Below are 1,153,433 nucleotides of genomic sequence, written 5' to 3' on the forward strand. Positions count from 1 at the left end.
CAGTAGTGGGATTGCTGGGTCATATGGAAGTTCTATTTGTAGTTTTTTAAGGAACCTCCATACTGTTCTCCATAGTGGCTGTACCAATTCACATTCCCACCAGCAGTGCAGGAGTGTTCCCTTTTCTCCACACCCTCTCCAACATTTATTGTTTCTAGATTTTTTGATGATGGCCATTCTGACTGGTGTGAGATGATACCTCATTGTAGTTTTGATTTGCATTTCTCCAATGATTAATGATGTTGAGCATTCTTTCATATGTTTGTTGGCAGTCTGTATATCTTCTTTGGAGAAATGTCTATTTAGGTCTTCTGCCCATTTTTGGATTGGGTTGTTTGTTTTTTTGTTATTGAGCTGCATGTGCTGCTTATAAATTTTGGAGATTAATCCTTTGTCAGTTGCTTCATTTGCAAATATTTTCTCCCATTCTGAGGGTTGCCTTTTGGTCTTGTTTATGGTTTCCTTTGCTGTGCAAAGGCTTTGAAGTTTCATTAGGTCCCATTTGTTTATTTTTGGTTTTATTTCCATTTCTCTAGGAGGTGGGTCAAAAAGGATCTTGCTGTGATTTATGTCGTAAGTGTTCTGCCTATGTTTTCCTCTAAGAGTTTGATAGTTTCTGGCCTTACATTTAGGTCTTTAATACATTTTGAGCTTATTTTTGTGTATGGTGTTAGGGAGTGTTCTAATCTCATACTTTTACATGTAGCTGTCCAGTTTTCCCAGCACCACTTATTGAAGAGGCTGTCCTTTCACCACTGTACATTCCTGCCTCCTTTATCAAAGATAAGGTGACCATATGTGCGTGGGTTTATCTCTGGGCTTTCTATTCTCTTCCATTGATCTATCTTTCTGTTTTTGTGCCAGTACCATACTGTCTTGACTACTGTAGCTTTGTAGTATAGTCTGAAGTCCGGGAGCCTGATTCCTCCAGCTCCGTTTTTCGTTCTCAAGATTGCTTTGGCTATTCGGGGTCTTCTGTTTTTCCATACAAATTGTGAAATTTTTTGTTCTAGTTCTCTGAAAAATGCCAGTGGTAGTTTGATAGGGATTGCATTGAATCTGTAGATTGCTTTGGGTAGTAGAGTCATTTTCACAATGTTGATTCTTCCAATCCAAGAACATGGTATATCTCTCCATCTATTTGTATCATCTTTAATTTCTTTCATCAGTGTCTTATAATTTTCTGCATACAGGTCTTTTGTCTCCTTCGGTAGGTTTATTCCTAGATATTTTATTCTTTTTGTTGCAGTCGTAAATGGGAGTGTTTTCTTGATTTCACTTTCAGATTTTTCATCATTAGTGTATAGGAATGCCAGAGATTTCTGTGCATTAATTTTGTATCCTGCTACTTTACCAAATTCATTGATTAGCTCTAGTAGTTTTCTGGTAGTAAATAAATAAATATTTTTTTAAAAGACTCATGACAAATACAACAGTAAAGAAGGTGCCTAGTTCAATGATAGTTGCAGCAACAGCAATAGGAAGTAAACACACACACACACACACACACACACACACACACACACACACAAAGAAACTCTGAGATTGAGGTAGATCGAGAAACCCACATTTTGCTAAAAGCAATTGGGTCAATCAGTTTCATCTTGAGATCTCTAGTATGTATCACGCCCCCCAAATTTTTGCAAGTCGAGAAAAATGAAAGAAAGAATTCCAAAACAAAAGATCTAAAATAAAGAAGTATTCAATATATTAACTGAGTGGATGAATGAATGAATGAATGAATGAGTACATACTCAGACTAGAGTTCCTTGTCATTTCAATTTGAGAAAACTTGGAGGAAATAGCTCACTACATAGAAAACAACAAAACTGTAATCTCCAAAATGTGACATGGAATTCAGAGAGGCCTCACATTTTACTGCTCAAAGGCACCTTAGAAATCATATAAGTGTTGTTTGTTTGACAGATAAGAAAACCAAGACCTAGAACCCACAACAAGCTAATAGATGGACACAAATTACAGAGTACAGCTTTCTCCAGCCTTCTACATCTCCTCATTTATGTACAAGTGCTGTCTGGCAACAATTAAACACTGGGCACAGAAGTGCTGTGGAAGAGAGAAGTCCCACACTTCTGCTTTATTTGTTTGTGTGTTTGGGGCACTGGCTTGCAGCAGTGCCACCTTCTCCTGCCCTGGTCAGCTGGAGCCTTGAGGCTCTTGGAAGCCACAGCCCTCAGGCACCAAGGAGCTGACAGTCCTTTCCCAAGAACAGCTTTATGAGTGGCCTTACTTCTGCCTTTCATACTTATTCCTGCCTCTGGGCATCTTTCCTGTTTTCATCTTAGATAGAAGGAAGAAGAGAAAAATCAAGAAACAGCAACCTGAAATGAATTTCTCATTATTGAATGAGAAAGAGGTTTAAAAGATGCCAAAGAACTGGACTCCCCTGGTGGTCCAGCGGTTAAGACTCCATGCTCCCAACGCAGAGGACCTGGGTTTGATCCCTGGTCAGGGAACTAGATCCCACATGCCACAACTAAGACCTGGTGTAGCCAAATAAATAAATAAATATATTTTTTAAAAAAGATACCAAAGAATTGATGATGCAGAGTGGGAACTGGGGCAACCACTTTAGGAGACAATCTGGCAAAATCTATCAGAATTTAACATTCATTTGCCCTTTGGATCAAACAAGCCCACTAGTGTAAACTTATTCTACAGATTCCCTTACACTTGCTGTAAAGATTTATTTATAAGGATGTTCACTGTAGCACTGTTCATAGAAGCCAAAGAGTGCAAACAACCTGTGTTCACCAATAGAGCGCAAGTTATGGACAAATGATAAGGTAGACAAGATTTGCTTCAAAATAATGCACTGTGGGAGGGAGCAGGGATGGGGTACAGATGAAACAAGATTGGCCAGATGATGATAATTACTGAAGCAGAGTGTTGGATACATGGAACTCCCTTTTGCTGTTCTCTTGTATATGTTTGAAATTTTCCATGATAAAAATTTTTAAGTATTTAAATTATGATATGTCCATTAACAGAATATTCTATATAGGTTAAAAATTATATAGGATGTGCTATATGCACTGATACAGCAAGAGTTCCAAGACATATTGTTACATACGAAATACAGTGTGCATTATAACATACACAGTATTTTCCCAATTTATTTTTCTCTCTGGTCCTCAGGTATATAGAATTAAATTAGCCTTGGCACACACATTATTGGACACATTATTGGTCCATACATGGCTCACTTTTATTTAGTTAGCTAATTAGTTTTAATAATAGAATACCACCCATGATCCCACTGAATTTCATTTTGGATGAAATGATAACTAGGACCTTGAAAATAACCTATAGGCTATTGTATAATGTGACATGAATTATGTTAAGAGAAGCATTACTCACAAGAGCAAAAACTTGGGAGATAGCCCAAATGCACATCAACATAAGAATGAAATGAATAAATTCTGACATATCTATGCAATGAAATATTATACCAGTCAAAACAAGTAAACTTCAACGACTTAGAACAATATGGATGAATACTAGCAATATAATATTAAGTGAAAAATGATCCGCAAAGGTTATATTCATTGTGATATCCTTTTATAAAGTTAAAAGTAACTAATTTGGGGAAAAACTCAGCATTATATATAAATGCAATTAAAGTATATAAAAGGAAAGCCAGGGATTCAAGATGAATAACTCAATGGGGGAAGGCAGGGTCATGAGATGGAGATATCTTATGGTTAGATATCCATTTCTGTAAAACAAACAAACATATATGTATATATACATTTTTTTTTCCTGGAATGTACAGAAGAAACTGTTATTCAGAATTGTTTGAATAAAGGAAAAAATTGTAAGTCTGGGGTGGGAGAGAAACTAAACATAATCCTTTCTCTTATAACAGAAATCCAACTCAAACAGGCTTAAGCAAAAAAAAAAAAAAAAAAAAAAGTGGGGGGTGGATTTAATGATTCACATAACCGCAAGGTCCAGAGATAATTTTGGTTTCAGACACAGCTGAGTTCAGGGGCTCAAAGGATGTTATCAAGCACCTTCTTCCTCCAGCTCTTAGCTCTGCTTTCTTCTATGACGTCATTTTTCTCGGTTTCTACTCAGCAACCCCTGTCTTCCAGGCTCACATCATCCACGTTGCCAACACTCCCAGGGCAGGCAGAGCTTCTTTACTCTCGTTTCCGCCCCGTCATAACTTGACTCTCATTGGCCAGAGCTGGTTTACGTACACCTCAGTGAACCAATCACTATGGCCAGGGGGATGGGCTATGCTGATTGACTAGGCCTGGCTCAAGGCGCTCTTTGGACCTGGAGAAGAGGGTCAGTCCCTTCCAGCCACAGGGACTGAGATTGACTGTTGACTGGAGGGGGAATGGATGCTGGGCAGGCAAAACCCACAAAAGCAAAACTAGATGCCATAGTCACCTCCTCCTTCCCCGGCTCCCTACCCCTGCATGGACAGGTGTTCCTCCCCTGTTCTCCTGGCACCTTAAGCAGATCCCTTTTAGAGTTTCGATTACATTGACAACATTCCTCCATTTGTGTGTCTGTTTCCTCCTACTGGACCGTTTAATTCCTTGAGGACGACTATGCCTTTCACTTAGGCGGTAATTCCTGCCAAAATGCCTTACATACAGTTGGAACATTATAAATATTTGCTAAATGAATGAATAGCTTCAGTCTATGCTAAAATAAAGTCCTGACCTTCAAACCATCCCTCCTACCTCTTCTGCACCTTCCACAGCCTATAGGTCAGCAACCACCTCTAAGCCTTCATCCTGCTACTCCCTTGGCCTGATTGCCCTCCCTCCACACCCAAAGTGTTCACAGTGGAGGGATCTGGAAAGGTTGGCCAACCAGTTTTCTGACAACAAGACCTTGCAGTTGAAATTTCTGGAATAGAAACCTTTTGACTAGTCTGCTCAACTTCTCATCTCCACTTTTCTTTCTTTTTTTATAAGGTATTATTATTATTTTAAATTATTTATCTATTTATTTGGCTGCTTTGGGTCTTAGTTGTGGCAGGCGGGATGCTTGTTGCATCATGCAGGTTCTTCGTTACAGCGCACGGGCTTCTCTCTAGTTGTGGCGCAGGCTCCAGAGCCTGCAGGCTTAGTAGTTGTGGCACGCAGGCTTAGTTGACCCACGGCACGTGGGATCTTAGTTCCCTGACCAGGGATCGAATCCACGTCCTCCGCATTGGAAGGCAGACTCCCAACCACTGAACCACCAGGGAAGTCCCTCATCTCCACTTTTCTTAAAGCTAATCCACACTCACTTGAGACTGTTTGAACAAAAGCACCCTCCCTTGCAGTAGCTGGTTCTCTGACTGAAGAAGTCAGGACCAGGTGCTAGTGAGTTGATGGGCAGTGTTGGAGCCGGGAGGGCTGGGGAGGCTGTTTCCTACCATGTGAGATGATAAGAGCAACTCCTGTTTGTTGAGCATTTATTATGTGCCAGGCTTTGTGCCAAGGGCTTTGCAAGTGTTATCACCTTTGATCCCTCCATGGGAAGCACAGCAACCCCATTTAGTGGTGGGGAAGTGAAATGCGTGCCTGAGGTCACAGCAGTAATAAATGGTGAGGCTAGGATTGGACCCAGCTCTGATGCTATCACCCTTGCTCTTAACCCAAAAATAGAGGGAGGAATAAAATTAATGCTCAGTTAGAAGTAGAGTTGGGAGACTATGTAATCCCAGAAAAAGAGGGAGAAGGGGTCAGTGGCCTCCTGGCCTCCTGATGGCTTTGCTGGTCCTGGCCCCTGACCTTTTTTTTTTTTTTTTTTAACAAGTTACATATATCATTACAGAGTCTTGTGGGAAGTTCATAAGCCATTTTTTAAGATTTGTTTATTTATTTATTTATTTATTTTTGGCTGTGTTGGGTCTTCGTTACTACGCACGGGCTTACTCTAATTGTGGCGAACAGGGCTACTCTTTGTTGCGGTGCACGGGCTTCTCATTGCAGTGGCTTCTCTTATTGCGGAGCATGGGCTCTAGGCACACAGGCTTCAGTAGTTGCAGCATGCAGGCTCAGTAGTTGTGGCACACAGGCTTAGTTGTGCCATGGCATGTGGGATCTTCCTGGACCAGGAATCGAACCCGTGTCCCCTGCATTGGCAGGCGGATTCTTAACAACTGCGCCACCAGGGAAGTTCTGGCCCCTGTCTTTTAAGAGGCCCAGCTATGCTTGCTGCCCTTAACGTCCTAAACACACCCTGAACCTTAATTCATTCCCCTTTTTGCTAAAGCCAGCTCTGTTGTTTTCCCCACCACTGATAAGCTGTGTGACCGGGCCAAGTTCTCTCCCTCTCTGGCCTTGGTTTTCCTGCTCTGTGAAATATAGGCAGTCCTCACCCTACCTCAGAGGGTCGGCATGAGGATTAGATGAGATCATCATGGATCGTGGAGTGCATGGTGATGGCATACCCATGGTGGCACGTAGCTACCTGTGATGGCTGCGAGCTCTGGTACCCCCAGCTCTGAGCTGAGGGCAGATTCTGACTGTCCATGCCTCTGTCCACACAGCACCTGCACTGTGACTCCTTTGTAGAGAAGTTGCTCAGAAAATGCTCCCACCAGCCTATGGGAACCTTGAGTGGCAGCCTCTCCTGATAAGTGGGACTTCTTAACGTCCAGGAGGCTCTCACGTCCTCGTGCTGGCGTGGCCTACGCTCCTGTCTGTTTCTTCAGTGAGTTAATGATTTACCTCCAGTGTTTAATTTTGTTTAAACAGACATGACCCTGTTGGTGCCCAAGGCTCTGTCTCCACCAAAGTGGCCCAGGGATCAAAGAAGCTCAAAGACACAGCAAGCCTCCCTCTGCCCCATCCTGGAATTGTCCCTTAGTCTGCAAGCATCCACTTCTGCACTGCTGCCCCCGGACCTTACCTATTCTGCCATTAATTACGCACTGGTTAGCCCTTAGCCTGTCTTTGAGACACGTCTGCCGCTCTCCGGCCCACTGTGGTGGCTGAAGTGTCCACTCCCTCACTGCCCCATGCTCCTTGGGCCTCCCTGGGGTCCCTCCTGCCTCTCTCCTCTGTAGGTGAGGTATCTCAAGGGGTCTGGAGTGGATTCATTCATTTCACTGAGGACACTGGGAGCCAATGTTCCTTCCATTGTGGCCCCGTCACTTACATCCTCTCCCTGGCCGCTGTGCCCTCTTCCTAGAAATGAGGGAGTGGACTTCCTCCTGGCTGAGAGTTTGGACAGGCTGCATTCTGCTGCCCACCTCATCTTCTCCAGCCCTCCAGCCTGGGCTCCCCACCCATCAGCCCCCCCAACTCCAGCTACCCACCCGTATGAGTCTTCTAGGGCTGCCAGAACAGATTCCCACAAACTTGGGGGCTTACCACAACAGAAATATAGTCTCTCACAGTTCTGGAGGCCAGAAGTCTGAAATCAAGGTGTCCCCAGGACTATGCTCCCGCCAAAGACTCTTGGGAGAGGATCCTTCCTTGGCTCTCCCAGCTTCTGGTGGCTGCCTGAGCTCCTGGGCTTGTGGCTGCTTCACTCCAACTCTGCCTCCATCTTTACACAGCCTTCTTCTTCTCTCTGTGTGGCTTTTTGTCTTCTGTCTCTTATGAGGACACTTGACATTGGATTTAGGGTCTACTAGGTAATCCAGGATGATCTCATCTTGAGATCTTTAACATTATTACATTTGCACAGACACTTTTTCCAAATAAGATCATAGTTACGGACTCTGGGAAGATGTATCTTTTGCGGGGGGGCACCATTCAACCCACCACAACTAATATTAACTGAGACCAGAAGAATATGGACATGCTAGGTAATGAGAACAAAACCAGTGAAGGCCCGAGGTAATAGAGAGCCTGGTCCATGTGGCTGGAGCACAGAATGGTGAGAGGTGAGGAGGGAACTTTGTCGGGGGGAGTATGTGCAAGACCTTGCAGACTGAAGCAAGGAAACTGGGGCCTCTCCTCATGGCATGGAGAACCACGGAAGGGTTTTAAGTAGAGGAATGACATTAGCCAATTGTCATTGATTATTGAACATCTGGTGAACAGACAACTTGTTATCCAAATAGAAAAATGAGGGGAGGGAATCCCTGCATCACAACATCCCCAAAAATCAATTCCAAGAAGATTAAGTTGCTCAACTTAAAAAGCAAGACTTCAAAAGGCAAATATTGTTTTGACTCTGGAGTAGGAAAATATATCTTAAACAAGTCACACCATAAAGGAAAAGAGAGACAAATTAAACTTTAAATCTTCTGTTCAACAAAAGACATCATTAAAAAGGGAAAACACAAACCACAGATGGGAAGATTTTTGCAATACGTAATCAACAAAATATCGGTATCAGGAAGACCTAAAGAGCATCTATGAACAAATAGGCTAAAGATAAGCAACCAATAGAGAAGTGGGCACAACACCATCAGGCAAGCCACAGAATAGGCAATGTGAACGGCCAATAAATGTGTGAAGAAACTCACTGATGAAAAGGGAAGCGCAAATTAAAACCATGGTTAGATCCATTTCACGGCCATCAGTTGGCAAAAGTTAAAAAGGCTGACAATACCAAGTGCCGGTAGTGATATGGAACCACAGAAACTCACACTGCTGGGAGCGTGTAAGTTGGCACGGTGGGTTTGGGGAGTAATTTCATAATATCTGGTAAAGCAAAAGATGTGTTGCCCCAAACCACCTCTCACTCACACGCCTACATGCATATATCTGCAAAAAGTCGTGCTCATGCACACAAGGAGGCGAGTCAAAATGCTCAGAGAGCATTGTTTGTAATAGCAAAAAATTGGGGAGAAAATGACTATTAATAGAAGAATGGATAGATGTGGTTCATTCACCAAGAAACAGCATAGAGCAGGGGAAGTGAATGGACTAAGCTACATGCCTCAACTTGGTTGTTTCATAAATGCTAAATAAAAAGGTGAAGACACACTGCATGATTTCATTTAAATAAGCTGTACAAACATGCAAAACAATACTACTTTTTGGTAGGGCATACATATAGGTGTAATATAGTTATAAAGAAATACACGGGAATAATAGACATCAGGCTTGGGATAGAGTTCACGTGGGGGAGAAGTGAACGGGAAGGGACGCAGAGGGAATCCTGCAGCTTGGAGAATGTTTTATTTCTTGAGCCATGTGGTGGAAACACAGGTGCTTATTGTATCATCCTTTATATATTTTGGCACATCAAATATTACATACTTTTAAAAGAGGTGATACCAAAGAAATAGATAAATGGCCAACAAGGTCATGAAACGATTCTCAATGTCTTTAGCCATCAGAGAAATCCAAATCAAAACCACAGTGAGATATTACTTCACAGCCACTAGGATGGCCATGATTTAAAAAACAAAAACAGGGCTTCCCTGGTGGCGCAGCGGTTGAGAGTCCGCCTGCCGATGCAGGGGACACGGGTTCGTGCCCCGGTCTGGGAAGATCCCACATGCCGCAGAGCTGAGCCATGGCCGCTGAGCCTGCGCGTCTGGAGCTTGTGTTCCGCAACGGGAGAGGCCACAACAGTGAGAGGCCCACATACCGCAAAGAAAAAAAATAAAAAAAAATAAAAAACAAAACCAGAAAGTAACAAGTGTTGACAAAGATACAGAGAAATTGAAACACTCTGCATTGCTGGGGGGAATGGAAAATAGTGCAGCTGCTATAGAAAACAGTTTGGCAGTTCCTCAGAAAGTTAAATATAGGGGCTTCCCCGGTGGTGCAGTGGTTGAGAGTCTGCCTGCCGATGCAGGGGACACAGGTTCGTGCCCCGGTCCGGGAAGATCCTACATGCTGCAGAGCGGCTGGGCCCCTGAGCCATGGCTGCTGAGCCTGCGCGTCCGGAGCCTGTGCTCCGCAACGGGAGAGGCCACAACAGTGAGAGGCCCAAGTACCGCAAAAAAAAAAAAAAAAAAAAAAAAATTCACTGTGACTTTCCTGGTGGTCCAGTGGTTAAGGCTCTGCACTTCCGCTGCAGTGGCACAGGTTCAATCCCTGCATGGCCAAAAAAATTCACCAAAAAAGTAAAAGGATGGGGACTTCCCTGGCAGTCTAGTGGTTGGGACTTCACCTTTCAAGGCAGGGGGTGCAGGTTTGATCCCTGGTCAGGGAGCTAGGATCCCACATGCCTCCCGGCCAAAAAAACAGAACATAAAACAGAAGCAATATTGTAACAAATTCAATGAAGACTTTAAAAATGGTCCACATCAAAAGAAAAAATCTTAAAAACAAAAGCTGGTATTAAGCTATTTAAAAAAAAATAATAAAAGGATGGAAAAAGATATACCAACTAAATTCTAATAAAAAGAAAACTGTAGTGACTGTATTTTTTAAAAAAAGATACTATAGCAAAGTGACACAGCGTTGAATCTAAGCTAGTTATCACCAATATTTGCTTAATAAATATTTTATTTTAAAAATGTAACTCTTTTAAAGTTTCCGGGTCGGGGGCATACACATTATTTTATCAAATATTAACCTACTTGCAGAGAAGTGCAAAAAATCATAAGCGTGCACCTTGATGAATTTTTACAAAATGAACACATCTGTGTAACCAGCTACTAGACCAAGAAACAAAACATTATCCTGCCCCACCCAGAAGCCTTCTTTTTTTTTTTTTTTTTTTTTTTTTTTCAGAAGCCTTCTTAATACCTACCTTCCCCCAAGAGTAACCAGTTTCGTGACTTTCATCACCACAAATGAGTTTTGCCTGTTTTTGAACTTAATATAAATGGAATTACATGGCACATAGTCTTTTGAGTCGGCACTTTTAATTCAACACGACATTTATAAGATTCCTCCTATTGCAGTAAGTAATTTTAGTTCTTTCATTCTCACTGCTGAATAGAATCCCATTGTGCAAATATACCCGTTTATTTATCCATTCTACTGTTGATGAGCTTCAGGGCAGTTTTCAGTGTTTGCTGCTATTACAAAGAGTGCTGCTGTGAACACTCTGGTCCATGCCTTTTGGTGCACATATGCACACATTTCTGTTGAGTGAATACCTAGGAGTGGCACTACTGGGTCATAAAATTTGTGTATATTGCCAACTTCAGTAAACAGATTTCCAAAGTGGCTGTCCCAGTCATCACTCCTGCCAGCAGCATGCGAGAGCTCCAACTGCTCCACATCCCCAACATTTGGTATTGTGTGCCTTTTTCATCTTAACACATCTTAATCTAGTGGGTGTGTGACATGCACGTTTTTTGTTTTCTGTTTTTTGTTTTTGTGGTACGCGGGCCTCTCACTGTTGTGGCCTCTCCCGTTGCGGAACACAGGCTCCGGACGCGCAGGCTCAGTGACCATGGCTCAGCGGCCATGGCTCAGGGGCCCAGCCGCTCCGCGGCATGTGGGATCTTCCCGGACCGGGACACGAACCCGTGGCCCCTGCATCGGCAGGCAGACTCTCAACCACTGCACCACCAGGGAAGCCCCATGCACGTTTTAAAAAGGCTTTTGATTCATTTTGCCCAGTAGATCTCTGGAGAGCTGCTCTGATTTTGTTTCTGCCAACAATGCATGAGAGCTCAGAAATCTGGCATTCCTTTACTGAGTCCACGATGACCTAAGTGTCCATCAATAGATGAATGGATAAAGCTGATGTGGTATATGTATACAATGGAATATTATCTCACCATAAAAACGAATGAAATTTTGCCATTTGCGGCAACATGGATGGACTTGAAGGGCATTATGCTAAGTGAAAGAAGTCAGGGAAAGACAAATACTGTATATCACTTATATGTGGAATCTAAAAAAATACAACAAACTAAAAAAAATATACAACAAACTAGTGAATATAACAAAAAAGACGCAGACTCACAGATATAGAGAACAAACTAGTGGGGAGAGGGAAGTGGGGAGAGGGTGAGGAATGGGAGGTACAAACTATTGGGTGTAAGATAGGTTACAAGGATATATTGTACATGAGGAATATAGTCAGTATTTTGTAATAACTGTAAATGGAAAGTAACCTTTAAAAATTGTATTAAAAAATTTTTTAAATGTTTTTAAAGTAGAAAGAAGAGAAAAAAAAAAAGATGATAAATATGTCCCCAAAAGGGTCCCTACAAAAATCCATATCACGTTCCCTTGGACTTGTATGGTGTATTTGCCCTTTGCAATGTAGTTTCAGGTATATGGTCTTTGACTTTCATAACCTGAGATAGGTAAAGTAGATATAATTATCCCCATTTTATAGGTGGAGGGACTGAGGTTCTGAGACATTTAGTCATTAGGTTTATAAATAGTGAGGCCAGGAACAGAACGCAGGTCTTCTGACTTCTAGTCCAGTAGTACTAACAGGACACATTTACTTGCATCCGGTTTTAAATGGATGGTGGCTACATCATACAATGGACATATCTTTCAGGAATGAAACCCTAGTTAATTCCAAATTTCCTTAGAGGAACCTGATATTTGTGCCTAAATGTAGCCACATTCTGTACCTGGATGTGAAAATTCCAAGCAAAGTTCTGAAGGTCAAGGGCAAAGTTGCGTACATGCTCTCCTCCCATTCAGGCTGTGGCTCTTCTTCTCTATGCATGGCCTCAATGGACCTTCCTATCACGTGCTGGTCTTATCGGTACATCACAGCAAGAGAGTATCGCTAAACTGTTTTCTCTTCGAAACAAAATCTCAGTCTACACCCTAGTGTTCCTCCTTCTGGTTGTCCATTTGTCATTCACAGGCCATTTATCACTCACATGCCTTCTCTCCAACTACATGTGTGATCCATGACAGATAGAAAAGTGATGGATCCAAGATTCATGGGCGATTCAGCCCTGTTCCCTTTGATGGAAGTCTGAGTCTCCAGCCATCGCTGTAGAAGGTTCGGGTTTGTGAGCTTAAGGTTTCAGAAGAGGTAGGGGAACCAAAGCAGAGAGCAATCATCTTTCTGCATCAACCCCTGCATCTAACAGCACGCAACGGCAATAGCAGAATGCGTTCCAATGTTCTGACCGCCCCCTAGTGCTAGAAACAAGAACAGCACACTACGGGGGTTGTAACAATTTCTAGCTGCAAAAAACTGCCCTTAGAGATCTTAATTCAATCAAAACCCTTCATTTCAAGTCTAATAAGGACACTAATCCTATTGCATTAGAGAGGAAGTTGAGGAAGGCAAGGTCCACAGAGGGAAAGGAAATCATCAGGACGTACGGTAACTTAATGGTGAAGCCAGGACTAGAACCAACTCCTAAACTTGGACTCCCATATTCTGGTTGCCTACCATAAAGTGATAATCCAAGAAATAATTTTCTCAAAAACCCAATATAGAACATGATATAAGACAGACAAATTCACATAAATTTTTTTCTTGTTTTAGAATGCAAATTACTTGAAGGCAAGAACTTTGGGTGGTGTACCCCGAGGATTAATAATGATGGTGGCCTTACTACCTATTGTGCTATGTTCCAGACACTGAGCTTAGTAGCACTAGGCTGCTGTGACCACCACCCCATCTTCCTTCTTTCATTCACTCAGCAAACACTTATGGAGCTCTTCCTCTGTATCAGGCACTGTTATTGGTTCTGGGGATGCCAAATGGACCCAAATGGAGTCCCTGCCTTCAGGGAGACTAGATTCTAATTTGGAAAGATGGGTGGTAAACAGGGCAGTAACCAAACACATGGCATGTTGGTGTTATGGACTGAATGCTTGTGTCCCCCCACCACAAATCCTAATATTGAAGCTCTAAGTCCCAATGTGACTTTGGAGAGAGGACCTATAAGGAACTAATTAAGATTAAATGAGGTCATAAGGATGGGGCCCTGATCCAGTAGGATTAGTGTCCTCATAAGGTGAGACCCCAAAGAGCACTTGTTTGCTCTCTGTCCCCTCATGCACAAAGAGGTCATGTGAGCACACAGTGGGAAGGCAGCAGCACGCAGCCAGGAAGGGGACTCTCCCCAGAAACGGAGTCAGCCTGAACCTTGAATCTCGAACTTCTCAGCCTCCAGATACTACAAGAAAACAAATGTCTGTTGTTTAGGCCACCCTGTCTGTGGTACTATGTTATGGCAGCCCGAGCTGACTAAGACAGTTGAGTAGTCATAATTACTGTGAAGAAAAATAAGACAGGGCCACAGTATCAGGATGTGGGGAGGCAATATACTACTTCCACTGAAGTGGTGAGGAAAAGTCTTTCTGATATGGTGCCAGTGCACATATACCATACTTGTGGAACATCCATCCAGATCAAGACGTGAAACATTTCCATAAATCAACTATACTTCAATTTTTAAAAAAGATATGAAATGTCTAGCACCTAAACACACTCACTTGTGGCCCCTGACAGTCAGTACCCACTTAAGGGTAACTTTTTTTTTTTTTGGCCATGCCTCTCGGCTTGCAGGATCTTAGTTCCCCGACCAGGGACTGAACACCGTCCTGTCAATGAAAGCACCAAGTCCTAACCACTGGACCACCAGGGAATTCCCGGGTAACCATTATTCTGATTTCCATCATTGTGGATTAATCTTGTCTGTTTCTAAACTTTATACTAGTGGAATCTTATGTTGATGGACATTTGGGTTGTTTCCAGTTTGAGGTCATTATGAATAAAGCTGCAGAGAATATTCTTGAACATGTCCTTTGGTAGATGTAACACTTACTTCTGTTGGGTATGTGCCCAGGAATGGAATTGCTGGGTCATGGAGTATACATATATTTAGGTTTAGTAACTACTGCCGAATACTTTTTCAAAGCAGTATCAACACATGTTCCCGGTATCAACATGGTATCAACAGAAGGAGAGGATTCCGTTGTTCCTCACCAACACTTGGTATGTCAGTCTTTTTCACTTTAGCCCTTCTGGTGAGTATATTGTGCTAGCCCTTTGTGGTTGTAATTTACATTTCTCTCATGAAGATGGTGAGCAACTTTTCATGAGTTTATTCGTCATTTTGATATTCTTTTCTGTGAAATATCTGTGCAATTCTTTTGCCCATTTAAAAAATTGGATTGTTTACCCACAGAAGGGGAGGTGCAAATTATATATAAGGGTCTAGTATCCAGAATATATAAAGAATTCCTACAACTCAACAACAAAAATACAAACAACCCCATTTAAAAATGAGGAAAGGACTTGTGTAGACATTTCTTCAAAGAAGACATGTAAATGGCCAACAAGCATGTGAAAAGATGTTCAACATCATTAGTCAATAGGGAAATGCAAATCAAAACCACAATGAGGTGGGCTTCCCTGGTGGCACGGTGGTTGAGAGTCCACCTGCCGATTCAGGGGACACGGGTTCATGCCCCGGTCCAGGAGGATCCCACATGCCGCGGAGCGGCTGGGCCCATGAGCCATGGCCACTGAGCCTGCGCATCCGGAGCCTGTGCTCCGCAGCGGGAGAGGCCACAACAGTGAGAGGCCCGCGTACCGCAAAACAAACAAACAAACAAACAAACAAAACACAATGAGGTACCATTTCAGACCCACTAGGATAGCCATTAGAACAAAATAATAATAAATATGCAGGGAATTTGGAACCCTCACACATTGCTGGTGGGAATGTCTAAAGGCGTAGCTCCTGTGGAAAACAGTTTGGCAGTTCCTCAAAAAGTTAAACATAGAATCACCATACGACCCAGCAATTCAACTCTCAGTTATATCCCGAAAAAACTGAAAACATACGTCCACACTTGTGCAAAAACTTGTATGCGCATGTTTATAGCAACTCTATTAACAATAGTCAAAATGTGGAAACAACCCAAGTGTCCATCAACTGATGAAGGATGGATTAAATGTAGTGCAACTGTACAATGGAATATTATTCAGCCAGAAAAGGAATGAAGCACAACCTAGATGAACCTTGAAAACATTATGCCAAGTGAAATAAGCCAGACCCCAAAGGCCTCATGTTGTATAATTCCATTTATATGCAATATCCAGAAAAGGCAAATCCATAGAGACAGAAAGCAGATTAGTGGTTACGAGAGGATGAGGGAGGGGGGAATAGGGAGTGACTGCTAATGGGTATTTGAGGTGATGGAAAAGTTCTGGAATTAGATAGAGGTGATGGTTGCACAATACTGTAGATGTCCTTAATGCCACTGAACTGTATACTTTAAAATTTACAATGACGAATTTTATGTGTATTTTACCCCATACAAAAAAGTGGGTTGTCTGTCATTTCTTATTCATTTGTAAGAGTTTTTTATATATCTGGATATGAGTCTTTTGCAATATATATCTATGATAAATATCTTCTACATCTGTGTCTTACCTTCCCACTCTCAGCGTTGTCTTTTTTTTTTTTTGGCCACACCATGCAGCATGCGGGATCTTAGTTCCTCGACTAGGGATCAAACCTGTGCGCCCTTCAGTGGAAGCATGGAGTCTTAACCACTGGACCATCAGGGAAGTACTCATTGTTGTCTTTTTTTTTTTTTTGCGGTATGCTGGCCTCTCACTGTTGTGGCCTCTCCTGTTGCAGAGCACAGGCTCTGGATGTGCAGGCTCAGCAGCCATGGCTCACGGGCCCAGCCGCTCTGCGGCATGTGGGATCTTCCTGGACCGGGGCACAAACCCGTGTACCCCTGCATCGGCAGGCGGACTCTCAACCACAGCACCACCAGGGAACCACCTCAGTGTTGTCTTTTGATGAATGAAAGTCCTTAATTCTGATGACATCCAGTTCATCAGTCTTTTATATTAATAGTGCTTTTTGTGCCTTATTTAAGAAATCTTTGCCTACCCTAAGGTCATGAAACATTCTTCTATATCTTTTTCTAGATGCTTGATTTGTTTCAAGTTGAAGTCTGTGATTATTCCTAATTAATTCTTGTGCATGGTATGAAGTATGAGTGAAGGTTCATTTTCTTCCAAACAGAAACCAAGTTCACCCAGATCATTTATTGAAATACCATCCTTTCCCCACTGCACTGCAGTGTCACCTTTGTTAAAATCTGGTGATGAACTATGTGAGGATCTGTTTCTGGATCCTATGTTCCATCTGTTGGACTGTTGGCCCACCTGGCACCAGTACCAAATTGTCTAATTGGCTGCAGCTTTTTACAAGGTCTCAGTGTCTGGTAGTGCAGGTCTTCTAGCTTTGTTCTTCTTTGCTATTACCTTGGTTATTCTAGGTCTTTTGCATTTCCATATAAATTTTACAATCAATTTACCAATTTACACACACACACACCCGCTGGGATTTTGACTGGGATTATACTGAAGCTATAGATCTATTGGGGAAAGGCTGATAGAGACTCAAGAGGCCATCCTCAACCTTTCTCTCCCGCAAGCAGGCAAAGATCCTGCTCCATCAGGTTGCCATGCCTCCCCATACTCCTCTCCTCACCTTCATGTCATCAGCAAGTTTCCACTAATGCTACTTTCTCCCAGAAATGCTTTCTTCCTTCTCTGAAGTTCCACAGAAAGCTCTCCACATCTTTCTGTTGTATCTCAACACAGTCCTACATTGTATTAAAATCCTTTGGTTATCTGGTTGTCTGTGAGCTTCTAGAGAACAGGGAACAACATCGGGTTCCTTTGAGAGAGGGTGGGGAAAGCAGTATGATGAAGTGGGAAAGGTATAGACCAGCACATTCCAAGAGAACATCTGTGATGATGGATATGTGCTCTATTTGCTCTGTCTAGTCCTATGCCAGTAGCCAAGTATGGCTTGAAATGTGACAAGTGTGGCTGAGGAACTGAATTTTCAATTTTCCTTAATTATAATTAATTAAATTGAATTTTGGAGAGGAACTGATCCCCCACTTACCACTTACAAGCTGTTACCAAACCTTGTCCACGCTGCTTCCTGCAGGTGTTCCAAATCCACAGCCTCCTCCCCATCCCACTGTCAATCTGACTTACATCACAGCCAAAACCTGGTGCAGGTTGCTCACCTGCTGCTGCCAGACTGATCTTTTGGACTGAAAATATGATCCTGCCCCTTCTTTACTGAAAATACTTCACTGTCCCCCACTAATAAGAGCTGCTTCTGAAACCAAGAGCTAATGATGTATTCTTGGGGCTCTCTGAGCTGTCTGTGATAATTTTCTCTCTAAATCTCAAATCCACAGAAGAGTGTCAAGAACAGTCTATATAGCTTTCATTTAGAATTACAAATTATTAACCTTCTTCCCTATCTTTCTGTTCTACTTTTGCTGAACTATTTGAAAGTAAGTTACAGATATGAAAACATTTTACTCCTACACACTTAAAAATACATGTCCTAAGAATAAGGACATTTTCTCATATAACCACAATATTTTTATGTTTATGACCATTTTAGTGTTCTGTTTTAATAATATAAAAAACTTGATATAAACGTATTCTGGATCATCCAGATGACCTCTTTATATTATAGCATTGCCACTCAAATTCAGTGCCTGGATTAGACAGGATAGGTTAGATTATGCTGCAGTAACAAACAGACTCCAAACCTCAGTGCCTTGTAACAAAGTTACTATCTTTATAACTATCTTATGCTACATATTCATTACATGTTGGCTGGTGCTTTGTTCCATACCACCTCCCTTCAAAAGCCAGCATAATACCAAAGTAGCCCCCATTTTGAATGTTGCTGGTTGTCATGACAGCAGAGAATAGAGCTCTGAAAGCTCTCACACCAACAATGAAATATTCTGGCTCAGTTCACCTCTCATTTGTCCATAGGTGGCCAGAAGTCAGAGAGGCAGAAATTTAGGTGAACAGAGTTAATGAGCAACACAATGCTCAAGTTTTTGTTTGTGTTTGATCCTCATGGAGATGAGACAGCACTGCTTTAATTGTCATGGGCTAGTAAGGAAAGGAAAGAGTTGGACTCAATGCTTAAAATTTACGCTTGCATCAAGCAAAGGCTGGTGATTTCCCAGCAGGGTGAACAGTGGAGGGTTTCAGAGCCTCCTTTCCCTCCTCCCCCTCTGCCTCCTAGCACTTCTGCTGTCACTAATACAAGCACTGTTCTAAGCATCTTACACAAATTATTTCATTTTGCTATCCCTATGAGATAGGTGTCATCACCACACCATTTTATTCCTGAGAAAACCGTGACTCAGAGAAGAGAAGTCATTTGCCCAAAGCACATAGCTAGTAAGTGGTAGGAGCCCGGGTCTACCTCGGGCAGCCTGACTCCAGAGCGCACATTACAAAGACCAGGTGGGGTCGATACTCAGAGAAAAGTCATGGGAAAATAGCGTCAGCCTGACCCACTGGACTATAAGCGGGTCACATGTAAAGAACTAGCCATTGCAGTCAGCATCACCTCCTTGTTTTGAGTGGTAATACAGTTTGAGCAAAGCAACACCATCTGGGGCTTCCCTGGTGATCCAGTGGTTAGGACTCCGTGCTTCCATTGCAGGGGGCACAGGCTAGATCCCTGGTCGGGGAACTGAGATCCTACCTGCTGTGAGGTGCGGGCAAACAAACAAACAAGACAACATCATCTGTCACATTAGATTGTTGACAACTAATTTTTATTTGCAAATTTGGTTTTATATCTCTGTGAGGAGTGTACAGCTAGTGTTATGTTTCTGCATTATCATAAAAGCACTTTCAGTGAATACTATGGCAAGGAGAGGGCAGGAAGAAGTATCTTCCTTTTAAAGAAGTCCATTTATACATTATCCAGGTTTAAGGAACAGAAGCCTCCGGGATAAAGCCCAAATCCCTAGGCAAAACATCAAAGGCCCTTTGTGATCTGGTCCCTGCACATGTGTCCAACCCCATCATCTCTACAGCCCCTTTTCTCCAGTCCCCTGAACCACTTCTAGCTCCGCAGCTTAACATATCTTGCTCTCTCAGGCCTTGAATAAACTAGGAATTGGTTTGGCTCCATATAACAGAAAGCCCAGCTTATGGTGGCTTAACAAAATGGGGGCCTTATTCTTCTCATGTAACAGAAAGCCCAGGTTTGGGCAGCCGAGTGCTTGTATTGTGGCTCCTCGATGCCAACAGAGACCCCTTACTGAAGCACAGTTGATGTACAATGTTGTGTTAGTTTCAGGTGTACAGCAAAGTGATTCAGTTTTTTATATATATATACACACACACATATACATATATATATTCTGATGTATATATCTTATATATAAGATATATATATATATATATTCTTTTTCAGATTCTTTTCCATTATAGGTTATTACAAGATACTGAGTATAGTTCCCTGTGCTATACAGTAGGTCTTTGTTGTTTATCTATTTTATATATACAATAGTGTGTATCTGTTAATCCCATCTCCTAATTTATCCCTCCTCTTCCTTTCCCCTTTGATAACCATAAGTGTTTTCTATGTCTGTGAGTCTGTTTGTTTTGTAAATAAATTCATTTGTATTATTTTTTAAGATTGCACATATAAGTGAAATCATAGGATATTTGTCTTTCTCTGTCTGACTTACTTTTCTTAGTATGATAATCTCTAGGTCCATCCATGTTGCTGCAAATGGCATTATTTCATTCTTTTTTATGGCCGAGTAATATTCCATTGTATACATGTGCCACATTTTCTTTATCTATTCATCTATTGATGGACATTTAGGTTGCTTCCATGTCTTAGCTATTATAAATAGTGCTGCTATGAACATTGGGATGCATGTATCTTTTTGAATTAGAATTTTCATCTTTTCTGCCCAGGAGTGGAATTGCCAGATTATATGGTAACTCTATTTTAGTTTTTTAAGGAACCTCCATACTGTTCTCCATAGTGGCTGAGCCAGGTTACATTCCCACCAACAGTGTAGGAGGGTTCCCTTTTCTCCACACCCTTTCCAGCATTTATTATTTTTGATGATGGCCATTCTGACTAATGTGAGGCAATATCTCATTGTAGTTTTTATTTGCATTTCTCTAATAATTAGCGATATTGAGCATCTTTTCATGTGCCTGTTGGCCATCTGTATGTCTTCTTTGGAGAAATGTCTATTTAGGTCTTCTGCCCACTTTTTGATTGGGTTGTTTGTTTTTTTGATATTGAGCTGAATGAGCTATTTGTATATTTTGGAAATTAAGCGCTTTGACACACAAAAGTTTAAAATTTTGATGCTGTCCAATTGATCTATTTTTGCATCTTGATTTTTTGTTTTGTTTTGTTTTTTGGTTTTTTTTTTGCGGTACGCGGGCCTCTCACTGTTGTGGCCTCTCCCGTTGCGGAGCACAGGCTCCGGACGCGCAGGCTCAGCGGCCATGGCTCACGGGCCCAGCCGCTCTGCGGCATGTGGGATCTTCCTGGACCGGGGCACGAACCCATGTCCCCTGCATCGGCAGGCGGACTCTCAACCACTGCGCCACCAGGGAAGCCCTTGCATCTTGATTTTTACCTGGCCCTTGTCTCTGATGGACTTGGGCAAAGCTAGCACTGTAAGAACCTCAGGAAACTATGTTTCTTATCGACTTGCAGCTTTTTTGTAGGACCTGCATGAATTTTTCTGCCTTTGCTATAGCCTCTCTCACTTGGAGTGCTTTTTGTTTTTGTTTTTTTAAATATTTATTTATTTGGCTTCACCAGGTCTTAGTTGCAGCGCACGGGATCTTTGTTGTAGCATGTGAACTCTTAGTTGTGCCATGTGGGATCTAGTTCCCTGACCAGAGATCGAACCCAGGCCCCCTGCATTGGGAGCGTGGAGTCTTAGCCACTGGACCATCAGGGTAGTCCCTGGAGTGGTTTTTATATGGGCAAACTTAATTTATTATTACGCTCTAGCCAGTTACAACTCACATTTTCATTTAATCTTTGTTGCTTTCAACATGCCATCTCAACCATGTCTACATTTGACCACCAGGTTCTGAAACGTTTGCTTACCTGCTGGCGGTGACTGTCAGTTTCTCCGGTGAAGCTGAGAAAATGGAAAGGATTTCCACATCCCGGACAATGGCTGCTTCTACTGCAAAAAGTCCCCAAAATACAGATGCGTCTGTCACATTTTCCAAGAAGCAGACAGTGAGATAGGCTTAGACGTGGGAGAGATTTATGGGAGAAACAGCTGTGGACGTTAAAGGGGAGGAGACAGAGAAGGAAAGGAGAGTCTTTAGACCTCCACGCAGGTCTCAAACGTGTGAAAGGGAGGGGCCGGAAGGAGGGCTGGCTGAAAAGACTCTCAGATGACCATGCAGTTCTAGTAAAGTTTCAGCCATGCCAACGGGGAGGCCTGGAGCCAATGCTGCCTATTTTAGGTATCCCGAGTCTCCTAGGAATGGGCGTGCACCAGTAGCCCCACTTGCTGTGTCACTGGCTGGGAGGCGTTGGTGTGAATGCAGGCTGGACCCAGAGGGCAGCACCTGGGCGGCTAGTCAGTGATGCTCCCTGAAGCAGAAGAGCTGAGTGACGCATCTTCATGACACCATATGCTGTGTTAGATTTTTGGATTGAAGGACTTCTCAAAATCCTACTTCCATGATGCCTGCAGAACCAAGTCTGAAGTTCAAACTCATGTCCTGAATGTCCTGGCCTCTTCTCCCCTCCACCCAGTGTGGAGGAGGAGTCCCTTTCCCCCTTCTGTGTGTGTGGAGTTCCCTGTTAGGTAAATCTTGGAAGAACACTCTTCCCACCTCAGAAGCCCCCAGCCCCAGATGCCAGCTTGCCCTGCACCCCCAGGCAGCTAGGCTTGGCCATCCTACTGTTGGCAAGTGAGGCAACAGTACTTTGCAGAGTTGCTTTGATGACTAAATGGGGTAAAAAAAAAATGGCCTCAGCACATACTTGACCCTCAATAATTGTTACTCCCTCGTCCCCACTGAGAAATGTGGAGAAATGTGGATCACCACCTCAGCCGGGTGATCAAGGTCAACACCAACAGTGATGACTCATGTTGGAAGTGTGTGCCCTGGAATGGATATGATGAGAGTGGCATTTTACCTCTGGAGTCTTCCTCCTAAAAACTCATAACTCTGCTCTCATTGTCATAAAATTATACCTGACCAGGACTCCTCAAAACTGTCAAGGTCATCAAAAACAAGGAAAGTCCGAGAAACTGTCACAGCCAACAACAGCCTAAGGAGACATGATTACTAGATATAATGTCTTCTGGATGGAATCCTGGAGCAGAAGGACATTAGGTAAAAACTAAGGAAATTTGAATAAAGTATGGACTTTAGTTAATAAAAACATATTGCTATGGGTCATTCATTGTAACAAATATACCACATTGATGTAAGATGTTAATATAGGAGAAAACTGGGTGTCGGGTGTGTGGGGACTCTGTGTACTATCTTTGCAATTTTTCTTGGTATATCTAAAACTTTTCTTTTAAAATTACGTTTATTTAAAAAAAATACGTATCATGATCAGAGTTAGCAACATAGTGTGGTGTGAAGTTGTCACCATAGTCACTTGCCTTAAGACGTCACCTCCTTTTCTTTTTCTAAAATATTTATTTATTTTATTTATTTGGTTGTGCTGGGTCCTGGCTATGGCTCATGGGCTCCTTAGTTGTGACATGTGAACTCCCAGCCACGGCATGCATGCAGGATCCCACTCCCCAACCATGGATCAAACCCGGGTCCCCCACCACCCCGCACCGGGAGTGCAGAGTCCTAACCACTGCACCACCAGGGAAATCCCACCTCCTTTTCTTGAAGGCTAGTATATTTGAAAAGGGGATCTATGGAAAGCAGAGAGCTTAAGCTGATTGCTCAGGTGCTCCAAGGGCAGTTTTAAAGTCACAAAACAACCCCAGAGAACTCCAGGCTAAAGAGAGCTTGATAGTTTCCTTTTACCGTAACTGAAAATTGCAATTCAATTTTTAAATACCTATAGGCTGTGGTAGCCCAGACTAGCCCTGCTGCATTGAAACGTCAAGTGGGTTTAGTAGGGCAGCGAGAAATAAAATGCAGAAGTGACCGGTGACTGGGGCATTTTGAACTTTGTAAGGAATTTTGAACTTATCAATATCAGGTTCATGGCACAGTGGCTAACCTAGGTCCCTCTTCCAGAATAAAAAGAGACAAATGCCCCCCACCAGTGTTCTACACCACTCTGGTGGGTAACAGTCCTCCTCCCACTAGGGAAGCTGAGGCCACTGGATTTCAGGTGCACCTCTGGGGACTAGGGGTCTAAATCCATGGCTGGGGGTACCTTCCATCTCACTATCTCCTTCATGCAGCTCTTTGGCAGCTGGTCCAAGTCATCTGCCTCACCAGTCCTTGAACCTGGAGAACGTCTGGCCTAGCTCATAGTCTCACCTAGTTATGGGCGGTCACAGACTACAGAGGACGAAATGGCTTGAAGGGTGAGATACCTCTCCAGGCAGAAGCACTGTGAACACGAAGCATGTAGTAAGTCAGAAACGGTCACCGTCACTTTTCCCTTTACAATGCAATTTGTCACGCAGATGTCTTAAATTTTGATACAGTCAAATTTGACAATCTTTTTTTTAATGGTTTGCACTTTTTGCATCTTATTTAAAAGGTCCTTCTCCACTCTGACATTCCAAATATATTTGTTAAAATTTTTTCTAAAATTTTAAGGTTTGGGGACTTCCCTGGTGGTGCAGTGGTTAAGAATCCGCCTGCCAATGCAGGGAACATGGGTTCGAGCCCTGGTCCGGGAAGATCCCACATGCCGTGGAGCAACTAAGCCCGTGCGCCACAACTACTGAGCCTGTGCGCCTTGGGCCTGCGCTCTGCAACAAGAGAAGCCACCGCACCGCAACAAAGAGTAGCCCCTGCTCGCTACAACTAGAGAAAGCCCGTGGGCAGCAACGAAGACCCAATGCAGCCAAAAATAAATAAATAAATTTATAATAAAATAAAATAAAATTGTAAAGTTTCATGTTTCACCTTTGGAGCTTTAATGCATCTGAAATTCATTATGGTCTGATGGGACAGAGGGAGCCAATTCTGGTTTTTTCCATACAAAGAGTCTGTTGTCTCAACACCAACCCTTCCATGCTGACCTGCTGGTCTGGCACCTGAGTCAAAGTGGGCCAGTTCAGCAGCTGCAGCGGAGGCCTGTCGGAGCAGCTGCCCTCTTGGGCGCTGAACTTACAGCCAACACTTTAGAAGCTGTGTTGATGAAGCAGACACCTTTTATGGTTTTTAGAAAAGTTGCAGTTTAAAACTTTAGAAAGTATGGGCAGAGAGTGAAGAGTAGTCCAAGGTCATAGTTACAGATCCAGGGTTTAGAGTCAGGCAGATTTAGCATCAGCCCCCACTTTCGCTCTCACACGTGTTTCCTCCTGGTGCTCCATGGCTGCCCCTCCTGGGTATCCCCTGCTCCGACCACAACATCACCCCCCGCTCTTCCCTGGCTGCCTAACTCCGCGTCCCCCCACCCAAGTCACAGATGACTCAGGTGGGCTCTGGACAAAGGGAGCCCACTCTCAGAGGCTTAGGTTGGGTTCCCTAGAAGCAGAGCCTGGAGCAGGCAGGGATTCTAGTGCAAGTGATTTATTGAGGGAGGAACCTGTAAGGAAGTGAAAGAAGCAGGACAGAGCCAGGGAGGAAGCCAAGAAAACGTGTGCTTTCAGGAGAGGTCTGACCACAGCCTGATCCCACAGGGAGCTGGGGGTATTTATTACACTGCAGTCTGTCCCGCCTTGAGGCCAGGGAGCTGGGCTTTATATCCCACCCTGTTAGTCAGCCATTGGCCATGGGCCACCCCGGCCAGTCGTGTGTTGTAACCTCCCAGGCATCTCCTGGTAGGGCAGATCCCATTAGCTAAGAGAATCCTCCAGAGAAGGATGGAGCCATGAGCTTTTAGTAGTCAACACCCAGAGCAGCTAGGAAGTGGGTGTACCACTTCCTAGTGGGCAGGGCACCAACAGCATCTACCCCAGAGACCAAATCTCCCTACACGCTGCCGTTCAGTGTGAATTAGAAAGAAATAGTCTAAGCAGAGTCTGAGGATGTGCTGATGGGAAAGGAATAGTGAAAAATATGTACATGGACATACCTTCACAAAGCTTTGTCTGACAATGATATATTTTACTGTTTGATGCTTGTTATGTTATGTTGGTTTAATTAACTTGTCCTTTGGCTTTATTTTTTCTGATGACAAAAGAAATCTAGGTTCATGGTAAATTATTCAGATGCTAAAGTAATTTATATCTTAGCAAGTAATGTCATACAACCTCTCCCTCATTCTGAGAGAACCACTGTTAAGAGTTGGAATTATATTATCTCAGTTCTTATCTATAGGAGTCACCATTTGGAAAGGTCTAGAAAGCAGAAGACATCCCATTAAACCTGACCCTCTGGAAACCTTTAGCAAATATACTTAATGGTAACTTTGAAAGCTCTCTTTCTGAGATGGGGAAGGAGACCAAGGTATCTGCTCTCATCACAAATATTTAGCATGGTCCTTTAGGGCATTCGAGAGGCAATAATTAAGGCATAAGGTATGGAAAGACAGAAGTAAAACTACCAGTATTCAGTAGTCCCATGATTGTGCATGTAGAAAGCCCAAATGAATCTAAACATAAACTGTTAAAATAAAGACATTAATTTAGCAAGTTTGCTAGATACAATGTTGATATAAAAGATGCATTTCTACACACAAGCAACAATTATAAAATGAAATGTAAAACAGCACCGTGTATAATGGCATCAAAAGTAAAATACCTAGAAATCAGTATTAAAAAGCTGTATATGATCTCTTTACAAAGACAAACAACATATATACACTACTATATATAAAATAGATAAACAAGGACCTACTGTATAGCACAGGGAACTCTACTCAATATTTCTGTAATAACCTATATGGGAAAAGAATCTGAAAAAGAATGGATATATGTATATGTATAACTGAATCACTTTGCTGTACACCTGAAACTAATACATTGTAAATCAACTATACTCCAATATAAAATAAAAATTAAATTAAAAAACAAAGACAAACAAAAAACAACGAACAACACCTATAAAACATTATTGAGAGGAAGTAAAGGATTTCTGAGACAATGCTTGGGCTCTTCATAGTGAGCCTTTTACAATACTTGAACCTGTTGGGTGGATTTGTGTCCCTACCTGGACTATGCTGTCTTTCTATAAGCACTGAACAAATTAATAGCAGAAGTTTACTTGTCAGGAACAGTGGCAAATACACAACATGTACACTTTCCTTTGTCTTCAGAACAGTCCTGTCCACTGTTATCTCCATTGTGTAAGAGGAAACTGAGGGTCAGAGAGTTTGGGTAACTTGCCCAAAGTCACCCAGACAGCAAACTCACCCAGGCCTGTCTGACTTGGGTAACAGTGCTCAGAATCACCATTTACTGGCTGGAAACGCAATCTTCAGATTTACTCTGAGGCAATAATTTTAAGTCTAAGGTTGCAGGAACGTTTTTAAAATGAATTTCAGAAATTCCACAAAATGACCAAGGTTGATTCTCATGCCAGAAGCCCTGGGGGGGAATTAACCTTTGTTGGGAGCTGTGGAATAGTTGTCACTTGCACATACAGTGAGAACAAATGGCCACTAGATGGCCCTGCAGTTCTTTACGGTGTCACCGCCCTCCACCTTGGCCTCTGCGCTCCTGGTGGCCAAACCACAAAAAGAGCAGAGAAATGAGAAAAATATGCACAATGTGGGGCATTTTTCAAAAAGTTTAATGTACTAAATTTAAAAGACCTTTCTCTATTCTGAGATCATGCCCTTCTTACTTTGGGGGATGGTAATAGATGGTCGCTCCTTAGCAAATATTCTTCCTTGGCAAAACTGACCTACTGGAAAGTCTGGGATCAGTAAAGTACTAGCTTATCATGAAAAACGGATCCAAGTCAAATATCTTAATGCGGTTTAAAGATTCTCAGCCCTCCAAGCAGCGGTCTTTGAAATAAACAAGCTACAGTACCTGAGAAATTTCAATATAGTCATAACACCGTTATTTAGAGGCTTTTTAAAAAATAGTGAAATGAAAAGATGTTGATAAAAGAATCATAAAGTCAAGGAAGTCCAGTGTCAGTAGGAATTTCCCAAGGGAAATATTGACTCAGTTGTTAAATAGTAGGAGTGTCAGGAAGGTATCAACAGAAAGATACGTGGAGATGGTTCTAGAGAAAGTAAAGCAAGAAGTCTTTTATCACATTGCAGGTCAAGGCACAACTGAGAGGTTGATGAGAAAGCTCAGACCTGCCCAGGATTGGGGATGTTCTGAAATGGAAAGAAGGGGAACAGGGAAGAGGAATCCTGGATGAACACAGGCTTTTGTCTTGCACTTAAAGATGCTGAGTCTCAGGCTTCCCTGGTGGCGCAGTGGTTGAGAGTCCGCCTGCCCATGCAGGGGACACGGGTTCGTGCCCCGGTCCGGGAAGATCCCACATGCCATGGAGCGGCTGGGCCCGTGAGCCATGGCCGCTGAGCCTGTGCGTCCGGAGCCTGTGCTCTGCAACGGGAGAGGCCACGACAGTGAGAGGCCCGTGTACCGGGTGTGGCCAAACGGCATCAGAGCCCCGGGGATGGGTGTAGAAGACCATCCAATTATTCACACAGCTGTTGTTCTGTATGTTTTGGTTTTTTCTTAGGAACTGTTAAAATCTGAGACCCTCACTCAACTTGGCCTCGCTTCCAGAAGTCTTGGCTCTGTCCCGCTGCCCACGCACTCACCAAAGCCAACTGTCTGCTGCTGTTTCTTGGCCTGACTAGAAATGCTCCTTCAGTGTTTCTTTGGCTAATAATTTCCTTAGGCCCACTCTGTGCCGGTCACAGTTCGAATTGCTGTACACCTTGAATCTTCACAACACGAATAATCTCTCCCAAGTTACCAGTGAGGGGTCTGAGACTACAGAGAGCTGTGGTGATTCTCTAGAGGTGACTTTCCCTCTTGGTCATGCAGGTGGATCCTGGATTCTTCCTAGGCTAGGCCTTTGGGAGCCGGGCTGGGTGCGGTTGGTCTGCAGCTGTGGGGTGTATGGAGGAATTGGAGTCTGAACCCCAAATGCAGAGAGGCAGGCAAAGTCCCAAGTGTCATGTTTAGAAAAGTAAGTTTGGGGCAAGGTCAGCTGGGAAGCCAGGATGGTCATCTGAGAGCAAGCAAACTGAGCCAGCGAATCTGGGATGTAGTGCTGGGAAGATTCCCATAGACACAGGGGTTGATGAGCAAGAACATTTTGGGGGCAGGGGTGGGGGGTGGAGGGGTGGGACTGTGTGGCACCTGGAATCCATAACCTCAGAGGGAGAAGGGCAGCAAGAAATGAGGCTGGCCCCAGGAGTTAGACACAGCTGGAGGTGGAAGAGAGTGTCTCTGTGTGGGGCACCTCACCTCCAATTCTTGCATTTTCCCCTCCCTCCTCCATCTCGGTGCTCTGAGCTCTAAAAGTACCCCCCATTTTCCTGAACAGGAAATAGGCATGCAAAAGTGTTCAGTAGGCATGCAATTGGATCATTCTAATTCTAGGTTTCCCTTTTTAAACTACATTCTAAGTAACATGTGCATATAGCTTGTTTTGTTTTTAGTCAAGGCAGACTTAAAAGGCTTACAACAAAATCCAGGTTGCCTACCCTACCTCTCCCCTCTCCCAAGTCTTACCCATCAGAGGCAACTTCCTTGCCATTACTTCATGTTATGTCATGGGTTTTATCTCCATTTCTGTAAATAATAACCTTATATTGTTCTATTTTGACTTCCTTAATTGACTTGCAGGTGAGAAATTCATTCTCTTTTTACCATCACCCCCCACTGCCCCTCATTCTTCCGATATATTTTATGTCACCATTTGTATTAGTGGTGTGAGTTACTATGATTGTTATTATTAGTCACAGCTGAGATGCACAGTCTATGATGATTAGATGTCCTTTTTTTTTTGGAACTTTTTCGTTTTCCTGTACTTGATAACAACCTTGTTTTTTTTTTCATTTTCTTACTTTTCTATGTAATTGTTGCTTTTTTAAAAAATTTTTTCCCAAATGCTTTTGTGGATTTTTGTTGTTGTTGTTCCTATCTAGAGCCTTCCTGCTCCAATGTAGACTGTTTGCTTCCTTAGCCTGTGGTACAAACGTCCTCCTCAGAGTCTCTTCACCCGCTCCTGCGTGGGAGTTCTTTATTTTCTGCATCTCATTACCTCCTCTTTCTTGGACACGTTCTTATTTTCCTGAAGCACATCTGGCCTGTAGTGCCCTAAACATATGCAGTGGACATCTTTACATAGGGACATCTTTAATTTGCATAAAATTTACATACCGTATAATTAATCCATTTAAAATGTAAAATTCAACGGTGTTCAGTATATTCACAGAGTTGTGAAATCATAACTACAATCATCCCCACGCCAAAAGAAACTCCATACCTTTAGCTGTTACCCCCAACCCCTCTCACTATTCTACCACGCCAGCCCTGGGCAACCACAAACCTACTTTCTGCCTCTATGGATTTGCCTGTTATGAACATTTCATATAAATGGAATCACACAGTACATGGTTCTTTGTGACTGGCTGCTTTCAATTAGCATAAAGTTTTCAAGATTCATCCACGTTGTAGCAGGTATCAGCACTTTATTTAAAAACTTTAATTATGGTAAAATACACATAATAAAATTTACCATCTTAACCATTTAAGTGTACAGTTCTGTAGTGTTAAGTACATTCACCTTGTGTTGTGCATCCAGTCTCCAAAACTCTTTTTTATCTTGCAAAACTGAAACACTATACCCACTAAACATCTCCCATTTGCCCTCCCCCTAGTCCCAGGCATTCATTGTTCTACTTTCTCTATGAATTTGATTACTCATGGGGACCTCATGTCATTTGTGACTGGCTTATTTCGCTTGCCATAACATCCTCCAGGTTTATCTGTGTCAGAGCGTGTGTCACAATTTCCTTCCTTTTCCATTGTAGGTATTAGACCACATTTTGTTTATCCATTCATCCATCAATGGACCCTTGGGTTGCTCTCACCTTTTTGCTATTTGTGAATAATGCTGCTGTGAACATGGTGTGCAAGTATCTTGAGTCCCTGCTTTCAACTCTTTTTATTGCCAAATATTATTCCATTGTAGAGATAAACTACGGTTTATTTATCTACTTATCAGTTGATGGGCATAAGTTGTCTCTACTTTTTGGCTCTTATAAATAATGCTGCTATGAAAATTTGTGTACAAGTTTTTGTATAGACATGTTTTCATTTCTCTTGGGTATATACCTAGGAGTGGAATTGCTGGGTTATAGGGTAACTCTATATTTCATATTTTTTTTTTTTTTTTTTTTTTTTTTGCGGTACGCGGGCTTCTCACTGCTGTGGCCTCTCCCGTTACGGAGCACAGGCTCCGGATGCGCAGGCTCAGCGGCCATGGCTCACGGGCCCAGCCGCTCGGCGGCATGTGGGATCCTCCCAGACCGGGGCACGAACCCGCGTCCCCTGCATCGGCAGGCGGACTCTCAACCACTGCGCCACCAGGGAAGCCCTATATTTCACATTTTGAGGAAACTGCAGACTGCTTTCCAAAGCAGCTGCACCATTTAACATTCCTACCAGCAGGGGGTGAGAGTTGATTCCAATTTCTCCACCTTCTCATCAACACTTGTTATTTTCTTTTTAATTAAAGCCACCCTAGTTGGTATAAAGTGATATCTCATTGTGCTTTTGATTTGCATTTCCCTAAATGACTAATGATGTTGAACATCTTTTCATGTGCTTGTTGGCCATTTGTGTATCTTCTTTGGAGAAATGTCTGCTCAGATCCTTTTTCCATTTTTAATGGCTTGTCTTTTTATTATTAAATTATAATAGACTATATATTTTAAATACAAGTCCCTTATCAGATATAGGATTTTCAAACATTTTCTCCCATTCTATGGGATGGCAGGATACTTTTTTTTTTTTTTTTTGGCTGCACCACACAGCTTGCAGGATCTTAGTTCCCTGACCAGGGATCGACCCAGGCCCACAGCAGTGAAAGCATCTAGTCCTAACCACTGGACTGCCAGGAATTCCTGCAAGATACATTTTTTGAGTCCTGGAATATTTGAAGAAATTCTTTATTCCATCCTAACACGTGATTAGTGGGTTTGGCTGGGTTGCGAAGTCAAAGTTGAAAATAATTTTCCTCAAAATTTGAAGACGTTGCCCATGACTTCAAGGTTTGAATGTTGCTGTTGAGAAATTCTATCCATTATGATTTCCAGTCTGTTGTATTTGATTGTTTTTCTTTCTAGAAATGTACTACTCTCTCTTTATCCATGGTGTTCTGAATGAAAAAATGCCTTCCTGTGGCTCTTTGCATTCTCTGTGCTGGGTAGTCAGAAAACCCTTTTAAAGATAAAGCTTCATAGCCTCTACTTTGGGGAAAATTTTTTTTTGTATTACTTCTTCAATAATTTCCACACTTCCATTTTCTCTGTTCTTTCTTATTGGAACGTCTATTAGTTGGATATTAGACCTCCTGGATTGAGCCACCAATAGGGAATACTTTTTTCTCTCATATTGTCCATCTCTTTGTCTTTTTGTTCTACTCCCCCAGGCATTTCTTTGTCTCTACCTTACAAGCTTTCTGGGGTTTTTTGTTGTTGCTTTTTAATTTTAGCTATCATACTTCTTCTTATCAAGAGCTCTTTTTAAATTTTGTTCCTTTTTCATAACATCCTGTTCTGGAATGATGGCAATATTTTCCCTACCTCTCTGAGGATAATGACTCTAGGTTTGGGGTTACTTGTTTATTACTGTTGTTGTTTTGTTTTCTCATATCCCCTGCATTGCTTCTGTTTTCTCAGGTTCCTTTTTCTTTTTCTTTTGTTCTCAGGCTTTCATAGTGAAGAATTTCCTCAAATGTCTAAGGATCCTTGGCCATCAGTTCAAAGTTAAGAATGGAGGAACTGGGCTTCTGTGGTGGCGCAGTGGTTAAGAACCCACCTGCCAATGCAGGGGACATGGGATCGAGCCCTGGTCCGGGAGGATCCCACATGCTGCGGAGCAATGAAGCCCGTGTGCCACAACTACAGAACCTGCGTTCTAGAGCCCACGAGCCACAGCTACTGAGCCTGCATGCCACAACTACTAAAGCCCACATGCCTGGAGCCTGTGCTCCGCAACAAGAGAAGCCACCGCAATGAGAAGCCCGTGCACTGCAACGAAGTCAACGCAACTGAAGAAAGCCCACCTGCAGTAACGAAGACCCAATGCAGCCAAAAATAAATAAATAATAATTTTTAAAGAAAGAAAAGAATGGAGGAACTAGAAACCTGATTCAAGGTGCTGTATTTGTTGGGGTGGGGGGCTTGTCAATCATTTGGTTTTCCCTGTAACGTGATCAAGGGAAAGCCTGTCTTTTTCGTTTGAGGGCTCCCAAAATGACAGGGCATGTAAGTCATTTATCTGGGACAATTCAGTTTTTCTGGAGAAGAACCTCTGAACTCCTGTTTGAGGATAAACTGTCTGGGACTAGGAGAGGGAATGAGGCCTGGAAGTCTAACCATTTGTTCTGAAGACTTCCCATTAATCCCTTTGTTCTTAGTTCAGAGTCTTACTTCCATCCTCTGCTGTGCGGGGGTCCACAAATCTAAGGTCTCTGAGGCTCAGTTTTCCCAGAATCTAAATTTAGCTCCACAGGTGAACTTTTCAGAGAATGAATCTGTTTATTTTTCACCAGATATGTCATTTCATTTTATCCCTTAATGATGACAAGGCTTTCTATAATGCCTCAAACATAGGGTTGCCAGATTTACCAAATGAAAATACAGGATGATCAGTTAAATGTGAATTTCAGGTAAACAGTATGATATTTGATACATGCTTTGTACTTGTCAGCTTGGGCTGCCATAATGAAATACCATAGATGTGGGGGCTTAAACAACAAAAATGATTTTCTCACAGTTCTGGAGGCTAGGGGTCCAAGATCAAGGTTCTGGCTAATTCATTTTCTAGTGAGAGTTCTCTTCCTGGCTTGCAGATGGCAGCCTTCTCACTGTGTCTTTACAGGATGGGGAGAGAACAGAGAGCAGCTTTCTGGTGTTTCTTCTAAGGACACTAACTTTATTGCATCAGGGCCCCACCCATCTGAACTCATTTAACCTTAATTACTTCTTCCAAATACAGGTTAGGGCTTCAATGTGTGAATTTGGGGGATGGAGGGGCAAACACAAACATTCAGTGCATAACACTGATATGCTAAAGATTATTTGTTATTTATTTGAAATTCAAATGTAACTGGATGTTCTACATTTTACCTGACAATCCTACTCACACAGCCATGCTTTCTGACACCTTTCCCTGTGCTGGACTCTGAGATCAGCTGGCTCAGTCCTCAAGACAGTGCTGCTAGGGGGGCTGTTATCATTCCTGCTTTTACCCCAGGAAGAAGGCATGCCTTGAGAAATTAAGCAACTTGCCCAAAGTCACACAACTACCAAGTGGCTGAGGCAGATAGATGAGGTAGGGCCAAACCCAGAGCATCTGACTACAAAACAAGGCTGGTGACCATTTTTTCTTTTCTTTTCTTTTTTTTTTTAATCTTTTGGCCGTGCCTCATGGCATGCGGGATCTTAGTTCCCCGACCAGGATTGAACCGGTGCCCCCTGCATTGGAAGCACAGGGTCTTAACCACTGGACCACCAGGGAAGTCCCCAGGTGACCGCTTTTTCAAAGCCCCTCTCCAGAGAGGGCTAAATCTACTATTGTGCTCAGGACCCAGCTCCATTAGCTCAAAGCACATAGAGTTCTCCGAAATGAAATTATGTGTGTACAAAAGCCATATGCCCACAAGCGAGTAATAATGCAACCCCTTCCCCTCCAAAAACTGTACTCATAAAACAAGCAATGAAGTACCAGCAAACAGTGCTTCAGGGCAACACCTTTAAAAATGGATGAATTCCTACTGTATAGCACAGGGAACTCTACTTAATACTCGTAATGACCTACATGGGAATAGAATCTAAAAAAGGGAGCTCTACTTAATACTCTGTAATGACCTATATGGGAATAGAATCTAAAAAAGAGTGGATATATGTATATGAATAACGGCTTCACTTTGCGGTACAGCAGAAACTAACACAACATTGTAAATCAACTTTACTCCAATAAAAATTAATTTTTAAAAAATGGATGAATTGACTCCAGGGAAACTTGTCAAATCAAATATTGCTGGGACCAGGACTTCCCTGGTGGGGCAGTGGTTAGGAATCCGCCTGCCAATGCAGGGGACATGGGATCGAGCCCTGGTCTGGGAGGATTCCACATGCCGCGGAGCAGCTAAACCCGTGTGCCATAACTGCTGAGCCCGCGTGCCTAGAGCCTGTGCTCCACAAGAAGAGAAGCTACCGTGATGAGAAGCCTGCACATCGAAACGAAGAGTGGCCCCCACTGGCCGCAACTAGAGAAAGCCCATGCGCAGTAACTAAGATCCAATGCAGCCAAAAATTAATTAATTAAAAATAAATAAATGTTAAAAAAAATATCGCTGGGTTCTCTGTCTTTTATTTTTATTTGGCTGCACCACGAGGCTTATGGGATCTTGGTTCCCCGACCAGGGATTGAACCTGGGCCCTCGGCAGTGAAAGCTGGAGTCCTAGCCACTGGACCACCAGGGAATTCCCCACCTTTTCATTTTTTAATTAAAAATTTAAAAAAATTTAATGAGGTATAATTAACATCAATAAAATGCACAAATCTTAACATACAATTTGGTACTTTTGGACAATTGTTTATACTCTGTAACAATTGCCCAAAACAAGATGCAGACAATTTCCATCGCTCCAGAAAGTTCCCTGTGCCTCTTTCCAGTCATGCCCTTTCCTCCCCGGCTACCCCTGTTCTGATTTCTATCACCAGAGACAAGCCTGTTCCCAAACTTCAGATAAATTGATTCATACAGATCATATTCTTTTGTATCTGGCTTCGTAACGTTTATTGTTTTTGATTGAGGTGAAATTCACATAACATAAAAGTAATCATTTTAAAGTGTGCAGTTTCATGGCATTTAGTACATTCACAATGTTGTGAAACCACCACCTCTATCAAGTTCTAAAACAGTTTCATCACTCCCCCAAAGGAGACCCCGCCCCCAATAAGCACTCACCCTCCAGTTCTTCCCCACCCCCAGCACCTGGCAACCATTCATCTGCTCTCTAACCTTTACTTTTTATGGCTCATCAATCCTCAACTGTCTGGTAAAATCCCACAAGTAGAGAGGAATTATTAAAAAGGGCTCCAAGGAAGGGAAAGCAGGAGGACAGAAGCAACACTAAGTAAAGTAAAATTAAGCCACATGATCAAGCCACGAGGAAGGACAACATTCCTAACACCAGCAAGAGAAAACCTGTTCTTCATCTTGAGCTGAAGGCTCCTGCTCCAACCAGTCTTAAAGGCTGCTCGGTGCTATCTTAGCAAGTGGTGTTTATTTTCTTATCAACAAAGCACAATTCAGGGACAATGTTGAAACAGAAAAGCCCCACAGCTGGCTCTCTGTACAAAAGGCATTGACATAAAGACCAAAGTAAATGTTAGCATCCTGGAAACAGCAGCAGGTGTTTTAAATACAAGAATAGCAGCCACTTGGGAGAATTGTGACCACCTGCTAAGTAGCATCTACTCAATCTAAAATGGCTATCACAGGGATGATTTCTGACCTCTAAGTGCTTTCTGCCATTGGTCTTTTTGCTCGTTCTTTCTTGCAGGGGATTTCTGGATAATTTTGATGTTTTCTAACCAGATTCTTGCTCACCATCCTGTGCTTAGCACCTAATATCTAAGATGATGCTTGGCACACAGTAGGCGAACAATAAGACATTTTGGAGGGAAATAAATGAACTGTGCTACTGATTGTAAAAGTGGAATCATAAAATCACTGTACTTTAGACTCAGCAGAACTAGAAAGAAGGAAAACAAATGACCTCCCACAAGGGATTGTGCAAGGCGGTTTCCATACATCATCCCACTTCATCCTCACGATTACCTTAAAAGGTATCACGATGCCAACTTCACAGATGAGGAAACTGATGGTCACAGAGGCACCCTGCTATCTCCTGGAATAGCAAGTTCAAGGCTTTCGTTTGGTAACTGAGGAAACTCGGGCCCAAGGCAGTCAGGGGTCTTGACTCAGGTGACCGGGTCAAGGCTGTTTAGTTAGCAACCTACCTGGAATGTTCCCAGGTGTTGGGCTGCACCTCGCAGGCCTGAGAGCCTTGTAGTTGCCCAGCCTTGAGACCAAAGAAAGAGCCTGGAGACAGCTACAGAGACATCAATGACTTGTTGGACAGAGGATCTTACACAAAGGGTCCTGGAGCAATACCGCCACCATGTACAGCAGACAGCAGGAAGGACATGGCAATAATCTTCCTTGCCTGGAGGAGAAGGAGGCTGCCCTTTATAGGGGGAATTGACATCAGGTGGGCTCATCAATAAACAGGGATTAATGAAGCCCTATAATGAAGAGGGTTGGGTAGTCATGTGAGTGAAGCAGGGACTGGTAGAGCAGGGGGATGGACAGAGAGCAAGAGAACATCCATTTTGAGTGGCCGAAACTCACACCAAGTCTGTTAGCTGAAGGCAGGCTGTACTGATCCTAGAAGCAAAAGGACCATTGTGTCTAGGCATAGAGTTTCCAAATCTAGTGCTTGTTTAAAAAAATAAATAAAGACCACCAGCCTCCTGGGCAGGTTTTAGGCAATTAAGCCTTTACCGGTTACACGAGTTACACCCATATCTCAGGAATCCCGGGGGACAATCATGGGTGAGCAGCAGTAGGCCGGACACTCAGGAGGCAGGCGGGCTGGGCACAGGAACACCAGGGATTAGCCAGTGGGTCCTGGCCAAGTCCCTTTTTCCTTTCTGTGCCTCAGATATGAAACGGATTAGGGATGTGCCGAGTGCCTGCCAAGCGCTCTGCCAGAAAGGGCAAACTCAGTCAAGAAAAATTACTGAGTGCAATCAAGTGGCTCAGGGACACAAAAGTGCATAAGATCTGGTCCCTGCTTCTTTCTCTGATAGGCGACCAACCATCCTGGTTTGCTGGGACTCTTCCAATTTAAGCACTGAAAGTCCCGCATCCGGGAAAACCCCTCAGTCCCTTGGCCGCCTCTGTGCGGTCTCAGTGGCCAGAGGAAAGCACACGCATGATAATGACAGCACCACAGGGAGCACGTGACGTCATGTGTAATACAAAGACCCCAGTGGACACAGGGCAACGGTGCTGTGCCAACCTCAATGGAGCATGCAGCACACGAAAAACCAACGCTGATCCGAAACAGACTCACAGACTTAGAGAACGAACTCATGGTTACCAGGAGGAAGGGTGTGGGAAGGGATAGATTGGGAGTTTGGGATTGACCCGTACACACTACTATATTTAAAATAACCAACAAGGACCTACTGTATAGCACAGGGAACTCTGCTCGATATTCTGTAATAACCTAAATGGGAAAAGAATTTGAAAAAGAATAGATACTTGTATAACCAAATCACTTTGCTGTACACCTGAAACTAACACAACATTGTTAATCAAGGATACTCCAATATAAAACATTAAAAAAATAGTAACAAAAAATGGGATATTTTGTTCATCACAGACTTCTTTTGCAGCAATTTAGATTTTTTAAAATATTGCATCTCTTTTGCACCAATTTAGATTTTTAAAAATATTGCATCAGGGCTTCCCTGGTGGTGCAGTGGTTGACAGTCCGCCTGCCAATGCAGGGGACATTGGTTCGTGCCCTGGTCCGGGAAGATCCCACATGCCGCGGAGCGGCTGGGCCCGTGAGCCATGGCCGCTGAGCCTGCGCGTCTGGAGCCTGTGCTCCGCAACGGGAGAGGCCACAACAGTGAGAGGCCCGCGTACCGTAAAAAAAAAAAATTGCATCTAAGTATTCTTTATCTTGATTACTGAATTCCTCTTGAATTTTGCACCTGAGGCAAGTGTCTCTCTGGTCTCATTCCTGTCCCAACCCTGCAGGGCAGCCTTCAGTGCTAGTCACCAGACCTGGGACAAATCACAGGTCTTCTCCGTCTGAATGTCTTCATCCACATGCAGAGGAGGGTGGACTACACAGCCCCTAGGGGCCCTCCAGGTCCAAGTTCTGTGGTTTCACGACTAGATATGGGAAAACTGAGAGGAGCAGGAGGTAGTGGGTCCTGGGGGCGGTCAGGGAAGAGAAAGGGAAGAAGGGTGTCTGTTTGCCTCCGACCAAAAAACCAGGACCAGGAGGAGGGATGAGTCGTATATATGTGTGATATAGATAAAGACTCATATATGTATATGAATTGGCTTATGTGGTTGTGAGGCTGGCAAGTCTGAAGTTTGCAGGGTAGACTGGCAGGCAGGCTGGAAACTGGGCAGAAGCCAGTGCTGCCTGAGAAGGAATTTCTTCTTCTGAGTAACTTCAGATTTGCTCCTAAGGCCTGTCTTTGATTGGAGGAGGCCCGCTCAGATGATCCCCTTTACCTGATTGCAGAGGTTAATCACGTCTACAAAATATCTTCACAGCAACACCTAGATTAGTGTTTAACAGACTAACTGGGTATTATAGCTTAGCCAAATTGACTCATAAAACTAACCATCATAAGAGAAGGAAATCATTCAGAGAAGTTATGTAAATTGTCCAAGATTATCCAACTGACCGGTGTCACGTCGGGACTGAAAACGTGCTATGGTGACCACAAAGTACACATTCTCCCATGAGTCTTGCTGTGTCTGGGCCTCCAGAGAAGTTTCTGAAGCATCAGGGCAGCTTCCTTATCCTCTGCATGATGCTGTTACGTCTGTGTCATAACCATTTGGGCGCATCTCCTCCTGGACACAAGAGCCCTGCAGGTGCCAGGCATTCAGTGAATATTTGCAGAATTAGGGAATCACTAATAATTCGCAACATCTGTTTCCTAGATACCAGCCCTGAACTAAGCTTTAACTCTAAGAGGTTAACTCTTTTTTTGTTTGTTTGTTTGTTAACTATTGCTTGAATTGAATCTCAGTTTCCCCGACAACAACAAAAAGCCAGAGGAAAGAACTCTTGTAGCCAGGATGGAATATTCTAGAATTCTATTGTGCATTCTGACTCTGATTTCTTGATAACCCTGTGAGGTGGGTCCTACTATTATTCTTGGATGAATAATAGGAAAACAGAGGCTCTGAAAAGTTAAGGACTTGTCTAGGGTCACAGAGTTTGTAAGTGGTGAAGCTCACACTTGAACCCAGGGAGCTGGATTCTAACCTCCGCAGGCCTACACATCAGGCTGCACTGCCCAAGGCAAACTGACCCCTGCAGCCAGATTCCTACATCATTGAGTTGATTTCCTTCACTTCCAGATGAAGGGCAGAGAAGTAAAAGTGGCAGCACCAGGACCAGCTCTCCATGCTCCCGGCTCCCAGCCCACAGACCCCTTCTCCTGTTTACCTCTCAAAATGAGGCCTTGCTGGGGACCTTGCGTGCCCTGCCTGGGCCTCTAGGTGCTATTTACTCAGCTAGGTGTGGACTCTGCCTGGATCCCAGTCTGCTGTTTGCACAGTAAATGTCACCTAGTCTATACCCCCAACGATGGAGGGGAACAGGGACCGAAAGGAATATTCTTTTGCTGGTTTCAGACACCTTGACTTGGGTTTTCAGTTTCTTAGATACAATGCAAATCACTGAAGGTGGGGGTTGCCTCAGAAGCATCTTGTCCTAAAAGCAATAGGCCAGGCCTGGGTTCTTTCCATGCCCGTGCAACCTCCAGGAAACCGGACAATCTCCGAAGTCACAGGGATCTAAGTTTGAATCCCAGTTCTACCACATGACCTTGGGCTTAACTCCTTCCTCTTCTGAGAAAATGAGCCAATTCCTACCTTGCAGAAATTAAAGAGTAGATGCCAAGGGCTCTGCACAGTTCCTGGCTCACGTCCTGTACTCATTAGCTAATGTTCCTAATACTAACTTATTTCACACATCCTCATGTTGGTTCCTTTGAAAATAAAGGGAGTAAGGAGGATACAAACAAGGCTTACTGTTCTTTATTTTCCCGATGTCCCATTACCTGGCTTCTTCCTGGAAAAGCGTTTCAAGAACTTTCAGAAGTAGAGAGTAAACAAACAAGGGAGGTTTTAATCTGTGAAAGAAACATGCAGATTCTGCCTTTCTCAGGAAGGCCACTGCCTGAAGCTTGAAGCAGATCCACTAATTCAGTAACTTTACTCCCTGATTGATTTCCAACCAGCGGTTCCGGCTTTTGAACCAGGATGTGCAAACAAGAACACTTACTCTAAGGGAGGTTTCGAGGCCTCTGGATTTCGTCAGCTGCCCACTCTCCCAGGAGAGCAGGTGGGACCAGTCAAGCCAGCGGCCAAGGCCAGAAAGTAAGCTGAACGTTTCAAGGTCTACGAGGCCTCTTCCTTTTGAGTTTTTAATTTCAGTGGGATACACGTAAGAAATGCCAAGGAGGAAACAGGTTGATTCATGGTTGCCAAACCAAGTGGGGTGCAGAGAAAAAAGAACAAGATGAAATGGAAAAGGTCAGCTACCTCATTGTACAAAGTGAGGCGAGCTGCAGGGGATGGGGGGCACAGCCTCCGTTCCTAGGACCCCGGGTTCCCACCGGGTTCCTGACCCCGAGAGGTAACCCGTCCCTGGGGCTCGGCAGAGACAGCACTGCCTGAGCTCAGACACCCAGAAGTCCCTTCTGACTCCTTTAAGGAGAGAAGCACAACAAGGAACCAGGGAGAGAGTGACTGGGCGGAATTTAAAGCCAAACAAGGGAAGGGTGGGGAGGATGGGAGGGAATCCTCTCTCTCTCTCTCTCTCTCTCACTCCTGCCTCCATTTTTAAAGAAAAATTGTTGGTTAAAACAAAAATACCAAGGAAGTCTTGAAGGAGACTAAGGATGAGAGTAGGAAAGGGACAAAGGATGTCCCAGGAGAGTTGAAATAAGTATACAGAAATCCGGAAGGATCTTCTTATCCACTTAGTCTCAGGAATAGTAGCAGGTGTCAAAGGTTGAATACATGTATGTTGTGTTAGTTTCAGGTCTTTTTTAGCCCCAGGTGAACCATTACTGCTTTCTTGAGATTCTAGCTCAGGGTCCAGGTGGCATCTAGCTCTAGCAGGGAGAAGTGGCAAGGGAAAAAGTAAAGCTAAATCCTATGCAAACTCCTACTCATCCTTCAAGGCTCTCACGAATATTGCCTCCTCTATGAGGCCTTCCCGGATGGCCCTACAGAGTTAGGTCCTCGCTCCTCGGTACCACTCCTAAGGGCTGGTTACAGTTATACTACCTTAGAATTACTTATTATCTTTCTCCTCTTCTAGATTCTGCTCCCCGAGAGAAGATAAAGGTGGCACAGCTTTCGGGATGAATGAATGACCCCAAATCAAGGTTTTCTGGCTGTGGTTCTGATCATGATGTTGGAAATATCAGTTTATTGCACGTGGACACATAAATTTAAAAAATCCTTGAATGCAAATGTTTGAGTACAGGCAAAGGGTGGAAATTTTCAGGAGAACCTCAAGTCAGTACAAACTGCTCTCTCTTGTCCTGGTTCCTGGAGGGGTGGGGGACATTTGCTGATCAAGAGTAGGGGAGTCCCTTTAGAAAACTGTTTTCAATTCCCCCCCACCAAATTTTTAAAGTGACACTTAGACAATCCATTTCCTGCAAGCCTGAACAAATTTGACTTTTCAAGACACTGATGAAACACCTCAATTGAGAAATGTTTATTCTCATTCAAAGCTGTACCCAGGGCCGCTATCTTCTCACCCCCTTTCTCTGTTCCAGAAGGTAAGAAAAAGTCAGACTCACAGGCCCTTTGCGTTATAAAGTCACCTGGTCACCTGGAAAGTGACTCTAGAGGACTCCTGTCCCCCAGTATGTATCTTTGGGATGTCGGAGAATCTGTGTTCGTTCCTTCAGTGGATGCACCTGTCCCTGGACAGTGCTGCCCTGGATGGGTGTCTAAGGCTGGTGGGTGGGCACTCTGGTCACCTGCACTTTGTTCCCGGGCACCAAAGAGGCCATTTGTGGGCAGGGGGAGTTCAAACAGTCTCTGCTGCTGTCATCCTCCTTCAGATACCAAGTCAGGGCCTCCCAAGTGAAGTGAAGAGGCTCAGGCTGGGATGGGCTGCCTTTGCTCTGGAGCCTGGAACTAAATGCAAGAAACTCCTTCCTGTGTTGCAGGCACCCTGCTAGGTTGCTTTCATGCACACTCCTGTCTTTTCTAGTAAAACAAACAACAATGGGAAAAAAAACAACTCTTTTTTTTTAACATCTTTATTAGAGTATAATTGCTTTACAATGGTGTGTTAGTTTCTGCTGTATAACAAAATGAATCAGCTATACATATACATATATCCCCATATCTCCTCCCTCTTGCGTCTCCCTCCCCCCCTCCCTATCCCACCCCTCTAGGGGGTCACAAAGCACCCAGCTGATCTCCCTGTGCTATGCGGCTGCTTCCCACTAGCTAGCTATTTTACATTTGGTAGTGTATATATGTCCATGCCACTCCCTCACTTCGTCCCAGCTTACACTTCCCCCTCCCTGTGTCCTCAAGTCCATTCTTTACGTCTACGTCTTTATTCCTGTCCTGTCCCTAGGCTCTTCAGAACCACTCAAAAAAAAAAAAAAACTCTTGAAGAGGTTCATGGTTTATTCCAGGCCACCCAGCAGAGTCAAGCACTAACCTCCACCGTCCTGTTCAAGTTTAGTGGTCGGTCCCCCACCTCTGGCACAGACCATGACAAGGGCTTTTGGGAGCACGTTGTGGGTGCTAAGGACTATAATAAACTCTGTAATTCCAGAACTCTAGGCTGGAAATTACCACTCATTTCCAAACAGAAAACGATTGTGTTCAGTAGGAAACAACATTTCCTTTTTTAAGTTGGAGATTCAACCTCTTCTTTCCCAGATCCTGCAGGCTGGCTCACCTGTTCTGTGAAGAGCAGCTCAAGTCCCCCACCCCCAGGGATGGTGTCATCCAGACCCTGCCCCGGAATCTCACCAGAGGTCAGGGGTCTGTGTACCCAGGAAATGTTTGCTGCCCTCTGCTGGGAATGGTGCCCTAGGTCACACTGACAGAGCTGGTCATCAGCAGCCCATGGCCAGGTCCAGTCCACCCAGGAATCAAGTGGGCATTTTGTTCTCTTGTTGGGGGAGGGAGCAGCTGGCGAAAACTCACCTGGTGTCCATTGCTATGACACATCTCCTGCTTCATGGACCCTGTCCCTGCTTGTGACCAGTGATCAAATTTTATACTCAGACATATTTTAAAGATTTGGACCCACCATTGTTCTACTTAACCTTCTGGGACCTGTCAAACTTCCTGGCTGCCAAATATCAAAAGACAGAAGAAAGGATGAGATTAATGGGAAACTAGGAAGATTGTGGGAATGGTACTCGGCATTAAGGTGGATGGCCCTCGGTAACAATAATTCTTTACATGCATGGTGTGCTTTCTCTGTGTCATGAACTGTGTTTAATATATTATCTTGGTCAACTCTTGATTCTCATTTTTCTGACAGGGAAACTGAGGCTCAGAGGGGTTAAGTAACTTATCCAAGGTTCCCTAACTAGTGCATGTTAGAGCCGAAAACCTGCCTGATGTCTATCCATCTGTGTCACAAGCCCAGGCTCCCAGCACCCAGGTTGTAAGGACTGTTCTTACAGTGTCTGGAAATGGAAGATGGATGGTCTCTGTCCCAGTATTCTCAGAGGCAACCATAATTCTACTCCTCCGCTCTCAAAGCTTTTCTCTTCTCGTATCTCCTTTAATCAACAAACCAGAGTTTCATCTATATTTTACCCAGCTGACTCTTGGAATCACATAAATCCTGGATGTTGTCATGAAAAAAGAAAAAGTTTATGAGACAACAGAATATGTACAGCTTGCTGTCTTTCCCCACAGGAATATCAGATGTACAAAGTCAGTATAAATAAAAGAGAGGATTTTTTTTTTTTAATGTTGAGAGTCCCTGGGCCATTCTCAGGAAATCTAGTCTCCTACAAGCCAGGTCATGAAAAACCTCACAGCATCACCTAAAGGCAAGGCCACCTCACCAGTGGGGGAGGGATTCAGTTGCTGTTATTTTGGAGTTAGAGCCTCAGGGTACGTATGTGTCTGGGAAGGTTGCACTTGAGTAAATCCAGCACTTCAAACAAATATCATTTACTGAAATTAGTCATGAAACATTTTGCAAAAATAGATGTTCCATACAGAAGCTAAGTAATCAAAACCAAGGCAGGATCCTGGAACGGAAAACAGACTTTAAGAGAGAAACTGTTGAAATCCAAATAAAGTCTAGAGTTTAGTTAATAGCACTGTGTCAGTGTTGGTTTCTGAGTTTTGACAAATGTACCGATGGTAGTGTAGGCTGATAACGTTAGGGGAAACTAGAACCAGGTTGGGGGTTGGTAGCATATAGGAATTCTCTGTACTGGCCTTGCAACTTTTCTGTCAATATAGAATTACACCAAAAAAAAAAAAAAGTTTATTAAAAAAAGTTCAAAGCCGGTGAACTGATGTTTATTCTCTTAATACTAATGGGGCCTACAGCACTTAAACTTCTTTCAAGTAAGATAAAACTTGCTTCTCTTGCCACCTCTGAACCTTGGTGTCAATAAAGGTACCGACAATGGAGAGTTTGTGCTTTCTTTAAGGAGACAAAATCAAATGTTGAGCCATTTACTGCTCTGGGTCAATGCCAAGTGCAAAAGAGAGCGTGCAATATCTTTTCACTTTTCAAACAAACCTTCTCCTTTTGTTGTTGTGCCCTTTTAGGCTCTGTTTAATCTACCGAGCAAATGAACTACAGCGTTTTGTGGAAGCCAAAGGAGTACTGAATTTCTTAGAACCCTAATACACACAAATGAACTTCAAGAAGTGTTGCAACTCTTCTCCAGAAAGGGATGGGCAGCCGCAGGATTGAAGGAAACATCCGCCAACACCACCAGGAGGATTTCCTGCCCACGCATTTGGCGTCTCAACGTTACTTAAACGGTTCAAAAACGTCTGCCTTTGAAAACAGTCATGAAATTAAAAGCACTAGAATCACTAGTCCTAGCAAACCAAAAGACTTCATCCATCTCTCGAGGGTACTGAATCCCTGTGCATCCAGGTCGGTTTCTTAGTTGTGACAAATGTACCATGGTCGTGTAAAAGGACAACATCAGGGGAAATCGGAACTGGGTGAGGGGTGTACATAGCACTTTTTGCAAGATTAAGATGCAACTTTGATTCCATTAAGGAAACAAAAATAGTATATATAGACCTTTGCTCGTTCCCCTATCGTTTAAGGGTTTTTCATTTCTCCTTGTGAGAGTATGAAAAGTTGTCTTACAATTTTTAAAAAAAAAATAAATTTATTTATTTATCTGTGATGGGTCTTCATTTCTGTGCGAGGGCTTTCTCTAGTTCCGGCGAGCGGGGACCACTCTTCATCGCGGTGCGCGGGCCTCTCACTGTCGCGGCCTCTCTTGTTGCGGAGCACAGGCTCCAGACGCACAGGCTCAGTAGCTGTGGCTCACGGGCCCAGTTGCTCCGCAGCATGTGGGATCTTCCCAGACCAGGGCTCGAACCTGGTCCCCTGCATTGGCAGAGCAGATTCTCAACCACTGCGCCACCAGGGAAGCCCCTGTCTTACAATTTTTGCTTTCCATTTCCATTTAACTTGTGTTTAGAACAATGAGCAATGTAGCGCTTTCCTGCTAGAATCTTGACTACAGCGTGGGAGCCTGTAAAATATGACACCAAGCAAAGGCGTGGGACATACGAGTCTTTAAGAGTGAGTGTCAAAATCATGGCATCAAGGAGCCAGGATTCCTGAAATCTGTTCCCATTCTTCTCCTGGACCATTTAAAAATCTATTTAGTAGATGAGCAGGGGGATTACAAAGATGAGCCAGATGCAGTCCCTGCCTTCAGGGAGCTCACAGTCTAATGTGGAGATCAAGACAGGTGGATTATACTGCCAAGTATCACAGGTGTGTTGCTGGAAGTCTGTGCAGGTGCACAGAAGGGTGATGTTTGACACAGTTTAGAGCAGTGGATCTCAGCTGGGGGAGGTCTTGGCTCTCAGGGATATTTGACAATGTCCAGAGACAGTTTTGGTTGTCATAACTGGGAAGAGTGGGGGGTGCTCCTGGCATCTTGTGAGTAGGACCTGGGGTGCTAGTAAAATTTACAATGCACAGGACAGCCCTCACCCCACAACAAAGAATTGTCCAGCCCCAAATGTCAGTAATGCTGAGGTTGAGAAACTATGGTGTAAACAGAGAGAGGAAAAGGGCATTCCAGGAAAACAGTAGGACTGAAGTACGGGACAGATAGTTAAGCTGGAAAAGTAATCTACAGCCTTAAGATGATTATTTTGTCCCTTTGAACCTCAATTTTTCTGGCCACAAAATAGTGATGCTAATGCTAAGTGACTCATCTCTTTTCCTGGTGTCAGAAGAAAGTGCCACTGATAAAAATTATGTCCTTGGGATCCACCCACTTCCTGATGCCATACTTAAGCATACTAGTTCCTCAGCCATACTAGTAGCCTGTTCATGAGAAAAACAAAGACGGTATTTGGAGAATCTAACTTAGGGCAGTATGGTAAGTGCCTGTAAAAGTGAGGATTGTGTTGTATGGCATGTAATAAAAACCCAGCCACCATGATATTTCTAGTTGTCATGTAACTTGGGATCTGGAAGTGGGCAGTCTAGAGCTAGGTCAGGGCTAGATGGTCACTCCATGATGCCATCAGGAACCCAGACTCCTCTGTCTTTCCTCTCTGACATCTTTAGCTTGTGGCTTCCTTCCTCATGCTTGCAAGTTGGCTGCTGAACTGTCGCAACCTTTTGAACTTTCATCAGCATTCCAGGCAAGAAGAAGCATTGCCTGGGGGAAAGGGGCAACAGGAAAAAGGTGAAAGGCATCCCAGTAGAGTCTTCTCCATTTAACAAGCTTTCCTGGAATTCTCTTTGCCTAGAACTTCCACTTATACATTGGCCTGAACTTTATTCCACAGCTACTCATAATTTCAAGGGAATCCGGAAGCTGAGTGTTTTCAGCTAGGCACCCCGAACAAACATTATTATTATTATTTTTAATAAGAAAGTAGAATAGACACCATGTAAGTAACTAGAAATATTGCCTTAGTGCTTTAAAATGAGCACATTCCAGGCTTTAGTAATAAGTCCAAGATAGACCAACCTTGTGTTGAATTCTGCTTTCAAGAAAATGGTATTATGTAGCAGTCTGTCAGAGTAATTTAAAAGATGTTCTGTCTTTTAAAGCATATTGCAGACAACCTAACAGTTTAATAATCATTTAAAAATATATTTATTGAATGTCTAATGTGTGCTCAGCACTATACTAAACACAAAGGAGTATAACGCTTGCTTCTGTTTCTAATGAGCTTTTCAAAATCCAGTTGGAAAAAAAACATAGCAACAGAAACAAATGAAAAGTTGGGTAATAATGAAAGAGTTAAATAACAATCTGTTATAGTAGTCTAAGAACGCCTTGTGTTGCTGGTGGAAATGTCGAATGATAAAACCACTTCGGGAAGCTGGCAGTTTCTAAAAATGTTGAACATACACCTACCTCGTGATCCCGCAGTTTCCCCAATGGGTATTGAATATTTACCCAAGAGAAATGAAAATACAAAATTTTTTTCACACAAAGACTTGTACACAAGTGCTCACAGCAGCTGTATTCATAAAAGCTAAAACTTGGAAACAATTCCATTTCTAAACCCTGAAACACAAAGATCAATCTCACTCTGCAAGAGTAAAATGACATCAAATGTGAATGTTTCACATGTTCCTGGTGGAGAGGAAAGTTCTCTGTGAGATCATATTTGTTAATTGTGCTATTCACATCTTTCCTGTCTGCTCTGTTGGTTGATTCTGAGTGAGGTGTATTCGTCTCCCGCTGTGACTGTGGATCTGTCAATTTCACCATTTATTTTCAGTTTTTGTTTTATACATTTCAAAATTATGCTACTATGTTTATAAAATGCATGACTCATAACTTGTGCCTTTAATCAACATGAAACACCCTTCTTTGTGCTTTTTTTTTTTTTTTTTTTTTTTTTTTTGCGATACGCGGGCCTCTCACTGTTGTGGCCTCTCCCGCTGCGGAGCACAGGCTCCGGACGCACAGGCTCAGCGGCCATGGCTCACGGGCCCAGCCGCTCCGCGGCATGTGGGATCCTCCTGGACCGGGGCACGAACCCGTGTCCCCCGCATCGGCAGGCGGACTCCCAACCACTGCGCCACCAGGGAAGCCCCCTTCTTTGTGCTTTTTAAATGCTTTTGTTTTAAATTCTATTTTGTCTGATACAAATGTTGCTCCATATGCTTGTTTTCTACATACATTTGCCTGGTGAGCCATTTTCCATTCTTATGCTGTTTTGTTTTATGTGTATTTCCTATAAACAGCATATAGCTGGAATTTGGATTTTTCACTTAAACCAGAGCCTCCTTCTTTTACAAAGGGAATATAATCCATTCATATTTATTTTTGATTATTTATATATTTGGACGTGTTCCTACCATGTTATTTCATGTTTTCTCCTTACCATGTTTCTTGTGTTTTCCTCTTTTCTTATATGTTTTGGAATGATTGTTGTTCTCTGTCTCTCACTGGCTCACTGGCTCACTTCTGTCCTCTGTTTCTCTCTCCAAATGGTTTGGTTCTATTCTTCTGCTACAATGGTCTTAAAACTTTTTTTGTTCACATGGTCCCTAAAATAATGTAGTAAAACTAGATACCACATTTTAAATACACCCCACATTTTAAACATCTAAAATTTCTCATGATAAGCTTAAATATTCGTTGCAATGGATGTCATTTCTAATGCAGCTGAGAGTATTGACATTTTAAAGTAAAACTTTTGTATCACTCTTTTAGCTGTGTTCAATGGAATCGAAATACCACAGTTATTTGCCATCCATCATCACACATTTGGAAATGAGTCAAGGATTTGGCCAAGAATAGCTGGCTGGGGTGAGGAGGTTTGCATATTCTGGGGCCAAGGATTCAACCAGCCATTGCCAATAGATTAATTACATACATTTGTATACATGAGAATTTAATAGGCATCTGTTTCCTTATTGTCAGAGAACAGAGTTAAAATCATGAAAAGAGGGAAGTCTAGAACAAACCCTTTGGTGTTGAATTGGAGTTGGAGTTACTGGTGTGCACTCATGAGTTTTTAATATATAAGATAGATCGATATAAAAATAGGTATAGACATACAAACATCTATATATTTCTATATCTTTTTATGTGGGTATGTATACACATATATATACAAATATTATTTCCTAGTTTTATCCACTGAGACAACCTAGAAGCAATGACACCCCAGTGTCAAAATAGGTATTATTAATAAGTACAAAAGCTACTAATTAACTTTAGGAGACAGCATCTTAACCAATTGGCAAAAGTTAATATCACTGGTTATAGGACAAATTGACATCTCCTGCCTCCTGATATCATGCACCGAGAAGAAAACAGCATCACTGTGTGGTATTCCTGCCCAAAACACATAAATCATGAGGTCACATCAGACAAACCCACACTGAGGGTCATTCTACAAAATAATTGACCCATACATTTCAAAAATGTCAACATCAGAAAAGACATGAGGCAGGCTTCCCTAGTGGCGTAGTGGTTAAGAATCCACCTGCCAATGCAGGGGACACGGGTTCAAGCCCTGGTCTGGGAAGATGCCACATGCTGCGGAGCAACTAAGCCCCGTGCGCCACAACTACTGAGCCTGTGCTCTAGAGCCCATGAGCCACAACTACTGAGCCCACGTGCCACAACTATTGAAGCCCGTGCACAGCAACAAAGACGCAACACAGCCAAAAATAAGTAAATAAATAAATAAATTTATTAAAAAAAAGAAAGAAAGAAAAGACATGAGGCCCCACCCTGCATGGAGCCTCTCCCAGCAGTGGCGGAACCCGACACCTCCAGCGTTCCGATGGCACGCTCTCTCGATGGCCCGCTACGAAGAGGTGAGTGTGTCTGGCTACGAGGAATTCACGCAGGTGGTGGAGCAGCACCGTTTTCGGAGTGGCAAGACCGTTTTCGCCTATTTTTCTGGTTTTAAGGACGCTGAAGGCAAAAGCTGATGCCCCGACTGCGTGCAGGCTGAACGAGTCGTACGAGAGGGGCTGAAGCATGCTGGTGAAGGATGAGTGTTTATCTACTGCCAAGGAGGAGAAAAACCTTATTGGAAAGATCCAAATAATGACTTCAGGAAAAAGTTGGAATTAACTGCAGTGCCTACACTACTTAAGTATGGAACACCTCAAAAACTGGTAGAATCTGAGTGTCTTCAGGCCAACCTCGTGGGGATGTTGTTCTCTGAAGATTAAGATTTGATGATGGCACTTGTGTCTTTATTTCCTGATTTGCTCTAGAATAAGAGAATCTGCATACTCGCTTTGAATTCATGTTAGCAATAAGTAAATAAATGATGATGAAAAAAAGAAAGACGTGTAAGGACTGAGGAACTGTTCCCAGTTGAAGGACACTAAAGAGCATGATAAACACCATATGCAATGCTTGATCTTGGAACAGATCCTGGACTTTAAAGGACAGTATTTGTGTACCTATTTATTTATTTATATTGAACTATAGTTGATTTACAACATTGTGTTAGTTTCAGGTGTACAGCAAAGTGATTTAGTTATATATATATATATATATATATATATATATATATATATATCCAGATTCTTTTCCCTTGTAGGTTATTACAAGATATTGAATATAGCTCCCTATGCTATACAGTAAATCCTTGTTGTCTATTTTATATATTGTAGTGTGCATCTGTTAATCCCATACTCCTAATTTATCCCTCCCCTGCCCTTCTCTTTGGTAACCTTAAGTTTGTTTTCTGTCTGTGAGTCTGTTTCTGTTTTGTAAATAAATTCATTTGTATTATTTTTTAGATTCTGCATATATGTGATAGCATATAATATTTGTCTTTCTCTTACTTCACTTAATATAATATTCTCTATGTCCATCCATATTGCTACAAATGGCAATATTTCATTCTTTTTTATGGCTGAGTACTATTCCATTGTATATGTATATATATATATATATATACCACATCTTTATCTATTCAAATGTCAGTGAACATTCAGGTTGCTTCCATGCCTTGGCTATTGTAAATAGTGCTGCTATGAACATCGGGGTGCATGTATCTTTTTGAATTAGAGTTTTCATCTTTTCCAAATATATGTCCAGGAGTTGGATTACAGAATCATATGGTAGCTCTATTTTTACTTTTTTAAGGAACCTCCACACTGTTCTTCATAGTGGCCGTAACAATTTAAAATCTCACCAACAGTGTAGGAGGGTTCCCTTAAAGGACATTATTAGAAGAATCAGAGAAATTTGAATGGAGTTTGGGGATTAGATAGTGATACTGTATCTCTACATATGCTAATTTCCTGATTTTGATGGTTGCACTGCCTCTATGAGAATATGCCTTGGTTTTAGGAAACACGTGCTGAAGTATTTAGGAGTAATGGGGCATCATAACTGAAACTTATTCATAAATAGTTCAGAAAAAAATTGTGAATATATATATAATATATGAGATACACGGTGACTATATATATATACATATATGAGATACACACACATACATACAGAGACTGATAAGGCAAACACAGTAAAAAGTTAACTGGTGAGTCTTAGCAAAAAGTCTGGGGCTTCCCTTGTGGCGCAGTGGTTGAGAGTCTGCCTGCCGATGCAGGGGACACGGGTTCGTGCCCCGGTCTGGGAGGATCCCACATGCCGCGGAGTGGCTGGGCCCGTGGGCCATGGCCGCTGAGCCTGCGCGTCCGGAGCTTGTGCTCCGCAACGGGAGAGACCGCAACAGTGAGAGGCCCGCGTACCGGGAAAAAAAAAAAAAAAAGTCTGGGTGGGCTTCCCTGGAGGCAGTGGTTAAGAATCTACCTACCAATGCAGGGGACACATGTTCAAGCCCTGGTCCAGGAAGGTCCCACAGGCCACACAGCAACTAAGCCCGGGCGCCACAACTACTGAGCCCACATGCCACAACTACTGAAGCCTGCGTGCCTAGAGCCCGTGCTCCGCAACGAGAGAAGCCACCTCAATGACAAGCCCACGCACTGCAACGATGAGTAGCCCCTGCTCACCGCAACTAGAGAAAGCCCACGTGCAGCAACGAAGACCCAATGCAGCCAAAAAAAAAAAAAAAAAAAGTCTGGGTGAAGAGTCTGCCGGAACTCTTTGTACAATTCTTGCATCTTTTCTGTAAGTTTGAAATTATATCAAAATCAAAAGTTAAAAAAAAATCAACAAGCTCTTTATTAAGAACCAGAAAACTTCCCTTATTTATCTTTCTTAAGTTATATTTCCATTCTACTTTCCTTACAGACTTTTATCTCAATGTAATATAGTTTTATGTTTAAAAGTCTACTATTGATTACCCAATAGGCTACCTTGCATAAAAATATACACATTTAAATATTTTAAAGCTTTTTCAAACCATAAAAAATTATTCTACATGGAGCTACCATAACAATTAAAATCAGTACATATTTTACAAAGTTTATCAAAACAACAAATATTCCAAATTTTGATAATTATTAAACATAGAGAGTAAAATATTGGAAATGTATCTTTGCACCATGTATCAGTGGATTAATAATACTTATTGCTATAGTGAGGCAGGATTCAGCATTAATTTTATTCCTTTTTTTAATTAAAAAAAGTGCCCCAAAACATTGTTCGTATAACTAAATGGATGGGGAAGGAAGGCATTTTGTTATAATGATGTCCTTCAATTGTTTGAACATCTTTTAAGTTAGAAGCCAAGTCACATAATGACCTATTATTAAAAATTATTGTATTCCAGTCCCAGCTGACAACTCAATCTTATCTTCCATCAATTTTGTTGAAAACAAGGAATTAGAACCAATGGAGTTGGAAAGGGATTGATACTCAGTGATGAGGGTCATTTCCTTTTTCAATCTCATCACCAATAGCTTGACTGGTCTATTTGTTCGAAGCCCCAGATTTTTCTACCTCAGGGCAGTGCACCTTGGGAAGATTAAGCGTGAGTGATGTGAGTGAAGAGTGCTAGAATGGAGACTGTGAAAAAGACAGGTAGGAAAAAGAATCAATAGCCACCTGTGGTCAGTGGCTACCATATTAGAGATCAGTTCTCGAATTTTAGTTTCAGATTGCTACTGGGTTTGGTGTAGTTCTTCTACTTATTTAGACTTAATGTTCTACTGTTTCTTGCATTTCACAAAGACTAAGAACTTTGTATTTTATACATTTTATAGCTCTTATCACAAGTGCCTAGTAACTGTTTTAAAATATTACTGGCATCTGATGCAAGAATTATCAAAGAAGTGTTACAGAGAGGATATAAAACTGTTCAAAGGTTTGGACATGAGTGTTCACGATTCCACAGACAGCAATCTGCACTGGGTTCAATTACTGTTTTTCAGTATGATTTAACATGTTTATCAAAAAGATGAAAGCCTTGAAAACAAAGCTGGGGGAGTCAATTTCAACATTCCATTTCTACCCAATTAACCAAGACTAAAATGCAATCCACTGGCTTTTTCTCCTCTGCCCCAGCATCTTGTACCTTCTCCTTATGGTTACTCATTTACACCATGATGGACTAATAGAGGCCTCATGCATTTTCTTTTTATGTCTAAATGATTTAAATTTCTTCTAGTTTCCCTGAGATTTCTTACACAGTGCCAGACATTCTTTTGGCATTCACAAATATTAACTTAAAGACTGCATGACAATTACATGACTTTTCTCAGAACCTCTTACAGCTTTCCAAGGTCCTTTAACAGGAACGAGTAGGTCTCAACCAGAAGGTATTCTGAAGAATTCTCCCCAAAGGTCCCAGGGCCAGTAGTGAGTCTCTCACCCCTGCAGGCACTTTAGGACCCAGCTAGCTCAAGGCTGATGGGAGTTAAAAAGGAGGCAGGCTGTTTTGTCCTGGTCTCTGATTAGCCCCCACCTCTTTCCCAGTCCACAGAAGCAGCCTGTGTTCAGGATGGCCTGAGCTGGGCCAGCTCAGTTTAAACAAAGTCATTGATTACTCTGCCAATTTGGAGAAGAAAAATACTAGGAGGCTCACAGTCCAGTCCTGGGAATGACGTAAACTATGCCCTTGAAAGGGCCTATATATTGAAAGACTGAATTGCTTTCATTCATTCCTTCTTCCCATACTGTTTTCTCCCCACCAAAATATAATTGAAGAGCTAACCTGACTTAGTAACACCGAAGAATTACCTGGAAGGGTTCTATCTTTTCACTTTTTGCATATCTTCCAACCACCAGCTACGAGATTTACTCATCTCTGCATCCCTAGAACCTAGAGCAGTGCTGAGCATTGAGGAAGCAGTAACTACTTATTAAAGAACGTATTGCTTTGTAATTCTAGGGAACTTAACATTTTGTAATTTGCTTCAAAAAAGTGAAAATGCCCGTGTGGGATGTTTCCCTCGGGTTTCTCCATTTTAATATTCCTGTGTCTAAACTGGTCCCTAGCTACCGTTCGGAGGCCCCTCTTTCACAAGTCCCCCTTCCTCCCACCCCGCCCCTTTGCGCCGCAACACGCGGGCAAGAGCCCTGAACCTCCCCTCATGTCTTATACATGCCATTTTTTCATTTCATAATAATAATAATGTACGCTCATAGCAGAAAGTTTAGAGATGCAAAGAAAAATGAAATTACACGTATTCCCGCCACTCTGAGAGAACACCACGTAAGATTTATTAAGCATTCACTATGAGTTAAACCTAGTTTTAAAACGCGCGATCTCATTCCCTAAAGACTTATTTCACGGAATTTCTTTGCAGGCTTTTTTCTAACCCAAGCCCCGATTCGCGCTGGTCTTTCGATTTTCTGCTCAGCTCCGGGCCCTAAGTGGTGCACAAGATACAATTCTGTCAGGGGCGGGTAAAAATCTGTTAGTCTCCGTAAAAATTGGTCTGGAAATCTCTCAGTTTGGAATTAAACTCTGCGTCAGCCTAGGGGAGAAATTCCATTTATTGAGGAAACTCCGCCTGGCTCCGGACCCTTCCTCACGAGCACGGGGCTTCCCTAGACCCGGCCCTCCCGTGCCCCACAGCCTCCCAGCGCCGAGCTACGCCTACCGGTCACCCCGGCGAAAAATGCCCTGCACAGCGGCCGCCACGCTGGACGCCCTGGCCCCACCCCCTCCGGATTGGCCAGACCAATGGGAGCCAAGATAGGCCTGCGTCACTCGGCGCTGGCCAATCGCGGAGGGCCACGATCGTTGAAAGGCTGGGCGCGGTGGAACAGGCCCGCTGGGCGGCGGGGACGCGTACTCGCGTAGACACGCTCCGGCTATGGTGGTGGTGGCAGCCGCACAGAGCCCGGCCGCCGGGGCACCCAAAGTTCTGCTTCTGTCCGGCCAGCCCGCCGCCGCCGCCGCCGCCGCCGGAGCCCCGGTCGGCCGGGCTCTGCCGGTCATGGTGCCGGGCCAGCGAGGGGCCAGCCCGGAGGCGGCGAGCGGGGGGCCGCCCCAGGCGCGCAAACGACAGCGCCTCACGCACCTGAGCCCCGAGGAGAAGGCGCTGCGGAGGTGGGCGAGGGTCGAGGCGCGGAGCCGGAGGGCGAGGGCCTGGGGTCTGGGACCGAATTCAAAGGCTGGGACCGAATTCGAAGGCGAGACAGGGACCTGGGGCCGCGCTGACCGTCCGCAGCGCTCAGGCGTTGGTGGCCGGGCCAGTCCGGTGCCAGCGTGGCGCGGGGCGGGGCAGGAAGTCTGGACTAGCAGATCCACCGCGCTGGGTGGAGTCCAGAGCTGCGCAGGCCTTTTTTATTTACTTCTTTTCTATCTCATTAGAGATAACCAGAGCTGGGTATCAGGCTACCTGGGTTCCAGGCCCTCTAGCTGTGACCACAAACCCGTGGTCAGCTTTTCTGAACTTGGGCTGTGACATGAAGCCAATTGGTTAACCTACTTTTTTTGGAGGCGCACGGAACGGAAATGTCAGCTGTTGAAGGGGGCTGGGAGCGCTGTAAGGCTCACTAGTCAAACTCAGCCTCTGCATCCTTAAAATGGTATCTGCTTCATCAGGCTGCTGGGGAGATTGAGAAATGCCTAGTACTTCTCCGTAAATGTTAGTTCTCTTATGATCATTGTGCTTTTTGTGATTTATGAAGTGCCTTCTGGAGTAGACACGGTCCTAGGCTTTCAGCACCAGGGCGAAAGTCGTATCAGCCTCTCCCTCTTTTGAGTTGGGTTTAGGGAGGGAGGGTTTATGTTCTAGCGCGATTGCAGCCTTTACTAGATTTAATCAGTCCAGGTTGGATCCTGTTTGAGGGGATTGGAGTCAGGAAGCAACGGGGGAGTAGAAAGGGGAGGAGGAAATATCTTATGATGCAAGGTGAATAATATTTGTGTCCAGCTTTTGTGCTGTGGCCAGGGATGAGACGGAGGTGGATGACTCAGTATGGGGGAGAGTAAAGTAGATCTTCAAGCTAGATCCACAGAAGGCTGATATTTTTTTTTTTTTTTGGTTTTGTTTTCTTGAGGGGAGGAGCCTGAAGTGTATTTTACCATTAGTCTACCTTATTCTGTAAATTAAAATGAAAGCACCAGGTGGCCAAGTTTTCAAATAAAGATATAAATAAGGTTTGAGATGACTCAGTGTGGTATATCTCTTTCTGTTCTCAGGAAACTGAAAAACAGAGTAGCCGCTCAGACTGCCAGAGACCGAAAGAAAGCTCGAATGAGTGAGCTGGAGCAACAAGTGGTAGATTTGGAAGAAGAGGTAAAAATACTTAAGGCCAAACTCGTATCTTTTATCCATTGTATATCTTTCCCTTGGTTAATGGTTGCTTCATCTCCTTTAGAATACAATTGGACATATAATTAAAAGTTAAACTTTTAGTTAATCTAAGTTAGGGTAGATAGGTAGTTGGTTAAGTGGTGAAGCTTGATGAGAGCAGAAATGATTGACCCTCTTGGCATTTGGTGCTAGCTCTATCTCAAAGCTGGTGAATTACAACAATGTTTTATCAGTACTAAAAAATTAGTAAAAGCAGATAGGTAATCATTGCTTAAACTTGAGACCTTTTCTGGCTTATCCAAAAGTCCACTAACGGTTCCCTTCCCCTTCTAGGGTCTACTTGTTACCTAAACTTAAATTGTTGCCAGTTACACATCTTGAATACATAAGCATTATTTGTGGTGTTCTTTTTTTTTTTAACATGTTGATTTTACAGTCCACCACTACCACTTTTATTATTACCCACCAGTTCAAGATAGGATTTTTTTAAACGTCATATCTAAATTAAAGCCACAAGTCACTCTTTGTTGAAGTCTCTATTAGTAGTTGGGGGCATTGTGTTATATGTGACCCCGTGAGATGGCACTTCCTAAATAGCTTTTTTTTTGTAATTATAACCTTGCCTTCTAATACCCACTGTGAACAACTTCGTAAGCATAGAGTTTTCCAAAAGACCAGGGAGAAGGAAAGGAAACCTACTGTAGTGAAACGCTGTCAGGTGGATTCTTTTTTTTTTTTTTTCCTTGCTGTACGCGGGCCTCTCACTGTTGTGGCCTCTCCCGTTGCGGAGCACAGGCTCCGGACGCGCAGGCTCAGCGGCCATGGCTCACGGGCCCAGCCGCTTCGCGGCATGTGGGATCCTCCCGGACCGGGGCACAAACCCGTGTCCCCCGCATCGGCAGGCGGACTCTCAACAACTGCGCCACCAGGGAAGCCCAAGGTGGATTCTTAAGTGAAAGAATTAGATGTCTTAATAGCCTCTTCTGAACTTTCTTCCAGAACCAAAAACTTTTGCTAGAAAATCAGCTTTTACGAGAGAAAACTCATGGCCTCATAGTTGAGAACCAGGAATTGAGACAGCGCTTGGGGATGGATGCCCTAGTGACTGAAGAGGAGGCAGAGACCAAAGTAAGTCATGTCCTTTATTTGGTGCCATATGTGAGAAATGGTTTTAAGTGAATGACCTCTTTCTTTAATGATACTTATTCATTTTTCAAGAGTGTAGTGAATAGTACTAAGTCCTAATAATTAAAATAAGTTACATGACTCTCCAAGAGCAAGTACTAACAAATGCCAGTAGTCGACAAGATATATCTACCATGCCAACATTAAGGAGAACCAGGATAAGAGAGCCAGTCAAACCTGACTTTGAATGCTACTGAAATTATAGTGGTTCTTTGATGAATATGATTGAGAAGAGAAGGGATTCATTGTGATAGTGACACCTTTCTGCTAGAAGAGTGATGTATGGGTTTTAATTTACGAATCATGGCAAATTCAGTGATAATACTTAAGTGGTCTAAGGTTGACAGTAGGGCAGTTCTACTCAGAAGATAATGTTCAGGACAAACTTTTTAAAAAATTACTATCCAAAAAGATTCTGGGCTGAAATTCACTATAGAACTTTATTACTAGGAACGTTATTCTTATTGAGAATATAAGTAAGATATTATTTAAGAATATTGGTCCTGAAAAAAAAAAAAAAAAGGAATATTGGTCCTGCCTGAATCTTTGCTTGGGGAAGAAAAATGTTTCATTGTACAGAAAATCACAATGAAGTTAGTCTTACCTTCCTTTTCTTATCTCTTCTTGAGGAGGGCTCAAGAAAATGGAAATAACAAAGGTTTAAGGGAAATGTTTCAGCTCTAAAGAATAGTTTTCTAGCTTTCTTGAAAGTCAAGAATCACAGCTTCCTGGCAAGTATTTCCCTGGGGACTCTCAGGTGTTGGAGCTGTTCATTCACTTTGGTCTTTCCTTCCAGGGGAATGGAGTGAGGCCGGTGGCCGGGTCTGCTGAGTCCGCAGCACTCAGACTACGTGCACCTCTGCAGCAGGTGCAGGCCCAGTTGTCACCCCTCCAGAACATCTCCCCGTGGATTCTGACAGTGTTGACTCTTCAGACTCTGAGGTAGGGCTTATTCAGGTTTACTAAAGAGGTGTATAACTATTTAATTCCATTTGTTTGATGCCTGACATTCCTAACCAGACATATGAGGGCAGAGAAGGTAGTTTCGGTTGAGTTGGAGGTGAACATTAACTACCTTCCTATTTCCAGGTGGTTTAGGACATGGAGTGGAGTATAGATAAATGGGTCTGGTGGGTCCTGGAGGTCATCCTATAGCCTAATGATTAATTTACATTTTGGAACCTAGCACTAAGGTAGATTCTCAGTGCATTCTAATAGTTGAACTCCATTTAATTTTCCTTTTACAGTCTGATATCCTGTTGGGCATTTTGTTCAACTTGGACCCAGTTATGTTCTTCAGATGTCCCTCTCCAGAGTCTGCCAGCCTGGAGCAGCTCCCAGAAGTCGACCCAGAAGGACCCAGTTCCTTACCCGCACCCCCCTCTCCATCCCTGGGGACGTCATCAGCCAAGCTGGAAGCCATTAATGAACTGATTCGTTTTGACCACATATATACAAAGCCCCTAGTCTTAGAGATACCCTCTGAGACAGAGAGCCAAGCTAATGTGGTAGTGAAAATTGAGGAAGCACCTTCCAGTCCCTCAGAGAAAGATCACCCTGAATTCACTGTCTCAGTGAAGGAAGAACTTGTAGAAGATGACTTCATTCCAGAGCTGGGTATCTCAGATCTGCTTTCAACCAGCCACTGCCTGAAGCCATCTTCCTACCTACTGGATGCTTATAGTGACTGTAGCTATGAGGGTTCCCCTTCTCCCTTGAGTGACATGTCCTCTCTGCTTGGTGTAGACCGTTCCTGGGAGGACACTTTTGCCAGTGAACTCTTTCCCCAGCTGATTAGTGTCTAAGGAGTGATCCAATACTGATGCCCTTTTCTTGACTATTACACTGCTGGAAGATATAGCACAGAAGCCTGTGCTTCATTCAAAAAGCCAAAGTAGAGGGTGTATGGTCCTAGAGAATTCCTCTATAAAATATTTGTTCAAACCTCATAGGTCACCCCAAGTATTGTCTTTTGACATTCAGCAGTCCAGGGTACACAGATACATTACTATAATCCAGAATTAGAGATTCTGAGGTTGTACCTTTATCTTAAGGGCAGTGGTTTGCCCTGAAGTATTTACGTAAGCATCACTAGAAAAGTGTCTTAGACATGGAATTAATGAATGGCCCTTTATCATTTCTCTTTACCCATCTTGGCATCCCAGGCTTGCCTCTGATCTTAGGTCCTTTAGTTTGCTTCTGCAAGCAGAGAGAACACCTACCTGAGGGGGCTCCTTTTCCCTCATCATGTACAGTTCAAGTAAAGATCAAGAATCTTTTGTAAAATAGAAATTTACTATGTAAATGCTTGATGGAATCTTTCCCTGCTAGTGTAACTTTTGGAAGGTGCTTTCTCCATTTATTTAAAACTACCTGTGCAGTTAAAAAGTACAATGCAGTGTCTTTGTTCTTTGATTCCTTCTTGAACCTCAAGTCTTATTCTCTCTCGGTTTTCACTGTTTGCCATGGTAGTGACTTATCCCACTTCAGTGAGCATGCCACTTTTTAAAGTGACTGAAGGCTTTCCCCCCGTAATTACTGCCTGCTTCAATTCCTGGCTTCCTGAAGTAAACACTGAGCAGTTACTATATTTGAGACAGTTTCTTCAGCCTAATTGACCAGTTATTACAGCTAGTAAATGGCAGAGCTAGAACACTTAACAACTTTTGCTATTAACATGTTAGAGAAGGACATGCCATTAAATATCAATACTTTTGCTATTATTATAGAGATTAAGAGGATTTTCTAGACTCAAACTCCCTGGGTTCAACTCTGCCACCAGTTCAGCTGGGTAACCCTGGGCATAAATTACCACTTATTTCCTCATCTGTAAAGGGGTATAATAGTATCTCTAAAGGCTGCTAGAGGATTCAAACAGACGATGCATTATAAGCACTTAGTATATGCCAGGCACCGTCCCAAGCACTCAAAAGTTAACTGTTATCTCCTAATCCACTTTGGAAGGGTTTTAATCTCTTACAGAATTATATACACTCTAGGACATGTTTCACAAAAGAGTGAACCTGTTACAACCCCCAAACTACAGACTTGATAACCTCATCATCCAAGGTGCATCTTTTCCTTGGGAATCCACTTAGAAGATATTAAAGGAGTCCCCTAATTTATAGAAATTATTTTACCCATGCCAGCATTCTATGCCAGTGTTTACTACCTCTGGGGAGGTCAGAGTGAGTGAGCAGACCAAACGAGGTGGGATTCGAAGAATCCCCAGCAGCAAGGCAAAGCAGGCCATGGTTACAGCCAAGTACAAGGGAATGCCTTTGGTGTGGTTGGGGGCGTGTCCACAAGCATACTAGTAGGCAAGAGAGCCTAAGGTCCCTGGTTGCTGAAACCAGAGCCCAATCCTAGTACTTGGCAATGCAAACTTGCTTAATCTCTGAGTTTCTGTTTTGTAAGTGTAAGAAAAATCCACCAGCTGCCCCACAATTAAAAACCTGATCACCAGATTTTCTAGAACTGAAAACAAGTGCTGAGAATCTATTTAGGGATGTGTAGGCAGATGTAATTACAGATACATTTTAGCTTTCAACATTATAGAACAAGCATCTGAAGACTGGGGCTCAACTAATTTACATTCAATGACATCACATGAAAGAGACAGCTGTACAACAGGAATAACACACAGGACACAACCTGTGTAGATTGAGTTTTCATTTCCTGCACAGATGGGTGAGAATTACTAAACACTCAGGATATCCTATCTTCATACTGAAACACTAAATGGAATGGTTAGAAATAAAAACATCTTTCTCTGCAAAACCAAAGCAAGATTTCTATTAAATGCAGAAGGTTGTCCATAACTCAAAGCAGCAGGTGACAGATACCTGTACACCATTTCCCTGGGCCTTGTAACACCAATGTGTGCTTCTCTGCTTTTCTACTAGGTGTGTTCCTGGAGCAGGCAAAGTAGCGACAGAACTGTAGGCAGAGGTAATTAATACCTCCTACTCCAAGAGTATTTTATGGCATCAAATTCTAATCTTCTAAGATTAAATCTTTACCCTCTAACTAACTACTAAAGTTAATTAGGGACAGGAAGACTGGCTTGTTTACCCACTAACCAGTCGCTGAAAGACAACATTCCTGTCTTGCTGGAGCTATATAGTCTAACACCACATAACTGCATGTAGCTCATCTCTCAAATGCCACTAGTAGAATATTTGAACCAAACTGATACATACAAAACTATATTCCCTCAAGGAGTTTAAAGTTACACTGCCTGAACCATACTTTATTGTAGATTATTTCAATGAAACCTAAACATGTTAGGCATTGCTGTAAAAAGACCACTGGTCAAGTAGGAACCCTGGACCTGGTGAATTGGATTATTATACTAAATTGTCACGATCTACTTAGGCTTAGTTTACAAATCTATAAAAATAGATAACTTTTAGCTGTGATTTCCAAATTTTGGTAAAGAAAACAATATCCTGAGTTTTCTGTAGCCGCAACTCAAACTCTGCCTGCCCACAAATCAGGGATCCACATTTATCAACTAATGGTTGTAAATATGCACGCAATACCGCCACCCAGTGACCTGTCAACTCAAGAAAGGAATGACCATGTAACTGGACATCTAGAGGAATTTTCCTACTCCCTATTTTTAAAGGTCCCAAACTTGATTTCATTTACTTAAGTGCACAATATCTCAAATAGTCCAAAACACTTGTTTTATTGAAAACGAAATACAAAAACACCAGATTCTCATTTTAAAGTAAAATTAACAGCATCTTCCACAACTTTCCAAGTACTCCACCATCCTTATCACTATTAAAAAACAAAACCAAGTTCCAGATACAAAATAATTAATGAACCCACTGGTGAACATTCTTCTCATGGTTCTAGTTTCCACTCATTTTAAAAATTTTACATTTGCACCTTTTCAAGAATGAGTACCAATTTTTATTTGATTAATATCTGTGAGAACCGCACTTAACTTTCTTCATATGAAATAAAAAAAAAACAAAACCACACATACCCTAATCAAACTCAGAGAAAATACACATTTGTTCATTAAAGCTCACCTGCTTTAGATAATTTTTTCTCTTCACACATTAGCATAGTAAGCCAATGTTTGATCCATGCTGCAAAAGCTGTACAAAATGAAAAGACCTGTTAATTCCCTAGGGAAACCTTAAGGCAAAAGCCTTACTCTACAAAAGAAAAACAAAGCAGAGGCATGGGGACTGTGGAGACGGCTCAGATGAGTAAGCACCACATGGATGAAGACAATTTTTGTACAAACATATGCAGGATAAAGTTTAAAAAGGAGCATTGAACATCCATGTTTCCTGCAGAAATAATGATCATGTCAGGTAAAATGACTTCTGAAACAAGTTCTGCTTGGATCTTAACAGAATCTTATTAGTTCTCTCCTACATATACCCGTGGTATCTGAGCCTTGTTTCAGAGCTCTTCTTTCCTCCTGTTCACTGTACAGACCTGGATCCCAGGCCTGCCCAACAATCCCTATAGAAGACAGTGTTAGTGTGCTTGGGTCCTTCTTTGGAAAGCTGTCACCTCTCCTTCACCTGAACACTGGGACTAACTCCAAATTCCAGGCAGTCACTTCATGTTTTTGAGCTGTAGCAGAACAAATGCATGGAGGTTTAAGGCTACAAACTTTACAAGTTGGTCCCATTAACAATGACCTAGAGGCAGGAGTTTTTTAGACGGCATGAATCAAACACTTGCACGTTTCAACAGAATACAGTTTACATTCATCTCTAAATCTGAGATTAAGAAACTATTAGCTGGTTTCCAACTGTTTCAATACTGGTTTGAAGTTTGAATAATTTTATTGTGTAGACATTAAATATTTTGTTTAAATATTAAACATTAAATCTTTTCCTGACTATCCAGACAGAAATAGAGAAAGCAGGAACAACAGGCAGGAGAAGAAACAGTCCAGTTAACAGACTTGTGACTTCTATGCCATCTGTAAAAAGGGGAGGGACTTCGGCATGGGTTTCAAAATTGCCTGGGAGCTGCCTCCTAAAGTCACCTCTACTTGGTATAAACCATGTTTTCTACACAAGGTATCTGATTCCAACAAAGGCAAAAGAAACCCAGAAAACAAAACAGAAAGAACTGGGGTGGTCTCCCATTGTCTGATAAAAGAGCTAGTATTACACTCAGTAAGTTATAGTGGATATTTTGTAGCACTAAAGAAATTGTCATTTTACTTCGTACTACTGAGTCCTTGCCACGAGGAAGAGCTCTTCCTGAGAAATAAAAAACTTCAATCCTGGTTACCCTCAGAGGACGCCTTGAGCCTGGTTAAGGTCCTCAAGATGAAGATTTCCTGCTAGCAGGAAGCTATTCTCTAACTTTTAGGCTTACTGCACCATAGTTGAAACAATAGGCAAACTGGCTATTTCAGTAAATCTCAATGTCACTTGCCCATATGTGCTCAGCTAATTATTCAGTCACTGTTTTCTAAATTAACATTAAAAACTCAACTTGCTTATACAGGCACAACTTTTTTTTTAAACTACAGAAGTTATATGCTGAGCTTAGCTGATACAGCACTGCCCCAGGATTACCTGAGGGATGCTTCTCCCAGAACCAATTCACACATGGTTTACCTCACAACCTTTTAAACTATCACTCAAAGTTAATTAAGCTGTAAACATTACTGAATAGCTGGGCTTATCGATTATGCAAGGGAAACCAAGGAGCAACAGTAGCACAAGGCAAAAGAGCCTCAAAGGAAAAACCTTTTCTTTGTATTTTTCATTGCATTTTCAGAGGCAAAGAGGGGAGCCACAACGCTACTGGCTATTTAATTAATATAGCTACAATGAATTGACAACTAATATACAGGTTTCAGAGCCTCTGTTAATTTCCCCAGCATAGGCTTAAGCTACTGCCTCCTTTCTCCTTCTCCCCAATCATATATAGTCACCACTGTAAACAGAGCTCATAACTACAGATGAAGTTGTGGCTTGACTGTCAAAGTACACATAGTAGGAAAGCATCCTACTTTCTTAATGCATCTTTTTCAACTCAAGTATCTGAATGATATAGACAATGTGACAGATGACTTAAAAGTCATGCTTACACATATAGCTTCTATACTTGACTTTGCAGAATGTACTCCTTATTCCTTTAATAAGACCCCTAGAAAACTGCTTTTCTCTTGAGACAAGTTTCCTTGGCAAAAACTGAATTCAAGAAATGGCTACCCAAAATGAGAGTCCCACCCCAAATCACAGGTGGAGCTATTACACCCGTTTCAAAACTTTCAAGTCCCTATACTGTACAAGCAGGCTCATGACTGAACACATAAGCCTTCTAAAATTTGACAACTTTAGTACAGAAACTGGTATCTAGAGTTCCATCTCTTCTTCTGTGCAAGCAGCTGTCTCCAAACTAGTGTAAACAGGCAACCCTGTTTGCCGAGGTTCCAAGAACAGTTCAGTTCTTTGAGGGTAGGCAGTGCCAGCAGCTGCATGCTTAGTTTGGCTCTCTCCTGTGTAGTTCTTAGCATTAGATGACAGCTTTGGCTTATCAGAAAGGAGTTCAGGGAGAGGTTTCCAGAGCACAAGCTCCATGGAAGGACGGCTCCTAAGACATAAAATACAGATTTTTATCAATAATTTTATAACATGAAAATAAAAGATATACATTGAAAAACTAATGTTTGCTACCTAACATCTAAAAACGGATGGGATTAAATAGGAGATTTATGACAATCCAAATTGATCTTTACAAAGGCCACTCAAGTACATTTAATTTTACAGTTCTGCATGCATTTTTAAGCAAACCAACTGGTTGTACTGATGCTGTGATCAGAATATAAACATTCAACATGTAAAACAGAGGCCCTTGATTTATTATAGTGTTTTCTTAAACTGTGGTTAATATTAGCAGATGTGAGCTACTATCTTGTACTAAACCATTATAAATGAAAAAGAAACATTGGCCAAACACACTAAAAATATCTCAGTATGCCTTTTGCTTAGTACAGCTATGAAACACAATGCTTTTTGCAGTAAGCCACTGTCTGTGCCTACCCCACCCCCTCGCTGCCCTCTCCATCTAGTGATGGTTTGATGGTTTCTGGGACCCAAGGGCAAGTAAGGAAAAATAAAACACAAACAATGAAGAACACACTCCCCTACACACAAGGCTAGCTTCTGGAAAACTACCAAGAGCAGAAAGTGCTATGTTTTAGGCTGGAGGGCAACGTGACCTGCTTACTCTTGGCTAAACTATTTACCCACCTTAAGGGCTGGGTAGTCAGAATTATAAGATCAAGCTAGGAGGCTAATGCAAAACCCTTGTGTGCTAACATCGAGCAGCAGTGGAACCCACTGTGTCTAAAGACAATACTGTCTCATCTACCTGGCATCAGTGGGACTGGTATCCTAAGAGAATTTTTCAGATATCTGACACTTACCCTCACTGAGTACCAAGTCTATCCAAAGTCTTTTCTAGGCAACATCTAAATGGCACTTTATAACTTGCCCACTACAGTTGGCCCTCTGTATCTGTGGGTTTTTGATTCAGACCATTTTATTTTTTTAATTAATTAATTTATTTACTTATTCTTGGCTATGTTGGGTCTTCATTGCTGCGTGGTTTTCTCTAGTTGTGGCGAGTGGGGGCTACTCTCCGTTGCAGTGCGTGGGCTCCCCATTGTGGTGGCTTCTCTTGTTGCAGAGCACAGGCTCTAGGCGTGCGGGCCTCAGAAGCTACGGCACGCGGGCTCAGTAGTTGTGGCACAAGGGCTTAGTTGCTCCGTGGCATGTGGGATCTTCCCAGACCAGGGCTTGAACCTGTGTCCCCTGCATTGGCAGGCGGATTCCTAACCACTGCGCCACCAGGGAAGCCCTCAGACCATTTTATATAAGGGAACTGAGCATCCCTGGATTTTAGTATCCGCAGGGGGTCTTGGAACCAATCCCCCCATGGATATTAAGAGACAACTGTACTTTACAGAGTTGGTAATGACCACTTGAAATCATCTAAGCTCAAGGACTACAAGAATTACAGGGCTATCATTAGTTCTTATGTAAATGGGCTCCAGGCTGCTTTGCTTTTCAGGTTCTTATGTTTGCTTTCCAGTTGCCTATCCTGTTCTCACACTGTACTGTCACTATTGACTACTATGAGTTTGTCTGTTCTGCTGTTTTTGTGTTTCTACTCTGATGACTGAGGAAACCAGATAACTGAGCTGATCAAACTGGGTCTAAACGAAGTGCAAAATGGCTCTTAGAGCTAAAGGCCTGAGGGGCTACACACTATGAGGTAAGAATATGAGCTGTGGATTGTGGCCTTTGTGATAACTTTTTTGACTGCTGGGAGACTTTTGTTTCCTAGGTCCTAATAGTGGTCCTAGATAACTGAGAGAGCCAGGTAAAAGGTACTTTTGAAATGTGGTTCCTACATCCTATCATAGGTATTTGAGAGAATGGGTTTTTTTTTTTTTTAACTTCTTTATTGGAGTATAATTGCTCTACAATGTTAGTTTCTGCTGTATAACAAAGTGAATCAGCTACACATATACACATGAGAATGGGTTCTTTCTTGCCAATCCTCCCATTTCCAAATATTAGACTATTAGTGCATTTTAGGACTTCAAAACAACCCAGGGCTGAGTACACAAGGCAGCCAACTCCTGCTTGCGTAGCATTTTGTTCACTCCAATGAACTAAGAAAAGGTCTCCAACTTGGGCTAAATACAAACGTACTGTGCTTTCACTTGGTTGGCGATCAGGAAATGTCTAGAGACTGTGTTTTCCCTCCAAGATCATAACTGAATGGAAACCAGAAACCAAAACTTACATGGACTCAATCATTTTCTTTGTAAAGACTTCATCAAATTCCCTCTTCAAACCTGTTTTCATGGTATCAGAAAGGACAAGGCTGGGAAGATGGTTAATATTTCTGTCAGCTTCAACTTCTTCATCTTCGTCAATTATTCTAAATAAAGACAGAAGCGAAGGAAGAAAGAAAAATTATTTAGTTAAGCTATTATATATTCTATTAATTGGAAAAAATTTTAAAAATAAAAACAAGGATAAACGCAACAGGTGCTACAGCAAAATATCAAGTAAAATATGAGACTATACCTGAGAGAAGAAAGTATACACAAAAGAGCTGTTCAACATTTAACCAAAATGTTTTACATTAGAGGCAATCAAATTTGAAGAATGTGTCCCTAAAAACCCTCATACCAAAAAGTAATATTCAGAGATAGTAAGTGAAAATATTTAGTACAGTTCTATGAGAAGAACTTACTTTAACATTTAAAGTGTATACTTTGAGCTTTCTGATTTTTATAGTCTGATACATTGAGGATCAAGGAATCACCAAATGATGAATTAGACTAACTTGAAAGAGTAGAGATGTTACATAGGAACAATAATAAGCAGCTAGATATATGCTGCCCATTTACCTGTCCTCAATTTCCTGAAGCCTCCTTCGGGCAACTTCACATTGTGGTTCTCCTGTTGTCTGATCCATCTCTTCACAAATAACATCTAACATGCCAGGTGCAGAAAGGCCACTAGTGCACGGATTTACTCCATGACCCTCTATATCCTGATGTGCACAAAGAATCCAGTCATTAGGACCAGCACAGAGCCCTGCTTCAGTTAGCCTTTTCTTTCTTACTGGACAACTGAAAAAAAAAAAAAAAATCAATGAAAATCCTGGCTAATATAAATGAAATGTGTATCATCCCCCATCTCTAATCAAATTCTTCTAAGAAAAACCTCTAATTTTTGACAGTGTGTGATTACAAGATGGAAAATCACACATTTTCTTTTCTGTCATTCTCACAGCCTCCCTGAGATGTTTCCCTTCCCGACATTTGTCAAATTAGGTTGCAACTGCAAGATTTTTGCTTTTCCAGATTAGAAGTGTTCGCTGTGGGAATTTAAAGTCGTTCTCACTTATTCAGCTCTGGAAAGGTCAAGTGGGAAGTAAAGAATACAAAAATCACAAAGTAGCAATTCAGTGCCAGCCATATTTTTTCAAATTGCTGCTGTTCCACTACACTGGACATATGAGGAGGTAATCTGCAGGCATCCTATATTCCCTTAGGGCAAAAATATATGCTTCATCAGGCCTGCAGCAAGTACTACAGGTGCAAATGATATTGCTGTTTTCTTGGTTCTCTCCAAAAATGGTAGAGGCTGTCATTTGCCCTATGGGTCCCTAATAATGGGGTGCACTTTTCTCCTGCCTTGCAACATAAACTATCCTCACTTCCTAGAAATTTTGTATTTCCTTGAGACCTTAGAGTTCATCAAATCCAATTTCTTTGTTTTGCACATGTGGAAACTAGGACCTCGAAAACTAAAGTGCTCCCTCCAAAGTGTCATGTAAGGTGAGTTGTATTGATATTTTGGGTACCAGACCCCAGAGACAGACCCTGAATCCTACCTCTTTGCCATTTTCACTAAAACCTCCTGCCTTGTTAGGGAAATTCAACTGTTCAAGCTCTTACCACGAACTAGTATCTGCAAGCACTATGACCTGCCTGGTGTTTAGCTGAGACCTGTCCTGAAGCAAGTTAAATAGACAGCCTGCCCTGCTCTATTTGAGTATTTAGACCAAAAGTACATTATTGCCTGGGCATCACCAAGCACAATCTCAAGACCAGAATACAGCTCTGCAACCAAAAAATTCATTAATGGCTACCACAGCTTCTGATTCTAAACTAAGAGTCAAAGAAAGAAGCATGTATTTTAGAAAGAAATTTCTATTTCATGTCAAAACTATGAAAATCAACATTCAAGTCTCTGTCAATATAAAATCTGACAAGTAATAATGCTCTCTTGAACCTAGATTTTTGACTGGAATCAATTATTAAATGAGATGTTTCGTGTATAATTATTTTTAATTCATAAGAAAGTATTAAGAATGTCTATCCATAAATCAAACATTTCTGTAGTATTTGGATAAAGTATGTGACGTTTTCGAAAGCAGAAGAAAAAGTTATAGACGTTAAGAAGTCATGTTGGACTTCCCTGGTGGCTCGGTGCTTAAGAATCCGCCTACCAATGCAGGGGACATGGGTTTGAGCCCGGTCCGGGAAGATCCCACATGTCGCAGAGCAACTAAGCCCGTGCGCCACAACTACTGAGCCTGTGCTCTAGAGCCCATGAGCCGCAACTACTGAGCCCGCGTGCCACAACTACTAAGCCCGCACGCCTAGAGCCTGTGCTCCACAACGAGAAGCCACTGCACCGCAACAAAGAGTAGCCCCCACTCACTGCAACCAGAGAAAGCCTGTGTGCAGCAACGAAGACTCAACACAGCCAAAAAAAAAAAAAAAGTCATGTAGGAAAAAGCAGAATAAATCTAGAAGGAACAGGTAATTTCCTAGCATATCTAACAATTCAACTATTAAATACAGCTGAGGGACTTCCCTGCTGGCCCGGTGGGTAAGACTCCATGCTCCCAGTGCAGGGGACCTGGGTTCCATCCCTGGTGGGAGAACTAGATCCCGCATGCATGCCGCAACTAAGAGTTCAAATGCCGCAACTAAAAAAATCCTGTATGCCGCAACGAAGGCCTGGAGCAGCCTAATAAATATATATATATATTTAAAAAGATCTTTAAATGCAACTGAGTATCAGAGCTGGGTTCTGATCTCTGATCTCCAACATAATTTGGGCTAAATTATTTCATGCCTCTAGGTCCACTTTGCAAATACTTAGAGATCAATGATGATTAAGTCCCAAAGAAAATGGGATATAAAAGACTTTATGGTTCTGATAAGAGCTATGGAAATGGCAGGCGGGCAGCACACTTCTAGGTATTTGACATCCAACTGTCCAGTCTCAGGGCCTCAATCTCTCCACGTGTATATTACAGATGGTTAACTTTTTTTTTTTAACATCTTTATTGGAGTATAATTGCTTTACAATGGTATGTTAGTTTCAGCTTCACAACAAAATGAATCAGTTATATAAAAGATGGTTAACTTTTAAAGCCACTTCAAACTTTTTATTTATGACACTGGAACTCTTTATTCAATAATCTCCTATAAGGAACCCCAAAAGATAAAAGCAAAGAGGTCCCTGTGTATCTACAGTAATCCCAAGGCTATAAAGAACATAAATATTGTCTGGTCCAGAGATTTTTTATATTATTTATTTAAAAAAAATTTTTGGCCATACGCCTCAGCATTCAGGATTTTTAGTTCCCCAACCAGGGATCAAACCCATGCCCCCTGCATTGGAAGCGGAGAGTCTTAACCATTGGACTGCCAGGGAAGTCCCAGAAGTGTTTTTAAACTGAGACAACATTCAAATCTACTGTCTCATTAGTCTATGTATCAACCAGGTGAGAAAATTCAAAGTTTCTGCTGGCAAAAAAAGAAAAAAAGATCATACACAAAGTTGAAAGACAACAAATCTGGAGAAAACAAAACATATATAATATACTGGCTTCCTTAATAAAATTTCTTATAGATTAACAAGAAAAAGACCAATAGCCAATAAAAAATTTGCAGAAACATGAACAATTCACACAAAATGAAGCACAGATGGCTTAAAAGATGTTCAACACCGCCTATAATTTACAAAATACAAATTAAAACAGTGATCTAATTTAATTATAAAATGCCTACACTTATAAAAGTACATACAATAATTATGAAACAAAAATCCAGGGGCTTCCCTGGTGGTACAGTGGTTGACAGTCCGCCTGCCGATGCAGGGGACATGGGTTCATGCCCCGGTCCGTGTACCGGGGGAAAAAAAAAAAATCCATGAAAATAATATACAAGATATAGACTGCTGTCAGAATCCCAAAATGGTACTCTACACCCTCCTCTCTGTAGGTAAATACTATCTTTTATGGTAATCACTTCATTTTTTAAAAAATACATTATCAAGTATGTAGATATGCAATCTTCAAGGTTTTAGTTTTGCCTGGTTTTGAACTTTATATATAAGGAATTATACTGTATACATATATATTCTTGTGATGTTTCTTTTGCTCATACTATAAGACACATCTAGGTTGATAGATGTGGGGTTTTTTTGTTTTTTTCTTTTTGCTGAATTGAACTCAGCAAAAAATTTACTTTATCCATTGTACTGTTCAGACATTCCAATTTTGAGCTATCATGAACAAGGATGCTATGAACTTTCTTGTACATGTCTCCTGATGAGCACATGTACATACTCAAGAGGAGAACTGCTGGGTAAATGGGTATGTGCACCTTCAACTCATGCGATGCAAAACTGTTTCCCTAAGTATTGTAGCAATTTACATACTCAACCATAGTGTTTGAGAGTTCCTGGTGCTACAGAACCCTCCAGTATCTGGTGGTGGAGTATCTTATTGTGTCTTTAATATGCATTTCCCTAAAGACCGATGAGGTCAAACATCTTTTCATTTAATTGGTCATTTGGATATCCCCTTTGGGGAAATCTTTTACTCATATTTTTTTTTTTAAGACTGTCTGCCTATGAGATGTAATTTTTTACCTATCAGTTAAGTGGTGATCAAAAAATCTCCATCTGAGAAGATGGAGAAACAGGCATTCCCACTGTAAAAGGAGTATAAATTGGCAACAATTTTTTCCAAAATTCAAAATGTATATACTTTAAAATCCAGCAATTTCCCATCTAGGAATCCATTTACCTACTTGCAAATATATACAAAGAACTTAAAAAGAATGGTGGTCCAATGTTCACTGCAGCACTATTTACAATAGCCAGGACATGGAAGCAACCTAATTGTCCATCGACAGATAAACGAATAAAGATGTGGTACATATATACAATGGAATATTACTCAGCCACAGAAAGGAACAAAATTGAGTTATTTGTAGTGAGGTGGATGGACCTAGAATCTTTCATACGAGTGAGTAAGTCAGAAAGAGGAAAAAAACAAATACCATATGCTAACACATATATATGGAATCTAAAAAAAAAAAAAAAAAGGTTCTGAAGAACCTAGGGATAAAGACACAGACGCAGACGTAGAGAATGGACTTGAGGACGTGGGGAGGGGGAAGGGTAAGCTGGGACGAAGTGAGAGAGTGGCATGGCCATATATACACTACCAAATGTAAAATAGATAGCTAGTGGGAAGCAGCTGCATAGCACAAGGAGTCAGCTCCATGCTTTGTGACCACCTAGAGGGGTGGGATAGGGAGGGTGGGAGGGAGACGCAAGAGGGAGGGGATATGGGGATATATGTATACGTATAGCTGATTCACTTTGTTATACAGCAGAAACTAACACAACATTGTAAAGCAATTATACTCCAATAAAGATGTTAAAAAAAAAAGAATGGTGGTCATGGTAATTTGTTAGTAATAACAAAGATTAGAATTAACTTAGAAATCCATCACTAGAGACTGGTTAATTATCTGTACCTGAACCTTACATAGAATTCCACTCCCTGTTGCAAAATAATTAGGTTAGAACTCTATGTGCCCATATGCAACAAGCTACAGAAGAGTAAAATGAAAGATCCAATGTGTTGCAGTGTGAATAGTATCTTACTTACAGTGTAAAAACCAGAACTATATACAGTCATAAACTTGTGAATTTTTACATTATCTTCCTTAGGAGACATAGGAAACAGGCAACAAGGGTACTTCTGGGGAGAACTGGGAGCAAGGAGTCTAAGACTTTTCAATACGTAGCCTTCTGCGAATTCTTTTATTTTGTGCATATAACAATATTCACATGGCTCAAAGTTCAAATATTACAATCGCTTATATATATTTTTTAACATCTTTATTGGAGTATAATTGCTTTACAATGTTGTGTTAGTTTCTGCTGGTATAACAAAGTGAATCAGCTATACGTATACATATATCCCCATATCTCCTCCCTCTTACGGCTCCCTCCCACCCTCCCTATCCCACCCCTCTAGGTGGGTCACAAAGCACTAAGCTGATCTCCCTGTGCTATGCAGCTGTTTCCCACTAGCTATCTATTTTACATTTGTAGTGTATATATGGCCATGCCACTCTCTCACTTCGTCCCAGCTTACCCTTCCTCCTCCCCACGTCCTCAACTCCATCTCTACCTCTGCGTCCTGATTCCTGTCCTGCCCCTAGGTTCTTCAGAACCTTTTTTTTTTTTAGACTCCATATATATGTGTTAGCATACGGTATTTGTTTTTCTCTTTCTGAACTTACTTAACTCTGTCCATCCACCTCACTACAAATAACTCAATTTCGTTTCTTTTTATGGCTGAGTAATCTCCATTGTAATATGTGCCACATCTTTATCCATTCATCTGTCGATGGATACTTAGGTTGCTTCCATGTCCAAGCTATACAATTGTTTAGAGTGACAAGTTTCCCTCTGACCTGCCCAGCTCCGTTCTCTAAAACGTAACCCATGTTATCAGTTCCTTGGACCTCCTTTCAGACACCTGATGTTTCACACTTTGACTTAAAACAAATAGTCATGGATATAAAATAGTTAAATTAAGTGACCGTTAAGTGAATAAATGGCACCTGAAACTTACTCATCCCTCCTCCTCCTCTCGCTTGTGTTTCTTTCTATGGTGAACTGGAAACTACTGTTGAAACAAACCAGAAAAATCAGTCAGTTGAGAAATTTATTGAGCGGGTGCGTTCAGCATCCACTTTCTGCTCCGATAATCTTGCCCACTCCATTCCCACCAGCGGTCCCCTTCCTTGCCGAGTGGGATGGATATATAGGTCACAAAGTCAGTCAGGTATAGAGACTGAAATCTAACTTCTCATTTGGTCAAGACCGGGGAGATAATTGAGGGGGACCACCGTAGGGAAAACGTATCGGGGCAGGCACCGGCTAAGCACTTTATTTTATGATCCCACTAGGAGGACTCACTTCTGTCCCAAGTTGCGGATGACAAAACTCAATGTCCGAGAGGCGCTGAAAGTTAACAGCAGCGGGCGGCTCCGCCGCGGTCTGGAGGGAGCGAGGCGAGTGCGCGCCCACGGCAGCTCCAGGCCCGGCTCGACCCGGCTCCCTTCCTCGCACGCCCTGGGCGAGCTCGGACCGTTTCCTCACTTCCCGGGACGCAGGGGGGCCAGGGTCCGAACCGGACCCCCGCGCTTTGCTACCTCAGGCGACTAACGGTAAACCGACTGTGGGGCTCAGTATCCTCATCAGCAACCTGGGGCTGAGAAGCCCTCGCCGAAGGTCGCGGGGAGGGTCAAATAGCCCGCGCCCGCCCGCCCGCCGAGATCCTCACCGTCCGCGCGCCGCGCTCCCACCCGGGCTGCTCGGGGCGGCGCGGGGTTCCCACCGCGGGGCCAGCTCGGTGCCGTCCGCCCCCGGCGGGAAGGCCCGGCCGGGGGAAAGCCGGTGGCGGCTGTAGGAAGTCCGAGCCGCCTCTCAGCGGGAGGGCCGCTGAAAGGCCGGCCAAGCGCGGCCATGGCCGGAGAGGTGAGGAGGCTGCGCCCCGCCGGCCCCGGCTGCCCGCGCCCCAGACCCGGCAGCGGCTGCCACAGCGACTGCCAAAGAGGCGCCCGCTTCTGAGGCCCGCTCCCGACCCCACGTCACGCCTTCTAGAACCCTCCACCCCAAGCCGCCGGGGCACGCCGGGATTTGTTGTGTGTGGCGAACTGCTGACGCAAGGTCTGCCGGGAGTTGAAGTCCTTGAGGACTACAAACAAGATGGCTGCTTGTCCGAGTCTCCGGGCTGGAGAATGGCCCTGGCCAACCCAGAATATGATATAGGTTCGAATCCTCACTCAGCAAGTTATGGAACTCTGTACCTCAGTTTTCTCAGTAGTAAAAACCTGAAAACAGTAGTACCTATGTTCATAAGACCGATGGGAGAATTAAATGGATTAAAACATCTAGAGCCCTTAGGACACTTCTTGGCACATAGTACACGTTAAAAATCAGCTAGTAATTCCTTCTGTGTTTTAATGTAAATAAAGTTGATGACGCCTTAGAGGGAACAGCATGGAGGATGAGGGAAAACCTTAGAGCTCTTGTGAGAGGGACTGGCAAGACTTCCAGGCTCTACCTGGGACATCCAGAGACAAAGTCTTGCTAAAGGGCTAGCAGAATTTGTCACCAACAACCACTGATCACGATAATTTTTCCATCTCAGGAAATGGCATCATCATCTAGTCTGAGTTACTTATACCAAAGTCAATGCCCTTCAGCCAAAGACCACCAAGAACACACCTGTAATTGACCAAAGATGGATTTATTGACTTATTGCAGTCGGGGAGTGTCTCAGTAAGAGGGTGTTAGAAAGGCTTCCTATAGGATTTCTGTGTGTCATAGGGGGATTTGGGGGGCAGGTCAAAGAAGCAGGGCTTTGCTCTGGACTTAATACTGTCCAGAAAGCAGAGATAATTCTATGGTTATCTTAGCTAATCTTTTCTAGAAGGTGGGGGGAATGAAAGGGAGGCTAAACCTACAGTTGGTAAAGAAGCAACAGTCCTTGCATTGGCCAGGATGGGAGATGTTTGGGTCATTTTGTGCTTTGCGACAATGTTTAGGATTGGGTTACAGACAGGATTACAAAGGGGTCTTGCTTTATCTTGATCCATAGAAGTCACAATCTCTGTCCCTGTTTGATGTTGATGTTCTGTGAAATTGTTTAACAGGGAACACCAGGGTCCACCTGATAGTACCAGGCCAGTTTCAGCTGTTAGACGATGCTTTTCTCTTTCTAACCAAAACCCTAAGCATCATCATTGATGCCTCTTTTTTGTTCACTGCCCCCCCCCCCATATTTAATCAGTTAGCAAGTCCTATGGGCTCGTGAAAGGCCTCCAGATTTCTCTTCCTTTTTTTCCAACATTGCCTTCATGGTAGTCTGGGAAAAAGTAAATGGACCCCTTTGTCTAATGTAATATGATTGATTCAGTTTAAGTTTTCTTACTGATATTTACAATGCAGTTTTGCCTCCTTAAGGTAACACCCTACTTACCTCAACTGGATATAAAAGATATTCTCCTGGGTCACTTCTACAAATGGTCAACTCATTCCTCACCTGAAAAAAAAAAAATCCCATCCAGATGATGTTATATACACATAGACATACAAATATACATTTATAAAAGGGAGTCCTACTCTATATATTATTCTGAAACTTCTTTTCCACCTAATTATATTTCTTGAATGTCTATCCAAATTCATTCTTTTATCCTTTAATTCACAATTCTATACTAAGTTGCATGCCCCTTATCAAGCAATGTATTAGAATTAATAATTTATTAGGTACTTCCTATTTGCAGGTGCTCTTTACCCAGATAAAGTCAAGTATTCCTCATAATAATGCTAAATTGGATGCTTTTATGCCCCCATTTTACAGATAAGGAAATTGAGGCAGGTTATGGTTCCCAATTCCCTCAGCTATAAGTGATGGAGCCAGTGTTCAGCCCCAGGTCTGAGACCCTAGATCCTGCCTTAAACTTCTAGGCTTTGCTCCATCTCATTGAATTCCCTGGAAAAAGTGCTTTGGGGGAATCAGTGAAAGCCTCAGTATAATGTGTCTGAGAGAGACTACATGGAGCTTCGGACCCCTGGAAGAAAAAAACAGGCTCATTGTGCACTGTCTCCCACACTAACTTGGTGAGAGTGGCTATGGAACTTAACAGTGGCCACTGAGAGCGTCTCTTCTTTTCAGTGACAATCCAGGCATGCCTCCTAGAGGTGACTTCTGGCTCACCTCTCATAGGATTGGTGGGTCAGAGACATACAGACACTTAGACAATCCCTTCCTGACTCCTTTTTCCTGGTGGCTAATCTTATTTATCATTTTATTTAAAAAAAAAAAAGTTTTCTGGTTTTAAAACTAACACAGGGGCTTCCCTGGTGGCGCAGTGGTTGAGAGTCCACCTGCCGATGCAGGGGACACGGGTTCGTGCCCCAGTCCGGGAAGATCCCACATGCCACAGAGCGGCTGGGCCCGTGAGCCAGGCCGCTGAGCCTGCGCATGCGGAAAAAAACACAGGTTCTTAGTAAAAAATTAGTTGAAGTGGTGATAAAAGGTTAGAGAAGCAAATAAAAACCGCCTTAATGGCATCCCATTAGAAGCATGATTGTTATGAATATCCTTCCAGTCTTTTTTTCTTATTTGTGTGTATGTGCACACTCACGTACCTGTGTGCTAGTGTCCAATACACACATAAGAGCTGTGCACTATCGCAACTAGACCACAGATACTCATATGACTCTATATAAAGACAGCAAAACCAAACTTAGAGAGGGTGAGTACTTTGTCTACATAATTAATAGTCATTAGTTACTAGAGCTTAGCAAGAAACAACCTCGTCAGGATGTTAATACAAAAATATTAGGCTTCATCCCCTCTGGAAGAAAAGACACCAAACCAAAATGTTGATGGCAATACCAGAACTTACACTTTCTGGGTATAAGTTTTTATTCTTTTCCAATGAATATGTACTATTTATTAGGCCATAAAGGATAAATGTTTTTGAAATAAACAATTGATGAGGTACAATGGACTGAATGTTTGTGTCCCCCCAAATTCACGTGTTGAAATCCTGACCGCCAATATGATAGTATTAGGATAGTATTAGGCCTCTGGGAGGTGATTAGGTCATGAGGGTGGAACCCTCACAAATGCCCTTATAAAGAGACCCTACGAAGCTCCCCTGCCCCTTCTACCATGTGAGGACACAGCAGAAAGATGGCAATCTATGAACTAGGAATGTGTTGTCACCAGACACTGAATCTGCTGGTGACTCCATCTCAGACTTCCCAGCCTCCAGAACTGTGAGCATAAATTTCTATTGTTTATATAACACCCAGTCTATGATATTTGTTATATCAGCCCAGATGGACTAGGACATGAGGTTAAAAACAAGAGGCTGAAAGAAGCAAACACCACCAGCAGCATGCATTTATTGAACATTTACTATGTACCAGGCACTGTGCTGAGGGCACTATTTCATGTTGGCTCCACAACAACTCTGTACTACAGTGTTAATATCACCACTTTGCAGAATTAGAGGCTAAGATTCAGTGAGGTGAAGGACAAATCTCAAGGTCTCACAGTTAGTAATGATGGTTCTGGAAAGATTTGACTGATTCCAAAACCAGGAATATCATTACCGCTTTCCACAAGCAAATAGAAACTTTTTTTTTTTTTTCCTGCTGAGGATCCTCAAATGCATATTCGAGGGAAGATCCTTGCATTAGTCAGGGTTCTGCAGAGAAACAGAAACTATAGGATATACAGGGATATATCCTGGGATATATATATAAGAGGAGACCTATTACAGGAATTGACTTACTTGGTTATGGAAGCCAGGAAGTCCCACCATCTGCCATCTGCAACTAGAAAACCAGAAAGCCAGTGATGTAATTCAGCCTGAGTCTGAAGGCTTGCCAATCAGGGGGTTGATGGTGTAAGTCTCTGAGTGCGAAAGCCTGAGTATCAGGAGAACCGACATCCAAGGGCAGCAGATGGATGTCTCAGCTCAAGCAGAAAGAGAGAGCCAATTTGCCCTTCCTCCTCCTCTTTCTTCTATTAGAGCCCCCAGTGGATTGGCGGGTGCCCACCCACATCGAAGGGCCATCTGCAATACTCAGTTCCCCAATTCAAATTCTAATCTCTTCCAGAAACATCCTCAGAAGCACACCCAGAAATGATGTTTTACCAGCTATTGGGACATCCCTTAGGCTAATCAAGTTAATACATAAAATTAACCATCACAATCCCTAAGGAATTAATGCTCCTGCTTAAAAAAGGAGAACGACCTTGGCTGTCAAGGACAGAGTGAAACTTGTACGTTCAGGTGTTGCCAATGACATTCCAAATAGAGGAGCCCCTTCTCAAAAGCAGCATTTGTTCTCGGATCATAAAAGAATTGGTGTATTATGGCTACAGGCATGGAAAAAATGTGTGCGTATGAGGATAAAAAAGGATGTAATATGTAAATAGGAAATACTGTGTTAGGGCACAGGAATTTTTCATGATTATTTTTTTTTTTTCATGATTATTTTAAAGCAAATCCCAGACTTGTATTTTATCTGTAAATGCTTTAACATTTATCCCTAACAAATATTTAAAACAAAACATAACCACAATGCTTTTATCACACCTAAACAGAATTAATAATAATTCTTTAAAATCATCTCATCTGTATTCACATTTTTCCAAGTGTCCCCACATGTCTTTTTTCTGTTGGTTTGATGGCATCACAGTTCAACCTCGTATTAGGTTTGCCTGTCTCTTTTTTTTCTTTAAATTCTTTTTTTCATTTCTAATATCCTACTGGTCTTTTAAGAAATTTATTTATTTATTTACTTAAATAATTTTTTTGGCTGCGTTGGGTCTTCATCGCTGTGCGTGGGCTTTCTCTAGTTGTGGCAAGTGGGGACTACTCTTCGTTGCGGTGCACAGGCTTCTCATTGCGGTGGCTTCTCAGTGCAGAGTGTGGGCTCTAGGCATGTGGGTTTCAGTAGTTGTGGCACACGGGCTCAGTAGTTGTGGCTCGCAGGCTCTAGAGCACAGCCTCAGTAGTTGTGGCACACAGGTTATTTGCTCCGCGGCATGTGGGATCTTCCCGGACCAGGGCTTGAACCCGTGTCCCCTGCATTGGCAGGTGGATCCTTAACCACTGTGCCACCAGGGAAGCCCTTGCCTGTCTCTTGAGTCTCCGTTAGTCTAGACCTCCCGTCTGCTTTTTCCCTTGGTCATCATTTGTTGACTAATGGGTCATTTGGTCGTTGGCATTGTCCTGGTGAGCACTGATGGCGGTGATGAGGTATCTTCACATGACTTCTCGGGTTGACATCAACAAGGGAGCCTGGAGCAGAAGAGGAAGGAAATGGCAGATACTCCCACCTGCCGGGTAAGCACAGTCCCAGAGGGTGGCAGCTTCCTCGTGCAGGCAATTAGGATTTTGCAGAAGAACCGGGATATCGGTATCGCCATGACTCCAGAGGCTCTGTTATTTTTTTGTTTTTTTTGCGGTACGCGGGCTTCTCACTGTTGTGGCCTCTCCCATTGCGGAGCACAGGCTCTGGACGTGCAGGCTCAGCGGCCATGGCTCACGGGCCCAGCTGCTCCGCGGCATGTGGGATCTTCCCAGACCAGGGCATGAACCTGTGTCCCCTGCATCGGCAGGCGGACTCTCAACCACTGTGCCACCAGGAAAGCCCCAGAAGCTCTGTTTTTCTCTTCCCTACTGGCGCCTCCTAGGTGGTCTCCCTGCTCCACTCTTGCTCTCCAGCCCGTGAGCCAGAGATATTTGTCCCCCATGCAATCCTGATGTGCTCCTCCCCTGCTCTAAACCCTTCTATGACTCTCTATTACTCTTAAGAGGATCCAACCTCCTTACTAGACTCCACATTCCTTCAGGTTCCCTACCCTTCCCACCTCCCAAGCTTTATCTCTATCCCCACCTGATGCCTGCATCCAGCAGTTTGGATTTTCTTCAGTTTTCTATTGACTTCCTCTTGCTTCTTCTCTCTCATCTCCAGACTTTTGCATACATTTTTCCATCTCTCTGGTGACAACTTCCTTCTTTTGCATCCAAACCGACCTATCCAGCATATCAGATGTTTGTGATGCTTTTGGAGGCATAAGAGGGGAGGGACTATAGATTGCAGGGAATGACAAGTGGGCCTACTCGAAGCTCTTGGAGTACTCTGGAGAATGTATTCTGCCAGGGGTAGGCTTGAAAATAGGAAATGTAGGATTTTCACACGGCTCTTTGGGGTTAGCATCAATGAGAATGTCCAGGACCTTGGCTGGTTTCCTTGGTGCCCATGACTCAGGCAGAATAAATGGGCAGTAGGTCTGGGCATTGAAGCAACAGCCTTGTTTCCACATTGTCCCGAGGAACAATGGAGGAGCTCCCATACTCATTCTTAGCTATTCATTATGTGTTGTTCTCACAGCTCTGATATGTATTTAAAAAAATAAAACTGAATTTATTTATAAAGTTTTATCTAGAGATATTTTCCCATGCATTACACTGTGATGTGACCTACAATTTTCTTTCTATTATTTCTCCACAGACTGTGTGATGGAATGTTTGTGTTGGCATTGGTCCACCCCAAGGCGGGTATGCTCCTCCCTAACCACAATACACACTCCTGGGTAACAAGGAGATGCAATTAAAGGCAACTCTTACAAGTGCTTCAGCTGTCTTTCCCTTTTCTGAACTCTAGAATTTCTGCTCATTAACGTTATCAATGTTGAAATCAGTTTTTCATTGATAAGATGAGTGGTGTTTAAGACGTGGACTAATTGGAATTACTTTGGGGGTGTCTTCATCCTGGCATTAATAAGGTATAAAAATCTAGTGAGCCCTTCACCCTCTTGTACTCAAGATAGCATTCTCGGTTTGATTCTTAACTAGTCCTGTGCTCCATATTGGTGGGGAGGGTTCTTGGTCATACCCTGCCACTGGAATACTTTTTCATTTGCCTCAGATGAACATTTTGTGTAATGAATTTTGGAGAAACAAAGAGGAACAGAGCTGGGACTTGGAGATTCTAGAATAAGTCGTATCACTATTTTGTGCCTGCTTGCTAAATGTCCTTACTGAAGGAAGAATTTTTTGTGAAACTTGCTTTCATTAAAACCTAGTAGAAAAAAAAAGAAGAAAAAAAAAAACAAAAAAAACCTAGTAGAGGGCTTCCCTGGTGGCGCAGTACGGGGAACAAGGGTTCAAGCCCTGGTCTGGGAAGATCCCACATGCCGTAGAGCTACTAAGCCCGTGTGCCACAACTACTGAGCCTGTGCTCTAGAGTCTGCGAGCCACAACTACTGAAGCCTTTGCACCACAACTACTGAAGCCTGCGTGCCCTAGAGCCTGTGTTCCGCAACAAGCGAAGCCCCACTCACTGCAACAAGAGAAGCCCCACTTGCTGCAACTAGAGAAAGCCCACACGTAGCAACGAAGACCCAACACAGCCAAAAATAATAAATAAAATAAATTTATTTTAAAAATCTAGTAGAAAAAGAAAACAAAACTCAAAAACCCTAGTAGAACCAAAGGGTGAAAAAGAAATCCAAGGGGAAACTGGTAAATGCTTTGAGATGAATGAAAACAAAAATACGATATACCAAGACTTATGGGATTCAGTAAAAGCAATGCCTAGAGGGAAATTTAGCTATAAACACTTCCACCTTAAGAAACTAGAAAAAGGAAGAGTAAACTAAATACAAAGCAAGCAGAAGGTAGGAAATAATAAAGATTAGAGCAGAAATAAATGAAATAAAAAGTAGAAAAAAATAGAGAGAAATCAAGGAAACTAAAAGTTGATTCTTTGAAAAGACTAACACAACTGAAAAACTGACAAAACTTTAGCTAGATGGATCAAGACACAGAAAGCAAAGACTCAAATTAATAAAATTAGGAATGAAAGAGGGAATTATAAGGGAAAATCATAAACAAATGTATGCCAACAAATTAGACAATTTATATGAAATGGATAAATTCATAGAAAGACAAATTAAAACTGATTTGAGAAGAAATAGAAATTTTGAATAGACTTATAATAAGAGACTGAATTAGTAATAACAATCTTCCTACAAAGAAAAGACCAGGTCCACATGGCTTCACCAGTGAAATCTACTGAATATTTAAAGAAAAATTAACAGCAATACTTTACAAACTCTTCCAGCAAATAGAAGAGGAGGGAAATTTTCCCAATCCATTATAAGAGGCCAGTGTTACCTTGATGCCTAAATCAAATACTAACTAAAGAATGTCACTCACCATCTGGCTTTATAAGGATTAGGTCATTAGCCACTGCAATAGCTGACTTTCAACACACTCTGAAGGGAGTTCAGGGCAGAGATCAGGAATGAGGCATTCTGCTCTGGGAAATCTGGCAGGTGTGCAGGTAGATAGTTTTTTTTTTTTAATTTATTTTATTTTTGGCTGAGTTGGGTCTTCATTGCTGTATGCGGGCTTTTCTCTGGTTGCAGCGAGCGGGAGCTACTCTTTGTTGTGGTGCGTGGGATGTTTACTGCAGTGGCTTCTCTTGTTGCAGAGCACAGGCTCTAGGCACGCGGGCTCAGTAATTGTGGCTCTCGGGCTGTAGAGCACAGGCTCAGTAGTTGTGGCACACAGGCTTTGTTGGTCCACGGCATGTGGGATCTTCCCGGACCAGGGCTCGAACCTGTGTCCCCTGCAGTGGCAGGTGGATTCGTAACCACTGCGCCACCAGGGAAGACCCTGTTTGTAGATTTTTTGATGATGGCTATTCTGACCGGTGTGAGGTGATACCTCATTGTAGTTTTGATTTGCATTTCTCTAATAATTGGTGATGTTGAGCATCTTTTCATGTGCCTCTTGGTCATCTGTATGTCTTCTTTGGAGAAACGTTTATTTAGGTCTTCAGCATAGTTAGTATTTTGATCTTGTCCCTTTCATTAATTTCTTAAGTGCAACCATCTTCACATAATTGAAATCATATTTTCTGCACGTTTGTATTTTGGTTTGTTTCCTTTTTTCTAAACTTATTTATTTATTTTTGGCTGTGTTGGATCTTCGTTGCTGTGCATGGGCTTTCTCTAGTTGTGGTGAGCAGGGGCTACTCTTCATTGTGGTGCACGGGCTTCTCATTGCAGTCGCTTCTCTTGTTGCAGAGCTGGGCTCTAGGTGTGCGGGCTTCAGCAGTTGTGGTAAGCAGGCTCAGTAGTTGTGGTTCATGGGCTCTAGAACGCAGGCTCAGTAGTTGTGGCTCGTGGGCTCTAGAACACAGGCTCAGTAGTTGTGGTGCTCAGTACTTGCTCCACGGCATGTGGGATCTTCCTGGACCAGGGCTCAAATCCGTGTCCCCCGTATTAGCAGGCAGATTTTATTTTTAATTAATTACCTAATTAATTTTTTAAATGGCTGCATTAGGTCTTTGTTGCTGCGTGGGCTTTCTCTAGTTGTGGCAAGCAGGGGTTTCTCATTGCATCATTGTGGTTCACGGGCTTATTGCAGTGGCTTCTCTTGTTGCGGAGCATGGGCTCTAGGCACGTGGGCTTCAGTAGCTGTGGCTCACGGGCTCTAGAGCACAGTCTCAGAACTTGTGGTGCATGGGCTTAGTTGCTCCATGGCATGTGGGATCTTCCTGGACCAGGGATTGAACCCGTGTCCCCTGCCTTGGCAGGGGAATTCTTAACCACCGTGGCAGGCAGATTCTTAACCACTACGCCACCAGGGAAGTCCCATTTGGTTTTTTTCTTAGTATAACTTTAAATTGCCAAGGAAAAGCCTGAGTACATTTTTGCAATTATTCATTCATTCTCTCAATCAAAATATACATGTATAAATATGTATGTTTATAACTATATGTACATATATGAACACACATACATATATAGTGATACATTTGTATTTAAGGTACTATGTTGGCTGCTTCTTGGAAAGTTTATTGTCTTTCACAGCACAAAAGTTAACTATAATATAAAGCAAGGCTTCGCTGGTGGCGCAATGGTTGGGAGTCCACCTTCTAAGGCAGGGGACGCTGGTTCGTGCCCCGGTCTGGGAATATCCCACATGCCACGGAGAGGCTGGGCCCGTGAGCCATGGCTGCTGAGCCTGTGCCTCCGGAGCCTGTGCTCCGCAACGGGAGAGGCCACAACAGTGAGAGGCCCGCGTACCACCAAAAAAAAAAAAAAAAAAAAAAAAAAAAAAAAAAAATATATATATATATATATATATATATAAAGCAGACTATGAAGAATGTCCATGATCTCTTGTAATTCAGACAAGGAACCTCTCTGGATTATCTAAACTTTGTCTCACTAAGTTTCTTTGTTTGTAGATTCCTCTCTTTGGTGCTAAGACTATTGGCCGGAGAAGTCCTGATGGACCAGTGCTGAGCAAAGCTGAATTTGTTGAGAAAGTTCGTCAGAGTAATCAGGCCTGTCATGATGGAGATTTCCTCACAGCTATTGTTCTGTACAATGAAGCCCTAGCTGTTGACCCTCAGAATTGCATCTTATACAGCAATAGATCTGCAGCATATATGAAAATCCAGCAGTATGACAAGGCACTGGACGATGCAATCAAAGCCCGACTTCTCAATCCCAAATGGCCAAAGGTAGAAATTTCATTTACTTTCACAGAATCTTTTGTGCTGATTTCTTATTTTAATGTAAACTTTATTGACTGAGTGCAGTTATTAATTTTTTAATAGTCTGTACTTCAGCAAGATGGGGTATGGCTTCACTGAGCTGGTACACTAGTGAATAGCTTCTTTTTTTTATGCTTTGGAAATATGCTTTCCAGGTCTAAGTTTAACTCTTTTCCTGTATGTTTGAGATATAATTTTTTTTTCACTCAGTTTATTGATAGGATGCGTTCTAGTTATTTCTATAGGTTTTGGACATCTCTTTTTTGCACAGATATTTTAGATGGAGTATTATGATCAGCCGCATACAAATACTTAACATAGTTCCAACCCTGTTATAAATTTTGACTATTCAGATAATATAGAAAAATACTTAGGACTTCCCTGGTGGCGCAGTGGTTAAGAATCCGCCTGCCAGTGCAGGTGACATGGGTTTGAGCACTGGTCCAGGAAGATCTCACATGCTGCGGAGCAACTAAGCACCACAACTACCGAGCCTGCGCTCTACAGCATGAAAGCCACAGCTATGGAGCCCGTGTGCCACAACAACTGAAGCCCACACACCTAGAGCCTGTGCTCCGCAACAGAGAAACCACCGCAATGAGAAGCCTGCACACTGCAATGAAGAGTAGCCCCCACTCGCTGCAACTAGAGAAAGCCCATGTGCAGTAACAAAGACCCAACACAGCCAAAAGTAAATTAATTAATTAATTAATTAAAAAAAAAGAATTTGGTCTTTGGTTCCTGGAGGGAGGTTCTAAACCCTTGGAATTTCTTGAGTGATAGGTGTGTGTGTTATTCATGAGCTCCTCAGATCACTACTGAGTTTATGCTAATGAATGAGGTGACTCCAGATGGGGGCTGGTCACCAAACAGACTACCCACATGATTAGAGAATTGTGGCTTTGAGCCAGCCCAGTCCCCAGGGAGAGGAGGGAGACTGAAGATTGAATCCAACCACACGGCCAATGATTCAATCAATAATATTTGCACAATAAAACCCCAATAAAAACTCTGGACACCAAAGCTCATTGGAGCTTTCTGATTGGTGAACACATTGATATACTGGGGGGGGGGGTGAAACGCCCTGAATCCATGGGGAGAGGGCATGGAAACTCTGCACTCAGGGCCCTACCATACCTTGTACTATGTGTGACTTCATTTGTATGCTTTACAATGCAACTGTCATCATAAACATAACTTTTTCCTCAGTTCTGTGAATCATTCTAGTGAATTATTGAACCTAAGAGGTATCATGGGAACGTCCTGGATTTGTAGCTGATCTGTCATAAGTATAGGTGGCCTGAGGACCCCATGTGATGCTGGCATCTGAAATAAGGGAAATCTTGTTTGACCTAATCCTGTGCCCTTAAACTTGTGGAGTCTGATGCTAACTGTAGGTGGTTAGTGTCAGAATTACACTGCAGTATTGCACTGGTGTCAGAATAGCAAGGGACCCAGAAAGCCAAATGATCTTAAAAAAGAAGAACAAAGTTGGTGCATTCAACCTCTCTTCTGTGATGAGAAAAACACACAGAGTTCTGAGCTGCTGCCCAGGCATTTTACAATGTGATAACCTTGCTCACATCCAGAGTCTGAACATCTAGATAAGGACTTGAGTTTAGCATCCCCACTGCTAAGTTCCCACTTTGCTTTCCCCAGGGCACCTCTTAAAGTAACCACTTGAGAGTTAAGCCTGTAAAAAGTTAATCACCTCCGCCCCAACTACCTAACAAGTAATAGGTGCTTACTACCCTGCTCTCTATCTCCTGCTTACTCCTGACCTGGGATGGAGGACTGCCCTTCCCCCAGCTCATTGTAAACCACCTCCCTTTCTGGGATCTGTAAGTAAAAATTCTTGTGACTTTACTTCCTTTGTGTGGGTATATTGAAACTTTGCCTTTAATCAAAATCACCCCGTGGGTTTCACTTTCCAAAGTGGGAGCTCGGATGCTGAGGGAACTACCTGGGGATCCCAAGTGGGTGGTTTGTGCCCCCTTATTCAGCAGGTCATAATCTGCATATTCTTAATTCAATACACCGGCTCCAGCTTCTCAACACACTTTCCAATTTCAAAACAGTGGGGGACTGGTATAAGGATAGACATATGGATCTACAGAATAGAATTCAGAATGCAGAAATGTACTACATTTATGATCAGTTAATTTTAAACAAGGGTGCCAAGACAATTCAATGTGGGGGGGATGGACTGTTCAACAATGATTTGGGGACAATTGGATAGTCACTTGCAAGAGCGAGGTTGGACCCCTGCTTCACATCATACATAAAAATTAACTCAAAATGGAGGAGAATATTTAGAAGTAAATATTTGTGACCTTGGGTTAGGTAATGGCTTCTTAGATATGACACCAAAAGGATAAGAAAAGATTTATAAGTTGGGCTTCATCAAAATTAAAAAAAAAATGTGGTTCAAAGGATATCATCAAGAAAGTGAAAAGATGGTTCACAAAATGGGAGAAAATATTTGCAAGTCATATATCCAATAAGGGACTTGTATCCAGAAAACATAAAAAAAATTCTTACAACTCAGCAATAAAAAGACAACCCAGGGACTTCCCTGGTAGCCCAGCAGTTAAGAATCCATCTTAAAATTCAAGAGACGCCAGTTCGACCCCTGGTCGGGGAACTAACATGCCACGGGGCAACTAAGCCCGAGCACCACAATTAGAGAGAAGCCCGTGCACCACAATGAAGAGTCTGTGTGTCACAATTAAGACCTGATGCAGCCAATAAATAAATAAAAAGATAACCCAGTTTTAAAATGGGCAAAGGATGTGAATTGACATTTCTTCAAAAAAGATTTACAAATGGCTAGTAGGTACATGAAAATATTTTCAACAACATTAGTCAGGAATGCAAATCAAGACAACGAGATACCACTTTATACCTACCAGGATGGCTAAAATTAAAAAGACAGACAATAACAAGAGTTTACAAGAGTGTGGAGAAATTGGAACCTTCATACACTGCTGGTGAGATTGTAAAGGGTGCAACCACTTTGGAAAACAGTTTGGCAATTCCTCAACAGACTAAACACAGGGTTACCATATAAAATTCTACTCCTAGGCATATGCCCAAGAAAAATAAAATATATGCCCACAGAAAAACGTGTACATTTATGCTAAGTGAAAGAAGTCAGTCACAAATGACCATTTATCCATTATGTGAAATGTCCAGACTAGGCAAATCTACAGATTATTATTTGCCTAGGGAAGGCGGTGGGGAGGGGAAGGGGAGGTGGGTTGGGAAAGGTACAAACTCCTTTTTGAGATGACAAAAATGTTTCAAAATTAGATCCTGGACTTCCCTGGTGGCACAGTGGTTAAGAATCCGCCTGCCGGGGCTTCCCTGGTGGCGCAGTGGTTGAGAGTCTGCCTGCCAATGCAGGGGACACGGGTTCGTGCCCCGGTCTGGGAAGATCCCACATGCCGTGGAGCGGCTGGGCCCGTGAGCCATGGCCGCTGAGCCTGTGCATCCGGAGCCTGTGCTCTGCAATGGGAGAGGCCACAACAGTGAGAGGCCCAAGTACCCCAAAAAAAAAAAAAAAAAAAAAAAAGAATCCGCCTGCCAATGCAGGGGACATGGGTTCGAGCCCTGGTCTGGGGAGATCCAACATGCCGAGGAGCAACTAAGCATGTGCACCACAACTACTGAGACCACATGCCACAATTACTGAAGCCCTCACACCTAGAGCCCGTGCTCCACAACAAGAGAAGCCACTGCAATGAGAAGCCAGCGCACCTCAGCGAAGAGTAGCCCCCGCCTGCTGCAACTAGAGAAAGCCCACGCATAGCAACAAACACCCAGTGTAGGCAAAAATAAGTAAATAAATAATTAAAAAAAAGAAAATTAGATCCTGGTGATGGTTGCACAGCTCCATAGGCTAAAAACCATTGAATTGTACACTTTGCATGGGTGAGCTTCAGGGTATATATATCTAAATGCAACTTTTTTAAAAAACAAACCCAGTAGAAAGGTAGTGGGGGAATAGCCAACCTCACCTATCTCATAGTCTTGGTGGTTTCTGACACTTACTGAAAGGAACCCTATAGTTATGCATGACCGAGTTGGCTTAGGTCAGTGTGTGTTACAAACTACCTTGCTTGTTACTGGTATGTGCTATTTTTTCCTAATATATATATGTATACCTAATATATACCAAATTTCCTAGGGAATTTGGTAACTCTTGTGACTAAGAGATCCATAGGTGTTATAGTGAGGTTTCCTCTCTGAGAATTTGAAACTAAGGAAGCCAGACAAAATAGAAAATATTATCATAGGGATGAAAGCAAACATTATAAAAACAGCATAGAGGGAAATGATGGCTCCTCAGCCAACACTTGCAATATAACTGGTGGTCAGGACCACTTTTCCTTCTTTCTTTTTTTTTTATTGTGGTAAAATATATATAACATAAAATTTACCATTTTGACCCTTTTTAAGTGTACAATTTTAAGTGCACAATTCAGTGGCATTAAGCACATTCGTGTTGTGCAACCGTCACCACCATCCACCTTCAGAACTTTTTCATCTTCCCAAACCTACACTGTGTACCAGCTGCCCATTTTCTGAAGTTAGCGACCCGAGTTTGATTTTCCCCCAAACTATTACTATGTGAACTTGGAAGAGCTACTCTGCTCTTCAAAGCCTTAGTTTCTCCATCCATGAAATGGGGATGATAGTTCTTGCCTGAAAGGGCCCATTTGAGGATTCAGTGAGAAGCGCAGTGTAACATACTTATTAAATGCCCACCCACCAGATCTGTGTCTCCTGCCCAGACAGTCTTCCTCAGCTGTAAGCCATCCTCCAGGTGCCTATCGAACATCTATAGGAAGTTCCAAGGTCACAAATACAACCTGCCCAAGTGGAGCTCAGCGCCCCCCCCACCGCAAGCTGCAGCCCCTCTTTCTGGGTCAAGGTCTCTCCATCCCCCCAGTGCTCACACCAGACACTTGAGTCCCCTTGACTCAGCCCTCATCAGAGCCCTATTAGCTGCCGAGTCCTAATGGTCCCATCTCCTAGAATGCTGTTGAATCTGTCCCCTTACCATAATGCTGCCTTCGTTAAGGAACCATCAGCTCTCAACTCGACCAAAATCCCCAGATGGGTCTCCTTTACTCCAATGTCTACACTGCTTCTCCTGATCTGGCTGCCTCCTTCTCAACAGCATCTTTACCCCTTCCCACTCCCACCCTCACCCTGTTGCAGTAAGATTCTTCTTTACTTGCATGCATGCCATTTCTCCTGCTAACCTACTTGAAAATGCAAATGCCTCTAATCCTTCAAGATTTAGCTCACTGGTCAAGGTTAGGGACCCCTCCTCTCTGCCCCCATCTCATTCTATGCTTCCCACTAATATTTGCTGAGTGTACTGCTAGGCCCTTGTGCTGAGCACTTTGTGTGCATTATTTTATATTCTCTTCCCTCCTGATGTCAGATCTGTACTTCGTCATGATTGAGGTTGGTGCTATGGTTATCCTTGTCTTACAGATGAGAAAAATGAAACCTAGAGAACTTAACTGCTCAAGGTCATACAGTGAGTAAGAGGAACTACCAGATACAAAAACCAATTCTGTCTGATTCTCTGAAATCTGCAGTATCTCAAATATAATTTGTAACCTAACTTCCTCCTTCCTTGGTTCACTGGGTGAACTGTCTCATTTTTTACCCTACTGCTCTCATATCACTTCCCCTGCAGCCCTTTCTCACCTCTCTCCTTTCCCCAGCTGACTTAGCTCTTTCTTGGTGTTTCCATGGGCAGCCCCAGGGAAATTTCCTGTTAAAATCCCAGTTCCAGCTTCTCTTGAAACAATCCAGAGATTGTCAACACCACGTCTGAATCTCGCCATGGCAGCAATTACCAGGGTTGAGTAGCATCTTCCGCCTCCTCCCCAGCTTTGAGATGGGGCGTGTGCTCGCAATTCTTCAAAGATCTCACCCCTCTCTGATAGCAGCTACTTCCGCCACCATCACCCGTGTGTGTTTCCTCCCTGGAGCCCTCACCCCTCTGAACTCTGCTGAGTCTCTCTTGCCTCCCAACAGTGATACCTAGAAAGGAAAAGATGGTGTCTTCTCTTTATTTTTTCATCTGGCCACATCTGATATATCCAACATGTTATCAAAAGTGACAGGACCAAAGGAATTCTTTGTCAAAGCAAAGCTTTAGGTCTGAGTCTGCTGCAGCTATTTGTCACTTGCTGCTGAACACACTACGTGGCATGACTGCTTTGTCCACTCAGCAGCATCTTTCTCTTTGCCTGGTGGAGGCCACGGAGACAGGAAAAAGCCCTTTTGCAACGGAGGTGCTTTCCTCTCTGATTATAGATTCCTTGTTATATAATTCCCTCAACTGTGACAGGACCGCCCCTTGACTTCTGTGCAGAAAAGAGTTAACCCAGCACCCCCAAGATTGCACATCCTTATAAAGTCCTGCTTACAAGGTTGGCCCTTGGCTGGTGTCTGAGAACTTGGATTTGGGGAGGGTTTCCCTATTTCCAGAACTGATAAGAGTGGCTCACTCTGCCTAAATTGTTTGTACAAACAATGTAATTTATGCTGAATACCTGTTTTCTTTCTTGGAGTCTGGAATTTTGGCACATGCTAGACAAAGAGTGCTTATGTGACCAGCACCAAAGAAAAACTCTGGGTACTGAGTTTCTAACAAGCTTCCCTTGCAGACAGCATTTTCACACGTGTTGTCACAACTTGTTGCCGGGGAATTAAGTGTGCTCTCTGTGATTCCACTAGGGAAAGGAGCCTTGGAAGCTTGTGCCTGGTTTCCGTCAGACTTCACCCCATGTGCCTTTTCTCTTTGTTGATTTAACTTTGTGTCCTTTTGCTGTAATAAATCATAGCCATGAGGACTATGTACCCAGTCCTGTGGGCTCTCCCCTTGAGTCGTTGAAACTGGGGGTGGTCTTGGGGACACCTGACAGGCTCTCTCTGCTTGTCTGGATGCCACTTCCCCTCTTCCCTGAAGACTTCTTCCCTGGTTACCACACCTGGGAGTGATCTTTCCCTGTGCCCAGTGAAGCTGTACGTGCAAACTTTGGAAACAGAGACTTGGATCAAATCCTGCTTTGGCTTGGCATGGAGCCCCTCTTGTAAAGATTGTTTAGTCCCCTTGGCTGGTACTTAATCTTGGCCAGTTCAGCTTCCCTAAGAGCAGAGGCTTTGCAGACAAGGCCTGGGTTTGAATCCCTGCTCTTGACCCTCTTACCTTCTGGGAGCTTGCTTCTTCATCTGTAAAATGAAGAATTGGGTTTACTTTGGTGGAATTGGGTTTACTTTGATGGAATCATGCAAAGTACTGCCCATAGTGCCTGGCACACAGTTAGTGCACAGCAAATGGGAACTTTTATCATTGTTTTGGTTATTGGTGTAAAAGTCTTCTCCCCAAATAGATAGGAAGCATCTCACTGTTCTGTGTTACTCTCTCAGGTTAGAGCATTCTCTTACACAAAGTAGGTGCTTGAAACTTTGTTGAAAGGGGAGTATTTACTCTGCAGTAAAAGGCATGACTTTGTTGCTAAAATAAAAACAAAAGTAGTCATTACCATTTAAAGAATCACACTTGAGTGCTTATGTGCCATGCACTGGGCTAAACAATTTGCATAATTTATTCCATTTAATCTTCACAATGACCCTGTGAGTGTGTTACTATTATTATTATCACCATTTTAAAGATGAGGAAATGAAGCTTAGCACAATCATGGACTTATAGCAGATTAGTGGCAGAGCTGTAATTCAAAACCAGGTGTAGGGGCTTCCCTGGTGGCACAGCGGTTAAGAATCCGCCTGCCAACGCAGGGGACACAGGTTTGAGCCCTGGTCCAGGAATATCCCACATGCCGCGGAGCAACTAAGCCCGTGTGCCACAACTACAGAGCCTGCATGCCACAACTACTGAAGCCCATACACCTAGAGCCCGTGCTCCGCAACAAGAGAAGCCATCACAATGAGAAGGCCGCGCACTGCAACGAATAGCCCCCGCTCACTGCAACCAGAGAAAAGCCTGTGTGCAGCAATGAAGACCCAACGCAGTCAAAAATTAAATAAATAAAATAAACAAACAAATAAACAAAGAACCCCAGGTATAGTAGTCTGCTCAGGCTGCCGTAACAAAATACCACAGATTGGGTGTCTTACAACATAAATTAATTTTCTCACAGTCTGGAGGCTGGAAGTCCAAGATCAAGGTGCTGTCAGGGTCAGTTTCACTATCCGTTGAGGAGTCTCTTCCTGGTTTGTAGATGGTAGGTGTCTCCCTGGCTTTCTCAAAGGGCCTTTCCCTGGTGCATGAGTGTGGGAAGACTGAGCAAGGGTGTCTTTTCTTATAAGGACACTAATCTATAAAACCAGGGCTTCATGTGTACAACCTCATTTATCCTTAATTACTTCCCTAGAGGTACCATCTCCAAATACAGCCACACTGGAGGTTAGGGATTCAACATATGAATTTTGAGGGGGACACATTCAGTCCATAACACCAGGCCTATTTGACGCTGGAGCAGTCACAAATTAGTCAAAACTTCCGACTTGTTCTGATGCAAGAACGATGTGGGGTTAGGAGGTAGGTGCTTAATTTCCTTAACTCAGTCAGAAACTTTAACCCAAATAGGGCTGCTAACCTTTCAGAGGTCTAGAAGCGTCCCTCCCGTAGGGCTTTGTCAGGGAACACTTGAAAGGGCTCCTGGATTTAGAAGTCCAGCTAACCTTGGAGTTTAGACTAAAAGGGAAAGAATTTGGAAGAGAGGGGAAAAATAAGTAATTCCGCTGACTCAGAAGCCATGTCTCAGAAATAAAGTCTTTTAAATTTATTCCCCCAATCAGAAATGTTTGCTCAGGACTTCCTTGGCGGTCCAGTGGTTAAGACTCCATGCTTCCAATGCAGGGGGCATGGGTTCGATCCCTGGCCTAGCAACTAAGGTCCCACAAGCCGTGCTGTGCGGCCAAAAAGAAAAAGAAAATAAAAGAAATGGTTTGCTGGGAGGTCCAGTGGCCTTTCCAGCTGATGGCAACAGGTAAGGGAAAGTTTCTTTGAAGTTCCTCCAAAGATGTTGTTTGAAGCAAATTTGTTTATCTGATTTCTTTTTGTGGTCAGATTGTTTCGGTTTTGATCTTTGTTCCGAAGGATGGAAGAATGTCTACAGGCATATTTCAAACACTATTTTCATTTTCTCCTTCTTTTCAGAAGCACCCAAACTAATCAGGACATTTGCTTGCTTTGTAATTATTTACTTAAAGGACTCCCTGTGTGTGTTCAGACAAGTAACTCGCTCTTCTTGTAAACTGTGAGGGGGCTGGAGATTGTACTGATATTCCTCAGTACCATTAAGCCAGACAGCTGCTGTGGTTCATCTGCCTTCAGAAGATCCATAAATCCTGAAATGTTAACTGAGTATAACTGGATCAGGATTCACAAGATATAAATTCTTAGACAATGACAAGGGAGGATGCAAAGCTCTAGGAGTAGTATTTAAACCTTGGTTCAGAACCCTGAATTTTTTCACTTATAAACAAGCAATTCTAAGAATTTGAATGCTGTTTCTCAGAATTTTTAATACGAATTTTTTATTTTAATCTTCCTTGATCCAGAGACTTAAAAAAATTTTTTTTTCTTCTGGAAGTGAATCAAGAACTTCCAACTGAATTTCCGAAGATCCAAAAAGGGAAGGGAAGCTGCTTCCGGTGACAGGAGAGCAGCTGTTCAGGAAAAAATTAAAAATGCTCCACTCCACCAAGGTGGAGCTGAACATGTGGTTAGTGTTTAATACCAGACTAATTCATTTTTTTTTAAAACAGTTACTAACTTTTTAAAACTAACTTTTATTTTTGGCTGTATTGGGTCTTAGTTACAGGCACGCGGGATCTTTCGTTGCGGCATGTGGACTTAGTTGCCCCGCAGCTTGTGGGATCTTAGTTCCCCGACCAGGGATCGAACCCGTGTTCCCTGCATTGGCGGGTGGATTCTTAACCACTGGACCACCAGGGAAGTTCCCAGACTAATTCTTGATAATATTATCTATATTTCATGTAGATAAAATGCATTTATGTATTTAAGTGTAGACCAAACGGTTGCCAAACAGAATTCCTTGAAGGACACACTAACAAGACTTTTATTTGTGAACGTCATGCCATTGGAAGGAAGATGTGGTTCTACAGCAGAGGGTGGCAAACCCATGTCAAATCTAGCCTACTGCCTGTTTAGTAAATAACGTGCTACAAGGGCAGAGTTTATTTGCAGCAGAGGTGGTATGGCCCACAAAGCCTAAAATATTTACTACTGGCCCTTTGCAGAAAAACTCCCCTCCCCTCGAGGGCCTCAAGTTGGCCTTATTTCCACCTCCTCATCCACAGGCCTAGATGAGGAACATGGTATATCAAGTATCCCATGAAGAACCGATCACTCAAACCCTGGCTGGGCTGTGCTTCTGCTGACATGACAAGCTTTGCAGTCCACTAATGCTTGAGCCACAGGTTTAATTAATATGGTCAAAGCGGGCTTCCCTGGTGGCGCAGTGGTTAACAATCTACCTGCCAATGCAAGGGACACGGGTTCAAGTCCTGGCCCGGGAAGATATCGCATGCTGCGGAGCAACTAAGCCTGTGTGCCACAACTACTGAGGCTGAGCTCTAGAGCCCGCAAGCCACAACTACTGAGCCTGCGTGCCTAGAGCCCGTGTTCAGCAACAAGAGAAGCCACGATAATGAGAAGCCCGTGCACCGCCAACGAAGAGTAGACCCTGCTCACTGCAACTAGAGAAAAGCCCAAGCACAGCAACGAAGACCCAACACAGCCAAAAAAAAAGAAAAAAAGAAAAGAAAGATGGTCAAAGCAGCTGAAACACCTCTACTCTGAATCAGCAGAGTCCAGAAAAGAAATAGATAAGAACTTTATTTTTAAAACTTTAAAATTAGCAACCATTAGAGGGGAATCTTCTTTAACTTAATCTTTTCTTCAACGTTTGAAAAGTATCTCATCTTTGTTAAAAGTTCCTTGGCTTTTTCAAAATCATCTGAAATAAAGAGAGACATTAATGCGAGGCTTCATTTCAAGCAAGAATAAAATCACTCTATTATTCAAGGCAGCTGGATCAAAGCTGAGCCCTGGGCTCTGGAAGGCTGATCAATTACTCAGATTTGAGAAAGAGAAAACATCTGGATTGTTCAGGGGATAAAGGGCCTAACCAAAGGGAGCAAAAGCATGCTTCTTCACAGGATTCAGACTTTAAATGAGAAGCTGCTCTTCTTCTTCAGGACAATACCCAATAACTAAGTTGTGTTTTAAGAGTTTTCCCCTATCATACATGGTGGTCTAACCCTGACGAGGATGTGGAAGCACCTGGTGCTTCCTCTGTGCCAGGTGCTGCGATACAGAGCTGCCCCCAGGAGGCTGGCAGTTCTGGAAAGATGCCCTTAGACCCGTGGTTCTTGACTGCGGGTGATTTCTCGCCTGTGGGGGGGGATGTTTGGCAATGTCTGGAGATGGTTTTGGTTGTCACCCTGGGGAGGTGGCACTGACATCTAGTGGGCAGAGGCCAGAGGTGCTGCCAAACAGCCTACAGTGTACAGGACAGCCCCCCATGACAAAGAATTATCTGGCCCAAAATGTTGGTAGTACCAAGGTTGAGAAACCCTTAGATTTATGTGTAATAACATAATACACCATTATATTCATATATGGTTAAAACTACCAAGAAAAGCAAGGGAATGGTTAGTACAAAAATTCAGGAGAATAGTTGCTACCATGTAAGGGGAATGCAATTACAAAGGGCCTACCAGGGGCTTGAAGGCAGTGGTCGTTTTTTTTTTTTTTCCTGTATGTGGGCCTCTCACTGTCGTGGCCTCTCCTGTTGCGGAGCACAGGCTCAGAACGCGCAGGCTCAGTGGCCATGGATCACGGGCCTAGCCACTCCACGGCATGTGGGATCTTACCGGACCGGGGCACGAACCCGTGTTCCCTGCATCGGCAGGCAGACTCTCAACCACTGCTCCACCAGGGAAGCCCCAGCTCCTCGTTTTGAGTGGGGACTGACTCCCGGGCTGGACATTTTCTTTTTCCTGGCTCCTTGAGAGGCCTCTATGTTCTATTTGACCCTGCTCCTCCCATGGGAACTTGTCAGTCCTCCTCCTTCTTGAACTTCTACTGACTGCGTGTCACCATGGTGCTTGATCTACCTCTTTTCTTGCTGCTGTGACTTTATAGGCAGATCTTGTTTTATCACGCTTTGCAGATACTGTGTTTTTTTACAAATTGAAGGTTTGTGGCAACCCTGTGTTGAGCAAGTCTTTGTATAACATTTCCCCAACAGCATTTGCTCACTTCGTGTCCCTGTGTCAGACTTTGGTAATTCTCCCAATTTTTCAAACTTTTTCATTATTATTATATTTGTTCTGGTGATCTGTCATCAGTGATCTTTGATGTTGCCATGGTTAAAAGATTATGACTCACTGAAAGCTCAGAGGATGGTTAGCAATTTTTAGCAATAAAGTATTTTTTAATTAATTGGTTTTATTAGACATAATGCCACTGCACACTTAATAGACTACAATTAGTGTAAACAAACTTTGACATGCAGGGAAATAAAAAAAAATTCATGTGACTTGTTTCATTGCAATATTTACTTTCTTGTGGTGGTCTGGAACCAAACCCGCAGTACCTCCGTGGTCTACCTGTACTTAGGAAAAATTGGAATTTCTCTGGCTTCTTTGAGACTTAAGATTCCCCACACTGGCTCCTTTAAGACCTCTCGCCTCCTCCTCCCTCCTCTCACCACCTTCCATATTCCCTTCCGCTCTCTCGCATCCTTTGATATGCCCCCCTCAAGCTCCTACCTCCTCAGTCCCTCTGTCCATCCTACCAGACCTTTCCCTTCCCACTCCCACCCCCCAACTCCCTACAAGCACTGGACTTTTGGGCCTCCTGTCCCCATCAGGGGCTTGCAAGGGACTCAGGTACCTCCGAAAGCAACCACCTGAAGCTGAAAAGAAAAAAAAAGCTAACTGGAAACAGATATTTAGTCCACAGACTCCACTAAGATTATATATCAGGGCAAAAAAACCCCACCCCAAAACAAACAAACAAACAAACAAACCAAAAAAACCTATAAAAAACCTCTACAACTCACGTTGAGCAGGCAACCTTTAAAACTTGCTCCATCTGCCAGAAACTCAATTCAGATAAATATATAAAATAGAGCAAAAATGAGAACTACCCATATAAACTAGAGAGTTAAACTTTTTTTCTTTAATTTCCCAGTTTTACTGAGATATAATTGACATAAAGTCATTAGTTTTAGGTGTATAACATGATTTGATATATGTACATATTGCAAAATGATTACCACAAAAAGTTTAGTTAACATCCATCACCTCACATAAAGTGAGTTTTATATTATCTTATTTGTGCCTGACTCATGGCAGAATTTTTTAATGAAAACTGTAAGATCTATTTGTATCTGTCTGTATATTTATGTATCTATACATATACATAAACATATATTTCCCTACCTTCAGATGGTATTATGAAATTAATTTATAAAATCCTTTGAAGGAACTGTATCCTAATTTGCTTAGAGAGAAATGAGTACTTACATAAATTAAATCTTCCTAAAACTTCCAGAAATATAAGAACGAACTCAAATGTTTTCAATTCCATGTAATTTGGGTAAATCTTTGGTAAATAAAACTAGTGTGATGTTCTTGGTTTAATAAAATGGATATGTCTTCAGAGTTGTTAACATTAAATATAACGCAAGCATACTTTTTTTTTTTTTGCGGTACGCGGGCCTCTCACTGCTGTGGCCTCTCCTGTTGTGGAGCACAGGCTCCGAATGTGCAGGCTCAGCGGCCATGGCTCACGGGCCTAGCTGCTCCGCGGCATGTGGGATCTTCCCTGACCGGGGCACAAACCCGTGTCTCCTGCATCGGCAGGTGGACTCTGAACCACTGCGCCACCAGGGAAGCCCAATAAAGTCTTCTTGATTTTGAACTGACTTAAGTTTCTGAGAGGTCCCCTGGAAAACCTCAAAGGATTTGTTCTCTCACCTTGTAAAAAGAGAGATGTTAAACTGAGTAGGTTTATTTGATATATTAAATTACAATGGAAGCAGTGTCAAAGAAAAGATACTTAACCTTCCCTAGGTTATTTTTATATGGGTTAAATGTTATTATTTCAGAAATTGTACAAAGTTCTTAGAATTTGTCAATGCCCTCATTATCCACGATACATCCTGGTAAGATGTTATCGCCCAGGGCTTCCCTGGTGGCGCAGTGGTTGAGAGTCTGCCTGCTGATGCAGGGGACATGGGTTCGTGCCCCGGTCCGGGAAGATCCCACTATGCCGCGGAGCGGCTGGGCCTGTGAGCCATGGCCGCTGAGCCTGCGCATCCGGAGCCTGTGCTCCGCAACGGGAGAGGCCACAACAGTGAGAGGCCCGTGTACCGCTAAAAACAAAACAAAACAAAAAACTGTGGGCTTTTTCCTCTCTCTCTCTCTCTCTCCCTCTCCCTCCCTCCCTCCCTCTCTCTCTCTCTCTCTCTCTCTCTCTCTTTCTCTTACTCCTCTTCCTCTTCCTCTTTCTCTTTCTGTGCTTTGTGAGGACACAACAAGAAAGCAAGCATCTGCAAGCCAAGAGAGCTCTCACCAGAGCCCAACCACGCTGGCACCTTGACCCCAGACTTCCAGCCTCTAGAACTGTAAGAAAATAAATTTCTTCTGTTTTTTTAAAAAAAAAAAAAAAAATGTTATCGCCCAGTTATTATTTTAAAATGTGATATGTCACAGAAACAACCAGATTTCCTTTTCAGTTGTGTTATTTTTATAATAACCTCTCATCAGATCTTTAACTATGGCCATTTTAAGTCTTTTGCTATCCATGGATGGTTGTTACCTTACTCTGATGCTTTCCTAAAAGCTCTTACAACCAGCTATAAGCCAGAGTACTTGTGATCAATAAACAGGTACTGTACCAGGTACTCTGTGGTACAGGCTTCTGATGGCATTGCTTACATTACTGAGTTCAAATCAGTCGACTAAGTCAGAATTTCCAAAATGCTAATGAAAAAGCTGATGGGTTCATGAAACTGCTAACCCAAGATCAAGCAGAACAAAATTAACTACATAGGATTGAGTAAACTGATAAGTTGATTATAATTTTTTATTCGAACTATTGCTGGCTTTTAAATGTTCTATTTTCTAATATGAGGAAATCCCCTTTCCTTTTCTCTTAAGCTATCTATGACTCATTAACAATCTAGTAAATTATACACTTTTGTAAACAAAATTAAAACATCTTCTTCTCCCTGCCTGATCCCTCAAAAAGTTAGAAACTATTGTTGAGTATTCTTGTTTTCACGGCAATATAGTTATTTGCATAGTTTCAGTAAGAATCTGTCCTCTTTGTGATAGGACATAATTAAAAATAAGGCTTTGACGGGAATGTCATATTTGAAAATGATGCATAAAGTCATCAATTTTAAGGAAATAAGGTTGATTTTATAGAGATAATGCTTTCAAAGCCCTATTGCAAAAACTGGCCTGGTATCTGGTTTACAGGGTTCCCAGCCTTACAGGTGATTAAGGGCACTCGGCAGGCCCATGAATCTTAGAATATTTGGGGGACGTTGGGAAGACAGGAATTCACCTTAAACTATAGGTAATGCAGGTGAAGAATTCTGATGGAGAAATCTTGGCTTGACTTCCTAGCAGAGAGGTTTTTCAGGTCTAATCTGAGATTCCAGGCAGATTCTAATCTGAGATACAGGCAGACCTCAGAGATACTGGGGGCTGGGTTCCAGACCACTGCAACAAAGTGAATGTTGAAATAAAGCAAGTCACATAAATTTTTTGGTTTCCCAGTGCATATAAGTATTGATACTGTACTATATAGTCTATTAAGTGCACAATAGCATTATGTCTAAAGAAACAATGTACATACCTTAATTAAAAATATTTTATTGCAGAAAAATGCTAACCATCATCTGACAACACAGGAGTGCTACAAACCTTCAATCTGTAAAAAATGCAGTATCTGCAAAGTGCAATAAAACCAGTTATGCCTGTAAAAAGTTCCATTAGGAAAACTTAAAAAGGCCTTTATGGTCAGTTACCTTTCTTGCTGCACTTAATAAATAATCAGGCCAAATTTCATGAAACTAAATTTATTTTGTAAACAAGAACAAAATTACTTTATCTTTGATTAAAAAGAGGGGGTGATTGTGGAGAGAAATTTTATGTTTCAGTGGAAAAGAATAACACAACCTTGCGAGTGATCAGAATCCTGTCCTGTTCATTGGATTTGAGGTTTATTATCTACTTGTAAACTGAACTGGATCCTTACACATTTTGTCGGCCTTCAGCAAATCCTCAATTCTTCTAGTTTCTTTTAACATCTGGCTACAACTTTCCAAACCAATGTTTCCAATGTTCCTCCCTCCCTCCTGATTTACTGTCGCTAAGAACTAAAACCTGACTGCCCAGATCCTCCGTGGGACTCAGGCTGTCTCATAGCTGCCCCTTTCCTCCAGGATCTGGTAAAGTCCTGCAAGCTGAAGCTGGAGGACTTGATAGAAACTTCAAAGAACTCATCACAATGAATCATGGGCAACCTTTGTGCCTGGAGCTGCTGGTACACAGGTCACTCAGAAAGCGCACACCTTCCACACTGTGCTCTGGGGAATAACCATGACAGGGATGCTGATGTCTCTGCCATCACCACAAACATTCAAACTATAAGCCAGGAGATGCATCAGACTGCCTCTGCTGTCCTCATGCCACCACCTAAAGATGCTTAAGCAGTCAGTGTCTTCTCAGGTGGCTGCCCTCTGGACTCAGAAACTGGGGTTATAGGCGGCTCCAGACATTGACCTTTGTTTTCCTTTTCGTTTCCATAGAGATGCTCCTCATTAAATGCACATTTGCTCATGTCATCCCCCAAATATCCTCTACTATCAGGCCTCAACAGATGACTCAGCCAGTCCTTCATAAACAAAAGACGATTGAGTGAGAAATGGACTTATGTCGCTCAGAGGAAAGAAGGTCTCTTCTGTCTCTTTCTTGCTGTTTGTTCCAGTCAACACCTGATGATAGGGCCCCTGTCTCCAGGCTCTGTGGGAGGGTGGGAGCCTAACTTCCATAAGGGCCAATTAACAAACCCAGATGGGTTTCATAGGACCAACTCCTTCTTCCCGCTTTTTGTAATATTTCACTTCCCCAATTCTACTGAGCCCCTGTGCACCCCCGCCCTACTCCCTCATTCTCCCTTTAAAATGCCCAGTTACCTCTGTACAAATCAAAATTGAGTTCAGTTCACGCTGGACTCTTTTCCCTATCACCATAGTTATTACTGATTCAAATCTGTCCTTACCACGTTAACTAGTATCTGGCTTTGTTTATCTGTGACAGTGCATCTCTCTGAGTTCCTGCTGTCAATTCTTTAGGTGTACAACCTGAAGTGGAATTGCTGGATTGCACCGTAATTCTATTTTTAATTTTTTGAGGAACTGCCATACTGTTTTCCATAGCAGGTGCACTATTTTACATTCCCACCAGCAGTGCACAAAGGTCTCAACTTCTCCACATCCTTGCCCACATTTGCTATTTTCTTTTTTTTTTTAATAACATCCATCTTTATAGGTGTGAGGTGGTATCTCACTGTGGTTTTGATTTTCATTTCCCTAATGATTAGTGATGTTGAGCATCTTTTTTCTATTTCTTAACCTGGGTGGTGGGGACATGGGTGTTTCTTCTGTTGTTATTCTTCCATTGTACTTATGTACTATTCATTCTTTAAGAAATTGTATTTTATAATTAAAAAAATAAAAGCCCACAAAGGTATAACAGGAACTGGGGGTGGGCCTTGGTGGAACATAATCTGACCATCTTAACCAGTAGGCTGGGGACATGGATTTCAGGCAGATATGTTGGGCCAGGTTCCTGTCTTTTCTGCTATTAATCTATATTCCTACCCATCTTTTTAGAGACACCCCTCCCTCCCCGCCACCTTCTGCCTGCTTCTCAGAATAAACTCCTACAGTTCCTACAAAGTAGGCAGTACACTGTGCAAGCTTATCTCCTTGGCCCTCAGTGATCGGACTGGAGTGGACATCTGACTCAAACTGGGGCAATCAAATCCCCCCTCCCAGGAATCTAGATTGGATCTAGAAGACTCTAGTCAGATGGTAAAAGGCCTTGTTCTTATGAGGTAATAGATCAAGGAGGACTGAGGAGTCATCCAGTGGGGGAGGCCAGTTTGGAGCACTGTACACCAATAAGGAAGCAGACGGAACTGGTGTATAGAGGTGGGGAGAAGGATGGAGTGGCCAGCTAGGCCACCAAGTTCAGGACCACAGTCTTGGTTCCAGACTGTTTTCTGGTTCCCAGGTCTTGTTCTAGAAAAGCTCTTATCACACAATACTATACTCATCTCAGGGACTTTGGATTCTGAGAGATAGACCTGATTCCTTAGAGTAACCTCCTTTTATCTGGGCTAGTATGAGTTGCGTTCTCCTTTCTGTAGTCAAAGGATCCCTAAGCCAAAGGGCTATTAAGCTCTTATTTAAGGAGTGGCACAAGTCAGGATGGAGAGAAAGGCTGTTCTTGCTTAAAAATAGCTAGAAATAGATCTAGTCTCTTTAGCCTGAGAGCCAGGAGCAGTGGGGACAAGGATGAACACGCCCTATTTGCAATCTGGGCACTGCTCGGCCATGGGATTCTCCTCCTGGGCTTTGCAGAAGAAAGGGGTGTGTGGGCTTTGCCAAATGTTGACTGTGCAGCCTTGCCGTCAGAGTCTGCCTGTGTTGGCTTCAGCCCACATCCCTCACCTTATCTTCTCCTACTTGCTAAAGGGGAATGGGAGCACTTTCTCTCATCTAATCTTCAATGGGCGTATCATTGGTTTTGGCACACCCCTTGTTTCTCTAGCAAGACTGTGAATCCTTGAAGGCAGAAATGTAGACTCATCTATATTTTATAGCTCCCATGTACCTGTCATAGGATGGGCATATAATAGCTACTTATTGAATGGATGGTTATACCTCAGTGCTTACAATTTCTTTCCATATTTAAGAAAGTCAAGAAATGAAGGAAGTACCTCTTTCAAAAGCTCTGCTCACATTGTCAGTCAATTCTTTCTGTTTAGCTGAAAAAGAAAAACATTATCTTAAATTTTCTACTTAAATAGACTCATAATATGAAGACAACGCTTTGTCATCTTGTTGTTGTGAACACAACATAGCAGGGAGTTTGGATTCAAGGGTAAGGCCTCATAACCTCTGTCTCTACAGTTCCATGATGGCAGCTCCTGTTTAGTGCAGCTCTGGCTGATCCTAGTTACACTGTTTTTCTATCCATGAAAGGTCTGAGGGGCAATCACCAAAGCTCATAAAATGGCTATAGAAGTATTAAAAAAAAAAAAAAAGACAAAGAAGTGCCTTAGATTATCTCCACAAGGCACTCTGAGTCTTCCAGATTTCAGCTAGGAGAAAATTAACAAGCGGGACTTGCCTATCAGCAGGGCATTAGAGTGTGTCAGGCAACTACTAGCAAATTATACAGCCTCTCAGGAAAATGAAACATTTCGATCATATTGTACCTTAAGAGAGAAGATGCCAGATGAAGTAAAGGGTAGCTACCTCACATTTTTATTGTTTCCTCATTGAAAAATTGTATGATAAGTGCCTTTTTCAGATACAAACAGTATCAATCATTTATATGGTGCCTGCTTTCAAAGCACTTTCAAATACATTATATCCCCATGGTAAGCAATGACAGGTACTGGGAGAACGTATATGGCCACATGGTTGGTGAGTGGAGGAGCTAAGAGCAGACCCCAAGTCACCTGACTTCTGGTCCAGTGGTTGCAAACTCGCTTCTCAGGTAGCAACATGGTGTTGACAAAAGAACACTGGATTAGGAGTCTGGAGGCTCTGAAGTCCTGACCCCAAAACTATCTAGCTCATGTGCTTGAACGTTCACATTACCTGGGCCTTAGCAGGTAAAAGGAAATTTAGGAATTACTCTAAATGAAGGTCAGTGACCTGCTCAAAACGAGATGTTAACTATAAAGCTAGAAATAACCCCCACCATTGATTGGGAACTTACCACGGGCCAGGCACTGTGTCAAGTGTTCTACATGCTTTAAATTAATCGTTGCAACAACCAGTACTAATATTATCTCCATTTTACAGATGAGGAAACTGAAGCTCAGAGGGGTGAAGTCACTTTACTGAAGGTCACACAAAAGGTCAGTGGCAGTGTTGGGACTGAACCCAAGTCCACCTCACCCAGAGCTTCATGAACCTCTGCCTTCCAAAGCCGTGCAGCTGGGCCTTCTGACTAAAAATCCCGAGTTTCTAACACCACCCAGCCCTAATGTTGCTGGTACAACCCTAGCTGACAGCTACCCCACCACAACTTCTATTTTACTGCTTTTAACTTCTTTGTTTGTTATTTATTCACTCACTTGACAAATATTTACTGAGTCCCTATTATACTCCAAGTACTACTGCATGTGCTAAGGATGTGAGAGAAGCAAAAAGAAGACACAATTTCTGCCTCTGTAGAACTTCTGGTCTAGTAGAGGAGGCTGATATTGGTCCAGTAATCTCACATAGACCAGTGATTAGTCCTACAAAGGAGGGGTACCCACGACCAAAAGGTATAGACAGAGAGGTCGTCTGCAGATTCTCTGAGGAAGTGAGGATTGCCCCCAGATCTGAAGGAGGAAGAGTTAAATAGATGGGGTAGAGGAGAAGAGGGTTTCGGGCAGAAGCAACAGCATGTGCAAATGCCCTGGGTAGGGAGGTACATGGTACAGATGAAGAACTAGAAGCAATCTGTGTGGCTGGAGTGGAAGGAGCAAATGGGAGGAAGCAGAGGCCAAGCCATGCAGGTTTCTTTAACCTGAGGCAGGGGGCAGGGAGCCCCTTAAAGTTTTTAAGCAAGGCCAAGGGTGATATGATTAGATTTGGGTTTCAAAAAGATCACACAAGTGACAGGGTAGGAATATATCAGATTGAAGGTAGAGACAGACCAGTGTGGAGTTACTCCAGTTGTCCGGGTGAGAGAGAATGGTAGCTTGGGACAGGGTGGTGGCAGTGAAAATGTATAGATGGATCTGAGACACATTTAGAAGGTCAGCTTTTCAAGACTCGGTGATGGACTGTCTATGGGGGTAAGGGAGAATAAGTTGTGAAGGACACCTCCTCGGTGTTTTGGACTTGTACAACCGCAGAGCGTCATTCACTTAGAAAGCGAACATCAGCAGAGGAGCAGAAGAGAGACGCTCATGACTTCCATTTGGGACACTCTGAGTTGGAATATATAAACTCCAAGAAGGCCCAGACCATGTCTTTCTTGTTCACTGCTGTATCCTCAGTGTCCTGCACAGTGCCTGATACAGTAGGCATGCCATAACATTTGTGAAAGTTCATATCTGCATATAATTTGAATGAGAAACCTGGAGCCTTTTCTATATGGCATGGTTAATTTTATGTGCCAGCTTGTTTAGGCTGTGGTGCCCAATTGTTTGATCAAACACTAGTCTAGATGTTGCTGTGAAGGTATTCTGTAGATGTGATTAACATTTACAGTCAGTTGACTTTAAGGAGATTATCTTCCATAACATAGGTGGGCCTCATCCAATCAGTTGAAGGTAGTAAGCAAAAACTGAGGTTTCCCAAGGAAGGAATTCTGCCTCATGACTAACATAGAAGTCCTGCCTGAGTTTCCAGCCTGTTAGTCTATCTACATATTTTGAACTTGCTAGCTCTCATAATCACATGAGCCATTCCTTAAAATAAATTTCTCTCTCTCCACATACACATGCACTACTGATTCTGTTTCTCTGGAGAACCCTGACTGATACACTATGGAATAAAGTGGAAAGTAAAGCAATATGGGATCATAAGATCAAGGTTTCAATCTTTGCTCTGCTATATCTGCTGTGTGACCTTGGGCATTCCCATGAACTTCTGAGGCCTATTTTTCTTGTCAGAGATATCCAAAGGATGTCATGGGTGGGAAGGAGCACAGCAATCTGCAAAATACTATTACATTCTTGGTTTAAGCCCGCCTTCCAGAGAATTAGGAATTTTGCAAGCCTAACCTCTAGACAAAATGGGTTTCAGCATAATCAAGAAAAAAAAATTCCCTGAATCATTATGAAGGCCAATATGTAGTCTTTATATCCATTTTTCACTTAACCCCTACATGTACTCAAAATAGCAATAAAATGCAGTCGGTGGTATTTTATCTTTTACCTCTGACAATAGATTCCATCTCTTTCATGGCAGTTTCACCTTGAGCTTCTGCAAGTTTTTCATTGATTTCCATTATTTCCATGAGGAATTGACTGTCCATTTCATAATCTGTCCCTTCGGGAATCTCTACTCCACAGAGCTTTAGCTATTGGGGCATAAAGCAGGGATAATAAGTTTAATTCAAGAAACTATGGCCAGAGTCATAAATCCTCCTCACCATAAATCCTCCTCACCATTCAGAACAGAATGCCACTCACAGGGAAAACTTGAACTGTCTCAATAGTGAAAGTGTGAGGGTAGGGTACTGGAAAGTTAGACTGAGATAGGAGTGCTGGGATGGGATCACTCCCTGCTACCTGGAACTATGTGACCTTGGAGGAGTCATTCTTCCACTTGGGAAAAAAGTAGAAGGAGGTTGAATGAGATATTTGTAAAAATTCTATTAAATCCTAAAATTCTAAGGTGCTCACTTCTCCCCCACAAAAAAACAAAAATTACTCTTCCCTAAAAGCCAGCACTATCTAATCCTTGAAATGTATAGAAAATGGTGGGAAAAAAAAAAAAAAAGGCAATTGGGCAAGTAAGATTTACAGAGATACTCAGAGAAAACTATACTCATGTAATAGTATCTTTGAGGTTAATTATCGTTGGGTCCCTAGATTAGCTCAGGTCTCAAGCACTCTTCTGTTGAACACAGGGGAGCAGCTGTCCTACAGAGCAATGGGACCAGGCTGTCATGATAGAAGGGTGGGAAAATCACCTTACAAGGTATAGTCCCCTGCTCAGGGGGGCCAGAAGAGTCTGATAGGCATCATTAACAAGGGTCGAATGCTTCTCTGAGAAATCCTTTTCAGTCTGTAAGTGGAAATGAAGATAGTCATATTACCATGCAAATAGGCCATCTTACATTCACAAACTGTTTCATAAAATACTGATGGGCAAGCACATAAGGAAGCGACCAAAGGAGAACCGGTATGGGATAAGCTGTTTTTATTTTCAGGTGATGGGTTCTAATTCTGCTGGGAAATCAGGTAAAAGCTCTGAGTATAAGACAGGTCCAGCATCTGGATGGCTGGGGTCAGGCTACCTCAGGGTGAAGCTGGCTGTCCAGCTCTGTCCTTGATAACCATAAGGACACTGCCACCCACCCAGGGCACACACGTGTTTGGGTGTGATTATGGGTGGCCAATAGGCTACCTGAGACCTCTGGCTGAAGAAATCTGGGTGGATAAGACGCTGTAGTTGCTGGTACCTATGCTGGAGCTTTGCAGTGTCAACTCTGAAGGAGCGGTTGCTGGAAGGAAATCAGGAGATGAAATTCATGCATCAAATGTTTATAGATTTGTATAGTATGGGCCTGGTTCCTGTTCTCATGGGGGATGACGCAATAAACATATAGACAGAGCTATTTCAAAAAGTGGTAGGTACTGCAAAGGAAAACAGAATAGGATAAGAGAATGGTAGATGTGGTGGACAAAGAGATGACATTTGAGCTGAGACCTGAATGATGATGAGGAGTAATTGAAGATCACAGGAAAGAGTCATTCAGGCACAGGGAACATGCAAAGGCCTTGAAGTGGGAACAAGATTGGTATGCTTGAACAACGTAAAGAGCAGTGTTACTGCAGCCCTTCATAAGTGCTCAGTGACTGGTGGGGCCAGAGCCCAGAGTTAAGGGGAAGAGGCATTCCTGAATCCCACTCTATTTTTCTAAGGCCCAGGTCCCTTCATCTCTACCTCTCACTTTATTTTAATCGAATCCTCTTCGCTTTCTATTCCCAGAGCGTGCCCTATCTCATTAGTTTAGCTTCGCCCAAAGTTCACCACTTCTCCAAGCTCCTCAACCTTCGGAGGTAAACAGAAAAAACATCTATTTCTCAGACCTTCCAATTCTCACTTTTCCCTTAGACTCTGCCCATAGCATTAAGTTTTTCTTTGCTCTTACTCTCTCATTTTGGATAACACCTCATTATTTCTTTCTTAAAAGTCTCAACCCAACATTAAACCTTCTGAACCTATTCCTCAAGACTCCATCCGCCAAGGGCCGCGCAAGCACCCTTCCCTCAGGCCCCACCTCTGAACTTCCTTCTCTCAGATCCCGCCCCTCAAGTCTCCCTCCATTGCAGGCTCCAAACCTCAATTTCCCCTAATCACACTCCTCGCCCCACCAGTCCACGCTCCACTCTCGTCATCATCCCACAAAGCTTCGCCGCTCAGTCCGGCCCCTCGGTTTCCTCTCCCGACACATCCCACCCACCTTCTCCCAGGCCCCACCCCGGCCCCTGTTCTCTAGGGCTCCGCCCACCCATGTAACTGGTCCCGCCTTCTCCTCCCTTAGCCTGACCAGCCCTCCATCTCACACGCCCAGACGCATTTCCCGAAACCGCCTCCCTTACCAGTCCATGAGGCTGAAGTAGTCTCGCGTGGGGTCAGGTGGCTGCAGCGCGCGGCACTGAGGGCAGAAGAACCGGTCCCCCCGCAAGGGGCCCCCTAGGCCGCCGCAGTTCCAACACCGGGGGGAGTTGCTTCCCGCCAGTGACGCAGCACTGCAGTTTAGCGGTCTCCTCCCGAGCACCCCTGTCGGCCATAACCCCGACACCCGGAGCAAGGCCCTGGTTCTTCCGCACCACATCTGGCTGGCGGCCGGCCTCCCCGCGGTCACCTGTTGGGGAGAGAAAGTGGTCGACCAGACTGGTGCTGCTGATTGGCCGGGAAGCTGAGGGGGCGGGACTACCCGGGGGAAACCTGGATTTTGAGTCCCGCTCTGCGTTTTAAACTACAACTCCCAGAAAGCATTGAGGCTACGTGGGCCGCCACATCCGCTGTTTGTCATTGGTCCGGCGGGGGCGGAGGGGTGTTTTGATTGGCTGAGGGTGGAGTTTGTATCAGCGGGTTTAGCGCCACTCCGCTGGCTACGGCTGCTCAGTATGCGGTGCTAGGTGGGCTCGCGGTGAGTCATAGTGGGAACTTCTCTTGGGTACTGAGGGGTTCGAATCCTGTCCTCAGGGTCTTTTTGCGAGCTGAATTTCCCGAGCTTCCGTTTTGTACTGTGTTTGAGCTTGGGAAGGGGGAGAGGAATGCGTGGAAGACTCTCTTCCTTCTTTGTAGATAAATTTCGAGGTGAAGGTCACTTCCCTTGTAACTTTAAAGCTGAAACTGGCCAAGACGTAAAGGATAAGAAAGAAGAAAGTTGTCCCCTTCAAAATGAGAGCGAAGTTGCTCTGCAGAGAGTTTTATAGGTGTTAGTAATTATTTCCATATTTAGGTTCAATCTGGAAAATGCTTACTAAGAACCCATTCTTAGCTGCAAGGCACTGCAGGAACTGGAAACACACCGACTTGTGTAGGAAGATGCTCTGCGAGTGTCCCTAAGGAAGTGTGGGGGATGGGGTGGCGAGGGTAGGGTAGGAGGGCACCAGTCTTCCTTGGGACTCAGTTTCTCTATTGGAAAAAAAAAACTGTATTGCACTTGTAAGGCCTTTTCCTGCTTTCAGATTCTTTGGGCCTGGAATTCCCAATTATCAAGCATTACCGAGGGGTGGGGGGAGGAACGTTGATGCATCATCTCATTTGATTCGCAAGCTCTATCTACTTTTCTGGGTTCAGAGAGGTTGCGATCTACGTAAAGGTCGTGCAAAGAGTTGACTTAGACATCTGACTCGACTCCAGATCTGTTTGCTTATAACCTCTCCACTATGCTTTTTCCTCATGGCAGAGGCCAATGTAGTCCTGGTCTGGTGGACCCTTCTTACCATGAACGATGATAGCAGCTACCTTTTGACACACTGTCTTTTGCCAGTTTTCAGGGCAGAGAAGTCTTGCTCAAGAAGCTGCAGGAGGACACAGCTTGGCTGAGGTGGTATTAGAGCAGCAGGTCCTGAAGTGGCGGACCTAGCTCTGGCAACACCTACTTCCCTGGTGTGCTTTCAGGAAAACTCATCAGGACCTTTGCATCTGGAAAGCTGTGTAAATGCAATAATCAGTGTGAGTCATGTTTACTATATTATCCTTGAGGGGTAGCCTGAGTGTGGGATTCAGGAGAGAAAGCACTTTTTTTTTTTTTTTAATCAGATTAGGGATTTAAAGTTAGGGATTGAAAGTTACTTTGACTTTACTGTAGGTTCTGTTATTGGAGTTTACCTGTCTATCAAATTAATTATAAAGCTGGGGTGGGAAACTCTGTTATGGTCTTCTGTGTCGTTTTCTTCAGGCTTCTGTTGGGCTGGGAGGCCATTTAGGATGCTGAAAAGATGAGCCCCATAGTTAATTAGCATCACAAAGGGCTAGGTGGAGTTGTTTAGAGCAGTCTTTGTGTTTCGCCTCTTTAAGTGGCCCAGCTCTTAGTTTGGAGTCAAAGGAATCTAGAATGAACTTGGGTCCTACCCTCCAGGAGCTGGTTTGGGGGAGAGGGGGCAACAGTGACATTTTATGTATAAAATAGCCACCCCTGGGGTGATGCAGCGAATTTCTGTAGAGTTTCTCTTAGTCTATGCCGAACCACCTGACTCTTCCCTTTCTTTCTTTTTCAAAAATACATATGAAGTTTAAGTGTAGTGTTGATTGTATTAACGAATACATTTTAGGTTCCATTTTTAATTTTTAAAAATTGGATGAGTGTAAGCTGTTATGAGTCTCTCGCCCTCCCCAATTCAGTTTCATTGCTTTTTACTTGTTTACAGCCTTCAAATAATTTCTTTGTTTCTGTCCTCTGTGGTTGTGGCTGTCACACAAAAACTTATCAGGTGAAAATGATGTGATGAAAAGCTTAGCCCAGAAGAATGATAGGTCTAAACTGTTAGAATTTTAATTTTTTTTGTGTGTGGTACGTGGGCCTCTCACTGCTGTGGCCTCTCCCGCCGCGGAGCACAGGCTCCAGACGCGCAGGCTCAGCGGCCATGGCTCACGGGCCCAGCTGCTCTGCGGCATGTGGGATCCTCCCGGACCGGGGCACGAACCCGTGTCCCCTGCATCGGCAGGCGGACTCCCAACCACTGCGCCACCAGGGAATACCTAGAATTTTAATTTTTTCAGAGCATGCGTATCCTGGATCTTTTTTTTTTGGCTGTTGTAATATACCCATCCTTTACTCTTGACCTTTACAATGTCTTGTTCCTTGAAATTCACCTTACTGTTGGACACTTATTTTTGAGGTGGTGATGTCTCGGGAGACGGATGTGGAGTGTCATCAGCCCCATGGCAGTGCCTCCCCGCAGTCCCAAGGTGGCTTCTCGCAGTCCCACGGTCCCTCCTCACAGCCACACGGCTCGTCTTCACAGTCCCAGGGCACGTCCAGCTCCTCCACCAGCACGGTGCCCACGTCCAGCCAGTCCTCTCACTCCAGCTCGGGTACGCTGAGCTCCTTAGACACAGTGTCCACGCAGGAACTCTATTCTATTCCCGAGGACCAAGAACCCGAGGAGCCTGTCCCTGCCCCTTGGGCTCGATTATGGGCCCTTCAGGATGGATTCTCTAATCTCGGTAAGACCCTTTGTAATATTTTGTTCAGAAAAACAGTTTTAGAAAGTTGTTGCAACAGACAGCTCAAGACACTCCTGGAATGATTCTGGAGTTTGAAGGTGATGAAAGATGGAACCAAGGAAGCAGTTTTGGGTTGTGCACGGGCTCTTACTTGCTGTAGAGCCCCTTCATTTATACTTTCAACAAACATTAATTGGGCGTCTGCCATGTGTTGTCCATCTGAAGAGGGTTGTGGATCTTTTCCCTAGAAAAACGCTGATTCATGCAAGCTTGCAAACATTTGTCATCTAATCACAGAAACTTCACCACTTAACTCCTGCTGGTGGTGCAGCAGTTTAAGAGAATCAGTTTTACAGTTTCAGAATGGGGAAGGTTATTTGTTGACTCCCTGTTACTTATTTTTATCTCAAAATAGCCAACCTTGCTGTTTAAATATACTCATCCTCTCTGACACCTGGTTCCAACAGTAAGGCTTTGCTCTCGGTATGTTTTAAGTAGCATTTTTCCTCTGTTTTGAATTAAAATGACCTCTTCATTACAAAAAAAAAAAAAAAAAAAGAACTTGACATTAATGGAACAGAAAATAATAATGTAAAGAAATGAATGGCTAATGAACCATTTTGTATCTTGTCACTCACCCTTCCCTTTTATGTCACGTGCAACTTTGATGACTTGAAAAAAAACAGTAAAAAATGGAGAAATAATATAGCAATATTCATACATACAACTTTAAATTTAGAAGTAAGCATTTGAAGCTAATTTTTACTCATTTAAGCTATATATTTAAGCTAGGCTTAGGGCTGATGTGGGACACAGAAATGGTGAGTTAGGGTGAAGTTGGGTGTATCTCCTTTAAACTTAAGATTACGTACACAAAGAGCTTGTTAGGGAGACCAGCATAAAGTAATTGCTCAATAAAGAGAAGCTATAAGATTTTATTGTTATTATTTGTTATTGATTCACACCTATCTTTTCTTCTAAATAATTTACAGTTTTAGCTCTTATCGCTTTTGAGTTGATTTTTGTACATGATATGAGGTATTGTCCAAATTCATCCTTTGGCATGGGAATGTACAGCACTATTGTCCGAGCACTATTTCTTTCTTTTTTCTAAATTTATTTATTTTTGGCTGTGTTGGGTCTTTGTTGCTGCACGTGGGCTTTCTCTAGTTGTGGTGAGTGGTGGCTACTCTTCGTTGTGGTGCATGGGCTTCTCATCACCGTGGCTTCTCTTGTTGTGGAGCATTGGCTCTAGGCATGAGGGCTTCAGTAGTTGTAGCATGTGGGCTCTAGAGTGCGGTCTCAGTAGTTGTGGCTCGCAGGCTGTAGAGCGCAGGCTCAGTAGTTGTGGTGCACAGGCTTAGCTGCTCCGCGGCATATGGGATCTTCCCGGGCTAGGGTTCGAACCCGTGTCCCCTGCATTGGCAGGTGGATTCTTAACCATTGCGCCACCAGGGAAGCCCCCCGAGCACTATTTCTTGAAGAGACTACTCTTTCCCCCTTGAATGGTCTTGACACCCTCATTAAAGATCATTTGACCATAAATGTGGGGTTTAATTCTGGATTTTCAGTTCTGTTCCATGGATCTATGTGTCTGTCCTTATGCCAGAACCACAAAATCTTGATTACTGTACCTTTGTAGTAAATTTTGAAATCCAGAGTGAGTCCTGATTTGTTCTTCTTCAAGATTATTTTGACTACTATGGTTCTTTACTTTTCCATAGGAATTTTAAGATAAGCTTGTCACTTCCTGCAAAGAAGGCAGCTGGAATTAAATCTGTAGATCAATATGGGTAATATTCCCATCTTAACTGTATTAAGTCTTCCAATCTGTGAACATGGGGTAGCTTTCATTTATTTAGGTCTTCTTTAATTTCTTTCAACAGTGTTTTGTAGTTTTCAGGGTACAAGTCTTGCACTTTAAAAACTTTATTCCTTAGTATTTTTTAATGTTTACTTCTTTTCATTGTGATAAAATATATATAACATAAAATTTTGCCATTTTAACCATTAAGTATGCAGTCCATTGGCATTAGTACTTTCACAATGTTGTGCAACCATCACCATTATCTATTTCCAAAATTTTTTCCTCTGGTAATTTCTTTTCCCCCCTAGCTTTATTGAGACATATATAAGTGACATACATAACATTGTGTAAGTTTAAGGTGTACAGTTTGATACACTTATATATTGCAAAATGATCTCCACCATAGCCTTAGCTGACACCTCCTTCACATCACATAATTACCATTTGCTTTCTTCTAGTTTTACGGTTTCACTTCTTCTGTTTAAGTCCTTAATCGATTTCAAATTAATTTTTGTGAGTGGTGTAAGATAGGGGTCCAATTTCATTCTTCTGCATGTGGTTATTCCGTTTTCCCAGCACCATTTATTGAAGAGATTATCCTTTCCCCATTGAGTTCTTTTGGTAATTTCTAACCTATTTTCTCTGTCTTTGAATTTACCTATTCTAGATATTTCATTTAAGTGAAATCATAATATTTGTCCTTTTGTATCTGGCTTCTTTCATGTAGCATAATTTCAAAGTTCATTCATGTTGTATCATGTATCAGAACTTTGTTTCTTTTTATGTCTGAATAATATATCTGAATAATAATATTGTATAAATATATCACATTTTCTTTATCCCTTCTGTTGATGGACATTTGGACCTTTTGGCCATTTTGAAAAATGCTGCTATGAATATTTGTGACAAGTATCTGTTTGAGTCTCTGTTTTCAATTTTTTGGGGGGTATTTAGTGCCTAGGAGTGGAATTGCTGGATAAACATGTTTAAGTTTTTAAGAAACCACCAAACTGTTTTCCATAGCAGCTGCACTATTCCATATTCCCACTACTAATATATGAGGGTTCTAATTTCTCCACATTTCGCCACCACTTAATATCTGTCTTTTGATTTTCATCATCGTAGTAGGTGTGAAGTGGTATGTCATTGTGATTTTGTTTTACATTTCCCTGATGGCTCTAATGATGTTAAACGTCTTTTCATGTGCTTATTGGTCATTTTTATGTATTTGGAGAAATGTCTACTCATATCCTTTGCTCATTTTTATTTTACTTTTTAAAAAATCTTTATTGGAGTACAATTGCTTTACAGTGGTATGTTAGTTTCTGCTTTATAACAAAGTGAATCAGCTATACATAAACATATATCCCCATCTTTGCTCATTTTAAAATTGGATTGTTTGTCTTGAGTTGTAAGTGTCCTTTTTTATATGGTAGATATAAATCCCTTACTAGATATGTGTTTTGCAAATATTTTCCCCCATTCACTTCTTTTCACTTTCTTGATGATGTTCTTTGATTCACACACATTTAAAATTTTAATTATGTCCAATTTTTATATTTTTTCTTTCATTTCTTGTGCTTTGGGGTCATATCTAGACAGAATTGCTTAACCCAAGGTTACAAAGCCTTATCACTATTTTTTCTTCTTATAGTTTTAGTTCCTGCAATTAATCTTTGATTCTCTTTCAGTTGCTTTTTGCATATGGTGTGAGGTAAGTTCCAACTAGATTATTTTACATGTAGATATCCACTTGTCCTAGCACCATTTGAAAAGACTATTTTTTCCCCAATGAATTGTGTTGGCACCTTGTTGAAAATCAGTTGACTGTAAATGTGATTTATTTTCTGTCTCTTAATTTTTTTCCATTGATCTGTATGCCTAACCTTTCACTAGTACCACACTGTCTTTTTTTTTTTAGATGTTGGGGGTAGGAGTTAATTAATTAATTAATTAATTTTTGCTGTGCTGGGTCTTCGTTTCTATGCGAGGGCTTTCTCTAGTTGTGGCAAGCGGGGTCCACTCTTCATTGCAGTGTGCGGGCCTCTCACTATCGCGGCTTCTCTTGTTGCGGAGCACAAGCTCCAGATGCGCAGGTTCAGTAGTTGTGGCTCACGGGCCTAGTTGCTCCGCAGCATGTGGGATCCTCCCAGACCAGGGCTCAAACCCGTGTCCCCTGCATTAGCAGGCAGATTCTCAACCACTCCGCCATCAGGGAAGCCCCCACACTGTCTTGATTATGATAGCTTTGTAGTAAGTTTTTAAATTTTTATTTATTTATTTATTTTTGGCTGCATTGGGTCTTTGTTGCTGCGCGTGGGTTTTCTCTAGTTGCAGTGAGCGGGGGCTACTCTTCATTGCTACTCTTCATCGCGTGCTTCTCATTGTGGTAGCTTCTCTTGTTGCGGAGCACAGGCTCTAGGTACGTGGGCTTCAGTAACTGTGGCACATGGGCTCAGTAGTTGTGGCTCGTGGGCTCTAGAGTGCAGGCTCAGTAGTTGTGGCGCATGGGCTTAGTGCTTCACAGCATGTGGGATCTTCCTGGATCAGGGCTTGAACCTGTGTCCACTGCATTGGCAGGTGGATTCTTGACCACTGTGCCACCAGGGAAGTCCTGTAGTAAGTTTTGAAACTGCAAAATGTAAGTAAGCCCTTTGTACTTCATTTTCAAGATTGTTTTGCTATTCCGGGTCCTTGCTTTTTTTATAGGAATTTTAGTTTGAGCTTGTTAATTTCTGCAAAGAAGGCAGCTGGGATTTTGATAGGAATTTTGTATAGTATGGGAGTTTTGCCATCTTAACAACATTAAGTCTTCCAATCCATGCACATTTACATAGGTCTTTCAAATTTTTTCCAACAATGTTTTGTAGCTTTTAGAGTATAAGATTCGCGCTTCTTTTTTTAAATTTATTCCCAAGTATTTTATTCTTTTTATGCTATTGTAAATGGAATTATTTTCTTAATTTCATTTTAGGTTGTCCATTGCTAGTGTGTAGAAATACAAGTGGTCTTTGAATGTTGATCTTGTATCCTGTAATGTTGCTGAACTTGTTTGTTTGGGCTAATCTTTTTTAGTGGGTTCCTTAGGATTTTCTACATATAAGATTATGTCATTTGTGAATAGGATTAGATAGATCTGCTTCTTCCTTTCCAATATGGATGCCTTGGCTTTTCATCTCCCTCTCCCTCCCTCTGTTAACTGTCCTGGCTTGAACCTCTTACATGGAATAGAAGTGTTTTTTTTTGTTTTGTTTTGTTTTTTTTTGTGGTACGCGGGCCTCTCACTGTTGTGGCCTCTCCCATTGCGGAGCACAGGCTCTGGACGCGCAGGCTCAGCGGCCATGGCTCATGGGCCCAGCCGCTCCGCGGCATGTGGGATCTTCCCAGACTGGGGCACGAACCCGTGTCCCCTGCATCGGCAGGCGGACTCTCAATCACTGCGCCACCAGGGAAGCCCCAGAATAGAAGTTTTAAGAGCAGACATCCTTGTCTTCTTTGTGATGTTCCTCTCCCCTGTCACCATCTCAACTGTGCCCCATTCTTCACTACTTGGAGAAGGGGCCCATCTTCTTGGGGTTCTTACTCCTAACTGCCTCACTGAGAGTTTTGGTCCCTTTGCCTCCTGCCTTGCTGTCCCTGCCCTCCTCCACACATCTTTCCTGAGGGCTCCTCTAATGAGCCAAGGTCAGAGCAGGCTCTTCCATGGGCAGCCTCCCCTTCCACTCTCTGTCCATCATCCCTGGACTGTTGGTGTCCTGATAAAATCTCCATGCCTTTCCTTCTCAACTGTCCCAGAAGCTCCTGGTTTCTAGTAGAAATACCACGGTTCATTTATACCTTTCCCTGTTAATAGGTGCTTATGTTGTTGCCAGTGTTTATTCCTGCAAGCAAGACTGCAATGAATGTCCTTGTCTCCTCGGTCATTTGGACAAATGTCTCTCTAGGGTAGAGCCTGTGTTGAGTTGCTGGATCATAGAATGGGCATGGCTTTACCTGGTAATGGGTACTGCCATGTTGCCTTCCAAAGGGCTGTTCAATCTATCCTTCCTGTCTTGCCTCATGAAGCCTTTTTGATAGTCCCAGGCAGAGTTGCCACAGCCTTGCATCTGTGCTTTCCCTCGAGAGTCTACCTGCTGTATTGTTGTTGCTTCCCTGTTTGTCTCCCAACTAGACTGCAAACTCTTTAAGCAATTAATTTAACTTTTTGAAGAGGTTATATTTGCATTAGGTGCAAAATTGAAAACAGGTGCAAGGCCTTCATCCAATTTCTGTCTTTCCCCCAACTACCTCCCAGGATTGCTGATTTCTTGTGTAGCCTTCCAGAAATATTTGGTGCACATATAAGCAACTAAGTATCTATGTGTTCTTTTCCCCCCTTTATTATTTATACCAACTGTAATTTACAACACACTGGTTGTAACCTGTTGTTTATATTTAACAATGTATCTTAGACATTCTTCTATCAGAATGTAAAGATCCCCATTTCTTTTGTAGATATATAAATTTATTGAACTAGCCCTTTACTAATGGACATTAAAGTTGTTGCTATAAGAGTAATGCTATAGGTCTCCCCTGGTGGCACAGTGGTTAAGAATCTGCCTGCCAGTGCAGGGGACATGGGTTCAATCCCTGGTCCGGGAAGATCCCACATGCTGCGGAGCAACTAAGCCTGTGCTCTAGAGCCCAGGAGCCACAACTACTGAAGCCCGCACGCCTAGAGCCCATACTCCGCAACAAGAGAAGCCAACACAATGGGAAGCCCACACACCGCAACGAAGAGTAGCCCCCGCTCGCCGCAACTAGAGAAAGCCCGTTCGCAGCAATGAAGACCCAATGCAGCCAAAAATAAATAAATAGATAAATTTATTTAAAAAAAGGAATAATGCTATAGTGAATAACCTTGTACATATGTCCTTATGTCCTTTCGTAGTACATATGATTCTGTCTGTAGGATAAATTCCTAGAAGTGGGATTTCTGGACCAATGGGTGTGTGCACATATAACTAAGGAATTGAGGTGAAATTCACATAACATAAAATTAACCATTTAAAAAACTTATTTATTTATTTATGGCTGCATTGGGTCTTTGTTGCTGTGTGTGGGCTTTCTCTAGTTGCGACGAGTGGGGACTACTTTTTGCTGCAGTGCGTGGGCTTCTCATTGCAGTGGCGTCTCTTGTTGCAGAGCACAGGCTCTAGGCGCGCAGGCTTCAGTAGTTGTGACACGCAGGCTCAGTAGTTGTGGCTTGTGGGCTCTAGAGCACAGGCTCAGTAGTTATGGTGCATGGGCTTGGTTGCTCCATGGCATGTGGGATCTTCCCAGACCAGGGATCGAACCCATGTCCCCTGCATTGGCGGGCAGATTCCTAACCATTGCACCACCAGGGAAGTCCCTAAAATTAACGATTTTAATGTGAACAGTTCAGTGACCTTTAGTACATTCACAACATTGTGCAACCACCACTTCTGTCCAGTTCTGAAATATTTCCTTTACTCCAAAGTGAAACCCTATATCCATTAAGCAGTTACTCCCCATCCCTTCCTCCTCTGCCCCTGGCAACCACCAATCTGCATTTCATATCTATGGATTTAACTATTCTGGATATTTCATATAAATACAGTCATACAGTCTGTGGCATTTTGTGTCTGGCTTCTTTCACTTAGCATAATGTTTTCAAGGTTCTTCCATGTTATAGATGTATGAGTTTTAGCTTTAGCATTTATTCCTTTTTATGGGTGAAGAATAGTCCATTGTATGTAAATATCACAATTTGTGATATCACAATTTGTTTATCCATTCATCCATTGTAGGACATTTGGTTTGTTTCCATCAACTTTACAGATATTAGGGAAATAGTCCTTTGATTGTGGCATGAGTTGGTAATATTTTCCCTAGTCTGTCTTTCCGTGAACATTTTGCTTGCCTACCATATGCATTGTCCTAGGTGCTGGAGCTGTATTCGTAAACAAGAGACTCAAGGCTGCCCTTCTGGAATTTGTTCTAATAGGGGGATGCCCGGAGACAATATACAAATAATCAAGATAATTTTCAGTTATAGAGGGAAGCAGAACAGGCTCTTGTGATTATGGTGAGTGGGTGGTGAGCTGGAAGTGTGCTTATACAGAAAGCTGAGTGGAAGATGATAATTTGCAGACACAAAAGGCAAGATGGCCATTCAAATCACTGGGAATGAAGAATTCAAAGGCCCCAAGGGAGGTTGAACCCAGCATATTTGGGGCAGTGGAAGGAGGCCAGTGGAGCTGAGTGTAGTGATCAAGGGGAAAGGTACAAGGTGAAGTTGGGAGGGGGGCAGGGGCCAGATCCTGAGCATCTAGCCTGCCATGCGGAGTGTAGATTTCATACTAAGTATGATGGGAAGCCTCAGGAGAGTAATAAGTAGGAAGTTATTATTATATCATAAGTATTTTTCCAAGTCATTAAAAATTATTTGAGAATTTTAATGACTGCTTACATTTCATGGCTATGTATAAACCATAATTTGTTAAACTTGTTGGAAATATTTGGTTTTTTTCTCCCCACTGATTTTGAATCTTATAAAATCTTGATGGACAAATCTATAATTTTGATTGCCTTCTTAGGCTATTTTCCTACAAGCAGATTTTATGAACAGTTTTTAAAGGTGTTTGATACATGAAATTCAACAGCCCTCTGGGGTGTGCTTTTGTGTTACAGAGTGTTTTAATGACAGCTACTGGTTTGGGAGAGATAGAAACTGTGAATACTGCTTTGATGAACCCCTGCTGAAAAGAACCGATAAATACCGGACTTACAGCAAGAAGCACTTTCGGATCTTCAGAGTAGGTGGCAAATATTCATACATTTGGGAGAACTGGTCATCTAGACATCGCTCTTAGTTGTCTCCCCACTGAAACACTCCACCAGTAAAACTTTGAAATAAAATGTTTTCTGTCTTAGGAAATGGGTCCTAAAAACTCTTACATCGCCTACATAGAAGATCACAGTGGGAATGGAACCTTTGTAAATAGAGATCTTGTAGGGAAAGGAAGACGCCTTCCTTTGAATAACAATTCTGAAATTGCACTTTCAGTATGGAGTAATAAAGGTAATATTATTATCTTCTGGTTACTGGAATTTTTTCTTCCTGTATAAAAGGAAAAATGACATTGTGTCCTTTGCAGAGTATGGTTAGGTACATAAAGTAAGTAGGTTAGTATTCAAGATTCACCTCAATCCTAGTTGCATTTTTTTTTTTTTTTCTCCAGTACGCGGGCTTCTCACTGCTGTGGCCTCTCCCGTTGCGGAGCACAGTCTCCAGATGTGCAGGCTTTGGACGCGCAGGCTCAGCAGCCATGGCTCACGGGCCCAGTCACTCCACGGCATGTGGGATCTTCCCGGACTAGGGCATGAACCTGTGTCCCCTGCATCGGCAGGCGGACTCTCAACCACTGCGCCACCAGGGAAGCCCCCAGTTGCATTTTTTTAACAATCAAAAGTTCTATCAAGACAGATTTTCTAAGGTTTAATTGGTTTGATTAGTTTTATTTAAAGCCATATGCTTTAAATTATCATTTTGCTTAGTTATCATTCATTAATTGATTCACTTTTATCACATCTGTCTTAGCTATCTATGAGTTGTTATTTTAGGCCATTAGTTCATCCCTTCCCCCTCTTTTTCTCTTCCTTCCTTATTCTTCCCTTTCTTTATTCCTTTCGGTCATTAATTTCTGCATATATTTATTGAACTATTATATATAACCCGGCATTAGGCTGTGGGTTTTTCTGTAACAATCTCAATTTAGACCTTCCACCTTCTTAAATATGACGTGGTTATCCTTTGAAAGTGGAGATGTTTATCATCATTATCGGGTAGTATTTTATAAGCATTTATTCTAAAACTTCATGAATATCACATCTAAAATGAACAGTTGTCATTCGGTGTGAATAAAAACAACCTACAGAATTAAATGTAGCTCTCAGTGATTTTGAAATCTTGGACACGAGGAATACTCTCATTTCTTTAATTTGAAAAAAAAACTCACAGAACTTTCCAAAACTGAGAGTTGAGCGGCTTGGAATGGTATGTGTTTGTGTGGATAACACCTTAAAAATATAGATTCCCAGAGGCACTGTCCCATAAATCCTGATCCACTAGTTCCAGGGATTTAAAAAATCCTGCCCAGGTGATTCTCATGCAGCCAGTCTTCAGACTGGCATCTCAGAATTATGGCTATTCTGGACATCCTGTAGTACATTTTATGATTGCCTTAGTTTCTCCTGTTTTCTAACTTTTACTTCCTGTCTGATAATTATAGTCAGGGCAGCTGCACAGGCTTTTGTTGTTTGTGAGCACCTGGTTGAGGTGGGCAACTGGTTGCTGAAATGTGGCCTGTCCTCTACTTGACAAGTGGTGTGCCATCTTTTTCTAATTGTTCTATCTGAAGGGCACCTTTTCTTATTTGAACAAAAGTGTTCTGTGACCTGAAGCTGGCCGTGATGGAAATCGATCAAACTGGTACTCTGGGGCTTCCCTGGTGGTGCAGTGGTTGAGAGTCCGCCTGCCGATGCAGGGGACATGGGTTCGTGCCCTGGTCCGGGAAGATCCCACATGCCGTGGAGCGGCTGGGCCCGTGAGCCACGGCCGCTGAGCCTGCGTGTCCGGAGCCTGTGCTCCACAACGGGAGAGGCCACAACAGTGAGAGGCCTGTGTACCACAAAAACAAAACAAAACAAAACTGGTACTCTGCAGACTGATTCAGCCTATTGACATTCTTTTAGGCCTTTGCTGATGTTTGTGCTTTAATATGAAAATCCAGTTTTCTTTGAAAAGATGGAATATCTGGCCATACTTGAGCATATTATCCCTAATTTGAGGATTTGCAGGTGCTAAGTAGAGGCTTCCTCCTTTAGATGGATGATGTTTTCCTGTTCAAGTCTCCACTGCTCCATATCTTACACTCACTCCAGCCTTACCTGTGTGTATGACCTTCCTGGCTTGTGTAGGCAACTGAGTTTACAGCCCCTGAAGTAGACCTCGACACTTGGGAAAATACATCTCCAGAGCCCCTCAAATTCCCTGATTCTCAGGTGTCACTGTAACATCTAGGTTCATCAGTATCAGTAAGCAGGGAGGAATGGTTGTATCCTAGGTAGCCAGTAGGTCTCATTCATTAGGCAGCTGTCTGCCTTCTGGGGACCAGCCTGGATTGAAGCATGTTGAGCTGGTTCAGATTTATGCCAGAGACTGGATCTCTAGGTTACTCCAGGGAGGTCAAGACCCATCACCTGAAATCTGAGAAACTCAAGGGTCTTAACAAATTTCACTCTTTCCAGATATTATAGGCAGTTGAAAATTTACCACTTTGTAGAACTGGAATGTTTGATAACTGATTGCAGGTTTGGCCCAATGGATGGTTAAATTATGAAATGAGCAGTTTTTTGGTTTTCTTTTTCTGAGTTACAGGCCGAATAATGAAGAAATAAAGGGGATTTTTTTGGAAAGTTATTTAGTTAATTTTACAAGTAAGTTCAAGGTGGCTTGCACTATAAAATACCAGCTAGGTAAAGGTAGAAATGATTGAGAGAAGATAATACTAGTATGTGACCTCTGGCCTGATTCTTTTGGGATATTTACTTGCCTAGAACATATTTTCTAGATTCAAACTAATTGCCTTTTGCTTCTGGGCCTGTGCAGTTGATAACTGTTCTGAGGTCAAAGAATAAGAATAGCATTTATGTGTGAGTTTCCTGCATTATAGTGAGAATGATGCTGTGTGTTTCCATTGTGGAATGAAGCTTGTCTGTTATCATTTTTCAAGGGTTTCACGACATGCATTAGCCTAGCTAAATGATTTCTTTGGGGTTAGATATTAAATGGAATTAAGAATGATTGTCTTATATTCCATATGTTTACTAAGTTATAGGACCATTTATCTTTTCTTTATCAAATGGATTAATGAGACCTATTTCTGCCATTTTTTCCTTAGTTTTTGTATTTTTTGATCTGACTGTAGATGATCAGTCAGTTTATCCCAAGGAATTAAGAGACGAATACATCATGTCCAAAACTCTTGGAAGGTAATTTTTTTTTCTTATGGAACTTGCACTTAATTTCTTTCTAAAGTTTTGTCATTGGTTAGTTTTTTGTTCCTGGTTTTATGGCATTCATTATGTATTCATAACATTTGTAGGGTATTTATTTGTGATAGATATGTTATTGACTTATAATGATCAGTTGAGTAGTTTTTCTTTATAAATTTTATTGGTGATAACTTTTTAAAAGCAGTTTTATTGAGATATAACTTGCATACCATACAATTCACCCATTAAAAAATATACAGTTCAGTGGTTTTTAGTATATTCACAGAGCTGTGAAGCCTTTACCACAATCAGTTTTAGAACATTTTCATTACCTTCCATAAAGAAACATTTACTGCATTTCTTTTTTTTTTTTTTTTTAATTTTATCTTATCTTTGTCTGCGTTGGGTCTTTGTTGCTGCACGCGGGCTTTCTCTAGTTGTGGCAAGGGGGTGCTGCTCTTCATTGCGGTTTGTGGGCTTCTCATTGAGGTGGCTTCTCTTATTGAGGAGCACGGGCTCTAGGTGTGAGGGCTTCAGTAGTTGTGGCATGTGGGCTCAGTAGTTGTGGCTCACGGGCTCTAGAACGCAGGCTCAGTAGTTGTGGCGCATGGGCTTAGTTGCTCTGCAGCATGTGGGATCTTCCCAGACCAGGACTCCAATCCATGTCCCCTGCATTGGCAGGCGGATTCTTAACCACTGCACCACCAGGGACGTCCCAGCAGTGGTTTCTTAAACGGCACCAAAAGCGCAAGCAACAAAAGAAAAAAATAGAAAAATTAGACTTCTTCAAATTTTAAAACTTCTGCCTCAAAAGACACTATGAAGAGAGTGAAGCACAAGCCATAAAATGAGAGAAAATACTGCAAATGATATATCTGATAAGAATCTAGTATTTAGAATAAAGAACTTTTACAACTCAACAACAAAAAGATAACCCAATTTAAAAATGGGCAAAGGACATTTCTCCAAAGAAGATACAGAAATGGCCAAAAACCACTTGAGAAGATACTCAGCATCATTAGTCATTAGGGAAGTGCAAATCAAAACCACAATGAGATGCTGCTTCACACCCATTAGGATGGCCATAATAAAGAGATGGAAAGTGACATGTGTTTGTGAGAATGCGGAGAAATTGGCACCCTTATGCACTGCTGTTGGGAATGTAAAATGGTGCAGCCACTGTGGGAAATAGTTTGATGTTTTCTCAAAAAGTTAAACAGAATTACCATATGACGCAGTAATTCCCCTTGTTAGGTATATACCCCCCAGATTGAAAACAGATGTTTAACAAAAACTTGTGCACGAACAGTTCACTGCAGCTCTATTCACAGTAGCGAAAAGGTGGGAACAACCTAAGTGTCCATCAACAAAAGAATGGATACACAAAATGTGATATATCCATAAAATGGGCTATTATTTAGCTATAAAAAGGAATGGAATACTGATACATGCTACAGCATGGGTGAACCTTCAAAACATTCCAAGTGAAAGAAGTCAGACACAAAAGACCACATAGTGTATGATTCCACTGATGCGAGATATTCTGAGCAGGCAAATCCATAGAGAGAGAAAGCAGATTAGAGGTTGCCAGGGGCTGCGGGCAGGGAAAAAGGAGAGTGAACACTTAATGGGTTTGGGGTTTCCATTTGTGCTGATGAAAAATTTCCGGAACTAGATAGAGGTGATGCTGCACAGCATTGTGGATGTACTTAATGCCACTGAATTGTACACTTTAAAATGATTATAATGGCATGTAAAGCAACTATACACCAATAAAAAAAAAAAGAATCTTTAAGATAAAGCAAAAAAAAACCCCCACAAAACAAAAAAAATAAAACGCGATTTTTGTTCATGTTAATAGGATTGACAAAAAAGAATGATTACAATGGCAAATTTTGTTATGTATATACACAATACATAGTAAAAAAGATGTCTTGGCCACCCCGTCACCCCATCCCCCAACCCACAGTGGTTAGAAAAGTCTACTTGCGGCAGGTAATGGGTGACTGATGCTTGATTAACTGTACTGGGTGTCATCCTGGGTAGCAGTCCTCCTCCATTTTAGCATCCCAATTAATTGTAAATCTTCAAGAGCTTGCTGCAAGCAGATTCATGGTGCACTTTTGGTTTCTTATGTATTGTGATTTTATTTTGGGTGCAATTCATGGCATCAACTGCTTACGTACTTCCTTTGAAGACAGAGGATAAGAAAGAAGAGAAATGGATCAGTGAAAGTAATTCATTTGCAGTTGCTGTTTACTATTACTTGTTTCAGGCACTCATTTTTAACTTGGACTTGGTTGTATTTGGTCTTTCTCTGGCCCCTGGGATAAATCATTTCTCTCTGATTTGTTCTTAGTGTGTTTCTGAGAGTTTCACAGTCTGGGGTGACAGCAAGACCTAAGTCTATATGACTCAGCTCAAAAAGTGGCATTTGGAGCTGACTCAGTGCTGCTGGATGGTCCCTATTCACTTATGCCTTTGACATTTTACACTGGTGAGGTTTCTGAAAACAGAGACAATGGGCTGTTTTTAACTTGAAATGGTTGAGGCCAGTTCAGGAGTGGTGGGTCTCAGGATTAAAAACATTTTGACAGTCACGTCACTTGCTGTGTTTTTCCCTGTAGTGGCGCCTGTGGTGAGGTGAAGCTAGCTTTCGAGAGGAAGACGTGTAAGAAAGTAGCCATAAAGATCATCAGCAAAAGGAAGTTTGCTATTGGCTCCGAGAGAGAGGCAGTAAGTACCCTTGTTTGTGGCCGTTTGGTCATTCTTAACACTTCTTACCTTCCCCAAATAATTTTAGAGTGGTGATTTTCAATGTCAGGAAGGATTTATTGCTCAGAATTTTTATCAAAGAACATTGAAAATTTTTGAGTATATTCAACTAATCTAAACACTTACTTATAGATAATTTGGTTCCAAAAATATTTGGTTATACATTATAATACACATAGCAGGAACTTGTTTTTGCTTTTTTTCCCCCTTCCAAGTTGTTACAAGACTGTTTTTACAATAAATGAAAGGAAATTAGGAAGAAAAAAAAATCCAGCCATATCCCCACCACTGTAACCCCACAGCTGTTTTCAGTTTTCTCCTTCCTTCTAGTCTTAGTTCCTATGAATTTCTATTTCTAGATGGTTGAGATCATATTGTGTATACAATTTTGCTTTTTCACATAAACATTAATATATATACTTTTCCCTAATATATCCTTTTTGATGATCGAGTCTCTGTTTCACCAATTTATCATAATTTATTCAACCATTGATCTGGTTGATCAGTTAGATAAGTTAGGTCATTTAGGTAATTTCTAATTCTTTGCTCTTCCTGATAACGTGGCAATGAATACCTTCATGTTTATAGATTTTTAAAAATCTTAATTAAATTATTTTAATAGTCTCTTTATATGGTAACCATTTTATTACATTTTCTGTAATACACGCTTATGCGTTGCTGAAGTGGCCAAGTGTATTTGTCTTTCAACACATGACCCAACAAAGTAATGTAAAACATAGCCTCTAATCACGTTTTCCTTTGTGGCCAGCTGTTTCTGGCTATTATACTCTAACATTCTTTAAAGATCAATTTCTTTTTTTTTTTCTCCCTAGACAATGCCATTCTCACACAGCAAGAGGAATTTCCTTTCAGTGTTCACATTGTTATAGATCTTTCCCCTGTGATTCTGGATTTGTTTCCCATTTTGGGGGGAAGAAAATAACCTACCAGATTCTTAATGACTTGGAGCACAATTTTACTTCTTAATTTCATCTTTCAAATCCTATCGGACTCTTTAGACCTCTCCATCATCAGAGTACACCCGGATTTGGTAATAAGTTTACCGGCTTACAGGAAGAGGCACGTTTTTAAAATTAAACATCTGGGTTTCTTCGCTGAAGTCCATTTTACATAAATATGTAATTCTATATCCTCTTTGCTTGTGGAGGGTGTAGCCCGTGAGGTTGAGTAACTCGAGTCATCCTTTTGGAATTGTAACGGAGAGCAACTTCGCTACCCTGAAGCCTCCTCTCCTTAGAGTCTCAGTAAATATCTCAGCTTGCATTTGAAATTGGAACCTGGGTCTGCTCTATTATTAGAAATGTGACTTGACGTTTTCTTTACACATTTTAATTGAATACCTTCTTGTCTATGGTTTTTGTTTGTTGTATCATTTTTATGAATGTAAGCAATTCCTCAGTTGATGAGACAAGCAGAGCTTACCAGGTCAGTGTGAGAACAGTGGAAACACACTTTGTTTCTGGCTGTGGGAACTGCAGCAAGTGGCTTCCTTTCTCTGAGCCTCAGTTGTTCCATCTGTGAAACGGGGATACTTTTAGAACCCAGTTCACTTGGATCATGAGGCTTACGTGAGATGACCCTTTTAAATAAAGAGCTTGGCATAGAGCCTGGTCATTATTGAATGCTTACTATTTGCCAGGCATTTTGTAGGGTGATTTTAGGTGAGTTGTGTAATTCATCCACCTCTGCACCTTGATTTCTCTGTATGAATAGTGCTGACTTTGGAACTCAGGCAGCCTTTTTTTTTTTTTTTAATCAATTAATTAATTAATTTAGTTATGGCTATGTTGGGTCTTCGTTGCTGCGCGAGGGCTTTTTCTAGTTGTGGCGAGCAGGGGTTACTCCTCATTGTGGTGCGTGGGCTTCTCATTGCGGTGGCTTCTCCTGTTGAGGAGCATGGGCTCTAGGCAGGCAGGCTTCAGTAGTTGTGGCATGCAGGCTCAGTAGTTGTGGCTCGCGGGCTCTAGAACACAGGCTCAGTAGTTGTGGTGCATGGGCTTAGTTGCTCCGCGGCATGTGGGATCTTCCTGGACCAGGGCTCGAACCCATGTCCCCCGCATTGGCAGGTAGATTCTTTTTTTTTTTTGCGGTTCACGGGCCTCTCACTGTTGTGGCCTCTCCCATTGCGGAGCACAGGCTCCGGACGCGCAGGCTCAGCGGCCATGGCTCACAGGCCCAGCCGCTCTGCGGCATGTGGAATCTTCCTGGACCGGGGCACAAACCCGTGTCCCCTGCCTCGGCAGGCAGACTCTCAACCACTGCGCCACCAGGGAAGCCCTCTTTTTTTTTTTAAATAAATTTATTTATTTATTTGTTTTTATTTTTGGCTGTATTGGGCTTTTGTTGCTTGCGTGGGCTTTCTCTAGTTGTGGTGAGTGGGAGCTATGTTCGTTGCGGTGCGCGGGCTTCTCATTGTGGTGGCTTCTCTTGTTGCAGAGCACGGGCTCTAGGTGCGAGGACTTCAGTAGTTGTGGCTCTCGGGCTCCAGGGCGCAGGTTCAGTAGTTGTGGCGCACAGGCTTAGTTGCTCCGCGGCATGTGGGATCTTCCTGGACCAGGGCTTGAAGCCGTGTCCCCTGCATTGGCAGGTGGACTCTTAACCACTGCGCCACCAGGGAAGCCCCGGCAAGCAGATTCTTAACCACTGCGCCACCAGGGAAGTCCAGGCAGCCTTTACTCAGCTAAATTGAACTGTAAATATTTTCTGAATATTGGTTATCATTATTACTAATAAACTCTAATGTTATTTTTTTTTCAAAGGATCCAGCACTCAATGTTGAAACAGAAATAGAAATTTTGAAAAAACTAAATCATGTAAGTACTGCCATAAAAAATGACCCATACTTAAATTCATTTATGTCAAAATATGGGGAGAGTGCAAAGCACTTCAGTGTAATAAAGCTAGTATTAACCTGGGTTCCTTAATTGTGTGTGTGTACGTGTGTGTTTGTGTGTGTATGCATGCATGCATGTGTTTAGCTATCATTTAGCTGGGAAGAGCTTTACCCTGAAATTTTGAAAGGACAATACTTTTTTTTTTTTTAACATCTTTATTGGAGTATAATTGTTTTCCAATGTTCTGTTAGTTTCTGCTGTATAACAAAGTGAATCAGCTATACATATACATATATCCCCATATCCCCTCCCTGTTGCGTCTCCCTCCCACCCTCCCTATCCCAGCCCTCTAGGTGGTCACAAAGCACTGAGCTGATCTCCCTGTGCTATGCGGCTGCTTCCCACTAGCTATCTGTTTTACATTTGGTAGTGTATATATGTCTATGCCACTCTCTTACTTTGTCCCAGCTTACCCTTCCCGCTCCCCGTGAAAGGACAATACTTTATAAAGATTTTTATGATTAAACAATTATGTGATATTTCCACTGAGTTAGTTCTGGACCAAAAGACACAGTAAGTCTCCTAAATATAATGTCTTATGGGTGCTTGATCAACTGATTATGTTTGTGGAGACAATGCTCATTTGATACATTTCGTTTAATTATACCTGAAATTTTCACAACTCTAAATACCTCTTGATGGTGCCGATTTCCATTCACCTCAGTTGGAATAAATCAAATGAATCCAATAAGTACGACAACATCCTGGATGATTAAATGGTGCCTGTGGCCTCATTGAGTATAAATAGTTCTTGTCTTTTTTGTGTAGTGATGACCTTGTCTCAATGGAAAGAACCTAAAGATGTGAGAAGAGAAAGTTGTACTAGTGGGACTGATCCCATCTTCCTTTTTATTCTTTCTGTTTTGTCATTAATTCATGGGCCCCCATGCAGTCCTGAGCTAGGTAGGCGCTGGAGTTAAACTTGAAATGAAACCTTCAGTCTGTCCAGCTAAGGATTGTCTGATTCTTGTTCTTAGCCTCCAAACAACAAAAGGTTTCTTCTCCCTTCTCTGACCTGCTCAGACTGTCCTAACAGCAAATAGAAACTAAGAACAACATCACAGGGACACAGTAATTCAATAGCTTCCTTTAGAACTCGTGGTGGATCAGAAAACCCATAAGAATGTGAGTGGCTGACCTTCCTGCTTGACTTTCTTCTAATGCCCTTGCAACTTCTTCCTCTTCCCTGCATTCACCTCCTTTTTCCATGGGATCTGGAATCTCGTTAAAGAGAGGAGCCCTCTAATTTTCTGGGGTGGTGTTGCTTCAAACATCCCCTAAAGATAAACACTTAGAATCCTCAGAGAATTTTCTCTGATGTCAGAAGATCCCCAAACATAACATTTATACAAATCCAATGTCCGCTTCAGAGGAGAGGAATTTAAAACCCTAAAAGAGATCTTTGGAGGTATTTGTTGGCAATTTACAGGGGCACTTGGAAGCCCTTGGGAATTAAAGATGGGCTCATGAGTGCATTTTGATGTTTGGGGACATCTTTGGGGACAAAGATGGGCTCATGAGTGTGTTTTGATGTTTGGGGACAATGAGTAGAGCCTAGCAGAGTCCAATAGACCCTGGCCTTTGGAGTCCGCTGTTGATTTATCAATTGTCAAATGTTTGTTGTGCCAGCCTGTTTTCTAGGCTCCGGGCACTGAGCACAGATGGACTTGGTCATCCCTCCTCTTATGTGGCTTCAGTGTAGTGGGAAAACAGACCTGGGTTCCCATCCTTGCTCTGAGCATGTCATTTCACTTTGCAGAGCCTCTATTCCCTCATCTGTACAGTGGAGACAGTAGGATACTTACCTCAAAGGTCAGTGTGAGACTTGAATGAGATGTGCTCATAAAGGTTCAGCACAGGGAACACACTAGGGGAATGACATGATCAGTAATTCCCTACCCTTTGCCCTGTAGGACCTAAGTGGAGGGTCTGGGTTGGTGGCTTCTGGTTTCTGAGAGACACTTTCAGCTATGACAGCTGCAGCCCATGGCCCTGGAGATAGTGGGGACTGGAGACAGCCCATGATGGCTCCATCTAGTGGGGGCCTGTTCTTGCTCTGTCAGCTCCCAGCCCCACCCATTCCCAGAAGGGCACTGCCAGTGATGAAACCAAGCAGACCAAGCAGTTTCCATTCCTTCCTCTCATCTCCTATTCCTTTTCCATGTGTGTGTCTTTTCTTCTGCTTTTCATTTTATCAAAATATCACATGCATCTCCCTCCCTGCATTTTAAAACTCTTGCAGCATTTTTTTTTTTTTTAGCGGTACGCGGGCCTCTCACTGTTATGGCCTCTCGTTGTGGAGCACAGGCACCAGACACGCAGGCTCAGTGGCCATGGCTCACGGACCCAGCCGCTCCGTGGCATGTGGGATCCTCCCAGACCGGGCCACGAACCTGTGTCCCCCGCATCAGCAGGCGGACTCTGAACCACTGAGCCACCAGGGAAACCCTCAGCTTTTTTTTAAAAGAATTTTTTTAAAATTAATTTTTTTGGAGTATAGTTGCTTTACAATGTTATGTTAGTTTCTGCTGTGCAGCAAAGTGAATCAGTTATACGTATATATATCCACTCTTTTTTAGATTTCCTTTCCGTTTAGGTCACCACAGAGCATTAAGTAGAGTTCCCTGTGCTCTACAGTAGGTTCTCATTAGTTATGTCATACATAATAGTGTATGTATGTCAGTCCCAATTCATCCCATCCTCCCCGTCCCGCCTTGCTAACCATAAGTTTGTTCTCTACATCTGTGAGTCTATTTCTGCTTTGCAAATAAGTTCACCTGTACCATTTCTCTAGATTTCACATATAAGCAATATTATATGATATTTGTTTTTCTCTTTCTGACTTACTTCACTCTGTATGACAGTCTCTAGGTCCATCCACAGCTCTGCAAAAGGCACTATTTCATTCCTTTTTATGGCTGGGTAATATTCCATTGTATATATATGTACCACATCTTCTTTATCCATTCCTCTGTTGGTGGACATTTAGGTTGCTTCCATGTCCTGGGTATTGTAAATAGTGCTGCAGTGAACATTGGGGTGATTTTTAAAGAACTTACCTCTGTATTTCTACATAATACACATAAACTGCTCTCTCTTGGTTTATTAATGATAGTAGCTCATTGCCTTCCTGTTATATGAGAATTTCAGCTCTCCTTTCCTTTCTGTTCCTCTTAATGTAATACTACAGTGCATATTCAGTGTTTCCATTATTGTGACAATAACAAATGGTCATGCAGAGCCAAGTATACTATGATATGATCATAGGTAAGGAGAGGTGGAAATGGTTTGCTCTCAGCCTGACCCCATGGCTGTTTAGTCCATGACCAAAATGTGGCTGGCAGGGCTCACCCTCAGTGGGTGGTGTGTCTGTTATTGATGTTGATGGTATTAATCTGGGCAGCATATGGGTGTCTCCTGTGTGCCAGCTGCTCTGCTGAGTGTTGGTCTCAGAAAGATAAATAAGACTTGACTCAGCCCATGCAGTGAAAGGAGACTTGTGGTGGGTGTCAGTTTCCTCGTGGGGCAACACAGATTAGAGCCACTGCAGGAAGTGTGGATCTCAATTCCAAGGGGGACATTTGAGATGGGGCTTGATGCCTGCGGCCAAGTGTGCCAGAAGGCTGGATCACCAAGCCTAGAGGGTAGTGTGAGCAAAAGTGTGACACAGGGAGAGAATCTGAGGTGGGCCGGGAGTTTTGTGGCCTGGAAAGGAGGATTTCTGGGACAGGTTGCAGGAGATGAGGCTGGGGTGGTGGGTGGGGACAGGACGAGACTGGGTCTTGAAGGGCTTGCTAATCCCTGCTGAGAAGTTGGAATTTAGCCTCTAGGCAGCAAGGTGCTAAAGGATTTCTTTTTTCTTGTCTTCCTCCCTTCCTTTCCTCCTTCTCACTCTTCTCCCTTTCTTCCTTTAAATAATTTAAAATTATATAATATTTGACATGTGTAAAATAAGTGTAAATTATAAAGCAAACCAATAAAGTGAACACCTTTGAACTCACCATTAATTTAACAACAAAAACTTTGCCCATACAATTAAATCTACCTCATACTCTTTGATGTCTGTCGAGACTTGCCTTTTCCACTCGGCATTGTATTTCCAAGATCCATCGTGCTGGGGAGGCTGTGGGGCATTCATTCACCACTGTCTAACAGTTCATCATGGGGAGATACCACTTGGAGGATTGTTTTCTTTAAGACTTATTTATTATTTATTTATTTAATTTATGTTTGGCTGCATCAGGTCTTAGTTGTGGCACGTGGGATCTTCGCTGAGGTGTGCGGGATCTTTCATTCTGGCGCATGGGCTCTAGTTTGCGGCACACAGGCTCTCTAGTTGAGGTGCTTGAGCTCAGTAGTTGGGACGTGTGGGCTTAGTTGCCCCACAGTATGTGGGATCTTAGTTCCCCAACCAGGGATCGAACCTGTGTCCCCTGCCATTGTAAGGTAGATTCTTTACCACTGGACCACCAGGGAAGTCCCTACTTGGAGGATTTTAATCAGCGATGGAAGTGATGAAATTTGCTTTGTAGCAAGATCACTCTGGCAGGTTTTGCTATTCTTTTTTTTTTTTTTTTTTTTTTGTTAATAGCAAAGTCCATAAAGGCTTCAGGTATAACTAGATCAAATGATGCCATCAAGAAAGTGTCTCCTGATTTCTTTTAAATTCATTTATTTATTTATTTTTAGTTGTGTTGGGTCTTCGTTTCTGTGCGAGGGCTTTCTCTAGTTGCGGCGAGCGGGGGCCACTCTTCATCGCGGTGCACGGGCCTCTCACTATCGCAGCCTCTCTTGTTCCGGAGCACAGGTTCCAGATGCGCAGGCTCAGTAGTTGTGGCTCATGGGTCCAGTTGCTCCGCGGCATGTGGGATCTTCCCAGACCAGGGCTCGAACCCGTGTCCCCTGCATTGGCAGGCAGATTCTCAACCACTGCGCCACCAGGGAAGCCCTGCTATTCTTTTTTTTTTTTTCCTGCTATTCTTTTTAATCTAAAATCTAAAAATCTTATGGGACTTGCCTGGCGGTCCAGTGGTTAAGACTCTAGGCTGCCAATGCAGGGGGCATGGGTTTGATCCCTGGTCGGGGAACTAAGATCCCACATGTTGCAGGTTGTGACCAAAAATAAATAAGTAAAAATCTTACAGCTCTCTTCTCTTTAATTCTTTTTTTTTTTTTTTACAAATTTATTTATTTACTTTTGGCCACGTTGGGTCTTTGTTGCTGCGCACAGGCTTTCTCTAGTTGTGGCGAGTGGGGGCTACTCTGTTGCGGTGCGTGGGCTTCTCATTGCGGTGGCTTCTTTTGTTGCGGAGCATGGGCTCTAGGCACATGGGCTTCAGGAGTCGTGGCATGTGGGCTCTAGAGCACAGGCTCAGCAGTTGTGGCACACGGGCTTAGTTGCTCCACGGCATGTGGGATCTTCCCGGACCAGGGCTTGAATCCATGTCCCCTGCATGAGAAGGTGGATTCTTAACTATTGCGCCACCAGGGAAGCCCTTCCCTTTAATTCAGACGTAACCACAACCCTCTTCTCTGCTGGGTGGGAGTGTATGTCCCTAATAGATACTCACCACATCATTTTTCTACCCTGACCACTAGCTTTACTGTCAGTCATTTGTACTACGAAAACAATAGGTGTGTTTTCCAAGTATAAAATCATTCTATTAAATATGCATTTTAAACTGTACAATACTATTCTCTGTTGTTCTTCAGCAAATGCACCCAGCATTGATCAGAGGTCACAAACTATGAGCCAAAGATGTGTGTGTGTGTCTCTCTCTTCCACCCCACAGATGTGCTGTAGAGTTCGTATGAAACTGGAATTTCCCTCTTCTCTTGGAAAATGGAGGATCTTTCCACATGGGGTGCCCTGTGGTGCCAGTTGCTTGGAGCTGAATAGCCCTGCTGTCTGGCAGGATGGCTGGACTCCCCACCTGGCCTGCTCCCTTTATTCATGCTACCTGCTAGGCTCCCAGGTTCCTTAGGTGTCCTTGAGTCCTTGTGCTTGGGGGTCAGTGAGGAGGAAAGCTGGGAGGAGACTGGCCTCCCTTCCTTGGCACCAGCCTCGTATACAAAGCGTGAACTGCTCTCTTACCAGCTTGGTGGGGTGGAGAGTTTCTTGTATTTTCTCACTCAGGAGCCAGCTGTGCTGTGTTCTGCCTTCCCCTGTGTGTGGAATTCAAAGTGTACCGAGGCAGGGGGCCAGAGGCCTGGTCTGGGCCTCCTTGACCCCTTGGGTGGATGTCCTGAGTTCTGCTCTTGGGGTTTTCCTCTTGGGGAGCTTCTCACTACTTTTCCTCTTTTTTCCCCTTTTAGCCTTGTATCATCAAGATTAAAGACTTTTTTGATGCCGAAGATTATTATATTGTTTTGGAATTGTGAGTAGTAAACTTTTTTTTGTTTCCATTTAAACGTTTATAAGCCACCAAGGAGCCTAATGGTGGCTTGCATTTATCCACGCTGGGGACCCTCAGTGTATGTATGTGGTGGGGGGTTAGTATCAATTCTAAAATCCTTCTAGTGTGTCCAAAGGCATGTGGATCTGAGGCTTGTGTTTGAATCTTACTCTGCTGGTGACTGACTGTCTACCCATGGGTTAGTTTACTTCACCTCTCTGAGTATCATATTCCCTGTGTTAAATTGGGGTAATAATGATAACCCCAGGCACAGATGCATAAGGTTCAAATGCTGTGAGGGCTGGAAATCCCCCAGCAGAGCACCTGGCACACTAGGTGCTCAAACACAGGTGCATATTATTACTCTGAAATAACTGGCCTGGGTGACCCTTGCTGCTTGGGATCATAGTACCAGGTTGCATGGTGACACCTGAGTATCTTTCAGGTGCTGGTTTTCTTGCAGGTTTATTTGGTGTGATTAAAATAATTTCCTGTCTCATTCCTGGAAGAGACCTGTTTTGATGTTCGTTCTGCATAAATGTGCAGTGTTTCTGGGAGTGGCTGTCATGGCAGACAGACAAGGCTTTACTCCTGAGCGGGAAACAGTGGCTATGCTGGCTGACCATTAAGATTAGAGAGTAAATAGCAGCCCCAGTCATAGCACTAGGAGAGACTGGACAGCCCTTGTACTTAAGGGAATATCTGTTGCTATGAAACAGGAGATTGTTATTTGACTGGATCTAGTTAAAACATTTTAATAATAATAGTAATAGTAATAATAATACAATAACAGTAACTGATACTAATTAAGCACTTAATATGAGCCAAGTCCTGCTCTAAGCACGTCACTCATTTAACTTCCCTGTCATCCAGATTACTTACAAGTTATTAGTGAGTTACTGTTTTTGGGTCCACTTTACAGAAATGAGAACTGAATTGCAGAGGGATTGAATAATCTTGCCAAGCATCTCCACTGTGCCAGGTGCTTTACCTACATCAGTTATCTCTTAATTTTTACAACAGCCATCAAGGTAGGTGGGATTTTATCCCCATTTTTTGAGGAGCTAGAAACAAGCTCAGAGAGGTTGTGTAACTTGCCCAAAGTCCCACAGCTGGGAAGTGGTGGAGCTGGGGTTCAGACCCCAGTTGATTGTAGGTTCCTGCTTTCTCCTCTGCACCAATCTCAGAACCACCTGGGGTGCACAATAAAAATGCAAACTCCTGGGTACCACCTCTGATCTACTGCATCAGATTTTTTAAAAGCTCCCCAAGCGTCTCCAATTCCCACCATGCTCTTCCTCCTTAGTTTCCAATGGGCACATCTTTGTTGTGGACGAGGCTTATTACCTTACTGCTTTTACAAATGGGAGTCGAGTGAATGAACACTTTGCTTGTCTTAATGAGTTTGCTTTGTTTGTGTTATTCTCTTCCTTCCAAGTGAGTTTCCCTCCAGGAATGAACCCCCTGCTTTGCCTGTGTGTTTCAGGATGGAAGGAGGAGAGCTGTTCGATAGGGTGGTGGGAAATAAGCGCCTGAAAGAAGCTACATGCAAACTCTATTTTTACCAGATGCTCCTGGCTGTGCAGGTAAGAGAAGCCCTTGCTGCTTTTGAGAGTGTACTTTCTTTTAAGTGTTACTCTCCCAGTTAGGCAGAAGATGAGGGACCAGGGATAAAGTCCCAGAGAACAGAGTGTGTGTGTGGGTTGTTCCATTCCTGGCAAAAACATCCCACCCCTTTGACTCAGATGAGAAAGTTCTTGCTGTGAGGCTTAAGAGAGTAAAAAAAACGAAGTTAAAGAAATAAACACAGTCCCACATGGCCTCTCTTTAGCTTGGAGGTATTCCTGGAAGGGAAGGGATCTCTACTGCTGCCTGATCCTTGCAAAAATCCCCCTTACCTCTCAAGGGGGGAGCTGGGCAGGTATGAGGACAGATCACACCCCCGTGGCACAGTGCTAGGGGTTTCTTACACATGTAGTATCTTGTTAACTGTAGCAGGCACGCGGGCAGGCACATGCTCTGCCTTCTCTTCAATATTTGGGGCAAGTGTTGGGTGGAGGAACAGCTGATGGCACCCTGCACGCTTCAGAGAACATCACCCTTTCTCAACCCAGATTTGGTTGTGGCGATTCCCTGCCAAGGCCTCTTCCCTTGAGAACCTACTGTATACAAGAGACGCAGTGATTGGGAGCAGCTCTTGCATTGGGTGAGGATTGAGGGAGATTTTCCAGAGGCTGGTCTACCTGGGTGCCCACCCTGGGGGCTTCACCAGATGAGTAGAGGTGCTTGGAGTATTTTTCCTCTAGGCCAGAGGGATATCCAGAGAAAATTGAAGCCCATAAATACCTAACCAGTGCTTTACTCTCTTAATGGTTTGTTCCCAACCTTATATTATACCAAGAATATTAAGATGAATTGAGTGCAGATCAGTGGATGTGGGAAACTTCTTTTCCTAAAGAAAATATGACTTAGTATATAAAAATGAATACACAAAGAAATATCACCATTCTATTTCAGCCATAGTTTTCAAAGACTAATCTTTGCATCAAGGAATATGTTAACTCTGGGTGTTCAAACAGATAATCTACACATGTGTACTTTACAGAATCCCTTTAAAAATATTCTCAGGGATGGAATAACCAAATATACTATTTTGGTGGAATTTTTATAGTTTAAGGTGGTCTCATAATATTTTATATCATCCATTTACATTTTTATTATTGAAATTGACATCTTCTGTTTCTGCCAATATGAAGGGATAGTTATTATTTTGAAGAGTGAAGTAAAATGTCTACTGTCATAAGTTGCCTTTTTCATTTTTCTACTTTTTTTTTTTGCGGTATGTGGGCCTTTCACTGTTGTGGCCTCTCCCGTTGCGGAGCACAGGCTCCGGATGCGCAGGCTCAGCGGCCATGGCTCACGGGCCTAGCCGCTCTGCAGCATGTGGGATCTTCCTGGACTGGGGCACGAACCCGCGCCCCCTGTATCGGCAGACGGATTCTCAACCACTGCGCCACCAGGGAAGCCCCATTTTTCTACTTTTTTAAAGAGTTTCTTACAAACAAATTTGTAAACACTAATCCATTTATCCAGTGGTTTTCTATGATTGGGGGAATATGGTTGTGAGTAACATGGCTTACAGTTTCATCCAGCTGTAAAATATGTGTGTGTGTGTGTGTGTGTGTCTCTCTCTCTCTCTCTCTCTCTCTACTCACATACTACTCCATATATCTAAGGGTCATGCCTATCTTTCTATGCAGTACCTTCACGAAAATGGCATTATACATCGGGACTTAAAGCCAGAGAATGTTCTACTCTCATCTCAAAAAGAGGACTGCCTTATAAAGGTAAGAAATGTATGTTCTATATGTGGCCAGTAGATTTCTGTTCAGAAACTGTTTTTAAATTCATCAAGTAAAAAGTAGGAGCATAAAAAGGTAGAGCACTTGACCTTCCCACTTTTAGCAATTCTTTTAGAGATCAGATGGTATTGCTCCAATCCAGATGTAATGAGCATTTATTGAGCTCCATTGTATATAAGCCACTTTCATCTTCAGAGGGAGGAAGTAGGGGTCTAGATGGGAGAAACACATCCCCTGTCTTCCTCTGTTTAAAACAGCACTTCCCAATCCTGGCTTCATTTTAGATTCCTCTGTTGATTTAAAAAAAAAACCAAACAGGGCTTCCCTGGTGGCGCAGTGGTTGAGAGTCCGCCTGCCGATGCAGGGGACACGGGTTCGTGCCCCAGTCCGGGAAGATCCCACATGGCGCGGAGCGGCTGGGCCCGTGAGCCATGGCCGCTGAGCCTGCGTGTCTGGAGCCTGTGCTCCGCAACGGGAGAGGCCACAACAGTGAGAGGCCCACGTACCGCAAAAAAAAAAAACAACAAAAAAAAACCAAACAGACCGTGACACCAAGCCTACGCCTCAGAATCACTGTAGATGGCACCCAGGTGTAAATATTTTCCTCAGGCTCCTCGGGTATTCCAGTTTGCAGCCAAGGTTGAGAAACCGGGGTCTAAGGAGAACCAGGAATAACTAATTAGAATTCTAGAGTGTCTGTTTACGGTTATAAGCCTTTCGTAAGGTTACAGAAAACCCAGATCTAAGTTGAGAAAACCTGGGCCTTAAAGTTCCTTGGCTCAGGAATTTTCATTTAAGCAAAATTAAATAACTTGCAGAGTTTAAAATTACCTTACCAAAACATCAATGTGTAGATTCCAGATTAATGGCAGCATGAACCATAGGATAGGAACTGTTCTAATCTGCATGTCTTTTGGGACTGGCAGACTATGTTACTCTTTATTTTATGATGTCATTAAAAGTGATTCCCTTTTGTCTTTACTTTAGATTACTGATTTTGGGCAGTCCAAGATTTTGGGGGAGACCTCTCTGATGAGAACCTTATGTGGTACCCCCACTTACCTGGCTCCTGAGGTTCTTAATTCTTTTGGGACTGCTGGATATAACCGTGCTGTGGACTGCTGGAGTTTAGGAGTTATTCTTTTCATTTGGTAAGAAAAAGTTTTCATCTCTTCAGACTCTGGTTGGAGGTATTTAGGTGAAATCAGCAATGTGTCCAGGTCGAGAGCTTGTGTTTAATTTAGGTCACTTATTTTGACCATCAATTTAAAGCAACACCTAATTTTTCATGCCGCTGAAAAAGAAATCGATGTATCCATGAATGCCACTGAGAATGCCACTTGATTTCTTTTCCTTTCTCTCTCTACCAATATTAAGCCTTAGTGGGTATCCACCTTTCTCTGAGCATAAGACTCACGTGTCACTGAAGGATCAGATCACCAGTGGAAAATGCAACTTCATTCCTGAAGTCTGGTCAGAGGTCTCAGAGAAGGGTATGGATACGAAAGGGTTAAGAATTTGTGGTTTGCTAGAGTGTGTGTGTGCCTGGGTGGGAATTTCTTTTCAAATTCTGTGATGTTTTCTCCTGTCAATCCTGTTCTTATTTTCTGTTGTTAGTTTTGCACCATTTGAGAGGCAAAGGAAATTATTAGGAACTTGGGCTCCAGAGCCAGGCTGATGTAGGCTCGTGTCCCGGGTCTCTACTTCCTAGCTCTGTGACCTTAGGCAAGTTATTTAACATCTCTGGGTCTCCATATCATTTATTTGTAAAAGGGGCACAATAAACCCCTACCTTAAGGGGTTTTGTGAGGGTTAAGTGTAATATGCTCACTGTGCCTGGTATCTATTTAAGTGTGAAAAATAATGGGTAACTTTTTAGTTACAAGGTCTCCTTTGAATTAGTAAGCACAGCAAGAGCTAAATGTAATTACTTTGTATTTTAGAATTTAAAAGGGTAACTTTGTAATTCTCAAAAGAAAAAGTAGAAAACTAAAACAAAGTACCACAGATGATTGTGCTAAGTGTCACAGTGTCTAAGGAATAATATTGCAATATACAACCAGCCTCCACTTGTTGCTGGCTGTCAAGTTTTGTTTCTGCCAAGCCTGGGATTTCAAGGAGCGAGCTCTCGCTGGCCGAGGAGCTCTCACCATCACTCTGTGGGTCTTGGAGAGAGTTGGCTGAACATCCTGAGTTTTAGAACTGGGGGAAGTTCATCTTTAATTAGTTTGAACTTGAGTCCAGCAAGGAGAGTAGGGACGGAGAGCTAAGAGGTTGTGATGTCTGAGCAGTGAGTGTTGGGGAGCATCATGGTCGTTCCTGGTGTTCTAGAGCACGTGGACAAATACAGAGTGGGGAGGATTAGGGGGCCGTGCCTACTGATCACGATGACCTCAGCCCCTCTCTCCTCTTTCTGGATGTTGGCCTGTGATTCTGGCACACTCTAATTTTGTTGATTTAATTTTGTTTATTTATCCTTCTCACTGTGATTTGCCAAATTATCTTACTGCTTTAGCTCTGGACCTCGTCAAGAAGTTGTTGATAGTGGATCCAAAGGCACGTTTTACGACAGAAGAAGCTTTAAGACACCCGTGGCTTCAGGTGTGTATGGGGCAGTGCCTGCCAGCCTAAAATACCCGGGCAGCCCTGAACTGTGCCTGAGAGATGGGGAAGAGGATGAAAACATACGTTTGCTTTGTTGGGTCTGTTTAATGCAATTTTTAAAGACTGAGGTTTAGGTGTGTCGGTATGTGTATGTTTGTCTATGGGTCTGAGCGTGGGTGTGTCTCGTGTTTGTGTGCAACCTTTACAACTTGACTTGGATAGACAAGCTCACTTTATGGCCTGTCCTGGTTCCACTTGGCTTCCCTGAGTCTGCGGTTCAGTTGTGTTCCATTGTGCTCCTTTGAGAGATTGTTCTAGCTCCAAATTTCCACCCTAGCTATGTCCTTCTCTTCTCTCAAACACCGTATCCCATACGGGCGGGATGGGCTGCGTTCCAGCCATCTTCAACCTTAGATCAGGGAAGCAGGGGTGGGAGGAGGGGAGCAGCCTCACTGGGGTAGAATCTGGCTATTTCTGAAGCCCAAGTGATCGGGCATGAGGGGTCCCACTTCTCGTTCATGGTGAGTAAGCATGCCGTTAGCAGATTCTCACCTGTGCCTTTCAAGTCTGCATTTCCTCTGTGTCCCTGCTGGGGGTTGTGGCTGCTGTTAGATTATGTACTGATCTCATTCGAGCTGCCAGGGTTGGAAGTCCTTAGTGGCTTTGGTGGGCTAGTCTTTGGTTTTAGAATTCACTACAGCCTCGGGCAGGCTTTTTGATGGATGCCAGGTCTTCTGTTAAGTGGAGTTCCTTTTAGCACAGCCATATGCCTTTCTGTTAACTTTCATTTGGTCTCTGTTTCCTGTGGGGATGGGGGACTTAACCAGGTTGCTTGAGGTGGAGGCTCACATACTGTGGGAATTTCTAGTCCAGGAACTCCTTGGGCCATCTAGTCTCAGCACTGTGCTTCTGGAGCTCTGGGAAGAGTGTCCTCGTTCTTTCTCTCTTCCAGCCCTCCACACCGAACAATTCTGCTCAGGCCAGCTCAGGTTGAGAACAAGAAACCCTTACAAGAAACGAAAAGTAGATACATGTGTTTGGGATGTTGCCCTGGAAACAGCAGTCCCTCCAGAAAAAAATCTGTCAGATGATTTAGCACTTAATAGACCACACAGATTTGAAACTGCAGGACCCTAGAGAAAAGGAATTTGGAAATAAAGGGTGCCTTTGCATGTGGGGACTTAATTTTGATGAAAAAGAAAACATTCCTCTTGGCTCTTTTCATGTGCCTTAATAGGGAAGTTCTTGGGGGCCAGATATGGAGGTAGAGGAGCTGTGTTAATCTTGAAGAAAACAGAGCTTGCCAGTTAGGCCTGGGAACAGGGTTTACATCTGCCCAAAATGTACAAACAAGCATAGCCTATTTTTCTTGTACTTTTTGTCTCAAAATTGTTAACAACTAAGGAAAAGGTGAAATTCAACCCTGCCACAGGGGTCTCACTTGAATACTCTTTTGTCCACATATTATTTTTGCAGCAGAAGGCGGAATGAACATTCAGTGAGGACGAGGATGCCAAGTGCCCACAAAAATCACCTGCTGGTGACAGTTTAGGTTTCATTTTGGGAAAATTCAGTGATTTTGAGGAAACTAAATGGTTTTATGGGTCTGGTACTGGACTGAGTGTTTGGAATGTGAGTTCTGATCTCTTTTTTGTTATTAACAGTGTCCAATTTTGGGAGCATCCCTTATACCCACCTTTGACCTCATGTTCACTTCTTTTTTTTTTTAAATTAATTTATTTTTGGCTGCGTTGAGTCTTTGTTGCTGTGCATGGGTTTTCTCTAGCTGCGGCGAGAGGGGGCTACTCTTCATTGCGATGCGAGGGCTTCTCATTGCGGTGGCTTCTCTTGTTGCGGAACCCAGGCTCTAGGCACGCGGGCTTCAGTAGTTGTGGCATGCGGGCTCAGTAGTTGTGGCTCGCGGGCTCTAGAGTGCAGGCTTAGTAGCTGTGGTGCCTGGGCTTAGTTGCTCCGCGGCATGTGGGATCTTCCTGGACAAGGGCATGCACCCATGTCCCCTGCACTGGCAGGCGGATTCCTAACCACTCTGCCACCATGGAAGTCCATGTTTACTTCTTGAAATAGAGGATTTTTTCCTGCTTAACTTGGAGGCATATTACAATGTCATATTTTTGAATAGACTGTAGACATCTCAAAGGAAGGGTATTTACAGATACACATTCTATCTCTGGTATGTAATGATCTCCTTTTTCAGATTGCTGCTTACCGATGACTCTTTTTATTTTCATTTCTGGCTGTGCCATGGCTTGTGGGAACTTAGTTCTCCAACCAGGGACTGAATCCAGGCCCCAGCAGTGAAAGCACTGAGTCCTAACCACTTGACTGCCAGGGAATTCCCAACTGATGACTTGTTTTAAATACAGGCTTAAATAGGCTTGTGGTCATTTCTGTTTGGCTGCATGGTTTCACCTCTTCATGCATTCATTCATGCTTTCAGAGGACAGGTAAGGAGCTCATGTGTCAAGCACTGTTAGGCACTGTGGATACACAGTCCAGGTGGCGGCCAACCCTGACTACAGAGCAGTGAGCTACATGTGGTAATAGGGGTAGGCACAGAGTATGGAGGATCCCCAGGATGAGGACTGCCCACAGGGCTTCTGGTACCCACAAGTTCACACGGTGTGGAGACTGTCTAAGGTCAGGGTGGCCTGGGGATGACATAGCAGTATTACTTTGCTCAGGCTGCCATAACAGAGTACCACTGACTGGGTGGTTTAAACAATAGAAATTTATTTTCTCACAATTCTGGAGGCTGGAAGTCCAATTTCAAAGTGCCAGCAGGTTTGGTTTCTCCTGAGGCCTCTTTCATTGCCCTTCAGGTGGCTGCCTTCTCTCTGTGTCTTCACTTGGTCTTTACTCTGTGTGCTTACATCCCTGGTGTCTTCTTCTTTTCTTATGAGAACATCAGCTATAATGGATTAAGGCCCCACCCTAAGAGCCCAATTTAAACAAAAAATTTATTATATTTAAGTATGGTTGATTTACAATGTTGTGTTGGGCTTCCCTGGTGGCACAGTGGTTAAGAATCCACCTGCCAATGCAGGGGACACGGGTTTGAGCCCTGGTCCGGGAAGATCCCACGTGCCACGGAGCAACTAAGCCCGTGCACCACAATACTGAGCCTGCGCTCTAGAACCTGTGAGCCACAACTACTGAGCCCGTGAGCCACAGCTGCTGAAGGCCGTGTGCCTAGAGCCCGTGCTCTGTCAGAAGCCACCGCAATGAGAAGCCCACCCACCACAACGAAGAGTAGCTCCCGGTCGCTGCAACTAGAGAAGGCCCGTGCACAGCAACAAAGACCCAATGCAGCCAAAAGTAAATAAATAAATAAATTTATATTTTAAAAAATGTGTTCATTTCTGCTGTACAGCAAAGTGATTCAGTTATATATATGTATACATTCTTTTTCATATTATTTTCCATTATGGTTTATCACAGGATATTGAATATGGTTCCCTGTGCTATACAGTAGGACCTTGTCGTTTATCCATTCTCCATATAATAGTTTGCATCTGCTAATCCCAAATTCCCAGTCCATCCCTCTCCCACCCCTACTCCCCCTTGGCAACCACGAGTCTGTTCTTCATGTCTGTGAGTCTGTTTCTGTTTCATAGATAAGTTGATTTGTGTTATACTTTAGATTCCACATATAAGTGATATCATATTATAATCTCTAGGTCCATCCATGTTGCTGCAAATGGCATTATTTCATTCTTTTTTATGGCTGAGTAGTATTCCATTGTATGTATGCACCACATCTTTATCCATTCATCTGTCGATGGACATTTAGGTTGTTTGGCTATTGTAAATAGTGCTGCTATGAATATTCGGATGCATGTGTCTTTTTGAATTATAGTTTTGTCCAGATATATGCCCAGGAGTGGGATTGCTGGATCATATGGCAACTATTTTTAGTTTTTTGAGGAACCTGCGTACTGTTTTTCCCTAATGGCTGCACCAATTTACATTCCTACCAACAGTGTAGGAGGGTTCCCTTTTCTCCAAATCCTCTCCAGCATTTTTAATTTGTAGACTTTTTAACGATGGCCATTTTGACCAGTGTGAAGTGGTACCTCATTGTAATTTTGACTTGCATCCCTCTAATAATTAGCGATGTTGAGCATCTTTTCATGTGCCTGTTGGCCATCTGTATGTCTTCTTTGGAGAAATGTCTGTTTAGGTCTTCTGCCCATTTTTTGATTGGGTTGTTTGATTTTTTTTGTTATTGAGCTGTATGAGCTGTTTATGTATTTTGGAAATTAAGCCCTTGTTGCTCGAATCATTTGCAAATATTTTCTCCCAATCTGTAGGCTGTCCTTTGGTTTTGTTTGTAACTACAAACAAAACCTTTGCTGTACAAAAGCTTGTAAGTTTGATAAGGTCCCATTTGTTTATTTTTGCTTTTATTTCTATTGCCTTGGGAGGCTGACCTAAGAAAACAATGGTACGATTTATGTCAGAATGTTTTGCCTATATTCTCTTCTAGGAGTTTTATGGTGTCATGTCTTATATTTAAGCTAAGAGCCTCATTTTAACTTAATTATCTGTTAGAAGGCCCTGTCTCCAAATACAGTCACAATTCTGGGGGTTGGGCTTCAACATATAAATGGGGTCTGGGGGGGACACAATTCAGTCATAACTCACACAGTTCAGCCATGACAATCACAATTCAGTTGCCACAGCGATGGGGGAATAGCATTTTCAACATTGGTTGGGTCCCTCTGATATGGAGGCCCCTGTGCTTATTACAGAGCCTGGCATCTAAGGGTCCTCAGCTGTTCACTGAATGAATGAGGGAGGTGGGTGGGCAGGGAGGCACAGAGGGCATTTCTGGCGGAGGCTGTAAGCAGGTGTAGGAGGAAATAAGGAATGGACCTTTGAGAGTGGCCTTGCTGAGAAGTGAGATCCTAGAGGACAGTGTGGAGTGGAATCCAGATGAACTTGGCACTTGGGCAGTGGGGAGCTACACTGAATGATGCAATAAACAGTGATGGAAGCAGGTGATTCTAGCTACTAGATGTAGAACAGGTGAATTCATCCTCGAGCACTAATTTTTCTATATCCATCAAATTGCTGAATATTGAAGGCCTTCACTCCTAGGTCCTTTCTCTGCACCCACCATGGTGCACTTGGCGTAGTGGGAGGAGTGGAGCGGGGGTTGGATGGAAAAGTACATGAGGATTTGGAAGTGGGCTGCTCTGGGTCTGTATTCTGCACATGCTACTCGTGAGTGGCTGAGCTCAGCTTTCAGCTGGCCCCAAAGCCCAAGTCCTAGTCCTGGGTGTTTCACCTTTCTGAAGGTAGGGAGGGCTGTCACCTCTCAGGGCTCCCAGATGCAGAAGTGAGCCCTGCAGAAGTGATTATTCATGGAGGTGGGCAGGAGTTTTCTGTGTACCCTGCCCCACCCCTCATTTCCCTCTCCAGCAGCAAGAAACACCTGTTCACTTTTTTTTTCTCATTAGCTCTGGGATATTGTGGGCTTGAAGTCCTTCTGGCAACTTGTGCAGTGCTTGCTGGGTGAATTTTCCTAGGGTGCAGGGTTGCTTTGTTAGGGTGGCCCTGGTAACTGGTCTCATTGTTGGCAGTGGGAGGGGGGACCTCCTGGAAAGATCTGGGGAGCAGCATGGAGCCAACCCCAGCCTTTGACCTCCTGATCGCCATCTCTCAGGATCTGGGATGCTGGCTCTGAAAGATTGACTGCTAAGGTCTATGGTTCTCTCTGACCCACCTGGAGTTTTTTTCTTTTTTTTTTTTTTTTGCAAAATAAAATTTATTTGCTAATGAAATTAAAATATAGTGAAAACCAAGAAAATGCTCTTTCAGAAGATTTTATCATATTTCAGCTATATTCTATTGATAATAATTACTTCTATTTTTATTATTTGTATATCACCTTTCGGTTTACCAAGTCCTTAATAATTCTCTCCTACCTTAACACTAGTCAAAACACTTGAAACCATTTGAAATAGTTTGATGGGGCTTTGCGACATAGTGTAATGCATTTTCTACCACAGATTTTCAAGGATCATATAATGAAAATAAATTTATATGACAGGTTTGGATAAGCAACTATTTCTTTGCTCCCTTGTTTTCACAGATGAAATTATGTAATTCCGTAAGTATATTTTAGTCAACCAGTCCTTTTGTTACATAGTTATATAATGGAAAGGTGACAGTTGCTCATTATGTTTTAGTCGGTCTACTAGTAGTAGACATTCACCCGGAGCTCTTAAGCGTATGGGTTTGGTTCAGCCAGTGTTGACTAAGCACCAACTGCTGATTAGACTTTTCCCTTTTCTCCACATTCATCCCCATCTTAGCCTACTTCCCTGTTTCCAGGGGCATCCTAGCCCTGCCTTTCAGGAGCTTTCTTTCCCTCATTCACAGCCTACTTATGTTTTTCATTTCTTCACAGGATGAGGACATGAAGAGAAAATTTAAGAATTTGCTTTTTGAAGAAGAAAAGTCGATGACTCTGCCCCAGGTTCCCGCCCAGGTATTCTGGATCATGGTCATTAAATGTAGGCTAAGTTTAAAGAGTCAAATGAATGGAGGATAAGGAGTTTGAATAGTCTCTTTAGCAGTGATTGCTTAACATTTTTTTGGTAAGGAATAATGTAGTAGATACTTTGTTTCAGCTTGATCTGCTCTGGCACCTTTAGAAGATTTAATAATGAAGACTATGTTTAATGCATTAGAGAAGCACAGCTAGGGGTTATTCAGGAAGTCTCCTGTAATGCAAGATTGGAAGACTTATTAGAGGCTCAGATTTAAATTTGCTGAAAAATTTAAAATTGGGGTGAGTGGTTGATGATTTCTGATTATAATCTTATTCCTCTAAAGTTCTTTGTAGGTATCAGTTAATATGTGTTCATTCCTGTCCTGCCTTCTTTCGGTAACACTCCTCTTCCTACTGCTCCCTTGCAATTTTATAAATGGGGAAACAAAGACACAAAAAAGATTGTCTTCCCACAAAAGAGCAAGACTTGAGGCTCCCTGGGAGAGGTATTGTGGTCCCTTTACATTTCCTAATTTAGAAGACAACCAAGAGGAGGCTGGTTATGCTTCTTACTTTGAATAGACATCATTGAGTGGTTGGAAGCCCCAAAGGAGAGAAATGTCAGTCCGATAAGGGTGTCTGAGTTTGGGAGGGGTGTGTGGGGATTCAGAGTCAATGAGGACAACCAGTATTCTTGGTCCTAGGAGTTTCACATGAAAGGCTCCAAGTTTACTGGAAGTATATAGGGAAACTTTGGTAAATTGTAACCAAGCCAGAGGTTTTCTTTGAACATCTCTCTCTTTTCCTTTACTTTCAGCCTTCGACAAGTCAAAAGCGGCTTCTTGAAGGGGAAGCAGAGGATGCCGACCCCACAAAGCGCCTGGCTGTTTGTGCTGCTGTCTCGTGAACACCGGTTGACCATGAAAGAAATGTACTTTCTTGAACCCAGCTGCCATGTTCTTTAAATCTGTTTTGCATAGCTTGTATTTTCATTGTGGGAACAGTTGCTTTTCCACAATCATTGATACACAATTCAAAATGTAATGGAACCTGGGCTTTGTGCTTTTACTTGTTGATCAGCTCTTAATTACACGCCTTTAGTGTGTGCATATTTGAAGTTGTGTGCCTTTCCTCTGGTGCCTCTTCCTTGGCTGTAACCAGGCAGGTTTCTTGGGATGTATCCCTGGGTGAGTGGCATACAAATTCTAAAGTTGCAGGGGATGGGGCACAGTGAGTCAGGGTGGGGTTTGTCGAGACTGGCCAGAGTCCTTACAAGACGGTCGGTACCTTGGTGCATCTACTATGGGCCAGTTTTTTTTTTTTTTTTAACTTTAATTTTTAAAAATTTTGTTTTTCATTTTTATTTTTTTGGCCATGCGGCTTTCAGGATCTTAGTTCCCTGACCAGGGATCGAACCTGTACCCCCTGCAGTGGAAGTGTGGAGTCCTAACCACTGGACTGCAAGGGAATTCCCCCACGGGCCAGTTTTAGAGTCCCATTCTCACCCTCATCATCCCTGAAACCACAGAGCCAGATAAGTTGTGAAATTCAAAAATTTCCTGATTTTAGGAAGAGGACCAGGCACATCAACTGTGTTTATATGTAATACCCCACTGAATCCTATAACCAAACACTTTAATATTTCAGCAGCAAATATTCACAGTAAGAGGAATAGAGAAAACTGTAAATAGCTTCATGTCACTTCAGATCCATTTTTTCTGCCACGAGATTTATGGAGGACTCCCCAGTTTCAGAGCTGTTTGGATTTTGGAAATGTGACTAAGGCATGTGGGCATGTCATGTTGACCCAATGATGACCAAGGAGGCCCTGTGTAAAGCGCCTCCCTAGGTTGTTCTTGTCTAGTGATTCTATGGGCTAGGTCCTCTGATCACCTTTATGTTATAGGTGAGGAACCCAGGCTGAAGGAGTAAGGTGACTTACCCAGTGGCACACAGCTAGGAAGTGGCAGAGCTGGGACCCAACCCAGGGCTTTCTGACTCAAATTCATGTTCCTCATCTCCTCCGTCCCTTATTCATTCAGACTCAGGGTTGTTGACTCACACTGACAAAACTCACATGAGACTGATTTCTAAATCTTGAATGCCAGTATGTTCAATCATGATGAATGGGTACAACGCCATGATCTGTGGAAGCTGGGACATCTTGGTGACAAGGAACAGAGGCCCATTCAAATTACTTCATGGAAAAGGGGATCTGTTTCAACCCTACAGAGGGCTGGGCCTGGGAGCCATCAGGAGCCCCGGCAGTTCTAATGGCTGGCTCTTGTCTCTTTTTGACCCACTGATTTTGCTTCTTTTGTAACTTTGGCTGACTGATGCTAGGCCACATTGTAGCTTGCTGACTATGCCATGAGTTGAGTGTCTTGGTTCAGATGCCACTGGTGAGCCAGCCAGGGGAGGGTGAGGGACACACAGATGTTGCCCCAGGCAATGAGGGTGGTGGTTGGCAATGGAAATTAGAAGGGTGTGCAAGCATTCTGAGGCTTGGCTGGCCTGTTGCTGAGGGCTAGATGGGGATTTAGGTGGTTTGCCTATTTAAAGGAATGAGGTTGAGATTGCCAAGTTAGATGGGTTTTAGCTCATTTGAATATTTAATGTGAAGGCTATGGTTTCTTAGGGCATCTTTCCCTCTTGGGGTAGTCAGCGAGCCCTTCTCTATTTCCAGAGCACTTTGTATTAGCTCTCTGATTATACCTACCATGGTAGGATGAATGATGGCCTCCAAAGACGTTCTTATCCTAATCCCCAAAATTTATGAATACGTGACTTTACACAGCAAAAGAGACTTTGCAGGTGTGATTAAGTGAAGGATCTTGAGATGGGAAGACCATCCTGTTTTATCAAGGTGGGCCCAGTGTTATCACAATGTTCCTTTTAAGAGGGACACAGGAAGAGTCAGAGTCAGAAGAGATGGAGTGGTGCTCTTTCAAAACAGAGGAAGAGGCCACAAGCCACTACAGGCAGCCACTAGAAGCTGACAGACGGAAAGCAAGGAAATGGATTCTTCCATCGGAGCCTCCTGAAGGAACCAGTCCTTTTACTTTACACCTTGACTCTAGCCAGCTGAAACTGATTTAAGACTTCTGACCTACAAAAGTTAAGAGAATAAATGTGTGTTATTTTAAGCCACCCAATTTGTGGTAATTTGTTACAGCAGCCAGAGGAAGCTAATACACTCATTACTAATGGGGAGACATCAGCTGCCAATATGGGGACACCCAGCATCCACTTCCTCTTCTTAACCTTATACTCCGGTTTTCTTTTTGGGGAATTCTTTCTCCCTATCCCATGAAGTCATAGAGGGAGGGGGAGATGGTACCTAGGTGTCTGCCTCCCCCCCCACACCCCGCACACTATAGAAGACAAAGGGGTCCCTAGAAGCTCCTCTGGTAGAGCTCCTCTCACTGCCCACCCAGCTGGAGGTGGGCACAGGATTTTGAAATGTGAGCAAATGGAGCTGGGATGGCAACATCAGTAGTGGGAGCAATATCTGGGAGCAATCTGAGCTCTCTGAACTTCCTGACCTTTGGCTTTGGACAAGTTACTTCTAATTGCTGAGCTTTTATTTCCTTATCTGTAAACTGGGTGCAATAAGAGTACCATCTTAATTCGGCATTTCTGAGGATTCAGGGGTGGAAGTTTCATTTAAAGTGCCTGGTAGGGGATCTGTCAGCATTGGCTTCTATCATTAAAGGTGGGAGGGTCACATACATAGCCAGAGGGAGCCATAGAAAGTTCTTGAGCAAGGAAGTAACATCACCTGTTTACCTTTTTTTGGGTTCACACAAGATGGGTGGATAACTGAGATGCCTTTGACAAAACAGATTTGGGAAATGCCAGGTCTGGGGTGGGTGGTGGGAGCAGAGGTGGAGGGGTACCACCCAGTGACTGAAGTAACTGCCAGTCCCTTTTGAAGAACAGGCATGTTGCTTGGTGGTGGACCTCCGGTGCCTTGATGATGGTGCAGTAGACAGCTGTACTTTGTGTCTGTCCTGAACCTGATGCCTCTTATGGTAATTGCAACCCTATTTTTTCTGGGGGAGGGGAATCCCTCTTCCCACTTGCCCCAACCCCAGGTCCTTCTGGCAGGGTTGATCCCACCCCCTTCCTAGAGGGGCTCCATATAGTCAGATCTGGCCAATCTTGCTGTGATTGGCTCAGGCAGGTCACGCGACCCAAATGGGTCCAGTGAAAGAAAATCCAAGACTTTGGCTGGAACTACTGGGAAACAGCTCCTGCTATGAATATGTAAAGTTACATATTCATAAATTCTGGGGAATTAGGATGAGAACATCTTTGGAAGCCATTATTCACCCTACCATGATGGTAGGTGTGAGTTAGGAGCTGCCCAGGACACTATGTGGAGAGAACTGCATGAGAATGAAGTAATCACAGAGGGAAGGGGAGCTGAGAGATTGTAGAAACACCGAGGTTATCGTTTGAGCACCTGGATCCAGCTATGACTTAAGTGAGGTACCACCCAGGACTTTTCAATTATTCCCTTAATTGTTTTACTCCAGGTTGAGTTTTTTAAATTAAAAAAAATTTGTTTTGTTTTAAAATTTTTTGGTCACCTGTGTCTGGAAAAGGCCAGACTAATAAATTCAACCACTTACAAACTCCAGGAGACCCTCAGGCACTCTTCTTCTTTTTTTTTTTTTACAAGTGAAAACATTCTCTGCTGTGGTTTTTGTGCCAACTTTAGGGTTTCCAGAGAGGTTTGGGGCAGAGAATGGAAAGTGAAGATTTGGGAACTAAGTCCCTCCAGCCCCAAGTTGAGCGAACCCCCTCCCAGCTAATTATACCACAGGGTTTGGGATCAGAGCCCCCTTCACTAAACTTTAGGAGTCTTGGAAGATAGGGCTGGAATTATACCACTGAAACTTGGATAGCTTGGTGTGTGCCAGGCATTGTGCTCAGAAAGGTGTGTGCCTCATCGGAAAGCTCACCTCAACCCTGTGAGGTATTACTGCCGCTCCTCCCTGTGCAGATTTAGAGATCAAGGCTCTCTGCAAGAACCGGAGGCAAGGCTTGAACCGAAATTTCCCTTTTCAAGGGCCCTTGGTTCTTGACCATAAAACAAAATTACTTAAGAGGTCTTGTAACCGGATTACCATTTGGTGAGCACTAGGTGCGGTGTTGACATTTTATGTGGATTATTTCAAGTCCTCCTAACTCGCTGGACGTTCCCGATTAAGGAGAAACAGGCTCCTGGAGACCTGACCTTAATTGGGCAAAGGTGAGTGGAGATGCGGGATTCGAACTCGGATTCTCCATTGAGTCTGGCTTTCCAGGGACATGGACATCAACTGTGCTACTTAGGCTCGCTCACGTGCTCACACACCTTCGCGATGGGGCTCTCATCACCTTAGCGGCGTCTTCCCCCGGGACTTCTTGGGATAATTCCCTCTTGGCTTGGACCATCTCAAAAGGCGCAGTGCTGAGGGGTCTGGTCCGGCGTCGTCCACAGTGCGGCAGGTGGCGGCGCCCAGCCCAGAACGGCGAGCTCTCTGGCCCGGCCGGACGGCTGCAGAGGGGGTGGGCGCAACGCTGGGAACAGCGGCCAGCTCCGGAGGGCGCGAGGCGGGGCGCGCGGGGAGGGGCGCGGCGAGTGCGCGCTTGCGCGGTCGGGGGGACCCGCGGAGGCGCGCGGGGAGCGTGCGCGGCGATGCGCGCGTGCGCGGTGTTGGGTGTTGGGGGGTTGTGGGGGTCGTCGCGGAGGCGCGCGGCACGGCGGGAACATGGCGCGCGGGGCCGGCGCGCGCGCCTAGCTGGCGGGACCGTTAGCTCGAGGCGGACGCGGCCCGGGCCCCGCGGAGATGGAGCAGTCGCCGCCGCCGGTGCTCGAGCCCACCCCGGGGTCGACCCCGGCACGGAGCCGTAGGCGGCGGGAGCCCGAGTCACCGCCGGCGCCGCCTCCGGTGAGTGCGTGAGGGGCGCGGGCCGGGAGACTTTCTTTGTGAAACTCCGTCGGTGCGAGCCGGGCCGGGCCTCGGCGGCTGACGAGCGCCCGCGAGGCGGAACCCGCCCCGTCGTCCGGGTTCGAGCCCTGCCTCGCGCCGCACGGCAGCGGGACCCGGGCTGTTGCTTGCCCGTCTCAGTTTCCGCGGGAGTGTGTGTGCGCGCACGGGGGGCCGTATACAGTCGGCGCCTAATGCGCGCGGTGCCAATCCCTTGCCTCCGTCCCCGCTGGGCGGTGGCTGCCCGTGACCCGGGCCCACGGGAGAGGTAGACCGCAGCCGCTAGGAGACAGGTGTCGGCCAGCCCCGGGAGGCTCAGGTGCAGACAGCCCCAGGTGGAATCTAAGGCAGTGAGCTGTCCGTTCCCGGAAGGAAGCAAGTCTGTTGGTGTCTCAGCACAGAGTGATTTTGGAATGCTTTGCATCCATCTCAGCGTGGTGGTGTGTTTGGGGTATTTATCGGTCAGGGTGAAGGAAGTTGAGTGAAATGGACTTCGGAGGTGTGGCTCCGGCTGGATGGGATGGGATGCCCCCGAGCATTGGGCTCTCCAAACAGCCAGGGCATAGGAATAATCTGGAGCGCTTGATAAATATACAGGCGTCACAACTCACCCCAGGCCCACGGACTCGGACTCTCCAAAGCAGAGGAGCAGATTTTGAATTTTTAACAAGCTCCTGAGTGATTATATCAGCACATTTGACAAGCAATGTTTTAGTGTAAGCCTCCTGCGAGCAGGGACCTGATCTGTTCGTTGCTCACCATGGCATCCTGGTATCAGGCACAGTGCTTAGCACATGGTAGATGGTCAGTAAATATTTGTAGAAAGACTAAATGACTTAGGGAGTTTCCAGAATAGGAGTTCTTGTATTTTCAGGAGCTTTTTGAAGTTATTATCTCTGTCACATTTACTGTATGATGTGATTTTTCTCAGTCCCAACTTAACTTTTGTAACTGTTTATAAATGCCTTGTTTTCAGTATATTTTAGGCAAAAGCAAGGTATACCTTGCTTAGTATAAACCATCAACTATGTATAATCCTAGCTAGGTTAAAATTAATTCTGAAACTAAATTCTGAATAAAAAAATTGCACTTTTCTTTCTTTTCATCATTTGGGAACACTAGACTTATAGGATTTTGTTCTTTTCAGGCAGGTAAATATTTACATTTTCATCAAAGCAAATCTGAATTACTGTTTATTCAGAAAAGTTGGCAGTTTGCTTAAACCTCTGAGTATTTGTAATTTTTATGTGGTATTTTGAAATTGAGATTTATGTTTAGTTCAGAGCCAATGCTAAAGTAGAATTGTTTGAAAGTTATTTGATATTTCAGGAGCTGTTTTTTTCATGTTTTTTGAATTTCAGTACTTGATTTAATTTCAGTAGTTTGTTGTTCATGGACAAAATATGAATGTATAGGAAGACAAAATTTTAGGAATATGCATGTGAAGAAGAAAAATTGAAAATTAGGTGCTTTTATTTCTCTCAGCGTTTCATTTTTGTAGTTCATGCACATGCCTTTTTAAAAATTCCTTATTTTAATTGAGATATCAATATAATTGACATGTAACATATTAGTTTCAGGTGTACAACATAACGATTTGATATTTATATATATTGCAAAGTGATCACCACAGTAAGTCCAGTTAACATCCATTACCATACATAGTTACAGATTTTTTTCTTGTGATGAGAGCTTTTAAGATCTACTCTTTTAGCAACAATCAAATATACAATACAGTGTTATAGTTCTATAGTCACCATGCTGTGCATCCCCATGACTTTTTTTTTTTTTAAGTGTCTTAAAAAACCCCAGCTTTGTTGAGATATAATTAATCTTACAATGTGTGGTCTTTTTGTGACTGGCTTCTTTCACTTATCACAGTGTTTTTGAGGTTTATCCGTGTTGTACCTGTATCATTTATTTATTGCTGAATAATACTTAATTGAACAGATATACCGCATTGTATCTTTTCATGCATTGATAGACATAGGTTTTTCCCCCCAACTTTTTGGTTATAATGAATGATGCTGCTATGAACATTTGTGTACAAGCTTTAGTGTGGACATATGTTTTCATTTCTCTTGGGCATATCCCAATTGCTGGGTTATATGGTGATAACTCTATTTTAACCTTTTGAAAAGTTGAAAAACTGTTTCCTAAGTCATTGCATAATTTTGCATTCCCACCAGCAGTGTATGAGAGTTTTACAATCTTGCCAGTACTTGTTATTGGTTTGTCTTTTTTTTTAAAATTAATTTTATTTATTTTTGACTGTGTTGGGTCTTCATTGTTGCCCAGTAGCTTCCTCTAGTTGTGGCGAGCGGAGGCTACTCTTCGTTGTAGGTGTGCAGGCTTCTCATTGCAGTGTCTTCTCTTGTTGTGGAGCACCGGCTCTAGGCGTACGGGCTTCAGTAGTTGTGGCACACGGGCTCAGTAGTTGTGGCTCACAGGCTTAGTTGCTCTGTGGCATGTGGGATCTTCCCGGACTAGGGATTGAACCCATGTCCCCTGCACTGGCAGGCAGATTCTTAACCACTGCGCCACTAAGGAAGTCCCATGGTTTGTCTTTTTAACTTAGCCATCCTAGTAGGTGTTAAGTGGTATCTTATTGCAATTTTGATTTGCATTTCCTTGATGACTAATGATGTTGGGCATATTTTTTTGTGTGTGCTTATCGGCCATTTGTATATGTTTGGAGAAATTTCTGTTCAAATCCTTTGTCCATTTTGGGGGGGGTCCAATTTTTAATTGGGTTATTTGTCTTATTATTATTGAGTTGTAGGAGTTTTAAAAATATTTTGGTTACTAAATTAGGTATATGATTTGCAAATGTTTTCTCCCATTCTGTAGGTTGTGTTTTAACTTTTTTGACAGTGTCCTTTGTTGCAAAAAACGTTTTAATTGTGATGAAGTTCTTTTGTTGCTCATGCTTTTGGTGTCATATCTAAGAATCCATTGCCAAATTCAAGGTCATGAAGGTTTACCCCTATGCTTTCTTCTAAGAATTTTATGTTTTTAGTCCTTATATTTAGGTCATCAATCCATTTTGAGTTAATTTTTGCATATGGTGTAAGGCAGTGGTCCAAATTCATTCTTTTGCATATTGTGGTCCAGTTGTCCCAGCACTATATATTTTTTTTTTCTTTTTTTTTTTTTGCGGTACGCAAGCATGTGGGATCTTCCTGGACCGGGGCACAAACCCGTGTCCCCTGCATCGGCAGGCGGACTCTCAATCACTGTGCCACCAGGGAAGCCCAGCAGCACTACATATTGAAAAGACTGTCCTTATCCCATTGGGTGGTGTTTGCACTCGTATTGAAAAATCAGCTGAATATGTGTTAGGTTTTTTTCTGACTTCTCAATCTTATTCTATTGCCTATCCTTATGCCAGTACAACACTAGTTGGTTACAGTAGCTTTGTAATAGGTTTTGAAATTAAGTCCTATAACTTTCTTTTTCAAGACTGTTTTGACTTTTCTGGGTCCCTTACATATGGATTTTAGGATCAGCTTATCAATTTCTGCCCAAGAGTAGCTGGGATTTTTATAGAGATTGTGTTTAATCTGTCCTTTCAATGATGTTTTATAGTTTTCAGGCCCAAGTCTTACACTTCTTCCAAAAATTTATCTGTAAGTATTTATTTTATTCTATTAGATGCTGTTGTACATGGTACTGTTTTTAACATTTCATTTCACATCATTGTTCATCACTAGCTCATTGCTAGTGTATAGAAAAAATACAGTTGAATTTTGGATATATCTTTTAGCTTCATCGTTTAGTGGTAGTCTGTTCCAATTTTCTGTTTCAGATCTTTCCTCAAAAATAGTGAGGAAGAATGGTCTTTGAAAACTCAAGTATGGATGCAAATCCAGGTTCATATCTCTAAGTTTTGGCTCTGCTACTTACTAGTTGAGTTTTTGACAAATCTTAATGTTATATATCCAGTGTTCTCATATGTATAATGGGAGAGTAATATCCATCTCAAAGAATTAAGTAAAAGAGAATGTATGTAGGTAGATATTTAGAGCAATGCCTTGCGTGTGGTAGGGATTTGGTACTTTGTTGTTCTTTTGCTAATTAACTCTATTTAAAAGCAAGCCCCAAAGCAAACAAAACTGCCAAACCAAAAAAAAAAAAAATCCTTCCCCCGCAAAATAAACAAACCTAAAACCTCAGACCAAAAAAACAAACACCAAAACCCCCCCCGCCACAAAACAAAAACCTCAAACTTCTTCCTGTCCCCGTCACTTTTCTGTGACCCAAGAAATCCCTTTGAGTGTTTGAGGAACAGTGAAAGACAAGAGTCTTTCACACCACACAGTTGTATTGTAAAACGCTGCTAAATCTAGGCTGCTCTATATGATATTTGACAACGTATTTGTATGTATTATTAAAAATAATAAAAGTATAACTGAAAGCTGTTTGCTCTTACCCCATAGTTCTTATTAATGTCCTGTTCTTTTACTACTTATTTCTACTAAAAGCAGAAGCAGTATTTTTTCATTAAGTTTGTTGATTACAATTCTTCTTTTGAATGCTATTTTTTTTAACATCTTTATTGGAGTCTAATTGCTTTACAATGTTGTGTTAGTTTCTGCTGTACAACAAAGTGAATCAGCTATATGTATACATATATCCCCATATCCCCTCCCTCTTGCATCTCCCTCCCACCCTCTCTATCCCACCCCTCTAGGTGGTCACACAGCACTGAGCTGATCTCCCTGTGTGATGCAGCTGCTTCCCACTAGCTATCTATTTTACATTTGGTAGTGTATGTATATCACTGTTACTCTCTTACTTCATCCCAGCTTACCCTTCCCCCTCACCGTGTCCTCAAGTCCATTCTCTACATCTGCGTGTTTTCTTGTTTTTTTTTTTTGCGGTACGCGGGCCTCTCACTGTTGTGGCCTCTCCCGTTGCGGAGCACAGGCTCCGGACGCGCAGGCTCAGCGGCCATGGCTCACGGGCCCAGCCGCTCCGCGGCATGTGGGATCTTCCCGGACCAGGGCACAAACCCGTGTCCCCTGCATCAGCAGGCGGACTCTCAACCACTGCGCCACCAGGAAAGCCCCTACATCTGCGTTTTTATTCCTGTCCTGCCCCTAGGTTCCTCAGACCCATTTTTTATTTTTATTTTTTTTTAGATTCCATATATATGTGTTAGCATACAGTATTTGTTTTTCCCTTTCTGACTTACTTCACTCTGTATGACAGACTCTAGGTCCATCCACCTTCACTGCAGTACTATTTACAATAGCCAGGACATGGAAGCAACCTAAGTGTCCATCGACAGATGAATGGATAAAGAAGATGTGGCACATATATACAATGGAATATTATTCAGCCATAAAATGATTGCTGTTTTTAAAAAACTTAGAGACAAAGCCTGATGTTTGAATTGAAATTTAATAGTATTATTTTTATTTTGGTGCTTCTTCAGTAGCTGGAGTAAATTGCTATTTTGTGCAGGAGGAAACCAGAGACAACAATATAATACAGATATGATGCTTGTAACATATCATGTTCATTGAATGTGTATTCACTACGAACCAAAGAAAATAATTGTTTATACTGTAAATATTATTTAAACAATATAAACTTACCTTCAGAATCACAATTATAATTAAATTTATAACCCACAGATCCACAGACTGATCTCACAGACATTTCTATAACAATATTTTATTTATTTATTTATTTTCAAATTTATTTATTTATTTATGGCTGTGTTGGGTCTTCGTTGCTGCCCACAGCCTTTCTCTCTAGTTGTGGTGGGCGGGGGGCTACTCTTCGTTGTGGTGCGCGGGCTTCTCATTGCAGTGGCTTCTCTTGTTGTGGAGCATGGGCTTCTCATTGTGGTGGCTTCTCTTTGTGGTGGCTTCTCATTGCGGATACGGGCTCTAGGTGCGTGGGCTTCAGTAGTTTGGCACGCGGGCTCAGTAGCTGGGGCTTGCAGGCTCTAGAGTGCAGGCTCAGTAGTTGTGGCCCACAGGCTTAGTTGCTCCGAGACGTGTGGGATCTTCCCGGACCAGGGCTCGAACCTGTGTCCCCTGCACTGGCAGGCGGATTCTTAACCGGTGTGCCACCAGTCAAGTCACTGTAAGAAAATTTTAATTAATTAATTAATTTATTTATTTTTGCGGGACGCGGGCCTCTCACTGTTGAGACCTCTCCCGTTGCGGAGCACAGGCTCCGGACGCGCAGGCTCAGCAGCCATGGCTTACGGGCCCAGCCACTCGGCGGCACATGGTATCTTCCCGGACCGGGGCACGAACCCGCGTCCCCTGCATCGGCAGGCAGACTCTCAACCACTGCGCCACCAGGGAAGCCCAAGAAAATTTTAAATCCAAGTGTCTGTATTACAAAAAACCAAAAAACCACAGCCTTTTATTATTAATCATTAGAGAAATGCAAATCAAAACTACAATGAGATATCATCTCACACCAGTCAGAATGGCCATCATCAAAAAATCTAGAAACAATAAATGCTGGAGAGGGTGTGGAGAAAAGGGAACACTCTTGTACTGATGGTGGGAATGTGAATTGGTACAGCCACTATGGAGAACAGTATGGAGGTTCCTTAAGAAACTAAAAATAGAACTACCATATGACCCAGCAATCCCACTACTGGGCATATACCCTGAGAAAACCATAATTCAAAAAGAGTCATGTACCAAAATGTTCATTGCAGCTCTACTTACAATAGCCCGGAGATGGAAACAACCTAAGTGTCCATCATCGGATGAATGGATAAAGAAGATGTGGCAAATATGTACAATGGAATATTAGCCATGAAATGAAACGAAATTGAGCTATTTGTAATGAGGTGGATGGACCTAGAGTCTGTCATACGGAGTGAAGTAAGTCAGAAAGAGAAAGACAAATACCGTATGCTAACACATATATATGGAATTTAAGAAAAAAAAAATGTCGTGAAGAACCTAGGGGTGAGACAGGAATAAAGACACAGACCTACTAGAGAATGGACTTGAGGATATGGGGAGGGGGAAGGGTAAGCTGTTACAAAGCGAGAGAGTGGTATGGACATATATACACTACCAAATGTAAAATACATAGCTAGTGGGAAGCAGTTGCATCACACAGGGAGATCAGCCCCGCGCTGTGTGACCACCTAGAGGGGTGGGATAGAGAGGGTGGGATAGGGAGGGTGGGAAGGAGATGCAAGAGGGAGGAGATATGGGGATATATGTATAACTGATTCACTTTGTTATAAAGCAGAAACTAACACACCATTGTAAAGCAATTATACTCCAATTAAGATTTAAAATAAATAAATTAAAAAAAAATAAAACAAAAACACAACCTTTTATTATTCCAAAAACTGCATGTGTGCATGGTATATAATTAGAAAATATAAGACAAGGAAAAATAACCCCCCCCGGTAACATTACTAATATAGTGATTACTACTCTTAATACCTTAATACATAACTTTCTGGAACTTCTTCTGTACATCTTTCTATATAACAATATTTGCACACATACAGACAAATGTATATAGGTATTTTAACTAAAATAAGACTGTATAAAATGTCTTTAATTATATTTAAAATCATCTTTATTTAGGTATAATTTATAAAAAATAAAATTTATCAACTTTAAGTGTATAGTTGTATGAGTTCTGACAAATATGTATAGTTGTATAATCACCATTACAGTAAAAGTTGTAGAAGACTTTTCTTTTTTATTACTGAGTGCTGCTCCAATGTATGTATCCTGCAATTTGCTATCCAGTTACTAGTCAATGAACATTTGGGTTTTTTTCTGGTTTTTAGTGATTGTGAATAGAGCTACTATGAACATTCACATACAAGTCTTTGTGTGTTTCATAAGACATACAGACAGACACACACATATATATATATTTTGTAAGTATTTAGGAGTGGGATTGCTGGATTGTATGGTGAACATTATATAGATACTGTTTTGAAACTTTTTTTTTCAGGCAGTGACCCCCCTCCCCACCAACTTTCCATTTAAGTAAATTTTCCTCTTAATAAATTCTCACACAATATTAAAAATTTTGCCTATGGGGCTTCCCTGGTGGTGCAGTGCTTAAGAATCCGCCTGCCAGTGCAGGGGACACGGCTTCGAGCCCTGGTCCAGGAAGATCCCACATGCCGCAGAGCAGCTAAGCCTGTGTGCCACAACTACTGAGCCTGTGCTCTAGAGCCTGCGTGCCACAGCTACTGAGCCCACGTGCCACAACTACTGAAGCCTGCGCGCCCAGAGCCTGTGCTCCACAACAAGAGAAGCCACTGCAATGAGCCGGTGCACCACAATGAAGAGTAGCCCTGGCTTGACGCAACTAAAGAAAGCCCGTGCTCAGCAATGAAGACCCAACACAGCCCAAAATAAATAAATTTATTAAAAAAAAATTTTTGCCTATCTAAGAATGTTCTTTGAAGCTGTTATGTCAAAATCAGTATCTAATCCAGGATCATGCCTTAATTAATGTCACTGAAGTTTCTTTTAATGTAGCATGGTCCCTTTTTTCATGACTCTGAGTCACTGGGAAGACCAAACCAGTTGTCCTGCAGTTATCTTCTGGATTTGTCTGGTAGCTTCCATGTGGTGCCATTTACCTTGTTTCTTTATTTCCTATAAACTAGAAGCTGTATAAAAAGACTTGATGGATCCAAGTTAAATATTTTGGCTAGATTATACCACTGGTAATGTCTACTTAATGTTGCGATAAAAGGCTTGTTTTATCATTAATATTTTCTTGCTGTTGAGAAACAGAAAGCAGTTATAATATCCTTCTATTCTTTAAGTAGAGATCAGAGACTAGTCCCTTTTACTAGAGATCAAAAGTAGTATTGGGAGATATAACAAGCAGTAACAGTAACTAGAGAGTAGAACAGTAAAAGAGGGGAAGCAGGTGTCATAGTATGGCTCTAACTGCACTTACTGTGACCACAACCAAAAAACCCCTTTTTATCTCATGGCTGTATTACCTCTAGGAGAGGAAATTTCAGTCTGGAGAACATGCATTATTTAATAATTAATAGTGTAAAGTTAAATTGCAGTAATCTGAAATGTGAGTTGTTGAGATTCTAGCTGACAAATAACTGTTTGTAATGAGGATGTGGTACTATGTTGTGGATAAAGAACAGATTGCTAAGAAATAGCAGGTGATCAAAGTAAAACAGCAAACCTGACTCTGTTGTAGTTTTGCAAGAGTGAAAAAAAAGTTTAGCTGTGACTGTTAAATATGGAAGGCATCTTATTGTATATGGTTTTCCTTTTCATGATTATATATCTGGCATTTCCAGGCTGTCACTGGCTAAGTTTGCCATAGTAGAAGTTCAAAAATTGCCATAGTAGTGTTTCAACGTACTGTGGTCTTAGTTCAGAAAATGGTAGGAAAATTTTCTTATCAGTATTCTCTGCACTTCCAGAATTGCATAAAGAACATCACTTTGATGAAGGTGAAACTTACTATGATTATTATTTCCCTCTGTCAGTCATCATAAAAGGAAAGTCAGAAACCTCGATACTTATATTTTGCCAAATCATGCATATAGAAAGCCATTGGTGCCCATTTTTAGATTATAGAATGAAGAAAAAATAATTTTTGAAGATGAGGAGGGGAAAGTAAGAATAGGTTAAAAGAAAAGACATATTGGAAAAGAATCATCCAAATAAATAGAAAGTAGGAGCAAGTGGAGATGAGAGAAGAGGGTAATTATTAGATTTAAAGGACAAACATTCTAAAAATTATTATTGGGATCTCTTGTGTGACCTTTCTTTCTTTTGTGATTGAACTCTGCAGCATCAAGTAAAGCTGGAATGGATTCAGTTCTTTGGGGCTGAAGGTATTTTTCTTGGTTGTTTTATTTTAGCAGTTGGACTGGGCAGTTTAAGGAATGTAGTTTTAAAATAATAAGTCTAATCTTGACATCCTATGTTCATGGACCAGAAGACTTAACAGTGTTAATATCGCAGTACTCCCTCACATGATGTACAGGTTAAGTGCAATTCCTATCAAAATCCCATCTGCCTTTTTTGCAGAGATTGACAAGCTGATCCTAAAATCCATATGGAAAGGCAGGGTACCCAGAATAGCCAAGACAATCTTGAAAAAGAACAAACTTAGAGGTCTTACACTTCCCAATTTCAAAATCTACTATAAAGCAACAGTAATCAAGACAGTGTGGTACTAGTTTAAGAATAACACAGGTCAAAGAAATTGAGAGTCCAGAAATAAATCCTCACATTTACGGCCAACTGATTCTCAACAATGGTGTGAAGACAATTAAATGGGGGAAAGAATGGTCTTTTCAGTGAATGTTGCTGGACAACAGACAACTGGATATCCACCTGCAAAATGATGAATTTGGACCCCTACCTCACACCATACACAAAAATTAACTCAAAATAAATCGAAGACCTAAATGTAAGAGCAAAAACAATGAAAATCTTATCAGAAAACACAGGTCTATAAGTGACAACATTTTTATAAATTTATTTATTTATTTTCGGCTGCATTGGTTCTTCATTGCTGTGTGTGACTTTCTCTAGTTGCGGTGAGCGGGGGCCACTGTTCCCTGTGGTGCGTGGGCCTCTCATCACGGTGGCCTCTCCCATTTTAGAGCACGGGCTCCAGGCATGTGGGCCCCAGCAGTTGTGGTATGTGGGCTCAGCAGTTGTGGCTCGGTTCCAGAGTACAGGCTCAGTAGTTGTGGCGCACGGGCCCAGCTGCTCCACGGCATGTGGCAACCTTCCAGACCAGGGCCTGAACCTGTGTCCCCCGCATTGGCAGGTGGATTCTCAACCACTGTGCCACCAGCGAAGCTGGTGACAACATTTTTAATGCAAGCATGTTAACCTCCAAGTGCTTATGAGATATTATGTCGAATTGTAGAGCAGAGGAAGCCATCAATTCCATAAGACTTAACCCTGTGACCGTCTTTTACTAAGATCTTAGTTTCCTGAAATTTTGTTAGTACAGTTTGATACTGAAAAGTATATATTTAATAAGGGCAAACACTTAGGTTGAAACAGTACCTTTTATTTTGGAGTTAATTGGTCATTCCCATTTCCCTCTCAGGAGTTTGCATGCTACTAATATTATTTTGGAATTCAGGCACCTTTATTGGACATTTAGTCCTGTGTATAGTTTCTTGTCCTTGGGAAAAGTATCTGACGGGATTGCACAATTTCCTGAGAGGATACTAAAAAAGTACTAAAAACACTGCCACAAATGCTTTTGTTCTGTATGTAATGTCTTTGTGTAGAGTGCTGTCTTGGATCCTTATGGTTTTAGCTTATATAGAAACAGGATTTTTAAAAGTTGCTCCACTGTCAAACAATGCTCTTCTTAAATTCATTCCTTCTTTCTTTATTTTATTTTTGGCTGCTTTGGGTCTTTGTTGCTGCGCGAGGGCTCTCTCTAGTTGCGGAGAGCGGGGGCCACTCTGTTGCGGTGTCCACGTGGGCCTCTCATTGTGGTGGCTTCTCTTGTTGCAGAGCACGGGCTCCAGGTGTGCGGGCCGCTGTTGTTGCAGCACGCAGGCTCAGTAGTTGTGGTGCATGGGCTTAGCTGCTCTGCCGGCTGTGGGATCTTCCCAGACCAGGGCTTGAACCCGTGTCGCCTACATTGGCAGGCGGATTCTTAACCACTGTGCCACCAGGGAAGTCCGAAATTTGTTGCTTCTTAATCTCCACAAAGATTTATGAAAACCATTTATAAAAATTGTTCAGGAAATTGGTCATAAATTCCAAATATATTTCATAAAAAAATAAAATTTTTGTTAGGTATATTTGGAAGAACCATGTAAATTATAGAGTACTGTGTGTTCCTTCCATAAGTATAAGGTCTGTTGCTTTCAGATTATTATCACTAACATGTTGTGCTTACTATGTGTTAAGCACTGTTCTAAGTCCTTTACATAAATTAACTCATTTAATCCTCACAACTATCTTATAAGGTAGTTATTATTGTTATCGCTATTTTACACATGAGGAAACTGAGATACAGCAAGGTTACTAAGTAGTAACTTACTCAAGCTCCACAGTTAGGAAGCTGAGTTGCCCTGGATTCTAATTTAGTAGTTTGGCTCTGGAGTCTACGTTCTTAACCATTGCCCTAGACTATCTTTGATTTGAATGATCATTAAGGAAATAGTCATCAATTAGAACTTTTGCTACTGAATGTTAGACTTGTTGCAGAACAGCAGTATAGGAATTCCCCTGGATATTTTGTTAAAATTTAGTTTTCATTGTGGGGTTTAAGGTTATGTTGGCACAGTATTCTGGAATTTGAGTCCCTATAATGATGATAGAGCCAAAGAATGAGTACTTGATACTAAGTTTATTCTTTCATTTTATTATCTTGCAACTTTTTATCAATCAAAAGATAAAATTAACTACAATGTAAGCAGTTTATTTTTAAGTATTTAAAGTTATAAAGCTGTTATTAAACTAGTGCTTAATGGAGTACCTGACATAAATGATTCTTGAATGAATAATGGGAATTAAACCAGATAATGAAGAAAAGTATTAAATGAAATGAGTCTATATAAAAATAATAGTTTTTAAGATAGTAAAGGAATGATTCTAATTTCATATGCATCTCTGAAATAAAAGGAATTATAAAATAAAATCATAGCTTGTATCTTCCTTATTTATTGATGAAGGGAATCAGTCTTTATAATGCAAATTAAAAGTTGTTAACTAAAAACAAAGCAAAATTAATACTATAAGTCATTTATTGATTCAGAATTTTAGCCCAAGGTCAGGTTTGTGAAATTAATGTATACTTTTAGTTTCCTGAAAGAAGTTTTTGATTGTTTAAAAAAAAAATGGATTCCAGAAATATATTCTTCATTTGAACTTCCTGCGAGAGTAAAATGTAAGTATTTACTTAATAAATATCAATTTTTGAGCTTCTCCTTATTCTTTTTTTTTTTTCTCTCCTTATTCTTGAAGGAAAGAGTTGAAACAATTGAATGTCTAGAGACAGTTTTACACCACTTTTTTTTTGTTTGTTTTTGCTGCACTGCACAGCTTGTGGGATCTCAGTTCCCCACCCAGGGATTGAACCCAGGTCCTGGCAGTGAAAGTGCTGCGTCCTAACCACTGGACCACCAGGGAATTCCCTATACTGCTTTGTTTTAAGTCATGTCTGTTTGTGAACTCAAAGCTATTTAGAGAAGGATTTAAAATTTTTATCCTTTGTGAGATGGGTTGTAAACAGATTGGCAAATATTGAGAAATACGATTACTCTTCTACTTTAGAGTACATATTTCTAGTTGAAGTTGGAAGAGAGAGAATTAGTCGATGTGTTTGCTAGTTAATTTTTTTTCAAAATGTGGTTGGTTTCCCACCATTGTCATAGCATTTTGATTGATTTTACAGAGGGAGTTGTGAAAGTGAATTTGTGTCAATTTGGCTCAAATATTTGAAAAAAGTTTTGTTTCGTGTGTATTTTATCACTTTTTGTTCATAATGAGTTTAGATACAGCAGTATTTTAACATTGGCTTTTAAAAATCATGACACTAAAAACACATATTATGTTTAACAATACTGCAGAAAATAAAAGTTACTTTTATTAAATTTCCACTTATACAAAGTTTGTATGTAAGACATGTATTTACAATTAAGGATAACAAACTCTTAAATTTTATATTCTCAGCCCAAGATTTTTTTTTTTTTTTTTTTTTTTTTTGCGGTACGCGGGCCTCTCACTATTGTGGCCTCTTCCGTTGCGGAGCACAGGCTCCGGACGCGCAGGCTCAGTGGCCATGGCTCACGGGCCCAGCAGCTCCACGGCATGTGGGATCTTCGGACCGGGGCACGAACCCGCATTCCCTGCATCGGCAGGCAGACTCTCAACCACTGCGCCACCAGGGAAGCCCCCAAGATATTTTTGAGCTTCAGTAAATAGAAACCATAATTTATAAAATAAATTGTGTATACCTACCATGAATTACCTTACTTTTGATTTCTGAATGGGACAATAGTGAAGGTAGTAGTTTTATTTTGCAGTGTGGAAGATGATTTCATTGCCTGATTTTCTACCCATTTTGTCCTGTGTGTGTTGTCAGGTCAGATGTTCTCAACCAAGAGTCTTAAAAAATCACTCCATATGTGAGAAAATTATTTCCCTTATAGCTGCAAGTCCAGATATGAACTTTAAAAAGCATGTAAGCAAGTTGTGCTTAAGTGTTGCATTTCAAAGGCTGCCTTAAATTTAGAGAGAGAGTTGTGTATCATGGCATTGTAGCATATGTAGTGTCAAAAGCATGAGATCTGTACCTTATTGTCCTATCCATAAAGTGAGAATGCTACCGTTGCTTATTTTACAGGGTTGTTGTCAGGATTAAATGAATTAATACGTATATATTATTTAAAACACTTCCAGGCACATAGTAAGTGCTAAATAAATGCTGGATGTGTGTGTGTGTGTGTGTGTGTGTGTGTGTGTGTGTGTTTTGTTGTTGTTATTACTATTGTTGACCTAAAATAGACTGCCAGATATTTCTCCAGCAAAGATGGGTTTATTTGGGATCAGCAGAGAATTGCAGTTTGGGGTGGGCATCCATGGTGAGCACACACGGCAAGGAAAGGAGAACAGTTCCATAGAGAGGAAGTTGGGAGGACAGTAGTAAAGGAGTCCCTGGCTTTTCAGTGGTTGTGTCCTTGCCAGGAAAGAAGAGGAAGCTTTCTTCTTCCTGTTGGGCTCTGCTATCATTACAGGGTATGGGAGCTCCCCTTTCTGGTCTTCCAACTCCATTTAACTGAGGTTTCTTTCCTGGGTGTAGTGTCTCATGTTGGAGGGAAAGTGCACATATTGGAAAGTTAATTATGTCGTATTTGAGTAACAAGGAGGGCTAGGAGGGAAAACTCTCAGGTACTTTTTATCTAAAATCCATATGTTGTCAATATCACAGACACTGGAGATCATCTGAAGTGCTTTGTTATCATCAAAGGTTTGGTGGCAAACTTTCAGCAGGCTTGGTCCAGATATCTTGGGAAAGCTGTCTCATCAGATGTCATCTGCTTCAATTCCAGGAAATCTTTACTTTCAGATCACCAGATGATGGTGCAGGTCCATTCAGGGTTTGGTGCTTTCTTTAGGTGTGTTGCATGAATCCAAGAGTCTGTTCCTTGAAATTTGATGGTATAAGGGTTGGTTAGCAGTACCTGATAGGGGGCTCTGCAGTGAGGTTGAAGAGAGCTCTTCTGGAGGTGTCTTTTCCAGTAGATGAAATCTTCAGGTTTCAAGGTGTGATGCTTAAGTATTTTGTCTCCCGAGAGTGCACTATGAAAAGATTGCTCTACCAAAGCACGGTTATTTTTATTTATTTACTTATTTATTTATTTAATGACATGCTACTTAAAAAAAAATAAATTTATTAATTTATTTATTTTTGGCTGCATTGGATCTTCGTTCCTGCACGTGGGCAGAAAGTTGCTGTGAGCGGGGGCTACTCTTCGTTGTGGTGCGCGGGCTTACCATTGCGGTGGCTTCTCTTGGTGCAGAGCACGGGCTCTAGGCACGTGGGCTTCAGTAGTTGTGGCACGCAGACTCAGTAATTGTGGCCTACGGGCTCTAGAGTGCAGGCTCTGTAGTTGTGGCGCACGGGCTTAGTTGCTCCGTGGTATGTGGGATCTTCCTGGACCAGGGATCAAACCCATGTCCCCTGCATTGGCATGTGGATTCTCAACCACTGCGCCACCAGGGAAGCCCAGCATGGTTATTTTTAATACAAGCGATTATACCTTTGCAATATTGGAGTATCTCTCCTTTTATCAGTTGTGCATCAAAAGAATCAGGAGCCAAATGCATTAGGCACCCTGTGACTATCTCAAAGGGTAAGAGTTTATGAATTCCAAAAGGGGTGGATTCCAAAAGGGGTGGATCTAAGATTTAAAAGAAGCAATGGCAATGCTTTTGACCAAGGTATTTGGAGAGTCTCTATAGATTTTTCCAGTTGAGTCTTAATAAAGCCCTTAGTGCATTTGACTAAAGCAGAGGATTGAGGGTGGTAAGCACAGTGAAAGTATTATACAACTGGCCAAACTGCACAAACTTGTCGAAGTACCTGGCCATTAAATGGGTTCCTGGATCACTATGAAGTTTGAGAGGCGTTCCCTAGGTAGGGATAATTTTTTCCAAAGCGACTTTTTAGCCATAAAGGAGGCAGTAGCCTGTCTGCCAGGGAAGCCTTCAGTCCAGTGTGATAACATACAGACCGTAACTAAAACATATTTATATCCATGAGATAGAGGAAGTTGTATGAAATCCGTTTGCCAGACCTCAAATGGTCCATTAGGCAGTTTAAAATGTCTGAGAGCAGTACGAACAGGCTTCCCTGGGTTGTACTTCAGATAAATGGGACAAGTGAGGTAGGCACTTTTGGTGGCCTTATTAATGATTTCTTACCAATATTGATTCACAAAGGCTATCATTTTGTCAGTAGACCAATGGTTTATTGCGTGTACAATGGTGAGGACTGGGAATTTTAGAGCCTCTGGTAGGACTTGGTTGTTATTTGGTCCAAACCAGAGCTTTCTGTTTTTATCAAGTCAACAGTTGTTGAGTTTCTAATCTTGTTTTTCTTTTTCTGAGGCCAATTGTTGGGCTTCTCTAGCCAGTTTTTATAAGTTATCATTTGGAGAAATATCCCTTTCGACCATGACAGAGGTTTGGCTATTGTTGGTTCCTTTAAGGGCAGCTTTCCTTGTGGAAATATCAGCAAGGTGATTTCCCTTAAATTTCAGAGAGTCAAGTTTAGAATGCCCTGGAATCTTAATAATAGCTAAAGTGGTAGCTATAAAGTGGTAGCAAAAGTATTGCATCCAGTAATTCCTGAACATAGGGGCCATTTTAAATTTTATTTCCACTGGAAGTAAGAAAGCCATGTTACTTCCACTACATTTCAAAATCATGAGTTATTTAAGCACATCTACTCTTAATATAAACATTGGCAGTTTTGTCATTGGCTAAAGTATGGGCATACCTCATTTTACTGTGCTTCACTTTATTGCACTTTGCAGATATTGCATTTTTTACAAATTGAAGGTTTGTGGCGATTCTGCATTGAGCAAGTCTGCCGGCGACATTTTTTCCCAACAACATTTGCTCACTTCGTATCTCTGTGTCACATTTTGGTAACTCTCACAATATTTCAAAAATTTTCATTAATTTTATATTTGTTATGGTGATCTGTGATCTTTGATGTTAGTATTGTGATTACTTGGGGGCACCACGAATTGCGCCCACATAAGATGTTGAACTTAATTGATAAATGTTGTGTGTGTCCTGACTGCTCCACTCACTGGCCGTTCTCCTGTCTATCTCTGTCTCCTTGGGCCTCCCTATTTCCTGAGACACAATAGTATTGAAATTAGGCCAATGAATAAACCCTTCAGTTGCCTCTAAGTGGTCAAATCAAAGGAAGAGTTGCAAATCTTTCACTTTAAATCGAAAGCTAGAAATGATTAAGCTTAGTGAGGAAGGCATGTCAAAAGCTGAGATAGGCTAAAAACTAGGCCTCTTGTGCCAGTTACCCAAGTTGTGAATGCAAAGGAAAAGTTCTTGAAGGAAATTAAAAGTGCTGCTCCAGTGAATACACAAACGATAAGGAAGCGGAACAGCCTTATTGCTGTTATGAAGAAAGTTTTAATGGTCTGGATAGAAGATCAAGCTAGCCACAGCATTCCCTTAAGCCAAAGCCTAATCCAGAGCAAGGCCCTAACTCTCTTTGCTTCTGTGAAGGCTGAGAGAGGTGAGGAAGCTGCAGAAGAAAAGTCTGAGCAAGTAGAGGTTGGCTCATGAGATTTAAGGAAAGAAGCTGTCTCCATAACATAAAAGTGCAAGGTGAAGCAGCAGGTGCTGATGTAGAAGCTTCAGCAAGTTATCCAGATCTAGCTAAGATAATTAATGAATGTGGCTACACTAAACAGTAGATTTTTGATGTAGATGAAACAGCCTTCTATTGGAAGAAGATGCCATCTAGGACTTTCATAGCTAGAGAGAAGTCAGTGCCTGACTTTAAAGCTTCAAAGGACAGGCTGACTCTTATTAGGGACTAATGCAGCTAGTGACTTTAAGTTGAAGCCAATGCTATTTACTATTCAAGAAATCCTAGGGCCCTTAGGAATGATGCTAAATCTACTCTGCCTGGATGACAGCACATCTGTTGACAACACGGTTTACTGAATATTTTAAGCCCACTGTTGAGACCTACTGCTCAGAAAAAAAGATTCCTTTCAAAATATTACTGCTCATTGACAATGCACCTGTTCACCCAAGCACTCTGATGGAGATATACAATGAGATTAGTGTTGTTTTCATGCCTGCTAACAAAACATCATTTTGCAGCCCATGGATCAAGGACTAATTTCGACTTTTAGGTCTTATTATTTAAGAAATACATTTTGTGAGGCTGTAGTCACCATAGATGATGATTCTAATGATGGATCTGGGCAAAGTAAATTGAAAAACATTCTGGAAAGGATTCACCATTCTGGATGCCATTAAGAACATTCATGATTTGTGGGAAGAGGTCAAAATATCAACATTAAAAGAAGTTTAGAAGAAGTTGCTTCCAACCCACATGGGTGACTTTGAGGGTTTCAAGACTTCAGTGGAGGAAGTAACTGCAAATGTGGTAGAAACAGCAAGAGAACTAGAATTAGAAGTGGACCCTGAAGGTGTGACTGGATTGTAGCAATCTCATGATAAAACTTTAACAGATGAGGAGTGTTTCTTATAAATGAGTGAAGGAAGCGGTTTCTTGAGAATCTACTCCTGGTGAAGAAGCTGTGAAGGTTGTTGAAAGTGACAAAGGATTTAGAATATTACATGAACTTAGTTGATAGAGCAACAGCAGGGATTGAGAGGATTGACTCCAATTTTGACAGTTCTACTGTGAGTAAAACGCTATCAAACAGCACTGTGTGCTACAGAGAAATGGTTCGTGAAAGGAAGAGTCAATTGATGAGGCAACCTTCACTGTGGTCTTATTTTCAGAAACTGTCATGGCCACCCCAGCCTTCAGCAACCACCACCCTGATCAGTCAGTAGCCGTCAACACTGAGGCAAGACCCTCCACCAGCAAAAAGATTACCACTCACTGAAGGCTCAGACAATGGTTACCATTTTTAGCAATAAAGTATTTTTAAATTAAGGTATATATAGATATATTTTTGGACATAATCCTATTACACACTTTATAGACTACAGTTTAGTGTAAACATGACTTCTAAACGCACTAGGAAACCAGAAAATTCATGAAAAATGCACTAAACGCACTAGGAAACCAGAAAATTCATGTGACTCGCTTTGTTGTGATATTTGATTTATTGCAGGGGTCTGGAACTGAACCGGCAATGTTACCAAAGTATGCTTGTATAAGCCCACCACATTTTGAAAGATGTCTGGCAAAAACAATAGAGTAGTTGCTATCAAGACATTATTTCTGATAACAGATAGCAGAATTGGTTAACCAGCATAACCTTTTATTCTCTGTAGCAAGGAAACCTTGATCACTGCTTCCTACTGTTTTGTGGATTCTGAGGGAGGTCATGGTTCAATTCATATGTAGACCATCTGTAGACTGAGTAAATAAAATAATTGTTTACCCATGCCTCTGTTTTTTTTCCAATATGTATAGATACTGGTTTTTTTTTTTACTTTTTAATTTAAAAAATTTTTATTTAATTTTTTGCTGCATTGGGTCTTCGTTGCTGCATGTGGACTTTCTCTAGTTGCGGTGAGCGGGAGCTACTCTTCTTTGTGGTGTGGTGGGCTTCTCATTGCGGTGGCTTCTCTTGTTGCGGAGCATAGGCTCTAGGCGTGCAGGCTTCAGTAGTTGTGGCACGCGGGCTCAGTAGTTGTGGCGTAAGGGCTTAGTTGCTCTGCGGCATGTGGCATCTTCCCGGACCAGGGCTCGAACCCGTGTTCCCTGCATTGGCAGGCAGATTCTTAACCACTGCGCCACCACGGAAGCCCCTTACTGCCTTTAAATACATGTATATTTTGTGAATCAAAACAGTATCTAATCTGCCTGCCAATGCAGGGAACACGGGTTCGAGCCCTGGTCCGGAAGATGCCACATGCCGCAGAGCAACTAAGCCCTTACGCCACAACTACTGAGCCTGCTCTCTGGAGACCGTGAGCCACAGCTACTGAGCCCATGTGCCACAACTACTGAAGCGTGTACGTCTAGAGCCTGTGCTCCGCAACAAGAGAAGCCACTGCAATGGGGAGCCCGCATACCGCAAAGAAGAGTAGTCTCCTATCACCGCAACTAGAGAAAGCCCATGCACAGCAATGAAGACCCAATTCAGCCAAAAAATTTTAAAAATAAAATAAATAAAGGCAATAAGAGTAGCCTTTGCTATTTCTTTGTATTTTCTCAATTAGCTGTCTTAAAATGGACAGTTAAGAGATCAGAAAAAGGTTTTGATGCTTAAAGGGGGTCAAGAAAGTATTGTCAATGATTGATTTAGATCAGAGGTTGGCAAACTTTTCCTATAAAGCTCTAGGTAGTACATATTTTAGGCTTTATAGGCTACACAAGTCTCTGTTGCAACTACTAAACTGCCACTGTAGTACAAAAGCAACCATAGACAATATATAAACAATAGGGTGTGGCTGTGTTCCAATAAAACTGTATTTCCAAAAATGGGTAGTGGGTTGATTTGGATCACATGCCGAAGTTTCCTAAGCCCTGATTTAGATCTTCTAAAAGTTCTTTCAAATTCTAAGAATTAACTTTAAAAAGAAGGAGGTAAGGGCTTCCCTGGTGGCGCAGTGGTTGAGAGTCCGCCTGCCGATGCAGGGGACTCGGGTTCGTGCCCCGGTCCGGGGGGATCCCACGTGCCGCGGAGTGGCTGGGCCCGTGGGCCATGGCCACTGGGCCTGCGCGTCCGGAGCCTGTGCTCCGCAGCGGGAGAGGCCGCGGCAGTGAGAGGCCCGAGTACCACAAAAAAAACAAAAAAACAAACAAAAAAAAAGGAGGTGAGAGGAGTCAGATTACAATCTTGTTTACACCTCAGAGAACACTTGTCAGTTGATAAGGATCATTCCTGCCAATCTCAACTCTTACACTAGATTAAAGTGTAGGTTTTGTGAGTATTGGTGACTGTAAAGTTCAGAATCCTGTACTTCTGTACATTGACCTAGGTTTCACTCTCCCTTGAATGCTGCTGAGTACACAGAGAATTATATTTTCATTTTCATGCATTTCTAGGTTCCTGCTGGGTTGAGTGTGTTTATTTGTAGCACCTCTTCCTTCTAATTATTTCATGGCAGGCTTCTTTTGATCATATTTTGCATATATTTATAAAAGATAGTTCCTTTTCTCTGATTCTAGTGTACTTCACTTTGGGACTGTCAGGAAAAATTGTGAACGACTTGAAATGGACTTGGAAAAAGATCACTGCCTATCTTCAGTGGAAAACTAGGTTATTAGGAATGCAGTGTGCTCTTGTAGGTTGTCTGATTCTATGAAATTTGCACCTTTCATTGTCTTTGAACTACTCTATAGCTCTATACATTGTAGATAAGTGATAGCAATGCAAATTATTCTCTCCAGATGGAGGGATGATTGATTTCACTTTCCTCCTCCTTGAAGGGCAGTTTGCATTGTCGACGAAATAATTAATCAATAGTCTTAGAAAGAAATGGAAAATTTTATTGGAGCCAACCTGAGGATTATAACACGAAGACAGTCTTTCACAAAACAACTCTGAGGACTGTTTTGCCTATTGGAGGTCAAAGCACAGTTATATAAGTTTTTGGGACAAAGGGTTATATGTCAAATGATGTATTAACAGTTCACACAGTCCAGATCTGCACTTACAAAGTAAATAGTGCGTCGTGGGTCACCCATGGCAGTCCCAAAGTGAAGTACACTAGAATCAGGGAAAGATAACTATTTTTTATTGAAATAAATATGATCAAAAGAAGCCTACCATGAAATAATTAGAAGGAAGGGGTGCTACAAATAAACAGACTCAAAGTGAGTAGTGGGTCATGGGTCATTGAGACTCCTTATACGATTAAGAAGGAAGGTTATCTCCTAAGGAGGTCTGGGTAGTGCAGATGCACAATACCCACTAAAGGAGAGGGAAGAGGCCCAAAGAAGCAGAGAAAAATTTTACATTTAAACTTGTCTTGACTTGCCATAAAATATGAATTTTATTTAATCAACATCTATTTAGAAATACATTTCAGCATTTCTAATTGCCTATACATTAATTCAATTTAATTGGTTGTAATGTTTTACTGGTTTACTCATTACTTAATGAGTTAAATAAAGTCTTTGATGTGTGTCATTTTTTATTTGTCTGAGAGTCATGATTTTACCTTTACAAAAATGGGTATTTTAACAGGAATAAGATCATTTAGTGGTTTTTATTCACTGGCTCACTTCTTACAAAATGCCTATCAATTATGGTCATAGAATTAATATTTTCATAACTTACCTGATTCTGCTAGAACCTTGGAACTTACAGTGTGGTGAATAGGCTAGCAATGCCAGTATCATCAGGAGCTTGTTAGAAAGGCAAAATTTCAGGCCTCATTCTAAACCTAGTGGATCAGCATTTTAACAAGATGTTTTGGTTGATTTATATGTACATCAAGATTTGAGAAATGCTTTTTTAGAGAACTTAATTTTTTTATTTACTTATATTTTTTAAATTAATTTTTATCTTAGAGAATTTTAACCCCACTTATTATTTCCTATATCTTTATCTACACCTACATATATCTTTTATCTGTAGGTATATTTTGTGTTATATATATCTTTTTTTTTGGTATTAAATTTTCTTTTACTTAAAATGTAAATACCAAAATAGGGCTGTACAGAAAGGAGTTAACATAGGAGGACTGACACTACTATTCCTAAAAGGTCTGCTTATAAGGTTGGCTCTTTTGTTTTTAATTTTTAAATTTTATTTTTTTATACAGCAGGTTCTTATTAGTCATCAGTTTTTTTGTTTTTTTTTTTGGCGGTACGCAGGCCTCTCACTGTTGTGGCCTCTCCCGTTGCGGAGCACAGGCTCCGGACACGCAGGCTCAGTGGCCATGGCTCACGGGGCCATCCGCTCCACGGCATGTGGGATCTTCCCTGACCGGGGCACGAACCCGGGTCCCTTGCATCGGCAAGCGGACTCTCAACCACTGCGCCACCAAGGAAGCCCTAGTCGTCAGTTTAATACACATCAGTGTATACATGTCAATCCCAATCACCCAATTCATCACCCTCCCCCACCGCCGCGGCTTACCCGCCTTGGTGTCCGAACGTTTGCTCTCTACATCTGTGTCTCAATTTCTGCCCTGCAAACCAGTTCATCTGTACCATTTTTCTAGGTTACACATGTATGCGTTAATATACGATATTTGTTTTTCTCTTTCTGAAATACTTCACTCTGTATGACAGTCTCTAGATCCATCCACAACTCAACAAATGACCCAATTTCGTTCCTTTTTATGGCTGAGTAATATTCTGTTGTATATAGGTACCACATCTTCTTTATCCATTCGTCTGTCGATGGGCATTTAGGTTGCTTCCATGACCTGGCTATTGTAAATAGTGCTGCAGTGAACATTGGGGTGCATGTGTCTTTTTGAATTATGGTTTTCTCTCGGTATATGCCCAGTAGTGGGATTACTGGATCACATGGTAATTCTGTTTTTAGTTTTTCAGGGAACCTCCATACTGTTCTCCATAGTGGCTGTATCAGTTTACATTCCTACCAACAGTGCAAGAGGGTTCCCTTTTCTCCACACCCTTTCCAGCATTTGTTCTTTGTAGATTTTCTGATGAAGCCCATTCTGACTGGTGTGAGGTGATACCTCATTGTAGTTTTGATTTGCATTTCTCTAATAATTAGTGATGTTGAGCAGCTTTTCATGTGCTTCTTGGCCATCTGTATGTCTTCTTTAGAGAAATGTCTATTTAGGTCTTCTGCCCATTTTTGGATTGGGTTGTTTTTTAAATATTGAGCTGCATGAGCTGTTTATATATTTTGGAGATTAATCCTTTGTCTGTTGATTTGTTTGCAAATATTTTCTCCCATTCTGAGGGTTGTCTTTTCGTCTTGTTTATGGTTTCCCGTGCTGTGCAAAAGTTTTAGGTTTCATTGGGTCCAATTTGTTTATTTTTGTTTTTATTTGCATTACTCTAGGAGGTGGATTGAAAAAGATATTGCTGTAATTTATGTCAAGGAGTGTTCTTCCTATGTTTTCCTCTAAGAGTTTTATAGTGTGCAGTCTTACATTTAGGTCTCTAATCCATTTTGAGTTTATTTTTGTGTATGGTGTTAGGGAGTGTTCTAATTTCAGTCTTTTACATGTAACTGTTCAGTTTTCCCAGCACCACTTGTTGAAGAGACTGTCTTTTCTCCATTGTATATCCTTGCTTCCTTTATCATAGGTTAGTTGACCAGAGGTGCGTGGGTTTACCTCTGGGCTTTCTATCTTGTTCCATTGATCTATGTTTCTGTTTTTGTGCCAGTACCATATTGTCTTCATTACTGTAGCTTTGTAGTATAGTCTGAAGTCAGGGAATCTGACTCCTCCAGCTCCGTTTTTTCCCCGCAAGACTGCTTTGGCTATTCAGGGTCTTTTGTATCTCCATACAAATTTTAAGATTTTTTGTTCTAGTTCCGTATAAAATGCCATTGGTAATTTGATAGGGATTGCATTCAATCTGTAGATTGCTTTGGGTAGTATAGTCATTTTCACAATATTGATCCTTCCAATCCAAGAACATGGTATATCTCTCCATCTGTTGGTATCAGCTTTAATTTCTTTCACCAGTGTCTTATAGTTTTCTGCATACAGGTCTTTTGTCTCCCTAGGTAGGTTTATTCCTAGGTATTTTATTCTTTTTGTTGCAGTGGGAAATGGGAGTGTTCCCTTAATTTCTCTTCAGATTTTTCATCATTAGTGTATAAGAATGCAAGAGATTTTTGTGCATTAATTTTGTATCCTGCAACTTTACCAAATTTATTGATTAGCTCTAGTAGTTTTCTGGTGGCATCTTTAGGATTCTCTATGTATAGTATCATGTCAGCTACAAACAGTGCCAGTTTTACTTCTTTTCCAATTTGTATTCTTTTTATTTCTTTTTCTTCTCTGATTGCCGTGGCTAGGACTTCCAAAGCTATGTTGAATAACAGCGGCGAGAGTGAACATCCTTGGTTGTTCTTGATCTTAGAGGAAATGCTTTCACTTTTTTGTCATTGAGAATGATGTTTGCTGTGGGTTTGTTGTATATGGCCTTTATTATGTTGAGGTAGGTTCCCTCTATGCCCACTTTCTGGAGAGTTTTTATCATAAATGGGTGTTGAATTTTGTCAAAAGCTTTTTCTGCATCTATCGAGATGGTCATATGGTTTTTATTCTTCAGTTTGTTAATATGGTGTATCACATTCATTGATTTGCATATATTGAAGAATCCTTGCATGCCCGGGATGAACCTCACTTGATCGTGGTGTATGATCCTTTTAATGTGTTGTTGGATTCTGTTTGCTAGTATTTTGTTGAGGATTTTTGCATCTATATTCATCAGTGATATTGGTCTGTAATTTTCTTTTTTTGTAGTATCTTTGTCTGGTTTTGGTATCAGGGTGATGGTGGCCTCATAGAATGAGTTTGGGAGTGTTCCTTCCTCTGCAATTTTTTGGAAGAGTTTGAGAAGGATGGGTGTTAGTCTTCTGTAAATGTTCGATAGAATTCACCTGTGAAGCCATCAGGTCTTGGACTTTTGTTTTTTGGAAGATTTTTAATCACAGTTTCAATTTCATTTCTTGTGATTGGTCTGTTCATATTTTCTATTTCTTCCCGGTTCAGCCTTGGAAGATTATACCTTTCTAAGAATTTGTCTGTTTCTTCCAGGTTGTCCATTTTATTGGCATAGAGTTGTTGGTAGTAGTCTCTTAGGATGCTTTGTATTTCTGCTGTGTCTGTTGTAATTTCTCCTTTTTCATTTCCAATTTTATTGATTTGAGTCCTCTCCCTCTTTTTCTTGATGAGTCTTGCTAATGGTTTATCAATTTTGTTTATCTTCTCAAGGAACCAGCTTTTAGTTTTATTGATCTTTGCTATTGTTTTCTTTGTTTCTATTTCATTTATTTCTGCTCTGATCTTTATGATTTCTTTCCTTCTTCTAACTTTGCGTTTTGTTTGATTTTCTTTCTCTAGTTCCTTTAGGTATAAGGTTAGATTGTTTATTTGAGATTTTTCTTGTTTCTTGAGGTAGGCTTGTATAGCTATAAACGTCCCTCTTAGAACTGCTTTTGCTGCATCCAGTAGGTTTTGGATTGTTGTGTTTTCATTGTCATTTGTCTCTAGGTATTTTTTGATTTTCTCTTTGATTTCTTCAGTGATCTCTGGGTTATTTAGTAATGTAGTGTTTAGCCTCCATGTGTTTGTGTTTTTTACTTTTTTCTCCCTGTAATTCATTTCTAATCTCATGGCGTTCTGGTCAGAAAACATGCTTGATATGGTTTCAATTTTCTTAAATTTACTGAGGCTTGATTTGTGACCCAAGATGTGATCTATCCTGGACAGTGTTCCATGTACACTTGAGAAGAAAGTGTAATCTGCTGTTTTTGGATAGAATGTCCTATAAATATCGATTAAATCTATCTGGTCTGTTGTGTCATTTAAAGCTTCTGTTTCCTTATTTATTTTCATTTTGGATGATCTGTCCATTGGTGTAAGTGAGGTGTTAAAGTTCCCCAGTATTATCGTGTTACTGTCTATTTCCTCTTTTACAGCTGTTAGCAGTTGCCTTATGTATTGAGGTGTTCCTATGTTTGGGGCATATATATTTATGATTGTTATATCTTCTTCTTAGATTGATCCCTTGATAATTATGTATTGTCCTTCCTTGTCTCTTGTAACATTCTTTATTTTATTATTATTATTTTTTTAACATCTTTATTGGAGTATAATTGCTTTACAATGGTGTGTTAGTTTCTGCCTTATAACAAAGCGAATCAGTTATACACATACATATGTTCCCATATCTCTTCCCTGTTGCGTCTCCCTCCTTCCCACCCTCCCTATCCCACCCCTCTAGGTGGTCACAAAGCCCCGAGCTGATCTTCCTGTGCTATGTGGCTGCTTCCCACTAGCCATTATACATTTTGGTAGTGTATATATGTCCGTGCCACTCTCTCACTTTGTCACAGCTTACCCTTCCCCCTCCCCATATCCTCAAGTCCATTCTCTAGTAGGTCTGTGTCTTTATTCCTGTCTTACCCCTGGGTTCTTCATGACCTTTTTTTCCCTTAGATTCCATATATATGTGTTAGCATACGGTATTTGTCTTTCTCTTTCTGACTTACTTCACTCTGTATGACAGACTCTAGGTCCATCCACCTCACTACAAATAACTAAATTCCGTTTCTTTTTATGGCTAATATGCCATTGTATATATTTGCCACATCTTCTTTATCCATTCATCCGATTATGGACAATTAGGTTGCTTCCATCTCCTGGCTATTGTAAATAGAGCTGCAATGAACATTTTGGTACATGACTCTTTTTGAATTATGGTTTTCTCAGGGTATATGGCCAGTAGTGGGATTGCTGGGTCATATGATAGTTCTATTAGTTGTTTTTTTGTTTGTTTGTTTTGCAGTATGCGGGCCTCTCACTGCTGTGGCCTCTCCCATTGCGGAGCACAGGCTCCGGACGCACAGGCATAGTGGCCATGGCTCACGGGCCCAGCTGCTCCGTGGCACGTGGGATCCTCCCGGACTGGGGCACGAACCTGCGTCCCCTGCACCGGCAGGCGAACCCTCAACCACTGCACCACCAGGGAAGCCCTATTTGTAGTTATTTAAGGAACCTCCATACTGTTCTCCATAGTGTCTGTAGCAATTCACATTCCCACCAGCAGTGCAAGAGTGTTCCCTTTTCTCCACACCCTCTACAGCATTTATTGTTTCTAGATTTTTTGATCATGGCCATTCTGACCAGTGTGAGATGATATCACATTGTAGTTTTGATTTGCATTTCTCTAATGATTAATGATGTTGAGCATTGTTTCATGCGTTTGTTGGCAATCTGTATATCATCTTTGGAGAAATGTCTGTTTAGGTCTTCTGCCCATCTTTGGATTGGGTTATTTATTTTGTTATTGAGCTGCATGAGCTGCTTGTAAATTTGGGGGATTAATCCTTTGTTAGTTGCTTCATTTGCAAATATTTTCTCCCATTCTGAGGGTTGTCTTTTGGTCTTGTTTATGGTTTCCTTTGCTGTGCAGAAGCTTTGACGTTTCATTAGGTCCCATTTGTTTATTTTAGTTTTTATTTCCATTTCTCTAGGAGGTGGGTCAAAAAGGATCTTGCTGTGATTTATGTCACAGAGTGTTCTGCCTATGTTGTCCTCTAAGACTTTGATAGTTTCTGGCCTTACATTTAGGTCTTTAGTACATTTTGAGCTTATTTTTGTGTATGGTGTTAGGGAGTGTTCTAATCTCATACTTTTACATGTACCTGTCCAGTTTTCCCAGCACCACTTATTGAAGAGGCTGTCCTTTCTCCACTGTACATTCCTGCCTCCTTTATCAAAGATAAGGTGAGCATATGTGCATGGGTTTATCTCTGGGCTTTCTATCCTGTTCCATTGATCTATATTTCTGTTTTTGTGCCAGTACCATACTGTCTTGATTACTGTAGCTTTGTAGTATAGTCTGAAGTCCGGGAGCCTGATTCCTCCAGCTCCGTTTTTCATTCTCAAGATTGCTTTGGCTATTCGGGGTCTTTTGTGTTTGCATACAAATTGTGAAAATTTTTGTTCTAGTTCTGTGAAAAATGCCAGTGGTAGTGTGATAGGGATTGCATTCAATCTGTAGATTGCTTTGGATAGTAGAGTCATTTTCACAATGTTGATTCTTCCAATCCAAGAACATGGTATATCTCTCCATCTATTTCTACCATCTTTAATTTCTTTCATCAGTGTCTTATAATTTTCTGCATACAGGTCTTTTGTCTCCTTAGGTAGGTTTATTCCTAGATATTTTATTCTTTTTGTTGCAGTGGTAAATGGGAGTATTTTCTTAATTTCACTTTCAGATTTTTCATCATTAGTGTATAGGAATGCCAGAGATTTCTGTGCATTAATTTTGTATCCTGCTGCTTTACCAAATTCATTGATTAGCTCTAGTAGTTTTCCGGTAGCATCTTTAGGATTCTCTATGTGTAGTATCATGTCATCTGCAAACAGTGACAGTTTTACTTCTTCTTTTCCGGTTTGGATTCCTTTTATTTCCTTTTCTTCTCTGATTGCTGTGGCTAAAACTTCCAAAGCTATGTTGAATAAGACTGGTGAGAGTGGGCAACCTTGTCTTGTTCCTGATCTTGGTGGAAATGGTTTCAGTTTTTCACCATTGAGGGCAATGTTGGCTGTGCGTTTGTCATATATGACGTTTATTATGTTGAGGAAGGTTCCCTCTATGCCTACTTTCTGCAGGGTATTTATCATAAATGGGTGTTGAATTTTGTCAAAAGCTTTCTCTCCATCTATTGAGATGATCATATGGTTTTTCTCCTTCAGTTTGTTAATATGGTGTATCACGTTGATTGATTTGCATATATTGAAGAATCCTTGCATTCCTGGAATAAACCCCACTTGATCATGGTGTATGATCCTTTTAATGTGCTTTTGGATTCTGTTTGCTAGTATTTTGTTGAGGATTTTTGCATCTATGTTCATCAGTGATATTGGCCTGTAGCTTTCTTTCTTTGTGACATCCTTGTCTGGTTTTGGTATCCGGGTGAGGTGATGGTGGTCTCATAGATTGAGTTTGGGAGTGTTCCTCCCTCTGCTGTATTTTGGAAGAGTTTGAGAAGGATAGGTGTTAGCTCTTCTCTAAATGTTTGATAGAATTTGCCTGTGAAGCCATCTTGTCCTGGGCTTTTGTTTGTTGGAAGATTTTTAATCACAGTTTAAATTTCAGTGCTTGTGATTGGTCTATTCATATTTTCTATTTCTTCCTGATACAGTCTTGGCAGGTTGTGCATTTCTAAGAATTTGTCCATTTCTTCCAGGTTGTCCATTTTATTGGCATAGAGTTACTTGTAGTAATCTCTCATGATCTTTTGTATTTCTGCAGTGTCAGTTGTTACTTCTCCTTTTTCATTTCTAATTCTATCGATTTCAGTCTTCTCCTTTTTTTTCTTGATGAGTCTGGCTAATGGTTTATCAATTTTGTTTATCTTCTCAAAGAACCAGCTTTTAGTTTTATTGATCTTTGCTATCATTTCCTTCATTTCTTTTTCATTTATTTCTGATCTGATGTTTATCATTTCTTTCCTTCTGCTAACTTTGGGGGTTTTTTTGTTCTTTCTCGAATTGCTTTAGGTGCAAGGTTAGGTTGTTTATTCGAAATGTTTACTGTTTCTAAAGGTAGGATTATATTGCTATAAACGTCTCTCTTTGAACTGTTTTTGCTGCATCCCATAGGTTTTGCGTCATCGTGTCTCCATTGTCACTTGTTTCTAGGTATTTTTTGATTTCCTCTTTGATTTCTTCAGTTATCAGTTCGTTATTAAGTAGTGTATTGTTTAGCCTCCATGTGTCTGTATTTTTTACAGATCTTTTCCTGTAATTGATATCTAGTCTCATAGCGTTGTGGTCAGAAAGGATACTTGATACAATTTCAATTTTCTTAAATTTACCAAGGCTTGATTTGTGACCCAAGATATGATCTATCCTGGAGAATGTTCCATGAGCACTTGAGAAGAATGTGTATTCTGTTGTGTTTGGATGGAATGTCCTATAAATATCAATTAAGTCCATCTTGTTTAATGTATCATTTAAAGCTTGTGTTTCCTTATTTATTTTCATTTTGTATGATCTGTCCATTGGTGAAAGTGGGGTGTTAAAGTCCCCTACTATGAATGTGTTACTGTCGATTTCCCGTTTTATGGCTGTTAGTATTTGCCTTATGTATTGAGGTGCTCCTATGTTGGGTGCATAAATATTTACAATTGTTATCTCTTCTTGGATTGATCCCTTGATCATTATGTAGTGTTGTTTTTGGCTCTTGTAATAGTCTTTATTTTAAAGTCTATTTTGTCTGATATGAGTATTGTTACTCTAGCTTTCTTTTGATTTCCTCTTGCATTGAATATGTTCTTCCATCCCCTCACTTTCAGTCTGTAGGTGTCCCTAGATCTGAAGTGGGTCTCTTGTAGACAGCATATATATGGGTCTTGTTTTTGTATCCATTCAGCAAGCCTGTGTCTTTTGGTTGGAGCATTTAATCCATTCACGTTTAAGGTAATTATTGATATGTATGTTCCTTTGACCATTTTCTTTTTTTTTTTTTTTTTTTTGTGGTACGCGGACCTCTCACTGCTATGGCCTCTCACATCATGGGGCACAGGCCCCAGACGCGCAGTTGCAGCGGCCATGGCTCTCAGGCCCAGCCGCTCCACGGCATGTGGGATCCTCCCAGACCGGGGCACGAACCCGTGCCCCTGTATCGGCAGGCGGACCCCCAACCACTGTGCCACCAGGGAAGCCCTGACCATTTTCTCAATTGTTTTGGGTTTTTTTGGGGGGAGTTTGTTTTTGTAGGTCCTTTTCTTCTCTTGTGTTTCCTGCCTAGAGAAGTTCCTTTAGCCTTTGTTATAGAGCTGGTTTGGTGGTGCTGAATTCTCTTAGCTTCTGCTTGTCTGTAAAGCTTTTGATTTCTCCATCGAATCTCAATGAGATCCTTGCTGGGTAGAGTAATCTTGGTTGTAGGTTCTTCCCTTTCATCACTTTAAGTATTTATCATGCCACTCCCTTCTGACTTGTAGAGTTTCTGCTGAGAAATCAACTGTTAACCGTATGGGAGTTCCCTTGTATGTTATTTGTCATTTTTCTCTTCCTGCTTTCAACAGTTTTTCTTTGTCTTTAATTTTTGCCTATTTGATTACTGTGTGTCTTGTTGTGTTTCTCCTTGGGTTTATTCTGTATGGGACCCGCTGCGCTTCCTCAACTTGGGAGGCTATTTCCTTTCCCATGTTAGGGAAGTTTTCAACTATAATCTCTTGAAATATTTTCTCTAGTCCTTTCTCTCTCTCTTCTCCTTCTGGGACCCCTAAAATGCGAATGTTGTTGCATTTAATGTTGTCCCAGAGGTCTCTTAGGCTGTCTTCATTTCTTTTCATTCTTTTTTCTTTATTCTGTTCCCTGGCAATGAATTCCACCCTTCTGTTTTCCAGGTCACTTATCCATTCTTCTGCTTCAGTTATTCTGCTATTGATTCCTTCTAGTGTAGTTTTCATTTCAGTTATTGTATTGTTTATCTCTGTTTGTTTGTTCTTTAATTCTTTCAGGTCTTTGTTAAACATTTCTTGCATCTTCTCAATCTTTGCCTCCATTCTTTTTCCGAGGTCCTGGATCATCTTCACTATCATTATTCTGAATTCTTTTACTGGAAGGTTGCCTATCTCCACTTCCTTTAGTTGTTTTTCTGGGGTTTTACCTTGTTCCTTCATCTGGTACATAGCCCTCTGCCTTTTCATGTTGTCTGTCTTTCTGTGAACGTGGTTTTTGTTCCACAGGCTGCAGGATTGTAGTTCTTCTTGCTTCTGTTGTCTGCCCTCTGGTGGATGAAGCTGTCTAAGAGGCTTCTGCAGGTTTCCTGATGGGAGGGACTGGTGGTGGGTTGAGCTGACGGTTGCTCTGGTGGGCAGAGCTCAGTAAAACTTTAATCCACTTGACTGCTGATGGGTGGGGCTGGGTTCTCTCCCTATTGGTTGTTTGGCCTGAGGCAACCCAGCACTGGAGCCTACCTGGGCTCTTTGGTGGGGCTAATGGCAGACTCTGGGAGGGCTCACGCCAAGGAGTACTTCCCAGAACTTCTGCTGCCAGTGTCTTTGTCCCTATGGTGAGCCACAGCCACCCCCCACCTCTGCAGGAGATCCTCCAACACTAGCAGGTAGGTCTGATTTAGTCTCCTTTGGGGTCATTGCGCCTTCCCCTGGGTCCCAATGCACACACTACTTTGTGTGTGCCTTCCAAGAGTGGAGTCTCTGTTTCCCCCAGTCCTGTCAAAGTCCTGCAGTCAAATCCCAGTAGGCTTCAAAGTCTGATTCTCTAGGAATTCCTCCTCCCGTTGCCAGACCCACAGGTTGGGAAGCCTGACATGGGGCTCAGAACCTTCACTCCAGTGGGTGGACTTCTGTGGTGTAAGTGTTCTCCAGTCTGTGAGTCACCCACCCAGCAGTTATGGGATTAGATTTTGCTGTGATTGTGCCCCTACCGTCTCATTATGGCTTCTCCTTTGTCTTTGGATGTGGGTATCTTTTTTGGTGAGTTCCAGTGTCTTCCTGTCAATGATTGTCCAGCAGCTACTTGTGATTCTGGTGTTCTCACAAGAAGGAGTGAGAGCATGTCCTTCTAATCCGCCATCTTGGTTCAGGCTCTGTCTTATATATATCTTAAACTTCACATTACAGTTACTATTTTGTATAGCTGATGTTCATTTATATTTACCCATATATTTGCCTTTACCAGTATTATTCCTTCTTTTCTACATTTCCATATTTCTCTCTAAGATCGTTTTCCTGCAGTATTTCTTTTAGTATTTCTTTTAGCGTGGGCCTGATGTTGATGAATTCCCTCAGTGTTTGTTTGTTTGAACAAGTATTTACGTTTTAAAAATTAACACACCATAAAATTCACTATTTAAAATTGTACAATTTAGTGGATTTTAGTTTGTTCACAACCATCACCACTCTCTAATCCCGAAAATTTCCTTCACCCCAAAAAGAATTCCAGTACTTGTTAGGTGTTACATTTCCCCCATCTCTGGCCCTTGACAACCACTAATTTGCTTTCTGCCTCTATGGATTTGCCTACTGTGGACATTTAATATAAATGGAGTCATATAAATGTGGCCATTTGTTTCTGGCTTCTTTCACTTAACATAGTGTTTTAAAGGTTCATCCATATTCTCATGTGTATTAGTGTTTTGTTCCTTTTTTTGGTTCCATTGTGTGGCTGTGCCACATTTTGTTTATTTACTCATCATTGATGGATATTTGTGTTGTTATACTTTTTGGCCATTATGAATAATGCTGCTATGAACATTTGTGTACATGTTGTTGCAGGGATATACATTTTCAATTCGTTTGGGTAGATACCCAGGAGTGGAATTTCTGGGTCATATGGTAACTCTATGTTTAACTTTTTGAAGACCTGCCAACTGTTTTCCACAATGGCTGAACCATTTTAATTTCCACCAGTAATGTAGGATCAATCCTATTTCCACTTCATTTTTTTGTTTGTTTGTTTTGTTTTTTGCGGTACGCGGGCCTCTCACTGCTGTGGCCTCTCCCGTTGTGGAGCACAGGCTCCAGACGCTCAGGCTCAGCAGCCATGGCTCACGGGCCCAGCTGCTCGGCGGCATGCGGGATCCTCCTGGACCGGGGCACGAACCCGCGTCCCCTGCATTGGCAGGCGGACTCCCAACCACTGCGCCACCAGGGAAGCCCCCCACTTCATTTTTGAATAATATTTTCTCTGGGTGTAGAATTGTAGGCTCGCTGCTAGTTCAGCTTCCATCATTCCTGTTGAGTTCGCAGCTTGTAGCCCCTTTGAAGGTAATGTGTCTTTTTTCTCCTTTGTTTGCTTTAACATTTTCTTTGTTTTTGGTTTTTAGTGGTTTGACTGTAATGTGTGTTGGTCTAGTTTTCTTTTTTTTTTTTTCTTTTTTTTTTTTTTTTTGTGGTACGCGGGCCTCTCACTGTTGTGGCCTCTCCCATTGAGGAGCACAGGCTCCAGACGCGCAGGCTCAGCGGCCATGGCTCACGGGCCCAGCAGCTCTGCGGCATGTGGGATCTTCCCGGACCGGGGCACGAACCCGTGTCCCCTGCATTGGCAGGCGGACTCTCAACCACTGCGCCACCAGGGAAGCCCGGTCTAGTTTTCTTTGTGATAGCTTGAGGTTGGATGAAGTTCAGTGGGTTCAGTATTCTGAGTTGATGTCTTTCATCAGTTTTAGAAAATTCTTGGTCATGAGGTATTCAAATATTGCATCGAATCCCTTTTCTTTCCTTCTGCGATCCCAATTATATGTGTGTTAGACCTCTTTGGCGTGTTCCTCTTGTCTCTTATGCACCTATCATTTTTCCCCGTTTCCTTTTTCTATTTGAGTATATTTCATTTTGGGTATTTTCTATGGACTTTTCTTTCAGCTTCTTCTGTCATTTGTGGGTCAAATCTTGCGAACCCATCCACAAAGTTCTTAACTTCATGTATTATATATTTTATATATAATACATATATATCATGTAATATATATTCTACATATATTTTGGAATGTACACTGAGTTCTTATATTATATGGTCAATTCTCCAGTGAATTGTCTTATCATCTATTTAAAAAAATACATAATTAATATATAGCAGCTTTTCCATATTTGGCCTTTGTGTGAATTCAAGAAAGATCTTACTCCCTAGCCATAAGAATAGCTTGATGAGTAGAGAGTGACTTTGTAAGAAAGTGCTACCTCCATTCTAGGCTTATGTAGCTCTGGGCCAGGGTGCAAAGGCTGGTTTCTAATTCCCTTTCATCTTCTTAGCCAGATACCCTTAGAAAGTGAACATATTTTGCAACCATATATGGATACCTTGATATATAAAAGTAAGCTATGCTCTGTTTTCAGAATGATTTTTTTCATGTTTTAAAAAAGTAGGTAATATATGCATATAGTAAAATATCAGACAGTACAAAATTGAAAAGTTGGTCTCCCTACTACCTCTACTTTCCAGTCCTCAAACAACTCTCTTTTGAGACAGTTACTCTACTGGTTTTTATATTGTTTCTGGCATAATTAATCCATACTGTATTTAAGTATGCAAGTGTATGTACATGTATATGCATTATTCCTCCCACTTATTTCATAGAAGATAACATATCCTACCTCTCTCTTCTGCATCTTGATTTTTTCTAACTTTACATATCAGTATATAAAATCTACCTTATTCTTTTGGCTGGCTTTATAGTATCAATTATATGGATCTATTAATACTAATTTATCTATTTTCCTATTGTCCAACATTGTGGTTATTTCTAACCTCATGCTAATACAAATGATGCTGTTATGAATATCCTGGTGTATGTAACTTTGTTTACATGGGTTAATGTATCTGAAGGCTAATTTACCAGAAGTAGGAAAAATTTCTAGAATTCCAAGGGTATGTATCTTTTACATTTTTATAAATATTCCTAAATTGTTCTATAATTACCTCAGCTTACACTTCCACCAACAATGTATGGGTGGAACTTTTTCTTTGTTCCCTTATTAAAGTGTACTGATAATTTTTTTCCATTAGTATGAGAGGTGAAAAATGATATTTTGAAGTTTGATTTTCTTTTAAAATAAAAGAAACCACACATTAAAAAATATGATTAAAAGCCATATAGATTTCCTTTCTCATGATCTGTCTGTGCATATTTTTGTTCATTTATTCCACTAGATTTTATTTTTAAAAATTTTATTTGTTTATTTATTTAGGGCTGTGTTGGGTCTTTGTTGCTATGCGCGGGGTTTCTCTAGTTGTGGTGAGTGGGGGCTACTCTTCGTCATGGTGCACGGGCTTCTCTTGTTGTGGAGCACAGGCTGTAGGTGTGTGGGCTTCAGTAGTTGTGGCATGCGGGCTCAGTAGTTGTGGCTCGCAGGCTCTAGAGCTTAGGCTCAGTAGTTGTGGCACATGAGCTTAGTTGCTCCATGGCATGTGGGATCTTCCCAGACCAGGGGTCCAACCAGTGTCCTGTGCATTGGCAGGTGGATTCTTAACCACTGTGCCACCAGGGAAGTCCTCCAGTAGATTTTTTTTCTGATTTATTTGTAGGAGATTTTTATATAGTAAGCAAATTAGCTTTTTATCATGTGTTACAAATAGTTTTTTTTTTATTACTGATTTGTGACTTATCTTTTTGCTTAATTAAAAATTGTTTTTTCTATGCAGATATTTAAAACTTTTATGTTGTCAGATTTATCAGTGTTTTCTATTATGCTTTTAGGTTTTGTGTTGTACTTAGAAATGCCTTCCTCAGTTTACATGGTAAAAAATTCTGTGTTTCCTTTTAGTACTTTTATAATTTTATCTTATCTTAAACAGTTAATTCTTTGATTCCCTATAGTTTTTTTTTTTTTTTTTTTAGTGGTATGAGGGCCTCTCACTGTCGTGGCCTCTCCCGTTGCAGAGCACAGGCTCTGGACGCGCAGGCTCAGTGGCCATGGCTCACGGGCCCAGCCGTTCCGTGGCATGTGGGATCTTTCCGGACCGGGGCCCAAACCTGCGTCCCCTGCATCGGCAGGCAGACTCTCAACCACTGCGCCACCAGGGAAGCCCCTATAGTTTTCTAATATAAAGGATGATAAGTATTTTTCTTTTTTAAAAATAATTTATTCTTTTAAATTTATTTATTTATTTTTGGCTGCATTGGGTCTTCGCTGCTGTGTGCGGGCTTTCTCTAGTTGTGGCGAGCAGAGGCTACTCTTTGTTGCGGTGCTTGGGCTTCTCATTGCGATGGCTTCTCTTGTTGCAGAGCACGGGCTCTAGGCACGTGGGCTTCAATAGTTCTGGTGTGCGGGCTTTAGTAGTTGTGGCTCACCGACTCTAGAGCGTAAGCTCAGTAGTTGTGGCGCATGGGCTTAGTTGCTCCGTGGCATGTGGGATCTTCCTGGACCAGGGCTTGAACCTGTGTCCCCTGCATTGGCAGGTGGATTCTTTTTTTTGCGGTACGCAGACCTCTCACCGCTGGGGCCTCTCCCGTTGCAGAGCACAGGCTCCGGACGCACAGGCCCAAAAGCCACGGCTCACGGGCCCAGCCGCTCCGCGTCATGTGGGATCCTTCCAGACCGGAGCACGAACCCACGCCCCCCGCAACGGCAGGCGGATTCTCAACCACTGCGCCACAAGGGAAGCCCAGCAGGTGGATTCTTAACCACTGTGCCACCATGGTCCATATGTTATTGACACTCCTTCTACTCTTTTAAGATGAGTTTGTCAGAAGGTCAGAAGAAAATATCAACAAGGTTAATATATGTTGACATCCATAAACTATACGTATATGAAATATATGTGGAAAGGAAGACTATCAGAGGAATTAAATGAGTATTTCAGAATTTTATTTTTCTATGTCTCCTTAAGTAGTACTGTATATTCACCTTAGTAGTCTGAATTTAATATGGCTGCTTGTTCCAAGTACTATATATATATAATGTGAGAAATACATGCAAGTCTTTTATTTAATCTCTCTGTATTGCCAAGTTTATCAATTGCTGAGATGATAGAGCAGGACTAGGCAAATTATATCCCTTTTAAAAAACCATACACAAAAATGGCTATTTCTTAGCCTCCTAAGGACCACATTGTAACCTGCTGAGTAGATACAGGCGTATTTTGACAAATTAGATACTTCTATGGACACTTAACTAGACTGCATTTTCTCTTAAATTTGTGGGTACTTGGTGGTGATGATGGTGTTGGAGTTCTTCTCTGGTATTTATAATCTTTCTGCACTAGCATTGACTTTTCCATGGCGTTTTTCTTTGCTCTCAGAGGCCTTATATTTAATAGTTTACATTAGTGTTTCAAGCATTTTCTGGTCCAGCTAGGTTCTCCACCAAAAAGATACTTTGATCTTATAATGTATGGTATCTCTTCTCTCAGATTCACGGTGTGCAAAATAGAAGCTCTTAGAGGTCTTCCACTAAAGAAGAAACTTAATTCAACTTTGTTTATCCTAGTCTCCTGAGGACCTAGGTTTCCTTGGAATGTGTTTTGGAAAATGTTACTTTGTGTTACTGTATATGGAGGTAATAGAATGCAGACTCTTTCTTAATTTGATTCTTATCTATTTTGGCATTGAACCAAATTACCCTGGGAAGCAGGGAATGCTGTAATAGTAGGATCATGTCTTTTTCACTTTTAGGCTGCGTGTGAACCTAACGATTTTACTTTTAAAGGCTGTTATTGCTGTTTTTATGTTGTACCCCTGAATTTTCAAATGTAGAATTTGTTTCTATGACTTATGGCTAGTATTGCCTTTAAGTAGAGTCATGATGACTGTATTTTCCAAAATGAAATCAGTCTTATACATTGTCACTGTCTTACATATTAATTTGATGATGCAGATGAAATAAATAAACATCAAGGTTGTTTAGGAAAATCCTGGTTGGTAAATGTTCCATAGTCCATTCACTTTCAAGCAATATGTTTCATGATCATAATTAAAAATAAAAAACAAAACCCTAACTAGAGTACATTATTGGTCACTTCTGATATGAGGTAGTTGAAGGATATAACTTGGGCACTGATATTTGAAACTTCTAGGATATTTTAAATTGTCCGGGAAATCTAGGATATGATACCCCTATAAGCAGAGGAAAAAATCTGGTTGCCTGTGTGAGAGATTAGCTCTGCCTTCTTCCTGCTCTCTGTGAAGTCTGCTCTTTTTAATGCAAATACCTCTGTGAGGGATATATTACTTTTGTGCATGTTGATGTGTCACATATTAGATCTATCCACTTTTTGCAGTGGTTAAGAATCCGCCTGCCAATGCAGGAGACACAGGTTCAAGCCCTGGTCCGGGAAGATCCCACATGCCGCAGAGCAACTAAGCCTGTGCACCACAACTACTGAGCCTGTGCTCTAGAGCCCGCGAGCCACAACTACTGAAGCCCGCACACCTAGAGCCTGTGCTCCACAACAAGAGAAGCCACCGCAATGAGAAGCCTGCGCACCACAACAAAGAGTAGCCCCCCCGCTCACTGCGCCTAGAAAAAGACCGAGCGCAGCAACAAAGACCCAATGCAGCCAAAAAAAAAAGAAAAAAAGAAAAAAAATATTATGCACTTTTGAATAGAGGGACTGGACTGAGTCTTAAAGGAAGACACCGGGAAGGAAATCACACTTTTTGTTGTAATTTCACTTAGGGCAAGCCTGCTTGAAATTGTAAGTTGTCTCTCTTGATACTGCTGTCTTAAGCTTCTATCCTCGGTACTCTAATGCAGTTTATAATTTTCCTGTTTTAAAAATGAATAACATTTGACTCATTCACTCCCTTTCATTTTAAAGTCACTGCTATAAAGTCATAGAAAACTTAGTGATTTGGAAAAATCAACGTCAAAGACAGGTCTTAAATTGCCAAGATACAATTTATATCAGATTTTTTTTTCTTTTTGGTGATCTCCAAAAACTGATGTTTGTCTTTGAAATTCCATGGTAGTAGCAAAATTATAGTTACCAAATTTGCCAGTCTAAAAAGATTCATTGGTACATGAAAATTTATTTTTATATGCTTATTGCCCAACATTTGGGTAAGAGAAAATTTTAAGAAAATAACTCACAGTCTTATATCCAAAGATAACTTAGCATAGTTTATATATATATATATTTTTAATTGGTGTATAGTTGTTTTACAGTGTTGTGTTAGTTTTTACTGTACAGCGAAGTGAATCAGCCATATGTATACATATATCCCCTCTTTTTTGGATTTCCTTCCCATTTAGGTCACCACAGAGCACTAAGCAGAGTTCCCTGTGCTATATAGCAAGTTCTCATTAGTTATCTATTTTATACCTATTAGTGTATAGATGTCAATTCCAATCTCCCAGTTCATCCCACCCCCCATTTCCCGCCTGGGTGTCCATACGTTTGTTCTCTATGTCTTTGTCTCTATTTCTGCCTTGCAAACAGGTTCATCTGTACCATTTTTCTAGATTCCACAAATATGCGTTAATATACGATATTTGTTTTTCTCTTTCTGACTTACTTCACTCTGTATAACGGTCTCTAGGTCCATCCACGTCTCTACAAATGACCCAGTTTCGTTCCTTTTTATGCCTGAGTAATATTCCATGGTGTATATGTACCACATCTTTTTTATCCGTTCGTTTGTCGATGGGCATTTAGGTTGCTTCCATGACCTGGCTATTGTAAATAGTGCTTCCGTGAACATTGGGGTATATGTGTTTTTTTGAATTATGGTTTTCTCTGGGTATATGCCCAGTAGCGGGATTGCTGGGTCATATGGTAATTCTATTTTTAGTTTTTTAAGGAACCTCCATACTGTTCTCCATAGTGGCTGTATCAATTTACATTCCCACCAACAGTGCAAGAGGGTTCCCTTTTCTTCACACCCTTTCCAGCATTTATTGTTTGTAGATTTTAAAAAAATTAACTAATTTATTTTACTTTTTTCTGCATTGGGTCTTTGTTGCTGCGCACGGGTCTTCTCCAGTTGCGGCGAGCGGGGGATACTCTTCATTGTGGTGCGAGGGCTTCTCATTGCGGTGGCTTCTCTTGTTGCGGAGCATGGGCTCTAGGTGCGGGGGCTTTAGTGGTTGTGGCATGCGGGCTCAGGGCTCAGTAGTTGTGGCTCATGGGCTCTAGAGCACAGGCTCAGTACTTGTGGCACACGGGCTTAGTTGCTCCGTGGCATGTGGGATCTTCCCGGACCAGGGATTGAACCTGTGTCCCCTGCCTTGGTAGGGGGATTCTTAACCACTGTGGCAAGCAGATTCTTAACCACTGCGCCACCAGGGAAGTCCCTTTTGTTTTTTTTCTTAGTATAACTTTAAATTGCCAAGGAAAAGCCTGAGTACGTTTTTGCATTTATTCATTCATTCTCTTAATCAAAAATATATACATGTATAAATATGTATGTTTATAACTATATGTATGTATATGAACACACATACATATATAGTGATACATTTGTATTTAAGGTACTATGTTGGCTGCTTCTTGGAAAGTTTATTGTCTTTCACGGTACAAAAGTTAACTATAATATAAAGCAGACTGTGAAGAATGTCCATGTTCTCTTGAAATTCAGACAAGGAACCTCTCTGGATTATCTAAACTTTGTCTCACAAAGTTTCTTTGTTTGTAGATTCCTCTCTTTGGTGCTAAGACTATTGGCCGGAGAAGTCCTGATGGACCAGTGCTGAGCAAAGCTGAATTTGTTGAGAAAGTTCGTCAGAGTAATCAGGCCTGTCATGATGGAGATTTCCACACAGCTATTGTTCTGTACAATGAAGCCCTAGCTGTTGACCCTCAGAATTGCATCTTATACAGCAATAGATCTGCAGCATATATGAAAATCCAGCAGTATGACAAGGCACTGGACGATGCAATCAAAGCCCGACTTCTCAATCCCAAATGGCCAAAGGTAGAAATTTCATTTACTTTCACAGAATCTTTTGTGCTGGTTTCTTATTTTAATGTAACACTTTATTGACTGAGTGCAGTTATAAATATTTTAATAGTCTGTACTTCAGCAAGATATGGAATGGCTTCATTGAGCTGGTACACTAGTGAATAGCTTCCTTTTCTTATGCTTTGGAAATATGCTTTCCATGTCTAAGTTTAATTCTTTTCCTGTATGTTTGAGATATAAATTTTTTTTTCACTCAGTTTCTTGATAGGATGTGTTTAGTTATTTCTATGGGTTTTGGACATCTCTTTTTTGCACAGATGTTTTAGATGGAGTATTATGATTGTGTTTCTTTCCTTCAATTTAAAATAATTTTATTCCCTGTCAATGACTGCTTATTTTCAGAATGTTATTTAATCAGAGAAACTTTTTTTTCCTAATAAATCATTGTAATTATCTATATTCCCTTTAATAGTTTGTCTTGAGTTGTTATCTTTGTTTTGTATATACTTTATTTTCATTGTGCCTCTTCACCTCCTAACCCCCAGTTTATTTTAGAAATGCTTTCTTAAGATGTGACTTGAAGTGTTGAGATTTTTTTTTTATTGAACCACAAAACCATTTCATCCTATTTTTGGCTTTCTGTTGGGTTAACAAAAGTTAATAGAAATTTCCTAGAAGTGTAAAAAAGATTCTTACTGTCTTAATAATATGTCATAGTCATAGCTTTCTACCTTAATTCTGGTAGGTATTTTTGGCCTCATTCAGTGGAATTTCTAGTATTGCTGCTACCTTATGAGTTGTTTAGTATTCTGTAATTCCCTAAAGGATTTCTTTTATAAGTATAATCATTGTAAATGAAACAAAATCTGTTTTAAAAAATTGTTGTATGCCAACATTCGGGAGTTAGATTGCTGTTTTCAAAGGACAGACCTAGGTTCAAATTCCTTCTCTTCTATTAATGACAATATGGTTTTGGATAAATCTGTTAACCTCTCTGGGGTTATGATAAATGGGATGATGATACCTATCTTGTAAGGTTATTTAAGAGTAGAGATAATATGTTACTTGTACATACTTGGTGTTTAATAGCTATGATTGTGCATTTTTATTAAATGTTCAAATTAGTAAATGATTCTAGCAAGGCTTGGCCTGTGTCTTCTCTTTTTCTTTCTTTCTTTTTTTTTTTTTAAGACTGTGATTGATGTAATGAGCCTGATAAATACAGAGAACTTAAATTTCAGATCAAGTATCTTCATTCCTTTTTTATTGTGGTCCACTTAACTTGTGTCCTTAATATTTGTGAATAGCTATAAACTTTTATCTTTTTCCTTTTTCTATGTCATTTCTACTTTCTCTTGTCAACCTCTTGTGATTTTTACACAGAAAATGGCTGAAAAGTTGCACTTTTATGACTATAGATGAAAAATCAACTTTTTTGGATAATTTCAAGTGTTAGTCTCTGATTTTTTCCCCTTATGATAAGTAAATTTATCGTATATTTATAATTTGCATTAATATTTCAACTCCATATTTGGCTTTAAGCAGTCTAACTTAGGAACATTTAGAATTATACAAAATACAAATTAGGGTTTGTTATTGAAATCATGAAGGGTCTTTCTGTATAATGATTCATAATAAAATTAATTTATAAAGAAATTACTACTGCATAAAAGTTGCATTTTATAAAAACTTGCTTTTATACTTACTTTTCTGGGAATATACTCATTATGTAAAAGAAAGTTCATTTATACTCTCTGTCATGAAGATATGCCTGGTAAATTTTTATCAATTCCTTTTTCTTTTAATTTTGACTTTTCTAACTGACTTTTTCATTATGATCCTTTCTGAAATCTTTCTCTGAAATGTCATTGTAGTCTAGTTTGATGTGGTAAAACATACCTTCCAATTTCTCTCTCTCTCTGTAAAAGTTAATTTTTTATATTAAGATGCAAGGGCTTCAGAGGTTGGTTGGAGAGTTTTTTATTCACATTTATTTTATCTGAATGAAAGAACGATTTTGACGTTATATGGGCTGCAAAAGAAGTATGAGCAAAAGCACTATGAGAGCCCCCCGACCTGCAGAAAAGAATAAGCCCAGTCCCATTATGATACCTTATCTCCAACTGCCTCTTAGCTGTTGTCTGTATATGTTCATTCTTTCTGTGTCCTGTTTAAGAAATATTTGTCTCACTCAAAATTATAAAGTTTTTCTTCTAGGATTTTTATAGTTTTTGCCTTTAAGTCTGTGATTCATTTCGAGTTAATTTTGGGGTATTGTATGAAGTAAGGGTCAAGGTTTATTTATTTTCCATATAGATAACCATGTTCCAGCAACATTTGTTGAAAAGACTATCCTTTCCCCATTGAATTATCTTTGGTACCTTTGTCACAAACCATTTGATATAAAAGTATTAGGGTATTTACTGGACTCTCTATTTTGTTCCTTTGATTTATTATCTATTTATCAAAACCATACTATTTTGATTACTGTAGTTTTAAGTTTCAGTATCAGATACTGTGAGTGTTCTAGCTTTATTCTTCTTTTTCTAGGTTGTTTTTGCTCTTCTGTCTTTGCATTTTTATATAAATGTAAAATCAACTTATCAATTTCTTCAAAAAACCTACTAGGAAACTAGTGGGATTGCATTGAATTTTTAATTTGGAGAGAATTGCTATCTCAACATTCCAGTCCATAAATATGGTATATCTCTCCATTTATTTAGTTTTTCTTTTATTTCCCTTTACAAATTTTTGTAGCTTTCAGGTCTTACACATCTTTTATTAAATTTATTCCTAAGTATTTTGTTTTTTGATGCTATTATAAATGGATTTAAAATTTTTCATTTTCTAATTTTTAATTGCTAGTCTGTAGGAAAAATGTATTCTTTTACTTTGTGTCATGTGACCCTGTTGAGTTTTCTTTTAAGTTCTAGTAGGACTTTTTACAGATCCCTTAGGATCTTTTCTGTACATGATCATCTTTTCTGTGCATGATCATGTCATCTGCATTTCTACTATTTCCTTTTTTTTCTTTTTTTTTGCATAAGCCTTTTATTTCTTTTTCTTGCTTCACTGTACTGGTTAGGATATCCATTACAATTATGCGTAGAAATGGTGAGAGCAAACTTCCTTTACTCATTCCTTATCTTAGTGCAAAAGTAGTGAGCTTTTTATTGTTGATGATGATGCCCTTAATCAGATGGAGGATATTCCCTTCAATTCCTATTACAATTGAGTGTTGAATTTTGTCAAAATTTTTCTTCATCTATTGAAATTATAATACATATTTTTTCTCATTTAGTGTGTTAATGTGGTAAATTAAATTGATTTTGTTTTGGGATGTTAAGTCAACCTTGCATTCATGGGATAGATACCACTTAGTCATTATGTATTATCACTTTTATATATTGTCATTTGATTTGCTATAATTTTGTTAAGAACTTTTGCATCTGTGTTTATGAGGGATATTGATCTATGTTTTCTTTTCTCATGATGTCTTTGCTGGTTTTGGTATCAAAGTAATACTGGCCTCATACAATGAGTTGTGAAGTGTTCCCTCTTCTTGTGTTTTCTGAAAAAAATTTATGTAGGATTGGCACTGTTTTGTCCTTAAGTATTTGATGGAATTGACCAGTCAAGTCATCTTTACTTGGACTTTTCTTTGTGGGAAGATTTTAATTATGAATTCAATTTCTTTGATTGATATGAGGCCATTCAAGTTTTCTAATTGTTAGATTAGTTTTGGTATTTTGTTTCAGTTAATTTTTACATTTAATCTAGGTTGCAAATTTATTGGCATTAAGTTGTTAATAACATTCCTTTATTATCCTTTTCATTTCGGTAGGAACTATAATGATGTCCTTTCTTTCATTCTTGCTATTGTTAATTTGTATCTTCTCTCTTTTATCTCATTAGTCTGCCCAGATGTTTATCAATTTTATTTCTAGACAATCAGTTGTTGAGTTTATTGATTTTCAGTGTTGTACATTTCCTCTTTAATCAATTTCTGCTCTTTATTATTTTCTTCTAATTATTTTACATTTAGTTTGCTCTCCTTTTTATTTCCTGAGATGGGAGGTTAGGCCATTGATTTTAAATCTTTCTTCTTTTTTAATGTGATCATTTAAAGCTAAAATGTTCTCTCCAATCACTGCTTTTGCTGTATCCCAAATTTTGACATATTATGTTTTCATTATCATTCAGTTAAGAATATTTTCTAATTTTCCTTATGATTACTTCTTTCATCCATGAGTTATTAAAGTTCATTACTTAATTTCCTAATATTTGGTTTTTTTTAAAGTTATCTTATTATTGATATCTAAGCTAGTTCCATTGTGGTTAAAGAACATACTTGGTATGATCTTACTGCTTTTCAATTTACTGCAGCTTGTTTCATGGCCAGCATATGATTTATCTTGGTGAACCTACTATGAGCAATTGAAAAGAATGGGTATTTTTCAGTTGTGAGGTATAATTCTATGGATATCAACTTGGTCAAGGTGGTTGATAGTGTTGTTCATATCTTCTTTGACTTTGCTGACTTACATTTGTTTAGTTATTCCATCAATTGCTGAAATAAAGATAGTTTCACTTTATTCATAAAATAGTTTCATTCTTATTTTGTTGTAATAAGCTTTTATTGTAACAGTTTTCTCATCAAAAACTTTCTGTTGTTCCATATTGCCAATTGGCCTGATATTTAAGACTCTGCACAAGTGGTCACATTTCCCCATTTTTTTCTTGCTACTCTGATGATAAACCTGCTCTTGTTGGTCCAGTCTTTTCCTTTTTCTTCCAATTAAGATTTTGGAATTGGTGATTTTCCCCTTTAATATTGTCAAATTTTGCTCCATGTTTTTTGAAGCTCTATTATTAACATATATACTTTTATTATTATTATGTCTTATTGATCCTTTTATCATTATGCAAGGTTCCTCTTTATCTCTGGTACTAATTTTTGTCCTAAAATCTGTTTTGTTTGATATTAATATAGCCACTCTAGACATCTTTTGCTTACTTTTTGCATTATGTATATTTTTGTATCCATATATTTTCAATCTCTCTGGGCCTTTACATTTAAAATTCATCTCTTTTGAACAGCATATAATTGTGTCTTGCTTTTTAAATCAGTTTTGGAAGCCTCTGTCTCTTAATTGGATCTTTGTCCATTAACATTTAACATGATTATCAATGCTGTTGATTTTGCCTCTACCATTTTGCTTGTTTGTCTTCTCTGTTTTTATTCCTCTGTTACTCTTTTCTGACTATTTGTTGGTTTATTTGAATACTTTTGGAATTGATTTTTTTCTTGAGAAAGTTTTCCATTGTTTTCTGTGGTTGTTGAAGTTGTTGTTTGGCCAGTAATTCTCTTGGTCAGAATAGAATTGCATACTTTATTTCTTGAGTTGAAGCTCCAACTTCAGTACAGATATTTTGTCTTTAGTTGAACTGCTTTGAATTTGTTTCATACATGTTAATTGAAGGGTTATCCAAAGATGTTGGAAGACAGAATTTGAGTATCCCTTTTCTGGTTCTTTTCCTTCTGGAATCCCCTTCCTCCTTGGCCAAAGACTATGATTTCCTGTGCTTTAGTATTCTGGTTCCACAGACCAGAAAGACAGCACTCCTGTTGCCCCGCTGACCTGCAGTCAGCACCTCATCTCTGCACCCTGAAAATGGAAACTTATTTCACAGCTTTCTTCCTCCAGAATCTGCCTGTTTCTCGTTACTCTCCAGTGCTTTCAGGTAGCTTCTTTTTGTATTATGTCTAAACTTTATAGTTGTTTTCTATGTGGGAGTGGATCCACTAGGATCTTGCTCAGTCATTACTGGAAGCAGAAGTGACATCTTTTCTGTGATCTAAGGTTCCTCATGGTCAGTGGATCCCCCCAACAAACTCATCTTGCTTTTTTGGACAAGGTGGCTTTGTTGATGTTTTGAATTCTCTCATTGGAGTCATTGTTCCTAGTTACCTGGTCTCATACATTCAGGTTATTTATCTCTTTTTCCTTTTTCATTCTTTCTACCAAATTGGTCAATAACCCCTCTGCATTCTTTCTTAAATATATTTCATATATATCTTATACAGTTTATTTCCATAGTTAGTATTATAGTCCAGGTTCTTATAGTTTCATTCTTATTTTGTTGTGATAACCTTTTACTGTGACAGTTTTCTCATCAAAAACTTTCTGTTCACATTGCCAGTTGGCCTGATATTCAAGACTCTGCACAAGTGGTCACATTTCCCTGTTTTTTTCTTGCTACTCTGCTGATAAACCTGCTCTTGTTGGTCCAGTCTTTTCCTTTTTCTTCTTAATTCTTGTTTATGCCAAACTCTGTGCCTGGAGTTTTCTTCCCTGCTCCCAGTATTATTGGGCTTCATAGGATAGGTCCAGGTCAACTCTTACTTTTGTTTGTTTTTTTTTCTTTGAATTTAAGTATAGTTAATTTACAATGCTGTGTTAGTTTCAAGTATACAGAAAAGTGATTCAGTTATGTTTATATACACACATATGTATATATAGATATTCATATATTCTTTTTCAGATTCTTTTCCATTATAGGTTACTACAAGATATTGAGTATAGTTCCCTGTGCTATACAGTAAATCCTTGTTGTTTACCTCTTTTATATATAGTAGTATGTATATGTTAATCCCAAACTCCTAATTTATCCCCATTCCCCCTGCTATCCCCTTTGGTAACCATTAGTTTGTTTTCCATGTCTGTGAGTCTATTTCTGTTTTGTAAGTTCATTTATGTCATTTTTTTAGATTCCACATGTAAGTGATATATGATATTTGTCTTTCCCTGTCTGACTTACTGCACTTAACATGATAATCTCTAGGTCCAGCCTTGGTTGCTGCAAATGGCATTACGTCATTCTTTTTTATGGCTGTCAACTCTTTTTCCTGGAAGCTACATTGAGCTTCTGTGAATATCATTCATTGTCTGTTGTTAAGTTCACTTAATTAATTATTTATATTGTTATATAAACATGTCATTTGAATGTATCTGAGTCTTAAACTAGCTTGAGAATCCCTTGAAAGTTTGTTGTTTATTTTATAGTCCTGATATTGCTGTGTAATTTTTTTTAAACCTCAGTATTTAAATCAATGAGAAAATTAGGAGACATAATTGTACTTTTTTTCTTGAAGACTTCTAAGGATGCAGATGTCATAGACCATAAACTTATCACCTTGATGTTTATTTATTTATTTTAAATTAATTAATTAATTTCTGGCGGTGTTGGGTTTTTGTTGCTGCAAGTGGGCTTTCTCTAGTTGCAGCAAGCGGGGGCTACTCTTCGTTGTGGTGCATGGGCTTCTCATTGTGGTGGCTTCTCTTGTTGTGGAGCACGGGCTCTAGGCACGCGGGCTTCAGTAGTTGTGGCACATCGGCTCATAGTTGTGGTGCATGGGCTTAGTTGCTTCACAGCGTGTGGGATCTTCCCGGACCAGGGATGGAACCTGTGTCCCCTGCATTGGCAGGCAGATTCTTAACCATTGTGCCACCAGGGAAGTCCCCACCTTGATGTTTAGAAGTTCTTTTTTATTGTTAGCTGAAGACCTCAATAGTTTTAGTCTACTTTTTAATCAGTTCTGGAAGCAATCTAACATTTCTTTCAAATCTCCCACATTGAAACCTTTTGTATGTTTAGCAAGATAGCACGGTATAATGGAAACAGCATATACAGGCACTCCTTGCTTTGCATGGTAGCACAGTACCACAGAAACAACTGTGCAAGCTAAAAAATCTTGCAGTGTGATCCTTGTAGTAATTTTGATTGTTCTGTGACCTTTACCAGGTTTTGTCAAAATATTAAAAACTTCCTTATTGTAGATTATAAGTGTATAAGGAATGGAAAATATTAAAACTATATTTATTTTTTATTTTTCTGTAAAAAGCTTATCCAGAGTTATTTGAACAGTGCTTACTGCCTTCTTCTCATCATGTAATTCGCAATACAGTGTGAGCAAATGCCAATGACAGTATGCCATGGCAAACTCTCATATGCCTTTCTAATTTGGATCAGCTTCTAATGTTTTAATCTTTGTACTTTCAGTTTTGTGAAATATCTCTGAGAATTCCTATAATTCCAGTAATTTTACCAGATCACTTTCTCTGGAACATTTTCAGCTTTTTTGTCAGAACTGCTTTCTTCATTTATGTCCTTAAGTTCATTGTCACTAAGTTCTTCTGACTGAATCCCTTGAACAGTGGGTGTGTCAGCATTCCCACAGTCAGCTCTTTCTCCTACAGCTCCCTTTATATTTGATTTGAATTTTACCTTCAGTGTTGTCACTTTTTATTTCTTTGCTACACTCATCTTTGTTGGTCAGTTCTCTCTTTCAAAAATTCATTTTTATAAAATGTCCACATGAGTTTATCACTGGGAGATAAGGAGGCAACACAACTACCTCTTTGCTGCTTGTGTATGGGCTGAATAACAGAGGTACAGTGACCAATCGCTGACAGACTTTGAAACAAATGATGTTTGGTCACTAATCATGATGCACATACCCTCATTCCTAAAATATCGTATCACTTTTTAGTTGTATATATTTTAGTTTGATTTCTTACCCTTTATCTTTCTGTTTTGGAATTTTTTTGAATCACATTTTTTCAGACGAGTTAGTTGTGAAGTAGTTACTATCATTTTAGTGTGAATTATGAGTTACAGAAATAGTTATATTCTTCAAAGGTACCATAGGAAGAGAAACTCAGAGGAATGATAGTCTTCATGTGGTATAACACTATATAAGGAAAAGTTTCACAGTGGGACTTACCCATTAATTTTAAAGCATACCGTAAATACCTCCTCGTTCTGTACAGCTCTTCTCATATTCTCATTCATTGATTATACCTGATGGCAGAATCTTATCATCAGGTATAATACTTGATGACAGAGTATTATACCTTATTTGTCAGGTATTATACCTGATGACAGAGTTATATGTAATAAAAAATATTAAGAAATATCATGGCCTCATGTTTCCTTTTGGTTTACCTAAATTATAATAGTAACAAAATATAATAGCTCTTATTGAATGCTTATTTACCAAAGTGTTGTCTGAATTCTTTTACTTGTGATATCAATTTTATACCACATTAAGCTCATGAAGTACATATTATTATCCTAACTTTGCAAAAGCAAATGTTTATACTCAGTGAGAGGTTAAATAACTTGTCCAGGACATCCAGTTAGTAACTAGAAGAGTTAGACTTTAACCCAGGTCTGTCTGATTCTAAAGAATTTTTCCTTAATCAGTATACTATACTACTTTCCTGGACAAAGGAGTTAATTAATTAAGGAATCTTAAGAATTCAGAATTCTCTTTCAAGTTTTAACATGATATGTCCAAATAGTGTTGAGCAGACTGTTCAATTTCAGATTCCTGTGGTATAAACCAGAGTCTGAGATTGCAATTTATTTGCCTTTTACTTGTCATTACAAGTAAAAAAAAGTGTTTTAAATGCCTTGGAGCTTAATAACAGAAATGCACAAAATAATGCTGCATTTTTATAGACGATAGTATGCATTTGTTATGCACTTTTGGGGTATGTGTCCTTTTTATAATTTCAGCAAGAAATAAAATTGTTTATTGAGCATTTCTATGTGCTAGGCACTATTCTAAACCTCAGTGATTCAGCCAAGAACAGGGCTGTTACAGCTAACATTCTAGTGGGGAGAAGAAGAAAATAGAGTAATAAATACATATGAAAATGATTGAAAGTGACAAGTGCTCAGAAGACTTAAAAAGACTAGACTAAAGGGAAAGAGTACTGAGAAAAGAGAATGACAGAATTATGGGAGAGTTTATGGGAGGAGATGAGATTCAGATGAGACCTGAAAGAACTAAATGTGAAGATCTGGGCAAAGTGCATTCTGGGCAGAGTAAACAGCTAATTTGAACTTGGCTAATTGAAGAAAATAGCATGAAGATCAGTGGAGCACAATGAATGAGTGAGTGAAGAGGAGATAGTAGGAGATGAGGTTGTTGATGTGGCCAGGAGCCAGGTCATGTAGGGCCTTGGCCTTTTAAGCCATTTGTAGGGCTGTAATGTTTTATTCAAAGAATGATGGGATGTGATCAGAAGATTTTAACTAGATGGATAACATATTTAATTTATGGTCAGTCTAGTTAAAGGTTATGAGTGTCTTTAATTTCTACATATTTGTGACTTTCCAAAATTTCTTCTGTTATTTATTTCAAATTTCATCCCATTGTGGTTGGAGAACATACTTTGTGTCATATCAGTCATTTTAAATTTATCGAGGCTTGCTTTATGGCTTAGCATATCTTTCCTCAAGAATGTTCCATCTGCACTTGAGAAAAATGTGTATTCTGCTGTGTTGAGTGGGGTGTTTTTTAGATGTGCATTAGGTCTAATTAGTTTATAGTGTTGTTCGAGTCTTCTTTTTTTTTGTTAATATGATGATGGTCCTATCCATTATTGGAAGTGGAATATGTATTGAAGTTGAATTGTTGAATTGTCTATTTCTCCCTTCACTTCTGTCAGTTCTGCGTCGTGTATTTTGGGAGCTCTGTTGTTTGGTGCTAATATTTTTATGATTTTATGTCTTCCTGAAAGATTGATCCTTTTATCATTACAAAATATTCTTTGTCTGTGGTGACAATTTTTGCCTTTAAAGCTATTTTGTCTGATATTAACATAGCCACACCATTTCTATTTTGGTTACTGCTTATATGGTATATCTTTTTTCTTACTTTTCCTTTCAACCTATTTGTGTTTTTGAAACTAAAGTGAGTGTCTTGTAGACAGCATATAGTTACATCATGGTTTTGTTTAAAAAAAAAAAAAAAGTATTCTGCCAGTCCCTCTCCTTTGATTGTAGTGTCTAATCCATTTATATTTAATGTAACTGCTCATAAGGTAGGATTTACACCTGCCTCTTTGTTATACGTTTTCTATATGACTTTTTCGGTGTCTTTCATACGTTTTCTATATGTCTTTTTCTCTCCCTGCACTACTTCCTTTTTTTTTTTATGTTAAATATTTTCTAGTATACCATTTACATTCCCCTGTTATTGTTTTTGTTGTTGTTTTTACTGTATATATTTTTAGTTATTTTCTTGGTTCCTAGGCATTATAATTAACATTTTTGTTTAAAATAATATAGTTTGAATTTATATCAATTTTAGTTTCAAAAGTATACAAGACTTTGCTGTGATATAGCTTCATTCCTTTCTATTTCTTTTGTGCTATTATTGTCATACAAATTACATCTTTATACATTATAAGCCCTTCAGCATGATCTTATAATTATTGCTTTATGCCATTGTCTTTTTCTTTTTAATACATTTATTTATTTTTGTCTGCATTGGGTCTTCATTGCTGCTTGCGGGCTGTCTCTAGTTGCAGTGAGTGGGGGCCACTCCTTGCCATGGCGTGTGGGGCTTCTCACCGCGGTGGCCTCTCCCATTATGGAGCACAGGCTCCAGGTGCACGGGCCTCAGCAGTTGTGGTTCGCGGGCTCCAGACACAGGCTCAGCAGTTGTGGTGCACGGGCCTAGCCGCTCCGCAGCATATGGGATCTTCCCGGACCAGGGATCAAACCTGTGTCCCCTGCATTGGCAGGCGGACTCTCAACCACTGCACCACCAAGGAAGCCCTATGCCATTTTCTTTTAAAACAAACAATTTCTACCTCTTTATTGATATTCTCTATTTGCTGAGACATTGTACTCAGGCTTTTTTTTTTTTTTTTAATTCCTTAGACATGGTTTTCTTTAGTACTTGGAACATGTTTATAATAGGTGACTTAAAGTCTTTTGTCTTGTAAGTCCAACATCTGGGTTTCCTCAGATTCTCTTGCCTGCTTTTTTTTGCAATGTATGGGCCATACTTACCTGTTTCTTTGGGTATCTCATAATTTTTTGTTGAAAAGTGGACATTTTAAGTAACATATTGTAGGAACTTTGAAAAAAATCAGTTCCCTTGTTGTCCCCCCTCCCTGGGTTTATTGTTGCTGTTTGTTGTTGTTCCTGCCTTTTGTGAATTAGTGGCTTTCCTGGACTAATTTTTTAAAGTCTATATTCTTTGTCATGTGTAGCCACTGAAGTTTCTGCTTGGTTAGCTTAGTGGTCAGCTCTTGATTGGACAGAGATTCCTTAAATGCCTTGAACCAGTAATTCTCCCAGCCTTTGTTGAAGAGTTCTCTGTGTTGGGGCATACTTTCAACATTCTGGCAACTTGCAACTGTGTCTTAGCCTTCACTTCCTGCTTGTGTAAAACCTCACGTTCAGCCAGCGGTGAGAGATTAGTACATTCTCAGTTCTTTCTTGAGCATGCACAGAGCTGTGCACATTCCTAGATTCCCAATAATATTTTGGAGTTTTTCAAAGCCTCCTATGAACATCTGATTCTCCATATTTTTCTTCTAAGTTTTTTCTTTGGCCTCTTGTTTACCCAGCTTGTATTGCAGCTTCAGGCAGCTGTGATGTTAAGCAATTGCCACTGCTTTTGTTTGACACATGCCCTGAGGGGAGGGCTGTTTGCACTGAGCCATCTCTGAGTCAGGTCAAATAAAGTCCTATGACTGGAGCTTTCTTAAGAAGCTGCCAGACAGGTCAGATAGTGGTGTTTTTCTGGGGATAGGGTGCTTTGGAAAGCTCCAAACCATTATTATTCCCACCATTGGCTCCTAAGCTTCTGTTTTTCACAAGTATTTTGCTTGGGAGGCTGCTTGGTTTTCACATTTACCACAGAGCTGGGAGAAGGGGATAAAAATAGTATAGGGTAAAACCCCACAAACTTGTTGTTCTTTGAGATTCAGCTGTTTCTTTTGAAGAAACACTTCTTGGGCTGCTGCAAGTCATTGGTTAATTTCCAGAATTCTGAGAAAGTTGATTTTGAAAAGTTTTGCTAATGTTCTCACTGCTTTTATGGAAAAGCAGATTTTTGGAGGTCCTTACTCTGCTATTTTGGAAGTGCTTCTTCATAATTTTCTTTATGGAAAAATATGAAAAACCACTGTGAGAGAAGTGGAAAGTAGGAGGGTGAAAGCAGAAGCCGGCAGACCAGTGATGATGCTAACTTGGACTAGAGTTCTGGTGGGGAATGGAAAGAAATTGAAGGACGTGGGATAAGCTTTGTAAAAACTCACTGAATGTCATAACTGTAAGGCTATCACTGATTCTCATAACAATCATCATAGGTGGTGCTGTCTTTATTTCATAGGTAAGGTGAGGTTCAGAGAGATTTAAGCAGTTTGTCCACAGTCAGAGAGTAAGAAAAAAAAATCAGAATTAGAAACTCTATCTAACTCCAGTTTTCTTAACATCTGTGCATTCTGTCTCATGACATTAAAATCAAAGTTACGAGTCAAATATTAAATTCACAATAAATATTTACAATAAAGTTGACCATCTTCCTTACATAATTTCTTTGCATAATTTTATTCTTGCTTTTAAGGAGGTGAGACTTTATTCAGAAGTTTTTGGTAGACAGTTGGAATGATAATCAGGAAATGGGATTTTTCATATGCAAGAATATAACACTGCCTTTAAATTTAAGTGGACTCTATATTTTTCCGTAAGTGAAATCCATTACAGTCAGCTGTTTCTTCTTTTAATGTTATTGATTACCAAAACAAATGTTATTACCAGTTTATCTTTGGGAATAAATGGTTTCTTGTTATTAATATAGGCCAGTATTTCATATGTCTTTTTTTTTTTCCTGTGTGCAAGATGTTTATTAAAGAGTGGCCCAGGAGAGACCCTATGGAAGGGAGGGGAGGAGGCAGGGTGGGCAGACAGAAGGTGAGCTGTGCTGCAGGCCTAAACTCGTATGTCTTAAAACACATGATTTTATGACAGGCTTATTATTTGTATGCATCTGAAGCTATGTTTCAGGTGTTTTGGATTAATCTATAAATTGTACATTCACACACACAATTTTTTTATAATCACAAAAGTAACTCAAAATTACTTTTGGAAAAATCTCAGACAATAAAAATTATATTCCTCTCATTCCATTCCTCATCCCCCATTCCAGTCCTAGAGTTAACTGTTTCTATTCAATTGAAATATTTTTTGAGATATTTTGTGATATATGTACAACTCTACATGCACATACACATATGCTCACACACATATACCTACATACTTTTTAAATGTTAGATTTGTAATGTGTTTATTTTCCTCAATTTATACACCTAATTATTTTAACAGCTATATAATATTCCACATTACGAATATGCCAATTTAATATTTTTAATTTTTTATTTAAGAAGAAGATAAAAATCTGTAGTAAGAGATGAGGTAAAAGTGGTTGAGGGTTTCTTTATTTTCTTGGGTGCATCTAAGAGGGCACAATGTAGTCTTTGTTTCTTTGTTATTCCAGAAAAGACTACAAAGATGACGAACAAAAGTATATTTCCTAGTTGCCACCATTTGATTGGTAGCTTTTTATATTTGTTGATGAAGTGAGTTTTAAGCTCATTGGTCATTGTTTACTAATTTATACATTAAGTTTTAATTTTATTGTTGTTGATTTTATATGAAAATCACAATGTTTAATGAGAGGAATTTTTCTCATAAATGTGAGCCTGAAATAATGCAGAGTCCACAGCATCTCCTTGGAAACCAGCCTTTTGTGGGATAGAACCAAGTAATTTAAGATGGGTGCTTTATCCTTAGGAAATGATTCAGGAAGTGTGGCAAGAAGGGAAGTCTTGCTGTAAACGAAATTCAGGAAATAGGAGCTCAGTTATTAAAGTCTCAGGTTTGTTTGTCATAATTCATTTCAAGAATGTTCTAATGACCAAGGTATAAACACATGATAAGTAACAAGTTTCACTTCCAGCTCCCAGATGGTACGAATTTATCACTAAGGAATGTGAATGCATTGTTTTAAATGAAGTGAAAGCGTTGTCATTTATACTTGACAGTTGATTAAGCTGTAGTTGTATGCTTTGTGGGTGATATTGTTCAAAATGTATTAGGTCATTCAACTTCTAAAGATTTCTGTTTGTCCTGTTCTGTAATAAAAGGTTGGTAGCATTTTTTATGTTAATGAAAAGAGAAAACTATCCTAGGGGTTTCCACAGTCATTTCATTAAAGTATTTTCCAGTAGTCTCAAAGGAACGTTTCAGATTAGAAGTTATGAAAGCAACTCCAGAAACAATGGCAAAGAAGTGTTTTTCCAAAAAATTTTTTTAAATGATAAGATTGGTAGATGGCCAATATGTGTAAAAAATGAATCTTTTTTTTTGGAAATTGAAGTATTACTACTACCAGAATTGGAATTCTTTTTATATTTGTATTACTATAGCAACACTGGAAGTCATTGAGTAAAGCTAGTCATTGATTAAATTTAGTGATTTTTTTTTCACTTATAGGAGATTAAACTGTTTCAATTTTGAAGAAGGCTACTAAAAACATTATTTTTATATTTATTTACTTATTATATTTTAAAAGGTTAAAAAATATTTTACCTGCAGGTTGCTTTCTAGAATGTGTACATTATTACCTTCATTTGAATTCTCTGGAAGGAACAGTCTCATTAATTTGAGGAAAATATTTTTTCATGTTAATTGAAGTTCACTGAGGCTTTTAGGAATTGAGGTTAGAATTGCTCCATGTGTTTATCAGTGTAGATGCTTTTTGAGATGTACTATACTCTATTGTCAAAGCATTTCATTTCTTTTGTTTTTTTACTTTTTATTTAAAAATAATTTCATGAGTTTATTACTTTAGATTTTTTTTTTTCCCCCTTTGGCTGTTCCGCGTTCCATGTGGGATCCTAGTTTCCTGGTCAGGGATTGAACCTGTGTCCCCCGCACTGGAAGCGCGGAGTCTTAACCACTGGACTGTCAGGGAAGTCGCCCAGATATTTCTTTTTTTTTTTTTTTTAACATCTTTATTGGAGTATAATTGCTTTACAATGGTGTTTTAGTTTCTGCTTTATAACAAACTGAATCAGTTATACATATACATATGTTCCCATATCTCTTCCCTCTTGCATCTCCCTCCCTCCCACCCTCCCTATCCCACCCAACTAGGTGGTCACAAAGCACCGAGCTGATCTCCCTGTGCTATGCGGCTACTTCCCACTAGCTATCTGTTTTACGTTTGGTAGTGTATATATGTCCATACCACTCTCTTGCTTTGTCACAGCTTACCTTTCCCCCTCCCCATATCCTCAAGTCCATTCTCTAGTAGGTCTGTGTCTTTATTCCTGTCTTACCCCTAGGTTCTTCATGACATTTGTTTTTTCTTAGATTCCATATATATGTGTTAGCATACGGTATTTGTCTTTCTCTTTCTGACTTACTTCACTCTGTATGACAGACTCTAGGTCCATCCACCTCACTACAAATAACTCAATTTCGTTTCGTTTTATGGCTGAGTAATATTCCATTGTATATATGTGCCACATATTCTTTATCCATTCATCCGGTGATGGACACTTAGGTTGCTTCCATCTCCTGGCTATTGTAAATAGAGCTGCAGTGAACATTTTGGTACATGACTCTTTTTGAATTATGGTTTTCTCAGGGTATATGCCCAGTAGTGGGATTGCTGGGTCATATGGTAGTTCTGTTTTTAGTTTTTTAAGGAACCTCCATACTTTTCTCCAAAGTGGCTGTACCAACTCACATTCCCACCAGCAGTGCAAGAGTGTTCCATTTTCTCCACACCCTCTACAGCATTTATTGTTTCTAGATTTTTTGATGATGGCCATTCTGACTGGTGTGAGATGATATCTCATTGTAGTTTTGATTTGCATTTCTCTAATGATTAATGATGTTGAGCATTCTTTCATGTGTTTGTTGGCAATCTGTATATCATCTTTGGAGAAATGTCTATTTAGGTCTTCTGCCCATTTTTGGATTGGGTTGTTTGTTTTTTTGTTATTGAGCTGCATGAGCTGCTTGTAAAATTTGAAGATTAATCCTTTGTCAGTTGCTTCATTTTCAAATATTTTCTCCCATTCAGAGGGTTGTCTTTTGGTCTTGTTTATGGTTTCCTTTGCTGTGCAGAAGCTTTGAAGTTTCATTAGGTCCCATTTGTTTATTTTAGTTTTTATTTCCATTTCTCTAGGAGGTGGGTCAAAAAGGATCTTGCTGTGACTTATGTCACAGAGTGTTCTGCCTATGTTTTCCTCTAAGAGTTTGATAGTTTCTGGCCTTACATTTAGGTCTTTAATACATTTTGAGCTTATTTTTGTGTATGGTGTTAGGGAGTGTTCTAAACTCATACTTTTACATGTACCTGTCCAGTTTTCCCAGCACCACTTATTGAAGAGGCTGTCCTTTCTCCACTGTACATTCCTGCCTCCTTTATCAAAGATAAGGTGGCCATATGTGCGTGGGTTTATCTCTGGGCTTTCTATCCTGTTCCATTGATCTATATTTCTGTTTTTGTGCCAGTACCATACTGTCTTGATTACTGTAGCTTTGTAGTATAGTCTGAAGTCCGGGAGCCTGATTCCTCCAGCTCCGTTTTTCTTTCTCAAGGTTGTTTTGGCTGTTCGGGGTCTTTTGTGTTTCCATACAAATTGTGCAATTTTTTGTGCAAATTTCTTTTAAAATATGCTACATTCCATTATCAAAGCATCTATAAATTTTATTTACTTATATAGTTTTATATTTTTAATTGTGAAATAATGTGAAACATGCAGAAAAGTTGTGATATTAGTTCAAAGGGCTCCTATATGTCCTTCATCTAGATCCCCCAATTGTTAACATTTTACCATATTTGGCTTATAATTCTTTCTTTACCTATAGTTATTATTGTTACTTACTGAAGCATTTGAGAGTGAATCATGGACATGATGTCCCATTACCCCTAAATCCTTCAGTATGTATTGAGAACACCCTGCTATATAACCACAGTATACCACTTAAAATCAAGATGTTAACATTGATGCAATACTGCTATCCAATCTACAGACCGTATTCAAATTTCAGTGAGGCTCCAGTAATATATATATATATATATTTTTTTTTTTTGCAGTACGCAGGCCTCTCACTGTTGTGGCCTCTCCCATTGTGGAGCACAGGCTCTGGACGCGCAGGCTCAGTGGCCATGGCTCATGGGCCCAGCTGCTCCACGGTATGTGGGATCTTCCCAGACAGGGGCATGAACCCAAGTCCCCTGCATCGGCAGGCGGACTCTCAACCACTGCGCCACCAGTGAAGCCCCAGTAATATTTTTTATAGATGCCCTTTCCTTTCTGGTCCAGGATCAAGTACCTGGCAAGAAGTATATTAGGAGTCTAGTTCAGATAGATAAACTGTAGTGTCAGGTCTGTACCACCTGCTTGGATTACAAGTAGCTTATTTAATTGACTGGATTCTGACCAGTCTTGGGTTCCTGACTGTTATTCCCTTGATTTGTGCCCTGAATTTTGATCGCTGAAATAATCCTTATCCTTTGTTCCAGATTGTCAGCCTTTGCCCATACTACCTAATGTGTAGCTTACTGCTACTGGTCTGGACTTTTTGCCTGACTCTCTTGATCCTTGCAGCCAGTTCATCTCTCTTTTTTGTTTCCTTCACGTAGTAATGTGTATGGGATAAGTAATACTCAGCTGCGTCTTCTGTGTAGGACGTAGGCAACATATGAAACTACTGACATTCAGAATAATTTCATGTGTCGCAGCCTGCATTAGGACTATATAAAGCTGAATAGAGTTACATACCTAGAACTGAGTGTGTGTGTGTGTGTGTGTGTGTGTGTGTATAGAGTATATTCTGCTGTGAATCTTAGGGTAGGCTGAATGTGCTCTGCAGTTATTTTGGATTATGCTCCTGCCTATAGGCTCTGTAATCTTAGTCTGATTGCTTTACATACAGAAGCTTCTCAGATGGTAGCTTATTATTTTATGAGGGAGTGAACTAATGAAATCATAGTCTATTTGGGAGCGACTTGCAATGAATTTTGGAATGAATGTTATAGACAGAATATTAACTACTCGAGAATTAAATAGCTGGTATTAGTATGACATAAATTTGCATCAGTTTCCAAAAGTTGGAGGTCTGTTTCCTATAACTAAGTTTATTATGATTCTAATCATTAAATGGAGAAGCTTTAAGTTATTTGAAAATAGGCATTTTAAGAGTTGGCTAGCTTCTAAATAGTAGGTTTTCCAAGGAGAAGTTCGATTAAAAGGTGACATACACTTCTGATTAAAAGTCATACTTTTTCTTTTATTTATTTAAAAATTTTATTTATTTATTTAAAAATGTACTTAATTTTGGCTGCATTGGGTCTTCGTTGCTGCGCGTGGGCTTTCTCTAGTTGCGGCGAGCAGGAGCTACACTTTGTTGTGGTGCGCGGGCTTCTCATTGCGGTGGCTTCTCTTGTTGCAGAGCATGGACTCCAAGCATGTGAGCTTCAGTAGCTGGGGCACATGGGCTCAGTAGTTGTGGCTTGCGGGCTCTAGAGCGCAGCCTCAGTAGTTGTGGCACATGGGCTTAGTTGCTCTGCGGCATGTAGGATCTTCCCAGACCAGGGCTCGAACCCATGTCCCCTGCCTTGGCAGGGGAATTCTTAACCACTGCACCACCAGGGAAGTCCCTGGCAGGCAGTTGTTAACCACTGCCACCAGAGAAGTCCCCATACATTTTCTTAATGATAAAATACTAAAATGTAAGTTTAAAATCTATTTGGATAAGGAATTTGTGTTACAAAGAGAAGCAGTGATTTGATTTCTGGAGAGTATATTGAGAAAGGGAAATATTTTCATTGCAATTGGCCTCTAGTATGTGCACGAAGACTCCTTTGTAAATCCATGTGCCTGTGTAGATGGTTGAGCAAATGTGACTTGCCTTTGGTTTTATGAATTTCCCAGACTTGTGCGCCCTCTTGTGTTTATTTATAGTTAAGACTGTTCTGACCTTCAGTAGTTTGATGGGTTGAGTTGGTATATGTGCATTTTTTGAGAGATTAAAAATTTTCAAGTATAGTAACTATTCAATGCATATTACCTAATCTCATCATTAGAAGAGGAAAGAATGTTAAGTGTCTCCCTGGTTCTGTTCCCTACATTTACTTTTACATACTCCACGTCAAATTTTATTATATCTAGTTAATGCATTTATAAGTATATGGTTCTGGACATAAATTATTTTTTAAAAGGCTAAGAAGGGGCTTTCTTGATGGCACAGTGGTTAAGAATCCGCCTCCCAATGCAGGGGACACGGGTCGAGCCCTGGTCCGGGAAGATCCCACATGCCACGGAGCAACTAAGCCTGTGAGCTACAACTACTGAGCCTGCGCTCTCGAGCCCGCATGCCACAACTACTGGAGCCGGCACTCCTAGAGCTCCTGCTCTGCAACAAGAGAAGCCACTGCAATGAGAAGCCCGCACACCACAACGAAGAGCAGCCCCCACTCGCCGCAACTAGAGAAAGCCCACGCCCAGCAACAAAGACCCAACTCAGACAAAAAAAAGAAAAAAGGCTAAGAAGATTTAATTATACCATTATTTTTATATGAAGGTTCTATGGCTGTTGTAGGCTCTATTGGGTGATCAAGATAGTAAGTGCTTGGCACATTGTAGGCCTTCAATAAATATTTGTTGAAAGGAAGAATGGAAGTATTATAACTGATGATACTTATTGACCAAAAGATTTGAAATTAATTGGATAATTGCCACCTTGCTGTATTCTGAAGGACAGCTTGTTTGCTCTGGTTCCAAAGGCACCTGGAGAATAAGTGACTTTTGATCTTTGGGTCAGTATTTAATTGAAGCAGGACCTTTATACCCCATGGTACTTATAATCATGTTAAAATCTCACACTATAGCCTTTTTCTAATTGACATGGAACCCACCCTCCTCCCCCCACCCCGCTTTATCTGGACTTGTCATGGACAGAATTACTGTGATTGATTTTGTTGATCCATTAGAATCAGATCAACTTCAGTGCAGGTTTATGAGCCACTGTGCCAACTGATAGTAGAAGCTTAGCAAATAGTGTCATAAACAAAGCATTCCTTTCAAAAGGGGGAGGAATTTAAAAGGTGGTTGTAAAGGGTTCGCTACCAGAGGTTCAGAATTTGAGAATGCCTTGCCTGCCTACTAGATGATAATAAAGCCCTCTTACATTTGATTTGTATAGGCAATTATAGGCTAACTCATACAATTCAGAGCTGGAAATAAATGACTTTATATGGCTTTCTTGATTATGTTCTCAAATTAATACAAGTTACCTTTTAAAGAATGAGATATAGAATTCTTCATGTAAATTCCACATAGTTTTGTAGCTATATAATGTCACAGAAAAGTACTTGTGTTCTTGATTTTAGTGTTAATTTGTCCTGTACAGAATCTTGCCTGCAGTTGTGCCTTTGTAATTTTCATCAAACAAGCATTCCACTGATAGTTGTTCAATTTACCAAATCACCAATTCATAACAAAAGTACTTTTGGAAAAAGTTACACATAGTATAGTTTTCTAAAGGCTCACTGTTCTGTATCATGAATAACCACACCTATAATCCTGCCCCTTTTGTTCTTATTATATGTAGTCTCTAGATTTGTATTTTGATTTTCTTTTAACTTTGACCTCACCATTAGCAGATTTAAGACAGTCCATTTTCTTTGCACCAAATGGATAGAGGAAATTTTGCTGTCTCTTCATATTCAGGACACTCTATAAATTATTTGACAAGTATTTCGTAAATATTAATTGCATACATAGCACTGTGTTAACTATTTCTTGGTTACAAGTGATACATTTTTTGATTTATCTTTAGACTGTTTATATATGTGAAGTGTTTATAACTTTCAAATTATGTTTATATTTATTGTTTCATTCTTTTCCTTGTTTCAACCTTATGAGGTCAGTATGGTAGGCATTTTTATCTCTTTTACAGAAGAAGAAAACATCTGGAGGGATTGTGACTTAACTAAATGAATTGTTGTATGTGGAAGTTCCTGATAAAATATTAAAATAAAAGTTTATTATTGTCTATTAGGCTATTCTTAAACTTAAGTCTTTTTATTTTAAGTCCAGTGTTCATTCTTCCTATGTACTATATGTATTTTTCCATATAAATACATTGTATAGTGGCCAGTAACCTTACTTCTCTATAATAATTTTGTTAATATTCATGGTGGATTGGAAATAGTGTAGTGTGTATTACAGTGTAATTCCTGGTCACTTCTGTGTTCTTGCCTACATATTGGAGGCAATTCTTAGCCCTCTACTATCCACATTTTGGTTTAGGAAACAGGGATGAAATTGTGTTTAAACAAAAGCAAACCAACTAAAATACCAACTCAAAAGCTTGTATACATAGTTGCTTTTGTAGGAGCTTGTGTAGTATTACAATGTAATATTATAAGTAAAAAACACCAGGAAGTGATATAGAAACACAGAGTTGAATGGTGGTTGCCAGGGGTTATGGGGAGGGGGAAACAGGCAGTTGTTCAGTGGGTATAGAATGTCAGTTTCACAAAATGAAAAAGTTCTGGAGATCCGTTGTACAGCAATGTGAATATATTTAACAATACTGAACTGTACACTTAAAAATAGCTAATATGGTAATTTTATGTTACTTTTTTTTACCATAAAAATAAAAACACATTAAAAAGGTAGAAAATACATAAAGTATAATATATCAAATGTGCTTGAACCTGCTACGTAGAATGTGCAAATGATAATCTTTTCTCTGCATTGACTCTTTGTGAGGCTAAATTTAACTGAATCTTGGTGTTGTAGCTTGGAATTAGCCTTGAGGCTTCCACAGCCCCTATATCATCCCAGGTGAAATTTAAACCTGCACTTAATTTTTAGGCTATTGCTGTATTTTGTTCAGTTAACATGGTGAGAAGTGTTCTCTCTTCTAAATGGATATTACTTTTTTCATTCTGGTTTCTCTGGTAAGAGGAAGAGATTTATCATGTTTAATGACACTTCCATACTTTCACTCAGAACCTCCTCTCCAGATGTCTGTCTGGCACTCATCATGAGCTATTTGGAGATCTTAGGCTTTGCAAAATTAATAAGTGATTAGCATAAGATCCTAGTATAGTCATCTATAATGTACAGTGGTTTATGCAGGAGCTCTTCAATTTCTTCCAATAATGATTGTCAAAATCTCATTATTCTAACTTCTATTAACATGTTAGTAGACACTGCTGTTTTATCCTTTAGTCTGAAGATTTAATTATAAAATAACTTTTCACTAAAAAGTAATTTATTAAAACAGAAAGACTCCCTAACCAATAGCATAGTAATTTTCCTTTCTCAGAACTACTTCTCCTTTAGTGCTACCAACTACACAAATGCAACAATTCAAATTGGCAAATACATATTATGGAGCCTTAAAGAATTTTCTGTTTCACTCAGAATAAAATTCTTATCATGGCCCAAGAAAGCCATGATCTGGCCCCTGCCCACCTCTCTGATTTCATATTTTATCACTCACTCATTGGCCCACTGCTGTAACCACGATCTTTTTTTTTTTTCCTGTTCCTTGAATATTTCCATTTCTTGCCCACTTTGGCATTTGCCACCTGGAATTGTCTTTTCCTCATATAGTTATGGCTGGTTATTTTTTATATTCAGATACCAGCTTGAATATCACTGCCTAATCTATTGTAACTACATAGTCAACTGTAGTCACATTGCCCTATTTTTATTTTCTCTATAGCTCTTCTTACTACCTGATAGTTTTTTGTTTTTGTTTTTGTTTTTTTTGGTCATCTGCCTTTGCCTCCTAGAATGCATGTTCCATGAGAGTAGGGAGTTTGGCTTTCTTTTTCAGTGCTGAATCCCCTGTGTCCAGAACAGCCCCTGACTTTAATATCTGGAAAATGCCGGAATGGTTCATTGCTGTGTCTTTCTATGTGCTAGACACTGTGCAAAGTCCTGTGGAGGTACAGAGTTTAGTTACAGAGACTGCCAATTCAATAACCATAATACAAAAGTGTTAAGTCTTATAATAGAGGGATCTATAAAATGTTATGGGGCCACAGTTAAAAGAGTAATTTCTCCTAGAGATAGGTCATGGGGTATTAGAGATGAATTAATGTATTAATGCTTCATATTTTACATTAAACCATTCTGTGGCACTTTGCTGATTAGAGAACTGACTGGTTCTTCAATTTCTGATACTTCACTTAACCTTGCTGTTTACTTTTCTGTAAAAAGATGGTGGTGATATTGACCTCAAGAATGGTCTAAAGATTAATCATTTAATGTTGGCTAAGTGGTTTAAAAATGCAAAATGCTGTATAAGTCCTGATGTTCTTAATCATATCAACAACCACTTTCTATAATTAATTTTTGTTAGGTACTTTGTTCCCAATTATTCAGATAGAAATAAATATGACAGTTAAAAATAGAGATTATTTAGGAAAGGCCTACTTGTTATTTGACATGAACCTTTTGTATTATGTTTTTAGTAGAAAATAATATTTGTGTTTTCTGTTTATACCAGTTTTCTCAGAAGAGTAGTAATATATTGTAACCCCCAGGAGGCAGTAGTATACCAAGAAGATTGTGTGCTTAGGCAAGCTAAATAGCAGTGTAAGTCTGTTAGTGATTAGTGACTTGATTTACCATGTAGAGACTTCCCTTCTTATTGATCAGATAGTGAAGGCTGCAACAAATATTTTGACTTTCATTTTCCCATAGTATTGTGTTATCTTGTGTTTAAGAGTTCTTCCTTCCTAAAGAGAGGATCCTATCTCTTTCAGTAGTTGAAGTGTAATGATATCTAGGGATTGTTATACACACAGGGGTACCTCACTTTATACTATATTATACTGTCCTATGCTATATTATAGATTTTCTCTAAAAGTTATGAATCGATTGGAATTCTAAATTTAAATTGAATCTTACTTTAAATTTATTTTGGCAGTGAATTTCAACCTTTGTCTCTAGCCTAAAGTACTAAGGGATAAGATATATTTAAACCTCTAACAGTGGCTTGCTGCATCAGTGATTCTCAACTTATGGCAATTTCTTTTCCAGATCTTAGAGGGCTTCATGTTTCATTATATAATTAAAGAGTCCTACTTCAGAGAATTAGGGTCATTCATCTTCACAAAATAAGGGATGGCAGTCATCAAAAAGAATATTATTTTAAATGCTTTACCCCTACATCCCACTTATCCTTAAGGGTTTTTTATATTAAACACCAGCAACAGTGTTTTATAAGGTATGGAAATTTAAAAGATTTTTAACTGTGGAGCATTTGGGCATTTATAGATTCTTCTTGGGGGTCCCTATGTGTGTTCCCATAATACTCTATCCTTATCCCTACCCTAAGTATTGACTGATAACACTGTATTATAACTGACTGTTAGCCTTCTCTGTATCCCTAGACTGTGAATTTCTTGAGGGTGGGAACTTTGTCTTGTTCACGTATGTGTTCCAGGTCCATAGTGCCTGGTACGTAGTAAGTGCTCAACAAATGTTGTGAATGAATACTGGATTTGTGTAAACTTGAAATATTTTAAATAAAGATACTTTTACAGGAACAGAAAGATGCCATTTACAGAGGTCTTCTGCTGTAGAGGGTGTTTGGGAGTTGTTTTACACAATGCATTGTATCAGTGAAATTTTAGGAAATCCTGCTGGGAATACTAGTTTCAGAGCTTTCTGAAAGCACCAATGGACACTTAAAACTGGTTTTACTCCTCTGTGACAAAGATGTGGATGCTGAAAGGCTAGATAATATTTTCTGAAGGTGGTTTGGCACATTGTTTCATTGATTACGAATTTTTGGAAATTACATGGAGTTGATGAGAAATAGCATTTAAAAAGAAAAATTTATTTATTTATTTATTTATGGCTGTGTTGGGTCTTCATTGCTGTATGTGGGCTTTCTCTAGTTGCGGTGAGTGGGGGCTACTCTTCGTTGTGGTGCACAGGCTTCTCATTGTGGTGGATTCTCTTGTTGTGGAACACAGGCTATAGGTGCATGAGCTTCAGTAGCTGTGGCTCGCGGGTTCTAGAGTGCGGGCTCAGTAGTTGTGGCACACGGGCTTAGTTGCTCTGTGGCATGTGGGATCTTCCCGGACCAGGGCTCGACCCGTGTCCCCTGCATTGGCAGGCAGATTCTTAACCACTGCGCCACCAGGGAAGTCCCACATTTTAACTTAATTTCAAAATAGGTATGAGGCTTGATTTTAACGTTTAGTATTAACTTTATTAAATTATTTATTTACTTAATTTATTTTTGGCTGCATTGGGTCTTTGTTGCTGCATGCGGGCTTTCTCCAGTTGTGGCGAGTGGAGGCTACTCTTCGTTGTGGTGTGCGGGCTTCTCATTGCGGTGGCTTCTGTTGTTGCGGAGCACGGGCTCTATGTGTACTGGCTTCAGTAGTTGTGGCACGCAGGCTCAGTAGTTGTGGCTGGTGGGCTCTAGAGAGCAGGGTCAGTAGTTGTGGCACACGGGCTTAGTTGCTCCGCAGCATGTGGGATCGTTCCTGGACCAAGGCTCGAACCCGTGGCCCCTGCATTGGCAGGTGGATTCTTAACCACTGTGCCACCTGGGAAGCCCAGTATTAACTTTAAAATGTGGAATGCCTGTGTAAAAGGCATTCTACATTCTCTATGGAGATATGAAGTTGTGAAACCCCTACTCTTCCTCCTGTGGTACTCTACCCTTACACCAATACATTTAGAGTCAGCACATGAATAGTTTAGGCCATGCTGTCAACTCGGGTAGCTTAGATAGATCAGTGACATAAGGTACTGTTCTGTTGTTTAGTTCTAGAAATATAGTCTTTTGGCTAAAGCTTGATTGTCTGAACTTTTATCTGCTTACAGTTATAATAATTACACCCTCATTACTATCACCTGTACTAAAAACTGCACAGCTTTATGTTGCTTAGGTTGCTTTTTGTTCTCTTCGTTTTCTGAAATCCAGAACATGAGAAAATCCTTGAAACTCTAGAATAAGAATTCTCTTTAGAATGATTAGTTGTTTGGGGCTCATTGACAGATAAGTGTAAGGAACATTTTTCCCCCATTGTGATTTACAAGAATTGAAAAAGAAAACCCCTGTTCTCTTCTAAAAGCCACATAGAAACCCTGAATTCTCTGGGAGAGAGATACTACCAGTTGGTAATGACTTTGGTACTGGAAGTTAGGGAAAATATTCTAATGCTTCATTTTCCTAGAGTCCCCAGAATGTGTATTTCAGGTTAAAAGATCTAGTAAACTGTGGTAATTTATGTAATCCCTGATTAAAATCTTCACTTTATTGAAATTCCCAAATTATACTTCTGACTAGTCTGCTACTTTCAGGGTTTATTAAATGTTGGAATTATCTCATAATAAGGTCAAAAAAGGTATAATTTGGGACTTCCCTGGTGGTCCAGTGGTTACGAATCTGCCTTCCAGTGCGGGGGACATGAGTTCGATCCCTGGTTGGGGAACTAGGATTCCACATGCCGTGGGGCAACTAAGCCTACGCTGCAACTACTGAGCACATGAGCCACAACTCGAGAGAAGCCCCCAGGCTGCAACGAAGAACCTGCTCACCTCAGTGAAAGATCCTGCATGTTGCCACAAAGATCCTGTGTGCTGCAACTAAGACCCAACGCAGCCAAAAATAAAATAAATAAATATTTTTTAAAAAAGCTATAATTCTCCTTGGGGATGAGAGATGAGATTAGCTATTAATAAACAATAATGCTGGAGACTAAATGGTCTCTAAAACTCATATTGTCTTTAAAGTTTTAGGTACAGCGTAGATGTCTCTCATCACAATTTCCAGCACTTTATCTGTGCCTTAATTATAGCACTGGGGACTTCTTGTTTTTATCTTTGTATCTTTCAAGGGTAGTTGTTAAATATACCAGTGAATGAATGAGAAAATTTCTTGTTGTTTTATATCCTTCCCAGGTATTCCATAGATATATACATCTCTCCTTTTATATTTATATCTACATATAAATATACATACAACAAAAAGTAAAATTTTATATATCTATATATCTGTTTATACATAGATAGATATATAAATATATCTGTATATCTATACCTAATCTATTTCTTTATGGTTGTTAACAGTTTGGGATCGATAAGGCAAATATCTTAGGAATATTTAAGAGGTATTAATAATATTAAATAATAATAAATTATATAAATAATATTAAAGATATTTAATATCTTTAGGAAAATAAAGGCATTTATCTTAGGAATAAGAGTTTAAATCTGGGAATTAGGGCTTACATGAATATTGGAAGAGCTGAGGGAGTGAATGTCAGGGAAGTTACTTTGGAAAGTCAGGGAAGCTTCTGCAGGAAGGTCAGGGAAGTAGACACTGAAGACCTTCAGGCTTCTCAAAAGCTGATTAGGAAATTGCTGCAATCATCAAGTATCTTTTTTTTTTTTTTCTCTCTTTTTTTTGTGGTACGCGGGCCTCTCACTGTCATGGCCTCTCCCGTTGCGGAGCACAGGCTCCGGGCGTGCAGGCCCAGCGGCCATGGCTCACGGGCCCAGCCGCTCCGCAGCATGTGGGATCCTCCCAGACGGGGGCACGAACCCGTGTCCCCTGCATCGGCAGGCGGACTCTCAACCACTGCGCCACCAGGGAAGCCCATCAAGTATCTTTGAGAATGCTTCTGTCATGTGTCTTGGGCTGCAGCAATAAAGCAGGTGATTCTCAAGCACTTGCCCCAAAGCTACTATGAATCTAACATCTGCCTCCAAGCCACTCCAAAAAGTAATGTAATGGCTTCTATTCTTTCCATATCTCACATGCATTCCTTTCACTAGTACAGTCTAACCCAGATCGATATAGGGAAGGGGTTTCTGAGAAATATAAAGGAGTCTTGGAAGAGTGGATGGTTTGTGCTAAGTTACCCAGACAATGGCCAATGAGATTTTTGACCTGGGAAAACTGCTGTGTCCCAAATGGGACTGTAATTCTGACTTGTACTCTACGAAAGGGGTCTGAGGATTTTGATAAAAGGCAATAGATTAGAGACAACAAAAAAAGACAACAAAAAAGGAGAGTCAAGGGAGTGCAGTGTCCTAAAAGCCAATGATGGAGAAAGTTTCCATAAATTCTTATGTAAACAATACTGTCATGAGGATGATAAGGAGGAGGAAAAAGAAATCTACCAGGTTTGAAATTGAAATTATTTTCATTTGAGTTAAAAAAATGTTTGAATCATATCATTTGTGATCCATTATCATTCCCAAATACTATATTAAAAAGTACATTCATGGATTTGATATCATATAATACTTATATAAGATGTAACCATTGGAGGGAACCTGGTTAAGGGCTCATGAGTCCTCTGTACTATCTTTGCAACTTCCTGTGAATCTGTGATTATTTCAAAATTTAAAAAAGATATATGGACCTGGAATTGAATCTAGGAATCTACTTATTAGCTAAGTCTCCTTGGGAAATTCTTTTAACTTCTGTTAGCTTCAGTTACCCATCAATGAAATGGGGTTGGTGATGATACATCTCTCAGGATCGATGTAAGGATCAAATAAGGTTTTTTTCTGAAAACAGTTTGTAGACAGTGGAGCTCTATGTGAATCTTACTTAAAATTGTATACTTTTTATTATTAAGAATATTTTTACCTGTTAAGGGTCATCTTGGTTTGTTGTTTGGTTGGTTTTTTGGCCACGTCACGTGGCTTGCGGAATCTTAGTTCCCCAACCAGGGATCGAACCTGGGCCCCGGCAGTGAGAGCGCTGAGTCCTAACCACTGGACTGCCAGGGAATTCCCTGTTTTTTGTTTTTTTTATGGACCATTTCACAAATTCAAAGTCACTTTGAAGCTTTGAACTTTAATTCTACTTTCTAAAGTAGAATTAAATTTATAATTCTTCTAAACTTGGTTTTACCTGCAAACAATGAGTTTACTCTCAATACTACATATAGACCAAAAATCTGCAATGGGGTAAGGTCCCTTTTGGATTAAATTCATGTTCTTATGGTCTTAGGAACAACGTGAAGCCATAATTTGCAAGACTTGTCATTATTTGCAGGGCCAGTAGGTTTATAATCTATTTGTTAGGCTAGATTGAACAGAAAGAATAGGGCCTCATGGCTCTTAGTAGTTGTGGTCTTTTATCATTCCTTAGTCACTAACAGGCCACTGGCTTATGAGTTTTGTTTCTTTCATTCAACAAATATTTTTTTTAATTTTTAAAATTTTTTTAATTTTTTATTTTTTTAAACATCTTTATTGGGGTATAATTGCTTTACAATGGTGTGTTAGTTTCTGCTTTATAACAAAGTGAATCAGCTATACATATTCATTCAACAAATATTAATTGGGTATCTATTTTATGTTGGATAATGTTGTAGCAACTTGGGATATATCTGTGAACCAAGAGAAAAAATTGTCATCAACTGAGATGGAGATTTCTAATGGGACAGGAGAGAAATAAACAATAATAAAAGTCAATATATGGTACATTAGAAAGTAATAAGTTCTGTAGGGGAAAGAAAGCAAAGTAAAGGTAGTGCTGGTGAGAGGGTGAGAGTGAGTGTAGGTTTTATGCAAAACATAATATTTGAGCAAAGAGTTTAAAGGAAGTGAGGAAGTTAACCATGAAGTTATCTGGAGAAAGAGTACTCTAAGCAGAGGGAACATCTAAAGCAAAGCCCCTTAGGCAGGAGGTACCTGGTGCATTTAAAGAAGGAATTTCATATGGCTGGAGAGGAACGAGCAGAAAGGAAATTAATGGGACATTAGGGGGACCAGATCATGTAGGTCATTGTAGGCTATTGTAAGAACTCTAGCTTTTCTAAACGAAATGTGAGCAGAGAAGTAATACTCTAACTTACTATTTAAGGGGATTACTCTGGCTACTGTGTTGAGACTGGACTGTGGGGTATAGGAATAAGAGACCTGTTAGGAAGCCATTCAAAGCCATTGAAGTAATCTATGCGAGAAATAAGGGTGGAAGTGTGGAGGTAGTGAGAAGTAGTCAGATTCTGGATATATTTTGAAGTAGTGCCAACAGTATTTTCTAACAATTTGGAGGAAGTCAAGGATGATTCCAAGGCATTTTGCCTGAGTAACCAGAAGGATAGATTTGCTATCACCTGAGATGCAGAAGGTTATGGTTGGAGTTGGATTGGGAAGATCAGGAGCTCAGTTTTGGACATGTTGAGTCTGAGATACCTGAAGGATATCCATGTGAAAAGTTGAGTAGGTAGTTAAATATATGAGCCTGGGATTTTAGAGAGAGAGATGAACTGGAGATACAAATTTGTATTTAAATCCATGATACTGGATGGAATAACCGAGGAGAGATAGAAAAGAGATGTCTAAGACTGAGTCTGGAAGTGTTCTACCATTTAGAGGTCAGGGAGAAGGCAAACAACAAGCAAAAAGGAGATTGAGGAGGAGTGATGAGCAAGGAAGAAATAGACAAAAGAGTGTGGCACCTTGCAGGCGGTAATATAACTCATTATTGGGTCAACTGTCATTGAGCATGATCAAGATACAGGAAATGTATTCAATATATTATATCAGAAGATGCTTTGTGAATATCATTCCTGGAAGTAGTGGGTTTAGTTTAAGAGGGTGTGGAAGTTGCTGATAGCATTCTATAAATGTCCTTTAATTGAAAAATTAAAAAAAAATCACAATTTCTATAATTGTTTTGCAAAGGTTCATCAATCCTGCTCATTCATTGCATAAGCAGATATTTTGCATCATTGTTGGAGATTTTGGTAGTTCTTGCAAATTTGTTCTAAATTTTCCATGGAGAAGATTACTGAGGCCTCCCAGAAGACTTAGAAATTGGATGATGCTCATGAAATCAAATAGGAAGTTATAGGAATCTTTTCAAGATCTTTGTTATTTTTTGTAATTCAAATAGTGAGAATTGTGGGAAGTTACTGAAAGCCCCATAGATTTCATAAAACTGGATTTAAGTACAACAGTCCCTTTCAGGGAAAGTGTCACTAAGAATGTACAACAAGGTTATTTAGATAAACTAGAGGATAAACTAGAGGATTTAGGAATGCCTGAGGTAAGAATTGGAGGGACTCATTTCAGAGTATCTCAGTGCCACTTTATTTTCCTTAAGTGGTAAAAGAGAAATGAGAGCTAAGAAGGCTTGAGCCTAGTATATACGGAAGTTAAGGGTGAAGCTCAGTGAAAGATGCATAGTTTTTTCTCTAAGATCTGAAAACATGAACTAGATTATATAAATATATCTCATAAATTATTTTTGAGATGTTACTTTAAAAAATCATTTATTTAGGGATTCTAGTCTTTGGAGGAGAATAACCAAAAGGCAGTTTCAAAATATGAATGAAGAGGTTTTCAAGAGCCCCACGAGCAGCATACATACCCTGGGTTTAGGCATTCCTAGTCAATTTGTAAAGGAGTAAAGGTACAAAAGTCCATCCAAAACGGAAGCTTTTTCTATAGCCCTGGTATAGAATGGAGTTTGATCTATAGTGCCTTGTCTGCTACTGGTGGTTGAGGGTCTTCAAGTTCAAGAAGGTATTTCATTTTTTTGTACTATTGTGCTAATGTCAGATCTGCTGGTATTTGTAATTGATGCTAGGGAAGCAAAGAGAAATGAACTTAGCTCTTTCCTTGAAGGAACTAAGAATCAAGTTGGGGAGATAGACATAAAGCTATGCCTTTTCCATTTCAACTATTGTCATTTTGAAAAAGGTCCCTTCCAGTAGTTAATCACAGTAGTTTTAAATTCCCTATGTGTTAGTTTAATATCTGGGTGGATTCTGTTGATTGCATTGTCTCTTGACAGTGTATTATCTTTTCTTGGTTCTCTGTGAGTCTTACATGTTTTGTTTGAAAGCAGACATGTTGTGTAGAACAGCAGACACTGGAGTCAATAGTATTTATGCCTGGAAAGGGTCATGCCTCTTCTTTTGCTTGGCCTTTGTTGTAGGAGTTGTGTCAGGTTAGTCAGAAGCTCAGCTGAGTTTTGGTTTTGTCGTTGCTGTTATTATCCTCAGTCTACCACAGGCTTCAAATTCCTTTAGTGTTGGGGCTTCCCTGGTGGCGCAGTGGTTGAGAGTCCGCCTGCCGATGCAGGGGACACGGGTTCGTGCCCCGGTCCGGGAAGATCCCACATGCCGCGGAGCGGCTGGGCCCGTGAACCGTGGCCGCTGAGCCTGCTCATCCGGAACCTGTGCTCCACAACGGGAGAGGCCACAACAGTGAGAGGCCCGCGTACCGCAAAAAAAAAAAAAAAAAAAAAAAAAAAATTCCTTTTTTTTTACCTTGTGCTTTAACCAAGTGTTACCTTGTGCTTAGCTGGGGGGCTGGTTTACCAGACTTTTTTCTCAAAGTCTGATCTACCCTCAGCTTCCCTTTGTACCTGCATGTCAGAGAGGGTCCTTTTCATGTTCTTGCCTTTCCCCCAGCAGTAGATCTGCCACTATTTGTTACTCAGTACCTCTTAACTTGGTATTGGGGGCCAGGGAAGGGGTGTTTTCTCCTGTCCTGGTTCAGCTTCAGCCTTTGGCAGTTACTGTGTTGGGGCCTTCTTGGTGTTCATGACCCAAGTCCCCTCAGAGGTGGGAAATGGTCTGGACCTAGAACATTTTGCTGTCTTTTCCCCACCTCACGTCTTCTGATTCCCTCTCCCAGCTTCAGTCACCTTATGGCTTTTGTTCTGTAGGGGAGAAGGGTTTGGATGGGGCTTCATGCTTTTCTTGGAGCAGCTGCTGCTTCCCTCCCCTGGGCCTGAACCACAAGGGAGGCCTTTTCTGGTTTCTCACATTGTCCCTGCTCCCCATTTCTTCCCCAGCACCAGGTAAGGTCTCTAGAGAAGAACTTGTGAGTGAGTGCAAATTCCCCTTTTTCTGTGGCTCCCATGGGTTCTACACTCCTAGCCCACACACTGAGCTATTAGCAATTTTTAAACAATTTTAGTCGATTTTTTTCTACTAGGTGTGTAGTTACCTGATATCTGCTCCAGGTAAATTCTCACCTCCTATTTCTCCTTGGAGGCATCTGTCTTTCCTTAGATTTCAGGGTAGTTGGTTATCCTACAACCTTAGCTCTCTAACAGTTTGCAGAAAAGTTATATTTGTTTAGCTTATCCATTTTTTCCTTGTTGTAAGAGTGGGAGCAACTCTTCAGCATTCTACATCCTAAATGGAAGCCAGGAATTATTTATGATGTTTTAAAATTTTAAACTTTGTTTCTATCATAGCCAAGCTTAAATTTTGGTTGTGCCGCACAGCTTGTGGGATTTCAGTTCCCCAACCAGGGATTGAGCCGGGCCACAGCATTGAAAGCTGCGAATCCTAGCCACTAGACTACCAGGGAACTCCCAAACTTAACTGACATTTAAAGATAAATTAGTTCTAGTCATTAATGACAGAAAGTGTAATGCTTTATCATTGAAGTTTACAGCTTTATACGTATTTTAAATTATATTTTACTCTTAATAACATCATATAACATCATATACAATAAGTATATTTTTTCTACTTTAGGGAAAATCACTCATAGTTAGAAATTTAAAAAGTATTTATCTTTAAATGTTTGTTTAAATTACGAGAATTCTTTTACAGTTCAGAATTTAAGATGAATGATCTGAAAGGTCTTTATAAAAAATTCAAATTGTGGGGCTTCCCTGGTGGCGCAGTGGTTGAGGGTCCGCCTGCCAATGCAGGGGACACGGGTTCGTGCCCCGGTCCGGGAAGATCCCACATGCCGCGGAGCGCCTGGGCCCGTGAGCCATGGCCGCTGAGCCTGTGCATCCGGAGCCTGTGCTCTGCAACGGGAGAGGCCACAACAGTGAGGCCCGTGTACCGTAAAAAAAAAAAAAAAAAAAAAAAATTCAAATTGTGGAGCAAATGCATGGTTTTAGCATTAATTGAAAAATTATCAAACACATTTAGTTTCCCCTAATTTGTGACAAGTTCAGTGAAAAGTGATGCCTCATACCTTTGTATTATTTTTGAAAAAATATAGCTATTGTAAATTTTATGTTAAATTATTTTACTACAATAAAAATTTGGAAAAAATATAGCTGAAAATTATGTGTCAAAAGAATTTTGATTGCATGTAAGAAAACATTAGTTTAAGAACTTTCTACATATGCTTTTAATGTGTCAGCTACCCAATATTAGCTAAACATCAAGATCAAAGGACTGATATGATATCACTTATGTATGGAATCTAAAAAAAAAAGCAAATGAACTTATGTGTAAAAGAAACAGACTCACAGACATAGAAAACAAACTTATGTTTACCAAAGGGGAAAGAGGAGGGGAGAGGGATAAATTAAGAGTATGGGATTAACAGATACACACTACTATATATAAAATAAACAACAAGGATTTACAGCATAGGGAACTATATTCAATATCTTATAATAACCTATAATGGAAAAGAATCAGAAAAAAAATATGTATAACTGAATCACTTTGATGTACGCCTGAAACTAACACAATATTGTATATGAACTATACTTCAATTAAAAAAAAGATAAAAGGACTGATGATAAAAGAGAAGTACCTTTTCTGGTCTCACATCCATTCCTGTTTCTTCCCATCACGGCTAGATTAAACCATCATCTTTAAACTTTTATTCTCATCTCCTCACAGAAGGTCTTGCCTTCTGCTTCACAGGGAAAATAGAGATCATCAGGTTTTATTTTCATCTGTTTTTGTCATTCCTAAGCCCCTTGTACTATAAACATATACACATTCACACTCATTTGATTTCTATCTTTCCATCTCAGAGGTGATTTTCCTCTTCTCATCCAAGGTTAATATCTCTTGCCTAGACTGAGTTCCATTTCTACCTATCTCCTACAGAGGCTTGCTCCATCAATTACTCTATCACTCTCATCCTTAATGTTTCCACCGATCCTGCTTCAATCCTGCATTTCTCTTGTCAGTTCTGTATTGACCTTTAAGAGAATGAATTTTGGCCTGAAAAAGACCCTAGTTTTATAATCCTAGCCACACCAGTGTGTCCCTAGGCAAAATACTTAGCCCCTTTGAGGCTTTTTACAAATGGAGATGATGTTTACTACAAATTTGTTTTGAGAATTAAGTAAAGTTAAATGGAGTAATCAATGTGAAGTTCCTTCTTTCAAATTCTAGCACATGATGGGTTCTTCATGACGTTTTTTCCTCACTTCCTTTCTTCTTTCAGAGCCAGATTTCTTGAAAGAATGGTTTGTATTTGCAGGCTCTCTCTCCAGTGAGGTTTACAACTCTGCTACTCTACCGTAACTTCTCAGTCTAAAATTAACAGTGATCTCCTAGTTGCCAGATCGAATGAGCACCTTTCAGACCTTCAGCATTTACTTTCTGTTCCCAATCCCTAAAATCATACTCCCTTAAAAGAGCCAGAAAAAACTTTCTAAAATGTAAATTTCAGTCTTTTAATAGCTCTCCATCATTTGCATGGTAAAGTAAGTCATTTCTGGTAGGGAAAAAGGCACTCTTGTTCTAGATCTGTACTGTCTAATATGGTAGATTACTAGTCATATGTGGCTATTTAAAATTAAAATCAATTTAATTAGGTCCGGATCAAGATAGCAGAGTAGGAGGATCCTGAGCTCACTTCGTCCCATGGATACCCCAAAACTACAACTACATATAGAACAACTGTTTCTGCAGAACAGATTTTCTACAACCAAATATATAAAGATATAAAGAAAAGGCCACGTTGAAATGGGTAAGAGGGGTAGAGACATGGTCTAGTCAGAACCCACACCACTGGTGTGGTGACCCATAAGCAGGAGAAATATCATAACCATGGAGGTGCCCTCTGTGGAGCAAGGGGTCTGAGCCCCATATCGGGCTCCCTAGCCTAGGGATCCTGCACTGGGAGGACAAGTCCCCATAACATCTGGCTTTGAAAACCAGTGGAGCTTTCATCCAAGAGAACTCTAAGGCTGTGGGAAACCGAGACTTCATTTTTGCAGGGCTTGCAGATAAACCCACTGGCTCTGAGTTCCAGCACAGAGGCAGCAGCTTGTAAAGTGCCTGGGTCCTATGAGAAGGAGACTCATTGACTAATTTAGGGTGTACGCTAGAGAGCAGGAATCTCGTAGAACTTTCTCTGGGGATTGAAAATGATATGTTGATTACAACATAATTTATAATAACCAAGATACGGAAGCAACTCAGTGTCCATCGATTGATGAATGGTTAAAGAAGATGTGGTATATATATGCAGTGGAATATTAGTCATAAAAAGAATGAAATATTGCCATGTGGGACAACATGGATGGACCTTGAGAATATTATGCTAAGTGAAATAAGTTAGAGAAAGACAAATACTGTATAATTTCACTTAAATGTGGAATCTAAAAAACAAAACAAATGAACAAAGAAAACCAAACAGAAACAGGCTCACAGATACAGAGAACAAACTGGTGGTTACCAGAGGGGAGGGGCCTGTGGTGTTGGGCAAAAGGATCAAGAGGTACAAACTTCCAGTTCTAAAATAAATGTCATGGGGGTGTAATGTACAACATAGGGAATATAGTCAGTAATATTGCAGTAATTTTGTGTGGTGACAGATGGTAACTAGACTTATTGTGGTGATCAATTTGTAATGTATATAAATGTCAAATCACTATGTTGTACACCTGAGACTAATATAATATTGTATGTCAACTATACCTTGATAAAAAAATTCAAGTTAAATACAGTTGAATAAAATATAAAAAGTTAATTCCTCTGTTACACTAGCTACATTTCAAGTATTAAATAGCCACATGTGACTAATAGCTACCATATTATTGATACATTCTCATTATTGCATAAAGTTCTATTGGACAGTGCTGATCTAGATTCAAGACGTTTTAAAAAAGGGAGACAGACTGGCATTGTACCAGACCTAGCTGGGTTGAACAAAGGAAGCAGAGGTGATGTTGCTAGAGAGCTCATATTGTTAAGTGGAAGAGTTAAGGCTCCTGGAGAGAAGCTGGAGCTGCCTTGAAATGAGGAATGCTTTATTTATTTAAATTTTTATTGGGGTATAGTTGTTTTACAATGTTGTGTTAGTGTCAGGTGTACAGCAAAGTGAATCAGTTATACATATACATATATCCACTCTTTTTTTTTAGATTCTTTTCCCATATAACCCATTGCAGAGTACTGAGTAGAGTTCCCTGTGCTATACAGCAGGTTCTTATTAGTTATCTATTTTATATATTTTATATATGGTAGTGTGTATATGTCAATCCCAATCCCAATCTTTATATATGGTAGTGTGTATATGTCAATCCCAATCTCCCAATTTATCCTTCCCCTCCAGCCCCTTATCCCCTGGTAACCATAAGTTTATTTTCTACATCCATGACTCTACTTGTGTTTTGTAAGTAAGTTCATTTGTACCCTTTTCCTAAAAAATAAATTTATTTGTTTATTTATTTTTGCCTGAGTTGGGTCCTTGTTGCTGTGTGCGGGTGTTCTCTAGTTGTGGCAAGTGGGGGCTACTCTTCATTGCGGGGCGTGGGCTTCTCGTTGTGGTGGCTTCTCTTGTTGAGGGGCACGGGCTCTAGGAGTGCCGGCTTCAATAGTTGTGGCTCACAGGCTCTAGAGCGCAGGCTCAGTAGTTGTGGTGCATGGGCTTAGTTGCTCCGTGGCATGTGGGATCTTCCTGGACCAGGGCTCGAACCCGTGTCCCCTGCATTGGGAGGTGGATTCTTAACCACTGCACCACCAGGGAAGCCCTGTACCCTTTTTTAAGATTCCATATATAAGTGATATCATATGATGTTTGTCTTTTTGTGTCTGACTTACTTCACTTAGTATGACAATCTCTAGGTCCATCCATGTTGCTGCAAATGGCATTATTTTGTTCTTTTTTATGGCTGAGAAATATTTCATTGTATATATGTACCGCATCTTCTTTATCCATTTCTCTATTGATGGACATTTAGGTTGCTTCCATGTCCTGGCTATTGTAAATAGTGCTGCAGTGAACATTGGGGTGCATGTATCTTTTCGAATTATGGTTTTCTCTGGGTATATGCCCAGTAGTGAGATTGCTGGGTCATATGATAGTTCTATTTTTAGTTTTTTAAGGAACCTCCATACTGTTCTCCATAGTAGCTGTATCAATTTACATTCCCACCAACAGTGTAGGAGGGTTCCTTTTCTCCACACCCTCTCCAGCATTTATTGTTTGTAAATTTTTTGATGATGGCCATTTTGACAGGTGTGAGGTGATACCTCATTGTAGTTTTGATTTGCATTTGAACTGAGGAATACTTTGAAAGATCACCAGGAGTGATCACTAGGAAAGACAGGAGCTACTTCTGTCATTATGTTGGACTATGGATGAGGAGTAAAAGCAATCTCATTGATTGAGAGAAAGAAATGGAATATTGCTGGAAATTATCCTTTTTGCATCATGTTAAGCATTTATCTCAGAAGAAAAAAGTGGTGTTTTATTATTAAGAGAAAAGAATAAGTGATTGGGAAACGTTTTCTTGGGATTTTAACCTTTTGGTAAATACCTCAAACCTGCTATTAACCCATCTGCTTTTTTGGCTTAAACGAATTTCTCAAGTATAAATGAACTTGCCGAGTCAGAAGAGATATATTTATCCTTATATTCTGTAAATAGTTATCTCCAGTCTTTAGATTTATTTTCTGTTTGGCTATAGTCAAGAATGCTGTGACTGTTTTATTCCCATCTGAATAAGTTATTATTGCTGTGATTTTTAAGCTTCTGGATATTAATGTTTTAAGTTCCTGAACTTCCACAAGACAGGGTCCATACTGAAGGAGGCAGCTGTAAAATGCAGGTGCTGACAAGCAGAAAAACAAAGAGATTTTCACAGGGAATTGTGGGTATTTAATGTAACTCTTTAGTTCACAGTTCAATAAAACCATGTTGTTTCCATATTACTACATTCTGCATTAACCTTCTGCTGTATTGCAAAATTAATTTTGAGGAAAGATGTGTTACATTTGTTACTTGCTTCCTCTCCAGCATTTTAACTTTCAGTCCTCAGAAGGCAGGAATTCTACTGTACCAGCACAATTTAATCTATTTAAAGTATTTTTGTACACATATTGATAAGGAAAGTTTAGTTTGTATTTTATCATGCTTGTGAAAGTGAAAATGAATCACAAATTATAAGTGAAACTGACTTTTTATTTATACTTGCTCTGTTTTCTCATTATGTCCTTTTAAATAATGATTTTGTAAAATGAGAATACTGAAATGCTATAGAGGAAGAAAGGGAGGAGAAGTGGTTGCATTGTGAGTGTGGATAAGGAAGCAGGCACTGAAATCACTAGGCAACAGGCTGTGAGAAATGTAGCATTTCTCATTTGTGTCGTCATGTAACTATGAGAGAACCACCAGAACCTAACCTGGTATTTCTTTTTAATCAAGTCCAGCTGTTGGTCATGTGAACACACTCTTTCCTCCAAGTATTAAGGGTGTGTTTTCTCCTTTCCTATGGTATCTTAAATGGCTACTTACATATCACCTAGAATGTACTCACATGCTCTAGGAGCCCCTGTTATACTGGTCATTTTTCTTTATGAATCACAAGTAGAATGCTTACCCCTAGTTGCATAAAAACTTTAGAACAAAGAATGTGACTTGACCACATAAGATTTTTTTTCTAATTTTTTTTATTTTTATGAATAGAGCTCTTGTTTTTAATTTGATGAGCAGGGAACTTTCCAACTGTAACCCTCCCTTTACAATCTGTTTTTAATTTGTGAAAAAGTTGCATTCCAATTTTTCAGACGTAAAACTTTTTAATGCATTTTTTTGGATTCACTGGTTCTCCAGTCATGATGGGTTATCCTGAAATTCGGCATATACCATTTCATGGGTTTCAATCTCCTTTTCTTATTTGCACATTTACATTTACTACTTTGATATTAAAAAGTGATTAGATGGCATCTCACCTTAGTCCTCCTTAAGTAATACACAGTTGCAGCTGTTAGACTGTTTTTATAGTGTTGTTACCAACCTGGTCTTCCTTGAAAGAAGTATGAAAGCATTTTCAACATCTTGGATCATTTAGTTCGGTTTACTTATCCTCTGTGAGGCATAATCTATGTGAATTTTGAAGGCTGCTCTGTGCTTAAGCATGAAACTTAAATTCTACTGTATCTTCTTGGTGGCACTAAGAAACAGTTATTTTTTTCCTCTGTTTTCTGGGATCTTCGCATTGCCCCTTATTCTTGTAGCAAATATTTAAGGCATTTTAAGTCCCAACACTGGGACAGAGCTTGGTCAGGTAATCATCCTGATATATTCAGATAAAATAAATCTAAAAATCTGTATAGTAACCATCTATTCTTAGCTAAGAAAAATGGGTAGTAATTATAGATATGAACATTTGCTTTGTAGGCCACAAAATTATTTCAATAATATTGGTTTGTTTAAAAAAAAAGACACCACTTAATACTGAATATTACTTTGAGATAAAAACATTGTGCTTGTCAAAGCATTCTAAATAATGCATCCTTTCAAAAATTTATAAAGCCCTTAACTCTGTTTTAGGCCTTATATCAGTTACTTGAGATGCCACATACACCAGTGGGTTGTTTATGATGTACGGACTACTAATAAGATGATGGCAAGTAACATAGATACCTAGGAAGGTAGCCATGTGACAAAAGGAAGAATGTTCTTACAGTGATATCCGTAGATAAAAATCATATAATTTTATTTGTGAGTGGTATCCTGCTCCTGCCTGTTGAAATTACAGATTGTATGTATGTGTTTGATAATTGTTCATGGTTATTAGTTTCCTTAAATACTTTGAATAGTTATTAGACTTTTCTTCATTAAATCACAACATGTTATATATTTATTCCTTGGAGTTTACTGCTGTTTCTTAAGTCACTACCATAGTCCTATTTTGTGACATTCTAGGGTATGTTAGTTATCTCAAGGGATGATATAAATTCTTTAAAGTAAAATTTGTTTCATATAAATACAGTTTTCTTAATTATTTTTGAGGAAGAGCACTGTTGCAAAATCAGACAATGATAGAATGAGAAAATTTATTTGAAGAAATGCAAATTTTCATTTATTCCAAGAGGATATAGTTTGAAGCCTCTGGGACTTAAGACAATCTTTGCAATGCTTTTAGAGTAAGTTAGATAACTGAAACCTAAAGACCCAAAATGTCATGTTTTATAAATTACTTTAGGAATGAATAGCAGATTTGTCAAAGAAGAGTAGTAGAGTCAGGTGAAAATAGTTACAATTCTATATTCAGTAGGAAGAATTTTTCATTCTAGATTTTATACAGTGTTCAGTACATTACTGGTATTTGGTAAATATTATTTTTATAATGTCTCTAGTAAATGCTTTATTAAACATAGCTATGTTTGAAATTTGTATAAAAATGGGGACTCCTGACAAAATAAATTGAATACAGTGTAAAGGGAATCTCTGTAGAGAGGTAAAGAGATAGTGCAAGATGACATGGTACCTTAAACAGAGAACAGATTGGTGGTTACCAGAGGTGAGGGTCTGGGGGAGGGTAAATGAGTGAAGGTGGTCAAAATGTGCAGACTTCCATTTATAACATAAATAAGTTCTGCAAATTTAGTGAACAGCATGGTGACTATTGTTAACAGTACTGTATTGTATATTTGAAAGTTGCTAAGAGTAGATCTTCAGAGTTCTCATCACAAGAAAAAAAACTGTAGCTGTGTGAGGTGATGGATGTCAACTAAACATATTGTGGTAATCATTTTGCAATATGTACACATATAAAATCATTATGTTGTATACCTTAAACTTATACAATGTTGTATGTCAATTATATCTCAATAAAACTGGAAAAAAGTGAAAATATTCACTGAGGAAAAAATAAAAAGGTGGCGTGGTAGCTTAAGATTTGCAGAAGAATCATACTAAAAGTAACAGCACTGTAAGAGAAAAATAGGAAGGTGTGGTTATCCTTTCAGCCTCTATCATTACTTATTATTTGGTAGAGAAGGAATAATAAGTCAAAAACTATCTCCAGTTTGGACAGAGTGCCCCTTCTCTGTGTTTCCTTGTTACTCTATATGTATCCTTATCACTGTCTTTATCACACAATACATTGAAATTGTTTGCCTATTTATATATATGTTTTTTTAAAGAAAGAATATAAAGTACAGGCAAAGTTTTTTTTTCAAAAAAGATGTCTATCACAGCATTATTTAAAAATAATGAAAAACTAAAAACAACCCAAAAGTCCTATATTAGGTAGGTGGTCTATAAATTTCAGTTCATCCACATGAGGGAATGTGCTGTGTTGCAAGTTGCCCACAACAGTTCCAGACACAACAGCCTCCAGAGGGTGAAGAGGAACTCTCTTTTCCTATCACTCCTTTAGCAGTGTGAAAATCTTTCCTAGAAGTTCCCAGCCTTATTTCTCACGGCCTAGAATTGGGTTTCAGGCCCAGGCATTGGCAAGGGTGATAAGGATCTATGATGAAAAGGATTCAATTACAGTGACTGCTACAACAGTATATACAAAATGTTAAGAGTGGTTACATTTTTGTAGTGGGAATAATAGATGTATTTTATTACCTCATTTTTACTTTCCTAGAGTTTAGAAGGTTTAAATACTGAGAATATGTTGCTTTAATCATCAGAGAAAAATAGATATTAATTAAAATATTTATCTGTTTGTATGTCTGTGTCCCCATGCCATTTGAGGGCAGTGCAGTGGACTGAGACTTCTCTGTTCTGGTACTGCCAGTGCTTAATCCATGCCTGGTGCATAATTGGTTCTTAGTAGTTGTTGAACTGAATCAAGTATTTAAAGTTAAAAAGAAGTAATAGGGACTTCCCTTGTGGTGCAGTGGTTAAGAATCCGCCTGCCAATGTGGGGGACACGGGTTTGATCCTTAGTCCAGGAAGATCCCACATGCTGTGGAGCAACTAAGCCCCTGCACCACAACTACTGAGCTGGCACTTTAGAGCCTGCGAGCCACAACTACTGAGCCCGTGTGCTACAGCTAGTGAAGCCCGCATGCTCTAGGGCTCGTGCTCTGCAACAAGAGTAGCCACCCCAATGAGAAGCCCGTGCACAATGACGAAGAGTAGCCCCCGCTTGCCATAACTAGAGAAAGCCCACGTGCAGCAAAGAAGACCCAATGCAGCAAAAAAAAAAAAAAAAAAAAAAAAAAGAAGTAATAAAGGAATGTAAACTTCTGTTACTTTTAGGTACAGTTCACATTATGAACCACACTGTTAAGTGCTAGTAGGTAAAATGAATTAATGAAAAAGTTATCATTTACAATAGGTTCACATTAATTGCAATACACTTAGCTCTTCCTGATGTTTTAATGTCTTTCTCCTTATAGAATTAATTTTTCTTTACTTTTTGTGAAATACTGTATAACTATACATAAAAATATATAACTTTACATAAAATATGTTTAACCTTAAAGATTAATTATAAAGTGAACAGTTCTCTAACCACCCCAAAAAGAAATAGAACATTACCAGTACTTTAGATGCCACGTGTGTGCTCTTCTCTGCACATCTCACTCTCCTAATAATGTAAACACTTCTGGTTTTTATAATAAATCATTCTCTTACTTTTCTTTACAGTTTTGCCATCTATCTATATGTAGATTCCTAAACCATATATTACCTAGTTTTGCTTGTTTTTGAAATTTTCATATGTGGAGTGATCTTGTAATTATTCTTCTGTGACTTCCTTCTTTAGGTCAATGTGATATTTTAATATTTATCCATTTTGATGAATGTAGCCATAGCTTGTTCATTTTCACTTCTTTATAAAATTCCATTACTACAAGCATACTACAATCTATTTATGTAATTTCTATATTTGTTTTTACAGGTTTTAACTATTATGAACAATGCTGCCATAAACATTCTGAATGTTGCTGTGAACAATTCTTTATGAAAGAGTTTCTGTTGGAGTTAAATTGCTGGTTGCAGAGGACATACGTCTTCACCATTACTATATAATGCAAAATTGCTTTTCAAAGTTTTGTTCCAATGTACCCTGCCACCAGCAGGATGAATTTTGATAGTACTTTTTGCTCCACATTTTTGCCAATACTTGGCTATAACAATCTAAATTATTTGCCATGGTTAAGTTGCAGTGCATTTTTAACTACTTAAACAACTATGGCTGAGGCTTGATTTGAAAACACAGGAAATTAATCCCTATTTTTTTTTATTTTTTATTTTTTTGCGGTACGCGGGCCTCTCACTGTCGTGGCCTCTCCCATTGCGGAGCACAGGCTCCGGACGTGCAGGCTCAGCGGCCATGGCTCACGGGCCCAGCTGCTCCGCGGCATGTGGGATCCTCCCGGACCGGGGCACAGACCCATGTCCCCTGCATCGGCAGGCGGACTCTCAACCACTGCGCCACCAGGGAAGCCCAATCCTTAATTTTTTTTTTTTTTTTTTTTTTTGCGGTACGCGGGCCTCTCACTGTCGTGGCCTCTCCCGTTGCGGAGCACAGGCTCCGGATGCGCAGGCTCAGCGGCCATGGCTCACGGGCCCAGCCGCTCCGCGGCATGTGGGATCTTCCCGGACCGGGGCATGAACCCGCGTCCCCTGCATCGGCAGGCGGACTCTCAACCACTGCGCCACCAGGGAAGCCCCCAATCCTTAATTTTTAAACGTGTTTAAAAAGAATGTCTTTTCTGAATTATTATAAACTTTGATTTTGTGGTATCTAAATTGCTAAGGGAGAATTTACATAATTTCATGTTAAATTCACTTATCTAGATTGTTTCTCTCAATTAGAATAGATATCCAGGGCTTCAGTTATGATATAGAAATTTCAGATAGGTGGAAGAGATGGTGCTAGAGATTTACTCTGCACAATTTTATTTTGCTTAATTTGGCTACTGCCCCAAATTACATGTAGCCTCATGCAACTTTGCTTTGAGTAATAGGCATAAACATATTCTTGTGAGCATAGACCTATTCAGGACATATGCTTTCCTCACATGTTCACGCATATCATTTTGTATGTTGAACTTTAAGAGCAAATGAAAAGAGTAGTTTTGGACTTCCCTGGTGGCGCAGTGGTTAAGAATCCGCCTGCCAATGCAGGGGACACGGGTTCGAGCCCTGGTCCGGGAAGATCCCACATGCCATGGAGCAACTAAGCCCCTGCACCACAACTACTGAGCCTGTGCTCTAGAGCCCGCGAGCCACAACTACTGAGCCCACGTGCCACAACTACTGAAGCCCACACGCCCAGAGCCCGTGCTCTGAAACAAAGAGAAACCACCACAGTGAGAAGCCTGCACACCACAATGAAGAGTAGCCCCTGCTCGTTGAAACTAGAGAAGGCCTGCGCGCAGCACCGAAGACCCAGTGCAGCCAAAAATAAATAAATAAATTTATTAAAAAAAAAAAAAGAGTAGTCTAAATCTTATCCATACAGACAGAAAAAAATATGCATGCTTTAAAATTTTCTGATTACTTTTTAAAATTTAGCTTTCATTTTCATCACAGTTATCCATATAACTCTTTTAAAGACTCAAGGGATTCCTATACTCCCCTGCAGTGCCTTGCCTCTCCTTACCCTCCCTTAACCATCTAGCTTCCCATGCTCTTTTTCTTTTAAAAATAAATTTATTTATTTATTTTTGGCTGCACTGGGTCTTCGTTGCTGCTCATGGGCTTCTTATCGTGGGGGCTTCTCTTGTTGCAGAGCATGAGCTCTAGGTGCACAGGCTTCAGTAGTTGTGGCTCACTGGCTTCAGTACTTGTGGCAAGCAGGCTCTAGAGCTCAGGCTTGGTAGTTGTGGAGCGTGGCTTAGTTGCTCCGCGGCATGTGGGATCTTTCAGAGATTGAACCTGTGTCCCCTGCATTGGCAGGCGGATTCTTAACCACTGTGCCACCAGGGAAGCCCTTCTTGTGCTTTTAGAGGCAACAAAGTACTTCTCTTAGCAATTTGTTTTGTAATTTACTTCCCATATGCTTTTGTTTCTACCTTTTTTTCTTTTTATTGTGGTAAATATACATAACATAAAATTTACCATTTTAGCCAATTTTAAGGGTACAGTTCAGTGGCATTAAATACACTCACACTGTTGCACAACCATCACCACTTTTGCTGTTTCTTAATTTTAAAGTATTATCTATTGTCTTCCCGAAACGAAAGATGAGGATTTAACTCTTTTGTCCCTTTCTGGCACAAATGCACACTTCTTGTACTCCTATTCTCCCAATATAATTACATCATAAATTTGTGTAGGTTAGAGTTGATTATGTTAGTGTTACTCTGAAAAGGCCATTCACAGCTGAATCATTTGGTATACTGTGATTACATTTCCTTTCTTGTTTCCTTTCCATTCCCAAATAGCCCCTAGTTCTCTAAATCTCCTCTCATTGCACACTGAATGTTCAGTCACCTTCTTTTTTTTTCTCTTAACATCTTTATTGGAGTATAATTGCTTTACAATGGTGTGTTAGTTTCTGCTTTATAACAAAGTGAATCAGCTATACATATACGTATATCCCCATATCTCCTCCCTCTTGCGTCTCACTCTCACCCTCCCTATCCCACCCCTGTAGGTGATCACAAAGCACGGAGCTGATCCCCCTGTGCTATGTCAGTCACCTTCTTAATGACGTTTGTTCATCTTCTGGAGGACATCTCTTCTGACTGGTTTCAGTCAGGACTTGTTGCTCTTTCCCCACGTACACAGTTGTCATCTGGAGTCTCACTTCCTCATCAGTCTGAAAATTCCCTTTGCCTGTAGCTTGTGTTGAATCCTGGTTCCCAGTCACTTATCTTCTTCATTCTGCATTTATTTCCTTGTTTTGGTTGTGTACTTTCTTTAGTAGCTTCCTAAGAAAGAGTGGATAGGAGGTAAATTATTTGAGACAGTGTAAGTTTGAAAAATACCTTTTTCTTCTGCCTTACACTTGATATTTTGACTGGTTGTAGAATACTAGGTTAGAATAATTTTCTGTCAGATTTTGATGGTCTTCTGCCTGGGTTGCCCTTCTACCAGGCTTTTTTTTTAAATTTATTTATTGATTTTTGCGGTACGTGGGCTTCTCACTGTTGTGGCCTCTCCCGTTGCGGAGCACAGGCTCCGGACGCGCAGGCTCAGCGGCCATGGCTCACAGGCCCAGCCACTCCGCGGCATGTGGGATCCTCCCGGACTGGGGCACGAACCCGTGTCCCCTGCATCGGCAGGTGGACTCTCAACCACTGCGCCACCAGGGAAGCCCTACCAGGCTTTTTTAATCAGAAGACATTCTGAATCCTTATCCTTGTGTGAAACCTGTTTTTCCATATGGAAGTTTTAAAGCATTTTCTTTTTATTCATAGTTTTATGAAATTTCTTGGTGATGTATTTTAAGAATACTGTATTGGGTCTTTGATGATCTCTTTCAGTGTGGAAACTCATGTCATCAATTCTCTTTTCTTTATTGTTGATTTAGACCCATTTAATGTTTTTAAAAAATTCTCTTTCTGACACTTCTTTTTTACAGATATCAGATTTCCTAGATTGACTCTCTAGTTTTCTTGTCTTTTTTATTTCTATGATTTTGTCTTTTTGCTCTGCTTTGTAGGATATTTTCTGTTTTATCTTCCCGTCCTTTCCTTGAGCTTTTTGGTTTTGCTAACCTATTTTTAATTTCTGAGAACTTCCCTCCCTTTTTTTTAAACTACCCTGTCTTGTTTCATGGATGTAGTGTCTTACCTGAGGATATTTATGATAGAGTTTTGAATCTTGATTTGTTTTTATGAAATGGAAACAAAGGAAAATGAAATGAAAAAAAGAGAAAAAACTAAATTAATAAGCATTGTTAGTGTAGCTGGATTGAAAATATCTCATCCTACATTCAGATGCTCAAAGAAAATACAGCTTCTTTACTTTTTGTGATAGCTCTAATCTTTCTTATAAGCATCTTACCCAATCAGGTAGTGATAGGCAAGGAGAGGGCAGAGTATTAGTTTAAACTTGACAGTTAACATTTGTTTCATTAGGTAATTCAGCTCCTCTTAGGTGTATACTCAGTCTTTCAGATAGTCTCTCCCCCTATCCTTTATGCTTGCTGTGCCTCAACATGCTGTTTAAGTGCTGTGGGGTGTGGTTCTTAGTTGATTTTGTGATAGTGGTAGAGAATATCTTGGAATTCTGTACCAGTCTTCACTGGTATCTGCTGGGGGTAGTTTCTCCTGTCTTGTCCTGGACTAATTTGACTGCTGAGATGGTTTTTTTTTCCTTTGGGAGTGATGTTTCTAGAGCTATGGAACTTCTGGATCCTCTCTCTATATGTAGGCCATGGGGAGTCAGGATTATTGCCTCAAGCTCCTTTACTTGCTACTTTCCTCTGTTAAGCCTCTGCTGTTCCTTCTACCAGACTGTATTGCCCCAGGACCATCCTGCATGATGGTCTTCTCTTAGGGTTTAATGTGGAGAGCTAGGCAAAAACTTCCCACTACTTTTGATTTTTCTCTTGTTTACATACTAGGAGAGGAAGGGGTAGACTTTCTTTTTCTTCCTAATGTTTGGAAGAACATTATTTCATAGCCCTTTCTTTTCCAAAGTAGTATTTGTCCAACCCTCTTGACTGGAGCCATAATGGGGTACAGAGGGAGAAATTTACCAATAAGGGAAAATCCAAAAATATTATTGCAATTATATTAAGTAATCATTTCATTATATAGCAGGAGAAATTTTGTCATCTTCTAAAATTATTTAAGCACTTCTGAATTTTTTCCATCTTTAATAGTAAATATACTTTTCCAACTCTGAATCAGTCGTTCTCAGTCATGATTTGTGAGATGTAATCTCAAAACAAAATTTGAAATTAGAAAGCAGTTAGTAAAGAGCGATTTTTATATTCTTATGGCATTTCCAGAAGTTGGCTGGGATGTGCAGATTCCATTATAGCTGCCTTTCATTTGGGAACTCTTGGATCAGATCCAGTTCTTTGAAAGATGGATTATGTGAATATTTAAGTATGTTTTAAGAGTGTATCAAATGTGTAATCAAAGATTCCCTTTTGATAGTGTTCAAGTACTTTTAGGACTTACTACTCCAAGCACACTATCTTGTTAATTCTTTAATATTCCTGCCAGGTATCATAAAGTGCCTTCTTTGGTACATTTTGGAGAAATTTAATTTTGTATGGAAACTTTGGTAGATTAAAATTGTTCTTAATTTTCATTTGCTGGAGACAGAGCATAACCAAGTATTACCCAGGTATATGATTTCTCTTGTCTTTCCAGCTGAAGTAATAGTTGTTCTCTGCTGTGGATTATTAAGTACTGTTCTGTATATAGATGAGCCTCATTGAGTATAGCAAAGATCCTCATCTTTGATTGGAGGGGTCATATTCTTCTTTGAGAGTCTGATGAAGGCTATTTATCACTTCCCTCCTGGTACCTTCACCTCCAAATAGTACCTAAACACACTTGTTTCTACTTTAGTTTTTTGCATTGGAATATATATAATTTGTAGAGCAGTGGTTCTCAAGATTGGTAGCACAGTTGGGGCAAGGTGAGATGTGTATGGGGAGAGAGGGATCAGAATGATATGGGATATTTTGAAGTTTGTACATGTTCTCTTATTTGAGGTATTCTCATATTCCTTGTTAGGTAGATATGACTAGCCAGTTGAGAATCTCTGTTGCAGTGAATCACTATTCTTTATGCACTGTGTACTGTTATTCAGATGTTCAGAGTGTTGGGGTGGAAAAAGTGTGGAAAACTATCTCTGACAAGAATATAACAAGTGCCTATAAAGCATTATGTTAATGTCATTTGAATGTAAACGCTAATAAATTAATCATTACTTCCTTTATTCAAGTAAAACCAAATTGTCAGATATAATGATTAAGTCTGAATAGACCATTAAATTTGTGGAGTACTCTTTGAAGTGGCATTTTGTAGTTTCTTCGACATTAATTTGAGTTCAACCTTAGGTTTTTTTTTTTGCGGTACGCGGGCCTCTCACTGTTGTGGCCTCTTCCGTTGCGGAGCACAGGCTCTGGACGCGCAGGCTCAGTGGCCATGACTCACGGGCCCAGCCGCTCCGCGGCATGTGGGATCTTCCCGGACCGGGGCATGAACCCGTGTTCCCTGCATCGGCAGGCAGACTCTCAACCACTGTGCCACCAGGGAAGCCCCAACCTTAGGTTTTGTTAAAAATTTATTTATTTCAAATATTTTACACTTAAAGATGGAGGTGAAATTAACACTATATAAAATTAACAATTTTAAAGTGAACAGTTCAGTGGGATTTAGTACATTTTAAATATTATGCAGCCATCACCTCTATCTTATTGTTCCAAGACATTTTCACCTTAAAAGAAAACCCTATACCTATTTGTAAAAAATTTTATTTATTTATTTATTTTTGGCTGCGTTGGGTCTTCACTGCTGCATGTGGGCTTTCTCTAGTTGTGGCGAGTGGGGGCTACTCTTCCTTGCGGTGCACGGGCTTCTCATTGTGGTGGCTTCTCTTGTTGTGGAGCATGGGCTCTAGGCGCATGGGCTCAGTAGTTGTGGCTCCCAGGCTCTAGAGCACAGGCTCAGTAGTTGTGGTGCATGGGCTTAGTTGCTCCACGGCATGTGGGATCTTCCTGGACCAGGGATCAAACCCGTGTCCCCTGCATTGGCAGGTGGATTCTTAACCACTGCGCCACCAGGGAAGTCCCCCCCTCATTACTCCTGTTTTCAAATATCTTTCCAGTTCTACTTGCATGTGTTTTGTTAAAGATCAAGGTGTCTAATTAAAATTTTTTTTTGATAATTTTAGGGAATTACATTTATAAAACAATAAAATTGTATATCAAAGAATTGATGTCTTTATAGCATTGTCTTCCTGTCCAAGATAGGATAGGTCATTACATTTAGTCAGTGTTTCTCAGTAGTTTTAAAGATTTTATCATGTAGCTTTTGTACTTTTGTTGATAACTTGATTATTAGGTAAGTCATCTTTTTTTTTTTGCGGTACGCGGGCCTCTCACTGTTGTGGCCTCTCCAGTTGCGGAGCACAGGCTCCGGATGCACAGGTTCAGCAACCATGGCTCACGGGCCTAGCCGCTCCGCGGCATGTGGGATCTTCCCGGACTGGGGCACGAACCCATGTCCCCTGCATTGGCAGGCGGACTCTCAACCACTGCGCCACCAGGGAAGCCCAGTCATCTTTTTTTTGTTGTTCCTATAAATGGAATAATTTCTTCCTTTATAAGAAATAGTTGTTGCTTTTTTATTTGAAGATCAGTTTTAATATTTTGTTGCCTTTAAAAAAGTTTTTCTAGGAATGCAACCACATTATTTGCAAATATAACTTTAACTTCCCAATTTTTAAAGTTTCATTCTCTTATCTAACTGCATGAAGTGTTTTAGAACAATGCTAAGTAATCGTGGTGATAGTGAATATGTTTTTGGCTTTTTCCTGACTTTGGTGGGAATACTTCTAAAGTTTCCTCATTAAATATGATGTTGGTTTTTAGGTTGAGATCTCTATAAATACATATATCTATTTTATTATGTTAAGGAAATAGCTATGTTCTTTTAATTTACTGAGATTTTTAAAAAATTCAAGTTTCTACCATTTTGTGTTGATTTCATGTTACTGGTATTTTTATTTATGTGTTCCCTTGCTTATTTATTTCAGTTTAATTTCCATGCATACTTTAGACAAGTGTTCAAACTATTCTCTTTAAAGCAGTCTGTTTGAAAAATGAAAAAAAAAATCAAAGCATGATTGGTATTATAGAGATTGGAAAGCAAATTAAATTTATTTCCATTGGAAATAGACTGATAGATTTGCAAAATCACTAGTATAATGTGAATCAAAATATTTCTGCATCGTGTTAAATATTACAGAATTATGATACATCAACTTTAAATATTTCAGTTCCTTCATTGACTTTTTTAGCTAACTTCTTTGCAGTTTTTAATATGCTACTCTAGGAATTATAATATGCGTCCTTGAGATCTACTGGTACCAATTCACGTAAAATATAAGAACCTTGCAACAGTGTAGTTCTGTTTATCACCTCCCTTTCCTTGGTGATATTGTTGTCATATATATTGAACCATACACTATCAACCCCATAATACAGTGCTTTAATTTTTGCTTTAAACAGTCATGTACTGATTGGAGGAGACTAAGGAAGCATTACAATTATATGCAAAGTGGAGTCCTAGATTGAATCCTGGAACAGAAAATGGTCTATCATTTACTTAATAGTATTGCATGAATGATAATTTCCTGATTTTGATAATTATACTATAGTTATATAAAACGTTTTGGGGGGCCTGAATAGAGGATACACAGGAAATCTCAGTACTATTTTTGCAACATTTCTTTAAGTCTAAAATTATTTCAAAATAAAAATTTAAACATTAAGAAAAACAAAAGCTATTGTAAACAGTCATGTGTCCTTTAAGAAATTAAGAGAAGATATTTTTTTTGCATTTACTCACAAGTATATCACTTCCTGTGCTTTTCATTCTTTCCCCAAAATGTGTTTCATCTGGTATTAATTCCCTTCAGTTTGGAAAACCTCTTTTAGAATTTTCAGAGGGAAGGCTTGTAGATGATAAATTCTCTGTTTTAATTTTTCTGAAAATAAGTTCATTTTGTCTTAATTTTTGAAGAATGATTTCACTGGATATAGAATTCTAGATGTGCAGTTTTTTCTTTCAACATTTAAAGATATTCCATTGTCTTCTGGCTTCACTGTTTCTTACGTGAAACTTTCCTATTTCAAGTTTCAGTATCCCATTCTTAATCAGTGTCCTAAATTTCACTTGAGAAATTTGGTGAGACTATGAATTCAACAGCTGTTGTAATTCAGTAAACCATACAATTATATTTTGTGTTTGATTTTTAGCAAGATCTTCCCTGTGTCTACATGGAATAAAAGATTCTTTTAGGGCTGTTATGGAAGCTCTGTGAATCTCAGACCGTGACTTGGGCTGAGAGTCAACAGACTTGAATTTGTCCTTTTTCTCTTTGTTAGCACTGAAATGTAGTCAAAAGAATTCATCCCATAATACAGTCCTTATAGTTGTCATTGTCATAATTTGTGAAGTACATCAGCCACTTGAGTTACCTAGGCACTTGCTTTATTTATTTATTTAATTTATTTTTTAACATCTTTATTGGAATCTAATTGCTTTACAATGTTGTGTTAGTTTCTGCTGTATAACACAGTGAATCAGATATACATATACATATATTCCCATATCTCCTCCCTCTTGCATCTCCTTCCCACCCTCCCTGTTCCATCTCTGTAGGTGGTCACAAAACACTGAGCTGATCTCCCTGTGCTATGCAGCTGCTTCCCACTAGCTATCTGTTTTACTTTTGGTAGTGAATATATGTCAGTGCTACTCTCTAACTTTGTCCCAGCTTACCCTTCCCCCTCCCTGTGTCCTCAAGTCCATTCTCTACGTCTGCATCTTTATTCCTGTCCTGGGTTCATCAGAACCATTTCTTTTTTTTTTAGATTCCATATATATGTGTTAGCATACAGTATTTGTTTTACTCTTTCTTACTTACTCCACTCTGTATGACAGATTCTAGGTCCATCCACTTGACTACAAATAACTCAATTTTGTTTCTTTTTATGGCTGAGTAATATTCCATTGTATATACGTACCACATCTTCTTTATCCATTCATCTGTTGATGGACACTTAGGTTGCTTCTGTGTCCTGGCTATTGTAAATAGTGCTGTAATTAACACTGCGGTACATGTCTCTTTTCGAATTATGGTTTTCTCAGGGTATGTGCCCAGTAGTGGGATTGCTGGGTCATATGGTAGTTCTATTTTTAGTTTTTTGAGGAACCTCCATACTGTTCTCCACAGTGGCTGTATCAATTTACATTCCCACCAACAGTACAAGAGGGTTCCCTTTTCTCCACACCCTCTCCAGCATTTATTGTTTGTAGATTTTTTGATGATGGCCATTCTGACTGGTGTGAGGTGATACCTCATTGTGGTTTTGATTTGCATTTCTCTAATGATTAGTGATTTTGAGCATCCTTTCATGTGTTTGCTGGCAATCTGTATATCTTCTTTGGAGAAATGTATAATTAGGTCTTCTGCCCATTTTTGGATTGGGTTGTTTGTTTTTTTGATATTAAGCTGCATGAGCAGCTTGTATATTTTGGAGGTTAGTCCTTATCTATTGATTCGCTTGCAAGTATTTTCTCGCATCCTGAGGGTTGTCTTTTCATCTTGTTTATGGTTTCCTTTGCTGTGCAAAAGCTTTTAAGTTTCATTAGGTCCCACTTGTTTGTTTTTATTTCCATCTCTTTAGGAGGTGGGTCACAAAGGCTCTTGCTGTGATCTGTGCCATAGAGTGTTCTGCCTGTGTTTTCCTTTAAGGGTTTTACAGTGTCTGGCCTTACATTTTGGTCTTTAATCCATTTTGAGTTTATTTTTGTGTATGGTGTTAGGGAGTGTTCTAGTTTCATTCTTTTACATGTAGCTGTCCAGTTTTCCCAGCACCACTTATTGAAGAGGCTGTCGTTTCTCCACTGTATATTCTTGCCTCCTTTATCAAACATAAGGTAACCGTATGTGCATGGGTTTCTCTCTGAGCATCCTATCCTGTTCCTTTGATCTGTATTTCTGTTTTTGTGCCAGTACCATATTGCCGTGATTACTGTAGCTTTGTAGTATAGTCTGAAGTCAGGGAGACTGATTCCTCTAGCTCTGTTTTTCTTTCTCAAGATTGCTTTGGCTGTTCAGGGTCTTTTGTGTTACCATATAAATTGTAAAACTTTTTGTTCTAGTTCTGTGAAAAATGCCATTGGTAGTTTGATAGGGATTGCATTGAATCTGTAGATTGCTTTGGGTAGTATAGTCATTTTCACAATGTGGATTTTTCCAATCCAAGAACATGGTATAGCTCTACATCTGTTCGTATCATCTTTAATTTCTTTCATCAGTGTCTTATAGTTTTCTGAGTATAGGTCTTTTCTCTCCTTAGGTAGGTTTATTCTGAGGTATTATATTCTTTTTGTTGCAATGTTAGATGGGAGTGTTTCCTTAATTTCTCTTTCAGATTTTTTGTTGTTAGTGTACAGGAATGCAAGAGGTTTCTGTGCATTAATTTTGTATCCTGCTACTTTACCAAATTCTTTGTTTAGCTCTAGTAGTTTTCTGGTAGCATCTTTAGGATTCTCTATGTATAGTATCATGTCATCTGCAACCAGTGACAGTTTTACTTCTTCTTTTCCAATTTGGATACCTTTTATTTCTTTTTCTCTGATTGCTGTGGCTAAAACTTCCAAAACTATGTTAAATAATAGTGGTGAGAGTGGGCAACCTTGTCTTGTTCCTGATCTTAGAGGAAATAGTTTTAGTTTCTCACCATTGAGAACGATGTTGGCTGTGGGTTTGTCATATATGGCCTTTATTGTGTTGAGGTAGGTTCCCTCTATGCCTACTTTCTGGAGAGTTTTTTTAAATCATAAATAGGTGTTGAATTTTGTCGAAAGCTTTTCATGTATCTATTGAGATGATCATATGGTTTCTATCCTTCAATTTGTTAATATGGTGTATCACATTGATTGGTTTGCGTATATTGAAAATCCTTGCATTCCTGGGATAAACCCCACTTGATCGTGGTGTATGATCCTTTTAATGTGCTGTTGGATTCTGTTTCCTAGTATTTTGTTGAGAATTTTTGCATCTATGTTCATCAGTGCTATTGGCCTGCAGTTTTCTTTTCTTCTGTGACATCTTTGTCTGGTTTTGGTTGCAGGGTGATGGCAGTCTCATAGAATGAGTTTGGGAGTATTCCTCCCTCTGCTATATTTTGGAAGAGTTTGAGAAGGATAGGTGTTAGCTCTTCTCTAAATGTTTGATAGAATTCACCTGTGAAGCCATCTGGTCCTGGGCTTTTGTTTGTTGGAAGATTTTTAATCACAGTGTCAATTTCAGTGCTTGTGGTTGGTCTGTTCATATTTTCTGTTTCTTCCTGGTTCAGTTTTGGGAGGTTGTACTTTTCTAAGAATTTGTCCATTTCTTCCAGGTTGTCCATTTTATTGGCATAGAGTTGCTTGTAGTAATCTCTCATGATCATTTGTATTTCTGCAGTGTCAGTTTTTACTTCTCTTTTTTCATTTCTAATTCTGGTGATTTGAGTTTTCTCCCTTTTTTTCTTGATGAGTCTGGCTAATGGTTTATCAATTTTGTTTATCTTCTCAAAGAACCAGCTTTTATTTTTATTGATCTTTGCTATTGTTTCCTTCATTTCTTTTTCATTTATTTCTGATCTGATCTTTATGTTTTCTTTCCTTCTCCTAACTTTGGGGTTTTTTTTTGTTCTTCCTTCTCTAATTGCTTTAGGTGTAAGGTTAGGTTGTTTATTTGAGATTTTTTGTTTTCTTGAGGTAGGATTGTATTGCTATACACTTCCCTCTTAGAACTGCTTTTGCTGTATCCCATAGGTTTTGGATCATCATGTTTTCACTGCCATTTGTTTCTAGGTATTTTTTTATTTCCTGTTTGATTTCTTCTGTGATCTCTTGGTTATTTAGTAGCGTATTGTTTAGCCTCCACGTGTTTGTATTTTTTTACAGTTTTTTTCCTGTAATTGATATCTAGTCTCATAGCGTTGTGGTCGGAAAAGATACTTGGTACGTTTTCAATTTTCTTAAATTTACTGAAGCTTGATTTATGACCCAAGATATGATTTTTCCTGGGAATGTGGAGAATGTTCCATGAGCACTTGAGAAGAAAGTGTAGTCTGTTGTTTTTGGATGGAATATCCTATAAATATCAATTAAGTCCATCTGGTCTGATGTGTCATTTAAGACTTTTGTTTCCTTATTTATTTTCATTTTGGATGATCTGTCCATTGGTGAAAGTGGGGTGTTAAAAGTCCCCTACTATGAATGTGTTACTGTCGATTTCCCCTTTTATGGCTGTTAGCATTTGCCTTATGTATTGAGGTGCTCCTATGTTGGGTGTATAAATATTTACAATTGTTATATCTTCTTCTTGGATTGATCCCTTGAGCATTATGTAATGTCCTTCTTTGTCTCTTGTAATAGTCTTTATTTTAAAGTCTATTTTGTCTGATATGAGAATTGCTACTCTGGCTTTCTTTTGGTTTCCATTTGCATGGAATATCTTTTTCTATCCCCTCCCTTTCAGTCTGTAAGTGTTCCGAGGTCTGAAATGGGTCTCTTGTAGACAGCATATATATGGGTCTTGTTTTTTTTTTGTATCCATTCAGCTAGTCTGTGTCTTTTGGTTGGAGCATTTAATCCATATACATTAAGGTAATTTTTGACATGTATGTTCCTATTACCATTTTCTTAATTGTTTTGGGTTTGTTTATGTGGATCTTTTCTGTCTCTTGTGTTTCCTGCCTAGAGAAGTTCCTTTAGCATTTGTTGTAAAGCTGGTTTGGTGGTACTGAATTCTGTTAACTTTTCCTTGTCTGTAAAGGTTTTAATTTCTCCATCGAATTTGAATGAGCTCCTTGCTGGGTAGAGTAATCTTGGTTGTAGGTTTTCCCCTTTCATCACTTTAAGTATGTCTTGCCACTCCCTTCTGGCTTGCAGAGTTTATGCTGAAAGATCAGCTGTTGACCTTATGGGGATTCCCTTGTATGTTATTTGTTGCTTTTCCTTTGCTGCTTTTAATATTTTTTCTTTGTATTTAATTTTTGATAGTTTGATTAATATGTGTCTTGGTGTGTTTCTCCTTGGATTTATCCTGTATGGGAGTCTCTGTGCTTCCTGGACTTGATTGGCTATTTTCTTCCCCATGTTAGGGAAAGAAATTCTGTGTGGATTTCAACTATAAGATTATAGGATTCAACTATAATCTCTTCACATATTTTCTCAGACCCTTCTTTTTCTCTTCTTCTTCTGGGATCCCTGTTATTCAAATGTTGGTGCATTTAATGTTGTCCCAGAGGTCTCTGAGACTGTCCTCAATTCTTTTCATTCTTTTTTCTTTATTCTGCTCTGCGGCAGTTATTTCCACTCTTTTATCTTCCAGGTCATTTATCTGTTCTTCTGCCTCAGTTATTCTGCTATTGATTCCTTCTGGAGAATATTTAATTTCATTTATTGTGTTGTTTATCATTGTTTGTTTGCTCTTTAGTTCTTCTAGGTCCTTGTTAAACGTTTGTTGTACTTTCTCCATTCTGTTTCCAAGATTTTGCATCATCTTTACTATCATTACTCTGAATTCTTTTTTCAGGTAGACTGCCTATTTACTCTCATATGTTTGGTCTGGTGGGTTTTTGCCTTGCTCTTTCATCTGCTGCATATTTCTCTGTCTTCTCATTTTGTTTAACTTACTTTGTTTGGGTTCCCCTTTTCTCTGGCTGCAGGTTCGTAGTTCCCATTGTTTTTGGTGTCTGCCCCCAGTGGGTGAGGTTGGTTCAGTGGCTGTGTAGGCTTCCTGATGGAGGGAACTGGTGCCTGTGTCTGGTGGGTGGGGCTTGATCTTGTCCTTCTGGTGGGCAGGGCTGTGTCCAGTGGTGTGTTTCGGGGTGTCTGTGAACTTAGTGTGACTTTAGGCAGCCTGTCTTCTAATGGGTGGGGTTGTGTTCCTGTCTTTCTAGTTGTTTGGCATTGGGTGTCCAGCACTGGAGCTTGCTGGCCATTGGGTGGAGCTGGGTCTTAGTGTTGAGACGGGGATCTCTGCGAGAGCTTTCACTGATTGTTATTACGTGGGGCCAGGTGGTCTCTGGTGGTCCAATGTCCTGGACTCAGCTCTCCCACCTTGGAGGCTGAGGCCTGACACCTGGCCAGAGCACCAGGACCCTGCCAGCCACACAGCTCGGAAGAAAAGGAAGAAAAAAAAGGATTAAAAAAAAAAATGAACAGATAGAACCCCAAACCAAATGGTAAAAGCAAACCTAAACAGACAAAATCACACAAAGAAACATACACATGCATACTCAGAAAAGGAAAAAAGAGAAAAAATATATATTTATAAAAAAGGAAATAAATAAAAAAAAAAAAAGACGAGAGCAACCAAACCAATAAACCAATCCTTCAATGATAACAAGCATTAAAAACTAAACTAAGATAAACATAAAAACCAGAAAGAAATCATAGGCAGAAAGCAAAACCCAAGTCTACAGTTTTTCCCAAAGTCCACTGCCTCAATTTTGGGACCATTTTTTGTCTGTTCCACAGATGCAGGGTTCATCAAGTTGATCGTGGGGATTTAATCCGGTGCTCCTGAGGTTGCATGGAGAAATTTCCCTTTCTTTGTTTGCACAGCTCCTGGGGTTCAAGCTTTGGTTTTGGCCCTGCCTCTGCTTGTAGGCTGCCCTCAGGCATCTGTTCCCCACCAGACAGGAGGGGGTTAAAGCAGTTGCTGATTAGGGTTCTCTTGCTCACTCAGGCTGGGGAGAAGGAGGCGTGCAGCAGTCATCATTGGAATGTGGGCCGAGCCTGCAGCGGCAGGGGCCAGCGTGACATTGCAACAGCCTGAGGCGAGCCGTGTGTTCTCCCGGAGAAGTTGTCCCTGGATCTAGGGGCCCTGGCAGTGGTGTGCTGCACAGGTTCCCAGGAGGGTGTGGGTAGTGACCTGAGCTTGCACACAGGATTCTTGGTGGCACCGTTGGCAACGTTAGCATTTCATATCCGTCTCTGGGGTCCGAGCTGACAGCCGCAGATTGCGCCCATCTCTGGAGCTTGCTTAGGCGGTGCTCCGCCTTCTGTGGGCACTTGGAGCAGGAATCCCCTCTCATCACGCACCCTGATACAGTGGTCTCTTGCCTCTTCGGCAGGTCCAGACTTTTTCCTTGACTCCCTCCCAGCCAGTTGTGGCTCACTAGCCCCCTTCAGGCTGTCTTCACGTGGCCAACTCCAGTCCTCTCCCTGGGGTCTGACCTCCGAAGCCCGAGCCTCTCAGCTCCTGGCCCCCACCTGTCCCAGCTGGTGAGCCGACAAGCGTCTCAGGCTGGTGAGTGCTCGTCGGCACCGATCCTCTGTGCGGGAATCTCTCTGCTTTGCCCTCTGCACCCCTGTTGCTGCACTCTCCTCTGTGGCTCCGAAGCTTGCCCCCAGCCCACCCCCTGTCCGTGCCAGTGAAGGGGCTTCCTAGTGTGTGGAAACTTCTCCTCCTTCACAGCTCCGTCCCAGAGGTGCAGGTACTGTCCCTATTCTTTTGTCTCTGTTTTTCTTTTTTCTTTTACCCTACCCAGGTACTTGGAGAATTTCTTGCCTTTCGGGAAGTCTGAGGTCTTCTGCCAGTGTTCAGTAGGTGTTCCGTAGGAGATATTCCACATGTAGCTGTATCTTTGATGTTTTTGTGGGGAAGAAGGTGATCTCCACGTCTTACTCTTCCGCCATCTTGAAGGTCTTGACACTTGCTTTAGTTGGCACTTTATTACAAACAACCACAGGTGATGTTTTGATTAGCTGTGACACCACTGTATTCTATGGGTTATTAACATCCCATTTTTCTATTGGCAAGGAACTCATACTTCCCTCAAACCTGAGGGCCCAAACAGACCAATCCCAGAATCTCATCTTTAGGAGTCTATTTTCTGGGGCCACACCCTGTAATAATTCTGTATCATTCTGGTTCCAGTCAGGAGATAGTAATTTAAACAGGGAAGTTTACTATAAAGAATTATTAAGCTATGATAAAAGTGTGTCTGTAAGATTTAAAAGGACTCTCTAGAGTATCCTAAAGTTTAGGGAGAATATCCAAGAAAGGACAAACTTGGAAGGGTGTCCCTTCCCCAAGGCTGGAGACCTTATTAGAGAAGGTGTAGCTATAGCCCATTGAATGGCAGCGAAGTTTCCAGTTTGCCTGGGCCAGAGCTGGTCTGTAGTTTCTAGGCAAGCAGGAAGCAACTCTTGGGCACAGGCAAGCCTTACACTGGTCACCTCACTCTGGTGACCAGTAGGATGGGAATCCAGAGGAAGTGGGGGCACCAGTGCATGCAGGAGACCTAGAGTACATGGTGTCTACATAGGTAGGCATGTGGCATTGAGATGGTTGTAGGAAGCAAACCTCCAGGGGAAGGAGCAAGCAGAGGGAGTTGAGGCACCAGTGTGGGCAGGAGAAATGGGGCATGCTGTATGTGTGTCGAGAGGGCTGCAGGAAGGTAATCACCAGCCTGAGCTGAGGACTGTGAATTTGCTAAGGGACTGCACGTTCTTAGCACTTGGCTGGGGGCAGAATGCTGCCAGATGTCCTCATACTGACACCACTCTTCCCCTGTGCCCCAACCAGGAAAGAATCAGAGCTCCTTCCTCTTGTAGTGGTCCTCTAGTGCCCTCTACTGAGAAAGCTCTATATGTTGACTGTAAAGGAGGATTCCATTCATTATTGCGGAACAGGTATTGAAGGGTGAATTAGGAGCCGAGAGACAATTTCATCCTCTAACCCTTCGGGCCAGTAAGACTGACTTTCTCTTTGAGTTCTAGCTGCCCTGTGCTGTGTGAACTGGGAGCGCTCTCAGATGAAAAGCCATATATAAACAATTCTTGTCAGCTGCAGTTCTCTTACTTCAAGTGTTGACTCCTTTCCATCTTCTGTCTGATTTCAGTTGTTATCTTCCTTTTAATAGTTATTTTGTATAGTTTGTTCACAGTTTATGATGTTTATTTTGAGAGGGTCCATATAAGTTACTCTACCATTACTGGAAGTAGAATCTGCATTTTTATTGTGGAAAGAAAAACTTAAAGCTCTGAAAGGTATTGTTAGAATAATTATATCTAACATACATTGAACATTTACCATATATCAAATGTAATGTGTTATTTTATTTCAACCTTAAAGCTAGGTAGTTATTATCTCTAGTAGTTTTTCATATCAAGGATAAATCTTAGAGAGGTTCTCATTTTACTGAGATCATATGGCAGAGCTAGTATTTGAATGCATGTGTTCCACTCCACAGTGCATGTCCCACACTTAAAGATGTAAGCATGACACAACTTTGTTCATAGTGTTAGTATAGGAAGCCAAAAATATGTTCTATAATTAGTGTTTTGACTTGTCCATTGTAATTCTAGTCTCTTAAGTGCAAAAATGGTATGCTGTCTCATTTTTGTGATGAATTCTTATAGGACATGGAGCATAGTAGGTTGTCAGTAGGTTTTTAATAAATTGGATTTATTTCAATCTAAAAAGCTATACAAATATTTGTAAGTATTTTGTTATGAAATTATTAAATAAAAATACTTTTAGGTTTTTAATAGGTCAGTTTATTCTTCTTAAATATGTATTTTGTTGGTTTTCAGATTTATTTTCATGTTCCCTTGAGGCTTTAATAAATACTCAGGATACGAGAATGAATCCTTTGTTATATTCCTGGCACCTGCACAGATTCCATTTGTAGTATTTATGTCCTCTTTATTGGAAACCTCATGGAATATAGATAATCAGACTATTTAAACAAATAAAATTATTTATAAAAGAAAAAATGAATTCTCTTGTCTAAGCTTAAATATTTTTCCCCATTCCCCAGAGTGATCCTAATTTTAGTCATCCATTAAAAAAGATGTGAATGTGTTTCTGCCTGAAAAATCTGTACTAGAGAATAACTAATAAAAACAAAACTTCAGATTAAAAGATTTTTAAAAATACATCACATTTTAGTTGTAGATCATTTTAAAGATACATTACAAATAATTTAACCCCCAGGAGTAAGTCCAATAAACATTTTTTCCATCTGGTGTGTCCTGAGCACTTTTTCATGGCTATAGAAACTTTTGGAAAATGTGACTTAGAATAATTAAATACTGTTTCATTATATACAGATATTATAATTTTATTATGATTTATTTGGGGACATCAAGATTGTTTCCAATTTTTCCACATTAAAATAATACATGCATGAATCTTTGCCTATGATTATTCCTTAGTATAAATTCCCAGAATTAGAATTACATGGTTCAAGAGTGTTATGATTTTTGTGGCCAACAATGTGTAATTCCAAGTTGTCCTCCAAAAAGGTTATACTAATTTATATTTTCATCAGCAGCATATGAGAGTGCTTGTTTCACCATGCCTTTGCCAATGCTGGAGGTTATAATTAAAAAAAAAAAAACTTCATATTTTTGTGAGGTAAAGAATGGTTTCTTTTCAATTTGCATTTCTTTGATTTCTAGTAAGGGTAACATTTTGCATATATTTACTGGCTACTATTAATTTTTTGAGGGTAAATTACTCATTTTCATTCATCACCCTTGGAAAGTGATTTTAAAAATTCAATGAGATTCTATTAAAAATAATTTTAAATAAGGGTAAATATTGATGAAATTGTGAATTATTCAGAATCTGTTTTTTCATATTCTTCCTCCTTCCAGGTTTTCCTACTAAGTACTATTTTGCCTTTATGTAATATTTTAAGAAGGCAGAGGAAAAGGGAAAAAGAAGGAAAAGGAGGGACAACATAAGATAATGTAAAGTTGTTTGGAATTTATTAAGCACTTTACAAAAATCATTAGTATTGCCACTGCTATTATTGTTATTACCATAAAAACACTTGTTTTCTGTTGAATTTCTTTAGGTCCTACTTTTTAAGATTTTAGCTCTTTGGGTCCTAGAGTCAAGCAGATCTAGCTTCAGTTTGCTGCTTTACTATTTATAGATGTGACTTTGAACAAATAACCTAATCTCTCTGAGCCTCAGTTTTCACCTCTCTAAAATGGAAATAGTATTTATCTCATAGGTTTCTTATGAGGGTTAAATTTGAAAATAATATTTAGCTCAGTGCTAGCACATAGTAAATGATCAATGTTTGTATTTGAAAAGTTATTCTTGATCTTTATAAGGTCTCACCAATTATATGTTTTCTTAGTAAAATGGTCTTTCTGAAAATCATGCTTGCATTAAGAAGTAACTTCACTGGTGATGTGGGATTTCAGACAGTGTGGCAGGTGGTAGGGGAAAGCTTTTTGAGTAAAGGAGCATGTTTTGGTGGTGAGGAGGAAGCCTAAGGGAAGTAATTATATTTTTGAAAAGGAAGAAGAAAATTCACTAATACAGAGAAAAATTTTGTATGAAAGGTCAGCTATTCACAGGGAGATCAGCTCGATGCTTTGTGACAACCTAGAGGGGTGGGATAAGGAAGGTGGGAGGGAGACATAAGAGGGAGGGGATATGGGGATATATGTCTACATATAGCTGATTCACTTTGTTGTACAGCAGAAACTAACACAACATTATGAAGCAATTATACTCCAATAAAGATGTAAAAAAAAAAAAGGTCAACTATTAAGCTTGAAGCTCTCACCTTCGTAGCTGCCACTGTTGTGGTGCATTTTGAATGGTGAAAATGTGTGCTCAACAATGACTGCATAGATTGATAAGAGTGGACAAAAAACTATTAAATAATGGCATCATTAGCTTTTTACTTTCCTAAAGCAGATCCTTTAGGGAAGTGACTTACTAATGAAGCTAGAAAGGTTGATTTATCTTAATCTAGGTCTTGATATAATAAGTTATGATTAGTCTCCATAGTTCCCTGCCACATAGTATTGCAGGCTTAAAAGTTTTTATTGATAGTGGTTTACAAAAGACACAAGGAGACTGCCATATAAATAATGTTTGACTAGTTAGTTCTCTTTCTCCTGAAACTCAACAGACCTCGGGCTTTGGTAAATTATAAGGAACTGAAAAAAATGAAAAATGGAGGGGCAAGATCATCATTATCTCATTCCTTGTTAAATAATTATTAATATGATCTTCTATGTAATTTGTGTTTAGTTGCATTCACTTAAAGGCAACTTGTCCAGCTCTTTGTGATTTTGTTTGGCTTAAATACTTTTATCTTGTTCCTTAGATGTCTAATTTGCTCTATTTATCAGCTAGCCTTTTAAATTTTCTTTTTTTTTGATGAGAAAATAATAAAAAATTAAAAACCATAGTTCTTTTTCCCTCACTTTACCTAAATTGTCTTAACGTAGGATAAATCGCCTAAATGCTTCTTAAATTTTTCTATAAAAATATCCCTAAAGACAGTTTATTACTTCTTGGGAGGTTTGGTCAGAGCTGGCTGCTGTGACTGGGTGAATTCGTTTTTAAACCTAATGATTCATGTGAATTTTGTATTTTACTTCATAACATATTGGTATTTGTTTTAACAACAGACGATTGTGGTTACTATACAGTGAGCAAAATTGATACTACAGGAAGATGCACTATTTTTTTAATGGTTTGAGCTTCCTCGCCATCATTGCCTCTTTGCCAAGAAGTTTCTGTATCAGTTTGGAAAGTACTGCCTTAGAGAGTGTTGTTTCTGCCTTTTGGATAAAGCCTAAATTAGATGGAGGGCCTGCTGGAATTTTATAGATGATCCATTGCAAAGGCTTCATGCAGGACTTGCCTTGGATCATATTCAGGCTGGTTGCCCTTTTTTCTTGCTTCCTTTAGGTTTTCTGGAAAGAATGTGGTCATTTTAGCAATATGCTTGTCAACCTAAATGCCCGTTGACAGACGAATGGATGAAGAAGATGTACATATATACAATGGAATATTACTCAGCCGTAAAAAGGAATGAAATTGGGTCATTTGTAGAGACATGGATGAATCTAGAGACTGTCATACAGAGTGAAGTAAGTCAGAAAGAGAAAAACAAATATCATATATTAACCGCATATATGTGGAACCTAGAAAAATGGTACAGATGAACCAGTTTGCAGGGCAGAAATTGAGACACAGATGTAGAGAACAGACATAGGGACACCAAGGGGTGAAAGCGGCAGAGGGTGGTAGTGGTGCTGTGATGAATTGGGAGATTGGGATTGACATATATACACTAATATGTATAAAATGGATAACTAATAAGAACCTGCTATATAAAAAAATAAATAAAATGGAAAAAAACAAAACAAAACAATAGGCTTGGCATTGAACCGTGGCTCTACTATTTTCTCTGCTAGCTGTGTGACCATGAATATAGCCCCCAATCTTTCTGAGGGTCTGTGTCCTTGTTTATAAAATGGGTGTAATGATACAGCTGACTGATTGTGCCATTTCAAGGCTAAATGAGACAACATATGTGAAGTGCCGAGCACATAGAAGCCTCTCAGATACTGACTTTCCTTCTTCGTCCCCACCACCCCTGACTTCCCTTTGAGAGCCTGAGAGAGCAGAACTAGAGCAAGTTTGTCCTCACTGAGGTGCCCGAAGGGTAGATCCCTGTGACTGCCCAGGCTGAGCATTGGTGATTTCAGTACTACCTGGAAGAGTGTCCTCAGAGGTCAGGCCAATCCTGTCCCAGTGATGGTGGCAGCTGTTTCAGGCTCTGCAGGTTTTCTTTTTAAACAGGCTCACACCCTTTTTACTGAAAGCTTTCTATTAGTAACAGTAAGCACACAGATAACTTAGCTTTTAATAGCATGGAGTTGGAAGGGAGCAAACACACCAAGATTCAACAATGAGGTCTCCTGGCAAACAGAGTGGGAAGACCCCAGTGTTTCTGAATTTGGATTTTAGAATTGTCAAGCCTCATTAGTGCTATAGTGAGAAAAGATCTGTGTAAATCAGCCATGAGCTTAAACCGAATTATTTATTTTAAGATTAATATACTAAATACCTGAGAACAGGGATCTTTGGGCCCCTTTTATTTTATTTATTCTTTTATTATTTAAAAAATTTTAATAAAATACAGTTGATTTACAATGTGTTAGTTTCAGGTATAGAGCAAAGTAATTTAGTTATACATATACATATATATATATGCATACATATACATATATATATTCTTTTTTTACATTCTCTTCCATTATAGGTTTTTACAAGATATTGAGTATAGTTCCCTGTGCTCTATAGTAGGTCTTTGTTGGTTATCTATTTTATATATAGTAGTGTGTATATTTTAATACCAAACTCCTAATTTATCCCTCCTTCCTGCCCCCTTGGTAACCACAGGTTTGTTTTCTCTGTCTGTGAGTCTATTTCTGTTTTGTAAATAAGTTCATTTGTATCTTTATTTTTTTTTTTAGATTCCACATATAAGCGATATCATATGATATTTGTCTTTCTCTGGCTTATTTCACTTAGTATGATAGTCTCTAGGTCTATCCATGTTGCTGCAAATGACATTATTTCATTCCTTTTATGGCTGAGTAATATTCCATTGTGTATATATACCATATCTTCTTTATCCAGTCATCTGTCGATGGACACTTAGGTTGCTTCCATGCCTTGGGTATTTTAAATAGTGCTGCTATGAACATTGGGGTGCATGTATCTTTTCGAATTATGTTTTTCTCTGGATATATGCCCAGGAATGGGATTGCAGGATCATATGGTAGCTCTATTTTTAGTTTTTTAAGGAACCTCCATACTCTTCTCCATAGTGGCTGTACCAATTTACAGTCCCATCAACAGTGTAGGAGGGTTCATTTTTCTTCACACCTTCTCCAGCATTTATTATTTGTAGACTTTCTGATGTTGGCCATTCTGAGTGGTGTGAGGTAATACCTCATTGTAGTTTTGATTTGCATTTCTCTAGTAATTAGTGATGTTGAGCATCTTTTCATGTGCCTTTTGGCCATCTGTATGTCTTTGGAGAAATGCCTTTTTAGATCTGCCCATTTTTTGATTGGGTTGTTTGTTTTTTTGATATTGAGCCATATGAGCTGTTTGTATATTTTAGAGATTAATCCCTTGTCAGTTGCATCATTTGCAAATACTTACTCCCATTCTGTCTTTTTGTTGTGTTTATGGTTTCCTTTGCTGTGCAAAAGCTTTTAAGTTTAATTAGGTCCCATTTGTTTATTTTTGGTTTTGCTTCCATTACTCTAGGAGACAGATTCAAAAAGATATTGCTGAGATTTATGTCTAAGAGTGTTCTGCCTATATTTTCCTGTAGGAGTTTTATAGTATCTGGTATCGCATTTAGGTCTTTAATTCATTTTGAGTTTATTTTTGTGTGTGGTGTTAGAGAATGTTCTGATTTCATTCTTTTACATGTAGCTGTCCAGTTTTCCCAGCACCGCTTATTGAAGAGGCTCTCTTTGCTCCATTGTATATTCTTGCCTCCTTTGTTGATTAATTGACCGTATGTGCATGGGTTTATTTCTGGGCTTTCTATCCTGTTCCATTGATCTATATTTCTGTTTTTGTACCAGTACCATACTGTTTTGAGTAATGTAGCTTTGTAGTATAGTCTGAAATCAGGGAGCCTGATTCCTTCATCTCTGTTTTTCTTTCTTAATATTGCTTTGGCTATTCGGGGTTTTTTGTGTTTCCATACAAATTAAAATTTTTTTCTGTTCTATTTTTGTGAAAAATGCCATTGTTAATTTGATAGGATTTGCACTGAGTCTGTAGATTGCCTTGGGTAGTATAGTCATTTTGACAATATTGAGTCTTCTGATCCAGGAACACAGTATATCTTTTCATTTGTTTGTGTTATCTTCGATTTCTTTCATCAGGGTCTTATAGTTTTTGGAGTACAGGTCTTTTGCCTCCTTTGGTAGGTTTATTCCTAGGTATTTTATTCTTTTTGATGCATTGGTAACTGGGATTGTGTCTTTGGGCCCGTTTTAATGGCACTTATCAGCTTCACATTGTACCTGCTTTGTTTTTGATATCCTTTTATGCACTGGTGATGCAACAGTGAAAAAATAGATACAGAATCTGTGATTACAGACTTTTCATATTTATGTACTAGTTGAGAAGATAGATAATAAATAAAATAAGTTGTGATAAATGCTAAGAGGTAAATACATGGAGTATTAGAGAAAAACAGGAGAGACCTAATATAGATAGGGCGTTTAGGAAAGACAATTTCTGAGAAGATGACTTTTAACATGAGGCCTGGAAGCTAAGAAGCATCCAGCTTTGTGAAGAACCTGGAGCACAAATGCTTTGAGGTAAGAAAAATTCTATTTGTTCTCTGCACTAACAGAGGGACTCCACGATGTAGTGTAGCGCTTGGGGGCAGTGTGGTAGGAGTGGAAATTGGGCAGGTAGGCAGGGTCAGACCATATAGAAGCTTTATTTTAAGAGCAGTAGGAAGCCATTTGATGGTTTTAATTAGGAAAGTGGCATTACCTGGTTTGCATTTTTAAAAAGTCATTCTGGGGCTTCCCTGGTGGCGCAGTGGTTGAGAGTCCGCCTGACGATGCAGGGGACACGGGTTCGTGCCCCGGTCCGGGAAGATCCCACATGCCGCGGAGCGGCTGGGCCCGTGAGCCATGGCTGCTGAGCCTGCACGTCCGGAGCCTGTGCTCCACAACGGGAGAGGCCACAACAGTGAGAGGCCCGCATACCGCAAAAAAAAAAAAAAAAAAAAAAAAAGTCATTCTGGAAGCTGGGAGGAGAATAGCTTATAAGGGGGCCAGAATTGGAAATGAGGAGATAAAAGACTACTGTAGTGTCTAAGTGAAATGTGATGATAGCTTGGACTTTGGTAGTAGCATTGAAGATGGAAAGAAGTGTAGGTATAGGAGATAAATTTTGGAGGTGGCTTTGACCTGACTTGCTAATGAAATATGGTATAAAGAAAAGAAGGCAAAAATGTCTTTGAGGTTTCTGTCCTTGTTAACTGTTGGGAAGGAACAGACTCAGGAAGGAGAGGGATGAAATCAATTGTTCTGTTTAGGACATGTTAAATTTGAGATATTTCTAATAGACTCAAGGGAAATATCAAATAGGCAGTCAGATATGTGAATCTGGAGCTCAGAGAAGAGGTCAGGGCTGGAGATAGGAATCATATAAATTGTATTTAAAGCCATGGGATAGGAAGAGATTATTATGGATTATGTGTAGTTTCAGTAGGAGAATAGGGCTTGGTACTGAATCCTGTATAACACCTGCATTTAAAGACTGAGCTGAAGAGCCAGCAAAGGAGACTGAGAGGAAGCTGCCAGTGCAATAGGAGCAAAAGCAGGAGAGTGTAGTGTCATCGGAACTGAGAAAGACTATCGTTTCAATGAAGGGTGACAGTCAGATGTGTCAAAGGCAAGTGAGAGGTTGAATAAGATGATTTCAGAGAAGTGACCATTGCATTTAGCAATACAGAAATATTGTTGGCTTTGGTAAGTGGTTTCAGTGGAATGGTGCTGCCAGATACTATATTCACATGAGAGGAAGAGTGAAGGGGGAGAGAGGGTTTGAGAAAGTTGGGGGTTAACCAAGTTGGGGGGACAATATTTTGGGGGAAGTATAGCTTTGAAGGGAAGCAGAAAAATGAGGTGATACTTAGTATTTTACATGCCTAAGCATTGTACATGACTTTATCCCAAACCTGTGAAGGAGGCATTGAAGGCCACATTTTTTAAAGCTGAACTTCAATCTAAAAGTCAACTATACATAGGACTTGTACTTCAGTTTTAGCCTTGTTGATCAGAATATGACAGGTCATACCTTCTGCTGCAATCTTTTCTGTTAAAATGATTACAATTTTATTATTAACCAAGGAGATGTTATACCAATTTGTTATAATAAACCTAGCTGGATATTCAGTTCCTCTGTGTTTTTGTAGATTTTCTGTCTGCTTGCTCTATCAGCCATTAAAAGAGGTGTATAGGGCTCCCCTGGTGGTGCATGGTTGAGAATCTGCCTGCTAATGCAGGGGACACGGGTTTGAGCCCTGGTCTGGGAGGATCCCACATGCCGTGGAGCAACTAGGCCTGTGAGCCACAACTACTGAGCCTGCGCGTCTGGAGCCTGTGCTCCGCAACAAGAGAGGCCGCGACAGTGAGAGGCCTGTGCACCGCGATGAAGAGTGGCCCCCACTTGCCACAACTAGAGAAAGCCCTCGCACGGAAACCAAGACCCAACACAGCAAAAATAAATAAATAACTTAATAAACTCCTACCCTCAACATCTAAAAAAAAAAAAAGAGGTATATGAAGTTTTACACTGTAATTGTGGATTTGTCTGCTTTCCCCTTTTAGTTTTGTCAATTTTTTGCATTATATATTTTGATATAGTATTGTGTTATGTTAGTTGACTTTTGCTGCATAACAAACAACCTCAGGAATCTCTGTGGCATATAACAATAAACATCTATTTTTTGCTCATGGGTCTGTGTTTGACTGGGTAGTTTGCTTCAGGCTGCAGATTGAATTTATTTCTACTTCATGTGGTATTGTTTTGTAGCTCCTGCTAATGGGGTAAGGCTATCTGGGTCATTCTCTTCTTATAGTAGATCAGTGAGCACGAGACTCAGTCCAAATTGTGCAGATACATTTAAGGCCTCTGCTCATGTCATGCGCACTGACAGTCCATTAACTGATGCAAGTAACCTGGCCAAGCCTAACATTAAACAGAGTGGAGAGACTACCTTCAGTGAGATGAAGAGGGATATATATATTTGCTGAATAATAACCCAGTTTATCATATGGATATATATAGATTTAGAATTGTGATATCTTCTTGATGGATTAACTTTTAAAATTATTACTATGGGGACTTCCCTGGTGGTGCAGTGGATAAGAATCTGCCTGCCAGTGCAGGGGACATGGGTTCAAGCCCTGCTCCGGGAAGATCCACGTGCTGCAGAGCAACTAAGCCCATGCGCCACAACTACTGAGCCTGCGTGCCACAACTACTGAGCTCACCTGCCGCAACTACTGAAGCCTATGTGCCTAGAGCCCGTGCTATGCAACAAGAGAAGCCACCGCAATGAGAAGCCCATGCATGGCAACGAAGAGTAGCTCCCGCTTGCCACAACTAGAGAAAGCCCGCACACAGCAATAAAGACTCAACGTAGCCAAAAAAAAAAAAAAAAAATCTTAAAAAAAAATGATTACTATGAAATGTCTCTCTTTATCTTGAATGATATTACTTTTGTTAAAGTCTGATATTCAGGTAGTTATATCAGCCTTTTGGTTTGTGTTTACATGTTGCATTTTTTTCTATCCTTGTACTCTTGATCTTTCTGTATTTTTTATTCAGAGTGTGTCCCTTGTAAGTCATATATTGAGCTTTGTTCCATTTTTTTCAATAACAGCTTTCTTGAGATATAATTCACATGCCATTATATCCTTTTTAAAATCAGTGATTTTTAGTATATTTGTATAGTTATGCATGGATCACCACTATCTAAATCCAGAACATTTTTATCATTCCAAAAAGAAATCCTATACCCACTAGCAGTCACTCTGTATTTTCCCTACCCGCCTCAACCTCCCAGGTTCTGGCAGCTACTCATCTACTTTCTGTCTCTGTGGTTTTGCCTATTCTGGACATTTCATGTAAATAGAATCATACAATATCTGGTCTTTTGTGCCTGGCTTCTTTCTCTTAGATTGTTTTTTAGGCTCATCTGTATCATAGCATGTATTAGTACTTCATTCTTTATTTAGTATTTTTTTTTCTTGCTCTGTTTCAATTTCTTTTCTTTAAATTTAATTTTATTATTATTTGGCTGCATCGGGTCTTAGTTGCGGCACATGGGATCTTCGTTGGGCATGCGGGATCTTTTGTTGCAGTGCGTGGGCTTCTCTAGTTGCAGCGTGCAGGCTCTCTAAGTTGTGGCGCACAGGCTTAGCTGCCCCGCGGCATGTGGGATCTTAGTTCCCCTGCCAGAGATCGAACCCGTATCCCTTGCATTGGAAGGTGGATTCTTAAGCACTGGACCACCAGGGAAGTCCCTGTTTCAATTAATTTTCTGTTGGCTGGCTTTCTAGTTCATCAGTAATCTACTGTTAAACTCATCTATTAAATTCTAATTTTAGTAGTTTTTCAGTTCTACTCTTTCCGTTTTATATTTTTAATATTTTAAATCTCTGCTGAAATTCTCAATCTTTTTCTCAATATTTTCCATCTGTTTCTTCATTTTTTAAAAATGTTAATTATGGTACTTTAAAAATTCTTATTTTTTAACCCTATTTTCTCAATTGCCTGTGATTCTCTTGGTTGTCTGCCTTTCTTGGCATATCTGGTAAATTTTGATAGAAAGGTGACCATTGTATATAAAAATTGGTGAGTCTTCAGATAATGTTTTCTTTTGGAGAGGTTCTTTTTTTCCTCAGGTTGGCACATAAAGTGGGGCTGATCATCTTAATCCAATGAGATATTGAGTTGAGGCTCGCCTTCTAGAACTTTCTATGAGGAGCTCTGTGTGTTCATCAGGGCTTCTTTCCATGGGTTCTGAGCTCTAATTCTTGTCTCCTCAGCATTCTGAGACTGCTGAAAACTTTTTCCTGCTTTTTGAAGGTTTTCTGCTTAGGCTGTTGTCCTGCACTATTTAGCAGATGTCTTAAGGAGAAAGCTGGCTCTGTGTCAGGCTTAGTTCTCTACCTCCCTCTTCTCTCTGGGATCTTGGCCCCTCAAGTTTCTAATTTTGTTTTACTTGTCCAAGGAGACAAGCAAAAGCTCTGCATGTTTCTGTGTTTTCCAGAAGCAACCTTTCCTCTGGAGAGGAAAGCCTGGATGGATTCTCAGCCTCTTGACCTTTGCCCAGAATTAGCAATACCCGCAGGGAAAGAGAGTCAGCAGAGTATCAGCTCACCTCAGTTCCTTTCTCGTCTCTGAAATCTTGGCTGCTCTAATGCTGGTTCCTTTATCAGCTCTCTCTGATGCCTTTAAACAGTTTAAAAATATATATTATTTAGATATTTTAAAGTATTTTTGATGGGAGAGTTGGTCTGCCACTCCATCATACCTGAAATCAGTAATTTGACCTAACTAGATAAATCTCTCTGCTTTTGTTTATGAGTGGGTCAAAGCAGTGTTGGTCAGAGAAACACTAATTCTTATTTTATTTTATACTGACTTTTATAGTTTATTCATATCTATGCAGTTGATCTCTAGTTATTCTCTGTAGGAAGGTAAAGTTTTGACGTGAATTACTCCAAACCTTGGAGATGGAGATTTGTAAGATGTGTATGTGAGACACTAGTTTGTGAAAGGCTTTTATATAATTGTGAAACACAAAGATTTCAATTCATTTGCTCCTTTCAATTTTGTGAGGATAAGTATTATTATTATCTTCTTCATTTTCGAATTAAGAGTTGAGCTTGAAAAGACTATGACTTGTCTTTTGTCTTTCATGTGCTGCTTTTGGGTAGAATTAGGTCTCAAACCCAGAATATATGACCCCAGATCTGGTGTTTTTTCTCACATACATCCATTTGGAACTCTAGAAACTGGTTCTTGTGTAAATAAACATGTCTTATTGCCTAATAGGGTTATTATAACTGTAAAGTAGTGTCTAACTTACAGATATACTCAAAGGACACACTTTCTCTTTAATTTTTTCTAAGTAGAACATAAGCTCACAAGTAGTTTTGTGTCTTTAATTATCAGCACTTGAAAGTGATAAATTTTATTTCTGTCTTGTCTGTTTTTCTTCATCATCTAGTTCAGTAAAATGACCAAAGCAAAATTGAAGTGCCATAATAGAAATAAGACCCTTGAATAGTCTATCGCTAGAACAGCTGTTTTCTTCTATTCCTAACAGACTCAGATTATTGTGAGGGTTCCTGGGTCTGATTGTTAAAATACTTCAGTCACCTCCTCCTTTGTCAGCTGCCAGTTATGCCATTATCAATGGTTTGCTTCTTGTTATACCTTCCTTTTCTCTCTGTAATTGACTATTTTTGATCTGCTATTGCTCAGAAAACTAGATAACCAACGGTGTTGAAAATGTCTTTAAAAATAAGAATACCATCTTAGGACTTTAGAGGGTAGCTGAAGTAGCTTTTCTTTCTTTTTTTTTTTTTAATTTTTATTTTTTTGCGGTACGCGGTCCTCTCACTGTTGTGGCCTTTCCTGTTGCGGAGCACAGGCTCCGGACGCGCAGGCTCAGCGGCCATGGCTCACGGGCCTAGTCACTCCGCGGCATGTGGGATCTTCCCAGACCGGGGCACAAACCTGTGTCCCCTGCATCAGCAGGCGGACTCTCAACCACTGCGCCACCAGGGAAGCCTCTTTTCTTTATTTTATACATAATGAAATTGAGGTCCAGAGAAATTAAGTGCTTTGGCCCAGATGCACAGCCAGTTAGTTAACACAGTTAGGAAAAGAAGAACTAAATATTCTTTTCTATGGACTATAGTATGGTCTTCAATTTTTCCACCGTTTTTATTTTTTAGGGCCTGAATGAGGGCCTAGAAGACTCTAATGGATAAAGCACATCATTCTTGAATATTTAGAGACCTTCTTCCTTCCTTCCTAATTGATAGATGAATTCTGCCAGACATGCTGCTTCAACATGAGTTTGGTTCGTTTGTGTGTATGTGTTTATACTTATATAAGACTGAACTTTGTCATCTGTGATCTTAGAACAGGTATCTGTTATTAAAAATAAACCAGTTAACATCTCAGTTTGCTGAAGCCCATGCAACTGAAACCCTATGGCAGTCTTCATTTTCATGAATCTGAAATTTACATGCTGAAGCCAGAAAAAGCCAGTGAAAGGAATATTTGAAGATATCTTCTAAAAATTGCTGAGCATAATATATCTAATATTTGTAGTAGATATGTCATAGATGCTTAATAAGTGTTTGAAAAAATGCTCTTTCTGAAAAACTTCAGAAAAGGGAAAAATTGCTCAACAGTCACTTGGTATGAATTCACATTTAATACATTAGTAAGCATTGAAGCAATGTTGAGGAAGTAAAGAGTTGAAAGCGGTCCTAATTAGAATAGTCAGAATGTTGCTCTAATAAGTATTCAACAAGTATTTTTAAGAAATTTAAATGACCTTATGAAATGTTTCCAGTCAGGATGAATTGTGGGACTTTAGGTTAACCTGGCTGTTGGGAAGTCTGATGATTGAGACATTCTGTAGCTTAGGAGCTTAAAAGAGTTTCCTTACCATAAAGATAGCCTTGCCATTGGCTTGTATGCTGGACCCAGCTGGAAGTTCACTGGCTATGATTCTGTCTCCCCTAGGCTCTGCCTCGAGTTCTCTGTCTATATTCCTTTTTGAGGTGGAGGGGAGGGGAGGTACTTGAGCATCTTTTGTGGAAATCTTCTTTTTCACTTTAGATTGCTAATTTTCTTGGGTGTACCACGTCTTTAATGATGCTCTGTTTTATGTTGGGCAAAAACTGATTGGAAGAAACTCTTTTAGCCACTTATTTACACTAGATTGTTTTAATATTTCGGACCCATCAATTTTTACTTTTGGGAAGGCAGTTTTATCTCTTGGTTTTAGGGGACTGTTTTCCTCAAACACTGGATAACAAATAGAATGGCAGAATTTTAGCAGTGGAATGTATCAAGGAGTCCAGTAAATATTGGGGGTTAGGGAGTAGTTTGCTTAGTGTTTTGAATTACATATATTTTAATCAAATAGTTAGAATGTGTCTTTGATCTTAGTTAATAGATTTATCATTACTTTTGGCTGTCAAAGAATGCTGGAAAATTCTGCTTTTATCCTGTTTACTTTTATATTATGGAAACTATAGTTCCAGTCCCAGTCTTCTCTGCTAACTAGTCCTTAGAGAATTTGAGCTTTATACTTTTATAGTAAGTCTCTTTAAATGTGGTCAGTTTCATATAGAGGAAAGCTGGGAAGCTTTAGAGTCAGTAACACTTGGTTTGAAAACCTAGCTCGGCTTCTTACTAACTCTGCAACCCTGGGCAAGATATTTATTGTCTCTGAGCCCAGGTTCCTCAACTGTAAAATAGGTTGTAGTGAGTATTATCTATTTGATATTGAGTAGTGAGTTGTAGTAAGTGTTACTGATAACATATGAAACCTATTCTATTATCCTGGAGCATGGCATGGCATGGATTTTACACTTTAATCATTGATTTTTCAGAATCATCTTTGGGTCATACATTTCTAAATAGATTTTGGTTTTGAAATGCTTACACAATTCTTAAGAAGTATCATAATATCTAGTAGGAATGCTCATGCTTCTGAAAATTCATAGCATCACCATATTTATTATTTACATTAAAACAAATAATGTAAATAATTTGTTACATCTCTTTTGCAAATCACATGATTTCACTGAAATTTTTTGTAAATGGAAATGTTACTATCCATTTTTATAAAAAGATATAATACGTTTGTTATGTAATACCTGGCTTATTTTGTAATTTATGATATTTCAGACCCCATGTATAGTGGTTAGCCTGTAACCCAGCCTCATGTGAGAAATGCTAGCTAAACAAAGAGATGCTGAGGCCTTTCAAAAAAGAGTGCTCTACTTGGTTGCATTGCCCAGAGATTAGGTTTCTTGACATTTGCCTTAAAACCCTGAACAGTTTGTGTTAAACTACCTCAGGTAACCAGCATGCTGTGAAGCAAGACCCCACCTGAAATCTTTCAGCAATATCTTTTTTACTTTAGTTTTCCTGTACTGTACTTACACGTGGTTATGTCATAGACCACTGGAAAAAATTTTATGTGAGTAATGTTGCTTTTTCCTCTAATTTTTTCACTGGTTTGAAAAGTAATTAAGCAGGGCCTTTAATACCTCTTTGAAAAGTATTATTGAGGTTTTTAACTATGTTGAAAGATCATGAATCCATTATATAATCTTTAAAAGTTTTTTTAAATGGGATGTTTAAATTAGAAAAGTCAATATTATTGAAAGCTTTTCTTTGATAAAAAAGCTGCTTTGATTTTTATTTCATAATCATTAATAAAAATATCAGTTACATGAATTATGATTTACAACTCGCATAGTAATTTTCATCTATCTTCATAATAAAAATTCACTCTGTAATCTCTTGCATAAGAAGACAGTAAACAACACCTGCCAGAGTACTGTAGCAGTAAGAGCCATCAAGTATGTATTCACTATGCAAAACAACAGTGAAAGAGTTAATAAAAGATGAATACATTACAAGATTACAAAGGTTTTTATTTATTAGGGGATAGGGAGGGTATGGAATATATGGGATGAAACATTAATAACCTCTCTATTCTGCAGGACCGACCTGTTGCTTTGGAACTACTCGCTTAGACCCACAGGGACTGTGAAGCTGTGTTTTGGTGGTCTATAGGAGAGGTTCTACTTGGCAAATGTATTCGTGAATGATGTCATTGAATGCATACCATATGTATTGAGAGTCACTGAATACTATTCTCACTGCCGTGCACAGGCATATGTAAGTGTTGGAATGGAAAAATCATTTTTATGAAAATACAGAAAAGTAAAACAAGAATGTTCTGTCCCGAGCCTGATCAAATCACCAGTAGCTGCCAAGTATGAATACTCCCTATAAGGTTTTCTCTTCTTAATTCTCCAGCTTCCGGCCTTTTGTTGGCTCTCAAAGCAGTCCATTCGGAAGGCCTTATTCAGCATGTTCTTTTTATTGATATGATATGAACACCAAATGAAAGTTCCATTTTCTCCATTAAGTAAAGCTGGGAGAGTATTTTAGTGTGCATGGTTTGTAGCAGATGGAAATGATTAATTGATTTAGCTAACTTGCCAAATTGTTCTCTTTTTCCCGGTAGAACAGGGTTATCTGAGAGATTCGTACTGCTGATCATTGTTCCACTTATTAATATATCAGAAAGGATATATTTGTTGTGCTTTAATTATTCTCATTACTGTTATTTAAGACTCTGTGCTCTAACAGTATATGGATATGTCAGTAATGGACATGTCAAATAAATAAGGCAATTGATTTCTATTGGGAATTTACAACCTGTAAGATAGAAGAATACACGGAGATGCAAAAAATGTGAAGTACCCAGTTATTTTATTCAGAGTGTCCTTAGTGAAAGTCCAGTGTTGTTTTCTTAAGCTTGAATATATGCTATCTTAAAATCTTAAAACTGTTTTGTATTATATACAAAGAACACCTCATAAACGGTATGATTTTAAAATCATATAAAAATAAAAGAAGGGTGGGGGTGTGGGGGAATTGGATGAAGGTAGTCAGAAGGTACAAACTTCCAGTTTTAAATAAGTACTAGGGATGTAATGTACAACATAATAAATACAGTTAACACTGCTGTGTGTTCCATATGAAAGTTAAGAGAGTAAATCCTGAGTTCTCATTACAAGGAAAAAATATATTTTTTTCTGTTTCTTTAATTTTGTATCTATATGAGATGATGGATGTTCACTAAACTTATAGTGGTAATCATTTCATGTTCTATATAAGTCAGATTGTTGCAGGAATGGAGACCCCTTCCAGGGCCGGAGAGTGAGCGCTTGTCTAACATTTGGAAATGAATTGTCCGAGGAGACACACATGCTGACAAAGCAAGAGACTTTATTGGGAAGGGGCACCCGGGAGAGCAGCAACATAAGGGAACCTAGGAGAACTGCTCCGCCACGTGGCTTGCAGTCTTGGGTTTTATGGTGATGGGGTTAGTTTCCGGGTTGTTTCTGGCCAATCATTCTGACTCAGGGTCCTTCCTGGTGGCGCGTGCATCGCTCAGCCAAGATGGATTCCAGCGAGAAGGATTCTGGGAGGGTGGTAGGACATATGGACTGGCACCTCCTCTGTCCTTTTGACCTTTCCTGAATTCTTCCGGTTGGTGGTAGCTTGTTAGTTCCGCGTTCCTTACGAGGGCGTCCTGTTGTAAAATAACTCATGCAAGTGGTTACTATCAGGCCTGGCCAGGGCAGGTGGTTTTGGTCAGTGGTTCCCCTAACAAAATCATTATGCTGTACACCTTAAACTTATATAGTGCTGTATGTCAGTTATATCTCAATAAAACTGAAAGAAAAAAGCAATATTTGCCCATTATAGGACATTAGAACATATAGTAAATAATAAAATAAAAACTTATGTATATTTTATATATATAACAGAATTCTGTTAATATTTGATATATTTCTTTCTAGATTTTTTCCTGTGTATGTATACATACATAAATACATGAACATATGTGTGTGTATATAGATATGGATGTATATTTTTATTTTTATAAAATTTGGAAACCCTTTGAAATTAACATTTTATTGACTATTTTTACTCTAATAGCATGAGATTTTCTCATGTCATTAAAATGTTTTTAGAAATCTCATTTTTAATGAGAATTGAGTTTTTGTTTTTAAAAGGAAATGCTTACTTTTGGAAGAGAAAAAGTCAATATACCATTTCAAATAATTTGTTTTTTTTTTTTCCCAGAAAGCTCGTCCCAGCTTATCCGGGCTCTCTCTCAGCTCCTAAAATTTTAACCAAAGAAGCAGTGGGTAGGATTAAATAGTAAGGTAGCTGAAGCTATCACTTGACACATTAACTGTCATGTTGGCTCTTTTCATTCTGTATCAGCATGACTGCTGTAGGTAAAAAGCAAGAACTAATATCTTCCTGACTTTACATCAGAAATTCAAAGTGTGGGCTGGTTAATAACCACTACTTAACTGTGTTGTCCTGAGTATGATTATTAAAGAAAAACTTTTCAGGGGAAAATATTCAAAGAAGCATGATATGTAAAATTCATATGGAAAATTACTTTTTTTCAGTTAAAAAAGTTTCATAATGGAAATTTTCAAAAATATACAAAAGTAGAGAGAATAGTATAATGAACCAATATCAAAAATTCATAAATTATCAGCTCATAGACAATTTTATTTCACCTTTACATCATGCTTCCCCCTTCCACTGGATTTTCTTGAAGGAAACAACAGACATTATATCGGGAAAGCATTTTTTATTAAGAGCATGTCTTCCTTCAGAGCTGGGAATGGACAACCCCCGAGGTTGACTGTGAATCAGGTGTCAGAAAAATATTATGATGGAGAGAAGGTGTAAAATCCATTTAGCAAACATTCACTTAATGTTTATTATGTTGAAACACTGTACTAGGTGCTGAGGATAATAGAGATTGAAAAGACATTGACCATGCCTTCAAAGAGGTGACTTTCTAGGCGAGGATACAGATGAATACTACATAATTATAATACAGTAGAGCAAGGGTTGACATTATATATATGTGTGTGTGTGTGTATTGTACTTTATAATGTATGTTGATGTGAGGTGAATATTTATACATACTTATATGTACACATATACACACATGTATACACATATATTTACACACACATATAGGATACTATAGGAATACCTAGGAGAAGCATATAACCCAAGATGTAAAATTACATATGATTAGTTTGTTTGTTTTGTTTGTTTGTTTTTTTGCGGTACGCGGGCCTCTCACTGTTGTGGCCTCTCCCGTTGCGGAGCACAGGCTCCGGACGCGCAGGCTCAGCGGCCATGGCTCACGGGCCCAGCCGCTCTGCGGCATGTGGGATCTTCCCGAACTGGGGCACGAACCCGTGTCCCCTGCATCGGCAGGCGGACTCTCAACCACTGTGCCACCAGGGAAGCCCTACATATGATTAATAATTGTGCTTTGTGTATCTAGCTTTTAGTTGTTTACGTATATTTTTTAAAAGTCTTTTCATGGAGACAGTTACCAGAGATACCTGAAAGAGGTTAATGGACAATTTGACTTGTATTTATTACTCAAATGAGAGGGAAAATAGTTTTTTTCCCTTACCATATTCATTGTAGAACACAGGAAAAGAAATGTGTGTTGTTTTATTGCCAGGTTTATATTAAAGAGCAAGTCTGTAAATGTAGAAAAATAACAAATTATTGATTTACATGAGTCTATTGACTCAAGCATAGTTGTGAGTGAATTGGAAAAGCTCATCTTTCTACTATTGATCCACACTTTAACTGGTGTATTTGTTCGTCTGAGGCTGACTCCATAGGAAATGCTTCTTTCTGAGGCATGAATTACAGTGGGCCTGCCAGCTTTCATGTGAGATGGAAAGTTATTATGAAACTGGCAATCGTTAGATCAGTGCTTGGAATCTGTCATAGGATGCTACTGACTGGAACTAATGACCACTTATTAATTTTTGTCAGATAGTTCCATTATTTATTAGCATCTTGATAATCTGTACGATTTTTTGAAGACCTTAGCTTAGATTATTAAGATATAGCTAAAGACAACATTAGCTATAATATGATGTGGAATATCCTTGCTGAGAATAATAATAAATTAACATTTTTATACAACATTTTTTTTTTTTTTGCCGTACGTGGGCCTCTCACTGTTGTGACCTCTCCCGTTGCGGAGCACAGGCTCCGGATGCGCAGGCTCAGCGGCCATGGCTCACGGGCCCAGCTGCTCCGCGGCATGTGGGATCTTCCCAGACCGGGGCACGAACCCGTGTCCCCTGCATCGGCAGGCGAATTCTCAACCGCTGCCCCACCAGGGAAGCCTATACAACATTTTAAAGTTTAGAGTTCACCGTAAATCCCAACAACTCAGTAAGGTAGCCTTTTCATTATCATTGTTTCATAGATATAATAACTGAAGCTTAATGATATTAAGTGACCTTTTCAAATTTACCTAGTAAGTTGTACAGTTAGGATTCAAACTCGTTTATTTATCAACAAAAACTCATTTTGATTCTGCTTGTTAAAGGCCCTGGGGTTAAAGTTGTGAAAACTCATGGCACTTACATCTCCAGGGAGAGCCAGATATTAAACTAATCAATCACAGGATAATTATTTAATTACAATTGTGATTAATGGTGTGAAGTACAATGTAAAATGAGAGCAAACAACAGGAAGACCTGACCTAGTCCAGAATTCCCTGGAGACACTTCGTCTGAATTCTGAAGGGAGCAGAGGAGGTGGGAGGAGCAGGGGAAGAATCCAAAATTATAGGTGTTTTTGGAGCACAAAGAATGTGTGAAAAAGATGTCTGGTGAGGTAGTTAGGGGTCAGGGTCCAAACCTCATGCTTTTTAGCAGAAAAACTCAACAAACTGTTTAGTACCTACTACCTTCCATGAGGCAATGTATGAAGCCATATGAAAAAATACAAGTGGCCAATCTGAATTAAAAAATGCAAAAATAAAAATGCTGCCCATGGACTTTTATGGGTATTGTGGTATTATGTGATCAATTTTTATTAACAATATATATAACCCAAGCTAGGATATGCTTGCTTTTATTCTTGGTTTGAAGGATCCATCCCTTTCCTCTGACATTTATAAAAATTGAAGAAGATCTGCATTATCCAAGATTTCTGCATCAACAGCCTAATTGTCAGAATCTTGTGGAAAGCTCTGTAGAAGGACTTTTGGGTGCTACCTGTACATTTTCCTTTATGATTTAGAAAGGGGTTCGCACAGTTCTTAATGTGTTGCCAGTAATGTGTTGCCAGTCACTGAGTGATATTTAGTGATATTGATGTCAGTAGATAAACATTTTCCAAGCTGCAACTCTCTCAGATGCAGGGATAACAGGGGTTTGGCCATATTAGACAGATATTGGTGCTCCAGTGTAGAAACAGCAATTATCTCTCTTTTTTTTATTGGTGTATAGTTGTTTTATAGTGTTGTGTTCGTTTCTACTGTACAGTGAAGTGGAGTTCCCTGTGCTATACAGCAGATTCTTATTAGTTATCTATTTTATACGTATTAGTGTTTATATGTCAATCCCAATCTCCCAATTCATCCCACCCCCTGCTTTCCACCCTTTGTGTCCATACATTTGTTCTCTACATCTGTGTCTCTATTTCTGCCTTGCAAACCAGTTCATGTGTACCATTTTTCTAGATTCCACAAATATGTGTTAATACACGATATTTGTTTTTCTTTTTTTGACTTACTTCACTCTGTATGACAGTCTCTAGGTCCATCTACATCTCTACAAGTGACCCAATTTCGTTCCTTTTTATGGCTGAGTAATATTCCATTGTATATATGTACCACATCTTCTTTATCCATTCATCTGTTGATGGACATTTAAGTTGCTTCCATGACCTGGCTATTGTAAATAGTGCTGCAGTGAACCTTGGGGTGCATGTGTCTTTTTGAATTATAGTTTTCTCTGGGTATATATGCCCAGTAGTGGGATTGCTGGGTCATATGGTAATTCTATTTTTAGTTTTTTAAAATAGAAAAAGGAACCTCCATACTGTTCTCCACAGTGACTGTATCAATTTACATTCCCACCAACAGTGCAAGAGTGTTCCCTTTTCTCCACACCCTCTCCACCATTTATTGTTTGTAGATTTTCTGATGATGCCCATTCTAACCAGTGTGAGGTGATACCTCATTGTAGTTTTGATTTGCATTTCTCTAATAATTAGTGATGTTGGGCATCTTTTCATGTGCTTCTTGGCCATCTGTATGTCCTCTTTAGAGAAATGTCTATTTAGGTCTTCTGCCCATTTTTTGATTGAGTTGTTGTGTTTTTTTGATGTTGAGCTGCATGAGCTGTTTATATATTTTGGAGATTAATCCTTTGTCTGTTGATTCATTTGCAAATATTTTCTCCCATTCTAGCAATTCTCTCTTAACTGGTTGTTATCAGATAATTTTCAAGGCTTCAGTTATAGACCATCACCCAAATTAGTAATGCTATTCTGTTCCATTTGGGAAACATGTATGAGAATACTGTATTAATTATGTAAGTCTTAAAAGATTTGGTGAAAAAACATAATGCTTTTATAGATACTAGAGAATGCTTCTAGTACCAATCACCTCTTTAACTTAAAGCATCAGAACATACTGTAAAACCAAAAACTTAATGGCAGTTAAAAAATTCATTGCATCAAAAGAGAATAGTTATAAAAATATGAATAGGTAAGTGATGATTTTTAAAAAGTATATTTTCCAACACTGCATAAATTATGTAAAAAAGCAAAAAGAATAGCATAAAAAAAAGACTCCTGGCTCATCTATTTGCATTATTGTGAAAATACGAAGTTTCAAAATTTACTTGGGAAAGAACTGCTCAGTAAGGTTCTAATTCATTTTTAAAAAATCTGGATCAACAAATAGGATTTCTTCAAATGTATGTAGAAGTTGTTATTGGAGGAGATCTTGTTAAGAAGTAGAATAGGAATAAATATCATATATTTCAAGCTGACTTTTATCAGATCTGCAGTACAGACATTCTGAGATTCAAAATGTGAAGCTTCGTTCTACATAGGAGTGTGAAATATAAGCTATTTGTGTTTTGAAGTAATGTCTTGCTCCTATATTTATTTTGTATCCCTTATTACATCAGATACAGCATTTGCAAGTAAAAAAATTCCATCTTCTGCTGTCCATTCTCACTGCCACTTCTCTTGTTCTGAACCACATTAACATGAAAAAACTCCATTTTGTTTCCATATAATATACATACAGAAAAGTGTAAAATCATGAATGTGAATCAAGAGTGAACATACTCATATAACCACCACTCAGATTGAAGAAATGGAATATTACCAACATTTTAGAAGCACATCATTTTGCTCCCTCCCAGTCCTTACCCACCTCATTCTTGTCTAAAGGTAACCACTATTCTCATATTTAGCAGAATAGATATTGACCTTTCTTTAAATGGAATCCAACAATATGTATTGTTTGGTAGCTTTTGGTGTGTTTTGGCTCTTTTAGCTTCACTGTACATTTGCGAGATTGACTTATGTTACATGTAACAGTAGTTTGTTCACTTTCATTGCTGGATATACAGCAATTTACTTTTACATCCTGTTGTTGGAAATTTGGATTGTTTCTAGGTCTTAGTTATTATGAATAATGATACTATGATCATTCTTGGGTAATTCTTTCTTTTGTTCACATATGTGACACACTTCCTCCCATGCATACTATTAGGTTTTGTTTTTTTTTGGCTGCTTTGGGTCTTCGTTGCTGAGTGCGGGCTTTCTCTAGTTGTGGTGAGTGGGGGCTACTCTTTGTTGCGGTGTGCGGGCTTTTCATTGCGGTGGCTTCTCTTGTTGCAGAGCACGGGCTCTAGGTGCATGGGCTTCAGTAGTTGTGGTGTGTGGGCTTTGGTAGTTGTGGCTCGCGAGCTCTAGAGTGCAGGCTCAGTAGTTGTGGCACACGGGCTTAGTTGCTCTGCAGCATGTGGGATCTTCCCGGACCAGGGCTCAAACCCATCTCCCCTGCATTGCCAGGCAGATTCTTAACCACTGTGCCACCAGGGAAGCCCTTTAATCCATTCTGAGTTATTTTTGTATATGGCATAAGGTAAGTGTTCAGCTTCATTCTTTTGCATGTGGATATACAGTTTTTCCACCACCGTTTGTTGAAGAGACTGTCTTTTCCCACTTTTGTGGTCTTGACACCTCTGTCAAAGATCATTTGGTTATATTCATGAGGGTTTATTCCTGGTCTTTCTGTTTTGTTTCTTTTGTCTGTGTGTTTGTTTTTATGCTTTACTTCACTGTTTTGATTACTATAGCTTTGCAGTATGTTTTGAAATCAGGACATGTGAGGCCTCTTTTTTTTTTCAAGATTATTTTGGCAATTAATAGCCCCTTAAGATTCTATTGGAATTTTAGGATTTTTTTTTCTATTTCTGCAAAGGATGCTATTGGGATTTTGATAGAAATTGCATGGAATCTGTAGATTCCTTTGGTAGTATGGACATTTAAACAATATTAGGTCTTCCAGTCCATGAACACAGGATGTCTCTCCATTTATTTGTGTCATGTTACATTTCTTTCAGCAATGTTTCGTAGTTTTCATTATATAGATCTTTTGCCTTCTTGGTTAAATTTACCTAGTTAAATGGGCTTGTTTTCTTAAGTTCATTTGCAGATTCTTCATTGTTAGTTGATTTTTATATGTTGATTTTGTATCCTGCAACTTTGCCGAATTCATCTATTAGTTATAAAATTTGTTTGTTTATGGAATCTTTAGGGTTTTTTACATGTAAGATTATATCATCTATGAACAGAGATAATTTTACTTCTTCTTTTCCAATTTGAATGCCTTTTATTTCTTTTTCTTGCCTCATTGCTCTGGCTAGGACCTAAAGTTCCATGTTGAATAGAAGTGGTAAGAGTGGGTGACCTTGCCTTGTTTTTGATCTTAAGGGAATACTTTTAATTTTTCACCACTGAATATGATGTTAGTTGTGGGCTTTTCATATATAGACTTCATTATGTTGAGGTAGTTTCCTTCTGTTCCTAATTTGTTGAGTGTTTTTATCATGAAAAGGTGTTGAATTTTGTCAGATGCTTTTTCTGCATCACTTGAGATGATCATGTGGTTTTTGTCCTACATTCTGTTAATGTGTTTTATTACATTGAATAATTTTATATGATGAACCATGCTTGCATTCCAGGGATAATTCCCACTTGGTCATGGTGTATAATTCTTTTAATGTGCTGTTGAATTTAGTTTGCTAGTAATTTGTTGAGTATTTTTACATCAATTGGTGTGTAGTTGTATTTTCTTCTAGTATCTTTGTCTGGCTTTGGTATCGGAGTAATGCTGGCCTCATAAAATGAGTTTGGAAGTGTTCTCTTCAATTTTTGAGAAGAGTTGGAGGAGGACTGCTGTTAGATCTTATTTAAATGTTTGTTAGAATTCTTTAGTGAAGTTTTTGTTTGTTGGGAGGTTTTTGATTGCCAGTTCAATCTCCTTACTAGTTATAGTTCTGTTCAGATTTTTTATTTCTTTGTGATTCAGTATTAGTAGGTTGTATGTTTCTAGGAATGTATCCATTTTTCTAGGTTATCCAGTTTGTTGACATATAACTGTTTGTAGTAGTCTCTTATAATCTTTTTATTTCTGTTGCATCAGGTGTAGTGTCTCCTGTTTCATTTCTGATTTTTGTTATTTGAGTCTTCTTTTTTTCTTAGTCTATGTAAAGGTTTTTCAGTTTTGTTGATATTTTCAAAAATCCAGCTCTTAGTTGTGTTGAATTTTTCTGTTGTTTTTCTTTTCTCTGTTTCATTTATTTCTGATCTAATCTTTATTATTTCCTTCCTTCTTTGGGTTTAATTTGTTCATCTTTTTCTAGTTCCTTGAGATGTAAATTAGGTTTTTTTTTTTTTTTGTGGTACGCGGACCTCTCACTGCTGTGGCCTCTCCCATTGTGGAGCACAGGCTCCGGATGTGCAGGCTCAGTGGCCATGGCTCACAGGCCCAGCCGCTCTGCGACATGTGGGATCTTCCCAGACCGGGGCACAAACCCATGTCCCCTGCATCGGCAGGCGGACTCTCAACCACTGAGCCACCAGGGAAGCCCTTAAATTAGGTTTTTATCTGAAATATTTCTTCTTTTTAAATTTATTTATTACTACAAACTTCCCTCTTAGCATTGCTTTCACTACATCCCATGAGTTTTGGTATGTTGTATTTTCATTTTTGTTTGTCTTAAGATATTTTCTAATCTTCCTTGTGATTTGTCCTTTGACCCATTGCCATTCTTTTTAATTTTATCTATTCTTTTGAATGTGTAATGGTATCTTATTGTGTTTTTTTTGTTCTTTTGTTTGTTTTTTTGCGGTACGTGGGCCTCTCACTGTTGTGGCCTCTCCTGTTGCAGAGCACAGGTTCCGGACGCGCAGGCTCAGCGGCCATGGCTCACGGGCCCAGCTGCTCCGCGGCATGTGGGATCTTCCCAGACTGGGGCACGAACCCGTGTCCCCTGCATTGGCAGGCGGACTCTCAACTACTGCGCCACCAGGGAAGCCCTTCTTATTGTGTTTTTAAACTTCCATTTCCCTGATGAATTTGTAGTGTTATATATCTTTTTCTGTGGTTATTGGCCATTAGTATATCTATTTTTGTAAAATATCTGTTCAGATTTTTTGCCCAAGTTTTAATTGGGTTGCTTCCTTATTATTATTGAGATTTAAAAAATTCGTGCTAGATACAAGTCCTTCATCAGGCATATGCATGAGAATGTGTTCTCCTAGTCTGTAGCTTGCCTTTTGATTTTTTGATGGCATCTTTCAAAGAACAAGTGTTAAATTTGGTAAAGTCAGGTTTATCATGTATTTCTTTTATGATTCATGCTTTTTGTGTTATGTCTAGGAAATCTTTGTGTACTCAAAGACTGTGAATATTTTCTGCTAGATGTTTTATAGTTCTAGATTTTACATCTGGTCCGTGATCAACTTTGGGTTAACTTTTATGTATGGTGTGAGGTAAGGTTTAAGGTGCATTTTTTCCTTGTTTTTGGTATATCTAGTGCCTAATACAATGCTTGGCATGTAGTAGGTGCTGTACAAATATTTAATGAGTTTTTGCAAAAGCTCTAGAAATAGATGGAAGAATGTTTTCCAAAATGTTCAAATTTCATGCTAGTAAGAAATATTCCTCTGGCCTCTGAAATTTAGTCAGATAAGATACCCAATTTTTCATGTTTGCAAGCAAATGAAAGGCAAGTATAACAGAGTATTATATGTCTTTTTTATTCCAACCACAGAGTGTAGTGCCTCAGGTGATCTGTTCTAGTCTCTCTTCCTCCTGTCTCATTTTGTGAAGTTGTTAACTAAATCTTTATTCTTCGTACAGCTTTATGAAACTCACGTTATCAGGAATAATGCAGAAGATTGTTAATGCTAACAAATAGAAATTTTTACTGCTAATGAAAGTTATGGGATTACTGTGATAAGGAATTGTCTATTGTAAATGTTGAGGTTTCTGCATATTGTAGACTTTAATGTAATTAGCTGTGTCCTAGCAAGATTTAATATTATTCAAAAAGATAAAACTAATCTGAATATTAAGGATAAATTGGACCTACATTAGACTACTTCTGTTGTTACCATTTGGTAATTATTTTCCTCTTTGTAATAATGGATCCTTCTATAAGAAAAATAGTTTTGAATTATTACATGTATCTGACATCACCTTTGAATTCTTCCTACTTTGTGAGCAAGCTTGATAAAGCCATATGGACATAATGATTGAAATAAATGACCTTAAACGCACTGACAGTGGAATTCTAACAGCAGAACATGTGAATGGATGATATTAGACACATGCTGCAGATGTCAGACAGCTCATGGCAGTCTTTTAGGTTTAGGTGGTGATGGTTCCTTCCTGGAGACTTCTCTTACTTTTGCAGGCTCTCCAAAGGGTTAGCACATCAGTTGAACAAATATTTATCAATACATCCTATTTGTATTGTTTGGAAAGGTGTTAGAAGTAAGATATATTATTATTTTTCAGCTTTATCAAGATACTGAAAAATACATTTCTAAGATATTTAAAGTACATGGTGGTGATTTGACATATGTATACATTGTGAAAGGATTCTCCCCACCTAGTTAATTAACATATCCATCACCTCACATATTTATTTATTTAGTTTTGGTGAGAACACTTAAGTTCTACTCTCGTAGCAAATTTTAATTATATAATACAGTGTTATTGACTGTAGTCAGTATGTTTTACATTAGCTCCTCAGACCTTATTCATCTTATAGCTGAAAATTTCAGCATGCATTGCTGAAAATGTCTTTATTTTACTCTCACAGGAGATGAATAGTTTGACTGGTTATGGTATTCTAGGTTGGGAATTATTTTCCCCTCTGAATTTTGAAGAAATTGATTTAGCCATTGTCCTCTTCTCTTTTTGATGTTGAGAATCCTGATGCAATTTAAAACCTTTATCGTTTATATGGAAACTTTCTTAGGAAGTGTATAGAATCTTAATTGTTGTCTAGGGAGAATTTGTTTTCATCAACTGTGCAGGACACTTGATGGATAACTCCCAATCTAAAAACCCATGTACTTTAATTCTGGCAAATTTCCTTGAATGATTTTGTTAATGATTTCATTTTTATGGTTTTCTCTGTTTTCTTTTTTTAACTACTTTTATTCAGATATCAAATCTCATTAGCTAATCTTCTGATATTTGTCTCTCTCATTTTCCATCTCTCTTGTTCCTTAATCTGTTTTCTGCAGTATTTCTTCAATTTTATCATCCAACCCTTCTGTTTAGTTTTTTCATTTCTATCTTATTTTTTATAAGACCTTTGTTCTCTGGTTAGTCTCTCTTTTCCTTTTAGCATCCATTCTTGTTTTTTAAATGTAATATTTTCTCATCTCTCAAAGGGTAGTTTTGAAATTTTCTCCCTCAGTTTGTTTCTTCCAAGTCATCACCACAGGGTGAGCGACTGGGCTGTTTCCCTGGGAGGAACTCATGATGTCAGTGTCTTAAGTCTCTTATGTTGGGCTTGTGAGGTTCTGTAGTGAAGACTATTTCAATTTCTGGCTCAAGGGGTATTTTTCTGACTTCCAATGCTTTTGAAGTCAAGTAGGAGAAGGAGGTTAGAGAAGAATCTCAACATTCACCAAGTAAACTTTCAAGTAATTCTTATTTCATGCAGTATCCTACACCTAACTGTTCCTGGTGTCCTTTATATCAGAGACCCAAGTGTTTTAACCTCTCCAGAGGATAAATCTGTGCTATCTTCTGCTGGTATAGGGGGAGGAGTTATGACATAGTTTGAAAATAGGTGTCTGGGTAGGGGAGTATCTAAGTTTTTAAACTTTTCACTGTGAATATTTCAAGCATATACAAGAAGAGAGAGAACAGTTTGCATGTATAGTTACTTACTCATGTCCAATCATTTTTTATCTGTTATTTTGAAGCAGTCCTAGACATCATTATTTAATTCATAAATATTTCTATATATATCTCTAAAGGAAAAAGGCATTTTTTTTTGTTTTTGTTTTTGGCGGGGGTACGTGGACCTCTCACTCTTGTGGCCTCTCCCATTGCGGAGCACAGGCTCCGGACGCGCAGGCTCAGTGGCCATGGCTCACGGGGCCCAGCCGCTCCGCGGCATGTGGGATCTTCCCGGACCGGGGCACGAACCCGTGTCCCCTGCATCAGCAGGCAGACTCTCAACCACTGCGCCACCAGGGAAGCCCGGAAAAAGGCATTTTTAAAAACAAGGAGCATAATCACAATATCATTATCACACATAAATAATAAACAGTCATTTCTCTTTACAGATAGTTTAATCAGTGTTCAGATTTCCCTCATTGTTTCAGTAATGGTCCTATTTCCACTGCATAGCATGTTTGTTTGACTCATGATCTAAATTAATTATCCATATATTGCTCTTAAGTCTCTTAATTTCTCTCTCTCTCACTTTCACTCTCTCTTTTTCTCTTGTATGTGCCCTTGCTCTCGATCACTCTGGCTCTCTTGCTCTCTTGTTTTCCCTTCCCCTGGCAAATACTTGTTGAAGAAACAGAGTCAATTGTCATATAGTTTTTCATTCTGGACTTTGCTGATTGTATCCCTGTGGTTATGGTGTCTCTTCTGTCTCCTAAAAACTGAGAGTTGGGGCTTCCCTGGTGGCGCAGTGGTTGAGAGTCCGCCTGCCGATGCAGGGGATGTGGGTTCGTGCCCCGGTCCGGGAGGATCCCACATGCCACGGAGCGGCTGGGCCCGTGGGCCATGGCTGCTGGCCTGCGCGTCCGGAGCCTGTGCTCCACAATGGGAGAGGCCACAGCAGTGAGAGGCCCGCCTACCGCAAACAACAACAACAACAACAACAAAACCCTGAGAGTTGGATTTAGATGCTTTGTCAGATTCTTTTTTTTTTTTTTTTTTAAACTATTTACTTATTATTGAATTTTAAAATTTATTTATTTATTTATTTTTGGCTGTGTTGGGTCTTCGTTTCTGTGCGAGGGCTTTCCCTAGTTGTGGCAAGCGGGGGCCACTCTTCATTGCGGTGCGCAGGCCTCTCGCTGTCGCAGCCTCTCTTGTTGTGGAGCACAGGCTCCAGACGCGCAGGCTCAGTAGTTGTGGCTCACGGGCCCAGTTGCTCCGTGGCATGTGGGATCTTCCCAGACCAGGGCTCGAACCCGTATCCCCTGCATTGGCAGGCAGATTCTCAACCACTGCGCCACCAGGGAAGCCCGCTTTGTCAGATTCTTTATTGCAATTTGGGGGGTGGAGAGACTACCTCAGAAGTGCTGTTACATAAGTCTATCATGAGGCACTAATGCCTTGTTTTCTCTTTTTGTGTTGTTAGCAGCCACTGATGATCATTGCCTAGATCCTTAAATGAATTTGGGGTTGCAGGATGAAGATACTCTAAATAATTTTATTCCATCTGCGTTTATTAGCTAGAAAACTTCTATAAAGCAGTCTTCCACTTACCAGTTATTTGGTTACCTGTGATGTGGTTCCTGTAGAAAAGCAGGATGAATGTTTCTTTCTCTTTTTTTCCTATTTTCACAGTTATGAATTGGTTCCTTCATGTCCTCCAAAGGAGACTAGTGAATTTTTTTTCTTTTTCTTTTTTCAAGTATTATCATGGACCCTTGTACTTAAGTGGACTCAATGTGTGTCAGTCTGTTACCATTATTATCCTTGTCAGTGACCAATCTTTGGGCCTTGAAGCCTCTTCAAGTTGGCTTCTGAGTCCTTTGACATGACTCCAATGATCTTTGAAAGCTATCTTGTATTTTGGAATGACAAGATGTTTTGGGCACATTTTGTACATTTTCTGTCTCAGACCTGGAATCAGCCATTTCGCTAGGGAATTCTGTTCCTTTTTGGGGACATGATATTTAGAGACCACAGTCTATATTCCAGAGCTTCTTACACAGATTTTCAGCCAGTCCTTCCTTTTCCTTTTTTTTTTTTTTTTTTCTTTTTTGGCCATGCTGCGCAGCTTGTGGGATCTTAGTTCCCCGGGCCCTTGGCAGTGAAAGCACGGAGTCCTAACCACTGGACCGCCAGGGAATTCCCCAGTCCTTCTATTTTTAAACCAACTGCCACATCATTTTTTTCAGAAGTACCTGGTGCTATTGCTTCCCAAGCCTTTGGGAGATTCATTGTTGTAAATTGGTTATTTCTTAGCTTTCTCTACTGTTGGCTTAACTTTCTTGGATATGCTTAGTCTGTTACAACTAGTTCTTTGACTTTATAGCTTCCAAATTTTTGTTGTGCTCTGTTTTTCTTTCTGTTCCAAGTTGATTCTTTTTTTTTTTTTCCTTGTGGATTTATGACAAACTCTCTCATTTTACTTTTACAGTCTTTTTTTTTTGCACTACTTATATTTAATCTGTTATCTTTAACTAGAAGCCACCCATTAACTTCATTTTTTTTTTACAGCTTTATTGGAGTATAATTGCTTTACAATGGTGTGTTAGTTTCTGCTTTATAACAAAGTGAATCAGTTATACATATACATATGTTCCCATATCTCTTCCCTCTTGCATCTCCCTCCCTCCCACCCTCCCTATCCCACCCCTCTAGGTGGTCACAAAGCACCGAGCTGATCTCCCTGTGCTATGCAGCTGCTTCCCACTAACTATCTATTTTACGTTTGGTAGTGTATATATGTCCATGCCACTCTCTCGCTTTGTCACAGCTTCCCCTTCCCCTTCCCCATGTCCTCAAGTCCATTCTCTAGTAGGTCTGTGTCTTTATTCCTGTCTTACCCCTAGGTTCTTCATGACATTTTTTTTTTTCTTAAATTCCATATATATGTGTCAGCATACAGTATTTGTTTTTCTCTTTCTGACTTACTTCACTGTGTATGACAGACTCTAGATCCATCCACCTCATTACAAATAGCTCAATTTCATTTCTTTTTATGGCTGAGTAATATTCCATTCTATATATGTGCCACATCTTCTTTATCCATTCATCCGATGATGGGCACTTAGATTGTTTCCTTCTCGTGGCTATTGTAAATTGAGCTTCAATGAACATTTTGGTACATGACTCTTTTTGAATTATGGTTTTCTCAGGGTATATGCCCAGTAGTGGGATTGCTGGGTCATATGGTAGTTCTATTTGTAGTTTTTTAAGGAACCTCCATACTGTTTTCCATAGTGGTTGTACCAATTCACATTCCCACCATCAGTACAAGAGTGTTCCCTTTTCTCCACACCCTCTCCAGCATTTATTGTTTCTAGATTTTTTGATGATGGCCATTCTGACTGGTGTGAGATGATATCTCATTGTAGTTTTGATTTGCATTTCTCTGACGATGAATGATGTTGAACATTCTTTCATGTGTTTGTTGGCAGTCTGTATATCTTCTTTGGAGAAATGTCTATTTAGGTCTTCTGCCCAGTTTTGGATTCGGTTGTTTGTTTTTTTGTTATTGAGCTGCATGAGCTGTTTGTAAAATTTGGAGATTAATCCTTTGTCAGTTGCTTCATTTTCAAATATTTTCTCCCATTCTGAGGGTTGTCTTTTGGTCTTGTTTATGGTTTCCTTTGCTGTGCAGAAGCTATGAAGTTTCATTAGGTCCCATTTGTTTATTTTAGTTTTTATTTCCATTTCTCTAGGAGGTGGGTCAAAAAGGATCTTGCTGTGATTTATGTCATAGAGTGTTCTGCCTATGTTTTCCTCTAAGAGTTTGATAGTTTCTGGCCTTACATTTAGGTCTTTAATCCATTTTGAGCTTATGTTTGTGTATGGTGTTAGGGAGTGTTCTAATCTCATACTTTTACATGTACCTGTCAGTCTTCCCAGCACCACTTATTGAAGAGGCTGTCCTTTCTCCACTGTACATTCCTACCTCCTTTATCAAAGATAAGGTGACCATATGTGCGTGGGTTTACTTTGGGCTTTTTATCCTGTTCCATTGATCTATATTTCTGTTTTTGTGCCAGTACCATACTGTCTTGATTACTGTAGCTTTGTAGTATAGTCTGATGTCTGGGAGCCTGATTCCTCCAGCTCCGTTTTTCGTTCTCAAGATTGCTTTGGCTATTCGGGGTCTTTTGTGTTTCCATACAAATTGTGAAATTTTTTGTTCTAGTTCTGTGAGAAATGCCAGTGGTAGTTTGATAGGGAGTGCATTGAATCTGTAGATTGCTTTGGGTAGTGGAGTCATTTTCACAATGTTGAGTCTTCCAATCCAAGAGCATGGTATATCTCTCCATCTATTTGTACCGTCTTTAATTTCTTTCATCAGTGTCTTATAATTTTCTGCATAGAGGTCTTTTTTCTTTTTAGGTAGGTTTATTCCTAGATATTTTATTCTTTTTGTTGCAGTGGTAGATGGGAGTGTTTTCTTGATTTCACTTTGTGATTTTTCATCATTAGTGTATAGGAATGCCAGAGATTTCTGTGCATTAATTTTGCATCCTGCTACTTAACCAAATTCATTGATTAGCTCTAGTAGTTTTCCGGTAGCATCTTTAGGATTCTCTATGTGTAGTATCATGTCATCTGCAGACAGTGACAGCTTTACTTCTTCTTTTCTGATTTGGATTCCTTTTATTTCCTTCTCTTCTCTGATTGCTGTGGCTAAAACTTCCAAAACTATGTTGAATAAGAGTGGTGAGAGTTGGCAACCTTGTCTTGTTCCTGATCGTAGTGGAAATGCTTTCAGTTTTTCACCATTGAGGACGATGTTGGCTGTGGGTTTGTCATATATGGCCTTTATTATGTTGAGGAAAGTTCCCTCTATACCTGCTTTCTGCAGGGTTTTTATCATAAATGGGTGTTGAATTTTGTCGAAAGCTTTTCATGTATCTATTGAGATGATCATATGGTTTCTATCCTTCAATTTGTTAATATGGTGTATCACATTGATTGGTTTGCATATATTGAAGAATCCTTGCATTCCTGGAATAAACCCCACTTGATCATTGTGTATGATCCTTTTAATGTGCTGTTGGATTCTGTTTGCTAGTATTTTGTTGAGGATTTTTGCATCTATGTTCCTCAGTGATATTGGCCTGTAGTTTTCTTTCTTTGTGACATCCTTGTCTGGTTTTGGTATCAGGGTGATGGTGGCCTCGCAGAATGAGTTTGGGAGTGTTCCTCCGTCTGCTATATTCTGGAAGAGTTTGAGAAGGATAGGTGTTAGCTCTTCTCTAAATGTTTGATAGAATTTGCCTGTGAAACCATCTGGTCCTGGGCTTTTGTTCGTTGGAAGATTTTTAATCACAGTTTCAAGTTCAGTGCTTGTGATTGGTCTGTTCATATTTTCTATTTTTTCCTGATTCAGTCTTGGCAGGTTGTGCATTTCTAAGAATTTGTCCATTTCTTCCAGGTTGTCCATTTTATTGGCGTAGAGTTGCTTGTAGTAATCTCTCATGATCTTTTGTATTTCTGCAGTGTCAGTTGTTACTTCTCCTTTTTCACTTCTAATTCTATTGATTTGAGTCTTCTCCCTTTTTTTCTTGATGAGTCTGGCTAATGGTTTATCAATTCTGTTTATCTTCTCAAAGAACCGGCTTTTAGTTTTATTGATCTTTGCTATCATTTCCTTCATTTCTTTTTCATTTATTTCTGATCTGATCTTTATGATTTCTTTCCTTCTGCTAACTTTGGGATTTTTTTGTTCTTCTTTCTCGAATTGCTTTAGGTGCAAGGTTAGGTTGTTTATTCGAGATGTTTCCTGTTTCTTAAGGTAGGATTGTATTGCTATAAACTTCCCTCTTAGAACTGCTTTTGCTGCATCCCATAGGTTTTGGGTCGTCGTGTCTCCATTGTCATTTGTTTCTAGGTAATTTTTGATTCCCTCTTTGATTTCTTCAGTGATCACTTCGTTATTAAGTAGTATATTGTCTAGCCTCCATGTGTTTGTATTTTTTACAGATCTTTTCCTGTAATTGATATCTAGTCTCATAGCGTTGTGGTCGGAAAAGATACTTGATACAATTTCAATTTTCTTAAATTTACCAAGGCTTGATTTGTGACCCAAGATATGATCTATCCTGGAGAATGTTCCATGAGCACTTGAGAAGAATGTGTATTCTGTTGTTTTTGGATGGAATGTCCTATAGATATCAATTAAGTCCATCTTGTTTAATGTATCATTTAAAGCTTGTGTTTCCTTATTTATTTTCATTTTGTATGATCTGTCCATTGGTGAAAGTGGGGTGTTAAAGTCCCCTACTATGAATATGTTACTGTCAATTTCCCTTTTTATGGCTGTTAGTATTTGCCTTAGTTATTGAGGTGCTCCTATGTTGGGTGCATAAATATTTACAATTGTTATATCTTCTTCTTGGATCGATCTCTTGATCATTATATAGTGTCCTTCTTTGTCTCTTCTAATAGTCTTTATTTTAAAGTCTATTTTGTCTGATATGAGAATTGCTACTCCAGCTTTCTTTTGGTTTCCATTTGCATGGAATATCTTTGTCCATCCCCTCCCTTTCAGTCTGTATGTGTCTCTAGGTCTGAAGTGGGTCTCTTGTAGACAGCATGTATATGGGTCTTGTTTTTGTATCCATTCAGGCAGTCTGTGTCTTTTGGTGGGAGCATTTAATCCATTTACATTTAAGGTAATTATTGATATGTATGTTCCTATTCCCATTTTCTTAATTGTTTTGGGTTTGTTATTGTAGGTCTTTTCCTTCTTTTGTGTTTCTTGCCTGGAGAAGATGCTTTAGCATTTGTTGTGAAGCTGGTTTGGTGGTGCTGAACTCTCTCAGCTTTTGCTTGTCTGTAAAGGTTTTAATTTCTCCATCAAATCTGAATGAGATCCTTGCTGGGTAGAGTAATCTTGGTTGTAGTTCTTTCTCCTTCATCACTTTAAATATGTCCTGCCAGTCCCTTCTGGCTTGCAGAGTTTCTGCTGAAAGATCAGCTGTTAACCTTATGGGGATTCCCTTGTGTGTTATTTGTTGTTTTTCCCTTGCTGCTTTTAATATGTTTTCTTTGTATTTAATTTTTGACAGCTTGATTACTATGTGTCTTGGCATATTTCTCCTTGGATTTATCCTGTATGGGACTCTCTGTGCTTCCTGGACTTGATTAACTATTTCCTTTCCCATATTAGGGAAGTTTTCAACTATAATCTCTTCAAATATTTTCACAGTCCCTTTCTTTTTCTCTTCTTCTTCTGGAACCCCTATAATTCGAATATTAGTGCGTTTAATGTTGTCCCAGAGGTCTCTGAGACTGTCCTCAGTTCTTTTCATTCTTTTTCTTTATTCTGCTCTGCAGTAGTTATTTCCACTCTTTTATCTTCCAGGTCACTTATCCGTTCTTCTGCCTCAGTTATTCTGCTATTGATCCCATCTAGAGTATTTTTAATTTCATTCATTGTGTTGCTCATCGTTGCTTGTTTCATCTTTAGTTCTTCTAGGTCCTTGTTAAATGTTTCCTGCATTTTGTCTATTGTGTTTCCAAGATTTTGGATAATCTTTACTATCATTATTCTGAATTATTTTTCAGGTAGACTGCCTGTTTCCTCTTCAGTTGTTAGGTCTGGTGGGTTTTTATCTTGCTTCTTCATCTGTTGTGTGTTTTTCTGTCTTCTCATTTTGCTTATCTTACTGTGTTTGGGGTCTCTTTTTTGCAGGCTGCAGGTCCGTAGTTCCCGTTGTTTTTGGTGTCTGTCCCCAGTGGCTAAAGTTGGTTCAATGGGTTGTTTAAGCTTCCTGGTGGAGGGGACTAGTGCCTGTGTTCTGGTGGATGAGGCTGGATCTTGTCTTTCTGGTGGGCAGGTCCACGTCTGGTGGTGTGTTTTGAGGTGTCTGTGGACTTATTATGATTTTAGGCAGCCTCTCTGCTAATGGGTGGGTTTGTGTTCCTGTTTTGCTAGTTGTTTGGCATAGGATGTCCAGCAGGTCCCGTCCCTGTTCTTTTGTCTCTGTTTATTCTTTTTTCTTTTGCCCTACCCAGGTACGTGGGGAGTTTCTTGCCTTTTGGGAGGTCCGAGGTCTTCTGCCAGCGTTCAGTAGGTGTTCTGTAGGAGTTGTTCCACATGTAGATGTATTTCTGATGTATCTGTGGGGAGGAAGGTGATCTCCGTGTCTTACTCTTCCGCCATCTTCCCCTAGATCCCATTAACTTCTTATGAGCAACAGTTTGGCTATCTTGACTTTACCTTCTTCAAACCGTCTACATATAAGGATATTTTCTTAAACCAAGACAGTGCTCTCCTTAAGAGAAACTCTTAAAAATATCTTTTATCACTTACCTTCAACGAGGAGAAAAAGAGACAAAGAGATAGGAGGGAGAGAAGCAAGGGGGCAGGAAGAAATGACAAGGCTGAGGATTTCATAGATCATTCCTAAAGTTTAAAAACTTGACAGTTTTATTGCCCATGTCTTTAAAAAAACCTTCTAGACTAAAAGGGGCTTAAACTACTGTATGATTGACTTTTGTGTTTTAGGCAAAAAGGCATTGCTAGTGATATCAGAGGAATTTCTTTTAAGTACACAGTATATAATGGTGATTTTTATTTGACTTCTGTCTATTGTGGTATGTCAACCATTTTCTTCTCTGATTAGAGAAACATTAAGTAAGAGGGGTAAATTACTTGGAAGAGTAGAGCCCCGTATAACTGCTGCATTTACTCAATTGATAAGGGAGCCTAGTGTCTTGAAACAGTGAACGCCTGAGGCTGTTGTCAAGCCCACACTTCTCTGAGACCACCTTGTAGTTCTCCACGGAAACCTAGCAGTGGAATTATTACATAAACTTTCAACTGCATTCAGTTCAGCATTTCTTTGTTTATATTGCTAATGGAGGTGAGTTGAAATAACTGTATGTGGTGTCCCTTAGTGCTGTTCAGTATTTCTGGTTCTCCTCATTCTAGGCACGTGGTAGGCTGGTACTTCCCTACCCCTTGAATTTAGGCATGGTCATATGACTTGCTCTGACCAAGTAAATGTCAAGGGATAGGCTCACAATTTGCCATGTGCCATGTTCTCTTCTACCTTGTGATCTGTCTTGTTCTACACGATAGAAGCTCTTGCAGCCTGTATTCCTGTGTGAGGACTAAAGAGCAGAGCAGTGGACCTGCAGGGAGGGCAGGAAAAAAACCTTCTTACTTAAAGCCTCAGTGATTTGGAGGTTGTGTTGCTGTGGTGTATCTTAGCCTTTCTTTACTAACCATACTGTACTGTAGACTTCATTACTCAAAAAAAAAAAAAAAAAGCGCTATTGTTTCCCTTGATCCCTGCTTAGGCAGTTAAGAACAAAAAGAGATGAATGTTTTTGTTTGTTTGTTTGTTTTTAATTTCATGGCTATTTTAAAAATCAAGCTTCAATTTATGAAGGATGAAATTTCAGGGTGAGATTTCAGTGCTTTCAAGGTGAGATTTTGGAGGAATATGTTCTTCAGATCCTTGATAGTTATGGTTGTGTCATAGGACACAAATAAAACATTTGAATTCTGACCTTGTGGGAAGGTAAATATCTTTTAATGTAGTGATAAAATATAGCTTTCTTTTGTAAAAAGCCATAATACACTGGAAGTTTAAATCTGTCGTATTGTTTTTACTCTCACTCATGGTAGCTTATTTCCTTGAGTGGTTTAGTGATTTTTAAGAACAAATTCTTAGTGCATATTTGAACTTAATCTGTGAGAATCCTTAGGGCCTAAATTGGGGATTGTTTATTTCAGGGAGAATTTGCATTTATTTCTGTCTGAAGCTAAGGATTCTATAGATCTGGGACCAGTTTAGCATCATTCAAGAGTCTGGGCTGAATTTTGAGGCAGGAGATTCTCATTCTGTTCATCCAAGTTTAGTTCCTCTGTGCCCCCTATTCTATTTCAGCTCCTTCTTCCTTTCTCCCCCTTAGAGCTTTTCCTTACTTGCTTGCAAACTCAGAAATACATTAAAATGTATTTTTTATAACATATCCTGATCTATTTATAGAATAGAGGAAGAGTCTTGTTTGCCATGGAGCAAAAAAGTCCTAAAAAATTAATTCCTACAAATATCAAGAGACAGCATATACACAGTGTTCCTTCAGAACCTACTATGTTCGACTGATAGTAATGATATGTTACATTCATATAATCCAGGTTTACCAAAAGTTTTCACCTCCCATTGCATTTAATCTCCATAGCAACAAAGTACAAAACCTTAAAAAATAAAGCTAGGTATGTTTGTTATTAAAACGATCATTTCCAAGAATGAAGAATTAGCTTTATAAATCACAATCAGGAAGGATACTTTGATATTAGTTCTTATGACAAAGTATCTCATTTGCTGTATTCTACTTAAGTTTTTTCATGTAGCAACATAGAACATGCTTACAATGGATAAAGAAAGAATATAAAATTGTGTCTTTTATGATTATAATTATGTCAGTTTCATATTTATATGGACAAGCATTAGAAATGGAAGTGGCAAAAATAGAAACATTTAAGGTGTTGGGATTGTGGAAGTTTTATTTATGTCAGTGTTATTCTTATGATTTTGTACAGTTAATAAAAGACACCCAGGGAATTCCCTGGCAGTCCACTGGTTAGGACTCCGAGCTTCCACTGCACGGGACCTGGGTTCCATCCCTGGTTGGGGAACTAAGATCTCACAAGCTGCGCGGTATGCCCAGAAAAAAAAAAAAAAAAAGACATCCAAAACCTATTCAAAGGGTATTACTGTCTTAGTTTTTATTAAAACCTATATATACATTTATACAGAGAAAGAAGTCTAAGATGGGGGTATGTGTGTATGTTTAGAAGTCATAATCTTAATCACTATTATCTCTAGGTGGTAGGATTTCAAATGATCTCAAAAATTTATTCTTTATGATATTTTTGTAATATCCAGTTTTTAAAAATCAGGACAATTTATTAATTTTATAATGATAAAAATGATAAAGCTATTTTCATTTTGGAAGAAATGCCCCGTGTACTGTTAAATCTAGGCTTTGATTTAAAACTTTATCTTTTAGTGAGGCTGAGGAAAAAAAAGTTATGTCTAAAGGAAAAATAAATTTACAACAAATCTTTCCATAAGTTTATCTCTGTATGAAAGTATCAATACATAAAAATTGAAGACTAAATTTCTCAACTAAAAGTCGAGTGAGAGTCATTTGGCTTCAGAAGATCACACAGTATACTCAAAACTTTGATCATTTAAAAGTATATCCCAATGTTTAAATAAATATTTGCCTGACTTGTGTACTTTATTGGAGGAATTGACATTTACTAAGGAAAGAGCTAGGTACTTTATGTATATGATATTTAAATCACAGCTATCTTTAATCTTACAGCATTCCTGCAGAACTGATGTATCCTTCATTTTGTACATTTGTGGAAATTGAGACTTGAGAGATTAAACAAATGACATAGTCATTTAATTAGGAAGTGGAAGAGTCAGAATTTAAACCCAGTTCTAAGGGATTTGAAAGGCTTTGCTCTGTCCAGCTTGGCCTCCCATGAAGAGTATACCCTTCCTGCTGTTTATCTTATTTGGTTTTGCTCTGTTTTTATACCATTTCCATTTGGTACTTGGTTATTTCAACAAAGGAAGATATTGAAAATTACACGTAAAAAAGTTGATTAGTCGTAATTCTCATGAGATTTGAAGGATTCTCCCTGCCCCACTTTGGCAGTCTTCAAATGGTTAAACTTGATGAAGAATTAACAGAGTTATTTGTTTGACTTTGCCACTTGGGACACTTGGCAAATGAGACAATTCATCTCAGTGTGCAGCTAGTCTCATTTCTTAAAGAAAATTAATTAATGCAGTTTGTCTTCCTCCCATATCTGTGATTATAGTCCTTTTATTATACCTTCACTTTCCTGCTTTACTTTTCTTCCCTGGAAATATCTGTTTTTCCAAGGCTTCCTTTTTCTTTCAACCTGATAAGTAAAAGCAATTTTCCTCAGTATGAGAGTGTATTTGTAATTTTAGTACACTTTAGACAAGACAAAGACATTTGTACAATATCCCATAGGAAGAAAATTCCATACTAAAGAATTTCGAAAGCATCAACCCCTCTTTTAAAGTGATTTAATCAATTTTCTTTTATACTTGTTTTTATTACTCTGTGTCTTTTTTTGGCAAGATGGGTTAGTATTGTGTATATCTTACCACAGTTGTCTTCCAGCATAACAGCTCACTACTTAAATTTATTAATAACATGATTTTGCTCTTAAAACCTTTACATTTTAAAAATAATAATACTTATGATTTTGGAGCCATATTTTAGTGGTTTTTGAAGAACAGGGAGTTGTTTTCTATAATTTTGATAGTTATAATCACAAATGTAATTTCTTTGCAGGAAATGGCTAGAGCAGTTTGTTACTCAGTCTCTTTGTATTTTTCTTTATTTTCACAGTGTGGACTTCTCATTTTAAAGATAAATGACTACATGCTCATTTTCTTTCTCTTTTGATATTCATCTGAAAAAGTAGGATTTCAGAAAAACTAGCTTTTAAATCACTTTTAACCTTTTTACCACCCCACAGACCCAGCAAGGAATCAGTTTGAAAAAAATAAGATTATTATCAATCATTTCCCATACCAATGTTGTATAAAAAATTTTTAATCATGCTGGTGAGACATGGAGAATTGGCATGAGTATATTTAAAGCTAACCAAACGAGAAAAGATATGGGAAAGAATGGATGGAAATGAAGTTAATTAGGAATTAAGCAGATACGTCATGTTAAGATAGCAGTTTGTATTTTAATATTAAAATTAAATAAAGGCAATATAAAAGTCACTTGTATAGATTATTTTGGTTTTCAGATTATTTTATAATATATGTAGTATATTGACTTCCATATAACTAAAAATGAAATGTAACAAAATGGCTTGATTCAGTCATGATACGATACTAGTTTCACAATGGAAGGATTTTATTTTTCCTAAGATTTGGTAGTCTTTTCTAATTTTCTCATCAGACTGGGTTTTAGAATTGTTGGATCATTTCATTCACTCACAACCTTTAAAAAAATGTTGACTCTATGTAGATTACAGAAATACTACTCCATTATTTGCTCCTGTGATAGCTGATATCTGGCAGTTGAAGGAATGGTAACCTTTAAAATGAAATAACCCTGTCATAATATCATGGCAGAAAACTGACAGGGTAGTAAAAATATACTGGACTTTGAGGAGCATTCTAGGGGGAGCAGTTTACAGATATTTTTATTAAGGAGATTTACAGATGTGATGCTATTCAGTGTACTTAGTGTCAAGCTGAGGAGACAGATCAGACACGTAAATCATGTTTGAGGATTCTAAGATAACCCAGAAGAGTATTCAGATTTCTGAGAATAGTTGTGAGGTTTATCTGCTATTCTTTTCTCTTTACCTTTTGCTTACTTACTCTTCTTACTATATACTTTCATTGAATTATTTTGGTACAAATCTATATAATTTTGTCATTCGAGGTTCTTTTGGGCTTAGACTTATGGACGGTTTTCCTCTCTGGCCCCAGTCTATCATGAGTTTAATATCCATAGGGTAGATCTTTGGTAGAGGACCTGGGGAGCCGGGGAAGAGAATAATCGTAGAGTCAGACATGAGGCGTGTGTATAGGGAACATTGCTGAGGTTGTCTACCCCTTAGGCTTCCAGGGAAGGATCGGAGTAGCTCCAGATATTAAAAATGACCAACTATGGGGTTTGCCTGTTTTTATGAAAAAGTTTGATATTCTCAAGTGCTAGAATCATAAAACTTTCAATAAAATTTTGGAGGTGATGCATAATGACTATAGCAGCTTTTGAAGAGCAAGGACAAAAGGATATTGCTTATCAGTCTTCACAAAGTTGAATTATATATTATGAAAAAACATAACCTTATACTAACTCATACTAACCTCATAACCTTCACAATTCCTGTTGTGAAGTAGTATATTTCATATCACTTTTTTATATTAGCCAAGCATTTAAGAATTTTTTACACTTCTTCAGTACGCTGTTGAATTTCATATTGGATCATGTACTTAATAGTAAGCTATAAACCCAATTTCTTCCTCCAGTGATTATGAATTAAGTTTATGCTGTACAGTTCTTTCATTGCTCAAAGATCCTTCTGGCATTGCTCTGGACCTCATAGCAGAGAAAACTATTCTGGAAGGTTACTCTGTTCTAATATCAAGTAATGATTATGTCACAACTATGACCTAAATAAACTTTTGGCTTACTTAAGTTTAGTAGAACCTCAAATTCTCTGAAGAGTCATGAGTTCAAACAGATAAAATGGCAAGCTTTTTCTGAGAACCCTCAATTAGCTGATACTAATATTTGTCTTGGGGAGGAATGTCTAGGTTCAGATTTCAACTCTGCTACTTAGTAGTTGTGTTACATTGGGCAAGTTACTTAAGCTCTTTTTGTTTAGATCCTACACCTGTAAAATGTGAATAATGGTATTTCTTATCTCACAGAGTTGTTAGGCATATCAAATCAAATGTGAATAATGGTATTTCTTATCTCACAGAGTTGGTAGGCGTTCATAAATCATTTAGAACAAGGTCTGGTACGTACTAAATGCTCAATAAATATCAATATAAGTATATATAATTAAGTATAAAATTAAGTATATTTAAACACTTTAGAACAAAGTTTCCTTCATTAATTTTAATCTTTTTTTTGAGAACCTACAATAATACAAGGTGCTGTATAAGTTCTCTGGAAATGGAAAGATGAATTAGACATAGATTCTACCTTCAAGTTGACAGGGTAGTATAGCAATAATTTTGACTTATAAAAAAATACTGATACTATGTCTGTTGTGTCAATATTGTTCATTTATTCATTTCTTTATTAAATATTTATCAAGTGCATGCTATGCAATAGGGATTTTTTGTTTTTGAGGTACTTGGGATACAACAATAAACAGAACAAACCAGATTTCTGCTCTCAAAGAACTTACGATTTTGTGGGAGGAAGCTAGATAAATACACTAGAAAAATAATCCTAGATAGTGATAATGCTCTAAAGAAATAAATTATTTGATGAGGTAGTGATTTGGTCTCACTGTGGAGGTAACATTTAAACTGAGACCTGAATAACAAGATGGAGTTAGCTTCATAAAGATTTAGAGACAAAGTTTCCTGATAGGGGAAAACCACAAATACAAAGACCCTGAGACAGAAATGAACTTGGTGTACTTGAGGTACAGAAAGAGCAGCATGCTGGAGCACAGAGACTGAAGAGTTATGATAGGAAATGATGTAAGGGAGTGTGGTAAGAGACCAGGTCATGAGGTTTTGTAGTAGGACATGGCAAGACATTTGGGTTTTACTGAAGTGCAGTAGAAAGCCATTGAAGAGTTTTAAGCCTGGAAGTGCCATCATCTGATCAGTGATTTGGAAAGATCACTGTGGCTACTGTGCAGATTATAGGGAGTCAGAAAGGGAGAACAGGTAGGAGGTGATTCTTGTTGCATAGGTTGAGTGAATGATGGTGGTGAGTGATGGTGGTGACTTGTTGCATAGTTTGAGTGAGTGATGGTGGTGAGCAGTAGAGAAGAAGAGACAAGGACAGGTTCTAGGGACTTCCCTGGTGGTCCAGTGGTTAAGATTCTGCGCTTCCACTGCAGGGGGCGTGGATTTGGTCCCTGGTCAGGGAACTAAGATCCCACATGACACACAGTATGGGCAAAAAAAAAAATTAATAAAAAAGAGTGGATATATGTATATGTATAACAGATTCACTTCGCTATACACCTGAAATTAACACAACGTTGTAAATCATTTATACCCCAATAAAATTTTTTTTAAAAACCTTAAAAAGTGCTGATTAGTAAAAAAAAAAAAAATAGAGGACAGATTCTAAATATATTTTGGTGGTAGAGCTGATAGGGCTAGGTGATAGGATGGATATAGGGAGGAGGGAAAGTTAAGAATCAAGGATGAATCCTAAGTTTTAGCCTTGAGTGATCGGTTGGATAGAGGTGCTATTTATTGCAATAGGAAGATTAGAAAACGAACAGATATGGCAAGGAAAAGATAAAATTATGTCTTGTCTTTATTCAAGTTGAGATGCTCTGAAACATCTAACTGGAAACATTTTGGAGGCCATTGGATATGAGAGTAGGCACCTCAATGGAGAGGTTAAGGCTCAACGTATAATTTGGGAGTCATAGCATGTAGATGATAGGACTGAATGATATCACCTGGGGAGAGAGTGTAGGTAGAAAATATGTTATGGAGAATTTTGTTCTAAAAGATATGTTGTCTGTGAAAAAAAGAAAAGTCAATTAAGTAGTTGAAAGGTAGTTTTGAATTTAAAATGTAGAAATAACGGAAGCAACTTTTAGATAAAGAAACTTAAGAAAGTTGATTTGATTTTAGCTAGGATTTGGGGTTTTGTTTACATCCTAGGTTTATTAATATAAATAAAATATTAAGAACTTAAGTGAAGAATGGTATCTTCAGTCATATTGTTAAGATCTTTCACTATGATAGCGCACTTTGAGTCATTCAGTCCTGTCTGGATCAGAATCCCACTTTTTTTTACTACGTCTGTCTGTGTGATCGTTAACATTTACTTGATCTAAGTCTTAGTTTCTCATGTGTAAAATGGGAGTGAGGATGCTTATGCATATTAGATATGTATTTCTATATATGTTCATATACATGTATATGATGATATATATTATATATATTTTGCCTAACTATACCAGGCATGTACTAGGCATTCAGAAGACAGCTTTATGATATTCTGTGCTGAGTATAATTCTTTCTGTATATTACTATACAGAAGCTTATAATTCTTTCTGTATATTACTTATAATTCTTTCTGTATATTACTACCCTTCAGTATATATTATGTTGATCCTAGAATTCCTTATCAGTTTGGACGGTGATCCTTGCTTTGGGCTGTAAACTTCTGATTTCTCAATTCATCTGTTTAAACTGGGGCTATTCTCTAGGTCCGATATGGATGGATAGCCATTTTTTCACTCAACTAAATTGACTAAAGACAGCCAAGGCACAGCTGTGTTTGCGATCCTTTAGCTCCCTCTTAGAGGCTTCCAGATATACTACTCGAATGTATTTCTTAAACTTCAGACTGGAAGGGACCTTAGACATCATCTCTTGTCCCCCCACTCCCACTGCACTTTTTGAAAATTGAGGTACAGAGAAGGTAACTGACTTAGCCAAGGTAGTAAAGCAGGAAGTAGAACTGGGGTTCCTAACCCTTAGCCAAGTGTATTTTCCCCACATTTGGGATTTAATACTTTATCTGAGTTATTCATAATTTGCTAGTTACATCCTTTTGGGAAATTAATGGTTTGAAATTACTATAGAGTTCTGACATTCCACAGCATTTTATTTGATGATTACCTCTAACTGTGATGATATCAGAAATGTAGGTTTGTCACCGTAGGGCATACTGGTGATCAACAAAATTCATCAGGTGGGTTTTATTTTGTGTTGTACAAAATAAATAGCAAGAATCTTTACATAAAGATACTAGTCTATATTAACATTCAGAAAAAATTCACAAAGGGAAGGAACGTTATTCAAGCCAAAAAGATGAAAGTATTACTTTGGAAAAATGTAATATAAGAAATAATGTTTCTTAAAAAATAAATAATGTTTCACTGACTATTGAGATATTCTAAAAATGCTCAATGATCTCATTTCATGTTGTTTACATCAGAGAGGCTTTTCCTGACCATCCTATATAAAATAGTACCCTCCCATAACTCTCTGTACCCTACTCTGCTTAATTTTTTCATATCACTTACCACCATCTGACATGACACTTATATGTATATATATTTACCTATATAATAAAATTAGTGATTAACTTGTTTATTTTTTTCTTACTAGAATGTAAACTTCATGAGATCAGGGACTTTACTGCATGGTTGGTGCTCAGAAATGCTTGCTTGGCTGTGGGAAACAGTTTGGCAGTTTTTCAAAAAGTTAAACATAGAATTACCATATGATCTTGCAATTTAATTCCTAAGTATATACCCAAAAGAATTTAAAACAAGCACTCAAATAAATACAGGTACACACATATTCATAGCACTATTCATATTAGCCAATAGGTGGAAGTGTCTGTCAATGAGTGAATGGATAAACACATTGTGGTATATATGTACAATAAAATATTATTCAACCATAAAAAGAAATGAATATGTGATACATACTGCAACATGGATGAACCTGAAAAGCATATGCTAAGTGAAAAAAGCTAGACACAAATGTCATATATTGCATGATTCCACTTACGTGCAACGTCCAGAACAGATAAATCCATAGAGACAGAATACAGATGGATGGTTTCCAGGGGCTGAAGGAGAGGGGGAAATGGGGAGAAACTGCTTAATGGGGATGGAGTTTTACTTTGGAGTGATGGAAGTGTTTTGGAGCAGTGGTGGGGTTGCACAGCATTGTGAATGTACTAAATGCCACTGAATTATTCACTTTAAATGGTTAATTTTATGTTATATGAATTTCACCTCAGTAGATTAATTTTAAAAATGCTTGCTTGATTGCTGAATAATGAAAGTGGTCAGTTTGTTTTGAGTGCCTGCTGTGTAGGGTATTGTGAATAAGACTGCCAATCACTAGCCCTGTGATGTGAGAAAATGGGAGAGTGGGAACAAGCAACGATTAGGCTAAAAATCTACAGAAGTTTTTGGTTCATATGGGAGAAGGAAAATCCTTGGTTGACATGGAGCACACCTAGAAATAGTTCCTGAAACCTGATGTAATATAAGGGACAGAGCAGAATACGATTGCTTGTGCATATAGTGTCTCTGTGACTGTGACGTTCACTTGTCAAGTTCAGAAATGCTAATTCTTTGGCTCTTTCCTTCCCATGAGACTGACTGCCTGTGTGACAGAGCTCATTTTACCTACTCTTCCTTGCTTTACTGTTGTTGTGGATCCTATATTACAGCTGAAATCTTTCCAGCTTGGAGGTGCAACCCAAACCCATTCTTTAATTGGCTGGAAGTATCACTGTTGAGTGACATGATCTTTCGTTCTAGGGGAATGAAGGAGAACAGCACCAAGAAATTAATCCAAATTCTGTCTCAGCATTTGAATTCAGTCATTTTACCCCAGGAGTTAGAAAATCTTGCCCTTCCTCAAAGTAGAACAAATTTCCTATTCACATCTTTTCACCTGGTTTCATTCTGTAGCTTTGTTGGGCTCCACAATGATTGTCACATGTACATGTCTGCATTTTGCTAATCAGAATCTAGATTAATTTGGATTATTGTAAATTATAACCAAGTGTCCAGACTTGGTGTTTTCCATACTAAAGTATAGCCTTTTATGTATGTTCTATAATCATAAAGTGCTGTTTTTTCTTAATTTACTTGTGTTCTCTTTTTTGTTTTGTATTTCCATGTTTAATTATTAGCAATAGTTTCTCTATTATAGGCATCTCTCAAAATGGGGGACTATCCTAGCAATAAGCCCAGAGTTATTCTTAAATGTAGATTATAACTGCATTTCTATGGAAATTAATAATGAACAACCAAAATTTCTGTGCATGTCACCTGTCATATAAGTGACAGAAATAAAAATTAGAAACATTTCATTCTTGCAAAAGTACGTGTCTTGATATAGCTAGATTTTTATGTTGAGTAAATTTTACAGATGTAATGCAATATATAACAAAGAATAAAATAAGAGTAGCATAGTGGTTAAGGGTATAGGATTTTAGAATCAGACCTGAATGTGCATCCCTCCTCTGCTATTTGCTGACTGTGTGACCTTGGAGAAACCATTTAACCTTAATAATACTCATTTTATCCATTTATAGAATGAGGATGATCAACCTATCTCTTTGGTATGTAAATCCCTTTAAAAAAATAGGATCTGACATGTGGTCAGGGGTGATTATTCTTTTAAATTAGTGATTTTGAAAATACAATAAGAAAATTTGCAAGGTAACCTCTTTTTTGCAGCTGTGAACACTTGACTGCACTTTCTTGTTCTTGGTTTGCTTTCTTACTGTTGTCTGATTCGATAGGAAACAGTCTTAAAAGCATAAAAAAGCATTAAAGGATGCTAATCTATAAATGAAATGCCCTTTCCTCATCTAGAACCTCAGTTTTTGACTTGGCTCTTACGTATGTATGCAAATGCAACACTGAAGAACTGTAGAAAGGACCTAAATAAAACATTGGTTTACCAATCATCAGATTGTTAGTATTGTAGAGAAATGTGCCAGACTGCTTTTGACAGAACCAGAATGAAAGGCTTTTTAAACAGCATGCCAGATACTAATTAATTTTCTGAACATATCAAGATTCCTACTGAGTGTATATTTCTGTCTTTCTGTAGAGTCTGTGACCTGATATTATGGCCAGAAAGTTGATGGTGAGGTCACAAGTGTAAAACTTTAGTTTTATGGCAAGATTGCTGGCATAAAACTTTAGGATCTATGTATAGTTTAGTTACAAGAGAGACAAGTATCTGAAAAACAAGAGAAAGAAAATTGTTGGATATGTTTGCAAAAATTTCCCCAACTCATTAAACAAATGCTTTTAGAATGAATGCTTATAGCAGCACTCTTGTTTCTCATATATAGCTTTTGTGAGATTGCTGTGGTAATCATTGTGACTAACAATTCACATCTGGAGACTTGTAAAATCTGCATATTGATAACCCCCATTTGGCTTTGCCTCATCTTCTGTAATGTGAGCTTGCTGTTTGCCTTTTTCTCTCCCTCAGGAAGGAGATGCTCAGTCTGATAGGTAAAAATGATATCTTTTTATAGTTTTATTTTTCATTTCTTATATATTATTTAATAAATATTTAAAAAATGTGAATGAGTTCATTTTAATGGAAGCTTGGAGGGAAAGGGAAGAAAGAGGGGATAAAAAAAGGGATTGAAATGGGTGTGGAGGAAAAAAGAAAGGGAATGAAAGATAAATTGAGAATGGATGGCAGAATGGCAAAGATGAAGAGACTGGGGTGTTGGATGTAGGGGTGGGGAGAATGGGGAGAGAGAACAAAGATGATTATTTTGTGGTTGGTGTCAGTGAGAATTTACACACTTCTCATTTTAAGCTTTGAGGTTCTGATTATCATCTGTTACCTATTGTCCTTTGAAAATGTTTATTAATTATGATTCGTCAGCTCTAATACTTAAGTCATTAGCGGTTTTATTCCAAATGGGTAAATCAGAGCAGCCACTAGAATAGAAATTGTCTTAGGTGCAACATCAGAGACTAGTGTAAGATCATATTAAGGTCAGATTTGTCATTGTTTTGTGATTAGATAAGTCTTTATGGTCCCAAAGAAAAGAAATACTTATTACCTTTTGAATGATAATTTATTTTAGGATATATGTGCATAGCACTGAAAGTTACTGTAATGGGGTTGTACTCACACCTGATGCAAACAGTGGAAATGCAAGGGTTGTTATGGAGAAACCAGCCTGCTAGTAGTTAACAACCTAAGCCAAAGTGGCTCTCCTCATTCTGTCTATACCGTTTGTGTATTTTCAGGACAGACAGTTTGATTGGGTCAGCTTGCCACTCTGCATTGAGTACCCCTTTTAGTTGTAGTTCTGTGAGGATACCTGAGAGGTGTTTCTTCTCCCTTGTACTTAGTCTATATTCATTGCCGTAACTTGTGCATTTGAAACTTGGTTCAGTCAGCTGTGGTTTGATTTCTTTCTTTAAGCACCTACAATGAGCCAGCTGTGTTCTAGTGGCTGGGAAATCAGAACTGAGCAAGATAGGCCTTCCCATCCCACCTCACCTTCATATTATTTTGACATATTATTTTATCTAAGAATATTTCAGTGTGTGTATAAAATATAAGGACTCTTTTAAACAATATGGCCAGAATATTATCATAACTAGAAAAAAATTAACAGTGGTTCCTTAATATCATCAAATATCTAGTCAGTGTTGAACTTCCAGTTGTCTGAAAATGCTTTATCGGTTTTCTCTTGTCACAATTATGCAGTATACCAAACAACCACAAAACCTCAGAAGTTACAAGAGCAAACATGGAGTCTGTGGAGCAGCTGGGTATTTCTGTTGTGCTAAGCTGGGCACAAACATGGAGTCTGTGGAACAGCTGGGTGTTTCTGTTGTGCTGAGCTGGGCATGTACCTGTGGTTAGCTGTGGGTGATGTAGTTGATTTTGTTGATCTTGGTTGGGCTTTTTCACATATTTAGGGCCTGGACTGGACCATCTTGATTCTGCTCCACATGTTTTTTCCTCCAGTAAGCAATCTTGGGCATGTTTTCACGGTGAAAGCAGAGAAGTAAGAGCAAACCCCAATTGTGCAAGAGAGCAGGTGAGAATGGGTGAGTACTTTTCAAGCTTCTGTTTGCCTCACCTTTGCTACCATTCCATTGGTCAAAGCAAGTCAGAGTGGGAGGGGACTACAAAGATTCAGGACAAAGTGGAGTGAATTCAGGAAAGCCATTCATCGAGTTTATTGATGCAATCAATCTAACGCAAATGCTGTAAATGATTTTCTCTTGCATTTTGTTTGAATTAGAATCCAAGTAAAGTTCACACATTATGATTATTACTGTTTCTAGATTCTTCCTCCTTTACTTTTTTACCTTGTATTTTATTTTTTAAAGAAATTTGGGAATTTCTAATAAATATTGGGAAGGCCAATGTGACTGGAATGTAGTAATGAGGGATTGAATGATAGGCAAGGTTTGGAGGGTATAGGCTAATTCATTCAGTGTCTTGGGCAGCCATGTTGGGTTTGGAGCTGGGGAATGACATGATCGATTTATGTTTTATTTTGTTTTTGGTAAGTCCAAGGTACATTTACATGCAGTAAAATACACAGATGAGTTTTGACAAATGTGTACACTCATATAACCACTACCCCAATCAAGGTATCAAACATTTCCATTACTACAACAAGTGCCCTCTTGCAGCTTTGCTGTCAATCTCTTTTCCATTCTAGCGACCACTGATCTGATTTCTATTATCATAGATTAGTTGTACCTGTTCCAGAACTTCGTATCAATGGAATCATACTAATATCATACTTTTGTATCTATCTCCTTTCACTCAGCGTAACGTCTGTACTGTGCAATCATCTATGTTGTTTCAAGCATTAGCAAATTCATTTATTTTTATTGCTATGTAATGGTTTGACTATACCACAGTTTATTTATTTACCAGTTGATGGACATTTGGGTTGTTTCCAGCTTTCTGATTATTATGAATAAAGTTGCTATGAACATTTGTATACAAACAAGTCTTTTTGTGAACATGTTTTCATTTTTTTTGAACAAATACTTAAAAGTAGAATTGCTGAATCATATGGTTTAGTATATTTCAATTTTATAAGAAACTGTCAAACTGCTTTTCAACATTGTACCACCTCATTACAATCAAGGAAATGCAAATTAAGACCACAGTGAGATACTATGTTCACCTACTAGATTTATAGAAGTGCCATTTAACACAGTTTTGCGGGGGATGATTATCATGAGGAACTGTTATAACTTGCTAGTGGGAATATTAACTGGTATAACTGATTTTTAAAACCATTTGGCAATATTTTGAAAGTTTAAACTTTATACTCTACAACTCCTAGGTAGAGAAACTCTTATACAAGTGTACTAGGAGCTGTGCATTAGAATTTTGTGAGTAACACTGTTTACAATAGCAGAGAAAAAGGAAACTACCCAAGTGTCCATTGACAGGATAAAGGATAAATTGTGCATAGTCACACATTACAGCATTATACATTAGGGAAAATGAATGAACTACAATTATATGCATCATTGGTAAAGTTAATAAACAAGCAAAACTAAATAATATTTTGTTCAGGCATGATGTGATAAAACTGTGTCAAAAAAGGCAAGGAAATGATAAATACAGCAGTAAGATATTTCCTCAGGCAGGAGGGAGGTAGACGGAGGTAGATGGAATGGTGGAGGTAGGTGCAAATTATTGGCAATGTTCTGGTCTTGGATTGCTTTATAACTAAAATATAATTGTCAATATAGCTCTTGGTATATCAAACATTTAAGTGATCATACAAATTAAACAAGTACTCTGGCTTTTGTGTAGAAGAATAGATTATAATGAGGCAAAGGAAGAACTGATTTCATTCAAATCAGAATTTGTTGCCAACTATTGCAGGAAAAAACCAGTTCATACCTTTTACTTGGAAGGCGATACTGTATTTGACAGGAGTGGACAGGCTTGGCAACCAATCCTGAACACTATGGTTCTTGGGTTAGTGATTCCCCATTCATACTTCAGTGTGTAGGTCCAAATTTCCATTAAATCGGCATTTAGAAATGTGGAAACAGTTTATTTAAAGTACATTTATAGCATTAATTCATAATTTATTAATTCATTTAGTGTCTGAGTGGCATCTCCTTAATTACAGCATTTATGTTATCACTTGGAATATAAATAAGAATAAACCTTTATTGATGGATTGATTAACTAAGCCTGATTCTACACATGTATAAGAGCTAACCCCCCCCCCAAATAGTATTTTACTTTGCAATTTAAGCCCCTGTCTCCTGCTCTCTCCTCCCTTTCTTATTTTATCTCTGCTGCAAAGCTGTTGTCAGAGGATTTCCGTTTATCATCATTTGGGGAATCTATTTGCTTCTTACCTTTTTGGATCTTCTTTTCCCTGGATCCCATCATCTTTTTTGGTTTATTCTCTCATTTTGGTAGAGAATGCTCTTCAGTACCTTCCTAAGAAAGAGAGGACAAGAGATATTTTACTCTCACAATTAATTTAGTTCTAGTTTAGAAATTATTTTCCCTCAGAATTCTTAAGGCATTGATTCTTTGCTATCTAGTTGTTGCAACTACAAAGTCCAGTACTATTCTGATTCTTGATTCTTTGTTTGAAAGCTGTTTTTTTTTCCCCTCTCTCCTTAGAAGCTTGTAAGATCTTTTCTTTATCCCCAGCATTCTGCGATTTTACAACAAAATGCCTTAATGTGGATCTGTTTTCATTCTCTGTGTTCAGGTAAATTTTTACAGAACTTACAGACGTATAGTTTGACAGTTTACCTCTTTCTAGTTTTTTTCTATTCTCTCTTCCTAGAATTTCTGTTACTGGGATTTTGAACCTCATGGGCCTGCCATTTAATTTTCTTACTTTTTTTTTCCTCCTAATTTCATTATTTTTTCATTTTGCTGTACTTTCTGGGACATCTCCTCTACCTTACCTTTCAAATCTTATATTGAGTATTTCATTTCTGTTATCATATTTTTAATTTCAAAAATTGGTTTTTAAAAAATTGAGATGTATTTCACATACCATAAAATCCACCATTTAAAAAATGTATAATGCAGTGGTTTTTAGTTTACTCACTAGGTTGTGCAACCATTGTCACTTTCTAATTTCAGAACATTTTCATTATTCCAAAAGAAACCCCTACCCATGAGTCAGTCTCTATTCCCCTTATTCCCCAGCCCCTGGCAACCACTAATCTGCTTTCTGCTTCTATGGATTTGCCTATTCTGGACATTATCATGTAAGTGGAATCATATAACATGTGAATTTTCATTTCCCGTATTTTTCACTTAGCATAATCTTTTCAGGGTCAGTTCATGTTGTAGTGGGTATATATGTCCTTTTTCTCCTGAATGTTCTTGTTTTAGTACAGCAATATTTTCTCTTATTATCTTTAAGGGTATTAATGGTAACTTTTTGGAAATTTTATCTATGTGCATATTCTTTAATTTCTCCAAGTTACTTTCTGTTTGTTTTGGTGTCTGCTTTTTATATGAGATGATTTTCTCAAAAATGTCTACCATCCTTATTTTTCTGCTTAGATTTAAGCCTGAGGTACAATAAAACTTAATGGAAGCTCTCAAAGCAAGGGTGAGACTGACTATGCTTTTCATCACATGGTGATCTGACTAGATAGAATTCCTTTGGGTCTTTTTCCCCCTTCTTGTGTGTAGTCAGATTCTCCAGCACTGGCGCTTCCATTTTTCTGTCTGAGGATTTATGTTTGACAGCCTGTCAGTGTTCTGAGAGCCAAACATATAAGCCTATAATTCAGCCATATATTTTTAGTATGGAACCCTCCAACCATGCCTGTTATCTCTCAGCCCAGAGATCTCTGTTTTCCTTTATCCAGGCTTCTGCCAGAAGAGAGAGGAGCAGTCATCTGGAAATGTAACTGCTTCTTAAATAGACTTTCAACCTATCTTTCACTTTCTAGCTTGTCTTCATCTCAGCTTCCAGAGGTACATGGTTCTGCTACTTCCTGAGCCTGATAGAGATTCTGCAGTATAAATTGACTTTTCTCAGTGGCTTAAACTTCGGTTCTCTCAAGTCAGTTACCACTTGTCCATCTGCTTTCTAGCTTTTAAAACTTTGCTGTTTTTGCCTCATCTTCTGATCTTTTATTTCCATTGTGAGTTTATGCCATTTATAAAATCCTTTTAATGTCATTTTAGTGGAATTTTAGGAGAGAGGAGACCTAAATGCTTCTGTTTAATCCACCATGTTTAACTAGTAGTAATTATTTTTGCAGAGTACTAGGAGTATTAGCTAGCTAGGACTGCCATAACAAAGTATCATAGACTGAATGGCTTAAACAACAGAAATTTATTTTCTCACTGTTCTGGAGGTAGAAATCCAAGATCAAGGTGTCAGTAGGATTGATTTCTTCTGAGACCTCTCTCCTTGTCTCGTAAATGGCAGTCTTCTCCTTCTATCTTCACATGGCTTTTACTCTGTGGGTATCTGGTATCTGTGTTCTAATCTACTCTTATAAGAACACTAGTCATGGACTTCCCTTGTGGCAGTGGTTAAGAATCCACCTGCCAATGCAGGGGACGTGGGTTCGAGCCCTGGTCTGGGAAGATCCCACATGCCGTGGAGCAACTAAGCCTGTGTGCCACAACTACTGAGCCTGTGCTGTAGAGCCCGCAAGCCACAACTACTGAATCCTGTGTGCCTAGAGCCCATGCTCTGCAACAGGAGAAGCCACTGCAGTGAGAACCTTGCGCACTGGTCACTGCAGCTAGGGAAAGCCCGCATGCAGCAATGCAGACCCAGCACAGCCAAAAAATAAATAAATTAATTAATTAAAAAAAAAAAAGAACACTAGTCATTGGATTAGGGCCCACCCATATGACCTCATTTTACCTTAATTACCTCTTTAAAGATTCTGTCTCCAAATACAGTCACATTCTGAGGCGTTGGGAGTTAGGACTTCAATATATGAATTCAGTCCATAGTAAGAATATATATATATATATTTTTTTTTTTTTTTAGTAAGAATATTTTTGACATTTATTAAGTGAATTGATTTTAGTACTTTCAGCCTGTATTCCTTTTCATTAAAAAAAAAATTATTTATTTGTTTGGCTGTGCTGGGTCTTAGTTGCAGCATGCGGTCTTTAGCTGCGACATGCAAACTCTTAGTTGTGGCATGTGGGGTCTGGTTCCCTGATCAGGGATCGAACCTGGACCCCCTACATTGGGAGCACGGAGTCTTAGCCACTGGACCACCAGGGAAGTCCCACCTTTTCATTTTTATTTCATTATAATGTAAAGAAATGTTTTATGTTTATAGGAATAATTATGGGTCACTTTCTCTTTTTATTTTTTGATTATGCTTTCCCCAAGCACAATGAGATTAGTAATGTTTTAGCTAAGACTCTTTTGCCATTCTTTTGCAGGGATTAGACACTCACCTAAGCTAGTTTAAATAGGGTGTTTCTGTTGAGAAGTCTAAAGCCATTCTGATTCTAAATCCTTTCTTCTTGACTCTTTAATATCTTCCTTTCTCTCAAAGCTTATAAGATATTGAGTGTTCTGAAATTTCTGATGTGTTGCCTTGATGTGAGTGTATTTTCATCCGTTGCATTGGGTATTTGGTGGGCTTTGTCAATCTCCAAATGAATATCCTTTGGAATTTTCTTGAATCATTTCTTTGACGATTTCCTCCCCCTGTTTTCTTTACTCTCCTTTTCTGGAATGTTTGTTATGCAGATATTGGCACTTCTGGACTGGTAATTTTTTCCCTTATCTTTTCTCTCTTGCTTTCAATTTTTTTTCCCTTTTCATTATACTTGTGGAGAGACTTTCCTAGGTTTTATCATATTACTGTCCTAGTGAGTCCTTAATTTTTATTATATATTTAATTTCTAAGAGTTCTTTTTGATCCTCTGTAGTGTGTGTGTGTCTTTTAAGTAACCTGTTCTTATTTCGTGGTTGCAGTTTCTCTTTTTATATATTTGGGGATACACACACACACATTTTCTTTTTGTTAAAATGTGGTAGTCTACAAACACAAAGTGTACAAAACAAGATGTATAATTTATCACCAAGCAAACACCTGTGAAACAACCACCCAAGATAAGTAATAAAATGCAGTTTTTCTATCCTCTTCTTTTGACCTCCTATCCCCTGTAAGAATTATTTCTTCACTGCTTGAGGCTCATAAACCCCACTGATAAAAGAATAAACTATACAAGTCAGTCTTTACCATTATTCTATATAAAGAGAATAGTAGCCATTTAACCTAAGAAATGCCATTGCACTAAAAAAAAAAAGAGTGATAGGGACATCAGGAAGGAAATAATCCAGGGTAGAGAATTGGAACATGAATGGTAGATATGATGTTGATATAAATTAATAAAGGAATGATAGATATAAATGTTTCTTAGTTGGTTAGAGTATGGTATTGTATTTGGGGCTTTAATTATGTATATAGGAAAAGCAGAATCTTTGAAGAAAGGTTTTAGATATTAACTTGTGTCATTCATTTATCAAACATATCAATTATTAAGCACTGAAGACTCAAAGATGCTTTGAGCACAGTCACTGCCCTCCAGAGGCTCAAAGAGGCTCTCTGACTTCAAATGGACCTTTCTTTAAAAGGTAGATCAGAACACGAAGCATTAAGTTTTTACCCTAGCAAAAGAGTTGTATCTGAGACTAGCCTGGCAAGAGATTGGAATATTATGTTAATGTTCCCTGTGTGCTTTCTCAGAGCACAGAAATCACACTTCACTGATTTCTAAGGTTCAGTGGATTAGAGGAAAATCTTAAACCCAGGAAGATTAATTCAAATCCTGTATTAACCTATTTGATCATTTCACAGTATTACTAGGTAATTTGTAATTAGTGACAAGCATTTAGAGTTCATGAATAATCCTGTTTGGGTGATTGCTCCCCTGTTCTGACCTTCCATGCTCCCTGTTGTTTCCAAGAGATAAATGAGCACATTAGTTATCTGCTGTTCAGGAATTCTGTTCTTTCTTCACTAAATGATACAATATCTTCCAAATTTATGTTAAGCATGTATTTTCTCCCCCAGGTCTTTTCTTTTGTCAGCGACTCCTTTCTAGGTAAGTATATCTTTATTTCCCATGATTTTTAGCTGTAGCATTTCAACCTAGATTAGGTTTCTGTTATGTTAGGATTTTGTTTTTCTGCATCAGTAATCAAACAGTTTCTAATGACATCTTTCTTTTCATGTGAATTGAAGATTTAATACTAGGAATTTCAGCACTACAAAGACCTATCCCATAAAGGTACTGCAAGGAAAGATAACACTTTTAGGAGAAAGAGCTATTCACACATACCATTAAAAAGGTAAATAACAGACTGATAGACTAATAATTATTCACAGAAGTACAACTTTCCAAGCTTTGAAAAATGAAAGGATTGTTTCTCATTGTTGAAAATGGAAAACTGCTTCTCTCATTCTACTGAAATGCAGTGATTCATGTTGGGATAGTATAATTTCTGTACTGAGCTTTTAAAATAGGTTTCATTTTTAAAGCACATTTTGGTTTCTCTGTTGATCTTCTAAATCTGTAGGCCTTAGGCTGAAATGTGGGGAAAATCTGCTCATATCGTCTCCAGGTTTTGCGTCTAACCTTCTCTAGGTACCCACTTCTCTTACATTGTTCTCTACTTGCTAAAACCTTTGTCATTGCTAGTGTGTAAGTTTTTCCGACACCAACAACCAGTTCTCTGATTATCCAGACACCAACTGAGGGTCCAACAATTCGTTTCATTTCTGAACTAACTTCCTGGAGTTAGTGTAGACCCCACAAGGTTAAGGGCTCAGTTTCACAAAAGTCACCTCAGACACCACTTGCAAGTCCTGGTTTGCCGCCTGTACTTCTGACCAACTGACTATAAATAAGGGATTCCATGACCCTTCCTCAGGTTTGATAATTTGCTATAACAGCTCACACAACTCAGGGAAACAGTTTATGGAAGAAATGCATTGGGCAAGATATGGTGGGAGGGGCACAGTGCTTCCCAGGGGCACTCTCTGGGTGTGCCACCCTTACAGTACCTCAGTGTATTCACCAACCCAGAAGCTCTCAGAAGCTTACCATTTAGGGTTTTTATGGAGGTTTCATTATGTAGGCATGATTGATTAAATCATCTGCCCCTGGTGATTAACTCAACCTGCAGTGTTTTTCCCCTCCCTAGAGGTCAGAGGGTGGGGCTGAAAGTTCTAACCCTCTAATCACACCTTGGTCTTTCTGAAGACCAGGGCCCAGCGAACAGTCATCTCATTAGCATACAAAAGACACTCTTTGGGAGGCATTGGAGGTTCATTGGTAGAATTTTTGCCTCCCAAAGACACTCTCACCACTGCAGAGATACCAAGCGTTTTAGGCACTTTGTGCCAGGGACCAAAGAAAAAGACCAAATAAATATTTCTTATTGTATCACAGCCACCTTACTGAATTTTGCCTTTTTATATGCTGTTTTATTTTCCAGCCTCTTACAAGTTCCTTCTTGCAAACGTAACTTTTCTTTGTCCTATTTCTTTAGGGCCAAATATAAACTTTGTTACATTATTTTGTTGACAAATCCATGTTGATGTGTTCAGTTGATGCAATTATATTGGGGAATTCCAGTTTCAGGTAAAAAGAGAGTTTCATTTTAAAGCAAGGCCTTTTGGAGATAAAGCTACAAGAGTGACTACTGGGGTGGAGATTTGGGACACTGTTTTCCACCTTGTGGCAAATACATTTTTATCTGGAGACCATGCATTATGGTTCTTTTCAAATTATACTGCATAGCTCCCTATACTTTATTGGTCCTCCTTACATCTTAACTAAGCCTCTGGTTGGCTTTAGCAAAATGTTGTTTCATTGTAGTGAAACACTGGTTTCATTGTAGTGGAACACTGGTGTTTTGTGGAACCTAATGGCAAGATGTGCCAGCTAGGCCACTTGAAGGAATAAAATAGGAAGCAGTTAGAACTCAGGCATCCATTTTCCCAGACTCTCTGTCTAGGGCCACATGGTCTCTGTATTAATTTCCTGTGGCTGCTGTAACAAATTACCACACACTTAGTGGCTTAAACAATAAATTTATTCTCTTAGAAGTGTGGGGGCTCAAAGGGAACCCTCTTGCACTGTTGGTGGGAATGTAAAATGATACAGCCACTATGGAGAAAAGTATGGAGGTTCCTTAAAAAACTAAAAATAGAACTACCATATGACCCAGCGATCCCACTACTGGGCAGATACCCAGAGAAAACCATAATTCAGAAAGACACATGCACCCCAATGTTCATTGCAGCACTATTTACAATAGCCAGGTCATGGAAGCAACCTAAATGCCCATCGACAGACGAATGGATAAAGAAGATGTGGTACATACATACAATGGAATATTACTCAGCCATAAAAAGGAACGAAATTGGGTCATTTGTAGAGACGTAGATGGACCTAGAGACTGTCATACAGAGTGAAGTAAGTCAGAAAGAGGAAAACAAATATCATATATTAATGCATATTTGTGGAATCTAGAAAAATGGTACAGATGAACCAGTTTGCAAGGCAGAAATAGAGACACAGATGTAGAGAACAAACCTATGGACAACAAGGGGGAAAGAGGGGGTGGGATGAATTGGGAGATTGGGATTAACATATATACACTAATATGTATAAAATAGATAACTAATAAGAACCTGCTGTAGGGCTTCCCTGGTGGTGCAGTGGTTGAGAGTCCGCCTGCTGATGCAGGGGACACGGGTTCGTGCCCTAGTCCGGGAAGATCCCACATGCCATGGAGTGGCTGGGCCCGTGAGCCGTGGCCGCTGAGCTTGCGCATCTGGAGCCTGTGCTCCACAACAGGAGAGGCCACAACAGGGAGAGGCCCGCCTACCGCAAAAAAAAAAAAAAAAAGAACGTGCTGTATAGCACAGGGAATGCTACTTCACTTCGCTGTACAGTAGAAACTAACACAACATTGTAAACAACTATACCCAAACTAAAAAAAAAAAAGTGTGGAGGCTCAGAAGTCCAAAAACACTTTCACTGGGCTCAAATCAAGGTGTTGGTTGTCAGGGCCGTGTTCCCTCTGGAGGCTTAGGGGAGAATCTGTTTCCTTGCCTTTTCCATCTTCTAGAGCTATATTCCTTTTTTTTTTTTTTTTTTTTTTTTTGCGGTACCCGGGCCTCTCACTGTTGTGGCCTCTCCCATTGCGGAGCACAGGCTCCAGATGCGCAGGCCCAGCGGCCATGGCCCGCGGGTGCAGCCGCTCCGCGGCATGTGGGATCCTCCCGGACTGGGGCACGAACCCGCGTCTCCTGCATCGGCAGGCGGACTCTCAACCACCGTGCCACCAGGGAAGCCCTAGAGCTATATTTCTTGTATTCCTGGCTCACATCCCTTTCCTCCATCTTCAAAGCAGCATGACATCTTTCTTCAGCTGTCACATGGCCTCCTTCTTCTGTAGAAAAATCTCCCTCTGCCTCTCTCTTATAAGGGCACTTGTAATTATATTTAGGGCCTACCTGGATAAACCAGGGTACTCTCTCCAGCTCAAGATCCTTAACTTGATCACATCTGCAAAGTGCTTTTTGCCATATAACATAATTTTCACGAGTTCCATGGATTAGGCCCTAGATATCTTTGGGAGATATTACTTAGTTTACCAGTCTCTAATCACTCCTGCTCTATCTGCAGCTGTTCATGCTGCTCTATTTTTTCTGAAGACCACCTTTCTCTGTTTTGGCCCGCTAGATACCAAGCATATGTAACCCACAATGGCAGCCTTAGGTCCTGAGTTCACAGGAGAATCATCCAGACTAATAGGATAGTAGGTAGTAGAATTGGGTATTGATTCCAGATTCCTACAAGGTAGTTTGAAGCCCTGACTTGGTCAGATGTCCAACACTGGTCCAGCTTCCTATGGCCAGAGGGTGCAGAACAAACACAGTTTCAGACTCTCAGTCCTATTGATAAGGTGCAGTTCTCAGAGAAAGAAGGATAAGTAGGGTACCTAAACTGAGGTTGTTAATTTAGTTATAACTAAAGACAGAATAATTGCATGTTCTTGAAAATCATAATTGGGGTGCTTTGACTGTACCAAGAAGGATGAATTCTAACAAGAAATAATAGATTTCTTAGTGAGTTTTATCCCTTTGCTCTCAAAACCAAATGAGAGACAATCCTGCAATTGTGACCCTCAACATAGCATAAGAGGTAAACTCTTATATGTATAAAAGAAGTAGAGGAAGAAAGAAATGATAATCCAAAGTTGGAGGAGAGATAGGACCCACAGACAGAGATTTAGATAGTTGTGTGTCTTTACTATTTATATTTCCGTGAGATTGCTGATTTCAAATAGCTTTTCCCATTACTCAAATAGGTAGATCCTGTGGGTCTTGAGATTGCACCCTGGGCCTCTCCTTGTTTCATTGTGAACCTGAAGATACCCCCCTTAACTGCTCCCACCATTTGTAGAGCAGCTACAGATTTGCCATGGGGATTCAACTTCTTCTCTGAGAGGATTGTGTCTGTTGCCCCCCACCCTGCCCAACCCCCCAATCATACTCACATCTTTGAGGATATTTTCCTTTTGGACACACCATCATATTTTCGTAACATTCTTACTTTGTACCTTATTTCTTTAAAATAAACAGGTCTTTTCTGAGCTCTTTCAGATTTCTTTCATTTTAGGATATAACGAAAATTCTAAGCTTGTGAATGCTTAAGGCGCATCTTTATTTTATATTCGCTTGTCATGTATAGTTCCTAACACGACAGTTCCATACTGAAAACTAATTGAGGATCCATTAATTGCTGGCACTTGAGGTATAAGAAAATGACCATATTCAACAGTATATTGTTAGTCTAGAAACAAATTGCTACCACAGCTGCCTTACTGAATAGGCTCATATGATGTGTCTGGTTGGAACTAGATGCCAACAGATCAATAAGTATAGAGTTATTATAATACTTGAAAATCAGTATTAGAATTTAACAAATAAAAGCCTTGGTTTTATCATTTTTATTGAATTTTTGACAATATCAGATATTAGTGTGGATTTTTCTTTAAAAGATGGAATGGGATTTATACTAGTAAAATATGTAACTCTCATTTTTGGTAGGGGGTGTTAATTTTTCAGAAACAGAATAAAATGCCCATTTGCAAAATTGTCTTCCTAATGTGTTCTAAGTTAAAGTAATAGTTGCCTCTTCACATCCTCCTAATATGTTACTTAGCAAGGTTACAGCAGATGTTGGTGTAGGTGGATATTGGATGTGAGAATGCTGATTATGGGAATTGGGGGAAAATAAGAATAAAGAGGTTATGCTAGGAAACTAGTGAAGGGTGAGGGGTGGGTCCTGCCAAAGCCTGGGCACCTGTAAAGTACAGAAGATGTGGGTGCTGACCCACGAGTATATGCAGAGTGCTAGTCTCTAAAACCATCTGGCTTAATGCATTTATATGAGCAAATTAGAGATGTAAATGTGGCCATGCAGGATTAATCACACACTGTGCTGCTCTTTGCTAGTCTTAGTGCCAAATCACATTTCACATTCTTGGTACTCTGTATGATTTCTTTAGATTTTTTACTTTTGTTTGGTGTGCCATCTTTTATATACCATTGATGCTTTACAGTGGAATTTTTTGACGTCTGTACCTGCAACATGGCGGAGAGATCTCAAGGGGAAAGAAGAAACAGAGAGCATCGAATCAGCATTGTTTTATTTCCTTCCATTGCTCAAATGCTATTTAAAGTCCTTGGGAAATTTACTGCTGTGTCTAAGTTAAGAATCTCTTGGCATTCTCAATATAACCCTGTACATTCTGGTATTTTTCTTTCTTTTTTTCCCCCCAGCTTTATTGAGGTATAATTGACATATAACATTGTGTAAACACATATACTGCAAAATGATTACCACCATAGGTCACATGATTACTGTTCTTTTTTCTTGTGATGAGAACATTTAAGATTTACTCTCTTAGCAACCTTCAATTATATAATACAGTATTATTAACTATAATCACCATGATGTACATTAGATCCCAGAACTTACTCATATTATAACTAAAAGTTTGTATGCTTTATATTTTTCTAGTTGATATTCTTCATGCCAAGAGTTGGGAGACTTTTTTTTTTTTTTTTTTTTTTTGTGGTACGCGGGCCTCTCACTGTTGTGGCCTCTCCCGCTGCGGAGCACAGGCTCTGGACGCGCAGGCTCAGCGGCCATGGCTCACGGGCCCAGCCGCTCCGCGGCATGTGGGATCTTCCTGGACCAGGGCACGAACCCATGTCCCCTGCACTGGCAGGTGGACTCTCAACCACTGCGCCACCAGGGAAGCCCGTTGGGAGACTTTTGATTGAGAAAATGAAATTGACTTGCCTGACATCTTAAGTCCTGGTGCTCAGAAACAACAAAATGTGATCATCACTGAGGCAGAAATTGCTAGCTCTTCCCCAGTATTCACTTCCTTTTTTTTTTCCGTTATTAAATGGAATAAACTCTGCCGTTATTAACTGGACCTTTGGCCACCCAGAATAAAGACTACTCAACCTCATAGCTAGTGTGTATTCATGAAACTAAATTCTGGCCAGTGGGATGTAATCAGAAGTGTCTAGTACAATTGCTACGAAATCTTTATAGGGAGAGAGGTGCTTTTCTTGCTTTCTCCTTCCTGATGGCTGGGATGTAGATATGATGGCTGGTGCTTAAGTAGCTATTTAAACTGTAGTGAAAGCCATGTATTAAAGATTGGGGGAGGTAAGATAGGGGAATGGATTCTTGATGATAGTGGACATAATATATCAGCCTTGAACTTCTGATCTCTGGACTTTGTTTATATAGGAGAAGATTAAACTTCTCTCTTAGGTAAGCCACTGTTATTTTGAGTTTTCTACTACCTGGAGCTAAATCTAACCCTGGCTAACATAATCATCCCAAGAGAACACTTACTTTGTGCCTATTATAAACTTGGATAATTGACCATTTCTAGAATTTAGATATATATTTTTGAAAATTAAAAGTTAGCTTCTGGTTTTCTTCTCATTATTTATCTCTGACCTGTTGTATTCCTGTAATTTTCCTACATGTAGAGTTCACCCTAATGATTGTGTTTCAGTAAGACAGCTGAAGAAAAATTTTTCTCCCAAATGAGAGAAACCAAAGTTTGTAAACCTAAGTGAGTAACCAGAAATGTAAATCTATGATGTTTTATGGTTCTGCTGTTAATATATGATCATTGGACACAGAGGCACAGAGTAACAGTAAGAAATTTGGGGGAGTCTATCAAATGGAAAGCATCTGGTGTGAAGTCTATAAAATACTACAATATCAGGTCATTTCAAATTCTTTTGTGAGTTGAAATTTGGCTTAATATAAATGGCTTCCAAGTGGTATTGCTTCGTTCTGTTCTGGAAGAGGATATTAAAGCAGTGAAGAATGCTGTAGTTCAGTTAGGTAGATGTAAAAATCCTGGGAGGGATCACCAGGTAAGTATCATCTCTTCCAGTGTTGAACATGAAGTGATAACGGGAGGAACTTAGAGATAGTAGAAAAAGTAGAGATAAAGAATAAGTCCTGATACTGAAAGAGAAAGAGGATGTTTCATTTTAAATTCTGTTCTAAGGAGTATACAAGCCTGAGGATTTTTTCCCTTTTGAAGTGAGCAAATGAAGACCAATAAAATCTTATCATACACAAATTTAGTCTTTTTTCATAGATAGGAAAAATCTTTCCTAAAGAAAATTGAAAGGTAAGCATCATCAACAGATTATAAGAGATATGCACATAATCAGGAAAACAAAGGTGCTGATATGGTAAATTAGCATCTGGCTTATGGGGCTACAACCATGACATGGCTTTATTTTCCTATAATCACTTCCTTCATCCACGTCCTGTCAAATCCCCCTTTCTGGGCAGATTCCCAGTTCCATAATTTTCTGTGTGTACTTTGGGGTATTTAAAAAATTTCAATTTAAAACTCCAGTACTATTTCCAGTTTAAAGTTCTTCCCTTCCCCTTTCTCCAGAGCCAGTGGCCCATCATGAAATTTTTTCCCCCATCTGGATATCTAGCTCTTCCAGTGTATTAGAAGGAAGGAAATGGAAAGAGTTTAATGTCTCTCACTTTACTGGTGCACTTGTAGGTCACTCACTGTTGATTGTTGCAGTTTCTCTGGTCACCATTGGCAGGTATACAAATGCTAGTTCTCTTATGGAAGCACATGTATGAGTATTTTGAAGGACACTTTAGGAACTTCTCCATTGCAGTATCTTAATATGAGAGACTAAGTTCCAGTTCTGTCTCTTCCAACCTCTCTCAGTGTCTATCTCTAGAGGTATAATCTAAAGCCTCCTGCTACCGGAATCCCCTCGCCTCCAGGCAGTCCTCTTGGGTAGGGTATCCCAAGATACCTAAGATATCTTGGCAAGATATCCCAAGCCACCTTCTCTGATACCTAATTTTGGAGGTTCTTGCATCTTTGCCATGCCAAACAATGGGAGTTTAAGCTTTATATTTTTCTAGTTGATATTCTTCATGCCAAGAGTTGGGAGACTTTTTTTTTTTTTTTTTTGTGGTACGCGGGCCTCTCACTGTTGTGGCCTCTCCCATTGCGGAGCACAGGCTCCGGGTGCGCAGGCTCAGTGGTCATGGCTCACGGGCCCAGCCGCTCCGCGGCATGTGGGATCCTCCCGGACCGGGGCACGAACCCATGTCCCCTGCATCGGCAGGCGGAATCTCAACCACTGCACCACCAGGGAAGCCCAGCCATTTTTCTTTGGATAAGTCAATGGTCATTCATTCATTCATTCAATAAAGTAAGTATTTAGTATTACTGTGTACGAGGCACCATTACAGTTACTGGAGATATAAAGTTGAAATGATAGAGATCCTATCTTTAACAAAGTTTTAGGCAGTTGGAAGATAACTGTAGAAAATGAAATAATGACAATAGGCAAGGAGGCCACATGAAGAACAAGCACGGTAGTGTGCCAGATACTCCTGAAAAGGCAGACCATAGATAAACATATCCTACCAATGGGTCAATTAAATTATTGTATTTTGAATATGATGTAGCCATTTTATTTTATTTATTTTTTTGGCCATGCCACATGGCATGTGGGATCTTAGTTCCCTGACCAGGGATTGAACCTGCACCCCCTGCATTGGAAGCACAGAGCCTTAACCACTGGACTGCCAGGGAAGTCCCTAATTGTAGCTATTTTAAATTAGTGGAGGTAGCTCATGAGATGTCATAGATATTCTTTTGGGTGGAAAAGCAAGCTGTAGGTCTGTATGTAAAGTATTATCTCATGTGAGTTGGAAAAAATGTTTGTATATGCATACAAGAGTTCAGGGATGGGGAGGACGAGTTAAAATTTTTATTTTATACTCTTCTATCTGTTCACATTTTACCATAATATATTTTAAATTTATAACTACAACTAGTTAAACAAAAAAGTATCTCACCGTAATCAACCTTTACTCATGACTTTATCTCTGGACTCAAACATCCTAATCCTAAAACCTTCATGTTGGGCTTCCCTGGTGGCGCAGTGGTTGAGAGTCCGCCTGCCGATGCAGGGGACACAGGTTCGTGCCCCGGTCCGGGAGGATCCCACCTGCCGCGGAGCGGCTGGGCCCTTGGGCCATGGCCGCTGAACCTGCGCAACGGGAGAGGCCACAACAGTGAGACGCCCGCGTACCGCAAAAAAAAAATAAACAAAAACCTTCATGTTAACATACTTCAACTCTGACCTGGCTTCTTTCATTTATTCAGCTTTTATCCTGATAATCCTAGTTGTATCTCCTTTTAGGGTCTCATCAAAGAGCTACTCTTTTCCTATATATTCTGAGGTTCACTTCTGTTATTTGTTTTGTTTTATTTTCAATTTTTTTTATTGTGGTAAAACATATGTAACATAAAATTTGTTGGTATTTAACCCTTTTTCTCAATGAACGTATTCTTCCACCTCCCTATTCTTCCTCCACAGGACAAGCAACATTTCCTGAAAGGACAGCCTTGAAACTGATAGTTACAACCAAGTCTGGGCTATTTGAGAGCAGAGGACAATCCAAAATAGTAGATACATACAAAAGATCAGAGTCAGATAGTATATAAGTCAGGTATCAAGTTGTTCTTGAGGGCAAGAGCCAGGCTTTGGTTCAGGTTTCTGGGTATTTGGAGACAAGGAAGAAAAAACTTGGATAAGGAATAGGTACCAAGGCATCAATTTAGGAGATTGAACATAAGATAATTGCATCGTTAATATGGAACAACAGCAGTAACAAGAAAAAGAGCTTGCTAATATATACTTTTTTTTGCAAAAAGCAGAGTCTGATCTTGGAGTATGGGTGGACCGATCTGACCTGGAAGAGGGAAGCAGGTGGCACTTTGAGAGAAAGGTTGGAGGGCAAGGCAGTTTGTGTCAGGTTCCACTCACCTTCTTTAGGCTTTCTATTAGAAAAAAAAGAATAAGGTCTAACGAGTAGGAATATAAAAACTCCCAAGCCACTCCTAGCTCATGTGCGCGCACGCGCACACACACACACACATAACACACACACACACACACGCCTACAGGTAGGAGATCTTTTTTACTGGAATGCATGATATGCTAATGATCTGGTAAAACAAGACTACACTTATTATTAGGGTAAATATTTCAATACTACCTTTCAGAAACTGACTTTTAAAAAAAGATTAAGCCTCTTGTTAAGGAACATATCTTTTGATGTTTCTGTCTTTACCAAATCCTGGTTTGTATTAGAACTTCTATTTCTGGGGAGATTATTGAGAAAGTTATTGAAAACCAGGCTTAGACACATCTGGAATTTTTCAAATTGTCTCACCCATTTCAGAGTGGTTTTTAGATATAAGTTTGAATGAAGTCCATACTACCTTCAAACTAAACTCTACTAGGTTTTGTATTTCTTTTTGGATGAATTTGTTACCTTTCTTCCCTCCCTCCCTCCCTCTCTTCCTTCCTTTCATCCTTCCTCTCTCTTTCTGTGTCTCAATACTCAGACCCAGGTTCTTTATCCATTTAAATGCATTTTATTATTATTTTGAATTGTACTCTAAGCTTTTTGAGGTAAAACGTTTAAACAGGGTTTCATATAAAATTAAGACAAAAATACAGGAAACATATTTTATACCTAGAAAGTCCAAATAAGTTGACTAAGATATAGAAAAAATGAGGGTTCAATAAAATAAATAGCATTATACTTAGCAGATATGAAAATTGTGACTGTTACTTGTCATTACGATCTGACTGCTTCAGGAAGCAGAGGTTTTTTTTTTTTTTTTTAAGATTTCTTTTTCTTAAGTTGGAACTGATTCTGACACAGAATAGTCACTGTGTTTTAGGATTGAAATTTAAAAATTTTATGTTTGAAATGGTGGTGCTAAAGTTGGTGAGAATTATAAGAAACAACAATTTCACCTACTTTTTGGGGGCAGTTGAGAAAGGTTTGTGCAGTTTTTTTTTTCTAAGAGTTTGTAGTCATAGATGAACCATATTAGGCTAGCATATGTTGTTATAAAGATACAGGTTAGGGCTTCCCTGGTGGCGCAGTGGTTGAGAATCCGCCTGCCGATGCAGGGGACACGGGTTCGTGCCCCGGTCTGGGAGGATCCCACATGCCGCGCAGCGGCTGGGCCTGTGAGCCGTGGCCGCTGGGCCTGCGCGTCTGGAGCCTGTGCTCCGCAACGAGAGAGGCCACAACAGTGAGAGGCCCGCGTACTGCAAAAAAAAAAAAAAAAAAAAGATACAGATTAGTTTCATCTTTATTTGGCCTTACTAGCTTTGTTCTGTTTCATTGGTTCTAATGTGTCTAAACCAGACACCATATAGAGCTATGGTGTTCTTAGTGGAATGCTATAAAATATTGACATTTTATTATATCTTTCAAATGCTCTATAGATGATAATTACAGAAAATGGTTTTGTGGTACATAGTTAAAATAAATTAATATCATCAGCACATGTCCATGAATTAAATAACCCATTTAACCAAGAATGTTGTTGATCTGTTTTCTCAACTTTTCATACTGACATTAGTTTCCTAATTTTTAATTTTTGTTGTCTGGTGCTAGAAGATGAGTGATAGCTCATGCCAAAGATTTAAAAGTTTATGAGAGAAAAAGTTTTAAGTAGAGAGAATTATGTATTAACTTAATTTTTCTGTGAATTGGGGAAAGCTGATCACCTTTTAAAAAAATAACAGCTTTATTGTGATATTTTTCACATATAAAATTTACCCTGTTAAAGTGTCAATTCAGTGGTTTTTCATTTATTCACTAAATTGTGCAACCACTATCCAATTCCAAATCATTTTAATCTCTCACCAAATAAACCCTATACCCATTAGCAGCCACTCTTCCTTTCTCTTACTGCCCAGACCCTGGCAACCACTCACTAGTCGACTTTGTTTCTAATCGACTTTTTGCCGGTTCTGACATTTCATATAAATGGAATCATACAGTATGTGTCACTTTCTTTTTTAGCAGCAGAACATCTGAATCCAAGTCTGGAAACACCAGCATTCTTTTTTTTTTTTTTAAACGTTATTTTGTTTATTTATTTATACAGCAGGTTCTTATTAGTTATCCATTTTATACATATTAGTGTATATATGTCAATCCCAATCTCCCAGTTCATCCCACCACCACTTCCCCCGCTCCCCGCCACTTTGAAACACCAGCATTCTTAACAAAGCAAATTTGAGCAAAACTTCAGTAATACTGCTAGACTGGATTCCTCATCCCAGCAGGTGGGATGATACACGAAAGTGTTGATTTGATGATAGATTCATCACCCCAGTAAACAGAACATTTCAAGGAGATGCTCTTTTGTTTAGAATTATTAGTGTTGCAAGAGGGAGGAATACCTAGTGGAAATGTGAACATGAAAATCCTTTAAGATACTAAATCAAAAAGGAAAATAATTTAAAATAGTATTTGTATATTTTGGTTAAAATAGTATTTGTATATTTTGGTAGTTATTTGCTATTCAACTTTTGTAATTTACAGTATATAGCTAACCCCAGCTACTAACATGGAAAGTCATCCTTTGCACCATATTCTACGTGCAGAAGACTGCCAATAATTGTGTTAGATGGTATAATTTTTTTTTAAAAGAGTCCACTGAACTTCAGATTTATTGAGTGTGAAGGATTGACAATGTATCATTTTTATTTATTTATTTTTTTGCGATATGAGGACCTCTCACAGCTGTGGCCTCTCCCGTTGCGGAGCACAGGCTCCGGATGTGCAGGCTCAGCGGCCGTGGCTCACAGGGCCCAGCCGCTCCGTGGCATGTGGGATCTTCCCGGACCGGGGCACGAACCCGTGTCCCCTGCATCGGCAGGCGGACTCTCGACCACTGCGCCACCAGGGAAGCCCTAGATGGTGTAATTGATAAAGAGTGTTTCTTAGGGGGTTGGATCTTCTGAATTACCTTCCATGCAAGTTAGTTTTTGTCTTATATGTGCATTCAGAATAAACAGAAAATTCTTTAAGATCTTAATTGCTATTGCTTAATTTGTAATCAGAGTGTCCGCTATCTGACCCATTCATATACCTTTGAAATAGGAAGAAAAAGCCCTCTCTTGTTTTTATATGGATGGCCAGATAGACAGCACTTTAAAAATTAGCATATGAATGTTTTGACTATCTCACTTAAGACAGCCTGTCAGTTTGGCAGCTCTGAGCCTGTTATTTCTGTGTCTTCTCTTTTCTCATTTTCATGTTTTGACAAATGAGATTGTACTTTTGACAAGTGATTTGTACTTCATCTAAGGTTTTCAAAGTGTTTTTAATTTATTTATTAAACTATCTTAAAAATCATTTTATCTACCCATTTTTGGGTTAATGTAAGATTCTCTTTAATACAAATGAAAATAGAAAGTGATAGCACTGGAGTTCTTAAATAAAAAACATTATTGGGCAATAATTAATTTTCAGAATAATTATTGCTTATTTTTCAGAAGGTTATATTTTTTTCTATTAAGCATGTTCAGACTTAGGCCAGGGTGTAATACTGATTTAACGGGAAAAACCCCTTCTGGCGTTACTTGGGAGAGTGTATCTTTCAGAACTGAATGTATTTACAAGTATCCTTTGGTAAATGAATAAATACCATGCTGAAAATTTTATTGCAAAAGGAAATTCTATGTATTCATATCATATAACCAACATTAATTTCACTGATTCATTGAATGAATATTTAATGAGTACTTAATATGTGCTGGGACCTGTTCTAAATACTGGACTTACAGTGGTGAACAATACAGATACCACTCCCTAGACCTTACATTCTGTTGGGTGACATAGTGATCAAATGAGTAAATAATGCAATTTCAAATTGTAATATGTGGCTTGAAGAAAACAAAGCAAAGTAAGAGAGATGTAGTCAATTTGGGGAGGGTAGTTGATTTTGTTCAGGAGGATTTCCCTGAGGACTTATTATTTGAAAAGAGACTTGAATATTGAGAAGGAATATCTATTCTGGAAGAATAGATTTCCAGACAGACATAACTGCAACTACCAAGGTCATAAAGGAAACATAAGAAGGCAGGTCTAGCCACAGCACAGTTAAGGAAAAGTATCGGGGGGGTGGGTGGAAGGGGAAGCTGGGACAAAGTGAGAGAGTAGCATTGACATATATACACTACCAAATGTAAAACAGATAGCTAGTGGGAAGCAGCTGCATAGCACAGGGAGATCAGCTCAGTGCTTTGTGACCACCTAGAGGGGTGGAATAGGGAGGGTGGGAGGGAGGCTTAAGAGGGAGGGGATATGGGGATATATGTATACATATAGCTGATTCACTTTGTTATACAGCAGAAATTAACACAACATTGTAAAGCAATTATACTCCAATAAAGATGTAAAAAAAAAAGTATGGTAAGAGATGAGGGTGAAAGGTAGAGGCTAGATGATGTAGGGAGGGCCTTGTGGGACGTGGTAAAGGCTTTGTTTTTCTATTCTTTGTGCAAAGGGAAGCCTTAAGCAGGTTTCAGACAGGGAACTGCATGATCTGATTCACATTATTGAAAGATCATCCTGGCTACACAGAGAGACTGGATCACAGGAAGCAAATTGAAGCTACTGTAGTAGTCCAGTTGATATTAATGACACCTGTGGCTAAAGAAGAAGGGGTAGAGGTGATGTGAAGTTGCAGGATATGAATTAGAATTTGTAGGTAGAGAGCTGAGGACTTGGTATTGGATTAGATATTGAGGGCGAGGAAAGGAGCGGAATCAGAGGTAACTGTTTAAAGTTTTGGGCCTGAGCTGCTGGAGGAATAGAGATGCCATTAATTGAGATAAAATAAGACTGTAGAATGACCGATTCTTGGGGGAAAATCAAGAATTTTGTTGAGATGTCTTAGTGAAGATGTTGAATAGGCAGTTATTTATACAAGTCTGGAGCTCAGAGAGGTAGGAATTTGAGGTATAAATATAGGTGTCATCAATTAAGAGATGGTATTTAGACCCTTGGGACTAACTAGCTGAGATCTGAGGAAGTAATTATAGGCAGAAAAGAGAGTAGAAGACTGTGCCTTGGAGCTCTCCAGCGTACATACATATCTGTTCATGCGTATATATTCATGCAAGAAGAACTTGTGTCCCAATATAAACAAAATCAAATGTGTCTGTGTGAGTCAGCCACGGTTCTTAGTTGCAAGTAACAGAAAACAACTGTGACTTCTAATCAAAAGGTACCTGGATTTCAGCCATAATATCCTGGTTGCCAGAGCTGGAACCACCACTGCGGCTGGATGTTGTATATGGTGATGAGCTCCATGGCACTGATGACCGTAGCAACCGGATGTTTCTGTGGGTCCTGCTAGAGTAAATTCTCTCTGTCATTATTCTTTGAGTCACTTGCTTCACTTTCAAACTTCTGGCAAAAAACTTTGCCAGAGGTATTATGTTTTTATCCCAGCTATCGGTTGGTGGATATCAAGTAATTATCTGACCTCTTTGGTTACTGTCATGAGAGATGTTTCCTACATTCCACCAAGACTCGGATAATGGGGAATTCCCCCAAAACAGAGAATGAGAGTTAAGATACCAGGCAGTTCCACAACCATAAACAGGTGTCTATTTGGTGAGTGTCATCCATTTGGTTGCTTATAAATTCATAGCAACAAGTCAGTATAGTGCCTCCAAATGGACCTCAAGAATAATATTTTTTTTCTACTGACTCTTTTCTCAAAGCCTGTTTCCTGCCATAGGATTGAAAAGAGATCTACTTTCCCTGTGTTCCTTTTAAGCATAGCCAGAGAAATATAGCCTCTTTTGGTTAAAAACACACAAGTAAATAAGCCCCCAGTTCAAGCATCTTTATTAAGTAAACCTTAATGTATTAAAACACACATGTAATTACTACCCTTGCACATTCAGGATTCCTTTAAGAAGGTTCATAAACCCAAAGCTGTATATTCTGCCCCAAATATCTGACCACTGAATTTACTCCAGATAAATTCTCTAAATTTTAACTAAAGATAACATATGCTGAAGTTTCTCCCAGATTGATAAATTATATAACAGAAAAATTACACATGCCCTATAGCTATGGCTACCTGGCAGAGAGAAGTAACAAGATTGTAGCCCAAAATATTATAGTCCATTGATCTGATCTATATGAGAAAATTGTAACACAGTCATAGTATTCTTAAGATGGAAGATTAGGACTTCCCTGGTGGTGCAGTGGTTAAGAATCTGCCTGCCAATGCAGGGGGCACGGGTTCGAGCCCTGGTCCGGGAAGATACCATATGCCACGGAGCAACTAAGCCTGTTTGCCACAACTACTGAGCCTGTGCTCTAGAGCCTGCGAGCCACAACTGCTGAGCCCGTATGCTTAGAGCCTGAGCTCTGCAACAAGAGGAGCCACCGCAATGAGAAGCCTGCGCACTGCAACGAAGAGTAGCCCCTGCTCGCTGCAACTAGAGAAAGCCCACATGCAGCAATGAAGACCCAACACAGCCAAAATAAATAAATAAATACATAAAATAAAATTTAAGAAAAAGATTAATTTCTTACCAAAGAGATAACAAAGTATTTCCAGGCTAGTGCGCATGTCCTTTAATAAGCTTCATTGGAAAATGACTGAATGCTGGACTTCTTCAGTGAGTGCTAGATTTTGTTGTCTTCCTTCAAAGAGTATTGAACTTTGTTCTGCCAGATAGTTGTTACTTGTAGATTAAATGTGCTTTTTTCAAGATTTGTTTTTAAGCTTTGTTAGGGTGAGTTTACAGTATATTTTAGTTAACCTCTTCTGTTAAGAAATGACTTTTCTGAGGTCTCTACTGAATGTCCCAGGTATTCCCTCCACTCTGGCTATTGGAACTTGAAAGACTTGCAGCCCTAGAGAGTTCTGACAGTTGTTCTGCTTACAGCTTCCCTTCACTTAGCCTTGTTGAGTTTTGCCCTACATTGGGCAACGTTATATTCAACCAGAACTCAAGAAGCCCCTGTGTTGATCTCTGGAGCACCTGTCCACGTAGCCCCCTTAGAGTTCATTTTCTCCGTTTCTCTACCCGGAATGTTCCAGCTTCGTTGGCTTCCTCAAACTGAACTCTGTCTCCTCACGACCATTGTGCTCTGCTTGGGATCCCCTTCCTGCTCTGTGGTCCGGAAAGTGCCTCCAGGCAGAAATCCAGGGTGATCATAGGGGTTACCTCATTTGTTTTGCTTCTCTCAAGGTTCATAGTACTGTGTGCATATTGTTGTCTGAAACAGTACGAAAACAGTGTTTTTCCTGTATTTTATCCAGTTTTCTAGTTACGCCAGGAGAGTAAGCCTGGTCCCAGTTGCTCTGTTATGAACAGAAATCCCATTAGAAAAATGATTTTACCAGTGAAACACATAAAGATTAGTTCTGGCAGCTTGTGGCCCTTAATATATAATCAACACAAAATCCATGGTATGATGAAGAAAGAGAAAAAAATTAGGGTTAGCATAGTAAAACAACCACAATAACAACAATGCTAAACATATAGCATTATATGCAGGTTATATTATATATGTGTATAATTACATATATAGTTTCATACTCCCAACAACCATACTTAGATAGTTGCTATTATTATCTCCATTTTACAGAGTTGGAAATTGAGGTACAGAAAAATGAATTAATCCAGGGTCACACAGCTAGTATATGGTGGATCTAAGGTTTGAACCAGGCATTATTAGCCAAATAAAAATTGCTGCCTCAGGAAACTGGGTAGGTCTCCCACCCATCCCAACTGAGCAGTGAATTATGTTGTATTTTTTTCTTTTTACACCAAAGCTTTATACATGTCACCATTATGTGAATGACCCACAAATCTCTTTATAGCTATAGCTGTAGACATAGATATATATCCTTACCTCCAGACAATCCCTCCACCTACCTACTTTACATTCCTGTGTATCTCTTACCACTACCTCGGACCTATAAGTCTCAAACTAAATTTAGTACCTACCTGTTCTTTCTGTGACCCATATTTTAGTTAGTAGGGTATCTCTTTTTCTAAAAGATGACGAAAAATTTGGGGATCATCTTTAAATACTTCCTTCTCTGTCTCTTTCATGTAACAAGTTCTTAGGACCTGTTCTACTTGTGAAATGTCTCTCAAGAAGGGCCTTTTTCCGCTTATGCTGCCCTAATTCAAGACCTCTTCATCCCTTATTGATCTTTTGTAATAGAAACTTATTTGGCCTTCCTGTCTTTATTGTTCTCATATTCTTCCTGTCCTTCACAGTACTTCCAGAGTTAGCATAAAACTCAAATAGATTTGCTAATGCCTTGATTAAAACCCTGTGCTGCTCATCATTGTATTCTAAGTCAGGATTAATAACAAGGCTTTGGAGTCTGACTCCAATTTCCTTTCTTCTAGCCATGATTCTTTGGGAATTTACTTAACCCTTTAGCCTTAATTTCCTCTCCTGTAAAATGGGCATAATGATAGTTCCTCCTCATAAAGGTGTTAGGAAGAATCAATGAATAAAAAAAAATATATAAAAGACTTCAATGCTTAGCACATACTCAACAGATGAGAGTTATTATTATTATTGTTAAGGTAATAGCATTCACAGCCCTCTAACCTTAAGTCCACTATGCCTTGCCGTGTGTTATATGTGTCAGATCTGTGAGACGACTTGCCAATGTGGCCCATTTTTTCATACGTCCATGTTTTGGCTTATGCTCTTTTCCTTCAGTCTGGCACATTCCTCCCCAAACATTGTCTCAGTTTGTTGAAAGGATACTATGCCACCTCTTCTGTAAAACCTTTCTCTGTTACCACAGTCAGAATTAATTACTCTTTAGGGCTCCCATAGTCTTTTTTTTTTTTTTTTTTTGCGGTACGCGGGCCTCTCACTGTCATGGCCTCTCCTGTTGTGGAGCACAGCCTCTGGATGCGCAGTCTCAGCGGCCATGGCTCACGGGCCTAGCCGCTCCGTGGCTTGTAGGATCTTCCCAGACCGGGGCACGAACCCGTGTCCCCTGCATCGGCAGGCGGACTCTCAACCGCTGCGCTACCAGGGAAGCCCAATTATTTCATTCTTTTAGCACTTAGCTTGCGCTAAGAACTTGGGCTCTCAAAGTCAGATGAATGGCAAGATCAGTAGGGTTAGCTGCTATTGTTACTGTTATTTTTATTAGTTGTGTACCTGTCTTCTCCTTCAACCTCACAAGACTGCTCTGTCCTTAAGGGCAAAAATCATCTGATTTATTTTTGTCTCCTTTCACAGTACCTAGTAGAGTCCCTTGTATAGAATGAGTACTCAGTCAATATGTGCTGAATTTACAGGATTGGGCTTCAGCCTGTCTGACACTGTCTGATAGAGTAGAAGGAAGTGAGGTGGATAAAGTTAGAGGTGATTTTTCCTGGATGTTGTAGAACAGTTTACTTCCCAAGGAATGGGAGCATGGTTCTACATCTACTTTGCTGTGTGGCAGAATTCTTATGCAACAGGTTATTTTAGTTTTCTTTTTTTTAGCAAAGCAAGACCTTCAATATTCTGAAAGCACCCAATTGTGTGAAATATCACTAATGAGGCCAAATATTTTGGTCTCACATATGCTTCTACTTTTGTCCCTTTATTTCCTAATATCTCTTTAAATACTTGAAAATAATTTAGAGGTCTTTGGGGAAATTAATATATTTTCCAAATACTGTTTTACATTGAGTTTAATATTCTAAAACCCAATAAATGTAAATAACTATGAAACTAGCTTTTCTGGGCATTTACCCTATGATCAATGTCAGACATATCACTCCTTAGGAAATCTTGAAGAAATTCACAACAATGAAAAAAGGTGTGTTTTCTCCATTCATTTCCTCTTTCTTGCTTTTGTTCAGATTTGAATAGACAAGAAGTTATTGAGGAAAATACTACTTTAATAGACTGTTTTACAGTATCTCCCTTTAGGGAAGTGATTTGCAAAGTGCTATGTTTAGAAATGGAGTGGTACAAACGCCTTTTAGTAGCTGCATATCTGAGAAACTGTGTTCTTGCTGTTGACATTGGATCTTTGAAACAATAAGCTAAATTACAACATTCTGAGCTGTGTTAGCTTGGTACCTCTATATAAATAATTTCCAAGGGAGAAAGTATACTGGTATAATAGTAATTCTATAAACATTTCAGATATAATTACCAAGTCAGTTTGGATTAAGCAAAATAAATAAACAAAGGCACAAAGAAAAAAGCAGGATGATTTAATATAGTATTCATACTTACAGGCTTCTAGGTAATGGTCTTCTTTCGAGTGGTACCTACTAAATGAAAGCTGCAACACTCACCAGTCAGCAGTGAAAGAAATGCCATATAAATAAGTGACCCAAAGGAAATATACCTAAAAAATTGAAAACCAGTTTAAAACTTCACTTTGAAGTCTTAGATTATGTCGAAACATAAATATATTTCCTCTGTCTCCTTTGTTACAGTCCACTGTTCTCAGACTCCCTCTCCCCCAATTTAAGTAACTTTGTCTTTTATTAAGTCCAACAACATCTGAGCATGGGAGATTGCTCTTCAGTCCACAGACCATGTGTGGTATGCATATGGATTCACAGATGCCCTCAAAAAACCACCCCATAGATTAGGAACCATGTAGGTCTCTTAATTTACATATGGGAAAGTGAAGCCTTGAGTGGTTAAATCAACAGTCACAAATTATGACTTGCAGATGGAATTTAGACCTACAGGCATGTTTTGTTTGGCCTGTTAGGATGCTTTAAAACTTTTGAGCAAACAATTAAAATCAGGAAAATTTTAGCTTCTCATGAAAATTTAGAGGATCTGGCACCGTTGGACTGATATTCCTGTATGACATCAATTGACTAGCATTGTGTAGCATGTAGCAATTCCCTCTTTTACATGATTTATCTTTCTCCAGATTTACAATCCTTACAATTCCCTTTTATCTTACACCTGACTCTGTTTCATTTATTCATGTCATCTGCCTTGCCCTTCTGATAATTTTTGTTGTATAGCAAGTTAGAGGCAGAGTAAAAAATAGAAACTTTTATCTTGACCTCTAAGCAATTGTAGGTTCCTGCCCCCATCACTCAGGCGTTGGTTTTTAAGCCTTGGATTCTAGTCCTTCCATTACCATTGACTTGCTGGGTGGCATTGAAGGGGTCAGTTAACTCCTGTGAATTTCAGTTTTGATATCTATCATATCTGTCAAATGGTCATTATAAGCATTTTAATTATGCACATAATTTAAAAATCCAAAGGTTTATATACAAAACAGCCTCATAAAATCATGGTTAATATTTTGTTATATTAGATTGCTTAAAAATGCTGCTTCAGTCATGCCTCTTGACTACTCTTAGTACCTTTAATGCCCTGCATCCTACAGGATAAAGTCCAAATTTCTTTGCCTTACAGTGCTCCCTACCATCTGGTTCCAACATACCTTGCCAAAGTATCTTTTACTTTATATGGAATGGAATGGAATGGAATTTCCCTCATTCATCATTCAATCTCTACCCTCCCTTCATTCTTTTATCCCATAAATATTGAACACATCTGTTGTGCCAGGCACTATGCTGGGCACTGAGGATTACAAAGCTGAACAAGACAGAGTTTCTGCCTCTAACGTTTTCATTCTTAAGCCTTATATTTTAGGCAGGTCAATATATTTTGTATCTTGAATACATCTTGTATAGGCTTGCCTCCTTTGCTCACACTATTCTCCCTTTTCTTTTTCTTTCATTATTTCACTCAACAAATATTTAATGATTGCTTATTGTATCAGGCACTGTTCACTGGGTGTTGATATTATACAGAGTAAAGTCCCTGCTCCCTTGGAATTTATATTCTTGGGGATATAAGACATTAAATAAATAAAATATATGTCATAAAGGCTATGAAGTAAATGTAGCAGGGTAAGGAAGATAGAAGGTAACGGTCATAGTGCTATTATTTTAGAAGGAATGATGAGAGACAGCCTTTCTAATATGATATTTGAACTGAAGGAACTAAGGGAGGGATCCAAGAGGGTATCTGGAGGAAGGGTGATTCAGGCAGAGGGTGCAACACATATATGCTTGATATATTTAAGGGACAGTGAGGTGGCCAGTATGGCAAGGGCTGAGAAAGGGAGTGGAAGAGGGGTAAGAGATGAGTTCTGAGAGGTAGACGGGTCCAGATCCTGAAGAATGTTACTGCCTGTGGTAAGGACCTTGGCTTTTGGCTCTAGAATGAGTTGTATCTCCTCTGTATAGCTCAGTGGTAGAGCATTTGACTGAATTTCTACTTCAGATTCCTTTGTGACACCTTCTTTGACCATCCCTGTTTACAATGGTTTCTCCTTCCATCTCCTGGAATGCTACTTACCACGTAATTCATTTGTTCAACTGACCGACGCAATGTCTGATTGTCCTCTTATAGGTCTTCAGCTCTGTCCTAACTTCTTTGTAACTTCCTCTAGAGTAGGGACTTAGTTTTATACCTTTCTATCCTACATGATGTTTTGCACCTAGTTGGGACTTAATATATGTTTGTTTTGTGAGGCTCCAGCCTCAGATATCAGCAGTAAGAATTTGAAAGCAATGTTTAAGAAAGAAGTGAAAGGACTTCGTGATAGATTAGACATAGGAATGATGTTAATTAAGGTTTTAGTTTGTGATCCTGGAAGAATGACAGTGCTATGGACAGAGAAGAGAAACTGATTTGGGGATAGATTGATGAATTTAGTTTGGAATTTATTGAACTTCCATGTTAGTAGGATATCCAAGTTAAGCTGTGCAGAATGATTTGGATATGTTAGGACATATACAGAGTATTGGTGTTATTTGTGACTGCTGCCTGCAGTATGTAATTTCAAGAGCAGGGATAGCCTCTTACTCATATATCTAGCATCTGGAACAGGGGCTGGCAAATAATAGGTGCTTGAATCATAGGCACTTAATAGTTTTATTGAGCAGAGAGGTAAGGTTGGTGTGTAGCTATTATGCATATCATGGCTTAACTATATTTGTTAATATTATTATTTTTTAAAATACAATGATTTCACCATTGAATTTCAGATTCTCAGTGTTAGAAAAAAAATCTCAAAAGTAATTTGTTTTAGTTAACTGTTGGGTATTTTAATGACATTTACAATATATCTGATATAGTTAGTGTCCAATCTGCTTATAATCATCCACATCAGCCAGTCCTGCCAATGCATTATAGAACTCTGACATTAATAAGTTAAATATTGTTGAAACAATGGAGTGATGGTACATCAGTTGCTATTATTATGTTCATCAGTTAGTATTCTAGTAGCTTACACTACCCATCAATTCCCAGCTATCAAAGTAGCCTCATGGTGAGAGAAGAATTACTAAACCTGTTGGATGACAAATAATAGAATTACATTGTATTTGGAGATGTGTCTCCTTAAATAGGATGGAATCATTTTTATAGAAGCTGAATGAAATTAAATCTTGATAGCAATATTTTTTATAATAATAAAATTAGTGCTAAATTTAGAGAAGCAGAGTCTATTCTTGATTAAAATTTTTATTTTGTCAGATATCCTAAATCTTTTTCCTTCAAGTCACACTTTTAGATTATATAGCTTTTTGTCTAGAAACCTTTTCTATTCCTTTTTTCTCTCGATATAACTCACAAATCTAGATCTTTTGGAATGGTTTCCTTATTCCGTAGGTCTATTCTGGCTCTGATTCCTTGGGAGCTGTTAGGTGCCTCTGAAACTGTGTACTTACTTTTTGCTTTGGAACAGATGTCGTGGCACTAAGACCCAGAAACCATTTGCTCTGTGTGGCTGGAGCTGGGCAGGCTGTGCTCACACTGAAGGGAAGGAAGTCATTAGTGCAGACTGAGCTGTGGAGTTGGGTTCTTGCAGGATTTCCTTCCAGCCTTTCCCCACTAAGGTTCTTGGGAATTAAAAAAAAAAAAAAAAAAAATCTAAACACACAAACCAAGTTTTCCTATTTACAGTGTTCAGGGAAGGTAGGCATTTCGGGAAGGGCAGATCCTTTCCCCAAGCTATCCAAGAAAGAAGAGAAAACAGCGTAAAGAAGCTCTGATTACAGATCTTTGGAATTTTCTTTGCTAAATTTTACAAACGAGAAATACACCCAGAATTTTGGGAATTGCTCCAGGCTGCGCGTGAGGGTTTGATTGCTTGTCTAATCTTTTTTTGAGAAGAGGAGAATTCGCCAAAAGGGGTTTGGATGGCAGGAGCCCGGCTGGGTTCGTGCAGCAGCTTGCGTTCTCCCTCTTTTCTCTGAGGGAGGGTCTTTGCAGCCGGCTTGGAGACCCCCTGCCGCAGGCTCTTTTTGCTGGCGCTGGCCTGAGGGGAAAATGCTCCGCTCTGGCAGGAGTACGCTGGTTGCTGCTGGGACTTCCTAGCCCCGTGGGAAGTGTGTTCGTGGTTTGGGGATACTTTTCATTGAACTGAAGGCGAAAAGACTGGACTCTCCTGGGCTCTTTCCCTTCGCAGTGAATATGGGAAAGAATTAGGGGGTGGGAGGGAGGCAGCATGACTTGCAGTCGCCGCTGCCCTGCATCTGTCCCCAGCCCCCAGCCAGCATCTTGATGTTCCACGTATCGGCTGTACAAATATGATGAAATGGCAGCCCCGGAAGAAGGTAAGTGTCCCGGAGTGGGGACGGGGCCCTGATGCCCGATCCAGGGAGGGGTGACAGGGGGCGGTTGCCCTCGGGTCCCTCCACTCCTTCCGTAGTTTGCTGGACGGGCAGGTCCAAGTAGCTCTGTCCCTTTAGGGACTTACACCAGTCCCTTAGGGACGGGTTACCAAGTCTGATCTGTGTCCATTGCCCTCTTAAGTTTTTCCTTCTTGGTATGCCCAGACTCTTCAGGGGTGACAGCTCAGAAACATCCCTTTGCCTTAGAAGCCCGGTGGAGCCAGCCACACGATTAGCTTTGCAGGAGCCAGCCAAGAGCTGCCAGGGTCTAAGGACTCGGTGGCGCCTCGTCTACGGGGAGCCATTTGGGGTTGTATTCCCGACACATTCCAGTGTCCCCGCAGGTGGGTGTTGTAGCACCTACTTCCCCAAGGGGTTAATAGGCTCTGAGCCGCTGGCAGCCGCTTCCCCAGGGCCCCGCTGGGGGGCGAGCATCCCTAGCACAACCGCCCAGCAGCTGGTTCCTGGGCAGCGGGGGCCGCGGGGCCTCCAGCCTGAGCTCCTGGGGCCGGGCCGGCCGGGCCTTCTGCCCGCGGGGCTCCCGGGCGGCTGCGTGGGCCCGCGCGAGTGCACGCGCCGGCCATTGTCACGGGTGTGTGTCTGTGCGTGGCAGCGTGCACGGGCGTGTGTGCATCGATCGTGGGGAAGAGGGGGAGGGGGCACTTTGCTTTTTGCGAGATTATTTCCTAATATGGCTCCTTTGTTGAGAACTCAAGAAAAAAAAATCCAGTGGTTCTATCAAAATAAATTGCTATTGGTCCCAGAAATAACGTTTCTAAATGTGGGACTGGTCGCTACCCCAGGACGTTCAGGGGAGAAAGACAGCTTTCTTCAAGTTGTTGGCGGCTGTAGCTTTGGCTAGGGCTCCCTTTTGCTAACTTGTCTGACTGGCGCTGTTAGGTGAACCCAGTGGTTCACTGCATAGCAGGACGTTTCCCCCCACTTCAAATACCTCATTTGGCCGTGTTTTTTATTGACATTCTTTTGAAGGAAAACAGCGAACTGAACGTGCTGTGCCTCTCCCCAGCCATGACCTGTCTCTGTTAGCAGCTGCCTGGTGTTTTAGTTGAACTAGCTAAACTGACTCTTTCTTTGTGGCATGATGTGTGATACCATGTTTTACATCAGAGCTGAAATAGAAATCATGTGTGAAATGCATGAGAAGATATTGTGCATTTGTTTTATTGCAAGAAAATCTAACAAACCCTGCTTCAGTACAGCCTGGTGAATTGAAAGGTTTTCTTTGATATCTAATTTGCTATTTGAAACGAAGTCATTTCTACTGCATTCTGAAGTCAGAATCTCTCATATATTAGTTCTCATAGAGCTTCTTTCAGTGATATTGGTTTCATGTGTTTTAGTTAAGAGATCCATGCGTCTCTCCCTACCACCCATAAAAATCAGAGTTAGGATGAGGAAAACCCATAGAAGAAACCATATAATTAAGAAATTTAGACAGATTCTGTGTATTCCTGGAGCCCTCCCCCCAATTTCTTCTATATTTGTAAATTGCATATTTGTGAGTACTTTTAAGATGTCTGCAAACTATACATTCATAAATGTCTGTTTTTTCTATTTTACCCAATATGCAGTAACTCATGTGGTTATGTCTGTGGAAACCCCTCTGGGTACTGGTATTGCTTGAACCACGGAAGTATTATTCTTGGCAGTCAGGTGGATTTCTGGACTCTGGAAGATTCTATTTCAAGTGTTAGGATTCACTCTGCAGTATTTACTCACTCTGTGATGCTTAAATTGCTATACCAGAAGGTTGTGTTTATTCACTGCATTCATAATCCCAAATCATCATGTTAGATATAATTCTGCAAAGTTCATAGAAGATTAAAAATTAAGCTGAGCCATTAAGTACTGTGTGATTATTTGGTGGTGGCTTGAGAACAGTTCTTCCTTCTACATTGGAAACGGAAGCTTCCTTGGAAGAATATTCAACTCGTGTAGGGCACCAATAAGTGTTTACAAAGATTAGGTTTATTTTTTTACTCTTGCAAGAATACTCACATGATCAGATCATTGCTGTGGTTTCTGGCTGGGTCTGCTAACACATTTGTAGTGGTACAGTCACATGCTATGTGTTTTGTCAAACTGTTTCATAAAAACCATTTATACCACAGATGAAAAGTGATACTACGTTGATGTGATTTTAACAAAGCTAAGAAGATCATCCATAGAATGCTGCCCCAAGCAGCATTTGCTATAGCTGGGCTTCATGGCTAGGATTGATGGTAACTTGCTATCATGGTGCCCTGTCAGCCACTACCAGTGCTGGCTTTTGTAAATTCTGGGCTCACTATGAGAGAATGACCATAGGTTCTAGGTTTCTTTGTTTCTAACTGAGCATGCAGCTGGGGTACATGATTGAAGGGGAGTCCTTTACTCTTCTTTCCTCTGCTTATTTGCTGGGTTTAACTAAATACTAAAATTCAAGATGTGGGCTCTGGAGTATTCAATTAGGGTCTGCTACCTTTTTCACAAAGAAACCACCAGAACACGATTAATCATGTTCCACTCTTAGGACCAGTGAGGAGCTTAGTTGGCCATAGCTTTGCTCCCTCATTTCTGGACACTACCACCAAGATGCTCTTCATCCTTCCCCTTCCTGAAGAAACAGTGATTTTTATCTACCTCTGAATTCCTGGAGCATTTAGAATCTATGCCCTTTTAGGCTGATTGTCCTTTACTGATAGTAAACTTTTTAAATCTTAGCCTCTCAATTATTCTTCAAGCTCCTTAAGTTCAGGAACCACGTTTCACACCTCTTTTTTAGTGGCAGGGATAATATAGTTACTCAGTAAATATTTGTTTGATGTAAAAGTAAATAAGAACTATTGCTTTGTAAAACTTGTATTTATTTTTAGGGTGGTATGATCTTTAAATGTAAAAAGGTTCAGAATGTTTCAGTTGACTCATAGGTATTAGACTGTAGTGGATTATTAAAGAAAACCAGAATATTTTGGCACTCACTTCTAATCTTTTGTAGACAACTTCAGGGAGGGGACAGCTACACTTTCCACACAGGCTCCTGTGGCAGTCATTGTTAAAACACACTATCAGGCTCTGGATCCAGTATCATGATCCTTTTATTAACATAACCTTACTGGCCTGGCAAAATATACTTTCCCATGTTCTCACGTTAATAGGCTATCATGCAGCACGTTATTTTTATCTTGTATTTGCAGAAATGATAGTAATTAAAATGCTCATCTCATAGGAACATGTTTGTTTACAATTCTGAAGTGATTTTTGCTCTTTAAAATCCACGGATTAGTATCAGATAACACTGTGTAAATAAGACTGTAGTCAAAACCTTCAGGAAAACTGCTGCTGATTGGATTTTTTCATTCCTTATCTAATGTTATTTTACTGTTCACACATAATAAAAGATCATTAATAGGAATATGTCATATAAGCTACATTAATTATGTCATTTGAGAATCATATGATGTATTTATCTTGTTCTACTTGTCACATTAATATAATGTGAATCTGGCTTCTTAAATGACTTCTCTGATAGAGCTTCATTTATTTCAAAGCTCACTAATAAGGATTGTGTCCTGTAAATTTGTGTCTCGGAATAGCTTATTGCTTTTACAAAAGAGTGTATTTCAAATCCCTGAACTTTTTCTATGATAAAGCATTTTGTTTCTGGATTAGAAAGCTAAGTCTCAAATTTTAATACAGCTATACCAAATTACTTAGTTACCTGCCTAAATGCTGTGCTAGTTGATATTATTATATTATTCATTTTGGACCACAGTTTGTTTATAGTATAAAATTAGACTTAAAAATAAGCATTGTGGACAAAAGAAGTTTTAAAGAGAAGTCTTAGAAATTTCATGATAAAGGTCTTTCTGCAGATCCATCCACATACCATTCCCAGATCAGTGCAATCTAGAGACCCGGGTTTTGGTTCTGGCAGTTCCCATGACTTGTGTCCTTGGGCATGTCATTTAATCTTTCACATCTGACTCCCCACTGTTATAGTTTAGCGCCTCATTGTCATTTGCTGGATCTATTGCAAATGGCATCCTAATGATTTTTCTTTTTCTTGTCTCTTTTTTCCTCTAATTTTCCCTTCTTATTCCTTCTAGAGTAATTGTTTAAAGAAACACATGTATTTATTCACCTTCTTAAAACTCTGCCGTGTCTTTCCATTGTCTAGTAGATGTCTCCAAAGTGGGGTGAACATACCTTGGGCTAGGGAGTGTGCAAGAAAATGACTGGGTTATGGGGAAATATGAGGACTTCTGTTTTTGTGGGTTTTTTTTTTTGCAGTACGCGGGCCTCTCAGTGTTGTGGCCTCTCCTGTTGCGGAGCACAGGCTCCGGACGCGCAGGCTCAGCGGCCATGGCTCACGGGCCTAGCCGCTCCGCGGCATGTGGGATCTTCCTGGACTGGGGCACAAACCCATGTCCCCTGCATCGACAGGTGGACTCTCAACCACTGCGCCACCAGGGAAGCCCATATTTTTGTGTATTTTTTTTAATCTAAAAGAATAAGAAATAAATTAAGCTGTACTCTCAATACAGTTTGCCACTCTTCCCTTGTTTGTTTGGGAGCCACAAGGGGTTCTTAGTGGTGCCCTCTCATTGTTCATGCCAGTCATTTGTTCACCTTCAGTGTGCTGTGGTGTACTTAGTTTCTATCATAAAAGATCTTGCCTTAAGTGATTAATTTTATTAAAGAGGAGAAGAAAACAGAAGAATGTAGTGTAGGTTATATAGTATAGTGATGAAGAAGATGGGCTCTGAAGCTAGACTGCCTGGGTTTGAATTCCAGTACAGCCTCTTAGTAGCTGCATAGCCAAGTTATTTAGCCTCTCTGTACTTCAGATGTCTCATCTATTTAATACGAGTGGCCACCTAGCTCTTGGTGTGACTTTGAACGTATAATGTAAAATGCTTACAAGGAGTGTCTGGCACATAAAATGTGCTACTACACTTTTCCTGTTAGTGTGATGGTACCCTGTAATCTAGCTGGACACAGCTTATCGGGCTTCTGTGCATTTGTACATACTTCTTCCTTTGCATAGAATGTCTTCTTATACTCTTCTTAACTTGCTTCCTTTTGTCACTGGTCATACCTTAAGAACTAATTCAATCTTCTCGTCCTTAGTGAATCTTTCTACGTAATGGCTGGGTATAGTTGGCCACACCCTCCTTTGACCATACTTGTATGAGCCATAGTCATAGCTCTGTACTGTAACTGTCAGTATGTCTGCCTCTATCAGTGTAAGGTTGAGGGCACAGGCACAGAGTAGGAACTGAAAGAGTGAATATTTGAAAAAATGCAACGTTTATGGAATATGATGGTCAGTGATCTTCAACCAGCTGGCAAGATTCTCTGATTTGCCAGTTATTGGAAATGCCTAACTTGCAAGTTTATCTCTTTTTCTTACCCTCTCAGAACACCATATTGACTATGTGTCAGGGTGATTCATTAAAGGGATAATCTTAACTCCTTACCTATTAAAAATAAAGTCCCAGTTATGAGGTAATGGCTGCACAACATTGTGTGTGTGCTGAATGCAACTGAATTGTACACTTCAAAATGGTTAATTTTATGTTATATGAACTTTACCTCAAATGAAAAAAAGGGGGGAAAAGTTACAGTTATTTGTGATACATCTCACAGCTGGATCACAAGATACAAGTGCAGCAATACCATGGTTGTAAACCACTGGAGTAAATCTTTATTCCCTTCAGCCCGAAATATTTTGGATCTTGTAAAACTGGTAGGGAATGGTCATCTATAGAAAACTACTTCCAGGGACATTTGAGAAGCTGGGAATAGTTGATAGACTTGATACGAAGTGAAAGAAGTCAATGATGAGGAAATCTGATTTGGCACGTTTACTGTTCAGGAGCTAGCCAGTAAACATTGCCATTGTGAAAGGCTACAGAGTTGAGCTGGCCCAACTTCAGGAAAAGGCGCCAGCAGCCACCTTCATTTTGCTGGTCAGTCACAGTGGTGACATGCTGTGGAAAACACAGCGGAAGCAAGAGAAAACCTGAAATCCCAGCCGGCCTTGTCAGCTTTAACTTCCACAGCAAATTCATTATATCATTAATAACAATGTATGTCTCAGCTTTAAGACTTTGCTTTTTATTGATGTGCTAAAACCATGCAGTTTCATTGAAAGCTATAAAAATTATATCATTCAACTGACATTTTTAGGATATATATGACGCTTTTGTCCTGTACTTTCTTGTTAGTGCCCCCTTTTAGATTTTTGTAGCTAAGAGGCGTATTCTCACATGATTGAGCCCTTTAACTATATTCCTTTTTCAGCACACTTTGTTATTTATTCTGTTAGAGCGTTCTGTCTTCGTTGAGTATTCTATTCTTTTAGCATATATCGTAAGGAAAAACATAAAATTGTATCCTTTGGCTTACACCTTCTGTGTAATAAACTTAACATTTCTGGAAAAAGTACCTGAAATAAACTTGATGTCAGCTGTCAAAGCTGCACATAAGCTTTCTGCTGGTAGACGTCTCTCAGTTTGGACTATCAAAGGACTGAAATTTCTATAGCTTACGTCTGGTTATGTAAGCCAGTGTCCATTCATGAATGCACTTATATTTCCAGCATTATTTACTTTGTGGGAGGTAATCTTTTGGATTTATATCAAGTTGGAAGACTGAGGCTTGTGGAAACACAGATTTTTGAGGTAGTTCTGAGTTAGAGAGCAGTTACCATTTGGAATAGGGACAAAGTGGAGTTGGGAGCCAGAAGCTTACTGCGGGAACTCATTGTGTTTGGATATATACTCTCCTAAACACACAATATTCGTAGACTTGAACCTAGAAAGATAATAGTGGGAGTAGAGAAGGAAGAAACCTTCAAGGAAACTTTGTTGTACATCCTGGGATAACTTATGTCCTATATCGACAAAACAACATTTATTATCAATAGATAAGAAATTGGGATTTTAAAATTGATAAATGATTCCTTATTTTGATATGTCCAATGTAGGCGTTCCTTGTTTTAAGGAAAATCAAAATACAATATTTGAATCTGAAAACAAACTGAATGCCAACTTGTTTTATATAACTAAAAACTTTGAATGTCCATTATATTTATCTGGTTCATTACGTAATTGCTCTGACAATTAATTGTTAAGCGTATTTTATATTTTAAATATTTATAAATGAACATAATGGATATGCACACACTCATTTTCAGGATTATGTTAAATTGTGGTTATCTGTGAAAAGCTGAAATGCTTAAGCCCAGATCTGTCAGATATTTTTGGAAACGTGTTTGCAGAGTTGAGATTCTCAGGCATAAATAAATAAGATTATTATGTTTTTGAGAAGTAGAAAGAAAATGTCATAGTGAGTGATGGTGGACCCATGATCATTTTGGTGGACTTTGGGTCTTTATTACTTAATAATTAGTTTTTTCCAACAGAGGGTGGGCTAGAGAAATAAAAGATAAATGCAAACTACTTTATTGTTAATAATTTTGGTAAATATATTAGGTTGAACCATGTGAAACTGCTGATGTTTCACCATCTTTTACCTACAAAACTAGAAATTTACTTTGGTTCAATTAGTATTGGGGGATTAGGAATGGTGGTGATAAATATTGAAATTAAGACTAAAATGTATTTGAGGGATTGGTTATGAATTTTAATATTCTGTAGTCACCATGGTTTTTATGGAAAATCACTATGCTAATATTTATCTGTGGTGTTCTTGTGAATTTCCTGTTAACTCAAACTTAATTCATTAACTGCCAGCCCTTGTTAAATTTCAACCATTTTTTAATGTGAAATTTTCTAAAATATATAACACATTTTCTATCTTCTTAAACAGAAGGCACTAAGCTTCTCCTGATTACTCAGGATTATTGTCACAAACATGAATTACTCTACTTTGGCATAATGCAGCACTACTATAGGAGCTTTTAAGGAACGTAGAATTATTTGTTCCTATACTGACTGACCCCAGATTGTTCTTTTGTGTCTTTTAAAATATTTTTGGGACTTCCCTGGTGGTGCGGTGGTTAAGAATCCACCTGCCAGTGCAGGGGACACGGGTTTGATCCCTGGTCTGGGAAGATCCCACATGCCGCGGGGCAACTAAGCCTATGCGCCACAACTAAGCCCGTGCTCTAGAGCCTGCGAGCCACAACTACTGAGCCCGCATGCCACAACTATTGGAGCCTGTGTGCCTAGGGCCCGTGCTCTGCAGTAAGAGAAGCCACCGCAATGAGAAGCCCGCACACTGCAATGAAGAGTAACCCCCAGTCGCCGCAACTAGAGAAAGCCTGCGCACAGCAACAAAGAACCAATGCAGCCAAAAATAAATAAATAAATAACTTTATTTAAAAAGAAATACTTTTATGATGTCTTTGTGTGGTTTTTACCTTTCTTTCCATGTTGCCCAAAGTAATGCTGCTGTCATGTGCCTACTTCTTGCAATTCTGTTTTATGTATTTGTTTCCTATCTGTGGTGGGTGAGAAGTTCAGCTAACTGAGCCTTAGCTTGTGACTGAGATGAAAGTAAGTAGACTCTGAATGAATGAGGGTTTCTCTTATGGGTGTATGAACTTTAGAGTATGAACTGTGACTTTCTATTTTGACTACTTAAAGGGTTTTTTTTTTTTTAATACTTTATGGTTTTAGGCTATGTTTTAGATGTTTAAGATGGTTAATAAATGACTTAAAAAAATTATTTTGGAGGGCAGACAGCAGAAGCAAGAAGAACTATAATCCTGCAGCCCGTGGAACAAAAACCACATTCACAGGAAGACAAGATGAAAAGGCAGAGGGCTATGTACCAAATGAAGGAACAAGATAAAACCCCAGAAAAACAACTAAATGAAGTGGAATAGGCAACCTTCCAGAAAAAGAATTCAGAATAATGATAGTGAAGATGATCTAGGACCTCGGAGAAACAATGGAGGCAAAGATCGAGAAGATGAAAGAAATGTTTAACAAAGACCTGGAATAATTAAAGAACAAGCAAACAGCGATGAACAATATAATAACTGAAATGAAAACTACACTAGAAGGAATCAATAGCAGAATAAATGAGGCAGAAGAACGGATAAGTGACCTGGAAGACAGAGTGGTAGAATTCACTGTTGCAGAACAGAAAAAAGAAAAAAGAATGAAAAGAAATTAAGACAGCCTAAGAGACCTCTAGGACAACATTAAATGCAACAACATTCACATTATAGGGGTCCCAGAAGGAGAAGAGAGAGGGAAAGGACCAGAGAAAATATTAGAAGAGATTATAGTCGAAAACTTCCCTAACATGGGAAGGGAAATATAGCCACCGAAGTCCACGAAGTGCAGTGACTCCCATACAGGATAAACCCAAGGAGAAACACGCTGAGATGCATAGTAATCAAATTGGCAAAAATTAAAGACAAAGAAAAATTATTGAAAGCAGCAAGGGAAAAACAACAAATAACATATAAGGTAACACCCATAAGGTTAACAGCTGATTTCTCAGCAGAAACTCTACAAGCCATAAGGGAGTGGCATGATATACTTAAAGTGATGAAAAGAAAGAACCTACAACCAAGATTACTCTACCTGGCAAGGATCTCATTCAGATTTGACAGAGAAATAAAAAGCTTTACAGGCAAGCAAAAGGTAAGAGAATTCAGCACCACCAAACCAGCTCTACAACAAATGCTAAAGGAACTTCTCTAAGTGGGAAATGCAAGAGAAGAAAAGGACCTACAAAAACAAATGCAAAACAATTAAGAAAATGATCATAGGAACATACATATCGATAATTACCTTAAACGTGAATGGATTAAATGCTCCAACGAAAAGACACAGGCTTGCTGAATGGATACAAAAACAAGACCCATGGGCTTCCCTGGTGGCGCAGTGGTTGAGAGTCCGCCTGCCGATGCAGCGGACATGGGTTTGCGCCCCGGTCCGGGAAGATCTCACATGCTGTGGAGCGGCTGGGCCTGTGAGCCATGGCCGCTGAGCCTTAGTGTCTGGAGCCTGTGCTCCACAACGGGAGAGGCCACAACAGTAAGAGGCCTGCGTACTTCCAAAACAAAAAACCATGTATATGCTGCCTACAAGAGACCTAATTCAGACCTAGGGACACATACAGACTGAAAGTGAGGGGATGGAAAAAGATATTCCATGCAAATGGAAATCAAAAGAAAGCTGGAGTAGCAATACTCATATCAGATAAAATAGACTTTAAAATAAAAATGTTACAAGAGATAAGGAAGGACACTACATAATGATCACGGGATCAATCCAAGAAGAAGATATAACAATTATAAATATATATGCACCCAACATAGGAGCATCTCAATACATAAGGCAAATGCAAATGCTAACAGCTATAAAAGAGGAAATCGACAGTAACACAATAATAGTGGGGGACTTTAACACCTCACTTACACCAATGGACAGTTCATCCAAACAGAAAATTAGTAAGGAAACAGAAGCTTTAAATGACACCATAGACCAGATAGATTTAATTGATATTTATAGGACATCCCATTCAAAAACAGCAGATAACACTTTCTTGTCAAGTGCACATGGAACATTCTCCAGGATAGATCACATCTTGGGTCACAAATCAAGCCTCAGTAAATTTAAGAAAATTGAAATCGTATCAAGCATCTTTTCTGACCACAATGCTATGAGATTAGAAATGAATTACAGGGAAAAGAACGTAAAAAACACAGACACATGAGGGCTAAGCAATACGTTAGTAAATAACAAAGAGATCAGTGAAGAAATCAAAGAGGAAATCAAGAAACACCTAGAGGCAAATGACAACAAAAACACGACAATCCAAAACCTATGGGATGCAACAAAAGCAGTTGTAAGATGGAAGTTTATAGCTATACAGGCCAACCTTAAGAAACAAGAAAAATCTCAAATAAACAATCTAACCTTACACCTAAAGGAACTAGAGAAGGAAGAACACACAAAACCCAAAGTAGCAGAAGGAAAGAAACCATAATGATCAGAGCAGAAATAAATGAAATAGAAACAAAGAAAACAACAGCAAAGAACAATAAAACTAACAGCTGGTTCTTTGAGAAGATAAACAAAATTGATAAACCATTAGCCAGACTCATCAAGAAAAAGAGGGAGAGGACTCAAATCAATAAAATTAGAAATGAAAAAGGAGAAGTTACAACAGACACTGCAGAAATATAAAGCATCCTAAGAGACTACTACCAGCAACTCTATGCCAATAAAGTGGACAACCTGGAAGAAATAGACAAATTCTTAGAAAGGTATAACCTTTCAAGACTGAACCAGGAAGAAATAGAAAATATGAACAGACCAGTCAGAAGTAGTGAAATTGAAATTGTGATTTAAAATCTTCCAACAAACAAAAGTCCAGGACCAGATGGCTTCACAGGTGAATTCTATCAAACATTTAGAGAAGAGCTAACACCCATCCTTTTCAAACTCTTCCAAAAAATTGCAGAGGAAGGAACACTCCCAAACTCATTTTATGAGGCCACCATCACCCTGATACCAAAACCAGACAAAGATACTACAAAAAAAAAAATTACAGACCAATATCACTGATGAATATAGATGTAAAAATCCTCAACAAAATACTAGCAAACAGAATCCAACAACACATTAAAAGGATCATACACCATGATGAAGTGGGATTTATCCCAGGGATGCAAGGATTCTTCAATATATGCAAATCAATCAATGTGATACACCATATTAACAAATTGAAAAAGAAAAACCGTATGATCATCTCAATAGATGCAGAAAATGCTTTTGACAAAATTCAACACCCATTTATGATAAAAACTCCGGAAATTGGGCATAGAGGCAACCTACCTCAACATAATAAAGGCCATTTACGAGAAACCCACAGCAAAGATCATTCTCAATGGTGAAAAACTGAACGCATTTCCTGTAAGATCAGGAACAAGACAAGAATGTCCACTCTCACCACTATTATTCAACATAGTTTTGGAAGTCCTAGCCACGGCAATCAGTGAAGAAAAAGAAATTAAAGGAATACAAATTGGAAAAGAAGAAGTAAAACTGTCACTGTTTGCAGATGACACGATACTACACATAGAGAATCCTAAAAATGCCACCAGAAAACTACTAGAGCTAATCAATGAATTTGGTAAAGTTGCAGGATACTAAATTAATGCACAGAAATCTCTTGCATTCCTATACACTAATGATGAAACATCTGAAAGAGAAATTAAGGAAACACTCCCATTTACCATTGCAACAAAAAGAATAAAATACCTAGGAATAAACCTACCTAGGGAGACAAAAGACCTGTATGCAGAAAACTATAAGACACTGGTGAAAGAAATTAAAGATGATACCAACAGATGGAGAGATATACCCTGTTTTTGGATTGGAAGAATCAATTTTGTGAAAATGACTATACTACCCAAAGCAATCTACAGATTGAATGCAATCCCTATCAAATTACCAATGGCATTTTTTACAGAACTAGAACAAAAAATCTTAAAATTTGTATGGAGACACAAAGGACCCTGAATAGCCAAAGCAGTCTTGAGGGAAAAAAATGGAGCTGGAGGAATCAGACTCCTTGACTTCAGACTATACTACAAAGCTATAGTAATGAAGACAATATGGTACTGGCACAAAAACAGAAACATAGATCAATGGAACAAGATAGAAAGCTCAGAGATAAACCCACACACCTATGGTCAACTAATCTATGACAAAGGAAGCAAGGATATACAATGGAGAAAAGACAGTCTCTTCAATAAGTGGTGCTGGGAAAACTGGACAACAACATATAAAAGAATGAAATTAGAACACTCTCTAACACCATACACAAAGATAAACTCAAAATAAATTAGAAACCTAAATGTAAGACCACACACTATAAAACTCTTAGAGGAAAACATAGGAAGAACACTCTTTGGTATAAATCACAGCAAGATCTTTTTTGATCCACCTCCTAGAGTAATGGAAATAAATACAAAAATAAACAAATGGGACCTAATGAAACTTTAAAGCTTTTGCACAGCACGGGAAACCATAAACAAGACGAAAAGACAACCTTCAGAATGGGAGAAAATATTAGCAAACGAATCAACGGAGAAAGGATTAATCTCCAAAATATATAAACAGCTCATGCAGCTGAATATTAAAAAAGCAAACAACCCAATCCAAAAATGGGCTGAAGACCTAAATAGACATTTCTCCAAAGAAGACATACAGATGGCCAAGAAGCACATGAAAAGCTGCTCAACATCACTAATTATTAGAGAAATGCAGATCAAAACTACAATGAAGTATCACCTCAAACCAGTCAGAATGGGCTTCATCAGAAAATCTACAAAGAACAAATGCTGGAGAGGGTGTGGAGAAAAGGGAACCCTCTTGCACTGTTGGTAGGAATGTAAACCGATACAGCCACTATGGAGAACAGTATGGAGGTTCCTTAAAAAACTAAAAACAGAATTACCATGTGATCCAGTAATCCCACTACTGGGCATATACCAAGAGAAAACCACAATTCAAAAAGACACATGCACCCCAGTGTTCATTGCAGCACTGTTTACAATAGCCAGGTCATGGAAGCAACCTAAATGCCCATCGACAGACGAATGGATAAAGAAGATGTGGTACATATATACAATGGAGTATTACTCAGCCATAAAAAGGAATAAAATTGGGTCATTTGTTGGGCCATGGATGGATCTAGAGACTGTCATACAGAGTGAAGTAAGTCAGAAAGAGAAAAACAAATATCGTATATTAACGCATATATGTGGAACCTAGAAAAATGGTACAGATGAACTGGTTTGCAGGGCAGAAATTGAGACACAGTTATAGAGAACAAATGTATGCACACCAAGGGGGGAAAGCAGCGGTGGGGTGGGGTGGTGGTGTGCTGAATTGGGCGATTGGGATTGACATGTATACACTGATGTGTATAAAATTGATGACTAATAAGAACCTGCTGTATTAAAAAAATTATTTTATTTATTGATTTTTGGGTGCATTTGGTCTTCATTGCTGGGTGCAGGCTTTCTCTAGTTGTGGGGAGTGGGGGCTACTCTTTGTTGTAGTGCACGGGCTTCTAATTTCGGTGGCTTCTCTTTATGCAGAGGATGGGCTCTAGGCATGTGGGCTTCAGTAGTTGTGGCACCTGGGCTCAGTAGTTGTGGCTAGTGGGTTCTAGAGTGCCGGCTCAGTAGTTGTGGCGCTTGGGCTCAGTTACTCTGCGGCACGTGGGATCTTCCCAGACCAGGGCTTGAACGTGTGTCCCCTGCACTGGCAGGTGGATTCTTAAGCACTGCGCCACCAGAGAAGCCCAATAAATGACCTTTTGATAAGTGAGATATTTATTATGCTATTGATTACTGAATGTTAGTTACATTTGAGGGTGCTTGATCACAGGGACTGAAAACGTTCTGAATGATTTGATAAATACCACTCCGGTTTTTCCTTTTCTGACTTTGCTTTAATATGTGGCTTGGCATTTTTTTTCAATAACTTGTTCAAATATATACACATAATAATCAACTATTGTAGAGGGAACTAGTATTAGTAGTTTATGTGAAGGGTAGATTTGTATATCTTAGAGATTATAGCTGATTGCCTATGAGAAGAAATGACCAAGGAATGTGGGGTTTATTTAAATATTAATTAGTTATATATTGATTAACTAAAACATTATCTCTTTAGCTACATAAATATTAATTTTAAACAACCCTTTTTGTTTTAGCATAGGCTCTTGCTAGTCAGCATTTATAATACTGAGACTAACACATTTTTTAGAAATGAGAGGAACTTTATGGAGCATTTAATTTTACAGATTAGGAAGTGGAGTACCAGTAGGGTAAGCTGGCTCCCTCAGAATCATGTAGCTATTCAGAGGCTGGCGATAGACCTGGGTACTCTAAGGAGAGGGCCATATCCACTGGGCTGTACTGCTTCTGTCTTTTCTCTAGGAATTCAGAATCTAGGGTGGGGCTTGTTTTGTAAAAAAAAAAAAAGGACAGTTATATAGATGATATATTCTGAGGACACAAAAATCTATTTGCTTTCAGACACCTTTTCTGTGACTTATTTTCCTAAAATTCTGTTGTGTCAGTGCTTTAAAAATCTGTAGTAAAATGCAAATATGACAGTAGCATTTGTTTGCTGTCTGTTAGCTTTGCTGCTCAGCAAGACATTCAGAAACAGGATCCTTATAACCTCCTGATATAGCTGGTAGGGAGGGATTCATGAAACATCAGGTCCCTGGTCACTGAGAGGCCTAGTTTGAAGTGGAGGATGGGGTTACTTTGATGGGGACCCTGAGTAGAAAAGAAGTAACATTAATGGGTAGCATTTGGGGGGACAGGAGAGTAGAAATAGAGGACATTGACCACAAACTCCATGTACTTTGTAATTTAAAGGTAAGACCAGCTCTAGATGGGAGTAGGTGACACAAAAGGACCAAGAGTAAGGGAAGAAAAATTAATGATCACTATCAATAAAGGCAGAATAACTTATCTGAAAAGCAAACAGTTTACGTAGGTTAACGCAAATATGAAGTAGACCTCATTGATAATAAATTTATCAGAATATACTTGTCACGGTTCTAATTATTTCTGATGATTGCTATGGTTCTCAGGAAATTTTAATGAACCATATAAATGCTATCCCATTTATAGTGTTCATGAAACAAACAATTTAGAAGAACTGGGCTATTATGGAACCAGTGTTTCTAGTATAACTATAACTGTGGGTAAATTGTCTGTATTAATTTGAACAGAACTCTCTGACTTAATTTTTAAAAGTGAATTCATAATATATTGTTGCCCTCCATCATTCTGGATTAAGAATGAATGAGAATGTAAAATCCCTAAAGCTAATATTTAAATTATTATAAGTCTACAGAATATACTGCTGACATTTAGAAGTTGATTAAAATAGGATAAAATGTGGAGAAAGTGAGTTGATTTCTTTATCTTTTTGTTTAAAATTTAAATTAAAAATTCTAACTTTAAGAGATACCAGCTAAAGGAAGGATCTTAAATGATAGGTTATTGATAGAGGCAAGATGGGAATAAAGACACAGACCTACTAGAGAATGGACTTGAGGATATGGGGAGGGGGAAAGGTAGGCTGGGACAAAGTGAGAGAGTGGCATGGACATATATACACTACCAAACGTAAAATAGATGGCTAGTGGGAAACAGCTGCATAGCACAGGGAAATCAGCTCAGTGCTTTGTGACCACCTAGAGGGGTGGGATAGGGAGGGAGATGCAAGAGGGAAGAGATATGGGGACGTATGTATGTGTATAACGGATTCACTTTGTTATAAAGCAGAAACTGACACACCATTGTAAAGCAATTATACTCTAATAAAGATGTTAAAAAAATTATAGGTTATTGACTATATGTAATTACCTATGCAAATATAATTAACATTTATACTGACCAAATAAACTAGAGAAGATTCATAGTCACAGAGGTTATAATATCACCATGGATGAGTTTTAAACACTAATATAAAAATGTATGATTTTTTATTAAATAGAACCAGATATTCAGAGTTTAAAAAATATATGATTTCTTAATGGACACTGTGGCCCTTTTAGAGGCTATTTCAATAATAATATTAAAAATCAAATTTCTTTTAAATGATCAAATTAGTAAGCATTTATTAAAGCTGTTGGAGATGTAAATATGAATAAAATACATTTCCTCTAGAAGGGAGGTTAAGACAAGTGCACAAATGTCTGAAATGTGAGGTGGCATATGTTAAGTATCACCAGAGAGAGTGACTAAAAGGAGAGGGCACAGCTGAGTTGGTGGAAGAAAGGGAGGGTTTTGGAGTTCGGGGTAGGAATTAGTCGACCAAGAGAGTTTGCATGGTGGGGTGGCATTTCAGCTAGACTTGGTGGGCTTACTGGAGGGAGACGAGGAGGCCATTCTAGGCAGTGAGAATAATGGAGGGAAAGGCAAGCTCTGAGCATGTTTTTACAACATGGTAAGGAATCCCAGTTTGGCTGGAGAATAAACTTCAAATGCCAGCTGAAATCTAGACAGTAACTGGCCCCAAAGATGGTGAATTAGGTTTTCACATGCTTATTCTCCTCCTAATGCTTGGTGAGTAACTGGTCGTTCTCACAAGTTCTTATTAAAGAGAAGTGAAAAACTGAGTAGGTTGTACATGATGGGATCTTATTTGGCTCTGCAAGGATTTTTATAAATACTACAGCAGCTGTTTACATGTTTTTCATGATTGCCCTATGCATATCAGAATGATTCTCCTCATTGTTTCATGCATAAGTCACATTTGACTCAAGTTTATATCTGAATGTTTGCCATTCTCATGTTTGTAATCCTTTGGGTAGTGTTAGTTACCTGATGATAGGAATATCATAAATTTGGAATTTCAAGCCTTTCCAACTACAGAATGTCATCTCTTTACTACACATATTATGTAGAACTGTTAAACAATCATTTTGAGGTCTGTAGCACAATTCACAAAGCAACAATCTCTCCAGTATTTCCAAATAAAGTATTTAAAGGGAATGATATTTGCAGAATGTGCTATAGTGGTAAATTTAGAGAGTACAAGATAATTACTTGTAATTATGGCAATTTCTGTAAGGGAAATCATCTTAATTTGTTCCTACCAAGGAATAAAATTGCTCTACTCATAGCATTTGAATCTTTTTAGGAGATTAACGCTGTGTGCCTTCGTTACTTTGAATGGACATTACAGCTTTTCACTACATCTGAAATTACCCCTTTAATTCACATTTCTGTTTGAATTTCTGTTAAATGCAGTCTTTACTTTTAAAAAATCACATTCCAGAGCCCTTGTTGGAGAGAACTTATATGTCCATCCTAAGCAAGTTGTGAAAGAATAGTACATCTCTACTAGGAGAATAAACTTCCGAAGAAGTCATAGTCTGTATGGTGAAAAGAGTCTTTAACTCATCCTTGGAGCATTCTCCTGTCATGCTTCTCCCTGAAGATTTTAAAATTTAGATGGCCTTTAGGCTGATGGGTAATTGCTGTAGCTTAAAAGAAATGCTGTATCTTTGGGCATTTTTGTGAAGACAGAATTCTGACTACTTTTTTATTTTTAAGTATTTAATTATACCATCTGGGAAGGATAACATGTATGTAGTTAAGACAGGGAGAATATTGGAGTGGGAAGAATGGGTTTACACTAGAATATAATTAATTGGAAAGAATATTGAAAAAGAAGTGACGGACCTATGTCTACATAGGTGACAAAGGTGCTAAGTATGGGAAATTAACTCATTGTTAGGCTGTGATTGTCTACAAAAAAAGTGATTTCGGTCTTCAGAGCTGTTGGGGTGGCTTTAAAAATTCTGAGTTTTTCAATTAGCACCTATTTCTTTACCTTGTATAGAAATTTCTTTTGGCTGCAGGGAGTTGAGAATGGTGCCTTAGTGCTGAAAGTTCTGTCTCTCCTATTGCCAGGTGCAGTACTCAGCAGCAGTCAGAAGCCAGGCTTGAGTATAGCAGCTTTTAGGAAGGATCAGGTAGAGCTAGTTCTGAGATGCAAAACTCATGAGCGATTAAAGAGTTGTTCTTAGATTTTGAACTATCCTGCCCCTCTACTGAGACCTAAACTTGTGGTCAAACTTGGATTAATTGATTGAATGATTATTTCAATATGCATTTATTAAGGGCCTACTATGTGCCAGATGCTGGCTATTTATATCATGAAGAGGAAAAATGAGTAATGCTTAATGGTGACTCCATTATACCAACATTTTGGATATTCAGTTAGTCCTTATGAATGTTTGCTAAGTAAGTTAGTAATTACTGAATTTGAGAGAACCAATTAAGTTACTAATAAGCACTAATAAGCACTCTAATAATTTATGAAGTGTTAGATTCAGGTATAATATCCCCATTCTCAAGGAGCTTACAGTCTAGACAGGAAGTCAGATGAGAAAATTATTTCAATACAATATGTTAACAGTAGTACCACTTATAGGGTGCTATGGGAACATTGAAAAGCAGGAGAAAGAAGGAAGGTGAGGTGATGTGAGCTAAGCATTGAACTATGTGTGGAAGTTGTCTAGGTTAATAACCACCATGTATTTTCTGTAGTATAGATTGTCTCACCACTTATCCTGTCATTTTTATTACACTGATTTTTAAAAGTAACTAAAGTAAACTAATTTTAAAGGAGTTCCGCATTCCTATTTCATTTATTACTTCCATGGTGTAATATTGTTGTTCATAGCTTGATTTCCTCTTAAATACTTTTCGAAGATTAATGCATTTCCTACATATTCACCTCTAATTAGATTAGTTTTCACAGTTGGATCTTAATAAAATGAGTGCTACCTGTAGTCACTGCCCCACCTTTTTTTATTGCCTTGTGGCATAATGTCCTCTTTTGTCCCCAAAACTTTAATATGCACACCTTTTGAATGTATTATACCCATATTAAATTTTTTCCTTAATTTTTTTTTAATTTAGAAAAACTGTTCTTAAAGTACATTCTACTGGATTCACTGAGGATGAAAAAATTCTATGGTTAAATAAATTTAGAAGAGGTGTACATAGTATCTCCTTTGGCATATTGTGAGGGTTCTGCGTAGTCCTATAATTAAAAAAATAAGAATGGGGCTTCCCTGGTGGCGCAGTGGTTGAGAGTCTGCCTGCCGACACAGGAGACACGGGTTCGTGCCCCGGTCTGGGAAGATCCCACATGCCACGGAGCGGCTGGGCCTGTGAACCATGGCCGCTGACCCTGCGCGTCCGGAACCTGTGCACCGCAACAGCAGAGGCCACAGCAGTGAGAGGCCTGCATACCGAAAAAGAAAAAAAAAAAAAAAAAAAGAATGGAGGGGAAAAGAGAGACTTCTTTACCTTTATTCAACCAAATATTTCCCAAATATGGCCTCTTTTTTAATAACATGAAAATATATGTGCTGGGAACTGCTTTCTTAACATATCTTTCTTTTGGATTAGGTATAAGAATTCATACACACAGTCAATATGGAAATATTCTTTTCTTCTTATGGCTGAAATTAATTAGAAGGAAATAGAAGAAAAGGCAAGAGAAGGAAATAAAATGAGACGACTATAGGGATAGAGATGTGAGAAAAATACTCGTAGCAGCAGGAAGGTAAAAAGAAAACTTATCTTGTAAAAGTTAGAAAGTGTCATTAAAATGTGTTGTAGTAAAATCCACTTATCAAGTTCTTGGATTTAACATTTCCCCAGAGATAATGAACATATGGCTGAGTGCCAAACTATTTTTCTCACATTTAATTTTTTACAGTGCTTAAAACATTTCCCTACTTTTTTCTTGAAAAACATTATGAGGATTTCACTTTATTATTAAAGGACTAAAAATTTTAACAATATAAAGTTAGATAAGAGGGTGTAGTTCCCTTGGTGAATTTAACAATTGGGAAAAAACATTTTCCCTTCCTGACTTTTTAAGGGCCAATAAGTTTGAGGTGGTAGGAAAAGAATCTCTGTGATGCTGCCTGTGATAGTGTGAACTGTAGTAGACTGTCTTTAAGTCATGAATGAAGGTATGAATTGTTCAATTGTTTGGTTACTTTTTTTGATGGAGTGCTGTCATTCTTTTGGAGCTCTAATGGGATGAAAGGCCATTCCTGAACTTGGTTAAGGGGAGGTCAGGGAGCGTCATTGAATCTGTTCACCTTAGTCTTCCCAGATAGCTTAGATAAGAACAGGAGTCTAGTGGGAGGAGTGTGCCCTAAGCCTTGTCAAAATATTCCAGTTAGCTCCTGCATGGTGCATCACCAAGTGGTCCCTTTACATCAAAGCAACCTTAGGAAGTAGAAAGTAAGAAATTTGGAAGGTTGCAGGGAACCTTTGGGGTTAGAATGTAGCTATTTTAGGAGTTAGAATGACCTGATCCAACTCCTGGGGCAAACCACCTAACTATATGAAGATAGATTTGGAAAGCTGACTGTGTAAGTCAGACTTCTTATTTAATTGAATTAGTTAAATAATTAATTAATGATATTCTCTGCTTAGTTTTTTTAACCTTGGCATTTTGAGTCTTTTTGAAAATGTCATCAGCTGTAACTGAAGAGAATCAAAGGAAGGTTTTATTATTGTTTTTCTCTACTTCCACTAGTTGGGTCTTTCACTGAACAAATGTTTGCCAAGTGCCTGTTGAAGTTTGATGAGGGAAGCAACACATCTCTTGGTGTCAGTAAGATGGTGACAGCCACTATCAAAGTGAATGGACCCCAGGGGAAAGCGAGACGGAGATATTGTTAGGCTCTGTTGTTTTAGTGAGGAAGAGTTTCCCTTACTCTGTCCCCAGAGTACCCCACCTCATCTCAACTTGCCCAAATGGAACTCATTCTTCAAAACCTAATTCAAGCCTTCCTCTCCATGAGGCTCTCTGAGATCCACTAAGTTGGAATTAGTCCCTTTTTCTTTTCTTTCTTTCTTTTTTTCTTTCTTTTTTTACTGTTTTACCCTTATTAGAGCAGTTATTACAGTTTGATTGATTGATTAGTTTATTTGTTCAACATGTGTTTGTTGCACACCATATATCAGCCTTACAGCATATCAGGAAGGGACTGATGAGCTATCTTCAGTCATATCTTCAGTGAGCTAATTGTTCATTGCTATTAATAGCTTGTTTATATCAGTTTGTCCCAGTAGATCTTAAACCCCTAAAGAGCAGTGATGGCTCTTACTCATCCTCTCCCATGTGCCCAGCATAGTGCTTGACTGTACAAGGCATTCAGCAAGTGCCTTTGAGTATATTGAATTTGTTTTTGTTTCTGACACAGAACTGAAGATTCATGGGTATTGCTTCATTATAGATGAACTGTGTATAATAGACTTATATTGGAGGAAACCAGCGTTCTGACAGCTTATTTTTTTATATAAATTTATTTATTTTTATTTTTAAAATTATTTTTGGCTGTGTTGGGTCTTCATTGCTGCATGTGGGCTTTCTCTAGTTGCGGCGAGCGGGGGGCTACTCTTCGTTGTGGTGCGCCAGCTTCTCAATGCGGTGACTTCTCTTGTTGCGGATCATGGGCTCTAGGCGTTTGGGCTTCAGTAGTTGAGGCTCGCAGGCTCTAGAGCACAGGCTCAGTAGTTGTGGTGCATGGGCTTAGTTGCTCCGCAGCATGTGGGATCTTCCTTGGACCAGCGCTTGAGCCCATGTCCCCTGCATGGGCAGGCGGATTCTTAAGCACTGCGCCACCAGGGAAGCCCTGACAGCTTATATTATGACGCATCCAGCTGTATGTAGTCAGTCAGTAACACATGAATTCATATTCTGATACTTTTTATGTTAGTTTGCAAGCCACTGAACTATCGTGCCTTACTTTAGCTTATTTTAAATAAACCAAATAACTGAAGGAACTGTGTTTTAGAAATATAAATGGTAGTAGCAACAAAGGGTTGAATCTTTGTTTATATGCACAATGATTTAGTAAGCAATAGAGTCAGATGTCAAAAGGCTTTTAGGTCACTGGTTGAGTAGCATTGTGGTTTATTATTTACCTTTTGCCTACCACAAATGTTCTTCTAATCCAGAACCCAGAGTAAATGTTTGCTAAGAGTCTTTGCAATGCCTAAACAATGAAATATTCACATGCTTTAGTGGTAGCAAAATTGAACGGCATACGGCTGCCAGCAGCCATTCCTTACTGATCTAATCCAGGAGGTTTGTGAAAGGGGAACATGTGGATAGGGGCTAACTGGAAATTAGCAAAGATATAAATGTTTGACTGAATGTGGTTATAGTTTGGTATGGTAAAGGCCAGAGGTGAGAAATCACCTCCTATCAAAGCCAAGTGGTAAGAAAGAACTTTACTAGAAACAGCTAAGACACAAACACAGAATTGGGTATGAGATGCTTTTACCTCAGACTATAATAAAAGGAAATTGCTATCAGACTTATACTATGGCTTGGGTAAAGCAATTATACTTCAAAACAGCCTAAAAAAGGCATGATCCTTGCCAGGGTGTAGTTGGGAGGCATGTATTAATATTCAATTATAATACATTGTTCTGAGTATTGTAATGGAAGTATGTACTACGGATCATGGTTCACTGAGAAAGGAGTGTGAGGGAAATAGAGAAGGTTCCCCACACTTGAGGGAGGTGAGAGTGTTTTGTTTCAGGCAGGCCATCACCACAGGCAAAGGCAGGAAGATGTTGAACAGTAGGACACGTTTATTTATTTACTTATTTGTTTATTGTGGGAATGTAAAGTTTGAGGTACAAGTAATTACTTAGAGCCTAATTTTCTTGTGAAAGGACAACCTTTCATTGCATCTTTTTATGTGCAGTTATTTTATTAGGTATGTTTTCAAGTTATTTCATAAGGTTAATTATACATAAGTATGCCAAAGCACCTGGCATTTCCAGATGTATTAAGATTTAAGATTTAAATTGTTCTAGTGATCCCAGAGTAGAAATTTGTGATCTTGGTAAAGCACACAGTGGCCCATGTGCCACCTGTGAGTTGCTTAGCTAGTGAGTGGGCATAGCTGGCTACCCAGCAACCTTGTATTCAGCCACTTTATAAATATACCCACGTTTGGATTACTGCTAGTGTAAACTGACTTCTCCCTGCTATACAATATCCACTGCCATCCTTCTCTTTATCATGACGGCCTGTGTGCTATATAGTGGTATAGTAGCCATCATCAGCACTTGGAAGCACTACTCTGGTTTTGTACAGACAGGTAAGGTTAATGTAGCTACTGTAATGATGTAACTTAATGGACTTTAGTTTATTTGCATGGCAGAATTTATTTTAATGGTATCACAAATTACTTTAGTCCATTATTTATAGAACCATCAAGGGTCTGAAAAGGATCACCTAAAAATTTCAGTCATATTTTAGTGAATTTTGTGGGGGAAGGTATATGCTGTAGTATCTTTTGCAAATTTGGGGTGTTAGAACGATCCAGAGATCTTTAGGAATGTCAGGGACCTATAGTAGTTTTTAAGTTTTTTTTTTTTTTTGTGGTGCACGGGCCTCTCATTGTTGTGGCCTCTCCCGTTGCGGAGCACAGGCTCTGGACGCGCAGGCTCAGCATCCATGGCTCACAGGCCCAGCTGCTCTGCGGCATGTGGGATCTTCCCGGACTGGGGCACGAACCCATGTCCCCTGCATTAGCAGGCGGACTCTCAACCACTGCGCCACCAGGGAAGCCCAGTTTTTAAGTTCTTGACTATTAATCTGGAATCTTTTTCTTATCAGATACATGGTTTGTAATATCTGTATTTCTTCATGAAAAATACTGAACTATGCTTTCAGTATTTTGAGTGAAGAAGTAGGTGACTGGAAATAAGAAAATGGCAATTTGTATTCTCCATTGATAGGAATTGTTAATAATGTTATCAATACATTTAAAAAATATATAATTGATTTTTAAAATAAAAATTTGACTTTTAGTGTTTATGAAATAAGGGCTTTCTCTCTGACTTTTAAAATGCTTCTTACTGAGACCTGAATAAAATATAACTTATTTAATATTATTGAATGGCAAAAGGTGCAGACTACATAGAATTTAGGTATATTTAAGGTTTTAAATCACAAGTGAAAAGATGTGAGGATCAGTGGTTGTAGTGTGAATTATGTGACTCCAAAAAAGGCTTTTGACCACTAACCTCTGAAACCCATCCATACGTTTGCCCTTTTATATATAGAACCCCTTATTGCTCATCAAAGTCATTTAGCAGGGACATCATTCAGGTATAAAGTGAGAGGTGGACAGCTTGCTCTTCATGTTTTTGAGCATTACATTATTACTATTGCAGTGTTGAGTATAACATTTTCTGTTTTGCTCACTTAACAGATACTTATGTTCATTTACTCCCTTCCTCTTAAAAATAATCATTGGAATTTTTAAGGAGAAATACAACTGAAGACCATAAAATCCCCATCAAATCTGTTTAAAGCTTATATTAGACAACATTTCTTTTTTTCCTTGACTAGACATTTATTATAACTCATCTTGATTTGAAATAGTAACTGTAGGCATTTTGATTAATGCGTTAAACTATTATATAGTTTCATCATTTCTTGTGTGTTATTTCTTCTTTAAGTAGATAATCAGCCATAAATTAATAATAATTGCTAATTTAGATGGAAAAAACCATTCCTACCTCATTAGTCAATAGAGAAATATGATACAGGGTTATTATTATTTTTTTGCTCCTGTTTCTTTTGATGTTATGCTTATTTGTAATTTTCTTCAAAAAGTCAGTAAATTACCATGTAAAGTAGAATCAAAACAATTCTTTTTAAAGATCTCACTCTACTACTTATATTTTCCTAGATTGAGACAAATTAGTTTTCTAGGGTTGAAGTTTTATTTGTTTAATTTTGAAAGACAATATATGTTAAGCATGCTTTTGGATGTGTGCATATAAGGATGGAACAGGATAGGATATGCCAATTCCTTTTCTATAGTTAGTGGATATGGGGCAAAAGGAAGGAAGAAAGTAAAAAGAAATACTTTGAAAATACATGGGAGCACAATTTGAGGCCATAGAGCATCTTTATAGATTGCTTTGTCAGGTAAACCAGAAATGTTGTGGGTCTTTCTTGAACATCTGGTTATTGGTTAGCAAAGCACTAGCCTCTACAGGTAACGTGCATCTCAGTAGCAGAGTAAGGTCTCTGTACTTACACCATTTTAATGGTAAAGAATTTTTTTATTAGGTCAGTCACAAATACGATACATAGTTTTTGGATAAAATGTGGCATTATAGATTTGAATATATATCAATTAATATAAAATATAGCAAAAAGAAGGAAGACATCTACTTTCTTTTCCAGGCGTATCTCAGCTAAAATTGTGTTTAAAATGTTGACTTTCTTGGTTTTGTGATTGTAGAAACAGAATTAAAGTTGCTTTCTTTCAGGTGCTTAGGGAGAAAAAAAGAAGTTCAGAGAGTTAAGGCATGTGTACGCTCTCCCTCTCAATCTTTCTATATTTTTACGTGTAATTTTGAGAATTATTGTAACTGCAGAGAAGAGAAACTACCAGGAAAGTACTTAACTTTCACCTGGTTGTTTCTATTTAGTAATTTCTAATTGGTATCAAAGTTAGAAGAAGAAACCTGTTTTTTCAAAGAGATACGCTTGAACATTTATATTATATCCTTGCTTTTTTTTTTTTTTTTTTACTGCAGCCCTACTTGATTAGTTAATAGTGAATTAAAAATAAATATTTAATATGGAGGGAGAGAAATAGGCAAGTTTATTACTCAAGATGAGCAGTTAGTCATCTGGCCAAAAGCTTTCATCTGTCTTCTTTTACAATTAAAACAAAATCTATTAGTCCTGTCAATCAGCAGTCATCTGGGGTGATGACAAGCGCTGTACAAACACCAGTAGCAAGCAGCTGCCAAAGAATCAAAGATGTAACTTTTTACAATCAAACTTGCCTAATACAAAATAAATCAGCCTTTCATGATAAGATTGGTAACTTGGTTACTTTACTTCTTATAAATCTTAAATTAATATCCTATAATTGGGATTTGGGGGTATTTCCTTTTACTTATAATCATCTGTAGCCCTTTTTTCTTGAAAATACACTGAGTCTTAGACTCATTTAGAGCTGCAATTGGGAAAATAGCATTCTAAGCTATCTGGATATTTCTAATACTTGAAAGAAGTGAAACAGAGAAAAGCTGTACAACCTTACATTTAGAGTATAACTTTGAGATTTTATTTAAAGTGAAATAAACAATTTCTTTGTCATGGTCAGTTTGCCTTTTAATTGAGTGCTCTGGTTTAACCAGAATGCTGACATACCATGCCTAGAAGTGGTGGTTTCTTATTTAGACTGTTGATTTGCTGTTTAACATCATGTTTTCAACAAGAGTCCTGAATCAGCAGTGTTTCTTAATAATGCCCCCAGACAGAAAGAAAAGACAAGTTCTCTTCTAGTTTATAAATTTAGTTCAATTAAACAAATATGTATGGAACATGCACTGAGCAAGGAATTAGATGCTGGAATAGATACAGAGGTTCAGTAGGTGAGGTTCCATCTGTTAAAGATATTAACTTCTTGTTAGGGTGACCAATGTAAGCAACATATTGTAATGCAGGCAGAATGTAAGAAACATATTGTAGGACTTCCCTTGTGGCGCAGTGGTTAAGAATCCGCCTGCCAATGCATGGGACACGGGTTTGAGCCCTGGTCCAGGAAGATCCCACATGCTGTGGAGCAGCTAAGCCTGTGTGCCACAACTGCTGAGCCTGCGCTCTAGAGCCCATGAGCCACAACTACTGAGCCCATGTGCCACAACTAATGAAGCCCGCACATCTGGAGTTCGTGCTCGGCAACAAGAGAAGCCACCGCAGTGAGAAGCCCGATGACCCTAATGAACAGTAGCACCTGCTTGCCGCAACTAGAGAAAGCCACGTGCAGCAACAAAGACCCAGTGCAGCCAAAAATAAATAAATTTATATTAAAAAAAGAAACATATTATAAAGTGCTGTGAAACACAGGGGAGGGAACAATTCCTGCTGAGGGATCAGAGAAGAGTTATTGGAAGAAATTGCATTTTAATTTGTCATGAATAATCTGTAGAATTTCAACAAGTAGATATGGGAAAGTATTTTTAAAAAATATTTATTTTGTTTATTTAGGCTGCGCTGGGTCTTAGTTGTGGTGCATGGGATCTTTGTTGCAGCACGTGGAACCTTTTTTTCAGTTGTGGCATGCGGACTCTTAGTTGCGGCATGCACACTCACTTGTGGCATGCACATTCTTAGTTGCAGCATGCAGACTCTTAGTTGTGGCATGCATGTTGGATCTAGTTCTCCAACCAGGGATCGAACCCGGGCCCCCTACATTGGAAGCATGGAGTCTTACACACTGGACCTCCAGGGAAGTCCCAGGAAAGTATTTTATTTATCTATCTATCTATCTATCTGTTTGTTTATTTATTTATTTATGGCTGCGTTGGGTCTTTGTTGCTGCATGCAGGCTTTCTCTAGTTGCTGCGAGCAGAGTCTACTCTTCGTTGTGGTGCGTGGGCTTCTTATTGTGCTGGCTTCCCTTGTTGCGGAGCACGGACTCCAGACATGTGGGCTTCAGTAGCTGTGGCACGTGCACTCACTAGTTGTGGCTCAAGGGCTAGAGCACAGGCTCAGTAGTTGTGGCGCACGGGCTTAGTTGCTCCGTGGCATGTGGGATCTTCCCGGACCAGGGCTCGAACCCGTGTCCCCTCCATTGGCAGGTGGATTTTTAACCACTGCACCAGCAGGGAAGTCCCCAGGAAAGTATTTTAAAATAATGATATTCTTTTTTTGTCAAATAGTGAGTTTGAAAGAAGGAGATGGTGATACAATGAGAAATTATGGCTTCAGATAGTTCTATAGGATTCTTGGCTAGGATTCGTATTTAATAGGGGTTATTTAGATTCTTAAGAGAGACACAGTATTCACTGGTGATTTCTAAACCTGGCCAATCATCATAATTATCTAGGCCTAGGAGTCTTAAAAACTATATGTTTCTGGACTGTGCTTCTAGAGTCTGTCTCAGTAAATGTTGGGTAGGGTTCAAAATTCTGATTTTAAGTTCTCTGTGATTCTGCCCTGACAGGTTTGGAAGATAAGCTTCTTTATGAGCTTTCATTGCTTACAGAACATACAGCCTTCCTCCTCTCATTCCTGTGTTCCCAAATCAAAATAAAACAAATGGGCATGTTTCAGTCTATGCTTAGTTATTTGATCCTTGAAATTTCAATGTTCAAGTGGGGTTGGAGTTTATTGTTAACTATAGGCACTTTGGTGTTCAATAAATATTTGTTGAATAGATGAATGTACTAAAAAATCTTAATGGAGAGTACTCCCAATAAATTCAAGAGACTCACCTTTTTTTTTTTTTTGTCTGTTCTGTGTTTGACCACAGTGTATCATGCTCTTAGATTTTTGGAAAAGCCCTACAGGTTCCTTGTGGCCCATGTTTTGAGCACCACTGATAGCTGTGTTCCTGTAACATTATGAAGGACAGCTAGATAAAGTGAGTCATATTGCTGAGGATTTCTATAATTTTAAGCCTCTTTTGTAGCATGTATTTTTGCTTCTTAATCAAAAATCTGTTTTCTGGAGATTCTGAACAGGGAATGTATGCTGATGAGTATTTTGAAGTTCTAAGCAGTTCAACTGCTGTCATTGGGGGTTGAACTGTGCAGTATATTTGATTTGTTATAGCTTCTTTATTCTACTCGCTCAGCATTTTCCTGGCAGTTAATTACACAGTGGCTTTAGGGTGCATTCCATAAGATGCTGAAGACACAGCTTTGCTGAAGTCTGACACAGTTTCCTTCTTGGTTACATAGCTAATGGCCACTCTGGGATAATTAGTGAGAAGAGACTCCAATGGCCCAATTACTGTCTTCTCAAGGTTTTCCCTTTTAATTCTACTTTGCTCAAGTCTTGAGAGATTGCCTCCACTGTAGATTATGCTTGTGTGCTGCTTAAAACTGAGTTTTCTTAGTCACAGTCAGACAAAATGTCTGTATAAAGATCTATCTGTATTTTAGTGTGTTGGGAGTACTGTAAGAAGTTGATCGTATTTTAGAGAAACCATGGCATAGTACCACTCAGAGCAAGAGATAGCTAATATTTTCAAAGCCACAGTAATTCCTGGCTTAAGACTCATACCAACTGTCCACATCTATGTAGTGAGAGGGCTTGAGGTTTCAGGCTCAGAGCTACTAGGGTTTTCATAGTTTGGCCTGATATGTAGACTAGTAATCAAATGTAGTGCCATTTTTCTGTCAGGAAGCTTGACTTGGGGTATTGTAATTTACTAATGTAATGAAAATGCATGTGCATATGCCTCGGTAATAAAACTATGTGAACATGTCTACCACAGTGTTTGGTAGGTAGACAGAATCTAAATCTTGTAAACTCCTGAGTCATCTAAGTCAGCCATATGTTGTCTGCCTTTTTAGAATTTCTTTCCAACATAGAACACAGTGATTTCATTCTTTTTCCTAAGGTCCATGTCAACATAAGGCAGTCCTTATTGGAACTGCACAAGTGTCTTTTTCTGAATTTTTTCCAAACTGGGGAAAAAATGACTATGTTAAAAGAAACTCCTTTGAAAAATTGCTTTATGGAAAGTTATTAATATTATGCCTGTGCTATGGATGTGCCATTTTCTATGAATGTGTTCTTTATATAGAGAGAAGGTACTCAGTGAATATTTGTTGATTGAATGAATGTAATGAAGTTTTATCATAGGAGTTCTAAATCTTTCCTTTCACTGCAGTCTTCCTGTTTGGTTGAAGTGTCCCCAGCTCCTTTGCAGAGCATGTTACTATCTCTTTTGTTTCAGTGTTGTGTGCTGTGCTTTCCCAAATGGCTCGTGAGCAATGGTAGGGGTAACTTAAAACCTTGGAGTGATAAAACTTGAGCCAAGCCATTCTGGAGCTCACCCTAACTTGTCATGTTTATTGAAGCAGTAAGATTGATGGACATAAGAAAAGAATATTCTAGGAATATTACAACAACAACAGCAACAAGTTCCTTTTTACAGCCTGACAAATCTTCCTCTTGTTTGTCTCCAGCAAAGTAAAAGTTCTCTGGGTGTGGAGGTTGGGGGGAATTGTATTCAGTATGTAATGAACACATGATGTTCAAGTAATTTCCATCACTTCAGATTGATACCTGGAGGGGCAGCGCCTGTGAGACTGTTCAGAATTCTATACGGAATTGTGACTGCACCAGTAGGATATTTTCCTCTAGTATCCTCTCAATAAATATTTTTGCTAAGAGGAAATCTTTCAAAGTGCAGAGAAAAAACAACTAATCAATCCATAGAATATTGTGATCTAATACACTGAAATCAATGGAACCAGAGATGGAGAATATATTCTTTATAACCATTGATATTGGCTTCTCCAGTGTATTTTTTTGAGTTCTGTATACTTGCATAAAGAAAAATCAGGCAATTTTTATAGTCTTCTTTCATAGATAGGTAGATATTTAGGAAAATTCAAATTTTAATCTTGAAATGTTGGAACTCTTTAACATTCTTAAACTTTTTTGAAGGTTGCAAAATATAGAAAATACATGTATTTGGTGTTTAAATATTTTTAAAAAATTAGCTTGGCCCTTTTAATAAGTTACATCATTATTTGGATTTTGCCCAGTTTAGAGGCTGAAGTGCCTGATAAAGCACTGAAGGAAGATTTACAACTATAGTAGCATAAGCTTTTCTTCCAGTGATGTGATCCCTTTCCCTTCATTGGAATAGAAGTCAGCAAATTGAGGTTTGCTGGCATTTCTTCTGTGTCCTAGCTGTATGATCATAGGCACATTTCATACCCATTCAGAGCCTCAGGCTGCTTATCTGTAAAATTGGATAAGGAACCTTGCCTGTCTCAGAGGGCTGTTACGAGGATCTCACAGCATAATATATGTGAAAGCATTTGGGAAACTGTAAAGCAATACATAATTATCATTTCTGTAAAAGGGAGTTTCAAATCTTATTTACTTTTTGGTTGATAAGGTCTATTATAAGAAAATCTTTATTTAAACTTCTTTTTATTAATTTCCAAATGTGATTTCACCATAGTTCTAGAGTCACATTGAACATATGTTTCAATTCTGATTCAGTAAAATGATAGATTTTTCCCTTAAATCTGTACCATATATTATTTTTTTCTAATAAAAATTATAATTGCTTATCTGCATGCCTCCAAAGAATAGCCTCCACTTTTCTATAATTGTTTCTTCAATTAAAATTTCTCTTATTTACCTCAAGGGAATTTCATTTATCTGATATTATCTTATTTTTCTCTTGTCATTTAAGGAATGTGTTAATTAAACTCAGACCCAGTACTAACCCTGGCACATGCAGCAGACCCTCGTCCCATTTGACATATTTTCCTTTATCATTTTTCTCCATCTCAGAGCCACTTTTCAATCCATCTGGTAGTGCTCATATTAGGCCAATTTTAATTAAGCTTGTGAATTAGACTCTGAGACCCTGTCTCAGATATTTTACTAGAATGCAGTTTTAGATCATTGGTTTTGCCATAATTCAACAAATTATGCAATTAAAATATTAAAAGTAAATTGGTCAAGTCTGTCCAACCTGATTACATGTTTTTTAAAAGTTGTAAGTATTGTATTGATTATTGCTTTTTACTCCATTTATTTCAATGGAAAATATTTCTTGAAGTTTCTATACAGAATTGGAAATTGAACTATACAGATTGTGAATTTACTGGACAATTAGCAGAATTTTGCTCCACTTTTGGTGCTTAGATCATTGCATATTCACTTTCCCTCCCTCAGGGACTGACTGACATCCCTGTCCTGCCCATCCTTCTCTCTCTAATTCTTCCCCCTTCCCACCCACTAATATAAATATTTGGACAGACAATCTTCACTTTTGAGACACTTGTTCCTGTTCCATCCTGATTGTCTACATTGCCCTTGCATCTCTGAAGCACATGCCTCTGGGTGGTTTGTCTTCAGGGAGAATGCTTTTCCCACCATAGGCCAACTCTGCTGCAGTTTTCAACTCGGAACCGACTTCCCAATATCTTCAGATATCTTAGTCTGACAAGAGCCAGCTCCTAAGAACATAACACATTGGGCTCTCCTCACATTCTCCATCACCTTACATTATTTTAGAGGGCTGCTCTTAGTATCCCAGATGTTTCAAATGTTCCTTCCTGCAGGCACTCCCCAGTGACAGTCTGCTCAACTTCAGATTTACTGCTGCTCTCTAGAGAGCTGTGCTGCATCTGTGCAGGGTGTTTGTTTCTGAAAGGTCATTTCCTGGTGTGAATTCTAACCACAGGAGATCAAGCCAGAGTACAGCCTTTTTTCTCTTGTGTACTTATTTTGTGGAAGAGAAATTAAGGTTCCATTCAGATGTGCTGCACAGCAAACAAAATTAGAGGATGTGACATATTAATGATTGACAGACAGAAATAGGTAAAAATAAGAATATTTAATATCATCTAAGCTTTGACATGTTTCTAGGTTTCATAGTGAATTAGAGAATTGTTTCTGAGTTTGAATTAGTCAGCAGTTTATCTTTTTCCTCATTGTTTATAATATCCCCTTCAAAGCTTAAAGATAACATAGCTTTCCACCTCTCTGTTGGTTTTTATGTCATTTGGCTGTCATTGTACTTTGCTTTTGAACAACCCAAATCAAATAGTCCTCCTCCTTTTATTCTGCTGTCAGTATTATCGTAAGAGATATAGACCACAGCTCATGGGAATGGTGGGGAGAAGTTGCCCAGTTTTTTTTGAACCCTCAATCTTAATTGAAAATGTCTAAAAATGTAGATTTGTTTCTTTAGGATTCTAAATAATTTTGACAAGGTATTTTGAAGTATAACGCACTCCTCCTGCTTTATATATTTAAAATAAGTTTTCCTATAACAAAATTGATTCTTTTAACCCCTGTGGCTGCCTTCCAGGCTGCTTCTGGTATCAGTATAAGTACCAGAGTTCATTGTAGCATTTAAGCTTTTATCTTTCAGCATTTCATGAAAATAAAATCCAATTCACATTGTTTTTCAGTAATACATCAGATGCCTAGAAATAGTCTGATTTTAAAGGAGTCGTTAAGCATGTTGGTTCCCAAATTCTTTATAGAAACCTACCTGAATGTGCTCCCAGGCGTTAGTGATCTAAATAATGCAGCAAGTGAGATGATTTTTTTAAAAGCTGACAACCAAGGGTTTAGATAAATATTTTAAATGGAGAAAGTTTGCCTGCAACTATTTTGCATTCCTGTCTGCTTGCAGCCCACCTGCCCTGTTCCCTGCCCATCCTGTCACCAAGCATCACCATTCCCAAATACAGAGAAAGTGTTATAGAGAAACATGGTACGTGCTAAAACTGAAATGAACAGAAGAGCAGTAGAGTAAGAAACTTTAACTCTGAGAGCAGAGTTGGCACTAAAAATGGAGTAAAATTTTGTCAGGTGGCAGAAGGATGGGGGAAGGATATTCTGGCACAGAATTGTGAAAACACCTGGCAAACCTGGTAGGTGGAGAAGATCACTGTGGCTGGTTCTTCTTGAGTTTGGTGGAAAGTTATAAGGAAGCAAGGCAGGGAAGAGAGACTGGATCATATTGTAAAGGCTTTGTATGCCAAGATGGGGAGCTCTGGTTTTGTTTAGGAGCCAGTGAAAATACAAGAAATGTTTTCCAAACTTGGTAGAGAACCATGATCACCTTTTCTCTCACTGTCTCCTTATGGCTGCGTGGTAGAAGATGAACTGGAAAGAAGCAGCTGTGGAGAAGGGGTAGCAGGAAGACCTGCTAACTACTGAGGCACTAATCTTTCTAATCAAGGGGTAACAAAGCTGGACTAAGATGTTGAATCTGACCATCTGGCACAGCCTTCATTCATCTTCTATGTGACAGATCTTCAGATGTCTGAAAGACAGATCTTGTGTCCTTTATCAAGGCATGTATTTGGGGAAACTTTTGAAGTACTAGCTTCCCTCTCCAGCTCTCCAGCTGGAATAGGGTATAAGGGTCGGTGACTTGTCAACCTGCTTGTAGAACTTGGCCTTACTACCCTCTTCTCATAATTTGTGTGATTGTACTATTCTTATTGCTTTGAAATTACAGTGCTTCAAAATATTTGATTATTTTGAAATAACATTGATGTGGGGTCTTTATTTTAGGAAACTCCAGCAGGGTCTAGAACTTTTGGAGAGCAGAATTCTGGAGACTTGTGTGTTATGATTCTGTTTGCCAGATCTCAGACCGGAAACTTTGGTTTTGGTTGTTTCTCATATCTCTTGTGAGGAAAGCAAATGATTCAGGTGTTACATGTGTTTCTACTTGTATACTGCTACCTAGCTCTAGTTGTAGTAGTTGTAGTTCCTACAGTGGTTAGAACTATTCCATTTTTAAAGCACTACTTTCACTGCCTTTGGAACTGAGGAGATCATCAATAGTGAAGGCCATTAAACTGACATTGTAACTGTTCTTGTGAAAGTAGTATTTTCTTGCAGGCATCACTTAATCCTGTGCTTTTTGGAGAGGTTGTAGTTCTCATTTAGTTGTCAAGGTACATGGTGCTATCTTATAGCACTGCTTTCTGATGAACTCTTGCAGGAAGGACACTGTATTTATTTTTTTTGCAGAACCACTTAAAATTTTTTAATAACATATTTTATTTAATATTATCAACTATTATCATTTTAATATGTAATCAGTACAAAATTTATTAACGTGATATTTTTCCTTTTTTTTATATTGAGTTCAAAATCTGATGTGTATTTCACACTTAGAGCACATCTCAATTTCTGCCCCAGAACCACTTTTTGAGGTTCTCCAGATGGATAAGAATGATCTTTTGAACCAAAAATCTTTTCCAAGACTATGTTTTTGTAATGGACTCTTGGAAGAAGCTTGCTTTTAGATGACTAAATATGATAAACATGGCTGAAATGTGGTGGAGGTGCCTTCTGTTAAGAGTTGAATAACTCTGCAGTTGCTTTTCCTGGCTCCACATAGCTAGGATCTGCAAGTGTGGCTGTCATTGACCCTGCAGCTGGACTTGAGAGAAATTTTTAAGGGTGACAAAACATCATAAAAATATAATACTTTAATCTAAAATCAGCTAGAAGGGTTTGAGCTGGAGTTTGGCTGAATCTGTTAAAAAAAAAACCCAATGTGTTCTGAACAGGTTTTCATTAGAGTTTTAAAAAATTTACCTGTAGACAAGAGAATTTAGTTCATCACTTTTTAAAATAACAAACTTGAAAATAAAGGAATTGAGTAAAAATGAAGTCTTATCCATAGCATACCCAAATCACTGTTTTAGAAACAGTTGTTTGGGTTGTCTTTGTGTTTTGTTTTAATTCCATCCAAGGTAAGGAAAATTGTTAATGAAAAAGTTGTATATTGAAGTTACATCATTAAAAATAGAATTATTTTCTTTTGAAAAGACTGAAAAACAAAGAATTCTACCCTATACACTTTATTTGCTAGTTCACTAAATTACCATTTTTCTCTCTTTCTAGGCATCTTATCTTTTTATCCTCACAAATGTATCCTAAACTCTTCAGTTATGCTTTCTTGTTTGTATCTCAGTAAATACCAGTTGTGTTACCCTCATTCTGCTTTAGCCTCTTGTGGACTCCTCCCAACCTACTAGACTACTCTCTTTTTCAGTGAACTCTTTCTTTCTAGATCCCAGACCTCATCTATTAATTACTAAGGTCTGGGCTTAGAAGTCACAATTGCCTCTTCTCTCACAGCAATACAATCAATCAATCCATGTTCCTTCTCACAATGAAATGTTTTCTAGAGTTCTATAATTTATTTTTATTCATTATTTAGCATGTTTATGATAAAGCAGATGTAATTTAAGATGAAGATAAACTGTAGTATGCTCAGTTTAGCCACCACAGCCGAGACTGGATGACATTGTGGCTTTTCAGCGATTTCAGATGAGGAATGGTAGAAGGAAATGGATATCTTTAGTAGTAGGAAGGGGCATATAATATTGTCCTCAAGTATTTGAAGGATTATCATGTGGAAGAGGAATTAGCCATGTTCCACATTAGCCATGTTCCACATTCTCAGCTCTTTAATAATATAGGGATCAGTAGACAATAGGCATGATTATGAGAGTGACCTCTTCTTTAGTTTTAAGTTTAGAACCATATTTTCTAACAATTGTTATTTTTCTTCCCATGATTATCACCAATTTTTCACAGCAGAAGGGTGGAGTGAAACTCCCACATCTTGAAGGCGGATATTGTATAACATTGCAAGGAGGACAAGGAAGCAAGGATAAGAGTCATAAATTGCAGCTGGAAGCTTGGAACTGATTCCTTTACCCTGCGGTAGCTCAGAAAGGATTCGGCTCCAAGTTTAATGAATAATGAAACATGATCTGAAGAAATTCTATGTAAGAAATACTCTGTTGCTTGGTTCTTAAGTGACTAGTAACTGTATGTTCTGCTCTACATGAACAGCAGTTCTCTTGTTCACCTTCTCTTTCAAGAGTTTGAGGTGATAGTTCAGGAGTCTCTTGCAAAGCTTATTTTAATTGCAGGTTAATTTCCAACACATGTTGGTGGCCTGTGGTCATTGCCGGGCAGATGTAGAAAAGTACTGGCTTGAAAACTGAGCTTTTAAAATAAAAGTTGGGACTTTTCCCTCATAGTGTTTGATGATTGTATTCTGAAATGAAACATTATTTTGAGAGTCATGGAATCTTCTAGGTGGAAGGGACCTTAGAAGACACCTGATCCAATCTCCTTGTTCTTCCTGAGGAGCTAAAACAATTCAGTGGAACTGGAAAGTTGTGTGTTTGCCACATGCAATGGTGATGTTTTAGAAACTTCCTTTATTTATTATTATTTTCTTCCATCCTTTCAACTTTTATTAAGTCTGCTTCCTAGCATCGTATTAAGTCTATCCTATAAAAATGTGTTTACAAAACAGGGAAAACAGAAACTATAGCTTAGTTTACAGTAATTCTTCCATAATGTAACCAAATTATAAGATAAATTATTAAAATATAAGTGAGATTATAAGAATTCACGAGCATCTTTTCTAGAATACTATTACTAAACAGAATCAGCTGTACCTCTACTTGTCATTTTAAGAGTTAATTGACACCCTATGGCCTTAACTTCTCTATCCAACTCACATCCCTTAGAGAGGATGTTGACTCTGTAGCATTCATTTCCTTGTGTACTTGGCAATGTGCCAGAGTCAAAAGACTGGCCCTTTGGTCATTAAGCACCAATAGAAGTGATTGGCTGTGCGAGAACTAGAAAAATAGAGGAGATAAGACATTTGTCACCAGGGTGATTCAGTCCTTGTATTCATTATATGTGCAAATCACAATGCATATTATACCACAAAAATACCTAGACTAAAAATGTTATTGTTCCTGGTAACAACTGTGAGTTTTTTCTTTCTTGTAAAATAAGATGAGAGCTCTGAAAAACTTAATCAGTGAAGCAGTTAAATGGATTATAAGCCACACCTAACTTGACCCTCAGCCTGATAATCAAAAGACCTTCTGTCTTGTCCAAATAGCAAAACCTTGTATAAAACACTGTGTGTGTGTGTGAGAGAGAGAGAGAGAGAGAGAGAGAGAGAGAGAGAGAGAGAACACACATAGCAATTCTTCCATATTCCCAAACCTTGGAGCCCAGGGAGCCTGGGCATGCCAGATAGAAAAACCTTCGTTCATCACACCCTTGGAGAAATACCAGGTACAGAGTACCATAAACCTTGGAAATAAGCATTATTATGCTTGTGTTTGCTTTCCTCCCTCTTGCTTTCTCCAGATGTATCTTTGTCCCAGGTCTAGAAAAAGACTAGACTGGCTGGAAGGGAACTCTATTACTTTTCTTCCTACTTAGACCAGAAAACAAGTTCAAGGAATTTAATATGCCATTTTTTGGCGTATTTGCTTTCAATAGAAAGGCAGAGACTCACCTATGAAGAACCACAAAGGATAGTACTTATCCAGCTGCTAAAGCATAAAATATATTCCTTTTTAGTTGTTGCTTTCTAACACATTTCCATCTTGCTTTAGGCAGGCCACATACATACCTCTTTAACATAGAATTTCTAGGGCATGTACCTCCTCAGAGGGCCCTGTATATATTTCTGTAAATTTTGCTAACAGCCTTTTCCAAGGTTTAAAGCATTTCCATGAATTAACAGTAAACTGAAAAGAACCTCATTTCCAACGGAATGTGAAGCATAGAATAGAACTCCATTATGAGTCCTGTTTCTTGTCTGAGGGAAGGGTCTAGTAGAGGTGGAGAGCACACTCATCCAGGTTAACCAGAAGGCTGGGCTTAGACCTTGGACTCCTGATGTTCTTATTAGGTGTTCTGAGACTTTGATATTTAGAGACTTGTTTCTGAGATGAAGCATTTCTTCATTATTAGATGTTTGCTAGTACCAGTTTTGAACTTTTAATGTAGCAGATGTTACCAAAGTTTCTGATTGTCTTTCTGGGTGTCTCTAGGCTTGTTTTGCTGAATCCCAGTGGAAAATGCGTTTCTAGGCCCACAAGGCTGTTCGTCTGCTACACAGCAGGGACAGGCTCTTCCCCATCTGTCTCAATCATAGATTTCCTCCTGAAATTCAGGAAAACGTTTGCCGTGTTAAGTCATTAACAACTGTTTCAAAACAGTCTGATTTATAACAGTTGGTGCATGTGGAGATAACTAATTAAAATAATTCCAGTGTCGTTAATAAGATAAGTGTGTTCTCTAGTTGCTATGGGATTATTGCTAACAAATACAAAGGGCATAAGGCTTAGCCGAGTGAATTATGTTTGTATTCCAGTCCCTTTACCAGTTTCATTGTAATTTAAGAGTTTAAATCCTTATCTTTTTCTCTTATATTTTCATTTCAGTGAATGGAAGAGGTGACTTGGAGAAATGTTATAGATAGGAATACTAACAACAGATGTAATACCAAATCTTGGAGATTTTGCTACCCAGAGAAGTTCATAGAAATTGACATGCTAATATATGGTGAAAGAGTCTCTGTCTGAACTGTCCCACTACCACTGTCTTTTCCATGAGTCCAGTTAACTGAAATTGATCACTTCCTTCTCTGAACTCCCCGAGTGCTTTATCTATATTCTTCTTATGGTACTTTCTACTTTCTGCTGTAGCTGTTTATATACACACGTTTTACAAATGCTTCTCTTTAAAGTCAGGCTCTATGACTGACGACTCTCTTGTCTTCCATGGAGCCTACAGCAATGGCTTGCACATTGTGGTTTACTCGGTAACATTTGTTGAGTGAATGACCAATAGAAAGAAATAACGTCTTCCCATTGACTTTAATCTATTTTACATAATCATATTCCAGGTCTTGCGAAGGGACTTACAACCTGTTCTTAGGTACGTAAGGATGTTTTTGTTTTTTTTTAATTTAATTTAATTTTTATTTATTTATTTTTTTTTTGCAGTACGTGGGCCTCTCACTGTTGGGGCCTCTCCCGTTGCGGAGCACAGGCTCCGGACGCGCAGGCTCAGTGGCCATGGCTCATGGGCCCAGCCGCTCTGCGGCATGTGGGATCTTCCCAGACCGGGGCACAAACCCGTGTCCCCTGCATCGGCAGGCGGACCACTGCGCCACCAGGGAAGCCCGGATGTTTTTATTTTTAAATCTCAAAAACACTAATCAAAATAATTAAGAGGGAGCAGCAGAGGAGACACAGGACGGGCTGACAGGCAGGCCAGTGCCTTGGAGAGGATAAGTGTGTGCAGGAGAACAGTGGTTCACATCTGCCAACATCATTCCTTTTTGTGTGTACGTCTTAAAACAAAGCATATATTCACTTTTTTTCCATCTTATTAATATTCAGAATGTCTTTCTGCTAGTGGTTTTGTGTCCTCTGCTTCTGGAGCCTGTCACTGTAGAAGGAAAGAAATCAAAAGTCAAGGCACAGTCACATGAAGATGGAAGCTTATTACTTCAGGTTTGGGGCAGATGCTTCTTTACTTAAAAAAATTTGTCTATCTCCCCAGCCCTGGTGGACCTCCTCAGACTTACAGTGTGAATGGCTGCAGAAATGGTTTTCCTGACAAAATGGGACCCGTCACTCTTTTGAACCACACAAAGCTGTTTACCTCTGATGGCAAGAAGCCGACCAAAACCTGTCTAAGGCTCTCCTATAGCCTCTCACAACCTTGTTATATGTGAAGCAGAAGAAATGGGGCCTTTGTGAGATAGGATGCTATTTAGAGTCAAGAGACAGCTTTGATGGGCTTTGATTTAATGCTTCTCCTGAAGTACTTGGGTATGGTAGCTGGAGGAAAGGCAAAATGGGCCTTCATGGAGCTTGCTGACTTGCGATAGTATCTGTACAAAGCGCCTAAAACAGGAGGTAACGTGAACAAATGTTAGTCAGGCTTTGACTTTAGACCCCGAGTCATATTTAACAGGGATCAGGGCAGTTGTCCGCTTAATGAGTTGAATTGTGAAATCCATCTGCCCATTCACTTCCATGTCCCCTTTTAGACCTTAGTATCTCTGATATTATAGAGAGGTAACAGCTTTGTTCATAACCTAATAGCCTGTGGCTAAAACAAAATGTTTTGGGCCAGTTTTCTTCCATGTGTCAGCCTCGTAGTAGTCATGTTGGGGATCTAATCCCAGTAGCAATAGGTGACTGCCGGTAGCAAAGAGCAGTGATTGTGTTCCGTGTTGGGTTCCATAAGTTTGTCAAGAGCCTGTTGGTAAACTTCTGTGTATGTCTCTTGGTTTACTTAACGAACAGATTGATGTACAGTTAAAAGATATAAAAGCACAATATCTGTAACATTTGAGCTTGACTACTTCCATAGGTTAAATTGCCTTATGGAGACTGGGAGATTGTATAGATTGTATAGACTCTTACTAGTCTGTGAACACAGAATAATTAGACTTACAGTAAAAAGAAGATCTGAAAATCTTGGTTGTAAGAGCATGATGGAGGTAAAACTTTTGAAATTCTTTTCCAGTTTCGCAGATGGAGGTAAAGCAGAGGCATAGACAAACAGGAGAAAAGTTGTCAACGCTAATGCTAATAATAGCTACTATTTACTTGGAGCCTCCTGTGAGTTCGGCACTGTGCTGACATCATTGCCTCCTTCACATCCTAGCAATACTGCAGGAGGGTTTTAGAATGACTGTTTTACAGGGAAGGAGACGGAGTCTAAAACTGGGTCAGTAACTTGCTGACGACCACGAAATTAGTAATCTGATATTTGAACCTGGATCTGTCTGACACAGGTGTGGTGCACAATTCCTGTAGTTGGGTGCTTTAAGATGAAAAAAAAAAATTACAGACAGGCCTATGAAGAAGTAGTGCCAAAACTTCTAAGGCATTGAAGCCCAGAAAGCAGAGCTTTCAACATGTTTTCAAAGATCACAAGCTAACAACATGTGATGATCAGAATGAATTAGAGAGTGAGTTACTTAACTAACACTCTGTGGTAATTTCAGGTAAAGGAAAGTATTAACAGCTCTTATTTTTGCCTGTGCCACCACAGGATTTTTAAGGAACTGATTTTCTATGCTTTAAATATGACAATGTGGGGCTTCCCTGATGGAGCAGTGGTTAGGAATCTGCCTGCCAATGCAGGGGACACAGGTTCTATCCCTGGTCTGGGAAGATCCCACATGCTGCAAAGTAACTAAGCCCGAGTGCCACAAGTACTGATCCTGCGCTCTAGAGCCCGCGAGTCACAACTACTGAGCCCGTGTGCCACAACTACTGAAGCCCGCACGCCTAGAGCCCATGCTCTGTAACAAGAGAAGCCACCACAATGAGAGGCCCACACACTGCAACGAAGAGTAGCCCCCGCTCGCCACAACTAGAGAAAGCCTGAGCGCAGCCACAAAGACCCAATGCAGCCAAAAATTAAAAAAAAAAGACAATGCTTGTGAGCCCTGTGTGTCCTGTCACTGCATTAGGCATTATTCAATGCAGACACCAGGAACTTATTTTTCTCCTTCATCCGTCTACTGCTGCCACTGGAAACAGATGTTCCCCTAAGCCTGCCATGCCAGTGCTTCCTCTGACAAGCTTGCATAAAGTGGTGGTATTGTGTTTGCTGTTCTTACCATTTCAAGGGTTAGAAGACTTCAGTCTCCAGTGTACCAGCATTTATAGATAGATGTACTCTTTGGGAACCCATATATAAGTGTAATTAGTACTGAAATTAGACTTTAAATTTGGACTAAGGGTAGGGGAACTTAACCAGTAAGCAGATGGGTGGGAGATCCTGGCTTTTATCTAAAAAAAAGGGTCAATTAAAAAAATCCTGTGTCTGAAACATAGCAGCTGTGAGTTAAATGCACAGATCTTCTCCATCAAGTTGATATTTAGGTTTGGCATCATGGATCTCTAAATTAGTTGATTATGTCTATGTTCTGCTGTGAGTCTAATGGTTTAATTTGATAATGGATGACTTTGATCTTCATTAGGAGACTTTAGCCCATTGAGAATATTATTTGAGCTGGGTAAAGTGATAAGGTGTTGTCGGTGGTGGTTTGTCATCCTCTTCTTCCTGTTCTTCCTTTTGCTCCTCTTCCTTCTCCCCGTCCCTCCACTCTCTCCCCCTCCCTACTCCTTTTCGTGTTCTTCTTCCTCTTAAGTACATTTTATGATTTAAAAATCCTATTGATATGCTGGTATAGAGACAACATTAATTTGGGAATAATTATCTTGACATTAGGGATGTGTGACATGTGCATGCTTATTGCTCAGCATAGTGCTTTCAACAAACAGTTGGGAATGAATGAGGAGTACCCATGTATTTCTGAATCTGACTTCTCTGAATTTCTTTTAAGCACATTTAAAAGCTTTGGTTTTTATTTTTATTTTGGTCTTGGATAATCACTTAGTGAGCAGTAACCCTGTTACTGCTAATCTAAGGAGATACCTGTAATGGAAAGGCCAGTTCAGCCATTGTATATTTGCTTCTCTCTCATTGGTTCCCTGACTGGCTATAATATGCCTTTGAATTTTCCCTTTGTTTCCCTTTCTCTCTGGCCCTCTAGCAATGTTTCTTTCTGCTTCATTTTTAGACTGTAAAGTATCCTGTGTTATCTTCTTATCATACCTCCCTGATCCCCCCCTTTTCCTGCCCTTACTACTCCTATCTTCTTTCTCGACCCAAATATAAATGAGAATTAAAGAAGCTGAAACATTAATTTGAAATAAGAATTAAAACTTATGCCTTTTCAATGTTTGATGAGTATGTGTATTTTTAAAAATGTTTCAGAGTCTGAGTTGAAGAAACTAAATTGGATCTTGTTGGATTTCTTACGTACACATACTTGTTTAGAATATAGAAGGCTGAAAGAGTAATACTAGAAATATACTATTAAGTGGCCTGAGGAGTTGGCACTACTGCTGTTACCATCTGGTCTGTCCTAAGTATTTTAGCCAATATTTATGTATTAAGTCACAAATTCATTTAGATCTTCTTGATCAGTCTGGGTAATTTGGTCTCTAACTCAAAGGTTCTGTTTTTTCCAGGTTGAGGATGAGCTGCTTACTAACTCAAAGGTTTTGCTTTGCATTAAGCTTTTTATGTGTATGATAAGGAAATGTTTCCAGGTGAAAGGTGGTGGTATTGTTTCTACTGCTGCTGCTGCTACTATTACTACTATATACAGCTATACATGTAATGGGGCTTAGAGGAGGAGCACGTTTTGAGATATTGAACAGAAGGACTTGAGCTGTGCAGATTTGCAAAAGGAAGAAGGCAGGTCATACCAGGCTTGGAAGAGATAGCTTAGAGTAAAAATTTGTTGATGATGATTCTAGATTTGATACTAATTGAGACAAACCAGCTGGGGGTCATCTGGGATATTTGAATTTGGTTTGGGTCTTAGATAAGATGAAAACTTATTGAAATGGAAAGGCAAAGCCTTTAAAAAGCAGGATGCAGAAGAATGTGTAGAATATAATGTTATTTTGATGAAAACATATACGAATATGTGTGTATGGGGCAAGGGGAAAGACCTAACAGGGTTTAGCTCAAGATGTTAAAAGGGCTGATCTCTGAATGATGGAAATGTGAAATGTTTATTTAGAAAATTTTTGCTCATCTTTATTTTCTAATTTCTGCAATGCATGTGCTTCTACTGTTAAAATAGAAGTTTGTCTTCAAAAGTGGCTATTGAAGAGGAATATCTTGTAGCATCTCATTTTGGTAGTGGATGAAGATGACTATTGGTGTGGGCCCAGGCAAGGCAAGACAAGGGTTTAAATCTAGTGACTTTGATGATACAAAACATCAGAATAACAAACTTATATTTTAACTGATAGTATTTAAGATAAATTTATCAACTTGTGCGATTATGAGAAATTTACCTTCCTCATTATGTTTCACAGTGATAATAAAATTAGTTTCTATTCTCAGATTGTACACAGATTGTAGTGGAAAGAGCTCAGAAATGAGCTGGGTGGCTGGGGAAGCCAGCCTGGGATTTAAATTTTACAGAGATAATGCAGAGTTCATGGTATTAAGAGTTTGGCAGAAATCCCCAGGAGTTAAGAAATTTCAAACAAAGACTGACAGGAGACAGTTGGCTGGAAAATGAAAAAGTCTGGTAGAGTTGAAGTGCATCATATATTAGGATCATCAGCAATGCAATGAATTTTCATTGCCAAATCACTAAAGTTAGAAATAATAAAAACTCTTTTGTTTTCTTTAGTCCATATTTAAGCTTAAAAGAATCACATTCTATTTGAACCAGTTATTGTAGTCCTATTTTTCTAGGTTGGAGTAGGAAGAAGGATATAGAAATAATAAACTGGAAATTAGAAGAAGGAATAATGGCAAAAAGCTGGGGATACGCAAGGGTAGGGAAGTCATGTTTGCCCTGAGAAAAATATTATGAAGCTACCTACCTACACCTTACTTGGGCAGCAGGTTCCAAGGTCAGTACCTAAAGTGAAAAATGGAATAATCAAAATTACCTTGAAAAATCTCTTTAAAAATTCCATGTTAGAAATTAGTAAGTTTAATACAGCAGATTTTTCCTCCAGTGTTAGAACAAAGCAACATTTCTTTGGTTGAGCTCCAACTCAGCTTGCGTTTATGGGCCATGATGTTTAGGGAAAAGTAATGCTCTACACACTAGAACCACCCTCAGCGTGGCCAAGGGTTCACACTATGAGAGGCTGACTGAAGGGGGAGCACATTTGTAACGTCCATCCCACACTTAAAGTTCTTGTTACCACATTTTCTTTCCCCCTCCCCCATATTTTCTCTCTCTTCGCCTCCTCTCACCATCTCTTCTGAGCACTCATGTGGGGCCAGTGTAACCACTGAACTCCACAATCCTCAGGGTGACCCTTTTAGGTACTTACCAGATCCTCTTTGGTTTGGAATGGGTTGGGGGCTATTGTTCTGGCCTGACAAGGTTTACACTGCACCTGACAATACCCATGTTTCTGGAACCATTTAGTCTTGGGGCAGCTGGGTCTAAACTGGGCTCTCAGGGTGTCCAGTCTGGTCTAGGCCCCTTTAAGATGTTAAGGCCTGATATATCTGGACAAACCTGTAATTAAAAATGTTACATGCATCCCTATGTTCATAGCAACGCTATTCACAATAGCCAAGACAGGGAAACAACCTTAATGTCCATCGACAGATGAATGGATAAAGATGTGGTACATATATACAGTGGAATACTACTCAGCCATAAGAAAGAATGAAATAATGCCATTTGCAGCAACATGGATGCAACTAGAGATTATCATACTAAGTGAAACAAGTCAGAGAAGAACAAATACCATATGAGATCACTTATATTTGGAATCTAAAATATGGCGCAAGTGAACCTATCTACAAAACAGAAGCAGACTCATAGACATAGAGAACAGACTGGTGGTTGCCAGGGGGGAAGGGGAGGTGGGGAGGGATGGACTGGAAGTTTGGGGTTGGTAGATGCAAACTATTACATTTAGAGTAGATAAACAGCAAGCTCCTACTATATAGCACAGGGAACTATATCCAGTCTCCTGGGATAAACCATAATGGAAAAGAATATAAAAAAGCATGTATATATGTATAACTGAGTCACTTTGCTGTACAGCAGAAATTAACACAACATTGTAAATCAACTGTACTGCAATTTTAAAAAAGATGTTAAGGCCTGGTTTACAAATTCTGAGGATGTGTGGGATCCTAGGGGTGAATTGTGAGGCTGAGACTTGGGATGTATGCAGGGATCCTGGACTGAAAGCCTTCTGGATTATTAAAGGAGTCTTTTCCAAGGGGAAATTTGTGTGACCTGGACTTCCTTGGTACTGTCTGAGAATAGTGAAAAGAGCACTGAATGAGAGATCAAAAACTTGATTTTATACCACCACTTATCCCCTCTGTGTTCTTCGGTCAATGTTCCTCAGCTTTTTAAATTTGTGCAACATTTAAAAAAAATTTATATATTTGTGGCGTATTTTTAAATGGCATTTTGTGATGTAATTGAAGGGAATAAAATCTCAAAACAGCACTAAACAAATCAGTAGCAGTTCAGTAGAGTTAGAATTAGAGTACCACGTGGTCCTGGCACCTGTAAAAGCATCCTTGGTTGGTATACTACTTACGTCATCACTCTTTCAGTGCTGTTTTGCTGTTGGAGCTGTTCACTGCCAGCTCTCTCATATAATCATGATGCAACAGTATTTGTGGTTTCATTAAATATACTTTCTTTGGCACTAGCCTTGTGGTGTGTTATTCCTCTTGCCTTTTATTCATAGCAATTTTGTACTCTGAATTTGTGCTTTCATCTGTTAAGAGGAGTAGTTAGGACAGTCTTACGTACCTCAGGACTGTTGTAGGGATCAGTGAGCTATAAAGGATGCAAAAGTTTTATACAAACTTTTGTAAAGTTATGAAGGGTTATAGAACTGTAAGGGATTTTTTTGTTAGATTTTTGTTTGCTCACTTGTCTCTTTGCCTTACTAGACAGTAAGATTATTGGAACCAGGGACTGGATATTTTTCCTTTACTTTGTTCCCAGCATATAACTCAATGTTGGGATATTAAAGATAGTCAATAAATATTCATTAAACTGAAATTTAAAATTATTTTTATTCTTAATATTGGATTGGTTTGCTGCACAGCCAATATCCTTTGTGCAAAGTGGTATCAATAATGCAGAGACCCAGCTGTGTACTGGTAGATCTCATCCTGTGTACAGGAACAAGGTGAGTGTTTGGTGCTTCTGGTGGGTATGGATAGGGAGCAGGGACAAAAAGGCAATCAGATTTAGGTGCTCTCTTTTGAGAAGTATTCTTCCTAAACATAGTCAGCTGGATTATCTCATGGCTGCTGTGTGCAAGTAGAATGCAGCATTTTTAGTCTGGTTTGAGATGTTCTAAGTGGTTTTTATTATGATAGTATGTCTATAGGAGGCTCTTCCACAGCCTTATAGATTTCATTTTCTTTAATTGGGATGGGGAGGGAGAGAGAGAACAGCATTTACTTGGCATTCTTGCCTTTTAGAGCTGTGGGTTATTGATTCAGGGGCCTAGAATAGTAATGCTTGGAAGTAAAGTTTCCCTTGGGAGCACTGATGTTAAAGGGCAAAGGGAAAATGATTAGAATTTAAATCTCCAGACTCCACTGAATTTGTGGCTTCATTAAAAAAGGGGGGGAGGAGGAAATGATCTGGGCGGCTGCTGTAGGCTTTGTTTAACACTTGCATCCTCAAACTGATAACTCAGAATTACAGCCGTACAAGTTGAGCTACGTGGCCAAGTGGGAACAGCCAGACAGTGGACTGCTTTTACTGTCGGGCCTCAGTTTGGGCCATGTTCAGTTAGGGACAATCAATACTAGCAAAATATCTCTTATTTTCTAAGGGAGAATGTAACCTTTGGCTTTCTTTGAACTAGTGAAATCTCTTCTGCCTGTTTGTGGAACATGTAATCACCAAATTACACACATACTTTTTCTTTGATGTGTAACTCTTTAGAAATTCTACTTCCCCAAAGTCAGATTTTCCTTTTAGACTATTTATCTGATACCTAGTATTGCTACTTTAAATAGTACATTCTCTAGCTTGTGTATTAGCATAGGAGGGCAATGAGGAATAATATTAGACTGTAATGACAAATAGGTTCTACCACCAAACAGCTGTGTGACCTTAGACAAATCACTTAACCTCTCTGAGTATCAGTTTCTTTGTGTTTAAAGTGAAAGAAATTTTATCATTCTATGAAATAATACAGTCTAGTTAATCTTTCAACTTTCAGCTAATCAAAAAAAAAATCTGTTTTCTTTTGAAATGTATGATTTCCTTTTAGAGAGGCCCTGTAAGTATAGTGGTTAAGAGCAGGGGCTCAGAAGCTAGAACATCTGTTCTGCAGTTTACTAGTTGATAGTCAATCCTGGCTATTTTATCTCTGTGCTTCAGTTTCTTCATCTATAAAATGGTGATATTAGTAATGCCCACCTCCTAGGGCCGGTAAGGCTTAAATTAGGTAATAAATGTAAAGCACTTATTATAGTGCCTGACACTTAAGTGCTTACTAAGTGTTACTATTAATTTGTTGTTTTCCCAATGAATTTGCCTCACTAGTGATTCTACTTCAATAAATATTCAATGTAGCATATATTTTCTGAGCACATCCCAACAGATGGAAAAGGCTGCCAAAATTGTTTGGAGTTGCAGGGGAATGTCATATTGGTGTTAACAGATATGGAACAATTTATAAGAAGAAAATAGAGAGTTAACCAAGTACATTTGCTGAATTAGCATATATATTTCAGAAGCTTGCCAAAGGTTTCTATCAATAATATTTTACCAGTGCTTCAATTTATTTCAAAATCTGTTTTAAAATCATTGTTTTCTGTGAGAAGAGGCATTATGGCACTCAATCAGTGGACCTGGGATTCTAGCCTTGTGACTTTATACTGGTCACTTCCTCGCTATGAGATTTAATTTTCTCACGTGAAAATGAAGTGGTTGGAATATCTGATCTTTAAAGTACCTTCAAGTTGATATTTTAGAAGTCCAGGATTTAGGGCCTAAAAGCGTAACTTGAAAGCGGTTTCTTGTTTGTCTGTATTAGCCATAGTTGTGAATATTTTTCAGATTCTGAGAAATATGAAATTTATTAGTTCCTTTCCTGATTTTGCCTGCTTTGATGAAAGATAAGCCACAGTTCATATCCAAATGGTGGTTAGGCCTTGGTTGCATGGTGTTTAAAAATGTTGCTTTTGTTTGAATATGTTTTGTAATGTAAATAATATGGTTGAGCAGCATATGTCAGGGATGAAATAGCCCTACAAGGACATGGGGGTTGTTTACACAGTGTTTATATAAATACACAATAACAGTGAACATTGGGATTGTTGCTGTTTTATAAAGGAAAATGTTTTCTGGCACCACACCCGCCTCCCTCAAGAAGAAGAAGGAAAGGAGTGAAGGAAGGAAGGAAGGAAGGAGGGAAGATTGATTTCCTCTCTCTCTCTCTCTCTCTCTCTCTCTCTCTCTCTCTCTCCCTCTCTCCCTCTCCCTCTCCCTCTCCCCCTCTCTCTCTCTCTCTCTCTCTCTCTAAATTATGTATGGCAGATATTTGTGTGTGTTAAAAACAAATCACGTTACTGTATCCTTGAAGATATGCACATATATGTGCACATCTCTAAATCGGGTTAAAGGAGCATCCTCAGGCCTGATTGGGAATATAGTACAATATACTTCTGATCTCCAAGTTTTTTAATTGAAACTCAAGTCTTAAAGATCAAAGTGTGGAGGCTTTCACTTAAGATGATATGTTAATTATTCATCTTGTTGACAATAAGTAGATCATTTAAGCTGGTTCAGTAGGAGTCATAGTTACTCTTACAGCTCCAATGTGTTTCTGACTACTCTGAGGAGGAGAGAGACAAAAAAATCAAGCAACTGGGGACAATATAATATCCTGAAGGCTGCACTATTGAAATGCTGTGTGTTCTACATGCTATCGGTTTTATAAAAACAAAGCAAGAGACCACCCTCATTATGGAGATTGGACAGTAGCCCAAGCAGCTGTGAAAGTGAATAGAAAACTGAGCCTGTTTGTCTCCGCTTTTCCATTCATTGTGTCCAGAAGTTTAGCATCACCAAGCAGAGAGGTCACATTGCTTATTGGGGTTTGAGAGTCATACTGATGGTGTTACAGGTTAGATCTTTTTATAACAGTAAGTTGAATCTTATATTAACAGAAGTGGTTTAATTTCAGTAGTGATTTTCGTGTGATGAATAGATACCTTAGCAAGGAAGGACTCCTTGTTGGGACTGGGGGTTTAGGAATCACAGAAAATGGATTTTAGATTTAAGATCATGTGAACAATGGCAAAATACAGTGTTTTTACTAGTTGTTTTCAGAATTAAATGCAATAACCTTTAAGTGTTATATTCAAGGTAATGGGCTAATGACTTGGGATAATCATGCATTTTACTATAACATGATATATATGCAATGTGTTTGTGTATATATATAAAAATAATAGGGATTATGAGAAAAATAGGGCTAGATGTAGACTACTCAAAATGTATGCAACTTTGAACCATGGAACCAAAAAAACAGTAGCTTGGACAGCCCAGGCAGGTAGCTCAGCATGGGTAGAAGTTGCCATAGATATTAAAAATGCACTAAAAAAAACGCTGACTTCCAGAAATGTGAGATAATGCGTTTCAAAGTGGAGCCCTGAGCCAATGGGGTTGCCATTAAGAAGCACAGAAGGAAGTAAGACTTGCCCTGAGATGAGAACCAGAAATTATGCCTCTCTTAGCCTGTATACAGGCATTCACTTTTCATTTTCCTTAAGTAGAGCAAAGGGCCTTGTCTGTGTAGCAGACTCTCTGAAGCCATTTTACTTTTCCTTCTGGAGGTTATAATTCTATTCTACTATTCCAGCTCTTCTTGCCTAAGAAAAAAATCACATATGAACCAATACGACTTCCATGCTCTATTGACATGAGCTAAGTGGTGGTGTGGAAATGTGTTGTAGCAGAACAGACTCTAAAAGTGCAAGATACGAACTTTACCTCCATGGAATTGATCATCTAGTTGAGAATATGAGAAATAAAGTTAAATGATGAAAGATTTAAAGATGGCTCAAGGAAATACTGCAATAGTAACAAAATGCAGGATATGATTATCAGATGATTAATGTGATTATAATTGCTCTAGGAACTTAGAGATGGGAAAAGAGCTCTTCAGAGAGAGATGGTAAGGGACAGTTTATGACAAATTGATTTTAGTTTCTTATTCTAACTAACTTTCTGGCTGAAGCTAAATAAAAGCATTTAACTTCATGCTACTGAGGAGTTACACAATTCTTAAGATTCTATAGCTCTTAGATATTTAGTGTTCTCCTTCCTCGTACTTCTTCCCTTCTTCCTTTTTATTCCGAGGCATTTAAAAAAAAAGTTCTCAAAGTAGAATACTTCATGGAGTCATAGTATAGAAAGAATACTTATACCTGACTCAGTACTCATTCAAAGATAAATATTCTAGGGATGGATCTTTAGTTTTCTTCTCTAATGTTGAGTAACTTGTGATTTTGTAGTCAATATGTTCAATTGAATTCAACAGAGTTTTTCTGAATGCCAAGTATTGCACAGCACTGTGCTAATTGCTGAATAAAATGTGGTCCCTGCTCATCAAGAGAGAGTAGGAAAAGAGGCATAAACAAAATAACATGAAAGTATAGGAGAAAGAGAAATAAATGCCAACTGGTAAAACTGTGGATGTCTTCTTATAAAAAATGGGATTTGAGCAGAGCTTAGAAGGATCTCAGGTTTTGGCAGACATACTGGAGGAGAAAAAAGTATTTTTGGCAGAGATGGGGCAAAGAACAGATGTAGGAAAATGCTGAATGTGATCAGAAGTAGCGAGTAGAGTTGTGGGTGGAGTAAAATTTGCGTGGGGGGCTAGTGGATGGTGGTGTTTAGCAAAAGATAAAGCTGGAAAACTAGGTTGGAGCCAAGTTGTGGAAGTCTTTAGATACCAGACTGAAGAATTTGATTTATCTGTATATAGTGGTAAGCCAGTTAAAGTTTTGAGCCAGGGAATACATGATCAGAGTTTGGAAAGGAAAAAAAACCCTCATAATAGTTGAGTGCCTGCTATGTACATTGCTGCTAACATTGCATGCTTTATATTCTTATTTTATTTACTCCTCATAATAGTTCTGAAAAGTAGGTATTATGTATGGAGGGAGTATGTGGGAACTCTCTGTACCTTCTGCTCAATCTTGGTGTGAACCTAACATTGTTTAAAAAAATAAAGTCTGTAAAATTTTTTTTTTTTTTTTTCAGTACGCGGGCCTCTCACGGCTGTCGCCTCTCCCGTTGCGGAGCACAAGCTCCGGACGCGCAGGCCCAGCGGCCATGGCTCACTGGCCCAGCCGCTCTGTGGCATGTGGGATCTTCCCAGACCGGGGCACGAACCCGCGTCCCCTGCATCGGCAGGCGGACTCTCAACCACTGCGCCACCTGGGAAGCCCTAAAGTCTGTAAAATTTTTTTAAAGTAGATTTTATTATCTCCATTTACAAATAAGCAAACTGAAACCCTGAAAATTTCAAATGTTTTGTTCAAGGCCACATTGCTGGTAATTGACTGCTCAAGGAAAGTCTATACCTGTCTAATTTTTAAAGTCCGTAATCTTTCCACTTATGAAGTGCATTAGAGAAGAGATTGGATGCAGAAAGAGCACTGGTAAGCCTGTTGCAGAAGATAGATGAAGGGGGCTGAACTAGCGTTGGTAATGGAAATGGAGGGATGTGAAGAAGTGTAATGGACACAGATTTGAAAGAACTTAGAGACTAATGGGATGAGGGTAATAAGGGAGAGAAAGTATTGAAGATACCCATTTAACTGAGAGAATATATTCATATGGTCACCAAATATTTAATGCACATCTACCATATGCCTGATACTGATTTAGGCAGTGGGGATTCAGCACTGAACAAAACAAAGGCCCTGCTTTCATAGAGTTTATATTCTAGACGGAAACAATGCATAAATACATGGGGATGGGATGCAGTTTTATCTTGAGTGGAATAGAAAGGCATTTCTTAAGAAGTGATGTATGAGCAAAGACTTGGAAGAAGTAAGGGGAAAAGCCATGTGGTTTCTGGGAATAAAAAAAAGAGTAGTCCAAGCAGGGGGACCATCAAGGGTAAAGACCCACAGTAGGAAATGTGCTTGCTGTGCTCACAGAATAGGAAGGAGAACAATTTGGCTGGAGGGAATGAATAGCATAATGGTAGAAGATGAGGTCAAAGAGGTTGTTGAGGGGAGAGCAGATCATGTAAGATTTGAAGGCCATGGTAAGGAGTCAGGATTTTATTCTAATGGGAGGAAATCAGAGGGTTTTGAGCAAAGTAATGACATGTTCAGACTAATGCTCAAAAGGGTTATCCTAGGTGCTATGTGGAGAATAGGCTATGTGGGCTTAAGGGCCGTGAGACCAATTGGGAGGTTTGGCCCAAGGTGGTAGTGGTAGAGTGGTACATAGTGGTCAGGTTCTGGATCTGTTTTGAAAGTAGAACTAACTGGGCTTCCTGAAGGATTGGATCAGGCGTATGAGAGAAAGAATGGAGCCGAGTTATTTGGCTAGAGCCATTTACTGAGAAAGGAGAAGAATATAAAGGAGGTTTGAGGGGAAGGGAGGTTGGAATTAAGATTTCAGTTTTTGACTCCTATTAGACATCTAAGTGGAGATTTGAGTACACGTTTGGAATTCAGTACAGTTATAAATTTGAGAGTTGTAGGTTTTAACTATGGTCAGTTACCCTAAAATCACAAACTTTAAATGGAGGTAGGTAAGGGGATGTGGACAGTTTAGGATAAACACATCACCAATGTGGGCAAAGGAAAGTGTCTCAAACTCAACAATGTCATTTTCATCAAAGAAAGTGCGTAAGTAAAGCAATAGACATAATAGAGAAGGAGTCAAAACCAAGTGCATATTGGGGACTAGAATATTTAGAAAAGAAAATAGAGTCAGAAACCAGGAAAGGAAACCATGAAGAAATGGCCAATGGATGAATGATTACAACTGCTCTTTCTGCATCCAATCTCTTGTCTAATGCATTTCCTAACTGGAAAGATGGTAGATTTTAGAAGAATGGAGAGAGAATGGAGCCCTTGTGTCCAAAACAGAAAAATGTTTCAAGGGTAAGGAAGTGGTAGGTTAAGTAAGATAAAATGAGAATTGATCAATGGATTTGACAGCATGGAGATCACTGATCTTGCTTAGAGAAGTTTTGGTGGAGAGGATTCAAGAACGTGGAAGATGAACTAGTGACAGAAAGAATAGATAGTTTCCTGTGTTTTGAAGTTCTGTTAATTAGGTGCATACACATTTATGATGATACAGTAATGTCTTTCTGCTGAATTTGCCCTTTTGTAATTATGAAATGTACTCTTTATCTCTTTGTTTTGAAGTCTGCTTTATCTGATATTAATGTAGCCATTTGCTATAGCCACTTGTATATCTATTTGGTGTCGTTTAATTCTCATATTACTTTGATTAAGGAATTAAGACTTTAAGTTGGAGGTATTTGCACAGTGATATGGGTTTGGTCTAACGTCATTTATTCTAGCTCTCCTGTTCATTTGCTCATTTACTTGTGTTGGATAGCTGATGAACTTAGGAACAGTTACCAAAGGTCAGGTCCATAGAAAATCCTGTCAAAGAATCAAATCTACTCTGTTATCTATACTTTGAAGATGACACAAGGTGAATATCATTTGCTGTGCATCATTTATGTCAGAAACAGCCTTGGGGTTCAGGGAATGCTCAACTGATGATTAAAGCAGCTCAGAGCTCTTGCCAAGTCTAGTAGAGAGTAATAAAATGCCTTGGTGTAGTTGTCATAATTGCTACTCTGATACTGTGGATTAGGATATTCATATTTGTATCTTGAGGGAAATTGCAAAGAATTTACTTTAATCTGACATTTGGTTGATTTGGATGATGGTTTACTTTATTCCTTTTGATAGCTTGGATCGTACCAGCAATCATGTTGCTTCATGACTACTGTGCCCATCCCTTAATAAGGCTCATGTTGCTAGTTACAATAGAATAATTAAGTTCTTGTTGGGTCTGAGCTGCTTCTACAATGCTTACCTTTTGGCTGTAAATCTGAATGTCAGGCTGGCTATCTACTGGTGTCCATTTTATTCTTTAGCCAAATAACAAATAGACCCTTTCTCTTCCAGTGCCTCCTGCCAGTACACATCAAATATATCTTAGAGTAGCATGGAGATCGAAGGGATACTTAGTTTTTAATCTAATCTGTTAAGGTATCAGAGAGGTGTATATTTTGAAATATAAATATAATTTTTTAAAGGGAAAAGTAGTCCTTAAATCTTGCAGTTTTCTTTGGCAGAAGAACAGTATTAACATCTGTTACCAAACTGTGGTACCCTTAAGAAAATTGGAGGTGGTCCAATTTCCAATAAAATATTGGATTAAGTGACTTCACTTGAGTTTTTATTATTTTTAAGTACATTTTTAAACCTCTGTTCTCTCTGTAATTTGCAGTTTGCATTTACTTGCAAGCAGTGATTTTAGTTTACATGATGAATCACACTCTATACCAACATTTGTAGGATACCACAAAAAAATATCATCACAGTGAAAATGCCAGGTTACTAAAATGCAGCAGACAGGAAGGCACCATCTACTAATAAGGCAGCTCCATCCTTGAATCCTTGTGTTGGAAGGGAGGGAACTGATATCATTGGGCACTGATCTTGTACCAGGAGCTTTACATATTTTATCTCTTTTAGGTTTACAGTAAGCCTCTAAGGTAGGCTCATTCATTCCTCATAGCAATATGCTGAATCGGAAAGGTCAAATATTATAGTTTCTATTGCATTGGTTTGGAATCTTAGATAGAGAGAGGTTTGTGAGTTGCCTAAGACCACATAGCCAATCAGTGGTGGAGTTGGGACCAGATCCCAAATTCCTCATCCCGAGCTTATTCCTTCCTCTAATGCTTTTTCTTTGAAGAATGTGATGGCAGAGCTGTAGGAAACCCTATTGGTTCATTTTTCTAGTTAGTTCAGTCTTCTCACCTAACATTCTTTCTTTCAGCAACTGCAAATCTTGTGCACGTATATGCCTAATACCAAGGTGAATACTGTCCCACCTTGTAGGAATTCAGAGTAGGAGAGGTAAGGCAGGCATGAAACAAATGCTAGCAGCGACATTTAACAGGTGTTGATCTCTGAGGGCCAAGAGAAGTTGTGATTCAAGGTAAACTTTCCCAGTGACATAGTAGAAAAGCCAGGGCTGGAGCACTCATCTGTAAAAATGAGGATAATAGTACACTTTTCTCAGGCTTGTTGTGAGGATTAAATGGATTATCAGGTAATCCATGTGTAAAGTATTTAGAACAGTACCTGGTACAAAGTAGCTGATCAATAAATACTAGTTTCAGTTTCATGCTGTTTCTACTCCATAAAACTGCCTCTCCAGATTGAAGTGGGTAAGAAGGTTGAGAATTGATACGTGAATCTCATGGACAGGAACAGTTGGGGGAAGACATCTGTCGTCTTCTTATGGAAATTTAACCAATAAATTATTATTCTTTAGCATAAGGGATTGATTATAAGTGATTGGATTTCATACAGCACACAGAATTATGCAAACCAATCCTAAAAGCCTCTTCCTTTCTCTTGGCTCCTTCTACATTTCTTATGAACCTAGATCCCCACATTTGTTGGGTTAATTTTGGAATTTGTTTTACTGTCACAGGTATCACAACTTTGGTAAGGACGCATTTTTTATTGTTATATATAGACCATGATTTTTATGCTGTTCCAACAGTGTTTGTTGACCTTATTCTCCCCTATACTCCTGTTTAACAAAATTGCCTGTCTCTCCTCTAAGTTGATCTAAAATTTGCTCACTTTGGACTTTATTCACCTATATTAACAGGGGAACTTTTAACTCTTGTTGAAGATGGTATGCTAAGCATGTTTTCTTCTTCTTTTTAAAAAGTTTTTTATTTTAAAATAATTTTACACTTACAGAAAAGTTGCAAAAACAGAAGAGAGAGTTCCTATATATACCCTTCCCATAGCTTTCTTTAATGTTAACATTTTGAATAAGCATAGCATAATTATCAAAACTAATAAATTAACATCGGTACAATACTATTAACTAAACTACAGCCCATACAGATTTTACCAGTTTTTCCCTAATGCCCTTGTTCTGTTCTAGGATATTATCCAGGATCCCACGTTGCACTTAACTGTCGTATCTCCGTTAAGTGGCTTCTGATATGTGACTTGTCTTCCTTGTCTTTATCAGTCTTTCCTTTAGCATTTTTTTTTTTTTTTGGTAGTGCAGGTCAGCTGCTGATGAATTCTTTCAGCTTAAAAAAACTTTTTATTTTATTTATTTTTTATTGTGGTAAAAATACACATAACATAAAATTTACCATCTTAACCATTTTTAACTACAGTTCTGTAGTGTTAAGTGCATTCACATTGTCATGCAACCAATCACCAGCACTCTTTTCATCTTGCAAAAACTGAAACTCTATAGCCATTAAACAACTCTTCATTCCTGCTTTCCCCCCATTCCTTGCCAACTACTATCCTACTTTCTGCCTCTATAATTTGACTACTCTAGGTACCTCATATAAGTAGAATCATACTATATTTATCTTTTTGTGACAGGTTTATTTCACTTAACAGAATGTCCTCAAGGTTTATCTTTTGTTGTAGCATGAACCTGTGTATTTGTGTATCAGAGTTTCTTTCTTCTTAAGGCAAATAATATTCCATTGTTTATATATATCATATTTTGTTTATTCATCTCTTGGTAGAAACTTGGGTTGTTTATACCTTCTGACTATTGTGAATAATGCTGCTATGAACACTGATGTACAAATATCTATTTGAGTCCCTGTTTTCAGTTTTTTTGGGTATATACCTAGAAGTGGAATTGCTAGATGCTTTGGTAATTCTATTTTTAATTTTTTGAGGAACCACCATACTGTTTTCCATTTCAGCTTTTATATGTCTGAAAATGTTTGATTTTTGCTATGCTATTTGAAAGATATTTTTACTGAGTCTAGAGATTTCTTTCATAGATGTAAAGATGTTGCTTCACTTGTCTCTCCTGTACGATTTCCTGTGAGAAGTCCACTGTCATTCTTAGCTTTGTTCTTGTATAAAATCTTTATTTTCTCTGGATGCTTATAAGGTTTTTTTTCTTTATTAATATGCTTAAGAACATTGATTATGATGTGCCTTGTTGTAGTTTTTATTAAATAGTTTTTATTTTTAAAATAATGGTTTTTATTAAACCTGGACATATTTTAGTTCTTATTTCCTTAAATAAGGAGATTTTTTCCCTGCCCTTTCCTCTTTCTCTTCTCCTTTAGAGACTCCCATTACACATACATTAGGCTGCTTGAAGTTGTACACAGCTCACTTATGTTCTGTTGAAACACTGTTTCATTTTTAGTTATTTCAGTTGGTATATCCTCAAATTTACTAATCTTTTCTTTAATTTCTAATTTGATGTTAGTCACACTCTCTGCATTTTTAAGTTTGAAACACTATGGTCTTATCTCTAGACCTCTGATACATATCTTAAAAAATACATCTTCCAGGTCTCTACTTAACATGACCATGTTTTCTCTGTTTTCTTGAACATATAGAACATTGTTATAATAACTCTTTTAATATCCATGTCTACTTATCTGTGTCATTTCTGGTTTGGTTTCTATTGAATTATTCTTCTCCTCATTTTGGATTGTATTTTCCTGCTTATTTGCTTGCCTGATAATTTTTGATTGGATGTCAGACATGGTGAATTTTACTTTGTTGAATGCTAGGCACTCTTGTATTTACAGAATATTTTTGAACTTTGTTGTGGAGCTTTGTTGCTATCAAATTATTTTGGAAATGGTTTGATCTTTCTGAGGCTCTCTTTTAACATTTGTTGAGTGGGACACAGCAGCCTTATCTAGGCAAATTTTGCCCCACTATTGAGGCAGTGCCCTTTAGAATACTTCATGTCCTGTGTATTGTGAGGCTTTTTCACTCTGGCTCATGAGAAGGCTATTCCTGGCCCTGTGTGAGTTCTAAGAGTGTTCCACCTGCTTCTTTTCTGGTGATTCTTCCCCCAGCCTTGGATAGTTTTCTCACATAGCTGCAATACCCAGTTCTCAGGTGAAGGCCTGGTGTGGGGGCCCCTCTTTTCTCTCTGTGTAGCTCTCTCCTCTCCAATATCCTGCCCTATGAATTCTACCCATCATAGCCTCCTTGAACTTCCCACTTTGTCGACTCAACTAAGGGAGACTTCTGTGCTTTTCTTGGGTTCCCCTTCCCAGAGCTGCAGCTTAAAACTCTCCATGCAGTGAGCCTGGGCACTCATAGGGTTTACCTCTTTTTTAGACCTTTTTCAGGGATCATTGTCCTTTGCTGCCTCTTGCCCAATGTCTGAAAACTGTTATTTCTTGTATATTTCTCCCCAGTTTTTTAGTTGTTTAAGTAATTAGATAAATAAGTCTTGTCCCTGTTACTCCTTGAGGCAGAAATTGAGCCAAGTTATTCAATCTCCTTATGTTCTAGTTTACTCATCTATAAAATGTAGATAATATTTATAGATTTGTGAGGATTGAATAGATAATGCACATAAAGCTCTTAGAACAGTTCCTGGCACATAGTAAATGCTCAGTAAATGTTAGTTGTTATTATTGGCACCAAAAAAGGGAGAGAATGGCTTGTGCTAGTCTGGGAAACAAAGATTGCGAGCCAGTCCATTTTATTCTGACTCACTTTCTCTGACATACAAGTCAGAGTGTTAAAAAGCAAGAGCTGGGACTTCCTTGGTGGCACAGTGGTTAAGAATCCACCTGCCACTACCATACTACCCAGCAATCCCAGTACTGGGCATATACCCTGAGAAAACCATAATTCAAAAAGAGTCATGTACCACAATGTTCATCACAGATCTATTTACAATAGCCAGGACATGGAAGCAACCTAAGTGTCCATCGACACATTGAATGGATAAAGAAGATGTGGCACATATATACAATGGAATATTGCCCAGCCATAAAAAAAAACAAAACTGAGTTATTTGTAGTGAGGTGGATGGACCTAGAGTCTGTCATGCAGAGTGAAGTAAGTCAGAGAAAAACAAATACCGAATGCTAACACATACATATGGAATCTAAAAAAAAAAGGTTCTGAAGAACTTGGAGACAGGACAGGAATAAAGACACAGACATAGAGAATGGACTTGAGGACACGGGGAGGGGGAAGGGTAAGCTGGGACTAAGTGAGAGAGTGGCATAGACTTACATATACTACCAAATGTAAAATAGATAGCTAGTGGGAAGCAGCCGCATAGCACAGAGAGATCAGCTGGGTGCTTTGTGACCACCTAGAGGGGTGGGGTAGGGAGGGTGGGAGGGAGACGCAAGAGGGAGGACATATGGGGATATATGTATAGCTGATTTACTTTGTTATGAAGCAGAAACTAACACACGATTGTAAAGCAATTATACTCCAATAAAGATGTTAAAAAAACAAAACAAAAAAAGAATCTGCCTGCAAATGCAGGGGACATGGGTTTGAGCCCTGGTCCCCGAAGATCCCACATGCTGCAGAGCAACTAAGCCCGTGAGCCACAACTACTGAGCCTGCGCTCTAGAGCCTGTGAGCCACAACTACTGAAGCCTGCGTGCCTAGAGCCCGTGCTCCACAGCAGGAGAAGCCACTGCAATGAGAAGCCCGTGCACTGCAACGAAGAGTAGCCCCTGCTCGCTGCAGCTAGAGAAAGCCTGTGCGCAGCAACGAAGACCCAATGCAGCCAAAAATAAATAAACAATGTTAAAGAAAAAAAGAAAGCAAGAGCTATAGTAAAAGTGGTTTTCTCCCTCCTCTTCCCCTGCCCTCCCCTCCTGTTCCCTCCTGTATTTATTTATTTTTACCAGGCCTAAAATATCATTCTTAATACTCTAATCATTATAGAAAGTAGTAACTTTCTCTGAAACCATTTTTTTTTCAAAGTCAGAATAGTATAGTGATTAGGAGGATAGTCTATAGCGTCAGACTTGAATTGAAATCCTTGCTTCTCTTTTTACTAATCTGCAGCAAAGTTATTCTGCCTGCCTAATCCTCAGTTGCCTCATTTGTAAAATGGGGCAATATCACATATTTCATATGGTTGTTGGAAGAATTAAATAAGTTAATGTATATAGAGCCCTTTAGCACAGTGCCTGTCACAGAGTTAGGACTTAATAAATGGTGACTATAAACTTTACTAGTAGTAAAGTTCACACCAAAGATCTAAAACTGAAAAAACCCACCTAACTCCAACTTTCTAGGCCATGATTTATTTTTAGTGGCCTACTCTTTTTAATATACAGCTTACTTAATAATATTTATGTATCACCTTATAGTTAATAGAATGTATTCATTCATGTACATTATCTTATTTGATGCTTGAATCTTTGTCTCTATTTTCCAAGGAAGAACCTGAGATTCAGAGAAGATAAGCAGTGAACTTAAGGCCAAACATCTAGTAAATTACAGAACCACGACTATATCAGTGATGGGAGAACAACTGTTTAAGTATTTTTTGCACTATTCATGTCGCTTCCTAGGGAAACATTTCACTTGTGTCTAGATTTACATACTGTCTCATCAACAATGGAGTTTATATTCTTTCAGGGCAAGGATCCTGAGGAGTCTTACTCTTTTTATTTTGCTTAGTGACAGCTTTCAATCTATAGATATTATTTGCATGATATCTATGAAAAGGAAAACATAATTTTTTTACCCATTACTTCCTCAATATGAGAGTGACTATTGAGTAATTAATCCATATTTGTGACACTGTAAAATGGTAATTCTTTCTTTAAAGCGTAGATGTGTAACTGTACTCTTGAAAGATTTTAATTTTGAAGGCAAATATCTTCTATGTAGGTAAATTTATTGCATTTTCTTTTCAGAATCACATCAAATGGAGCTGCTATTTGCCAATTTCATGGAAGTTATGATAATTCCTTTAGTAGATTCCATTTATAGATCAAATGTCTATGACTAAATATAATTACTTACAGCTAAATCTGATCAAAGCAATAAGCTCAAAATAACCTACATGGAATTTAAAACAAAGAAAGGAGGCAGGATGTTTCAAATGATGGACATTTCCAAGTGTTTCTTTTGAAAAATAGTCCTTATTTTGAAAAATGTCTGTGTTCCTTCATGTTTGCTTTCAGAAACAAAACAAAACAAAGAGCACCTTTAACATTTATTTCATGGTTTTTGCCGATACTTTAGTATTCTTACAGGGAGACAGTTAAAATGACCTTGAATAAATAGAGTTAACTGTCGTAGCGCCTGAATTACCTGGGATAGTCTTAAAAATACAGATTCTGATTTAGTGGATCCTGGGACAAGACCTGAGTTCCTGCCTTCTAACCAATTCTCAGGCGGTGCTAAAGCTTCTGGGCCAAGGACAGCATTGTCTAACAAGGGTTTGTAGTGTGGCTTCATTATCTTACTCTCCTCCTTTTCTCTGTCTTTCTTGATCTGCATGTCTCTGCATCTCTGTCTCTCTCTCTCTCTGCTTCTGTTTCTCACTGTTTCTGTTTTACCTTCTCTGTGTATCTCTGCCTTTCTGTCTCTTTCTCTGCTTCTCTCTGCTTTCTCCTCTGCTTTCCCCTTTATTATCTCCTCTCTGTGACAGCCTGCTTCTCTGCTTATCTTCTCTTTTAACCTACCCTTTCTCTCACTCTCTTTCTATTTCTCTCTCTGTCACACATACACACACAGGCACACACACAGGCACACATACCACTCAGAGAGTTATAATTTAGGGAACAGAGATTCTCAGTGAAGAATGTTGACCAGTATTTAATCATGTTGATGATGTATTTCCCACTTTGAGTCTAAGCCAAACCTTTCTCCCTGTTCTCAGAGATAAGGAACAATGCCAAGGGTACATGGGGAGTCTGAATTTTTATTCAGCATCAAGACTCTGGACTCTGAGACATCCTTCTATGGGTGATCATCGTTCCCTTAAAAGTATTAGAAAATCACATAAATTCCCCAAGCTGGCTTGATCATTACAGAAAGCTTATACTGGTAATTCAGAATCCAGCAATCTTAGCTGATAAGTGGAATTTCTCCCCCTAATTTAAGCACTCCCCTTCAAGGAGTCATACTTCTTATAGCCATATATCTTCTTGCCCCCAAGTTCAAGTCCTGATAGGGTTCAGACCAACTAGTAATTTTGAACTAGTTACTTAAACCTTGGGCATTAAGTTCCTCATCTGTAAAATAAGAGTTTAACTGATGGTCTCCAAGCCTCCTTTTAGCTATTACATTCTGTGATTTTTAAAATCATTAGGTAAAGAACATTTCAAATATTGGCTGGTAGTTTGTTTAAATTCTCGATTGGATCACCTCCACATCATAATATAAATTTCTTTTTCTGTAGAATGGGGCTAGACTTGATATGTTCTGGGTTTAATTTGAAGATTAATCAATATATTGCATTCATCTCTCAATTATCTCTACTAATGTAGGTAAAGGGTAATATAAACCAAAAATCATTTTTATTTATTTTAGAACATATTATCTAATTACAATGGAAACCTACAAACAGTAGGTTTGCCTGGGCTAACATATTGGGTATAGTTTGTATTTTGGAGGTACCTGGAGCTATCAATATGCAGATATAAAATTTAACACTAGTTAATCTAAAGCCAGAAAAGCCCAGCTGAATGCCTTTTACTTTTCAGTGCTCTGGATACTCTGTACTTATTGTCACTGGGCAGAAGTAGAATTAATAACTATCTTAGAAGATACCATGGATTTTGGAAAGACCCATTGTATTTTCTTTTGGTTTTGATGGAGAAGAAATGATGATGTAAAGTAGAATGAGTAGGGCCCTGAAAAGCTGAGTTCCTTATGTATCTGAGCTTTTCTTCTATAAACAGTCTGCATACTTATTAGATGCAGCACTCATATACTAGCACTAGTTTGAATATTCCTCGGATTCAACATCTTAAAGTTTCACAGATGATATGTTTTCTATTAAATTATTTAATTATCAAGAAACCATAGGTGATTATGTTCTGAGATAAGATATTTGATTTTTTTCCAGGAAACCTTTGGATAAATATATAATTGTAAATGTGATAATGCAGATTGGTGTGTGCAGTCACTTGTATCACAATGAAGGTTCAGATAGGTGGGGAATATAAGATTGGCCAAGATGTAGCATAGTCTTTATGTAAAATGTTCATTTATCCCTCAAAACAGGACTGTCTTGTTTTAAAGACATGCAGTATGTAGAAAGTCAGGGGTTCACTGAAGAGAATTTAATGAGGACACTATTTACATAGGTTTGGGGAGGGTTAAGGAAACTGGCAAATGATAGTGAGATATCTGGGATTAGCACCCCTGGGAAGCTGTCACCACCTCCCCTAGTCCAGAAGTAGAAGAGGAAGGAACAGTGTTATTAAAGCCTGATGAGAGCTGCTATTGTTGAAGAAGAGCTATGAGGTAGAAGCTGTAGCTGCAGAGGGATGAAGCCACTGAAAACAACTGCACTGAGGCAGAGTGAGAAAGCTGAGGGGTTTTGAGAGAGGGGTCAGGAATAAATACTCTGATACCTCTCTTCTCTTGCGTTCTGATTTCTTGCCAGTGCCTCCCATTGGCTGAGCCTAACCCGAAGCCCAGGGGAGAGGGAGCCATAGTTTTCCATAGAGGTTGGCCTCCTGGGGCAGAGGGACCAGACAAGGGCAGGTATGGTTAAGTGGTGGGGGGAGGAAGACAAACAGAATAATCAGCGCAGAAAGGATACATTTTGATTTACAAATAGAAGCGAGCTTTAATGTAAAATGAAGCACATCTATGATTTCTTCTCATGCTTACTGTATATTCCTGTTAATCTTAGGTATATATATATTAGCATCTATCCTTTAAACTTTTTACAAATAATAATTTTCACTATGCCTTATAAATACTTTAGGAAGAGGGAGTTCTATATAAATCCTAAAAGCCAAAATCAGCTTGTTCTGTAGATTTTGTTTATTTCCGCAAATCGTTATTACACTCAAGAAAAGGATATGTGCTAGTTGGTCAGGCTGACATTTTTTTTAAAGCTGATGAAAGATACTTTAAAGTAAGCATGAATCTTTGAAGAGACTGTATATGGACTGTATGAAGAAAGGATTCTATTTTAGTATTAAATCTTTTGAGTGATTTGTTGCTAATCTAATTATAGTACTTGTTACAACTGATCACACAGTGGATAACCTTTTTCAAATATTTCTGTAGTTGACATACCTTCATGATACACCTTGGATCTTCCTATAACCTATCTTTCTAGAGGTTTACAAGCCCAGTTTTATTTGTGGCCCATCAGAGTCCCATACGGTGCTGTGAGACCTTATCCCTCGATTGAGACAGTTTTGTGGTAAAAACAAAACAACAACAACAAAATCCAGCAACTGTTTAATACATTTATAAGCAAGAGCTTCAGTCTGCTGCCCTTATTTGTAGCCCTTTCGTGTTCACAATATGAGAGTTCCCTAGCCTGGTGAGTCTCTCTTGCACTGTCCACTCAGAGAAAGCTACCCCTGAGAACTAATACCCCGGCCCTGATAATGGGGCCAGATATCTTGCCAGTCACCTTGGTTCATTTCTAGTCCCTGATCATCACACTCTATTTAGAGTATAGTACTACTCTATTATTAGCTTTTCATATCTAAACTTTTAAGAAAAGAGCTGGTGTTTTTTGTTTTTGTTTGTCTCAAAAGTGGTTTAAGACAGACAAAAAGCAGTGGATACTCTAACTAGTGACTCTTTGAAAAGCCAGACATCCTTTTAAGTCCTTGATTCAGATCTAAAGTACATTGGCTTACCATACCATTGTAGTTTGAGAAAGTAACTTCAAGTGTATGTACCTTAGCCAGGATATGACCTCATTCTGGACTGCTAGATTTCTTTCCCTTCTAGAATTGTTTAATAGTTATCTTTTTAAGAACTTTTTTTTTAGGGCACGTAGAGGAAAAAGCCAAAGTATTGAAGGGTATTTATTTTGTTGGTATATTTTTATAAACTCTTGAAATAGATTTTTAAAATGATTGTCTTCCCATTTTTTAAAATGTTTTTGCACATTCTTTCAGTACCTACCACTGTTTTATCAGTTTAAACATTCATCTTACTAGACAGAACATTTACATGTTTTAGTATACACATTCAAATGTGATTTCACAGAAATATTGAAGCCTCCCATTACCATGCCGGGTTGGAAACATTCTTTGTAGTTTTTCATCATTATAGTCAAAAAATTAAAAAAATAAGACTATTGTGTATCACTAATTTTTTGCAGTCATGGGAAAAATAAGGAACTAAATAAATTATTTGGGTAGTTTAAGGGAAACAAAATAAGGAAAAGCAACTACTTTATAGATACCAGACTTCTTATGGAGGTGCCTAAAAAGTTTGGTCTCTACCAACTTGCATATTCTATCCTTGTCTACTTTATTCACTTTATCATATGTAACTTTGTCACAAATATGGAAAACTACCAGAAAACACAAACCTTAGGTAGTGCCTTTGTTGTACTGTCTCACATATTCAGTTCTCTTGCAAAGAAAGTATGAAAGCAGGGTAGAAATGAAATGATTGTTAATGATTGAATATACTCAATACTTTTTAAAAACAGCTTTACTGAGATATTGACATTCAATAAACTACACATATATAAAGTGTACAATTTGATAGGGTTGACATGTGTATATGTCCATGAAACCATCATCACAATCAAGATAGTGAGCATATTCACCATGTTTGAAAGTTTCCTTCTGTGTGCCCTTTGTAGTTCCTCCTAGCAATGTCTTCCCCAGGCAACAACCAGTATCCTTTCTATAAATTACTTTTCATTTTCTAGATTTTTATATAAATGCAGTCATATAGTGTGTACTCTTTTGTGTCTAGCTTCTGTCACTCAGCATAAGTATTCATAATTATTTTGAATTTTATCCATGTTGTTGCTATATCAGTAGTTCATTACTCTTTATTGTGGAGTGGTATTCCATTGTATGGATATACCACAATGTATTTATTTATTCACATGTTAATGTGAATTTGGATTGTTTCCAGTTTCTGGCTGTTATACATAAGATTGCTATAAGAATTTGTATATAAATCTTTGTATGGATATATATTTTATTTCCTCTTGGGTAAATATCTAGGAGTAGAGTGGCTGAATCATATGGTAGGTGTATGTTTAACTTTTTAAGAAACTGCCAAACTGTTTTAAAAAATAGTTGTATCATTTTACATTCCCACTGTCAGTTTACGAGAATTCTAGTTTCTCCACATCCTTGCCAATACTTGGTATGTATGGTCAATCTTTTTAATTTAGTCATTTTAATAGGTGTGTAGTGATATCTCATTATGGTTTTAATTTGAATTTCTGTAATGACTAATGATGTTGAACATCTTTTCATGTGCTTATTTGCCATTCATATATCTTCTTTGGTCCAGTGTCTAAGTCTTTTAGCATTTTTTTCCCATTGAGTTGTTTGTTTTCTTATTGTTGAATTTTGAGAGCTCTTCTTGCCCTGAACATAAGTCCTTTATCACATATATGCTTTGCAAAGATTTTCTCTCAGTCTCTGACTTACCTTTTTACTCTCCTAATTGTCTTTTGAGGAGCAGCAGTTTTAAATTTTGATGAAATGCACTTTTTTATTTTTAAAATTTTATTTTTGGTTGCATTGGGTCTTCGTTGCTGCACACGGGCTTTCTCTAGTTATGGTGAGTGGGGGCTACTCTTCGTTGCAGTGCACAGGCTTCTCATTGTGGTGGCTTCTCTTGTGGAGCATGGGCTCTAGGCACGCAGGCTCAGCAGTTGTGGCACCCAGGCTTACTTAGTTGCTCTGCAGCATGTGGGATCTTCCCGGACCAGGCCTCTAACCCGTGTCTCCTGCATTGGCAGGTGGATTCTTAACCACTGCGCCACCAGGGAAGCCCTGAAATGCATTTTTAAATTTTTTATTTTCTAGATTGTGCATTTGGTGTCATATATAAGAAATCTTTAGGAGTACCCAAGTCATAAAGATTTCTCCTGTTTTCTTCTAGATGTTTTTTAGTTTAGATGTTATATTTTGGGCTATGATTGATTTTTAATTGATTGTTGTATATAGTGTGAGGTATGGATCCACATTCTTTTTTTTTTTGCACATGTATATACAGTTGTTCTAGCACCCTCTTTTCTCTGCTGCACTGCTTTTGTGCCTTTGTCTAAATCAGTGGATTGTTCCCTTCCGCTCTTCTGCTGTGTTGTTTAGCACTATGAAAACAAAAGAACAGATAAAGACAAAACTCTTTGGAAAATAAGCGAGACTTTTAATAATCATGCCCAATTTATGCTTGTTCATCTCCTGCCATAACTGGTGTCTTCCCATCTACCCCTGTTTTACTGTGTGAAATTGCTCCTTGACTGTGTCATTGGCTTTCTGGTCTCTGTGCTTTTTCACAAGCTCTTCCCTCTGCCTGAGTTATCCTTTCCCTAGTGAAGTATCAACTCCTTTGTTAAATCCATCCAAATGCCACCTCTGAGAAACCTCTTATTTCCTAAGTTAACTGCTCCCTCCTTTGTATCACCAAAGCAATGTAGATAGACCTCTACTGAGCAGTTATTACTTTCTACTGTGATTGTCTGCATGCATTTGTCTTTCCTAACAGACTGTGAGCTCCTAAGGAAACAGGGACCAGGATCATGACTAATTCACCTTTGTATCCCAGTGGGTAGAACTCACAAAGTAAGAAAATGTTCAAAAAATGGGTGAGGGCTTCCCTGGTGGTGCAGTGATTGAGAGTCTGCCTGCCGATGCAGGGGACACGGGTTCGTGCCCCGGTCCGGGAGGATCCCACATGCCGCGGAGCGGCTAGGCCCGTGAGCCATGGCTGCTGAGCCTGCACGTCCGGAGCCTGTGCTCCGGAACGGGAGAGGCCACAACCGTGAGAGGCCCGCATACCGAAAAGAAAAAAAAAAGAATGGGTGATTGAGCAAGGAGAGAGGAAATTAGGAGTGAATATTTTAAGAGAAAAATTCATTGAGAAGAAAATACATGGTGTTTAGATTTCATTTGCCTTTGTGGGCAGAATGTCAAGTGGGCTATAGGAAATCTTAGAACTGCATATTTTTCCATGGGTTTCTTTATCAACAGACTTCTTGGTTGAAATTTGGCATAGTTTCTTTATACAGTTAAACGCAGTTAGTAAGTGACAGAAGAAAATAACAGAAGATAAAAATCAGGAAAGGTATGTTGAGAATGGTATTTTCCACATATATATACATAAGGGGAGAGGAAAGAGTAGTTGAATCAGGAGCTGCTTGATTTGGGGCACATGCCTTTCCTTTTGGGTTCAGTTTTATATATTATTTAGCACTTAGCCATGTGCAAATTGGTGTTTAATAAACATGATTGATATGTGCCGTGTTTTGTATTATTGCTTTACAGTCACTTGTGGTGAATGACTTTCAATACTACTACTTTTTACACAGTTTTTAAAAATTCTTAATCCTGATGAAAGGGATTTAATTAAAAATGTCCGTGGAATCTAATTTTGGTACTAATTTTACATTATATTACTCAGTAATGTTTGGCAGGATTTCTTATGACTAATAAATTCAAGTTAAAAGGGAAAAGTGATCAGAAGTAATACACAGACAAATATGCATGTGTACATATGTCGATTTCAACACATAGATTTCATTTTTTTCTTGTTTATGAGAATGGACTTCACCAGAGAGAACAAGATTTGTGTTCTAGCACCTGTAGAAAGAGCCTCTAAACAGAGGCCCTGAGCCCATTAGCACTAATGAAAAGTCACCCAAGGGAATAAGATGGATGTTTTGTGTTTGCACAGGGTAATCTCATGTATGTCTTATGCTGAAGTTTCCCAAAGCTTGCTTCTGTGTTGTCAGGTTCATGTGCCTTTTCCCTGGTAGCTTTTAGGAATGACACTTATGTTTCATTACTATCAATCATCTCATGTCTTTATTTCCTAATTTTAAATATCACCTAAATAAATCTATCACATCAGATGGTTGTTCGTGTGTGCTGATGGTATTGAAAGAAAATTAATGTTTCTCAGTTTCAGATTTAATGTCGATGTCTTAAAAAAAAAACAACCCAAACGCAAGAAAATAACTGCCACTCCAATGTATATTTTACCAGTGTTTCAGAAAATATTAATTTTATGTAAAAATAGCACAATCCTAATTAGTGTTTGAAACTAGCTTTATTGCAAGTTACTAAGGAAGAAGTTTGCCTGATCTCAGGCACATTATTCACAGGGTTCTGCCCAGGATCCCAGAGGAGGCTGCAGGCTCATTTAAGCAAGTAGGATTCTAGCACATACACTCTGTCTCCCTTCTCTGTCTGAATCTAACCAGACCCTTTTTAATCTGTTTTGTACATTGGACTTCTGATTAAGATTTTGTTTGAAGATATTGGCTGCTTCAAGATGATGATGATAGGGAGAGGAAGGAGGAAGAGAGGAAAAGAGAGTGAGAGAGGGAGGAGGAGAAGGAGAGTGAGAGAGGGAGGAGGAGAAGGGAGGGAAGAAGAGAAAAGTTTTGGTCTAGGCATCAGATGTTTTAGAATCAGACTTTACTCTGTTATCTCTGTGTCATCTTGGGCAAATGGCTTCTGGGCCTTACTTTTCATTTCTGTAAATGGAGGGAGAGAGGGTTTAAAGTAGATGATCTCCAGGTATACCATATAATATTCTGTGTATTGCTCGGAATAGGGGCAGCCTGAGCACACACAGATCAGAGCTCTTTGCCCTGGCCTTGTCAGTCTCATACCCCCAGGCTAAATGATTTCATAAAGAGACATTGAAGCCTAACATTAGTAAGAGGACACTCCAGTGTCTCAGAATTTCCCTCTGTGCTGAATGGTGCCCAGTAGGCTAGCCTATCCTGATCCATGAACAGAGCTTCTCTGATTACCAACGTGCATCTGCTTGACAGTTGGCAGGTGGCACATGGGCCTACCATGAACCAGATTCTGTTTCTTGGGATCTGCCCATACCTGTTACTTGACAGACAGGTGAATGCCACTGGGTCCAGAAAGGATTTCCCTCCCAAAAGTCTTAGCCACTATGAAAAACTGTAGCATACGCAGAAGCACTTATTCTCTAACTCCAATAAAATGTGTCTCATATGAGGTAAAATGGATTATTGGATTTTGGCTGGGTAGCTCTTTTACTACACCCAATCACTAAACCAGATTTGCCTGATCAATTCAAAATCTGATTTGAGAGCTACACAAAAGTTGTTTATTTTTTAAAAAATTATTTATTTATTTTTTGGCTGCGTTGTGTCGTCATTGCTGTACGCGGGCTTTCTCTAGTTGTGGCGAGCAGGGGCTACTCTTGGTTGCGGCGCATGGGCTTCTCATGGTGGTGGCTTCTCTTGTGGCTCATGGGCTCTAGGCGTGTGGGTTTCAGTAGTTGTGGCACACAGGCTTAGCGGCTCCGCAGGGCATGTGGGATCTTCCCAGACCAGGGCTCGAACCCGTGTCCCCCGCACTGGCAGACAGATTCTTAACCACTACGCCACCAGGGAAGTCCACAAAGGTTGTTTAAATGGGTGAGGTACATGACTACAGTCAAACATTTTTTTTCCTGATATTATCCTGATATAACACCTAAGATAGCCACTAGGGATAATGGGAAAGATTTTAAGAAGTCTTTTAGATATATTTCCTTTACTTACTATTTAATTTTAGTCATTCCAATCCATATTCTAGAATTCAGTCCATAGGCTCAAACCTATTAGTAGTTAAAATTATGCCAAAGTGTTTTTACCCTTGAAGCGGGGTGTTCTTATTAATGAAATAATCTGATTGTTAGAGTTATCATTATTCCTCTCTTTGGAATTGATTTTGTTATATAGTTCAGTAGTTTTTCTAAAAGTTTAGAGGAAACAGGGTAATTCTTGGGTAAGATCCCATCCCATTTTACTTAGAGAGCTGAAGACAGGAGATGCGAAGGCCACATAGAAAAGGGCACAGCAGAATAGTAAAAAGGAGGGAGTCAGGAATAAGAACCCACTGGGAACTGAAAAGAAGCCACAAGTGAGAGGAGGGTCAGGAATCACAGTGGTCCTTACTTCCTGCAGCTCCTCCATTATAGGCCCATGGGAACATGTGTACATCAGGCTGGAGGCAGACAATTACTTCAAGATAATAAGTTCCTTGGCATGAAATGTTTCATCTATTGAGTAGTAGAATGAATTTTGTGATACATGAGGATATTATTGGCTTAGGACAAGGCTTTCTTTCCTAATTGGAGGTGCTTTGTGGGCTCACTATTAGCATACCAGCTGATCCCTCTTGTGTTGCACTGCAAATTGCTGATTAACTGCTTTTATGTATGCAGAACTGACAAGTTGCCTCATTTAGAAACAAACAGTAGTGCTCTAAGGAACTAGTCAGAAGTTCAAACTGACATGTAGAAATTGCAAACCCACAGACTTCATGACAAGTAATGCTGTCAGTTTAAATTATAGCTTTTCTACCTAGAGATAGGATAAAAAGAGCTAGTAATATAGCCTGTGACCAGTGTATTAGAGAGAGATTCTGCTCTGGTGAGCTGAGAGATTGTGCTATTTGTACCTAACATTCAGTTGCACTTGTTTTTCCTTGGATATTTTCTGGGTGATCAGCCAGTGTGAAGGGTCCGACAGTGCAAATGGTTGTAACAAATGCATATTAGTTCAGCCACAAAAAATGCTCTCTTCTTGTTTTCAGGGGAGAATTTTGAGTAACTGAATTAGGAAATTGAGAGTTCAAGTCTCAAAATAAAGTATTATCCTTTACATTAACATGAGGAAGTTTAGCAACAATTTCACTATCTGGAAAGATTGAATTATATAAAGTATGTGGAATGTGGGTAAGGAAGAGTCAGGTTGAAGAAACTAGCTCCCTCCTTGATATTGGTATCTCCTAGCTACATGCTTCCCCATTATCTCTGTTGTCACTGTCTGGCATTTTGATGAACTTTCTCCCAATGAAATCAAGGAATCAGCTCTCCTATAGTGAAAGTGTATTGTATCTCAGAGTGGCGTGGTCTCAAGGTGCATATTGGATGGGGTACAAGCTAACTTTACACCTGTTGCTTTTACTTTTTTTTTTCTTTTTTAGACTAGATATTTATATAAAGCCATTGAACTCTAGAGAGTAAAAGATCAAGTTTTTAAAAATCTGACTGGAATTGACAGAAGTTTGGCAGAAATACTTTCCACCTAATGACTAAACCAATGGCTCATGCACAGAAATGGTCACTGTTCTAGTCCCTTCCCATCTCCCCTTTGCTTAGGAAGCACGTTACACTAGAAAGAATCCTGGACTTGGAGTTAGGAGGCGGGTTTAACACCTGCTCTTCCGTGCCTTGGGCAGTGCATTTCACCTTTCTGAGTCACTTTTTCATCTGTAAAATGAGATACTTATCCGTTTCTATTTATAGGTTTATTGTGGGGTTAAAATTAAATTGAAACTATTTGTGGACTATGATATTTTATGCAGATGTAAGGTGGTATTATTATGATTATTATGTGGTGTAGCCAGGATCAGGGTTTGCAATCATTGTAGTTACCTAAAATATCATGTTCAGAAGGGGGTCCTGTGCTTGAAATTTAATGCTGTGTGGTCATCATATTGACATTCTGCCTAGCTGTATCTTTGAAATTGTATTTTGTGAGTGAAGTCAGATGGGACAATGGCACCTATGCTGGGGGCATGGAGCTTCTACGATCTAGCGTTTTCGTACCTCTTAATCACTTCCCTGGGACGAATTCTCAGCTGCCCACTTCCCCTCCCCTGCCCAGAGACTGATGCCACTCTCCACCCTTGGCAGGGCCTTGGGTATGGGCATAGGAGGAGTGGGATTTGGTGTGTACCCTACACACCAAGTTGTGGGTGTTGCCTGGGTGCCTATGAGAATCTGCATTGTCCTACAAACATCCTCATGCCCTAGGGAGTACACTATTAAGTAGCAAATAAACATCATAACTTGTATATATAGAGACCACAGGGGGGGAAAAAAGGAAAAAGCTCTTTTTCCTGCTTTTAAACAAGGGGTCCCACATTTTCACTTTGTACTGGCCGCCACAAATTATGTAGCCTCTGTACAAAATGTATAACCAGACCCAAGTATAGTAGTTTTCAAACTCTGCCCTTCAGAGCGCTTAGGGATTTCTCTGGGCACCTTCCAATCCCCATGGTGTAGGTAAGAGTGACTTTGACAGGAGCAGTTTAGTAGGTGTGGAGTAGGGAGTAGCCAGATAGGAGTGTATGGAGGAGTGAGTCAAAGGTGAGGGTGTTGATAGCAGTTGAAACAGAAACAGAGTTGTCCGAAAGACTGGCTTTGAAGGATAGGGAAGAGAGTGGTAGCTGGGTGGGAGATAAAATAGAGGGAAGTGTTCTTTGTTTGTTTTCTGTTTTTTAAAGAGAACTGAGAATATTTAAGTGTTAATAAGATGAAGTTAGTCCAGAGGGTAAAGTTAAATATAATCATTTCTAAAATATTTACTAAAAATTTATTGTATAGTTTTTGCTTTTTTTTGTTGTTGTTGTTGTGGTACGCAGGCCTCTCACTGTTGTGGCCTCTCCCGTTGCGGAGCACAGGCTCCGGACGTGCAGGCTCAGTGGCCATGGCTCACAGGTCCAGCCGCTCCGCGGCATGTGGGATCCTCCTGGACTGGGACACGAACCCGTGTCCCCTGCATCGGCAGGTGGACTCTCAACCACTGTGCCACCAGGGAAGCCCCTGCTATACATTTTTGACGTTCAAAACTTTTCATGTTCCAAAGCAACAGAAGGTGCCTTAGATTCTATTCTTTCTACCCAAGTAGGAGAGAGCAGTGTGAGCCCCCTTAATGTGGCTCAGGGTCATCCATATTTGGCTGTCTTTTCTGCTGTTGGGCTGGTGCTGGAGCACAAGGCCACACAATCCATTTTTCTTGACTCAATAGTACGATAGGGTGATCTTTTGCCCTTGCACACTGTGTTTGGGTGTGAGATCTGTTGGGCTTTTGAATACTCAGTCATGCAGCATGCTAGGGGCAGCTGTCATATTAGCTCCTTCAGGTATCTGGGATAGCTTTTGGCAGTGACCACTATTCTTTGACTTCCTAGGGAACTGGAATTAATTGGCTTCTACTTGAATAAAATATTTATCAGAATTTGAAAGTAGTGAATAGAAGTATTTTGGATTACTATATTTTTGTTTCCTTACCTGTGAAATGGGAATAGTAATCCCTACATCACAAGTTGTTGAGAAGATTAAATGAGATAAGATATGCTTAGTACATTGTCTGGCACATGATTTGATGCTTGACAAATATTAGTTTCCTTCCTCATCCCTCTTCATCTCACTGGGACGAAGTGAGAGAGTGGCATTCACATATATACACTACCAAATGTAAAATAGATAGCTAGTGGGAAGCAGCCGCATAGCACAGGGAGATCAGCTCAGTGCTTTGTGACTGCCTAGAGGGGTAGGATAGGGAGGTTGAGAGGGAGACGCAAGGGAGAGGAGATATGGGGATATATGTATACATATAGCTGATTTACTTTGTTATACAACAGAAACTAACACAACATTGTAAAACAATTATACTCCTATAAAGATGTTAAAAAATTATTGGTAAAATGTGCATGGATAAATATAGTAACACCTATATTTTAAAAGAAAATTTAAATAAGAAGAAAATTACTGGTTAAAAAAAGATAAGTGTTGTGTGGCTATACCTTTCTTGATGCAGTAGAGATGGTTGCATAAATTATGTGCAAAATTAATTAAGAATGTTTAGTTAGGTTGGATGAAATTTCTGTTAAAAGAAGACTTTCAGTGATAATTCCTTTTCCAAAGAGGGGGAAGTACTTTTGTAAAGAAAATAACTCCAGTTTATTTTAAAAAATATTTTTCTGTATAATGGCAAATAGATTTTAGCCTCTGTGGCTCCCCCTTTTCTTATCTGTAAAGTCAGAATAATAATATACAATGTGATATATTGTATATGTTGTTATGAAGTTCTTGCAAGAATGGTGGCTAGCACATTGTAAGTGCTCAATAAATATGAGCAATAATTATTATTTTCTTCAACTGCATATTATTTTGAGATTTAGAGATCCAGTATTTTTAAATACTTATACTCATATTTGTGATAGTAAAAGAGTATTCTTTATTCTTAAAGATGTTTATGATATGTTAGTATATATCAGTAACATTAGGAGGAGGCATACTGTGAGTTACATGCCATTTCTCTTTATTTTTTTGTTGTGGTAAAATATACATATCATAAAATTTATCATTTTGACCATTTTTAAGTATACAATTCAGTGGCATTAAGAACATTCACAGTTGTACAAACAGCACCACTCTCCAGTTCCAGAACTTTTCATCACCCCAAACAGAAACTTAGTACCTGACTTAGTATGAAATACTAACCCCCCCATTCCTCTTAGGTTACCCCAGTCCCCAGTGACCTCTATGCTATTTTCTGTCTTTATGAATTTGCCTTTTCCAGGTATATAAGTGAAGTCATAAATTATTCTTTTGCATCTGGCTTATTTCATTCAGCATATTTTCATGGTTCAGCTATGATGTAGCATGTATCAGAATTTTGTTCCTCTATGTGACTGAATAATATTCCATTGTATGTATATGCCACATTTTGTTTCTCCATTCATCTGTCGATGGATACTTGGTTATTTCTACCTGTTGAATATTGTGAATAATGCTGTTATGAACATTGACATAAAAGTATCTGTCTGAGTCCCTGCTTTCCAGTTTTTTTGGGTATATACTTAGAAGTGGAATTGGTTGATCATATGGGAATTCTACATTTAACTTTTTGAGGAACTGTGAAACTTCTTTCCACAGTGGCTGCACCATTTTATATTCCCACTTGCAATGCACCAGAGTTCCAATTTCTCCACATCTTTGCCAACATCTATTTTTTTCTTTCCATTTTTTAAAAATAGCCTTCCTAATGGATATGAAGTGATATCTCATTTAAGTTTTGATTTTCCTAATAATTAACAAGCACGTGAACATCTTCCCACATGCTTGTCGGTCACGTATATATTTTCTTTGAGGAAATGTCTATTCAAGTCCTTGGCCCATTTTTAATATATATTTTTAAATATATTTGTTGTTGCTATATATATATATATATTTGTTGTTGAATTATAGGACTTCTTTATATGTTCTGGATATTAATCCCTTATCAGATATATGAATTGCAAATATTTTCTCCCATTCTGTGGGTTGTCTTTTCACTCTCTTGATAGTGTCCTTTGTTACATAAAAGTGTTTGGTTTCGATGAAGTTCCATTTGTCTATTTTTTTTCTTTTGTTGTCTGTGTTTTTAGTGTCATATCCAAGAAAACATTGTCAGATCCAGTGTCCTGAATCTCTTCCCTTACATTTTCTTTTAAGAATTTTATACTTTAAAAAAACAATAAAGAAGTTTATACTTTTAGCTCTTATGTTTAGGTCTTTGATCCTGTTTGAGTTAATTTTTGTATATTGTATAAGATAAGGATCCAGCTTCATTCTTTTGAATGTGGATATCCAGTTTTCCCAGCACAATTTGTTGAAAAGACTGTCCTTTTCTTATTGAATGATTTTGGCACCCTTGTTGAAAATTAATTGACCATGTATGTGAAGCTTTATTTCTGGGCGTTTGTATTGTATTCCACTGGTCTGTGTTTGTCTTTATGCCAGTATGACACTGTTTTGATTACTGTAGCTTTGTAGTAAGTTTTGAAATCAGGTATGGGTCTTAGAACTTTGTTCTTTTTCAAAATTATTTTGATTATTTGGGCTTACTTGAGATTTCCATATGAATTTTAGGATAGGTTTGTTTTTTTTAATTAATAAATTAAGTTATTTTAGTTTTGGCTGCATTGGGTCTTTGCTGTGCATGGGCTTTCTTTAGTTGCAGCGAGTGGGAGCTAATCTTCGTTGCAGTGCATGGGCTTCTCGTTGCCGTGGCTTCTCTTGTTGCGGAGCACAGGCTCTAGGTGCACAGGCTTCAGTAGTTGTGGTGTGTGGGCTTTGGTAGTTGTGGCACGCAGGCTCAGTGGCCGTGGCTCGCAGGCTCTAGAGCGCAAGCTCAGTAGTTGTGGTGCACAAGCTTAGTTGCTCTGCGGCATGTGGGATCTTCCCGGACTAGGGCTTGAACCCATGTACCCTGCCTTGGCAGGCGGATTCTTAACCACTGAGCCACCAGGGAAGCCCTAGGATAGGTTTTTGTTCTATCTGCTTTTAATATAGTCATTAATTTAAATGTTAAAAATTACAGATTGAAATAGTTTGTGAGTATTCCAAAAAATAAAATCCTTAAGGCTTCCCATAGTTGTCATCATATAAGGCAATACACAGTATATTCAATTGATTCATAGTACAGTCGTCCCTTAGTATCTGGGGGGATTGGTTCTGGGACCCCTCACAGATTACCAGAATCTGAGGATGCTCAAGTCCTTTATATGAAATGGTATAGTATTTGCATATAACTTACACACATCCTCCCATATACTTTAAATCATCTCTAGATTACTTATAATCCTAAATACAATGGAAATGCTATATAAATAGTAGCCAGTGCATGACAAATTCAAATTTTGCTTTTTGGAACTTTCTGGAATTTAAAAATATATATATTTTCCCCTTGTAGTTGGTTGAATTTGTACATAACAAAACCCATGAATATACAGGGCTGATTTTTTAAAGATCATACTCTAAGTGTACAGTGAGACCATGATGTAATTAAATTGATCTTTGAATGTAAATTTTAGGGATGCCTTATTATTTTAAAGCTATATCACTATAGAAGCATTGTTATATGGTGATTAAGAGTATGCCTTTTGGGTATATGCACCCCAGTGTTCATAGCAGCACTATTTATAGTAGCCAAGACATGGAAGCAACCTAAATGTCCATCAACAGATGAATGGATAAAGAAGATGTGGTATCTATATACAATGGAATATTACTTAGCCATAAAAAAGAATGAAATAATGCCCTTTGCAGCAACATAGATGGACCTAGAGATTATATGTCAGACAGAGAAAGACAAATATCATATGATATCACTTATATGTGGAATCTAAAATATACAAACAGAAACAGACTCACAGACATAGAAAACAAATTTATGGTTACCAAAGGGGAAAGGGTGTGGGGGAGGGATAAATTAGGAGTTTGGGATTAGCAGATACAAAATACTATATATATAAAATAGATGAACAACAAGGTCCTACTGTATAGCACAGGGTGCTATGTTCAATATCCTGTGATAAACCATAATGGAAAAGAATATGAAAAATAATTTATGTGTATATAAAAATATATACACACACACACACGCACATACACACATATATGTAACTGAATCACTTCGCTGTATACCAGAAACTAACCAACATTATAAATCAACTATACTTCAATTTTTAAAAAAAGTATGCTTTTTTGAATCAGACACGCATTTATTTGAATCCTGGGTCTGCCATTCACCACCTGTATGATTTTGGGCAAGTTACTCCTCGTTGAGCCTCAGTTTTCTTATCTGTAAAATGAAAATAATAATAGGGTTGTTTTGAAAAACAGTTGTAGTAACATACAAGGATTTTAACACTGTGATATGCTTAAATACTCAAATAGTTTAATAACTAAAAGAAATTTCAGGCTGATGTATTTTTTTTTTAAATGGGGTTCCCTATTTGGAAAGATGTTTGATAACGAAAGAGTGATCAGCTAGTGATCTGTGGGCTGCCAGCTTTTCTTCTAACATGCTGTATGAATGAAGACAATTCTGGGCTGTGATTTTCTCATTGCAAAATAAGGTCTGTTCTAGATACTGTTTTTCAATTATGTCTTTCATTTTTCTCTCTATTCTCTTCTGGGATCCTTCTTAGATGTGTTTTGAACTATCTTATTCTATCTTCTTTGTCTCAACCTCTTTTTCCTGTATTTATCTCCTTGTCTGTCCTGAATTTTAGGTTATTTCCTTGAGTTAATATTCCTAGTCTCTAATTATCAGCTGTGTACTGTTCAGACCACCTGTTGAGGTCCTACACCCCCTAAATCAGGTCTACCTCCTCTTTTATTTCTAGAGTTTCTATTTGATTCTTTTTCAGATCTGCCTAATCATTTTCTATACTGTCCTTTTTTAAAAGAAAACAAAAACCTTATTACTTCTCTTCCTGTCTTTATCTCTTTTAACATTTTAAAAATCATTGTTTTAAAATTTTTTAGTCTGTTGAATTATGCCTAACTCTTGTGGTGCAGATGGTCCCATCTACATCACCATTCTGGGCGGTAGGTAGAGTTTTTTCCTAGTCTCTATTTCATGCATAGACCTTGGCGATTCTTGATTTTATTCAGGTAGTTCGTGTCCACCAAGCAGCATGCGTGAAGTTGCAACCTGGGCACCTCTCACTGAGGTGGCATCAGGGTGCCCCTCCAGTGGCTGATTCTATTACTTTTCCTGGGAGCTTTATTGGCTTCACCTTCTGCTCATTATTCTGTCTTTATTTCCTCTTGTCTTCTAGCAGTTGAGGGATTTCCTTTCCTTGGATATGAGCTCAGGCATGTAGCCTAAAACTGTTTTAATATATTCTACCCATTGTGTGTTTTCAGATCAAGAGCTGTCTCTTTCTGCAGAGGCCTAGTACACCATTTTCACAATATTGACTGGAAGCCTCTGCAGATATCTAGACATGTACATGTATATTCCCCTGTTTAATAAATCTTTAGAATATTTGGTTAAACATCTCATCTTTTTTTAGTCCTGGCATAATACTTTGTACAGAGATAGTTCTCAGTAACTAGGTATTGAATGAGTGAATGAATGAATGAAATCTAAGGCATTGGTTTCCAGTTTTGAAGTTTAATAGCCCATTGATGAAACTTTAAATTTCCCTGTTGCTTAATTTTTCAATTTTCTTCTGCCTTATTCTCTTTTTAAAAAAAGTGAACAGAATTAGAGGTGAGCCATAGAGGGGAGAATACCCAGAAACTAAAACACAGTAGAGAGTTCAAAATTGCATCAAGAATTAGTGATCCAAAGAGGAAGGTAAATATCAATAAGCCACTAAAACAGAATCAGTGAAAAGTCCCCAGGGACCCTTTTGAACGGAGAGAGCGGTGTTATCAGCTCCCCCTGTTTCAACCATTTGTGTTTTTTCATGAAATTCAGCTCCTTATCTTTCTAAGCAGACTTTGATAAAAGATTGCCAACTAAGTAGTGTGTTTTTTCTTGACTTCCAAAGCTGCTTTAATTTTTCTCATAAATACCAAGATAATCTCACTTAAACTAAGTGCCTCCTTCCATCTCAGACAGAGCCTGTTTTCCTGCTTTTTCAGCTTGAGGAGGGTTAATATTGGCTCTGAATGAACATCTGCTGGCCCCATATTGACACAGGAATAAATTATTCAGCATGTAGTATTTGGGAATTTAAAAGCTCCATGATGAATTCTACAAAACTATATTATGTCTCTGACGTTCTAGGGTTTCATTATTTTGTCTTCAATTATTCACAAAGGCTTTTCACCTCTCAAAGCATATATGGAATTCTTCAGATCAAGTGAGCCCAAGGCTGAAACGATGGAAGACTATATTAAGACATGATGTTCTCCTTTCTGTTTTGTTAGTATTTTTCTTTTTAAGTGGACTAAACAATCCTTTCTCTACACATATAAAATGGAATCTGTTTGTTGTGAGAGTGAGCTCTTTTGTTTGCAGAACACAGGTTGTTAGGAGACACTCTCTTTGTGCAGTGTTGTCAGTCCTTTCCTGACACCTCTGGAGAAATATTTCTTGAGGATTTTAACAGTAATTCTCAACCTTTATGTACCATACAGAATTATCTGTTTCCTATATGTGCATAGAGTGGTGCATTAAGATTTAAAATTGAGCAAGGGGGTCTCCTAAATACTCCTTGAATCATTTTCTGTTTCTCCACTATCAGTGCATTAACTCCAGCCCTCTTTGTTTCTGACAGCATTGCTGTGATGGCTTCCCCCTAACTCAGAGATTCGTGTGTGTGTGTGTGTGTGTGTGTGTGTGTGTGTGTGTGTGTGTGTGTTGGATTGCCTTAGCATTCTGGTGGAGCCTGTGATAACAAGAAAGAATGACTGTAGAAATACAGTTCCATCCATGGAGTCCTGTACAGCTCAAAGTGTGAAGTATCTTCTAGTTTAACCTAATCCAGACCTCAAACAATATCCCATCAAAGCTAAAACTTTCCATTCTTGTGATTAACTCCAAAGAAAATTTTTGGAGAGTTTGAGCAAAACACATTAAACATGGAAAAAAAAAACCTCTTTTTTTTTGATGAACAGATAACTAAAAACTATTAGTACTTTAAAAAGACTAGAAACTGAAATAAAGATTTTCTTACCAGCATTAATCATACACACAATACATTTGAGTCCTAAAATTGCTAGTAAATCTGCTAGATACACAAAATGTATAATAGAAAAATAAGTTGATATAGTTTTGAGAAAATTGTACTTTATCTGGAATGCAGTTAATGTTTAAACTTGCCACTTTAGTACTGCTCTTATAGTCTTCTTTAGTTGCTATTTTATATACAATGTGTGTAGGAAGGGACCAAGAAAGGTGAGAGATAATGGATCTGTTTTTCTCCAGTGCTTATGTCAGTCTCTGCTAATGAGTTAGATATGAAAAGCAATATATTTATTTACTCTTTCCCCTCCTAGGTACATACTAGACAGGTATGTCTGTGTTTTGTACATGAAGACTATTGTCCCATCTTCATTGTAATGTAATGTTGAGTTAATTTTTTTAAAAGTGTTGAGCACTCTAAGGGGTTAATAGTAATGCACTGAGAATGTGTCATTCATCCACTTTTTTTTTTTTTTTTAAACCAACTGGTTAGTGGAAAGTTAATTCAAATCTTTTCTGGGCTACAGTAAGTAATGATTTGTTTTCATATTTTGCCCCAAGTACATAATGGCATAAGTTATAATGGTTGTTTACATTTGTATCTAACTGTTTACAGAACATTTTTACTTATTTGATCTTATTTTATCCTCACAGTAACTTGTGACGTGAGTATGTCAGGGATTATTTTTCTCTGTTTCACAGACAAGGAACCTGAGGCCCAGGGAGGTTGTGACTGTGGCAGAGCTGAGACTGAACTCGGGCCTCTTGGCTCCTTTCCAGTGCTCTTTTCTGTAACTCCAGTCAGAGAGGGTTTGTTCTTTGGTTTCTCTGTAGTATCTTTTTGTACTACTCAGGCAGATGGATGGGCTTTTGTTCAGTCATGGTAATGGACATGGCTTATGTCCCCACCTGCTTGGTATACAGTCAGAGGCTATATGGAGCAGTGTCCATTTAAAATATTAAATTGCATCAAAACTTATGACATTTAAAGTACATTTACAATTCAGTTAAGATAACAATTTCATCTGTTTCTGTGTAATTACAGAGCTTTTCAGTCACTTTAATTTAGCAGGCTGGAAAAATATGACCTCTGGCTACATGGCCTTTTCATTTTATGTGCGCACACGTGCGTGTTTGTGTGTGTGTAACTGATGAACTTGGGGAGGTTTCAGTACTTTCTGCTCTGCTTTTCCAAGGGCTCTAATTGTCTCTACTGCAACCCCCAAGCCTCCTCCTGTCTGCTGACAGCAGTCAGGATTTCCATGTGACATAGAGCAGCAGATTATTGATTTTGTTTTTTGTGTCAGTGCACTGTGTGTGTCACCTGAGGTGGTCGTGTGGGCATTTAGTTCATCAGTGATTATGCACAGGCCCCACTTTAGCTTGAGCGAGGAAGGAAATGTCAAACAGGAAAGGACTGGGACGATTCTTTTAAGAGTGAACACCAGGGAATTTATACTAGAAACACTGAGCTGTCACTTCTCCTTCAGCGTTTCACTTTGATTTCCAGTTGGCATGTTTAAAGAGGCTGACATTTCGTTTCTCCATGTTCACTTGAGCAGGGAGTATGGGATCAGAAGCCATCGATTGGTTAGAAGTAGTCTATAACTCTTAAGTAGCATTCGATCATGAATGAAAGCTCCACATGTTTGGAAGTCAGCTCCCAAACAGCTGGGTATATCTACCGCCTGTGGAGGTCTGTCTGTTCTGATTCAAACATGGAGAAGTTGTTCTAGTTCTTCTAGGCTTCAGGGAAGGCTTACTTCCTCTCAGGTGAGAGCTAATTCCAAGGATTTTAGGAAATCTCTGTGCTCTATCTTGGGCCCAGATAACCTCTGGAGGCCTGTGAGGCTAGGCCCACACCTGGTACCCTCTGGGAGCCCCAGGGAGTGCTGAATATCATCTCTTTCCCTTGACCCTTCAGCTACATTCCACCTTTCAAGGACAGGAGGCAGATGGGAGGATTTGAGGCCACTGTGCATGTGGGGAAGGGCTAGAGTTTCATCTACTGGTTTCACATTTTTTTTTGACAACCTGAGACCACATCTTTCTACAGTTGTTTCTAGTATCTAAGAGTGTAATGGTTATTTTCTTCTATAGATTTTACCCAAGGGTGAATCTTCTCCTATCATAGCCCTCAAGCACTAGGTGGACTGTCTGAAATCAAGGTACAGGTTCTATCTAGACTGACTTGGAATCGTGGAAAGGCATGTGTTTGGCTCTTTCCTGCTTGCTTCAGACTCAAGTGGCAAGCCTGCTTTTGGTTTTGATTGGTTGGTGCCCATCTGATAGTTCTGAAGGGAGATGTCAAAACCCCATTGCTTTAAGTCTCTCTCTCTCGCAATGTGTGAGATTGCATAGGTGCTGTTCTTCCCACTGCCCTTCCTAGTGGGCCTCACCTGCTCCAAATAGGTTAGGAGTAAATTTGATGATCTGGGGCATTAGGTGTTCTATGCATGTATATTGTTGCTGAGTAATGTACTGATGATTGCTTCTCAAGCTGCCTGTGGTGAGACTCTATTACGAAACTCTAGGGATGAAATACGAAATCGAATGGAGTGCATGTAAATGAAGAAGAGTGGTAAGTAGAAGGAGCATGTACTGAGGAGAAAAGTGATTTTCAGGAGCTTTTCCTTTAAAATCTTTAGTTTGTTTCTACCCTGATCACGTCACTGAATGTTTTTTGAATTTTTTGCTTGCTTGTTTTTTGACTTTTAATTTTTTTGTTTTTATTTTTGTGTTTTTTTCCTTTTGATTTAAGTTGATTTCTTTCTTTCTGTGCTATGCAGTATGCTTGTCCAGTGCTCTCCCGCAGCTCCTACCCCATCCCCTGGAACAAGGGGATGGGCACTTATTTTTACCCTATTCTCTCCCTGCTCCCCTTCCTCTATATTATCTGCATTGTCTGTATGTAAAAAGTCCTGTATGTTACAGAGATTGTCCATCTGTGGAGTGTATACCAAGGATGGCTATTAAGCAGTTTTCATGGATATTTATTTCAACAAGTCCCACTCCTTGTCACTCGCAAGGGCTACTGTCGGCCACCTGCCCTAGCAGGTGGTAGCTTTTGGATCTTTCCCCCATAGTCTGTGGCCCATTTTCAGCCAGCTTGGATCTCTTGTTCTCAAATTCTGTTGAGAGTTTGGAGTTGTTGTGGCCCTCCTGGCTTTTAGAAGTTTCCAATTATCATAGAGTGGACCCAGTGTTTCAAATAAGAGCTGTTGGCCAGCACATGTCTTCATCCCCAGCTATTCAAGTTGCTGTCCGTGATCCAGTCGGACACATTAGAGTGAAAGCAATGCACAACCACTTTGACGAGGTTGGTAATCTCTGGCATAAAGGATGATCAACTATGAACTGAGAGGGGGATAGTTAGTTAGGCAAACCTGAGGTAATGTCCCAAATCTGCCACCTGTTACCTTCTGGCCTTAGACATTTTATTTACCCTTCTGAACTTTAATATCTGCTAGTAAAATGAGCTAATAGTACCTATTTCACAGATTGTTGTGGAGATGAAATGATACCATATATGAAAGGTAGCCAGGGTAGTGCCTGACATTTAATGTTTGTTTTCCTTTCTTTCACACAAGCCGTCCCTACCACCAGCTCCCACCCCGAAGATTTAATAAGAACTCAGAAGTTTATAAGGGAAAATGAGTGTTTCACATTAGTTATATGAAATAATTTGCCTGTGAATGCTGACTTTTTTTTCTGAGAGAAGGTTTTAACATTGAATAAATTCCCTGTTATTTAAAATGCTTCAATAAATTTTGTTTGAAGTAAAGATGATGGTCTGTGTAACTGCTTAAGATCCCTTCAAGCCCTGTAATTTTATAATTCATTGTTATCTTTGAAAAACCAATATAATATGCCTTTCTGGGTTTTAAGTTCTAATATTTATGCAGTAAAAGTTTTTGAAAAAAAAAGAGTGAGCTTCATAAGAATTTTTTCTTGTTTATGTACCCGGAGCATTAATATTTTTGTGATGATGTTTTCTCTTAAAAATAAAAACAACTAAAATTTAGAGTTTCTTGCCTTGGGCTCTGTGAGCAAACTCAGGCAGACAGATCCATAAAAGGTCATTGCAGGCACCTCAGCTAATTCAGTGACCGTAGCTCTCTGAGATGAGTGAGGCTGAGGGAAATGGGAGGGAAGGAGGGCTGGGAAAGGAGATGGTTCAGGACTTGAGGACTCAGTAGTCCCACGTGCTGTGTAAGGATCTTCAGAGGGTGATTATTAGCATTTTGGCAGCAGTTATTTTTTTTCCCTGTGAGTTTTTTTTTTTCAGGGGTCTAGCTTTGGAAGTTCTGTTAAACCAGCACTTTATTGGCTATAATATGACATATCCGTTTGTGGTTCCAAATATTTGTGGTTGTTGTGTTTGTTTGTTTTAATTTCAGTTCCTGTGATATTAAGACCAGCTGATTAAAGTTATTTATTTCAGTAGAGAAAGGTATTATGACTAAACTGTGCTGAATAAAACTTCAGTCAGGGCAGCAGCATACTTCCATGGAAAGAGCAGGGCCTTTGAAGTTAGATCTGAGTTTGAATCCCAACTGAATTGCTTGAGTGTGTGTGACATGGGGTAGCTGCTCAGCCTCTCAGAGGCTCCTCTCCCTCACTAGAAAAATGAATTGGTAATTCTTATGGTTTAGGGTGGTTGAGAGCATTGATTTATGTCAAGTGTCCTATATGTAAGGGTATCCCCATGTTCTTCTACTTCCCCTTCCACTCCTTATTCATAAAAGAATTCAACCTCTGGTTTCATGTGGGGCCAGGGCCTTTCCAGCTCCTTTGGAGATGAAAGGAGAGAAAAAACCCTCCCTTTCTCCTCCTAATTAAGGTCAGAGAGACTCATTTTCTCACCCCTTTGGGAAACTTCCCTATCCCAATGGGCTATATCTTATTTCATGCAGATTATAGAATTAGGATGATTATAAAATAACTTTGAGAATAGGGCATAAGTGGAGTGCTTGTGTGGTTGTTAATTGTAATAATTCTCATTGCTAATAATAACAATCAGAAGAATGGATTTATTATTTTCAGTTATGTTTTCTTTAAACATTCCAAATCTTTTAACATGTTAGAGACTCAGTCCTACAATTTCCTTAATGCTTTCAGATTCTTTAGTTTGACAGGTGGTATCATGATTTAATACTAGCAACAAGGTATTTGTTGTATGTTAATTCTTAAGCCTATTTCAAAAAGACCTTAATATCTGATTATTTTAATCAGATAGGAAAGCTGAAGAAATTTTGAGTTGAGATTATTTTAAAGGAAGCATGGTTGAATTTGCTGTTCTTTTCTTGGTAATGTTGCTTCAGGTAGTGAATGTTTCATTATTCTCTCTGGTCAGTGGCTGTTCTTTAAGACTCAGCTTGAAGGCACTTGTTTGAAATGTAGTCTAATTTCTGACTTGTGTTGCAAGACACCACACTAAATTTCTGGACCTGTGATGACAGGATTGGTGATGGTTAGCACACTTTTTCGTAGACATAGAGCAGAAGCCAAATGACTAGTAGAATGACTAAGGCTGTTTTAAAATAGTAAATGCTATTTGTTTGTATAGAATTTTATAATACTGCTAAAGGGTAATTGGGGATATATACATATGTGGTTATGTTCATGTATAAGCAATAGCATATACTTAATGTTGAAATAAAGAATTCTTTTCTTTGTCCTTTCTGTATGCTCCCAAGGAAATTAAAAATACCAGAACACTGGGTTAATCCAAGTTTTTACTGTTCATGTAATTTTTTAAATAGGTAGAAGCTAGTTTTATATCGGCATTTGAAAGCTATAGAGCAGCTGTACTGGTGTGCAGAATACATAACTCAGTGAAAATGTTGCTGTATACAGACCCCAAAAGATGTTTATAGATGGTTGCACATGTTCCAAATTAAATTATATTCATCTCCAGTGCCACATTCTACAAGTCTCACAAAAAGGACTTACTGGTGCTCCATAAAAGTAATCCTTTGAATTCTTGAATTAGATTTAGGACAGTGTTACTCCTCTGTATCACAAACTTTTAAAGACGCATGTGACTTTCCCCATCCAGGATTTTCTGTTTAATCTCTATTGTGTTTTAATCTATATTTAAACAACTTTGTGGATTATACATTTTGGAGATGGTTCTTACTATGAAGTAAATCTGTAATTTAATATGCATCATTCATAAGGTGTTGTACTTTTTCATTATGTTTACATGTGTATGTATGTTCCCTTTGCCACCAACTAGAAGTTGTCACAGTGAAAATACTTCTTTTGCTTAACTTTCTTTTTTTGGTGAGAATTAGCCTGGTTCTCTAGTAGCAGAGGCTGATGTGAATTAAAAGGTTTTTGGAATTTCCTCTCATGGGTCTAATAAAATTTGTAGTTTAGGTCTGAGTTTGTATATGTTAATTTCTCACATTCATTTGAAAAATACTTTATACTTTAAGCTATTCTAGTTTCTCTTATCTGGCTAGTTTCCATTATATAGTTATAATACGATCAACAGTTTGTTCTACAAATTAGACATGCTGCATGGATACATTTATCTGATAAAACTGTGGTATGCCCTCAGCTCTGATATACAAATTTGATTGGATCTGTATGAAAGATATGTTCTTAACACATGCTTTTACACATATATGCATGTACATATAATTTTACACATACTTTTTTGCATGTATCATACATATATAAAATCTAAGTGTCTTACAAATTAATTTCATCTTGCTTTGTCCACTTTTATCTGTGACGTTTATATAACCAAATGACTATTTTAAATCAATTTAAACCAACATAAAAAATTAGAGAAATTCCAAATTTTGTAAAATAATATATGTTTGAATAGAAAAATATTGGCAATATATAAGCTAAAATGAAAGTGATGATCTCTGGGTAGTGAGATTAAAGGATGAACTAAATTTTTGTTATGCTTTTTATTTTTCCTAAATTTTCTGGAATGAACATATATTCGTTAATTAGAATAATATAAATCATTTAAAAAATAATATTTATTTATCTTTTTATTTTTGGCTGCATTGGGTCTTTGTTGCTGCACACGGGCTTTCTCTAGTTGTGGTAAGTGGGGACTACTCTGTTGCGGTGGCTTCTCTTGTTGCGGAGCTCGGGCTATGGGTGTGTGGGCTTCATTAGTTGTGGCACGTGGGCTCAGTAGTTGTGGCTCACGGGCTCTAGAGCACAGGCTCAGTAGTTGTGGTACACAGGCTTAGTTGCTCCACGGCATGTGGGATCTTCACGGACCAGGGCTCGAACCCGTATCCCCTGCATTGGCAGGCGGATTCTTAACCACTGTGCCACCAGGGAAATCCCTAAATCTTTAAAATAAGATAAATGTAGGGAATTCCCTGGCAGTCCAATGGTTAGGACTCTGCACATTCACTGCCAAGTGCGCAGGTTCAATCGCTGGTTGAGGAACTAAGATCCCACAAGCCCCCCGGTAAGGCAAAAAAAAAACAACCAAACAAACAAACAAGATAAATGTAGTTTAAATTTTTTTGAAAGAAACATTTGAAATTTATTCTACCTTTTAGTTGAGAAATGTGTTTTTACTTGATTACTAATGTGATAAATATATTAGCATAAAAATTTTGAGTTTAAATTATGAAATTAACTGTAAAATAATTTTTTAGTAATATTAACTTTTTATTGTACCATCACATTAGCATGTTAATTATGCTCTGAGAACATAGTTCTCTAACCTAGTCCATATGTAGCAATTAGGGAATTTAACACAAGAAACAATTTTAACTTTTATAAACCAAAGATCAGTAACTTTTTTTTTTTTTTGGCTGCACCACGCGGCTTGCGGAATCTTAATTCCCCGACCAGGGATCGAACCTGTGTCCACTGCAGTGGAAGCACAGAGTCCTAACCACTGGACCACCAGGGAATTCCTCAGATCAGTAACTTTTTATTACAGAGTTTTGAAGTATGTTCAGAGTACAAATACATACCAAAATTGACTAACATTAAAACGTGTTTATGATATAATCTGAGCTAGTTCAAAATTGCAAAAACCCCTAAGGAAAGAATTAGGAAGTCTGACAAATTCCAAGAGAAACATGAAATTTACTCATGTTGTTAGACTTTGCAATTAATTGAGCAGCTTTTTTTTCTTCCTCTATTGTTTTGATGTATTGGTCTCCAAATGCCCACAATTTTTGTTTGCATTTATCTTCAATTCATCTTAATTAGGGAGCTGAACAAAGGCAGTACTCTTTTGACCTTAGAGTTAGATGCTGCTTGGGATCCTCAGGGCATTAGTCATCATTAGGATTGTTTTAGCCTCTTGAAGATGCTACAGGTTGTACTCTTTGGAGACTTTAAAGTATTTTCTCTTCCTAGTCATCTAGTTTAATTCAATATTTCAGGCTATATTTAACGCTGGAAAATGACATCTGGACAATAAAAAAAATGTGATATTTTCAGAGCATTCGTTAAACCTGTAAAATGTTATTTTCTCTACTCTGGTCACTTTATAGAGGACCTTAATTGTAGACCCTATTTATTAGAGACTCTTGAACGCATAAATCAATTTTGTCATTTTCTTTTGTCTAATGATAATGTGATTTGTTAATAATTACTCTAATAACTTCCAGTTAATGAGAATTGTGACTTCATATTAGATTCCTTCTAATTAGTACTTTGTCATTTTACATCATCAGAAAATGGTGTTTACTGGTCTGGAAGTAAGGAAAGAGTTCCATTTGGCAGTAGGTGGTTCATTAACACATGGAAAGAAATAGACTGGCTCACACCCTTCTTGCCAATTGCAAGTGTTTTTGTTAAAAGGGAAAGCTTGCCCTGCCTTGGGGGAAGGATGGTGGTGGCAGATATCTTATCCAGGACTCTTATGTTAGGTTTACTTTTTGGAAAAAAATGTTTGAAAAAGAGACATTGAAATGAAACCAAGTATGATAATCACAAGATTCCAAATGATAGTGAATGTGGAAGTATTAAGGAGAAATTTAGGACGCCTCAGCAGTTAACCACTCTATAAATAATTAAAGAAGATTACATTTCATAGAACAGGATTTTAGGATGTTACACAGTTCTAAAGACCCTTAAGAGATCATTTAACCCAACCCCTCACTTTAGAAATGATGGAATTGAGGCTGGGAGAGGGAAAGTAATTGAAATTCATATAACTGGTCATTACAAGGCTAGTACCAGCCCAAGGTTTCTTTACTACCTGTCTAGTGTTCTAGTTCACTACCATATATTATCACTGTCTTAATTAGTGTGCGATCAGGAAGATTAGGCTAAATGTGATTATGATTGAACTAGAGGCTAGAAAATACAGTGATTTGTTTTCTTTAGGTTTGTCAGAAGTTTGGTATAAAATTAGGCCAAAGAACTTTAACTTCTTTCACCATAATTGACAAAGTAAGTGATGAATAAGTATAAGGATTTTTTAAAATTTGGCATATAAATGCTTTTTAAGTTAAATGTCATAGGAATAAGGAGCCCAATTGTGTAATTTAAGAGATTTTCCTGTTAGGCATAAGTGTAGCTACTCTAGAAGTGTGGATAGAGGCACAAAATGATCAGGTCAGAATTGAATGCTAGCAGAACAGTGAACATAACCTAGTTCATTTTCATATGCAAGACACCCCCTGGTATAGGACAGAGGGACATTCTTACTTCATCGCTTGAAATGCTTTCTCTGCTGTTGCAGTGTGAGACAAACAGCTGAAAAGATCAGGTTTTGAGTGGATACTAATGTCTCCAAACTATTTTATTTCAAGTATACTGATATCTGTATACTGTTATATCTATTTATGTTGAAATCTAGAAGCCTTCACTCTCAGGGGAGGATGAGTGAGACAGCAGGAAGAGATCAACTTTCTAAGCCTCCCTTTTTGTTTTTATTACAAGGTGTTTGTACAGTTGTTACTTTTGTCCAGTTAAAAAAAAATTATTCAGATTGTTTGAAATAAACAAAAGAAAATTTGAATGATTTTCAAATAGACTAAATTGACCTCTTGTAATTTAAAATGGTTTTATTTTTGTTTGCATTGGCTCTACTTATTGCACTTAAATATTTCTTCTGGAAGGACCTCTTCTGATCTGTGGTCTCACTGGCAAATGAAATCAGTGTAAGCACTTGAATTTCAAATGCATGTCTTTTACATTTAAATTGCTGTTTTCTGCTGTAGGAAGAGCTCATGAAAACCATCTATAGTTCATAAGACTGGACTCTTGCAGTGAAATTAGAGGCCATTAGAACTATTGGTCTTATTTCCAACTGAATTAGTTAACTGCCTGTTAAGGCTCAGAGCTTATTGACCAATAGGCATTTATTACCCTGGCCATAACGACACAATGATTTCTATTAAATTCCAGAGTTTATGGGAATAAAAAAGAGGTCTTGCAAAGAAAGTGGTTAGTGGCTGCATTTAATTATTAGGATTAATTAGGCATTTAAATGTGGATATAAAGTATGTTTTAAAAACACGTATTTCTGTTTCATTGCTCTGAGCCAATTGCTGAAGGGAATGAAGATTTTGTTGTTCTTTCTTGAAAGTACTTCTGGTTCTCTTGTTTCACAGTGTATATACTGAAATTGCTGAGCCATGTCATCAGAGAGAACTTATCAATAGTACAGGGTTTTTGGTAGTTTAACATTTGCCATTAATAATATTCAGGATAATTTTGAAAATAATCAACATGGTTGGTATAGGATATTAAGTGTACTCTCTGGGAGCTTAAGAAAATGATTTGTCTTTTTTTTCAAGGACTTTTAACGTGAGAACTTCAGAACCTTTATTTCTATCTCTTCTATATTTTTATTTAATTATAGTCACAATTGTATAATTAATAAGGATTCTTTACATAAGATACCAATTAAATTAGGAGCTTTGTACATCATTTTTGAACTTGTAGTGGTTAAAAATGTATCTTAGAAGCTAGTTAAAATAACTTCTTAAAAAATTAATGTATCCTGAAAGAAGGTAGAGAGAATGACAGATTATGAAGTGGAACCTAGTTTTTAAGCCTTTGGGATTCTATCCATTTCATTAAATGTTGATGTGGGATCTGAATATTCATCTCTAAGACCATATGAAATGAAAAGCTGTGGAATCAGAGCTACTTCTCTGTAGAAGACTCATTTGCAAGTATCAGCCAAGATTCCTTTCAAACAACTTGAAATGGGTTTCTTAATTTGCTTAAGAAGTGTACTTTCAGGAACTTGATGCAACTAAGTTCATTTGCATTTCCTCTGGACAAAATAAATCCACTTCATTGATACTGGTTTGGATAATTTCTCCCCAAGGGGCTGTGCATCTTTTTCAAACTCCGAGGTCCAAGAGCATTATGGGTAAAGCTTACTAGGTTAAATTCATATCTGTCCTGGCTAGGGAGCTTGCTGAGCCCGTAAGAGATGTAAATATAGATTTAGTCTTCTGGATTTCAGTGTCTAAGGAAAGGAAGGAGGAGAGAACTGAGATTTTGAAAGACATTGAGTTCAAGGAATGAATTTGGAAGCAGTCAGGATTACAAATTTAGGAAAAGCAGAATGAGAGGTGTGCTAGCAGGATGGAATTCTTTACTAATATATTTATTGATGGGTAGATTATATGTCTATGGTAGGCTATATGTATTTAGATATGAATTAAAAAAAAAAACCCTGCTTTTGAAGAACTCATTTTCTGTTAATTTGTTATTTGTTTGTTCATTCATTCATTCATTCAGTAATCATTGGGTAACTACTCTGTGTGAAACACCACATTGGAGATACAAAGATGAAAAATCATTGTTTCTGCATTTCAGGAGCTTTTGGGTTGTGAAATGTATTTCTGACATTCCCATTTGGAACACGAAAAAAATGTTCCTTTATAAATGCTGTTTTAAAGGGAAGCTGCATGTTGTAGGAATGGAGACCTGGCTTCAGAGCCAGGCAGTTCTGGGTTTGAATCTGTTCTGTCATTTACAAGCTCTTCCCTTGGGCAAGTTATTTAACCTTTATCAGCCTCAGGGTCCTTATCTTTAAAGGAAGACATAATAATCTACCTTGCAGGATTATTCAGACTAAATAGGATTACTTGCGTGGAAGTGCTTGTCACATACTAATGAATATCAGTTCCATTTCTTTTCCTTTCTGTAATATTGCTAGTCTTGTAATCCAGTGGCATTTTCTATGAAGTAGGTCATTGTGAACTGGCTGGATAATATAACTACCCTTTACAGGATAGTTTTTTTTTAATGGAAAAATGCTTAAAACATTCTGAACAACTGGCTTGAAAATGAACTTTTAGAAAACAATTCCTCTGTAAATTGGGGAGGATCCATATTCAATTTTATATGCACTTGTTCATATGTTACTTTGAAACAATTCTTTAATTATTTAATGTGCAGCTTTTACATATGTTCCCAAGTTGATTATATGCTTTCTGAAAGCTGAGATTAATTATCTCTGCTTATATATCTCTGTAGCACTGAATACATGATACATGGTAGTTAGAGAATATGTTATTGATGAAAGGTTAAAGTTACAGAAAAATGCCAAAGGTGAATTTAATTAAAAATATGAAATCATTTTGACTCTGCAGTTTAAAACTTGTCAACAAATAATACTAGAAAATAATGTTTCAATTTAAAAGTTTTATAAAAAGAGAGCTTAAAGGATAGAGGGTACAATGTTAGCAATTTGTGACCTTTGAAAGAGGTGCGAATCACACCATTGCTGCACCAAAGGTACCTGTCAAATAGCGCACCAGAATTATGTGCAAGAAGAATCTAACAGGTCAAAGAACAACATTAATCTGGAACTGTTTAGCCAGTCGAGGCATCAGTTGTCTGTGAATGTTATTCTTTGTGCATGATTACCAAGACATAGATTTATTAGTAGAGTTATGCAGTTGTATTCAGTTGTTGTGCTTGTTTTCACGTGATTTTGTAACATACAGATAATACCACTGAACAGGTAATTTTTTGCACATTGATATTATACCTCAATAAAATTTCTGAATATTTCTCAATCAAAATAATTTATTAAGTTTTCTAGTTATGTAAGAACTGCTGTGCTATTCTGATGGCTCTTTTGAAAGATAATTCATTAACCCTATTTCTGCTGTTTCTGGTTTGGAATTGCTGCCATAATTTTATAGGAATGCCTCACCAATAGGACTGTTACACAGATGAATGAAAGCATCCTGTGCTTGTTGGCAGGCACTAAGTAGGCTCTAAGCAAACTGAAATTCGTTGAATCTTAGCAGGGCTATTAAGAAAATAAGTACAAATTGTCAGGAGAAGAGAAATTTGTTCCTTAACATCATCACTTGACTCTTGGGTAAGAAATGTTAGGCAAGAAAGAGACTGTTTCAATTTGTCATCCTCCTGAGACCTCAAGATGTTATCTGCAGTGCTGAAATAAACCATTCCTTTCTATAAGCAGAGAAAATAGAAAATGGTTTATGCCCAGATTGGTCCATTTAGTTAGGAGGACAGTCACATAAATAACTACCTAAGAAAACAAAAACAAAGAAGGAAAATGGGAAACCTGAATCCCTGGCATAGACCCTTTCAGGATTAAATCTCTGTAAATACTATGTGCAAAACAGAACTGCTGGTTTAGGGTAACTGTGATGTGCTAAGAGGAAGACATTGTGAACTTTAACCTTTCTTTACCTTAGTTTTTCTATCTATAAAAATAAAAGCCATTTTCTTTTCATGTCTCATAGGGGAAAGCTAGATTAGCTCATGATTGAGAGAAAGCACTGGCATCAAGGGGTTACAGAGATGTAATGAGGATAATAACGTAATTACTGAACATGTGTCAGCAGTAGGATGTGACTATTTAGAAGTGCATAAGGTCCCAGGATGTACACAGACAGAGAAAGAGCGTATATCAACTGTACTTGTTGACATCAAGTCCTATTTATTACATTTCTGTGACTTAGTTATTTTTCTTTAAGGTATATAAATATATCTACCTTAGTGAGACAGGAGAATCTTTGGGGGTGAGTCATAGGATAGCAGGAAGAAAGTGGGAGGCAGCATGATGTAAGTGAAAGAGTATGGATTTTGGCATCAATCCATCCTGATTGAATTTTTGCCCACGAGCTGTGCAACTTGAGCAAGTTTCTTTACTTCTCTGAACTCTTCAAGTTCTTCATTTTAAAAATAGAGTTGATAATGCCTACTTTCCAAAGTCATTATGGGAACTAAATGACTCATCTCATGCCATTCTTTCCCACTGAGGTGGGGTTCTTTGAATTCCATGAGTATACTACACTCTTTCTAGTCTCAGGCCTTTGCACCCCTTCCTGCAGTGCTCTTTCCTTGGTTGGCTTCTTACCATCCTTAACTCTCAGCTTAAATGGTACCTTTTCTGGGTATGTTTTAAAATAACGTATGTCTCCCCCACCAGTTATTCTTTATTACTCTACATGTTTTGTTTCTTTATTATACTTTCACAACTTATTTTATTTTTTCACTGTGTATTTGTTTCCTCTTGCACTAGATATGAGCTTTAGAAGTGCAGAGACAGTGTCTATCTTCTCTCCCTTGGGTTTCATTGGCACAGGACGTGGCATGGAGCTAATCATGCAAATATTTGTTTAAAGAATGAGTGAATGAATGTAAAGCACCTGGAAGAGTGTTGGTAAATTAGGAGGCACTTAATGAGTAGTAGCTATTATGGTTATTGTTAGTAATTGTACCACTACGCATAGGTGTAGGTATCCATTCTTTCTCTGCTTCCTGCCCTAGAGCTCCAGGAGAGAGCAAAGAACAGTAGAGCTCTTGCACATTTGCCACTTCACTGGGTGTCACAGCCAAGGGGAAAATGGTTTCCTTTTCCTCAAATTAAAATTAACAATCAGTTCTGGTTATTCAAGGTGGTTATTATGTTCTGTGAGTTGAGCAAATACTGAGTTAGCAAATACTGAACCATTGCTCCTATGGGAAATACAGGGTTAGGTTCCTGCAAGTCTCTGGTCACAACATTTTTGTCAACTGATCAACACAAAACTTTGTTTTATGTGTGCTTCTGTTTAAATATACCTGAGTTAATATATATTGTTGATTCATTAACATTGAACTCATGGCCAGCAGCACTGTAAATCATTGCTGAGCAAAGCTTATCTAACACATGTATTTTCTCTCTAAGGAACATAACAGGTTTGTACTTAGGAACACTCTAGCACTACACTTGGGGGCCATTTAAAACTGAAAACACGGGCTTCCCTGGTGGCGCAGTGGTTGGGAGTCCGCCTGCCGATGCAGGGGACACGGGTTTGTGCCCCGGTCCGGGAGGATCCCACATGCCGCGGAGCGGCTGGGCCCGTGAGTCCGCCTGCCGATGCAGGGGACACGGGTTTGTGCCCCGGTCCGGGAGGATCCCACATGCCGCGGAGCGGCTGGGCCCGTGAGCCATGGCCGCTGAGCCTGCGCGTCCGGAGCCTGTGCTCCACAACGGGAGAGGCCACAACAGTGAGAGGCCCTTGTACCGCAAAAACAAAAAACAAAAAAAAACCAAAAACTGAAAACACCAGTGAAAAGGATACTTGTTTACTTATGACAGCTGAAGTAAGAAGACAAAGTGTCAGCTTGTTTTAGGAATATGTGTATTGGGTGACTCAAATTTTTTCTGCTCTGCACTTGTCCTTGAATGAACATGAAAGCACCAGGAGTATTGATTTTAGGGTTACAAATAAGTTTTAGTAAGTAGTTGAATTCACAAATATAGAATCTGTGAATAATGAGATTAACTATACATATTACTATCCATTTTTTATATTTAATCTCATAACTTTATATTTTTGGCTTTACTTTAAATAATAATTTATATAAATATAATATTTATATAAATAACTCTACTTCCATGGTAGTTTTGTTGTTTGTTTTATACAAAGTGCATTTCACTTTTAAGTATTCTTTTTGTTTCATTATAGGGTTTGCAGTGTGTATTGTCTGTGTGTGTTTGTGCATGCTTCTCATTGAGATGCCCAAAGCATCATTTTACTTTTCAAAACACCTTTAAAAATTTTAAATCATTCACATGACTCACAACCCTGAATTGATCTTAATAGATTTGTCCCTTGACTTTATTTGGGTTGTACTTTGACCCTGTCTGGAGTAGTTGGCAAATGGGCGAAATGCTAGTAATAAAAATCAGACCTGAAAAATAAAAGAGTTATCTGTTCATCCATTTGAAGGATATTTGGATTGTTTCCAGTTTGGGGAAATTATGAATAGAGCAGTGGTAAACATTCATGTACAGGTTTTGTGTGAACGTCTGTTATTTCTCTAGGATAAACACCTAGAAGTATGATTGCTGGATTATAGTAAATCTGTATTTTACTTTATAAGAAACCGAAAAACTATTTTCCAGACATTTGCATTATACCAACAGTGTATGAGAATTCTAGTTGCTCTGTATCTTCACCAGCACTTGGTATTGTCTTTGTTTTGTTTGTCTTCTGTTCAAATAGGTATATAGTGGTTTACTTTGCATTTTCTTGACTAATGTTGGCTGATGGCTAATGATGTTGAACATCTTTTTCTTGTGCTTATTTGCTATCTGAATATCCTCTCTGCTGAAGTGTCTGTTCAAATCTGTTGCCCATTTTTTATTGGGTTCTTTGTTTTTTATTTTTTAAATTTATTTGTTTTATTTATTTTTGGCTGCATTGGATCTTCGTTACTGTGCACGGGCTTCTCATTGCAGTAGTTTGTCTTGTTGCAGAGCATTGGCTCTAGAACACAGGCTTCAGTGGCTCAGCCTGGGCTCTATCAGCAGGCTCGGTAGTTGTGGTGCACGGGCTTAGTTGCTCCGCGGCATGTGGAATCTTAGTGGACTAGAGATTGAACCCGTGTCCCCTGCATTGGCAGGTGGATTCTTAACCACTGTGCCACCAGGGAAGACCCTTTTTTTTTTTTTTTGTTTTTTTTTTTTGCGGTACGTGGGCCTCTCACTGTTGCGGCCTCTTCCGTTGCGGAGCAGAAGCTCCGGACGCGCAGGCTCAGCGGCCATGGCTCACGGGCTCAGCCGCTCCGCGGCATGTGGGATCTTCCCGCACCGGGGCACGAACCCGTGTCCCCTTCATCGGCAAGCGGACTCTCAACAACTGCGCCACCAGGGAAGCCCAGACCCTTTGTTTTTTAACTCTTAAGTTTTCATAGTTCTTTGTATTTCAGCATCATTTTTTTTTTTTTTTTTTTTTTTTTTTTGCAGTACGCAGGCCTCTCACTGCTGTGGCCTCTCCCGTTGCGGAGCACAGGCTCCGGACGCGCAGGCTCAGCGGCCACGGCTCATGGGCCCAGCCGCTGCGCGGCATGTGGGATCTTCCTGGACCGGGGCACGAACCCATGTCCCCTGCATTGGCAGGCAGACTCTCAACCACTGCGCCACCAGGGAAACCCTCAGCATCATTCTTGAAGGATGTTTTACTGAAGTATAGAATTCCAGGTTTACATTTCTTTCAGCCCTTTAAAAAATGTCTTTCCGCTGCTGTTTCTGATGAGAAGTCTGAAGTCATTTGAAATGTTATTTCCCTGCAAATAATATGGTATTTTTCTCGGACTGCTTTCAAGATGTTTCTCTTTGTTTTTAGTTTTCAGTATTTTGATTATGATGCTTCTAGACATGGATTTCTTTGGGTTAATCCTATTTGGGGTTTGCCGACTTTGAATCTGAAGGTTTGTGTCTCACATATTGTGGGAGATTTAAAATCATTTCTTCAAGTTTTTTTTTTTCCTGCTCCACATTTTTTATCGTCTCCTACTGGGATACCAATGACATGAATATTAAAGCTTTTGTTATTGCCCAACATATTCCTGAGGCTCTGAATATGTTTGGTTTTCAATTATTTTTCTCTCTGTTGTTCAGATTGGGTAATTTCTTTTGGTCTATCTTTAAATTCACTGATTCTTTTCTCTGTAATCAAAGCTCTGCTATTGAGCCCATTCCTAAATATTTCACTTTAGTTATTGTATTTTTATGTTTAAAATTTTTTATTTGGTTTTTCTTTATATCTTTTATTTCTTTGCTGGGAATGTCTGTCTTTCCATTTTTCACAAGACTATTTGCCCTTCTTGCAGCATGGATATAATAGTTGCCTGATTATTTTAATTTCTGTGTCATTTCAGAGTTGGCATCTGTTTATTGCCTTATTTCCTTGTGAGTAGAGATTTTTTTGGTTCTTCATAGGCCAAGTAATTTTGCTTATATCCTGAATGCTTTGGTATTATTCATTGCATCTTGTTTACATTTTAAGAAGAATATAGTTTGTTTTAATAGACAATTTACCTGGTTAAGATTCAGGCTATAAGTCTCAGCCCATATTTTGTGGACTTTGGTTCCAAAGTCCGTTAAGTTTTCAGAGTTTTTGTAGTTCTACTGGGACTTTTCTTTTGTATGCACCACCCAATGGCCAGTTTGAGAACCAGGTGGTAGTCTGTTCTGTAGTTTAGTTCCCAAAGCCTTGGTATGCTATTTAAGGTCAGATCCAAACACCTCTTTATGGGATCTCTCATAAGCTCCCTCCTATGTCTTTTCAAAAATTCCCCAACACTTTCCAGCTCTCTGGTTGCCCTCCTCCCTTCCCATCCTCTAGCCAAAACTAGGGCTTTAGTTTCCCTGCTCTGCCATGCATGTCCTATAATCATGTCTTTATGAGGCATCAAGTAGTGAGAGGGCAGAGAGAGAGAGAAAAAAAAAAAGCATTAGGACTCATCCTGAGCTCTGGGGACCACAGCTCCTGTGATGAGGGTCCTCTTCCTTAGCATTTTATATGCCTGCCCAGCAGCCACTGCTGTTACTGTCCTTGGCACTGTTGGTTTGCCTGGGGTGTGGACTGGGAAAGAATGGAAAGAGGATTTTAAAAATGGGATTTCTCCACTCTTTCTGACCCTTGGGAGTTCTCTTTCTTGCTTCTCTGACCAGAAGAAGAGGACTTTACTTGGAGAGCTTTCTGTTTGCACCAATTAGTACTTCCTCATTTTAAGCTGCTTTTGAATCCAAGATGGGTGATACCAGATGGGAAGAATAAACAGACCAACAGAAAACCCATTGCTGATTTGGTACTGCTTTGAATTCTGGTCTCCTTCCTCAATTCATCTGCTGCCATTTACAGAGAGCTCTTTCATGAAGTCTTTCCAGGATGTGGTTGTATTCAGTGGGAGAGATTGGATGCTTACTCTATCTTGCCTAGAAATGGAACCCCTTCTCTTTTGAAAAGATATAAAGTGTATTGTTATGTTTTTGTGCTGGTAGGTATTGAGGGGCAGACATTTTCCTTTTTCTTGTTTTTCATTTTGATGTGTGGCACCTTAACACATGTGCCAGTGTAGAAAGATTACCTAATATAGGAAGGGGAAAGAGGTAGACTGTGAAGTTTATTGTTTAGAAAAGCATGTGTGAAATATTTGTGTAAGTTTTTTTGGGCATATATTCTTGCCTTTCAGCCCTGCTCTTACCACTTGCTCATGTCATCCTGTCATGTCCGTCTCCCCAATACATATTCTTTTCTGGAGACTCTTTGTGTGAGCTAGCAATTGACAAAGATAAAGGCTATCAGTGGTTTAGGCAGCCCTTCTGAAACTTTGCTTTCCCAAATACCTAAAAAGTCAGAAGAGAGGTACTATTCCAAGGATTGGGGCTATAGATGGAACGGAGATGGGTATTTATTTATGTTTTTAAAAATTGTGTGAACTCTTTTATTTTCTTCTATAATTTTCATATAAAAATAATTCTCCATTGATTATAAGAAAGTACCACTGTGGTGCAGGAAGTTATGCGTGTGTCAGAACAGTGGTTATATGGGTGTTCTCTGTACTTTTCACTCAGTTTTGTGGTGAATCTAGAACTGCTCTAAAAACAAAGTTTATTAATTAAAAAGATTGTCTCCCAGAAACTTCAAATAGATTTGACGTTTCAAGAGATATGTTATGTTATTGTATGACTTTGACCTTCTGCATGGTTTGGGTAGAGTTACATTATGATAGGTGAGATACCAAGTGTTTTTTTCAATAGTTAGTGAATCCTTTAATTCCCACATTGTTGGCGTCAGCGTTTTTCGTAATTCTCTCTGCCCACCATTTTTTTTTCCATTTTGCTTCTGGTTTTAGCACTTTCCCCAGGACCAGTCTATATGTGTGAAGGCACACATGCTCTGTGTTCTGGGGTAGAGGGAGGGTTGGTAGGGCATGGGCACAGAACTCATGCTGAAGCCAGGTGATTTCTTGGCGATTGTTCAGAAAATTCCCTGGTTTTCTTCTTGGCATGACTTTACACTCCTATGCCACACCCATAGAGTGAAGGCACAAGATATGGGCAGTTCAGAACCATTACTCTAGGGGACTTCAAACTTCTTTCATTGTTTACTTTTAAAGTTTAAAAGGGAAACTCCAGATGATGGTAGACACATCTTATAATTTGACATAAACTTTAACACTGGGAATTCCTCCAGTGCTAGAAATTGACACCTACTTAGTTATTTAACTCCTGGTTGTCATTTCATCTTTAACTGCTTATCAGATTTCTGGTTTCTTTTCAAAATATGATTTTCCCATAAACTTGTTACTTTAACACTTTTGATATAATTAGTTTAAAACTAATTTTGGGAAAAAAAGTTGATATGATATGAAACAATTATGATTGAGAGCAGATTTCTTTTAGAAATTGATATTCAGTGTACCAAAAGCCATGTTGAAGAGAAAAACAATTCACAGCTGCAGATTTGGTTAGAACATTACGTTTAGGCCACTTGAGCCTCTGACTCTGGGTTGCAAACTAAATAATGGTGTTTTCTAAAATAGCCTTCAATCTCTTGCATGTACTTTCAGCATACGATAAGACAGACTAGTAAAAAATAGAAGCATAGTTTTCTGGAGAGATAGGAATGATTACTCCCAGCTGAGCAGGTAAAACATTGCTACATGAAGAATGTGTTCTTTGCTGATTCTCAAGGTTTTATTTATTTTTATTTTTAATATAAAGTGTCAGCAAATAGAAGCAAAAGAAAATCCACTTGAAAATGTCAGAAAATAAAAGAAGCATAGCAAATTGTATTGCAGGTAAAAATCCATTTTAACCAGCAAACAAACAAGTGTTGGCTGAGAAGCTTGCTGATGGCTCCTTTTGTTTCTTTTTGATTTAAAGCCTCATGCTTGTAATCTAATTAACATCGAACTGAGTTGCAAGTACAGTGGTCTGTTTAGTTCAATAATAATACATTTATATGAAAGGTTAATGAAATGAATTTTCCTTCCATTCAATTCATTAAAAATTGTTCTACAATCAACGGTTGCGAATGGAATAGAGATTAAATATTCACGTTCATAAATTTTCTGTTTCCTTCATTTCTGCCTCCATAGGTTGAATTTTGCAAGTATAAGAATTCCCAAACAAAAAGCTTGATTTAGAGGTTAATTGCACACCATTAATTCTTTTATCAAAGAGGTAGTGTGGGATAGTGGAAAGAGTTTTTGGCAGCAGGGGCAAGTTTCACAACCACCTCTTTTGTGTAATAGTTGTCATAAGAACTTCTTGCAGAATATTGTGAGCGTTAGTGATAAACTATGGAAAACAGTTAGTGATAAACTATGGAAAACAGTTAGTGATAAACTATGGAAAACAGTGGTAAACTATGGAAAACAGCTAACAGAGTAGAGGTTCAACAAATGATAGCTAGAAAGGGTTTTGGAAAATAAAACATCTGTGCACTAAAAGTTATGATAATTTATAGTGGCAAGACTGATATGATAAGACTGGGCTCTTGCTAATTCTAAAATAGGTGTCAGGCTTGGGCCTCAGAACACCTTGTAGTAATTCTAATAATCAGTGATCAGGGTAAAGTCTCTGAGAGGAAGGACTTTTTCATGTTTCTACAGATAGATTTTTGGTCATCTATTTTTGCCGCCTCTTTCTTCTTTTCCACCTAGGCCAAAGGACTTTATTTAACCTGCATATGATGTTTTTCCCAAATAACAAATTTACTAGATAATTGAAGCCTACCAATCAACTGCCAAAAGTGTAAACATTTTTTTTAAAGATTTTTTTTCATGTGGACCATTATTTAAAGTCTTTATTGTATTTGTTACAATATTGCTTCTGTTTTATGTTTTGGTTTCGTTGGCCCTGAGGCATGTGGGATCTTAGCTCCACGACCAGGGATCGAACCTGCACCCCCTGCATTGGAAGGTGAAGTCTTAACCACTGGACTGCCAGGGAAGCCCTCAGAAGTGTAAACATTTTTAAAAGCAATTTTGATTTAAAATTTCCCTTAAACGTATTACCTACTTTATAGGCTTTTGAAGCGGAAGTTGCCAAACATGTTAACTATTTCCTTAATGACTGAAGGTTATCATTAAAATCATTAATTTTTGTTTTATGCCTAATTTTTGTCAGCCCCTCACCCACTTTACCAAAAGTAATTTCTATTCTGCAAGCTGGTAAAGCAGGTGAGCCACCTGATCAAATAGCAAATGCCAAACTGAGAGTGAATAGTGAGAAATTCACTTCAACTTTTAAAAATGTACCCACTCTTCATATATCATATGTGATATCAGTTAGCAATCATTGTTACAACCCTTTGAGGTCATCCTTATCATCCTCTCTGTAAGTGGAAATGACACATGAATTTGGGTGAAGTTAAGTGCCTTGGCTAAAGGCACACAGCTAAAAAGCTGGGATAGGATTCTAATGTCAGCCTTATGAGTACTTTCTCTTCTGCAACAGCTGCCTTGGGAGTAAGTCACATAGCTTCAGTTCAAAGCTTTTGTAGTAGTTATTTTTATTTGTTTAGTATATACCCTTTCACTTTGTGTTTGGAAGTTTGTTAAAGGAATACCAAACTCTAGAGCTGCACTGTCCAATACAGTAGCTACTAGCCAGTTGTGGCTATTTAAATTTAATTAATTAAAATGAAAGGAAATTTAAAATTTAGTTTCTTAGTCACACTAGCCATATTTCAAGTGCTCAGTGGCCACATGTGGCTGGCCAGAGGCTAATGTTATTAGTACAGAGAACAGCTCCATCATTGTAGAAAGTTCTATTAATTTCTCCCTTGTTCTAAATGAACATATATAACAAAATATATTACAAAAATAATTTGTGCTTATGTATCCATATAGGTGCCTATTTCATGCGAAACAGTGGAAACCTACTGAGGACGTGGGTTCTGTCCCTTCATTTTTATATGTCATATTTTAATGTGACATAATATATAATTTGTAATATGTTATAAATTTTATAGTGGGTAATATGTGTTTATTTACATTTTACTTGTACAATGGATATGTTTAAAGTAATACAAGCAGTCTTATTTTCCTGTATAATGCATTCCTGAAAAAGTATATGAAAGTCAAATATGTGGAATATCAAATATACAAATCTTAAACAAGAGATTGACATGTTCAGTGAGCGGGGAGCGTTAATTCCTAGAGAACTGAAAAATAAAATCTCAAGTCATGCCTTTCCTTTTAAGAATCATTTTTTAATATATATGTTCTTTAATTTTATCTTTTCCATAAAAAATGAGTATAGTTAGCTGTTCTTTGTTCATCCAGTGATGTTAAAGCTTTTCTGCTTTTGGCACCTTGTAATCATTTTCATTTTTGACCCAGTTGTGGTTAAATTATAGATTAATGCTGCTGCTTTTTAAAAACTAGAATCAGCATTTCTATTTTCCCAATCTCTACTCATTTTTAAATAAAATAATAAAGGAAAAGTCAGTAAAATAGTTATGTAATTTACAAACATGGTTGACAAAGATGGTGATGATGTGGTAGCAGGTGGTATGATTGGATTGGCTAGCAGGTTATAGTTAGAGATATTCTTCAGAAGATGTAAAAAATTTCAAATTCAAACAGTGAAAGACAGGTTAGGAATATTAAAGTATAACATTTAAAAGTACAGATTAAATCAAAGGCAGAATATTTGGGAGCACTTGAACTAAGTAATAGATTGTATTGTACATATAAGTAAACACTTAATTTTTTGAAAAGTTAATTTATTTTTGGCTGCTTTGGGTCTTTGTTGCTGTGTGTGAGCTTTCTCTAGTTGTGGCGAGCAGGGGCTACTCTTTGTTGCAGTGCACAGGCTTCTCATTGTGGTGGCTTCTCTTGTTGCGGAGCACAGGCTCTAGGCATGCAGGCTTCAGTAGTTGTGGCACGCAGGCTCAGTAGTTGTGGCTCGCAGGCTCTAGAGCACAGCCTCAGTAGTTGTGGCGCACAGGCTTAGTTGCTCCACGGCATGTGGGATCTTCCTGGACCAGGGCTGGAACCCGTGTCCCCTGCATTGACAGACGGCTTCTTAACCTCTGTGCCACCAAGGAAGTCCTTAATTTTATATATCATTACATATTATATACATTTGTTCTATATTTTATGTTATAAATATACATGTGTACCTATGAGCATAGGAATTTACCTCATTACTCATTTGAGCCATGGGAGAGTAGGAAGTTTAGGTTATTATTGGGTTCAGTGATGATTTAGAATTGTGAACCCAGTAATAAAATGTTGAAAGAAAAGACTTAAAGGTCCTTCATTGCTTCCAGGGGTACTTGAAGGGTGAATGGCTTACTGTTTCCCATGTTTAGTCTTTGAGTGTTTTTACTTTAACCGTGTCGTAGTCTGTTTGGACTGCCATAACAAAATACCATAGGCTGGGTGGCTTAAATAACATTTATTTTTCACAGTTCTGGAGGCTGGGAAGTCCAAGATCAAGGTGGTGGCAGACTTGGTGTCTGGTGAGGGCCCACTTCCTGTTTAATAGATGGCTGTCTTCTTGCTGTGCCTGTTCTCATGTGGTAGAAGGGAAGAGGGAACTCTCTGGGGTCACTTTTATAAGGGCACTAATCCCACTCATGAGGGCTCCACTCTCATTACCTAATCACTTCCAAAAAGCCCTACCTCCAAATACCATCACACTGGGAATTAGGTTTCAACATATTAATTTTGTAGGGACACATTTAGTCTATAGCAAACTCTCTGAGATGAGAAGAATGTCTACTTATTAAAGACCAAATACTAACAGTTTTAACAAAAGGGCATAAATACTTTGGTGATTAGTTACATTTTTATTCCTGCTAAAATGTTACAAACCCTAACTATTAGTAAACAGTTACTGTAGGTAGCAGTCAAGACATTTATAGCTTTTTATATTCTTCCCCTCTAGACTGTGAGCACTTGAGGGTACAAGCCCTGTGGTACACATCACAGTGACTGGTACTGTAGATTTTTAGAGAATGTTAATTGAAGGCAGGATGGAAGGAATGAAAACTTATACTTGTAACCTACTTGTATTTCTGTTATTTGTGAGATTAAGTAGCATGTGTAGAATAATCACTGAAAGTTCTTTGTAGTGAACAACAAAAAATATATGAATGACTCTGCAACACTTTAAAATCTAGGCATTCCCCCTTTAGTCCAGTGTATTAACTAGCTCCTTATAAGTCTTTTTTTTTTCCTTTGGCTGCCCTGCATGGCATGTGGCATCTTAGTTGCGTGGCATGTGGAATCTTAGTTCCACCAACCAGGGATCGAACCCGTGCCCCTTGCATTGGAAGCGCAGAGTCTTAACCCTAAGTCTTTCTTCTTGGCTAAAGCTTCAGGTTAAAACCATTGTTCTCAGGGTTTAGGTGCTCTCAATAGTCAGTCCATATTGCCTCCCCTTCTCCATCTGCTACATAACCAGTGACCAGAATGTGGGTATATGTGTGGGGAGTGCTGAGGCAGGGGGTATGTTATCTGAGGTTGGCTGGGCACCAAGTGTTCAACGTTTCTTCATAGGCCCCACTTTTCCTTGGTGTGCTGCACATATACTGCCTCTCCTCAGTCCTAAGCGACCCAAATTTGCCCTTTTCTCAGATGACGCTGCTTCCTATGAAACCTGTGATAGTAAGAGAAAAATTAGGTCACATCAATCTTCTTGAAGTTATAGTAAACAGCTGTGAAACTCAGCACTTCTTGACCTTTGCTTTGGAAGAGGCTGGTGGAGAATCCTCTGGGTGGCTGCTACATCTCCCAAGACCTGTTAGTACCAATTTCTTTTAGTCAGGTGGTTCAGATTTTGTCTGGGAGCCTTACAGCTGTGAATTTCCCAGTTGCCAGCAGTCTTATATGGAGCAAGGGGGAGGAGTGAATAAAGCAGTAATAGGAAGTGGATAATATTATATTGAATAATGAAATATTTTCAATATTTATTAGACTCTCCTTATATTCTCTTAGTCTATAATTATGTTTTCTTGTTATGATTATTTTCTCATTAACTAATAATCAAAATAGCTCACTTTATTAAGTATTTACTCTATGTCAGGCACTGTGCTGATTTATTCTATCACAGTAACCCATAATCTAGGTTTTATCATCATCAGCTTGAGCTCCATAGTGGCATATCTCTCACAGAAGTATAGATAACTAATTTTTATTCAACAGCTATTCATACATGCAATTAATATTGCATGAGAGTAAGTTGGGAGAGCCCCACTTTGTAAATTAGGTACAGGGATATGTCAGAGCTTGACTCATTATGCTATCTTGACAAGAATGCAACTCTAAGCTTTTAACTGAGAAAATCGTATAAAGTTGGGCTGGAGATTCTGGAAGGACATAAGGGAGGATCAAGGGAGACCTTGGAGCCTTCTCACCTATATCTCTTTTCAAAATCTTCTGGAGAAAGGAAGCCGAGACTATGAGTAGCATGATCCAGTCATACCTTTTTTCATCTAATTTATGAGTGTCCTAAGAAAACAAAACCTGCATGCCCTTCTTTAACTCCTTTGTGTATTTGACACCATAACTTGCCATTAACGCTGAACTTTGCCTACCTACTAGGGAGTGGATACATGCATGGGGAGTGGATGTCATACTTTTCAGTGATTTCATTTGGCAGATAGGAAAATCAGTTATTTTCTCAGTGAAGTAATGAATGATAATGCTTTGCTTTAAACAGGCAAGGAATTATCAAAATTCATTGAGACTAATTTAAATTTTTGTGTTTTTTCTAGTTTTATTGAGATTTAATTGACTTACAACACTGTATTAGTTTCAGGTGTACAGCATAATGATTTGACTTACATATACTGTGAAATGATTACCACAGTAGATTTTTGTGTTTCTTAAAATATATACCTGAAATCATTACTACAGACACATTTTGTCTCTCTCCATAAATAATAGAGTTTACAGTTTACAGAGTATACACACACACACACATATATATAAATACATTTTTTAAGTTTAGCTTTAATATAGAATTATGTAAACTATAGTTAATTTTAGTTGGAATGTGGTACATATTGCCTCTTGGATTATAGAAATCACCTAAAATGTGAAATGAAAAGGGTGGTGAAAAATGTGTATAAAGACATTAAAGATTAAAAAGTGGCTGAGTCCAGTGAAAGGAAGTGATCTTATCAATTAGTAATGAAAGTTCATTTACAGGTTATTGTCTTACTGGAGTCTGAGTTTTAACAGCTGCTAGTAGTTTAAACTAATAGAAATCTGAATAGCTCATAATAATTTGAGTATTCATTCTGTTTATGGATTATTTCTTAATAGAAATACTGAATAGTATTGCCTATCTTACATTACCTCAAAGTTTAGTTACAAAAACGAAATAAGTAAATATGTTTTATAAACATGAAAGGTGCTCTCTTTCACTCTGTATGTGTGCATAATATAAAATTATATATTAAATTAATTGAGGAGTTGTTTGAAACTTCATTTATATTCCATGAATACAATTTGTTACAATTGCAAAGTATACTGGACTGAAAAAGTTACATTTGTGTTACAAACATAGAGTATTGTAAAAGTATTTAAGCTAAATAGGTGGCCAAGTATTTTAGAAGCAGATGTCGTACAAGCATGAATGCATTAATAATATGTCAGTTTTATGTGTTATTTAATCGGGTACAAGGTCCTTTGCTGGTTAAATACTGGTAACACATTGATCATTTACTTGTTTTTACTCTGTGTTCAAAAACAAACTACACATTCTTAAGATCATTCTGAAGTTTAAATATTTTATTAATTTTCTGGCCCTTTCTGCAATTAGCTGGAAGGAGGGTTGTTTCCTTATATTCACAGTTGATAATACTAGTTTTTTTAACCAATCCAATTAAACAATACAAAGGACAGCAATCTTATTCTGTTTCTAAGCAAAGCACATGTATTTTTAATAACAGTTTTAAAATATTATGTCTGAAACACCACATAAAATGTAACCATGTTGTGTTACTCATTACAGTTATCTTAATACTAATCACATATTGATTTATCCCTTTAATTAATGAGGAGAAGTATAAAATAAGTGGAATTTGAATATCTCTCATTTGTCTTGCGCTATACCAGATACTTTGGTGACATGTAAAGAAATCTCCAAACCCCTGTCCTTGAGGAGCTTATGCTATTAAAGTTGGGATAAAAGATTTTAAAGATCATCAAAAAAAAAAGTAAAAGTACTATGTGAATAAATACCAAAGAATGTGATAAAGTCAATGTGTTCTAGAAGGGAAAAGAATGAAAGTTTTAAACGTTAATTTGTCTGAAAGAAGTATGCTTACATTTTATGATGTTCAGAGAAATCAGATTTGATTATAAACACTTTACTAGGTTTTTGAACCAGGACCACCTCAAGTTTAGTTCTGCTGACCTGTTGTTCTAATCAAGAATCCTCATCAGCCTTGGTGGAGCACTGTGTATAAGTAAAACATGCATTATCTTTTCTTTATTTCCAGGCATACTTCCGACAGGGTGTTGCCCTCCAGTACCTTGGACGTCATGCCGATGCCCTGGCAGCCTTTGCATCTGGGCTGGCTCAGGACCCCAAGAGTCTCCAGCTTCTGGTGGGAATGGTAGAAGCAGCCATGAAATCTCCCATGAGAGGTAAATATGATGAAAGTATTTGGTCCAACCCTAATTTACATTAGAACATTTCTAGCCTTTGAAGACTTTAGACTCAGGCATTGAGAATGGATAAGTTATGAAATTAGCTAAGATTGGATATTTTAGACCAAGAAAGACAAGGAATCACTGTCAATAGGTGACATTAATGAAGAACAATGGGATGGTGGTAAGGCCACTGGAAGTTTGTGGACCTAGATTATATTTTGAATTTTTTTGTTAACTAACTGTATGACTGGGTAAATGAATCAAATTCTCTGGATTTTAGGGTTACATAAGGAATCCCTATGTTTTTTGTAGTTCTAAGATTTTGTACCTCTAAACCAAAACACCTCTACTAGTAAGTTGATCTGCTCAGTTGGACCAATATGCCATCTAGAAATAAATAGATAAGAGAAGACATTAAACATTTCATGAGAGGAAATATGGATCTAACTGTAGGCTATGTCTAACATTTTTCAGAGGAGCATTAAGAGATTATGTTGACTTGAAAGAGAGAGAAACATGGTAGATACATGGTTTTCTCCTATACTACTTCTGTATTATACCAATTGGTATTCTGGGACAACAGTAGATTGAAAATAGTACTGTGGAGGTTGGAGGAGTTCTAAGGCTCAAATCAGATTGGCTTCCCTTTGGGAAACATTGATTTTTGAGGAAGGAGTTCTTGGGAAGATTGGGTTGAAAGTGTACACCAGTTGTCATCTTTGCAGAGTGATGGAGACACTAAGGCAGGTTGATGGCAAATAGTAGACAGCTAATGACGTTCCACACTAATTAGGTACGTCAAGCAGAACTCTATTTTTGTTTCTGAAATGGTACGTTTTTGAATTAACCTAAAAATTTTGGTGGCAGTGTCATTAGGTAATTTATTTAGTTTTGAAAATGTTTGCAGCATTAGATAATTTTAATATACAGGCTAGTATGGTACTTGGCTCAAAATATGTGCTAAGTAAAAGTTTGATTAACTAAATGGTACTCGTATGGCCTCTGAGCAATTCATAGCTATAAAAAAATACTTTCCTGGGCTTCCCTGGTGGTGCAGTGGTTAGGAGTCCGCCTGCTGATGCAAGGGACGTGGGTTCGTGCCCCAGTCCGGGAGGATCCCACATGCCGCGGAGCGGCTGGACCCGTGAACAATGGCCGCTGGGCCTGCGCGTCTGGAGCCTGTGCTCCACAATGGGAGAGGCCACAACGGTGAGAGGCCCGCGTACCGAAAAAGAAAAAAAAGAAAAAAAACTTTCCTGAAAGCGAAGATTTCATGTTCTAGAAAAAAAGTGGAAAGGAAGCCTCTCTTCATGCGATTTTATAACCCCATACAAAGCTGAGTCTTTGCTGCAGGAACCTAATGGCTTTTCCCACTGGGGGACCTGCTGTTAATAAACTCTGACTTAAAGCAGATGTACTTTGGAGCTCCATGACTTGGGGGTGGGGGGGGAATGGACAACAAAAAGATCAATCTGTCTCTCCTTTCCATTTTTCTATTATTTTCTCATTCTCTCCCTATATCCCTCTGCAAGTAATTCACATGGAACATTTTTTATTTAGTTCATGAAGATATCCCTTCTTTATTTGGAGGTATTTCTACCGCTGCCTTAGTATACTGGAGTGAATGTGTTGAGATCAGCAGGATCATACTTACCGTTTTGCCTTTGAAGCAATTTGTTTAGATAAATATAAGAAAATCTTCTCTACACTGCAAGAAATAGCTCAGTGCTTCTTTCAGCCTTAGGGTTTTCTGTGCCATGTTCTTTCCCATCTTATACTGAGTGACCTAAGGGCGACCCTGGAAAAAGCTGCATCTTACAGGTGCGTGGAGTGCTTTAATATTTTCTTCTCTTTCCTTAAAGCAATTTAACTTACTTATTTTTGGTATTGCCTTTACCACTGTAGCTATTCCAGGTGGGCTTTTCTCATCAACATTTTATAGAAAGACTGTTGCTTTGCACAGGGTTGTTCTGTGCATCATTTAACATCTTAATGACCTCTCTTTTTGTCATATGGTTATAATTCACAAAATCTGTCATCATTTGCTGCCCATTTTTTACCCACTGTTTATTTTAGCCTCCTGCAGCGTTCTCAGTTTCTGCCATTGTTGCGTAACTGTGCAGTCCAGGACACTTTACATGTAGGTCTGATCTGTTGTGTCAGTTGTTTTTGTTTTGCAATTCTGAGACGCAATAGGGAAGCTCCCTCGTCCAGTGCTTCTGTAAGCAAACAAAGCTCCCATGATGTGCACAGCGTTCCTGTGGTTTGGCCTTTTGGGGACGTTTCAAGATTTTTTTTAAAGATAGGGCTAATCTATAGTAGTATACTCTTGTTCCCAAATAAATATATTAATCCACTTTGGAACTTATTTGATTTTTAAAATTTTGTTGTTGCCTATATTGCTAACTGCATTAAGTCTTTTTTACTTTACTTTTGTGGTATCATTCATGCTCACCAACCAGATATCAGATAATCTACTTTTCCTGTAGATATATTTACATCACTATATGTAATGTATTTCCCTTAAATCATTTATGTAAATGTCCAAATAAGTATTAATATAAAATGAGACTCTTTCATGACCCTCAAATTATCCTTTTACTATTTTCCATTTCTCCTTTTTAGATAGTCTTTCAGCAATTTCAGTTCATTGTATCTTATAAATGTTTATGTAAATTTGGATGGTGTAGCATAGTACTACTGCCAACCGCAGATTTAATAATGTAATTACAAAGCGAGACTGTGTTTACCTTTATTTGTTCCTCTAAAGACACTAGGGCTGCTTCTTGCTGAGGGTTCTCTGGTGTATATTTTCTCTCCTCTTGTTAATTTGGTAATCTAAAGATTATTACATTTATAGGCTATCACCTGTCGTGGTGTTTCTACCAGCTTCAGAGGATCCAGGAAGCTGATTTTATGAAGTACTGGTAGAAAATGGCTCGAATATATAAGCTTTTCTCTCAGAGTCAAATTGGGGCTCATGTTTTATTTACCTGATAGTCCACCCTTGGTAACTCTTTCCCTCTGATTCTCTTTTAAGTGGCAGTCACTTTGCATAGAGGGCCTGTTTCTGAAATGTTATGTTAAAAAAAAACTGACTTTTCCCCCAAAGGCTGGACTCTAATTCCAGTACTGCCATTTGCTATCCCCTTGACTGAGCAAGGTTGCTTCCCTTCTCTGCACCTCAGTTCTTATCTGTAAAAGGGGTGTGATAATAAGTACCTCCTAATACTGTTTTTTAAAAATATTTATTTATTTATTTGGCTGCATTGGGTCTTAGTTGTGGCACACGGGATATTCATTGTGGCATGCAGGCTCTTCATTGCAGCATGCAGGCTTCTCTAGTTGCGGTGCGTGGGATTCTCTCTAGTTGTGGTACACGGTCTCCAGAGTGCCCAGGCTCAGTAGTTGCGGCGCATGGGCTTAGTTGCCCTGTGGCATGCGGGGATCTTAGTTCTCCAACCAGGGATTGGACCTGCGTCCCCTGCATTGGAAGGCGGATTCTTAACCACTGGACCACCAGGGAAGTCCCCTAATAATTGTTTTGAGAATCAAGCCTTGGCATGTAAAGGCAGGCCCCTTTAGGACAGTTTCCCTGTGCAGTGTGATGCCCTTCTTCTCTCTGTGGAGAGAAGTAGCAGCAGTGGTAAGCTTGCTCTTGTATTTGTGTTGTGGGTGTGGAACAAACACTGCACAGCACACATGGTCCTTTTGCTGAGCACTTGGTGCCTGGAAAAACTGCGTTTCTCCTGAGCATTGGTGTATTTTTATCTAAAAGGTCTGGGAATTATCTGAAGTGATCCTTTATTTTGCTTTGTCCTCTGTGAAGCGTTAGAGCTTAGTGTCCTGTCCACCTTTAGGAAGTGTGCCAGGGCTTATAGTCTCTAAGCTGAGTTTTCCTTACTTTATTTTCCACTCACTCTGACTTCTGTGTTTTCCACCTTATTTCTATAGAAGGCCTTTGAATCCTTTTGTAATGAAGTAGGATATAAATAAATTCACAAATGAACCCAGAAAAATATGAAGTGGCTTAGACAAAGAGCTAAACATGTCAGTTTTTATTTTCTTTTTTGGGTGGGAGGGTTAAGTTTTCCTTTTAGTGTGAACCAAAAGTTTTTTGTTTTTTTTTTTCCAGTTGTGGTAAAATGTACATAACATTTTTAGTTATGCAATTTAGTGGTATTAAGTATATTTACAGTGTTGTGCACCCATCACTGCCATCTGTCTCCAGAACTTTTTCATCTTCCCAAATTGACACTTTGTACACATGAAACGATAATTCCTCATCTTCCCCCACCGCCCCAGCTCCTGGCAACTACCAGGGTACCTCATATAAGTGGAGTCATACAATATTTGTCCTTTGTGACGAGCCCAGTGGTTTTTAATTTAGTTTCCCCTCTAAGGAATTAGCCTAAGAAAAGGTAAAAATTAAAAATAATTAGATATTACGAACCTTACCTCTAAATTTTGGTTTTTGGGCTATACTTTACTCTCATTATACTTTGGTTACCTTCTTACCTTGTCAGTGGTTGCTGTTCTCTCTTTGGATCCCTGTTTTGGAGAATCATTCCAGAATTGTTTCTCCCAGTCTTCTGAGTTTGCAGTACAGTATTATATTATATCCAGTAATAATTGGTAGTGGTATCACCAGGTTTTTAGGAAAGTTGAAACTTTTTAGTCATGTATGCTAATTAAATATTATAAGGATAACTTGGAAGGCTCCAGAATGTCTTTCATAGTACCTGAGACAGATTGAAGTCTGTAAAAATTTTAGTTACCTTGAAGGTGATTCATAGGAGACAGTCAGTAGAGTATCATTACTTTGGAATAAGGCATTGTGCCTGTTAATGCATTTATTCCTCAAATTCTGTAAATTTTAAAATTCTAAATATGTCTGAAATTTATCCCTTGCTGTACATCTGTTTTGTCATTGCAAATATAGGACTTTTTCTCTAACTGGTTTTCCTGGCTATTATCTCTTCCAAACCAGTCCATGCTTTGCTTCCCTTCCAGAATGAACTTTCTAAAGTGTAAGTTTGATCTGTCATTCTCGTATTCATAATTCTGCATTTTCCCCATTGCCTACAAGATAAAGACCAACTACCTTAGTATAAAAGATCTTACTTCTCTTTTATTCTCATTACCAAGATATTCCCAGCTAAAACTACCTGCAGTTCCTGGAAAACACTAGTTTCTCATAGCTCCGATTTCTGTTCAGATGTCATTACCTCTGGAAAGCATTCCTAGACCTACCTGAGTAGGGTTAGCACCTTTCTCCTCTGTGGTCCCGTAGCACATCCTACCAATGCTGAGAAATCTGGATTGAAAGTTGTGTCATTATTTTATATATTACTAAGAAAAAAAAAATGCTGATAAGTAAATTTCTTTCTTATCACTTAACTTTTTATTTTATATAAACTGAAAGAATTCTTTTAGCCCCATTTAGACATAGAAATAACCAACCATTGTGAGGCACCATTGAGTTCATGGACATTAAATCTCAAATTCAGAAATGTTAAAATGTGAATAAATATGCAGAACTGATGAAATAAATATAGTATATCTTTTAGTTGAGTGTGATTATTTGTTTATTATTAGCTTCTACTACATTCTTACAAGGTTTTCAAGTGTCAGGAAATGTGACTTTGTTTATCTTAAATTCTTAAAGCCTTTACATTTTGAAAGCACATAACTGGTGTTCAATGATTGTTGCAAAGTGCCTTTACATTCTTATGAAGTTGTTTTGACATTGGATATTTTATATATTATGCATGATTTCTATAAAGGAAAACATCTTTACATCTACAGGCTGCCAAAACTCTGTTCCATCTAGCCTGAGAAAATCACACAATTAGTCCTTTTGCTAGCAGCCTAAGTTTACTGTAGAATAGGAATTAGAACCATAGAATAGTATAGTTGGGAAGAATCTTATAGATCACCTAATCCAGCCTATACAGTTTTTTTTCTTTTTTCTTGAATTTTTGAATTTTATTTTATTTATTTTTTATACAGCACAGTCTTATTAGTTATCCATTTTATACATATTAGTGTATACATGTCAATCCCAATCTCCCAATTCATCACACCACCACCACCCCGCCCCTGCCACTCTCCCTCCTCGGTGTCCGTACATTTGTGCTCAACATCTGTGTCTCTATTTCTGCCCTGCAAACCGGTTCATCTGTACCATTTTTCTAGGTTCCACATATATGCGTTAACATATGATATTTGTTTTTCTCTTTTTGACTTCACTCTGCAGCCTGTACAGTTTTTATACATTAAAAAAAAACTTATCTTACCACTTTTATTTATCAAATGAGTGTACAACTGCTAACCAGACCTTCTGATTAGTGAGTATGGACAAATGAGACGTAATTACAGCCCAAAGCAGAGAAGTTTGACATTAAAATTTTTTAAATTTACATCAAGTGAAATGGACTTTTTGTGTATATATCTTTATACATGCATAGATGCAAACAAGATACATTTACATGTATATACACATATGTATTTAATATTGACATATACTTATCTATAACGTGTATAGATTTATGTAACCATCACCACAATCATAATTGTGATACATTTGATAAAGTGAGGAAACTAAGGTTATGTGGCTTTGAAATCCAGGTCTCTTTATCCTTAGCTCAGTATTTTCTGTGTTATTCCACATCAGCTTCCTTCCCCATAAATATTCTCTGGGCCATTCAAGCTGCCCTGTTCATCATTCCTTTTCATTCCATGTACCTATCTTTCATTCCATGCACCTTTCTTTAGGACAAACCTGCCTAAAATACCCTCTACTCACAGAAGAAAGTACAAAGACTTGTCTAAGTCCTACCCTTTCTTTAAGAAATCAGGTTCTGTTTTTATGAAGTTTTCTGATTACCCTTGATAATCATTCCCTTTTCCAAACTCTTATAACATATACTGTATTTGAGCTTGCATTATAATTTATCTTTTTATATATGTATAGTCTCTTTCCTATATACTACAAATGGAAATTTGATCTTTTACCTCTTAATCCTTCCGTTTCAAATTTTTATTTAGTAAAAATTTGTACAAATGAAGATTTCCTTTTCTTTTGAAAATCTTCCAAGTATTTCCCTTGGTCCTCTAACTGTGGCAATGTTCTCTCTTCTTTCTACAATTGTGTAGTTTTAGAGGCTCTATTGGATGGCTCTTTTTTTGAACTTAGCCATGGTTGCAATGGTTAAAATAATCACCAGCTGAAAAGTAGAATCTTTGCTGGCCATCAGTCATTTCATGCCATCTGTGTCTGAACACTCTTCCTGTGTTTTGGGAACTCCCTGTCTTTTACTTCTGCCTCCTTGCCTTCCACTATAAAAGTTGAAAACATCAGATCCTAATTTTCGCATCCTCCTTTGCAGCTGGGACTTCACCTTTGAATTAGGAGCTAAAGGCTAAAAGAAGAAAGGATATACAGAATTTGTTCCAGTGGTGGCAGGTGGCAATAGTGACATCCGTTTTCCAAGGGTGGCATTTAGTAGTGGTGGAGGCAGAATTACAAGCTGCAATGTCCTGTGTTTACTTGCAGTGGTGATGTTGCCTTCACCAGGAACTTTTGTTCACAAAAGTTGACTGTGGGTCTGGAGGCCTGGTTTTCCACCCTTCCCAGTAGCCACTCAGTGCATTTCTTCCCTGCTTAAAATCAGCTGGAATTGACTTCTTGTGTGAGCAAGAATTTTGCCTGGTATGGTATCAGAGAGCCTGGACTTAGAGCCCTGCAATAGGTTCTTGTCTTGTCTTTGTCCCAAGCTATCTGACCTTACGTGAATACTCAATACTTAAATACTCAGATTCTTCATTTCTAAAATAACGGTGTTGTGCTTCCCTGGTGGCGCAGTGGTTAAGAATACACCTGCCAATGCAGGGAACACGGGTTCGAACCCTGGTCCGGGAAGATCCCACATGCTGCGGAGCAACTAAGCCCGTGCGCTACAACTACTGAGCCTGCGCTCTAGAGCCCGTGAGCCACAACTACTGAGCCCACGCACCACAACTACTGAAGCCCGCACGCCTAGAGCCTGTGCTCCGCAACAAGAGAAGCCACTGCAGTGAGAAACCCTCATACCACAACAAAGAGTAGCCCCTACTCGCCACAACTAGAGAAAGCCCACGCACAGCAACGAAGACCTAACACAGCCAAAAAAATAAATAAATAAATAAAAATAAATTTAGGGCTTCCCTGGTGGCGCAGTGGTTGAGAGTCCGCCTGCCGATGCAGGGGACACGGGTTCGTGCCCCGGTCCGGGAAGATCCCATATGCCACGGAGCGGCTAGGCCCGTGAGCCATGGCCGCTGAGCCTATGCTCCGCAATGGGAGAGGCCACAACAGTGAGAGGCCCGTGTACCACAAAAATAAATAAATAAATAAATTTAATAAATAAAATAAGGGTGTTTTCAAGGTCTTTTCAGCTCTAAAATTCTGTTAGTTTTGCTTCTGCTAATTGGCCAGTGGGATGCTAATGTGTGATCATCACTGGCTGCCAAATCCATCAGTGGGTACCACCAAAGTTCTGCTCACAGTTATTTCAGTATGGCATTGTTCTTTTCCTGTTCTAGCAATTCCTGGGCTCTTGTGCCTGTATTTAACCCTATTGGTTAGCAAACGTTTACTGGTATTGTGTACTGCTTGCATCTTGATCAGTGTAAAAATGTTCTTTGTTCTCTGTTTAGTGATCTGATTGAAGGGAATAATGCTTTAGGCACCAGTAGGTTTCGAGGTTTCCGTGGTAATGTTGATTCGGATGAGAGCTCCTTAGTGGCAAGTGGAGATTTGAAGTCATAAATTGTAAAAATTACATTTTAATGCAGTACTGTTGGCTGAGAGATTCACAGTTTAAAGAGACCAACCTTTCAATAGTTTTATTTTTTTTTCCACATAGGCACAGTGGAACAACTAATGTGAAACAGTTTTTCAGGAAAGCTAACAACAAAAGTGTTACAAGTGCTACCTCTCTGTAAGGTTATAGTCATTAGCTTTGCAACAGTCTTTTAAAAAAAAAATAAAAGAAGAGGAGGAAGAAGGAGCTTAGAGGTCATCCACTTTGAAACCTAGCTTCAAATGGAAAGAATCTCCGTGTGGCTTCCTGACCCCTAATCTGTGTCCTTTCCACAACATGAAAATAAAATGAGATAAACATTAATTTTGTCTTTCATCTTACCTTAGTAAACTCAGACGATTTCTTTTTTCTTCTTGATATGCACAGAAACCAAAAATTTCATGTGATTTGCTTTATTGTGATATTTCCTCTGTTGCAGTGGTCTGGAAGTAGACCCACAGCCTCTCTGAGGTCTGCCTGTATATAGTAGGGGTGGGACTTGAGTGATGTGCCTGTGATATTTTGAGAGGGCAGGAGGTCAGAGAAGGGAGAACCATTCAGGGAAAGTGGTGGGTCCTGATCAAAGAAAGACCAGAAGAGAGGACAAGTGTGGCGTATGCACGTGAAAGTGATGTAAGGAAATTACTGGAAAGACATTGGTGTTACCCAGTCGTATGAATGAGTGGACAGTAAGGGTGGTGCTAGATCGAAAGGTTGAAGAGTTTGTACCTGAAACAGGCCATAAAAAGGTATGATAAACATTTGTTTCTAGAGCATATTGGAAAAGATTGTTTTGTGTATAAGCCTATATTCTCTTATTTTCTTTTGTTTTTCTTCAGACTCCCTCGAGCCCACTTATCAACAGCTTCAGAAAATGAAACTGGACAAGAGTCCCTTTGTGGTCGTGTCTGTGGTTGGGCAAGAACTCCTGACAGCTGGCCATCATGGGGCCTCTGTGGTTGTCTTAGAAGCCGCTCTGAAGATTGGCACCTGCAGCCTCAAACTGAGAGGTTCCGTTTTCTCTGCGCTGAGCAGTGCTTACTGGTCTCTCGGAAACACAGAGAAGAGCACTGGATACATGCAGCAGGACTTGGATGTAGCCAAGACCTTAGGTAGAGTTATGCTTTTCTCCTTTATTTCAGTACAGAAAGGAAATGAAGAAAGCTGATTAACCTGATGTGAATGGGAGTAATATGTGCAATGAAAAGTGATTGTACCTCGGGAACATTCTCTGTTTTAGAGTACTTAGGTCTTTAGGGCTTTTCATTTAACAAGGTATCAAACTCCCAAAAGGCCAAAAGATATGGATTAACATATTCATTGCCTCCTCAGAGATATGGGCTCACAGATTTAATATCTCAGATGATAGATTTGTGGGTGAATCTTTGACCTTAATTTTCATTTTTGCCTACAATAGAATGCACCATCATTTTGTTGGACGAAATAGTGCAGTGCAGTGGTTAAGACTGTGGACTATGGAGCCAGACCGCTGAGTTTAGAATCCTGGCTCTGCCACTTAACTAGCTGTGTGACCTTCGGCAAGTTGCCTAATCTCTGTGCTGCTCTTTCCTCATTTTAAAAAAAAAATGTGGTTTATGATAATCATCACAGTGATTATTCAAGGACTTGGAGGATTGCAGTAAGAGAAGAGAGATGGTGAGTCTACCATCAGCATACTTGTAAAGAAGCAACATATTATGGTAGGTGTGGAGTAAAGTGACTGAACCAACAAGCTGATGGTTGTTCAGAAACAAAGCAATGACCTCTCATTTCCAGAACACTTATGTCCCTGACTGCAGTTGTATGTTATAACATCAATAACAGTTGTCCAGAGATTTAACTTCTAGGACCATAACTTCCTACATAGAGTCTTTTAGAAGAAGAAAAGAAGGCAAGTGAAATCTTAGCTAGTAAATCTGTGGCTGTTGAATTAGGATGGCCATTATATATTATAAATAATGCTGTAACTTAGATAAATTTTATCTTTTTTTTTTTTTTTTTAAACCCAATTCAGGTGACCAGACAGGAGAATGCCGAGCTCATGGGAATCTGGGCTCTGCATTCTTCTCCAAAGGAAATTACCGGGAGGCTCTCACTAACCACAGGCATCAGTTGGTGCTTGCCATGAAACTCAAGGATCGAGAGGTAGGAAGTTTACCTGCAGACCAAAACCAGTTTTTTTGAAACGTGGGGTCTTTTTTGGCTGCTCAGAATGTTTCAGGTATCTTAAAATATTACTTTCAGGAGTTGATAATCATTGCTTCTAACTTTCATCAACAACGAGGTGTTGAACATCTATCACATACAGGACTTGGGGATATAGAGGTAAATGAGACATGGTCTCTGACCTCAGGATCTAGCAGCTTGGTCAGATACATTGTTCTTATTCTCTTCAAATGTGCTATGGATATATGTAAAATTAGCAAAAAGCTATATCATTATGATATATTCATTAAATTAAATAAGCACACATTATGCTTTATCTGAGATGGAGTATTATTGCTGTGAATCCTTCACATTGTTTCTTTGGTGGATTTTTAACTCTGGTGGTAGAAGCATGTTAAGTCTCACTGAGAGACCTGAATCGTAATGATAGAGAAATATCATCCTAGCCTTTTATAGATTAATGAAATGAAATATCCTCAGAAACTTGATATCCAGTAGGTGCAACATGATGGTGCCTGCAGAGTGGAAAGAGGGTGGGGTTTGGTAGGAGACAGACCCAGATTTGAATCCCTGCTTCAGTTATCCTGGCTCAGGGATCTTGGGGAAGTTATTATTTAATTTCTCTTTGCCTCTTATTTCTTATTCAGAAAATGACGATTCTGTTTATTCCATACACAGTTGTGATAGGATTATAAATAATACATGTAAAGTACCTAGCATGGTACCTGGAGTTCCATAAATGGTAGTAATAATATAATATTATAAATAAGAATGAAGTTAATAGCAGAGGCAACAATAAATTTATGAATTAATCTATGTGTTGGGAAATATGTTTAGTTACATTTACATCTCAGAATGTCACTGTAGGACGTTATGGAGATTAACTATATTATTTAAATGACCCAGCATCTTCATGTCTCTAGAACACAGTCAGGCACTAGAAAGGAACTGGGAAAGAAAAAAACCTTTACTTCAGTGGCATGCTGGAATCTCCCCTTGGGAAAGCCGGACTCCTAGAAAGTCTCTCTCATCCATAGGTATCAGAAAAAAAGCCTTTGAAAGCTCCAAGGGTGGTGAATTTTTGGCAATTTTATTCTCAAGAGAGTTGCCTAAACACTTTTCTCTTTATCTATTTACTCTTAGTTTACAAACATTTCTTATAAGCCAGATTATCTGATTTCTTGATGTTAAGAGAATGAAAAGAAGCCCAGATTTCTAGAGGCAGATATACTGATGGCATTAAGAAGTGAGAGCCGGGCTTCCCTGGTGGTGCAGTGGTTGAGAGTCCGCCTGCCGATGCAGGGGACACAGGTTCGTGCCCCGGTCCGGGAAGATCCCACATGCCGCGGAGCGGCTAGGCCTGTGAGCCATGGCCGCTGAGCCTGCGCATCCGGAGCCTGTGCTCCGCAACGGGAGAGGCCACAACAGTGAGAGGCCCGCGTACGGCAAAAAAAAAAAAAAAAAAAAAAAAAAGAAGTGAGAGCCAGGTTTAAGAACTAAAACAGCATCAGTATCTAGATAGAGCTATTTAGTGTAGGTACAGATAGCTATAAATATGTCAAGAGCTGAATTTATACCCCATTTTCCTAACATTTGAGGTGTATATATTAGCTCGATTACTGGATAAGCTAGAAAGACTTTTAATTAGGGACATAGGGTTGTGATAGGTATTAAAAAGGAGAACACTCAATTGCTGCCAAGATTCTGGAATTCCAGAGGAAACAGAGACTGATATAGACCTGAGGAAGTTTGTGAAACAGGTAGAAATCAAGCTGGCCCCCAAGTGAGATGTAGAAATTGCCATATGAGGTTCTAAAACCTGGTCAGCAGATAAGTCATGTTTTGCTGAATGATAAGATAGTTTATTCCTTTAGCAAAGAACAGGTATTTTCCACCATCCTATTATATATATTATATATATAGTCACAGATTCTTGGTTTTTTTAAAAATTGAGTTTTGAACTTTATTTATTTATTTTTGCTGCATTGGGTCTTCGTTGCTGCACGCAGGCTTTCTGTAGCTGCGGCAAGTGGGGACTACTCTTCATTGCGGTGCTCAGCCTTCTCATTGTGGTGACTTCTCTTGTTGTGGAGCATGGGCTCTAGGAGCACAGGCTTCAGCATTTGTGGCACGTGGGCTCAGTAGTTGTGGTGCATGGACCCAGTTGCCCTGCGGCATGTGGGATCTTCCGGGTCCAGGGCTCGAACCCGCGTCGCCTGCATTGGCAGGCGGATTCTTAACCACTGCGCCACCAGGGAAGTCCCCATCGTTTTTTTAAAAGGTGATATTTATTAGTTTTATCTAATTACATAAGAAATACATGAAAATAACCAACTGTAAGCTTACCATCCTATTAATATTATTTTGGGTATAATCTTTTGATCATATATGCAGTTATAATTGTTCATATGTATTCACACAAGAATTGAAATCCTATTATATACTGTTTTAACTTGTTTTTTCATTAATATTTTCCACTTTTTTTTAAACATCTTTATTGGAGTATAATTGCTTTACAGTGTTGTGTTAGTTTCTGCTGTATAAGAAAGTGAATCAGCTATATGCATATGTATATCCCCATATCCCCTCCCTCTTGCATCTTCCTCCCACCCTCCTTATCCCACCCTTCTAGGTGGTCGCAAAGCACCAAGCTGATCTCCCTGTGCCATGCAGCTGCTTCCCACTAGCTATCTATTTTACATTTGGTAGTGTATGTATGTCAGTGCTACTCTCTCACTTCGTCGCAGCTTACCCTTCCCCCTCCCCGTGTCCTCAAGTCCATTCTTTACGTCTGTGTCCTTATTCCTGTCCTGCCCCTAGGTTCACCTTTTTTTTTTTTAAATTCCATATATATGTGTTAGCATATGGTATTTGTTTATCTCTTTCTGATTTACTTCACTCTGTATGACAGACTCTAGGTCCATCCACCTCACTAAAAATAACTCAATTTCGTTTCTTTTTATGGCTGAGTAATATTGCATTGTATATATGTGCCACATCTTCTTTATCCATTCATCTGTTGATGGACACTTAGGTTGTTTCCATGTCCTGGCTATTGTGAATAGTGTTGTAGTAAACATTGTGGGACATGACTCTTTTTGAATTATGGTTTTCTCAGGGCATAGGCCCAGTAGTAGGATTGCTGGGTCATGTGGTAGTTCTATTGCTAGGTTTTTAAGGAACCTCCACACTATTCTCCATAGTGACTGTATCAATTTACATTCCCACCAACAGTGCAAGAGGGTTCCCTTTTCTCCACACCTTCTCCAGCATTTATTGTTTGTAGATTTTTTGATGATGGCCATTCTCACTGGTGTGAGATGATATCTCATTGTAGTTTTGATTTGCATTTCTCTAATGATTAATGATGTTGAGCATTCTTTCATGTGTTTGTTGGCAATCTGTATATCTTCTTTGGAGAAATGTCTGTTTCGCTCATCTGCCCATTTTTGGACTGGGTTGTTTTTTTGATATTGAGCTGCATGAGTTGCTTGTATATTTGGAGATTAGTCCTTTGTTAGTTGCTTCATTTGCAAATATTTTCTCCCATCCTGAGGGTTGTCTTTTGGTCTTGTTTATGGTTTCCTTTGCTGTACAGAAGCTTTGAAGTTTCATTAGGTCCCATTTGTTTATTTTTGTTTTTATTTCCATTTCTCTAGGAGGTGGGTCAAAAAGGATCTTGCTGTGATTTATGTCATAGAGTGTTCTGCCTATGTTTTCCTCTAAGAGTTTTATAGTGTATGGCCTTACATTTAGGTCTTTAATCCATTTTGAGTTTATTTTTGTGTATGGTGTTAGGGAGTGTTCTAATTTCATTCTTTTACATGTAGCTGTCCAGTTTTCCCAGCACCATTTATTGAAGAGGCTGTCTTTTCTCCATTGTATATTCTTGCCTCCTTTATCAAAGATAAGGTAACTATGTGTGTGTGGGTTTATCTCTGGGCTTTCTATTCTGTTCTCTTGATCTATATTTCTGTTTTTGTGCCAGTACCATACCATCTTGATTGTTGTAGCTTTGTAGTATAGTCTGAAGTGCGGGAGCCTGATTCCTCCAGCTCCGTTTTTCTTTCTCAAGATTGTTTTGGCTATTCGGGGTCTCTTGTGTATCCATACAAATTGTGCAATTTTTTGTTCTAGTTCTGTGAAAAATGCCAGTGGTAGTTTGATAGGGATTGCATTGAATCTGTAGATTGCTTTGGGTAGTAAAGTCGTTTTCACAATGTTGATTCTTGCAACCCAAGAACATAGTATATCTCTACATCTGTTTGTATCGTCTTTAATTTCTTTCATCAGTGTCTTACACTTTTCTGCATACAGATCTTTTGTCTCCTTAGGTAGGTTTATTCCTAGATATTTTATTCATTTTGTTGCAATGGTAAATGGGAGTGTTTCCTTAATTTCTCTTTCAGATTTTTCATCATTAGTGTATAGGAATGCCAGAGATTTCTCTGCTTTAATTTTATATCTTGCTACTTTACCGAATTCATTAATTAGCTCTAGTAGTTTCCTGGTAGTATCTTTAGCATTCTGTATGTATAGTATCATGTCATCTGTAACAGTGACAGTTTTACTCCTTTTCTGATTTGTATTCCTTTTATTTCTTTTTCTTCTCTGATTTCTGTGGCTAAAACTTCCAAAACTATGTTGAATAAGAGTGGGGAGAGTGGGCAACCTTGTCTTGTTCCTGCTCTTAGAGGAAATGGTTTCAGTTTTTCACCATTGAGAATGATGTTGGCTGTGGGTTTGTCATTTATGGCCTTTATTATGTTAAGGTAAGTTCCCTCTATGCCTACTTTATGGAGAGTTTTTATCATAAATGGGTGTTGAATTTTGTCGAAAGCTTTTTCTGCATCTATTGAGATTATCATATGTTTTTCATCTTTCACTTTGTTAATATGGTGTTTCATATTGATTGGTTTGCATATATCGAAGAATCCTTGCATTCCTGGGATAAATCCCACTTGATCATGGTGTATGATCTTTTTAATGTGCTGTTGGATTCTGTTTGCTAGTATTTTGTTGAGGTTTTTTGTATCTATGTTCATCAGTGATATTGGCCTGTAGTTTTGTTTTTTTGTGGCATCTTTATCTTCTTTTGGTATCAGAATGATGGTGGCCTTGTAGAATGATTTTGGGAGTGTTCCTCCCTCTGCTATAGTTTGGAAGAGTTTGAGAAGGATAGGTGTTAGCTCTTCTCTAAATGTTTGATAGAATTTGCCTGTGAAGCCATCTGGTCCTGGGCTTTTGTTTGTTGGAAGATTTTAAATCACAGTTTCAATTTCAGTGCTCGTAATTGGTCTGTTTATATTTTCTATTTCTTCCTGGTTCAGTGTTGGAAGGTTGTACTTTTCTAAGAATTTGTCCATTTCTTCCAGGTTGTCCATTTTATTGGCATGTATTTGCTTATAGTAATCTCTCATGATCCTTGGTATTGCTGCAGTGTCAGTTGTTACTTCTCCTTTTTCATTTCTAATTATTGATTTGAATCTTCTCCCTTTTTTCTTGACGTGTGGGGCTAATGGTCTATCAATTTTGTTTATCTTCTCAAAGAACCAACTTTTAGTTTTATTGATCTTTGCTATTGTTTCCTTCATTTCTTTTTCATTTATTTCTGATCTGATCTTTATGATTTCTTTCCTTCTGCTAACTTTGGGGTTTTTTTGTTCTTCTTTCTCTAATTGCTTTAGGTGTAAGGTTAGGTAGTTTATTTGAGATTTTTCTTGTTTCTTGAGGTAGGATTGTGTTGCTATAAACTTCCCTCTTAGAACTGCTTTTGCTGCATCCCATAGGTTTTGGGCCGTCGTGTTTTCATTGTTGTTTGTTTCTAGGTATTTTTTGATTTTCTCAGTGATCTCTTGGTTATTTAGTAGTGTATTGTGTAGCCTTCATGTGTTTGTATTTTTTACAGATTTTTTCCTGTAATTGATATCTAGTCTCATAGCATTGTGGTTGGAAAAGATCCCTGATATGATTTCAGTTTTCTAAAATTCACTAAGGCTTTATTTGTGACCCAAGATACGATCTATCCTGGAGAACGTTCCATGAGCACTGGAGAAGAAAGTGTATTCTGTTGTTTTTAGATGGAATGTCCTATAAATATCAATTAAATCCATCTTGTGGGCTTCCCTGGTGGTGCAGTGGTTGGGAGTCCACTTGCCAATACAGGGGACACGGGTTCCTGCCCTGGTCCGGGAGGATCCCACATGCCGCGGAGCGGCTGGGCCTGTGGGCCATGGCTGCTGGGCCTGTGCGTCCGGAGCCTGTGCTCCGCAAGTGGAGAGGCCACGATGGTGAGAGGACCAAGTACTGCAAAAATAAAATCCATCTTGTCTAATGTGTCATTTAAAGCTTGTGTTTCCTTATTTATTTTCATTTTGCATGATCTGTCCATTGGTGAAAGTGGGGTGTTAAAATCCCCTACTATTATTGTGTTACTGTCGATTTCCTCTTTTATGGCTGGTAGCATTTACCTTATGTATTGAGGTGCTCCTTTGTGGGGTGCATAAATATTTACAATTGTTATATCTTCTTCTTGGATTGATCCCTTGATCATTACGTAGTATCCTTCTTTATCTCTTGTAATAGTCTTTATTTTAAAGTCTATTTTGTCTGATATGAGAATTGCTACTCCAGCTTTCTTCTGGTTTCCATTTGCATGGAATATCTTTTTCCATCCCCTCCCTTTCAGTCTGTATGTGTCCCTAGGTCTGAAGTGTGTCCCTTGTAAACAGCATATATATGAGTCTTGTTTTTGTATCCCTTCAGCAGTTTGTGTCTTTTGGTGGGAGCATTTAATCCATTTACATTTAAGGTAATTATCGATATGTATGTTCCTGTTACCATTTTGTTAATTGTTTTGGGTTTGGTTTTGTAGGTCTTTTCCTTCTGTTGTGTTTCCTGAGTAGAGAAGTTCCTTTAGCATTTGTTGTAAAGCTGGTTTGGTGGTGCTGAATTCTCTTAACTTTTGCTTACTGTAAAAGTTTTAATTTCTCCATTGAATCTGAATGAGATCCTTGCTGGGTAGAGTAACCTTGCTTGTAGGTTTTTCCCTTTCATCACTTTAAATATGTCCTGCCACTCCCTTCTGGCTTGCAGAGTTTCTGCTAAAAGATCAGCTGTTAACCTTATGGGGATTCCATTGTATGCTATTTGTTGTTTTTCCCTTGCTGCTTTTAATATTTTTTCTTTGTATTTAGTTTTTGATAGTTTGATTAATATGTGTCTTGGCATGTTTCTCCTTGGATTTATCCTGTATGGGACTCTATGTGCTTTCTGGACTTGATTGACTAGTTCCTTTCCCACATTGGGGAAGTTTTCAACTATAGTTTCTTCAGATATTTTCTCAGTCCCTTTCTTTTTCTCTTCTTCTTCTGGGACCCCTATAATTCGAATGTTGGTGCGTTTAATGTTGTCCCAGAGGTCTCTGAGAGTTTCCTCAATTCTTTTCATTCTTTTTTCTTTATTCTGCTCCCTGGCAGTTATTTCCACCATTTTATCTTCCAGCTCACTTATCTGTTCTTCTGCCTCAGTTATTCCATTATTGATTCCTTCTAGAGTATTTTTAGTTTCAGTAATTGTGTTGTTCATCACAGTTGGTTTGCTCTTTAGTTCCTCTAGATCCTTGTTAAATGTTTCTTATATTTTCTCCATTCTGTTCCTGAGATTTTGGATCATATTTACTGTAATTAGTCTGAATTCCTTTTCAGGTAGGTTGCCTATTTCATCTTTATTTATTTGATCTTGTAGGTTTTTACCTTGCTCCTTCTTCTGTAACATATTTTTTTGTCGTTTCTTTTCTTTTCTTTTTGATGGGTGGTGCTGTATTCCTGTCTTACTGGTTGTTTGGCCTGAGACATCCATCACTGGAATTTGCAGGCAGTTGGATAGAGCTGGGTCTTGGTGCTGAGATGAGGACCTCCAGGAGGCCTCACTCTGACTGATATTCCCTGTGGTCTGAGGTTCTCTGTTAGTCCAGGGTTTTGGCCTTGGAGCTCCCACTACAGGAGCTCAGGCCCAACCTCCAGCCTGGGAACCAAGATCCTGCAAGCTTTGTGGCACGGTAAAAAAAAAAGGAAGAAAGAAAGAAAAAAGGAGCAGTACAATATCAAAGAATAGAAAACAAAATAAAATTAGAAAGATAAAAAATATGTTAGGTAAAATAAAACTATAATTGAAACAACTGCAACAAGGTAAAAGAAAACCACAACAAAAAAAAGAAAAAAGGGTGGGGGTGGGGGAAACAAGCCAAAAGGAGAGATCACTAACAAAGTATAAAGAATAAAATAAAATTAGAAAAATAAAAGATTAGGAGAAATGAAAATATAAAAGAATCAACAACAGTGAATCAACAAGGTAAAACAGAACCCCAATCTAAAAGAGGAAAAAAGAAAAAAAGCCTTGGCTATGGGGGCGGAGGTTAGGTGAGGGGTGGAACTTAGGCAGGGGTGCGGTTTAGGGTGGTACTGGGCCTAGATGATGTTCAAGTGTGGGCAGGGCCTCTGCTTAGGACCTGCGCAGAAGGGGAGAGGCAGCATGTGGAAGGGAGGGCTTCTGGAGTGTGGAGTTAAGGAGTTTGGAAGTTGGTCCCTGAGTGAGGGTGCGTGGGTGGGATTTAGGCCCAGCTCATTGGAGGGCGTCTCCGAGTATGGAGGCGCGGGGACCTGGGTGGGGGTGTAGGTGCGGGGCTTGAGTTCTTTGAGGCAGGAGGGACGCTCCGAGGGCAGAGGATTAGGCCCAGGTGCTTCCCGGTGCCTAAGTGAACGGGGAAAGCACTGGCCCGTTCCCTTATGTTCTTTCTCACCCCTCCCTCACCGTCTCCCCCATCACCACTGAACCCCTAACCGTGGGTGGGTCCTGCTGGGTGTAGGGACTTCTTCCCTACCCCAGCCATCCCTCAGTCATGCCAGTCCTGGTCCAGCCTTTACTTTTGCGCCCCCTTCCCTCCTTCCCACTCCCTCAGGACCCATGCGGGCTGGAGGGGGCCTCAGTGGGCAGAGGATCAGGCCCGGGAACTCAGCAGGTTCCTAGGGGTCTAAGTGGGCAGGGGAAACCTGGTCATGGCTCCCTGTTGATCCTCTGCCCTCCCAGTGGTTCCCAGTTTCCCCCTTCGGGGGTGGGATCCCTTCCCCTCCCCCATCTGCCCCTCAGGGGTGCCAGTCCCTTCCCCTCTCCACTTCTCCTCCCGATTCACTCCCCCCACACCCCATGTCCTACCCAGTTGCTGGGGGTTCCTCCCATCCCCTTAGGTGTCCGTGGTCCCCCACCAGTGCCCTAGTTGTGAGGAGACGCGAATTCCACGTCTTGATAGTATGCCATCTTGGCCTGTCTTCCAGTTATTTTTAAACATTTCTTCATTTTATTAAGTGTTCTACTGAAGGTCTTTTGGCTTTATCATAATTTATTTAATCTTTCCCCCTACTGTTATACATTTAGTTTGTTACAAAATTTTTGGTATTATAAAATCTGGAAAAACATCTTTATGGATAAATCTTTGAACATATCTCTCATCATTTCTTTTGGTTAATGTATTAGAAGCGGGCTTGCTTAGAAAAAAACACATTAAGGCTTCTGATATTTATTGCTAAATTGCTCTCAGAAGGGCTGTATCTGTTTTTAGTTCTACAAGCAGTGTGTAAAAGCTTTCATTTCCTTGCACTAGCTAACACTAGGCATTACTGTTAAAACTAAAAAGTCAGTTTGATATTTAAAAAAATGATATCTTGGGCTTCCCTGGTGGTGCAGTGGTTGAGAGTCCGCCTGCCGATGCAGGGGATGCGGGTTCGTGCCCCGGTCTGGGAAGATCCTACATGCTGCGGAGCAGCTGGGCCCGTGAGCCATGGCCGCTGAGCCTTCGCGTCTGGAGCCTGTGCACCGCAACGGGAGAGTCCACAACAGTGAGAGGCCCGTGTACAGCAAAAAAAAAAAGAAAAAAAGATATCTTCTTGTTTTAATTTGCATTTCTTTGGTCACTACTGGGTTTACTATTTTTAAAAATTTCTTTTATAAAGATCTTGAATACTCAAAATATGTTTTTCTATTGCAATATTGGTTATTTTATATTGATCTGATTCTGAGCATTGCTGTATCATTCTACTGAGCAGTTGGGCAATTTGTGTTCTAATGCATAGTTTTAATTATTGTTGCTCTATAATATATTTTACATTTGCTACAAGTCCCATATCACTATTATTATTTTTAATGTCTAGGATATCCTTGTCTCTCTGTCCCCCATCAAATGAATTTTTAAATCATTTTGCCAAATTTTGGAGACTCTCCCATTGTGGTATTTACTGGAAGTGTATTAAATTTACTTGTTAATTATGGATAAATTGATGTCATTTCAATAGTTGATCTTCTATTTAAGAGCCTTGTCTGTTCTTTCATGTACTCTTTATTTCCCTCGCTGATCTACACTTTTGGGGAGGTTTTTCCCTAGATATTTAATATATATTGTTGGAAATGGGATATTTTTTCCATTGTGTCTTTTCTGAAAATTAGTTATTGATGCCAAAGAGGGAAGGTGTTTACTTTGCACGTTTTGTAATTGACTATGTGAAAATTGTCATTATAGCTCAGTATTTTTTGTTGATTCCCTTGGATTTTCTTGTAATGCAGACTTTCTGCAAATAATGATAATTTTGTGCATTTCTTTCCTTATGTTATACCCCTACTTTTTTCTCTTAATTATTGCACTGGTTAGAACTTTGAGAACTCTCCCCCAAAGCAATCATACCCTTTGAGTATAAAAAGTTCAGAGGATGTACTTTTTAATGATTATTCTACTCTTACATTGTATCTGTGACCTCAAATTTTATCTTGGTTTTCCTTTTGCATTATTTTGATATTGAAATAAAATACAGGAAGCTGCCTTTTGAAGCAAAAATTAACCACTATGAATGCTATGATTGGTGAGAAAACCAAGCTACATCTTTCTGTCTCTTACATCTTTGCTATAATACATTTTAAGATTTTCCCAAGTAGCAAGATAGCAGCCTGAAACCACTTTGGCCACTTACCTTAAAAAGCAAAATGTTTTTCTTTTGTACGATTATTCTCAGATACTTAATAGCAGAGGTGATACCTTCGCCACAGGATTTTTCATTCTAACTAACCTTCTGTCTGCTTTAACAGTTTCAAAATTAATTTCAGATGGCCACAGAGACCTTCCTGTGAGCTAATATTAATTGTCAGAAGAATACACTAATTATATTGTTTTAGAGATTTTATTCTCTATTCAGGGAATCTGATATGCACATATGCTGATGAATCTGAAGTTTTTTTTATCAGTCTGATTTCTCTCCTGAGCTTCATATTTCTTTATCCAAATGCCTCCTGGGCACCCGTCTTCAATTTAGTATGCCTGACTTAGCCTTCAATCTCTGCCTACTTCTGCATTCACCATTTGTCCTGTTGCCCAAGCCACCTCACTAGCATGTTTGATTTGTTACTGGGTTCTCTTCTTTCTATAAAAGAAATCCCTTTTCTGCCTCCTTCCTTCTGCCATATCATCTTTTGTCTGGACTTTCGCAGTAGCCTCCTCTCAGAACTTTCTATACTTTTTAACACTCTCCTGGATCTATGAGCATAGCCTGAAGCCACTGCCATAGGAATATAATTTCTTTCAGGTGTAGGGTAGTGGCTGAGAGTGTGAATTTAGATATTAGACAGCCTTGGGCTTGAACTCTGGCTTGGCCATTTATTACTCTGACCCTGAAAATTACATAACTTTTCTAAGTGTGATGGATATGTGAGTTGTTTCTGATTTTTGGCTGTTATGAAAAAGCTGCTATAAACATATATATCTTTTGGTAAACATCAGCACTTATATCTGTTAAATGTTTGGTCATATATATGTTTAGATTCATTAGATTTTTACCAGTTTTCCAAAGTAGTTGTACCAAGTTTTATCATCAGCAATATAAGGGATTGTTAAGCCTTAATTAAAAAATAAATAAAAAGTAAAAAGGTATATAGAAATTCAAAATGTCTGAGTAACTATATTGTAGTTAGATAGAAGTTACTCTAATAGTACCTTCTTGCTTATTGTTGTGAGAATTAAGTGAGTTAGTTTATATAAAGGGCTTGCTTTAAAGAATGCCTGAGACATAAAGATTCAAAAAAGCATTATTATTGGCATTATCATTGTCATCATCATTTAAATGATGAATGTTGCATATGCCTGTATAACATCAGTGTTTATTGTAGTGTAAAATTGTTTTCCCCCAGATATTCAAGTAAACTGGATACGCTTTGAAAAAGAGCTGTTTGTTAGGAGCTTTGCATACCTCTTGTCACACTGGAGTATGTAAATATTCTAATTTGTGAAATCTGTTTTAACTCTGCCCTGATTCTAGTTTCTTATGTATCCAGTCCGTCACCTACAGAGCTCTTTGAGTTACCCTTCTAAACTTTAGTCCTGATTGTGTAATTTTCCTGCTTAAAAGCCTTTGACAGATTTTTGTTTCCTTTAAGATAAAAGTCCAAACCCCTTCATAACCTTTTCCTATTACTTTTCTTCAGCTGCTTTGTGTGTCAAACACCTTATAATCTGTTCATACAAGTCTACTTGCCATACTTTGTTAAACGTGCCTTATACTTTATCCTCTGTATCTTTATTTATTATGGTCCCTCTGCATAGAAGACCTTATCTTTGACTCCTCAGCAGTGTTTTTCTTATCCAGGTTTGTTTGAATTGTCTCTGCTCACTAAAGCTCTCTTTCTTATGGACTTGAGGAGACGGGGAGGGGTAAGGGTAAGCTGGGACGAAGTGGCATGGACATATATACACTACCAAATGTAAAATAGATAGCTAGTGGGAAGCAGCCACATAGCACAGGGAGATCAGCTGGGTGCTTTGTGACCCCCTAGAGGGGTGGGGTAGGGAGGATGGGAGGGAGACGCAAGTGGGAGGAGATATAGGGATATATGTATATGTATAGCTGATTCACTTTGTTATAAAGCAGAAAGTAACACACCATTGTAAGGCAATTATACTCCAATAAAGATGTTAAAAAAAAAAAAAAGCTCTCTTTCTCAATTTCTATCTTTTCTACCCAATATCATACCAATGTTGGTGAAGGCCGGTTTACCATTCCTTTCTTTAATGGTTAGTGCCTTTCGTGTCCTGTTTAAGAAAATGTTTATGTATCCCAAGGTCATGAAGATATTTTTCTATGAGGCTCTATTGTTTACCTTTTGCATTTAGCTGTGCTGCCACCTGGAATTTACTTTTGTGTTTGGTTTGGGGCAGGTATCAAAGTTCAGTTTTTCCCTCATGTGAATACCCTGTTGACCCAGCACCATATATTCACAAGATTGCACTGTGTGCCACTTTTGTCAGAAACAAGGTGATGTGTGCTGTTGATCTGTTTGTCTATCTTTATGACAATAGCATATTGCTTAATTACTGTAGCTTTTTAATGACTCTAGAAATTATTGTAGCTTTGTTCTTCAAAATTGTTTTGGCTATTCCAGGTTCTTTACATTCATGTATATGCAAGTATATATTTATATAAATATATAAAACATATATATGTCTTAGAATTAGCTTATAGTTCCCCCTCCCTTCACTCAGACATCCTGCTGGAATTTTGATTGGGATAGCTTTGAATCTATAAATATATTTGAATTTCATAGTCCATGAACATGGTATATTTCTCCATTTATTAGGCCTTGTAAACTCTCTTCCAGCAATGTTTTATAGTTTTCAATGTAGAACTATTGCATATCTTCCTTTAGTTTTATCCTTAGGTTTTGTGTGTGTTTGTGTGTGTGTGTGTGTGTGTGTACATGTGTGCATGCGCACACATGGGTGTGTTATTGTAAATGATATTGTTAAATTTTATTTTTCCCTGGTCCGCCCTACTCTACCTAGATATTCAGTAACTCTTGGAATAGGTGTATTTGCTCAGCCATCTATATTCCCATACTGCTTGGTTTTTTACTGTTGTGTTTTTACCATTATGTAAGTAATACATGAGTTAGTTATTGATGTAAAAGATTAAACACAATCCTTTCCAGAAGTGACCACTGTTACCAGTTTGAAGTATATCCTTCTAGACCTACACTGTCCACTTTGGTAACCACTGCTACATGTGGCTGTTGAGCATTTAAAATGTGTGTAGTTTTAATTGAGATGTGCCATAAATGTAAAGTCCACACTGGACTTTGAAGACTTAGAATGAAAAAAAGAATGTAAAGTATTTCATTACTTAGTTTGCATATTGATGACAACATAGTGATAATATTTTGGATACATTGAGTTAAATAAAATATGTTAATTTCACTTTTACATTACTAGAAAGTTTAAATTGTTATGTTTGTATTAGATAGCATGGCTCTAGCCCATTTTCTTTCTTTTTAAAAATAAATTTATTTATTTTATTTATTTATTATTTTTGGCTGTGTTGGGTCTTTGTTGCTGCACATGGGCTTCCTCTAGTTGCGGCAAGTGGGGCCTACTCTTCCTTGTGGTGCATGGGCTTCTCATTGCAGTGGCTTCTCTTGTTGCGGAGCATCGACTCTAGGCGCATGGGCTTCAGTAGTTGTGGTGTGTGAGCTTCAGTAGTTGTGGCTTGCGTGCTCTTGAGCGCAGGCTCAGTAGTTGTGACGTGTGGGCTTTGTTGATCCACGGCATGTGGGATCTTCCCAGACCAGTGCTTGAACCCGTGTCCCCTGCATTGGCAGGTGGATTCTTAACCACTGCACCACCAGGGAAGCCCCCAGCCCATTTTCTATTATGGTTTTGTTTTTCATAGGTGGGAATATGATACGTTTACCAAATGTTTTTTCACTTAATAATGTTGAACCTCTTTTCATGTTAGCACATATAGATCAACCATGTTCTTTTGAACTTCTGTGTAGTGATATGTATTATGGATGTACCCTTTGTCTGCTGATGGAATGTTCAGGGAGGTTTTTTTTTTTTTTTCCTTTTACAAACATGGTTGCAGGAAAAAAGACCTTTTATAAGTCTGTCTGTATACATTTAGGACAAGTGTAGTGTGTAACAAGTGGAATTGCTGGGTCAACAGGTGTTATGCATATTTTAAATTAAAAGTTTTTACCAAATTGCTAACCACAAAGGCTGTTCTAAAGCCAGAAGCACTTCTTGTTAATCTTTGGATTTTTTTCAAATTGTTTGGCAAATCACAGCCCTTAGTGATACCTCAGTTATGGTGCTTATTGATTATTTGTTTGTAATGGTGGTCTTCTCATTTTTAACTGGCAGCTTCTGGAGGGAAAGGAGAATAGCTTATTTATATTGATAATCTCATTCATTCATTCAACACATGCTTACTGGGCACTTACTTTGTGTCAGGTGCTATAATGCCTTTGGGTATACAGCTAAATATGCCATTGTTTACACCCTCAAGGAACTCAAATGTGGCAGGTCTCCTGCGGTGTGCCAACCCAGTGTTGGTGAGTGCTTGTTGCCTGGAGGAAAAGCACTGAGGGTGTATAATAGGTAAAGAGTGATCTCTCCTTGGCTGTTGTGAAGGGTGGTCTTTGTTTTACTCAGATCTGGAGAGGAAGCGTTTTGAAGTCCAGTAGTAAATACCAACTAAGTTTACCCATTTTTTCTTTTCTTTGCTGTCAGTAACTAAAATCTGAAATTCACATTTAATAAGGACACTTTTTGTATTTTCATAATGCCTCCCACATTAAAGATCTTTTACAATGAAATTTCACTCTTTGTGATTTTGAAGATTTAAGGTAAATAATAATCATTATCAATTTACCACCTGTGGGTTCACAGGAACAGTTAGTGTCCCCCCAGAAAGACTACTCGACTGTGAGAAAATTGAGTCTTCTGGATTTCCTTCAGGATGTGGTACAGGAAATTGATTAGTTGATTTTTTATGACATCATCCTGACCACGGCACTTTCTCCAAAAACAATGCTGTTTATCTTGGACCTTTTTGCAGACATTTTTCTACACCATGTATATTAGTATATTAGTAGTGCTAGTATGAAATCAACACAAAGGTTTGTGGGGGGTGTGTGTGTGAAAGACAGAGACAGAGACAGAGAGAAAGAATGTAGTGAGGTAATTATTTTACTTCCAGTAGTATAGGAGAGTGGTTAAAAGGTAAAACGCATTCCATTTTAGCAGAGAGCCGTATCCTCATAGTGGGTATTAAGTTCAGGAGGGGAATGCTTGGCAACCTTTCCAGTGGTGCATGTCTTACAGGCTTTTGAGAAACAAATAAGTGTTAAGCTGTAACTCTTCAAGTCACTGAAGACTGTAGGACTTGGAAAGTGGACACTTGGTGAAGAATGGAGGTAGGACATTAACTTCTTGATTGTGCTCTTTTTTTTTTTTTTTTTATTTTTTTATTTTTTATTTTTTTATTTTTTTATTCTTTAAACATCTTTATTGGGGTATAATTGCTTTACAATGGTGTGTTAGTTTCTGCTTTATAACAAAGTGAATCAGCTATACATATACATATGTTCCCATATGTCTTCCCTCTTGCGTCTCCCTCCCTCCCACTCTCCCCATCCCACCCTTCCAGGCTGTCACAAAGCACCGAGCTAATATCCCTGTGCCTTGCGGCTGCTTCCCCCCAGCTATCTACCTTACTACGTTTGTTAGTGTGTATATGTCCATGACTCTCTCTCGCCCTATCAAAACTCACCCCTCCCCCTCCCCATACCCTCAAGTCCGTTCTCCAGGAGGTCTGCGTCTTTATTCCTATCTTACCCCTAGGTTCTTCATGACATTTTTTTCCCTTAAATTCCATATATATGTGTTAGCATACGGTATTTGTCTTTTTCTTTCTGACTTACTTCACTCTGTATGACAGACTCTAGGTCTATCCATCTCATTACAAATAGCTCAATTTCATTTCTTTTTAAGGCTGAGTAATATTCCATTGTGTATATGTGCCACATCTTCTTTATCCATTCATCCGATGATGGGCGCTTAGGTTGTTTCCATGTCCTGGCTATTGTAAATAGAGCTGCAATGAACATTTTGGTACATGACTCTTTTTGAATTTTGGTTTTCTCAGGGTATATGCCAAGTAGTGGGATTGCTGGGTCATATGGTAATTCTATCTGTAGTTTTTTAAGGAACCTCCATACTGTTCTCCACAGTGGCTGAACCAATTCACATTCCCACCAGCAGTGCAAGAGTGTCCCCTTTTCTCCACACCCTCTCCAGCATTTATTGTTTCTAGATTTTTTTTTTTTTTTTTTTTTTTTTTTTTTTTTTTTTTATGCGTTACGCGGGCCTCTCACTGCTGTGGCCTCTCCCGTCGCGGAGGACAGGCTCCGGACGCGCAGGCTCAGCGGCCATGGCTCACGGGCCCAGCCGCTCCGCGGCATGTGGGATCCTCCCAGACCGGGGCACGAACCCGCGTCCCCTGCATCGGCAGGCGGACTCTCAACCACTGCGCCACCAGGGAAGCCCCTGTTTCTAGATTTTTTGATGATGGCCATTCTGACTGGTGTGAGATGATATCTCATTGTAGTTTTGATTTGCATTTCTCTAATGATTAATGATGTTGAGCATTCTTTCATGTGTTTGTTGGCATTCTGTATATCTTCTTTGGAGAAATGTCTATTTAGGTCTTCTGCCCATTTTTGGATGGGGTTGTTTGTTTTTTTGTTATTGAGCTGCATGAGCTGCTTGTAAATTTTGGAGATTAATCCTTTGTCAGTTGCTTCATTTGCAAATGTTTTCTCCCATTCTGAGGGTTGTCTTTTGGTCTTGGTTATGGTTTCCTTTGCTGTGCAAAAGCTTTGAAGTTTCATTAGGTCCCATTTGTTTATTTTTGTTTTTATTTCCATTACTCTAGGAGGTGGGTCAGAAAGGATCTTGCTGTGATTTATGTCATAGAGTGTTCTGCCTATGTTTTCTTCTAAGAGTTTGATAGTTTCTGGCCTTACATTTAGGTCTTTAATCCATTTTGAGCTTATTTTTGTGTATGGTGTTAGGGAGTGATCTAATCTCATACTTTTACATGTACCTGTCCAGTTTTCCCAGCACCATTTATTGAAGAGGCTGTCCTTTCTCCACTGTACATTCCTGCCTCCTTTATCAAAGATAAGGTGTCCATATGTGCGTGGGTTTATCTCTGGGCTTTCTATCCTGTACCACTGATCTATCTTTCTGTTTTTGTGCCAGTACCATACTGTCTTGATGACTGTTGCTTTGTAATATAGTCTGAAGTCAGGGAGCCTTATTCCTCCAGCTCCTTTTTTCGTTCTCAAGATTGCTTTGGCTATTCGGGGTCTTTTGTGTTTCCATACAAATTGCGAAATTTTTTGTTCTAGTTCTGTGAAAAATGCCAGTGGTAGTTTGATAGGGATTGCATTGAATCTGTAGATTGCTTTGGGTAGTAGAGTCATTTTCACAATGTTGATTCTTCCCATCCAAGAACATGGTATATCTCTCCATCTATTTGTATCATCTTTAATTTCTTTCATCAGTGTCTTATAATTTTCTGCATACAGGTCTTTCGTATCCTTAGGTAGGTTTATTCCTAGATATTTTATTCTTTTTGTTGCAATGGTAAATGGGAGTGTTTTCTTGATTTCACTTTCAGATTTTTCATCATTAGTATATAGGAATGCCATAGATTTCTGTGCATTAATTTTGTATCCTGCTACTTTACCAAATTCATTGATTAGCTCTAGTAGTTTTCTGGTAGCATCTTTAGGATTCTCTATGTATAGTATCATGTCATCTGCAAACAGTGACAGCTTTACTTCTTCTTTTCCGATTTGGATTCCTTTTATTTCCTTTTCTTCTCTGATTGCTGTGGCTAAAACTTCCAAAACTATGTTGAATAAGAGTGGTGAGAGTGGGCAACCTTGTCTTGTTCCTGATTTTAGTGGAAATGCTTTCAGTTTTTCACCATTGAGGATGATGTTTGCTGTGGGCTTGTCATATATGGCTTTTATTATGTTTAGGAAAGTTCCCTCTATGCCTACTTTCTGGAGGGTTTTTATCATAAATGGGTGTTGAATTTTGTCGAAAGCTTTCTCTGCATCTATTGAGATGATCATATGGTTTTTCTCCTTCAATTTGTTAATATGGTTTATCACATTGATAGATTTGCGTATATTGAAGAATCCTTGCATTCCTGGAATAAACCCCACTTGATCATGGTGTATGATCCTTTTAATGTGCTGTTGGATTCTGTTTGCTAGTATTTTGTTGAGGATTTTTGCATCTATGTTCATCAGTGATATTGGCCTGTAGTTTTCTTTCTTTGTGACATCCTTGTCTGGTTTTGGTATCAAGGTGATGGTGGCTTCGTAGAAGGAATTTGGGAGTGTTCCTCCCTCTGCTATATTTTGGAAGAGTTTGAGAAGGATAGGTGTTAGCTCTTCTCTAAACGTTTGATAGAATTCACCTGTGAAGCCATCTGGTCCTGGGCTTTTGTGTGTTGGAAGGTTTTTAATCACAGTTTCAATTTCAGTGCTTGTGATTGGTCTGTTCATATTTTCTATTTCTTCCTGATTCAGTCTTGGCAGGTTGTGCATTTCTAAGAATTTGTCCATTTCTTCCAGATTGTCCATTTTATTGGCATAGAGTTGCTTGTAGTAATCTCTCATGATTTTTTTTATTTCTGCAGTGTCAGTTGTTACTTCTCCTTTTTCATTTCTAATTCTATTGATATGAGTCTTCTCCCTTTTTTTCTTGATGAGTCTGGCTAGTGGTTTATCTATTTTGTTTATCTTCTCAAAGAACCAGCTTTTAGTTTTATTGATCTTTGCTATTGTTTCCTTCATTTCTTTTTCATTTATTTCTGATCTGATTTTTATGATTTCTTTCCTTCTGCTAGCTTTGGGGTTTTTTTGTTCTTCTTTCTCTAATTGCTTGAGGTGCAAGGTTAGGTTGTTTATTCGAGATGTTTCCTGCTTCTTAAGGTGGGCTTGTATTGCTATAAACTTCCCCCTTAGAACTGCTTTTGCTGCATCCCATAGGTTTTGGGTCGTTGTGTCTCCATTGTCATTTGTTTCTAGGTATTTTTTTATTTCCTCTTTGATTTCTTCAGTGATCACTTCATTATTAAGTAGTGTATTGTTTAGCTTCCATGTGTTTGTATTTTTTAAAGATCTTTTCCTGTAATTGATATCTAGTCTCATGGCGTTGTGGTCGGAAAAGATACTTGATACAATTTCAGTTTTCTTAAATTTACCAAGGCTTGATTTGTGACCCAAGATATGATCTATCCTGGAGAATGTTCCATGAGCACTTGAGAAAAATGTGTATTCTGTTGTTTTTGGATGGAGTGTCCTATAAATATCAATTAAGTCCATCTTGTTTAATGTATCATTTAAAGCTTGTGTTTCCTTATTTATTTTCATTTTGGATGATCTGTCCATGGGTGAAAGTGGGGTGTTAAAGTCCCCTACTATGAATGTGTTACTGTCGATCTCCCCTTTTATGGTTGTTAGTATTTGCCTTATGTATTGAGGTGCTCCTATGTTGGGTGCATAAATATTTACAATTGTTATATCTTCTTCTTGGATCGATCCCTTGATCATTATGTAGTGTCCTTCTTTGTCCCTTTTAATAGTCCTTATTTTAAAGTCTATTTTGTCTGATATGAGAATTGCTACTCCAGCTTTCTTTTGGTTTCCATTTGCATGGAATATCTTTTTCCATCCCCTTACTTTCAGTCTGTATGTGTCTCTAGTTCTGAAGTGGGTCTCTTGTAGACAGCATATATAAGGGTCTTGTTTTTGTATCCATTCAGCCAATCTGTGTCTTTTGGTGGGAGCATTTAGTCCATTTACATTTAAGGTAATTATCGATATGTATGTTCCAATTTCCATTTTATATATTGTTTTGGGTTCGCTACAATAGGTCATTTCCTTCTCTTGTGTTTCGTGTCTAGAGAAGTTCCTTTAGCATTTGTTGTAAAGCTGGTTTGGTGGTGCTGAACTCTCTCAGCTTTTGCTTGTCTGTAAAGGTTTTAATTTCTCCATCAAATGTGAATGAGATCCTTGCTGGGTAGAGTAGTCTTGGTTGCAGGCTATTCTCCTTCAGCACTTTCAGTATGTCCTGCCACTCCCTTCTGGCTTGTAGGGTTTCTGCTGAGAGATCAGCTGTTAACCTTATGGGGATTCCCTTGTGTGTTATTTGTTGTTTTTCCCTTGCTGCTTTTAATATGCTTTCTTTGTATTTAATTTTTGACAGTTTGATTAATATGTGTCTTGGCGTGTTTCTCCTTGTATTTATCCTGTATGGGACCCTCTGTGCTTCCTGGACTTGATTAACTATTTCCTTTCCCATATTAGGGAAGTTTTCAACTATAATCTCTTCAAATATTTTCTCAGTCCCTTTCTTTCTTTCTTCTTCTTCTGGAACCCCTATAATTCGAATGTTGGTGCGTTTCATGTTGTCCCAGAGGTCTCTGAGACTGTCCTCAGTTCTTTTCATTCTTTTTTCTTTATTCTGCTCTGCAGTAGTTATTTCCACTACTTTATCTTCCAGGTCACTTATCCGTTCTTCTGCCTCAGTTATTCTGCTATTGATCCTATCTAGAGTGATTTTAATTTCATTTATTGCATTGTTCATCGTTGCTTGTTTCATCTTTAGTTCTTGTAGGTCCTTGTTAACTGTTTCTTGCATTTTGTCCATTCTACTTCCAAGATTTCGGATCATCCTTACTATCATTATTCTGAATTCTTTTTCAGGTAGATTGCCTATTTCCTCTTCATTTGTTAGGTCTGGTGGGTTTTTATCTTGCTCCTTCATCTGCTGTGTGTTTTTCTGTCTTCTCATTTTGCTTATCTTACTGTGTTTGGGGTCTCCTTTTTGCAGGCTGCACTTTCGTAGTTCCCGTTGTTTTTGATGTCTGTCTCCAGTGGCTAAGGTTGTTTCAGTGGGTTGTGTAGGCTTCCTGGTGGAGGGGACTAGTGCCTGTGTTGTGCTGGATGAGGCTGGATCTTGTCTCTCTAGTGGGCAGGTTCACGTCTGGTGGTGTGTTTTGGGGTGTCTGTGGCCTTATTATGATTTTAGGCAGCCTCTCTGCTAATGGGTGGGGTTGTGTTCCTGTTTTGCTAGTTGTTTGGCATAGGTTGTCCAGCACTGTGGCTTGCTGGTCGTTGAGTGAAGCTGGGTGCTGGTGTTAAGATGGAGGTCTCTGGGATATTTCCACCGTTTAATATTATGTGGAGCTGGGAGGTCTCTTGTTGACCAGTGTCCTGAAGTTGGCTCTCCTACCTCAGAGGCAGAGCCCTGACTCCTGGCTGGAGCACCAAGAGCCTTTCATCCACACAGCTCAGAATAAAAGGGAGAAAAAGTAGGGAGAATTAGTAGAAGTATGAGTAAAGAAAGAAGGAAAGGAGGAAAGGAAGGAAGGAAGGAAGAAGCAAAGAAGGAAAGAAAGGAGGGAGGGAGGGAGGGAGGAAGGAAGGAAGGAGGGAAAGAAGGAAAAAAGACAGAAAGAAAGATGATACAGTAAAAATAAAATAAAGTATAATATAGTTATTGAATTAAAAAATATTTAGAAAAAAAAAAGAAAAAAAAAAAGGGACGGATAGAACCTTAGGACAAATGTTGGAAGCAAAGCTATACAGAGAAAATCTTACACAGAAGCATACACATACACCTTCACAAAAAGAGGTAAAGGGGGAAAAATCATAAATCCTGCTCCCTGAGACCACCTCCTCAATTTGGGGTGATTCGTTGTCTAAAGGAGGGAAGGAAGGAAGGAAAGAAAGAAAGAACGAAGGTAAAGTATAATAAAGTTATTACAGTTAAACTTAATTATTAAGAAAAAGAATTTTTAAAAAAAAAGTCATGGACGGATAGAGCCCTAGGACAAATGGTGGAAGCAAGAGTATACAGACAGGATCTCACACAGAAGCATACACGTACACATTCACAAAAAGAGGAAAAGGGAAAAAAATCATAGATCTCGCTCCTAAATTCCACCTCTTCAATTTGGGATCATTCCTTGTCTATTCAGGTATTCCACAGATGCAGGGTATATCAAGTTGATTGTGGAGCTTTAATCCGCTGCTTCTGTGGCTGCTGGGAGGGATTTCCCTTTCTCTTCTTTGTTCTCACAGCTCACAGGAGCTCAGCTTTGGATTTGGCCCTGCCTCTGCGTGTAGGTCGCTGGAGGGCGTCTGTTTTTTCGCTCAGACAGGACGGGGTTAAAGGAGCCGCTGATTCGGGGCCTCCGGCTCACTCAGGCCGGGGGTTGGGGGATGGGGGTAGGAGGGGCACTACGTGCGGGGCAGGCCTGCGGCTGCAGAGGCAGCGTGACGTTGCGGCAGAGGCCGGCGTGATGTTGCACCAGCCTGAGACCCGCCGTGCGTACTCCCGGGGAAGTTGTCCCTGGATCCCGGGAACCTGGCAGTGGCGGGCTGCACAGGCTCCGCGGAAGAGGGGTGTGGAGAGTGACCTGTGCTCGCACACAGGCCCCTTGGTGGCGGCAGCAGCAGCCTTAGCGTCTCCCGCCCGTCTCTGGGGTCCGCGGTTTTAGCCGCGGCTCGCGCCCGTCTCTGGGGTTTGCGCTTTCAGCCGCGGCTCGCGCCCGTCTCGGGGGCTCGCGCCCTCAGCCGCGGCTCGCGCCCGTCTCTGGGGTTCGCGCTTTTAGCCGCGGCTCGCGCCCTTCTCTGGAGATCCTTTAAGCAGCGCTCTTAAACCCCTCTCCTCGCGCACCAGGAAACAAAGAGGGAAGAAAAAGTCTCTTGCCTCTTCGGCCGGTGCAGGCTTTTCCCCGAACTCCCTCCCGGCTAGTCGTGGTGCACTAACCCCTTCAGGCTATGTTCAAGCCGCCAACCCCAGTCCTCTCCCTGAGCTCCGTCCAAAACCAAAACCCGAGCCTCAGCTCGCAGCCCCGCCCGCCCCGGCGGGTGAGCAGACAAGCCACTCGGGCTGGTGAGTGCCGGTCGGCACCGATCGTCTGTGCAGGAATCTCCCCGCTTTGCCCTCCGCACCCGTCGCTGTGCACTACTCCGCGGTCCCGAAACTCCCCCCTCCGCCTCCCGCAGTCTCCGCCCGCGGAGGGGCTTCCTAGTGTGTGGAAACTTTTCCTCCTTCACAGCTCCCTCCCACTGGTGCAGGTGCCGTCCTTATTCTTTTGTCTCTGTTTTTTCTTTTGCCCTACCCAGTTACGTGGGGAGTTTCTTGCCTTTTGGGAGGTCTGAGGTCTTCTGCCAGCCTTCAGTAGGAGTTCTGTAGGAGTTGTTCCACGTGTGGATGTATTTCTGGTGTATCCGTGGGGAGGAAGGCGATCTCCGCGTCTTACTCTTCCGCCATCTTCCGATTGTGCTCTTTGTACTTTGTATAAATTGAGTCAGACCTTTTGGGCCTGTAATGAGTTATAAACGGCTCTTTTTCTCCTACTAACGGCTCTTTTTCTCCTACTAACGGCTCTTTTTCTCCTTTATTACCTTAAAAGAAATGAGCACACCCAGTGAATATGTGTGTATGTATGATATGTTTGCAAATCATTCTGCTCTCAGCTGTTCCATTTTTTCCAGCTATATTTTTTCAAAGTTCTAATTTATCATCACTCACCTATTATATTTTCGGTTGTCCTCTTCCAGCCATAGTATTTTGCATTCTCTTCCTCTACAGAGTAGCAGGAGCTTCAGACTAGGAATTGGGAGATCTAAATTGGAATCCTGGTTTTGCCACTAGCAGCCATGTATCATGGGCAGGCCACTTCTGGAAACTCTTAGTTGCTGTTTCATCATCTGTAAACAGAAAGATCACATCAGATGATCTTTAGAGTCATATTGCCCAATGCAGTAGCCATTAGCCTCATGTGATTATTTTAATTAATTAGAATTAAATAAAGTAAAAAAAAAATCAGTTCCCCAAACACAATAACCACATTTTAAGTGCCCAGTAGTCTGTGTGCCAAGTGGTTACCATATTGGATAACACAGAAAAAAATCTATTGTCTCAGAAAGTTCTACTGAATAGTGTTATTAGAGCCTCTTGTGGCTCTAGTCTTTAATCAGAAGACAAAAAGTACATCAGTGTGAATCATAGAACACCTTTTTTCCATAGTACTTGCTAATTATAGTAGAATCACCTGTATTCTTTGTAGATACACAGGGAAAGAAGGAAGTTTCAGTTTCTAATAATGGCAAAGTAGCTTATATCAGCTCAGGTACACATAACAATTATGAAGTCTAAGCAAACTGTAAAACAAACAATTATGTGAAGGTACTGGAGAGTGACCAAAAGTGGCAGAAATTGGAGAATATTAGAGATGACAGAGAAAGAGGCATGAGCTTGTAGACAGGTCAATAGAAATTATATAACCTGAAAATCAGAGAAAATAGGTTGAAAAGAATTAACTGAGCCTTAGTGTCTTGTGGGACATTATGTATAATTGTGTTGCAGAAAGACAAGATAAAGAAAATAATGGAAAAAAAGAATATTTGTAGAAATAGTGGCTAAACTCTCCCTAAATTTAGTAAAAATAAATAAATAAATTTTCAGATTCTAAAAATCCAGCTAAGCTCAAGGAAATAAATACAAAGGAAACCATACCTATGCACTTTATAGTCAAACTGCTGTAAACCAATTATAAAGGGAAAATCTTGAAAGTAACCGGGATAACTGACATATTAGAAAGAGAAGGAGCAACAGTATAAATGATGGCTGATTTCTTATGAGAAGTAATGGAATGGAGAAGACGGTGGAACATAATTTTCAAAATGCTGAAAAAAAAAAAAAAAACCTAAAACTGAAAACACTGTCTACCGGGGCTTCCCTGGTGGTGCAGTGGTTAAGAATGTGCCTGCCAATGCAGGGGACATGGGTTCGAGCCCTGGTCCGGGAAGATCCCACATGCCACGGAGCAAGTAAGCCTGTGCGTCCCAACTACTGAGCCTGCGTTCTGGAGCCCACGAGCCACATCTACTGAGCCTGTGTGCTACAACTACTGAAGCCCATGCGCCTAGAACCCGTGCTCCACAACAAGAGACGCCCCCGCAATGAGAAGCCCATGCACTGCAACGAAGAGTAGCCCCTGCTCACCTCAACTAGAGAAAGCCCGCATGCAGCAACGAAGACCCAATGCAGCCAAAAATAAATAAATAAAATTTAAAAAACAAAACACTACCCAGAATTCCATAACCAGCAAAAATATGTTTTAAGAATGAAACTAAAATACATTTTCAGATAAGTGAAAACTGAGAAAATTATCAACAGATCTGTACTATAAGAAATGCTTTGGGAAGATTTTCAGGCTGATGGAAAAATGATATCCAGTGGGAACTCAGATCTCCAGGAAAAGAGGAACAGCACCAGAAATAATACATATGTTGATAAGTATAAAAGACTACTTTTAAGTTTTTTCCTCATATGGTTGGCCCTCCTTATCTGTGTGGGTTCTGCATCTGCAGGTTCAACCAACCTGGATTGATTTATGTTTTATATAAGGGACTTGAGCATTGCAGATTTTGGTATCCACGGGCGTCCTGGAACCAATCCCTTGCAGATACCAAGGGATGACTCTATTTCTTTTCTATATATATGTCTATTTAAAGCAAAATTATAACATTAAATTGTAGGATGCATGCATACATGGATGTATATGTTTGATTCTCACATGTTGTTGGAAATGTGAAACAGTACAACCACTTTAGAAAAATGTCTTGCAGTTTCTTTAGAATGGAAACATACACTGGCCCTGTGGTCCAGCAAGTCCACTCCTAGGAATTTACCTCAGAGAATTGAAAACATAAGTCCACAAAATGATGTGTGTAAGCATGTTTATAGCATTTTTATTCATAATAGAAAAATCTTGAGAATAGCCCAGGTGTTCTTTCAGTGGAAGAATGGATGTATAAACTGCTGTATAGTTGTAAAATACATACAACAAAATGAACGAATCTCAAAAACATAAGATTGTGTGAAAAAAGTCAAACACAAAAGATATTGATATTTTATGATCCCATTAGCAACAAGCTTTAGGACAGCAAAACTAATCTGTGGTGAAAACAGATCAGTGGTTGCCTTTGGGAGGATTGACTGGAAAGGGCTATGAATGGACTTTCTAGGATGATGGGAATGTTTTCTCTCTTAATGTATGTTTGGGTTACCTAGATGTACGCATTTGTCAGACTCATCAGATGGTAACACTTAAAAATTATGCATTTCACTATGTGTAGATTTTTTTTTTCTTTTTTTAAGAGTAGCTGACCGTTGAAATTGGAACTCTTTTTTTATTTTTATTTATTTATGGCTGTGTTGGGTCTTCTTTTTTGTGTGAGGGCTTTCTCTAGTTGTGGCAAGTGGGGGCCACTCTTCATCGCAGTGTGCGGGCCTCTCACTATCGCGGCCTCTCTTGTTGCAGAGCACAGGCTCCAAATGCGCAGGCTCAGTAGTTGTGGCTCACGGGCTTGGTTGCTCCGCGGCATGTGGGATCTTCCCAGACCAGGGCTCGAACCCGTGTCCCCTGCATTAGCAGGCAGATTCTCAACCACTGTGCCACCAGGGAAGCCCACTATGTGTAAATTTTTAATAGAAAAGTAAATATTGAACTCTAGTTAGTGACATACATGCTGTGGTATTGGGGGAAAGTATACTAATATTTGAAACTTACTTTAGATTGTATCCAAAAATGGATTGATGAAAAGATGTATAGATACGTGATAAAGCACATTTAGCAAAGTCATATTTGATAAAATATTAGTAATTGCAGAATCCTAATGTGAATATGTAGCTATTCATTGTGTAATTCTTTCAAGTTTTCTGTGTCTTTGTAATTTTTTACCATAAAAATGTTAGAAAAAACAGGGGATTTGGTGATGAAAGAGGGATGAGCAGTAATTCCAGTGATCAGACCTCTTGGTAGGAGTTGACCCATGTGGAATAAATTTCACTGGATGCCCCTGTCTCTACCCACCCCACTCCCAATGCCAAAAAACAAAATCACACCACACCTCCCCTTTCCTTCCTGGCTATACATGCACAGTGTGTCCTGGAATACCATCACAGCAAAATATTCATATATGAGTGAAACCAGTTTCAGCTAAATGTCAGAAACCAATGAACTGCACATTAGCCTTCTAGGGCACTTTGGATGGTCTAAGCGGAAGGAGGGAGTGGCAGTCTCATCATCTCTGCCTCAGTGAGGGTGGGAGTGCTCACCTTGATTGCATGGCCAGTGGCCTTTTCTTATAACACTGTCTGTGAGGAGCCACTTCTTCCTTGCAAAAAGCTGATAGGTTGGGGCAGGGAGTAAGATGTAGGTCCCATGGAAAAAGTGCTTTATGCAATTTAATAAAAATCACCGGATCTAGCCCTCTCTTTTTATCCTAAGGAGTAAGAAGCTTATAGAAATGAAGTGACTTGCCCCAAGATCAACAGTGAGTTCCTTAAAGTTGTTATATTTAGGAATAGTTTTTTTTTCTTGTCATTATGTGGCACTTTATTTCTAAAGATCCTAAATTTGTCAAGTATTTTCTCTATAATGATGCAATTTGTAGAATGTTAACAGAGTCCTAGTCATTTGAAATCATGATTATCAGTGATAACTAATTAATTATTATATGTATGTGGTTAATGTTTACCATTTACAAATACATTTCTTATTTTCCTATACATTACTTCATTGTCACAAAACCCCAGAGCATTTTTTTGGGTTTCAAGAATGGATTTTTCTATCGTTTGATATAGTTCAGTAATTTCCCAGAGAGACAGGCTCCCTAGGCTATACAAAAAGACTTTTGCTTGATTATGCATGTGCTCCCCATGTGAGGGACTGCGAACTGAACCAAGAGTTGAGAGATACGAGCATAAAGAGTGAAAATTAAAAGACTCAGAGACAGGTAGAATGTGACATGTTGGAGACTGCAGCATCATCCAAGGATGGAGAGGAGTGTGAGTGCTACTGTTACTGAAGGTACTGATGACCATGTGTAAATGCTAAGACGCTGTCATTCCAGTATGATGGTGGCGAGCTGTCCTGACAGAATAGCTGCTGGATTATCTTGCACTTCCTTGATTTTTAACTTTGTATTTATCTATTCTAGGGACCATGGAGACTTCAGAAACTGAAGCAAATTAGTGATATTATTTCTGTTTTTTAGATGAGAAAATGAAGGCTTAAAGAGTATGGGTGCTTTTTCTTTAGGCCACACAGCTGGTAAGAGATAGAATCATGGCTTTGGAAGACAATATGAAATATGTTCTGCTAGCTATATGGAATAAAATTTTGGTACAAATCATTAATCCTTGCTGAAATGAAATTTATCCTGTGTGTCCAGTTTTTAAAAAGATAATTTCCAAAACAAAAACAACAACAAAAACCATAATTTCCTACAGTCCATTTTAATTTTGTAAGGACATCAGTGAGATTTGTTTAATTTTATGTTATGGTGAGTTAGAACAATTAAAATCTGATGAAAGTAGATTGTAAGTACAATGCCCTTCCCATCCATTGCTACAGATGATCCAAATTAGGAATCCTTTCTTATTTTTCAATTTTAGTTCACTGTTGGGGAAAAAAAAGTTGGTTTTCAAAGCAGTAATCAGAATCTTTTATTCCCCCTGAATAAAAGTACTTTTCTTTAATTACCATAAAACACATGAATCTCAAAGTTCTCCTTTTCTACAGAGAAATCACATGCCAAAGAAATCACCGTTAAATTGCTTATTGCTTTTATTCCTTAATCCACATTTTTCTGCAGACTAGCCAGGTGTCCACTGGTTTCTGGAGGTGTGTTACAGCACATCTTTGGGCCTTTCCTGGAAGATAGAAGTTGAGAGTGCTAAGAATCTTTTAAATTTTTTACCATTTTAGTCTCTGATAACACTTCACTAATTAAACTGTTTCTATTTAGAATTTGTAATTGGTTTAGCCTAAAATTTTAACTATCTTTTAGGAGGTTTTCTAGGCAAACCAAGAGGTTAAAATATTACAGGATGAATAAATCTTGAAGATCAATAAGCATTCCCAAATTCTCCAGAAATGTTAGGCATATAAGGAATTGATTATGCTGATTGGAATTTATGAGCAGAATGTGATTAAGATCAAATAGACTTTGGTTGAGTTCTCACTCTGACACTTATCTGGTTATGTGACCTTGAGTAAGTAACTTACATTTCTTTAAGCCTCAATCGCCTCATCCCTAAAATAGGGATAGTAGGCAATAAAATGTTTAGCACAGTGTTTAGCATAAAGTGTGTGGTCAATTGGTAAGCCGCAGGAGTCGCTGCAACCATCCTCATCATCTTCATCTTCCTCCTCTAGCCGTGAAAACTATTAGAGAAGTTCTAGTTACTATGTATACTTGACAGTATCATAACTCTACCTATTTATCTAATCAAATCTTATAGCTGGGACTTCCCTGGTGGTGCAGTGGTTAAGAATCCATCTGCCAATCCAGGGGACGTGGATTCGAGCCCTGGTCTGGGAAGATCCCAAATGCCACAGAGCAACAAAGCCCGTGCACCACAGCTACTGAGCCTGCACTCTAGAGCCCCCGAGCCACAAATACTGAGCCCATGTGCCGCAACTACTGAAGCCCGCGTGCTCTGGGGCCCATGTACTGGAGCTACTGAGCCTGCATGCTGCAACTACTGAAGCCTGTGCACCTAGAACCCGTGCTCCGCAACAAGAGAAGCCACTGCAATGAGAAGCCCGCGCACTGCAACGAAGAGCAGCCCCCGCTCACTGCAACTAGAGAAAGCGTGCGCGCAGCAACAAAGACCCAACACAGCCAAAGGAAAAAAAAAAAAGAACGACTTGGCCAGCATCTCTAAACCAAACCTACCAGCTCCCCGCTTATACTCCGTCTACTGATTTGATGTTTTCACCATCTCAGCATCATAAGAGAGTGGAGCGGTAGACAACAGTTTAAAAAAAAAATTTTTTAAGCTTCCTCTTCTCCCACAATAGGTTAAAAACCTATTACTTTGCTCTACTGCAGAATACCTTTACTCCAGAAAAGCAGCTGGAGTGCTTTCTTTCATAAAAGAGAGGAAGAAAAGAGAATTTTCATGTAAGAACAATTATAAGGTCATGTGTGAATATTTCTATCAGTGACCGTTTCCCAAGGTTTAGCAGAGTCTGATAAAGAGTTTCCTTTCTAAATTACTGGAGTGGAAGAATATTCAATACCTGTAAAAAAAAAAAAAAAAACCCTGTACTGGGTTTCTGGTTCCTAACATTGTTCAGTTATAAAGCCACTTTTGCTGCATATGAGATCCTGTAAGAAAATGACTAGAAAAAAAGAACTGCCAAATCAATAAGATTGCTTTATTAACAGTCTGTCTCACAAAACACATAATGATTTTATTGTTTTAGGCAAACTCATGGTGGTGGCAGGAATTTACTTTAAGGGCCCTCTCTTTGTTCCAAGTGAAATATGCATGAGGTGGGGAAGGGCTTTGCTAAAGCGTTTATACCAGATTGATGGATTTTCTGAAAGTTCCTCTAGAAATGTAGAATTTCTTATAAAACTTATGTAATGCAACCTAAATAGTCTATCCTGTTTTAAAGTTCTTGTTATTCTAGTGATTGATAAATGTTCAAATCTATCACAAATGGACCCCTTACTGTGAAGTTTAAGTTTCTGTATTTATTTTATTGAACCACCTTATCATATTACTCATTTCCTAATGCTCCTTACTAGAATCTTTTCCTGCAATCCATTCCCTCTCTCTCTCCCTCTCTCTTTTTCTCTGTCTCTTTTGTTACTCTTAATAAACAATTCTTTCCCTCTTCTCTTAAATTCTTTTTGTTTGGCTTATCTTTAAAATTGGTTCCTCATAGAAACAGATGTCTTTTGCAATCAAGTTCCCAGCCTGGCCATTAATGCCTTAGTCAGTTCATAATCTCTAGATGGATTATAAGCTGCTCCTATTTTTAAGACTGTCTCATTCCTGAGAGTCTTCTGAACCCAAAGAATGGGGTAGTTTGAAGATACATTAAGCAGTGAGTAAAAAGGAGGAAAGGAGGAAAGAAGTTGTATATGAATCATTTGTGAAAAGAATTTGCAATTCAAGGACTGCTGTTATACATTAATGTGTGTATTATTTAAATAAACTTGTATTGAAGTATAGCATGCACACAGAAAAGTACACAAATCATTTTTTAAGTGAATTTTCACAAAGTGAACATACCTATCTAACCTCTACCCAGATGAGGAACTAGAATGTTACCAGCAACCCAGTAGTCTGGTTCTTGTCTCCCACTCCAAAGGATAACCACTATTCTGACTTATAATAGTGTGGGTTAGTTTTTGAACTTTATACAAATGGATTCATAAAATATATCCTTTGTACTTGGCTTCTGCTGCTGAATATAATGTTTGTTAGATTCGTTATTGTTCATACCTGTAGCAGTACTATTATGTATTCTCATTTTTATATTCTATTATATGAATATATACATTTCATTTTGGTTATTTCCATTTTTTGTATTGAAAAGTCTGTCTCAGCATTACTATTGATCCTTTGAAGATGTCTATTTTTCTCCCTCTTCTTACTTTTTCTTTTTGTCTTTGGTTTGTATCACTTTTACTATGAAGTTGCCTAGATGTGGTTTGCTTTGTATTTATCCTGTATGAAATTCGCAGAGCTTCTTAAATTTGTGGCTTGTTGCTTTTATCAATGTTGAATCATTCTCAGCTATCATCTCTTCAAGTATTGCTTCCACCCCATTTTTTTCTGTCCTCCTGCTAGGAGTCCAATTGCATGTAACTTACACCTTTTCATAATGTTCCATTTGTCTCTTATGCTTTATACTGTATTTTCCATCTTTGGGAAGTTTTTATCTCTGTGTGTTTCAGCCTAGATATTTTCTACTATGCTATATTCATGATCATAAATATTTTCTCTTTATCTATATCTGACTTGCTGTTAAGCCTGTATATTACATTTGTAATTTCAGTTATTTTTCTAGAATATCAATTTGATTATTTTTTATAGATTCCAGTTCTCTTGAAATTCTTCATCTTATCTTTTTCTTGAACATATAAAGCACAATTATTTTAAATTCCATGTCTAATCATTTGTGGGTTTGTTTCTCTTTTTCTGTTTTTTCTCTTGGTCCTATTTATACTGTGCCTGGCTCAGCTTTTTACTGACTGCTCACCACTGTGTATGAAAATATTGAGATCTCAATGTTGTTATGTTCCTCTAGGTAGAATTTTTCTTAATATCTTGTTGGCATCTAGAGCAGGAGTAGATCATTTTAATCTAGGCAAGAATGAGATATTTCTGAGCTGGGGTTTAATCAGATCAATTTCTGGTTCAATTTTCCTCCCAGGCTTTCGTCCTTCCACTGTCCCAACTTTAAGCCTGAGGTACTTACCAGGGCCCAGCTGTTGTGGGCTCCGAACTTCTATTTTTACCTTACCAGTACCATGGGAATGCCATTAACATGGTTTATTGCAATTACTTTTTACTTCTCTTGCTTTGGGGTGTGTGGTAGTTATAAAATAGTGACTATCTTAAGGATAAAGATGGCTCAGACTCTTGGGCTCGCTTTTCTGTAATATTGGCCATATCCTGACTTCCTTGGTAAGTCCTTAACTTTAGGTTTTATCTCCCTAGTCCCATGTGATTGCTGAAAGCTCTGCTACTTTTTTGTGCTTCATAGTGACCACTTTATGCTTGACCTCTCAACTTTCTGCCCATGACTCTTTCAAACTGGAAATTTTCTCCAGAGAATGTCATGTTCACTTCAGTGAGTCTCCTTTTGCCCCGGATTTTGGTCTCAAATCTTGAGTGCCTTGATACCACTCTAGTGCCCTTAAATGGATTTTTTTTTAAATCCATTTTTTTCCTAATTGTTCTGGGCAAATGAATTCTTCTGCTACAAACTAGTCTGTCATGACTAGGAGTAGTTTATTATTTGCTTTTTACTAATGAATGTTTAGATTCCTGATGGTTATTTATTTAGAATCACAACTTTTGGATCAAACAAGAATCATTTTTTTTAACATTTTTATTAGAGTATAATTGCTTTACATTGTGTGTTAGTTTCTGCTTTATAACAAAGTGAATCAGTTATACATATACATATATCCCCATATCTCTTCCCTCTTGTGTCTCCCTCCCTGCCACCCTCCCTTTCCCACCCCTCTAGGTGGTCACAAAGCACCAAGCTAATCTCCCTGTGCTATGCGACTGCTTCCCACTAGCTATCATATGTCCATATATACACTACCACTCTCTCACTTTGTCCCAGCTTACCATTCCCCCTCCCCGTGTCCTCAAGTCCATTCTCTAGTAGGTCTGCATCTTTATTCCTATCTTGCCCCCAGGTTCTTCATGACCTTTTTTTTTTTTTTTAGATTCCATATATATGTGTTAGCATATGGTATCTGTTTTTCTCTTTCTGACTTACTCCACTCTGTATGACAGACTCTAGGTCTATCCACCTCACTACAGATAACTCGATTTTGCTTCTTTTTATGGCTGAGTAATATTCTATTGTATATATGTGCCACATCTTCTTTATCCATTCATCTGTCGATGGACACTTAGGTTGCTTCCATGTCCTGGCTATTGTAAATAGAGCTGCAGTGAACATTGTGGTACATGACTCTTTTTGAATTATGGTTTTCTCAGGGTGTATGCCCAGTAGTGGCATTGCTGAGTCATATGGTAGTTCTATTTTTAGTTTTTTAAGGAACCTCCATACTGTTCTCCATAGTGGCTGTGTCAATTTACATTCCCACCAACAGTGTATGAGGGTTCCCTTTTCTCCACACCCTCTCCATCATTTATTGTTTCTAGATTTTTTTGATGATGGCCATTCTGACTGGTGTGAGATGATATCTCATTGTAGTTTTGATTTGCATTTCTCTAATGATTAATGATGTTGAGCGTTCTTTCATGTGTTTGTTGGCAATCTGTATATCTTCTTTGGAGAAATGTATATGTAGGTCTTCTGCCCATTTTTGGACAGGGTTGTTTGTTTTTTTGATATTGAGCTATATGAGCTGCTTGTATATTTTGGAGATTAATCCTTTGTCAGTTGCTTCATTTGCAAATATTTTCTCCTATTCTGAGGGTTGTCTTTTCGTCTTGTTTATGGTTTCCTTTGCTGTGCAAAAGCTTTTAAGTTTCGTTAGGTCTCATTTGTTTATTTTTGTTCTTATTTCCATTTCTCTAGGAGGTGGGTCAAAAAGGATCTTGCTGTGATTTATGTCATAGAGTGTTCTGCCTACGTTTTCCTCTAAGAGTTTTATAGTGTCTGGCCTTACATTTAGGTCTTTAATCCATTTTGAACTTATTTTTGTGTATGGTGTTAGGGAGTGTTCTAATTTCATTCTTTTACATGTAGCTGTCCAGTTTTCCCAGCATCAATTATTGAAGAGGCTGTCTTTTCTCCATTGTATATTCTTGCCTCCTTTATCAAAGATAAGGTGACTATGTGTGCATGGGTTTATCGCTGGGCTTTCTATCCTGTTCCATTGATCTATATTTCTGTTTTTGTGCCAGTACCATACCGTCTTGATTACTGTAGCTTTGTAGTATAGTCTGAAGTGCGGGAGCCTGATTCCTCCAGCTCCGTTTTTCTTTCTCAAGATTGTTTTGGCTATTCGGGGTCTCTTGTGTATCCATACAAATTGTGCAATTTTTTGTTCTAGTTCTGTGAAAAATGCCATTGGTAGTTTGATAGGGATTGTACTGAATCTATAGATTGTTGAAATAAGAGTGGTGAGAGTGGGCAACCTTGTCTTGTTCCTGATCTTAGTGGAAATGGTTTCAGTTTTTCACCATTGAGGACGATGTTGGCTATGGGTTTGTCATATATGGCCTTTATTATGTTGAGGTAAGTTCCCTCTATGCCTACTTTCTGGAGGGTTTTTATCATAAATGGGTGTTGAATTTTGTCAAAAGCTTTCTCTGCATCTATTGAGATGATCCAAACAAGAATCTTAAAGAGTAACTTGTCCTCATTTTATAGCTGAGATAGTGAGGGCCCTGAGTCAGAGAGACCTACCCAAGGACACACAGCCCATTAGTAGCTGTTCTCATTTCTAGGACTCCCAACTTCTAGTCCATTGAGTTTTACACTGCATCACTGGTAATATAGTATTTGTGTCTTGTACTCACTTACTGAGGTCATAAACCATGTCTAACCAGCATTCTGTAAAATCAACTCAACCTTGATCTGGTTGAGTGATGATAGTGCTCTGATGGACTTCATATTATGAGAAAAGAGCTTACATTTTGAAGTTGTGATAACATTGTCAAACTGCAGGCACATCCATGAAGCCCTATCTGGGCTATTTAATACACTCACATTTAAGACTCTAAAGTTATCTTTTCCCCTTTTGTTAGACTCTACATGTAAAATGAATTATTTTCCAGTGTAGAATGGATAATTCATAAAGAACATTACCAGATTATGCCCATCTATCATGCTATAGAGGAGTATTTATTAACTACAATAGCTCAGCTCAGAGGTTATGCCAGAGAAGAATAAGGTATATATGACTATGGAATCACATACAGTCAAAGGGTGCTAAACCAAAGAATATTGTTTTGGACTTTCGCAGTTTACTTTTAGAATGTTTGAATAATCTTAATCTTATTTATCAGTCAAGTTGCTAGCTTCTCTTACAAAGGATAAACTTGTTTGTAAGTTCGGAGGATGCACTGTAGAATGAATGGAGTTGACTCTGGCTAGAGTTTGATCTGGTTTATGGATCCCACAGAGGAGCCATTGACAGTGGCTTTATGGCAACATAGCTTGATCACCCACTTTCTCATACTGTACAAGGATATATAAGGTAGCATCTGGGTTGCATATCTGTTTGGCTTTTAGTTTTTATGTTAGGGAAAGTGAAACACAGGTAATGGAAATAGGTAAATAGAAAAGGACATTATGGGGAATAAATTCTGCTTAGCGTTTGACCTCTGTACATATAAAAGCTACTTTAAAGTGTTTTGTTTTTAATGACAGAATGTAATCTGTACTTGATGACAGTCTGAAAAAGAATTCTAGTGTTGCTTTGGGCTTTAAGCTTCTCCATACAAAGTACATTTGTTAGGCAATGTCTGATCCAGAGATTATTACTATTTAATAGTATTGCCAGAGCCATACTTCTGTGTGCTTATGAGTTTTCTCATCTCTCTCTATTTTGTTTTGGAATAAATGTAACCCTGAAGAGTAACATTTCTAATATTTGCTCTTTTTTTAATGTAGTTTTATGATTCAGATGCTTCCTTAATGTGTCTCTTTTTGTCTTTTGCCTCTTGGGTTTTTTCACAAGAATTAAAGGAATAATGAAGATAGTTCAGGTAAGCAACAGGAAGTAAACCAGTGATTCATTTGTATCTAGGCCTGGGAGGGAACTGTTAGAATTCTAGATACATGGAAATTTAGAGGTGGAAAGGACTTAGGGAGATAATCTGTAGCACTCTTCTCATTTTATAGATGAGAACCAAGGTGCATGGGTTGTCTATGGGTCTGATTAGAAGTAGATTTGGAACTAGTCTGCAGCCCCTCTGACTCCCAACTCAGTGTTCTTATCATCGATCAGTCCCTGCTCTTCCACCTGTGTTTTCTTTCAACTGAAAGTCAGGGTGCTTTGGTATTTATAAACGTGCAGCTTGGGTTATATCTTGGGCTTTTTTTGATTAAAGAAATTGATTGGGATGACGCAGTTTGGGTTCAGGGCATTTGATTGTCAATTTCCTATGTGAGAGCTCTGCTTATCTCAGTTATTAAAAGTATGTTTCTAAGAAAAACACATGGTTCTCCCCCACACCGTTTCATAAATATCTTCCTTTTTCCCAGTAAACCATCCTTGAAAACGACTCTACTTCTTCAGACTTTTTTTCTGATTAGCATAAATTCAGAGCCAGTCTTCCTAAAAGCTCGCATCCCAAAGTTACATGTAGAATGACATGAAGTAAATTTGGTATTTCTTCATGTAAGGTCTTGTTTACGTCATATGTTGTTTTGTTGTGTTACAGAAATCACTACTGGTACATTATGCAAAATGTCAAAAACTCATCCCTCAAGACACTGTTGTTAAAAGTAGCTAAATAGGTCTGGCTAGAATGAGCAATGTACAAAAATAACTTTAAAGAACAAAACTGGGAAGAGTGTTGAGAGACCACAAGGACTTGAAAGCAGAAATTAAAAGGAAAATGCAGAGAGCAAAGCAATGTGTTTCTCGTTGGGCAGAGTCCCCATGAGAGACCCTGTGTTCAAATACTCTTTGACATTGCATTTGAATCCTTAGCTTCCAAAGGCCACTGATACCACAGAGGCCTGTGTGTAATGGTTCCTTCATCTCTTGGGCCTCTAGCCGCCTCCTATTACAGCCCCACGTTTAAAAATAGCAGGGAAATGAGGGAAAATCATAAACTAGCTATAATAAAATTAGTGCTTGCGTGAAAGACTATTGCCAGAGAACAGCTTTTAGAAGGCCGAGCGCTGCCAGAAGGCTGCTGGGTGTTGGCAGTTTTCAAGCATTCACTGGCCAGCACGCTGAGACCTGTATTAGGCATTTTATTAAAGATAGAGTGTCTTTTCTTCATGATCATAAGTGTAAAAGGTTTTTTTCTGTAAGTAATAGGAAATGGATCAGAAAAAAATAGATTGTCATAATAAATGTGTTACTCTTTTTTGCCAAAATAGAGAGGTAGAAATTAAATAACTTTGACTGAAGAAGTAATATTACTGCTTTTCTCAAAAAGACTGATTCAGTGAAGGGTATCTAAGAGCTAACATCTAAGAAACTAGATGTCTAGTTAAGGAACACCACCACCACCAACAAAAAACTAGCTCTTCATTAATTTGTAAGGGGGAAAAAAAGTAATCTGTAAAGGGGAATTAGACATAAAGGTATGGTGAGGATCATTGCATTTCCCATTAAATGCATATTTGTAGAAGATCTGGAATTCTCATTACCACTTGAAAGGAAAACTGAGTCTCTCTTAGAATCAGATATTTTCAAACTAGTTATGTCACAGAGCCTGCTCTGGTTCAATGGTTCTTGCTACTAAATATGCATTACCGTGGCAATTGGCTTTCGTTCCCACATATATCATTAACACAGATGAGTCTTGAAGTAAATCTGCCTTCAAAGATGTGTTTCAGTGACCTGGATGAAAAGATTTTTCCCTAACCTCATGAATCATTGTTTTAAAAGGATTTCTGTTGGCATATGCCCCACCCTGTCTCTGCTGTTGAACTTGTAGCACTCCTTTTCTGTACCCACTGCAGGCAGTAATCTGGGTCAGGTTTTTCTGCAATGTTCTTGTTTCTAGCAGCCTTGGAAAGAATAAGCTGGAGGATTTCAGTACTAATACTATTATGGGGGCCATTCGAGTGAGAACCTTTGTTAAATGTAAAAAGTTGGTTCTGCATCCAAAGCTTTGATCTTAAGTAAACTCTCCCCTAGGGCTGCAGGGACCAGACCATTAATCTGGTTCGTATACTCCATTTGCTTTTAAAGATTTTCTTCTTTTTTTATGTGCACCATTTTTTTAAAGTCTTTATTAAATTTGTTACAGTGTTGCTTCTGTTTTATGTTTTGGTTTTTTGGCCTTGAGGCATGTGGGATCTTAGCTCCCCTACCAGGGATCGAACCCGTACCCCCTGCATTGGAAGGCGAAGGCTTAACCACTGGACCTCCATGGAAGTCCCTCCATTTGCTTTTAATCTCTTAAGTGTATAGAGTATGCATCTCCAGTCTGAATGACCAAAAAAGAACCCGTTAGCTCATTCTTGATGGCACACTAGGCTTTGACATGCCCTTTAGGTTTAAATAGGATAAAATATCTGTTATTAAACTTTGAAAATGTCTGTAAAAGGATTTCACTGCAGCTGACCAGCTCTAGTCTCAAAGGACTTGATCTCTGTCCTGTACTATTACTTAGAAATGCGGGAAATGAATCATTTTAGAGAGATTCGAAAAACAGTTACTGAAATCTTGAGCAAAGACATTTGAATTTAGAAAAACTAATTCGTGTTATTGGTTTTATTATGTCAGAAGAATGCCCACATCTGGTTAAGTTCTGCAGGTTTAACTCCTGTGTGGTCATCGAACAATAGGATTAATAGTACTAGGTTAATTACTATGATGATCTTCTCTGAAGAACTCAAAATATTTTATTTGTCTTAGCACATTCAGTATTATGACTCTCAGACATTCATGTTTTCTTCTTGTTCTACTTTATTTTTCTTGGTTACAGAAGGAATTGGACATAGGGGAAGGATCACAAGAAAGCAATGACTTGGGTCCTTCTCCTACCAAATTTTAGAAACAGATATTTTGGCTTGCTTTATTCCCGTTTACTAAGTGTGATTTGCCCTGGCACCTGGCTGTTTTAGGGTCCTGTGTGGCTATTAAAAGCAATGGATTTCCCAGCTTATAAAGTTTCTTCTAGATTGATATGCGAAGATAAGGCTCTTGAATACTGGAGGAGACTTTCTGGGAAATAGGAATAGAAATCCAGCTGCTTTTTCTTCTCACTAGAAACTAATGTTTCTGTATAGTTAGGCAACTGGGTTCTATCAAGGTATAGAATGAGAAATCACAGAAATTGGAAATAGGAAAGATACTGTAAGCATTTAGCCCAGGGTTTAGTGCAGTAACCTGCTACTCCCCTACATGCACCTAGGAAGTCAACTATTAAACAAGATTTTTTCAAATGGATATAATCTTAGCAACTCAGTATCATTGAAGCCTTCTGATTTTGAGTTTAAAAGTAGTATAATAGGAAAGGTCCCATGTTTGATGAAACTCTGTTAAAATCTAACGGTTTACAAACACCTGAAGAAAAGTGATTTCCCAGACCCTTGTTCAAACACACACAACACATGTCAGTTGAGATGCTGTTATGTAGTCATTCTGGTGGAGTCTGGGCTTTTATAGAGTTAGTGAGTAAACAATTTTCACATGATTAATAATCATGTATATCAGTTTTCTGTTGCTACAGAAATGCCTTATGACAAAACAACCACAAAAACTCAGTGGTTTAAAACAATACACATTTATTTTTGCTTATATATCTCTGATCAGAGCTGGGCTCAGCAGGGCTAACTTATATGTCTGCAATCAGCTGAAATCAGCAGGACGCTGGCAGGCAGCTTACCTGACCTTGCCCTGCCTTTCTCACATATCTGAGACATCCCCTGGGACCACCATATAGGGCAGGCTCTGTTCCGTGTGTCTCATTCTCCAGAGGGTCACCCTGGGCATGCTCTTATGATAAAGACAGAGCAGCAAGTTCTTGTCAAGCTTCTGCTTGAATAACATTTGCACATTTTATTGGCCTAAGCAAGTGAACTTGACTGAGCCTTGAGTGGTTACCACGACCTCAATGAGAGGAGTGAAGAATTGGGACTATCAGTGTAATCACTCTACCACAGTGTGGTGGCTTAATTATCTGAAAATGATATACCCAGGTTACAAATTCCTTAATATGTATTGTTTTCAATATGATTCCCGTTAACTTACTGTCCATGTCTTAAGAACAGGACAAAAGGTGAATAGAATCAGTTTATCCGGCACTTTCATAGTTTTTTCCATTTAATCTGTACAAAAACCTACAAGAAGAACCCTTTTAATAACTCTAATAATTATTGCTATCCCTGAAATACTTGGGCTTTCTCACTCCTATCTGGGTGCTGTTGAAGGAGTGTTGATGAGATAACTTTTAAAGGCCATTTTCTACTCTTAAGATATTTATGATTCAGTGGTTACTGCATGGTTTTTCTGAGTCTTTGTGTCATTTACTACGTTATCTTGGCCAAATGACTTTCAATTTTTCAACATTACTCTCTCTAATATTTGTCTTGTCCCAAGAATTTTAAGTGTATAGGTAAGTTGGTATAGGTCACTCATCAGCAATCTGGCATAGGAGATGATTTTTGAGTAGTACTGCTGGTCATTTCGCAAATCTGTGACATAATAACAACAGCTACCATTTACTAAGCCTTTCTTATGTCCCATGGGGTACATGCAGTATCTCTTCTAATCCTTACAATAAGCCACAAAATTACAGAATATTATCTTTGCTTTACATATGTGGAAACTGAGGTGCCTTATTTGAGGAAGTATTTCAGCAGGTGACCTGGTACCCACCTCTTCTCATTTCTTCCTTCCACAAAGACTGATTGGGAGGGAGTAAATTAGTGAGCACTGATAAGCCATTTGAAAGCTATGCATAGTTACTAGTTCTTCACATAAGCAGAAAAATCACAGGATGGATAACATGGTATGCATGGCCCTACAAAACACATTTGCTTGAAATTACAGTTGAGCAATCCATCAGTCTTACAGTTCCATTAATTATGTTTTGTGCAAGTTGCTAATGATAATAATTTCTCAGAATCACATTTAAACAAACAATGGGCACAGGATACATAAATGTATGTTAATTGCTTTATTTCTTCCAGGCTATTTGTGAAACATCTATTGCAGATTCTATTTTACAAATACTGTATATTCACATGTTGTCATATTTCCAAAGAGCTCATGGATGAAGTAGATTATCTTATTGAAATTGCCATTTTAGTAGATCAAAAAGAATACTGATAGTTTCATATGATTTAACCTAATATTCAGTACTGTCATTTGTGAGGGAAAATGAGGAATCACTCAGAAATCACTAGAATCACATCTTCATCCTAGACCTTGCTCTTAAGCTTCAAATCCATATTTCAGGCTTCATTCCATATAACTCTACCAGCGTGTGTTACAGACACCTTCAGCGCATCGGGTCTCAACCCAAGCTCTTCAGCTTCTCTCCCTCCCATGTGGTCTCTCTGATTCTCCTGGCTCCCCTGATGTCCAGTGCAGGAACCCGGCAGTCATACTAGCCTCTCATATTCTCCACAGCCAAGACAGTCCTCAGGCCCTGTCTAAGCTCACACACATACGCGTGTGCACACGCAGGCACACACGTGTTCATATGTGATAAATGAGATATATATGTATCTCTTTTAAATATCTTTTCTTCTCCTTTCCAGGAGACCATCATGCAGACCCTCATTATCTTTCCCTTAATTTATGTTCCGTGTTGTTCCACAAATGATGGAAAGGACAACAATCTCTGAGTTGGTCTTTCTCTCTCCCTTCTCCCTCCTTTTGACCCATCTTCCCAAAGACTTCAGAGCAGAATTTCAAAGTGCAAATCTAAACATAGCATTTCCTTGTATCAAATCCACCAGTGACTCACCATAGGCCACAAATCAAAGTTTAAACTCCTTAACTCTGGCCCTTCCTGGTCCAGCTCCTACTTGCCTTTCCACTGTAATTTACTGCTACTCTGTGTGTAGCCTATCCTCTAGCCTGACTAGTCTCCTACTCTCTTTGTACTGAGATCAAGGCTCATCCTCTCTGGTTAGCCTTCCCTAAATGCTGCGTCAATGTCATTTCTTGCCAGATAGACTCTGAGGAAGGTTTCATGAAAGAACATTATGCATCCCAGCTTCACTGATCTGTCAACAACACCCCATTAAGAATACACAGCACTACATTCTTTTGTCTGTTTTGCTTCACATGTATATCAGAATTGACATAGGAACCTATTAAATAGTGTAGATATAGGAAAGTAGAATGATTATATGAAATAAAAGGCAGACGGCATCTGTATGTTGTGAAATTGTCCCAGTTCAGAACTGAATGTTTATTATTAAAGAAAAAATAATGTACATATTGCTGATTTTTTTGGTTGCTATTAATTTTTGTGTCACTAGGCATGACATCCTTATTTTGGACTATTGTATATAATGTAATATGCAAAGCACAAATGTAATAGAGTTTTATAATTTAAACAAATGTTATTGAGGTATAATTGACATATTAGTTTCAGGTGTGCAACATGATGATTTGCTAATTCTGTATATTGAGAAATGATCACCACAATAAGTCTAGTCACCATACATAGTTACAAATTTTTTTTCCTGTGATGATAACTTTTAAGACATTCTTGCAGCAATGTTCAAATATTCAATATGGTGTTATTAACTATAATTGCTATGCTGTGCATTACATCCCCATGACTTATTTATTGTATAACTGGAAGTTTGTACCCTTTGCCCATCCGCCTGCCACCATCCCTGGCAACCACCAATCTGTTCTCTGTAGCTATGAGCTTGGGTTTTTGTTTGTTTGTTTGTTTGTTTTGGTTTGGCTTTTATTTATTTATTTTTGGTTCCACATACAAGTGAGATAAAACGGCATATGCTTTTCGTTTTTCTGACTTATTTCACGTAGCATAATGCCCTCAAGGTCTATCCATGTTGCAAACAGCAAGATTGCATTCCTTTTTTTTTTTTAATCTTTATTGGAGTATAATTGCTTTACAATGGTGTGTTAGTTTCTGCTTTATAACAAAGTGAATCAGTTATACATATACATATGTTCCCATATCTCTTCCCTCTTGTGTCTCCCTCCTTCCCACCCTCCCTATCCCACTCCTCTAGGTGTTCACAAAGCACCGAGCTGATCTCCCTGTGCTATGCGGCTGCTTCCCACTAGCTATCTGTTTTACGTTTGGTAGTGTATATATGTCCATGCCACTCTCTCACTTTGTCACAGCTTACCCTTCCCCCTCCCCATATCCTCAAGTCCATTCTCTAGTAGGTCTGTGTCTTTATTCCTGTCTTACCCCTAGGTTCTTCATGACATTTGTTTTTCTTAAATTCCATATATATGTGTTAGCATACGGCATTTGTCTTTCTCTTTCTGACTTACTTCACTCTGTATGACAGACTCTAGGTCCATCCACCTCACTTACAATAGCTCAATTTCGTTTCCTTTTATGGCTAATATTCCATTGCATATATGTGCCACATCTTCTTTATCCATTCATCTGTCGATGGACACTTAGGTTGTTTCCATCTCCGGGCTGTTGTAAATAGAGCTGCAATGAACATTTTGCTACATGACTCTTTTTGAATTATGGTTTTCTCAGGGTATATGCCCAGTAGTGGGATTCTGGGTCATATGGTAGTTCTATTTGTAGTTTTTTAAGGAACCTCCATACTGTTCTCCATAGTGGTTGTACCACTTCACATTCCCACCAGCAGTGCAAGAGTGTTCCCTTTTCTCCACACCCTCTCCAGCATTTATTGTTTGTAGATTTTTTGATGATGGCCATTCTGACTGGTGTGAGATGATATCTCATTGTAGTTTTGATTTGCATTTCTCTAACGATTAATGATGTTGAGCATTCTTTCATGTGTTTGTTGGCAGTCTGTATATCTTCTTTGGAGAAATGTCTATTTAGGTCTTCTGCCCATTTTTGGATTGGGTTGTTTGCTTTTTGTTATTGAGCTGCATGAGCTGCTTATAACTTTTGGAGATTAATCCTTTGTCAGTTGCTTCATTTGCAAATATTTTCTCCCATTCTGAGGGTTGTCTTTTGGTCTTGTTTATGGTTTCCTTTGCTGTGCAAAAGCTTTGAAGTTTCATTAGGTCCCATTTGTTTATTTTTGTTTTTATTTCCATTTCTCTAGGAGGTGGGTCAAAAAGGATCTTGCTGTGATTTATGTCATAGAGTGTTCTGCCTATGTTTTCCTCTAAGAGTTTGATAGTTTCTGGCCTTACATTTAGGTCTTTAATCCATTTTGAGTTTATTTTTGTGTATGGTGTTAGGGAGTGATCTAATCTCATACTTTTACATGTACCTGTCCAGTTTTCCCAGCACCACTTATTGAATAGGCTGTCCTTTCTCCACTGTGCATTCCTGCCTCCTTTATCAAAGATAAGGTGACCATATGTGCGTGGGTTTATCTCTGGGATTTCTATCCTGTTCCATTGATCTATATTTCTGTTTTTGTGCCAGTACCATACTGTCTTTTTTTTTTTTTTTTTTTTAAACATCTTTATTGGGGTATAATTGCTTTACAATGGTGTGTTAGTTTCTGCTTTATAACAAAGTGAATCAGCTATACATATACATATGTTCCCATATGTCTTCCCTCTTGCGTCTCCCTCCCTCCCACTCTCCCCATCCCACCCTTCCAGGCTGTCACAAAGCACCGAGCTAATATCCCTGTGCCTTGCGGCTGCTTCCCCCCAGCTATCTACCTTACTACGTTTGTTAGTGTGTATATGTCCATGACTCTCTCTCGCCCTGTCAAAATTCACCCCTCCCCCTCCCCATACCCTCAAGTCCGTTCTCCAGTAGGTCTGTGTCTTTATTCCTATCTTACCTCTAGGTTCTTCATGACATTTTTTTCCCTTAAATTCCATATATATGTGTTAGCATACGGTATTTGTCTTTTTCTTTCTGACTTACTTCACTCTGTATGACAGACTCTAGGTCTATCCATCTCATTACAAATAGCTCAATTTCATTTCTTTTTAAGGCTGAGTAATATTCCGTTGTGTATATGTGCCACATCTTCTTTATCCATTCATCCGATGATGGGCGCTTAGGTTGTTTCCATGTCCTGGCTATTGTAAATAGAGCTGCAATGAACATTTTGGTACATGACTCTTTTTGAATTTTGGTTTTCTCAGGGTATATGCCAAGTAGTGGGATTGCTGGGTCATATGGTAATTCTATTTGTAGTTTTTTAAGGAACCTCCATACTGTTCTCCACAGTGGCTGAACCAATTCACATTCCCACCAGCAGTGCAAGAGTGTCCCCTTTTCTCCACACCCTCTCCAGCATTTATTGTTTCTAGATTTTTTGATGATGGCCATTCTGACTGGTGTGAGATGATATCTCATTGTAGTTTTGATTTGCATTTCTCTAATGATTAATGATGTTGAGCATTCTTTCATGTGTTTGTTGGCATTCTGTATATCTTCTTTGGAGAAATGTCTATTTAGGTCTTCTGCCCATTTTTGGATTGGGTTGTTTGTTTTTTTGTTATTGAGCTGCATGAGCTGCTTGTAAATTTTGGAGATTAATCCTTTGTCAGTTGCTTCATTTGCAAATGTTTTCTCCCATTCTGAGGGTTGTCTTTTGGTCTTGGTTATGGTTTCCTTTGCTGTGCAAAAGCTTTGAAGTTTCATTAGGTCCCATTTGTTTATTTTTGTTTTTATTTCCATTACTCTAGGAGGTGGGTCAGAAAGGATCTTGCTGTGATTTATGTCATAGAGTGTTCTGCCTATGTTTTCTTCTAAGAGTTTGATAGTTTCTGGCCTTACATTTAGGTCTTTAATCCATTTTGAGCTTATTTTTGTGTATGGTGTTAGGGAGTGATCTAATCTCATACTTTTACATGTACCTGTCCAGTTTTCCCAGCACCATTTATTGAAGAGGCTGTCCTTTCTCCACTGTACATTCCTGCCTCCTTTATCAAAGATAAGGTGTCCATATGTGCATGGGTTTATCTCTGGGCTTTCTATCCTGTTCCACTGATCTATCTTTCTGTTTTTGTGCCAGTACCATACTGTCTTGATTACTGTTGCTTTGTAATATAGTCTGAAGTCAGGGAGCCTTATTCCTCCAGCTCCTTTTTTCGTTCTCAAGATTGCTTTGGCTATTCGGGGTCTTTTGTGTTTCCATACAAATTGCGAAATTTTTTGTTCTAGTTCTGTGAAAAATGCCAGTGGTAGTTTGATAGGGATTGCATTGAATCTGTAGATTGCTTTGGGTAGTAGAGTAATTTTCACAATGTTGATTCTTCCCATCCAAGAACATGGTATATCTCTCCATCTATTTGTATCATCTTTAATTTCTTTCATCAGTGTCTTATAATTTTCTGCATACAGGTCTTTCGTATCCTTAGGTAGGTTTATTTGTAGATATTTTATTCTTTTTGTTGCAATGGTAAATGGGAGTGTTTTCTTGATTTCACTTTAGCATTTGTTGTAAAGCTGGTTTGGTGGTGCTGAACTCTCTCAGCTTTTGCTTGTCTGTAAAGGTTTTAATTTCTCCATCAAATGTGAATGAGATCCTTGCTGGGTAGAGTAGTCTTGGTTGCAGGCTATTCTCCTTCATCACTTTCAGTATGTCCTGCCACTCCCTTCTGGCTTGTAGGGTTTCTGCTGAGAGATCAGCTGTTAACCTTATGGGGATTCCCTTGTGTGTTATTTGTTGTTTTTCCCTTGCTGCTTTTAATATGCTTTCTTTGTATTTAATTTTTGACAGTTTGATTAATATGTGTCTTGGCGTGTTTCTCCTTGTATTTATCCTGTATGGGACCCTCTGTGCTTCCTGTACTTGATTAACTATTTCCTTTCCCATATTAGGGAAGTTTTCAACTATAATCTCTTCAAATATTTTCTCAGTCCCTTTCTTTCTTTCTTCTTCTTCTGGAACCCCTATAATTCGAATGTTGGTGCGTTTCATGTTGTCCCAGAGGTCTCTGAGACTGTCCTCAGTTCTTTTCATTCTTTTTTCTTTATTCTGCTCTGCAGTAGTTATTTCCACTACTTTATCTTCCAGGTCACTTATCCGTTCTTCTGCCTCAGTTATTCTGCTATTGATCCTATCTAGAGTGATTTTAATTTCATTTATTGCATTGTTCATCGTTGCTTGTTTCATCTTTAGTTCTTGTAGGTCCTTGTTAACTGTTTCTTGCATTTTGTCCATTCTACTTCCAAGATTTCGGATCATCCTTACTATCATTATTCTGAATTCTTTTTCAGGTAGATTGCCTATTTCCTCTTCATTTGTTAGGTCTGGTGGGTTTTTATCTTGCTCCTTCATCTGCTGTGTGTTTTTCTGTCTTCTCATTTTGCTTATCTTACTGTGTTTGGGGTCTCCTTTTTGCAGCCTGCACTTTCGTAGTTCCCGTTGTTTTTGATGTCTGTCTCCAGTGGCTAAGGTTGTTTCAGTGGGTTGTGTAGGCTTCCTGGTGGAGGGGGCTAGTGCCTGTGTTGTGCTGGATGAGGCTGGATCTTGTCTCTCTAGTGGGCAGGTTCACGTCTGGTGGTGTGTTTTGGGGTGTCTGTGGCCTCATTATGATTTTAGGCAGCCTCTCTGCTAATGGGTGGGGTTGTGTTCCTGTTTTGCTAGTTGTTTGGCATAGGTTGTCCAGCACTGTGGCTTGCTGGTCGTTGAGTGAAGCTGGGTGCTGGTGTTAAGATGGAGGTCTCTGGGATATTTCCACCGTTTAATATTATGTGGAGCTGGGAGATCTCTTGTTGACCAGTGTCCTGAAGTTGGCTCTCCTACCTCAGAGGCAGAGCCCTGACTCCTGGCTGGAGCACCAAGAGCCTTTCATCCACACAGCTCAGAATAAAAGGGAGAAAAAGTAGGGAGAATTAGTAGAAGTATGAGTAAAGAAAGAAGGAAAGGAGGAAAGGAAGGAAGGAAGAAAGAAGCAAAGAAGGAAAGAAAGGAGGGAGGGAGGGAGGGAGGAAGGAAGGAAGGAGGGAAAGAAGGAAAAAAGACAGAAAGAAAGATGATACAGTAAAAATAAAATAAAGTATAATATAGTTATTGAATTAAAAAATATTTAGAAAAAAAAAAAAAAGGGACGGATAGAACCTTAGGACAAATGTTGGAAGCAAAGCTATACAGAGAAAATCTTACACAGAAGCATACACATACACCTTCACAAAAAGAGGTAAAGGGGGAAAAATCATAAATCCTGCTCCCTGAGACCACCTCCTCAATTTGGGGTGATTCGTTGTCTAAAGGAGGGAAGGAAGGAAGGAAAGAAAGAAAGAACGAAGGTAAAGTATAATAAAGTTATTACAATTAAACTTAATTATTAAGAAAAAGAATTTTTAAAAAAAAGTCATGGACGGATAGAGCCCTAGGACAAATGGTGGAAGCAAGAGTATACAGACAAGATCTCACACAGAAGCATACACGTACACATTCACAAAAAGAGGAAAAGGGAAAAAAATCATAGATCTCGCTCCTAAATTCCACCTCTTCAATTTGGGATCATTCCTTGTCTATTCAGGTATTCCACAGATGCAGGGTATATCAAGTTGATTGTGGAGCTTTAATCCGCTGCTTCTGTGGCTGCTGGGAGAGATTTCCCTTTCTCTTCTCTGTTCTCACAGCTCACAGGAGCTCAGCTTTGGATTTGGCCCTGCCTCTGCGTGTAGGTCGCTGGAGGGCGTCTGTTTTTTCGCTCAGACAGGACGGGGTTAAAGGAGCCGCTGATTCGGGGCCTCCGGCTCACTCAGGCCGGGGGTTGGGGGATGGGGGAAGGAGGGGCACTGCGTGCGGGGCCGGCCTGCGGCGGCAGAGGCAGCGTGACGTTGCGGCAGAGGCCGGCGTGATGTTGCACCAGCCTGAGGCCCGCCGTGCGTTGTCCCGGGGAAGTTGTCCCTGGATCCCGGGAACCTGGCAGTGGCGGGCTGCACAGGCTCCGCGGAAGAGGGGTGTGGAGAGTGACCTGTGCTCGCACACAGGCCCCTTGGTGGCGGCAGCAGCAGCCTTAGCGTCTCCCGCCCGTCTCTGGGGTCCGCGGTTTTAGCCGCGGCTCGCGCCCGTCTCTGGGGTTTGCGCTTTCAGCCGCGGCTCGCGCCCGTCTCGGGGGCTCGCGCCCTCAGCCGCGGCTCGCGCCCGTCTCTGGGGTTCGCGCTTTTAGCCGCGGCTCGCGCCCGTCTCTGGAGTTCCTTTAAGCAGCGCTCTTAAACCCCTCTCCTCGCGCACCAGGAAACAAAGAGGGAAGAAAAAGTCTCTTGCCTCTTCGGCCGGTGCAGGCTTTTCCCCGAACTCCCTCCCGGCTAGTCGTGGTGCACTAACCCCTTCAGGCTATGTTCAAGCCGCCAACCCCAGTCCTCTCCCTGAGCTCCGTCCAAAACCAAAACCCGAGCCTCAGCTCGCAGCCCCGCCCGCCCCGGCGGGTGAGCAGACAAGCCACTCGGGCTGGTGAGTGCCGGTCAGCACCGATCGTCTGTGCAGGAATCTCCCCGCTTTGCCCTCCGCACCCGTCGCTGTGCACTACTCCGCGGTCCCGAAACTCCCCCCTCTGCCTCCCGCAGTCTCCGCCCGCGGAGGGGCTTCCTAGTGTGTGGAAACTTTTCCTCCTTCACAGCTCCCTCCCACTGGTGCAGGTGCCGTCCTTATTCTTTTGTCTCTGTTTTTTCTTTTGCCCTACCCAGTTACGTGGGGAGTTTCTTGCCTTTTGGGAGGTCTGAGGTCTTCTGCCAGCCTTCAGTAGGAGTTCTGTAGGAGTTGTTCCACGTGTGGATGTATTTCTGGTGTATCCGTGGGGAGGAAGGCGATCTCCGCGTCTTACTCTTCCGCCATCTTCAAGGTCCCCCCCTACCATACTGTCTTGATTACTGTAGCTTTGTAGTATAGTTTGAAGTCAGGGAGCCTGATTCCTCCAGCTCCATTTTTTGTTCTCAAGGTTGCTTTGGCTATTTGGGGTCTTCTGTATTTCCATATAAATTGTGCAATTTTTTTGTTCTAGTTCTGTGAAAAATGCCAGTGGTAGTTTGATAGGGATTGCATTGAATCTGTAGATTGCTTTGGGTAGTAGAGTCATTTTCACAATGTTGATTCTTCCAATCCAAGAACATGGTATATCTCTCCATCTATTTGTATCATCTTTAATTTCTTTCATCAGTGTCTTATAATTTTCTGCATAGAGGTCTTTTGTCTCCTTAGGTAGGTTTATTTGTAGATATTTTATTATTTTTGTTGCAATGGTAAATGGGAGTGTTTTCTTGATTTCACTTTGAGATTTTTCATCATTAGTGTATAGGAATGCCAGAGATTTCTGTGCATTAATTCTGTATCCTGCTACTTTACCAAATTCATTGATTAGCTCTAGTAGTTTTCCGGTAGCATCTTTAGGATTCTCTATGTATAGTATCATGTCATCTGCAAACAGTGACAGCTTTACTTCTTCTTTTCCGATTTGGATTCCTTTTCTTCTCACATTGCTGTGGCTAAAACTTCCAACACTATGTTGAATAAGAGTGGTGAGAGTGGGCAACCTTGTCTTGTTCCTGATCTTAGTGGAAATGCTTTCAGTTTTTCACCATTGAGGACGATGTTGGCTGTGGGTTTGTCATATATGGCCTTTATTATGTTGAGGAAAGTTCCCTCTATACCTGCTTTCTGCAGGGTTTTTATCATAAATGGGTGTTGAATTTTGTCGAAAGCTTTCTCTGCATCTATTGAGATGATCATATGGTTTTTCTCCTTCATTTTGTTAATATGGTGTATCACATTGATTGATTTGTGTATATTGAAGAATCGTTACATTCCTGGAATAAACCCCACTTGATCATGGTGTATGATCCGTTTAATGTGCTGTTGGATTCTGTTTGCTAGTATTTTGTTGAGGATTTTTGCATCTATGTTCCTCAGTGATATTGGCCTGTAGTTTTCTTTCTTTGTGACATCCTTGTCTGGTTTTGGTATCAGGGTGATGGTGGCCACATAGAATGAGTTTGGGAGTATTCCTCCCTCTGCTATATTTTAGAGGAGTTTGAGAAGGATAGGTGTTAGCTCTTCTCTAAATGTTTGATAGAATTCGCCTGTGAAGCCTTCTTGTCCTGGGCTTTTGTTTGTTGGAAGATTTTTAATCACAGTTTCAAGTTCAGTGCTTGTGATTGGTCTGTTCATATTTTCTATTTTTTCCTGATTCAGTCTTGGCAGGTTGTGCATTTCTAAGAATTTGTCCATTTCTTCCAGGTTGTCCATTTTATTGGCATAGAGTTGCTTGTAGTAATCTCTCATGATCTTTTGTATTTCTGCAGTGTCAGTTGTTACTTCTCCTTTTTCATTTCTAATTCTATTGACTTGAGTCTTCTCCCTTTTTTTCTTGATGAGTCTGGCTAATGGTTTATCAATTTTGTTTATCTTCTCAAAGAACCAGCTTTTAGTTTTATTGATCTTTGCTATCGTTTCCTTCATTTCTTTTTCATTTATTTCTGATCTGATCTTTATGATTTCTTTCCTTCTGCTAACTTTGGGGTTTTTTTTCTTCTTCTTTCTCGAATTGCTTTAGGTGCAAGGTTAGGTTGTTTATTCGAGATGTTTCCTGTTTCTTAAGGTAGGATTGTATTCTATAAACTTCCCTCTTAGAACTGCTTTTGCTGCATCCCATAGGTTTTGGGTCGTCTTGTCTCCATTGTCATTTGTTTCTAGGTATTTTTTGATTTCCTCTTTGATTTCTTCAGTGATCACTTCGTTAAGTAGTGTATTGTTTAGCCTCCATATGTTTGTATTTTTTACAGATTTTTTCCTGTAATTGATATCTAGTCTCATAGCGTTGTGGTCGGAAAAGATACTTGATACAGTTTCAATTTTCTTAAATTTACCAAGGCTTGATTTGTGACCCAAGATATGATCTATCCTGGAGAATGTTCCATGAGCACTTGAGAAGAATGTGTATTCTGTTGTTTTTGGATGGAGTGTCCTATAAATATCAATTAAGTCCATCTTTTTTAATGTATCATTTAAAGCTTGTGTTTCCTTATTTATTTTCATTTTGGATGATCTGTCCATTGGTGAAAGTGGGGTGTTAAAGTCCCCTACTATGAATGTGTTACTGTCTATTTCCCCTTTTATGGCTGTTAGTATTTGCCTTAGTTATTGAGGTGCTCCTATGTTGGGTGCATAAATATTTACAATTGTTATATCTTCTTCTTGGATCGATCCCTTGATCATTATGTAGTGTCCTTCTTTGTCTCTTCTAATAGTCTTTATTTTAAAGTCTATTATGTCTGATATGAGAATTGCTACTCTAGCTTTCTTTTGGTTTGCATTTGCATGGAATATCTTTTTCCATCCCATAACTTTCAGTCTGTATGTGTCTCTAGGTCTGAAGTGGGTCTCTTGTAGACCGCATATATATGGGTCTTGTTTTTGTATCCATTCAGCCAACCTGTGTCTTTTGGTGGGAGCATTTAGTCCATTTATATTTAAGGTAATTATTGATATGTATGTTACTATTCCCATTTTCTTAATTGTTTTGGGTTCGTTATTGTAGATCTTTTCCTTCTCGTGTTTCTTGCCTAGAGAAGTTCCTTTAGCATTTGTTGTAAAGCTGGTTTGGTGGTGCTGAACTCTCTCAGCTTTTGCTTGTCTGTAAAGGTTTTAATTTCTCCATCAAATCTGAATGAGATCCTTGCTGGGTAAAGTAATCTTGGTTGCAGGTTTTTCTCCTTCATCACTTTAAATATGTCCTGCCAGTCCCTTCTGGCTTGCAGAGTTTCTGCTGAAAGATCAGCTGTTAACCTTATGGGGATTCCCTTGTGTGTTATTTGTTGTTTTTCCCTTGCTGCTGTTAATATGTTTTCTTTGTATTTAATTTTTGACAGTTTGATTAATATGTGTCTTGGCGTATTTCTCCTTGTATTTATCCTGTATGGGACTCTCTGTGCTTCCTGGACTTGATTAACTATTTCCTTTCCCATATTAGGGAAGTTTTCAACTATAATCTCTTCAAATATTTTCTCAGTCCCTTTCTTTTTCTCTTCTTCTTCTGGAACCCCTATAATTCAGATGTTAGTGCATTTAATGTTGTCCCAGAGGTCTCTGAGACTGTCCTCAGTTCTTTTCATTCTTTTTTCTTTATTCTGCTCTGCAGTAGTTATTTCCACTCTTTTATCTTCCAGGTCACTTATCCGTTCTTCTGCCTCAGTTATTCTGCTATTGATCCCATCTAGAGTATTTTTAATTTCATTCATTGTGTTGCTCATCGTTGCTTGTTTCATCTTTAGTTCTTCTAGGTCCTTGTTAAATGTTTCCTGCATTTTGTCTATTGTGTTTCCAAGATTTTGGATAATCTTTACTATCATTATTCTGAATTATTTTTCAGGTAGACTGCCTATTTCCTCTTCATTTGTTAGGTCTGGTGGGTTTTTATCTTGCTCCTTCATCTGCTGTGTGTTTTTCTGTCTTCTCATTTTGCTTATCTTACTTTGTTTGGGGTCTCCTTTTTGCAGGCTGCAGGTTCGTAGTTAGCGTCATTTTTGGTGTCTGTCCCCAGTGGCCAAAGTTGGTTCGGTGTGTTGTTTAGGCTTCTTGGTGGAGGGGACTAGTGCCTGTGTTCTGGTGGATGAGGCTGGATCTTGTTTTTCTGGTGGGCAGGTCCATGTCTGGTGGTGTGTTTTGAGGTGTCTGTAGACTTATTATGATTTTAGGCAGCCTCTCTGCTAATGGGTGTGGTTGTGTTCCTGTTTTGCTAGTTGTTTGGCATAGGGTGTCCAGCACTGTAGCTTGCTGGTCATTGAGTGAAGCTGGGTGCTGGTGTTGAGATGGAGATCTCTGGGAGATTTTCGCCTTTTGATATTATATGGAGCTGGGAGGTCTCTTGTTGACTAGTGTCCTGAAGTTGGCTCTCCCACCTCAGAGGCACAGCACTGACTCCTGGCTGCAGCACCAAGAGCCTTTCATCCACACGGCTCAGAATAGAAGGGAGATAAAGTAGAAAGAAAGAAAGAGGATTTAAAGAAAATAAAATAAAGCAAGGTAAAATAAAATAGAGTTATTAAAATAAAAAAGTAATTATTAAGAAAAAAAAATTTTTTTAAGTAAAAATAAAACGGACGGATAGAACCCTAGGACAAATGGTGAAAGAAAAGCTATGCAAACAAAATCTCACACAGAAGCATACACATACACACTCACGAAAAGAGGAAAAGGGGAAAAGATAATAAATCTTTCTCTCAAAGTCCACCTCCTCAATTTGGGATGATTCATTGTCTATTCAGGTATTCCACAGATGCAGGGTACATCAAGTTGATTGTGGAGAGTTAATTCGCTGCTCCTGAGGCTGCTGGGAGAGATTTCCCCTTCTCTTCTTTGTCCGCACAGCTCCCGGGGTTCAGCTTTGGATTTGGCCTCGCCGCTGCGTGTAGGTCACTGGAGGGCGTCTGTTCTTCCCTCAGACAGGTTGGGGTTAAAGGAGCTGCTGATTCGGGGGCTCCGGCTCACTCAGGCCGCGTGGAGGGAGGGGTATGGAGTGCGGGGCGAGCCAGAGGCGGCAGAGGCCGGCGTGGCGTTGCACCAGCCTGAGGTGTGCTGTGCGTTCTCCCGGGGAAGTTGTCCCTGGATCCCGCGACCCTGGCAGTGGCGGGCGACACAGGCTCCCCGGAAGAGAGGTGCCTGTGCTCCCACACAGGCTTCTTGTTGGAGGCAGCAGCAGCCTTAGCGTCTCATGCCCGTCTCTGGGGTCCGCCCTGTTAGCCGCGGCTCGCGCCCATCTGTGGAGCTCCTTTAAGCAGCACTCTTAATCCCCTCTCCTAGCGCACCAGGAAACAAAGAGGGAAGAAAATGTCTCTTGCCTCTTTGGCAGGTCCAGACTTTTTCCTGGACTACCTCCCGGCTAGCCGTGGTGCTCTAACCCCTTGAGGCTGTGTTCACTCCGCCAGTCTTCTCCCTGCGCTCCAACCGAAGCCCGAGCCTCAGCTCCCAGCGGGTAAGGAGACAAGCCTCTCGGGCTGGTGAGTGCCAGTCGGCATCGATGCTCTGTGCGGGAATCTCCCCGCTTTGCCCTCTGCACCCTGTGGCTGCGCTCTCCTCCGCGACTCCGAAGCTTACCCGCTCCGCCACCCGCAGTCTCCGTCCACCAAGGGGCTTCCTAGTGTGTGGAAACCTTTCCTCCTTCACAGCTCCCTCCCACTGCTGCAGGTCCCGTCTCTATCCTTTTGTCTCTGTTTATTCTTTTTTCTTTTGCCCTACCCAGGTACGTGTGGACTTTCTTCCCTTTTAGGAGGTCTGAGGTCTTCTGCCAGTGTTCAGTAGGTGTTCTGTAGGAGTTGTTCCACGTGTAGATGTATTTCTGATGTATCTGTGGGGAGGAAGGTGATCTCCGCGTCTTACTCTTCCGCCATCTTCCTTAATTCCTTTTTAATGGCAGAATAATATTCTAGTGGGTGTGCGTATCACATATTCTTCATCCATTCATCTATTGATGACACTCAGGTTGCTTCCATGTCTTGACTATTGTAATTAATGCTGCAGTAAACATGAATTAGTGTTTTCGTTTTCTTTGGATAAGTATCCAGCAGTGGAATTGCTGGATCATAAGGTCTATTTTTAATTTTTTGAGGAACTTCCGTGCTGTTTTCCATAGTGACTGTACCAACTTACATTCCCACCAGTAGTGCACAAGGGTTCCCTTTTCTCCACATCCTCGCCAACACCTGTTGTTTCTTGTCTTTTAGGTAACAGGTATTCTAACAGGTGTGAGGTGATATATCATTGAGGTTTCGACTTGTATTTCCCTGATGATTAGAGACGTTGAGCATCTTTTCATGTACCTGTTGGCCATCTGTATGTCTTCTTTGGAAAAATGTCTATCTGCATAGACATTTCTGCACATTTTTGAATTAGATTGTTTGGTTTTCTTTGCTATTAAGTTGTATGAGTACAGCCTTATTATCTTTAAAAAATTCGAGTTAGCTGCTCAACCACTCTCTAAACCTTTGTTTACTCATCTGTAGAATGGGTATAAAAACAGTAAATACTTCATGGGGCTATTAAAGAGATTAAATGCACATAATACATTAACATCATGCACAGTACATAGTAAGGATGTAATAGATGTTAGCCATTATTATTGTTGTTTATCTCTTGATGCCAGAAACTGTCTGATTTATCTCTTATTCAACACCCAACATAAAGCTTCACCATAAAAACCTATCCTGCGGCTTCCTTAGAAACCACTTTGCATATCTTAACCCTTATTCTGGAATTCTTCCAGACCACCTTCTCTGCTTGTCTGCCCTCCTCTTCCTTGTCTTTGCCAGTCCTAATTCCTGACCCATCCTTGCCTCTCACCCCTTATTTAGGTTCTGTAACTTGGCTTGCACCCTGCATCTAATATGCTCACTTGTCAACCATATTGCACCTCTCTTGATCTCATGAGGGGCTGACTTCTGGTAGTCATTCTCAGGTCTTATGAACTACCCTTCACCATGAGAAAAGCCCTGGTTCTTCATTGCCACTGGGGCTTGTGGGATAACATACTTGTCATCTTTGCTTGCCCTTAGGAGAGAAAAGTTAGACCCCTTAGGCTAATATTTGGCCAATCTCTGCCTTAGAGCTTAACTGAGTTATCTGTGTATAATACGTTACTCCTTGGGATACTTAGCAAGTAGAAGTCTTATGCCTAGATCTGCCAGTCTAGGTCCCTTCATTAAGACTGATTTTATATATATATAAAGCTCATAGTTAATTGTGTCAGATATGAAGCTATAGAGATAGGCTGTTAGTTCATATTAAGTTTTAGTGACTAAGTGATATTGTGGATATATGAGACGTTTGAGATACTATGATGTGAATAAGAGAAGATCAAAGAAATAAATTGCAAAATGAATGTATTGCTTTGAAAAATGTAACTTTAATTTAGCCTTGCTGCAGTGTGGAAAACTCTATTTTTCTAGTTTAGTGGCTCAGAACTGTTGTTTGCATAAAGTCTGATTTACAAAGTCAGTAGCTGAGATAAACATTTGTGTCAGATATAAATGGCTTCAGGGTTGTGTTAGTTGTTAATAGTTCAAGCTGTAAAACTATGCTTATGTGACAGACGAGAGCCACTGAGGGGGTCTCTGCTTGAACTGATGACTTTAACTTTGATTTTGCCTGGTATCACAGTATGTTGAGGGAGATTTTAGCCCTGATTTTGCTTCCGAGTATTCATGATTCCCTTCTCTTTGTTATTATTTCACTGTAGCAAGAGAGAGAGAAAGAATAGACATCTAAAGCCCCAAGTTATTCCATCTGTTTTTCATAACCAATTTTCTTGACCCTGTGTAATATCAATTTAGTTAGGACACTTCTATTAAAATGTTTCTGATTAAAAAATCTTAGAATATTAGATCTCAAAGGACCTTAAAGATGATCTACCCCAGTATTTCCTGTATTCTTCACTGTATTCTGTAAAATATTTGAATAATCAAAGAATTGTATGGGCATAGTAGGTGTGTGATATCCAAGGTTAAAAAGTAAGCTTAGTAGGAGTCTTTCTGTAGGAGCTCTCAGACCTTTAAATGTGCTAACGTACTTTGTTAATCATAAAGGGATTAATTAGAGAGGGTTTATTAAGTAGGGAGCGTGACTCAAATTTATTTGAATTCTTTTTAGTGGAACACCTACTAACAGACAGACAGAGTTTGTCTCTTTGATGCTCAAAACCATTGAAATAGGTTCCCATCTCACATGGAATTAAAGCCAGGATTCTTAGAGTGGCCTCCAAGACTCTTCAAGGCCTGACCTTCTGTTCTTCTCGAACCTCCTCTCTTGGCTCTCCCTGCCCTGCTCCAGGCATGCTGAACCTCCTCAGGGAGGCCTGCTCAGGTCATCCTGTCCAACGCAGGTATTCCCTACCCACCCTTCCTTCTCTGTTTTTCTCCATAGCACATAATGTCTTCTACTATACTAACATTGCCTTATTTATTTTTTTATTATGTTTCCTTCTACTAGAACGTTGTTCTACAACGACAGAACTTTTTGTGTATTTTGTTCTCTGTTGTATCCCCAACATCTAAAATACTGCTTCACACAAGGTAGATACTCAATAATTATTTGTTGAATAATTATTTGTTGAATGAGCTAATTGTCCTTGGAAGAAATCGAGCATCTAAATTAGGGTGGTATTCCTGAGGCTAGGAAGAAAGGTACAGATTTTTACCACCTCCATCCCAAGTGGGCTGAGCAGAGGCACAAGTGGAGCAGAAGGACCCCCTCTACAAAGTCCCTGTATAAGGAAATGAGTCATATTTGAGTCATATTATGATGTTGTACCGTGAATGTGGTGACCATATCCTTCTCAGCACCAAGGATGAGAAGGGGAATAGGAGGAAATAGGAATGATGCTCCTGAAATAGGAGTGATGGTACTCATCTTAGTATGCTAGGCTCTCCTGTAATTACAGCCAGTGTCACATGAAAGGACAGGCAGCCCTCTGGCACAGCTTGACGGTGAGCCCTGAGTCTAGAGTGGTCCTGAGTCTGGGAAACACTGGCCTGTCATTCTTTAAGTACATATTCACAGGATGCCAAATCATGCCAAACAAGTTACAGAAAGAACAGATTCATTTGGGGGATACTGTTTTTCCAGTGACTGATTTTGTTGTTGTTGTTTTTGCAAAGCTTGTTCATTTGGTTCTGGACTGGATTTTGATAATTTCACCTTTTTCCCCCAAATTCATATTAAAAATGAATTCCCTTTTGGTCTTTCAAAAAATAATAGAAGGCTAAATTGGAGATTTAGGACTATAATCATAATTCTAGTTCTTGCCCCCAAGAAATAGAGCTTTTATTTTTTAGCTGTTGGGATTCCTTTCTGCTATCATATATTTATCAAAGAGATACAAATGAAAATCTTTTAACCTCACTCTTTTCCAGATGGGTAAAATATACCACTTCTGTTTCATTAGCTAAAAAGAATGAATACTGTAGTGTCCTCGGGAGTTGGTCTAAAATTTGTCCCCTTTAATGCAACATGTTGTAGTACAAAATCACAACTACTAGTTTTCCAGTTCTTCCACTCCTGCTTCATAAAAGGAGAATTATTTAGAAGTATGTTTATGTCCCATGAGATTATGCTTTGGGACATGTGATTGCCCTGAACAAAGCACAAGCTCTGCTAATTCCTAATAAATTATTACGTCTTCCACATCTGTTCCTGTCTTTTCTCTGAAGCATTCATCCAAGAGAACACAGCATTACCTGAAAATACCAGAATTGTGGGAAGACATTTTTCTAATAAATGCATTGACAGTTGATTTGTTGTGATTAGAAGAAAACCTCAGGAGTAGAGGGTTTGGGGCTGAAAACTGACTTTCTGCCTCTACTACCAGACAGTTGTCTCCTTGTGCCCTTTTCCCCTCTCCTCATGATTTCGTCTGAGAGAAAGCATGTGACCCTGTCACCACAGTTTTTGATGCCAAATATCTAAATGTCTTTAAAATGCAGCATAACCCTTTTAAAGGCAAATAGTGAAGTACTTTCATCTGACATTTCCATTATAGCTGCTCTTAGTAGATTCTAGACATCATACATAAAGGTGGCTAGCTGATTCTTTTTTTAAAAAAATCATGATGCAAACCCATTGAGCTGTCTTTTTATATTTGATGCTCCATCCATTGAACATGCAACACATTTTTTCTTAGAAATATGACTTGATCTGAGGATATCTGAAACAGCCTGGACTAGATTTTTCTAGCATTTGTCTTATATCCTAGAGATAGGGACATTTCTCATAGTTTTGTGACATACCTAAGTATTTTTGAACTAACATCAATTACTTTGTTATCTGTGGTACTCTGAGTCCAAACTGGGAAAAAAAAAAAAAAAAAACCAAAATGTTAAATCACCACCATTATTGCAGTTACTGTCACATTGTTGTTTTATGTAGAAGTGAAAATTGTATTCTGAGACATTGTATACACTGTTTGTTTTTGCATCTTAAAAGTTTTATTAAATCCATTTTTATTCATTCATTAAATATTTAATGAACACCTATTATAGGCTAGGAACAGTGTATGATGACTTCAATACAAAGATGAACAAAATTCAGTCCCTGCCTTTGAAGAGCTCACAGTCCAGAGAAAAAGACAGATAGCTAAACAGAAAAATTACAACAATTACAGCAATAATAAATTGCTTCTAAAGAGCTATTGCCTATCTGTGATATGTGCACATCCACCACATTTTACCAATTGAGCCTCCCGTAATGGACACTAGAATGTCTTCAGCTTCCCACCACCACAGCAGTACTTTGAAGATCACCTTTGGATTTGTTCCCTTCTGGACCTGATGAGAATTTCTTTGGAATATATACTCAGTGGTGAAAGTGTGAGGTAGTAGAATATACATATACTAGATTTAACCAAAAACTGCCAGATTCTTCCCTAGAGTGGCTGTATCAGTATTTATCTCCACATATGTATTCCTGTGTCCTACATCTCCATTAGCACTTGGCATTCTTCAACATTCTAATTTTTGTTGGTCTAAAAACTGTAACATGCTTCTTCATTGTTTTAATTTGCATTTCTTTCATTATTAGCCGATTCGAGCATCTGCTTACATTCTTGTTTGCCTTTAAGTTCCCTCTTCTGTAAGTTGTTAGACATTTTGCTGTCAGCGGTGGCGGTGTTGGGGTTGCTGCCCTGCTGTGCTCTAGAGCTCAGGTCACTTGCCAGTTTTAGACATTGCAAATGCTTTCTCCTATTGCCATCTTTGTTGTGCATGAGTTCGTGTAATTATTTGTATATTTTATTGCATATTGCCCTTATTTTATAAAAATGAGTGGGAAATTTAAATATAAAAGTGCTAATATTAACAAAAAGATATGTAGGTCTCATAAACTAATACAGTTGAGATAAAGATGGAAAACTATTGGCCCTGCTCAAAATAGTATATCTTTATCCTCAGTTTGACTTTCTTTGACGTGTCCTGGTAAAGGAAGGAAAAGATTAAGGCTAAAGAACATATATAAAATGCTGAAAATATAACTGTGAAGATCCTATCTAATAGGTTGGGTGTAATCGTAGAACCAGAACTTCCCTTATAACATCAAATTCCATTGTTTGACCTGTGCACAGTAAACCTTTGCTCATATTTTCAGCCCTTTGTTCACATTTGGTGCAAATTATGCACCAAAAGTCGAGAGTTCTGTCTGAGAGACCGGTTACAAGGGCATTGCTAAGTAAAGTCCACCGCTTTAGGGCACTGACTAATTCCAACTATAGCGTGTTAATTTATAGTATGTTGGTTTCTGCTAAAGAAGGTAGAAAACGGGAGGACTAAAATAAGAGTATAGAGGGCAATTATTTTATTCTATGGGAAAAACTTGGGGGCTGTCTTCTTCAAAGGAAGAAAAAGTATAAAGAAAGGAGGTAGGATTTAATTAGTATAAAGAAAGGAAGTAGGATTTCTGTAAGGACAATGGTGGTAAAAATCAGCTAAGACTTCCTGTAAGATTTGCTTAAAGAGCTTAGGTGAGGTGAATAAACGATATATAGTTCTTCCTTTCTGTCTTTATCCCTTATGTTAACCTCTTTCTCTTCACCATTAGCCCTATGAATATCTTCAGGTCTCTCCTATCTTAGGAAAAAAAATCCCTTGACCTTGTGTTCTTTTTTAGCTACTATGCTATTTTTTTACCACCAAGGTGAGCCACATTTCTCAAAAACATAATCTACACTTGGTACCAACGCTTCCTGACTTTTTAGTCATTCTTCCTTTTTTAAAAAAAACCCTCTTTGATCATGTTAAATTATTTATTTTATTAGCTTTTCTAAATTATTTTCATTTCAGACAGTACAGGCTAGGTTATCCTACAATAACAACCAACCAAAAAATCTCAGTGGTTTACAACAACTCGGGTGCATGTTTTGTTTATGCTGTATGTTCTTTGCAGGTCATTAGAGAGTCTCTGTTCATTATAGTCACTCAGAGACCCAGACTGAGAGATCAGCCACCATCTTAGGCATCTCCAGTTGTCATATCAGAGTGGAAAGAGGGTCTCACACTGGAAGTGACACATGTTACTTGCAGGTTGGCCAAGAGGTGCAATCTTATATGTCCTGGAGGCAAAGGGCTGGAAATATTTGGTATCAGCACTAATGACAACCACAGTTATGTTATGTCACTTTTCAGGGGTGCTAATTCTCAGTTTATTGTGTCTTGTGACTCCCTGTTGGTAAATGGCTTTCTTGTGTGATCCGTGCTTTTCTCAAATTGCAAGATCATCTTTATTGGGAGTGATTGCGGAAGTGTTCCTACAGGTTGGCTTTGCATTTGCTTCTGCTGAAGAAACTCAGGGGTTTCCCTGGTCTAGGACTTGTTCTCAGTGTTGATTTCTTCTTTTGAGATTCTATACAATTTGTGAGATTTAAATTCATACTCCACAGCTGTGTATACCATGGGTCTGGGGGGTTAATTTCTTAGGTTGATACAGTGTTTCTGTATAGAAGACAGATGACTAGGTTCCTTATGTCTTCCAAGGATAGTTTTTTGGTCCCCTTTTCATCGAAGGGAGAAGGTCTTTTCAGAGTCCTTGCTTTATACAAGAATGTCAGTTCTGGTTCTCTGCCTTCTGTGAACCTAAGACCAGGTTCCTCCAGCCCATTCGGTATTATTCCTCATCAGCTGGACCCTGAGCCACCACTGTATTTGCTCCTATACTTGATATTTTGTTTTTGCGTTTCCTCTGTTTCTTGCACCTGGGGGACTTTAACATGTTATTATATCTGACATTTCTATGTGTTCTAATGGAAGGAGGGCTACACTAGGCTTCAGTGACTTGTCAACTATTCCAGTACATCTTTTCTTTCCCTTATATACTCAACCTTTTTTCAGTGGCTACCGATTGACTTCCATTTTATCAAATCTCAGGTTACTTTTCAGCCTCTTGTCTTACCAGACTTTTTCTGCACGTTCAGTATTCCTGAATAAGCAGTCTTTTTGAAATGTTCTTCTTCCTTGACTTTTCTGATTCTTTCAGTACTTGTTGGTATTTCTTCACTTTCCTGGGCTTTTCCCACTCACCAAATGTTGATGTTCTTCAAGTTTATTTTTCACTGTGTTCTTCTCCACATTCTCACTTTGTATGATCCCATATATCTTCATGATTATAACTATTACCAAACTATATTTCCAACCTTACCCTATCCTTCCCTTGTATATTTAGAGGCTCACTGACATGTATTTAGGTGCCCCAAACTAAGCTTATCTAAACCTGGACTCATTACTTACCTCGCAGAACTCATTTTCTCCATGAATTCCTGATGTCACTTACTGACGTCCCCTTTTTCCTGGTCATTCAAACAGGAAATCAGGCCTCCTCTCCTTCAACCACTGTCTAGTTAGATACTAGGAATTGCTCTTATTGCTCCTAAATATTTTAAAAATCAGTATTCTCTCTATCCCTACTACCATACATGGTTAAGGTCCTCATTATTCATTCATTTGTTCATACAACATGTATTGGATACTTACTATGTGCCCAGTACTGTGTGCTACGTACTGAAGTCACAGTTGTGACTAAGACAGCAAAGTCCTTGTCCCATGGAGTTTTTATTCACATGTGAGAGATAGTGGACAAATAAATATATAACATATAATATAATGTTAGAGAGCAATAAGTCACTGCATTGCAATGACATTCTTTTGTTACTTATTGGTGATTTAGGTAATTTGCAGATTTAGTTTTTTGGAATGTGAATAAAATCTCTCTTGAAGATTCAATCCATAATGAAAATAAGTGCCAGAAAATGCCATACTCTAACTATTTCTCTGAGTTTTAGTTATGCAAAACATAAATTTACTTAAAATTGTTTGGAAGTCTAAACAGTTGTTTCCTTTACATCATTGAAATGTATTCCTTTAAATAATCATTTGATTATATAGGTATGTTATTTTATGTGGTGGCTTTTGCTTTATATTTAGAAAATTTCCCAGAAATATATACTCTCTCTCAAGAGTACTTATAATGTTCTTGTAGTATTTTGTTTTTCAGTCCATTTTCTGAAATATGTAAACTTTTTGTAGGTGTCTTTAAAGTGGTGTGACTTTTTCAGAAAACAACAAACTATAACTGTTGAGTGAGTGAGCACTGGAGTACTCAAATCCTGTCTCAGCATTTAACAAGAAGGGTGTATATTTGGGTATCTTTATGCCCACATTATGCTGTTCTTTGGCTTGCTACAGCTGGTGATGAATCAGTCAACGTGTTTCTAAAACCAGTAGCTGAACCATGTAACTAATAACTCCTGTTGGGGTAGGAGCAGAGGGGCAGAACATTGATCTAGGCTTGCCGGGTGGGTTAACTACCGTCACACCTGTCCCCACAGTCAGTCAGGTTCTGCCAGAGAATGGTGCCAGGTGACCTTTGAACACAAACCTGAGTCTTTCCACTAATGTCCACACCTTTAAAGACTTCAGCAGTGCCAATGACAATGAACCTGGCAGTGTGAAATGAGAAAAAAAAGATCCGAGCATCCAGCTTATTGCAAATGAATAGTTTCTCTCTTGTTTCAGTTGTTTCAATTAGATAAATGCTGCTAGGAAGATGAGACAACATCATTTGCATTTATGGGCTTAGTCATGGCAGTTAGAACTTAACTATCTGGCTTCAGTTTTGTAGAAATATATACCATCATCTGCCTCCACCCCTCCTTTTTTTGATCTTGCAGCCACTCTCAACTCAGTACATTTCAATAGTTGAACTACAGAATAGCAGGTGTGGCAGGATAAAAATGATGATTGGGAGTCTTCATCTCATTTTTCACAGTGAATTCTGCAGTTCTGTTTTTGTAGGGAGTTGTAGCTGATGTTATCCAATGACTGTCACTACTCCTGGATAATGGGACAGGAGTTGTTGAAAATCTGTTGGAATTGCCTATCAAATGAGTTGGAGCAAAATACAGAAATGAAATTACTCCATACTGGCCCAGGGCTGTTCTGGAAAGAGAGATGTAGCATGTTACCATGTAGCCCTCTCATGTGCACAAATTGTGATACTGAATCATTCTGTGGCTATTTCGGAATTGTGTCCTCACTGCATATAATCCAATTTAATTTCCTCTTCTGAAAAAAGATTAGTAACTGAGTGAAGAACAGCTAGCTGACATGGCTAATAACCAGTTGTGTTGGGGGTCTAGGATAAATGCTCGTGGTCTTGGTGTGTGTTTGTTTTGCTTCTAATCACATGGAATATGGAATACTGAGAGAAAGAAAGAGGGGAGAAATTAATTGATTCAGATTCAGGATACTTTTTTTTCCATCTAAACATTTATTTTAAAAACTTTCAATACTAAGGAAAATATACATTATTAAATACACAAAAAAGAAAAGTCAGTTGAACTCAGCTTTAAGTACTTTTCAAGAAGCTAAGCATTTCTTTTTTTTAATTTTATTTTTTCATTAATTTTTATTGGAGTATAGTTGCGTTACAATATTGTGTTCATTTCTGCTGTACAGCAAAGTGAATCAGCTCTACATATACATATATCCCCTCTCAAGATACTTTTTTAATGGATAGTGGAATGGGACTACCCTATTTCATAGCCCTTTTAGTGTTTCAAAGTCTGTATTTTCTCATGTTTTCTTATCATGGATTAGAGTAAATATTACTATTCCTTACATTAGGCTATGAAACAGCTAAAAACAGGTTAAATAAATTGGTTAAGACTGCTCAATTAATTACTAATTATATGCCACCATATATTTGTGAATCACTTACATTTTATTAGTAATTCATACATATTGTACTTTTGTTTCTCCCAACAGTATCAGAATTAGGTATGGAGTCCAGCTCTCTCATTTCCAGTTCTGTGGCTATTCCTCTAAACCTGGTGTTGGCAAACTTTTTTGGTAAAGGGCCAAATGGTAAATACTTCAGTTTTTGTTTTGTTTTTTTTTCTCTTGGCCAGACCATTGCAATGCTACTGTGACATGAAGACAGCCATAGAGAGTAAATAAATGGGTATGGCTATGTTCTGGTAAAACTTTATTTACAAAATTATGTGATGGGCAGGATTTTGCCAACCTTTTTTCTAAACCAGTAGCTGCCAAACTTCTCCTTACTAAAGGGCCTGATATGTTTTCCATCTGTGACTCCTTCTAGTCCCCCATATTTAATTAATTAATTTATTTAATTTTTTTGTGGTACGCGGGCCTCTCACCGCTGTGGCCTCTCCCGTCGCAGAGCACAGGCTCCGGACGCGCAGGCCCAGCGGCCATGGCTCACGGGCCCAGCCGCTCCACGGCATGTGGGATCTTCCCGGACCAGGGCACGAACCCGTGTCCGCTGCATTGGCAGGCGGACTCTCAACCACTGCACCACCAGGGAAGCCCTAGTCCCCCATATTTTAAAAGTTGGACTTTCAAACAAACTCAATATTAAATAATAATGAGTTCACTCTCTCATTTTAAAATTAATGCCAATCAAAACCTGTCATGGCCATGTTTCTTAAAAGCTGTGACCATTGAGTCACATGTTGTCTTGTGATACCCAGAGTCCATTTTCCTGTCAAGGGCACAGCCACCTAGATGATGACTTGAAAATTAGGTAATGATATAACTCAAGCCCTGAGCCCCCGGGGTAGATGACTGCTTCCCTCTTTAGCTTCTGTAACCTGTTATGTGCCAACTGCAAAAAGGGGCCCACCTTCCCATCAGGTTCTGAGAATAATTCCCTGATATCTGCGTCTGTAAACTTGCATGCCAGCCAGTCTCTCAGTTGCCATGCAGCCTTACCTAGCTAACTTAACACCTGAAATTGCTTCCAAAGATAACTCTCAATTTTGTTCGTGATGGCATAATCATTTCCTTAGATGTAAGCATCTTTTGAGGATTATATATTGAAATATAGAGGTGATTCAAACCCAAGTATTAATATTTTTGTGTTAGGTAATATGTACTTTAAAGTTTAAGAGAATTTGGCCTATTAGATCAATGGGTCAGCCTTGTGTTCTTAATACATTTAAGTAATTGATTAGACTTATGATCTTGAGTTAGAACTCTAAGTTTATAAACTATATTGGAATATTTTAGAGAGCCCAAGAATTATCATATTTGAACATTTGTTTATAAGAATTACCTATACTCTTTGAAAGGGCTTGTTTGTCAGTCAGGTAACTAGAGAACTTAAGAGAACTGAATACATTAAATTTATAAATGTAGTTTAATGCATTTAAGTGAGTATAAGCTAACATTATAAAAGTCTCTCTTTAAAAGTGATGTTATAGAAAACAAAAAAAATTTTTTAAGTGTTGATATAGAGAGAATAATAAGAAAAGTAAACTTGAAATCTTAAGAGTGAAGTAGAGTTTTGAATTTTGAAATATAGCAAAAGGATAAATAAACCAAAGGATGCCTGGAAGTGGTTTTCTGTTTATGTCCTCTAGGGCATTAAAAGGAAAAACCTCACACTGAAGTGATCAGTATGAGTAATATTGTGACTATATTGATGGTATTCCAGGCACAGCGAGGAAACGTGACATTTTAGATTACAGTTTACAGTTTCCTAGAGGCTTTTGAAATGGTTTATGAATTTGCACAACTGTCTTCCAGGACCTCAATTTGTCAGTTACTTACATTAGACACCTCTCTTATGTGTAGAATTAACTTCTTAGTTGAGTATTAATTGAAATGTTATATTTAAGTGGCTGAGAGTCTTTATTTTAATCACAACAAGAGGAGTGAAACCTCAGAGATGCTGCTCGGAGGCACAGTGAATTGGTCTCAACATGAAATAGCAAGTGAGTGGCTGGTCTTCAGGCCTGACCTCTGAGGTAATGTCTCAGAACTGAGTTTTCAATAAAATAGATAAAGAATTTTTATTAAGTTTCCTGAGCTGGAAACACATCCATCCTCTCATTTTGCTGGACAATGTGTTTACCATTAAGGACCTGCCCGTCTCAGTGAGAGCTCAAGGCGGCCATGGAGGGCATGTAGCCCTGCCACAGGGGACGTGAAGCTTGGCTGAGTCCCAGTGACGTTACAAGTCCTGGTGGAGTTGCTGCCCTTTACCCTTGTCCTTGGGAAATTCGTCAGTTCCTAGAGCTACTAGAGATTGCAAGACATTATCTCATTCATCCCTCTGACTCCAAGTAGGAATTCACTTAAATTATCTCTGGCAAAGGAGAATGTCTTCATGTACTACTTACATAATTCAAAATTAATTTTAAAGCTGTACTTTTAAAAAAATTACCTGTGGGAGATATTGTTCTACCTGCTCCTAACATCTGCAGGGATGCTGAGTCACCTTGCTACCCTTTGAGAAGTAACGATGATAAAGATAATGAGAGCTTACATATATTGAGCATTTTCTGTGTGCCAGATATTGAAGTAAAAACGTTCTATACATTCACTTATTTAATCCTCACAGCTACCCAGTGGGGCAGGTACTGTTCTTGTCCTCATTTTACAAATGAGAAAACTCAGGATTAAAACTCCCAAGTGGCAGACTTGGGATTTGAAACCTGGGTTTGTCTCACTTCAAAAACTGTACTCTCAACCTCTGTGTTATTCTGCCTTCACCAGTTATGGTACTTAGTTTGTCTTCTTACTGTGGTTTTTTTTTCTGGGAATAAATTATCAGGCTATATAAAGAATTATGTAGCAGTGCAAATTGATGAATTTGGGGGATTAAAGAATTAATGTTATTTCTATGAGTCCTACCTATTATTAATTAACATGTTCATTACGGTTGGAAGGACATATTTACTCACATGGTAAAGCTGGAATAAAAGGAAAAATTTTCGTAGTTCTGCATTTTCTCCCTTTGCTGAATGCCCCATACTGCTTTAAGTTTTAGTTTGTCTTATTATATGGAAAAGTTAGAAAAGCTAAACGAGTGAATAATTAAATTAAGCCCTCATGGAAACAGAAAACAAACCTGCAAGAAAATTTTGATTTGAAATCAGAGTGTGGACCTTTAATTCTTGGCGCCATGGAAGGCCCCTGTAGGTTTATAGGGCGCTTCAGGTAGCATCCTTTCAATCTTCCCAAGTAAACATCAGTGGAGAGCTAACTCTAGTGTGGCTTCAGTGGGTGTCTACTATGAAGGACAGAGCTGCAACCAGAAAAGTGGGATCATATTCCAAGTCTTTCCTCCTTTTTACTAACTATTGAACTAAAAACAACCCTCTTTATTTGGGTAGTGCATACAGTAGGTATGTATTGGTTACCTTCACAATATTTTGATGGTTGAGTGTTGAGAACTGTGATCTATCTTAAATTCTAATGTTCTCCTTAATTAAAGAGCACCTCTGGAATTAACTCTCATTTTTCCATGGCAAATAAGAACCTGAGAAAGTTGAAGAGATTAAAGTAAATTCCACCCCCAGCCTGGCCCCTGGTTTCCAGGCTGGCTACAATGAGAACTGTCAGGGAGATAGATGGGGGCTCTAAGGTTTCCTGGAGTTTTCAGCCATGTGTGGGCACCACATGTGGTGTGTTCAGTGAATACAAATACAAGAACACATGCTGTTTCCATTAGGGACACTTCAGACCCCTCTCTGTCCCCAGCCTTACTGCAGAGTTGAATGGGTCATTTATCATAGGCCACTTACTGATACTGACTGGCACTCAGGCCCTGCTAGAAGTAAGCAACAAACAGCGTGACTTAGTTCTTTTAGAATGTTCATCATACAACGATATTATTTCTTAACAATTCAGATTCATTTGTAAAGAAGAAGCGTTTTACTAGCTGCTTCTTGAGGAGAAGATATTTAAAATACAAATCTGATTACGTGTCTGCCTTGCTTAAATCTTCAGTGATTCATGATAGTCAAAGTCATTCAAGACTGGGCTCTGCCTTCTCTGCAGCCTCGTCCTCTTCCATTACCTCTAGGAGGCAGAATTCTGTTAGCTCTCCACATAGATCATACAATTTTTGGCCTTTCCTTGACCTCTGCTTCTTTGCTCCTTTTGTTGAAAAAGTATTTCTCTGCCTTCTTTGTCAACATGAAGCATTCTCATTTTATAAGACTTAGGTCAGATATCACCTCCCCCAGCAAGCCTTCCCTATTTCTCTTCCCCCAGTCTGGGTTTGCACCTGCTCTGTGTGCTCAGAGAATGGTGAGATGCCATCTGTCATGGGTAGCTCTTATCTCACGGTATTGAAATAACGTTTCTGTCTCTGTCTCATGGTGTGGGCAGCCTGAAGTCTGGCTGGTGTTTGTTCTCTTGCCTGCCCGCAGGTGCCCAGTCTGGTGCCTTGAGCAGTGCAGAAGCAGCCACTAGTGATTCTTGAACTGACTTGAACTGCCTGGTAAGCGGCTCTGAGCTTCACTCAGGCAGTCACATATGATTCTCATTATGCTCCTTATCCCAGGGCCTTACACACCCACACGATGAGAAAGTTCACATTGAAGAACTGGCCGGCAGTGTGACTCCCTCAATTTTCCATGATTGAGGAGCCCAGATATACAAACGGTACAATCTTTTTCCTTCGTGGATATTGTCACTAGAGACACTATTTACTGGGTGTTGTCTCTGGCGGTCCTAGCAGGCACCTAGCAGCCACATCACCTTGTTTACACTTAGGAGAAAAGTAGTATCTTAAAAAGAGTCCCTGGTATCCTAATGCTCTTGTTTCCCCATCGTATTTGGCATGGCTGCCCAGGTTGGAACAGATCTTGTCCTCAGCCAAGGGTCTAGTCGAGTTTCTCACTGCTTCCGTGTGTGCTTGCATGCTGTTTACTTTCAAGAAGTGCATCTTCTTCCTAGCCAGGTGCTGGCAGGTATGCACAACAGTTTAAAAATGGTTTTCACTGAAGGATAGTGCATCCCCACCTTTTATTGTCTTATATTTTTACTAGTTGCTATATTTGGTCTTCCTTCTACTTGTCATTTTTTCAAGAGGCCACATAGCACAATGGGAATAACAGGAGTTTCAAAGTCCAAGACCTGGGGTGAAAGCAGAACTCCACCACTTACTAGATTGTGATTGGCCTGTGGCTTAACTTCTGTGAGCCTTAGTTTTCTCATTTGAAAGTGGAGATAGTTCCTATGTCATCAGGTTAGTGTGAGGATTCAGTGAGATAATGTATACACATAAAACGCCAAGTACTCGTTCACTGTGATCATGACCATATGCAGCTATGCTAGGGTCTGTGTGGGATATGAAATACTGTCACATGAAACAAGTAAGTAGCAATATAATGTATTATATATGAAGAGTGGCAAGATTAGCTCCTCACAGAATCACAGAATGTTAAAGACTGGAAGAGAGCCTTAGAGACTGTCTAGTCTAATTGCCCTCTAAAAACCAGAGTTTAAGTTTTGACTTTTTTACATTTATTAACTGTCACCTCAGATTCAGCTTCCTTATCTACAAAACAGGGAAAATCATTAATTGTACCCCTTTACTTTGCAAAAGTGGACTAAGGGTGAAATGGAGTCATTACCGTGTGCTAGCAAAAAATCGTATTGGTATTGCTGCTAATAATAGGAGCTACATAATCTTTCTACTGCATTTTGGTTTTGTATTAAATATAGCTGGAAGTCTATGATTTTTTCCCATCATGAAGCATGGAAAACTGTTAAAATAGTTATTCAGTTCTCATGCTTCTGTTAAAGAAAATTTCTGCTTCTAAATGTTACCAAAACCCCAAAGGGAAGCTACTGTTCCCTGTCATTTGTGAATATAAGCATGACTTCTAAAACACAGCTTTCCACAATATAAAAATGAAAGGTCTGGCTTGCCTTCTCTCTCTACGTTCTGTTCTAGTGAGCTCTAAGGGCATCTGAATGATAACTGCTTTCTCTCTTAATACATAATGTCTCCACTTGAACTTATCTTGCTTGTAGGCATGACACAAGCAACATCAAGGCTGGGTACTCTCAGTAGACCTCCTCCTAGCTGTATGTGGATGGCCAGCTAGATCACTTTCACTTCACTGAGCTGTGAAATTGACACCAAATTGTGCCATTAGCTTGTTTCTGAAGGGTATGTTGTGCTGGATGTTCTCTTCTTGCTTGCACGGTACATGAAAAAAGATGACAAGATAAAAATGTCCCATAAATGAACATGAGCGAGGAAATTTAGACATAATTTGTCATGAATTAAAAACATTGAATAATGTTTCAAGAGCCCCTGGAAGCAGAGGTGTTGAGAATTCAGAGCATGTATTTAGTACTTGGGGAAAAGAAAATGTGGAGCTTTAGGTTTCTCTTTTGAAGCTTTCTCAGATTTTCATTTGCCTTCTTTATACCCTACTAGTAAGAGGACAATCTTGTAATCAGTTAAGTCATTCAGTAGCACTTATCTGTCTGTTCACTGATTTAGGTGTAGTCGTGTGTTTACATGAGCTTTATTCCTCTCTGTAGCAAAATCATTCTTTGCCTACCTTTTGATTCGAAAATCAAGGTAAGCTGTTTCTCAGTAAAGTCTTTCCCCAGTACTTGAAAGGAGGCAAAGGGTAACTGTAGACCTGGTGGTTGGAAGAGATTTATTTGAGTGGAACCCACATGGTCCCCGTGAAAACATTCTGCCTGGTAAAGCTGGTCTCCATCTCACCTCTGTGCTTTCCCTTTGCTCTTCTCCCAGGTACCCACTTAGCTCACTCTTTCACCTCCTCCAGGTTTTTACTCAAACCTATCCCAATCCTGCCTATCTACCTGCCCTGCTTTATTTTCCCCTCAGAACTTAGTGCTATCTAACTTATTGCCATGTTTATTGCTTATATATTACATTTCACACTTTAACATCTCTGAAATCTCACCTCTAGAATATAAGCTCCATGAGGGCAAAGATTTCTGTTTATGTTGTACATTCTATATCTCCAGCACCTCTAGAAGTGCTTGTCATGTAGTAGGTGCTCAATAAATATTTGTTGAATGAATTGAATAGTTCAAGGGATTTGGGGGAAAAGCTATTCTGCATTTACTCCTCTATCCTTGTCTCACCACCCACCTCCTTACTCCTGTTCACCTTTATCTTAGCTTGCTTGTCTTTTCTGTGCCAGAGGACACTCTCATTTTATCTGGCCCCCTTCCACCCCACAGAGCTTGTGAAGTCACTAAAGCAGTGAGCTGGGTGTACAGTGGATATCTGTTCCCCATTCCCTGTAACTTAAGCCTGAAACTCTTAAGAATTTCCCTGCTGGCTCAGATCTTTCCTTATCTAGCTCTGTAGTCTGCAGTCATGATAGGAGCAAAAAAGCTTACACTGTATTAGGGCAGTACTTTTCAAACTCTCTGTGGGTAAGGATTAGTCTTAAATTTCTAACTTATCAAAAATTGACACATTTGTAAAATACAACCCTCCTAAAAAAAAAGCAAAAACAAAACAGAAAAATATGAAATAAAATTTTTATAAAAGATACAAGCCCCAATTTTTAAATTATTAGATTAAATAGGCATAATATTACTCTGTCAAACTGATAAAAATATTTCTAAATACTTACTCTCAATTTCTGTACATGTGTCAGTGCACACCAGTAACAAACAGTTTGCAGATCAGGACTGATGTATAAACCACAGTTTGAGAAGCACTGTGTTAGGGCATGGTTGCTCAATCTGATGTTCCTTCAATTTTAGCATGTTATCTAAAATGAATCTGCTTATTATTACTTCTACCTTTTACAGGCTATTTGTCGTACATGGTAAATAAAGTTGAAACTTATTTAACCCAGTCAGTACCAGTAACTGATTGATTAACGTAAAAAGTCATTTAGAATAGAAATCATAACAAGGATACATATATATCCAGACATATTATTTCAACTAACAAACTTAAAAAGAAGTCTCAAAATAAATTGATCTGGGGCTTCCCTGGTGGCGCAGTGGTTGAGAGTCCGCCTGCCGGTGCAGGGGACGAGGGTTCATGCCCCGGTCTGGGAGGATCCCACATGCCGCGGAGCGGCTGGGCCCGTGAGCCATGGCCGCTGGGCCTGCGTGCCCAGAGCCTGTGCTCTGCAATGGGAGAGGCCACAACAGTGAGAGGCCCGCATACCAGAAAAAAAAAAAAAATTGATCTGCAAATAAGTGATGCAGATGATGGAATTAACAGACTTTAAAACAGGTGTTGTAAATATCTTCAAGGATTTAAAAGAAAACTTTTGATATAATGAAGAGAGAAATAAAGACATCAGAAAGAACCAAATGAAACTTCTAAATTGGAAAAATACAATACTGAGAATGAAGAATTACTGGATGGGCTTAATAACAGATTAGACACAGCTGAAGAAAAGATAAAAAAAAACCCTCTAAAGATGGAGCAGTAGAATCCTTCCAAACTGAAGAAAAGGAAAAAAGGCTAAGGAAAATGAATAGAGCCTCAGTGGTGTATTGGACATGTCAAGTGGTCTATCATATGTGTAATCGAATTCCCAGAACAGGGCATACAAATATTGAAGAAATAAAGACTAAGGAATTTCCTAATAGTGTGAAAATTATACCAAGAAGCTCAATGAATCCCATCCATACAGGATAAACACAAAGTAAACCACACCAAGGCATACCATAATCAGACTGTTGAAAACAGATGATAAAGAGAGTGACTGAAGAGCAGCCAGAGAAAAAAGACATTACATACAGAGGAACAAAGATAAGAATGATTGCTGACTTCTCGTCAGAAACAATACAAGCCAAAAAAGCAATAGAATGACATCTCTGAAGTGTTAAAAGAAAAAAACAGTCACCCTAGAATTCTATATGTAGCAATAATACACTTCAAAAATGAAAATGAAATAAAGACATCTTCAGACAAACAAAAGCTGAGAAAAATTGTTGCCAGCAGACTTGAACTAGAGAAGTGTTAAAGGAAGTTTTTCAGGTGGAAAGAAAATGATACCAGAGAGAAACTCAAATCTACACAAAGGAAAGAAGAGAGCTTAACATGCAAATATCCAGATAAATAGAAATGACTTTTCCCCATCATTTTTTCATTTACTTAAAAGATAATTGTGTAAAGCAGAAATAATAGGAGTGTATTGTGGGGCTTATAACATGTTGAAGTAAAATGTATTATAATAATAGCTCAAAGGACAAGAGGGGGAAATGAAAGTGTACTCTTGTAGAGTTCTCACATTACTCATGAAGCAGTGTAATATTTAAAGGTGGACCCTGATAAGTTAAAGATGTATAGTGTAGACCCAGCAGCCTTTCTCAACTGGAGTTCCTCGTCTCAACATCAGAACACAGAAAATTATTTGAGTGACTGTTACCTCAATTCTCCTAAGGATGAAATGTAGTTAGTACCATTCTACGATGCATAGGAGAAGAATAAAATCATGACATACAGTGGATGCCTTAGGGCATCTGGGCTTAAATCTGCCGTAGAATCCCAGTCAAAGAGGGCTGTGAGAGCAGCCACTGAGAGAGAGAGAGAGAGAGAGAGGGAGAGAAAGAAAGGCGGGCGGGGAAGGGAAGGGAAGAGGAGGGGAGGGGAGAAGAGGGGAAGGGAGGAGGAAAAAAGAAAGAGAGAAAGTAATAAGCCAATAGAAGAGATTAAGTAAAATTCTAAAAACTGCTCACTTGACCCAGAAGAAGGCAGGATAAAAGGGAAAAAAGGAACAAATGAGAGAAGAAAATTTCAGGATTTAGTCTCAATCACATCCAAATTGCTAGACCCACTCCCAGTTGCTTGAGCTCAGTGAACTTCCATGAATGAATTTGTCCTGCGTTATATTCCTTTCATCTTAACACCCTTAAGATCATTTCTTACATGTAGTCCTCAGGTTTCTGTTGATAGGAATTGTAAAATCTTATAATTCTACTGGTGTTTGCTACCTCCACATGTCACACTTTTGTACCTGACCCTCTGGAGCTGCCAGGACTTGAGACGAGTTATTGGCATAGAACAGTTGTTCTCAACTGGAGGCAATTTTGGCCATGTCTGGAGACATTTTTGGTTGTCACAGCTGGGAGTGCGGGCTACTGGAATCTAGTGGATAGAAGCCAGGCATGCTGCTAAGCATCCCACAGAGCATAGGACATTCCTACCCAACAAATGTCAATAGTGCCACAACTGAGAAACCCTAATCTAGAAGCAATGAGAGGTGATGGTGCTGGGGTCTGGTCTCAAGATTAGCATCTTCTTCAAGGCAATTGCTTCAGGAGAGGATGTTCACTATAGGTTATCAGGCAAAGGAAGACTAACCCTTGCAATTTGAGGTCCTCAGTTTCATCAGAATATGCCTATATGTCTTCATTCTATTTTTCAGGGTCGCATTCCTTCTCAGTCTATGTTGTAATTAGTTTTCAGAAATCTTAAACCTGGCTTTAGAAAATAAGGACTTCTTTCAGGACAGTCATAGAAGTTTTCTGGATCCTTCCCCTGACTTTGGGCTGGAAATTTAAAGTGTTGAGCTCATAATTTTCTTCCTTCAAGTTCTCTACCATCCTTAGGAGCAACCAGACCTACAGTCTTTATACTCTATTTCCACTAATATCTACCATGGCAGCAGCTTCTTGGTCACCCAAAGTCTTCCCCTTTATTGGCACTTGACATCAGGTGATTCCAGGTAATACTTTTATAATCTATTTTGCCTCTATATGCCATACACTCAGTATCCCATTCAAAACTGGCAAAAAGGTCCCTAATGCCTTTGAGTATAGTTAGATCAGAGAACTAATTCTAGATTCCCTTTCATTCTATTACCTTGGAATTCTACTTCTAAGACTGGTAGTTATATCAGTCATGCAAGCAAATCCACAGTGAGTGTTAGGGGATAAGGGAGTTAATACAAGAATTAGAACTATACAAATGTGGGAGTAGCTAAGGAAATGAAGGTCAAGAAGGGGGTTTGGAGGTTGAGTGGAAAAGTCACACTCTGTCCTCCTGAAGCACTGGCACAGGTGGACTAGTTGGAGCTTGTGGAAGAATCTAAGAGGCTGAGCGTGTCTGGCTACTGACGTTGGACTGTGAAGGGGGAATTCATGGAAGGGTCTGTGGGGAAGCTGTTGCCTCTGTCTACTGCCAGGCCTCTGGGGAAGGACCTGGGACTGCTGTTGGTCAGCAAGACCAGCAGTTAGGAAGAAAATCTGGGTATGGAGCAGAGGAGGAAGACAAGCTTGAACACACTAGGCGCCTCTCTGTTCACCGTCATATCAGATCATGAAGACTCTCAGAGAGTAGTAGCTGCTGCTCACTTTCACCCCCCCAAATTTCCCATAAGTTCCTCTTTTGGCCTTCTCTAACCTGAAACCACATAAGGAACAGGAATCTAGGAAATGTAGTTCCAGACCTAACCAAGGTAGCAATAGAACAATCACATGGTTGCAGTTTTTATATTATTTTTATCTGTGATCCATTTTGAGTTTATTTTTGTCTGTGGTCGGAGGTATGGATCTCATTTTATCATTTTCCCAAGGCTATTCAGTTTTCCCCATCAACATTTATTAAAAGTCCATCTCTGTCTCACTGTCTTGAGATGCTACCATTATCCTGTTTCCTTATGTACTACATTGGTTCTGGACTTTGTACTCTGTTCCATTGTTCATTCTGTTTGTTCAGGTACCAATATCACATTGTTTTATCCTGGAGACTTTTAGTATGTTTTCATATCTGATAGGGCTAGTCTTCCTTTATAAGTTTGAAAGCCCATATTTGAACACTACTCTTATCTTACTTTAGTTAACCTCTCACTTAGATCAGTGTTTCACCTTGAATATTAGGACTTGTTAATGGAAAGGAGAAATTTGAGATTTAGAGACTGATTAACTTTGCCAGTGATTACTGTGGAGTTTCAGCTGGGGTGAAGCTTCTTTCCTATTCGGAGTTGAGCGAAGACCAGACATCAAATGCTAGGCCAAATGTTACTTCCTTCCCTGGTCTCTTGGTCTTGCCTATTTTAGAACAGGGAAAAAACCCCACACAATCAAAAAACGAATGAGGATCTAATGAGAGTAACTGGAGAAGCAGTAAAGTCTGGATGAAGAGAAAGTAATATGGGGACTGGGAGTAGCTTTGACTCTGGGAAAGTTGTTTCATCTCTTTGGGCTTTGATTTCCCATCTGCTATATGAGTGGGCTAGATTAAACACTTCAAACAGTCTTTCCTTTTCTACTATTATATGACTAAACCTTATAATACTGTGTATCAAAAAAGCCTTGGAGGGGAAGCACTTGTAATACATAAGAGCACCTTCCTTGGAGATAATGTAAAAGATCACGACTCAAGTTGGGAGGTAATCATTGGCTGATTGTCTATCAGTGAGTATATTTTTAAGGACTTATTACCTGTAAGTTCACAACCCCACAGGAACAATTCAGCATTGCAGTTCTAATTTAGAAGTAAACTATGTATTTTTGATATTTTCTTAGCATGTCTCTTAGAGTTCAAGGGTTTTATTCACCCCCTTGTTTCACTATGTATGGATAAACACTTCAAGGGATCTCAGCCTCTAATTCTATATAGTCTGTAGGTTAGAAGATGAGGCTAGCATAATAGAAAATGGAGTTTGAGATCCTAGTGAATTCCCTTTCCTTAACAATTTTAGCAAATTCTTCCATTGTCATTTAGCTAGTGATGTATGAGGCTGTAGAATGCACCTTAGTTATGGCTCCTTGTGCTCTTGTAACAAATAACACACATGGCTTTGAGTGGTGTGATGTATTGCTGGTGAATTTTTAATGTCTGAAGGATACTTGGAATATATACGTTCAACAAGGGAATTAACCCCTGTGTTGTTTTTTGTTATTTTATTTTCTACTATTTTACTAGTTGTATAGTGGACAAATATTCATGTATTAAATAATATGGTAATATTTTCGAAGAGTGTATAAATAATGCATTAATAAAATGTGCATTTTGTGAGGTGTAGAGAAATCTTATAATGAAGGTGAATTAATTGAAATCTGAGCATAACTATGTGATATATATGTTGTAATTTAAAAGTCATAAAGTATGAGAAAAATTGTCTAAAATTCAAATATAAATTGATGAGGAGCACTTGCAACTGTTCTTTCTACCAGTGTACTTAATTTTCTCCAAAATTATCACTGAAAAAATCCAGAATTTAAATGCTCAAATAATATTGTATTAAATAAATATAAAGCAATAAAAGGAAATACAAATCAAAATGGAAATTTTAAGAAACTAAACAATGTAATGTCATGAAAGGAACCCTAAGTAAAAGAAAGAAAAAACAGCCATAAATTTGCAAAAGATATTAGTCAAATTATTTTATCTGTTTATGCTACTTTTCTGTCCTGAGCCACATACAGGAATCAGTCCTAGCTCTACCACTTAACCAATAATTTAATTACATTAGGTCTCAATTTCTTCATTTGTAAAATGAAAACTGTACTCGGATTTTTTTCGTTTCAAGACGCAGAAATCTGTGAAAAACAAATTAAGTGAAAGGGGATTTATTATGAGGATACATTTACCCTGGAATGGACACTCCAGTTAGGACCACCAGCTTTCTCTATCTGACGGGTCAATTAATGTCTTCTGTGTTCTCTCTAGATCTTTGCTGCTCTTTTAGAATCTGTCATCATTTGGCCTTGCCATGAGCACCCATGCCCCCAAGGCTGTCTCATGAGGCTTCTCTTTTTATGCATTCTCTCAGTTTTAGTTTCACTTTTAACTGCCTAATTCTCTTAATATTTATTAGTTTAATTTCCTGAAAGTGGATTGATCTGATTGGTTGGTGCTCTTTTTTTCATTCCAGACCACAAAACAGGTCATTGGTCATCCAACTGATTGGCTGTCTTTCAGTCAGATTCCCACACCTGATTCAATCAGTTATGAGGGGTGGTTGAAGTACTCTGGTACTCAACATGGCCAGCTATGGCTCTCAGCAGGGGCTGGGATGAAGAAGCAGTTTACCTTAGAAAGGACTTGTGGGCTGGCATGCCTGGTCGTTGTCTTGTCTGATACAAGAAAACCAATATCTGACCTACATGGTTATAGGTTACTACTTTAAAAAATAATCCATGGCCCCTAATTCTCTGCTGGATACTTCCTCAGACATTATGCACCACTGTAGCCCCTAGGTGTGTAAGTCCGGAATAAGTATTTAAGCCTTATATCCAATCAGAAAGAAAATGTCCCTTAAGTTTTCAAGCCATTGATTGATACTTTAAGATTCATATAAACAAACCATTTTCCATTGTCTCTTTGCTATTATCAAGGCTGGAATTAATGTATGATTAGAGGGGTAAATGACCTGATGTTTGACTTCTTTGAATCCTTGGAACAACAAATATCTTCCTTCCAGACATTTATTTTCATGGACTTTTCTCATGACCAGGCCTGGTCTGTTAGAGCTGAGTTCCTGATGGCTCTTGCACAGCCTCTCCCCATCAGACATGTGTAAACTGCTAACATTCCATGACCCCCCATAGGACTTGTAAAACAAACAGAACCCGGAGCTCTTCCCAGCTGTGATCTGCAGACACCAGCCCCTCTTGTACTGGGTTTATCTTGTGATTCTAGGAGGAGTTAGAAGAGTTAGACACAAGCTGTGCATTTTGACTTCTGCAGGGATTTAGAATTAAAATTTAGAGATAGGACTCTAGGCTCATTCTCCTGTCTCCTGTTCAAAACCCAGGCTCAGGTGTTATGATCTTTTCTTTGAGTTTCCTTAGCTCCTGTATTAAAGTGCTTATCATATTATATAGCCATTTGTTTTATTGGGTTGGCCAAAAAGTTTATTCGGGTTTTCATAAGATTTTAGGAAAACCTGAACGAACTTTTTGGCCAACCCAATATATATCTCCTTCTGTAGACTGTTGGTTCCTCAAGTGCAAAGACCAGGTTTAATTCATCTGCTCGTTCTCCTCCCTGCCCCTCACCCTCCTGCCTCTGTCTGTAGTGCAGTAATATATGTGCTAGGTCTGTAGACAGCATTTGTGGCATGAATAGGTTGTTGAAAGGAAAGCTAGAGATATTAACTTTAGAATATACCTAAATACATGCAAATAGAAGGATCACCAATGTTAATATTTATTATAATTCATACCTGTAAAATACTTGATACATTTGTACCAGTACACACTTCCCATGTAGGCACACATGTCTCTTTTACTTAAACATTTTTGCCTAAAACTCACACAAAGAATTGCATAATTCCACTTAGACTTCGCATTAGGTCGTTCCTCTTGGCTAAGGAGGAGTAGAATCCTGGGATTGGAATGAATGAGAGCTCAGTAGTTTACAGTTATGGGAAGCTTCTCCTCCCATAAAGAAAAAATTTTTGTTCAACTCACACTTGACTTAATTTTCAGGCCCTTCCCAGCTGGCACACTATAGGGTATACTTCCAAGGGAAAATATCCTGTTTTCTCTGAACGCCTCCAAGGCTCTCTCTGTAATACAGTAAAAGCTTCCGGATGAATCTGTCATGGCAGGTGAAGGAAATGCTGTGGAAGAATCTCCTTTGAAGAATCTCCTGTGGTGTCCAGGTATCACTTGAGAATAAGAGGATTGTTTTCTTTTCTGGACAATGAAAAGACAAAAAACTTCCCCCTGCCGTGAAGGTGCAGTCTTATGTTGCAGTCATCTGTGAATGGATAGTAATAAGTCTTGTCTGGATCTCTTGAGTTAGATTTAATAACCTGCAGAACACTTCAGCAGGATCAATAAGCCTTTTACAGCCACCAGAGCTCTATGAGTACTGCTGCCTATCCACATGAAATTTTGTCTCAGCTTAGCTAGAAGGGGCCTTTCCATAGCTACGGATATTTGCTTTCACTCTTTGACTCTTGTACATCATACTACCACTTGGGCTGCTGTGGCCATTGCAAGCAGAAAAAGAGCCTGCATTTTTCTTTGTCAAGTTCTTTTACCTTTCACAGTAGAAGTGATGCCAGTCAGAATCTGCTGTTGCAGGATGCAGGCTACTGCCACAATGGCTTTTTCCATTCTTTCCTTTCCAACTGGTGTTTGTCAGCTGGTGACCAGGCTGGAGAGCAGGTTCCCACTATTTGAATATTCCGTCTGGAGCCCAGACACATCGTATGTGTGCATCCTTTTTATTACCATATCATGAGGCAGTCATTAGGAATAGAATTTTTCCTTTAGATTTTTCTTCAAGAAGAATTTAAGCATTTCAAAATGTTTTATGGAACTGTAATTTTCAAAATCCTCTCATTGAGCAGGGAAAACACTGTCATCTATATCTGGTAGAAGAGGACATTTTTGAGATGTTATGCTGTGTCTAACTCAGAGAACTCAGAATGAGGCTTCAGAGTTATTTCTGTCCACCCTGGATGATCAGTCTTAACTCCTGATTCATATGGTTGTAGAATTGAAGGGATTGGTGGCGAATAAACTTTTATGACTAGCAGCCCTTAGGAACCTGCTTATTGCCTAACCACCCTGCTAACCTATAACATTTTTCTGAGGACTGCTTGACTTTAATTATACAATCACAAATAAATGATTAGGGGAAAATGAAAATAGTGAAGTTAGTTGAATCTGGAGTATTTAAATAAGCTAGTTGGTTCCATATTTTATATGTCTATATTAGAATAGGGCTACCAGGTTGAATTTAATAGCTTTGGAGTTGGCTTTTGCTGGGAACAGTTGATAGTAGTTCTTTATGATAGCTGTTAAAAGTTAATTATCTTCTTGATCCACATGCTCCCTCCTTTATTTTAGTTAGCCTGACTTAATTTTTTTGGTTTATATTTTAAAGCCAAATGGAGAACTTATTTGTTCTTTGTGTGATTTTTAAAGGCAGTATTCTATTCAAGAGATACAAGATTAGCTATATTTTCCTTTGAAACTAACTTTATTATCTTATTGGGGGTTGTTTTTATTTTTAAACCATCTGGGAAATATTTATATTCCATTTATTGATTTAAATAAAAAATTTTAAATGTCTCCTACCAGTAGAGGGGATCTTCACTGTCTTAGAGTGACTCTCCTCAAATCTGGGGTGTAGTCTGAGCATGTGTACTTCTTAAGATTTATTTTTTATTGTGGTAAAGCATAACATAAAATTGACCAGTTTAACCATTTTTAAGTGTACAGTTCAGTGGCATTAAGTTTCTTCTCGTTGTGCAATGCAACCATCACCACCATCCATCTCCAGAACTTTTTCATCTTCTGAACTTAAACTCTGTGCCCTTAAAACACTAACTCCCCATTCCCTTCTCCATCACTCCTCCAGCCCCTGGTGACCATTATTATACTTTCTTTCTCTATGAATTTGGCTCCTCTAGATATCTGTTTATAAGGGGATCGTATAATATGTGTCTTTTTGTGTCTAGCTTATTTCACACAGCATACTGTCATCAAGATTCATCCGTGTAGTAGCATGTATCAGAATTTCTGTCCTTTTTAAGTCTGAATAATTTTTCATTGTATGTGTATATATTACATTTTGTTTATCCATTCATCTGTGATGAACACTTGGGTTGCTTCTGCCTTTTGGCTGTTGTAAATAATGCTGCTATGAACATGGCACAAATATCAAGTCCCTGCTTTCAGTTCTTTTGGGTATATACCTAGAAGTGGAATTGCTGGATCATATGGTAATTCTGTGTTTACTTTTTGAAGGACTGCCAGACTGGTTTCCACAGCTGCTGTGCTATTACATTCCCACCAGCAGTACACAAGGGTCCTAATTTCTTTACATCTTCACCAACACTTATTTCCTTCTCTCCTTCCTTCCTCCCTCCCTCCCTTTCTTATATGTAATAACATCCTAAAGAGTATGAAGTGGTATCTCATCATGATTTTGATTTGCACTTCCCTAATGGCTAGTGATGAGCATCTTTCCATGTGCTTGTTGACCATTTGTATATTTTCTTTGAAGAAACGTCTGTTCAAGTCCTTTAGCTATTTTTGAATTGGGTTCTTTATTTTTTGTTGTTGAGTTAGTTATAGGAGTTCTTTATATCTTCTGATATCAATCCCTCATCAGGTATATGACTTGCAAATATTTTCTCCCATTCTGGGAATTATCTTTTCACTCTCTTTTTTTTTTTTTTTTGCTGTATGCGGGCCTCTCACTGTTGTGGCCTCTCCCATTGCGGAGCACAGGCTCCGGACGCACAGGCTCAGCGGCCATGGCTCACGAGCCTAGCCGCTCCGCGGCATGTGGGATCTTCCCGGACCGGGGCATGAACCTGTGTCCCCTGCATCGGCAGGCGGACCCTCAACTACTGCGCCACCAGGGAAGCCCTTTTCACTCTCTTGATAGTGTTTTTTGCACAAAAGTTTTAAATTTTGATGAAGTTCAGTTTCTCTGTCTTTTTCTTTTATTGCTTGTGCTTTTGGTGTTATACTTAAGAAACAACCGCCAAATCCAGGGTCGTGAAGATTTCCCCCTATGTTTTCTTCTAAGAATTTTATAGTTTTAGTTCTTACATTTAGGTCTTTGATCCGTTTTGAGTGAATTTTTATAAATGGTGTAACGTAAGGGTCCAAATCATTCTTTTGCATGTAGATATCCAGTTTCCCAGCACTATTTGTTGAAAAGACTGTCATTTCTCCCATTGAATGGTTTTGGCACTGTGATGGAAAATCAGTTGACCATATATGTGAGGATTTATTCTGGGGCTCTCTGTTGTATCCTATTGGTCTATATATCTGTCTTTATGCCAGTACCACAATATTTTGATTATTGTATCTTTCTAGTAAGTTTTGAAATTAGGAAGCGTTCATTCTCCAACTTTTTCTTTTTCAAGATTATTTGGCTATTTAGGGTCCCTTGAGATTCCATATGAATTCTAGGATGAATTTTTCCCTTTCTGCAAAAATGTGCCATTAACATTTTGATAGGAATTGCATTGAATCTGCAGATCATTTGGGGTGGTATTATCATCTTAACAATATTATACCTTCCAACCATGAACATGGGATGTCATTCCATTTATTTATGTCTTCTTTAATTTCCTTCAGTAATATTTTAAAGTTTTCAATGTTTGTGTCTTTTGTCTCTTGGTTAAATTTATTTATTCAATTTATGTTTGCTATTTTAAAAGTTATTTTTATTCTTTTGATGTTATTGTAAATGGAATTATTTTCTTGATTTCCTTTTTGTATTGTTCATTATTAATATATAGAAATGCAACTGGTTTGAACATGTTTATTTTTGAAAAGCTTTAGGGAGTTCTAATGCATGTCTTTGGTTAGGCACCGTCCTCCTTGGCCTTTCCAAACTTCTCAGTAGTATTTGGGGCTAGAAAATGTTTAAATCTCACCTCCACCACTTATCCATTTACCAGTTTATGACCTGGGACATTTCTTCAGAATTAAGATTGAAATTCTACTATTGATCATACAGGGTTGTTGTAAGGATTGAATATGTATATTATCTGGAATTTAGTATCCCTCAACAAATATTAGCATTCATTCTGTTTATTTGTTTATTTTTAAAATTTTTATTTCACTGTTATTCCTAGATAGGTAGTGATTGAAGTGAGTTTGGAAGCCAATTAGAAGTTAGGTAAAGGAAGAGTGTTACGGCAGAAATAGCCCACGTATGAAGATATGGAGGCATGAAAAGGTTTGCCATGTTGGGCAACTACATAGTGATTAAGGACATGGGCTTTGGAATTCGGTAGGTTTGGATTCAAATTCCAGCTGCTCTGCTTCTTCACTCCATGTCCCTGGGTCAGTCATTTATCCTTTCAGACACATGAATCATAAAAAAAACAAAAAGAATTCAAAATGGAAATTACCAAGCTTTTTGAACTGAATGAAAACACAACATATCAAAGTTTGTAGGATGCTGCTAAAGCAGCACTTTTGGGGGACATTCATGACATTAGTGGCTATATTATTAAAAGGAGAGGGGTCTCAAATCAATGACTTTAGCTTTCACCTTAAGAAACTAGAAAAAGAAGAGCAAATTAAACTGAAAGTAAGCAGAAGAAAGGAAATAATAAAGATCAGAAATCAATGAAATAGAAAAAGAAAAAAACCCAGAAAATCAATAAACCTCAAGGCTGGTACTTTGAGAAAATCAGTAAAATTGATACTCTAGCCAGACTAATTAGGGGGGAAAAAAGACACAAATAACTAGTATCAGGAATGAAAGAGTAGATATCACTACAAATATTAAAAAGTTAATAAGGGGATATTATGATTTATGTCAATTTATCCCAATAATTCTGACAACTTAGATGGAATGGACAAATTTCTTGAAAGATAAAGACTACCAACGCTCACTTAATAAGTAGATGACCTGGATAGCCCTGTATTTACTAAAGAAATAGAATCTATAAATTGGACTTCATCAAAATAAAAACTTCTGCTCTTTGAAAGACACTGTTGAGAGAATAAAAAGAAACAAACAGCAATTTAAAAATTGGCAAGAGTTGAACAGACACTTGATCAAATAATGGCAACAAATAGCAAAAACAACATAAAAAGATGTTCAACATTAGTAGTTTTTAGGGAAATGCACATTAAAACCCTCCATACCTATTAGAATGGCTAAAATTAAAAAGTCTGACTATGCCAAGTTTTGATGAGGATGTGGAAGAACTGGAACTTGTATATGCTGCTGCTGAGAATTTAAAATTGTACCACCTCTTTCAAAAGCAGTTTGGCAGTTTCCTAAAAAGTTAAACACCCACCTACCATACGACCCAACCATATAACTCTGAGGTATTTCCTCTAGAGAAAAGAAAAGCACATGTCTTATACATGAATATTCATAGCAGCTTTATCTGTAATAGCCAAAAGAACTGGAAACAACCAGATGTCCATTAACACGTGAATGGATAAACACATTGTGGTTATATCCAAACAATGGAATGCTTCTCGCTAATAAAAAGGAACAAACTATTTGTACATGCAACAACATGGATGAGTCTCAATAAGTATGTTGAATGAAAGAACCTCCCCCTATATGATTTCACCTGTATAAAACTCTGGAAATCTTTAGGCATAGAAAGCAAATCAGTAGTTGACTAGGAATAGGGGCAAGTGCGGAGGGGCAAAAGAATAGGGATTACCAAGGGGCAGGAGGAGACTTTTGGGGATGATGGGATATGTTCACTGTATTGTCTGTGGTGATGGTTTCACAGGTGTTGATATCAAAGCTTATCAAGTTCTACTTCAAATATATGCTATTTATTTTGTCAATTACCTAAGTAAATAAATTGCATGTTATTTTGAATTATCTGTGCAATTCTACCCTTCCTCAGATCATTGTTATACTTTTCCTTCATATTCGTGTTATTGCCTGTCCATGGCAGAAAAGTTAGTTTATCTCAATTTGAAAAGTCAATTGGAGACATTCCTCCAGGTGGAAGCAAGGAGTAACTTGGAATCATGGAATGAACATTTGAGTCACTCTTGTTTTGCTGTGAGATGTGGCATAGTTTCGCATTTTATTATGGGATCATTAAAGGGCAGACTGTGTAGTTTAAGGAGCTGGGGGTTTGGAGGCAAAGAACTTGTGCTTTGCCATTTACTGGTTCTTACTAACACTGGGTAAGTTTGTTAACCTCTGAGCCATAGTTAACACTACAGCATTGAGGACAGTCATTGTGAACACACTTTAGTCAGGAATCAATTGTTTTAAGTGAAGACACCTCTTTAAATTAGTTTAAGCAAAAAAAAAGGAATATAATCACAGGATGTAGAGGTATCTAATGAATTCTGGGGCAGGAAGTTCAGCTGGAGCCTCAGGAGGGACTGGAACCAGGGTGAGGTCACTCATATTTGCCTCTCATCAGGCATTCCTTCACTGCCACCCTCCCTTCTTCTTCCTCTCCTGCCTTCCCTCCCTAGTTCAGAACCTTCTTCTGTTTCTCTGTGCACATGGACCAGACACAAAGCCATCCTGAAACCTAGCTCTTCCTTAGTGTCTGGCTCCCAGAATTGATTGCTAGCTCCTAGCTTTCAGCAGAAACTCTCTGGAGTCCCCGAGGCCTGATAACAAATTCCTAGGTCATCTGACTGCTCAGCTGGGTTCTGGGGTCCGTTGAGGTATAAGAACCACGGCTGGAAGGCTGGAGTTATGTAGCCCACTCACTATGGGCTTTGAGAGCAGGTTCTTGAGAAGGACTGCATAGGATAGGCACACTGAATACTACATGTGATCTACAGAACCTTGATACTCCTTTGATCAGCCATCAGCATCACCTGGGAGCAGAGAGTAATGCAGAATCTCAGGGCTTGCCGTAGACACTGCATTTTGACATGACCTCAAGTGATACACATGCACTTTAAAGCTCAGCACTGCTTAGAGCAGGATTTCTCCATCTCTGCATTGACATATGGGGCTGGATCATTATCTGCGGTGGGGGGCTTTCCTGTGCCTTGTAGGATGTTTATCAGCACCCTTGACCTCTGCCCACCCCTACTCCAGTTGTGACAACCAAACATGTTTCCAGACATTGCCAGATGTGCACTGGGGTTGGGGGGAGCATCACCCTGGTTAAGAACCATTGCAATAGAGGCTTAAAAGAAATAACAGGTAAAGTGTTTTATAAACTATAAATATCTGCATAAACATTAGTCGGTCTGATGGGATTTGCCCTCCAAAAGCCAAAGGCCATGTAAAAGGGTAGGTTTAATATCAGGATTTGGGTGGATTTTTATTTCTTCATAATGTTAACCTTTGTGACATTCTTGTACACTTTACTGCATTAATTTAGAAAGCCATTTCTTTTCATTTTTCTGGTATAGGGGTAAAATGTTTATTCACACAGATATCATGTACACATTAAATCTTGAACTTAGCCACTTGTTTAATTGTATTTGTTTTCTATAAAATACCTCTTGTCATTTAACAGTGAGATCTTTTCAGAGAAATCTCTTTGGGAAGTTCAAGCTCTAATCATTCAGGAAGTTCCACTGCTGTGGCCAACTGTGGAGATGTAAAGACAGATCAAATCCAGTTCAAATAATTAAGTTCTAATGCACAGATGTTTGAAGCTCATGGAAATGGATTATAAAAGCCAGAATCATTTTAATAGCTTTCCTTAAACTTTTAACAATGAACAGTGGAAGTAAATATTTTTCCAATTTCGATTTCTTTTTTTGGAGAAGTAAGCCAAGTATGCTTTCCAAAGGGACTTTGTCACCTTCACCTTATGTGGTTTAAAACTTCCTTTATTACATCTTTAATTTCTTACTTATGCTACTATATAAATTCTATTCTTGGAGGAAGGAATCTATCGTAGTAATAGCATTGAGTAAGCTTTCAATGAATATTTGTGGAATGGAAGGAAGGACTGAAGAGCAAGCAGACAAGCCACAGTGGTACATGAGATGCTGGCTCTAGCTGATACCCTGCATAGGATTCACCTACTGTGTTCAGTGTTATGCTGAGGGTATCTTGACAGAAGGGCCGTCCAGTTCCTGGACACATTCTCTCCACAAGGCCAACTCTAAGGACATATTAAGCAAATTAGTTCTTTTTTTCTCTGCATATCTAATGCTTGTCCCTCATTATGAATAAAGTTTTTTCATTGTCATAGGCCAAAGGGCCATTTTAAAACATGGATCTGTGCATATTTTAAAATAAAACGATCAGATGTGTGCATAATTTGTTCCCATTTCCAGGGTTTAATGTCTGTATTAAGAGGCCTAAAAGGCATCATGCAAATTAGCTGAGGCCTTGTTTCCAGCCACTCCCTGTTGGGGTCATCTTGAGCATTAACAATCAGATTTGAAAGATTCATTTCAACTTAAAATCTCTCAGCACAGAAAAGAATTGACTGATACTGTTCTGCATGTCTGATGATGATGAATAACCCTTTTCTCTGTTGCCCAGTAGAAGGCAGACAGCTTCTGAACATTATTTAGTGCCGAACTCAATAGCCAGCCTTAGAAATAGTCATGGCTCTGTCTGTGATCCAACTTTGTGCTTGTACATTAGGTTTAGTCATTAAAGTCTCACATGCAAGGGCAGAAGGAAGCCATTCTCACATGCAGAATGAATTTTGAAGAGGAAATACTTTTACTGAGCTTCAGACACTAAAGATACCAAGTGCCAAGACTTATGTTTTTCTTGTCAGCAGAGGGAGAGGGACTTAGAATCACCTTCAGGTCATGTGGACTTTCTGGGTTGCCCACAGTGGCAGCCGTGAACTACACTTGGGATTTACTCTCTTTTGAAAACATGTGGGTGTTGTGTTCTGCTTTACCTCTCACATCTGGTGATCAGAGCTCAGGGTCAACAAGGGAAATGTCTGACTGTGCATGCAGATTTGCAGTTTGTCCATAAAAGATTTAGTGCTGTTTTTTCAGCCCTCTCTGTCAGGCTTCAACTGCATTAATGCTCATTAAAGAGCAGCAGTTATGTGAACCCAGACATACACAGAGCTCCCATCAATACTGCAAGAAGTGGGTGTGTAGCAAAGGGATGAGGAGGGTGTCAATGAGGGTGGGGGAACAAAATTAGGCTCCTAAGGCAAGATCAATAAAGAGTGATTTAATTGCTTCCTGGATTTGTTGTTTCAATAATTTTTATTGAGTAACCATGCAAGCCCCACCACTATTCCAGGTGGGAAGGATACAAAGTTGAATGGTTAGATGTAACCTTTTCCCTCTCATACCCATAGCCTTGTAGGGTAAAGACACACTGAGTAAAGAATCAAACTGGGTAAGTGCTGCAAGAGTGGCCAGGACAGTGGTCACATTTCACAGAGAAAGTAACATTTGAACTAGGTCCTGAAAGGCAAGTAGGAATTTTCCAGATGGAGATGGAGGGGATAGGGCACTCCAGGCGGGGTAAACAGAGGATGAGTCTCAGAGGCATGCAGGTTCATGCCAGGTTCACAGCATGGCAGGCCAGTCCAGTAGTTTCAATCTGAGGAGTGTCAACATAGATGGGCAGACTGAGGCTGGATTATGGTGGTGTTCATACTATACTGTGGATTCAGACCCCACTCAGTGTCGTAAGTGATGGAGAACCATCAAAGCCAGTTCCTGTCTTCTCTTGCTAAGCTCCCAACACCAATACCTTAAACTTCAGCCTCCCTAGTCAGTCCCTAAGTCAGTCTCTGGAGCTAAGGTAGCTTTGGGTTATTAGCCAGTGGGATCTACAATTAGTCTTGCTGCCCTAAACTGTGGTGTGCCCAGATGCTCCCCAGCTCCCTAGCTCCCTGAGCTCTGTAACTGGAACCACACTGTATTCTTGTTCACCAGGTCCTTGTGACTGGGCTTTTGTTTGGTTTCTTACTCTCTGATTCCCAGAGCTCTCTGATTCCCAGAGCTAGAGCTTGCTTCACGCCTTTGCCTCCTCAACTAGAGCCCAGACACTGCATCTGTCTTAGCAGTCATCCTTCTCAAGCCTAGATTCTTCTTTCCATATTCCCAGATTTCCAGCTGACACTTTCCCAGAGCCACACCATTGTCACTTGCTTATTGTGAGCGCCTGTTACTCTTACAGTGGTATCCAACTCACCAACTCAGACCTTCTTGTATATTAGTATTATCTCAGCTCTTGTCTGGATTTGTTGCATCTCTATGGACATAAATTTATATTGGTAATAAGCCTGTACCCCTCCTTTTCCATAACTGTCAAGCTCGTTAAACTCATTGGTTCTTCTCACCCTAATCTTGGCTCTTCCCAACTTCTTATTCCCCTCTAGCCACATAGTATGCTGCAATATGTCTATGGTAAAAACACTCTTAAGGTGGTCCCCATGATCCCCCTGACCCCTGCTTCCTGATATTCATGCCCTTGTAAGATCCCCACCCCTTGAATGTGGGTGGGGCCTGTGACTTCCTTCTAACCAATAGAATATTTCAACGGTGCCAGAATATACATGATCATGTGTACATGGTTATGTTATACAAGATTGTAGCATCTGTCATGCTGGAGTCTCTTCCTTGCTGGCTATGTGGAAGCAAATAGCCATGTTGGAGAACTCCATGTGGTAAAGAACTGCAGGTGGCTTGAGGAGCTGAAGGCAGTCTGCACTCCCTACAACCACATGAGGAGAGGGGAAGCAGATTCTTCCCTACCTGAGCCTCCAAATGAGAACCCAGGCCTGGTTGACACCCTTGCAGAAGACCCAGCTAAGCAGTGCCGGGGACTCCTGACTCAAAGAACCATGAAATAATAAATGTGTGTTATTTTTAAGCTACTAAGTCTGTGGTAATTTTGTTACACAGCAATAGATAACTAATACAATGTCTCAGTGGAGCAAAACAAGATACAGCCAATAGAATGTCTGTTCTAGTTAAATACTTGATATCTGGTAATTAGATGTGTAATTGTGCTTTATTAAACATTTTTCTCTCTCCTACTAACGTTCCTAAGGAAATGGGAAATTTTTATTTTCTTCAAGGAAATGGTTCATCACCTTAATTGTCTCATTCCTGAAGCAGGTGTCCTAGATAAAGGACACCAGATGGGATTCAGCAGCTGGGGTAGGAAAACTATAAAATCATGGAGATTATATTGAGTGTAACCTTGTGTGTAGCAGAGAACAAAGAAAAAACTGAATTCTTAAAAGATTTTCTTGAGAGTGTTGGGGAAGGTGTCAGTAGTGTCTGAAGCAGTAATAAGTGGTTCAGGGTGAGTACCGTCGCTTGAAATTGAGGCAGTTCACAAATGCTTACTAATAGAAAATATAAACATTTGTCCAAGGCATTTAAAAATCAGTTTCATAACAGTATTAGATTGATCTGTTATTTATGCATCATTCTCATAGTAATTTTTCCATTTATTTTAGTTCTTCTCATCTTCAATCATTTAACCTCCTGGCTTTTGAATATATTTGAAAATAGGCTAATCTCCATTTCATGTAGGGGAAAGAGAATTAAAAAAGAATATTTTGTAAACACCTACTGAGTACTTTGCTACTTGTTTCACATCTCATATGATCTTCACAGCAGGTATGTAAAATGAGGGGTTTTTTCTTTTTTCTTTTCAATCTTCATTTTGTTAAGTAAGCAAACTAAGGCCAGATAAGTTATGTGCCCAAGAGCACACAGCTAATAAGTCTGAGAGACAGAGCTATAATCCTCATGCCTTCAGAGCTGTCTTTCCTATACACCAGCAGTTTTCGAAGTTTGGTACATGGACTCCTGGGTTCCCTGAAATCTTTTCAGGGACTTCATGAGGTCAAAATTAGTTTCATATTAATACTAAAATGTTATTTTTGAGTTGTTTTATTTTTAAACCATGCTGATGTTTTTTGCACCAGTGGTACAAAAGTAATGGTGGAAAAACTGCTGGCATCTTAGCATGAATCTGGGCAGTAGCACCAAACTACTAGAAGTCATTATATTCTTCACTGCCATAAATTTGCAGTTAAAAGGAAAAAAAGCCAGTTTCACTTAAGAATATCCTCAGTGAAGCAATAAAAAACATTAATTTTATTGAGTCTCAACCGTTGAGTACATGCCTTTTTAATATTCTGTGTGACCAAATAGGTGGTATTTTTAAATCAACTCTGCTGCATACCAACCAAAATACTGTGGCTGTCTCAAAGAAAAGTACGTGTGCAGTTGTTTGATTTGTGGGCTGAGTGGCTGTTTTTTTTCATGGAGCACATTTTTTACTTAAAAGAATAACTGACAAAAAAACTGTGGTCACCCAGACTTGAATATATGGAGAGGTTTTATCAAAAATGAATGAGTGGAAAAAAAAAACCTGAATGAGCCTATTGCCTCAAGGAAAACAGTATTTATTTTCAATTCAAGGCTTCAAGGAAAAGTTAGAATTTTGGAAAACGTATTCACCACTGTAACTGTGAGCTTGACAATTTCCCAATACTTAAAGATTTTTCTGATGAGATTGGTGGTGAGTGTTCAATATTATATAATGAAATGTGTCAACATTTGGAAGATCTGAAGACTGAGTGAACAATATTTGCAAATAACCAATGCATGATGGTACAAAGTCATGAGTAGGTGAAAGGTCCATTCAAAGTGCAAGATACACCAATGTATTTTAACAGAACAGAGTACAGAAACTTTGTTGATATGGTCTCAGATTCCACATTGTAGCTAACCTTTAAAAAATATCACTTGTCAAGTTTTGGTACTTTGTCAAGTTTTGGTATTAAAGAGCAATATCTGCAATTATCCCTTTTCCAATTACATATATGTGTGAGGCTGGATTTTATTCATATATTTCAATCCAAACAACATATTGCCACAGATTAAATACAGAAACAAATATGAAAATCAGCTGTCTTCCATTAAGCATGTATTAAAGATTTTTAAAAAATACAGTGATGCCACTCTTTTCATTATTTTGTTGTTGTTTTAGAGGATCTAGTTAGTTTTCATAAAAATGTGTTATTTGTATTAAACCTGTAATGGGTTTATACTTAGGTTAGTAAATATTTAAAATTTTTCATAGTTTTAATTTCTCATATAATAAATATTGAAATGTTAAATCCACACACACAAAAGCTCTTTAGTGTTGTACTTGTCAAGAGTACAAAGGGGTCCTGAGACCAAAACGTGTTTTTTAGAACTGATGCTTTATACTCTGTTTCCTGTACCTACATGTCTATTCTGAAACTAAAGTGAAATGTTACAGGCACTTTAAAGATGCATAGTCCTGGGCTTCCCTGGTGGCGCAGTGGTTGAGAGTCCGCCTGCCGATGCAGGGGACACGGGTTCGTGCCCCGGTCCGGAAAGATCCCACATGCCGCAGAGCGGCTGTGCCCGTGAGCCATAGCCGCTGAGCCTGCGCGTCCAGAGCCTGTGCTCCGCAACGGGAGAGGCCACAACAGTGAGAGGCCTGCGTACCGGAAAAAAAAAAAAAAAAAAAAAAAAAAAAAAGATGCATAATCCTGTCACTAATGATGTTGAGCCTGTTTCACCTTTATTCAAACTATTCACCTTGATAGATTATATACAATTACCACTTTCCTCCATCACCACAATTCCTTTTAATTGAATGGAATTCATAAATTAGACATGACTTGGCTGAACTGATATAAATAGGTATGTGGTAAAACTCGTTTTATACTCATGTGTGAATTTATTGTTAGGTCACTTGTAGATTTTTCTGGCAAGTTACACTCAATTTTAATGGTGCAAAACTGTAGACTGTTTTACTGACCAGTTTATGTAGTTGCATATCAAACTTGCCGTTGAAATAATTCCTTAGCCTTGCAATCTTGAAAGCAATATAAATTGGGGTTGTTAATTCCTCCCCTTCCATCTTTCCTGTGTTGTAGAGTGATTCTTGGGACCACAGCTTCAGGATGATGCATATCGTGTGTAGTCATTAACATTCAGCTATTAGGAGCAATGAGTTCTCGGACCTGGACCATTTAATGACACCTAATGAATATGCTAGAACTGACTACAGCAAATCTCTTGCCTGTATCTGAGGGTATTTAATATTTTCTCCAAACTTGAGTTTTCATCACATGAAGTTTATTCTTGAAAATAATATTTGCTGTCATTAACATCTTTAGTGGACCTCAGGATCAGTAACAACTGTGGTCTTGCTGGACCTTGGTAGAAGCTGCCAATATCTTTTCTTCCTCGGTAACTACCTCTTGCCTTGTTTTTTTAACTTTGTAAACGAGACCATGTAAGGCATATAAATTCAGCACCGTAGGATTACACATAGCAAAGATGATATAAACACATCTATTCCTTACTGTACCCCACTTCACAACACACAACTTACGTGTTACCACATGTCTCACTCCAAACACCTTGTGGTTAAAGGACAGTTACACTTACGAGTGAGTTTGTGCACTGAACGCTCAGTCCAAGCTCACCTCCTCTCCTGAGGCTTCTCTGACTTTCTCTCCACCCCACCCCCACTCAGTGGACCCAGTCCAGCTTGACTGATCACTCCGCCTTCATGCCCGGACGATGTGAACTTCTCTCTCATCAGCTATGATAATTACTGCTCTTGTTATGTGCCCGGTGTCCAGACTGCACTCTCATCTCTTCAGCAGCTCCTTCACTCTGCCAACGTCGAGTGCCTCTCTCTGTCTCCGTTGCTGTGCTGGGTGCTGAGGATGCAGCAGTGACCCAGGCGTGTGGTTCTCAGCCCACAGGGTCTGCTCTATAGTAAGGGCTAAACAAAGATTGTCTATTGTATGATGCTTTTCATTCACAGTGTTCTCTGGTATTTAACTTTGTAGCCAGTTACAATTTAACGAGCCTGTACTCTGTGCAAGTCTGGCTTTTTTCTCTCTGATTTCAAGGTACCTGTTGTATGTAAGAGTACGAAAAGTTGATAAAAACATGCCTCATGCTTGCACTATGCCTAACAAATCTTTTTCTGTACTTCTTTCATTTGATTCTTATAGTATCGCTAAGATAAGTGGAGAAGATGGTTTCATCCTCTTTTTGCACATGATCGCTAGCGTCCTAGTCTTCTGACCCAACCCCAACATACCCACACCCACAGACCTATCCTCACACAGGTGTGCATGCTTCAAAATCACTTTAGAGATTTGTCAGCTTGAGATGGCCTTGCTTTTATTTCCTTAGAGATAAATTCCAGAGTGAGGCCACTATTGTGGGGAAGAAAATTAACTGCCAAATTAGGAGACAAGGAACAAAAAGGGCACGGAGGCATTATTTTTCACAGTAAAGCCCAATTACTGTGATCTGTCACTGGACCCTCTACCTTCCTTTTGTAGTGTGGAAAATGGTAGCACAGCGGTGGCCCTCATGAGTGAACCGAGTACTGGATTGCAGTGTTAGAAGGCACCACATGACTATCTGATCCAGTCTCCTTTTTTATAGCTAAGGGGACTGAAGTACAGAGAAGTCTCATCTCTAGATCACTTGGTGTGAAAATATGAAACTGTGAGAGCCGTGGTCTCTCGGTGTATATGCTAAGCCTGTTTTACAAGGCTGTGTGTCTGAGAAACCTTTTAATTCAACTGATCTTTTTTGAGTCAGTGGCTACAAAGCACGTAATTTTCCTTGGCAGGTCCCAGATGATTCTAATGAGCAATCGCTCTTCTGAATGATTGGAGATTGACCCTCTAGTATGTAGAGGATAAGTATCTTCAGTCTCAAATCTGAGCACACAATTTTCCAACAGACCTTTTCTCAGAGGCTGAAATTGGTTTCAGGTCTGTCAGTTCTTTGAGTTAGTTCCAGGTGTTGACTGCAGCCTTTTTGCATCTTTTAAGGTTTGAAATGTATATATTTGGTTAGAGGTCAAAAGACCATATTTTAGAAGACCATGGATTGTTGTAACTTGTATTCATAGGATATTAGTTTATGTAGAAAAAGACAAGTTACCTTTGTGTAAGTGTGGACTATAACTGTGCCTGGTAAACTAGGGGAGGTCATAAAGGTCATATGTGGGTGTGTGGCTATTTTTATTCATAGATTTCCAGAATCTTTGAATTCCGTTGTTTTCTGGCTGTGGCACAAAAGCGTTAGAAACTGTTCTGATTAAGCTGAGACTTGAAATTCGTTCTTCTGATTCCTCTAGTGTGGTGCCCTTTTCACTGACCCACCCTGGAAGTATATGGCAATTCCAGCATCTCTGCCATTTCTTTGTTTTAGTCACATTACTATGTCGATGAAGAACCAAATGTAGTATGGAGTTTTGTGGCCAGGGCTGGTGAAGGAGAATACTTCGAACCACAGAAAAGCACCATTAGGCTTGACTAATGCTAAGTTACTTGGCCTTTACTTACTAAGAAGTTAGGATTCGTGGATATCAGTGGGCACTTCTTGGGAAGTCCATGTGTCCTTTATTTATTTAAGCACCTTGCAGCATTTTAGGCAGGTTACAGAATGAAGGGAAGAGACTCCACATACACACAGCCACATACCTACTGCAAATTCTAGATTTATTGTGTCATGTGTATAGGACTCGTGGGAGCAAGTAGCTATGCAGAGTAGTCATAGGTGCATCGTACGGTTCTTGTTGCCCATTGGTTGCCTACAGGGCACACAGTTTCCTAAGACAGTCCCTGTGCAAGTCAAGTTCTGCCAGGTTGAGTACCTCCTACTTTACAATCTTTTTTTTTTTTTTTTTTTTTTTTTTTTGCGGTATGTGGGCCTCTCACTGTTGTGGCCTCTCCCGTTGCGGAGCGCAGGCCTGGCGGCCATGGCTCACGGGACTAGCTGCTCCACGCGGTATGTGGGATCTTCGCAGACCAGGGCACGAACCCGTGTCCCCTGCATCGGCAGGCGAACTCTCAACGACTGCGCCACCAGGGAAGCCCCTACAATCTTTTTTCTGAAATATCATATTTTATGTATTTATTTTAAACCACTTTATTAAGGCATGATTGACATACACAAAACTCTACATATTTAATGTATACAACTTGATGACTCACATCTTTGTATTTTGAGGGTTTCATCACTGTTCCAGAAGAGCTTACATGTAGAGTATATGTACTTTAAGTACATATTTACAAAGGTAGTGTTCTCCTGGATCCTCCATCAGGCTTAGTGTGAGCAAGGCCAACTCATTCTTGATGGAGAGAAAATAGAGAACATTCCTATGCGTCCCTGAATCATGTCTCTGCGTTCAGCTTTCCAGTGTCTCTGAAGCCCATACTTTGATGTCGATATTTATGGTTCTAATGCTGAGCTTAGAAAAATCTTTCTCTTCTGGACACGTACTGTGTTCTAGGTGCTCCGCTAGGAGTTTACATTGTCAAGAATCTACAAGGGCAGGTATTATTGACCTTATAGCCTGAATAAACTGAGATCCAGAGGTATAAATAACTTACTGAAGGTCATACATATAAGTAGTAGAGTCTAGATTCATTTCCACATCTATCTGATTGCAAAGGTGTGGCCTTTTGCCCTTTTCAGTGTACCATGTAGTTAAGGATAGTGTTTCAGGGTCAGTGTTTTTGTGTTGCTCTAGTGGAATGCTACAGTGATTTTCAGGATGAATTAACCCATAGTGATTGTACTATGTCACAGCAGTAAACAATTACTTATTGAAGGCCCATATACTGTGCCCCTTTTATAGCTACTTGGCCTCCACAAAATCAAGTGGCATCCTCTTCAAAGGGCTTAGTGACTTGTTATTTGCACTCAGAATTTTCCTCTTAAGGGTACTATATTCAACTTGTAGATAACGTACAGTAATAGATAATCCCAACTCCCTGCCCCCCCAGAGTGGAGACTTTCCCCCATTATCTGTAACAACGGGAGTCAGTTGCACTTAAATTACTTTTGAGTGCCTGTTTCTTGCAATAGTGCTGAGTAAAGTACTAATGAGGATGGCAACTAGAATGTAGTGTGGCTCCCAGGGTAGAAATGTGTCAGTTTTCTTTTTTCTGGCTTCCCTGTAGCCAGCATTCAGTGATTTTTCAAACCCCTGGTAAGAGGACCCATCTCTTTTGTTTATGAAGCCCTAGTGCTATTTAAGGCAAAATGCAGCTCTCAGGTCTTAAATGATTTAACAGAGAAAATACTAATCAGAGCTTATCTACTGCAAGGGACATGTTAACCAGATTTGTGCTTCAGCAGAGTCGGCTAAATTTTCCCTTTTGGCCTAACCTCTGAGCAATGATAGAATAGGTTGTCTTTACTAGCTCTGGACACTTAACTGCTGCTTGGGCTAGCACAAACACTGTAATTAGCATCTAATGTTATTAACGTTGAAAGATGATTAGAAAATGGACACATTTTGTTAATTCTCCAAAGAATTAAACAACAAAAGATCTGGAGGTGCTGTATGACTATAACTTGAGTCAGAGCCCACAGTGAACCAATATCTTATACAAAGAAATGCGAGGGGGCTAGAGCATTTATTAACCAAAATCTTCTTAGGTTTCTCCCATCTTTTATAAATGCATGCATTTACCGTCACTTACCAGTCTGTGATCATGGGCTTTTGTATTTTAATTAGCAGTTACTGCAGAGTATTCACAGCTGACCCAATGCATAATTAGAAAAATCGGGGGTAGATTTTGCAAGCTGGCTTCCAAGGGACTTAGGTGGAATTTTAAATGTTTTGCTTCAGATCCTTGGACTCTAACCTCTCCCTTTCCCAATTTCTAGTAATGTTCTCCTCTTTTTTGACATCCCATGGCTATTTAGAGGTTTGTGCAGCCAGTCTATAGTAACCCTCTTCTACTCATCAGATACTTAAACCTCAGCATGCATCAGTGTGTTGTGGGATGGGGGGTGGGGTGGAAATAAATCAATGTTATTTCATGAAAATCAAGGTGCTCCTTCTTCCAAGGGGTTATGTCCATTTAAGCCTGATCTCTAATGGTGAAATAAATGATTCTGTGGCTTGTTAAAGGAATTCATGCATAGGGAAAGGAAGAAGATTTGGGCTTATGTGGGCTCCTTCCCTGATATAGGAAATCATACCTTCATTTCAGATGTTCTCAAATGTTTAATTTGAATATATTTATCCCACCAAATGTTTTATTCTGTTACTCATTTAACATCTTCATCGTTGAAAATTCTCATTTAATTCATACCAGTCAAATAGGTGAATCATTCATCTGTCTGATATTTTCCTATGTTAATCTCATTTGCCTCAGTCCTTAGAAAACCACTAGATGGAAGTTTCATTTTATTAAACTTTAATATCAACTTGACCCTGAAGTGTGGGGCAGCTGGGCAGAATTATCATCAGGCGTAAATTCTAGTCTGGGTTTCAAGGTGCACATGATCTTTTTTGGTCTTGTCACATGTTTTAATTACTGTGCTATACCACCTTGAACAGAAGTTCTGAGAAAAAAATGAGTCTTGAAATTTGAGGATATTTATAAGGAAAAAATATCCAGATCTACCATGGAGAAATAAATAAGGTTGAATAGAGTCTTTTCCCTCTCTTTCTCTCTCTCTCTCTCTCTGTCTGTGTGTGGGGGGCGGGGGGGGGGGGGCTGATTCTAGCATTAACGTAAAAGAGCATCTTTTCATCTTCACTGTATTCATATAAAAGGTTTAAGCCCTTCTTTTCCCTGTTTCAGTCTAAGAAGGAGCAAAGAAACATGAAAACACTGTAGGTAGTATTTTACAAGGACACTTATGATGGAGATAAGGCTGATAGTTGGTGGTATGCTCTCCACTAAGATCGTATTTTACTGGAACACATTTTATTTTTTGGCCTTTCATCTGAAATCCAAGAGAATAAATAATATACAGTTTTAAGAGAAGGGTGGGGAAAATGCAAGTAATGAAGTAGTGTTTACTGCTACCAGGAGTCCTCATCATTTAGACACTTAATTTTCTTCAAATAAGAGTGACGACATATAGCAGTGTTTTTCTAGTGTTGCCTGTAGTGTCTAGCATTTATGACTATTTAATAATTTTTTATCATAATTAATATCTTGAATGGATATTGGGATTTTCTCTGGGGGATGGAAGGACCAGAGGCTTAGGAATCTTGGGAAAGATTAAGTGTGTTTTTTATGAATTACTGTTTGGCTGTGTCTGAGGGCATCCCAACTGACTTATTCATTGTGTTCCTTGCCTCAAGCTCAGTTACGTGTGGCAGGGTAGCCGGTTTGCAGAGCCATGAGAGTCAGACTAGTGTTTATAATGTTGGACACTCGAAGTGGGAAGAACATGGGCTTCAGAGTTAGACAGACCTGGATTTCAATTATAGTTCACTGCAGTCTGGAAAATGGGGACAATTCCACTTCTCTTACAGGATTAATATAAGAATAGAATTGATGGGCTTCCCTGGTGGCGCAGTGGTTGAGAGTCCGCCTGCTGATGCAGGGGACATGGGTTCGTGCCCCGGTCCGGGAAGATCCCACATGCCGCGGAGGGGCTGTGCCCGTGAGCCATGGCCGCTGAGCCTGCGCATCCAGAGCCTGTGCTCCGCAACAGGAGAGGCCACAACAGTGAGAGGCCCGCGTACCGCAAAAAAAAAAAAAAAAAAAAAAGAATAGAATTGATGCATATAAAGGACCAGGCATGGCAAAGGTTCCTGATTTTAGCTATTACTAATAACCTTTAGGCAGAGAGATTGAATCCATGTGGACATCAGAATCAGCGGGTTGGCCTGCACTCAGTGGTGGTTATCGTTTGCATATTGGCTGCTGTCCCACCACAGTGTACCAAGTCCTAATAGTTATTGAGTTCCAGTCAGTACCTTCTTAACAAGCTCTTCTAACTCCTGTGAGAGAAGTAGGATGTCTTTCCCTGGAGAAGCTTGCAGTTTAATCAGTGCTGCATAGGGCTAAGTACGTGCTGAGCTCTGTGTAACAGGCACAGGCTCTGGATTCAGAAGAGAGAGAGAGAGATTACCCCTTTGGGGCAGGGGAGGTAGTCAGGATGGATTTTGTGAAGGAGTTGGTAGTTGAGAGGAATCATGAAGAATGGGTGAAGTTTTGACCAGCAGAGATTAAGCATAAGTCAGACTGAGATATTAAAAATAAGGCAATGAATAAACGTATTTTTCTTTAAAAATGGAGCAATAACATAATCAGAAGAGCTTTTGAAGGCACAATAGCAATCTCCTTGTGACAGGTGAAGCCGAGATTACATAAGCACCACCATGCTTCTGCTGGTGTCAGTCCTGAGCCCATGTTTAGCATCTTTATTGAAAACACAGATGAATGCTCATTAAATTTATGGATAACACAGAATTGTAGTGGGATGGGTTTGTCCACGGGAGAGGTGAAGGGGCTGGGGCTGGGGGGCAGGATTAGGCTTTAAAAGACTTCTGCAAGTTATACACAGTCATATGGAATGGCATTTGGTAGAGATCAAAGAATTAGCAGTTTAATTCTACCATTAAAATAAACAAGCCAAGCCCATCTGGATAGGGGACTACGTAAAAATTCAGAGACTTGACCTGGAAATTATCACACCTCCTGTTACACGAGCACAGTCAGACACTGGGGACCTTGGGGCCATTCAAGGCTTAGGATTCTCGAACAAATATAAAGAACTTCTACAGGTTACAATAAAAATAGCTCCTATTTATTGAATGTATACTATTTTATTGTGGCAAATAATGGCTAACATTTATTGAATATCTGCTTAGTGCCAGGCCTAAAGATAGGTATTATCTTATACCTCCCAATAGCCTTGCAAGGTAGCCCTTTATCTCTGTTTTACAAATCAAGAAGCTGGAGCTCTGGAAGGTTCAGTAACTTCCCTGAGGGCTTAAGTGAAAAAGCCATAGTGTCTACCTGGCTCTCCCAGAGTCCGTGCTTGCCTCACTTTACCATGTTGACTTCTACCAAAAAATACAAATAATGCAAATACATGTAGATAATAAAATCTACAGAATGATGTATGCAGTATGTTACCATTTCTGTAAAATTTGAAAACATACAAAAATGCTAACAATTGTTGTGGATTCATAGTACACAGTAATAGTATCAAATATGCATGGGAGTGGTAAACACCAGACTCAGGATAATGGTTACTCTGGAAAGGGAAGAAAGGGGTAAACTGCATCTGTAATATTTATTTTCCATAAAAAAGAAAAGAAAAAAACCTGAGGCAAATATGGGAGACCATTAAGATTTATTAAAGTTGAATCATAGGTATTCATTATATTACTTTTCTCTGTTTGAAAATTTCAAAAAATTAAAAACAGAAAGAAAACCAGTCCTAAATTACGACACAAAGCTTTGGTGGCCCTTGCATTGGAAGGACAGAAGAGCTAGACAATGCAGGCACCTTGGAAGCCCCTCTAGGACAGCTATAAAACTCTATAGTCCTCTGATGACAAAGGTCCCTGCTAGTTTGACATGTTTATAGCTTTATAAATCTAAGGTACAGAATGATGATGCAAAGAAATTTCTTTTTCCTATCCTTGTTTCTTTTGTTTTTAAACTATTGAATAAAAGCAGAAGTTTAAAGTTTCTGAATCTATTCAGATGCAGTATGGTATTTTGTAAAGAGCTGGGGCTTTATGAAGTCAGACTGACTAAGGTCTGAATCCCAGCCCTGCCACTTGTCAACCGTGAGACTGAGGACAAGTTATGAAATCTGTCTGAGCCTCTGCCTCTTCTGTGAAGTGAGGAAAACACTACCTCATAGGATTGTCATGGGCTAGAGAGGACATGTTTGAAGAGTTGAGCACATAATGTGCACTCAGAAGGTTATTTCGTTTGGCCTCTGAAGCTCTATACAGATACTAATTCCGTTAACTTCTATGTTCTGAGTGTTCCTCATGTCTGCTCACTTCTCTAATCCCGGGGCCATCACCCCTGTTCTGACTACATTCATCTCTCATCTGGACTCTATGAACAGCCACTTAACTGATAATTCTATGTCCATGCTGGCTCCCTTCCAAGTTTTTGCTTCCTTATAGTCACATCTTTCAGAAACCCAAATTGGGCCTTGCTTACTTTAGCCTGTTGGGTGCTCCCGGCTGTCCCTGTCGTCCTCTCTCATCTTCTTTCTCACAACTCTCAGTCGCACTGCATGACTCAACCATACTGAGTTTTCTTCAGTAACTTGAAAGCTTCATGCTCTCTTTTTGCCTCTTGCTTGTTGTCCTTCTCCCTCTGCACCTTGCCCCACCTCATCTTTCTAATTCTCACACGTCTTTCAGGCTTCTTTTTTTTCCTCCTTTTTAAAAATCAAGGTATAATTGACATATATAACAAATACATGAATTTCACGTGTACAACATGATGATTTGATATTTTTATACAGTGTGAAATGATCATCACAATAAGTCTAGTTCAGATCTGTCACCATACATAGAAAAATTTTTTTCTAGTGATGTGAACTTTTAAGATCAGTCTTAGCAAACTTCCAAATATGCAATACAGTATTATTAACAGTCACCATGCTGTACATTACATCCCTATGACTTATTCATATTATAACTAGAAGTTTGTACCTTTTGACCCCCCCTTCACTGTTTTTGTCCCCATCCCTACGCCTACCCCTGCTTCTGGCAACTGCCAGTCTGTTCTCTGTATCTGTGAGCTTGGTTGTGTTTTGTTTTTGTTTTTGTTTTGTTTTAGATTCCATGTATAACTGAGATCACTTATTTCACTTAGCATAATGCCCCTCAAGGTCCATCCATGTTGTTCCAGATGGCAAGGTTTCATTCTTGTTTATGGCTGAGATATATATGAGTATCTATGTCTATTTCTATATCTATCTTCTTTATTCATTCATCCATCAGTGGACACTTAGATTGCTTCCATGTCTTGGCCATGTGCTGCAGTGAACATGGCGGGTGTGTATCTTTTCGAGTTAGTGTTTTAATTTTCTTCAGATAAATACTCAGAAGTAGAATTGCTGGATCACATGGTAGTTCTCTTTTTAATTTTTTGAGAAATCTCTATACTGTTTTCCATAGTGGCTGCACCAAATTACATTTCTACCAACAATGCACCAGGTTTCCCTTTTCTCTACATCCTTGACAACACTTGTTGTTTCTTATCATTTTGATAAAAGCCATTCTAGCAGGTGTGGGTGATATTTCACTGTGGTTTTGAATTATGTTTCCCTAATGATTAGTGATGTTGAGTACTTTTTCATATACCTGTTGGCCCAGGCTTCATTTTAAATCTGCTTCTCTGGGAGGCCTCCGCTGATCACTGCCCGAGGTTGAGTTCTGCTGTTTCACCTCATCTCCTACACGTCCCCAGTCTTCATCAAACACTGTGTTGTAATTTCTTGTGTGAAGTCTGTGCTGTACACTAGCCTTGCACTCTTCATGAAAGCGGAGTTTATCACAGTCATTGTTGTATCCCCGGCCTAGCTAGCAGGTAATAGGTGCTCAAAAATATTGCTTTGGTTGTTTGAATGAATTAATTTTGAGATTGATCAAGTGCTGCTCCTGTACTTTACTCACTGTGTGCTCTTGGTTAAATGACCTGACTGATCCTAAATTTTCCAACCTTTGAAGTGAGATAATACCATCCAACCCTAGTGTGTTCTGAGTTTCAAGTAAACCAACATGTGTCAGCTGCCTGGCACATAGTGGATGCTGAGTGAGTACCATTTTTTATTCATAAACAGATAAGCCAGAAGATAGAGATTTTCCAAGAAATATAATTGTGCTTTTTTTAAAATAAAAACAACCAAAAATTATTTGCATAGTAACATACAATATGACTTTATACTTGTAAATCAAGTAGAACAAGTCTCTGAGAACCTATTATCAGCTGCTTATCTCAGCAGAGTTTGCAGTCTTTTTCCTACCAGGCCATTTCCAGCCTTCTAACTAGTCTCTGTTTATATTGCTCCTTAGTTGCTAACTGGAGATGGCATGTTCGAGACTGCATCACACCCGTTTGTTTGTTCCCCATTCAGGGCCCTAAATGCCTTCCCATGGTTCTTAAGCTCTCAGAGGAGCTATCCTCCTAGCCTTGCAGTTCTAAACCCAGTTCTAAACAGTTCTTTCCCAACCCTGGTGTCTGATCTTGAAGGCCAGGATTTTGAACTGCCTTGTAAAGAGGAGCCATATACCACACTATCTTTGACCCCATTTGGTCCTGATTTATTCTTTTGTTTTTTTTTTTTTTGCGGTACGCAGACTTCTCACTGTTGTGGCCTCTCCCGTTGCAGAGCACAGGCTCTGGATGCACAGGCTCAGCGGCCATGGCTCACGGGCCCAGCCACTCTGCCGCATATGGGATCTTTCCGGACCGAGGCACAAACCCGTGTCCCCTGCATCGGCAGGCGGACTCTCAACCACTGCGCCACCAGGGAAGCCCTAATTTATTCTTTTGGTACTGTTCTTTTTAACTCAGAGCTAATAAGACTAGGATTTTTATTTTATTTATTTATTTATTTTTTGACTCATTTCTTTATTAATGTAGAAAAGGAGCCCAAGGCAGCTGGACCAGTACTACAAAGAACCAGGAGTTAATACTATTCTGGTGAAACGGTTGGCTTTACAAAAGTGAAGGAGTAGGCAAGAGCTGCCCTGGTTCTGGGGCCAGGCCCAGCCTACTAACCAGAACCTCAGAGCAGCACTCTCTCCCCCTGGGAGAAAGTGACAGGTAGGGCAGGGGCAGATGAGCTGGAGGTGGCAGGGATGGAGGTCCAGGCAGTGAGAACCATCCTGTGGCTGATGAGGACAGCGAACTGCTGGCTGGAGGCTCCCCTCTGGACCCTGGGCACAGAGGCTCACATGAGCCTCAGCTCTGGGGGCAGGTAGAAAAATTCTGCAGACAGTAGAGAGGATGGGGATCCAGACGTGGCTCAGGATTGAAGAGCCTTTCCCTTCACTCCTCCAGGGGCCGCCTTTCTCAATACTATGGGTGGGGCTTCAGGGCCCAAGGAACAAAGGGAGGCCCAGAGGCCTCCCAGTGGAAGGAAGAGGGGAAAGGAAGGAAGCACTTGAGTGTCCCGGGCTTAGGCAGCCAGGATTGAGACACAGGGCAGGAAAACAGCACCCCCATACAATGAGGCTGGAATATGGGGCTGGGTTGGGCTTATCCTCTGCCAGGACCAGCCCCATGGCAATGGGGACTGCCTCAAACCTTAGCAAACAGAGTCTGCCATGAGCACTGGCTCTCAGCAGACCTGGATGCTAGCCTTAGCTCTCCTGGAACAGAGCTAAGACTAGGATTTTTAAAAAGCAAAACTTTTTTGAATTGTAAATCAGTGCATGCTGTGGTAGAAAATTTAGAAAGCAATGGTCAAAAAGGCAAACAAAAATGGCATGTCATCTCTTTTCCCATCTGAAAGCACTATTAACGTTTTTATATCTTTTCAGTCTTTGTTCTTTTCTTCAAAAATACGGTTAATGTTATTTTTAAAATTTTTAAATCAGTATTTTGAGATAAATTATACAGAAACAACAAATGTCATCCAGTTTCATGACTCAAAGATAATTACTGTTAATATGTTTGTATATTTTATTTCTGAAATTAAAAAAAAAAAGTATATAAATGTACATGGGTAAAAGACCTGGAATAGCAAAAGCAGTCTTGAGGGGAAAAAATGGAGCTGGAGGAATCAGACTCCCTGACTTCAGACTATACTACGAAGCTACAGTAATCAAGACAATATGGTAGTGGCACAAAAACAGAAATATAGATCAATGGAACAAGATAGAAAGCCCAGAGATAAACCCATGCACCTATGGTCAACTAATCTATGACAAAAGAGGCAAGGATATACAATGGAGAAAAGACAGTCTCTTCAATAAGTGGTGCTGGGAAAACTGGACAGCTACATGTAAAAGAATAAAATTAGAACACTCCCTAACACCATACACAAAAATAAATTCAAAATGGATTAGAGACCTAAATGTAAGACCGCACACTATAAAACTCTTACAGGAAAACATAGGAGGAACACTCTTTGACATAAACCACAGCAAGATCTTTTGTGATCCACCTCCTAGAGTAATGGAAATAAAAACAAAAATAAACAAATGGGACCTAATGAAACTTCAAAGCTTTTGCACAGCAGAGGAAGCCATAAACAAGACAAAAAGACAACCCTCAGAATGGGAGAAAATATTTGCAAATGAATCAACAGACAGAGGATTAATCTCCAAAATATATAAACAGCTCATGCAGCTCAATATTAAAAAAACAAACAACCCAATCCAAAAATGGGCAGAAGACCTAGATAGACATTTCTTCAGAGAAGACACACAGATGGCCAAGAAGCACATGAAAAGCTGCTCAGCATCCTAATTATTAGAGAAATGCAAATCAAAACTACAATGAGGTATCACCTCACACCAGTTAGAATGGGCATCATCAGAAAATCTACAAACAACAAATGCTGGAGAGGGTGTGGAGAAAAGGGAACCCTCTTGCACTGTTGGTGGGAATGTAAACTGATAACAGCCACCATGGAGAACAGTATAGAGATTCCTTAAAAAACTAAAAATAGAATTACCACATGACCCAGCAATCCCACTACTGGGCATATACCCAGAGAAAACCGTAATTGAAAAAGACACATGCACCCCAATGTTCATTGCAGCACTATTTACAATAGCCAGGTCATGGAAGCAACCTAAATGCCCATCAACAGACAAATGGATAAAGAAGATGTGGTACATATATACAATGGAATATTACTCAGCCATAAAAAGGAACGAAAATTGGGTCATTTGTAGAGATGTGGATGGATCTAGAGAGTGTTATACAGAGTGAAATTAAGTCAGAAAGAGAAAAACAAATATCGTATATTAACACATATGTGTGGAACCTAGAAAAATGGTACAGATGAACCAGTTTGCAGGGCAGGAATTGAGACACGGGTGTAGAGAACAAACGTATGGACACCAAGGGGGGAAGCGGCAGCGGGGGTAGTGGTGGTGGTGGTGTGGTGAATTGGGAGATTGGGATTGACATGTATACACTGATGTGTATAAAATTGATGACTAGTAAGAACCTGCTGTAAAAAAAAATAAGAAAATTAAAAAAATTTTTAAAAGCAAGTAAACACACACCAAAAATATACATGGGTAGATTCTCATGGTAAATTTAAAAAATATTACAGGTAAAATGAATGTACCTTTTATTCCTCCCCCTTTTTCTTCTAAAGTAACACTTTTGTCCAATTGGTGTGTATCCTTCCTAAAGAGTGGAGTGAGAGAGAGTTGTTACGAGTTATCTAATGGGTGGAGGTCCCGGATGCTGCTAAACATCCTCCAGTGCACAGGACAGACCCCCACAGCAAAGAATTATGCAGCCCCAAATATCAATAGTGCCAAAGTTGAAAATTCCTGGTCTTGAGTCTGGAAGAAAAATTATTGTGTCAAAGAACATTTTTAGGACTTTTGATTTGTTCTGTCAGGTTGCTTTTCAGAGAGGCTTCACCAGTTTATATTCCTACAACAGTGCCCTAAAGTACCCACCTCACTCCATTTTCACCAATACAGTGAGTTTTTTAAAATTATGTTTTTACTCTTTGCTTTTTGAAAATTGAATCTTTTCTTTTGTGTTCCCTTAATTACTAATGAAGATGAATTTTTCATGTTTGATTTTTTTTTCACATTCTTTTGGTAAATTGTATGTTCTTTCATCCCTTATTTGTGACAGATATTTTTTTCAGGATTTTTTTTGCCATTTAATTTCCTTTATGATGTTTGTGACATAAATAAATTAAAAATTTTTATTCAGTCATATCTTTTGATTTTATTCTTTGGGATTTCTATTGTTTCTAGGCTTAGAAAGCCCTTCCCATTCAGAGATTAACTAATCTCCTATATCTTCTAGTTTTTTGTGTTTTATTTTTTATGTTTAACCTTTTTTAATCTATCTGATTTTTAAAAATTGTATATTTTTAACCAATTGTTCCATCTCCATTTACTTGATAATCCTTTATTTCTCCATTGATCTTATAAACCAGGAGTTTTAAAGAAGCCTCTAGCTAATTTGAAAAAATAAACTTGCACTTAAATATTTCTTATCATTAAAAATTTAACACAAATATGGACCATGGGCTAGAAGCAGGAAATGAGGTGGATGTTTAGAGAGCAACAAATATGCCAGGAGGTCTGGATTGTTAGGAGGGAGATAATAGTAAAAAAGAAGGTTGGCATCACAATTGTGAAAATCATTACTTGCCAACCCTAGGGGTTGGATTAGTAGGCATTGGGAAGTCATCAAAGGTTTTTAAGCAAAGGATGGCATAATCAGAGCTACACTTTAGGGAAATTAATGGAGTAGTAGATGGAGGGGGTAGAGGCTGGACGACCTGTTAAGAGGCGGTTAAAGCAGTACAGGTGTGAGATAAAGAGGCCCAGGGTGCAAAAGGTCTGACGTAAGAACAGGGGTCTCAAAAGGCAGATGCCCAAGGGAGCCAGGCAGTACTGCAAATGAATGCGGTGTGTTTGATGTGGGGAGTGGTGGAATCTATGGAGAACTTGAAAACGCGTACATGCAGTATATGACAGGGACAGCCATTATTCAGTTAGGTGGTTTTTCCTGTGTGAGAGAGAATATGAGTTGGTGTTGTCAGATCTGGGTTTGTTTTTTTTTTTCCAAAGGGAAGTTGAAAACCTGGATTTTTCTATGAGATTTCCTAATTAAAAGAGAAACAAAAAAACACTGCGTGAACCAAATAAATCATGTTTGCTGGCCACCAGGCCACCATGTGCTACATTAGACATACATACCTCAGTAAGATTTGTCCATCGTTGCCCATTACTGGATCTAGGGAAAGAAGGAGATTTAGAGGAATCTAGGTAACTTCAGAGGTGATATGGTCCAATGGTACAGGAGGCAGCACCCTATAGTGCAGCTCATTCTTAATAAGCTGGAGTGACTGGGCTTGAATCCTAGCACTTACTAATTAGATGGCCTTCGGCAGATCACTTTATCTCTCACCTGTGAAATGGGGATGATACTAGTATCTATCTCACAAGATTGTTCTGAAGATTAAATGTGTTAACACATGTACAATATTTAGCCCAGTGCCTGACACAGAGTACTCAGGAGGTGATAATTATTATATTAAGTAGTTATTAGAATGAAGCCTGCAGTTAAGAGACTAGATTGTTTGGGACAGCTGGCTTGGGTTTGAATCCTTTGACACTTTTCAGCTGGGTGACCATGGGTGCATTACTTCACCTCTCCAGGCCTCATTAGTAAAATGGGGAATAACAATACCTACCTAATCCTGTTGCTTATGAAGGGCCAGCACAGTGATCTAGTAGTAGCTAGATTTGTTGAGTCCTCCTGAAACTACTTAGGCATCTTAATGAGAAAAGCAATGCTTAGTATTCCACCCCGTTAATTAACTGATTATGATGATGCTCCCTTTTTTTTCCTTTTAAAATTCTCTTTTTGCCTTAGCTGTTCATCAGCAAGACTGTGTGGTTAAGGTTACAGATTGAACTTGCATCAGAAGTTACCCTCCTAGCTCTCCATTCCCTTAAATTGGCCTCACCTTTATCCTTACTACTGTTGCTCTGGTTCAAGCCCTGGAACTTCTTCCACACTTTGTCACTCAACTCCTAACCTATCTCCCCTGCCTCCAGTCCTGCCCCTGCCACAGTCCATTCTTCACACTGCCCAGTGATCTTTCCCTATTGCAAAATCAGAATTGATTACTACTTTAGTTTTTGTTGTTGCTATGTTTTTGCTTGCTTTTCTGTGTGCCAGTCACTAACATAAGACTTTCCAACTAAACTAGAAAACTCCTTTCTAGAGTGCCAAACATATCAGATACTCTAAACCTTTTATTTTTTCTGGAGAAATCCTTCTTGCAGGCCTTTCTGTACTGCTCCAAACTTAACCCGTTGCTCTGTAGGCCCCTGCACAGCTGCCCTCCCCTGTGATTCTGAGAATTCCCTTTGCCTCTTTCCTGTCTTGTAGCCTTTGTTTTCTAGATTGCATCTTCTTTTTCGGTTTATACCCATATGTTACTGGAGCACACCCTCATTAGTTCCCTGAGAAAAGATGCATGATAGGTAAAGTTTTTGAGACTTTAAATGTCTGAAAATTCTTTAATTCTCTTCTCAACCTTGACTGATAGTTTGGCTAGGAATAGAATTCTAGATTAGAATGATATTCTCCCAGAATTTTGACAGTATTTGATCCATTGTCTTTTAGCTTTTTTTTTTTTTTTGCGTTACGCGGGCCTCTCAATGCTGTGGCCTCTCCCGCCGCGGAGCACAGGCTCCGGACGCGCAGGCCCAGCGGCCATGGCTCACGGGCCCAGCCGCTCCGCGGCATGTGGGATCTTCCCGGACCGGGGCACGAACCCGCGTCCCCTGCATTGGCAGGCGGACTCTCAACCACTGCGCCACCAGGGAAGCCCTGTCTTTTAGCTTTTAATTGCTGTTGAGAAGCCCAGTGCTACTCTGATTCCTAATTATTTGTTTATTAGCAGATTTTTTTCTCTGGAGTATTTCCTGTTCATAGTGGGCTTTTTTCCTTCCTTTTCATTGTCTAGGTCTCATATGTAAAATTTCAGGGAAATTTTCTTTCTTTCTTTCTTTTTTAATATTTATTTGTTTGGTTGCACTGGGTCTTAGTTGTGGCAGGAGGGCTCCTTAGTTGCGGCTCATGGGCTCCTTAGTTGCAGCATGCGAACTCTTAGTTGCAGCATGCGTGTGGGGTCTAGTTCTTACCCACTGCACCACCAGGGAAGTCCCCTGGGAAATTTTCTTAAAAATTTTTTTTTGACTGTTTATTCCTGTCCTTTTTCTTTGTTCTCTTCTCCACGGCTAGAGCTTTATTAGTCAGATGTTAGGCTTCTTGGGTTGATCCTCTAATTGGATTATCTCTCCTTCTCCCTCTTTTCTGTTTCTTTGTTATTGTTTCAAATTCTACTTCCTGTGATGTAATATTCTTCTGCAATTTGTTCTAATGCATACACTTATTTTCTGCTGTCATTTAAAATTCTGAAGCCTTCTCTCTGAATGTTCCTCTGTGTGGTACTTTGTGTTCATGGCTGCAGTATGTTATGTCCCTGAAGATATTATTTTGAAAGGTTTTTTTTTTTCATCCTCTAATTGTATCTCTTCCCTCTTAATTTGTTTCTTTGTTTTGGTTGTTGTCTTTCATGTCAGAGATTTCCTCAAGTGTCTGGTAATCTTTGGCCAGCTGCGCACATTAGGAGTGAGGCACTAAGAACTGATGAGAGCCTCCGTATGGTTGGGTGGGTCTTCAATGCAAGTTGAAAAGACAGAGAATTTTTTTTTTAATTTGGGGAATCCCCTCATGTTAGTATGTGCACATCTTTTCTTTGGACCAATTTCCCCAGAAACTTCTAGTCCGCTGCCAGAAGATATACATGTAGCTGCCAGCTTAGCAGAAACTGAGCAGAGCAAAGGGACTTGTAATGTGGAGAGGGGTGCTGGGTGAGGAGAATCTCTCCATTCAGAATGCAGATTTTTACTGATCTCCCCGTTTTTTTAGTATAGCGTTTCACTTCTATCTTCATCTCTAAACATCTGCAGAAAGTAGGCTTCCATCTTTTGCCAGATTGGGGGAGCAGATCTAGGCTCTCATTGCTTCTTATATAAATTTATATCCCATCCTCTGTTTCAACCCTGCATCCCTTCCCCTGAACTTCAGAAGCCTCTGTGCGCAACTCCTGCTTCTTTCCAGCCTTCTGCAGCTGGACTTGGCGCTCCTCCTTGCAGGCAGTTTAGTTTCCGTTTTCCCTGTCCTACTAAATCAGTTACCACTCATCCATCTGCTTTCCATCCTCCAGAATTTGGTGGATATCTGTCTTCTGCTGGCATCTTTCTCAATTTTTTTGTTTTTATGGGTTTGCAGGGTTTTTTATTCTTTCACTCTTGTTTTACTGAGATTTCTGACAGAAGCTGAGAAACTTGGGGATTTCTATGTGTCCTAGTCACCCAGAGGTCTATTGCATCTACTTTTCCCAGTCTGTTTCCCAGACTGGGAGTGACTTTGCAGCAGATGCCTTGTCTCATTTGTCTTTATCTTCCCAGGGCCTAGGACATAGTAGGCTCTCAAATGTTTGTTGAATGAATGAGTGAATAAATAAATTTTAACTCTTCTTTGTTAATTTTTCAAAACATTCATTTTCTTGATGTCTCTGGAAGCAAAGTGCCTACAATGCCATTCTAGATTCTGCCATTGGATGAGGCCAGTCTCCTTTGAATGCAGCTGGTATTCACAGTATGCTCAAGTTACTTAGAATTCCTAGCAGGCATTGTTATATGGAGGATTTTATTAAGTATCCAATGATGAATATATCTCCCAGACTCTTATTACCAACCCCCTGAAGCACATCCTTGATGCCCCCAGCTGACTTAATCACCACATTGCTCTCAAGTACCCAACACATGTTTAAAGCACTATTCTGTTTTTTGCCTCTGATGGCACCCATGAGAAGTGTGAAGACCACTATTTATCTTGTTAGAAGATGTTAGAGGAAGCATCCCAGGGGGAAATGTAACTCACTTGGGCACATCTGGATGCTGCTGTAAAAGACGGGTAAATCCCTGACTGGAGCCTAGAGTGGTTGTGGATAGTGGCCTTTGCCTTTTATCACCGGTTCAGCAAGTTTAATTTTGTTACACTAAAAATTAGGTTAAAAAAATCCAAGTTCTGTCTTTTTGACAACTCACTGAATGCAAATCAAGGCTTTGTGTTTCTTTTAAATTAAATTCAAGTTGTCGCACTTTCACATTTATGAAAAACTATTTCTGGTAGATTAATGTTTTAGTACTGGCATTTGCCCACTTGTTTCCATTCTTTATTTTGCATCCCTTCTATACACAAGAGGTTAATCTTAACCCTTACTCTCACTTAACGACTCCCTCTATTCCACATTTCTATCTAGTTTTCTTAGATTCCAGGCACATAAGTAAGCACAGAATGAAGTGACTACCAGTAGAGTAACCTTAGAACCTGGAAAGCAAAACTTTATTTATCCTCCTGTTTTCTCCTTCATTTCCTCTTCTTCTGAACTATAAAAATTAGGTAAAATAAGCTTTAGGTGTAATAAAATATGATACAACATGTGCTTTATTTTGGGGAAAATGTGCTGCTACTTTCTTGGGCAGAAGCCAGAGCAGGAAAAGGCTGTATTCCACCCCCATCTGGAAGGGGGCATCGACAGAAGTGTCATCACTCACCACTTCATCTTCTCCTCCCCACTGCTTTTTCTCTTTAACGGTGACCGAATCATCACCTCCCCTTTCACCATTTACTATGAGCAAGGTAAACCAATCCATTCTAATCCCAGATTTTTTCAGAAAGAGGCTTCTGAGGTTTCCATAAAACTATACAACTTACAGCGGCTTCTATTTAATACCATAATACTTTGAATGGAACCTTCTGGAAATAGACCCTGCCATTCGAAAAGTTGGGCTAATTCTTTTTTCCTGTTCTTTCTTTCTCCCAGCACACATACATTATTACTAAGGCACATTTAAACGGTCCTGCCTGAACTCATAGCCCAATATCACTGTTGAAAACCATCTCTGTCCCTAAATGGAATAAACTTAAACCTGAATCATAACACATCTTTCGAATGCCTGTAATTGCAGACATTTGGGAGCAGCTTTCTGGGATTTTTCAGGCATGCCAGACACATTAACCAGTCCTAGACTTGGCACATTCCTAAACTTTTCATTTCGTATCTCAGCATTTATATATAATCCTGAGGATAATATTAATCAAATAAAATACATCTCTTTTGAGACTCAAAGGTTGGTTGGCAAACTTGAAGCCATCCAGAGGTAGTTTTTATATCTAGGAGGTAGAGAGTAAAACATTATTTTACTCAGAAAACAACAATGTAGGCTAATTGTTGCAGGTTATTTTTTCCTTTGGTTCTGGAAAAATTCTGAGTCTGTATCCAGTTTGTGATAGAATTTGACAATAGCCATTTTTATTAAATATTGCAAATTAGAAACACCTGCCTGCTAAGCTGTTCTAAGCACCTAATTGTGAACAGCAATAATAACTAGTCCCTTTCAGAGCAAGTGCTCTTGCCGTTTTCCTCATTTATTGTCTGAGATTTCTGGAGGAGGAAGTGCCGTATGATGGAAATATTCAGATTTGCATCAGGTAGGCCTACGTTTAAATCCCAACCTTGTCATTTTATTAGTTACCTTGACTTTGGAGCAATTGCTTAATGTGGTCTGTTTCCTCATCTGCAAAATAAAGGTAAAAATTCCTACCTCTGAGAGGTCTGGTTGGGGATTTGGGATGATGTAAATAAGGCACCTGATATATCATAATTTATTGACTCTGAAATACACATTTTTTCGTGTTTTAGTATCTCTGAAATCAGGATGATTAAAAAAACTTTTTTTTAAATTTTATTGTGGTATGGTTGATTTACATTGTTAATTTCTGCTGTATAGCAAAGTGACTCAGTTATACGTATATATATTCTTTTTCATATTCTTTTCCATTATGGTTTATCATAGGATATTGAATATAGTTCCCTGTGCTATACAGTAGGACCTTGTTGTTTATTCATCCTATATATAATAGTTTGCATCTGCTAATTCCCAACTCCCAATCCTTCCCTTCCCCACTCTCCTTGGCAACCACAAGTCTGTTCTCTATCTGTGAGTCTGTTTCTGTTCTGTAGATACGTTCATTTGTTGTATTTTAGATTCCACATATAAGTGATATCATGTGGTATTTTTCTTTCTCTTTCTGACTTACTTCGCTTAGTATGATAATCTCTAGGATGATTTTACAATCAATAAGAAAGCGTTCTCTCATTGTTTAATTGTAACGTTTTGGTCCCTTTATTTGTGGTACATATTGTAAAGTGCTTCTTAAATTGATGGCAACTTTGATTTGATGAAATGTGGGATGCCTGGCTCTCAATGAATAATAATCATACTTATTATTATGATATATTTTTTCTAAGAAATATTTCAATGGCTTCCAGACTAAATTCCTAGACTCCAGTTGGGGGTACCATTATAATCATTCTTAGGAAAAATAGTATTATAATAAAAATAATAGTTGCTCCTGTTTAATCATTTCATGTCTCATGTGAACAATTTAAAGGGAGAAGATTTCATAAGACTTAGCATGAATGTGACTGATTAGATGAGCAGCAGCAGGTAGAAGAACAAGGACAGAGATGAAGGACTGTGAGTTCTGGGTATACAGACACCAAAGTGGCAGCTGAGAAACACCTGTGTCTATGGACCTCCTATTCTTAGAGCTGTAGGAAAGTTTTAGTGCATCAGAATTTTGCTTAAATAGAACTAGAGGTTGAGGTATTGGTACCGCACATTCATTCTGGCATTCTTACCTTGGAGGATGGAGTTTTCTTCTTTTATATCCTTGTGCAGACTGAAAGTCCCATGACTGTCAGTTTGGTTTGTTCTTCAAGTGTTTGCTGTGTGTCTGCTATGTGCCAGGCATTATGATAGACTCTGAAGTTTCAGAGATGAATAAGACAACTCCTGGCTTCAAGAAGGCCCAGTCTGACCTATTGCATGCTGTGTTCCTCTTCCCTTCACCCATATCCTGTATCTTTTCTTATTGCTTTAAATAGAAAATATATGAATCATGTCTTTTTGCTTTAGAACATAGTTCCTTTAACACTTTAGTACATTTTCTGATATTCACTTTTATCCAAACAAGCATACCACTGAAAAACAAATTTAATAACTAATAAGATGAAGAATTTGGTCACAGTTGTAATTAAAAATTTTATCTATCAGTGTAACCTGTATTTAATCCAAACCTATCAGTTTGGATATTTTTATAATAAGCTAATATTTTAAAATGTAATTTAGGATCTTAATTAAAATTTTAGTTTTTCTTCAGTGAACTTATTGTGTTCCTTTTTTAGATCTTGGTGTGATGTCTTCTTCTTTCTTTGGGGATTCCCAAAAAGGAATGTTTATGTGCTTGCATGCCCAAATAATTTCTGTGCCAAAGGAACAGTGACAAATGTCACACAAGGGAAATGACATTTTCAGGTTTTTAAATTAATATAATGAGAGAGAGGAAGGCAGGCACTAATTTAGTACATTTAAATTTTAAATAAATGTGCAAAACAGGTTAAATTAATGTAAATATATGACTTTAAAATTACTTAATTTACTCAATTTTATTGGTATTTAGCATCTATAATAACAGCTAGCAGTAATTACTTGTAATGTGCCAGGCACGATTCTAAGCTCTTTAAGTATATGCTTAAAACCATCCCAAGAGATAGATATCATTACCTCCACTTTATAGATAAGGAAACAAGGACAAAGAGTCAGGAAGATGGCCAGCAGAGACAGAATTTAAACCTAGACAGTTCTAGTCGCTGTATTACCCTGGAATTACTAAGTTCATTATTATTCAGGAGACAGAATCAGTAGCTGTTAGAAAAGTTACTAAAGTTTTACTGAAGTTATTAAAGTTTGCCACTGAATTTGTCACTAAATAGCTGGCTTGGATTTTAGAGGGAAGAGCAGTATGTATTTAAAATATATTACAAACCTCATCTGTTAACATCGTCACATAACTTTAAAGATAATATTTATTATTTAAAATAACACTGTCAGAAATTAATTCTAAGTTGTTCTCTCATATAAATAATTGGCATTAAAGTGAAGATTATTAAATAAAAACTAGTATAATTATAATTTCACAAGTCTAATAAAGTTGGTCTTGGGTGGCTGCTGAATATGAGGGCCAAAAGAAAGGAAAAAGTCAATGCTAACGCTGAGCTTTTAACTAGTTGTTGGAAGAAATAGTGATAACGTTCACTTCTTTCATTAATCATGGAAATCACAAGGCAGACTTAGGAAAGGCAGTGAGGGCTTGAGTTTGAGGTGACTGTGAGATGGTGTGATGGAATGTGGGCAAAGCACAGTGAGGAGGGTAAGAGCTGGGGGCCTGAAGATTTGGGCTCTAGTCCTGCCTTTGCTGGTCATTAGCAGGTTGACCTGCTGCCAAGGTACTTGACATCTCTTGATCTTAGTTTCTATATCTAAAGACATTGAGAAGTAACATTGGTAAGTGGTTTTCAAACCTGCAGGGTGCCATAGATTCTCCCAAGGGTGCTGGGGAAAAAAGTGCATCCTAGTCTAAGTAACCTAAACAGCAACACTTTTAATCACGTAAATCACATGTATTTTTAATATATTTTTAAAAATAAATTAATTTAAAAAATTTTTGGCTGTGTTGGGTCTTTGTTGCTGCTCGCAGGCTTTTCTCTAGTTGCCTTGAGTGGAGGCTACTCTTCGCTGCGGTGCACGGGCTTCTCATTGGGTGGCTTCTCTTGTTGCAGAGCACGGGCTCTAGGCGCGCGGGCTTCAGTAGTTATGGCGCACGGGCTTAGTTGCTCCCTCGGCATGTGGGATCTTCCTGGACCAGGGCTCGACCCGTGTCCCCTGCATTGGCAGGTGGATTCTTAACCACTGCGCCACCAGGGAAGCCCTGTATTTTTTAATTTGATTTAAACAAAGCTTGAAAACCAATGAAATTAGGTGATCTATAAGGCCTCTTCCAGCTCTAAAAATCCTCTGTCTCTTATTCTGAAATCTGAGTTTGGAATCATCCAACAGGGATAGAATTTGAATCTGCCAGGCTGAGCGAAAGTACAGAGAGCTGAGATTGTGGACCATTTATTCCTAAACAGTTAGAAGCCATGAATTTCAGAAACCCTCAGCCTGCATTAGGGCCTGTTCTTTAAAGTGGGAGGGCCATAATGATATTCCTTCATGGATGGTAGCAGAAGTTCTCAGTTGTTTCTTAATTTCCTACATCTTTCTAGGATCCTTGAGGACTCCTTTCCACCCAATTAAAAGATTTCTTGTTTAAATTGTTATCTGCTTGTCCTAGCAAATAAGCTGTCCTTTTCTTGGGTTTTCTTCCTTCCAAGAAATGTCTCTTCTGCCTCTTGTATTTGTACTTGAACACATATGTGTTTTCCATCTTTCTTTCTCTCCACATTTCTCCATTATATCCTGCTCAGCCAAAGCCAGATTTTATGATTCGATATTCAAAGGGTGATTGACTACATTCCAACTCCCTACAAAACGATGTTTTATAGTCTACTAAAATTCGGTTGGCTGGCAAGTGTGAATGGAATAGTTTTGACTGACTAAACAGCACTATGGTAGAATGTCTCTTAACCCCGGTCAAATTATTGCATAAGAACTTGAGTGGTTATGTCGTAAAACTAATTTGAAACTAAGTTATCTGCCTGTCACTCCCGCTAAATAAAACTGAAGATGTAGGTGAAACTGAGAGTGGGAAATAACTTTCCAAAAATCATCTTAATTGATTATTTCAAGTGAGTGAGAGAATTTATCCCCAATCACACTCAACTCCCTAATAGGACTAACCAAGACTCTAAGATTATTACTTGGTCATCATCTTGTGGCCAAGAGCTATGTAGAATGGAATTCTTTATAAAAATCTCTCTAAAGGGATAGCATACAGCTGCAGTGGAAGGTGTTACGTTGTAAAGGAGGGAGGAGAATCCTTAAGTAACCTGGAAGAGATGTTAGGGAGGAACATCTTTCCTCTGTCGTTCAGCATCAGCCTCATCATTTGCAGTCCTTCATGAGGAAGTAGCACACACTCTTGCATTGGCTGCAACTTGGCAGTTACAGCACATAGCACAGATGCCTGTTGTATTGAATCAAGTTTACATGGAGCATCAAGTTAAAAAAAATGAATTCATTATAAACTCTGGCAGTTTTTATGGTATAATTAAAATGTCTAACAGGATACCTTTGGGAAACTAAATGCAGTTTTACTATTTATAGAGCCAGCAGAGGTAGTGTTTCTTGCCAACTTTCATATCTTATGACCTATAAATTGCTCTTAATAGCTAATCTGTCATCCTGGCTTCTCAAACAAGAAAGCTTGTTTCCTTATTAATCTGTTAATTTGCATCTGCAAAGGACATTTACAAATACTTGGTTTGAAAACATTGCTGTATTAATGCTGGCATTATGAGTAATTTATCACCTGTGATAGCAAACTCTTAGGTCTAGGTAATAGATCTTCCTGACATTGTATTATTCTTCCAACCCTAATACAGTTTTGATAAAAATAATTATTGTGAAAGCTCCTCTGGCCCCACAGTATAGGAAAAGCTGACAGGTTACCTATGGAGAAGCTATAACTGTCACTACTTGCTCTCTAAGCTCATAGTAATAGATTCAAACCAACTGTTCCAACTATGGTATAGTAATATGGTAGAAAGAATTCAGATGTACACAAATCACTGTCTTACTTTTTAGTAACAACTGCAGAATATTCCTCCAACGCTAAGTTTAGGAATTGGGACAAACTGGTTAGACTGATTATCATAAACCCAACACCAGTTATTGAGCATGTACAGCATGAAATGATTGAAGACTACTAAAGACCATGTAATTAAAAATTTCCCTGTTTATGTGGTATTTAAATCTCTTCTTCAGGCTGTGGCTGTGAGTTCACAATTCTTAGAGATCCCATTTCAGGAGCTTTCTCCCTACCAAGAGCCTTAACATTTAACTGTTTTTTGGTTTTGTTTTGCTGATTTGTTTTTTCTCTATTGTAATCCAAGAAGGATTTGTGGGAGCAGGAAACAAAACAGCAAAGGGAAGAAATCAGAGTAATGAGAGGATTAGGATCATATCATATGCTGAAGCCAGGGTAGAGTTTGAACATATTATGGGATTCTATGTGGCTGTTAAAAGGAGGCTCTGTATTAAATCATAAGCTTACTGGTGACTCAACAAAAAGGTAAACATGACCGCTTATATGATTCACATTTTTCTTAAGATAAAACCATAGCAGCTGCATTGAAATCTGAAAGAAATTTTTCCACTGGTCCTTATAAAGATGACATCAGGTGGAATTATGGACAACGTCCTCAACAATATAGATTATACATTTTTTGGATTATTTTTGTACAGTTGTTTTTGTGTGTGGCTATTGAGTAAGCAACTCTAGACATTCATGACTGTCATTTAACTTTTATACAGAATTACTTTATCAACTCAGTTGCTGACTAAGGGTAGATTTTTCAGGCTATAGTAACACTCATCAAATAGGGAATGAATGTTATTTAAGACTGTAGGAAGTTTATAGACCTCACAGAACATGATTCAGTCTTCTGTTTCTACAGCTTTGTATTTGGTGGCTATTGATTCCCGCTAAATAGATCTGCAATGTGGGTAATTACTACCAGGTAGACCCTTGTATCTGGGTTAATACAGATTTTAAAGATTAGCTAAGTTTCTGGTTTTAGTACCTAATTCTCCTCAAATTTAGTTTTTCTATAAAAATGACTAAAATTTCATCACCCAGAAACCTATGGTAATTCAAATAATTGAACCACTAGATAGTGTTAACTATAACTATAGTGACTGGAGCCTGAAAATTATTAATTTATGCTCAGTATTGTACTGGTCAGGCTAGGCCAGGTTATGCTGCAATAACAGTAAATTCCCAAATCTTAGTGGCTTATTTCTTGTGCCCGCTGTATATTCATTACAGGTCAGCCAGGGCCCACATTGCTGATTGTCACTTAAATTTCAATTTTGATGGAGCAGTGTGTAGCAAAGAGAAGAGAAAACGTGGTGAAGTACGCACTGGTTCTTAAAGCTTTACATGGATGTGATCACATTTATTGGCCAAAGAAGGTCACATAGCCACTCACACCTGACTTCATGCAGTCAGTGATGTGCAGTCTTACCTGCTTCGAAACAGAGATGCCAGCATATTTGTGAATATCCCTAAAGCCTACCCTAATATCATTAGTGCTTAACATTGATCTTACTGTATTCTAATTAGTTGTTATTTTAGTTAAGCATTTTGTTGTTGTCATTACTACCAGTCTCCCTCCTTTTCAGCTACTTCATGGATATACATGAAAGTCTAAATCTGATCTTGTCAGTCCCCTGCATAAACCTATGGCTGTTATTGCTCCCTGGGTGGATTGTAAATTCTTCAATAGAGGATAAACTGTATGTAGTTAAATGAGCACGAGAGCTACAGTCTGATGTCTGTGGACCTGAACCCTGGCTTTGCTATCAGTGCTATCAGTTGTGTATTCTTAGGCATGTCATTTTATCTCTTTGAGTCTAGCATTATCTCACAAATGAATTTAATAATAACAACACACAATTAAAAGGATTGTTATTAATGATTAAATGAAACAACACACATGGAAGATGCGTTAGATTTTACAAATTGATGGACAGACAGAATTCATCCAAACCCGCCTTTCCAGACTCCCCTCCAACCACTATCCCCACTCCCAGGTCTAACCAGCTTCTTGGTCTCTAATCATTACACACTCTGTCATACTTCATGCATTTGCTTGTGCTGTTTCCATTTCCTAGAATTACCCACTCCCCCAACGAGGAAGACTCCAATTTATTTATTAATTTTTAACTAACAGACTTCATTTTTAGAGCAGTTTTAGATTTACAGAAAATTGAGCAGCTAGTACAGAGTTCCCACATTCCCTTTCTCTTCCCCATTCAGTTTCCCCTCTTAGTAACATCTTGTATCAGTGTGGTACATTTGTTACAATTGAGAAACCAATATTGATATAATATTGTTAACTAAAGTTCATAGTTTACACTAGGGTTCACTGTTTGTGTTGTACAGCCTATGGGTTTTGACAAATGTATGATGCCCTATATCCATGATTATAGTGTCATGCAGAATAGTTTCACTGCCCTAAAAATCCCCTGTGATCCATCCTTTTCGCCTGCTGAAACCACTGATCTTTTTGCTTTCTCTATAGTTTTGCCTTTTCCAGAGTGTCATGTAGTTGAGATCATACAGTGTGTAGTCTTTTTTTTTTTTTTTTTTTGTGGTCTCTCCCGTTGCGGAGCACAGGCTTCGGATGCGCAGGCTCAGCGGCCGTGGCTCACGGGCCCAGCCGCTCTGCGGCACGTGGGATCTTCCCAGACCGGGGCACGAACCCGTGTCCCTGGCATCGGCAGGTGGACTCTCAACCACTGCACCACCAGGGAAGCCCTTAAGACTGGATTCTTTCATTAAAGAATATACATTTAAGGTTTCCTTCATATCTCTTTGTGCCTTGGTAGATCATTTCCTTTTAGTGCTGAATAATATTCTATTGTAAGGATGTATCAAATTTTATTTATCCATTCACCTATTGAAAGACATCTTGGTTGCTTCCAGTTTTTAACAATTGTGAATAAAGGTGTTACAAACATTCACGTGCAGGTTTTTGTGTGGGTGTAAGTGTTCATTTCATTAAGGTAAATAATGCAGGAGCATGATTGCTGGATCATATGCTATGAGTAGGTTTGTAGGAAACTGCCCAACCATCTTCCAAAGTGGCTGTCCCATTTTGCATTCCTATTAGCAATGAATGAGAGTTCCTATTGCTCCACATCTTCACCAGGATTTGATATTGTCAGTTGTCTTAGATTTTCACCATTCTGGTAGATGTGTAGTGGTATCTCGTTGTTTTAACTTGCAGTTCCCTGATGACATATGATGTGGAGCATCTTTTCATATGCTTCTTTGCCACCTACATACAGTCGGCCCTCCATATTTATGGGTTCTGCATCCACAGATTCAACAAACCACATATCAAAAATATTTGAGGGCTTCCCTGGTGGCGCAGTGGTTGAGAGTCCGCCTGCCAATGCAGGGGACACGGATTCGTGCCCCGGTCCGGGAAGGTCCCACATGCCGCGGAGCGGCTGGGCCCATGAGCCATGGCCGCTAAGCCTGTGCGTCCGGAGCCTGTACTCCGTGACGGGAGAGGCCACAACAGTGAGAGGCCCGCGTACAGCAAAAAAAAAAAAAATATTTGAAAAAATTCCAGAAAGTTCCAAAAAGCAAAATTTGAATTTGCCATGTACCAACAACTACTTACATTGTATTTACACTGCATTATGCATTATAAGTCATCTAGAGATGATTTAAAGAATATGGGATGATGTGCATAGGTTATATGCAAATACCATGCCATTTTACGTAAGGGACTTGAGCATTTGCAGATTTTGGTATCCATGGGGGTTCCTGGAACCAATCCCTTGCAGATACTGAGGGAAAACTGTATCTTCTTTGGTGAGGTATCTCTTCAGGTCTTTTGTCCATTTTAAAGTTGGGTTGTTTTCTTGTTGAATTTTAATTTTTTTTTGTTTTTTGTTTTTGTATATTTTGGATACAAGTCCTTTGTCAGATAGGGTATTTTGCAGATATCTTCTCCCAGTCTGTAGCTTGTCTTTTCATTCTGTTCATGGTATCTCTTGCAGGGCACAGTTTTTAATTTTAATGAAGTCCAACATAGCAATTCTTTCTTTCATGGGTCATGCCTTTGGTGTTTTATCTAAAAATTCATTTCCAAACCCTAGGTCCCCTAGAATTTCTCTTATCTTCTAGGAGTTTTATAGTTTTGCATTTTACATTTAGGTCTGTGATCCATTTTGAGTCAATTTGTATGAAAAGTGTAAAGTCTGTGTCTAGATTCACTTTCTTTGCATGTGGATGTCCAGTTGTTCTAGCACCATTATTTGAAAAGGCTGTCCTTTCTCCACTGAATTACCTTTGTTGCTTTGTCAAAAATTAGTTGACTCTGTTTGTGTCTAGAGAATTTTCTTGAGTACATGAATGAATGAACAAATGTACCAACCAACAGACCCCAGAACACTCTAATATCCGTGTAAGCTTTGACCACTTAAAGTGCTTTTACCAACACTATCTGTTGGATATACCAATGATTGCAAAATGCCCCGGAGTAAAGGGTGAATTTTCTTATGTCTACACTTGCAGAAGAGTAATACGAGTAATATGCTTTAGCGTATGAAAATAATGACCCTTCCTGCCATCAGTGGGGCATGCTTCTTTTGTCGTTTTTTTAGTTGTGGTGACATATAACATCATGTTCTATTTTCTGGTCATCTTCTACCACATCTTTGAAATGAATAAAGCTAAGTTAGGGTAGGAAGAGAAATAAAGATCTAAAATTTTTGAGCATCTTCTGTGAGCCTTGAAATGGGCTCTTTACAAGTTCTATCTTATTTAGTACTCATCAGAGCACTGTGAGATATTAATATTCCCATTTACAGATGAGGAAACTGAGGCTCAGAGATGTTGCAGAACTTGTGTAGTATCACACAGTTTGTCCTTTGAACCCATGCATGCCTGATTCCGGAGTCTGCCCCTATTCTTCTATATCCCTCTGCCTCTTGGGTTGCAGGTGGTTAACCCAGTACCTTGGGTTCGTGGGCACTGAACTGGCAAGGAATACAAGGTGTATGTGGATTTGGACAGTGAAGATGAAAAACTGTATTTGTGGTACTAGCTGTGGGTGCATTTCGCCTTTTCTTAAAACTACATGTAATTAGTCAATCAGCAGTTATATCAGATATTCTCTATATGTGCATTTAATCATCCCACAAAATATAACCCTTATAAAATACACACTAAAGGGAAAAACATGCTAGTTGTGAGGAACACGTTTAATTTTGCAAAATAATGTTTAATGGTAGTATCATCAGTGTGGTTTTTTGGGTAGTTTAAGCTTTCTCTATTTCATGTCTCAAACTGAAAGTCCTTAAAGGTGGTTTGAAAAAATATGAGCAAATTTCCTTCTCTAGCTCCATGTCCCACGAAACTGACTCATCAGGTGCAGTTCTTCTGCAAATATTTGGGGCACAGAGCAAGGGGTAATGACTCCTGTGTGCTAAGTCTGCAGCTGGAAATCATGCTTTGGCAAGAACATGAGTAATTTATATCTTGTAAAAAGAGAAAAGTATTGTCTTATTCCAACCAGAGAGTTTGTTAGCATAACTGTTTGTGTGCATTTTGGTATTCAAATACAGATGTTCCAAAATGTTTCCACTGTGGGAAGCAGCTGCTGCTATTCTAGCACAAAAATCTCAAAGATTAATATACAAAGGCAGTGTGAACCTTAGTGATAAGTGCAGCATCTGCTTGAGGTGGGGCCTGTGTTTCCCTGTAGATAGTGGGTCTTCAGATTCTCCTTAACAGCCTGAAACCATGTTTCAGATCTAAGCTTATTCCACAGGAACAGGAACAAAGACAAATGATTAATTTGTAATTCACTTAGCTGATAAATATGATCACATGTTATTTGCCCAGCAGCTGTAAAACACTGGACTTCGTGTCCTGTGACAACTGATATAGGAATATAGACGTTTGGTTGTAATGACTGATGTTTTTGGTGCCGTTACTAGCTTCTGCTTGGTAACAGCGCTCAGCCCAGACGGCCTGCAGTCATAAAACATCCATCCACACCTTAGTGATGCATTTACAGAGAGCTTTACAGTTCACTCAGGACACTCACTTGCACTGCTTCATATGATCCCATCCTAACCTTGAAAAGTACATATGCTGTCATTATCAGAACGGTTTACATATAAAGAAAATACAGGTGAAGAAGTGACATGACTTATCAGGGTTACACAGCCAGGGCCTCTGACTCTAAATTCTATTCCATTCTTATACTACATCAAGCTGCCTTTCTAATTTCAGAGGCTATGATGTGTGCTTCATAAACTATATTGACCTTTCTAGAGTTGCCGGTTTCCAGGACACCTGCGTGAAGAGTCCCAGCCTGATAGCGCTGTCTGTAACCGGAAGGTGCCAGGGAAGAGCTAATGCAATAGTCCTTCCCTCTTTCCTCACAGCCCTAAAGGGGAAATGCCCCAATACTCTCTTTTCTTATGTTTGGGAGAGCTTCAGCAAATGAGCTCCTATGTCTCCTGGCATTTACAGAAATGAAGAACCAGAAGCAGAAGATCCCTGGGCTGTCATTTGGAGTTGCCACATACCACAAGTTTCTAAGAACAGTGATGCCTGGGATGCTGTGCCTGCCCCAGGCCTTATTAATCTATTCCCTGCAGTGTTCAAGGGCTCATTGCCTCCAACCAGATCTACTATTTGGAATTATCTAGTGAATTATTTATGGTTTACACATTTGACAGAGGCTCATGGCTAAGTTTGAAAACACTCAGTTCCTGGGACCTAGAAACCTCTGTCTGGAAAACCAAGGCTCAGAGAAGTTAAGTTTCTGAAGGTCCCAGGGCTAGTAAACATCAGTGCAGTTTTGAACCAAGGGTGTCTGATTCTAAGTCACACTAGCTCCATAGTGAGAGAGCCATGTCTTCCACTTTGAGGGCAGCAAAGATTTGCAGGTGGGAGGGTTTGTGGACTGTGTCCTGCTCTCTAGCCTGGCTTGGGCACAGAAGAACCTCAGAGAATAAGGAGGGGAGGGCCAGTTACAGAAGGAAAGGAAAGAGACTGAGTCCCCCGTCCTGTAGCAAAGGAGGAAAGGAGATTGTCGGGTGTGGGGAGGGGAGTTGTGAGCAGTAGAAAGGCCTGTGTGCACTGTGCCAACAAGAAGTCTTAACTTCTGATCCTGAAGAGGTTCCCGAAGTAGGAACCTGAGGCCAGTACACATCCAAGTGGCTTGCTCTTGGGTGACATCATTGCTGCATCTGCCAGAATCACATTGCTACAGGATTGTGATTTTCATGGAATTGTTTCTGCTTTCCACCACTCAGAAAAAAAAACAAACCCCAAAAGTACATTTCTAAGTGTTTATTTCCTCTCTATTTTCCTCAAGCTTTTTGTTGGAACATCTGTGAAATGATAAAAGCAACTTAAAACTATATGGAACCTTTTGCAGATACACAGTTTGCAAGCATTGTAAAGATGGTCAGTCTCAGTCATTTTGATCAAAACGGCTATTTCACAGGCAAAGAAATAAGGTAGCAAATCACTCAACTATGAAATATTAATAAAAGTGTTCTGAAGTGCATATAGAACACATTTGATAAAGAAATACCCTTACTCCAGGCGGGATGGCCTTCCCTTGTTGTTATTCCCTAGCCTGGAGGCCCTGGTGAAGATCACTTGCCTACTTGTGGCAGAGTTTACCCTTTGTTCTGCCAGGATCACGTATTCATGGTACGAAGAGGGAGCATCATGAAGAAAGGGGGCTACGTGGCTCTAGCTGTAGGCACTGTGTGAAGGAAGGGAAGGATAGGCAAGTTGTTGAATGAAAAGAAGCGCAGGAGAGCTCGGTGTAACTTCCCTTTTATGTCTCTGCAAAGGAGTTAGAAACTAAAGACGAGAATCTAAGACCATCTGCGCTTGGAAAGATTCTAGAACCCGTGTAACATCTCCTTTGTTATTTTTGTTTCCCTTTGGTTCACTATGCCAATATAGAGTCATTTTCATTAAAACCTTTAAGACAAAAAGGGCTCATGTTCTTTTCTTTAGACAAGAACTACTTGAGTGGCAAGCAGTGTGAGGGGACTAGGAAGATAGCATCTTTCTGCACAGAGGCTGGGGTCAGAAGAGAGAGCCTTTAGGCAAGGAAAGCAAAGCTCGAAGGGCAATGTGAGCCTAAGAAGGGGTGGTGAGGCCCCGTGGGGACTACCACATTCAGAGATGTAGTTGTAACTCCCGTTATTTTCCTCTGGGGCTCATCTAATCTAAGCCTTCCACAGTAACCAACACTGATGAAGTCACATTGAGTTAACAAAGATAAGAGAACAGGACCCTCCATTGGTCCTGGGTCACAAAATTATCAATCATCAATCTAAAGATCTCCCTTGCCGTTAATGTATCCATTTGCTGTGGGAGAAGACAAGAACTGAGAAATGCAATTTGAGTGCACTCTTTGAGTGCAAAGAGCCTAGCATGGATTTCTCCTATGAAATTCCTATGCTATATTACATGTAATAATTAATTTTGATTTTCTTCAACATTTTCTTATGCTGCAGAGGTTAATAGCTATTAACAGAGATGTAATATCACAATATTAGAAATGTCAAGTCTTTAAACTAAGATGAAGGTTATATGGCACACAACCTGTTTCTATGAGATTCAGTATTGAATGTTACTGATTAAATTGCCATTGTCTTTTATTAGGAACTTGCTGTTTGGATGTGCTGTTTTTCAGTTCTGCATAGGTCTGCAGACCACTGATAGAAACACCATTAGAAATAGGTTTGGATGGTTATGGGCAAACTCTCTAACATTTTATCTGCTGAAACAAACAAAGCCATTTTCTGATGTGCTTTCTTTTCTCTGCCTTATCCTTTCTCTCCAGGCAGCTTCATCAGCCCTGAGCAGTCTGGGCCACGTGTACACAGCCATTGGAGACTACCCCAATGCACTGGCCAGTCACAAACAGTGTGTTCTTCTCGCCAAGCAATCCAAAGATGAGCTTTCTGAAGCCCGAGAGCTCGGCAACATGGGAGCTGTGTATATTGCCATGGGTGATTTTGAGAATGCTGTGCAGTGCCATGAGCAGCATCTGAAGATAGCCAAGGACCTGGGCAACAAGCGAGAAGAGGCCCGCGCCTACAGCAATCTGGGCAGTGCCTACCACTACAGGAGAAACTTCGACAAGGCCATGTCTTACCACAACTACGTGCTGGAGCTGGCTCAGGAGTTGATGGAGAAGGCCATTGAGATGCGGGCCTATGCTGGCCTGGGCCATGCTGCCAGGTGCATGCAGGATTTGGAGAGAGCTAAACAGTACCATGAGCAGCAGCTGGGCATCGCTGAGGATCTCAAGGACCGGGCTGCAGAGGGGCGAGCGTCCTCCAATCTGGGTAAGGACAGGATTGCTTGCGGGACCCAGGGTCAGGGCCAAGGGCTAGAAATAGCTGGAGTAACCCACTATCTTTTACAGGAATCTGTGTGTTTATATTCAAAAGTATCTCCTCATTGTGTGTGTTTTATATTTCCTTCAGATATATGTCCTTGGAGCCTGCCTGCTCTAAATCACAGGATCTTTTCTGTCATCACAGTGCTCTGAGGATTAGAACTCTGAAATACTGGAAAAACAAAACACCCCAACCTTTTAATCTGTCTAGAGAGAAGAACGACCAGATTTATCTAATTAGAGAGAAGGGGGATGAAGTGAAGAGACAAAGCTATGTTTGGTTTAAATGAAAGGGAAGCTTGCTAGGAAGTCATCAATGGAAGGGAATTCGAGAGGATTTTTGTTTAGAGGGAGTTCTTTACTTGGTGACTTTAACCTCAAAGGGAATATATTTTTGTGTATTCACAAATGATGTTGATAGTTATAGTGTAAATGTAAAATTATTTTTTGAAAAATTTAAATAAGATAGATTTGCAGTCTATGGTTTGATAGGACTTGGTTACAGTTAAGATATTTATAGATTTGGGGGAATTTATATGGAATGGTAAGAAGTGATAAGTATTAGTAACTGGCTACTTTTTAGAAGATATTGTTATCTTTTCTTGGTACCCAAACAGATGTTGGTACATAATGAATGAAAGGAACAGATGTGTTCAGAAGTATAAGCAGAACTCATCCTTGTGCCTGGATCCCATGGTTTGTTATGTCCACAGGGACTCAGGGTGGGGAGAGGACAAGAAGACGGTGACCTTATTCGTATTAGTGTATGCTTAGCGGATATTAGTGGCAATGCACTGTAAAAGTCAGTCCCCTTTTCTTTCGTGACCTACAAAACCCTATTTCTCTTTATATAATTTTAGCACTACGTCTCCCTCCCCTCTACCTCCGCTTATTGTAACCATATGTTTCGTGAATATGGTTGTTTGAAAAAGTCTGGCACATCCCTGGAGATGATGCTGAAGATGGTATTGAGATCAGAATGAGAATCTAGAGAGCCTGATAAAAACCGTAGAAATAAGTTCTTGGTATGATATATTCATCCAACAGATTTTAAGTATTTATTGAATCATACTATGTGCTGAATCCTGGAATAATTGCCTTACGTGATAGAGAAGTTTGAAAAAAAAATCCTTGCCCTCAAAGAGCTTATAATTTAGTTGGGAAAATAAGATTAATACATAGGACAACAGTGTTAATGATGTTGTGTTGCCATGAAATTCCCAGAAGGGAGGCCCTGAGGGCTGGGAATAGTCTGGAAAGCTTCTTGGAGGAGATGACGCCCAGGTGGACCTTGAAGAATAGCTGAGATTTGGTCAGAAATGGGATGGCATTGATGGCAAGGAGTATGTGAAAGAAGAAGTTGATTCAATAGGTTGGCATATCTGAGGGATAGTGGCATGATTAGCCTTCAGGAATGTGCTAGAGGATGGTAGAAGATTATTATGAAAACTAGGCAAGGAATTGTTAGTGAACAGGAACTCCTGAAGGTTTTGAAATGTAGAAGTGAGAACATTGACTAGATATTTAAGGAAGACAAGTCTAGCAGTGGCACACAGGATAGGTTGGAGGGCTTGAAACCTGGAGTGTAGAAGGCTGTGCATATTGGACAATTCATATTTCTCTATCATTTTGTGTCAGAAATCTATCATTTTGATTAGTTGTATTTATTTTCCAAAGACTTTGTTCATTTTATCTAAATTGTTGAATTTATTGGCATAAAGTTGTTTATAATACTTACTTATTTTCCTTTTAATGCTTGTAAGATATATAGTGATATGTCCTCTTTCATTTCTGTTATTGGTAGTTTGTGTTTTGTACCTGTACTAACTCCCTCCCCCCTTTCTGGGTCATTCTAGCTAGAGATTTATCAATTTTCTTGCTTTTGCTTTTGTTAAGTTTTTTCTATTGCTTGTCTATTTTTTAATTTCATTTTTCTGGTCTCATTTTTATCATTTTCTTCCTGCTGCTTTCTTTGGGTCCTCTTTCTAGCCTCTCAAGGTTGAAACTTAGGTCATTGATTTTAGACTTTTAAAATTTCTAATACAAGCATTAAAAATATCCTCTAAACACTGCTTTAGCTGCATTTAATAATTTTTGATGTATTATGTTTTTACCTTCGTTGGGTTTAAAATATTTTCTAAAATTGTTTGTGATTTCCCTTTAACCCCCATGTTGTTTAGAAGTGCTGTTTAATTTAAAACATTTGGGATTTTCCTAGAAACTTTATTGTTATCAAATTCTAGTTTACTTCTATTGCAGTCAGAGAACATACTTTGTAGGATTGCAATAGGTGTCTCTACAGATGTTGTTTAGGTCTAGGTAGTTGATGGTGTTGTTCAGATCATCTTTGTCTTTTTTGATTTCTTTGTCTATATGTTTTGTCAGTTGCTAAGAAGGAAGTTGTTAAAATCTACAACTGTTAGTGTGGACTTGTCTGTTTTTCCATTTAATTCTGTGAAACATGGCTTCATGTACTTTGAAGCTTTCTCTTTGGGCAAATATTCATTTATGATCGTTTTTGTCTTTCTGACAGATTGGCCCTTTTATCATTATGAAATGTCCCTTTTTATCATTGGTCATGTCTTTTTTTCTTGAACTACTTGATCTGATACAAATATATCCACTCCTACCTGCTTATGCTTACTTTTTGTGTTTTCCATTTTTTTTCTGTTTTTACTTCCTATTTCTTGGTGTCTTTAGTTTGTTAACTGCAGATAACATCTAGCTAGGTCTTGCTTCTTTATTGATTTTCACAATTATGGCCTTTTAATTAGAGAATTTCATCATTTAACAGTTAATGTAATTATTGGTTTTGTTAGATTTAGGTCTGTTATTTTACTGTTGGTTTTCTGCTTGTCCCATTTATATTTTGTTCTCTGTTCTTCCTTTCCTGCTGTCTATGGGTAAATTTAATCATATAGACTTTATTTTAACTTGTCTATTTGCTTTTTAGCTCCATCTTTGCATAACTTTTTAATGGTTGCTCTAAGGATGGCATTATATATCCTTAACTTTTCATGGTTTACTTTGAGCTACCATTGTACCACTTCCTGTAAAATATAAGTACATTATGACCTTGTAGGTCCACTTACTCCCCACTCCCTGTACTTTATGCTGTAGTTGTCACATTTATTACTACACCTATATTCTTTTTAAACTCCACAGTACAATGTTAGTTGTTCTATTTTATGTTATCATTTTAAATGATTAAGAGGAAAAATAATGTTTTCTGTTTATCCACTTATTTATCATTTCTTGTACTTGCATTCACTCTTGAAGATATGAGTTTCCATCTGGTATTATTTCCCTTCAGCCTAAAGAACTTCATGTAGCATTTCTTGTAATGCAGGTCTGCTAGTGATGAATTCTCTTCATTTTGTTTACTTTAAAATGTGTTTATTTCACCTCATTCTTGAAGGATATTTTTTGCTAGATACAGAATTCTAGGTTGGCAGTTTTTTTTTTTATCTTTCAGTGGCTTAAAGTAGTCTTTCCAGTGTCTTTTGGCCCCCATTATTTCTGATAAGAAGTCAGTGGAATTAATAATCTGTATGGTGTATGCTAATTTTTTCTTGACAGTTCACAAGATTTCTTCTAAATTTGGTTTTCAGCAGTTTATGATATGCCTAAATGTGGCTTTCTTTGTATTTTTTCCTTCCTATGGTTCTTTGAGCTTTTGAATCAGCACATATATATCTTTGCCTGAATTTAGGGAATTTTTACCTATTATTTTTTAAATATTTCTTTTTGTTCACTCCCTCTCTTCTCTGTTTATCTCTCTGCATTACTTTGGGCCTTTTGATTTTGTCCTATATATTGCTGAGGCTCTGTTCATGTTTTTAATTTTTTTTCTCTGTATTCTTCAGATTTGAAAATTTCTGTTAATCTTTCTTCAAGGTCACTAACTCCTCTGTCATCTCCAATCTTCTGATAAACCTATCTGGTGGTGCAGAGTTTGGGATTCCCCAAGACTACTCTCACTCCTGACATCAACAGCAAGCAAGGGTCACCCTCAGGTTCAGTAACTAGGAGGACTCACAGAATTCACTGAAAGTTATTGTTATACTCATGGTTATGGTTTATTACAGTGAAAGCATACAGATTTAAATCAGCCAAGGGAAGAGGCACATGGGTTAGAGTTCAGGAGAATTGTAAGCACAAAGCTTCCAGTTGTGTCATGGATGGTGCTAACTCTTCCAAGCAGCAATATGTGACAGTATGCACAGAGACTCCCTTGAGCTTTCTTTTCCAAAGTTTTTATTGCATCTTGGTCACAGAGATATGGTTGACCACCTGCATGAGTGACCTTAGTTTCCTGCCCCTCTGGAGGTTGAGCTGAGAGCCCCCACTGTAAATCATACTGTTAGCATTGACTCTCTGGCATGGTCAACACCCTCAAAGACTCTTAGGTTGGGCATTCTGAGGGCTTCGAAATTATCTCCCAGAGCCAGGGGCAAAGGCTGGACCTCTCTGGGCAAGGTTAATTCTTTACAGCATTGGTGCATTTTAAAATTTAGATATATATTATATTTTTAGCTCTAGAATTTCCATTTGGTTCTTTTAATTAACATTTCAGCTTTCCTGCTAAGATATATGTGTTTATTCATTACATGTATATTTTCTTTCACATAACTGGCCCTAGTTATTACAAAAGCTTATAAAACCTTGTCTGCTAATTCCATGTGGGTCATCTCAGAGTTAGACCCTATTGATTGCCTGTTGTTGATGTTATTTTTTTAACAGCTTGATTGAGATATAATTCACATAGTATACTATTTATACATTTAAGGTGTGTAATTCAGTGGTTTGTAGTATAGTCACAGAATTGTGCATTGATTGCCTTTTGTTTTGAGTTGTTAGTCACATTTTAATGTACTCTTTGAAAAGGGATTATATCCAACATTGTCAGTGATACTTTATAGAGACTCTGGATTCTGATATATTTCTCTTAATAGTATTGATTTTTGTTGTAGTTGTTTTACCAGTTAACTTGACTTAATTCAAGCTCCAAATTCTGTCTTCCCTGTGTTGGGTAGCAGCTAAAATCTCTGTTCAGGTCTTTCAGCTTGCTTAGATTTGGCCTTGCGCATGCATATTTCATGAGTTAAACAGAGATCTGTGTAGAATTACAAATCCAAGCCTCTCCACTATGGCTCTCTCTGGGATTTTTCCTTTGGTTCTTCAAGCCAGAAAGACAATGTGTTTCTACCTGAGTTTTAGCCTCACCACACGGCACTAATGGGGTTTGCCCTCTGGTCCCTGTCCCTGCAAAATGTCCTCTGGCATTTCAAAAATGGGAAACTTACCCAATGCCTTTCCCTTCTGCAAAGAGTCAACTCCAACCTCCCTACAGTTTCTCACGTGCTTTTGGTTGCACTCCAGTGTTTTTAGATAAATTCCTCCCCCTGCTTCCTCCATGCTGGCCTCCTGCCCCCTCCATGCCAGCCCTTCTGCCTGCCCCCTGTCAGACTTTATAGTTGTTATCTATAGCAGGGTGGCTCTGAAAGGAGGTACTCCTCCATTACTGGAAGTGGAACTCCTCCTATCCATGTTTAACCCATTGCAATTTGATTTGCACCTTTTGTCCCCTGAAAAAGATCAACAGTGATCTCCAGATGGCTCAGTTGAGAGATCTCTTGACAGTTCTAAATTTCCCTAATCAGTATGCAACATTTGGCAGCCTTTACTAAGTTTTCCTTGAAATTCTCTCCTCTAGTTTCTGTGAAGCACCACTGTCCTGATTTTCTTCTTGGCTGCTCTTTCTGTACCATCTTCATTGGCTTTTCTTATCCTTCTTTTTTAAAAATGAACAATTTTAAAAGTTACAGAAACAGTACTTACTTTGGTAAAAAATTCTTATGGTATGAAAGTGTATAAAGTAGAAAAAGGAGGTCCGCCCCGGTCCACCCCCTTGCATACCTTCCCATGTCCCACTTTTCAGAGTTAAGTACTGTTAACAATTTGGTTAGACTCTTTCCAGACCTTTTTACTATGCACATAAACACATGGTAGTATAATCATATATGTAAATATACACATGTGTGTACAGATTGTTCCTTTTTAAAAAACTTGGATCATAACATATGTGCTTTTCTGCCACCTGCTTTTTTTATTCCGCCTTCCCTCTTAGGCTTCCCTCTGTGTCATTACTCAGTTTCCCTACATTATTTTTAATGGCTCTTTTCCATTGTATTGCCACTTGTTAAATGTGGGAGTTCTTGTATTTTGTTCCTTGATTCTTTCCCGTTCTTTCTTTGTATCTCTCTATCATTTTTACCACTATATCTTCAACTACTGCTTCAATGTCCATTGTTTCTAAATCTATATTCACCAGCTCTGACCTCCTGCCTGAGATCATTTTCATATGCCTAGTAGATGCTTCTGATTTTCATGCTGATCAGTCCAAGTTTGTGAGTTCAAATGTGAAATATCTTTTTCCTAAATTAACTGCTTCTCCTAGCTTTCCTTATTCTGTTGATGACAGGCCCATTCTTGTAGTTATCTCTATTAATTCACTATTGCTGCTGTAACAAATTGCCATGAACTTAGTGGCTTCAAATAACACAAATGTTTTCTCTTACAGTTCTGGAGATCAGGAGTCTGAAATCAATTTCACCAGGCTAAGGTCAATGTCAACAAGCCTGGTTTCTTGGCTCTAGGGGAGAATCAGCTTCTAATGGCTGTGTGTATTCCTTGGCTTGTGGCCTCTTCCTCCAACTCCAGAGTGCATCACTCCAATCTCTGCTTCTGAGTCATCACATTGCCTTCTCTTCTGTCCTAACTCCTCTTGTATTCCTCTTAAAAAAAAAAAAAAAGACTGTTGTGATTACATCAAGCCCACTTGAGTAATCCAGAATAATCTTCCCAAGATCCACAGTTTAATCACACCTCCAAAACCCCTTTTGTCGTGTAAAGTAACATTCACAGGTTCCTGGGATTAGAATGCAGAGACTGGGGACCGGGGAGCGGGAAGATCATTCAGCCCATTATACAGTCCTGACTTAGAAATCTAAAGTCATCATTGATTTCTTACCCCATCCCCCTTTTTTTCAGTTGACACTCAATCTAACAGTTGTCAAGTAAGTATTCTCATTAAGGTTTTTTCTTTCCCTTGCTCCTTCCTTGTTGCCCAGTCTGTTGCAATAACCAACTAGCTGGGTTTTCCTTGCTACCATTCCCTCCCTCCCAAGTCTCCTCCATCCCACACACCAATAGTAGACTGACCTTCCTAAACTGTACCTTAAAATGGGGACTATCACGATTTCCATTCTTTAATTCTACTACTCCTCTGTACATACTCTTTGCCTAAAACTGTGTTTTTCCATCTTCCCTAATTTAGCCACACTGACTATACTTCTTGCTTTAATGTATTTTCTCAAGCTATTTCTTCTACTTAGAAGAACTTCTCTGTCCCTATCTTGCTTATCTAAAGTTTACCCATCTTTTTAGGATTATCCCAAGTACTATTCACTTCTTTTTCTTTTTTTTTAACTATTCACTTCTTGAAGCCTCTCTTGATAACAAGTTCTTTACCTTGTCTGAGTCCTGTGTCCACTTTTTAAATTTCTCTTATTCTATTTCTATTCAATCATAAAATATGGTTATTGGTGTACTTGTATAGTTACCTCCACTGGATTAAAACTCAGTAGAAGTATAAACACTATTCTACTCCACAGTCTCTGTATCTCTGAGTATAACCCCTTAGACACAGTGAGTACTCAGTGTTTATATGGTTAGATTGAATGAGTCAAAGCTTATGCCAAGATGTTGTGCCCCAGTGATTGGAAGAACAGTGGTGCCTTTGGAAAGAAACAGGAAAGCTGAGAGGAGGAACTTCCCCAAAGTAGTTCTTTATCAAACGTGGTGAGTTTGTTTTATACATGCCCAGTATGTATTTCTCTCAATGTAACATGAGCAAATAGAATTGGAAACAAGTATTAAGATGGCATCATCCTAATGACATCTATGAGATAAGGGAGGAAAGCCAGTCAGGGAGACTGAGTCAGGATCACAGAGGGTGGAGGTGACCCAGGTAGAGTTCAGGGAGAAGAGAGCTTCAGGATGTGGAGGGCTTATCACTTAAATCAGAGAAGCCAGGGAGAATGAGATTTGAGTCACTAAGAAGGTTTTTTGACATTAGAAGCTTTCTGTGCACATCTGAGGGGTAGTGGATAGAACTTATGGAGATAGAGAAAAAGAGAAGGTAGAGATGATGAGAAATCTTTATCCTTTGGTGGTCAGCATATACTAATATTTACTATCCACCTTTTAGATGCTTTAAAATAAAACAAGTAGAAATGATTTAGACTCTTTAGATTTCTTATGAACAACAAAGAATAGCCTAGACTTTTTCTAAGTATGTCTTACTTGTGAAAATAATGCTAATGTAAATTTTGGCTTGGAAAATGTCCATCTTTTCTTTTATGCTCAAAACAACTGTAGTTGCATGACAGTATTTCTGTAGCCTCTGTTTTTTTGGTAGCCTTCTTTGTGGTTCTAATTTAGGCAGTTTGGAGTCAAATCTCAGTTAGGCTGCAAAGTAGGTCACTAGAGTAAAGCCTCAGTTAAAGTGCTCTCACTCCGATCATCCCAGATCTTCTCATTCACTGGGGAGGCAGGCAGAAATGCCTCTCATTTTACTTTGAGATAAACTGCAATTAGGAAAATGAGACGGGAGATAATTAGAAGGATAGCCGCTTCCTTCCTTCCTCCCTCCTTCCCTTCCTTCCTCCCTTCCTTCCCCCCTTCCTTCCCTCCCTCTCTCCCTCGTTCTTTCTTTCCTACTTGCTCTCTTGCACTCTCTCTCACTTTCTTTCTCCCTCTCTTTCCCTTTCTTCCTCCCTCCCTCCTTCCCTTCCTTTTCCTTCTTTCTCTTTCTGGATGTTGGTGACCACTTAGCTTGCCACCATGCCCCTAGAATACATACAAAACTGAACACATTGTAGGAGCCACGTCCCATGTACAGCAGTGTAAGAGCTGTTCTGTTTCTAGTATTGGGTCAAACATGAGAGATGGAAAGTGCTTCCCACCAAGGCCTAGGGTGAAATATCTAATAATCTATCTATGGAAAATAATTCACAATTTTAAAATATCTGTACCTTTTTAGTCAAAAAGACATTTGCTGTCTACAAAGTAGCTTTTTTGGGAAAGAAAGGGAAATGGGACTAGTGTTTTTTTTTAATTATTTTATTTTATATTGGAGTATAGTTGATTAACAATGTTGTGTTAGTTTCAGGTGTACAGCAAAGTGATTCAGTTATACATATTCATGTATCTATTCTTTTTCAAGTTCTTTTCCCATTTAGGTTATTACAAAATATTTAGCAGAGTTCCCTGTTCTATACAGTAGGTCCTTGTTGGTTATGTAGTTTAAATATATCGGTGTGGGACTAGTGTTCATTAACTCATTTGTTCACTTAATCATTCATTTGCTCAACAAATATTTATTGAACATTAGTTATGTGATAGGCACTGTGCTATATTTTATGAATAAAACTGACATAGTTCCCATCCCCATGGAGCTTATGGCTTTTCATTTAACAGGCATATATTGAGACCTGCTCTGTGTCACATATTTATATTCATTTTCGTATTTAATCATCTCCACAAACCTATGAGGTCAAGAGTATTAATTAATTTTAAATATGAGAAAATCACAGCCCAGGTAGGTTAAAAAAAAATCTTGACCCATTTAATTTCAAGAGACCTGTAGCATAAAAGATGTATTAAGATCTCATAAGATGATGCTTGGCTTTTTCTTTTCCATGTTTTCAAACCAACCTGGTAGTCATGTGCTGAAGTAAACGTTCGGTAGCAACTCTGGTGGGTATACTTCATTCCTCTTATTTATAGTGCAGCAAAATGATAGTCACCAGAAATGGTGACTCTCAGCTGTTCTAATTCTAGGATTTAAGAAATATCACCTAAGTAACTTTTATAAAAATTATATTTAACAATTAAATTCTGGCAATCTAAATCAGAAAAATTTGAATTCCCAAAGAAAGGTGGAACAATATTGCATGTTGTATACATAACAAACACACATTGCACCTTAATTATATAGTATTCCTGATTACATTTTATGAATTAAATATTCAATAAATGCTGTGAACACATGTAAAACACAGTCCTGAAAAAAATCTTATAATAAATTTCTTTTGTAAGAGAAAAATATTCTATAATATGGCAGTCACTCTCTTTTACCTGTTTTTCACATTTCAATTTTTATATGTTGGGTTTTCTTTAGGTGGAGAAGAGGTCTAGCTTTACGAGTAAAATGTTAATAATAATTGTAGGTAGTATTTAATTTACACTAATTAGGTGTTTTTCTTTGAAAATCCACAGTATGATTATGGAACCATGTTCAGAATAACCATTCCAGATGTTGAAGAGTCCATGAGACCTCACATAGAAATTCTTGCTTCAGCAATGCAGTTTCATTATATTTGTGTCTTACAGTACTTGTTTGCCTTTCTTAATAGCAAACAAGTATGCTATGAGTTAAATTATTATTATTCCTTTTCACTGACGAGGATCCAGAGGTTAATGAATGTCTGTAACTCACCCAGGGTTGTAGAGGCAGAGTTGAGGCTAGACTTCAGGTCTCTGATTCCATGTCCACAGATCCTGCCATGAGGAAACATTCCCACTAGAATGGTAGATTCCAGTGGGAGCCGTGCTGAGATCACTCAGCCTAGGGCTAAAAGCCAAAGATGTTTCTTCTGCACCCACCCCCACCCTCCATATACAGGAAAGATGAGAAAGAAGAAACACCACTGGAAGGGCTCTAGGCCACCTTGCAACAGCGGTCCCTGCTTGTGCCCATGTACAAGACAGCCAGTGCTCCCAGAAAAGTACAGGCCCTGTCACCTTGGAACAGCCCTTTCTCTTCTTCTCCTAGAGAATCTATTTTCTGTTGATTACTTGCACTGAGCTAGATACTGTGCATACATTATTTCATTTCATCCCCATTACAAACCTATGTGGTAGGCACAGAAGTAAAGGTACTGGCCCAGAATCATACAGTTTATAAGCAGCGGAGGCAAGATCCAAACCCTGGTCTGTGTGCTGTCTTCTACGACAGCCCACAGGCCCCCTCTGAACCCCACACATTTATTGAACTGTTAGTTGTTCTGCTTGAGAAGCATAGACGAGACTACACAGATTGTCAAAGTCTAATAATGTCCACAATACAGAAAGCCAAACCACACACCTCTGCTTTTCTTTCAAAGCAATTCCTGTTCGGGTCATGAAAAGGGGAAAAATGTGTCCCAGAGCTTGAAACAGATTTTTCTAGACATCTAAAAGATAGTAACAAGAATGTACTTTCCCTGTTTGAAAGGAGAGATGAAAAATGGAGAGCATCAACCAAAGCAGGAGATTTTTCTGATCAAGCACTAGAGAACTCACAGAAAATGATTCAGACCCTCATTACGGTTGTGACATGCACATCCTGTGCTGTGCCTCACACCTATCAGTACCTAATAAATATTAATAATATTTATTCTCTCCTTTAGGTCAAGATTTGTCACCCTGCTTGTCTAGACATTGCTATTTAAAAGGAGCTGTGATTTGCTTACAGATACAGCACGTCTGTAAACATGTGAGCAGCAGCAGACGGAGCAGTAAATCTTGGTCAGAGCTGCGCTTTGGATGGTTGCAGGAGAGGCTGCAAAACTGTTGTTGGAATAATGAAGTGGATGCTTACTGCCAGGTCCCAGAGTTCTGTCTCCAGCAGGCAGAGTCTAGCAGTAAATTAGCTTATGTTTCAGCTTGGCAGTTGGCACTTGGTTCATTTGTAGATGCTAATTGTAATCTGATGTTATCAGCAGCAGGTAATTGAAATGGGCTTGATGAATTACTTAATTTCTTTTAATAGCTGAGTCTTCAAGAACTGAATAAAGAAGATAAGGTGATCAGGAGGAAAATACAACAGCTCTGTCTTTCTAATTAGTGCTTGGAGGTTTTTTCTTCTTTACACAAATGATTATGAACATGTGAGGCTGAATAGGTGTATGAGTCAAAAGGCCCCCATGGGGGCATTTCCCATTAGGCAGCCCAGTCCTGAGCATTGATAACACTTCTGTTAGGACTTCAGAAGGGAACATTTGAGGGATCACTTTGGAGAATGTTGATTTCCGAACACCATTCTGTTTTCCCAGACTTAGGTGGGCCTTCTGGGGGTATTGCCACTTTGGCATTCACTCTACCTTCAGCCCTTCTTGTGTGGCTGTTTCTTGTGAGCAGTGCTGCCTGGCACCATGCAGTGAGCAGGGGAGCCTCGCAATGATGTTAGTCTTTGGCTCCTGCCACCCATACCTGGCACTAGCACTTCCCACACCTGCCCGTCCCTAAGTCTTTCCATCTGTAGCAGCTCCTGTGTAGCCATTTGCTTTGCCAACAATGGTGGGTGCAGATGTGACCCTGGGTCCTGCCATCTGTGCTGGACACTTCATATTGGACCTATGCCACGTGACTGCAATGAGCTTTGGGGGGGGGGGTCTTTCTTCTGGAATCATTTGGCTGTGCTTTTAGTCTCATGTTCATTCTTTAAGGAAACCATCTGTTTTGAGGTGACTCTGGAGGAATTTACTTTTGACTAATTTTTTGAGAAAATCAAATAACAGTGGAAAAAGTAGAACATTAGAACCAGGTCTCTTAGACATTCAGATCACCTCTGTTGTTCTTCTTCATGGTGAGTTCTGTTTAAAGACAACTTATTGTTACAGGTGATGATTCCAGGTCTCTAAGCCACCAATACAGTATTGGGAGTAAATGCCTCTGATGGTAAATTCATTGCAGGGATTCTGATAATGTTCTCCTTCTTGATCTGGGTGGTAGTTACATGGCTGTGCTCACTTTTGAAAATTTGTTGAATTGTATGCTTAAAATTTTATGCCTTTCTGACTATATATTATACTTTAATTAAAGGTTTACTTTTTTTTTTTTTTTTTTTTTTTTTTTTTTGCGGTACGCGGGCCTCTCACTGTTGTGGCCTCTCCCATTGTGGAGCACAGGCTCCGGATGCGCAGGCTCAGTGGCCATGACTCACGGGCCCAGCCACTCCGCAGCATGTGGGATCTTCCCGGACCGGGGCACGAACCCGTGTCCCCTGCATTGGCAGGCGTACTCTCAACCACTGCGCCACCAGGGAAGCCCTTAAAGGTTTACTTTTAAAAACACATTGCATCCTGGGGGCGGAGTAGAATTGGAATGGTATGCCTTTCTTGATCCTATCCATGCCCATGGCTTTCACCACTATACACCAATTCCCCAAACCCAGACCTTACTTCCATCTCTGATGTCTTTCTATTCCTGCTTCCTAGACAGCTCCATCTGCTCCAAATAGGCCTCTCTCTAAGTCTGTGTTTTCATGTTGTGTATTCCCTATTTCTGAGAATGGCAGCACAAACTCAGTGCCCCACCTAGAAATCTCAAAGTTAGCCTGGGACCCCTGCCTCCTTCCCTCGTACCCCAGATCTAGTTGGTCAAAAGTCCTGAGAATTCTGCCTCTCCAAACAAGTTCTGTTGTATCTGCCCAGCTGTGTTTTCAGCCTTCCATCAACTCTTTCCTGGATCATTGCAATAGATCCCACCAAGCTGGTCTCCCAGCTTCTCCTTCAGTTTATTTTCCACATGGCTTCCAAGGTAACCTTCTCAAAACCCCAAGTGCTCAATCTTATCTATACTCAATCATTTATATGCTTAAAACCCTGCAGTGGTTCCCATTACCTTCAGGATGAAGTCCAAAATCCTTGGCCTGGTGTGAGACAATAGAAAATATGTATATTGGTCTCTGCCCCCAGTTCCTGGCACAGAACGCCTAAAACCCTTGTAATTTCCTAAGGGATAAGAGCACTAAGAGCATCTTTTGTTCTAATGAGGCAACTCTCTGTGGGCTCCTATGTGGGAGCAGAAAGACCAAGCCATGATTAGAAGCTTGGAATTTTCAGTCCTGCCCTCCCCATCCTCCAGAGATAGGAGGGGGGCTGGAAATGGAGTTAATAATTGATCATGCCTCCATGAAGAAGCCTATAAAATCCCAATAGTAGGGAGTTCAAAGAGCTTTCAGGTTGGGGAACACATCCACACCAGAAGCGTGATGCACCCCAATGCCACAGAGACTCCTATGGAAAAGCTCCTGCACTCAGGATCCTCCCAAGCCTCTCCCTATGTATCTCTTCATCTGGCTGTTCATCTATATCCTTTATCATGTCCTTTAATACACTGGTATTTGTAAGTAACTGTTCCCCTGAGTTCTGTGAGCTGCTCTAGCAAGTTAATCAAACCTGAGGAGGAGATTGTGGGAACCTCCAATCTATGGCCAGTTGGTCAGAAGCACAGAGCTTGGGACTGGCATCTGAACTAGGGGTGGGGGGCTGGTCTTATGAGACTGAGCCCGTACCTGTGGGATCTGATGCCAGCTCTGGGTAGACAGGGTCAGAATTGAGTCGAATTGTAGGACATCCAGCTGGTGTCTGAAACTCTCTTGTTGTTGTGGGGAAACCCCCCCTCCCATCATACTTGGTGACCAGAAGTGTTGGAAGTGAAGTGTTCTGTGTGAGTAGTAAAGGAGTCTTAGAGGGGGGACACAGTAGGGAGGAACTGGGTTTTTCCCTACACAGGATGGAAAAACCTGAGGTTTTCCATTTACACCTGGCATATATATTTTTCAACAACGCTGAACATTCAAAAAGTATTTATTGAGCGCCTACTGTGTGCCAAAAACTATTGGCAGTGGCTGCGTGGAAGACAAATTTAAGTGCTTAAAGGAGAAGAAGTACTTAGTGATTTCAGAAATTATTACATTGGGTGTAATTTTAATTGAGGGTGTCAGAAAACTTCTCTAAGGAACTGGTCCCAATTTATGTTACTAACGCCGTTTTCTGCCCCCTCACCCCTCACTCTCACTGTTCTCCAAACCTTTGTGCTCTGTCACTCCTCCATGCCTTTCCTCATGCCATTTCTTCTGCTCTGAGTAATCTTTCTCCTTCTGTGAAGACTTTGAAGTCTTGCTTATTTGTCCGTACTTCAGTCAAATGTCACATTACTCTTAAGCTTCTCAGGCTCTTCTAGGAAACTTAGTGTTCATCTGTGTTCCCTAACATTTTGTATATGGCACTTATTAAGTATCATAATTGTTTACCAACTAGATCATAAATGCCAAGAATGGACAGGATATATTTCTTTGCTTTTTTGTGGCCTTATTTCCTAGTGGCTGATAAGTGGCCACGCCATACATGTATCTTGAGTAGACGAAGGGCGACAAGAGCCAAGCCCTGTGGGAAATGCGAGGAACTAACAACTGGAGTTTCATGGAAAAATGATGTATATGGAAGCTGGAATGTGAGTCCTAAAGGCTTTTAATTGAACCAAAAATGTAATCAGCTTGAGAAATAGTTAAACCAGCAGGTGGTGATTAGGTATTATGACACCATTTTAATTTTACTCCTTACAGCTAGTAGGGATACTGAATTGAGCAGATAGTTCTCTTTCTTTTACATAGTTCTTTGCCCTGTAGCTAAATGAGGCAGTCTGAGTAGCAGGCAAACTAAATAATATATTAACCTTTTTGGATCTTTATCTAAGAAGTTTACAAAGCGTGGCTAAAATGAGGCCTTTTGTGCAGGTTTGAAGAACCGTAATATTTATTATTTCTGGACAAGAAAATCACTAAGATATCACACTCTCTCTTCTTTTAAGTGCATAAACTTAGCAGTTTATTGTCCTCTGCATTTATCATCTAGTCTTAGGAAACTGATACTAGTTTCACTTTTTACATATTCAAATTACAGGTTCCCTAGAGAATATATGAAAGGCCTTTGTGATCTCTCCAACACACCTTTGAAGTGGCATAAAAGTCATGATAATAATAAAAGTCATTTCACTTTTTGGAATGCCTCCAGTGTGCTAACACTATACTTGGGGTAGCTTCCTCTGCAGTTTCATTGTTTCATTTAAAAATTCAGGAAGATTGAGCTTATTATTCCCATTTAGAAATAACCTAAAGAACAGAGAGGTTAACTTGTCAAAGGTTCCACAGCAAGTGTGAGGGGTTTGAGCCCAGAGCTCTCTGGATCTAAAGTCTGTGTTCTTATACTATGTCATGCTGCCTGCCTCTCTAAAGAGAGTGGCTACAATTATTTAGGAAAGAGCTGAAGCTCTTGCATTTTGAAGTGGCTAGGACAGTTTGACATTGTAACTGGAAAAAAACTGGAAATGAGCATTTTTCACAGCTTCTTTTTTTAAATTAATTAATTTATGGCTGCATTGGGTCTTGCTGCACGCAGGCCTTCTCTAGTTGTGGCGAGCAGGGGCTACTCTTCGTTGCGGTGTGCAGGCTTCTCTTGTTGTGGAGCATGGGCTCTAGGCGCATGGGCTTCAGTAGTTGTGGTGCACGGGCTCCTTAGTTGTGGCTCGTGGGCTCTAGAGCGCAGGCTCAGTAGTTGTGGCGCACAGGCTTAGTTGCTCCACGGCATGTGGGATCTTCCTGGACCAGGGCTCGAACTTGTGTCCCCTGCATTGGCAGGCGGATTCTTAACCACTGTCCCACCAGGAAAGTCCACTCACAGCTTCATTTCATACTCATTCACTCATCCCCACTTCATTCTGGGCACACACAGGCACACCTTCAGACCGATGCCAGGCAGACATGTGGCTTCTCATAGACCACAACCTGAACTCACCCCTCTTTCCCAGCATGAAATACACAAGAGGCTCAAATGTTTAAGACTCTCTTCAGCATAATTAGTAATTTCATGGTGCCTTCAAAAAGTAGCTTTCATCGAGAACAATTTTCAGCATGTTGTTCCAGAAATTCTTCTTAAGGCTGTCTCTGACACAGCAGAAAATACATTTGTTGAATTGGATTAAAGCCGAAATGCGACTTTTTAGTTGGTATTGCTGACTCAGCCTGTCCCCACTTGACTTTCAAACAGCTTTGTTAGCTCCTGAGTACAGACAGGCTCTCAGTTTTCAAGGGATTTCAAAAAATGGTCTTTTCTGCCCTCCTTTGAAGAGTTAAGTTACTCTGGGAAGCAAACACTTTCATTTTCAAGTAAAAATTGCATTGGTGCCATTTAGAATGTTTCCAAGAGCAATTAAAAAGTGAAGTAAATGCTTTGTTGTTATGTGTCCAATGCGCTTGTAAAGCAAGCCCTCATCAGAACAGCCCCAGTGGCAAAAAAGTAACAGATTTGTGTTCTTGAGCCAGAATGTCAGAGTTGGCCACTTATTTGAAACAATTCTGTAATTGAGTTTTCCTGATTCAAAAGGAAGGTCCTATCAAATCTGTTATTTAATATCGAATAAGACAAAGACAGCTTATAACATGGCCCAGCTGTTGGAGTGCTCTGGAGGGAGATATAATATGCTCTGTGACTCAGTAAGCAGAAGGTAATGGACTAAAAGTTATCAAGCCCTTCACAACAAGGAGATCTGGAGTTTAACCAGAAATTTCAGACTGTCAACCTTAACAAAACAGATGGTATTTTCCAGTTCGTGGCACCATCCGGCGAGCTGGCATGTCTGCCTTGACAACTCCTGGTACTTCTTAAATGCCTGATGGAGAAAGACATTCTCTTTGTCAGCAGTGAAGAACTCATACTACTTTGTGTGTGACAAAGTGAATAAGAAGCACCTATGCACTAAATCTTTCAGTGAACACTTCTATGATCTTTCTCCTCTACTCCCCTTCTGTCCTTCAGGGCTATGGCGTTCTGCATAAGAATCCTGTTGGACTGTTCTTTTTCTTTATCCTGGTGACATATAAACCACTCAGCTCATAAGCTGATTTCTCTCCATTTTGATCACTAAGAAGCCCCACTCACAAATGGCTCCCCTTCACTGCCAGTGTTATGGCTTTTACAGTGTTGTATAGCTAGGGTGACTATAGAATTTATCACTGGGACAGTCCCAAGCACCAGCAGGATATAGGATATAGAGTCACCCTATATCTGGTGTACTTGTAAAGAGCCTTACTGCTGAAATCAGATGGCCTGGCTTGAGATGCCAGCTATGCCACATACTGGCTTTGTGACCTTGGACGAGGTGTTTAGTTGCTCTCTGCCTCAGTTTCTTCGTCTGTGAAATGGGCATAATTATAGCACCAATCTCCCAAGATGGCTGTGAGGATTGAGTGAGTTAATATGTGTAAAGCCCTTAGAACAATGACTGACACATAGTAAACACTCAAAAATGTTTTCATCCTTTTCATCATCATAGTTTATATCATGTGTGGGAAGATGCTAAGAGAAAGGTGAAAATGCTACTGAAATATGTAGCATTTCTTACCCTTCAGAATATTCTCATCTATTGAAAGTTGAAGGTGGTTATCTGGGGCCAGCAATACATGTTGTTATTTGATCTCTTCATCTCTTTTTTCCCCCAGTTTTATTGAGATATAACTGATATTTAACATTGTGTAGGTTTAAGATGTACAGTGTGATTATTTGATACACATATATATTGCAAAATGTTTTACCCCAATAAGATTAGTTAACACACCCTCCACCTCACGTAATCACTGTTTTGTTGTTGTTGTAATGAGATCATTAAAGCCCTACTCTCATAGCAATTTTCAAGTATACAATACAGTATTTAACTTTAGTCATCATGCCATACATTAGATCCCCTGAACTTATTCATCTTATAACTTAAAGTTATGTACCCTTTGACCAACATCTCCCCATGGCCCCCACTCTTCTACCACTGGTAGCCATCAGTATGCTGTTTCTGTGAGTCTCAAGTGTTTAGACTGTACCTGTTAGTGAGATTATATAGTATTTGTCTTTTTCTGTACAACATTTCACTTGGCCTAATGCCCTCCTGGTCCATCCATGTTGTCACAATGACAGGATTTCCTTCTTTTTTTAATAGCTGAGTAACATTCCATTGTATGTATGTAAAACACATTTTAAAAATCCATTTATCCACTGGTGGACACTTAGGTTGTTTTCATGTCTTGGCTATTGTAATGCTGCAATGAACATGGGAGCAGATACCTCTCTGAGATAGTGATTTCATCTTCAGATAAATACCCAGAAGTGGGATTGCTGCATTGTATGGTAGTTCTACTTCTAATTTTTGAGGAACCTCCATATGTTTTCCATAGTACCTGCACCAATTTGCCTTCCTACCAACAGTGCACCAGGGTTCACTTTTCTCCTCATCCTCACCAACACTTGTTATCTCTCTTTTTTTTTGCGGTACGCGGGCCTCACACTGTTGTGGCCTCTCCCATTGCGGAGCACAGGCTCTGGACGCGCAGGCTCAGTGGCCATGGCTCATGGGCCCAGCCGCTCCGTGGCATGTGGGATATTCCCGGACCAGGGCACGAACCCGTGTCCCCTGCATCGGCAGGTGGACTCTCAACCACTGCGCCACCAGGGAAGCCCTCTCTTGTTCTTTTGATGGTAGCCATTCTAACTAAGGTGTGAAATGATATCTCATTGTGTTTTTTTGTTTTTGTTTTTTTGTGATACACGGGCCTCTCACTGCTGTGGCCTCTCCCGTTACGGAGCACAGGCTCTGGATGCGCAGGCTCAGTGGCCATGGCTCACGGGCCCAGCCGCTCCGCGGCATGTGGGATCCTCCCGGACCGGGGCACGAACCCATGTCCCCTGCATCGGCAGGTGGACTCTCAACCACTGCGCCACCAGGGAAGCCCCTCATTGTGGTTTTGATTTGCATTTACCTGATGATTAGTGATGTTGAACACCTTTTCATGTACTTGTTGGCCATTTAATTGTCATCTTTGGAAAAATGTCCATTCAGACCCTCTTGATGATTATTATTTTTTTATAAGTTTATTTTATTGATTTTTGGCTGTGTTGGGTGTTCGTTGCTGCTCATGGGCCCTCTCCAGCTGTGGTGAGCGGGGGCCACTCCTTGCCACGGTGCGTGGGCCTCTCACCATGTTGGCCTCCCCTGTTGTGGAGCACCGGTGCCAGGCGTGCAGGCTTCAGCAATTGTAGCATGCGGGCTCAGCAGCTGCGGCTCATGGGCTCCAGAGTGCAGGCTCAGCAGCCGTGGTGTACAGGCCCAGCTGCTCGTGGCATGTGGGATCCTCCCGGACCAGGGCTTGAACCCATGACCCCTGCATTGGCAGGCGGGCCCTCAACCACTGCGCCACCAGGGAAGCCCTCTTGATTATTTTTTTTTTTTTTTTTTTTTTTTTTTTTTTATGCGTTACGCGGGCCTCTCACTGTTGTGGCCTCTCCCGTTGCGGAGGACAGGCTCCGGACGCGCAGGCTCAGCGGCCATGGCTCACGGGCCCAGCCGCTCCGCGGCATGTGGGATCCTCCCAGACCGGGGCACGAACCCGTGTCCCCTGCATCGGCAGGCGGACTCTCAACCACTGCGCCACCAGGGAAGCCCTGATTATTTTTTAATCAGATTGTTTCTTTGCTATTGAATTATATGAGTTACTTATACATTGTGGATATTAACCTCTTGTCAGATAACATGGTTTGCAGATATTTTCTCTCATTCCTTAGGTTGCCTTTTCATTTTGTTGATTATTTCATTTGCTGTGTATAAGCTTTTCAGGTTGAGGTAGTACCACTTGTTGGCTTTTGCTTTTCTTGTTTATGCTTTTGGTGTCATATCCAAGAAATCAAGACTGATGTCAAGGAGCTTTTTCTCTATGTTTTCTTCTAGGAGTTTTATGGTTTTAGCTCTTATGTTTAAATCCTTAATCCATTTCCACTTAATTTGTTGTGAATAGTGTAAGATAGCAGTCCAATTTTATTCTTCTATGTGCAGATATCCAGTTTTCCCAGCACCATTTATTGAAGAGACTGTCATTATTTCCCCATTGAGTTTTCTTGGTTTCCTTGTCAAATATTAGTTGACCATATATGTGTGGATTTAATTTGTGGCTCTTGATTTTGTTCTGTTGATGTATATGTCTGCTTTTTATGCCAGTACCATACTGTTTTGATTACTATAGCTTTGTAATATAGTTTGCACTCAGACCATGTGGTGCCTCCAGCTTTGTTCTTTCTCAAAATTTCTTTGCTATTTGGGTTTTTTGGTGTGTGTGTGGTTCCATATGAATTTTAGTGTTGTTTTTTCTACTTCTGTGAAGAATGCCATTTGAATTTTGATAGGGATTACATTGACTCTATAGATGGCTTTGGGTAGTATGGACATTTTAACAATATTAATTCTTCCAACCCATGAGCATGTGATATCTTTCCATTTATTTGTGTTTTCTTCGATTTATTTCATCAGTGTCTCACAGTATTTGTTCATAGTAACTGCTTAAAATCCTTTGTATTTCTGTCATATCAGTTAGGATGTCTCCTTTTTATTTACAGTTTTATTTATCTGGATCTGCTTCCTTTTTTTTTCCTTGATAAATCTAGCTATAAGTTTGTCAATTTTCTTTATATTTTCAGAAAACCAACTATTAGTTTCACTGATCTTTTCTGTTGTTTTTCTGTTGTCTATTTATTTTTACTCTGATCTTTGCTATCTCCTTCCTTCTTCACATTGGGCTTAATTTGTTCTTGTTGTTCTAGTTCCTTGAGGTGTAAAGTTAGCTTGTTTATTTGAGATCTTCCTTTTTTCTTAATGTGGGTGCTTATCACTATAAAGTGATAAGCTATCACTATCACTTCCCTCTTAGAACTGCTTTTGCCGTGTTCTATAGGTTTTGGTATATTGTGTTTGCATTTTCATTTGTTTCAATATATTTTTTGATTTCCCTTTTAGTTTCCTCTTTGACCAATTGGTTGGTCAGGAGTGTGTTTTTTAATTTCTACATATTTGTGTATTTTCTAGTTTTCCTCCTGTTATTGATTTCTGGTTTCTTACTATTGTGGTCAGAAAAGGTTCTTGGTATAATTTCAGTCTTTTAAAATTTGCTGAGACTTTTTTTTGTGACCTAACACATGATCTGTTGTGAAGAATGTTCCACGTGTGCTTGGAAAGAGTGTGTTTTCTGCTGCTATTGGGTGGAATGTTCTATATATGTCTGTTAAGTTCATTTGATCTAAAGTGTTATTTAAGTCCAGTGTTTCCTTATTGATTTCTAGTCTAGATGACCTATCCATTGTTGACAGTGGGGTATTGAAGTCCATTACTTTTATTGTATTGTCTTCAGATCTGTTAGTATGTGCTAAATATATTTAGGTGTTCCTATGTTCAGTGCATCTATATTTACAATTGTTACATCCTCTTGATGAAGTGACCCCTTTATCATTAAATAATGATCTTCTTTGTCTCTTGTTACAGTTTTTCATGTAAAGTCTGTTTTGTCTGATATAAGCTACCATTTCTCTCTTTTGGTTTCCATTTGCATGGAATATCTTTTTGATTCCTGCACTTTAAGCCTATATGTGTCCTTAAAGCTAAAGTGAGCCTCTTGTAGGCAGCATAGAGTTGGTCTTGTTTTCTCACCCATTCAACCAGTCTGTGCCTTTTGATTGGAAACTTTAATCCATTTACAATTTGGCATGTTCTCTCATGGCTGCACAGTCCTCCCTCTGGTTGTGTGCACAACAGTAGAGGCTGTGGATGAGGGTTGGGTTGGGGGTGTGCAGATGGATGGCTGGAGGGGCTAGCCCTGAGCATGTGCACGGTGGTGGGTGTCAGCTTCAGGGGTCCAGGCTGGCTTCTTGCACTAGCACAGCTGCAGAGGCCGGGGCTGGCTTCCAGTTCCCGGGCTCTGATGAAGAAGTAGAGAGGCACTCAGGTGGCTGGCATCAGCAAACATGAATACCTGTGGGATGACATCCAGTGAAATCCACAGGTGGTCCATGGCAGCTGCGCTGGTCATTGGTCTCTTCAGTGGTAAAAGTGCTGGGGTTGTCTACAGAGCAGGTCACTAGGAAGCGCAGATGCTCCTGTTGCATGGTGGATACTGGTAGCCCCTGCTCTTCTTCCTTGTTCCTAGTCTTCTCTGTACATCTAAGCTTTTGCTGGTCTCTGGGTGGAGTGAAATGGAAACAGATCCTTCATGTGGTGCTGGGGAAGCTAGATGCTCACTCCACTCTTCCTTTCTCAACAAAAGGAACTCTTGCTAGCTAGAGGGTTCCCTTTTGGTACTGAGCAATGCTGGCTTCGGGAATGGGATGATGCAGGCAAGTCGAAGCTGTTCTTCCTTCACTTTTTGTGTGATTATTCTGAAATTTTTTTGTTCTAGTATGTTGCTGAAATTTCTTAAGTGGACTCCAGAGCTCCCCCAGAGCTGTTTTTGTTCATGGATAGCTCTCTATTGATCTTTGTGAGGCTGGGGTTTCCTACTCTGCCATCTTGGTGACATCACTCCTACTTCTGATCTTTTCATCTCTTGCTGACAAACTCTCCGATATCCCTGCCTGACGTTTTTCTGATAAGAAACATTTCAAATGAAAGAGACCCATTAAAAAAACATCCAAACCAAAACATTGACTACAGAGATCTGACCCCAGATTCTAAATCTGCCACACTGTTCATTGATCTTTGGAGTAAGGCAAGCAGTTTGAGATACCAAGAAAGGAAAAACTCAAGCAGGTATGATAAGCTAAGGTTCTGTGGCTTGGAGATTGGCTGGACTGGGAGCTAGACATTCAAGGGCCCCAGACTGAACTCTGAACCTTAACTTGTGCAAGTTGCTTCCCCTTCCTGGGCCTCAGTTTTCTCACATGCAAAGAAGAGCACCATATAATATCTTTGTTCTTTATAAGATGGTTATTAGGCTCAAAATGTGAATGTGAACATGAAAATGCTTTGATGACTGTTAGGTACTAAATAAGAGTCATGTCAATATGACTCTACTGAGAACCTAGAAGTTAGTGTAGGTTTTTGTTTAGTGTTTGCCCTGTAAGATAAAGGTAATCCTGTGACAGAAGCTTTAAGGAGCATATTTTCCTGCGAGGCCACAGCAAGTGATGCGAAGAGCAAGGCTCTGAAGTGAGGCGAACCTGAGCACAGACCACCTCAGAGCTGTGCCCCTTTGCATTACTTAAACTTTCTGACCCTCAGGTTCCATCCTGAGGTGTTGTGAGGAGACCCTGCCTCTAAGGAGGCTTCCAGGATCCACGTGGGTGCTCTTTGGCACCCTTGCAGTGCTCTGTGCCTGATGAGCAGGGGGCGCACTTCTCACTGCTCTGCGCGGTTGGCTTCCCGCAAGCTGCGGGCCCCTGGAGAAGCTGCAGGCTCTCCCTCTGATGCATTTGTATTCCTAGGGCTTAGTGCTCTACTTGTTAGTCTTTGATGCTGCGTGAATTGATGAGCAATGCTTAGCACATAGCAAGCACTCAGTAAATGGTTCTGCTGTTTTTATGCTCCAAAGAGATTTGTCTCTTTTAAAATCAGCTTACAGATGTCTCCACTCATCTCAATTAGCTGGATGTTAAAATACAGACTTGGGTAAGGAATGACCATAGCACAGCAATTTTTGGCTTTCCAGAAGGTTTTTACCAAAGAAAGACAACAACTGCCAGTTGTTTTGTAATGGTAAACCCAGATTTTTGAAACTCTGACCAGCAATCTCAGATCATAGTCTTGAAAGAACTTGAAGGTATACCTGGTAGATTTCCAAACCATGTATTAAGCCTGGTAAAGCCATGGCTTTCTGGGATTCTCAGAGGGGAGGGAGACTGTGGCAGCCAGGAGACAGAAAAACCTGAGCCTTGGTGTCAGACCGGACTGGGTTTGAATCATAGCTCTGCCATTTATGAACTGTGTGGCTTTGGGAAAGTTATATAAGCTCTTCAGACTTCAATTTCTTCATCTTAAACATGGAGCTAAGAGTAGAATCTCCAGGGTGGGGGTGGGGGTAGAGTTCTTGTGAAGATTAAATGAGACGATGTATGTGAGCGCTTTGTACTGTGCCTGGCACACAGTACAGGCTCAGAAATCGTTGTCTGGTATTGCGCTGAGACTTCCCACGCCTCAGGGCACTAATGGCACCACTAGGCTGTTTTCCTTCTTTCTTCTGTACTCCTTTTCCCTCCTCCTCTGAGTGATGTTAAGGCTCTGGGGAAATTTAAAGCAGTTCTTCTTTGTAGAAAACTTGAAGATTCCTAACCTAGACAGATGATTGGAGCTAGTTTCTTTTGTGCTCTGGGATTTGCTAGAAGAAAAATTTCCTCCTATCCTGGTGAAAAAACAACTTTCTTCCCTTATATGGTTTTAACTTGTACTGAGCCCCCTTTTCCTGTTTTAACATTTTAGACCTTCTATCTTGAAAAGCATTTTGTTTTCTTCTAAATATGTTTGTAATAATTGCAGAAGCAGTACTGTGCTCAAAAAGTACATGCCTGACTTTTCATCCATCTGTGCTGGGACCTTTCCCCCTTCACCTCCTCTGTTCTCCCTCATTTATGGTGCACCTTGAAGAAGGGAGTCATACTAAATATTGCCCAATAATAGCAGTCCTGCTTAAGAAACGTGTTTGCCTATGTTTTTTCTCATGCTCATTACTCCTTTTGGAGTATACACACATATACATACATATGTATGCATACATACATATGTCAGTGCTCTCAAGTTATGCTTGAAAAGAAAGAATTCTTGGAGTCACATTGTGAACGGTTGCTAAGCATGATCCAACTGGCTTTTCAGTTCTTAATTTTATTTCTAAACTATTTCAACGGTATGTTCTCTTTGACATTGACCCATAGAGGATGGTTTTTTATTTCATTCATTCGTCCATTTACCCATCTATTCACCCATTCTTTTATCCATCTGCCCGTCAAATAATTTTTGAACACCTACCATGCTTAAGGCATCATTCTGCAAGATGAGACTCAGTGGGTTGGGAGTCAAGAGATGGGGTTTTAGTTCTGGCTCTGCCATTACCTCAGTTTCCACAGAGAGGAGAAATGACCTGGCGATTCAGAGCTCTTTCCCTCTGACGTTTTATAGTATATCTCAACAGAAAATTCGACCATTGCCTGGGTGCTGTGATTGAAGGATATTTCACACCTCTTGAGAATCATGAAAAATGTACAGATGGCTCTGTTGTACGTTTAAGCACTTTAATTTATGTCAATATTCAAACTTTCTTCACAAAGCTCACTTTATTCTGGGGAATCTCATAGTGGTGGTGGTGTTTATAAATGACAGTATGCCCATCATATCATTTTTGGCTTGTCTGATGGTTTCCCGAATGTTACATTTTCATTTTGTGAAAGCATTAACAATGGCGGACAAGAAATGTCAGAAAAGTCCAACCCTGATTTTTCTTCTTTGCCTTTCTTTTGTTCTGTTTTTATGGCTCCAGTAACAGGAATTTTATTACAGCAGTTTGTGTCCTCAGCTCTTTTGCTGAGGCTCTGCATAATTTATGATCTAGATTCCAAAATGTTAGTGAATTGCTCCACCAGAAATAATGGAATGTGACAGCAATGGATTCCACATTCTTGGCCCAAATATTTGTGTCTGTGGTTTACAAGTCATTTCAGAGCACGATTGCTACATTGCTCAAGCTGTTACTGAGAATGAATTTTGACAAAAGAAGAGAATTTGGGTAATTATAAAAACACCAAATGGGTCTGCGCAGCAGTGTTCTGCTTACAGGTATCAGGAAGAAGAGCATGTCTCCCTCCCCCCATGGCTCACCCCTTGATGCTAGGCCACATTGCTGAATATTGGGTATGTGATTTAGATCTCAGGGTATCTCTTACGTGAAAGGTATACATGATTGGTGGATCAACATTTATTGGACACTCATTTTGCCTGAATAAAGTAGGTATACGCCCTAATGATGTTCCCTTGGAAGCATCACTTCCTTTTTAAAGTCTTACCTTCCCAGGGTGATGACCCAAGAGCTCCATAATCTGCTTAATTCCTTTTTGTTGAAATGTATTTTTATTAGGTATATCTTCCAACTATTTCAAAAAGATCTAGAAATAGAGCCTACATTAAATGCAAAATTATTTAAATGACCAAAAATTGCAGTTACTTCAGAAGTTCTGAAGGGACTGTTTTGGTGTAGTAAATGAATCCCTTGCTCCCATGTTGATGTGGCTTTTGTTGGTGAGTCAGAATAAGTTTAGTGGTTGTGGAATTAACTGTATGAAGGATCTGGGAGGTGTGTTTGGTGTTAAATTGTTCTTCGTATGGAAAAATAAGATAAAAATCATCTTACCAAATTTTTGGACTCTTCATGAAAAGAGTACTGTATATTAATTCTTGTAACAAAGGACATAAATGTAGTGTGGGCAAGAATGTGCTGCTACAGATGTAAGGGTGTCCTCCAACTTCTAGGACACAGCTGCTCTTTTCTCTTGGTAAAAAGATTGATGCGTTTTCTCCACAACCAATTTGAACCTTTACTCTGTGACCATACCACCCAGATCATGGACAGAATTATGAAGTAGAATGTATATGTATGTATGTATGTACATGTCTGCTTTCTTACTATACCCTCCAGTGAGATGTGATGAAAAACACATGCACTTAGGATATTTTATTCTTTTGTTTATTTAATATTTAGTGAGCACCATGTCTCCAGCACTGTTCTAGGCACTGGAGATAAAGCAGTGAATACAACAAAAAAATCCCTGCTTAGCTAACGTTCTAGTACAGGAGACATATTTTTAAACAGACAAATAAGTACTGTGCAGGAAAATAAAGCTGGGGAAGGAGGACAGAAAAGGACAGCGAATGGATGGAGAGGAAGGAGGGAGTCAGGGTGCCCGCTGGGATATTTTAGGTGGTGAATGAAGCAGAGTGAACTTGAATGAATGAAACTTGGGTTTGAATTCCATCATTATAACTTACTCACTGTCGGACCTCTCTGAGTTAGTTTCATCTTCTTGCTTGCATGAATGTATTTGGTGTTTGTTGATATTCTTTATCCTCCTCCTCCTTCTCCTCTCTTCTTTTGTAGTTAAAAATTGAATACAGCTTTATATTCTCTGACCATGCAGGTTAACCCAGAGCTTACAATATCTACAGTAATCATATTTTCCAAGTAAAAATTCAAGACTCAAGAATCTGATCTGAAAAAATATTTAAATCTGATTTATGAATTTCTTTATATGAATAAATATCCAAAGGAGTTAGAAAAATTAATTATACTTAGTTATACATGTAATTAATCTTTGCCTTTATTGAGAAGAAGATTGCATGAAATTGGCCATTTCTGGAAAGTCCAGGCCCATGGGTACTTAACTACATTAAATGTGCACAGTCCCATAAAACTCTTCTGGGGGAATCCAGAAGTCAGTTTTAACAGGATAGAGATCTTAACTTCTTAGAACTCTACATGGGACAGTGGATGGCATGAATGTTGACCTAAGTGGGAAAAAAAGTGACAGAAAAGTTCTATAGTTAGAGTTCTAATGTGGTATGTTCTGGAGACTATGATAATGGGATTGATGTGGACAGCATTACTGTCAGTTCACAGTAACATTAAAAGCTTCTTTAGAGAAAGAATCCGCTGGGACCTTATTAGTTCTAGAGCCGCTAGCTGCTCTGGGGAGAGATTCAGAGGCACATCAGCCTCAAGGCTGTGTCTGTTTTCCATCAGGTTTCCTCTCAGGGAGCAATAAAGCACACAGTTCTGTCCTGGCAAGACTTCCGGCTGGAGGAGCCCCTGAATTCAGAGCATTCAGTCATCATGGTCATCATTGTAATACTCTGTATTTGTACAGTGTTTTATGAATCACTTCATTTTGTCCCCATTAACAACCCCCATTAACAACCCTGCAGAGAGTCAGGGCAGACCCTCTTGCCCTGGTGGGTGGGGAATTCACACGTCTAAGATCACCCAGAAGCCAGGACTACACCCAGATTCAAGCTTATGAGAAAGCTTCCCCTGGGCCACCGTGCAGGGAAGGACGACCCTCCTTAGCATGGGAGCTGCTGCCATGCTGCAGATCCTTCTAAGATTACGGCTGGTGGGAGGTTACGGCTGGTGCTATGATCCTGGTCGTGTGTGGGAGGTAAGTCAGGAGAGGAGAGAAAGGAGGTTCGGCTCAAGGCCTGAAGCCAATGAGAACCTTGCAGGGGAGATGGCACCTGAGAGGGGAAAGAGGCTTTCCTTGGAACACTAAGATCCCAGATTTTTAGAGCTAGAGAGGGGCTGTAGTGATTGTATAACCCAGTCCCCTTAATGTTAGGAAAGCAAAACAAAACCACAGCTCAGAGGAGTTGAGGGATTTACATCACAGAGCTGGTTTGAGGCCAAGCAGTGTGAGAGTCTGGTGCTTTTAATGCCTGGGCAAACAGGTTTCTGTAGTATTTTCCTTCCTCATATCAAGCTTACTTGCCTTAATCTCCTTCCTGCAACAGAAAGCCCTTTAATTTTTGACAGTTTCATATTTTAAAATTGTTCGTCTGGTGCTCATGGTTCCTAAAAGAAGTCCTGATTAAAATGTCTCTAATTGGAACAAGAGCAGTGATTAAGGGCATCCTATCCTTGTTATTGTGGGTTTATTCTCCTTACCATCTCCTCGATTTGTGAATGTACCACAGAAACGGAGCTGGCTGGGGCCTGGAGGCAGTTGCTCATTTCACAGAACCATGTTTTGTTTTCTGGTGTTTCTTGCATTATGGCGTGGTGTTCTTATTTCTTTCCATGTCTGTCCTCCCATGTAGGCTATGAGCTCCTTGAAGGCCTGGCACCAGGCCTTTTGAGCCTGTGGATTGTATATGTGTGACCCTCAGAAGGCATTCATTAAACGTGCTTGTTTTATTTTTAATTTTATTTTATTTTTAACATCTTTATTGGAGTGTAATTGCTTTACAATGGTGTGTTAGTTTCTGCTTTATAACAAAGTCAATCAGTTATACATATACATATGTTCCCATATCTCTTCCCTCTTGCGTCTCCCACCCTCCCACCCTCCCTATCCCACCCCTCTAAGTGGTCACAAACCACCTAGCTGATCTCCCTGTGCTATGCGGCTACTTCCCACTAGCTATCTCTTTTACCTTTGGTAGTGTATATATGTCCATGCCACTCTCTCACTTTGTCACAGCTTACCCTTCCTCCGTTATTTACAATAGCCAGGACGTGGAAGCAACCTAAGTGTCCATCAACAGATGAATGGATAAAGAAGATGTGGCACATATATACGATGGAATATTACTCAGCCATAAAAAGAAACGAAACTGAGTTATTTGTAGTGAGGTGGATGGACCTAGAGTCTGTCATACAGAGTGAAGTTAAGTCAGAAAGAGAAAAACAAATACCGTATGCTAACACATATATATGGAATCTAAGAAAAAAATTAAAATGTGCTTGTTTTAGTAGCAGGTCTCCCTCAGTGCCCTCAACTCCACCCCATCCCCTTTTGCACCCCACCCCACCCCCCAAATGCAGGACGAAAGCGGTTGTTCTGTAATCCTAATAGTTAACAGACAGGAAACATCGCAGCCTCATGATTCATGCTCGTTTGTCTTTTTAAGTATCTGTATTTTGAGAAGTAGTGGTCATAGTTATTCTTTGTTCATTTGAACTATCCTCTATTTTTGTTCGTATCTTTGAGTTCAGTTCAACGATATTGATTTCTTTTTAATGGAGTAGAAGCCACCTCAGATCTTTCCTGCATATTGAGTTATGTTTTGGTGTTTAGGAGAGACAATGCCACCTAGTGATTAAGAGTTCAGGCTGTGGAGTCAGAGGGCCATAGGGTTGCTCATATCCTGTTTGTGGGGTTATCTCTGGGCAAGTTGTTAGGCCTTGATAAGCCTCAGGATTTATCCAAACTATTAAAGCCAGAGCTGCTTTGACCAAATCAGTGTCATTACAGTTCTAAATAGCAATGTGTTCCTGGGTTGTTTTCTTCTTTGATCACCCATGCAGATGGAGAGATGGGCTTCTGCCAGAGCAGGCATCTTGATGGTTGTACTAGATAGGAGGAAACATACAGAATATCATACCTTCAACTCTCTTATTAGTTATTAAAGCTTCCCTTGTGCAAATACTTTATAAACATTTGTTCAGTGTTTTTAACAATTTGTGCAGAAAGAGATTTATTGGAGCATTTGAAGTTTTGGATCTCATTTCCTAAGAGTCTAGCAGTACATCCCTCTCCACCTTATTTATAAAAGCAAAGAGTTCTAACAGCTTTTGACAGTATCTTGAGATTGTAATGATTTCTGTGTCAGACATTTGTTTGATTCAGACTCTGGCTGGTTTATACTATAGTTCATTCCACAGACTGAGTTGGAAAGTTTTTAAGGACAGTTTTGGTTTAAAATATGTCCACAGATTCATTAACACTTCTACATTCAAAAAGTAGAGCCTAATTTGCCTTCCCTTGAGTGTGGGCCAGACTTAATAACTCCCTTCTAAATAATAGAATATGACAGAAGTGATGCTATAGGACTTCTGAGGCAAAGTTATAAAAAGAATACAACTTCTGCTTGACTCTCTCCCTCTTGGACCACTCACTCTGGGGGAAGTCGGCTGCCATATTGTGAGGATGCTCAAAGTTAACCTCCCAGTGGACAGAAGTGGGTATTTACCCTCCAAACCAAGAAGGGGCCTCCAAGAAAACTACTCACAGTGCTTGAGGTACCTGCAGAAATGGGAGTCACATTCTGCAGACACATGTCTGACTACGTAATGAACTTGCTGGTCTGCTCTCTGTACCTTACTGAAAGGGAGAGGAGAAAGATGGAGAGAGGGGCCAGTAGTGGAGAACTGCATTCCCATGTTTGGCAGGTCAAGGACACACTAGTTTCCCATGGACCAAGGAGTAAAGAAGTTGGTTTGAGACAGTTCTCCAGAATCCCTCCCAAGAGGGCTACCTCTGGATGAGCAGACCCTAGCAGCACAAAGCTCTGGAGTGTAACTCTGTGGATGGGATCCAAAAGAGGGTTCCCACATCAGGGAATTGTGCAGTGGGTAGATCTCCCCACAGAGCTCCAGAGAACTTGTACAAGACCCTTACAAATGAGGGCAGCATTTCGATGCCTTCATAAAGGCAGCATCAGTAGCTAGTCTTGGGCAAAAAGCCAGCATAATCAAGAGAATACTGGTTAAGTAAGAGTCACCGTCCCTTTCCAAATCTCTTTGCCCAGTACATTGGAGGAGTGAGAGGAAGAGAGAAGTAGTTCTCCACCAGTTGATTTACAGTAGAACTTCAACAGACCTTCCTCTGTGTTGCTTATGGTTAAAGTGGTATGCTGAAGTTTCCCAGCTTCCTTGACATACGGGTGTTACTACTTCTAGCCAATAAAATGTGAGGCCGTGGAAAGCACACATGGCGTTCTTCAGTGTCTGTTTTTCTGCCGCAGCCGCTGGGGTGGTGGGTGTGCAGAATAGAGCCTCCTGCTGACTCACCTTGGATATGCAGAGTGAGCAAGAAACACATGTGGTAAACCTCTGAGACCAGAATGTTCTTTGTGACAGCATAGCCTAGCCTACCCTGATTAATACAAGCAGGGGCACAGAAATGGAATGCCCTCATGTTAGACATTTCCCTGGACATCTGGAGCTTGGCTGAGATGTCAGGTTTTGAATTTGAGGTCTGTGAAGCCTGAATCCAGCTTTAGAGAGCAGCACTGCTGTAAGCTGAGCCAGTGCCAGTCCGTGAACTATCTATTCCCTGTCCACAAGAAGATAAGGAAAGAAAGCAAGGATAAGCGTTTTGAAACCTTTATAGCAATTGGACATTGCTGTGATATTTTGTTGCATTTTATAGTAGTATTAGTTTGCAATAGATTGTAAAAAGCAAAGAATCCCCAAACTGGCCCTTCACCAAGATAGTTTTAGCATAAGTACTACTTAATAGTCTATTCAGATCAGTCTTTGATATAGTTAAAAGAGTAATCAATTTTGGAATTATTTCTTCTTTGTATTTGTTCCATATGTCCATTCTGTTTTAAGTCTTCTTGATCTTTCTTTGGAAATGACTCTAATATAGTAACAATTACAGTAGTGATATCAGGATGTAAATGTCCGTAGTTCCTCCCCTTCACTTTCAAACTTGGCTTCATCTCTTTATTCCTCTTCCTCTCAGGTTCTTCTTCCTCAACTCCCACTTACTTCTCAACACCCTAAATCTGGCTTCTTCCCCTACCACTGTTTTAAATTTCTTTTGCTAAAGTCTCAGTGATCTTCTAAATGTCAGATCTGTCCACCTTGCCTTGTACTTTGTTTACTTGAGCTCCCCTCCCTGTCTGCACCCCTGACACCCTTTCCCAGATTGCACTTTCACTTGGCTTCCAGAGCTCCTCTTAGCCGTGGGGTTTTACTTCTCAACAACTTGGCTTAGCAAAAACTAGACATAAACCATTGGGAGGGTAAAATTTTTTGAAATTTAGTTCATTAATGGATTTAATAAACCACTCTGCTTATTTCATAAAGAGTACTTTTATAATGTGAATAAGCATTGTCTTAGTTTTAAATGGTAAGTTTTTTTTAAATTATAGGTTTCTTTTGTTTGGAAATCAAACACACACACATGACCTGATTCACTCTTAGTTTCTCTTCACTCCAAAGCATGAATGAAACTGTGTCTTCATTTTAAGACATTTCAATTTCATTTGAATTACTTTAATCATCATTTACTGAGTCCTTTCCACTGGTTAAGCACTGGCACATTAATTCCTTATTAGCGAGGTGAAATGACTCACTCAAGATTGCATCACCAACTTCTGCTTTTAAGGGAATGGAATAGACATACTTTCCCTATTTCTCCTTCTATGTACAACTAAAAACTCTAAACATTATATATAAAACAAACATAAGACTCAGAAAGGTAGAGAGAAAAAAGCAGACGAGCTAGGGAACCTCAGGACCCAAGAAACAACATAATGGTGAGTTCCCCATGTCACGTTTTGCTTCATATACCCCAGACTGGACATTGGAGAAGCCAGCAACCTGGAACTGCCATGAGTGCATTAAAAAATAAGCCCCAAGAAAAGCTTCTCTAGCTGAAGATCAGTCTACCAAGATAGAAAACTTTTAGACAATCAGCTCTACTCCAGTAAAACACCATAGAAAGAATTGAGGCTCCTCCCCCACCAGGAAAGGCTGACTGGAGAGCCTAAACTTTCACCCTTGCCAGGCTGTAACAAGGCATCTCAACGAATCTGCTGGGGTAGTGCCAGAGAAGGCCAAGTGAGGAGCCAGAACTTTTATCCCTGCCAGGTGAAACTTTAATCTCCCCCACCTCCCAGCTCTGTAACAGGAGAAACCATGTGGGGAGCCTAGACCTCCACCTCCACCTGGTAGTAACAATGCACGCCTCCCTCTCCTTCTTGAGGTGGGGTCTGAAGAGACATAGTGGAGAGTCAAGATTTTTATCATCAATCAGTAGTAATAAGGCCACTGACCCCCCACTCCTACTCCATTGTCAGTGAGGAACACATGATGAGCCTGGGCTTCTACCAGCAGTAATGAGGTTCCTCTCTCATCTCCTCTCCAAAGGCTTATTGGAGAGTCAGGACTTTCACCATCTCTCAGTAGTAACAAGGTCACCCCCTCCATGGTGTCAGTGGGAGGCCATGTGGGGAGCAATAATGAGATGACCCTACCCCTCCCAGCCAGGGTGATATAGGTGGAGGCCTGAACTTTCACCCCATCCTGCAAACAAGAAATGCCTTCTCCATCCCCTCAAGTACAACTAAAAAATCCTGAACATTATATGTAAAACAAACATAAGAATGCTCAGAAAGGTAGAGGGAAGGTAGACCAGCTAGGGACCTCAGGGTCCAAAGAATGACAAGGTAATAAGTTACCTGGTAGTAAGTTCCCTCAGAAGGCTAAGTGGAGAAAACTGGACTTCTTCCCCCACCTCGCAGTGATAAGGTGGTACCGCCCCCTTCACCCACCAGAGTGATGTCAGAGGAGACCCGCTAAAACACAAGATTAAAATAAGGTCCAGAATCTTATAATATCTAAAAATACCAGGTTTCAGTTGGAACTCACTCATCATATCAAGAGCCAGGAAGATCTCAGACTTAATGAGAAAGGATAATAGACAGTAACATCATGATAGCACAGATGTTAGAATTATCTAACAAAGATTTTTAAGGCAGACATCACAAAAGTGCTTCAGTGAGCAATTATGAACAGTTTTGAAACAAATGGAAAAAATGAAAAGCCTCAGCAAAGAAATAGAAGGTATAAAGAAGAACCAAATAGAAATTTAGAACTGAAAAATACAGTAACTGAAATAAAACTCTCAACAGATGGGCTCAGTAGCAGAATGGAGAGGACAAAGGAAAAAATCAATGAACTTGAAGAGAGAACAATAGAAATTATCCAATCTGAGCAACAGAGAGAAAAGAGACTGGAAAAAAAAAATGAACAGAACCTTGGAGACATGTGGAACTATAACAAAAGATCCAACATTTATGTCATTTGAGTTCTGGAAAGAGGGGAGAGGGGCTAAAAATGAATATGAAGAAATAATGGTTGAAAATTTCTTGAAACTGACAAGAAATATTAACCTCAGAAGCTGAGCAAACTCTATAGGAAAAACCCAAAGAAATCTACATCAAGACACATCCTAGTCAAACTTTGAAAACGAAAGACCAAGAAAAGAATCTTGAAAGCAACCAGACCATATGTATCCTGGGCCATAAAACAAACCTCAGCAAATGTAAAACAGTTGATATCACAGTATATTCTCTGACCATAATGGAATCAAACTAGAAATCAATAACAGAAAGATAGGTAGAAGATCTTCAAGCACTTGGAAACTAAACACACTTTTAAATGATAAATGGGTTAAAGAGAAAGTCTTAAGGAAAATGAAAAAGTACATTAAACTGAATGAAAACGAAAATGCAACATATAATTTGTTGGAATCAACTAAAGTAGTGCTGAGAGGGAAATTTATAGCACTAAATATTTATGTTAGACAAGAGGAAAAATCTCAAATCAATAATCTAAGCTCCCCCCTGAAGAAACTGGAAAAAGAAAGGCAAAATAAACCTAAAGCAAGCCAAAGGAAGGAAATAATAAATGTAAGAGCAGAAATCAGTGAAATTGAAAACAGAAAAAACAATAGAGAAATCAATAAAACTAAGCTGGTTCTTTGAAAAGATCAGTAAAATTGGAAAACCTGTAGCAACACTGACAGAGAAAAATAGAAGACACAGATTACTATTATTGGGCATAAAACAGGGAATATCATTATAGATCCTGCAAATATCAAAAGGATAAGGAAATACTATGAGCAACTCCACACCCATAATTTGACAACTTACATAAAATGGACTAATTCCTTGAAAAGTACAAACCAGCACAGCTTACCTGATGTGTACTAGATAATTTGAATAGTCTAACTACTAAGTCCTAACTACTAAGGAAATTGAATTCTTCATTGAAAACCTCCTCTCAAAGAAATCTCCAAGCCTAGGTGGTTTCACTGGAGAACTCTACCAAAAATTTAAAGAAGCATTAACATGAATTCTGCAGTCTCTTCCAGAAAATGGAAGAGGAGGAAACACTTCCTAACTCATTCTGTGAAGCCAGTATTGTCCTGATACCAAAACCAGGCAAAGACATTAAAAAGAATTATATACATATATACATACATGTATAGGTAATTAATACAGATGAAAAATTCTTAACAAAATATCAGCCATTAGAATTCAGCAACATATAAAAAGAATTATATACCATGACAAGAGGAGTTTACACAGAGAATGCAAAACTTGCTCAATAGTTGAAAAACAGTCAATGTAAGCCATCACATTAACAGGCTCAAGAAGAAAAATTACATGATTATATCAATCAGTGGAGAATGGGGAAAGTGTAATTATTTCAAAGTAAAAGCTATTAAAAAAAAAAAAGATCACAGAGTCATTTAAGGTTACAGCCAGGATTGAGAACAAAGTCTTTTTGCTCTTATCAAAAGCTTGATTATCGAGAAATTTAACTGAGTTTTGCTTCTGCAATTTCAAAATGCCAAGTCTGGATGCCAGAACTGGTGAACTCTTCTAGTTCTTCAGCCTCCTTGACTTCCAGAAGCACTTGGAGCCATTTTCAAGAGCCACTGGTATATTCTATAGTCTATTGCACTTGTATTTGCTGAAGAGTTTGAGGCATCCTTTGCCCTTGGTGCACTTGGCTTGTGACCCGAATAAAGCTGTCAGTGGGGTGCTGCCAAACATTGTCAAAGTCATGTTAGAAAATCAGAATATTGGTGTATCCTACCATTAAAAGCATCTTAGAACTATGGGATGTTAGAACTGGAAGGGCTTTTTAAAAAATATTATTCAGTCTAATTCCTTCACTTTATAAGAAAGTGAATATTTTTCACTGATAAGAGGACTTATGTTTGGGGAGGTTTATTGACTAACCTGAGATCACACAACAGATTCATGGCTAAGCCAAGAGAAAACAAGCAAAAAACAAAACCCCAATACCCAGAATCCATAGGGCTGGAGGAACCACTGTAGAGGTGATCACTAATTGAGGTGATTTAATCCACTTATGAGAAAAAATCAAAATCCAGATTTTCCAAAAGACAAAGTAGACTTTCAAAGGTGGTTTTCAGAATTATCTTTCATAGAAACCTTAAATAGCCAGCTACTTTTCTACATCTAAAATATGGTTTGATTCACCTAGAAGTTTCTTATGCTCAGTTTTTTGAGGACATATTTATATGTAAAGCTGGATACATATGTATAGAACAAAAATTCCATTATCATTCAGATAGAGCACATGCAGGACTAAGATTATTATGCTCAAATGAAACTGTTGACATTGTGAAATACCACCATCATTATGATAAAGCTAGAGAAGTTTCTGAAACATCAAAGAGTTTATTGTTATTTTACCAAAGTGGTAGAAGAAGCCCAAAGCACCTTGGAGGTTGTAATGAATCTTCTGACTCTTCAGGAGCAAGCAAAGGAAGAAATAGGAGGGTAAGTGTGTTTTTCACACTTGTGATTCAAATGTGTGTTTATTAAGTTCAATCAGGTGGTGACTAATGGAGGGAATAGAACCATAAGGTGAAAAACAATGAGCTTAAACCTTCAAGTTTTTTATATAGGATCTCTAAGTATACTGGTTCCTTTATAGGCATTAAACTTGCTATAAAGTCTCTCAAAATAAAAACATTTGAAGATTGAAGAGAGTAGGTAATATGGTGATACTTCCCAAAGGTAAGTTAAAGGAGTACTATTAGCGCTTTACTTCAGTGAAGAGCTTTACCATTTATAGTCCAGGTACTCAAACTGTGGCCCATGAATGAGTAGCGTCTCATCTCCTGGGACTTATTAGAAATGAGGGCTCTCAGCCCCACCTCCGACATAGGAAATAAGCTTCTGTATGGTAACAAGGTCCCCAGTGATTCTTATGCACATTAAGGTTTGAGAAACCTTGGTCTGCAAAGTACTTTTATGTGCATCATCTCCCCTGCCAGCGTAGCATGAACACAGGAGAAAGTGATACTGACCTGACCACACACAGGAATCATTTCCCTTGAGGTGAGGGAATAATGACAGTGATCGCAACTGTGGTTCCTTAAGCCCCCAGTGCACACCAGTCACTCTGCACAGGTGATCATGTTCATTTCATCCTCATCACACCCACGAGGGAGGTATTATTAGCTCCATTTGACAGCTGAAGAAAATGAAGCTCCTGAGGGTAAGTAAATAACTCTCCCAAGATCACACAGCCAGGGCTTCCCTGGTGGCGCAGTGGTTAGGAATCTGCCTGCCAATTCAGGGGATATGGGTTTGAGCCCGGGTCTGGGAAGATCCCACATGCCGTGGAGGAACTAAGCCCATGCACCACAACTACTGAGGCTGTGCTATAGAGCCCATGAGCCACAACTACTGAGCCCATGCACCACAATTACTGAGGCCCGTGTGCCTAGAGCCTGTGCTCTGCAACAAGAGAAGCCACTGCAATAAGCCTGCACAACGCAAGGAAGAGTAGCCCCCCTCCCCGTTCGCGGCAACTAGAGAAAGCCCGCGCAGCAATGAAGACCCAATGCAGCCAAAAATAATAAACAAAAAAAATAAATAAATAAGTAAAAATAAAACTTAAAAACAAAGAAGGAAAAAAAAATCACACAGCCAGGAAATGCTAGAGCCCCCTGATCTCAGAGCCTCTGCTTTTTCCTCATTTAAGAACATGCCAGAATGAGAAAGAGATTATCACAGTGGACTTCAGCCTTGGCTGGTTTTAGAATTGCCTGGGGAGCATCACAAAGTGCTGATGCCCACTGTCTTAGTGTGTTCGGGCTGCTGTAACAAAATACCACAGACTGCATGGCTTATAGACAGCACAGATTTATTGCTCACAGTTCTGGAGTCGGGAAGTCTGAGGTGAGGGTGCCAGCATGCTTGGGTGAGGTTGGGTGACCCTCTTCTGGGTCATGGCAGAAGAGGTTAGGAATCCCTCTGGAGCGTCTTTTAAAAGGGCACTAATCTCATTCATGAGGGTTTCACTTGCATGACCTAGTCACCTCCCAAAGGCTCCACCTACCAGTACCATCACCTTTGGGAGTTAGGATTTCAACATAGGAATTTTGTGGGGTTAGAAACATGCAGACCATAGCAACCCCACCTTAGAGATTCTGATTTAATTGGTCTGGGGTCTGGGCTTGACATTGGGATTTTTAAAAGCTCCCTCTAAGAGTCTTCCCCAAGGTTCCCCAAGGTTGAGACCCACTAGTTTACAGACTGGCTAAATGTCTCCCTATGTGGCACTGTTGACAGGACCTCCACTGGGAATAGCTCACCTGCCTTGGTTCACTTGTTGCCTGGGTAGACTTTTAGATTGCCAGCACCAAGAATACTGGAGTGGTGGTATAAATACCTAAAGCATTTGATGCATTGTTACGTGCAATAACCTCATTGTGTTCAGGGAGAGAGAGGTTGATTAGGGCCATCTAGATCTTGTTAAATGTCTAAAGGCAGAGTAAGCATCTTTTCCAATCTTTGTGATGATTGCAAAGTTCCCCTTTCTTACTCCTCACACAGCCTGGCCCTCATCTCCGACCACCACTTACTTAAAATCGTGTTTAGGTCTGCAAGTGGATCTCATTATTAGCCACAGAAGTGTTAAAAATAGATACCAGAATTCGAATCCAGCTCCATGGTTTGGCAACAGAGGTTGGCTGTTTGCTTTACATAAGTATTTCATTGAATCCTCACCTTACCCTGTTTCTCAGGTGAGCAAACTGAGGTTCAGAGAAAGTAAGCTATTTGCTGGAGCTGCAATTCGAGTTAGTTCAACAAAGACTTTTGGAGTCTCTGATGTGAGCCAAACATTGAGCTAAGTCCCAGGGCTCCAGAAATGAAGAAGGTAGAGTCATTTGCTTCATGGAGCTCACTGTCTTGAAGGGTAGACAAATGGGCCAGGGCAGCACTGTCCACTAGAAAGATAATGTGAGCCACATACGTAATTTAAATTTTTCTAGTGGCCACATTTTAAAAGGTAAAAAAGGTGAAAATAAATTTATTAACATATTTTGCTTAACTCACGACATAAAACATAGTATCATTTAACATATAATCAATATGAAAATTAATGACATTAATCAATATGAAAATTGAAATCCTGGGTGTGTTTTACATTACAGCACATCTCAATTTGGACTAGCCATGTTTCAAGTGCTCAGTAGCCACATGTGGCCACTGTATTGGACAGTGTGCAACTAGAGAAACGTCGAGGAAACATCTTTGTTGTTTTGGGGGGAGCAGGGGTTGGGGAAGTTGGTGGTTTATTGCTACCATTTTCCGACTTTAAAAGGTACCTAAAAGCCCCACCTCGAGCTAATAAGTATAGTGCTGTATTCCTTATGCTGTATCTTTGCATGCAGTGAAATAATGCAGTATGCATTAGAGACCCTCAGTTGTAAATGCTCTCATATATCAAAATTTTAGCAAAATGCTGATTTCAACCCTTGACAGAGAGTGTTTCCCAAGCTAGCCTAGAGAAGAGTTACCTGTGTCTCCCAGGCCTGGTGACCCACTGGTTCCTCCTGTTGGTAACTAATGTTTTTAATCGGGCTCAACTTTGTAATGATTACAGTTTTATCAAACCTTTTAAGAATCAATCTAAGCAATAGTGTTTCACTTTATTAGAATATTTTTAAAATTGCAGGAGATGTAGATAAGGCTGTCTTTCTGTAATCAAATAATTTGGGATACTAGATCTCTCTCCAGGAAGTTTATCCTGCATGTTAGCATATGAAAAGCTTTGAGAAGTCCTGTATGTTTCACACTCACTTGACCACAGAAGACACATGAGTCTCACGACATCTTTTAGTGTCTTACGGGACACAGCTGTTCCCAAAGCAAGGTTCAGAAAACACAAAATTACTCTTGATTACTTTTGTTACTTTGCCATGACCCTATATTTACATAATGGCAGCCTTTCCCACTAGAAGGGTAAGGCATAGAACCTTTCCTTTTTCAGTCTAAATTTACACAGTGTAGACTAGTGAGTGACTCTTGAGGCCAACAGACCTACTTAGTCAATCTGATTGCTGGAGTCACCTGTTTAGGTGAACTGCTGTAGAGTCTGGGACTTGAAGAGGAACGTGGGACATGGATTGACCTCAAATGCCATGAGAGACTGGAAGTGCTGCCCCAAATGGGCTAGAAACAGTGGAAACCCATAGTTCTCCATGTTCAAGCCCAACTATGGTTACATTTGTGATTTTGATGAATCTGAATGGTATGTCCAGGGTCCAGACCAATAATTAAACAATATCATGATTAGATTGTTTCATTATATTAAAGAAATGCCAGTTCTCTTTTTGGGGAACCATGCTTGTCCTTCACTGGCAACCCCTGGCACTATGTAGTTAGGAACTGTTATCAGGATGGGATGTTCATTACTTCAGACTGAACGGAGGAACTGCTCCGTGCGGCACTCAGTCATTCCACACCTGCTTGGACAGAGAGCCAAACTCATTCTCTCTCTCCACTCCTCTCCAATCCTCTCTAGGAGCAAAGTATTCTCTCTTGTTTCGTCTGTTGCTTTTTACCTCTGGGGTACAATGTCTTTCAGTGATAAAGAATATAGTGACTTTGCCGCTTTCTAATTTCCATTTCCTCAGTTCCTCTAAGGATTGTAGATGGGTATGTGCAGTCTCTAAGCTCCCAGTGTGGCTTTTTTTTTCACCTAATTTATGCAGATGCCTCATAATAGAAAACTTATCCTTTTGTCTCTTACCCAGTTTTTTGTAATGAGCTGCGCAACATTTTTGTAATTTAATGGATGGGTATGTTTAAAGCATGTGTGAATTAATTATGTACATATTTTTATGCTGAATAAATTTCATTAATCATTTTTTTAAAGTCATTGTTAAGCAAATTAACCTGTTTTATTAATGATTGGTGATAATCCTTTTTTTCAAACAGACCTTTAGGAACTATTACAGATAAACACATCATAAAAAGAAATATGAGTCCTCTTGCTGTAAAGCCTACACAGTATTGATCTGTACTGTTTTCTGTTACCAGAGTTCAAGGTGTAAGAGCATTCTTTATTCTCTTTTTCCCCCATGTAGCAGAGCCTTTGGCGGCATCGGTGGTCGTTCGAGCGAGCACCTAGTGGCTAGGGGGCTTTGTGTGTTGTTTGCGGTGCCTCCGTTCCTACACCTGTTACCCCATATTGTGGTCGTGCCTCCCCCACCAGGTCCTGAGCAGGAACCCATGATCATTGTCTCTCATCTCCAATGCCCACTATGGCACTGCGGTAAATGTTTGCTGAACGAGTGATAATGGCATTTTAGCAAATTATGTCCCAGCCAACAGAGATGAATAAATTATTTTTTACTCTGGAGGCCTCACAGGACCTCATCCTAAGGAGATGAGATAGGAACCAGGTTCATACTAACAGTAACCAGCTGTCTGACTTTGGGTAGGTTGCTCCCCTTTGTACTTCAATTTCTCCATCTGAAAAATGAATGATTAATAACTTTGCATCCCCCCACCCCGAGTAATGCTATAAAGATAAAGGGGAGAGAGAGAGATGAGAGCACGGTGAGCTTTTTGGAGGCGATATCTGTGTGACACTCAGTCACCGTAATTGCCACTGTTATTATTTCTCTAGGGTGTGCAGTGTATTCAGTTTACTCCTTTGCAGAGCACAGAAGAGAGCTAGCTGGAGTGGAGGGTTCAGACTGGTGAGACATGGAAGGTGAGGTTGGTTAAGCAGTTTAGAATTCACCCAGTTTAGAATCCATTTTTTCAGTACTGGAGAACCTATGGGACTTTGTCCTAAAGGGTTAATTACCCCCCCACACACTTCCATCCCAAGGTGATGAAGTGAAAGCCTCAGGTAAGTGATCTAGAGATGATTTAGAAGTCACCAGGCATAGATAGTGCCTCCCCAAATCCCACCTTCTCTACCTGTATCTTGCTCACAGAAGCCTTTGTTTATTGCCCAGATGCCATTAAATGCTATCAAATATACTGGCTAAGAGCTTGAACTCCAGAATCAGGCTGCCTGGGTTCAAATCCCAGGTTGCTACTTTCTAGTCATATGACCTTGGGCAAGTTCCTTAGCCTCTCTGTGACTCGTCTGGAACGTGAGGATAATTATAGTACTTAAATCATATGCTCTTGTGAGAATCACACTGACACATGTAAAATGTCTAAAATAGTGCCTGGCACATAGTAACTCCTCAATAATTTTCACTATTAAAATGGATATTATTATACACTGGGAAATGAGCGAGGCATTATGTACATCATCATTCTGTCATCTAATGATAGATCTGGGACCAGGATTTGGCTAGAGCCCAAGCACATGGAGGATGAGGCCAAATCCCACTGGAGCACAAACTCTGTACTTTATTTATGAGTAAATATTAGATACAGCTTGCTTCGTTTGAAGGTTAAACAGGAAAAAATAGAGATAAATGAAAAGTTGCTACAAAATAAGGGAGAGGCAACAGTCATTCTCAGAAGGTAAGCAGACATTTAAATATTGTTTACCATAGGAACTAGGAGAAAAGTTTACATGAGTTTGGCATCCTTGGTAGATGCAAAAAGACATGAGACGGGAGTAGAAAACTAGAAGAAGAAAGCATGTTAATATGGAAAAAAGGATCAGGTGAAAAAGAAGATGGGTGATAGAAGGAAGAAGCGCAGGGAACCTAAAAATGTAAAATCTGCAAATAAAAGTAGAACTGTGTGGTGGGAAGCTGAATCAGTGAAGTAGAGGGTGAGCTCTATCAGGATATAGAAGAGAAGAACCAAGAAACAAAGACAAGAATTAGGAGGTGTTAGTATAGGGCTCTGAGGGGTCTTTTTCTCATCTTGCTCCCACATTTCAGTTGACTGGTGTATTGTGAGGTGGCTTCTGTTGCCAAGAGAAGTTTGAACTTGCTGTGTACCTGCCAACTGCCCTTTGGCTCCTGGCCAACACCAGAAAATTTGTTTCTTTTGCCACATCCTTTACCCCCCATTTCAAATGAAACCTCTTGTCCAGTGTGATACCCCCGAAAGCTATAACTGATGTAGTTCTGTCCCAGCACTTCCTAAAAATGGCTTATTTTTGCATTGTTAAAACACTATCAGAAGAGTTACTGAACTTAAGAACAGTTTTTATTCTACAAAGCAGAGCTGTAGAGCGCAACATAATAACTATTTTCATTACCAAGAAACTTGAGAAATGGTTGTCTACATCCTTTAAACCCATATTAAATGACCTAATTTAGAGCATAGACCTAATGGCAGATATCATCATCAAAATTCTTTTATTATTATTTTCCTTTAAAAAGCTGGTTTAATATTAATTATGTTTAAAAATCAGTACATGTAGTATGATCTCAATAATATAAATGAAACAATCTACACCACCACAAAAACAGATTGTCAGAAACTATACTAAAATGTTAGCAATGATTATCTCAGACAGTCATGAAGTGAGATAGATAGGTAGGTAGATAGATACATACATAAATAAATAGTTTTTCTGTTTCATATTTTCTACATTGAATATAGTAACAATAATCCATCGGCTAAAAAAGAGGAAATATGATTTACAATGGCTTAAACAAATGAGGACTTATTCTTCTCATAAAACAGCAAGTGTGAGGCACCTGATGTTGGTTCAGAGGCTAAGGGTAACAGGGACTGTTACTCTGCAATTCTCACACTAGTCTCTTATGCCTCATGGTTACACGGTGGCTACTAAAGCTCCAAGCATCATGACCTGTTCAAATCAGGAGAAGCAAAGGATGCCGAGCCAGCTGCTCTGTACCCGTTTATCAGAAAAGCAAAAACTTTCTCTAAAATGCCAGCAGACTTCTGCTTTTGTCTGCTGACCACAGTAGTGTCACTTAACCAACCCTGACTGCAAAGAAGGCTGGGAAAGTGAATATTTAGCTTTCCAGCTCCATATTCAGAGGTAGCAAGGGAGGAGGAGGAAGTGAAAATGAATGTTGGGTGAGCCAAACTTTGTGGTCTGCTAGAAACATTTTTTAATATGTATTATTTTTATAATTGAAAAATATTTTTGAGATTATTATGTTCAATTTTGATTATAGAATCTAAATAATGTAAAAATATGCATACCAAAAAGACAAAAAGAAAGCCATAAAAGCATTAAAGTTGTCTGCTCTGGATCTCGACAGCAGTAGTATTCTGCATTAGTGTTTCTGTGTGTGATAGAGGGGGAGAGATTGAGTGGTTCCTCTATTTATATGTACATGGAAGAAGTGTTTGGCTGGAGATAGGAGTGTAGATGGACAGGGGACTGGTCTGGCAGGATAGACAGACAAGGACCCACCCCTTCCTGATGTAGCAGGGTTGAGGTGTGTCAAGAACGAACAGATGTTTTGGGCAGCCCAAGTTTAGGTGATTTCTACAGATTTCTCTGATCCTGTGAGTTTACACCTTGAATAAAGGAGGTAAATGGGGTTTCACATTTAAAGCGGTTCACAAGAGGAATACACGTTTAAATCTTCTGTGATGTGCATGAGTGAGCCAGCCTCAGGAGCCTCTGATTTCCTAAGTAAATTCCTCTCAATTAAACAGAAAGGGGAAAAAAACTGAAAGCAGTAAACGGACTCACAATTTCAATCCCATTCCATGTTTTTGAAATTGCCCTAACCAAAAGCCCATGTTCTAATAGAAAAATGAGCAGAATATATGAATCACTTGTTTTGATAGCATTATGCTTAATCTAGCTAGAACACTTCACACAATCATAGAGTTTGAGTTTTCTATCCAGTGTGAATTTTTAAAATGAAGCTTTTCAGACCCGATTGCCTTGGGAAAGCAGATTTCATAATTTGCTCTCCAGCCTTGCTGGAAAATCCATCTGTCTTTCCAATTGAATTTGCAAAGTGAAGTCATTTTGAAGAGCTGTTCTTTTGGCCAGCTCTTCTGCTCCTCCTCCCTTTTGCTGTTCGTTTCCAGGGCTTCCTGTTGGTCTGGGCAGACCATGCCATCCTCTCGTCCTCTCTGGGCTGACGGAATGATGTGGCCTCAGGAGAAGGGCTTTGTCCTCACTGCAGACTGTACAGTTGAATTCTGTAGCAGTTGCTGCCTCAGACTTTCAGAGGAGCGAAGTAATCCAGGGGAAAAGTGCTGGGTTGGGAGGCTGTGGGCCTGAGCTCAGGTCCTAGCTGTATAACTTAGTGACCACGTGGCCTTTGTGAGTGTCTTCAAAAGCAGGCCCAGCTACCCTGCCTTTGTCCTGGAGCCAAATAAGATAATGGAGGCCTGAAGACTTTGCAAACTGACAAGTGCTGTAAAATGTTAGATTTAATTCTGTCCAATAATTCAGTGAACATTTTTGGAAACAGTGAGTTTTAGGTTATCTGAAGTATATCCATTAGGCAGTTAGATTTATGAGACTAATGTTTAGGAGAGAACTCTGAGCTGGAAGTGCATATTTGGGAGTCACGTAATCGGTTCCTGTTGTCATAGTATTGAATGAGATCACCAAAGAGAATTTTGTATATTATTGTCATTATTACTGCTACTACTATTTTCATTATTTAGGGAAAGGTTCCCCTCTTCCTTGTTAATTATCATAATGAAATTGGGAGGAAGCCCATATATGGTGTCTTTTGATTTATATTCTCAGTGAATTATATTTCACAGGTAAACTGGTAAAGGGAATCAGTCAGTACACCGGATTTTTTTTTTGTTTTTGTGGTACGCGGGCCTCTCACTGTTGTGGCCTCTCCCGTTGCGGAGCACAGGCTCCGGACGCACAGGCTCAGCGGCCATGGCTCACAGGCCCAGCTGCTCTGCGGCATGTGGGATCTTCCCGGACCGGGGCACGAACCTGTGTCCCCTGCATCGGCAGGCAGATTCTCAACTACTGCGCCACCAGGGAAGCCAAGTACACCAGATTTTAAAATTAGGGTTTCCAGTTTCTTAGTCTTTTGCTTAAATTATTGGATACCAGCCAAAAGACTTCCTAATTTATTAGTTTTGCTGATTTATTTTAAGAGCTTCAACTATATGACAGTACAGAAGTGAAGTTGTTTTTTTTCAGATTATTAATGAGTGCCAGGGTGTGAAATCACCTCAGCATCCAGTGTTTCTCAATGTAGTCTCTTGGCATTTGGGGATGCAGTGGTTCTTCATTGTGCAGGACTTACCCACATGGTGCAGGCTGTTTGGTACCCCTGGCCTCACCCACAGCCTGGTATGGTGGGCCCCCAGATATTCTGACAACCCAAATTGCCCCTCTACATTTCTAGATGCCCTTGGGGGGCCTCCTCTCCCACATGCACACACTGAGACCCTTAAGGAAATGGGCTCCATTTCTCTCATCACACGCAGAGCTTGGCTCTAATATTCTCAGAGCCCTTGATTTTGTACTCTCCTTAGATGATATGACCTGGTATCAAGTTCCCTTTGGTGTACTCGCTTTGGAAATATGACGGCATCTTAAGGTAAAGTGAATTATATTCTATAGTAAAATAATTTTAGAGGGAGCGGCATATTTTGATTTTGTTATTTATAATATGAAGCGCTATGGTAATTGAGCTGTTTGGAATAATACTGATACCCTAGAAAATGGAGTATCACACCTTGGTATTCACTGGTTTATTTGATCTTCATAATAGCCATCTGAGATAGATGAAAACTTGAGGCCAGGAGAAGTAGTAACGTTCCTAAGAGCATGAAACAGTGAAGTGGTAGAACCAAGAATAGGGAACTTCTAATTCTGGTCGCAATGTCTTTCCATCATAAAGTACTGTCTCTAAGTAACTGGCATTTCTGGGTTATTAAAGCTGGTAGAACAAGACCAGTGAAACAAATTGCAGCAAAGTCAAGAAGTGACAGGCTAGGGGGGTAGGCGGATGACTGAGGTAAAGTCAGCTGAGCATACAGCAGATGTGGAAGGGGTTTTTGATTGCTTCCTTGTTTATAACTTGTTTCATTCCATAAAGGATTTTACTTAACTTATCAAATGATGATACACTAGAAATAGGAAATCAAGAAAATACAAATAAAAGTAGGAAACCAAGATTAAAGAAAAGAGCCTAAACATGCAGCCCATAAAGGCTAAAATATTTAGTTGTTAAACAGTTTCATATTCGAGTCAGGGCTTCCTGGTGACCAAAAGCAAAAACAGAAACACATAGTTCTCCTTACCCAAAAGATAGGAGCATAGAATTCCTCAGAGGAAGGAAAACAGAATTCTGAAAGAAATCTCTCAAGAGAGGTTTTATATAAGGGAATTTGGTAACAAAATTTATACCTGTCAAAAAATTTTAACAGCAAAGGTTATAATAGATTTCAGTGCACTTTTTCTACTGTCAAACTTGAGTCAAAAACAAATCAACTAATTAGGGCATTAAGATTAAACCTCAATTCACTTAAGCCTATTCTGCGTGAGTCGAAGGTAATTTGGTTCAAGTTTATAGCTTTTAGTGGTCTCACTTGATCCAGGGCTAGAATTTAGAACATCCAGAGGCGTGGATGACCCCAAAACCACTCATGAAATAAATGTCTATTAATAGGTATCTCTCTTCTGACACAGAGTTTTTAGGACAGTTTGAAATTGTATGGTTTGACAAGGCTTGGGGTATTGCTATTGGACGGCACATCCATCAGGATGTGTTAGGGTCTGGTGCAGCACAACAGCCCACAAGTCTTAGTGGCCCAGAACAACAAAGTGTTGTGTTCATGCACAGCCTACCACAGGTTCATGTAGCCGTCTGGGGCAACTAAGTAATCCAGGCCTGCCGTGGCTCCATCTCCCTACAGCAGTGCCATCTGGAACACACAGCTTCCACAGTCAGTGGGGCAGGGGAGGAGAGTGTGGAATATTGTATTCCAGCCCTTCAATGCTCTGTCTGGAAGTAACATATCACTTCTGCTCACATTTCATGGGACAAAGCAAGACACTTGGCCATGCCTAACTTCTAATGAGTGGGAAAATAGATACCTGGATGTAGAAGAGAACCAGAGAACAGTGATCATTAGTAAAGTCCATCTCAGAATGGGGAGAAAGGCAGGCCAAGCCAAGTGAGTGGGACGAGAAAGTCAGGCATCCAAGGCAGCGTGGGAGTGAGCAACAGGGCAAGGGGGCTGCTTCGTGGCTGGCACAGCGCAGGGTGCACGGGGCAGGGATGGCTGGGCTGGACCTGGATCCGGAAAGCTCGTAAATGCTGTTTTGATTGGCTTGTTCTTCACCCTACAGGCCAGAGGAACCCTCAGAAGGTGCTCCAGGGAGGTGGGACCTGTCCAGTGTCTAGAGGCTCAGCTCAAGGGAGGAGCAGAAGCAGCTATCTCTGCATTTCAGTGATTCTACCCCAGGGCTTGAAACAAAAGAAATGTTTGTTTCATATTGAAACTAACTCCCTGTAACATTCTCAGCATTGTTAACTTATGAGGGTGCCTCCCACCTCTTATTGTGAACCAGAATGAAAACCAGGCATACTTTGCCTTTTCCAAACAGTGACTAATGGCCAGGCTTGGCCAGGCAGGCCCAGCATATTTTTCACTCTGCTCTGGGCTTCGCACCAAGTTCCCTCACAGTGGCCTGGTCACAGCCGTTAGGGATGACTGTGCCTAGCACTTCCTACCTCATCATCCATCTCCAGAGCCCCCTCTGCAGCCACCTTCTTTTTAATAGGTTTAATTATTACTTCCCCTACTTCATGGCACAATTAATCTTCCCCACTGCCTCAGGATTTACAGCCGTACAGGCCCAGGGAATTACTGAGCTGTTCACCTGCAGTCTTGGTTTTTAACTATCCGAGGGAAGGTAGGAAGTGGGGCCGTGTATGAAGGCAGTGAAGTATTTGTGAGCTCCAGTGGCTCTAGGCTGGCTTCTTGTCGCCTTCACTCAGCCCAGGCCTTTGGGGCGGTGGCAGGAGGGGACTACAGAGGAGCTGCCTCTGTCTCTGTTCACCCTAAGGGAAGCCTTGAGGGCTGGGGATGGAGCAGCTAGTGCCTCTCTCTTTCTCTTTCGACTGCCTTTTATTAAGTTCGGTTATAAGATGAATAAGTTCTGGGGATCTAATGTACAGCATGGTGACTATAGTTAATAATGTTGTATTGTAAGAGAGTAGATCTTAAGCATTCTCACCACAAAAAGGCGATGGATGTGTTAATTGACTTGATCGTGGTAATCATTTCACAATGTATATGTATATCAAGTCACATTGTACACATTAAATGTATATAATTTTATTTGTCAATTATACCTCAGTAAAGCTGGGGGGTGGTAGGACAGGTAGTTTCCAGTGAAATGTGTTTGTGGGAGGGAACGGTGGCACGTGCAAGGATTTGCTCAGCTTTATTATAGCCACCTCCTCAGGATTGAGACAGAAGGGAAGGGCAGTCGGGATCTGGGACAGAAGTGCCACTGTACTCTCAATGTCACTGAAGACTTCCTAAATTGCTGTTGAAGCGAAAGAAGATAACAGGCTCTTAACTTCACTTACCCTTTGGAGGAACAGGAAGAGCCTGGTGGGTTTGGTAGAAAAAGCAGACAGATGTAAGTAAGATAAATGAGGGCAGAAGAGGCAGATGATGGCCCAAGAGTTCTCTGGAGGTGATGCCCATACTGACAGTTACATCTGCTTCCTCCCCCTACATTCCAGAGTCTCTTAGGGTTTTCTGGTCTCTAATGTATACCTCTCTGCTCTAGAAAAAAATTTAGCCAGCCCATCGGTCTGTTTTTACATAGCTGCCAGAGGGTTGGTTTGCCATGACAGTATACTAATGTTAATAAAGAAGAAGTGGGTATAAAATCATGACCACCTTTCACTAGGAGGCATGCCAGCTTCATTAAGAAGGGGAGCAAGTGAAATAGCATGGACTCCTGAGTCAGACGAGCCAGGCTCCTGTATCAGTCCTGCCACTTTGAGCCATATGGGCCTGATTAAGTTCTTGAACCCTATATTGACCTCGCAAGATTGTTTTGAGGAGTGAATGAGATCATCAAGTAGAGAGCCAGGCACAGGTTCTCAGGAAAAGCTTACCTACCAGGAAAATGCTTGTAGCTGAAATCATATGATAAGCAATTTTGGAATGATCTGACATTTAAAAATATCTATACCTTTGCTGTCTTCCACTGGCAAAAATAATGGAGACTCGTCTCCGGGAACATAAATAGTCACCTGAAAATGACTTAGTTAAGACATCCGGTTGGTTGTATTTATAACAGAGCACTATGCTCTTGTGCCTTTGTAGACATTTGTTTACTAACCAGATCTGTCCCCTCCTCCCCACCCCAAGCTTTGAGATATTTTAAGTACACTGTAGAGAATTCTTATGTGGAAACTTGAGAGAGAGAGAGAGAGGGTCCAGGGAACCTAGAGATGTCCGGAGTTGGAATAATGGGTCCCCAGGAGAAACTGGGGCCCCTTCTGGGGAGGGGGAGGATTGGGAGAAGCAGCTGAGAATATGCAGTGCTGCAGAATATTCTGTGGAGCAGGTTTTCTCAGCTGTTTTTACCATCCCTTCCCACTCTGCCTCTTTGATAGACAAAGTATCACCCTATCTTTTTTTTTGCGGTACGTGGGCCTCTCACTGTTGTGGCCTCTCCCGTTGCAGAGCACAGGCTCCGGACGCGCAGGCTCAGTGGCCATGGCTCACGGGCCTAGCCGCTGCACGGCATGTGGGATCTTCCCGGACCGGGGCACGAACCCGTGTCCCCTGCATCGGCAGGTGGACTCTCAACCACTGCGCCACCAGGGAAGCCCAATATCACCCTATCTTTAAGATGATTTGAAATTAAAGACAAAACTAAATATCATGACAATAAACAAATCAGGGCAAAGGGACAAAGCGCTGTGTTGTTCTGTCTACACATGTCCTCCTCCCAGCCTGGAGAAGGATACGTATGGAGTCTGGTATAGCTGTAGAGGCTGGTGCCCAGCTGGTTTCTTTTTTTCTACTAAGGTCCCGAAGACGAAAAGTAAACTTAAACGTCCATATTGGGACTTACTTATGAGGGAGTTTCCTGATCCAAAAGGAGCTACAGACCTCTCTGCCTATCTCAATTATTTGATTTAACTTTTTATTATGGAAATTTTCAGACACGTACATATACACACAGAGAAAATAGTATAATGAATCCCCATATGACAACAATCCCCAATTATCAACATTTTGCTAAAATCATTTCATCTATTTTCATAAACACAAACATATACTTACTTTTCCCCTCTGCTGGAGTATTTTTAAAGCAAATAGTAGACACTGCGTTGTTTCATCTGTAAGTAATTCCATAAGTATTCCTAGCAGATGAGAAGTTTTTAAAGTATAGCTACTGTCCTGTGTCACACCTAGTGAGACTAAATACAGTTCCTTTATGTCTTCTGCTTATCTTGAAAGCAGGTGGGCTGGTACAGCTGAAGGTCTGTGGGTCGAGAGTCCTTCTCTCTGCTCTGTTGCTAACTCACTTCCTCTCACTGGGCCAGGGTCATGTCATTTACAAAGTTAGGAGGACTCTTCCAGTTCCCAAAACTTGATATTTCCTTTGAGAATAGCTAGTGATTTGGCTAGAATGTAGCCAAACTCAACCTGTTTAAAAGCAGTGGGAAAGAATAGATGAGCTCTTAAAGCCCCATTTGGATCGTGTACTATTAATAATCAAAATAATAATATTTTAAGTAAATGAGAAGAATGCACGCATCCTTTGTAGAAGTACAATGAGGCCCTACTTTTAGAGAATTTGCAAGAGAAAAGGCTGCCAGAATTCATTGCTAAGATGCTAACTATTCTAGTTTCAGTAGAGTTCTGTTAGGCTTGTCCTGTTCACACCTCCCTTGATCTTTGCTGGTAATGGTTAACAATAGAGGCAAAATGTATTGAGCACTTACTGTGTCCCAGGCACTTGTGCTAGCCTCTCATAAGCATGACTCCTTGGCCCTCACAACAGGTCTTTGCAGTAGCTCTTATTATTCCTATGGCAGTGACCATTCCTGATGCATAGGTGGAGGTTTACTGTGGGGATGGATGTATAAATCCATAAGCATGTGTCGTTTCTCTACATGCCCTGCGAGAACTGGGCTTTGTGAGGATCTTCTGCCCCACTACTCTTCATTTAATTCCCCTCCCTGCAGCACGTTGTCACCTAGCATGCCCTCTGACAGGCCCTCTGTAAGTCTTCATCTGAGTGACAGCCCTGGAAAATCAAGCTGTGGTCTCAAAAGGGAAGGAGGATCTGCAGATTATCTCCTCAGCATGTGCAGTCACTCTCCTGGCAGCTCTCAGGGCTGCTTTTATGTTGCCTCAACAAAGAGAAGAGCTGCCAAGAGTGTGTAATGTTTCGTTCAGAATTCTGCAGGCTGGCAGCGGCTGGGACAGAGCAGACACAAGGGCAGAAGAAAAAATTCCCACCTCAGCCGGCCCATCTCCTCTACCCTTGCCTGTGTCTGGAAGTCTTTGTTTTGAGAATCTTCCTATGCTTTAGAGACCCTTGGAAGTGTCAGCTGAGGGGGAAGGCGGGGGCCAAAGGGAGTGTGTGGGCAAACTGGCTGGGGGTCAGATCATTTTGCTGTAACCAGCAGGCAGTTTCTTTCACAAATCATTGAACCCTGAGTAGCCATTATCATCCCAACTGCTCCCTATTAACTAGCCAGACTCTTGAGACCCTGAGAGCAAGAGAAATGGAATTACTTTTCCTTTGAACGCTCACTCTCTGAATACCGTTCATACTGTGTTTAGGAAGCATGCGATAGTTAGCAAAGCCTATTGATATACACTACTGTGATTCTCATACCATTTCTTTGAGATGATTATAACCTGGCCTTATTAATAAGAAAACCAAAAACACCAAAAAGTTTTCAATTAAAAAAGAAAAGAAAAGAAAAAAAAGGCTCTGAGACAGAAACTTAGGGTCTCAAAGATACTCAGCTGAATGAGGTGGGAGCCAGGCTTGTAAAACGGGACTTCTGACTTAAAGTTCTGTGCCTTTTCCATTATAGTGTGCCTTCCAGATACTTAGCCAGCTTCCTATAGGATGGAGTACAAGTGGGGAGGATGGGGTGCTAGCCAGGTGACCTGTTTCTTGAGCAGTAGGGTGCATACAAAAAACCTGAGCTTCCTCAGTTTCCTTCTCTGAAGGTCCCACACTGCTTGCTTCCTCTTAACACCACCTTAGCAACCAATCAGTGATCATATTGGCTTAAAAATCATTGCAGTGAAATCCGAAAGCTGTGGGGAAAAAAATCAATGTAAAGGCATTGCTAGGGGGGAAAGTGCTCAGAGGGATGTGTGGGCACTCATGCTGCCCTCCCCAGCTCTGGCTCTGTTCATGACTGCACTCATGGCGGGTCAGGTATTTTGCCCCTTATTTCTCCTTATGCAGAAGCTGAGGAGAGAGGGAATAAATGATTCATTTCCTCTAAGGATACTTGGAAATTTGAAACCTACAAGTTTTTTCTTTAGATAAAAGCCGTTTAGGGATACAGGCCACATTCAGGTCTTCAGAACTGAAATGTTTCTGTCACTAAGAGGGCTTCTTTCAGGTGATGCTAAGGTAGTGCCTTTTGGCAGCTTAGAGTTTCTAACCTTGAGACAGGCTCTGAAAACCTGACCTTTCCAGCTAGGATGCCAGTGACATCTCCAGTCCTCAGGAATGTTGCTCTAATTAGAGCAGAGTTTCAAAAATTTGAGTAATTTTTAACCAGGTGTTGTGCATTCATCATAGGAAAACCATTTAAAACACAGATAAGCAAAATTTCACCACTCAAAGATCACTACTGCTACCTTTGTAAAAAATGCATGCTGTATGTATAAGTATAAGCGTGTATGTATATACATACATCCTATTAATGTTTTTATTAAGTGTACTGTTTGTGCCCATATAACCCCTTAATATAATTTTTCCCATGTCAGTATATAAACTTCTATTTCATCTTTTTTTTTTACTTCACCATTTTTAATGGCACCATGTTATTCCGTAATATAGAGTACCATGATTTGCTTATTTTAAACTATGAAATATTTTACTCATAAAAGAAAATACACAGAAGAATTACCATGGTTTGTTTAATCTCTACCACCTCGAGAATTCCCTTCCCTAGAAGCATATAGTAATTTCAGTAACTAATATTTGAATTTCACATTATAGTTTACAATGCACTTGCACATACATTATTTCATTTGATCCTCATTACTATCCTCTAAGGTTGGTATCAAGATTATTATTTTCTTCAATTTATAGATGAACTAAAAAACCTCAAAGAGGCTAAATGATTTATCCAGTGCCCTAAATCGGGTTAATGTCATACAGATGGCTGGACCCAGAGCTCAGCACGACTCCTGGGGCAGGGGAGGAAGTCAGGACGGGAGGAGTGGCCCTGGCATGCTCCTCTCTCTCCCACGCCCCGCTCACTTCAGCTTTTATTATGTGTATTGACATTATTTGTTTCATGACCATCTCCCTTATGACCCTGTGTGCTTTCTGAGGGCAGACACGTGTCTTCATTTCTCTCCCTGTGTGCTGCCCTCCACAAGGCTTAGTACACAATAAATATTCAGTTAATATTTGTTGGGTCAGTGTGTAAGTAAATGAATGAAGGAAGGAAGGAATGAAAGGTGTAGAGATAAGCAAATTGCAGAGGCTGGATTTCGATAGCTTGCTTTCTCAGTGCCTCTATTTTCAGTTCAGACATTTTAGCAACCCATCTTGGTGTTTTTGAGTTCTTATACTTCTGCAGGTTTTGGTCACCAGTGCAAAGTTCACACGTTGATGCACAGAAAAGCATGTTCAAAACCAAGGGCGAAGAGAAACCTGTTTGCATACTAGATCCCTCCGCCTTTTCCGTGCCTCCCCATCCCAGCCCCAACTGAAATGAACCAGGCTGTCCTTAAAGGCGCTTCCCAAGTTACTTTTATTATATCCCTCGTTTGGAACTACTTTATATTTATGATATTTATGATATATCTCATTTTGAACTGCTTGTAAAAACAACAGCTTAGCTTAGCAGCTATAGCATAGTTTATGAGGGCTGTTTGAAGTGCTGTTATTGTTGACTGTAAAAGCTAGATAGCAGAATTACAAGAAATTCTGGAACAAAAATCATTCAAAGCCTATCACCTAACAAGGCAACTGTTTTTATTTTTGCATAATACCCTCGAGGTCTTGTCCATGTGCACAGATTCATTTTCCTAGTCATTGTGAGGGAGCGTGCAGCATTGTTTTCTGCTTTTTCCACTTAACATTATTGCAAGAACTCTTTTTTTCCCCATTTTTCTGCATAGACTTCGTAATTATCTTTTTAATGACTGTATAATCCCTCGTTGAGTTGATATACCAAAATGTACTTATAAAATCCCCAAGTTGTTTGCCATTGAAGATGTTTCTGATTTTCCGCTCATCTGTAATGGTGCAGTGAAGATTGTTATGCATACAGCTTTTGCATTTGTTGTATGATTGCCTTAGAAGACATTCCCCTGAGCAGGATTGCAGGGTCTGAGCAGCACTGTGTGTGGTTCTTGCCATGCTGCTCCTCCAAAGGCTGTTCCCGTTTGTGTCCAGCAGTTGATGTGTTTACCAGCTTCAGGGCCACCCCATCCGTATAGGGTATTGTTTAAATTTTTTGTTTGCTAATTTAGTAGAAGTAAAGTGGTACTTCAGGGTTGCTTTATTTTGCATTTCTTTGATTATTAAAAGAAATTAACACTTTCCCCTGTGGTTACTCTGTATTTCCTTGGATGTGAGTTGTCTGCTCACTTTTACTATTTTTGCCTATTTCAGTAAATTGGGGTCTTGATTTTTTTTTTAAATGAAACAAGTGAAATCTTTATACACGATAGCTATTGAATTTTTTTTGTATAATTCATATACTTTCCAGTATTGTGTTTGGCTTTTAATTTTAGATATATATTTATAGTATAAAACTTATTATTTTTGTAACCAAATCTGTCAGTTTTTTTTTTTTTATTCCTGTTGCTTTGAAGCTTAGAAAGCTATCCCCCCTCTGGAGAGCTGATAAATATTTAATTCTACCTTCTGTTATTTTAAATTCTTTAATTCATCTGGATTGTATTTGAGTATAAATCGAGTTGCAAATTACATTTTTTCTATATTGCTAATCAGTCATTTCAACCCTTTTCTATTGTTTTATTCCCTTTCTCAGGAATCATACACCAGATGAAAGGTGATTATGATACCGCACTGAAACTCCACAAGACCCACCTGTGCATCGCCCAGGAGCTGAGTGATTACGCCGCCCAGGGCCGTGCCTACGGGAATATGGGCAATGCCTACAATGCTCTGGGCATGTACGACCAGGCTGTTAAGTACCACCGGCAGGAGCTGCAGATCTCCATGGAAGTGAATGACCGTGCCTCACAGGCATCCACACACGGGAACCTTGCCGTGGCCTACCAGGCCCTGGGTGCCCACGACCGGGCCCTGCAGCACTATCAGAACCACCTGAACATCGCTCGGGAGCTGCGTGACATCCAGAGCGAGGCCCGGGCCCTCAGCAACCTGGGCAACTTCCACTGCTCTCGAGGGGAGTACGTCCAGGCCGCCCCCTATTACGAACAGTACCTCCGGCTTGCTCCCGAGCTTCAAGACATGGAAGGAGAAGGGAAGGTCTGCCACAATCTTGGCTACGCCCATTACTGCCTTGGAAATTACCAGGAGGCGGTGAAGTACTATGAGCAGGATCTGGCCCTGGCCAAAGACCTTCATGACAAATTGAGCCAAGCAAAAGCCTACTGCAACTTGGGCTTAGCATTCAAGGCTCTGCTGAATTTTAACAAAGCCGAAGAGTGTCAGAAGTACTTACTGTCCCTAGCCCAGTCCCTGAATAATTCCCAGGCTAAATTTCGAGCCCTGGGGAACCTGGGCGATATATTCATCTGTAAAAAAGATATCAGTGGTGCAATAAAATTCTATGAGCAGCAGCTGGGCTTGGCTCACCATGTAAAGGACAGAAGACTGGAGGCCAGTGCATATGCAGCCCTGGGCACTGCATACCGAATGATCCAGAAACACGACAAGGCCTTGGGTTATCACACGCAGGAACTGGAGGTATATCAGGAGCTGAGCGACTTGCCGGGAGAGTGCAGAGCTCATGGGCACCTGGCAGCCGTCTACATGGCCCTTGGGAAATACACGATGGCATTCAAGTGTTATGAAGAGCAGCTGGATCTAGGGCAGAAGCTGAAAGATCCGAGTCTAGAAGCTCAGGTCTATGGCAACATGGGCATCACAAAGATGAACATGAATGTGATGGAAGAAGCCATCGGCTACTTCGAGCAGCAGCTGGCCATGCTGCAGCAGCTGAGTGGAAATGAGTCTGTGCTCGACAGGGGCCGGGCCTATGGCAACCTGGGGGATTGCTATGAGGCCCTGGGTGACTATGAGGAAGCTGTAAAGTACTATGAACAATATTTATCTGTTGCCCAGAGTCTAAATCGCATGCAAGACCAAGCCAAGGCTTACCGGGGCCTGGGAAATGGACACAGGTAAAAATGACAGAGGACAAATGTGGTTGATAAACCTGCACAAAGAGCAGTTGTGAAAGTAATGGCCACTTACTGTCTGCATGGCAGCTTATTGACTACAGATCATTTCCATGCATACCTCATTTTGTTCCTCCAATAATTCTGTGAAATTAGCAGGGTATATTTTTACCCTTATGTTATATAGGAAGAAACTAAGGCCCAGAGTTTATGTCCAAGATTACACAGCTTAAAAGGGACAACTGAGGTTAAACCCAGGGCTCTCTGACTCCAAATGCACTACCTTTTTGACTACATCATAATGAGCAGAATAAAAGAGATAATAGGAATGGGAAAGATGAATGAATTGATCTAACTTATATTTTCTGAATGCCCCTCACATTATATGGATGTGTTCATTAATATAACACCTATACCCACCAATTACCCCATTTTGTTGCTTTTAGGGAAAGCCACCTCATAATAGTGGGAGTGAATAAACATATACTGTCATGCTAGCCACCTTGCATAGATATCTTGCTTAATATTTATAGCAGTCCCGTATTAGTCTACATTTATTATCATCTGCTATGGGATGTGGGATTTATTAGCATCCAGAAACTGAAGCTCAGGAAAAGGAATTCATGTGTCCTACACAACTGGTTTGGTCTGCCGCCAGAATCCATGCTCTTCTCACTCTTATCGTGTCATCTCTTAGCAGCACAAAAAGATACACTGTTGGCCAAGGTGGTGCTTTCCTTCTGAACGTGGGCAACCCAAGAAGGTGTCTGTGTCTGCAGAATATACGGCCTCTCCAGATAGGCAGGGGATTAGGGCTCCTGGAGTGGAGGAAGGGCAAGGGTCAGACTAAATCATCACCCACAGAGTGCTCTGAGAAGCTAAGGGTGAAAGATTTATAGCCATTGTAAAGTGATTTCAAAAACATAGTCTAAGCAGTAGTGGAAATTGGGAGGCCCAAAGAACCAAACAGTTCACTTGCTATCATTGTGCCTATTAATATATTTTATGTTTCCTCTGGGGTATATATCCCATTGAATCTCAAGCTCTTGGGAAGGTCACTAAGGGATGACTTTTGAATTGCTTTCCAGATTATGAAATTCCCCTGCATCTCACTCTAAGGTCACATGATAGATTTTAGCTAGAAGAGAAGTTAAGAGCTTCTGTAGTAAGTGACAGTGACAAATGCTTTTCATTTTCTCAGGGGCTTTAGCATGTCTGCACCTGCACAAAATAATATCATTGCTTTTCTGTCTACATCCCCCACAGGGCAATGGGGAGCTTGCAGCAAGCCCTTGTGTGCTTTGAAAAGAGGCTCGTGGTTGCCCATGAGCTCGGGGAGGCCTTTAATAAAGCCCAGGCCTATGGAGAGCTGGGAAGTCTGCACAGCCAATTAGGGAATTACGAACAAGCCATTTCCTGCCTTGAACGCCAGCTGAACATTGCTAGAGAGATGAAAGACCGAGCTCTGGAAAGTGATGCTGCCTGTGGCCTGGGGGGCGTTTACCAGCAGATGGGGGAATACGATACAGCCCTGCAGTACCACCAGCTGGATCTGCAGATAGCAGAGGAAACCAACAACCCCACGTGCCAGGGACGGGCCTATGGGAACCTGGGCCTGACCTACGAGTCCCTGGGCACCTTTGAGAGGGCCGTGGTCTATCAAGAACAGCACTTGAGCATCGCTGCACAGATGAACGACTTGGTGGCCAAGACGGTGTCTTATAGTAGCCTTGGAAGGACCCATCATGCTTTACAGAACTATTCCCAGGCAGTCATGTACTTGCAGGAAGGTAAGTGAAAAGGTCTGTCACGGCTTCTCGGTCTACCCTGAGACTGAGCTCACAGTCTGCTCAGCCACGGTGTGAGTGGCCACCTCTGCATGGAGTGAGGATCTCAGAGACCACATCATCAGTTCAACTCCAAAACCATGGTGTCCCCCACTGGCTGTTCCTTAGTAGTACAAAGGCTTTCCACTGTCCAGGATGCATTACCCAGCTTGTCTCGCTCTGCTTGCCAGCTGTCCAAGGAGCTGACACCCTCCTTGCTTTTCAGAGCCCTCTACTGAGTAAAAAACACATTCTACACAAGGTCAAGTTAGATCTAATAGTGTACAAGTTAAGGGCCTGAATCAGAGGAAAAATGCGCAGCTGTTCCGGACCCATTGTCCCTTTAGAAAATAAGCTGTATCAAAGCTGTGTGGAAGTCCATTTCAGTGTGGCAGCCGGGGTCTAATCCAGAAGCACCTGTCGGAGGGTCGCTCAAGCCATCAGCCAGGTTTCCTGGTGCTGGTTACCCACCGTGCTGGGCTGGTGCCACGGTAGGCTTATTTCAGGCAGGCCCAGAAAGTGACTGCTTCCCTCCCTCCCCTCTTTTTCACCCCCTCCCCCCACCCCCTCTCCTCTCCGGCAGGCTCCATGCAGTTACCTGCGCACAGTCAGGCCTTGGACACTTCCTTCCTCACCAAGCAGGAGCCCCACAGCAGTGTGTTTGCCCTCCACCCCTTTGGAACCCTCCTCTGGAAAGCACTTCCTCTCACACGGGCACATGGCATCCTGTCATCCTGGGAGGGAAAAACAGCAGATACGGTGTTCTTGGCTCACTAGTAAAAGGAAATGTTTGCTGATTTCAAGCAAAAACTGTCATTTATAGTTTCCAGAATTTTTTGGCATACATAGTTTATCTAATTGGATTTCATTCTCATAGTAACCATGAGAGTTGTTATCCTTTTATTCCCATTGGCAGCTAAGTGACCTGAGGCTCAGAGACTACAGTGGCTTGATCCTGACCATACGGTCAGTCAGTGGTGGCATGGGGCTCAGCCCAGGTTTCCTGACCTCAGGAACCACACAAGACCTTGTATGCAGTTCTTTCAACCTCCCAAGAACAGAGCAGGGCTGGGGCAGTCATGTCCACGATTACTTCTGATCCCCAGCTGGAAGCTAGGAGAGAGGGGAGCAGCACATGAAGTGGAGAATGGGCCAGGGGCTGATGGTCGCTGTGGTCCTCTGCACAGACCAGGCTTGCGCTGGCCTGCAGGCTGAGAGATTACTGAGAGGCTAGAAGCCACTTCCCAGACATGATTTGGCTCCCACTCAGTGGGAGCTCTGCCTCAATGCATTAAATATGAGAGGTGGCTTTTGGTTTCCTGAAACTAGACTGGTAAAATTCTAACAGACTGGGGGCGATTTTCAATTGAATTTGTGAAAACTATTAAATTCAGACCCAGTGTATGACAGCCTTTCAACTGTGTTCTTTGGTACTTCCTGAAATGTTATTTTCATGAAGCAGCTGCTTTGCCTGAGATATTGTAACATAATTCTATACTTATGGAAAACTCTATTTTTATTGTTGTAATTTTAAGTCTTGCAGAGATCTAAATTCTTATCACGCCATCTCCACAGTGTCTTTTTCGTGGATGTGCTCTACCGGAGAGCCTGGTATACCTCGTGGACCTGACCAGATGCCTCTTTGCATAAGTTGTTTCAGGTGCAGGACACCTGGGAGGCCCTTTCTGAGTGCTCTGAGTTGGGTCTGCAGCCTCTTGAAGTGAGGGGACAGTTCAGTTGGAAACTACTTCGGTACTCTCTCCCCCTCCTGGCTTTCAGACAGGCCTGTGTACTAGCATCGCCCTGCCCACATGCAATAGAATCTCACAGGCAGGCCTGGTCAGAGCCTTTGGAACAAGCTCTCTACGTGATTTGTATGGTTACCCGTGATAAAAACCACTGGTCTCTTTTCTTTTTGCAACTGAAGAAAGGGAGGCTGGAGCAATTTAGTGACTTACCTGGAGTCATGTAACTAGTTTCTGGCAAACTAGGCTCCAGGAGGTCTGGATGGGTGGGTCAGATTCCTAAGAGGCAGAAGCAGGTAGAAACTGGGGAAGGACAGATACCATGTCTGTCCAGTGGGCTTTTAGCTCTTCATTGTTGAACTTTTGACTATGGGCCAGGGAGTGTCCTACACGCTGGGGATCTAGCAGGAAGCAAAGTCAAGTCCCGCCTTGCACAGAACATACCTTCTGGAGGAGCTGCCTCAATGACTTTGACTTCCAACTCAGAGGCCCAGGCCTAGCAGGGAGAGCTATATTGCTGAATGAATATGGTTAGCTTGTTGAAGGTTAAAACAACCGGTCTCCTCCTGGTTTTCACCCAAGAACCATTTCTTTTATTTCTGTTCCTACTCTATGAAGTATTTTAAAATGTGAATAATTTGCAAATACATATTGTTTTTGTTACCCTGTGACATGATTTAAATTTAAAATGCTGTTTCTAAGTTTTCTGAGTTATGTGCATTTTGAGATGCATGATATTTTATGAGTTTGAACCCGAGTATCACTTTTATTAGCCTCTCAACTGACTCAGTTCCTTTTCGAAAGTCTGAAGTTGTGTGGGCCCAGCATGCTCAGAGACAGGCTCCCATGCACCCTGAATTAGACTAGAAAGAAGAAGTCCTTCCTTGGTGTGTGCAGTTGTAGTGTGGGAGCTTTCCTGCTGTCTCGGCACAAGCTAACTCCTATGTACAGAGAGCAGGATAATGAGGGCCAAGTGATGCCGAGAACTGCTTAGTGGCCAATACAATAAATGGTTGCCTTCAGATTTGACTCCCACAAAGCTCTGGAGGTTGCTGATGTCCTGAAATCCAGAAGCTTCCTGTGAGTAAGTGACCCAAACTGCAGGTGCCTATCTGAAGGCCATTAGAATGAGAACAATCTCATTTAAAGCTTTCAACTCATAATAGCTCTTGCTCTGCAACCCCGCTGAGGCACATCAAAGTCTCAGCCTTAAAGGAAAGGCAGATTGGATGTGAAATGCCTCAGTGGCCTCAGTAACAGAAGGCAGGGTCAGGCGGTGTGAGCATTCTGCTTCCAGGAGGACATCTGATGTGTCTCTCGTCAACACTGATTGGATGCTGTGCACATGTGATAGGAAAGAGTAGTAGCTGGGCTTCTGTACTTGACTATGGAACTTTCAAGAAAGACTTTTGCCAGCCAGAGAATTGGGTTAGGTAAACTTATAGGCCAGGAGTTTTCATTTGCAAAGCTAGGGATTTCACAGCTGGGAGGGCTGCCAGTTAGGTTCCATTTGTTTCAGTGTTTCTGCCTGCCCTGCAAACCTGTCTCCTGCTGATAGCCATCACCTGAGCTCTTGCTGGGGCAACTTGGAGTGACCTGGAAAGGTCACTACCAACACAGAATTTGAAAAAAAATGCTTACTCTGCCCTGGCTGATTCTGCTTTTGTCCTGCATTTTAACTAGCTGCGTTGCTAACACTCTTCATATACACCTGAGCCAGAGTTATGCTCCAGAACTCCTTGGCAGGATGGAATTGTCTTTTATGTGTCCTCAAAATTTCTCTATCTGAATTCAGGTTTAAGGTTAGCAGAGCAGCTGGGCCGAAGAGAAGATGAAGCCAAAATTCGCCATGGTCTTGGCCTCTCCCTTTGGGCGAGTGGGAACCTGGAGGAAGCCCAACATCAGGTGAGCAGGAGAACCCTGTCCTGAGTGGATTTTGTTTCTAGAAGCATGGAAGACCTTGGGATTACTATCCTAGTAGTGATGACGTTTGCCAGAGGGTGTTGACCTGTGCTCTTGGGTTTGACATACAAGATTTCCAGCCTGTATCAGCCCAGAAGTGTTGAACCATAGTAAAGACTCTTACTCACTTGTATGATAGATTTCTCAATAATTTCTTTGGAATTCTTGTATTATGTGCTATTGTTCCTCATTAAACCTTAATATGAAATTATATACATTTTATGACAGAAGTAAATAATCCAAGAATTCATAATGATTGGATTTACTGTCTTTGTAGGTTTCTAGTTATATCACTAGATGCTTCTCTCCCCTCTTCCTTTCCCTCCCTTCCCTCTCTCTCTCTCTCTCTCTCACACACACCCACACACACACCCCCACACACAAAGTTCATGTTTCTGCATGCACACAAATAGTTGAAGAGAAACCTGCTCTGTGCTGGCTCTGCAAATTAGAAAGATCCCTGGACTTCTGGGTTCCTCCGTCAGTTGGAGGAATTGTGAGATGGCATCTAAAATCACACACTCAACTGCTGAGGCAGCGCTTGCTGTGGAGGGTGCTGTGCTAGCAAAGGGGGCCAAGGATTGGTGAACCCAGGCTCCTGTCGTAGGTGCTCACAGGGAGTGAGGACATGATATGCTTGAACTTGTGCCACAGCATCCTGGGATGTTATGACGTTTTACAATTTAAACAATTAATTCTCTAGTTTTCTGGTTTCAAAAATTAAAGTTTGTACTGATATTTATAGTTTTCAAAGTACTTTCACTGACTGGATTTATTCCTTAATAACCCTGTGAGGTAGAGTGATAACCATCCCTTTACAGAGAAAAAACTGAGGTTCCGAATCTTACCAAAAGTCAGCCAGCAAATTAGTGGCAGGGTTGGGAATACATTCCTCTCTCCTAGTCTAAATCCCTTAGCCTTAGAATTCTATTCTTTAAATTTGCATGAATTAAAAATTTGATACCGTTTCCACATATAAATATCAGAGAAAGGTCTTGTCCCATTGACCTTGTGGTCCCCTTAGAGCAGCAGGACAGTGTCTCCTTAGGAGTGTCGTGTGTCTGGTCCCAGGGTGTGCCTGTGAGTGGACGTGGCTCCCTGGAGCACTGCTGTGCAGAGCAGCATCTGGTTCAGCTGAACTGCCTGCAAGAAGCCTTCCTCCTGAGAGCGCAGCTGCCGTCAGGGTTTCCCCCCAGCCTCAGGCGTCTCCAGCCTGGCTCCCCCTCACCTGCTCCAGTTCCAGCCCTTCTGTACTGTGAGGCGTTGGGGTGGTGAATTACTTGATGACAAGAGGAGAGGCTTTTCATTTGTTTTAATCAAAATCAGCACTTGATCGCGTTCATAGCTGATTTTTTTCCACAAGTTTCAGACTATGAGTCTATAACCCCTGTCTTTTAGATCCCCTTGTCTGTCAAAAATTGATTACACAAACTATAATTTACTGAGTAGGATCTAATTGATGCCTTTTCAGGTCCACAAAGACCTACCTGGAAAAAAAGATTCATTCTTTCAAATCTCTTAAAACAATTTTTCTGTTGTGTACCAAGATGTGAGCAAAAATTGTCCCTAGTTGGTGAACGGCTAGACAGTGGTTTCTGGAAAACAGATAACGTTCTTTTCCCCTCCTTGCAGCTCTATAGAGCATCAGCCTTGTTTGAAACGATCCGACACGAGGTGCAGCTGAGCACGGACTACAAGCTCTCCCTCTTTGACCTGCAGACATCCTCCTACCAGGCCTTGCAGCGAGTGCTCGTCAGCCTCGGTGAGAGCAGTGGGGGTTCCCACCTTGTGTTCGTGCACCCCTGTGTCTGAGTCGTTTAGTGAGTGCTGTGATGAAATATGATTTGTTGTCACGGCAGACTGAAGCCACAACCACAACACAGCCATTGAACATTCGTTCATTCAAGCAATGAATATTTGTGTGTGCCGAGTGCCAGTCAAGAAGTCCCGGTTCTTGACCTCTAGAAGCTCTTAGCCTATCAGGAGACAGAAGTCGGGAGCCCAGGAGGGTGTGATTGGCACTAGAGTAAAAGGGACTCGGGTGCTGTGGGAACCAAGTGGCTTGGCAGACAGACCCAGGAGCCAGAGAAGGTGTCCTGGAGACAGGGATGCTTGAAGCAGGTGCTCCCACCAGGTTCCCTCTGCCCATTAGTACCTGGGGGCAGGTACCTGAGAAGACACTGGTCTCTTCCTATTTTACTGCCACACATCTTTTAATGTTGCTGTCTAATAAATGTTTGTACTGTCTGCCCCCAAGGCTGTGACATAGTCAGTGACAACGCTCCCAGGCCTGTGGGCTGCATTGCACTGGGACGGTATCCACCTTCCATTACCCGGGCCTTAACTGTTTCAGCCACCCTATTCCAGCAACCCCATCCTCTCCCTCTCCTCAGGCCTGTCCATCTCTGCAGACCATTTTCCCCAACCCAGAACTTGGGTTAAGGAGGTATTCATTGGAATTAACAATGTCTTTGAAGTTGGATGTTGAGGCCTTATCAATAACCTGTCCTTTGCTTTATGGGTATGAATACTCAAATTTCCCCTTGAAAAATGTATCTATTAACTGTGCTCATTGCCTGCGATTACAGTTTATTATCTACTATAATCACAGTGTTAAGTCTGTCTAGCACTTTGGGGCCAATTTTCCAATGTGTACAGAAATCGTCCCTGCTGTTCCAGTTAATAACTTAATAGGGTAAAAGAAGACATTTGCATACACACATACAAATCCCCGCTTTCTACTGATACTCAGACAGTAGGAAGCAGGGCATCCTTGAAGGGCTTTGGGGCTGCAGCATCTGGTCTCCTGCCTCTGCCTGCCCTCTCTTTGGACCTTAGTTCTAGCAACTCTTCCATTTGTATATTTATGATGTAAGCAGATCCTTTGCATTGTGTTCCTTCTAATAATCCTAACTTGAAAGGATGTTGCTTTATCTTTTGTGCTCTCATATTTGAGCATTAGCTTTTAAACTAGATTACAGACTAGTTTCTTAGATGAAGTGGGATTAGAGGTTGGATCCGAAGACTGAGGAAAAGCTTGAAAGAGAGAAGCAGTTTCATAGAATTAGAGACCTCAGAGGTTTGAACCCTTTGCCCATGGGAATGAGAAGAGACGAGAAGCAAGTGTGTGGGAGCCCAGAATGGAATGAGGTATCAGCTCTAGTGATTATAATGTCACTTGTTATATGTACTGTGCTTTGAATAATGCTTACCAGCCACCTCCACATACAGGGCCTCGTTTAGTCTTTGAGATAGGCAAGACAGCGATTGGGATTCCTTGTTTTCAGTAAACAGGGGAAAGGCACACTGAGCAGATGGACCAGCATGTGTGAGGGCACAGAGGTATAATTTGGTGGAAAATGTGGAAACAGGGCTGGGCAATGTGATGCACAGAGGGGCTGCATCGAGGAGAAATAGAAAGGTGGTCAAGAGCCATGTCCTAGAGGGCTCATCTGCCAAGGCCAAATCAGAATCCAAGCTGAGCAAGGAAGTGAGAGGGTAACCAGAGTGCAGAACATCAGGTCCAAAGAGCCAAGTGAATGGGGTCAGAAGCCAGGAGGCCGGGGAGTAACTCAGGATGTGGGGGGAGAGTGGGCAGGGCTGAGGATGGCTGCTCTGAACAGTCGGCTTTCCTGTGGTGTGGCTGCCAGACAGGGAAGCCTGGTGGCTTACGGTGGGGTGGAATCTGAAAATGTGGGGTTTGAGTAGAGTGGTCACTGCACCCGTCATCTGAGGCAGGGGGTTGAATTTGAAACAGTCTCATTGAGAGTCTGCCACACGTTGGCGTGGAGAGGCAGTGGGGTTTCTGCCTGCCTGGGCTCTCTGTACCTGATAACCCTCTCTGATAATCATACTCCCCGTGGACTCCCAGCCTATGCCTTTGTCTCCTAGGCCATCATGATGAAGCCCTGGCCGTGGCAGAAAGAGGACGGACAAGGGCGTTTGCAGATCTCCTGGTAGAACGGCAGACAGGACAGCAGGACTCCGACCCCTACTCCCCAGTCACTATTGATCAGATCTTAGAGATGGTTAATGGCCAGAGGGGACTAGTGCTTTACTATTCCCTGGCTGCGGGCTACCTGTACAGCTGGCTGCTTGCTCCTGGGGCAGGTAAGATCTCTTTCTGTGGGAACAGGGCAATTAAGACACTAGGTTGTGAAAGTCTAGTGAATAGAGGTGGGAGAGGTGCATTACCATAGATCAGATCAAGGAGCTAATGTCGGCTTTCAGCAAATCTTCCGCCACGGTGGTAGTCCGTGGTGGGGCATTCAATTAATAAGACAGCCCAGCTTTCTCATTCCCCCAAGAAATCACGGCTCCTCGCTGGTGAATGTGGAAACATTTATCAAGGACGACTAAGAGCAGGAGGATTAATTTCACCAGCAGCCCTATTTTTAGGCAGCTGTTGTTCATTAGCTAATAAAGTAATAAGACCGAATGAGTTCTTTCTAGATATGATTTAATAATTGTGACCCTTTGTCATGGTACAGTTAAAGAGACTAAAATGATAATGGCAACTCTGTCACAGTATATAAATGAAGTCTTATGCTTGAAATTTCTGAGTTTAGCAAAACCCATTTTTAACCAGTTCATTTGTAAATCTATTTCAGAAGTAAAAATCCCCTTTGATTAAATCAGGATTAAATGTTCAGGCTTTAACAGTTTCACTAAATACAGAACCACTAATTAGCTGTTAGGGCCATACTTTTTGCATAACAAAATGCTGATGGTTTTACCATGCTGGAGACACACCAGATCCAATTAGAGTTTATTGACTGGGGAAGTGGATCTTATAATTGGGAAACTTGAAGAATGGGCTTCTTGAATATCTGTAAGCCAATTTCAAAAAGTTCAACTGCTAAGGAGAACTGACAAGATTTTCTTGATTACGTTTCTGTCCCTTTGATTTAAAAAGAAAATGATGGCTGGATGACAGATCTGAGATGCTTCCTGGGTTCTGATTACATTCTGAGAATGCCTGTATGTTCTATGCTTCAGCCTCACTTTTTTTTTTTTTTTTTTTTTTTTCACGGTACGTGGGCCTCTCACTGCTGTGGCCTCTCCCGTTGCGGAGCACAGGCTCCGGACGCACAGGCTCAGCGGCCATGGCTCACGGGCCCAGCCGCTCCGCGGCATGTGGGATCCTCCCGGACTGGGACACGAACCCGTGTCCCCTGCATCAGCAGGCGGACTCTCAACCACTGTGCCACCAGGGAAGCCCCAGCCTCACGTTTTATAATTTTACCCTTAACTCCATGTTTTTTATGGGCTTTCCATAAAGAACATTCTTGCCTCTGACCTTTTTATGCTAAAGGTTTTAAGTTGTGGTGTTCATGATGACTTGGTGAGCATCGTGCACTGTGGGATGAATCCCTGTGTATCCCAGCCCCCGGAGGGCCCTGATGCTCAGGAGGACACAGCTGATGATGGAGGCATTGAGCTCTTTCTCTCGGTGGTTGTTATGTTTTGGGAACATGATTTGACAGGTGGTATATCCAAATCCTTGTAACAGTGAGCCATGTATAATGAGGTTTCTATTGTTTCTCTTTCCGTTTCTCTTTGCTCTTAATGAGACTCTGAAGCTTTCACCAGGGCTTTAATCCAATCAGAGAGGACCAGCATTTTCCAGGGCTGACATACCTCATCACCATTTGAGAATATGTCCTGTGTTTATTGCTAGAAAACCACTACGGATTGCCTCAGTTTCATACAGCTATCATTTTTTGCTCCTTTAATCCATTAATGACCATTGACCAGTTGGTCTTATTTAAAGATGGTTTAACATTTTTTTATCTGGCCTTTACACTACATATTTATTTTGATTTGCTTTTGTGAAACGAAAGGTCTTTGAGTAACACAGTTTCCACTTGGCTAGCTATGTCTTCTGTCAGGAGTTCAGTTTCTGAGGAGAAGGCACCATGGCATGCTCATGCACTATTCCTGAAAGGAAACTTTCCCTGTTTGGTGCTTCTGAGAAGCATCTGTTTTGAAATACGTGAACTGATGTGAACTAATCATCATTCCAGGAGCTTCTGAATATATGTCGTCAAAATCAAAAGCCCTGTCTTGCACTCCCTGTTTTCAAGCACCCAACCTTCTGGTGAAAGCTGTAAAAAGCGTACTGACCAGACTTCTGAAAGCCCTCTCGACACCTTGGATTTCAGGATTTCTTCACATGGTTTGGAGGACAGCATGCTTGTCAAAGAGGTCACATAGCATCAACCTTGCTGCCCACTGTCTTCCGCCTTCCCTTCCCCCACCCCAATCATGTATAATGTTGGCTGTGCCTGTGCCTGTCTTGCTTCAGGGATTCTGAAGTTTCACGAACACTACCTGGGAGACAACACGGTGGAAAACTCCAGTGACTTCCAGGCTGGCAGCAGCACAGCCCTTCCAACAGCCACCAGCTCGGCCCTAGAGCAGCACATCACCAGCGTCCGGGAGGCCCTGGGTGTGGAATCTTACTACTCAAGGCAAGTAGTGCGGTGCTCCCAATCCCACCTTCAGATATGATCTCAGGGGTTTTCGTTTGTTTTCTCTTTTGTAAACGTCCTACTTGAGCTAATGGAAGAAATCGTCTAGAATTCACACATTGTGCTCAGTCTATTCACAGTTGCTGCAGCAGAAACAAATACGTGTCTCTGGAGTGCAAACCCCTCAGCAGGATGTCTGTATTATTTTTGGTAATTTCCTTTCGGACAAGGAAGGGCCTTATCAGACATGCCCATTTTCTAAGATGGGTTTGTAGAATGTTTAAACATAAACACGACTTCGAATTTAACATATTAGCTAATTAAAATTGAGATGCTTTTTTGGTTATAAACAGATTCTTGATGAGTTTGTTTGTACTATAGCTGAACGCCTGTTTGAGAATGTATTACCAGTGACAGGATCTGTGCGTTGAGGGGCTGAGGTGAAGGAAGTTGAACTCCCAATATCGAGGATGGGGAGGAAAATTGCTTTTTTGCAAATATTTTAAAAGTTATATACTCATGGAAATGTCTTATTGTGATTGGCTATTTTATATATAGAAAATAATTTACACAAGGACCCTGCTTCTGGGAAAATGGAAGGAAGAGAGTCCCTTAGAGCTAGGTCATAGCCAGATTTCCCAGGCATCTCAGTCCCCCATCCTGTGATTAACAAATGTTGAGAAGATCCGTGTCAGAAAATCTGCTGTGTGAACTGGTGTCAGGTCCCAAGGACATCTGCTTTTCTCTTGAATGATTTCTTTTGTAATCATGAAAATCCTAAGATATCGCTGTGATTTCTTTAGAGATGCTTAACTCAGACTCCCCGAGTGTGTGGTAGTCATTGCCAGCAGCTGGATTGATCTTTGGGTATTTATGAAGTCTGAGACAAGCTCTAGATGAAAAGTAACCATTCGATAATGGAATGTCAAGACAGGAAGGGGCTCTGGTGGTCATCTGGGCCAACTCCTTATTCGGCACCGAAATGGGACTTGCCGACAGTGAGTTAGTGTCAGAGCTGGGATCAAAACAATCTAGATCTCACCCAGACTCCCGGGCCGGTGCTTGTTCTGCTTTTAATTATCAAAATTAATATCATACTTGAGACAATAGCCAAAGCATGTAAGAATGTCATCTCTAGCTTCTGTTTTTATGAAGCATGAACAGGCGTCAGCCACATGCACACACTGTTGTCCTATTTCTCCCACGGCTGCCGTGCGTCCTGGAGCATCCCTGTCCTTAACACTGGGTAATGGTGTGGTGTTCACAGGGGCTTCACAGTGTGGGAACCCCACGAACTTGGAAAGTAAGGCTACTCCCTGAGATTTAATTATAAATGACCATAAAATAGGTTAGGCCAGGGGTACACAGAACTGCTTCAGCAGACAGAAAGGCGCTTAGGCTAGTCTGACTAATCTGTAACCTGATCAAAGGTATTGCATATCCAAAGCGAGTGTTAGAGGGGAGGGGATGGCCAGCAGTAGAAACACAAAAGAAGGGAGCAAAAGCAGGGCAGACTGTAGCAGTGCCCATTTCTGACACTGTGAAAAGGGGGAGAGAATCTTGGCTAAGGGACTCCAAGTCCCATTGGAAGGCTGTTCTTGTGGTGGACTTTGCTGTCATTATGCTCTCATCCTTCCTGCCTTCCCTCCCTTCTACAAATATTTGAGTGCCTGCTATATGCTGTGTCTACTAGAGATGGGGGAAAGAGTGATGAATGAGGCAGGAATAGCTCCTGCTCTCAGGGAACTGAAAGAAAGTAGACACAGAGCATATACAGTCTTGTAATGAAGATCATTGTAAGTATTTAAATGAAAATGCGGGGCGTAGTGAAAATGTGTAAGCAGGGGTGGGGAAACCTATACTGGAAGTTGCGGAGGCTTCCTTGAGGGGGGGGGCGTTTTGAGCTGAGCTCAGAAGGATGATGAGAAATAAAGTAAATGACGGCCACCCCAGGCAGGATGTGCAAGGTCTGCAGGAGGAGACCTCTCAGGCTATCCCCCTCCCTTCCCTTGTTCAGGCCTCTGCTTTCTGGTTATCATTTGGTTTCTCATGACATATACTTGCAGATATAAAATGTACCTAACAAACTGGCATTCTGGTTTGTACCACTCTGCGACCTTGGTTAATGAAAATGAGCTCCCAAGAGGCAAAGCCTCTTTGAGCACATTAACAACAGCAGGTTTTCAAGCTTGTAAGGCCACAGTCCAGAGCTTGAACTGAGATGAAATTGTGAAGGGATCCGGGTGTGCGATACCTGCCATCTGAAACCCTGCCCGTGTAGAGGTGCGCTTCTCCCTTACTGCAGCGTGGTGGCCACAGCCAGGGCATTGCAGTCCACACAGACCACTGAGAGGGCTCAGTCTGTGTGAAAATACAGATTTCTCTTGATCCCACTTTTCATGTACCTAGGTTAAGATTCATCATGAGAAGGAAGGGGGAAAAAAAAATAAAAAAAAAAAAAAGAAGGAAGGGGGTTACCCTTTGACTCTTCCCAGCACCCCTCCTGTTGGACACCATGGTTTAACTCCAAACACTTGTGCCTCAGCAGTTCTTTTTTTTTTTTTTTTTTTTTTTTTGTGGTACGCGGGCCTCTCACTGTCGCGGCCTCTCCCGTTGCCGCTCCGCGGCATGTGGAATCCTCCCGGGCTGGGGCACGAACCCATGTCTCCGTGCATCGGCAGGCGGACGCTCAACCACTGCGCCACCAGGGAAGCCCTCAGCAGTTCTTTTATATGATACTGGAGGTTGACTAAGTTTGCTTCCTGGTGCCTTCTGAATTTAAAAAATGGCTTTTGGGTTATAGTTCAGCTCTTCTTCAATGGCGGGGAGAGAGCAAGCACTGTAATTTGCTTCTGTCCCCACCTTAATCTTTTCCCTCTACCTGTACAGAAAGCTCACAAGTTGGGATGAGTCCTCAGAGGTCTCTAGGATGTTGAGTGGCTTGATGCTCAGGATGAATTTGGAGGGCTGCCCTCAGTAGCTTTGATCCCCAGTTTGAAAGGCAGAAGTGAGGTCTTTCCTGTTGCTTTGGACTAGTCTTATTAGAAATTGGTTCATCTTTTGTGAACTTAAATTCAAGTTCTTGATTATGATATTAAAACTGAATACTTTAGTGGCATGGTTTGAATTCACTAAAGTGGAGTTTTTTGTGAGACTGGCTTCTGCCTCAGTTTCACAAAAACATTTCAATGACAGCTAAATTATTTTTCATCTATAAAATTAGTAAATATTTTTAAAGTGTGGATGCAGTGAACAGTCTCATACTCTAGGGATATAAATTGGTTTAGCCTTTCTAAAAATAATTTGCCAATAGTATGAGAAATCTTAAAAATGGGCCTTTCGGGGCTTCCCTGGTGGCGCAGTGGTTGAGAGTCCGCCTGCTGATGCAGGGGACGCGGGTTCATGCCCCAGTCCGGGAAGATCCCACATGCCGCGGAGCGGCTGGGCCCGTGAGCCATGGCCACTGAGCCTGCGCGTCCGGAGCCTGTGCTCCGCAACGGGAGAGGCCACAGCAGCGAGAGGCCCGCGTACCGCAAAAAAAAAAAAAAAAAAAAAAAAAGGGCCTTTCGACCCCAAAATTCTCATTTTAGAAATGGAGTAAAGATGTATACATAGGAATATTTATAATAGTTCTATATATTATAGAAAAAAACAACTGAAATATCCATAATTATTGAATGTCAAATTATTTTATATCAATATAATATTATTTATATCAATATAATATTATGTTGCAATTAAAAACGTTTACAGAGAATTTTTAAGCACATAGTCAAATTTTATTTGTGACAAAATAGTAAGTGAAAAAATAAGATTAGAATTATTGTATATAGTATAATTCAAATTTTGTAATACATACAAAATACTGATATGAAAAGTAAGAAAAAGTCCTTGGAAGGAAATAGCCCATAGTGTTAGGGGCAATTACAGGTGGATGATGGAATTATAGATGCTTATTATTTTATTCTTTGTACTTTTCCTTATTTTCAGTTTTTTAACAATGAACATATATTATTTTTAAAGTCAAAAATAAATAGCCACATATAAACAACTCTGCAGTTCAAAGAGAAAAAAAAGAAGCCTTTCTGTAATTTCAATTTACAGAGAATAAAATCCAAGTTTTGGAGCCTGACACCACGATCTAGTTGTAGGAGGGCAATCTGGGTTTCTTTTCTGTTCTTGCCTCTTCGTGAGCGCCATGCTGCGGCCACCACACCTTCCTCTCTGTTCTCTAAATGTACCCTGTGACTCCCCCCTCCACTCTAGCTCAGGCATTAGTTTAACCTCTGGATCTGTAGCTGCAGCTGCCCACTAACCGAAGCTGTCTCGGTATCTTCCAGGCATCTCTAGTCTAATATATCTAAAGGCCAACTATTTCTCCCCCAAATCAGTCACTTTAATGCACATTAGCAGATCTTGAGTTCTCCTTAGACAGTTTGGACCATGTGTCTTTCTCAAATGCAAACCTCCTGCCCCTGGCTGTGGGGTGACACCACCCTCCATGGCCGTACAGCATCTGGCCCCTTCGAACCTCTCCAGCCTGTTTCTAGGGGTTTTTGGGTCAAAGTTCTCCCTGAACCACTGCTGCTACCTCCCCTCTACCCTTTCTGCTCCCTCTCACGGCCTTCCAGTCCCCTTCAGTCAGAGTGACCATTCGTAGATGTATTGGGACTGTGTTTCCTTTTTTTCCCCACCCATCCCAGAGCTCCCCCATCACACTTTATCCCTTCAAAGGTTCTGATGGTCTTCAGACTCCAGCTCACATTCCTCACACTGGCCTGTAAGCCCATGTGATCTGGCTTCTGTCTGCCCCTCGAATGACACCTCTAGTTCTTCAGTTTGGCATCTCCCTGTGGCTGCCCCAGCCTCCATTCACTGCCTAGGGTAAATCAAGGGCTTTCCCATCTTAAAGTTTTGCACATGCCCTTCCTTCTCTCTGTAAAGTTCTGCCCACGGCTCTTGGTATGACTGGTTCCTTCTCATCCTTCAAGTTCCTACTTAAATGATAGCTCCTCAAAAAGGACTTTCAGAAGCTTCACTGTCAGGTTTATTCACCTCTTCATACCCAGGCCCTCAGGCAGTCCTGCAACATAGTAGATGTTTATTAAAAGTTTGTGTGAACAGCCAACTGATTCTGTGAATGAAGTACTTCTCCCTTCTCCCAGAACTGTCCTTCTACTTTTCCTGTAGACAGTCTAATCTCCCTTTATTTTTTTTAATTTTTTTTATTTTTTTGCGGTACGCGGGCCTCTCACTGTTGCGGCCCCTCCCCTTGCGGAGCACAGGCTCCGGACGCGCGGGCTCAGCGGCCATGGCTCACGGGCCCAGCCGCTCCGCGGCATGTGGGATCCTCCTGGACCGGGGCACGAACCCGTGTCTCCCGCATCGGCAGGTGGACTCTCAACCACTGCGCCACCAGGGAAACCCTAATCTCCCTTTAGATCCCTGTTCAAATCTCACACTGTTTCTGTCAGGACCACCCAATCCCTGTAAGTCTAAATCAGTCTTTGCTGTTCTCTGTGGTCGCTACCAATAGCAATTATTTCATTCTTCCTTGTTTCATAATCACCTGATTTGTGTGTCTTCCCAAGCAGATGGTGATGCCATGGAGAGCAGGTGCAGTGTCCTTCTCTCTGAATTCTCACTGTCTAACACAGTGCCTGGCCCACAGTGAGACATCAGTGAATTTGAAATTTAGTCACCAGAAGGTGTGCTGTGAGCAGACTCTGTGCTTATGCTGGGCTGGCTCACTGATTCTCTTTTTCTTGTGGACGTAAAGTACACAGTGTGCCCCTAGAAGTTGAGTCTTGGTGCCTGGGGGAACACCTTCATTCAATTACCCACAGTCTGGCCATGATATCCTTGTTATTCTGCAGACCATTTTTGCTGTCCTTAATGGCATCTTGCTGCTAAAAGGAAGTACAGTGCTACAAAGGAGTTTCTGAAAATGGATTTAAAATAAAAGAACTGCTTTTATTAAGTGTTTAATAAGAACTTCCAGTCCCTTCTTCCCAGATCAGAAGAGGCATAGATTGAAACCATCGTATAGAATACGAACCTCCCATAAGGGAGATGTTATGAATTTCAGAGCACATCTTCAACTTTTAATTCTGATATTTAGCCAGAGTCTTGCTGCTTCCTGGGCACCTGGGATGGCGCAGTGGCACTTTGGGGAAGCTAAGTTGACTGGTTAGAACACTAGCAGGGCCGTGTTCAGTGGTAGGTCTGGTCTGAAAGGTGTGCTTCCTCGGGGGTTCTAAATAAATTGCAATTGTAGACTGCCCTGATAATAGGGTAAATATTCCTTCATTGTAAATGAATATGAAACCTTGATAAACTATAGCTGTTAACGATTTTTTTCTTTTGGTGCTTTTCTATATTGCTAAATTTTCTACAGTGAAAGTTATTTTTATAATCAAATGTATTTTCTTATTTCAAAACACGTATTAATTTAGATTGCACCAATTCATAAATGCTGATGACTCCAGTTGGTTCTAGCCTGATAACACAGGGCAGCTGTTAACAAGTCTGACAATCCCACGTGTTGGAGGAGATGTGGGTCCACAGGGTATATTATATGTGGCTGGGAAGAAAGTAAATTGGCATGATGCATCGGAAGATGGTTTGGCATCACCTTCTGAGCTGCGTATTTGCATACCCTTTGACCCAGGTACACACCTTAGGTGTAATAGCCAAGAGAGGATCTTGTACATGAGCAAGAATTTTCAGAGCTTCACTGTAAACAATAGCAAAGTCCTGGAAACCCCCACATGCCATCAGTGAGAGAATGGATGAGCAGTTAGTCCCCAAATGGCATATTAAGCAGCAGACAAGAGAGATGAGTCATAGTGAACCCCCAAATGTGCCTAAATCTTAGAAGTATAATGTTAAGTGAAAAAGTAGGTCCCAAAATACTACCTATAGGATGACATTCTTTTGATAGAGTTAAATAAAATAAAAATATACTTTTAGGAATATAGCTAGGTGCAATAAAACTTGTGTGGAAAGGACAGGTAGGGAATGATGGCCATGGGATTTGGGATGGCACTTGCCTTAGTCTGGGAAGGGGAGGATGGGCTCTGGGGGAGGCAACAAATGATTAGATGTCAGTTATTCTCTGTTTTTTGTTTTGGCTGGTGGGTTTGTGAGTACTTATTACATTATTAAAAATTACTCAATAAATACATGAAAACAGGCTGTTCATTGATCAATGATGAACCAAAGATTATGATTAATTCAGTTCCAAAGAGATTTCCCACCCGCCATCTCCACTAAAAGAGGGAAAAAACACGTTTTTTTTTAACAAATGAATTGCAAAAGCAAGATTGCAACTAGGACACATTTAGTGGATATAAATGGATACTCGATAAACTGATTTAAATTCTTTGTAGCTGTTCTTTTAAGCAAGTACCCAAGCACTGGTCGTTGCTACGTCGTTGGTTTATTTTAAATTACAGTGCGCCTTTGAAAGTTTAAAACTATATTTACGGGACTTCCCTGGTGGCGCAGTGGTTAGGAATCCGCCTGCCAATGCAGGGGACACGGGTTTGAGCCCTGGTCCGGGAAGATCCCACATGCCGTGGAGCAACTAAGTCTGTGCGCCACAACTACTGAGCCTGCGCTTTAGAGCCTGTGAACCAGAACTACTGAAGCCTGCACGCGCTAGAGCCCGTGCTCCGCAACAAGAGAAGCCACTGCAATGAGAAGAAGCCTGTGTACCGCAACAAAGAGTAGCCCCTGCTCGCCGCAACTAGAGAAAGCTCATGTGCAGCAACGAAGACCCAACGCAGCAAAAATAAATTCATTAAAAAAAAAACCCACTATACTTACAATATTTTCTAATTCTGGCAAATTGCTAATCAAGGCTGACCTCCCAATTAATCCAAACTAGTAAGGTTTTATTTTACAAATCAAATATTTTTACCCCAAATTTTTTTCAGAATTCTGTGGAATAAAAGTGGATATAATATTTTGGGGCATTTATTTTGTCCTTTAAAACAAAGAGTTTCCAATTGCATTCTAAATTAGGGTAGTGCCATTTTGAAAATATATTATGAGCATGTAGTCAGTCTGTAGTCAGAGCTGGTCCTGAGCCTGGAAATATATGCATGAATAATGGCAGGAATTCTTGGCCTTACAGTAGCTCACAGTGTGGAACATGCAACAGATGTGTAAATTATCAATCCACCATGTGCGAAATGCTATGGTAAAGGTCTAAAAAAAGAAGGCCATGCCTCCATCTGCCTACTTGGGCGCAAGGCAGTAGTTCAAGAGGTTTCCTGGGAGGTGACATTTGAGCTGGGCCCTGAAGAGTGAGAGGAGCCATCACAGGCAGAGGCAGTTCCTCACCCAGCAAGGGCACGGAGGAAGGAAAGGGCCAAGGCCTTCAGGTGATGAGTGGTTGTTGCAAGAGGAGGGCTCCCATCATTTGCTGCAGGAATTGTAGTCTCTACGTCACAGCTGCTCAGCTGCTGCCTCCAGAGGCCCACCTTTTTCTTGTAAGATACCAAGTCCGGCTCCCTTTCTGATAGGGTGGGTTTGCCTGGCTGAATCTCTTATGTCCTGTCTTCTTGTGACACGGCTCAGTTCCAAAGGGCAGGCCTTATCTCTGAGGTGACTCACTCAGGCTCAGCTGTATCTGTTTGAGGGGGAAAAAAAGATGATGCCAGGTTAGGGATTAGAGCACTTGAAGAGACACAGCTGCAGAAATGAGTGGAATGCTCTGTAGACGCTGGTCTTATGCCCCTGATTCCTGAATTTGGCTTCCTTCCAAAGAGCTGAGTACAAAATGAGTACAGAAGGCTCTGGTAAGCTTCTTAGTGTAATTCAGCAGCTTAGCGAGAAGGATAAGTGTAGCTGGTCTTTCTGTATGACCTCTGAAATAGCCTAAGTTGAATCCCCTTTTGTATTTCTCATGCACTTTTTAAAAGCAGAGTTCTTGAAATTGCTAGATATGAGTTTTCCCATTATTCATGGGAGGGATAATCTGGTGAATGGTAGAATCAGCCTGAAGACAAAAAGCAGACAGTGGTGATACAGGGAAAACCTTTTGTGCCTGTCATTGAGCAAGTGTGGGGCCCCCGGGCCTGGAACTGTGAATGGCCTGGGCTTCCCTGGGCCAGGGGCTGACACTTCGGCAACCTGGGCCACAGGGCAGGGGCCACTCTGGTGGGTGTCATGGAGCCCTGGCAAGGGCACTATTGGACACCAGACACTTCTTTTATGTCTTGCCCCAGATCTTTTGTTCATGGTCCCAAAGCCTGGAACAACATTACTGTTAGAACAAGGGCTGGGGGAGAAGGGGTGGGGTGAATCCACTGACCACTCCAGTCACTGCTTCCCCTCAGGTCCACATCAACCTTGGCTGGCTGTTGCCGTAACCAATTTTATAAAAATTCTTTGAACTAATCAAATCTCAATATCTCTGACTTTGTACATCCTGCCCTTTGCCCCAGTGAAATGCCCTGGCCTTTTCTTTCTGATTGATTCTGTGTAGCTTTATCTAACAATCAATATTTAAGACATTTAATATATAACTCTAGACTCATCTTGCTTTGGGAAAATAGCCTCAGTAGAGCCACCACGTTCCTCTTTGAACTGGCTAAAATAGGTATTGTTTTCATCCCTTTGTACTTTTATCATTTGAGCACAGTGGTAAGGAGGCCCTGGAGAGGTGCCGTCCTTAAAGGAGCACATTTTACTGTGTCAGACCCACAACTCACACTGTGCTGGTGAGGTTTTCCTCTAGTAATGCCATGTAGCACCTCAAAATTTCAGAGACTTATACCACAAACATGTGTTCCTTGCTCTGGGTCTGCAGGTCAGCTGGGGTGGTTCTGCTTTAGGCAGCCCGTTGGGCTTAGGTCCCTGTGTCTCGTCTTTCTGTGACTGGTGGTGACCAGACAACACTCAGAGCAGTAGTCAGGATCACAAGAGACCAAGCAAAACCATCAGGCACATTTAAAGCCCTGCTCACCGCTCACTCCTGTTCCATTGGCTAAAGCAAGTGACGTACCAAGCGGGACAGCGATGGGATGGGAGTCTCTCCCGAAGTGACTGTGTGCTGAACAGTGGCCCAGCCCCCCACTCCCACCGCCCCTGGAGACTGGGGAGAGATGGGGATGATGTTCGCTCAGGCTTCATGCTCCTGTTCCCTGCAGCTTCTGATGTGGACCACTTTGTGCTTCTCTCTCTCCCTTCTGAACACAGTGCACACCCAGGTGTGCAAGTGCTCCTCCGTCTCCTCTGATGGCTTCTCATCTTCCCCTTGCTCTGACACTGTGGGCATTTCCCCTCGCTCACACTTGGTTATTGGGCTTTCCCTTGGAAATGTAGTCTTCCTCACGGACACAGATGTGCATGCCTGGCCCAGTGTCTCACTTGATTTCTAGGCTTGACCTTCCCCCTGTATACAAGCAGGTCCTCTGGAAATCACCTCAGGCTCAGCACATCCAAAGTCATACCTTTTCTCAGGTAGCACCCCAATCTGCTTCACCTTTATTTCCAGTTTTTCCTATTTATTTTAAAGTCTCCATCTTTTCCCCCCAAATTCCTTAATTTTGAGGACTTTGAATCATGTGTCCTTAAATTTCCCTCCCCTTCATTGCTGTTTATGTAATCTGTCACTAGCTCTGATCTTACCCATTTGCTTCTAGAATCCCCCTTTCTTCTCTTCTGCTCTGGGCCAGGCTCTTATAAGAACATGTCCACGCTACCAGCCTCGCTGTCTGCCTCCTGCCTCCGCCTCCTCCTCCTTCAGTTCTCCTGGCCCTCTGCTGATTGAGAAGTTTTCCAAAAGCTCCACTGTCGTCTGACTGCTCCTGCACACATCATAGCCTACAGAGAATGCTGGTGGCCAAGGAGTCCCTGAGATGAGTTGGTCATCAGGCCCCATTGTTCCATACGGCTCGTCCCACTCCAGCTCCTGGAGTCAACCCTCTGTTCCCACAGGGGCCAGGTTTGTCCCCCACCACCTCCACACCATGCACATTCCCCTGAATTTGTAATTACTGTCTTCTTCTGCCAGTGTGGGATCCCCTGGAGTTCTGTCTCCCGGGGCATCGCTTTTCCTGGAAGTCTTAAGCACACATTGAAGGCAGGATTTGCTTGCACAGGTGGGTAGAAGCCAAAGTGGGGGAAAGTATTAAAGGGAGAGGACAAGGTAGGGGATACGTGCTGGGGCTTTCCCCTTTTCTCTACTCTCAACCAGGATTTAGAAAAGTCTGGGCACATAGTACATAGAACTCTGATGTATGCTAGTTGGGTAACTAGAATTAAATAGGACAAATTGGCTCAGTCCCAATGGTGATGTTCCTGAATAGTGATCGTGTCTAGTGATCGTGTCTTATCTCTACACTCCAGCTCTTAACAGTGCCTGGTACCTAAGAGGCCCTCAATGAATGTTCCCTGGATGAGTGGATGAGTAAAGGAGGGAGAGAACAAACTGCTGGGGGCTGGGAGGACTGCTTCCCCTGAGCACATGGTCAGTATAGCATCCTTAATGTAAGGTCAGTGTGGCATCATCAGTGTAGCAAAGCATGACACAAGTGAGAGCATGTTTCATAGTTACTTCTCATGTTGCTCTAGCCCTTTTCTTCCCACTTCTACCCCTGTGAAGTACTGTGAAAGCACAGTATTATCCTCAACACTCAAAGAGGTGGACTTACCCGGATCAGGTAATTAGTGCAGACTTTGAACTAACATCCACATTACAAAACTTGGCCCCTAGGCCAGCACATGAAACTCATCTGAGTCTCAGTAACACATTAAACTAGTTAAGGCTTCCAAAGTAATGAGATGTTCTTTGCTGGCTTTTGATAGACTTATGCTAATGCAGTGAGGAGTCACTGTTAATAAACAGGGAGTGGCAGAATTGATTTAAGGACCTGCCACTTCCAAAAACATACTGTCTGATGGAGACAAATTTATCACCGTAAATTAGTCTTTTCCTTTATTCCTGTGTGTGCCGCTCATCCCCCTGCTAATTAGAGACATCAGGAAATAACACTTCATTTTCTGGCAGCCCTCATAGAAGCTTCCTGCTTTTCAGAGGGACTGGGTCCCTTCTCATCTCCGGAGTCAGCCCGTAGCTGTCCTGCCCTCATCCCCTCCCTGCCTCCGCTCCAGGGCCTCCTGCGAGCCTGTCGCTGATATGGGCTTCAGTTCATTTTCTGTGTCCTCATCTCCAGCCTCACGGGTGGATTGAGCAACAGTGGATGCTTCCACCTAAAACTAGAAGTTGGATTGACACATCCCATCCAAGAAATGATAGAGCTATGGGATAACTTTAAGATCTCACTATAAGTTAATATATACATTTACTAATTTAGACTGATGAGGTTGACTATAAGTTAATATATACATTTACTAATTTAGACTGATGAGGTTGACACTGTATGTGTCTTGTATTGATTATCACCTCGAGGTTGGAGACGGCCTTTCTTGAGAAGATTAAATGGAAAGACCGAGTGATATACAACATTGATTTCCTAGCCGTTGATTTAGCTAGCCACTCCAGACTTGGGTGCCACATCCCTGTAGAGAACTAAGACAGCTTTTTGGGGTTTCCAAAAAAGCTATTTGTTAGGTCTGTGTAGTTTTAGTGTTGTGGGTCTCTACTGTTTCCTTCTATCTCAGCGCCTTGTAGGTTTCATTCTTGGCTGCCCTAATCACAGTATTATTTATTGTATGGAGTTCATTTTGTAATGTCTCTCTCTCTCACCAGACTAGAAGTCCATTGAGTGGAGGGATTGGGTTGTCTGATCCACCATCAGTACAGTACCTGGAACGTGGTCAGCTCTCAGGAAATAGTCATTGAATGACTAAATGAAATGGACCTACCTTTTTTTTCTCCCATATAAACACTGTCAATTCATAGTTATGTTAATGCTGAAGTTAGGAAAGTTTCCCGTCAATGCTGGAATTGATCTGGCTACACACGAGAAAAAAAAATTTCCAAAGAAGGACACAGATTGAGCAAACTGGACTTAATACTAGAGTGAAATGAAATAAAAAAAAAAAAAAGGGGCAGGGGGGGACTGTGTGTGTGTGTATACAACCTTTCTTTCAATCAAGCATAAGGTAATGCTTTATTATTATTTTTGTTCTTGTCTGCTTCCTCCTCCTTTAGTCCAATGTTGACTTTTAAGTCCTGGAGAGAAAAACTCTACAGAGTCTATAGTGAGTAAGGACTTTGGATTACAGTGATTTTGAATGTTGGAAATGGCTAAGTTTAGAAGGATAGAGAATTATAGTTGGAAGACATTTACAAGGAGAAAAAAGCTGTTTGTCTAATTTATCTTTGAAAATTAGTCAAATAGGCAAGAGAATCCAGGTTCTGTAAAATACGAATTGTTTCAGTTTCCCATGGCAGGTAGGATTTTTCAGTATATGCGTGCAACTTTGATTTCATCTTACACTGCTAAATAATATTGACAAGCCAGGATGCATACAATGCCTTGCTGAGTGCTCTGTTATGCCAAGTTAATGCTCATGTTTTAACTCTGACTCCCTATTAGAACCACTCAGCTTGCTTCTTTTGGGAAAGAAGAGAGAAATGGCCTCTGTGGCTGATAGCAGCCATGTGCCAGACACAGGCATACATACTTTGCTAGATGTTTGCGACATCCTCTGAGGTGGTGATTGTGGTCCCATTTTACATAGCAGAAAGCCTAAAGAAACTCAGAGCCATTCAAGGAATTGTCGGGGGTTCACAGCTAGTTAAATGGTAGAACTGGAACTCAGATGTGGGCCTTAGAAAGGGTTTCTCAGAATCAGAGTGCTATACCTCCTGAGGCTCTAGAATTGCGTTTTCAAATGATTTTGTTTGAGGATGAGAAAAAGACAGACAGAAAATGACCCATTCACTGCCTTTCCAGACTTTTGCTGTCCCTTTGGAGATTTTGGTACACTTGTCTCCTCCCCTTTTGAAAACTTCCATTGAGTCTCCAAGTACTGGGTATTCTCCAGTCTCATTGGTCTCAGCAGTAAAATGGAGCAGAGAGAAATGTAGAAAAATATACAAGATGAAAAAGTAGAGAAATATTCTGTCACAGTGCAATCCAACACAGCATTTAAACAATCTTACTAAGGTGAATTTGAAAGCAAGGAGAATGGTTTCTCACTGAGAAATAAAAGTCCTTTGGCTTAAAGAATAGTTTCAAAAAATAAATCCTTCATTACCCAAGGTATTTCTTAAAATGAAAAGAGTACATATCAAGCCATATCATGAAAGAAGTAATTCAGCAGTCCTTGAGAATTTACCTAGTTTCCATTCAAACATTAAAGTGATTGTTTAATCTTACATACAATTCCCTGAACTCTCCCTAAATAATTGCTTTGGTGATTTTAGCTCAACCTTGAAACAGACTTGCATCTGTTGTATATTTGACTTCATTTGAAAGAAAGAAACAGCTATAAGGAAATAGAGACTTCAGAGGTTTAAACCCTTTGTCCACAGGGACTAGAGGAGAGGAGAGAAGTAAGTGTGTACAAGCCCAGAATGGAATGAGGTATCAGCTCTAACAATAATAATACCACCTGTTCTATAGGTGGACTTGATATAACACCTACCAGGCATCTTCACATATATTCTTCAGATAATCTTTACAGTAGCCCTTGGAGATAGGAAGGACGGCTATTAGGATACCTCTTTTTGGGACAAGGAAGTTGAGCCTCAAAGACTGACTTATCCAAGGTCACAAAGCTAAAGGATAAAGTCGGAACTTGAACCCAGGCCTTCAGGTTCCAGTCTATTGCTCTTTCCAACAGAGCCATTTGTCTCTCTCAAGAGGCAAGTATTTACCATGGATAAGCTTTTGTTAGATTTGCCAAGGTTCATGCAAAGTCTCTGATTGTAATAGAAGTTTTCCTATGTTTGAGACAGATGGGCATTGCCTGGGATTTGTAACAGTATTTATAGAGATGGAATTTGAGCTGTAATAATGAAGTTCTGAATTATTTTCTGTGTAACACTAAGCTTTCAGATGAGCTAAATTTAAGTCAATAGTATATGAATAAACTGATCTACTTAACTTCTACATGGCTTGGGCATGTGGGTTCCAGGATAAATCTGAAGCCGCTTAAATCAAAGTGGGATAAGAGGGACTTCCCTGGCAGTCCAGTGGTTAAGACTCTGTGCTTCCAATGCAGGGGGCGTGGGTTAGTTCCCTGGCTGGGGAACTAAGATCCCACATGCCGTGAGGTGTGGCCAAAACAACAACAACAACAAAAACCAAACAAACAGAAAACAAAGTGGGATAAGAAACAGGCAGCAGGGAATTCCCCAGCGGTCCAGTGGTTAGGACTCTGTGCTTCCACTGCCGGGGACATGGGTTTGATGCCTGGTCAGAGAACTAAGATACTGAAATCCGCGTGGCATGGCTGGGAGGAAGGAAGGAAGGGAGGGAGGGAGGGAGGAAGGGAGGGAGGGAGGGAGGAAGGGAGGGAGGGAGGGAGGGAGGGAAGGAGGGAGGGAGGGAGGGAGGAAGGAAGGAAGGAAGGAGATGTCACTTAGTGTGATGCAACTCTAGTTAAAAGAACAGCTCTGAAGGGTTTGCAATTAATATAGTGTGGACAGTTTTAGAAGCATTTTTTCTGAGTAATTTAGCCTTTCAAATAGAGTTTGAAATTTTTTATCCATTTATTTGTTCAACAGCTATTTGCTTAGTATCCTCATAATGCCAGTTACTATATCGGGCCCCAAGAATTCAGAGAAAAGACACGTTTCCTGTCCTTAGGAGTTCACAGGCCAGTAGGTTTGTGGGTGTCATGAATAGAGACACTGGAAAGCACAGATGAAAGTTTCACAAAGGTCATTCATCTTCTGGTGGACACCAAGTTTACCTGCCCCCCAATTTTCAAGTCTTTTATTTTCCTGAAGTTGGAATTTTCAGTATTTCATATTATAAGAGATAATGCAGTCACTCTAATTTGTGAGAAATCCAATTATTGAGACATTCATTCATTCAGCAAACATTTGTCAAATGTATACTATGTGTCTGGTTGTCTGCTGTGTATTGGGGTTGCAGAGATGAAACCAATAGATTTCCTGCAGTAAGGAGCTCTCAATCTAAAAGAAGAGAGATGATAAACAAATATGCCCTGTTTGGATTCTGCCACTTATAGTTGCATGATCTTTGGCAAGCAATTTAATCTCATGGAGTTTTTGTAACAATAAAATGATAATGCCTGAAAAACAGCAGGAGAGAGCTGGGCACATAAGAATCCTTCATGTAGTTGCCACTGTCACTTATGAGAGAAGTGGGAGAGGCACACAGAGGTCACAGGAGCCACTTGTGCCTCCAGGAGGGCTTAGTCAGGAGAGGCTTCCTGGAGGAGGTGCTGCTTGAGCTGCATTGGAGGTGCAGTGAGTTTTTGCCAGGCCAACAAGGCAGTGTGAAACCCAGGTGGAGTGTGCAGCACAAGCTGAGGCTTGGGATGTGGGACAGCTGCCACATGCAGGGAGAAGCAAGGAGGGCAGCACAGTTGGAATATAAAGTACAGGGAGAACTTTGACTCAAACACCCCTAGAAACAGGCTGGAGAGGTATGAAGGGGCCAGATGCTGTGTGGCCATGGAGGGTGGTATCACTCCAAAGCCAGGGCAGGAGGTTTGCATTTGAGAAAGGCACACGGTCCAAATTGTCCAAGGAGAACTCAAGATCATTTTGCCCTGTTCTCTCTGAGGCTCTTGGGTTAAATATTCTACATGGTCTGTTATTTTAGGGGAAAAGAGAACCATTTGAAAACCTCCTGGACAGTTAAAAGTCATGTTGAGCATCTGCCTTCAACCTAGAAATATTGTACATACAAGGGAGAAGCCCCACTTTCTAGTCCTAGAGAAAACCAGAAAATTAATATTGTGATTTGGTCCAGCAAATGCCATAAGGGTAAGTCAAGTATAAAATATGTACATTTCCTGGTAATGTCTTTGATTGTGTTGGCAGAAAATAGCCTATCTTGGGTAAATGTTCAGGGGACAAGCAAGGTTTTAGCTGTGCATAGTCCAAACCAAAATCCCTTCTCTTTAAACCCAGGGCCAGGGCCTGACTCCGTGACAGCCTGCAATATGAAATGGTATCAAATGCTTTTTCTACCCTATTCTCTATTAGAATTAAAATTGAATACTTTTGTCATGGTGTCAGTAAAAATAAAAAAAGAAGACAGTAAGAAGAAATGGTCTCTGTTTTCTGAAGGGCAGACGAGGCTGTGAGGCTTGAGCTGTCTTTAAACACTGCAGCAGCACAGCTGTCAAAGGAGCTCATTCGTCCTCAGTTTAACCATGGAAAACATGTTTTCTTAAATTATTTTGGCCTTATAGGGTGTTTCTTAAATGAAAAATGATCACAGTTAGCATGCCTGACCCTTGTTGGCCCGATAATTTTATGAAGAATAATAATGTTATATGGCAGAGCAGTCTGGAAAGAATGTCAGCTCGCCTCGGTCACAGATTCTCAGTGACCTCGGAGCATATGCTAAGTCAGTGGAGGGCTAAGTATGTAGACTGTGTACTGCGACAGAGGAACCAGTACTTTGTTCGGCATCCACGGGTTTTCACTTCCTTCTTTGGAAGAATCTCATCTTGGTGGGAAGTATAATACCCTTGCATATGCCACTTTGGGAAGAGAACGTGTGTCCATAATCACTGAAAGGAAATACCCAGTGTGGTCAGAGTCCGTCCTGGCTGGCCTCGTGAGGTTTAGCAGCTGCTGCCAAGACGCCGTGCAAGAGGGGTGGCCTGGTTGGAATACCAGAGGCGTTGTTGGTTTCTGGATGCGATAGGGAAGGCCACACATTCTTGTGTGCAATGTATCAAAATGATGCACTGATGCATTGATAGCTCTCTTAAATGTATCTCCTATTCACCATTTACATTTTTATTTTAGTTTTTGAATAACTAGTACTTGGTACAAAATTCTAGGGTTCAAAAGAGAAAATGGTGAACAGTCTCCCTGCCATCTCTTTTTCTCACGACCTAAGTCTCCTCCTCAGAGTTGCCAGTGTTCCAGTTTCCCAGGTACCTTCCCAGAGAAAATCGCACCCATTTACTTTTGATACATCTGTCTCTTGCTGTTTCTTTTTTTTTTTTTTTTCTTTAAGCATGAATTTGTTTTATTTATTTATTTATTTATTTGGCTGCACCAGGTCTTAGTTGTGGCATGCAGACTCTTAGTTGTGGCATGCATGTGGGATCTAGTTTCCTGACCAGGGATTGAACCCGGGCCCCTGCATTGGGAACGTTGAGTCTTAACCACTGGACCACCAGGGAAGTCCCTGTCTCTTGCTTCTTGAGGGCAGTGATAGTGTTTGACCGTAGGTGTGGTAAAACTACTTTGCCACCTTCATTCTGAACATATAGCTGATATTGAAAGTATATGAAGTTATTTGGGGGAGGGGTGTAATTAGGCCTGTTTAACAATAAAATATTAATTTTACATGACATTTTATAGCAGTGAAATATTTTTATTGCATGTCTCATTTTACCCTTATTACAATCTAGAAAATAGATAAGAGCAGGTATTATTATTCCCATTTTACAGTTCACAAAACTTCGGTGAAGAGAAAGTAAGTGCTTTTCATTGTGTCTTACAGCTGATCGGTGGCAGAATTAGATTAGAGATGATTCCCCTTGTGTTCATACTTCTGTCCAGTGTTGCAAGCCTGATTTTAGGGGCGTGGATTCTCCATTACTGTATATTTTGAGTTGTAATGGAATCTGTTGTGATTTTAGAAATACTTTGTCTCTTGCTTTCAATAAAATATTGGAACAAGCAATATTGTAAAGGGTTATTAAAGACCTATACTAAGAAAACTATTTCATTGTAACCAGTCTCTGAGCCCTCCTCTCTTTTAGCGTTATGCTGGGTGCCTTATGTATGCCATTTATTGCCATATATTTAATGCCTGGTATTCACCCATTTTACAGCTGAGGAAACTGAGACACAGAGAGATGAAGTAAACTGCCAGTGGTTATACAACTTGAAAGTGGTAGAACTGGAATTCAAATCCAGTTTGTGTCTATTTCTGCCATGAAGTGCTGCATCCCCAGATTGGGTGGCCAGAGCAGAAATGATTATTATCTCCATAATACAGATTTTTATTTATTTATTTATTTTTTTAAATTTATTTTATTTTTGGCTGCATTGGGTCTTCATTGCTGCACGTGGGCTTTCTCTAGTTGCGGCGAGCGGGGGTTACTCTTCGTTGCGGTGCGTGGGCTCTAGGCGTGCGGGCTTCAGTAGTTGTGGTGCATGGGCTTCAGTAGTTGTGGCTCGCGGGCTCTAGAGCACAGGCTCAGTAGTTGTGGCACACGGGCTTACTTGCTCTGGGACATGTGGGATCTTCCTCGACCAGAGCTCGAACCCGTGTCCCCTGAATTGGCAGTCAGATTCTTAACCACTGTACTGCCAGGGAAGCCCCAGATATTTTATTTATTTAAAGATCCAGCAAATGAACATGGGTCTTGATTATTAGCAGTTATTAAAAATGATAAAAATTCAAGTGTCAAGCTCTAGTTTAAAATACCATAGAATATTAAAGAAGTAAAAGCTTGCTTCCTGCTTTCAGGATGTTAGCATCAAGTTGAAGGCATAGAAGTAACACAAATGAGCTTCAGAACATAACATGATCATAAAACCACACTCGGAAACATGGAATCAGAGAGGTTTGAAGTTAGAGGGGCCCGGGAGGTTATTTAGAGACTCCATCCAAGACTGAAGTCATCCCTTTCCCTCTGATTTGTGTGTCAGTGATACCATGAGCCTCCCAAGACACCAAACCCGCAGACATGGAGTTCTAGTACATTCCTTCCACTCCTTCATCTCCAGTCTTCTGAGAAGCAGCCTTGCAAACTAAATTTAAAGCGGCCGTCGCTACTATACCCCTCCCTTGTCCACAGGAAAAGTAATAAGCCCATGTCTGTCCTTTCACCTCCATGTCCAACCCTGCCAACCATGCTTCTCCTGGTTCATATCCTGTCAAATGTGTGCGGAAAAAAGGACACCAAAAAATTGCACCCAGTCTCTGTGCAATCCAGGACAGCAAACTCTCTGTGGGCACAAGAGCCCTCCTGAACCATGGCTATCCTGCTGCTCCCCTGATGGACGCTGCAGAGACCCATTCCTGCATGGGTCCCCACTCCAGCTCTTACTCAGCCTCCTCTCAGCTGTGCTATTCTTGTCTCTTCCTCCTCACGTACCAGATTCACATCCAGGATGTGAAGGTATCTCCGTCCAGATGCCTTCCCACCACAGAGACATATGGGAGAAAGGGCCCTGGACTGTGTCGTTTGTGTTGATGGGGAGTTGGAGTCAGCCTGAGCATCCATCACTGTAGAGGGTTGGGCAAGTGCAGTGGGAGTGCGCCGTGGCATTGAGTGCAGCAGTGGATACTGCAGTTGCAGTGGTTCCACTTCCAGTATGGTAAAATAAGCTCCTCCCACAAATAGCAACCAAAATTGTGGGGAAGAAAAATACCAAGTACCTGAAGGTCCTGAGAGTGAACAGAGGCATACGGATTCTGGAGAGGAGTCATAACTTGGAAGAAAGGGATGGCACAGAGGCCCATGTGTATGGCTTTTAGTATAAGGTCAGACCACAGTCAGCAGCCACATTTGGCATTTAGAACTCCAGTAAAACATGACACCCTTCTGGTCTGAGGAACTGGATGACAGTACCCAGGGCAACTACAGCCTGTGTATAAACTCTGCCCCATCTCTGGCTGACCCCTGAACTGCAAATGCAGGACAGATTTTGTCTAAAGATAGAAGAACTGAACTGAGATTTGAACTGCCACTCAGGAGACAGAATTTTTAATTTGAATCCAATCAAGTGAATTGCCTGCTTTAAAAAAAATAAAATCAACACTCTTTAGAGGAATGTAACAGAATTCACAACATAGCTTTCACAATACCCTGGATACACTGAAAACAATTTTGACATACAAAGAACCAGGAAAATATAACTCAGTTTTAAGAGAAAAGATAGTCAACTGATGTCAACCCTGAGCTGACTCAGATGTTGGAATTAGCAAAGTTTTCAAAGCATTTATAATGTTAAATAAACTATGCTTACAGTGAATGAAAATATAAGAATAATATTATATTTAAGTATATAAAATATATAAAAATATATTATCGAGTATATTTCAAATATACATATAAAGCAAAATATAGAAAACAAAATATAGAAATATAATTTAGCAGAGTGAGAAACTTTTTAAAAGAATACAATGGAAATTCTAAAACTGAAAAATATAATATCTAAACTTTAAAACTCACTGGATGGGCTTAACAGATTGGAGTTGACAAAGGAAAGATTGAACTTGGAGATAGATCAATAGAAAGTATCTAATCCTAAGAAAAGAGAGATAAAAAAAGATTGGAGAAAAAAAAGAATAGAGCCTCACAGATCTGTGGAATAATACCAAAAGATCTAACATGCCTGTAATTAGGGTCCAAGAAAAAAAGGAGAGCGAGAGAATGAGGTAGAAAAAATATTTGAAGAAAAACATTCCCAAATTTGGTGAAAGACATACATTTAAAAATTCAAGAATCTCAGAGAACCCCAAGCAAAATAAATATTTACTTTTGTAAATAAGATAGAGAAAATTCTGAAAGTAGCTAGAGCAAGTCAACACACTGCATGGAAGGGAACAGTGATTTGAGTGATGTGGATTTCTCATCCAAAAGGATGGAGGGTAGAAGACATTGGAATGACATCTTTAAAATGCTGAAGGAAGAAATCGTTGATCCAGAATGTTAGGAACAGCAAAATAAATATTTCAAGAATTAAGGCAAAATAAATATGTTTTCAGATTTTTTTTTAAAGTTGAATATTGATAATCAGAAGACCTGTACTATAGGAAGTACTAAAAGAAGCTCTTCCAGTTGAAAGGTTAGTGTTGGGTGGAAACTTGAATCTTCAGGAAGAAAGAAGAACGTCAAAAATGGAAAATAGGGGCTTCCCTGGTGACGCAGTGGTTGAGCGTCCGCCTGCCGATGCAGGGGACACGGGTTCATGCCCCGGTCTGGGAGGATCCCACATGCCACGGAGCGGCTAGGCCCGTGAGCCATGGCCGCTGGGCCTGTGCGTCCAGAGCCTGTGCTCTGCAACGGGAGAGGCCACAACAGTGAGAGGCCCGTGTACCACAAAAAAAAAAAAAAGGAAAATAAATGGGTAAAAACAAGACCTAGTTTTCCCTTATTTTTAAAAAAGTGCATAAGACTATATAAAATAAACAAAAAAATCATATTGTCCTATGGTGTGCATAATGAATATAGCTGCTATACATATCACAGTCATACAGTGAAGGTGGGAGATGGCGTTCAATGGGCCAGTTGTGTGATACTTGGAAAAGTTAAGGATACATGTTCTAATCCCCATACAACCACTGTACACGACAAATGATGTCAGAGTAAAAAGCCAATACAGATTAAAATGGAATTCTAGAAAACATTCAGGTAATCCTAAAGGAGGTAGGAAAGGAGGAAAGGCAGAAAAAAACCCACAGGGAACAAACAGAAAATAATAAAATGCTAGGTTTAAATCCAACATATTAGTACTTTCATTAAATATTAAGGAATTAAATGCGCCAATTAAAGGACAGACATTGTCAAATAGCTTTTTAAAAAAGCAGAACTGAAATATCTGCTATTTATAAAAAGATTGAAAGTAAATGCATGGAAAAAGATATACCATGCAAAAAGTAAGCATAAAGAAGGATGACGTGCCTTCAATCAGGTAAAATAGACTTCAGGACAGAGTATGACCAAAGATAAAGAGGGATATTTCTTAATGATAAAAGGATCAATTGACCCAAAACACATAAAAATCATAAATGTAATCATAATGACAAAGTTTCAAATTACATGAAGCAAAATTTAACAGAATTAAAGGGAGAAACAGACATTTCTGCAATTGTATTTGGCAATTTTAACACCCCTTTTTATTGCTAGAACAATTAGAAAAAAACAAAAAACAAAAAAACCATAGGTGATACAAAAACACCAATCATCTTTACTTAATTATATGTGTAGAACACTACATCCCCAAACTGAAGAATATAGGCGTGCCTTATTTTATTGCATTTTGCTTTATTGCACTTCACAGATATTGTATTTTTTACAAACTGAAGGTTTGTGGCAACCCTGCGTTGAGCACGTCTATTGACGTCATTTTTCCAACAGCATTTGCTCACTTTGTGTCTCTATGTCACATTTTGGTAATTCTCAGCAATATTTCACACTTTTTCATTACTGTTTGTTGTGGTAATCTGTGATCAGTGATCTTTGATGTCACTATTATAATTGTTTTGAAGCATTGTCTTATTTTAAGTAGTTGCCACGGCCATCCCAGCTTTCAATAACCACCACCCTGATCAGTCAGCAGCCATCAATGTCGAGGCAAGACCCTCCACCAGCAAAAAGATTACCACTCACTGAAGGCTCAGACAATGGTTGGTATTTTTTAGCAATAAAGTATTTTTTAACTAAGGTATGGACATTGTTTAGATATAATGCTATTGCACACTTAATAGACTACAGTGTAGTGTAAACATAACTTTTATATGCACTGGGAAACCAAAACATTTATGTGAGTCACTTTATTGAGATATTTGCTTTATTGCGATGGTCTAGAACTGAACCTGCAATATCTCCAAGGTCTGCCCGTACATATTCTTTTCAAGTGCCTATGGCACATTCAACGAGGTAGACCATAAAACAAATCTCAGCAAATTAAAAGATGATTTAAAAAAAAAAAAAAAAAAAAGATGATTGAAATATTATATAGAGTATGTGTTCTGACCTCAGATATTTGGAAATTAAACATATTTCTGAATAATTTATAGGTCAGAGAAGAAAAGGAAATCTAAAAATATTTCTAATAAATATATCAAAATTTACAATATGTAGCTAAACATACATTGAGGGAAATTTATAGCTTTAAATGTTTATATTAGAAAAAGAGAAATGTAAAATCAGTGACCTATGTTTACACCTAAAGAAGCTAGAAAAAGAAGAGCACAGTAGAAAGAAGGAAATAACAAGGATAAAAGCAGAATCAGTGAAAGCAGAAAGCATAAAAATGATATAGAAAGGTTCACAAAACTAAAACTTGCCTCTTTGGGAAGAGCAAACAGTGCAGAAACCTCTGGTGAGACTGGCTAAGAAGAGAGAGAACATGGATTATGGATGTAAGAGCTGAAAGAAGCATTGTTGCTGCAGATCTTATGGACAATAAAAGGTTAAGAGAAGATTAGGAACAACTTCATACCAATTAATTCTGCAACTAAGATGAAATGGAAGAATTCATTGAAAAATGCATTTTATGAAAACCAACAGTAGGTGAAACAAAATATGAATAGACCTACATCTATTAGTGAAATTTAATTCAATAAAAAACCGTTTAACGACAACAACAAACTCACTTAAAGCTTGGATGGTTTCACTGATTAATTCTATTAAATACTTAAGAAAAACCCTACAATTTTACGCACAAAAAGTTATATGAATGGCAGTGTGCACATCAAAAAAAATTTTGTTTTAACATCATTAGTTTTTGAGGAAATGTAGTTTAAATCACAAGAAGATACCACTACATTCCTACCAAAATGGATAAAATTTAAAAGACTGACAACACAAATGTTGGTGAGGATATAGAGCAACAGGAACACTCATGTATTATTGGAGCTACTGTAACTATATAATCACTCTGGAAAAAGTTCTAACAGTTTTTACGAAACTAAACATATACCTACCCTATGAGCCAGCAATTTCACTCCTAGATGTTTACCCAAGAGAAATGAAAATATATGTTCACAAAGAGAATTCTACGTGAATATTATCAGCAGCTTTATTTATAATATCTCCAAACTAGAAACAGTTTCAGTGTCTGTCAATAGGAGAATGATTAAGCAAACTGTGCTGTAGTCATACAACGGAATGGTACCCAGCAATAAAAAGTAACAAACTGCAAGTACGAATAACAGCATGGACGAATCTCAGAAATACTCTAAGTGAAAGGAGCCTTATACAGAAGAGTATATATATATATTGAGTATATATATATTATTCTATTTATACGAAGTTGTAGAACAGGTTTAATTAACCTATGGTGGAAAAAAATCAGAACAGCAGCTGCCTCTGGGGTGGGGAGGGCAAAGATTGACTAGGAAGAATCATGAAGGAAATTTCTAGGGTGAAAGTAGTGTTCTGTATCTTGATCGGGTTTTTGAACACAAGTGCATGCCTTTGTCAGAACTCACTGAATCCATAATGAAGATCTGTGTAGTTCATTTCATGTAATTGTTTTTATTCCTTTACTATATATAAATTTCACATTAAAAACTGTAAACAAATAATTGTACTCTAGCTAGTAATATGCCTTCTGAAGTATTGAGGGGAACTTTAATTGAAGTCTGTAAATTTATTTTGAATTGCATCCAAAATACAAAATGAATTGATGAATGGAAAGAGAGAAAAATCATTGAATAGATATGTGATCAAGAAATTTTACTAAGATGTTAATGATAGAATCATCTAGGCAGTAAGTATTTGGGTATTCACTATAAAATTCTTTCAACTTTTCTATATGTTTAATTCTTTCATAATGAAATTTTGGGAAAATGTAGAAGTGAAGCATGGACATATGGATCTTAAAAATAGAGTGGAAAAATGAGAAAGAGGAGGAAGTATATAATACAATATTATTAACATATACCTACATCCAGATTTGGGGGAAGAAATTCAGGCAAAATGATATACCACAAACACATTAGAACAGTTGCCAATGGGAAGAGGAATGTGAGTGGGGTCTAGGGATGATGGGATAAGTGACAGACGGGTGTTGGATAGGCAGGATTCGCATGGGTAAATGGTGATGATGGGGAAAGAGGGAGAGAGGGTGGATGGGTAGATGGAAAAGCATTAAACTTAGTCAAATCTTGGCCTCACTGCTTACTAAATATGCCATTTTAGACAAGTTGTTTAACATTCTTTAGACTCACTTTTCACATCTGTAAAATGGGGATTATGATCTCTACTTCACAGAGTTGTTGTGAGCCTTAAAATGAGAGTGTCCAGGAAGTTCCTAGCACAGCCCCTAATCTATGGTAGACACGCAACAAAGGTCTATCATCCTTTGCTTTTCTTTCCTCTCATCTGAGTCCTCAGTGTCCTTCAAGGGGCTTACCTTCTCTAAGTCTACAGCACCATGCCTCTTTTTCCTGTTTTCCAAAGACCACTGGCACTTGCAGACCATTCCTTTCAATCCCATTTTGTCTCACACGTGTAGAGTTGCTCTCTGTATATCTATCTTCTCTCTTCACTAATCATTCCATAGCTTCTTGAGGACTCAGGGTGTAGTTTTGAGTGTCCCTCTGCGCAGTTGTTACCCAGGACTGTTGTTGTGTAGTCACTTACGTGTCTCTCCCTGACTAGAAAGGCAGGGACAGTGTCTGTATCACTCCCTATTTTGTCTCCACATGGAAGGGGCTCAGCAAATGTTTGTTGAATGTATGAAAGAATAGACATTACCTTTTTTTCACTGCTCTTTTAACTCAGCACTGTCTGGTAAGCACATTGATTTATCATTGCTTTTACGCACCGTCAGACTTGCTGAACGTCTCCAAACACACTGATGCAATTGTATGAGCCCAGCCCAGATCTGCTGCAGGATAGCACTCCAGAAACCCCACTAGACTCAAAGACAGGGACCCTCTCTTTACTATGGTAAAAGAGCACTATGGCTGCTTTTTCAGCTATTCTGTTAAAGTATGGATAACATTTTAGAGCTGCAAGTGATCTTAGATTTTATGTAATCAAATCCTTGAATACTAAATTTAGATGAAAGGGTCTAAAGCCAGTTGGGATTAGTCAGTGGGAGTGCCTTCATGGAGGAGGTAAATATTAAGCAGAGCTTACCAGTGGGGAGAGACGTAAGTGGTCTAAAGAGAGGGAGGAACATTCCGAGGATGTAGAGTGACGTGAGCTGGGGATTGGTGATGGCAGCAGATATGTGCTGGAGGGGAGCCCACAGTGGGGTGCCGGCTTCTCATCAGGATTATCCCATGACTTAAAAGGGTCAAGATGGCTAGTGGACTGGTTGGAAGCCATTACCCTCTCTGCTCTGTCCTTTGTAACAGCCTTATCGCATCCTTGATTTGGTTCTGACCTCCTCCTCCTTTTATTTGGGCCAAAGACAGGCTCAAACCCTGATTTTTAAATGAAACCCAAATAACCCATTTGGAAACCTATATTTCAGCGTGGAAGTATTGGTTTTGCATTGTGTTTGGTGTAGATGGAAGCCAGCTGAAATGGCCCAAAACCCAGGAGGGACCTTTAACACAGCCTCAGCCTGATGTTTCCTTGTCTTCAAATCAATCCAAGCTACTCATTAGGAGGCCTTGTTTCAGCAAGTGCTCTGCTGCGTGTGGGCCCATCCTGGGATCACCAGAGCCTTCACTTTGGTCCATCTCATCATTCCTTCTCCATTCCTGCCTTTGCCACGTTTCTGGATCCTGGAAGACAGCTGAGGAAACTAGCCTCCTTACTTTCTCTCTGGGAGGGCCAGATACCCAGCATATGTGCCCCCTTCTTCTCCTAAAGGGGTCCATATGCTATTTTCCTAACTCAGATCATCCCCTTTAACTGGGGTTTCTATAAGCCTTCCTCTGGCTAACAAGCATCAGATTATATTTACATTTAAAAGAATTGTTTAATGTATTCTAAAAACCTTAAAAGCAAAACTGTCCACCAAGAGGCATTACTTTTTTCTCCAAAAGGTACCAATGAGGACTTTCTTCAGGTAGAAACTGTCTCTCCAGAAGAGCTTGCCTCTCTTTGTCCTAGAGATTTTTTTGCCTATCCTTCCTTTTCTTTTCTCATCACTAAAAAATAAAAAAGAGGGCTTCCCTGGTGGCGCAGTGGTTGAGAGTCTGCCTGCCGATGCAGGGGACGCGGGTTCGTGCCCCGGTCCGGGAGGATCCCACGTGCCGCGGAGCGGCTGGGCCCGTGAGCCATGGCTGTTGGGCCTGCGCGTCCGGAGTCTGTGCTCCGCGATGGGGGAGGCCACAGCAGTGAGAGGCCCGCGTACCGCAAAAAAAAAAAATAAAATAAAAATAAATAAATAAAAAAGAAACGTAGCTACCCCAGTAACTGCTTTCCTGGATTCCAGGGCCCCTTGGAGTATGTACAGTCGAGAGCAGGTGATCTGTGAAACACTTCAGGGTTAAGCAGGGAGAGACCATAGTTCACGGTCTTAGGGATTCTGCTCAATGGGCAACAGCATTTCTCCACTTAACATTGCTTCACAATTTATGCAATAAAAATAGCTCTGGAGAGCTCTAAGCTGTTATTATCCTTGGTCTTTGAATTTGGATTTTCCAGTATTCCATCCTCAGTCTTAATGATGGAGATTATTGCAGTTTGTCACTTTTCATGATACACGTAGTAAATCCTGGATTCAGAGGTGGCAGTTCTCAACCCTATCCTATCTTGAATGGAAACGACTTTTCTTATTTGGTTTCTCAGCAGCCACTATCGAGTTATGCTTCTTTAAGTTAAAAAAAAAAGAAGAAAAGCAGACCACCAGCAGAATACTTTGGATCCATGTAGATTCTGCGCAGATGCCCCATGGGAGAAGATAGGCTACCCTCATCCAGAGGGGCGGTGGATAAAGCCTCTGCCTCCCACGGCTCACTAAGGCCTGGTTCTCATGCCTGACACAGCAGAAGCCATTTCATTCTTTGCGTTTCTTTGTGACCAACATGCCTATACATCCACCAAGCTCTGTAGATAGTCTCTCTAGCACCACCAGCTTTTACTCCTGCTCCTACCCTGTTGTAAACCTGGAAACAAATATTTAGCTAGCTGTGGAGTGCCATCTACATGAGTGCTCTCCCTCTGGGGGTCTGCCGCACGCACAGCGTGCCTGCCTGGTCCTTTCACGTCGCACAGGACATATAATATATTTACGTCTCGTGTAACCATAGAAACCTGTTGTGTCAGAGAAGACTTTATGATTTCGCTGCTCTCCGGAAAGAGAAGAATAAAACCACAGGGCAGCATGCCACCTCTTGTTTAGTTACTTTGTAATCGTTTAGCAATTAAGACTGCAGAACATATTTACTATAATTTTCACATCTGTAGACAGTTTATAGAGTATTGAATATACATAATGAAATAAAACCACTTGAGACCTTATTTTAGAAGCCCCATAGCCAACTCAGTTCTTTTTTTTTTTCATATTACTTATACAATTTGTACTTCATTAGTTCTAAAAATGGCTGGTCCTTTTTTTCTTTTTCTGTGATAGGTTTTCCTTTAGAGAATTCCTGGCATGAGGAATTCATACATTTTGTTATGGTGGCTATACAAGAGGGCTGTAGAAAGAACACCAGTTTGGGAGTTGGGAAGAGTTGGATGTAAAGCCCAGTTTGAATCTGGGCTCTTCTACTTACTGGCTGGATTTCCTGGGGCAAGTGACCGAATCTCACAGAGCTTTCAGGGGCTTTTGACAAAAGCCTATGAAATGGCCATAATAATAATATCTTCCTTGATAGATCATCATGACGAAAGCAATAACATAGGCACGTGATAAAGGGTCACTATATGGCACTGTTATCATTTCTCTTATTCTTAACTTTTGTGTCTTTTGATCTAAAATGGAATGTACCAGAGGTATATTCTGATGCTCACAAAAGCTTGTTTTGTTTAGCTCATATATGGTACTTCATATTTGTCAAAGGCTTTACAAATATTTATTAATTACAAAACCTCCAAGGTTGCTAAGGCATACAAATTTCATCTCTTTTCCAATTAATTCTGCACCTTTCCATTTGGCAAATACATGTGTTTCAGGGCTTTTAATAGAGCAAGGAACCCCCTTGGCTCTTTTGTCTATGCTTTGGATTGTTTAAAGGAATTATCCACGGTGTCATGGAAGCTTGAGTTAGCTGTTAAATGGCTTGGGCGACCCCTGCTGGCTGGCTGCAAAATCAGGAGCGTCCAGCCGGCCAAAGCTGCACCCTCACCCCCAGGCCCTTTGTGAATTAGCCATGGACTGTGGGTGGTAGGGTATAATCATGGCTGCGAAGGCATGGAGTTTACTCTTATTGTTATTATTTATTTATTATTGTTATTTAAATGGAGGTATTAGAATGCAGGAGACGTTTCCCACCAGCTAATAACCATTTAAGTTGCATTTGGGGGCTTTCACGACTTGACAACAGCTTTTCAAAATCTCGAGCTGTTAAACCCCCTACCGGGTTAATGTGGCAGAAAAAGACAAGAACACCACCAGCCAGTGGCTCTTTGTGCAGTGCTGTACTGCAAGCATCTGGAATAGAGGAGGGGAAACGGATCCTTTTAGAAAATCCAATTAGAGAGAGAAGGAAATATGCTTTGCTGAGAGAGAGAGAGAGAGAGAGAGAGAGAGAGAGAGAGAGCTGGAACAAGTTCTCCCCCCACCCCCAGGCCAAAGACTTTGATATTAACAAAGGAATAATCCTTAACAAAGGAAAATCCTGTATCACTTTGACTTGTTTCAGAAAACCAGTGTTTCTCCTCAGGAAACAAACACTGCAAGTGAACAGGCAACTGTTTCCACCCAAAGTTCAGTTTAGCAATAACAAACGTAACTATGACTATTCAGAAATCATCACAGAAGTCTGGGAAATCAGAGACCTTTCACCATTCCTCCTAGAAGCATAGGAGTCACATTCCCCCTCAACTCATTTCTCTGTTTTAATTAAACGTCTTAACAAAAGATCTCAGGAAGAGGGAGTGATTTTAGAAGTGATTTTAGAAGCTTTAAGGGACTGTGCCCCACATGAAAAAGAACTCCCCTCCCACGGTCTTGACCCAGTGCTTAGCCACGCCTTGACCTTCTCTGTCCACTGGTCTCTTTACCCAGACCTATTAAACAGACTCGGTTTGGTAGTTCTTGGTGACATAATTTGTATATAAATTTCGAATGCATGCAATTTACCTAGATTTAGAGGATTATAAATAAAACTACCATGCAGCCCCTTCTGTTTTCCTCATTAAGGAGACTGTGTTGCATTGGAATATGCGTTTCCATTATGACATATTAGGGCTGGTTGCATTCGTCACAACTCTGAGGGGCTTTCTTACAGCATCACATGCAGGTCTAGCTGCAGGGCTCCCATTACAAGCAGACACAGTAGGAGCTTTGCTCTAATATTCTCATTATCCTAAATCCTCATCTCTTTTTCATTTGTTAAAGGGCTCATTTGGCTTTTTAATATAACTTGTATTAGTGCAGTTGTAGGAAACAAAAATCTTTAAAGACCAACTTGGGTAGGTCTCTCATTAACAGCTGGTAAAGGAATACCCACACTCCACACTTCAGCTTCCTGCCGTCAGTCCCTCCACGTATACATGATCCTAGATAATATGTAGGGTGTTTGTCATGGATGCAAATGTTCCTCCCACAGACCTTCTTGGCTCTTAGTGGACAAGGGAAATGGACCTCATGGTAATCTTCGAAAACCATTTTCAGTTATAATAGCCTGTGTTTTCCGCAAGAACATAGGATCAAATGAAATTAAAAGGCACGCAGGGCATATGGGAAGGGCTGGTGCTGAGAGGGCTGAGGTAATGGAACCACCTCTGTGGACTTTGGGCTCCACAGTCCCCAGTTGCCTTGGATGTTCCTTGGATCAGTCAGCTTCCAAGCCCGTGGAGGCAGGGATGGTGGCGTGGGAAGGCACAGGCCTGAATTCACACCCCCCTGGCTCCTGGGTCCAGTTCTGCTGCTTATTCCTGATGGGGCCTAGGACAGGTGCCTGCACTCCTCTGAGTCTCCCTCTCAGCATCAGGGCCCTGGGGCTCAGTTACTGCCTTCTGCTGTTACTAAGAACATGTCCTAGCTCTGTTGCCCTTTGGACTGGGAATTGGGGGGCTCTATGGATGAGAATGGGTACCTTATTTCAGATGCCTGGGGAAGGGCCTAGAGCCACTCCCCTGATAGAATGCTTTGTCTGCACACACCCTCACCTACCCTCACAACACACACCCCTCACATGTACAGCTATCACATGACACGCTCACCTCTCACAGTGACACACGTACTCATCTCGTGCCCTCACCACCACACGCTGTGGACACCCTCACATGCTCCGTGACGAAGTGAAACAGGGCCATCGTGAGCCCTTAGTCTCCAACCAGGGTGGGAAAAGAATAGCCACGCCCTGTTATAGAAAGTGCCGGGGATTTGGGACCAGCCTCCAAGGGCACAGGGTCCTCTGGTGCTCCAGAATTCTGGCCCCAAACCCAACCATGCTTTAAAAAAAATCCTTTCTGTAGCAATTCCGCCTTTCTTTGGTCACCTCACATAAAGAAAGTTCAAGATTCAAGGAAGGAAATGGAAGAAAGGCACTTTACAGTTGCTGTAGGCACTATTTACTTAAAGGTGCATGCTTTGCTTTTCCAGTGACTGGTGCGCTTCTCCTGGGAGGGGACTGAGGCTAACCTGTGGGTGGGTTTTGCAGTGAAGCGTTTCTCCGCGGTGTTGGAGATGCAGTGCCGGTGCTGAGATGTGTTTCCCAGGAGCTGAGCTCTGCCCTGTGCTAGGCCTTGTGAGGGCCGGAGACATGTGAGAAAGGGCCGCACCTCCACCCCTGTCTGTCCAGCGCGGGGTGAAGATGAGCTGGCTGCAAGGCTCCTTTGTCTGGACCTTAGGAGTTGTCCACCTAGAAATATGCAGGGGATGGAGAGGCGTTCAGGGAAGCTTTCTAGAGGAGAAGGCCTCTGAGCTGGCTTTGAGAGAAAGATGTGGTCTCCACATGTGGAGGCAGGGTGGGGTTGGTGTGGAGGGGAGTCCAGGCTGAGGGCACGGCCGCAGCAAAGCCGAGAGGTGGCATGCTGCTCGGTGTGGGCGTGACTGGAACGCTCCCTGGTCTGGATGGAGCAGGCTTGTTTCAGGCGGTGGTGGGAGGAGAGACCTGAAAGGTGGACATGCGCCAGATGACAGTGACCTTGAACAGCCTGCGTCTGCACCCCGTCTCCTGGGACAGCATCTGTGGCACTCACACACTTAATGCTGAATCAGGGTGCTGGTTTTAGGAAGATTAGTCTGACAATAGTTATGCATTTTTCCTTAATGCCATTTTTATCCTTTTACTTTAGCTGTGTCCTCCCCGCCAGATACTCCACTCTGTCATCCCCACCTGCCCCAGCTCTGGATCTTTCCTCCATGCGTCTCAAGTGCCGCTACCTCTGAGGGGACAGAAAGGATCTTCCTTGACTACTCCCCTGCCCTGCAGCCCCCAGCCCCCCTGCCCTGGAGACTTCGCAGCTCCTGGCTTGTGGTAGAGTCAAGTCTGTCTGCGTTTCGGCTCCCCGCCCCCAGGCTGGGGGGTCCTGAGGCCACAGACTCTTACACTTTGTGCGGGTCTTTTGGCATCTTGCACCATGCAGGCCTTCAGAATATCTGGGAGAATGAGCGCATCCTGTCCGGGACTATGTGTTTTTGACACTTTAGCTCCCTTACTTCACTGCTCAGAGAGCAGGAACCCATTCGTTTGTGGATTTTCCTGGCAGAAAACATCTCCCGCCTAGATAGAGCGGCTGCTGCCCCGAGGCTTGTTGCACAGGATGGGCTCTGAGTGCCGGGCCCCACCGTGATGGGTGGGAAGGAGCAGGGCAGTTCTCTCCTCGATTTTGAGCAAAAGCTTGACTTTAGGAAAGAATCCAGGGAGAGGATAAGGGCGCTTTCCTTACTCTATGGCTAAGGGCAAGATGGTTTCCTGGGCCAGAAGAGAAGAAAGCCCAGGATACACTCTTGTTATCAAGTAAATTAGGAGGCCATTTAAATTCCACTGGCCACTAACCTGAATGCGGTCATCTGTAGCAGCCAGGGTTGGTCCCACTGTGGCCTAGGAGACACTCGCCTGGGCCTGCCTTGGGCTGAAAGGCTGCTGAGGGTGAGGGACAGGCCTCCATCCACCGTTACTGCTGTCGCAAGGGGTGGCGGGAGGGCAGGTAAGGAGACTGTTCCTGCTCGGTAGAAGGCTTTGGGAATGTTGCGTTTGACGCATGGTTAAAGTGGAATATTGCTCTTTGTGGGCCCTTTGAAGGCTCTTAGGAGTTGCCCTGCAGCTTGCTGGACCCATGTGGATGTACCTCTAGTCCTCCGTCTTTCTCATGCATGCTCCCTGAGATACCTTCTCCGCCCTTGGCAGCCGGTGCTGCACTTCCTCGGGTCTCTCCAGGTGGCCTTGTTGGACAGAAGCTGAGATGAGTCATGTCCACTGTCCCCTCCCTGTGGACCACAAGTGGGCCCAACCCCAGCAAACTCTAGCAGTGCCGGCTGGTCCCTCCCCAGCTGGGCAGGGGCAAGAGTGGGACAATGAGACCCTCCCTCCCCCAGCAAGAGTTGGGCTCCTGTCCCTCCAGTCTCTTTCCCAGCTTCAAGGTGCACATTTCCAGGCTCTGTGGGTGGTACCCCCTGAAAACACCCCCACCAGGCTCGAGGTGGGAGAGGCACCCTTCACTCCTTGCCCAAGACGGTGTGATGGGGACTCACTGTGTGGGGGGAGCTCTCACCAAAGAATCTGTTCACGAGTCTCCTTACCCCTTACTCTCTGGGCCGTCTTTGACCCTTGATCTTGCTGGGTACCCAAGAGTCCTAGAGTCCTAGGACAGGTTCTCAGAGCCATTTCCTGTGGGCATCCGCACATGGGGAGCTGAGGCAGAGTGCCTGCCCCTCAGTGGTGATGTTAACTAGCACCTCAGTTAAAAAGGTCTCTTTCTGACATTCTGTTCCCTACACACACACACACACACACACACACACACACACACGCACATGCGCGCGCGCGGCTTTCCTACAGGCTTCTCTCCCACACGATGGGAGCAGTGTTCACTTGGTGGGGGGACAGAGGGGCTTTTTCATCCTCACTTGGTTTCCTTTTAAACCAATTTAAATATTTATGTATGTTTTACTTCTAGAGTTAAAAGAAAGTAAACAAGATTGCCACAATACTATTTTTTCCCTAGCTTTTGGCGTTTTCAACAAGGAAAGCACATATTGATATGGCTAAAAATCCTATTAAGTGCTTGTAGTACAACACAGTGATAACTTTTAACTGTACAGTCTGCCTTTTACAAAGGGCTTCACCTATGCTCTCTTTTGGTGCTCAAAGCAATTCTGTGTTGTCAGGATGACTTTCTTTCCTGGATGTCCCTGGGCTTGTGAATGTGTGTCTCCTTCTCATGCAGTGCACACATGTATTGGCAGAATTGGAAAGAGAAAAGCGTCCATTGCCTGCTGGTCCCATCATTTCAGCAGTCCCATCATTATCCCCACTTTAGAAGAGAGGCTTGCTTACCCTGAGTTACAGGTGGTGACCAGGAGAGGGGGAGTCAAGCCTGGGTCTCCCCAGTGCTGGGCCTTGGCTCTTTCCACTACAGCACACGGTGTCTTTGTTGGCTGAAAGGGTCTTTACTGATGTGATGAAGCCAAATTGACAGTGGAGAGGGTTCTGGAGTTGCATTGTCAGGAGAGCTCTCTATTGCCAACACTTTCTCAGCAGAGATTTCAAAAATGAGAGACCAAGTAATGGGACCTTCCAACTGATTACAGTCTTTCCATCCTGCTGCACAGAGGCTATTGAGCTAGTAGTGGAAGTGAAATCTTCTCATTTGTTTGATCACTGTGTTTACTGAAGGAAGAAAAGCTAGGAAAAAAAACCCATGTTCCTCCTCTTAAGTGCAGACTAGATAATTCCAGGCCGTGATATACTCAGGGTATTCACAAAGTGCTTCTGAGTTAGAACTGTTCTGGATCCCAAAGGCAGGAGGCTTTTTTGTTTTTAATTCAAATGATCAGTTTAAGAAGGCATTTCGGAAGAGGACTTTTAATATCACTTTAACAACCATAGCACATATCAGAACTTACTGATTGTGTGTGTGTGTGTGTGTGTGTGTGTGTGTGTAGATTCCTGGAAGGTGAATATAATCATTTGTCTTCAGACCAACAGAAGGTTTGTTCTGTAAATACTAACTGTTAGATAATACTGTGGATTACCATCTTGAGATGACGCAAAGAAAAGTAATTTCTAGAGTCAAGTAGAGGAGCAAGGAACTAAACCTAGTTTCATCCTAATATAAGCATTTCCAGCAAGATGAGTAGGTGACAGTGACTTTGACTTTCTGATAAGAAACAGCAATACCCCTGGGCAGTGCTGACAGTGAATGCTGTGGTGGGGTGGGGGGAGGCGGGGGGCGGGGGACACCAGTAGTGTGGACTTGAACCAGTGGATTTAACCTCAGAGTCTGCTCTTGCTGTACGAAATCCCTCTGGTTGTGAAGTCTGGTACATGGTATGAGTGGCCTCACTGGGAAGGGTTTTCTGAGAATAGCCTTCACCTTGCTCCTGCCCTCCCGGGTGATTCTGGCACATCTTTCTCTGGTGTGCAGCTCACACTCTTCCTACCCACTGAACTCTTGCTGGTCTATCTTCTGTGTACCCCACAATGTGGAATGATGCCAGGGCAACTTGGGCAGCTGTGGCACCGGCTTTCTGCAGTAAGGCCACAGAGGTCTCCAAGGACACCTCTCAATCCTCCTCTTCCTGTCCCCCAACAACAATCCTCTCAAAAGTTTGCTTAAACCAAAAAGGGGGATTTATAATAAGGTTATGGGGACGAGGAGTCCCGTGAAACCCAAGGGCAAGCTTAGGATAGGAAAGGAAAGCTGTGGGGAACCCTGGGCTGCACGGGGCAGCCTGGTTCCCATCACTGCTCAACCACTTCCTTGTGCACCCCCTGCTGTAGACCCTCCGGTTTGCTCCTTGCTTCTAGTCCCAGAGTGGGAAAAGGGCCACCCTAAGCAGCTGCTGTGCTCACAGCCACAGGAAGTCACCCTCAGCTTTCCCTGAATTCCAACACATAAATTCTCGGGAAAGGAATCTGATTGGCTCGCTTAGAGCAGGTGTCCATCTCTGGTCCAGTCAGCATGGGCATCATCAGGTATAAACTTGGTGCTAGGAACTCTCCTCTGTGGCCCTATGGATCAGGGAGGCAATTTCTAGAAGTAGAATCGTTATGACCAGGGCAGATGCCCCAAAGTTGTCTACTACGCCACCACCTCCTCCCGTCCTGAAGTTATAGCCTGTTTCCCTGCTTTAAAGCCTCACATCCGCATCTCTGTTTCTTTGGTTCTTCTATATGAGACACCATGGAGGAGAACGCTCCTTCTCCAGCTCCTCCTTTCCTTGCTGTCCCTAAAAGTAAGCCCCAGGCTCTTTTCATCTTAAGTTTCACTTACAATCACTATGAAAAAACAGACAGGGAGTAGCAAGTAATTCACGTGGGAAAATTTCAAAGGTCTCAGAAATCTTGAGTTCCCAAAGTTGCATGTCTTTAGTTTCTGAGACTCTTGCTAAGTGGCTTCTGGGATTTTCAGCTTCTGGTCTTTTCAGCTGTTGGCTGACTGGCTGTGCAAAGCCCAGTAAATGCCCATGGTACCTGTCTTCTGTGCATCTTTTCATATCTCCAAGATATTCTCTGCCAGCTGGCTCTGGACTCCTGTAACGCAGGGTGCTGGCACAGTCAGACCTGGCCTCGTTATCAGGAAGCCCAGAATGATTTTACACAGTGGCAGCAAATGAACTAACTCTTGCCTCCTCAAGTTTTTTCAGTTATAAAAAGGTCTTTGTCTTGAAAGAAGGGGCATTTCCTGCCCTTGAGCTGCTTCCATTAGACATAGGACTAGTGACACAGGAGCTGCCTCACTGACCTGTGCACCCGAAACTGAAGATGGGGCTTCTCACCCATTGTTCTAGCTTCAGGGTTGCAAGTGGTTGGTCTTTGGCAAGTAACTGGTTACCAGTGCAAAAGAAGCCTAGAGACAGGGTGGGGGGGCGGGGGGCGGCGAAGAAGGAATGAGTTAGCAAAGGGTTGTTGAAACATAAGTTAAAGTGTACTTGTGTAGAGCTTCAGTCACAGCTGTCAGAGGGATGACAGAGAGCGTGTACTTGGAGAGATCAGGAGGCCATGCTTGCAAATGAAAATCCTCTCTGGAGCCTCTAGCCAAGCCCTGTCCCCGAGAATAGGACAGCTCTGGCATGGCTCTGTGGCAGCATGATTTATATTCCCCACAGCAGGGGGCGCTGGTCTTCTCACAGGGTCCCAGGAACAGATGCTGGCAGGGCAGGTGGGCGCCATGGAGAAGCCACTGCCCACCTGCTGGACTCTCCAGCTCCCTTCTCAGCCCCTCACCAGGACCCGTGCCACCGTCCTGCACCTAGGACAGCTTGTACTGACTTTAATGACCATGACCAAAATGATCTAAACCTCAACTTCCCGCCTGTCCCCATGCAGGGAGCTGGGGCGAGGTCCAGCCAGGACTCTGGCTGCTGGGGAAATGCTAAGTCAGGGGCCTGGAGCAAGAACAGAGAACTCTACCTCCGTCGAGCGTCCAGGAAAGGGCCAGGGAGGCAAGTCTGAGCCAGAATCCTTTGGCCTAGAGAGCCACAGGGGTGGGGAGATAGTGTCAGGTCCAGGGAGCAGGACAGGCAGGCAGGCCAAGGGTCCAGAGCTGGGCCAACAGGACTGGAATGTGGGGAGAACAGGGAGAAAGGCGTTCAGTGCAGCCCCAACTTCCCAGTGCTGTGCAGCCTCCCATCTCCTATTCTCCCACCTTGCCACCCAGCCCACATCTTTTCTCTCCTTCCAGGCCTCTGGTCTCCCCTTTGCTGAACTGTGACCACCAGTTTTGTCTGCAAAGCCGGTGCTTCTCTGCCTTTCCTTCTGTTTCAGATCATGGCCATCAGAAGGGTGACCAAAACCAGGCCATGTGTCCAGGTGCTCCAGGGGCTCTCTCTGCACAACCACTGGCTGCTTATCTGTTCATATTCTCATATTTGGCCCCTCTCTCTTTCTCTCTCTCTCTCTCTCTCATCCCCTGCTGATACTTCATTTAATCTATCTCTATACACATACACGGTACTATGTAATAATTTATTTTTGTGTTGCAGAGGTTAGTTTGTCAAGGTTAGAGGCTGTCTTCATTTGGAGTGATCCCAGCCCCAGCTAAGGGCCTGGCACACACTGGTTGCACAATGAATGGTTTTGAGGGTTGGTTGACCTGATGGCCAGATGGATGAATGAGTGACACCAAAGTTTATCTTGCTTTTCTGAATTCCTCTCAGAATTTAGTAATAGCAGGATTTAGTATATGTTTTTAAATTAACATATGGTATGTATCAGTCAGGTACAAAGTAAGAACAAGGAACCACCCAGTAATTTGAACATGGATACATAGATACTCTAACAGAGATTAGAATGAAAAGGGATTGGCTAGTAAAAGTATTCTAAAGAATACAGGAATAGCAGGTGTAAGGAGCAGTCACTACCCCTGAGATTGAGTACCCGCAGAGGAAGGCCCTCCTCCAAGGGCTGAGGACCTTGTTGGAGCGGCACTGCCATGGCTCACTCAGTGGCAGAGAAGTTGCTGTGGTGCCACACCAGTGGAACTTGCTGGAAATCCACCCTCAGAATTTGCTGGAGATATGCTGTCTAGGGTGCTATGGGAAGCTGTTCACAGGGAGGTGTCTCAGTCCACTACAGAACCACCCTAGGGGTAGTCACCAGGGCAAGTTGATGGCCACTGGAGGCTGCCGGACACTGGAGAAGGCACCTGCCCAGCAGGAGCCCGCCGAACAAGCACAGCAGAAGCAGGAGGGCAGAACCCCTTCCTCCTGCCTGTCTCTCCAGAGCTGCCTACCGACAATGCTCAGAACTCTGCCCGCTGGCAGAGGAAAAAATATTTAAAGGGCTGTGGTCCATTATCTCCGAGCAGGCAACGCAGGGTGAATTTGGAGCACAGAGGCAATAAATGGATAATTGGCACACAGTAAATTTTATTCTTCTGGTGTCAGTTCTGTGAGTTTTAATACATGTATAGATTTGTGTGACCACCACCACGATCAGGATACAGAAAAGTTCCATAACCCAAATAACTCTGTCTTTTAATAGTCATATCCTATACCTCCCTCTACCCCTAACCCCTGGCGACCATTTGATGGAGGTACCACAGTTTGCTTATCCATTCACTTGCTGAAGGAACTTTGGGTTGGTTGTAGTTTGGCGTAGTTATGACTAGAACTGCTATAAATATTCATTGACAGGTTTTTATGTAACATAAGTTTCCATTTCTTTAGGGTAAATAAATTCATTTCTTCAGGAGTGGAATTGCTGGGTCATATGGTAAATATGTATTTCATTTTATAAGAAACTGAAAAGTATTTTTGAGAATGACTATACCATTTTGCATCCCCACCAGCAGTATATGAGGGTTCCAGCTGATCTGTCTCACCAGCACCTGATATTGTCAGCATTTTAAAATATGAGCCATTCAAATAGATGTGTAGTGACATCTTTTAATTTGCATTTCTCTAATGGCAAAATAATATTGAATATTTCTTCATGTGCTTATTTGCCATCCTTATATTTTCTTTGGCAAAGTGACTGTTCAAGTCTTTTGCCCATTTTTCAAATTGAGCTGTATGTTTTCTTGTTGAGTTTAAAAGTTCTTTATATATTCTAGATATTTTATATATTCTAGATATAAGTCCTCTGACAGATATGTAGTTTACAAATATTTTCCCTCAGTCCATAGCTTGTCTTTTTCTTCTCTTAACAGTGTATTTCACAGAGCAAAAGTTCTTAATTTTTATGACATCAGTTTTATCAATATTTTCTTTCTGGATCATGCTTTTGGTGAAATGAATCTAAGAAATATGTCACTAACCCCAGGTCACAAAAATTTTCTCCTATATTTTCTTCTAAGAGTTTTATAGTTTTACATTGTTATATTTAGATCTGTGATTCATTTTGACTTAGTTTTTGTATAGTGTGTAAGATTTAGTCTGGGGTTCATTTTTAGAAGGTTCATTTTTTTGTATGTGGATGTCCAGTTGTTCCCAAACCATTTGTTGAAAAGACTTCCTCTGCTAAGCTGTCTTTGCACCTTTGTTTAAAGTTAATTGTCCATATTCAGATGGGTCTGTTTTTGGACGCTATTCTGTTTCATTGATCTATATTTCTATCCTTTTACCAATACCACACTATCTTTGTTACTGTAGCTTTATAGCAAGTCTTAAAATCTGGCAGTGTCATTCCTCCAACTTTATTCTACTTCTTCAAAATTGCTTTCCCTGCTCTAGTTCATTTGCCTTTTCATATAAGTTTTCGAATCAGCTTCTCTACAGCAACATAAATGGCTTGATATTTTGACTGGAATTATGTTAAACTTATAGATCAATTTGGGAAAAATTGCTGTCATTATTATGTTGAGTCTTAAAATCCATGAACATGGTATGTCTCTTCATTTATTTAAATCTTTTTTTGATTTCTTGCATCACATTTTGTAGTTTTCAGCATACATACCATACATGTTTTGTTAGATTTACACCTAAGTATTTTATTTTTGGAGCTATTATAAATGGAACCATTTAAAATTTTCATTTTGTAGTTGTTTGTTGCTAGTATATAGAAATGCTGAGTTTTTTGTGTTGATATTGTATCCCACGACCTTGTGAAACTCAGTGGTTTTAGGAGTCTTTTTGCATAGAGTCTTTTCTACATAGACAGTAATGTCTTCTGTAAGTAGATTATTTTCTTCCTTTCCGATCTGTTTATTACTCTTTTATTTCCTTCTGTTGCCTTTTTGCACTGGCTAAGACTGCCAGGACTGTGTTGAATATGAATGGTGTGAGCTGACATCCTTACCTTGTTCCCAAGGTAAGCATTCAGTCTTTCATCATAAAGGATGGTATCAGCTGTAGGCTTGTTGTAGCTGCTCTGTATCAGGTTGATGAAGTTCTCTTTTATTCTTAGTTTGTAAATTTTCATTATGAATTGGTGTTAGATTTTGTCAAATGCTTTTCTGCGTCAAATGATTTAAACATGTATTTTTTTCTTTAGTCTGTTAATATGGTGGATTATATTGATTGATTTTTCAAATATTGAACAAACTTTACATTCCTGGAATAACAATACTCCCCTTTGACTGTGGTGTATAATACTTTTTGTTTGTTATGTCTGTTTGCATTTGATCTGTGGAATATTGGTCTGCAGGGTTTTTTTCCCCATATTATCTTTGTCTGCCTTTGGTATCAGAGTAATGTAAGCCTCATAAAATGAGTTGGGAAGTGTTCTTTCTTCAGGTTCCCGGAAGAGACTGTGTAGAATTGGCATTATTTCTTCTTTAAATGTTTGGTAGAATTTGCCATTGAAACCACCTGGACCTGGAGATTTCTACTTTGGATGGTTTTCAACTATGAATATAATTCTTTAGTAGTTATAGGACTATTCAGGTTATCTATTTCATTTTGGATGCATTTTAGTACTTTGTGGTTTGTGAGTAATTGATCCATTTCATCTAAGTTGTTGAATCCATGTGTGTAGAGTTGTTTGTAGTATTCCTTTTTTATCCCTTTAATTTCTGTGGGGTCAATAGTTACATTTCCTCTTTCATTCCCCGTATTGATAAATTTTGCCTTTTCTCTTCTTGGTCTGCCTGGATAGAGATTTTATTGATTTTTAAAATTTTTTTCATGGAACCAACTTTTTGCTTTATCATTTTTTATAAAAGATATTGTTTTAATTTCATTGATCTTTTCAATTTCGTTGATCCCTGCTCTATTATTTTACTGCCTCTGTTTATTTTGCTTTATTTTTTTCTAGCTTATTAAAGTGGAAGCTTAGTTATTAATATCAGCCCTTTTTTTTAAATTGAAGTATTGTTGATTTACAATGTTGTGTTAGTTTCAAGTGTATAGCAAAGTGGTTCAGTTATGTGTATATCCTTCTGCAGATTCTTTTCCATTATAGTTATTACAAGATATTGAATATAGTTTCCTGTGCTATACAGTAGGTCCTCGCTGTTCATTTTATATACAGTAGTATGTATCTTTTAATCCCATCTCCTAATTTATCCCTTCCCCCTTTCTCCTTTGGTAACCATAAGTTTGTTTTCTATGTCTGTGAGACTGTTTCTGTTTTGTAAATAAGTCCATTTATATCATTTTTTTAGATGCCATATACAAGTGATATCATATGATATTTGTCTTTCTCTGTCTGACTTAATTCACTTAGTATGATAATGTCTAGGTCCATCCATGTTGCTGCAAATGGCATTATTTCATTCTTATTTATGGCTGAGTAATATTCCATTGTATGTGTGTATATATATGTGTTTGTATGTATATATATACACATATGTACATACATACACACACACACACACACACACACACACACACACACACACACACCCCACATCTTCTTTATCCATCCCTCTGTCAATGGACATTTAGGTACTTCCATGTCTTGGCTATTGTAAACAGTGCTGCTATGAATATTGAGATGCATGTTTCTTTTTGAATTAGAGTTTTTGTCTTTTCTGGATATATGCCCAGGAGTGGGATTGTTGGATCATATGGTAACTCTATTTTTAGTTTTTTAAGGAACTTCCATACCGTTCTCCATAGTGGCTGCACCAATTTACATTCCCACCAACAGTGTAGGAGTGTTCCCTTTTCTCCAAATCCTTTCCAGGATTTTTTTTAAAAATTAATTTATTTATTTTTGGCTGCGTTGGGTCTTTGTTGCTGTATGCGGGCTTTCTTTTTTCTAGTTGTGGTGAGCGGGGGCTACTCTTCCTTGCAGTGCACAGGCCTCTCATTGCAGTGGCTTCTCTTGTTGCGGAGCACGGGCTCTAGGCACATGGACTTCATTAGTTGTGGCATGTGGGTTCAGTAGTTGTGGCTCTCGGACTCTAGAGCGCAGGCTCAGTAGTTGTGGTGCACGGGCTTAGTTGCTCTGCGGCATGTGGGATCTTCCCGGACCAGGGCTCGAACCCGTGTCCCCTGCGCAGATTCTTAACCACTGCACCACCAGGGAAGCCCCAGGATTTATTCTTTGTAGACTTTTTTTCTTTTTTTTGCCGTACGCGGGCGTCTCACTGTTGTGGCATCTCCCGTTGTGGACCACAGGCTCTGGACATGCAGGCTTAGCGGCCATGGCCCACAGGCCCAGCCGCTCCGCGGCATGCAGAATCCTCCCGGACCGGGGCACGAACCCGTGTCCCCTGCATCGGCAGGCGGACTCTCAACCAATGCGCCACCAGGGAAGCCCTCTTTGTAGACTTTTTGATGAAGGTTGTGCTGACCAGTGTAAGGTGATTCCTCATTGTAGTTGTGGTTTGCATTTCTCTAATAATTAGTGATGTTGAGTGTCTTTTCTTGTGCCTCTTGGCCATCTGTATGTCTTCTTTGGAGAAATGTCTGTTTAGGTCTTCTGCTCATTTTTTGATTGGTTGTTTTTTTGTTTTGATATTGAGCTGTATGAGCTGTTTTGGAAATTAAGCCCTTTTTGGTTGCATCGTTTGCAAATATTTTCTCCCAGTTTGTAGGTTGTCTTTTCCTTTTGTTTGTGGTTTCCTTTTCTGTGCAAAAGCTTATAAGTTTTATTAGGTCCCATTTGTTTGTTTTTGTTTTTATTTCTTTTGCCTTGGGAGACTGACCAAAGAAAACATTACTACAATTTATGTCAGAGAAGGTTTTGCTTATGTTCTCTTCTAGGAGTTCTATGATGTCATGTCTTTAAGTCTTTAAGCCATTTTGAGTTTATTTTTGTGTATGGTGTGAGGGAGAGTTCTAACTTCATTGATTTACATGCAGCTGTCCAGCTTTCCCAACACCACTTGCTAAAGAAACTATCTTTTCTCCATTGTATATGTTTACCTTCTCTGTTGAAGATCAACTGACCATGTGTGGTCTATTCTGTTCCATTGATCTATATGTCTGTTTTTATGCCAATACCACACTGTTTTGATTACTGTAGCTTTGTAGTAGTATTGTCTGAAGTCTGGGAGGGTTATGCCTCCAGCTTTGTTCTTTTTCCTCAGAATTGCTTTGGCAATTCTGGGTCTTTAGTTGTTCCATATAAATTTTAGGATTGTTTGTTCTAATTCTGTGAAAAATTCCATGGGATAATTTGATAGGGATCACATTAAATCTTAAATTGCTTTGGGTAGTATGGCCATTTTAACAATATTAATTCTTCCACTTCAAGATCGTGGGATGTCTTTGCATTTCTTTGAATCATCTTCAGTTTCCTTTATCAATGTTTTATAGTTCTCAGCGTATAAATCTTTTACCTCCTTGGTCAGGTTTATTCCCAGGTTTGTTTGGGTTTTTTTGCGGTACGCAGGCCTCTCACTGTTGTGGCCTCTCCCGTTGTGGAGCACAGGCTCCGGATGTGCAGGCTCAGCAGCCATGGCTCACGGGCCCAGCCGCTCCATGGCATGTGGGATCTTTCCGGACCGGGGCACGAACCCGTGTCCCCTGCATCGGCAGGCGGACTCTCAACCACTGCGCCACCAGGGAAGCCCTCCCAGGTATTTTTTTAACGGGATTTTAAAAGGGATTTTTTTTTTAACTTTCTATTTCTGATATTTCATTGTTAGTGTAGAGAAATGCAATAGATTTCTGTATGTTAATCAGGTATCCTTCTACCTTGCTGAATTCATTTATCAGTTTTAATAATTTTTGTGTGGAGTCTTTAGGTTTTTCTATCTAGAGTATCATGTCATCTGCATATAATGACAATTTTACCTCTTCCCTTCCAATTTGGATGCCTTTTATTTCTTTTTCTTGTCTGATTGCTGTAGCTAGGACTTCCAAAATACTATGTTGAATAGAAGTGGTGATAGTGGGCATCCTTGTCTTGTTCCAGATTTTAGTGGGAAGGCTTTCAGCTTTTCACCATTGAGTGTTATGTTGGCTCTGGGTTTGTCATAAATAGCTTTTATTATATTGAGATAAGCTCCCTCTATACCCACTTTGGTGAGAGTTTTTATCATGAATGGATGAAGCATTTTATAAAATGCTTTTTCTGCATCTATTGAGATAATCATGTGGTTTTTGTCTTTTGCTGTTGTGGTGTATCACATTCATTTGCATATGTTGAACCTTCCTTGTGACCTTGGAATGAATCCACCTTGATCATGGTTATGACCCTTTTTGTGTGTTGTTGGATTTGGTTTGCTAATACTTTATTGTGGATTTTTACACCTATACATCAAAGATACTGGCCTATAACTTTCTTTTTTGGTAGTGTCTTTGTCTGGTTTTGGTATCAGGGTGATTGTTGGCTTCATAGAATGACTTTGGGAATGTTCCCTCCTCTTCAGTCTTTTAGAAGAGTTTGTGAAGGATTGGTATAAGTTCTTTGTATGTTTGGCAGAATTCCCCAGTGAAGCCATCTGGTCCTGAACTTTTGTTTGCAGGGAAGTTTTTTTTTTTTTTATTACAGATTCTATTTCACTTCTAGTGATTTGTCAGTTCAAAGTATCTATTTCTTCTTGATTCACTTTTGGTGGGCTGTATGTTTCTAGAAACTTGTCCATTTCTTATAGATTGTCCAAATTGTTGGCATATAATTGTTCATATAATTGTATTTATGCTTCTTTGTATTTCTGTGGTATTGGTTATTTATCCTTTTTCGTTTCTTATTTTGTTTATTTGGGTCCTCTCTCTTTTCTTCTTGGTGAGCCTGGCCAGAGGTTTGTCAATTTTGTCTGTCCTTTCAAAAAACCAGATCTTGGTTTTATTGATTTTTCTATTTTTATTTTATTTATTTCCTCTCTTTATTATTTCTTTCCTTCTGCTGACGTTAGGTTTTGTTTCTTCTTTTTCTAATTCTTTTAGGTGGTAGGTTAGGTTATTTGAGATTTTTATCTTTTTTTGAGGAAGGCCTGTATCACTATGGACTTCCCTCTAGGACGTTTTTGCTGCATCCCATAGATTTTGTATGGTTGTGTGTATATTGTCTTGAGGCATTTTTAAAATTTCCTCTTTGATTTCATCCTTCACCCATTGGTTTTTTAGTAGCATGTTTTTTAGTCTCCATGTAATCGTTTTTTTCTTGTTTTTCTCTCTGTGGTTGATCTCTAGTTTCATTGTTGTGGTCACAAAAGATGCTTGAAATAATTTCTATCCTCTTAAATTTGTTGAGGCTTGTTTTGTGTTCTAGTATGTGGTGTACCCTAGAGAATGTTCCATGTATGCTTGAAAAGAATGTATATTCTGTGCCTTTGGATGTAATGTCCTGAAAATATCAATTAAGTCTAACTGTTCTATTGTATCATTTAGGATCTCTGTTGCCTTATTGATTTTCTGTCTGAAAGATCTGTCCATTGATGTCAGTGGGGTGTTGAAGTCTCCTACTGTTATTGTATTCCCATCAGCTTCTCCCTTTATGTCTGTTAGTATTCATTTTATGTATTTAGGTGCTCCTATATTGGGTGCCTTTATGTTAATGAGTGTAATATCCCTTCTTGTATTGATCCTTTTGTCATTATATAGTGTCTTTCTTTATCTTTCTTTATGGCTTTTGTTTTAAAGTCTGTTTTGTCTGATATGAGTATTGCTACCCCCACCTTCTTGTCATTTCAGCCCTTTCTTTTTTAATATAAGCATTTAATGCTATTTACTTATCTCTAAGGCTTTATCTATGTCCCACAAATTTATGTTGTATTTTCAGTTTTGTTCAGTTCAAAGTATTTTCCTAGTTTCTCTTAAGGCTTCTTCTTTGACAGTTATTTAGAAGTGTGTTGTTTAGTTTCCAAGTGTTGGGAGATTTTCCTGTTAACTTTCGTTTTTTTGCTTTCAAATCTAATTCCATGGTGGGCAGAGGGCATATTTTGCATTATTTAAAATTTGTTAAGGTTGTTTTATGACCCAAGGTATGATCTATTCTGAGGAATATTCTCCATGCATTTGACAAGAATATGTGCTGTACTTTTGTTGGGTAGAGTTTTCTCTAAATTTCAATTATATTCAGTTGGTTGATGGTATTGTTCAGTTCTTCTGTATCTTGTTGATTTTCTGTCTACCAGTTCTGTCAACTACTAAGAAAGGAGTATTAAAATCCCTGTCAATTTATCCACCTCTCTTTTCAGTTCTGTCAGTTTTTACATCATGTATTTTGAAGCTCTGCTGATAGGTGAATACACATTGAGAACCATTTTATATTCCTGGTGAATTGGCCCTTTTATCATTGTGTAATGTCCCTCTTTATCCCTGGTAATTTTCTTTGCTTTGAAGTCTACTTTGATATTAACATAACCACTCCAGCTTTGTTTTGAATACTATTTGCATGGTAAATCTTTTTGTATCCTTTTACTTTAAACCTTCCTGTATCATATTTGAAGAGAATTTCTTATAAAAGCATTTAATTAGATTGTGTTTTTAATTCCATTCTGTCAGTCTCTGTATTTAGACTATTTACTTTTAATGTAATTATTGATATGTGTGGATTTATGTATGTCATATTAATATTAGTTTTTCATTTGAGTCTCTGTTTTTCATTCCTCTGTTACCCCTTTCTTGCCTTATTTTGGGTTATTTGAACTTTTATTTTGAAGTCCCTTAATTTATCTCTTGTGTCTTTGACTATGTTTCTTTTTGTAGCTTTTAAAATAGTTGTTCTAGAGATTATAATATATATATACTTTTTATATTCTGCAGTTTACTTACTATTGATACTTTATTAATTCAAGAAAAATATAAAAGTCTTATCACCACATGGGAACCTTTACCAGCACCCCTCCCCATCTTGTATTTGTCTTACATACTACATCTACCTACATTAAAACTCCAGGGATTTCCCTGGTGGCGCAGTGGTTAAGAATCCGCCTGCCAATGCGGGGGACATAGGTTTGATCCCTGGTCTGGGAAGATCCCACATGCCGCAGAGCAGCTAAGCCCGTGCGCCACAACTACTGAGCCTACACTCTAGAGCCTGCAAGCCACAACTACTGAAGCCCGCGTGCCACAACTACTGAAGCCCATGCGCCTAGAGCCCATGCTCCACAACAAGAGAAAACACCGCAGTGAAAAGCCCATGCACCGCAATGAAGAGCAGTCCCTGCTCACCACAACTAGAGAGAGCCCGTGCACGGCAACGAAGACCCAACACAGCCAAAAATAAATAAATAAATAATAAAACTAAATTTATTTAAAAAATATAAATAAAACTCCAGCAGACAGTGTTAGGAGAAGAATAGTCTATTATATCTACTCAGACATTTGATATTTCTGTTACTCTCCCTTCTTTCCTGATGTTCCTAGTTCTTTCTGGTGTCATTTCCCTTCTATCTGAATGACTTCCATTAGCAATTATTTTAGAGTAGGTCAACTAACAGGATTTGTCTGTGGCCTGGAACATTAGAACAGAAATGAAAGAATAAGAAAAATGGGAGATTTTCTGTAGTGTCTCTGAGCCAGAAACAGAGGGCGTCTCCTGGAGGTCTCTGTTCACACTGATTCCTGCTGGGGGTTTCAGAGAGACCTGTCTGATGGATTTCACAGGGACAAAGAGTGTGAAGCTCAGTACTGATTTGGTGGCACTTTGAATTCTGGGCTTCCTCCCTCATTTGCCTGTTATTGTTTACTTTTCACATTCCTCAGATATCCTGTTCTGTGCAGCCCATCAAGAATTTATAGTTGTATTCAGTCGGAAAGGTGGGGTGGAATGTGTTTTTACTCCATTTTACCTAGAACCGAACGTGGTATAGCAGGATATTTATAACAAATTCTTAATAACGTTTATTAAGTGAATAAATGAATGGGATATTAAACAGTTGGTCCCAACCTCTCTCTTCTGCACCAGACTTGGATTTCTAATAGTCTCCAGCCCTTCTGGAAGGAAGACCATCTAAATAATTGAATCAGTGTCTACATACTTGGCATCACCAACTCAGTGTCCTGTCTGCACTTTCAGCATGTCCAAACTGAACCCCTTCCTCTTCCACTGAAGACTAGCTTCTACTTTCAGTTTCTCTGTCTGCCATAAATTAACTGCTAGTTGTCTTTTACCCTTTCCTTTCAATGAGTTTCAGGAAGATAAGTTCTCTGTTTGGTAATGTTTCTCCTGTTAGTTCTCACTTCCTCACTCTCAGCCTTGCCACCCTAGTTCATAGGTCCAGACTAATGAGATAGCCGGCCCAACCACAGGACAAGCAGAACCATTGTTGGTGATAATAGAGAGCAAAGAATGAGGAGGAACCAGGAAGGTGGGTTCACAGCCAGCCTTGTCCATTTGTAGGGAGACAGGGGATGGGAGCTCGGGGCAGAGGAGGGAGCCACTACCCAGATCTCAGAGCCCGAGGGCTTGTGGAAAGCTTGCCTCACCTGGCGTGTTGAGACCCAGGGCACATTAATGTATTAACACAATAGTAACTCCTGAGAGTGGGGTTTCTAGTAGGTGTGAGGGGCAAACAGCCCCCACTGGGCTCGACCCTGGGCCTTCAGGGCTGCTTCTGAGTAGGTGCTGGTAATAGCCACCTGACTTTCTCCTTCCCGTGTAATTGGCATTCGCCAGTCTGGGCCAGTTGACTGTCTCTCAGACAGCAGCCCTGAGCCCACTACGCCCTGCTTAGAGGCCTGGACTGACAGCTCTCTACTGCCTTCCAAGTTCAAGGCCTCCCACCACTCTCTCCTTCCTCTCTGCCACTCTTTCCCTCTCCTCCAGCTCCCCTGGGCTATTCCCTGGGCCCCAGAGAGTCCCCACACCTTATCTTATCTCCACACCTCCTCATACTGTTCCATCCCTCCACTCCCAGCCACCATCCCAGCCTCTACCTGTCAAAGTTGTATCCTTCAGATGCCGCTCAGATGCAGCTAATTCCAGGAAAGTTCTTATGCCCTCCCTCTCTTGGCTATAGGCTGATACCCTCCTGCCTCCTTCTTAACCCACCTTAGCCAGTAGTCACTAGTCATACAGGTTGGTATGTGCCTTGAAGGCAGGCGTAGTGAGACTCTCTTGTTTGGCCTTTGTGGTTCTTGCACGTAGGTCCCACTCAGTAATCCTTGCTGGATTGAAGTGAATGGCATCAGACTAGCTGATATGCCATCTCTAGAAAGTCTCTCAGAGAAATGAAGGGCCTGTGCTTGTGATATGGCGACCGTTGATGGCAAGACACTCGGAATCCCTGCTGTACAGATGAGTCTTGTTTTGTAAATGGGAGATTCCCTTATCTTTGACATCGCCTGTTTGTTTTTCCCTTCAGTGTTAATACTCTGAAGGGTCAGGAAATAGGAAACAACCCCATTAAGTATGAGATTCTGAGGGCTCAGTCCGCAGCTGACAGCACTAGCGGAGCTGCAAGATAATGGAGGCCGATACCGGTTCCAGCCAATTCTTCTCGCCTTTGCAAAGCACCGAATGACAGGCAGATTTCTCAGCTCCAAGCAGGCCATCGCGTTCAGATGATAAATGTGTCCCTGGACGGAAGAGCTTGTTGAGTGATATTTACCAGGGTCTCTGTGAAGGGCCCTCAACTCCCAAGGGAGCATTTTAAGCCTTCAGCTGCTCACCCTGTCGACTGACGCCCGTGGGGTGGCAAGAGGAATAAAACCTTGCTTCTGCTCTCCAACAGGTTGGAAGCCATGGTGATTTGTTTAGGTGCTCGGAAGTTTCCTGTATTCAATCCCTTCCTTCCCCTAGTCAAACCCCACACTTAGAGCCTTAGAGGGGGAGGGGCGGGGAGGTCAGGTCTGGCTCTACCACTTAGTGCTCCTTGGCCAAGTTCCTCAGCTTTTCCAGACCTCAGTCTCCTCAGAAATAAAGTGGAGATGACGAGAACTGCCTCACAGGCTTGTTGGACAGATAGGATTAAATCTGTGTGAAAATACTTTGCATGTTGTAAAATGCTCTCCAGTATAGGCATTCGTTCAGCAGTTCCTCTTTGCGTACCTGCTGTATGCTGGGCACTGTACTGGGTCTGAAGGGTCATGTCCGGATTGTGTGGCTGGGAAGAAAGGCAGGCTAATGCCTTTAGCAGCCATCGGTGTGGTTCTGGGACGAAGGACAGCAGCTGGCTCAGAAATCATACCTCTCTGCCGCCCTTGAAGACTGCCCCAGTCCTGACACTTCTCTGGGGCTCCGGATCCTGAGATCCTCTCCCAGTGATGGGACGTTTGCGTGACCTTCTGCAAGGAGCACGGCTGAGTCGGAATCTGGTGCCTGATGCCAGGTTCTCCAGAGAAACAGATAGGGCACGTGCGTGCACACACACACAGACACATGCGTGGAAGTTTATTGTGAGGAATTGGCTCACACCGTTATGAGGTCTGAGAAGTCCCAGATCTGTTGTGGGCGAGCTGGACACGCAGGAGAGCCGGTGATGTAAGTTCCAATCTGTCCACATCTGAAGGGGAAGGAGACCCGTGTCCCAGCTCAAAGGCAGGTAGGCAGGCAGGGAGTGCTCTCTTACTCCCCCTTTTTGTTCTGTTCAGGCCCTCAGTGGATTGAATGGGGCCCACCCACATGGGGAGGGCAGTTTTCTTTCCTCAGTCTACTGGTTCCAATGTTAATCTCTCAGAAACACCCTCACAGCCACACCTAGGATAATGTTTCATCAAATGTCTGGGCACCCCAGGGCCCAGTCAAGTTGACACATAAAATGGACATCTCACCAGGGTTGACGTTCACTTAGAGCCTTCAGGTTTACTGAGCAGCTTCACACGCTGCGTCTCATTTGTCTCAGTGACGACCCGGTGAGGGGGTCATTCCCCTTCTCTGTCCTGTAATCCTGATGCCACGGGCTCACCAGCCTAGCCATTTGAAGCAGGCCATGCTCACCTGGGCCAAACCCAAATCTCAAGGCGCCAAGCCTTTTCCCTCTGGGCAGCAGGAAGTCTGTTCCTTTCTAGATCCCGCTTCTCCAGCATGTGAGTGGCTTACGTGGCTGGTCTGTGCGTCTGTCCTCTGCCTCCAGTGCCCTGGCACTCTCCACTCTTCCCCTCTGCTCCTTAGGCAGCAGGAGACTTTAAACAAAGTTGCCACGTGGGTTGGGTGTCGTCTGTGGGCCAGACACCACTCAGCATTTCCACAAAGTCTGCATGTAATCAGGATGCTGAAGGAAGACGGGGCTCCACATAGAGGTCTGCCCTCGCTGAGCCTCAGCCTCGGTGGACTGGGACACGGTGAGGACCGGCGGAGGCCAGCGCCCCCCCCGCCCCGGATACCTTTGTGACCATGTCATCACGTCTGTGGGGCCACAGGGCACAGCTTTTACGTTTAATATGCCCTTTGTTATTTTAATCATACTGATGAATCAGGGCCCTTCTGGGTACTTCTATTTATTTAAAATCCATTGTGAGATGTTCTTTTATAGTCTGTCACAGGGGAAATATGAATTTATTAATTCAAAAATTATAACACCCTCATGCTGAGCTTGGAAATGGGCTCCAGTCAGCAACGTTTCTCAAGCCTACATTTCAAAGTCCCCCTCTGCCTGGCACTGCAGCCACTCGTGTGCCTGTTTGTCTCCTCGTCTGGAAAAATGCCTTTGGGGGCTGTGTGCCCCCACCTGGCATGGTGCCTGGCACAGGTAGGTGCTTAATTACTGGTTCTGGGCTGGAATGGACTGGGGCTCCTGCCACTCAGCACACTCACCCAAGCTGTGCCCTGGCGGAGCGCCCGGCTGGCAGTCAGGACACAACAAATGGTGGTTGAGCACCCGGCCTGTGTCGGGCACACGCTGGATGCATGGAGTGCAGCCTGGGTGCCGGCCCAGCCCTTTCCTGCAGCGGGTTCACAGGGGATGCAGCCAGCGGAGTGCGACACGAGTGGGCAGGGTGTAGGCTGAGGGGAGCAGGAAGGGACTCAGGAGGTGCCGTGCGGGGCCGCGCTGGGTGCTGGACTGACAGGGCCTCGGAGCAGGCTTGCAGCAGTGCTCAGCGCCCTTTCTCTGCCGTTTCCCCACAGGGCCTGTGCCAGCAGTGAGACAGAGAGTGAAGCCGGAGACATCATGGACCAGCAGTTTGAGGAGATGAACAACAGGCTCAACTCGGTCACCGACCCCACTGGCTTTCTTCGGATGGTTCGCCGCAACAACCTCTTTAACAGGTATGTGTGGCCCTGCCTCCTGGGCTGGTGCCAGGCAGGGCGGCCCGGCAGTGTGGATAGCGTGCTTTCGGGGGATGCTCCTTCTGGCTGCTTGGGCTTCTGGCTGGGATGTGAGTCTGCAGGAGCGAGCGTGGTACTCCCGGGCCCCCGCTCCCCGGGGCCTGGGCATCACAGCAGCCCCTCCGGGTGAGGGGAGGAAGCGGTAGCAGGCTTGATGAGACATTCCGCCTTGGCTGGGATGGGAGGCCCAGGGGACAGTCGGCCGCTTCTTCCCGTGACCTCGGAGCTGATTTCCCAGACACCAGGCAGAAGCCACACAGAGTGGCTTCACATACTTCTTTGCCAGCTTTTGCCAGTAACTCACGGCCAGGCCCCTTCCTGGCCTGAGACTGAGGGAGGCCCGGAAGAGTGGATGCCAGCATTGCTGGAGGGAGAGCCCGTCCAGACCCAGGCCCCATCTCCCCGTTACTTGACCAGATAGACCTCAGTGGCTCCGAGATGGGTCAGGGTTGAAATTGCCACCCAGCACACCCCTGCGCCTTTTCACCAGGGGTGACAGCCGAGGTGCGTCCAGATAAACAGGGGCAGGCGGTTGGGGTTGAGGGGCACCTGTCCCGCTGCCATTTGGTTGCCTGGCGACAACCTGGGAGTCACATTTGGAAAGACCTTTCTAGAAAGACGTCCCAGACTATCTGAGGTCCCTGCCTTTGAAGGGCAGCAGGTTGAGCCAGGCACCCAGGAGGGAGTGACTGTGCTCTGGGTGGAGGCGGCCTCGGCCGGGCTGCCCTGTGTGGGGGGCATTGTGTGCCCCGTCTGCTCCTACTCCAGGCCCTGGTTTCCTCTCATTATTGTGCTGTCACGGTGACAAACGTGTGTTTACTTCCCAGGGGCGATCCGAATGGGACGGGAGCCAGGAGCTGGGGCTGTAGGAAGTGGCAACTTGGTTGAAAGGACGCCAGAACCTCAGTCTGGTTCACCCCCAGCTTCCTCTTCGGCCCTGCCCCCTTTGCAGGTGTCCCTCGTGACTTTAATTTTGTGGAGGCACAGGACCAGGCGCGGGGAGGCGGGTCGGGCCTGGTTCCGCCCTCTGCCGCTGCTCCTCAGCCTCTGAGGCAGGTGACTCTCGACTCTGCCTGGTGCTGTGATCCATGGTTGTGAACTAGGGTGCGAAGAGCTTGGGGCTCAGGTCTGGCCTTGCCGCGTGCCACCTGTGGGACCCTAGGCAGGTGACTTCACCACTGTCAGCCTGTTTCCTCGTTGCTGAAGTGGGAACAAGCTTCCTACTTTTCAGGGTTCCCTTAACATGGGAATTGAGGAGTTAATGTATGAACAGCTCATGACAGGCTTCCTAATGCACATGTACTCGTGCTGACTTTCTACTGTTTTAGGTGTGAAGGACAGTGCTAAACTTAGATTCTTATGGTAATGTGGGTGGATAAACTTTAGAAGGGATGAAATTTGTATGTACCTGTGGAACAGGTGTTGACCACCGTGGGTTGCAGCCTCACCCGCCCTTTCTTTTCCTGTCCCACTTCATGTCCTTTGCTCGAAAGAGAGAGAGAGCCAGCGGCAGGCCGTCAGGCATCCATGGCCAGCCTGATCACAGGCGTGCCTGCGGCCAGGAGCCCCTCCTCCAGGGCCTCGGGTGCTAAGGCAAGAAAGGGGTCAAACCAGGTGTACCCGGGATCCTAGCTTATCACCCCTGGATGGTAGGTGGTGTGAATTTTGGATGATGGAGTTGCTTGCTTTGGGAAAATGTTTGTTGTCTTTCTGAGCAGCTCTGGGGTAGGTCCAGTGAGCACAATACCATGGATTAGTTCATTGGTTCATTTAAACAATGCAGTCTGTGCCCAGGGCCAGGCTGAGGACTGGGCCAGCCCTGAGGCTGGGAGGGGGCAGCAAGGCCCGCAGCACGGGAGCCTGGGCCTCGCTGCCTGGCTGCTCTGTGCCCAGCTCCCTCATCAGGGCCTGACCTGCTCGAAGCCTCAGGCCTGCCCTCAGGAAAACAAAGGGATTAGAAGTGGTCTCTGCACACCTTTCCAATCCTGACCTTCTAGAGACTTCTGAGGGCAGATCAGATGAGGGGAAACAGGCTGCATTCTTTCAGCTTCAGTGCAGGGAGCCAAAGGCCTAGGACAGTTGCCATGCTGTGTGCTCTCTGCTGTTTCCCGACAAGCCCAGGAAGAGAGGTCTCTGGCCTCCAGCCTTCCAAGTGACCCACATAGGCCAGGGTATCCTTGTCTGTTAGGATGGTGTGGGCCCTTGCAAACTTCCAGCCCATCCTCGAGTCTCGCAGCTGAGGGGCACGCACAGGCTGGGTGGGTGGAGACCTGCCCCCGCAGCAGGTGCAAAGCTGGGTTTCAGGTCCCACCTCCCAGCCGCCCTGCCGGCCTGTGTGCTGCCCTGCCCCGTATGGGGTCCCAGGCAGGCCTTTCTTGCTGCCCCTTCGTGACCAGGAGGTGGGCTGGTTTGTCACTGGCTGGGACGGCAGAGCACTTGTCCCTGGAGCCCACAGAGGTGAAGTGGAAGCAGCCGTGTGCGTAGCAGCACCAGCTCCCCTCTGCAGGGCCCTCCAGCCCCGTGATTCACGGGCTGCTTGGCTCTTCTGTTCCAGGCAGTTTGCGGGGCGGGTTTGGCAGTGAGGCTGCTGCAGCAGAGGCAGGTCAAGTGAGACTCGGCCTGAGAACTCTCTTTCTCTCCCTCTTCCTCTTTCTCTCCCCACACTGCACAGCTAGCTTGGTCTTTGTTCTTGAGGTCTCCACAGCCACTATTTGTCTTCTTGCCTGTGCACTTTGGCAGAAAACACAGTTGCATGTCGAGCCCAGGGCAGGCACTGCTAGTGAGGAAATGAGCAGTCTTCTCTCGTTTAGCACCTGACCCTGGGGGCCCTTACTGGGCAAAGCAGCAGCCCCCAGAGAGGGCTCTAGCCCTCATCCTGCAGAATGCTTGCGAAGTTATGCTGAGGGCTGGAAGGCCAGTGCGTGCGTGTGTGTGTGTGTGTGTGTGTGTGTGTGTGTGTGTGTGTGTGTCTGAACCTGGGGGCAGTCAGCAGATCACATTTGCTGCAGAAAAGAGGAAGAGGAGCAGGACAGGCTTTCAGCTGCACCTGGATTCTGGATCCTAGGGCTGTGCCTTGGCATTGCAGGTACGCCCAGCCAGGATCAATTAGGACCAGAATCCCAGAGAAATGTTCTGACTTCTGTTGCTACCACTGGTGCAACGTGCGTGCTAGGTCTTTACTTTTTCACTTTATGGCAGTATGTGTGATATGGTACAGACAGGGGCTTTCCTGTTGCCCAGACATCAGTGGCTAGAGCCAAAGCGGAGGGCAACGAAGTGTCAGGGCTCCCCATTCTAGAGAGGGGGCCAGAGCCCTCCATCAGCTTTGCAGCTTCCAGCTAGCACCCCAGCCACACACACCCCCGAAAGAAGACCAGGTGGGCGAATCGGCAAGTAAGCCTCCTTGGCCTGGTCGGGGTCCTCCAAGAGAGTCAGTGACCAAGACTGGGGGTCCTGCAGGAAGAGAAGGAGGCACCACCATCCTGTGGGACCAAAGAGAGGGGCCGCCATGGTGTGGTCTGGGTGCCCACGCCTAGTGTGGCACAGAGGCGTGCCTTCCCAATGGGCGAGTCACATGGGCTCAGCGACGGAGCTAGCATTAGGATCTGTGTCTGGCCATGTCCCAAGACAGTGCTCTATCTCCCAGATCCCCACCCATCTAATGCTCCTGCCAGGTGATCACTCAGCCTTTGCTTGAACTCCTCCAGTGAGAGGGAGCTCACCACCTCCTGAGGCGGTGCGTTCTGTCTTTGGACAACACTGACTAATACAGCTCTGGGATGCTTTATAAATGAGTGAGTGAGACTCTACAGGTTTGTGGGGGGACATGCTTGGACCCACACATCACCCATGGGTGCAAGGCCCTTTGGAAAGGGGGTTTCTGTGTTAGCATCAGCTGGGCAGGCCACCACACACAGGGTCCTCTTCTCTCCATCCCTGAGCACATAATAAGCCCCTCCCCCCATGACTGCCCAGCTTGGGCCCTGAATGGGGTCAGCAGGCAAAGCCTGTGCAAGGCTGGCCTGGGCATCAGGCTTTTCCAAGGCAACCATCCCCAGGCTCGGCCATGGAGCCTCATGCACATTGCAGCAAAGAGCAGAGTGGGCAGCGGCTGTGGTTTCTGCAGGAGGGCAGTCCCAGGCCCCTTGGTGGTACGTGTGTGACAGCCCTTGACCACCATTCCCAGGAGAGCCCAAGTGCAAGAGAAGAGAAGCCTCGTGCAGTCCAGATTCATCCCTGGGCTTGAGAGGAGTTGGCGTCACTGGAAGAGCAGGGGTCTCTGCCTGAGCCCACCTCCCGAGGAGGGACCAGAGCAGTGAACCAGGTGCTTGGTGATTAGGTAGGTGAGCAAGCAGAAAGCACCGACAGCTTATTGAATAAGTACTTAAAATGCAGTACTTAACAGCCTTCATCTCCCCGAGGAGACAACCCTTCATGTGAGGATGTTCATGGCAGAGAGTCACTGAATGCTATCAGAGTCCTTTTTTTTTTTAATTGAATTGAGGCATCTCTGGCTGCTTGAATATAATGGATTTGCCAATTAATCTTTCCACTGGTACTTTAAAACCCAGGTACTTGTTCAAATCTCAGGTCAGCCAGCCCCTGTTCCCTCAGAAGATGCAGTTCAGAGCCGCGGAGGGGATTTTGGAGCATCCAGGTCAGGGCTGGGGGTGGGAAGGAAGGAACCCAAGTGGTTTCACAGGCAGCAGGGGCCCATGGAACAGGAGCTCGGCTCTGTCTGCCAGGGCCGCTCCCAGCTCCTTGGCTGTGAGGCAGGAGGCCCCCCTGAGAAAGGTGGGGGGGCTCTCGAGGAGTGGAGGCAGGATCCCCCCCAGGCCCGGGACCCTGCTGCTGCGAGCACAGAGAGGAAGCCTCCTGAACTGGCCACTGGAAAGTGAAAACATGTGATAAAGGCCTCAGAGAAGGTGAGGAGCCAGGTGCCTGGGCAAAGCGGCTGCACTTAGAACGAGCTCAGCGCTGTGGCGGGAGGCCTCCTCTTTCTCCTGGCCCTGCACAGCCTGACCTGGGTGCGCCCCGCGCACAGACGGCCTGGAGTACAGCGCTCAGTGCAGCGTCCGCCATCCTGGGTGACGGGGCACCCCAGACGAGGGTTCAGGGCCTGAGGCTGTGGCGGCACTGGGCCTTGGACTCCCCAGCCCCCTGCTGACTGACTGCATTGCCAGCAGGGCCCTGCCCATGACCTGGGTCTTAGGTGAGATGCTTAACCTAGAGTCTCTGTTTACTGAGCTGTGACAGTGGAGGTGTGGGGGGTGCAGGTGAGACCTGCCTGGTGGGAGGATTCCAGTGATGGCCACGGGTCAGCCTGGCCTGGCCCACCCCAGAAGAGGCCCCCTGTCCCATGGTTCTCTCCTGTCCTCTCCCTCCAGTTGCCCTAAAGATGCCAGACGTGCCCCGGTGAGTGCTCCTGGCTCAGCTCACTCTGCAGCCCTGTCAGATGGGAAGGACCCCAGTGCCTGGCAGGGAATTGAGCACAGAGGGGAGGACACGGGAAAGGTGGGAAAGGAGAAGACCCTCCAAGCCGCAGGAGGGAGGCCTGCGAGGCAGGCATCCCTGCTTCGCAGCACCTGGAAGAGCAAAGCGGGCTCCTCGCTCAGCTCGCCTGTCATGCTTTCATGAAACGCCCCTTTCCTCTCTGCTCCCCTGTATTCTGCCTGGTCCCTGCCCCTCCTCAGACAAGGGAGGCCTGTTCCCAGTCCTGCCTCTGGGTGGAAGTGTGTGCGGAGCCCTGGGAAGTCCTTGCGAATCTCTGGGATGCACCAAGCTTAGGTTTGGGCTCCTCCCTCTGTGCCGAGAGACGGGCGGGACGGGCGGGATCTCTGGGCCAGGCTGGCTGCCACCATCCCTGGGGTCTTCAGCCTGGGTGGGGCCCCTCCCTTAGTCTCACCTGAGGGGGGCTGAGCCCCTGCTCCCCCATGTCCGCTGCTCTCCTCGCTCTCCATCTTTGACTGTGAAAGCTGAGAAACCAGTGTGTGTGTTGGGGTGGGTCCTCCCCCCCATACACTGACTCTGCACGTGACCTCACTCACGTGACCTCACTCCCCTCCTCAGCAGACGGGGCAACCAGCTTGTGCTGAGTGCGGCAGTTCGGGCTGAGACTTCCAAGCGCACATCCCCCAGGTGTCCCACGGCCTCCCCGGACGCCCGGTAGGCACACGCCTGCCCCAGACAGGGGCCTCGGCGTGGGGCGCATCAGCGTGTGAGCCCGAGCGAGTCCCCGCGCACAGGGTCTTCTGCAGGCCTAGGCAGTTATAAATCCCCCTGCCTGGGGAATAGATCTCTTCATCCCTGCAGGGAGATTCGTGAGCCGAAAGTGCTACCCAGACCACCTGGCTTTTGTCATTCCGGAGACATAAACTACCCCGATGCCTCTGCCCTGCCCGGGAGCGCTCCACATATCACCTCGTAGCTCTGCGTCCTGCTGGTGCAGAGACCAGGCGGCTCCCCCCTTGCCTGCCTGCCTCCGGTCTCCCTGGATGCGTGCTTAGTCCCTCCGTTTCCCATTACCACACAGATGGCCGAGCCGCAGAGAAAACGAATATTTCTCCAGAAGTAGATTAATAAACATCATCTGAGGAATGAGCTGGTAAAGACCACGATGTGGTGTGAGAAAATCCTCTCTGCTGAGAGCTGGACTGTCAATTAGCCCGATGGGATCCCTGGCAATAAATGGAGGCCTCAAGAAAAGCGAGCCAGCGCCCCCTGCTGGAGCAGCGTGGCGGAGCAGCGGGGAGTCCCGGGAGCCCGGCCCTCCTTCCTGCTCCCGCGAAATCTGGGAGAGGCCGCCCGCTGTCAACGTCACCTTTGTGGACCCAGCAGCAGGGAGGGCAGGGATCAGAGGCAAGTGCAGGTTGCTCAGTGTGTCCTGAATGCTGGGAGGACACAATAAAACCCCTCCCTCCCCGGCAGGTGGGAGGCTTGACCCTGCCCTGGCCAGCAACCTCGTCCAGGCTCTTGGCCTCTCTGATCTGTAGAAGAGGAACCTCCCCACCTCCTAGGGTCCTGAGAGCGATATGTGGGTGTGGCAGGCTTGGCAGGAGCCTGAGTAGGGGCGCAGCCCCTCCTGTGGCTCACCCTCTTGCCCCAGGGAAACGTTTCCACCCTGTCAAAGCACCATCCTCTCATCTGCGTCCAGATTGCCCAGGCAGAGAGAAGTCAGCCAGGCTGAAAGGGTCCGCAGAAATCAGAGCAGTGCCATCACTGAGGCCCCACCCTGTGGCCGTGCTTCCGCAGTGTGATGGATGCACTGGGCCGTGGCGACAATGCCAGGAAGGAGGACAGCAGGGAGCAGACCATCCCACACATCCGCTCACACCTGTCAACCACTCGGGCCCAGGGTTCAGAGCCCAGGGGGCCGTGGCCGCTTGGCTGTGACTCTGAATCCCGACCACGGGGACGTGCATTGGCGACGCCGACTTTCCAGACAGATCGCAGCGCCGGAGGGCTGTGCTCACGCCCTGCCGCCGACACGGGCAAGCTCAGGGAGGGCTCTAGGGCTGTGGCCAGCAGAGCAGTTAAAAGAGCCACCGCAGTTTTGATGGCTTCCTAGAGTGAGTAGATTTTTAATTTTTTAAAACTAGAAGAGACCTGCAAGGCATTTAGTGTACCCCTTTCGTTTTACAAGCAAGGAAAAGTGGGGAGCACAGAAGTGACATGCCTTGGCAGAGTCACACGGCGGCAGCTGTGTTGTCCGGGAACGTGCCCCCCGCTCAGGGAAGGAGCTTAACCGCTCGGCTCCTCTGAAATATGGCACATCTTTGTGCAGATCTCCAGGCAGGCGCACCCCTATGAGAGCCACTGTAGGTCACTGTGAATGTTGTAGCAAAAGCAGAAGCAACACACACAGGGAGCTTGTTGATTGCAGTCTGTCCAAGGCAGCTCTGTGGAGGTGAGGAAACCACTGCTCGCTACTGTGACCCTGGTGGGTCCTAGCCTGAGACCCAGCCCACCCCCCAGCCCCCGGAAGCGTACAGATGCCCAGAGAGAGTGTCCCTGGAAACTTCCACCAAGCAACACATGCAGCGACTGGCCGTGTGTTTACCAGCCCTGACCAAGGACATCGACTGGCTTCCCACCTGAACTGGCCGGGGGTGAGGGCACTGAGTCCCAGCCTGGTCCCAGCCCTGGAGACCAGCAGGAGGCCTTCCTCTGATGAGCCCTGCAAGGAATCGGCCTGGGGGAGGAGCTTCCTGTTCAGGCAGGCCTGGTGCTGAAGGGGGTGGGCCAGCCGCCCTGCCGCCTCACCTCTCCAGCTCTCCAGCCCGCAGCCCCACCCTCCATACATTTGCCCCCAACACTCTGCCCCAAGCACCCCAGTGCTCCATTCCCAGCACTGGTGCCTCCCTCTGCGCTGTTCCCTGGGCTTGGAACAGCCTTCCCCCTCCTTGTCCACAGGCAGTCTAACTCCAGATCGTCCCCTGTGCCCACAGCAAATGGTCCTCTCCCAGAAAGCCCTCCCTCGGCTCTGCCTGACCAGCAGCTAGTCAGGGTCTTATGCCCCGGACCTCTGCTGGCGCTCTTCCCTTCCCTACATACAGCCCAGTGCCGGGACTCATGGGTCAGCCCCTCTGTGGACCCACGTGCCTGGCACATCACGGGGTAGTGATGCGTGTGGAGTGGGTTAGCATTGTTGGGCCCCTTTAGATGCCTCTGGCACTTCATGGGTTCAATAAAAAGGCACCCCAGCCCACTCCCACCCTCCTGCCCAGGGCTTCTCACTCATCGTCCCATCAGCTGAGACTCCCAACACCTTTCAGGTTCTGGACGCTTTGCAGCCATCCTCCCCTATCTGACACCCTCTGCAGCATTTTCCCTTTTTGCAGATGCAAAAAGTGAGGCCCAGAGGGCGAGAGACTTGCCCCAGGCTGGGACCCGTGCCCACAGGTCTGTCCATCGCACAGCTCCCCACCCCCTCCTGCCTTCCCTGTGCAGCTTGGTCATGCTGGTCTCCTTGTACCAGGGGAGCTCGGGATGTGGAGCTGGGTCTCTGTCTCCAGTAGGAGCTATTTCGTTTAAGGCCTTGGGGTTTGTGGAGTGCCCCGTCCGTCACTGTTAGGACTTGTGGCCACGCCGTTGTCTGGGAACATGGCGCTCCCTGGATGTCTGTGGCCAGATTAATCAGACTCGGGTGCCTCAAGTGGGGTAACAAGCCCACAGTCCAGGAGATACATGTCTAAGGAGTGAAGTGAGGGGTGTGTGGGGCAGGGTGCTGCAGTCCTGCCAGGCCCCCCCCACCCCGTGCTGTTCTGGTGGCAGTCCGGGCTCCCCAGGCTGCAAGCACACACAGGCCGTGTGTAGGAGCACACGGTGCCATGACGGACACTGCGCGTCACTCCAGCACATCTCTGGAGGGCACTTTGGTGCTCTCTCCTTCAGGGGAGCAATGCTCTTTGCCGTGTATTCCAGGGAATTAAGTGAGCCTCTGAGTGTCACTGCAGGGTTATCTGTGCTTCACTGGCTCTGATGGCAAAGACATGCCGCAGCCCTAGTCGCTTGTAATTACATGATTTCTGAGTGAGGGTGATGTAGGAGCGGCCATGAGCGGGCTCGCAGGCCCTCCGAGCCCCCTCCTCTTTCTTCTCTTGCAGGAGCAGGGTAGGGGCTGAGGGTGCTCACAGCCTGGCTTGGCACGACCCTAGGATTTAGAAGTGGGGCATTGCTGAGAACACCGCAAAGGGCGGGGGAAGGCCGGGGACAGAAGCCATGCCTCAAAAACGCAAACGCATCTTTCAGATCATTTCTCTAGATGGTCATGGATCCTGGCCTGGCCCAGGAGGGAAAGCCGCATTCTGCTTTTCCTTAGGTAACAACCACAGAGCTGCCACTGCCCAGAGTACTTACTTGGCCATGTGTCTCGTGTGAGACCTGGTCTCTGCCTTAAGATCCTTGAGTGCATAGCAGAAACTCCAGAACTGTGCACAGTGTCTGGATCAAGGTTGAGAGACCACTGACTATCCGATAGTCATGTGCAGACCATCACCAGAGGTTGTGCTGAGGCCACGCTAGCCACGCCAAGGGGCTGGTTCAGAAAGACTCGTGGGGGCAGCCTGGTCCTTGCAGTGGAGATGGGTTTGTTTCCCAACCTGCCATCTCTTCTGCTCACCTGTGCCGTTTGTCCTCTGTTGGTCCCCAGGGCCTGCGTCAGTGCCTGGCAGGTAGCCAGTGCTCAGGAAACATTTTCTCAATACATCAGTGACTCAATGGATGTTGTTGGCCTGTGTTGGGAGTGTGAAACTTGGGGTCCTTGGGGTTGAAAATACCACCTGTACTAATAAAATTGTGCTTGGAAACTTTGGAACATAAATTAAAAAGGAAAACAAAACCCTGCCGCTGCTCCTGAGCTGACCACCCCCCCATGCGGGGCCTCGGGCTGTGCTGGGGCTCCGGTGGGGGCCGGAGGCTGACCTGAGCCCAGGTTGGGGCCAACAGGATCCTCGTTGGCCCCAACAAGACCAGCGCCCTGGACGTTAGTTGGTCTTGGGGCACCGTCTTCCGAGCAGTTTGGTGGCTGCCCCGATTCTCATGGTCCTCACGTCTGCCTGCCCAGTCGCTCCATGCAAGGATGTAATTAAATCCTTTGAAGAGCACTTCAGGACATTTGATTATGCAGAAAAAACTCCACAGCCATGTAAGCTGCTGTGTGCAGCTGGTCCGCCCTGTGGTGTCTGTCAGTGCTCACTGTGCTGTGAACAGTACCTGAGGGGGAGGGGTTGAGGCCAGAGGGAGGGAGGCCTGCGCATCCTGCTGGGTGGCCTCGCAGCTCCCTTCTCCAGGAACAGGAACGGAGCCTGTGCCCGATGTCACCCCCGTCCTTCTCTCCCCAGGAGCTGCCAGAGCATGACCAGCCTGGTCAGCAACGCCACGTCGCCCATCAAGGACGGGACCTCCTCTCTTCCCAGGAGGCAGAGCTCGTTTGCCAGGCCGCCGCTCCGCGCTCTGTACGACCTGCTCGTGGCACCCATGGAAGGGGTAAGCGCCCGGCCCAGGGCTCCTTGGCGTCAGGACGCATCACTTCCCACTCAGCACCCCCCAGACAAAAAACAGGCTCCTGAGACAGAAGAGGTTTTCCAGACATGGGGCTTCTCTGTCCAGCTTCTCAGTCGGCGTCCAGAAGCCCAAGTGGACGCGTGTTCTGGGTTGGCTGCTGGTTAGTGGATGGGCCCTGAGCTCCAAGTGGGCAGGCAGATCCGGGTTCAGGTCGCAGCCCGGCTCCTTACTGGCCGGCCAGTCAGTTTGGCCTCTGTGACCTCAGGTGCAAATGAGATGCTGCTTCTTCCCACCTTGCTCGTCAGACTTGGGGAGGCCTGGTGGCGCAGGGCTGCACGCATCTCCCCCATCTCCTCAGCAGTCAGCGCTCCCCCACCCACTGCTCATCTGAGGGTCTCGCCTGAGCAGCTTCAAGCCCAGGGCTGCTTCCTGTTGAGAACAGACCCTTGGCCTCTGCCCTTGTCAGGACTCACTCCACCACAGGGTCCAGTGGCAGAGACACCCTTGCACTTGTGGTTTCTCGAGAAGGTTGAGCGCGGCTACTGACAGGTTTCTGTGGCCCTAGTCTTCGCACATCACTTTTCAATCCAGACGTGGCTCTGTAACTGGCGGGAGGGTGTTGGGGGAGGGCTGCCAAAGGACTCAGGGATCTTGTGAATCTGAACGGTGAGCCCATCAGATGCTTTTGTATGCGACTGGGTATTAGTCAGCTCTGGCCGCTGTAACAAAATGCTGCCGACTGGGGCTTAAACAACCGACATTTATTTCTCACAGTCCTGGAGGCTGGAAACCCCAGATTCTTGGTGGGAGACCTCTTCCTGGCTTGAAAACAGCTACTTTCGCACGTGTCCTCACGTGATGGAGAGAAAGACAGAGACAGAGAGATGGGGAGAGTGAGCACACTCAGGTCTCTTCCTCTTCTTCTGAGGACACGAATCCCATCATGGAGGTCCTGCCCTCATGACCTCATCTAAGCTGAATTATCTCCCCAAGGTCCTACCTCCAAATACCATCACACTGGGGACCTAGGGCATGCACATATAAATTGGGGGGGCACAAGCATCCAGTTCATAACAGGCCCCTGCAGCAAGTGGAGGCTGTGCTCCTGGGGGGCCCAGCTCGCAGCTGGGAAGGGTGGGGATCGATGGGCCCTCAGGGAGCCAGCCTGTGTGTCCCTCCTAGCAGCTCCCCACAGCCAGGTGGGAGATTCGTCTCACAGGTGTTGGAGTGGCCCATCAGCAGCTCTCTTCCACTTTAGCCAACTGACAGGGGTGAGGTGCATCCTCAAGGTGTCCTCACCTTGACAGTGATCCCTTCACCCTCAGGAAATGCCAGTGCATCTCCTGGCCTGGCCTTCCCAGGATGTGTGTCAACTTGCCTGATATTTTCCAGGAGGCTGCAGTGCCTGGTGGTGCCCTCTGGACTTCCCTCGCTCAGAGACACAGGGGTGGAGGGAAGCATAGAGCCTCTAGGAGCTGGAAGCCTGGACTCATGTCTAGCACTGCCTTTTCCTGGCTAGGTGACCTTGGCCAAGCTGGTACCCCTCCTTGAGTACCTGTGTCCTCATTAGAAATTGAGGACGATGCCACCAAGCAGAGCCATGTCTGTGTCCTTAGCAGCTGTTATGGGGCCTGGTGCGTGTTGGCACTCAGTAAAATTTATAGATGGTACGTGGTCCAAAGCTGCATTTGTTTTTTGGGTCTAGTCTGGATACAAAACAGAAGACCCAAGGCAGAAGTCAGCTAATGGGTTTTCTGTGACCACTCTTTTGTGGCAGCTGGGAGCTTTCCAAGAGGTTATCAAGCAGAAGGAAAGGGCTGGGCCTGCCCTGGAGCCGCTTTGAGTCTGTGAGCCCCTGACCCTGTCAACCAGCCCGGTGCTGGTTCCGGCTTACTTCTGGGTAGATCCCAAGTCCAGTGAAGTGCCTGCAGGGGACCCACACCTGAGCATTGTTTGTTTCGCTGGTTGACACCACCCCTTTTGGCCAGGGAAGGGGCTCTTCCCTTGTATCAAAGACAGAAATCCTTGCGGTGGAGAGAAGCTGGAAGAGGCTGGGGGCGGAGAGAGGCAACCCCTCCCTCCATCCATTGCAGCGTTTCCACCCAGGAGAGAGGCTGCTACAGCCACGAGTCATCCTTGAAGGGGTCCCATGAGTTCATAAACTCTGCCCTGTGTTTCTTAGACAGTTTTTCTCTCTGAGGACTTTCCCCTATGACTTAAAGAACATAAACATGCCAGTGGGATTAGTGACTGCTTGTGTCTGGACATCTGTGCTCCTCCAGGGGTGCCGGGAGGGGGAAGATTTATGGACTCGAGCCCCAAACGAGTTAGAACTATGATCGAAGTCATGTCTTTATACAGTTGACTAAGGAAGGAAACCCCGGCCCCCCGACGTGCGTGCCGGCGTCCTGAGGCTGCGGCGGCCCCTCTGTGCTTGGGAACTGCATGCGTGAACGGGTGTGACCCTCAGGGGTGCGTCTCGTCTTGAAGTGAGGCATTTAGTTTGAAAGCATTTAGTTCCTGATATTTAGTCCTTTTGTGACTGAGGAGTTTGAGCACAGTGAAGAAGTTAGGCTGCCTCACGAGAGATGTGGAGTAAAACCTTTCAGAGGTCGTTAAAGTAAATGATCAGGGCAAGAGCTTTCCCTTGGCTGACTAATGGGACTCACTGCGGTTCAGTAAAACCACTTCACCGAAGAGCTGGGATCTAATCAGGAGTTCCTTCCCCATTCACGTGTTTATTGACACGTGCCAGGCACAGCCGGGCGCACACCGGGCACAGAGGAGACTGGGGGCGGGGGCGGTTTGCCGGGTATGATGCTCATGGACTGTGCTGCTGCTCAGCGCACTGCCTGGCGGAGGGCTACCACTGCTGCTTCCCGCCCTGCTCCGGAGGCCACTAGAGGGCGACACGGCACCGTCCGCCACTCCCGCCGCTGTCAGCTGCCAGACAGAGCCAGGCCTTCTTCACATTTTCAGTGAAAATACAAATCAAAACCAAAAGTCCAAGATTATGAATTAATGACACTTCAAGACTAAAACGATTAGCCTCTTCACATGGACGTATAATTATTTGAACAACTGCCTTTGTTTAGCCTCAGTCCTGTTGCTAAGGGACTAGGTCAGATGGTATGAAAAGTGGAACAGAATAATATTTTACCGCAGGCTTGCACCAGGACTTGATTTAATTTAGCTGAAGGGAAACACTGCCTTGGCTCTTTCCTTGAAGCACGCTGTCCTTTGCTGTCAGGACGGGTGAGCCTGTCCAGTTATCATTGAGGAGGCCCTGTTCCATCTGCACATGAGCCATCATCAAACATTAAGTCAAATCCTGTCTCAGACCCAAAGGAGAAAATGTCACCAAAGTGGCACGCGCTAGTGTGAGAGGGACCGGGACCCGGTTTGTGTCCGTGGCATTTGTTCTTCGTCACCGTGGAGTGAAGGGTAGTAACTCGTGCCCAAGCCTGGACTCGCCACAGGGACACGCAGAACCACGTGCACCCAGGGCTGCTCCACGTGAAGCGCAGGCCCCGAATTACCCCTCAGTCTGCAGATGGGGCTTCATCCAAAGCCAGAAGCTGCTAGCATTAAGGACCCAGGTGTAGAGTCTAAAATTCCGTAGGATTTGGTCAAATCACTCTTTAAATGTGATTTAACAAGTCCCTGGGCTTGTTCTAGTTATAGTCCTCTGTCATCCTTATAATTGTTTCCATTTATTTAAATTCCCCTGTTTGCTAAGTTTACAGTCGTCAAAGCAAGATGATAGGACAGGTAGGAGGAGTGAATGACTCTGGTCAGAAGGAATGGTCCCCCTCATCCACCTCTGCTCTTGACTAAAGAAGCCTCCAGGCTAAGCGGAGTTATTTGGTTCAGGACCCCAGAAACTGATTTAAAACTTGCCGTTCACATCGGTTAGGTTGGTAAACTGCCTTCCTAGACACCAGATCTCCAGGATGGCCCAGGACCTCTCCTCTGAAAACTCAAAGTACGGGTCTGGCTCTGCCAGGGGCTTGACAGGAGGAGAGCTTGGCTTTGGCCAGGGTCGTGACTGTGATGTCTGCTCTGGGGAAAGGGACTCTTGTAAAGCGGTGTGATAACCTAGCTTATCCTTACCCGGTAGATGAGACCAACTGGTCAGGTGCCTGGTTTGTAAATAGACTGGAGGCTTTGGAGGTCATCTTCGAAGGCTTGTCACACAACAGTCCGACCTTGACTCCAGAGTGTGGAGGGGGGACAAGGCCCGTGAGATGGGCACCGCCAGGCTGTCTGATTTCTGATTGGGACTTTGTGGTAACATTCACATGGATAGGACAGACGTCACCCAAGGACCGCAAGTGTCACCACAGCTGATTAGGAGAAGGAAAAACGGAGGCAACGACTCACAAGCTGTCTGGACTGCTGAAGCAGTGGTGAGAGCGCCAGGCCAATCAGCGAGCTCTGCCAGGCAAGCGGTGTTCTCGACACTGTGTCAGGGCCCCTTGGGTCGATTCGAGCTGATGTTCAACCACCCCCGTCTCATCCTGACCCCAGTAGGTTCTGGGGGAGCCAAGGCACGCCTTCCACTGAGGGCGTGTGGGCTCGTTTTCACCATTTCGGCTACAGAGAGGCCTCTTTGCGTGAGCAGACCCCTGGGCTGACTTGGCTGAGACTGGACGCTGGGTGGCCGGCAGGCCCCTCTGGCTCTGGTTGGCCACTGGTCATGCATCTCCCGTAGCCAGATTCCTCTGGTTTGCCCCTTCTCAGAATCTCCAGGCAAACCAGTGGTTTGTTTTTTGTTGTTCAGAGAGGACAGTTGAGTGGGTCGAATTTGGACTTCTGCATTTCTGGTTGGAATACAGTGTCTACAATCCTGGTAGCTTTTAGTCATGGTTTCAGGGTTTTTTTCTGAACAGCTTTGATATTTACTGAGACTGATAATAACCATCCATGACACCAATATTTCTCAGAAGCGTCACATAAAAGGTTTCTCTACCTTAAAAAGTTCTGTTTGATCAATTCACTCAATCAAAAATATAAGTCAGGAAAAAAAATCCTAAGCCCTGTACAGGGTTCTGGGGTATCCAGATTCCCAGCAGTCAGTTCTTTGCTTCTGGAATCCTTGTTGTACATAGTGAAGTCCATTTCATCCCAGATCTAAACTGCTGGAAAGTTCATGGACCCAGGAGTTTTCTTGCCCTCCCCCGTGGTGACCAGGGGTGTTCATTCTCTGGCCTGTGATGCTGCAAGCCTCTGAGAGGCCTCCTGTCCTTCCGTGAAAATGGAACTCCCCGCATATGGGGGCTGCAGGCCGCTCCTCTGGACTCTGGTGCTGTGCACAGAGCACGTAGTGCTTAAGCCAGAGTTGGGACGCATGCAACGTCATGTTTGATATTGGTGCTTTCCAAACGGTTCAGCACCCCCCAGGTCACCATGAATGTATATGGGAGATCCCATTAACCAAAATGGTGATCGAATCAGAGTTCACCACCCAGGCAAACACTTGGGACCCGTGGGGGTTGCCCGGGGGAACTGCCAACTCGGAAATTGGACGTCAGGGTAACTGCTCGGCGGTGGGTTTCACAGGTGTCAGGTGTGGTGGATACTCAGTGAAGAGCTGTGGATGATGGTGGTGGAGACGTGCAGGTGAGGAGGACCGTGGTGATGGCGGTATCCCTGAGTCCCTGGGTTCCATGTGGAGCTGGATGCTCCAAAGAGGCCATTTACGTGTTTTGGCCACATTTACAAACACAGGAGGGAAAGGGAATGAGTTGTACTAGAAAAATGATCGAGACCCATTAGGAAAGAATAGTATGAATAATAGGACCTGTGTTCCTCTTACTTAAAGCACCTGGAGGCAGTTGAGAATTCATGTTTGACTGGTATGTGCTGAGGGCCTGCCTAGAGCCCCACACGCTGCCTGTGAAGTCGCGGCGTCAGTGCTGTCCCGTGGGTTCGGGAACTGAGGGGCAGGGAGGTGAGAGTCTTGTCGATGTTCTCAGAACCCCCTCCACCTCTCCCCTAACCACACACCCCATCATCTAGCAGTTCCAGATCCCCCAGAGCTCCCGACCCAGCACACGGGCCCAGACCCCGTGGCGAAGGCCTCTCCCGGAATGTGCCTTCCCTTCCTGGTCACTGGGCAAGGCTTTCCAACCTTCCAAACCCCGCTCAACAGAGGGTCTGGGTCTGGTCCGGAGCTAGAAAGCACAGGTAGGTTAACTAGGGGAGATCAGTATCAAGACTCTTCCCTGTGGTGAAGGGGTAACTGTGAGATACAGGAGACTGTGTGGTTCTCCTGGGCTGAGGGAGCGAAACCCAGGAAGGACGGACACTGATGAGGTGTGGCTCCCCCTCCACCCACTCCCCGGGAGCGGGCTGTTCCCTGGTCAGCCGGGCCACCCCCGAGTGCGGCTGCGAGGAGGCCAGGAGCCACCGCTGGCGGGGCCACGGCGGGGCTGCGTTTAGTACGCGTGCGCACGCACACGCACGCGCACGCACACACGCACGCGCGCACACGCACACACGCCTCAGGGCAGCACGTGTCGCTCGGGAGAACAGGCTGCAGGAAGCAGCGTGTGAAGAGCAGGTGAGGACAGGGCGTTGGGAGCTGAGGTGGGAGCTGATGACAGCCGCCTGGAGCCCCCTGTGGAGAGGAGCCCTCTCTCCTCTGCAAAGCCTGGGCTTCGCCCGTTTTCATCCTCTCACTGCCCGCCTCCCCTCCAGCCCGGCCGGCCCTTGCGCCGCGAGCCCTCCAGCCGTGTTTTGCTGCGACAGGCAGGATCACGGCCCTGGTGAGAGCGAAGGGACGCTTCCTGGGGGAATAAACAGATTTTAGGGCACTTGGCCCGGTGTTTTCTATTTCAGAAGACACCTTTCTGAAACTGTAGGGGTCAGAGAGTCAGGAGTCCTTGCTGGCATTGTTGGACTGTGCTCGTGGTGGGTGTGGGGGCGATGCGGAGCCCTTTTGTCCTTCAAACCAGGGCTTCAGAAGCCAGCGAGCCCTTCCCAGACTGGCAGACGGAGGCGCAGAATAGCGCTTCCTTGAACTCTCTCTCCTTTTCCATCTAACAGATGAGGTGCAGCTTGCATGGAGACATCACTGTGCTCTCTGTGTTTAAGTTCACGTTGGATTATGGCTGATCCTTCCATGCCAGGGTGACGCTCGTGTGTCCTGGAGGCAGGATGCAGAGGACAGCTTTCAGGGCCCCTGTTCCAACACGTTCGGTCGTGTTCCCGCTGCCTTTAACCAGAGATGCCCGTCTGCCATGCAGCCCGTCTGCCATGCAGCCCGTCTGCCACCACCCACCTCCTTCCCCTCTGCTGAACAAGGGTCCCGTTTGGAGCCCTCACCCAGGGCTGTGCGTGCCAGGCCAGAACCTGCCGCGAGGTGCTGTCCCGGGAGGACCTGGACCTATGAATTCGGGTACACGGTTCAGAGACAGGCTCGCAAGCTCCCAGGCTAGAGTTTCAGAGGCGTTTCCCTCTCCTTGCTGCTAAGGCCACTCTTCACCAAGTCCTGGCGAGTCCTGTCCCCTTCTCTCCGCTGCGTTTCCTCGTCTGAATTACCGCGTGCAGCCCGTCTCGTTGGGTCTCATTGGTGCAGGCTGCCTTTCAAGGCTTCATCAGAGGTTCCGCAGAAGAGGACGCAGGTACCCACAGCCTGCGAGAGCCACACTCCCTGCTCAGCCTCAGGCCTCCACCATCTGGCTCCCGAGTCCCTCTCCAGCCTTGCCCTCCGTGTGCCCCATGGGCCTCGTCTGCCCAGGTGGGGCCTCCCCACCCTCACATGCAGAGCAGCAGCCGGGGGGGGGGGGGGGGGGCGGGCCCAGCATCGTGTCCCACCCTCCGGGGCTGGCATTTTACACTTCCGTGGTCTCACTCAGTAGTGGTTTCTTGTGCACGTTTTGTTTTCTGAGACATTGCATCATCGTGAGCTCTCAAGCAGGGACTGAGTCCTGAACTGACGTGGCTCCCCATCACCCAGTCACCCACCTTAGACTCTAGTGGCTGATGGAGAAATCAGAAATCAGTCGTCGCAGAAGACACCTGAGCTCTTCCCAGGACGTGACATCACCGTCTTAAGGCTTGTGCCTCAGACAAGACAGTCTTGTGGGCGGAGTTAGCAGAGTCCCTTCAAAGGCACGCTGCCTGTGGACCTTTTCTCTAAGCAGCGTCCAGCCTCTTACCTGGCCCAGCACCCCTCAACTACCTTCACTTCATGTGACAGGTGCTGTCGTGACGGGGGACTTGTCTGAGAGTGCTGTGTCCCCGTGAAGCCCGTGACCTCTGGAATGACACCTGACAGAGACTTATCAGGGTTGGCGCTCTGGCAGGTGGAGTCCAGGGAAGGTCTGCAGGGGTAGGGCTGCCACCCCGTCCAGTGATGCCTGGTGACCCCGGATCAGGCGAGGATGGGTCTGGTTCTGCCCATGGCAGGTGGCCTGAGCCCCCCCATTGCCCACGTGCCGGGCAGCAGTGCTCTGGCTGGGCAGCGAGCAGTTGTCACTGTCACAGCTGCTGACCTATCCCCGAGGTCAGGGTGTCCTCAGCCCAGCTGCTCCGGCCCAGCCCCCAGGGCCTCTGGGTGCACTGCAGCAGCCAGCAGTCTGCCCTCCAGAGGGCCTTCCAGAGCCTCCTCCCTGTGCCAGGCCAGGCAGGGGCCTCGGTGTGGCCCACGGTGGGGACACGGAGCCCAGAGTTGACCCCTGGAGCGGTCACTGTGCACACCCTACTTCTTCCTTCCTGGGTTGTACAGCGATACTTTTACCTTTTCTTGGAAAGTAGCTCTTAAAGAAAAAAAGAAACAGGTGGCCCAGTAATTTTTACTTCTGCTTTCTTTAGATGCATCTAGAATTTTAAAAAAAGAAAGAAAGCCACAGGGGGTTTGTACAGACAGAATGTCCCGCCAGGCGCGTGTCCCTTTGGGTTAGCTGAATGCCCTCTGCACCCTCAGCCCAGTGCCCACAGGAGCGCGGCCGTGGACACTCGCTCCTCCAGAGCGCAGTGGCTTGGGCAACAGAGGGATGTGGGGGGGGACCCGGCTGTGACCCTCCCCCGAGCCAGCACTCCAGGGCTCAGGGCCGCCCAGCACCTGGCACCTGGTGCCCGCGGTCTGTGGGCCCTGCACATTCTCCCCACAGGCTCCTGTGGCTGCTTCATCTCTTTATTCACACCTAGCCTATGTCTAGTCTGGTTTTCACAGTCATTGCCACTTGCGTTATCCAGATTCATCCGGCCTTAGTCTCCATGAGCAATTCTGTTGGAGCATGAGGGGTGTCTGTCTGCTCTGGGTCCGCATGCACTCACCCTTCCCTCAGGTCCCCGCCTGGGCCTTTCAGGAGTGATGGGGATCCCATCAGTGTCAGATTCCCTGCCAGCACCGGGGGAGCGAGTGGGGACAGCCCCTGCAGAGCCTGGGGTCATGGGGCCATCCTGTCCTCGGGGGAGGGACACAGAGGCCTGAGGTGACTTGAGGTCCTGGAATCCGGAACCCTTCTCCTCCGGGGATGTCATCCTGGTTCCCAAAGCTTCTGTCTGCACGCCAGTTCTCTCGCCTCCTGTCCACTGAAATGGACGGCACGTCCCGCTTTGGTTGAGACCTCACTGCCTGTGTGACAGGGTCATTCCTACACTGCCCGTAGGGTCCCTGTGCCAACGTAGCATCTCCTGCCCTGGTCCATCGGGTGCACCATGACTCACTGAGTGCTTTCTGGGACAGCTGCCCTTTGCATGAATCCCCTGCCATCTGTAGAAACATTTGGATGACCCAGGCTGATCCTTGTCTTTGTGGGACACCCTTCGTGACGGGTGACAGCAGTCTCCCTCCTGGCCCAGCTCCTCTACCCTCCTCCTTGGGTGGCGCCTGTGAGGCAGGTGGGAGGGAGCCCCGCCCATCGCCCCCACTCCCTGAGCGGCCCCCCTGGGGGCGGGGGTGCCTGGTCCTCCCCAGGCGTCCCCCCCGCTGGGTGTGTCAGCCGCTCCACTCACCCCGCAGGGCTTGATGCACTCCAGCGGCCCTGTGGGCCGGCACCGGCAACTGGTCCTGGTTCTTGAGGGGGAGCTCTACCTCATCCCGTTCGCCCTCCTGAAAGGAAGCTCCTCCAATGAGTACCTGTACGAGCGCTTCGCCCTCATCGCCGTCCCTTCCATCCGCTCCCTCGGTCCTCAGGCCAAGGTAAGTCAGGCCCACCTGGGTGTTTGGGGCGCCGTCCCTCTGGCTGGGCTGGCGTCCGCAGGAGGAGGTATGGACTCCCTAGTTTGCGGCTGGTGGGGTGACTTTGGAGCAGATCCGTCCGAAGGCAGGGGGACAGCCTCCCGAACCCTTTGCCACCCCAGGAGGCCACCACGTGTGTCATTTCTCTCTGCGTTGCTTTGCTGTGACACCAGGGTTGGGAGCTACTCCCAGCACTGAGTCAGGCTGGAGGCCATGCCGCCTGTCTGACGAAGCGGGTCACGCCCTGGGGGCCGCACTCACCCGCCAAGCTGACTGCTGAGTGGGCGCCGAGTGTGCCCAGCAGAGGGGCCGCAGGCACGGAGGGCAGACAGATGGGATTAGCGTCAAGTGGGCAGGGGCCCCACAGGCCGACAAAGAACCGAAAACAAATGGGTGGCTTTCAGGACTTGGGTCCCATTCAGCAAAAATCAGTGTGGGATGAACTCTGTGGACTCAAGGGGGTGACAGTGGCCCGCCGCAGGTCAGGGCTTAGCCCACAGCCACCCCTGGTGCTGCCCACCTACCTAGAGGGCCTTCGGAGCCAGCCCTGAGCCCTCTTCCCTTCTCTAAACTCGCCCAGATACCCTGAGACCTGGGCTCCCTCCTGCCCCGACACTCCTGCCCCAGGCCTGCGCGTGGGCGGCCCCCACGGGACCTGCCTTGGCCTCCGTTGACCTTGGTCATTGGCATGGTTCCAGCCAGGTCAGTTTCTGCCTCATGGGTTTTGGAGAACTTAGTTATGACTGTTTTTGTTGCTGAATTGTACTTCTCATGGGACAGAATCAGTTCAAGGTGAAAGAAATGATTTTCTCCAAGTTTTCCTCATGTCCATGGTTGACTGTGAACCCCGACCATGAGCCCGCTGTGTGCCGTCCGGCACGGAGGGTCGACTCACCTCTCCTGCTGCCAGGGCACCCTGGGAGGCAGTGATGAACCAGAGAGTGCAAGAGTCCCGTCTCCCGACAGGCACCCGAGAGGCATTTCTCTTTCCCAGTTTAAGGCATCACCAGGTGGAAACACCAAAAAATTATTTTGAAATAATTTGATACGTGATGTTTTCCCCAAAAAACATCAGAAGGCATCGTAGGGGAAAATCAGAACTTTGTTGGGCTTCTTTATGCTGATTTTATAATTCAGTGTATAATCCAGTTGTAGTGCCTCTAAAGGACTTAATTTGGCCCTGTCTCCCCTGCGACTTGCTTTTTGCAAGTTAAAACAAAATCACCCCTCAGAGCCCCTGTTGCATCAGGAGTGGGTTCCCCCTGATTGAGGGGCTCACAGGGGAGCCTGTGGGAGGGAGATATAGGGCAGGTGATCCTGCCCTGCACACCCTCACCTCCTACATGCCCTGTCCCACCCCCCTCCGGCTTGACAAACGTCAAGGGGTCTTCCTGCCATCTATCTGGTCTCATTGTTTTCAAGAGCTTGTCACCGGCAGGTGTGATTCTCAGTCTGACATGCACCTGTGTCAAAAAGGTCTTGAAAAGTAGAGTGAACAAAGTTATCAGGAGATCAGGTGGAGCCACGCTGGATGCAGCCCTGCTGGAGAGCTGGCATCTGCCTGCCCCAGAGAAGCCCTAATGGGTGGCCCGCTGTCTTCCCTCCCCTCCAGTCTCACCTGCGGAAGAACCCTCCCGCCTACTCCAGCTCCACGTCCATGGCGGCTGTGGTCGGCAACCCCAAGCTCCCATCGGCGGTGATGGACAGGTGGCTGTGGGGCCCGATGCCGTCAGCCGAGGAGGAGGCCTACATGGTGTCCGAGCTGCTGGGCTGCCAGCCGCTGGTGGGCAGCGTGGCCACCAAAGAGCGGGTCATGAGCGCCCTGACCCAGGCCGAGTGCGTCCACTTTGCCACCCACATCTCTTGGAAACTGTCGGCCTTGGTCCTCACGCCCAGTGTGGAAGGCACCCCCGCTGGCAGCAAGAGCTCCTTCGGCCACCCCTACACCATCCCTGAGTCCCTGCGGGTGCAGGATGACACCAGCGATGGCGAGAGCATCTCGGACTGCCCACCGCTGCAGGAGCTGCTGCTCACAGCCGCTGACGTCCTGGACCTGCGGCTGCCCGTGAAGCTGGTGGTTCTCGGCTCCTCCCAGGAGTCCAACAGCAAGGTCACAGCCGACGGGGTCATCGCGCTGACGCGGGCCTTCCTGGCGGCCGGCGCACAGTGTGTCCTCGTATCTCTGTGGCCTGTGCCCGTGGCTGCTTCCAAGATGTTCCTGCACGCCTTGTACTCATCCCTGCTGAATGGCCTGAAGGCCAGCGCGGCCCTGGGCGAGGCCATGAAGGTGGTGCAGAGCAGCAAGGCCTTCTCACACCCCTCCAACTGGGCAGGTAGGGGCTTGGGCACCTGTCAGAAGGCCTGGGGGTGCAGTCAGGGGCGGTGGGGTGTGAGGACGGGGGCGGGGGGGGATGCTGGGGAAAGACAGTGCGGAAAGGCTCAGGGAGGGAGCCTCGCTGGCGGAGCCAAGTCAGCCTCTCCTCACTGTGGCATTAAAGTGGCCTCGTGAGCAGGAGCACCAGAAGAGTTTGCCGTCACAGCACATGTCGAGCCCCTCCTGATGTCGTGTATACTGGGTGACCCATTTTACGGCCCTCATGTGAAATCCCAGACTGTAGGAAAGGGCAGTCAGTGTGTTCAGAAAGACTTGAGATTTGGTCATCGGAGGACTTGGGTTTGGTCCAGCTCCACATCAGGCTGTGTGACCTGAGACAGGTTCCTTACCCTCCCTGAAGCTCAGTGTCCTCAGTGGTACCAAGGGGATGACGGTGGTGGTGCTGCCATCTCCCTGTCCACATTTGAGACAGTCTGAGGAATGGGTTGAACGTCTTGTGATGCATGAGGGGCCGGGCGGGCTGTGTGTGCCCGGTGGTCCCACCGCAGGGCCCTGTGAGGGGCATGAGGGCCTGGGGGTGAAGGGAGCATGTTCCCTGTGACATCTGGTCTGCCACTCAGCTCCGTGCGATGACCTGCGACCCGCTGTGGACCCTCTCATGCGGGAGACCCTCCCCGACAGGCTGAGACCCAGGCCTCTCCTGTGGCAGGGCCGCTTTGCTGACACACTTCATGATCCTTCGGTTTGTGGTGGTCTCTCTGAATTGGCCCCTACACCTCCCCAGGACCTCCAGAGCAGAAGACAATCCCACCAATGCCACAATGAGTGTCTTAAACCTTGAGAAGCACAGGAACACCAAAAATACTATTTTCAAACATTTACATTTTATTGTTTTAATGGCAAAAAAATATACCATTCATTTATATGTTTAAAAGTTGGGAACAAAATGACTTTCACCTTACTCTTCCCCTCAAAGTAAATCCAGTTGACGTGAGCTGAGGTTGCTGGTGTCGTTCCCCAAAGGCGGGCGAGCCCTGAAGCGGGGCCATGGCGTCCCGGCCCCAGTGGCCAGCAAACAGGAGCCCGCAGGGGCCACCCTGGGCGTGGCACTGAAGTTGCCCACGGCCAAGGGCTGGTGCCGGGTGGGTGAGCCATGTTGATGAGGAGTGGAACGTGTTTACTTCACAAACACCTCATAGCTGTGGTCTTGTTCAAAAAGGTATTCAAAATTCAAAGCAGAATCTATCCTGTTTCCTCACGTGGCTGAAGAGAAACATTCAGTTGGTCCAGCAGGCCTCCTCACTGGCAGCCCTCAGCTCACGACTGGGCCCTCCATCTGTGAGGCACGGGGCAGGCAGGCCCTGCGGGTTTGGGCCTGGCCATGTTGCCAGACTTCTTCTGCCAAGAGATGTGGAAATCAGAGGCGATCACGCCCATGGTTTCCATGATTGTTCTCAGCACATGGTGTCTGTTTATATCTGTTCTCAGCAGTCAGAAGGGGCTCTGAGCGCCATGTGGTCCCACAGGATGTACTGCAGGGTCTGTGCGGACCCAGCCCCTGTGCTTGGCCATTTATTCTTGACAGGGCCTCCCAACCCCACCGCGCATCTTCCCATCTTCCGGACATGGTATTTTCGTCATTGTTTAGTTTCAGTGACAGACAATAGATAGAAAAGTCAACTCTGTTCTGTGGGAAATGGTGTTTAATGATGCTGCCCTGTTACCCTTAAAAACAGGCTTGGCACGTTCATTCTCAGAAAACCATTCCCCTCCATTACTTGGGGAAGGTTGGTCCTAAAGTTGCTGGGGGAGGCTGCTCCGCTGTGTACCTCCCCCAGGCCCTGCTTATAGAAGTGGGTGCTGGGGAGGAGGAAGGGGGACAGGATCCAGGTAGACATGTGGCTCCTTCCTCCACAGCCTAGGCTCCATTTGCTCATCTTACAACTGGGAAATACCTCCTCCTGTCCCCTCGTCTGGTGGCCCCGAGGAGTCAGGCACACCCGCCCCTCCATCCCCGGGCACATTCCAGACTGACACAGATTAATTTCAGGGAAAACAAGGCAGATCACTTCTCAGGATGGTGGCCAAGCCAGGGAGGCCCCTGGGGGCCACACAGCCTTTTCCTGCCTTGCTCACTGCGCAGTTACCTCAGCAGCTTTCCTGAGCAGCTCACCCAGCAAGAGAGTACCAAACTGCCCCAGTGAGTTAGCCGTCCTGGTCCAGCCCGTGGAGCAGCTGTCCTTGGCAAGCCTCTCTCTCTCTGTGGCACAAATGAGCTGTAGAGACCAGCTGGGCTGGGTGAGGGCGACTCTGAGGTGCTTTCTGGGCTCCCCACAGGGTTCTTGCTCATCGGGAGCGATGTGAAGCTCAACAGTCCCTCCTCGCTCATCGGCCAGGCCCTCACCGAGATCCTCCAGCACCCAGAGCGGGCGCGGGATGCCCTGCGAGTGCTGCTGCACCTGGTAAGGGGCGCAGGGCCCTCGCGGGAGGCGGCCAGAGATGCACAAGGAGCAGGGCGAAGGTGGAGGGGATCCCACAGCACCGGGAGACGTGAGCAGGTGGAGGGGACGGTGTCTCCAGATGTCTGTGCGGTGGGCACAGTGTGCAGTGTCACACCGACGGCTGCAGCCATCCTCGCCCAGACCCTGTGGGGGTGGCCAAGGGGGGCCCTGGAGCAGGGCCTGACCACAGGTGCTTCCACCCCATGGCTTTGGGCAAGTGACCTTGCTCTCCGAGCCTCAACTTCCTCGAGTAGAAGGGGGGATAAAACTTTACCTTTTCAAGGTTCTCGTGAGGGTTAGAGAAAAGGTGAGTAGATGGCACACAATAGGATCCCAGTAGCTGGGAACTGGTATTTTATAATCAAAGGACACTGGCCTTTCCCTAAACTCAGTTGGAAGAGTCCAAGCCCAACCCTACTCTTGGTGGGGCCCTGGTGAGAACACAGAGGCCCCACGCCATTTTCTACAGAATTGAAAGGTTATAAATAAATCAGGCCAGGAAACAGTGACATAAAACTTGTTCCACCCTTCCACCTTGATAACCTGGAAGGCAGTTTCAGATAATTTAGAATTCTTAGCTTCCTTGGAGTTCTGTGCCAGAAAGACCAGTGCAGCCCCAGCCCAGACCCCGTGAGGCAGGGGACAGCCCACGCCACAGCAAGCTCTTTCCAAACCCAAGGCAAACAGCCACCCCATAGCTTAGAGGTGCACACACGGCTCTGCCTGTGCTCAGGAGGGAAGGGCCCAGTGAAGGCTTCTCCACAGGTCCTGGCAGTGGGCTGGGGCCGGCTTCTGGGTGGGCATGTTCCGTTGGCCAGGGGAGCGCTGCGGCCCATGAGGCTGGGCATCAGCTCTGTGTGGACTCCAGTGAGGGATCAGTCACAGACATTTCTTGAGCTCAGGTCTGCCTGAAGGAGGTTTTTTCAGGCCTGACAAAAATCAGTGTGTGAACAAGAATGCTGGAGCCTGAAACCTCTGACAGCTCTTGGGCCAGACGCAAGGCACCCACGCTGCCTGCCACTGGGTGGACATGCTCTTGTGCTTTGAGAATTTTGGGGGAAGACTTTCTCAACTGATTTTAACCTGTGCCTGGAAGCTGCACGGAGCCTTTATGTTGCTCAGCACTAGGACCCTTGTCAGGTCCCTCTCGCCCCGAGAGGTGCCCTTCTTCCTTGCTATAGCCCATTTGCTTTCTCCTCCCAGGCCAGGCCGTGGAGCAAGAGCCAGGCCTCTTCACTCCCATTCGGCCTTGAGGCCCCTCGAGTACATCTAAGGGTTTTCTCTTTCTTCTTGGCTTCATCTTCTGGGGTGAGTGTAGGGGCCATGGGTCAAGTTCACCAGTCTTTTCCTCCTTCTAACTATCCACTGGACAGTGTCTCTAGTGCCCTTCTAGCCCGGGGGTCTGTCCTGCCCGGGAACGTGCGTTTCCTCCAGCCTCTGATGTCAGCCCCCAGCATCCCAGGGTTTTACTCTAAGAAGTCTCAAGTGACATCCCGGACAACTCTCCTTCCCCTCCAGTGACGGCACATGTGCCCCAGAGCAGGTGACATCTCAGAGGGACTGAGGTTTCCCTTAGAGAGAAAAACCACCGAGGGAAGGCCTGCGGCTGTTGCAGGTGCTGTGGACACTCCCTGGGAGAGTTAGGGTGGCAGTTACCTGGCAGCACTGATTTAGGCCCTGGAAGGTGGAAGGGGCCTGCGTGCAGGTGGACACAGGTTCCAGAGGTCAGCGCTACAGGATGAAGGAGGAGTCGGAGGCCTGGGGGACGAAGGCCCCACGGTGGGCACTACTTGGTGTGTGTGAGGTGCACGAGCAGTGAGGGGGTCCTGAAGGCCTGAGGCTTCATCCTAGTGACGAGGCGCAGCCATTGCAGGGTTTGGGGCAGGTCCCTGGCCGGAGATTGGTTTTCAGACAAGTCACTTCAGTGTCTGTGGAAGACAGCCCGGAGCTGGGTTAAGGAAGGGACAGGACTCTTCTGAGTCTCCAGCCCTCGGCTCTGATGGTAGCAGCCCCTCCCTTGCAAGACACTGGCTGCTGCTGCAGAGTGTGGTCCTCAGGCCTGGGTGCCTGGTGGCAGCTGCCAGCCCTGCAGAGCTTCCCACATGGGCTTTGTGTTCCCCCAAAGCCACTTGGAGAGAAAAGAGGGTCCCCCCCCCCGCCCACCCCGCGCAGAGTGGCACCTCACTCCCCCCTCCCCTGCAGGTGGAGAAGTCCCTGCAGCGCATTCAGAACGGGCAGCGCAACGCCATGTACACATCCCAGCAGAGCGTGGAGAACAAAGTGGGCGGCATCCCTGGCTGGCAGGCCCTCCTCACCGCCGTGGGCTTCCGGCTGGACCCCCCGGCCAGTGGCCTGCCAGCAGCCGTCTTCTTCCCAACCTCCGACCCGGGCGACCGGCTCCAGCAGTGCAGCAGCACCATCCAGTCCCTGCTGGGTGAGCCTGGGCTGACAGCTTGAGCAGGGTAGTGGGTGGCCGCGGTCCCTGCTGGGTCTCAGGTGGGGAGGAGCAAGGGTCTCCTGAGAAGTGCTGAGGAGTCCCAGACACAGACTCCTCCTGATCTGGGTGAAGGGAGTGCTCCTGACCTAGTGTTTCCATCTGATGGCAACATATCCTCTGCCCCTTCCTGGGGTGACGCGAGGTCTTGCTGGGCAAACAGTAGCTGCTGTTAACATTTATTCAGCAGCTTCGGATCTGACAGAGCTGTGTGGCTGACACCGGGGTGACGCAGGACACAGATGCTCAGGGCTGCCCTCTGTGTTTCACTCAAAGCGGGTGATGCTGCCTGAGTGACTAGTTGGGGTCCTGGCATGTGACCGTATGCCTGGAGGACACAGCAGGGTCAGGACTGGCCCTGCCTCCATCTGCCCTTCTCAGAGACAAGCCAGACACGGATACACACGTCTGGCTGTCCCGAGCTTCTGAAAATGCCACCAAAGCTGAGTGTTTGGGGTGCGTTCCCCTCGGAAGGTGCAGGACTGTGGGTGCAGAGGCCCCTCCGGATAACGCCTGCCTCCTCCTTGCTTTAGGTCTGCCCAACCCTGCCCTCCAAGCCCTCTGCAAGCTCATCACTGCCTCAGAGACGGGCGAGCAGCTCATCAGCCGGGTGAGTTGAGCCAGGACAGCTGAGCCCAGGTCTGAGGACTGTGCCGGGTTGGAAAGACAGTGATTTGGCCCCAAATAGGAACCTGCACGTGATGCCTCACTGCTGTTTGTCAGCTTTTGTAATGAGAAGGAAAAGGCAAGGGCTGGGAGTGGAACTGCCCTCTCCAGCAGGTGCAGGCACAGAGGAGCAAGTTCTCCCAGTGTCCTCCCTGGGCACTGAGTCCCAAGGGCCTCAGAGGATGCTTAAGGGGCCCCAGTCACCTGTAATCTCAGGGCATTTCCTGAACTCTCCATTCAGTGGTCTCCTGCACCTCATCACCCCTAACCACCAACTGTTTCTGCTGATTGACAAGTGTGGCAGCCACCTTACCCAAGCCAGCAGGTGTAGGGCCATCCCGTCAGGGTGGCTACAGGTGCTCCAATACTTCGATCAAAGTATGACCTCTGCCTGAAACAAAACCACCACTGAGGCACAGCAGTGAACACAAAGTCAAGTCTCATGAAAGATACTGCTTAGCAGCTTTTCAAAAAGTGCTTTCTTTTAGGAGAATGTAGATCTAATTCAGAGAATTGGAGGATTCTAACCCTTAGCATCATGTAGGCCCTTCCCAACTTGGCCTAAGAGCTTCTGATCTTCCTACTGGCCAGTGAGGGTCTGGAACAAGCACTGGGGTGACAGTGTAGCAACCCCTAAAGAGCACAGAGCAGTTTTCTCTGGTCACCTTACAGTGTAATAATTTGAAAAATACACGTTATTAGATACCAGCAGATTTCATTTTAGCAGAACTGTTTCTATGTGGAAATAAAGCTGCTCCATCTAGGGTTAACCTCTGCAAATCTGATTGGTTCCTGGAGCCTCCCCCTACCTGGGGTGGTTTCCAGCTTGGATTTGGAACATAGCTCACTCATCTGGCCCCTTCACTGAGTTCCTGCTACTTTGTAGTAAGTGTGTTAGACCTGCTTGTTGAATAGAATCAGGAAGACACGTAAACATCCTGAACCCAGGAGGGCTACAAGCCTGTGCTCTACAAAAAGAGAAAGCTAGAGTTACATTTACAGGGCCAGGCTGAGCATCCAAACAGCCAATAGCTGAATTTCTAGCTTTCGGTGGCAGCACAGGGACCTCCACAGGGAAGCTTCCTGGGCCGCCCCCAGTGGCTGGGGGATGGTAGGCATTTCCAAGTCACTCTGGAACCAGAGTGGACTTTGCTCTACAGAGTGGCCTATCCGCGCCCACTGTGCCCCTCCCCCTCTCCTGGCGAGGAAGGGCAGGGCCTGGCCGACCCTGGCCCCACCCCCACCCCCAGCGCGTGTCTGGCCTGGGCGTGGCTGTGCGTTCTCCTGTGTGTCCCTGCTGACTCTCACTCCTCTCCCCTCCGGGTCAGAGCCGCGGGCCCGGTGTGGTGCTTCCTACAGCAGTGATCAGCTTGTGTTGCGTAACTACCTGTGCTTAAGTCTAAATTCTCTTCTTTCTCTCTTTTTCTTTCTTCTTCTTATAATCTGCTGGCCGAAGGCTGTTAAAAATATGGTTGGAATGGTGAGTACCACTCTGAGTAGCACTATTGTCAGGTGAGCCCCTCAACCCGCCCACCCCGAGGTCCCCCTGGCACTGCTGTCTCGCCAACACGCGCTCAGGCTGGGGGGGCAGTGCCGCTGGCTCAGGTGGTCTGCCCCGTCTCCGCTCTGGCTCCCCTTTCCTGCTCCACCCTTCTTGTGCTCTTGATTTGACCTTTCAAGTTCCCTCAGAACAGCAGGGGCAGGAGCAACACACTGTGAACCCACACGAGGCCCCGGGTGGAGTTCACACATTCAGCAGGTTGTGTCTGGGAGACCCCACCCCTCCTCTAGGCCCCGAGTCCCCTCCTGCACTCATAGCCCCGTGGCCAGTGTGCGAGGGAAGAGGCTGGAAGCAGAAACCCTGCCTGGGGGCTGGGCCTCGAGTTCCCACAGAGAGGACAGCAGGACAGTAGGCATGGAGGCACCGTAAAGAGAATTTCAGATGCTACCCACGTGTAAGGTCATTAGCGATGATAATGACAGGTGACACAAGAGAAACTTGGGGACAAACCCCTGGGGGCCAGATGCAGCGGACGCTGACGCTCTCCCCGCTCAGCTCCACCAGGTGCTGGTCCAGCTGCAGGCCGGCGAGAAGGAGCAGGACTTCGCATCAGCCCCCATTCAGGTCTCCATCAGCGTCCAGCTGTGGCGGCTCCCGGGATGTCACGAATTCCTGGCGGCTCTAGGTAGGATGGAGCATCCTTGATGTCATTGGCTTCTTTCATTCTATTTTTTAAAAAACCTATTTTTCTCATTTTTATTGGGTAAAGTTGATAGACTCAGGGGTCTTAGTGTTTTCTTAGTTTATTACTTAAAAATAGCTAATGCAGACTCTAGTGCTTTAGCACAATTTCCAAATGGCCTTCCAGCTTTGTCCCACTCTCCCTACATTATGATTTCCTCTCTCCCATTTGTAGTCATTGCGTTAAGATGAATCTGTTAGATTCAAGTATTGTTGGGAGTCAGGCCATGATTAAAGAAAATACAGTCAAGGCATAAAATAATGATTTCAATATTGGTCCCTATCACTGGCTACTGGAACTTGGCAGAAAAAAACACAATTGAAACCACCTTTGACTGACCACAGGGACCTAGAACTGCTTATTTCAGGATCCTCTTTCAATCCAGAACACTCTTCCTTTTTCAACATTGTAACCCAACTGAGGCAGCTCCCAACAATATCGCTCTTTTCTTACCACAGGTGCGTTTGTTGATAAAACATCTTGAGAGGCTAAGCTGCTCTCCTCCTGCCCCACTTAAGTGCCTGTGTGACTTACCAGAGAGCCATTCACTCCACACATTTTTTGTTTTTCAACACCTGTTCTATGTCGGGCAATGTTCTAGGCACTGGGTATCAGCAGTGAGCAAAGGACAAAAAGCCCTGCCCTCTTACCAGAGTTTTCATGCTAGAGGGGGAGACAGACAGACATAGAAAGACCTAATCTAAGGGGAGCACCTCAGGTGAGGAAGCACCACGACAGACAAAAGCATCAGGGTCACAGTGATGTGCTGGAGGGGTGGAGGCAGGGAGGCTGGCAGGCCCAGAGCCCGTGGATGAAAGATCCAGGCCGAGGGAAGAGTGTCTGTGAGCTTGGGCAAGGTGCAGGGGACACGGGGGCAGATGAGACAGAGGATGGGGTAGATCCTGGGGCTGTGAGGCCAGTGGAAGTCCCTTGGTTTTTAACCTGATGGAGTGGGGCGTCTTTGGCGGTTGACATGGCCTGGATTCACTGGTACAAGGACCAGCCATCCAACATGGCAGGGCAGATTCCTTTTTAAGGAACGTCTCTTCTGCTTGGGAGGCCTGGCTATTCAGTACTGGGCCATCTTTGCTAGTCCATTTGTAGATGACCTTTCCCAGCCCAACTCAGCTTAGGGCAGGCTCCATTTGTTTTTGAAGGTAAAGGGGGAAAGCCACACAGCCCCGCAGGGGCTCCAAATCCCCTGTGAGTAGATGCTTTGATGTCCTTTATGATTTGTACTATTTGCTTGTTTTCTGTGGACTTAAAACATAGGCTTCTTGGTGTAAACATAGTAAATTTATATCTGAATAGGTAAGTCAGGAGCAGATGGAGCAAGGGTGAGAAAGATCAGGTCCACACCCAGGTTGGGTCTCTTCACCTTTGTGACGGGCTGCAGGGTGAGGCAAGAACGAAGCCAAGGCCCTTCTGTATAAAGTAAAGTAAAAGCTCTTGTCCTCAAGCAGGGCCTCAGCCCCCCTTCGAGTGCGGGTGTGACGGAGCCAGCCCTCCTCCCCTGTGGACAGGCTGTTTCTGATGCCCCTTTGCCAGGTGTGTCACTGGCTCTCTCTGGTGTTGGGATCCTAGGTGACTTTTGTTGATGCTCCTCTACGTCTCCGTACTTTGCAAATCCCAGTGATACTCAAGGGGTGAGTTGGGTGTACATACTTCTGATTTTTAAGTCCTCTGGACTGAGACTGGGGAGAAGCGCCCCCTCCAGCCCTTGGCACCATCACACCCATCACAGAGCTGTGGTTTATTTAGAGGACTAAGTTCTATTAGAGCAACCAGTTCAAATTACTTTGATTGATAGAGTTTTCTAACTAAAAATGTTACATTTATATTATTAGATATTCGTTTTCAAAGTGCTGAGTTCCCTGAGACCTTCCTGTTGTTTTCAGGGACTGTTTATTTTTGAGTTCAGAGAGGAAAATGTCCCATAGCAACCCGAATGCTGAGTGGCTACTATACTGAATCTAATTCCCAAAGGAATGATAGTGTCAGAACCAATATCAGAGTTACAAGAATAAAAAAGGCAGAGACAGATTTCTCCTTTGGCGGAACGTTCCATGCTGAGGCTCCCAGGCCCTAACTCCTTGCTCGGTGGCACCGCCTATGGACGCAGCACTGGCTGTGGTGTGTCTGTTTGGCTTCTTCCTCCTACATTCTTCCCTGGAGACGTGCTGGCTGCCTCTGTAACGGCCCCTGATGAGTCTAAGTGCTGTGGCAACAGCTCGTTAGGCAGCCTCCTGCTCAGGAGGCTCCGGCCCTTGGTTGTGCCAGCTCCGTGTCTCATCAGAACTGCTAGGCTCAGGAGCAGCCCCTTAGGCTCTGGCAGAGAGGAGTGGAGTGCCTGCAGGGCAGTTCAGCCAATACAGCAGATTCTGCAGCATCAGAGAGAGCTCATCTCAGAGCCCTTGTGGCAGACACTGACCACACATGGTGACACTGTCCTTGCCCTTGAGAAGCTTCCACCTTCCCCTGCACTAGCTTTAAATATTGGACCTAATGCCAAACGGAGTGGCCATTGTCTGTCCTGGACAGTATTCTTTAAGTGGACTGTTCTTCTGCAAAAGAATGGAGACAAGTGTTAATAAGCCTTACTAATTCCCACCCTCTCCTCTGGAGAAATGCAGTTCAGCGCTATACGAAGGGACAGAGGTCACGCTGAGCAGGTGTGATGGTCGCAGAGCTGGCCCCCGTTGGTTCACGTGACTTGACGTTCACATGATTGACGTGCAGGTGGGGGGCCCAGGCGGGGCTTTCTGAGGGGTCTGCAGGGGTTCCCCTGGGACTGTATGAGGAGCCCTAATCCTTTTTAGGACATGGAATCTTCCCTAAGGAAGCAGGTGTTTATACTCTTTGTTTCTATAGGTTTTGATCTCTGTGAGGTTGGTCAGGAGGAAGTAATCCTGAAAACCGGGAAACAAGCCAATCGACGGACCATGCACTTTGCGCTCCAAGCCCTGCTCGCACTCTTCGGTAAGAGCTCCGTGTGGCGCCACCCCAAGTGGCCCCCAGGAGCCATGGGCATGACCCTGATTATGGTTTGGGAAGAGGAAGAATTAAGTGAACGAACCTTTTTTGTGTGTTACGGAATGTTCAAGTAAACAAACTCCCTGCTCTCGTGGAACTCAACTTACGATGAGCATACATGTAGTATATGTTAGATGAGGTGCCACCATGTGCTCTGCAGAAAACATGCAGATTAAGGGACTAAGGAAGTGAGGGTGGCATCGCAGCAGAGATGATGAGGGAGTAGTGGTGCCCAGAGCCGGGCCTGCGAGGCACTTTTCAGACCCTGGGGCAAGCCTGCCTGCCATTCTCAAGAGGCCAAGTGAGGCTAAATGCTGGCTCGGATGGTGGCCAAGGCTTGAAGGTGACCAGCAGGGCCTGCTGATAAATGTGCTCAGAGAGGGCCAAAGGTGATATCCTGTTCTTTGGGACAGCTGCCAGAATGGGGCTGCCTTTGCTGAGACCTTGAAAGTGGCAGAAGGAATGGGAGGGGTCTGAGTTTCCTCTTGGACACCTTCATAGGCAGCTGGTTAGACGAGTCCAGTGTGGAGACATAAATGTGCATGTAGGTCCGAGGGGAAGAGGACTGTGTCCTGTGGGCGCTCCTGGGGTCAGGTCAGAGGTCACAGAGATAAGGAGGGGCCCGGGAAGGATCAGTCCACGAGGGCCAGGCATGATTGATTGACTGTGCAGAATACCAGATTTGGTGGCCACTGTTAAACCTTTACATGAACTGGGGAGGACAAAAGCCTGACTGGAGTGGGTTAAGAGCAGCTGGGAGGAGAGGCCGTGCGGAGAGGAGGTTGCTGGGGTGTGGAGCGATGGGGCTGGAGCTGGAAGGGACGCGTGAGGGTTTAGGACAGGGGGCATCACAGATCGCCCCATTCAGAGCAGGAGGCTGCCATGGGGTCCCGTGAGATAGGGAGCAGAGTGGAGATGGGCACATGGTGGGGTCTGCAGCGCACAGGGCTGTGGGCACTCTCGGGGTGTTTTTGTACCCAGTGTAAGCTTTACTTTTTCCAACAGGACTGTGTGTTTCAGGCTTATAAGATGAATTCAAGTTGTGTATAAGTAACACTTGCATAATGCTTTGCTAGCTTCTGTGCATATAAGGATGCTTGTGAAAGAAAAATAAGAACCATACAGAATTCTAACTGTCCTCTGGGCACCTATGTTTTGTCTTAGATTCCACTGAGCTGCCCAAGCGCCTCAGCCTTGACAGCTCATCCTCCCTGGAGTCTCTGGCCTCAGCCCAGTCTGTCTCCAATGCTCTGCCCTTGGGCTACCAGCACCCTCCTTTCTCTCCCACCGGTGCAGAGAGCATAGCCTCAGATGCCATCTCTGTGTACAGTCTGAGCTCCATCGCCTCCTCAATGAGCTTTGTCTCCAAGCCTGAGGGTGGGTCAGAGGGCGGAGGTCCTCCAGGAAGGCAGGACTACGACCGGTCCAAGAACAAGAATGCCTTCCCACAGCGATCCACCCTGCCTCGGAGCCAGCTGTCCCCCCAGACCCGCCCTGCAGACAGCAAAGACGAAGAAGAATACGAAGGGTTTTCCATCATCAGCACTGAGCCTTTGGCGGCCTACCAAGAAAACAGACAGACTCGCTTCTCACCAGATCACAAACAGTCCCGCGTCGGGACAGCTGGCGGCGTGAAAGTTTCGGTAAGCTCCAAGGGGAGCATAAGCACTCCAAACTCTCCAGTTAAAATGACTCTGATTCCCAGCCCAAACTCACCCTTCCAGAAGGTTGGAAAACTAGCAAGTTCAGATACAGGAGAATCAGACCAGTCTAGCACAGAAACAGATAGTACCGTGAAATCCCAAGAAGAAAGCAACCCAAAGCTTGATCCACAAGAGTTGGCCCAGAAGATTCTAGAGGAGACACAAAGCCATCTCATTGCGGTGGAACGTCTTCAGAGGGGTAGTGGTCAAGGTAAGGGCACTAATCCTGAAGATGGCATTTCCGTGCCCAACAGCGCTGCTGTCTTCAGAGCGTCAGAAACAAGTGCGTTCAGCAGGCCTGCCCTCTCCCACCAGAAGAGCCAGCTGTCGCCAGTTACTATCAAACCAAAGCCCCCAGCCAGAAGCTCTTCACTACCCAAGGTGAGTTCAGGATACAGCAGCCCCACCGCCTCAGAGGCGTCCATCAAAGACAGCCCGAGCCAGCACAGTGGCCGGCCGTCGCCCGGCTCTGACTCCCAGACCTCCCTGACCGACCAGCCTCTCTTTAAGCTGAAGTATCCCAGCTCTCCTTACAGTGCTCACATTTCCAAATCACCAAGGAACATGTCCCCGAGCTCAGGCCACCAGTCTCCTGCTGGAAGTGCACCGTCCCCAGCTCTCTCCTATTCCTCAGCTGGCTCCGCTCGCTCGAGTCCAGCTGACGCTCCTGACATAGACAAGCTGAAGATGGCAGCCATCGACGAGAAGGTGCAGGCTGTACACAACCTGAAGATGTTTTGGCAGAGCACACCCCAGCATTCCACGGGACCAATGAAAATATTCCGGGGGACCCCTGGAACGATGACTTCCAAGAGAGATGTCCTCAGTCTATTAAACTTGTCACCTCGGCACAGCAAGAAGGAGGAAGGAGCAGACAAGCTGGAACTTAAGGAGCTGTCTTTGCAGCAATGTGGGGAAACGCCCCCAAAAGCCCCTCCCAACGGACACTGGCATACGGAGACCACCTCGCTGAGCACGCTGCCGTTGCCCGCCGGCCCTCCTGCCGCAGTGCCCACGCGCCCTTTGAGACTTCCTTCTGGAAACGGCTACAAGTTTCTGTCCCCAGGAAGATTTTTTCCTTCCTCTAAATGCTAAAACATCTTTTATACCCACCAACACCGGCTTGGAGCACAGCGGCCCACAGCCCAGCTCTCTGCACTCACTTGGCCTGCTCCTGAACGTGGCCGCCCCAGCATGGGTGTTCTCGGGGCGCGGGCGCCACCACTCCCAGACGCCACACACACACACTTGGTAGCCCCTCTGGGACTCTGGGCCAGATTCACCAAAAGCCAGGATTTCTGTGGGGTTGGTACAGGAGGCTCATGGAATTTTCTACACGTCACCAAATGTTTACCTTGGAACTCCCTGCTTCTCATCTTTGATGTGATTCTTCAACAGGATTTTTGTACAAAATGGTCATGGTTCTGGGGTGGGGAGAGAAAGGGAGCACATATTTTGCTAAGAGGTATATATGCAGTACCTTTTATACATAGAAATACAAACAGCTTTTTTAAGGCTTTCAGGTGCTGGTTGGGGGTAGGGTATATAAAAATCTCTCTGAGTTCTACGTGAAAGTGTTATAGTAGCCAAAAAACAGGATACTGGTTTTTAAAATGCCAATGATTTATAATTAAATTGTAGCAGTTTTGGTCTCATGATATTGTAACATCAGAGTAACAAGGCAATAATTCACTTCCTGAACTCTGCTCTTTGAGGGCTACAAATGTCCCTGGGGCCCCACTGTCAACCAAACTTGAATTTTCTTAAAAAAATTTATGTAACTCTTACCCAGGCATTTTAGAACTATGCAATTGTGATTTAAAAATGCAACTTTGTGCTTTTAAAACATTACTGACCTTTTTTGTACGTGGATAAACAACTTGGTTTTATTCTCAACAGTACTTTGCATTTATAGCTATTATTTTTAAAAGCTCAAAAAGTTTTTTAAAATGTCAAATTTTGAATAGTCTTCAATAAGCAATTATCAAGTTTGGAGGGGGGAGTTTGAAATTATTCAGTATTCAGTTTCCTTATAAGCAAAAAAAAAAAAAAAAAAAACCAAAAAACAAACAGAAAAACAAAAGAAAAATCCCATGGCTAACTAGATTTAACCAGAATCTAGCCTTCCAGCTCTTATTCCCTTTATTACCTGCTTAATTTTATTATCTTTTCCCAACTCCAGGTTTCTAAAACCCCTTCTGTCTAAATCTGTCACCAGGTTCCCACAATCCCAGCACCTCACATCTGTGAGCTGCATTTGGACCCTCATCTTAGTGTGACCAGTGCCCCTTGCTCCTGTGGTCCGAAGGACAAATCCCCTCCCCCACACACAGAAGACTTTAATGTCCACAGCCTCAGAAGCAGGGGGCCTTCTGCTGGGATATACATCTGAATTACTGCTGAACAGGGAAAGAGATATTCCTAAAAGTGTTGTCATAGAAAAAAAAAAAAAAAGAAGAGGGACTTTTCCTATAGCTATGTCAGTTCACTGATACTGTTGCCAGCTGGGACAAGACAAAACAACAGTCTAGGTAGGGGTAACCATTAACATATTTAAATAAAGAAAAGAAGTGCTGAAAATCATGTTAGTCCTAAGCTTAGTTGGAGAATTTACATAAGCCTCTTTTAGGTAATTCTAAAATTGAAATCCTACCATCCTCACTTTGAGGGTCCATCATACAACGGTGGGCAGCCTCTTGTCCCAGGACACGAGCCACACAGGGAGTGGACAGGAGGGGCCTGGCAGGAGGGACACTAACATCAAGACCTCCAGGGAGTTTTTAACCCTGGATAGGATCTCACTTTATAAACATACACTGACCAGTTAGTTGCCCTGTTCCTCACTGTACTCTGAAAAGAGGAAGCGATAATATTTATTCAATTTGTCTTACTCTCCTGAGCTATGTCATAGAAGCTTTTTGTGTTTAACCCAACAGCCATGTTGACAAAAGCAAAAGTATGTCCCATTCTAACCCTGATCCCAACACTGGAAGAAAAATACTTATAAAGAAGCAAGCAACTATGAGGTTGTCTTTATGTCTTTTATAAATGGTAATAAAAGTACCAGTGTAGCAAATAAAAGCCAAGTTTATAGCACTGTGCATTTAGATAGAAAAATCAGGTCCTCAACAACAAGAAATAAACCTCAAAGTAAATTTCTGAATCCACATATAGATAGTTAGGCTGTTCCTTTCTCAGCAACTCTCAGCCTCTTTCCCAAGTGCCAAGTAGCCCTGGAGGAAAGGCCGGGTCTCTGCTCCATCCCTGAGGACGAGGGCACAACCCCTGTAGGCCTCCCTCTAGCGCACATCCTCCACCACCCAGAGGGCTTCCCTGTGGTTACCAAGCCAGCGAGGAGGACTCGTGGACCCTAACCTGGTTTTAGTCCTAAATACGTTTGTTGTTGTAGGTTTCATGTTGAAAAGCCAAATGGAATATATGATTATTTTTTGGTCCTAGATATAAGTTTCAAGGAAGAAAAGCAAAGATGATGAAATAATAGGACCAATCTAAAAATCACTGTAGAGTCGCCGCTTCTTTATGTTTACTGTCAGTCTTGGTGTTTTCTATACAAGTGAAATGGATGTAAAATCAAGGTGAATTTTTCAGGCTGCCTTGAAAACAGTATGCACTTAAAAATTATGTGAGATTGTATAATTTGCAAATTCTTTGTACAGATCAGAACTTGGCAAATGATGACCCACAGGCTAAATCTGGTCAGAGGCCCAGATTTTTACAGCCATGAGCTAGGAATGGATTTTACATTTTAAAATATTTATATAAATAAATACCTACATAATATTTTTGATTTTACCTCTTGGTCCACAAAAACTAAGATATCTAGCCTTTTAAGAAAAAGTTTGCTGACTCCTGGTATAGATGACAGAAAACACAATTAGCATAATGTTTTGTTTCTACAATCTAGGGAAAGTGAGTGTCAGGCTGTGGATAAAACTGATAGGAATGCGTGGGAACCTGAGCCATGTGGATGGAAGCGAATGACCCCTGCATAGTCCTCGGCTCTTTGCCCCACTTGGAAGGAGTCGATGGGTGTGGGTGAAATTTACAAAAATAATTTTCCTCACTGTATGCAGACAGCATTGGATATTATTTCTTTTTCAGCTCAGGAAACTGGAACCCCTGCCCCTACTCTACTCCATCAGATGCAAATACACCAAATACAAGCAATAAAATCTCCCTCTCCTAGAAACCTTGGTATGACCACAAAGCAAGGTAGTCGAATCTGTCTTACTTCTCACCAGTGAACCATGCAACTACTTCAGTGATCTTTAACTAAGTCAATATACCAAGACAAAATTAGCTACTCAAGCTTACATTTTGATGCGTTTTGGTATTGGTGTGTAGTAAAATGAAGAAGTTCTCACCTCCATCCACTTGAAACGGTCCCTGGTCCACGCGCTGCTGCACACGCTGTCCTCGCTGTGCTTGTCTGTCCCGGTGAATCCCGGTAGGCGGTCACCTCGGCAAGTCCCCAGCTCAGTGCCTGTCCTGCACCCCCACCACAAGGAGAACAGTCACTTCGTTAGTTTCAGTTCAGGCTGGAAAAAATGCCACACGATAATTTGGTTTGCATTTAGTAAGTAGGCAGAATGTGAAAAATGTATAATTTTCATCACATATTTTGTTGTTTTACCTAAAAGAACTGTCCATGTGCTTTGTGAACTGGGCCCTTGTCTGTGCCAGACCCTTCAAAGATGTTCCATGTAAGGACACACGTGGTCACATCTCCCCTCCTCAGACGCCTTCCCCACTTGGCACTCATGCCCCTTGTATGCAGTGTTAGCCATCTTTGGCCTACGTGGACTGTTTTTTTGTAAATTACAGTTTTTCCAGATGGCATTAAACTTTTTATATTATGAAATTTACCATGTAAAAAGAACTTCATATTTTTATTGAGATTGCTAAGGCACTTGGCCTTCCTTTGTGATTTCAGTGTCTATTAAAGCATGAATTCCTTTGGTTTTAAGTACTGTATCTGAATCACTTTCTATGCATTTTCCACACTTCCTAGGTTTCTTTGCAGTACACAAAGTGGTCATGTGTCATTAATGAGCATGTATTTCTGTCTGGAGTTTATCCTTATAAACACACTGTAGCCTCACATTTGCCAGGAGCAGAGCCAGAGAAAACGCACAGCAGAGCGGACCTGCATGCAGCTCATCTGGCCCCGAGCCCTGGGTACCGGTTGGTGGTAGTGGTTTAGATGGCTAAATGCTTCTGATCTTCTGTGTTGCAGGACAGAAAATTCTATGGTTGTAGACAAACAGAGTTCATTACCACTAGATCCCTGTATCTAAAAGAAACTTCCAAAGGAAGTACAGCTGACCCTCAAACAACACAGGTTTTAAGTGTGCAGGTCCACGTATATGTGGAATTTTTTCAGTAGTAAATACTACAATATTAAACAATCCACTGTTGGTTGAATGTGCAGATGTGGAGCCATGGATATGGAGGAGCCGTGAGGAACCACATATAAGAAGCACGGACTATGTGTTATATGCAGATTTTTACTGTGCAAAGGTTTGGTGCCCCAGCCCAGATGTTGTTCAAAGCACAACTGTATTTCAGAAAGGAAAACAGTCCTACCTGTGAAAGTCTGAGATGCATGAAGAAATAATGAACACAGTATTAGGTGAATGTGAAAAAAAATCAAAACAAGCATTGATTATATAAAAAGAGTAATGTCTCATTTGGGTAGCAATAAAAAATTAAAACAAGGAAGTTAAAGTGTTATTTGTTTGGGAAGAGAAAAGTAGATTTTTAGAGACAGTATGTTAAGTATGCATAACCACACAAAAAAAAATAGAAATAGAGGATTATACCAAACTAATTAGTGGAGGAGAAATAAATTTTAAAAAACTTAGTTGACTTAAAAAAAGAGGGAACAACAAAAACTATTTTAAAAGGAGGAGAAAAGAAAGATGAAATAAATTTTAAAAATCAGTGATAATCAGTAATTATTAAAAATGTAAGTGAACTAAACTTAATTAAAAAGGAGCCTGACAGGGCTTCCCTGGTGGCGCAGTGGTTGGGAGTCCGCCTGCCGATGCAGGGGACACGGGTTCGTGCCCCGGTCCGGGAGGATCCCACGTGCCGCGGAGCGGCTGGGCCCGTGGGCCGTGGTCGCTGGGCCTGTGCGTCCGGAGCCTGTGCTCCGCAGCGGGAGAGGCCACGGCAGTGAGAGGCCTGCATACCGCAAAAAAAAAAAAAAAAAAAAAAAAAAAAAAAAAAAAAAAAAGGAGCCTGACAGATGATAGCAACATGCCACATGTTAAAAAAAAAAAATGCTGTTTGAAAAGAAAAAACCCAACTACCAAAGCACAAGGGCCCCAAATGACTGACAGTAAAGAATCAGTAAAATAGATGTTGAAGTAAAAGGCACTAATAAAAACAAAGATCCATTTGCTAATGTTAAAAAAAAAGTAGAAAGGCAAAATTCTAAATTTGTATGCAGCTAACATTATAGCCTTAAAATTCATAAAGTAAAAATTGGCAGAACTACAAGTTTGGAAAACTACACTACTATAATGGGAGATATTACCCTTTACTCTCAGTACCTGATGGGTTAATTAGACAAATATTTAGAAAGTATATATGGTGGGTTTAAACAATCAGCAAACAGGCTTATGACTTGGAGAGAACCTAGTTTCTGATAGTGAATCAACATTTTTCATAAGCACACACAAAATATTTCATGAAAAATAGACCATGTTCTGGCCTCTAGCAATCAATATCATTGCCACCAACCTAATGAGAATACAATTCAGTTAGGCATCAATAACAAGAAGATAATCGAAAAGTTGCCAACCACTTAGAATATTTTAAAATGCACTAAATAACATATGAACCATAGAGGAATTCATAATAGAAATGAGAAAATATTATGTATCTAAACAGATAGATGCCTCCAGTGCCACCTTGGGAGTTTCTGGGGTTTACTTTTACTAATGACAGAGGTATTTCTTATTTGTTCTACTCAAGACCAGAAGTTTGCACAATAGACTACAAACAATCTCATTTTCACCTGATAAAGTAAAATATATATACTTATTTTTATTTCTGCTTACATGCCACTTTCAGGAAATATATAAATTATATAATAGCTTAAGAATAAAATTAACTTAAAATTTCATAAAAATTAGTGGGATGCAGTTAACGTGGCATTTTAAAGAAAAAAATTATAGCCCTAAATGTTTATTTTCAAGGTTAATTTTAAACATGTAACTGTTTAAGCCCTAACCAATGAGGAGGGATGCCATCCTAAATAGCCAGTGCTGTGGTACAAGTGCATAAAGAATGATGCCACTGAGCTAGGTGACTGATCCAAGAAGTTAGCAAAGGAATAACAAGAGAAACCCAGAGAGAAGGAAAAACCCAGAGAGAAAAGAAGGGAGGGAATAACAAGAGTTAGAAATCAATTTAAAAAAAGATAGTACAGAAGATCAAGAAGGGTAAAGTCTGCCAAAAAGAAAAAATACACCAATTCCTGGGAAGGCTGACTGTGTGCATGCATGCACACGTGTATGTATTTGAGACAGAAAGAGCAAAGGATAAACGGTTACAGCTAAAGATGCAGCAAAAATTAATAAGAAAATACTATGAATACGTTTATGCCAATATATGTGAAAATGCAAAATAATACCTAGTATGTTTTAGGCATACATATGTAGTTGAGGAATCCAAAAATGCAGGGAACAATGGACCTCAGGTGCAGAAGTGGTGCCACCTTTGGGGAGGGAAGCAATGGAACTAGAGTCAGGAGTGATAAGCAAGTGACTTCAACTGCAAAGAACTGCAGCATACATCTCCTTGTTCACACATACAAACTATTTCATGAGGAATTTAAGAATGAGTGGAAAATGTTATTAGCAACTATACAACAAGAAATTAGATTATATAAACTTTTAGAAAAACTATTAAAAGCTCTAGTGCAAGAAGGAAAAGAAAACTTAAAAAAACCAGAGCCCATAAAATTAAAATGGTAATCCTAACTCCTTGTCCTTTATCCAACTCTCCAAAAAATACAGGCCCAGATGGTTTTACATGTATTTCACCAAACTTTCAGGGACCAGCGATACTCTGTATTTTCAAATTGTTTAAGAAAATATAAAAATAAACGATATTAAAATCACTCCATGATGGTGTTCTTAATTCTAAGATCAATAGATAGTATAAGAAAAGGATAGGCCCGTTTCATTTATGAATCTAGACATAAAAATCCGAAATAAAATACTGGCCATTAAATCCTTGTGTTTTTAAAACTAGGAAAACATAGATTGAAAGTGGATCTATCTATTAGTCACTGGTGCTTATCTTTACTGATGAACACGCACATGGTATTCTTAAGGGCCAGAGCTCCGGCCCTAAGGAGCATCTATAAACACATTCATATAAGTAAAACCAATCAGCATGAAACTACAGAGCACATTACCACCCTGAGAACTGGAGTGCTGAATTCTACAGTTTACATTGTAATTAGACAAGAAGCAAATCTATTACACTCCTAGTATAAGAACAATGAAATATGTATGCAAACGTAAGGGAAATTCCAAGCAGTTCTATCATTTCTTAAGAAACAACGTGAGAACTATACCCTGCTATTAATGTTAAAGTAGAAATTGACTTTAGTACAATAATCTGTAGCGTAGATCTAAGGACGCAAGGTTAACACAGCACCATGCAAAGATTTTTTAGCACAATCGTGTGGTGTTTATTACCTTAGGAAATATAATTTATATTATCTGTTAATGTTCGAGAATTTGCATGTTCAGTTATGGAATACATGCTTTGTTAGATGCTTCCCTGAAGGAGAGACTGGCCCTTAGTGAAGATCTAGTTATGTGCTGGGGACCTTGACTGACAGCTAATATGAGAGACAGGTACTACCAAGACTGTTCTTAGCTACTGTGGTGCTTTTTTTTTTTTTTTTTTTTTTTTTGCGGTACGCGGGCCTCTCACTGCCATGGCCTCTCCCGCCGCGAAGCACAGGCTCCGGATGCGCAGGCTCAGCGGTCATGGCCCACGGGCCCAGCCGCTCTGCGGCACGTGGGATCCTCCCGGACTGGGGCACAAACCCGCGTCCCCTGCATCGGCAGGGGGACTCCCAACCACTGCGCCACCAGGGAAGCCCTGTGGTGCTTTTTAATATTAGTATTCTAATGCTTTATTTATAGTCACTTTGTTGTTTTTAACCTCAGGATGTCTGGACAAGCACCACAGCTTGGTACCTTTTTCAATTTAAAGCCTTTCTTCAACTTTCCCAATAAGTATGCATGCTTAACAGCCTCTAATACTAAATAATGGCAAACAGGGAACTGACAGTCTAATGCTGCATCCACTCCAGCAAATAAGGCCGAAACATCCGGATCCAAATACATTAAAGGGACATGTTGGCATTGAGGAAACATTTTGCCTCCCAAATGAATTTGCATCCAATCTCAAGATATTTATTAGATTTGTAGCAATTGTGCATTTGGGCTTAAGGGAACAATAGTGTTCTTAAATATATAAATATTCTCAATATATTTATATTAAATAAGAAGTTCTAAAATTCTAAAATAACTTTAAATCCCAATAGTAGGGCTCAAAGTCTGCCCTTTTAGTTAATTCGGACAGGTAAATAAGTTTGAATTCTGATCTGTCTGGCAGCATTCTGCCAAAAGTCTGACTTTTTTTTCCATATACAGAGCTTTCTTTTTCTTTTTTTAAAATAAATTTATATTATTTATTTATCTTTGGCTGCGTTGGGTCTTCGTCGCTGTGCGCGGGCCTTCTCTGGTTGTGTCGAGCAGGGGCTACTCTTTGTTGCGGTGCGCGGGCTTCTCACTGCGGTGGCTTCTCTTGTTACAGAGCACGGGTTCTAGGTGCGCAGCCTTCAGTAGTTGTGGCATGTGGGCTGAGTTGTGGCTTGTGGGCTGTAGAGCACAGACTCAGTAGTTGTGGCGCACGGGCTTAGTTGCTCTGCGGCATGTGGGATCTTCCGGGACCAGGGCTCAAACCCGTGTCCGCTGCACTGCCAGGCGGATTCTTAACCACTGCGCCACCAGGGAAGTCCCCAGATCTTTCTGAAGTTGTAGCCATTTTCTTTTTGAACCAAAAATGCAAATATAAAATAAAATTGCAATGTAATTAAGAAAAAAGAGGCAGTTCTTACCTAACATTTCGCAAGTCATTCATTCTACAAATATTTGCTGAGGGTTTGTTGTGATAAATAGAATGTAGCCAATAAAAAATAAACAAGCAGAAAGTTAAAATAGATGTTAAAAAGTCCATAAAATAAACTTTGTACATTTCACTTAATTAGATTCTGTTCTCTCCTGTATTACAAATAGTCCAAACAGCTTGATGAATGAAAATGCCAATCACTGTGCCTCCCTACCCAGTGCCCCGGCTAAGAAGTGCCTTGGCTCAGCCTGAGGGATGAGACAGCATATGGAGGCAGAGGTGTTCTATGTGGAAGGACTCTACTCTCCTGCTGCAGCTGATGAGTCCTGAGCAGGGCCACCAATCCTGTGGGAGGTCAGAACCTTAGGAAAAACCCCTGCGACCAGATTCCTTTTCTCATGATTTCAGTCCAGGTCTAGATCAGGTCTCTGCAGCTGAAGCCAAAGCCAAAGGTAGGGATGTAAACTGAGGTCAGTGGCCAACATGGCCATGTGCAGGCCAGAGGTGCAAAGGTGCAAAAACTGAGTGAGCAGAGGAAGCCAGCAGTGGAGAAAGGAGAAAAGAGCAGATGCAAAGGCGCCTTGAGGAAGACAAAGTCCCTGAAGTAGCTAAGTTCCAGGCTGCTCTCCACTTCAATGTTCAGTTACTTCCCACTTGGGTTAACTTAAATGGGACTTTTTTTTCCTTTCGATTTAATGGCCTGAGCTGTGGATGTTTGAACATATGGTATAAAAGGAGCAAGTCAGAAGTAGAGCAGGAAGGAAGGCTGTAGAGGAGGCAAACTGAAGACGGAAACAACAGCAAAGGAATAAGAAACACACGTGACATGGAAGAACACATTAAGTCTAAGGCCATCCAGTGAGGGGCCTCTATGATCTTGGATGCTTGGATGTAAAAAAAAAAAAAGCAATAGAATCAATCAGAAGAGAAGCCCCACGTCCCTTCCTGTGGCTTACGCTCAGCCTGCCCCCCCATCACTGTAGGTGGAGACACCTGGGCCCCTCTCCAGGGCCTACACCTCCACTTGCTAGACCCGCTCTTGGTTGCCCGCTGAACGACAGCGTGTCAATAATCCTCCCTCTCTCTCCCACACTGATTTTTCCTCTCAGGTGAATCATTCCTATCAGCATATTAACGTGCTGTGATCTCTCCCGTGTGACCCCATATCCCTGTCCTGCAAACATGCCATTTCTCCGCTTCTTTCAGAACAAAGCGACTGCTCTATACTCAGTGTCACCACTTCCACTCTTCCTCTTCTCTCTTAAACCACCCCTCAAATCACGCTTTTGTCCCCAACACAAGATCAGGAGCTACATCCAAAATGTTGCAAAAGCTAGTGGTCAATTCTTAGTTCTCTGTAACGCAGTACAAACCACATAGCATCACATATGAGGTAGACCTGAAATAAAAGTGTAATCTGCATTTAATTAAGCTTTTAAATATAGGTATGTAACTTTCAATTTACTGTAAATACAGAGATTGTTAGAATGGGTTATACAACACCATGAGTAAACAGTGAGATAACTCCCAAGGTGGGGCCACCCCATCACTCCACACAGTGCTTTTGGATACAACTTTCTGCAATGATGAAGAGCTGGGCTGTCCAATTCAGCAGCCACTAGGCACATGTGGCTACTGAGCAGCCACAACACAGTCAGTGTGACCAAGGATATGAATTTTTATTCTTATTTATTTGTACATATAGTGGTCTGGACTGGTCTCTTAAGCCAATAATATAGAGAAAAAGGAGGCTATGAACTCTTCAAGAATAAAGAATTTTAAGTAAGTGACATCACAACCAAATGTAAATACAATTGTATTTCTATATACTAGCAACAAACACTAGAAAACAAAATTAAAACCCATTCTGTTTACCATTAGGTCCATAAACAAATTGATTAAAACACATTGATCTCTACAGTCAAGATGGTCACAGTTCATAATATGTAGACTACACCTCAATAAAGTTGATAAAAAAATACTTAGGGATAAATTTAACAAAGGGCAAGTAAGATTTCTGTATTAAAAACGAGAAAACACTGCTGACAAAAATTAAAGAAGCCGTAAGTTGAGACAGATGTTGATGAATGGAACACTGAATATTGTTAAGATGTCAATTCTCCCAAGACTTATCTATAGAGGCAACACAATTGCAATGAAAATATCAACAGGAAAAAGTCTTAGCAGACTTTTTATTAGAAACTAACAAGTTAAATTTAAAATTTATTTGGAAATGCAAAGAATCTAGTAGAGTCAAAACAAACTTGAAAAAGTTGCCTTCAAAATTTACTTTGAAGTTATAGTAAATAAGATTATGTAGTTTTGGCGTATAAACAAATAGTAGACAGAGGAGAGTCCAGAAATATATATAGAGAGAAAAGGGCCCAGATGTAGATGGCTAACTGATTTTCAATAAAGGGTGCCAAGGTAATTTAGTAGGGAAAGAACAGTATTTTCAACATATGGCATTAAAACTACATTTCATTTAGAAAAATAAAACCTCAATGACTACCTCAAACCATACTCAAAAAGTAATTCAAAATGGATCATAAACCTAGACATAAAAGGTGAAGTTATAAAGCTTCATTCATAGGAAAATATCTCTTTGACCCTAAGTCAGGCAAAGATTTCTTACGACACAAAAAGCACCAACTAACTACAAAAGAAAAATTCATTGTAATCTATCAAAATTAAAACCTTTTGCTCTTCATAAGATATCACTAAGAAAATGAAAAGGCAAGCAGAGCCTAGAAGAAAATATTCATGATAATTTTTCATGGTAACTTTACCTGACAGAGGACCTGTATCTGGAATGAATATCTATATCACCGGCAACCAACAATAAAACATCAAACAATAAAGATGAAAGATTTGAACAGAAACTTCATGAAGGAAGATATACAAATGATCAATAAGCACATGAAAATGTGCTCAGAATCATTAGTCATCTGGGAATGCAAATTAAAATCACAATGAAAAAAATACTTCCCACCTTTAGAATGGCTAGAGACTGACCACACCAAGTGTTGGTGCATATACAGAACCACTAGAACTCTCATACCTTGTTAGTAGGAGTGTAAAATGATACAACCATTTTGGAAAACTGTTCAGCAATTTCTCATAAAACTTAATATACAGCCACCCAATCCTATGTTTCAGTATTTGCCTGTGAGAAATGAAAACAGATGCCCACAAAGAGACTCATACAAGAATGTTCATAGTTGCTTTATTCATAGGAGCCCCCAAATGGGGAAGCCCAAATGGCTGTCAGCAGGTGGCTGGATAAGGAACTGTGGTATCGTCATACAATGGACACTGTGCTACGGTAAGAAGGAATGAAGGATACAGGCAGCAACGGGAGCCAATATCAGAAACAATGAGTTGAGCAAAAGACGTCAAACACAAAAGAATTCAGACTTTATGATCCCATTTATATAAAGTCCGAGAACAATCAAAATGAATTTATGGTGATAGAAATCAAGAGAGGTTGCCTCTGGGAAGAAAAGGGGATTTACTGGAAAGAAACATGATGGAACTTCCTAGGGTGATGGAACTGGTCCTATATCTTGACTGGAGTGTTGATTATGTGAGTGTATACATTTGACAAAACTCATTGAATTGTACCCTTAAAATTTACACATTTTATTATGTGTAAACTACATAAAAGCTTCAGAAGGGTTTTTTGAAGGAGGGTGGGTAGAAATAAGCTGATTCTAAATTTTATATGGAAATGCAAAGGAGCCAAGAATATCCAAGGGAGTCTAGAAAAAGAACAAAGTTTGAGAAGTTCCACTGCCAGAAATTAAGCTCTATTATAAAGCTACAATAGAGACAGAATGGGATTGGTGCAAGGTTAGACAAACAGATGAATCAAAGACAATAGAAAGTCTAGAAACACACACACACCTGATTTATGACAAAGATGACACTACAGTACAGTGGAGAAAGAATAAATTTCAATAAATGGAGCTGGTTCGACTGGATATACGTATTTTAAAAAATCAGTCTTGACCTCCACATACCATACACAAAAATCAAGTTTTGGTGGACTATACAAAACTAAAAGGCAGAAAATCTAGGGAAAATATTTAGAATAAAACACAAGACTTTACCTCCATAACCTTAAGGTAGGCAAATGTTTCTTACACAGGATATAAAAAGTTGATAAACTGGACTATAGAACGAATAAATTGATGATGGTGTATCAGACAATGGAAAACTCTATGGCAACCATGTGTAACAGCATGAATATTTCAAATAGAAGGTTGAGCAAAATAAGCCAGACAGAATATATACCATATGTTTCCATTTATATAAAGTTCAAAAACTAGCAAAACGAATTGATGCTGTTAAAAGTTAGGATATTGTTTACTCTGTGGTGGAAGACTGGGACTTGCTTACCTGGATGGGTTCACTTGGTAAAAACCCATCATGCTGTACACGTACAATCTGTGTACTCTTCTGTGCGTTATACATCAATATCTATAAAGTTAAAAAACCACCAACCTAATTTTTCTCCCTAGTCTTCTTCCCTCTGAAGTCTTTCACATCTCAGTAGAATGGCAATTCTATCCAGCTGTTCAGGACAATACCAGGGAACATGCTCACCTTCCTCCTTTCTCTCAAGCGCCTCATATAATCCATCGCAAAGTTGTTGGCTCTCTCACCTCTGCCACCTGCTGACTGGCCCGTCAGGTCTCCTCCCTGGTCTCTCCTGCTCCCACCCTTCTTCCCTTCAGTCTGTTCTCCATATGGCAGCCACAGCAACCATTTTATAACATACATCGGCTCACCTTACGTGTATGCACCAAAGCCTTCGAAGCTAAAGCTCTTCTAACGCCCGTGAAGCCCTCCGTCATCTGACCCCACCACCGTGCTCCCTGCTCACTCCAGCCAGAGGCCTCCTTGTTGCTGCTGGGATGTGCCAAACACACTCGTGCCTCAGCCTCGACACATGCTGCTCTCTCTGATACCGTTCTTCATTAGAAGGAACCAGGGCTCTTTGGAAAATGCCTGATTCCAGGGCTGGAACATTTTGTGCATCTGAAAGTTAAAAAGCTCTCAAAAAATGTTTGGGACATGTCAAAAGCACACAGATGACAACCTGAATGGGCTCCCACTGGCCAAGTCAGGTTCAACTTGAATATCAAAATAAATAGTACTAGTAACAATGTATAATCCATTGAATAAAATAGGAAACCAAGAGTCCAAACTGATATAAAAAAATGAATAAATTGAAAATTTGATGAGACATGAGATAGTTTCCATCCGTAGATTTTTTTTTTTTTTTTTTTTTTTAAAGATTTTCCACGTCACTCTGCATCATGCTCTCCTCTACCTTCTGGGATATATGATGTACACTTGTAAGTGCTGTTTTAATGTCCATGTTTCTTTAATTCCACCACCTGTGCCATTTCTTGTCAGTTTTTGAATGCATTTTCTCCTCATTAAGGGTCATATTTTCCTACTTTGCATCCCCTAATTATTGGTTCGATGCTGAAACATTTACATTGTTGGGTGCTGGATTTTTTTGGTGGGGGGGTGGTATTCCTTTAAAATGTTTTGGGACATGGTTTGTTACTTTGTTCTGGGACATGGTTAAGTTACTTGGAAACAGTTTGATCCTTTGGGGCTTGCTTTTGAGCTTCGTTAGGTTAGGACCAGAGCAGCCTGTAGTCCAAGGCTAATTCAAATTCAGTTCCATCACTGAGGTGATCACCTTCTGAGAACAATCCAATGCCATGTATTATGAGATTTCTCCATCCTGGCTGTTGGGAACATGAACTCCAGTAGTCCTCCCTTATCTGAGGGAGATACATTCCAAGACCCCCAGTGGATGCCTGAAACCAAGGAAAGTACCGAACCCTACATACACTATGTTTTTTCCTAGGTCTCCTGTCAATAATTTCTTTAAAGGTCAATAGGGCCATTACTAAGTAAAATAGGGGTTACCTGAACACAAGCACTGCAATACTGCGATAGTCGATCTAATAACCAAGAGGGGCTACTAAGTGACTAATATGCAGGTAGCATATACAGTGTGGATATGCCAAAGGGATGATTCACCTCCTGGGCAGGATGGAGTGAGATTCATCACGCTACTCAGAAGAGCAAGGCAATTTAAAACTTATTATTTCTAGAATTTCCATTTCATATTTTCAGACTACAGTTAACTGTGGGTAAATGAAATCACAGAAAGCAAAACCGCGGATAAGGGGGGACTACTGTATTCCCAACCCTGTGAGCTCCACAAACTGTCCTTTCTGTTCATTATGGTGGTTCTATCCCCAGCCTCACAAAGGTGCTGAAGACTCGAGTAGAATCCTTTGCAGATCTCCAGAGCTCTCTCCCTGCTGCTCTCTGCTCTCTGACACTCTGTCCTGTGAATTCCAGCCATGTCGACCTCCCCAAATCCTCAGCCTCACTTACCGAGACCTCTGAGCTTATATAAATTCCCCTTCCCTGTGATAAGGCCTGGAAACTCTCTCCGGGCACCAAGCTGAGGCAGTCATGGGGCTCACCTCATCTGAGAGATCAACATCCACATGGCCTAGGATCCAAGGTCAAGAAACTACTGTTTCCCATATTCTGTCAGATTTTTTGTTATTAAGCTGTAGTGGTAAGTCTGGATGCAGTTATTCCATCATTGCTTGAGGTGGATGTGGAGAACGGAATGTTTTACATTGTTTCAAAATACTTTTCCATAAAATATTTACCAGTTACAAAGAGAAAAAGAATGACTTTACATAAAGAAGCTTAGCAGACATCATTTTAATGGAGTGAACAAAATAAACATCAGAAATGGGACAATTTGGAATCATGTGCCATTTTATAAAGGTCCTCATTGGATGTACAGCATTACTTCTGTGATACTCCTGCCAAAGATGTACAGCCTGAATCTAATCATGAGGAAACATCAGAGAAATTCAAACTGAAAGACATTCTACAACTGGCTTGTAAACTGCATAAACATTTTAGAAAGTAACTTGATAACTATGAAAGGTATTTCTACTCTATGACTCAGTAATTGAACTCCTAAAGACCTATTCTAGAGAAACTCATACATGTGTACAAGAATACACCTATTGGAAGGTCCATCATGGTGTTATTATAGTAAAATGTTAAAAGCAACTTAAATACCCACCAAGAAGAAAATGATGAAGTAGAACAATGAAAAAGAATGAACTAGGACTTCCCTGATGGCACAGTGGTTAAGAATCCGCCTGCCAATGCAGGGGACACAGGTTTGAGCCCTGGTCCAGGAAGATCCGACACGCCGTGGGGCAACAAGCCCGTGCGCCACAACTACAGAGCCTGCATTCTAGAGCCTGTGACCCACAACTACTGAGCCCATGTGCCACAACTACTGAGCCCGTGTGCCACAACTACTGAAGCCGACGCGCCTAGAGCCTGTGCTCTCCAACAAGAGAAGCCACCTCAAGGAGCCTGCACAACGCAATGAAGAGTAGCCCCGGCTCTCCACAACTAGAGAAAAGCCCGCACGGTAATGGAGACCCAACACAGCCAAAAATAAATAAATAAATAATATATATATAAAAAAAGAATGAACTAGGGCTACACACACCAACACAGATAAAACCCATCAACAATAATGAGTAAAATTAATCTATTACAGATATGCATGGGAATTATAACGGAGACAATATAATCTGGGAGGAATATACCAGCAGTTTCAATTTTATTTATAATGTTTTATTTCCTAGGATAGATGGTGGACACATGGGTTTTCATTGTTATTCTATTTACCATTCTTTAAGCCTGAAACTTTTATATTAAAAAATTTACTAATTTAAGTTGAAAATTTTTCATCCAAAGTGGTTAAAATAAAAACCAAAATATGTTTTATTTTAGCATACCACCAGTTATCTGAAAAACGTACTCATAAAGAAGTTCTGTGCAGGTGATATCAGATGATAATTTAGCTGATTCTGACAGTGTAGCAAGGTCATCAACTTCATCTAGAACCTGACCAAGTTGTTAATTAGTCCAGATTTGAGTAACTGATAAAGCTCTAATACATCTTGAAAGACTGAGTGGGATGGTCATCCAGAACTGACTAGTAAGACAGCTGTATATATCCAACTTCATAAAAAAAATTAGCCTACCAACCAAGAATTGTATTTTTACTCAGGAGTCATGCACACACATCAGATGAGTATAAAAGATAAGAGAACATTTTGGCATCTAAAGTTTTCTATCAGAGGTTACAGGGTAGAGCTGTTTTTTTCCTAGTCTTTGGGTAAAAACAACTGCTGGAGAAGTGAAAAATTCCTTTAGGTTGGCTATGGAGGCCAAAGAATGGTTACTTTTTTTTTTTTTTTAAATCAGTAAAAGTGGTTCTGTGTACAGGATTCTAAAGATGCCAGTGACTTCACAACTGAGTAGATGCCAGATTGCTTTCTGCGATCATCCCAATTCCCAGTCCTCTGTCCCCTATTCTTACCCAGATCCTGACATATACAGAATTGTGTATGTGACTTTTCAAACTTTTAGAATTCACAGAAGGATGCTGAGGTTTCTACAGAAGGATATGTTTTTGATACATCTTCCTGGCCACAAAAGAGCATCTGGCATTTAGAATATTCTTTTTGAAGGATAAGTTGCAAACAATGACATTTTTTCTTTGAAAATCTGTAATCAAAGAATTCTTTTGAAAGAAAACCCACATGCAATATAATTTGCATAATGCTTTCCATAAATCATGAAGAACCTGTTTTTATGTATATCAGTTTGTATATTTTTATTACAACAATGTGTTAAGAAATACATACATATTCTTCAACTTCCAAAAAGGTTTTGAGAAGCTCAAAATAAAAGCACAGAATCCATAAAAGCAAAAATAAGAGTCAAGTAATGAGGAGGTCAGAGGAAGGAAATAAGTGAATTACACACACACGAGGGTTTTGTTGTCTGTGATCATTCACACAGCCTCCTCCCAAGGTCTCCTCCAAGCAGGGATGGTACAGAGCAGCAAGCATTGCATGACACTTTTTTTTTTTTTTAATTGAAGTGTAGTTGATTTACAATGTTGTGTTAATTTCTGTTGTGCAGCAAAGTGATTCAGTTACACACATATATATTTTTTCATATTCTTTTCCATTATGGTTTATCACAGGATATTGACTATGGTTCCCTGTGCTATACAGTAGGACCTTGTTGTTTATCCGTTCTCTATATACTAGTTTGCATCTGCTAATCCCAAACTCCCAATCTAACCCTCCCCCACACCCTCTCCCCCTTGGCAACCACAATTCTGTTCTCTGTGAGTCTGTTTCTGTTTCATAGATATGTTCATTTGTGTCGTATTTTAGATTCCACATATAAATGATATCATATAGTATTTGCCTTTCTCCTTCTGACTTACTCGCTTAGCATGATAATCTCTAGGTCCATCCATGTTGCTGCAATGGCACTCTTCTCTTTGAATCTATGTTAGCAACAAGTGGCATCCAATCTCTGTGCTCAGAGACTGGGCCTGAGTCTCACACTGTGCTCCTTCTTGAGGCTTCCACTAGCTGCCCAGGCACCTAGGAACGATCAAGTGACTCCTTCCACACAAAGGGCCAAAGCCCTTAACGATGCTGTTGCTTGCTTTCGTCTTTTTTTTTTTTTTGAATGACTAAAAAGGCTTTGAGATGCCTTCCAGAAAACATATCTGGGGAATCCCTGAATCTTTAAGACCACAGATGAGTTACTAAGCCACTGAGGAGTCTCACCACAGCCAAATTCTGCTGGTCCCAGCAGTGCACTAAAGCACTGGACATCTTGTCATGAGCTTGAGGATCATAAGGTTACTGAACATTTCCTACTTACTACTTTCTGGATTTTCTGTTTTGGCTTTTTCCTCTTTCCCTTGCTGTGCTCTGAACTCTAGGCAGAGGATTTTATGTTTATTGTAGAATGAACTGATAAAGGGAAATGGTGGAACTGACAGGGCTTTCTGTTAACGTGACTCATAAACTTTAACGGTTTATTTCCCCGAAAGACATCCAATTACCACAGCTCTAATATCTTGCTAATCTTGTATTAAAAAGTTTTTTTAAAGGGCAAAATGTCAGTGAATAGTATCTTCACTTCTCATTTTCTGAAAATTAAGCTGAACCTTTAAACAATATCATGAAAGTAAACATTTTAATTAATCAGGATTAGAATATGGTTAACAGATAAACATTTCCCGACTTTTATTTTCCAAATAAGCTTAGAATTCCCTTCTCAGAGCATTATATCATAGAATAATTTGCCAACAAGAACATTCAGTATGACTTACGGAAACATCCTGGATATTCTAAATTTCTTAACTTGAGAAGCACTCTGGATTCACTGGCCTAGTTTCCATAGTTCACATGAAGCAGCAAAGTGGCAGCACCATTTTACATCTCCAGCAGCAGTATATAAGGTTTCCAATTTCTCCACATCTTCACCACCACTTGCTATTATCTATCATTTTGATTATGGCCATCCTAGTGGGTATGAAGTGGCACTGTGGCTTTGATTTGCATTTCCCTGATCGCTGATGATGTGGAGCATATTTTCATATGCTTATTGACATTTGTGTATCCCTTGGAGAAATGTCTATTGGGATCCTCTGCCCATTTTTTATGTGCGTTGTCTTTTTATTACTGAGTTGTAGGAATGCTTTATATATTCTAGATAGAAACCTGTTTTCAAATATAATTTACTAATACAGGTATACCTTGGAGATATTGCAGGTTCAGGTCCAGACCACCAAAGTAAAGCAAACACTGCAAGAAAGCAAGTCACACAAATGTTTTGGTTTCCCGGGGCAGATGAAAGTTATGTTTACTGTAGTCTGTTAAGTGTGCAATAGCATTATGTCTTTAAAAACAATGTTCATACCCTAGTTAAAAAATACTTTATTGCTAAAAAATGCCAACCATCATCTGAGCCTTCAGTGTGTAATAATCTTTTGGCAATAGTAACATCAAACATCACAGATCGTCATAACAAATATAATGATGAAGAAGTCCGAAATATTTCAAGAATTACAAAATGTGACACAGAGAACTGAAGTGAGCAAATGCTATTGGCAAAATGGTGCCGACAGACTTTCTGACAGGGTTGCAACAAACCCTCAATTTTAAAAAATGCAGTACCTGCGAAGCTCAATAAAGCAATGTGCAATGAAATGAGGTCTGCCTGTAGTTTCTCCAATTCTGTAGGTTGCTGTTCACTTTCTTGACAGTGTCTTTGGAAGCACCTGCTGTATTCGTTTTTTCTTTTGTTACCTGTGCTTCTGGTACCATATGTTAAGAAACTATTTCTTAATCCAAGGTCACAATGATTTTATGCCTATTTTCTTCTAAGAGTTTTATAGTTTTAGCTAATATTTAGGTCTTTAATCCATTTTCAGTTAATTTTTTATATAATAGGGGGTCCAAATCTATTCTTTTGCATCCTTGTTTTCGCAACCTTGTCAAAAAACAGTTGACCACATATGTGTGAGTTTATTTCCGGACTCTCAATCGTATTCCATTGGTTTATATAGTGGAATATCTCAGTTTTTCCTTCCTATGTAGGGAAAAACTCAGTTCTTCCCTACTGTGTTTCTCTCCTGTGAGTCTCCTTTACTATTCACACAGAACACTTCACTTCTGATACTTCGGGTCACCAAAAGTGTGGGTTTTTTTCTCCACAACAACAAGCAAATCTCCAACACCAGCTGGGTATTCCACAAATTAATTAAGTTCTGACACTATCTACCCATAGACAGCATCAGATCCCACAGGTAAGGGCTCCAGGCTGCACCTCCCACCCCAACTTCAGACACCAGTCTCAAGCTCAGGTTATCACCTGGATGGGAGGTTCCAACAATCCCCTCCTCAGGTTCGATTAATTCATTAGATTGGCTCACAGAACTCAGGGAAACACTTACTCATGTTTACCAGTTCATTAAACAACATGATAAAGAGTACAGATGATAAGGATGAACAGCCAGATGAAGAGATACATGGGGCCAGGTATGAGAGGGTCCCGAGTGTAGGAGCTTCTGTCTCTGTGGAGTTGGGGTGCATCACCCTTCTGGATGGTTGTGTTCCACAACCTGGAAGCTCTCTGAACCCCATACTATTGGGATTTTATGGGAGCTTCGTCATGTAGGCATTAAATGCATTTTTAGCCTTTCTCCCTTCTCAAGAGAATGGTGGATGGAGCTGAAAATTCCAAGCTTCTAATCATGGCTTGGTCTCTCTGGCAACCAGCTCTCATCCAGGAGCGCACCCAGAGTTGCCTCATTAGAACAAAAGACACTCCTATCAACCAAGAGTTTCAGGAGCCCTTTGTCAGGAACTGGGGTCAAAGACCAAATATTAGAACAAAAGATGTTCCTAGGCTCTTATCATAAAGAAAATTACAAGGATTTTAGGAGCTCTGTGCCAGGAACTGGGGGCAGGAACCAATATATATATACATCTCAGTCAACATGCCTACCCTTTTGCCAGTAATATACTGCTTGATTACTATAGCTTTGCAGTAAGTTTCGAAGTCAGGATACGAGTCTCCTCAACACTGTTCTTTTTAAAGATTGTTTTGGCTATTTTGGGTCCCTTGTACTTCCATATGAATTTTGGACCAGTCTGTCAATCTTTGTGTAGAAGCCAGTTGAGATTTTGATAAGGATTGACTGAATTTGTAGATCAATTTACGTAGTATTGCCATCTCAAAAATACTAACTCTTCTGACCCATGAACATGGAATGTCTTTCCATATATCTAAGTCTTCCTTAACTTCTATGTTTTGTACTTTCAGAGTGTTAAGTGTTATGGGTTGAATTGTGTCCCCTGCAAAGGATGTTGAAATCCTACCCCGCAGTACCTGGAAATACGATCTTATTTGGAAATGGAGATGAGTTAAGATGAGATCATTAGGGTGGACACTCATTCAGTATGACTGGTATCTTTATAAAAAAAGAAAATTTGGACACAGAGACAGACACACACTCACAGGGAGAACACCATGAGATCAGGGTGCTGCAGCAGAAGTCAGGAAGGCCAAAGGTTACTAGCAAACCACCACAAGTTAGGAGAGGGGCATGGAATACATTCTCCGTCACAGCCCTGAGAAGGAACCAACCCTGCTGAAACCCTGATTTTGGACTTCTAGCCACCAGAACTATAAGACAATAAATTTTGTTTTTTAATCCACCCAGTTTGTGGTACTTTGTTACACTACTCCTAGCAGGTTAATACAATATAATTTGCACTTTTTTGGTTAAATTTATTCCTAGCTGCGGAGCAACTAAGCCCGTGCACCACAACTACTGAGCCTGTACCCTAGAGCCTGTGAGCTACAACTACTGAAGCCCACGCGCAACAACTACTAAAGCCTGCGCGCCTAGTCTGTGCTGTGCAACAAGAAGCCACTGCAATGAGAAGCCTGCTCGCCGCAACTAGAGAAAGCCCACATGCGGCAACAAAGACCCAACGCAGCCAAAAATAAATAAAATTTAAAAAAATTATTCCTTAGTATTTTACTCTTTTCAATGCTACTATAAATGCAATTATGTTCTTAACTTCATTTTTGGTTTGTTCATTGCAAGTGAATAGAAATACAAATGATTTCTGAATACTGGTCTTGTATCCTGTAGTCCTGTTGAACTTGATTATTAAGTTCTAATAGTTTTTTTAGTATATTCCTTAGGATTTTCTATATTCAAGACCATGACATCTGCAAATAGAGATGGTTTTCTCCTTCGTGTCCAGTCTGGATGTCTTTTATTTCCTTCTCTTGCTAACTGTCCTGGCTACAACCTCCAGTACAGTATTGAACAGAAGTGGGGAGAACAGACATTCTTGTCTTTCTCATGATCTTAGGGAGAAATCATTCAGTCTCTCTCTCATTAAGTATGATGATAGTTTTTCTAAAATGTCCTTTACCACAGAGGAAGTTCCCTTTTATTCCTAGTTTGTTGGAGTGATTTTTTATCATCGAGTTATGCTGACTTTTGCCAAATGCCTTTTCTGCATCTACTGATCATGTGTTATTGTCCTGTATTCTATTAACATGGAGCACTATAAGAATTGATTTTGGGATGTTAAAACCAACCTTGCATTCTTGCAATAAATCTCACTTGTTTTTGGTGTTTAATACTTTATATATATTGCAGGCTTTGGTTTGCTAGCATTTTGTTGAGGATTTTTGCATTTGTATTTGAGATGTTGGTCTATAGTTTTCTTTTTCAGTAATGTATGTCTGTTTTTGTTATCAGGGTAGCAATGGCCTCAAAGAATAAATTGTGAAGTGTCCCCTTCTAGTTTTGGGGAAAAGTTTGTGAAGAATTGGTATTAATTCTTCTCTAAGTGTTTGGCAGAGTTCATCAGTAATGTCATCTGAACTGGAGCTTTTCTTTGCTGAAAGATATTTAAGTACTAATTCAATTTCTTAAATATATATATTTTCAGAGTTACTATTTCTTCTTAGTTTTGGTAATTTGTGTTTTCCTAAGAATCTGTCTATTTCATCTAAGTTGTCTTTTCTGATATCTAAGTTATCTAATGTCTATTATGAACTTAAAGAAGTTCATAATATTCCAATTCTTTTAATTTATGTGGGTTTATAATCATGTCCCCTTTTCAGTCTCAATTTTGGTAATTTGTATCTTCTTTTCTTGGTTAGTATAGCAAAAGACAATATTTAAAATCTTTTCAGAGAACTATTATTTGGTTTCATTGATTTGCTTTTATTTTTTAAAAATATTTATTTTTTGGCTGCATCGGGTCTTAGTTGCAGCACGCAGGATCTTTCATTGTGGCACATGGGCTCTTCACTTCATTGTGGTGCATGTGCAGGCTTCTCTCTAGTTGTGGCGCATGGGCTCCAGAGCACATGGACTCTGTAGTTGCGGCACATGGGCTCTCTGGTTGTGCACACGGGCTTAGTTGCCCCACGGCATGTAGGATCTTAGTTCCCAGACAAGGGATGGAACTGGCGTCCCCTGCATCGCAAGGTGGATTCTTAACCACTGGACCACCAGGGAAATCCCTTCTTTTGATTCTGTTTTGTTTCACTGACTTTTGTTCTGAATTATTTCCTTCCTTACATGAGCTTTATTTAATCCTCTGTTCCTAACTTCCGGTGGAAGTTTAGGTTATTACTTTTGGATCTTTCTTTTTTACCAAGGTCTTTAAAGCGATAACTTTCTAAGCACTATTTTTGCTGCATCCATACATTTTTAATGTTGTGTATTCATTTTAACTCGGTTCAAGTAATCTATAATATTCCTTGTTATTTCTTCTTTGACTCATGGATCACTTAAAAGTATATTGAGGGCTTCCCTGGTGGCGCAGTGGTTGAGAATCTGCCTGCCCATGCAGGGGACACGGGTTCGAGCCCTGGTCTGGGAAGATCCCACATGCCGTGGAGCAACTGGGCCCGTGAGCCACAACTACTGAGCCTGCGCGTCTGGAGCCTGTGCTCCGCAACAAGAGTGGCCACGATAGTGAGAGGCCCACGCACCGCGATGAAGAGTGGCCCCCGCTTGCCTCAACTGAAGAAAGCCCTCGCACAGAAACGAAGACCCAACACAGCCAAAAATAAATAAATAAATAAATAAATAAATAAATAATTTAAAATGAATATCTGCTAACAAAAAAAGTATATTGATATTCAAGTATTAAGGGATTCCCCAAGTTTCCTTCTACTGTTAATTCTGTTGTGATTGAAAATAATAATTTGTTGATTTCAAATATAATTCTCTTGCACTAAAGTACATAATTTGAGTAATTTCAATCCTGAAAAATTTGTTAATAATAGTGCTCCATATGCACTATATAAGAATGTATTCTACCATTGTTGGGTAGAGAGATCTATTTCAGTTAGATCAAGTTAGTTGATAATGCTGCTCAAGTTTTCTGCATCCTTGATGACAATGTCTAGTTTCCCTACCAATTACTATGAGTTTTTTTTTTTATATCTTTATTGGAGTATAATTGCTTTACAATGGTGTGTTGGTTTCTGCTTTATAACAAAGTGAATCAGTTATACATATACATATGTTCCCATATCTCTTCCCTCTTGCGTCTCCCTCCCTCCCACCCTCCCTATCCCACCCCTCCAGGCGGTCACAAAGCACAGAGCTGATCTCCCTGTGCTATGCGGCTGCTTCCCACTAGCTATCTACCTTACGTTTGGTAGTGTATATATGTCCATGCCTCTCTCTTGCTTTGTCACAGCTTACCCTTCCCCCTCTCCATATCCTCAAGTCCATTCTCTAGTAGGTCTGTGTCTTTATTCCTGTCTTACCCCAAGGTTCATGACATTTTTTTCCTTAGATTCCATATATATGTGTTAGCATACGGTATTTGTCTTTCTCTGACTTACTTCACTCTGTATGACAGACTCTATGTCTATCCACCTCATTACAAATAGCTCAATTTCGTTTCTTTTTATGGCTGAGTAATATTCCATTGTATATATGTGCCACATCTTCTTTATCTATTCATCCGATGATGGACACTTAGGTTGCTTCCATCTCCTGGCTATTGTAAATAGAGCTGCAATGAACATTTTGGTACATGACTCTTTTTGAATTATGGTTTTCTCAGGGTATATGCCCAGTAGTGGGATTGCTGGGTCATATGGTAGTTCTATTTGTAGTTTTTTAAGGAACCTCCATACTGTTCTCCATAGTGGCTGTACCAATTCACATTCCCACCAGCAGTGCAAGAGTGTTCCCTTTTCTCCACACCCTCTTCAGCATTTATTCTTTCTGGATTTTTTGATGACGGCCATTCTGACTGGTGTGAGATGATATCTCATTGTAGCTTTGATTTGCATTTCTCTTATGATTAATGATGTTGAGCATTCTTTCATGTGTTTGTTGGCAGTCTGTATATCCTCTTTGGAGAAATGTCTATTTAGGTCTTCTGCCCATTTTTGGATTGGGTTATTTGTTTTTTTGTTATTGAGCTGTATGAGCTGCTTATAAATTTTGGAGATTAATCCTTTGTCAGTTGCTTCATTTGCAAATGTTTTCTCCCATTCTGAGGGTTGTCTTTTTTTTTTTTTTTTAAACATCTTTATTGGGGTATAATTGCTTTACAATGGTGTGTTAGTTTCTGCTTTATAACAAAGTGAATCAGCTATACATATACATATGTTCCCATATGTCTTCCCTCTTGCGTCTCCCTCCCTCCCACTCTCCCCATCCCACACTTCCAGGCTGTCACAAAGCACCGAGCTAATATCCCTGTGCCTTGCGGCTGCTTCCCCCCAGCTATCTACCTTACTACGTTTGTTAGTGTGTATATGTCCATGACTCTCTCTCGCCCTGTCAAAACTCACCCTTCCCCCTCCCCATATCCTCAAGTCCGTTCTCCAGTAGGTCTGCGTCTTTATTCCTATCTTACCCCTAGGTTCTTCATGACATTTTTTTCCCTTAAATTCCATATATATGTGTTAGCATACGGTATTTGTCTTTTTCTTTCTGACTTACTTCACTCTGTATGACAGACTCTAGGTCTATCCATCTCATTACAAATAGCTCAATTTCATTTCTTTTTAAGGCTGAGTAATATTCCATTGTGTATATGTGCCACATCTTCTTTATCCATTCATCCGATGATGGGCGCTTAGGTTGTTTCCATGTCCTGGCTATTGTAAATAGAGCTGCAGTGAACATTTTGGTACATGACTCTTTTTGAATTTTGGTTTTCTCAGGGTATATGCCAAGTAGTGGGATTGCTGGGTCATATGGTAATTCTATTTGTAGTTTTTTAAGGAACCTCCATACTGTTCTCCACAGTGGCTGAACCAATTCACATTCCCACCAGCAGTGCAAGAGTGTCCCCTTTTCTCCACACCCTCTCCAGCATTTATTGTTTCTAGATTTTTTGATGATGGCCATTCTGACTGGTGTGAGATGATATCTCATTGTAGTTTTGATTTGCATTTCTCTAATGATTAATGATGTTGAGCATTCTTTCATGTGTTTGTTGGCATTCTGTATATCTTCTTTGGAGAAATGTCTATTTAGGTCTTCTGCCCATTTTTGGATGGGGTTGTTTGTTTTTTTTGTTATTGAGCTGCATGAGCTGCTTGTAAATTTTGGAGATTAATCCTTTGTCAGTTGCTTCATTTGCAAATGTTTTCTCCCATTCTGAGGGTTGTCTTTTGGTCTTGTTTATGGTTTCCTTTGCTGTGCAAAAGCTTTGAAGTTTCATTAGGTCCCATTTGTTTTTTTTTGTTTTTATTTCCATTTCTAAGAGAAGAGTATTGAACGCTACAACTCTGTTGAATTATCTCTTTTTCCTTTGAATTTTTTCTGTTTTTGCTTCATATATTTCAGGACTCTGTTGTTAGGTGTATTTATACTTTTTAAATCTTTCTGAATTTTTGGCTCTTCTATCATTATGAAATGTTACTCTTTTGTTTCTAGTAGTATTTTAAAGAGTCCATTTTGCTTGATATTAATACAATTCCTCCAGCTCTTTTACAGTTGTTTGCATTGTGTATCCTTTCTATCCTTTTGTATTCAACATATTTGTGTTTTTGAATTTAAAGCCTCTTGTAGATAGCATATATTTTGAATCTTGCAGTTTAACAAACCTTGTCTGAGGTTGGAATATTTACTCCATTCACATTTATTTATTTTTTAAAAAGTTTTGGCCGTGCCACACAGCAAGTGGGATCTTAGTTCTCCAACCAGGGATCAAACCTGCATCCCCTGCACTGGAAGCGCAGGGTATTAACCACTGGACCACCAGGGAAGTCCCTCCATTCATATTTAATGTAATTACACATGGCTGGATTTACATCTGCCAGTTTTCTGTTTTTTTCTATGACTCACCGTTATCATTATTAATGGATTCATAGACCCTACAGTATACATGACCATAATTAACTTTATCAGTTCCCTATTTTATATTTGGATTTCCAATTTTCACTCATAACTAGTGCTTAGAAAACCTAGTATATCTGTTTCTTTGAAATAAATTTAAGTGAGATTATTAGGTCAAAGGTTTTATATATTTTATATGTAGATATATGTAACCAAACTGCTATTCAAAGAAGCTGAATTCATTCATACTTCTGCAAACAACACTTGAGGCTGCTTGGTTCCCCATCTTGTGACCAGATTGGGTTTTGTCCATGTTTTGAATCTTAACCTTTGGCAATCTGATTGCATTTTATTAACTTCCGTTTTTTATTAATATAGCTGGCTTTTTCCTTTAAAATTTTAAATTTTATGATATGCTTACAAGGGTAGACCCAATTCCAAAATTATAAACGTGCAAGCCACATTTTCTTGAACTCTGGTTAATAATATACAGTTGACCCTTGAACAACACAGGTTTGAAGTGTGCAAGTCCACTTACATGTGGATTTCTCACAATGATAAATACAGTACTACACAATCCATGGTTGGTTGAATATGCAGATAAGGAACCAAGGAGGGCAGGCTATAAAAGTTATATGTGGACTTTGGACCACCTGGAGGGTCTGCACCCTTAACCCCCAAGTTGTTCAAGGGTCAACTGTACGTGCTGAAATATTTAGGTGGAATACTGATATCTGAAGTTTACTTTGAAATGAATAAAAAAATTAGATTGATTGAGGGATGAATAGATGGATATGTATGTGGCACAGCAAAAACACTAAAAATCTAAGTGCTGAGTATATAAGTGTTTGCTTTAAAAATCTTCCAACTTTTCTGAATTTTGAAATTTTTCATAATAAAATGGTTGGAAAAACCCCCCATTTGCTTCTGGTACTTTAGTGGTTTCTTCTCTTTTAAAAAATCCAATCTGTTTCTGCCAGATATTCGCACTATTTAAAGTACTGCAGCTCTATAGTGCATTCTAATATTTACAGAGAAAATCTTTCTCATGCTTCTTCAAAATTTTTCATGCTCTCTTCTTCTAGATGAACTTTAAAATAAACTTATTAAAGTAAAAAATCCTGTTTTATTCTTAAAATAAACTCTTCAACTTCCAAATGATTCTGTTGTCATTTTTGTTGGAATTGCATTAAGTATAAATATTATTTAGGAAAGTGTTACAATGCTGTTTTCCCATTCAAGTATGTTTTTCCATCTATTCAAATGTTTTTCATTTTCTTTATTAAAATTTTACAATTTTCTTCAAATAGATCTCTGCATATTTCTTGTTAAACTTATTAATCTTCGATAGTTTATAGTTCTGTTGCTACTGCAAATGAGGTCTTTCTCCCATTACAGTTTCTAAACTGTTAGTTCTGATATACATACAGAAAAAACTACTAAGTTTTAAAAAATTTGCTTATATCTGGCTATGTTTCTGTGTTTTTTGAGTTGATTCTTTTGGATTTTCAAAATACCTATAAACTGTTTTAATGGACGCAGTTTGATCTAAGTAAGTGGTATGATAAGGGATAGAGGAACACAATAGGAATAGGAGATTAAAAGTTGTTATCATAGCATCAAGCCAATACTTAAGGATGTTTATGACAAGAAACTTTGCTTCATGAGAACACATGCAGGCTACTCAGAGAAGTAAACAGTTATACTCAAGGAGGGAGACATTGCTAATTGCTAAAAGCAAGTTAGTGAATATAATTGTGAATGCTTTTATAGATGCTGTGAGACACTACTATGATACAGTAGCAATTTATTATAGCTACTGCTGCTTTATTTAATGTTATTTTGAGTATTTTAATCCTTCAAATGTAAAGCCAAAAATTCCAGTATTCAAAGTGTATGGTATGCTATGTGTTGTTTAGGAAGAAAATATATCTAAAAAAATAAGCTTCTGGTTAGTACTGAGTTTTGTTTTGGAGAGCTCTGTTGCTGTTCAACTAGATAGGATGACTTTAAAGTTCATCTGGAAATATAAAAGGTAGAAAAACTCTGAGGGGGGAAAAATGTGTATATATATATATTATTTTTTTAAAAACAAATAAGTGAATAACAGGACAAGCCATATAAAATAGTAAAAGCCTCAAGATGTGTGGTTCTAGCATGTAACAGGAAGGCCGATGAAGCAAAATAGAAAGAACAGAAATACACTAACACTTGAAAAGCTAATACGTGGTAAAGGTGATATCTCAAATCACTAGGAGGAAAATAGGCTGTTCAATAAACTGTTAGGATAACTCACTATTTAAAAAAACAGTCCGCCTGCCGATGCAGGGGACACGGGTTCATGCCCCGGTCCGGGAAGATCCCACATGCCGCGGAGTGGCTGGGCCCGTGAGCCATGGCTGCTGAGCCTGCGCGTCCGGAGCCTGTGCTCCGCAACGGGAGAGGCCGCGACGGTGAGAGGCCCGAGTACCACAAAAAAAAAAAAAAAAAAAACAAGAACACTATACACCAGAATATATTCCGTATGAATCAAATAGTAAAATGTAAAAATTAAAAAACAACACTAGAAGGAAATATGGCAAAGTTATTTAATAACTTTAGACTGAGAAAGGCCTTTTTAACTGAACTCAAAATCCACAAACTGACAAAAATAAATGGAAAGATATCCTGTGTTCATGGATTGGAAGAATATTCTTAAATGTCCATACTACCCAAAGCCGTCTAGATTCAATCCAATCACTATCAAGATTGCAATGGTATTTTTTAAAGTAGAAAAAGCAATCCTAAAATCTATATGAAACCACAAAAGACCCCCAAAGAGCCAAAGCAATCCTGAGAAAGAAGAAAAAAGCAGGAGGCATCACAATTCCTGATTTTAAGCTATGTTATAAAGCTATAGTAGTCAAAACAGTACACTACCGACATAAAAACAGACATATAGACCAGTGGAGCAGAATCGAGAGACTAGAAAGAAACCCATGCATATACAGCCAGCTAACGTTCGACAAGGGAGCCAAGAAAACTCAATGGAGAAAAGAGTGTCTCTTCACTAAACAGGGCTGGGAAAAATGGACATTTACATGTAAAAGAATGAAACTAAACCCCTATCTGACACCACTCACAAAAATTAATTCAAAATGGATGAAAGACTTAATTAAATGTAAGACCTGAAACCATAAAACTCCTAGAAGAAATCATAAGAAAAAAGCTCCTTGATGTGGGTCTGAGCAACAATATTTTAGATATGACACCTAAAGCACAAGGAACAAAATAAAAAATAAATACGTGGGACTAAAAAGCTTCTGCACAGCAAAAGAAATGATGAACAAAATGAAGACAACCTATGGAATGGGAGAAAATATTTGCAAACCATGTATCTGATAAGGGGTTAATATCCAAAATATATAAAGAATTTATACAACTTAATAACAGAAAAACAAATAATCTGATTTTTTAAATAGGCAAATGATTTTTCTTTTTCTGGCCATGCTGCATGGCTTGTGGGATCTTAGTTCCCTGACCAGGGATCGAACTCAGGCCCTGGCAGTTAGTCCTAACCACTGGACCACCAGGGAATTCCCAGGGGCAAAGGACTTGAATAGACATTTTCCCAAAGATGATGTTCAAATGTCCAACAGGTACATGAAAAGGTGCTCAACATCACTAATCATTAGGGAAATACAAGTCAAAACCACAATGAGGTTTCACAGCTGTTAGAATGACTATCATCAAAAAGATGAGAGATAACAAGTCCTGGTGAGAATATAGGAAAAAGGAACCCTTGTGTACTGCTGGTGGGAATGTAAATTGGTGCAGCCACTACGGAAAACAGTATAGAGATTCCTCAAAAAATTAAAACTAGAACTGCCACATGATCCAGCAATTACACTTCTGGGTATATATCCAAAGGAAATGAAATCACTATGTTGAAGAGATATCTGCACCTCCATGTTCACTGCAGCATTATTTACAATAGCCAAGACATGGAAACAAACTAAGCGTCCATCTACAGATGAATGGATAAAGAAAATGTGGTACAGACATATACAATGAATTATTATTCAGCCATAAAAATAGGGAAATCCTGCCAATTTTGACAACATGGATGGACCTCAAGGGCATTAAGCTAAGTGAAACAAGTCAGAGAAAGACAAACACTATGATCTCACTTATGTATAGAACCTAAAAAACAAAACAAACTCCCAAAAACCCAGAACAAAAAAGCCAAACCCATAGAAAAAGAGATCAGATTTGTGGTTATCAGAAGTGAAAGGTAGGTGTAGGGGTACTGGATGAAGGTGGTCAAAAGGTACAAACTTCCAGTTATAAGATAACTAACTACTGGGGATGTAAAGTATTACATGATGATATAATTAACATTGCCATATGATGTATTTGCAAGTTACTAAGAGAGAAGATCCTAAAAGTTTGCATCACAAGAAAAAAAATTTTTTTTTCTTCTATTTTTGGTATCTATACAAGATGATGGAAGTTAGCTAAACTTACTGTGGTCATCACTTTACAATATATGTAAGTCATTATGCTGTAAAGTTATACAGTACTGTATGTCAATTATAACTCAATAAAACCAAAAGGAAAAAATAAATCAAAGCAAACTAGAAATAAATTTAATTACCCAATTTCCCCTCCTTAAAAAATAAAAAAAGCATGTGGCCTCAAAAAAAATAAAAAATCCACAAACTATGAAAGAAATTTAACGTCATAAAAATAAGAAACTTCTGTATGTGGAGAAAAAAAAAAGCCCACCAAAAGCAAAGTCAAAGCACAACTGACAAAGTGGGGAAAATATCTGTAACTCATATCACAAAAGATTTAATCTCTCTAATGTATAAGGTTGGCAACTTAATAGAAAACCAACCAAAGGGTAAAACTGAAATACGATAAATCCAAAGACTTGGGAGCAAATTCTGCTGGCATGGCTGAGGGGAAATAGTCATTCTCATACATCAGTGGTAACAGTGAAAATTGGTATGATCCCTACTGATGGCAATTTGTTAATACTCTTCAAAATTAAACATGTACCTTTCATTTTACCTAGCAATTCTAATTCTTGGAATTTATCCTACAAATATATTGCAAACATGTGAAATGGTTTCGCCTTGCAGCACTGTAATATCAAGACAGTATTTAAAAACAAAAAAAAGGACACCTCGGAGGCTTCCCTGGTGGCGCAGTGGTTGAGAATCCGCCTGCCAATGCGGGGGACACGGGTTCGTGCCCTGGTCCGGGAAGATCCCACATGCCGCAGAGCGGCTGGGCCCGTGAGCCATGGCCGCTGAGCCTGCGTGTCCGGAGCCTGTGCTCCGCAACGGGAGAGGCCACAACAGTGAGAGGCCTGCGTACTGAAAAAAAAAAAAAAAAAAAAAGACACCTTAATGCCCATCAGAAGAAGAGTAGTTACATAATAAATTACATACCCAATGGAATATATTCTGAAGCTGTTAATAAACTTTTTTTAAAACAAAACTCCCAAACCCTACAAATAGGCTCCCCTTTATGTACTAATATATAAAGATCTCTGAGATATCTTAAGTGAAGAAAATAAAGTATGGAACAGTGAGTAAATGAGGCAGAAATCTGTGTGAAAGGGGGAAAATGTTAATGTCTACTTTCATATATATGCATTAAATAAAATCTCCATAGCATACACAAGCAACTAACAACAGCAGTCTCTTATTGTTTGATGAGATAGGACCTATGCAGCAAGAAAGTAGACTCCTGGAAATGGAACCGCCAGGCCAATGGATAAATGCACATGTGATTTTGTTAGATGTTACCAACTCCCCTACATAAAGGTGGTACCATTTTGCACTACCACCAGCTAGGCATGAGAATGTTTCTCCACAGCATCTCCAACCATAAAACTTTTAGATTTTTTTAATAAACTGGTAAGAAATGATACCATAGTGTGTTTTTTATTTGATTGTTTTTAAATTCAGGTATAACTTACACAAAATAACACCCACCTTTTTTGGGTTAGTCTGATGAGTTTTGACGAACATATATCGTGTAACACTACAGCCAAAGTATAAGACATTTTCATCACTCTGAACTATTCCCTCATGTCCCATTCCACGCCCCCTATCCCCCCTGACCACTACATATCTCATTTCTGTCCCTACAGTTTTGCCTTTTCCAGAACGTCATATAAATGAAATCACTGTATGAAGCCTTTGTGTCTGGCATCTTTCACATAGCATAATTTTGGTATCAACAGTTTGTTCCTTTTTATTGCTGAGTAGTAAGTACTTCACTGTATCATATCGTAGTGATTTTAATTTGAACTTCACTTATTATGAGTGGGTTTGAGCATCTTTAAATATGTTCAAATGCCATCATTCTTTCCTATGAACTGGAATGTTCAAGTTTCTGCCTAGTGTTGTATTGGGTTTCTGATCTCATTTTTTGAGAGCTCCTCGTATATTGAGATTAGCCCCTTGTGACAGAGTCTGCAAATACTATTTCTCAGTTTGCCATTGATTTGATAGTATTTTTGGTATGCAAATGCTATTTTTATGTAGTCATCAAGTCAGAGTTTGAAAGGCTTTTGACACTACCAAGTTATAAAGGAATTCATCCATTTTTTTTCTTCTAGCTCTTGTATGGTTTCATTTCTTATATTATAGTTGACCCTTGAACATGGCACAGGGGGTGGGGGGCAGTGAGGAGGGGGTTAAGGGTGCCGACCCTCTCTGCAGTCGAAAACCTGCATGTAACTTTACAGCTGGCCTTCCCTATTGGCAGTTCCCCATCTATGGATTCAACCAACTGCAATTCAAACCAATGCTGTTCAAGAGTCAACTGTTTTATCTCTGACCCACCTGAATGTATTTTGGTGTGCAGTATGAGGTTTAGATCCAATATTATTTTTTTCCAAAGTGCTATCCAATGATCGCAACACTACTTATTAAAAAGTTCATCTTTTCCATAGTGATTTGAGATGGTGATATCCATACACCAAATCTCCTTAAGTATGAAAGTCTAGTTTTGGAGTTTCTATTCTGTTCCATTGATTTGTCTATGGTATTACCACACCACTGTCTTCTAATTTTAGAGGCTTTATAGTTATAGTATGTTTCAATATTTGGTGGGGCTAGCGACACGCAACTTATTGCTCTTCTCTTTCAGGGATTTCCTGACTATGCCTGTTTGTTTATTTTTCCATATAGATTTTATAATTAATCTTTCTGTGCCCTGACGAAAACAACTTGAGTTTTTTATTGGGATTGTGTTTATTTTTTAACATGGGGAGAAAGTGACAACTTTGTGATACTGAAACATCCTTTTCAATAATACAGAATATCTTTCAATTTGTTCAAGTCCACATTTGTATATTTTAGGACTATCTTAAAGTTATCTTCATATAGCTTTTAAACCTTTGCATTAACTTCATTCTTAAGTGTTTCTTTTTGTTGCTACTGAAAATGAGAATTTCTATTCCAGTGTATCTTCTAGGTGGTTACTGTATATACATAAAGGTTACAGATTTTTGTGTATTAACCTGAAGAAAACACTTTCAACTGTACAACGCCGTAATTTGATTTCAAACTAGATCAAAAATTGTTGGATTCAAAAGCATGTTACATTTGAGTTCAAAGTAGGTTTAGAGTCTTGGTCTTGTTCTCTGTAGCAAGTATTCACATCACAAAATTCATCCACACTAACAGCACATTCTATTGATAGTCCTAGAAAGAAGTAAAGGACAAAATAAACCTAAAAGATAAAACTAGACATCTTTTCTTCAAGATGGTCTTTTTAGGTTAAAATTAATGCAAACAGAGGAGAATGCTCATATCAGTACCTGTTTGGAGAAAGAACTTCAGAAGTGAGCATGTTACTATGGTCACTTTTTAAAAACATGAAATGTACTTAAAATGAGTGGAGAGAAAGAAGCACTCTCTGTTTCGCCTATATGACAGAGATACTAATAAAGACATCTGAATTAAGATCTGTCTTCAGGTAACCTGATACAGGAATGCTTGAGGGTTATACTACCGTTTAATCTAAAAACATTTTCATCCATTAAACTATACTCATGGTAGACCAGTAACAGAAGTGAAGACTTAGAATTCCAATGGAAAAAATCGTAACACGTGAAAGAAAGACATGTCATACAAGAAGTTCACTGTTCATATACACAACAGCAACAACTTTACTATGTACCCATTTTTATAAGGTAGAACATGTTTCCATTGTCCATGATTGTATTACTATCAACAATAAAAAGACTATATCGATTTTTTTCCTTTCTTTTCTTCTTCCCCCCACCCTGTTTTGTTTTCAACTTTATAGGTGTGCTATCAAGGTACTCTAGTATTTCAATACAGACTCAATGATTATTTACTGATTGCTTCCTAACCACTTTAATTCAATAACAAATCTTTTAAAATTTGACACTTTCAAAATAGTATATATTCTGGAATCTCTCCCCTGACACCAGCTAAACCTTATGAGAAGTGAATTGTAAGAAAAATTAGAGAAACCAGAAAACTTTATTTATTACAAATGGCAAGGAAAGGAGAACTCCAAAGTCACTGTACTACTTGGGCTTAACAGAATATTCCCTCTATCACCAAGTCTTATCTCTAACAGATAACAAGCGAGAAGATTCCACATGAGTGAAAACAGAAAATGCAATTACATTTTATTGTTAAGAAATTTGGAAAAGTATTTTTAACAAAGTTAGCTATTCAAAAAGTGTTACCTTAGGCTGTCTCTTAATAGCTTCTTTTCACAAGTGTGAAATTTAATGAAGGCAACAGCATTTATAAGCAAGACCAAAATGGTATCTTAATTACTAGTTGCATTTTCTTAGGCAACAAGAGGTTAAATGGAAAGAGAAATTAGTTTTACAAATGGCATCATGCATCTTTATGTTACACCCCCCTCCATCAAGCCACAGATGGTTATGTTTCTTGAACTTACTAATACTGTAGGCAATTTTCTTTTCCTTGGGCACACTCCAATCCATCACAATTCTATATTATATGTTATTTTTGGATCATTTATAAGGACTGAAGCTGATTATCAGAGTGATTTAACATTTACTGACCAGACGAAATGGGCTTTTGCCTTACTGCACTCTATATGAATATGAAATTGGACACTTGTTGAAACTACTTGCCCTATAAGTTTGCAGTGCTCTCAATACATACAGTTTGGAGGAATACTTTGACCTGACCTAACGACCTGATCTAACTAACTCTAATAAAGGGTTCCTGGTTCAGTTACTACTGCCAAATCTAACAGCCAAACTCTGGAGTAAAGTCACGGCTAATGTTACGTCTGCCTGTCATGTAAATAGGTACTCATGAAGGCCTACTGCTCTCCTCACATGAGCATCTATAAAGCTCATGCATTACAAACAGTCCAGAGATTTTGCTTCTAATCATGACTAACTCTTATTGGAATAACAATTCTACATATAACAACTATAAGTTCTGGACAGAAACAAAACAAAACACCAACAACTCCCTAAAAGCACTGGAGAGCAATCAGAAGCAGAAAGATTCTGTAGTGGAGGGTTGAGCTTTCCATTTTCTAGCTGGGCAGGACCCAATCCATGCCATGCCAAGAAGCTCAGATAAAAAACTCAACAGTCTTACTTTCTTGTCTCAGAGGAAAGATTTCAGGGCAAATGGAAAATGCCATTTCCTAAGGAGGAAAATGCTACAAAGGAGGGAGCAAAAAATAAGTATCCCCAAAGTGTTTATAAACAGTGCCCAAATCTCTAGCTAATCCCTGAAGCACATATATGAAAAGCAGACTCCAAGTGGCCCTAAAAGGTTAAAAGAACTATAGAAAAATTTCGCCTGCTGCCCACTGTGGAGGAGATGAGTTTCCAGTTTCAATTCAGCCAACCTAATGGTCTGGTTTTTTAAAAAGAAAAAATCAGTACTCTTAGGAACATAACAGAATCCAAAGTCGTTACAATATATCATTCACAATGTCTAGGATGCAATCCAAATGTACTCCACATAAACAGAAACAGGAAAATGTGAACCATATTCAGAGACATTCAATGGAGACTGACCCTGAGAGGACCCCATACGTTGAACTTTACATACAAGGAATTTAAAGCAGCTATGACAGCTATGTTCAAGGACATCAAGGAGAATATGCTTGTAAGGAATGGGAAGATAAAAACTCAGCAGAGGGGCTTCTCTGGTGGCACAGTGGTTGGGGGTCTGCCTGCCGATGCGGGGGGCGCGAGTTCATGCCCTGGTCCGTGGTTGGGGGGGGGGGTTCCGAGTGCGGCGGAGCGGCTGGGCCCGTGGGCTGTGGCTGCTGGGCCTGCGTGTCCAGAGCCTGTGCTCGGTGACGGGAGGGGCTGCAGCAGTGAGGGGCCCGCGTACCGCAAAGGAAAAAAAAAAAAAAAAAAAAAAAAAACTCAGCAGAGTAGAAACTATATAAAAGGAATAAATTAGACATTTTAGATTTGAAAATTACAATATCTGAACAGAAAACTTCACTGGATGAGCTAACAGCAGATGAAGATAACAGGAGGATATATGAAACTTGAAGAGACATCAACAGAGATTAGACAGTATTTAGAGAGAAAAAATATTTTAAAAAACCCAGAGCCTCAGGGACCTATGGGACAACATGAAAAAGTATAACATGTATGTAACTGGATTCCTAGAAGGAGAGAAAATATAAAAGAAAAAATACCTGAAGGAATGAATAATGGCCAAAAACTGACTAAATATGCAAGATATAAACTTGCAAGCTCAGCAAACCCCAACAAACACAAAGAAAAATATGCCTAGGCACAGCCATAATCAAAATGATGAGAATCAAAATTAATGAGAATAATCTTGAAGCAGCCAAAAGAAAAAAACACATTACATGCAAGGAATAATGAATGATTCAAAATGTCTGCTTACTTCTCATCAGAAACAATAAAGCCCAGAAGAAACAATGGATCAACATCTTTAAAGTTCCAAAAGAATAAAAAATAATAAATCCAGAATTCTATATCCAGTAAAAATATCTCAAGGTGAGGGACTTCCCTGGTGGCGCAGTGGTTAAGAATCCACCTGCCAATGCAGGGGACATGAGTTCAAGCGCTGGTCCGGGAAGATCCCACGTGCCGTGAAGCAACTACCGTAAGCCACAACTACTGAGCCCACGCACCTAGAGACCCTGCTCCGCAACAAAGAAAAGCCATCGTAATGAGAAGCCCGTGCACCGCAATGAAGAGTAGCCCCCTCTCGCCACAACTAGAGAAAGTCCGCGCGCAGCAAAGACCCAAGGCAGCCAAAAAAAACAGTTAAGGTGAAATAGAGAATTTTAGATAAAAGAAAACTAAGAAAATTCATTGTCAGCAGATCTGCATTATAAGAAATGCTAAAGGAAGTCATTAGGCAGAAGGTAAAGGATACCAGATGGAAACAGACCTTTACAAAGAAATGGATTAAATGAACCTATCTGGCTGATTCTTAAATTTTATATGCTGTGGTACATAAATTTTAACTCTAAGTAGATTATAAAAAAAAAGTTTATATATTTTAATTCCTAGAGTAACCACTTTTAAAAATACAAAGGGGAATAGTTAAAAAGCAGAAACAGAAGAACAAAAAATAAAGGAAATAAACAACAACAATATCAAAAATTACATTAATTTTTAGTGGATTATAAACATTCCAAAAGGCAGAGATCGTCAAAATGGATAAAAAAGACTCAGCTAGATGCTGTCTGTGAGGGATACACTTTAACTAAAAGACACAAATATGCAGAATGTAAATCAAAGAAAAGACATACCATTAAAAAATTAAAAAGTGTGGGGCTTCCCTGGTGGCACAGTGGTTGAGAGTCCGCCTGCCAATGCAGGAGACACGGGTTCGTGCCCCGGTCCGGGAAGATCCCACATGCTGCGGAGCAGCTGGGCCCGTGAGCCATGGCCGCTGAGCCTGCACGTCCGGAGCCTGTGCTCCACAATGGGAGAGGCCACAACAATGAGAGGCCCGCGTACCGCAAAAAAAAATAAAAATTAAAAAGTGTGAAAGAGATGGAGTGTCTACATGAATATCAAATAATGTAGACTTCAAGATAAAATATATTACCAAAGACATAGAGAAACATTCACATAATGATAACAGGTTCAATTCACCAGGAACATGTAACAACCATAATATGTACATATTAAAAATTGGAAATTGAAATTTAAAAAATAACGACAGCATCCCAAAACATAAAATGCTTAGGGATAAATTTAATAAAACATGTTTCTAACCTTTACACTGAAAAGTATAAAACACTGCAGAGAATTATTAAAGAGGACCTAAAAAAAACTGGAGATAAACTATGTTAATGGTTGGAAACCTCAATACAGCTAAAACAACATGGATTTGAACTGTGCTGTTCACTTATACGTATATTTTTTCCAACAGTAAATACCACATTACTACACAATCCCCTGGTTGGTTGAATCTGTGGATGTGGAACCATAAATACAGAGGGACTGCATAGTTGAAGGAACCATGTAGTTGGAGGGCCAACTATGAGTTGCATGTGGATTTTCAACTGTGCAGAGGACTAGGGCCCCGAACCCCTGTGTTGTTCAAGGATCAACTGTATTGTTAAGATGTCATTTCTCCCCAAACTGATTAATCAATCCAACCCCACTCAAAAGCCCAGCAGGTTTGTGTTCACAGAAATTGTCAAGCTCTTTCTAAAATTTATATAGAAATTGATGGCCAAAATAATTTGAAAAAAGAACAAAGATGGGAGATTGATTTCAAGATTTACAACAAACTTATAAAAATCAAAGCTGTTATTGGGTAACATATATTCTGGAACACCTGAATACGCGACTGTATAAAAAAATGAATGTCAGGGCTTCCCTGGTGGCACAGTGGTTGAGACTCCGCCTGCCGATGCAGGGGACACGGGTTCGTGCCCCGGTCCGGGAAGATCCCACATGCCGTGGAGTGGCTGGGCCCGTGAGCCATGGCCGCTGAGCCTGCGCATCCGGAGCCTGTGCTCCGCAACGGGAGAGGCCACAACAGTGAGAAGCCCACGTATCGCAAAAAAAAAAAAAAAAATGATGAATGTAAACCCTTACTCAACCCTTACTTCACACCACAGACAAAAATTTACTTGAAAAGGATGGAAGACCAAACCTTCTATGAAGAAAATGTAAGAGAAAAATCTTTGCAACTTTGGGGTAGGAAAAGACTTAAGATAGGACTCTAAAAGCATGAACTCTAAGATCTAAAAACTGATAAACTGAATTTAAAACTTAAAATTTTGCTCCTTAAAAAGACCCCACCATTTAATAAACAATACATTAAGTAAATTATACATATATTAAAGAACCCATATCCAGGATATATTTTTAAAAAAACAACTCACAACTCAAGACAAAAATAATCCAATTAAAAAAATGGGTAAAATAATGGATTAAAACTTGAACATAAGACCTGAAACCTTAAAACTCCTGGAAGAAAAACACAGGCAGTAAGCTCCTTGACATGAGTCTTGGCAATGATTTTTTTTGGATTTGACACCAAAAGCAAAGGCATCAAGAACAAAAATAAACAAGGGGGACTACATCAAACTTAATAGCTTCTGCACAGCAATGGAAACCATGAACAAATTGAAAAGGCAATATACTAAATGGGAGAAAATATTTGCAAATCATACATTTGATAAGGGGTTAATATCCAAAATATATGAAAAACTCATGTAACTCAACAGCAAAAAAACATAAGCAATCCAGTTAAAAAAAATGGGCAGGGGCTTCCCTGGTGGTACAGTGGTTGGGAGTCTGCCTGCCGATGCAGGGGACACGGGTTCGTGCCCCGGTCTGGGAAGATCCCACATGCCGCGGAGCGGCTGGGCCGCTGAGCCTGCACGTCCGGAGCCTGTGCTCCGCAGTGGGAGAGGCCCCAGCAGTGAGAGGCCCGAGTACCAAAAAAAAAAAAAAAAAAAAATGGGCAGAGGATCTGAATAGACATTTTTCCAAAGAAGATATACAGATGGCCAACATACCATGAAAAGGTGCTCAATATCACTAATCATCAGGGAAATGCAAATCAAAAGCACAATGAGAGATCACCTCACACCTGTTAGAATGGCTGCCATCAAAAAGACAAGAAATAACAAGTGTTGGCAAGGACGTGAAGAAAAGGGAACTCTTGTGCACTGCTGATGGGAATATAAATTGGTGCAGCCACTGTAGAAAACAGTATAGAAGTCCCTCAAAAAATTAAAAATAGAATTACCATATCATCCAGCCATTCCACTTCTGGGTACTTATCTGAAGAAAATGAAAACACTAATTTGAAAAGATATATACACCCGCATGTTCACTGCAGCATTGTTTAGACTAACAGCCAAGACACGGAAGCAACCTAAGTGTCCATCAATGGATGAATGGATAAAGAAAATGCCATACACATATCTAAATTTTTAAAAATGGAATAACATTCAGCCATAAAAAGAAATCTGGCCACGTGGGACAACATGGATGGACCTTGAGGGCATTATGCTAAGTAAAATAAGTCAGAGAAAGCCAAATACAGCATAATCTCACTTATATGTAGAATCTTAAATAAACAAACAAACAGAGCTCATAAATACAGAGAAGAGTTTGGTGATCGCCAGAGGCAGGGGTTGGGGGGTAGGGGGTGTTAGGGTTGCACAAGACGGGTGAAGGGGGTCAAAAGGTACAAACTTCCAGTTGTAAAATAAATAAGTCCTGGGGATATAATGTACAGCATGGGGACCATAGTTGATAATACTGTACTGCATATTTGGAAGTTGCTAAGAGAGTAAATCTTAAAAGTTCTCACCACAAGAAAAAAATTTGTAACTACAGTGATGGATGTTAGCTAGACTTATTGTGGTGATCATTTTGCAATATATACATATATCGAGTCATTATTTTACACCCAAAACTAATTTAATGTTATATGTCAATTACATCTCAATTAAAAACTGGGTAAAAGATTTGAACAGATATTTCACAAATGAAGATATATAAATGGCCAACAAGCACATTAGTCATCAAAGAAATTCAAATTAAAGCCACAAGATTGAGAACACCAAAGCTGATGAGTTTATGGCACAATCAGAACCTTCATATATTTCTAGTGGGAGCATAAAATGACATAACCACTTTTGAAAACTATTAGGCAGTCTCCTACTACAAGCAATTTCACATCTAAGTATATACACAATAGAAGTTAGTATAAATGTCACTAAAAGATTAGTGTCACTATTCATAACAGTCAACAACTAGAATAAGCTCAAATGACTAGTAACAGTAACATGGAATATTCTATGAGAATGAACCAAACTGTTGTGGAAGAATTTCACATAGTGCTGAGCAAAAGCAGCCAGACACAAAAGAAAGCCTATTATTCCATTTATGTAAAAGTTCAAAATAAGAAAAAACGAACCTATCATGATATAAGGTGAGACAGTGATCATTTTTAGATAGTAAATACTGGAACGGGCTACAAAGGGAGACCTCTGTGATTCTGGTAATGCTACCTTTATATTTCTGCGTGTGGTTTTGTGAGTGTTTTTATTATTGAAAATCCACCAAGCAATATATTTTTAATTTTTTCAGTTTTCTGTATGTATGTTATATTTCAATAAACCTTTTCTTAAAAAGCTAGAAAGGAAAGATGTATCACCTACAAAGGACCAGGAATTAGATGACTAATTTCTTTACTTCAACAATGAAAGCTAGAAGACAGGGCAATAGTATCTCAAATATGCCAAGAAAAAACATATCTCAGCCAAGAATTCTCTATCAAAGTGTTTTTTATGAATGAAGACAAAACATAGACATTTTCAGACAAAGAAAATATCATTTGCCACTGATAGACCCTTATTAAGGTAAATTTTAGAAGACAAATTTCAGGCAAAAGTAAAATTATCTAAGATGGAAGGGCTGAGATGTGAAAGGGAATGATGAGCAGATATAAAATATGGGCAAATCTAAATAAATACTGATTGTATAAAGTGGTATAAAAAAATGTTTGATTTGTAAGAGAAAAATAGAATGGGACCAATATAAAATCCAGTGTATTGTTCAAACTTGTATTCAAAGTTAGACTATTCTAAACTCCTTTTATTATTAAGTGTAAAAATACTGCTTATTTTTATACTTTACATGTATGTTATAAAAGCTAGAATAATAATTGAAATAGACAAAAGCATATAAGTTCCCCAAAAATAGACGAACAAAATGGAGAAAAGGGGGGCTTCCCTGGTGGCGCAGTGGTTGAGGGTCCGCCTGCCGATGTAGGGGACACGGGTTCGTGCCCCGGTCCGGGAAGATCCCACGTGCCGCGGAGCAGCTGGGCCCGTGAGCCGTGGCCGCTGAGACTGAGTGTCCGGAGCCTTTGCTCCACAATGGGAGAGGCCACAACAGTGAGAGGCCCGCATACCGCAAAAAAAAAAAATTCCCTCCAAAGAAATAAACTGGGGAGGGAGAGTAGATGAAACAGGAACGCCAAATTGATAACTGTTGAAGGCAGGTGATGGACACACAGGAATTCATTACATGCTTCCAACTTTGCATATGATATAATTGCTTTTGTAATAATAAACAAGTTTAAAAAGACAAAACGATATCCCAGGAGAGTACTAACCCAAAGTAACTTGGTATAGCTAAATGAATATCAGATAAAAGGTAAAAGTATTGCTAGAAAGACATTACATATGAGTATCAATTCACCTGAGAGAAAAAAATAACTTCTCAAGCTACTGTTTTAAGTATCATTTGCCCCTCTTTGTAAAGTACTATCTGAATCTCATGATACTACTAGTTATCTTGTCAAGCCACATTCTGCTATAAAGTGTGAAATGGGGGAAATCAAACATCCACTTCAACAATAACAAATACTTCTTTCAGTAAATGATGCTAAGATTGTTAACCACGTGAGGAAAAAAAAAGAAAAAAGATGTGAAAACTTGACAAAGAAAATCCTAGTTAGAAGGTAGAGGAAGTGGGAGTAGTTAAGAACATCTCTTCAGATATGGAGCCTAGGAAAGTGAGCAGAAAACCAGTCTTTGTACAGTGCCTATTATGTATGCTTTAAAAAAAACTTCAACTTAATCTTATGAAATGTTTTAAATCATATATTATTACTGTATCACAAATAGGATTCAGATACCATAAATGGTGAGCCAGAGTTTTTCTGGCTCCAAAGCCAATATTCTTTCCATGGTAACATGCTGGCATTAACAGAAGTGATCCAGAGGGGAAGGTAACACATGTACATATATGCAGGTGATCATCAAATAGCTTTTAAAAGATGTTTGCACACAACAAAAATTATACGGTCTTTAAATACAGCAGGGTTGCTGCCTCACCTGACAGAACCAAAAATTCACAGGATTATGGAAGTTATTCAACCCAGCATAGTTGTGCAGAAATAAAAATAAAAACTTCTCAAACTACTGTTTTAAGTATCATTTGCCCCTCTTTGTAAAGTACTATCTGAATCTCATGATACTACTGGCTACCTTGTTAAGCCACATTCTGCTATAAAGTACGAAATGGGGAAAATCAAACATCCACTTCAACAATAACAAACATTTCTTTCAATAAATGATTCTAAGATTGTTATCCATGTGGCGGGGGGGAACAGGATCTCAACACCTCACACCATACACAAAAACTAAGCCCGGGTAGATTAAAGCCTCAAATGTAAAATGTGAAACTTTAAAACTTTAGAATATCTTTATCACCTCTAGGACTTTCATAGCTAGAGAACAGAAGTCAATGCCTGACTTTAAAGCTTCAAAAGACAGGCTGACTCCCTTGTTGTGGGCTAACATGACTGGTGACTTGACGCTGAAGGCAATGCTCATTTATCCTTCCATAAATCCTAGGACCCTTAAAAATTATGCTAAATCAACTCTGCCTGTGCTTTATAAACAGAGCAACAAAGTCTGGATGACAGCACATGTTACAACATGGTTTACTGAGACCTACTGCTCAGAAAAAGATTCCTTTCAAAATATTACTGACATTGACAATGCACCTGGTCACCCAGGAGCTCTGATGGAGATATACAATGAGATTAACATTGCGATCATGCCTGCTAACACAACATCCACTCTGCAGCCCATGGATCAAGGAGTCATTTCAATTTTCAAGTCTTACTATTTAAGAAATACATTTCTTAAGGCTATACCTGCCATAGATAGTGATTCTTCTGATGGATCTGGGCAAAGTCAACTGAAAACCTCTGGAAAAGATTCAGCATTCTAGATGCCACTACGAATATTTGTGATTCAGAGGAAGAGGTCAATATATCAGTATTAACAGGGGTTTGGAAGAAGTTGATTCTAAACTTCATGGATGATTTTTGAGGGGTTCAAGACTTCACTGGAGGAAGTAATTACAGATGTGGTAGAAATAGCAAGAGAAATAGAAGTGGAGCCTGAAGATATGAATGAATTGCTGCAATCTCATGATAAAACTTTAATGAATGAGGAGCTGCTTCTTATGGATGAGCAAAGAAAGTGGTTCCTTGAGACAGAATCTACACCTGGCAAAGATGCTATGAAGATTATTGAAATGACAGCAAAGGATTTAGTGTGAACTTAGTTGATAAAGCAGCAGCAGGGTTTGAGAAGATGACTCCAATTTTAAAAGAAGTTCTAACGTGGGTAAAATGCTACCAAACAGCATTGCCTGCTACAGACAAATCATTTGTGAAAGGAAGAGTCAATTGCTGCGCCAAACTTCACTGTCGTTTTATTTTAAGAAATCGCCACTGCCAGCCCAGCCTTCAGCAACCGCCACCCTAATCAGTCAGCAGCCGTCAACATCGAGGCAAGACCCTCCACCAGCAAAAAGATTAAAACTCAAGGTTCAGGTGATGGTTAGCACTTTTTATCAATAAAGTATTTTTAAATTAAGGTGTGTACATGTTTTTAGGCATAATGTTATTGTACACTTAATAGACTATAGTATAGTGTATAACTTTTAAATCCACTGGGTTTCCACTGGGAAACCAAAAAATTCATTTGGCTTGATTTATTGTGATATTCGCTTTATACTGCAGTGGTTGGGAACCAAACCTGCATTATCTCAGAGGTATGCCTGTATTCTCAATAGCCAAAAGGTGAAAGCAACCCACATGTCCATCAATGAATGAATAAGGAAAACGTGTATATACATATAATGGAATATCATTCAGCCTTAAAACGGAAGAAAATTCTGACACATGCTACAATATGAACCTTCAGGATATTATGCTAAGTGAAATAAGAAGCCAGTTACAAAAAGATAAGACTGAAAGAGTCCACTTATATAATATTTACAGTAGTCAAAATCATATAGACAGAAAGTAGAATGGTGGTTGCCAGGGGCTGGGGAGAGGGAGAATGGAGAGTTATTGTTTAATGGGCAGAGAGTTTCAGTTTTACAAGGTGAAAGGAGCTATGGAGATGGATTCACAACATTATGAAATTAAAAATTAAAGATGGTTAAGATGATAAATTATGTATATTTTACAATTTAAAAAAAGAGGAAAAGAAACTTATTTGAAATAGAATGCAGACCTAAATGTAAAAGGTAAAACTTTAAAACTTCTAGAAGAAAACATAAAATAAGATTTTTGTGACTTTGGGGTAGGCAGATTTCTTAGGTAGGACACAAAAAGCATGAATCATAAAAGAAAAAATAACTTAGACTTCCTAGAATTTAAAACTTCTGCTATTTGAAATATACCATCAAGAAAGTGAAAAGGTAAGCTGCTGAGAGAATATTCACAACAGATACCTCTGAGAAAGAACTTATATCTAGAATATATAAAGAACTGTTATGACTCAATAAAAAGAAAACCAATTTTAAAATGGTCAAAAGATTTGAACAGACACTTCACAAATGATGCACAAATGACCAATAAGCAAATGAAAAAGTGCTTAACATCATTAGTCTTCAGGAGAATGCAAATTAAACTGCAGTGAGATATTACAACATATCCACTAGAATGGCTAAAATGTTTTGAAGGGGATGTGAAGCAACTGGACTCTCATACATTGCTGGTGGGAATGTAAAATGGCACAACCATTTTGGAAATCTACTTGGCAGTTTCTTCTAGAGTTAAATGTCTACTTCCCTCATAATTCAACAGAAATTTTCCCAAGAGAAATGAAAACATATCTACAGAAAGACTTCCACACAAACATTCATAGTAGCTTTACTTATACTGGCCAAATGCTGGGAATAACTCAAAAGTCTACCACCAAGTAAACGGATAAACAAAATCTGATATATCCATACAAAGGAGAATCACTCAGCAACAAACAGGACTGAACTACACACAACATTAATGAATCTCAAAAACACGCTGAGTGTAAGAAGCCAGAAATAAAAAAGGACATGGTACAGTCATTTCTCAGTATCCACGGGGAATTGGTTCCAGGACTGGCTGCGAATAACAAAATCTGAGGCTGCTTAAGTCCCACAGTTGGCATATCTGAATTTCCGCATCTGTGTATTCAACCAACCAGGACCATACCGTATTCAGTATTGAAAGAAATCTGTGTATAAATGGACCCGCGCAGATCAAACTTGCATTGTTCAAGTATATCATTGTATACCATTCAATGATATGAAACTGTAGAAAAGGCAAGTCTAATTTAGAGTCATGGAAAGCAGTTATGCGCATGCCTGGGGCTGGGAGTGTGGGGGAACTGAATGGAAAGGGGCACAAGGAAACCTTTTATTTTATCTTAATTTTTTATTTGTTGGCTGCGTCGGGTCTTAGTTTTGGCACACGGGATCTTTTGTTACGGCCCATAGGCTCTTCATTGTAGTTCATGGGCTTCTCTCTAGTTGTGGTGTGCAGGTTTTCTCTCTCTAGTTGAGGCATGCAAGCTCAGTAGTTGTGGCGTGTGGGCTTAGTTGCCCCACGGCATGTGGGATCTTACTTCCCTGACCAGGGATCAAACCCAAGTCCCCTGCATTGGATGGTGGATTCTTTACCACTGGACCACCAGGGAAGTCCCCAAGGAAACCTTTTAGAACAATGGAAATGTCACATATCTTGTTTTTGGTGAGGATCACCGGAAGTATAAATATTTGACAAAACACTTCAAGCTGTACACTTTAAATGGATACATTTTATTGTCTGTAAATTATAGCTCAGTAAAGTTGATTAACATCTCCTCTACATTAGAAGACATAAGCAAGATTTCTCCTTTATAAAACAGGGATAATAATAGTACCTATTTTCTATGTGCTGTGATTAGTAAATGGGCTAAGGTTAGCATTAGGTCATATGAAACACTTAGGACTTGCTGTATAATATAAACCCAAAAAATGTTAGTGGAATAAAGTTTTCTTAAAGATAAATAACTCTGCACAAGAGTCACTATAAACCAGTGGTTCTCAACCAGGGGCAATTTTGCTCCCAGGGACAATGGGCAATGTCTGGAGACATTTTGGATCATCATGACTGGAGTGGTGCTACTGGCATCTAGTGGATAGAGGTCAGGGATGCTGCTGAACATTCTACAATGTACACAACAATCTTCACAACCAAGAATTATCTGACCCAAAAGGTCAATACTGCAGAGGTTGAGAAATCTTGCTGTAAACAAAGTGACACAACAATCCACATATGGAAAGAAAATATATAAAGTGCACATAATCAACATGGAATTTTGAGTCCAAAGTGACTATAGTATATATCTTCTACAAATCAAAAAGAAAAATCAAAACCAACAGGAAGGGCTTCCCTGGTGGCGCAGTGGTTGAGAGTCTGCCTGCTGATGCAGGGAACACCGGTTCGTGCCCCGGTCCGGGAAGATCTCACATGCCGTGGAGCGGCTAGGCTCGTGAGCCATGGCCGCTGAGCCTGCGCGTCCGGAGCCTGTGCTCCGCAACGGGAGAGGCCACAACAGTAAGAGGCCCGTGTACCGCAAAAAAAAAAAAAAAACAACAGGAAAATGAGCAAAGATTAAGAACATGGCCAGTAAACATGAAAAGATCCTCTCCCTGTAGAAAAATACAAAGTGAGTGAGACAGCATTTTTAAACCAATTAAGTGGTAAAAACAAAAAACTGTGACAATAGCAAATGTTGGTGCAATAGAGAAGAAGAGAAATCTACACTATACACTGCAGGTGAAAGAGTAAGTTAAAGCCATATATCAATACATATATGAATGTATGTACATATATCAATATATGCATTCCTATTCATACATTAGTTACCCCTAGGGATGGAGAGGGGAGGAACTTAATTATATCTTAATTTAAATTACAGTTCTGCTCTCTGAAAGCTGTAAGTTTTAAAATGATACCCATTCACCGAACACCTAATACATATCAGGTAATGTGTAAGAGACACTTCATACTTTTATTCCTCACAACAAATCTATGTTGTAGATATTAGTAGCTCTTTAGGTACAGAGCCAGCTAGTGGCAGAGCCAGGATTCAGGCCAAGGGCTTTCCACTGCAAGGTCCAACCCTGTCTCTCCCACAGCAGTACAATATTATGACCTATGCCCTAATGTTTGACAATATTAATGCATTCTTGGAAATATTTCTGGTTTTCATCAAAGTATCTCAATCAAGATAATTCTGGAATGGGGAGAAGATAAAGAAAACAGGATGGCAAACTGCAGAGTAAGCAAGGCAAATAAAAGCTATAGACATCTCCCCTAGAAAAATGTGCATAGACATGAAATTATGTATATAATTTCAGTGGTTCACAAATTCCCCGGGAACACCCACGAAAAGGCCTTTGGATCCAGGTTAAGAACGTCTCCTTAGGGGGAAAAAACAGGCCATATTCACTCGTAGTATTTGAAGGACCATCCAAATTTCTTTGACCAGAGTTGTACTTTATCAACTAGTGCATAAATGTTCCAAACATTGCTCGTGTTCAGAAATCTTTTGGTTTGCCTCAGTAAAATCTACCATCATTCTTACTGTAACGAGCTCTGTTCCAAATTGTATATGAGAAGTAATGAGACTGGTGGTTCTATGAGGCTTGTAGAATTAAATTCAATTAGACATCTTGTGTGTAAAGGTTACCTTTGCTGAAGGATGAAAGTTAGAACAAGGGACAACAGATATCAGGCTTAAAAAAGAGGGTGGATCTTTTCCACATCCGGAAACAATTACTAATAAGTTATATCCCATCGTATGTCCATATTTGCAAAAATGCATAAGATTCAACATCTTTAGTTTTAAAACAAGAAAATGCCACACAATCCATGAGCTTATTTTTTTTCATGTGTCATAATCTTTTTCTTTATATTTCCTTCTTTGTCATTTTGGGGTGATGGTTTGTCTTTCCTACTCTCTAGTCTTCTTCAATATTCCCTCATTCTGCCTTTTTTATCTCTTAAGCAGATGTAGGTATACAGATTTCATATTTTCTATCAACCTAGTTAATTCTGAATTAGTATCTTTTGTTGCCCACAAATACATACACCTAAACTGGCTAATTTATCTTTTTTTTTTAATTAATTAATTTATTTTGGGCTGCACCGGGTCTTCGTTGCTGTGCATGGGCTTTCTCTAGTTGCGGCGAGTGGAGGCTACTCTTCGCTGCGGTGCCTGGGCTTCACATTGCAGTGGCTTCTCTTGTTGTGGAGCACATGCTCTAGGCGTGCGCTTCAGTAGTTGTAGCTCGTGGGCTCTAGAGCACAGACTCAGTAGCTGCGGTGCTCCGGCTTAGCTGCTCCGTGGCATGTGGGATCTTCCCGGACCAGTGCTCGAACCCCTGTCCCTTGCATTGGCAGGCAGATTCTTAACCACTGCGCCACCAAGGAAGTCTGTATCTTGTGGTTTTCAATTGACTGTTTTACTATGCATCTTTACATGGGGAATGGAGACAATGTCCATGCTGTACACTAGTTCAGACTTATGCTCCACCCAGCACACTATCTCTTCATTTACTTTACAAACATATGAGTGTTACTATGAGCAGCACCTGTACTATGCAGAGAATGGAATTAGTGAACACTTGTGGGAAGACTTCAGAAGTTACAGACATGTTCTGCAACGTTCTAATTTTTCTTAATGACTAATTAAGCACATCAACCACAACTTTATTCACATTTTTAAAGCTATTTATATCTTCAGCCTGCATAACATCTGGGGAGAAACTACTAAAATGACTACTTAACTAATATTACCTCCTTGGACCTTAAAAAAAATCTACCAGTGCTCATATTCATTGGTATAGTATTCAAATCTGTAGATTGTCTAGTCTTACCTTTAAGTATCTTCTATGTTTTGACCATAACCTCCTTCTTCCCATAACTGAGAACAATTATTTGTCCTAAATATTGTCTACATGCCTCAACTTTTTATTTACTTTTTTTTTTTTTTTTTTTGCAGTTGCCGAGCAACAGGCTCCGGATGCGCAGGCTCAGCGGCCATGGCTCACGGGCACAGCCGCTCCGCGGCATGTGGGATCTTCCCGGACCGGGGCACGAACCCGTGTCCCCTGCATTGGCAGGCGGACTCTCAACCACTGCGCCACCAGGGAAGCCCTTTATTTACTTTTATCTAGAAAAAAGTCAGTAGGCATACTGACACAAGGCATACAACGGATTCCCAATCAACAGAAGCTACTCCTAGTTTCTAAGCTCCCTGAAAGTAAGAGCATGTGTTTCCTTGAATCTTCACCATCACAATAACTAGCATAGGGCTTCACACATCAAAGAAACTCAGTGGATCCCAGCGACTGCCTTAGGAGAAGTTTCCAGCTTTAGGCAAATATTACACTACTATTACTTTTTCTGGAGGCAGCCCTAACTGCACTGGTGTATTCCATATAAATTTATGTAGAAGTGTTTTAAAGATTTTTAAAATTCCTTTAATAACCTTTCAACAACTTCTCATGGTTCTTAGCATACAACGCAAACTCTTTACTATGGCCTAGTTGCTTATTCCCCCCCTGCCCCACACACTTAAGACGTCCTAGCCACACCTGGCCTCCACCTGCTCCTCAACTACTACTCTAAGCGTATTTCAGCCTCCCGGTCTATTTTCCTCTAATTGGGATGCCTCCCCCATCTTCACAGGCTGGGCTAACATCAGGCTCAACCGTGGCCTCCGGAGAGTCCTTCCCTTGATTACTCTGCCTTCGCCTCTACCCTGTTACCGTATTCATGGAAGAGCACTTACCACTACGCCAAATTCTCTCTTATCTGTTTCCAAGTGAGGGCACGGACAGTGTCTATTTTGCTTCCAGGTGTATCCCAGGGCCTAGACCTGAGACTAGCACAGAGCAAGCGAGTGACCCTGCGCTACAACTCCTCCTAAGGCCACCTCCTGGCTTTCAGGCTGGCGCCCTAGTCATGTGGGGCCTTCACCGGGACCCGCTAGCGTCTCCCCACAACAGGCCCCCTTTCCGGGGCCTAAGGGCGCGCACCCCCTTTCCCCCCGGGGGGCTGGTCGGGAGGGTCGGACGCCCCTGCGGTCGGGTCACAGCCACGGCGGGATTCTGGACTCGGGGGCAGGGGGTGTGGGCGTTGGGAACTCGTGCAGTCACAGCTGTACGCGGCTTGGTTCTGGGCTCGTGGAACCGGCGCACGAGCCGCCCACCCGTCCAACCCCTCTCCGACCCGTCTCGAGTCTTTAACACGGACTTCTGAAGTGAGGGGTCTGTGAAGAAGGCAGGCCTCCTTCTCAAGAGCAGTGAGAGAAAGTTTAGCTCTGGTCACCAGAAAACGACTTCGAGGGAACCGACTGGAAAACTCACCAGAGAGCGTAGGCTGCACAGCCACCTCGAGAGAACTTGACTGAAGGGAGGAATCGCCGACGCGAGACAACCGAGCGCGCGCTCAGCGCGCGCTGAGCCGCACAGCCGCAGTAGAAGCCTCGCGCGCCCAGGGCGGGGCGCGGAACTGGGGCGGGGCCGAGCAGCTCCTCTCGCTCGCTGACGTGACGGGTCGTGGCGGAAGGGTGTGGACGCGCAGGCGCCGCAGCGGCCCGGGAGGCAGGGGGCGGGGCCGCGCAGGCGCCGTGAGCGGCGGTAGCGGCGGCGGCGGCGGTGGTAGAGGTAGTGGCGGCAGCTGTGAAGGGGTTCCGGGAAGATGGTGCTGATTAAAGAATTGTGAGTAGGGTCGGTGGGCGTGAGCGAGGTTCCGGGACGGCTGTGGTGGGAGAATCATTGATTGAGAAGTGGCGGAATATTCCTAAGAAGGAGCGAGCCTCGGGCCGGCCGCTCCCTGCGCGCCACCCCCTCCCCCGGCCCGCGCCCCGGCCCGCTCTAGGCCCCTCCAGGCCCCCCTGGCGTTGTCGTGGTAACAGTGCTGCCCTCTCCCCACCCAGGGGCGGAGGCGGCAGGGTCTTAGCTGCAGCGCGTGGCTCAGGAAGGCGCGGCCGGGAGTTTCCGCTGGGACCCGCCTTCTCTCCCTAATCCCCTCACCCCAGTTTGAACCTGGGCCCATCCCCAGGCTCTCGGGTGGGACCCAGCTGAAGCCCAAGGGTGGGGGAGACGCGATGGGTCTGTGGGTTTTCGTCCGGGGTGGAGCCTGTCTGTAACCCGCGGGAGGTGGGCTTGCCAGGCAAAGGTAGCGCTGGTGTCGGGGCTGGAGGTGGGACGTAGGTGCCCTGAAGTTCATGCTGGAGTCGGGAGTCCGGAAAACATGCTCTTCACTGGGCAGTGAAGCTCTCCCTTCACGGGAGAGCCATCTTTCTGCTCTGAGTCTCAGTTTCTACATCTTTAAGATGGGGTGACACTCTGGGCCCCGTGTACTTCCCGGGGTTTAGATGAGGCGTTAACATGTGGTTGGTCAGATAAAAGGGTTTCCAGGTGCATCAGACCGGCGAAGTGGTTTTGTTGAAAAGTTACGGCATTTCCTACCGGCAGGGATTGTGAATATCACAGGAAATCTGGTTGGTAGGGAATGTTCAGCTGTCACAGCTGGTTCGTGTTGTCAGCATCCCTTGGGCAGCTAGGGATTTCGAGTGTGGCCCGTTCTTGGGTTTTTCAAATGCTCTTTTGATTTTAAACTCTTAAAATTCTTGGCTTAATTTAGCTAACTCCGGACAGCTTATTTTTAGTGTTAGTTCTCAAACTTCTTTTAAAAAGTCACTCCTGTCGCTTCTTTGCTTAAAATTCTTCAGACTCCTTATCTCACTGAGAATAAAAGCCAATGCCTTTACTATAGCCTAGGAGGTCTTAACACTGTTTTGTGCTGTGATTTCAGTTACGTCCCTTCCCTTGTCCCTTACAAGCTCACAAGTTTTCTTGCTGTTCCTCCACTACTCCAGGAAAAGTTCAGTTCGGGGCCTTTCTGCTTGCTGTTCCCTCTGCATGAAGAGCTCTTCCCTCATCTCACTAACTCACCTCATTTCAGGTCTTTGCTTAAATATCACCTTAGGGAATCCCTCTCTGAAGATCTAATTGCACCCCCTCCCCATTTGGTGTTTGCCTTCCCTGCTTTATTGTTCTCCACAGCAGTTATCACCACTAACATGCAGCACAATGGTTATTTTTTTTATTTTACTAGATGTGTTCTCTCACTGCATGTAAACTCCACGAATCTGTCTGTTTTGCTCACTCTAACATCCTCAGCTCATAGAATAGTCTCCAGCACATAGTAAGTGTTCAATAAATATTTGTTAAATAAATTAATGGAAAATTATAACTTTATTCAGTGACAGGGATCCTGAGAAAAGACACATTTTCAGTTAAAGCTTATTTATAGTATTGAACTTCGGATTTATAAAAATTTTTCTTCCAAGTCGTTTGTACAATGTATCATGCAAGTGTTATCTCATTTATTACTCTGAAGTTTTTGTAACTGATAAGTGGCAGATGTTAAGACTTCTGGAGGAAATAAGACAGGAGGAAATTGACTTGGCCCAAGTCACATAGCATGTGCATTGCAGAACTGATTTTAGGTCATAGATCTAGTCATTTTTCTTAGTTATTTCCTCCCTCCTAAAATGTGAATTAAGTGTTCAGTCGATCCCTTTGACAGTTATGTGAGTAGTATCAGGCTAAATCATGGAAAGAAATTCTCATTGGGAATTTGCATGCTGTGCGTTTTGTGAATCATTACTTTCTTTATAAAAATTTTAATGTGCCGAGGTAACAAGTGTTGAAATGTGTTCAAGGTATAATACTTTTTCTGGAGGAGTTATACAATTACATTTCTTAATGTTCACTCCTCATGTATGTCTCCCCTAGACTTTTTTTTTCCTCCTAGAGTTTTTTTTTTTTTTTTTGGCTGAGGCGTGGCTTGTGGGATCTTAGTTCCCCAACCAGGGATTGAACCTGGTCCCTTGGCAGTAAAAGCATGGAGTCCTAACCACTGGGCCGCTAGGGAATTCCCATTTTCCTTCTAGACTTTTTGAGGTCAGAGGCTGTTTCTTATTTTATAAGTATTCCCGGTACCACACAGCATCTAGTCTAGCACACTGTAAGAACTCAGTGTTGTTTAACAAAAAAAATGATTCTTCCTACTCACACGTCAACTTTCTAAAATTGTTTTTTGGTCAGGAGCAATGAATAGGTCATTCCTATGTGAAGATGTTGGTAAACTGTAATATACTTCGGCAAATGTTTGTTGTCTTTAAAAATGCCATCTATTTTTGACATGAATTAAAAGGTTAGAAATAACTTTCTCAGGTTGGGGAGTTCCCTTCGGGTTGTTGCTTAAGCAATAGATGAAATTGCCATTAGTGTAAAAGTCCTGGTTTTAAAGAACTATTTGTAGTTCGATCTGGAAAATTATTTTAGAAGGATTTTCAGAGAAGTTTGAAAAATTTCAAATTGCTCTAAAAGTTGAATACTGCTTTTAGAATAATAATACAAAATCAAAGCCTGTTTCTTTTCTCTTTTTCTTAAGCAAATCTTGAAGAAGTTACTTGACTCATCATTCATTCACAATGTCTTTATCAGTCATTTTCATTTCGTGAAGTAAGTTTCCCTGAAAGTGTTAGTATATAAAAATAGGGATCTTCCTACTAGTAAGTAGTTGCTAAAATTACTCAGCAGTGATTCTTTGGTTTTGTGAAACTTTAGGGAAGTCTTTAACTGTTTCCTTTCTGTTCTTCCATTTCCTCGCATCCCAGCATCCTCATTTGGACCTTTGTACATCCTTACCCTGCCTCCCAAAAGATGGCTTTTCCTCACCTTCCTGCTTCTCAATGTTTTTAACCACCTACAGATGACGCCTTCAGGTTAGCTGTAGTTATGTCACTTACCTTTTGGAACAACCTTCCAGGATTCCTTGTTGTCTAATAAATTTAATAGATTTCTTACCATTGTATTCCAGACCCTGATAATATGCTCCCAAACTGTATCTTTGTCTGTATCTCCCAAAATATGCTCCCAGCCTGTATCATAGTCTTCCCCCTGCCTCCGCCCTAGTTCATTTTCTGTTACTGAGACAGTGAGCAAGTTAAGTTAGTGTGTACCCTGAGGAGACAGCTAAAATGATTAGGTGTGGAAGGATTTTGTATAACAAGTTTATTCTTGATGAGAATAAAAATTAGTAACCACTGTGACTTTGAGAATGTTTGTTGTGTTTAGATGACCATTATCAGAAAGACAGAGTGATGAGTGACCCCCAGTAGTCAAGGAGGAGGGAGTAGCAGGAGATGTGTTTTACACGTGTTGGAGATTAAGGTGATGTGGGCTTTCAAGCATCGTTTGAGGAGACTAAGGAGAGAGAAACAGGTGAAAAGTGAGCTGAAGAGAAGTTGGAATGAGGAAAACTACTGGGAATTTTCTGTAAAATGAAAATTGAGGTGAATGCCATGATATTTTTTTTTCTCTCCTCATAGTAGAAAGAGTTAAATAAGATTTTAAATGGCACTGCTATGGTAGCTTGATGGTTAGGAGGGAAAAGTCTGAGAATGACCAGGCCAAAAATGAAAAAGTTGCTATCTTGGACACCAGCTATTATCATGAGACATTTGATATTCAGGGATGGCCTTGGTTTTCGGAGCTTATTGTGGAAATAAGTGTGAGGGTACTTCCCTATAAAAATCTGGAGATAAAATGCAATATCCTGATATACAAAATAATACATCATAGAATTCTTTTTTCGAATTCATCTTTAGGAGCATTATGCCTCTCTGCTGGTCCTTTTGTATGTACAGTAACAAACTCTTGGACAAGATCGAACACAGAAACCTTATATTGAAAAGGGGTTATATTTATAAAGTTCAACGTATTTTCCATGGTAAAGTTTTTTCTTACTAAGTCTAAAGGACCTTTTACTTGTTTTTCTCAATAAAATTGAGGAATAATTGGGTAGTGGGGAACAGTTTTTGGAGGCATTCATTCGTGAGATTCAAGACATGTATTCTGGGAGAAAGTATCATAAAAACAAAATGCATAATATATAGATGGAGAATGCAACCATACTAAAAGTTTCACAAGGACAACCTGACCAGGCAGTCTACAAATAATATATCCTGTACCCTGCAATGTTCAGTGATGAGTTTTCTCTTGTTCCTTTACTCCTCACAAGAATCTCTACAACTGCGTTTTTGGGGTCCTGGTATAATGAGGATGCTAAATGCAAGTGATTGTTGAGAGCCAGGAATGGGTAGTTTTATTTCCCCCATTTAAAAACTCTTATTTAGAGCTGTAGTCATTGCAAAGACCCTCTTCCATAAACAACATCTTGTACTAAGCTATCATTGGATTTAAAACGAAAGCTCTTTAATCGTGGAGATCTGTGTTTTAAAGCCAACTATTTCATGTTTAACGTATTTGTTATTCTTTTGTCTTTTTAGCCGTGTGGTTTTGCCATGTTCGGTTCAGGAGGTAAGTCTTGCTTACATAGTTTATTTTGATACGCTAATCTAAAGACATATTTTCATTGTATTCATTTACCTTTACTTTGCAGTTTATGTGACAGAGTGAATTATGATGTGTTAAAGATAATTAATTGTAAATGAATTTCTGTTAACACTGCCTTGTTTTGGAAGGCTCTCAGAATGTAGATTAACTTCCTGTCTGGTGCAGGAATTCTGTCTACAGTATCCCAGAGAAAGAAGGTTCCAGCCTCAACTTAGGCACTTTAGGGTTAAGTCACTTGCTGCTTGGAGAAGCAGCCTACTTTACTGTTGCATATTTTAAACATTTGTCATTACTTTAAACCAAAATCTGCTTTCCTATAAAGTTTGCCTGTTGTTTACGGTTCCTTCCACTTGAGCAAAGAGAAGTAAGCCTGTTCTGTCTTGCACATGGTGACCTTTCAGGGTATTTTTTGGACAATTCTCTCTCCTCCTCCTGGCCCTTTTGTTCCATCTTCTCTGCGTGAGGTCACAAGGTTAAACATTCCCAGCACATTCATTTGGCCTAATATAATGTGATCTCCAGACTTTCTCACAAGCTCGTCTCACTGCTCACTGCACGTGCTGTAGTTGTTGCTCCCAACTGAAAAAGTGTTCCCAACACAGTCTGACCACAGAACCGTGAGAGATCATTGTCTCCCTTGATCCGCACGGTACAGAAATGCATCACCTATTCAGAACTTGCATGTCCTGCAGTTGTAGCTCTCAGTAGTATAGCCAGGAATGAGGATAAAAGCAGAGACAGCTTCTGAGAAATCAAGATACGTGTAGGAAAACCCATAAAGGCCTTTGGGTCCTTCTGTAACTTGCGCACAGCTTGCACTCTTAGGTTATCTGGTTTTCCTAGAGCTGACACTCGATTAGAAGCAGTGAATTGGAAGTGGGACAAAACAAACTGATAACCTAAGACGTGACAGCTGACAGAAGGCAGACAGAAAAAAAATAAAATGCAGGAACTTAAAAGGAGTAGCTGTGTGTCACTGTTTCATGTAGACTTGAACATAGCCGCATGTACCTCAGTAGTGCCTGAGGTTTCTGTATTAAAGTGAATTAGAACACTCGAGACAAGCCAGGCACCCCTATTCTTTACTTGTACAATTGTTTGAACTTGAATGTGGAAATTGACATTTGTTTCTGTTAAATTTTTCTTTTGGTTTCAGCTAGTTTCTGAGTCTTAGTATTGTCACCCAGAATAATCTCAGCTTTTTGTTATATTTGGACTTAATAAAACATGCCTCTTGTCTTTAAGTTATTCTTAAAAATGAGAATGAAAGCCTAGTAGCATGTGGCAAAATATCAGTCCATTAATAGCATATTTTTGGATACTGTTGTCCTTCCTGTGTAAGTCTTTGTTACTCTGTTCCTGACCAAGATCAAATTTACCCTCTGGCTTAGAGACATTTTAATCATGTTTTCAAAATATCACAGTGTTGAGAAGTATATTTTGAAAGACGTAAGGATTATAGCATTACTGGACTAACCCTGGTGTTGTATCATGAAAACCAAAAGAAAAAAGCCCTTTCTGCAGTCTAAAACCTCTACAAAAACTTTTTTGATGCGTTTAAGAAATCTTTCCAAATTGAGTGTGTGTGTGTGTGTGTGTGTGTGTATGTGTGTGTGTATGTGTAAATTAACCTGCAATATAGCATCATACTCCCATGGGCTTTTTAGATATGAATATTTACTAAGCTTACAACCACCTCTTGTTTTTTTATTCCTCAAATAAAATGTTAGTTTGAATTATTACTTTTGAGAGGTAGCTTTTTCTTTGAAAATATGCTTAAAAAGAAAAAGACCTTTCTTCAAGGCTGTCTTCATTGGAAGGAAGAAATTTAGCCAAATTTGTAGAGACTGAAGATAATGCCATGATTGAGTCACTAGAACAAATTAGAACACAAGAACTTTGCTTTTATCATTTGTTGAATTGTTAGAAACTCCAGATTGGCATAGAACAATACTGCCCACCTACAGGTATTGGTGAAGTCCACTGAGAATTCTCATTCACTTTAAAATGAAATAGAAACCACTATCAGCAATTTCTTGCCTTTTATGGTAATACTTGGATATTTATAAACTACTTTAAAAACAGTTTCTGTTTACTAGAGAACTTCATAATTAACTGTTCTGACCCTGGGTACCCAGTACTGTTTGTGTTTAGATGGGCAAGGGCCAAATCAGCCATGTCATATACATAAGCATGGAAAAGAACACCCCAGAGGTCTACTAAAATTTAGACTGTAATGGTTCTTTGTACTTGCAGGCTTTTATTGTTACACTGTATATCCCTCCTCATTATTGAGAACGGTATTCTGATTGCTCTGCTTTCTTATTTGGCGAAGTAACAATTATGTTCCTTCCATACCTTCTTTAGAAGTTTGTGAAAACTAAATGAGTATAATAGATATGAAAATGCTTTGGAAAATACAAATGTGTATTTATTATTCAAAAAACTGAAACAAGTGTCAAGATGTCTTGATAAATGGATAGTATATGTTAAAGCACCAGAATATTTGTAACCAACAGTTTTCTTAAATAATGGAAATCTTGTAAAATATTATAGTTTCTTGAAGCTGTATGATCATCTGGTGTTTGTCTCTCGAAACGTATTGATTTCTGATTTGAGTCATGTTTTCATATAGAACATATGTGCTAAATGGTTTGGATGTGCTTTTCTATATCTACAATAAGATTTTAGCACAGGAGGTTCCTGCATTTATGCTGACTTATTGAAATTCTTTGATATTTCAGTATCAGGTTGGGCAGCTTTACTCTGTTGCAGAAGCCAGTAAGAATGAGACTGGTGGTGGAGAAGGAATTGAAGTCTTAAAGAATGAACCTTATGAAAAGGATGGAGAAAAAGGACAGTATACACACAAAATTTATCACCTGAAGAGGTAAGCAGGGTGTTCACATTTGGTGCTTAGTCATATAAAACAATCACGCTTTGACTACCCAGCCTACTTATTCAGTATGTAACTACCTAACTCACTAGTAGATGTGCTGAGGTGCTTTAAAAAATTGTAATGTGACCCCCCCACACACAAAAAATTTTTTTTTCATTGTGCTAATATGTTGCATTTTAATTTTTTGAGAGTGTTTCTCCCCCTTTATTAGTTTTTTGGGTTTTTTTTTGCGGTACGCGGGCCTCTCACTGTTGTGGCCTCTCTCATTGCGGAGCACAGGCTTCGGACGCGCAGGCTCAGTGGCCATGGCTCACGGGCCCAGCTGCTCCGCAGCATGTGGGATCTTCCTGGACTGGGGCACGAACCCGTGTCCCCTGCATCGGCAGGCGGACTCTCAACCACTGTGCCACCAGGGAAGCCCTTTATTAGTTATTTTTAAATTATAAAGTGATCTGTCTGCTTATTAAAAAATTCAAACAGAAGATTATAAATTAAAAACTTAGTCCGCATCTCACATCATCACACACCCATAACTCCAGAGAGAAACTAGAAACAGCCTAGAGTTTATCCTTACAGATCATTTTCTATACGTATTCAAATAAGTTTTTAAAAAACATAGAGGGCTTCCCTGGTGGCGCAGTGGTTGAGAATCTGCCTGCCAATGCAGGGGACACGGGTTTGAGCCCTGGTCTGGGAAGATCCCACAGGCTGCGGAGCAACTAGGCCCGTGAGCCACAACTACTGAGCCTGTGCGTCTGGAGCCTGTGCTCTGCAACAAGAGAGGCCGTGATAGTGAGAGGCCCGCGCACCGCAATGAAGAGTAGCCCCTGCTTGCCACAACTAGAGAAAGCCCTCGCACAGAAATGAAGACCCAACACAGCCAAAAATAAATTAATAAAAAACATAGAAATATGTCACTTGTATCATTTATTGTTTCCCACAGCAAATGGGATCATACCATACATATGGTTATGCACTTTGCATTAATTTTCATGCAGTGATATATCACGAGCATCCTTTCATGTTGTTATTTAATGCCCTTTCCATTCTTCTTAAAGGTGAGTAAAATTTCTTGGTGTGGACATAAGCATAGTTTACTTAACCATTCTCTAAATGGTAGGTTGATTTAGGTGTTTTAGGTATTTTTCTTTTTGTCTGTTACAGGTAGTATTTCTGTAAGTCTTTATGCCTTAGGTTACTATTTCTCTAGGAGAAATTCATTACAGTAGGATTGCTGGAAGTCCATGCTCTTTTAAAATTTTGATACTATTGCCAGATTGCCTTCCAAGAGTTTGAGAACATTTGTTTTCCCATATTTTTCTATCTTTTTAATTTTTGCTAATTTGATACACGAAAAATAGCCCCTTGTTTAAATTTGCATTTCTTTATTAGTGAAGTTGAATGTCTTTCATATTAATTTGGCCTTTTGAATTTCCTGTGTGACTTGACCCTTCAAATCCTTTGTTCATTGTTTTTATCTCTTTTGTTTGCAGAGGTTCTTTTGCACATTCTCCTAAGTTTGGCAGTCTAATCTCTGTCTTTGGCATAAATATTTTAAAATAGAAAATGCATACCAATATTTATCCAAGGGCAAAAGATCAGTAATGGTTTTTAGGAGTCTTTTTTTGTCAGTAGTGTCCCCAGTTTATCAAAGGAAGAGGGAATCTGCTCTGCTCTTGGCTTTCTTCTCTTCATGTTGATTAATGCCAGGGTTTTATAGAGGTTTTTAAAATTGCAGATAAGTTGTGATGATTAGTATTTTTCATATTTTCTCAGTTTGAGGCTATTGCTTCATTTATAATGACACATGAATATAAAGTGGGTCATCACTTTGTAGAACCTTAAATTTTACTTTTATTTTCGCTTAGAACACAGCATTTCTTTGTTTCTGATGCAGGTTTGAATGAAGGCAATAACTTTGATTAATCAATTATCCATAAAGACTGTGTTATTCATAGTTTCTATTAATTTGTTAGCACCTTAAGCATATCTAAAAATGTGCCATTTGAGAGAATTTTAGCATTCTAGATGGTATAACCTATATAATATTTATAGTATTGAATTTACTTATGTTTACTCAGCTTACTTTTCTAGCATTTTATATTTACTCATTAATTGAATTTTACCAATATATAAAAACTCCCTTTATTATAAACATTCAACTCTCTGGAGCATCTAAAATAAACCCAAAAGTTTGATATATAAAATTTTCTGTTGGTCTATGATGTCCATATAAACTTGAAATAGATTCAAAATATCCTTCATTTGAAAACTAAGAGTTGGAATATTGAGAAAATGTTTGATATATTATTACATGGAAAAGACCAGTTGCTAAATTTATACATAAATAATATGTTGTTTATAATTTTAAAAGTTAATCAGAAAAACGCCTAGAAAGAGATTCATTAAAATGTTAAGAATGTTTTTCCCTTGGTGGTGGAGTTATGGGTGATTTAAATTTATTTTACTCTTCTGTATTTTTGTTTAATGAGAAAGTAAAGAATGATAAATATTAATTTTGAAATATCTGATTTAGGTGACACTCCAGCCATACATAATGGATCTGTTAAGTTCAAGAGGGCTGTATAAATATGGTTAGTGCAAGAGATATTATTATTCTGGAGGGATTATTGGGATGAGGTTCGGAATTCCTTTCAGGCAATTAAATAAAGGAAAACCTTGGCTCTGGAGGCCAGCCTCCCAGCACTGTCTGGCTTCTGGAGCTGCTTCTTCATTCCTAGAAGGAGCTGAAATCATTCCACAGTACCCTTTGGTTTCACCCTTTCATGCACTCCTTTAATCCTCATTGCAGTCCTGAGACACGGGCAGTATACACATTATACATAAGAAGGCACTAAGTTTCATATTTACTCGAAGTCACACAGGTAGTAAGTGGTGGGATGGAGACTGAGCCTGGATTCTGTGATTTCTAATCCCATGCTCTTTTGGTCACAAGTCACAGTCTCAAGGGCCTGCACTGATGAGCACAGGTGTCCCATGAGAAGGGTGAGATGGGGTCTGATCGGATGGTGAGGACTATTTGATGCTCATAGAAGGCTGGCCTTGTCACACTGAGATGGCAGTTCTGGATGGAAGCATGGAGAGGCATGAGACAGGAAAGGGAAGAAGGAAAGAAGGTAGCAGTAATGGATCTCAGACAGTGTGGCAGATAATAGCCACTCTGGTGGTAATGAAAAACAATAAAAAAGCTGTCTGTTAATAAAGACAAAGCAGGGACCCACTGTCACTGTGGTCCCGTGGGGGAGGTCATGGAGCAAGGGCAATCAGATGTCCACTCTCAAAGTCATCAGTGTCATACTGAAGGCACAGTAGCCCCAGGATAACTGTTATGGAAGGGTAAAGAATCATTTAGCAGCAAGTGCTCAGGCCTTCCTGTGGAGGAAAGACCACAGGCATGGCCCAGGACTGGCAGTACAGCCCCATCAGACTTCAGTGTCCTGCAAGGGCATCCGTTCAGCATGCTGAAGACATACCCATAGTCCCTAGAGAGTTTTAGAACTCTCTCCCTGAGGAAGTTAAATTTGTGTCCAGAAATATATGTTCCCTTTTCCAGGACTTATTCCATTGGGGAACCAGTAGTGCTCTGTGCACTGTCACTGTACAGCATTGATAGACAGGCTTGCAGACGTGGCAAACCTTGCTGGGTAAGTTGGTTGGCTGAGGCTGCCAGCACCTTGCTTTACATTTGGGACACTTGAATTCTGAGGTCTGCTTTACCAAGTGTTATCGAGGCCTCTGAATTCCCTCGTCAGTGTGCTTTCCCATTTCAGCAAAAAACACTTCATGGTAAGATATACACACTTAATCTCAGCCAGAAGATTGAGAAACAATCTTGGTGAAGTATTAAAAAATTCAAAATTTAATACATCCATAACATGCTACGTTATTAAAGAAGGAGTTCTCAGGGCTACCAGCCTTACAGTAGAGGTTGAGGAGTAGTATATTTTTCCTACATAAAAATAAAATAAAATAAATACAAAATTTAGTGATCATCGCAAGGGACATTTCAAATGTCTGGTTTCCCTGAGTCTCAGGTAATAGTCCTCTTATGGATTGATATTCTTTCCATTTCCTTTGATAACTTATAGTGAGTGTTCACCCATTGTGATTCTAAGCAGAGGATCTAGTACTTCCTGTGTACTGGTCACTGTAAGTGGTCTAGGTGGGAACTCATTCATTCCCCATGTCAACCTTTGCTAGTGAGGAAACTAGGTCCAGTAACTAAGATTTCAGCAGCTGGCTGATATGTCACTGCTGTTTGGTAGCAGAGATAGCCCAGGAACCCAGGAGGCATTGTGGCTCCTCTTTATCGCTCTCTTTACTGCTGAGCCCTGTGGGAGGAAATTTTCCATTTCCTAAAGTGAACTCCAAAAGAGTTTACAGAGAAATTTCTTCCAAGACCATGGATTTCACCACATCCCATTTTCTCCTAAGTCTTTAAAGTCGCCAGTCTTTATCCAAAATAAAGTTGAACTTAACAAGGTACTTACTCAAGATTACCCATGTATCTCCAATTGTTATAACTCTGTCCAAAGTAAAAACCCTTGGCTCTAAGCAAGCCCATCTCTTTATTGTCCTCGAGAAGTGACCTGTTCCGCCCGTCAGGTTGCTCATAACCTGCTTGGTTTCCTGAGCACAGCTCAGATCTGTCCCGTGCATTCCTTGACTACTTTCATTCATATTGATCCTTCTTCCCTAAACACCATCACTTTTTGTCACTTCTCCATTTGACACCTAATCAGGTATTTCTGTATGCATACATATCTGTCTTGTTGTATACCCCGTTTGCCAAAAAAGTTTGAGGACATTTCCTAAGGTTGTTTAATATACACTTAATAGTGGGTGGTGGGGAGGTGAGACAGAATTTATTGGTTGAAGAATTTTGAAGCTGGTCAAGGAAATGTGGTGCAACTTTTAAGATGGTATTTCAGAGAAAAACTTGCAGCTGTCCTGAGACCTCATACAGACACACTGACCAATCCTTTTGCTATTGTTTTCTCTTCCTTGGGGAAAATCAGCATTACTGTTTTTTATTCCCCATAAGCATTATAATCTAGCCAACTTCATTCAGTCTTGGATGATGGAGAATTCATAAAGCTTTATCAGTTGCAAAATGGCCTTGTTCCTCAAATGTCGAAGCAGAGGTTTTATTGAAAATCATTGTTTAAAAGTTTCATGTGGTTCAAGTTAAGAGCTCATTTTTGTAAGCAACAAGAGTCATTTGCCAGGAACTTAAGTTATGTTCGTGTTTAAAAATGAGAAGTTTAAATCATCTGAGGATGCAAAGGTTGATTACATATGATGTTTCACAGAGATATGAGCATCACTGAGTAAGTATAGTAAGTAAGAAATTAATAAATATCAGCCAAATAGAGTAATTCGTTCTTTAGTTGAGAATTAGCTGTCAACACATAATTTTTTTCTCTGTATATAGGCCTGAGTCTTAAGATTTGAATAGTTCAAAGTTTTCTACATCAGGAGTGATCCTATTTCAGAAGAATGTCAGACATTTTCCAATGTAGTTTCTTCTTTATGGTATATTTCATTTCTCATTCCTACTTTCCTTTTGTTCAGTGAAAAATACTTCTTTCTCCTTTTGTTTTTTATAATTCTCTTGAATTTTAGAGTCTTGTTATACCTTCCAGAAGATATTCAGTTTGTGTCTGGCGATTTTATTCCTTTCCCACAAATTGGGGAATTTTAAGTCAGTTTTTAATTTTTTCCCCCTTATATCTCTCCCTTTCTTCCATCTCTAGCACCACTGCGTTAATGCAAGCTCCATGTCTCTCAGACTTCTCAGGTTGCCTCCCTGCATTCATCTCTTGCTGTTCATTCTTTTGACTGTTATAAATAATGCTGCTATAAACATTTGTGTACAAATTTCTCTGTGAACATATGTTTTCGTTTCTCTTGGGTATGTACATACACATGTACATGTACCTACAACTGGAATTGCATACGGTAACTCCTCACTTTTTGAAGAAGTGCCAGACTTTTCCAAAGTGATTGTACCATCTTACATTCCCAACAACAGTGTATGAAGGCTCCATTTTCTCCACATCACTGCCAACACTTGTTATTTTTGGAATTTTTTTTTTTAATGGCAGCCATACTAATGGGCGTGAGGTAGTATCTCATTGTAGTTTTGATTTGCATTTCCCTGCTGATTAATGATGTTGAGAATCTTCTCATATGCTTATTGATCATTTGTAGATCCTTGGAGAAATATCTATTCAAATCTTTTACCCATTTTTAAACTGGGTTGGCTTTTTATTGTAAGAGTTCTTCGTATATTCTGGATACCAGTCTCCTATCAGATACATGATTTGCAGTATTTTTCCCCCATTTGTGAGTTGTCTTTTCATTTTCTTATATCCTTTGAGGCTTAAAAAGCTTCTAATTTTGACATTCAATTTATGTTTTTTTCTAAGAATTTTATACGTTCAGCTCTTTCATTTAGCTCTTTAATCCATTTTTAGTTAACTTTTGCTGCCGTCCATTCTTGCCCACTCCATTTAATTTTCCACACAAAGCCAGAATGATATTAAAACTTAAATCACATTGTGTCATTCCCCTCCTTAGAGCCTTCAGTAGCTTCCCATCATACAAAGAATAAAATCCAAACTCTTAGGCCTGTGAGAGGAGCCCCATGTGATCTGTCTGCACCCTGCCCACCTCATCATCCTTGTCTTGTATTCCTCTGTTCTTTGTTCACTAGAGTCTCACCATGCTGGAGGCCTCCCGAGTGGCCCAAGCAGACCAGATCTTTTGCTATCTTAGGACCTTTGGTCATGCTGGTCCCTCTGCCTGCTCTGGTGTTCGCTGTCTCTTCATGTAGCTGGCCCTCTGCACCCTCTAGTCACCACTGTAGTGTCACTTCCTCAGGGAGGCCTTTCTGAGCACCCTTGCCGCAGGTACTCACTTGCCCACTGCTATGTTCCTTAAAACTCATAGCCTTCAGGAAAGGTAATTTTCATTGTCATTTGTTGTTTGCTGGCCTGTTTTCTGTTTCCCTCCCTGGAAGGTGAGCTCTGGGTAAGAATTGTGCCTGTTTGTACACCATTATGTACATGGTACCTGGCAGAATGGACAGGCAGTAAATACTTTAGTGGATGAATGAATGAGGTCTCCAGTGTCTTTAAGGTATATTTTAGTTGATTATAAAATGAAAGATTATTTATGACAAATTAATGTAGTCTTCAAATTCTTCCCCATGTTTTTCTACATTTTGATGTTTATCCACAGTAGGATGGAGAAGGATGGAAAAATGGAACTTTGAATGGTTTTGTTTGTTTTGTCTACAAGAAGATGTAAACGTTTCATTGGAAAAAGTGCAGTTTGAAATGATTTGCCAAGGTATTATTTATCTCAGGAACAAGATTTTTTTAAAAAGCTCCTACATCAGAAGTTCAGTGTACACAATGGTCATTTATTATGTATCTTTTAAATCATATAAGCCCATTGTTTTCTTCTGCAACTATGACGAAGTTGTCTTACTGCACAACAGATAGGTTCACAACCATTGGTATATTGAGGTTAGATCTTAATATTGATAACACAACTGATAAAACACTTCAGTTGAATTTTACCCTGAAGTTAAGTATTCTTATTTTGTATTCAGAGATGGGGTAGGGGAAGGGCTGTGTATTGGCAAAGTACCTTTGTGCATCTGGACATTATACTATGGCTGACTCTTAAACTCTGAAATCGAGATGTGTTTACCTTGAGGTAAGCACTGTCATGAATGTTGGTTTATCATGAGGACAACATTTTGTGACTAGTTTGGGGGAATAAGAGGAGGAATGTCCTTTTTAATTTGTTTGTTTTTGAAGGTCTAGCTCTATTTTGTTAATTTGGTTAATATTTGTCCCTTTTCTGAGACTCTAAGCTTCCAAAACAGAGTTTCCTGCATGTTAACTAAAGTGACTTCCTAAGTGATACTGAGGTGGAAAACAAGGTACGTGCTTTCAGTTGTGTACGAATGGCACACTTGACCTGCCTTGTTAGGAATATATTAAAGTTGCCATTAATGAAAATTCCTCTCCTTTAAAGTAGAAGTGAAATTCAGTTTTATTTTCTCCATTTATACATTTTCCCTAAATTTAGTCAGATTCATTGAGAGATGTATGTTAATGTTCTCATGTTAAACGTAAAAAACCAGTAAATTTGAAACAAAACTAGCTCAAAGGTTTGGTCGTTTTTAACTAAGTCAAAACATAAAATGAATTGGAATTCGCATGGTAGGAAAAGCATGCTGGAAATAAGACAATAGGCATTTGGAAGCAAGACGATGAAACACTAAAACTTCCTTACAGATTTGGCTCATGCTGGCCGTCAGTAACTGACTGCCAGTTTTCTTGTTTGTGTCAGCAAATTTTAAAACTTGATGAATATTAAGGTTTTTAGAATATTGGACACTATAGGAATATAAATAGAATAGTTCAGAGTATGTTTCTGAGCTGGTACACAGCTACTTTTCTCCTGCCTTTTTCTTTTTTTTTTTTTTTTATGCGTTACGCGGGCCTCTCACTGTTGTGGCCTCTCCCGTTGTGGAGCACAGGCTCCGGACGCGCAGGCTCAGCGGCCATGGCTCACGGGCCCAGCCGCCCCGCGGCATGTGGGATCTTCCCGGACCGGGGCACGAACCCGTGTCCCCTGCATCGGCAGGCGGACTCTCAACCACTGCGCCACCAGGGAAGCCCTCTCCTGCCTTTTTCTATGTTGACCAAGTGAACCACTGATATAATCTGTTCATCATTCTCTCAGATGACAGGTAATCTTGTAGCTAGTATTATAAAACATTCCCCATATGTATTATGTTATACCCTGATTAGACCTCTCCTACATTTAAAGTCGTTTTGGCTCCAGTTTTTTAGCAATGGAAGAAATAATTTGGACTGCTTAGAGATTCCTTGACTTTTAATGTGATATTATTTTCATGTATCCTGTCTTTTTTTGTTTTTTTTTTTTTTGGTTGGAATACATTTATTTCATCTGTCTGTAAACAAGGCATTTTTTAAAATGCGTATTAAATCAGGTGAGTTAAACTGTAGGGAATTCCTAAACTGTACCGTTCTTGGTACTGCAGAGGCAAGGAAAGGACTGTCCACACTGCTGTAGCTGTGCAGCTCTCTGGCTGGTGTGGGGTTCATTCCATCTACCTTGCTTAGTCTCCAAAATTCAACATAGGAATATCTTTGGTCAACTGCTCAATCTTACTATGGGGCTAGCAGTCCTCTCTGGGTCTCATGTATCTTTAGTTTGTTCTTTCTCTTAGTTTAGGAAATTAAGTTGTGCTTGAAAGTTGTCAGAAAGCAGCTCTGATGGAAAAAATATACGCAGGCCTTCAAGTTGGAGGATATCGTTTTGACATACAGTTATTCAGCCACTTAAAGGCTGGTTACATGAAATAATGAATTAATGCTTAACTCATAGTGTTATTGAGGGATTAAAGTGAAGAAAGGCACGTGAAAGCACCCAGCTGCATGTCAAATTATAATTAAAAAGCAGTAACAAAAAAAAAAACAAAAAAAAACCCAAAAAAAAAACAAAAAAAAGCAGTAACCACCATTTAGTGAGCTCTCATTGCACTGCGCCATTGCTAAACACATTACAGATTCTACCTGATGGAATCCTCTCAATAACCCTGCAGAGTAGATAGTATGAAGTCCGTTCAACACAGGAGGAAGTTAAGAGCGCCAAGTAATATGCCCTAGGTCACACAGCTTCTAAGTGGTGATGTTGGGATTTGAATCCAACCTGTGGAAAGCCTGTGCATGTAAAACTGCTTTCTGTACTGTAGGACCATTTACCATCAGTAAAATGGTCATTTCATTTGCACTGCTTTGAAGACTGATAAAACTGATTTTCCATGTTTGTTAACCAGTTGTGTTTTCTGTTTGTGGTGTGTCTGTGGATGTCCTTTGCCCATTTATCTGTTGGAATCTTTCCTGATTATCTCATGAATTTGCAGAAACTCATCATGCATTAATTACATATTTAACCCATCTACTCTGACCATACTTGAGGCAGCAATTAACATTCATTTTCCAAGTCTACAAAATTTTATACTTGAACATATTTGAATATCTTACTCTGTACCTGGATCCTTTAAGTTTATTCTGTAAAATGTATTAAAGGACTTTTATTCAGAGTCGTTATTTTGGCGACTATGTACTGCATTAAGAAACAATATGGTGTAGTCTAAACTGCAGGAGAGAACTTCTGTGTTGTATTATGTGCAGGTTGAATAGCTTCAGTTAACCCTTAGATCTCATATTAGGGGAGTAGGTCAAAAGCCATAAGAAAGAATTGCTTCTATTTTAAAAAACAATAATTTTATATTTGAGTACTCTTTGAAGCAGTCTGATAGCAGCCAACAAAGAATTAATGGTGCTGTTGAAAATATATCCAGTATTTCTCTCCTCAAAGCAAAGTCCCTGCATTCGTGAGGATGATTGCTCCCGAGGGCTCCTTGGTGTTTCACGAGAAAGCCTGGAACGCATACCCCTACTGTAGAACAAGTAAGTCTGGTTCCCAGAAACCGTTTCACCCTTCTCCCCTGCGGCTAATGAGGAAAGGGACTGTGGTGCCCGCGCCTTAGAGAAAGGTAACATGAAGCAAGGCCTTCTTTGGGTTGTCGGGGAGTCACTGCACGCACTGGCAGAGAGGCAGCTGGGCTGGGTCCGCCCCCAGGCCCCAGTGAGGGACACGTGTTCATTCCCAGATGACAGGCACCTTAAGGTCCTCCGTTGACCCAGCAGGCTCCACGGGGAGCAAATAAAAGGAATACAGAAACCTTAAGGGTCATTCTCATGCACAAGTGTCATTTGATGTAGTTTCAACAGTCTTTTACTTGTATTGCCACATAGTAGAGGAGGAATATGACGGACAGACTCCTCAAACAGTTTCCTGTTGTTTGCTAAGTTAGCCTTATAAACGATGTTTTGCTTTTGTGACATTATTCTTTTACCATTGTTTTAAAATTAGATTATTGATTCCACAATCTAAAGTATCCTATAGTGTCACTGTTTAGAAGTTGTGTTTTGCAGATATAAACCAAATGTTCTGTGTTGGCAGGTAGTTTAATCTTTGTGACATTAAATATTGTGACAGACTATTTTGGCTCCAATTAATATTCTGACATTTTTCCCCTTTTGTCGCCTACCTGTTCGTTATGCCTCAGTTGTAACGGTGAGTAAAACTCTTTTTGTGTCACATACTCTTCATCTATAAACTTTGCTTTACATAGTAATATTTTCAACTATTTCTTGCTCTTTTCTTAAAACTGCCCACTGCTGCATGGCTGCTCCTCGGTGCTCCTGGCAGCAGCTCGCGCTCCACCTCGTGCTCCATTGTTAAGGGGCTCTTTCCAGCCTTGCCTCAAAACTCTCCCTATTCACTTTATTTTGCATCTGCTACTTCCTTTGAATGCCAGATTCACTCGCCAAACCTCACAGCTTCTTTAATATTAGCCCTGTGTGCTGCATGACAAGCAGGGTTGTTTACATTATTTAAAAGCATGCAGCAATTGGTTGGCCTGACAAGTCTGTAAAAGTAGGCAGCTAATGATTCTTTGTCACTTGGGGATCAGTGTTCCTATGTCAGTCTTCTTATAGAGTCAAAGCATGGATACTTGTGCTGGGGAAAGCTCCTGCAGACATGAGCCCCAAGAACCAGTGAAAGATCACTATCATTTTGCTGTTGTGTTTTCTGCAGAATGAATATATGAAAGATGATTTCTTCATTAAAATTGAAACATGGCACAAACCAGACTTGGGAACATTAGAAAATGTAAGTTTTGACTCTGGGCTTTCAGTGTAGAAGGCCCTGGCAATGGAAATACTGTAGTCATTTTGTCATCACCAAAGTGATGCCACCTGCCTTAGATGAGCACCTGGCCACACCAGGTTGTGTGTGTCAGATTGCGGTGAGGCAAGCACACAGCCAGAAACAAACGGGCCTTCCTTGTCAGTCCCTTGCTCTGGTGTGTGAGTGGACTTCGGTGAGGTTGCTGTTTTTATCATCACCTCTCTTTTCCTGGGACAGGGAAAGCATAGATAAAAATTCACAGATAATTCTTTTCATCTTTTCATCTGTGTATTTGCCAGAGCTGCTCTGCATAGCAAAATTGATTGCTTTAATTTCCACCTCCATTCCATTTTGCTGGAATATGGGTTGATTTCAGAGAAATGGCCAAAAGACAGGAGGAGAAGGTACTTTGACTGATTTACAGAAATGTTGACAAGCTCCTGCCTTTTACAAATTGGTGCACATTTATCCCTAAAGTAAATTACCAAAAAATCATTTAAGACTCAGTGTAGTCATTAACTTGGTAAGGTTTGGCAGGGAACTTGGGAGGGCATTTGGTATAGGTTGATGCCTGGTCCAGTGGTTCTCAAAGGTGTGGTCTCTGGACCAGCAGCAGCATCTGGGAACTTGTTAGAAATGCAGACAGCTCAGGCCTCACTGCATACCCACTGAATCAGAATCTCTGGAAATGGGGTCCAGCAGTCTATTTTCTGGTGGGCATTCCAGTTTGAGAACTACCGTTCCAACCTTATGATATGCTGTTATGGGAAAGTAAGTTTATGGTAATTGTGGTAGATTCTTTTCTCCCTGTGGTTTAATGTTATTGGTGCCAATCAGTAGAACTTTAATGATAATTTGTAGTATTTGACTTGAGTTTTTCTTCGAGATGATCATTTGACTTTTCACTTTTTTTTTTTTTTTTACAGTAGCTCTAAAATTTAGAGTCGAAATGAGGTATTTTGGTATGCTTTAGTCTGTATGATTTAATTTACCATTTTTAGTTTTCAAATGGGCGTATCTTTGGCAGTTTTTAAACAGTTCTTTATGGGTTCATAGATGGAGTTTCAGAAATAAATGATTGAACAACATGATGTATAGAGGAATTGACATCCTACTGAAACTGAATAGCTTTAGGGTAATCAAATACAGGAGAGGATTTAGACCATACAATGCAGCCTCTTAAAATGTAATTATAACGTCACCTTCTGTTTGTCTAGGACTTAGAGGTTACAAGGACTTTGTCATGTACCATTTGGGTTAAACATAGGTCAGGTACATTTTTTGTATAAATCATCTCTAAGGGCTACCAGAAAATAATGGTGACAGATTTCTGTTAATTTGGCATTATCCTCTTCCCTCTCCCCCTCCCCCACCCCCACTTATTATTTGGGGTTACAGGGGTAAAAGATTTTGAGATCCCTCCAGCCTTCAGGCAAACTAATTTAATGAAATAGCAATTTGGATTTTTTTTATTCCTCATAATGTACTCCGAGAGTCTAAAGATAAAAGATTATGTATGTAAGTGTAGTAGTTTTGCCTAACAGTTTGCTTTGTTTCCTTTCTCTTTGTCATATATAGGTACACGGTTTAGATCCGAACACATGGAAAACTGTTGAAATTGTCCACATAGATATTGCAGATCGAAGTCAAGTTGAACCAGCAGTAAGTATGATGTACAACTCGATGACGTTTTAACCTGTTGCCTTTTACATCTAAAAATTGTTTTATTTTTTTTCTGGTATGACCTACCTTTCTACACTGAAATAAGCCTGGAACTTAGGTCTGGGTCCAAAAAGAGATCAGAGCAGCAAAAGAGATCAGAGAATAAGAGAGAGGGTGATTTGTTTTTTCGTGTGGATTTTACCTTTGTACAAGTGATCCCTCTGAGAAATCCCAGTATACCCAGGATATACATAGGAGTTTGTTTTCATTGAGGGGGAAAAAAATAACATTATTTTACAAAAGAATTTTCTCTTGAGCTTCTTTAAATACTATGGGTCCCTTATACGTTTAAAGTCTGATTAAGAAAACAAAAATTTAATTTACATACAAATTTTCAGTAATTCAGGGCTAAAGTTGTCATTTGTGGGAAATGGTTGATGGTAGAATATCCCAGTCTAACAGTTGTGTAGCTTTCTCTTTTGAGTCTTACTAGATGTAATTATTTGTCCTCTAGACTTTTGACTTAATTAAAAAAAATTTTTTTCCCAAAAAGTAAGGACCCTTACTCCTCACCCCAACCCCAGCAATTAAGACCCTTGTTATTACTTTGCCCCAGTTTATAAATGTGAACTCAGTTCTTGTTGTGTGTGGGGTACAGTTGTGGATTTTTTTCGTGCTAAAATAACCAGTGGCCCTCTTCCTGCTAGTCTAGAGAACTAAAGCTTTGCAGTAAGAGTGGCACCCCTTGGTTTGTCGTGGCAAAGCATGGCACATTCAGTTAGGATCCCTTTCCATTTCATTTTTGTGCTTATTCCCTGAACTTGAGCAGTGTTGTAAGCTGAACAGAAATAACCCAGATAATAAATGTCTGGTTTTGCCACTGAAATTGAAAGGTAAGCTTTCAAAAACAAAGGTTCGACCTTTTTTCAGAAATCACTGGGGTTGGGACTGCCAGCAGTGACCCTCTGCTAGGCCAGGTCCTGTTCTGTTTAGGGCCCCCTCCCCGATAAGAAGTGTGAGCACCGATAAGGGACTCTTGTCATAGAAATTCTTAAATTTTAGTCATGCTGTGATTTGAAGTTATTCCTTTTTAGTGATATTTCCACCTCTGAAGTTATATTGGACTTTTTTATCCTTAGAAATGAATGTATGTTCTGTTTTAAAAACAATATTCAGGTGTCTGTTTGGCCCCTTTATCTCTCTTGGTATCTCTTCCAGCCATGAGTTCGTGTATGTTAAAGAGTGGTGATAGGGTGAAAGATCCCTGGGAGTGGGTCACTGATGGCTAGGTCAGGGTAGCTCAGATGCCTGGAGCAGCAGTGCTGCCCACCGGGATTAGGTGAAGGCACTCGGATCGTATTGTGGGTGTTTGACTAAGTTGTGCTGGCCAAGCAAAACGGTCCAGTCTTGTGGCTCAGAGGTTTGCATTCCACCTTGTTCTCCAGCAGAGCACAAGGCACCTTTGATTTTGCCGGGGGCACAAGAGTAGTTCTTTGTTCCTGTCCTCAGGCTAAAATGGGCTCCCAAACAATGTTTGCAGGCAACAGTGCAAGGGGAAAGAACAGTTCAGGCTGATTGTGCAAGAGCTCTGGAGGCCCTCATTCCCTTCCTTCCACCGCAGCCTCACCTCCAGAGAGGAGGGAAGGCACTGCTGGCCCGGGATGCACGATAGCAGCATTGCCACAGGGCTCTGGCTGGAAGGCACCACAGTGCAGAGGCTCAGCAGGTGGCTCTCTTTTTGGAAGGATGTGTGTGTGGGGTGGGGGGGATAGATAGTGAGAGAGAATGGATTGGGCCCAGATGAGAGGGGTCTGCATTGTTGAGTCCATGGCGCTGTCACTGAAAACATACACTCTGAAACTAGATTGGGCTTCAGATTCAAATTCTGAGGTCTTGCTACCTACTGGCTATTTAGTTACTTAACCTCTCTCCCTGATTTATGTTGTGAAGAATGGGGCTGATTATCTCACAGGATTAAATTTGAGCGCTTAGAGCAGTGCCTGCTTTAATAAATGTTCGCCATTATTGTCATTATTCTTAGCAGGAGTTCTGAGAATCTGTACACCAAGCATTGTTTGGGGAGTGAATAAGTGTTCACATATGTATGTGTGGTTTTGTTTTTCACCGTTCATAGCTCCTGTTTTCCAAGTTACACCTTAAAGATTAGTTTAACGTTTACTGAATTCACAGTACCTTTTTTTATTGTAATAAAATACACATTAAATTTACCACTTCAGACATTTTAAACGTGCAGCTCAGTGGCGTTTAATACATTCACAGTGTTGTACAACCATCATCACCATCTAGTTCTAGGACATTCTCACCTCCCCGAAAGGACACCCTGTACCCATCACTCCTCACTGCTCCCTCCCCCCAACCTTTGGCTACCACTAAGTGTTTTCTGCCCCTATGGTTTTACCTGTTTGGGATATTTTATATAGATGGAATCATAGCAATATCTGGCATTCTGTTTGTGGCTTCTTTCACTTTGGTATAATGTTTTCAAGGTTCATCCACCTTGTAGCATGTGTCATTTTGTCATTCTTTTTCATGCGTGAAGAATAGTCCAGTGTATGAATACCATGTTCTGTTTATGCATTATTCTGTTGGTGGACATTTGGGTTGTTTCCACCTTTTGGCGGTTGTAAATAGTGCTATGTGAACATGTGTGGCACAGTAGCTTTTTGTTTGTGTTTTCTCAGTTGTGGAAACTACAAGTACAAATGATATCGTGTAGGGATTCTCAAAACCTTTTGACATTAAAAAAAGAAAGAAAGAACCTGAACATGCATATTTTCTGCTATAAAAGGGGAGAGGGGAACTCTGTGTGGTGGGAGGTGAGGGTGCCCTTGCAAGTTTGGGGCTTGGGGTGAGGGGCAGAGCACTGAACTGCCTGGGGGCATGTGAAGGCTGAGGTGCGAGGAGCAGGGGGAGTCATGGGGCTCGGGCTCTGCCTCTGCCTTCTGCACAGCCTCCTCCTTCCCCTCTGCTGGCACAGATGGTTGCTCCACTCTCTCCCTTCAGATTCCACCCCCATCTGCTTGGCCTCCACTACTTAATGTTTGCATTAGGATTAGCTCCTATTGCAAACACCTGGACCACCTGGCTCTCCTTACTTCTTGCCAGATCCAGTTTGGTTTTCTGTTGAATTAATTTGTTCCTTTGATTCTGCACTTTCATGTTCCTTGGAAATTATAGCCCACTGTGTCAAAGGAAGCTTTAAAAACGCACTTGCATTTCTGAAATGGCCACGTTGTCATAGCAGTCAACTCATATCGTGGGGCTCAGTCTGTGCTGCTGGCGTAGCCCCCGGTAGCTCCTCAAGATGGTACAGTACCCTCAAGAGGCTTACACTCTGGGTGAGACAAACCCCGTACAGTGAAATAGTTAACAAATCGTGGGGGTGTGTGCTTGGTCCAGAGCGCATCAGGATTTCAGAGAAAAGAAATGATCTGTGAGGACAGAGGTCTGAAAAGACTGAGGAACAGTCATAATATGACGATGAGTAGCGTTTTGATGGGTGGAGTGGTCCACCCCCACTCTCACTACAGTTTTCCCTCTTACCTGCGTTGCTCTGATGTATGTTTGTTTGTTTTTTTCTCTCCCTTCTAAATAGAAATTGAACCCCAGAGGGAAGAATCTTTGTACTGTTAACCCTTGCTTCCCCAGCTCCTAGAACAGTGCCTGGGCTGTAATAGGTACTCAGTGAATGTATGTTGAATGAATGAGTGAATTGCAGGCGAGCAGAATATAAGCAGAGGTACAGGTGCGTTATCCAACACTGAGGGAGAGGTTGGAATAATAGAGTTGAAGGGGGAACCTTAGCTACCTAGGCCTCAGTGCTTTCAAAGTGTGCTTTCCAGAACCCTAAGTTTCTTGGAAACCACTCTGGTTGTTAGGACGAGTGCCTAGAGCGTGGGGCTGGGAAGTTGCCTCTGCCCCTCTCCCAGCACAGTCCTGCATGTCTTACACTAGTCTGCACCATACGATTTACTTTGAACACAGTTCTGCAGCTACACATAGTTTGGTTTCAGGGCTAAACAGGGAGGTCCTATCGTACAAGTAAGGAAACTAAGGCCAGATAAACTGCGTTTTTCCCAAGGTCGTTGAGCTGATGCCTGAAGTGGAAATTCTAACTCAGTCCAGTATTCTTTCCACTGACTTGACTCCTTCCGAGCAGAGGCCCTGTCTGCTTTGTCTCTTTTCAAGCTGCCACTTGAGCACTGTCTTCCTCTCCTCAAGCTGGTCTGCCGCTGGCCACGTCACACTTCTTGTTCTGGCCTCCCTTCTGGGAGCCTTCCTCTCTGTCCAAAGCCTGTGTGTCCTGCAGGATCTGCCTCCGGGGGATTTCACTTTCGTTGGCATCAGTCTTCCCCTGTGCTGAGTTTCAGCTCTTGTTCATTTCTTCGCTGTGTCTTGTTCTGTGTTCAGGAACCCATCCCCTCTTCACAGAGTGGTGACTTGTGAATAGGTGTCAGATGGACCTGATGAGCTTGAGGGCAATGAAGAAACTAACCTGTAACACCTGGGTTGGCCGGGGGTGAGGAATCCGGCACTCACACACATTCCCTGTGGGCGTGTAAGTCGCACAACCTCTGTTGCAGAATTGCAAATGCACGTGCCTTTTGCCCCAGCAAAATTCCACTTCTAGGAATTGGTCCTACTCAATGTGAAGTACCAAATGTATAAGCATAAGATTTTTATAAGGAAACAGTCTGAAGTCTTAAATGTTTCTCCCTCGATGGAGAACTGATGAAAAACGTGGTTCCACCCGTAGGGTGGAGTTCAGTGTAGTCACCAGAAGGGCGTGAGTCTTTTGTACCGATAGGGTATCCTTTCCAATATAATGTGGAGGGAAAAAGATAATATCTATATGCATGTATTTGCTTGCTTACATATAGAGGTCAAGAAGTGTGTATAAGATGGTGGTGACAGTGATTCTTCAGCAAACGGGAGCAGCTAGATTAGATGGCAGGGGGATGGGGTAGAAGAGTCAGGGTCTGGCAGAGACACGCCCAGTGGACGGGGGGGGGGGGGGGGGGGGGGGGGGATATTCTCACTCCGTGTTCAGTTTTCTGTTGCTACGTGACAGATCACCGCAAACTGAGTTGCCGTGTAATGTAAGCTAATCAAAGAAATGACAGCCCATCGCCTTTGCCATAGTCTCTTGGTTAGAAGCAAGTCACAGCTTCCACCTGTTCTCAGGGGAGGAGATTACACAAGATTGTGACTCACTGGGGGAAAAGGCTCGTCTTAGGATACATCTGCCATACCAGTGGCCAATTTTTAGTACCTCAAGTTTGCTCTTTAAGGATTAAAGTGATACTAGAATTGGGAGTTTGGTTAACTGTGCATGGGCCAACGAGGTGGATTTTCAGTAGGGAGACCTGAAGGTGTAGTCACCTCTCCATGCTCAGCCTGGCACCTTAACTCCTGGAGGTTTTAGTCTCAGTCTGACTTAATTCCTTGGTTTTTATTTTGTTTTTAATGAACTCTGGTTTTACTTGAATGAGCTAAATTTTCTTAAAACGTCTGAAATGGTTGAATTTCTGTCCTGCATATTACTTGCTTTAAAAGAAGTAAAAACAGTCGGTTAGTAATTTTGAGAGGATAAGTAGTCAACTCTCCCAAATCAGGACAAATGTGAAATGGTTGGGAGTTAAGAAACCAGGAAGTTGGAAGTGAAGCTTGAATCTTTTTACTCCACCTGGTGGGGGGTTTCTGTCACTGCAGCTGGATTTAATACAAACACAGCCCTGAACGTTATTCTAGTTGAGAGTTAACTGTTGACTGCTTTTAGCGTTTAACTCTCTCTGCTGTGTTGCTCTCCTTGTAGACTTGCTGGGTTTTGGTCATGCTTATGCACTGTACTTCACCATGCATAGAAGGGATGTGATTAGACCCACAGTGTAACTGAATACTTGGGTGGATGCTTTGACATATTTACATAATCGAAGGATGACATTGTCAAACTAACTCTAGGAACAAGGAGTTGTAAAACCTGTCACTGTGATGCAGAGTCACAGAGTAATTTGCTACAGAAATAATATATACATTTAAATTTATGGGTTATTTGGTTTTTTCCTTGATGACTTATGGGAAGTCTGCATAGGACTGTTACTATAGCCACCATTCTCTGGTATTTTCTAGAAGATAACAGCACTGCCTAATGAAACAAGCTGAGCAGTCTGAGATTTCTGCTTAAATGTCCCCACCCAATTTCTTTTGGCTACCATGCAAAACAGATTTCTTGTTTTAGTGGAAGAGGCATTGGAGTGAAGTATTAAGATGTTACATCCTTTTAGAGGGAAGGCTCCTTCTGCTTGTAATTGCAGCAGCCACTGAGCACAATCACGTTCCATCAGAACACACCCCCTGCCCCCACATCTCCTCCATCCCCTCAGCTTCTTGCCCCTCCCCCATTTCAAATATAACCCAGCTATCACTCTTGAAAAGCCTTCCTCAGTAAATTGGGTGCCCCTTGGGGGCCTGGACTGTACTGATCATCTCTGTGTTTCTAGGACCTAACAGGATGCTCAACGCCTGACATGCAGAGAGCTCTTCAGTAAAGGTTTGATCAGTCAAAGAGAATTTGCAGATTTTTTCCTCTGTGGTGTGAAAAAAAAAGGGCAATGGGGAGACCGTTTGGAGGAAATGAAGTTTTTATTGTTCAAATATTAAATGGACAAATGCTACTTTAGCTCCTTCTTTACTAATTCTGGATCATGAAGTATATGTGATGTGCCTTCAGTTCTAAAAACTGTGTCCTTTCTGAATGAGCAGATGCCTTTCTGTCAGATTAAAAAGTGTTTCAGTTAGATCAGATTGTAAGGAGGAGTCAAGGTGTCCAGCGTAAAACACCAGAATAGAAGTTTTAAAGTATTTTTAATTTCTAAAGTCGTTGTCGATACATAACCACAATAAAAAGTTGAGAATTCTTTAAATGTCCTGATGAAATGCACATGCATATCTTCAACTCATTTCCAAAATATACACAAATGAGTCAGTTGACATCTGCTTCTGCTTTTTTTTAAGGTATGAATTTGAATCTGGCCCCTTTTAATCATCTCCAGCACTTTGTCTAAGTAGCTTTCCGTGATTTGTATACAAAAGTCACTTCCCAGGAGAGGAAGAGTCTTTAAAGTGTAAGCCGAAGTGTACACATGATTAACATCAGAGAGACCTTCGTTTTTGGAAGTAATTTGAAAGAAAATGAGCACAATTTAAAAAAAAGAAAAGAAAAGAAAAGAAATTGGAACCACGTTTTAGGTATTTATGTGTAACCGGGAAAGGATTGTATCAGCCTTCCTCTGTAGTCTATGCTTCCTCTGAAGTACATGCTATGGGACTGTATTTTTATAATTTATAATTTTTTTTCGTGGAAATAAATGTTCAATTCAAATTTGTAAGACTCACAGGTCTAAAATTGATAAAGCTGAACATCTGCTTTTTAGATGTCAGTAATAAGCAAATATTAATGGCATAAAAGTTTGGGAGATATAGTTGAAAAATATAGATCTATGCCAAATTAAAATGCATCAGGTTTAAAGAGAGAATAATTTTTTTCCCTTTTTCATCATCTTAGGGTGTATTAATTAAAGGTGAAAGCTTTTTCCCAAATGAGGCATTTCAAAGCCAAGAGTTGCCCAGTTTTTAACCTTAGTGTTGTTTCACTGAAGACGGTATTCCTAAAAGGAAGAGACACAAGCTAGAAACTCACATGCCATATTGTTTCTGGGTCACAGAAAGGATGTGCAAGGTGTGGTCTGATTGATCAGATCCTTAGTGGAGACTCCTCAAAGAGCTCAGAGGGGCACTTTCATTGTGAGTGACCCAGGAAGCTCGTGCTCTTAAGATAAAGCTCAGATTTCATACATATCTCTTCCTTCTTCTGTCCTTTTAAACCCCCCTCTGCCCCATTTGTTACTCTCAGGTCCTTATCCTTACATGCTCATGAGTATAATGCTTTGGTTGCCGTGTTGTGTTTACCCCAAGTCCTTTTTTTTTCTCCACATTTGCGATTGTCCCCCCCCGGGAAGTGGTGGAGAGGAGGTATCTCACACTCTGGACTCAGAGCTCTATGCCTTCAGCCCTGATGCCTGCCCCCAGTAGCCAAACCTCCCTCCCTGGGCTGTGCTCCTTGGGTCACCACTGTTGGACTCCAGACGGCTCTGTGCCACCTCCTTCCAGTAGAAAACTTCTCCTGAGCAGCTTTTTCAACAGGAGCTCCTGGAGCCAAGTGTGGCTCCCCTCACTAGTCCCACTTCTTTCCTTGCTACCCCAAGGGACACAGGAACTCCCAGGTGAGAGGCCAGAGCTGCTCATAAAGTTCACTCCCTCGCGGGGCCTGGAACCCCTCTGCTCCGTTCCAGCCTATGTAGTTTCCCCACTTGTTTGGGCTCCTTTGGAGAACACCCCCACCACGGCCACAAGGCCGTATATGTGTGGGTCTCAGTTGTGGCTGGATCTGCCCACTGGTCCAGTTCTCTGAACGTTCTTTAGAGGTTACAAGCTTCTTTTTAGGGCCCCTGAGGCCCTCTGGGGAACGTTGTGGCTAAGTCCTAAGCTAGGACTTTGGCCAAAACGCTTTTCTTTTAAGCAAGGTCTGCCCCGTGGGCAGCTTGTTAAAGATGTAAATTCTCCTCCTCCCAGGTCAGAGCCTTCCAGGCCCTGGGCTGTCTCTGTCCAGCTCTTTAGGTGATTTCTGCTCACTCTTGGGAAGTGCTCTAGTATGCTGTTACTGGTCAACAGTGTAGAGGGGGCACTCTCCTTCTAGGATTTTGGAAGCAGAAGGAACCTCAGTTGGAGGCCATGGTCCCAAAACATTCACACCAGTCGCTAATTTTACTGTTTAGGAGTTTCAGCTCAGGGAAGTGCTGTAACTTTCCCACAAGCCACGTTACCAATGGACTCAAAAGCAGGGCTACTGACTTATTTTTCTAGAACATCTCATTGTATGCTGTTCCTTCCTTTGCATTATGTTGATTAAGAGCATTCTCAAGTGCTGGCTCTTCCATCCATCTTCTCTTGCCCCCCGAAATAGCAGCTTTCGTCAGTGGCCTTTGTTACCTCCATGCATAACTGCTAAACTCTGGCATATTTGGAAATTTGCATACATACAACAGAATAGAAGGATTGGAGACCCTAAGATGTCTTTTGGTGTGCGTACTTACAGTGAACACCGCTCATATATTTTCATGTTCATTTAGCAAACATTTATTGGAACTTGCTATTTGCTCTGTGTTGGCATGGTAAATATTTTTCCAGATAAAGTAATAATTGTATCTTTCTGAAGAGCCTGCAAGATTCTTAATCAGTGAACATGGTAAAAGTGTTTCTAAGTGACTTGGAGTTCGTTTTTTCTGATTGTGTAGTCTGGTGGTGTCAAGTGCCCTCCACCAAAGAGCTTTTTTTCTCACAACTGATAGAGACCAGTGCTGGGCCCCAGGGTGCCTGCAAAGTCCGGGTTCAAAGGCTGACAGGATGGTAGATTTGGAGTTTAGTACTTTACTAAATGAAGAGCCCCCACCGTTTAATTGCGTATCCAGAGGCAGTAATGGGATTGTTGGGCTCGTCCAAGACACTTGTAGGAGTCCCGTGGTGATGGTGGTCTTCAGGAAAATGAATTGGCTTTTAAAGTTTGTGCTTTTTGCTTGTTCTTTCCAGCACTGACCATTTGTTCTCCGGTTATGATCCATTTGTTTGGTGAATATGTTTTGGTGGGCCCGTTTTAGTTGAGAGCAGAAGTACACTAAGCTGTCTCTGATTTTCTGAAATCTTGGTTGCCTTTGGAAATGAACATGTAAGACTTGCCTTTTCCACCCACTTAGCTGTTTTCACTTTGAACACCATTCCATTATTTGAGTATTGAACAATCTGGCACTTTATAATTGTCTTAAACCATGAGTATGTATTGTTTTAAAGTTACTGCTCGTTTTAAACATACTTTTTTCCTAAATGTCAGCCATGGAAAGCTGATGAAACTTGGTTTCATTTATTTAGGCATGTAAGTTTTGGTCACACTTTTAAGCAGTGCTTGTTTCTTGCGCTCTAGGAAGGATTCGGGCATATCTTTTCTTTTGATCAGACATTCTGTGAGACAGTACCCAGATGTTACACATTTGAGTAGATAGTCTTGGCAACATATGCTTTATTGCACTGCCTTTAAAAAAAAACTTCATAATTTTAAAGAAATGTAAGAATCACAAAATATGCTTTCTAAATAATCTTTATAAGATTAAAATTTTTTCTCTTTAAAATCAGAAACATGAAATTCGGCTGGAAAAAGTTAAATATTTGATCAGACCATATGAAATTGTTAATATTTGTCAGCTTTTGAGCCACAAAAGTGACACTTTTGGGGTCAATCTAATAGACTTCAGAATTAACCATTGGTAGCTGATAACCCTAAATGGTCAGCGCTGACCGTCACTCCAGTTCATTCTTGCCCACAGCTTTCACAGAGTGCCTGCATCTTAGATGTTACTTTTGTTCCAGCTGTTGCCTCTCACTTCCTAAGAAGGGCTTTCTGCCTCCCAGAGCTGTGGCTGCCCCATTCTTCAGCCGTGAAGAGAGCCTTTGTTTATTGGAAGTCTGTGGCCGGGCTCCAGCAAGTGCGAGGAGCCTGTGGTTGCCAGATGCTTCAGGTCTCCTTGGCATGAGCAGACACTCAACCCAGTAGAGTACCTCTCCCTTCTGCCACTAGAATGAACCTAGACACTCATTTCTATCTTGAAAGGGTGTAACTTATCCCCGGTATACGTGCAAGAGCTCCAAAAGCTCTTTATTAAAGTGTGTGCATCATAAAGAGGTGAGAGCTGTGATCCAGCTCCTGACTTGTAGTAGTAGCCTCCTTGACCTCTGGAAAATAAAACAGAACAACTCAAGTACAGGTTTTGAGGTAGTGGTGGTTTTGCTTTTGCTTAAGAAACTTCACTTGTCAAAGGCTTATCTCGTCTCCCTTCGCTGTGCTGTGAAGCAAATCATTGTCAAGATCCTTTTCGTAGTGAGTTACAGAGGGTTTTTTCTTTTCTCCATTCTCAAAGAAGATATAAATAAATGTAAGCATGGTTCTTATTAAAAAGAAATGTGAAAATGCTTCCCACTTTATTCTGCTGCCTTACATGGTCAAGTACTCTGGAACACTTAGATTTGCATCCAGTGGTGGATTTAGAGAATGTCCTGTGTATTTGAAGGCATAGTTGGATGGCAGTGCCCTCTTGTGGGAAAAGAGCACATTGCTTATTTCATGCTTGCTTAAATCTTAGCAAGAATTTTAAAATTTCTCTGAAAACTCTGTGTACAAGCTTATGTTGCAGAAAATACTTTTTCCACTAGAACCTGTTATTGGTATTTACTTCTAATCTCTTCCATGATTTCAAAGTAAAAAAGCAGGGAGGGTGGTGGAGGTGGTCAGGTGTGAAGTAGTTCCTAGGGGGGAGAAATTGTCTGGTAAGAGTTAGAAAATGGGTGTTTTTTGAGCAGCTAACGGCAGATATTTTTAAAGAAATTAGCATAAACAGCTCCAAATCAAGTTTTTAAAGTCTGTTCCTTATAAAAGCCCTTTTCAGCAGTGTAAAGCCCTCAAGGAGAGGTTCTCTAGACTGAGTGGGAGTAAACATCCCTTAGGGTACTTGAGTCTTATCAAGTGATGAAGTGTAAATCACATCACATTTTTGCAGTAAAGTTTCATGGTGCCTGGGTGTCCACAGAGCAGCATCTGAGTCCTGGCTCTGCTCAGCCACCGTGAACTTGGGCAAGGAACTTCACTTCCTCACCCCCAGTGGCAATGTTAGTAACTTTGTTCCAAGGTTGTGAGGGTTAACTAGGAGAAAGTGTGTGCCTGGAACATAAGTAAGTTTTCCTAAAATGGTAGCAAGAATGATGCTGCTTATCAGATTTTGCTCTTGCTGTAAAAAAAAAAAAAAAAAAGTTAAAATTTTTTCTGCAATTATTTCCCATTTAGTGTTTGTTAAATTGGTGCTAATGGAATTAATGGGGTCCTGGGATTTAGATGCAGCTGTGCCTGAAGCCCAAATCATGAACCAAAATGGACATTTTACTGGAGAGGGCTCACCCTGTGAATTTTCAAAAGGACATTCCCATTTTAGTGTAAGGAATTCGATGTAATACGTTCTGTGATCTACTGTCATTTAAGGAAATAAATGCATTTATGTTAAGCAGAACTTTCCTAAACATATTGTTTATGTTTTAGGCATACGCAGTTTAATTTTAAAATATATATTTAACAATCATCTTTAATAAAACTGACTTGTTGGTATGTTGAAACTTATTTCATTGGTTTTAAGAGTTTAAAATGTCTTCATTTTTAAATGCTATACTATATAAACATATAATAATAAATATAATGTAACAGTAACAAATATATTGTATATTTGTGTATGAAACACAGGCTTATCCAAACCAGTAGCCTACTGACCCCTGAGAGGAGGGCTGGGGAGTAGTACCCGCCAGCCCTGGGCTCTCCAGGAACCCAGCCTCTGGAGCCCAACTATTTAGTTTCCCTGTCAGGTTGTAGGAGATGGAGACTGTCACATCAAGCTTTTGGTTGTAACTTCTTTTCGTAACTGAAATTCTGAGTTTTTTTCTCTTTCTCTATCAATTTGCAACCTTCCAAAGGCTTTGGGGGTCTGCCTTCATAAACATGACAGTGTTGGCAGGCTCTGGCTGTGATTCGGACAAGATGAGAAGGAATGGAGGAGGTGATTACTCTAGCTGTGCTCTAGCCCAGCAGTGCTCTAGGCTGTGGCCACCTTTCAGCACAGAGCTCTGCTGACAGCGTCTGTCCTCCTCCCCTGTCCGCCAAGCTCGCCCACCCCAGGTCTCTGTGCAGCGTCTCTATGAGATTGAAAAGATTACAAGAAAGTGTTCTGTTTGGGTGTGTAGGTTTGACTGCATTTCTCAGTTCTCAGGGCAGTTGTTTAAAAATTCAGCTTTAAAGATTCATTGGTGGAAAGCCAGTAAGGATTAATGAGAGTGTTGAATTAGAGAATATTTTTTAATGCAGTTTTGTTCCTCTGAGGTACATTCAGTAACAGAAACTAGGCCAACAAGTTATTGACAATTAGTGGTCCTTTGGGAATCTGCTTTAATGAATAGATAAGAATGATTTGTAATTAGCATAATAATTATATGCAAATGAATGCTTCTGAATTGCTCTAAAACACTTCTGAACTGTTTAAACAGCCCTCCTGAGATCTTGTTACTCTATTAATTTGTGTAGCAAATCTTTTTTTCATAGATCATGCAAAGATAAACTTCAGTCTAGCCCCTGTCCGAATTATTATGAATTCCAAGGTGGTAGGACCTGAATTAATGAGATTTACTTATACTACATTAATGGTACTCTATGGGAACCTGAAAGGGTGAGGAATCACTGGGGAGATGTGATTAAAAATAGGAAAGAAAACTGCTTATTTGAAAATAACTGTTGAAATGAGTTTCTTAAACAAGTTAGTAAATGGTTTCTCTTTACACCTCTGTTACTTGCAAAATTTAATGCAAACTTTTTTTTTTTTTTTTTTTTTTTTAATGGACTTCCCTTTTAGAGTCTAGCTTGAGTTTTCTCAGCTCCAGTTAGCTATGCACTGGGTCAATGGTGATGGGATCTGGGAACTCCTTTTTTCTAAGTGCCACAGTACTGGAAAATACAGGGCAGTGCTAATAAATGATGATGTTTGTTTATCTACATGTTTAATTCAGCTCTTTCCCCCATCCTGGTCTTTACTTTTAGGATGTGATTAGAAGAAATGAGCTTTGCTAAGTTGAGCAGCAATACCTGTGCATTTTAAACTTAATGATTATCTTTGAGCTATTTGAATAGACACCTAATTAATCATCTTGTGCTAAAGGAAGGCATTTTACAGCAGGCTGCAGGATCCTAATATCTCTCTCAAGTTTTTGTTTACCCTGTAGAATTGTTTCTCTTTGGGGAGAGCAGGTGTCAAGGAGTTGCGAATGCATGTGGATTGGGCACTCTTTTCCTTTCCTTAGTTTACTGTAACCTCACCTGTGGTAACCAGGCATGGTTCTTTAAGCAGTTTCTGGTATCTGGAGCTCATCTCAATTTTTCCACAAGCTGTTAAGAAGCTCTTACCAGCCTACCCCCATCACCTCCTCACTCCCCCATTTATAATCATGAGTTCAGTCTGGCTCTAGGACATTGGGTTGGCTCAGCACAGATTTTTTACTTGCATTTTGGGGGACAGCCACTATGCTAAAAGATTCATAAAACTAATTTTTTTTTTTTTTTTTTTTTTGCGGTATGCGGGCCTCTCACTGTTGTGGCCTCTCCCGTCGCGGAGCACAGGCTCCAGACGCGCAGGCTCAGCGGCCATGGCTCACGGGGCCCAGCCGCTCTGCGGCATGTGGGATCTTCCCGGACCGGGGCACGAACCTGTGTCCCGTGCATTGGCAGGTGGACTCTCAACCACTGAGCCACCAGGGAAGCCCCGTAAAACTAATATTCTTTGTCTTCAAAATGAATCTGGTTTCTGTTGAGAGTTTCTATTGAGAACTGTAGTGAGTAACAGATGTACACCCAAGAGGTAGCCCAACTTTTGTATTCCAGTGACAGAAAACAGTTATTTATAAGAATTTAATTAATGTATTCTGTGGCTCTAGCATGGAGTCTCAGTAATCCATTTATTTACCATATTTTATTTTATTTGTTCTCCAAAGGGTGTCTTGACTTGCCTTTTTTACAAATAAGAGTTTTCAATTAAATAGAGCTGTATTAACACTTATCTGAATCTACCTTATGCTGATACCATTGTGTTTTTCTGTTGTTCAGGCGCTAGCATTGGTGGAGCAAGCAGTGTCTGGGGACATTACACCTAACTTGATAATGATGGTTTTACTAAACCCTTCCTTATCCTGGCCAGGCCTCTGGGCATTATACAGACAATGAAAATTTGATCATAAAAAATTTTAAACACAGTGCACCTTAGCAATAAGATTTTTCTACTTTTAAACATGATTTTAAAACTCATTTTAAAAATACATTTCCTTGGCCTAGTGAATTTGCTTTCTTTTTTTTCCCAAGGATTACAGAAAGTGCATAGCAAATTCAGCCTTCAGAATACCCAGGAGCTGAAGACTCAAGTAGGCTACAGCTGTCTTCACCCACAGTATTCTAAAAGAACTAATGAGATGAGAAGTCTGCAGCTGGTGGCAAGCACAATAAACCATGAGCCAAGGGCTTCTCTTCATCAGAGCCTCCCCTTTCCCCACGGGATCCCAAAGGAGACAGAATACTAACAAAGCCAGCAGGCTGTCTCATTCCACACTATTGCTCATTTGCAGCTATAATTGGTAGCGGAGGTTGCATTCTGTATGCTGAAACTGTCATACATGAAGGAATATATTTGTTCATTGTGATACGGATATAAATCGGCCAGTTTTCATATACAGAAAGACCAAACTAGCTACCCAACAATAGAATTGTAGCAAAAAAGATACTGTTCAAAAAATTAAATGTTTGTTATAGAGATACAAAACTGAGGTTGTTAAAACCACACCTGCTTCCTGCTTTTTAATATCTTGCTACTTAATTCAACTGATTAAACATTTACGTATTCAAACTAACATTAAAAAGCACAAAAAAATTCCTAGGTTTTGACAAGATGCATTATCCTCATCTGTCAGGGTTAAGGTGCTGTTGTTAATAATTGGGTTTTGTTGCATTTTCAGTATATCCTTAATGTTTGCTGCTTTGTATTCAAGAGAAAAAAGCGGAGAGGGAAGACTGGGTTGAGATATATGTATATATGTGTATGTGTGATATTTTATACACACACACTCATGCCTTATAGGAAAATCCACTTTGGTATCTCTGGTGCTGCTGCTTCTTGGTGTTTTTGAAATGTGTTTTGCTTATCTGGCTTTTGTGGACACCCTTCTGCTGTCCTCCTGTGTGCTGGACTAGAATGAGCCCAGGACAGAGGGTAAGAAGGCTTGTGTTCAAGTCCTCAGGTAGGTGAGCCTTTGCCACCTTCTTGTTGGACTGTGGTTTCCTCATTTGTGAATTGAAGCGACTTGGGTGGTCTTCAAGGTGCAGTTCACCTCTATAATTTTGTGAATCCGTAGTTCAGAAAAGTTATTCAGTGAACAGCACTAATAATGAAGGCTCGGAAATAAACTTTCAGGATCAGTATATTAGGTCCAGAGTGGAGAACTTTTAAAGTGTTATTCCATGTTCTTCAGTTAATTAATCTATGTCAGATAGGCACTGAAAATCCCTTAAGGTGTCGCTGTGGTATGGAGCTGGGTGGGGTTAGGAAGGAGAAAGGAGTATTGTCCAAAAGTCCGTCTAATCCAACAGCTTACATTTTCACATTCACTGGTGCTGTAATCATGCTTAGACCCACCTCCTGGGGTGAGTCACCCCTTAATTAGTTTACCTCTACATGAAAATAATTTATGCTGGTACAATTTTTAGACCAAGCTCGCTTTTCTTAAATTAGTTCTGCCTTGGTTTATGTACTACCCTTATTGTATACTGTCAGCCCTACTGATACTTGTGTACACTTTGTTTTGTGGATTTTGCTTTTTCTTTCTCTTGGAGCTGGTGAGTTTAGCATCCTCAGAGATAGTTCTGCAGTCTCTATTTCGTCAGATTTGTCTTCCAGTTGTGGCATGTTTTATTGGCTTAGTGTTTTCCTTCTTAATGGTACATAAAATAATGGAGCATCCTGTAACTGGCAGCCTCTTAGATTCAGGAAATGTGGTGTTTACTATTCAACTCATGCCAGGCTCCATAATATCTTCAATTTTGTAAAAAACAAAAACTTGAGCATCATGCCCACAGTAAGGTCACACCCCAGTTAGTAAAAAAGACAAAAGGAAGTATTTTTCCTTCAAATGGGATGAACTGTTAAATGTTAAACATTGGTCAGACCTCTGGGCATTATACAGATAATTAAAATTTTATCATAAAAAAATTTAACACAGTGTTCTTTAGCAGTAAGATTTTTAAACATGATGTTAAAACTCATTTTAAAAATACATTTCCTTGGCTGGTGTCGGTTGGTTTCAATTCTTTCTATAACTCTCCTCTCCACTCTCTGTTGGCAGTCAACATGTAGCCCCCTGGGGTTTCGATTACCGTTTCTTTGTCTCTCTTGCTTTGCTCCCAGCTAGACTGATTTTCTAGGAGCCAGAACCAGGTGTTGGCTCTCCTTGTGTCCTTAGATCCCTTAGACTGCCTCTTAGCTTAGCATCCTGTGCACTGCATGGTGCATATGTAATGCACCTTTTCTGTGATGGCTGTTCAATAAATAGACCTTGAATCGAGGGAGATAATGTCAAAAGTGATTATTTGATATAATGTTAAATATTTTCAGTTTTGGAGGAAACTGAGCTTATCTCTGGGTTTCCAAGCCCCTGACCTAGAAGAAAATGTGTTATGGGGTTACAAGTATTTGTTAGTAGGACAGCTGATTTCTCACTGTGAATCCAGGTCTTGAGACCACCTGTACAGTTGATTCTTTTCTCAGTCAGCAGTGAAGTTGTTAATTTTTAGGGTGCGGTTCTAAATTGGAATTTAAGAATTCATGTTAGCTGACAGTAATTGAACTTTCTGCTGATGTGCCCAGACACAACAGCTAACTCCAGTTGTCTGACTCCTTGCAGTTGGCTCATCCCAGTTTGTCATTCCTGGACAGTGCTGACTGACCTCGTGCCTGTAGCTGCGCCATGTTGCGTATTTTAGCAGTAAGGCTCAGCATGGCCAGCCAAGTTTGCCTGTGTAATCGTCTTAACCCTCTGGGGGACCTTTTTGTAGCTTCTTAGAAGACAGCGGTTAGGAGTTCAAGGTCACACATTTGCCCAGTTAACTTTCTTTAAAGTTTTATTGTCTACCCGAACCTCACTCTTCTCCTTCCTCACGTAATTTATTTATAACTTTCTCTTTAGGAATTATGAACATGTCATATGCATTTACTGAATAACTGTCGAGTCTTGATTGGCTGCTTCTCGGCATGTTTTCTTTGATTTTGAAAGTTTGTATTATGCTTTGGCATGTGTTCAGTGCTTGCACTGCCCCTATCTCTAAAACAATGATTTTTTTTCATATTGACTTGTCTGGGCCTTTTTCTCAAAGTATGTGGTCCCTACATAAATGCTGTGAAGGACCCCTGGTTTAAAAATTCTGCTCAAGAAGAAAGGGTCTCTCCTTTTGTAGTATTTTCAACTGACCTCTGTTCACTGTTACTGTTACAACTCATTTCTTTTTTAAAATCTGGATGTTAGCTCTTCAAAAGTAGTTTTTTAATTTCTATCTGTAGATTGTGTGTATGTATGTATGTAATGACCAAAGAACTTTTGTAAAGCAGATAGGATTAAAAAGGTTTACTCCTTTCATGTTTTCCATTCTATCAGAAAGAGGATATTAAGGGAAACAGTATTTACACACCAAAACCTCCTATAAAACCTAGATTTTAGGGCTGTTCCCTATGGCATGATATAACTGAGTCCCATATGGAGTCGTAAAGCCCTCGCTCACCTCACTTGGCATTGCAGGCCTGACATGAGTGTAGTCCCTAAGGTTTGCCTGTGTACCCATGGCTCTCCACGAACAAGGCTTTGGAGTGGCTGGCCTCCTAACTGAGGCATCCACCACAGACCCAGCCGTGGCAGAGCTCAAGGGGATGCCACAGCATCCATGGTTCTGATCGGTGTTCCCAGTCATGGGGGTTGCTCTCCAGCAGGCATTAGAGTCCAGTGTCTTCATCTATGGGTGTTGTGAAAACTGGTATGGGTCGGCTTTATTTCTTGAGTGTGATTATATGTATATCAAAATACTGAAACTGTTGAAAAGTTTTGGAAGATTTCTTAGAGATAGCTATCCAGCAACCAGTCATGGTGGACTGTTAGTCAGGACTTTTATTACTTTTTATTATGTAGTTGTTTTGCTACAAGGTAAAAGCTTAAAGCAAAGAGAACCAAACTGAGAACTTAATATCGTATAGAAACATTTTCCTGCGTTTATGCAAAGCACAGTAAGCCCCGTCAGTTTCTGTCATGTGTTTAGTAGCTGCAGAGGGCTGTTCTGGCAAGGTTAAAGAATTTTCTCTGGTTTTCTTCTCTGCTTCTGACTTTGTTTTGCTTTGCAGGACTACAAAGCTGATGAAGACCCAGCGTTATTCCAGTCAGTCAAAACCAAGAGAGGCCCTTTGGGACCCAACTGGAAGGTACTGGATGCTGACCTTTCTGACAGGCAGAGTCTTGGCAACAGAACACTTGACAGGTCCTGAGTCTGGAAGAGCTGGTGACGTTTAAGTGAAAAACAGAAATGGCACAAAAATAGTTTTATTTGTGATAAGGACTCACAGCCAGTTGCAGTTGGCCAGCAAGTCTGTGCTGCATTAACAAACAGAACAGAGCCAGGCTGTCACTTTCAGCATAATGCTATTCTGATAACTCTTAAAAGAGACAAGTGATTTAGTCTTTGGGGATTGTAATGTTCTCTTTTGAGACTTGAAGCAGTACAAAAATCCATGTTAAGTGAAGGTTGATAGTTTAAATTTAGTCTTGGTAAAAACTGAACAAGTTCCCCTTCCCCGGTCTCATGTTCCTGGCCTTTTAATAGTTATATTTCGGAAAGCAGGGCACCAGAGAACAATTTTGATGGCAAGTAGTTGTTTTCTAATAAAAAGCACATCCTTACTTTATTCATGGAAGTAAGAAAAGCAATGTTAGGGTAATAATTTAAATTGCTATAGAAATATAATGGATTTTAAAGACATCCGCTAAACTAAATGACAGCCCCTTAGAGAAGGCTTAATGTGTTGATGGCAAGTTATTACAGCTAATTTGACAGGAGAAGAGGAGCATAAAAACCTAAACATGCCCAGAGCAGATTTTCCGCCAACAGGGTTTTACTTGGTAACCAATCTGTTTATGCTGAAGCCAGTCACAGGTCATCGATAAATGATGTCTAGGATTACTGTTACAGTAATCCCCTATCTGCAAGCAACAACTAAATACTGTTAGTTGTTGCTTGCAGATAGGGGATTACTGTAACAGCCCCACAAGAAGAACCCAGTGAGTGGTTCTCCATGGGTGTTGGACTATTTTGGACAGTCTTGCACATCAATTAAAATGAAGAATGAGTCTGACTTTCTTCTATAAGAAATGATTCATAATCATTTTCACATTTGTTCTCTGGATAGAGTTTGGTTCAAGATTCTCTCAGTTTAATGGCCATGACTAGAGACTTTTAATACCCAGAAAGTGATATATGTCACTTAAAAAAAAAAAATTAAGGAACAAGTTCAGTATGCATGTTCTAAATTTACTCTCATGGATTTAAAAAAAAAAATTCCCCACCCCTTTCAAGATTTCTCACTGTGAACTTTAGAACTCACCCTGAGTCAGAGGAGAAGCCTTTCTCTGAGATTTAACACTGGCCTTAAAAGAGAGTGCTGTGCTAGAGCAGACAGGTGTCTGCTTCTAAGGTTGCCATATCTTCTCAAAGGTCTTCTGGCCCCAATAAGTACCAGCTCTTTAGCTGATGATAGTTTTCAGGGAATAGAGGGCCATGAAATTGAGACTTGGAGGTGGATTAAATGTTGAATTTTCTTCAAATTGTCAATTTTTCAGGTATAAACTTGAAAAGGTGATGCTATATTATGTGGTGGGCTATTGTGTCTGGGTGCACATCTTTCCTGTAGGACCACCTAACCAGTTTTATAACAGGCAGCAAGGGTAGTTTGACACTATGACTTTTACCTGATTTCCAACCTTTAGGAACTTGGAATATGAGTTTTACTGCTTTTTTATTTATGATTTTTACCTTTTTAACTAACATTGCTTTGTCTTTTATTATCCATTAATGGTTACTTAAAATTCTAGAATAGGTTTCGTTTTTAGAAATTGTGAAATTTTGCATTTTTTCAGGTTGCAGTATGGCAAATTATTGCCCCCATTTTTGTGTGTGTGTGTGTGTGTGTGTGTGTGCGTGCGTGTGTGGTGAGGGGGTTAAACAATAGCTTATTTCTCAGGGAGAGCGCTGGCTGGTAGTGATACCATTCTACCTATTTGCCTGTCGGTTGTTGACTTGAGCCAAAAGATGGTAGGTGCAGCTACTCTCATAAGTTGGGTTACTGTTTAACTGAATTTCAGTGAGTTACTGTGATCTCAGAAATAACTCAGGGAGTCAAGCGTTAAGTCAGAGGAGAAGTCTTCCTCTGAGATTTAACACTGGCCTTAAAAGCATCGCTTACTGCTGAGATAGAAACTAAAGAGTAAGAAGGATTGACTAGCTGATGATACAACATACAGAAAAACAGGAACCTGTGGACTGACTTGCTCTTATCAGCATCTCCTGCAGCTGTTCAGCAGGCCCTATTTGCCTGGCACCAAAGGGAGCACCAGGGAAGGATAATAGTTGAAGGTTTCTATACTTCTGAAATATGAGAATAGGGAAGAAATACATGGTACTTAAGGCAAAAAGGAAGAAGAAACCCTGTTCTGGACCCACTCACCCAGGATCGTATAGAAGAATGCTCCAGTCCAAGTGCTGCCTGGTGGTTCCTCTGCCGCTCCAGAGGCCCTCCATACCCCTCAGCGGAGACTCACCTTACCAGCACACATTCCAAAGGGTAGCCACAGCTAAGTGCACACCCCGTGATTGCTTTGAAACTTTCCCTTACTTATCCCACAGTGATATTTTCCTTCTGAATCATTGCAGTATTTAATGCTTGTCTGCACCAGAATGGATGAGGGAAAAGAAGCTTTTTTTTGGTGCCAGGCATTAGACAAGGTTGTATTTAATCTTCACAACCTTCCTGTGGGGTAAATACAGCTGCTTCACTTTATAGATTAGAAACTTGGCCGGAGAAATATGGATAATAGTTACAGGAGAAGCGTCTGCCATTTCTGTAGCACCTGATTCAGTGCTAGTCACAGAGATGTGTAAGGCATGGAGACATAGCAGATTCTGGCTCTTAATCCAGAGATCCCGGCTCACCAGTCTGCACCGTTTTGCCCTCCTACATCATGGCAGTTGTGTGGCTCTCTTATTCATGGTATTTTCCAGAATTTGATTCTTCTCTTAATACCTGTCATACGTTTCCAGTGGTCAGGGAATCTGTTTGGTGACAGTGGCACTAAGGGAGATCCATTAAAAACCCATCGTGACTCTATCACAAGTTGTGACTTAAATAACTTAACCCTAACTCTGAACCTCGGTTTCCACACCTCTAAAATGGGAATGATATTAGTAACTGCCTCAGGTGGTTTGTGTGAGGGCTGAATAATGAATGTTATAATCCCAGCAGAGAGGAAGTGCACAATAAGTGGTAGCTTTTATCATTGTTGTCATGCTTTTTGTCTTTGGAAATAAAAATCCTCTATCATCTCCTGGGGTTAATGAGGTCAGTGAATATGCTACCCTATTTACGACACAGTTATTCCTTTTCTTTGTCTAGTGTCCAGGGTTCCCTTGGTTCTGGTGTCTGGGGATTGCCGAACATGTCCTGGTTCACCTGTCCTTACCCCTCGTGGTTATGAGTGCTTAATGAGTGCTTGACTCGGGTCAGCCATAAAGCAGAGGCCACACAGTTTAGAGAGCCTTTGCTAGCAGGGGATCACGGGATTGCCAGGGAATAGATTTTCATATTACCTGTATGTGTTAGGAGTACAGACATTTTTTTAGTTTATGGTATGGTACATTATTTTTTTAAAACTACAAACCCAGAGGTGCAGACCTTAGTTGTATACGTATTCATTTTCCCTCTAAAAAAAGAATTTTTAAAATCTGAGCATGTGAATTACATTTTGTTATTTAGGCTTCAACACGTGATTAAGTGACTGCATAGTAATAGGAGAGTGATTTATGACCTATAAAGATTTTTGCTTCAAGGCAAAATTGTGCATTTCTCATGGATGTAAATGTCTTCTGTGTAGCACCACACATGCATGTGTGTGTGTGTGCACGTGTTGATGTTTTGGTTCATTTTATGTTTCGGGGGTTGTGATGTTGGTATGACTACCAGTACCAATGGTTTACCCATTTGCATGTGGATTCCTTTAGCCTTCCAGTTTGCCTTCTCTGATGAGGTGAGGAGTTGTCGTTTTAACCAACTGAAACAACACTTTTGAAGATTACAGCAAGGTCTCATTTTTTTCTTCATTTAATCCAGATGCCTCATGAAGACTTCAGCCTCTATGTCTACATATATATGACAGTTAATAATTAGGCCTATAAAGGTCTTTGTAAGAGGCTTTGCCGAAGCATCTGCAGAGCCCTTACAGTGCTTGACATGTGTCTGAACACTGGGGTATTAGGGGATCGGGCCGAGTAAAGAAGTTGATGCAGAAATTGTGGTGGCTTTTATATTATCTTTTTATATATCTTTATATAAATATTCTCTACTAATCATAAAGACACGTGCAGTTTGTCTTCTGTGTCAGTTAATTCAGTTTTACGTAAAAGCTCTGGCAGTTGGAGCTTGGCCTTGCAGAGCAGTTTGTTGTACAGTCCACCTGCGCGGTCACGCTTTAGATTCCTTTTGGACTTATCGCGGAGGCCGTTCTGGATTCTCCAAGCCGGTGGAGGGCAGCCGTCTCTGGATTATGGGGATGCTGATTTGTTTCCTGCTGTGCTGCCAAGACTCCTTTCTCTTCTCCCCCCACACCTGTGAAAAGAAGGCAGTTTTGGTTGTCTGTGGCCTAAAGTAGAGATACCACAAGGTTCGGTTGGCTGGGGATGGGAAGAATGGAAGTAGGGGATGAGGGAGAATTTGAAACCCCTCAGTGGAAATCTCTTTGAGGTAGAGACTGGCAGGAAAGCAGCCCAGATCATCCATCCTCGTCCTCTAGAGGCTAATGAGCACTGTCTCTTACTGAGCCACCCGAGGAGGAGGGCTGAGGGCGCTCTCCTGTGTCTTCATCTAGACCTGGCTCTGAGTCCAGGAGGGATGTGAAGGCGTTTTAAACGTGCTCCCTCCCTGTAATCTCACATTTGAAACCCCATAGTGGGTGGTATAAAGAGGCTTAATAATTAGTTTCTAGTTGACCACACTGTGGCTTATGTATACTAAAGCAGACCTTAGAACATGGCTCATTTTTTTTTTTGAGTACTTGGTTTGGCAACTAGGTTTTTAATTCAGTATAAAAAATAGGCATTTTGCCCTTAGTATGTATCAATTATGCAACTCCTAAGAGGACACCGAAAAAGCCGTTCTGTGTCTTCCAGAAGCTAAGTGCCCCAGGAGCGGTACATGATTAGTTCTAGCTTTATCTCAGGTACCGAATGCCTCTGTTCTCAGGCAGAGCCGAAGGACTAGGCGTGGACGGATGGGATGTCTCACTCAGGTTCAAGGAGTGATTTGACAGGATGGGCCTCTTGCGGAGTGTCTTCCTGACAGTCAGGGCCATAAAGTTTTCATGAGTTTCACTTGAAGCGTGAATTTGTGATTTCAGTTGTACTTGGTGTCACTCCTGGAGTAATTGGACACAAGCACGAAGCACATGCTTAGTAAAGTTCTGATTAGTAAAATGGGTGTGAGCTACAAAAATACTAAGTTTGGAGGCATGGAAAGTGTGACTGATCATTCTCTCACAGGCAGTAAGCTTTACTGTCTGTTTTTGTGAAATTAGTTTAACCTACGATTAGTTTAATCTTTTGAACTTTATCCCACGTTTACTTCTTCCATTTGACGGTTAGCACTTGCCCAACCAGTTAGGAATCTCCTGCCCTGAACCCTTCCGAGTCCTTTGTTGATGACCTGCTCATGGAACTTGGTGTGTCCTGCGTCAGGGTGGCGGTTCACGGGTTCATACTCCCTTCCTTCCCCCACCTCCTCGCCCCCCGTCACTCTCTGAACTCTCAGCCGTAGGCTCTGTGTCCGGCTCACTTGATATTTGCAGTGCTGAGCACGGGGTTTGCTCATAGTAGATACTTACAGATACTTAGTAAGTATTCGCTGAATTCAAGTTAACTATCTTAAACCAAATAAAAATCAGTGTTGGACTTGCCATGTACTTACAGAGAATATAATGTCCAGTGTTGGTCTGTCCAAATGGCTACCAAAATCTAAACCAAGTTGAGGGAATGGCTGTGAATTGTAGCATCAGGCTTTGCTTGAAATTTCGGTACGCATACTCCACATACATTCTGTAATCTTGTGTTGATATCTACTGATGGGGGCGCTGGCAACAGCCACAGCAGTGCATTTATTTTTAACTTTCTTAGTGAACTCTGGGTTGGAAACTTAACATTACGAAATCAGCAGCTGGAATTGAGCGTTCAGATTGCCTAAAATTGAAAAATTGAAATATGAAGGGAGCATGAGCCTTATAAAAACTGCTGTGTCCTTGCAAAATATTAACTCTGGTTAGATGTAACTTATACCTATTCTGTCTTTATCCCAACACGTTTTAAATAGGAAAAAGTGTATGTGCAGCTGACATGTAGGATGAAGCTGTGAGAGGACTACATTGTTAGGAAATGAGTTTGCAGAATGCCTTTGGGTGGTTTTTTTCCCCCTCTTTTGCATTTGTGTGTATTTGTTTGTCACAGATACGAGGAAGTAGTTCTTGTGGAGAGCATGGGCTGATTGCTCACCATTCCAATTAAACACCCTGCGTTTTGTTTAGTTACGTTGTGTGGCTTCAGTATACATTACTCTCCCTTAGGCCTCATCCACATACCTCAGAGTAACCTAATATGTGTCGTTAAATTAAAAACATGATTTGAGCTTAGGGGTTTCATTTATAGTTAGAAAAGTGAAATGTAAGGAATTCAGTGAATACACAAACTATTTAAATACAATTTTAGAAACATTTCACAGCGAGCTAGTATTACAGATGAAATTTAAAATCGTGTAGAGATGGGTGATCATTTTGGGTTCTTATGTTAGCCCATGACTTTATTTTTTATAGAACTTCTGATTCTTATCTTTTGGTGACCAAACATTCTTTACCTTTTATTTTCTATTGTTTTTTTAAATTTTCATGCTATAATCTGTATAAAACTTGTATTTTCATTAGCAGAATGATTTTATTTACTGCTACATTAGGTTAGGAAGTGTTAGGTTTGGGCTGGATTGGAATTAGGTGTGAATGATCTGAATTTAGATTTTGCCTTTATTTGCTTTGGGGTTATTTTTTCAAATGATGGAGGAGGAAAGAATCACAAAACATTTGTACTGGTTAAGGCCAAAGAGGAAACTGCTTTGCGCCAGCAAAGAGCCCCCTGAAGGCTGAAACTCCTTTGGGTTCTCTGGATTCTAAAACACTGCTCTGAATGTGGGGTCGCAAATACTTGTCCCATTGAGATTTTTCACATTTTTTTAAAGGTTACACATTTTTTCACAAGAATACTTCTGATAACTCTGAAGCTGATAATACTTTACATGTATACCTTGTTTTTGCTTTAGAAGTTTAAGATGAGGAAAAATTAAATGTGGGCTGAACTAAAGTTACGTATTAAAGATCTTAATTCAGCTTTTAGCTTGATTTTGTTTAGCTTTGATTTATGAAACATCAAAAAGAAAAGAAGCAGGAAAATATTTAGATTGTTTATAGTCAAAGATGAATGAAGATTTAAAATAGTACCCAGACAATTTAGGGCGAAGTAAATCTTTGTCCTAAAATACTCAGCTGAAGGCAAAAACTTTTTTAGAGTCTGTTTTTCAAGCGTGTTAATTTTTTTTTCTGATTATAAAATAATACATATTTATGAAGTTTTGAAAATAAAAGTCAGTTGTAGTCTCAGCATTTAATTACCGCTGTTTGTTATATTTCTTAATTCACAGTTTATTTTGCTGTAGATGTTTATATTATACATAGATACCTATTTATATTGGTATTATGATTTTTTTTTCTTCACATTCTTTGAAAAGATGGTTTTTAATGGCTGTATGCATAGTAGCCAATTGCTTGGAAGAACTATGAGGTATTTCACCAACTCTCTTTCAGTGGGTGTTTAGTAAGTCCAAGGTTTCGCTGTTCTGAAAAAATCTACAGTGTTATTTTCTTACCTGATGAATTGGGATGCATTTCTGAAAGTGGAATTATCAAGTTAAAGGGTATATGGTATATATAGGATACGAGCAGCTTTAAAACTTTTTAATTACGTAGTGTCAGACCCCACCCCAGAAAGATTATGCCAAAAGGATTCTTTTACCTTTTATTTACCACATGTAGTCAAGTTTACTATTTTCTGTGTCATCATTAAAGAGACTTTTATTTATTTGTTTGTCTGTTTATTTATTTATTTATGGCTGTGTCGGGTCTTCGTTGATGTGCCCGGGGTTTCTCCAGTTGTGGTGAGTGGGGGCTACTCTTTGTTGCGGTGCGTGGGCTTCTCAATGCAATGGCTTTTCTTGTTGCGGAGCATGGGCTCTAGGCGCACGGGCTTCAGTAGTTGTGGCACACGGGCTCAGTAGTTGTGGCGCGTGGGCCCTAGAGCGCAGGCCTAGTAGTTGTGGCGCATGGGCTCAGTTGCTCTGCGGCATGTGGGATCCTCCTGGACCAGGGATCAAACCGGTGTCTCCTGCTTTGGCGGGCTGACTCTCAACCACTGCACCACCAGGGAAGTCCCAAAAGAGACTTTTAAAGCTATTTTCTTAATTTAATCACTAGTTTTAAGACCACAGCACAGATAAAGAGGTGAATTGCATAAGTCATTTTTAGAATTGGGTGAGACCTTAAATATCACATACATATTAATAATGATAGCTGATGAAAATATATAGCTTCTATGTTCTCATCTTTCTCCCGGGGATCTTTGAGATTGTGCTTCTGTAAGTCACCTTCTGTACCTCACACTAGAGTATTGATACTGTGGAGAATTAGGCCAAGAAATAAAGGCAGCAGGCTGTTTGTTCACTTGTTTATTTTTTTAATTGGTTTACATATTCTTCGCTGCACTTTTTTTTTTAATAATCGTAAATTGGATGGAAAAGAAAAATCAAATTGAGACTGAATGTACATTTTAGATCCATGGAAGATAGCTCAGAGAACTGGTTCTTGTTGTCCCATCACTTACAGTTTTTAAACTAAATGCTATAGACCAGTGTTACTTTGTAAATTACCAGTAGTACTTTAATTAGTCTGAGCAGCCTGCCAAAGTCACTAGAAAGAATGTGAGAAACAAACTTGGGTAATTATTGAAGTCACGCGTGTGTGCTTTGTTCTTAGAGCCCCAGTTTAGTATAGGCATGTGTGTATTAAATTTAGCTTACTCTTTAATTAGAGCCATGCTTCATCCTGCTGTTTTTATAAAATGGTGGGGAAATTCTGAAGAGTTGGTGTTTTAGAAACACCCAGGGTTTTCACTTAGCACAAGGTGTCCAATGATTTGGAGTTTGAGAACGAAGCTCTCAGTAGCCCATAATTAATAGGACCTTGGAATGTTCCATCTGGAAGGTATCTTAGGACTAATCAGTGGTGCATCAGAGGTTCTCAGTCAAGAGGAAATTTCAGCCTGAGTAGGTGGGCAGGAGGATATTTTGTTAAGCCTAAGCATATTACAGAATAAAATGCAAAATTATAGGAAGTTGTAAGACAAGCCATTGAATGTCAGGGACATGAGCTTACCCACTGCAGCCCTGGGCCAACCCCAACCCTCACACTCAACTCCTTCACCCCTGCTTTTAGTGGCATGTCAGTGGAAGATGAAAAGCTCTAGTGGAGCCCAGCCTTTGCTTTTACTGACAGAGAAGTTAAGGCCTGGGGAGGTAAAGGATCCTGCCCACGTTACGTGGGAAGTTACTTTGCATAATGGGAACTGCAACCCGAGTCCCCTTACTCCGAGTCTAGCACTACCGTTTGGCAGGTATACCTCACAGTTTTAAGTGCCTTATTCTACATACGCCCAAATTGTACTTCATGTGAAATTTTCATGTCAGTGACACTTATTGGATTAGAGAGTACCTCCACTCTGGCTCACTGCTTATTGAAAAAATGGTCTGTAAAAGACCAACCTTGTCATTATTTCAACAAGGCTGGGTACTGAGAAGCTTGCTACATCCTGGGGAAGGCTGTGGACTGCTCTTAGAGACACCAGAGCCCAGCTTAAGTGCTGGGTCTGCAGGTCAGGGACGGGAGGGGGAGTTACAAATACGTGATTTTAGTCTGGGGCCACAGTGTCCACAGTAGAGGTGTGTCCCTTCTGATAGGGATTGTTCGTACAAGGATAGTGGTTTCATCATTATTTTTATACACAGTCACTCTCCTCTCTACCAGCCACATGTGTGTCCTCTAATACCACCTAGCACAAATGGGATTGTAAATGGTGCCCACTTAATACTTGCCGAATTAAACTTGTTCATAAAGTATGGGTATGTGTATGTGCACGCATGTGCACACGTACACATCCATGCTGAATTTTCACATTGGTACTCTGTTTAATGGGAAGGAAATTGGAAAACTAGAGCTGAGCTAGCCAAGTCCTTCTGTTGACATAGAACTCACCTACAAAAGGACTGTCTGCTGTATGTAATGTTTGTATTTAAATGCTTGTGATGTTGCCTCATTGATTTAATCCGTGTACCAGGTCATTATTCAGAAGATGAAATGTTATTACAGAAGACATTTTCTGAGAAAAGTTGATCAGTCATGCAGGACTCTACAGACTTTGAGTCCTATTAATAATACCAAAATAGACTTCTTTCATATATTGTATCATAGAATTCACTTGACGCTGGAACATTATTGAGAGTTTGGGGGGGAAATGTGGTCTCGTTGCTATGATTGTGTAAATGAAGAATAATCTTGAGGTTTTAGAATAAGACCTAGAAGTTCATCATTTTAAAATTTTATGTACGTGTGGCTGAATGGAAGTAATATTTGTTCACACACAACGAACTTAATGAAAGTGGGGGGTGTGTATGAGTGCAAGCTGACAAGAAGTGATAGTGGCACACAGTGTGACTGACGCCAGCTCTGCAATTTGAGTGCTGTGTGAAGCTAAGAACAGTGGTGAAAAAGGGAAGAACGCTTGTAAAAGGCTGCTTAATCTTTTCACTCTAATTTAGTTTTTATAAAAAGGGTCCCCGTAACTCTCTACTCTTTTGAGAAACTTTATTTTAAAATTGTTTTGCAAATTCAAGGTGGTAGGTACAACTCTGTGAAAGAATAAGGGAGGGAGAACTAATCTGTTTTAAGCTCCAAGTCCCACCAACTAAGCACGGAGCATACTCTGCCTTATTTAGTCTTTATAACAGTCCTGAGACATAGCTTTCTTCTTGGAATTACACCAGAACTGGGGCTGAGAGTTTACTGGATGGCCCTTCCCCTAGACCATACCGGCAGTCCGCCTCTGCCACCTGGGATTCTTTGAACCATACCTGCCTTCCATGCTAGACTGGGAGCCCCAGAGGCAGGTTGGTGGCTGCCTTTGCTCTGGGCCCGTCCCAGGCTCTCTCCTCGGTCAGCTCGGGAGCGGATCGGTCTCCCGCATATACCACCTTGGGAGAACAGTGGTGCTAAGTGGGTCCATGGTGAAGACACTGATGTGTGCGGTGAGCTCCTGGTTCACCCCTCCCCCACCACTCACCCCTCTCCCCCAAGTAAACATGCTAGTATATTGTGCTTACTAGGACAGTAGCCTGCACTAAGTTTCACAGAAATCATCAGCAATGCTATAGCTTGCAATCCCCCCCCCACCCAGTTTTTATAATGAAAAATTTCAGAAGCAGCCATAAAAACCGAAAGAATAGAACAGTAAACACCTCCATCTAGACTGGACAGTTGTTAGCACTTTGCCGTATTTGTTTTTTCCCTCCTCTTCTCCCTTTTCTGCCTCCTCTCTCTCCTTCTCTCTACCTATTTATTTATTTATCTATGCTGAACCTAAAAATCCAGAGTAAGTTTTTATACTCTGGGCCTAGGGTGACATGTTTTGAGGATCCAAATTCTAATTGCTTTTTCATGTTTTCTTATGAAAGTAAATTGCGAACATTTTATTTTTCTGTCCACATAGTCCCCCCTCTGTCTCCCTTGCTCTTTTTTTTTTTTAAATATTTTTCCTTTTTTACCCTAACTCTTGATTTGATTCCCTACTACATTTAAACTATGAGTTGTAATCATTTATGGAAGTTAAAGTCCGGATGTATGGGATGTGCCTTCAAATACTTGATAATTATAGATCACTTTTGCTGCTACATCCCTTTAAATGTCCCCGCTTTTGGTTGAAAAATACCTCAGTTAATAAACAGTGCCCCAGACTTCCCTGGTGGTGCAGTGGTTAAGAATCTGCCTGCCAATGCAGGGGACACGGGTTCGAGCCCTGGTCCGGGAAGATCCCACATGCCGCGGAGCAACTAAGCCCGTGCATCACAACTACTGAGCCTGCGTGCCTGCGCTCTAGAGCCCGCGAGCCACAACTACTGAAGCCCACGCACCTAGAGCCCGTGCTCTGCAACAAGAGAAGCCACCGCAATGAGAAGCCTGTGCACCGCAATGAAGAGTAGCCCCTGCTCACTGCAACTAGAGAAAGCCCGCAGCAATGAAGACCCAACACAGCCAAAAATAAAAATAATTTTTTTAAAAAACACAAAAAACAGTGCCCCTCCACTTGCCAGTGTTTGAAGACAAGACGACGACTAATCTTCCTCGTGGTTTTTTATTGAGGCTCAATAAAATGGAGGAGACCTCACCACATCCACGGTGGGAGTGCGATAATGGTGTTATGAGAGCCTTTACGTATTAAAGGCTCACTACTGATATGATGTGAATTGAATTTGGTGTTTAATCTGAAATATGAATAGTGTAATTTGAGGCGGAGCACTGTGCCTATTAAATTGTAGAGCCAGGAAGTAACTTGGTCTGTGGAAGGAGGGTTTGCAGCAGGGGAATACTGCTGCTTTTGCTAAAATGATTTCAAATTTCCAAATACCTGAATTAAACACATATGAGATGGTAATTTCCTTCATGTACGTCTGTGATGTTGTTACACAACAGTCAATTTTAAGTCACGATTGCCCATTTTCAATTTTCCTCATGCAGAAGGAGCTGGCAAGCAACCCTGACTGTCCTCAGATGTGTGCCTATAAGCTGGTGACCATCAAATTCAAGTGGTGGGGACTGCAAAGCAAAGTAGAAAACTTCATTCAGAAGGTAAAGTCTGTTCAGAGGATGGTGACTTAAATTTAGGTTAAGAGTTGAAGAAGCTATTAATGGTATTATTTTCTCTTTTGCCACTTTTTCCTTCTCGTTTAGGTGAAATTATTGCCCCTCTGTGTAATTCCTCTCTGCCCTCCTTTTTCTGCCTACAAACAGCAAAAACAGATGCCAGCAGAGGTTTTAAGGGGCTTTCTTTGGAGAAAAGCATAGCGGTTTTTGGTGCAAAGTGCTTTTCTGATGGTTTGCCCAGCTCTTCTGTAGAGCGCCCTTTCCACGTCCAGCATGTCTCCAAGGGTACCCGGGGTCCTGGCACTGGCTGGAGGGAGAGGCCATGCCTTGATGTTGAGGCTCCTCTGTCCCAGCTCGGCTGATAGCCCCTGCACACAGGTCTCTCCTGACACACACTTTCTGTGCCCTGTGCACTTTCCACCTTCTGGTGGGATGTCTTCTTCAGAGATCCTCACTGAGAATAGTTACGCTGAACCTAGGGTGACATAATCTGAGGATCCAAATTCTAATTACCTCTTTTTTATGTCTTCTTTATTCAACTGAAAGTAACACAAGTATTTTGATGTAGAAAGAGGGGAGAATTGCAGTTGCATAGAAACACATGGTTGTAAACGTGTGAGAAACATGGAAAGTTTCTTTGGTATTTAATTTTCCTATAGGGTGAATAGTTCATTCCATTATCATTATATAGAGGCCCCTGTTATATCTCTGAACTTCCCACAACTAGTTGCATCTGAGTTTCACTGTAACTTTTCTACTTTTAAACTGTAACTGCTCTAACATTTTTTTTAAAAAAGGATGTTATACATATAGCTGATTCACTTTGTTATACAGCAGAAACTAACACAACATTGTAAAGCAATTATACTCCAATAAAGATGTTTAAAAAAAAAAAAGGATCTTAAAGTGCTGGAAACTTTCATTATTCTTGGGCCTGCTTGCTGTTGGCCACAGTAGGCACTCTGTAAATACTGGCTTCTTTTCTTCCTCTTGGATCACAATAATAGATTAACAATCCAGTTCTGATAAATAGAAGGTACACATGTAATTGATAAAGTCCATCCTGTTCATGGAAAGAAAAATTTAAGTCAATTGTCCAAACGTACTAAAATATTCACTGTTCATTGCACTTTTCTCGCTTCTTGGGAAAGTGTAGTAAAACTTAAATAATCCAGCAATTAAAGCCACTAATTATATATGTTAAAGCCACTAAATATATATATATATGTGTGTGTGTGTATATGTATCTAGTAACAATAGAGCAGAAAAATTAATGGGGAGTATATAAGAATTCTTAATTTAATAAAACATTTTATTCTGAAGAACCCAGGACTCTCTTCTTTAAGTACATGTTGTATTCTACATCACAATATTTCTTTGAATTGCAGAGAAGTTAAGAATGACAGTGTATGGTTTTATAGCAGAAGAAATCAAGTTGACCTTTAGTCACTGACATTAGAAAAAGGTAAAACTAAGTCGGGTCTAGCAGGAGTTCGTGTTGGATCAGAATGCCCACCACATTTGTTTTCAGTTTCTGGTAAATCATTCTGCTTTTGCAAGGAGGATTGTTTCACATTTCAAAGGGAGATTTTTCTTTTTATTTTGTTTTACAAAATGTTAATAGGATGGAATTAAGATTTTCACTAATCGAAATAGTGGTCTTTTCAAACCAAGAATATGTAGATTTCATGGGTTAATTGGGGCATATAAAGTTAATATGTTATGTTAGAATTTTGCCGTCTTATAATCATTTTCTCTTTGTTTTAAAAGCAAGAAAAAAGGATATTTACAAACTTTCATCGCCAGCTTTTTTGTTGGATTGACAAGTGGATTGATCTGACAATGGAAGACATTAGGAGAATGGAAGATGAAACTCAGAAAGAACTAGAAACAGTAAGACTTCCCATTCTGGGGAAATTCTCTACTTTCCCCTTTCTAAAACTGTGTGCTTAATAAGTATAGACTTAAAATTAGGAAAAGTGTTATTGAAAGCCATTTCTTAATCTCTGTATCCTCAAAATCAAAATCCAGTTTCTTAGACACTAATATCCTTTTATTCCGATTTCTCTTTTGTTGAGCATCTTTCGTGAAAGTAAATTAGAACTTTGTTGATCCAGAATTCGTTACGTGTAAAATGTTCAGTGGTCTTGTATTCTTTTTCATGCATTGGTTGTCCATGCTGGTGCCTGGTTCGCAGTCCTTTTAGGCATTCACTTTATCAGGCCAAGTTGCCTTTGTCATTTTGTTATCGCAGTAAGTTATTAATGCTAGCACAGTAAGTCCTAGTTCCCTATTCCGTAGATAAGATAAGGCTAGTAGTATTGTCATTGATTGCAGAAGTGCCTCCTCCCATCCCACAACTAGCAGTGTCTCCTTATTTCTTACAAGCTTTAGGCAGAAATTCAGGTGATCCTTGGGCTGGAGGTCTGCATGCCGTTTCTCAAAGTTAAGCCCACCCCAGCTCCTCCCGCACCAGAGAGTCGGACCTGCAGCTCAAGAGCACCCCCTTTCTCCCAGAGTGGTTTCTTCCCCGACGTACTCTTGCATGCGTCTGGTTTTGCTTTTGCTCTGGGCTACGCTTCTTTTCTGTTGGAAGTAAGGCCCCACGGGGGAAGTAAACCCGAGGAATGTCCAGGGTAGGCTGTGGTTTCCATGCAGGCATCCAGAGTCCTGCCAGCAGTCCCAGTTTGGGAAGCCCCGTGGGCGGGCGGGAGTGTTTGACGAACGCCTGTGTGTGAGGCAGGAACTCCATTTAATCACAGGAGAATGGCAACAAATCAGGTTCTTTGGCACAGAAGGAAATCTATTTGTCTGGCACATAGCATTGTAAAGAATCTGTGTTTAAAATTGCTTACTTTTGGTGATTACAGCAGATCTGCTTCTAATTAGCTTTATACAAACCTTCTGAGAGGACCAGGGCATATTTTCTTTATAAGGCAATAAAATGTTTTAACCTTATCTTATACATAAAGTAAACTTTAAGCAGCCTCCAGCTTATGAATGGATTTTGTTCCAAACGTTTTTAAGTTCAGTTTTTGAGATTTGGAACATGTTTTCCCATAGTGACATTATAAATTGGGGTTTGGTTTGCAGGCCAGACAACAGAGGCCTCTCTGACCTCAATTTCTCATACTAATAGTATGGCTCTGAGTTCTAGATCTTGGGAGTAAGGTGATAGGATGGCAAGCATGGAAGACCATCCCTTACACCCTTATTTTTAGGCTGGCCCCAGGCAAAATATTTAAACAGACAAGAGTAAGTCGTGGGTACTTGTTACCTTCCTTCCAATGCCTCTCTCCCACTTTTGTCTTCCCTTTCTCAAGAGTCAGGTTCCCTTCTCTGAGCAGCACCCCTCACCACCACCCAGTCTTAGTCCCTTTCCTCCTGCCTTGCCTGGTTTTGCTCCTTCCAGGTGCTCAGGCTCCAGTAATAGCTGCCACCTCTGCCTCCAACCCCTCCAAGCAGCCGGTGTCAGCTGAACATCAAGAAGAAAGCAGCAGGATTACACACTCATTCCCACTAAGCTTACGGTACAGCCTTGGCATCTCCAAAAAACGATTTGCCAACACCAAGAAGAAACAGGAAATGGACTTATATTTATTGATTCGAACCCTCAGGAAGGAGGCTTTCATTTGGTTTTGATTTCTATGCTGAAGGCCCATCCATAGCACGAGGAAGAGTGGTGATGGCTGAAGGGGTAACGAATGGAGCCCTCCCTGGTTTGGGCTCTGGACCCCTCGGATGGAACTTGGCTGAGGCCTTGTCTTCCCCCAGGGGAGTGCTTACTTCCCTCACAAGTTTTTAGTCTCAAGGTGCCTGAACACAGCGCCAATGGGAGAGCCCTGACAGGAGGTGGTGACCCTGGCTGCCACCTGTGGCAGAGGGCCTGCAGGCTCAGCTGCTTCTCCATGCACATCTGTTACTTGTGAGTTGGGAATCGCACTCGAAAAGAAGGTGTAAGAAGTGTTACACAGAAGCCCAGTTTATTAGAAAGCATCATTATTGTATCCACATGGCTTAAACTGACAAATTCCCTCATAAAGTTGGTAGAAATCTGTCATTGGTTCAGGGTTGGGAATCCATGGCAGTTTCTTTGTTAAATATTTCAAAAATACTTCAAGTCAAATTGCAGGGTTAAATGCGGATCATCTTAATGTTAAAGCCCATTTATTTTGTTCTAGGTCACTGGGGAGTGCTTTATTCCACATCCCATTGCTGCTGCTCTGAGTCCTAACAGTTGGTTTGTGAGCATCTCAGTCTGGGCAGCATCATGCCCACAGGCCAAAACGCCTACCCAGAAAACACCTGCCTCCTGAAGAGGCGTAACATTTTCAAGTCCTCTTCACCACGGAGGAATTTCCCCTTTTCTTGAGGTCCTGTTTCCCTGACACCTGATGATAGAATTTGATGTGTTATAATTCTCTTCTTAACTCACAAATATCTGAAGAATTGGATTTCTTTCAAATGGGTTTTGGCCCTGGAGAGAAGGCGTAGCATCTCAAGAGGTTAGGCATGAGAGGAATGCCCCTGCCTGTAATCCTGAAGAGGAATACTGGGGTTAGGCCCAGCAACTGAAGGAGTACTTAGGGCAACGTTATGCCTGTTCTCAACTGGACCTTCAGGAGGGGTCGGGAGAGGGGGGAAGGGTTGAGCTTCAGAAATGTGTTTATTACATGTGTTCCTTTTCTGTCCATTCTTTTCTGATTTTCTCATTGAATTGTCTCTAGGCTGTTGTTGTGAATGCCTGTCTTTTCTGATGCCTGTCCTTGTGTCCATTGTTTCTCATACATTGTTCCTGTGTTCGCTTGTTCTTCCTTTTGTCCTCCCTCTTTTTAATAAACTTCCTGTAAAGAACTCCTTTGAGGGACACTGGTCTCAGAAGCCAGAGGTGGCCACACCTCATGGCTTCCTGTCTGGTCCAGGGACTATGAAAAGGTGAACCAGACCATCGGGGCATTTTCTCACACTGTATTAGTGAACAGTTCATTTACCCTGGCTATCTTCGATAATTTCACATCATCAGTCTGCAGGCTTTTGTTTCCTAGATTAGAGAATAGATACATTTTTTATGCTGTGGTAAGAAAAGCCTTTTGCAAGATTTACTTTAGATCAAGGTAACTATAGAAGGGCCTCGGAACTTTTTTTTTTTTTTTTGCGATACGCAGGCCTCTCACTGTCGTGGCCTCTCCCGTTGCGGAGCACAGGCTCCGGACGCGCAGGCACGGGCCTAGCCGCTCCGCAGCATGTGGGATCTTCCCGGACCGGGGCACGAACCCGTGTCCCCTGCATCGGCAGGCGGACTCTCAACCACTGCGCCACCAGGGAAGCCCTGGAACTTCATTTTTAATGTGGATATGCTTGTAAATAGGCAGCGGTCATTTCACAATCTCTTCTAGATCTTTTTTCTCCCCTTGCTTACTAACCCAATTTAGAGTCTGTGATTTCAGCAGCTCATGATTTTATTTTACATTTAGATGCGTAAGAAGGGTTCCGTCCGAGGCACGTCGGCTGCTGATGTCTAGATGAGTCCCCTGTAGGGTCAGAGACAATATCAAACTGTGTAAGTGAAGACCTGGGTAAAAAGAATGTTTAAAAACCAATACCTTTTTGGTAATGGGTAGTTAACTTGCTGAGTGGAGACAACATATTAAGTATGGTTTAATTTTTAGAATGTAAGAGATATGTATTTCAGACATCGACAGTGAACACCTGAGTTATTCTGTAAGAATTTTATCTGTGGAAGAGGTTGAATTTAGTAATCCTAAGTTAGTTCTTAGTGTTATGGGTTAGAATCCAGCTGCCAAGTACGCTTACTCGTCATGCAGCACTGTCCTAGAAACCAGCTGAGTTTTCATCCATAGCCAGTTATTGACCTATTTCTCACTAGGACCATTTGTGGTTAGTAAGGAAATATGTAAAAGCATTTAAAGTCAAAGATCCTTCATCCCATGCCATAAGGGCCAATCTCAATAATTCATTTTTAGTTGACAATTTTTGAATATCAGGAAGTCTTCCTTCATGTTGACTTTTCAGTCTTTATATTTAGCTTTAATATGTGTAAATGCACTGTTTTTTGTTTACAGTGTGAAATATTTCTATGGTCTTATTTCTTTCACACAGATTTACATGCCTAGATAAGAGATTTTCCTAGAGGGGAAAAAAAGAGCCTCAAAATCTACCCCACATACTGAAACCAGGATGAAAAACAAAAATCGGCAGTACACTGTCGTCATTTGTTAATACTGAGCTATGTTTATTGAGAAAAATGACAAGACAGAACACACTTCTTACCCCACTGTTTCTTGGCTGCCCCCGGACGTGTGCTACCTGCTCTTTAATTATTGAACACTGGAGAAAAGAAATGTTCAGTCCTGAAGAAAAATACCAAATAAGAATGGATGAACTCTGCCAGGATTCCTCCAAAGCCCTTTTCTTAAAATTTAGTGTTCATTTACAATTTTTTTTAAATTTATTATTACTTTCACTAAGGTCTTCTGAGTTTCTATGATTTATTTCTGCTTCTAATTTATTTTCCCTCTGATGAAACAAAATATTATGCCCTTAGTAAGACCAGAATCAAGAGATTAAACGTTAAAAATGCAGTAGTTGGGGTGCATTGTCTGCCAGAAGTTTTGTTACACTGAGGATTTTTTTCCAAGAGAATGTTTGTGACAAGCTGCGGTCTAACATTTTTTGCGTCTCTCTGTATTTTAACACATTGCACTGTCTCGCTTTCCTTACAGTTACGTAATCAAGGTCAAGTAAGGGGAACAAGTGCAGCCAGTGATGAGTGAAGAAGAATCTGACCATGTCTCGCAGTGTTGACGTTTCCCAGACGTGTGCTTGTGGTTATGTGCCCACAGGCACAGGTCCCAACCACGTGTGTATATATGTGTGTCTATCTGTAGCTGTATATAAAACGCATGTAGAGCTGCAGATCAAAATACACACACTAGTGTATATATGTACATACATACTGAAGGGATTAGTACAATTTCTCCAAAGTACTGTACCTATCTTCAGCAAGAATGCAAAAGAAAATATTTTCAATATATATACCTGGAACAGATTTTAATAATTATCAGAGTAACACCATTAATGGACGAATTGACTGCAGTGTACTACTAGCTGGTATGTTTCATAAATGGCAAGTTGTGGACCAATATATATATATATATGTAGCCTTTTATTACTTTTCTGTTCTTTTAAATCAGTCTCATAAATTTTAATTCTAGTGCCATAATCAACAGACTCCCACAGAAAAATTTATTAGAAATCTTTTGGTATTCCAAGGAATTTGGAATGTAACTCTGAATGTATTCATAATCATTTATTTCTGGGTTTTCATTATCATACAGCCAAACTGGATAATATCTATTAGTAAGTAGTAGAGTTACAGACCAATTTTTACTTGTTTGCCCCAAGGAAAAGATCCTTTTAAAAAAAATTCCATTTTTTATTGGAGTTTTGTATGTTGAATTTCAAGTATTTTTCTACATCAAGTCTAGCAAAAATGGAAATGACAGTCTGTGATTTATAACAAACACTATACAATTTTCAGGCTTCTGTTAGGCAAAGAAAGAAATTGATAAAGAAATTAATAGGATTGTAGGCTGTTTAGAAAAACTGGACGTACAGCACTTCCATGGAGTCTTGTTTCTGAAATGACTGCTTTCTGAAATTACAGCTTGGAAACTATGCAGAGGATCTCGACTCCTCACAGCTTACACGGTAGAATATAGATAGTGATGACATTTTGCTCTTTTCATGTTGAAATATACTTTAAGGGGGAGATGCTGCCTTTGAGATAAGAAGAGGTTCGGAGGCAGCATGAGGCTTGTCTGCACATGGTTAGGAGGCCCTGCCAGGGGCCAGCGCAGTTCCACCCGTTGGGATGTGCTCTCAAGTAGGATGTCGTTAGAACATATCCTGAAAAAGCATCATGAAAATGACGGTTAGAAGCTGCTGCCCCTTTTTTCCTTTTTTTTAAAGAAAGGAACAATAGCTAGGTAAGATTTTTATTATCTTTCTCTGTCCAAATCCAGTTTTTCTCCTGTCAGTCCTGGGAGCTTGAATAGAGTGATATTGTTGAAGCCTTCAAGTCACAAACCATCTTCTTTAACCTCCCGTCCCTCCTACAGCACACAAGCCCCTACGTGGTCATATCACATTAGTAATCTGATTTGCTGACAGTCCTGCCCTCCCTGCTCCTTGTTTTCCCACGACCTGTGTCCCCACTGAAGTGATCACAGTGACTTAGACAAGGATGTTTAGGATCACTCCTGCGCTGTGGTACCCTTTATCCTCAGCTGCAGACCCCACGTCGCACATGTCCTCTGTGTACTCAGGATCAAGACTGATGTTTACTCTCTGGGCACCGTTGTAGGATAGGTTTTGTCAAAGCATAATCATTGTCTGCAAAGTGATGCCAGGAAGATTATTGCTCATTTTGTGAAATAAAGAGTCTAGCCTTCTCCTTTTAATGAACTTAACTCTCTCGCTGGCGTCTGTAGCATCATTGGGAGCTTAGACGCACACGGAAATGAGAGCCCAGCGCATGGATTTTAATGTTTTTCTAACAACTGTGGAGATTTGAGGGAATGTGTGGTGAATGTAAAATATCTAGTTTACTTGGCAGTCTCTTGTGTAAATTACAGTAAAACAAAGTAAATGAAATTTAAACAAAAAATAAATTTGATCACAAAATGCCACTTGTGTGCCTGAGTGGTTGTTTCCCTGATGCCACGTCTGGTTTAGAACACTGTGGACGACTTCTGCTGTTTTTTCAAGAATTCTCTAATTTGCAGCACTACCACTCTGGGAAAAAAATTTTTTTTTTTAATTTGTCCTTAAAATCTGAGCAGTAAAGAAGGATTATATATTAGTCTCAGGGGTTTTTAAAAACTATTCTTAAAGGGGAAAAATAAGGAAAATCCATAGTATTTTTTAAAGTACTCAGTAAGCATTTTGCTGTTAGATTCTGCTCATTTCAAGATCGTGGCTTTTTGGTTTGGGGCCATGTTTTACGTCTCCTCTTTTAGGACTTGGTCACTTCCAATCTTCCAGTTTTGGACACGTAACAGCTATTTTCTTGTGGTGCCAACTTACATTCTAGAGCGGTTCAGCCTCCAGAGAGGTGGCCAGGTATCCGGATGGATTTAATAAAATGTTTTATTTCCAGGGTGTTCTTGTGTTTGCTTTCTGAGGTGATTTTCTTAGTGTTTTATTTCAGAGAGTGTTTGCGTTCACGTGGACCATCTGTCATTCGTGCATTCAGCAGTGTGAGCTGAGCTCTTCCACACCCAGTACTCGGGTCCCCTGGAGGTGCCAGAGTGAGCAGCAGTGCAGAGTCCAGGGTGGGAGACGGACGTGTTAAGAGGTAGATGACCGCTCAGTCTGATTAAGTAGTCGTTTGACAGTAGAGAATCGGTGGAGAGAGATCTTAAGACGTCATCCACATCGTTACAGATGAGAAAGCAAAAGTCCAGGCCAAAGGCAGCTTGGCAGTGGGGACCCTTGGAGCCCCCCTCCTGGCCCCTCGCAGAGTCTTGGACTCCTTTTCTGTCACTGGGGCCCTGGTACCCTGTAGTGTTCAGGGTCAGCTGAGGCACTGTATCCTCTAGCATGTGTTGTGTCCTCTTCAGTGTGATTTCTCCCCTCCTGTTCTATCCATGTTCTGACTGTTGTTAGACCCTCACACCTGATACCATTGAGAGCCACTGAATGTTAGGAGGTAGAGTTCAGTGAGTCCAAAATTTGATTTTTTTCAATGCTGCCCTCACTGTCAGCTTTAGAGTTTGGCACTTCACGTGATTGGAGGGAGGGAGGGAGGGAAGGTGCTGGGGGATAGGTTAAAGATCGTCCTACTGATCCTGGAGCATCTACAGGGTGTGCTTCCTAGGAACCTTGCCAACATCACTTGGGGTTATGTTTTCTGACTTGGAAATATTAAACAGCGATCCCTTCAAAACCAGTTCTTAAACCAGATTGGGTTAGGGAAAGTAGAAAATTTTGAGTGTTCTGTTATGCTAGGGCTACTGGTTCAAAAAAAATTCAGCATGTGTCAATCAGAGGTTCTCAACATTGGCTCCACTTAGAATCATGGGGGCAGACTTTAAAAATACCGTTGCCCACCAGTTGCCTTTCTATGGCTTGGGTTCAGTGTGCCCCATTTTCAAAGGCCAGGGAGAGAGCTTAGAGAATTCCTGCTCCTGGAAGATCATCGAGAAGACCTCTCCAAGTAATCAGACTCCTGCCCATTCTTCAAAGCCCAGGGCAGCCTTTCTTAACCTGGAGTGACCTCTAGCAGTCTACACCCTTCCCCTGGCTCTTAACAGACTGCCACCTTGGTTAATACATCTGTATGTTTTGCTTCCCAAGTGAGCTCAGGAACTCCTCGTGGGCAGGAGTCACAGTTGTACCCCAGAATCACCTCTCCCGATGGAAAGTTTGACTCTGAAACTGATCCTTTTGTCCACAACAGATTCCTGCCTATGCTGTGCAAGGCCCCCTTTGAGTCCTGGGGTTAGAGTGGAGGGGAGTATGATGAAAAATTCAGTAAGATCAGATTTCTGCCCTCAGAGAATCAAATCCTGACAGCCAGCTGCAGCAGGAGGTAGCAGTTCTGGTAGCTCAGGGTACTAAGTACGTTGAGAGAACAGACGAGGGAGCTCCAGGTCCGCATTCCCTCCTCACTTTCCCAGACATTAACAGGAGCTTTGGTAGACTCTTCAAACTGAAGGAGTCTAAGACCAAACTCTTAAGTCTTTCCTCTTTCCCCTAAATGTACTTCTTTCTCCCATCAGTTAACTGTGTCACTGGCTGTGCTGCCCAAGCTAGAAATCCTAGCTGGTCACCGAGTCTTAAAAGGGCCCCCAAACGCTTGTGAAATCCTGCTCCTCTTGAATATCCTGGTCCAAGCCATGCTCCGATGGCTTGTCCTCTTATCTAGGGCAGGGGTCTACAAACACAGTAAATATGTTAGGCTTTACAGACCACATGGTCTGTCACAGCTACTCACCTCTGCCCTTGCAGTGCAAAAACGGCTGTAGACAATATGTAAAGTAAGTGTGTCTGTTCCGATAAAACTTTATTTACACAAACAGGCAGTGGGCCAGATTTGGCTGGTGAGGCCGTAGCTGCCAAGACCTGGTCTAGAGCGTGGAAAGCCTTAATCAGTCTCTGCCAGAGGTGACTTTCTGGAACGCCCCTGATGGTGCTACACCCCCGCTTGAACACCTGCATGGCTCTGTGAGGCCCAAAAGACCAGTGCAGTCAAGGCCAGTGACCAGCGAGAGCCTCACTCTGCTGTCTGGAAAGTGGAGCCAGTGACGTTCATCCACCTCATGGCCGTTGGATGGGTGAAAGGGACCGAGCAGATTTCTGCCGCCCCGGCAGGGATGCTGTCCCTAGAAAGGCTCTAAGCTGAGGAAGACCGTTGCTGCTGTTTGCCATCTGATTCCCAGCCAATACCCAACCGGAAGTTGAAGGGTAGAGCTGTGGTGTGCTAACAAAAGCTGTTGATGTATAAAATACAATGAAGATAATGCCGGTTAGCTAAACTCTTCTCGACTGGCATATTTTATATCGCTGTATGTCTGTTGTCCAGAAAATACCATCTGTGGCTGTTAAACTAAAATGCTATTCTCATGGGAAAGCTCACAGATGCCCTATACATTTTCCACAATTAAAATCTGGCTCCTTAGATACCACTGCCAACGTGTCAACCTGAGCTTGGCTCCGTGGCTCCTGACTGGGCACGGTAAGGTTAGGCCTTTGCCTAGAAAAGCAGCCCGGAGTTTCCCTGAGTCAGTGACACTCAACTTTGGGTCGAATCTGTTTACTCCTTGGATTTCTGAGAAGCAGTAAAGCGCTGGGACATGTCTCCGCCTCGTTGATCCCTTATATATTCTGACACCACCTGCTAATCAGCCGATAGCAGAATTGCCTTGCACTCCAGACTGAGGGAGCTTCATGAAGTGGAACGGAGGAGTGGCTTACGGTGTTTATTAATGTATGTGCTAAACAAAAGCCTCGCCTCTGGGCATCCCGTTGCACGCCAGCTCCCTGCAGCCTGGAATACTGATGGCATGTTCTCTCAGAGCCGCCTCTACTTTCCCATGGCCCTGGAAGGCCTGAAACAACTCAGCTTGCCAAGAGGTGCTGTGAGTGCTTCCCATCCAGGGTGTTCTGTAGCCGTCACTCCAAAAATGTTCCCAGAGAGACACTGTGTAGGCTGAGACTTCTCTCAAGTAAGTCTGGAGGGAGGCTTAGGATCAAGCCCAGAACAGCCATTCGTTCATTTAGATCAGACGGTGGCAAACTTTTTCTATAAAGGGCCATATAGTAAATATTTGGGGCTTTGTGGGTCATACAGTTTCTGTTGCAGCTACTCAACTCTGCCTTTGTAGCTTAAAAGCAGCCTCAGATGTTGTGTAAATGAATGGGTGGGGTCGTGTTCCAATAAGACTTTATTTACACAAACAGGTGGTGGGCTGGATTTAGCCCCAGGGCCCTAGTTTTCCGAGCTCTACTTTAGATTCTTTCCCGCCAAAGCAGCCAACACTTAGTAGTGTATGTCAGGCATTGTTCTAATAAGCACAACATGTAAATGGCCTCCTTTAATCTTCACTACCACGCTATGAAGTAGGTGCTGTTATCACCCCTTTTTACAGATGAGGAAACTGAGACCCAGGTAAGTGTAGTTTTGCTAGGTATTATTACAGAAAGCAGGGGAGCCAGGGATATAATCCAGGGACCTTTCCGGAGTCACGCACAACCACTGCCCATCATCCCGTCTCCCTGTGTTTGACAGCTGCAAGTTTCCATGCCTGTAGCATATACTAAGGCCAACATAAGGAGCAGCCATCACGATAAAAATTCTACTGAGGACACTCTGTGTTCTTAAACACCACTTAGGAGCAAAATTCCATGACCGATTCTTCCCAGAGCTCAGAGCCAAGAAAACTTCCTCAACAGTGTTGAATTTCCCCCTCAGTCTTGGTGTCAGGAAACTCCCATGTTGCATTTTATGTGCAACTGAGGCAACCTCTTTAGGCAGGCTTCCTGGCATCACTCCACCCCCACCCACCCAGTCCCCCTTGCCACCTCTCATACTTGAATTCTGTGACGGTGCTGTGAAATTTGAGGGTTTGTGGTTCTCCTGTGTCCACGACTGCTAGGTAAGTTCCCTCAAACTCCTTGGGGGGAAAGGTTTAGTGATGACTCTGATGTATGTAGAAACACAACGTCTGTTCCATTGAGGTGAGAAATCAGAAGAACTGCAATCACTCTTCAGCTGCAGGAAATCTCGAGGGCTGTGACTACCTGGAGGGGAGCCACCAGGGTTGTTTTGTTAGCTTTGCGGGCTTGTGGGTAGTTTTTTCCTCCAAGAATTGTCCTCAGTATTTCACTTTACAAGAGACTCTTCCTTGAAACTATTTTTGTAACGCACGAGACCTTGAGAGCACCTCCCCATATGTAAATGCCCAGTCGTGCCTTGTATCACTGGGGATAAGAATTTTCAGTTCAGCATCTGGTGGCCCATGAGCTCACTCCTCTTCTTAGGTGCGTGCCAGAAAGCCGTCTGGTGGGGGGGGGGGGGGGGGATTTCACGATTTCTCCTGGCACCTCCCAACCCAACAGGCTCAGATTTTCCACTTGTGTGACTGAGGTCAGTGCCTGCATTCTGGCTGGCGAGCTCCCCACACATGCTAGCGCCAGGCCTTAGGCAGGGGCTTCTCTCATTTGCCCTGGAATTCACTCCCCTAGTAGGCCCTCTCCATCCTGCTTGCCACCCATGGGGTGGGGAGGCTCCATCGGAGACTGGGGACAGCCTGACCCAGCTCTGGCTCTGGGCCACCAGGCTGAGATGCAGCCCCTGTGTTTGCTCAGGCCTGAGAGTGAGTATGGAAGAGTCCTCTAGCCAGGAGAGGAACAGTGGGATTACCGTTGCTTGCAAAGAGCTCCATCCCTTCCTTGTCAACCCACGAGAGAATGTGGAGGTCGGCAACCATGACCACTGCCATGGGGTTTACTAATGGTCACTGCTGCTGACTCTCCCGGAGAGGCCCCGCTGGACATGGGGGCTTTGCCATCCGCCACCTGCATTCCAAGCCTGCCACGTCCACTTACTGAGCAACGGGCCAGCAAATAAGTCTTGGCCCCTCTGAGCCTCACTGTCCTGCCAGTGAAGGTTGGGGTAACAATACCAACATGGAACGTGGCCAGGAGACACAAATGTGTACGTATTGTGTGAAAATCTCTCCAGCACTGGATTTGCCCCTGGGTTGGTCTGCTAATCAGCTAGGGTGACCAGCCATCCTGGTTCGCCCAGGATGGAACTTTGGGTGCTACAACCAAGACAGTCCTGGGCAAATTAAGACCATTGGTCACCTTATTTTTAGCCCCAAATGTCAAGATTCTTGAAGCCAACAGCTTTCACTTAAAAACAAATAAATAAACTGAACCCAAATTGTATAGGAAACAGACTTGTTTTGTAGCCTGATGTGCCCCAAACTAACTAACTGCCTCTCTCTCTCCAGCCCGAGGAAGTGCTGGCCAGGAGGGCCTGGAAGTGCTTTCCTCAGGTGGGATGACTCATCAAGGACGGAGCAAATCCCTTCTCCACCCAGGCCTCCTCTGCTCCAGCTCACAGGTTCACCCTGACACCATCCTGGGGAACAGGAAGTTCTCACACTTCCCATAGGTCAAGAAGCTGTCCTCGGCTAAAAAGAGGCTGCACTTCCTGCAGTCAAGGCCTCTCTCCCAAAGCAGGTGGGTCAGGTCATTCCATCTTTGCTTCCAGGACAGAGACCAACCTCCTCGCTGTGTGTTGGCCCAGAACCCTCTCCATCCTCACCCTCACCTCCAGGCTTCAGCCACATGTGCCTCATTCCAGGTTCTGAGACCAAAGCCCACGGTGCCCTCTAGGCCTGGAGCCCCCTTCCCTCCCCTGTTCATCCTTCAACCTCAGCCCAGGGGCCCCGTCCTCCAAGATGCCTCCCCTGACCTCCCGAATAGGCCAGCATCCCTACTGGGTGCTGCCATCTCAGCCAAGCCGGGAGCGCCATAAAGGCGGGTACCAGGAGCACTAGCGGCACTCACCAGCGTAGGCTCAGGGCCTGCCTCGGAGTCATCCACACTCCACAGATCTGTTTTGAATGAATGGAGCCGAGAAGCCCCAAATTTAACCCCTCTCCTCCCACACCTTTCCCACCGAGCAGCAGGCAGTCTCTCTCTCTCCATCATTACCTGTTAACCATTCCCCTGACCCTGCCTGCAGCCCAGCCGAGGCCACATCCCAGTAACAGCCACCCCACCTCGCTCCCTCCCATCATTTGCGAGGAAATATTTCTGTTTTATGACTAAACTCTGCTCCTCATTTCTCTCGCGTTATCTTAATGAATTAACTGGGTCCCCATCGTTCCCGCGGCCCCCTGCGGTTTACGAGCTGTACGGTGATATCTGCGATCTTAGTCAACCCACACAGTTGTTGTGCTGGTTCCTATTACAGTAATTGGCATAAACTTTATTCTTTTGCAGAGAGATTTTTTGGCCCGCTGAGACTGCATAACCATCTGCCATAAATTGAGACTAGTACGGCTTATTTTGGTGAATGCAAAATTGGATCCCATTCTTTACTCTGTGGCTTGATTCAACTTCCAGATGGTTAATCCACATGAAGTAACAGGAATGCACCACAGCTCTGCTTAGCTGAAGATGGAGACGTAATATTTATTTGCTGATGTGGAAGCCTCCAAATGCTGCCCCGTCGGGATGTCAGTATATAACGCAGCAGCACAAAAAATGTTGGCTTGTCCACAGGAGTGACAGTGTTCCTCCGAGTTTTCATGGGGGACCCCGATGTCATTTTTTTTTTTTTTTCTGGTCTGCCCGTGACCTAATCTCAAGAGATTTTGTTCTCTCCTGGGCTGTTTCTTATCAGCTATGTCTGCCCATGTAGCCGGCTTCACATCTGCTTTGACTTTAGTGCCTGTGACATTTTCATTAATACTCTTCAAGGTTGAGCCTTGATTCCAAATATCCTGCCGCTCACGGAAGCCGTAGCTCAGCTGTGCCCAGCTGGGGGCTGCTGGGAAGTTTGGCCCAGTGGTATCAACAAGCTTGGACATCTCCACCCGGTTGGGTTAATCAATCCGTTTTTACTTTTATTTCTGCCCACACTGGCCCGCCACGCCGGGGGATGGGATGCTCTGAAAGAGATCTAGGTCAGCAGATTCGGGGGCTTAAGTCTCAATTGTGTTTCCACTCCCAGGAGTCTTGACTGCCTGATTTGCCGGGATTACGCACCCCCGCCAGCCACCTTGCCCTTGCAAACTCACCCTGGACTTCCCAGCCCAGCCATGTTTCCCCATCTACCCTGGGGAAGACTGGGACTCAGGGCCTCCTCTCTGTACCCGCCCAGGTCCCTGGGAACCACCTACATTGGAATTACCAGAGGATGTTAAAAATGCACACGCCTGGATTGAGGGAGAGAAACTGTCCCAGTTTGCTCAGTACTATCCTAGTTTTAGCACTGAGAGTCCTGTGTCCTGGAAAACCCCACCAGATCTGGGCAAACCAGGACGGTTGGTCACCCTACTTGGGCCCTACCCCAGACCCCAGAATGAGAACCTCTGAGGGCTCAGGCCTAGGGATCTAGTTTTGATCAGTTCCCATGGGTGATTCTGAGAAGCTTGGAACCACAGGTACCCTCAGGGCCCGTGTTCTCTCACTTTGCATGAACGTAGCACACGATACCCTCATCACTTTCTTTGGTAGAGTGTTTGATTCCCTCACTGTGAGATCCTCAAGGGAAGGGATCAGCCCAGTTCGCTTTTGCCTTCAGTTCCCAGCTCTGTGTCTGGCCCAGAGTCGACACTCAGAACAGACCGACGGAAGAAATAATTGGATACAAGCAAATATCCATGCCGGGGAAAGTGACCCAGACCTGTTTCCCACGTACTTTTCCAAAGTTCTAGGGTGGACTCGATTAGAAATTAGATCAAGGAAATTCTAGTAGGGCAGGAATTGGATCTAGGATATTTTTTTAAGGGAGTGAAAACCTTGAACATTCCAAGATGGAACAAATAAGCAATTAGATCTAAGAAATTCTAAAATGGAATGGACTGGAACCGTGAACGTCCTAAGACAGAATTGTTTTCTTCCTTAATTGTCATGGGAGCTTCTGCAGGCAGAGAGAACAAGAGGCCATATGCCTTGTTCCTGATTATCAAAGCCTAGCATCCCTTAGTGCTTTCAAATGTTTAAAGTCTGCAGCTCCTCAAATAATCACAGCTGTGCCTGAAGATGGACTCAAGTGTGAGGTCTCCAGGCTGAGCAGTGGGGATCAGGGAGCCCAGAAAACATGCTAAGCTGAGGGGAAGCAGTAGGAGCCAGTGTCTGGCCCTGGCAGGATCCCAGCATCACAATCCTTCACCCCTCAGCCTGGCCAGGGCTCAGCCAGGTGATGGCGGTCTCCCCATCACCGGAGTGCAACCCCCAGCTGAACTGAGTTGCCTCAGGCAGCAGGTCCTACTGCTTCCTAATGTAGTTTCCTTGTCTTTTCAATAAAGATGGAAAGACTCTTCGCTGGTTATGGCTTTAAAGTGGGTGCAACATAAAGGATTATTTGTATGGGTTTTACGTGTCTGTGAAAACACTGAGGTTGACCCAGGGTCCTAGTCCCAAACCCTGTTCAGGAGTGCACACGAGGAGTAGAGTCTGCGAAGGTAAAAGGGAGCCCAGGGATCACCTTAACAGGGGTCATGCCCGCTGGCTTGAACCCACTGGGCTTGGTGGCTGTCAGCATGCTTGTTCAAGTGGATAAAGCAAAGCCCAGTGACAGGCTGCAGTGGAGGGAGCCCGGGGCACAGCTAAGCAGATGTACCTCCACACCCCCCTCCATCTCCCCCCTCCCAGCCCCCCACGTCCCCGCCGACTGGGTCAAGTGCGCCTCTCCCACCCCACATCCCCGCATTGGTTCCTATGGGCTCCACCTTGAACACGCATCCAGACTCCGACCCTTCTCACCACACCCACAACGACCGTAACCCAGCCCAGCCACCATCTTCTCTCCCTGGACTGTTGCTCAAGACCTTCCTAACTGGCCCCTTCTCTTCCCCTAGAGAAGCCAGAGTGGTTCTTTTAAGTATCAAACAAGTTGTGCCCCCCTCTGCTCAGAGTGCCCCTGTGTAGCTGACAGTGACCCACTAGACGCCTCTCTGTCCCTACCGGCCCCTGCTCCTCCTCTCCCTCGCTCCACTCCAGCCACACTGGCCCCCTGCGGGCCAGTTCTCCAAAACAACAGGCGAGTCCCCTCCAGGGCCTTTGCACTGGTTGCTCCCACTGTCTGGAACACTTCCACCAGAGCCCCTCCCAGTTCCCTCTCCTGCCTCACTCAGATGCTCTAATGTCCAGGAGGGCCTTCCCAGGCCACCTTATACAAAACAGCCCTCCCCGCATCTGTCATAGCTCTTTATCCTTCATAGCACTTATCGCTACCTGCATGGTGTGTGTTGTGTGTGTGTGTTGCTTGTCTCTTCCCACTGGACTAGAAGTTCCATGAGAGCCAATTTCGTGCTGCCCTCTGTGCCTGGAACCCTGTGTGATCTGTACTAGGTGCTCAGTAAGCATTTGCAAATGAGTAACTTTGGCGTTTCTCCCATGTGAGAGGAGGCTGGTGACTCTCAGTGAACCACATGGTAGATACAAAGATCACAGCATAACCGAACAGGGCTGTCCAAATGTAATGATGGCCATTAGCGTCTCTCCAGCCCAGAGCAGCGATTCTGGAGGAATCTGTGTAATTGGAGTACAAGTGTTCCCACCAGCCCACAGATCTGATTCTGAGCTTCCCCGAAGTGGGCTCTGGTTTCTTTCTTTTTCCCCGTAACAACAACCTGGATGCACCACTCCATGGTCTGGATCACAGGGGAATACTGGGGAATGAAGATTCATGCTAACAGGATTTAATCCTGAGACACTGGGCTATATATCCAGTGGCGATTTCCTGGATTTTGCAGCCAACATAAATAACAGCGAGAGGATTCCTGCTGCGTGACGTGAGGTGCGTCCTGCTGGTCTGGGGCAGGAAGCTGCCCAGCTCGGGCTGCTATTGATGGACGAGACTGGGCCCCCTTACGGAATCAATGGAGCTGCACCCCCCTCCCCCGCCACCCCCATCCAGCATGCCAGATCACTCACTGGCCTCACTCAGGAGTGCCAGGCGCTCTGCAAAGCATCCTCAGGGTGAGAGGGGCCAAAAACAGAGACGAAAATTAAGACATATATTTGGCTCCCAGTTCAGCCAAGTAGTGAAATCCCTCGTTTGTATGTACAAATCATGACTTTTCCAACTGGACTGTGAACTTCCTGGGGGTGAGTTCTGCATTTTAGGCAGCCAGCTTATGGAAACTTGGAAGTCATCTGTGGCACCTCATTTTCATAAAAGGAAATGAGGTGTCTGGTAGGGTAGGGTTAGAAATAACTTACATTGTGGGGGAATGGACAGATAAAATAAGGGATGTTCATAAAATGGAGTATTATATAGTAGCTAAAAGGAGTGGGCAAGGATGAACCTTGAAAATTTATATTGACAAAGAAAAGAAAATTGCAAATGAACCACAGAGGATGTTATCACTTACATTCATTTTAAAACCACCTACCCAAGGCAATGTCCGTAAAGGGGTGGCAAGCATCCTGGAAGTTTGAAATTACATTAAATACGTTATGCCCATGTCTATGGTAGCAAGGAGGGAACAGACTGGGGGGGGGAGGGTCTGTCTAGACTGATGATGATATTGAACTGCTCACAGATGAGTGTCCTTGAGGGAATCAGTTCATCCCTGTGCATCTGCCAATTAAAAGTAAGTAAATCAGGCTCCCAGCATCTCCCGGCCTATGGTGGCACAGCCTGGGCCTGGGTCCCTGGGGCCTCAGTCTGCCTTCTCAGTGGGTCTTTAATAAATATCTGTTCAATTCATGGGACTCCTGCCTTCATAAAACAGATATACCAGGAGCATTTTCTCAGCCAACAAAAGATCCTTTATTGAACTGTAAACGTGAAAATCTACCACTTAGTGCTTTCTCCTCTCTCCCTGTGAGATTCTATTGATCCCCTGATTTGCATGGAACATTGGTATGTCTGCTTGTTCTTGCTGTTGTATTCATTTTGTTCTGCTGTCTACTTATTCTCACTACAGGAGTCTGATTCAGCCATAGCATCCCCTTCCTTGGTGGCCTTCTTTTCTCTTCCATAACCAAAGTTCTTTGGTTCTTTTTCCTTTCTTCTCTTTTATTCAACCCACTTTTCTTAAAGAGCTTCTCTGTGCCATAAACTCGGCTGGGTGGGATTCAGATGTCAAAGCAAGATAGTTCCTCTTCTCATGGGACTTCAAATTCAATACCTCTCCTTCCCCAGGCAGGTCAACAAGCACAGGGCAAGGCCAGGGGTAGAGAGAGAAACAGGGATGCCCAAAGAAAGAGATTCTCTGTTCCAAGCAGGAACTTTCAAAAATGTCATCAACAACAGGGCATGCTTGCAGAGGAGGGCGGGCAGTGGGAACTGGGTTTATGAGGAATGGTGGAAGGGCCTGAAAGTCCAAAGTCCATTTCAGAGAGAGCTGCAGCCCTCCAGGATCCAGTAATACTTGTTTGGGGGAAGGAGGGCCTCAGCTGGGAGTCCACACAGGTTGATACAATTAGCAGGATAATTTGGGCTGAGTCATCTTGGCAGAGGCCAGGAGGAGGGTGTTGGGTGGGGCCTCCATCAGCATAATTGCTCCCGACTTCTGCTTCTCTTTGACACTCAGTAAAATAAGTTAATCCATGGCTCAAAAAGGGCTGAGTCTCCTCTTGCAACATGGCATTAACAGCAAAGTCTGACCGAACCTGACACCAGAATGACCTGGTGAAGACCCTGTCCCGGGGCAAGAAGCAGGGAACATAGGGGGAAAAACAGGCAAATTATATCCCTGCCCCAAGCCTCCACGCCTCAATCTGGGCAACAGGAATTGTGCTGTATTCCATCAATTCTAGAAAGTTATGTTTTTCCCTCTCGCATTTTAATATCTCTAAAATTGGGATGTGGTGTCTTAGATTTGTGACATATGGTGATAAGACGAGAAAAATACAAGAATCACTACCGTCTATAGAATGCTTACTCCATGCCAGGTACCATTTCTAAGAACTTTGCAGTTTAATCCTCTCAACAACTTTCTGAAACGAATACTGATGTCACGCCCATTTTGTGGATGGAAAGACCGAGGTTTCAAGGGTACTTCCCATGCCCTAGGTTCCACAGCCAGTGAGTAGAGGATGCAAAGTCTGGTGACATGGTTTTTAAAAAGACTATGGATTTAAGTTTTCAGCTGATGTACAGTAGGTGCTTATTTGTTCTACCCTTCCAGGCTGTCTCTGTTCAGAGCTTAGCACCACCAGGCACCTGGGGCCTCAAGAAAGGTTTGCTGCCTGCCAGACTGCATGGATGGACAAACTTCCTGTAATCGATGCCCCAGCCATGTCTCCCGGCCCACCCTGGAGGTCACCTGCAGACAGCCTCTGTGCTCTCTGGCCAGATGAGTGGGCAGGCTGGCTAGAAGCCCTGGAGAGTAAACACCCACCCCAGAAACAGCCTTCAGCCATAGCAGGATGAGCTTTGGGGGATAAATACCCCAACTCCCTCACCCCTCAGGTGGGTGGGGCAACTCAGGTGGGTGGGGGCAACGCACTCTCCCAGAAGTCCCAACAGGAATGTGCCCCAGTTGCCCACAGTGGAAACCCACTCCTGAATGCATCCTCAATGGCTCTCCCCTGTCTCACTTCCTCGCTCCCCATTCTACTTCCTGTATCACCTTCTAATCAAAGTGCTTGCCTCCAAGTCCTTTCCTTGGGGCCTGCTTTTAGGGGAACCCAGAATGAGTGTGCCTAGATGCCTGCTAAGGTTGGGGGTGTGTCGAAGGAATCAAGTGATAATGTGAGGGGGGGGGCCAGGCCCTGAGATACCAACAGCGAGATGGCACTGGCCACTGAGAGAGCACCTAGTTCATCAGCTGGAGGTTGCTCAGCCCATGGACCTGCAGAAGCTGCAGATAAAGCTGCAGCATCAAAGAGACGTGGAGCCAAACACGAATCCCTCACCCATGTCTGTGCACAGGGGCGGGGCTGGCTTCAGCCAACAAACATTGTGAAGCTGGTGCAACTTTGATACGGTAGAAACCGCCCTGGACTTGGAGCCAAGCCCACCGGGATTCAGACCCCAGCTCTGCAGCTTCCAAGCTCTGTGACCTTGGAGGGGTCACACGCCCTGCCTGAGCCTCACTTTTGGTCATCTCTACGATGGGTGTAGTAAAGGTCCCTGCTTCACAGATCACAGACTCATTGAAATAATGTGTGCAAAGTGCTTCACACAGAGCCAGGCACAGTGTGACACCCCCTCAGTCAACTACCATTTTAAGGAAATACCCTCACGGTGGAAGCACTGGATTTAGAGATTTTGTGCAAGAAGCTCAGAGTCAGCGTGTGTTGGCCACAGGGCAAATGTTAGCTGGAATCACTTGCGTCAGGAGTTTATCAACATTTATCTTATTCCCTGGACACATCTGTGCTCCTGTCACATTGACCTTTTTGGGTCTCACCACAGGGCCTTTGCACATGCTGTTTCTGCCGCATGGACTACTGTTCCCTTCCCCCCCCCCACTTCTTTGCTTTGTTACCTGCCTTCAGCTCTTAGCCCGTGTGGCACTTCCTTGGAGAAGCCCTTCATGGCCCCCACATTCTCATGGTATCGTGTTCCCCTCCTTTCATTGTTCAGACTGTATAGCTGCCTGCGCTGTTGAATGCTGCCTCTCTCTTTCGTCTATAGGCTCCAGGAGGGCAGGCGCTGTGTCTTTTTTGCTCATGACACCTTCCCTTCCTCCAGGCACAGATTCTGGCATACAGTCAATGCTCAATAAATGTCTGTTGAGTGAATGTCTGAAAACGGGGCTTGGGTCTAAAGAAAACTCCTGAAGGAGTGACTCAGAAACAAAGAATCTGGGGCTGGGGTAGGGGAGGGAAGACAGTTGTATTTGCTTGCCTGGGCTGGAGGACAGGGGCATATTCAGAGCCAGACAAGCATCCTTCATGCTTCTTGTCTGTGAAACAGGCAGGAAGACATGTACCTTAATGAGATCTCAGGAAGAGTAAATAAGTTAACATGAGAGCCTGGCCTAGCACAGCCAGCTCTGTCTGTAGACACAAGTTACTTCTTCCACTTGCCTTCAAAGAAGGGGCTTTTCACCCAGCGTGTGACGCTCTAGAATTCTCTGCAGAGCCTGGAGCCTGAAGCCTGGGGATGCGCACGCTGTGGTTATTGAGGCCGTCGCCTACTGGGAAGTCATAATTGCTGGGTCAGATTTAATTGCGCTCTGAAGAGCAGATGGCCACGCCGGGCGGCTGTGACACATCGCTCTGTTTGCCCGACTGGCAGTGCCGCTCCGGTGGGCACAGGGGCCTTTGTTCCGAGACTCACACAAAAGTCAGGCTGTGGCCACGTGGATGTTTTTCAGGCAATTCTCATCTGTCGTGGGGGCTTCTCCGGCCATTGCTCCCTCTTGGTCTGCGATGGGGGACTTGAGGCCAAGTCTTAGCAGGGACAGTGAGGGTGCAGGAACAGTCTAGGAGGAGGAGAGAAGGCCCTGGAGGCAAGAGTTTTGTCTTCAGGTCCCAGGAGGGCTGCGGAAGTTGCAGGCCAGGTGGAGACAGTGGATAGGATCACAAGGGGGCTCAGAGACAACTGCCTGGTTCGTCCCAGCAGCCACCATTTGGAGGGGGGTGGTATTAAGGACAGCATTTCCAGCAGGGCTGTTCAACAAAGGGACAGACCATCTTGGTGGCAGTGAGCCTTCAGTGCCTGGGGGTGTGCAAGACAACCGAGGCAGCCATTCATTGATCTAACAACTATTTGTCAGGCCTCACAGTGTGCTAGGCCTGTGTTAGGTGCTGAGGACATAGGCAACATGACCCCCACCTTCCTGGAACTCACAGCCTGGGAAGGAGACAGAGAGGTAAAGGACAGAGACCTCGCAGCGTGTGCTGTGCTGTGTTGCTCAGGGCTATTTATTCCCCTGCTCACACAGCGAAGCCCCCGCTCCAGGCAGACACAGCTCTGCATGTCGGAATGAATTGTGCCCTGGCGACGGTTCACTGTGGTATCACATGCTTCATGGACCCCAGCTCCATGCCCTGCAGCCCTTTCTTCATGCCTCACACAAGAAGTGATTTGTCCTGGGGGCTTCCAGGACCCGTTCAATCCTGACTCTAGACCAGAGATTTCTTGAGGCTCCCGCCCTTTTAACATATGCCTGCAGAATGACTGGATATTGAGACTGGGTGTGCAGGAGGGCAGCTTTTAGGGATACTTCTTAAACTTCTGAGAGTCCATGGGCAGCTTCTCTAGGCTGTCTTCAAGGAGTGTGCATAACTCTTACCCTGCAGGGCCCACAAGGTGGACTGCTGGCCTTAACAGTTGTCTGAACAAAGTCTGGAGACCTTGGGTTGCTGTGTGACCTTTTGCCAGTCACTTCACCTCTCTGTTTCCACCTCAGGCAAAGGGGAAATGGTAATCCGGTGGGTTCCAGCCCAAGGCTGGGCTACTTCGCTCCTTCCCTTCATGGTCTATTCTTGGTTCTGAACACCAGATCAGGCAAACTCAGTCACAAGAATTGTAAAATTATGGGGATATGTGGGAAGGCCCAAGAACAAGCATTCACAGAGCCATTAGAATGCAAACTAGATGAACACACTCCATTCCTCCCTATCCGTCCCCGAATGCCCTATACCCCTGCTAGGAAGGGATATGTTACATAAACAGGGAGTTGCCATCCACCTATTGGGAAGCAAACTGGAGATTGGCGTCCCCTAGACAGTGGGCAGAGATGACAACGTTAATAGCTGAGGACAAACCTCCTCGGACAGGGCAAGTCGACCTCCCTGGAGTAAATCCCGAAGGCTGGGCTCAGGGACCGGTGGGACGAATTGCAGGAGCCAGTCCTGTTGATAGTCCGTCTAAAACCCGAACGTACACAGCCAATAGAAAACAGTACCCTCTCTGTCAGGAGGCCTTCTTGGGCATTGCCCCGTCATACAGGGCTTAATTGACCGTATTAGACCTTAATAGACCAGGGCCTTATTAGACCAGGAGAATCAGCCTTTACTCCCATTCTCCCCGTAAAGAAACCCAGTGGGGGGACTTCCCTGGCAGTCCGGTGGTTAAGACTCATGCTTCCACTGCAGGGGGCGTGGGTTTGATCCCTGGTCGGTGAACTAAGTCCCGCATGACATGCAGCGCGACCAAAAGAAAAAAAAAAAAAAAAACCCAGTGGGGAATACTGGATGGCACAGGACCTCAGGGCAGCCAATGAAGCCACCAATGATATATATCTGGTGGTCTCTAATCCCTACACCTTGCCAGTCACTCTACCATCCACCAGGACCTGATGTTCTGTATTAGATTTAAAAGATGCCTTCTTCTGTATTCTGTTAGCCCCAGAGTCACAAGACATTTTTGCTTTTGAGTGGCAGGACCCAAACACACAACACAAACAACAATACTGCTGGACAGCCTTGCCCCAATGGCTCAAAAATTTCCCCACTATCTTTGGGGAAACTTCAGCTAAACACCTAAAAGATCTACAGCTGGAGGAGGGAACCCTCCTCCAACACGCAGACAACATTCTAATCACCAGCCCCACCAAGGAGGCCTCTGATAAAATACTGTAACCACACTGAGCCACCTAGCTGATAAAGGATATAAGGTGTCCAAGCGCAAGGCTCAAATGTCACAAACTAGGGTGACCTACCTACGTTTCATTCTCACAGAAGGTCAGAGAAGCCTAGCCCAGGAAAGAAGTAATTTGCAGCTTAGGGGTCTCCTAGGGATGGCTGGGTTTTGCCACATCTGGATCCCTAACTATGATCTAATACCTAGGCCTCCAAATGAAACGTTGAAAGGAATGGATGATGACCCTTTTGAGTGAATTCAGAATGCAAAGGGGCCTTTCAAGAGTCAAAAAAGCAATTACTGTACTTCAGGCCCACCCTGACCCTTCCAGATTTAGCTAAACCCCCTGACCTTTATATTCAAGAGAGAAGGGGAATGATGCACAGACGGAGAGAAGGGAAAAGGCTGGTGGGACACGCAGTGACCGTCCAGACCCAAGTCATAGAGGCACGAAGCTCCCCCAGGGACTTCTGCCCAAAAAGGCTGAGCTGACAGCCCTCCCCCCAGCTCAGGACACGGAAGATCATAAATGTTTACACAGACTCCCGGGATGCACTTGCCACCCCACAGGCCCCAAACTGGGGCTCATGCCTTTCAGTAACACTCTAGCCACCTTGGGTTGCTGAGGGATGCGGACAGTCAGGGCCGAGGACGGGAGAACACCAAACACATCTAAAGGCGGCCAGGGAAGCAGTTCTGCTCCTCCACCCGGTCACCACGAGGCCCGTGCTTGGCAGGAAGCAGTCACAAAAGACGGACCTGCACCCTCAGCGCCCCTGGAGAATGAGGAGCAGGAAAAAGGCAGAGGAGGCGTTAGTCACCGGCAAAGCCCAATAACAGTTCCTGGGAAATAAAAATAGAATCCGGGTATAATAAAGTCTAACCTTTTTTCTCCTTTTCCTCTGTGGTCAGTCTAGTTTCGCGCGCTCAAAGGGGACTGCGTGCAGAGGCCTCGCACCAGGCACTTCAGACCAGAATTCCTGTTGCAAAACGGCTGCGCAGACACGTCAGCTCGGCCGGCAGCGCGCCGAAGCGCTGCACGCGACACTCAATTCAAGATGGCGGTGGCCGGCTGTGTTCAGAGACGCTGCACCCGGCACGGCGATCTGGAGCCGTGAGCAGCACAGCTGTGCAGAACTCCGCCCCCTCGCCGCTGACCCTATAAAGCAGCCCCGCCCACTGGGGTGGGGAGCCTGCTGGGGAGACCCTGGAGTGTAGAGCTCAAGCTCACATCTGTCCATTGTTTGATCGGAGAATAAAGCTTTCCTTTGCTTCCGAATCGAGCTCCGTCACATTCTATTGGCTCAAACGACACTGGGCAGAAAGACCCTTGTTGGGGACCCACTTGGGAGGGTGGGTTACAAAAGTACAAATTTGACCTTGTCATTACTCTTTAAACCCTCCCACAGCTCCCCAGTTGCCCTCAGGATGAATTAAAAGTTTCTTAGCCTGGTGTTCAAGCCCTCCAGACCTGGCTTTGTCAACAGCAGCCTCCTCTTCTGCTCTGTCCCTCGAGGGGGTTATATTCAGCTACACACTCACCAGCCTCCACCAACTCTGTGCCCGTCCTCATGCTATTGCCCCAGCTCAAATGCCTGTCCCCACTGCACTTGCCTTTCCACGCTCAGTTCTGAGGCCATTCCCAGCAGAGCTTGGTTGAGTTTTGCACATTGAAATTACTTGCTCATAGAATCACTGGGAGTGTGTGTTATAAGTGCAGGTCCCCAACTACCGAGTTGGGGCCCCCAATGGTCCTCTGCTCCCCTGCTGTTTGACTTCCCCCTCTGAGTCCCAGTTGCCTGGTCTGTAGAATGAGCATAACCGACATGAAAATGTAGCTGGGGAAATGAAGTGTGACAGTATTTATATAAACCCTAGTATGACAAGGGACACTTAGCAGATGGTCTATAACGGTTACGATGGTTGTCATTATTACTCTCTTTTGTAGGGTGACCAACTGCCCCCATCTACCCTGGACTGAGGGGTTTCCTTGAATGTGAGGCTTTTAGTTTTAAAACTGGGAAGGTTTCGGGCAAATCGGGAGGATTTGGGCGCCCTACATCTCTTGCTTTCTTCTCCCCAGATCAAATATCTTGCTTGCCTGCGTTGGTCCCACTGGCCAGTAGGAATCATTGAATCTGGGGCCCCAATGAAAGGGCTGGAAACTCAGTGAACAAAAGCACAGTTTTTGAAAATATTAAGAATTGGTGTTTTCCTTCCAGGAGTGATGTGGTCTGCATGTTGCCCTTTATCCCCCTGAGTGGGTCACATTATAACCTCCCCCCGAACCCTCATTCCCTTGGCCTCTGAGCCTCACCCACGTGCATGATGGGGCTGAGAAAGTCACGTTGGCCAAACTCTGGCTTGATTTTTCTGAGTTCTTGATGCTCCAAACTATACATCTAAATATTCCCTCCATTAGAGTCTTGGGGATTTTTTTTTCTGTGTTGAGTTCCTGGACTTATCTTGAGCCAAATGTCTCCTCACCCAAACTCCTCTGCCTCCTTTTAAAACCCAAGGCCACGTCCAACCTTGCAGGCCCAAACCGCGCTTACATAACCACCAGTGACAGTAAGTGTTTGTGAGGCCAGTGGAGAGGGGCCTGGGCCGCCCGCTCTGGAGCACAGGGGATATTTTGTCCAGCAAAATGATGCTGTTTGGGGTATGTGTGTGTGTGTGTGTGTGTGTTTTTCCCCTCTGAAATACAAAAACAACTCCTTTTGCTCAAGCTGTCAAAAGGAGAAGAGAAGAAGAAGAAGAAAAAAAAGGGTTGCAATAATTTCAGTGTTGGTCCCAGATCAAGAATTGCAAAGGCTAAGAGAATATTTTCCAAAGTTAGGAGTTGAGTAGGAGTCTCCAAGTTACAGGAAATCAGAGACCAACCTTGTATAATTTCCAGGGGCCCTGTCTCCTGGCCGGTATCTCAACGGTGATGGGTTTCTTCTCTGACCATTGTACTCACAATGATCTGGTCCTTACTGTGTGCCCCGTGCTTCTATTCCGTATCTTATTTCTTCCATACATACAGGTCCTCTTCTTATCCCCATCCTGCTGAAGAAAAATCAAGTTCCGATAAGTGGAAGGGACTTATCCAAGGTCAGTATATTGATTACTGGAGAGCGGTGATTTGAATCCAGTTCTACCTGACTCCAAAGTCCAGACTTTCACCACTGCCTGATCCTGGATGGAAGCACCTACTGTGTGCAAATAGATATCATGTTGCTTTCTTGCTGAATATCCAACCAAGACAGCTCCAGGTTTCTAACCAGTCCTCCCAAGGCGGCATGTGGTGTTTCCGTAGGAGGAAGCTGTGTTCGGGAAGGTGACACCTGTAGCCACACTGTGCGGCTTGGACAGCTGGGCCTATGAAGAATGCTCCTAGAACCTACATCTTTGATGGAGAAATCTGAGGCCTGGAATCAACCCCAAAGGGTTGCTTAACTCAGAATCTGCCTCCATGAAACAGGTCAAAGAGATAAAAGAACTGCTGTTCGGTTGAACACCTACTATGTGCATTATGGACTTTGTCTGGCTTAATTCTTGCAAGAAGCTCTGAAGCCAGGTGCTGCTGAATATAACCACTTTAGAGCTGGTGACACTGGGCTCAGAGAAGGAAAGGGATGGCCCATGGTCACGTGGCCAGAAGCAGTGGAGTTGGGATGGAACCCAAGTTCACCCATTCAACCAATGTTTCCCGAGTGTTCACTATGAGCTAGATGGGGGCCCTGATGAGATGCAGGTGAATGAAACACACTCCCTGGCCTTAAGGAACCTAGTTGAGGAGAGGGGCCAGTCACTTTACAAGATGATGGTATTGAGATGGGGGTGACACAGGGGGCCAGGAGAGCCCAAAGGAGAAGTTGGGACAGTCAGGGAAGGCTTCTTGGAGGTGGTGATTGTCTATGCTGAGACCTGCCAGTCTAAGAGATCCATGACGGCAGAGGTTGCATTTGTCCTAGTCACTGCTGTTTCCCCAGCACGGTGCCTGGGACATCGTAGGCACACAAAATGTATGCATTGAATCACTGAATAAGTAGGAGTTAGTTAAGGTAAGAGGAGGTGCTTGTGGCAGACAGAATAACAGCCCCCCAAGAAACCCCACATCCTAATCCCTATACCCTGGGACTACATTTCCTTGCGTGGCAAAAGGGTCTTTGCAGATGGGATTAAGATTCGAGATCTGTAGATGGGGGGATTATCCTGGATTATCTGGGACAATGTAATCGTATGAGCCCTTCAAAAAGGGGAATCCTTCTGGACTCTGTTCAGAGGGAGATGTTACTATGGAAGAATGCTTGGAGAGGTACAATCCTGCTGGCTTTGAAGATGGAAGAAGAAGGCCGTGAGCCAAGGAATGCAGCAGCTTCTAGAAGCTCAAAGAGGCAGTAAACCGGAATCTCTCCTAGAGCCTCCAGAAGGATACGCCTTAATTTTAGCCCAGGGAGACCCTAACCTCCAGAACTGGAAAGACTTCTAACCGCCAGAACTGAAATAATAAATTTGTATTGGTTTAAGCCATTAAGTTTGTAGTAACTCATTACAGCAGTAACAGGAAACTAATACTGCGGAAGAGAGCTCCAGGCAGAGGCAACAGCATATGCAAAGGCCTGGGGGTGGGAAAGAACATGCAGAGCCATCAGGGGGCCTGAGGCTGGTGTGCCTGCTGCTACTTCGTGCCCTTACTTGCCAAGACATATTGCCAGTGAGACGGGTGGGCAGCTACCAGCACAGACAGGCATCTGAAGGCCCCCCTCAGTACACCCATGGGGTGTGCTCTGGAAAGCTGGCCAGGGTGGATGCGCTGGCAGGTTGTGCTTGGAGAACACCCCTCAGCCCTGGCCTGCCTTCTTTCCAGGGATTTTGTGAGAACAAAGTGAAGTAGGGCCCTTTGGAAAAAGGAGGGAAGCTTGAGCAATGTTAGCGTGGAGCCCAAGGGTTCTATTCCTGTTTGCTCTCATTGTCATGATATGAATTTTTTGAACAATATGGTCTCCTGCGTGAGCTTGCCCTGAGCCTGTGAGATCTGCAGGGCCAAGGGCAACAGGCCTGATGCACAGAGGAGAACAAAGATGCTCAGAGAGGTGCACTGACTTGCCCAAGGGCGCCCAGCATGTTGGACAGAGCTTAGCCGGGACCTATGTCTTCTGATGCTCTTTTCCTTGTTCTCTCAGGTCACCTCTTTCCTGAAAGGGGACTGACATACAGGTGTGTGTGTGTGTGTGTGTGCGCGCGCGTGTGTGTGTGAATGGTAAAATACACATAACATAAAATAATCATTTTCACCATTTTAAAGTGAATGATTCATTGGCATTAATTACATTTACAATGTTATGAAACCATCACCTCTAACTAGTTCTAGAATATTTTCACATCAAAAGGAAATCCTATACCCACTAACAGCCACTCCCTATTCCCCTTCTCCCAGCTCCTGGCAACCACTAATCTATTTCTGTTTCTATAGATTTGCCTCTTCTGGACCTTTCATATAAATGGAGTCATACAATATGTGGTCTTCGTGACTGACTTCTTTCAATAGCATGATTTCAAGCTCATCCTTGGTGTAGCATCCTTGTTGTACATCCTTGTTGTATTAGTATTAATACAGGCATGTATTAGTATTCCATTCCTTTCATGGCTGAATAATATGCCACTGGATGGATAGACCATGTTTTGTTTATGCATTCATCTGTTGATGGACATTGGTAGTCTCCGCTTTTGGCGATTGTGAATAATGCTGCTATGAACATTCACGTACACGTTTTTGTTGGAACACCTGTCTTCAGTTCTTTTGGGTATATTCCTAGGCATGGAATTGCTGAGTCATATGGGTAACTATGTGAAACTTATCAAGAAAACTACAGGTTCAAGTTGAGCCACCAGAGGTTGGGTGCACCACTGAAGGTCAATGAATGTTTGCAGACGTCTGTTAAATTCCAGCCACTGCGGTTGGGGCTGAGGCTGCAGCAGCTCCCTAGGCAGATGGGTCCTTCATCCTCATGGACCATCTGGGAAGCACGTGAATACGATGTGTCCCCTGAGGAAGCACTAAGCTCTGTGATATTGGGCCTTCAACTAGGAGGTGGCATCCAGGTGAGCTGGGACGGGTGAGGGAGAGGCATCAGCTGGGGAAGAGGAATGGCAGGAGAATTCCAGGCAGAGGGGACAGCATTGCAATGACCTGTAAGCTGGAGAGAGCTTTCTGTCACCCAAACTCACCCCCTTTTATAAAGAGGGAGAGACCGAAGCTCTGAGAAGGGAAGGGACTGGTCCAAAGCTTATCATGGGTAAAGTTTAAATTATGGCCTGTGTCCACACCAGCTACTGATCGTAGTCTGACTGAGAGGATCTGGGCCAGTTTTAAGAGAATGAGAGGGGCCTCCATGTGTTGTCCCCTGGGTCCTCCTGGTGAGCGTGTGTGTGTGTGTGCACACACGTGCGTGTGCATGCACCTGTGTGTGTGAAGTGCTTGGTGCACACACTTCCTCTGCAGGCATGTTCCCTGGCCCTTGCTCCTACAAATGACCTCCTATTAAACCTATCACATCCCCCCACCACTCTCAGCTCCTGCTGGACCCCAGCTGATACAGGCACAGAGTAATCTCTCAGTACATAAAGGTGGAGAGTCTTCTCACATGCTTGCGATGCACAGAGCCCTGATTCGATGAGAAAAGTCAGAAGCAAGGGCCAGACTGGGCACAGGGTCTCAAGTCCTGGTTTGACTTTGCACTGAAAAGATCAGTCAGTGGTAACGTACCCAACAAAGAGTGGGGAGTTGATGGCAACTTTTAATCGGAACGTCCTCTTTTCCAGAGATGTAACCATGACAGGGCGGACACTGCTGAGGTCCAGACAGAGCAGCGTTCGGGATCTGCCACACCTCACCCCTGTCTATGCTGAGTCTATGTCTATGCTGAGACATATGTCTATGTGTCTATGTCCTGCTCTACAAAGGGAACCAAAGAGCAGTTCTGAGAATTAAAGTAAAATAAAAGAGCTGCTGCCACTCGCTTGGTGTCAAGTTCTTTAAATATGTGATCTTCCTGGATCCTCACAATAGTGTGTGAAAGTAAGGGAAACAGGCACAGAGACAGTAAGTAAATTTTTAAGAAATAGTAAAATTCACATATCATAAAATTCACCATTTAAACTGTTTGAAAGTGAATGATTCAGTGACATGTAGTACATTCACAATGGTGTACAAACACCACCTCTATTTATTTCCAAAATGTCCTCATCACCCCAAAAGGGAACCCCGTACCCATGAGCAATCACTCCCTATCCCCCTCTCCTCCTAGCACGAGCCCATCATTAATCTGTTTTCTGTTTCTGTGGATTTGCCTGTTCTGAACATTTCATATGGATGGAATCATATAACATGTGATGTTTTGTGTCTGGCTTTTTCACTTAGCATTATGTTTTCAAAGTTCATCTATATTGTAGCTTGTATCAGTATTTCGTTCTTTTTTATTGCTGAATAATAGTCCATTATATGAATGGACCACATTTTGCTTATCCATTCTTCTATTGATGGGCATTACATTGTTTCTACCTTTTGGCTATTATGAATAATGCTGCTGTGAACATTCATGTCCAAGTTTTGTCGAAACACTTGTTTTCAGTTCTCTTGGGTGTCTACCTAAGAGTGGAATTGCTGGGTCATAAGGTGATTCTTAGTTTAACTACAGAGGAACTGAATTCACTTTTAATTTGCCCCCAGTCACACAGCTTGTGAAAATCTAGGTAGAGCTGGTGTTTCTGATCCAGGCCCAAGTACTTCACCCAAGTGCTCTCCCGATGCTGAGGGGTATGGAAACGTCTGCATGCTTTAGCCTACCACACAGCCCTGAAGAACTGTCACCGTCATTTATTAAAAACTCAAGGGTAGGCATGGTCTGGAACCAGCGGAGTTGCTTCAGAGGAGGTGAGACCAGTTGGCAGGAGAGGTTTGAGGGAGGTGCTCCTGTGTGAACTTGGAGGAATAAGGTGCGTATGGGGTCAAGTGGCCATCATCTGTCCTCCTGGGTGACCAGTGAGACAAAGCTCAGAGGTGGGGATGTACTTTACGTCTGTGGCCATCAACAGCATGAAGAGAGAACATGGGAAGCAGTTTAGAAGATCCAACAGACCCAGTTCAAGCCTGGCTCTGTCACTTGGGCCAAGACTTCCCTAAACCTCAGTTTTCCCATCCACAGAATGGTAACATAAGTCTAAATCTGAAGATTGGAAGTAACTGAGGAACTTCTGAGGATTGGAAGTAACAAGCATAGGCGGGCTGGCACCTGTCCAGGGCTCTGTAAATCACAACTGGCTTTGTTGTTATGATGGCTGTTAGGATTATTTCGCCACTGAGATTTCCCAGCCCAGGTCCGAGGGCCAAGTCTGCCCTGAGCTAATCTTGTTCCTGATAAGAAAGCACAGGGCAGATTCCATTTAAACAATCACCCCCAAATTTGAAACATGTTCCTTAAACAATTTCTGAACCAGCTTGCAGTGTGAGCTCCCCAGCGCTGCTAATATCTTTAGGGATTTAAAAAATATATATTTGCAACAAAGAGACCTTTGTCTGCTGGGCTGGGCAGGCTGGCGGGGATATTACTCGAAACCTGATCGGCAGATCCTGGCCACAAACCTGCTGCATTGTGCCCCAGCTGCCACAGCAGTGATGGCGGCTGGATTAAATTGGGCCTTTTGTCGGGGTAAGAAGGGCAACCAGCCACGTGACACGGCAGGGCCTTAAACTTGCCGGGCTTGACACCCCCCCTTCCCTGGTGTGTCCCGGCCTTGGTGATCCATCAGTAGCCTGGGAAAGGAGCACTAACTTCATCCCTACTTTCTAGATTAGGAGCTGGCGAAGGACTTGGCCAAGGTCACCCAACATGTGAATGGCACAGCTGGAATTTGTGTTTGGTTCAGAACACAAAGCTCTGAGCGTCTCTGTGGGACCAGGCATCGGGTTTCAGATCCAATCATTTAGCAATTGTATGTTGAGTACCTACTACACGTAGCCCGGGTTCCAGGCACTGGCGATCCAGTAATGAACAAGACAAAGACATTGGTTCATCCATCCATCCATTCATTCATTCAACTAATATTTATTGAGCTCCTACTTTGTGCCAGGAGCTGGAGAACCAAAAGAGGAACTGCCCAGCAGGTAATCCACTTTATAATTCACACACTTCATCCCATGCTGTGTTGCAAAGAGCTCAAGGGAGCAGATATGTTTCCAGCTTATTCCCTGTTGCTTTTCCAGAGCCCAGTACCATGCCTGACACATAGTAGATTGCTTCAAAAAGCAGCAACTTTATGTACATTTGTGTTCATAGCAGCACCCTTCACAATAACCAAAAGGTAGAAATAATCCAAGTGTCCATCAGTGGAGGAATGGATATACAAAAGTGGTCTATCTATTCAGCCATGAAAAGGAAAGAAGTACTGACCCAGGCTACAACATGGATGAACCTCAAAAACATTATACGAAGGGAAAGAAGCCTGGTACAAAGGTCATATATTGGAATGATTCCATTTATAAGAAACGCCCAGAATAGGCAAATTCAGAGAGATAGAATGAAGACTAGTGGTTGCCAGAGGCTGGGGAAGGGTGGGGGGAGAAGGAATAAGGAGTAATATGGATACAGGATTTCCTTTTGAGGTGATGGAAACATTTGGAACTTGATAGAGGTGGTGGTTGTACAACATTGTGAATGTACTTATTGCTACTGAATTGTTTTCTTTAAAATGGTTAATTTCATGTTATGGGAACTTCCCCATTTTTAAAAATGTGACTCTCACAGTGACACTCTGGAAGGATAGGATTTCTGCAGCTCCATTTTACAGGTGAGAAAGTAGAGGTCCTGGGAGGATTCCAGGCTTGCTGGATGTACAGGGGCTGGCCTGTGGTTTTCTGGCAGTCCTGGCCTGTCTTCCACATGCCCCCTACAGTGGCCTTGGAAAGGGGTTTGCATTGTGTCCCCTCCCCACCCCCCGGGCTTGTGTCAAGCCCTCTACATGGTTCCCCCGATTGGTCCAAGGTCAGGGTGAGCGTGGGGTCCTGTCAGGAACCTGTCTTAACAACGAGGACCCCAGAGAGGTCCGGAGGGAGCCCATCAAACCAAGGTGAAGGGTCTGCTGTTACTGAAATATATTTCCATGGGGCAAGGTAAACCATGCTCATCAGCTGTCTTCACTATGCCTCAGGCGGCCAGGAGATACCCAAACGTCTGTGCCAGGGGAATTCATGTTTCTCCAGATGTCCAGGGTGCAGTGGAGACACGTCTGCAGTGAGATGTGCAAGGGAGAGCAGCCCCTTCTGACTCTTCCAACCCCGACTTCTCCACGTGTGTGCAGAACTAATCCCCGAGCTCTGGTCACCTCCAGGTCAAAATTAGATTCTGCAGGACTTCAAGTACTTCTTGGGCGGTTGTCTTTGGTTGGAGGAGTTGTGTTGACATTTCTCCTTCTGGGGGTTGCAGGAAGGGGGTTCTGATTTTCTGGGTCTAAAGAATTTCACAATCAGGGGTCAGGAGATCTGGTTCTTGCCCAGGTGGGGAGTGGTTTCTGAGTTGCTGGTGATCCCCTGGAAGTCCTGCATCTTTCTCACTGTGCCATGTCTTGGCCCAAGCATGAGAAGGATCCAGAAAGGTGAGTGGGGTCTCAGCCGGCTCTTTTAGCCCATGCCACGTGCTGTAGAAATATTATTGTCACCACTCAGACCCAGCCCTCGTCCTCTCCAGGTCAAGGTATTGCACACAGATTTTTTTCTAAGTTTTAATATTTGTCTCGTTTTCTGTGACTGTAAAGCTCTAAGAGTTACAGTATTTTTTTCTGTCTTGAGTTATCATTGTAGTTATTTTAGTAATTATTAGCATACAATTGACCAAAATAACAAACGGATTATATTATTATAGTAAATATTATAAAACATTTCCTGTAATACTATAAGATTATAAGTATAAAACAACTATTTATGAAATAGTTTGTAACTATATATTTTGGGAACTGTATCCCATAACGAGGTGAATCACGATCAAACTTTGCCTCTGCCTTGAGTGAATGATAAATGTGTAGGCTGCTCAAAACTAACCAGTCTGCAGTTAGATTTTTTTTAAAAAAATTTTGTTTATTGGGGGGTCAAACCTATTAAATGTTGTATGAGATGAAATGCAGATTGACTGTGACTGAAATGAAATGCTTTGTGATGCTACTCGACAAAAGATATTTGAACACCTAATTGAATAACACATGCTGAATCTGGACACAATTGCATGAAATTTTTATCCGTGAGTTTTTTCCAGCGTGTATCAGAAAAAAAGCTGGTGTCGCTGGAAAACGTTCTAGTTGATTTAAAAGAACCAGAGTGTACTGATTTGAATAGTGTACCCCCCAAATTCATGTCCACCCAGAGCCTGTGAATGTGACCTTATTTGGAAACGGGGTCTTTGCAGATGTCATCAAGTTAAAATGTAGTCATACTAGAATAGGCTGGGCCCTGCAGCGAATATGAGTGACGTCCTTATAAGGAGAGGGAAATTTGAATACAGAGACACACAAGGAGAATGCCACAGGAAGATAGAGGCAGAGACTGAAGTGCCGTGTCTACAAGTCCAGGAATGTCAAGGGTTTCTGGGAGCCACCAGAAGCTGGACAAGGGAGGGAAGGGGCCTCCCCTAGAACCTTCGGAGAGAGCATGGCCCTGCCAGCACCTTGATTTTGGACTGCATTCCTCTAGAACTGTGAGAGAATAACTTTCTGCTGTTTGAAGCCACCTGGTTTGTGGTACTCTGTTATGGCAGGTCTAGGACACTAACACATGGGGTCACCACCCATCTTGTTCAGGTGCTTAAAGATGATTTTTCTCCAGCTGGTGATATGACATAAGGACATTGAGATTGGTGGGAAAGGATGGCTTAAGTTAAGAAAAGGGAAGGAAGGAAGGAAGGAAGGGAGGGAGGGAGGAAGGAGGGAGAGAAAAATAAGGAAGGGAAGGAAGGAGGGAAAGAAAGGCTTATGTGATATCACAGATCTGGTCTCGAGAGGGTCAGCTCTGTGAGTGTTGGGTCCTTGTCAATTTTATTCAGCATTGTATCTCCAGAGCCTAGAACTGAGCTGAGCAAAGAGGGGCCCACAGTAGATGCTGAATGCATATTGATTTGTTGAATGAATGAATGAATGAATAAATAAATAGGTATCACTGCCCCTTAATCTTCAAAGGCTGCCTTTGGTCAACGAGTCCTGTAGTCCTGGACCCTGTCATCGTCTCTGGCCCCTCTGATCATTTCTTGAACTTTGCGTGCTGCTTCCTGCCTCAGGACCTTTGCGTATGCCATTTTCTCTGCTAGGAGCACTGTTACCCTTTCTCTTTCTGTCTCTGTCTCTCTCTAACCTGGTTAACTCTTATTTGTTCACCCTGTGTCCCAGGTTTAGTCAGTGTCTTTTGCTGTGGGCTCTTATTGTCCAGTTTCCCTCCAGAGCCTTCAGGGCTCTGACCTCTCTGTAATGCTCTGCTGTTCTTCTCATTGTCGCATTAATACCTGTTTCCCTCTGGACCGTGGGCCCCTTGAAGGCTGGAACCATGCCTGTTTGAATTCGTCATATTCCTTGTGCCTGGCACATAGTAGGTATTCAATTAAAGTCCGTTGAAGTGAACTGCCTCTTGTAGGAGTCCTAACCTTGTCTCTCAAGGGAAAGAAACCGTGGCTATGGAAGGGATCTCTCCTGCTCTTTCATTCAGCCAGGGGGTGTCTTGAATGAAGATTCTGGGTTCCCTGGGGCCAGGCAGGGCTGGTGCCTTCCTGCCTCCCCTCCAGCTGAGTCCCCTCCACTCCTCCACTCTGCTGCCATCCCTCCCTTTACCTCTTCTCTGCTTCTTCCTGCCTCCCCACCAGCCAGTGCATCCAGGACACACACACACACACACCACACACATATACACACTCACACATACACACACACACACACATGCAAACTAGAGCGAGGACCAGCTTTGCCATCCAGCCCTCCAAGCAGGAAACAGGGAGCTATCTGGGGCTCCTCCCAGTTGGCTTGCTGTTCCACTGCCTGGAATGCCCTTCCTGCTTCTACAGTGCTCTGCTTGGGTGTCACCTCCTCCAGGGGGCCTGCCCTGACCCTCTTTCCCCTCCAGGGTCTCCTCCGTGCTCCTGCCGGCCCAGAGCTTCCCCCATAAAGGCATCAGTGACCGTTCATGTGTTTATCTCCCCAGCCAGTGCAGGGCTGGTCTGACACACAGTAGGGCTCATGAAGCCTTTGTGGGATGAGGAGGAAATTGATTCTTCTCTATCCTGGGGCTGTGACCACATGACCCTCGTAGGGAGATGGGAGGCAGCAAAGAGGCCGGGCTCAGAGTCAGACAAAAATTCCTGGCCTCAGTTTTCTTGTCTGTATAATGGGTGCTGGGAGGATTTGCTAAGATAAAGCTCCATAAAGATAAAGATCCAAGACCTGCTTGTCTTGCTCACCTTTTAATCTCCAGGGCTGCCCGTAGTAGGTGCTTGAGCATCTGTTGAATGAATGAGTCAATGTTTATAAAACACTTAGCCTTGCATATAGTAAGCGCTCAATAAAATATAGTAGGTATTATTATTATTATTATTATTATTAATGGGAAATGGAGGCCCAGAGAGCTGAAGTGACTCATCTGAGCTCACACAGCATATCAGTGGCAGAGCTGGGACTTGGCATGGCAGTGAATCTGAAGCTGGGACTGCTGTACTCACCTATACCCTGATCATTTCTAAAAAATGCTGAGTACCTACTATGTGCCAGGCACTGAACTTGGTATCTCGAGGGCACAGAGAGGAATAAGACACAGTCCTTGGCCCTGATGAGCTTGTGGTCCAGTTCTCGTGACCAACAGATAAACGTGAGATTAGACCACAAGGGGAAGCTTGCCGAGTGCTGAGAGCCAGCACAAAGGGGCCTGGGAACAGAGGGGGCAGAACGTCACTCTGCCCGAGGTCAGGGCAGGCTTCTGAGGATCCGTGACCCCTGAGTGCAATGTTTTTCAAAATTATTTGACCTTGACCCTACGTCGGAAATATATTTTACACAAACACACTAACACACACACGAAACAAAAGTTTCACCAGATAATTCTTACTTGTGTACTTACTTGGCTAGCTTAATGGGGTTTTTTTTATTGTGGTAAAGTATATATAACATAAAATTGACTATTTTAGCCATTTTCAAGCATGCAGCTCAGTGGCATTAAGTACATTCCCAGTGTTGTGCAGTCATCACCTCTGTCCATTTCTAGAACGTTTTCATCATTCCAAACAGAAACTCTGTCCCCATTGAACAATAACTCTCCATTGCCCCCTTCCTCCAGCCCCTGGTAATCTCTGTTCTGCTTTCTGTCTACAAGTTTGCTGATTCTAATTACCTCATGTAAGCAGAATCACACAATATTTGTCCTTTTGTGTCTGGCTTATTTCACTTAGCATAATGTTTTCAAGGTATTTCCATGTTGTAGCATGTACCAGAATTTCACTTCTTTTTTTTTTTTTTTTTTTTTTTTGCGGTACGCGGGCCTCTCACCGCTGTGGCCTCTCCCGCCGCGGAGCACAGGCTCCAGACGGGATGCGCAGGCTCAGCGGCCATGGCCCACGGGCCCAGCCGCTCCGCGGCATGTGGGATCTTCCCGGACCAGGACACGAACCCGTGTCCCCTGCATCGGCAGGCGGACTCTCAACCACTGCACCACCAGGGAAGCCCCCAGAATTTCACTTCTTTCTATGGTTAATATTCCATTGTATGTATATACCACACTCCCTAAATGATTTTTAACCTATGGACTGGTCACAACCTGCAGTTTGACAAGCACTGAGTGGACCCTTGCAGGGTGAATAGGAGTTTATTGGGCCTGGAAGGGAAAGTAACAGTGAGACCAGAGAAAAAGGCCACAGAGGGGATGGGGCTGAACAGGGAAAACTGGAATGTAAGGGCCCTCCTTGGCCGGCAAATCTGTTGGGTTTGACCTAATAAGTCTTAGATATGCTGCTCTGGACCTAACCTTGTCACTTTCTCTGTCTGGCCCAGAGAAACTGTCTCATTTCATTCGTTCATTCATTCATTCATTCAGCAAATGCCTATGGAGTACCTATATGGTACCAGCAAACAGCAGAGACCCAGAAACAGGCAGAGTCCCTGCCCACCGGGCACCGGCTACTGAGTGGGGTGGACAGAGATTCATTAAAGGATCCCAAGCGGTAATGCTACTTACTGGATGTCACACTCCCTGCTCCTCAGGCTGGGAAAGCATCCCGAAGTCGGCTGATTGGCAGGAGTGGCTGGGAAGATTTCTCGAAGGATGTGGCAGCTGAGCAGAGGAATGGCTGTGCCTTCTTACCTGGGCAAAGGGGGTGTGGGCAGGAAGGAGCTCTCCAGCCTTGGGCACAGCACCTGCAAAGTCCTGTGAAGGGGGAAAGAAAGAAGGACAGAGTAAGGGCCAGTGTGACTCCACTGGGGAGACTGGGGTGGGCACAGCGAGGTCTCCAGGGCTGGGCAGACTGTGGCAAGGAATTTGATCTTTATTCCCAAATGATGGGATCCATTGGCTGTTTTAACGATGTAGGTGGAGCCGGAGGAGGGACAGGTGTGACTGGATTTGATCTTGTCCAGGTGGGGAGGAATAGGATTAGTGTGCCCTTGCGCGTGCATGTGTGTGTGTGTGTGTGTGTGTGTGTGTGTGTGTGTGTGTGCAGGTCCACACACCCCCGGTGAGTGTCCACGTTGGACAAGCACCTCCAGGCCCTCGTCCCTCCACCTGAGACTCCTCCAAAGGAGGGGCGGCCGTGACCAATGGTGGGAGGAGGTCTGGTGCCCGGTAACAGTCTCTCCCTCACGGCCCCACATTTGGAGCATCACTGGGTCCCTGCACCTCCCACCCCTGTACTCTCCCGGCTCCCTGTGATTTAAGAGGCATTTTCCTTTGGGGTGATATAGATTCCATAATGCCGCATTCATCTCCCGGGCCTGGTGAAGCCAGCCTGTCTGAGTTACAGCAGATTGCTTTCTGCGTGTTCGAGGGGGGTGGAGGGCAGAGTTTTGCTATTCTGCTCGCTGGGCCTGGAACATTTGAGCAAACATTCCTGGCTGCTTTGGAAGTTACCAAACCCAGATGAGCTCATCCGAGGCAGAGATCGGGGGGCGGGGGGGCAGCTGGCGCCTGGAACCCACCCGGAGCTTACCAGGTGGCCCAGTGGCAAATGTCAGAGGCTGCTGGGCCTCAGCTGGGGAGGCAGCAGCCAGGGGAGGGTGGGCCTCGCACAGCTGCGGCCTAGCCTGGAGAACCCAGGGTGGAGTCACCGGAGCGCCGCCCCTCCTCGGAGCTGGCAGCGTGTTGGCATTGTAAGGCCTCTGGATGCAAGCTGGGAGCCTTGGGACCGCACAGCCAGGGTCTGAGAGGGAGCAAAAGTGTGACACGGGCACCTCATCAATCCATCTCAGGGCCGCCCTGTGGGAGCCGGCCCGCCCGGCAGGGGCCTCGCTCCATGCAGTAGCACTGCTGTTTATTGAGTGTTAACTGTGTGCTAAGTGCTCTCTCTGCTGGATCCCCTCTCCCTGACAACCCTAGGAGCTATCATTCTCCCCATTGGACAAATGGGGAAACTGAGGCTCTGAGAGGGAAAGCCACTATAAGCCACTATAAGCGGCCAAGCTTGAGGTTGACCCCATTCACTCCTAGGCGGTACTGTCCTCCTGGTTACACGCAAAACAACGTTCAGAAGAAGATCTGTTCGTACTGTCACGGACCAAACAGTGAGAATTTGTGAACTTTTCCAAGGATCTGACTCAAATAAGCACATTACTTACTCTCTCTGGGCTCTATTTCCTCGTCAGAGTGGGAAGGGCATTCAAAGCCCACTGGTCCCGGGTCCGCTTCACAGCCTCAGTGCCAGGGTTGGGGGTTGGGTGGGGGGGAGTCTGAGGCTTCCCTGGGGAGTTCTGTTTGATTCCTGCTGGGGCCCTTTGGGTGACAGGTGTGGGCTTTGTTTTCGGAGGGACTCTCCCCACGCTCCTTCCCAAAGCGGTGTGCATTCCTCTACATTCCCTTCTGCAAAATGGGCACACACGTAGGACCCTGTTGTAAGGTTTCTGTGGGAATTAGAAATAACCTTATGGCAAGGATTCAGCATGGAACTCAGCACACCGTCAAGACTGGAGACCACTTCCCTCTTACTGTGAGTCATTGGAGGAGGGGGTGCATTTCCTACACGGCGGTTCACACTTCCAGGAAGCCCTATAGAGGACACCTCCGTGTCCTGATAACCCCTCCACTTACCTCCTAGGGGAAATGCGAGACTGTGACACTTAATCTATCCTCACAAGTGCCCTTTGACAACTGCTTTTCCAGATGAGGAAACTGAGGCACAGGGAAGGGAGTGACCTGTTTAAGGTCACAGATCTCAGATCTGTGTGATGCTGTGAGCCACACCAGCCTGCCCCTCGGTGATGGAAAGCAAAGAGGGATGGGACAGCGCTGAGCAAATAGGGACCTGCCTGGCCACCCTGGCAGCTGCGGCTGCTGCTGCTGCTGATACACAGAGCGGGTCCCTTCTGGGAGACAAGTCCTTGGCCCTGGGCACTGCGGGACCAAGTCTGGGTGACCTTCCCCTTGCCTTGGGGGTGATTCTCCCAGCCCCCATCCCAGCCCCATGGAGATACCGCGTGCAGCAGCCTTCCCCAGCAGGGGAGGGGTGGGGATGGGGGAGCAACAGAGATGTGACTTGAAAAGCTTTGGCTAATGACTGGCTGGTCCAAAGTTTTCCCATCATGTATGCTTGTTTGGTTCCGTTTATGAAGCTGGTTTGCCAGCTAGATTCTCGGTGGTAATGAGCCCACATTGCTGATTGCTGCAGGGAGAGAAAATGTAGGGTTGGGGGGGATCAAGCTAAATAGGTTTGTTGAATAATTATGAACCCTCCCAAACTTCTCATTTTCTGACTAATTGTGTGGTGCGTGATGCTTTATGTATGATGCCTGTTTTTTTTTTTTTTTTTTTTTTTTTTTTTTTTTTTTTTTTTGCTGAATGGGAACTTTTTCAAGGGGAGGCTGGACTGGGCTCTGGAGTCGCCAGGGGCCTCAGTTCCAGCTCGTGGGGCTGGTTTGAGTTATTTTGGGACCAGGGCCTGGGTTCAGTGCACTCCGCTTAGAGAATGGAAAATAGAAGCTCATAGCTGGATGCCATCTGGAGAAGAGAAATCCTCATAGATGGAGAGGTCCGCTGAATCGCCTCAGGATCCTATGGACCGGGCTTGAGACTGGGCCCTGCCATGGACAAGCCTCGTGGCCTCCAGAAAGTTCCCAAGGATAACGGAGATTCTGTCCTCCTGGAAGTGCTTTCAAGATTAAATGAGGTCTGGGAGAGCTTCTGTGCTCAGATAAGGGGCAGCTCTTATCAAGGTTGCTATTCATACTTCCAGGCGGTGGCCCTGTTTCTGATCCTCCAGGTCACAGCTAAGCATGTTGCCCTGCAGTTTGGATGTCTATGCTGGCTCTGAGCTAGATCCTGGAAAGGGAGTGTGTCTGAGGGAAGGTTAGGTGGTCAGGGAGGGTTTGATGCTGGAAGCAGGCCCCTGTGTGTCTGGTTCCCTGGGAAGTCGAAATGCCTTATGGTGGCCAGAGCTCTCGTCCTGTGCAGGTGGCCCTACTTGGCCAGATGAGCTGGGAAACAGCCACTTCTTGTCCAGCTATTGTTCAAGGGAAAGGTCAGTGGCTCCCTTGTATTGAAACTCTGTGTCAGGCCCCGGGGGCCTCTGGGAAGCAGGGAGGTACAGGAAGAAGCAGAGGAGGGGTATCCCTCCCCAGGCTGGGCACTCCTGGGGCAGAGGAGGGGGTGTTTCTTAGGCCCTTCCCATGTCCCTCCCTAGCCCCAAACTCTGGGACTCAGACCTGGGCCCAAGTTGTTTAGACTGTGGACTGGTTTGCAGGCTGATGGTGGGGTCACACTGGGGCTGGTGTGAGTCCCACTCTGCCTTTCACTTGCTGGATGACCTGGGCCAGATCCCTTCACCTCTCTGTGCTTCAGCTTCCTCCTTTGTAAAATGGGAAAACTAACAAAACCCACCTCACAGAGTAGCTATATAATATAATAATAGCATATATAATATACTGTGAGAATATCTATTGTATATGATACATGTTATAGAGTGTAGGCTGGGTGCTTTCCCACACTTTTAGCCTTCCGGACACCCTGGGACACAGGTATCACTATAGATCCAGAAAATGGAGCTCCAGTCCAGGGCTTGCCCAGGGTCATGTGGTCAGAACTGTGTGTGTGGCGGAACTGGGCTTTGAACCTAGAATGTCTCTCTTGGAAATGCCCCTTGGCCTCCCCCAGCTGAGGGTGGGAAGTCCTACTCAGCAGGAAGCAGCATCTGTCATCCCTGAGGCAGGAGGGGACCCTTGTCTGTGCAAGCAGCCCTGGGGTGGGAGAGCCAGCAGGTATTGCCTTGATCTGTGCTGGCTGCCTGGGGACAAACTTGGGACTTTCCCTCTCCCAGGTCTTGTTTTCTGGGAAACCAGTGAAGATGGCTTCTGGGGTTACCTTGAAGGCAAAGAAAAGGGAGATCCTGAGGTCCTTTTGAAACTCGCCTCTGATTATGTCACTTGGCTTTGCTTAAACCCTTTCATGGCTAGCTCCCCAGAACCATGTCCAAAATGTCCCATCTGCCTTTGTGGTCCTCCTGATCTTGGTTCCTGTTGACCTCTTGGGCTTCAGACCCTGCCCCTCCCTTGTCCTACTCTAAACAAAGTGCTGCCTAAAACTTCCCACACTCCTTCTAATCTGATTCCCCTGCTTGGGAAGTCTTTTGACCCTGGTTGGGTTGTTAAACTCCTATTCTACCTTCAAAACCCACCTCTGGGAACACTTCTCAATTATCCATCTCTCCTAAGACAGTTATTTTATCCCTTATAGTGTGTAATGTAGTCTCTTTTGCATAGAATACGAGGTTTCCTTTGATCTGGCTGGGACTGGATCTTCTACTTTTTCCCCAAGTTCCTAGGCTGAACCCTGACATTCAGTAGGCATTCAATATGTATTTATTCAATGGAGAAGAGACCCCAAAAGATATCAGGCATCATGCATAGAGAGAGGGAGGGGATACTGTTGCTTAGCAACTGGCAGCCTGTGGCTACATGAAGGTCTCATCCCTTCTAACCTCTAGCCAGCTACCATATCCTCTATCCTGGCCATAGCTGGACCTTCCCCAAAGACTTCAGCCCTGGATGCTCCCTGAACAGATGCTGAGCCTGCACCCACTTATGCCAGCACAGTCGGGGGTGAGAGAGTTTGAGGTGACCACCTAAGAGAGTCATTCTTTCTCTCAAAGACTGGCTGGTGAGGCAAGGCTGATTTGTTAAATAAACCCAATTTCTCTGGCATCCTTGTTCTGCTTTTCACCTCCCTGGATCCAAACACAGAAGAAATAATAATGATACTAATGGTAATAAGAGGCTACCATCTAATGAATGCCCGCCATCTGCCATGCTCTGTGCCACTTTTAAAACCTTGTCTCCTTATGAGACAATCCTTATGCTCCATATGAACTGGCTATGAGTCCCCTTCCCAGCAGGGGAAACTGAGGCTCAGAAGAGGAAAGTATTTTGTCCAAGGTCACACAGATGAGAAGTGGTGAAGCCAAGATCTGAATCTGGGTGTGCAATGCCAAAGCTCACATGCTTTCCACCACTGACTCAGGAGAGAGAGGTGTCAGTGGAAGCAGGTCCCCCTCCAGGCCTCCTGGGGACTTTGCCTGCAAGAGAGACTAGGCCTGCTGTGATTCCTGTGAGTTTCCAAGCTCTAAAGGGGATGGGGGTTAGTGGGGAGCGGGCTGAGAACAAAAGTGTGTGTGTGTGCACGCGCTTGCACGTGCACTAATTTCTCACATCGGTGTGGTAGAGGGACACCCAGAGAATAGTGCTAATCACCATCCCCATAATATTAATGGTGATCATAGTGGCAGTAGTGATAAAAGTAGCCAACATTTCTTGGCACTTACCACGCTCCCCGTACTGTGCTAATCGCTTTACCCGAACTAGTACATTCGGGTAGAACAGGTGGTGGTTAAGAGCCAGGGGTCAGGGTCTGGCAGATTGGTTTGGAATCCCAGCTCTGCCACTCTTTGACTTTGGGAAAGCCATTTGCCCAGTCTGAGGTTCTATGTCCTCATCTGTAAAACGGGTTCAGAGTCCCAACCTTGAAGGGTTGCTACAAGGATGAAATTGGACCCTGGATGTAAAGCAGGGAGGCTTCGATAGCCAGCAGCCAGTGTGCTGATCTGTCCACTATGGAGGTATGTGTGAGCGTGTTTGTGAGTGCGTGTGCCTGCATTGGTTTTGGGGGCCTGATGGGCAAGGGTGAAGGCTGTGTGCCTACTGAGGAAAGGGTGTTGAGTGTGGGTTGTTTTGTGCTTTTTTGTGGAGTGGAGGGCTCACTAGTTGCAGTCCCCTTTGGGACTGGAGCTCCTGGGGCCATTCGGGGCAGCTCCCCACTTGTCACCAGCTGGGAGCATCCCTCTTCAGCTCTGGGGCCCCAGTCCAGCTGTGTCTCCTCCTTTCCTTGCCCGGGAGGCCTCTTCTGACTGGTGCCAACACACTCAGCGCCCCTCGAGGGAAAGGCCGAAGGAAGGGGAAGAGGAGGGAAAGGCTCCGGGGTTGGAACCCCTGCTGCTCCTGTTGCTCCAGGCTCTGCACCGGCGGGCGGGAACTTTGAATGTGTCTGAGCGCTAGGGGGCAATGTGTCTGTTTCAAAGAAGCTGCGGGCCGGTGCAGGCAGAATGTACACACAGGGACACGCAGGGGCGCCCACACCGTGGAGGCGCACACGCCAGCACGTCCACCGGCACAGATGGGCACAGGCAGGGGCACGGCCTCTTACACTCGCAGAGAAAACAGACACACGTGAGCAGAGATGCAGGCACGCAAGGTGTGAGGCAGCCACACACACAGAGGTACAAACACAGAGGCATCCGCAGAGAGGAGCATGGGTCTGGGGGGCAGACAGGGACGCTCACGGAGACACCCAGAGACACAGGAATGTGGGCACACACAGGCATGGACACAAACACGCGCAGGTGCCCTGCACCGGCACACACGGGCCAAGACACAAATGCAGGCACAAGCCACACCCCCGCACAACATTCTTCAGTGTTAAGGAAAGGTGACCCAGGCACACATTCTGAACAGAAACACAGCCGGGCCCAAACACACTCTGCTTTCAGACACTCACACACCTTGTAGACTTAACTCTTGGAAACAGCCCCAGAAAAATACTCCCACACACCCCCTCCCTGGAACGCACAGAATTATTCCACAGGAAACCTGCCCAGGTGTTCAGGGGACCCTCTCCCAGCCCCGTGTGAAGTCATGCCTCAGCCAACAGCACACCCCAACCGGGGTCTCCCCAGATCTGCAGGTCTGCGGGTCATTTTTCCCACCGCCCTGGCCCACCCAGGGCTCCAGACAGGCCCCAACTGTCCCTGTTCTCTCCAGACACACAGAGACATAAAGCCCTTAAATGGTGCCTCCTGAGGCACCCAGAACCCAGAATCCACCACTCTGGACCAGGTATGTGACCAGATGTCATGGGTTTTGCATAGGTCTTTCCCCATGCAGGGTCCTCCTTCTGGCAGCCATTCCTTCTACTGGTCTCCTTCCTGCCCAGGAGGCTCTGGGTCTCCCCAGCTCTGGCCTGGGGCCCCAGGGTGGGGGTGGGGAGGTCACTGGAGGCTTACCCACGCCCTTTATTTCTTTGTGTCGAAATCAGCCAAGCCTCAGTCTTTTCTTCGGCTCTCACTTCCCTGTCACTTTGCTAAGTAATAATTTCCATGTCCGATTCCATTTCTTTTCTAGTTCTGAAACCTCTAAGCTATCAGCAAGAGGATAGTTCACATGAAAACTAATTACACAAAATCAATATTTAATCACAGACCAACAACCTGATCCTGCAGAAAAATCCTTTTAAAACTCCACCTCCCTGTACAAATACTTCTTCCCGGATGCTTATTTATGGACCTAATTTTTGGTGGGGGTAATTTTCATTTTTAATTTCAAAAAGGAAAAAAAAATATCTGTAGACATCCACAACAGGGAGGTCCCACGAAGGGCCTTGGATCTGAGCTTGCGTCTGCTCTCTGAGCTTTAAAGTTGCAGGTTTTTATTGTTTGCTTTTATTTTTATTCTTATCGAAGGGGGGGTGTTATTTTCTCCCGGAGTCCCTGAAGACCCTGCTTCTTCCTCCCCTCCCTCTAAATTGAGCCCATTTTCCTGGCATTTTCGGTTCTGGAACACCCAGCGTCTGCCTTCCCAGCAGTAACTCTGGGGAGCGATGAATCCGCACGTTCGTCCTGGTAACTTTTTAACTCCCCGCCCCGCGACGGTGAAGTGCAAGCTGAGGTTTTTAAATAAAAAGGGCTCAGGGGTTGGTTTTATTATAACGTTTATTTCATTTCAGATTTCATGCACAATTTAGCAAACGCTAGACAGTCTTGGGCGATAAACACTTTCTTTTGTTGGGGGGAAAAGGCATTTTTATACACCATGCTTAATTTTATTTAGATTTAATAGCGATATCAGGGGCACTTCAAAGAAAGTTCCTTTTTCTCCTCTTCTCCTAAGAATGCTGGTCTGCTAGCAAAATCGCCTCGTGCTATTTTATGGCAAGGAAAATTAAAAGCCTGCTCCCCCTTCCTCCCGTACAAACGCTTTAGGGAGGAAAATACACACATGCAGGCACAGAGAATAAATACTTCCTCTACCCTCCATCACCTCTAACTCCCAACTTCTAATTGCAAGATAGATTGCAGACTCAGTGGGGATCAGGAAGATCTAAACATTTTAACTAAGATTATTGGGATAAATATTTCATAAAGAGCAGGGCAGATATTAAATTACTCCTATTGATTTTAGTATCACAACCCAATTCCGTTCTTTGGGCTCTTCAGTTTAATTGATCTCTTAAGGAGGCCAACCTCGCGCCCCAAGAGGGCCTGGGCCTTGACCGGGGTGCCTGAACTAGGGTGCTCCGGCCGGCCAGTGTGGCCCTCTGCGCGCTGGTCTTCTCGGGGCTCCTAACTGCCTGGCCGCTCTGGCGCTGGGCTCCTCCGATATGCCCCCCATAAAGTGGCCCAGTGGTTATGGTTCCTCCGGGCGGAAGCCGGCCATTGAGAACCGGGAACCCTAGACAGTGGGGATAGGAAACAATTGTGCGCGCCCTAGTGAGGGAGGCGATCCCTAACTTCGGGGTTCCCCGTCTGCTTTCACCTCCAGGGAAATCCGAGGGCCGGCTAACTTGGGTGCGACAAGTAATCAGACAGCGGTGGAGAGCCGAGGGTTCGCTCCAGCTGAAGCGCAGTCGATCGACACTTAGCGACTTTCCGCGGTGAGTCCAGGATCTTTGCCTGACGACCCCATTGTCTGAGCGCCCCGCACCGCTTACCGCCCACCTCCCCGCCCCTTACTCACACCGCAGGTCTCACTTCAGTTGGGGGTGGGGAGTTGGGAACTGTGGTGAATGGGAAGGGGGGTGAACAAAGCCAAGCTCCCGCCATTCTCTGCCTGCGCCCTCTCCAGACCGATGCGCGAGGAGGCTAGGGTGCGCCCGCAGCGCACTGGCACCGGACCCCGAGGCTGACCGGCGCTGGGGACCCCCGAGCTGGCGAAGTGCGGGTTCGTGGTGGGGGCCTCAGCAGTCAGTACCCAGGACCACCTTAAAAGCGGGCCCCGCCCCGGGCCCGGAGCTCGGGCTGCGCTGATTGGTGCAAATGTAATGGCTGAAATTGATTGCTGAAATGCAAAACTTGTTGCTGCTTCTCCGGGCTCTGGGCGAGAGGCAGACACAGAGAGGGGAGCCGAGACCCTCGGAACGCCCCACGCAGAGCCCCCCCGCCAGCCAGGAGAGGGGTGCGCGGACCCCCCAGAGCTGCCCCCGCCTCCCTCCCATTCCGGGCTCCGAGAGCGCAGCCGGAAAGCCTTAGCCTGCTAGCCCAGCGTGGCCCCCAACCAGCGTACGCCCCCCTCCCTGGGTCCGAGGGCGACTTGCGAAGCACCTCGGCGGGGAGGCAGGGAACCCTAGCCTTGGAGCGACCCAACCCCTCGTTTTGCTGCCCGCCCGCGCCTGGAACGGGGCGCGGAGATCCCTGCGAACTCAGAGACCTAACAGCGGAGGACAGAAGCGTCAGGCGGCGGACGTGGCCGCGAAGCGGCGCGCCGGGGTGCAGCGCACCCGCTGCGGAACAGGGGAGCCGCGCCTTCCACCAACCCTCGGTTTCAACCCCGGGCACCCGCCTCCTCCTCAGCCCCGCTGAGCTCTCGGCTCTGGGACCGGCACCGGTGATGCAGAGCGGAGCCTCCAGTCCTCCGACTCCCTGAAGAAGCAGTAGCCGCTTGCTCGGGCCGACGGGGACTGTGCGAGCGGATCCTGCTTGGCTGAGGCTCGGGCTGCGGAACGCGGGGACTCCGGGGGGAGGGGGGAGGGACCGCTCGGTCTTTGCCCCGGCGCCAGCCACGGCTTTGAAGGGTCTCCCTGCTTGGCCCCTTAGCAGCTCCGCCACGGACTCCGGGAGGCTTCAGGCAGCGTCCAGGGGCTCCCCACCCAAACCGATCGGACTTAAGAAGGTGATTGCTCTGCTTTCCCTCCCTCCTTCCCGCCTCCTTCCCCCTACTTAACTTTTTGTCTTCAGTCACCCGCAGCTCCGTCCCCTCCCCGCAAACCCACCCGCGGCTGTGCTAACGTCCCAGGGCATGGGCCCCCCAACACGGCTCCTGGAGGCCCCGCGGCGCCGCAAGATGTGAGAGGCCCGCGTCGGGCAGAGCGAGAGCTTCGGGAGGGAAGCTGATAACCCCCAGCCTTCACAAGCCAGGCGAGGTGGCGGTGCCAGTGCGCTGCGTCCCTGCGCTGCTGAGCGTCTCGGAGCGCCCAACCCAGGGCCGAAAAGAGTAGCTGGCCGGAGGCGCGCCGCGGAGAGCAGGCTGTCATGCCCTATTGATCTCCCCGCCCCCCGCCAAGTATGTTTGGGCTGGACCAATTCGAGCCCCAGATCAACAGCAGGAACGCTGGCCAGGGCGAGAGGAACTTTAACGAGGCCGGACTAAGCATGAACGCCCACTTTAAGGCCCCGGCTTTCCACGCGGGGGGACCCCCTGGCCCCGTGGACCCTGCCATGAGCGGGCTGGGCGAATCCCCGATCTTGGGCATGAACATGGAGCCTTATGGGTTTCACGCGCGCGGCCACTCGGAGTTGCACGCGGGGGGGCTGCAGGCGCAGCCGGTGCACGGATTCTTTGGAGGCCAACAGCCGCACCACGGCCACCCGGGAGGCCACCACCCCCACCAGCATCACCCCCACTTCGGGGGCAACTTCGGCGGGTCGGATCCTGGGGCCTCGTGCCTGCACGGGGGTCGTCTGCTCGGCTACGGCGGCGCGGCCGGCGGCCTGGGCAGCCAGCCGCCCTTCGCCGAGGGTTATGATCACCTGGCGGAGAGCCAGGGGCCGGAGAGCTTCGGCCCGCAGCGACCTGGGAACCTCCCGGACTTCCACAGTTCGGGCGCCTCAGGCCACGCCGTGCCTGCCCCATGCTTGCCGCTGGACCAGAGCCCTAACCGAGCCGCCTCCTTCCATGGCCTGCCCGCCTCCAGTGGCTCCGATTCCCACAGTCTGGAGCCCCGGAGGGTGGCGAACCAAGGAGCCGTCGACTCGCTGGAATACAATTACCCGGGCGAGCCGCCCTCGGGACATTTCGACATGTTTTCCCCCTCTGATTCTGAGGGGCAGCTGCCTCATTATGCAGCGGGTCGTCAGGTTCCCGGGGGCTCTTTCCCGGGTGCCTCGGCCATGCCTAGAGCTGCAGGCATGGTGGGCTTGTCCAAAATGCACGCCCAGCAGCAGCAACAGCAGCAGCAGCAGCAGCAGCACGGAGTGTTCTTCGAGAGGTTCGGCGGGACCCGCAAGATGCCCGTGGGTCTGGAGCCTGCAGTAGGCTCCAGGCACCCGTTAATGCAGCCTCCCCAGCAGGCCCCGCCGCCGCCTCCGCAGCAGCCCCCGCAGCAGCCGCCGCCGCCGCCGCCGCCTCCGCAGCAGCAACAGCCGCCGCCGCCGCCGCCGCCACCGCCGCCGCCTGGGCTTCTGGTCCGGCAAAATTCGTGTCCGCCTGCGCTCCCGCGTCCCCAGCAGGGCGAGGCGGGCACGCCCAGCGGCGGCCTGCAGGACGGGGGCCCCATGCTGCCCAGCCAACACGCGCAGTTCGAGTACCCCATCCACCGGCTGGAGAACCGGAGCATGCACCCTTATTCTGAGCCTGTATTCAACATGCAGCACCCTCCTCCGCAGCAGACGCCCAACCAGCGGCTGCAGCATTTCGACGCGCCCCCCTACATGAATGTGGCCAAGAGGCCGCGCTTTGACTTCCCGGGCAGCGCGGGAGTGGATCGCTGCGCTTCGTGGAACGGCAGCATGCACAACGGCGCTCTGGACAACCACCTCTCGCCCTCAGCCTATTCCGGCCTACCCGGCGAGTTCACGCCTCCTGTGCCCGACAGCTTCCCCTCGGGGCCACCCCTGCAGCATCCGGCCCCGGATCACCAGTCCCTGCAGCAGCAGCAGCAGCAGCAGCAGCAGCAGCAGCGCCAAAACGCGGCCCTCATGATCAAGCAGATGGCGTCGCGGAATCAGCAGCAGCGGCTGCGCCAGCCCAACCTGGCCCAGCTGGGCCACCCCGGGGACGTGGGCCAGGGCGGCCTGGTGCACAGCGGCCCAGTGGGCGGCTTGGCCCAGCCGAACTTTGAGCGCGAAAGCGGCGGCGCGGGCGCCGGGCGCCTGGGCACGTTCGAGCAGCAGGCTCAGCACTTGGCGCAGGAGAGTGCATGGTTCCCAGGTCCGCACCCGCCGCCGGGTGACTTGCTGCCCCGCAGGATGGGAGGTTCAGGCCTGCCCGCTGACTGCGGCCCGCACGACCCCGGACTGGCGCCGCCCCCTCCGCCCGGTGGCTCGGGGGTGCTGTTCCGGGGCTCTCTGCAGGAGCCGCTGAGGATGCCCGGAGAGGGCCACGTGCCCGCGCTGCCCTCCCCTGGCCTGCAGTTCGGGGGCAGCCTGGCCAGCCTGGGGCAGCTGCAGTCGCCCGGGGCTGGGGTGGGGCTGCCCAGCGCTCCCTCCGAGCGCCGGCCCCAGCCGCCCGATTTCACAGCGCCAGCGCTCGGGGGCCAGCCTGGCTTCCCGTTCGGCGCAGCGAACCGGCAGGCCACGCCGCACAGCGGCCCAGGCGTGAACTCGCCCCCGAGCGCGGGCGGGGGCGGCGGCAGCACGGGCGGCGGCGGCGGCGGCGGCGGCGGCGGCGGCGGCGGGGGCGCATACCCGCCGCAGCCTGATTTCCAGACCAGCCAGCGCACCTCGGCCAGTAAGCTGGGCGCGCTCTCGCTGGGCTCCTTCAACAAGCCCAGCTCCAAGGACAACCTGTTCGGCCAGAGTTGCCTGGCCGCCCTCTCCACAGCCTGCCAGAACATGATCGCCAGCCTCGGGGCCCCCAACCTCAATGTTACCTTCAACAAGAAGAACCCGCCCGAGGGCAAGAGGAAACTGAGCCAGAACGAGACCGACGGCGCGGCCATGGCCAGCAACCCGGGCTCGGATTACTTCCCAGGAGGGACTGCTCCTGGGGCCCCAGGGCCCGGAGGCCAGTCGGGGACCAGTAGCAGCGGCTCCAAAGCCTCTGGGCCGCCCAATCCGCCCGCCCAGGGAGATGGCACCAGCCTCTCCCCCAACTACACCCTGGAATCAACGTCGGGGAACGACGGCAAGCCGGTTCCCGGGGGTGGCGGCCGGGGACGGGGTCGCAGAAAAAGGGACAGTGGTCACGTGAGCCCCGGGACCTTCTTCGACAAGTACTCGGCAGCGCCGGACAGCGGGGGCGCGCCTGGAGTGAGCCCAGGGCAACAGCAGGCGCCAGGCGCAGCCGTCGGGGGAAGCTCCACAGGCGAGGCGCGCGGGGCGCCTACGCCTCATGAGAAGGCGCTCACGTCGCCTTCGTGGGGGAAGGGGGCCGAGTTGCTCCTGGGGGACCAGCCGGACCTCATGGCGTCCCTGGACGGTGGGGCAAAGTCGGACGGTAGTTCCCCGCACGCGGGCGAGTTCGCCTCGGACGAGGTGAGCACGAGCTACGCCAACGAGGACGAGGTGTCATCCAGCTCCGACAACCCCCCAGCCCTGGCCAAAGCGAGTAGGAGCCCTCTGGTGACAGGCTCGCCCAAACTCCCTCCCCGCGGGTTGGGCGCCGGGGAACATGGACCGAAGGCGCCCCCAGCCCCGCTTGGCCTGGGCATCTTGTCTACCTCTACCTCCACCCCCGACAGCTACGGCGGCGGGGGCACGGGCCATCCCGGCACGCCGGGTCTGGAGCAGGTCCGGACCCCAACGAGCAGCAGCGGCGCACCGCCGCCTGACGAGATCCACCCCCTGGAGATCCTCCAGGCACAGATCCAGCTGCAGAGGCAGCAGTTCAGCATCTCTGAGGACCAGCCCCTGGGGCTCAAAGGTGGCAAGAAGGGTGAGTGTGCTGTGGGGGCTTCTGGTGCGCAGAATGGTGACAGCGAGCTGGGCAGCTGCTGCTCCGAGGCCGTCAAGAGCGCCATGAGCACCATCGATCTGGACTCGCTGATGGCAGAGCACAGCGCCACCTGGTACCTGCCGGCCGACAAGGCTTTGGTGGACGGCGCAGAGGAGGACAAGACGCTGGCACCCTGGGAGAAGGCCAAACCCCAGAACCCCAACAGCAAAGAAGGTATATGCACTCATTCCCTGTTCCCTTCTCACCTGGTGGATACCCGCCCCACCCCCATTGCAGGCCTTAGCTTCTGCCTTGAAGGCTCCATGAAAGGGTAGTGTCCCTTGGGGTCAGGAGGGCGCAGTTCAGAGCTGGGTACCCTTCCTTTGGTTACACCTAGGGCTCTGTGGGCAGACCCCTTCCCTCCTCCCAGGTGCTGCCAGGTAGATTCTGGTTCCAGAGGGTGGTAACAACTTAGGCGGAAGCCCTTTGGGGATTATTGTAGAGCCCCACCCCCTCAAGTTTTAGCTGAGTTACTGGGTCCCCAGAGCACTGGGCCCCTTCCCTTTCACACTCAGACCCCCTCCTCACCTTCAACATTCAGGCTCGTTCCACTTTTCAGGAGTTGTTTGCCACCCACCCCACCCCCCCTTCCTGGCAGGACACCTGGGAAGTTGTGTTAATGCCTCCCCACCTTTTCCTAGTCAGCCAACCTTCAGCTTGAGTTCCCTTCTGTGTGCCAGCATCTTTGGGAAAAAAAAGTTACCAGTTCTGTTGTCTGCAGCATCATTCAGAGGCAACGCCTAATTTGACCTTTGTTCCTAATGAATAACTGTTTTGTCTCTTCTTAACTATTAGAGTTTCATTGAAAAACTGGAGACCTGTCGGGATGGTAGGAGGCAGGCAGTCTTCAGAGTGCACCTCCCTGACATTTGATGGGGGGGCCTGGGCTGGAGTGGGGTCCACTTGGCAGAGACCAGACCAATCGGCCAGGGCTTCATTTGTGTATGGGGATATGGATATATATTCTTAAGACACAAAGGACCCGCGTTTGTCAATATCTCGCCTGGCTTTGGTGACAGATGTCCGTCCCGGTTCTCCTTTGCATTCTAAGCGCTCTTTCCCCACCAGGCCTGGAGGCCTTTAAGGTGGGTGGGGGGGGTGTCAGTAAATGGACCACCATTGCCGATAAAATAATAATAGTTTTTTTTTTTAACCTAAACACGACTGGGCTGCGGTAGCTGTCCATTTTATTTTTTAATGGGGCCTTTTTACGTAACGTCATTTCCTACCTCACCCCCCCACCCCCACCCCCACAATGCCTACCTTTTTCTTTTAAATACTCACTGGATTTCCTTGGTTTCACCAGGCTGAATGTTACCATGGAGTCAGTAGCTGGCGATTTAACCGTGTCTTAAAAAAATACATCCCCCATCCTCGCCTTCTCTTAAGGTTCTTTTCCTCTGCCTTAGTTTTCCTAGTCCACATCCTGCATCTTGCCATCTCTTGACCCAGGGTTTAAGGTGATGGTAGGTTTTAGGAGAAGGGGATGGGGGGGGGGAGGAGGGGGAGGGGAAGTGCGGCAGGAGTTGGGTGGCTCAGAACTCCGGGCTTTCACGCCCGCCTGTCCCGGGTAGCTTTCCCGCTTGGGTTTTCTAATTCATGAATGCGGCCTTGCTGCTTTTCTCTTTGTTCGCCTACTGCCCAGCCCGGGACGCCGCTCTCTCATTTGAAGCTGGGTGTTTAGCATGCACAGCAGACGCTGCGGCCGGCATCAGCATTCTCCAGGCTTCTCCCAGGCAAGGCCATAAATTGGTTAGTTTGGGACCCTCCGCTGCCTCTCCCTTTCCCCCCCCTCCCTCCTTTTTAAAATGGAGTTGGACCCAGCATCCTGTTTGCTCTGCCCCGCTTCTCTTTTATTTTCTTGTACACAACATCTCGGGCCTGCCGATCAATAACTGGTTAGCACAAATCCCAGCCCCTGTCACTTCTACCTGGCTTGGTCTGGCTGCCCCTCCCCCTCCCCCTTCTCCCCCTCCCCCCCCCCCCGCCCCCACAGTAATTAAGACCACATTGGCCAAAATGGGGTGAGAAGAGTTAAAAAGAAAAAAAACCCCCCACGATTTAGAGAATTAATAAAGAAAAACCGGTAACGCTTTGCCTGCAAGTCGTTTGAAGGGCCTTAGGTGCAGAGGAATTGGGTGGTTTTAACGAGATTTTTTTTAAGGTGTCGCACTGTTCCCTTCCCAGTCTGACTAATGTCCTTTGCAGAAAAAAAACGCAGACTGTGAATGAAGAAATGTCATTAAAGAAATGTTTTGTTTTGTTTGTTTCATTATCACAGTCAGACGAAGGAAAATATTTTTTTGGAAACAGACGCTAGTCACTTTGGGGTTGATTTCCCCTGTATACTAAACTCAGCCCTCCCCTGCATACGGGAGACGGAAACTTCCTCCAGGGACCGGCTTCAGGGCTGGCCGCCTTAGAAGCCTCGGCAGGGACACCCACTTGACCTCCTTTGTTTTCCACTCTGTGATGTGGGAAGGACAGTTTCCTAGATAAAGCCCCGAATTGAGGTCACTCGCAGCTTCTACAGCCTTGGGGCTGCTAGTTAAGGCTTTATGAGGTATCTGCATATGATTCCTGCCCCCTTACTGGTAGTAAATAAGGATGATTAAACTTTTCATTATGATAACACCCTGCAGCTCCATCTGCATATGTTGTATAAATAGGTACACAGAGCCTTCAACGGGCCCCGAGTGCCCTGGCTGAAAATCAGAGTGAAGTGCACCGCTTTGAAATAGAGTTGAGAAAAAAAAGAATTGAAAGGAAAGCATCCTGCTTTTCCGTAAACACATGCCCAGGGTCCCATCAGCCGTGAAGCAGCTTTGAATATACCTTTCCCAGGTTCCAGCCCCAGCGAGCACTTTCTTTGACCGCCTGCCCCCGACCTTTCAGGCAAAGCCCAATTTTGTAATGATATTTTATTTTGTCACGCCATAAAACACGCCAGTACTAATGTGATTAAATATTAACACTGTTTCTGAAATTCTTCGCTCCGGTGACAAAATACTAGTCGGTCTTTAACAAAATGATCGTGCTCAGGTTGGAGAGAACGAATAAGTCTTTAGAACGGCACAAGCTGTGTAGCCACTGGGACGTGCCCAGATTGTCTTATGGGGTTTAGATGTCCTCTGGAGGGGAGGGAACTCTACTGGCAAGTAACACTTCTCACAAAGTCTAGGCCAGAATCACATGTGATGATGATTTTTTTTTTTTTAACCAGGAAAGTAAGCCTCTCCAAATTACACTTCCTCTGACTTCCTAACCCGCCAAACAACTCTTATATCATAAAACTCTACGTCTCATCATGAGATTCTGTTTGCACAAAGTTGGGGTGGGGGAGGGGTGAGGTTGTGCACAGGGAAAGACAACAACAACAACAAAAAAAACCAGCCTGACTTTGGGCCTATTCAGACATCTATTAAATCAGCGAGGATCACATAAATTTGAAATTAGTTTGCAAAATCACCCACCTATCTTTGTAATAGCTGTGTGGCTATGGAGGAATTTCAAAACAGAGAAGGAGAAATAATGATAGTTTGTAGATAAAGGATATTAAGCCTAAAAAAGTATGTCCCCCGCCCCCCCCAACCCCTTACAATTTTCAAAACTTGAATTAACTGTATTCCCGTAGTAAGTTTACCATTGCCAAACTTCTAGTCCGTTGGTTGTTCTCTATCTTGAAATCCGGAGGTGTCTAGAAACGCTCTTTCACACACCGTGAAACGGGAGAGGTCTCTGTACACACTTTTGCATGCAATTCTGCCCCTTTTGGAGGTATGATATTTTTACAGTGATGTGGGAGAAATTTTTGGAATTTCATGCTTCTCTCAGTGTTCCAGTCGGAACACAGTAAGCAGTGCTAAGAAATACAAGTCAGGCAGGATTTGAACATTGAATTTCCTTAGACATGGGGCAGGCTTGGGGTAAGAGCCGGAGGGCTCCTAGTGCCGTTTTTCTGAGTCATTTCCCTCACTCCTTACACCGTGGAGAGAAATTTTTAAGGCTCCCTCAAAGTGGTTTTGGGAAGGCATGGAACCCCGCACTCCTGTTTCCCCCAAAAATCACCCAGCACGGGTTGCGTGCCTTCATGTGACTTTTGCAGCATCCGGAAGGCGTAACCCAAAACTTCGCAGGTGTTAATCAGGGGTGATGTAAACAGATAGGAGCCCCCTTTGTGCAGCTGACGGTCTGGGTCTGCCTGCTCCCTGGCTAGTCTGGGACATACTACTACTCTTCTTTGGTGCTTGTTCAATATTTCATGGTTGTAATAAACCAGTCTTCTTTGCCCACATCCTGACATAAAATCCCTACCTAGCACACAACTGCAATTATACATTTCTACTAAATATTAATAAAGGACAAGGATTTCTAAGGGCCTGAAGCTTATTGGTGTTGAACTTATAGGTTCTGCCACTGGATTTTTCTGGCTGTTTTGATTTTAAATAGCCTCTGCCTTCTAATATGTAATATATACTTATATATTCTCCTATATATATATATCTATACAATATTTATAGATTGAAGGCATTTTCTCAGGATTGCTTTCTTTAGCTTTCTTAATTTAAATCTAAATTCAGTTAGAGTTCTTGTGAGGCCCCTTCAGACCGGAAGTAAGAGACTGTTGCAATGTACTTCTATTTTATTGAGATTTCTAGGAAAGGAGTGAGGGTTGGTTAATCTAATTTCTCTTTCTAGAAATGAAATTCTGTGATTCCTTATATGATTTTGTTTGCCTGACAGAGGTATTTAAATTTCCAAAGGAAATCTTAATAGGTCCTGAAAATATGGCTGCCCTTGCCAAGAAGTTACTTGATACTCTCTGCTGATATAAAATATACATCTCTAATAAACAGTCCAGGAGGACCAGGTGAAATTAGAGGAGGGAAATTCTTCCCACTCTGGAAGGGCAAACTTGAGTGTATCCTTGGGATTTCACAGGATCTCCTGAACTCACTCCATGCTGGAAGCTTTAGCAAAATCACCTTTCTGTCCACTTGAGTGACAATAACCTTGGGTCGTGTTCTTTGCCCAGGGAGTGATACGCTTTGCCGAAAGCATTTAGGAGATAAATATTTCTAGTTAGGAATACGGTATTTGCCTCGGTTTGGTTAATCTTAGAGATTAAAAGTCGATAGCTTTATGTAATAGGATCAAATGTCCGGGGAGTGTGTAAGGGCAAGTAGGCCTCCCAAGCACACTGCAATATAAAAACACCAAACCTCTTGTGCCAGAGGCGACCTGAATCTATTGGTGAGGGGGGTCCCCTGTAACTAGTGGGTGCACCTTGTATTCTTCCCTCGATGCCCCTCTGCTTGTTCCACCCAAGTCTTCAGTCTGGAAGGGCAGGAATAACCCAGCTTCATCGTCTTGACTCAAGTCAGATTTTGACTTGCCCAGCGATGTGTTTGTTTTAGGATGATGTCTATTTTTAGGCGTGTCTTGGGTGGACAGATTTGAGTGTGGGTTTTGATTGCTAGTGGCGGACATGTTGATACATACATGAGTGCATGATTGAGAAGAGAGACATTTGGGGAAAAATTTTCAAGTTTCCTTGCCTTCTGGTACACCCTGGGGCCCAGCAAAGTGGTCTGGGGGCTGGCTTGAAAGGGTGTGGCTGAGGTGCCATGTCCGGTCTGGGTCTATCTGCAGCCCACAGGAGGAGAGCAGGGCCCATGCAATTCAGCGTGGGAAGGAGCCCCCCACCCCCAAACCCTTCACCCCACCCCAGGCGTAGGCACATATACATATGCATGGCCAAGTGTATTTCCATCAAATCATCCAGCTACTCCTTTAGTTTACCGTTAATCTGCTTTCCAAAAGCAGAGTTGGGGGGCGCGCGGTGGCAGGGAGAGAAACTAAACCTTCAGTCTCTTTGGCCTTAGCTGACAGGTTCTGATTCTGTAAAGGACTGAATGAGCGCAAGAGTCCTAAAAATAGAGGAGGATTTTGAAGATCCTAATTATGAAATCTCGGCCTCCCGGGCCTCCTGGGCTGGGGGTGACTTTGATCTGGAGTATTTCAGTAGCAGACGTACGTCGCCCCTTGCTGAGTTTTGCGCGTGGAGGTGTCTCTCTGTCTGAGTTCAGCAAACACCACTCTCCAGCCGGGAGAGGAATCTTTGAATCGGTGCCCACCCACCCCTCCCCCACGCCCCCTCCCAGTTGTGGGAAGCAGGCGCTGCTTCTCATTTATGGAAATTCCTCTCCTTTATTGTAATCTTTTGGTACCAACGACTTGGCGGAGAGGACGGTGGGCTTTTGAATTAGTCACAGCTTTGCCTTCAGGGACCCTCTGTGTCCTGGTGCACAACAGCTCAGCCAATGGTCTCCTCAACTCATGAATGGGACCGGAAGGAAGAGATGGTTCTGGGACCCTGGCACATCACGTTTTGCTGGACGGGTCGCCCAGTGCCGAGGCGGCCCTGATCATTTACTGCCATCTTCCAGTGACAGGACAACACATATCCACACGCAGCCTCACGGGGCCATCAGTGACTTTAGGGTGTGGGTAAGAAGCTACCCCACGGATGTGCACTTCAGGGGCCCAGAACCCCCAACTTATTTTGTGACCGGGATGGAAAAGCAGAGTTAAGTTTGATATACTTGAACGAGGAGGGGTGTTTGAGAGCCATCATTCTCACGGGGGGTAATTATTGTAGGACTCCGAGGCCTGCTTTGTTTGCTGGCTTGCATTTTAATCAGCGGCCTCTGAGGTTTGGGAAGCAAGTGGAGGGTCTGCTCCCAACATAATGTTTGCCCAGAAAGGACATGGGGTGCGGAGTGGCAGAGAGGCTTCCCAGCATCATGAAATCCAAGGGGCTCTTTGTGGGCCCTGATAGCTTCAAGTTTTGGCCCCGCAAGGCCACTTCGAACTGGCATCCCTGATCCCTACTGCTGGGGGGTCCATCGTAGCCCCAGCATCCCAAATTCTCATTTTCCTTCTTGGCTGAGAAAGCTGGTAGGTTTTCATCACCTCCGCATCCTCGCCAAGCAGGATCAGAGGGAGAACTTTATAGTGGTCGTGTGCTGATCCTTTCACGAGTTATGCATCGTCGTAAGGACCCGAATGCCCTTTAAACATAACGGCAATTGAATTTAACAGTTTGGAGGTCTCAGCGCATTCATGATAACAAACTGGCTCTCTGAGTGTCCCAGATGGAACATCTTATGTGGGATAGACTTTTCCCCAAGGAGGGGGAACCTCCAATAAACATCCCAACACAAACTCACATGGTAGGGGGAAAGCAGGCTTTTACGTTCTGATCATTAAAGCTCAGGGGTCCAGCGAACTCAGCTCGCCCCACTTCCTCTGTAGCTGGTAGGATGGATTGTGTGACCCAAAGGCTCTGTCTTCTTCCTGTCTTTGACATCTCTGTGGAAGATCTTGGATTCTTCATGGAACGATTGGCCCTGGGATTCCGATTCTGATTTTCTGGGTCTCAGTATGACTTACCTCTGCTAGTGTTCATTTTAAGTGAATCAGGTGTGTTGGGAAATGATTTAGGAAAACAAGGAGACCCTTCTGTGAAGGCATCTTTGGGGCCCACTGACGCGGATGGTCTTTGGAAAGTTGGAGGGAACCAGCTCTTGTTTTTATCCTGCACGTGTCAAAACCCCGCTCCAGGGTGACTCAGAAGTAGACGACATTGTCATGCCTTCAGAGGAGACGTGGACTAACTTGGGTGCTGAGACCCTTCTGGGCCTTACCCCACCCTGCTCCCTCTTCCAGCAGACCATCTTGTGAGAACTAAGTGGCCCAGAGGTGCAATCTGAGGACTTAAAATAAGTTTTCCCTTCTAACTGCTGATGATAATTTAAAGAGTGTTTGGGCACGAAGGTTTCATTTGCTCTCAGAGCTTGGGTCAACACTTTCACTGGAATGGGGTGGGCTTGGGCCTTTCTGACCCAGCTGGCTTTGCCTGGTATGACTGGAGGACTCTGTCTGTCCCCAGTTTGAGAGACCCATTGGTGGTGCCCCTGGTCATATTTGGGAGCTCCTGCAATGAGAGGAGACACACACATACACACACGCACACGCACACGCACTTGTACACAACACACACACACACACACACACACACACACACACACCCTGCCCCCTGTTCGTCCAATCATCCGGGGCAGGGTGAGATGCGGAAAAGATATGACCCTTTAAAGTTACCATGAAGCAGTGTTTTTCAGATGCCCTTGGATCTGGGGACATAAATATTGTCGAGTGATTGGCAACGACCACCAGGAATAAAATACTTCTGAGGGACCATCTTATGATCAGAGAAGGGCTGGGGAAGTCGGCAGAAAACATAGCCTGCTTTGAAATCCCCAGAGCTCAGCCTTCCAGAGAAAACCAGGCTTGGTTGAGTGTTCACTGGGAAGTAAGCGGGTTCTACCCTGACCGCATGGGCTGTTGGAAAAGTCCTTGAAATTCAAGGGCCTGAGTCCTGATGTGGACACTCTGTCCTTTCCTCTGAGCCGGAAGGCAGAGAGAGAAACAGCCCCAGTTAGGAAGACTGGATGGAGATGGGGGTGCAGTTTATTTTCTCCGGGGGCGGGGGCAGGTGATCAAGGGATGGATGGAGAGGGGAGAAGTGTGTCCCTATGTGTCGAAATATTTACCGACACAGGGTTTAGGAGTGGAAAATAATTTGTAAGTGTGGAAGTCATTTATAGTAACACCTCCTGGGCGAGGCTGGGAGTGAGGGAATTGCTTGGGGGCTGGTGTTGGCCATCATAAAGGACAGAAAGTTCTCGGCTCAGCTCTCCCTGCTGGGCCTGGGGCTTCCACGTGACCGCAGATGTATGGGGGAAATAGATGTGGGGAACCCAGCCTGGGGCGGATGACCACGTCATGGGTCTCTTAGCAGTCAGAGCCCCTTTCTGTGTAGTTAGTGGCCAAGCTAGCCATGCGGTGCCGGGGCGTGGGGCGTGGGGATGAAGACCCAGATGGGCCCTGGGTGGATCGAGCCTCGTAATGTGGCTGTGGCTAACTTTTCCTGCAGAGAAGCTGGTCCCACGAGGCCTGCTGCAGAAGCATAGAGTTTCACAGATGCACCCAGATCTTTCCATGAAAGAGGGACGATGGGGGTGGGAAAAAGGAGTGACCTTTTCCCTGATGACCCCGTAAAGTGACCACTGATGCTTCTCTCCCAGCACTGAGCCTCTTTAGGGATAATCTCGCCTATTACAGACTTTGCAGGCAGGTCCCACTGTCTTAAAACGCAAGCAGTGCCCTCCCACACAATACATACATTTTTTTCCATTTTCTGAATGGTAGGCAAAAAGGGAAGGCAAGTAGATGACCAATTCAGCAAGAGGAAGATTTCTCTGACTCGAGATAAGCCAAGTGTGGAAAGGAGCTGGATGAATTAGAGGGTCACTTTCCTCCCCTTCAGGGGACCCACGGTCCAGCCAGCAGCAGGCCTAATTGGCTCAAAGCAAATTGACCATTTTCGTCTCCTGCGATGTAACTTTTGGTGGTGGTTTAGTATTTGAGGGAAGGGAGGCTGTGGACCAAAATTTGGCTTTTTTAAACAGGAGCAATTTCACGATCCTTATGCCGTGACTATTTCTAAATTGTCTGGGCATAAAGCTCTGGATGCCTTTTGCCGGTTTCTGCTTGTGCATGCAGGCATGCGCACCCCTACTGGAGTATACACATGAGTGCACACACACACACAGGAACACACACAGGCCTGAGAACTCTTAATAAGAAACGAAAAAATAAATTAATTTTTTCCCCAAGAAGCAGCTCATGCAAAGTTTTGGCCCTGTTCAATTTTAAGTAGAAGCTTATTGATCTCCGTGTGGTCAATTTTTGCCGAATTTGTAATCCTGTTAGGCCTCCAGGAGAGGCGTGATTAATTTACTTGTACATTTCACCATTTGGGGTCAGTTTAGTTAATAAGCATTTATTTTGTGCTCAGTGTGTGTGAAGCATTTTGCCGGGATTAGAAGTGTGTGTGTGTATGTGTGTGTGTGTCACTGTGTGCACTAATGGGCCCCCTTGGCCGTCACGGAATAAAGGCCCCCAGTTGAGGTTCCCAGCACTTCCTCAGGACAGGAAGGGAGGGCGAGGCCCCTCCAAGCATCACTTGTCTGGGAGGAGGGAGGAAAAGCCCAATCCAACAAACTCAGCCCCCCAGAGCCTTGGACACGGCCAAAGAACATCCATCGGCTTTCTTCTGGTGTCTTGGTCCCCGGAAAGTTTTCAAGCATTAATTCTTAATTGACTGGGAGCTGAGCACAGACGTGGAGAAGAGTCAAGAATCTTAAACCTCTCTGGGGCACCTTCCATGCTGCTCCTTGACAAACGGTGGTGCTGGGTGTTTGTGCGTGCGTGCGTGCGTGCGTGCGTGTGTGTGTGTGTGTGTGTGTAACTTTTAAGGAAACGCGTGGTTTGACTTCCAAAGAAGGAAGAAAAAGTATGCGTAAGTCTCGAAAGCTGGGAAAAAGAAAACCAGAGCAAAACAGCCTGCAGCTTTGGCCTTTCCGAACACCGAGTCTCAGAAGGGGAGAGTGTGTCATTCTCGATGGCGGGCTCTTTAGCCAGGCATCGCTGGGTACATCCCCTCCCTTTCTTCCTGGGCTCCCTCCAGCCTTCCTGTCTCTCTATCTCTGGATGATGGGTTAAAATTCCACTTTTATTATTATTTTTTAAACGACAGATTTCGGCTTAACAGTTGTAGAGCAAATGGGTTTCCTGAGCCACCCTCCCCTCCCCAGTTGCTTAATTACTTGAACATCAGTTTCTACTGAGTCCTTGCCTTTGCAGAGCAAGGGCTGGACAGGAGTATTTTCGGCGCTGGGCCAGCCTGAAATGAACTTGAGGCGCTGGGAAAACAGGCATTTGGAGAGATGAGGATACAATTTCTTTTTTTATGTGGGCCCGTTAAAGTCTAATGGACATCGGTCTGGCCTTAAATTTGGAGAGGGTCTTTATCTAACCCTTAAAACCAGAATCGTTTCCGGTAATTACGACACCCCTGACTAGACCACTAAATCTTCCAGCAGCTTGTCTGGAAGGCGGTGTCAGAGGTGGGAGGAACAGAGGGGCACACCTGTTACCTGTATCAGCTATAATTATGACGTTTCTGGGCTCCTGGTTTGAAAGGGAGAATTTATGGACTGAGCTTTGCCGGAAGAGAGCAGCCCAAGACGTTCTGGCTCATGGCAGCGAAATCACAGGGGGCCCCACGCTCCGTGTCCATCACAGCCCTTGCATTTCCTTAATGAATTAATTTAGCTCCCCGACATTTGGTATTAAGTAAGTAGTTATTTTGGAAATCCAAGAGAGAAAGAGCTCGAAGACTTTTTTAAAAAAAACAAAAAACAAAAAACAACTTTTTGGAAAAAAGAAAAAGTATTGCATTTTGAAGTTGGAGACCACTGGGCATTCAGGCACGTTGGGGGAACCCGTTTGGTGGGACGTGGCAGGACGTGGCAAAACCGACTGGCCCCATCCCCGCCTGTGTTTTTCCTTCTCTACGGAGGGGATTTTTCCATTGTTAAAGCCGTTGGAGGCCACAACACCCAAGCTCCCTGCAGTTTGTTTGGAAGTATTGTTTAGATTATTCTCACTTTTCAAATTGAGAGAAACTTAGTTTAATGGGAAAATAGCAGTATTGCTATCTTGGTGTGTTTGCTTTAGTGTTTAAAAATAGTTTGTTTTCGTATCCTGAATTTCATCCTTTCCTTGTTTGCTTTTTTGATGGAAACCCGTGAGTGTGTGTGTGTGTGTGTGTGTGTGTGTGTGTGTGTGTGTTCGGGGTGGATACACACGCAGGCAGTCAAATGGTTGCAATCATGCAGCCAAAAATCGGTTGCAATTTTAAAGCTGGCTAAAGGGACCCAGAGTGCTTGCTTTTAACTTAAACCGTCTTGTCCCTTCCTCTCCCATCAGCACACCACTCCCAACCCCCTCAGCAATATTTATTTCTTCCTTAAAAAAAGGAATGCCGGGCCTGTTTGCTGAGGTCCCTGTTGGAATAGATTTTCAGGGGTTATGTATTAAATGTGTTTGAGGGCGATTTCAGCCCTCAGCCTGGTCGTCCCACTACTAATGGTAGCAGGGCCTATTATAGAGAGGCAAAGAATATTGTAAATGGCTTATGCAGAGAAACCATTTAGATAAAAATGCAATTTTCCTTTCTGCATAGAGTGCTAAGAATTAATAGCATATTCTTTCTAAATGGGTATTTTTATATTATATTTTCCTCCTAATGAAATTCTTTTCCCAAACAGGAACATGTTTCATTTTAAACTTTAGAGTAAAATTGATCTGTTTTTAAGCCTGCAAAAACTGGTGTCCCAGTTTTCAGTAGGCACCTTGCCTCCCTACTCTGTGCGCAAGATTTTTGAAGTTAGATCCTGCAGAGGATGGAATGGTGATTCTGTCTCTTCTCTGTCCACGTTCAGGCTGAGAACAGGGAGAGGGGCTGGGTTCACCCACATTTTGGTTTTTTTCGTCCTTCTTCCTGGGGTGCGTTTGGGAGGGTTTGATGGTTTCCACAAACAGAGAAACTGGTCTTGAAACTTGAACTGTCTGTGTTTGGTGCCCCTCAACCCCTCACCTTCCCTGGGTAGGAGGCTCACCTCTCTTGCCCCAGGGAACTCCCCATCATCCTCTTGGTGCGTCCCTTTCTCCCCTGCTTTTTCATTGCTTCAGAGGAAGCCTGGGTGCTCACTGCCTGCTCCCCTTTATGTGACAGCTGTGAAAGAGGATGCTTTTAGCCCCAGAGCACCCACCAAGGGGCGGTTCTGTGGGTCAGCTCTCTGCCAGGGCCTCTGTGGCCATTTTGGGAGGAGTGGAAATTCAGAACTTCTTAGAAGGCCTACTTTGTGCATTCCAGCAGATCTTTGCGGCAGCATTGCTGTGGAAAGTCTTTGAGAGCTTATTTTGCCGGCTGCCATGGGCCACTGTCTGCTGACCCAATTTTTCCTGCCAGGGTGTGCGTATGTGGAGATACTGGGTAGATTTGTGTTGGCAACTGAGATGTCCAGACGTGACGGAGGGTGAAGCTGCAGTGTCATGGTGGATGGATATCCTGGAAAATATGCTTGTAATTTTCACTATTGAAATAGCACGAAGGTGAACGTTTAGGCAAAATTATAGAATGGGAAAAAAACGTTTCTCATTTTTGTGCCCCTTCTCCCCAACGTTTTCCAACCGAGAGATCCAAGGCCCAGAGAGGGCAAGCAACTCAGCCAAGGTCACACAGCACAGCTGCACAGCAAGGATTGCACTATAGCTGAACTTCAGCCTTGACCTTGCCTTACTGCCTCTTGACGCCTCACCTGGGAGCTAGGATCTGATTTTGCTGAGCCTGTGCAAACCAGAGTCCAGGTCTTCTTAAACCAGAAGTTTCCACACCTTTTGTAGGAAGCACCAATGGAGGACACACATTCCTGATGACAGCAGCACTGTTCCCCTTCCTCTTTCAGAGCTACAGGAGGTATAGGCTGTATAGGAGATGATTCTTGACCTTGGGGAAGCCACAGTAGCACCAGATCCTGCCAGATGGGTGGCCTAGATTTCAGGCCTGGCTCTTTGACTCTTCTGAGCTATGTGACTATCACCTCTTCAGTGCTTCCAGCTTGGTTTCCTCATAAAATTGAAAAAAGGAAAAAAAAAAAAATAGTGCGTATCTCATGGAGGTATTATGAAGACTAAATGGGATGATTTTAGCTAAATAGAACTAAATAGGATGATTTTAATGATGTGGTTAAGAGCACAGGCTCTGGCAGATTACTTGGGTTCAAACCCAAGCAACTCCACTTCCCAGCTGTGTGACCTTGGGTAGGCTACTGAACTTCTCTGTGCCTCCATTTTCTCATCAGGGAAAGAGGATAATAGTTCATACCTCATGGGTGGGGTGGGGGTGGGGGAGGATTCGGTGAGTTAATATATGACTGAGTAGATGCTCAGAAGACTGCCCAACAATGAGGAAGCGCTGTGCCAGCACCAGCTTTTATTAACCTCCTGCTGTATGCCCGGTGTTTCATTTGTAGTGTCGTGTGACCCTTCGAAGTGCAAGATGGTGCTGCTGCTAGCGTTTGTCCTGTCTTAAGGGCGAGGAAATGAATAGCAGAGAGGCCATGTGACTTGTCCTGGGCTATGGAGTCATGCCGGCTGGAGGGGAGCCACGCCAGTCGGTACATCAGGCCCTTAGCACGGGGCCCGGTGCCTGGGGCCATGCTCAGTACACGTTACATGGCCTAGGGCAGGGCTGGGCTGGAACCTGCTGCTTCTGCAGGTTCTGAGGCCTCACCGTCAGACCCTGTCCTTGTGGGGGGCAGTCAGACTGGGTGTGGACCTTGGTGAGCTGGCCCCAGCCTGGTGTGGGCAGCCATGGTGAGGCCCGGGTCCCTGGTGGTGGGATGGCAATGCTCTGGTATTTTTCTTTCACTTGACAGCTCTCCTAGGCTCTGAAGGAATAGTTTTCTGATACGCATGAGGAAGGGTCAGCCTTCTCGTGGAAGGAATCTGTGAAGTGAGCTGACCCACGGCCCCCGAGCACTTTGACAGGAGCCTGTGCCAGCCATAAACAGTCTGGGAGCTGGCAATAAAGAAGTTAGATCCCCATGTCTGGCACCTCGGTTGGGGCCTCAGGAACCTGGCAGGCTCGGGCTAATCAGGAAGAGAGCAAGCATGAGAGAAAGAGAGGGAGAGAGAGAGACAGAATGTGCCAGGGAGTGAGTAAGCGAGGTCCCTGCTCCAGGTGAGGGTGGGAGGGCTTAGCTGTCACACAGGCCTGGGTTCGAATCCCAGCTCTGCTGCTTGGGTGCTGTGTGACCTCGGGCAGGTGAATCACAGGTTACAGGACCCACAACACAGGTGTAATCCCTGTGCCCCTCTCAGAGGTTTGCTGAACCCTGTGCCCTAGGGGCAGCAAGCAGCAGGGTAGGTTGGTGAGAGCGAGGGCTTTGGAATCAGCTGGAGGGGAGTCATTCTTTGTTTCCACAGGGGACCCTCGGCCATGTCCCAGCACCTCTCCCAGCCTCAGTGTCTTCAGTGGCAAACTGGGGAGAGTAACACTGCTTCCTGAGGGCCCTGGCCGTGGTCCTTACCCTGGGGTGATGTAACCTCCCAGAGGATGCTTGCCAGTGTCTAGAGACATTTTTGGTTGCCACAACTGCAGGGAAGGAGGGCACTACTGGCATTAGGGTAGAGTCCAGGGACGCTGCTAAACATCCTACAGCACACAGGGGCCGTCCTCACTCCACCTCCTCCCCGACAAAGAATTATCCAGCCCCAAATGCCAGAAGTGCCAAGGTTGAGAATCCCTGAACTACAGTGAGGGATTGAGGTGAGGTTCAAAATAATACTGAAAGCATGGTAGTAAAGTCTGAATGCAAAATGCCCGGCATATTTATTCATTCAACAAACGCGTATCAAGCACTTACCATGCGGCAATGCTGTTCTAGGTGCTGAGATGCGGTGGGGAACCAGATAGGCAAAAGCTCCTGCCCTCACGGAGCTTACATTCTAGGGGAGGGGACAGACCGACAGACAAACAACAAACAAGAAGAATGTCACGGGGTGAGCAGGGCTGCAAACAGAGAATCAGAAGGGGATGGGCATGAGAGCTTCTAGACGGGGCCACCAGGGAGGCCTCTGTGAGGTGGTGATGGTTAAGCTGAGCCCTGAATGATGAGGAGTCAGTCAGTGGTGTGCTGCTAGCCGTTCAACAACTGGCTCTTCAGGGAGGGGGAAAGTTCGGCTTAGAGCATTTGCCAATTCCCGTGGTGTAAATACTCCCACCGTGGCCCATGTCAAGCTGTAATGTCAGCTGTCAGCCGGCTTGCAGAATTCCTGAATATTTAACAATAGGTTCCCACACCCTGGAGCCAGTCTGGTCCAGCTCTGCAGGAAGGGTGTTCCAGACAAGGGGAGAGCAGGAGCCCTGAGGCAGGACTGAGCTGGCAAGTTCCAGAAACAGGAAGGGGTTGTGTGGGGGGAGAGCCTGTCCAAGCAGGAGGGGCCGGACCACTCAGGGCTTGTCATCACACTCAAGTCAGGAGGGTGGGTTTGATGGGGGGGCAGGGGAGGGCCTTGGGCACAAGAGGGATGGGATCTCACGGCACATAGTAGATGTGTGATTAGTGGTGACTAATGGTGGTTGCATCTGAGCCCAGAGTAGCTGAGAAATGTGTTTCCCTTCTCTTCCTTCCTGCCTGGCCCCTTCTGAGGAGGCAGAAACTCTCTTCCAATAGTTTGGCAGCACCCGGGCCCGGCCACAGGTTAAGGTAGGGCGTGTCTGCACCCTCCCCAAGGACAGGGGACTCAGGCCCCAGGGGAGCACTCAGCCTGCCACAGGTGGGGGTCTTGCGGGATGTCTGTCCTCCCCCTGATCTGAGCAGGGCATGGTTCACGTCCGAGCCCAGGGAGACTGTTTCCTTCTTTTCCTAGGCATTGTTCTCCAGGCCCAACAGAGGTCACCGGACAGGAAGGCACAGGACCAGCCGGACTGAGCCTCCGGGTGACCCTGGCCTGGCGTCCACCTTCTGGAGGGTTTTCTTTTGCTTTCCTCCCTGACTCTGAGTTGCAAAGGAATCCTAAGAGGCTGCAGTCACTGAGTGCCAATCACACCAAGTCCCATTTTACAGTTGAGAAAACTGAGGCTCAGAGAGGGAAGGTGACCTTCCTGAGGCCACCCAACTGGGAAGTGGGGAGCAGAGGGCGGATTCACACCTGGGCCTGTCTGACTTGGGAGCCCGTGCTCAGAACCACTAAGGATGAGCTGAGAAGCTGATTTCTCACCGACAGAAACTTGCAAACGTCACTTTGCTCCACACCCGAAACTAACGCAATATTGCAAATCAACTATACTTCAATAAAAAAAATAAATAAAAAATAAAAAGAGAGACCGGCAAAAAAAAAACCAAACACCAAAACCAAACCAAAGACCAGCTCCCAGTCTTACACACCGTCCTCCTGACAGCTGTCAGTCATGTCACTGATTATCCAAATCTTCACCATCTGTTCCCCATGGGTGAAGGGGCAGCAGTCAGAGCCCCAGGCCTGGGGGCCAGGAGGTGGCTGGGTGTGATTGGGGCAAGGCTGTGCTACCTTGCTGAGCCTCAGTGTGCCTGTCAAGTGGGTCAGTTCTGGAATCCCCAGCAGTCAGAGCCCCGTGAGCAGGGAGCCTCTGCCTGTGTATCGGTCACGTTCTTTCTCTGCACCCTGCACCGTGCTGGAATCGGTGCTGTGAACGAAACAGACGCCACGCCTGTTGAGAGAGGGAATTACCCAGTAAATATATAGAGAAAAAGGACAGTTGCATGAATGATCCACAGGAAATTGGGCAGTGTAAGGAGAGAGGGTCTGGGGTGGGCCCATTAGCCGGGATAGCAGGGGACTCTGCTGTGTGAGTGGAAAATGGAGACGGAGCAGCATTTCCCCCCCAGGACCTGGCGTTGGCTCCATGGCCAGTAGATGCCCAGTGATCGGACGAATGAAGGAAGGGGCTTTGTCAGCGGTTGGGGTGCATTCTTATGTGGTCCCAGGGCTGGGAGTCAGTGCCCCCCGAATTCTCCTGAGACCTAGCAGGGATGGTGGGGGTTTCCTCCAGAGGAGCTGGTCCAGGGTCAAGGTCCCAGCCCCCGTCTCTGCAGGGGTGAGGAGGAAAGGGAGGGAGCCATGGGCATCGGACTTCCTCAGCCCCACTTCACTTGCCCCCTCTGTCCATCCCCAACACTGGTCCTCACCATCCCCTCCCTTCCATGGGCTCTGCTTGCCCGAGACCCAGGGGCCCAGGATATAGCCCCTGTCCCAGCCAAGGCTTGTTAGAGACATCAGGGCCTGACTGACCCTGGCGGGCTGTGAGAGGAGGCTGGAATGGCCTCCGTTAGTCACCTGACCACTGGCCATTGGAACTGGCTTTTGCATCCCAGGCCTTGGGGAGGAGGACAGCGCAGGAAGTCAGTGCTGCCGCTGTAGCAGCCCGGCCTCTCCCTGCATCTATCCCTTCACCGCCTGCCCTGGGCCTCAGTCTCCTCATCTGTTTTTTGGGTTAAACGGGCTCTTGGTGAGGATCAGGGGAAACAGTGAGAAGCGCTCAGTCCAGTGTCTGGCACATCACAGTGGTCAGCAAACCCTGGTGTAAGTAAGATGCAAGAGGAATTGAGAACCTGCAAGGGGAAGAGGTGGCACACTGCAGAAAGTAGGGGAGCGGGGGCCCCTCGACCCCTACTCCTACTCACAGGAAAGGCATCGCTCCTTTCCTGTGAACCCTGGGAAATCTGCCTGCAGAGTTTTGGAGGGTGATCTTGGGTGCCATGGATGGTAGCGATGGTGGCCACTGCAGCTGGCAGAAATTCCCCAGGCAGCAGGCTAGATGTTTTAGAATGCAAGTCAGTGAGAAACAGCTCTGAGATAAACGTCGTGCATTTTCTGAAGCCCCTTAGGGTTTTCAATACCCTGGCCCCGTATACCCACTTCTTAGCATCTCTGTTTGTGTAAGGTTTGGAAAATCAGTCCCTTGCTAATGTTAGGAAACTTCGAAAAATCACAGTAGCAATGCTAATAACATGTAAAGCATATTAATCGCACTGTATGTGGATGGTGACGTGTACGAGACAAACCATGAGTCGCCCTTCAAAACTGTGCCTGGCTGGGAGGAAGCACCCATAACTCTGACCTGCTACTTTGTCATTGGCCTGGGTCAACGACTTGGGACAGAAGTGACCCGTACCCTGTAGGACTTCGCTTCTTGCTTGTGTTTCTCCCCAGATCCACGTGACAATGAGCAAGTCCGTTTGCTGGAGATTTTTTCCTAGATTTGGCTCTTGGAAAGAAATCTCTTCTGATTCTCTGCCTCAAGCATTAATTTATAGTTTAATCAAACCAAGCTGGGTGGGGTGGGGGGCAGTGAAAAGGGTACATATAAAGAGCAAAATCCTATCTGCCCAGAGTGGGGTACATCCACGTCCCCCTTGTGTTTTAAAGACTGGTGCAAAAACTTTGCAGGCCATTCCCCGAGGGACAGAAAAACATCTCCAGCTGTGGTTCCCCAGGTGTTTGCCCCATCTCCCTCCCTGCCGTCTCCCCCCTCCTCCTTCTTTTTCCTTCTCTGCCTTTCATTCCTGGAACAATTGTCCGGGCCAGTTCCTTTGGGCTCCTCCACATTCCCTGCCAAAAACAAAAACCATTCTTAACCCCAGATGACCAAGGCCTGTAGTCATTTTGTCTGGTATGTGGCGTCCGCCTGGGGTTGGGGTTAGATGCATGCTTCCAATTTATATTCGGCGTGCCAGCTTCAAGGGGAGCAGGGGCTGGGGGAGAAAAGGCTTCAAGGAGCAGAGAGCCCAGAACTACCAGATTGCAAGAGAGGAGAGAGAAGGACCACAGGCTCAGGGTCTGAGGCCAGCCCAGGGGGCACGAGCCAGCGCATTCTGGGTCAGGCCAGTCCCCGGCCCTTCATACCCCCTGCCCCCCTCTACTTGTTAGCCACATTGTGGACTTCAGATTTTCCTCTGTATTCTATTTGGTTATTATTAATTTTTAATGAGGTCAGACTGAAAATCCATCTGCCTGGGCCTGCCTGCCTAGGTTTGAAGGCAATTAAACTGGAGACTAACCTCTTAATTAGGGTTTCCCTGTGTAAATCTCATTTGATAAATTCCTTATCATCCTTGGCTTTAACTGCAGCGTGGCCTGGAGAGGGGATTGAGCTCCCCCGGGACCTCTAAGTGAATCCCCCCCAGAGAGGCTGCCCCGCTCTGAAAACGGGGCTCTGCCAGCCAGAACCTCCCCCAGGAAGGGCTGGGAGAGCAGCCCCTTTCAGGGTTAATTAATCAGAAAATGTAGCGGTACCCGGTGATTCCAGAGAACTTGTCTGCCACCTTTTCATTCTTCTGTTCCCCCTTCTGCCTCCCTTCTAGGTCTTTCTTTAAAAAAATTTTTTTTGGGGTGAACTGAACTCAGTTAAAGGAAATCTGCAGCATCCCCCCTCCTCTCTTGCCTGCCCAAACTGTTTGTCTGTGTGGATGGTTAAATTTTTTTCCTTCCCTTTTTTAAATACAAGTGCGGCTGGGAGTGGAAATGTCAGGGGTCAGGCTTCATGCAGCGGGGAGCAGGGGGGCAGCCTCAGCTGCTGTCTTTGCCATTTGGGAGAAATCAGAGCTGAGCTTAACCCTTTGGAGCCCAGCCCCTGCCTGTGGGTTCTGGGAGCTTCCTCCTACTCTTTTTCACTAGAGTCAGGGGACTTTGTCACCGAGACTTCTTTTTTAAGGTTTTGGGCTGAAAACTACTCCCATGGTGTTGAGGGGAAGGGGAGTCACCGTGTGACTCCCAAATTCACTGCTCTAACCCCGTCAGCATCCCAGGAGGCATCCTACTTCACAGATGGGAAAACTGAGGCCCAGGAGGTGTGGTGACACACTGAGTCTCCCAGCTGATAACAGGTGGGGCTGGGATTGGGGCCCAGCTCTTTTTGTTCTGAACCTTTGATTCCTATTTACTGGAGTTCCCCCCCGCAAACCTCTAGGGTCCGGTAAAAGGAGAGGCGTGACTCAGGGATGTCGTTTGGATTCCTTAATCACTCTGTAGCCATTGAAAGGGCGGGGTGGGGGGGGCAGTTTGAGAGCCGAGCTTGTGCCAGTGCCTGCTGTGAGCCACCCATGGCATCCTCACCCCACCGTGAAGCAGCTACTTCTGTTGACCCATTTTACAGACGAGAAGGGTGAGGTGCAGAGAGGAAAAGGACCTGCTTGTGGGTGTGGCCGGCAGGTGGTGTAGCCGGATCTGCGCCCTCCAACACCCATTTTCTGCCCATTGGGCCAGGCTGCCCCTAAGCATGGGGACACTGACAGTCCATGGAAACAGGAAAAACAGTACAGAGCTCGTGCCTCGAGACCACTTGGTCTCCATCACCCATGGAGTTGCCCAAGGGCAATGGCGAGACCATATGGTGTTGATCCCCGAGCCTCGGTTCTTCATCTGTGAAGTGAGGATGATGGCAGTGTCGACCTCGTGGGGTTCTGTAGGGGGGGCTATACCCATTCATACACATTAAGCCTTATGATCAGTGATTTGTACCTGGTAAGCTTCAATACATGTTACTTGTTGTTATTATCATTATTTATTCCTAATCATGGAGGAAAAAAAATGTAGGCACTGATGAAATCCCAAAGGGAAGAAGCCCCATGTTATGATCAGCATCTCTTCGGATAGCCAGGAGCCAGTGAGAGTTGGGAGTGGGGGGCTCTGACCCAACCCAGTTCTAGGGTTTGACCTTGGAACCCAGCTCTGTGGCTCTGGGCAAGTCACCTCACCTCTCTGTGCTCCCGTGGTGAGGAGGGAGTGCCAACTTCCTGGGTGGGCAGTGGGATGAATCTGGACCTTGAGTCTGCAGGGGGAGCATAGGAGGGTTGCTTCATCACTTTGCCTTTAATTGGGCAGCGGCTTTGTGATCCACCCTGCTGGCTGGGCCTCAGTTTCCCCGTCTAGAATGGGGAAGCTCCTATGAAGCTTCGAGGAAGTGATATACCCAGACGTGTTTGGCAGCCGCCAAGAAAGCTGCTCAGATGTCAGGGATTATTAGAATAATAGGAAGTGGGATCGTTCTCTGCAGAGCGGCGGGGAATCTGAGCTCAGGGGAGGCACAGCACCCGGCAGCTCCACATCTGTTCAGGGGTCCGTTTGCTTGGTATGTGCCCCTGAGAGAGGGTACCTTGAGGGTGGTGAATGGTAGTTATGTAGATAAAAGGACCAAGATGATGTTTTGGCACCTGAGTTTGAATCTCGGTGCCCTCTTTCGTTGTGTGGCCTTGAGTGAGTCATTTTGCTACCCTGTACCTCAGTTTTCTCATCTGTGAAGTGGGCATAGTAGAGCTCCTATTTCCTAGGGTGGTTGTGAGGCCTAAGTGAAGTGAGGCATTCAAGGTGTCAGCCTGGCCTCCCACATGATGCCCTGCCCTTGGTCCCCAGGCACCGGTCAGCGTGACGGCTCAGGCTGAGCCGAGCCTGGAAAGGTCTTTGGAGCCGCCTGAAGCGGAACTTGAATTCTCTCCTTGCCGGCCTGTGGCCTCCCTTCCTCCCTCCCTCTGAAGCCAAAGCCCAGCATCTGTTTCCCCAGGAGCTGTTTAATATTCCACCGCGGTAAAATGAACTCATTGGAGCCACCCGAAAACAGCTGAATGAACCCCCGGCGCCCGGCGCCCTTTCAGAGCAGCTCCAGACCCCCCTCGGGCCTTGGGGAGGCTGGCAACGATAGCAGCTGTGGGAGAGGGGGCCCCTTTTTCTTCTTGGTGCCCGGGGGAGCCTGTGCCCCCAAATGGGGGCTCCTGGAGGGCCGGGTTGGGGGCTGGAGCCTGGGGAGGGGCGGCCTGGGTTTCCCAGCCTGTTCGGGGCCTCATCTGTACTTCTTGGCTCAGAGGTTCTGTGTGTGAGGCCTCCGTGGGGAGGCCGGGAAAGCTAGACTTTCTTCAGATTCTTCTCCTGATCCTCCCCCAGCCCAGCCTCAAACGGGGGCCCGTGGAGGCAGGAGGCCCCAGGCCGCATGCAGCGTTGCTGGATGATGACGATGACGAAAGTGCCAGCAGCATCCTTTGAGTATTTGCTGAGCGCCCCTTGTGTTAAGTGTGTCGTCTGCACCATCTTATTGACCCTTCAAAACCACTGGGGCAGTTCACTGTCCTTATTCCCATTTGACAGATGAGGAAACTGAGGCCCAAGCTGACTTGTCCAAGATCATACCGCTAGGAAGTAGCCAGGCAGGGCTTCAACCAGGCTCTCTCCTTGATGGCACATAGATGTCTGCTCCTATTACTTTGGGATCCAGTGGCCTCTTCTGTAAGTGGAGGGCATGGGGGGCGTGTTCTAACATGCCCACCTACAGGAGTGTCCTGAGTTAAAGTGACATCATACGAGGAGCATTTCACACAAGCATACGGTTGGCACTCACTGAAGTGCTAGCCGTTATCTTCACTCGATTACTTTGTGATGCCTGTTGCTTGTTGAGTCCCAGTCTCAGCAGCCTCTCCCTTCTCCCCTCCCGTGGTTGCTCCTGGGGGGCCTCAGTACTCACCCCATCTCCCTCGGAAAGCAAATGATAACAAAGTGCTTCCAGGTAAAGCTGAATTAATTTCATGGAATTATCCTTGATAAAATTAAATTTTACTTACAATTCGTCTTGGATGCAATTTCTATACCAGGAGGTGGTGGAGCATTGGGGTGAGAACAGGCTGAGTTGGTGCCTGCTGGGCCGGGTGCTGGGCTTGTTGGTGGCTGGGTGTGAGCTGCCCCCGAAGGTGCTCGACACCAGGACTTAAACCCGCAGTGGTGATTCCTCCCCAAGGTAGAGAGTGCTGGGGAGGCCTGAGCAGGAGGACACAAGCAGCCCCTTTCCCCATATTTTATATCTGAGGAGCCTCAGCAAGCAGTACCGGGCTTGGTTTTTCCAGCAGGTGGCCCTACATGCGTCCTGTCCTGCAGACCTCTCTGGAAGATCCCAATAGTTGACCTCCAGAAACGGAATCCAAGGTTTAGTGTTTTCTCCCCAGGGTTCAAAGCCCAGCAACACCACTTCCCAGCTCTAGGACTTTGGCCAAAACACCTTTTTTCTCTGAACCTCAGGTTGCCTCATCTGTAAAATGGGGGCAATTTTGATCATTCCATGAATTAACGTGGGGGATTGTGGGATCCGTCTGCTGTGCTGGCCAGAGAGGACTTGGGGGAGTGTCTTGTAAGATGAGACCAGTGATTGTCTTGGGTGGGAGTGAGGACTGTGGAACTGTGCATGACCAGTGCTGAGTGCTCTGAATGCCAGTTATCAATATCAGGTTATGACTGTCACTTAGTGATGATGTGACCTTGGGTGGGTCCCTGTGGGTCTTCCAATCTCCCTTTACTCATCATCTGGAAAACGGGAATAATGATGTGTACATTATAGGTTGTCATGAGAATAATGGAAGGTACTGGTGAGAAGTGAGGCTTGGGGTCAGCCACAGAGCAGGTGATCAAGAACCTGGCGTCGTCACTATTATTGCTAATATTACCATCACTCTTCTTAGTCTTTAGTCACTGCATTTCCCGGCCTCTTTTTTTGAGGACTGTGAACTTGGACTATCCAGAGCTTTCATGGGGGAGATGTGATGGGGAGAACAGGAAGCAGGAGGTGTGAGTTGGTTTTTCTTTTGCAGTACGCGGGCCTCTCACTGTTGTGGCCTCTCCCGTTGCGGAGCACAGGCTCCGGACGCGCAGGCTCAGCGGCCATGGCTCACGGGCCCAGCCGCTCCGTGCCATGTGGGATCTTCCCGGACCGGGGCACGAACCCGTGTTCCCTGCATCGGCAGGCGGACTCTCAACCAACCACTGCGCCACCAGGGAAGCCCAGGAGGTGTGAGTTTTAATCCTAGCCTGACCTTGACGCATCATCTGACCTCAGGGAAGTCACTTTATTTCACTGGGCCTCACTTTCTTCCCCTCTGTGATTGGACTAGGACAGATTTACAGATTCAATGTCAAGTGCTAATCTGGATGGATTGGTTCTGGCTGCCTAGAGCACTGTGTTGAGAAAGACTCTGAGGCTGTATCTGGGTTCCATGGGAGGCAGTGCCAAGGCTGATGAGCAATGTCTGCCGTGAGCTCAAGAGGAGGTAAGTTTCGGTGTGAGTCCCAGGTGGTTGATGATCCTGGAAAACATGACCCTTGTGGCTCCTTCCGGCCCCAAATTCACCTCAATCTGCGGAAGCTTCCTATCTGAAAGACGATAGGGCTTTCCTTTTGTAAGAAAACTAGTGGTCACGGCAGCTGCTGACGCAGATTGGGAGAGACTTTGTAGATTATAATCCTGGACCAGCGCTGTCCAATAGAACCTTCTGCAGTGATGGAGACGTCCTATATCTGCACTGTCCAGTACGGTAACCGCTAGCCACGGACAGCTGTCAAACACTTGAAATGTGGTTAGTTGTGAATGAGGAATTGATGTTTAAATTTTATTTAAATTTAAAACAATTCATGTGGCTAGTGGCTACCATATTGGACAGCCTACTTCTTGACTCCTAGAGACCCTGAATTCGTAGCGGCCCCCAAGATCATCAGCTTGTTATACCCCAAGCGTGCCATGAACTCCGGATAAGTCGTTGGGTGAAAGCCTGTTGCTTAGCAACAGCCACCTGCCCCCAGGCAGCTGGAAACCACCTCTGCAAGAGCTTTGCTCAGGTGGGTGAGCTCTGCACAGGACGATAAACGCTTTTCCCTTCTGCTCCGCTTGCCTCCCCAGGGGGCCTGGTTCCCCAGGACTCAGACCCTGCAGTGGGCAAGGCCTGGTCTGGATCGGATCCCCCCGTCAGGTCATGACACGGAGGCCAGCACCTCCTCATCCTGTGGTACCCCAGGAAACAGGCAGGTGTTTCCAGACACAGAGTGGATGGGCCAAGAGGGAAGGCCAGGTGATGGCCTTTAGGAGAATGAGAATCATTGTTTACTCTTTCCTTCCCTTCTCTCTTCCTCCCTCCCTCTCCCTCTCTTTCTGGCGTGGGGCAAAAGTAGAAAGTCTTTGGAAACTGACTTGGCTTCACCCTGCCTTGGTCACTCCCTAGCTGTGTGATGTTGGGCAAGTCACCCTGCCTCTCTGAACCTGTTTCTACATCCTTTAAAAGGAATAACATGTGTGGGCTTCCCTGGTGGCGCAGTGGTTGAGAGTCCGCCTGCTGATGCAGGGAACACGGGTTCGTGCCCCGGTCCAGGAAGATCCCACATGCTGCGGAGCAGCTGGGCCTGTGAGCCATGGCCGCTGAGCCTGCGCGTCCGGAGCCTGTGCTCCGCAACGGGAGAGGCCACAGCAGTGAGAGGCCTGCATACCACACAAAAAAAAGGAATAACATGTGTACACACAATGAACCAAACAAAACCCAAGGGCAAACACTGAAAAAAAAAAGGAATAACAGCTCCGCCCTCCAAAGCTTAACAAGAGAACCCAATGCAGTGATATGCAAGAAATGTGTAGAATGGTGTCTGGGGTGTGGTTCCTTTCCCTGAAGGGTAATTTAACTGATTCCCATGCCTGGTGTCAACTTAAAGCTCATCTCAGAGGTTATCCCAGCAGGTTCAGGCTCAGGGTCTGTAGGCAGGAAGGGTGGCCGAGCGAGGGTGGTGGCCGGGACTCCCTGTGTCATCATCCTCCAGCAGGAGGAAATTGCTGGCATTTGTCAGCCGACCCTTCGCGTTTTCCTCTCCATTAAAGGCACCTGCTTCTTGTGCCGTCCTCGCACACCAGTGGGGTCTAAAATAAAAGGGGAGAATTCTAACCTCCGGACTTTGAAGGAAATCTGTTGGCTGGGTTGGGGATCTGGAGAGTAAGTGGCTGCAGTTCCTCCATTTCTGGATAGTCTGGAGGGGGTGGCCCTCCTCGGTAGATTTTGGGGAGGGGCAGTGGGCAAACCTCCTAATGAGGTCTTGCTTCATTGGCACCCAGGAAGCCTTGAAAAGTTCCTATTTAGGTCTGTCTGGAGGCCCAGGTGATGTGGTTTGAATCTTCCTTATTTTAATGATTCTTTAGGGTTTGTTCCTGCCCCCAGGAATGGGCACAGTCAGCACATATTGGTTGAGAGCTTTCTATTTGCCAGGTGCCAGGGCCACAGTGGTGAATAGGAGAGACAAGGCTCCGGATTTCATGGAACTCACCTTCTAGAGGCAGTAGCACAGAACAGGACAATTATGAGAAGTTGGGGTTAGCACCAGATGTTACAGCCTGGTGGGCATTGGAGCCCACGGAGGGGCTTGGAGAGACCTACCTGAGTAAGGAGAAAGTGGAATTGTTAGTTAGGTGAAGGGAGAAGTGACAGTAGTGGTCCAGGAAGAGGAGAGAGCTGGCAAGAGTAGTGTTGCCACCACTTGGTGACAGCGTACTGCAAACTCCACTGTGAAACCTTCTGAATGAGGAGGCAACTGAGTGCTGGCTTCGGCATGCAGGCCAGAATTCTCTGATTTGGTCACACTTCTTCCCCCAACTTAACCTTCTCTGGCCTCAGTTTCCCCAGTGTATAGCACCAGCCAGCCCAGTCTTCCTAGGATCCAGTTCTGCTTTCCTCAGATCACAGGGACAAAGGTCTGTGACCTCTACCATGGGAGGAGAGGCACTGAGTCTTAATCCTGCTTCTCCATAGCTGAGACATAGGCCAAATCTAGAAAATCCTTCCAAGAGGTGGGGTACAGGTGTTGCAAAATGTGTCTGGTCCTGGGAAAATGTGACAGAAGGCGAGACTGGGGTCGGCTTAGTCACCTAACCCCCACCCTTGTGCCTGCCTCTTCCCACACTCCCTGTCTGGAAGGAATGCAGTGGCCCCGGCCTTCCCAGGTTGACCTCAGAGACACACTGTGTGCGTTGCACGCCCAGCAGGAACACGCAGGGCCAAGCCTGTCCCCTCCGCCATTCCAAGGTAGAGGTTAGCTAGCATTTCCCATCAGTCTATAGTATAATTTAGGGTAGGGAGCACCTAGTTGGGTGGCTTTTTTTTTTAAATTAATTAATTAATCTCTAGCTGCGTTGGGTCTTCATTGCTGTGCGCGGGCTTTCTCTAGTTGCGGTGAGCGGGGGCTACTCTGTGCTGCGGTGCGCGTGCTTCTCATTGCGGTGGCTTCTCTTGTTGTGGAGCACGGGCTCTAGGCGCACGAGCTTCAGTAGTTGTGGCTCTAGAGCACAGGCTCAGTGGTTGTGGCGCACGGGCTTAGTTGCTCTGCGGCATGTGGGATCTTCCCAGACGAGGGATCGAACCTGTGTCCCCTGAATTGGCAGGCAGATTCTTAACCACTGCGCCACCAGGGAAGTCCCTTGGGTGTCTTCTTTAGGTCATAGAGTTACAGGCCTGGCAGCCGGGACTCCTGACACTTACAGGGGCAGCCCAGAGAGGGCAAGCGATGCACCTGAAGTCACACAGCTAGCTGCAGGTAGGGCTGGTGCTTGTCTTCCTGGAGTAGGGGAGGAGAGCCCAGTGTGGAGGGAAAGCAGGTTGGGGTTTGTTTTTGGCAGACACACCTCTAACCCAGAAAGCCCAAGTCCGGACCTATTGGAACCCCTGGGTGGGTGTGCCAGGCCGGGCGCCCCAGGAACTTTGGTCCCTGTTGTTTGGATGGGAGTGACCAACCAGCTTCTTCCAAGCCCAGACCAGCTTCTACTGCTCCACCCGTCTGCCTTCCCAGGCCAAGCAGATGCCACGGGGTGATTAAAAGAATACAGACTCTGGACTCACACAGACCTGGGTTTAGATTCCAGCTCTCCACTTTCTAGCTGTGTGACCTTGGTCCTCATGGGGCTGTTGAGGTGATAAATGAGATCAGCCAGTGAGAAGGTCCTGGCCCAGCCCCGGGGTGGATGCTCTGCCTGCCTGGCCTCTCACCGTCCACTTTGCGCATCACTCTGTCCTTCCCTGAGTCGAGGCTGAGCTGAGAGGGTGTGCTCAGGGGCTGTGAGTGCTGGGTGGCTGCCCATCTCCTCCCGCCTGATGTGGGCGACTCACATTTCCGCAGAGAGCTCACCCTTCTCCTCTTTCATTGCATTTATGGATGTGCTTTTGAATGATTAAAAAAAAATTTTTCTTTTTTTTTACAACAACCCCTCTCCTCTACAAGCAGCATTTTACTGTTTTATTAATTTTTAAGCAGGAAGGCAGGACGGTTTCCACTATAGCCAGAGAAGGAAGACCAGGGCCACATGAATGGGGAGGACATTTCTGATTCCCGAAGGGTCACCATGCAAGTCCTCACAGCTCAGAGTTGTTTACATACAAACACCTTTCTCAGGAGCATGTATTGAGCACCTACTGGGTGCCTGGCTGCTCCTTCCTACTTGTGTGAACTTGGACAAGTGATATCACCTCTTGAAGCCTCAGGTTCAGGGGTTGGCAAACTTTCTCTGTAAAGGGCCTGATAGTAAATATTTAAGGTTTGTAGGTTATACAACCTCTGTCACAATGACTCAGCTCTGCCACTGTAGCATAAAAGCAGCCATAGACAAAATGTAAACATTGGAGCATAGCTGTGTTCCAATAAAACTTTATTTATAAAGACAGATGGTGGGCTGGACATACCCTGTGGGCTGGACATACCCTGTGGGCTGTAGTGTGCTGACCCTGGCTGGCTCTTCATGAAATGGGGCTAAGAGAATAGAAGCTGCCCTCCAGAGTTATGATGAGGAAGGAGTGAGTTTAAAAGAACAAACATGTGATAGGTGCTAATTAGTTCTTGTCTGTTGGTTAATTCTATCAAATGCCAATCTCCCAGCAGCACTGCCCAGTTGGTGTATGGTCTTATTTCACAGGTAGGGAAACTGAGAAGCAGAGGGATCAAGTGACTTGCCCTCAACCCTTCTACTCATTAATAGATGACCTGGGATGCAATCCTGCCCCCGTTGTGCCCCAATTCCCCACTTGTATCCTCAGAGAGGATTCACTGATGTAAAAGCACAGGGCATGATGAGCTCATCCATTGTGCAGAGGGGACGTGGAGGCACAGAGAGGTGGAGTCTTTTGGGCCACCAGCTGAGACGTGGCAGGGCTGGGATTAGGACCCAACCTGGATTTCTTGGAGACGTGGGTTACAGGCGTCTGACTCAGAAGCTGCCAGGGAGGAATGGCAGGTCCTGCTGGACCAGAGCTCTGTCAGAGTACCCTTCTCACGGGGCTGCAATCCAATCCTCCCACTTGCTTAGAGTTGGGGAGCAAGGGACCTTGTCCCCAATAAGGGGGTGTGTTTGTACGTCGGGTGTCCTATGCCAGGGCCGGAAATGGATAAGGTGCAAGCCTCTTGTTAATTCTGACAGATTCCTGATGCCCCTCCCCTGCTTGGAAACCTTTTTGTCTCCTCTTTGCAGGAACAAAGCCCAACGCTTCCAGTCCTCCACGACTGACTCCATTTGAGCTTTGCTGCCTCCTCTTCCTCTGGGTCCCCCAGGCCCTAAATCGGGGTCCCTGGGCAGGCCTCTGGCTCTTCTGAAACAGTCACAGCAGAGCTTGGAGCGCCCCCTCTCGCTTCTCTTGATGCAGAGCTTTATACTCATCCTTAAGTCCCCCTAGTGTGTCCTCTCCTCTACAAAGTTTTCCCGGATCCCCACCTGTCCCCTGGGTCCACTTTGCTCCGACAGGGATTGTCTCTGTTCTGCAGTTCCGTGTTTATCAGAACATCTGTCCACCAGGCTGGGGGCTCTCTGAGCCCAGCGCCCAGCACACAGCTGGGAGCACATGTTTGCTTGTGATGCTTTAGCTATTATCACTGTCTCGAGGATTCCCTCTTACAGGCTGCCCCAGGCCCGGGTTTGGGGAGATGATTATGGTAACTGGATATCGAGCATCCCCTGGGCACCAGGCATTTCATCCGCCTCTCCGCAAAGCAGCAATGACCAAAATCACTTTTTAGGTGAAGGAATGGAGACTCGGGGAGTCAAAAGCAGCTGATCGTGCGTCAAATAGCCGGGCAGCGACAGGGTTTGCATTTGAACCTAAGCTTCTGTCTCCTAAGTGCATGACTGTCCCGTGACTGACCCCCACGCAGAGCCCTTCCTCGAGACACAGTGGCGCTATGGGAAGTTACCTGGGCCTACGGGCCACTTGCCTCCCTGCCGACCTGCCATGGAAAGAGCACAAAGCTTCCACAGCCCAGTGGATGGGTGACCAGGGCAGATGCCCCCAAGAACCTCCACCCAAAGCATCAGTGCTTCGAAAACGTACTTTTTAAAATTCAGACGTGTCACTGAATCTGTTTTTTTTTTTTCCCAATGGGCTAAAAGGAATGCGGTTCTAATCCTACAGAAATACATGTGTATATTTGTCTTGTTTTATAAAGATAATGGTTGAATGGCTTACCGCACAGCCGGCAGAGTGGGGAGCTCGGTGAGGTGTTGGCCCTTCTGTAAAGTTGCCCCCAGTGTACAGGTAGGATACTGGGGCTCAGAGAGGGACAGTATCCTGCCCAGGGCCATACAGCACTGGGCCCAATGTCATGGGGGTGAATTGTGGGTGAGAAGGCGAGAAAACAGAGTGGGAAGGGCTCTGCTGGAGACAGGGCTGGAGAGAATCTCCCGTATAATAATCATACTAGAAATACTAATGGCAGCTACTATTTCTTGGGTAGCCTTGGTGCCTGGCAGTGTGTTAAGCGCTTTGCTTGCGTTATCACTGGACTCTTCCCAACAGCCCTATGAGAATAATACCGTCTCCAGCCCTATTTCATGGGTGAGGAAACTGAGGCTGGGAAGAGTTAACATCCCCAAAGCCAATCCTGAAGCCTGGTGCTCTGAACGCACGGTGCAGAGCTCCCCCTGCACAAGCACCCTTGATACACCCCTGTGGACACTGTCAGAAGGAAGGTGCAGGATGAGGGGTCGGCTCACGGCCCCCCATCCTGTCACGTCTCGGCAGCAGGCAGGCGGGGAGTGGCCCGGGGTGCACAGGGCTGCATCTGTCACAGGTCATTGGCCACGTGGCCGCAGGCGCCAGAAGAAGGAGCCTGATGGAGGCACTCAGGCTAGGGAGAGGGACCTGCCCTGTCCATCCTTGGGCTCTGGTCCTCAAACACCACCCCAGTGCCTCCTCCTTTGGGGCTGGGGAGGATCCCTGGAATTCAGCCTCCCGCCCCAGTCCCGTTCCGGCCCCCAGCTCTCAGCAGCCTGGTCCCGGTGATGCCCTTGCTGCTTCGCCTCAGTGGAGCCCTCAGCCAGTTCTCAATCTAAATGACAGCTGCCCTCAGCCAAGTCAACTCCAATTAATTTCCGAAGGCTTTCAGGGGCCTGGCTGAGCCTCTTCCCAGGCTGAGCTACCCCAGCGGCTGGAGCGAGGCCCCTTCCTCACCCTCATGGGGCCTCCCGATTGTTGGTGGGGGCCCTACCAGCCCCTCAGGAGCCCCCATGTGTGCCGTGTGCTGCCCCCCATCTGATGGGGCCAATGTGGAAATGCTCGGGCAGCGTCCATGGAGAAAGCACTGAATGGGGCCTCGGGTTTTGTCCTTGGCTTCTGTGTCACCTGGGGTCCTTCTCATCCCATCTGTGTGCTTTAGGGCCCTTTCCCCAAAAGCAGGAGTGTTGATCCAGAGAGAGAGGGTGGGAGGGAGGGCGGGGGAGGGGGAGGAAGAGAGAAAAAGATAAAGAGGGAGGGAGAGAACAAGAGAAAGAGAGACTGAGCAAGAAGGAGAGGGGGGTGGGAACGAGAGAGCTGGAGAGAGGAGGAGGGACTGGGTGTACCTGCCATTTGGCTGCGACATTTTACTTTTTCATGTGACTTTGGCATCAGACAGACCTGGGAGTTACCCTGGCTCTGCCACAGGCCGGCTGTGTGACTGTGAGCCAGTGACGTCCCCTCTCTGAACCTCAGTTTCCTCCCCTGTAAAATGCCCTCTCTGCCTGGGTGTTGTGTTGGTCCAATGAGATCAGCCAAGGCCCGGCCCCATAGGGAGCCTGAGGTCAGTGTATCTTACTGTCCCTTGTTTTGGGAGGGCACCTGCCTTAGCCTCCTGCCTTCTTTGAATGTAAAATCCAATCACCCCAAAGCGATAGAAAGATTCAGGGGGCTTGTACATCTATCTACTCACCACCATTCATTTCTGAGAGGACCCGATAGGCCTGGAGAGGGGGAGTGACTTACCCAAGGTCACACAGCAAGCAGGTGGAGAGCTGGGATGAGAATGTGAGTCTTCATTCACATATTTCACAAATCCTTATCAGGTGCCTACCGCATGCCAGGGCCGGAGAGACCTCGGAGAGCCCCATGGGCGTGTCTGCTCTCAGGGTCTCCATCCAGGCCAGGCTTGTGTGATCTTTACTGGTGGGAATGTTATCTGCTTCTACAGGTGGGAAAACTGAGGCTCAGCAAGCTGAGCTTGCCCAAGGTCATGGAGCTGGTGAAGGGCAGAGTTGAGACTCAGAGGGAGGAGGGAGGATTTGAGTCCAGGTTTCTGAACATGCCAAAGCTGCTGGGTATGGGGAAGGAGAGGGGTGGGAATTTGGGTGTGCCGTCTTCCTGCACGGTTGGTGGCATTATAGACCATCTTTGTGCCACCTGACATCTGGCTTAGAGTCGCTGTTCCTGCCTCTGAGGCTAGAGCCGGTGAGTCCCCCAGACCCCGTCTAGCTCTCTGAAGGAGGGGACACGACCCAGGGACTGAACGTGGACAGGCAGCCAAGGCGGGGTCCTCCTTGGGGTTGTGAGGCTCTTCAGAAGGGTTCCAGTTGGGGTATGGGGACCAGTTCCACTAGGGTTGGGTCCCCCACATCCCCAGGGGCGGGTTCTTGGAGATGGGCCTTTGTGTTACCTTAAAAAAGCCTTGGACTTTGTTAACCACCGACAAGACTCTCTACTCCTGCTCTGATTGCTTGTGGCCTTTACCTGATAGAACCTGACGGAACTCGGGGAGGACCCGGGTGCTGACCTTATCCTATTTCGTAGGGAAAGAAGCTGAGTCTTAAGGAGGAAAAATGACTTGCCCAAAGTCGCCCTGCTGGGAAAAGTGCCAGGGACCAAGTTACAGGCTTCGGTCATCTGACTCCCAAGTCTCCCCATGATGTCTTCCATCTTTGGTGACCTGTTGCTAAGGGGCTCGGAACTCAGGATTCCCCCTCTGCCCGGGGAGATGTGTCAGCACTTCCCTGTAGCCAGTGAGGCGGTCGCTGGTGGCATCATTACTATTATGGTGGGTGGTGGTGGGGTGCCATTTGCAAGCGGGGGTGTTGGAGAAACATCACCGTGAGGCTGACAGCCAGGTAGATAGATGGTAGGAGTCAGCAGAGGTGAGGAGTGTGTTCTAGGCGGGAGAAACATCAGGAGGTGGGAAGGATCTCGATATACTTCGAGAGACGGTATAGCTGAGAGGTGAGGCTGGAGGCCCAAGATGGAAGCAGGCCGCGTCATGGGAAGCTGGAGACTTTATCTTGGAGGCACTGGGGAGCCGTGGAAGTTTTAAGCAGGAGAGGGGCCTGCTCTGGTTGGTGCTTCAGAGTTTCTCACTCGGCTCACGGTGGAAGATGGGCGTGTGGGTCAGCGTAGAAGCAGAGAGAGCAGCAAGGTTGTTGCTGCAGGCGGGAGTGGGGGCCTGGACCAGGGTAGGGGCAACGGGGCGGGAGAGCAGTGGATGAATTTTGGAGGCAGGCTCTCCCCTCCATGGTGCTCAACTCTAGGCTTGGGGAAGCGTGATGGCCAGAGCCAGCCTGGGTGTGATGGCCCGGCCTTTCCTGGAGATGGGGGCTAGGAGCTAGGAGCTTCTGGGGGGACATGGATGTGTCTGGGGGCCCTAAGGGACTCCCAGGCTGCAGGACAGAGGTGCCGAGAACAGGTGGCTCAGCCCTGTGGTTTCCAGGCCGGCCGGCCTGCCTCTGCTTCCGGGCCCAGTGGCCCAGCCCCCAGCTGAGTGGCAGCTGTCACAGACACCAGCGTCTTCCCCCCCACACCCCCTGCCAGGTCCAAATAAAGGAAAAACCAAAATACATTTCCCTTTGTCGGAATCTGGTGAGGGTGAGCCTGTGAGAGTCATTCGCTATTGTGTTCTGGGGCCCACACTGCTCCTTACATAAGCTTCAGGTTAAAAATACTCACGGAATTCTAATTCCTCTGCCTGGGATCGCACCCCGGGGGGCCTCCCAGCCTCGGAGGGCAGGGGGTGGGGCAGGCCCCTGGCACCCAAGGAAATGAAGAAACTGCGCCATGCACAAGGCGGGTGTGCGGCAGTATCAGCTCTGCCTGCCTCCAAAGCCCTGGGCTGTTAAAGTATAGTAACTATAATAACCCTGAGAGCGGCTAACCTCTTCTGAAGGCTCGTCATGTGCTGAAGTTTCCACCCATGTGATCTCACTTCATCGTCCTCCAAGCCCGTGAAGTAGGTTCCCATTTTACAGCCCAGGTTAACACCTTGCTTAGGTTATACCCTGGATTAGCACCCAGGGAGCCCCTGACCTGGGTGCAACTTGGAGCCCACATTTGACCCCCATAATCTGGCCTTCCCTCTGGGGGGCAGAGGGACAGGAGGTGGCCCGGCAGAAGTCCCCTTTCTGAGGGTTTGGGGACAGAGTGGTGGCTGTGCGTACCACCAAGGCAGCACTTCAGCTACTGGAGTGGGGGGGCGGCAGCTACCCCAACCCCCTCCCCCCCAGGGCTGAGGATGCCTGAGCATATGGCCCACCCAAACTGGAACCCATTCCCGGGGATACTGAGTGCAGGGCAAGGCAGTGACGAGGCCTGTTTTGCTGACTTTAAAAAAAAACTCAGCCCCCTCCATGGGTGGCACCTCCAGAAATGAAATTAACAACGAGATGTCCCCAGGTAAAGACATGCACATCTTTTCCCTTCTCCCTTTACCTCAGCCGTGGCCAGCCAAAGGGTCAATCAGCAGTCCCAGTTAGCACTCCAGCCAGCCGTCCCAGCCCCACTGGTCCCTGCAGGCTGGTCGACAACCACACAAGGCAGTCCTCTTGGTGCCGGTGGGAGTGCACTGTGTGCTGAGCGCTTTACATGGATCATTTCACTTAATCCTCGTAACTGCCTCCATGACGGCCAGTCCTATTATTTCCCCCATTTCCTAGGACTGAGGTTCTGAGAGCTGAAGTGATGCACGGAAGTCCGTGCTCCCCAGACGGTAGGCATGATCATTGTGGAACCCGTAGGAGGAGTGGAATTCCATCCGTTATCCACGCGGTCACTTTTTGGGCACTGGCTCAAGGTTCTTTCCTTTCCTTTGTGGAATTTACTATCCCCTTTGTGGATAGGGGAGCACTGAAGACAAAATCTGATGTGGTCTCATGTTGGTGGCAGGGTGAGCCCAAAGCAGCCGGTACCTGGATGGCATGATACCAAGTCTGCAGTGTTCAGCGAGGGGGTTCTGGGAAGGGGCTGGATGGGTCAGCCAGGGCTTGTGCACGTGGAGAAAGGGCGGGGAGAGACTTTGTGGGGAGTAAAAGCGAGGTATCCCAGCTCCAGGCCCTGCCCCTGTGCATGGGGACTCAGGTGGTCTGTTCTGGCCAGTAGGGGGATGACCTTAAAAACAGTCCCATGGTCCTTCCTTGCTGGGCAGGCACGCCAGGAAGCCTCTCATCTCAGCTGCTGTGCTTCCCCGGGGTGAGGCACCTCATGGTTATACATTTTGAGTCAACGTCACCCCTGCCTCAGGAACTGACCACCCACAGGCAGGGCGTCATCAGCTCTTTCTCTTGTATGGTCTTCCCCAGCTGCCTTGAGCCAGGCCCATGGGAATCACCATCCCCAAGTTACAGATGAGGAAGTGGGGGCCAGCTGCCGAGGTTGGGGGACCCGGGATTCCATCTCGGCCTAACCTGCGAGGAATCCTGGGCTAACAGGAGAGGGCCGGTCCCAAAGCTGGTGACCTGGCCTCGGGTGACCCCTGGGCAGCTCCCTGTCCCTTGGGGTCTCAGTCTTCCCATCTGTCAAATAGGGCTGAGCGGCCCTTCACAGTCAACGCACAGGCCCCAGCTGAGCTGAACAGGCCAAATCTGCCCCTCCCCCACACAGCCACAGTCTGATAGGGGAGGCTGACAGCCAACAGTGGAAAACAGGACAACACCCATCAGGTTCTGTGGTGTCTGCCAGTGCCGGGCGCTGAGTTACCTCCAGGGTCTCCCCAGCCCTGGGAGCTGGGCGAGGGGGTGGTTTTATCTCTGGGTCCTGGTGTGGGGGCCGGCATGCCTGCTGCCCTGAGCAGTGGGGATGGAGGGCCTCTCCTGGGCCAGGCCGGGGCAGGCCCTGACTTGAGGCGGCTCCCGTGGGACTGATTTATCGGCAGCCACTCGGCAGCCCAGGGGAGCCGCAGTCCTAGGGTGTGTTGGGTTCCCCCAGCTGGAATGAATCCTGCGGGAGGATGAGTTTGGTCATGCTTGGGTTGTCAAGAACTGAAGAGTCATATTCTCTCCTAAAAACATTCCCCATGGATACCAGACTCGCTTGCTTGTTCCAGGCAGAGGCTGGGGAATCCTGTGCCCATGCTCTGTGATGTGGGGCAAGGCCCTCACCCTCTCTGAGCCCCAGGTGCCCGCTCTAAAGTGGGGAGAAGGGTCACCCAGCTGCCGGGCTTGCTGGCGGATGGAATTAGATAATACACAGACGTGTCCAACTGTGTGCCTGCGACGCCCTCATTAAATCCACCCCAAGTAAGAAGAGCAGCTGTCTGTGGTTTTGGCGCGCGGCATGCGTTTGAGTCGTCTGTAACTTGGGAATAAAACATCTTTAGGAAATGTGGCCATTTGGAGCAGTCTGGAGCCGCTGCTGAGCAAACCCAGCTCCCATGAGTGTCTTAGTCCTCCAGTGTCTACCTTCCTGGTGCTTCAGCCACAGAGCAAGGGAGCCGGGTGTCAGGAGCTCACGTGTGGGTCTTGTCTTTGTTTAGCTCTTGCAAACTTTGGCAAGGGGCCTCGGTTTCCTACCTGTAAAATGGGCACAAGCATTGTTGCGTTGGCTCCTTGAAATAATGTGTGTAAAGTGAAATAAGGAACTCCTTTCAGAATTTCTCTCTCTCTCTCTGACAGATGCTACTCCTTCCCCCAATCTAGATCTCGCAATGTTCAGAACAAAATTCCTTTTGCAGGTATTAAGCAGCTCCCAGCAGTGTCACTGGGAGCAAGGCAAGCGTGGGCTCAGGAGCAGAGGTGTGAGGGCTGTGCATCAGCATGGCTGGAGTCCAGGGCCCACTGTGGGTGAGGGGACCCCGAGTCTGGTATCTCTAGCTAGCTGGGGTCACAGCATCCCAGCTCCACCACCTCTAACCAACTTGGGAACCTCAGGCTCAGAACCTCAGCTTCCCCGTCCATGAATTGGGTACAAAGACTCCAGTTTTATGGGCAGGAACATGCCCAGCTGGCCAGTCTCAAGGAAGGGACAAGGCTTGGAGGCTTCTAGATGGTTGCAGGGACCCCTCACCTTCTGACTCCCTTCCCCTACCTCAGACATGAATGACAGTCCCAGCAGCCCTGTCTGGGGTTGTCTCTGTATGCCAGGACATCTGTTACAAGACCCCAAGGGATTCAGCATCACCCCCACTTTGCCAGTGAATAGAACTGAGGCTCAGAGAGGGAGATTGTTGGATCCCATCCACACAGTGGTGGGGCTTGGATTCAAGCCGCAGTCTGTGACTCTAAGATGACTGTGCTACCATACTGTCTCCCAGCTTCACCGTCAGATGCAGGAGGAGGAGGAAGACTGTGCCTTGTTTCCTGCTGGAATCTGCAGGCTTACACCACGCCTGGCACACAGTAGGGACTCAGCTTATTAATTGAATGAAGGAAGGAAGAGGCAAAGGAGAGAATCTTCCCTCCCAACCCCAGCTCCTCCCAAGAATGCAGGTCCCAAAGCTGGGTGTCTCTGGGGCTCCAGGGTGGGGGCCCCAAACCCAGTTAGTCACACCTGGCCTTGGTTGCCTGGGCCCATCCCTCTGAGAGGATTTTCTCTGCAGGCCATGGCTCAGCTCTTGGGGGAAGCCTCAAGGCGGATCCCAGAGGGCGGGATGGGCGGGGTGACTCCTGCTTGGCACCAGGCCCTGGCTGGGCCTGCAGTGTGCTGGGGAGGGCGGGCCAGTCATGGAGCTCAGTATCTGGGTGTGTTCCCTCGGCCGGAGCTGAGCCCCCACTGCCAGTTCCAGCTTTTCTCACTTCTGCTGAGTCAGAAGTTCACCATCAGCCCATCTTCAAACCCAGCTCTGTCCCATCCTGGCTGTGTGACCTTGGGCAGGTCACCTTGCCTCTCTGAGAGTCAGGCCCCGAAAAAGGAATAATGAGAATAATCGTGATTCAGTAGGCCTCAGAACAGAGCTATTGGTCACTGGGCAGCAGTAAATTAGAAGTCCTCTGAAATGACTGCTCCATTCCTTCCCTGCCTCAGGACTCCCGATTCCTTGTTCTCTTCTAATATAATTCGTGCTAAGGTGTGAATGGTTGTCAAATTTCTTTCCTGTCAAGTGAGTCTAATCCAAACATTACTATGGTCTGTGCTGTTTCTGGTGCTGTGTGACTGAATGAGAAGGAAATTGAGGGGATTTTCACTGAGGGTGTAGGAGAGGAATAGACTCCCTCACCCTTATCACCTAAAGTCCTTTCATGTAGCAGCTGGGGAGGGGCAAAGGGCACTGGTGTGGTTGGGGAGTCCACACTCTTAGTCTCTGTGGCTCTGAGCAGTTTGGCACTGTGTAAGGAACTTACCAGCACATAGCAGGCCCTTAGCAAATGTCTGTCTGGAGGATGACAAGAGAATGGGCTGTATTCGAGACCTGGACAATCCTCCCCTCCTCCGTTTCACTGCATCTGATGAACTCCTACACATCCTTCAGTGCCCAGTTTGGATGTGTCTCTTCCAGGAAGCCTTCCCAACTAACTTCAGGTCCAGTTAATCTTTTGGGAACTCTAGTCCATCAGAGATGGGCAAACCCTGAGTTTATCCGGCCTAACTCTCCTATTTCCCAAGGGGGAGGGGAAAAACAAACCCAACAGGAGGTCTTCCCTTAGCTAAGGTCTCACAGCCCAAGTCAGAGATGACGGCAGGAGGATTCGAACCAAACATCTTTAGATCTCCTTAGATCATCTTTAGGCATGAAAAGAGGGCCTGGACATGGCCTCTCTTCTGCTTCTGCCACTTTACCCCCATTAGGGCCTCCTGCAGAGTCAAGCACGCAGCTAACGTCCTCTCTTCCTCCTTTCTCTGCAGCCCACGACCTCCCTCCGAACAAGGCCTCGGCAACCCAGCCCGGCAGCCACTTGCAGTGCCTGTCTGTCCACTGCACAGACGACGTGGGCGATGCCAAGGCCCGAGCCTCCGTGCCCACCTGGCGGTCCCTGCACTCCGACATTTCCAACAGATTCGGGACATTCGTGGCCGCCCTAACTTGAATTGACAAGAAATACCCCCTCCCCAACCAGGCCCTTCCCTCCCCCTTTTCTCTCCTCTCCCCCCTCCACCTGACCCCACCCCTACCCGCCCTGTTAATTTGAAAGGGCCACTATTGCTGAGTGGATGATTTTTTTTCTAGGTTGGTACCTGCTTAGTGGCATATGGACCGGAAAGGGTTAATTTAAAGGGAAAAAAAAAAAAAAACCTCAAAAAATTTTTTTAAAAAAGAAATTTGTCTGCCACGGTATGTTACCAGTGTTAACCCTTCTGCAGTTAGCAAACTTTTGCTGAAGCCTTTTTCCTGCTAGATAATTCCCATTTTTCTGTAATCTTGGCATACGTTTTTTAGATGACCTCTTTCCTTGTTTTATTTTCGTGCTGCTGTATGTCCAAGTATTGTTATTTCATAATAAGACAAGAGTTGCTTTCCTTTTTTATTCTCTTTTAGTCTTGTTCCTCCCCACCTCCCTCCCCACTGCCTGTTTTTGTTTTTTTTTTTTCCTTTTTGCTTTGTTCACTGCTTATTAAAATGGAAATCCTGGAGACTAGTAGTTCTGGAATATTGCCGGGTGAGAGTCAAATTGTCATCACAATATTATATATTGACACCCTACTGTCATCAGTCAGGCTGGAGCCAAACAATTAATGCCCCCCTTAGGTTTTCCGCCTGGGATTTTGTTTTGTCTGTTCCCTAAGAAAATAGATATATTTTCATTCCCACAAACACACCCTCAGCCTTCAGCTCCGTTCTCTCTTCTGCTGGAAGCTGCCTTTCACTGCCATGGAGGTGATGACGTATCCAGTCCGCTCTGTGGGAAGGAGCCGGAATGTTCAACAGTGGTGTTTTCTCTCCTTTTCTGGGCCTCTGTACAAACGCCCAGGCTCTGAATTTTCACGCTGTGCCGATCAGCCCTCGTCCGCGTGGGGATGGTGCCTGTCCAGCTTGCAGAGCCTCTAGAGGCTGCAGGCTCCCGGCTCTGCTACGGCCAGGTCAGCTGGGTCTTGGGTGCTGGAGTTGAGGATCAATTCTTAGCCCTGACCTTTCCTGACATCTGTTCCCAGCCAGGCACTGGGGGGAAGAAGGAACAGGACTGGGTTATCTCCCCAACTTCTCCCGTTCCATCTCCAACCTGGGCAGCCCCCCATCCCTGGGAAGGACCAGGCTTTCGCCGGCACTTTTCGAGGGGCTTGTTGAGTGAAGGAGCCCCCAGGCTCTGCCTACCAAGCCCCCCTCCTCCAAGCCTGTATGTATTCTCTGCAGGGGTTTGCAGACTCCTGAGGGCTAGAGGAGGGAGAAAGGAACCGGAACTAGTGACTTTGATTCTTGGGCCTTTTTTTAAACCCAGGAATCCTCCCTCCCCCTTTTTATTTAATCTCAGCCTGTTGCAAAACCAGGGCCACGTCCTGTGCATCTCATGAAGGAATAACTTCTTTGAGCAGAGGTGAGGGAGCAGCTGGGTGAGCAGGGCAGCAGAAAGCAGGGCTCCTGGACCCAGCTGAGGTCTGTCACCTGGTCCTCCCAGGGCGGTGGTCAGTGGAGGCCCAGTGTTGGCGGGGGGGGGGGGGGGGGGGGGCGGGGGGCACCTTTGGGTGCTTTTGATGACTCCCAAGGGCTTGTGTGACTCACGGGGGTGGTGGGAGGCACCCAGATTCCAGGGTGGGCCAGACAAGAAGTGACTGATATCACTTCACCCAAATCAGTAACTCTTGTAGTCGATTTCAGTTTCTGTGAACAAGCATCTTGCTAAATGTGCCATTTTGAGCCTTGCGCCCCCTCCATCCTCCCCCCGCCCCACGTCCCCAGAGTTTGCAGACCCGGCTTTTTTTAGCAAGTGACCTGAAGGCTTTGGGCTCACCGTACAACACTCACGTTGTTTATTTCAAAGAACTTTTCAGCAAAGGGAGAAGAGCGTACAGAAAAATCTGTCTCTTTCCATTCCCCGCTCCTGTCTTTCCTTGGGCTGGCTTTTTCGGCTCGGGTCTGAGTCTGGATGGTCCGAGGTTCTTACACCGGCAGTCCGACCAGGGTTGACCCCGGCCCCCACAGAGGGCAGGCAGAAACAGGTGGTGTGAACTGATCAGTGAGAAGAAAGCGGGAGCTGACTCAGCCCCGGGTTCTGCCACCAAAGGAGAGAAAAGGTGAGGAAAAGCACCCCCCCCCCCCCCCGCTCCCCCGCCACGGGCTGCAGGAGAGCCAGCCATAGTCTGAGCGAAACTCCACTACCCCTCTGATTCCACAACGTACAGCTGTTTGAGAGCTTCATCCTTTTATTTCTTAAACAGGCATGATTTCTCCTTAATTGCTTAAGGCCGGGGAGCCAAGTGTCTTGACTTCTGTCTTTGACTTGCCCTGTGTTGAGTCCATCAGCACATGGCCATCGTCTCATGGTCCTAGCAACCTCGGAAACCCCTGAAGTTTTAAACTTTCTCGCTCCCCACGACCCCAGAATTGAACAGCTTTAAAAATAGCCTTAAGCAAAAGGATGTTATTTCATTAAATTTGGTTTAATGGAAAGAATAAAAGCAGATTAAAAACACACCCAACCCACGAGACTCCACAAACACTGGTAATCGGTACTGCATAGCAAAACTCTTCGGGAAAGAATATGAAAACGTTATTGCACATGTAAAATATGAAAACTTAACTCTGCTGTGTGTTAGGCAATCCTGTAATCTTTTTGACTCTTAAAAGAAATTCATTTCTGAAATGCTTGGTTGGAAGACTGTGACAATAGCTCATGAAATTGAGTGTTATTTTTTTCTTTCTTTTTTAAAAAAAATATGTAAAGTGCAGTCTTCTGTATTCATGCATATTGTATATACCTGTATATGTTTTCCTGAGCAGCTAAATAACAATAAATATGACGTTAATGGTGACTGTGGTACATTTGTGGGCGGGGCTTGCTTCATTTTTTTCTCCACCCCCTCCCCTTTTTCCATGGGTCTCTTCAAATTCCATGGGGGTCTGGATGATGTAGTGTGTGTGTATGTGTGTGTGCGTGCGCACGCACGTGTGTGTTGATGCTGTTCTAAATTGGGTCATCTCAGAATTTCTCTAGTTTGCACTATTGATCTTTGGGCTGCATAATTCTTTGTAGTGGGGGAGGGGCCGCTGCCTTGTGCACTGTAGGATGTTTAGCAGCATCCCTGGTCTCTACCCACTAGATGCCAGTAACATCTCTTCTCCTCCCCCCTCCCTGTGACAACGCCCCCAAACATTGCCCAATGTCCTGTGCGGGGCATGACCCCTGGGGCTGAGATCCCCTGGGGCTGAGAACCACTGGTGCAGGAGGGAGGGGAGGGGCAAGCGGGGGAAGCCATCCAGATGGCTGTGCTGTGTGATGGTTATTCTTTTGGGTCCCGGCGTTCAGATCCCAGTAAGCTTTGTTACCTCTTGCAAGTTTCGTAGGCTCTCAGCTCCTGCTTTTCCTCATCTGTGAAATGAGTAACTCATGGAGTAGTTACAGGAGACGGTTTGTGTGGACGCAGCCCGTGGGAGGGCTCCATATGCATAAACTGTTGACGTCACGCCATGATCAGCTCACGGCACAGCTGACAGTGTTTTGGAGGTGGGCTGTTCTGTGTTGGATGCTGCTTCCTCGGCTTACAGCCGTGGGCTATGGGCAAGTGGTTTAACCCACCTCCATTTTCTTGTCTACAATAGAGCAAATCACATCTAGCTTGAAGGTTACTATGAGCATTAGCTCACAGGCCCTGTAAAAGCTCTGGCTGTCCTATGGGCCACTCTTTAGGCAGCAGCTTCACTCTGGCAACTGTAGACTCAGACTTGAGGTCATTGCAGAGCCCTAGTCTACAGGGGGGGAATCTGTGGTGGGGAGGAGATAAACAAGACGAGTAAATTGACAGGTAACTGTGAGGGGGATATGCCCAATAACCCATGGTGGTACAAGGGATGAATGTCACTCTGAGAGATCCATGAACCCCATGTAAGAGGCATAGGTAAGGCTTCCTCCAGCAGGTCATGCCCAGGTAGGATTTTGAAGGATGAATAGGAGTTCACCTTATTCATCCGAACATACAATGGACCCTAATTTGGCAGAAATTTTGTTGAATTTCTTCCCTTCAGTTTCTAAAGTTTTCTTTTTCTAAAATATTATTTATTTATTTTGGCTTCACTGGATCTTAGTTGTGGCACACGGGTTCTTAGTTGCACCATGTGAACTCTTAGGTGCAGCATGTGGGATCTAGTTCCCTGACCAGGGATTGAACCCGGGCCCCCTGCATTGGGAGTGCAGAGCCTTAGGCGCTGGACCACCAGGGAAGTCCCTAAAGTTTCCTTCATACAGTTGACCCATGAACAATGTGAGTTTGATGTGTGCAGGTCCACTTATATGCAGATTTTTTTCAATAGTAAACACTACAGTACTACACGATCAGAACTGGTAGAATCCATGGATGCAGAGCCGCAGATATGGAGGAAACACATATAAAGAAAACTGACTGTAAATTATATGCAGATTTTCGGCTGAGGACAGGTCAGCACCCCAAAACCCCTCATTGTTCAAGGGTCAACAGTATATGCAACAGCTTATTTGTTAGAATATAAAGTTTTAAGGACATGGCCTCTATATTCACTGTAATTTGGAGGAGCTTAAAAATCTCTTCAACCTTTAAAGGTCTCCGCTCAAAGTGACAGTGGTATGTGACGGTGTTCTGTACCCAAGGAAAGGAAGAAAAGTGACAGAATGGTGACCACTGGGGGGTGGGCATTTGGGAACCTTCAGGCTGGTGTGAAAAGAATGGATGAATGAGTGAAGGGATTCATGTCTCAGAGGGTTCGTGAACCAAAAGGACCACGGACTGGTGTATTGTTGGCAGGGTGAATCATGTGACACGGATGGGGCTGCAACACTGGGGTGTGTGTTGGCCCTGGGGAGGGCAGGTGGGACTCCAGCTTCAGGCTGGTGCGTCTTGCAGGTTGGAGGAATGGATGTCTCCTCCACCAAGCCGTGACAATTCCAGAGGGCTGAGGGGCTGTCTCACAGGGGATGATGAAGGAGCAGTCAGGTGGAAGGTGGCCCTCAGCCCTTCCAGAGCTGGGAGGTGGTACAAAAAAGACACCCCGTCCCACTTTCTTTTTAAAAAGATTGCAAAAGGATCCCAAGACCAGAGTAAAACATGATTTCCCTAACTGACGAGGGAATTAGCAGGAAGGACCCCACTTGGGGCACCACAACTGCACTATAAAGGAGATAGAAGGTGTGAGAGATGCCAAGCTTTTGTCACCAGACTGGGCTGACCTGACCCGGAAGTGATTGGGAGCGGATACCCAATTCTGCATTTATAACAAAGTATCATAGGATGGGGATAAGACCCTAATATGGCAGTTATAATACAGTCTGATGAGGTAACCCAGGAACCTTGGAAAAAATTTTTTGTTGAGATAAAAATTTGTATAACACAAAACTCACCATTTTAATGATTTTAACCTGCATAATTCAGTAGCTTTTAGTATATTCACAATGTCATGCAACCATCATTGCTGTCCAATTCTAGAACATTCTTATCACCCCAAAGAGAAGCCTCATACCCATTTGCAGTCAATCCCAATTACCCTAGGTAGCCCCTGGCAACCACTAATTTACTTTCTGTCTCTGTGGCTTTGCCTATTCTGGACATTTCATATAAGTGGAATCATATAATATGTGGCCTTTTTGTCAGACTGCTTTTACTCAGCATAATATTTTCAAGGTTCACGGCTTTCTATGGCTAAATGATATTCCATTGTATGACTATACCGCATTTTGTTTATCCATTCACCAGTTGAAGGTGATTAGGGCTGTCTTTACTTTTTGGCTAGTGTAGGAAGCGCTGCTATGAACATTCACGTACAAGTTTTTGTGTGGATGCACTTTTTCAATTCTCTTGGGTATCTCCCTAGGAGCAGAACTACCTGGTCATAGAAACTCTGTGTTTACCTGTCACACTGTTGGCTGCAGCAGCTACAGCATTTCACAGCTTGGAAGGAGGTTTCGGTTTGTTTACTTAACCAGGGTTCCCCACTCGCCTTTTTTCACATTTAAAAAAATTGAGGGATAATTTATGTACAAAGAAATGCACAGATCCTCAGTGTGTAATCTGATGTGTTCTCACGTGTCTACACCTGTGTAACCCAAAGCTCTATCAATATTATACACTGTGACACACTTCCCAGAAAGTTCCCTCCTGCTCCTTTCCAGCCACCAACCCACCCCTAAAGTAACAATGGATCGGATTTCTATCACCATTGCTTTGTTTTGCCTGTTCTTTAATCTTGAATGTCCTGTAAATAGAATCAAACAGCCTGCACTCTTAGGGGTCTGATTTCTTTCACTCTGTATAATGCTTTTGAGGTTGCATGAGTCAGTAGTTTATTCCTTTTTATTGCTGAGTAGTATTTAATTGTATGGATATAACACTGATTATTCATTCACCTGTTGATATGCACGTCAGTGGTTTCAGTTTTGGGTTACTAGGAATAAAACTACTATGAAGACTTGTGTACAACTTTTTGGCTGAGTCACATAGGAGGTGCATGTTTTCCTTCTTAAGAAACTGTCAAACCATTTTTCAAAGTGGTTGTGCCACTTTGCATTCCCATTGGCAGCATCTGAGAGCTCCAGTTCCTTGTAACATCCTTGCCGACACTCGCTACTATCTATCTTTTTAACTTAGCCAGTCTAGTGTGCGCGCGCGCGTGTGTGTGTGTGTGTGTGTGTGTGTAGTGATATCTCATTGTGGTTGTAATTTTTATTTCCCTAATGATGTTTCGTGTACTTTCATGTGTTTATTTGCTCTCTGTATATCTTTTTTCGTGAAATGTCTGTTCAAATCCTTTGTCCAATTATTTATTCGGTTGCTTGTCTTTTTGTTATTGAATTCTAAAAGTTCTTTATATATTCTGGATACAAACCCCTTCTCTGTGTGTTGCAAATATTTTCTCCCAGTCTGTGGTTTTTCTCGTAGTGTCTTCTGAAGTGCCAACGTTTTAAAATTTCACAAGTTCCACAAAGTCCATTTTATCAAGTTTCTTTTATGGTGAGAGCCATTTGTGTCTTCCCTGGGATCCTGCTTTCTTCTAGTAGCTTTATGGTTTTACATTTAGCTTTCACATTGAGCTTTCTATGATACATTTTAAAATATATATATATTTATTTATTTATTCGGCTGCGCCGGGTCTTAGTTGCGGCATGCAGGATCTTTGCTGCTGGGTGCGGGATATTTTTAGTCGCGGCATACCGGCTTCTCAGCTGCTGCATGCGAACTCTAGTTGCGGCATGTGGGATCTAGTTCCCCGACCAGGGATTGAACCCAAGCCCCCTGCATTGGCAGCGAGGAGCCCCAGCCACTGGACCACTAGGGAAGTCCCTCTATGATACATTTTGATTGAGGTTTGCCTATGGCATGAGGCAAAGGTAAGAGTTCTGTATTTCCAGAATATCCAATTGTCCCAGCATCATTGGTTGAAGAGATTTTCCATTCCTCCATTAGACTGTTTCGGCACCCTTGCTGAAAATCATTTGACTGTATATGTGGGGGGTTATTTTTGGACCCTCTGTTCTATTGATTTAGTTGCCCGTCTTTTGCCACATGGATAAATGTTAAGCTGGCGGTCACATGGGAATTTTGGTATGCTTTCTCTGAAGAATGGACAAGAGAGGGAGTCTAGAAGAAAGGGATCAGTGTGTCCTACCATAATTCTAAAATAAACACTTTGAAAACATGACAATGTCACTGTTGCCTGATGAAGGCCCCTGGCCTGAGAACTTGTTTTTTGAAAATGAGGTCAACTCATCTGAGAAAGATGTTGGAGACTGAGCAGCCATGAGTGGAGACATCCTCCTTGCACCAATGGAAAGGCTTGGAGAGAGTTGAGAAAGGAGTGACTTCATCATTGTGAGGCTGGGGATTGCTCAAGGCTGCATTTGGGCACCTCATGTGCCATCCTGCCCCAGCCTTCCCAGAAACATTGCTCAGTCTCTCCATTTTTTTTTTTTTTTTTTTTTTGCGGTACGCGGGCCTCTCACTTTTGTGGCCTCTCCCGCTGCGGAGCACAGGCTCCGGACGCGCAGGCTCAGCGGCCATGGCTCACGGGCCCAGCCGCTCCGCGGCATGTGGGATCTTCCCGGACCGGGGCACGAACCCGCGTCCCCTGCATCGGCAGGCGGACTCTCAGCCACTGCGCCACCAGGGAAGCCCAGTCTCTCTATTTCATACGCAAAGAAACGGAGGCTCAGAATGTCCAGTTCAGGGTCATGCAGCAGGTCAGCAACAGAGCCAGAACCAAATACTCTGCCTCCCTGCCTCCTGCCACTAACTGTCCCTTGTCCCAAGACCTGGGCCCAAGCTAACTGGAGGGCAGGGCAGCTCCACACAGGAGGAAGTTTGTTTTGTTCACCTCAGTATCTGCAGCAGCCAGCACAGGGCCTGGCACACAGTGGAACCGCACTAGATATGGGTCGAATGAAAGGTGCTGTTGGTGGTTCCCTCTTTTTTGCTCGAAGACCTCCTCGCCTTTGGCTGCTGTTGGGTTAATAGGTGGAGAATGGGGCTTGTGTCTGGGAGTGGGAGCTGATTGTTCAGACTCTGACTCTGGCTGATGTGCACTCCTGGGGCCACTCACGGCTGTGCTCACAAAACCCACAACAGGTGATAAGTGAATCCTGTTATGAGACGGAAGATAGAGGAAGGAGAAGGAGATAGAGGGTGACAAGGGATTGCTTAGGAATGCCTCCCTGAAGAAGGTCAGGGGAAGAGACAAAGAAAGTCAGGGAGCGAGCCAGGCAGATATCAGGACAGAGGGAACAGCACGTGCAAAGGCCCTGTGGTGGGAGTATCTCTGGCATGTTGGAGGAAGAGTGAGATGGCCAGGATGATAATGTTCTGATGGGCCGAGAGTTTGTAGAGAGGCAGAACGGCAAGGGGCTTTCAGAAGCTAGTCCCCGTCCTCTGAATCTCTTCCTCTGGTACATTAAAAGACAAGAACTGAAATAAACATCCTCTTTTTCTCACCGTTCTCTCCTGGGATTCCAGAGTTTTGCTTCTGACCCCACTTGTTACCTTATTACCTGGGCCTGACCTTTGTCCCAAGGTCTCTGAGTCTATGGCTCCACTCAAACGTCACTGGTTATCAGCCGTTCAACCCACTTTATTTTGCCGATGGAAGTGATACAAAGATCTGTGTGTGCAGAGGTTGCCAGGCCCAAGGGGACAACACCAGGGTCTGGGGATTCAGGGAAGGGGACGCCCGGAGGTTCCAGGGAATGGCTGTGATGCTCCCTGACTTGAGCTGGGAGCTCAACTTTAGGTATTGATGGTTTGGGGTTTCAGTATAATTTCTGGCTTGCAGGGATGGGGGGTGGATTGCGAATAATGCTGCTGTTGCTGCTGACGCTGACTGCCGTTCACTGAGCACATGCCTGGGGACTCCCCAAGCATCAACCATAAGCCCAGGCTTCTTGTCCCCATTTTCTGGGATTCTAACCCAGGCCTGCCTGACTCCCCGTCCACAATTCTGCCTGCTGCTCTGCAACCACCAGAAGGCCCTGGTCCAGCAGGGTACACGAGGTGTGTTTTGAACAGATGGTGCGAGGAAGCCTGTGCTGAATTCCCCCCTAACCTGCCAAGGTTCCCCTCTCCAGGCCTTAGTTCCCCCATCTGAAAAATAGGCTTAAGCAAGTACCTGCCTCAGAACCTCCCAAAGCAAGGCTTCCCTGAGAGCAAAAGAGAAAGGGGGAAAGGTGAAAATGGTGAACTCCAGTGGGAGTTGGGGGAACACCCTTGTCCGTTATCAGAACCTGTCCAGCCAAGGGTTATTGATTGCCCGCGGTATTCCAAGTGCTGCCTAGGTGCTCGCCCAGCACATTCAATGCTCAGGTAGACGTGAGAGGCGGTCTTGGAATCCTTCCTAGTTTACAAATGGGGAAAGTGAAGTTTAGGGACCTGCAGTCTGCAGGCTGAGATCGCCCAGGAGGTGAGTGGCTGGCTGGATGCACCTTTGGGAAGCTCAGAGCTCCGAGCTTGGGGCTGGCTGTGGGGGTGATGGGGCTCTTCTTCTATTTGTACTTTTTATAGGGATTTGAGCAAACAGGAATAACCTTCCCCTTCCTGCAAGGTCCTATGACTACCTTGTTTTTCTAGGGAGGATTTTTCTAGGGGACCCAGGAGGAACTGGAACCCAGGTCTGGCATTGTCCCCTTAGTTGTTCAGATAGGGGTGTTAGCCTCATTCTATGATGTGGGAGGTAACGGGGAGAAGGGAGGGGCTGGGTGGCAGACAGCCCATCAGCTCTAAATCTTGCTCCCTGGCTGACGGCTGCTCTCTGAGCCTCAGTTTCCTCATCTGCAAAATGGCGCTGATTTTAGCACCTACTGCATAGAGATGCAAGGATTAAACGCAGTGAGAGGGTTTTGCACAGGGCTGCTCTGAGCAAGCATCCGGTACATGTCAGCTGCTCTTGGTGGTAGAATTAAACATTATGTGCCTTGGTTTCTCCCTTTGCAAAACGGAGGTAGTGATAATGAACAATAATAGGAAACACTCATGTGGTGCTATGTGCAAGGGCTTGATCGAAGCATTTTACTTCCACTGATGAGTTATAATAACAGCTTAGGAGGCCAGCTCTATCATGAGCCCCATTTTCCAGAGAAGGAAGCTGAGACACAGAGAGGTGAAGCCACTTGGCCGAGGTCACCTGGGCCAAGCTCCCCATCCTGGGGCCTAGTCATGCTCAGCGTAGGGCCAGGATTGGCCAGCCCCTAATGGGTGATGACAATGAAGCTCAGAGAGGTGTAGCCACTTACCTGAGGGCACACAGCCTGCCAGTGACAGAGCACAGGCCCAATTTGGGTCTTTCAGGTTTAAGGCGTCAGGTCGTTTTTGCTCTGCCTGCCCTGCTCTGTGCCCTGCAGGCAGTAATCACTGGACCACTGCTCTCTCTGTTCCCTGCCCAGGCCAGGTCCTGGTCAAATCTCCCATCCTTTTGACTGCTGTTGGCTAAGGAGGTGAGGAGAAGAGGCTTGGGTGGAGGAGCCTCCTGATTTTCATGCCTCCCCTTGCTCTGGCTCTAGCTGTGGCAGCCTCCCCTCCTGCCTTCCTGTGGGAGGTGGGAACTCCCTCCTCTTGGGGCTGGAGCCTTGCAGATCTGGCCAGTGGGATGGGGGCTGGAGTGGGGGGCTGGGGTGACGCAGGGACTGCGGATCAGTGTCACCAAGCACTGTGGCTGCAGCCTTGGTCCCATCATCATAGCCCCTCCTGCCGTGTTGGGGGAGCCTGACCCCACGGGAATCTCACCCGTGGGAGCACATTCTTACTGGCTGTGCCTCCGGAGCCCCGCCAGCCACCCCAAGCAGGCTTTGTCCCGGGGAGGAACCCTCAAGAGTTCTGAGCCCCTCGGAGGACAAGGGGCTCACTGAGGCTCCAAGGCCAGGCAGAGGGGGAGGGGAGGGGGAGGGCAGAGCCACTGACAAGGGCTGACAAGTCTGCTTGTGCCACACAAACTCCGCAGGACCTTGAAGACCTTGCCTCTGGGAGCATCGATTTACCCATCTGTGAGATAGGGTGACTGGGAGGTGCCGGGAGTCCACAGTGGCTACTCATTACCTGTAGCTGTTATATTCATAATGTAAGGGGTTGAATATTGTTGATATAGATACTGAGCCTACCGTCTTGTGTGGAACTCCTGGCACCAGCTATGTTTCCAAATCTAGAATTTGGGAGAACTTAGAAAATTTGGGCAAAGTAGGACCTATATCACATGCTCAGTGACACGCCTGGGGGGCTGCGGTCGAACGTTAGAAACCATCAGAATAGTCTCATTAGTGGGATTAGTGGGACCTCCAGGCATGAGAATTCGACAAGGGCTTTCTGTTTTTAGAGCCCTTTTGGATTTCGGGATTGCATATAATGGAATGTGATCTTTTATTGCTATAATTCATTCACTCATTCATTTACTCATCCACTCTGCAAATATTTGAGCATCTGCTGTGTGCCAGACACTGCTTCAAGTCTGGAGGACCCAGTAGGGAACAGAGCAACCCCCTGCCCCATGGAGCTCACACTGGGGTCTGGGGGAGTGATGGCTATGCCTGCGTCTACAGGTACCTGCAGGTTTGTGGGGCCATCACACCTTGTTTACGGATGAGGAAGCCGGTGTTATGCACACCGAACACTCACATTTTCTTAGAATCTTTTCCCTGTATCATGTTAAAGGTGGACATGGGGATGGGATAGTGATGGGCTTCTGAAGTGGACCCCATGGTCATGGTCAGCTTGAAGATGAGGGAACAGGCCTGCCATGAAGTGACTTCATGGCAGGCAAGGCAGGGCCTGAGTGGTCTGTGGCCCCCAGAGTCCAGCCCCACTTGGGGCTGGAGGAGTGCTGTGTGGATGTTGGGGTGTTGGATGGGCTTGGGTTTGAGTCCTGTTGGACCTCCTGCTGGCTGTGTGACCTTAGGCAGGAGAGGCTGCCTCTGGGGCCTCAGTTTTCTCAGCTGTAAAATGGGCTAAATGATTCCTTTGAAGAGCTTCCAGAAAACTGAATTACTGAGCTGGATGCTTTAGGCCTGTAGCAGCTCAAACTCTGAAACAAAGTGGCTTTTGTCTCTGGGGTTTGGAGCAGGGTTTCCCCCTTCAGTGAGCAGCTGTACCACTTGGAGCGAGGGCAGAGGGACATATAAGAGGCTGCAGAGGCCCAGGTCCCCGTCCAGATGCTCTGACCTGATCCTCTGGTTGTGGGGTCTGAAATGCTGACTTATGGGCCATGTGGTGAACCTCAGGTTGAGAGCACCTCCCACCCCCAGCTGCTCGGTCCTGGTGACAGCTGACCCTTTGTAGTGGGGAGGAGAGTGGGTGGCCAGGCCAGCTTGGGATGGGGATAGAGGACCAAGGGCTGTGGACCATGAGCTCAGACACAGCTGGGCTGGCTTCTTGACCATTCAGGATAGGTTGGCTACATAATTTGGGGGGCCCAGTGCAGAATAAAAACGTGGGCCCCTTTTTCAAGAGGCAGGAAAAAACACACACAAAAAGGCACTAACATACAGAGCTTCTCCCTTTCTTCCGTGGTGACTCCCTCAACTTCCGGTGTTTTTTATTTGTTATTTAATGTGGGTCTAAGTGAAGAAAAATTAAACTTGTGAATTATTAGCATGAATTTCACCACTCATCTTTATAGTGTGCAATGCCAGTTCAAAGAACAAATATAAGAGCATTTAGTTCATGTGTGGAATCATCGAAATTACACAATTTGCATTTGTACTTGGGACACGCACGTGTACTTTGTTTCAACCAGAACTGTGGAAATGCTGCTGAAAATGAACTCAGCTGTCTTTTTGTTTTTTTTTTTTGGAACTCAACTGTTTTTATTTCACTTCTTGATACACGCACATTCTACCAAGACTCTCCCTTTGGAGAGAGGCTTACTGAAAGGAAGAGGAATTGTGGGTTACTCTCTCTTTCCTTTGCCATCATTTTCGGCATCGGTAAACACAAATTGGAAAGGATGCCATTGTGTTCCTTGGCTGTCTGTGTTTCTTAGCGCCTTCTGTGTTTGAAGTAAGCTTGGTGGAAAGGGACGTTTCTCCGGGCTGGCAGCACCTGCACGTACTCAATCTTAGATGCAAACTGCTTACCTTGTACTTGATTTGCCTCTCACTGAATTCCCATTATGTAGGGGTGTCTGCCCAAGTTCTGTGCTCACAGAGCATCATGAAAGCTACACGGGTACCGGGCAACAAGAAACAGCAGCGGACATGCATTATATGTATCTCATCTGCTTGCACACGTTCTCCTTTGTCCCATGGGACTTCACTTAACAAAACACGTTTGCAGATAAAACTATGAAGAATTTTAAGACGGCGACAGCAAAACATTAAACCAAGCGTGGGGCCCTGGTGAGCGTGGGGTGTGTAGACTGTACACGTCACATGCTTGTGAAGCTGGCCCTGTTCCAGGGGCACTGCTTCCCTTGCAGATGGGGAAACTGAGGCCCTGAGAGGGGAAGGGACCCAGATGAGGTCATAGATAGCCAAACTAGGACCTCTCTGTACCTCAGCATCCTCATGGTTGGATTGGATTTGCCTCATGGGGACGGGTGCTGGTGAGGAACAGAAGTGGACTGAGTTCACAGAGGACAATAATCTTCCTGCCTGCTGCACTCCAAACCCTTGCGTATTTCTTCATTATGTTGGCTGACTATTTACTATGTGCTGATCCTAGCCCTGAGGAACTTCCCATCTGGGGACAGGGCCCTTCTTCCAAGCCTGGAGACACTGTGTAGTCCAGACCGTGTCCAGACCCTGAAACCAGAGGCCACAACTCTGATCACCCCTTGATAAGTGGCCAGAGGGTGGGACATTAATGCCAGCATCTGACTGAGGTGTCACTGGGGACAGGCTGCGAATTTGCTGAGCGTTTCAACAGCTAAAGAAAGGGCATTTCAGGAAGAGGGCATGGCCTGGGCAAAGGCTTAGGGGTTAGCCAGGGTTTCAGGGGAAAACTGTCAAAGCCTAGAACCTTGAGGAGGAGAGGTGTAGGCAAAGAAGGAGGTTTGAGCCAGAGACCCCAAAGGAGAGCCTCAGGGGTCACGTGACTCTAAATCCCATCCCCAACCCAGACAATTCTTGGGCCAGGCCTCCAGCCAAGATTTCTCCTTGGAACTTGGCTCTTTGTACAGAACTGAAGGATCCCTGACAACCCTGGCTCATGGCCTAGATGTGCCAGATCTATCTTTTTTTCCCTTTCTTTCTTCCTTTCTTTCTTTCTTCCTTCCTTTCTTTCTTTTTCTTTTTCTTTTTCTTTCTTTCTTTCTTTCTTTCTTTCTTTCTTTCTTTCTTTCTTTCTTTCTTTCTTTCCTCTTTCTCTCTCTTTCTCTATTCTCTCTTTTCTTTATTCCTTCCTTCCCTCTTCCCTCCCTCCCTCCCTTTCTTCCTTTTTTCCTTCCTTCCTTCCCAGGCCCGGGGCCTAGAAGTTCCTCCACAGAGTCCCTGCATGAAGATACCAGTGACTTTGCTTATCCAGCTGACAGTGTGTTAAGCGCTGGGCCAAGCCTGTGTGTCTTCTCCCCAGATCCTCTGAACCCCATCATCTTAAAGATGAGAAGTCTGAGCTCAGAGAGCTGAAGTGACTCCCCCAAAGTCATTGTGAATGGGGGAACTGGGTTTAAGCCCAGGTCATTTGGTGCTCCCCTGTGGGCCTGGAACCACCAGGTCACACTGTCACAGGCCTGCATGCTCCCATCTCCCTGCCCTTTTTGCCTCCTTACCTCTTTTCCCTCCACCTATTGAACTCCTACTCATTCTTCAGAACCCTGCTCAAAGGGCCTTTTCTTTGTGTCTTTAAGCCCCCAAGCAGGGAACATTCCACTTCTCCCTCCCGCAAATATTTGAGTTCCTCTATGTTCCAGGCATGGTGCCAGGTCCTAGAGAAACACTGATGAATAAACTTACCTGGTTCTGCCAAGTAAGTAGGAAGTAAGCACAAACCAATACATTGTTACTAGTTGTGAAAACAGGTATGAAGGACATGAACTGTGTACTTTAATAAAGAATGATAGGTTGGGATTACTCTAGGTGATCAGAGAAGTTCTTTTGACGGGGTGAGATTTGAAAGTGCCTTTCAGGCCTAGTTACTGGCAAGCGCAAAGGCCCTGAGGCAGGAAGTGCTTGATGTGTGCGAGAACAGCAAGGAGGCCAGGGCAGTTAGAGTGGAAGGAGAGAAGAAAGGGTGGTTGGAGATGAGCCCATGAGATGGGCAAGCTTCACATAGAGTCGTCCCCTGAGGCACTGAGGTTTTGGGGTCTCTGCTTCCCTCCTGGAGCAGAGGGATCAGATTAAATCCTCCTGGTGTCTCCAGAGCTGGGCCTGACACTAGGAGGTGGTCAGCAGGTAGGTGACAGGCAGCTCTGCCCCCTCCCTCCTCTATTCTGCTCAGGAAGGCAGCTGGGCCCTCCCCACTTGGCTGCCCCCTCGGGGCACCTCCTGAGGGGCACAGTGGGTCAGCTGGATGGGGGGGCATGAGGGGTGCTGATGTAGACCCGAGAGAGGGCCAGGGAGGCACTCTTTTGGGAGGCAGGCGCCATCTGCAGCTCATTTTCCTGTGTCATTTGCATTTTCTCTGAAATCATTTATTTTTTACGGTTCCAGCCAAATGCTCTGTCACGAAGGCTACAGCTTTAAAGGAGCATCAGGGGAGCTAGTGGGCATCGGGTGTGGCCCCTCTGGGCGTCTAGCCTTACTGGGCTCCCTCTCCAATCCCTTCTCCTGCCCAAGGCAGCTGCGCTCTTGGAGCAGAGGGGATAAGAGCCGTGAGTCATGCACAGCTAGTGTTTGTGGAGGCTCCCCCGTGCCAGGCTCCATGTTCAAAAAGCACTGTTCGGTCTCCACGAGAGCTGGGCACAGGGTGGAGGCCGCTGTCCACACAGGTCAAAGCGTGCTGCGTCCAGCAAACTGGCAGGGAAACTCCTATTCTCATGTTAAGGGTGGGCAGCTCTGCCAGGTAGGTCTGCCAGCTTCACACCCTGCATCTCCCTGCTCAGGACAGGAAGGGTTCCCTGAGGTCCTTTGCTACAACCAACCCTTGTATAGTTGAGGAGACTAGGTCCTTCAAATAGACGGGAAAGGGCGGAGTCGGGATTTAAACTAGGAATGTCTGCTTCGGAGAAGGGTAAATGATGTAACTTCAGCCGTAAATAAGGCGAAACTTCTACAAGTGTGGGACTGGCTCTGCTCAGAGGATGTTGGGGATAGAGTCCTGCATGAAGCATCTGTGGGGCACGTCACAGCTGCCACTGTGTCTTGAAGGGTGGGGTGCAGTCCCCTCAGTGGGACATGTGATGAAGCATTTTGAATTCCCTAGTGAGACGGCTATTCCTTCCCAGTTCCATGACATCAGGGAAGGACTCCTGCAGGTGAGAATGTGTCTTTAACATCTCTCTCCGCCTCTTACTCATCTCCCTTTTTAACAAAGAAGCCCAGAGCCTTCTGCAGGCAGTGCTGTCTGGCTAGAATTTAGTGGCAGTTTGGTTAAGAAGGAACCATCTGAGCTGATCCCAGAAAGGTCACTGTGAGTTTGCCAGGGAACAGGGAGAAGCATTCTGAGTGGAGGGAACACCTGGGGTATAGACCTGGAGGCCTGGGGGTGTGTGGCGTATTTGGGAGAGAGGGGTGCTATTTGATGTGACTAGGACTGTAGGGTGTGGGTGACAAAAGTGGGAAGGGTCTCGAGGGGGAAGGGCCCCAGTACCATATACAAAAGGGCTTGGGATTTGTTCTATGGCTGATGGGAGTTGGGGAAGGGCTTTGAGCAGAAGCAGGGGTTTTGGGCAGAGTGAGACTGGAGGTAGGTAGGCAGTCGAACAATGATATTGACTTGGAGGAGGATGGTGGCTTTGGGGAAGAAGATATCAGAGCTGGCCTGACAAGTGGGCTTTGCCTAGTGGTAATGGTGATGGAGTGTTGATGATGGTAATGATATGGTGACAATAATGGTCACGATGAGACGGTGCTGGTGGTGCTGGTGGTGCTGGCGATTGTGATGATTATGATGATGGTGATGATGGTAATGATGGTGATGGTGGTAATGATGGTGTTGGCTATGGTGGTGGTGATTGTGGGGGTAATAGCATAAACACTACTATCAACCGACATCGACTTTTATATTCCTCACTTCATTGATATTACTAAACCACTATTGTATGGGATTGACATCATTTTTATCCCCATTTTTCAGATGAGGAAACTGAGGCTTGCCCATGGCCAGCTAGCTAAAGAATGGCAGAGTTGGGGTGGGGTGCCAGGCTGGCCTAACAACTGAGCACTGAGCTCTGGACTCCATGCCTCCTGCTTCCAGGCAGTAGGTCGGAGAGGCTGTGCCCTAGCCTTCCCCCAGCCCAGGGCACCGAGATAACAGGTTTCCCTCATCTGTGGCCTTTGTCCTTCTCTGACCATATGAGTTTAGACTTTGAAGGCATTGACTGCACCTTTGGCTGGGAGCTTGTCATCCTCTTGGCTTTGGAGCCTGTTCTCTGGTCCCCAGGGAAGGAGAAGAAGCCTTTCCATAGTCCTTAGTTCTTTTGTGCCAAAACCTTGCCCATGTGAGATGAGTGTAGAGGAATTTGGTCCATGTGGATCCAATTTCTCTTGGAATATACAGCAAATGATGCTGGACAAAGGCAGGCGGCCTTGGCTGGACCTAAAATATGTGGGCAATTGCTTCTGAGATGTTTGACAACTCCGAGACTCAGCAGAATGGCCGGCAGCACTGGGCTATGGCAACCGGTCCAGACATGAGGAACCAAATGCCACGGCTCGTCCTGTGAATGTGCCAGGGACACATGGGCAGGGACCAAGATGCAGGGGGATTCAGCCAGGCTGGGTGAGGTGCTGAGCAGGGCTGCTCAGACACGAGAGACCCTTCCCTCTGGGAAACACAGTATCACATGGTGTCGGGAGTGAGGGTTTTTTTTCCAGTGTGTGACCTGTGTCCCTTGACCTTGTTTAAACTTAAGGGACTCTCTCTGTGAAATGGGGCAGGCAGAACTGGGGAGTATCAAGCATAGCCAAAGCAAGCATTCTGGTTTTATCCAACTTCCTTTTCCTTCCAGGCATCTGTTCCTCCTCTTCTTAACACGTGCTTTTGATGGGGGCTGCCAATCATAATATCCCACCCTCTGACTGCAGTGACTGGGCTAAAGATGGGCATGTGACCTACACGGGGCCAATCAGAGCCTTCCCTGGGATTTCTGCTCTTGGGCTGGGTGAAGGTAACTCCTTTTCCTCCACAGAAGGAGCTGTTCCCTGCTCTGTGGAGGGTTTGGTCTGAAAGAAAGAAGGTGACCAGTAAAGAGAGAAGCAGATGAAGACAAAGGAAATGTCCAGGTGAGGTTGGCATCCTGGAGGCCTGCCTCACACTTGTCCTCCTCACAGAATTTTTGGTGACAAGAGCCAAGAACATCTTTTGCTTTGCTTAAGCTAATTGGACTTGTGTTTCTGTCCCACAAAACTAAAACAGTGTTGATAAATGCAAGCTTTTCCTGGCTTCCAAGGTGTCTCCGTGGTTCATTACCCTCATTGTCCCTCAGAGCCGCTCTCTGAGATAAGTATTAACATTCCTATTTACAGATATTAATGATCATAATCACTCCTATTTCCCAAGAACTCAGTGCTGTATCAGCCACTGAACTAAGCCTCTGGCTGGAATATTTTATTGCATTATACCCTGCCCTTGGAGGTAGTATTTATTAACAACTCCACTTTACAGATAAGGACATAGAGATGCACAGGGGTTAAGGGACTCACCCAAGTTTACACAGCTGGCAAGTGGCAGAGCCAGAACTCAAACTCAGGCCAAGTTTTCAACCCTCTTATTACTGGTCCGTGAGGGTGGTGTTGATGATGGTGAGCAGAGAGTTACTGAGCACATACTGTGTGGCCATCACTTCAAATACAACGTCTTTTATTTCTCATGATGACCTCATGAGGTAGATCCCATTTTTATCCCCATTTTGCAGATGAGGAAAAGAGGCTTAGCGAGGCTGGCAACTTACCAAATGTCACATGGTGTGAAAATGGCAGACTCGGGATGCCTGTGCTATTCCAAGATGGTGCATGTAAATTCTATACCGGGGTGGCTGGTGCTGTTAGATTGATTGAAAAAGACCTCAGTTCTTTATCCAGGCCCCTTCCTCTATCAATGCCTCTTTCTGATGTGGCTTTGCATCTTCCTCCATCCAGAGGCGGAGCCTCTTCCCATCCCTTGAATCTGGGTTTGGCCATGTGACTTGTGTTAGCCAACAGAATGTGTTAAAAATGGGACTATGCCAGTTCCAAGCTGGGTTTAAAGGGGGTTTGTCGGTTTTACTCTTTCTCAGACCCCTGCCCAGCTGCCATGAGAATAAGCCTGGGCTAGCCTTCTGGAGCATGAAAGTCACGTGGAACAGAACTGAGTCACTGAGGCCAGACTAGATCAGCCAACAGCCAGCTGAGCTCCAGACCAGAGAGGAAACCCAGCCAAGCATTGGATGCCACTGAGGTTGTCATTCTTTTGTCACATGGATTTATTGGGACCAAGAGAACAAGAAGTAACAGTGGGGGAGAAGGGGAGAATATCTTTCTTAGGCCAGCTCTGGCTGTGCCTTCTTTGTGGACGCCATAATGAAGGATCACGAGACACCGTCTTCATCCCCCGTCACACACACCCCCTTTCAACAGCTGAGAAGGTATGACACAGGTTTCTAGAGCTGTGCTTAAGTGCCTTAATTAATAGCAGGTTTGACTCAGAAGGCCTGTCCTGACTGTCCCCCCCACTCAGAGTGGAGTTTGCAGGAGGTGAGTAATTATATTGTTTATTTCACTAAATGGAACGTTAATCAACAGCACAAAGGCGCTCAGGCTGTCCCCATGGGTCATGCTCTTTGCCGAGTATCTTGATGGGAAGTAGGGTCTCGTTGGACCTGCATGATGGATGTGGGGAATTCCAGTTCCAACCTTCTAGATGCCTCCACATCCCCTTCCCCCCTCTGCCAATGCCTCTCTGGTCTCCTTGTGTTACGGGACCCATTTTACAGATGTGAAAACCAAGGCCCCGAGAGGTCAAATCACTTGTGCAAGATCACCTAGCAAGGAAGGGAGAGGGAGAGGACTTGAACCCAGGTGCGCTGGTGTCCAGAGCCAGGCTATGAGCGCTACCCCCAACCCCCCAGGCTCCCCTGGATACCAGCTGGCCCCTTGATGACTGCAGGCATTTCTTTTCAGCCTCGCTGAGTCCTGAGAGGAGAGAGAAAGAAGCTGGCAGGCGTCATATCACTGATCCCCAGGATGACTTGCCTAAAGCAGCAGGAAGATTCCCGAGCTCAGGGCTTCAGTAAATCTCCGCAAAGTTGCCTCGATGCAGCTCTGGGTGGTGAGGAGGGGGCGGCAGTGACGGGCACAGCTCTGCCACGTGATGGTGACTTTCCACCTCACTGCTGTGGGTGGGGAGGGGGTGTCTCTCTTCCCTACACCTCGTGACAAGGTGGCTATTTTTAAACCCCTCTTTTTATAGTTAAAACATGTTCACGTCAAAGCCACCATGTAAGGAGCACCCCAGGCATCCTGGGAAGTGACAGTCGGGCGGACAGAGGCCTCAGGCTGACGTCAGAGCAGCCCGGCTGGCAGCCTGGAGTGGGGCTCTGATGACTCATCACTCTTCCTCACATCTCTTCTATCCATGGGGCTGTCTTGTTGGAGTTTCCTAAGGACAAGGGACCCTCCACTCCATCCTCTAACCGGAGTCCTGGCCTCTACTGAGCACCAAGGGCTGATGGTGCTGTCCTTTTCAGCCCCAGGATGACCAAACCCCTCCAGTCCAGCCACACCCTCTCCCCAAATCCATCACCCATACCATGGCCAGAGGACTCCTCCTAAAGACCAAATGTGATCACAGCTCTCCCCTCACTGCCTCCCTCCTCCCCCTTTCACAGATATTTCCCCAGAAAATTTTATTAGAAAGAAACATTTTGCAGCTAAAGAGAAAAATAAAATGATTGAAAACCTAAGTTTTCAAGTCAGGCTGCATATGTTCAAATCTTTGCTAGCTCACTTAGCTGTGTGACTTTGGGCAAATTACTTAACTTCTCTGAACCTCATTTTTCCTCATCTGTAAAATGGGAATAAGAACCCTACCTACCTCACAACTGTTTTGAAGGACGTGACAGACCGTATTTTCCAGAGATGATCCCAACACTATTTCCCATCCCTCATGCCCTTGGAGAACCTCACCAGTCCCTCAGCAAGAGGTGGAGTCTAAGTCCCCTGCCCTTGACCTGGATGGGCATTTGTGATTGCCTCAGCCAAAAGAGTACAGTGGAAGTGATGGTATGATTTCCAAGGCTAGGCCATAAAAATGCCATTTATCGATACTTGTGCCTGGTTTTTTTGGGATGTTTATCCTTAGAACCCATCCACCATGTTGTGAGGAAGCCCAAGCAGCCTGGAGAGAGGAATGGAGACCTCCCAGCTGAGCTTCCAGCCAACAGCTAGGACCAACCTGCCAGCCACGTGAGTGAACCCTTTTGGAAGTTGATCCTCCGCCCCATAGTTGAGTTGTCTCAGCTGATGCTGTGTGGAGCAGAGGTGAACTATACCTGTTGAGCCCTGCACAAATTACAGGTTCATGAGCAAACAAAATGATTGTTATTGCTTTAAGGCACTGAGTTTTGGGGTGATCTGTTATGTAGCAGTAGATTACTGGAACAGGAATAAGTGACATAATAATGCACATAGGGGGCTTAACCCAGGACCACGTGCATAGGAAACACTTTTTACACAGGAGAAATTGAGCACAGAGACAGTGGTGGATTGGCCCAAGGTCACACAGCTACTGTGCATGTTTCCCATCTACTTCTGCTTCTTCTCTACAAGTAGAAGGCATGACTCTTGGGTTCTGAGCCCATCCCAGAGATGGGGCCCTAACTCCTCTCGCCAAAGATTTAACTTGCTCCCGTTGCTCAGAGCAGGGTTTATCAACCACGCATGGGCACCTCTAGACAGATTTGCTGCAAACCATCTCCTCCCTGACCCTCGATGGCTGCCCCTGGGAGGTGGGGCCAAGTGGTCCAGCTGGGCATTGGCAAGTGAAGGGCCCCAGAGGCAGGGAGGGGAGCATCTCTTGGCATCAGCCCCTGTTTCCTGTCTGCCTGCAGCTCGTACTCACAAGCATGAGTTGCTATGAGAAAGGAGCTGGGTGACTCTTTCCTCTTGGCATTAATAATACTGTTAATTAAGCGGCCAAGAGAAGAACACGGCTGGAGCCAATGAGGGGACAATGGTTTGAAAAGGGAACAGAGAGACACATCAACAGCTTCCCATGCAGGGCTTTCAAAAGAGCAGCTGTGGGGAGCAGGCAACAGAAAACAGAAGGGACGTCGCCAGAGCGGCGATCACAGCGTGGACGTGCAGGGCAGTTCTGCAAGGAGCCCACGCCAGCTGCCCAGCTGTGCTCCTCTCTGGCATCCCTGCCTGTCCAGCTAGACAAGGGCTTCTCTGGAGCTTCTGGAGAGGCTGGGTGAATCAGGCAGCCAAAGGGCACCAGCTGGTCCATATGGACTTCTCACGGGACTTTCTTTTGTTTCTATTTCCTCATCTGCAAGATAGACAGGTTCAACTAAATCTCATTTCTTCTTCTGTGTCGATATTGATTGGAGGTGGCTACCTGGGGTGTTGACTTGAGAATATAGAAACCAAATCAATGCTCCATGGCAAAGCATGCTGGGATTGATTAGTGATGTCTGCCACGGGCATGGGATTGGCAGTTTGGTGCCTGAGTGACATCCATGGATTGGATGTCCAAGGCCCATTCATTCATCCAATAAGCTGATTTTAAAAACACCCCCTTTTCTGTGCTTGTTTCTCCAGGGGGAAGTTTGTTCTTTGCCTCTGGGCTATGAAGATAAAGAAAGTGGGAAGAACTTTCTTTAAGTAGGAAGAGTTAAAAAAGTGGATACACACTCTCACGACTCCGCGCATCTCTCTTTTGAAACACTCCACGAACACTATCTCTCCCAGTAGTCTGTGAGCTCCTGGTTGGGCCCCACACTCACACGCACACATATCACACACATTCCCACGCTCAGCCTGGTCCGCACACCTACAAGCACCCACACTCACAGTGACATCTAGTCCTCAGACACAAACACATACACTCACGCCCTCAAAGATCCCTCCAGTCACGCCCCTGCACACACTTGCAGGCGTGAACCTGCAGTCACGTATCCTGCACACACACATCTCGCATGCGCACTCTAATGCTCACACACAGTAGATCACACAGAAATCAGGACATCTGCTCCTTCTCAAGTGACATGGTCTCACGGCCTCCTGCTCTCTGGGTGTGAATGTCCAGCTCTGGCCAGCTTGACCCTGCTGTCGCCACACCCCAAAGGCATGCTGGTGGGTCTGCTTGAAGCCTTGCTCGGAGCCCCCCACCCCAGGAGTCTTGATACCTCCATAATTGGCAGTGTTGGGCGGATCAATCAGCCTCTGTGTACACTGGCCATGGGAAACATAATTAACAGTGTTTGGGATCTGTTAATTGCACTGGTTAGGAATTCCAAACAACCTAATTTGGGACTTCACTTCTGAGTGCATCTTTGCCTCGATCAAGCGTGGGAGACTGGAACTAGCTGCAGAGGGCGATTTACGTGAGTCAGGAGCCAGCAAACCCAGGCCCAGGCCCCAGCTGGGCAGACAGAAGGCCTATCTGTTGTCATAGGAGGGAGTGGAGGTCACTGAGGTAGGGGAGGAGAGGCTTCCCTCCTCCAAGAAGTCCTCCTAGATTGCCACAGCCCCCTCCATCAGCCTCTGGAATCTCCCCACATCCCAGTTCAGCTTGTGGTCTCCTGCCTCAGTGGTCTGAGGTTGTTTTATGAGGATCTGAGTAACCTCTCTTGTGGTCAGAGACCTTGTCCACAACACCCCTTCAAGGAGACTGTAGCCTGTGTTATCATTATTGCTGTTATTTACCTATTATTATTTACGTATTATTTACCTCTGTCCTCAATCTAGTCAGTGCCACAGGGCAGTGGCTTTTGTATATTTATCTTCTTCGTGAAATAGGATTTCATTTATCCTAAGCGTTTTAAAAGCTCAGGTCTGAGGAAATAAAAAGTCAAATCAGTGTGGCAGTCTTAATGGCACTGAGAAAGGTTATCACCGAAAATGTTTTGAGCTTCTTAACCTCTGAGACATGAATCTCTAATTTAAAAATAAAGAAGAAAGAAAACCTGCAAGAAGTTTTGGAGTCACCTAGTGCATGTATTTGAACCTTAGCTCTTGTGCCCGTTCCTGTCCCTGTCTTGTCCTGGAGTCTGAACTGCTGAGAAACAACTAAAGATCTGACCCCAAGGCTTAATTACTTCTCCTTTCCCAAGCATTTCTTAGGCTGAAAGGTCAGGGAAGGTGTTGTGGATGAGGAGACCTTTGCCAGCATGGGTTTTGCAGGATGAGTAGGAGTTTGACAACTCTAGAAAGGGGTTGGGAGAGGGCTTCTCAAGCAGAAGGAACAGCACATACAAGGTGTGCTCTGTGGAAGGTGGAGACAGCATGGCAGATGCAACTGAATACAAGACCAGGCCAGAACTTGAGGGGTCTAGAAAGTTTGGTCTTTAGTCTGAGGGCACTGGGCAACAAAGGCAGAGCTTATGCAGAGGCTGATATGATCAGATCTGCATATTAGGAATTTCCCTGCCTCTGCGACGGAGGTGAGTGGGTCTGGAGGGAGTAAGACTGGAGTCCAGCAAAGAGCTCAGGAGGGACTGCTGCTGGGGTCCGAGGGAGAGGCGGGGGTGACGTGGCAGAGGGTGGAGAGGATGGGAGGGCTCGAGTCTTATTTGGGAGGCTGACTCCCATCAGGGCATGGCACACACCCCGCACCTTTGCCTTCACTGAGCCATCTACTCATGCTTCCAGGCCTTCACTCCTGCTGTTCCCTCTGCCAGGAATGGTCTTCCTCACTTTGTCTGCCAAGGACATTCCTACTTCTTCATTGAGATCTGGCTCTGGTGTCTTTTTCTGGAAAGTCTCTCTGGTCCACGTTCTCCCCACAGGCGGGGTTGATTACCCCCTCCCCCTCCCCTCCTTCTCCCCTCCCCTCCTCTTCTCTTCCCTCCCCCTCCCTTTCCCCTCCCCCCTTCACTGTGCATGTCCACCTGATATTGCATCGATCAGACACATAGGGACCATGAGTGAGGCCAGGGACTCCTTCCTCATCTCCACATTCAGTTCCGCACAGGGCACCTGGTGTGTGCCTGGCATCTGGTCATTGGCTAGTACACATTTGCTGAATGAACAAATGCACGTGAATGAAGCTTCAGACCGTCTTCCTCGGTTGCCTGAAATTCTACCTTCAGGGAGACATTTGGGCGTGGGGCACGGGTTGTGCACAGGTGCACGTGTGTGTGTGTGTGTTGTGCGTGGGCAGCCTGGGGTGCACATGGGTGGGCGTGTGTGCACCAGGTGGGGAGCAGAGTGTGGTGTGTCTCTGTGTGCAGGGGAGGCCACACGCGTGTGGCCGGGGCTATGAGCTGGGTGGGGGCCGTGGAGGTGTCTGGATTCTTGGGTGCTTTGCGCTTGTGTGGGTTGTGCTCTGACCTGTGCTTTCTGCTGATGCTTCTCCAACATGACTGTGCTCACACAGGCCTGCTGTCAGGGTGGGGTCCTGAGTTCCTACACCTCTAACCATCTCCAAGACGCTGCCGCTGCTTCTCCATGCAACACCCCCCCACCACGTGGTGCCACCAGGCCACTGGCACCCAGGATGGGCACAAGGCCCACCACAGCTCACCCAGCTAGGCAGCACTGGGAGGAAACCCAGGCCTCTGTCCCCAGCTCCAGGGGCTGCTGCAGTCCTGGGGGCTCAGTGGCTCCCACGAGGGCCCCCATTCTCTGGACCCCCTGTTTTACAGGCTCTGTGAGGGTGGCTCTGGCATCAAGGGGCATCAGCGGGTGGGTTTAATGTGCCTGGATGATTGTCAGAGCTCAGGTGCTGGTAGCCAGAATTTCCCCACTAAATTATGGCCACAAATTTCCTCAAAGAGGTGGGTCCCCAAGCAGGTGAGTAGGTTGACGCTGGTATCATTGAGCAGAGTTCAGTCTTCTGTCCTAATTAAACAGGAACATGGGCCTGTGCAGGGCCAGGCTGACCTGAGAGCTGGGCCCCGCTGCTCCCGGAGCCCCCTGTCCCTGGGCATGAGGGTGGAGGGACAGGCAGCCCGCGATGGCATGGGCAGGGGAGGGAGGCTCTGGGGTGTGTGTGTGTGTGTGTGTGTGTGTGTGTGTGTGTGTGTAGTGGAGGGAACCAGGAGGCTTCATTCTAGGCATCAATCCTGATCCCACTTACAGTGGATCGAATGGCAGTCCCCCCCAGAAGATACCCTTGGAACCAGTGAATGGCACTATTTAGAGAAAGAGTCTTCGTAGACGTAATTATGTTAAGCATTTCCAGATGTGATCAACTTGGATTCAGGTGGGCCCTAAATCCAATGACAAGTGTCCTCAGAAGAAGAAGAAATAGCACAGAGGAGGAGGCCACAGGAAGATGGAAGCAGAGATTGGGGTGATGCAGCCACAAGCCAAGGAGCCCTGGAGCCACCAGAAACGGGACGAGGCAAGAAACAGTTTCTCCCTAGAGCCTGTGGGCCTGCTGACACCTCGATTTCAGACTTCTGGCTTCCAGAAGTGTGCGGGAATTAAGGTCTGCTGTTCTCCAGCCACCGAGTTTGTGGTCACTTGTTAGAGCAGCCACAGGACACTAATACATGGCAGTATGACTTTGGGCCAGTCCTTCAGCCTCTCTGAGCGTCAATTTCCTCCTCTGGCAGGTGGGGCTCATGTGCTGCCCCACTCCCAGGCTAGGAGTAAGGCACAGTTCAATGATGGCTGCAAGGTGCCCATCACAGCCTGTGATTGACAGCTGCGTGCTTACAGGATGAGGTAAGCTGTCACGCGAGGGCTTGCTCATGACTAGCTGGCCAGGTAGCGGCTGCCCCCATGTGCCCCAAACAGAGCCCCTGGACCGGGGTCTCCCCCACATCCACACTCATTTGCCACTTTGCTGGTCTCCCCGATTTCCCATCCACCAACGCTCCCATTTATTCAATGCTTTTCTTTATGTCAATTCATTCTTTCAACTCAAAGGAGTGTATTTACAAAAGACATTTTATACTGCTGTAGTAAACGGGAAGTGCGTTTCACTTGCCCTAAATAGAGGGCACCCTTAAACCAAAATACAATGAAAACAGAGCAGAGCGAATTCTCTGAGAATCCAGCCAGGCGTTGCAGTCTGCAGAGGGCTCTCAGCCCTGCTGAGGTTTTGTTAAAAAGAGAGGTAGCCAAAGGGGAGGTGTTAAAGACACATTAGCGCCAAACTGAAACTTTCTTCTTGTTAGAAATCCGGGAAGTGATCAGAAAGGAGACAATGTTTTCATTAGGTAATTCTTAATGCTGGGTCCACATGCCTCCCTAAAATCATCTCTCAGGGCACACCGTGGGAAACCACGCGCTCGTCCAACCCCCTCCCCTGTTTCTACTCCTGGAATACCGAGGCCAGGGTAGGTGGCGGGATAGACTCAGCTGAGATCAGAGTTGATAGAAAAACTGCCACTAGAACCTGGTTCTTTTAATTCCTAATCCAAGGCTCTTTCTCCTGTACTAGACTCCCTTGCTGCTATGCCAAGGAGGCTTTCAGGCAATACGTTGCTTTATACCAAACGGGTGAGACTAATGGTGGGATTTTAGGCATTGGGTGGCAGACAAGTCATGCTTCCTGTGCAACACTGTCAGAACAGGGCCAACCCTGATGATTATCCTTTAGGGGTGAGGACCAATGTGTTTGGGACTGGGTCTGTGCCTTCACCTCTTGGAGCCTTAGTTTGTCTACCTGTTCAATGGGCAGAATCACCCCATCTGGGAAGGATTATTGAGAGGCTCAGCAGTGACAAATGGGCAGTTCCCGCCTGGGGCACTGGACGTCAACGTGGCTCACAGAACTCAAGGCCATTGTTGTGATGGGTGAGGGCCTGGGCCTGAGGCTGGGCTCTCTGTGTCAGCAAGTGTAGTTTAACAACGAGCAGTGCTGGCTTGGTGGATTTGCAAATTTCTGAGGTTAGCACGGAAGTAGGAAGCCCCTGCCTGTCCAGGTGGGCTCAAGGGGGCTGCGTCCCAAGATGTGGACAGTGATTGGAGCCAAAATGTCCTGGTGGTTTTTGTGGCCACAGGAGAAGCAGCACCGGGCAGGGGCAGGGGCAGCTTCAGTGTCTGCTCTGCTCCAGACTCACTGGGGTCCTGGGCCCATCGTTCCTCCTCTTGGGCCTTGCTTGGCTCATCTGTGAAATGGGGATGACCCATCACCAGACGTCCCAGTTGTCCCTCATTCAGGCAACACTGACCGGGCCCCTCCTCCATGCAGGGTCGGGTGCCGGAACAGATGCAGAATAGCAACCCTACGTCCAAATCCTCACCTTAGGTGATAGGAGCGAGAATTGCTGGGTGCCCGGAGGCGGATGGTGACCCGGTCCTGCTGCCAGGATGGTGTGGGGGGGTGGGAGGTCTAAGAGATCCTGGGCCTGGAATCTGGGGACCCCAGGCAGGTCAGCGGTCAGTGCTGATCTGATGGCAAGCTTAGGAGTAGTCCTAAATTCTCCTCCACGGGGAGGAGGGAAGGGACAAATGATTTCGGGGGATTGAGGGTGAACATTGATACTCTTCCAGACTGCACCCCACAACCCACACCTTGGGGTTCTTACTCTGTCGTATGAATGATGGCTGTTCTCTCCACTTTCTGCAAAATGTGAAGAACCCTGTCTCATGTTACTGATCTGAAACACGGTGGGCTGGCGATGCACCTGGGGATTCCGGACGGGTCTCCAGCCCCTCCCACCCCCAGGCCCACCTGGGTGCCACCCGAGCTGTGAAACCCCTCTTGGGTGGCATACCGGGTTCAACCACAGAGGTTTTCCGAGGCAGAAGGTGGTTGTGCCTGAAATCCTCTTTCAGACCCTCTGTCTACACCGAGGAGAGTGTCCCCACGAGATGCCCATGTGTGGAGGCTCCTCTCTAGCTCTGGCTGACCCCCACTTACCTCAGAGAGAGAGCAGGCAGGTCCCCGGCTCAGCGTGTGAAGCAAAAAGCAGTACTAGTTGCCTGGGACTTAGCGACATCCTTTTGTTTCATTGGATTTATCTTTATTTCCTCTTCAGGGTCTGTTATTCTGCTTTTCCAGTTTCCTTTAATGATGATATAAAGTTTTCTTGCAAAATAGATTTATGTAAGGGAATCAATTTGAAGAAAAAATAATGTCCAGACACTGTTCCTTCAGGTGCCCCGTGGATGAAGCAGGACTCAGGAAGGCGGGACTGGAGTTTGGGGACCGTTGTCCTGGGCGGTGGGAGCTACTGCAGCTCTGGGAGCAGGGGAGGGGCTGCCCGTGACTGTCTCCCTGGAGATGCCAGGGACCTGTAGTCAGGCCCAGGCTTATCCGGGGTCCATGAGGCCCCAGGTGCTGAACTTCCATGGTGATGGAGAAATATAGAGAGACAATAAGGCAGTGAACCATGGCAGAGGGTTTATGACGTGGCCATGCTCGAATGGCTGAAAGTTAGGGAAAATGTATTTATTACAACACTTTTTATGGGCAAGTTATCATTTTGTCAAACTTTATTAGAGGGACTAATTAATGGGTTGTAAAAAGTACTAGTGCGTGGCCAGAGAAAGAGCTGGTCCCAGGGACATTGGCAGCCCCAGGATTTATAACCCTTTGGTTCCCCATTTATTAATGCAGAGAAGGCGCGTGGAGTGGGTTATATATGGGCTGGTGCAGAACCGCCTCCCCTCCCGGGAGGCTGGTGGGCTTGGGAGGGGTGTGGGCAAGGGTCCTCCAGCCACTGCCCTCTGGAGAAGGTGGAGAGGCAGGTGGAGAGGGGTAGGGGCTTGGACCAGGCGGGGGACACCTGGCTGTGTGACCTTGGCTGACATTTTCCTCTCTGGGCATCAGTTTCCTCATCTATGCTCCTCAGGGCAGATGTGAGGAGCGAAAAAGGTCCTGAGTAGGAACGTGCCTTGTAAACTATGAAGGGCTTTGCAATATGAGACCAGCAGCTGAAGGATGGTATGGTCACATAGTGGAGAGCCAGGCAGACACCAAGATTGACACTGATGGAGGAGGGGCTGGACACATCCTTCTTTCACTCTATTCCTCTCACCCGTGCTCCTCCCCCAGACCTTTGCATGGCAGCTCCTTCTCATTTCTGAGCTCTCAACTCGGGGGCCTCCTCCTCCAGGCAGCCCTCCCTGACTTCCCCATGGGCTGTGCTCTCTACACGGTGCCCAGGTCATTTCTCCCATGCCTCACCCAACGTTTACTTATTTAGCGATTGGTTCGCTTACCTGTGTATTGTCTGCCTCCTCTATGTGATGACTGAGCAAGGACTGTGTCCATCTTCTGCCCTGTTCTGTCCTAAGGATCAATGGATGTGCGCTGAGAGGATGAGGGAGGATGTGCGAGTGCAAAGTCTGGGAGGTGGGATCATGAAGGGCACATGCAAGGAAGTGACAGAAAGCCACGCCCTGGGCGGCGAACGCAGTAGGTACTCAATAAATGCAGGTCATGGGTGGGAGGGTAGATTTGGGCCTCATCCTGACCCTCCCCAGGCAGCAGCTGGGTCAACTGGGGCTCAACCTCTGGCACAAGTCCCCTCCATTTGTGAGTTACAGGGGCAGCTCAGCTGGGGTCCTGAGAGGAGGAGCCCTCGGACCCTTGGTGGAGACAGACGTTCCCCAGGGGCCTTGAGTGAGAACCCACATCTTTATTTGCCATTCCTCCCAGGCCTCCTGGCTGTACACACAGAACAAAAGTGTGAACGTGGGGGTGGGGGAGGGTGTTCCCTGGCTGAAAACACCACCAGCAGAGACTGCCAAGTCTAGGAAGCATGGAGGGTCGGGATGTCCTACAGACACGGGCTCACATTCTGACTCCCCCACCTGCTATCAGTGAACGCTTAGGCACATCACTCGACGCTCAGCCTTGGTTTCCCCATCTGTAGAGTGGGGATGCTAAGGGTACACACCTCACTGGGCCGGCGTTTGGGAAGCTCGTGGCTCCAGGAGGCCCTCAGGAACTGGGGGTGCCCTGCCTGCTTCTGTCTCGGTCTTGGCCAGGCGTCAGGCAGGAGGCAGGAGCCTCAGTGACTCTTGGGCTCAGTTTTCAACTATGCCCAGCCTTGTGACGTCTGTGAGGACAGCTGGCCCCGGGTTGGGGACAAGTTCTCCTTTTGGTCTCTTGCCCGGTGTGGTATGAGGCCAACGAGTGTTAACCTGGCAGGGATGGCTCGGCAGGGTCACGGGGAGGAGGGAAGAGGAAGGTGGCCCGGAGGAGTAAATGGTCTGCCCTTGTACTTGCTGCCTTTTTTCCCGGCAGGAGTCTGATGCACACGGGTGTCACCTTCACCCCTACCCCAGGTGGGGTCTAGCCCTGCTCGGCCTCCCAGGCTGCGGTGAGGGGTGGCCAGTGGCTTCTCCTGACCTGTGCATCTTCCATGGGGGGCTTCATGTGCCTCGTTCATTTCCTCCTCCCCACGGTGCTGAGAGGTTTGCGTGATGATCCCATTCTCCAGTTGAGGAAACCGAGGCTCAGGACTTTAAAGTGTGAGGCTCCAAAGGACTTCCCGGTACTGGGTGCCGGCCGACCATGAGGGTGTCAGACACAGTCCCCACCCTCAAGCACCTCCCAAGCCAATGAGAGAGGTGGACCCAGAATGACAGGCTGGAACCAGAGACAGACTCAGGACAGAGGGACTGCCTGGAGGAGGAGACATTTTAGCTGGGTATTGAGCATAGGTTTTCCAGGGTCAGAAAGAGAGGAATGATGCTGCAGGCAGAGGGATCAGTATGTGCAAAGGTGCAGAGGATAAAGGGGAACTGTTGACTGGTCTGGTGAAGCTGGAATGAGGAGGGGAAGTTGGGACCAGGAAGTCGAGGCAAGCAAGCTCAGCAGGTGCAAAGCCACGAAAAGCCCTGGAGGGCAGGCCAAGGAGTTTGGCTGAGAGGAGAGATCTTTCTGGGAGCCCCTCATCGGGAGTTGGTGACCCTGCCCCGGGGGGGTTAGTACTTCCCACAGAGGTCGGGAAGCCTGGTCTGTACTAGCAGGTACTAGTTGCAGGGGGCACATTTAATCCATTTAGGAGAACAAACTCCCTGGAGTATTTTGGCATCTCCATTATTTGCATGCAAATGGAGGCCCGCTAATTGTAGCAGGAACTTGGGCTCCATTAAAGCAGCCCCCAAGGACTAGTTAGGAGGCTGTTTGCAGTGTGAGTGCCTTGTGGTTTCCGGAGGATGCTCTGCTTTATCTAAAAAGCTGATTTATTTTCAGCCACTCGACAAACATTTTTCCAGGGTGCCCAGCACACCAGGCCCTGTGCCAGGCTCCAGTGACACATGGTAAAGGGGAGGGGCACAGCCTTGCCTCCATGGGGCTGACGTTCCCAGCCGGAAGACACGGGATTACAGTTGTGTTAGGCGCTGGGAGGGCAGAGGAGGGAGTGATGAGAGAGAAAATGGGTCAGGAAGGGACTTGGTTTGGTCTGGGCAAGCGATTTATTTGAGAGATGATTTTAGAGAGCACATAAAGAGGAATGAGGCAGTGAGACAGGGAGGGGAAGACAGCTCACATAAGGTGGGTGAGTTGAGCCAGTTACCATATGGGCAAGTGAAGTTCCAGCATGGGGGGACACATGGGGGGGCATGTAGAGCATGCCCCTCAGAGGTGTGCCCCCTTCAGGGAGAGGGAGTTGGGGTGTTTATATACCAGCTCCCAGACACGTTAGTTTCCCAGCACTTCCGCTGTGCCTTCTGCAGGTCTGGAAAACCCTCAGATAAGTGATGCTGGGACTGGCAGCTGGACGTTCCTGGAGAATACAGAGAGGGTCAGGTCTGAGGAATACAGGGGGGCACTGTATTTGTTTCCCGTTGCTGCTGTAACAAATTATCATGAACTTAGTGGCTTGAAGTAACACTCATTTATCCCCTTATAGTTCTGGAGGTCAGAGGTTCTAAAATCAAGATGTCAGCAGTGTTAAGGAACAAAATTCAACTGAGTAAAATTGTAAATATCTTAATGGCTTTATTCAGTGATTCATGAATCGGGCAGCTTCTGGTGTAGCAGTAGAGAGGAGCTTTGAAGAGCTGTGAATAGAAGATGTTTACAGGTAGAAAGGAGCAGGAACAAAGAAGTTGTCCTGGACAAAAACGCAAGTTGGTTACTGCAAACTTACCTTCCTTTAGGGCATGGAGTCTATCAGGCAGATAACCTAACTAGTGCTGATCAGGTGATTCCTGATTGACTGGTTTAAGATTCCATTTCTGGTAGAGCTGAAACTGTAATTACGTTAATCTAGGTTTGGTGATACGGGGCTTAGCATCAGAGATTTCATTTGGGGTCTGGTGTCTTGTTTTTAACAGTAGAGATGGTTTCTGCTGGAAGCTCCAGGGAGAGAATCCATGTCTTTGCCTTTTCTACTTTAGAAGCTACCTGCATTCCTTGGCTCGTGGCCCCATCCTCCATCTGTCATCACATCACCTTTTTTGATTCTGACCCTCCTGTCTTCCTCTAATAAGGACCCATGTGATGACACTGAACCACTCAGTTAATCCAGGATTATCTCCCCATCTCAAGACCTTTATCTTAATCACGTCTGCAAAGAACCTATTGCTAGGGCTTCCCTGGTGGCGCAGTGGTTTAGAATCCACCTGCCAATGCAGGGGACGCGGGTTCAAGCCCTGGTCCCGGAAGAGCCCACATGCCGTAGAGCAACTAAGCCCATGAGCCACAACTACTGAGCCCGTGTGCCACAACTACTGAAGCCCGTGCACCTAGAGCCCGTGCTCCGCAACAAGAGAAGCCACTGCAATGAGAAGCCCGTGCACTACAACGAAGAGTAGCCCCCGCTCGCTGCAACTAGAGAAAGCCTGCGTGCAGCAATGAAGATGCAATGCAGCCAAAAATGAATAAATTAAATTAAAAAAAAAAAGAACCTATTGCCAGGTAAGGTCACATATTCCCAGTCTCTGGGGATTAGGACACAGACATCTCTGGGGGCCGTTTTATTCTATTTATCACAGGTATCCGTAGCACCTGTAGGTGGGTGCAGGGAGGCCTTCCAAGGGCAAGGGCATTTAGGCTGAATCTAAAAGATGAAAAGGAGATTCCTTGTAGGGAAAGGTGACTGGGCAGTGAACGTGCCTCTGTTCATGTGGCCTGAGCTGATGTCATCGTAGACCTGACACGAGGCCAGCGTGAACGGAGCAGAGTGAGTGGAGGTGGGTACAAGGGGCAAAGTAGGTGATGACATAGGACTGGCCAGTGGGGACCAGGTCACCCAGGGACTTGTAGTTTATTCTGAGCATGAGGGAAACCGATGGAACAATTCAAGCAGGGGGTAATCTGATTTGTATCTTGGGAAGATCACTCGGGCTGCTGGTTGGAGGGTGGGCTAGTGGGGTCAGCAGAAGAGCTGGGAGAACAGTGTTCTCAGCAAGGCCTGAGATGGTTTCTGGACAGAGGAGGGATTGGGGAAGGAGAAAGGTGGTGGGGCTTGAGGAATATTTCAGAGGTAGAAAGAAGGAGCTTGGTGATGGATGGATGCCAGCAGAAGAGTTAAAAAGGGCTTCCCTTCTGTTGGAGGCAATCTGGGGGCATGGACCCCAAGTATGGATTTTAGATAAAGCGGTTGATCACTGTGTATGAAAACATCATTGGCAAATAGGAAGGTTCCCGGCCCTATCCTATGAAGCATCACTAAAACCAGAGGTTACAGCCACAGTTGGCAAGGGTAGAGTCGGGGAGCGGTCTTGTAGGGGGGATGGGGGCACAAAAAGCTAGCTGCTCTCCCTCCCTGTTTCCCCATCACTCTCCTGCGTTCCTTCCTTTTTTTTCTTTTCAGCTCAGGTATCTCTTATTTTAAAATGGAAAGAGGAAAGCAGTATAAACTCATTACTTTAAGAAACTCAACCTGCCTTAGATGTGTATTAAGTGAAAAGCCACAGCCTGGCTCCACTTTATCGGTTCATTACTGCTCTTCAAAGGCAACAGCTACCGTCAGTTCCTCCTGTGTCTTGCCAGGCATTTGTGTGGTGGTTTGCTTTCTCATACGGTTTATAATTGGGGATTGCGAGATCATCTTTGGCATGGCTGTATCTGTGGAAATCCTGGGTGCTGTGGCTGAGGGTATGTCTGGTACTCTCTGGGGAGGTTTAGCATTTGATTCTGCCTGGTTTGCCACGATATCATCACCCCCGATCTGTGGATGGTAACAGTTCCTACATCATAGGATTCTTGAAAGGGTTAAGTGAAGCAATAAATGTGGTATATTAAGCCCTTGATGCTGGGAATGATAACAACTGTCCTTTTGTTTTTACCCAGGTGGGAACATAGGAAGTTTATTGTTCTGCATCTTGCTTTTTCTGCAGATGGTCCCATATCAGCCCAAAGCCCTCCAGGTCGTTCTTTTTAATAGCTGCATAGGACTCCCTTGCATGGATGCACCAGCGTTTATTTAATCCATGTCCTGTCAGTGGGCATTTCAGATGTTTTCAGTTTTTCGTTATGACCAACACTCCTGTGACCAGAAGCCATGTAAGTCCATCTTCACCATTCACTCGTTCTAGTTTACCTCCAGATCAAGTCCAGGAAGTCGCATTGCTGGGGGAAAGCAAAGCCTCTTTCAGTGACAGTTTCCCTCCATCTTCTTTCCTTTACCCGCTTCCCTGACCGAGATCCAGGGGATGTGATGGCTTAGGGGAAATGCACAATGAAGGACCCGAAAGTTGCATGCACGAACATTTCCCCTTCTCATCTGTCTTATTTTCTTTTCTACAATGAAAGATATCTTCATTAGGCAGTAATTAAGAATGTTTTGGACAGCACGAGGCACTCACAGCCTCTCAGGTGCTTAATAAGTGCCAAGGCTGCCAAGAGAAAAATTTATTTAGCATCGTAACAGGCTCTGTGGTTGCCAGGTTTGCCTTCAGCCATGGCACGGTAACGCTGGTGAGTGAAAATGGGGTCAGGGCTTAAATGCCTGCTGGAGAGGGCAACCGAGGCAGCAGTGTGGGTAAGGCAAGCACACTAGGTTGGCAGCCAGACAACTCTGGGTTCTAAGCCAGTCACTGCTTCTTACTAGTTCTGTGACCATGGCCAAGTTATGGACCTCCTGTGAGACTTGGTGTCCTCACCTGTAAATCAGGGCTTGTAATAGCTACCTTATTGGGTTCTCTGGCGGTGGGGTTGGGTGGGGGGCGAGGAGTGTAGCAACCAAGAATGTAAACTTTGGGTTCTAATCCAGATATTTGTATTTATTAGCTGATGACCCTGGCAGGCTTCTGAATGTTTTTGAGTCTCAGTTTCCTCATCTATAAAGTGGGAATAATAATAATCCTGTGAGTCCACCTTATAGAATTGTGCTTAAGACAAAGAAGAAAATATGTGCAAAGGACTTAGCCCAGATTGTCGCAGACTTGGCACAAATTAAGTTGAAAAGTTTGCTGAGCATTAAAGCAGACAATGCATATACAGCTGAAAAAATATACGTGTAATGTATACGTAATAGTTAAGGCAATGCCGGCTGCATTAAGGGATAAAAGCGATGCCTCCGTAGTTTAACACAATAAAAGTTGATTTCTTGCTAATGTCACAGCCCACTGCTGTGGGTGGCCCTCAGCATGCAGTGATTCAGGCATCCAGGCTCTTTCTCTCTTGTGGCTCTACCATCTTCAACATGTGGCTTGGAGTCCACCCCATTCAGCTGGCAGATGGGGAAGAAAAGTTGGGGAGACACACCCACTTGTTAACTACATCAGTCCTGAAGTGATGCACACCACTTCCTCTCGCCGTCTATTGGCCAGAGCTAGTCACCTGACCCCACCTATATGCCAGGGGTGCTGGGAAATGTAGTCCCAGCCTGATCAGCCACTTCCCAGCAACAACTCTATGATATGGAAAGAGAGCAAGACTCCTTGGTGGTCACCTCCACTTAGTCCCGCACCCTCATTTCCAGAGGGTGACCTAGAAATGGCCTGAGAGTGGGATAGTCCTGCCCAAAGTCATCCAGTGGGCTGGAACTGGGGGCTGTGTAGGAGTATGTCTCCCCTCCTTGAGCCGGGATGATGTTGGAGCTGGAATCACCATCATCCCCTAGACAGACAGTAATGAGACCATTGATTCCCACTGGAGCCTGCAGGACACCGAGCACAACTACCCCCTAAATAGCCCCAACGGAGCATTTTTATTAGTACCATCACCTATGCCACAGATGAGAAAACTGGGGCACAGCATGGCTACATGCCTTGCCCAAGGTATCACAGAGGGGCAGGGGAAGACCCAGGACTTGAACTCAGATCTCGAGTTTAATCCGGTCATCTTGGAGGCCAGGGTCACGCAGAGGGTCCCATACTTGGGGCTGGGGAAGGGGACCCTCCACCACCCCCCAGCAGGTTTCAGACACCAAGGCTTGATGGACAAGGCCTGGCTCCTACAAGGCTGAACAAACAAACCAGCAGATGAACAAAGAGAAAAGCTTGTTCATTCCGGAACCTCTAGTTTGTTTTCTGAGCAGGTTAAACATGACCCCGCAACCTCGCGGACCCTCTTCATCGGCTCTGTAAACCCCTGGGTGGCTGTCGTGGGCATTTTTGTCCATCGAGCACTTAACCCGGAGCCAGACACACACCAAGAGGCTCGGCATCTATTTGCTGAATTAAAGAAAAGAAAGCCTCAAGGGGAAATTTATCCAAATGACAACGGCATCCATGTTTGTGTGCGTTGCTGTGGGCTGTGGAGGTTGACAGAGCCCCTCCTAGGTGCTAGACCCCTGAATCCTCATTTAGTTCTGGGAGGTAGGCTCCGTTGATGGCACCACTTAGCAGACAGGGAAACTGAGGCACTCCCCTCCTGCCGGGCTCCTTGTCCCTTGCCCTGTCAGCTGCCTGGTGCTGCCTCCTGTGGTCCAGGTCCTGCAGGGCTGGCAACAAATGGGAGTGGGCCAGCCTGTGAGCAGAGACCATGTGACTGGAGGGAGAACCTCCCTTGGGTGGGTGGCCCAAGCTTCCTTGGCCCTGGTCCTGACTCACAAGGGGCTGAAAAGTGACCTCTGGGCATCTATAATTAGGCCTTGCCTGGTGTCAGGGGTGACAGATTTTCCGTCTTGGCTCATGTTGACTGAGCACTCACTCTGTGGCAGGCACTGTGCTAAGCCCTTTTCCACCCTCAGTCTGACCCTCACTATAAGCCCCTGGCAGACGCAGGAGCCTCTCCATTTTCCACTGAGGAAACTGTGTCTTGGCCCGGGAGGGGCCTTGTCTGAGATCACTCAGCTAGGAGGTGATTGAAGCAGGATTTGAACCCAGATCCCTGCAGCTGTAGCCTTCAGAGGGTAACCACCAGGCTCTGTCTATGAATGGTAGCTAGTAGCTCATTTGCAGATCAAAACAGAGTTTCAGCTGAGCAGGTAGGAAAGAGGCGTGCTGAGGGCCCTGACTGTTCTCATGTGCTTTTCCTTCTGCCTGGAATGCTCCTCACATAGATCTGCATGTCTGGCTCCTTCCCCTCCATTGGGTGTCTGTGTCATTATCACCTCCAGGAAGCCTTCCCTGACCACATCCATTCCCAACCTGCCCAGATTATTTTCTTCTCTGAACTGATCTCCAGGTGAAATGATCTCTACTTGTTTATTTCTTGTCTCCCCCACTAGATGCGAACTCCATGAGGGCAGACTGTGTTTCTCTTCTTCCCTGGGGCCTTGGGGAGCCAAATTGGCACATAGTAGGTGTTCTATAAATAGTTGTTCAGTGACTGAGGGTGAGGGATCCTCAGGGGCAAGAAGCCACCAGGATGGACGGGCAGGTGAATGTCTGCGGGAACAGAGCCTCAGGCCACCTGCGTGCCCTGGAGTGGGGCCTCCTCCAGCTGTGAGGGAACGGGGAGCAGGATCAAGTCCTGGGAGAGGGAGTAGGGCAGGTGCAGGCATGCTGAAGGCAGCCAGGTCCAGGTCAGGGACAGGGTGACCTCTCCTTTCTCCAGCTCAGCCAGGACATCAGACATTGGCAGCTCCTGGAGCAGGGCCGGTTGAGCGTCCTGCTGAGGGCTCAGTGTCCTGCTGAGCTGCTGATCTTGTCGGGACTGGCTCCAGGGACCTGTGTGGTGGGGCAGCTGGAAGATGAGAAATGATGGGACCTGGGAGTAAGGAGAGAGGGGTGTTTGTTACGACTTGCCCAGGACTCCCCTTTCTCAAGGCCTGGCATCTCCATGAGTAAAGATTGTTAAGGGAATCTTTGAGGAATGAGGAGGTGGTCCTAGACAGAATCCAACATCCTTTTTCTTTAGCAAACATGAGACGCTTAGCACAGTTCAAAGTGCTGTTCAAACATGAATGCATTTTATTCTTGTAGCAACATGCAATTCGGGTCCTATCGTTAAACCCATTTTACAGAGGAGGAAACTGAGGCACAGAGAGGGGAAGTGACTGCCCCAAAGTCACACAGCTGGAGCTGGGATTCAAACCTTTCTTCTGGCTCCAGAGTCTGTGCTTTTAGCCCTCTACTCTGCTGCTTGTTTTGAGCTAAAATACTCTGACTCCAAGACCAAAAGGCAGAAGCTACCAAACTCTTGAAAAGCAGCTGGACCTTCCACAGCCACATTCTTACTCAGAAACCCAATATGCAAATACAGAAGATGGGAGTCGCTCTGGCCAAAGTGAGACTTGGGGTACCAGAGGCCTCCGTGCCCAGCCCCATACCCCCTACAAACCTATCCCCAGGGGTTCTGGCTCCAAGTCCTGCCTCGTATCCCCAAGGCATTCTATCTCCCTAAGACAGTCTAACATTCTAAAAATTTTTTAAAAGTGAGAGACAATTTGTGCACAATAAAATGCACAAAGATTACATTTCCCCTGCGTAACCACCACCCGAATCAAGATAAGAAATATTTCCAGCCCCTGACAGCTCCTACGTACCCCTTTCTAGTGTTCTAAATTTTTCTAACTTTCTGAGATCCTTAAGTTTTCTGAAAAAGCCGCTAAAGCAGGAATCAGCAAAGTCTGGCCTGTGGGCCGACCCCCGACTCCGGGCCCACTGCCTGTTTTGGTAAATAAAGTTTTATTGAGATGCGGCACAACCATCTGTTTACATATTGTCCGTGGCTGCTTTTGTGCTGCGATGGTAGAGGTGAGTGGCTACAACAGAGGCTGTATGGTCCACAAAGTCAAAAATATCTGATTCTGTAGAGAAAAAGTGTGTTGAAACCCGTTCTAAAGCAGAACTTTCTAGGGATATTCTAGGCCCATGCTATCTGATATGGTAGCCACGAGCTCTTGAGATGTAGGTCATTTGATTGAGAAACTGTATTTTTTAATCTAATGCAAATTAATTTACATTGAAATCACCTCTTGTAGCTCCAGGGCTAAAGGGTCCAACCCAGGGAATCTAAAGATTCCAACATCCACACATCCTCATAGAGACTAACATTCTGAGAAGGGACACAAATGAAGGGACACCCCAGAGTTGGGTGTCCCGGAAGTGGCCCCACCATCTCAGGCCAGAATCTTTGTGGTTAATGGAGAAGCAGCCTGGGACTGCTGGTATTTTCTCCAAAGATATTGTTTGTATTGATAGACTTTTGGATGATGCTCTAGGATTAAAAGAGAGAGAGAGAGAGAGAGAGAGAGAGAGAGAGAGAAAGGAAAAAAAAAAAGAAAAAAAAATCAATGCTCGGCTGATTGTAGCAGGAAGGGCAGTCGATTGGTGAAAAAGCTGCAGCCGCATATTGGGAAATAGATTTTTCTGCCCTCCAGACATTAGCTTGAAATTCTTTGAAATGAGGGACCACAATCTGTGTCAGAAATGAAAGATTAAGGAGGTTAATATGCTGGGCCTCCCCTCCCCCTTTTTAATTTCCACGTCCCGGGTGCCCTTGGCCTCCCGAGGAAGACGCACAGGCTCCTCATATACTCCACCCCTTCCCTCATTCCTCTGGGGGCTCATGGAGGGACAGATGCCCCCGGCACCTGCTCCTGGGGCTGGATGCAGACAGCAGGTAGAGGCTGGCTGGCCTGTGTTCCTGGGGGTGGACTCAGGGCCTCCACATCCGGTGGTCTTCTCCCTGAGGAGACTCTTCTGGGGGCTGGTGGCTGGGCCCTGGTCCCAGTTCCAGCTCCTCCCAGACCTCCAGGGTCCCTGGGCTTTTGGCAGCGCTTGTGCAAGCCCCGGGGGAGGGCCCTGTGCTGAGGACACAGCTCCCTCCAACACCCCAATTTTATATTACAGATGTGTGTGTGCATGATATGAAATTCAAATGTGTGAAAATTGAGCAATAAGCTCGTATGTTAGAAAAAGGTGAGGATTTTATTCCCAGAGAGCCAAACTGTATTATTAAATCCCTGAGGAGACCATGTTTAGGCAAAGTCACTGATAGCCTTTTTTCCAGAATTTTATGGAAAAATTCCATTAGTTCTATCTCCTAACAGCTCAGCACACAGCCAGACGACTTTCAATGAGATAAGCAGCGGATGGAGGTGAGAGATTTGCCACTTTTGGCCTATTCCACGGGGTTTCCTTCGGGGGTCTCAAAAATGCCAGGTTTACGAGATCCCCCCTTCTCAGCCCTCGGATCAACCCTTCCAGATGCCTGCCCCTCATTCATTCTAAGGCCTTTACAAAATCAAGGTTAGTGTGATAGTCAACCAATTGTGCAGAAAGATCCACAGAGCACCAGCGAATAGTGAGAGAGGTTTTAGGGAACCCAGGGCCCCAACTAATTGAGACAGCCACGTGGTATGCACACAGAGGTACACAGGAAGAAATTCAGCTACTGGTGTGCACAGCGAGACACACATAGGAGTCGTGACACTTCCTCAGGTGGCCCGGGGACTGGGCAATTCCATCTTGGGCTACAGGTCCAGGAAGGGCCAAGACCAGCCTTGCTTTCTACTCCGCCCACTGACCTGCGGCCACTGGACCCCTCTGGGGTGACTTCTCCCAGTTCAGCAAGTCCCCCCCCCCGACTGCAGGGTGGCTGCAGCAGCCCCGGGGAGGGGAGGACCAGCCCGTGGGCGCTGGGATAGGCTGGAACTGCCAGCTTCAGTCTGCTTCTGGATACTCACCAGGATGAAGGGTTCGTCTAGGGGAACCTCCGCCCTGAAAGTGCGCCCCAGAGCAGACTGAGAAATCAGAGAGAAAGAGGCAGAGGGTGTTTTCCGGACTCTCCCCCTCCACAGGCCAGGTCAAGCCCCCGGGCTCTCTCTAGTAGCTCTGGCACCTTGTACGTGGCACATACGACTTGGCATTATTTCTTGTGTTGGTGCCTTTCCTGGGTGACATCGGTCTCCCTCCAGACTGGAAGCTCCGCCCGGCAAGGTTGATGTCTGTTGTACTCTCCACGTGGCTCTCTCTTGTTCATTATCGTGCAGGGCAGTGGCGTGTAATAGATGTTAGGCGGATGAGCAGATGCATGGGGTCACCGTGAAGGGTGACAAAGGTAATGCCAGCAAACATTTATTTAACGCTTACTGTGTACCAGGCACTCCTCCAAACACTTCCCTGGACTGACTCCTGCAGAAAGTAACTAGCACAGGGAAGGCTTTCAAATGCTTCCTGATGCCTTTGGGGCTAAACTCCTTGGGGGCCCTGGAGGGACCCCCCAGGGCTGCCCCCCAAACCCCCAGGCCGTCTGGATTCCAGGTGGAGCCTAGTCTGGGGTCACCCCCAGCAAATAGATTCAGTTCCCCCTTGCTCTGCAGGGGTGAGAGCTGCTCCTTGTAAGCGCCTCTTGGGAAAGCCCAGATCTCTGGGGTTGCCTTGACCTAGGGCCGGGAGGTCCCAGAAGCTCTGTCTGTCTGTTCCTTGGGCTGCACATTTCAGCCCGGAGCCCTGGCCTTCTGTCATTCCGGCAGTGTGGATGAAACAGAACAGACAGATTTCCTGGACCAGCAGGACTTGGAATCTTATGAGAGATCTTGAACTGGAAGATACGTGAAAGATCACTTTCTTCCTTCCTTCCTTCCTTCCTTCCTTCCATCCATCCTTCCTTCCTTCCTTCCTTCCATCCTTCCTTCCTTCCTTCCTTCCTTCCTTCATTTGGCTGTCCAATTCTCCTGCTCAGACTCTAGGTAACCTACTGACCATCTGATACTTGAATCCTTTCTCGAGCGTCCCTGCCAGGCTGCCTTTGCTTGTCTGTCTCCAGTGACAGGGAGCTCACCCTTTAAGGAGGCAGGCCACTGCATCTCTGCAGTTATGATGGTTCAAAGTCTTTCCTCAAGTTGCTTCCTGGGGACTTTCACTTTCACTCAGTGGCTCTGGGAGTAAATAAGGAAGTCACTCCCTCTGTCTTATGGGAGCAGGGTGGCTACTGGGTTCCAGGTGTCAGGGACACGAAGGAGAATAAAACAGGCCCTTGCTGGCAAGTAGCTCAGGGTCTTTAGGAGAAGTGAGGTATAGTCAGATCTCATATGACATATTATTATCATGCTATAACACTAACTTGTAAATGCCAGGTTGCTTAAAGCATGGAGAAGGAAGGAAATAGAGGAATCGTTCTCACTTGGGCAAACCAACGAGGGCATCGTGGAGGAAAAGTTATTTCCACTGACTGGAGGGCAGAGAGAGAGACCCAGGTGAGCTGCGTTGGGGTGGGGTCTCCTCCCTGAGAGGAGACTGTGGTCAGGCAGTTTGGCTCAGAGCGAGCCCCAGCTCTGTGTGGAAACTGTGCTGAGCGTGTCAGGGTGATGCTTCGATACATTGACGAATGTCTCCTTTGCTCTCACCCATCCTTCCTCCATTTCAGGCAGCCACAGGACATTTTTCTGGCCTGGGATGGATGTAACAACAAAGAAGAATAAAAAAGAGTTAACTTTGTGGAGTTTTGATTTCAAAAGTCTGTCTTAAGTTGCTAGAATCTGACTTCTGAGCTTCAGTAGTCTAAGTCTTAAAGGACCCAGGGCACAAAATTCTGACTATAATAGACCATGTAGAAGATTGTTCAGGCAAAGGTGATTATTGTCATCCCAGAAGAAAGGGCAGCAACTGGGCTGGGGGCAGAGGGAGATGAGACAGTACCCCATGGAGGGCAATGGGAACCTCATCTAGTAAGCAGAAGGCATGGGCCTGTAGATGAGCACATTTTCTTTGGAGAGGAGGCAAAGATTGACTAGGGTGAAAAAGCAGTGGTGAATATCTCACAAATATCCTCTTACATGAGTCTGGGCATTTGTTCCCACCTCCTAATATCCTTGTTGCTAATCAGAATTTTCTCATGTCAGTCCAGGGTCTACTGGAGAGATCTCTCTTCTGCTGGGTTTGCTTAGCTACCCCAAGGGGAGCCTGCCTGAGAACAAAGTGAATCAGGAGGAAAGTTGACTTGAAAGAGACAGGCAGCAACGTACACAATGTTATATGTCAATTATATCTCAATAAACTTGGAAAATAAAGAAAAAAGAAATGAAGAAAGAGAGACAAGAAATTTCTTGTGGGCATGGTTGATACGCTGGATCCAGCCATACCTGAAGTTGTAGTTTCAGGAATATTTCAGATACGTGTGAGAAAACAAATTACTCTTCTTATTTGCGTTTTTCTTAAGCTACAATGAGTTGGGTTTCTGTTACTTGCAACCAGGAGTCCTGGTAATGCCATCTAGCAGTAAGTAGTGCAGGGGAGGTGTTGCCATGTACTGAGCCAGGCAGGACACTTTCTCATTCAAGTTTCCCCTCAACCCTGTGAACTTGGGGGGCATTCTCATTTTGTAGATAGGATGGCTGAAACTCAGAGAAGGCATGACACAAGCCCAGGATTCATGGCACAGCAGTGGCGTGGCCAAGGTTTGAACATGCTCTGCTTTATAATTCAGATCCACTCCATGCCCTGATGGGCTCCTCCTGTGGTCTGCCCTGGTGCCGATAGCGCAGAGAGAAGATGGAGAACGGCGTGTCCGGGGTATGCATGGAGTCTCAGAAGCAAGCCACTCTGCTCTGAGCATCTGGATTGGGGAGCAAAGCAGATGGCCCATCTGACTCCACCACATCGTGTAACTTTATGGCATCGGCAGGTTCTCCTCCCCGCTGCGTTTATAGGGATGTCTTCAGGATTTCCTTTTTGATATATGAAAGAGGCTCGTCAGCTGCACTCCCCCCCACCCCATCAGAGCATAATCTGTGAGTAAATCACAGCAAACCAGCAGCAAGTGTTTGCACGGGGCCTGCGCCCTGTGCGTGCTTTGGGATAAATCTTCTGAGTAACGTGCTTACACGTGTGACCCTGGGGACCAAGCAGCATGAAAAGGTCAAGTACAAGGGGCAAAAGGGAACTTGTCCTTTGCTCCTGCTCTGGACCAGAAGACAGAGCAGGAAGAAGATGGTTTCCCAAGGCTGCTGTAACAAAGTACCATAAAACAACAGAAATTTATTCTCTTATAGTTCTGCAGGCTAGAAGTTTGAAATCAAGGTGCTCACCGGGCTGTACTCCCTCTGAAGGCTCTAGTGGAGAAAGCTTCCTTGTTTTTTCTAGCTTCCGGTGGTTGCCTCAACCTTGCTATTCCTTGGCTTATAGACCCATCACTCCAATCTCTGCTTCCTTCTTCACCGGGCATTCTCCTGGTGTGTCTCTGCCTCTGTATCCAAATGTTCCCCTCCTTTCTCTTCTCAGGACACTGATCACCGAATAAGAGCTTCATCTTAACGTGGTTATGCAGAGACCCTATGTCCGAATAGAGCTGCATTCTGAGGTTCTGGGTGGACATGAATTTTGGGAAGGGGGGCATTATTCAGTGGAATACAGAGGGTGATGGGGCAGTTCTTGCATGAAGGAGGGCCTTGTCTGGAGGTGGCAGGGTCTTCAGAATGCTCACATGCCCCTCTGGGGGATTTCCTTAAGATAAATCTCATAGCAGCTTCTGTTCATCCTGACAAATAGTTATGTAGGCTGAGCGAAAGCATTCTCGGTAACCCAGCAACTCCACCCCCTAAGAAAATCCCCAATAGAAATGAATCTCATTGTCATCAGAAGACACGCACTAAAATGTTCACAACAGAATTATTTATCTCAGCTGAAAACTGGAAATCACCAAACGCCCGTCTTGGTAGATTGCAAAACAGCTCCAGTTCTTTACAGTCCACCTCATTAAGAGGCAGAGTCTATTTCTTCTCCCCTTGGATCTATTGTTGTGGCCAATAGAATGTGGCAGAAATGATGTGTGCTCCTTCCAAGGCCAGACTTCCAGAGCCCTTACACACTTCTCCTTGCTCTGTGGTCACCGTGTGAAAAGTCCAGACTAGCCGGCTGGAGGATGAGAGACGGGTGGAGCAGAGATAAGCTTTCCCAGTTGACCTCATCCTAGACCCTCCAGCCCCAGCTGCAGATGGAAGACACATGAGCAAGCCCAGCTGCGATCAGCCCAGCCCAGCCCAGCCCAGAAGAACCACCCAGCCGACCCCAGTCCAAATCAACTAGCAGAAGCATGTGTTAAATAAATGGCTGTTGTTTTGAGGCACTAAGCATTGGGATGCTTTGTTACACAGCAAGAGTCCATTGATCGTCAAGAGTAGAATGGATACACTGTGGGACAGTTCCACAATGGAATAACGTACGGCATAGAGAATGAACGAACTGCTGCTCCGCAGGACATGGATGGATCTCAGATACCTTGCAGAGCAAAAGAAGCTCAACAAAGGCGAGTGTGTACCGTATGATTCCACTTATACAAAAAGTGCAGAAACAGGGGAAAGTAATCTATGATGAGCTAAGTCAGGTTAGTGCTTACGCTTGAGGGATAGTGACTAGGAGGGGATGTGGGGGGACTTCCAGGGGCTGGTTATCTGGGTATGTCCACTTGGTGAACCTTTGTTGAGCTGTATACTTACGACGTGTGCATTTCTATGTATATAGGCTATCCCTTGGTAGAGATTAAAAAATGCCGGTTCTCTTGTTTCTTTTCTAATTGCCAGTAAGTCAATGGGATCACACCTTATGGGGAGGACAAGCGTGTAAGGGGAAATTCACGTACAGTCAACTGCCACGTCCCAATAAATCCAGTGTAGCCAGTGTTTCCTTCCACGTTGAGACAGATTACGATTCCTCCTCTCAGGCTCCAGATGAAGTAGAAGTTTGTGACTGTCACAGGAGCTAGAGCTGTCGGTGCTCACACCCAGAGGGACGTGTGGGATGGGAGGTGAGGTCTTGGCTTGGGGAAGACACACCTCAAAGCCAGGGGTGTGAGGAATCCCTCATCCTATAAACCTCCCCCCTTGGGAGGGGGGCAGCCAATGTGTTTAGTTAGGTTCACCTTAACCAAATTGAACTTAATTCAATTTAACAATTAAATTTAACAATTTACGTATGATTCAAGGCCAAGCATATGAAGGACTTAGCTCTTGCTTAACCGACTCTTCTTCACCGCTAACTCCAATGCCCGCTACACCATCCGGAGCATCAGGGTTGTGTCAAAAAACCTGAATTGTGGTCTTAATGTGATCCCAGGCAAGTCACATCTTTCTGGGTCTCGTGTCCTCATCTGTAAATGGCGGGAGGCACGGACTTGAATAAAATGGGTGCCCTCTGCCACTTTGAGAGTCTGGGGTTCTAAGCTGCCCTCTGCGAGATAAAACCACCCACGACCCAGGTTGTAAGGGCTGCCATAGACTTTCTGGGTGGTTCTGGACCAATGTTCCCTTCCCCACCCATCTCCCCATCTGTGCAGTGGGTGGCTTGGTCCCATGGGTTTCTTTTTGTGGCGCTGGACAGGGGTGGGTTCCAGGGCTGCAGAAGAGGACGGTGATGGGAGGAAGGATTGCCTGGAATGAAGACAGAGGCCACGCTTCTGCAAGATGGAAGCCTGGGTTCAGGCAACGTGCTTACGGCTTCAGGGTTGGGGCAGGGAGGGGGCAGCTTCTCCAGCACACAGGCTTTCTCCTCAGCCCCAGCATTCCTTTCTGACCCCATAGAGCAACCCAAACCCGGCCGGAGATGGGGTGGTCCCAACTACTGCTGGTGGACCCAGGGGTTCCCAAGCGTGGCTGCTCACCAGAAGTGTCTGGGAGACCCTCAAAGAAACTACAGCGTCCTAGGCTGCAACTCGGGCAATTTGGCAGTAGGGCAGTGGTCCAGGGAATCTGTATTTCAGCAGCCTCGGCCTCTGGGGCTAAGCGGCCATGGGATCCCAGGTGGTGGACGCGTGTCCCCGGGGGGCCTCCCCGGGGGCTTCTGCTGCTGTCACAGCCACACACGTCCTTTAGCAAACACACATGGCCCATGATTGATTCTCTGCCGTTTCCCTCACAGCCCAGCGGGTCTGACTGAATGGCCGACGTGCTGCCCAAACACCCCACTGGAACCGCTTCCCTGCCCTCTGCTCCGGAAGTCGTTTGTTTGTTTTTAGACATAGCCTTTATGTCCAGCTAAAAGGCCACCGGCTTCCCTGGAGCCACCCATGCAAGCTGGAGCCAGGCTGAAGATTGTCCCGGGGCTGGGGGTTGCTGATTGGGGGACCTTGACCCCAAGGCCGGGGCTGGCTGGGCCTGGTGGCCCAGGTGGGGCTGCTCGCACTGAAAGGTGGTCACTCTGAGAGCCCAGGGAGGACACCCCGTGCTCCTGCCTCGAGGCAGCCCTGGACTTGTCCTGTGTGAGATCCTTCCCTCCACCCTCCACTGTGAGCAGTACTTGGGCAGCCTTCTCTCCCTCCCTTCTTCCTCCCTTCTTTTAACCACGTGTATTAAGCACCTACTATGAGCCAGGTGCTTGCAGCGCCAGTGCCTTTGTTTTCTGTGTGAAATAATCCACGGGCAACCTTTGGTTGCTAAAAGACCAGACTCTGAAACTCAGCAGACTTGGGCTTGAATCCCAGTCCCACCCCTCCCGCAGTGCCTCAGCTTCCTTGTCTACTAAATGCGGATGATAAAGCCAGTCTCCAAGCGTGACTGTTTGGTGGGGGTGGGGGGTGTCCCAACACCCTGGATGGGAGAGAAATGCCTGACACCAGCCTGGCACGCAGTAGGAGCTCAGAATTTCTTCTTCTCTCGTCCCGCTCCATCTCCATCTCTCTTGGTCTCTATTACCCAGCCTCTCTCCCCACCTGGACCTGTGCTGTGGAGAGAGGAGCACCGGGCCAGGAGTCTAGAACCTTGGGTCCTCATTCTCACTTTGCAGTACCCTGCTGTGTGACCTTGGGTGAATATTTGTCCCTCTCTGGTCTGGTTGGATCATCTCAAAGGCTTGTTCTCAAAGACCCACCCAGGTTGTGAGTTCCTGGGGGACCTGGACTCAGTTCTATCTTTCTATCTTGCCTGATACGTAGAAGGTGCTCCAAGAAGGAATGTGGAGATGAGGTGAGTGGGTCATTAGCAATGTCTGGGTCCCAAATTGTACAGATCTGGTTGGAAGGCTCTGGCTGGCAGAACGGAGCTCATTCTCCTGGTAGAGCTGCACCAGGGTAGGGGGTGGAATGGGAGAGGTTGCTGCACTTCTTATTTTCATGGAAACACTGCAGCCTCAGCCTCTGCTACTGGCAGGGCAAAATGGAGATGGGGTGGGATTAAGGGGCCAGCTCTGGCTTCAGAGAACCACCCCCCCCCCAAACTGCCACAATCCTCTGGTGGGCTGGAGAGAGAACCATCCCCGCCCTTCCTTCCCACCCAGGGTCCTCACCCCACTACTTTACTTCCTTCCTTCCGTCCAGAAAATAGGGTCCTGCACATTCACCTGTTACTTCACCCACACATCCATCCACGCACCCATCCATCCGTCCACTCAACTAGGCATCCATCCACTCATCCACCCATTCACTCATCTACCTATTCATCCATCCATCCATCCATCCACCCATCCATCTACCACACACACCCATCTACCTCACAAGCACTGGCAGGGCTAAGCCAGGCCCATGCCAGGCTCTGGGGGATACAGCAGGGAGCAAAACAGCTGTGGTTTTGCCCTTAAGGGACTCTGAGCCTGGTGGGGGGGGTGACAGTAGGTCCGTAGATAAGATAATTTAGGGCGTTGGGGGCTGTGATGGGGACACACAGGGCATGCGGAAGCCCATAGGAGGCCCCTAAATCAGCTGCGGGTGGTGGCTGTCAGGGCAGGCTGCCTGGAGGAGGGGGTGTTTAGGGAAACACCTGTGGGAGTTAAGCAGGGGAGGAGTAGAAGGGAACGGCATGTGCAAAGCTCTGCGAGTGGACGGAAACCAGCTCAGAAATGGCTGCAGACGGGAAACAAGTAATAACAACAATAATCACCTTCCCTGTATGCATTATCTCACGGAGCCCTCCCAGACATCCACCCCCATTTTACAGACCAGGAAACAGAGGCTCAGATAGGAGGAGACTTGTGGAGGGACCCAGGCCTCAGCTGCATGAGCCCACCTCCTCACCAGGATGAACAGCCCAGCCCCAGTGGGGGCAGGCAAGGCCCGAGGCCCGGACAGCCTTCCTCCCAGACCTCCCCTGGGCGGGGCTGGAGGCCCCGGGGAGGCCCTGCGGGTGGGGGCAGGGCGTGGGAAGGCTGCAAACTGGTTTGGGGCGGTAGGGCTTTCCTGCCACTGCCGGTGGCCCCCGCCTTTGTCCTCATGTGTCACTGAGGAATGCAGCTACAGTCTGGATAAAGGCAGCTTTGTTTGGAGGCCTCAGGAGGGGGGAGGAGGAGGATGGTGGGAGGGAGGAGCATGGCCAGGAAAGGGTTACTGTCCCTCCCTTCTGGCTGGCCCTGGCCTCAGCTCTGGGCAGGAAGCACCTATGCCCTGTGGACACCCACATCCTCTGCTGCGCCCTTAATGTACTTCCTGACCTTGGGCAAGAAGCTTCCTTTTCTCTGAGCCTCAGTTTCCACATCTGGATAATGGGAATCACCCACCAACCTCTATGGATTGTTTTGAGGCTCCACCCAGATGAGCAAATGGTTGATTGCGTCTGTAACGCCTGTTGATGAAGACGAAAAGGGCAGCCCAGAGAGGCAGAGTGACTTGCCTAAGGTCACACAGCTTGACCTTGACAGGGGGAAGAAGTCATGTGCTCGCCATGGGTGGTTGGGCAGGGAGATGGGCACCTGTCTGTCTCCATCTGCAAGGGGCTGGGTCTGAGGCAGGCCCTTTGCCTTGGCGAGGAAGAGTGACAGGTGTCACTTGCACTGAGTGCACTGGCTCCTAGGAGCCTCATGAGGGTGGTGGGCGCTGTGTCTGCCCTGGGTCACCACTGCCCCCAGTGCCTGCACAAGGTGGGCAGGAAAGCCCAGTGGTTCCAGCCACAGCCTCTGTCTGACCTCCGACTGGTCCCAACTCCTCAGCATGTCTCAGTTTCCCCCTCTGTGACATGGATCCAATATGAGGACACACGTCCTAGGCTTCTGGGGAAAGTTCAAGGAGATAATGTGAACAGAGTCCTGGCACCAGGTAGCAGGATTAGCGGGACAATGGATATCTGCTTGCTGGCTGCACAGAGGATTTTCTCAAGGTCATGGCCGAGGGGGAGCTGGGATCAGCCCAGGGCTCCTCCTGGCTCTTCCTGCCCAGGAAGGAAGGATGTGAGCCTTGGAGGGGCTGCAGTCATGCAGTAGGACAGTGCAACGGAGAAGCAGGCAGGGTGAGCCACCCAGCTCTACCCTCTTGGGAGGAGGTGTCATGTGGGGCTGGAGCTCAGGGACATGGCCCTCCACCCACTCCCCACAGTGACGGACGTGGACAGACAGATGAGGCAGGGCTGAGCACGCTTAGTCATGGCCCAGATATAACCTTGGCCCCAGGGGCAGCTACCTCTGTCTAGCTTCCTCCCAGCAGCTGTGGCCAATCCCAGTGACTCTGAAACTTCAGTTTTGCTCAGTGAGTGGGTCTGAGCTCACCCTCTTTGGATGTGAGAGGAAATCGAAGCCCAGAGACGAGCAGTGACTTACCCAAAGCCACACAGCAAGAAAGGGGCAAAATCATTTACTCACTCACCAATTTGGCAAATATGTGGGTGCAGGTTAAGTCTTTCAGGAAGGGCATTCCTGGAGGAAGGCTTGGCTTATACTAAGGTACAGGGGAGAAGTCCTATGATGGTTAAGGGTGTGGGTGTTGGAGCTGATCTGTGGGGTCAAATCCTGGCTCTGCCACTTGCTGTGTGACCTGAAGCAAGTGGATGAACTGCTCTGTGCCTCCGTTTCCTCACCTGTAATTTGAACATATTCATGGTGCTTATATCATGGGATGGCAATGAGATAATCCATGTAAGGTGCTTAGATAATCCATGAGACCTGGTACACGGTAGATGCTCAATAAATACGAGTTGTTAAGAGGGTGTGGGGAATACAAGACTTGGGAACTGCCAGTCAGTGGTCAGTGGGGAACGTCTGGAGCCCAGAGTAGGAGGTGGTGGTCCAGTCGGGAAGCCTGGGGAACCAGGGAAGGGGTCCTGTGGTTTGACTTGCCCCTGGCAGGCGAGTGTGTGGGGTTGGGGGAGGTCAGGTGGAAACAATCCAGCGGGGGCGATACTGGGGAACTGGGCTGGTGCAGAGGCAGCGGCAGGGAAGGGAAGGAGGAGGAAGGGAAGGACTTGGTGCTCATCTGGACGTGGCAGGAGGAAGAGGGGGCATCTCCCAGGATGCCTCCCCCAGGTCCCAGTAGAGGTGGGGGCCGAGCGGGGAAGGGGGATCTGGAGTAGGGAGCTTTGTAGGTGCCAGGCGAAGCCAGGGAAGGGTCGTCTTGCCCAGGGCTGGCTACGTAATTTGCGGGGTCCCGTGGAAAATAAAAATGCAGGGCTCCCTATTCAAAAAGCAGGAGTCGTCCCCGTAAAGGTACTAAAATATAAAACCTTCCCTTTTTTCTGCCTATGTCCTCTGTTCACCCTCCGTTATCCCACCAGACTTCATTTACAAAACACAGGTTCAAAGATAAAATTATTACAAATATCGAGAAGGCAACAGCAAAATGTGAAAGCCGGTGTGGAGCCCTTCTGACCGCAGAGACCACATGTCCCTAAAGCGAACTCTGGATGAGCCCATTTCACAAATGAGAAAAAGTGAGGCTCCGGGGAGTGACATGGCGGGGATTACAGCCCTGGTATTCTCACCCATTCCAGAGCATCCTATATTTTTCCCCACCTGTGTCCACTCAGCTGATTTCCACCCGCCAAACTCCAAAAAAGGGTCTGAGGCAGTTTACTGTAAAACACAGGGACTGTTAACACAGACGCAGACCTGGCCTAGGAGCTGTGTGACCTTGGACAGGATACACGAACTCTCTGTGCCCACAGTCTATCGGCAGAGACAGGCTTAGAGCCCAGAACTCCTGCCCGCCACCCCCCACCAGCAAGGCCTGTATCCCCTTCAGTGTTTGAGGCTTGACGCCGTCATAAAAAATTAAACCACAGTCCCCCAATGTTCTTGCCGGCTTCTCAGGTCTTATTTTTTTTGGCCACTAAGGAGACTAATAAATGGCTTGCCACTTGATGTAATCATTAAGGGCTCCACTGAGCTGTGGGCAGCATTTCCTCCCCTCCTTGGCTGGGCCTGGGGCGCCCAGCCACCGAGGGTGACAGTGATGGATGGTGTCATCACGGGGCTTGCCCAGCGGGGAGTGCGGCCGGGGGTTGGGCATGGCTGTCTCTCCTGCAGGCTCCTGGGTTATTCATTATGGGAAGGAGGAGTTGATGTGTGGGGTTGATGGCCAGCTTCCAGAAGGGGCACGAACAGGACTTCCAAGGGGACTGTGGTCAGGGCGGATGTAAAGACTCGTGTTTGGGTGCAAGGAATCAAGTGACAAATGGCCAATAAGCAGATGTGAGGAAAAAGGGTGATCTCAGTAATAGGTGATCCAAAAATACACATTAAAACAAATTTTTTTTAAGTTACAAAATTGGTAAAAATTTAAAACAATTTAAATGATTTAAAAAATATAAGATAAATTGGTCACAAAAATGTTCTCAATTCTCTGGCCCTCCCTGTTTCTATTCCCTTTGCAATGAGGTTTGCAGTTCTTGCCATCAAGAGATAGAGTCTATTTCCCACTCTTGGTATCAGACTCAGTCATGTGACTTGTTTTGGTCAATAGAATGTGGCAGATGTGATGCTGTGCCTGTTCTGAGCCCTGGCCTCAAGAGGTCTTGCAGCTTCTGCTTGCTCTCTTGGAATCCTACTGACACCCTGTGAACAAGCCTGGGCTAGGATGCTGGAGGATGAGGGACCGTGTGGTGCAGAGCCAAGCTCCAGACACATGAGAATGCCCCTTCAAAGCAAATAAAGCCAACCAGTGGTGCAGAAGCAAGCCTGGTAGAACTGCCTAACTGACCTGTAGACACAGAAACAATAAGAAATGCTTATGGGGCTTCCCTGGTGGCGCAGTGGTTGAGAGTCTGCCTGCCGATGCAGGGGACACGGGTTCGTGCCCCGGTCTGGGAGGATCCCACATGCCGCGGAGCGGCTGGGCCCGTGGGCCATGGCCGCTGAGCCTGCGCGTCCGGAGCCTGTGCTCCGCAACGGGAGAGGCCACAACAGTGAGCGGCCCACGTACGGGAAAAAAAAAAAAAAAAAAAAAAAGAAATGCTTATGTTTTGAGCCATTGAGTTTTGTGGTGGTTTGTTACGCAGAAATAGCTAACTGACACAAATTGTAATACCCAGTGTTGGCGATGGGTAACCGTGGGGGTAAATAGGCTTAATCACATGTAACTGGCAGGGGAGCAGTTAGCTAATATTTTGCATATCCATTAAAGTAACTAAACATGAAAAGGCTTTACAAGTGCAAGGTGATATTATAATTTTGGGGCCTCAGTTTCCTCATCTGGAAAATAAGGGTAAGAGTACCCAGCTCACAGGTTATTGTGGAGACTCAGTGACTGGGTCAAATGCATAGTATAACACTTGCCACTCAAGAAATGCCCCTAAAGTGTTGGTCGGCTTCTCTATTAGCATATCATGGGGACAACGACACTCAGGGAAGCTTATTTACGGTCTCAGCTTTGGGGATTCGTTTCTTTGGAGATCCTAAAACATTTCTTTTTTGTGGACAAAGATTTAGCAGCAAAAATGCCCACTGCAGCATTGTTTATATTGAACAAGTAGAAACAAACTAAAAGACCAACACAAAAGAAACCATGGTTGCTTATTTGCTGTTTATTTACTATTTCTTATTGTTCACTAATTTTTACTAATATTGCTTGAATATGTTAGGATATGGCTATATGCTGAAATACATATGGAAATCGGCCATGGAAATCGGGTTTCAAAGAGAATTTGATGTTACAATGTCCAGGCTATTAAACGAAAGAATCAGATTACAAAATAGAACTATCACATGATCCCATTGTAAAACTTCATTGTATATCTCTATCTCTATAAACCTGTGCAGAGAAAACATATCTGGAAGGAACTAAACCAAAATGTCTGGGTTTGTCCCTGATGGTGAAGCTATATGTCTCTTTGTAATCTTCTTCATATTAGCATGTGTATTTTGAGTTTCTTCAGTGCCAGGTACCTGGCATCCATCTGGAGACTCCTTTAGTTCTCACAATGAACCACGGAGATGGGTTCTAGGACTATACCCATTTCTCAGATGGCAACATTAAGGTCAGGAGCAGCTCAGTGCATGTGAGTTAAGGGAAAAAATGAGTGAATGAATGAGTGAATGAAATCAGAAGCCTGTGACCAAGATGAGGGGAGGGTTCTGCGGACCTTGAATGAGAAATAATAAAGGAACACATATTGGTGTCTGCCCCACCAGGCTGCTGTACTCCCTGAAATTTCCCCATCTGCACTTCATCTGTTTCAAAAACGACCAGGGTCCTTCCTGTCTTCTTTCGTTCAAGCTCCTCACTGCCTTTTCTAGACCTGGAGGAACCCTGAGAAATTATCTAGCCCTGCATTCTCAGATGATTTTTAGAGTTTTTTCTTGAAGTAATCTTTTATCTCTGATGAATAAAGAACTATTCATTGTGGAAAATTTGAAAATTGATCAAAATATGAAGGAGAAGAACCCACCCCCCCTATATTTCTACCATCAGAATAATCAAGGTTGGCATTTGGGTGTGTTTGGCACCCCTCATGTTTCTCTTTACACAGCTGGCCTCATCCTGGAGGTGCAATCTGGTACCCTGCTGGTTTTATGTCATGTTGATAGAAGTCCATGTGGATATAAACACAACACCGGGATGTTCCAAGTGTGGGGATCCCTGATGGAAGATGACCAGTCCCTGGCGTCCGAGGAACCCCACGGTTTTGCAGGGAAGGATGGCAAAGGAGGGACTGGGCACTTGGGGTCCCAGACCCTCCCCTCTGAGCAACTGTGTCTGGGCTGCTTTAGGTATTACAGGGCCACCCAAAATTTTGATCATAAAGGAGAATTCCTCTGCTTCAAAAAGGCCAGGCCTGTCATCTAGAAAGGAGGTTGAGGTCTCCCAACAAATCAGGAGCAGCCCCGGGGCTGGAACCCAGGCTGCCTGCCTCGCATGTTCATTGGATAATCATTAGTGGGCACCATCTGTATGCCGGGAACTGGGCTGGGTCCTGCGGGATCAGCACTGAACCATACTCAGTCTCTGCTCTCCTGAAACTTCTGTTCCACGAGGGCAGTTGCAAAATCCTGGTTATCGGACAAAGGATTGAACGGTTGCAGTTTGCGATTAGAGGGATGGGAGCTGAAGACAGAGTGAGGTGGAGAAGACGGAGTGGAGGGAGAGACGGTCTCTCTGGGAGGTGACCTCTGAGCTGGGGCAGAAGGGATGGGAGGAGTGAGAAGGCCGGGGGGACCAGCAAGGGAGACGGCCTGGAGGACGGCTTGGCTGAGCGAGGAGGAGACGGGGTCAGATTGCCGGGCAGGGCCAGGACACACAGGCCACCGTTAGAGGTGAGCAGAGGGTTTAAGCAGGGGAGGGATGTGACTGGATCCACGTTCTGAAAGGTCACTGACTGCTGTGGGGCCGTGGCTGGCAATCTGCCATGGCCCTGTACGTCTAGCCTCCCGGGGCAGGGACGCTCCCCTACTCCTACACCTCTGGCATCCCTGGCGTGGGAGGAGTGCACAGTGGGTGGGTCCATCAGCTGGGCCACAGGCCAAGGGCACTTTGCTCCCGTGGGAGTGGGGGACTGCCTGCCCCCACTGCAGGGGGATGGGAACAGCAAATCCCTTCCCCCACCTGGCCAAAGGCCTGCCTGCTTTGCAAGGCCCCGGTGTCACCCCCGCTTCCGGGCATCACCCAGAGCCGGGCTGGCTGTACCCTGCTTTGCTCAGCCTCCCAGTCACCCTCTGACCTCGGTGTCATGGCAGGAAGAGGCCGCCTGATGACGACTGCTCACTGGGCACCCAGTTGGCCCAGAGCCTGGACCAAGTGCCTTCCTCTCACTTGCCCCACACGCTCAGACTCAACAGATCTGCGGGGCTACGAAGTCACTTGCCCAGGATCACACAGCCCAGCAGGGGCGCAGCTGGCCTGCTTGACGGGTCTCCACAGACCCCACGTGCCCCACGCTAGGCTCTGCTTCTCAGCCCCCAGGGGGATGACACCACTGGTCAGAGGAAGGGAGATGGGGAAGGGTGTTCCCACCAATGGGAACAGCGTATGCCAAGGCCTAGATAGGACAGGATATAAACATGTGGGTGTCTTTATTGTCACTTCTTTGTTGAGATATGATTCACATACGTGCAGTTCACCCATTTGAAGTGCTCAATTCAGTTGTTTTTAGTATATTCAAGAGCTGTACAATTATTACCACAATGAATTTTAGAACATTTTCATCACCTCAAAAAGAAGCCCTGTACCCCTAGCTCCCCCCACCCCCTCCATTCCTTCATCCCCCAGCCCCTGGCAACCACGAATCTACTTTGTCTCTATAGATTTGCCTATTCTGGACATTTCATATAAACGAAACCATACGACACGATCTTCTGTGACTGGTTTCTTTTACTCGGCATAAGGTTTTCCTGGTTCATCTAAATCGTAGCATGCATCAGGACATCTTTCCTCTTCGTGGCTGAATAATATTCCATTGTATGAATACACACCACGTTTTGTTTACTGTTCATTTGTTGATGGACATTTGGGTTGTTTCCACCTTTTGACTATTATGAGTAATGCTGCCATGAACATTTATGTACATTTTTCTGTGTCCATGTGTTTTCATTTCTCTTGGGTAGACGCCCAGGAGAGGAATTGCTGGGTCATATGGTAAATCTAGGTTTAACTTTTTGAGGAACCACCAGATTGTTTTCTGAACTTTGTTTTGAATGGTAGCAAATGTGTGTGTGTGTGTGTGTGTGTGTGTGTGTGTGTGTGTGTGTGTGTGAGGTGGAAGTGAGAGAAGTGAATTCTCTCTTTGGAAAGTGCTGGAAAGTGACTGAGTCCACAGCACAGTCCCCCACATTTGAGCCCACGTCTTCCTATCACCCTCTCAGCCAGGACCACCAAACCCACTGTAGCTTATGCAAATCATATGCAAATCTCTCCCCTCCCATCCACCCTGCGGCACCCAGAGGAGTGGGAAATATTCTCGTTTGGGTCCTTCCCTTCATTAATTTCTGAGCCGTAGTACATTACTCATGGATAATTAAGAGTGAGCTATTAATACAACATTTAATATTCAAGTGCAGCGAAGAGGAGAGAACTGTAAGTCACAGAATCCTGTTCGATGAGACATTGCATTTTAGCGATGAGATATTTTTTTCGCCTTCCAGAGGCTCAGGACTGCTTGCATCGAAATGTGGGCCTGAGAACTTCATTTATTGATAGAATAGGAACAAGATCTTAAATCACTGGGAAATCCATTTGAAGAACCCAGTGGAGACGGCTGGGCAGTAATTACACCCGGAAGTATAACTGTCTTCACCGGGCACATCCAGAGACAGGAGGTGGCTGGGCTGTCCCATGGCTGACAGGGGGATTGATGGCATACAGGTTGGGCAGAGACGGAGACAAAGGAAGAAACGTGTGTCCATCCACCCCTGGGAAGGGGAGGAGGTGAGATTGGAGCAGCTGGATTCTGGCTGCCTACACACCTTGTTCATCCTGGCTGGAGGCTAAGGCAGCCTGGACTGTCCCTACTCCCCCCGTATGTGACCTTGAAAATAAGGCTCCCCCCGTGTTTCAGCTTTACTGATCCCCAGCGCCTGACACAGAAACAGAGCTCACCAAATGTCTTTGAGCACCTGGAGGCCTTGGTTCCCAATGCCAGAAAGTGGGGTCTCAGTGGAACTTCCTTTAAGGGCCAGTTCCCATCTACCTCTGCCTGACGTGGAGGGTCACTTAAACGCCAGCAGCTGTCACTCACGGAGGCCACGTGGCGTGTGTGGGTGGCAGGCCTGTGTCACATCGCCAGGTGTGTGGCGAGTCCTGTGGACCCGGCTGGCGTTCTCCTTCCCCGTCAGTAAGGTGGGGATTGGTTGTCCCGAGGCCATCCCAGGTTAACGTGAGGTGAGGGCTGCACACATCGTGAGCGTTCGGTAGATAAGAGGTACCTGCTGCTGGGAGAATGGGGTTCTGTTGTTTTGGCAGCAGCTTTCGCTGTGGGCTGATGGAGTGGTCCAGGGAGTGGGGGCTGGGATGGTGGGCAGAGGGAGGTGGGCCTGCGGGCAGAGATGAGGAACCGGAGGGAAAGCCAGCTCTTTGCCAAGTGTGAACGGGGGGGTTCCGTGTGAATTACCTAACTCTCGCACCCAACCTGCAATGCACAAGGAGTTCTTCTATTTTACGAATGAGGCAGAGGAGACCCAGACATGCTGAGGAACCTCCCCAAAACCACCCAGCAGAGCCCAGTTCTGGGACTCCTGGATCTCTGTCTCCAAGGTCTGTGCTATATGCTCTGCTTGGGACCCAGTGGGGTGCTTGGTAGATGGGCGGGGATGTGGTGGTAACCAGCTGGGACTCAGAGTCAGGCTGACCCAAGTTCGAATTCCAGCTTTGCCCTGTGTGATCCTAGGCACGTTATTTCCTGTCTCACCACTCATGCCTCTTGTGTTGAAGTGGGAATAACCAAGTGGGAACCAGCCTCCTTGGGTTGTTCTGAAAGGCAAATGAAGCAGTGTTCTCCAGGCTGCTGCTGGGCCTGTGGGAATGTCTCAACACATCTCACCATTGGGAATGATCTCTATACCCATTTCGCAGATGAGAAAACTGAGGCTCACAGGGGAAAAGAGGCCCTCAAGGTCATTAAATAGCAGGACCGTGTTTGAACCCAGAGCTGTCTGAATCCAAAGTGAGCCTTACTACATCTTGGCCATGATTACATTAGCTAATATAATAACAACAGTGATATTATTATTGATTTCTTCACCTGCTGACCACTAGGCAGGCTCTCTGTCCCCACCACCTTGGTGGTGCGTGTCTGGGATTCCTCAGGATGGGGATCCTGGTGAGGCCAAATCTTGAGGGGCAGAAACACAGGTGGGCAGAACAGGCTTCTCTCCAGCCCCATTCTGTTCCTGCCCTCGCCCGGCCTGAGGCAGTAAGAGGGATCTGCCACTGGGCCTCCTTTCTCTGCCCACTGCAGGCCTAACGAACGATCTGTCACCTGTTTCCTCACCTGTGTGTGCCTCCTGGGCCTTTGCAGCCTCACTGCCTGCCTCAACCATTGGAGGAGGGCCAGGGTGCAGCTTGGCCCCTGGGGGTCTGGGGGTGCTGAAGGGGGCTGAGGGCGCCAGGAGGTTCACCAGAAACTGCCCTTCTCTCTGCTTCAACTCCTGAGAAACGGTTTTGGATGAAACCAGAATTTAGCAGAGAGGATGGAAATTTAGGCCGCAGAGTCTTACACTCTTGGAGTTAAGATTGGCATCTCCGAGTCGGAGATGGGACACTGCTCAGCTTAGGGGCTTCTAACCCCACCCCCAGTTAGTCTCTGGAACTCGTTTCATGTTGCCTCAGTGGATCTTCAGAAGCTCTGTAGCCCTTGAACCGATGATGAAAATGAATCCCAGGGCCTAGTGTGATGTGCCCGGGCTGCACAGCTGGGGTTAGACAGAGCACTGGAGCATGGGGTGGGGATCACGTGTAGCCCTGCCGCAGAGCTGGGTCTGTCTCTCGGGGTGCCTGACTCCCTGTCCAGCGCTCCCTTGCTCTCTAGGATGGGTCACCTTGCAGAAAGTTGGGGAAGATTGATTTTCAAATGGGTTACCAGAGGCCTGGCAATGTGACAACCAGGACGCCCTGCCTAGGGCGCTGGCAGGATGAGCTTGTGTTCGCATTTTGTGAAGCATTGTGAGCGAGCTGTGAGCTCAGGAGTACTCACTGGAGGTGTGGGGAGGGAGCGAGGACCTCTGAGCCTACTACAAGGACCCTCAGATGATGACGATGGTAGTCGCAGTGATGAGGGCCATATTTGATAACGACTGCCACGATGGTGGCCAGATTTGGTGTTGGCTGACAGCTGTGACGTAAGCATGGTACTGTGCTCCTGGGCTACATCAAATAGTGGGCTAATAAAATTTCTAGATTTTCTACTGAGTTCCCCAGTGGTAAAGGGAGCATGGCAAGAGGAAGAGAAATCTAGGGAGCTGGAAGGACCCAGACATGGTCCAGCTCCTCACTTAATAGAGGAGGAAACAGAAGCCCAGAGAGGGACTGTGTCCAGGACCACACGGTGGGTCTGTCTGCAGTGGCGACCAGATACGGGGATGAAGTGTGACCTTCCAGAATTGGTGGCTCCATAATATATGCTTTCCTCTGAACACTGTAAACCACAAGGTGTCCTAGCCCAAGGTCACTCAGCCAGTAATGGTGACAGCCTCAAGGCATGTCAGATCCTGAAGCCTGGCCTTTCTCTGCTAGGCCCTCTGCTGAAGGAGAGTCCAGCTATTCTGTGAGATTTGTGAAGGTAGGGACCATGCCTGCCTCCTTCTCCTTTATAACCCCAGTACCCAGACTGACCCTCAGTGCGGATGCTTCAGGAGGGCTTGCTGGATAAATGGAGGAATAAGGGAAGATGTTAAGCTTCCCCATCCACCAATCCATCCACCCATCTACCTGTGGACTGAATGTTTGTATCCTCCCAAATCCATACATTGAAGATCTAAGCCCCAGTACGGCTGTGTTTGGAGATGGGGTCTCTAAGGAAGGTTAAATGAGATCCTAAGGATGGAGCCCTGATTCAATAGGATTGGTGTCCTTAAAAGATGAGACCCCAGAGAGCTCTCTCTCTCTCTCTCTGTCCAGGTATGCACAGAGGAAAGGTCCTGTGAAGCCACAGTGCAGAGGCAGGTATCTACAAGCCAGGAAGGAAGGGCTCACCAGAAACTGAACTGGTTAGAACCTTGATCTTAGACTTCTAGATTCCAGAACGGTGAGGAAATACATTTCTGTTGTTTAAGGCTCCCAGTCTATAGTATTTTGTCATGGCAGCCCAAGCTGACTAGTACACCTTCCATTCCCCTTCCTTCTTTCCTCTTTTCCTTCTTTCCTTCCACCCACCCATCCTTCCATCATTTCATTCTTCCATCCACCTATCCATCCACCCATCCATCCATCCATTATCCATCCATACATCTATTATCTTCCCTCCCTTCCTCCTTTCTACTTTTCCTTTCCTTCTTCCCTCCACCTATCCACCCATCCTTCTGCCCCATCCTGCCTTCTACCCACCTCTCCTCCATCCATCTCACCCTGGTACTGCTGGGGAGGGTTTTTGCAGCCCTACCTGACACCCTCACCCTGCATCACAGCATTAAAAAGCCTGCTCTTGGAAAAAAAAAAAAAAAAAAAAAGCCTGCTCTTGGGACTCAGCCCAGGGCTCTGATGGGACACCTTGACATCTTTCATCCACGGCACCTTACCATGGTACTCTCTCTTAACTCAGCTGTCACACAGGAATATCTTGTTAAGTCATTCCAAACTTACACTCCAAATTTGATTTAAAAAAAAAAATCCAACTAGCCGAGGGTTGCACCATAAGATAACAAACAGAAAATTAATTTTATTTACATAAATAGAAATGATTAAACCCCAACAGCTGTCTAGGTATCTTGTGGTGCAGAGGCTGGGGCAGTGAGGGAAAAGTTCCCTGGGGGAGGCTGGCCTGGAAAAGCCTGGTACCTGGGGGAAGGACCCCCAGGAGGGCTTCCCAGCAGCCTCTCCCACCTGCTCCACCTTGGTCCCGCCCAGGCTGCTTCCATGCAAAACACCCAGGAGCCTCATTTGCATACCCATCAGCTCATTTCCATATCCCCCAGCTCTGGGTGGCGCAGCCGCCGCAGGGCTGGCTGACAGCAGCCACTTTTGTTTTCACATGCCATCCAGGGAGTTGTTCCTTCATCCTTCGAACTGGGTGGGGGGGGGGGGGGGGGGGCGGGGGAAGAAAGCTGAGAAAAAAGAAAAGGGAGAAAACCCCTCAAGACAAAGAGATGGGCACCATCTGGGTAGCAGGAAGAAAATGGCACCGTCTGGAGCTGGAACCCAGGGGGAAGCAAGCAATGGGGCACAGGGCCTGGGGGCTGACTGGAGCAGGAGATGCTAGACTTGCCAGCCTCCTTGTTTACTTGACCCTGGCATCCTGTGCAGGTGACTGTGAGGCGCGTGCCTCTGTTTCCCCATCCGAGAAATGGCAGCCTCACGCCAGCGTGTGGATCCTGCCGGCATGTAACAACCCCCCAGCTCCTGCTTCCGCGTTTATTCCTGCTGCAGAGTCCAGGAAGTGAAGGGGCTGAGGGGGCTCTGCGGTGGGGCTGGCTGCTGCCCCCTCCCCTCTGCCTTGCCCCTTCCCCTCTCTGCACCTTGGGTTTCTCCCCCCACGGGCTGGCTCCCTTTAGGTCAAGAGGCAAGGTATATAGTGATGACGATTATGGTACTGAATATTAATAGTGCGTATAGGTGAGAACTTAGCACTGGGCCGAGCCTTGTACCAGTGTTTGCTCACTTTATCCTCCTAAGCATGGTGGGTCCGTATTTTAGTACGAGCTCCAGCTTACAGACAACGTCGTGGAGGTCCAAACCAAGGCCTCAGCCTGTGTTTTCTGCAGGCACACCTCTCATCTCCTAGAGGACTTTTACCATTTTCCCTCCCATTCCCCTCCTCACAAGCAAGGACTCCAGCCACCTCCCTGCCCACAGAGCAGCCACTAGACCCCCCTGCGGTGCATTACTGGGACTGGGTTGTACCCTGGCAGTGCCAAGGGACAGGGGGCTGGGGTTGCCCTCTCTCAGCAAGGGGGGCCTTGCCCGGAGGAGCCTTTGTTTAGGCAGGGTGGGCCTGGGGCTCGGTGGGCAAGAAGATGGAGTGCCTTGTGGGTGGGGGAAGGTCACAAATGTTTGTCCCTGACCTTGTGATTCCCCCAGCCCTGATCCTGACCCTGCCTCTAAAACTGTCTGCCCCTCATTTCTCACTACACCCCTAAGTTTCCTTCCTCCTTCAGGTTCTTGGATGAGTGAATGTGGTGCAAAGGCCCTGTGGTCCCCACACCTTAGGGCCTTTCTCCCTGCTGTTCTCACACATTTGATTTCTGTGTGTGTGTGTGTGTGTGTGTGTGTGTGTGTGCGTCTATCCCACGAGCTGAAGAACATGCTCAGTGAATGTCTGTGTGTGTTGATGTATGTGCAAGGGCCCTTGTATCTCCATGGTGGTTACGAACATGGATTCTGCTGCCAGCTTGCCTGGGTTCAAATCTCAACTCTGCTAGTCGCCAGATGTGTGGCTTCTAGCGAACCACTTACCTTCTCTGAGCCTCAGTTGTGTCCTCTGTAAAATGGGGATGATAACAGTGCTTAACCTTGTGAGAATAGGATGAGTAACATATATACAACTATGGAGAATGGTATTTGGCTCACAGCTAGCTCTCTACATGAGTTACTTATGGTGGTGATGGAGCGTGTGTTTCTGCGTGCATGTGTGCAGCGAATTGGGTCCAGCATTTTATGCGAGCACATGTATTGTGCTCATTGCACTTGCATGTTCACACGTGCCATGTGGGCGAGTGTTATACACACAAGTGCAGACACACACGCCCATATTTTATGTACTTGTGTGCATCCATGTGAAATGCACATTCACGATGAGTAGTTCAAACCTAGCAGACAAGAGACATTTGTAAGGTATGGATTTGTGCTCGCTCCAAACATTTCATATCAGTATTCATGAACTTAATACCTTAATTTGGGTGGAGGTGTTTGTAGGGAAAAATAACTTGCTCCTTCTGCAAAAAGTATTAGTATTTGCCTCAAGGGCCAGTATGGAGGGTCTTTCTCTCTCTCTCCTTCCATATTGGAATCAGGAACAATGCCCTCCAGGCAGGAACCAGAGAGCAGAGAGCATCTCACGCAACCTGGGCAGGCTTGCAAAGCGGGCTGGTAACTCTCCTGCTATCTGCAAGGCTGGCTTTGGGAGCCTCTCTCTGGGTCCACCTGGGAACTACCTCCCTCTGCCGTACTCAGGGGGCCTGGGGAGGTGTCTGAAGCTCTCCATTAGGCCCCAGTCTTTCCCCCAAGTGTTTTTACTCTGTCCCGAGGTTCGCATTGCAGTTTTAAATTTAGCAACAGGCAAAGCCTTGTGTAACTCTGACAGATTCATCTTTCCAACCTGGCTCCCATGTGGGATCTGGGGACCTCTCAGAACCTTTTTGGAAGGGATAGGATTGGAATGGTAAGGAGGGGGGTCAGAGGAGCAAGAGACCCTCAAGTCCCTGTCGGACACCTCCTGGAACACATCCCATTTCTTAGTCATTCCTCTCTGTCCAACAGCCTCCAGGCCACGTGGCCACTTGCCTCTCTTTTGGTCAGATAAAGCTGATGCCAAGACATGGGCACTTCGCTAGAAGTCGTAAGATGCTGGCATGATACCTATGCAACTTGGGAAGGACATTTCAGCTCCACGGACCTCAACTTCCCCACGTCTCCCTGGTTGTCCTGAGGGTGGTGTGCAAAGTGAGGGTGTCTGTGATCTGTGATGAACTACAGATTCTCTTGAGTTTCTCCAGAAGCCCTAGCTCTAGAAATCTCCATTGATTAATCTGTTGCTGGGTAGGGTGTTGGTGGGGGACCAAAAAAAAGGGGTCTTTTTTGTTCCCACAGAGCTTGGCACACAGAAGGTGCCGTGTGAATGGGGGTCAACAGATGACACCTTCTAGAGGTGATAATTTCTGGAATGTGGCCCGCCCAAGGTCACGCAGCTGGTAGCTCTTGTCTCCACTATGAGGGCACGGACCCTGGGGGTGACTTGGGCCACATTGTGTAAGTCCCCTGTGTGCCTGTCCAGGAGGAGGGGGAGGGATTAGCACCCAGGGGCACTGACCACTCGAGGAGCCCGCCTGCTCCCTGGGAGGCCCAGTGCCGTGGACGTCGGGCCAGCTGGTCTCGGGGGGAGGAGGGGGAGAATCTGACACCCCTGGACACTTGGCGCTGTCACTCCCAGGGGATTTGGTGAGCTGGTGGGAACCTGGTTGGGTACATGCTGTGCTGGGTGGCTGGGAGGTGGGGAAGTTGGTACATTCTTTGTGAGTCCAGTGCATGGCCAGGCACATAGTAGGTGCTCCATGGGCGTGTCTCTATGGATGGATAAACGGGAGAGCACTTGACATCCCACCTAAAATCCCAGACAGGCTTCTCCAGCTCAATCTATGTTCCCACCATGATCTCAAAGCTGAAATCCAGAAGCCTGAGCGTCATCACCCTTGCTGCCTGCACTGGCCCACTCTCCACAGGCCACCCATCTCCAAGACCTGACAATTCCACCTCCAAATGTGCCCGAGCCCACCCTCTGCCCACGCCCCCCCTGCCTCACCACCCTCTCTCGCCTTGCTCCGTCTCTCACTCCCATACCTGCCCCTTCTCCCCTGGGAGCAACGGTGAGCCAGGCACCGTGTCAGTGGTCAGGTCAGTCCTCTGTCTGAAACCCGTGGCTTCAAACCCAGTGCAAACTCCACCCGTGATGGCTTCTTATTCTCCTTACTTGCAAAGCCTCAGCCCCACGGCCCTCAGTTCTGCTCCTTAAATACGCCCAGTTCCACTAGGTTCCCACTTCAGGCCTTTGCTTAAGCTGTTCATTCTTCTTTATGTTCTCAGGGCTGGTTTCCTCTTGTCTGACAGGTCTCACCAGTATTTGAAGCTTTGTTCTTATTTCCTTACAGTTCTTTCTTGCAGTCATTATCTTGATATTACGTTATAGGGATGTGTCTTGGACAGGATCGGGATGAAGAAGGTGGTAGATGACTGGAAGATTCTGGAAAAGGGCAGAGGCAACCTTCATGAGGATGCGCTGTTTGTCCTGTAGTCATCCATTAAACAATCCTCTCTCTCTCCTTCCCTTCCCTCCGTCCACCCACTCACTCATCCATCTACCCATCCTTCTATCCATCCATCCACCCATCTACCTGTCCATCCATCCAACCATCCTTCCATCATCCATCCACCCATTTACCTGTCCATCCATCCATCCACCCATCCATCCATCCACCCACTCATCCATTCATCCAATCTTTAGTAAGCTCTGTTTACTGACCTGACCAAGATGTAGAATCTTGTTGCACCTCAGTTCTCTTTTCTTTAGAATGGAACCGACATACCTACCTTTCGGGGCTGCTGTGAGGATCACAGGAGCTGATGCCTGCATGGTGCCTAAGGCATGCCTGGCTCAGAGGAAGGGCTTAGGCAGCATCCCTCTCAGAAGCGCTGGCAGCAGCACCTGCATTTGGAAAACGGGAACACCCCCCTTCCCCAGTCTGCGTGCTTGTTGGGGTTCCGCCGCCTCTTCCTTCAGCAAGCTTGTTCCTAGAGGGCAAGGCCACACATCACCACGCCTGTGGGAGGAGAGCGAGGACCCACAGCTGGCAGGGAGGGGTGGGCTAGGGCAGCCTGTCCCCTGCTGCTGGGGAAGGGCAGGAAGGGCGGGTTCATGAGGGGCCAGGTGTGTGTGGAGGTGGGGGCTTCTCTCTCTTTCTCCGGATCTCCCCACCTCTCTTTCTCTCCTTTCTGTCTTCCCCCCATCCATTCTCTCTTCTCTCTCTCTCTTCCCTCAATTCTCTGCTCTCTGTCTTTCCAACTCCCATCCTCTGTCTTTCTGTCTCTCTGCTTTCTCCTCTTCCTCTTTCTCTCTGAGTGTCTGCCCCCTCCTCTTCCCCCGCCCTCCCTCCTGCTCGCTCTCTCAGCATCAGCCAGAGGACCTGCTTCTGCAGCCTTGGTTCTGGCTGCCTCATAGCAAGCATCACACGATTACAGCCACGTTCTTAGGGTCTTAGAGCAACCGCGTACACATCTGAGCCGCAGAGGGCCTTAGGAACAGAGAACGATGGCATTGGAGAACCACAGAGCCAAGATCCTGGGTTCCCAGCACCCTAGGACTCCAGAATCAGGGTCTGTTGAAACTTGGACAACAATAGAATATCTGGATTGGAGGATTTTAGAATCACAGAGAAAGGGGCTGGCTCCACAAGTTTTTAATACCCCACTCCTGTATCTCCACCGTCTTCATTTCGCATATATTTATTGAGCACCTACTATGTGCCAAGCACTGTTCTAGGCCACTTGGGATAAATCCATGAACTAAGCAGGCAAAAATTCCCGCCTTCTGCCTCAGGGCAGAGGCAATGACATCACACTGACATATGATAGAAGAAGAGGTAATATCTGTGGATTCGGGGGATGACTCATTACCACCTGTATTATTTACCTAATATTTTCTTTAAGTCACTCACTTCAAGCACCCAAAGAGATTTTTAAAAGGAAGCTTTATATTGCTGAACATAACAGAAAATCAGTATCAGTGGCCGTCAACAGAAGGTGTCTTCAAAAATAAACACAATGGAAAGAAAAACACTGCTATGAGAAACCTGCCTTGATGGTGTTCCCTGCCTCTTTGAGATCTCACGAGGTCTGCACTCCCTTTGCTGTGAAGCGGGGTGGGCATGTGTTGGAGCTGCCAAAGACAGGAAGTTGTAAGGATATAAAGAGGGTGAAAAAGAAAAAGCTATTATTTAAAGATCCCCTCCCCATACCACTGAACTCCTCAAGCCTGGTCTCAGTCTGCCTCTTCTGCTTAGTTAGCTGTGTGACACGGGGCACGTCATTGGACCTCTCTGAGCCTCAGTTTCCCCATCTGGAAACAGGGGCATGATGAACGCACTTTCCTCCTGGGGCTGTTGTAGGGATTTATTCAAGTAGGTGCTTCAGGGGGACTGAAGGCTTAAAAGGGTTAGTAATTCCTCCCCCTGAATGTTCCAGGCTGCTCTGGACAGTGCTCCAGGCTGCTTGGGGTAAGGTTCACCTCCCTGCCACCGTGGGAGCCGCTCAGGAAGCCTCCTCTGGGCTGAAACTCTAAGGCAGCAGCTCTGGGCAATTCATGAGCCTGCAGCTCTCCCCTCCCTGGTTCCTCCCAGCACTGCAGCTCTCACCCACCCCCCCGCTATATTTCATGCCCATCAAGATTTAGGGTTCCACCATTTTCCTGTAGGGAAATCGGGCTGAGGGGAATTTGAATGCAGTTTTATCAGCTATATCATGCTCACTTTACTTGGCGGGGGAATTACAGGTCGGGGTGGATGAGTGCTCGGAATAGGCGATAAACTTCCTCCATCTTTAATCTCTGTAAGAAGGGGCTGTGGGCTGTGCAGACCCCTGGAGGCCTTGAGTTCAGACGGCTTTGAATACCTGTGTCTGGACCTTCCAAAGGATCCTGGGACTTAAATCCAGGTGTGATGGGTGTGGTTTTTTCATTCATTCATTCCTTCAACAGGTATGTAACCAGTCCCCGCCCTGGGCCCAGCACTGCGGTTACAGTTATGAACAGAACATGGTTCCTGCCCCCCCGCAGCTCACACTTCCAAGCGCAACAGGCTTTGTCTCAGGAAACCCAGGGTGCTGGGAGAAACTTGACCTAGCTTGGGAAGTCTAGGAAGGCTTCCTGGTGGTGGTGGTAGTGCGGGGACTTACATATAAGCTGAGTTATTGAAGGACAAGGAGGAACCATCCAAGGTTGGTGGCTGGGGGTTTCGAAGGGGGAGGGGGAGGGGAAAAGGAGTGAAGGTAACAGTGTGTGCAAAGAGGGAGGGGACCTCTGAGGAAGCAACTGCAGCAGCGCGGGGCGGGGGGGACTGGAGGGGTGACTCTGGGAAGCGGGAGGCAGGGCCTCTGGCTGTGGCACAGACCGCAGCCCCAGGGTCATGGGGGCCGTGGAGGCAGGGCCAGGAGAGGGGCCTGGTCAGCTGTAGGAGAGGGTTGGGAGTGGTCAGAGTGGTCCTAGGGGGATGAGCCCTGAGGCTGCTGCAGGGTCCGGGAGAGATGGGGACTAGGGATGAGAAAAGTGCCTGGGAAAATTGTGGTGGGGGGAAACCAGAGGACCTGGGCTTGCGGGCAGAAGGTGTCTGGCTTGGTGGGTCTATGTTGGGTGGGTGACCTTGACCCCAGGCCATCGGAGGAGACCATGATGGTAAAGAACACAGTTGTTCTGGGCCCAGTGTCACTGCCTTTGTACTTCTTGGGCTACCCTGACTCAGAGATGATGAACCTTTTTCATACCAGGCAGGTGGACTCCCCGTGGCCTCATGGACCCCGTGTACTGCCTTCTTTCCCAATAGGTGGGAGCAAGGCTGCCCTCGTACCACAGGGTCCCGTCCCAGCTCCAGGGAGGGTGTCAGGTGCTTGGGGGTCCCTGAGTCATGAGGTGGGGCAGCGGGGACCCTCGGGGCGGAAGTGATAGAGGGGGTGGTCTTTCTCCATTTTCTCAAGCCACCCTCTGGTTTCACCTGGGGTTCTGGTGTTTTCCTTTGTATAAGGAAGGCCTTGTGTTTCTCTCTGCAATGCTAATTTATTCCCTCTCAAGCATCTTTTCTTTCCTCCCTCCCTCCCTCTTCCCCTCCCTCCCTCCTTCCCATTCAGTACATATTTACTGAGAGCCTACTCTATTCCAGGCACCAGTCTAGGCTCTGGGACACAGCACAGACCTAATCGGGACAAGATCCCTAACCTCATGGAGCTTACATTCCTGTAAGGAACACTAATGATAAACAAAAAAGGTTAAAATACATATGTCAGGGGCTTCCCTGGTGGCGCAGTGGTTGAGAATCCGCCTGCCAATGCAGGGGACACGGGTTCGAGCCCTGGTCTGGGAAGATCCCACATGCTGCAGAGCAACTAGGCCCGTGCGCCACAACTACTGAGCCTGCACGTCTGGAGCCTGTGCTCTGCAATAAGAGAGGCTGCGACAGTGAGAGGCCCGCGCACCGCGATGAAGAGTGGCCCCCACTTGCGGCAACTAGAGAAAGCCCTCGCACAGAAACCAAGACCCAACACAGCCAAAAATAAATAAATAAATATTTGAAAAAAAAAAAAAACAACATATGTCAGATAATAATAAGACTAAAGCGGAGGAAACAGAAAGGGAGCCTTGGGGTGGCCGGTCCCCCCAGGAGAACCACTCTCTGAGCTGGTTTCTATCACTGCCTCCACCCGGTCTTCATTTGCACCACCTACGTGTGTATCCACACATGGTCTATGGCACGGCTTGGCGTGTCTTAAAACTTTCTATACATGCAAGCGTCCCATATGTGTTTTCCATGATTGCTTTTCTGGCTCGACATCCTCGTTTGAGACTGATCCTTGTTGATACGTGACGCTCCAGTTGACACACTGTCACTGCGATAGACCCGTGCACAGTATGAATATGTCATTACTCATCGAGCCATCCTCCTGCTGATGGACATTTAGGTTGTTTCCAATTTTTTTTTTCTCTTACCACCCAAGCTGTAGGAACTATCTTGTACCCATCGACACCCCTGGCCTCCAGTGTTCTCTAAAAGGTAAGCACCTGGTGACAGAAAGCCAATGATATCTGTCAAACTACTCAATGTGCCGCACAACGGCGAGGATGACGATGATACAAAATAGCTTCCAGGTCCTGAGTGCTTAGTTCATTCAGGGCTGTTCCAAGCACTTTAGCCCATCGCCTCCTTTTCCTCCTCGTACTCCATGAGGCAGATCCCAGCATGGAGCTTGTGTAACAGACACAGCTGTGGAGACCAGAGAGGTCAGGCAGTTTCCCCAAGGCCACCCAGCAAACCCAGACCCTCGAAACTGCCTGGTCCCCCTCCCTCCATCTCTCCCCTCCATCCAGAGTAGCCTCCATCATATCCCTCAAACACTGCCCATCTTGGTCCTAACTCTGAGCATTTGCACCAGCTGTTCCTTCAGCCCAGAATGCTCTTCCAGCCTTACCTCCCACCCTGCCTCTCAGTACCCTTTCCTGGACCCTTTACTCTTTTTCCTTCCCAGCATTCACGACACAATAATTGACTAGTCACGTGGTTGATGGTCTGTGTCTGTAAGTTCCATGCCAGGCCCTGCGCTGAGTGCTTTACGGCTGTGATCTCATTTCAGCCTCACAGTTATCTCTTGAAGTGAGGGGATAGTCTTCATTTTACAGGAGAGAAGGAGAAGTGGCTCACAGGCATTGAGTAACCTGCCTGGGGTCACACATCAAGGGCAAGCAGAGGCGAGATCTGAAACCAGGCCGCCTGGCTCACGTCACCCTTGCCTTTACTTGTCTCCCCGGACACTTGAGCATCACAGAATGCAGACACTGGAGCTGGGATGTAACACCGTCATTTCACAAAAGGGGAAACTGAGGCCCAGAGAGGCACCAGGACTTGCCCAGGGTCACACAGAAGGTTGGCAGCAAGCAAGGCCAAGCTCTGGTCATCTGCTGGACACCCAGACCCCTGGCCACACTGCCCCAGGCTCCATGGCCCCATCAGAATGTCACATCTCTCCACATTGGGGGCCAGTGGCCAGGGCTGTGGCCGAGAAAGTAACCCTCAGTGGCAGAGTGTGAGAGGCCTGGGTCGGAGGGGTGTCTGTCACTGTGGCTGGATGCTCAAGGCAGCTCCATTATTCAGGTCATCAGGCTGGAGCCACCAGGCGCGGGAGGGAGGGCCCGCTGTAGCCGGGATGGTCAGCTGGCTGGGCTGCAGGGGGCCGCAGGGCCCCGGGAGCTGTCACCGCTGACTGATGGATGGGGACAGCTTCCAGTTGCCGGCCATCCCCGCCACGAGCCCCGTGGCCATCTCTGCGGCCGCCCACGCTGGCCTCCTGCCCGGTGCCTTGCTTTGAACGTCCACAAGGCCTTTTGTTCTCACAGCAGGGGCTGGGCAGGCAGCGTTGAGGGGCCCCTTTCTGAGGAAGGAGCTGCCTGCTGGGGCTTCCCCCTGCCCTCGACCCCTACTGAGTTCCTCTAATTACCTGTGGGCAGGAGGGGCCGGCTGAGAGGTCCAGCTGAGCTGTTAGGAATCCGCTCGGAGGTGGGGGGTGGTGGCTGGCTGGAGGAGCCTCGAATTCCAGCCCCCAGATCGCAGATGGGAAACTGAGGCCTAGGGAGGGCAACAGGCCTGCTCAAGGTCACATAGCGAGTTAGAGGTAGGGCTTGGGCTGGACGCAGGTTCGTTTAGTCTCCCCAAGGCAAGGGACGGGAAGGAACCGGCACTTAATATGTTCTGAACATCAGTTACGTGCCGGGCACTTGACACCCACCTTCTTCTTGAGTTGGAAGGTAACCTGTTTCAGCTTACCCTCGCTTCCCTGCTCTGTGTCCTCAGGGGGGTTAATTTCCTTCTCTGAGCCCCATTTCTTCATCTATGAAATACACTTATTTATTGAGCACCTCCTATATTCAGGACCACGAGGAGACACACATTAGACACGGTCTCCAACCTCGAGGAGCTCTTCACCAAGTAGGGGGACAGGTGAGTCAGTAGAAAGCCCAGTGCGTGAAATAAGTGCTGTGGTGGGTGGACAGAGCATCAGTGGGACCTTGGGGGGACCCCTACCCAGCCTGGAGTCAGGAGGGCTCCACGGAGGGCACCATGCCTGAGAATTTTATCCAGAGAGCAATGGGGAGCCATGTATGGCTCAGCCTTGGAGCCTGAGAGTTTGGAGATGATCTCCCCAGGCTGGAGGAGCTGAGGCAGAGGTGGGGTGGCAAGGAGTCTCCCGGGAAGTTTCAGGTGAGAGGTGACCAGTGCTGGGACACGGTCCCTACACGGTCCCTACATCTTCTCACGGGCTGGGCTCCGAGCCAGGGGGCCACAGGTTCCTGGTGCAGCCACAGTTTTGCGGGTCCTCAAAAAAGCTAACATAGAGTCACCCTGTGACCCAACAATTCCACTCCTAGGTACTCACTCAACCAAAGGTCTTGTAAACAGGGACTCCAGCAGGTACTTGCTCACCCATGTTCACAGCAGCATTATTCAGAGCAGCCAAAAGGTGGAAACAGCCCAAGTGCCCGTAGCAGATGAAAATAACAAAACGCGGTCTATCCATCCAATGGAGTATCATTTAGCCTTAAAAAGGAATGAAAGGGCTTCCCTGGTGGCGCAGTGGTTGAGAGTCCGCCTGCCGATGCAGGGCACACGGGTTCGTGCCCCGGTCCGGGAAGATCCCACGTGCCGCGGAGCGGCTGGGCCCGTGGGCCATGGCCACTGAGCCTGCGCGTCCAGAGCCTGTGCTCCGCAACGGGAGAGGCCACAGCAGTGAGAGGCCCACGTACCGCAAAAAAAAAAAGGAATGAAATACTGATACATGCTACAATGTAGATGAATTTTGAAAACCCGAAGTGAAAGAAGCCAGACACAAAAGGACAAATATTGTGTGATTCCACTTATATAGGCACATTCATAGAGACAGAAAGTGGAAAAGAGGTTAACAGGGGCTGCGGGGATGAGGGAATGGGGGGCGGTCAGTGCTTGATGGGTACAGAGTTTCTGTTTGGGGTGATGAAAAAGTTTTGAAAATAGTGGTGATGGTTGTACAAGATTATGATGTTATGAATGTACTTAATGCTACTGAACTGTCCACTTAAAATTGTTAAAATGGCAAACTTTATGTTATATATATTTTACCACAATTTAAAAAGTTTAATTATATGATATACCAAAACCCTTTGAGTTTACACTTCAAATGGGTAAATTGTGTCATATGCAAATTAAAAACAAAACAAAACAGGTGGGAGCCACACTGGGGGTCCTCGGGCTCCAAGTGAAATGAGTAGAAGGGGAAGCTGCTCTTGGGGAGACAAAGGCCACTCCGTGTCCAGTCTGGCAAATGGTGGCCACCCGCCTCTGACCCCTCCCTGTGGAGATATCATTTCCCCAGAGCCTTCTGAGAGATTCCAGTCCTGGTCCTATGCTGACTCGCTGTGTGCCCTTTGGCAAGTCACACAACCTCTCTGGGCCTCAGGTGCCTCATCTATATATCAACTCTGTTTGCTGAGGCTGACTGTGTGCTGGGTACAGGGTCAGTTATGGCTTTGAGCTGTCTCTCTTAGTCCTCACCATATCTGAGAGGGGGACCTGGAGGCCCAGAGAGGGTGGGAGCCTGGCCCGGGTCTCCCAGCCTTGGAACCTGGTCTGGCACCAGCCAGAGCTTGCCTCGGCCCCTCTCCCATTGGCCGCAGTGCTCCCCAGCCAGTCCCCCCTTCCCTCCCCACAGCGTCCGTTTGGAGCTGGTCGTGGATTTTGTTCCTTCTGCAAATGGTCTCCATGTGTCAGGGATTGGGTTTCCCCTCGTCTGGCCCTGTCCCTCTGGGAACCGAGGCCCCCCATGGTCCGGTGCTGCTGGGGCGAGTCCTCGCCAGCCGCTCCATCGCTCCTTCTGACCTGGGATGGGGCCCAGGCGGGGTGGGGCCTGGGCATCTGGTTTAACGATCAGAGCAGGGGCTTGTTTCAGTTTCAGTGACCCATGGAGCCCCCGTGAGAGGGAGAGAGAGCGGACTGGCAAACGGGGAGCAAGGAGGCAGCAGGGGGCTCGGGAGGGCCGGAACTGAGCAAACAAATACCGGGCACGTTAAGGGGGGATCCATGGCAGAAGAAACACGGTCACACTCACGTGCGCACACACACATGCACGGATGAAAAGCCACCTTCCACACACCTCTTTGCAGACCTTCACTCATCCTGAGCTCCAGCCACCCAGATGCCTTGCTGTTCTCCACGCATGCTCCCTGCTGTCCAGCCTCCGGGCCTTTGCCTTGCCTGTATCCTCCACCCAGAGTGCCCTTCTGGGCTATTCCTGCAAATGCCAATCCTGCAATTTCCAATGCCCAGGCTCCTGGGGGCCCTTCCCTGATCCCCATGCTCCCTGACACTCCCTCCTCAGACCCGTGGGCTGGGTAGGGGCATCGGGAACTCACTGTGATCTCGGGCAAGTCCCTTCACTCCACCAGAGTTTCTGGTGCCTCCCCTGTAAAAAGACAACTCCACACCCCCTGCCTCACTGGGTACTCGTGACAAGCCTGCTATGATTGTCCGCATTTCCAGGAGGAGAAAGGAGAGTTCAGAAAGCTTTAGTAATGAGCCCAGGGTCACCCAGCTGGTTAGCAGGAGTCTGGATTCAACTCCAGCCCCTGTGCTTCCCCCGCTTCTGTTGTTGAGAACAGCCAGCCCGTGGGTCAGAAAAGCTCTTGCCTGCTGCCTCTTGGCACTGCTAACTTGCCCCCACTGGTCCTTGGCTCCCCCTTAATGGTCACTCTGACAGTGGTGTATGATTCGTAAGGGCCCATTTGCTCCCTGCCCAGCTTGGGGGCCTCGGGCATCTCCCAGCCCCTCCTGGTAGGCAGGGAAGCATTTTCCTGCTCACTTGACCCAACGCTCCATGCTGGGAGGTAGACTGGGTGGGAAGACACGTTCCCACTTCTCAGAAGGGGAAGCTGAGGCTCAGAAAGGCCGGAGACCTTTCTAAGGAACCACAGCTAGGCTAGGGCAGAGCTGGAATTTGAAGCCAGGCTTCCGGCTTTGCCTATCAACCCTAGACTGCCGGCTTCCACCTGGCAGGTATAACCAAGCCCAGAGGATGCTGTGCCTCTTGTATCTTGTTAACCCCCTTGCTGGCCTCTGCCTCAGGGGCCCGTCAGAGCAGGAATTAGGGCTGGCAGGATTTGGGGAGGTGGTCTGGGGAAGGAAAGGGTCACCGGGAGCTCAGGGCTCCACAGACCCTCCGACTGACCCCCAAGTTGGGTAGTGGCTTTATTTCAGCTATCAAATGGGCACCCTATTAGTATCCGCTTTGCAGGTGGTCATGAAGATGAACATGAGGTAGTAATAAAATGTATTCAGTGCTTAGTACAAGGCCATGTAAGTGCTGGCTGTCACAAGTATTATTAATCACCAGCTTGGCGTGGTGTTTGTTAGACACTGAGGCTGCCTTTTTTTTTTTTTTTTTTTTTTTTTTTTTTTTTTTTTTTTTTTTTATGCGTTACGCGGGCCTCTCACTGTTGTGGCCTCTCCCGTTGCGGAGCACAGGCTCCGGACGCGCAGGCCCAGCGGCCATGGCTCACGGGCCCTGCCGCTCCGCGGCATGCGGGATCCTCCCAGACCGGGGCACGAACCCGTGTCCCCTGCATCGGCAGGCGGACTCTCAACCACTGCGCCACCAGGGAAGCCCCGAGGCTGCCTTTTAAGCAAAAGTCTAGTTCATTGTCACAAGGACTTGGGGTTGAGTTGGTCTATGACACTGGCCTTGGCCTCTCCAAGCCTCAGTTTCTGCACCTGTGCAAAGGGGACGATGCCACCTGCCTGGCCATTCTTTTGCGACCATGGAGTAGCAAGCTATTTGGAACCACCAGGTGACAGGTCTGACGCAGCCCACGTGGGCTTCTCTGGCCCATCTCTCACTGCAGAGCCCCCAGCCCAGGGCCCAGGGGGACCAGCTTCTCCAGGGTGGGTGAAGGGCGGTGGGTCATATTCTATTTCAGCACCTGGCTTCTTCTCTTGCAGGACCGGCCGGCTAGGGCCAACCTGACCCTCCATTGGGACTGAAAATACCCGTGCAAATCCCCCTTATAAAATACTCAGTCTCCTCCCATCGGGCCTCCCAGGGACACACCAGAGGCTAAAATAAGACCTGAAGCCAGCAGGAGCCAGTCCTGGCTGCCACCTGATCAGCCCAGACACTCAGGGACTCAGTGCTCCTGGCACGGCCGGATTCTGAAATGACAGTCGGCAGGCTGCTGCCAGGCTGAGCACTCTCCAACCAGTGTGGGTTTTTAGGATCCAGATTCCCTGCCCTGATCCCAAGAGGCAGAGTCAGCGGCTTGAGGCCGGGCCTGGCAGCCTTTTTTGTTTCAAGGCTCCCAAGTGATTCTTCTGCCGGCTAGTGTTGGGTGTCCACCTTCTATCACCCTTGACACCGATTTGCATTTGTTTATTCTCGCCTCTCTCCCTCCCAGCAGCACTGGGGGACTCTGAGCACAGAGCTGGGTCTCAGTTTTCTCTGCCTGTCATTCTGCTTGGGACAATGAATGAATGAGTGAATATCCAGCTTACCAGAGAATTCTGGACTTTCCTTGCCCTTGACAGCAGGGAGAACTTTGGGACCGATATTGCTCTTGACACCTGAGCTCAGTTTAGAGGCGCGAGGAGGCATTTTCTAGATTGCTTGGGGCCCCCTCCTCCGGGCAGTCTTCCCTGATGCCTTCCCCACTGGCTCTACCCATGACCTCTGGACTTCCCTCACCTGTCTCGTGTGCTCCCTTCTTTGTCTCCCTCTCCCCAGCTCCCAACAAGGCCTGGCAGGGAGTAGGTAAGCAGTAACTGCTGGATGACCAAGGAGGTGAATGAAAGAAGGACCCACATGACTGAATCCTTCCCTGGCTTCGCCCTCTACTGTGGGAAAGTTTGGGAAATGCTGCCCTCTCTTGCCACCTTCCCCTTCTTTCGACTTGCTCCAGTCCTACTGCACCAAGTTCGTGGCACCTTCTCCAGCTCCCAAGCCTTTGTGTGTGCTGTTCCTCCTACCTGAGACCCCCTTCCCCTATAGCTAGTTCCCCTTTTCCCTCCTCCTCCTTCACATCACGGCTTCAGTGCCTCTGCTGTGAGTGTCCCTGTCTGTCCCTGCAGAGCCCCCTGTTCCTACTGCTTGAAGTGTGAGCTCCTTGAGGCAGAGGACATGTTGCCTCTCTCTCAGCTGGAATATTTGCTGAATGAAAATATGACCTTGTTGAAAAACCTCAACTGTGGCTCCTTTTTATGTTGGTTTGAAACCCCGGTGTGGCTGAGGGACCTGGGCTGGGGCCCCAGGGAGGTGGGTGAGTCATGACGGAAGCGGGTGTGGCTCTGGGGGCAGGGAATTTGATAGGTCCTGTCAGGTCTGGGAATGCCGGCCACCAGCCCAGGACCTCAGGCCATTTGTCCACTGAGCAGTGGTTCCTTGACTTGGGGCTGCACTGACACCCCCGGAAGCCGAGCTGACCCCTCCCAGAGCTCAGAGAGGGAACGAACTGGACAGAAGTCACACAACAAGGGGTGGAGAAGCAGTGGGCGAGTTTGCTGAGTACGGCCTCAAAGCCATGCTGGAGAGAATTCTGAGCTTCCATGTCCCCTCAGAACCAGGAGGAGGAAGTGGGACAGCAACAGGGTAAGCTCTTGGTAGCTTTACAAACCTGTGTGAATGTCAGGGGTTAATGTCATCGTCGAGATGAGCGGCTCCCACTACCGGGAACGGCCTGACCCATCTTCCTGAGTGACGTTGGTGACGCTGCTGCTGCTGCTCCTGAGGGTGGTGGTGACGATGATGATGACGATGATGGTGACGATGGTGGTATATTGATTGATTAGAACCCACGAGTGCCCGGCCCAGTGCTGGGAGCTTGGGAGGAGGAGAAAGAGAATATTACAGAGACAGTACTCCTGGGCGTCTGCAATGTGCCAGACACTCTCCTAACTGCACTTCGTTTATTAACTCATTTAATCCTCTGGATAACCCATTCTACAGATGAGGCAACTGAGGCCCAGAGAGGCTAAGGGAGTCTCTTGAGGTCAGAGAGCTGGTAGGGGGTAGAGGCAGGTTCTGACTCAGGGCCTCTCTGTCCCTGGCAACAACACAGGCATCTGGGTCAGCCACGGTTCCTGCATTGAGGGGGCTGGGCCCACAGATGCTAAATTCAAGCTCCATCCCTGCTCTGGCCGTCCTGCTCCCCACCCAGACGCTGATGCCCGATGACATCCACATCTCGAATCCGGCCTCATCCTCTTCTCCCAAACCCCAGCCTGGCTGGAGATCAGCAGGCCTCCTGGCCAGCGGGGGTTGGTGAGGGGGCAGTTATCTGGCTCAGAGCAGGTGGAGGGCCGCTGTGCAGGGCCTGCCGGCCGCCTGGTTTGTATTTTTAACACCCAGCTCTCTGGCGGTGACAAGGTGTCTGCTAAGTGAGGTAATAGGCAATTGAGTGGGTTCCGCTTTGCCGAGGACCCTCATAAATCACGTCTGTCAGGGGCCTGTGTCATGGTCCAGGGCAGCGGCCACGCGTCGGCAATTAGCCAGCCTGTGCCCGGTGGATGGACTGTAACCCACTCACCCGGCACCGTGTCCCTGACTGGGGAGTGGGGCTTCGGCCCCCACCCCCTCTCTCTGGCCTCCCAGCCCATACCCGCTCAGCCTCAGACAGGCAAGGAAGGACGGACACGGTGCAGGACCAGCCCCTAGAGGGGCGGCAGCCCTGCTGCTCGGGATGCCAAGGGGCGACCTGGGCTAGTAGCTTTCTCCCTCTGGCCTCAATTTCCTCACCTGTCAAGTGGGTGAGACCATTCCTGCTTGAGGACTGGTAAGTGGAAGTGACAAGGAGGAGGATGCATCTGAACACAGGGGAGGGTTCTATGAGTGATAATAGTAATGAGCACTTTGATGGCACTCGCTCTGTGCCCGGCACTATTCATCCCCACACCATCCTTCTTTGGTTCCAATGCTTCCTTTTTTGGGGGCGTGGGTGCAGGAAGGATGCACAGCATTTCATGTAGCATTAAAGGCAGCTACTGAGGCAGAGTGGATCTCTTGTAATCACCTAAAGTCCTGTGAATTAAATATCCCCATCTTACAGATGGGAAAACTGAGACACTGCTAGGTTAGTAAGGCACAGCTACTATGAGGTGAGGCGAGTCTAGAACCCAGGCAGTCTGGATCCGGAGTCCCTATGCCCTTCCTGTGTGGCTCAACTGGCCAACAGTGCAACCTGGTGCTCGTGGAGGGTGTGAGCTCCCCATCCGGGTAGGAGCGTAAGCAGCAGCTGGGCAGATCTCTCATTGGTTATTAGGGGAAAGGGGGTGAGTCCTGTATCAGGAAGGAGAATGGAATGGATCCTCCCTGAGATCTAAGCTTTTGGAAGAAGTGGTGCTGAGGGGAAACAGACCAGAAAGGGTGAGGAACTTGCCCAAGGTCACACAGCCAGTTGGTGGCGGGTGTGAGACTTAAAGCCTGCTAGAGTTTCTTGGGTTGGGTTCAATTCAATTCCACAAACATTGTTGCGCTGGGCATGTGACTTAAAAAATTCAGCCCCAAAGGGAAACCTAAGTTCCTTTCTGTCTGCAGGGCAGCGTTCTCCTCAATGCCTGCTTTTATCTGGTCTCGGCAGCCCCACTTGGCACCTCAGCCCTGACCCCTGGCTTCTCCCAGCCTCACGCCGCTCATCTGTAACATGCGCTCTTGTCACTAACTGCCCCATAGGGCTGTGAGGTGAGCACTTCCACTCAGGCACGTTTCTAAGTGGTGTCACTAGAGGTGATTTTTATTTTATTCTTTTTATATCACTTTGTCTTTCCAAATTTGTATTTCACCCGCTCTTGGGCAGGGAAGCTCCCACAGCAGGCGGCTGGGGTGTTCCAGGGCCTGGAGTCTCCCAGGCAGGAAGCAAAGCCCTCAGGTCTTTTCTTAGATACACAGGCTCACCCAGAGGAAGAAAACAATGCCACATGGACACGCAAATACACACATACACAAACAATCACATACTCTCTCAGGTTCCAAAGCTTCCGTCCCGACGGGAGTTGGGTGGGGACTCAGGCAGCATCCATGGTGGCAACCGAGGCAGAGGGCCCCCTGCCCGCACCCCAGGCCTCCTCATGGTCCCCAGATGGGAGTCCGGTGGCCACCGCCGGCCCCCTCCCCCGTGCCCCCTGCCAGTCTGACCAATCTTTGTGATGGGAAGGGAGCCGGGGAGTCCCCGGGAGTGGATTCTTCAAAGAAAGCTCCCGTCTGCCTCTGCCCGGCTGCATTCAGAGCCTCTGCCGTGGCTCCCCTCGGGGGGCCGGGCCTGGTCAGAATAGGGGCCACAGGGGGCATCCGGGGGTTTGGAGGGATGAAAGATGCTCCAGTTGGGGGGGATACTTGGACCCCAGCAGGACAGTATTTCCGGAATATTTCTGATTCTTTTGGGGGATCAAACACCAAAGTCCAGCCTCCCAGGCTCATCTGGGGTCCACCAGGAGCAGAGGCCTGTCTATCCATCCACCAGCCATCCCTGGGTCGGGCTGAGGGCAGAGGACCCTGGAGACCGCCATCTGCGGGGCTGTCTTGGCTGCCTTGCCTCCCTGGAGGTCACCAGGGGCTGGGATCAATGCAGGGCCCAGCTGCCCAGCGGTGCCCCATTATGTGCTCGGCCTGGCCTGGCTCTAATTGATTACACCAGGGCGTCTGCAAGGGCCCAGGTGGCAGGGCCTGGGCACCTCTGGCTCCCTCAAGGCACGGCCTGGCTGGGGACAGGGGAGTGGGAAAAGAAAGAAGGCAAGGGGCAAGGGCATCTGTGAGCCCCAATTAAGCCAGGAGTGGCGCAGCCCAGGCTGCTTCTAATTTGGTTGGGGATAATGAGCTGGGGAAATTGGCTCCTGTCTGACTGGAGTTTAAGCCCCATCTGGGCTGGGCCCTGGGAATAACCTCTTCTCCCTGCCCAGTGGATTGGTTGCGGGGTTGGGGGGGGGTGCGGTGGTAGAGCAGGCTCCTCGGGTGGGCACAGCTCTCTGCAGTGTGCAAACACTCTCTCCTTTGTGCTATCCATGCCATCTGTTTGTGGGTGTGTGTGTGTTGGGGGGGGGGTACCATTACATCCCCACTTTACAGATGGACAAACTGAGGCTCAGAGAAGGGAAATGAAGGAGTCCCTGGCTGGAACTAAGACTTAGACCCAGATCTTCCCATACATGTGCTTCTTTTCTTCCTGAGATAGTTTTTGGCTTTTAGGGCTGTCAGATTTAGTAAATAAAAACACACTGGATGCCCAGTGAAATTTGAATTTCAGATAAACAAGAAATAAAATGTGGTATAAGTATATCCCATACAATGTTGAGGATATACTTATAGTACAAAATGTATTAATTTTGTATTTTATCTGACAGCACTGTCTACCATTCTTAAGGGACTCGTGGAGTCTGGGAGGAGCGGAAACAAACTTTGGAGCCAGTCAGGCTTGCGTTCAGACTGGTTTGGGTATTTTCTTCCTGTGTGGCTGTGGAAGGCAGAACAGTGCCCCCCCACCCCCACCCCGCCCCAGACATCCATGTCTTAATCCCTGGAAACTGTAACGTGCTACCTTATATGGCAAAAGAGACCGTGAAGTTAAGGATCTTGAGACGGGAGATTATCCTGGATTATCTGGGTGGGCCCAAAGTCATCTTGAGGGTCCTTACCAGAGGAAGGGGGGAGGGTCAGACAGAGAAGGGGATATCATGAGAGCAGCAGAGGTCAGAGTGATGAGCTTTGCAGATGCAGGAAGGAGCCATGAGCCAAGGAATACAGGAGACCTGTAGAAGCTGGACAAGGTAAGGACACCAGTCCTCTCCTAAAATGTCCAGGAAGAGTGCAGCTCTGCTGACACCTTGATTTTAGCATCATGAAACTCATTTTGGGATGCTGACCTCTAGAACGGTAAGATAATACATTTGTGTTTTTCTCAGCCTAAATGTATGGTGATATGTTACAGCAGCAACAGGAAACAATACAGCGGCCTTGGGCGAATTGCTTAAAATCTCTGGGCCTCTGTTTTCTCATCTGTGGAATGGAGATGGTCCTCCTTTCCACACGGGGTTGATGTGAGGTTTATCCAGGGCAGAGCGGCCAGATGTCTCCTTGGGCTGTTTTATTGTAAAACCTCAGTGGGTTCTGAGGACCCAGCCACAACCTCCTTCCCCAGCACCTTGCTCAGCCCCAGCTGGAAGCATCTTCAGATGCTGGGAGGGAGCAAGGTAGCAGGCCTGCCTCGCTGGGGAATGAGCTGGGCCCTAACTCAGAGCACCTCCGAAAAGCATGGGTACTGGGGTCTTGAGGGACCCCTAACTCTGCCATTTCCTGGCTGTGTGACCCTGAGTAACTGAGTCACCTTCTGTGGGACACATCCACCTCCCAGGGCCCTTCTGAGAATAAAATCAAATGCAATCACAGGCCCAAAGGTGGGAGGCATCCAGTAGGCAATCGACCCTGGGTTGTTCCCATTTCACAGATGAGGAACCTGAGCTCCGAGAGGATTTGCTGAAGGTGGCACAGTGTGAGGTTGCCAGGCCCTGGACTGTACCCTGGGCCTCCTGATCAGCCTCGTCTGTTCTCGTAGACCCAATGCTCCCTTTTGCTGTTGGTCGGGGGCGGGAGGGGAGAGCTCAGAGGGTATGCGAAACCCCTAGGGTGCAAGGCTGTCAGGATCAAAAAAGAAGAGGACCTCTTACATTAGACTGAAGGGCACAGCTCTGGGATGTACCTAACGGCCTGTATGTGGGCATCAGGTGACTATGGACCCTGCCAGGTGGTCCCAGGGGTGGGGCTCTCACTCTGATGAGGGGCAGCTGTGCTCATCTCATGCTCAGTGTTCCTCTTTGAGAGCCACCCAGAGCCAGAAAACAAGCCAGCCATGCTCTAGTCCTGCAGCCCTAGACCCCCTCCTTCCAGGATGGCCTCTCTCTCCCCTCCCTGATGGGTTTGATGAGAGCCCTCCCTCCCTAACCCTCTCAGGACTGCACAGCCCAGAGACCTTCCACCCACCATGCACCCATGGCAGGTGTTATCCTGGTTCCCAGACTGAAAAACTAAGACTAGGAGCAGGAAAGGGACTTGCTCAGGGCCACTCAGCTAGAAGGTGTTGGGGAGGGAATGGGACCCAGGACTTCTGGATGGGCCCCAAACCCCCTGCTCCCCACTCACCAGGAAGGAAGAACGATCTAGTGATCATAAGTGAGGTCTCTGACACCACACTGCCTGGGTGGGTTCAAATCTCATTCCTGCTTTGTACACACTGTGTGACCTCAGGCAAGTCATCTAATCTCTCTGAGCCTCAGTTTTGTCATCTGCAAAATGGGGAATTAAATAAGCTAATAGAAGTGAAGTGCTTGGAACAGGGCAGGACATAGAAGAAACTCCCCTTGAAGCACTGATATCCTCACACAAGCTTACCTTGGAGATATCGCGGGTTCGGTTCTAGACCATCACAAAAAAGCAAATATTGCAATAGAGCACGTCACATGAAATTTTTGGTTTCCCAGAGCATATAAAAGTTATGTTTACACTATACTATTGTCTATTAAGTGTGTAATAGCATTATGTCTAAAAAAATGTACATACCTTAATTTAAAAAATACTTTATTTTTAAAATATGCTAACCATCACCTGAGACTTCAGTGAGTCGTAATCCTTTTGCGACAGTCACAGCAAAGATCACCAATCACATAACAAATATAATGATCATGAAAAAGTTTGAAATATTGTGGAAGCTGCCAGAATGTGACACAGAGACACAACGTGAACAAATACTGTTGGAAAAACGGCGTCACTCGACCCAGGGTTGCCACAAGCCTTCAGTTTGCAAAAAAAAATCAAAAAATAACCACCCCCCCACCCCCGCCCACCCAAAAAACCACCGTTATCTGCAAAGCGCAGTAAAACGAGGTCTGCCTGTATTTATTTCACAGCGAGGGACGTATGCTGCCGGTGAGACAAGGGTTGCTGTTAAATGGCACATTGGACACGGCAATGAGGAGCATCAAACCCCAGTGAGAAATGTATTCCCTTCGTAAATTCCTGTTTGGTCCTGACTTGCTGTGGAAGCAAGCATCAGTTTGGGTGCCGTGGTAGCTTTCACACCTCCCTGACACTTGCTTATCTTCCTTTTGAACCAAGACGGACCAGGCGGCAGTCCAGAGAGGTGGCAGGCAGAGGCAGCTGGCTGGAACTTAGTCACACATTGCTACTGCACTCATTTTTATGGTTACTTTTATTTTGTGACAACCGATACCAATTTCCCGTGTATGAGGCTCCTACCAAATGTACTTCGAAATCACATTGTCTTGAAGAAAACAGCATCACGGGGGAAGGAAGCACTCCCTGGCATCTTCCCCAGGACCTGTCCCTGTCCCGCGATGGGTGGGCCTCTGGGTCCGCATCCCACGTGATACAGGTCAGGAAGTCAGAGAGGGAACTGTCAAAGACGTTTCAAAAATTGGGATGAAAAAATCTCTTTTCGCATAATTTATCTTTCTGAGACTTGGTATCCCTGACTATATATGACGTGGAAGATATGTATATATAGATATCCTTCTGGGCTGAGCTCATTTTGGAGAGCATGGTGTTGTGTTCTGGAAACACACAAGTGACTTTGGATCTCCAAAGGCGTCTGCGAGAAAGGAAGTGTCCCTGTTGCACTGACGGGGTTTCCTCATCCTTCACTTCTCTCCCTGCCTCCTGTCTCATAGAAAACGGCCTTTAACTCATGCTTTCAACGTCTTGGGAACAATCACATACTTTTGCTTCTTAAGAATAAGAAATTCCTTAACTTTCTCCTCCCAGTCCCACCATGTCCCCTCCTCCTTTGTTCGGGAAAGTCCACATTGATACAATTTATTTTGGAGGGCAATTTGGAAGTAGACATCCAAAGCATTGTATATAAATATCTATCTATTTATCTCTCTGCTCAGCCCTTCCACTTTTAGAGCTCCATCTTTAAGAAATTAATGATCACAGTGTCTCATAAAGATTCAGCTATAAAAGCATGTTCATCTCAGCAAACGTTGAGAAGAAGTAACCTAACTGCTCAACCACAGGGGATTGGTTAAATGAATATGCTACATCCCCACAGTGGAATATCACACGACCAGCCCATTGGTTAACAGGATGTAACAGAAGAATGTCAGCTCCATGGGGGAAAGGATTTAGTTCATCCATTCGTTTTTAAACTGTTATATTTCCAGGATCTAGGACAGTGCCTGATATACAGTAGATGCTCAATAATTTGTCCAAGGAGAGTGCCTGAATGAATGCTTAACAACATGGAAAGATCATTTTACTGTTGTCAAATTATCCATGTTATCCCATTTTGTGTAAAGATGCCTAATGTGTATATGGAGAAAAAATTTAAAGGTAATAAAATGATTAGCTTGGTGATTTCCAGACTTGCTGATTTTAGGTAGTTTTCCTTCATGACTTTACAGCTGTAAGTATTTTCTAAAATTTATTCAATAAACGTATTATATCTGATACAAGAAATAACACACGTTATTTCTTGGTGAAACTATGAAATCACATATAGGATGATGACCAGGCAGCCCTCCAACCCTTCTGATGAAAGGTCTCTACTGTCTAGATTCAAAGTTCTCCAATTTGAAGAGCTCACATCTTCCAAAACTCAGAGATCACAACTCCTTGAGAACATGTGGTCTCAAGTGCCAGGAGCCCCAGGTTCTTACTATCCAGCTCTGGGTTATGCTTTAACCGTCAGTTCAAAGCTCCATGACCAAGATGTCAAATCCGGAATTTTAATCCATGACATAGCAGGAGATTTTCTCCTGTTTCACTGTGGAAATAAATTCTGGACTCTGAGTATTAAGGAGCCCGGCCACCCCCATCTGGATGGAGCATTCAGGATCCACGTGGTCCTGGCCTGCACAGCCTCTCTCTGCCGCCAAACCCTGCTTCCCCAAAGGCTGGGATTGGGGCAAAGTCCCCTGATGCCCTCAGGGGCCCCCCAGGACCCACAGGAGAAGATGCTCAGGGGTTAGGAGGGATGGGGAGTGGGGTGGGTGGGGCTGGGGGGGGTGTTAGACCTGATAATGACCTAAGGAGCTTTGTAAACAAACAAACGATATTGGTTAAAGGATTTTCAGACATCAGGGCACAAAGGGGAGGGGAGAGGGGAAGTCTTTGTAGGCGGGGCGGGGTGGGGGGGGCGGGTAGGGGTGAGGGAGAGAGGGAAGCACACCCTGACCCCATCCCAGGTGAAGGAGGTTTTCTCCATTTGCAGGTAAAATCAACTACACCAGACACACTAGAAATTGTTAAGAAGTAGGGAAAATCCCTGTCATTGCCTTTTTATTCTTTTCTTTTTCTGTACATTTATCTCCCATCGTGGGATCTGAATATACTAAGATCGAAATTGCAGTGGTGTCTTTTCAAACTCAGGTTTCACTGGACTGCCTGTGGGTCCCATCACCGGGCTTTCGTAGGAAATCCTCGACAGCCATTTGGACACTTCACAACAATGTTAGAAACCAGCACCTGTTTCTAACGGGCCGGGGCCCTGGAAAACCTCCCAGGCCTTCCAGTGCTCATACCGTGGCTTCATGACGACCCTCAGTGAGCCTGTGGGTCCTCGGTGACAGGGTCACAGAGGGCGACATCATTTATTATTACAGTGTGACAATTTGAGGTGAGGCCCAAGTGCGGGGATGGAACGGGAAGAGTGTGATTTGGGGCTGGGGATGCACTCGAGGAAGCCTGAAGGTCACCTCTGTGTGTGTGGCCGGGCCCAGAATGCCAGGTTGCCCTCAGGAAGAACCCCGGATAGATGTGCCCACGTAGCCAGAGCCTGCGGGAGGGATACCTGGGTACCCCGCAGGCATCGCCCAGCAGTCCCCAGAATTCTGGGCCCGTAGTGGGGCCATAGGTCCCGGGCTCAGCCAGTGGGCTCCTGATGACGCCCACCCCTCCAGCCAGGGTTCAAGTGGCCCCCTTTACCCTTCCCTCCCAGCGCTGGGCCCCCTTCTGACCCCTGGGGATGGGGAAGGAGGCAGCCCCCCAACTTGCTTGTCAAGTTTCCACAGTGCCAGAGCCTGTATTCTTGGGGTGACGCCTGTATGATGGAAGAAAACAACTACTGATTTCTCTTCAGGAACCGGGAAATTCATCCTTGACGCATTGAAACGCCAGCTGTGACTGCACTGCGTTTCCTTGGAGAAACACTGATCTCCTTTCCTGCTCTCCCCTCTCCTTCTACTCTGCCTGGCTTGGTTGCTATTCTGATATTTTCTATTTAGCAGTGATACTGTGGTTCAAGCAAAATCTTCCAGGATCTCAGAGATCAGACAAGCAGGGCTGCCGTGTCTGGGGAGGGGAAGGAGCCTGGAAACCCTCTCTGCTTCCTCCCATCCACACACCCCAGGGGCGCTGGAGGGGCTCCAGGGGACCCCCAGGGTCTGAGGGGAACCTCATAGGGGAGGATTTACTCTCTCAACCTTGACAAAGACCACCCTCACCCCCTAAGGACAGGATGCTTAGGAGGAGACCAAGCTCCTCGTCTGAACCCAGATCACATGCAGGAGGGTTGAAAAGCCCTTCAAAGGTCATCTAGCTCATCCCTTTCACCCTCTTTGAGCAGATGAGGAAGCTGAGACCCTGAGCAACAAAGTGACTCGCCCAAAGCCACGTGGCGATTCCGTGGCCGCGTGGGGACCTAACTCACATAACGATGCTGTCGCCTCTTATCCAGGAGACCCGCGGGTCGGGGGCCCCAGAGGCATCCGACAGCAGTGAGCCGTGGCGGATTTCTGTCACGTTACATAATGGCGGGCAGGTAATAACCGCTCAGTCTCCGGCGTCTCGGCGCATAATGGGCAGGAAAATGAATTCAAATGTCATTCGTTACAATAAAAGAAAGTATTCTTAGTGCTCGCAGCGTTCAGCGGGGCTGAGGCGAGGGCGAAGTGCATTCTCAATGAATCACCTGGTAAAGCAGGAGCGAGGGGATCTCAATTATTCCCTGGCAACGTCAGCCCGATGAAGTGTAATCACCGAGGCTATTTTTATAAGCGAAGCTGATGAATATGTGCGTGTGTGCGCGTGTGCAAACGTGATCGGGGCCAGGCGTGTGCACGCGGGTGCCTGAGGCGTGTGTATGTGTGTGTGCACGTGGGCCCGGGGGAGGGCGAGAGTGAGCTTGTATAGGTGTGTGCAGGTGCGTGCGTGTGGCACTCACAGATGTGGGTGTATCTGTGACATGGGCCCCCCCTGGACAGTCAGCCCCACGAGGACAGGATTCCTTCTCAGTGTCATTCAGTGTTTCCCTGGAGTCCAGCCTGGGGTCTGGCACATAGTAGGTGCTTCATAAATATCTGTTAACGGCACACAAATCACCCGGTCTCGCTGCTCCTTCTTCCAGTATAACCCTCAGATCTGACCCCTTTCCTGTACCTGCTTTCACCAGCCCAGCTGAAGCCCCCTCATCTTGACCTCCCCTCCTCCATGGTGACCGCTTCCGTCCACCATCCAAACAGTGGCTGGAGGTGGGGGGTCTGCTTAAAATTCAAACTGGAGCAAGTCACTCTCCTGATTAAGAAAAACAAAACAAAATAAAAACAACCCAGTGGCTCCCCATTGTACCCAGAACAAAACCCCAAATCTTCCCCAGAACCTTCAAGGTCTGCCTAACCTCATCTCCCACTGCCCCACCCCTTTCCATCTTCAATTCTTCCAAGGGGCAGGGATGGCCTTTTCCTGCCTCAGGGCCTTTGCACCTGCTGTTCCCTTTGCTCTCAACGAAGCCTGCACCTTCTCGTCCCTTGGGTCCCGCTTAAGTGCTTAAGTATGGCAAGCCTTCCTGTCCATCCCCCCATCCATCCCCCACCCATCCTTTGATTTCTCTAGCACAACTTTGGGTCCTCAGGACATTCATTACCATCCATGAGGATCTGATGTCCTGCTTTCCTTGCTGGACCATGAGCTCCAGAGGGCAGGGCCATATCTGTATCACAAGCCACCAGCCCAGCATCGGGCACGTGGCGGGTACCTACTAAATGTTAGCTGAAGGCTGGTGAATGGCCCGTGTGGGCGCCCTCCTGGGGGAAGGGGAGGCCCAAAAGCTACCCATCTATTGAGCTGAGAAAAAACACGCTTCCCAGCTGCCATCCCTCCTTCCCAATATTGCCCTTCTCTGCACCTCATCTGGACTGTTTCTTACTTACTATGTATTTAAAGGGATATCCTTTTCATTTCAATTCAAAACTTTCGATCACTATTTTGAATAGACAATTTGCCATAAAGGAAAACTAACTACTGACTTAGAAATGCAAGTGCATTTCAGGCTAGCTGGCAGTGGTGGCTTGTTCTGAGGGCCCAGGTTGACAACTCCCTCTGTTAGATGTTTAAGACTTAGCAGCCCCCAGCTGGGGCTTTCTGTGCCATATCAGGAGACTTGGAAGAGAACCACGAGGCTTGTGGCATCCCAACGTTCAATGGCGTTTGTCTCGATGTCTGTGAACAGCCGCCAGCCCACTCTGTGGCATTTGCTTTCCTGTCCACAACCTTCTGGTCTCCAGGAAGCAGCTAAGCACGTTTCTGGTCCCTTGTGGTCACTCCTGTGACCCCTCGGCATCCTTACATCACACTCTAGGGGGCAATTCTGGGTCTAGGGGGCCAGACTGGCTCCTCAGAGTCTCAGTTTTCTCTTCTGGCAAATGGGGTACCTACCTGGGACCTCTGCCTGCCTCTCGACCAGCTGTGAGGATGAACTGGGATCCTGGAGGACCAGCCCTCATGCCCTGGGGGAGGAGTCTCAGCTAGGGTCTTTCCTGAACCTCTAGCTGCCTCCTGGGACAGTTTGGATTTTTTATTTTTCAGTCTTTGTCTGCAAGGGAGAAGTGTGGGCCTCTTTACGTAATTTTCATTCCACGAGGCCGGAAAGGGGGTCTGCACAGGTGTTTTCAAGAGGACGGAGGGGGAGCTGGGAACCCCGGAGCGGCTGTCATTGGCAGGAGGCCAGATGTGCCTGTTTTTCAACACAGAGGGAAGGGAGCATGGCAGCATGACTGAGCACCTACTGTCTACTCATCTGTGCACTAGCTGCCACACAATCCTTAACACCTTCAAAAACCACAGGCAAGGGCTGCTGCAACCCATTTTACAGATGCAGAAACTGAGACTCAGAGAAGGAAGGAACTTGCTTAAGGTCACACAGTTGGGAAGCAGCAGAGCCAGGATTTGAACCCAGGTCTCTGTGGCTCCAAATTTGTGACCTTAACTACTGTACTGTCCTTTCAGTATTTTTTTTTTTTTTTTTCCACACGACTAACAGGAATAATAATACCCCTTCCATTTGAAGAGCTCCCAGGTCCAGTCCCCTGCTGCATGTTGTAGGTGATCTGAGCCTGAGGATCAGAGAGATTAGGCATCATGCCCCAGGTCACACAGTAGGTTGCTGGGGGGTGGAGGAGGGGGGCGGTCCTGGCTTGAGCCCGGCGGGCCTCTGGGGCAGGGAGGGGCTGGGTCTGAGCCAGCTGAGATTCCTCTGGGCAGCCCCCTGTCCACCCTCCGTTCTTGGACACATCCAGGGGGCACGGCGCCCGTGACATTGGCTGGAGCATCCAGGCCCGTATTTCAGCCGCCACGCCGAGGCTGCGCGCACTTAATTAGCGGGGCTCGGAAAGTTCATCAATAATAGATCTGGCGGCAGCGGCTGATTGCCGGCGCGCGGCGGGCGGGGAGCGCCAGTAAATCAGCCTGACGGCTGCTGACCATTCCGGCCTCGCGCCACCAGAGCGCCACCCTCGGAAGCCAACGGGGCGCTGGGCGGCGGGGCAGGCCCGGGGCGGGGCCGCCCGGGCGCCGTCCTCGCAGTCTCTCTTAGTTCGCTGGTCCTTCTCTCTCCCCGTCTCCCCACCCGACTGTCAGCCTGGTCCCCGTGGGTCCCTCCACTCCCTGCTTGCTCGAGGTGCATCCTCCGCGCTTGCAGTGCCTGGGGTGGGCGTGGGGGGGTTGGAGCCCCTGCAGGACTCGCCCTTCGCCAGCCCAGCTTTGGATGGGGATTCTTATAGCCCCTCTAGGGTCAGGGTTCAAATTCCCCAGCGAGATCTTGGATGCCTAGGCTTCTGCCTCTATGAAATGTAGATAATACAAGTACCCGCCCACCCCCCCGCCCCATGTTAGGTTAATGGGCTAATGCACAAACAGGCTATGCAGTGCTGGGGACCTGTCAGCCCCCAGAAATGGAAGATCTGCCCCTTTTCCCATCCCACCTGCGGCCATACCCAGCCCTTGCAACACATGTATGCATCGCCACCACCCCAGCCCCAGGCCCCCAGATTTTCCTGTACAAGAGATGTGCCCACATGTGCCATGGACACAGGCTTCAGGAACCCACTCATTCACGTATGCATCATGCACACGTGGCTACATGTGTCAGCTTTACATGTGCATCCTGGCTAACTATGCAAATCATTGTTTGGGGAGAAGGTTCCTCCCCGCCTCCCAGAGGAAACGGCATGTGCAAAGGCCCTGTGGTGGGAGGGAAAAGATGTGTTTGGGGACTACAAGAGACAATTGCAGCTGCTGTGGCCACATTCCTGTTTTCCCCAAAGGGACCTTAGATAACAGGCAGTTTGTAACCTCATGTAGAGCGTGATGTCTTTTGCACAATCTTGCCAAGTAAATGCTTCTCAGATCCAGGTCTTTCAGCTCACATCCACCCTGCCTTTAACCGCAATGTTTTAACCTCTCTTAATTCAGCCCCTCTTCCCCTGCCCCACTGAAGGGCTCAGGTCTCTGTGGGACCTGAGTTTTGGTGAGAGTTGGGCTGAGGAAGGGCAGGCTAGGAGGGAGGAGGCCAGCCATAAATTTCCAGTGAACTGCTGCTGGCAGCTCTCTGCCTGCTCTCAGAGGCCATAAAATTTTACTGGAGCAAGAGCTTCTGCCCATCAGGGCAGCCACGGGGTATTAGAGCTCACCAGGGTGTCAGCCCTCAATGCCTCCATCACCTGCCAGGCTGCCCCACCTCAGGGCTCATCCTTTCTGCCTGCCACCCTAAGAGACTCAGGATTGGCCACCACCTGCCCAGGGCAGAGCACTTTACAGTTTAGGAGGTAATTTCCACCAGCCTCATGAGAAATCTTCCAGACCTCCCAGGGAACTGTCAGGGCAGAGTCACCAGTCGCATTTGACAAATGAGGAAACAGGCTCAGAGAGGATGACCTCACTGACTAAGGCTACACAGTAGACGAAGTTGAGGTGGCAAATGTGAATCTAGGACTCCTGAGTCCTACAGCCAAAAAGTATTTTTTCACCCTTGGTTTCTTTTTATTTATCCACTCATCCATTCACTCATCCACCCATTCTTCTTTCCAACTACCTATCCATCTACTCTCCTATCCATCCATCCATCCATCCATCCATCCATCCATCCTTCCATCCACCATCCATTCAATAAATATTTGTGAATATTTGCATATATGCAAGGCACAAAGGTAAATAAAACACAGCCCTGCCCTCAAGGAAACAAACAAATGGTGACAAGGTAAAAGGTCAGCACACACCCCTAAGGCACCCTCTGTTCACAGAACGGCTTGCTGAGTGCTGAGGATGGGAGGGTAAATACAGCAATGGGGCCATCTTCATCCACAATTGCTCTAATACTCCTTTTTGTCTGAGGCTTGCTGTGTGCCAGAAAATGTGAGAAGTATCTCACAGTCAAAGCCACTGATTTGAAGCATGAACCTACCACGTGCCTGGCCTTACTTGGTTGATCTAATTTATTGATCATCTCAGCCTTGTGAGGTCTGGGTACTCTGACTCTTGTTTAGGCACTAGGGAACTGAGGCTGGTGGGATGGGGCTGTTGAGGGGTGCAGTGGGAGCCAGGTGGGGTGTCCGGGGCTAGTTCCAAGGTGGCCAAAAAGCAGAGGCTTCTGGGAAGAGCTTGCGGTGGGCACCGGACAGGTTCAGCCTGGCTGCAGCCAGCACAGGAAACATCTTTGCCTGGCAAACAGGATGGTCGTTTGCCATCTGAGCCCGGGTGCGTGGGTGCGGGGGGGAGAGGAGCCCAGAATAGTTCCTGCCTTCCCTCTGCCCCTGCCAGCCGTTCTCACCCCCGTCCCCCCAGTGCCCACAGCTGGGAAACTTCCCCAGCGAGGCTGTGTCCTCTGAGCCTCCTATAGTGGTCCTGAGCCCGCAGAAGGGAAGCAGGCTGACAGAGGGGAAGTGGCTGGCCTGGGGAGACCCTGCTTTCAGCTCCAGGCCCAGGGCTCTTTCAGGGTCTGGGGTCGGGGGAGAAGGCCCTGCATTTGGAGGTCTTCCCTTCTTCTGGCAGAGCTGCCATCTGAGGAGATCTAGGTCCCCCGCCTCTTGGGGGTCCCAGCCCTGGTCTCTGCACCCCACCCCCCAGGCACTGCTCCCAGCAAGCTCTCACCATGGGGATAATGGTGCCCACCTTGCTCCCTTCCCCACCTGCAGGGGGAGAGGTGGTGTCACTGTGGGTGATTCTCTTCTGCAGGAAAGTTGGCCCTGTGAAACACTGCCACCAGGGCTACTATTTTGGTGGGGAGACCAGGCATCAATTGGGAATGAGACAGTCCGGAGAGCCCAGCGAGGGGCCTGAGGGCCCAGGAGGCACCTTGGCGACCCCAGCCAAGCCTCAAAGGCCCATGTGGCTGTGAACCGCGGAGCTTCCGTGCTGCAGACGCCTCGAAGCCGGGCGTGAAATCTGGGCGCACGCGGCGCAGTGAAGCAAGGGCTGGGCTGACGCGGACTGTTCTTTGATGTGCTTTTGGGCTGTGTAATTAACTGTAACTGAAATATTATTTGATCTTTTATGTGGAAAATCAAATTGTGTTGTGTCAGACATGAATAAATACACACCGGTCTGTTTCTGAGGCGGCCGCAGCTCCTCCCCAGGCCGGGCTCCTCCGCTTCCCCCGCCCCACCCCCTTCGCCTTAGTGGAAACGAAATTCTCGCCTTTTAAACTTTTTCTCTTTGTCTGGTTGTGAAAGGCTCTATTGTCCTGGGGGAAGGGAGGGGGCTGGGGCCCCGAGCTGAGGAACTGGGGAAGGGGTGTCCTGCCCACGACCAGGGCTGGGGCTCAGGGGCCTAGCCTTGGAACTGCATGTCTCTGTACCCCCGGCACTGGCTGACCTTGGGCAAAGCCTTCAGTGGACTGAGCCTCAGTTTTCCCACCTGGAGAGCACTAGGCCACTGGACCCCTTGGGCAGGGGGCGTCACATTTTGTAGGCAACGGGCCTCATGGCTCTGATGGTGGCATTTGAGGACCTGGCAGTTACTTTTACACAGAGGTAATGGCCTCTCTGGAGACCCCAAAACCAATCCCAGTAGGTGATGTGGGTTCTGACCTTTTCCTCCAGCAAGGCCAGCGGAGGGTGGGGATGTTGGAAGGATGGAGGCTGTTGGGGGGAGGGGAATAGCATAGCCTAGTGGTTACAAACCAGCTTTGGAAACAGGCAGCCCTGGGTTCAAGTGATGCCTCTGCCAATTACCAGCTATGTGACCTCTCTGAGCCTCAGTTTCCTCACCTGGAGAATGGGGATGACCTCCCTCATTGGGCTGGAAAGCACCTTAATATTCGCACATTCTGTTGCACTTGCCTAGGGTGCCCTTCCCTCCCTCTCCTCCTAGTTGACAGCTGTGCATGTGTCCATGATGTTTAAACATCACTTACTTTTAGTGGAGACCTTTGCTGACTCATCTGAACTTGTCTTCTTAGGAATTTCCTCCCCCGCTCCCCCCTTTCCCTGGCCGGCCCTCATGGTCCCCACCCCCACCCCATGTGCTTTCCTTGTTCTGTATCTGCCTTACCCTCTGCCCCGTGAGCGGGCAGAGGAAGCTCCCCAGAGATGCCTCTGATCTTTGCAGCAGAGTCCCAGGGCCTGGAACAGCATCAGGCACAGAGTGGGTGCTCACGAAGCAGTCACCGTGGTTACACTCTGCAAACTCCATCAGGAGTTTTGCCGGGGCCCACACCGTGCCTGCCAGCCCCCTGGAAGACGTTTGGCCCATCTCTACAGGGAACTCTGGTGCTGGGAGAGGGAATCAGACATGGCCAAGTGAAAACACAGGGAGCCAGGCCCCGGCCAAGTCAAATATCCGGGAATTAAAAAAATAAACAACAAAAAAGAGAAGCCACAATTATTGCCTGAAACTGTAATATTTACTTGACTAGGGGACGAGATGATTTTGAAGAGTGGGCCGTCCCGCTGCTGCCAGCTGGTCTGTCTCCCGGGGGTGGGGCTTCTTGTTTCCCCAGGCAGAAAGGCAAAGAGTGAGTCGCAAGAGGATGCCTGACTCCGGGACCCTCACTGAACAGCTGGGGAAACCGAGGCCAGCCAGGGGACGGCTTCCAAAGGTCACACAGAAGGGGACAGAGCCCAGAACAGTTCCCGCATCCTGTCTTCTAAACCAGTGCTCATCCCTCTAAGAACCACACCGACGCGAGAAGAACAGTACAAGGGTTTGTTGGATACATACCAGGTGCCAGGTCTCGGGCCAAAGGCTTTTCACACAGGTGCTTTTTTTCTTCCCCATTCTACAGAGGCCACATTATGGCTTTTGTGGGCCTCTTTCTCCATTAAAAAATGTTAAACATTATATTTTATGACAGTTGGTATAAAGATGAAAATCTTAATTTTAGACATTAAAACATGATCTTCAGAAAGTTTTTTTTTCCCCTTGGGATTTTTTTTTTTTTTTTTGTGGTATGCGGGCCTCTCACTGTTGTGTCCTCTCCCGTTGCGGAGCACAGGTTCCGGACGCACAGGTTCAGCGGCCATGGCTCACGGGCCCAGCCGCTCCGTGCCATGTGGGATCTTCCCTGACCGGGGCACAAACTCGTGTCCCCTGCATCAGCAGGAGGACTCTCAACCACTGCGCCAGCAGGGAAGCCCTTCCCTTGGGATTTTAAAAGAAATGAAAACATTTTCAAAGCCCCTAAAACTGTCGTGAGCCCTAGATTCTGTGACTACCATGCCTGGTGGATAAGTTGGTTCTGTACAGAAGGGAAATGGAGGGGGAAAACCTGAGACTCAAAGAAGGCTAAGGGACACACAACCTGTTAACAAAGGAGCTGGAAAAACCAAGGCCCAGCGTGTGCCTGTGTGGAGGGTGAGGGATGGGTGGTGCTTGCCAGGTTCCCACAGCAAAGGATGCGGCAGCCCCACTGGGTCCCAGAGGCTTGCCCCTCCCCCAAAACTCCACTGCCCACATGTTCTGGGGCTGGGCTGCAGCCATGCTGGCTGGTGGACAGTGCCTCTGAGGCCTATGGCGGTCCATAGGGTGACACATTGCCACTGTCCCCAAAAAGCCATCCTTGATTTCTGCAGTTTGGGGACCTCCTGCCCCTGCAGGAGGGGCTTGGTGGGGGGCTTGGACAAAAAGCCGTTATCGGGACCCCTTAGATAACATTCTCCCTGCCTGGGTCACTGTAGAGAGCTTCCTGAGGGCTGGACCACCTGCCCGGGGCCAGGAGGGATGCAGCTGCTTCCCAAACCAGCGGTGAGAAAGTGGCTCCCTTCAACCTTCTGGCGATACCAGGATCATCTCTCCTGGGTGCTAATGTGTCTTTGACACTTCTTTCTAAGGTTTGCTAATTGAAAAGACTTGGGGGGCCGGGAGGGCAACAGTGTTTGTCTCTAAGTAGTGGCATTGTTTTTCTTCATTTTTAGGGTTGCTTTTTATTTATGGCATCTAATGTTGATTTCCCATTTAAGGTGGTGACTAAAAGTTTCTTTAAAAATAAGTTTATTTCAGCAAAAGAAGGAGGTCAATTTAGAGAAAAATACGAAGTAGATCACCACAGAGAGGAAGGATGGGAGGTCAGAAATCATGCTGGAGGCACACAAACCAGTGGAGTTTGGAAAAGCTGCGGGAGGCCACAAATACATGCTCGTTGATTTGACATTGACTGCTCAGAGAGGGGCAGTGACTTGCCTGAAGTCACACAGTAAGTGTGTGTCACTTACAAGGGACTCAAGCTCAGGTCTTTGTGATTCCAAAACCTTTATTTCGGGAGTTGTTCACATTTGGGGGTGGGGTGGGGTGGAGGTCAGGAACCCCTTGGTGGACTGTTCCTTCAGAAGAGCTTGTGACCATGTGGGCATGATTTTGCTACAATTTCAGGGGTGTGGTGGTTGAGGCTCAGGAGCCCTCTTCTGCATACACTCCTGCCACGTGTCCTCCGTTACCTCCACCCCTGTGTGATCCCTTCCTGAACACGCTCATAGGGTCCCAGTGGTCTTTTTCTCTAGGGACCACCATGGATGTGGCTGGAGCTAGAGGTGGTCAGGGGGACCCATGTCCCTATCTTGTGTTCCCAAGTCCCCAGAGGGCAGTGCAGGGAGGCAGGCCTTCCTCAGTGGAAGGAAGCTCGTCCTCACGGCCTGTCCCAGCAGGGCTGCCAGGCTAGGGAGTGATCTCTCCATCTCTGGAAGTATGCAAGCAGAGGCTGGGGGCCTTGTGGTTGGAATTTGCATTCTGGGAGTGAGACTGTTTGTAAGGCTCCTTCTTCCTTAGCAGACATGTCCCCAGCATGTCCATGGGGTTGGTGGACACATCTTGGCCACTGGGACCAGGTGGGGCTGGGTGGAAGGCCCATCTCTGCCATGCTTCACCTCCCCCTTCTCCTCACATTGACTCTCCTTTTCTCCTCACTTGGCTTGATTTTTCTTTCTAGCACTCATCATTACCCCTCACCCCTTATTATTTCATAGGCCGTTCTAGTTATCTGTAGCTGTGTAACAAACTACCCCATAACTTAGTAGTTTAAAACAGCAGCAATCGTTTATTTGACTCAGGAGTCTGTCAATTGGGAAGGACTCAGCAGAAACGACTCCTCTCTGCTCTACGTGGTGTCGGCTACAACAGTTGGTTTGGAGACGGGGAAATTCACGTCCAAGGCTGCTCACTCCCATGGCTGACCAGATGGCCGTTGTCTGGGGACTTCTCTTCCCCTCCATGTGGGTGCCTCCACAAACTGCTTGGGCTTCCTTATAGCATGGAGGCTGGGCTCCATGATGAGTCTCCCCGAAGAGCTCGGTGGAAGTGCATGATGTTGGTACGACCCAGCCTTGGAAGTAACAGAGCAACACTTCAGCCCTGCTTTGTTGGTCAGGCTGTCACAAAGGCCTGCCCAGTTTCAAGGAGAAGGGGACAATGGCTCCACCTCTTGAGTAGACAGGAGAGATTGTGTGGCCACCTTTGGAAAATATAATCTACTGCATATATGTATTTGCTTCCTTGCTTACTACCTGTCTCAAGAGCACAGGGACCTTGACTTACTGTGATGTCCTCAGCTTCTGGAAAGTGTCTGGCAAATAGTAGGTGTTCAGTGTATATTTGTTGAGCACACAAGTGGAGCGATGAACGAAAAAAGAGGCAGAGATGGAGAGAGACAGATAGATTTGGCAGGACATGGTCAGCGCCTGGCAGAGGGGCAGCTGAGGTCCACTGACCTGAAGGCAGAGGATTCTGGGAGCTTTCGCTGGGCTTACTGTGGGGAGATGGGAGTAGGACAGATTCCGGGCTCTAGGGCTCTCCAGCCAGGTAGGGGGTGCCAGCCTGGGAAGGGTCCCAGTCACGGTAAAGAAGGCCATGTCCAGCAGAGGCAGGCCTGCCAGCTGGAGCCAGATCCGGCCATGACAGTGGGTGCAGGCACCCTCCCTCTGCTAGCAATTTCCCGGCGGCCAGAGCCTCGGCAACCAAGAGTAATGGAACAGAGGAATGCCGGTGACATTTTCTAAAGAGGAAAAATGTGAGGTTTCGAGTCAAACTGAAAGACTTATTGGGTTCGCAGCGAGGCTAGAGCTCCCTTTTGAGGACAAACGGCCAGATAAGGAGCGCGATTGAGTCCCCGGTAACGTTCACTCCGGCCGGCTTGACGCCGGCCGACACTGTTTTGACTACATTGTTCGCACTGATTTTCCTCCAATTCCTCAGAAACGGAGGCTCAGGCATCTCTGGGGAGCGTCGTCTTCGGGGAGGCTAGAGAAGGCTCTTCGTGGAGCAGAGCCAAGTATGCTTGGGCCCGGGGGGCGGCGGGGCTGCAGCCCCGGCTGGGTGGGCACAGCCCTGGCACCTGGGGGGGTCATTGATAAAACTGATGAGAATACCAAGCATGAGTCGCCTGGCCTTTTCCATGATCCCCCTGAGAAAGTTCCCTTTTTTTTCCCTCTCACACACACACCGCTTTATTTCTGATCCTCATAGCAACCCCGGGAGGCTCAGAGAGCTAAAAGGACTTGCTCAAGGTGACACAATCAGCCCAACACAGGCCCAGGTCTCCTGGTTCCCAGGCCCCTGTGCCCAGAATGTGGTCTTCTGGTTAGCAGAGGTCTCTGGTTGAGAGGGCATCCTGGCCAGTCTTGGGGGTTTAGAGGCACCGGATTCCAGAATCTGCAGGTAACCCTGTTCCACGTTCCTGCTGCATACGCCCGTTCTGCGGGCCTTCATGTACGGAGTCATCTGGTCAACATGGTTGTCAGCTTCTTCGTGTTTGCTCTGGAGCATCTGATGTGTTTAGCTGTAGACAGTTGATGTCTTGAATTCAACACATTCCATACTGAACCCACTGTGCCCTCCCCTTCTCTCCTCCACCTCCTCTGTGGTCGCCATTTGTCTCATGAATAGAGGGTCCTGGAGGCCCCCTGGACTCCTTCCTTCCCTTCCCCGCCAGACTCTAACAGCTATCCCCGAGGCCTGGAGCATCTACCTTCCGAGTATCTCGAATCCAACTGCGTCTCCACACCCCATGGCCACCAGCCCCTCGAGGCCCCCCCTCTTCTCTCTCTGTGACGGCTGCGTTGGCCTCTGCGGTCCGTCTTCCACGTGGCAGCCTGAGGCGTCTCTCCAAAATGCAGCTCACTCCCTGTTTCACATCCTTCCGCAGGTTTCTCAGGAGCTCTGGGGTGTGGACCTTGCTCACCCACTGGCCCCGCCTCTCTTCCACAGCCCCTGTCACTCACCTGAGTCCCAGCCTCATGACCAAACCGCCTTCAGTCTCCCACTCTTCTTTCTTGTACCTCTACCTGTCAACGCTGCCCTTTCTCCCTGGAAACCATGATATATTGGAAAGATCTACTTTCCTGTCCTCCTGCCCCAGGCTGGGAGCTCCTTGGAGACTAGGCTGGACTTTACCTGATTTTGCACCCCTGGTACCTACCACACACCTTAGCCCAACACTCGGACTGGGTGCGTGTTCACTGAAGGATGGAATGACTCCAGCCTGCTGGTCCACCAAATCCTCAGAAGAGGTGGTCTCAGTCACGGTGGGGGGGCTTGCCCAGGCACGTGGTAGTTCCCGGGGGTCTGGAGATCCAGGCTGGAGTGTGGCGGGGCCCACCTGTGCAAAGACAGTCTTAGGGGCCAGGGATAAAGTGGGGCTCACCATCTGGGAGTGTATGGTTGTTCAGGGGAGATTCTCAGGCAAAGGTGGGCATAATCTTGTTTGGGGCACAGGACAGGGAACCTTGCCTGGGGAAGGCATTCTTTGGAAGGTGTGGCAGCCTGTGCAAAGGCATGGGGGCCTGAAAAGGAAATTGCTCCAAGCCGGGAGAAGGGAGGTATCCAACACCGAGGTTGTCTGAAGCCAAGACCAGTGCAGTATCAGAAAGGCAGACTCAGAGACGGGAGGACCTGCCGTGGTCTTACAGCAGAGCTGGGTGGAGAGCCAGACTCCTGACACTGAGTCCAGCTCCTTTCATTTGGGACCGGCCTTGCCATACATTCTGAGTAGGGAAACGGGAGGTTCTTGGCTGTCAAAGAAGCATCTGGGGCCAGGGAGGGAAATGCCATTTTGCAGACCTGTTCAGATCACCTCAATTTTACTTGAAGGGTGGGGGTCACAGATGCATAGACGGCAATTTCCTCAGAGGAAACGAGCTGCTGTGTACGGGGAAAAATGTCTGGGGCCGAACACTTGGAAACTGGATGGGTAAGAAGGGGACACAAAGGGAGGTGAACCTTGGAAATATCTAGGTTACATCTCCTGCCAGCGGCCGCCCCGCCCTCTGTCCACAGACAGGTTGCGAAAGCGCTTTCTTTCTCATCCCCTTCTAGCCCTGTCCCGAAGGGTGGCGGTGGGGCGGGGGCGCGGCTGGTGTCTGGTCCTTTCATCAGCTGAGGCCCTGATATAGTAATAGTAACAATAAATAATAAAAGCTACCATCAATGGAACAGTTCCTCCAGGCCCTGCATTCATTACACGTTGCCTGTTTCACTTCATTGAATCCTCAGGAGTTAGGAACCTGTGATTCTCCCCAATTCACAGATGAGGAAACTGAGATTCAGTTGTTGTCTGGATTCACACCCAGGCAGGTCTGCTGGTTTCAAAGCTCTGTGGTATGAAACCGAGTGTTATGGAGAGTCCCAGGCCCTGGGTTCAGTGTTCCACCTGTGGGTTCATGTTAGAAGCTGGCCGGCCCCAGCTTCTACTGGAGTGTGTCTGGGCTTCTGGGTTCTGTGGTCTAAGAATGTTGACAAGGCACAGTATGTGCCCTCAGGTGCTTGGTCTAGTGGGGAGGCAAGGCGGCCCTGTAATATAACTTACAGAACACCCCCGCAAGGATGCCTTTGGCCCTGCACACCAGGGCAGGGAGCTCTATCCGCCCCCCCCGCCCCCCGGCTCTGGCCTACAGTGATCTGCAGGCATTTGCTTGATGTCTGCCTCCCCCATCAGATTTGAAATTCAAGAAAGCTGAGATTGCATCCTTAGCACAATGCCTGGGCCTCATGGGTCCTCCATCAATGCTTATTTAATATTGCAAAATAAACACACATACACACACACACACACATCCCCCAAAGTAAGCCAGGATATGTAATGAAATAAGCCAGGATAATTCATGAGTGGATCACAAGCCACAAAAGTGCTATGAAAGGGTTATTATTTTATACATTTTACACAAGTGAGCCATGTTCATTATAGAAATACTAGAAAACCACAACAAAGATTAAATATCTCCCCTCCCCAATAGCCACTATTACCATTTTGGTAAATAACCTGTCATATTTTTTAAGCTATATGCAGGGATGTGGCATTGCCCAACTGCAGCGGGCAACATTAATATTGCGTTCTGAGTAACTGTAGTTGTCCAGTGTACAATCTGGGCAACTGTGTATGGCAACCCTGGATATGTATATGTCTGTTGGTGTTCATTCTTTACAGAAATGACACCAAACGATATATGCTGTATGAAAAGTTGCATTTCTCACTACAAACATACTGTGATTATCTTTAGTGTTAACAAGTATCTCATTTAAATGTTTTTAAAATAATAATTTAAATTATTAGTTTTTTTCAAGTTTATTCCATTTAAAACAATACCATGGTGAGCATGCTTTTGGGGCATTTGTCTAAGTTCTTGGGATAAATTCTAGGAATTTCAAGCAAGAGCTTATTTGATGTTTGAACCTTTTGAAACACCAGCTGCCAAACTGTTCTCTAGGAAACTTCCACCAATAATGCAGGAAAGAAAAGGGTTAGTATAAATTTGATAAAATTGTGGGAGGAGGAAAAGGAGAGGGGATGGTGGGATATTTGATCCACTAGTGGTCTATAGGGAGAGCTTTCTCTTTAGGAGGTTGAAAGAGGAGCAGTTTGTCAGTGAGGGCTCAGCCTCCTGACCTATAGCAATAAAGCCACAGCACCCCAGCTTCTGTCTTAGACTCTACCCTGAATCTCTATTTGACTTTGACCAAGTCATTTCCCTCTCTGCAGCCTAGTTTCTCTCCCTGTAAACTCTTGAGATTGGACTAAATTAAGATCATCTTGTGATTGATTGGTAATGCCTGCCTTGGAGTGCTGTGTTGAGATTCCCAGCTGTCTAGACTTGGCAGGAAAGAGTGCTGTGATCAATGAATAATGTCTGCCAGGGGTGTGGGAAGTGAGGTGATGGTACCTTTGCCATGTATTAGCTATTCCAGGACTGGACACTCTTAGAGATTATTAATGCTCTGAAAAAGCAGGGACTTTTCCTGATATGTTGTTCCTCATAGATGTCTAGATTATGAGGAATCCTTCATCGATTTAGCCAGATGGTCCCACTCTGGCCTGTCTCATTCTGGGTGTGTTGTAATGGAGCTAGGAGGCAAACGACATTCAATTTCTGTCTCTCGACCCTAATCTGCATCTCGTGACATCATCTTCAGCCTGCAGAGGGAGGACTGGGGATTTCCTGCAATTTCAGTATTCCATTCAGTTTTTATCATTTTAAGGTTCATGCGTTTCTAATTGCTATGAATACCATGGCAAAATTAATTGTTCTATGGTTGGTTTATTACATTTAGTAAAATTATGTGCATGCAGTGTTTGCCAAGAGAAGACGCGGCAGGCTCCTTAATCATGTAAAGATGATAATTTAGTTGTTACACTTGTTGAAATGATGGGATTAATTTTTAAAAAGTTTGCAAACTGGAGGAGAAACGTAAAGCATTAATTTAGTTAGACAAGCAAGCCGACAACTGACAGATCCTTTCAGCCAAACTTGGTAATGGAGATGCTACAGACCCAGTGGGGAAGAGACTCATCAAGGAGGCATAGGCACATTCAAGGAATTGGGAATGTGATGATGGAGAGTGCTGTGTGACTTTTGGGGAGCCACTTTCCCTCTCTGGGCCTTTAATTTTTTTCTATAAAATGATATTAGATACGTGGTTTTCAAATCATGTCCTGCAGAAGCCCTAGGGCTTCAGAACATGTCTTGGGGGCTATAAAAAAAGGCAGATGGATGAGAATGGGTGCTGTTTCAGTGGAGTGGGTATCATTTGGGGAGAGCCTGTCCATAGTCCTTTTGGGGATGCTAGCACCCTGATTTTACCTTGGACAATCTCTCTTCCCTCTTTGTCATCAGTTCAGATAGTTCTGAAGAGGTCAACCAACCCCTGGCTTGAGAGGGCAGCCAGTGACCCAGGATTGGCCAGTGAGAGCAGCATACTGACCTGGCTACTGTGATTGGTTTGGAGCAACCACATGGCTCAAATCTCGCCAATCATAGCCAATGAACCTTTTTCCTGGTACGTTTGCTGGAACTTCAGAATGAGACTCTTTTTCCTTTGGGGTGGCTGAGCCAGGGGGATGGAAGACTAGAGCTTTGGGGCCCATCTTGGTCATGATTTGGGGAAAAGCCTGTCTGAGAATGAAGCCAATGCAAAGGAAAATAGAACCAAAATACAAAACAGATTCCCAATGTAATCCTTTCAGCTCCTGGATCCAGCCATACCTGATGTCTTGGGACTTTTCAGTTATATGAGCGTATACATTTCTTGTTTTTGCTTCAGCAGTTTTGAGTTGAGTTTCTGTAGCTTACTACCCAAAGAGTCCCAACTAATGTGGTCTCTCATCCCACTTCGACTGGGGCCGAGCTATGTTTATCCACTTTATACTTTGGAATTCCGTTGAAAAATTCTGTTTGAATGAAGGATTCTGCTGCTAAAAAGAAGAACTAGGACTAGCTGGCTCCTAAGGGCCCTTTTAGCTGCGACATCCTGTGTCTCCATGGGTGATACCATAGGTGTGTGTCCAGAGGTGAATGAATTAGGGGAGGGCACATGCAGAGGAAGGAGGCTGACCCTGCGTCAATTTCACTGAGAAGGCACCATTTGGAGTGGATCTTGAAGGACTGGTAAGAGTTCTCCAGAGGGTAGGGGGAAGAATGGGATTCTAGGCAGAGGGAACAGCCCATGCAGGTGGCCTGAAGGTGTAGAGACTGGAAGGCATTTGGGAAAGACTGGAGAATCTGCTGTGGCTAAAGTAGGAGACTTGGGGTGGTGAGAGGGAGGAGGCTTGAGGGAATGAGGTGGAAAAGCAAAGGGAAGCCCCCTGGGAAGGGCCTCGAATGTCAGCATGAAGAGTTGGACTGTGGTTGGCAGGCAGTGGGCAGCCATGGTGCGTTCTTGAGCAGGAGAGAAGCAGGGCCCACTGGGGGCTGGTGGCTGGGAATGGGACAGACTATGGAAGGGAAATTGGTCTTCCCAGGTGCCTGTGCCCCAGGCTTCTTGTCCTTCTGTCTGAAGCAGGAGGCGAGGAGGGGTCCCAGGTCCCCACATCCTGCATTCCAGAGCTGGCTGGGCCTCACCATTCCCAGCGCTGGAATCTGGGCTCTATTTTGAAGAGGGAGGCCTGGGAGGCTGCTTGGTGGAAATTGAGAAGGAATTCCCAGCTCCCCTGGCTCCATTTAGCCAGGGGTGATTTACAGAGATGTGGCCCGGCTTCCCAGGAGAAACCAATCTTTCCCCATCACATTGCAGACTTTGATAATTCTTACAAGTTTTGAGGGGCCTAAATGGTCTCTTCCCCCAAATCCACCATATGAGCCATGTTATATTACCTTTCGGGTCTTTTACCCTCACTGTTCCATCTTCCCAGATCACCCTTCCCAGCTTTTTCTTGCTTAAGGGTAATAGTAATAATAATACTTGCCTGAGGGTAATAGTAATAATAATACTTGCTTGAGATTAATAGTAATAATAATAGTAACAAAAATAAAGGCAGGAGAGCCAGCAGTCACGACCACAGCCGTAAATATGTTTAGCACATCTGCTGTGTGCAGGTACACGGCTAAATGACTCATGCGCACTTTCTCTTGAAATTCTCTCAACAATTGGAAAAGGTAGAGACTTTTAATATCCTGAGTTTAGAGAGAAGGAGGCCCAGAGAGATGAAGTCATTTGCCTACGTAAGGTCTATCCCTGGGAAGAGGAGTAGGTGGGATTCGAACCCAGGGCTGTCTGGGATGGGCCAGGCCTTGGATTTGGGGAGGCCTGGCTGGGAATCTGGGAGAGGGGAAGAGTGAGGGGGAGGGAGAGATGACACGCAGAGGTGAGGAGAGAGGAAGAGGAGGAGAGAGAAACGGAGTCGTGGCATGGCAACCCCAGTTGAGAGAGTTCGAGAAGCAGCAGCAAAACCGTTTGCAAAACGGCCTTGAGGCTCCAGGTCCAAAGCAAAAGGGAAAGATAGAAGCTGGAGAGGGCACATACATACAGGGGCTCTGTGTTAGGAGAAAGGGGAGTGGGGAGCCCACCGCGGGTGAGAGATGGGGAGCAGTGAACTGCAGCCCCCTGAGGACCCCAGCCTGGGAGGAGGCGGAGGGCATGGGGCTTGACAAGAAGAGGTGGAGGCCCAGTCCCGGCTGCCTTGGCCATTTGAGCTTCCTGGTCTGTATTATCAACCAGAGGGGGCTGCAGAGTTACAAGCGGCCAGGTGCCTTTCACATGTTCACCTTCACCAACGTGCAGCTTCTAAGGCAGAGAGGCTGTGAGGCAGGGAGATGGGGTTGTCGGGGAAAACTTACTTCATTAAAAAAAAAAAAAAAGAACTTGCAGGGCACCATGGGCAGTGTGGTCTGGGTACCAGGCAAAGCCAAACACATTCTGCCTTTAGTTCTGGCCACATGTCTCCATGACGGAGCTCCAAGCTCACCAGGAGGCACTTTCCAAATCTCCAAGTCGGCATTTGAGGCCCTGTGGGCTTGGGAAGTGGGGTATGTGTGGCCGACGGTCAATAGACCACCCCTACCCCAATGGGCACAAACATGCAAGGCGACTCACAACCACTGCTGTGACCGAGTACTAGCGCCAGCCCCATTTTACGGATGAGGAAACTGAGCCTCAGAGAGGGCAGGTTGGAATCTGAATGTAGGGCTGCCCTCTTGCTTCCTCCAGGGCCTGAGAGCTCCAGCTCCCGGTTTCCCATGGTGACCGGTGTTGTTTGATTGGTTCAGAAGGAATCCCCTTCCCACTGCCCCCGCCAACCCCTGTCCTTTGTGGGTCCCCATTCCAAGTGCAGCTTGAGGTCTGAGAGTTTGAATGCCACTGTGGCCAGCGCCTCCAAGGAACCTCAGTCAACATTTGCTCCCAGACCCTGCGTCTTGCCTAGTGGGGCCCCAGAAGCTGCAAGCCACCAATAAGATGGGGAGAGAGGGGGAGACAGAGGGAAGAGGGGAAAAGGGTGGGAAAGGCTGGCACTAAATCCACAGGAAGAGCAAATGGAATTACATCCATAAGCAACAGGTATGATGATTGATGATGATGGTAATAATAGCAGCTGGACGTTCTCTGAGCACTGTGTGCGTGGCAAGTGCTTTTCATGGGTGATCTTACTGAATCCAGACAAAAGCCTTAGGAGGCAGTACTTTTATGAAGCTGTGGCTTCCAGGGATGCAGTGTTGGTTCAGACAAAGTGAGCTGGGCCAGGTAGGTGCCCTCTCCAGGGTGGGGTTTCCCCCCCAGATCTGAGCTGGTTTCCAGAGCAACAAGAACAGGGAACATGGGCTGCGCTCCTACTCTGTGCTCTGTGCAGAGCCAGGCCCTTGCTGCGTGATCTCATCTAATCTCATTAACATCCCAGTGAAGTGAGACCAGTATCACCATAGATTAAGGCTCAGAGAGGTCAAACGACCTGCCCAAAGACACGCAGCAGGGAGCAGCAGGGCTGGGGCGTGAGTCTCTCCCTCCCTTAGTCTCTGCCTTCCTCGGGCCTCTGGTCATCTGTTGACCCCCGCTTCACTAGCCCCCCAGCACATGCCCCTCAGGGACCTGCAGAGCAGGACTCCTGCCCCAGGCCTGACGTGGGCAGTGACGAGAGTGACCAGCTTGGGCTGCTCTTACATAACCTGCCCTCACCCAGCCTGGACCAAATCAGATGTGTGTGATTGATGCCAAAACAAGCCACTGTGTGTGTTTAATGCTGAGGCTGTGATGACCTTGGCTTCGGCCTGATGGATGAGGCTGTCGTTTTTTTATATGAAAATCACTACCTGAACATATTCCAGTCCTCCTAGTATTGACGGAGCCCGGCCCTTTGCTTGAGAGGCGTTAAAAGGAAAGGGGAGGTCCAGTTTTTTGGCCTCTGGGGATTGTGGCCGAGGCTGCCCCGGGATGGCGATGCACACATGGGCACGTCCCCTCCACAGCACTCATTCATGACTGCACACACGTGCACGCACCTCAGGCGTGCCCGCATGTGGACACACGTGGAGGGAAGCACTGTCACATACACGTGAGCTCACGCTCATACCCAGCTATGGTGCACACACACATGCGCCCGTCACGGTCGTGCCTACGTGCGCACACAAGCCCACACACACATACACAGGGATGCACCCAGTCATCACTCTCAGAGTGGTGGAGACCTGAGAGTCATCACTTTCAGAGTGGTGGACGAAGGTAGCATCGATAAAGACCCTGGCACATGACAGGGCATGTTTGCCCTCTGAGCAGGGACCAGCCAGGTGTCACCCCAGTGCCCAACCCTCCAGCTGCTGGAGAGGGATCGTCCACAGTGAGTTAAGACCCTCTTGGCCACGGCCTGCAGCCTCCCTATTTGCAAAGAGAGGGAAGCAGGTCAGCGGGAGCCTCTTGCCTGTGACATTGGCCCATAATTCATATGGGGAGAGCGTCAGGGGTGTATTTTGACTACAGTCACAAGCTCCAGGATTTGGGTCTGTGAGTGCTGTCCTGACAGATAAATTGGTTGAAATTCAATTGTCTGTGACAAGAGGGCCGATTCCCCAGACGGCTTTCCAGCTGGGACTGCGTCGCTCAGGGGAGGGAGACTTGGGAGGTCTGGGCTTGTGTTATCTGGCTTCTGGCCGGCTGCCGGCCAGGGTGCCTCCCCATCTCCCAGTGCAAGGCTGGTGCGGGCTGTCCTGATGTGTGCGCAGAAGATGGGAGAGCGAGCGGACAGATGGGGCTGTATTGAGAGACTCTGATACCTGGCGACTTGGCTGCTGCCTTGCTGTGTGATCTGGGGCAAATCTCTTTCCCTCTCTGGGCTTCAGCCTATTTTAAAATATGAGGGTTCATTCTCTCTCTTCTTTCTCCCCTCCCTTCCCCTCCTTCCCTCTCTCTTTTCTGCTTTCTCTACAGACCCTCATGGAATTCCTGTGCGTCATACTCTGTGTTGGGTGCTGAGTACGGTAAGGCTTACAAGGGTCCTAGTCCTCGAGGCAATATATTCATACATTCATTCATGCAACAAATATTTATTCAGGGGCGACGGTGCCTGGAGCTGGCAAACAGCAGGGCATGGGGCAGACGGGCCTCTTACCCTCCTGGAGCTCCTGGTTCTGGGGGAGACACTAATCAGATCAACCCACCAGTGCAATCCTGATTCCAAATTGTGCTGGATGGCGATAAAGTGAAAACATAAAGAGAAAGGCTGGGACGAAAGAGAAAATTGGGGCGTCCCACCTGGAGGGGGTGGTCAGGGGAGCTTGCAGAGCAGGGGCGTTTAGGTTGAGCGGCCATGGGTGAGTTTGGGGTGAGAAGCACCCCAGGAGGAGGGGCAGCCCGTGCCGAGGCTGGGACTGCAAGACTCCAAAGGGGTGACATGGCTGTTCCATGAATTCTGTGCCCCTGTCATATTTCGGAATATGACAAATGTCTCAGGAAGTAAAACAGATAGCACAGGAAGCAAAAGGTAGGCATCAGGCATGGTGCAAGGAGGAGAAACAGCCTGGGGAAGACCCCATGGGGCTGTGGGGGGTTGGGGAGGAGGCTGAGAGGCGGGGCCTGCCTGTGGATGGGTGATCTGCCCACCAAGCCCTCAGTTTCTGTATCTGTAAAATGGGAGTTGGGCTGATGGAGTGGTTGCTTTCACCTCCAATTATCCATGGTTACTGAGTAGATTTAAAAGCCTCCTGGCATGTCTGACTTCTAGAAGCAGCCGAGGGATGGGCTTTGAGCCTACCCTTGGATTCACACAAGCCCTAATATGAATCCTGGCTCTGCCTCTCCTGGGCCAGTTAACCAAGCCCTTGTTTACCTCCAAGCCTCAGTTTGCCTCATCTGTGAAATGGGCAGTCTACCAACCACAAAGCGTCATTGTGAAGATTACACAAAAGGACGCAGCGTTTGCCAGAGGGTGGTCTGCCTTTCACCGGCAAGCAGGACAGGAGATGAGTGAAGTCTCTATTTTTCATATTTATGTATTTGTTTTCATATATATTGGACACAAATCTAACGAGCACGTCTTACCAGTGGTTTCATGGATGTTGTTGCTTCAGATGAGGCTGAAGTTGAAACAAACAAGGTAATTTTTAAAAAAGATGAATAAAATAAATAGTTAGGAGGGCTACTTGGGGGAGGCAGAAATGGGGAGATGGCCCAAGTGTGTTAGGTTCTAAGGAAGCTCGTGTAACAGCATCGTGTGGGGGCTTAGCAAGGGCCCCAGAATGGTCTGTGGCTGTGATGATGGTGATGATGACGATGATGGTGGCGATGATTTTTGTTTCTGAGGTGGCCATCTCCTGTGTTACTGGGGAATTGCTTTGGTCAGATTGCTGTGTGGCCTCAGGCAAGGCTCTCCCCCTCTCTGGGCTGGGACTCACCCACTTGGAGATCTTGGTGGACCACGATGCCCTACAATGGCTTATAGCCCCTGAGCCTGCCCGTTTTGCCGAAGTTCCTAACGATAAGGCTTTGCTGAGGCTTTGCTCTATCCCCAAGCTCTCGGGAAACTTCTGGTGTCAATAACCAGGCAGAGCCCAAGCACAGGAGCATATGATTGAAACCTGGCGGGCCCTGCCCTCTGCCTCCCAGCCAGAGGTGACAGGGACACAGTAGTGGTCCTGCCAAACCCGGGTGATTTATGGACCTGCCCTGAAGGCGACGACGTTTGTACTTTTTCAGCTTGGGAGGCAGGGAGGCCAGGAAGGTGCTGGAAAGAGGGTGTTTAATGAGGCAGGTAAATATTAGGTGAGTGGGTGATGGCCACAGGTTGGGGGCGGGGGGAGGGCATCTCCTGGTTGGGAAGCACGAGGGAGGGGTCCCGACCATGTGTGGGGCCTCTGATGGCTGCTTCAACCCCCAGCCCCGAACTCCAGAGCAAGGAACCACCTGAGATAGGCAACACCAACTCTCGTACGACTTTGCCTAAACCAAATTCACAACTTGTCCTCTTTCTCCAAGGAGAGGCCGGATCGGCTCCCCAGGAAGGAGGCCGGGCCTAAGGGTCAGGGTCTTGGATTCAAATCCTGCCTCCCTATCCGTGTGATCCTGGGCATATTATCCTGCCTCTCTGAACCTCAGCTTCCTCCTCGGTAAAATGGTATGAATCAAACGCGGCTGAGGGTCCAGAAGGGGAGTCAGACTTGGATGGAGGTGACGACACTTGGCGAGAACAACGCTCGGTGGAGCAGAGAAGAGCAGAGCAGGGGCCGTGTGGGGACGAAGCCCGCAAGTCCCCTCTCAAAGCCCACCCTACGGCTGGTCAACCATAGGCGCTCACTAGCGTGGCCTTGACAAGGCTCGAGAAGCATCTCTTGAGGATCCTCGAAAAGAGGCCACGTTGTGATGTAGCTGCAGGAAAGGGCATCCCGGGCAGAGAGAACAGCAAGAGGAAGGTCTGGAGTTCGGCAGAATCTGGGCGTGGTCAGGAAACCATCCCGTTGCCGGTGGTGAGGAGGCCAGAAGAGGCGGGGCTCCAACAGATTAGAGTTTTCTGTCTGTTCAATCTTTGTGTTTAATTCCTTTATACGTTACCCACGTGTGTAATTTTATATACCTGCGTGAATGTCCTGTCGTGTAGGCGTTTCTTTAGCGCTGACAGTTTTATTTCCTTTTTTCTTTTTCTTTGGCTTCCCCCCTCCTCCTCCCAACCAGGTCACCCCAGTTAACAACCTAGTCTTAATCCCTCCCCCTCAACTGTCATACCTGTCCCCAGTGTTCCCACCATTATAATCGGACACGTGCAAATACACATGTGAGGCTTTGTGATTCATTTCCTTTTACAGCAACAGGACCGTATTGCAAACACTTTTCTCCACCTCGCTTTGCTCACTCAAAAAGCCTCCTGGTCATCTCTGGAGCTGGCTTTGCTCCCTCTTGTCGAGGGCTGTGTGATATTCTGTGGCCCAGACGCACCCTCGTGCCCTCACCATTCCCTGACTGAAGGGCATGTGTTTGGTTTTGCCTCTCTGATTTTTTTGCCACCACAAACTGTCCTGCAGGAGACATTCTCAAGCACACGGCCTTAAGTGCTATGCATTTGCTTCCGTGGGACATACTCCCAGGAGGGCGATTTGCTGGGCCCTAAGGTAGTTTTTACATTTTCAGGAACGTAGCACGATTGCTTTTCTAAAAGGCTGTAACACTTTACATTTTTGGCAGTGATGACTGAGAGGGTATTTTCTTCCCACTCTAGTGGTGGGGGGCAGGGATTTGGGTTTTCCCAGGCTCTCTCTGGATTCAGAGGGGGGAATGGGTTAGAGGCGAGATACACTGATTCAATTGATTATTTGACTGATATCTGCCAGATTGTGAACTCCATGAGGGTAGAGCCTGGTCTGTCTTGTTCAGCTGTGGATCTTTCAGTAGTGGGACACACAGAGGAGGTGCTCAATGAACACTGGTTAAGAAAGGAGGGGTGGGTGTATGGTGGGTAGATGGGGAGGTAGATGGGTGGGTGGGTGAAAGGGTGAGAGATAAGTGGATAGGAGGGTGAATGGAAAGGTGAGTAGATGGGAGGGTGGGTGGAATGATGGATAGACGGATGGATAGATGGATAGATGGATGGATGGATGGATGGATGGATGGATAGATGGATGGTTGGATGGTAATGGTTGGATGGATGGATAGATGGATGGATGGATTGATGGATGGATGAGAGCAAGCCATGATTTCTGGGACTTCCATCTTTCTTCAGCCCTGAGTGTGAACAAATTTTAAAAATTAGTAAATTATCAGCTCCTCTCCTCACACTGAGGAAATGGCAGCAGGACAGGCTGTTGGCAGGGAGCTGGGAAAATGTGTCCCCGATAAGAGAATTGGTGAGCAGTCATAGCGGTTATGGCCAGAGGGATTTGGTTCACCTTGCCCTGCTGGTGCTGGCTTGAGATTCACTGGACCCCTGTGCCCATGGCAGAGGGAGGGCTGTCGAGGGTCAGAGATGAGGCTCCTGGTGGAGGACCCAGCTGCAGAATGAGAGGCTGGAGAGATGCCTCTTCGCAAGATGTGAGAACCTACATTTATTTATTGAGCACTTACTGTGTGCAAGCACTTACACACATCTCGTCACATCCACAACAACTCCACGGACATTACTGCTGTGTCACAGATGAGGAGACGGGGGCTCAGAGAGGTTGGGTCACGGCTCTGAGGTCACACAGTGAGGAAGTGAGGAGCTGAGCAAGCCTCAGCCGCTGCTTTTCTCCACTGCTCTTTGCTACCTTCCTAAGACCTGCCCCAAGTGGAGTCCCACCTCTGCAGGAGCGAGTTCGGACTCTTATCCTTCACATTCTGGCTCAGCCCACCTATTTAGCAGTCCCGAGAGATGGTCCCCAAAGGGCCAGGCAGCTCCAGCCTCTTCCTATCTCCTCTGCCCTCTAGAGGTATGTAATGGGGGAAGGGTGGCCATGGAATGAGAAGACCCACATTCTACTTTTGCCTCGGATACTTCCTAGCCTCAGTGTCCCCATCTGCAAACTGGGTTTGTATCTGCCCTTGCAAGGATGCTGTGGGGGACTGCGAAATATTGTCATCCCTGACCTAACTGCAGGGTTTCGAATCTGGCTCTGTGAAGCCCTCAGGGTCACCCCTACTAAGGTCCAACAGGACATAACAATGAGACCACGACTCCCCACTCTACTCCGTGCCTTTCTCCTGGGCCATGCACTCACCCATCCTTGCCTCTACCTGCTCCCATCATTCTGACCCCTGACCTTATCTCTTGCTTTTGTGCTTCTCTCCTGGTCTTACCTTGGTCTTGACACCCAAGCATTGCTTCTCTGACTGCTATTGGCTGCCCTGTGTAAATACTCTTTCCTGAACCAGTCCAGCGTGGGAACTTGGACTTACACACTGAGGCAGGAACACTCTCCTGTACGTCACCTCAGCTCCATTCAAGATGGAACCTGAGGGTGTCCCTGGTGGCGCAGTGGTTAAGAATCTGCCTGCCAGTGCAGGGGACATGGGTTCAAGCCCTGGTCCGGGAAGATCCCACATGCCACGGAGCAACTGAGCCCATGAGCCACAACTACTGACCCCACGAGCCACAACTACTGAGGCTGTGTGCCACAACTCCTGAAGACCGTGCACCTAGAGCCCGTGCTCCACAAGAAGAGAAGCCACCGCAAGGAGAAGCTCGCGCACCGTAACAAAGAGTAGCCCCCGCTCGCTGCAACTAGAGAAAAGCCTGCACGCAGCAACAAAGACCCAACGCAGCCAAAAATAAATAAATAAAATAAATACATTTATTTTTTTAAAAAAGGGGACCTGAGCATTTTTTAGCCTTTGTTCAGTGTGGTCCAAGGGATGGATGGATGGAGCTGATGAAGCTCAATATTCAACAGATTTGTCTGTACCTGAAATGGGAAGTGAGGTCCCTGTCATTGGAGGCATGCAAGCAGATTCTAGGCAAAGCATTGACATGGCTCCCGGCACCAGTGAAAGGGTTTGACCAAGGGACTTTTAAGGCCCCTCCCAGCTCTGGGTGTCTGGCACTGCTGACTGGACCCTGGCCAGGATCCCCTCCCATGGAATTGCCCCAAGCCTGATGGCTCTGAGCCCACTTGTGTTCAGGCTTCCTCACTCCCAGCGTCACACTGGCTTCTGGCTCCTCAAACTTGTCAGGTTCTGCCAGACCCCCCCCGCCACCAGCAGGGCCCCCTCCCAGCCTGCTTCCTCCTGGGCCTGTCCTGTTTATGAGGCCATTGTCTGGGGTTGCTGGGGCAACGCTGGATATGGGCCCCACTCTGAGCCCACCGACTTTTGGACTTTTGGCCTTTTCCACGCTCTTTGGACCCAGCAGCTGCTTCTGTCTGCTGTCTGGGCGGGTCCCTTGGGTGGAAACCCATTAATGTGGGTGTTTGCAAGAACCCTGAGCCCACCAGAGCTCTGGGGTTTTCCCTCTAGTACCAGCCGGAGATCTTCCTCCTGGCTGTGTAGGGTGGAGTAAAAACCCAGGCTGTCCCCATCGGCTGTGCCTCAATCCTCCCCGTGGAGATGCTCCGCCCCAGAGTGTCTGGACCCTCTCTGCGTCAACCTGAATATGACAAAGCTTTTGCCTCTCTGAGGGAAACTGGACTGGCCTGGGTGATGAGGAAGTCCCCTCTGATGAGGGGACAGAGCCTACCGTGCGCCCTGACACTCCCACCCTAGAGGTTTCCTTTTTGATTCCTGGCAGAAGGCTGGGCATCTATAGTGACTGATGGGTACACTTATTCCCTGAGATCCCTCAGCGCCCCTGTCATTCCTCTCCCGTCCATCACATTACCCTGTGTCTGAAGTGGGGCTGGCCTCCCAGAGGCCTTGTCCTTCTAAAGCCCCTCTTCCTCCTGGACCCTGCATCCCCTCCCCCACCTTCAGTGAGACAGAGAGATTTACGAGGCCCGAACACCTCCCAACTTTACAAAAATTCACTGTTTAGCTTTAGATAGGTCACATCCCTTCTCTGGGCCTCGGTTTCCCACCAGATCAGTGATTTTAGGGAAGATGAAATCTCAGGTGGGCAGCATGAACCGGAGTGGGGCAGACTGGACACAGGCGGGGATCTAGAAAATTCTTCCATGGAGGCAAAGGCAGGGGTCGGGGCTGGCTAGGAAAGAGGCTGAGCCGGCAGGATTCAGAATCATCTCTCCAGGCCCCCATGCTATCAGAACTTGCCTCTCCCTGGTTCCCTTTCCTCGGGCTCCTGTCCTCTGCTGAGAGCCACAGAAGTAATTGTTTCTACGCAGGTGAATGCATTCTCGAGCTCAGAGGGGCAGGTGGACAGCAGGCGGAGTCAGGAGTGAGCCCCTTCCCGGCAGCGAGCAGCGTGTTCTGTTTACGCTGGGAGGGTTTCTGACTTCACAAGGTGGGTCTTTTGGGAGAGGCTGCCTCTCCTACATCTGGATCCGGGTGTTGCTGAGCAACCAGCTGTTGCTCCGGTCTCTGTGTCGGTGCTGTGGTCATGGTCACGAGTGGGGATGGGCCGCCATACGCCGGGTGGGGGCTGGAGAGGGGGAAGTTCTCTCCCTGGACCTCCCCTCATCTCCTTGGAAGACTCTGGCCTGGGCAGTAGGACCCTGGGGGCTCAGACTCCAGGGCCTAGTTTTGGATCCTGACTCCCACTTGCAAACTGTGGGTGCCTGGGGGCACGGCTTCCCCTAGGGAGCCCTGGGTTCTCCTCTGTAAGTTGGGGATGACTGTGGGACCCACGTGGGAGGGAGCAGGGAAGGGAAAATGAGTCCAGGCACCAGGATATGGGGGCCCAGCCATGGTGGGTGCCTTTCTACCTCTGCACCTGGGGGTTCTGCACACAGCTCCCTGATGGAACCAGGGAACCTGCACAGGGTGGAGGCGAGGAGGCACCTCCCGGATTCCGGCCAGTGGATTTAGTTCCGTGGCACCTTTCCCTGATACACACACTCACTCTCTCAGATACACGGGCTAACTCTGGGTCGAGATGGACACAGACACAGGACATAGACACCAGCACGGGAGCACGCAATCTGCCCTAAACACACACACACACACTCTCAATCCAGTTCAGCCCAGTGACTGTATTTTGAGCAGGTCATGCTATGCACCTCTTCTCATCTCTGAGAAAGGCAGATGAGAGCCTCCTGGAACGTCCAGTCTAAGGTGGGGAGGCAAACTCTTCAAAGAATCTAAAACAAAGCACACGGAACAAAATCGTTCATATGGGGAAGGGCCATGGTGGAAATAACCAGGGTTGTGGTGGTGAAGGTCTGTGATAGCGTGGGGGGGTTATCATTAGATAGGGAGTAGGTCAGGGAGACACCCTCCCCCCAATACAAGGCCTTATTGAAATCATGAAGGATGAGAAGGAGCTGGTCATGGGAAGATTGGGGGGTGGGGGACAGAACGTTCCAGAAGAGAGGACCTCAAGGACACAGGTCGTGAGGAGAGGGGAGATGGTAGGACAGAGTGGGTCCTGCGGCTCAGGTGTGGAGTTCAGATTTTCTTCTACATGTGATGGGAGCTCTTGGGGGTGGTGAGCATGACACCTTATCAGAGATTGTTCAAAGACCTCCACACCCACCCAAGTAACCCCCGCTGTTCACACATGTGCACGATACACGTTCAGGCACACACACTGTCCACCCTGGGGCCCACTCGTGTGTGGTACCCACTTGGGTACACACATGCGCGGTACCCGCAGCAGCACACAGGCATGTGAGCTCTTGGGCACACACCCAGTACACATGGGGGCACACCCCCACCTGTTGCCCACTGGGGCCCACACTGTGGGGCAAGCTGAGGCTCAGAGGCACTGTGATTTGCTCCTGGATTTGAAGCTGGGAAAGGAAGAAGCCAGGATTTGAACTGAACTCCTCTGCTGACTATCTGGGGAGTGTGACCCCAACCTTGGTCCTTCCTGAATCACCCTGATGTTTTTTTGCTCCACTGTTTATCCAATGTCATGTTTCAAATCAATTTCACATTAAGTCACTTAAAAAAGATGTTAGTTTCAGCCTTAGCAGCAAGTTCCATGACTTCCCAGGACAAAAGTGGTGATATTTTTAAGACATATTAAAACAAATATTTGAGAATTACCAAAAAATAAAAATAAAAGATTTTTTTGTTTTGTTTTTGTTTTTTTTTTGCCTGCATGTCACCTATCACCATGTCTTGGCCACTGCAATGTTTAAAGCTCTTTTTGGGACTTGCTGATCCAGTTCAACTATCTTATTTCATGGAGAGAGGCACAGAGAAGGTCAGTGATTTGCCCAAAGCCACACAGCCAGCACAGCTCAGGCCTCCTGCCTCCCAGGTCTGGGGGCATCCCCTGCTGCTCAAACAGGTGTGCATCAGGAGAGGCAAAGCTCCCCCAGGGATGGGCCCTGCCTAACTCTAAAATGAGAGCAGGCCAAGCTTCACAGACACTATCTCTGTTTATCCTCGGAGGCAGGCCTTCTTGGTCCCATTTAAAAATTTTTTTAAATTTTATATTGGACTATAGTTGATTTACAATGCTGTGTTAGTTTCAGGTGTACAGCAAAGAGATTCAGTTATACATATACATGTATCTAGTCTTTTTCAAATTCTTTTCCCATTTAGGTTATTACAGAATATTGAGCAGAGTTTCCTGTGCTATACCGTAGGTCCTTGTTGATTATCTATTGGTCCCATTTTAAAGTTAAGGGAGGGACTTCCCCGGCGGTCCAGTGGTTAGGACTCCACGCTTTCACTGCCGAGGGCACAGGTTCGATCCCTGGTTGGGGAACTAAGATCCTGCAAGCCATGTGGTACAGCCAAAAAAGAAGAGCTTTAAACAAACAATAATAATAAATTTAAGGGAACTGGAGCTCAGAGAGGTAAAGCAACTCTTCAGAGGACACACAGCAAGGAAGGAGTGGAGCTGGGATTTGAACCCCAGATATGGGTGTTGTGCTGCAGAGAGAGTGGCTGAGGATTCGTGGACCCAGTAGAAGGGATGCTGCTTCCTGGGGTATTGATACTGTGGACACAGGCCATCTGGGGGTTTGGAGCCGACCCACCTCCTTTGCTCCTCAGGCTGAAGCGTAGATGCTGCTGTACCTTGCTGCTTTCCGGAATGGATTTAGTTCACAGAGGCCTGTGCCTCGGCTGACACGCTGCATATTTTTAACTCGGAGAAGAATGTCCCAGCCTTTCGGAGCCTCCCGCCAGCCTAGCCGTACCTCCTTCGGACCAGGAATGTGGCTTGTTTCCTGCCTTCGGTAGCCTTGCGTTTTCTCCCTGGCCCCAGCAGCCCCGTCTTCTCAAGTCGAGACGGCAAAAGGTCTTGGGAATTTTCGTAAAACTCTGAAACCTGGCCGCGAGCCAAAGGGAAACTGCTCTGAAAAGGCTGATGCTGTCTGGGAGATGATAGAAATACGGCATTCCTGTGGCAGGCGGTTCCTGAATTTACAGAGGGGCAGCAGGCAGGCCCACCAGCAACAGGGAGACACAGCAGGCAGGAAAAAAAGAGGAATAATCGTGGCCAGTTATGCAGCTTTTGCAGTGGGCTGGTGTTGATCGGTCTTGGTGCATTAACTCAACAAACCTCACGAGCTGGAGGAGGTAGTTGTTTACATCAGCTGCCCACCATCTCAGATGTAGAGGCTCAGAGAGGTGTAGCAACTGGCCTGGGGTCACACAGCCAGGAAGCGGTGGAGCCGGTTTTTGAGCCCAGTCTTTACCTCTAAGTCACCATTATGCACACCTGGACACACACGCACCCATTTGTACACACACAAAATCACACGGACACAGTACATGCACGTACACAGACACATGCACACATGTGCACACATGTTCACACTTGCACTAACTCATACACACATTCCGAGACCTGAAACCAAAGTGCTCACCTGGCTCACTGGATCAGGGCCAGGACTCTGTCCCTCAGACCCTGGGAGCGTCAGCTTCCTTCCGCCCCTTCCTCCTTCTCTCCCCCAGATGTTTGCTGTGGCTCCCTCCAGCCAGCCAGATGTGCACGACGCCCCAGGATGTCTCAGAGACCCAGAGGCTGAGGGGGCTGCCAGATGACCCCCAGATGTCTCTGTGACACCACATCCAGCCCCAGGTTTAGAGGACCCAGACACCCACAAGGGACCCATTGCCCTGCAAGGTCACCAGGCTCTCACCATGCAGGGACCAAAGACCAGGGGACTAAGCTTTGTTCTCCAGGTAGGATCCCTAAGGCTGAGTCCAGCTTGAAGCCACTGTGCGACTTGGGGCTGACCCTCTGCTTTCTCTGAGCCTCAGTTTCCACATTCGTGCAATGGGGACAGCACGCAGCTTGGCCGCACAAGGGTGTTATGGGGACTGTTGACACTTAGAAAAGAAAGGAATCCCAAAGATCTCCTAGTTCCCAATTTGCAGATGGCGAAAGTGAGGCCCGTGATCATGCCAGGCAAGTGGCAAGATGGGGCTCAGAAACTGTGTCCTGCAAATCTCGGCTGGATAACTTTTTATATTTAAAGTAACCAGCTCCTTCGGCGGCAACATGTAATAGAACACAGGAATGAAAAGATTGTTCTGTCTTCTCACTAGCAGGCTTCTTCTGACATTTCCTTTCTGCCCTAAGATATTTTTCTCAGGGATTACTTACCAGCAAGATGGAATTTCTCCCAGAAACGTTCAATTGGCCCCAATGTTAACACCCTTGATATAACATTTGCTTCTCCCCATTTCACCCTAGGCTCTCCCATCCAGTGTGGGGATTTCAAGGGTAAGGACACAAAGGCCACAGAGCTGCGTACAGACAGGACTGTGTGTCGCATGCGAGACTGGCCCCCTCCTCACAAGGACTCACCTGGGAGGCAGAATATCACAGTCTCAGGACTGTGGGCTCCTGAGTAAGGCAGAGGTGGGCCCAAATCCCCGTCAAGCCTCTCACCGGCTGGGTGACCTGGGGGCACATCACCTGATCTCTCTGAGCCTTGGTTTTCTCATCTGTAAGATGGGGTTGACCACATTTCACAAGACTTAATAGAAATAACAGATGCGTGGTGCTCAGAGACTCTGGTACAGGAAGCTCTTGGCCCTTGGATGTTAAGGCCATTTTCCAGAGAGACAAAGGGATGCACCAAGGTAGCCCAGCTTCATTGAGAGGCAAGCAGCCAGGTCAGAGCCTGGGGCGGGCTGCCCCACGGCTTGGCTCTGACTGAAGGCCAGCCCACTGGATGATGTGTGGTGATGCTGTCCTCCAGGCCTTCCCTCTACAACAGGCCTCAGGTCCTCCGCAGACACCTCACTTGCCTTTCCTAATATCTCTTTACAGACAAGGATCCCAGTAGTTGTTCCCTGTACAACTCGCTCAGGCTCAGACAGACCTATAAAAAGCTGACCGGGCTGTTATTTTAAGGGCTGTCACTGTGTTTCCCTCAGAGGGTCCCTGCTGGAATTGTACTCTGGTTCCCATGGTTGGTGACAGCTCAGACCCGGTTTTCAAGGACAAGGGAGAGACAGACAGTGGCAGCTGCGGCCAGGGTTGGGGCAGTGGGGTGGGGGGTAAACTTACACTCTGAGGAGGGTGGTCCCCTGGCCCTTCCTCTTCTCCCTCCCTCCTCCTTCAGCAGCCTGCACACCTACTGTGTATACCCTGGGCCTCCTTGATAATCCTTTCACAGATGAGGAAGCCACAGCTCAGAGAGGGACAGCACTTTTCCCAAGGCCACACAGCACAAGAGTGAACAGCTCTTCTAGACTCCCAGCTCTGCACCCCCTGCCCCACTGCCTCTTCTCCTCTTACCTAACTTTCTCCTCTTCCCCTTCCTGCATTTTTTTCCCTTTCTCCTCTTCCCTATCCTTTCGCTTTCCCCTTTCCTCCTCTCTTCCTGTTCTTTCTCTGGAAGTCTCCTGACCCCACCTGTTCTTCCTGTCGTGATTGTCGTCATAACATGGAAAACACAGCAGAAGAGTGAAAACACTTAGCGGCACTTTCAGGCTTTCCTTATAACCCAGGTCGTGAGCTAAGTCCATCCTGTGTGTAACGTCTTTCGACACCATAGGAGGTGGGCACATTATTGCCTTATTTTACAGGTAAGGACGGGGAACCAGAGGAGGAAGCTGGGGCTAGGGCTAGGGTCTGAGTTTCCGTCTAGCTGATGGCAGAGAGCACACACTTCATCTTCGTGTTGTGTGAGATGTGCGTGCCCCCCCTGCCCCCCACAAACACGTTTTAAAAATTAAGGTTTAACTTACAAACTATCAACTGCGCAAAGTTTAAGCGAGAGCTTGATGCATTTTTACATCCATACGCTGCCCGTGACAAAACATAGCACGTCACCAACACCCTGGAAAGTTCCCTTGTGCCCCCCTCACAGCCGACACCCAGAATCCACAGTCTTAACCCCGAACTGTGGCCCTGGCCATACCTGGGCTGGAATCCCTATTGCGTCACTTTGAGCAAGCTGCTTCACCTCTCTGAGCCTCAGTTTCCTGATCTGTACAATGGAGCTACAGTCTCCTCCCTCATAGGCAGGGACAGAGAAACCTTGTCCTAGAGAAACACACGCAGAGGAAAGGGGGCTTATTGTCAATATTATTAATATGCCAGAGCCTTGGCTGCCCCCCATCACTTCCTGCAGTCCTGGAGGCTGATGTCGCCCCCCAGGCCCCCAGCCTGAGAAGACCCCTGGAGCCAGGCCTGCTTCTCCAGGGAAATGAGGCACGGTGGCCCCTGACCCCAGCCGTGGCCCGACCCCCAGACCACAGCCTGCAAGAGGCTAACCCAACACCCCCACCGCCCAGGGGCCCCCCTCGGTTGTCGAGGCTGCCCCTGCCCGCACCCATTCATGTATTTTGTATTATAAAATGACTGCCGTCACCATGGCAACATAAAAGGAGCCGATCTCATTACTGGGGCCCGGACACATTATTTTCTCCAAGGAATTTCTTCTTTTCATTATTTCCCTCCAAAGGTCAGTTATCCTCTCAGGCGGGGTGGGGGGCAGCAGGGGGGTCCACGAAAGGTGAGCCGGATGCATGGCAGAATTCCCCTGGCGGAATTTACAATCATTTTGCCTTTTTCCCCTGCTCTAACACCATTGGAGAGATTTTCTTGCAGCCGAGCGGTTCTCCTTAACCCCTGCAGCCCTGGCAGGCAGGCCGTGCAGGCAGCAGACTGGGCTGTCCCTACCGGGGGGCGGGGTGATGGAGGGGCCCTGGGACTCTCCACCCATCTCTGTGCCTCCTCCAAACGGTCACCTGAGGCCACCTGACTTTATGTCCTGAGGACAGGGGAGTCTCGGATTTGTCCCATTTGCCATGGAGGACTGCGTGGGGGGGGCGAGTTCAAAGAGAATTTGTTTTTTGTCTTAGTCTCCCAATGGGGAAAAAACACCTCTTTAAAAGTCAATAATAGTGATCATAATGACAATTCATATTGCCCTCTGGAATGTGAGATGATGATGAAGAATTTGATTCAGAATTTTGTTCTAGAGTCAGAAAGGCCTGGGTTCAAACCCTGGCTCTGCCACTTTCAGGCTGTGTGATCTTGGGCAAGCTGTTCTGTCTCTCTGAGCCTTGTGTCTAAAACAAGCTTCATGCTGGAGTCTACCTCACAGGTGTGGGGTGAGGCTGGAACGAGATATGTAAATGTATGTAAATTACCGAGCAGCATGTCTGGCGTACAGGAAGCAATAAGTATTGGCAATATTTATCTTTACGTATATACATAATATATGCATGCCAGTTACTGTGTGTATCAGTTACCTATTGCTGTGTAATAAATCACCCCCAGGATTCAGTAGCTTAAAACCATAATAATTATTTATTATCTTTCATAGTTTCTGTGGATCAGGAATGTGGGAGCTGCTGAGTTAGGTGTTTCTGGCTCAGGATTTCTCTTGCTGTTGCAAGTCAGACGTTTGAGGCTGTCATCTCTCAGGTCTTGACTGGGACTGGAAAGTCTAACTCCAAGGTGGCTCACTCATGGCTGGCCGGTGGGCAGGGGCTTCAGTATCTCTGGTCTCCACATGGGTCTATCCTCAGGGCCGCTTGAGCATCCTTGCAATATGGTGGTTGGCTTCCCCCAGAAGGAGTGATGCAAGAAGCTATGATGGCTTTTATGACCTAGCCTCAGAAGTCACACATCATCGTGCCCACCGTGTTCTCTTGGTCACACTGGCTAGCTCGATTCCATGTGGGAAGGAACTACAAAAAGGCATGGTGGCAGAAGCCAAGGATTATTGGGGGGCCTTCTTGGAGGCTGGCTACCTCACAGCACTACCTCCTTTACATAAATGATCTCATTTAATCTTCACAATGAATGTTGGGGGCTGATTCCCATTTTACAGAGGAAGAAATTGAGGCTTAGAGAAGGAAAGTGACTCATGCGAGGCTTGGAGATGATCCAGTACGATTCCGGGCCAGGTTTCCTGATCCCACCCATTTCTCATGGACCCACTACCTAGGTTGGTCAGATTCGGCTGGTCTGAAGGGATGGAGATTTGCTGGGAAGAGAAAACTTGGGGCAGCCTGATTCTATCTTGCATCTGGTCGGGGCAGAATAGTGCACAGATGCTCAACAAGTGAAGCCAGTCAAAACACTCCCCCCGATGAAGCCAGTGGAATAAGTGTGTTTGTAAAACTGACGGCGTTTTTGTTGACAGGCAAATGTCTATATCGCTTGGCAACAAATGGCTGGAAGATGCAAAAATGCAGTCAATCATCATAGACTTTTCCCCCCTCTTTAAAAAGAAAAACTCTCCCGCCACCAAACAGGATGAGTGATGTTTGCATCGTGTTTGCAGATCTTTCTCCCTGATCTAGCAAGTTCCTGGGGCTCAGCGTGGAGACCTGGGAGCAGCCCAAGTCTGTTTGAACCAGACAGGGCGGGGTTGTCAGGGTCTCCTCAGAAAGTGGGGATTTACTGACCTGAGGGAGGAAGGGCTGTCCTGAGATGCACCGATGCTCAAGAGTAGAGAGACCTGGGAGCGAGAGATGCCAGAGCACCAGGTTGTTGGAAGCGACTTGCTTCTTGGCTCAGTTTGGTTCTGAATTTCTGGCTGACTTTGAGACATGTAGCATTCCGCAAACTCTGATGGGCTCAGAATCTCCTATAATAGCTGGTGAGAATACAGATGCCTAGGCCCCAGCCCCAGAGATTCTGATTCTGCCTGCTGGGAGGGTGGCCCAGGTATCTGTATTTTTAATACGTTTCCACTTCCCAGACATACTGATGCGGGTGTTTTCGGGGCCACTCTGAAAAACACATGGTGTGGAGAAAAGACTCCGTGCCTGCTATTCCCTTGACCCAGCACCCTCCTGGTCTCCAGGATGCCATCTCTCACTCTCTCATAGGCTAGATCACCCTTGTAACAATACTGTGTCTACCCCCGTCATTTTTTCTGGCTCAGTCTTTCAGAGCCACACAAGGGATGTCTGATGTTTGATTCCCCTGCCTGGTACTAGTCTTTCAAATTTGGAAGCCATTGTTTCACTCATCCATTCACTCATTTGAAAAGTCTTATTGAGCACCTGCTGTATGATGGTGGTTGGGGGTATAGCACGTGGCTGAGACAGAGGTTATACCTGCTCCCACGGAATCCACAGTTCAGTGGGGGAGACGGATCAGACAAGCCAGGAGACAAGTGAGTAAAATACCTGCTAGTTATAAGTGTCCCTGAGGGAAAAAACAAGGGGCTGAGATGGAGAGTGAGGGGACAGCTACTTTATATTGGAGGGCTGGTCAGGGAAGAACTCTCTGAGGACAGGACTTTCAGTTTAGGATCCGAAGAAGAGAAGACTGGTTACATGAAAAGTGGAGAAAAGCCACTCCAAGCAGGGAGAACAGCACGTACAAAGGTCCTGAGTCAGACAAGATCTAAGAGTATTCAAGGCATGGGCAGAAGGTCAGTGTGGCTGGAGTGGAGTGGGTGAAGGGCAGAGAGCAAGGGATGGTCAGGGGCCTGACCACACAGAGGCTACAGAGTTTGGGTTGTATTCTGAGTCTGATGGGAAGCTTCTGGAGGGTGTTATGGTTAGAGGTTAAAGAGCTCAATTATCCTTTGGCTCAAATATCTTCACAGGTAAAGTAATATCATTTTACCCATTTCCTGGGAAACTTCCAGTAAATGTGACCATTACTATTGAATACGACTGGACCTTAGATGCCACCTCTTCCAGGATGCCTTCCTTGCTTTTGCTCCAGCGGCTTCACCAAAGCATCTGTGATGGATACAGGAATATACCACAATACACCAACATTTGTGGAATTGTAGCCAATGTCCGTTTAGCTGGATGGCAGACTCCGTGGGGGCTGAAATTTGTCTTATATCTACATCTCCTCAGAAGGCTCCTTAACCCCCTGTGCCTCTGTTTCCCCTAATGGGTGGTAAGGAAGAGCAGCCTTTGCCAGCATGGGTTGCTGTGGAGCCTGGGTAAGTGGATACCCACAAACTGCTCACCAAGTGCTTGGTACACAGTGATGCTACTAGGTTGGCTGCACTTATCTACTCAGAGGCTTTTTTTTTTTTTTTTTTTTAAAGAACATGTTGGGGGTAGGAGTTTATTAATTAATTAATTAATTTTTGCTGTGTTGGGTGTTCGTTTCTGTGCGAGGGCTTTCTCTAGTTGTGGCAAGCGGGGACCACTCTTCATCGCGGTGCACCGGCCTCTCACTATCGCGGCCTCTCTTGTTGTGGAGTACAGGCTCCAGAAGCGTAGGCTCAGTAGTTGTGGCTCACGGGCCTAGTTGCTCCGTGGCATGTGGGATCTTCCCAGACCAGGTCAAACCCGTGTCCCCTGCATTAACAGACAGATTCTCAACCACTGCGCCACCAGGGAAGCCCAGAGGCTGTTTATTGAATGAAGGTTTTTGGGGGGCGGCCCCCACTGCACCTACCACCACCCCATCCCTGACAGGAGTTTGGCTGATCAAACTCTCCAGGATTGGCTAGGGATGCGTTTAGATTTGCTACCTGGCTGTTCTTTTAATTTCTCAGATTTAATGTTAGCAGGATACACCCATACATACACTCATACACTTTGGGGATCCACGTGGGGATTTATGGCATCCTGGTACCTTTATGGTCAAAAATCCGGAAGGAGCAGGGAGAGGGTCTGGGGCTGGGGAGCAATGCCTCCTGGCTCTTGATTCCCTGGTTGAAAGAGCACGATGATGTGTCCCCTGGGAAGGGACAGGGCTGCAGAATATTTAGTCCCTGACCTGATGTCCAGAGCTTGGTACTCTCTATATCCATCTGTCCGTCGTCTATCTATCCATTAGGCAAATATTCACCGAGCACTATTGTCTCTGGCACTGAGGGCCCAGCAGTGAACAATGCAGATGCTATCCCTGACCTCACAGAGCTGACTTTCCACCCAGGATGGAAAAGGAGCCAATATTTTTTTTTTTTTTTTTTTTTTTTGCTGTACGCGGGCCTCTCACTGGTTGTGGCCTCTCTCGTTGCGGAGCAACAGGCTGAGGACGCGCAGGCTCAGCGGCCATGGCTCATGGGCCCAGCCGCTCCGCGGCACGTGGGATCCTCCCCAACCGGGTCACGAACCCCTGTCCTCTGTCCTCTGCATTGGCAGGCGAACTCTCAACCACTGCGCCACCAGGGAAGCCCAGGAGCCAATATTTTGTGAGCACTTATGATGTGCTGGGAATTCTTTTCTTTTAAATTTAATTAATTAATTAATTAATTTTTATACAGCAGGTTCTTATTAGTTATCTATTTTATACATATTAGTATATACATGTCAATCCCAATTTCTCAGTTCCTCCCAACACTCCCCTCCCCCCCACCTTACTTTCCCCCCTTGGTGTCCATATGTTTGTCCTCTACATCTGTGTCTCTATTTCTGCCTTGCAAACTGGTTCTAGATTCCACATATATGTGTTAATATATGATATTTGTTTTTCTCTTTCTGACTTACTTCACTCTGTATGACAGTCTCTAGGTCCATCCACGTCTCTACAAATGACCCAATTTCGTTCCTTTTTATGGCTGAGTAATACTCCATTGCATATATGTACCACATCTTTATCCGTTCGTCTGTCGATGGGCATTTAGGTTGCTTCCATGACCTGGCTATTGTAAATAGTGCTGCAATGAATGTTGGAGTGCATGTGTCTTTTTGAATTATGTTTTCCTCTGGGTATATGCCCAGTAGTGGGATTGCTGGGTTGGGGGGAATTCTTGACACAGTTTTCATCCTTGTAACCACCCAGTGTTGGTTTTATCGTTCCACTTTCTAAATACCAACATGAGAGGTTCGGAGAAGTATAAAGTCTGTTGCCCAAGGTCACCGACTTGATCACACTGGAATTTGGACCAGGCTTGTTGGATTTGCCTGCCCACCCCCCTTTCATAGAGGGATAATCTAAATTGGAGGTTTGTATTCTCCTCCCTCTGTAGTGACCTCAGTCCTGACCTGGACCTCCTTGAAGACAGAACCTCTGTCTTCTCCATCCTGGTTTCCTACAGATCCCACATATTTCCTAGTTGGTAGCAAAGGCATCTCATAAGGCTGTCAAACAGAATCCACTCCGCCATCTTTCCCCTTTTGTGCGCTGGTTAACCCACCTCTCCCAGGAAGCCTGCCCTGATCGCCCCAATCACAGGGACCTCACCTTCCTCTCTCTGACTCCAAAGAGCCCAGACCCTTTGTAGCATCATTTGTATCACCATCCTTCTCCTCTTTTCCTTCCCTCCCCCTCCTCTAAGTGGCAAATGTGAATTAAGCATCTACTGGGGTCAAGTGTACAATGGTTAAGGGTATAATCTCTGGGTTAGGGGCGCCTGAGCTTGAACCCTAGCTCTGCTACTAGGTATGTGGCCCTGAGCAAGTCTCTTTTCTGCCCTGAGCCTCACTTTTTCCATCTGAGTATTCCATAAGATAGAATATAAAAATTTCTTTCATTTCAACTACTAATGGGCTGAATCTGGGAGACTTTAGAGGCCAGGAGGAAACTTGCTTTCACTAGCAGAGCTCCTGATGACTTGCTAAGAGCAGGTGAAGAGCTGTGAACAGTGACTCTTGTTTAGGCATCAGAGGAACTTTGCAAGAACGCCTACCACATATTTAGTACTGAGAAGCGATCAAGGCACATGAACAGACAATTTCGTGAGGTGTGCGTCCGAGCCTTCTCTCCTGAGCCCAAGCTCCTCCCCTGTGGAGTCCATGACATTCTTGGGCCACAAACCTCAGGTTCCTAAGAACTTTTGTTGGATGGATCTTGTTGACCACCTGCTCCTTAGTACTCCTGCCAGGCCCATCTGTCTGAGAAGCCCCATTCATCAGGCAGTTGTATCAATAATCCAGATACTTCTTTCAGGTGTTTTTTTGGTTTTTAATGGATGTTGAGAATTTGTTCTCATTAAAGCCCTGGGAAACGTGAACTTCCGTGCCGGAGCAGTTGGCTTACGCAAAACACCATGAGCGTTAAAATTTGCTTCTTTTTGATTTAGTCTCTAGCTAGCTTGAAGGACTGGATTTTATAACAGGTCAATTTCAGACCATTTGATATTGATATATGAAGATCCTTAGGGATTATTGAATGCATTTTTCATCCAGCTGAGATAGTATCATATAAGGAAAATGGGATTGACTGTTAGGTACAAATTGAAAAAGACATGGTCATTTAAGATAACTCCTTATCTGTATACAAGGAAATAGTAACAGGGAAATAGACCACCAGTTGACAGAAATAAATTTCACCTTGGGTTCCTCCTCCATATGCCTCCTTCACTGCTGTTCACACTTGGGATTATTCAATTACTCTGAGAGCCTTTTCCAGGGCCCCTATTAGAGGATGCATCTTAGGCCTAAAAGTGAACCCCCCTTCCCAAAGCTTCCTGAGGACCTACTATGTGTCAGATGAGCCACCTCCAGGAGACTCTGAGAACGGCGTGATGAATACTGGACCAGTCCCTTTATATGCATGATTTTCTTAGGACTCACAGCAAACTAAGCATCACCACCCCCAGGTTACAGCTGAGGAAACTGAGGCTCAAAGACAGAAAGTAACTTGAGCAAATCACACAGATAAGTTCGTGGAGTTCTGAGTTTGGCTCTGAAAGAATCCATCCATCCATCCCCTTATCTATTCATTCATTTATCCATCTACTTGTCCGCCCTTCCTTCTTCCCTTCCTCCATCCCTCCCTCTCTCCTTCCCATCCATCCATCCATCCTTCTATTCCTCCAATGTTAATTAACGCACGTGGCAGGCAATAACCATCCTAATCATTAGGAGTGATGCCCCGGGGAACAGAAGGGAACTTAGGGCTGTTCCCAGGCCCACAGCATCCCAGGTCTGACCATCAGTCACCACGACTGGACCACACTGCGGGCTCTAGTCTAAGCTTGCCAGCGAGAGACAGGAGGCAAGGGGGTGTCTCCCACCCAGCATGGGGCCCGGGGCTGGGCAGCAGAGGCTCCGTCTGGAAGACGGGGTGTGTGAGGAGTGGGGGGGGGAGAGGCTGGCAGAAGTTCGCTTCCACCCCAGAAACGAACAGGCAAACTCTTCACCAGCCTGTAGTTCCATTCTGCCTGTCAACACGCATGGGACGTGGAGCCAGTTCCTCCCGAGGCCCAGGAATCACAGCACTTGACTTTCTAGTACCAATAATACGCAGCCTGTCTCAGAGGTGACCTGGGGCTGTAGTTGTAGTTCCAGTCTGTATGATGGCTGGGACGTGCAGGGGGATGGCAGAGGTGGCACTACCGGCAGCTGGTAGCATGTCAGGAGGCTCATCCAGAAAGATGAGCCCTAACTCTACTCAGAGGCTGGGCCGTGACCACTGGGGATACCCTGAGGGGCTGCTGCCATGACTGTCCTCAGGACACCTGGAGGGTCCGGGCCATTGGCATCAGCTGGGCTGAAACAACGGGCTGGCAAGTCTGAGCTGGTCAGAGTCTGGCGAGAGGTCATGTGTGCTAACAATACCTCACGTGCTCATGGGACCTGCTCAACCTGGCCTGGGGCGTCCCATCCTGTCCACGCCTTCTTAGAGTCTTTGCACTGCAGACAGTGATCCTTTCAAAGCATTCATGAGCTCAGCCCCTCCAATGCCTACCCCCTGCCCTGAGAAGGAAAACTGGATTCCTCCCCACCCTTGGCCCCCAGACCCCTCAGGTCCTGCAGTGCTGCCCTCACCTCCACCATCCCAGAGACACTTTCCTTGTCTCTGTTCCGGAAACATGCAGAGCTTGCATGGATCTCAGGGCCTTTGCATGTGCTCTCCTGGCCCCTGGAAAGTCCTTACCCTGGACCTTCCTATGATTGTCTCCTGCTCAAACCTCCCCTCCACAGAGAACACCCGCCCCTGACCCCCCCACTGACAATCACTCGCTCTACCTCCATCACCTTGTTTTATTGTGAGATTTCCTCCTTTACTTGTTTATTGGTTTAACACCCAACTTCTCCACTGAAGAGTGAGCTGAGCCTGTCATGTTCATGGGGCCCTTCCGGCACCTGGAACAGTGCCCCACACAGAAGCAGTGCTCAGTAAACACTGGTGATGGGACTCAGTGTGTTCTCAGGTAGAGACGATGATGCAGGAGGCCCAAGAGAAGGGACGCACCCTTATCCAGCCGTGCAGTGAGCCAGGGGAGGAGACAGGCGCTGACTCCCAACGCGGTGGGCACTCCTCCTGCCCCTGTTCTGGCAGGTCCCACACTCTGCCAGGCTCAGCACAGCCCCCTCGTGAGGTGGGTGGTGGGGGAGTGGCAGGGAGCCCAGCCACACGGGAGGGCAGGGACAGAGCCCAGCGCTCCAGGACAGTGCTGTGACCCCTGCCTGGGCCTCGCATGTCTTGTCCACTCCCTTCCAGCCTGGAACCCTCGCAGGGCCCAGAAGGTGAGTCGCCACACCAGCCAAAGGGACAAGGGGCTTCCGGTGCCCAAACTGGTGAGGTATAGGAACCCGAGGCTGGCATGCCCATCAATGACACCTCCTATGTCCTGTGGATTCCAGAGCTGGGGATGCCTTGGGGGGTCCTACAGCTGATGGGTTTTCAAACTGTGGATGCCCTGGAAGACAGAAGGGAGGCTGCAGGCCAGGATGCCGATTCAGCCAGAGCATCTCCACGTCCACCTGACATACATCTTGGTCTGCAGAACATTCTATTTGTAAAATGGATTCTGTGATTTTTAATCTTTATTTTTTAATTAAACTTTTTATTAGGAGGTCACTGAAGATTCACATGTAGTTGTATGAAATAATGCAGGGGAAAATTACCCATTTCCCCCCGATGGTGACATCCTGCAAAGCTCTAGGGCAACATCACAACTCAGATACTGACATTGACAGTCAGGATACAGAACATTTCCGTCACCCTGAGGATACTTCCTGTCGCCCCTTTATGGCCACACCCACTTCCCTCCCACCCCCACCCCCTCCTTAGCCCCTGGCAGCCACTCATCTCTTCTCCATTTCTTTAATTTTAGCAGCTTAACCATGGCATCTGAAAGGAATCCTACAGGATGTAACTTTTCGGGATTTGCTTCTTTTTTTTTTTTAAATTGCTGTGTATTTAATTTATTTTTTTTAATTAATTTTTTTATGGCTGCGTTGGGTCTTCGTTGTGGCATGCAGGATCTTCATTGCGGCATGCGGGCTCCTCTCTAGTTGAGACACATGAGATCAGTAGTTGTGGTGCACAGGGTTAGTTGCCCTGTGGCACGTGGGATCTTAGCTCCCCAACCAGGGATTGAACCCGCATCCCCTGCATTGGAAGGCGGATTCTTTACCACTGCACCACCAGGGAAGTGCTGGGGATTTGCTTTTTTGACTTGACAGACCACCCTAGAGATTCATCCAGGTTGTGTGTCACCATAGTTCTTTCCTTATCACTGCTGTGTAGTATTCCATGGTGTGGACGTACCACAATTTGTTGATTCTTTCACCTGTAGAAGGACATCTGGGTTGTTTCCAGTTTGAGGCTACCAGGAATGAAGCTGCTATAAACATTCCTGTAGGTTGTTTGTGAGAACTGAGTCTTCATTTCTCTGGGATCAATGCCCAGGGGAGCTACTGCTGGGTTGTATGGCGAAGTCTTTACTTTTGGAAGAAACTGCAAGTCTGTTTTCCCCATTTGACTTTTCCACCAGCAGTGTACGAGCGATCCAGTTTCTCCTCATCCTCACTGGCATTTGGTGGTGTTGCTGTTTTTTATTTTAGCCATTCAGAGAGGTGAGTGGTGATATCTCATTGTGGTTTGAATTTGCATTTTCCTAATGGCTAATGATCTCTTGCTCTGGGGTTGAAAAAAACGTTTTGAGCCTCTATTGGGTCCCACTGGCCCATTTCACAGATGAGAAAAACGGAGGCCCAGGGATTGAAACAGACTTGCCCAGCTGCAGCTGGACCCCTCAGGCTTCATCCTAACTCCTGGTCACGTCCTCTTAAAGAAGTTCTTTAAAACGATACTTACTTTTACTGGGAGGTGTGGAAGGCACTATTGTGATATTCTAACTGATGGTGTGTGCTTTCAGTGATATATCCTGTCTGTATTTTTACCTATTTGGAGACCTGAGGTCAAGGTGTCTAAAGGGATGAGTTGTCATAGCAGAACTTTGCTGGATGGCCGTCGTACCACGGCACGTGACTCATAATCTTTACAGCCCTGGAGCCCTTGTAAGCTGCTCTGAGTACGATGGTGGGGTCTGGCCAGCAAGGGGGCTGCTGGACATTGAGTCCCCAGAGGAACAGAGGCCTAAGAGCGAGTCACTAATCTCCACCCTGAGAGAGAAAGGTGGCCACCAGTGAGGTCTGAGGCCAGAGCTGGCCAGGCCGAGCCCCAGATCAGCACTGAAGTCCCCAACGGTACCCTTCTCCCTCCGCCCGGCCCCTTGTCCTCTGTTCCCCACCTGCACACTAGCCGCTCCCCACAAAACGTCTTCTGTTATCCTTGGTCTCCCAGATCTGTTGTGTGTCTTATTTTATCTTATTTCATTTTTGGAGAAAGTAGCGTCCAGAAGACCTGGGAAGTGGGGAAACAACAGCATCTGTGAAGGAAAGGCGGCTGCAAAGAGAACACAAAATTTTTTTTAAAGCGTGGTAATAAATGCTATTCAAAAAAAAAAAGAAAGAAAAAAGAAAAAAAGAGAAAAACCCACCCCACAATCTCTGAAAAACACAGACCATTGAAATGACAAGCCGAAAATCATTTGCTAAGCGCAGAAACCGGTCCCTTTGTCACCCAAATCCTTCTGTTGACAGTTACCTTTCAATCCTGCAATTGTGCGGAAAGGGCTGATTTTTATTCAATGTTCTATTCACCCTGCGTATTAATGAAAAGGGAGAAGGAAAAAAAAACTTGTAAGAATGGTGTTTAGTAGGCTGATGGACAAGCCGTCTGGATTCGGCCGCCCGAGCCCCTCTTATCAGTGGCTCACAGTGGGGCTGATGCGGGCAGCCTGTCCCGGCACAACTTGGCTCACCTGCCGGGTCTCTCGGGCCCCTGCTACCGAAACCCTGGGATAGATGGATGGATTTTTATTATTTTTGGTAAAAAAGTGGAAGCTTGATGATCTTTTCTCCTTACTAGGGAGGAGGCAACAGACCAGGCCATGACTTGACCCTGGGATTCAGACATGCACCGAAACATTAATTGAGCATCTGCTGTGTGCCGAGGGCTGTGATGGGTGCTGGGGTCTGGCATGGACAAGGCAAACGACGTGCCCAGGCAGGGAGATTCCAGCTGGAAGAGAGACCGGCAAACCAGGGATTTTGCCTGAGCTGGGTCAGGTGTCAGAAAAGGTCAGGGTGACCCCTGCTGACTCTGGGTAGACTGGTTGCCGCAAATTGTTTTTTCCAGGTGCTCCCAAGGCAGAGGAGCCTGAGAACCATCCAGCCCCATCTTCACACCAATGGACTGGGTTTTGCCATCATCGTGCCTGCTGGGATGCAGGAGGCTGGACAGAGGAATTTCCCTAGTCGGCTCTGTTCAGAGGCCATGTGGGATGCTAAGACTGGGGTAAAGGTGGGGCCCCGACCTGGGTTTGAATCTTGATTCTCCCATGCACTTCCTGCAGGCTCTGGGCAAGTCTGTTCAGTTCTCTGAGCCACTGTCGCCTAGACTGTCCCTTGGGGGTGGTGACATCATTGTAGTGGAGTTGCTGGCAGGATGTTAGAGATTGAATGTTCATGTCCCCCACCCCTCCCAAATTCATATGCTGAAGCCCTAAGCTCCAGTGTGGTGGTATTTGGGGCCTTTGAGAGGTGATTAAGTCAGGAGGGCAGGGCTGTGGTCTGATGGGATTAGTGCCCTTAAAAGAGGCCCCAGAAATCTCTCTTCCCCCCCCCACCACTACCCGTTCCTCCACCACACAAGGACACAGTGAGAAGGTGGCCGTGTGCAAACCAGGAAGAGAGCCCTCACCAGAGCCCGACCGTACTGGCACCCTGATCTCGGACTGCCAGCCTCCAGAACTGGAAGAAAATAAAATCCTGTTGTTTAAACCTCCTGGTCAATGGAGACCGGTGTTCAGTTTGCACGAGTCCTTTCAGAGACATTTTATGCAAATGTAAGAAAATACTTAAAAAGATTATCTACCTGCTGCCTTTTCCACAAAATCTGCTATACTCAGTGAGTCTTTCTTCACTCCCCATAACTTGGAGATCTTCCACGTTAGTTAACAAGGAGTGCCTGTGTTCATTTTATACAGTTGCATAGTATTCCACAGTGTGACTGCATCATCCTCTATGTATGTAGTCCCCTACTGATGGGCATCTAGGTTGTTTCCACTATTTTGCTGTTACTTAAATACTTCATTGAATAACCTTATACATCTATGTGTGCATATGGGAGAAACTGTCTAGCGTAAATCCTTAGATCTGAAAGTGCCAGTTTATATTGATAGATTTTATCTAATTATCCCCCATAGAGGATACCAATGGACACTCTCCCCAGCAGAATATGAAAATAGTCTGGCTGACCCCTCATCATATTTAAGACTGTGAACAGCTGTCACCTACTCCAGGAAGGCTTCCCAGACCTTCCATCTGGCTCATTAGCCTCAACTGGGCCCCAGCCTCAGTGCCAAGTTTGTGGCACCCTGTACTGCAATGGTCTATTTCCTTTTCTGTCCCCATCAGCAGACTGGGAGCTCCCTGAAACCAGCCTTTGCTTATCAAGAAGTCCTCAGGCTTACTCAGGCCTCAACCCAGGGCTCAGGGCTGAGTAAATACCAGTTTCCTTTCCACATGCCCCAGGGCGGGCTGCTTCTGCTTGCATCTTGCCTCTGGTGCCCCAGGGAAAGAGCTTCAGCCTCTGCCCCTGACACCTGCAGGCCACCCGGTGTGCTGGCAATGAGCCCCTTCCCCCAGTCGCTGGGGCCTCCGCCCTCTCCCTTGAACAAATAATAATTGTTAGAAAAAGGCCAGTGGATAAATTATTATCGTGACCCTCATTCCAGTGCAAAAAACTTTTGCTAGCTGCCAAGTGAAAAGTCAAAATTTGCATTTAAATAGAAAACGTTAGGCCAGCTGAACAGGGAGGCCGATGCCCCCAAGAGGCCCCTCCTGTCTGGATGGGGAGCTTGATCACCGCATCCCTCCCCAGGAACTCAGCTAGGGGCAGGGGAAACCTTCAGGGCCTGAGTTGAACTGATTTTTTTCTTTGGTTCATGGCCCCTTGGGGTCTACGATTTCCAGTTCCTGCCATGGTTCTGCAAAGGCCCTGTGGTTCAGCCAGATAGACCTCTTAGATTCCTTCCATTCAACCCACCTTGAACTTGAGTCTCCCTTCCCGCACACCACAGTAAGCAGGTAACCACAAACATTAAGGGCAGGTAGAGACTTCATGGGTCACGTTACACGGAATGTTTAGAACATGGTTTTAGAGCTGGACAGGCAGGGCTGGGAGCTCGGCAATTTGCTAAGGCACTCGGCCTCTCTGAGCCTCAGTCTCCCTGTTTGCCAATGATAGATAATAATGCCTTCTTGGCTAGATATTATATAATCAATATAATTTATTATAATTAATAAATGTAGTTGTTTCTGTTAGTTCAATTCATATTGCTGGAATTCCACCCTGCAGTCCTCAACAAGTGCTTGGATACCTCTCATGACAGGGTACTCACTTCCACACAGACCAGTCTGTTCTATTTGAACTCACTTCCCTCCCACATGCTTGGTCTCCTTTTCCAGGATGGTCCCTGTAATTGTAGGGAGACCTAGGCGTTGCTTTGTCATAGTCTCTGATTCACTTTTCTAGCAAAAACTCCAAATCCTCTTCACCCAAGAATCCACCCAATCACCTAGGAGTTTCACTCCCCTGGTCAGCCAGGAAGTTGATAGCAACTTCCCAAAACAGAAAGTAAAATCTAGAGAAAGAAAAGAGTCACAACTGACATGCAGGGAGGAACCTAGACTCAGAGTGACTTGACTTTGTGTCTCATTTCTACCTGGGTCACCTCGGATAATTCAACTTCTTGAACCTCGGTTTCCTCCCTGTAAAATGGGGAGGCAGGTACCTATCTCATGGATCATACATGTCCAGGGCCCATGCACCAGCTGGCTCTCGATGAAAACCCATGAGCAGTTCATGTGGATATAATCTACACAAGGTAGAAATAGGACTTTCTATTCAATTCAGCAACTGTATCCCGAGCTCCCACTCTGTGCCCGGTGCTAGCATATGACCTTCTTTCATAGATGTGATTGAAGGCATCTTTTTTTTTTTTTGCAGTACGCAGGCCTCTCACTGTTGTGGCCTCTCCCGTTGCGGAGCACAGTCTCCGGACGCGCAGGCCCAGCAGCCATGGCTCACGGGCCCAGCCGCTCCGCAGCATGTGGGATCTTCCCGGACCGGGGCACGAACCCGTGTCCCCTGCATCGGCAGGCGGACTCTCAACCACCGCGCCATCAGGGAAGCCCTGAAGGCATCTTTGAGAGAGCAGGAACCTTGTCTGCACTGCAACAATTGCAACCATGCTGCCCGGCACATAGTAGGTACTTAAAAAATGTTTGTGTCTGAATGAATGAATAAATGACTGCTTTGTCCCCAGCCCCCAGGAGAGAAACAGGCACATAGTAGGTGCTCAATAAACACTTGGCTGGCCGAAGAGGGAATGCAGACATAGAAAAAAGAACGCAGACATAGAAAAAAGAAGTGGCCAGAGTTCTGACCGGCTATATCATAAGAGGCATTTGGCTCCACGTGGATCCCACATGGGACGTTCATCCTCTGGCTGCTGCCCTACTGTGTGCTTGCTCTGTTGAAGGGACCAGAGTAGGAGGGAATAGTAGAGGTCTCTGTATTTAAGGGCTTATGATGCTGGGGCGAAACCAGATCTGGATGGGACAACTTGCATCTGACAAGGGTGGTCGACGCCTTCACTGGACGGTCCTCAAGGCTGTGGAGGCGGAAGAAGTCTGGGGATCATGGGCGTCTTCCTGGAGGAGGGGCCCTCTGAACTGGGCTTGGGCAAGCTCAGGACAAGGTCAAAGGCAGACATTTGTCAAGTGAATTGGGGTCTGGGGAGGAGAACTTTCTGCCGTCCTCTCCTCTCTGGTACTTTGAGAGCATAGGGAAAGGGAACTGTCATTTTCAGGCCTTCAATGTGCCAGACACAGAGCTCCTAGTTTTCTAAGGGGTGAGTGCAGGAAGCAGGCCCCATGACTCATCTGGGATCTGAGACGTGAATGTGAACTACTGCTGCAGTTTATCATACGCTCCTGGACTGCCAGGTTTACACGATCATCCTGTTTTAAATCCCAGCCACCGAACCAGATAGGCGTTCTTCTCCCCATTTTACAGCTGAGGAAATTGAGGCTCAGAGAGCTCAAGAAACCAGCCCAGGATCACACAGCGAGGAAGCATTGGAGTGGGGCATCGAACACAATGTTTGTTGGACTGTAAAGCCTCTTCTTAAAAAGAAAAATAAAGGTATATATAATATTTTTATACAGCTAAAATTGAAATAGCAAGACGCATAATATACACAGTATTCAGAAATACTGAGTTAAGAAACAGCAAAAAATGTTGAGAGTAGCTGCCTGCAGTGAGCAGATCCGGGGCAGGGATCACTGTTTTGGCTAAAAAGCCTTTTAGTGCCATTGGATTTTTTTAAGCCTATGTGCCTGAATCCCTTTTGCAGAAAATAAAAGATTAATATTCAAAAGGACAGCTGCCTACACTATTCAAATCGTCTTCAAGGTCCTTAGGTAGAAGCAGGCCCAAGTCAACCAGCATCCCACAGCGGCCCACAGGGGTTCGTCTTTTGGTTTTAACGCTCACATGGCCTCCACCATCACTGCAGCATTTTGACTCCCAGAGCGAATCCACTGCTAGTAGACACGGTGCGGGTTGCTTCCACACGTTTGCAGGAAGCAGCCAGGTTGGGATCCGCACGCAAAGTAGACTTCCAGCCACGATGCTCCCTGGCGCCAACTGTGGGTTCATTCGACCCCGCATGTGATGGGAGTCCCTGAGCTCACAGGCTGGAGCTCCCTGGCTCTCTGCTCTGGTGCCCAGCCCCTGGCTGGGCGCAGTGACGTTCCTCCAAGGCGGGTTGACCAGGCAGACCTTTGCCTGCCCTCCAGGGGCCCCTAGCTGAATTCAGAGAGACAGAGGTACCCAGATCAACTTCCCTAATTACGGATGGTGACAAGCCCCTGCAGGGGATTGCTGGCACTGAGTCAGTGGCAGGGACAGCTTTCCCAGGAAAGTGGTGTTTGAGCTGCAGTCTGAGGGATGAAGGGCCATCAGGCTGGCAGAGGTGCCGGGAACAGATTTCTAAGCCAAGTGAACAACATGGGTGAGGTTACAAGAAGGGAGAGAAGCTGACTGTTCAAGGAACAGCCTGGACCCTGGAGGAGCTGGTCAGATGGCAGGAGGCGGAGCAGCGAGGAGGGGCAGAGGGAGGAGGGTGGGGCCGGGTCAGGAAGGCCTGTGGGACTTCACCTCAGGAGGACGAGATCGGAACCCAGGAGGCCGTGGTCCTGGGACGCCCTATGCAGGAGGGGAGCTGGGAGCTCTGGAGTCCCCTTTATGGCCAAGGAGAAATGCCCCCCAGGGGTGGGATGGACCTTGTGAGAGACACACAAATGAGCTGAGTCCCAAGGAAAGGTTAACGAGGTCCCTGCTGTCTCTCACCGAAGTCGCTTCACACATTTACAATGTACCAGTCAAACCAATTAGCTGTGAAAGTGTTGTAGGGCCTGCATTTTATTGGATTCTGGTCAACTCGGAATTGGTTAAATAATGTCTGCTAAGAAACATAAAAGAGCCACACATGAGGTGGGATGGGTAGTTCTGGGTGGTCCCAAGAGGCCTGCAATGCCTCTTGGGGGATGTGGGGCTGGACTCGGGGGCCACAGAAAGCTTGACTGAGCTTCCGTGAGGAGCACTCTGCCCAGAAAAGGGGGAGTTTCACGCTCTTTTAGCCCTACCTGCTGGTCTCAAACCTACCCGATCATTAGAATCACCCTGGGATCTTGAAAAAATACGGCCCAGATGCCCAGGGCCACCCCAAATCAGCTGCATCCCTTGGAGGAGGGAAGCAAGGCATCATTCCCTGTCCAAGTCCCCCAGATATTCTGAGATGCAGCCAGGGTGGAGAACAGACCCTGCTCTACTGCAGTGGTCTAAACTGGGGGGATGTCGACCCCCACCCAAGGGACATTTGGTGATGTCTGGAGACATTTGCGGTCGTTGCCACTGGCATCTCGTGGGTAGAGGCCTGGGATGCTGCTAAACATTCTGTGTTGCACAGCTGGCCCCACCACAAGGAAAGATCCAGCCCCAATGGTCCATAGTGCTGAGGTTAAGAAATCCTCCTCTAGTCGAATCCACCCATTAGACAGATAAGGAGACTGAGGCCCAGACTGGCTGATAAGGTGTGTCTGGAGTCATACAGGGAATATATGCAGGGTCGGGCAAGCAGGACGATGAACTTCTGTCCCTGGATGGTGTGCCTGGTACTGTGCTAAGGGCTGTGGGTTTCAAGATCATTCTGTCAGATTCTGTAGGGCCAAGTTGATCAAGCTGAATTCTGGGGACATAGCCTCACCCAGACTTGGTTTTGTCTGAGGGCCTGGGGACTGTACAACTTCTAGAAGTTGCTCATCTGCCCCCTTGCAAACCCCAGACACAGCCCATCTCTTTAGCAGGCTTGACCCCAAAAGACGGATCCAGAGAAAGAAAGTGGCCTGTTTTGATGTCACTGTTGATGTGGGTCTGGGAAGGTCTCAGCTCCGCGCTGCCAGTCTTGGACCACTGAGGGTCTGTCCGTTTGTCCATTCATCCATCCTGTGGCGGTAATCTGAGCCATGTGCAGGGCCGGGGGACCAGGCTAATTGTAGGCTCTGGGAAGGCCAAGCAGAGATTAGCCCACAGTGAGGAGGGACAGCGGGTGTCTGGGGCCAGGATGGTACCTGATTAGTTAAATTGTCAGCACCTGCTTGCTTTTATCGCAAACATAAACACGGCCGCGCAGACGATCGCCGGTGATCCTAATGCTTTCCTCGTTTGCCACATCTGCAAGGTTCGGGGTCAGGCAGCAGGCAGGCTCAGGCCTGGACAAAACAGGGAGGCAGAGGGGTTTGGGTGAAAAGACGCTGGATTAGGGATCGGGGGAGGGAATTCACACTTGGTGAGGCCTCCTCTGCGGCAGGCGCTGTGTGAGCCCTTTATATCCCCATGCAAAGCCATCTGACCCTCAAAACTTTCCTGTGAAATATTATGACTTTTCTTATTGAGACTCAGAACAGTTAAGCAACGCCCTCCAACCAGGAGGCAGCCAATATGGAATCTGAACCCAGATCTTTCTGTCCCCAAAGCCCCCACTCTTGCTGCTCGCTGGGTGTAGGGAGCCCTGGGGGGTTCTTGCTGCAGTTTATTGAACTTCGCATCTGCAGTGCCAAGCCACCAGCTTGCGATGGCATGCGTGCTCAGGAAAGGAAAACACAGTTTCCGGGCCTCCAGACAATTTTCTAGGTGAGCACAGGCTCCTGTTTCCTCTTTCTGTGCCTCAGCTTCTACATCTGTAAAGTGGTCATCTAGTTGCCCCCCCCTTCTGCTGTTGAACCCCAGGGAAAAGAAGTTAGAGTGTGGGTGCTGAGGTCAAGTCCAGCACCAGCTGAAATCATCCACTTGGGCTCCTCAGAGCTTCATTACACAGCTAGGGTCATGCTACCTTGACCCGGGGACATGAATCCTGCAGGACCCCACGAGGCACAGGCAGTCTTGACTCTAGCCATCGCCCAGCAATTGGCCGACAAGACAAACGGTGAGGAAACCATTTCAAATTAACTCCGTCTCCATTACAGGCGCTTTTATTAAGATAGATTATTTGGGGGATGTTTACAGGAGAGAGCCTTTCGGTGCCGGCAGAAGGTCAGAGGGACAGTTGGAGGGAACTGCACAATTGTCATTCGGAAGCTTGGGGCACATCTCCCACATTCAAATGTGTGCCTCTTCCCCTCAGTGACAGATGCATCAAGCCTGTGACATACTTTGTCAGAATTTCATTTGTCCAAGCAGCTTCAGCCTTATTCTTGGCAGATGTGGGCGATAGGGGAGAGTGTGAGTTTAAATTCCCTTCTGCGGTCCTTGAAAATGAAGTGGAAATACTTCTCCACCATGAGCACCGAGTTTCACCCAAAGAGGAAAAAGCAAAACGTGCCTTACAGCCTGGGAGACGGGCAAATGTATATTCATCATCCATGCATCCATGCATCCATCCAATCATGCATCCCCCTGTTTATTAATTCATTGGTTTATTAAATGATTCACATCATCCTATTCATTTACATGATCACTTTGGGTGTTTTTGGTTTATAACTACATTTCTTTATTGAAGTATAGTTGATGTACAATATATATAAGTTACAGGTGTACAATATAGTGATTCACAATTTTTAAAGCTTATACTCTAGTTATTGTGGAAACTAAAAAATACAGACTACTGAATATAGCAAAAAAGAAGCAGACTCACAAATATAGAGAACAAACTAGTGGTTACCAGTGGGGAAAGGGGAGGGGGGAGGGGCAGTATAGGGGTAGGGGAGTAAGAGGTACAAACTGTTGTACAAAATAAGCTACACTTTGTGTTTTTTGTTGGAATCCTGACTTCTCGTGTGTCCTTATGTACACCAGAGCCTCAGTTTCGGCATCTGGGAAATGGGACGATGATAGCCCAGGATTGCACTAGAACTAAATGGGTTACTTTGAGTTAGACACTTGGTTTGCAGGATGGGGCTGGTGCTGTGATGGTGGTGGTGGAAACGTACTCCGTCCCACAGAAGTTAGGTTGCTGCTCACAGCCATACGGTGGGCGAGTGTGTCAAGCAGGTGGGGTTGAGCCCAGGGGATCTGGTTCTGGAGCCCACGTTCCTTCCCTTTGCCCTGCTCTTCTGCTAAATCTTAGTGCACGTGTTGCCTGGTCCTACAGACCCAGCCCTGGGCCATCGGCCCTGTGCTTGAGTGGTGTTTGCCGAGCACAAATCCAAACTCAGATTCTTTGTGTCTCCTCTTGGACTTGTCCGGGGTGGGCTACCTTCTCTGGGAGCCCCAGTATCCAGTACCGGCCACCAGTCGTGCTCATCGCCATCTTTTCCCAAAAGCAACATTAGGCAAAGATCCTCCTGGGTCCAAAGGACCACCCTGTTCTCCAGCCTTGGGCAAGCCCTTCTCTTCTCTCTGGGCCTCAGCTTTCTCCTCTGCACAATGGGCACCCAGGTGGTCTCGGAGCACACTTCAGACTCTGAAACTCTGATTTTTTTGAGTAGAGAGGATCGATGTCACTACAACCATGGATCTCCTCTTTGGAATGCCCTGGGGGTCCTGGCCGCACACAGCTGACCCTGACCGGTGCTTGGAACCCCCTTCCCCACCTTTCTGTCCCCAGGGATCTTTCCCTCCGTGGAACCCTGGGTGCCTGGGGGCACCTCCGCCCACCTCTGAGTTGCTCTCAGAATCTGGAGATTCTCTCGCCCTAGATCCCCAACCAAAGAAGTCACCTGCAAACATCAAAGACATTTCCTTCCTCTGGAATTCTCCAAGGATGGCAAATACCTTTGTTTTTTCTATGTCAAATTCCTTCCCTCCGTCTGGGAAGCCCTGTCAAGCCGGAAATGCCCCTCTGCTGTGGGCGACGTGTCACTCATGCATGGGCACAGGGAGGGGTAAGGGCGGGGTAAGGGCGGGGGGGGGGTAAGAGCCCATCATGATGGGATCCCGCACATGCAGAATACATTGGGGGTCTGGGGAGTGGGATGTGACCGGCAGGCAGAGGGGCTAGATCTTCCTGGTTGAGCTGAAGGTGGGTTTCCCTTGGCTTTGCCAGAGCACGGCTGTTCACTTAGAGAGAAGTGGAGAATTCATAGGGTGGTCTCGGAAAATGACCAAGTCAATGGCAAAGGAAAGAAAAGAACTTTACAATATCTATATTTAGGAGGTTGAAGAAGGGAAGGAGGGGGGATCAAGTTAGATTCTAAGAGTTCGCAGCCTAAGCAGGTCTCCGAGGCCCCCGGAGAGGTTGTGGGATCCAGATGTGGACGGGGAAGGCGGAGCGGGGAGGGGAGGCAGGGCAGGGGGGTGGGGGAGGTCTGTTCACAATTAGCCTTGATTTTGTGTGATGACATTGAAATTGTGGGCAAACATGAAAGCGGAGTTGGGAGGACATGTCTGTCCGAGCAGCCCGGGGATTAATCCGACGTGAAGGACACAGGCCGAGGGCTGGCACCACATGGAAGCATTTTGTGTGGGTTTTGATGTCCCGCCAGCTGAAGGGGGCTTTGCCGCTCAGGTTAAACGGACCCTCCACCAGCAGCCCGGTGCCCTGAAGGCTGGCCGACTCTGGCCGAGAGGTTAAGTCGAGAGCATCAGAAGATTCTGCCTCCTGCAGGGCCCGCCCAGAACTGAAACCATCATGGCGGCCCTGAATGTCTGCACAAAGCTGGGCGTTGGGGGTACCCTGCCAGCCCCAAGGTCACTGACCTTGGGGCTGGCAGGGGGAGAGTCTGCAAGTTAGTTTCCATATTTCTGATATTATAAGGGCTGGGCTGACCCATATGCTGGGGGTTTGGCAGGCGACAGCTTTGTAACAGGGCTCTGCTGGGATGAACCTTGTCTGGGAATATTGGAATTTTATGAACGCACCAGGGGCTGGGAGGGCAGGTGGGAGTCCCTGGGTCACCCACCACAGGCTCCAGCTCTGGGGGTGCCTTCTTGTTGAGCTAAATCCAGGAAGACACATCATTTTGACATCACGCTGCGGTGAATGTTTGGAGTAGAGAGAAAGGTGTAGCCCCAGGTACAATGCCAGGCACCACCCTGTACCGTGTGGTTGTCCTCGGATGAGGGAGCCCATCTCTTCTGAGCCTCAGTTTCCTCATCCATAAAATGGGGAGAGTAATCCACCCTCCTTCAATAGGACAGCTGTGAGAACTGGATACCCAAATGTTTGTAAAATGTTAGCATCTCATAAACACCCAATAAATAGTTGTCATGGCTTTCAGCTTTCCTGGACGTAGTGAGCAGGCATATAGAGCTGGTACGCTGATGGGCGTTCTTATTGGTATCCTGTTTGTTAATATTCCGAAACAGTTTTGCTCGCGATGCAGAGTGTGTCTGTTGCTGAAATGAAAACAAGGATTCCTTTCTGTCCATTCAGGCAGTGGCTCAGCGTCAGGCCTCAGCCCCGCTGCTTGTGACCTAGGGCCCCATCACGTACCGGGCGGGCAGACTGCCAGGCATCTAAAGCCGTCTGGAAGCTCGGAGCCCCGCGGATGGGAGCAGAGGAGCGTATTTCACTCAGTCCCTGTGACCCCTGGAGGTCCTTGGGGAAGCAGGAAGGAAGGGGCTATGTTTTGGTGGGGGAGGGGTCTCTCTGGGGGGGGAAAAGGAGTTGATGAAATTTCAGGATGTACCGAGGTCAGCTTCCAGCCGGCTCGTCTAGGTTAGAGAAAAGTGATCGCCACCCCAAACACACTTCTTAATGAAGCACAGCCTGTGCTTACAAGCCTTTCCTTTCCGGCCTTTTCCCTCTAGGAGGAAATTCTAAATCCTGAACACAAATGACCACAGAATTATATTTACATGTATTTACATTTTCTATTCACACATATTTAGAGAGCTGAAAGCAGGAGGGGAAAAAAAGATGGAGGATTATTCTAAATGGAAGTAATGTTTCATAACTGAGCCTCTGACCATGTGGTAAGAGCAGGTGAAGAGAGGTGAATAGTGGTCGAGCTTGCGTTAGTTGGTGTTTGGGCTTTCAGTCAACACAGAACCAAGTCTGCCCTTCTGAGGAGTAGAATTAAATTGTACAATGCGATAAATACGGCAAGATGTTTAAAGGAGAGATGGATGGGAAGAGGGAGATTGGAAGGTGAATTTCATATGGCTGTTAGTGAGGTTTGCTCCAGCTAGGCTGGGGCACAGGATCTGCGCGTAGGGTCTAAGGGGCTCAGTGCTCAACCAAGTCAAATGCTGAAGCTGGCCTTGCTCTAGTTTGCTGTGAAGGAGGAAGACACACGAGAGAAAGCCAGCAAGGTCTGCATCTATGTGGGTAAATTAGGGAAGAGAGAGAAAACAAGGCAGCTTGGCTGTTTCCATGCAATACGAGACCCCGACCCTTCCATGAGGAAGGGAAATAGAGAAGAGGGTCCCAGTGACCCTGCCCACTAGCAATCCTGGCTCAGCCTCTGCTCCAAGTCTAAGCAACTCAGGGTGCCTCCTCCTTCTGGGTGGAAGAGACAAGCTGGGAAAGGGTGGTATTGAGAGAGCATGCACGTCCCCTCTCCCAGCATAAAACTTCAGAGACACGGGTGAGGTCATCACAGGGCCATGTAATTGGATGAAATGGTCACCGCAGGCCTTGCCCAGTCCCCATGGAAAAGAGAGGCCCAGACACCGGGAGCACCAGGAGGGCATTTCCGCAGGAAAGGCACCCAGGGTTATCTGTCTTTCTGCCCATCAGGCTCCACGTGGAAGACCCCTTGGAGACCTGGGGATTTGGAATCGAATTGGAGTTGCCGGAGCTGTACTTGAGTGGCCATTTGATGCCTTACTACGCTCCAGGGCAGCGCTAAGCCAGCACACGCATATCTGATTTTAAGCGTCCCCGGAACACTATGGGGTTTCAGGAGGCTCCAGGAGGTGAAGTGACTTGGCCAAGGTCACTTTGGGTTGCTGAGGCTCAAAGCTAGCACTGGACCCAGGCCTTCCTGACCCCAGTGATCAAACTCTTTTTAAAAAATTTATTTTTACCGAGATATTTTAATGCACATAAAACGTATAACGTCGGCCTACGACAATATAAAGCAAAACAAACAGTCTCCTCACCACTGAGCTTGAGAAATGGAATGTTACCCGTGCTGCTAGGGCCTGCGGACCCATCCCCATTCACGTCCCCTACCTGCTGTCCAGGTGAGTCCCTCTTCTGCATTCAGGTGTGACTCTTTGCTTAGCTAGTGACTTACAACACGTGGAAGATTCTGAAATAATATATGGTAGGGGTGGCCCTTTTAAAACTCAATGTAAATGGAATCGTACTGAGTGCTTTCTTCTTTCCTCATTCTGTTTTTGAGAGTCCTTCATGCCGTTGCCTGTGCTGTGATTCATTCATTAATCATTTTAAGGTTTTATTTCGAAATAGTTGAACACTCACAAGAAGTAGGAAAAATAATACAGAGGGTCCCCGTGTACGCTTCCTCCAGCTTCCCCCAGTGGTCAGTTCATATTCAGTACAATGATCAAAACCAGGAAACTGACATTGCTACGATACTCCTAACTCAGGGACAGGCCTTATCCCCAGGTCTCCAGTTTTTATAAGTGCTTTTTAAATTTTTTCCCCTCTTGTGTATGGTCCTGTGAAGTTTTGTGTAGATCTGAATGATCACCATAACCTTCAGGGGTATAAGACTTCTGTCGCCACCAAAGAACTCTGTGGCATCACCCCTTCATGATGTGATGCATTCCGTTTTAGTGCTGGGTGCAGTCTCTCCCTCCACTATCTCACGATTGGTTCGTCTGTTCTCCTGTCCATGGGCGTCCAAGTCGGGGTGGTTTCTGACTTCAAGGTCTCTTTTTTAAAAAAAAAAAGAATTTAGGATATCGCTTATATGTGGAATCTAAAAAATGGTACACATGAATTTATTTACAGAACAGAAAAAGAAAAAAAAAAGACCAGAAATAGGGTAACAGATGTAGAAAACAAACTTACGGCTACCAGAGCGGGGAAGAGGGGGGGGATAAATTGGGAGATTGGGATTAATATATACACACTGCTGTATATAAAATAGATAACTAATAAGGACCTACTGTATAGCATGGGGAACTCTACTCAATACTCTGTAATGACGTATATGGGAAAAGAATCTAAAAAAGAGTGGATATATGTATATGTATAATTGATTCACTTTGCTGTACCCCTGAAACTAACACAACATTGTAAATCAACTATATTCCAATAAAAATTTAAAAAAAGAAAATTTTATTAAAATGTTTTTTCATTTTTTATTGAGAAATAACTGACACCCATCACTATATAAGTTTAAGGTACACAGCAGAATGGTCTGATTTACAACTATTGTGAATGGTTACCACAAGAGGTTCTGTTAACATCCATCATCTCATATAAATACAATAAAAAGAAAAAATAATTCTTCTTAAAATGAGAACTCTTAGGAGCTACTTACTCTCTTAACTTTCCTGCTTATCACACAGCAGTGGTAACTCTAGCCATCCTGTTGTACATTACATCCCTGGTCCTTATTTATCTTACAACCGGAAGTTTACACCTTCCTCTGATTCCTCCTCCCCTCACGCCCGCTTCTGGTAACCACAACTCTGATGTCTTTTTCTGAGTTGGGTGTTTGGAGCTCTCCTGACCAGCACTGCTCTGAGCATGTGTGTGTGCATCTTCTGGAGCACAAGGGCCAGGATACTTTTCGGGTGTATTTCTAGGAGTGGAATTGCTGGGTCAGAGGGTATGTGCACCTTTCCCTTGCTGCCATATCACCAAATTGTCTTCCAAATGGTGGAGACAGTTCACACTCTCACCAGCAGCATATGGCACTGTTTCTGAAGAAGCCCCAAGTCGGGGTCACAATAACAGCCTCTGTGCAGAGCTGCTTCCAAAACCCGTTCACATTCCCCACCCTGGCTAACCCTTGCCGTCCCCTGAACATAGGCATGAGCTGTTCCCCACATTTGAGTACAGATAAGGAATACAGGGCTGAAGCGACCCACCCGACTTCACTCGAGATGCGAAGTCCAGGCTGCAGGTTCCAGACCTGTGACCTTCCCAATCACGATACAGTCCATGCTTGTTTAGTTCTTACTATGGATCGGGGACCGTCTGAAGGGCTTCCTGTGTATCACCTCAGTTAAATTCTCATAATCCTACGAGGTAGGTACTCATTATTTTACTCATTTGATAGATGAAGAAATAGAGGTATGGATGGAGAGGATAAGCCACTTGCCCAAGACCACCCAGCCAGGAAAGACAGCGCTGGGATTTGAACCCAGGTGGCCCCCTTGATATCTTGTCTGTCCAATCTCCTGCTCAAAGATGCACCCCTGTCCTTCCGGTGCATGACTTACAAGGGACCCTGCACTGGGCTTCGCAGTTAGGAAGGCAGCCTTGGGTGTAGCAATTAAGAGGAAGGACTCTGGACTTGGTTCAGATCCCTCTCTCGGGCCCTTCTCATCTGGGGACTCTGAACAAGCTACAACCCCTCTCTGAGCCTTCACGCAGCCCCAGTCAGGTAGCTGGCAGCATCTTGGAGCGCTGAGAGCACAGCTTGGATGCGCAGGGGAGGCACGAGACCCTGCTGGGCCTGGGTTGGTGCCTGGTGGGCACTGGAAGCTATGGAGCTCAGTGCCTGCCTCGAGCATCCCACGGGGACGTGGGGAGCATACGGAAGGCTCAGTCCTGTTATGCCATTAGCCTGGGTGTTCTGGGGCTGCGTTCTGCGCTGACTTGATGAAACCCAGCCCCCAAGCGGAACCCTGATCTCTTTAACCAGGAGGAATTGAGCTTGTACGTCAAGTGGCCTCTCTGTTGTGACCGGCTTAGTGCTGCTGAAGCGCCAACAGCAATAAATACGACACCAATTTGCTCTCTGAATGTTCTTATTTGCAGCACGCCATGCAGAAAAAATATTAACAAAAACCAAACTCCTCACTCTTAACAGGTTGACGAGGGCCTCCTTAGAGCGGTGATGTTTGCCTCCATCTCCTCTCCCCTTTTCGTTCTTTCTAAAGAAGAAAGTTATCACTGGAGTCAAGCAGCCGCTGGTAACGTTCTCCTGGGGCACCGAGCTAAGAGAGGCGCACAGCTTGGGAGAAGAGGGGCCCTCGAGGAGGACAATGGAATGAAGAATCGCCCCAGGGAACTAGAGGCAGAGGAAGTCGGGAGGCCTGTCAGCTGAATGGGAAGAGCCTGGGACCCAGAGAGCTGTCTTCAGGAGTGAAGGGGGACCCAGGGGTCCCGGGTACCAGGAAAGCTACTCCCACTTTCTGGGGCTCAGCTTCCACATCTGTAAGATGGGTTGCTTTAATGCCCTTTTCCAGCTCCAACACTCTGTATTTGCCAACATATTTGGTATTCTTTCCGATCCTCTGGGTCCTGATCTAGCAAGGATCTGAGGGCACGGGGACTGTTCTGTAATTACGGCATCACCAAGATTCTTGCGACTCCAGAATTCAGTTGTTTCGTGGTTCCCTGACTTGAAGTTTCCAGGCACATAGGAGCAGGAAATTGTAATAAGAGTAATGGCAGCTAACGTCACCTGTGTAGCCAGGGCCAGCTTCATGGGCATGTGACTTGTGCTATCACAGAACTCCCTGTGTTCAGTTTAATGCTCTACTGTCACTGACTTGAAATTCACGAAGTTTGAACAAGGGCCCCTGCCTTTTCACTTGGCACTGGGCCCCACAAATTAGGTAGCCAGTCTCCTGGGTGCAGCATTTCAGAGAAAAGACTCTGGAGGCAAGAGGACTTGGTTCCAATCCTGGCTCGGCCCCTTTCCAGCTGTGAGGCACTGGGCGAGTCACAGCTCCTCTGTGTGTTTCACTGTTCCCGTGAGTCAGGAGTCCCGACGTGGCTTAGTTGAGTCCTCGGCTAAGGGTCTCAGAAAGCTGCCACCAAAGCGTCAGACTTTGGCTGTGGTCTCATCTGAGGATCAACTGGGGAGAGATCTGCCTCCAAGGTCACTCAGGCTGGGGGCAGAATTCATTTCCTCCTGGCTGTTGGACTGAGGGCTTCAGCTTTTTGTTGGTCAGAGGTCACCTTCAGCTCCTGGGCACCATCCACAGTCCCTTGCCGTGTGGGCCTCCCAACATAGGTAGCCTACACCACTTATCCAAAGCCAGTCTGTGACCTGGAGATTCCGGCAAGACAGGTGCTATATTTTACGTAGGTAATCCTATACATCCCATCAACTTTGCTGTATTTTATGGGTGAGAAGTAAATTATGGGTCCCACTCACACGCCAGGGGAGGGGACTACACAGGAGCATAAATATCAGAAGGTGAGGATCTCGGGGGGGCACCCTAGAGTCTGTTGCCACAGTGGCTCATTCATTCATTCATTTATTCATTCATTCAACTAGTTCCTACTGATAGCTGGCACTCTACCAGGCATGGAGGCTAAAACATTGAGCAAGACGGATCAAGTCCCTGACCTTGGAAAAGTATGGAGAGAGGGAAGGATGGGCCAGTGGGTACTCAGAATCCCGGGGGTGGGGTTGGGGGAGGGCAGACTCAGCTCTGACCCTGCTGTGGGTGTTCTGACTTGACCTCAACCCTCCTGGGCTTCCCTTGGCCCCTCTGTCCCCTCTCTCCAGTTAGAGAGCCCTCCCTAACTCAGAGGTGACACGAGCCTGGTCATCACCGTGAGCATCTATTTAGACGATGTGATCTGCCACACGTTAGCTGTGGTGTGCCAACTTACCTTCGCCACAGCCAGCGTCCAGGAGCTGTGAGCCTGCTCTCAGCTGCAGCCCCATTCTGCCACCCACGAGAATATGTTTGCCAATGGGCTCTGGAAAGAGTCAAAGGAGTGACTTTTGGGTGCCCTGGGTGCATAGAGAAGAGCTGGGCTGAGAAGGAGTTAGGAAGAGAGGTGATTGTGGTGGAGACCCGCTCTGGGGCCAGACTCCAGCTCTTTGAGAACTTGATCTTGGACGCAAATGTCTCCACGTACCGATGTATTCATAGCTGTAGAACCACATGAGGCCGCACGTGCAGGAGGGCCTTACACGTGGTTTAATGCACCACTGTTGCTATCTTGCTATTCTTGATCATTTTTGAACGCAGGGCCTCGCATTTCATTTTGCACTGAGTCCCCCAAATCATGTAGCTCGTCCTGTGAGACCTTGGACAAGCCATTTAACCCCCTGGGACTAACTCCTGATTTGGATCATCCTAAACTCAAAGCATCACTGCAACAACAATAACCTCATGTACATAAATAATTACATTAAGTTGCATATACGGAGCACGGGCTTGTTCCTGGCTCTGTGCTAAATGCTTGAGGGATTTCACTAACTGTCCTGGTTATCCCACCACAAAGGAACTATTACCATGTCCATTTTACAGATGAGGAAACCGAGGCCCAGAGTGGCAGAGTCACCTGCGGGAAGTTCATGGTGGAGCTGTGAATGCCACACGATTGGGATCCCCTCTGACCCCCAGCTCCCGCCACTGCTGCCCACAGACTCCGCAGGGCGCAGGATGCGCGCGTCCTGCCGCACCACCTCCTTCTGGGGACGCAGATGTCCAAGAGTAACGTTTCTGCTGTCTCCCCTCTTTCCTTGCTGAGCCCGAAGCATGAAAGCCTCACATTTTCAACAAGCCATTGGGAGAACACACTGTCTCTAAGGAGGAAGACTTTGTTTCTCCCCAGCCCCTTCCCCAGCGCCGCCCCCACTTCCAGCCTCCGCAGCAGACCCAAGCCAAGACCTGAAAGATTTCAGCTGCTTTGGCAAGAGCAGCAGTGAGATCACAGGCTGGTCTGGGGAGTGCGACCTGGGGATGGGGGCGGGGCCTGAGGTGGAGGGCGGGGCTTGTGGAGACGGGCAGCCTCCTGGGCAGGTGGTGGTGGGGGGCGACAGGGGCGCCCTCCTTTGCTGTGCCCTGAGACTGGGGGTGCTGCTAGCTGCTCCCTGCCCACCTCACCAGCTGGAAGGAATGGAGTAAGGTGACCCGCCCCAGAGGCCAACCTCTGCCAATCAGTTGCTGAGTGACATCACTGCAAGGCCCCCCCTCTTTGGGCCTCAGTCTCCTCTTTATAAAAAGGGGGCATATCTTTCTGCTCCTTCATGCTGTTGATGTGAAAAGCAAAGAGGAAAACGAAGAAACTGCGCTATCAATAAATCAATAGCTTCCCGTCGCTGCCTTCTGCCTGCTGGCCTCTGCACTGGCCCTGCCCTCAGCCTGGAATGCTCTCCCCCAGGTAATCAAAAGCCTAGTTCCCACACCTGCCTCATGTCTTTGCTGGAATGTCACCTTACCCTGGAGACCTCTCCACCACCCCCATTTAAAATCGCAGCCTGCACCACCCACCCTGGCACTCCATGTCCCTTAGCTCTTTGTTTTTAAAATATATCACCTATCAGTTCCTAACCTCTAATGTATATTTTTCAAACTTATTGGAGTGTAATTGCCATGAGCATTTAGAAAAGTGCCCCCACCTTCAACGTTGCTTGGCACACTTTGGCAAACCAAACACATCACTGTAACCATCCCCAGATGCCCCTTCACGCCCCCTTCCTGCCAAACTCTGATCTTTTATTTATCATTTGTATTGTTTGCACTCCCCCCGCCCCCCACTAGAACGGCGCCTGTTCATGCACTGTTTTATGAGGTAAGTACTATGATTGCCCCCATTTTATAGAAGAGGAAAACCGAGGCCAAGAGAGGTGAGGTCATGAGTGATGTGCAAATTGTAAGGTCCTGTGCCTGTGTAAGGATGTGCTCGGAAGTGGGACCCTTCCTGCAAGCACATTCTAGAACAACTCAGGAAGGCTGGTTTCTGGGAAGTGATGCAATGGGGCCATACAAGGGCTTCATGACCCGCAGAGGTGGGGACCACTATCACTTCTTAGCAGAGAGGCCCTAATTTGGATAGTCACGCGGGAGCAGGGCAGCCTTGGGAAGTGGGGTGCCCAGGGTCGCCCCAACCTGACTCAGCCCTGCAATTTCAGGAGAGTCTCCGGGTGGCCCGTGATGTGTGCTCCTGCCAACCCAACCCCCAAGAAAGGAAGGAATTTAGGGGTGGGGAATTGAGAGATCAGCCAGAATGCAGTGTGGATTTAGCTGGGGAGCCAGTGAGGTCAGATTTGGGGGGAACCTAAGACTGGAGGTTTGAACCAGAAGAGGGTGGTTGAAATGAGACCCTTTGGGTGAGGTTGACATGACACGTCCTGTCCAGCAGCGATGACTGTTTTTCCAAGACGCCTTTGTTAACCTTTGTTTTCCAAGGTTAACCTTCCCAGGCTCTGGCGCACTGGCTCTGTTTTAACAGCCATCACTCATTTTCATCAATTCATAATTATTGATATACAGGCAGTATCCAATGGATTGGATTTTCTAGGATCCTGAACTGTGTCCTCTTCATCTTTGCATTCCCCACTTTGGGGACTGTGCTGGGCATGTAGGAAGGGCCCCATAAATGTGTATGAAGCTAAGGTGACTGAGTTTCCAAGACTGAGAGTGTGCTTACTGGGGTGACCAGCTGGAAACTCCATCACCCTGGGCTATCAGCTCCCCAAAGGCAGGGCCCATGCCTGGGCTTGCTCGCTGCTGTCTTCCTGGCTTCTAGCATGGAGCCTGGTGTATAGTTAGTATTCAGTGAACGTTTGTGAAATGAATGACTCAAAGACCGTCTAGGTAGGACAGTGAGAACTTTGGCCGAGAGAGAAATAGCCTGGGAGTCAAGGAACGTGGTTTTGAATCCTGACTCTGCCTCCAATTCTCACTCTTTGACCTTGGGCAAGTCCATTTCCCCCTCTGGGCCTCAGTATCCCCACCTGTAGAATGGGGGCATTGGAGATTGAGGCAGTCTCCAGCTCTTTCATGCCTGAGATTGCCATCATCAGCCCGAGAAACTTGCCTTGGAAGGGGACGCAGGGCAGCCCTTTCCTGTCTGTCCCAGGAGAGGTAATCGAGGCGTTCTCAATTTTCATTTGTGAAATTGCTAGGGACATCTGAGCATGCAGGGAATGCACACTGTCCCTGGAGACTGACCTCTGGCCTCTGATTGATCGGGAGGTATTTTCAATGCACATTTCATGGTGGAGTAGCTCAGAGCACACTGCACTGGTCCCAGCCCCACAGCTGCTCCGTGCAGGGCTCTCTAAGTGCACGCTCTGCCTCCTTCTGACCCAGGCCTGGAGTGGCCTGTGCGTGTTGGTCCAGTTGGTCAAGAAGACCTAAGATAAGAGAGTCTGGGGGCTCTGGGAAGACAGGCGCCAGGGGTCTGGGCTCTGGTGTGTGGAACCCACCTTGGCCTGCCGTCTCTCAGGCCATGGGCCTCTGTCCCTAGACTGACTGTACGCTGCTGAACCCCCCACTGATCATGAGACTGGGCTGTCCTTTGCCTGTACCTCTTGCTACAGAAGTCCTACCACTGTTATTGATAATAATAACCAACATGGATTGAACTCCTGCTACGTGCTAAGTATTTTATACACCTGAACTTAGAAGTTGGGGGTAAGAGCATGGAGCTCTGGTTTCAGAAAGACCCAGGGTCCAAGTTCCATCTGAAGGCTGTTATAAATCTTTTAGTCCCCGTAGTGTTTAAGTCTCCAGAACCGAGCACAACTGCATTCAAACCTCAACCTGCCACTTAGCTCCTTGCTTGACCTCGAGCACGAGACTTCAGCCCTCTGAGCCCCAGTTTCCTCATCTGTGAAACGGGTATAAAAACATTTGAGGATTCAATGCACAGAGAGTGCTTGCCACGTTGCCTGGCTGCAGGGAACACTCAAAACCACTCCATCTGTGAGAATTATTCTCCCTTTCTAGTCGCTCCCCGCCTTCAGCAGGTGTAACCGGTATCGTGACTTCTAAGGTTCCTTGTTCTTGGACCTCACTGGAGCGGAGTCGTGCGTGTTCTTTATGCCTTGGTTTCTTTTGCTCACACTGCATCTTTGAGATTAACCCCTGTGCTTGTGGTTATTGGTAGTTTGTTCATTTCACGGCTGGGGAGTTTTCCATTCTGCGAATCTTCCAGAGTCTGTGCTCCATCCATTACTGATGGGCGTCTGGGTAGTTTCTGGTTTGGGGTTATTAAGAAGAACCCGCTGCCAGCAACTTCCTGTGGGTCTCTGGGGCCCACGTGCCGCTTTCTGTCCAGCTTCATTAGATCCCGCCGAGCAGCTCCCCAAGGGGTGCACCAAGGATCCCCTTTCATGTTCAATTTTTTTTTTTGAAGTTGACGTGAAATTTACATAACATAAAACTCACCATTTTAAAGTGAACACTTTGGTGGCATCTAGTACATTCACAGTGTTGTACAACCACCACCTCTATCTAGTTCCAAAACATTGTTATCACCCTAAAAATAGACCCTGCACCCGTGACGCAGTCTGGAGGTTAAACTCCTCATTCTGTCTCCCCGCCCAGCCCCTGGCAGCCACCAGTCTGCTTTCTGTCTCTATGGATTTACCTACTTTTGTTATCTCGTATCAGTGGAATCATACAATGTGTGGTCTTTTGCTCTGGCCTATTTCACTCGTCATCATTTTCGGAGGTTTATCCATGTTGCAGCACGTGTCAGCACTTTGCTCCTTTTTATGGCTGAATAATGTTCCACTGGATGAACGCATGGTATTCCATTTATCCCTTCATCGGTTAATGGACAATATTTTAACAATTTAACATAAAGGTCCAGAACATACGTATCTTTAGAAAAATTCAAGCTGTTGGGAGAGTTTAGTGCCAAAAACAAAAATCACCCTCTCTCCCACCCCTTCCCCAGATAACCATGGTCAATGGACCGTCGTCATGAACCTACACACACATCAGACACATGCACACGTGGCCTGGTGACACAAAGGAGATGCTGCTGGGTGTCTCGTCTTGTAGCTGGCTTTTGTCCCCTCCCTTCACAGTCCCTGGAAAGAAGGGGGCATCTCTATACATCCTCCCCTGGAAATCTGAGATGTGGTGGCTTTGTACAAGGCCCCAGCCCATACATAGCCTGGAACATTCTCCCTGTCACCTGAATCTGGGCTGCAAAGGTGTCTCCTGGGGTGGGGGGGGAGGAGGCCTGGTGGCAGCTGGGGACCAGGTGGGGGCCAGGAAGGTAGTGGAGAGGGTCTCCTCTCCTGGGAGGCCTTTGCTCCTTTCCTCCCTCCCCCCATGACCTTGAATGATGCCAGCCCAGACTGTGCCGTGCTGGGGATTTCAGGAAAACATCACTCAACCCTCATTTCTTTCTATAAAAACCACTCCATTCTTCAGTGATTCCTCAGGGCTACATCTCCTTGGTCAGTGACTTTTAAAATAATTTTCTCCCCTTTTTTGCCCAGCTGCCCCCCCATCCCCGGCTCACAAAGCTTTCTAAAATGCTTAAGAATAAGATGCAGACTTGGGGGAGGGCGGGAGGGGAGGGGCCTGTGGGGCCCATGGGAGCCGGGGCGGGACAGGCCAAATTCTTCAGGGGTTGGATTTCCTCCAGGTCGGCTTCCAGCGGTGTCTCTCCACCTAAAGAAAACAAACTGAAATCCAGTCCAGGCGGCTACCTTGGGCTCTTTTCACCTGGTAGATGGATGGTGCGGCCTGCTCCCTGGGAAGGCAGCTGTGGCCAGAATCTGGGGGGCATCTTGTGACCCCCATTGTGTCTGCAGACTCTCAGCTGGGGACTCAGTATAGGGTGCAGCCAGGAGACCTGGGGACAGGCCAGTTCATGGCATTGGACTTCTGCTCTTACCCAGAATCCCATGCTCCGAAGGGCCCCACACTTTGTTTCACGCTCTGCTGTTGCTGTCTCGAAATTCTTAATACATTTTCAAACAAGGAGTCCTGCGTTTGCATTTTGCACTGAGCCCAGCAATCAGGCAGCCATGTTTTCCTGGGGGCCTAGTCATAGCCTCAGCCATGTCACCTTGGGCCTGGCACACTCATTCCCTCTCTGAACCTCAGTTTTCCCAGCTGCAAAATGGGAGCACCTATTTGCAACTGGCTAGGTGGAATAACTTTTGTGGAATGATTTTGGGGGTACCACCATTCCTACCCCAAATCTCTCCTTTTGAACTCCTCAAAATGCCTGACAGGCTGTCATTCCAGTCACTTACTCTCAGAGCAGGGTCCCTGGGACGGCAACATCAGCTTCACCTGGGAACTTGTTAGAAATGCAATTTCTTGGGTCCACTTAGACCTTCTGACTCAGAAACTCTGAGGGCGGACCCAGCAGTCTGTGTTGTAACGAGCCTTTGTAGGGGATATAGATGTTGACAGTCTCTGCTGAACTATGGGATCCCAACCTGGGAGTCAGGAAACTGAGAGCTCCTTCTGGGTTCAGATAACCACCTTGCGACTTCAAGCAAGTTCCTTCCCTGATCTAGGTCTCAGCTTCCTCATCTGTAAAATGGGCAGGTCGAATCTACCTTGCCAGTGGCTGTGAGGGTGACACGCTGCCTTGTGCGCAGTCTAAAGCATCCCAGGCCAGATCAGTTTTAAAACACTTTTTTTTTTTTTTTTTTTTGCGGTACGCGGGCCTCTCACTGTTGTGGCCTCTCCCGTTGCGGAGCACAGGCTCCGGACGTGCAGGCTCAGCGGCCATGGCTCAGGGCCTAGCCGCTCCGTGGCATGTGGGATCTTCCCGGACCGGGGCACGAACCCGTGTACCCTGCATCAGCAGGCGGACTCTCAACCACTGCGCCACCAGGGAAGCCCTAGAACACTTTTATGAATAAGGAAATGAATGACTCTGACCCCCCTGGTTACCTGTGTGAGCTGTCAGCACTGACCTCGGTACCTGCAGGTCACCCTCTCCTTGGTGCACACTGGAAGCTTCTCTAACCCCTAGAAAAGGATTTTGTTGGTTTGTTTTTGGCAACTAATAAATGATGAGGGTGGTAGAGAGAAAGACGGACTTCTGAGTCCTCTTTCTCTTCTTTAAAGAGAAATGCAATTGGGCACATTTATAAACTTCTCCGAACCTCCGCTTCCTCATCTGTAAAACGGGGAGAGTATTACCCGCCTTTCAGAGTTGTCGTGTAGATAAATAAGATAATGACTAGGAAGGGCTCAGCCAGGAACTGGAGTGCAAGTGTGGGTCAATAAAACATTCATATGAGCACTGTTACTAAAAGATCATCATCAGTACCTTGCTTTAGAGGGGCAGGGATTCTAAGAGCCAGAGTCTCCCTCTTGGAGAGTGCCATCTGAGCAAAAAACCTTGAAAGTAGAGACACCAAGATGCTAAGACCCCTGCAGTCCGTCCCTGCCCACCCCAGGTCTCCCTCCATCCTCACAGAGGCCCCGAGGAAGGCCGGGCATTCAAGACTCCACTTTCCAGGAGGACCGCAGTCCCAGGAAGGGGCTGCACTTGTCCAGTCAGGAGGTGCAGACCCCGTCTCAGCTGCTGTCAGCCCAGCTCTTCCCCCTGGGCAGGGAAGGGTGGGGTACGTGGATAGTTTGATGTGTGCATTTTAAGGCACCTCCACTCTCAGAGTCAACGGAGGCTGCAAAGATGACCACAGAGAGAGATGCTCCTACAGCAGAGGGATGGAGCAGTCTGTGGATGGGTGCTCCCCCTGTAGGTGGGGGCCTGGGCCTGGGGAGGCTGAGAGTGTCCAGGAAGCTCAGAGAGCAGGTCAGCTGGTGGCCCTGGTACCTCCACCCTCAGTGGGAACAGATTGGGGATGACAAGGTTGGGAGGAGGGAAGGGGGAACAAAAGGAGGCAGAGTCCCTAGGACTTGGTGGCCAGGGGCAAGGGTGAAGGGGCAGGGGAAGGGAAGCTACACAAAGGCAGCCTTGGGGGAGGGGAGGGAGGGAGGAGGGGCGTGGGGTCCCCATGTGTTTTGAGTTCTGGGCTGGTTGCAGCTCTGAGCCCTGTTTGCTTTGGAAGGGGCTCCAGTTAACTCCTTCCTGCCTAGGGGGGCGCCCGAGGCTGGATGGAGATGGAGAGTGCTGGCTGCTGGCAGGTGGTGGCCAGGCCGGGAGGCTCCGGCTCATTTTTCATACCTGGTAATCCAAGGGGCGTTGGTGTGATGGCAACAAGGACCTCCACCAGGGCTGGGACTAGGCGCCTCCTTAAAACTTGCGCCCTGGACGCCTGGCTGGCCTCACCCCAGTCCTGCTCTGCTCTCTGCCCGTGCTGTGCACACTCGCCGACACACAGTCACACTCATTTTCTCCCCTAGCCTGCACCACGCCCTCCACGGGGTGGGGAAACTGAGGCTTGGAGAGTGGCAGGGACTTGCCCTCGGTCACTCCGTTAAGTGGCTGAGCCAGAATTCAAGTTCATGTCTCTTGGGCATCAGGGGCTGGTTTAAAAAATCCACCCCCTTCTCCAGTCCGGGGTGTGGCCGTGGGTCCAGCTGGAGGCCCAGAGGGTCCTCACCCCCATCTCCCGTCTCCCTTCTGTTGGGGTTGAGCCACCACTCCCAAGTGTCTTTTGTCCACACTTGGCCGGAGTTCAGCCTCTGCAGTGAATCTTTTGAGCTAGAAAAATTGCAACACAGACTCTAAGGGCTTGGAGGAGTGCAGGAAGCGGGGACCCTCCACCCCTGGACACCCTCAGAGAGAGGGCGACCCCAGCAGCCACCTCTCAGATATCTTCCTTGGGAGACACTTCCAAGGTTGTCATTTTGTTTCTATCCACATCTTAAAAAAATTTTTTTTTATTAATAGACTGAAAGGAGGTGACCGAGGCCCCAGGGCTATAATGACAAGAGCTAATATTTACCGAGTACCTGTTACGTGCTAGGTCCTGTCATCCCCATTTCACGGATGAGCAAACAGAGGCCCAGAGAGTTGCTGCCGTTCAGCCCCACTATCTTGTGGCCAAGCCAAGGGTTTGAGCCTGGGATGGGCTAGATGGTTAGTAACTCCTGCAGCTGTATCACCCGTTTTGGGTTCTTCCTGGCACCCCTGGGACCTCTTAACAGCTCTTCATGGGGTTGGGTGGAGTCAAAGTTTGTTGACTGAGTCATCACACAGAAGGGCCTCTGGCTGAAGGGCAACTCCAGATTTCTTTTCTTCTTCAGTTTGGGTGATTCTCAAGGTCACCACTGGTAGTTATCAAAGCTCAAGAGAGACTGGACTTCAGAGTCAAGTTCTTCCCACCTCCTGATCTCAAAAATCATAAAATTTTCCTTGCCTCTGAAAACAGCTCTGATGGCTTTGCTGCTGGAGAGAGCCAAGGGCTTTCTTAATCCAAAAGAAACGACGTGGTCTGGGGGAAAGGATCCTTTCTCGGGAGTCAGGCGCCCTGGACTCCTGTTCTGTGCCCCTCACCTATGGCTTTGGGCAAGGCCATCAAGGTCTCTGGACTTGGGGGTTCCCCACCAGGAAGTGGGGGATGACTCTCAATCCAAGGAAACAGAATACGTCTTGAAGAGCCTGCTGCAGCTTGGAATAGAATCTAATATGCTCGCTTAGGAACGTGTCAAGGAACCTTGGGGCAGGACGGCAAAGCGAGACTTCCGGGGTCTCTTTGGCCTCACTTTCTTTCTCTGAAAATTGGGGCGACAGTACCCACCCCACTAGAGCTGGTGAGCTAATGGATGGAGGGACCTTGGCGCAGACCTGGTACCCAGCAGGTGTGCAGGGACTCAGAGCACTCAGCTAAATGCTGTTCCTCCAGCCGACAGTCCAGTTATTAGGGCAGGAAGGTCCTTAGAGAACCTTGGTTTACTTTGTGATTGGGGAAACTGGGGCTCAGCATGGAGGGGATTTTCTAGGGCTCAGAGGAATGAGTGACACAGCAGGGGCCAACCTGCATGTCTCCTAAATCTCAGGCCCAAAGTCTTACTCCCTAGCAGGCTGGGCCCCATCCAGGGAAGACGAGGAAGATGCTCATTGGCGTTTACACAGTGGTATTCATACCACTGCACACTTAGCTCTCGCACGTGAAATTTCTTCTAATTCTGACAACACCCTATGAGGCAGGTGCTATGGTTACTGCCGTTTTATAGGCGTAGGACCTGAGGCTTGGAGGCCTTGAGTGGCGGGACATTTGGGTTGTGGGGCACCTGTAATTCTTGCGGTGGGTCAGTGACAACTCTCCGCCTTTCTCTCCCACTGGAACAAATCCACTGGAAGGCCAGGGAGGGAGGATGATGTCATCAGATTCCACACTCAATGAAAAGAAACAGGAACGAAGTCAGTCTTCGGTGTCAGCACTTGGACTGCTATTGGCAACAAATGGTTCAGGACATAGTTCACAGCCAAGGGTACCAGGGTGGGCCTTAGTCATCACGTGCTAAAAATCAGAAGTGACGCTGACATCTGCAGGGCCCCAGAGCCACGCAAGGGACCAAGGTTAGGTAAACGTGGGGGGCTTTGTGGAAAGATCTGGGGTGTATATAGACAGCAATGCAAGGTGGGCTTCTCTGTGACCTCAGGTGAGTCACTTGGCTTCCTCAGATCTTGGTCTCCTCATTTGTGAAATGAAAGGGTTTGGATCAAACAGTACCTAAGTTCTCATCTGACTCCAGTGTCCAGGACAGGGTACCTTATAGGTGGGTTAAGAGGGTGGGCATCGGAATCTAGCAGTCCAGATGAAAAACCCATCCTCTAAGAGGCTCAAGCAAAACAAACCAAAACAAATTTTAAAAATTAAAAACACAAAAGAACAGGGGGAGTAGGGAATAAAAAAATACTGGCTACAGTCATTGGCATAAGCTTCAGGAATGGATTGATCCAGATGTTCAAATAGGGTCACAAGGGCTCCATTTCTCTGCCTCTCCAGGCTTCTGCTGTTTTGGCATCAGTCAATATGAATGAACACAGAGTAAAATTGGGACCACCATGCCCCAGCCCATTAATTCCAATTCTATTCCCCTCTCAAGAGATCAATTCATTCAATACCTCGATATGTCCTTCCAGATCTTTTTTTTTTTTTTAAGTAGAAAAGAATAGCTTTATTGCTTTGCCAGGCAAAGGGGGACACAGAGGGCTCCTGCCCTGAAAAACTATGTGTCCCCAGATCTTTTTAAAAAGTGTTTTCATCTATCACCCACACTCCCCAGCATGGTTTAGCTTTTTCACATACATGAGACTGTACTTTACGTGTAATCATTATATTTGACAGAGCCTTTAATGTTCACCTAATATCTACGTACTCCCCCAATTTCCTTGCAATCAGGCAGAGCATGTGACCTGCAGCCAATGGGTGATGTGTGCTAGAGGGGGTGTGAACCCTTTATGCCCATTCCTGCTGTAGTGATCATGGGGCCCATATTGAGAGAGTAGAGCCCCACGGTGGACTCACCCTGGATCCCTGAGTCACTGCATGGAGGGTGGCTACCCTGGAGAAGTACTGAACTTACATCAGACTTTGTATGAGTAAGAAATGGACCTTTTTTGTATTAAGCCCCTGAAGTTCTGGGGCATATTTGTTATTGCAGCATAGCTTGACCTATGCCAACTAATGTATCATGTAGCTTTGTTTGTTTTATGGACATCTTTCCCTGCCCTGACTCATACGTAGAGCTCACTCTTGTTAATATCTGCATAATATTCCACAACTTCCACAGCATGGCTACACTTTGGCTTATTTGACCAGTCCTCATTAAATAATTTGTAGATTATTTCCATTTTTTTACTATTACAAACAATGGTGCTTAAACAATGCTATCGTAGCCTTCTACATCCTTATACTTCTTTGTGCACATTGCTTGCTGGGTCAGTGGGTGTGTGCATTTAACATTTCTATAGATATTGCCAAATTACCCACCAAAAAAATAATACCGGTTTTTACTCTCATTAACAGTTTTTGAGAGTGCTTGTTTGCTCTGCCCTTACTATAATATCCTGAATGAAGGATATTATTGATCTTTTAATTTTTGTCAATGTGGTAGAAGAGGGGGTCTCATCTGAATTTGTGTTTCATAGCAAGTTTTTATTATAGGGTTGGATTTTCCAGCTATCCTGGCAGCTTACCCTTACTTGTTTGGGAGAGAGAGATTCTGACTCCCAAAGATAGATTCTGGGTATGCACACACACACACACACACACACACACACACACACACACACACACAGACATCGGACAGGGAAGTGAGACAGACATGATGGAGGTAATGAGAGATGCTGAGACACAGGTATAAAGGTAGATTCTGAGACTCTTACATGGCGGAGCTGGAGACACCCAAGAGAAGAGAGAGAGAGAGAGAGAGAGAGAGGGAGAGAGAGAGCAATGCACCCATCTCCTGCTTCTCCTCAGGTTCCCACACAAGCTCCCCCATCAGTCTCACTCAAGAAGCAGGGCTCAGATCCCAAAGCTGGACCCCCATCACCTCTGCAGCCAATAGCTGGGGGACCAGCCAGCATCTGGATCAGGGCTGGGGCTGGGGAGAGCTTCTGGCTCTGTTCCTGTTGGCCTGGAGTCATGATCCTGGCTTGTTTGTATCGTTCTTCATGCTTCTTCCCCATATCTTGGTGGTTTTGGCTCTGAACTAACCCCCTCCCAGCCCGGGAGGAGATAACTACACTCGGTCTGGGCCTCTGGGGCACTGGGAAGGACGGCAGGAAATAGCCGGAGCATTACACGCCTCCCTGCCCTCCGCCGTCCGATCTCATTTTCATAAAGTGTGGAAAAAGAATGGGGTTGTTCAGGGAGGCTTGAACATTCGGAGTTGCTTCCTGTTTTCTCTCCAATTAATCCTTTTCCGCAAGACACCGTCTCTGGGCCTGTCAAACCCTGTCTTCTGCTGGGTGTGTGTCCTGCATGTCTACACAGGCCCGTGCAGATGTGCACACACTTGTGGGCTCTGGATTCAATGAGCCAGTTGACAAACAGACCTCAGGAACACTCGAGGTGGACCCCTTTTCTCTTCAGATTCTTGCAACCTCCCAAGAAAGAAAGGAGTCAGCCAGACGCCTCTTCTTCCGTGCACCTACCACGTGGAGCGCAGGACCCAATAGTATATAGTAGGAATGAATGATTGAACTCGGGCTACCCTTCTATTATAGAACTGGGAATAACTATGGTCCGCAGAGGACAAGGGACTTTCCAGAAGTTATGCAGAGTGTCCGTGCCTGAGTGAAAAGGTGGAACCCGGTCTTACCGGATCCCTCGTACAAAGTTTATCTTAGGATATTCAAAGAAACCAACAATTACTGAGCAATGACTTCACATGTTTATTTCTTAGGAGCAATCTATAAAAAAAGGAGCCATGATTTCTCCGACATTATTGATGGAGAAACTGAGGTTCAAGGAGGTTAGAGCTGACTCAGCGTCATTCTGCAGATGATCCAGGATTTGAGAGTCGAGGGGGCTGTTTCCAAAAACTGAGTATTTTGCTCAGTAGGGCAGGCCAGTAGCTGGTGAGGGCAGAGCTGCCAGGCCAGGGTGCCCAGGCAGCGAACAGCATTTCTGGTTGAGCCCAGTTGGCCCCGTTGCTGGAAAACAGAGGAAACGTGTAGAGGTTCCCAGAGGGGTGGGGTGCCCACTGCAGCAGCATTGCGGGCCACACCTTCTCTGAAGCCCCAGTCCTCCCTGTGGCCTCCCCCCTGGCTGACACTCACATCCTTGTGCATACACACACACCCACTCTCACACACGCTCACATGCAAATGGGCACCCCTAGGCTGGAGGACTTTGGAACCCAGACCTCGTCATTATCTCTGGGGTCACCTGGTGACCTCTCCAAATGCAATTACTTTCGTCTGTAAAAGGGGGTGAAATTCCTAGGGATGAGTTAAGGATGCAGTGCGACATGTCCCACTGGTCCGTAACATCAGCCGAAGTCACTGCGCACTGCCCGTCCCTCTCTCACCTCAGTAGGGTCTATTGCATCCTTTCCTCTTAGGAAACTTGCTCAGTGCATTCTCCTAGGAGACACCTGAGTGGTCCAGTTCATCCTTCCCAGCCAGACCCCATAAGTCCCTGACCAGCCAATGAGCGGCTCACTCTAGGGTGGATGCCGTCGATTTACCCAATCAGTGTGGCCAAGGGCAGGTGACATGACCCAAACAAAGGCTACTTAGGGAGTAGTATAGGGTTGGTAAGTGGGGATCCTCCTAGAAATGGGTGAGGGTGATCTGGCTCCCTGAAATGAGCGAGGAGCAGCCAGGGAGAAGCAGAGGCTCAAGCCCTGCTCTGTCATCTGGGTGCCTTTGAACAAGTCCCTGGAATGAAGCTCTGTGGTGTCATTTGCCAGGTGGCATAATAATAAGAATAGTGCTGTTTCCCAGCACCACTGTGTATATCAGCTGCAAAATTCAAGCCAGACTGTTGGCACAGACTTGGCGACAAGTAGATTTTCAGTACGTGTGGATTCCCTTCGACTCCAGAGTTCAGACACTGAGGGGTTTGGACTACCTCCTCTCAATCCTTTATTGAAGACAACTTGCCCGATGCTGACAGCAGTTTGAACCCAGAGGCTTCATCTAATTTTAAGTCCCAGTGTGCCACTGATTTATTTTGGTCCATGAACTGTTGCTCGGCACCTGTTGGCATCTTGGAATGCAAAGTCCTTCTAATTTTAAGCGCCCACAGGGCAGGTCTAATTTTAGATGGCTCCTGTGCTGGGGGCTCCCAAGGGGATGCAGGCTCTGTCATTTGGAGCACCTGGGGCGAGGCGGGTACAGATTGGGGTGGTGATGTGTTTCAGAGGGACTCACGCAGCTTGTACGCAAACATTAATTGCTATTCCTTCAGAACTTTTCTTTCAGCAGGTTTTATACCAAGCCAAGTGCTTTTCATGTAGCATCAGATTTGCTTTTCCCTTGAAGTTCAGATCAGCCAACACTTACTGAGTGTTTACTATGTGCTCATTGCTGGGGATGCCAACATGAATCTGACCCAGTCCCGCCTACAGAGAACTCGTGGTCTAGTGCTCAGAGGCAAGTCTAGAAGGGTTGTAGTGCAGTGTGATCAGAGGCCCGAGCAGTGCCTGGTACCCAGATGCATTTGAAGAAACATCTAGCAAATGAATGAAAGCAATGCTCATGGTAGAAAGACAAAGTTGCTGCAAGAAGGCACATTCTAGTTCTCCTTGGGTATTTGGAGAAGGTTTCCCAGAGGAAGTTGTACTCTGAGCTGGGTCTTGAAATAGATAAAGCGTTTCTCCACGTGGAGCAGGAAGGAGTGTGTGACTTGTACTGTTGGGGCCCCACCTGTATCCCTTGGCACTAAGTGTTTCTGGGCACACCAGCCACACCCAATGCCCAGCACCAAAAGCTCTTCGTCTGAGGGTTTGTCTGGCCACCAGAGTTTGCTCTGCCCTCTCAAGGGACAGGCAAGAAGGGGCCAGCAATTAATAACCCCCCTCCCTGGGAAGCCCTCAACCTCTAACAGATAGGAGCTGGTGTATCAATACCCCAGCTCCCTCCCTTTTTAGGTGAGATACCTCTGAGGTGTGTGTCTGTAGAATCTCCAATGCTCCCCAGTGGGTTGGAGCCCATGGCGGTGCCTGCCTGTGGTAACACATCCTTTACAGCTGCCTTCTTCTCTCACTCGTTCTTCTGCTCTTCAGCAAGGGTTACCGTGCGTGTACCAGGTAAACTACTCATCTCGAGGCCTGCCTCTGGGAGAATCCAAAGACAATGGAATAGTTAGTTAAATTTTTCTTTTAGGGAATTCTCTGGTGGTCCAGTGGTTAAGACTCTGCGCTTTCACTGCGGTGGCCCAGGTTCAATCCCTGGTCGGGGAATTAAGATCCCTCAAGCTGCGTGGTGTGGCCAAAAAATAAATTTCTTTTAAAGGAGAACAGAGATCGCTAACAAGCCACATTCGTGAAATGCGACAAGGGACCCACATCAAATATTAGGGTTGGGATCTGTCATTGTTGGTCATCCCCATTCTGGTCCGGTTTGGATCAACCCAGTGGGGGAATGTCATCATTCTCATGGAGCAGACAAAGGCTCCACTGCTTAGAGGAGTGAAGTGACTTGCCCAGAAACACACAGCCAGTGGGCCGTGGAGTGCAGACTGGAGGCCAGGAGGCCGTGATCCACACCCATCTTGCTGGATGTCTTTCAGGCCCCGTGACCTGGTTTCTCCGCATGTTACTTTATGGTGCTGTGGAATGGCCTGCAACCCCTGTGGGCTAATGAACACCCTCTGTCCCTCAGCCACAAACCACCTCCTTCCGTCAGGGCAGGCCCCACAGTCCCCTGGAATGAGGCGGGGGACAGTCAGGAGGGTGTGTGTGTGTGTGTGTGTGTTTGTGTAAGTGTTAGGGGGTCCATGTCGGTGCAAAAAGCTCAGCCCTGCTGGGTTGGGCCTGGGTGCTTGCAGAGCCCTCCCTGATCCTCTCTGACAATGATGTCTCCACTGAGGAGATCAGATCTGGAGGAAGACATTTCTTGGGCTGATCACCTGGCAAGGACCAAATTCAGCTTTCCCCTGCATCCTTCTCCCAGTGCACCTGTTCCAGGGTCTGACAGGGCAGGGAAAAACCTTCCTTCTCCCTGGAGGAGATCTGTTCTTCTCCAGCTTCAACCCTTTGGTAGAAAGAGCCCCAGAGGTCAGGGAGCCAGAAGGACCTGGGTTCAAGTCCTGGCTCCAGTGTTGATGTGAAGAAAAGGCTGAAAAAACCCTGTGTGTGTGTAGGGCTGGGAGGCAAGAAGGCTAGGGCTCCAGACGCTGTCCCCTGGAGGATTGATCACCTTCCTGCAGCAGGTGGGTTCCAGGAATGCTGGGGAGGCCCCTCTGTGAGGGTGGGAGGGAGTGGCCATGCCCCGAGTGTGGGGAGATCCAGGGAAGGGCTTACCTTCACCCAGCACGTCTGGGTTAGCAGGGGTTTTCCTCATTTAACCCTGATTACAGATCACAAGGTTAGCATCCTTACCTCCGTTTTACAGAAGAGAAAACTGAGGCTCAGAAAGTCTCATCCATTAGCCTGGGGCTGCACACAGGGACCTGGGGAGTGTGGAAGCCTAGCTCCAGTGTCCCCACTGTCCCTGTTTTCAGGGTCATATGGGGCAAGCCAAGCCCCCTTCTCTAGAAACTTGACAGCCCAGAGGCAAAGAGGAAGGGTGGGAGTGAACTAGTCAGTGGTCCTCAAACGGGCGTGTATCGGAATCCTCTGGAGAGCTTGTTAAAACACAGACTGCTGGATCAGCCCCCAGCAATGAGTTGCTGCTTCATTAGGTCAGGGATGAAGCTTGACAGTGTGCATTTAGAGGCTGAGGCTTCTGGTCCGGGGACCACACTTTGAGAACTAGGCCAGGTGCACTCACATCCTTGTGAGCAGTGACACTGAATGTTGTCTTCGATGTCCTGCTGTACCCTCTCGCTACCCCCAAGACTCCGAGGGTTTTTGGAGAGGCTGGCAAGCCCAGAAGAGGGGCCCAGAACATTGCACTGAGTTGGCTTTGAGCAAATTCACACACAGCACAGGTGAGAGGACATAGAAATTCTGGGATCAATATTCCCATGAAGAACCGGAGAGCAGGGCTGGGGGTCAGTGCGGGTCGAGATGACAGCTCCCCAGAAGCCTCCGGCCCTCCCACCAGGTCTCAGGATTCGCACTGCCTCGGCCAGGCTGCTCTGATATATTGGCTCTCCCCTGGGAGCCTCGCAACTTGCAGTTGGTAAACAAAGCCTTTATTTCCCCTGGCCAGTAGGGGAAAATTTCAGGCCTTTATAATTAAGTGTCCTGGTGAAGGGCAGCTGCCGAATTCTGGCGCTGGGTGCCCGTCAGGAGGTGATGGATGGTAACAACACATCATCCCAGCGGCAGCCCGGCTGTGAGCTATGGGGGTCGTATATCACAGCAGGGCCATCTGATCTTCACTGTACACGGGCGCAGGAAACTTGGGCTCTGGCTGGGGTGGGGCTGGCTGGCGGGCTCCCCTGACCTCTCCTGGTGCAGACGAGGAAGCCAGGGGCCAGAGCAGGCTGGGGTGGGCCCCCGTGACTAGCCTTTCCTGCCTCCCATAGTCTACCCCATCGCTGTGGGAGAAATTCAGAAGCCAAACTTGATTCTACCCTTTTCCTTACTCCTTATATCCAATCCATCAGCACCATTCCTATTGATCCTGCCCTTAAATGGCTCTGGACTTCATCTACTTTTCTCCGTCTCATGGTGGTCACCATCCTCACTATTAGTGGGATGTCATTCCCCCCCTCCCCCCCCACAAAGGTGGCCGTGAAAGGTGACTTGCTTTGGTCAATAGAATGAAGCAGAAGTAACAGCACGTCAGTTCCAAGTCCAAGCCCCAAGAAGCGTTGCAGCTGCCACTTGTTCTCTTATGCTCCTGCCATCACTGTGAGAAGGTCATAGCCAGGCTAGCCCTCCAGGTCTAAGGAGGAGGATGAGGGGCATAAGGAGCAAGGCTTTTCCAGCTCAAGTGACTCAGTCAAGTTCAACGTAGAGCAGAGCACCTCCCAGTCCCCAGCTGACCCCCAGAGTGTGAGCTGTAATAATAGATGGTACTTCTTATACAGCACCAAGTTAGGGGCTTGTTTGTTATGCAGCCATAGCTAACGGATACAGCCCACAGCCACTACAGGATTTGAGCCCTTCTGACCTCCCAATCTCATCTTATGCCATTTCTCTCTGTGATTATTGCTCTGCTCTGCCCTGCCTCAGAGGATTTGCCCACGCAGTGCCCTCCACCTGGAAAACTTTCTTGTGGTTCTCTTGTTCCCACACTTTAAGTCTCAGTATAAATACCAACTCCTTAGAGAGACTTCCCTTCCCTTGACCACCCCATCAAATTAGGTTTCCCAGCTCATTACATTCTCTCTTTCAGTCTCTTGTTTATATCTTTTGTGAAACTTGAAACATTTTCTTGGAATTATTTTATTTTTTCCCTCCCCACTGTCTCCCCATCTTCCTTTGTTTTTTCCTCTCCTTCTCCGTACTTCAGGCCTTATGGTGGCAGGGGCCAAGTCTTGAGATCTCTCTTATTTGCAGCTGTGCCCCTGGCACTGAGCTCACTGCCTGGACTTAGTAGGTGCTCAGTCAGTACTGTTGATTAAATGTTGTCCAGATGTATCATAGTGTGTCCACAGCAGCCCTAGGCTAGAACCAGGTCTTGATGGCTTTTCCATCAGCCCCTGCTTTTGGCTGACAAAGGCTTTATATGTGCATGAATGCTGTGTGATGGGAAGGCTGGAGTTGCTGGCAGGAGCCAACCTGGACAAAGGGGCCATTAGGTGTGGGCTCACGAGGCAGGGCAGGGACACATGCCTATGACGTCACCATTGTGTCCCTGGAGGTCACACCACGCCTGGCCCAGAACAGTCTCCATGACTATTGTTGGGCCAGCCGATGAAAGAAGAAGTTTCCTAACTCCGGGCTCAGATGGACCCCAGGGGCCCATGAACCTTTGAAATGGTGAGCACACTGCAGAAGTCCCAGCTCTAGGAGGGGCTATGTCTCAGGACAGGCCCTGTGGAGCATTAATGCTCTCCTGGGCCTCACAAAGTTAATCAGGTCTATTTCCTGCAGACCTTTTCAGAGCCTTTAATATGCTAATGCACATTGGGACTCCCAGAGGGGATTAAGAATGACTTGTTGCCCAGCAATATTGACCAGGGGACCAGGGAACCCTTTAATCAGGGATCATTTTGTGGATTCCTGGTCTGCAGGAAACACTAGCTTGGAATAGGGTCATGAACTATGGCCTTTCTGGCCATATCCAGCCCTCAGATATTTTTCATTTGGCTCATGTAGTGTTTGGAAGGTCAGCAGCTCTTACTTTAAAAAAAAAAAATTCTGCAGTTCCAGCTTCTCTCAAAGAACTAAGAAGAAGTGGGCATTCTGAGTGCACATACCTGCACGGCAATAGCTCCCTACGGGCAGGGCTGGTACTCTACAGGTGACCGTAGTCACCACTACTCCCTACTGTCTTGCATTCTGTTCTTTTTATGCATTTCCCTTCCTTGTTTGGCCCTAAGCTTTCTGAGTTTGTTACCTGTGGCTCAGGATGTCACGTGCAGCCAGCAAGCTGGTCTTCACCCTGGAGTGGAGTATGAATGTCTGAATCTCCTAACTGGTTGGTGCATTTCCTAGGGAAAGGAGGGATGGGCTCTGAGCCTGTCCGGGGATAGAAGATGGCTCCAATGACGGCCCCACCCTGGGCAGGACAAAGGGAAAGAGAGATTAAAAGGATTTCTTTTCAGAGGTCTTTGGGCTGTGGGGTGGTAGGGGGTTGAGGGGGAGTTGAGGGCAGGCGGGTGGGAGGGGATGGGGCCTGAGACCAGCTCACACCTCCCCAGCAGCTAATTGTCTTACCTCCTTCTTGCCTGAGAGGTCAGAGCTGGAGCGATAGCAGGCCAGGTCGGAGGAGTCCTGGGAAGGTCAGGGGCTGCCCCTGCTGACCTGGGGGCCTCGGCCTGGGCACAAGGGTTTGGGTCAAATTCCAGGGTCTGCATGGCCAGAAGTTCTAACTGAAAGAGGACAATTATTACTATTATTATTTTTTAGTAGCATGACCAGAGCTATAATTTGGAGAGAAATGTACCGTGTCTTCAGCATTATGTCTGGCCTTTACATGCATTAAGACCAGTGGTTTTCAAAGTGTGGGTCCTGGACCAGCAACATCAGTATCACTGAACAACCCTCCGGGGTTGGGGCCCAGTGGTCTATAGGCTGAGGAGACCTGTAGGCCAGTTCTGATCCAGTTCATTTAACCCACAACACAACCTGGTGGGACAGATGCTGCAATGGCCTTGATCTTACAGATGAGAAAACTCTCAGCACAGAGAGGCAAAACTACTTGCTGTGAGGACTTGAACCCAGGCTGGTTCCAACCCAGAGCCCCAGTTTGGGCCCCAGTAATAATAGAAATTCATTTACTGGCAAAGCAACTTCTGATTTCCCATCCCAGGCTTATCAGTGAGGATGATAAGGGGCAAGGGAAAAATCCCATCTCAGAGATGAGAAACTGAGGGCCAGAGAGGCCTCAGACGTGGCTCCATGGGGCAGGACAAGAGCCCGGTCTCCTAACCCCCACTCGGTGCCAGGATGGAGACCCAGAATTTCACAGGAGGGAGGCCTGAGCGTTCGTGAGGGCTTACTGTGAGTCAGGAACAGTCCATCTTTTCTGCAACCTGCTGATTGTGCCCATTTTACAGATGCAGAAACCGAGGCAAGGCTGACTGGCTTGCCTGAGGTCTCACGGACGGCGAGGGGAGAGCAGAAGTTCACCTCCAGCAGGCCTGACCCCAAGTCTGCTGCTCAGACCCCAGTGCCCTGCAGGAAAACTCCTCCCCCTGCCCCACCTCCCTCCCACTCAAAAAACGTGATGCCCCAGGTAAGGCCTCCCATGGCCATGCCTTTGTGCACGTGGTTCCCTCCACCTGGCGGGCCTTCCTCTTTGTCTGATGGATCAGCTCCTCTCTGTCCTTCAACAGCCAGGTCACATGTCCCTTTGGCTCTGCAGCCACCCGTGATGCTCCCCAAAGCTGGATAAGCTCCCGAATGGGCTCAGCCTCCTGCCCCCCACCCTGGGGCCCTCAGTGAAGCCCCCTTTCCAGGGGCTCAGGCGAGGAAGGGGCAGTTCTCCCTGCTCCTAACTCACCCTGTTTCTCACACCCCCCATGACAGCACATTTCCTCCCAGGCCAGGAGCTCTGGGGGGCACCGGCGGGGTTTGCCCTGCCCCTCACCCTCATCAGGTGTCCTCCAAGCCCGGCACCCATGCCTCTGAGTGCACAGGGCTGCACCTGAGCTGCGGTGGGCGTGGCTCCATGAATGGCCACCGTGTCTGGGCTGCCTGTGGCTGCGCCCCTTGCCCCGGGCCACGCGATCATGTCCTGCGTGGGACTTAGGTAATGGGGCGGCGGGTGGCGGAGCAGGGACCCCAGCGAGGAGGCTGGCCTGGCCCGGCTGCGGGATGAGCCGACTTTTCCAGGTCCTGCCGAGCGTCGGTTGCTCTCACAGTCTGGCCCAGCTGTCAATGCAAACACCGGGGCTCTTCTCCTCAGGGCTCTGGCAGTTGAAACTGGGGTCTGGAGGCGGCACACAGGGCTCCCTTCACCTGGCCTGTGGGAGGTTAACCTCTTGCACCCCGTCCTGGCCTTGGGACCAGGACGCCACAGAGCAGTTGAGGCCAGTGACTCAGTTTCCCCCAGAGCTCCACAAAGTGTCTGGGACCCTGGTGAGGTTGTATTGCAAGGACTGGGCTCTGTGCTTCTCCAGGAGTTACTTGTCCCAACTCCTCACCTAGCAGGTGGAGAAACCAAGGCCCAGAAAAGAAGACGTGGGCTTCTGTGGGATTCCGTGAACTCTGCTTTCTACCCCCTTTCTGGCCTGTGCTTTGGATGTGGAAGCAGGAACAGTAGACACACAGAGCTGCTAGAGACCATCAAGGATCATTGTGCCAGTGGGGAAACTGCGGCCCAGAGAGGACAGGGGACTTACCCGAGGTCCCATTGCTGGTTGGCTGGGGGGCTGGGTTGGTGATGATGATTGATGTTGATGTTGATGAAGATAGGAAATAGTAGTCCTGTTTTCCATGTGCTAGACCCTAAGTGCTTTATGTTTATTGACTCATTTAATCCTTACAGGAGGTAGGAACTTATTATCCCCATTTGACAGATGAGGAAACCGAGGCACAGAGAGATTAAGCCACTTGCTGAATGTCCCGCAGCTAATCTGTAACAGATCCAGGATTTGCTCTCCTGAGTCAGGGCCTCCACCAGCTGCCTCTGCCTCCTGCCCAACGCCCTTGTCAGCTGAGTCCTGGTCCTCTCTGACCTCAGGATCCTCATCTGTTGAGGGCGGATAAGAATCCCTGTCTTCCCTGCCTTGGGAGGCTGCTTGGTAGAGCCAGGGAGCTCTCATGAAGGAAGGGAAAGCATGCTGCAAACCATGAAGGGCTGTGGATCCGGCTACGATGGGCTCTGCCGCTCATTTGCACGTGCATGAGACTGTTTTTCAGGGTATTACCTCCACACTCCCCGGGGTGCTCTGCCAGCATTAGAATGTCCTGGGGACCCTTTCCACAGTGCAGATCCCCAGAGCCACCCAGGAGCAGGGTCCACTTCACAGCCCCGGGATCCTCCCACCAGCCCACCATGTGGAACTGTGATGGTCCCCACTGACAGAGTCCCAGAAGAGGCTGGTGGGGAAACTGTCAAGGAAGGAGCAGTCCAGAGCATTGGGAAAGCAACGACTCCGGGTGGGAGGAGTTCCAGGTGGGATGGTGGACACACAGGTAGGAACTGAGGCTGTTGCCTTGGTCCAGGAGTAGGTGGGTTGGCTTGACCAGGAACACAAGTTTGTTGGGGGGCGGGGAGGAGCAGTGAGTCCAAGGAGCCTGAGGGGTGGCTGGTGGTACAGGTTTCCCCTAAAAGCACTGGAAGGGGGGGACCCACGGTTAGTGAGCCAGGACAGTTCCCGGGCGCTGTGCAGGGGCACAGATAACACACATGCCATGATATGAGGAAAGAGCCACAGGCCAGGGCTGACCTCTGCGGGTCTTTCCATCAGTTCCAACCTTGAGAATTTCGCTGGAGGAAATAAGATGGTGCATTTGTCCTGCGGGGTCTCAAGTCCCGGGAGGAGCCACTGTCCTATTTCCCCTCAAGTACATGAGCTTGCTTCTTGAGTATTTGTCAGTAGAGATGAGTTTCAAGCATCTAATATTGGAGGAAGTCCTGGGTCCCCTGGTTCTATGTGAGGCAGGAAGCAGGAGGAGACCTGGACACAGGTCTGAGTGCACATACCTGCACTCAGGTGTCTCCCAAACAAGGGAGAGAGGACAGGCTGATGGGGAAAATGGCTCATCAAGGTGAGAGTGGCTTCCATCACAGAGTGTTTGAGAGCCTGGGTCTGGAAGGCACGGCATCAACAGCCTGCCTGGAGGGTTATTACGATAATGAAATTGCCCCAAGCAGGTAGATGACCCAACACACAGGAAGTGCCTCTCACATCCTCTCCCTAGTGTTCTGTCCCCTTGTCCCCCTGCACCCCCGGGAGTCGCTTGTCGGGATTGGCTGCCTATGGAGGATGAGGACCTGAGGCTTCGCTGGCCGCCCCCACCTGGTGTGACCCTACAGCTGCACCCCTGAGAATTCACCTTGCGTGGTGGGCTACCATCTTCTGCGATACTCCCCACGCATCCCACTAGCCCCAGCTGAGGCCAGAACGCATGGGCTGTGAATGCTTATCCTCTGTAGGGAGAAAGGCAACATTTCTATCCCCATTGCTTAATTTTTTAGGCAACCCCCTCCCCCCACTCCTTTCTTCTGTAGTGGAAGGATTTAAAGGGCTGGAACAAGGTATGTGGTCAAAGTGTCACCTGGACAAGGTGAGTCCAGAACACCACGGGTTGGGTGTAAGGTGATTCCAGGGGTTCATTCACTGACGTGCCATGTGTGCCCCAGACCTCAGTTTCCCCTCTGGAAAGGGTATTTCAACAAACCGCTGAGTTTCTTTCCATTTGAGCTATTCCATGGCGCAAGGTTAACCCTTCCTTCCGGGTCTGGGTGCTTCCCTGCCTCCACTGTGGCCTCATCTGCCCACCCCTGGCCCCTCGGTCGCCCCATCTCCACCTTCACCGTTTCAGAGCACCTGCTCTGTGTGTGCCAGTCACCACACATGTGGCCTCACCTTTTGTCACCATCTTAGTGGATGGTCCAAACCCAGGGACCGGATCTTAGTTGACACTGAGGAAATAGGCCCAGAGAGGTATAGACAGCTGTCCAAGGTCACCCAGCCCTCGATGGCCAAGCCTGGACTCATACCAAGACCTTCCAGTCTGCTCCCCTGTTGCAAATGGCAAGAAAAATTTCCAGCTTTTACCCTGGTTCATCACTCCTCCTCCCAGTTGAAAATTTGGGGGCAAAACTCAACTCACTAAACCAACAATTAAGAAAAAAAAATGTCTCATGGCTAAACCTCCCTGCTCTGCTCCTTCCAGACCTGGGGATTCTTTTTTGGCATATCTGCAGGAGGTGGGGGCGCCAGCAAGGGAGGAGGGGTCACCCTTCGACTCTTTGTGGCCCACTCGGGGAAACGTTTCTGAGGCCCCTGAGCCCTCCCCTCACCCCCACAGCAGCCCCCTCCCCTTCCTCAGGTCTCTGGGCAGGGCCGAGGGGGGCCTAGGCCCTTGTCAATGCATCTTAGCAATCGGAATGTGCCCTCTGACCCCGGCTTCGCCTCCCCGTGAGTTTCAGAGAAGGTTCTTTTTTCCAAACCACTGCCCCTCGGCCTTCTGGAAACAAATGGAGCTTGATTCAGTCTGTGTGTGGCTTGAAAAGCCACTGTTTGGGGGGTTGCTTTAAAAAAAAAGTCTTCGGAACCCCTGCAACGTCTGAAGGACTTTTCTTTTTGGCTGGGAGGATCCAACTGGTGCTTGGAATGCGCTGTCTGGGAGAGGGAAAGGGATCCGGCCCATCTGGGGGAGAGAGAGGCCCTCCCTTGGCCGAGCTGCCCACCTGATAGCCCAGATTGTGTTTCTCATCGACTTTTCATTGTCTGCCGAGTTGGCGCTCCCTTGGGGGCTGGAGGGGCCTGGTGACTTAGAAGGTCAGGGGCTACATTTTCTAGAATGTGCGGAAGCCTTGGAGCTGGAGAGGAAGGAACAGGGTGGGAGAGTTGCCTGAAACCAGCTGGATTGAAAAGTCAGAGCAGCCGAGATGGCTGGGCTTTTCCCCTTGACTAGGAGAGACGTTTCTTCAACAGGAAAGGAGTCTTCATCAGCTGCCCTTACCTTCCCACCAGTTCACACCTGTCCTGGGCCCACATCTCAGCACTGTTTCTTGGGGTAAATAGGTAAGGGGCTGAGTCATGAGGCCTCTGATCTTATCTCTGCTCTGCCACTGTGTGGCCTCGGCAAAGGGGATCCCCCTCCTTTAGGCATCATTCTCCTAATTTCAATAATAAGAAGCCAGGATCCAACCATCCTTAACTCCAGATCAGGGCTCAGCAAACTTTCATCTGTAATGCTAGGCTTTGCAGTCCCTATACTACTCAACTCTGCCACTACAACACAGAAGGAGTCACAGACAATATGTAATGGAACGAGGGTGGCTGTGTTCCAATAAAACTTTATTTTCAAAAACTGGTGGCGGGCTGTTTTTGGCCCATGGTGGGCTGTGGTGTGCCAACCCCTGGTGTAGATTCTTGGGTCAAGGTCCTTGGAGTGGCTACGTTATGAGTCCAGAATGAGAGTATGATTGTGTCAAAGATGGTAGAAGGCCAAGGTGAGTAGTTGAAAGTTGGGCTTTGGGATCAGGCAAGCCTGGGTTCTAGTTCTATCTCTGAGGCATGACTGCTGTGTGACCTTGGGCAGTCACTTTCCCTCTCTGAACCCTAGTTCCCTCCTTTATAAAATGCAGACAATAAGAGTACCCACTCTATAGGATTGGCTATTGGGATGACAACTTAGCAATGCCTGGTGCATGGCGAGACCTAAACAAAGACTAGGTTATTGCTTTTATCTGTAATAGAAAGGCAGCTCTCCCATCCAGCCTCTTGGGTCCATGGGGAGCAACAAGAGTAAGAAAAAATGCTTCCTGTTTCTTAACCAAGATTCGAATTCCAAATCTGAGACCAAATTGCTGGGTGACCGTGAGCAAAACACTTCACCTCTCTGAACCTCAGACTCTTTCATCTCTAAAATGGGGCTAATCATCCCTAACTCTCAGCATCATTGCACATAGAAGGAGCTAACAGAAGGAGCTCCCTCCCCTTCTACACGCAGCCCTGTTTGTTAGGTTGAATGGCCAGGTAGCCTCCTGGCAGCTCGGTGTCAGCAGAGCCCAAGCAGAACTGCTGACTCTCTTCCCTGCCATTAGTCTTCTTCTCCCTCAATCTTCCTTATCTTGATTAATGGCACTACCGTCTTCCCAGCAGCTCAGCCGAACTCCTAGGAGTTGTCCTGAGTTCTCCCATCCATCCACATCCCATCTTGCTAGTCTTTGGCACGTAGGGCCGCCACAGTTTCCTCCCTGCCTGTCCATGCATGCTGTTCCTCCCATTAGTAGGTGGGATCTGTTTCCCTGCCCTGGATGTTGGGTTCAGCCCTGTGACTCCCTTTGGCCAATAGAATGTGGTGGAAGTGACTCTGTGTGGGTTCTGGCTTGGACCTCAAGAGGCCTAGCAGTTTCCACTTTCATTCTTGTGCTGCCCTGAGCTGCCATGGAAGGTAGCCCAAGCTATCCTGCTGGAGAGACATACCACCTAGTGGGGACCGAGATGCTCCAGCCAACAACCAACCCCAAAGCCTCAGGCATGTGGGTGGAGTTTTGGGGGACCGACCTTCCAGCCCAGCCCAGCTCCCAGCTGAATGCTGCTGTACAAGTGGGCCCCTGAGACACCATGTGGAGCAGAGACAAGCTGTTCCCTCTGAGCCTGCCTGGACTTCTGACCCACAGTCATGAACAGTAAAAGGGTTGCTGTTTTAAGCCCCTAAGGTTTGGGTGGTTTGTTATACATGGTAGGCAAGTGGACCACCACCCACCAGCACATCCTATCCCAGGTCCCTCCATCAAGTCTCTGGAATCTGCTCTTCCTCCAACTTCCAGACACTTTCATTTGTCACCTTTACTATGGCATCAGCCTTCTCACTGGTCTCCCAGCTTCCACTCTGCTACCTTCCAAACCATTAGGACCAAAGAGCTTTTAATATAGATCTCAGGCTGCCTAATCCCTCCAATAACCCCCCTTGACTTGGAACAGAACCCACCCTACGCCAGCCTGTAAGGCCCTCATGACCCAGCCTCTGGATGACTCTCTAACCTCAGTCCTTACCGGTCCTGTCCACTGTGCTACAGCCACACTGACCTTCCTTCTATTCCTTGGAAACACCCAGGTCCTTCTCACCTTGGGGCCTTTGACCCAGCTGTTCTCTCTGCTGGATCATGCTGCCCCCAGACAGGCTCCTTCTCAACACTCAGATCTCAGTTCGAGGCTTTCCTGACACCCCAGCTACAGTTCCTCCTGTCCTCACTGCCCGAGTCACTCCAATCTCCCTCTTATTTTCCTCATAGTACTTGACATCCTTTTTATAAACTCCTACATTACCCTCCTGAGCCCCTTCTGATATGTCCATTCCCATCATAGCCCAGAATGTCTAACTGTCCACAGAGCTGGATGAAGACAGGTGGTAAAGAGCTTTGCCTTTTCATTAAAACAGATCAACAACCTGCCTCTTACTTGTCCCTTGGCATACGCTGGGCCTCTGACTGAGCACATGTCCATCTAGGGCCTCATTCACTCTTGCCGTTGACATAGAAAGGGAGGTCCAACACTGACTCCGCTTCACAGATGAGGAAACCAAGCTCAGAGAGAGAAGTGGCTTGCCTGAGGCCACACAGCAAGTAAGGAGCAGAGCTGGGATGTCTGGGTTTGTGGTAACATTGCATGGTTTCCTTGCTTCCTCCCCTGACCACTGTGTGGCCAGCCCAGTGCAGAGGATGAATCAGGGCTTTGGGTGCATTTTGGGGTGAGGTCAACCTGGCCTCCTCTCTCTTTCCTTGAGCTGCATACCTGCCTCTACTAGACCTTCCCCATGCTGCTTTTTTGCTGGGGGGAGCTGTTTTCCCCTCTCCTCTCTCCAAAGCCAGTTCAAGTTTCCCGTTTTTCTGTAGACTATATTACACACAGGTTACCACTGCTTATAGCAAAAGCCAAGATCTAGATACTTATTTCAAAATGGATTTTTTTTTTAAGGAATTCCTTTATTTTTAATGTATTTATTTTTGGCTGTGTTGGGTCTTCGTTTCTGTGCGAGGGCTTTCTCTAGTTGCGGCAAGTCGGGGCCACTCTTCATCGCGGTGCGCAGGCCTCTCACTATCACGGCCTCTCTTGTTGCGGAGCACAGGATCCAGACACGCAGGCTCAGTAGTTGTGGCACACAGGCTTAGTTGCTCCACGGCATGTGGGATCTTCCCAGACCAGGGCTCGAACCCGTGTCCCCTGCATTGGCAGGTGGATTCTCAACAACTGCGCCACCAGGGAAGCCCAAAATGGATGTTTTTTGAAGAGGGCAAGTACACTCATTCCCCCTCCCCCCGCACCATCTACTGCCCCTCAGAAGTGGGGAATGGACGTCTGTGGTTTCCAGGGGACTTACCGCCAACCAGGCCCCAAGGAAGCCCGTCTTGTTCTCCATGCTGCTGCTGGAGCCCATTCTCTGCAGTGAGGCCAGACCTCCTCTGAGTCCCAGCCCAGCGCTTGCTGGATCTGACTCAGTGTCCACTCGCCAGCTGAGTGACCTGTGTCGGGGTGCGTGACCACTGTCCAGCTGAGTGGCTGCTCATGTGTACTTCCCTTCTCTGAGCCTCAGTCTCTCATCTGTAAAAAGGGGACACAGAGCATCAGTTACAGGAGAGGATGTGGTGAGAGCTGAACATGGCACTGGGTGAATTGTCAGCACTCGATAAATCCCAGCGATGATCCAGGCTCATGCAGCCAGCCGCTACGCCAGGCTCTGACACAAACGCATGTCTCTCTTGAGCCTAGCGAATGAGCGTGAGAAGTCGAGGGGTGAGTGTGGTTATTCTCATTTTATAGATGGCAAACCAGTCCAGAAGGGGGGTGACCTGTCCCAGGCCAAGAGCGACTGAGGACGAAAGTAGGGTTTTGGAGCCAGGTCTCTGAGCCCACCCTCTCCGATGTGTCAGGACCCTCTCATGCTCCCGTCTCCTTTTGGACACTTAATGAGCACCTACTATGTGCATGCGATGTGCCAACAATGGGAGCGTGGGCCTCACTCATAGAGCTGCAGGATGACTTTTGTGGGCCCTGGGGGCTTTACCTTCATGGCCCCCTTCCCCAATAACAAGCAGAAAAAAAGTATACTTTCCGACTGTGTTGTTTTCCAGGCTGGATTATCTTCATATTTTTCTTCTGATTTTAAAAGAGAGATTGTTTATGGGCCTGTAAATGTAGTTGTGGCCCTAGGCACTGTGCCTCCTGCACCTGATGGAGACGTCAGCCCACCTGCCAGACACAAAGCAAAGAATCCCACGAGTGAAGCTAAAATTACAACCATAATGAGTCTACAGGGGAGAAATTCTGGGTCTTATAAGGACTTGTGGCTGGAGTTTGGCCCAACATGGAGGAGCATCTCCAAGGAAGCTGCATCTGAGCAGAGAGGAGATCAGGCAGGAATCTGTGACAAGTGGGGGAGGGAGAGTCCCAGGCTGAGGAAATAGCCTGTGCAAAGGCCCTGTGGAAGCAGCGGAGGGCACAAGGGGGCACAGGAGGCCAGGTCAGTGTGGCGAGGCCTCTGGGGTTGAAGCGGGAGGATCTCATGGTCTCTCCTAGGCTCAGGCATGATTGATGTAGAGTGTCTATAGTGGATTGAAGAATCCCCCAAAAGATATGTCCACACCCTAACATACGGAACCTGTGAACGTGCTCTTATTTGGAAAAGGAGTCTTTGCAGATGCAATTAAATTAAGGATCTTGAGATGAGATCATCCTGGATTACCCGGCTGGTCCCTAAATCCAATGACAAATGTCCTTATGAAGGACACTGGAGGAGAGACCAAGAAGAGGAAGCCACGTGGAGACGGAAGCAGAGGTTGGAGAGGGAGGTGGCCACAAGCCAAGGAATGCCTGGAGCCACCAGAAGCTGGAAGAGGCCAGGAGGCATGGTTCCCTGGAGGCTGTGAGGGGATCGCTGCCCTGACAACCCCTTGATTTCAGATTTCTGGCCTCCAGAGCTGTGAGGGAATAAGTTCTTATTATTGTAAGCCACGCAGTTTGTTTGTTACAGCAGCTACAAGACACGAATACAGAGCCCCGCCCGGCAGGAGCGGGTCATCCTAGCCACACCGACGTGGATGGGTCAGGCCGTCTGGGGAGCTGGAAACATCCCCACCTGGAGAAGATGTGGGATCTGAGCGGGAAGTTCCTCCAGAACTTCCTGAGATGAAAACTGAGGCCAGAGAGGGATGTGCTCATCCCAGGCGCCCAGCCCATGGTGGCACATGGCTGACTAGGACCTGGGGCTCCCCAGCCAGTGATTCCTCCTGCATTCACAGCCTTGTAGCAGCAGCATCACATGGCTACTTGCTCGTTTATTTATTTGGACACCTCCTTGTCCTGGCCCTTGATCTCCATCAGGATGGCTCGCGGATGAAGGTGAGGTGGGCGGGACCACTCAGTGCCAAAGCCGTCCCTGGACAGCTCAGGATCCCAGACAGGATCATCGGTCTTCCCGCTGTCCTTTATGTCAGCCAGGACCTCACTTGGAGAGTAGACAGGCCCGAGGGGCTGATGCTGGGCAATGGGTTCAAGTTTCAGCCTAGTTAGCATGACCTTGGACGGCCACGGTGGGCAGCAGGAATCATATATGTAAGGCTGCCTGCAAGATGCCTGGCCTGGGGTCAGGCCTCAATAAATGGAAGCTGCTACTGTGGTCACTACTCCGATCATCACCACTTCCTCTAGTTCCTCTCTCATGCTGCCGTCACTATGACTCACCTCTCTTTGTTTTGCTGAATGCCTGTTGTTCTAGGGAAGATCATTAAGAACCTGACTATCAGGACATCTGGGTATTAACTCTAGCTTCTTTCTCAATTTGCTGTGTGGCCCTGGGCACATCCATGACCTCTCTGAACTTTTTCTTAAAACTCTTAATTTTGAAATGAGAAGTTGTGAAAATAATACAGAGAGTCCTGTGGGCCCTTCCCCCAGCTTCCCCCAGTGGGGACATCTTACAGAGCTGGAGCACGAAATCAAAATCAGGAAATTGACCTTGGTACAAGCTTTTAACTAGACCACAGGACCTTACTGTGTTTTCATCAGTTTATACGTAAACCTGTGTGTGGAGTTCTATGCAACTTGCAGTCACGTATGGATACCCAGCCCCACCCCCACCTCCATGGTCAAGATGCAGCACTGCTCCACCCGTGGGGAAGCTCCTTTGTGTGACCTCTTTAGGGTTGGGCCCATCCTGACCTTCTCCCCGTCCCCAGGCAACCACTCATCTGTCCTCCAACGCTGTAGTTTCGTCATTTTAAGAATGCCATATAAATTGTTCTCTCTGAACTTTTGATTTCCATTCCCAAATATTCCCCTTTGAAAGTGCCTCAGTCCTCCATGGGGCTGCAGGATGCCGTAAACTGTGCTTGCATCCCTGTCCACAGAACAGAAGGGCAATGAAACAGATGGGGAAACTGAGGACCAGCAGGGGAAACCTACTGGCCTCAAGCCACACAGCCAGCAGGCCTACGAGCCGGGCTCACCCCCTCTCTGGCCCCAAGGATTCCATCAGCCCAGTGAAAACACAGCCTGACCAGGTGACAGATCTTCAAACAGCCCCGTCGACCTCCCACCCACCTGGTTCTTCAGGTGGCACTGATTTTGGGGCTCTCCCTCCTGGGCAGGGGTTGTGGATCATTCCTTGCTCATGACAGTTTTCTCAGACGCTTACTCCCTGGCACCCCAGATGCTTAGTCCTGGTAGAAAAACTGAGACCCTGGTGTCACTATGGAGAGAGCTGACAGGTAGGCCTGTCCCTGTCCAGGTGAGCTGGGGCCACCAGCCCTGCCACAGACAGACCCCTCAGTCTCGGGGCGCTGGGCAAAGGAGCAGACTTGAACGTCAATAAACGCCGCTGTCGGAGAGCTGACCCACGCCCTCCCTGGAATTAAGAGCTTATTCATAACTCTCTCCCACCACCAAAACATACTTTGGAGAGGGCTAAAGTAAATAGTGCCGCTTAACCTGACCTCCTTGGGGTACGTGGCCCTGCCCAGGTCCTGCCACTCAGAGGGGAAATTTGACACTTCTCCCTCCAGACCCCTTGGACCACCCCCAAAATCTCCCCCTTAGAGAAATAATCAGATCATCTCCATAGTCCAGTGGGGGTGGGGTGAGGGGGGATGGGGGGGGCAGGTGGTGATGGATGGGGTCGGAGAGGAGGTGACAGCCCACTATTGATTGAGGGCATGTTGAGGAATCTGGATCCCATTCCAAGAGCAGTGGGAAGCTCTGGAAAGGATTTTAAGTGGGGAGATGATGTGAGATGATTTATGTTTTTGAAAATATTGCTCTGACCGCCGTGTGGAGAATTGACTGAAGAGGGCAGGCGTGGAAGCTGAGAGGATACTGAAGGCACTCACGTGGGAGGTGACAGTGGCTCGGGCAGGGTGGCAGCTGGGAAGATGGAGGGAGGTGGTCGGACCCAGGATGAGGTGACCGCGGGAGGGGATGGAGGACCGACCTCTTGCTAGAGGCAGATGAGGGATGGGGGCCTTTTGTCGGGGGCGGTGGAATCAATATGTCTTTTTGCTTTTTTTGGCTGCACTGCGAGGCCTGTGGGATCTTTGTTCCACGACCAGGGATAGAACCCGTGCCCCCTGCAGTGGAAGCTCCGGGTCTTAACCACTGGACCACCAGGGAAGTCGGGAGTGGTGGAATCAAGCCCCAATCCTGGGCGGTATGTTGTCTGACATGGCCACGAATCTGCCAGGTGGAGTTTAACAGGCCACTGGCTACACAGACGTGGAGTTCCGGGAAGCACCAGCCTGGGACTGAGCCCCTTAGCACGAAGATGGCATTTAACTCCACGAGCAGATGAGATTACTGAGAGAGTGAACAAAGGGTGAATGACTCCAGGACCCCCGTGTCAGGTAGGAGGGACAGCTGGCATAGGAGACCCATGACAAGGCACCTTAAGCCTAGGCAGAATGATTCAAGAGGGGAAGAAATGTCCATGGTACCCAATACCTCTGAGGGGTCTAGTGGGGTGAGGTCTGGAAAGACCCAGTACAATTCAGCAACATTGGTGACCCCAAACTAGAGCATATTCAGAGGGATGGTAGGAGCAGGAAACCCACTAAAAACACAACAATAATAAAAGAGACCAGAAACGGACTTCTGCGCCTGTGGAAAATTCATCTGTGATGGAGAAAGCATTACTGGTCAGTGGAGAAGAGGTTGGGCCATCTACAAAAGAATACTGGTGGATATTATCCAGCACTAAAAAGAAATGAGCTATCAAACCACGAAAAGACATGGAGGAACCTTAAATGCATATGACTAAGTGAAAGAAGCCAATCTGAAAAAGCTACATACTGTATGATTCCAACTATATGACATTCTGGAAAACGCAAAACTATGGAGACAGTAAAAAGATCAGTGGTTGCCAGGAATTGGAGGAGGGAGGGATGAACAGGCAGAGCACAGAGGATTTTCAGGGCAGTGGAAGTACTCTGTATGATACCATAATGATGGATACATATCATTACACATTTGTCCAAACAAATAGAATGTACAACACCAAGAGTGAGCTAGAGTGTAAACTATGGACCTTGGTAGACAATGATGTGTCAATGTAATTTCATCAATTGTAACAAATGTCCCACTCTGGTGGGGGAATGTTGATAATGGGGGAGGCTATGCATGTGGGGGGGATATTTATGAGAAATCTCTGTACTTTCCTCTAAGTTTTGCTTGAAACTAAATTGCTCTAAAGGTATGAAGTCTTTAAAAAAGAGTACTGGAAAATGATGGTCAATATGCAAAATATGCAGACAGTCTTTCAGGTGGTGCCTTGATCCCACCTCCTGATTTTCAGGCCTTTGTGCAGCCCGCTCCTCTTGAGTGTGTGCAGGACCAGCAACTTACTTCTAACCAATAGAATATGGCAAAGGGGATGGGATGTCATTCTCTTGATCACCTTACATTATATAAGACTGTCTTGCTGGCAGTCCCTCTCTCTCTCTCTTAAACTTTCTCTCTCTCTCCCACCCTCTCTCTTTCTTTCCATTGCTGGCTTTGAAGAAATAAGCTGCCATGAATCCTACAGCTGCAAAGAAATGAACTCTGTCAATAATCCAAGGAGTTTGAAAGTGGATCCTTCCCCAGTTAAGCCTCTGATGAGAACTCAGCCCCAGCCGACTCCTTGACTATAGCATTGGGACAGACTCTAAGGAGAAGCTCTTGCTAAGCTGTGCTCAGACTGCTGACCCACAGAAACTGTGAGATAATAAATGTGTGTTTTTTTAAACAATCAATTTTGTTTGTAACTTTATTATGCAGTGTAGACAACTAATATACACAGTATTACTTTGGATTCCAAACTACATAGCACACATACCCACAAACAAATGAATTCAAGATGC

At 43.2% G+C, this 1,153,433-nt stretch overlaps 7 protein-coding genes, 1 long non-coding RNA gene, 1 other non-coding gene and 1 pseudogene across 24 annotated transcripts; 7 read left to right on the forward strand and 3 right to left on the reverse strand.

Moving 5' to 3' along the window:
- Positions 1-50,652: 50,652 nt before the first annotated feature.
- On the forward strand, positions 50,653-51,305 carry LOC116739096 (annotated as a pseudogene).
- A 4,798-nt stretch (positions 51,306-56,103) lies between these two features.
- XBP1 (X-box binding protein 1) lies at positions 56,104-61,376 on the forward strand. Its single transcript, XM_032602608.1, is given in 6 exon segments — positions 56,104-56,388; positions 57,487-57,583; positions 58,601-58,729; positions 59,583-59,618; positions 59,621-59,728; positions 60,034-61,376. Coding segments are annotated over 6 exon segments (1,164 nt in total). The 5' UTR covers positions 56,104-56,152; the 3' UTR covers positions 60,592-61,376.
- A 2,084-nt stretch (positions 61,377-63,460) lies between these two features.
- CCDC117 (coiled-coil domain containing 117) lies at positions 63,461-76,166 on the reverse strand. The gene is given in 7 exon segments (XM_032602609.1): positions 63,461-66,376; positions 68,600-68,737; positions 69,213-69,437; positions 75,269-75,319; positions 75,983-76,086; positions 76,088-76,135; positions 76,137-76,166. Coding segments are annotated over 7 exon segments (834 nt in total). The 3' UTR covers positions 63,461-66,138.
- A 21,537-nt stretch (positions 76,167-97,703) lies between these two features.
- Positions 97,704-111,789, reverse strand: HSCB (HscB mitochondrial iron-sulfur cluster cochaperone). 3 transcript variants are annotated; one of them, XM_032603461.1, is made up of 6 exons: positions 111,491-111,786; positions 110,292-110,388; positions 109,860-109,949; positions 109,095-109,239; positions 105,926-105,973; positions 97,704-97,850 (listed from the first exon to the last, which is right to left on the reverse strand). In XM_032603461.1, exons 1-6 carry the CDS (start codon positions 111,724-111,726, stop codon positions 97,759-97,761), a joined length of 708 nt encoding a protein of 235 aa, XP_032459352.1. In that variant the 5' UTR covers positions 111,727-111,786; the 3' UTR covers positions 97,704-97,758. The 3 variants fall into 3 exon arrangements, with proteins under 3 accessions (XP_032459352.1, XP_032459355.1, XP_032459354.1); XM_032603464.1 differs by lacking the exon at positions 111,491-111,786 and adding an exon at positions 111,230-111,325 and having other exon boundaries at positions 109,855-109,949; XM_032603463.1 differs by lacking the exons at positions 97,704-97,850; positions 105,926-105,973 and having other exon boundaries at positions 109,855-109,949; positions 111,491-111,789.
- A 180-nt stretch (positions 111,790-111,969) lies between these two features.
- Positions 111,970-152,373, forward strand: CHEK2 (checkpoint kinase 2). 8 transcript variants are annotated; one of them, XM_032603466.1, is made up of 17 exons: positions 111,973-112,044; positions 112,901-113,078; positions 114,245-114,572; positions 123,073-123,197; positions 123,316-123,463; positions 126,345-126,435; positions 129,066-129,174; positions 131,994-132,047; positions 138,444-138,505; positions 140,010-140,109; positions 141,784-141,870; positions 142,873-143,036; positions 143,263-143,378; positions 144,401-144,486; positions 150,926-151,006; positions 151,354-151,359; positions 151,827-152,373. In XM_032603466.1, the coding sequence occupies exons 3-17, from the start codon at positions 114,251-114,253 to the stop codon at positions 151,914-151,916; spliced, it is 1,641 nt and encodes a 546-aa protein (XP_032459357.1). In that variant the 5' UTR covers positions 111,973-112,044; positions 112,901-113,078; positions 114,245-114,250; the 3' UTR covers positions 151,917-152,373. The 8 variants fall into 8 exon arrangements, 5 of the variants coding, with proteins under 5 accessions (XP_032459358.1, XP_032459357.1, XP_032459356.1 ...); XM_032603465.1 differs by having other exon boundaries at positions 111,982-112,044; positions 112,894-113,078; XM_032603468.1 differs by having other exon boundaries at positions 111,982-112,044; positions 112,894-113,078; positions 151,354-151,405; positions 151,827-151,915.
- A 4,369-nt stretch (positions 152,374-156,742) lies between these two features.
- Positions 156,743-766,279, forward strand: TTC28 (tetratricopeptide repeat domain 28). Of its 5 annotated transcripts, none has more exons than XM_032603706.1 (23): positions 156,743-156,951; positions 198,901-199,179; positions 457,285-457,432; positions 467,124-467,396; positions 468,299-468,429; positions 599,813-600,320; positions 657,769-659,110; positions 660,374-660,897; positions 664,474-664,583; positions 666,273-666,402; positions 668,532-668,750; positions 670,948-671,113; positions 724,921-725,061; positions 735,963-736,107; positions 746,099-746,278; positions 747,930-748,650; positions 750,990-751,114; positions 753,356-753,587; positions 754,181-754,257; positions 755,770-755,793; positions 756,370-756,499; positions 759,428-759,535; positions 760,754-766,279. In XM_032603706.1, the coding sequence occupies exons 1-23, from the start codon at positions 156,850-156,852 to the stop codon at positions 762,385-762,387; spliced, it is 7,449 nt and encodes a 2,482-aa protein (XP_032459597.1). In that variant the 5' UTR covers positions 156,743-156,849; the 3' UTR covers positions 762,388-766,279. The 5 variants fall into 5 exon arrangements, with proteins under 5 accessions (XP_032459597.1, XP_032459598.1, XP_032459599.1 ...); XM_032603708.1 differs by lacking the exon at positions 156,743-156,951 and adding an exon at positions 196,735-196,961; XM_032603707.1 differs by lacking the exon at positions 755,770-755,793.
- LOC116739353 lies at positions 753,617-765,801 on the reverse strand. Its single transcript, XR_004345541.1, has 3 exons — positions 765,678-765,801; positions 756,267-756,495; positions 753,617-755,770 (listed from the first exon to the last, which is right to left on the reverse strand). It is a non-coding gene; the product is annotated as an uncharacterized LOC116739353 (long non-coding RNA).
- A 49,953-nt stretch (positions 766,280-816,232) lies between the features above and the next one.
- On the forward strand, positions 816,233-878,294 carry PITPNB (phosphatidylinositol transfer protein beta). Of its 3 annotated transcripts, XM_032602455.1 has the most exons (12): positions 816,267-816,371; positions 821,018-821,048; positions 823,829-823,974; positions 834,436-834,527; positions 835,190-835,197; positions 835,723-835,797; positions 837,394-837,477; positions 856,611-856,688; positions 869,458-869,568; positions 871,354-871,476; positions 875,058-875,143; positions 876,327-878,294. In XM_032602455.1, exons 1-11 carry the CDS (start codon positions 816,352-816,354, stop codon positions 875,103-875,105), a joined length of 816 nt encoding a protein of 271 aa, XP_032458346.1. In that variant the 5' UTR covers positions 816,267-816,351; the 3' UTR covers positions 875,106-875,143; positions 876,327-878,294. The 3 variants fall into 3 exon arrangements, 2 of the variants coding, with proteins under 2 accessions (XP_032458345.1, XP_032458346.1); XM_032602454.1 differs by lacking the exon at positions 875,058-875,143 and having other exon boundaries at positions 816,233-816,371; XR_004345349.1 differs by having other exon boundaries at positions 871,354-875,143.
- LOC116739370 lies at positions 827,837-827,961 on the forward strand. The gene has a single exon (XR_004345550.1). It is a non-coding gene; the product is annotated as a small nucleolar RNA U109 (small nucleolar RNA).
- A 43,075-nt stretch (positions 878,295-921,369) lies between the features above and the next one.
- MN1 (MN1 proto-oncogene, transcriptional regulator) lies at positions 921,370-965,090 on the forward strand. Its single transcript, XM_032602836.1, has 2 exons — positions 921,370-925,132; positions 964,576-965,090. Exons 1-2 carry the CDS (start codon positions 921,370-921,372, stop codon positions 964,755-964,757), a joined length of 3,945 nt encoding a protein of 1,314 aa, XP_032458727.1. The 3' UTR covers positions 964,758-965,090.
- The last annotated feature ends 188,343 nt before the right edge of the window (positions 965,091-1,153,433 follow it).

The sequence above is a fragment of the Phocoena sinus genome, chromosome 14 (genome assembly GCF_008692025.1).
Source record: "Phocoena sinus isolate mPhoSin1 chromosome 14, mPhoSin1.pri, whole genome shotgun sequence".
Lineage (NCBI taxonomy): Eukaryota > Metazoa > Chordata > Mammalia > Artiodactyla > Phocoenidae > Phocoena > Phocoena sinus.

What these genes read in the sequence shown, in the direction of transcription:
- HSCB (XM_032603461.1), bottom strand. Translation starts at nt 111,726, where the DNA reads ATGTGGTGCGGAAGAACCAGGGCCTTGCTCCGGGTGTCGGGGTTATGG. An exon ending in TCTTCAGCCAGAGGTCTCAG is followed by an intron (nt 109,950 to 110,291) that starts GTAGCCTATTGG and finishes TTCCACTTACAG; the next exon opens with ACTGAAAAGGATTTCTCAGA. An exon ending in GATGGAATCTATTGTCAGAG is followed by an intron (nt 105,974 to 109,094) that starts GTAAAAGATAAA and finishes TTTCTTTTTCAG; the next exon opens with CTAAACAGAAAGAATTGACT.
- CHEK2 (XM_032603466.1), top strand. Translation starts at nt 114,251, where the DNA reads ATGTCTCGGGAGACGGATGTGGAGTGTCATCAGCCCCATGGCAGTGCC. An exon ending in AGATGCTCCTGGCTGTGCAG is followed by an intron (nt 140,110 to 141,783) that starts GTAAGAGAAGCC and finishes CTTTCTATGCAG; the next exon opens with TACCTTCACGAAAATGGCAT. An exon ending in GTCAGAGGTCTCAGAGAAGG is followed by an intron (nt 143,379 to 144,400) that starts GTATGGATACGA and finishes TTACTGCTTTAG; the next exon opens with CTCTGGACCTCGTCAAGAAG.
- TTC28 (XM_032603706.1), top strand. Translation starts at nt 156,850, where the DNA reads ATGGAGCAGTCGCCGCCGCCGGTGCTCGAGCCCACCCCGGGGTCGACC. An exon ending in GTGGAATCTTACTACTCAAG is followed by an intron (nt 671,114 to 724,920) that starts GCAAGTAGTGCG and finishes GTTTCCCCACAG; the next exon opens with GGCCTGTGCCAGCAGTGAGA. An exon ending in AGCCCTGCTCGCACTCTTCG is followed by an intron (nt 759,536 to 760,753) that starts GTAAGAGCTCCG and finishes GTTTTGTCTTAG; the next exon opens with ATTCCACTGAGCTGCCCAAG.
- PITPNB (XM_032602454.1), top strand. Translation starts at nt 816,352, where the DNA reads ATGGTGCTGATTAAAGAATT. An exon ending in TGCCATGTTCGGTTCAGGAG is followed by an intron (nt 821,049 to 823,828) that starts GTAAGTCTTGCT and finishes TTGATATTTCAG; the next exon opens with TATCAGGTTGGGCAGCTTTA. An exon ending in CTCAGAAAGAACTAGAAACA is followed by an intron (nt 871,477 to 876,326) that starts GTAAGACTTCCC and finishes CTTTCCTTACAG; the next exon opens with TTACGTAATCAAGGTCAAGT.
- MN1 (XM_032602836.1), top strand. Translation starts at nt 921,370, where the DNA reads ATGTTTGGGCTGGACCAATTCGAGCCCCAGATCAACAGCAGGAACGCT. An exon ending in GAACCCCAACAGCAAAGAAG is followed by an intron (nt 925,133 to 964,575) that starts GTATATGCACTC and finishes CTTTCTCTGCAG; the next exon opens with CCCACGACCTCCCTCCGAAC.